Below are 1,153,433 nucleotides of genomic sequence, written 5' to 3'. Positions count from 1 at the left end.
GGTGGGTTCTGATTAGGGTCTAGGGTGCTGGATGTTGCTGGAGATGGATGAGAAAAATCCGTCTGGGGTGAGATCTCATTTGGGGAGCCATGGGTCCTAAAACACCTAGTAGCCCAAAGCTGGGTGTAAAAAAGTAAGATGCGCAAAATTAGAGATCATATTTGAAAATATTGGCTGTAGCCTCACTGTGTGCCTCAGTTTACACATAGATAAAGTGAGTATAATATCACCAACCTTTGAGAAATGCTTTGTGCTTTATGGATGAAAAGTATAATGAAAATGCTCAAGGTCAATCAATCATATCATAATTATAATTGTCTATTCAATGACAAGATAGAGTTTAAGCCCGTAAAGGACCATTAGCTCATCACCTCTCCAATATTTCAACATTTTTTAAATGTGCATATCAGAACTCAACACAGTATTCTAGCATCAGTCTCACCAATGCCATATACTGAGGTAAAATCACCTCCCTGCTCTGACTCACTACTCCCCTCTTCAGACACCTAAGGTTCACTGTAGGCTGGCGGGGCTGTCCCTCCGCATCCGAGGATGGCCGTGCTCCCTCGCAGTTTGGGTCTGCTAGAGCCTTCTCCAAGCAAAGGGAAAAAGGAGGGAATTAGCGGTTCTCAGTGGGGCCCGGCCTTCAGGCGGGGCAGGACCATAAACATTCTGGTCTCTGGTCTGCAACCCGGTAGAGTGATAGTAGTTTGCTCACCAAGCCGTTAAGCAGGGTGGGGCAGCACACAGTCAAGGCTCTGACCTGTAGTCAGGCAGAGCTGTAGCACAAGTCCAGTCTAGGGGCTCCGGTAGGGGTGAGCGCTAAGCACGGCGTATGCGGCTCTGGTAGGGATGAATAAAGAGTGCAGGCCTCGTGGCCTAAGGAGGGGGAGTACTGCCATTCCAGGGGTGGGGTGTCAGGGTGGAAGCAGGGCTGTCTAACTCCACTGCACCCTAGCTCAGGGCCCTAACAGTGGTGGATTGGTCCACCACTAGGTCAGCAGAGAACCGCCTGTAACATGCTGACCTTGTTTCAGGCCCACTCTCGACCACACTGCTGCCTGGTTTCCCTGGGCTGCTTTCTGCTCCCCTGCTCAGGTGTACTTGTGTCCAGGGGTCATCCTCAGTCTCCCTGGGATCCTCTGCCAAGGGTAGCAGTAGCAGCTCCTCAGCGTCAGGAGTAGCAGGGCCCTCTGGAAGCTCAGGCTGCTCCCTGGGGTAGCCATGGTTCTCCTTGGCATCCCACTCCAGCAGTAGGGAAGAAGCGTCCTGTCTCCTTTGGCAGCTCCCTCCTAACTGAGCTGCTGGGCCGGCCTTTTATACTTCCACATCCTGTCCTGCCCTTCTGCTTCTGGCGTGCAGGGCCTGGTCCTCCTGGCCCCACCTACCAGGCGGCTTGCGGCGTTTGCTCCGCGTCCAGGTCTGAGGGAGGCCATGCCTCTTTGCTACATTCACATTAGCCCTTTTTGCCACAGCATTGCACAGGATGCTCATGTTCAGTTGCTCATCTGCTGTGATCCCTAAATCCTCCTCAGAGTCACTGCTTTCCAGGATACAGTTCCGTTTCTAGATGTATAACTGCATTAAGTTGAATGCATTTGGAGAAGATGATTTTGCGTTTTATGATACAGTACAATACATAAATACAACACATACACACATCTTGATTTTCTTTTAGTGAAACATTAGTAAGTAAAAAGAAAAATCATGAAAATTTTACACCAGACACAAATAACATTTGACTTCTGAAGAGTATATATCCTTGATGGCATTCATATTATAAACTGTAAGATCATTGGGATGGGACTATTTTGCCTCCATGTTCAAAGTATAGTGCTGGTGCAAAAAGAAATAATTCTTTATAATTAATTGTTTGTTATTAGAGTGTGTATACCCAAAAGATATTTTAGTCACCTGGGTCATTATATATTCTTTTCCCCTTGTCCAGCTCTGGCTCGATTAATCTTTTATTGCATTGATTGTCAGTACATTGTTGTTATTGCTGCTCAAAGAACACAATGGGGGAAGCTTTAAAAAAAGGCATTAGAATTCCAGTTCGGATTTTTCCTTCAAAACCGTTCAAAAGAAATGGTTGAAACCAACTGTTATATTTTTATATACTCTATTACACTTCTTCCAACGGGCTGCTTTCTATTCACATACTATCTTATAGGTTATAAATTGCAATCTGCATTTCTTCTATCAAAATGCACAGCTAATGATATTTAACTATAAAGAAATATATCCGTAGGCAATGAATATAGTCAGAAATTACTTACTGAATTTAACCAAGAAGAGAATGAACCCATATAGATGCAGTGCATAAATTTTCAAGTATGGGACAATGGCTACCATTTATTAACATTTTATCTCCATATTGAAAATCTCTGATCTTGCTTCAGCAGTTTTATTGGCAGCAAGATATCTGGAAGTTTCAATTTTTCCCCATAGAAAAATAAAGCAGGACTGTTCATGCTAGTAAATACAACTCAGAAGTCATTTTTTTAGGTAGAACAGAGGGAGGAATACCTTTTTAATAGGAAAAAACTCAGAGGATAAAAAGATCAGCTTTCACTAAAGAAAAAATGGGGCTTTGATTAGCAGACATTATATACCTGAGTTACAATACTTTGCATTTTATACAGGTAGAATGCCAAGGAATAAGTTGCTTAGGGAGCATGGGCCAATTTTTAAAGGTATTTAGGCAATTAAAGATGCAGATAGGTGCCTAGTGGGATTTTCAAAACCGCTAGGTGCTTTTGAAAATCACACTAGGTACTTATTTCATCTTTAAGCATCTAAATACCTTTTAAAAATCTGGCCCAACAGTCCCCTTCAAAACAAAATAAAATGAGAAAACCAAGTACTGCATAAGCTCTAGTATTAAGCTGAAAATTTTCAAAAAAAAAAATCACAGCGGGCTTTTGGGGAGGGGGGTGGAAGATGCTCCTCAAATAAGTTAATTTAGCATTACCATCTGGCAGATGGACTACCCAGCAGGGACTATGCCTTCTTTTTTCTCCTCCCAGTTGACAAATCAATACAGCTTTAGAAGAAGTCTGTGATGCAGCCAGAGGTGTGTACTCTTTCTGGATGAAACACTTGGGTCAGTTTATCTGCAAGTTGACGTATATGCAACTTTCTGTGACAAGCCATGGCAGCTTAGTCAATGGTATTTCTTCTGAAATGGTCTGTGATAAAAGAAAATAGTGAGGGAGACTAATTCAGTTGTAATTTCATTGTGCAGAGGAGCAAAAGGTGTAATGTTGTTTACTGTAGTGGTTCTCAAAGCCGGTCCACCACTTGTTCAGGGAAAGCCCCTGGCGCATCAGACCAGTTTGTTTACCTGTCACGTCTGCAGGTTCGACCGATCGCGGCTCCCATTGGCTGCAGTTCGCCGCTCCAGGCCAATGGGGGCTGCCTGCAGCCCCCATTGGCCTGGAGTGGCAAACCGTGGCCAGTGGAAGCAGCGATCAGCCGAACCTGCGGATGCAGCGGGTAAACAAACTGGTCCGGCCCGCCAGGGGCTTTCCTTGAACAAGCGGTGGACTGGCTTTGAGAACCACTAGTTTACCGTACAGCACCAAGGTTTCTTGTTTCCTTTGGTTTTGTTCCTCTTTTTAATGATAGTTTCATAACTCAGGAAAAAAAGTATAAATGTGTCATGATTCATGTACATCTGTTGTGAAACCCACACAATATGTAAGTGGTTTACAATCTTTGTTAATGTTGAAGCTGCCCCTGAGAGTTATAATCTATCTCTATTTCAGGCAGACTATTAACCAAAAGAAACTAGGGGTCTGCATCAGACCAGCTGCCACTGAAGTTTAAGGCATGCAAAGGTGAAGGGGGGCAGCAGCAGTAAACTAGGGCCACAAACAGGGGAATGTCACTGAGTTAGGGAGAATGAGTAAGAAATAGAACTAGTGCTTGGGAAGTACTGCTCTAAGAGCTACCATGTGGGCATTAATAATCTACTGAATCAACAAGAACAATTCTACAGCAGGCTGAAGCATCTTGTAGAATTGGGCATGCAGTGAAACACATGGGACAAAATATTTTTTTTAAAAGTGTCTAGAACACATCTTGCCAGTGACTGCATCTCAAGATTTTATTACTCTGTCCAAGCTTCTTGTATTTATAGATTGAAATAATTGGGCATGTTTAGTCTACAGACATTTAGAAAGTCATTGGGGGTAAGGGGCAGGAAACAGGCTGACACCTGTCAAATTTGTAAAAACTTGTTTTCAAAAGGATGGTGACCAATTGTTCCCCATGTCCACCAAGGCTAGGACAAGAAGTAATTGACTTAGTTCTGGTCTACAGTACATGGTTAGGTCAATGTAAGGCAGCTTATTTCGACCTAGCTGTGGATGTGTTTTCACTTAAATTTGGCTTCTGCCAATGTAAGTGCCTCATTATGCTAACTTAATAACACTACCTATCCGAGCGGTGTAGAGTCACGGTTGACATAGTTAGATCATTGCAGTGAGATTGTAGTCACTGTTACTTACTTTGACTGTTACTGGCCCCCAGAAGCTGTCCCACAATGCCCCACACTGACCAGTCTGGTCACCATTGTGCACTCTGCTGCCCAGAGATCAGGTAGACAGGAAGCCACCTCTCCCCTTTTAAGGCACCACAAATTTTTGAAATTCCTTTGCCTAGGTTAGTGAGCAGACCTAGCAGCTCGCCATTCTGGAGTGTAACTGCCCATGTGACCAAGATGGATACATGCTGCGACATGCCGTGCCTAGAGTACACAGGAGGTATTGGATCTCCAGAGCCTGTGGGAAGAAGAGGTTGTGCAGGCATACCTCCAATCCAGCTGTAGAAACAATCATCTACGAGCAGATTGCTCAGAGGATACAGGAGAAGGGCTACAACAGGGACCAGAAGCAGTGCCACATGCAAGTCAAGGAGCTGCAGCAAGCATGCCAGAAGGCCAACAATCAAACCAGTGCTGAGCAGCAGACCTGCCACTTTTGCAAAGAGCTGCAAGCCATCCCTGGCAGACACCCCACCCCCAAGAGCACTTGGGATAATTTTGAGGAGCCTGAGTCACAAGCTTCTGCCATGAACAGAGAGGAGGGAAAGGTGGACAAGTATGGGGGACAGGCGACCAGGGGGATTAATGATCAATGATCCAGGACCTGCTTTTAACTCCACCACAGTCCAGCCAGTCCCGACAGTCGAACACAAACAAGCCTGATGCAAGGGAAAGAACCTCTGGTAAGTATGCAGTTTGCTTTGAAATTACACAGATGGAACCCCCAAAGAACAGGACACATCTGTTGATTTACTCTTTTTTACTTGTGCTAGAAGAAGTAGTGAAACAACTAAGAGAGGTAGAGTTGCTATCTGCTTTTCATTCCCCTCTAGAATTAGACAGAAGAGGCAACACAGAGCAGTTTGTTAATGTGTACCAGGATGTCCCATAAATCCTCCAATGAAACATTCATGGAGGTATTCTGCAATCCTCCGCCCGAGGTTTCTGGGGAGGACTGCCTTGTTTCTTCCACTGCAGTAGGACACTTTGCCATGCCACTCAGCAATTACTTCAGCAAGCACCATTGCAGCACACAAGCTAGCAGCATATGAGGCTGGGCAGCATTGGGACACCAGGAGCTGCTGTGCTCTCTCTGCCTCTGTTACCTTCAGGAGTGAGATATCCGCTAAAATCACCACTCCCCATAGAAAATGCTGCCAGTATTCAGAGCCATTGCCTTATACAACTGTAATCATGCCAGTGAGCTGTCTGCCACTCATTTCCCCAACCCCACCTCCCCTGAGGGCCATACGCACCTTGGCTGGAGCTGTGACTGATACCGTGCTCCATCAATCCCAAGCAGAAGTGAGACTGCAGTGCTTACAACTTTTGGGGAGCAAGGAAAGTGAATTCAGTATCTTAAGTCTTGATTTCCACTGTGAATACCCTGATAATGGTACCTGTGTGTTATATCTGCAGCTGTTGCCATTGTGGCCTTTAGGGTCTCCCCCTCCACCACCACGGAACGCCTGAAATGGAGGAGAAAGAAGAGGACTCAGGATGCCATGTTCCAGGAGATCCTGCAAGTCAGTGCTGTATCGGAGAACGAGCATAGGGCCTGAAGGATCACCCTTACAGACAGCATGGTGAAGGATAGAATGGAGAGGAGAAAGGCACAGGAAACGGAGAGGGACATGCAGCAGGAGATGCTTGCATTTCTCAGATAGAAAACAAAGATGCTGCAGACTATGGTAAACCTGCAGGTACAGGTCTGTACTCGCCTCCCTCTGCAGCCTATAGAGAACCCAATATCGGGACCTCCCTATAGCCCTCTCCTCAACATTCCATGTGGCATCAGGGGTCGGTGCACTACCCTTACCACTCCACTTGGGGACATTAAAAACAATCACTGTCCTGTGAAAGCCACAGTTGGTGTATTTCAGAGTAACAGCCGTGTTAGTCTGTATTCGCAAAAAGAAAAGGAGTACTTGTGGCACCTTAGAGACTAACCAATTTATTTGAGCATGAGCTTTCGTGAGCTACAGCTCACTTCATCGGATGTATGTGTACCTGAAATAGAAATGGGTGTTCTTTCCCCTTCATAAGTTCTGTTCCCTTAATTTATTAAGCTTTAAATTGTTTTTTTTAATTGCCGGGTTCATGTTACAGAATAAAATTCTATGATTTGAAACAAAATTCATCTTTATTCGTTCACAACCTATGCTGTCTGGTGCTGAGCAGGTCTGACACCCACCAATTTCCTGGAATTTCACTTTGTCATTGAACCCATAACATCATTCACAGACAGTATTAATAGGTGCATTGACAATGTAACATTCCTACTGTAATGAAGTGGCACTCACCTCTTGTGAGTGCCCCTTTGGCTGAGTGCATATGCCTTCACTTTCTCTCTGCTTTGCGGTGAGTCTTCAGTGACTCAGCCCTCTGGCCGAGTCACACACAGTCTATATGTGAAACAACAAATAGACAAACCCCTTCCAGGATACAAGTCCAACAAGAGGCCTATCTCAGTACCCTTCGATTGGTCAGTGTCTTCCTGCATAGTTCCTGGGCTCAATCTTAAAATTGTCCTGCAACTCCTTCTGGACTAGCCTTCAAATTGTTCCTCTATCTTCAAAAAGTCCCAGCCATTCTGGTGTGGAGCCATACCCTGAGGGCTCCCTCCACTGAGATTCTTTCCCCCGGGCCTTTCTGGCCCCAACTCTCCAGCTGGGCCACTAAACAGTTCAGTTCCCCTTCTGGGTATGTATCACAGTTCGATATTCAAGCCACTTCCCTAGAGGCTAATGGGAGAGACCCAGGCCTACCCACTACTCCAAATCCCAGTCCAGGGATTGTATAGATAGCAGCCGTCCACATCCCTTTAACTAAACTGCATCACTGTTATGGTTCCCTGGACCACTTCCCCACAGCCACAGAACATTCTTCACCCACACCTCAGGGTCTTGTCCTGGTTGAGTCCCGTCAGCCAGCCAGTAACTCCTTCTTGCTCCCCTGGTCCCTACCAGTAACTGCTCTATCTGAGGTCCTTCATCCAGCCAGGAACATCATCTTCACTCCTGCAGCTCCTTTTACATGGGCTTCCTGGGCCCAAATTGGCTGCTCCCTGCAGCCCCTCTCTGATTGGCTGCATCCCAAGCAGCTTCTCTGGGCAACTTGGAAGACACACTTCCACTGGTCCTTTGTGGGATGGGGTGTGGTAGGACCCTGAGGTCTCCAGAAGGGGGCCTCAAAGGGTCTGATACACCTACAAACATAGCAATCACTACAGGATTCATACTAGGCTGCAAAAGAACAAGGCCAGATAGAGCACACTACAGCAGCTCATACTACTGTGCATCACTATTAAAATGTTCTTTCAAAGCCTGTCTGAGCCATATACCTCTGCATTGAGCTCTTCTAATAGCTCTTATATATGACTGGTGAAATTCAGAGACAGACACTCCACTTCCACCCTCCACACCAGTGGAAACTTTTCCCCCTTTGCTTCACAGATATTATGGAGGACAGAGCAGGCAGCAATAAACATTGGGATATTTTTCTCACTGAGCTCCATTCTTATAAATAACCAACAACAAGCAACCCTTCAACCAGTCAAAGACACATTCAACAGACATTCTGCATCTGCTGAGCCTGTAATTGAAGCGCTCCTTAGTGTTGTCAAGGTGGCTTCATGAGCCACAGAAATAAGGGGAAGGTTGGGTCCCCCAGAATCACTATTGGCATTTCAACATTCCCAAAAGTAGTCCACCAGTCTGGAAAGAAAGTATTTGCTTGCAGTTTTCTGAACAGACCTGTGTTTTTAAAGATGACCACGTCATGCACCTTCCCTGACCAACTTGCCATGATGTCGGTAAAGTGTCCCAGGTGATCCACCAGCACTTGCATTACAGTAAAAAAAAAAAAAAAGTAGCCCTTTCTGCTGATGTACTTTGTGGCAAGGTGGTCTGGTGCCAAAATAAGGATATGCCTGCCATCTATCACCCCACCACAATTCAGGAACCCCACTGCTGCAGAACCATCCACTATATCCTGCACATTGCCCAGAGTCACAGGGCTTTGAAGGAGGAGACAGTTACTGACTGCATGCTTACATGACCGCTATCCCTGAGGTGGATTTCCTAGCTCCAGATTGCCAGTGGTCAGTCGGGAATCAGTCTGGCATTGCAAGTTTCCACAGTGCAATCGCCACTTGCTTCACAACTGTCAATGCAGCTCTCATTTTAGTGTTCCTGTGCTAGAGTCCTGGGGTGAGTTCGGCACACAGATCCAGAAATGTGGCCTTGTGCATCTGAAAGTTCTGCAGCCACTGCTTGTCATCCCAAACCTGCATGACAGTGTGGTCTCACCAGTCAGTGCTAGTTGCCTGGGCCCAGAATCAGGTGCCCCACAATCTCCAGCTGCTCTGTGAATAACACAAACAACCTTGAATTGGTTCTTTTTATGTCCCACAGCAATCTAGCCCCCAAGGAATCATCATGTTCCCTGTGGCCCCTCTTGCAGCTCTGTAAATGCTGCAGGGTCATGCGCCCTGTGCTTGCAAGGCTTACAATAGTGCAGAGTTGTGCAAGCTCCATGCTTCTGTCAGAGATGGCAGACAGTGAGGGGGGATGCATGGATTTGTGGGGGATTTTGAAAAGAAGGAGTGAAATAATATGGGATGCTGATGAAATTATGGGATGGAAAACATTGCATTATTGGAAGTTGACCCCATGCTCTGAGTCACCCCTGTGGGACTCTTTTAGGTCCCATGAGGCATTGCAAAACCTTCCCAAAACACACTGCACTGGATAGCAGTGAGTTGCACAGTGGAATAACTACCCAAGATGCACTGAACTCTATATAAATATAAGTGTTCCTGTTGAGGATGCACACCGCCGACACAAGGAGCAATGTGTGCACACGCACAAACAATGTAATAACTGCAGTGACTGTATGCCAAAGTAACTTAAGTTGACATAATTTTGTAGAGTTGACATGGCCTTCATTTGTAGCAAGGCATAGTCAAGAGAGATATTAGGAAAAAAACTTTCTAACTGTAATGATAGTGTGACAGGGTCAGGCCAGATGGCTACAGGAAAGTGATCCTATTGGGATCCAGAAAGTGGGTGAGCGGAAGCCCACCCACTGCTAAAGGACCCTCCCCCCCCTCAACCTAAGGGGAGGATCCACAGGACCTGGAAGTCAAATGATTCTGGGGGACAACTAATGAAATAACAGGGACAGGAGTGTGGTCAAAGGGTCAAATGAAGGAAACCTGATGGGGACACCAAGCAGAGAACCCCAGATGGCGCCCACTGCTCCTCAAAGGCATCAAGGGAGCCAGTGGATGCTGCCCAGAGGAACTCTGCCCAGATGTGTGAACAGACGGAGGATTGGAAATAGGCCCCACAGTCACAGGAGGCCCTGTCGGCCAACCTCCTCTCCTGGGTTTTATAGATGGCCATTTTAGCCAGGGCCAGGAGGAGGTTGACCAGGAAGTCCCGTGACTTTGTGGGGCCACGGATAGGGAATGCGTAGATAAGAAGGTGAGGGGAAAAGTGCAACCAAAAATGTAACAGGATATCTAAGAGGAGCCAGAATAGGGGCTGCAACCTGGCACACTCCAGATAAACTTGTGCCAGGGTCTCCCTCATGCTGCAGAAGGGGCAGGTGTCTGGGACGGGGTAAACCACAGCAAGTACACGCTCATGCTCATGGCCCCATGAAGGAGCCACCAACCGATATCCCCGGCGGGCCTTGGGACCAGGGTGGAATATAGGCTGGCCCACCAGGGCTCCTCACCCTCCAGAGGTGGCAGGAGGGTGAGGACCTGAGGGTGTGGAGCACGAGCGTGTATAGATGTTTCCTCGGCGCAGTCTGGAAACGAACCGTCTGCAGATTGTGCAGCCAGCCTACAGTGAAGGGGCGGGGGGAGCGGCAGGTGAGTTCACAGGGCAGGAGCCTGATGAAAAGGTCTGGAGGGCCTGGGGTGGAGGGTGGGCAGGGCGTGCCCTCTCACAGGACCTGGTCGAGGTAGGCTCGAGCAGCAGGTGGTAAAGCGACCCTCACCTCCTGAAGTATGCACCAGGAAATATGAGGCCTGGAGAGTCCCATACACCAAGCGAGCATTAGGGGATCCAGCCAGTCTCCCCAGTTGTAGTCCAGGATGTCTCTGACTCTGGTGACTGACAGAACCAACCTCTGGCGTACCAAGGGGGACTCCGGCACCTGCGCACAGAGCTGGGGGTTGTGTAGTAGGGGCTTTGCGAGGAGATCTGCCCTGTCGGTGGCTGCCACAGACCTGGTCGCCGAGAACAATTTCCAGGTCCGGAGGAGTTCTGGGCAGAAGACCGGCAGCCCGGAGAGGTCTCACAGAAGACCTCTTGGATGGAGATAATGGAGCTGCCAGTCGTATTGGAGCCCTCGGAAGCGGCGCAGGAAGGCATGCGCCAGTACTCTCCATGCCGGACTACCTGCACCATAAAGGAGCCTCTGCAGGGCCTGGAGGTGGAAGACATGGACCTGAGTGCGTAGGCAGGGGTAGATGGAGGGCCCCTACAGAGACCCAGTGCACTCCTGGCCAAAAGAATTCCAGAATCACTGTCTGGAGGTTGGCCAGGAAACCCGGGGCCGGGACCAGGGTGTTCAGCCGGTACCAGAGCATGGACAGGACTAGTTGATTGAGCACCAGTGCCCTCCCTCAAAGGAAGAGGCACTGGAGTAGTCCTGTCCATTTCTGGAGCCGCTCTGTCACCCTGCCCTCTAAACCATACCAGTTCTTTGGTGGAGGTGGATGCGTGGCAGAAAGATAAATGCCGAGATAGAGCAGCGGACCCACGCTCCACCGGATGGCCTGAAGCGCGGGTGGGAGGGAGCTCGCCTGCCGCCAATCCCCTACCACCAGGCCAGAGCTCTGGACCCAGTTGACTTGGGCGGAGAAGGCTGTCAAGTAGATGGCCTGGCAACCCTCCAACTGCGCCAGGTCAGCTGGGTCCTGGACCGTGAGGAGCACATGGTCGGCGTATGCCGACAGGACCAGCCGCAGCTCCAGCTCTCGCAGCACCAACCCCATCAACCTCTGACAGCTGGCCCGAGAGGGGGTACACCTCCTGTACTCCCTACCCAAAGCTGACCAGTTCAGTCAAGGTCCAGTTAAGCCTGGCCAGACACACTGCGGAGGCGTACAACACCTGGAGAAAACCCACAAACTGGGGTCCGAAGCCTAATGCTCACAGAATGCCCAGGAGATACCCGTGGTCCACTCTGTCGAATGCCTTCTCCTGATCCAGAGACAGGAGGGCGAATGACAGACCATCCCTACACCCAAGCTCCAAGAGATCCCGGACCAGATACAGGTTATCAAAGATGGTACAGCCTGGGACAGTGTAGGTCTGGTCTGAGTGGACCATGTCTGCTAGCACAGACCCCAGCCACAGCAAGATGGCCTTCACTATGACTTTGTAGTCTGTGCTGAGGACCGAGACGGAACGCCAATTCCGTAAGTCGCGGAGGTCCCCCTTCTTCGGCAATAAGACGAGCATGGCTCGCCTGCATGAGAGAAGGAGGACCCCACTCTCCAAAGACTCGGTCCAGACGGTGACTAGGTCCAGGCAGAGGACATCCCAGAACACATGGTAGAACTACACGGTCAGCCCATCCGTGCCCAGAGATTTATTGGTGGGCATGAGGCTGAGGGCTTCTGAGAACTTGGCCAGAGTGAGAGACAGCTCTAGCCAGTCTCGGTCGCCCACACTGACCATCAGGAGCCCATCCCAGAGCAATCTGCAAGCATTAGGATCAGTCGGATCCGGGGAGAAAAGGCCTGCGTAGAAGATCCTGGCCCTCCCTCACATCTCCGCCAGGTCCGTGAAGAGGGTGCCGTCCTCTGCCAGGAGGCAGGTGATGTGCTTCTTGGTCCCCCTCCTTTTCTCCAGGGCGTAGAAGAAGCGGGAGCCGCGATCCATCTTCTGAAGGAGACGGATGCGGGATCGAACAAAGTCATCCCGGGCCCGATGGTCTTCGAGGTCCTGGAGCTCCTCCTGCTTCTCCCAGCAGAGGGATGGATCCTCGGGGCTGGCGGCCAGATGCCTCTCCAGCTCTAAGACCTCCCGTTCCAACTGCTCTATCGCTGCATCCTTCCGTCGGCTGGCGCCCCAGGTGTAGTCATGGCAGAAGAGCTGGGCGCGCACCTTCCCCACGTCCCAACACCGCCACACCGAGGGAAAGGTGCGCCTCTGCCCTCGCCAGGCCAGCCAGAACTCCCGGAAGGACGCCAAGAAGCCCACATCCTCCAGCAAGCTGTTGTTGAAATGCCAATAGGCCGGCCCTGGCCTCTCCACGCAAAGAGAGGCCATCACCATGGCTAGATGGTGATCCAAAAACGGGACCAGCCGGATGCTGGAGGAGTGGGCCCATGAAAGGTGGAAGCGGGACAAGTAGATGCGGTCCAACCAGGAGTGGCGCGACCGATGGGCCTCCACCAGGACAAAGGTGAACATCGAACCGTCATCTGGGTGGTGGTCGCGTCAGACGTCCACCAGGGAGTGATGGTTGACAATCTCCTGGAGGACGTCCGTGGCGGCTGGGCACTGCTCGGTCCCCGAGCGGTCCCGCGCCTTGAGGATGGTGTTAAAATCCCCGCCCAGCACCAGTCACTTGCGAGGATCCAAGGAGCTGAGGAATGCGGACACCTTCTGATAGAAACACAGCTGCTCCGGGCCCAATGTTGGGGTATAAACATTAATGAGGTGGACCTGGAGGTGCAGCAGGTGGCCTGACACAGCCTTAGCCACCCCAGCACCTCGGGCCATACGTCAGGTGAGAACAGGGTAGCCACTCCAGCTGTATGAACTGTGAGATGGCTAAAGTAGACCCTGTCCCCTAACTCCAGCTGCCACCTATCTTCGGCAGCTGGATCCATCTGGGTCTTCTGCAGAAAAACCACAGAGTACTCCCCCTCCCGAAGGAAGGAGAGAACCTGGCACCTGCAGAGACCCATCCTACAGCCTCAGGTGTTCAATGTTGCAAAGATATGAGTGCCGTGAGGAGGGTTGGAGGGGATCCTCGCCAGCAGGGATGCTCATGATTCCCATTGGGCCGCACACCAAACGAAGTCACAGAGGAGTCACAGAAGCTGCGGACCCGCTGGTAGGCCGTGGTGACCTGCTTCCCTGTCCTTTTACTCTCCCCCATAAGGGCCCTTGCAGCTTGGAGGATTTGATGAAAATCCCCCCCACAGCTGGAGAGCGAGCTGCACCTTGTTGCGGGAGCCATGGACCTCTTCCAGAAACTCCCGCAGCGTCTCTCGCAGCTTATGGGTGGGTGGGGTCACTGGCCCCCGGCCGTCCTCTGGTGGGGCCCCTGGCACAGCCCTGTGGCCCATCGAGATGGGCAGGCAAGAGGTGGACCCCCGACATGGCACTCAATGTGCTGGCACCACATGGCCCGCCTCAGACCCCGGCTCAATGGAGGGTGGCGGAGGGAAGATGATAGTCCCTAGTGGGTCGGGACAGGGAAACACGAAGGCACTCTCTATGGGACATCCTTTGGGAAAGGAAAGGAGACCGCCCCGGGGTGGCAATAGCATCGCGGGAGGAAGAGGGGAGATGGCCGGGGTCGGCATCAGGGGCAGGGCAGGGGTCAGGTTAAGGGGCAGGGCAGGGGTCAGGAGCGAGGTTGGGGAGAGGGGCAGAGTTGAGTTCCTGGGCCCCAGTAGCTGGACCACTGGGAGATGGCCCCTCTCGGTCTGGCTCAGGGATCTGGGGGGTAGGAAGGAGACCCTCAGTGATGCTGGGCTCTATGGCGGGCGTGGCAGCCATGGTATCGGGAGATGGACAATCTTCGATGGGGCCCCCGCCCAGGAAGAAGGTTGGTTGCCCCGCCCCAATGAGGGATACCCCTGGTGACTCAGGTCCTGGCCGTGTGGTTCCTGCACCCAGGATGTGGTTCCTGGCACCCTGCTGATGGCCGCCGAGCCTCACCTGCGGCCTAGCAGATGAAAGAGTCCAGGGGACCCTCAGAGCTGGGTGCAGGAACAGCGGTTAAGGGGAGAGAGCATGGGGAAAGGGCGGCCGGGGTGAGGTCGATCAGAGGTCGGCTGGCAGTGGGTCATCCTCCCCCTGGTGACCGGGGTCAGACCCAGGGCCTCGATCTCCTCATAGATGGAGGGGAGATCAAAACCCACCACCCTAGGGTCTGCCCTGCCAGCGTCCGAAGTGATACTTGCCTCAGGGCTCACTGGGGTCTTAGGCGTCAAAGAGGCAGGCGGGGCTCCATTGGGGGCCTCCGCAAGGAGGGGCTCTAGTGGAGGGGCAGTGCTAGCCTCCGGTGCTGCTACGTCTTCCCCAGCTGGCACCGGTGGGTGAAGTACACCCGAGGGCAAGGCGGAAGGATCGGTGTCGATGCCCCCCTTCCTGGTCTTCTGCGGGGGCTCCGCATCTGACGGCAGGAGCGGAGCTCAAGCCTTCTGCTTGCCCCGCTTCCCCTGTACTAGGGCCCAGCCCTCCATGGCATCATCTGCGGGCTGGTTAACAGGGGTCGGGTGGGGGGACAGGGGCGATGACTCGGGGAGGTAACAGTGGGGCAGCACGAGGAAGGGAAGAATCTCCCTGCGGTGGGCCTTCTCCTATGCCCAGCAGTATCCCCGCCGCACCCTCCTCCACAGGCCCCGCCAGATTGCATACAGCGGACGTGGGGCTCTCCCGCTCATCTGGGCATAGTCGAGGAGGTGCTCCTTGGGCCCGAGTGGGAGCCGTTGTGGGCTGGGAAGGAGGAGGGGTGGCGCCGGGCAGCCAGGGGTGCCAGCGATGATGGGGCTGGTGCCCTGCTGGGGCTCGGGTGTCCCAGACGCTCCTCCTTGCTGGGCCAAGGGGCAATCCCTCTGGATGTTCCCCATTGCCCGGCAGAGGTAGCACCGGGCCTCCCACATTAAATAATGCACCCGGTAGCGAGCCCCCTGGTAGGGGACCAGGAAGGACCCCTCAAGTGCCCCTCCATTACGTGCCTCTGGTGGCAATTGAAGTTGCACCTGCCAGCGGAACGAGAGGACGTGATGGAGGGTGGGGTCTTTGCAGCCCAGTGGGAGAAGGCTAACAACGGAGATTGGTTTCCTCAGGGTAGAGAGGGTGGGTAACAGGGCGGCATTAGGAAGGAAGGGAGGGACAGAGGTCAGGACTATTCAGACGCCCAGGTCCTCCAGCGGCTCCAGGGGGACAAACACCCATCCCCCCCACCGCCAGGCCCTTCTCCACCACCTTCTGGGTGGCGGCCTCAGATGCTAGGAAGAAGACGACCTTTCCATTAGTTTTGGAGGCCGCCACGATGGCCGTGGGCCCTACCACCCTCGCCAATGCCCGCACGTAGGTTTCTGTGTGGGACGAGGCAGGCACCAGGAGGCAACGGACGCCATGCTTCCTGGTCAAGGTGGGGAAGGGCCCCCGGCCACTATAGACAGTAGCAGAGGCGGTGTTTGGAGGAGATGATGTAGCAGCGGTGGGGGGCTGCCACCACCTGGGCGTACGCCCTGGGGGCCAGGGGAGGGGCACCCGCAGAGCTGGTGGAGGAAGCAGCGGGGTGGGGCACCATGGCTGGAGGCGGGACAGCAGCAGTGGGGGCAGCCCCTGCCATGGAGGGCCTGGTCTTTTAGGCAGAGCCCTTACCCCTCTTCTTGCCCTGGCCCTTCCTGCTGGTTGGGGGGGCTCCCCCAGAATCAGAAGGGGCGAGGGATGTGGCCACAGCAGAGGTCACCCTGTTGCCCGCTGCTACCGGTGCCCCCCCAGGGGCGGTAGCAGGTGGTTCGGCAGTGGCGGTTGAGGTAGAGGCTTTGGGGAGTGACAGGGGGGCAGGCGGGGGAGGGGTGGCTGGGTCTGCTGGAGGGGCCCCACCCGCCATGTCTCCTGCCATAATGAACAGGGAGGGAAAGGAAGGGAGTAGAAAAAAACACCATAAAGAGAATGGGACAGGGGAAGCAGGTTGACCACTCCTCCCCGCTAGGCTACAGGTAGGTGAGGAGGGTGCCAAAAGGTGTGGGGGGGGCTATCAAGGACTTGGGGGAGAGGGTGGCAGTCACCGACTCGAGATGGCATTCCAGCTCCTCTAGCTGCACTAGGGGATGGGGGTGATATAACAGTGTGAGGGGGTGCAGTGAGATAGGGGTCAAACTCAAACAGGGGAGGGGCACAAGCGCATGGGTGGGGGCATGGGCGCACGAGGGGAGGGGCTAATCAAGGCAAGGAGGAGGCCGCAGGGGGAGGAAGATAACCAGGCTGGGAGTGGGGCAGAGAAACCAAGGGGCTAGCTTCAGGACTGGGGCGGGACAAACAAACAAAGGCTGCAGAGGGAAAAGGGTGGGGCAGGCAAACAGACTGGAGCTAGCAAGGCGCTGGGGCAAAAAAAAGGGGAGGGAAGCAAAGGGCTGCAAGGGGAGAGGGGGAGACTGTTGCAGTGGTGGAGGGGGGCAGTCCAAGGGGGGGGCACGTACGCCTGCAAAAAGAGTCCCTGTTTGGGCTGGCTGTTGCTTCAGGCCCAAATGTTGGAAACAGGGCGTGGCAAGCCAAGCAAGCTGCTGAGTCCAGAGGCAGGAGCTGAGGCAGATGGTAAACAGCCAGTGGGGGTGGTGGAGGGGGCAGTGGTTGGAGGGGACGACACACAGATTGACCAGGGGGCAAGCTCCATGCCACACCCCCTGTGTCCCCACAAACACAGTCAAGAGCACCACAAGAGCACAGTTCAAAAGTTACTCAGTCTTAAAGGCCCCCTCCACGATGGTCTGCAGAGTCTCTAGGCCAGGGATCGGCAACCTTTCAGAATTGGTGTGTCGAGTCTTCATTTATTCACTTTAATGTAAGGTTTTGCGTGCCAGTAAAACATTTTAACGTTTTTTAGAAGGTCTCTCTCTATAAGTCTATATATATATATATATATATATATATATATATATATATATAACTAAACTATTGTCGTATGTAAAGTAAACAAGGTTTTCAAAATGTTTAAGAAGCTTCATTTAAAATTAAATTAAAATGCTGATCTTACGCCGCCGGCCCGCTCAGCCCGCTGCCAGCCTGGGGTTCCATTCACCTAGGCTGGCAGCAGGCTGAGCGGGGCCTGCGGCCGGGAAGGGGCCGGCAGCCAGAACCCCAGACTGGCAGTGGGCTGAGCAGGGCCGGCAGCCGGGACCCCAGACCGGCAATGGGCTGAGTGGCTCAGCCCACTGCCACTCAGCTTGCTGCCGGTCTGGGGTTCCATCCTCCAGCTCCTGCCACCAGGGTCCCGGCTGCCGGCTCCACTCAGCCCGCTACCAGTCTGGGATCCCGACCCTGCCCACATAGAGGTAGGTATCTATCTTCTCCCTGGTTCTAGCCCATTCTCTTCCTCTCTCTCTCTGCACTGAGCTGAGGGTGGGAGTGCGCTGAGCACAGGGCCGGGGGTGAAGGAGCAGGCTGGGGGTTAGGGTGTAGGGTCTGGCCAGGAGCTAGAATGAGGGAGGGGGCTCAGGGCTGGGGCAGGAGGTTTGGGTGTGGAGTGCTTACCTGGGCAGCTCCCATGTGGTGCGAGGGGCAGAGGTAGGAATCTGGGGGAGGTGCAGGAGCTCCCGTTTGGTGCTCAGGGTGGGGGTGCGAATGTGGGGGTTACAAGAGTCAGGGCATGGGGTGTGGGGGGGTTGGAGTCAAGGCTGGGGGGGGTCCAGGGGTCAGGGCAGAGGGCTGGGGGTGTGGGCTAGGGTCATGGGGGTGGTCTCAGCCCCCTGCCCAGAGCGGCTTATGACAGGGGGCTGGAGGGGATATGCCCTGATTCCAGCCCTCTTCCCCAAGGCCCCATCCCCACCTCTTCTCCGCCTCCTCCCCGGAGCAGCAAGCGTGCTGCAGCTCCACTTCTTCCCCTCCCTCGCAAGGGCCATCAGCTGACTGGTGGCAGGGAGGGAGAGGAGGAGAGGCAGGAGCCCAGCATGGTGGGGGAGGGGGGACCTTGCCTGCTCTGCTGCAGCAGCCGGCAGGACCAAGCTTCTTCACCCTGCCCCTGCCGGGGGGATTGGGAGGAGCGGAGAAGAGCGGGCTGGGGTGGGCAGGATTTTTAATGGCACGCTGCTGCCTGCTGGGGTCCCAGCCTGGGTTTGGCAATGGGCTGAGCAGGGCCGGCAGCTGGGACCCAGCAGGCAGCAGCGTGCCATTAAAAATCAGCTCACATGCCGTCTTTGGCACGCATGCCATAGGTTGCCAACCCCTGCTCTAGGCGCTCCCCCAATGGCAGATGGTCCTCTTCTTCTCCTTCTTGGGGCTCCAGCAGCTCCTCAGCAGCAAACACAGCAGCAGCTCCAGGCGGCAGGAAGGGCCCCTCAAAGGTGGTGGTGGTGATGGTGGTGTCCAAAGCAAAGGTTGCAAAGGTTGGGGCTGGGGTCCCTCACTCCCCTCCTCTAGGGAGTGGACCAGCAGCAACCAAGGGGGGAAGGGGGTCCAGCAACCAGGAACCAGAGAGGGGGGTGGGGGGGGTCTGGCCCCAGCCAGGGGAGCAGCTGGAGTAGCAGCAGCAAGAGCTCAGGGCCTAGCAGCAGGAGCAGCCCTCTCCCTCCTTCCAGGCCAGAAGGCTACAGGAGAGCGATCAAAGGGAGAAATATTGGTCCCAGGTTAAGCAGGTCCCTTTTCCCTGTGTAAGGTGACGGGCAGTTCCAGAACAATCAAGAACTTTCTGGAAGCAATTAAGGTAGACAAGCTAATTAGGACACCTGGAGCCAATTAAGAAGTTGCTAGAATCAATGAAGACAGGCAGGCTAATCAGGGCACCTGGTTTAAAAAGGACCTCACTTCCCCCAGTGGGGGTGCACAAGGAGCTGAGAGTGAGAGGGTGTACTGCTGGAGGACTGAGGAGTACAAATGCTATCTGGCATCAGGAGGAAGGTCCTGTGGTGAGGATACAGAAGGTGTTAGGAGGAGGCTATGTGGAAGTAGCCCTGGGAGTTGTAGCTATCACACAGGTGTTACATGAAACACTGTGGACAGCTGTGATCCACAGGGCCCTGGGCTGGAACCCGGAGTAGAGGGTGGGCCCGGGTTCCCCCCCATCTTCCTATTGGATACAGGAGGAGTTGACCTGGACTGTGGGTCCCATGAGAGGGGAAGGTCCCTGGCCTGTTCCCCAACCCACTAGGTGGACCAGCAGAGACTGCAGGGATTGTTCTCCTTCCTTTTCCCCATGCTGGCCAGTGATGAGGTTAGCTGAGTGAACAGCAGGTTTGAGCCACTAGCAAAAGTGGCCAAACTGAGGGCTGCCATGAATCTCTGAGATGAGCAAATTTGCTAATAAGCTCTGGTCTCACCAAGGCAGAGGAGGAATTTATCACAATAGTTAAGTACTGGAAATGTTATACCTAGGGTGGTTGTGGAATCCCTGTCACTAGAGTTTTTAAGAAAAGTTTAGACAAACACCTTTAAGGGGTGGTCTGTGTATAGTTTGTCTTACATCAGCATGGGAGGATCAACTAGAACAGGGGTTCTCAAACTTCATTGCACCGCAACCCCCTTCTGACAACAAGCATGACTACACAATCCCAGGAGGGGTGACAAAGCCTGAGCCTGCCCAATTCCTGCCACCCTGGGGTGGGGGGCCAAAGCAAAGCCCTGCTGCCCCAGCAGGGGGGCAAAGCCAAAGCTCAAGGGCTTCAGCTGCAGGCAGAGGGCCTGTAATCTCAGCTTCACTGCCCAAGGCTGAAGCCCTCAGGCTTCAGCCCCAGACCGTGGGGCTTAGGCTTCGGCCCCTAGCCCCAGCAAGTCTAAGCCAGCCCTGGCGACCACATTAAAATGGGGTCATGATGCACTTTGGGGTCTCAACCCACAGTTTGAGAACCACTGAACTAGATGAATCCTTAAGATCCTTTCCAGCCCTACATTTCTATGATAACTATGCAAGGTGTGAGAGGATGAATAAGGAATTTCTAAATTCTAAAGATTAGAGTAATAGATTTTAAAACCAGAAGAGATTATCATGATCTTCTAGTCTGACTTCCTGCATAACACAGACCATAGAATTACACACCAATATTTGCATCTATCCCAATGATTTGTGGTTGAAATAGACACTCTTTGGGAAAGACATCTAATATTGATTTAAACACTTTAAGCACTGGAGAATTATTTGATGAAGTAATGCATGCAGTGTAGTTGTAGCTGTGTTGGACCCAGGATATTAGAGACAAGGTGAGTCAGGTAATACCTTTTATTGGACCAACTTCTGTTAGTGAAAGAGACAAGCTTTCAAGCCACACAGAGCTCTCCTTCAGGTCTGGGAAAGGCACTCCCAGGGTCACAGGAAAATGCACAGTGGAGTAGATTGTTTAGCATCAGGAGTTAGCACATATTCTTAGGGACCATTCAAGATAGAGTGGCCCGTTAATACCTCTGCAGTCATAGGACAAGAAAGGGGTAGTTAGAGGGTTGCAGCTTGTTGTAATAAACTATAAATCCAATGAAGTAATGACAGGCCAATCCACCATTTCCCCACAGGGTACTAATCTCTCATTTGTTGGTTGTCTTACTACAGAATGTAGCTGGATCTTGGTGGATTTGCTTGTGCTGAAACATTGCCATCGGAGGAATTTTTTAATGGAGCTAAATATCCATTTGCTCACAAAAAATCCTAGTCTGCAGATGCAATTTGCATAAGCGCTAATGCAGACAAACCTCAGGCATCAGCTTTCTGAATATCATTCTGAAAGTAATCCATAGAACTGCATTTGACCACAGAAAGGATAAGATAAAAGAGCATATCTTTTGGAGAAAAATACATTGGGAATTTGAATAGGAATTTTTAAAGGTAATGACAATACAGAAGATTTGTCATTTTGATCAAACTTCATTTTCTAATCAGAGATAATACAAGGTTGGACAAGTTTGGAGTTTTGTATTTTTGTTTTTTTAAGTTCTAATTGAGTGAAGGGAAAAAGGAATGAAATTGAGATTCTAGAATTTCCATATATGACAGACACTGCAATCACATGTTTCAGAGTAACAGCCGTGTTAGTCTGTATTCGCAAAAAGAAAAGGAGGACTTGTGGCACCTTAGAGACTAACCAATTTATTAGAGCATGAGCTTTCGTGAGCTACAGCTCACTTCCTTTGGGGACCATACTGTATTAAATCTATGAATGGTGGATGTAGGATTGTGTTCTACTCCATGGGTGAGGATTACCATAGCTCCTACAGTAACTAACAATAGTGGGAGTTGATAGAGGTCTATAAAATCATGATTGGTGTGGAGAAAGTAAATAAGGAAGTGTTATATACTCATTATCATAACACAAGAACTAGGGGGTCGCTAAATGAAATTAATAGGCAGCATGTTTAAAAACAAACAAAAGGAAGTATTTTTTCCCCACACAATGCACAGTCAAACTGTGGAACTCCTTGCCAGAGGATGCTGTGAAAGCCAAGCCTATAACAGGGTTCAAAAAAGAACTAGATAAGTTCATGGAGGATAGGCCCATCAATGGCTATTAGCCAGAATGGGTAGGGATGGTGTCTCTAGCTTCTGTTTGCCAGAAGCTGGGAATGGGCAACAGAGGATGGATCACTTGATTACCCATTCTGTTCATTCCCTCAGTGGCACCTGGCATTGGCCACTGTCAGAAGACAGGATACTGGGCTAGATGGCTCTTTGGTCTGAACCAGTATGGCCGTTCTTATTAAGATGGATCGCTGAGACTAACAGATCTAGAGAGCAGCTATTCTCTGGCATGGTTTGCATATACTGGTTCAAGCTGCATTTTCCAAATAGTAGGAGACAAAGAAAGGACTTTTGATATAAAGGATGAGCTTGAACTAACATAGGGCCTTCTTTCGAATTCAGCAAATGGACAGGACTATTGGACTTCAAATTACATAAAACAACATGTTTCTACTGATAGAAAAAGTAAGAGGGGCAGTGATCATACCACAGTTGTTGCAAACCTCACAGTCCTTTAAATACCTGTGAAATGTGTGTCACATTCACAGCTGTTACAGTGTCACAGGTGTCAACGTAACTGCAGCTGTGTTCCTCCTCCCCTTGTGGAAGACTTGGAAGGACTTTTTGACCTACTAGAGCAGTGGTGGTCAGCCTGCAGGCCACATGTGGCCCATCAGGGTAAGCTGATTGCAGGCCACAAGACATGTAGCTGATGTTGACCATCCACAGGCACGGCCTCCCCCAGCTCCCAATTGTCGTGGTTTGCCGTTCCCAGCCAATGGGAGCTGCGGTATCTTCTCCATGCAATTTATTTTATATACTCCTGTGCTGACTTCTCTAAACTCAACAGTCCTAAACCTGAGTCTCTCTTCATAAAGGAGTTTCTCTCCAGCTCTAATTATTTTTGTTCTCCATCTTTGGGTCCTTTCTATTTTTGCTAATTTTTATTTGAGATTCATGGATTCTGAGTCCAGAAGGGACCATTAGTCTGATCTCCTGCATAACACCAGGCTATAGAACTTCCCCAAGGTAATTCCCAGAGCATGTCTTTTAGAAAAACATCCAATCTTGATTCAAAACTTGTCAGTGGTTGAGAATGTACTGCAACCCTCGGTAAATAGTCCCAATACTTAATTACTCTTATGGTTAAAAATGTTTTATTTCCAGTTTCAGTTTGTCTAGCTTCAACTTTCAGCCACTGGATCCTGTTAGGTCTCTCTCTGCTAGTTTGAAGAGCCCATTATTAAATATTTGTTCCCCCATGTAAATACTTATACACTGTAATCAAGTCATCTCTTAGCCTTCTTTTTGTTAAGCTAAATAGACTGAGTTCCTTGAGTCTATTGCTATAAGGCATGTTTACAAAGCAATCCAGATCTCTCTGAATCAATGAACTGTCTTCTTCGTTGTTTACCACGCCCCAACTTTTGTATCCTCTGCAAACTTTATCTGTGATGATTGTGTATTCTTCCAGGTCATTGATAAAAATGTTAAATAGTGTAGGGCCAAGAACTGATCCCTGCGGGACCACATTGGAAACGCACCTGCTCAATGATGACTCCCCATTTACAGTTGCATTTTGAGACCTATCTTTTAGCCAATTTGTAATCTATTTCATGTATGCCATGTTAATTTTATATTCTAGTTTTTAAATCAAAATATCATATTAAACCAAATGATATAAACCATGTAATACTTTGCTTTATAGAAGGCAAAGTATATTACATCAACACTATTAACTTTATCAACCAAACTTGTAATCTCATCAAAAAAAGATAGCAAGTTAGTCTGATTTCCATAAACCTATGTGGATTTGTATTAATTAATTGCTTTTAATTCTTTATTAATCAAGTCCCCTATCAGCTGCTCCATTATCTTGCCTGGAATCTATGTCAGGCTGACAGGCCTATAATTACCTAGGTCATCCCATTTACTCTTTTAAAAATTGGTACAAGAGCAGCAACATGCAGCAACCAGAATTGAATAGAGTATTCCAGACAAGATAATGACATATTTTCATTATTGTTTTCTATTCCATTTTATAATGTTTGAATTTTTGCTCTCTAGTACAGATACCTGCATGTGCAAATCTAAAATAAAGTTCCCAAGAGTAGTCACATTTGTAATTTCAGTTTCATATTTTTGCCAGTAAAACCTAATGGTTACAAATGCTGGCAGAAAACAAATTTTAAGATCAGCATGTGCATTGATGAAGGTCTGGTTGTGAACTGCTTACTCACACTAATAAACTGTTACTTCCTTTGATTGCCATGCAACCTGCTTGTTCCAATGTGAATGAGGCTCACAATCTAGCCCTCACCAAACCACTCTTCACAGAAGAAAATTCTCATTGTTCTCTCAGTTCTAATAATTATTGAAATTTGAAAGGTGGCAGGATAAATTAAAATAGCAATGGTATACAGAGCCATGCCATCTGCTACTTCATTCTTTGACCTGTAAAACTATCCAATAAATTAAGGCGAAAAAAGCCTACTAATAGCTCCATAGCCAATGTGAAAATTTGCTGGGAGAGTGGATAACCTTGACTTGTGTCCATATAAATTAAAAGGGGGAAATCATATTCCGACTGTCAATGACCATGTCGCATGGAAGTTGCAGTTTATGAATCCATTGGATATAAAAAAAATTGGTTTCAGTTAGGACTGTCAATTAATCGCAGTTAACTTACTTGATTAACTCAAATTAATTGTGATTAAAAAATTGTGATTAATCATAGTTTTAATCTCACTGTTAAATACCATTTGAAATTTATGAAATATTTTGGATGCTTTTCTACATTTTCATATAGATAGTCTGTGTTCTAATTGAAATCAAAATATATATTTTACTTAAATATTTGCACTGTAAAAATATTTAAATAGTATTTTTCAATTCAGCTCATACAAAAAAAATCTACATATGGTATTTGTTACGTAACTGCACTCAAAACCCAAACAACGTAAAACTTCAGAGCCTAGAAGTCCACTCAGTCCTACTTTTTCAGCCAACCCCTAAGACAAATAAGTTTGTTTACATTTACAGGAGATAATGCTGCTCTCTTCTTATTTACAATGTCACCAGAAAGTGAGAACAGGCATTTACATGGCACTTTTATAGCTGGCATTGCAAAGTATTTACTTGCCAGCTATGCTAAGCATTTGTATGCCCCTTCATGCTTCGGCCACCATTCTAGAGGACATGCTTCCATGCTGATGACGCTTGTTAAAAAAATAGTGTTAATTAAATTTGTGACTGAACTCCTTGGGGGAGAATTGTATGTCCCCGGCTCTCCTTTACCCACATTCTGTCATATGTATCATGTTATAGCAGTCTTGGATGATGACCCAGCACATGCTGTTCATTTTAAGAACACTTTCACTGCCAATTTCATAAAACGCAAAGAAGGTACCAATGTGAGATTTCTAAAAATAAGCTAGAGCACACGACCTATTTAAGAATCTGAAGTGCTTTCCAAAATCTGAAAGGGATGAGGTGTGGAACATGCTTTCAGAAGTCTTAAAAGAGCAACACTTCAATGCAGAAACTACAGAACCCAAACCACCAAAAAAGAAAAATCAGCCTTCTGATGGTGGCATCCGACTAAGATAATGAACATGTTTCAATCCGCACTGCTTTGGATTGCTATCAAGCAGAACCCATCATCAGCATGGGCACATGTCCCCTGGAATGGTGGTTGAAGCATGAAGGGACAAATGAATCTTTAATGCATTTGGCACGTAAAAAAAATCTTGCGACTCCGGCAACAGTGCCATGAGAACGCCTGTTCTCACCTTGTTCAGAAGTTTGTTTACATTTGCAGGAGATACTGCTGCCTGCTTTGAAATCTAGACGTCTCTGTTCATTGGCTGAGACTTAGTCAGGGGGGTGGGGCTATCAAGAAGGCTAGGCCTTTATAAAGCAGTGAGCAAGTGACCAGGGAGCTTTGTGAACAGGGAGTTTCGAGAGGGAGTTTAGAAGGGGAGTGGAAAGGGGGCAAGGTACACTTGCCATTCTTTAAAACCTTTAAACTATAATCAAAAACTCCTTGATTTACACAAAAACCCTGTCATTAACCGAGGTAGCTATAGGAGAGAATACAGGTAGAAGCCCAGCAGCAGAGTGGGGGACTATCCTGTTTATTGCACTCAGTATAGCACGTATGATTACCTGCCCTCTGGGCGGGTGGCATATGTGTGCATTCGGTGGAAGGAGCTCCTGGCCCTCAGAGACCATGTACAGGCTTTGGAGGCCATGGTGGCAGAACTGGAGGAGCTAAGGGAGGCAAAGAGGTATATTGATGAGGCTTTCTGGTTAGATAGCCCTTGCACTGTTAAGGAGGTTGAAAGGCCCAGAGAAGGAGAGCAGTCAACGGGAACAGAGGGAAACCTTCCCATAGTTGGGACCCTCCTTCCAGATGATGTTGGGGTATCCTCTCGCACTGAGGCTTCCTCACTGGGGGAGAAGGAGGACTTGTGGCACCTTAGAGATGAACAAATTTATTTGAGCATAAGCTTTTGTGAGCTACAGCTCACTTCATCGGATGCATTCAGTGGAAAATACAGGGGGGAGATTTATATACACACAGAACATGAAACAATGGGTGTTACCATACACATTGTAACAAGAGTGATCAGGTAAAGTGAGCTATTACCAGCAGGAGAGTGGGCAGGGGAGGAAACCTTTTGTAGTGATAACCAAGGTGGGCCATTTCCAGCACTTGACAAGAACATCTGAGGAACAGTGGGCGGAGTGGGGTGGGGGGGTGGAATAAACATGGGGAAAGTGTTTTACTTTGTGTAATGACCCATCCACTCCCAGTCTTTATTCAAGCCTAAGTTAATTGTATCTAGTTTGCAAATTAATTCCAATTCTGCAGTCTCTCATTGGAGACTGTTTTCATTCATCTGTTTTTGAAATTTTTTTGTTGAAGAATTGCCACTTTTAGGTCTGTAATCGAGTGACCAAAGAGATTGAAGTGTTCTCCAACTGGTTTTTAAATGTAATAATTCTTGACATCTGATGTGTCAATTTATTCTTTTACATAGAGACTGTCCAGTTTAACCAGTGTACATGGCAGAGGGACATTGCTGGCACATGATGGCATATCACATTGGTAGATGTGCAGGTGAACGAGCCTCTGATAGGGCCTAATCACATCAGCCACACTATGATGGTGTCTCCTGAATAGAAATGTGGACACAGTTGGCAACAAGCTTTGTTGCAAGGATAGGTTCCTGGGTTAGTGGTTCTGTTGTGTGGTGTGTGGTTGCTGGTGAGTATTTGCTTCAGGTTGGGGGGCTGTCTGTAAGCATGGACTGGCCTGTCTCCCAAGATCTGTGAGAGTGATGGGTCGTCCTTCAGGATAGGTTGTAGATCCTTGATGGTGAGTTGGAGAGGTTTTAGTTGGGGACCGAAGGTGATGGCTAGTGGTGTTCTGTTATTTTCTTTGTTGGGCCTGTCCTGTAGTAAGTGACTTATGGATACTCTTCTGGCTCTGTCAATCTGTTTCTTCACTTCAGCAGGTGGATATTGTAGTTGTGAGAATGCTTGAGAGAGATCTTGTCGGTGTTTGTCTCTGTCTGAGGGGTTGGAGCAAATGCAGTTGTATCGTAGAGCTTGGCTATAGGCAATGGATCGTGTGGTGTGGTCTGGATGAAAGCTGGAGGCATGTAGGTAGGCAAAGTGATCAGTAGGTTTCCGGTATAGGATGGTGTTTGTGACCATTGCTTATTAGCACTGTAGTGTCCAGGAAGTGGATCTCTTGTGTGGACTGGTCCAGGTTGAGGTTGATGGTGGGATGGAAATTGTTGAAATCATGGTGGAATTCCTCAAGGGCTTATTTCCATGGGTCCAGATGATGAAGATGTCATTAATGTAGCGCAAGTAGAGTAGGGGCATTAGGGGACAAGAGCTGAGGAAACGTTGTTCTAAGTCAGACATAAAAATGTTGGCATACATTGTGGGGCCATGCAGCTACCTATGGTAGTGCCGCTGATTTGAAGGTATACATTGTCCCCAAATGTGAAATAATTATGGGTGAGGACAAAGTCAAAATTCAGCCACCAGGTTTTCTGTGACATTATTTGGGATACTGTTCCTGACGGCTTGTAGTCCATCTTTGTGTGGAATATTGGTGTAGAGGGCTTCTACATCCATAGTGGCTAGGATGGTGTTTTCAGGAAGATCACCGATTGATTGTAGTTTCCTCAGGAAGTCCGTGGTGTCTCGAAGATAGCTGGGAGTGCTGGTAGCGTAGGGCCTGAGGAGGGAGTCTACATAGCCAGACAATCCTGCTGACAGGGTGCCAATGCTTGAGATGATGGGGCGTCCAGGATTCCCAGGTTTATAGATCTTGGGTAGCAGAATACCCCTGCTTGGAGTTCCAGGGGTGCGTCTGTGCAGATTTGTTCTTGTGCTTTTTCAGGGAGTTTCTTGAGCAAATGCTATAGCTTCTTTTGATAACCCTCAGTGGGATCAGAGAGTAATGGCTTGTAGAAAGTGGTGCTGGAGAGCTGCCTAGCAGCCTCTTGTCGTCATCATGAATAGGTTGGAATATGAACAGCACCTCCTTTGTCAGCCTTTTTGATTATGTCAGTTGTTTCCGAGGCTGTGGATAGCATTGTGTTCTGCATGGCTGAGGTTATGGGGCAAATGGCCCACCTTGATTATCACTACAAAAGGTGCCCCCCCCCACTCTCCTGCTGGTAATAGCTCACCTTACCTGATCTCTCATTAGTGTGTATGGTAACACCCATTGTTTCATGTTCTCTGTGTATATAAATCTCCCCACTGTATTATCCATTGAATGCATCTGATGAAGTGAGCTGTAGCTCACGAAAGCTTATGCTCAAATAAATTTGAGAGTCTCTAAGGTGCCACTAGTACTCCTTTTCTTTTTGCGGATACAGACTAACACGGCTGCTACTCTGAAACCTGTCACCTGGGGAGGGAACTCCAGTCATTAGGAAAAGGCAGGTGTTAATAATGGGAGATTTGATCGTTAGAAACATAGATAGCTGGGTTTCTGATGACCAGGAGAACCTTATGGTGACTTGCCTCGAGAGATTGGTAACCTTCACACTAGGCAGGCATCTAGATAAATGTACGTGTAGTGCTGGGGAGGAGCGGGTGGTCGTGGTACATATAGGTACCAATGACATAGGATAGGGTAGGAAAGACATCCTGAAGGCCAGATTTAGGCTGCTAGGATGAGACGATGGTGTAGAGAGGAGGGGTTTAGCTTTATTAGGAATTTTGGGATAGGGGGAGCCTATACAGGAAGGATGGGCTCCACCTAAACCAAAGTGGATCCAGACTGCTGGCACTAAATATTAAAAAGGTTGCAGAGCAGTTTTTAAACTAAGAGATGGGGGAAAGCAGATTGCTGCAGAGGTGCACGTGGATCGGACAGAGACTTCTCTTTGAGGAAAGTCTATTGATAGAGATTCTCTAGGTTTTAGTCAGGAGGAGAGGATGGAAGAGGATAAAGTATGGGCCAGATCAGATGAGAAACATTCACATAAAGAATCTGACACATCAGAAAAGGGCAGACAAATATACAGTGACAAGTTTTTAAAGTGATTGTACACAAATGCTAGAATTCTAAATAATAATATGGGTGAACTAGAGTGCTTCATCTTAAAGGAGGATATTGATATAATAGGCATCACAGAAACCTGGTGGAGTGAGGACAATCAATGGGAAACAATCATTTCGGGGTACAAAATATATCGGAAGGACACAACAGGTCGTGGCACTATGTGAAACAAAATGTAGAATCGAATGAAATCTTAAATGAATCCACATGTTCCATAGAATCTCTATGGATAGTAATTCCATGCTCTAATAAGAATATAACAGTAGGGATCTATTACTGACCACCTGACCAGGACGGTGATAGTGATGATGAAATGCTAAGGGAGAGTAGAGAGGCTATCAAAATAAAGAACTCAATAATAGTGGGGGATTTCAATCATCGCCATATTGACTGACTGGGTACATGTCACCTCAGGACGAAATGCAGAGACAAAATTTCTAGATACTTTAAATGACTGCTTCTTAGAGCAGCTGGTACAGGAACCCACAAGGGGAGAGGCAACTCTCGATCTAGTCCTGAGTGGAGCGCTGGATCTGGTCCAAGAGGTAACTATAACAGGACCGCTTGGAAATAGTGACCATAATATATTAACATTTAACATTCCTGTGGTGGGAAGAACACCTCAACAGCCCAACACTGTGGCACTTAATTTCAGAAAGGGGAACTATGCAAAAATGAGGAGGTTAGTTAAACAGAAATTAAAAGGCACAGTGACTAGAGTGAAATCTCTGCAAGCTGCATGGACACTTTTCAAAGACCCCATAATAAAGGCTCAACTTAAACATATACCCCAAATTAAAAAACACAGTAAAAGAACTAAAACAGAACCACTGTGGCTTAACAACCATGTAAAAGAAGCAGTGAGAGATAAAAAGACATCTTTTTAAAAGTGGAAGTAAAATCCTAGTGAGGTAAATAGAAAGGCGCATAAACACTGCCAAATTAAATGTAAAAATGTAGTAAGAAAAGCCAAAAAGGAGTTTTTGAAGAACAGTTAGCCAAAAACTCAAAAGGTAATACCAAAATATTTTTAAAGTACATCAGAAGCAGGAAGCCTGCTAAACAACCAGTGGAGCCCCTGGACAATGGAAATACAAAAGGAGCACTTAAAGACGATAGTCATCGCAGAGAAACTAAATTAATTCTTTGCTTCACGGCTGAAATGTTAGGAAGATTCCCAAACCTGAGCCATCTTTTGTAGGTGACAAATCTGAGGAATTGTCACAGATCCAAGTGTCACTAAAGGAGGTTTTGGAATTAATTGAGAAACTTAACAGTAACAAGTCACTGGGACCAGATGGCAGTCACCCAAGAGTTCTAAAGAACTCAAATGTGAAATTGCGAACTATTAACTATAGTTTGTAACCTGTCCTTTAAATCAGCTACTGTACCCAATGACTGGAAGATAGCTAATGTAATGCCAATATTTAAGAAGGGCTCTAGAAGTGATCCTGGCAATTACAGACCAATAAGTCTAACGTCAGTACCGGGCAAATTAGTTGAGTCAATAGTAAAGAATAAAATTGTCAGACACACAGAAGAACATAAATTGTTGTGCAAAAGTCAACATGGTTTCTGTAAAGGGAGATCATGTCTTACTAATCTATTAGAGTACTTTGAGGGGGTCAACAAACATGTGGACAAGGGGGATACAGTGGATATAGTGTACTTAAATTTCCAGAAAGCCTTTGACAAAGTCCCTCACCAAAGGCTCTTACGTAAATTAAATTGTCATGGGGTAAGAGGGAAGATCCTTTCATGGACTGAGCACTGGTTAAAAGACAGGGAACAAAGGGTAGGAATAAATTGTACATTTTCAGAATGGAGAGGGGTAACTAGTGTTGTTCCCCAAGGGTCAGTCCTAGAACCAATCCTATTCAACTTATTCATAAATACTCTGGAGAAAGGGGTAAACAGTAAGGTAGCAAAGTTTGCAGATGATACTAAACTGCTCAAGATAGTTAAGACCAAAGCAGACACTGAAGAACTTCAAAAAGATCTCACAAAACTAAGTGACTGGGCAACAAAATGGCAAATGAAATTTAATGTGGATAAATGTAAAGTAGTGCACATTGGAAAAAATAACCCCAACTATACATACAATATGATGGGGGCTAATTTAGCTACAACTAATCAGGAGAAAGATCTTGGAGTCATCGTGGATAGTTCTCTGAAGACGTCCATGCAGTGTCCACCGGCAGTCAAAAAAGCAAACAGGATGTGAGGAATCATTAAAAAAGGGACAGAGAATAAGACTGAGAATATTTTATTGCCCTTATAGAAATCCATGGTACGCCCACATCTTGAATACTGCATACAGATGTGGTCCCCTCATCTCAAAAAAATCTACTGGCATTAGAAAAGGGCAACTAAAATGATTAGGGGTTTGGAACAGGTCCTATATGAGGAGAGATTAAAGAGGCTAGGACTTTTCAGCTTGGAAAAGAGGAGACTAAGGGGGAAATGACAGAGGTGTGATTAAGTTCCTCCTCTACCTTGGTGGGTCCTGCACTTTTTGGTGGGTTTGCTCACCTCAGAGGTTCATGGCAGCCCTCAGTTTGGCCACTTCTGCTAGAGGCTCAAAGCTGCCATACACTCAGCTAACCTCATCACTAGCCAGCATGGGGGGAAATGGAGAACAATTTCCACAGTCTCTGTTGTCCCACAGAGTGGGTCAAGGACAGGCCAGATCCCTTTCCAAATGAGACCTTCCCTTCTGGTGTTCATAGAATATCAGGGGTGGAAGGGACCTCAGGAGGTCATCTAGTCCAACCCCCTGCTCAAAGCAGGACCAATCCCCAATTTTTGCCCCATATCCCTAAATGGCCCCCTCAAGGATTGAACTCACAACTCAGGGTTTAGCAGGCCAAAGCTCAAACCACTGAGCTATCCCTCCCTCCTAAGAAAATTAGAGTTGGGGTAATTCTGCTCACAGACCAGGTCAATTCCTCATGTGTCCAATCAGCAGTTGGGGGGAACGTGGGGAACCCGGGCCCACCCTCTACCCCGGGGTCCAGCCCAGGGCCCTGTAGATAGCAGCTGTCTACATCTCCTGTAACAGCTGAGTGACAGCTGCAGCTACAGCTCCCTGGGCTACTTCCCCATGACCTCCCCCCAGCACCTTCTTTATCCTCCCCAGAGGATCTTCCCCCTGAAGCTTGATCACACTTGTACTTCTCAGTCCTCCAGCAGCATACCTTCTCACTCTGCTCCTTGCATGTCCTTCACTAACTGATGGGAGGTCCTTTTTAAACCAGGTGTCCTGATTAGTCTGCCTGCCATAATTGATTCTTGTATGTTCTTAATTGGCTCCAGGTGTCTTAATTAACTTGCCTGTCTTAATTGGTTCTAGCAGGTTCATGACTGCTCTAATGCAGCCCCTGCTCTGGTCACTCAGGGAACAGAAAACTATTCATCCAGTGGCCAGTATATTTGACTCCTGTACCCCACTAGTATGGAGAGAGGAGGGAGACTGCTGCTCCTGCTGCTGCTGCGGGGCCTTGGCCCTTGCTGCTGCCACTGCCCCTGCCCCTGCCCCAGCTGCTCCCCTGGCCGGGCCAGACGCCATCTCCCCTACCTGGTGGCTGGCCAGCTACTGGACCCCCCCACCCTTGGGTGCTACTGCTACTACTCCAACTACAGCCCCTTGGGGGGGGGGCTGCTGGCCTGCTCCCCAGAGGGGGGGGAGTGAGAGACCCCTACCCCAGCCGTTGGTGCTACCGCTGCTGCGAATAATACCACCAACACCACCACCTGTGCGGGGTCCTCTCTGCCTGCCTGGCCACTGGGTTGCTGCCTGGAGCTGCTGCTGCCTGCGAGCTGCTGGACCCCGAAGGAGGAGGGGACGAGGCCATCTGCTGCTGGGGGAGCGCACATGGACTTTGTAGACCACTGTGGAGGGGGCCAGGAAGCTGAGTAACTCTCGGACTGTGCTCTTGTGGTGGGGATTTTGACTGTGTTTGCGGGGACACGGGGTGTGGCGTGGAGCCTGCCCCTAGTCCATCAGTGTGCCCCCCCCAACCCCCACCACCACCGGTGCTGCCCCCTCCACCACCCCCAGGGGACACTCACCATCTGCCTCAAGCTCCTGCTTCTGGGATTCCACTGCTTGCTGGGCCTGCTGCCCCTTTCACCACCTTTGGGGCCTGCAGCACCTGCCAGCCTGCACTGACTCTTCCACAAGCGCACGTGGGCGCCCGTGCCCCCCACCCCATCCTGGACTGACCCCCCTTACCAGCCCCCAGCTTTGTCCCTGGCTCCCTGCCCCATTTTCCCCTTGCAGCCTTTCTGCCCTCCCCTTTACCCCAGCACCTTTCTGGCTTCAGTTTGTTTGCCTGCCGTGCCGTGCCCTTCCCCCTCTGCAGCCCTTGCTTGTTGGCCCCGCCCTTGCCTCTGAAGCCAGCCCCTAGGTTCCCTGTCCTGCCTTTAGCCTGGTTCTCCCCCCTCCCCACGGGATAGCCCTGCCCCGATTGGCCCTTATTCAGTGCGCCCATGCCCCCTCCCATGCGCTTGTGCCCTTCCCCCGTTTGAGTTTGCCCCGCTCTCACTGCACTCCCCGAATGCTGTTATGACCCCCCTCCCCTAGTGCAACTAGAGGAGCCGTTTTTTTACTCTGAGTCGGTGACTGTCCCCCACAAGCCCTCGAAAGCCCCCCTGTCCAGCCCATCCCCTTTGGCGCCCTCCTACCCTGCCTGCAGCCTAGCGGGGAGGAGTGGTTGACCTGCCTCCCCCTTCCCCTTCCTTTTCTGGTGTCCTTCCCTCCCTCCCTGCTCATAATGGCGGGGGATACGACGGGTGGGGCCCTTCCAACAGCCCTGGTTACCCCTCCCCCGCCTGCCCCTCCGTCACCCCCCCAAGCCTCTACCTCAGCCGCCGCTGCCAAACCACCTGTTACCGCCCCCGCCGGAGCGCCGGAAGCGGCGGGCACCGGGGTGACCTCTGTTGCTGCCACGTTCACCCCCCCTTTAGATTCTGGGGGAGTCCCCCCAGCCGGCGGGAAGGGCCAGGGTAGGAAGAAGGGGAAGGGCCCTGCTAAAACGCCCAGGCCCTCCATGGCAGGGGCTGCCCTCACTGCCGCGGCCCGGCCGCGGCCTCCCACCCCGCTGCTCCTTCCACCAGCTCTGCGGGTGTCCCTCCCCCGGCCCCCAGGGCGTACGCCCAGGTGGCGGCAGCCCCCGCGCCTGCTGCTACGTCATCTCTCCCGCCCGCCGCCTCCGCTACCAGCTATAGCGGCCGGGGCCCCTTTCCCACCATGACCAGGAAGCACGGCGTCCGTTGCCTCCTGGTGCCCACCTCGCCCCACGTGGAGACGTACGTGCGGGCGTTGGCGAGGGTGGTGGGGCCCACGGCCATTGTGGCGGCCTCCAAAATGTACGGGAAGGTGGTCTTCTTCCTGGCGTCGGAGGCCGCCGCCCAGGAGGCGGTGGAGAAGGGCCTGGCGGTGGGGGGCGTGTTCGTCCCCCTCGAGCCGCTGGACAACCTCGGCGTCCGCCTGGTCCTGACCTCCGTCCCTCCCTTCCTTCCTAATGCCGCCCTCTTACCTGCCCTCTCTACCCTGGGGAAGCCCATCTCCGTCCTGAGCCCTCTTCCCTTGGGCTGCAAGGACCCCGCCCTCCGTCACGTCCTCTCGTTCCGCCGGCAAGTGCAGCTGCAACTGCCGCCGGCGGCGCGCGTCAGAGAGGCGCTTGAGGGGTCCTTTTTGATCCCCTACCAGGGGGCCCACTACCGGGTGCATTATTCTACGGGGGAGGCCCGGTGCTACCTCTGCCGGGCGATGGGGCACGTCCGGAGGGTTTGCCCCTTGGCCCGGCAAGGAGAGGCATCCGGGACCCCCGAGCCCCGGCAGGGCACTGGCCCCATCATCGCCGGCGCCCCTGGCTGCCCGGTGCCCGAAACCGCCCCTCCTCCCACTCAGTCCATCATTGCTCCCGCTCGGGTCCGAGGGGTGCTCCCTCCAGCACGCCCGGACGAGCGGGAGAGCCCTGCCTCTGCAGCCTGCGATTCAGCGGGGCCCCCAGAGGAGGGTGCGGCAGGGATGCCACCAAGCATGGGAGAGGGCCCACCCCAGGGGGACTCTTCCCTCCCTCATTCCGCCCCACCGCTGCCTCCCACGGTCCCTGAGCCATCATCCTTGCCCCCTGACCCGACCCCTGTTAGCCAGCCCCCCAATGATGCCATGGAGGGCTGGGCCCTAGTCCAGGGGAAGCGGGGCAAGCGGAAGGCTCAAGCTCCGCCCTTTTCTACCAGTGCGGAAGCCCCCCGGAAGACCAGAAGGGGGGGCGCCGATGCCGAGCCCTCTGCCTTGCCCGCGGGTGCACACCATCCCCTGGTGCCGGCTGGGGACAACGTGGCAGCACGGGAGGGCAGTGCCGTCCCTCCCCTCGAGTCCCTTCTCTCAAAGGACCCCGATGGGGTCCCACCTGCCCCCTTACCACCCACAACCCCTGTGAGCCTCGGGGCGAGTGTCGCTCCGGGCACTATCAGGGAGACCTCCGGGGTGGCGGAAGTAGAGCTCCCCTCCATATACGAGGAGATTGAGGCCTTGGGTCTGACCCCAGTCACCCAGGGGGAGGACGACCCTTTGCTAGCGGGCCTCAATCTGAGCGACCTCACCCCGGCCCCGCCTGTCCCGTGCCCCCTTCCCCTGACCGCCACCTTTGCTCCCGCCTCTGAGGGTTCCCAGGGCTCCTCCATCTGCCCAGCCGTGGGTGGCACCCTGCGGTTAGCCGCTGAACCCATCGAGGCGACTGCTGGTGCATTGCGGCTGGGACCCGAGCCCCATGGGTTGCCCCTCGAGGGCGTGGGGCGACTGACCTTCCCGGGCGGGGACCCCACTGACGGTGCTGTGGCAACTCTGCCGGCCGTGGTGCTAGAGCCCGGCATCCTGGAGGGCCCCTGCCCCATCCCCACCACCCAGGGCCTGATCGAGAGGGGCCATTTTCCACTGGCTTGGCTCCTGGGGCTCAGGATCCTACCTTTGCCCCTCTCCCTGGCTCTGCACCCAACCCCTGCCTTGCCCTTCCTCAGGATCCCTGCCCTGCCCCTAATGCCAACCCCGCTCCTGTTCCCCCCACCTCCCATGTTGTCACTGCCGCCCCTGGGGCTGTCATCTCCTCGCTCCAAGAGGATAGCCCCCAGGGAGCGGCTCCTGTTTTCCTTAGTCCCGACTTGCTAGGGGCTGCTACCCTCCCTCCGCTGCCCCCACTCGAGCCAGGGGTTGAGGGGAGCCGTGTGGCGCCAGTCCATCCGGCGCCACGTTGGGGGTCTGCCCCTTGCCTGCCCGTTTCGGCGGGCCACGGGGCTGTGTCAGCAGTCCCTCCGGAGGACAGCCGGGGACTAGTGGCCCCGGCCCCCCATGCGCTGCGGGAGGAGCTGCGGGAGTTCCTTGAGGACGTCCAGGGCTCCCGTAACAAGGTGCAGCTCACCCTGCAGCGATGGGGGGATTTCCATCTCATATTCCGGGCCGCGAGGGCCCTCATGGGAGAGGGTAAAAGGACCGGGAAGCAGGCTGCCACGACTTACCAGCGGGTCCGCCTCTTCCGTGACTCCCTAATAACCTACGGGTTAGGTCATGGATTGTTGCACGGCCCGTTGGGAACCGCGAGCGTCCCTGCCGGCGAGGATCCCCCCCAGCCCTCCTCATGGAACCTCTTACCATCATCACGTTAAACACCTGGGGCTGTAGGATGGGTCTCCGCAGGTGCCAGGTGCTCTCCTTCCTTCGGGAGGGGGGGTACTCTGAGATTTTCCTGCAGGAGACCCATACGGATCCGGCCGCCGAAGCTAGCTGGCGGCTGGAATGGGGGAACAGCGTCTACTTTAGCCATCTTACAGTTCGTACGGCTGGAGTGGCGACCCTGTTCTCCCCCGACCTACAGCCCGAGGTGCTGGGGGTCGCCGAGGCCGTGCCGGGCCGCCTGCTGCACCTCCGGGTCTGTTTGGAGGGGCTTGTGGTCAATCTTGTCAACATCTATGCCCCGACATCGGGCCCGGAGTGGCTACGCTTCTTTCAGCAGGCGTTCGCCTTCCTCGGCACTTTGGATCCTCACGAATGCCTGGTCCTGGGCGGGGACTTCAATACGACCCTCGAGGAGCGGGACCGCTCGGGGACCGAGCAGTGCCCGGCTGCCGCGGACGTCCTCCGGGAGATAGTCGACCATCACTCCCTGGTGGACGTCTGGCGCGACCACCACCGGATGACACCTCGACGTTCACCTTTGTCCAGGTGGAGGCCCGTTGGTCGCGCCACTCCCGGTTGGACCGCATCTATTTATCACGCTTCCATCTCTCACAGGCCCACTCCTCCAGCATCCGGCCAGCCCCGTTTTCCGATCATCACCTGGCCACCGTGACGATCTCTCTCTGTGCGGAGAGGCCGGGGCCGGCCTATTGGTATTTTAATAACAGCTTGCTGGAGGACGTGGGCTTCGTGGCGTCCTTCCGGGAGTTCTGGTTGGCCTGGCGAGGGCAGCGGCGTGCCTTTCCCTCGGTGCGGCGGTGGTGGGACCTAGGGAAGGTGCGCGCCCGGCTCTTCTGCCGTGACTACACCCGGGGCGCCAGCCGACGGAGGGATGCGGCGATGGGGCAGTTGGAACGGGAGGTCTTAGAGCTGGAGAGACGTCTGGCCGCGAGCCCTGAGGATCCATCCCTCTGCGGAGCATGCCGGGAGAAGCGGGAGGAGCTCCGGGCCCTCGAGGACCATCGGGCCCGGGGTGCTTTTGTTCGATCCCGCATCCGCCTCCTTCGGGAGATGGATCGCGGCTCCCGCTTCTTCTACACCCTGGAGAAAAAGAGGGGGGCCAAGAAGCACATCACTTGCCTCCTCACGGATCCGGTGGAGATGTGCGGGAGGGCCAGGGCCTTCTACGCAGGCCTTTTCTCTCCAGGTCCAACCGATCCTAACGCTTGCAGAGTGCTCTGGGACGAACTCCCGACGGTCAGCGCGGGCGACCGAGACCGGCTAGAGCTGCCTCTCATTCCGGCCGAGTTCTCGGAAGCCCTCCGCCGCATGCCCACCAATAAATCCCCGGGCATGGACGGGCTGACCGTGCAGTTCTACCGCACGTTCTGGGACGTCCTCGGCCCAGACTCAGTTACCGTCTGGGCCGAGTCTTTGCAGGGCAGGGTCCTCCCTCTTTTGTGCAGGCGAGCCGTGCTCGCCTTATTGCCAAGGAAGGGGGACCTCCGCGATTTACGAAATTGGCATCCCGTCTCGCTCCTCAGCACGGACTACAAGGTCGTAGCGAAAGCCATCTCGCTTCGGCTAGGGTCCGTGCTGGCGGACGTGATCCACCCAGACCAGACCTACACCGTCCCGGGCCGCACCATCTTCGACAACTTCTATCTGGTCCGGGACCTTTTGGAACTCGGGTGTAGGGACGGTCTGTCGTTCGCCCTCCTGTCCCTGGATCAGGAGAAGGCGTTCGACAGGGTGGATCACGGGTATCTCCTGGGCACTCTACGAGCGTTTGGCTTGGGCCCCCAGTTTGTGGGCTTTCTCCAGGTGCTGTACGCCTCCGCAGAGTGTCTGGTCAGGCTCAACTGGACCCTGACCGAACCGGTCAGCTTCGGGCGGGGAGTACGGCAGGGGTGCCCCCTCTCGGGCCAGCTGTACGCTCTGGCGATCGAGCCCTTCCTCTGTCTCCTCCGCAGGAGGTTGACGGGGTTGGCGTTACGGGAGCCGGAGCTGCGGCTGGTCCTGTCGGCATACGCCGACGATGTACTCCTCGTGGTCCAGGACCCGGGCGACTTGGCGCGGGTGGAGGCTTGCCAGGCTGTGTACTCGGCGGCCTTCTCCACCCGGGTCAACTGGGTCAAGAGCTCTGGCTTGGTGGTAGGGGACTGGAGGCAGGCGAGCTCCCTCCCACCCGCGCTTCGAGCCATCCGGTGGAGCGCAGGTCCGCTGCTCTATCTCGGCGTTTACCTTTCTGCCACACATCCGTCTCCGCCGGAGAACTGGCACGGTCTAGAGGGCAGGGTGGTAGAGCGGCTCCGGAGATGGACGGGACTGCTCTGGTGTCTGTCCTTTCGAGGGCGGGCACTGGTGCTCAATCAACTAGTCCTGTCCATGCTCTGGTACCGGCTCAACACCCTGGTTCCGGCCCCGGATTTCCTGGCCTACCTCCAGAAATTGATTCTGGAGTTCTTCTGGTCAGGACTGCACTGGGTCTCTGCAGCGGTTCTCCATCTGCCCCTGAAGGAGGGAGGGCAAGGCCTGAAATGTCTCCGCACTCAGGTCCATGTCTTCCGCTTCCAGGCCCTGCAGAGGCTCCTTTATGGTGCAGGTAGTCCGGCGTGGAGCATATTGGCGCACGCCTTTCTGCGCCGCCTCCGAGGGCTCCGATGTGACCGGCAGCTCCTTTATCTCCATCCGAGGGGTCTTCCACGAGACCTCTCCGGGCTGCCGGTCTCCTAAAAGGACCTCCTCCGGACCTGAAAACTGTTCGCAGCGACCAGGTCCGTGGCGGCCTCCATGGGGGAAGATCTCCTCGCGGAGCCCCTGCTACACAACCCCCAGCTCCGTGTGCAGGTGACGGAGTCCCCCTCGGTGCGCCAGAGGTTGGTCCTGGTGGAAGTCACCAGAGTCGGAGACCTCCTGGACTACGACCAGGGAGACTGGCTGGATCCCCTGACGCTCGCTCAGCGCATGGGGCTCTCCAGACCTCGTACTGCCCTGCGCGTACTTCAGGAGGTGAGGGCCGCTTTGCCGCCCGCCACTCGGGTTTACCTCGACCGGGTCCTGCGAGAGGGCGTGCCCCGCCCGCCCTCCACCCCAGGCCCTCCGGACCTTTTCATCGGGCCCCTGCCCCGTGGACCCAACCGACCCCCCCCCGCCCCTTCACCGTGAGCCGGCTGCGCGAGCTGCAGCCGGTCCAGTTCCGGACCGCACCAAAACAACATCTCTACACGCTCGTGCTCCACACCCTTCATGTTCTCACTCTTGCGTCCCGCCCTGACACAAAGTGGCGGGACCTCCTGCCACCTCTAGAGGGTGAGGAGCCCCGGTGGGCCAGCCTCTATTCCACCTTAGTCCCGAGGCCCGCCGGGGATATCAGTTGGCAGCTCCTTCACAGGGCCGTGAGCACGGGCATGTACTTGGCGCGGTTCACCCCAATCCCGGACACCTGCCCCTTTTGCGTCGTGAGGGAAACCCTGGCGCACGTCTATCTGGAGTGCGCCAGGTTGCAGCCCCTATTCCGGCTCCTCACCAATATTTTGTTAAGGTTTTGGTTGCACTTTTCTCCTCACCTTCTTATCTACGCACTCCCTGTCCGTGGCCCCACTAAGTCGCGGGACCTCCTGGTCAACCTCCTCCTGGCCCTGGCTAAAGTGGCCATCTATAAAACCGGGGTGAGGAGGTTGGCCGATGGAGTCTCCTGCGACTGCGGGGCCTATTTCCGATCCTCTGTCCGTTCACGCCTCTGGGCAGAGTTCCTCTGGGTGGCGTCCACTGACTCCCTTGACGCCTTTGAGGCGCGGTGGGCGCTGTCCGGGGTTCTCTGCTCGGTGTCCCCGTCCGGTTCCCTTTGTTTGACCCTTTGACCGCACTCCCATCCCTGTTTTTCATTAGTTGTCCCCCGTAATTATTTGGCTTCCCAGGTTCTGTGGATCCCCCCCTTAGGCTGGGGTGGGATCCTTTAGTAGTGGACGAGCTCCGCCCGCCCACTTCCTGGATCCCAATAAGACCAGACTCCTGTACCCCACTGCTCTGGGTCTGTCACATCAGTATATAAAATCATGAGTTGTGTGGAAAAAGTGATTAAGAAAAAGTTATTTACTTGTTCCCATAATAAAAGAACTACGGGCCACCAAATGAAATTAATGGGTAGCAGGTTTAAAACAAATGAAAGGAAGTTCTTCACTCAGCACACATTTAACCTGTGGAACTCCTTGCCTGAAGAGGTTGTGAAAGCTAGGACTATAACAGGGTTTAAAAGAGAACTGGATAAATTTGTGGAGGTTAAGTCCATTAATGGCTATTAGCCAGGATGGGTAAGGAATGGTGTCCCTAGCCTCTGTTTGACAGAGGGTGGAGATGGATAGCAGGAGAGAGATCATTTGATCATTACCTGTTAGGTTCACTCCCTCTGGCGCACCTGGCATTGGCCACTGTCTGTAGACAGGATACTGGGCTGGATGGACCTTTGGTCTGACCCAGTATGGCCATTCTTATGTTCAAACTTGCTTGTCTGAGTGATTGGCTGAACAAGAAGTTGGACTGAGTGGCCTTGCAGGGTCTAAAATTTTACATTGTTTTATTTTTGAATGCAGGTGTTTTTGTACATAATTCTACATTTTTAAGTTCAACTTTCATGATAGAGATTTTACTACAGTAGGTGAATTGAAAAATACTATTTCTTTCATTTATTTACAGTGCAAATACTTTTAATCAAAAATAAATATAAAGTGAGCACTATACACTTTGTATTCTGTGTTGTAATTGAAATCAATATATTTGAAAATGTAGAAAAATCCAAAATATTTAAATAAATGGTATTCTGTTATTGTTTAACAGTATGATTAATCACGATTAATTTTTTTAAAATTAAAAACCCTGATATTCTATGATTCTATGACAGACAAAGTCAGGGACTCTCAAAGAACATATTCCATTTCTGATAGCAATTTGTGCAGGAAAGTATTTTTTCTCTCCTGTTATAAACATATAAGGCATTTCAGAAGATTATTACATTGTCTGGATATGTTTATTCCCTCCAAGTCATTCACATGTGTATTAGCCACTCCTTTTCATTGTTAACAAGTATCTCAAGGCAGGCATTGATCAGCATGTTAATTAGGCAGTTCAGGGTGACAACTTACTCCCAAACATCTACAGTGAAAACCATTGTTCAAATAAATGTAACAGGCAGAATTAAAAGCTGCACAGGCTGGACCTTTGTGGTACAGTGGGCTGCGGCATGTTGTAATCTGTCATGAATCTGGAAATCCTCTTCTTGTCAGGTTTGTCAGTGTTGCAGTTTCACCTCATGATTCTAGTTGCTCCTGGGAGGGAAAGAGGTACGATAGGGACTTTGAAAAATACAGAAATAAAACACTAGAAAATCCTGTGTACTGTAGGGAATAATTGTGTGCTGGCAGGAGAATAGACAAGATGATACCATAGGCATTTTCCATTTCTAGTTCTTATTAATGAATATTATCCCTCTTTGACACACAAAGATCAAGGGCTAACTTTGGAAAGTAGACTCCATTTTTTTTTAACTTCAGTGGGAGCCGTAAATGCTCAGCACCTATGAAAATCAGCTAAAGCTGGGCACTCAGAAACAGAGGTAGCTCAAATTAAGTAACCTAATTAAGTCATTTTTGATAACTGGGGCCTAAGTGCACAAGGCCACACACGCAGGCAGCAGCAGAGTTCCTGATTCACAGTCTTGAGGTCCACTGTTTCTGGACTTACCCGATCCAGCTTTGGACCCACCCACTGCCTCATTTTCCCTTCTCACCCCAATCAAAATGCCACACAACAGGGTCCTTCAAAATCAACTCTTCCTTTCCGAGTCTCCTTTATTAACATTTTAAAAAACCCTCAAAAGCATGTGTCCCAGACCTCTTCTCCAGGCTCCATTCATCTTTATAACTTTTCACATGCTTCAGTATCCCTAGGACCCTTCCCCTCCAGGGCTTCCCAGTCCTTCAGAGCCTTTCCCAGCTAAGGCTTCTCCTCTGGGCCCTTGCTCCCTTCAGGTCTCAGCTGAGGCTCCCCCCTTCCCCAAAAGCAACTGCTCCCTGAAGTATAAAGAATCATCTCCACTCTAGTCTTTCTTCCTAACTGAACACAGTCTGCTCTTGTTTTTCCCAAGTGACCATTTTAGCCACATGGCACCTGATACAGAGCAAGACTTAAACCTATTTCCTCACTATGAGAGCCCTAACTAGGATGTTTGAGACTTGGGTTAAAGTCCCTGCTCTTCAACAGGCAGAGAAGTGATTTGAATTTGGGTCTACCTCACCCTGGGTGAGTGCTCTTACCATGGAGTTACTGGGTATAAGGGGAACTTTCTTGAGAAATGTCAGGGTGGTTTAGGTGCTTAACTCAAGGAAAGGGTTCATGGCTGTGAATCCCAAGTGGAGGAAGTTACCTCCCTCTCCCCTGGATTTAGTCACCTAACTACCTTGGAGGGGCTTAGGCCACACCCCTCTCCTTGGCATGTCCTATGGGCTAGTTTAGGTGGCTCCCTCCTCACCTTTCTGGCTTTTGTGAATCCTTCTTTTTGTGAATCCTTCTTTCTGGCTCTTCCCATGCATTGCTTATGGAACCTCAAGGCTGTGAATTCCACAAGACACCTGAAAGTTAGGTGGTAGAACGCTTAGCCTAAATCCCCCTTGTAAATCTAGCCCATGCTCTCTCAAGTGAAACTACGGTTCCCTCCGACTCACCACATAGGAAGCAACTCCTTTAAAAGGCCTGGCTTAGAATTGGTATACTGGGTCGTGTATAAACCCTGGGACCCATGCCCTTTTAACACCACCAAAGCATGAATACCTCTGCACAAAACTTACAGGTAGATGGAGTTGCTAGCACAAATATATACATTTTAGGTTAGGACCACTTCTTTCCCAGAAGCACCACCTATTGGAATTTCATTACACAAACTCCATGCTACATTATTTTCTCCAGATTCATTCATCCATCCCTAGTAGTGACCCACAAAACGCCACAGAAACCTTCTTATTTGTCCCCTGTGCTACAGGCTCAACCCTGTAATATTTAATGACCTTGTGAAAGTTTATAAGAAATTTATTAGCATATTAGGAGGCACATAAAATCTCACTCTTTCTGCAGTGGTCCAATATAGTCTCCCCAAGTTTCTGTGAGATATGAACTCAACCTATGTTACTGTGTGTCTCACAAATGAAAGGTTAATGCCTCTCTTAGATAATACGTTCTAATGAACTGTTTTTTCCCTCCATCCAGAAGGCACATAATAAATTCTTTAAGAGGTGAAAAAAACCACCTTGAAATTGAAGAGCAAGGAGAGCACAGAACTTTGAGGCACTGGCGATCTCTATGGGATATGAAAACACTACAGTATGCAAATTTATCTGCCCTGATTTAAATAAGATATTAGCATAGTCGCCTCTCAATGGATCAAAATCAAAGGAAAATTACCCTTTGTTTTATCCTACCATTCTGGAAACAATGGAGAAACAAAATCGATGCCCTAGCAATTTTCACTTTCTTCCATCCTTACACACACATACCCTTTTGTAAAAAGATAGGTTTTCATACAGCAGTTAAATGTGAGAACAGTATTTCAGAGATCAGCTACCTGGGGCTAAGCTCTGCCACATCTGGGAATTAAGCTCATTAAACTGCTTAAAAAAAACTTTTTCCTCTTCTGCTAGCATGATGGTGATGAATGGCTGTGTCTATGGAGCTGCAGGTGTCTTTGATGGACAGCCTGCTTCAAATGAGCCGGAGTCCCCCACTTTCTCCTCCCTTTTGCTAGAGATATTATAGTACAAAGAAATTGTCCTCGCCTACTGTTTTGTCCCCTTGGTGAAAACTTTTGGAAAGTGCTTTAGGTGGGGTTTTTGTTTTGTTTTGTTTTGTTGGGGTTTTTTTAAGGCCTTATTCTAAGTGAGACTTTTTGATGCCATTGAGCTGGGCACAACTTTGTAAATAGAAACAAAAAAAAATGGAGAAAAAGCTTTTTCTCAGTGTTTTAATAGACATTTTAGAACATCCTATTTGATCCTCTATCTTCAGGGGGAAATTGTCTTGCTAATAAATGTGAATCAGTCAAATCCCTATTCAAAGTCAGTACAACATCCATTGATGTTTTTTAGCAATTTCACTAAATTAGTTTGGATTTGGACAATATTTAATCTGCTATGTTTATACAATATATTTATTTGGATTGACAAATACTCTGCTTTACTTTTACAGTCATACTGTTGTCTCATTGAAGTGAAACATCCAGGCTATATTCTTGCAACAACATTGCCCCTCTTTACTGAGCAAGGTCGTTTCATGAAACTTTCCGAAACAAAAATGTCTGACCACTGAATTCCCAGGCACCCTTCCAGAGTGCCCTACTGCAGTACATCGTAGGATGTTCTGCTGGTAATGTATCACAATAAGACATGAAGCAATGACTCTAACACAATGTGATGCTCATCATGAATTTTGAAAGAAAAAATAAACAGGCAGCTTTTTTGGAATCCAGTCTAAAATGATACCAGTGGATGAAGGCATATGGGACAATGAAATATCTGTAGAATCCAAGTACCATCTGGCCATAATTTATTATCCATCTGATTGCAGGTTATTATTGTTTTTCTGCTTTCATTAAACACTTGTTATTTATCTTGTTACACCACTTCTGCTTTTAACATGGAGACCTTCACAGATTTCAGTGCTGTTATTTCCAGTGACCTATAATTTATGTAAGTCCTTTGGTGTCCTTAGTTTTGTTCACCAAGCATCTAAAAGTAAGTATTGCTCTCAGCTTAGATTGCTGATTAATTAATTTCTACCTTCCATATCCCTGGGCTGCAGCCTTGGGTTATGAGTTCAAAGTAATAATTCACGATTGGACATCGTTTGTCAAACTGAACTCTGAAAACATCTGAAAGAGTCCAATTTCCATGCTACATTTAATAGTTGGTCCCTCAGAAATTAATCCCTTTCTATCTGAGATTTATTTTTTCTTCTTCTGCTTGGCAACAAAATGGATATTTTTTTCTTGCTAGGCTGAGATCTGGCTGCCTTTCTATGCACTGCTCAGTAAAAATGACATGACTCCATCTGCCATTCTTTTCTCCCTTGACTAGTTCTAACCCTGAAGATTATAACATGAGTTGGAAAGTCACTCCTGTGGGTGGCAGCACCATCTAAGGTTCTAAATAGACTCTGGCACAAGCCAGAGTGAGTCCAAATCTGAATGTTCTGACAGTTCACGGGTGTTCAGGTATAGGATTCTGATGAACGCTGTTGGGCACATGCTGTTCATGAACCACCTAATAGCTAACCAATGGCACCCTACCCTAGCAGCTGTTCTACATTGGCCAGTTCTATGCCCATCTAACTTTGCCCCTGTACTAGAACATCCACACTATGTCTCCTATGATGCACCAAAGCCATTCAGCCAGAGGGAAGAGCACAGAACATCAATGCTCTCTATTGCTCCCAAGTGTCTCTTCCTTTCCCTCTGCTCTGAAGACTCAGTGGTCCCACTTCATGCACCACACTTTCACTTATCTCTCTCTCCTCCCAAATCCAGTCCTTCTCCCTCAAGCTTTTCCCACCTTCCCTATAGCTTTCTTTAAGGCCCCAAACCTCTTTGCCCATACTGACCTTCCAGCTCTACCGTCCAACATGCATGATAATTATGCTTCTTCCCAATATCCATCTTTGAACACTATATGTTTCCACACCAAATCCATATTCAGAGGCAAAGAAAACTTCTTACTGAAATGTCCAGATCAATATTATGATATTTTTAATGAGATAAGTATATTTTGAACACATAGTGATACATTTTGAAAATTGTGCACTTACATTTCAGAAGCAAAATAAGTAGTTGTCTGCACACACTGGGGAATTGCACATGCATTTAGTAATTAATCAAATAAAAGTTGCAAGGAAGGGGCTTTCAGAAGTCTTAAAAGAGCAACACGCCAATGCGGAAACTACAGAACCCGAACAACCAAAAAAGAAAATCAACCTTCTGCTGGTGGCATCTGACTCAGATGATGAAAAAGGACATGCTTTGATCCACACTGCTTTGGATTGTTATCGAGCAGAACCCGTCAGCAGCATGGACACATGTCCCCTGGAATGGTGGTTGAAGCATAAAGGGACATATGAATCTTTAGTGCAACTGGCACGTAAATATCTTGCAATGCCAGCAACAACAGTGCCATGAGAGTGCCTGTTTTCACTTTCAGGTGACATTGTAAACAGAAGCGGACAGCATTATCACCTACAAATGTAAACAAACTTGTTTGTCTGAGCGATTGGCTAAACAAGAAGTAGGACTGAGTGGTCTTGCAGGCTCTAAAATTTTACATTGTTTTATTTTTGAATGCAGGTTTTTTTGTACATAACTCTACATTTGTAAGTTCAACTTTCATGATAGAGATTTTACTACATCCTCTGCATTCCATAGACCGAGGGCAACACAACCCAGTTGATTACCCAAGCAAAATGTATGACAAAAAATGAAATGTGAAATTCATATTTTGGTGATACACACCATAGAATCGTAGAATCACAGTAGGGTTAGAAGGGACCACAAGGGTCATCTAGTCTAGCCCCCTGCCAAGATGCAGGATTTGTTGTGTCTAAACCATCCAAGACACATGGCCATCCAGCCTCTTTTTGAAAACCTCCAGTGAAGAGATTCCATGACTTCCCTAGGCAGTTTGTGCATTGCTCTACTGTTTCTACGGTTATGAAGTTTTTCCTGAGATTTAATCAAATGCAGGTTGAACCTATTGCCGCTTGTCCTGCCCTCAGTGGCAAGAGAGAACAACTTTTCTCCATCTTTTTTATGGCAGCCTTTCAAGTATTTGAAGACCAATACCATGTCCCTTCTTAATCTGCTCTTTTTCAAACTAAACCTACCCAGTTCCTTCAGCCTTTGCTCATAATACTTGCATTTCATCCTTGTGGTCATCTTTGTCACTCACCTCTGGATCCTTTCCAGTTTCCCTACAACTTTTCTATATAATGGTGACCAAAACTGGACTCAGAACTCCAGCTGAGGCCTAACGAGCACCGAGTAGAGCGGTACTATCACTACTTCCATTACTTGCATACCATGGATGGCATTCACCCAAGAGTTCTGAAAGAACTCAAACGTGAAATTGCGGAACTATTAACTATGGTTTGTAACCTGTCCTTTAAATCAGCTACTGTACCCAGTGACTGGAAGATAGCTAATGTAATGCCAATATTTAAGAAGGACTCTAGAGGTGATCCTGGCAATTACAGACTGGTAAGTCTAACGTCAGTACCAGACAAATTAGTTGAGACAATAGTAAAGAATAAAATTGTCAGACACACAGAAGAACATAAATTGTTGCGCAAAAGCCAACATGGTTTCTGTAAAGGGAGATCAAGTCTTACTAATCTATTAGAGTTCTTTGAAGAGGTCAACAAACATGTGGACAAGGAGGATCCAGTGGATATAGTGTACTTAGATTTCCAGAAAGCCTTTGACAAAGTCCCTCACCAAAGGCTCTTACGTAAATTAAATTGTCATGGGGTAAGAGGGAAGATCCTTTCATGGATTGAGAACTGGTTAAAAGAAAGGGAACAAAGGGTAGGAATAAATGGTACATTCTCAGAATGGAGAGGGATAACTAGTGGTGTTCCCTAAGGGTCAGTCCTAGGACCAATCCTATTCAACTTATTCATAAATGATATGGAGAAAGGGATAAACAGTAAGGTGGCAAAGTTTGCAGATGATGCTAAACTGCTTAAGATAGTTAAGACCAAAGCAGACTGTGAAGAACTTCAAAAAGATCTCACAAAACTTTTTGACCTTTTCTGAGAGAGAGAGAGAGAGAGAGAGAGAGAGAAAATTCTAAATGAATCAGAAAAAATGTTTTCATTCTGAAAATGTCAAAACTATTTTGACAATTTAAAAAAATCAATGTTTTGAATCATAACCAACCCTTTCTCACAGTTTTTTTTTCAGTGAATCTGCATTTTCTGACCAAAAATACCCCACACCCCAAGTCAAAAAATTCCTGACCTTGTCTGATTGCTAGCCCCTTTGTAGACCAATTACTGCATAAAGACTAGCCATACTTTCCCAGTGGCCTACACAAATACTTAACTTGTCAGCAGCAGAATTTTGGTGAGCAGGAATTCTAGATTCTACCCCTGGCTGTGGGAGAGGATGGTGGTTTGCAGTGGGTAGAGATAGGATAACCCAAACTGTACATGATAAGTGCTTGGGCAGCATAGAGGCTTGGGTTTTAGGGAGGCATGTTATCTCTACCAACTTATTTTAAAAATGGGCTGAGTTTTCCACAGCTGTTCCCTAAACATCTTCTATGTTGGGGTTCATGGTCTTAGTGAACTACATGGCAATTTAAACAGTGATCAGAGGTGAAATTTTAAATCCTGGTCTCCTCTTTCCCCTCATAGGAAACTTTTCTCTAGGCTGCAGGCATATTTTGTGGGGGGAGTCTCTCTTTCTTGTCTTCCTTTGGCATGCCTGGAAGTGAATGACCGATTTGTTGTTCAAATTAAAATTTGGTGGGTTCAGCTTGGTTACTTACATGCCATTGTGGCTAAAATATTATATAATCCTCTATAGATAAAGGCTACCAACATATATCTGATCTTGTGGGAATCAACACATGAGGAGCAACAATGTGGCCAAAGGACTGGTCCCAATGTGTTTTAGAATTTTTGCAAAAGGAGAACAAAGAAAAGTGAGGCGATCAAACCTGTCAAAATGGGAACTGTTTTTATTATTATTATTATTATTATTCTTTCTGTATCAATTTATTTTTCATCAGACCAGCATGAAAAATTCAAATCACACTCAAAGTTTCCATTCTATGTTTTGCCATTTCAAGGAGATTTTTACAAAATGATAGTTTACAGATCCTGTTACATTGAACTCCAGCAACTCAAAAAGCGGAAAAGGATCTAGGGGTGACAGTGGACGAGAAGCTGGATATGAGTCAGCATTGTGCCCTTGTTGCCAAGAAGGCCAATGGCATTTTGGGATGTATAAGTAGGGGCATAGCGAGCAGATCGAGGGACGTGATCGTCCCCCTCTGTTCGACATTGGTGAGGCCTCATCTGGAGTACTGTGTCCAGTTTTGGGCCCCACACTACAAGAAGGATGTGGATAAATTGGAGAGAGTCCAGCGAAGGACAACAAAAATGATTAGGGGTCTGGAACACATGAGTTATGAGGAGAGGCTGAGGGAACTGGGATTGTTTAGTCTGCAGAAGAGAAGAATGAGGGGGGATTTGATAGCTGCTTTCAACAACCTGAGGGGTGGTTCCAGAGATGATGGTTCTAGACTATTCTCAGTGGTAGAAGAGGACAGGACAAAGAGTAATGGTCTCAAGTTGCAGTGGGGGAGGTTTAGGTTGGATATTAGGAGAAACTTTTTCACTAGGAGGGTGGTGAAACACTGGAATGCGTTACCTAGGGAGGTGGTAGAATCTCCTTCCTTAGAAGTTTTTAAGGTCAGGCTTGACAAAGCCCTGGCTGGGATGATTTAATTGGGGATTGGTCCTGCTTTGAGCAGGGGGTTGGACTAGATGACCTCCTGAGGTCCTTCCAACCCTGATATTCTATGATTCAACCTTTATTTCTGCTGCACCATAATGGGTAATATTTGACTTGTTTAAAATGTACAAAAATGTATTACCATCCTGAATTACTACAGATCATTCTCAACCAAATATTGTAGTGCATTGCATAGTTCTGAAAATTTAATGCTCCAATAAAAAAATTCAGTACTTGCAGAACCCAACTACTGTTCCAGCTGACAATTTAAACTTAAGTCCTTTTATCTTTGCTGTATGCCATTATTCAGTTTAGCTCCCTATGTTTCCTTCTTATTTTACAGCTCCACCGTGCAAACACTATTTAGGTTGGTCAGTACTTACTCACAAGAATAGCCCCATTTGACTGATCCAAGTAGAACCACTGATTTCAATGGGCCCACTCATGTAGTTAAGTGCTCACCAACATACATTCTAGTCCATATGTGAGGTTTCTTTGATTTTAAGATTTAAGCATTTTGTAAAATGGTCTATTTATATTGCTTTAATTGATGTTACTTATTGGTGCATTTCAGCTGTGTACCACTCAGCATCGTATGGGCTCTTTAGTATTAATAACAATTATGCTAATACAGAGTGCTCTGGTGTTTTGAAGGATACATATTCTGCATGCTCTGAACAACAAATGGTGGCCAGGCTGGAGTCTGCTCATGAACAAGATTTGAGCAAATGGTGAAAAATGCTGCATTCTGGAAATAAATTCTAAGCAGGTGGACAAGGCAGCAGGAGGCCATATTGTGGAGAAATGTGTAATTTAGAGCAAGCCAGACTCGGGGAAAGATCTCTCATTACATGTTGGTCACTTCCACCTGCTTAAGTAATGACAAACAGTCAGCATTTAAGTTCTAACAACATGCAAGGAAAAACTTTCCACTGAAACAAAGAGGCTATTTTTATAGGTCAAATTTTATAGGTCAGTTGTAGCAAATAATGAATTGCCATATACCTATAACATATTCATTTTCATATTAAAAATAATGCATGGATTGCCAGATCTTGTATTTTGCCTCAAATGTAAATATTTACATATTGATACAGTAGCCTGCCATAGCCAGTTGGCAATCCTGGTCCTTGTTGCTCCTGCCCACACCCTGAGTCCCAATTTCTTAGTGGCAGCTTGTCCACAGCCAGGCATATGCCTCAAAGCTGGGGGAGGGAGGTAATGATAAACCTGACTGCCACTGTTGGTGTGCAGATTGCAATTCAAGCCTTTCCTAATCCTCAAATTCACTGTAGGAGTTGCATGCTGACTGGCACACACCTCTGCAGAGAAGATAAAATGTTAGCCTCCTGAATGCCAGCATCTTAGATTAGATTTAACTATGAATTATTTATATTTTGAGTTATGCTTTATCATTAGTCAATTAAGCAGGCAGAGACAGATTAGTACCTTCTATTTGTGTCAATTTATCAGCACAAGCACAGCCATTTTGTTTGTCAGCTGCTAGATGGTTTATTCCATTGCTCACGTGAGACATCTGCTTTGCCAATTAGTCAGCTAGTCATTTTGCATTAATTCTTAAGCACCAGTATGTATTTTCAACTTTGGTTAATCTAGGTTGTTTGCTCAAAGATTTTTCTAGGCACAGACCCTAGAGTTCTCTTGGAGATTCATCCTACAGCTAATTAAGGAGCAGCTTTTATGATTCACTTTACCACAGCTGAGACATTATCAGCTCTGCAGCAATGCAAACCTTCTGGGGAGAAGTGATGGCAGTAGGGACCAAATTGCACTGTCTCAGCTAAAGGAATGCTTTAGTTACTAGTGTGGAAGATAAATAAAATGGACTTAATACTCCCAGGGATTGGAATAAAGTGTTTGTTTTTGCTTTAAGGCAGGATATTAATCACCCAAAGTTTTAAAAAGAAAAATATTTCTACTACATTTCTGTATAGTTTGGTTTTAAAATATTTTCTTGCATTTCTGCATCTGTCCTATAGCCTGGACTGAGAGACTTCTAGATGTAATTTGATATTTTACTTTCTTAGCAATACTGTAGCACATTCTAACCCCACATTGTTCCTATCTCATCTCTCCCAAGCGCCCACCACACAGCTCCATCTTTCTGGAAGGTCTTGGCCTTGAAAGAACTACATGACTGAGACAACAAAACTACCCTGTACCATGGATCCTGTCAAGGTTCCTCCCCCACTCTGAACTCTAGGGTACAGATGTGGGGACCTGCATGAAAACCCTCCTAAGCTTATCTTTACCAGCTTAGGTCAAAACTTCCCCAAGGTACAAAATATTACCCCCGTTATCCTTGGAATGGCCGCTACCACCACCAAACTAATACTGGTTACTGGGGAAGAGCTGTTTGGACGCGTCCTTCCCCCCAAAATACTTCCCAAAACCTTGCACCCCACTTCCTGGACAAGGTTTGGTAAAAAGCCTCACCAATTTGCATAGGTGACCACAGACCCAGACCCTTGGATCTTAAGAACAATGAACAATCCTCCCAACACTTGCACCCCCGCTTTCCTGGGAAATGTTGGATAAAAAGCCTCACCAATTTGCATAGGTGACCACAAACCCAAACCCTTGGATCTGAGAACAATGAAAAAGCATTCAGTGTTTTACAAGAAGCCTTTTAATAAAAAATAGAAGTAAATAGAGATAAAGAAATCCCCCCTGTAAAATCAGAATGGTATATATCTTACAGGGTAATTAGATTAAAAAACATAGAGAACCCCTCTAGGCAAAACCTTAAGTTACAAAAAGATACACAGACAGAAATAGTTATTCTATTCAGCACAACTCTTTTCTCAGCCATTTAAAGAAATCATAATCTAACACATACCTAGCTAGATTACTTACTAAAAGTTCTAAGACTCCATTCCTGTTCTGTCCCCGGCCAAGACGACTACAGACAGACACACAAACCCTTTGTTTCTCTCCCTCCTCCCAGCTTTTGAAAGTATCTTGTCTCCTCATTGGTCATTTTGGTCAGGTGCCAGCGAGGTTACCTTTAGCTTCTTAACCCTTTACAGGTGAGAGGAGCTTTCCCCTGGCCAGGAGGGATTTCAAAGGGGTTTACCCTTCCCTTTATATTTATGACACGCCCCCCAAATCTCAGCTAGGGTGAAACACTGGCTGGGATTTCTTCCTGGAGCTCTAGGAAAACAGAGTTAATAAGACACATGCATCTCTAAATATACTACCAAGTACATAAAGACTAACAATATTTTCCACATCTCAAGGACGATTTTAACCAGTTGATTCTGGGAAACTTTCACGGGAGAGTGCATCAGCCACTTTGTTAGAAGCTCCTGAGATGTGTTGGATGTCGAAATCAAAATCTTGGAGAGCTAAACTCCACCGAAGAAGTTTTCTGTTAGTTTCTTTGACGGTGTGAAGCCACTTTAGTGCAGCATGGTCGGTTTGCAGGTGGAAACGCCGTCCCCAAACATATGGGCGTAGCTTTTCCAGAGCGTAGACAATGGCATAACATTCTTTTTCAGTGACTGACCAGTTGCTTTCCCTCTCAGACAGTTTTTTGCTGAGAAACACTACAGGGTGGAATTCTTGATCAGGTCCTTTCTGCATTAAAACTGCTCCCACACCACGCTCGGATGCATCTGTGGTTACTAGGAACGGTTTGTCAAAGTCTGGGGCCCTTAGTACAGGGTCAGACATGAGTGTCGCTTTAAGCTTGTTAAAGGCCTTCTGACACTTTCCGGTCCACTGAACAGCATTTGGCTGTTTCTTTTTGGTTAGGTCTGTCAGTGGGGCAGCGATTTGGCTGTAGTGCGGTACAAATCGTCTGTAATAACCGGCCAAGCCTAAGAAGGATTGAACCCGTTTCTTTGACTTTGGGACAGGCCACTTTTGGATAGCATCCACTTTGGCCTGTAGGGGGCTGATAGTTCCTTGACCCACCTGGTGTCCAAGGTAAGTCACTCTGTTTAGGCCTATTTGACACTTCTTAGCCTTAACAGTTAGTCCTGCCTCCCTTATGCGCTCAAGGACTTTTTGTAGATGTTCCAGGTGGTCTGCCCAGGAATCCGAAAATATGGCCACATCGTCAAGGTAGGCGACTGCATATTCTCCTAATCCCGCTAGGAGACCATCTACAAGTCTTTGGAAAGTGGCGGGTGCATTTCGCAGCCCGAAAGGGAGTACATTAAATTCATACAGCCCGAGATGTGTGATGAAGGCTGACCTTTCCTTGGCAGATTCATCTAGCGGTACCTGCCAGTACCCCTTGGTTAAGTCCAAGGTAGAGATGAACTGGGCCCGTCCCAGTTTCTCTAATAGTTCATCAGTGCGTGACATTGGATAGTTGTCTGGGCGAGTTACAGCATTTAGCTTACGGTAGTCCACGCAAAAACGTATTTCCCCATCTGGTTTGGGAACTAGAACCACTGGAGATGCCCATGCACTTTCAGAGGGGCGGATTACACCCATCTGTAACATATCCTGGATCTCCCGTTCTATAGCAGTTTTAGCTTGAGGAGACACCCGGTAAGGTTGGACCCTAATTGGGTGAGCATTACCTGTGTCAATGGAGTGGTATGCCCGTTCAGTCAGTCCTGGGGTGGCTGAGAACGTTGGCGCGTAGCTAGTGCACAGCTCCTGGATCTGCTGTCGCTGCATACGCCCAAGGGTCATGGAGAGGTTCACCTCTTCCACACCACCAGCACATTTCCCTTCGTAGTAGACACCTTCAGGCCACTCAGCGTCGTCTCCTCCCTGGGCTGTAAACTGACAAACCTTTAATTCTCTGGATCGATTAGAAGAGCTGAGAGGCGGTGGGTTGCTCCGTGCCGCCGTCCAAGCTCTCTGGAGGCTTTCATCTGCTTCCTGTTCGGTCTGGAACTGTTCCCTTGATGCTGGAGACATCAGTTCCTCATTGGATTGTGGACCTAGGCTTGGTCCCTCTGGAAGCGATATAGGGGATGGAGCTGTTTCTGTTGACTGTGAACCGCTCTCCGCTGGTGCACTATGTTGGGATTCAGGCTCCGGCTGAGCCTCTTGTGTAGGGTTATCGGCTGCTGCCAGTTCAGGTTCGGTGGGGCCCTCTGGTGTTGAGGTTGCAAGTACTGGATTCAGTGCTGACACAGGGTCTGGTGTTGGTTGTTTGGCTGGTTCCGGTTCTGGGACTGGTTCCGTCTGGGTCTCTGGGACTGGATCCACTACTGCTGTTGCAGACATTGGCCTGGGGTCCAGGTCCATCACCTCTGACTGGGTCCTGATAGAAGTTTCCGGAACAGAGCTAGGCCTCACGGCTTGTTTAGCCTGGTTGCGGGTGACCATTCCCACCCTCTTGGCCTGCTTCACATGATTGGCCAAGTCTTCCCCCAACAGCATGGGGATGGGATAATCATCATAGACTGCAAAAGTCCACATTCCTGACCAGCCCTTGTACTGGACAGGCAACTTGGCTGTAGGCAAATTGAAAGAGTTGGACTTGAAGGGTTGAATCGTCACTTGGATCGCTGGGTTGATTAAATTGGGGTCCACTAAGGAAGCATGGATAGCTGACACTTGTGCTCCGGTGTCCCTCCACGCGGTGACCTTCCCACCCACACTCACAGTTTCCCTCCGCTCCAAGGGTATCTGGGAGGTATCTGGGCCTGTGGACCTCTGGTGTGATTCCGGTGCAATGAACTGTAATCTGTTGGGGTTCTTGGGGCAGTTGGCCTTTACATGCCCCAGCTCGTTACACTTAAAACATCGTCCAGCTGACGGGTCACTGGGGCGAGGAGGGTTGCTGGAGAACGGGGTGGTGGGACGATAAGGGGTCTGGAGGGTTCTTTGGGAGGTAGGTGGGGCTTTGGGCGGCCCCCGGTAATAGGGTGTGGTCTGGGGTGGTCCCTTCTGGTCTCCGCTCCAACTGCGACCAGTTTTCTTCTTCTCTGCCACCTCCACCCATCTGGCTCCAATCTCTCCTGCCTCAATTACAGTTTTGGGTTTCCCATCTAGGATGTATCTTTCTATTTCCTCAGGAACACCCTCTAAGAATTGTTCCATTTGCATTAGGAAGGGCAAATTTACTGGAGATTCAACACTTGCTCCTGATATCCAGGCATCCCAATGTTTTACAATGTGGTAGGCATGTCGGGTAAATGACATGTCTGGTTTCCACCTTAGGGCTCTGAACCTCCGACGAGACTGCTCGGGTGTTATCCCCATTCTGACTCTCGCCTTGGATTTAAACAGTTCATACTTGTTCATGTGTTCTTTAGGCATTTCAGCTGCCACCTCAGCTAAGGGTCCACTGAGCTGCGGCCTCAGCTCTACCATGTATTGGTCAGTAGAGATGTTGTACCCAAGGCAGGCCCTTTCGAAGTTTTCTAAGAAGGCCTCAGTATCATCACCTGCCTTGTAGGTGGGGAACTTTCTGGGATGGGAAGTGGTACCTGGAGAAGGATTGCTAGGGTTTGTTGGTATATTCTGCTGGGCCTTTATCCTCTCCATCTCCTCCACATGCTTCCTCTCTTTTTCCTTCTCCTCCTCCACATGCTTCCTTGCCTCCATTTCCCTCTTGTGGGCAGCCTCTTGGTGTTGTTCTGCCTCCCTTTCTTGTTCCTTCTTCAGCTGCATGAGTTCTATCTGTCTTTCATGTTCCCTTTGTTTTTCCTCAGCCTGAAATTTGGCTAATTCCAGCTGTAGTCGAGCTGAGGATTTGGCCATTCTAACCTCTCTGTTTTTAACTAACTTTACACCCGAGGTTTAGAAATAAACAAACAAAACTTGGCTGTAAAATTTTGCTGTGCTGGAATAGAATACCTATTCTCTGATAGTGATTGTCAGCCTACAGAAAAAGACAATTCCCTTGTCTCTGCTCTGGGCCCAAATTAAAGCAAAAAACCTCCAACTACTTGGAAACCTGCTTACCCAGCCCAAAGAAGAAAAAAAATTTCTTTTCAAACCTGTGCTCCTTGTAAAACAAAAAAAAAATCAAAATCCTAAAAAAAAACCCTGCCACTTTTGTCTCCAGGCAAATGGGTAGAGCACACACCCCCTATTTACTTTTAGGAAGAAAAGAAAAAAAAAAAAAACCTCTGGGTTGGAAGACTGTGAATTTCCCTGCAGGAGTTAAGTACCCTGCCTCCAGGCAAAGAAAACCTGCAATTCACAAGATAATCCCCTTTTGTCTCTGCTTGGCCACAAAGCAGAGAGAAACCAAGCTGCTTTCAGTTTCAAAGCTGCCTTCTGGACTTCCTAAAAATTCCTTTTTAAAATCTGTATTTCTAGTTCAAAAAATCTCAACTGGATCTCAAAATGATTTCAGGTTAATCCCACCCTGTGCCACCATGTCAAGGTTCCTCCCCCACTCTGAACTCTAGGGTACAGATGTGGGGACCTGCATGAAAACCCTCCTAAGCTTATCTTTACCAGCTTAGGTCAAAACTTCCCCAAGGTACAAAATATTACCCCCGTTATCCTTGGAATGGCCGCTACCACCACCAAACTAATACTGGTTACTGGGGAAGAGCTGTTTGGACGCGTCCTTCCCCCCAAAATACTTCCCAAAACCTTGCACCCCACTTCCTGGACAAGGTTTGGTAAAAAGCCTCACCAATTTGCATAGGTGACCACAAACCCAAACCCTTGGATCTGAGAACAATGAAAAAGCATTCAGTGTTTTACAAGAAGACTTTTAATAAAAAATAGAAGTAAATAGAGATAAAGAAATCCCCCCTGTAAAATCAGAATGGTATATATCTTACAGGGTAATTAGATTAAAAAACATAGAGAACCCCTCTAGGCAAAACCTTAAGTTACAAAAAGATACACAGACAGAAATAGTTATTCTATTCAGCACAACTCTTTTCTCAGCCATTTAAAGAAATCATAATCTAACACATACCTAGCTAGATTACTTACTAAAAGTTCTAAGACTCCATTCCTGTTCTGTCCCCGGCCAAGACGACTACAGACAGACACACAAACCCTTTGTTTCTCTCCCTCCTCCCAGCTTTTGAAAGTATCTTGTCTCCTCATTGGTCATTTTGGTCAGGTGCCAGCGAGGTTACCTTTAGCTTCTTAACCCTTTACAGGTGAGAGGAGCTTTCCCCTGGCCAGGAGGGATTTCAAAGGGGTTTACCCTTCCCTTTATATTTATGACAGATCCACATCCCCTGCATTCTACAGAACTAAGGGGAGGACTCTCAGTATGCATCCACAAAAGGAGGCCGAGCCAAAGCCAGGAAAGGGGGCAGGTCCATCAGTCATGGCCTGACAGGAAGGTGGACTCTAGAACAGGCTGGGTTCCTGATGCAACTGCTTACCCTGCAGTAGGTGAGAGGATCCATGCTGTCCCAGACCCCAGCAGAGCTCCTTTGTCAAGGTTATTTATTCAGTGTTTACACAAGGCAGAGAACTGTCACAGTGATAATAGATTTTGACTACTGTACCAGTTCCTACCTTTCAGCTAAATTGATCAAATATGCATTTCCTAACAGGCCCAGTTCCTCAATCCTTGCTGACACAAGACTCACTGCAAAGTCAATGGCATTATGCTGAGGAAAATGCGCCACTGGCTGAATCACAAACGCCACTTTTCCAGTATCCTGAATTTTTCTTCATAGTCTCCCATCCAAGTGCACAAGTAGTGCATCTACTTACATTAGGAAATGCGATATGACCAGAGCCCAGTCGTGGTTCACTGAGTATTGCTGAAGGAAGTTATGAGAAGATAGTGTTCAGCAGAAAAATACAAAGATATAGAAGTTGAAGTAAAACTCTTTGGCTACTCAATCCATTAATCAAATAGCATAGAACTCCCATTTCAAGGCAGGTGAAACGATTATAATTGCTGAACAAGATCAACTAATCTGTAGCAAAAGCATTTTATTAAATGTAAAGTTACAATAAATAAAATTAATGCAGATTCATTTCAGAGTAACAGCCGGGTTAGTCTGTATTTGCAAAAAGAAAAGGAGTACTTGTGGCACCTTAGAGACTAACCAATTTATTTGAGCATGAGCTTTCGTGAGCTACAGCTCACTGCATCGGATGCTTACAGATTCATTGGCTCTCATCAATAAACTTGCCAATCTTTTTATAATGAAACCCTTACTCTGTTGCCTTTCATAGATCACTGCCAGATCTTGACTATGTTGAGGGGGGTGGTGTCTGTAGTGCTTGGCATCAAGTCTCTTCCTCCTTTCCAAGTATTTTGAATCCTTTGCTAGTGCTAGGAATTACTTGGTATGTTTGAACTTCCTGTTCCCATACCTCTGGTGGATGGGTATATGACTACCAGTTTGATAGACATGAACCATACACACTTAGGGGTCAATCCTGAAAATAGGTAGTGCTTGCCATTATGCATAGTCCTACTGAATTCCTTAGACTTTGGGGAGTGACCTCAATATTGATGCAAAAATTGTATTGATAAACATTATTATAACTTAGTTTAATATTCAATCATTGCACATTTTAGGCCTTAACTGAATATTAAGACATAGTCACACATATGTTATATTTTCACACATTCTGGGTATAATAATACATATTATGTTTCGCTAGTTATGTTACAAAATGTTCAAGATAATCAAAGAAATTCCAGGAGGTTCCTGTTTCTGTCTCCCAAGGACAAGCAAATGTCAGGAAAATAACCTCCTTAGCCAATAAACCATGCTTGTTACCCTTAAGAGTGTTATACAAACTCAGAAAAACATTTTAAACTTTATCCTGCTTTAACTTTTGTATTATTTTCCTTTGTGCTATGTTTAAATGATATATTGGTTATTAAAATTTGTGCTTTGTGCAAAATATTTAAAAGAAGTGTAATTGCTATAATAAACAGGTTGTAGCTTTAAGGACCTTGACGCAAAATAAAACAAACCATGTAAAATATTAATGTTTTAGGTAAAGACTTGACTGTGAAAAGGAATGTAGAAATGTGTTATCAAAGTAATACATCTAGGTGATAAATGGGGCCTCCACTCACTCCACCATCCCTTTGCACCTCAGTTTGTGTCTTTACAATTCTAGGAAAAACATGTGTAGTTGGAAATGTTTTAAAAACCTTTTGTTTATTTCTTAAAGGCAGAAATGGCAAACACCTTTGTGAAATGTATACTTGCATATATGCTAGCCAAACACAAAGCTCTTAATGTCATTGCTATGTAAATGGTAACATGCTTTCTGAAGGCAGTGAAAAGATGAGAGCAACCAACTTTGAATCTAAACAAGTGTAAAAGAGGTGTGTTTTCATAATTTCCTGGTGTAGAACTTTGGAGTGGGCACTCCTCTCACACTCATTCCTTATCAAGAATTCCACACCTCATTCTGTCTTTCTCTACAAGGAAGCGATAAACAGCTAAGAAGAACAAAGAAGACTCAAGAAGAAACCAACATGAGGAAAACCTCCCCAAGACTTCAACATGGATTCATGAGAGAAAGTTATCTAAGACACTGCTAAGGGATTAGATTTAAAACTCTTGTAATTATTTCATTGGGATATGGAAATACTGTTGTAATTTAAGATTAACAGTTTCTCCTGTTAATCACTAAATGGTCAGACTATGTATTTCTGCAGAGGAGACAAGAGCTGCACCTTAATAAAAGAGAAATAGTGGGGCTTAACTGGATTTCAGATAGTTAACATTCCTAATTGGAGTGTCTCAAGACAGCTCCTTAAATGGCTTCTTCTGAGTAACTGATTTAAATATTTTCTTTGATTTAATAAGATTTAGTTATGATTGCTTACTTTGTCCTATTTCAACAGTTTAGGTTATGAATGACATACCAAATGGGATCTACCTGCCCTTAATCAAAATTCTTTTACCCATTTATAAACATTCTGAGGCTACGGCTACACTACAGAGCTTACAGCTGCACCAATGCAATAGTGCTGCTGTAATGCTGCTCGTGCAGATGCTCTAAGCCAACAGCACTCTAAGCCCACAGCGAGCAGCGATAGCCATGTCGGCAGGAGAATGTCTCCCGCCAACAGCACTGTCCATAGCAGCACTTAGGTGGTGTAATTTACGTCACTTGTGGGGGTGGCTTATTCAGACCCCAGTGACATAACTTACACCTATGTAAGCTGTAATGTGTACATAGCCTTAATTATCTAAGGATAGCCTAAGACTGGCTTCACAATAATTTTGGGAAATAAGACCTTGTTCTCAATTTACCAAGAGAAAAGTGCCCCACTGAAGGCAGGTTCACTATCTATTAAAAGCTCTCTACAGAGTGACATACAGAAGATAGCGTAACAGAAGTAACCAGTGTATTATTTGTGTTGTTGTTTTGTTTAATGCTTTCTTTTCCTTTAAGGATAAAATGGCCCTGGCTAATAACTCTGATTATTTTGCTTGGTCTCAAACGTGGTGTCCCCTAAGGTGCGTAAATGAACCCTTTAACTAAAAGTGGGACTCACACACCTTCGTTAGCAGTAAGAGAACCAATTAGTAAGAGCTGGCCTACCATTTCTGTTTTCTTTAAACTAAATATTTTAGCAGTTTCTAAAATAAAATGACTTGGTGTCCAGCAATTTAAAATTACCGCTTTCTAGCCCACAAGGCCCTTAAGCAAGCAGTTGTCACTTCTGGATTTGGCGTGAGAGAGTACATCTTGGATTTAATATTGATGTGTAGGACTGTTAAATATCAATTGTTTACAGCAATCCAAGATGTTGTTAAGTTCACTGCATTCCTGTGCCTTGCAATCTATTAAAATTGCTTGTAAGAAATCAGTCTTTCACATGCAAATATGACATACTTAGACTGATTTACTACTGCTCTGTTCAAAGAATAAACTATTTCATTTCCGGTTTCAGAGTAACAGCCGTGTTAGTCTGTATTCGGAAAAAGAAAAGGAGTACTTGTGGCACCTTAGAGACTAATCAATTTATTTGAGCATAAGCTTCCGTGAGCTACAGCTCACTTCATCGGATGCAACCATGGTTAGTCTCTAAGGTGCCACAAGTACTCCTTTTCTTATTTCATTTCCGTTTCAAGTGGCTTATCTCAGCCTACATTATATCATGTCTCATATTTAGATGGTACAAGAGCACTGATGCTTTGTCAAACTTACTTTTCCTCCTAAATCCTACATTAATTCAAGAATTTTTGTTTGGTTTTGTGTTTTACTTTTCATCACTTGAGCAACAGATTTTTTCATTTTATTCTTTATTTCAAAATCATCATCTCTGTGGACATGTTTATCAGTTTCTTGAGAGCATTCTCCGGCTGTGGTTATTCATGTTTTTCCTTAGGATTTTTAAAAGCATTTGATTCTCCTGATTTGTACCTGAAAGACATATTTTGAACAGAGAGATGCAAAATGTTGGTAGCTGTGGAAAGGCAAAAAGCATCTCTGGAAAGATGTAATTGTTCCACGGTGCCTATGCCATAATACACATTTAAGTTCTGAACCATTAAGTTCTTGAAGGGTGGCTGGAGGAATCCTGTTTTTCTTTTCTTTTCTTTTTTATTAAACTGTATATAGAAAATTGGGTTTGGGGTCCAAGTCCAGTTATTTTTTTAACTAAGACCAGCTGTCCAAATATTTTATTATTTTTATTTCTGGCTGCATAAAGGGAAAGCTGACTATAAAGGAGCATTTTGTGAAAGTCCAACAATAACAAGTGAATTCAAAGAGCTTTTGAAACTCTTATTTCTGTCCTAAGAGCATTTTTTAAGCTTGTCTTTTTAATATAAAACTTAGCTTGTGATTTTTTTTTAAAGATTTATTATTATAAACACAGGTGTGCCATTTCTGTTCGTCATGCCAGGTATGTTGTGAAGATTTGGGATTTGCACATCATTTTGGGTCAGAACCTCAGCTTCTTTAAGATGGCTTTTGCCACACTCATCACTTTCATGTTCCTCCTAACTCTAAATCTCTGCAATTTCTAATATTGGGATAAACTATGAGACATAGATTTGCTGCACATTTTTACACTGGTGTTAGCTCTACAAACACTTTCAATCTCAGCCTTTTCTCTCTTTAGTTCAGAGGAGGAATGGGAGAAGGAGTTTGGGTCCCTTACATTTCTTGATATCATTATGCTTCTCATATGGTGAGTAGCCAATTTGGAGATGAGTAGGAGAGAGAATGATAAAAGTATACAGCATATTGATTAGCATAGGATATGTAGATCAGCTGCTTCTGTTCTCCTGTTTCATAATGCAAGAACCAGGGGACATTCAATGAAACTGAAAGGCAGCAAATTAAAAACTGACCAAAGAAAATACTTTTCCACACAATGGATAATTAGACTGTGGAACTCATTACCACAGAATGTCATTGAGGACAAAGATATACAACCTCATGGTCCAGGATTTAAGCCAATCTCTCCATGTTAGGGGTTAGGATGTGATTTACCTTTGGGAAAGCCTATCCTAAATCTGCCAAATTAAGGGCCCCACATTTCTACTCATCATTCTCTTGCACTTTCCTCTAAGGCATCTACCGCTGGCCACTGCTGGAGACACAATAATAGATGAAGCATGGTCCTGAGAGTTGATGATTAGTTGCTTGTAGCCAGCTGAAGCTTAAGTCCAGATCTGACCAGGTGGGTCCCATTGCCCTTGCTCACCGTTTACTTGCAGAAATAGCAAATTAGGATAAATAGGTTTGTCTTGTAAAGGTGGAAACATTTCAGCACATCAGACTGCTGACTTTTAGGGACTTTTCCTAACAGTTGGAGTGTCCAGCCTCCACGTGGTTCAACAGAACAGTCTTTGTATTTGTTAGGGATTTTTTTGTTCAAATGTGTAACTTTGCAACTTTCTATCTCTCCCCTGCTTTGGAAACCTAAAAAGTATGTTCCTTGACTAGCCTATGGCTGGTTCTCCTCTTGTTGATGTATTTAATGGAGTAGAGGAGGAGGAGGAGAGGACATTCTGCCTCAGATGGTTGTTTGTATGACGAATACTCAGTCTCTCATCTCGCACTGACAACGTGCTGGTGTTTCTTTGATTGTCATCTCAGAGACACTGACCAGATATTATGCTCTTTTAATTCAGCTTTGCTAGGAGAGCTTTTATCTGTCCAGAGGTCTAATGTATCTATCACTGGGCACCACTCTGGTGCCTAGTTACTACAGATTATTGACAGTGGTCAATAACTCTATTTTATTTTATTTTTGGCAAGGAGGTGGAGCTTCCTTTTCTTTCCAGATCTACCCACTTTTTTATTGAGCTTCAATATGAGACTGGTCTTTGTTACATATAGTTCTAGTAGCCTCTGACACTGTATTAGAAAGATGAGGCTTCACTAGAAAATGTGTGAAAAATTGAAAACTCTAAGGTTGCTGAGGTAGCTTATGGTGCTATAACATATTCAAATTAAATATGGTATGTGTGTAAGAGGCCTGGATAGAGTTTTAATGAATATTTAGGTGCATTCACAGTAAACCATTAGACACCATGCTGGCAGTATATAGGGGTTGCAAAACAGCTGTGACAGATTTCTCCGGTGGAGGAATAGTGTAGGGCTGCTTGCACCAGGGCTGTCCCCATTGACAGGCCCCATAGAGGTAGGATGCAGAGCAGGACTGAGGTAAAATTGGATGAGGCTGGAGAAGGGAGGGAGTGTGCCCACAGTGCCTAGGGACACAGGGATCCAGGGATGCAGTGCAGCCCCATAGGTGAATGTGGAGTGGATGCAGTAAATACAAGGAACCCTGAAGGGCTGCTCTAACCTATGCCGGGGCCATTTTGGCCCCTATAGCAGCCCAGAATCTGGACAGCACAAAGATAACTTAAAACTACTTTTGCCCTTCCTCCCACTGGACTATGTCTTCTGTGCTGTGGTTCTCCAGAGAAACACAGCATGAAATCACCCCCTTAATATATATTACAGACAAAAACCATATTGAAAGGCCATAAGCATTAAAGAGCCATAAACCACTTGTTCCTGTTAGGAAAAAGTCCTCAAACGGCAGCACAATCTGATGTGCTTGACTTTCTTCATTTTCATAAGACAAATCATGCACACAAACCTTATGACATTGTGTCTCAGTTCCCCATCTTTAAAATGGGAATAATAATAATTCACCTTCCCTAACAGGGTGTTGTGAAGATAAACTTATTAATGTCTGTGAAAGCAGCCAGATGCTGCAGTGATGAATACCATAGAAAAAGCTATGAGGAAATTAATAATTCTGGATTCAGAGCAGTAGATAAGGCAGGGGAAGGGCACATATTGAATGATGAGGATAAATCAAAATATTGCATAGCTGCTCATTAAGCGCGTACAGTCCATCCTGCATACTGAATGAGGCAAGGGGTCCTGTAGAAATAGAAGTATGTGGTCTTGTAATTAAAGACTGTGTCACAATGCAGTCACACAAGAAGGATGAATTAATTTCCACAGACATATTTCTGGCATCTCCTAACTTCTGAGTGCTTGATTTTGAAGCCTTACAGTTCTTTTAATATAGTGGTTTTTTGTGTAAATTAAGGTTTTCAAAAGAGAAAACTGAAAAAATGGAAATTTCATGTTGTGGATACATACTGACCGCCATAGGGTTCATCAGCAGTGATAAAACCAGTTAGACGTTTACATCCACAGTGCAGACCTTTGTCACTTGAGCTAACAGAGTAATTTGATAACAGCAGGAGATTGTCGTGTTACATGTAGCCCAGCCCCTAGAGAGAAATGAACCACACATTTTGCCAGTTGTGTTTTACAGATATTTGCTAGTGCAGAGAAATGTTGAGTCTTAGGAATCCTGGGTTCTAGTTCAGTTACTTTAGGGGACTATATTTTTGTGGTTAGATACTCTTCTGCTAATGTGTCCCTCCCCCCGTCTTCCCCCACACCCCACACCCCCAACCTATTTTTCCCCATGGCACTCCAGCCTATCATAGTCCCTGTCTCTTTCCCCACCCGCCTCCCAGAGCACTGGTTCCTTATGCCAGTTGCTGCACCCCAACTACTTGTCCCTGTTTCATGAAAGGATCCCATACTTCTAAAACTAAACTGACTCTTTTAACTGACTTTGTTATTATTTATTTAATTAGTTCGTTATTTGATATTTATTTACAGAGATGCTGCAACTGCAGTTAGCTTTCCAGCCACAAACGTCAGATTGGGTTCCTGGTGCCTTCTCGAATCTCCCTCCTGCAACCTGTGCTCTTCCCTCCAACTTCCATTCTACAATCCCAGACTCAGATCCTCAGCCCTCTGCATTCCAGTCAGGCTGTTTCCTCTTTCTCCTCCTGACTGCTCGGACAATAATAAGGAAAGAACTGAGACAACAGGAGAAAGTCTCTGTGATCTCAGCTCCATCTAAGCACCACAGCAGTATCTGGCCACCAGGAGGAGCAATTTTAGGGAAAGTCATGCTCAACCCCTATCATAACCATACAGCTAAGGGTAGCCTAGAAGTCCTCCTTAGCTGTAAGGGGTTAAGAAGCTCAAATAACCTGGTTGGCACCTGACCAAAAGGACCAATGGGGAAAGAATATACTTTCAAATCTTGGGCGGGGAAAGGCTTTGTTGTGGTGTGTTCTCTTGGGAAGCAGAGAAGCATCAGGTCGGAAAATTCCTTCTCCTATAAACCATCCTAAAAATATTACAAATTGTAAGTAAAAGCCAGGCAAGGCGTGTTAGGTTATCTTTTGTTCTGCTTGTAATGTTTTCCTTTGCTGGAGGGAGGTGTATTCCTGTTTTTTGTAACTTTGAAACTAAGCCTAGAGGAAGTTCTGCTGTGTTTTTGAATCTTTTGTTACCCTGTAAAGTTATTTTCCATCCTGATATTTTTACAGAGGTGATTTTTACCTTTTTTTAAAATAAAATCCTTCTTTTAAGAACCTGACTGATTTCTCTATTGTCCTAAGACCCAGGGGGTTGGGTCTGTGATCACTTTGTAACAAATTGGTTAGGATATTATTCTCAAGCCTCCCCAGGAAAGGGGGTGTAAGGGCTTGGGGGGATATTTTGAGGGAATAGGAACTCCAAGTGGTCCTTTCCCTGATTCTTTGTTAAATCACTTGGCGGTGGCAGTGTACTGTCCAAGGGCAAAGAATTTGTGCCTTGGGGAAGTTTTAACCTAAGCTGGTAGAAATAAGCTTGGGGTTCCTTCATGCAGGTCCCCACATCTGTACCCTAGAGTTCAGAGTGGCGTGGGAACCCTGACAGCCCCTGAATCCCTGGGTTGGAGCATGCTCAGTACAGACAGTCTCTTCTGAGAATTTAGCTGCCAATTTCTTAAAAAGTCTCTACTGAATATGCACAAACTAAGATTTTTCAGAGGCTCATAGCTTCACCAAATTTTGGCAGATTTTCACAAGGATGACAAAAGGCACATCACTGAAACCAGGGTGACTATCCTGCTGAATTTGAAGTCCCTGTTCCAAAGCATGGCGGAACTAGTGCTTCTCAACAAAATAGTTTTTTAAGAATTTTTTAACATGGTCAAAACAACCAATTTTTCCTTAACTTTACTCTGAACAATGGTCAAACAGTTTTTGACACCATTTTCCAAAATAATTCAGCCTGAGGCAGACAACGAATAGAGAAAAATTCAGTTCAAATGGTTACAGTTTAGTAAAGTTAAAAGCGACTGAACATGGGGTCTTATAATGAAAAGTGTCAGTCAATGTTAATTATAGGCATTACTACCTGCATCGTCTGTAATATTTAAATCCTAGGCACATTTGATCATACTGCTGTATACTGACAAATATTAATTGAAATCAGTGGAATATGAGGACACAATCTACAGCACACGAGGCATGTATCCTATTTACACGTTCAATACATTTGGTAGCAGTGGAGTGGTTATGACTGAAAAGAAATATACCTCTGCAGCCAATGCAGTGGAACATAAACAAAATGAGTTGCAGAGTCCAATACTCAGAGTCTACACTCGGTATTATAACACTTATAAACAATAACAGTATTCATGGCAGTCTCTCTCTTTTAAATTCAGAATTAACTTTAAGATTGTTTTATGGCAGTTGAATCAATATAGCAAGTTGTGAATGATGAATGAACATTAGATGCAAAAGCTTTATCTAACTGACTAGAACCATACAGTCACTACTGTACTGTTATTTAATCCATAGTTTATAGAAATGTGTGCATAGCAAAGTGATAAGCAGCTTAGAAACAACCAGAACAGCATACAAGGCTCAAAATGAGTTTCAGACTGATGTTATTAACATATTTTTGGTGGTTTTCATGCATTTTTTAGAAAGGGTGAATAATTTTATGATCAATAACCAATTGCAATGTCATGAGCTCTTATGTCCTGCTTTGAGTTGATAGCTGCAGGGCTCAGAGTCCATCTCCATTACCAACATGTATTGTATCACACACAGAACAGATGCATTATGCTGAGTTTTAACTTTCCCGTAACACATCATGCATAGCACACTTTGAGAAGCAAAATGCTAGATGTAATAGACCATTGGTCTAATCAGATATGGCAAATCTTATGGTTCGCTCACGTTCTTTGGTCTCTAAGCAGCAAGCTAATTTGTGCTTCGGAACATGGGAATTGGGGTACCAGAATTCACCATGTAGTCTAGTATCCTGTCTCCAGCAGTGACTGGTACCAAATGCTGCAGAGGAAGCTGCAAGAAACCGCATAGTGGGCAGCTTTGGAATAACCTACCCAAGGAAGAATTTTATTTTTAACCCCATAAATTTGTGATTGAATTATGACCTGAAGAATGGTGGTTACAGGTTTAAACGAGTGTAAATGGTGGCTTGAAGTCTGTAAATTTAAACCATGATTTGAGGACTTCAGTAACTAAGCCAGATGTTATGGGTCTATTACAGGAGTGGGTGGGTGAGGTTCTGTGGCCTGCAATGTGCAGGAGGTCAGACCAGATGATCACCATGTTCCCTTCTGGCCTTAAAATCTATGAGTCTATGAATAATGCACTTTCTAAAATAATAATAAAATAAATGCCCTATGCAATATAATTGTTCATGTTCTCATTATCCACATAAATACATGTGTAATCCATTTTTAATCCTGCAAAGCTCTCTTTCCTTCAGTCAGGTGTAGTTGCATTGAGTTCCACAGATTTAAATTATGTGATGTGTAGCTAATCAATTTATATAATAATTTAATTGTGTTATCTGTTGTTGTAGTTAATATATATGCAATCAATGTGTGATGAACAGATTTAAACTGTATGTATAAGTATAGGAATAAGTAGGGTAGGGCTATAGGGGTAAAAGATTACAAGCATTTATGAGTGATGAGTGTGTATTACATACATAAAGAAAAATAAGGTTTCAGTGCAAGGCCTGAAGACTGAGGCCTGTAAGCTTTTAGCTTAGTCACATTAAGCCTTAGGACTAAAAAAAGGTTGACATGAGAAGGTGACCTAGGGGTAACCCCATACCAGTAGAATTACTAGATTAGTTTAACATATGTGCTAATAGGTGATGTTCAGGAAAATATACTACAATGTACCCATCAATACTGCAAGATTCCTGATTGTACCATCATGGGAAATTCTGCAGCAATCAGAGATTACCATGGGGACTTGTTGATGTAAATGGTAATGAAAATAAGGGGAACTAAGAGAATAGCCTACAAAAAGCAGTCTCCCTAAATGTTATGGGGAGGTGGAAGTTCAGATAAGGGAAAAGGGGTTGAAACCCTCAGGCATATGCATAAGAATTATGGGCATGAGTATAACACAGGATAAGAAGGATTCTCCAGCATGAATAGGGAGGAAGAATCCATCAGGAGACTCTTCACAGATGACCACTTGTTGAGAGATCCACTGATCTTTATGGTGTCCTTGGGGATGTGAATATGAAAACACTGGTGCTGGCCATTTTATGGTATTCCTCCCTCTTTGTTTATGTATCTATAACTGTGACATTGATTATCTGTGTAGTATGGTTTTTAATAAAGGCAAGATTGATAACTTGTGAATGTTGTTATGGTCACTGCTATCATTCCTCAGAGTCTCTAGATGTAATGATATTTCTAATAGATGTCCTCACCATCCTAATTCTGATATTGTAGCTCTTAGGAAGTGCAAACTTCCTTTGGCACAGGTTATTATGGTTTAAGATACCACTGATAATATCAACCCGCCAATATTATAAAGGGTACAGATGTGTAAATAAAAATGTTTCATTCTCTCTGATTTATGTGTTGCCTTTCCATTTCATTGAACATCTCACTGCTCTTTCATAAACACAAGTTGCCAGTTCACCTTTTCTATTCCACTCATTATTTTGTGTGGCTGTACCTTAGACCTTACTTCCTTCTGTGCCCCCAACACAGTGGACAGTCCAGTTCCTCCATTGATTAAGGTCACTTAAAGTTTTGGTACTTCTTCCCAGGTCTTGCCAGCACATTTAATATTCTGTCACTGTCTTCTGCCATTTCTTCCTCGGCCTTCCTTGCTTTCTATTTCCTGCCTCAGGTATCTAATTCAATGCTTTGCTCAGCACGTCTCCCATCTTCAATACAATGTCCATGGCCCAACTACTTAGGCCTTTCTTTGATGATATTTTCTAATGTCTGGCACTGTCAAGTTTCTTATTCTCACATTTGTTATTTTGTCTTTCCATGAAATGTGCAGTATCTTCCTCAGCCATCTGTGATGGGCCGCCTGAAATCTCTCTTTGTTAGGTATGGCCATCAGCCAAATTTCTGTTCCATATTGTAACAATTGCATGGTATAATCTGATCTTTAGTTTGATGTGGAGATGTCTGTTTGACTAAATGTTCTTCATCTTTCCAAAAATGGCATTTGCTTTTCTTAATCTCATCTGAATATCTTTCACCAAAAAACAGAACTCTTCTACCAGTTCAGTTTCTTCTGATCCACATACACCTTTGCACTTATTGTGTAGTTTTGTATCTTCATAATATTGGTTTCTCTTATTTACTTTCAATCCAGTTTTTGCTGCTTCCTGTTCTACCGCTGTAAGAGCAATCATTCTGTTCCACATCATACATAATAAGGCAATGTAAAGGTTTTGTAACTCATCTCTGCTAACCCATTTTACATTCTTCATGATGCTGTTCATTGCCCAATTTCATTGCTGAGTCTATGTTAATGCAAAAAAGAATTGGTGACAAACACACATCCTTTTCTAACTACAGTCACAGTATTGATCCAGCCACCCAGGCGTGTGTCCAATTGTACAGCACATCTACTTCCATCATATAAACTCATTATGTTAATCAGTTTGTCTGGTCTCCCTTAGTTTCTAACAATATTCCACAATATTCTGTGGATACTATCAAACACTTTCTTAACATCAGTAAAGTTGATAAAGATGTGGGTTGCCAAGCAATAACTTTTTTGATGATCTGTCAAAAAGTGAATATCTGTTCACAACATGGTCTACCTGGACAGAACTCAGCCTGTTCTTCTCATAATATTTCATCCACTACCTTCTTCATTCTATTCAGCATAACGGTGGCCAATACTTGACCCAGGGATTGAGAGCAGTACAATACCTCTCAAGTTTGTGCACCAAAAAGAGCACCATTTTGGGCAATGCCATGATGAGAACATCTTTCCAGTCTTGTGGACTTATTCTTTCACCCACATTTCATTACAGAGTTTTGTTAACTGCTCAAACTTCCACCTCCTGCCTTTAGTACCTTTGCTTGAATTCTCTCAATCCCAGAAGCTTTTCCTGTTTAAGAGACCAGTGATTAATTTCACTGAATGTTGCTAGTCCCTCTTTTATTTCTAATTTAGCATTGACATTTCACTTGAACTTGTGCATGATTGTTGGCTCTGGATAATTTAATATGGAATGGAAATGTTCTTTCCATCATCTGCATTCCTCTTCATGTTTTTCAACATCTGTTCATTGGAGTTCTTTATGGGCATCTGTCATAAATATAAAGGGAAGGGTAAACCCCTTTAAAATCTCTCCTGGCCAGAGGAAAAATCCTCTCACCTGTAAAGGGTTAAGAAGCTAAAGGTAACCTCGCTGGCACCTGACCAAAATGACCAATGAGGAGACAAGATACTTGCAAAAGCTGGGAGGAGGGAGAGAAACAAAGGGTCTGTGTCTGTCTGTATGCTGCTTTTGCCAGGGATAGAACAGGAATGGAGTCTTAGAACTTTAGTAAGTAATCTAGCTAGGTATGTGTTAGATTATGATTTCTTTAAATGGCTGAGAAAAGAACTGTGCTGAATAGAATGACTATTCCTGTCTGTGTGTCTTTTTTGTAACTTAAGGTTTTGCCTAGAGGGATTCTCTATGTTTTGAATCTAATTACCCTGTAAGGTATCTACCATCCTGATTTTACAGAGGTGATTCCTTTACTTCTATTAAAAGTCTTCTTGTAAGAAAACTGAATGTTTTTTCATTGTTCTAAGATCCAAGGGTTTGGGTCTGTGGTCACCTATGCAAATTGGTGAGGATTTTTACCAAACCTTCCCCGGGAAGTGGGGTGCAAGGGTTGGGAGGATTTTGGGGGGAAAGACATGTCCAAACTACGTTTCCCAGTAAACCCAGTTAAAGTTTGGTGGTGGCAGTGGATCCAGGAGCAAAGGATAAAATTAATTTGTACCTTGGGGAAGTTTTAACCTAAGCTGGTGAAAGTAAGCTTAGGAGGTTTCCATGCAGGTCCCCACATCTGTATCCTAGAGTTCAGAGTGGGGAAGGAACCTTGACAGCATCATCTGTGACAGTCTGGTGATTCCTGATAGGTCTTCCACTATTCTACTGAACTGCCTGAATTCCCCTTTCTGCAGCCTTCTTCTGAACCCAGGCATTTCTATCTTGCCTGCATCTCTTTTTATTGCTTTGTCCTTTTCTCTGTATCTTGCATCCACCACTAAGAGTTCTGCTGTGTCTCTCATTGTTCCTTTCTTGCCTTCAGAGCTTTCCATTCATCAGTTACTCCCCATGTTCCAGATATAATTCATGCATCCGTAATCCTTTCTGCAACAGAAACAGTTCAATTAAACCAAAAACTGATGATGATAGGTGCAGATGGCTCTCAAAACCCAAGTATGACAGATCTCAATGAAAGCCAAAAGGAAACTGAGATCTCAAGACACCAAATCCTGATGACCAAATCTGTAGCAAGAGTAGGCATGTGGAAAGTACATGCTTTGTGTAGTACAGGAAAGCTAGCATAGGTTAAATGAGACATGAAAAAATATACCATCTGCACATATTTGGCTTCAGTGAAATGAGATGGACAGGGAATGGTAAAATGATGACCACATGTCTGGTGGTGCTATAATCTTACAGAGAGAAGGAGGAACACACAAAAGAGATGTAGTAATTATGCTGGATAACATAACAGTGAAACCTTACTGACTTGGGAGCCAGTGAACAGCAGAATAACAACAGCAAGGCTGCAAACAAGACATGTCAAGAGAACAATTATCCAAGCAAATGCAGTTCCTAACACAGCAGGTGACAGTGAAAAGGATATAGTCTCTGAGCAGGTGCAAGAAATATTGGATGACATGCCTAACCATGACATCAAGCTGATGATAAGTGACTTCAATGCACAAATTGGCAACAACCATACTGGCTGGGAAGGAGTTATGGGCACAGCAGCAGTAGATATCTGAACTGATAATGGTGAACGGCTCTTGAATTTCTGTGGCAAAAACATCCTCAAGATAGGAGGCAGTCTCTTCCGGCACAAAACAATTCACAAGCTCTCATGTAAATCACCAGACAATGTGACTGTCACCCAGATAAACCACATCTGTATGTGGGCATCTGTCTTGAAGGATGTCAGAGTCTTAAAACCCTCCAGTGCCTTAGATTCCACAACCTTCCTAGGCAATTTGTTCCAGTGCTTAACCCTGACAGTGAGGAAGTTTTTCCGAATGTCCAACCTAAACCTCCCTTGCTGCAATTTAAGCTCATTGCTTCTTGTCCTATCCTCAGAGGTTAACGAGAAAATTTTTTCACTGATAGTAAGTAATAATTCATTCCTTTCCTCTCTCTCCACCGGGCCCCCAAGAGTGCACTACATGGGCTCTGAGGGACATAAGCTACTTGTGTGAGATGCATGTATATAGCACTTGGCCTCCAGGCAAATTGTTGTCCAATCTGCACCTTGTGCAGTAACCAGGGTAAACCCTCCCTAATTAATTTGCTCCCTGTCTTTTCCCACCATAGTTAAAATAGGGGGTTACTCTGTGCCAGGGTACTCTCTTGAATTAGGTTTTATCTTTACCTATTAGTTAGAAGTGAAGAGTTTCCTTTTTCTTTTGTTTATTTATGTCATTTGTTTAACAGATTGTTCTTTACTTTAGTGCACTAACTAATCTGCCTACTTTCCATCAGTGCCAAATTCCTACACAGTCCAAATTCCCCAGCAATTATACTGTCAGTGCTTCACTCTGTCTGGGGACTCTCTTGTGTTGAGAATCTATGAGTGCTTTCAAATGAAAGAAATTTTCCCCATAAATAATCATTTCCCTAACAATATGCATTATTATTCCATAGCATTATTCTTGGAGAGCCAAATCCTCAAGTCTAGCTTGGTGAAAGACAAGAAGTAGTGGCAGGCAAAGGTGGCTTTAAGTTTCTTTTGTGGCCCTGTGGGGCTGAACTGCACCAGCCCAGACCTCCAGTGCAAGTTAGAGCAGTCTGAGTGGTGCTCTAACCTATGCCAGCTGCCTATGGCTTCAAAGGTGCTAGGCATTGCTAAGATATAGGGACACCCTGGTTATGCCCTGTTTTCTCACACATACCTCTTACGCCATGGGCAATGAGGGTAGTTGTGTACGAATAGCTGCACTGACTATATGCCACCCCAGGATTCCGCATGGTGTAGGGAAACTTCAAGGTGATGGTACAGCTGGCTCTCAAGCTCATTTGCACCACTAGAACAGCGCAAAGCAGCCAGAGTGGGGCAGAAGATCAGGTCTGTCAGTTTATGCCTTACTGTATTTTTAGTGAGACTGTACCGGTTTTAGCCTGATGTTTAAATAAATAGTAAATGCTATGTCTCTCCACTGCTAATCAAGGTAGCTAATCTGAAGAAGAGATGGTTGGAACATTTTGAACTAAATGAAATTTCATCAAAACCAAAATATTTCCCAGAGACATTTGGGTTTCACAGATGTTTTCAGCAGGAAGGCTTTGGAGAGTCTCTCTGTCACTCTACAGCCTGGTGGTTAGGGCACTGGCCTGAGATGTCCCTGCTCTACTTGATGCAGAGTGATGATGCAGAGCAGGGACTTGAACCTGGGTCTCTCCGAGCCCAGTACCCTAATCAACAGGCTAACCACACACTTTTCCCAAATCAAAAACCCTCACATTTAGATCCAAAAACACATTTCAACACAATTCCACTTTCACAAAAAATGTGTGAAAGATCTTGGTTTTGTTCCAATGCGGAAGGAAAAGAAATTTCAAAGCCTCAAAATTTGCTGCAAAGCAGAATTATTGTTCATGGGAGAGCCTGAATCTGACGTACCTTACTCACTGTATTTGCTGAGGGTGGGTGGCTTTGCAGATATTAATCACAGGGCTTGTATTAACCACCATCTTCATCTGAAGACTTTTCCAAACTGGTTCACACAATAATAAACAATATAAATTCAACCTGTAACAATATACTTGGTCCCACAAGTGACTTTAACTTGAAATCTTCAATCATTTTATAAGCTGTACCACATTCACAATAAAATAGCATTATGACCCTAAGAACCCTTCCATGTCAAGGGAAAAGTTCACTGTTCTATAATAGCAACTCCTATCTGGCTGACCAGCTCATTACATCTCGCACACTACTTTCTTAAACAAGGTCATGTAAGGTGTCTAATAAAAGCTTATATCATAAAGATCTTCATAATCATTGCAAAATGTATAGAGTTGTGTATATGAACTGAAAATATGTTTCAAGACTGTGTCCCAGGCAATACTGACAACCCGGTTTCTTCCATATAGGAGCTGAAGTGTGTCTCTCTCTGTCAGATGTAAATTAAGCATTGTAAGTCAATACACTGGAAGCTCCAACTGCACGCAGAGTAAACAGGAGTCCCTAAAGACACCTTGGCGCCTGCACCTAAAGCAAGTAACCACGGGGGATCATCCTGGCTCTGGGACCAAAAAGAAAGGACTTTGGGAGTATAACAAGAAGGACTAAGGACACCTTTGAATGCATCACTGAGGGAGCAAAATGGGCAGTGCTTTTTGCATCCACGAACAGTGGATCCCAGCAAGGTGGGTTGGTGATGCTGGGAGGTTGCTTTAGGTGAGAAGTTAATTTATACAAGGATTTTAGCCTGTTAAAGTTAAGTTTACATTCTAAGAAGCCTGTTGTACTTTTTGTTTTACATGCGTGACCACTTCTGTTTCCACTTATTATTCTTACTTGCTATCTCTTGAAACTAAACTTTTGACAATAAACTTTTGATTATTTGACTATGCATATATTTCAGTGCTGTAGTTTTATAAAGGACGTGACCCTGAGTTGTACCTGTCAAGCTGTGTGTACAGTGTCTCTTTGGGGACAGCTTACCTGGTAATTTCTGCAAGTGTCCAATGACCAGTGCTGGGAGCACTTTGAGGATTCAGGGGTTGGTGTGTGTCTATCACTAGCCTGCACAGAGAGGCTGGAAGTCAGTGCTTGTGTGCGGACAGAGATTGTTGGTTTCAAGAAGCTGACCTAGAGCAGGCCCAACAAGACTGATTCACGCTAAAGGCAGGTAGTGGTTAGGTACCTTATAATCCTGGATACCTCTGGGAAGTATCACAGGTGTGAATACACCTAGGATGGAAAATTCAATTAACTACAAAATATTTTTTTTTTGCCCCCTCCATATAAGTAGGTTGCCAAAACTCAAGTTGCTATTCATTTTTAGATTTGGAAACATGCTGACCTAACTGAATTTGTTGATTGGTGGGTACCATTCATATAGCAGCAGGTTCTACTATGCTACCTGAATCCTATGCCATGTCACATTAAAAAGATTTTGGCTCAGACAGTTCGCAGAGTTTCCATAGATGTAATTTTACAAAATGCTCAGTCCTAGGGACTGAGAAGCAGGACTCCCTCTTCAAGGTTCTTTAGAACCTAGATCCCATATATAGGCCACCTCTTGGGTTACCCTTTTATTTGCTTCTGTTTCGGCAAGAGTGCTTCTCATACGCCCCCGCCCCTCTGGTTACTCCCTTTTGCTCCAACCCTTCATACCACTTCCCACATACTCCAGCTTCATAGTACTCTTCTTTCTGATTTTGTGGGTAAAACCTTGCCTTGCAACCTAAATATTAATATGACGAACAAGCAAAAGAAGAAAGCTATTAATACCTTTCTTGTATACCATTACCACAAGGCATACCACCTCCACACAAAGTCACTGAATCTCAACACTTAATGTGTCATAACTTAATATACTGAGTTACATTTTCCAAGGGGTTATTACATTTTCTTAACAACTATTAGGTGACTAACTCAAGCAGCCTACCAATGTGACAAATTACAGTTTTTAAAAGTGGTCTATTATGACCTCCCAGTGACAAACATTCTATAAAGTATAAAGTTAATACTTATTGCATGAGCTTTTTTAGTTTAACTTTTCCAAGAAATCTTCCAATTTGTCAACTATTTCCACAATATTTTCCAAAGGATTGTTAACATATTTGTCATTTCTCCTACCATGATCTTGAACATAGTCACAGGCCTCATGTAGTAATAACTCTGAAGCAGGTTGGGATAATGCATATTAGTGATGTGAATTGTAATGGACAAAATAAACAGACTGAAAAGGGACTCTCAGATCACACTATAGTCAGTATTTACCAACAGGCATACACAGATCTGACACATTCTTTAAAGACTGATGCATCGTGAGAAAATGCTATTGACTAACAATCCCCTAGGCCAGTAGTTAAAGAATTAATATCATTAGCAACAACTGGAAAAGTAATATTATTGTAACTATACCATCACTTGCATATTACAAGTAAATTATAATATGATAACTTATAATGCACTGGACTAGGGTATTTGCCTCTGTGGAGGTGAAGTAATGACTTGGGAACAAGTGTTGCCGTCACTTTAGCAGAAAGGAGGAGGGGCTAGCATATTCACTCTTGATTGGCTCTATTTCTTTCTTTCTTTCTGAAATATCCCTGACCACAGTATTGAGCTGATTTTCCCTCAGGACTGTCCCACATACGATTCCACAGGGTTCCATTGCAACACCCATGTATATGTGGAGTTATAGGAAGGTTAGTGAGGGGATATGGACTCTAATGTCTTCAATATGCAACTGACACACAGGTCTGTATCTTTATCCCATCTATATCAGCTGGTGTGACTGACATTTACCCTGTATCTAAAGGAAGCAGTGACGTTTCTCGCTAACCCCAGGCAGTTAGTGTTTGATCTGTACCCTCAGACATGATGCTCTGGATTATGCCCTTTCAACTCTGACTATGTGTGTTGAATGGTAGCCAGAGTGGAAACGGTAAGAGTATCAAGTACCACCTCTTATTGGTCTGTTTTGACCTAAAGAGGCATTTTGCCTTTCAGCAGAGACACAACTGAGACCCCAAAGTATGCACTTAGAGTTGGTAATTAAAATAGATTGTTTTAAAGAATAAGTAACAAATTTCCAGGTTCCCAATTCAGATTAAATGAGAGTCTCAGGACTAGAACCCCACACAATGCTTTGAAAATGTAACTTCACATTAAACTTTTCACAGACCAGAAACATGTTAAATATCTGCAGGAAGTAATATTTTTTTACACTATGTTGAAGAAGTTGGGTAATTTATCTCAGCCCAAACCATATTAAATAAACATTATTGCTGAGCTAGATCTTTGCATCTCAATTAGTGTGGTAACTGAGGGGAAGAGACAAACTCTGCATGTCCTGCGTGGAATGAAACACAGTGATTTGTTCCCCCTCCTAGAGACCGAACAGCATGCTATACATAAATGGAAGATACTATTTTCATAAATTCTTTATGCTATTTACTTGGGAAAAGCCTGATTTTATTAAATTGATATTCTTCCAAAAGGTCCTCACATATTTGTTTCTTTAAAATATTTTCTTTTTTCCAACTCAGTATAATTTAAAAATGGGCCTTTAATAACCTTACCAGATTTGCTTCTCTACTTTACATAGCGTTCGTCAAACAGTAACAGCTCCTGAATATGACAATGGCACAAACACATTCTGATTATTTGAGGAAAGGGAAAGTCATTTGTACCCTTTCTTGTTTTCCTCCCTCTTCAAATCCTCATCACTCTCCCACACAAACAAACAAACAAACTTTTTTAAATGTTTAGGTTGGAATTTTCAAAGGGATCTGAGAATTACTGCCCAGTTCCCTTTCAAAGACCATGCAAATTGGGCCCATAATTCTGCTTTTAAAAATCCAGGCCTAAAATAATTTTATGACCCTCTAAAGGTAACACCATTAGTCTGCTGGCACCACCCCTCGCTTTTTTCTTTTTTTAAATTGGCTTACTCTGTTTAGGATAGGTCTATACAACACTTACAAGGGTGCTTCCCCATGCATATAGACAGACACACACTAGGCTTGCTCTAAAAATAGCAGTGGCACAGGCTAGCTGCCCAGTTATATTCACGGAGGGGGTTGGATGTAATTCTACTCAGGCAGCACATCTCACTGCTACCAGCTGCAGAGTAGACATACCCTCTTAGGGCTTGTGTTTGCTGCATTGTTAGTTCCATCTATAACTCCAGTTTTGACCCTAATGCCATTGCCATCCAGGCACAAAAAACGCTATCTTAAATTAAGTAGTGCTTTAAACTACAGGCAGCTGGCCTGCCTGAAAGTGCGGGGGATGGGGGAGGTGGTACTTGGGTGTTGAAGCTTATATTGCAATGAGGAAACAGCATCTTGAGTTACAAAAACTGTATTGCTAATCCAATCACTCTGTGCTGTTAATCCCATCACTGGAGGTTGCTGCAGTGTTGCTTCACAGTGTGGTCACTCCCATTCAAACTAGGCTAATTCAAATGTAGTCACTTGAACGAATTAAGAGCTTGTCTACACTTGAAATGCTGCTGCAGCTGTGCCACTCTAGCTCTTCAGTATAGACACTTACCCACTCTGATGGGAGGGATTTTCCCATTGGTGTAGGTAATCCACCTCCCACAGGGGTGGTAGGTAGGTGGATGGAAGAATTCTTCCACCAACCTAGCACTGTCTGCTCTGTGGGTTAAATCCACTTAACAGCATCACTCAAGAGTGTGGATTTTTCACACCTCTGAGAGAGGTAATTGGGTTGACATGATTCTTTAGTGTAGACCAGACCTAACTCAAAGTAACTGTTGCAGAGAAGACACACCCTTAGTCCTGTTTCTGGTTGTGTTTATTTAGTGCAGCACAGTGACAGGAAAACTAGGCAGGCAAGAAGTAGAAGCAGGAGGGTCAGTGATGAGAGAATTTTATTTTTAAAAATCAGTGGTTGTTGATTCAGAACATAAGAAATTACTCACTTCTCTTCCATCTTCCTTTCTGCACAATACTAATATCAATTAGCTAGTTTATAAGTGCCAAGCAGCTAAATTTATGCAGTTAACTCTAAGTGGGTTTATAAATTGTTTCTTGAAGATTAGCAATGCTGCCCCTTCTACTGGAAACAGGAATGTTACATCAGAATACTTCAAAGTATATTAATGGTCACACATTTCTCTCAGTCCCTGCTCAATTCCCACTCATATCAATGGACTTTCTACTCTATATCAAAAGCAGTCTATGGCCCATATTATTTTGATGCATCTCAAGAAAATCCTCAGGGAGCCATGTAGATGTCCTGATTACCCAGCATTTCTTTCTGGCTGAGAAAAGAAAGAAGACATAGGTGCACATGCTCAGCTGGTATAAATTGTTATCATTCCATAAAAGTCAATGGAACCATGACAGTTTATACCAGCTAAGAATCTGATCCCTAATGCTTTCAGAGAGTCAGACCCTGCTTCCCTTACTCACATTGACTAGTACCATGTTCTGGACAAAATAGTTTATTAATCTACTGCAATTATACAGAAAAGCAGCAGGGAGTAAGGCCCCACATTCTTACGTGGTCATGTTAGCTCATAATGCTGTGGGCAGTGAGTGGGAACTTTACCAGAGATGTTCCACCCATGAATAAGTGTCCTTTGGAGGGGAATAGAAGAAGAGAGCCACAGCTCCACTCTCCTGTGCATCGTCAGCAGAGCTGGATGGGCAGAAGTATGCTGCAACCTTTTTAATAGTTATAGCATTTTATAGTATTCCACCTCAGCAGAACAGGGGTGTCTCAGGCACAATGTCTCTTTATACTGTCTTTGGTGGCAGTGCATCTATACATTGCTCCTTTTTCAGGGTTGTGCCTAAAGGCAGAATCTTGCCCTGTGGAAGTAGTGCCAATAGGTGAGATACTATAATTTGAGGTCAAGTCTACACTATAAAATTAAGTGAACCTAAGGGTTTGTCTTCACTACCGAGGTAAGTTGACCTAAGTTATGTTACTCCAGCTACGTGAATAACGTAGCTGGAGACAACATAGCTTAGGTTGACTTACCCCAGTGTCTTCACTGCACTGTGTCGACAAGAGATGCTCTCCAGTCAATTTCCCTTACTCTGCTCAGGAAGCTGGAGTACCGGGGTTGAGCAGAAAGTGTTCTGCCATAGATTTAGCAGGTCTTCACTAGATCACTAAATCGATCCCTGCTGTATCGATTGCAGCAGCTTTGATCTCCCCATAGTGAAGACCAGCCCTTAGTTATGTTAATATAAATCCTCCGCAGTAATTGGATCATTTTTGCACATCCTCACTACACTCCTGGTGTTGACAGGGCACATCCTCACCAGGAGCTCTTGCCAGTTCCAAATCTAACAAATCTATCTATCTATCATATACATATAGTATACCTATATATGTGTGTGTGTGTGTGTGTGTATATATATATATAAATAAGCTACTAAATAGGCAATTTTGGAAAACTGCCATTAAAGAAATAAAGGGCTTGACATATTTGTACTGTCCAGGAGAGGGCTGGGCATTACAGGACATACATTTCTGGGGGAACATCCAGGACTGGGGTTAACAAACTTAACCCTAACTGGGGTATGTTAGGGTCACCCTGTAGAATATCCAAACTAACAAACTAGGGGTTTAACCCCTGTTTAACCCCTAACAAACTAACAAACTAACCTTGTAGAATATCCAAAGCTGGTAAGAGCCAAGTGGCTGCAGTACACACAGAGACTTACATGCTGGAGGTTGCTTGTGAGCAGTCCAGGCTGAAGTCTACAGCAGCAAGGCATTGTAAAGGGCACCCCAGGTAACAGGGCAGGAGTGACACAGCTACTCATTGGTCCAGATTGTATCCTGGTATGTCACACCCCATAACATTTGCTCTCAGTCACATCAGATAAGAAGTAAACATTACAAAATATATTCTTTCCCTCCCATAAACCTAACTTTAAAAACACACTAAATGGGGTTTATTTTCTTTAAGATAGAAAGAAATAAAGCACAGAGTTGATTGTCAGAGCGGCGTAGCTGAGTTCGCAATAGACGTAGGGTTATGAACACCTATTTCCATGTGTATACAATCTGTCATTTCAAGCCAAATTTTCAAATATGGGTAGCTAAGTTTAACTTGTGAAGCATGTTTGTGTGCATGTATGTGTGCACATCCATTCATTCAAAACTCAGATGTGATGGTAACAGGCATATTACCACATGGAATGGAGGTATTACCTTTCGTTAGCAATTAACCCTCTAGTTATCAAAAACACATCTCTTTCTACATTCTGAATTTTCCCTTAAAGTTCTCCAGGACAGAGTAAATGCCTCCAGTGTCTATCAGGAGGTCTTTTTAAAAAAGCTGTTTAAATATTAATGTCCCATTCTGCGTATATCCTTAAAGAAAAGGGACCAGACTTTATCTCAGGTAAACCACAGTAAATCCAGACTCCTATAATTCCATTGATTTGATTAACTCCTTTGAATTCTTTGATGTGTGCCTGATTCATGACATTTGGGGGGGTTTATGTTCATTTCTTGGCAAAAATATGAATTGTGGGGGAGGTGGAGGGTTGTGGGTTTTTTTTTAATTATTCTCTTTTCTAAAGTGTTGATTAGAAGACTGGAAACAAGAATCATTTAATACAGACCCTACATTCCAAATGTAGAGATGGAATGAGTCACTTGGCTCAGCTGCTTGTAGAAGTGGCAGAGAAGTGTTGCATTATTTAAGATTTATTTAGATAGCTGGGGTAAAGAGAGAACCACCAGTAACAAAGATACAAACAGGTTAATGTTTTGTCCATATCCAGATCTGCTCTCTCACAAAGCAAACAGGCTGAGGTTGGCTTTTGAAGGAGGAATTATTTTCTAGCGTTATCTCACTCATGGATGAACTCTTTTTCTTGCCCTTAGTAAAAACTAAAATTGACATCAACCCACTTGCCCAAACCCCATGCAAGAGACAAAATGTTGTCTCTGAACGAATATATAGCACAATGTTCCGGTCATAATAATACATATAAAAATAGATGTCAGCCATCCACTGAGCTGGAACAGGAAATACAGTAAAGTCAAATCAAGTTGCAAGTAACAAAAAGTTATCTGGTTTCTTTCCTCCTCGACTCAGAACAAATCATTGTGATAAATTTGTGGTTATTTTTAAAGCAATACTTTCATTATATTATTTAAGGCAGAAAAAGAGATCCAACAGTACATATACAGCCAGCATTTATAGACTGAAAAGGCATTCTAATACAAACATTGAATCAACACTCTTTCGAAGTGCAGACTTTTGTTTTGAATACAGGATCATTCTTCTACATGTCATAATGTTTCAGACTTTGGTCCATCTAGCAAATAAGTCGACATGTATTTTGGAATACTTACACATCTTCTCCTGGTATATTCAAATGGAAGTTTATCTTTAGCTTGCTTGGTAGAATTTCTATCTGTGGACTACAAGAAGCATACTTTAAATTTGTGACAGAAGTGATGTGCCATCCATACACAAAAGTAAACCCACGGCATGAGACACTTTACTGAATGGGACTGACCTTCTATATTCTGAGCCGCCACAACTCACTTTGAACACAAAAGAAGCTGCTGATTCTGAAAAAAAAAATCAGTCTAAGTGGGGTCTGACTATCTAGACACCAATTGGTGGTTAAAACTATTCTAAAAACCCTATTGCGATTTAGATTATAAAAGGGTGTCTTAATCTGCCTGCCTATTACACAATAGGGAGTATTTCAGTATCCGCATATACTGTAGCCCTGTTCTGGCCCACCTCTGACAGAAATCCAAATGGCCTGTCTCTTTCCCACACTTTGGCAACACTTATATAGCTTGCCATGCCAATCAAGGCTCTTTGAGTTTCAAATATGAAATTTCTACCTTGAATGCACCCTCTCCTAAAGCACTAATTTATGGCTTCAAGTGCCATGCAGTATATTGAAAGAAAGGAGCACTTTTTAAAACTTTTTTTAATGTTTTCCTTTAGTTGCTTCTTGCTTAATAAAATGGGGAAGTTCTTCTGTATTAAATAATCCAAATCACCCTGTATGTGGTGTGTAAGGTGGGCTTGAGTGATATTTTTGAAGTCCATTTAGATGGGACAGTTATGCATTTGAGCCAGTTGTTCAGATAAAAATATAAAACCTAGAAACTCAACCTATTACACAGAACACAATAACATTTCCATCTCTAATTCTTATTTTTCAAGAAAGATTAATTCAGTTATTACTCATCAGCCTTAATTGCTTGTGTACTTGTTTTTTGTTTTGCTGTTTGATAATTGGGTTTCTGTGGGGTGCATTTAGCTAGTATAGGCAATGTCTCTCTGTAATCAATACATTGTCTGGTTTTGCTTAAGATTCTAGATAGGCCTCAAAATCATTGAGGTTTCTTTTCTTCATTTGCATTCAAGACACTTGTTGCTGAAGACCCTTATCTATGAATTACTCACATCTAAAAATCAATATTTATGGGCTTGGTGAAGTGTCCTCTGCAATGAAGTTGGATTGGTCTTGCTGGTTGGAGTAGTGTGCTTGTGGTGAGAGGAGCTAGTAGTTAGCTTCTGTGCTGCTGCTGAGGGACTTGACAGGCCATCATTTACCCATTTGTATTCCTCACACTTCAAATTGCTTTCTATGTTAACCTTTACACAAGTGTATAACCCATTAAAGAAGTGTTATCCAACAGGGTGAAGTTTCTCTATTACCAGTATTGCCTGGACTGGCATTCACAATCATCCAAAGTTTAAAAAAATAACATAGGGATGCTATTCTTAAATGTATGCAAGACAAAAACTACTATGCATGCTATGTGCTCTGAAAAGGGGGCGGGGGTGAATCAGACATTATCAAGTTCAGTTTCACTTGTTTTCTAGTCAAGATAATAAAATGTTCTGACAGCAAGCTATAGGGAAAAAAGAAAGAATTACTTTTACCAGATAGAGCTGGCTCAAAATATCTATTTTTTTATGGCCTATCATATTTGCCTGAACAAATTTATCAGAAAAGCAGACTGCAGATGACATGTTCTAAAGTACCTTCCATTTTTCCTGCCAGTGGCATTTCATGGCAAAGTGGGGAGGGGAAGGAAGGAAAGATGAAAAACAAGACTTTCATTACTTTATTACCCTGAGCCAAACTGCACTAAAATTATTTTTAAACCAGTCAGCTCCATTCCCCAGTGGTGTCATGCAAACTATATCAGCAACAATTTTTGCCTTCATAAGTTTTGTTTCCCACTCTTAAGAGAGCCATTTTCCCACAGCAACAAGAAGAAAGTGGATATGAATACAAAAACCCAAGATGTGGACCTTGGCACAATTCCTGTTGAGACTGAATAGTTGCTGGGTCTGCAGAGTGAGGACTGCAGAGTCAGGCCTAGTCTACACTTAAAATTTAGATCAGCATAGCTACAGTGCTCGGGGGTATGAAAAATCCACACCACTCAGTGCTGTAGCTATTGCCAACCTAACCCCTGATGTAGGTGCAGCTAGGTTGATGGAAGCATTCTTCCATCAATCAACTACCTTTGCTCAGAGAGGTGGTGTTCCTCTAATGATGGAAAACCTTTGCTGTAGACAACATCTATAGGATGTGGTTATGTCAGTTAGCTATGGCACAGGAGGTATGCTACTATGGTCCCCAAAGTGTAGACATGTCCTCAGGGTTGCCAAGAATAAATTTCATTAATGCACAATCATCAGTTTCATTATTAGGTATAATCAGTTGTGTGTGTGTGGCGCTCCGTAACTCAAAGGACCATGGCTAGAGTATTTCAGTACTTTGCATTCCTCTATCTTGCTGGCTCTTTAGCATTGTTTCTCTGGTGACATTCTTTTACTAAATACTGGCTATTTTATACAAGATCTACCTGTTGCCTCTGTCTCGCTGAGTCTTTAAGAGACTTGGTTGAATACTGCAAGCAGAAACTTCCCCAAATAATTGCTCAGATTTTTAAATGCAATCACTCAGCCATGTTTGAGCCTCTTTTGTGTTTGATTTCTGTGAATATTTGAGCAATTTAATTTTACTCTTGTGAATGTTCCCATAATGCCAAATTTAAGGCTGCAATCTCAAACACTTGTGTACAGCAGTTTTAAACTCATAGAAAACAAGTATTTGCCACAATAGTGATATATTTTATATCTAATGCTGCTTGATGTAGCAGTGGAACAGGATTCCCAAAACCCTTCACCAGACCTTGGTACAGAGGCAATTAAACAAGCCAGACCAGGATCTAACCACTCGTATGCCCCTCATTACCACAGTAGCTGAGTCCTACATACAACAAGACTGCACATGCACAATATAGTTACTTCAGGTGACAACATAAAATTCATAGAGGAGCCTAGGAATGTTACCTTGGGAAAGACCTTTGTGGCCCAGAAAGGAAATGTTTTAATTTTTTCTAAAATGCCATAATCTGCCTTATCCATTACTTCTCCTCAAATTACTACCTCTCTGTGATCGATTCAAAGCCCCAACAAAATTACAAGGTTGCCAGCAAGTTGCCCACCTAATCAATTAAGGCATTTCATGTAACCCAACAATAACAATGGATGATAGTGGCATACACTGTTAGGTGAAACTCTCGTGAAGAATCATGTCAACGATGTGAAAAAATAGACACACTCTGGGTTTTCTTTGCTTGTGAATAAAGAGAGTAAAAATTACAATAACAAATAAACTACTACTAAGCAGGAAACTTCAGCATGTTCTCTTCAATCTACTTGGACTGAGCTCTTTTTTAATGGTACATGAATTTACAGTATGTACAAGAAAGGGGCTTGCTTAATGCATAACCAAGGCTATGGCATTAAGGTACATTTAACCCAGAGCCTTGCTATGTAAACTCTGGATTTCATCATATGACACATTGCAGAATCATTAGTGGGTCAGATTTCCTGGGAAATCTTTTGATTTTTCTTGCACTATATGCATTATTTAAATTTCAAACTGATAGAATGGTGCTACAAGGTTCACTGAAAGAATGAATTATAAATAATATATTTCAGTTACTAGAAATGTAATATAAAAACCAAGGTTTCCAAGTTTACAGATGCTAAACTGGCAGGCAGAGAGAAAATAACAATGAATGTTTCAGACTGGCACAGTATAATTTAGATCATAAATATATGTGGGTAATACATGATGAAAGCAGTTTGAAGTAAATAAGTGTAGGTGAATTAGACTTCAAACAGTGAAGCAAAAGATAAAACAGATACAGATAGAAAGATCCTACAGCAGAATGACCAGAAAAAGAAGGCAAATTACTGCTAAAAGCAGGAAGCCAGAAAAGAGAGGACTGGGGTAAATCTAAACTGAAGAACAGAGACAAAAATAGCCTTAGTGGATAACATTTGTTTCTTTTTTCCATGTTCATTATTAAAAGAAAGTGATTGTGTGATTCTTTACCATTGGCACATGAGAGCCACTGAAATTAAAAAAGGTGAATGAGATTCCAGTTTGAAATGCTAGGATCTTTATTGTAAATCCAAAGGATGTGAAATTGGATGTACCTCTTCTTGAGGAATGGACATTAAGAAAAGAAAGCCCTTGCAGTGTCCAGCCAGAAGCAATCAGAATGACAAAAAACATTCTCCATGACTGAAGATCTCCAGCTGATCTTAGGAGAAGATTTTATATTAAACTTATTACATTTGTAATGAAATGCTAAAGGGAAGTGATAACTTGTACAAAGTCATCACACAGACAAAGGAGACTAAATGGAGGGTGTATCTAAAAACTATAATCCATTATGAATCATCCTGTGATACCTGGTGTGAACAAAGCCATACAAAGAATATTTGATTGAATGACAAAAAAAGGAAAGCAGGCTATAACGTATTGCGAAAGTTTTCACGTTAAGGCTACCAGACATGTGGCTGCTGAATATAGTCTTAAAAGGGTCCAGCAAGCAGGGAACTGTAATGCGCTCAGAGAAAATGAAATGTGTTATCTGTGAACAAAGAAACAAAATGAAAAGGAAGCTGGAAGAAAAAGGACAATAGAGAAAGGGAAAATAGGACCAGTGAGTTATCCAAGAAATGCATAATGTGGTAAATCCTGTCTCCAAACCCCAGCCTGAGTGGAAAGGGCAGCAGCAGAGTGGGGAGGAATCTGTGGTGGGAAGAAGTTGTTCAGCCAATCTGTGGAAGCTACTCCATCTTCCCAGGAAAGGATTTGAAGATCTTCTAGCCCCAGCCAACCTCCAGATTTGCACCTCCCACCTCCTTACAACTTCTACTCATTGTTGCACAGAGGACTTATGCAGAATGGAGTTCTATACTGTGCAATGGGAGCACACTGCTTTCATGCCTCCCTTCCATTCTCCCTGACATCTATCCCCTTCCCCTCCCCATCTTCATACTGGTTCTGCTACCAAAATGCCCTCTGCAGTCACAGAGGAAAGGCTTGTGTTTGCTAATCTCAGAACTGTCCAGATTCTATTTATAATCATAGTATTTTGCAAATAATGTCTTCAATAATTTATGGGGAAAATATTAAAAATACATTATTCAACAATCTATAGAGTTTGCATTTTTTAATACAATAGACCAATGATTGACAGAAACAAATCCATGCATAGTATATTTGGCCACAATTTTCCTACAGTTTACAAATGTTCTGGTGACTCTGGGCTTCGTTTGGAGTTACCTGAGCCAGGTTGCAAGTGTCAGGAAAAGATGGAATGGAAACTAGGCAAAACTCAGGGAGCCTGATTTTCTGCTCTACTACAATAAAGTCATCGACTACGCTGGCATAAATCCAAAGTAGCAAAATGGAGAATCTCTACTTGTGACTTTAGCTTGGATATTTGTTTGATCAAATCCCAGATGCAAAGTGAAATTCAGTGTGGTAGAGAGTGAGTCCATGCAAGTGAAAAAAAAATTCACATGAAACCCCTAGGAACTTAAACTACTGGGTTTTGTACAGCTCTCTTGCTGAGCTGGAGCTACTCACTTTATTATTGAAAAAAAATGAAATTTCTTGATTGAATATACTCACACACATGGAAATGTGTAGACTTTGCAAGAAACCATGTGTGCCTGTGACTTTTATCTATTTGGATCGATTGTGGGGCTTTTCATCCTTAATCGTGTCCCTTTCATATTTATTTTAAAACTAGTTCGTTAAACAAACATGGTTTAGATGAGAGCTATATTTAATCTTTCAGTATCAGAATTAGGGAGATTAGAAGGCAGGTACAAATTGCAATACAAGACTTATTTCAAACTGAGTAGATAATATGCCTGCAAAAATCAAAATGTTAAGTTCTGTTCAACTGTAAAATACATAAATGAAGCTCTGGTACAGATTTAAGTGTATACTAATATTCTTTAAAGTTGTATGATTCTTTTATCCATCTCAGAATGGAAAATATAGTAATAAAATAAATGCTCTTTGTTTTTAGGTTAAATGTAAACTAGCATTATCTAACAGACTGGCCTACAGCTATTCTTTTCTAGACCATTGATTTGCAAAATACAGCTCATGAATCCAGAAAACTTGCAGGTAATCATAGGTGCTGGCTCTCCCTTTTGTTTCCAGGAGCTTAATTACATTAAAAATGGTAGAAAAAAAACATCTGCAGTTTTGCTTTTCTATGTAAGCAATGGCTGTAGTCCTATAGGGATGTTATTTGATCACCAATCTAAAGTGAAGACATTCATGCGATTGAGAGAGGGAAGGGAGTTTTCCATGAGACAATCTCTACTGGATTGAGGTCTTCACTATAAAAAAGTCTGAGTCCCTGTTCTACAACTTTTTTCAACTGGCATATTGGAGGTACTTTTCTATCCACTGTATTGTATTGCCGCATCTTAACACAATATATATTTTAATGACAAGGCACACACAGACAAAGTTTTCAACATAATTTATAGTTTTCAAAAGGTTTCTGTCACTTATTATCCTGAATTTCATATTGAAAATACTTAAGATGCCCGTAGACAATTTCTGCTTTAAGAAAATAATTCACACCTTTGAATACTCTCATAATTTGCAACCAGAATGTTTTAAAACAGCATGGCACTGCAACATTTTTTTTTGAAAAAGAGAGAAAAGCCAGTAATTTAAAGTTAGCTCTGGGTGCAAAGTAGAAATGCTTTGAAACTGTTTGTTTTCTATTTTATGATGAACAGATATTTGCAGTTGCTACCCTCTGATTTCTGGTCATCGGATCTATTTGCTCCTGTTGTTGACACAAAAGTAAACCATCACACAAATCTCTCCTCTCTTAAATAGATGCATCTGTCAAAACTAGAGCTGTCAACTAATAGCAGTTGAACGCATGCAATTAACGGAAAACAAAATAATGTTTTTTAAAAAATGAGCCTTAATCGTACATCTCTGAAGATAGGACTCAGTGACAGCCAGGTGGGGAGGGAAGCACCGGCTGTGGCACTAATTGATCGTGAGCTTGTCCTGTAGTCTGCGGGCAATTTGGGAGAGCTGGTTAAAGACCTTCTAGGGGTGAGAGAGGAGCCCAGCCCCCCACCACCAGCACCATACCTACCCCGCTGGACAGGACCAGCCTTATGCCTGGGTGAGGGGGGCCACCGCCCACCGCGCTGTGCTCAAGGGGCAGCGCTGCATGCCTCTGGGGCAGGGTGCTCCAGACCAGGAGCTTGCCGCCTGTCTGCCCATGTACCCTGTTAGGATATAGATATTCAGGCCTGTCTGCAAAGGCCTGTACTGTAAGAATTTAGGTGTATTCTGATCACTTGGCTAGTTATAGAGGTATAAAAGAAAGAATCAAAATCACTGTCTGCCGGTGTAAGGGCCTTGTCTTACTGTGACAGTTTGTGGCCCTGTGCTTAGGCTAAGCAGCAGAGGCAGCCATAAGCTAGGAAGTGAACAGTCACATCCTCACATTCCAAACTAGTCACATTGAAATAAGGTGCTATTGGGCTATTAGGAATTCAATCCTGTCCTGATAGTGCCTATCGCCTCCAGAGAAAGGGAAGTGCCTAGAAAATGTAAAAGGAAACTTAGTTTGATAGCATCCTGTCTGGCAAGAACTAACTTATCAATAGCTGGGATGTGAAATCCTCACTTCTGTATTGTTTTGTCATGATAGTTCCCACTTTGCTGTTGTTTGTCTGTATAATCTCTGTCTGGTTCTGTGATTGTTCCTGTCTGCTGTATAATTAATTTTGCTGGGTGTAAACTAATTAAGGTGGTGGGATATAATTGGTTAAATAATCATGTTACAATATGTTAGGATTGGTTAGTTAAATTTCAGGAAAATGCTTGGTTAAGGTATAGCTAAGCAGAACTCAAGTTTTACTATATAGTCTGCAGTCAATCAGGAAATGGGAGGAGGAGTGGGGGTGGATGAGGGAAATGGGAACAGGGAATAGGGGTAAGGAAATTGCAATCATGTTTTGCTAAAGGGGGAAATGGGAACAGGGAATGGGGGTAAGGAAACTGGAATAATGTTTTGCTAAGGGCAGGAATGGGAACAGGGACACAGGTGTAAGGCTCTGTGGTGTCAGAGCTGGGAAGGAGGATACTAAGGAAGGAAACTGGAATCATGCTTGCTGGAAGTTCACCCCAATAAACATCGAATTGTTTGCACCTTTGGACTTCGGGTATTGTTGCTCTCTGTTCATGCAAGAAGGACCAGGGAAGTAAGTGGGTGAAGGAATAAGCCCCCTAACATACCCTATCGCCTAGGAGCTGGGGTCAGGGAACAGGGGGAGCTGCTGCTGCTGGCTCAGGAGTGAGTTCTGCCTACACTCCTCCTGAGTGCTCCCCTTAAAGAGCCCCAGCACCTCGTTCAATACAAATTAAGCACTGAGGGGAGACAGCAGGGCCCGGAGATGGTGGGGAGTTAGGTGACCCAGGGAGCCCATGGGAGCCAAGGGGGAGGAAGCCCGTGGGGGGAGCCCATGGTTGCTGGGGCAATGGTATTCTGTTATTGTTTAATAGTGTGATTAAAACTGTGATTAATAGTGAGTATTTTTTTTTAATCTCGCGATTAATCATGATTAATTTTTTAATCATTTGACAGCCCTAGTTGAAACACTAAGAAGTTATGTATTACTGAGGAACTTTCAACGTTTTAGAACACTTGCTCCTCTTAGGCTATTATACATTTCCGAACCTATTGGTTTGTGTTTCTTACCCGTCCTCCTCCCCCGCCTTTGAATCTTCCAGGTTGGATTGGCTTCATGACCTTCTGAAATATTAATGTTCAAAATGTTGCTTGTGACAGTCCTTGTGACAGTCAGTTTCAGTAAGTAACTTCTACATCCTCTGTTGGTGATGTCACTATAAACACTCAGTGGATGATGCAAAGATTACAGCCTTGAACATCACATTCTAACTTGCAAACAACTATGTGTTATTGCTCAAAAGAGTGGTCCCAAACTATCCCAACTGCTAGTTGTTGGCCCTGCGGTGGGAATCTGAAAAAGGGAAAACCAAAATATCTATCTATAATGATGCCCTGCACTACCAGTGTCTATAAATATAGAAGGAGGAAAGTCAAAAATAAAAGGAGAATAGGATATTAGTAAAAATAGTTGGAAATTTTCCTTTTTCTTCTTTCTTTTCCTCATCTGGATTGGTTTTTGTTGGCTCAGCTAAAAGGTAAATATTGGTTACAATTTTTTTGTGCAGCAAAAAAGAATTGGGGAAATAGTTATTTCATCCTCCACCTCAAACAGAAGTCACTAAATTTCCAAGATACAAAACAAATCTCTCTCAGATTAGGACCACAACTTTTAAAAATGCAAAGCACATCAATATTCTAACAATATTGTTAGTTTATTAAGATAAGAATCTCTCCCGTTTATATTTGAATATTCCTAAACTCATGACTTTGCATATTTCTAGGAACATAGTGCAATCATCATTTCAAAGCTTTTCTTATTATGCTGCCAATATGAACCATTTTGATTGACAGAAAAAGTGCTCCAGGGTTAGCAACCTAACAAAGAAGACAAATAGAAAAATATTTGGAAAATGAAACCTATCCCTATAATAATCAAAATAGCATCTTGAAGATCAAGTTCGTGGAACACACAGCTGCTAATTTTATTATGCATTGAACTTTAAAATGCTTCCTCTGAATCCTTGCTTGCTGACTGAAGATATTTTACTCTTTCTTACTTTCTTTCTCACCTAAGCTTAACGATTGGTGTGCGTCCCAGCCCAGTGCTTAGAGCAGTGGTGGGCAACCTGCGGCCCATCAGGGTAATCTAATTGCGGGCCGCGAGACATTTTCCTGACATTGACCGTCTTCAGGCCTGGCTTCCCGCAGCTCCCAGTGGCCACGGTTAACCGTTCCTGACCAAGAAGAGCTGCGGGAAGTGGCGGGCTTCAGGGACGTGCTGGCTGCCACTTCCCACAGCTCCCATTGTCTGGGAACGGTGAACCACGGCCACTGGGAGCTACAGGGGCTGTACCTGCAGACGGTTAAAGTCAGCAAAATGTCTCGCAGCCTGCAGTCAGATTACCCTGATGGGAAGCATGTGGCCCCTGGGCCACAGGTTGCCCACCACTGGCTTAGAGCTTTACTCATGTAGCACCTGGGAGACCTGGGTTCAAACCCCCGAGCTAAATCAGGCTGAGCAGGGATTTGAAAAGAGGACTCCTACATCCCAGGTAAATACCCTAACTACTGACTAACTGTGTCTATGTGGGTTCTGGCTGCTAGGACATGGGCTATAGAAGTGGCTGACCTGGCTTAGGTGCCTAACTCCAGAACCTCTCCTGGCTGAGCATCCCAAGCAGAGGGAAGTGTTTCCCGCTGGCCTGGAGTTAGACACCTAACTATCTTTGAGGGACAGGGCTTAGGTCCTGCCCTTCTCCTTGTCATTTCCTACTGGCCAGTTTAAGAGACTAGCCCCTCAGCTTGCTGGCTTCTGTGAATCTCTTTTTTAGGCTCCTAACTCTCCCCGTACAATGTATAGGAGCCTTAGCACCTAACTCCAATCTGCGAATTCCACTTGGTGTCAGGGTGGAATAGAGCTTGGTAGTGAACTATTGACATCTACTTTCTGGGTATGTTTTTCCAACCAGAGCTGGAATATTTCTCTAATTTGTTTATGAAAATTAATGTGAGACAGTATCAAAAGACTTACTGGAGCTAAAATATATCACAACTACTGCTTACCCTTATCCACCAGGCTTGTTATCCTGTCAGAGAAGGATATTAGATTGTTTGGACATGATTTGTTCTTGACAAATCCATGCTGACAGTTATTTATCACCTTATTTTCTTCTAGGTGCTTACAAATTTATTGTTTGATTATTCGCGCTTTTCCAGTGCTGAAGTTATGCTAGCGGGTCTATAATTCCCCTTGTTGTCCTTATTTCCCTTTTTATAGCTAAGTACTATATTTTCTCTTTTCCAGTCCTCTGGGATCTCCCTCATCCTCCATGAGTTCTCAAAAATGATCACAAATGTTTGAGAGATCTCTTCAGCTATTTCCTTAAGTATTCTAGGATATATTTTATCAGTCCCTGCTGACTTGAAGACAGGGCCCATTAGGAGTCTTTTGTTTTAAGTGATCACTAGAGCTGAAATCACTTATTGTGAAACAGCATTTCTGCCCAGCCTGCTTCTGCAACGAAGTTCCCCCACTAAAAACTGAAAATCACTGAGAACTGGATAGAACCTCAAAAGACCGACCAGCAGAGGTCACAGTAGAGAAGCAGGTGGCTGCAGAAGGTGATGGCGTGCAGCAGCAAGCCGTGGCAGGTCAACCAGCAAAACCGTGAGCATGTGGCAGGGTGGCCAGCGGAGCAGAGCAGTGGCTGGCTGGCAAGGCAACGATGCCAGAGCAAGCACTTGGATGGTGGAGCAAGCAAGGTGCCTTATCTCCCCCCCCCATCTCCAGTGTAGGAGATGAACTCACATACAGGCACCTCTGAACTCTGGCACTAACCAAGGATAACCACTGAGAGTGGGTATGTGGTGAGGGAGCAGAGAGGGCCACATTAAAGGAACATTTGGTTGTAGGACTCAAGAACCTGAGACAAAAGACACTGCCCAGACACTGGGGTCATTACACAAAGTAAAACTATTTCTCCATGTTCCCCTCCCCCCCGCCCACTGTTCCTCAGACATTCTTGTCAACTGCTGGAAATGGCCCACCTTGATTATCACTACAAAAGGTTCCCCCCCTCCCACCCCCCGCTGTCCTGCTGGTATTAGCTCATCTTAAGTGATCACTCTCCTTACAATGTGGATGGTAACACCCATTGTTTCATGTTCTCTGTGTATATAAACCTCCCCACTGTATTTTCTACTTAATGCATCCGATGAAGTGAGCTGTAGCTCACGAAAGCTTATGCTCAAATAAATTTCTTAGTCTCTAAGTCTCTAAGGTTTACTCCTTTTCTTTTTGCGGATACAGACTAACACGGCTGCTACTCTGAAACGTTCTAACACTGACCTCTACTCCAGCGCCCATGATGGATACGCCTCTCAAAATTTCAATACATGAAAGTTAAAAACACAGAAAGGATAAAAACATATGACTCAGTGTCCAGATCCTCAGCTAAGTGAAGGAGGTCACATTTTCTTGAACAATTAAAGGAGGAAGAAAGGGTTCCCACCAAAAGCCACATAATGAGTAATTGGAGAGATTGCTGAACCGTCTCTGGTAACACAATATGAAGTCCACTGATGTACATAGTGAGGAAAGAACCGTCATTTGCCACTTCTCATTGGCCATATCTGTCTTCTGTCTCCCTTTTCCCTATCCAACACAAGCCTGGCTAACTGTGATATCTGATGAACAGTACAGAATATGTCAATTGAATTCAACTGCTGTTCATGGCAGAGGCAGTGAAGTACAATAGACTAAATTACTGGAAATCTTAATATTCTTTTTATTTAATTTCAAGCAGATTCATAAAGAACTTTTCAGATTTGTAAAAGTACTCCATACATCACTTGGCAACATTGATATAAAAATTGATAATGGACTTTTCCTGGCATCTGCCAATTTTGTTTTTCCAGTCTATGTGTTTTGTATCATAAAGAAGTTTCTGCATGCTGGGTGTTTTAGAAAATAGACTAAGATGAAATAAAACTAAAATGATATTAAGGCCCTTATTTTCAATACAAGCCTACAACCAAGACTCAGAATTGTTTCCAAAAAGTATCCAGGAGCTTGCTTCATGTTAAAATATTACCACTGTAAGTTTTGTACTATTTTAATTTCTTGGTGACAAACGAATTTGAAAGAACAGATGTTGCCATGCATAAACAAATGGTGTAAAAATTATTTCATATAGCATAGTTTAAAGTTCCAAAAAGAGTTTGATGCACTCAAACATCATAATCTGCCAATCTGCTGATTGGAATATCTTTCCTATGTGCCAATGTGCCAATATTCTAATCATTGACATGGTTAGTTACAGATCTTCCTTTTTAATTCTTTCAATTCCAATCACAATCAACAACTTCACCTTTCTTCCAGACACCCTGACTTGCAAATGCTTTTTTGGTGTCATCATCTCCTCTCTCTCCTTTTCCCCCACATCAACTCTATTGATAAATGCTCTGGGTTTTCTCTCTATTCGAAAGATCCATTCCTACTTCCAAAAAGTTGGCCCTTGCCATGTCTTTACTTTTGATATTACAACCTCCTCTTTGCAGGCCTGGTACCTCTCATATTGTGCCTCTCAAGTCTATTCAACACAGTGCTGCTAAAACTGACTTCCCCATTGTGTCTCAGCCTCATCTTCTGTATCACTTCCAAGGCATTGCAAAGTGGCATTAGCAACATCTCTAGTTGCCCTTTACTGCATGAAATTTAAGCTCTAGTAATTTGGTTTCCCTTTCTCCATCCCACAAGTGTCGCTGCTCCCTTTCTTGTGCCACCCTCTAACAGTCATCACTAAACTCCCCTTCTCAAACGGCATTTATTTCAGTTAGTCTTCTACTGGTGTTCTCCATTCCAGCCCTCACACATGCCAGTGTCCTCAAATTTTAACAAATTTTAAAATTAAATGCAAAGAGGAATCGTAAGATGTGTACATAAGAATCACATGCCATTAACTCACACTGTTGTAACTTACATTCTTCTTACTCCCTACACCCAACCCGTTTGGGCCAGTATCCCTTCCTGTGTTAAGTTAATTATGTAGGTATAGTACTGACTCCAGAGTTAAGTTTGCACTGAGAGTTCTGTTATGAGACTTACTTAGGAAGTTAGAGTTCACTTCTTCTAGCTCCCTCACAGCAACTGCAGATATGATTCCAGTTGTAAGACATGCATTTGATATATTCCCTAGTCGACAGAAAATAAAATAAAGCATCCTTATTTGGGGAGCAATTTGTATTCTATGTTGGAAATGGCATTGGTCAAAGAAGGCAAAGTATACAAAGAATAGCAAATATTCTCACAACTCACATGACAAATAACCAGGTGAAAACAGCGACTACTATCAGCTAGTAACACTAATATATCAAAAGGACTAGGAAGGATGATTTTATGGTAAGACATTGACAAACAAGAGTTCTAGATTTTATTCCTGACTCTGCCCCAAACTTTCTATGTGACATTCATATATTCCAAAGTCAGAGGGATCCTTGTGATCATCAAGTTTGACCTTTTGTATAAAAAAGTTCATAGAACTTCCCCCAAATGACTCCTAGAGTATATCTTTAAGAAAAACATCCAATCTTGATTTTAAAAATTGTCAGTGATGAAGACTCCACCACAATCTTTGGTAAATTGTTCCAATGGTTACTAATTCTCACTGTTAAAAATTTACATCTTATTTCCAGTCTCAGTTTATCTAGCATCAACTTCTAATAGTTGGATCTCTCGTAGACTGAAGAGTCTATTATTAAATATTTGCTCCCCACACAGGTATTTATAGACTGTAATCAAGTCAACCTTTAATCTTCTCTTTGTTAAGCTGAAAAGACTGAGCTCCGTGAGCCTATCACTATAAGGCATGTTTTCTACTCCTTTAATCATTCTCGTTGCTCTTTTCTGAACCCTCTCTGATTTATCAGCAACCTCTGTGAATTGTTGTCACTGGTGTTGGGAACAGTATTCCAGCAGTGGCTGCATCAGTGCCAAATGCAGAGATTGCCAAATGTCAATGCCAAATAACCTATCTACTCCTACTCAAGATTCCCTTGTTTATACAACCAAGGATTTGCATTAGCCCTTTTGTCCTGCACTTCAAGGTCATGTTCAGCTGATTATCCACCATGATCCCCAAATCTTTTTCAGAATTACTGCTTCCCAGAATAGAGTCCCCTATCCAATAAATATGGCCTATGTTCATTGTTCCTAAATGAATACATTTACATTTAGCCATGTTAAAACACATGTTGTTTGCTTGTGTACAGCTTACAACTTGATCCAGATTGCTCTGTATCAGTGACTTGTCCTCTTCATTATTTACCTTTACTCCAATTTTTATATCATCTGCAAACTTTATCAGTGATTACTTTAGCATTTTCTTCCACACCATAGATAAAAAATGTTAAATAGTATAGAGCCAAGAACCAGTTCCTGCAGGACCCATCTCAAAATACATCTGTTCAGTGATGGTTCCCGGGTTGCAATTACATTTTCAGATCTGTCATTTAGCCGGTTTAGAATCCTTTTTATGTGTGTAATGTTAATTTTATATCATTCTAGTTTTTTAATCAAAATATCATGCAGTGCCAAGTCAAATGCCTTGCAGAAGTCTAAGTGTATTACAACAATACTATTACCTTTATCAAACTAACTTGTAATATCATAAACGTAGAGATCAAGTTAGTTTGACAGGATTCATTTTCCATAAACCCATATTGATTGGCATTAATTATATTACCCTCCTTTAAATCTTTATTAAATAAGTCCTATATCAGCCACTCCATTATCAGGTCTGGGATTGATGTCAGATTGACAGGCCTATAATTAACGAGGCCATCCCATTTAGGTGGGACTGTAATGTTGGCACATTAGCTTTCTTCAAGCCTCTGGAACATCACCGGTGTTCCAAGAGAGGTCACTTCCTTAGGGAAATCACTTGTGGTAGGCTGACATTTTCAAACTTGGTTGTATAAACTGAGCACTTACATCCATATTTAGGTCTCTAAATAAAACATGGCCTGATTTTCAGAGGTGCTAAGTACCCACAGCTGCTATTGACTTCAATGGTAGTTGAAGATGCAAAGCACCATTGAAAAAAAATCAGACCACTTTTATACAAGTATCTAAAGAATGGAGATGGATGCACCCAAGTTTGAGAATGTGGGCTTTCACCACTAGACCTGGGCAAATAATTGATTCTTCAGTTCCCAAAATATTTGGAATTTATCAGCAAATTGGAAGAGTCCATTTCAGGCCAGCAAAGTGAGAGAGAGTGAGTGTGTGCCCGTTAGCCCATTGGTTAGGGCACTTCCCCAAAATATACAATGTCCAGGTTTGAATCCCTGCACTGGAGTAGGGACTTGAACTCAGGTCTCTCCCTTCTAGGTGAGCATTTTAACCACCAGGGTAAAGGCAATTCTGGGAATGGGATGCTCTCAGTCTCTCCTGTTGAAGCTGTTACATTTTTTATAAGCACTTAAAGGTTATTAAGGGATTAATGGACACACAGTTTTCTGAAGCTGACCCTGAAAAGCTTTTCCCCAGCCAAAACTAGTGGGTCAAATTTGGGAATAGTTTTAGGTCAACCAAAACTGCATTTTTCAGCAAATAAACTATTCAGGCGATAAATTTCACCTAGCTCTATTCACCATTCTGCTTCAGTTCCTTGTATGTAAAGTGGGGATAGTAAAAACCGTACTAGTGGGGAAAGTTCAAACAAAGCCAGGCCCCTTTACAAATTATTTGATTGAGCTCCCAGTACAAGAGTAAGATTATTTTTATACCTTCTCTTCACCCTTTCTCCCAGTCTTCTCTTTCCTAAATACTGGATGTTGGAGGGGGACACAATAGGATATATATCCCCAGAAATGGTGCATTTCTGTAAAGAACTAGAACAGTGGATGAAAGTTGCATGCTGAACGTGAGGAGGGGAGAAATCTGCTATATGTTCCTCAGAGAGCCAAAGAGACAGGGGAAACATCCCGATTCCTTTGGCGGCAAAATTTATCACCACTTGCCTCTGTCAGTACAAATTCACTTCTGCTCAAAAAACCATACCCACAGCTATACTCACCACACTTGAATTTCAATTTATCATTGATTGTGTGGGATCCTCTAGGTCTTGTGTAATTCACCTGAGGAGACTCCAGGTTTGGCAACTCTGGATACACTCTGTACAAAAGAGTTGCTAGGCTAAATTCATTAATGTGTGTGAGTCACTTGGATACAATGGCAATGAACATCTATCAATACACAAGTAAGAGCAGAGAGGCTGTGGAGGAAGGAGGGGGAGACACTGAAAAACACAAGTCCAACTGGAAGGTTGCACAACATCAGCAGTCATCTAGCAACAATTTTTTAACTAGCAGTTATCCCTGCCAATACGATAATGTATATACAAACTGGCCAAGAAATGGTAGACACCACCACTAAAGAAAAATTACATAGATAACAAAATAATAGTTCCAGTCTCACTACTTCCATGTTAAAAGAATAAATCGCCAAATGCAGATGGTGGGTACCTTTGGCACTACTGCGTGCTTGAAGACTTCCTTTCGTGTTTGACTAAATTATGCTTTCAGCCACCTCTGTGCAGTGGGGAATGCATGAAATACAAATATGGTGGCTGAAAATAGCATGAAAGGACTATTTTAAACTCACACTGGAAATATATAATGTTAGGAATAAAATTCTGATCAAAAGACTTTCCTTGGTGTTATCTGAAACTACTTTTTCATAAGAACATAAGAATGGACATATTGAGTCAGATGAATGGTCCATCTAGCCTAACATTCCATCTTCCTATAGTGGTCAATGCCAGGGACTTCAAAGGGAATAAGCAGAACAGTTAATCATCAAGTGATCCATCCCCTGTCACCCATTTCCAGCATCTGGCAAACAGAGGCTAGGTACACTTCAGAGTACACTTGGTTTTGCATCCATGCCTATCCTGGCTAATAGCCATTGATGGACCTATCCTCCATGAATTTATCTAGTTCCTTTTTTTAACCCTACTATAGTCTTGACCTTCACAACATCCTCTGGCAAAGAGTTCCACAGGTTGACTGTGTGTTGTGTGAAGAAATACTTCCTGCTGCCTATTAATTTCATTTGGTGACCCCTTAATTCTTGTCTTATGAGAAGGAGTAAATTACACTTCCTTATTTACTTTTTCCACGCCAGTCATGATTTTATAGACCTCTACCTTATCCCCCCTTAGACGTCTCTTTTCCAAGCTGAAAAGTCCCAGTTTTATTAATCTCTCCTCATATGGAAGCTGTTCCATACCCCTAAATCATTTTTGTTGCACTTTTCTGGACCTTTTCCAATTCCAATATATATTTTTGAGATGGGGGAACTACATCTGCACATTGTATTCAAGATGTGAGCATACCATAGATTTATATAGAGGCAATATGATATTTTCTGTCTTATTATCCATCCCTTTCCTAATGATTCCCAACATTCTGGTTGCTTTTTTGACTGCCGCTGCACATAGAGTGGATGTTTTCAGAGAACTATGCACATTGACGCCAAGATCTCTTTCTTGAGTGGTAACAACTAATTTAGGCCCCATCATTTTGTATGTATAGTTGGGATTATGTTGTCATAATTGGGACTATGGGTCGTAGTTGAGGCATGCTGCTGAATTTATTTTCAGTATGATTTCAGCATAACTATCTGATTTGTCTCTGGTGTTTTCAAAGTAGATGTAGGGAGTTAGGCACCCTACTCCTGTGGAATTTGTTAGGTTCTACTGAAAAACCCAGACAAAATGGCTTGTATATTATGTTTTGTGGAAGACCATCCAGTTTCAAAGATGTTCAGACTCCAATTGCAATAGATCATTTTTCTAATTTACACAACATTTTCAGTTATGCTGTGAAATACTCTTTAAGGAAGACTCTTCATTTCAGTTACCTTTTTCTTTATTTTTTACTGCAGTTTTCCATTCTTTTCAATGACCAAAGAGTCTACGCAAATAAGCATAGCTAATGCATAGCTTATTCAAACAGGCACAATATGCCAATTATAAGTATTGATTGACAGATTGACTAGTCTTACATGTAGAATCTGAAATGGAGAAGGATATTTTCTTTTCTTTATGTCAAAGCAAGATCTTGCCAGTGGTGCTGGAACAATTTGTATAGTGGGGGGGGAGCTGAGAGCCTTTGAACCAAACAGTATATCCTGTATACGATGCCACTTCAAGCCATGGGGTGTGAGGGCAGAAGCAATGGCATGACCACCTGTTTAGGGAATCTAGCCTTTAAAAATAACCAGAAAGAAAACATTTATTTCAACCTGACATGAACTTTGTTGATTTGCCAAAACATATGGAACGTTTCCATTCAGCCTGCACAGTAACTTTTTCCCCCTGATTTTTCAGAACCATTAGCAAACAAAAAAATCAGTTAGCTGCCCATCTCTAATACTCACCCCCTTTTGAAACAAGAGGCTCATTTGGGGCCAAATCCTCCTCACCTTACTCATGTATGCAGCCCAGCCAACTTCCTCTGAGTGAAATGTACAAGATTTGACTCTAGTTGTGTATTCTCATTTTATCTGATTAGGTTCTAGGAGAGAGAAGGGTGCCAGCCTTAGAATCAGGACAAATTTGAATTGTCTGTCACTGGATAAATTATTCTCCTTGTGTTCTTAAGCATTCTAGGCTACACCTTGTTTTCCATTTGTTACCACTTGTCTCCAGTACAAGAGCTGAGAGAATTTGTTGACTAGCTTCTCAGTTCATGAAGCAGGAGGAAGGAAGCTAGCAGTTTTATTAATAATCAATGAATATTAGCCAACTATAGCAGACCATGCTATGGTGATGATGGTTGACACTGGCTAACTGGGGGACTTCTTTGGGTTTGGTAGACTTTCTGCTGTACATGGGGATTATTTACAAAAACACAGAAATAGCATGTTAGCTAGCCTGTCTCTCCTTGGAAGCAACAAAAATATTAATGATATAAGCAAAAGTAAAGAGAATGGTCTAGATTCTGAGCTCACTTACAATGGCATAAATCAGGAATAATTCAATTTAAATTAATTAAATTATATTGATGAAACAAGTCCAATGGGCCAAACTCTGCTCTCAGTAACTCCACCAGCATAATTCAGCATATATCCAATGAAGTCAGTGGAATTATTCTGGATTTACACCAGTGTAGCAAAGAGCAGAATTTGGCCTACAGGCTTATTATATAACCTTAGTTTATTATACTATGCTTTTCCTTTTGAATGATCCTGAATGATTCTGAAGCTAATGTCAGAATTCCTAATGACTTCACTAGAAGCAGCTAACAAATTAGTAGAAATAACACAATACACCTTTGCACAAAGGTGTATTCCACTTTTCATTTGGGGCATCTTTTTTTCCTTTTACAAAAATAGAAAATTAATTTTCCACCTTTATTTTCATTGTGTTAGTCCTTGTGTCAATTTACACAGCCCACTCTGCTAACTGATGCAGTTGCAAATATGTAGCAAAATCACCACTAAAGACAGAAAAGAAAATTCAAAAGATAAAAAATGATGGGGATTTAAGATATTTTTATGAACATCAAACAGAACATGAGAATAGATGAAGCTTTTTTTAACTCAGAAATAAAATGTCTTCTCTGAAAATCTTGGTTTAAAATTATTTCAATACGTACTGTAATTAGTATTCCTATCTAGCCGTGAAGTCAAAGTCAAAATCTACATTTAAATGAAGATATTCAAAAAGAGTAACACAGAGCGTTCTGTCAGCATTAATTTAACTCAGTGAGTAGGTACAGACTTGTATTTCTTGTGTGTACACATTTAAGTTCTCCATATGGATTCAGTTATGTTCATTTTTCATGTTGTTGAGGAAGCTCTTGCAGTGTGACTTAAAAAAAAGGTGTTTAATATTATATTCCTCCAGTATGAGTTTGCAGGTTTCACTAGTGTTTAAGTATGGAGGTACCTTAGTCTACATGATTCTCATACACAATTTACAAATTAATTTCAAATACAGATGGACCAGCACTGCATAGGATTAACAAATTGCCAGCTTCTAGTCTGCAAACATGTCATTACTATAAGATTCAGACATCATAATGTTTGCTTTCTCTTGTTTTGTTTTCCTGCGCATCATAAATGAATTACATCATAGCATTGCTTTTATATTCCCTAGAGTTTATTCCTCTTATGGAAAATATCCATTTTGTCCTACATTTGTCCCTTGGAGTGAACAGCCTACCTGTGAAGAATACAGTCACTGTTTGAAAATGTAAAAATTGATTTAATTCAAAGGTATTGAAAGTTTATATAGAGAAGGGAGCAAAGTTCACCTATAACTGCAAATTTGTATGCTTCTTTGCCATTCTGAAGAACTCTGATTAGAGCTGGAAGAAATAGCTGAATTTAGAACAGAGCAATTTCACTGAATCTGGATGACAAAGGAACTGATGTAGCATGTAACTCTGCTTTCAGAAATCTCTCTCCTAATTTTTGGAGTGAACTGTGTATGATAAAAACTGTTGGAAGAAAAGAAGGGTGCCTGGTGGGGGAAGGAAAGATATATTGATACCGATCCTCAACTGATGTAAATCAGCATAATTCCATTGAAGTTAATTCTGTCACATTTTTGCTTCATTGGAGAGAGCCCAGTTGACTTAAAATGGCTCTGCAAATTTACACTGGCTGAAGATTGGTCCCCCAATCTCCAGTATATGCTTATTTTGCATGAAGCTTTCTCAGAGGCAGATTTAATACCCTCACTCACACTTGAGTAGTACTTTCCTTCTTGAGCAGGTCTATTGATTTCACTGGCTTACTGTGTTTGCCAATTACAATACCTTTCAAAATTATGTCCTCTGAAAAAGAAAAAGAAAATAATTTATTGCACTTTTTCTCTTTTTCTCCCCCTCCAGCAATTTATTGTGTTGGGAGGGAAAGCTTTCTAGCATGTCTCAAATGCACCACATTTATACAGATAACTAGAACAAAAAGAAAATATTTTTTAGAAATAATACTGACAATAAAATAAAAAAGCTTCACAGTGCAACTACATAGGGTCCAAATATATTTAAACCCACTGATGTCTTGAAAACCCCTTAAATAAATAGCTCTCTCAAAACCTGGATGTAAAAGCATATTAAACCCAACTGTAAAAAAAAATCAGGACTTCACTCCTGTCATTCTGGGGGATAAAACCAGGCACTTTATTGTTTCTTAAACGAGAAAGAACATTTGGTTTTACAGTTTTGTAGATTTTTCTTTGTTGTTATTCAGCATTGCTGTCTACTATCTGTGTATAATGGCAACATTAGCAACAAACAAGTAGTTTTTCAATCCAAATAGTGCAAGATTGGCAGCACTCCCAAAAACTCAATTCCCCACTGCCCCCTAACCAGGGTGGCAATGGGCTGCTTATGTGTTTACATGAGATGAAAGAGTCAATAAGTGAGTTTTTCAGATCTGTGAGCAAGGCCATTTGTCATTTAAACAGGAAGTTCTGTGCCTGCAGCAGAACTCAGTTTGATCTGCTTAAGAAAAAATCCATTTGGTTAAATATGCTGCTGAGGATGTACATTGCCTCAGCAGAGGGAATAGATTAAGAGCAGATATACTCCTTAGCTCATCTAAAAATATCAGAAAACATTATGACATATTTTCTATCAAAATATAGTTTTTATGACATTTCTAGGGAAAACATTACAGAATTCAGCATTAACATGCACCAAACACATCCCTTAAAATGAAAACAGAATGGGCCTCTTTTTTTTTTTTTTTTGATGAGCATATTGTCTTGAGCATTATATTTAAGAAGATTCTGTGTTGCTTACAAAGAAGCCAGTACTGAATCCCCAGCTAAGAAAAGCCAGCTGCAGATTTGATTAGCACAATAAATATTGTCGTGATACATTATAAATAAAGTAATGTGTTGGTTTAAACAGTTTAAACAGTGCAATGGAGACTGAGTGGAGAAACTAAAGCAATGCAAATGTATTTTTTCTGCACAATGTAGCTTTAGTTTTTATATGGATTTTGCTCACACAATAAAGCCTAGTCCTGCAAGCTAGTCCGCGCAAGCTGGTCCACACAGAGAGCTCATTGCCTTCATGGGGTCCACACATATGGGGGCTCATTATAGGACAGAAACCTACATCTCTGTCTTTTATTTGTGCATTCAGAGTCAGTTGAAGAGAAAGTTGGCCTTTACCTGTGGTGGTGTGGCAGTAACTGATCTTGCAGTGAAGCTTTGCTTCTCTAAATCTTCAGGAGATATGGGAGTAAAGCCCAGCAAAAAAAATTAACAAATATTTTTTTTAAAGTGTAGGGAAAAAACAAAACAAATACAGCTGCGAAGAACATCATTTTCATCACTCAGTTTTCAGAGGGTACGGGCAGCACAAGTAGAATGGGAAGGGCCAAATTCTCCCTTCCGCTGAGAATTTAAACTGAAGCGTCTATGTTACACTAACCAGATTTGCAGATCTCTCACAGGGGTTGGCAAATTAAAGACAGCTCTCTTCAGACTGAAATTTGATTTCCACAGTTTAGTGTGAGAGCCTTGTGCAGCTTCCCTGACTTTGGTCATGTAGAGCTCAATACTCAAGAGTAGGAAATAGTTCAGAACTCATGTTGCAGAACCTACTCTGGGTACTGGTAATAACTAGGGAGATCTTAACACTTCACATCCCAACATGAACAAATAAATAAAAGGGCCCAGACTAGTTACAGACTGAGTTAATGATCACAGAATATTACGACTACACAAGGGATAGAGGTCCCAGAATATAGAATGCATTTCTCCATAGATGTTGAACATACTTTATAGGTGCAAGCATCCTAATAGTTTGACTCTGTGGGCCTGAATCTTAGGTCCTGGCAATTTTCTGCTTCCCCAATCCAGGACAGGTCAGGGACTGGTCCAGCCCACAGAATAACTTCTGCTTTTGCCAGGAGCACCAAACTGACCTACGGGACACAATCACTCATGCAATGGTACATTCTGCTCTGTGGTCTGCATATGGGATTGGGGGAGAATGGGAGGGAATGCTATGTTGACTTGATATGCACTGAGGATACTTCCCCCGCATGCCAGACACATAGGGAACAGAAAAATAGCTAGAGATGCCACTTGCAGAGAACTGTTCAGCCATCCCTTCCTTCTAGACATACAGCTCTCTACAACATGCGCAATGAGTCTACAGACAGCTTAACATTCCGGTTGTTTAAGTGGATGATGCCAGGTCCCAGTATGGCAGAATGTCGGTAGAGCGTGAGCTTCAGTGGGGCATGACAAGGAGGGCTCTCCCTGATGAACTGAAAGATCTTCATGTCACTCTGCAGTGTGGACTGGACTAATATGAAAAAAATAATTGCATCAACTTTCTGAGAAGTTAAACAGCACCTGTGACGCTACCTGTAATCAGGCACTGCCCTATACCCATGCCAGGCAGCAGCAGCAGACAGGCGTGACTGTGGTCACAGTGCATTCCAACTGTGTACACAGAAAAACCATCTTAACGTCAGTAAACGTCTTATTTGGAAAGTACTCTCTGCTACCCTGTTAGATGTTGCTATGTGTCATTTATATAACTAATGAGAAGGGGAAAGAGAGTGACTGGGAGAAGCAGGGATCCCTTTTTGGTTGCACACAAATCAAAGTGGGGGGTGGGGATACTTTGGGAAGCCTGAACTCTCTTCTTGGTAACACATGCCTCATTAATATGGGGATTGTTGATCTCTAGCCTTCTGACAAATATTAACTGGTCTCCTACCATGGCATGGATGCTCTGCCTTACCAATTGAACAGCCTGGCAGTGTTTCATTTTCCCCCAACCCATGATCAGCCATAATGTTTGAAGTCTCTTGAGTGGTTAATCACTCCCTGTTAGTGTAGGGGTAGAGCTAAGCAGGAAGACTTAGTATAGAAGCCAGTTGCCAGGTGAACAGGAAGTGGTAAACTGAAGAGTTTTGGAGCGAATATGTGAGGCTTTCTTTCTAGATATAGTTCTATGTTCAGCACCATGATGGCCAGCAACGGAACAGTGGTTGACCTGCAGCAGATGTGCCATGAAGCCAGAAGGGACTTTTTCTGCATGAAGTATAAGATGGTGGCTATGCTGAAATAAAATATTTGTGGTTTGGAAAGACAAGCATTGACAGTGTGGTACATCAGAGAGGTGAAGGAGTACTTGGACAAACAGATTTGGGAAGTATCACAACCCCAGATTCAAGAACAAATGAACTGGTGACCAAGGAATCAAGGAAAGTGGCAACCAGAAAGGAGGATTGGCAGTTCATAATCAGCAGAGGCAAGAGGACTAGGCAGCACTCTACACAGCAGGAGTCAGGGTAGGTGATGGGTATGCCATGACTACCAGAGAGAAGAGGACAAGGAGACATCCCACATCACTAGAAGTATCCAATTGTTATCACATCTTCAGTGTGGAAACTGTAGAAAATCTTTGAAGATCCAGTCGGTCTAATCCAGTCTATCCTAAACAGTGAGCTGTAAAGGATATACCTGAAGATGGCTGCTCTATCCAAGATGAAGGATTATCAAGCATGCCCATGAAGAGCAATCCAACCATCCAAAAAAGACAGATTACCCTTGCTGGGGGTCTAAGTTAAGAAGAATGGAAAGAATGTTTTGCAAGGAAGAGGAAGACAACTGGGCTGTGTGTTATCTTCCCAGAATCAAGATGTGAGATGTGAAACTTCAAGACTAAATAGGCTTCTGAAGTCAGTTGGCAAAAATCCATTGGTGATGGCTGCATATCGGCAATAATACTGCTTCAAGGGTTACCTCACAGGTTATAGACAACTTCAGAGAATTCGGAAGGGTGCTGAAGGAGAAGAATGTTCAACTGATCTCGGTGATCCTTCCTGTCCTGCAAATGAAGGAAGACAGAAGGCAGAAGATTCTAGAAGAGAACAACTAGCAAGGTAAGTGGTACAGGGTGGAACATTTGTCCACTTTCTATGCGGAATGGGGGCTGTATCATTTGGATGGCCTCCATCTCAGTAGAATGGGAAGCAATCTGCTAGGGGACAGGCTGGCTAGATATGTCAGCAGGATGTTCAACAAAAACGAAAGGGAGTGTCGGACAAATGATCGTTCATTTAACAAAAAAACTAGGTATCAAGAATAAAATTAGTCAAGGCATCAAGGGACATTGAAGAGAATGCATTCTTTAATTGCATATATAGACTCAGTGCCAGGAGTCTGTGTAATAAATAAGTGGAACTGGAATTGCTAATTTGTAAGCATAAATTTGATCTAGTTGATATTACTAAGTCTAGTGAGAAGATTCACATGGTTGGAATGTTATGAAGGATCAAGTGTCCAGAAGTGGAGGTGGAGTGGCACTCCATGTCAAAAATGACATTACCTGTTTCCGAGTCACTTATGACTCAGAAGCAAATGATCTTGAATATTTATGGATCAATGTTATAACAGATAAAGCCCAAGATAGGAGTCTAGTAGGGAACAAATATTTGTTCTACAAATAAAAGCACACAATTCATATTTTAATATCAGTAGTCTTATCTTTCTAATGTGATGGATGTGCCCTCTCTCCTCCACAGTGACGGGGTTACGAAGGTGGGGGGGGTCTCTCCCTCTCTTCCCCGCCACAGCAGCCCACGAGCTGGGCCTGGGAAGGAGGGGGATCTCTCCCCCGCCACAGCAGCCACTGAGCTGAAGCTGGGAAGGAGGGCTGTCTCTCCCCGGCAGCTGCAGTCCTGGAGCTGGGAAAAGTTGCCTCTTTCTCTGGCCGCCACAGCCCTGCACATCCCAAATACTCCCCACCCCCTCTTCTCACCCCACTTACCCCTCCCACCTATCCCCTCTTCCCTCCAAGGCCACCATCTCACCTTCCAAGTGCGTCTTCTCCAGGGTCCAGGAACCTAAGTAGTGGAGCCACACCTGCACGGCTCCATTAATTAGCTGGGTGGTGGCCCTTCATTCTCTCATGTGCGGCCACCCAGGTGTGCATCTTAGAGGGAACTATCCACGGACCACCTGAATGGAGCTCACAAACCACTGGTGGTCCACGGACCACAGTTTGGGAACCTCTGGACGAGAGTCCTTGGAGCTATCTGGGCTCAGGAAAGCTGGAAGGAATGTCTTGCTTCATAAGACTGCTACATGCTGAGTTGCTTCTCCTCTCGGAGGCTCCTTCCCCTGCTTCTGTGACCTCTCTCTCCTGCCCAAAATTTTCTCTTATTGTCTACCCCCTTATTTAAATCCCTACTGGCCACCTGGGTGCTTTTGTTCTGTTGTCTGGATCATTTTCCCATTGCTCTCCCCTTCCCTGTCCCTTCAAAGGATACAGCTATTTTTCAGCATAACTTTTGTGTGGACAAAGCAGCGTCATTAACCTTAGCTACCTTCCTTTGTCCTCACCCTGGAGTGTAGCTAGCACATGTTCTGTCAGCAGTGATGGATCCACATACAGAGAGGCATTCATGACACAACAGTTTTTCATAGTAACATTTCATAACTCCACAATATCAACCAGAATTTATAAGTTTGTCACAGTCCATTACTAGTTGGAAACAGTAGAATTGCCAATGTGGAAAAAGCAGACGGGTACAATAAATATATCTGTACTGTATTTGGGAAAAAAGGCAGATGATGAATTCATTCTGGATAATGAAACACTTTCCTTTCCAACAGTAATTAAGGAGGATGTTAAACCACTCTATTTAAGTTAAACATTTTTAAAAGCAGCAGGTCCAAATAACTTCCATCCAGGATTTTTAAGAAATGTAGCCAAAGAGCTCTCTGGACCATTAATGTTGAGTTTTCACAGCTATAGAAAATGGGGAGTTTGGCTGGCTTTAGCTTTCCCCCCAAAATAGGAATTGCATTCATAAATAAAAAACACTGAGTTTAGCTCGCTTTATTAAAAGTGGAAAAATTTAGTAATGGTACAAAACTACTCATTAAAGCATTGCTTATAAAATATGAGTAAAAACAATGACTTTCAAATTTGGAAGAGTTCCCAACAGTGATCTTCACCCATGGTTGCTTGAAATGAAATTTTCTGAAACATCTGTAAGCTGCAAGTTATCTGTTTTGTTATGGTGCATATATAAAGTCATACACCACGTGAGCTATGATGGTTCCGTTGTGGATTGAAGCCATATTTAATACAACTTAAAGTACTGAAACTACACTCCCAGCATTGGTTGCCTGTTCCACCAAAATTATTTTTGTCATCTTCACCACTTTGGAGAATAAGTTGGCATTCGAGTTGCCTGAGCAAAACTGAGACATTTCTGAAATGACTTCAACAACATTTCTGTAAGCTGACTGTTGGCTTGTGACAGATGATTACTCAATCATCAGGTTTAAGTTGGACATTAGGAAAAACTTCCTAACTGTCAGGGTAGGTAAGCACTGGAATAAATGTCCTAGGGCGGTTGTGGACTCTCCATCATTGGAGATTTTTAAGAGCAAGTTAGACAAACACCTTTCAGGAAAGGTCTAGATAATACTTAGTCCTGCCATGAGTGCAGGGGACTGGACTAGAGGATCTCTTGGGGTCCCTTCCAGTCCTATGATTCTATGATTCAGTCATGGCTGAAATAAGAACCACACTCCTGAAACACTTCTTGAACTGGCATTTGTTATATTTGCAGTTATGAGATTTTCAAGATTTTGAATAATTTTGTAGCCTCTGTTCAAATCTGGACATTATAAAATGAATTACTTCAAAGTAGCTCTACTTATAAAATTCCTTTGCTGAATTTGGGTACTGGTTTCCCCTGTCCACATTTGCATTTTCTTGGCAATTTTTCTCTTCCTCGGATGCTCAGGCATTCTATCTCTAACTTTAAACTTTCCTGGTGGGTTTACTCCCAGAATAAATTCTAGCTTTCATCTGATCAGATGGATTGAAATGAATTAAAAATCATTTTCATATGAGATTGGCTTTCTATTGCTCAAACATCCCACCCTTGCAGGGTTTTGGACAGATTATCTACAACTTTTAGGACTTTTCAAGCTAGTTGAATACCAAAAGAAGATGTTAAACTTTTCCATTTGAGGTCCTATGCCTTCATTTCAAACCCCTCACTCAAATCTATAAGCCCCGTGATGGAACTGGGGTACCACTGAGCCATCTGACCCACCAGCCTGGGCTCCCTCTCACGTTGTGCTGCTGTGACAATTCGCAAACCCCTTAAGCCTTCACTTTCACTAGCAATCACAGAGGTAGGGATGCACCCAGCTGCAGTTACATGCAGGCTCTCTAACCACCAGCTTCCCATCCTAGGACCCCAGAGCAGTACAGTCCTGCCCTGGTCAAATCTGGCCAGTATATGGGTTAAATACCTGGTCCACTTCTCCCTCAATATGAACAGAAAAATGCACACTTGTGGTAACCAAGCAGAGATTTTCCCCAACCACTCCAGTCAAAGCTCACTGGTTTAGATTAAAATGTAAAATAAGTTTATTAACACAAAAGATAGGTTTTAAGTGATTATAAGTGATAGCAAACAGATCAAAGCAGATTATCTTGCAAATAAACAAAACACAAACTAAGTCTAAGATACTAGAAAGATAGGATAAGAACTAGCAAATTCTCACCCTGGCTGATGACACAGGTGGGCTGCAGTTTCTTATGGGACAAGCTGCACTTGCTTTACAGCTTGGAATCCCCATGTCTTTCATACACAGAAATCCCTTTAGCCTGGGTCCAGCACTTCCCCCAGTTCAGTCTATGTTCCTCTGGTGTTTCCAAGAATCTTCTTGTGTGGGGAGTGAAGAACCACAGATGATGTCACTCCCTGCCTTATATAGCTTTAGCATATGGCAGGAACCCTTTATTTCAAAACTTGATTCCCAGACCAGTTTGTGGAAAAATACTGACATCCCAAGATGGAATCCAGAGTCATGTGGCCTTGTTGAGTCATAGCAGCCATTACTTACAGATTGTCTGGAGCATTCCCAGGAAGGCTCACCAGGGAGTTAAGCTTCTCCTAACGCCTATTGTTTTTCCTAATTGCACATTACCATGAATAGGCCCTTCCCAGCCAGTTATTTAGGCTGAAAGCATCTTGTCTAGTGGGCGCTACCCAGATGTAACTATATTTGAAATACAGATACATAGTTAATAGTCATAACTTCAGATACAAAAACGATACATGCATGCAATTAGGATAATCATATTTAGCAAATCATAACTTTTCCAATGACTCCTCACATGACTTATCTTGTACAAAATGCATCATAATTATGCCATAATCAGATCATAATAAAACTATGAAGAATATGGGGTACAGTGTCACACCCCTGCTCCCAGACACATAGCCATGTATTACTGAAAGCACAGTAGGAATATTTTTCACTTCTCCACTGTATACATCTGGACTGACCAAAAAAATGAAAGTTCATTACAGCCTGAGACAACTGCCTTTGGCATGTGCACAAGCCCTCAACAGCACATTGATCTTTCTGGTCTGCCAGATACAATGACCATATATTGGCAGTTGCCAGGCTGCTCACAGCCTGCTTGTCATTTCAGCTATACACTATAAAAGCTAATGTTGTCTAGGTACCATCACGGCATTGCGTAACTGGTATGGCAGCTATTATGACAGAAAAAAATTAAAGTCCACCTCAAGAAACCTATTGCTAGAAACTGACAGGAGAGGAGGAGCTTTGTCACTATCCTAAATTCCAGAGGTGTAGCAGGAACATGATGATGATGAAGAAACCTAAACCTAGGCCAAGATTTTCAAAAGTAGCAGCCTGAAGTTAATCTCATAAATCCCTATTTAAGATACCTAAGTAAATGGTCCGATTTTCAAAAATGCTCAGTATTTGGCAATTCCCACTGAAGTTAGTGGGATCCTCCCCCACTCTGAACTCTAGGGTACAGATGTGGGGACCTGCATGAAAAACCTCCTAAGCTTATCTTTACCAGCTTAGGTCAAAACTTCCCCAAGGTACAAAATATTACACCTTGGACTGGCCGCTACCACCACCAAACTAATACTGGTTACTGGGGAAGAGCTGTTTGGACGCGTCCTTCCCCCCAAAATACTTCCCAAAACCTTGCACCCCACTTCCTGGACAAGGTTTGGTAAAAAGCCTCACCAATTTGCCTAGGTGACTACAGACCCAGACCCTTGGATCTTAAGAACAATGAACAATCCTCCCAACACTTGCACCCCCCCTTTCCTGGGAAATGTTGGATAAAAAGCCTCACCAATTTGCATAGGTGACCACAGACCCAAACCCTTGGATCTGAGAACAATGAAAAAGCATTCAGTGTTTTACAAGAAGACTTTTAATAAAAAATAGAAGTAAATAGAAATAAAGAAATCCCCCCTGTAAAATCAGGATGGTAGATATCTTACAGGGTAATTAGATTCAAAAACATAGAGAACCCCTCTAGGCAAAACCTTAAGTTAAAAAAAGATACATAGACAGAAATAGTTATTCTATTCAGCACAATTCTTTTCTCAGCCATTTAAAGAAATCATAATCTAACACATACCTAGCTAGATTACTTACTAAAAGTTCTAAGACTCCATTCCTGTTCTGTCCCTGGCAGAAACCAGCATACAGACAGACACAAACCCTTTGTTTCTCTCCCTCCTCCCAGCTTTTGAAAGTATCTTGTCTCCTCATTGGTCATTTTGGTCAGGTGCCAGCGAGGTTACCTTTAGCTTCTTAACCCTTTACAGGTGAGAGGAGCTTTCCCCTGGCCAGGAGGGATTTCAAAGGGGTTTACCCTTCCCTTTATATTTATGACACGCCCCCCAAATCTCAGCTAGGGTGAAACACTGGCTGGGATTTCTTCCTGGAGCTCTAGGAAAACAGAGTTAATAAGACACATGCATCTCTAAATATACTACCAAGTACATAAAGACTAACAATATTTTCCACATCTCAAGGATGATTTTAACCAGTTGATTCTGGGAAACTTTCACGGGAGAGTGCATCAGCCACTTTGTTAGAAGCTCCTGAGATGTGTTGGATGTCGAAATCAAAATCTTGGAGAGCTAAACTCCACCGAAGAAGTTTTTTGTTAGTTTCTTTGACGGTGTGAAGCCACTTTAGTGCAGCATGGTCGGTTTGCAGGTGGAAACGCCGTCCCCAAACATATGGGCGTAGCTTTTCCAGAGCGTAGACAATGGCATAACATTCTTTTTCAGTGACTGACCAGTTGCTTTCCCTCTCAGACAGTTTTTTGCTGAGAAACACTACAGGGTGGAATTCTTGATCAGGTCCTTTCTGCATTAAAACTGCTCCCACACCACGCTCGGATGCATCTGTGGTTACTAGGAACGGTTTGTCAAAGTCTGGGGCCCTTAGTACAGGGTCAGACATGAGTGTCGCTTTAAGCTTGTTAAAGGCCTTCTGACACTTTCCGGTCCACTGAACAGCATTTGGCTGTTTCTTTTTGGTTAGGTCTGTCAGTGGGGCAGCGATTTGGCTGTAGTGCGGTACAAATCGTCTGTAATAACCGGCCAAGCCTAAGAAGGATTGAACCTGTTTCTTTGACTTTGGGACAGGCCACTTTTGGATAGCATCCACTTTGGCCTGTAGGGGGCTGATAGTTCCTTGACCCACCTGGTGTCCAAGGTAAGTCACTCTGTTTAGGCCTATTTGACACTTCTTAGCCTCAACAGTTAGTCCTGCCTCCCTTATGCGCTCAAGGACTTTTTGTAGATGTTCCAGGTGGTCTGCCCAGGAATCCGAAAATATGGCCACATCGTCAAGGTAGGCGACTGCATATTCTCCTAATCCCGCTAGGAGACCATCTACAAGTCTTTGGAAAGTGGCGGGTGCATTTCGCAGCCCGAAAGGGAGTACATTAAATTCATACAGCCCGAGATGTGTGATGAAGGCTGACCTTTCCTTGGCAGATTCATCTAGCGGTACCTGCCAGTACCCCTTGGTTAAGTCCAAGGTAGAGATGAACTGGGCCCGTCCCAGTTTCTCTAATAGTTCATCAGTGCGTGGCATTGGATAGTTGTCTGGGCGAGTTACAGCATTTAGCTTACGGTAGTCCACGCAAAAACGTATTTCCCCATCTGGTTTGGGAACTAGAACCACTGGAGATGCCCATGCACTTTCAGAGGGGCGGATTACACCCATCTGTAACATATCCTGGATCTCCCGTTCTATAGCAGTTTTAGCTTGAGGAGACACCCGGTAAGGGTGGACCCTAATTGGGTGAGCATTACCTGTGTCAATAGAGTGGTATGCCCGTTCAGTCAGTCCTGGGGTGGCTGAGAACGTTGGCGCGTAGCTAGTGCACAGCTCCTGGATCTGCTGTCGCTGCATACGCCCAAGGGTCATGGAGAGGTTCACCTCTTCCACACCACCAGCACATTTCCCTTCGTAATAGACACCTTCAGGCCACTCAGCGTCGTCTCCTCCCTGGGCTGTAAACTGACAAACCTTTAATTCTCTGGAATAAAAGGGCTTTAGAGAATTAATATGATACACCTTAGGCTTTCGGTTGGAGGTGGGGAATGCTATGAGATAATTACCAGCTCCCAGGCGCTCCTGGACCACGAATGGCCCTTCCCACGATGCTTCCATTTTATGGGCCTGGAGCGCCTTTAAGACCATGACCTGGTCTCCTACTTTGAAGGAACGCTCTCTGGCATGTTTATCATACCAGGCTTTTTGCTCTTTTTGAGCATCCTGTAAGTTTTCTCTAGCAAGGGCTAAAGAGGTTCGGAGGGTGTTTTGTAGGTTGGTTACAAAGTCCAGAATGTTAGTTCCTGGAGAAGGTGTAAATCCCTCCCATTGCTGCTTCACCAACTGCAATGGCCCCTTAACCTCACGGCCATATACAAGTTCAAATGGGGAAAACCCTAAACTGGGATGTGGTACAGCTCTGTAGGCAACGAGCAACTGCTGCAATACTAGGTCCCAATCATTGGAGTGCTCATTTACGAATTTACGTATCATGGCCCCCAAAGTTCCATTAAACTTCTCCACCATGCCATTTGTTTGATGATGGTAAGGAGTGGCAACCAAGTGATTTACCCCATGAGCTTCCCAAAGGTTTTTCATAGTTCCTGCCAGGAAATTAGTCCCTGCATCTGTGAGGATGTCGGAGGGCCAACCTACCCTGGCAAAAATGTCTGCTAGTGCCTGGCACACACTTTTAGCCCTGGTGTTGCTTAGAGCTACTGCTTCCGGCCATCGGGTGGCAAAATCCATGAAAGTCAGTATGTACTGCTTTCCTCTGGGTGTCTTTTTCGGAAAAGGACCCAGAATATCCACAGCTACTCGCTGAAATGGAACTTCAATGATGGGGAGTGGCTGGAGAGGAGCTTTGACCTGGTCTTGGGGTTTTCCCACTCTTTGGCACACCTCACAAGACTGGACATAGGTAGAAACATCCTTGCCCATTCCCTCCCAGTGGAATGACCCCCCCAAACGGTCTCTGGTCCTGTTCACCCCAGCATGGCCACTAGGGTGATCATGGGCTAAGCTCAAGAGCTTGGCCCGGTATTTAGTTGGAACTACCAACTGTCTCTGAGGATGCCAGTCTTCCTGGTGTCCCCCAGAAAGAGTTTCCTTGTATAAAAGTCCTCTTTCTACAACAAACCTGGATCGATTAGAAGAGCTGAGAGGCGGTGGGTTGCTCCGTGCCGCCGTCCACGCTCTCTGGAGGCTTTCATCTGCTTCCTGTTCGGTCTGGAACTGTTCCCTTGATGCTGGAGACATCAGTTCCTCATTGGATTGGGGACATAGGCTTGGTCCCTCTGGAAGCGATATAGGGGATGGAGCTGTTTCTGTTGACTGTGAACCGCTCTCCGCTGGTGCACTGTGTTGGGATTCAGGCTCCGGCTGAGCCTCTTGTGTAGGGTTATCGGCTGCTGCCAGTTCAGGTTCGGTGGGGCCCTCTGGTGTTGAGGTTGCAAGTACTGGATTCAGTGCTGGCACGGGGTCTGGTGTTGGCTGTTTGGCTGGTTCCGGTTCTGGGACTGGTTCCGTCTGGGTCTCTGGGACTGGATCCACTACTGCTGTTGCAGACATTGGCCTGGGGTCCGGGTCCATCACCTCTGACCGGGCCCTGATAGAAGTTTCCGGAACAGAGCTAGGCCCCACGGCTTGTTGAGACTGGCTGCGGGTGACCGTTCCCACCCTCTTGGCCTGCTTCACGTGATTGGCCAAGTCTTCCCCCAACAGCATGGGGATGGGATAATCATCATAGACTGCAAAAGTCCACATTCCTGACCAGCCCTTGTACTGGACAGGCAACTTGGCTGTAGGCAAATTGAAAGAGTTGGACTTGAAGGGTTGAATCGTCACTTGGATCTCTGGGTTGATTAAATTGGGGTCCACTAAGGAAGCATGGATAGCTGACACTTGTGCTCCGGTGTCCCTCCACGCGGTGACCTTCTTCCCACCCACACTCACAGTTTCCCTCCGCTCCAAGGGTATCTGGGAGGTATCTGGGCCTGTGGACCTCTGGTGTGATTCCGGTGCAATGAACTGTAATCTGTTGGGGTTCTTGGGGCAGTTGGCCTTTACATGCCCCAGCTCGTTACATTTAAAACATCGTCCAGCTGACAGGTCACCGGGGCGAGGTGGGATTCTGGAGAACGGGGTGGTGGGACGATAAGGGGTCTGGAGGGTTCTTTGGGAGGTAGGTGGGGCTTTGGGCGGCCCCCGGTAATAGGGTGTGGTCTGGGGTGGTCCCTTCTGGTCTCCGCTCCAACTGCGACCAGTTTTCTTCTTCTCTGCCACCTCCACCCATCTGGCTCCAATCTCTCCTGCCTCGATTACAGTTTTGGGTTTCCCATCTAGGATGTATCTTTCTATTTCCTCAGGAACACCCTCTAAGAATTGTTCCATTTGCATTAGGAAGGGCAAATTTACTGGAGATTCAACACTTGCTCCTGATATCCAGGCATCCCAATGTTTCACAATGTGGTAGGCATGTCGGGTAAATGACATGTCTGGTTTCCACCTTAGGGCTCGGAACCTCCGACGAGACTGCTCGGGTGTTATCCCCATTCTGACTCTCGCCTTGGATTTAAACAGTTCATACTTGTTCATATGTTCTTTAGGCATTTCAGCTGCCACCTCAGCTAAGGGTCCACTGAGCTGCGGCCTCAGCTCTACCATGTATTGGTCAGTAGAGATGTTGTACCCAAGGCAGGCCCTTTCGAAGTTTTCTAAGAAGGCCTCAGTATCATCACCTGCCTTGTAGGTGGGGAACTTTCTGGGATGGGAAGTGGTACCTGGAGAAGGATTGCTAGGGTTTGTTGGTATATTCTGCTGGGCCTTTATCCTCTCCATCTCCTCCACATGCTTCCTTGCCTCCATTTCCCTCTTGTGGGCAGCCTCCTGTACCTCCTTCTCCAGCCGCATGAGTTCTATCTGTCTTTCATGTTCCCTTTGTTTTTCCTCAGCCTGAAATTTGGCTAATTCCAGCTGTAGTCGAGCCGAGGATTTGGCCATTCTAACCTCTCTGTTTTTAACTAACTTTACACCCGAGGTTTAGAAATAAACAAACAAAACTTGGCTGTAAAATTTTGCTGTGCTGGAATAGAATACCTATTCTCTGATAGTGATTGTCAGCCTACAGAAAAAGACAATTCCCTTGTCTCTGCTCTGGGCCCACAGCAGAGAGAAACCAAGCTGCTTTCAGTTTCAAAGCTGCTTCTGGACTTCCTAAAAATTCCTTTTTAAAATCTGTATTTCTAGTTCAAAAAATCTCAACTGGATCTCAAAATGATTTCAGGTTAATCCCACCACTGTGCCACCATGTCACGGTTCCTCCCCCACTCTGAACTCTAGGGTACAGATGTGGGGACCTGCATGAAAAACCTCCTAAGCTTATCTTTACCAGCTTAGGTCAAAACTTCCCCAAGGTACAAAATATTACACCTTGGACTGGCCGCTACCACCACCAAACTAATACTGGTTACTGGGGAAGAGCTGTTTGGACGCGTCCTTCCCCCCAAAATACTTCCCAAAACCTTGCACCCCACTTCCTGGACAAGGTTTGGTAAAAAGCCTCACCAATTTGCCTAGGTGACTACAGACCCAGACCCTTGGATCTTAAGAACAATGAACAATCCTCCCAACACTTGCACCCCCCCTTTCCTGGGAAATGTTGGATAAAAAGCCTCACCAATTTGCATAGGTGACCACAGACCCAAACCCTTGGATCTGAGAACAATGAAAAAGCATTCAGTGTTTTACAAGAAGACTTTTAATAAAAAATAGAAGTAAATAGAAATAAAGAAATCCCCCCTGTAAAATCAGGATGGTAGATATCTTACAGGGTAATTAGATTCAAAAACATTGAGAACCCCTCTAGGCAAAACCTTAAGTTACAAAAAAGATACACAGACAGAAATAGTTATTCTATTCAGCACAATTCTTTTCTCAGCCATTTAAAGAAATCATAATCTAACACATACCTAGCTAGATTACTTACTAAAAGTTCTAAGACTCCATTCCTGTTCTGTCCCTGGCAGAAACCAGCATACAGACAGACACAGACCCTTTGTTTCTCTCCCTCCTCCCAGCTTTTGAAAGTATCTTGTCTCCTCATTGGTCATTTTGGTCAGGTGCCAGCGAGGTTACCTTTAGCTTCTTAACCCTTTACAGGTGAGAGGAGCTTTCCCCTGGCCAGGAGGGATTTCAAAGGGGTTTACCCTTCCCTTTATATTTATGACAGAGCTGCTAGATGCTTAGCATTTTGGAAATTTAAGCCACTTATTTAGGTGCCATTACCACCTAAATTAATACTGAAGGAAACAAAGAATTGGCAACCAAGTACAGATATAGTCATCCAGCCCTGCTCGAGCTATATTCATCAACCAGTAGATTTGTCTTACATGTCTGACTTTATCTCCTAATATTGCTTATCCTTTTCTCTTCACTCATCTCATCCATCACCAGCCCATCTACACCCTCCCACTCACAACTGGAAATGCCCTTCAAAGGCCATGTAAAGTGCTATGGCTCACTAAACATAAAGCAAACCAAAAATAACATCAGCATAGATTTAGCATGAGGCAGTCACCATTTTAGATCTGTCTAAGAAGTGGAAATGTATGGCATAATTGTATCACAAATGAATGAACAGAGTGCTCATCAGTCAAACATTCCCGTCTCCACCACAATCAGTCTTCTGAGAAACGTGCTGAATTCCTTAAACAAAGATTGTTTTCTGCTATGAGGATTTATGCGTGAGAGTTGATAATTTATGACATAATTCACTATATGAAAAAAACTGTAACATAATAATATCTTGCACTCACATGGCACTTTTCATGTTCAAAGGACTATTACAAAAATTAATTAGCCCTCATAACAGTCCTGTGAGGTAGGGAAGTATTGTTATCTATCACCACTTTAAAAATGGGGAAACCAATGCAGAAAGTTTAAGTGATTTTACTAGTGCCACACAGGGGCTTCCAGTTAGAGAATTTGAACCCCAGTGTTCCTGATTCTCAGTCCTACGCTTAAATCAACTGACCACACCTCTTTCTCCTGCATAGGAAGAAAGGAAGGAAGAGAGACGTGGTTGAAACTCAGGAATATGGATCTGCCAAAGTGGGCTCTGTTATGTGCTTATGGCCTTACCTCAAGCAAGTTACTGAAGGCCATTTTTAGAATGCTCCGCACTCACAACTGGGGCCAGATTTTCAAGGCACCTCAGCTCCCATTTAGACACCTAAATAAGGATGAAATTTTCAAAATTGTACAGCAACCAGCAGTTCCCATGATACTTATGGCTCAGATTCACTGTATGTGTGCTGAGCTCTTTTGAAGTTCTGGCCACTTAATTTGGTACCTAAGGCCTCATCCAAAGGCCACTGAACTCAGAGGGGGTGTTGGGGTAAAAATTGAGAAATTGAGTCACAAGTCCACCCATGCTGTTTGCCAGAATGGCTACCCTGTTGTTTTTCTATAACAACATTTTTATGATGATTGGTTGCTGGTCTATTGTCCAACCTCAAGGGCCAGTGAACTGTTTTTTTCCATCTGGTCCCTACTCCTTGATGAGTCTGGCTTGGGTGGACTTCCCAGCATTTCACGCTTGGCGGCAATTCGGGGGCGGGGACGCGACTCTTCTTCAGTCGCCTGGTGGCTATTCGGCAGCCGCACCATCACTACGCCTCTGTGTTCGGTGGCAAGGTTTTTTGTTTTGGTTTTTTTGCCACTTGGGGTGGCAAAAACGCTGGAGCCGGCCCTGCTTCCCAGTGTGGTGATCAGTGATTGCTCACTCACTTTTAAACTGCTTGCCTGAGATTTGCTTTATTCTGTGTCTGGTTCCAACTTTCTGTGCACAACAAGAGCTTCACAATGCCCTACCCAGACTCTCTGTCTGGAAAACTCAACCCTTACAGACACTCTCCCAACTACCACAACTAGAAGTTTAAACCACCACCGACATAGCTTTTAGGATCATTAGAATACAAGTCTTCATGTTGCAACTAGGTAACCAAGGAAGGCAAGTGGGAGCTGAGCTTTTCTGAAATTGAGCCCTGGTACTCTCTGATAATTCTGGTTTTACAGGCCAAATACTTTTTTGCATGCAAGTAAAGGATGTGAAGATGATCCGGACAGTATGGACAACAGCCTGGAGCAACTCTGAAGCTGCTCCATGGTCAGGACCTAGGGGAGCTGATGGGGGTCAAGGAAATTTTGCAAATGAAATACCAACTGCTAGCCTCTTGTGGCTCTCACCCATCTCTCTTCTATGTGGAATCCTCTAGAGCTGCAGTAGAGGCCAGACATGAGGAGGGACATTTGCTGGAAATGAAGCATCTTCCGTCTTCTCCTCTCGCTTCCTACGTGATTTCTCTCAGCTACTCCTATGGCTGTGGCTCTGAGCCAAGTGCAGAGCTACTGTAGTCACCTGCAAAACCACAGAAAAGGTTCTTTTCAGTGCAGCTCTGAATAATCTATTTTCTATGGAGGAATCCTACTGAAATGACGAGAAAATATTATTACACTCTTGGAAGATTCCCCTCACATACCAGGTTGTGAAATGAATAATGTGCCCTGGGCTCTAATTACTGACAAATATTTATTATATCCTGCTAAGCATGCTTATTCAGAATGAATTGCTCACATGAAGGACTGGCATACACACTTTAATCCTGGGAATATAAGACCAGTGATACTTAGTTTTACCCATGTAGAAATCTCGTATACAACGTAATAAAAATAGATACACTTATTATGGAATTTTTAATCTAAACCACTTGGATAGCAAGAATAAAATTCTAAATTTAATGGTTGATAGGGTGATTTACATTTTCCATAGAAAAATTCTCACTTTTAATTAAATTCTACAGGTTTCCAGTGTCATTTCTGCAGAAGACTTTCTGATTTCTATGGGACCATATTGGATTCATCCCAGTTAAATTCTTTGGAGGGGTAAAGATGTAATATTTCCTTCCAGAAAGATGCTGCTGCTACTAATACTGATATAGCTTTTGACACTGACAGTGATGAGTGGTTTGTAATGTCAGTTCAAGATGAGAGGCTACAAAGTCAAAAGAAATCCTCTGAACATGAATCCCATGGCACTACAGAAGCACTTAAAAGCCCTGATTTTCCAGACAGGAAGATGACTAAAAGGTAAAGGTATGCCATTAACGAATTGCTGAGTTGCTAAAAGTAAAAAGAATAAATAATGAGGACCCACAGTTCTTGTCAGGGTTACAGGCAAAAATCTTGTGCTTCTTACATCAGCAAAGTTTCTCTGAAGTCACTGGGAGGTTTGCCTGAATAAAAACTATATTACTGGGCTCATACTCTGCTTACTTCATTAAAACTGACTGCAAAATTCAATCTGACTTCCATGGCAGCTGGTTGGGTGCAGTATTTATCGTTTCTCAAAATTTCCATAAAAGGTGATCAGTTTACAAGTCAAGCCCAGATCAGTTTACAAATTAAAAACACCATGTGTCAGTGTTTCTGAAACAATAAAAAATGTTTTTAGAATATCTAGTTCATGGAAAATTTCAAAAAATTTGGTATTGTTCTGAAATTTGTTCAAAAGTTTCTTGCAAAACAAATCTCAAGTTTCAGCCACCTCTAACTTATAAGCTATTACAAAATGTAGTTCATTCACCTATAGCATTACTGGCTTTGTAATGTTAGCAACACGGAAAACATGTTTTGGAAAGTAAGAAGATGTCACTCAAAACTAAACAGAGAGCAAATATGTTGAGTAAGATTGTATCATTTCTACACTGTCACTTTTCAGATCATAATCATGCTTTAAAAAAATCTGCCACTGACAAGCTATCTCTGATTAGTTTCTTTCGCTTTATGACAGAAGTTATTCTGCAGAGAATAAAGCCCATGTCACAGACCTAGTCAAGCTGCCTCCCTCTCTTGGGCAATCAGACTGCTGTGATGGGCTCCAGCTGCTGGGTCCTGAGTGTTTTAAACCTCTGGAGCTGGAATGGTGTCCAGGCACTTCCCCTGTCTTGGTAGCTCTAAGAACACTCTCAGCACACAGACCCTCTGTTTAGCAACCCTTCCTGAGAGCTGCAACCAGCTCCTGGAACCAGTGCTGACCCCCTCAAACTCTCCCAGTAGCTTAAACACATTCTCTCCCAGAAGTCCAGTGGTTAGGTTGCCACCTGGCCAGGTTTTCTCAGGATCATCTCTTTTTTGAGGTAAGTATTTTGAGAAATCTGTAAAAGTGTTCAGTACACTCTCTCAGCTGTCCAGTTTTATGGGCTCAGGATCATCCAAGATATCCCATTTTTTTGCACCTCAGGAGGTGGTAAACTTAGCAGTTGTGTGGGTGTTCTGGGTCCACAGGTCCACTCTTCAGGGGCTTATCATAAATGTAACACATAACACACACACACACACACTTTGCACCGAATTATAAATTTACCTTTTCTCTTTATCACACAAGAAATACATAGATGTATACAAAAATTATAAACCCTGTATGGTCTGCCTCCATTTCCTCATCACTTCAGAGCATTCTTTGAGCTGGGGTCGGAATCCTCTAATAGCATCCAGGGTCTTTCTGTGGCAGCACATGGCTTGTCTGCTGAAACATGGAGCTTTCTTTCCCAGATAGCCTTCTCTGAACTTGGCTGGTCCATGCCCTTCCTCTCTCCCACCCAAAGCTTCCTGTGTGACTCAGAGTCTTATTAATTTCATAGATTCCAAGGCCAGAAGGAACCATTGTGAATGTCCAGTGTGACCTTCCATATAACACAGACCATAGAACTTCCCCAAAACGAGTCTTAGAGCATATATTTTAGAAAAACATCCAATCTTGATATAAAAATAATATATCAAAAATAATATGTCAATAATAGAGAATCCAACACAGCCCTTGGGAAATTGTTCCAATGCTTAATTACTCTCACTATTAAAATGTATGCCTTATATCCAGTCTCAATTTGTCTAGCTTCAATTTCCAGCCCTTGGATTGTGTTATACCTTTCTCTACCAGACAAATTATGGGCACAGGAACTGGACACATTATCAAAGCACCAGTGCCAAATATAAAGCTAAAATAATCTCTCTAACTCCTGCCTGAGATTTTGCATTAGCTCTTTTGGTCACAGTACGACACTGGGAGCTTGTGTTCAGCAGATTGTCCACCACAACCCCCAAATCTTTTCCAGTAACTGTTTCCCAGGACAGAGACCCCCATCCTTTAGGGTTGGTTGACATTCTTTATTTCCATTTACTCTTATAATCACCCTTTACAATTACATTTTGAGACCTATCAGTTAGCCAGTTTTTAATCCATTTAATGTGTGCCATGTTAATTTTGTATTGTTCTCACTTTTAAGAACCACCTGGTTCTTTTTCTTACCTTCTGATAATTTTCCACTCTCTCCACTTAGCCAGACTCCTGAAGGAAATTAAAGAAACTAGCTTCAGTCAATCTCCTTAGCACACTCATTGTTTGGTCAAAGAACAGTCCATGAGGTTAACATCTCTCTATTGTCCTTGAACTGGCAGAGATACAATACAGCCCTTATCAGCATGGGTGGAATCCTCATACACAGAGGTAGTCAATGACACAGTAATTTTCATAGAACCAACATCATATCAACCAGAATTCATAAGTTGCACTGACAGATTCCCTAAATCATCACATTTCTTTCTATGTCTGTGACAAAAGGTTTTCCTGAACAGTATCACTCCATCCTGCAAACAGAGACATACTTGATCATTTTACTACTCACAGCATAAAAGTTTGTGTATATCAGTGATGTTGACTCTTACCAGTTTATCATGATTTTGGCCCCTGCTTCAGGCAATCTCACCATGATACAAAAAAAGCTCCACCCCTCACATGGTTTACTCTCACCTAGCTTCCGCACCTCCATGCAATGGCCTGTACCCTAGTGGAAGGTGTGCTAAACTTAAACCCCAGAGACCGCTAGTTCCACTCCTGCTCCTCTACTGACTGATGTTAATATTTCTGTGTCCTTCTTATAAGTCTAGGTCTTATACCTTGCCAAGTAACTAATATTTACTAATTTCACACATAAGGTAAGAGCTTTCACAAATTCACTTCATGCAGAGATGGGAAGAGACTGCAGTTCTCTCATATAACAGAGCTCCGACTCTGCCACACGGCCTTGCAGAAGAAGCATGCCAGATTAAGTTTCTCGTAACACAAACTGTCACAGTATGGCGGTGTCACCCTAGATGCTACACAACATATATATAGACTTCAGCCTGGTCTACACAATGGGGGGCGGGGAGCGATCTAAATTACACAACTTCAGCTGTGAATACCGTAGCTGAAGTCGACGTACTTAGATTGACTTATGTGGTATCTTCACAGAGTCAAATGTGTAGTATGATGTAATAGCATGTGAGTTACATTAAGACCATGGAATAATTGCTGGAGGCACTTTATATTGTAAAACAGCATATATAGAAGTGAAATTGGACATTGTGCAATTATTCAAGTGTTCCATTTTTTATTATTTGTCTGTGGTTAATTGGAGCTGTCCCTTTAAGAGTGGGGTGCAGCAGTCAGAGTTCTTCAATCTGAGAGCCACATGTGGGAGACTTTGCCTAGAGAGTGGAAGACCTTGCCTACCTCTGAAAAGGTCAGAACTTGATCTAATAAACTTATCTTTCCAGGCAGCAGGACTTATTCTGGAAAGGAATAATATTAGCATTTCTGGGGGGATTGGATACTTCAGGGTACTATTAGTAAGCTAGTCACGTGTAGCTCACCAGTTTGGATCCTGTGGAGCACAGCAGGGATTAAAAATTGTTGTAATCTAAAGGATGTTTGGTAGGATGAGTCTGGCACATCCGAGTTCCAGCTGCTATTCCCATAGCACAAACTCATCATCCTGCTTTGCACTGGACGAGGCAGACTGTTTCTTAAGATGTGATTGTATGGTGCCTAACACAATGGGGCCCAGATTTCAGTTAGATCATCTAGTGAGAGCTCCTGAAGAAGGATCAAAAACTGGCCTACTCATCATAACTTTATGAGTTGGCAACACTGCAAACATGCACTGGGAGTGGTTAAGGGGGAGTTCAAGTCAGAAGGACAGACTAAGAACCATAATTTAATTTTTTCAAATCTCATTTCCGGGCCAATGTGATGGGTTTTTTAGGCCTAACTCATGATTTTTTAATTTGGGGGCAAGACTGAATGTTTGTAGGATAAGGGTCTACGAGCAGAGGATAATTATGGAATTCTCCTTCCCCCAAAGGACTCATCTTTACTCTTAGCTAAAATTAGCTTTCTGTGGACACAGGATTGAACCTCTAATACCTCTCAGACCAAGCAAAAAGCAGCTTTTGCTTGAAGAGTGCCTCACACTAGATGAATCAGCTAAGATATGTTATTCAGACAGGGAATCGTTACAGGTCTGCGTAGAATCTAACCCTCCAAAGAACTGTAGTGGCATTCACTGGCCAATTCACAGTATTTGAACTGCAATATTATTATTACCTGTGGGGTAAAACCTACTCTCCTGATACAGATGAGTAGTTCATTGATCAGTGAGACACCTTACCTGCATAAAGCAAACAGGATTTGGGCCCTGATCTTTAGAAAGTCATAACTCCCTGCTGAAGAGTCATTTTCTGTAAATGAGGAGATGCCCTTTCCTTGTTTAGTTAAGAGGTGTTACCCTTTTCTTGGCTACCCTCTTTTTATACAAAGAAACCTTTCAATTGTACATATCAAAGATATTTTTCCAAAAGCAGCTACAGTCAAAAAAGGGTCTGAGCCAGCTCTGACTCATATACTGCACACGGAGTGCCCGATCCTCATCTGAATTCAACTGTAGACAGGATGAAAGAAACAGAAAATCAGGTGAAAATGACAAAGTATCTATCAGGGCATAGAAATAGTAGGGTTGGTGGGCAGCCACTATGTGTGGCACCATGTGTTGGGCAATCCAAAATTAAACACCTGTTGTTGCTGACCCTGCCATCCCCCACTAAAGTGACTTTTGGAAGGGATCAAGGTGGGTGAGGCGTTATGTTTTATCGGACCTACTTCTGTTGGTGAGAGGGACAAACTTTTGAGCTTGCAGAAAGCTCTTCTTCAGGAGGGATCAGCTATAGGGGATGAAAGAGATCCTGAATGTCTTTTCCTCTCTGATGTGTGTACTAACAATGGTATCAATTAAGGTAAGTTAGCATAGCGTTCATGATGAGACCTTCTGTTCATTTCACATAAGCTAAACAATTTTCAACTTTTTACTGCTACCAAATGACATTATCTTTGTTTCAAGACAACAAGGCTTTTCCTACTATGAATTCCTGAAAATATTTTTAAACCCAGACCAGAAGACAAGCCTTGCGTCCTTCAAACTCCATCACACTGAGCTGCACAAGAGCATTGTCACGGTCCAGAGCTTTTGCTGCTAGTCAGGTAAAAGGTTCTGAGAATCAGGAAGAGTGCACTTTCAGAAGAGAGGATCTTATCTGTATGTGCTGTCCTCTTTTCAGTTGGTTTCTCAGCTTGACATTGCAGAGTTACTATTGATTTTGGTTTGGAAACTCTGCAGCCTTTCTACTGAATATATTAGTCAGGTTAAGAAACTTTTATGGAGTAAAAGCAACTATTGATATTGTTATGTGAATTGACTCCTCTGATGTATAGTGTCTGTAGGCAGTGCTTGCTTTATATGCTGGGGAGCAGACATGAAGTTGGGAGACAAATAAGACAGGGAATTATGTGAGGCATGAATATAAGAACAACAAAAGCTATTTAAAAGTTTTGCTTAACATAATCACAGGCTTGTGTTGTTCTTTTCTATGACCCAGAATTGAATGTATTAAATTTAGGAGGCATCAAAGTAAAGTTAAAGAGAGTGGATAATTATTTGCTCTGAGAGACAGTTTAAGTAGCAGAAACAGGGGGGAGGTTTTCAAAGAAACTCTATGTTAAGACTACCTACCTTCTTGAAATCAATGCAACAGCTAGTCTCTAATTATTTTGATTATGAACGCAGCAAGCACCATTTAAAAAACTCTCAATCTTCTTATAAAAGGTTAAAATATTAAAAGGAAAGAGAACTGTATGGATGTGCCAATTTTCTTTTGCTAAGGGAACGATATCTCCTCGTATTAAAGGAATCCTATTTCTCTTTGACTAACATGCTTTCCTGTTTTGTAGCAAGTAAAGTCACTCATATGCTATTGCTTTGTGTTCTTCCAAAAGCTTGATTTCTAGATAGCATTGCTACCTGGTTTCAGAGGAGTTGGTTTTGTAGGAATGTTGGTGCTGACAGAATTAGTTCTAGCAGGCTGCAATAACAATATAAGAACAAACCTAAACATTGGAGCTGTTTAAGAGAGGCATTAACTTAGTTTGATAATTCAGTGAGAAATGTCCTGGTTCAAATGTTAGGAAATAACATGAATTAAAATGAGGAAAATAAACTTGATAGTCTGTTTGCTGTCATATGCAAAGAAATACAATTACATCAATCTGCTAATTATTAATCAGACCCCATGCTGCTTTAATAAACTAATCTACCAAGGTTGTTCTGTCAATATTTAATTCATGGGTCTTGATAGAACTGTTCCTATTAACATCTGCTCATAACAAATGACATCTTGCAACTTAACATTGCTTTCCTTCCCAAGAATGCACCATCCAAGAGTAATGTTAATAAATGTTTGCATTTCCATGGCAAATAGCATCTAAGACAGCCAACTGTTTAGAAATAACATCAGTTTTGATGCTACAGCATGTATATAACAGTTTACAAATCATAGCATTTGTTCCTTTAATTTGAATCATTGACTTACACCTTAAGTTTTTGCAAAGGCTGTGTAAGACAGACTAAACAAGATATGTCAGGGAAGAAATGCTGCTAGCTAATAACTTATGGACATTATTCAATTAAAATGAGAATGCAAGTGATTTGGAATTTAGCCTGTGTGGTACTCATCACAGTTTAAATACTCCTAATACAAATAGTAAGGAAAAATAAACTTTGTATTGCAAAGTTAATTGATGTTGGATTTGCTGGAATTCAGGGTGATAAAATGTTACTTTTAATTAAGTTTTACAGTTTTCTTCATTGTCTGCCTTTTAAAAGTGAAAGTATACAATATCTAATACTCCAAAAGTGCATACGTATATTTGCATATTGACCACATTAGTTCTCCATATTTTAGATCTTTAGGATTTTATTCATTATAATGCAAATTGACTGGAAAGTCATCAGCTAAAAGCATCAAATGTACTTCATTTAAAGCATATAAATGCAATTAATAGCACTTTATTCACTCAAAAGATAAGTGACTGTCGTAAATCTTAAGGAATAATCATGGGTTGGTTCCATTAAAAGTTTAACAATTGAAGAACTTATCATAGCTTCTGTTCTTCTGTTTGCCAGAAACTGGGAATGGATGACAGGGCATGGATCATTTGATGATTACTGTTCTGTCTATTCCCTCTGGGGCACCTGGCATTGGCCACTGTCAGAAGACAGGATACTAAGCTGGATGGACGTTTGGTCTGACCCAGTGTGGCCATTCTTATGTTCTTAACTAGCAGATTCAGCAGTTATTTCTGTTCAGAGTGGAAAAAGAATGTTTCACAAGGAGTAAAAAAAGTAAATAATTTGTGATGGCTCATTAGACTTCAATGACCAGTTTTTCCATCGAGCAATTTAATTTTAAAAGTTATCAGTTGTACACCACTGTGAAATTAATGAGAAAGTATGGACCCTGAAGCAGAGACTTACCCACTCTGGCTTCGGGCCCATCTATTATCTCAGTTTCCCCTTCTTCCTCACTTCCTGCTGTGAGTGTTTTCTCAATAATTCTCCCTTTTGGGAGTCTCATTTGTTAGGATAAGTTTCAAACCAACACAAATCTTTCACCCAGCCTTCCTAGTTGGCTCACCATAATCAGTGCAGGGTTCTTAACAGTGTTGCCAACGCTCATAGAATCATAGAATATCAGGGTTGGAAGGGACCCCAGAAGGTCATCTAGTCCAACCCCCTGCTCGAAGCAGGACCAATTCCCAGTTAAATCATCCCAGCCAGGGCTTTGTCAAGCCTGACCTTAAAAACCTCTAAGGAAGGAGATTCTACCACCTCCCTAGGTAACGCATTCCAGTGTTTCACCACCCTCTTAGTGAAAAAGTTTTTCCTAATATCCAATCTAAACCTCCCCCACTGCAACTTGAGACCATTACTTCTCGTTCTGTCATCTGCTACCATTGAGAACAGTCTAGAGCCATCCTCTTTGGAACCCCCTTTCAGGTAGTTGAAAGCAGCTATCAAATCCCCCCTCATTCTTCTCTTCTGCAGGCTAAACAATCCCAGCTCCCTCAGCCTCTCCTCATAAGTCATGTGTTCTAGACCCCTAATCATTTTTGTTGCCCTTTCACAATTTAATCGTACATTTTTTTAGCCCCTCATAGACTCAGTCTCTTGATAGCACGAAAACCTCCAGTCCTCATGGGATTTTCAGTGCCTAGTGGAAATCTGACTGGTCGCCTTCTTCACTCTCAGGCTCCAGGGGAAGAGCAGCCAATCAAAGCTGCCTGCAGGGATAGGCAGAGCTCTCCCTGCATTCCTCAGGAGCCCAGAGGAGTTTTTAGGTAAGGAAGTGGGGAGTAGGGAGTAGAAAGTGTCCAGCAGGATAGTTGGTCAGAAAATGGAGGCAGGGGTCCAGGGAAAATGTCAATGGAAAAAAATCTTGGTGAAAATTTTGCACAGCAATTTTCAAGATTTTGGTGAAATGTTTCTTTTTTTAAAATGCTGCCAGGATACCTCATGCTCCCATTGTTTTCCATAGGCCGAGTTCCCTGGTTGGTTTGCATCTCCCATGATACACCATGGTCTCACTGCTTGGTTGCAGGGGGTGAGTCTTATAGCCACAAAGGAACCTTGGTGTAAATGATAATCAGGCCCACAATTTTGAAAAAAATGTAATACTATATATTTTAAAAACTTGTTATTTATGTATGAACCTGGTAAAAGGAAGGAATCAGTCATTCTTCCATGTTGTAAAATAAATAACTAATTATGAATTAATATGTGCTGTAGTGACTAAATACAGTTAGATTTGTTATAAAAACCTAGATGAGTTTACATTATTGTGCCACAGTGTACAGTATGTGCTTTTATCTAGAAATTTGTTTGTGACAGATATTTGTTACAAAAATTTCAGTGCCCACTGAAGTAAATAGGATTACACTAATAAGGCCGCAAACCATTTTCTAGAATTGTATGGGCTGTTTCACATATCTCAAACATTTTACTATGATTCTTATTTTGAGATTTCTCAAATGGTTGTCCATGTTTAAAGGCCAATAGATAGGTAGATAACTGAATGTAAATATTAGAGATGGTCCAAAATCAAAATTTCTGTCCTGTAGGAAATTCTGATATTTTGACATTTACTTTCATCCTAAATTGAGACAAAAAGTTGAAATATCAAAATAATTCTCAGAACAAAGGTTCTGGAAATTTTTTAAACAAAATGTTAACATTCCTGCATTGAAATGTTTCACTTTAATTTGGCAAATCACATTGAAAAAACTTTTTATTTTGGAATATTTCAGTATTGAACGGTGTCAGCCTGAGATGCTGTAGTGCCTTATGGGAGTTGTAGTTTGGGTGTACGATGTCCCCATTCTTCTTTATGAATTGGATGCCCTAACCAAACTAAAAGTGTCCCATGTATGTTCCTAGATTCATATTCAGTTCAGCACATTCATTCGTCTCCAGAATGTTTTGTATAGACACTCAAGCCTGTCTTAAGAGCTGACAAGTCTATTTTGAGTCATCAGCAGAAACTGGACAATTTCTTGCTTGTCTACAGGAATATACCACATGTTACTATCCAGGAGTCACCTGCAAGTCTTCTATTGATGCAATCTTTGCATACCTGTTTGGATCTTCTGCATACTGGTGTTGCCTCATGGGTAGCCAAATCTCAGTCTTTGCAAATTGTTCCACAATACACTTGTCAGCATTCTATTCAAGTAGCAGAACTTAGTGTGGACTCGCAACTGTGGTTGAGGAGTGAAATGGGTACTTGGAGACCTTGTAAAAGGCACAGGACTTGTTTTGTTCACAGTGAAACTATCCAATGGTACTTTATGTAACCAACATATGGACGAGTTGCAGCCTCAACAAGTACCAGGGTCTGGGGATGTTGGTTGGATTTTCTGTTCCTCTTCCTGTTACAACTTCTAATGTCAATGACTTGTTGGAAGAAACTTTCTTATCAGAACCAGCTGATTCCTTACCACCAGCTGCTCCTCTTGTCCACAACAATGCCACACCACCATCACCATGTCATCCTAAGAGAGTGTGGAGACCAGTGGTGCACCTAAACTTATAAGATGTTTAGGTAGTGAGTTGCCATTAGCAGGGCAGAATGATCCCAGAATGAAAGTCTGTGGTAGTCCATCTGCAAGTTTTAGTTAGATTATATAGTGTAAGCCAGGTAAATGATAATGTGTGTATATATTTGGAAAATGCTTTAAAGTAGGATGGAAGAATGTGCTGTCCTGCTCCTTAAAAGATTAGGCACTCTGTACACAGAGCAGAGCCTCATTTCCATTTGTTCCTGTTTGTTGCCAGAACAATAAAGCCACCACAGCAGAAGGCTGTTTGAATCCAGCTCCTCCTGTGTCTGTCTCCTTCACTGGTGGGTCCAAATGTACTCCTTCCCCTTTGTATTTCATTACTTTTGAGTGCATCAGTCTGCAGCCTTAACATTCCATTTGCAGTAAGCTTTTTTCCTTTAGTTTCTTTTTTTACTTTATTATCAATATCTAAGGGTAGAATTTTTTAAAAAAACTAATGGGAGTTAGGAAATTCAATGGGAGTTGAATGCTGCCATTGACTTCTGTGAAGGATCAGAGCTCCAACTCCCTCAGGCACTTTTGATATTTTCACCCTAAATGCTTTGGACCATAATTTTGGAGTACAAGTTGCACCAGAAAAAATTGTGTCCCCACAAATTTAATTACTTGATACTCTAATTGCACAAATCAGGAAGCTAGAGGTCTAAGTATTGAGATTTACACCAACAATTTATTTGGCAGTCCCAAATTTTTGTTCACAGAAAAGGAGATTGGACCTCAACCCTTTTGAAAATGTACCCATTTATATTATTGTCACTTTTCCCGCAATCCAATCGTAAAATATGCCAATCATATTTTTTAAATTATGACTCTTTGCTTATAGCTTTTTATCATGTAGAACAAATTTCAGATCAAAGTTAAATTTCTTCAGCCAAATCAGAGGGACAAATAATGGAAATAATATGATACTGTTAACTTAATCAGTGTTATTGCAGTTTTAAATAACTTTTAATGGGTCAGATCTTCAGCTGGTGTAAATCATCAGAGCTCTATATCCTTCAATAGACAGAGGGCTATATATTAGCATTTAACTAAATGTACCCAAATTTTTAGAATTCAAAAGGATATGAAGCTCCTTTAAATGCTGTCTCTATTGATATTTTATTATCAATACCAATATGAATACCAATATGATTTTCAAAGTTAGGGCCTGAGCTGGCCCCCACTGCAGTCAATGACAATATTCTGACTGAATCCTAAAGATACAGGATGAGGTCCCCAATCTGAAATATAAACTCTGCACAAGGATCACTTCATCCATGTCTGAAAAGTAGGCAGCTTTGTGGCGAACAGGAACAACCTTACACAGTATTTTAGAATCATAAAATCATATAAGATTAGGTTTTGAAGAGACCTCAGGAGGTCATCTAGTCCAACCCCCTTTTCAAAGTAGGACCAACGCCAACTAAATCACCCCAGCCAGGGCTTTGTCAAGCCTCTAAGGATGGAGATTCCACCACCTCCCTAGGTAACCCATTCCAGTGCTTCATCACCCTCCTAGTGAAATAGTTTTTTCTAATATCCAACCTAGACGTCCCTACTGCAACTTGAGACCATTGCTCCTGGTTCTGTCATCTGCCACCACTGAGAACACCCTAGTTCCATCCTCTTTAGAACCCCCCCTTCAAGTAGTTGAAGGCTGCTTTCAAATCCCCTCTCACTCTTCTCTTCTGCAGACTAAATAAGCCCAGTTCCTTCAGCCTCTCCTCATAAGTCATGTGCCCCAGCCCCCTGATCATTTCCGTTGCCCTCCGCTGGACTCTTTCCAATTTGTCCACATTCTTACTGTAGTGGGGGGCCCAAAACTGGATGCAGTATTCCAGATGTGGCCTCACCAGTGCCAAAGAGAGGGGAATAATCACTTCCTTCGATCTGCTGTCAATGCTCCTACTAATGCAGCCCAATATGCCGTTAGCCTTCTTGGCAACAAGGGCACAATCTTGAATATCAGCATACTATTGACTTAAACAGAGCATTTACAGAATAGGGCAGGAAAAGGAAATATGATCCAAGTAAAGAAAGCCATTTCATTTTTTTCCTCTTCTCTTAAGCTCCAGAAATCTTACCTGCTTCTTTGGACATGCAGGAGACATAGAAAAGTTTCATCCTGCACAGCCACATCATAAGATATATGAAGAAGAAGCAGTTATGTTGATGAGGCTTAGAATGAAAACTTTCCCTTTTGGAACTCTAGCTATTTTCCTTCCCACTTTATCTGTTGCAGGCCATCTGAACAGTATGGTAACCTATGAGGACAAAAAAAGGGAAGAGGTCATTTAGGAAACACTTTTCTATTAGTGAATTTAAAAAAAGATGTGTACAGTGTCCTCCCAGGTCGTCAACTGAATCAGCGAAGGTGCTGACAAAATTGTAACAAGAGATTCCTTCAGAAGTGTTCCACCTCCGTCAGAAATATGTGTAAGATACCCTGCCTAAAATACTCTTCCCTCAAAGAAATTGATCAGTCCTATCCTTTTCTTCCCTCACCCTTGCACGCCCCAAAAATCCACCAGTTCCATACTCTTCTCTGTCCCAACTCCACCAGTCCTGGCACCCTAACCCCAACTGTGGTGATCGGTATGTCTAGGTGTAGCATGGAGAACAGAGAGGCTTCATATCACAATGATGAATCTATAGTTTGTGCCCTCAGCCCGCACTGGTGAGGTAAGAGTGTTGGCAATTTCCTCACAATGTGTTCATTTGCCTTCTCTGATTTTTCTTTTATTCAGGATATCAGGGAAGCTCCACAAGACTGTGATAATCAAACCTATCACTTTTCCTGTTGGTGAAGCATATCACAAGGGAAGCCTTGTAGATACACTGATGGTCATGGGCAACCTGAAAAGTTATATTTTCTCACTGTAATTATAACTCCTCAAGGACTGTGTACAGATGAAAAGGACAACTTGTTCCTGTCTGCTCTTCCTGACACCCAATGGGTGTACAAAGACATTTGGCTTTGTGTGAGGTGAAATGACTGCATAACCTCAATACTTTTCTCATTTACATACTGTTACCAGGGAAAAAGCTGTCAGGCACTTTAAAGTGAGTCTTCTGAGATAGTGGCAGTCAATAATGCAAATTGAGGTTCCCATATACTTTTCTTCTGTGACCTGTTCGCCTTTTTTATCTACAAGACTTATCAGGACTGATTTTTCAAAATGTGTTTTCCTATGGCTTTTGACAATAATGAAAGCTCATAACTTAAAGGAGAGAGGGAAAGAAATGCACAGAGGGCAAGATTCTTAGGCAACCTAGTATGTTAATGACAGATTTAAGCAGTCTTTATAACTGGAGATCTTTGAGCTGATATATGACCTTGCAAAAGAGCAATGTATTACAGTTCTTGCCATGGCAGCTTCAAAAAATGTCATCAATAACTACTTGGCAGTTAATACAAAAGAGTTAGCAGAGAAGGCAAAAATCATACTCCTACAGCCAGTGAAACAATGAACAACATTTTCAAGTTTCTGCAGGGAATGGTTTTTCAGTTGTGAACCAATTATCCTAAAAAAGATAATTGAACAATAGATTAAAATCATTGAATTAAACTTTGTATTCAACTAAAAGACTAACTGGTTTCTTTGATGTTATTTCTGTATTACATTTGTTATACTGCATACTTTATTTGTAGAATAAAATACAATGATCTCCATTTAAATGGAATGCACTTAATTGGAGAAGCTGCTTAATTGGGACATCTCCCAGGGAAACAATTTAGCCAAATGACAGTGTGTTCTTGTTAATCAGGGATATCATTATTTCCCAGAACCTCCTTTTTCTCCCATAGAAATTAAAGGCAAAACTCACATTGATTTCAGTTATATCAGGAACATACCCATTTGGGCAGCACAACATCAAATGAGTGTTAAAATGTTTCTAAAATTGGTAAAGAGGAGTTGGTAAAGAAAGACTGAAAGAAGAAATACAGATATAACAAATATGAAAAATGAGGAATATCATTTTTCTTCTTGAACTTTATTAACTACAATCTTTTAGCTCATTTTCAGTCTTTTCTATATTTTCTTTATTTTAATGGCCTCTTTCCTTAGGGACAGATTCTTATCACAGTTACACCAAAGTAAATTTGCCTCAATAGAATTACTCAGATATACATTTTCTTCAATAGAATTACAGAGATATACATGGGAGCAAATTAAAATAAGAATCTAGACATTAGCACACTTATTTATTTGGAACGATTGGCTGTCGACAGAGGGACCATGAAATACTCAGATATTGAAAACTTCTTCTTCTAGCCTTTGTCCCATCTTTGAGTCCTCCTTCTCCATTGCAGTCTGTTTTGGAAACTGCAACTAATCAAATCCTTTTGGATGACATCTCTCAATCTAGTTTTGTGACTTCCAAACCATCTCTTAACTTCCTCCACTTCTAAGTTTAACACCTTCATACTTCCTCTACTTCATTTGCTCCTAACATGGTCCATCGTTGTAATGCCAAGCATTCATCTTAATACTTTCATTTTCACTGTATTCAAGATCTGCTCCTGTGTCTTCTTCAGGGCCATACAAAAGTGCAGGCCTAATTACTGTCTTGTAAATCTTACTTTTCAATTTGTATTATCCTATCACTTGTCTCTATTTAGTCCATACCTTTTCTGATCTGCTTATAAGTTCATCATTGAGTTCATTGTTATCCTGTACTATTTGAACCTTGGTATGTGAACTTTGTAGCTTTGATAATGGCTGCCTCCACAGACTTACAGTCTCAGGTACTACAGTGAGGAGTCAATATAGAGAAAGAGTCCCAATTAACAGGATTCTACTGTGTACCAATAAACCAGTAATTGTACTGTTTCTCTGTACATGTCTCAACTGTTAGGCTTTCAAAGTAGCTGAATATTTCTACTTCATGACTGGTTTATTTCCTTATTGGGAGATAAAATACTTGATAATCACAGGATAGTCTATCTGAGTCTATATTTAGATATATTTAGATATTCAGATATGTTCACTTTTGAACAGAGATGTTAGACAGAGCCAAAGCACTGCCTATAACTGACACAGACAGAACTCAAGAAAACATCTCTGAATCTCCAGCCAGGCTCCAACCAGCCAGTTTCTTGGGTATGATTTTCCTTCACTTTATACCAATCTGACTCCAATGAACTAATGACGATCGTTGCAACTGTAGGAGCCAATGATGTAAAACTGGTGTATTTAAGTGGAAGGTCAGACCCAAATATCAAACTGCAGTAGCACTCTTTGGACCAAATTCATTTCTGGTATGTTTTTATTGACTTCCATAGAACAAGAATTTGGCTCTGTGAGTCAGTGTACACTGTAATAAAACATCTGCAGTAGCCATGTCAGCTCACTTGGGCTCAGGCTGTGGGGCTATAAAATTGCAGTGTAGACATTCAGACTCAGGCTGCAGTCCAAGCTTTGGAAAAAAAAAACAACCGCTTGCAGGGTCCCAGAACCCAGGCTCCAGCCCAAGTCCAGACATTTACAGTGCAATTTCTGGGACATGCTAAGTTGTTTTATACTGACTCCTTTTACTAAGAGAGTTGTGGTAGATGAAAAGATAGGCTTTTGCAGCTAGATCCACAAAGGGAACTTTAGATTCAGCATTGCAACACATAACTTTAGGCAGCTTGCCACCCAGTGAAATCCACAGCCATGAGAAAGGCACCCAGGTTCCCTATTCAACAACTGGAGAGAGTTAGGTGACTAAGAATGGGACTCACAAAAAAACAGCCTGCTGAGTGTTGCGGTTCAAATACAAGACAGCACAAAGCTTTAAGCAAGCAAACAGGCTGGTCTGCCAACGGACTGGTCCTGTCAGCTTTCCACCCTCTCCTTTATTCTTTCTCTTCCCCCGCGCATTACATTCTCCAACAGATAAAAGAAATACATTGGCTTTATTTAACATTCTTATTTACCAATTTCTATCTACCGCATTCCTTGCTCTCGGGCCTTGAGCCCACTCCTGGGAGGCTTCCCATGGTTCATGTCATCTGGGTGAGATTCCAAGGTTCATGCCCTTGAGAGGAGCTGTGTGTGCACTGCTCCTACACAACACTTCTGGTGTGCCCTGAATGTTGCCACGTGCATGAACCTTATATGAATCCTAGAGCTGAGTAAGGAACTGCCTAAGCTAGCCAATAGCAAAATGCCAGGGAGAGGGGTGTGGCCCCACCCCTCAAAGGGAGTTAAGTGCTCTAGGCCAGAGGAAAGGACTTCTTTCCATTTGATGTTCTCAGCCATCAACCCTCTTCTGGAGTTGGGTGCTTATCCCATGTCAGGTTTCAGAGTAGCAGCCATGTTAGTCTGTATCCACAAAAAGAACAGGAGTACTTGTGGCACCCTAGAGACTAACAAATTTATTTGAGCATAAGCTTTCATAGGCTACAGCCCACTTCATCAGATGCATAGAATAGAACATATAGTAAGAAGATATATATATATATATATATATATATATATATATATATATATATACACACACACAGAGAGAACATGAAACGGTGAAAGTTGCCATACCAACTCTAAGAGGCTAATTAATTAAGATGAGCCATTATCAGCAGGAGAAAAAAAAACTTTTGTAGTGATAATCAAGATGGCCCATTTCAGACAGTTGACAAGAAGGTGTGAGGATACTTAACATGATCTGGAGGATGGCGTGTACTGCACCCTCAGCAAGTTTGCAGATGACACTAAACTGGGAGGAGAATAAATGGACACAAATCTGACATCAGGAATCATAACATTAAAAAACCGATAGGAGAACAGTTCAACCTCTCTGGCCACTCAGTAAAAGACTTAAGGGTAGCAATGTTGCAACAGAAAAGCTTCAAAAACAGATGCCAACGAGAAACTGCTGAGCTTGAATTAATATGCAAACTAGATACCATTAACTTGGGTTTGAATAGAGACACATTGAATCTATTTCCCTAAGTTAAGTATCCTCACACCTTCTTGTCAACTGTCTAAATAGACCATCTTGATTATCACTACAAAAGTTTTCTTCTCATGCATATAGCTCTTCTTACTATATGTTCCATTATATGCATCCGATGAAGTGGGCTGTAGCCCACGAAAGCATATGCTCTAATAAATTTGTTAGTCTTTAAGGTACCACAAATACTCCTGTTCTTTTTGCGGATACAGATTAACGCGGCTGCTACTCTGAAATCTCTCTGTATAAGTATATTTAATATGCCCATTGTCATGATAGATATATCTGAGTGCTAATAAAATTACATAAGCATATTAGCAATAAAAGAACTACATTCTCCATATCCTCCTCATAAGTGCTGTTGTGATGTATGCTTGTCGTTTCTTCTTCCTATTTGCACACTGTTGGCACCAGGCACCAGCAGAAAATACACAGTCAATCACAACTAAGTTAGGTTTCTGTCCTTTTCTTCAGGGCTCTATTTATTGTCTTCACAAACAAAGACAGTGAAGTGTGCTAAAGGTAACACAAACAACAGTCTGGTAGGGTTCAGACTGGGGTCCTCTGGCCTCCAGTAGGCACCAGGTAGAGCCCTTTTTGACCTTGTGGGGAGGAGGATCCACAGGGTCTGCCTGCTTGCAGCCTCCTGCTCTGATTACCAGAGTATCCTCTCTCCTGGCTCACCCCCAAAGGAGCTGAGTTCTCCTTTATATTGTCCAGGCTGAGAGTGTGGGATAATCCATGAAGTGCTGATCAGGTGTGTCAGCTGACTCCCAGCACCTGTCTGCTGGGCCTCTCTCTGGGGCAGGGTTGGTAGCTCCCCTGTCTCCCACTACCCTCCCCCAGTCTATTAAAGAGGCAGGTCACCCGTTACACTACTTTTCGTTCATCTTCTGTCAGTCTATCTACACCCAATTATTCTTGAGATTATTCATGAGGGAAAGCTATGCAAAAGGATATGCCTGTCCTCTTACTCTGAATGTGGTGAGGTCAGTCTGATGTCTGAAACTCACACAGTGAGGAACAAGAAGATGGTTAACTCCATCCTACTTTAACTTATACTTTCTTCTGGCTCTTTCGCATCTAGTGCCAATCTTGACTGGGAGCTACTTGTAAAACAAATACTAACAACTTTTAAACTCCCTGACAAACAGGTTGAGGGGATGTAAGCAGGCCTAAGAGAGTCTAACAGAGTATAAGGGAATCTAAGTTAGCTTAGGGGGTCCAGCTTATACACCTATATGAATCACCTCTGAGTTTAGCCCCAAGAGATTCCTGATTGTATGAAAAAATGTATTCTGTATATGGATAGTAGGCAGAGTGGCTGTGATCCAATTTGAATTACTCTCCTACAGACATTTCAGCATCCAGTCTCACTATTTCCCCCCAAGAAAATGAACTCTTGTTATTGTTATAGGATTTAACTTTATGTATTACAAAATATATAATGCTCTACATTTTCTGAGCTATTTCTATGAATTTTATAGCTGTACAGTGTATAATGAAGATACCATGCTAGTTTTTACAATACTTATGTCGCTTTACAGATTTTTTGATTGCCTCTTGATTATGCAAACTCCTGATTATCTGAACAATCCAAAGTGGTTTGTATAAACAGTATCTTATTCTAAATCAAATCACAGTACTAAGCCAGGCTTTTTTTAAAAAATCATGAAAAGGCAAGTTCCAACCGTTCTGATGTATTTGTTAATTTTTGTGCCAACTTTTTTAATAAGCACTAATAAAGAATTTATTACTATAATTGGTATGAAAACCTGGGTAATTGGTATTAGATTTTTTTTGTCCACTAATTCTAGACACCACAATATAATAATAAACACTAGTAAACATATGATGTATAATTAGATTATAAATAAAATAATCGTTATCTACAATGCGTACTATAACCACCCTTTCAGTTTAATTAGAAAATGCCTATTGAGTCTTCTGTTAGCGAGCTGGTATTTAGATTAGTTTTATACATATTTGCCTATCATTGACTGCTTGTATTTGTTGATGTGGTAAAATAATAGATGATGGATTTTCATTTTTAAACTATAATATTCTAGGGCTGTCAAATGATTAAAAAATAATCATGATTAATCACAGTTTTAATCCCACTGTGAAACAATAATAGAATACCATTTAAACTAATATTTTTGGATGTTTTCTACATTTTCAAATAGATTGATTTCAATTACAACACACAATACAAAGTGTACAGTACTCACTTTATATTATTATTTTTGATTATGAATATTTGCATTTGTGTGTGTTGGGGGAAGTGTGTGCATGTGTGTGTGTGTTGCGGGAGCACTGTCTCTTTAGGCAGAGCACTCAGGAGCCTGAACGCTTTTTCAGCCAGCAACAACTGCTGTCGGCAGCACTCACTCCTGAGCCAGCAGCAGACAGGCTCCCCCTATTCACCGCTGAGCTGGGGTTGGGGGATACACAGACATCAACCCCCACCATGCTCCTGCTCTCCACAGCAGACAGGAGGCAGGCTCCAGGTTCAGAACAGTTTGGCCAGGGGCAGCTCCATGGTGGAGGAGGAGGCAGGAGAAGCAGTGAACCAGGGCAGTGGGAGAAGGAACACCTTGCCCTGGAGGCACGCAGAGGTGCCCACTGAGCACAGTGCCCAGGCAGTGGCCCTCCTCACCCACCCCTAAAGCCATCCCTGTCCAGCAGAAAGGGGATGGTGCAGGCCATAGGGAATTGGGCTCCTCTCTCCCCTCGGAAGGTGTTTAACCGGCTTTCCCAAATTGCCCACAGTCACTTGTCCCTGGCCACCTCCTACTCACTGCCACAGCTAGTACCTACCTCCCCACCCAGTCGCCGCCGAGTTCTGTCTCCAGAGGTGTGCGATTAAGACTTGTTTAAAAAAAATGCATTACTTTGTTTTGAGTTAATTACATGCGTTAACTGCAATTAATTGACAGTCCTATAATAGTCACATTAATTGTCATAATCAGGAAATCTCTTTCACTTGTCACCTCAAGATCTTGCTCTGCTACCCCAGAAATGGCTATTCAAATAAGATGATTTTCTCCACAAAATATTTGGAAATTTCTCACACCAGAAGGAACTCAAAGCAGTTGTTGTATGGGGACAGCTTGGATCATGCTAATATCACTATAAACTAATCTGCTGATCTCTATTCTATAGAACCTGTAGTACAGGCAAAGAAATGTCTCTTTATGATTCAATTGGTCACATTCAAACCTAAACTTCTGCCACCAGTGCTTAGTTGTCTTGCTTCTTGCTTCATATATCACAGGGCAGATGAAAACAAAAGTGTCCTGTGAGAATGAAGCTTTGGAAGAGGATGGCTGAGGAAAAAGTGATTGATAATACAAGGCAAAATATTGTGGTGTAAAGTTTCAGAGTAACAGCCGTGTTAGTCTGTATTCACAAAAAGAAAAGGAGGACTTGTGACACCTTAGAGACTAACCAATTTATTTGAGCATGAGCTTTCGTGAGCTGTAACTGTAACTGTAGCTGTAGCTCACGAAAGCTCATGCTCAAATAAATTGGTCAGTCTTAGTAAAACGTCAGTTAACTGGGTTTTCAGAGAGCTATGATGGACCTACAGCTATATTAGACTCCATGAGAGGACCATCAAAACAGGTTCTTCTCCTCAACAGGAGTACTGGTTCTGTTTAAGGGAGACAGAGACTGATAGCTGACATATTATTATGGGTTATTCCGTAATCAATAGTGACAATTTGATAGGTGGTGAGGCAAGGGCTTTTACACTAGTTGGTCAGTAATTCTCAGAAAGTATCTTGAATGGTGGTCATTATTATTGTATTACTGTATTATTTTAATAAGTGATTTATTGTACATTTTGGTATATATGTGGCATTTAAAGAGAACTCATAACCAGTAAATTAGTCCATCAGCTTGCTTGCAACATCTCTCTATATTCCATGCCTTCTCTTGTTGCCAGACAGAATTTGTGCAATTTACAGCAATTTACTATTTTCTTCTTCTCTTTACCTGATATTTTCAGTTTCATTTCCGATAATCTTTAGTGAGAAAATGTCAGGGAAGTTAAAGATGAAACTTGGCAGATGCTGGAGATTCACTCTGATGGTTAATAGTAGAACCTTACGAAGGTGAGGACAGCTGTTCAATCTCTCAGCCTGTGGCCAAAAGAAAATAATCATATTCCCCAGAAAAAGAAAAACTGGAAGAGGGACATAGAGGTGTGTAGCATTCATACGAGGTTCATGCACTTGGCAACATTCAGGGCACACCCGGAGTGTTGTGTAGGAGCAGTGCACACACGGCTCCTCTCAAGGGCATAAACCTTGGAATCTCGCCCAGATGACATGAACCGTGGGAAGCCTCCCAGGAGTGGGCTCAAGGCCCGAGAGCAAGGAATGCGGTAGATAGAAATTGGTAAATAAGAATGTTAAACAAAGCCAGTGTATTCCTTTTATCTGTTGGAGAATGTAATGCGCGGGGGGAGAGAAAGAATAAAGGAGAGGGTGGAAAGCTGACAGGAGCAGCCCGTTGGCAGACCAGCCTACCTGCTTGCTTAAAGCTTTGTGCTGTCTTGTATTTGGACCACAACAGAGGTGAGGACAAATAATTCTCATAATCCCCTTTAGTATTAGGATATGTTATATCAGACCTACATTTCAAAAAGAAAAAAATAGACCTGAAAGGAAGAATCCTATTCTGACCTATAAAATGACCATACTAAGACTGCTCAGCCAATTCAGCTGCCTTGATAATAATTATGGTAGGGGCCCGGTCCTCTGAGGTGCTGCATTCAGGATATTCAACATCTCTCAGGAGATATTTCATATCTCACAGGACTGCATTCCTAATGGCGGCTGATTGTGATATGGTCCAATGAATACTTGTTGCATTCATTATCTCATCATGAAGGTAGATTAGGTACCTATGCTCTTCCACATCAAAATAAATAAATGGGAGTACCATTTTAACACAAACTTTAAAATATGTTACTGAATATTTGTATTATAGCAACCACCTCAGGGCCCTATAACAATAATGAATAGCCAGTTCTTATAAATCTCAAAGCATTTTAGAAAAGGAGGTCAGTATAATTATTGACATTTTACAGACCGTGAAACTAAGGTACTGAGAGAGAAAGTGACTTGTCCAAGGTCACCCAACAAAGTAGTGGCAGAGCTGGGAATAGAACCAGGTGTCCTGAGCCCCAAGCTACTGCCCTATCCACTGGAACACGCCACCTCTAGTGCTTGCTACCATACTATCACAGAAGTAGCTGCAGCCTCTGTCCCAAAGAGATTTTGGTCTCTGAAGACATACTGCATATGAAAGGTGGGGTGAGGAAGACAATTCATAAATCATAAGGCCAGAAAGGTCCACTAGTCTAACCTCATGCATGGCACAGGCCAGAGAACTTGAAAATGCCTACAATCCCATCTTTCCCCACGCCACACACAAACACACTTTAAAAACACTTATGCTATTAAGATTGCAGTGTCGAGCAATAAAAAGTTAGGAGACACCCCTTTCTGTGTATGAACTATGATACAATCTAATTATATAATCACATACTATTTTTCCAAAGTATCCCTGCCTCTTTCGGAGCACAGAATGGAGGTGCCCCCTTAATAAGCATCTATTCAATACTTCATTTTTCTTCATTGTTCAATGCCTTGCCCTGCAGGAACACTGTTCAAACCCTGCTCTGAAGAGAGAATTATGAATTTCCTCTGGGGCTTTTCTATGGGGCTCATCACTATAGCATCCGAGTGCTTCACAAATATTATTCACTTATTTTCACATCATCTTTCTTGAGATGAGTGAGAATTATCCCCATTTTACAGATGGGGAACTGAGGTCCAAAGAGATTAAACGTCAAAAGTATCCACTAATTTTGGCTACACAATTTGACATACCCTGGACCTGATTTTTCAGAGTACTTAGCATTACATAGCACTTTTTATATTTAAAGCACAGATCCTATTGACTTCAGTTACAGCTGGTAGTGCTGAGGGTTTATTTTGGTAATTGGGCCTACAAAATTAACCTAATTGTGAGTTTAAGTTAATGTTACAATAATCTATAACAATAATTGTTGATGAGAGAAGGTTTAAAAGAGAGACAGACTGAAATAGCCCAAATAAAAAGGACTACTGATATAATTAAAGGACTGTGTTAAGATTATGCTTGGTAAATAAAAAAAATGTGACTCCAGAAATCAGATGGTAAATTAAAAATTAGGCCTAATTAGGGGACAAAATAATGAGGCTATTTTAATCCACCACTTCCTTTTTGAGTCCTTGAAAAAAGACATTGGGAGAAAAATTGGCTACTGGAGCAAACTTCACCATAATGGCTATCACCTCCATGGTCTCCTGGAACCCAATACCTTCATCCTAATTCTGAGAGATGAGACAGTGACACCACCACCTCCACCGGTTTCAGCTAAATCCCAAACACTACCTGGGATGTGAGATTTTGTTTGAGGTCCTCCAGGGTGTCCTTTTCCTCCCCTATCTTATTTCTTTTCTTTCCTATCTCTCTTCATTTTATTTCTGTTTAATAACAGTCTGACTTAGTTTGCCAAGACTGTATATTATTGCAACACTGCCATAAAAGACGAGAAAGAGGCAGCTAAGTGCAATGTCTTACATAGCCTAATGCTGGTACAAGTCTGCCAGGTCTCAGAGTGGCTGAGAAGACTGTGTGCTGTGCCTGTGTTTTTTTCTGCAGAGAGGTTCCAAGTGAAAGTCAACACCAGAGTCAGAAACTGCATTTTCTATCTCTGATGTTCTTTTCTCTTCCCTCTTGTGTGTGTCTGTCTTGCTTTTTCTTCTAGGAAATGGGACCATACTTTAGCAACAACAACAGCAACAGTTTTAGCCCATTTCAGCTATTTTTCCCTTTTCCCCCAAAAGTTATTTTTAATACCATGTAAGAAACTGTTGAACCAGGGTTTTTTCCTTTAAAGACTATCCCCAGCTACAGTGAAAGGGGTGTTGTTAAAATGAAAGCCTTACTTAATACTGTTCACATTTAAAATGCTTTGGCTATTTTCCTTCTTTTCTGTATCTTCAATAAAAGGTTACAGGGATTTTTTAATGGTGTGTTTGCCATGGTATTAAACAGGCTGAGGTCTCTGTGTACCAAATCCTGAACCTTGTTTAAAATTGTTTAATGTTGGACAGTAACTGTGTTATCTTAACACCTTTGACTCTTCAGGCACATCTAAATTAATACAACTGGTCTCAAGTCAGGCACCCAGAAAATAAGAACACAGTTAGAGACCACCTGTGAAAAGTTTGGTTTAAATGACTTGCCTAGCGTCACAAAGAAACCCCGTGATACAGGCCAAATTTTAAGTCCCTGCTCCAAAGCATGCAGGAGCGCTAGAGCTTTTCAAAGTAAAGGTTGACAGGATTTTTTCACCTGGGCAAAACAATGTATTTTTCCCTACCCTCATTCTTGGAAATTTTGGCTTAAAATTTCCAGAAAAATTCAACCTGAAGCAGACACCCAACTATGAAATTGTCAGCTTGAATTGTTGCAGTTTGGTGAAGTTATAAGCAACTGAAAACAAAGTCATATAATGGGAAGTTCTACCAGCCCTGCCTGTAATTGACTTATAGAGAGAGAGAGAGAATAATTAAGGTACTTACTGCACATACATTCTCTTTTATTTTGTTTTATATTACATAAATATGTAAATACGTATCCATTTTTCCAGTTGACAATCAGCCCTGCTAGCTAAAAGGTGGGAAAAACTTGGTTTAGCTGAAGTAAGTAAATTTTACTACTGATAATGGAGTTTTTATGCAGGGCCGCTAATAGAAAACAATTGTGGTATTGGTTTCCTGTGTAAGGAATGTTTATTCATTAGAATTTTATCCAATCCTCATTCACCCTTTCCCTCTGTGACAGGACCCCTGGCGTACAACCCAGAACTGTGGGACTGCTGTTCCCCCTAAGCCTCCAACCTGGGCTGACTCTCACAGTGCTTTGCCAGTGACAAGCAGTGAAGCCCTGTAGGTGCTGTTATCCCTCAGCCAGCAGCATGCAGAGGCACACCCAGCTAAGTTTCATGAAGGCTCCCTAAACCACTCATGACCATACAGAGGGAAGAACCTACACTTCTCCCAAGCCCCCTGACTTACACCCCAGAAATATACTGTCTAACACAGCTCAAGACCTTGTCTTGAACAGTGCACTTATTAATTATTTCACCACTTTGTCAAAGGAAACTGGACAAGTACCAGCCTTTGTAACCTGAGCAGATTTCCGAAGCACTTTAGATAAACTCACTGGTAAGGATAAAACATTAAATAAATGTATTAACTACAGAAAGATAGATTGTAAGTGATTATAAATGGTAGGCATAAAGGTCAGAAATAGTTACCAAAGAAAATAAAAAGTCAGCATGCCGTCTAAATCCTAAACCTTATTAAACCAAGCAGTATTTGTATCAAGCAGTTTTTCTCACCCCTCTGGATGTTGCAGTCATGTTACAAGTCTAAATACACAGGCTGACTTTCCTTCTCAGCCCAGGACCAGTCTCCTCAGTTCAAGTCTTTGTCTTCCCAGCATTGTTCAGTGTAGGAGGGAGAGGAGAGAAGTAATTGCATGATACCACTGTCCCTTATTTTATACCCTCAGTCAGAGTGCCAGGAAAATACTAGCCCAGACATGTCATGGTGGGCCTTGCTGAGTCAGAGTTGAGCAATCTGCCTGTTGTGGGCTTGTGTAGCTGAGTCATAGAGTTGAGCAACCTGCATTGTGTGGTGCTTGCGCAACTCTCTTACAGAATTGTAAATCCCTTGTTTACAACTCTGCTGCTGATTAGTGGTCATTTAATTTCCAACTCCTTTGCTGTTACTGGAGAACTAGCAGTGGGCAACTCACAACATATTTCAATAACAACCATACAGCAAAATCTCATAACTTCATTCACAATAACAACATACATATTTTGACAGAACAATGGGTTTTAGCAGATCATGACCTTTCCTATGATATTTTACATGGCCTGCTTTGTATGAAATATCACAACCACATATGAATGATGAATATGGGGGTTACAGGGCACTACTTTGAGGTACAATGCTCCTGGCCCTTGGAACCTTCATGGGCTTCTGAGACTATGATCCATTGGGTAATTTTGCCTCTGTAGTTTCATCACAATCCTGTTACCCAAGTCTGTTACCTTCCCAAGTATGGCATTATAGTTCACATTGCAACCCAGGTGATGTTAGGACATGCAGTTAGTGCATTCAATATCATAACACTAATTGAAGATGAAGTTCTTCCTTGGATGATTGCTGCAAGGGATATCCATCACCTTCTCTACCAGTAATCAAAGGAACAGATCCTTTTACCTTCATCAGTGTTCCCTCTCCAGTAATTGGGTTTGGAAATTCTACACACCTCAAACAAGTTTGGTCAGGCCCTGGATCCATCTGTCCCTTCCCTTTGTAGGATTAAGGGACAAATGGATTACATGATGATTACATAAGCACTAGGGCTGAAATAGCTTCAGTGGGCTCTGTGTCTTCATGAGAAAGATATACATTGGCCCAAAACAGGAAGAAGCAGTACATGAGAAGGTAATTTCCCTGGCTTCCCACTGGCTCCCCACATCTTGACCAACTACAGAAGAACATCCAGCTTCAGCTGGAGACTTGGATGGTTTTAGGGGGCAGGCATGGCTGTCCTTTTGGCATTGTATTTCTCCTGAATATGTTGGCCCCCTGCATACCCATTATCTTTGTGAATTTGGACTTTACTCTGATATCTGGTGCTGCTAGTTAGGTCCCCAAAATATATGATCAGTGAATTAGTCCTCAAGTACCACTGACATTAATAGTCTATGTTCAAAGAGATTCACTGTGCAATGTGAACTATAACTGTGCACTTAACAATTGGCACCACAAACCTCCAGCAGCAAGAAGCCTTCTGAATTAAAACAAAAAAAATCTGGCATGCCATATACCTAAAGAAAACAAACAAAAATATAATCTTCAATCACTTTTCATAAAGGCATTCACATGGATTTGGAGATTGATATTTGCATATCATTAAGGCACCACTCAGTGGCATAGCTTATCATCAGTCTACTATTATTAGGCTTCTGTATTGGGAGGATTGTGCATGCTGCTTGAACTGTCAGTGCACAACAAAAATACTTGCTGAGATGGAATTCAATAAGGCATCTCACTGTTCTCTCCATGTCAGGCTTCAGTGACTGTCTTCCTTGGAATTTGGAGTTAATGATAATGTTAAGATCAGTTTTAAACCGTAATGAAAAACTGTACATTTTCTACAGCTCTAGTGGTAGGACACCTGTGGGAGACATTAATAATACCATTTGTTAGCTCACTTTTGCAAGTGGTGTCAAATATGCAGCTGAAATTAGCCTCATAAAAATGTGTTTGAAGGAGCAGAGATGAAAAAAAAGCTGAAAAATTGCAACTAGTTTCCATTTAGAGAGCGCTATGCTATTGGGAAAGTAAAATAGAAAACCAAGTACTTTTCTATTAGAAATAAAATGGATGAGGACATGTAATGAAAGCTAAGGCTTGTATTTATTTACACTAGTGCCAGTTGGTTACATGCAGAATGTCTCTTTAATGGATTACACAGTGCCCTTAGCTAATTTGAATTATATTAAGGCAATCAAGTCTAAAATGGGACATATAAGGAATAAAGTCAATAAGGTCTCCAGAGCTGTATTTATTCCCACTGACCTGAGAAGTCTGCTTCTGAGATATGCAGTTCTTCTAAAGGTTTGGAGATTTTGTGTGTCTGTGACTTGGCTGCTATCTTGTCGAATTATTGTATATCTAAAAGCATCACCCCAGTTTAGAATATTAGCTCAAAATTTGCATATTCAACTGAGTCTTGACTGTGTAAATTCTATGATTTGTGTGCACTACTATTAATACAAAATAAAAATGTTCCTATCAAATAAATCATTTGACACATAGAGGCCTTCTTTTTAAAATTCTCTCTTACTGCCATAGGTATTCAGAACCCTGGTTTTACACTCCTTCTGAAAGACGATAACTCCAGCAGTATAATGTCACTCAACACCATGCTGGTGTACTGATTCAGCACTGAGTCAGAAAGAAGATGGGCACCTCATGCCTCACCAATGCCACTTTTTCCAGCAAACTGAGATTTCACAGGAGCACTTGCATCCATCCCTGGGCAATCGGACTAGATCACAGTACAAGAGATGATAGAAGATAAAGGAAACCAACAAAAAGAGTTCCAGAATTAAGCAAGATCACTAAGCAAGCTCTGTAGTAGATAAACAAATGGTGGATAATTTCAAAATAATAGCATGGCTTTCAGTGAAAAGATAGGAGGCAAAATTCTTTGCACAAATGTTTCACTGTTTGAACCCCTGTCATGAGAGATCAAGCCTTCACTACCCCCTTTAGTCATTGAAAACTTTAATGTGTACATTTTAGTAAATCTGAAGATTAGTTTGGCAATGACAACAATAAACAGGCTGCTCAAGGCCCTTTCAGTGTTGTTAAATCTGTTCTATTTGCCAAAATGAAGATATATTATATTTTGGAATGAGAAGTTAGAAGAGCATGTTGCATATCTTTTAACAAATGATGAGGTCAGGAACTGTGTGAGCACAAGAGCTATCAATGGAACAAGAAACATGATTCATAGCAGTGGTAAGAAAATGAAAGTTGTTTAGTTATGTGGGAAGAATGGAGATGGAACACTGCCAAAGGCAGTGCTTCAGTGAACATGAAAGGAAGAAACACAAGCAGCTGACAGCAAAGGAAATGGTGGAATGGTCAGACCCATTAGCAGGTACACTGGCGTGGGATTCTCAGAAGTTAGAGCAGAAGCAAAAATAAAATGAAATCATGTTATTTATTTTTGAAAGAGTGTTCCATAAAATGTATTCCTAACTGCACTACAGCTTTAATAGCAATGCAATGTTATAGTGCCCTAACTACAAAACTGGGAGTCCAGGGCAAAATCCTGAGTTATTGAAGTCAATGGGAGTTTCACTGTTGTTTTCAATAGAGGCAGCATTTAACCCCAGGAATTTAGGGGTCTCTTTCCAGCTCTACTACTGGCTACAGTGCTACTTATGGCAAGAGGCAAGCCAACATTGTCATAAGTCATTCCTAATTTTTATTGCCCTAGTCTCTGTGGATACCCAATGAGAGACATATTTGGCCTGATTTTCAGAGGCGCTGAGTATTCACAGGTTTCAGCGTAACAGCCGTGTTAGTCTGTATTCACAAAAAGAAAAGGAGTACTTGTGGCACCTTGGAGACTAACCAATTTATTTGAGCCTAAGCTTTTGTGAGCTACAGCTCACTTCATCGGATGCATACTGTGGAAACTGCAGAAGACATTATATACACAGAGACCATGAAACAATACCTCCTCCCACCCCACTCTCCTGCTGGTAATAGCTTATCTAAAGTGATCACTCTCCTTACAATGTGTATGATAATCAAGTTAGGCCATTTCCAGCACAAATCCAGGTTTTCTCACCCCCCAACCCCAAACACACACACACAAACTCACTCTCCTGCTGGTAATAGCCCATCCAAAGTGATCACTCTCCCTACAATGAGCAGGAGAGTGAGTTTGTGTGTGTAGTTTTTGGAAAAGCGTCGAGGGGGGTGAGAAAACCTGGATTTGTGCTGGAAATGGCCCACCTTGATTATCATACACATTGTAAAGAGAGTGGTCACTTTGGATGGGCTATTACCAGCAGGATGAAGTGAGCTGTAGCTCACGAAAGCTTATGCTCAAATTAATTGGTTAGTCTCTAAGGTGCCACAAGTACTCCTTTTCTTTCTACCAGCAGGAGAGTGAGTTTGTGTGTGGGGTGGGAGGAGGTATTGTTTCATGGTCTCTGAGTATTCACAGTTCCTATTGACTTCTGCAGAAACTTTGACTGCTTAGCCCCTCTAAGGTTGGGGCCACTAAGATTCTGAGCACCTGCAACTTCCACTGACTTCAGTTGAAGATGTAGAGGCTCAGCACTTCTGAAAATTAGGCCTCAAGTTGAGCACCCAAAATTACTGAAATTGGCCTTTTGTATTTCCAGAACTGTATTATTAGTACACATCCAAGTCATCTTCCATAAAAAACGAAAAGAAAAATGCTGGAACTGAGGAGAGAGTTAAGGAATTCCTGCTTCAAGATAAATGCTACTTCACAGAGTAACAAATATAATTCATTAGAATTCTAGGTAATTTATACACACTACACCATATTTTGTGTTTGTATTGTTTTATGATTTTGACTGAGGGCAAGAATATGAAAGAGATGCTATTTGGTTGGGCTAAATACAGTTCTGATGTTTGGTGTCAATTATATCACTTGGAAAGTAGAAATTAATGACTCTCTCTCTCTCTCTCTCTATATATATATATCATATATGTATATTTTATTTCCATATTTTACATTTAGTAAGTTTAAGACTACCCATTATTTAAAAACTACTATTTATATCACTTTTTGTATCCATCAGTCTTATTCTTTAAGCAGTTTAGATATGTTTTGACTTTGGAACCCACTCCTTGAAATATCTTGATTTGACCATCAGTGCCTCAGTAACATCAAAATAATGATCATCATATATTTTACATTTCATTGAACACCGTATCAAAATAATATTCATATGGGTCTCACCATTGAAAATTATTGAGAGTAAAAGTTGTAATTTTGAATATATTGAACCAGAACAGCTATATACTTCCGCACAAAAGACCATGCAAAGGGAGAACTTCATTTTTATTACATTGCTTTTCTGTCTAGAGGGAGTTCTATTTCTATTTTATATATTTTCAGAATCTCTGCTGTTTACTAAATTTATGTGCTAAAGAGAATAGTACAACCTGTATATCCAGATTTATTGCCATCAGAGTTTTACACTACACCAGACAAAGAAAGTATGTCGCTTCTGTGCATTAGAAATGCAATGTATGTGAGGAAAAAATACTTCACTATAAATTACCAAATGAGGCTTTCTGATTTATAGGCTTTCTTCCAAGCCATTGTGATTAATGTCACCTTCACCCCATGCTTTGGTCACACATCATGCACAAACTATAATGATATAAGTTAAATAATTTATATTGTTAATTATGTAACTGTAGTAAGAAAGGGAGGTGATATAGATCCTTGGGAAACAGTGTACTTAGAAATCAAAAAGCAAAATAATTTTTAATGTGACAGGAGTAGGCAAGAAAAAATGTCTGGTTCAAATACATTATTTATTTAAATGTAACAAGACACATATCCCCAGCTCTAGCCTGAGTGCCACCAGTGACCATAGCTGTGGCGGTATCACCTGGGGTAGACATTTCTCAAGCCGTTGAGGGATTAAAACTGTAGGCCAAAACCAATACTCTAAACTTTGCCCAGAAACCAATAAGCAAAGCAACTAGTTCTGATCACAGGGCACTGATGACATGTCCACTTCATAACACACAGGCCTTTGGCACTAGCTTCAGTTTCCAGATAGATTTAAAGTAATGCCATGTTGAGTGTATCGTATTAATGAATCTTGAAATAACAAAGGGTAGGGATAATTGTAATGAGGTCTGCATCTAGTAGAGAAGGTTGCAACCTCATGGGTAGGAACAAATGGAAAATGGTTATCCTAGTCATTGCAACAACAAGCCTTCTAAGTTGTGAACTTGAATAACAGACAAACAACTCTAACAAAAAGGGAATAATTGGGCCCACTGTATATATAAAAACGCAGAGGACAATAGTGGATATGCATGCAGGAAATATGCATGAAGGCACAATGTGGCCTCTTGCCTTTTAATTAGTTTGTAAACCACTATACTTTTCCTGACAGAAAATGTTCAAGGGACAAGAAAGGTTTTATATTTCTAAAGATGATGCTAGAATAATAAATTTGGGCTAAATTTGAGCTTTCCCACAAATCCCTCATAAGCTCCAGTGCATGGTTGTCCTGCCCTAGGAGCAGCTCAAAGTCTAAAGGAAAATAACATGTGCCAGCCGTATACCACATGTGTCTTACTTCCCCCTCTGCACTGGCTCAGCTGCATTGACCAGGGAACTGTGGGGTGGACAACTCTATTCACTTCCTACTCCTGTCTGCCCACTCCCTACCCACCTAAGTGGGAGGGAGTGTAGTGGCCCTATGGAGGCTTCTCCATCTCCTTCTCTACAAGCCATGGTGTGGGTAGCTCATGCAGAGGAATACATACATCGCCTTACTCCACTGCATGGATGTGTAAGGTCCATGACAGTCTTTCCCTTTATTTATAAACCATTCTGTTCCCAAACCTTTACTACTAAATAAACAAGTGAAAAACAAAATCCAATTAAAACCATAAAGCAAATATGAAAAACAGATAAGGGGCTGTAGTCTGGTCTCAAGAATACCAGTGGGAATCTGGATTAGCTGCACTGGCTTCACTGGAAATTGAGGATACTCAGCACTATACGAATCAGTCTCTGTGTGCAGAAATGAGTTCAAAATATTCAAGAAACCAAGTTATGATACATCATTAAAATAAAGAGTAGTATAAGATTTTTTCTTCAGCAAAAAAATATTAAAGGCTATTATCCCAGGAAATGAATATGCTATGTTATGAGATGTTAGCAAACATTCTAGAAATCACTAATCATAAACTGTAAGACTATTCAAACGATGTAAGACAACAATTGCAATGGACTTTAAAAAAAAGAGGAGGTAAACTAACTGAACTGCAAAATGCACAGGTGAAAATTAAAGATACTTAGGGAACATGTAATGATGATGGATTCTACTGTATGTGCATTTCAGTAAACACTGTACTGTCAGAAAAAAATAACAATGGACACTAATTACATTAAGCATAGATGAAGATGTGATTCAAAATTTTAGTGAGCGTATTTCCATGTTTAATTGGGAACTATAAGAAAAAAATTATGACAAAAATACTTATGGGAGTCAAAATGAAAATGAGGATAAAATAGTATATTTAGGATATAAAAATATATATCATCAAGAGCAATAGGATAAAGATAACAAATCAGCAGGAAAAATATCAGCCCTCTGAAGAGCAATAGAGGGGAATTATATTTTTGGAAACCATCTGACAAAGTTCCACATGGAGATTAATGTCTAAAGTGAAGTGTCATTGGAGGCGGGAAAAGTTGGGTCACTGATTAAAAACAAAATAATAAAACTGGCTGTAGGGCAGATAAGAAAAAACATTAATAAACACAGACTTTTCAGGCTAGAAACAACAAACTATATCCTTTTATGAGTGGGGGGACAAGTCTGGTTTTACATTGTTTAATCTGTAATCTGGAACTGGTTCAAACACAGAGAAGTTTGGAGTCTGTTGTTGATCACAAAGCTTGTGGAACTTGAAGAATCTGAATGTGGCCTCCTCCTCCTCCATGATCCGGGGGTTGGGTCCAAAAGCAAATGATTCTTCTAAGGCTTACTTGTGGGATCAGGAGGCCTTCCTACTCTATGTGGATGTGCTCCCAGAGTGCAATTTCTTCCTATTTGGCTATGTGCACGGTCCCCTCTTGCTGCACTCACTGGGATGATGGGGTCTCATAGTGACAAATTCTTCTTGATTTTGATAATAAGAGTGGCTGGGTTAAGAGGACTTTGATTTCCACTTGAGCCATTCACCCAGCTCTACTATAAATGTTCTGAGTGATGGGATAGGAAGCAAGATTTCCAAGTTTGCTGGGGACAATATATAATTAATATTTCCATCAAGTGCATAGCACAGCTAATTAGACACCCCCTGCCCTGTGTACTCTGTGCCAAAATGGAACCAAATTACAGAGCTACAACCCCTAAATTCCTGTGTAACAACGTATCATACCACCACAAAGTACCCTTCATTCCTATGCTACCATCACCCCCATAGGCAGGCACAACTATGGCTCATACTTGAAAATACTCTATTGTAGAACTCATTGTTGACTATTTTAGAAGATGGTCTCTTTTTGTGTTGTTTAGGTGGCCTGACTGTACCCCTCTGGGCCTTCACTCTTGTGATATTCTACGTCAAAATCTTCTTCCCTGCATATGTTCCAGGAACGAGGAGATCTTGAGTATACTTGAGTGGCTCGTCTCCCCACCTCATGAAGCCTCAGTTGTTGCACTGCTTTCCACAGTCCAGTTTTCCAGCCTATGCTTCTGGCTCCCCTTGGCTGCATGTTGGAATCCAGCTCTGGCTCCATGAAACACTGCAGACACCAAGCAGTGTATTTCAACTGACTCCTCATTGTGGGGAAAGCTGGAGAGCAGAAGTCTGGGGCAGGCAAGTCTCAGGGTATGTCTACACTACGGAATAAGGTTGAATTTATAGAAGTCGGTTTTTTAGAAATCGGTTTTATATATTCGAGTGTGTGTGTCCCCACAGAAAATGCTCTAAGTGCATTAAGTGCATTAACTCGGCGGAGCGCTTCCACAGTACCGAGGCTAGAGTCGACTTCCGGAGCGTTGCACTGTGGGTAGCTATCCCACAGTTCCCGCAGTCTCCGCTGCCCATTGGAATTCTGGGTTGAGATCCCAATGCCTGATGGGGCTAAAACATTGTCGCGGGTGGTTCTGGGTACATATCATCAGGCCCCCGTTCCCTCCCTCCCTCCGTGAAAGCAAGGGCAGACAATCATTTCGCGCCTTTTTTCCTGAGTTACCTGTGCAGACGCCATACCACGGCAAGCATGGAGCCCGCTCAGGTAACTGTCACCCTATGTCTCCTGGGTGCTGGCAGACGCGGTACGGCATTGCTACACAGTAGCAGCAACCCCTTGCCTTGTGGCAGCAGACGGTACAGTACGACTGGTAGCCGTCATCGTCATGTCCGAGGTGCTCCTGGCCACGTCGGCTGGGAGCGCCTGGGCAGACATGGGCGCAGGGACTAAATTTGGAGTGACTTGACCAGGTCATTCTCTTTAGTCCTGCAGTCAGTCCTATTGAACCGTCTTATGGTGAGCGGGCAGGCGATACGGACTGCTAGCAGTCGTACTGTACCATCTTCTGCCGAGCAGCCATGAGATGTGGATGGCATGCAGTCCTTCTGCACCGTCTGCTGCCAGCCAAAGATGTAAAAGATAGATGGAGAGGATCAAAACAAGAAATAGACCAGATTTGTTTTGTACTCATTTGCTTCCCCCCCTCCCCTGTCTAGGGGACTCATTCTTCTAGATCATACTGCAGTCACTCACAGAGAAGGTGCAGCGAGGTAAATCTAGCCATGTATCAATCAGAGGCCAGGCTAACCTTCTTGTTCCAATAAGGACAATAACTTAGGTGCACCATTTCTTATTGGAACCCTCCGTGAAGTCCTGCCTGAAATACTCCTTAATGTAAAGCCACCCCCTTTGTTGATTTTAGCTCCCTGAAGCCAACCCTGTAAGCCGTGTCCTCAGTCGCCCCTCCTGGCGTCAGAGCAATGGCAAACAATCGGGCATCTGAGAGTGCTGTCCAGAGCAGTCACAATGGAGCACTCTGATGGGGCTAAAACATTATCGCGGGTGGTTCTGGGTACGTATCTCAGGCCCCCGTTCCCTCCCTCCCTCCGTGAAAGCAAGGGCAGACAATCATTTCGCGCCTTTTTTCCTGAGTTACCTGTGCAGACGCCATACCATGGCAAGCATGGAGCCCGCTCAGGTAACCGTCACCCTATGTCTCCTGGGTGCTGGCAGACGCGGTACGGCTTTGCTGCACAGTAGCAGCAACCCATTGCCTTCTGGCAGCAGACGGTGCAATACGACTGGTAGTCGTCCTCGTCGTGTCCGAGGTGCTCCTGGCCACGTCGGCTGGGAGCGCCTGGGCAGACATGGGCGCAGGGACTAAATTTGGAGTGACTTGACCAGGTCATTCTCTTTAGTCCTGCAGTCAGTCCTATTGAACCGTCTTATGGTGAGCGGGCAGGCGATACGGACTGCTAGCAGTCGTACTGTACCATCTTCTGCCAGGCAGGCAAGAGATGAGGATTGCTAGTAGTCGTATTGTACCATCTTCTGCCAGGCAGGCAAGAGATGAGGATGGCTAGCAGTCATACTGTACCATCTTCTGCCGAGCTGCCATGAGATGTGGATGGCATGCAGTCCTTCTGCACCGTCTGCTGCCAGCCAAAGATGTAAAAGATAGATGGAGTGGGTCAAAACAAGAAATAGACCAGATTTGTTTTGTACTCATTTGCCTCCTCCCCTGTCTAGGGGACTCATTCCTCTAGGTCACACTGCAGTCACTCACAGAGAAGGTGCAGCGAGGTAAATCTAGCCATGTATCAATCAGAGGCCAGGCTAACCTTCTTGTTCCAATAAGAACGATAACTTAGGTGCACCATTTCTTATTGGAACCCTCCGTGAAGTCCTGCCTGAAATACTCCTTGATGTACAGGCACCCCCTTTGTTGATTTTAGCTCCCTGAAGCCAACCCTGTAAGCCGTGTCGTCAGTCGCCCCTCCCTCCGTCAGAGCAACGGCAGACAATCGTTCCGCGCCTTTTTTCTGTGCGGACGCCATACCAAGGCAAGCATGGAGGCCGCTCAGCTCACTTTGGCAATTAGGAGCACATTAAACACCACACGCATTATCCAGCAGTATATGCAGCACCAGAACCTGGCAAAGCGATACCGGGCGAGGAGGCGACGTCAGCGCAGTCACGTGAGTGATCAGGACATGGACACAGATTTCTCTGAAAGCATGGGCCCTGCCAATGCATGCATCATGGTGCTAATGGGGCAGGTTCATGTTGTGGAACGCCAATTCTGGGCTCGGGAAACAAGCACAGACTGGTGGGACCGCATAGTGTTGCAGGTCTGGGACGATTCCCAGTGGCTGCGAAACTTTCGCATGCGTAAGGGCACTTTCATGGAACTTTGTGACTTGCTTTCCCCTGCCCTGAGGCGCATGAATACCAAGATGAGAGCAGCCCTCACAGTTGAGAAGCGAGTGGCGATAGCCCTGTGGAAGCTTGCAATGCCAGACAGCTACTGGTCAGTTGGGAATCAATTTGGAGTGGGCAAATCTACTGTGGGGGCTGCTGTGATGCAAGTAGCCCACGCAATCAAAGATCTGCTGATGTCAAGGGTAGTGACCCTGGGAAATGTGCAGGTCATAGTGGATGGCTTTGCTGCAATGGGATTCCCTAACTGTGGTGGGGCTATAGACGGAACCCATATCCCTATCTTGGCACCGGAGCACCAAGCCGGCGAGTACATAAACCGCAAGGGGTACTTTTCAATAGTGCTGCAAGCTCTGGTGGATCACAAGGGACGTTTCACCAACATCAACGTGGGATGGCCGGGAAAGGTGCATGATGCTCGCATCTTCAGGAACTCTGGTCTGTTTCAAAAGCTGCAGGAAGGGACTTTATTCCCAGACCAGAAAATAACTGTTGGGGATGTTGAAATGCCTATATGTATCCTTGGGGACCCAGCCTACCCCTTAATGCCATGGCTCATGAAGCCGTACACAGGCAGCCTGGACAGTAGTCAGGAGCTGTTCAACTACAGGCTGAGCAAGTGCAGAATGGTGGTAGAATGTGCATTTGGACGTTTAAAGGCGCGCTGGCGCAGTTTACTGACTCGCTTAGACCTCAGCAAAACCAATATTCCCACTGTTATTACTGCTTGCTGTGTGCTCCACAATATCTGTGAGAGTAAGGGGGAGACGTTTATGGCGGGGTGGGAGGTTGAGGCAAATCGCCTGGCTGCTGGTTACGCACAGCCAGACACCAGGGCGGTTAGAAGAGCACAGGAGGGCGCGGTACGCATCAGAGAAGCTTTCAAAACCAGTTTCATGACTGGCCAGGCTACGGTGTGAAAGTTCTGTTTGTTTCTCCTTGATGAAACCCCCCGCCCCTTGGTTCGCTCTACTTCCCTGTAAGCTAACCACCCGCCCCTCCTCCCTTCAATCACCGCTTGCAGAGGCAATAAAGTCATTGTTGCTTCACATTCATGCATTCTTTATTCATTCATCACACAAATAGGGGGATGACTACCAAGGTAGCCCAGGAGGGGTGGTGGAGGAGGGAAGGAAAATGCCACACAGCACTTTAAGCACAGCACTTTAAAAGTTTACAACTTTAAAATTTATTGAATGACAGCCTTCTTTTTTTTGGGCAATCCTCTGTGGTGGAGTGGCTGGTTGGCCGGAGGCCCCCCCACCGCGTTCTTGGGCGTCTGGGTGTGGAGGCTATGGAACTTGGGGAGGAGGGCGGTTGGTTACAGAGGGGCTGCAGTGGCAGCCTGTGCTCCAGCTGCCTTTGCTGCAGCTCAACCATACACTGGAGCATACTGGTTTGGTCCTGCAGCAGCCTCAGCATTGAATCCTGCCTCCTCTCATCACGCTGCCACCACATTTGAGCTTCAGCCCTGTCTTCAGCCCGCCACTTACTCTCTTCAGCCCGCCACTTACTCTCTTCAGCCCTCCACCTCTCCTCCCGGTCATTTTGTGCTTTCCTGCACTCTGACATTATTTGCCTCCACGCATTCGTCTGTGCTCTGTCAGTGTGGGAGGACAGCATGAGTTCGGAGAACATTTCATCGCAAGTGCGTTTTTTTTTCTTTCTAAGCTTCACTAGCCTCTGGGAAGGAGAAGATCCTGTGATCATTGAAACACATGCAGCTGGTGGAGAAAAAAAAAGGGACAGCGGTATTTAAAAAGACACATTTTATAAAACAGTGGCTACACTCTTTCAGGGTAAACCTTGCTGTTAACATTACATACATAGCACATGTGCTTTCGTTACAAGGTCGCATTTTGCCTCCTCCCACCACGTGACTACCCCCTCAACCTTCCCCCCTCCCTGTGGCTTTTAACAGCGGGGAACATTTCTGTTTAGCCACAGGCAAACAGCCCAGCAGGAATGGGCTCCTCTGAGTGTCCCCTGAAGAAAAGCACTCTATTTCAACCAGGTGACCATGAATTATATCTCACTCTCCTGAGGATAACACAGAGAGATAAGAACGGATGTTGTTTGAATGCCAGCAAACATACACTGCAATGCTGTGTTCTACATTGATTCCCGAGTACGTGTTACTGGCCTGGAGTGGTAAAGTGTCCTACCATGAAGGACGCAATAAGGCTGCCCTCCCCAGAAACCTTTTGCAAAGGCTTTAGGACTACATCTAGGAGAACCACAAATGCCAGGGCAAAGTAATCCTTTCACATGCTTGCTTTTAAACCATGTATAGTATTTTAAAAGGTACACTCACCAGAGGTCCCTTCTCCGCCTGCTGGGTCCAGGAGGCAGCCTTGGGTGGGTTCGGGGGGTACTGGCTCCAGGTCTAGGGTGAGAAATAGTTCCTAGCTGTCGGGAAAACCGGTTTCTCCGCTTGCTTGCTGTGAGCTATCTACAACCTCCTCCTCATCATCATCTTCTTCGTCCCCAAAACCTGCTTCCGTATTGCCTCCATCTCCATTGAAGGAGTCAAACAACATGGCTGGGGTAGTGGTGGCTGAACCCCCTAAAATGGCATGCAGCTCATCATAGAAGCGGCATGTTTGGGGCTCTGACCCAGAGCGGCTGTTCGCCTCTCTGGTTTTCTGGTAGGCTTGCCTCAGCTCCTTCAGTTTCACGTGGCACTGCTTCGGATCCCTGTTATGGCCTCTGTCCTTCATGCCCTGGGAGATTTTGACAAATGTTTTGGCATTTCGAAAACTGGAACGGAGTTCTGATAGCATGGATTCCTCTCCCCAAACAGCGATCAGATCCCGTACCTCCCGTTCGGTCTATGCTGGAGCTCTTTTGCGATTCTGGGACTCCATCATGGTCACCTGTGCTGATGAGCTCTGCATGGTCACCTGCAGCTTGCCACGCTGGCCAAACAGGAAATGAGATTCAAAAGTTCGCGGTTCTTTTCCTGTCTACCTGGCCAGTGCATCTGAGTTGAGAGTGCTGTCCAGAGCGGTCATAATGGAGCACTCTGGGATAGCTCCCGGAGGCCAATACCATCGAATTGTGTCCACAGTACCCCAAATTCGAGCCGGCAACGTCTATTTAAGCGCTAATCCACTTGTCAGGGGTGGAGTAAGGAAATTGATTTTAAGAGCCCTTTAAGTCGAAATAAAGGGCTTCATTGTGTGGATGGGTGCAGGTTTACATCGATTTAATGCTGCTAAATTCGACCTAACGTCCTAGTGTAGACCAGGGCTTAGTAGGACAAGGAGACAGAAAACAAAATGTTGGGCACCTGGCTGTAGCCATATTGCAGATTCCATACCAAAACTACTGCATTTTACAGCATGTTGTAAACATGCCAAATTCTGTGGCAATGGAACTGAGAAGTACATGGGCTCTGGCTCAGTTGAATGGGGCAGAAGGGTTAGAAACATAATTTTTAGTAAGTGAAAGAGATTCTGGAGCCCAATTCTGAGGAATGGGATGAATTCTGCAGTAAATTCTGTGGCTGCGGAATCACCCCTTTTCTGATTCCTCAGAAAGAACATGCTAATGCCAGTTCAGAATGGATGAATTGTGACAAAAAGGGAACATATGACACATACCTTTCTTGGGTCTGGTCTTTTTAAAAAAATTATCAGGCACTTGTTATAGAAATGATACATGTAAATTCTTCAAACGGCATTTTCAAGAAGCACAAAAGCAACAGAATATTATGGAAAACTGGAAAACCTAACATATGGAATAATATACCAAGAGAGGCCATTAAAGCAGTGGAGCAAGAAACATCAATATGTTCAGAAGACAGGTAGATGAGTACCAAACAAGAGAAGATGGAACTGCCTGGGGAGTACATAGACAATTGAGGAAAGTCAATAGAGATCAAGTGGCTTTTCCTTGTTCCTGTGATTTTATGTTCATTCTTTATATCTCACAAGTCCTCAGCTATGCAGTGCATAATATGCTTTGATGGGTAGCAATTTTGCATTAATTCTACTGGCTTTATACATTATGTTCAATTTAAAGTCATTGACTATCATGCTGACCAATATTGACTCATTGTTTTCTTGTACTCCCCGGTCACTCTGTCTCTATCCGTCTGTTGTCTCTTATCATATACTTAAATTGTAAGCTCTTTGGGGCAGAGGCCACCTTTTTATTTGGTGTTTGTACAGTACCTGGCATAATGGGGTCCCAGTCCATAACTGGGGCTCCTAAGTACCTTGATAATACAATCAAAAATCAAAACAAAATGCAAATTACCAAATGGTATGTCTACCTACTCATGAATTAGGGTTTTTTTTAAAGGAAACATTTCAATTTCATGTAATGTTTGTGAACAGATACAGAATGTTTGTTCTGGGAGATTACACTAACAAATAGGAAAGGTGTGTGTTCTCCTGATATGTAGATACATGTACAAAGGTGTATGTGTTATGTTCAATGATAATGGGAATAATTATTCCCAAGTAATGAGAATTTTAAAAAAGAGTCTATGGTAAAATTCTGTATAAGTGTTTCACATTTCAAAGAACAGAAAACAAACACCAGCTCTTAGGTAAACTGATTTATGCAGGAACCGGGGTGGAAAACTATCCCTATTATTCTCTGAGAGATTACACCAAATTATATTAATTTAATTAAGACCTGAAATCAGGTTTATGTAATTAATTTATGCTGTCTGTAATCAGGATGATTGAGTAACTTCTTTAGCTCATAGACTAAACCTAGTTTGAGGTTAGGCACTGAATTCAACTAGTGAGCAGGAGGGAACAGGATGGATGTTAATATTTTATTATATAACCTCGTTTCTGGATACAGTTAGAGCTGACAGTGAACTAGATTTCTTTATCTCTAGGGAAATTTCTTTTTCAAAAGGAAGACAAAAGAGAAAATACATGTTTCTCAATATTTAATACAGTCTTTACACTATTATTCCATAGGGTGTCTTCATTAAATAAAGAGCATGATCTTCACTGAGAATTCTCATTGACAACAATACGATTTCCAAAGCCAGAACAATGGAAGAATTGGTCCCATAGTTTATAGGGTTAAGAATGCTTGTTGGTACTGAAGATGATGTCAGTCATCTTTAAGAGGATCAAAACAGGCTAGAAGAATGGGCACAAGACTGGAATATGGAATCCAATGATAGCAACAGAGAAACACAGAGAAAAGCAGTCTATAATTTAGATGGTATTTTGCCCACTAATGACAGCAGAAAAAAAAGTCTTTTGGGGTAGCAGTAATAATGAGAAAGTTGGAGCTCTGGTGGCACCCAAAAAGGGAAAATGGAAACATAAATAATATAAACAAAGGAATGTAACTACATGTCAGAGGTAATTATTTTCTTGTATAAGGACTTTGTTAAAGTGTGTTTATAGTATCATGTGCAGAACTGGGCACTGAGTCCAAAAGAAAATAATCTGACCCTCGAAAGGGTAAAGAAGATGACAAAAAGGTTTAATTCTGCCGGGAATGAATTTCTTAGGAAACATTTCCCTGAACTGAACAGGTTCAGCCTTGAAAAAATGTGTCTGAGAAGGGGGATTATCACACTATCTCTAACTAGAAGTTATAATAACTATCATACACTTTGAAGAATGTGTTTTAGCTTCTCAGCAGGGAGAATGACCAGTGGCTATTATGAAGTTAAGGAGGTGTGATACTCTGTACACACACGTGTCATTTCTCCATGGTCTCAGCTAGGCTGCACCAGTCTATGGTGGGATCAACCCAGCTGACACCATAAAAACTAATGTGTTTGTGGGTAAAACATCTCACAATCACTTCCTGTTTAATAATCCTTGTTTCCATGCGAAATTCAGATGCTCAATCATGAGCTCATGAAAGAGCATCTGAAATTAGGAGTATATAAACCAGGTGCCTCATGTTGGCAACAAACAGGGAGTACACAGTTATGATGAGTCTTTATCCAGGGATTTGCTTTGACTTACCCATACAGGCCTATTTCTTCTGTGACCGCCCTCTTTACAATATTTCACTGAAGAAGGCCATGTGTGGTCTTTGCCTAAAACTAAGAACTCAGTGGTTGTTACAGTTATAGCAGGATGCATGTATGGAAAATATTTTTCAAATTATGTAACACAGAATATTGTGTTCCAAAGTTGCTGGAGGTGAAACTGGTCACCTGGTGCGGGGTGGATTTCCCACCCATTCCGACTTCAGCCCACCTATTGTCTGCCCCTCCTCACTTGTGCATTCATACAGTCTACATGAAATCTGAGGAAGGGTGGGGGGACACCAGGAAGCCACATATGCCGCTGCATCCCCTTTCCACAGAAGAGGAAGAGATACAGGTGTGAAAGTTTCCCTTTAAGCACAGTTCTGGGGAACACAATCTGACCTTGCACTTTTTTTTAAATACAAAACTCTTAATTTCATTTCAATTTTTTTATATTGCATTTTAGAGCCTTTACAGAGAGAAAGTCTCATTTCAATACAATTCAGAATTCCACTCTTTCCCCCTTTTGCTTATCTTTATCTCACGAAGAATAATGGTATTATCTTAATTCAATTGCAATCATTTGAAGCGAAAAACTTCTCATCATTAATCTTATAGTGACGGGCCTTTTTGCAATTAAACTCCAAAGATATGTAATTCCTTATTAAAAGAGATTCATTTAATGCTTAAATCTCAAGTCAAATTTATCTGTTCTCATATTCTTTGCCACTTGAGGGTAATAAGTTTGTATCTCACTTTAAATGTGTTGATTGCATTTGTCTATGTCACATGTATGTAAGCTGAAGTGGAGAAATTATTTCATTTATCTAGAAGTCAATTTTAATTTATCAAAAAGTTACATATTTGTTATATTTGTAAAAATTCCAACAAGTAATGCCATGTACTCTGAAGTATATGTTTAGAAGATGGATTTTTATTAGTTGGATTTTAAAGATGTGTTCTAATAACTGTCACACCAATTAGATATAGTCGGTCTTTTTTGCCACTGTATAATATTATTTCAGAAAAGAACAGTATTTCTGGAGCAATGAACTTCTGAAAAAAAAGGTAAGGAACAGATAATTCACAGGGCAACACATCCCATTATTTTAAGCAATTTGCAATACAATTCATGAACAGCAGAACTCCATATTGAAAGGAAAAGGTGATTATTGGAATCTAGAATACAGAGATAAGAAATAACTATAATATTCACACTTTTGAAGTTACCAGCAGCTATAAAAAGTGCATCATTCTAAAACAACTATGCTTGTTTGCTAAAGGAAAGTATCATGTATGTTCTCTACCCCTTTTTCTCTGATCTAATGTAGGAGAGGTTGAAAAAAGGCCTCTCAAAATCACATTTCTTTCATAGATTCCATGGCCAGAAAGGACCATTGTGATTATCTAGACTGACCTCCAGTATGATACAGATTAAAGAACTTCCCCACAGTAATTCTGATAGCACCTCTTTCAGAAAGAAAGACATCCAATCTTGATGGACAATCCACTACAACCCTTGGTAAACTGGTCCAATGACTAATTACTCACACTCTTAAAAATGTACACCTTCTGTCCAGTCTGTATTTGTCTTTCTTCAAGTTCCCTAGAGATTTGTTATGCCTTTCCCTGCTAGATTGAAGAGCCCATTATCAAACATTTGTTTCCCAGATAGGTACTTATACACTGTAATCAGGTAACCCCTTAATCTTCTTTTAGTTAAGCTAAATAGAGCTCCTTGAGTCTATCACTATGAGACATGGTTTCTAATCCTTTAATCATTCTTGTGGCTCTTCTCTGAACCTTCTCCAATTTATCACTTGAATAGTGCACATCAGACCTGGGCAAAGTATTTGACCAGTGGTCACACCGGTGCCAAACAGAGAGCTAAAATAACCTCTGTACTTCCATTTGAGGTTCCTCCTTTATAAATCCAAGGCTCACATTAGCCCTTTTGACTATAGTGGCAGACTGGAAGCTCATGTTCAGCTGATTATCCCCTCCCCCCAAAAAAAATCTTTTTCAGAGTCACTTGTTCCCAGGATAGGGTCCTTCATCCTGTTGGTATAGAACACATTGTGTTCCTAGATGTATAATTTCACATTTACCCATACTAAAAATGCATATTGTTTGTTTTTGTCCATCTTCCCAGAAAATCCAGATCCCTTGGTTTCAGTGAATGGGCCTCTTCATTATTTAACATTCCCCCATTTTTTGGGTCATCTCTCAACTTTATCAGTGCTGATTTTATGTTTTCTTCCAGGTGATTGATAAAAATGTAAAATAGCGTACAGCCAAGAACCGATCCCTGGTGGACCCCACTAGGGTCCACACCTGCTTGGTGATTCCCCATTTAGTTAGATTTTGAGACCTATCAGTTAGCACACATTAAATAGATTAAAAGCTAGTTATTTTAATTTCACAACATTCTAATTTTTTAATCAAAATGTTGTGTGGTACCAATTCAAATGCCTTGCAGAACTCTAAGTATGTTACATCAACTCTATTACCTTTATCAACCCAACTTGTAATCTCATCAAAAAATCAGGTTAGTGTGACAGGATCTATTTTCAATAAACCCATGTTAACTGGCATTAATAACATTCTCCTCCTTTAATTATTTTTTAATCAAGTCCCATATCAGTCACTCCATTATACTGCCTGGGATCAACATGAGACGGACAGGCCTATAATTACACATAAGTTTACCTGTTTTAAATATTGGCACAATATTAGCTTTATCTCAGTCTTCTGGAACTTCACTGGTGTTCCAAGAATTCTTGAAAATCAACATTAATGGTCCATTGAGCTCCTCGGACAGCTCTTTTAAAACCCTTGAAGCAAGTTATCCATACCTGCTGATTTTTAAAATATCTAACATTATTATCTGCTGGTAAACATCCTCCTGAGATACAGGTGAAATGGAAAGAATGTTATCATATGATATGACTACTTCTGTTTTTTCCCCAAATAGAAAACAAATATAAATTGAACATTTCTGGATGTTCTGCATTATTGATAATTCTACCATTTCCATCTAGTAATAGACCAATAAAATTGTTAGGATTCTTTTCGTTCTTAATATAATTAAGCTCCTTCTTGTGGTCCTTAACTCTGCCAACCATAGAGTTCTCCTTGTGTCCCTTTGCTTCCCTTATCAGTTTTCTACAGTTCCTAGCTTTTGATTTATATTCATTACTATTAACTTCCCATTTGTTCTACTTCATAATTTTATATATATATATATATATATATATATATATATATACAGAGAGAGAGAGAGAGAGAGAGAGACAGAGCTACATTCATTTCTTTGGTTTTACTTGATTAGTTCCATCTTTGTGAAAATAATGTAAAAGCAAGGGTCATCAGCCCAAAGGATCAGGAACCGTGGTAGCTATACAGTCTCTTTGATAAAGGGGAAATGATGCATTACACTGTAATTATGAGTCATCCATCTATGCATGCATTTGCCCATCTCTTGAAGGTTCATGTTCCCACCTTTTCCACAAAACTAAAGTCCTCAAAGCAAAGATTTCAATCAACTCACCTACATAAACTGCTGTTCTCAACCTCATTTATTTCCATGCAATGTAATAAGAGGCTCACACCAATGTAGGAGTAGGAAGAACTATTTATATCCATTAGTTACTGTCAAGGTTCCTCCCCCACTCTGAACGCTAGGGTACAGATGTGGGGACCTGCATGAAAACCTCCTAAGCTTATCTTTACCAGCTTAGGTCAAAAAGTTCCCCAAGGTACAAAATATTCCACCCTTTGTCCTTGGATTGGCCGCTACCACCACCAAACAAATACTGGTTACTGGGGAAGAGCTGTTTGGAAACGCCTTTCCCCCCAAATACTTCCACAAAACTAAAGTCCTCAAAGCAAAGATTTCAATCAACTCACCTACATAAACTGCTGTTCTCAACCTCAGTTATTTCCATGCAATGTAATAAGAGGCTCACACCAATGGAGGAATAGGAAGAACTATTTATATCCATTAGTTACTTAGCAAAAGACACAGATAAAGCAACACAGCTGCCTAACACCTAGTTCACATACTGTTTTCATTCACACCTTCTCTGGCTCCTTGGCTTGTAAATTATACCTACTTAGACTCCCTTACATATCAGTAGAGTGGGTTTAGGAGTCAAAGGGAGCAAAAGAGGGTCTAACACCACCTTACACAAAATTTGGCCTTCAGTCTGTAAAGGAAATGGATTAAAGTCTTGTGACGCTAACCCTGGAACAACATGGGCTGTGTCATGTCTTGGTTTGGCTTCCAGCAAGTCTAAGTTGTTCCTCTCCTAGGCTTATTCTGGAAATATTCAAACTGTATGTGTGTCAGTCAGGGAGTTAGGTGACATCTGGATAAATTCCCTTGTATTCCCAGGTGAAGTATCTTGATCTGGAACTCTGTGTCCATCATTTTTACTTTTGGCTCTTCACCAGTTATGATAGTTCAGGCTTAAGGTACAAACTTACTCATTAAAAACTGTTTTTATTAACAAAGGGTAAATGTGAACCTTCAGCAAATCCTAAACCAGAAATAGGTGTGTAGTCATGATCCCAGGCAAAATAATAGAATGACTGATATGGGACTCAATAAATAATTAAAGGAGGGTAATATAATTAATGCCCATTGTCATGGGTTTATGGAAAACAGATTTTGTAAAACTAACTTTTTTAAAGGAGCTTACAAGTTGGTTGATGAAGGTAACAAGTTGATGTAATAGACTTCTCTAAGGCATTTGAGTTGGTACCACATGACATTTTGATTTAAAAAAATAAGAATACCACAAAATTAAAATGACACACATTAAATGGATTAAAAACCGACCGACTGATCTCAAAATGAAATTGTAGATGGGGAATCATCATTGGGTAGGTGTGTTCATAGTAGGGTCCAACAGGGATGAGATCTTGTCCCTGTGCTATTGTTATCAGTGACCTGGAAGAAAATCATCACTGATAAAGTTTGCTGTCAACACAAAAATGGAGGACTGATAAATAAAGAAGAAGTCTGGTTACTGATACAGAGCAATCTGAATTGCTTAGTAAACTGGACATTAGCAAATTATATGCATTTAGTACAGCCAAATGTGAAGTTATACATCTAGAATAAAGTATGCAGTCTATACTTACATGATGACAAACTCTATCCTGAGAAGAAGTGACTATGAATGAGATTTGGGAGTCATGGGGGATAGTCAGCTGAACATGAGTTCCCAAATTCAACACTGTGGCCACAAAGGCTTATGTGATCCTTAGATGCATAAACAAGGGAATCAAGTAGGAGTAGAAAGGTTATTTCACCTCTCTATTGAGCACTAGTGTGACCACTGCTGGAATACTGTGTCCAGTTCTGATCTCTACAATTCAAGATAATTGATAAATTAGAGAGGGTTTAAAGGAGATCTATGAGAATGATTAAAATGTTAAAAAACATGCCTTCTAGTGATAGATTCGAGGAGCTCAATCTATTTAGCTTAAAAAGAAAAGGTTAAGGGGTGACTTGAGTTGTCTATTCATCTACATGGGAACAAACACTTGACAATAGGCTCTTCAATCTAGCAGAGAAAGGGTTGTGGTGGATTCTTTATCACAGGAAATTTTTAAATCAAGATTGGATTTTTTTAAAAAAGATATGCTCTAGTTCAAAAGGAAATAGTTTGGACAAATTCAATATATTATACAGGAGATCAGACTAGATGTTCACAATGGTCCATTGGGCCTTGGAATCTAAGAATTTGCTGGAGTAAGCACTTGTGCAATTTTTCAGGCCAACCTCACCCCTACTATAGGAAACTCCTATCCTCTGTGATCACCATTGGCCATGCCTTATAATTTAAAGGAGAGATTCAACATAACATTATAGTTAGATAGATGGAACCATACAGTGTAGAGTCCCATTATTCCAGTGCAGAGGAAGAAGGCAGACCCAGTCAATTGATGAAACAATTACATACAAGTTCAGCTAATAATTAGCCCTTCACAGTTTGGATTAGGACCTGAAGCCAAAGGAAAGGGTGGTCAAAAGCCTCAAGGCTTATCTACCACTTGAAGACCAGTTTTATAGGCTTTTGACCACTCTTTCCTTTCACTTCAGTTAATTACCCTTCTCCATCTTTACATGCTTTGTATTTCATATCTTTTAAAAGTAACCTCAACCTCATTGTTTGATAATCATTCAGACAACTTTCTCTGTTAGCCTCCTCTGGCCAGCAGGAACCAAAATTATACCAGCATCACCCATGAAGAGGAGATATGCAAGAAACCAGAAGAACTATATTGGAATAGCACAACTTTAAACTTTGTGCCTGCCCATTCATTGGTGGGGTGGGATGAAATACTACATTTTGGCCACTGTGTGGTGGTGCTCTATGCAGATCAATCAGCAACACTGGATTTTTCCCAAAATAAGTAGACATTGCAGGCTGATCCTTTGTGCCTGACTCCAGAATATTCCCAGAAGATGAGAGGATTAATTTTTAAGAGAATTCTTCCCTAGAACAAGACTATAACCTCATCGTTATTTTAGTTGTGTAGTGAGCAGGAGAATGGAGGAGACTAGCTATGCAGGGTGCATCCTGAAGCAATTTCTCCTTATATACACCTTTTTCTCAAGGCTTCATATTAGGCTTCAGAAAAGGGCTTAGTACATTTCTGGATTAAACATTCAGTCGCTGTTCCCTGCTAGATTTTCTCTTTCTTAGTTTAGGATTGCTCTCAAATGCCAATCTTTCGAGGTTTTGATATATTGAATTTTTTAAAAATAATTTTTGCACAAAGCATTTACACTTCCAGATTTCAGCTGAAACAAGAACCTGAAATTCTCCAAGAAACCCTATTTGCATAAGATTGCTACCCATAGTTTGCGGACTCAAGAAACCGGAATAATTCAGGTAATCATTTGATTTAAGTCCAAAAGGTAAACCTTTTGATGTTCAGTCATCACTAGGGGTCAAATTCTCAGCTTGTAGACAAAGCCTGATTAAAATGTCTTTTGCTTGCAGGAAGGTCGGCAGCAGTTGAGAGCAAAGGCAGCCTGAGAATTTTGGGATATGCCTGAAAAACAGAGGTGTGGGTCCCTCACCCATACCTTTAAACAATATCTCACAAAAATTATTCTCCCTTCCCTTCCCTACTCCCAATTTATCTGACTTATTTTATATTGTTATTCTGAAAGATGCAAGAGGCTGCCAGCAGGGGGAGGGTCACTGATCCTCAGACAATCACAGACCAATGAGTAGGCCAAGCACTTTCTTTTAGGCTCAATGGAAGGAGAAATTAAGCCCCTTTTAAGGAGTTAAAAATCTGTAGATATGTGGAAGCTACCACTCCAGGCACTCTGCTGCATGGCCAGGCCTAAGCAGAGCTAGCCCAGGTAGATAAAGGGGTGTTTCCATGGTTGCAAATGCACTGGCTAGGATATCGGATGCCTCCTGTATATGTTGGAAAGAGAGAGCCTGGAGGAGGAGAGGGACGTGTGACCCTGAGAAGAAGGAGAGAGAGATCACTTCCTGGGGACAAAGCTCACTGGAACAGCAGGCACAGGCATTTCAGAGGAAGGAAACTGCCTGCTGTGTGTCTGTACTGGGCTCAGAAAAACAGGATTTTGCGTATATTTTTATAAGTACACAAGTTTACACCCAAGAATATACCCAACTCATATCACTGATTTTTCCTCCTAATGGAAACAATGCTGCAAGGCTCCAAATATTGGCTACTTGCTTATCCAAAGGAGAAACAATATAAATGAGAGGAAGTCACTAGGCTACTTCCAGCCTCTTTACTACAGGAGATGCTGAGCCTAGCAGCTTATGCTTAGGTCCATGTACAAAGAGACAACATTTAACAAATCAGACAAAGGGATCAGTATTAAGATGGGATCCTGAACACTGTTAGGGCTGCATCCTCAGGAGGGGTGTGTCGTTGTTTTCTCGCTCGTTTTCCCACAATTATTTAACTCTAGTATCAAGAGTGGCTACTAGTATTAATGTAATGTAAGTGATCCAAATAGTGATCCAATGTCTTCCCTCCCCCCTCAAAAAAAAAAAAACTTTTTAATGATGTAGGGTGAGCTCCTGGCCCTATGGAAGTCCATGGGATACTTGCCATTGACTGTGATAGAGCCAAGATTTCACACATAGGCTGTCTGTCATGGGAAGTATGAAATAAAGGAGCTTAAATTACACTGATTAACCTAAAAATTCTCTTTTTGCTTTCACCAGTTGTCATCATTTCTTTATCCCCTCTTCTCTCTTTCCAGAGCTAATGGAGTCTACTCCATTACATAACACTCTCTCTTTTTTGTCTGTTTTGTTTCTTATGCTTCTTTCTCATCGCTTGATTCTGACATCTTTGTTTTAAATAAGACTTCAAGAGTTCTCACACTGTTTCATAGTGGGAAGCTCTGCTTGACAAAGGCAGTCCCACAGTGGCCACCACCTCCATTTGTTATTGTACAACAATAACAGCAATAGCACAGCTGGAAAAAAATATCTGGAAAGTTACATATGTAATTGTTGTGTAGGTGGCTCCTGTTTCATCACTCCATCCTCTCACATAGCAACAGCTACTGTTAGAGTCAGATAGATTCCATCCTCCTTCCAGCTGCTTTTGGGATCATCCAGGCTCTTCTTCACAGTGAAAAGCATGGACACATGCAGAAGGAGCTGGAAGCAAAGAGTGGGGTGCCAGAACCATGTGCTCCACCAGTTCTCTATCACTTATGGTCTACAGACTATTGTGGACAGCTGGTGCATTAGATGATTCGCCTTTTGGGAGCTTTGGCATATAGTCAGCCTTCTGGTATGAATAACTGGTTATTTGCATGTGTAGATGTGGGTTCAAAATGTGAATAAGTAACATGAAGAACCCTCTTTTGAACTATTGTCTCATGATGTTAGCATTTAAAACTGAGTATTGCAGAACTAGAATATCAAAGCAGGTTTTAATGGTGTGTTTGCTATTTTGTTACACAAGAAAATGAGCATCTTACAATACAACCTCTATTATAAAATCCTATTTAGAAATTAAATGCTATGTGTCTCTGGGTCATTTCTTTCTCTCTCATTTGTTCATTTTCCAAGACAGCTACTGCGCCTGTCGCTTCTTTGTCAGCATTGACACAAGCTGTGGTATGCCAGTACCCTGCAGCTTCCTATTCAATTCATTGTATAATAGCAGTGGGCCATTTGCTGCCACCCTTGGTGTCACAAACAAAGTCAAAGGCAAACACTATGTTTCTAACATATGAGACAGTAGCGAATGTCATATTGGAACAGTGAAGACTACTGAAAAGTGAAATCCCTTCAGAGATGGATTTTTGTGACTGCAGAAAATCGAGGCAAACTTTTTGGTATAATCACCAGTTTTCTTCGGCGATGGTGTCACAATCTGGCCCAGATGCATTCTGATTGGACAGCTATTTGTTTTGTCGGGTTCCCATCATGACTCCCATGTGCTTCGAAGGTTATGTCTACTCTGCAATTAAAAACCTGTAGCTGGCCCATGTCATCTGACTTGTGCTCATGGGCCTTGGGCTGCAGGGTGGTTTAATTACAGTGTAGACATCTGGTTTAGGCTAGAGCCCGGGTTCTAGAACCTTACATGGTGGGAGGGTTCCTACAGCTTGGGCTGCAGCCTGAGCCAGAATGTCTGCATCACAATTAAAAAGCCCCCAGCCTGAATCTGATTCATCTGGCATGGGCAAGCTGTGAGTGATTTATTGTATTGTAGACATACCCTAAGACCCCTAGGTCTGGGCCATTACTGGTCAGTGTTCCTAGCTCTGGGAATCTCAGGGTACATTTACCCTGCAATAAAAGAGCCAAAGCATGGCCACAGCTGGCCCAGGCTCACACTGGAGGACTATATTGCAAAATTGCAATATAGATGTTAGGGTTTGGGCTGGAGCCTGGGCTCTGAGACCTGTTGAGGTGGAGTGTCTCACAGCCCCGGCTCCAGATCGAGCCTCAACATCTACATTTCCCCCACCAGTCAGGGGTGCTTAAACTAGCCTTTTAGGGCTGGGTCACACACTCACTAAAATCAGTGGAAGTCTTTCTATTGTGTTAAGTGGCAACTAGATCAGCCTGTCACAGGGAATTTCTTCAGCTTCCCAGCAAGCAGCACTGCCTAGCCCATTTTTGTGGTCTCTTGGTCAAACACCCTCAGGCTGTTTCCCTTTTACCCTTTGTCATGGACTCACCGGGCAATGCTCTGGAACTACTCCATATGAAGCCAGTCAGGACTCTGAGGGAGCATGCCTCCTCTCTGTGAGCGTACTGTCTCCAGGGCAAGAAGCTTACACAGCTTCAACCTTCCTGGGTCTGACCTCGAAGCATTCAGCATCCCCTTCTCATACTGTGCACTTCCCACAGCGAGTCCACATAGGCGGGGCTCCTGGGGAAGCCTGTGGGCCCTGCACCCCAGTTCCACAGTCAGACGTGACTCTCAGCCAGCCAGTAAAACAGAAGGTTTTATTAGACAACAGGAACACAGTTTAAAATAGAGCTTGTAGGTACAGAAACAGGACCATAAGTCAGGTCCATCTTGGGGGCAGGGAGGCCAGACCCTGGGTCTCGACCTCCCTCTCTTTCCCCTGCCAGCTCCAAACTGAAACTCTCCAGCCCCTTCTCTGGCCTTTGTATCTCTCCTGGGCCAGGAGGCCACCTGATCTCTTTGTTCTCCAATACCTTCAATTGGCACTTGCAAGGGAGGGCACCAGGCCATCAGTTGCCAGGAGACTGGGTGTCAGCCATTCTCTGTGTAGACAGCATCACACTGGCCCTCTAGGGCTCTGCAACAATCACACACCCTTATCCCACCACCTACATACTTAAGAAATGCATAGGGGAAACTGAGGCACCCGCACAGTATTCAGAGAAAACATTAAGAACCTTCCCACTTCATCACAACCCCATATGTATTTAGTTTTCAGTTTCAACACATTACAGAGGATATACATATTATACACACATATACAACAGGAGGAGATTTCCACACAGCTTCTCTGCCCTCCCCAGCTCACCATCTGATCTCCTTATACTGCCTGTTCCTCCCAAGTATATCTCCTCCCAATTATTGAGCCAATTAGCTCATTAACCCAACAATTACCACCAAATGTCAGTACTGCCCACTAGAAACAGGCTAACTGGTTCCAGTTAAGTCTGCAGCCTTCTCTGTGCTGCAGCAACTTTACTTCAGTAACCACAGTGCTCCAGCTAGCACTCTGTCACAGAGCCCATCGCTAATTTTTAAGCCCCAAAGTAGATTTCTTTTTCTTGAGATGGGATAAAAGTCAACTATCACAGAAAAAAAAATAAACACAAAAATTGAATCAGGACACAGAAGGGACCCTGCCAAAATTGACAACTATCCACATTGCTCATGCAATTGTTGTAACTATGTATGAAAATAATAGTGTTCCATGGCACATGCATACAGATTTGCAACACAAGTGCTATTAGCATTTTAGATATCAAGGTGAAAGGTGCCTTATATTAAACAAAGGTAGACACAAGTGAGGTTTGCTATTAAACTTAGCCCTTACATTCAAAATGGGTGTTTGTTTTGTTTTATAACTAGGTACACCAAGAAACCATACAAATCAGTACAAATAGAAGGCAGAGATGGTTTAAACTAAAGTGTTTTAACATCATAATCTGGGAGAGATTTCAGTAGCATGTAGTAGATTTTGAGACCTTGTGTTGATTTTTATTTATGACATGAATAGATTCTTTTAAAATGAGATCTACAGCTAGGGAAAACAAATGATTGTGAATGAATTTACAACCTAATAAGCCTAGTAATGGGCTAGATGATGGGCATAGTCATTTTCCTTACCATTAATGCATACCTAGGTCAGTAGAATTACTGACCTAAAATTATTCTACAGTGCCTGTTTGAATAACATATACGAAATAACATGCATGAGACCTGACCAGCCCCAAATAACCTTTTTGCTAAATCAGAGCAAAAAGTTTGCATTAAATGTCAAACTTAGCCTTGGGCTCAAGGTTTGATGCCTACATGACACTTGGTTCATGCTCACTGTGATGAGATGTACAGGACTTTGCTTCCCCCTGCTAAGGAGCTCTTGCAATCAAAAAGCATGGGAGCTGCGCCCATTCCTTAGGAGAAAGTTCTACTCCCATAGCAGCTACAGAATTTCAGTCTATGCATTCTGTGGATTTCAGAGACCTTGGCTCATCCATTTATTTACCATCTATGCAAACTGGGCTATGCAAGTGATGTCAGGGGATTAACCACAAGTTGCCTCTGTCACAGGCATAGTGAGTGCTTTAAGGGTTGGACTCTCAGCGGGCTGCTGTGTTTGGACCCACAAGTTGGGTCCATGTACTTCTAAACATGGTGCTCCTGGGATGCTAAAGATGGCTCATGCATTCAATGAGATTCAAAACTCAACTGTAGAGTATTCAGCAGAGAAGTCCCTACCGGTGATGACTAGCACCTTATTGAGGAACCCTTCAAGGTTATAAGACACGGCCAGCTCAGTTATTTTCAGAGGTCTCATATCAAGCCTGTAACATCTATGCAGTGAGAAGGGAATTCTGGGAAACTGAAGATCTAATTATATATGGCAACCATTTGAAATCCCACCATCCTTACTAGACAACATGGGGAAGATATATGAGGAACACCAGGACCTCATAAAATGCTAGGAGTGAGCCCAAATGTCAGTGTCGTGGTCCAGCATATGGCAGGATTTAATCTGTAAAATGGAATCACACAAGTCATGAAGAATGACCAGATAAAGACAATTCAAAGAACCTCTCATATCCACAGTATTGCCTATTGTGGTTTGAAAAGAATTACGCTAGACCTGGCAACCATTTTATTTTTCTAGACTTGTAAAATTCTGTGTCTATTACTTGTTGATATGTGCATTTGGTGAGAATATTTTTAAAGGCACTTTTAATCTTCTCTGCAATCTGGAAGAAATTGCCTCTGACAATGGGTTACCGTTTGTCAGCTCTGAATTCTAGGCAGTTTAGATACAGTATGATTTAAAGCATATTATGATTTCTAGTTCTTTTTAGCCATAAATTGACTGGTAAAAAAGCAATGTTGATTACCATGACAAAAAGACACCCCATCAGCTCTGCTGAATTACAGAGTAACTCCCATATTCATTATCCCAGTAAGCTCAGTTCAGCTGCTTATAGGTTGAGATCAGAACAACACTGGAAACCTTAGAAGTCAATCTGCATCCAAAGTGGCTCTGTTTTAAAGAGGTGAGGCTGAGAGGTAACCAGTCTAACGAGTCTGGCATTTTCCTTTGACTTTTGGAATACAGCCTGAAAGTTACACAAACAGATCCAGTCCTGATAAAACTGGACAACACCAACTGCTGTCCTTCTTTGCTCCCCTACAGCTGTAGAGAGAACGAGTGTTGTCGGAGTAGCAGGCAAGGTACTAACAAACTTCAACAGGACTTTATTTTTTAAAGTGGAAACCTCTTTTCCAAGCTGCTGCTGCATCCTCAGTAGCTCTCCCTCAGCCTCTTCAACTCCTCCCCCTCCTTCCTGTTTCCTGTCCTTTCAGACTCCCAACAGCCAGTGCTCCCAATTCTAATAATTACAAACAACATCTAAAAACCACATTCCCTCCTCTCTTAAGAAACTCTCCCAATTACAATAAACATTGTGCTTCTAACCACAGGAACAAATAGGAAACAAGGTACTATATTGTTGACAGAAATATTACACTAAAAACACTATATACTACATAACATAGTATCTAGACCAGACAGGTGGTCGTCTAGGTCTGACAGGCCGTCTCTCCAGCCCCGGTTCCAGTACAATGTCTTGTTGTGTTGATACTAGGGTGAAGTCATCCAATGCAGACTGGGTGTTGGCATAATCTCCTCTTGGTGCCTAGGCAGGTGCAAGATAAGAAGTATTCCATACCTGCGCATCAGCAGGTCGATAGGTGTTAGGTCCCTTCTCTATGATTTTAAGAGGAGCTGTGATTTTTGTCCCCTTTGCATAAAATTCCAGGTTTTCGTATTCTAACGAAGGAACCACACTGAAACTTTGGTTCCTTAGCTCCCCACCACTTGTCTGTGATGGCTTTATACTTTATACTTTGCTTGGTTCTGTTCAACTGTTTTTCTCACATCATCCTCGGTTGGGGCCTCAGGTCGTGCCTTTAACAATCCAGCAATGTTCAGTTTAGTATTCATCTGTTTCCCATGCAGTAACTCTGTGGGTGATCTTTGCATTGTGGCATGTCGTGTAGCCCGGTATGCTTGCAAGAAATCAGTAGTGAAGGTTATCCACAACTGCCCTTCCAGTTTAGCCATTTGCAAACTCTTTCAAACTTCTGTTAAAGCATTCCCCATTGGCTTGAGGGTAGTATAGGGATGACCTGCTGTGTAAAATGTTCCTCTGTGCTAGAAAAGTTTTAAAATCCAGGGAAGTAATTGTCAAGGTTCCTTCCCCACTCTCAACTCTAGGGTACAGATGTGGGGACCTGCATGAAAGACCCCCTAAGCTTATTCTTACCAGCTTAGGTTAAACGCTGCCACCACCAAAGTGTTATACAAAGAACAGAGGAAGTGCCCACTTGGAAACGTTCCCCCAAAAGCCCCCCAAGCACTACACCCCCTTTCCTGGGGAAGGCTTGATAAAAATCCTCACCAATTTCCATAGGTGAACACAGACGCAAACCCTTGGATTTTAAGAACAATGAAAAGCAATCAGGTTCTTAAAAGAAGAATTTTAATTAAAGAAAAAGTAAAAGAATCATCTCTGTAAAATCAGGATGGTAAATACCTTACAGGGTAATCAGATTCAAAACATAGAGAATCCCTTTAGGCAAAACCTTAAGTTACAAAAAGATACAAAAACAGGAATATACATTCCATTCAGCACAACTTATTTTATCAGCCATTTAAACAAAACAGAATGTAACGCATATCTAACTAGATTGCTTACTGACTTTTTACAGGAGTTCTGATCTGCATTCCTGCTCTGGTCCTGGCAAAAGCATCACACAGACAGAGAGAACCTTTGTTTCTCCCCTGCACCCTGCTGCTCCAGCTTTGAAAGTATCTTCAAAGTATCTTTGAATGTCACCTCATTGGTCATTTTGGTCAGGTGCCAGCAAGGTTATCTTAGCTTCTTAACCCTTTACAGGTGAAAGGGTTTTTCCTCTGGCCAGGAGGGATTTAAAGGTGTTTACCCTTCCCTTTATGTTTATGACAACTACCATTATCTGAAACCAGTTCTTTGGGGTTACCTTCCCTGCTAAAAACTGAAGAAAGGAACTTAATTACTGTAGCAGAAGAGATTTGCGATGTAAACGCTACCTCAGGCCATTTACTGAAATAGTCTATTAAGGTGATGGCGTAATGACAGTCAATTGGAGCAGTATCAAAGGGTCCTACAGTGTCAATTGCCACTTTTTCCCATGCAGATTAATGAAGAGGAACAGGCTGTAATGGAGGGGTACATGTCACTGCTGTTTTATCATGCATTTGGCAAGTGACACAGGATTTTATGAGTGCTTCGGTTTGAGAGTCCATCCCTGGCCACCAATACAGATCCCATAGTCGTTTGGTTCTGACAATTCCTTGATGAGTATTGTGTGCCAGGTGTATGAGTTTTGACTGTAATTCTTCTGGCACAAGTAGCCGGTGTGTACCTAGTAGCACACAGCCATCAAGCAAAGAAAGTTCATCCTGAACTCTAAAATAAGGCAGCAAAACTGGGTCAAGGTTTTTAGGGTTACTGGGTCATCTCTTTGTCAGAAATTCCCATAGTTTTTGTTGAATTGAACACGCTGAACAAGCAGCTTGAAATTGTTCTCTTGTAACTGCAGGAAGAGTGCTTGTAACAAGCGCAACTACTACGTCCTCATCCTCCAGTGGACCATCTGGTGAAGGCAAAGGCAGGCGAGAAAGGCAATCAGCTACCACATTTTGGTTTCCAGGCTTATATTACAGTTCATAATTGAAAGAGAGTAGTCTTGCAGACCATCTAGCAATGTGATATCCTGCTCTTCCCAGTCCTTCTGTGGTGAGCAACGTTGTCAAAGGGCTGTTGTCTGTGCGCAGCTTGAACATGCGGCCCCACAGGTAAGTTCTCCATTTTTCAGTAGCCCAGACACAAGCAAGTGCTTCTTTTTCGACTGTAGAATATTTTCTCTCAGCATTACTTAGTGTCCTTGAAGCAAATGCAAAAGTCCTCTCTGTGTTGTCCTCATGAAGTTGTGTGAGGACAGCCCCAAGTCCATAATCAGAAGCATCAGTAGTTACAATTGTGAGCAATGCAGGACTGAATAGTGCAAATACTGGACTATGTACAATCAAGTCTTTCACCATTTCGAAACTAGTTTGTGCATCCGTTGTCCACACTAAGGTTGAACTTCCACATAGTAATTCTTGTAACGGCTTAATGACAGAAGCATAACTGGGAATGAATTTTGCATACCAGGAGGTAAGACCCAAGAAGGAATGTAAGGTTTGCAAATCTGTTGGAGGAGGAACATTTGAAATTACCAGGATATGAGCCAAATCAGGTTTTAGTCCAGCCTGTGAAATTGTATGCCCCAGGAAGGAGAGTTCAGTTTGTCTAAATTTGCATTTGGACCTATTGAGCTTGAGGCCTGCTTTGCTGATGCAGTTTAGTACAGACTACAGTTTATTGTCATGTTCCTCTGAAGTATTTCCAAACACGATAATATCATCCAAATAGCACTGAACTCCATGTTGATTCTTCAAAATCAATGACATCATTTTTTGGAAGGCACTTGGGGCTGATGCGAGACAATATGGAACATGTTTAAAACGGAATAGTCCCTCATGTGTAATAAATGCTGTGAGGTCTCTGCTATCTTCATGCAACATAACCTGGTGGTATGCGCTCTGCAAATCAAGAGTAGAAAACATCTTTGCTCCATGCAGTTCTGCAAATACTTCTTCTATGTGAGGAAGAGGATGGCTGTCAATCACAATAGCCTCCACCCATCTTCTGCATCACTACTATAGGTGAAACCCATTCCAAGGAGTTAATCTGTTCAATAATGTCCTCTTGAACAAGTTTTCTAAGTTCCTCTGAAACAGCTTCCCTGACTGAAAATGGTAAGCGCCATAATTTCTGTCGTACAGGCATCACATTATTCCACATTTTAACTTTATGCAGAAACCCATAAGCACAGCCTAGTTTCTCCTCAACCTGGTGTTGGGTCCTAGCTGAAACTGGTGTGTGTACTGCAAGAGTGCTTTGCTGAGGAAGATCAATTCATCCATTAATTACCCTGAGATTTAAAGCAGCCAATAAATCTCTTCCAAGGATAGGAGTGCCTTTGTGGACCATGTAGAACTCTGCAGTTAGGCAGCAATCACCAAAGTAACTATTGCTGGCAGGCAGCCACATACTGGAATATGTTTTTTTTCAAATAGCACACCAAGTGAAGCTTGGGTTCAGTAAGAGGCACATCTTTAAAGTAATGCAAATAGATGAAATCAGGTAGTATAGATACTGCTGAACCAGTGTCCAACATTAGCTGAATAGAGTGTGATTGGCCTGAGGGTATGACGGAAATGTTTACTATGCACTTTATTTGTTCTGGAATATGTGTAGTAGTGATTTTGTCCACGCTCAGCACAGTAACATCTGGTATTGTAACTGCATGCTTGTTGATTGAACTGGCTGCTGCGCTATACCTTAGCAAAATATCCAATCTTTTTGCAATGATTGCACTGAGCTACTTTTGCCAGACATCCGGTGTAGCTTGCAAGGTGTTGTGAGTATCCACAGCGAAAGCATGCTTTTACTGTATTTTGAATTTGCTGATTTGGTGGTTTTTCATTAGTTTTCCTCTTGTAATTGTTTGTCTGCAGCAATAGTGAACTTTTCTGCAAAGAAGTCACAGCCTGGACTGTGCCTCCTGTATCCATGCTCATTATTTTGGCTTCAGCTGTAGCTGACTCAATCTGGTTATTGGTTATTGCTTTTTCTAGTGTAAGTTGTGGTTCTAGAAGTAAACGTTCTCTTACACGAAACATGGTTGTTTTCTCAATGAGCTGGTCTCTAATCATCTCATCTGCCATATTCCCAAAGTCACAAGTTACAATCAGACTCCTCAGGGAAGCAATATACTGCATTATACTCTCCCCTGGTTTCTGCTCACGCTGGCAAAATCTGTAGCGATTAGCTATTACATTCACTTTTGGTACAAAAAAGTTCTTTAATGTAGTGAGTGCAGTCTCATATTTATCATCTGCAAGGGGAAAAGTGTAAAATATGCACTGCCCTGCTGCTCCAAGGCAGTGGATTAGTGGAACAGGCTTTCTTACTTCAGAAATCTCTGTATCACTGATTGCAAGCAGATAAGTCTCAAACATATGGATCCAGGAAGTAAAAGCAACTGGAGGCTCACCTGGGCTTTGTAGAAAGGGTGCAGGTGGGTTCAGAGGCAGAAGATCCATCCTCGTCACCAAAATGTTGTAGTAGCCAGGCAAGTTACTCACAAACTTCAACAGGACTTTATTTTTTTAAAGTGGAAACCTCTTTTCCAAGCTGCTGCTGCACCCTCAGTAGCTCTCCCTCAGCGTCTTCAACTCCTCCCCGCTCCTTCCTGTTTCCTCTCCTTTCAGACTCCTAACAGCCAGTGTTCCCAATTCTAATAATTACAAGCAACATCTGAACACCACAAGAGTTAAACTGAGGGCATGGCTACACTTGCAGATGTAGAGTGCTGTCAGTTAAACCCGCCTGCATACAGCGCAGTAGGGAAAGCGCTGCAGTCTGTCCACACTGACAGCTGCAAGCACACTGGCGTGGCCACATTTCCGGCACTTGCAGTGGCATTGGGAGCAGTGCATTGTTGGCAGCTATCCCACAGAGCACCTCTTCCCATTCTGGCACTGTGGCTTGTGGGAAGGGGGCGGGGAGTGCGGGGCATTCTGGGTCCTGTCCCAATGCACCGTGATGCCTCGGTTTGCATCCCAGCATTCCCTTTTCTTCCGTCCACATTTGGTGCCATCTTTCAATGTTTTTTGTACTGCACGCTCTGTCTTCCCTTTCAGTCTGCAGGAATGGAGCCTGAACTGCTGAGGAATATGCTGGCGAGTCTCACCAGCGTGTCACGTTTGACAGTTGAGTTATTCCTTAAGATCCAAAGTGAAAGTGAGGACTCCGACGATGATATCGACTCAAGGAACTCAAATGACACGAGTTTGCTTGTGGCATTCATGGACATGCTCACCATCATGGAATGCCACTTTGGGGCTCAGGAAACAAGCACTGAGTGGTGGGATCACATCATCATGCAAGTCTGGGATGACGAGTAATGGCTGCATAACTTTCGGATGAGAAAAGCCACTTTCATGGGACTGTGTGAGGAGCTCACCCCCACCCTGCGGCGCAAGGACACGAGATTGAGAGCTGCCCTGACAGTGGAGAAGCGGGTGGCTATTGCAATCTGGACGCTGTCAACTCCAGACAGCTACCGATCGGTCGCTAATCAGTTTGGAGTGGGGAAATCGACTGTTGGAATCGTGTTGATGCAAGTTTGCAGGGCCATTAATCACATACTACTCAGAAGAACCGTGACTCCGGGTAACGTGCATGACATTGTGGCTGGCTTTGCACAAATGGGTTTCCCTAACTGTGGAGGGGTGATAGATGGGAGGCATATTCCAATTCTGGCACCAGCCCACCTAGCCTCCAAGTATGTTAATTGGAAGGGTTATTTCTCTATGGTTCTCCAGGTGCTTGTGGATCACCGTGGGCATTTCATTGACATTAACGCAGGCTGGCCTGGAAAGGTGCATGATACACACATGTTTCATAACACTGGACTGTTCAGGAATCTTCAAGCCGGGACTTTTTCCCCAGATCAGAAGATCACCGTAGGGGAAGTGGAAATGCCCATTGTGATCCTTGAAGACCCTGCTTAACCTTTGACACTGTGGCTCATGAAACTCTATACAGGGAGCCTTGACAGCAGCAAGGAGCGGTTCAACAACAGACTGAGCCAGTGCAGAATGACTGTGGAGTGTGCTTTTAGCCATTTAAAGGGTCGCTGGTGCTCTCTGTATGGGAAGCTGGACCTGGCCGATAACAGCATCCCTGTGGTTATATCTGCATGCTGTACCCTCCATAACATTTGTGAATGGAAGGGTGAAAGATTCACTCGGGCATGGGACTTGGAGGTTCAACACCTGGAAGCTGAATTTGAACAGCCAGAGAGCAGGGCTATTAGAGGGACCCAGCGTGGGGCTGCAAGGATTAGGGATGCCTTGAGGGAGCAATCTGAGGCTGAAAGCCAACAGTAATGTCTGGTGTGGTGCCCTGCATGGGAGTGAAGTGCAGTAGGAATCTGTGTTTGCTACATATGATACACTGACTTGCTGTGCCTGTTGCTTTTCTGGGCTAAGGTTTCTTTTACGTTATGCAATAATAAAGAATGTTTTCAAAGCCAAAAAATCAATTTATTGAAAAGAAACACAACACAATTGCTTGGGAAACACAAAGGGCTAAGGGGTGGGGTAGGGTGGTGAATGGTACAATCACAGATTTGTGTATGTCCTGTCTGGAGTGCTGTGCAATGCATGCTGCACTTCAGGATGGCTATACTGCATGGTGATGGGGGTTGAGTGCAGTGGGTAAGGGTCGTAGTTTGCAGGGTGGGTGGTGAAGCTACAGATGTTGGAGGCAGTGGGTGGCGGTAAGAACCCAGAGGTTGGGGAAAGTGGTTTGGATGTGACATGGTGTCACAAGGGAAAGAGTTTTGGGACAAGGGCTGAGGGGGGCGGAGGGGAGCGGGCACAGTAGTGCTCCGCCTGCATGGCTACATGCACCTGGATCGAATCCACTTGGCACTCCATGATGCTTATCAGCCACTCTGTGCTTTGGTGCCGGTGATCCACATTCTGCCTGTGCACCCTCCTTTCACTCTCCCGCCACTCCTGCACTTTTTTATTTTCATTAGTAGAATGCTGCATGACTTCTGCAGCATGTCCTCTTTGCTTCTACATGGCCTCTTCCTGATTCTTTGCAGTTTCTCGGCCGTTGATAACACGGACAGCTGAGATCTCAAGGTTGCATCTGTAAAAGCAAAATACAACACTTAACAGAGGCAGCATTGTTCACACCAGACAGAGCAATGATTCTTCCTTACTCAAGGGCAAGCACAGTCTACACAATAGCATAATTTGCCCCTCCCAAAGCGAGCACACATAACCCACGGGAGCCCCAAATTGGTGAGTAAGCACAGGGTCAAGCGTGACTGATTGTTTCATGGCTGTAATGTCCTCTGGGTTTCTGTGCCTTGGAGAGAGCCAACAGCAGCAGGGGGCCCCTGAACACTGAAAACTGTCCCCACATTTTCCATAGGAGTTCATCCTGGAGGATATCTTGCTGCTGAGGGTGACCAGGGAAACAAGGGACAGTCTTCTACTGTGATGCGACTTCTGCCCTGGCCCATATGCAGCTTGCTTATGTGCAGCAATGGTCCCCCCACCCCTCATGACACAGTGGCGTGGACAAGTTAGCTTTACTGGGATGAGAACAACAGTGGCTCTCCCAAAAAACCTGCGCAAGTGCATTGCCCAAGTTCTGGCTGAGCCCTTTGAAGAGATCACTGAGGCCGATTACCATGATGTGAGAGAGCACATCAACGCCCTATTCCACATCTAGGCATGCATGTGGCCCTAACCCTCCTCACCCCAAGAGCCAACACTGAATAACTTCCTTCCCAAAATAAAAGCCGGTTACCGGGAACCTCCTCTGGTGTTTGTCCTTCCCCAGGCACCGGCCGCCGCGTCTGGCTACCTTCCTCCTGGCTTGAGAACAGCTCCTCACTGCATGCATCTAGGGATTCCGGGGTGTCTTCCTCTGCCGGAGAACCCTGGCTCCCATTTTGCTGCTCCTCTTCCTCCTGCCTTGTTACACTGGCTTTGAGGTGTCCATGGTGGTACTTGGTATGGAGGTGGGGTTGCCCTCAAGTATTGCATCCAGCTCTTTGTAAAAACGGCAGTCATGGGGGCAGCACCAGAGTGGCCATTTGCCTCTTGGGCCTTGTGGTAGGTATTCCACAGCTCCTTCACTTTAATCCTGCACTGCAGTGCGTCCCGGTAATGGCCCCTTTCCAGCATGGCCCTTGATATCTGCCCGAAGATATCATAATTTCTGCTGCTGGAGCGCAGCTGGGTCTGGACAGCTTCCTCCCCCCAGACACTGATGAGGTCCAGCACCTCACCATTGTTCCATAATGGGGATCGCTGGGCACGTGGAGGCATGGTCATCTGGAAAGATTCACTGAGAGCACTCCATGCCTGGCTGAGCAAACAGGAAGGGGATTTTCAAAATTCCCACAGAATTTAAAGGGAGGGCCTGATGGTTGGTCACCTGAGGGCAGGGCAGTAGAGTTCAAAGTGACGACCAGAGTGGCTAGAACAGGCGTTGTGGGATACTTCTGGAGGCCAATCACAGCGCAATAACAGACCAGAGCATCCACACTGGCACCACAGCGCTGCAGTGGGGGTGCAGCAAACATTATTCCACTCACCGAGGTGGAGTACCAGCAGTGCTGTAGCCACAGAGTCCGGGCACTCTACATGCCTTGCCAGTGTGGACGGGTAGTGAGCTAGGGCACCCGCAGCTCCTTTATTGTGCTGTAACTCACAAGTATAGCCAAGCCCTGAGCCTCACTGTTTAAGCTTGCACGTATTTTTAACATTGCATTTTTCCCCTCAGAACCTAACATTTGACAAACTGACTGTGTAACTCACTCTGTTCTAACTGAAGAAGAGTTCTGTTCAATTGAAGATAATATTGTCAATTGCAGGATACAGGCATGATTGAGGCAATCAGGTTCTCTAGGGTAGCAGTGAAGGGAAGTCTCCAAGAGCTGGGCAAGATCAATACAGCCTGCAGGCAGGAATCAGCCAACATGTTTGCTAGTGTGGCCAGCAGGAGACAAAGCCAAGCCTGCTCCCAGCAAAGGAGCAGTTCCAGTGTACTGAGCAGCCAGCTGCAGTTAGACGGCTGCTACTCTGAAACCTAGGGAATTAACTCCTTAGAGTCAAGTGAATCAGCTGTGGCTGTTCTGGTAGTTTGTGTGTAGCGGTAAACTTGTATAACCGAGCTATATTATCCTTCTACTGACACTGGGGCAACAGCATTGACATTATTGTACATAAGATACAATACTGAATTACTGACTTCTGCAGGCATGTAACAGTGGGAAAGTTTCTACAAGTAGGTACAGAATACGTGCATCCACACATACCACAAACACGACACCAAATCCGCACACTGAGTTACACAATTCCATCCAAATAGTATCAATTCATTAGGATTCTAATGGGGTTATGCAGGTGTAACTCAGGAGAATTTGACTCACTGTACAAATTAAACTTCCAAAGCCTGAAAGGACAAAAACAGGGGGAGTGTGGCAGGGTAACACAAGGAAGCTTTGCACAAAGTAGAATTGATTTCTGTAAGGTAATTCCCATTTTCCGTAACCTCACTTTCCTATTTAAACCTCATTGATAAAGGGAGATAAATTTGGTTTGAGTGGGACACAGAAAAATGTTAGTAAAGTGAGGGAAGGTTGAGAGGAGAGAATAATACTGTGGTATTAGTTGTTACATGCCTTTGATCTTGTCAGAATTATACTGTTGTGAATATTAATGTATCAAATTATTTTGTTTAATGAAATCTGTCCTAGATATGACTACACTGGAAAATTAGCACTGCTTGGTAGGAAAGTGATTCATTAGACACACAAATCATGGGTTTATGCAAGATCATACCAAACTGCTCATGAAAATTACACATTCAAGCTAGGCAATATCTAATTCACAGGCAAAAGGTAGACTCAAAGACCAACTGAAAGATAGTTTCTAGAAACCTGTGTTCCTTATTGGCCTCTCTTTTTCAAATATGAGCACATGAACAACTTATCTGACTGAGTGTACTACCATTTTTTGCCAAACCAGGCCCAATATACAAGCGTAGAGAACATGGTGTTCAATCTCATCCTCCTGTATATGAATGCAACTTCTAGTGGCATGAATAGGAGATGCACCTGAAGGGCAAAATTGGTCCCATGGCATATGAATAAATGCCCCTTCCAAAGTATGGTGTAAGGTACTAAGCAGTCTTGTCTAGCAGTCACAGCTGGCTGTGCTCTGCATGTCAGGGACAGTAGTTGCAGAGCAGAAGTCAGAGGAATTGCAAGGGCCAGCTTCAGTAAGTAAGAATCTGGGTCAGAGTCAAGCAAGGGTCAAAGGTACAGTAGTACCAGACTGGAATCAGGGTCAGAGTCAGACCAGAGACAAGGCTGGAATCACAGCAGACCAAAGTCTGTGTTGTTGCCCAGACAATTTCCTGGAGCAACCCCTCGGCTTAAATAGGATGGTTGGCCAGTGGGCCGCAGCGTATTGTCATGCTGCTCCTTTGGATGGTATTTCCTGCAGCACCTACTTTCCACAGTGCTCCCAGATTATTACTTGGCAGGGCTTTTTGGAAAAATCAAGGCAAACTAATAATGTAGCTGCAAAGTTCTATAATGATTCAATAGCTCCATATTTTGGAGCTCCACAGAGTATATCTAGGGGATTCCATCTTCTGTCCTCATTATTGTGCTTTTCACTAACTCTACTTCTCAAGATTCAGTCTTTTTTTCTACTATTTACAGCTAGCCCTTTTTTTAGAAGAAGTGAGAAAGAGCATTTTATGATGATGGGTTTATCTGTATTCTAGAGGATCGGAGAAGACTTTGGAAACTCCCAAGTCTTCGTCTGAACTACAATTTCCAGAAAATGTCACTTAAAGACAAATGGTTCACCGTTACAGCAGAAGACTTTTAGGCCCATAGGCCACCACTAGTTCACTGTGATTTACAGTAATGGTTTTCAAAGTAGTTTACAGTTAGAAAAAAGATGGATTCATAGTTTGTGGACTTACTGGTTGGTTACCACATACTAGCTTTTTAATGTTGGATAGCAATACTGATCCAAAGAACCAGTTTCTGCCTAAGTGAAGGGAAACCACCCACCACAAAGGCTGAAAGAGAACTGGGTGAAGTAAAAATGCCTCTTCATGACTGTAAACATGCTTGTATTTAACTGCTCTGAAAAGCAGGGAAGACTTAAAAAAAGGGGACATCAGGTCAAAGACTGACAATAGAATGGAAATTACCAATGTTCTTTATTTTGCTTGGTATAAATATGCTGGCTTTAAGATTTTAAATGGCTAACGTCTATATATCAAATGCAGCTGATTACTGAGTAATGTGCTAAAATTCAGAGGTAGATACTTAATTGGTTACTTCTTTCAGTTCAATATCTTAAGGAGGCTACTGGAAATTAGACCTAACGTACCAGGAATTTGATGTAGATAATCTTCAAGATAAAATTTTGCCCTCATTTTGCTAAGTCTTTTATATCCTCATCAGTCCTTATTCATTCAATGATATGAAGACATTTTACTGTATTATAATTTTATTTCAGTCTTGTTTGCTGTTTCTTAGTCTGTGAAGACTTAATTGTTTCCTAATCTTAGGAAAAAGCTCACCTTTCTAAATCATCAGTGTATCCGAGCTAGTTATTTTTGTTCTTGCTGTCAAATCTAGTATATTTTATCATACTACCTGAGGTGATGACTCACTTCTGAATGAGTTGGTAATTTGCTAAACTTGAGGCACTTTCATCATAGCATTCCACATACAAAAAAACTTCATTTCCCAAATAGTTAAGGTTGCTAAGTGACAAAAACATACATTCCTACCACATCACTTACAAATTCCATGCACATTAGTACAAAGAAATGCAAAGTTATTGCTATTCTAAATTTTGCACTACCACATCATAAAAATGAATATGTTGCCACAAAGAGAAGCAGAGTGCATTACAACACCACCTTAACTCTGACCCGTAGATCAGTTTATTTTTATGCATTACGATTTGTCTTGATTTTTGGCATCTGAATATTTTCTTTTTAAGGATTGCTCTTAAGTGAGGAGTGTCATTTAACACTTATAAACTGACAGTTTCAGAGTAACAGCCTTGTTAGTCTGTATTCACAAAAAGAAAAGGAGTACTTGTGGCACCTTAGAGACTAACCAATTTATTTGAGCATAAGCTTTTGTGAGCTACAGCTCACTTCATCGGATGCATACTGTGGAAACTGCAGAAGATATTACATACACAGAGACCATGAAACAATACCTCCTCCCACCCCACTCTCCTGCTGGTAATAGCTTATCTAAAGTGATCACTCTCCTTACAATGTATATGATAATCAAGTTGGTCCATTTCCAGCACAAATCCAGGTTTTCTCACCCTCTCCTCCTCCCCCCCCCGCCCTCCAAACTCACTCTCCTGCTGGTAATAGCCCATCCAAAGTGACCACTCTCTTTACAATGTGTATGATAATCAAGGTGGGCCATTTCCAACACAAATCCAGGTTTTCTCACCCTCCCCCCCCCCTTTTTCCAAAAACCACACACACAAACTCACTCTCCTGCTGGTAATAGCTTATCCAAAGTGACCACTCTCCTTACAATGTGTATGAAAATCAAGGTGGGCCATTTCCAGCAAAAATCCAGGTTTTCTCACCCCCCACCCCCCCAAACACACAAACTCACTCTCCTGCTGGTAATAGCTCATCCAAACTGACCACTCTCCTCACAATGTGTATGATAATCAAGGTGGGCCATTTCCAGCATAAATCCAAGTTTAACCAGAACCTTAGAGTAGGGGCGTTAGGGGACGAGAGCTGAGGAAGCGTTGTTCTAAATCAGCCATAAAAATGTTGGCATACTGTGGGGCCATTCGGGGACCCATAGCAGTGCCGCTGATCTGAAGAACAACGCTTCCTCAGCTCTCGCCCCCTAACGCCCCTACTCTACTTGCGCTATATTGATGACATCTTCATCATCTGGACCCATGGAAAAGAAGCCTTTGAGGAATTCCACCATGATTTCAACAATTTCCATCCCACCACCAACCTCAGCCTGGTCCAATCCACACAAGAGATCCACTTCCTGGACACTACAGTGCTAATAAACGACGGTCACATAAACACCACCCTATACCGGAAACCTACTGACTGCTATTCCTACCTACATGCATCCAGCTTTCACCCTGACCACACCACACGATCCATCGTCTACAGCCAAGCTCTGCGATACAACCGCATTTGCTCCAACCCCTCAGACAGAGACAAACACCTACAAGATCTCTATCAATCATTCTTACAACTACAATACCCACCTGCGGAAGTGAAGAAACAGATTGACAGAGCCAGAAGAGTTCCCAGAAGTCATCTACTACAGGACAGGCCTAACAAAGAAAATAACAGAACGCCACTAGCCGTCACCTTCAGCCCCCAACTAAAACCCCTCCAACACATTATTAAGGATCTACAACCTATCCTGAAGGATGACCCAACACTCTCACAAATCTTGGGAGACAGGCCAGTCCTTGCCTATAGACAGCCCCCCAACCTGAAGCAAATACTCACCAACAACCACATACCACAGAACAGAACCACTAACCCAGGAACCGATCCTTGCAACAAAGCCCGTTGTCAACTGTGCCCACATATCTATTCAGGGGACACCATCACAGGGCCTAATAACATCAGCCACACTATCAGAGGCTCGTTCACCTGCACATCCACCAATGTGATATATGCCATCATGTGCCAGCAATGCCCCTCTGGCATGTACATTGGTCAAACTGGACAGTCTCTACGTAAAAGAATAAATGGACACAAATCAGATGTCAAGAATTATAACATTCATAAACCAGTTGGAGAACACTTCAATCTTTCTGGTCACGCAATTACAGACATGAAGGTCGCTATCTTAAAATAAAAAAACTTCAAATCCAGACTCCAGCGAGAAACTGCTGAATTGGAATTCATTTTCAAATTGGATACTATTAATTTAGGCTTAAATAGAGACTGGGAGTGGCTAAGTCATTATGCAAGGTAGCCTATTTCCCCTTGTTTTTTCCTACCTCTCCCCTCACCCCCAGACGTTCTGGTTAAACTTGGATTTATGCTGGAAATGGTCCATCTTGATTATCATACACATTGTAAGGAGAGTGGTCAGTTTGGATGAACTATTACCAGCAGGAGAGTGAGTTTGTGTGTATATGGGGGTGGGGGGTGAGAAAACCTGGATTTGTGCTGGAAATGGCCCACCTTGATTTTCATACACATTGTAAAGAGAGTGGTCACTTTGGATAAGCTATTACCAGCAGGAGAGTGAGTTTGTGTGTGTGGTTTTTGGAAAAAGGACGGGGGGGTGAGAAAACCTGGATTTGTGCTGGAAATGGCCCACCTTGATTATCATACACATTGTATAGAGAGTGGTCACTTTGGATTGGCTATTACCAGCAGGAGAGTGAGTTGGGGAGGTGGGGGGGGGGGGGGCGGAGGGTGAGAAAACCTGGATTTGTGCTGGAAATGGCCCAACTTGATTATCATACACATTGTAAGGAGAGTGATCACTTTAGATTAGCTATTACCAGCAGGAGAGTGGGGTGGGAGGAGGTATTGTTTCATGGTCTCTGTGTATATAATGTCTTCTGCAGTTTCCACAGTATGCATCCGATGAAGTGAGCTGTAGCTCACGAAAGCTTATGCTCAAGTAAATTGGTTAGTCTCTAAGGTGCCACAAGTACTCCTTTTCTTTTTGCAAAACTGACAGTTGAAATTCTTGGTAATGTATTTATAATGACTTTCTTGAGAACAATATTGCATATGCATTTTAACAGGAACAATGTATATCACTGTCAATTTCTAGTAAAAGTATGCTTGTATGCGGACTTGTATTTGACACTAATAAGCAGCATTAGTATGTATGCATATAAAACTTTTATTTCTCTTTCAGATGGATTTTTTTATTGTTTTATAAATAGCATTGGGTAAGAGTTATGTTAAGCAGTGTTGTGATGACACATTGATTATGCATACCAATGCGTGTGGGCAGTGTAAGATTTTTTTTCCTTCTCATATCATTTCCTTTCCTTTAAGTGTCTAAATTTTGCAAACAACTGGATAGGTTAGTACATTGCTGTTGGTTAGCAACATCAAGTGTGTAGGTCACTTTTGATTGTTTTGGAGGAGCTTTTTCCTTTCAAATAGTCAATTCATTGAAAATCAAGTTTTTGAAACAGGAAAGAGACTATTACTAGATAAGTAAAATAAAGGAATGAGCAACACTCACCAAGTTAATAATGGCTAGAAAAAAAACCCACATTACCCTAGTAGTTTTGAAATTGTAATGGAAAGAATGTCTGTCATAAATATAAAGGGAAGGGTAAACCCCTTTGAAATCCCTCCTGGCCAGGGGAAAGCTCCTCTCACCTGTAAAGGGTTAAGAAGCTAAAGGTAACCTCGCTGGCACCTGACCAAAATGACCAATGAGGAGACAAGATACTTTCAAAAGCTGGGAGGAGGGAGAGAAACAAAGGGTCTGTGGGTCTGTCTATATTCTGTCTTTGCCGGGGATAGACCAGGAATGGAGTCTTAGAACTTTTAGTAAGTAATCTAGCTAGGTACGTGTTAGATTATGATTTCTTTAAATGGCTGAGAAAAGAACTGTGCTGAATAGAATAACTATTTCTGTCTGTGTATCTTTTTTGTAACTTAAGGTTTTGCCTAGAGGGGTTCTCTATGTTTTGAATCTAATTACCCTGTAAGGTATCTACCATCCTGATTTTACAAGGGGGATTTCTTTATTTCTATTTACTTCTATTTTTATTAAAAGTCTTCTTGTAAGAAAACTGAATGCTTTTTCATTGTTCTCAGATCCAAGGGTTTGGGTCTGTGGTCACCTATGCAAATTGGTGAGGCTTTTTATCCAACATTTCCCAGGAAAGGGGGGGTGCAAGTGTTGGGAGGATTGTTCATTGTCCTTAAGATCCAAGGGTCTGGGTCTGTGGTCACCTAGGCAAATTGGTGAGGCTTTTTACCAAACCTTGTCCAGGAAGTGGGGTGCAAGGTTTTGGGAAGTATTTTGGCGGGGAAAGATGTGTCCAAACAGCTCTTCCCCAGTAACCAGTATTAGTTTGGTGGTGATAGCGGCCAATCCAAGGACAAAGGGTGGAATATTTTGTACCTTGGGGAAGTTTTGACCTAAGCTGGTAAAGATAAGCTTAGGAGGTTTTCATGCAGGTCCCCACATCTGTACCCTAGAGTTCAGAGTGGGGGAGGAACCTTGAAAATGTCAATGAAAATGCACTGCCTGAAAGTAATCCATCATAACTATATATCTGCAATGGCCATGAAAAGCACTCATAAGTGAGAGCACTTACATACAAGAAGTATAAAGCCATGCCATGCCATGCTTTGTGTTGGTCATTGAAATAATCAACTGTCAACAGCCTCTCTCAGAATTTGTCAGTTTTTGTCTTTTCTCCATCTTAAGTGTTAGAGAATCCTGACTAGTTCTTGAACAACTTTACTGTTCCTTGAAAAAATACCTTTCCCATGAACCAGTGTCAAAATCTGTTTCCAGGCATGTATAATTTTATAAATAAATGCATCTATAAAATACAGGGTAAGAAGTAAAGGCTCAGCATTGGGGTGCTTAATTTTTAGGCACCCTTCCATCCTGCTGGAATCCACGCCTCTGAGTTAGGGACCCAGTTTTTCTAAACAATGTATGGTGAGGGCTGGGCACTTCAAGAAGTCAACAAGCTGAATGGGGAGTTGCCTAAATTAGCCAATAGGAAATGCTGAGGAGAGGGGTGAGTCCTAAGCCCTGCCCCTCAAAGGGATTTAATCTAATGGAGGCACCTCTCTCTGTTGGGGATTCATATCAGTGAATCCTCTCATGGAGTTAGGACTGAGGTGACATAGGGGGCCTTTGTGATGAAAAACTGGGGAGGAGCTGCCACTTTTACCAGCTAGGAGTCCAATGGCAAGAGCACTCACCCATGCTGTATGAGCCCCACATTCAAATTCCGCCTTTGCCAGAAGTGAGGCAGCTATATGAGCCCAGGTCTGGCATTTCTCAGGTTAGTGTTCTAACCTGGGGGGTACTGGGTTTCATTAGATGTCTCTCTCTTAATTAGAAGAGGGATGAAATTTTTCAGTCCAATAGTACATTGGCCAAAAATGCAGTTTTGGGGCACCCAAACCTATTCACAAATTTGGGCTGAATTCAGTGAATGATTTCAACCAAATAGCAAAAGAAGAAGACATTACTGGAAAGTCCACATTTCATTTCAAAACTAACCATTTTGTTTTGAAAAGTAATTTCAAAATGACACTTGAAATGTTTCATTTGCCTCAAATGATTTTATTTATTTATTGGTTTTTCATTTTGGTGAAACCTCTCTTCTGGGAGAACCAAGGCAACTGCAGCCCACCTGCATTTTTCCTGATGTTTATCTGGCACAAAGAAAATAAACCCTGCAGATCATTGAAGAGCCTTGTTAATGCAAAATATTATAGATGTAAATATTTATATAATATTAACTTTACTTAACATTTTAGTATTAAGTTTCACAACTCTTCCCCTTTTGGAATCTGGCTGGTATGACATCAGGAGATGAAGTTATACAGCCTTCATTGCAATTACTTCAGTGGGTATTTTTTAAAGTTGTCTTTTAAGAAAACCAATTTTTATCGGTAGTAAAACTGTAACAGTGTCACACCAGCTCAGCTCAGAGCCATAGACCAATTCACTTCTGTCTGAATATCAAAGACACGTTAAGTGTATTAGTGTGTATTCAAGCTAATTCACTTGTATGCTAATAGAGATAAAAAAAGATACTGATGTTATTGTATTCACTTATATGTAATTGGCTGTTTGATATTCTGTATGTATGTATACCCAGTAATTAGATAACTAGATCAAAGTGTGTGTTAGGGTTAAGATGAGAAGATGTTTGTTGTATAAACTTCATGAAAACTAATGAAACATTGTTTGCTGTTACATTATTTACATTGCATATACCCCCATACTTACATTTACATTGTGTATATCCCTCTAACTAAATTACCCATCAAAGGCGATTGGAGCCTTGGAAATGTAAAGAAAAGAGTGCTAACTGCAAAAGTGAGGGCCATTGTATTCAACAATGGGAATTCACAGACTCAGTCTGCATTTCCTACTCATTATAATCAAAGGAAAAGTCCAAGTGGGTAAAGACTTTGTTCAGATTGTTTTCTGGAGAAGAAGCTATAAATATTGATTCAAGGAAAGATCTTGTATCTCTGGACTGTTTGAATTCTAACAGGGTGGAATAACTGAACCAGAAGACGGAGAGCCTCCAAGTTATTCTGGGTAACCCTGAGGGAGTATGGGGAAACTGGCAGATTACTACATCTCTGCTGATATTTTGTATTTACAATCTTTGACTTGCCTGTAAATGTGTTTTACTGCTTTAACCTCTCAATAAGTCCAATTTCTTTTTCTTAGCTAACAAATCTTTAGTTTATTTTCTAGAGGATTGTCTGCCAGCATTGTCTTTAGTGTGAGATTAGGGTGACCATATGTCCCATTTTGGGAGAGTCCCCTTTTTAAGCCCTGTCCTGGCCGTCCTGACTTTTTGGCAAAAGTGGGCATTTGTCCTGTTTGCTCTTACCCACTTGATCAGTAGGTAAGAGCAAACAGGACAAATGCCCACTTTTGTCAAAAAGTAGGGTGTGGTGTGGAAGAATGTGCGGAAGGGCAAGTGGCGATGCCAGGCCAGTTCAGGGTGGGGGTGTGGAGAGAGGCAGAGCTCGAGTGGCGGCAGGCAAGGCTTGAGCATCAACAGCCTCACGTGGGGGCAGGCAGGGCTCGGGTGAACAGTGACCCCAGCCTTGTGCAGGGGGCAGCCAGAGCTTGAGCAAGTGGCTTGGGCTAGCCCCACAGGAGTGAGTGGGGGAGGAGGGGTCCCATTTTTCCTTTGTAAGATCCAGAGTACCAATTGATCTGGAGTAAGTGACTTATCCATTGGATTGGAAGTAATCAGATGTGGTGTGATTTTTGGTTTATGTGACCATTATCACTAAGTCCAGTTTGTGTGGATAGCAGGATAGGCTTGAGAGCCCAAGGGGACTGTCTGTGACTCCATGGTAAGATTGGTATAGTGATCCAGGAGTGCACATTTGTTACTGGCATGGTGAACTCTAATTATAGAATATATCACCAGTTTGGAGTATCTGCCTTGTTTTCTGACAATCTGACCTGAGACTGGCATTCTCAGTTGAGAACCACTCCAGAAAGTGTGACAAAAACGTTATTTAATTTGCCTTTGATTGTACCTTAAACAGAACTATGTTAACACATGACATATTCCTGCTTACCCCAATATGCTCCTGTCTCTTTAAAGCCACAATTTAACATTGTAGTACCTAAGAAACCACAGTATTTCAGTTTGCCTAGAATGGAAAAATAACTCTAGTGCCTCCGATATTTCTGGTTGGCAACCAGTGCAACTGCGCTTGTATTTGTGCAGTCTAATTTATGTCTGAGACTTCTCTTGGCAGTCAATGGCAAAAGTTCCAATAAATTCAATAGTAGTGGGAGCTCACACTGTAAATTTAAAAATAGGATATACATCTTGCACTGCATACATTTATGGCACTATATAAGAATTAAGGTTTAACCTTTGTAGGCTACACCTATAGTAGAGGGCAATGTTGTCATACATACTTTACAGGTCTGATAGTCTAGTGAAGAGCAGTGGTGCATGTATGTATTGTAGAAGATCTGACACATAGATACAGCATACAATGGGACTGATCCAATGTCTGTGCCTAGCCAGTGGCAATTTTCTCAGTGACTTCAATGGGAGCAGTAGCAGACCTTATATTAATAAACAGTTTAGCTCTTAGTTTAATTTCCTTGTTGACATCTTCACTGCCAGCAGCGATGTGGAAAAAGAGATATGTGTCCTGAATTACTTGTGGCACCTTAGAGACTAACCAATTAATTTGAGCATAAGCTTTTGTGAGCTCTAAGGTTAGTCTCTAAGGTGCCACAAGTACTCCTTTTCTTTTTGCAAATACAGACTAACACGGCTGCTACTCTGAAACATGTCCTGGATTGTATGAGAATAAATCTGGTTACTGACAAGCTTATTTTGTCCCGATATACAGACTTTTGCTTGGTTCCTATTCACAACATATTCTCTTGCAGACACCGAGCAGAGGATTTCATTGTTGTCTCCCCATTTGGGGAGCTCATGCTACTCAAAGATAGCAAAAGAAACTTTATAATTGGAATGGGGGGGGACTAGAAAAAACATTTAGGGCCAGATTTTGCCACCCTTACTCACTTTGTGAGTAGTCTCACTGAAATCAGTAAGACTTTTGTGGAGTAAGGTCCAGATCCACAAAGGGACTGGCATTGAAATTCCTAATTTTTAGACACCTTGAAAATCCACAAACCCAGATCGAGGCACTTTGGCTTTGTATGCATTGTGAGACAAAGAGGACTGGCAATGGGGTCCATAGGAGGTGTGTGTGTGGGGGGGTACGTAAGTTAGCCAATAGATGATGACAATCAGAGGGGTATGTCCTAGGCCCCACCCCTCTCAGGAATTTAGGTTATTAAGTCTGGGCTGTAAGGAGGCACCTATCTCTGCTTGTGATCCACAGCTGGGAATCCCTGTCCTGGAGTCAGGTGCCTAAACCATTCTTTCAAGAAAGGTGGATGCCTAAACCAAAATCCACCTAAAACAGTTGAGGTGGTAGCATCCCCCTCCCTTCTAACTTTTAGCCTAGATTCAAGGCTGGATTCTTTAAGAGAGATGCTCTGGTTGAACAAAAAATACTAGAAAAAAGAAAAGGAGGACTTGTGGCACCTTAGAGACTAACCAATTTATTAGAGCATAAGCTTTCGTGAGCTACAGCTCACTTCCTCAGATGCATATCGTGGAAACTGCAGCAGGCTTTATATATACACAGAGAATATGAAACAATACCTATTCCCACCCCACTGTCCTGCTGGTAATAGCTTATCTAAAGTGATTTCCAGCACAAATCCAGGTTTTCTCACCCTCCACCCCCCCACACAAATTCACTCTCCTGCTGGTGATAGCCCATCCAAAGTGACAACTCTTTACACAATGTGCATGACAATCAAGCTGGGCTATTTCCTGCATAAATCCAGGTTCTCACATCCCCCCACCCCCATACACACACAAACTCACTCTCCTGCTGGTAATAGCTCATCCAAACTGACCACTCTTCAAGTTAAAATCCAAGTTAAACCAGAACATTTGGGGGGGGGGGTAGGAAAAAACAAGAGGAAACAGGCTACCTTGCATAATGACTTAGCCACTCCAAGTCTCTATTTAAGCCTAAATTAATAGTATCCAATTTGCAAATGAATTCCAATTCAGCAGTTTCTCGCTGGAGTCTGGATTTGAAGTTTTTTTGTTTTAAGATAGCGACCTTCATGTCTGTGATCGCGTGACCAGAGAGATTGAAGTGTTCTCCGACTGGTTTATGAATGTTACAATTCTTGACATCTGATTTGTGTCCATTTATTCTTTTACGTAGAGACTGTCCACAGTCTCTACGTAAAAGAATAAATGGACACAAATCAGATGTCAAGAATTGTAACATTCATAAACCAGTCGGAGAACACTTCAATCTCTCTGGTCACGCGATCACAGACATGAAGGTCGCTATCTTAAAACAAAAAAACTTCAAATCCAGACTCCAGCGAGAAACTGCTGAATTGGAATTCATTTGCAAATTGGATACTATTAATTTAGGCTTAAATAGAGACTTGGAGTGGCTAAGTCATTATGCAAGGTAGCCTGTTTCCTCTTGTTTTTTCCTACCCCCCCCCCCCAGATGTTCTGGTTTAACTTGGATTTTAACTTGAAGAGTGGTCAGTTTGGATGAGCTATTACCAGCAGGAGAGTGAGTTTGTGTGTGTATGGGGGTGGGGGGATGTGAGAACCTGGATTTATGCAGGAAATAGCCCAGCTTGATTGTCATGCACATTGTGTAAAGAGTTGTCACTTTGGATGGGCTATCACCAGCAGGAGAGTGAATTTGTGTGGGGGGGTGGAGGGTGAGAAAACCTGGATTTGTGCTGGAAATCACTTTAGATAAGCTATTACCAGCAGGACAGTGGGGTGGGAATAGGTATTGTTTCATATTCTCTGTGTATATATAAAGCCTGCTGCAGTTTCCACGATATGCATCTGAGGAAGTGAGCTGTAGCTCACGAAAGCTTATGCTCTAATAAATTGGTTAGTCTCTAAGGTGCCACAAGTCCTCCTTTTCTTTTTGCGAATACAGACTAACACGGCTGCTACTCTGAAAAAAATACTAGACAATTTGCAGCAATTACCAGGTGAAATTCTGTGTCCTGTTATATACTAGGACAGACTGGATGGTATAATGGTTCCTTCTAGCCTTAAATCATATCTCTACATACACCAAACTCTCTGTATCTGTTACAGAGTTGCTAACTTGGGGGTGTTTGTGTCTGCAAATGTGTTCTAATAAATTTCTCAGTGCTGTATTCAATGGGTCCAGGTGTAATGGAGATCAGAATTCATTGCATATTCCCAGGGACCTGTTTAATTTACATGTTGGCACTGGAATTACAGTAAACAGCGTACCATGTGGAGACATTTGTTTCCTAATAGTTATGTAGAGTTGTTCTGTGAATGGAAAACTTGAAAGGCCCAGTCTTTTTTTTTAAGAAACGATTATGCAGTAATGCTTTCAAATAGTATATTTCAATGAATGCCAAAGGAACTGTGGAATTTATACTGATTTATAAAGAAGATGTGGAATCTCAGTGATTAGGAGGGTTCACAAAGATTTAGTCACTAAACATTAAATAATGAGAATTAAATGCTCCTTTTCACAATGAGGGGAAGAAACGGTTAGCCCATTGCTTTAATGGTAGATTTGCTTTATAGTCTATTCTCAGACATAACAGGACGTTAGCACTGAAAAATGAGGCAAAGGGAAATGGCATCTTAGAAGGGAAAGTTGTAAATATACCATTATAATACCAAAACCCTTTACTGAAAATAATATATGTCCCATTTATAATCAGTTTTTAGGTATGTTAAGTGACTGAGAAGGAAGGAAAGCAACCTTGAAGTATACTGTGCTGTGTGTTTTCACAATATTTGCATAGCGTGAGCAGAGATCCTCCTGTAATCCTTTCTAGCCTGCCAATCCTGATTCAGCACTTTCCTCAGAGTTGCACAGAGCTTGGTTACTTAATGTAGAATCTAAAAATTTAATCTGAGCATATTGCTAAGGAGACACCAAATGGAAAGCTCTGCTGCAAGGAGCCTTTTAAAGTGTTTAGTTTGATCAAAAATTCTCCTGGAGCCTGCGTGAATCCTAAACTGGCCTCTGTTAGCATGTTGGAATGTCACCACTTGAAGGCGGACATGTTTCACTACAGTGACAGAACTAGTCTGCCGTACCTTCGAGTAGTCTGGCTATGGACCACACTTTGATACAGAAGGGATGTTTCCATTAACCTGCTTGTAAACTGGCCTACAATGAAGGTCACACCTTGCAGGATATTTACAGTGGGTGGCCAGGCCAAGAGATGTCTAGAGGAGAGAAATCCCCAAACTACTTTTCTTTAGCTCCTTTAAATTGAGCATAACCTTTATTTACCAAAAAATAATGAAAGCCTCTCATAAGAGAGTGAGAACAATTGGGAAAGAGTCCCCCTCACTGACGTTGCTGGTGTGGCTACCTGTCCTACTCACCCGGCTCAGCAGGGCAGCGCATTTTGTTAATCGGGAGAATCTGTGTTAGAAAAAGAAGCTCTCAGTTCTAGACAAGCCTCTCAAGGAGAGGGACCAGTTTGCCCCGGAGTTCCCTGGAGTAGGTGCGCTGCTCTGCATCCATCAGCGGGTGGGAAGGTGGCGGGGGGCGGATCCCTCCCGCCTGTAAGCCCAGTGGAGACAACCTGACTTTGCTCGGAGATGGGCAGGCAGGAGCCCGCGCTGCTTCCATAGACCCAGGCGGCCGCAGGGAGGGCTCGCCCCCTCTGCTCCTGTCCGCTCACCCCACGCACCTGCTGCCCGAGATGCAGCCCAGCTCAGGCGTCCTCTAGCGGGAAGCGGCCGCCCTGGAGCCTGGATTCCGTGAGACGCTCCCACCCGCAGGGGGTTAAACGCTTCCGACGTGGTTTCGGTGTCAAAACGAGCGCGGAGCGGAGGAGGGAAAGCCGGGAAGCCGGGACCTGCAAGAAGCTGCGGTGCCAGGCAGCCAGAGGCGCACTCGGAGCCGCCGTGCGCCCCGGAGCCGGCATGGGCCAGCCGGGGGAAAGCGCCCTGCGCGCCCAACCGCTGTAACGGCCGCCGGGCGTGGCGCGCCCCGGGCTTGGCCGGGGCAGCTCCCCAGCGCCCTTCACCTGTGGGCGTGACCCGCTTCTTCCCCCCCACCCCCACCCCTGCTTTTATTGTCAGGGCCGCCGCCGCAGCTGCAGCAGCAGAGGCGCCAAGGGGCCGAGAGCGGAGCCGGCGCTTGGAGCGGAGCGGCTGAGGGAGCGGCGGCGGCGGCGGCCGCCTCAGAGCCGCCTCTGTGTAAAGTGTCCCGTGAGCCGGGGATTCTTGCTGCCCCGCCCCCCCCCCCCAGCGCCCGCCAGCGCGCCCCTTCGCCAGCCAAGCCCCGAGGATCCGACGGGAGGGGAGACCTGGCTCGGCTAGCACCTCCTGCTCTGGGGCTCCCCGGCCGCCGTGTCTGCCTGACTCCGTCGCCATCCCCAGCTGTTGGCAGGCGTAGCTCCCGCCGGGCTCCCTCCCAGCCCGCCCCCCCGCCGGCATTTGGAGCGGATCTGCCTGGGTTCCCTGCCTCTGTGGAGTTACCGGCTGTCACCTGGCCAGCCGGGGGCGGCGCGTGAGTCGGGTCCCGCCACCCCCCGGGCGCTGCGCATTGACGGCTGGATTGGACTGTGCAGTGGTTGCAGTTGGCCAGGGGGTTACCCTAAAGCTGCCTTTGGGTTGTGGGGGTGGGGAAGTTCCATCTGAGTCTCCGCGCGACTGTAACTGATTTGATTTAAGAAAATTTAGGGGGTGTTTCCCCCCCCCCCGCGCGCGGGGAGGGGGCGGAAACAAACAAACCAAAAAAAAAAAAAAAACTTTCTCAAATAAAAAGCCTCATTTGTGGCTCAGTAGCATCTTAAGCTCAGCAACATCCAAAACGCTAGTGAATTGGTGCCACGGTACAGGAGGAAACCCATCGAAGGCCCCCCCTGCACAGAGGTTTTTCTATGTTTTAGAATTATTTTGCTTTCTTGCTGAAAGATGCTTCCTGCAGCATGACAGGGTTGCCGATGCTCAACCCTTAGGTCTTGTGAAGATGGTTTTTTTTGGGATTACACGTGGAGAAAGGCGATCCGTCAAGGGGAGAACTGGCTGGTGAAACTAACTGACATTTTTGCTCCGGGAAAGTGGCTTCAATGGCTCCATCTCCCAGGACAAACAATAGAAAAGATGCCAACGCCTTGCCAAGCATGTCCTCAACTTTCTGGGCAATTATGATCCTGGCTAGTCTTCTAATCGCCTACTGCAGTAAGTACATTTGTTCTGATGCTTCCACTGGACACAAATCCAGGCCCTTTCCAGCCGAGGTAATGCATATCTTAAAGGCCAAGGTTTCAAACCAACACATTAGTCTATGCTCTAGATTCTCTTTCTTCCTCTCCCTCCAAATTAAAAAACAGATAAGACCTGAAGCTTTAATATTACTATTACAGAAGAACCCTTGAGATACTCCTAGATTGTAGTTGTGGTGTTTCAAACATCGATAGAGTATTTCTCTTTGATTTTAAGAACAAACTTTAGTTTTACTAAGCATAATCCAATTGAATATTCCATAGTGATTAGTTCCAATGTTTATTAAATGTAATCAACTTTGAGTAGGAATGCTTTCCCCCCACAGTCTTTCACTCACATACTTCATGAGCAAGAGTTATTTTCTCAGGTTGATTTTTCTTAGGGAGAGCACATGCTTAGTCTATGACTGATGTCTTAATGTTGCCAGGATCATATGTGATTCTGACTGTGAAATTGCATTGGAACAAACCCCATAATTTCCTTAGCACTACCTCAGCAGTATACTAAAGCCACATCAGGAGTTTACAGCTGTTTGATAGATAATCACTTGATGATTGTATGTTAGTTTCTTGCAGGGTTGACATTCTCGGATTAAAGTACTGAAGGGCAAAAATGTAATTGCACAGATTTGAGGGGTATACATTGTTGTTAGGAATGGATACTCTAAGTATTACAATTTTTTAAAAAAAATGTGCTTATTTTTGGCTGAAAAATCAAATATTAACACTGATAATGCAATCAGTGTTATTGCTCCCAGTAAGTTTAGTTCTCAAACAGTTATGTAATGTAGGTATAGTTTGACCATCTTCTTGCAAAAAGACAAAATTGTCCACAGTACTAGACTGAGCATTCAACAGCAAAAGTAAAAAAAAATAAAAATAGTTTCTGTGTTTATAATAAACCATATCAATATAGGGACAAGTACATGTACAACTTTAACTGTCAACAATCCATTTTAACCCATGCTGTATTCTCCATATATTGGTCACTTGACTTGGCTGGGATCTGTAATTTATGTGACATGGATATTCCTTTAATAAATGTAAAGTAGACATTCTGGGGAAAGCTTGTCATGATGAGCTGTAGTGGTATGATGTGTATGATGGAAAAGAAATGGATTCTCGTTTTAAAGAGTGTGCCTAAGGCATTTCGTTACCCTCCATTCTATTCTCTCAAACCCTTATCAAATTTACCATCCCCCAGCATTCTCTGAAATGAGATTGCAACTAGCCATGAGCACCTTTCCTTCACTGCTTTACACGTTATAGTAGCTCATGACACTGACAATCTTCACTGCTTTGTGTGACAGAAGCTCATGATGCTTTCTAAAAGATAATTCCAGTGTAATGTAGAATTATTTTGTAAGCACTTATTTTAATTTAATACATTCTGAATTAAATAGCTCATTAAAATAATGTAAAATATGCTTCCCTTTTAATCAGTTCTATTTTGTACATGATGTAGTATTCAGTTTGCTCATAAACACTGAGGATATCCTAAACAACTTATTAAGATTTAACAGAATTTAGTGCATTGGGAGATGTGTTCTGCTAATCAATAAATGCATATTAGAGGGTGATTAGCTAAAGTGTAATGAGGATTAAACTGTATTTTATTTTATTAAATCTATATTAACTTCTATAAAGATTTTCTCTAGAAAGTGCATATCTCCAGAGTCACAGGTTTCCCAGATGAAAATGGCAAGGGTTCTCCTCTGAATATACCTTCAGTAGTTACAGTCCAGTAATGGGTTAACTGTAAAAACCAACAACTATCAGAAGGAGTCTTTTTAGAATTTTTTTTATAATATATATATACTGGTGTTTAAGGATGAGAGAGTTGGTATTGTTCTGTGAAAGGAGAGGATTTTTTGCCTTCAATTCTATTGTTAATTATTGTTCAGTATATTTTTAGCATTGCTTATGGGTGCTGAATAATTAAATGTTAACTGGCATATGCAGACAATGCCTTGTGTTTAAATGAGCAACCACTAATTTATTTTGCCAGTAAATTTTATACTAGATGGTGTTGATCAAACATACCATATTCTTTGTACCATATAGTGCTGAATAAACACCAGGCAGCCTAAAACAAGTAGTGTCCTGTCACTTCACCATTTATGAGGAGTTTCACTGAGTTAATGACTGAAGGTGCAATTCCAAATGTTAATGAAGTATTATTTACATACTATCTGCTATAGTACTTGAAGAATTGTTAATAACATTCCTTCCCTGAAGGAAAGAGTAAAGATGCCTAAAAATCTTAGGAAGAAGAGTATAGATACTAGCTCATAGTTTATAGTATTACACCAATTCTCTTCAGATTCATATAGGTCTAGTCTTCCATTCATCATATGATGTATTGTTCATTAAGGGCAGAGTCTTTTTCCTTTCTTTAACGAGAAATAAGAGTCTTGAATTACTTTTATCAAAATATTTTAAAAATACTCACCAAAACATAACCTATTAGCCAACATTTTCACACACTTATGGCTTCAAGTAATGGAAATTACACTAAGACTTTAGATCTTTCTCTCTCTCTCACACGCACACACACACAGCTTTGCTAATTATAAAGTAGTAAATGTTTATATGTTATACTCCTTAAAACAATAAAAAAAAATCCAGTAAGGATTTATATCCCTAACTGTATCCTTTTTATATAACTGTGTGTGAAACCCTGGAGCTGTGGTTCCAGTGAAGACAGAACTTTTATAGTATTGTAAAAGCAAATGAAAAATGCAAATTAAACTGTTCTGTCTGTATTGCTCATTTGCTTTATCAGTCTGTTCATGCTGACAGCGTATTCACAATGCAGTTGTATGACGGCTGCTTGTTTCCCTTCCCTATTACTTTAGATTTTTATTATTAGGAATAAGTTTCTGTTGTGTAGGACAGCTCTGTTAGTAAGAGCAACTGATGTTATACTTTGAATTGAATTTAGCACATTTGTGGAAATTTAGAGAGAGCTTTCAGGAGATGCATGTACAGTCAACAAGATTTTTATTTATTCTTTATTTTATAAAGCACTAGTATTTTCTTTTTGTAGTGGTAAAGATGGTAACCTGGCCATTTTTCTTCCCTAAATGTTTAGATTATATTTAAGGATAGTGGCTCCATCCTATGGTTGAAGACAGACCTGCACTGTACCAATTAGTTAGTTGCTATAGTGATAAAGTCTTGTCATTCTTTCATCCTGAGGAAAATATTCTGAATTATGATTGTAGACCCTTAATAGGGGGGGAAAAGTGAGACAAATATGGGATGGTTAAAAAGTAGACTGTTTAAGACTGTATGATTATGATTACCAAGGAGCTTACTTATTTACAAGAAATAAAGTAAATTAAAGAAATCTTGAATATCGCTATCCTCCCTGCTGCTGAGCACCCGCAATTGTCATTGAAGGGATCAGAGTTGGGTAGTGCTCTCAAACCCTAATTTTACAAACTTGGTTAATGAATAGTAAGAGACTGGAGAGAACTATTTGCCCCAAGCTTTAACATTGTGTTCTGTGAAGGTGTATTGAAATCAGTCAGTAAAAAAGTACAGATAGGTGTTAGAAGTCTGGATCTTCTTTTTCCTGTGTTTTAGGAAGTTCAGATGGATGATTTTACCTATGACTTTAAAACAGAATGCCACATTAGAAATGCAGGAGGCATATTCTTGACCACTATAGCATGAATTCTGTATGGATTTACTTCAGTTCACTTCATTGTAAATATTAAGGTATTTGTTTGGTGTGATTCTTATACTTAAATAATAGCTGTTGAAACAAAGTGCACTTCAGCATTAGCTATGATGTTGCAGTTAAGACTCTTTGACTTCCCCTGTTCAGTACTATTATGTAAGCAAAAGGAAAATAGCGGCATGTCCCCTTTTAGGTTTTTTCTTTTTCTTTTTTGAAGTAATACTCTGAAGTGCATTAGATATGGATCTTTTAAAAAGCACTACCAAAATTGAATTCTATTTTGAAAGTTCACCTTTCTAGCATGGTTTGAAGAGGTATCATAAGCCAGACTTCATATCACTGACTCGGAACACAAAATCCTGTAGTCATGTATGTTTACTGTAAGTGCACAATCCTTTTGTGTTGTAAATATAAGTACAATTTATTTCAGACTAAGGACAAGTGAAAAGTGGAAACATTTCTTCTGGCTCATTATTTTTCCTTTGCTGAATGCAATATATATATATATGATAGTGATAGAATAGTTAGAAGTTAGGCATACATTAAGGGCCTGATCCTGAAGCCCCTCCATTTAAGTCAATGGAAGGTGTGTGCAGCGGCAGTGAAGGATCAGACCTTTAATTTTTCCTTGTTTATTTTTAGTTATGTTTTGAATAACATTACATATGTACATGACATAAACAATTTCAATAACTGCACAAAACAACTTTCAGAGCTAAAGTTAAAGCAGGAGAGTTTCAGATATATTTCCAAATGCCAACTATTTTAAAAGGGAAAAAAATTACATTAATGCTCATGAAAGGTGCCAGATTGACCTCACTTGAAACTCAAGTCCTCTGTTTATGCACAGAATAGATGCTGCCACCATCCATCAAATATGAGTTTCTTGCTATCCTGTCAATCCTGCTCTGGAGGTATCATCTTTCTAGGAGGGAGAAGGAAGTATGGCTTTTAGGCCTAGCCATTCCTTGGCATGTCTTCTGAAACTGCCAGCAAAGATACCAATTAGTTCTAACTGAACAACTCCACTAAGCAGTGGACTGAGACTACCAACTCATTTCACACAGGCCACTGAACAATTGTCAGATGAGAAAGGTCATCTCTGACCTACATCAAACGTAAACAAGTGACCTATGAATGTAGGGCTTCCATCTCATATTATCAAACCCTCGTCATCCAGTTCTCTCTCCATCTAATAAAATCAGACTTTTTTCTTTTGTTAATCTGTGGAATCAATCTGTAAAATCATTGTTTACTATAAGCATTACTGTGCTTGTGTTTCTTTCCCAAACTCTGAATTTTGAATAAATGCAAAATGTAGATCAACTTGCATTACTCAACCTGCTCTCTGTCGTGTTTATGTATAGAAATGAGAAATTATTATGATGATTTTGTGACATTAAAACATGAAAAGCAAAACATTAAAATTTCCATCTCTTTATATGGCATCCCAGCTGCTCCTCATTTTTGAATTAAAAAATGGTACTTTAAAGTTAATGACCTCTACAAAATACCACCTGTCAGCCAGAGCACCAGAATTGACACTGAGAATGTCATATGACCAATTATCTGGAGAAAGTGCAAGGTGATCTGTTACATGGATTTTATTGGTGGGTACTAGCATCAGAATCTTCTGCAACCAGGATCTGCAAATGTATATTTTTCTTTTTCCTGATTTTTGTGTGTGTCTTGTGACCATTTAAATGTCTCCAAATGACTTTAAACAAACATAACTTGAATTCTGTTATTTAGAACTTCTGTGGGATGGCTGACATTGGCTTCATAGGAAAACAATCCATTAAAAGGGGTATAAAGGTCTTCTACTGACCTGCTCCTATTATCCGTTGCATACCTATTGTAAATAGAGGGGAGGGGAAGGATAGTCGTGATAATTCTTAGGGATTATTGAACTCATAATATTTTTAATCATTCATTCTTGTCCATATGGGCCAAAGAAACAGGATAAAATGTTACCAATATGGCTGCTGGAAATCCAGCTCATGGTACAGTTTGGCAAGCATTTATGGACCAAAGTTAAATGTTCAATGCTAGTATTCAATCTAGTATTCAGCTCTGTTAAATGTGTTTTATGCACTTTGTGGCACAAGGTTGGCTTAAGCAGCCGGTTGAACATTTCTGCTAGCCCAGGGGAAATATTTCAGTGGCATGACCTAGGTGTAGCCAACTCTGCACCGTTCTTCCCAGCATCAGGGCCCGAGGCAAAGTGGTTGTGGCTGGACTATTACTGAGCTCAGCAACCTCCAACTGCCACAATGTCCCATTGTAGCCAGTCACAATTTAGAGCAGTGGTTTTCAAGCTGTGGGTTGCGACCTGGTGCGGGGTCACGGAATGTAAGGCACTTGGTCGCGGTGGCTCTGGTCAGCGCTGCTGACCGGGCTGTTAAAAGTCCTGTTGGCGGTGCTGCCTGGCTAAGGCAGGCTAGTCCCTACCTGTTCTGATACTGCACTGCGCCCAGGAAGCGGTCAACAGGAGGTCTAGCTCCTAGGTGGGGGGGCCACGTGTGCAGCATCCACTGCCCCGGCCAATGGGAGCTGGGGAGGTGGTGCCTGCGGGCGAGAGCCGTACAGAGATGCTTGTGCGCCTCTGCCTAGGAGCGGACCAGCGCGATCCGTGGTGCCAGGACAGATGGGAAGCCTGCCTCTGCACCCTGGCTGCGCCTCTGACCTGGAGCTCACCCCTCAAACCCAGAGCCCCTTCCTGCACCCCCAAACCCCTCATCCTTGGCCCCACCCCAGAGCCTGCAACCCCAGCCCAGAGCCTTGACCCCTTCCCACACCCCAACCCCCTACCCTAGCCCATAGCCCCCTCCCACACCCTGAACCCCTCATTCCTGGCTCCACCCCACAGCCCTCACCCCCCCACCCCAACCGTCTGCCCTAGCCCTGAGCCCCTCCCACACCCCAAACCCCTCATCCCCAACTCCGTTGGGTCATGGGCATCAACGATTTTTTTAACTGGGTTACCAGAAAAAAAGTTTTAAAAGCACTGATTTAGAGGCACCAAAATTAAGCAGGAAATAGAGTTTGCCGCAGGATTGAAGAGGTGGCAACACATAAGGTATTTCAAAGCCAGACAAAAGGACTCCCCCCTCTCCCGCCCCCTTGTATTATGCATTCAGGATCAGACCTTTCCCAACTATTTGTCAAATTCAACAGGAATTTTTCTCTTGGATCACTAACTCATTTTGTAAAGGATTACTGTGAAGGTTGGGGGAGACTTAAAAGTCACCAGCCTTGACAGTTGTTTAATAATGAAGGATTTTCTGCTCAGTATGAGACTAAAAGTCAGTCATGCCTGCCTGTAGAATTACATATAAGTTAGATAGGTATCGTGTGCATTTGTTTCTCTATCTCATGGTCTCATATAGCCACATTATCATAGAATCTGACACATTGCAGCCTTTATCTTCACAAACATCCCTGTGAGGTAGAGAAGTAGTATCTCCATTTTACATATGGGGAATTAAGGCACAGTGAGGGTAAGTGACTTGTCCAAGGTCTCAAAGGAAGTCTGTGGCACAGCATGAACTTGAACCCAGTCTCCCAAGTCTCAGGCTAGTGCCCTAATCACTGGACCCTCCTTCCTCTCAGTGCTGAAGTAAGTTCTTCAACAATTTGTGCTGTCAGTTTGGTTGATCCACTGTGGTGAAACAGCTTTCAGTTCCTGGACATGGAGTTCCTAAGAGTATCCTGTCTGTAGAAATGCTCCACTAACTGACAGCTACTGCCTGAGTTTCATGAGCTGAAGACATGGAGTGAGGCTTTTCTTTCCAGTCAGGCATATTACTGATGTCTGTGCTAAGGAGTAGTTTCTCTAAATGACTGAAGGACTGTGATGCTCTGTTTGATCATCTACATGTGTGTGTGAAATTTGTTGTGGGATGACACAGTAACTAGTGCTGTGTGTGTATTAAAATTGATTAATCAGATTGTTTTTAGTTTGGTTTTTTATCAGGTGGTTCAGGTTCACACTTAAAGCAACTCATTCTGTTTTCAGCATCACTGGGAGCTATATATTTTTCTCTGTGCTGTGACTGCTTTCATATATGCATTTATTTGAATAGATAAAAATACAATAATGAAGGCAAGAGGACATTTTTATATCTCTTACAAACTTCTTCCTAATTTTCAAACTTAGTGAATAAAGAAGAGCTTGCAGTAGCTTCTTCACTGTTTCTTAAATTCTCCATCTTTCAGAGCTCAAGTTGTATTGCCAACAGTAATAAAATCAGCTGATGGGGAAGTGGGACTAGTTCATGCAAATCTGGTGACTCCTGCAGCGTTGTTCCATTAGATGACCTTTCTGCAAGACCCAAAAATCATTGTGAGAGCTTCTCTATTCCACCAGCTAGTCCATGCACTGATTATAGAAGCTGAAGAGGTTCTGGAGAATGTAATGGGGGACAGAGGGAATATAGCCATCATTTATTCATGTACTTGCATAAGTAGTTAAGGGTGTTGGGGGGGATGGAGGGAATGAATGGATGCTATATAGGAGGTGGGGGGGAATCTGTGAAGCACTCCAGCCAGTGTGTGAGAAAGGGGAGGCTCTTGAGCTGCCATCTCTTCTTCTCAACCTGTGGGCTCAATCTAGTATCACCAAAGAGCTGCAAGACTTGTATTACACACCATACAGCACGAGAGCATGATCAGGAAATACAATGGTAGCACTTAAACCTGTCCAATGTGAGGTGAGTCCCTAGTGTCCAGGGACCCCATGCACTGCAAATTTGATGGCATAATCTCAATTGGCCTGGGGAAATCAAACTTTAAAAACAAAAATTTCCCTTAAGTGGACCTCTTCATACCGTGGAACCTCTGGCTTGTTTCCTTTTCCAGAAGCCTACTAGAGTCTTTTCTGTTGCCAATCTAATTAACACAAGCAGTTGGATACTATGGGTGATGTACAGAAGTAGAAAACCTGTGAACAAATATGGATAATCCAAGAGACTAGGATTCTTGGTCAATCTCTCTCTTTTTTTTATATCTATATCTATATCTAGTTATATATTGCTGAATTCAAAAGAGATGGTTAGATCAAATTTTCAGGCTTAGGTGCATATCACCAAATTCTACAATTATTTGTCAAGCTTTTCTGGTTGGCAGGGTTGTTCCAAAGGTTTCATGATATTTCTTTTAATAAATGGACTTGGAGGAAGTAGTGACTGTCTATTGTCCAATGCACAGCTTTTTATGCACTATTTTGCTTTTTTAAAATGGGAAATTTTATAGTCTATCTAGTGAAAAGTGGATTTAACACTATTGTGCATAGAATATAAATAAAATGTTTAGCTAATATAGTGTGGTAGTGCAATGTATTACTCTTGGCTGTTTTTTCTAATTTGCATTGCCTATCTTGACAGGTAGTCCCAATGGGCCTAGTACTGCAATTGGGTATGTGAAAGTGAAGTCTTCTGTCCATGTGGAAATTCATTCACTTTAACAGAGCTCTGCTTGGGCACAAAGCTTCCACCCTGGCTTAAATTACAGAATTGGATCTGTTAGAAAAGACTTGATTTTATTATCCGTGGTTGGAATGAAAACTATACGTAGATAAGGGCACAATATTGGCTTGCGCAGATCCCTAAATTCACCTTAATTAAGAGAAGGTGACTCCTTCACAGCATCATTATCAAATCTTTCTACATGCATTATGTACTTTCCAGATAGGATTAAACCAAATGCCCAGATCAAAACACCCAAGAAATTTGTGAATTTTTAAAAATGTACTTTGTGGTTTGGGTCTACCTGTTATTTTCATGTGTTTGGAATATGGTTACGTTGACTAGATGAACTATGTGAAGGGGGAGGATGGACATCTAGTTTCATAAACTACTAAAGTAATATCCATTTAGAGAAACCAACATTATTTTTTCAAACTTGCAAAAATGCAGAATTGACAGATCTAAAATTAACAATATTTCACTTGATTTGTAAATTCTGTAGCTACTTCATGAAACTAGTGAAGTCATGCTGAGCTGAACTCTGAGTTCAATCTGCAACCACTAACTGGAATATTACCATATTATACAGTATATAATTTTTGTCAATCACATTTGGTTTTTAAAATGACTTTAACTTTAGCCTCTTTTCTTCAATGCTATCTCTCAATAATTTTAAATGGCAGAGTGTAGGAATTACTGGGCAAGGTAAATGGTCAAACTGCATGATGTTCAGGATTGGTGCTAAGTGACAATCGTCCCTTACTACTATTCAGCATCACCAGGCTAGTAAACATCAGTTACTATTTTTTATAAATACAGATGTGACTGTCTGTTCTTCCTGGCCCTTTTGTTAATCTTCCAGCAGAAATCAGTAAATATATGTTTAACAGATATGAGAGATCACTTGGTGCTGATAGCATTCTCTAGTGCCACTAAAGGTGCTGACAGGTTGCTCTTCTCAAAACAAAATATTCTTTGTATTGTGTTAGAGCTTGAACAGCCAGTTTTCCTTTGCTGCTGTTGATAGAAGTGTGACTTTGCTGAATTTCTTTAAGGCATTATATTGTCTTTTCATTCATTACTATCTTTTCTGTCTATAATACTAAGTGGCTTTACCCACTCTAGTGGCATACTGCATTGGTTTAATTTCAGTTATAGATTTTTACAGAGTTAATCTTGACAAAGATTATTTTGTTGTAAGGACAGTTTGTAGTGTTCCAGTGCTTTTCCAGCCTACACAGATTAATTTAAGGCTGTACTAAAGTAAAAAATGCTGCATTGAAAATTTATTTTGGGAAAGAAATGGCTTTTTTATGTGTGCATTCAGGAAAAGAATTAAAGGTTCCAGAAACCTCAGTTCTCCCCCTGATTTTTGTTTAGAATGATTTGACCACATCTTCTTGCTTGTCTTGTAAGCTAGTTACAAAGATAATGCCTCTAACATTGTCATAGAATAACAAGAATAAATCTTGTGTAATCGCTTAATTCTGTGCTGATCTGATAGAATTTTACACCCACTTCTAAATCTAAAACTACTACACAAAGTGCAAGGCCGTGGAGAACTGGACCCAAACTGTTTACAACTACTGCGGTTTCATTTCCTTCTTCTTCTTGTGTTCTTTAGCTAATGCCCATCCAGTAAAGCTGAGAATAGTTTTTGTCTAATGTTGGTCTGTTTAATAGAACTGTAGATGACTGTTCAGAAGATTTTCTGATTGTGAATTTGGAGTAGTTTCAGTACAATGTTTTGGTAAATACATTTGTTTTGCACTTTCAGTCCTCCACCCATAATGAAAATTATATTCTCAGAATATAATTTCTGACCGAACAAAACCAAACACCATTGTCCTACCCCTTCTCCAAGGCCTCGCCCCATTCACTCCATCCCTCCTTCCTTAGCTCGCTCTCCCCAACCCTCACTCACTCACTCATTTTCACAGGGCTGGGGAGGGTCCCTTTTTGACTGGGTGTTCAGTTGAAAACTCGACACCTGGCAACCCTATGTACCTTTTACATCAATACTTCCCTTTTTCTTACCACTCCTTGTCCACCCCTAGCTCCTCATTCTAAAGGGGAGTGACAGTTACAACACACTGAGAATTATCTTAACAAATTTAAAACAAAATTTCTCACCTTGTGCATAAGACTAGATGTTTTGACCATAATTTATTTTTCTTATGAGCTGATTTTCAGCTCAGGCATCCAAAGATGATCAGTAATCCTTATAGTTATTTAGCTGTTTGTCATCAACTCCAGCAGGAGGAACCACCCCCACCCCCACATCCACTCCCTACCTTGAACCCACACCTGGCAGGTAAGAAGAAAAACACACTCTCTCTCTCTTTTCCCTCCCATACCTGGCAGGTAAGAAAAAATGATTTTCATTTAATTTTACGAAAACAATCCAGTTTTTCCATGACAGGATCTTAAATAGCTTTGTATTTTATTTTCAAGCCTTTCATCTAGCCTTTAAGTGATCTCATATAAAATAAAATGATTAACACTCACCTTCTGAACCATTCATCTGATGGTGCTCAGCTATATAAGAATGCTTAAGGTTAAGACTAACACTGTAAGTCAAGATGCAAAACAGGCACTTTAGTGGCAAGTGTTATTGTTGATCAACAATGCAAGATTCTTGACAAACTTATCAAGACATATCAAACCATTACAGCAAATATATATAGACAGGAGGCTGTTTTTGGCATAAATGTTGATCAACTGACAGCAACATTTTGCAACTGACTTTCAGTCTGAAGCTTCTTGTACTACTTTTTGTTTTTTAATGGCAAGTCTCCACTTGCCTCACCACTGTTTTCACCAGGCTTTATCACTACATAGATGTTAACTTTTCCCCAAAAAAGGGGTGGGGGGGCCAAGGTGAGTTTTAGAACAGTGGTCCTCATGGTTATCTCTTTCCTTACCTCCATGAGGTCTTTTCTGGAGAAAACAAGAAAATTACATAGTGTCACAGAATCTCACATTTCTGCCACACACTCTGTCATTGCATTCCATCTTCACTGAAGTTAAGTTACTTTGTGTAATCAGTGGGTAACTTGAGGAGAGGCAGGGTGAAAGGGCTCTACTAAATATAGTATTACATGAAGCACTTGTGGAGAAAAAGGGGTAGGAAACATCTACCTTACTTGTTCAGATATTCAGGAGTTGAATTTCTCCCAGGAAATTCGAAGTATTATATAAATGCTGCTGCTCTCACAATCCTTTTTCTTAGAGATACTTCGCTGTCTTCCTACCCCGCATTCCTTCATTGGTATATTCTCCAAATTTTTGGCTCTACAAAGATGATAGTGATAGACTACATCCAACATATTCTTAGGTCTTTTTTCATCTTTCTCTGTGATGGCTCTCCTTATTACTGATTGCTTATTCGTGGATGTTTCACTCCCAACAGCTGCCTAGTCAAATTTGGTTGTGCTGCCAATACAGTGAGGCCCCCCCATGTGTTAATCTTGTCTGAATGTTGTTCTGTAATTTTATTAGTTTTTAAAAGGTTCTTTTTAAAACATATTACTCAATATGCTTTTTTAAATGTATAATATTATATGGGCTTCTCTTCCTGTGCTTTTAGGCAAGTATAAAGTGCTCTTGTGAGCTGTAAAATTGCTATCAAGTATTGTGAACTGCAACAGAGCAATTCAGGCATTGCTACTTTTATAATTACAGTAACTACTTTTCAAGTATTGTGGAAAAAAATGATAGGGATTAGCTTGAAAATTCTGAGTCAGTGGCATTTCAAAAGCAACTCTTACGATATGGCTAAATACTTGGCTTTTTTTCATTTTCAATAGATCATAATTATGTACAAAATTTGATAGGAATACATGTAACCAAATGTAAAGTATAGAGTTTGATGAAACTAAACAAAAGGGGCTAAAACTATACTAAATGTATGTAAAATTAAGAATTATCATTTAATGTGTCTTTTTTCATAAAAGGCTGTCTTTACAAAAAAAAATACAGGCTTTAGAATCTTTAATTGAACAGAGCCAAAATAATATGTTTTAGTCTTGGTGTTTAATGATAGACTTATCACTGTCATTCTCAGACTTTATCAGTGAGACTTTCCATTCTGACAGAAACCATAAGGAACGTTAAAGAAAAATGTTTCATACATCCAGCTTTTTAAAACAGCATTCTGAATAAAAACAGTGAAAGTTAGTCAACTACTTATAATAATTTGATGTCCATTTTGTTACTAAGGGCTGCTTCTAAAAAAAATATGCAACTGGAACAGACTCCCAATAATAATAAAGTGGGTCAAATGTTTACACTTTTTGTTGGTGTGTGTTTTCTTGCTAAGGTCAAGTGACTTGGACTTGCTCTGTTTCTGCCACTCTTTAGAAGTACTTTGTCTGCTATTCTCTCTGGCAAGCAGAGCTGCATAGAACATGTTTGTTTGCCAGTGATTTCCAGGACAAATGTGGTTGGCATTTATGTGGAGAGAGGGGACTTCTCCCCTATCCCTCACGTCCCAGTCTCAAATTGAGAACTGAGAGTCAGACTGAGTTGTCTTGTCTTCCTTCTTGTGCATCAGTACTAAAGATTTTGCAGACCAAATTCTGCCCTGCTGTGTCTGTGCAAATGTCGCACGAAGGCTTTGCATGGCTGCAACTGACTGGAATGTTGTAAACCATTCAGTTGATAATGCACATAGAAGAGAATTCAGCTTCTTCTCCCACAGCTAGCAGGAGTTAAAATCAGTAAAAACATATTAAAGCAGCAGATAGGACTCTGAGCAGACACTTGAAGTAGAGCTATTTGGAGTACACTGGTTCTTTAAATTGCCAGGTTTATCATTGCTCTACTAATTGGGGAATATCTCTGAAATATGCTTTCTGTCCCTTTTTATATTCCTGTCCCATTTCCTGACTTTTCCTCTGACTTTCTCTTCCTTCTCTGGAGGTTTCTTTTTTAGCTCTACTCTTCTCTCCTGTTCACATTCTCAACCCAGGGTTCCCTTGACTGCCATTCTCTCTTCCCCCTTCCTAACTTCAGGTGCAAGGCAGTGGTAATGCCCATAGTGCTTCCTTCAGGGACAATGCACATTGTTGTTGCATATTTACAGCTTTATTGTCAGAATATAGGATTTTACCCGGCAATAAAATGATTACCAGAATATTGTTTCCTTTTTTAAACTCAGATTTGTTTTGTTCAAGGGCTGAGATGCTGCTCTAGTTTTTGGCTTTGTAGGTGGAAGGGGGAATCATGAAAATACTTACATTTCAGAAAAGCATCCACATATAACTGGTGTGATCTTTTTGCATGTCAGTTGAAATGGTGTTGGGAATCGGAAAATGGGTTAAATTTTGGATTTACCAAACTTCACTGTAGCTCTTAACTTTAAGAAGTTGGCAAACACCTCTTTAAATAATGTGTAGCTATCTGTGTGATGAATTACCAGAGGAGAAAATGCCACATATTGACACTAAATCTTCATTCTTAGGGATGTCAGGGAAATCTAAGTCAAACCAACTGGCATTTGGACTTGAGTGTGTCAGTGAATGACCATGTACTGGTCATTAATTTCCTCTGTATGGAAATGCTGTGTTTTCCTTTGTATGTAAGCAAATCCACAATACCCCACTTTGTCATCAGCTCTGCCTGTTCAGATTCACTTTTGCTTCCATGGAAACTGATATACTGGATTTTTAAAATGCTAGTGTGTATGTGTGTGCGCGTGCACGCATGCGGGGGTTTATGAGGTTGATTGACTTTTTTTTTTTTAAAGGTAGCATTTTCTGTTCTGTGATCTTCCTCATTGTTGTATCTGACCACCTGCTTAATCTTTAGAAGTGGGATAATATTAATTTTGTCTCCCCCTTTCCAAGCTGTGGGAGAAACAGCTTAATGAGTTTTTATAAGGTTTTGGAATGTGTCTGGAGAGAATCATAGAATATCAGATTTGGAAGGGACTTCAAGAAGTCATCTAGTCCAACCCCCTGCTCAAAGCATGTCCAATCCCCAACTAAATCAAGAATTATTGTGAGAAAGCTGAGAAAGTAGTTCAGCACTTGTTTTGAAAGCTGTGTGTTCTGTGGCCATTCTTATCTCCTCTGGGGTGTGTGTGTGTGTGTGTCTTTTTTTTTCTCTCTCTCTCTCCCCTGTGCCTCTCCCCTCCCCCCCGAAGTGGATAGTCTAGAGGCAATTTGTGGGTGAAACTGAGAACTCCCACTTGTTGCTCTCTGGAGACAGCCTACAGCTGAAAAACCAGTTAGATTTTAAAAACTTTTGGTTCCTAGCATCTGTAGTATTTCACATTTGAGGAAGACGGTAGGAAAAACATCATTATGTCTGTCCAAGGATTTCTTGGAAGGCCTAGACTAACTAGTTTAGTTATAGCATAGACTTGCATAGCTGGAACCTCTGATAAAATAGTTTGCTCTATAAAAATACAACCATGGCAATAACAAAAATCCTGCATTTTCTTCCACAGCAAAAGGAGATTTGCTGCTGCTAGGTATATGAAACAACTTACAAAGCAAATAATAATATTGCTAGATATGTTTAAAATATTTATATAATTTTATTTGCCTTTGATTGCACAAAAATGGGCATAATGCTGATTTTCTAAGAAAGAACAATACCTTTGAAAGGCTTTAAATCCCCAAGATGAAGCATGATGAATTGTCTCTAAACAATTGAATAGGCTCCCTTTAACTCAATTACAGATAATGAAAGACACTTAACAGTGAAGAGAGAATACATTCAGTTTTGTTTCTGAACACTGATTTATGATGACTAATGGTGAAGCCACACATTTGAGATTTGTGTGAGTATATTCATTTGCAAAGATAACAAAGGTAAAACAACATCAGAACGTGAATTGTTTGCACACTCTGCCAAAATATCACATGAAGATATTGGAAAGTGTGTGGTGGGGTTTTTTTTTTTTGGACTACTACAAGCTTTAACCAATTTGGGGCAAAATACCTCCCTTAGGCAAGGATTTATATTCTGGTGTTCCTAAGAGTTGGTCAGAGGTTCTGATTATTCTGGGATTAATCTTGTCTTCTCTTTCTTTTTTCAGTGAATTTGTATTATTCAATCTTTCCCATCCATTCTGCACCCTGCCTACTTTGCAAAAGTCTCTGTTCAATCCATTTTTATATAATGCTTGACAACCAGATCTGCTGTGCAGCTTAGAATTTTGTTTGCAAGTGATAATATTTATGCTGGTAATTCCAGGGTATCACTTTTAAAATGTGCTTGTGTTTGTCTGGCAATTTCAGTGCCATTCATGTAATTTTTTTAACCAGTATTTTATATGGTGACAGTTTGGGCAATCGGCCTGTATAATTTATGAATTCTGGTTGATATTGTGAAGTAGTTCTTATGAAAACTGTGGTATCCTGGAAAGCCTCTGTGTCTATGTGTATCCACCATGGGCTGACAGGGTTTTAAGCATGCTCCTCCCAGAACAGGTATGAGGTAGATCATTCAGAACTCAACAACCATCAATTCAGGGTGAAGTGCCTTGGACAGTGGGTTAGCTGGAACTGAGGGGAAACCCGATCTTCCCAAGTTCCCTCTCAGGGGCTGGGGAAGTGTGAGAGCAGAAAATCACCAGAAGAAGAACAAAGGAACCAGATGTTAAGAACACAAGAATGGCCATACTGGTCCAGGCCAAAGGTCCATTTAGCCCAGTGTCCTGTCTTCCGACAGTGGCCAATGCCAGGTGTCCCAGAGGGAATGAACAGAACAGGCAATCATCAAGTGATCCATCCCCTGTCACCCATTCCGAGCTTCTGGCAAACAGAGGCTTGGGACACCATCCCTGTCCATCCCGGCTAATAGCCATTGAGGGACCTATCCTCCATGAACTTACCTAGTTCTTTTTTGAACCCTGGTATAAGCTTGGCCTTCACAACATCCTCTGGCAAAGAGTTCCACAGGTTGACTCTGCATTGAGTGAATAAATACTTCCTTTTGTTTGTTTTAAACCTGCTGCGTATTAATTTCATTTGGTGACCCCAAATGAAACCTTGTGTTATGAGAAGGAGTAAATAACACTTCCTTACTTGCTTTCTTCACACCAGTCATGATTTTATAGATCTCTATCATATCCCTCTCCCCCCCCTTAGTCGTCTTGTCGTGTTGTTGTTGGGACATATAAACAAGAGGGTACATCTACACTGCATACTCCTTAGGGTGGCGTGTAGAGTACAAACACTGCGCACCCCCTAGCATGGGTATAAATAGCAGTGTTGACAGTGAGACACAGCTTGGGGAGTAGTGTACAGATGCATCTTCACTCATAGGATATGTATCTTACACGTCTCTCTACATGCCCAAGTAGTGCCTCCCTCATCTACACTGCTATTTTTAGGAGTTCAGTGTCAAGATGACTCCCCGCTGCCAGAATCTTCCCTCGCCACAAGAAGCTGCCACAGTCTTTTCCTGTTGCCTCCACCTGCCAGAGCCTTTCACTAACCTGTGTAGTGCAATTATGGTCTGTAGTGTAGACCAAGCCATAGAGTTACATGGGATGCTTTGGACAGGACAGAGGAAGGGCACGGATGAGCCAAGATCAGAGAAGGCTAGTGGCCTAGAGAGACTCCATGGTTGAGAAGACAAACCATGGCTTATAGCAGAAGGACCCTGGATCGCCCCCGTGGATTCTGATCCCAGCTTAAAAAATGCTCTGGAGTGTTGAGGAAGTGCAGGCAGGGAAATGCATGTACATTTTATTAGCTTTGTATTGATCTGTGTATTTCTCATGCTAGCAAGTAAAGAGCAGGGATGGTTTAGAATCCTCTGCTATGTCTGTCTGTCTGTTTTATGTTACAATGACCTCTCCCCCACAGCTGAAGTACTATGGGGGCAGGTAGCAGGGGCTTTGTAGGTGAAGAAGTAATTGCTCATAATTTTTCCCTTTGAGTCGGGCCTGAGAGGAATGACCTGAGCCATTTGAAGTCATTACTATTCATATCTTGCAACTATCTTTGAGGTGGAAACAGGAGTATTTGGTAATCAAAGCTTCTAAAGGGAGCATTAGAATGAGTATGAACCTTTGCTTATAAACAGGAGATCATCCACGAGAGCAATATATGCTGTCTCAAAATTCTGTGCTCACCTGACGGATTGATGCTGGACTTCATTTAGGGCTGGACCTTTTTTTTTTAACTTCTCAAATAGCTTGCTTAGAAAAAGGAGTTTAGATACCAGGCAGCAGAATATGAGAAGTCTCCAGCACTGGTCACACTAGTGCATATTATAAGGTGGCTGATAGATTCCCGCCAACAAAGGAGGTGTTGACAGCCTCATTAGTAGAGGGGTCTGAGCCATTCTCTACTGTTGCCCTTTATTAAGGAAGGACAAGAATTGGAGTTCCAAGTGTTGGTGCAAACTGTCACCAATATATCTAAGCTACATTGAAGGAAATGTTCAGAAGAAATGAGGTTATCTGTCTTTGTGGGTCTGTGTGTTTTATTTATTTTATTGCTAGGGAGTTATAGTTCTGATACATTGGTCCAGACCAGAATTTTTCATCTCTCCCTAATGTGTGACCAAAGCTTGATATTTAGTCTCTGTGTTTTCATGAAAATATGAGAATTATAGTACTGGCTTAAGCTAAATGGCATTGGTGTGTGCCCTTCCTCACTTTGCAGGTCCTTTTTTCGTGCTGAGTTAAAGGTTCAAAGGGGAAAAAAATGAATTGCTTGTATTGGTCAATTCAGGTTTACCAATGTAATGGATTTGATTTTGGCAGATTATAATGTTCTGAAGTCTTAAAATACTGATAGTGTGAAGTACTCTTGTTTTAAAAATATTGTGTGAAGACACTTGTGTTGCAATATTTTGATAGCAAGAAGACCCAACCCACTGATCACTGGGTGACAGGAGGCAAGGAAAGCAGCTGGCAAGAAGAGTGCTGTTACCTGTATTCTATCACCCATAAGAACATAAGTATGGCCATACTGGGTCAGACCAAAGGTCCATCCAGCCCAGCATCCTGTCTACTGACAGTGGACAATGCCAGGTGCTCCAGAGGGAGTGAACCTAACAGGTAATGATTAAGTGATCTCTCTCCTGCCATCCATTTCCACCCTCTGATAACAGAGGCTAGGGGCACCATTCCTTACCCAGTGTGAGTTGTGTCATTTCCTTGACATTTTCAGTGGATGATCTCAGTGCCATTACACTGATGTTTGCAGTGAAACCCCAAGCCAGAAAACACATCCTTACACATACTACTGACCTGCAACACTTTTGCTGTTTTAGTACAGAGTCTCTTCGTCCATCAGTTCTAATGGCCTGATGACTTCCATTGAAGTCAAAGATACTGGATGAGGCTTTTAGTGTGCCAAATTGGATGGAAGCTTTTGGTTGTGGACACTAAGTGATAGTTTTCAAACTGCTCTGTAATGAGCTAAACCAAATATGAATGTGTGTCTCTGTAGATGAATACTCAGTACATTAAAACTCTGCATTAGGTTTTTTTTTAAATGCAATGTTAACAAAGGATTGTCTGAAAATGTTAGGGTCAGATTCTCTAGAGTAATGCCATTTAGAGGTGCCATTTTTAAGTACCATGCTTTTTTAAAAATGGGGGGAACTGTTAATATTTTGTTTTACCTGACTGAGTGGGGAGAAATGCCTCAACTATATTTAGTAAATCTGTTGTTCTTTGGGCATGTTCTGTAGATCTACCTACAAAAGGACAGAAAAAGCTTAGCAGCTATTGAATTCTGAAAGTGTTTCCATGGTTCTGTCAGTAGATCTTGCAAGGAGAGAACTGCCTGGTTTCCACTGTCACTTTGAGGTTCTATTTCTCTAAGCTCTATTTATAAATTTAGCTAGCTGCCCAAGTTTGGGGGGCCAGAGAGCTAGTTCTTGACATTATATTATGCATTTCTTGGTGGCAAATATCTGTGAGCAGCCTGATTATTTTTATATTAGAATATTTTCTTCACTTTCAAATTGATAAATTATATTAAACTTTAGAGGATTTTAAATATCTTATTTCAACAGTTGATTAGAAATTTTCCAACAACTTATTAGCAACAGCAATTATTCCCATAGTAGAAACAATAATTCACTAAAAATGGTATGCTTTTTAAAACTGCTACTCTTCCTCTTGCTTTCCAAATAGTAAATCTAGGAGTGCAGCTGTTTCCTACAAATGAAAAGCACTAATAATTTACTTTTAAATATGAAATAAAAATAGGTGCTGCAATTGGTTTGTGTAGGTTGTTTTTGTCTGTTTTTTATCATAGAATCATAGAATATCAGGGTTGGAAGGGACCCCAGAAGGTCATCTAGTCCAACCCCCTGCTCGAAGCAGGACCAATTCCCAGTTAAATCATCCCAGCCAGGGCTTTGTCAAGCCTGACCTTAAAAACCTCTAAGGAAGGAGATTCTACCACCTCCCTAGGTAATCAAAACACATAATTACTGCATTAACTGATACAACCTGAATCTTGTATAGCATGTCTCAGAATCAGATATACAAGCTGGTGATGAATGTCAAACAGTGGATATTCCATCAAAAGGGATTTGCTTGGGATGTGTTGTAAATATGCCACTTCACTTGTGCCACCACTGTGTTACACTGACTCATATAGTAAAGCAATGGGATGAAGTGTAACGTGGCAAGGTTGCTGTTACAGAACTGGACAAAATGTGCACTGACGTTATCACTAGATACCCATGATTTGGTGGTGTCCAATTATATACAGTAACTTTTCAACAAACCACTTCATTTGTGTGGCTCAATTACAATGCTTGTCTGAGGATGTACTTTACTATTGGAGCTACAGTCATTTCGGCAGAGACTTGAAATTGAGGACTAAGCAAACTCAGTTCATGCATGTGTGTATGCTTGATGACAATCTGAATATTGAATACCACATAGCTGTAATATAACTTTTACAGTGTTCTCTAGCTATATTCAGAAATGTATGCTATTCTGAAATGGACCATACAAAGTTCAACAAGATCCTAATGTACTCCTACACACACAAAAATATCTGGTATTTTGGCATCCATACTATTTCTGATATTTGACAGCACTGCTATTCTTCTTCTTGCACTCCATAAGTATCAATAGTAAAAACCAGTACTTTTTAATTAACAGGGCAGGCCTCTGTTTTATTATTTTATGTGGAGTATATGGAAGTTGGATATTCTTGGAAGAGATACAGAAAGTGAGTCTGAATAATTTCTAAACCTTCTGCATTAAAAGGTCCATCTTGGAATGGAAATCTGAAAGTTTTGTTTTTTCTTTCAATTCCATTTCCACAACAAACTTTACAGATATTCATTTCCTGCTCAGATCTCAATTAATTTGGTATTTTTCTATCGAGTGATTAAAAAGTCCAGTTCCTCAAGGCCATGTGGTAGAATTCTGTTTTATTAATATAGTGGCCGTGTTAGGAGTGCTAATGATGACAATGTAGGATTCAGGCCTGTATTTTCTTCTGAGATAGAATTTTGGGTCTTGCTTGCCCATTTAATTCTTGATACACTTATATTCTTAACTAATATGTGTGAACAAAAGGATGCTTACAGTGTCTTTGTCCTTTGTTTACACATATTAGTATGCTGCTTCTGCCTCGCCAGATGGGTTTGTTGGTATAATAGGAACAGATAAGAACAGTTACTGTTCCTGGACATGGGAGGAGTATAATTATGAGTGCAAACTTTAAGACTGCCTCAACTCCTATCTCAAGGCAGGGTCAAGCAACCAGTCGGGAGGGGCAAGTGGGGATTGGGGGAAAGGTATAAAACACTAAAAGGCCAAAGACATGCCTATCTCTGACCATAGCACAACCTCCTCCTTACCCTTCCCATGGGGTACAAAAGAAGTAGGATGAAGACCCCAGACCGATGACCCCCCCAAAATGGAACATGACCATAAGTTGTAAGGGGGCGTGCATTTCATAGAATCATAGAATATCAGGATTGGAAGGGACCTCAGGAGGTCATCTAGTTCAACCCCCTGCTCAAAGCAGGACTGATCGCCAATTAAATCATCCCAGCTGGGGCTTTGTCAAGCCTGACCTTAAAAACTTCTAAGAAAGGAGATTCCACCACCTCCCTAGGTAACGCATTACAGTGTTTCACCACCCTCCTAGTGAAAAAGTTTTTCCTGATATCCAACCTAAATCTCCCCCACTGCAACTTGAGACCATTACTCCTTGTCCTGTCATCCGCTACCACTGAGAATAATCTAGATCCATTCTCTTTGGAACCACCTTTCAGGTAGTTGAAAGCAGCTATCAAATCCCCCCTCATTCTTCTCTTCTGCAGACTAAACAATCCCAGTTCCCTCAGCCTCTCCTCATAAGTCATGTGTCCCAGTCCTCTAATAATTTTTGTTGCCCTCCGCTGGACTCTCTCCAATTTTTCCACATCCTTCTTGTAGTGTGGGGCCCAAAACTGGACACAGTACTCCAGATGAGGCCTCACCAATGTCGAATACAGGGGAACGATCACATCCCTCCATCTGCTGGCAGTGCCCTTACTTATACATCCCAAAATGCCATTGGCCTTCTTGGCAACAAGGGCACACTGTTGACTCATATCTAGCTTCTCATCCACTCTAACCCGTAGGTCCTTTTCTGCAGAACTGCTGCCTAGTTATTCGGTCCCTAGTCTGTGGTGGTGCATGGGATTCTTCCTTCCTAAGTGCAGGACTCTGCACTTGTCCTTGTTGAACCTCATCAGATTTCTTTTGGCCCAATCCTCTACTTTGTTTAGGGCCCTCTGTATCCTATCCCTGCCCTCCAGCATATCTACCACTCCTCCCAGTTTAGTGTCATCTGCAAACTTGCTGAGGGTGCAATCCACAGCATTCTACAGATCATTTATGAAGATATTGAACAAAACCGGCCCCAGGACCGACCCTTGGGGCACTCCGCTTGATACTGGCTGCCAACTAGACATGGAGCCATTGATCACTACCCGTTGAGCCCGACAATCTAGCCAACTTTCTACCCACCTTATAGTGCATTCATCCAGCCCATACTTCAACTTGCTGGCAAGAATACTGTGGGATACCATTTCAAAAGCTTTGCTAAAGTCAAGGAACAACACGTCCACTGCTTTCCCTTCATCCACAGAACCAGTAATCTCATCATAGAAGGCGATTAGATTAGTCAGGCATGACTTGCCCTTAGTGAATCCATGCTGACTGTTCCTGATCACTTTCCTCTCATCTAAGTGTTTCAGAATTGATTCCTTGAGGACCTGCTCCATGATTTTTCTGGGAATTGAGGTGAGGCTGACTGGCCTGTAGTTCTCAGGATCCTCCTTCTTCCCTTTTTTAAAGATGGGCACCGTGTTAGCATTTTTCCAGTCGTCCAGGATTTCCCCGGGTCGCCATGAGTTTTCAAAGATAATGGCTCCGCAATCACATCCGCCAACTCCTTTAGCACTCTCGGGTGCAATGCATCTGGCCCCATGGACTTGTGCACATCCAGGTAATATTATGCCTGCTGAGGGTGTAGGGAGGGGACACTGGGAAACAAGGCTCTGTGGCATCAGAAATATGGTATACATGCTTGCTGGAAACTAACCCCAATAAACATTGCATTGCCTGCACTTCGGACTTCTAGTCTTCTGCTTTTTGTTGGTGTGAGAATCAGGGGAGAGGGTGAAGGGAAAGCCCTCTAACAGGCATCAAAGCTAAAGAACAGTTACAGTAGTTTTAAGCTAGGCTTTTCAAAAGTCAGAGTTATGGAGTTAAGGCCAGAAGAGTCCATCAGATCATCCAGTGTAACTTCCTGTATAGCACAGGCTACCACCACCACCCAGAATCCGCTCACTAAACCCAACACTTGAAATTAGACCAAAGTATTACATCCCACAGGAGTTGAGACTATTATGTGCCAAAAACAAAAGATAGGAAAGTCCGAGGTGTACCAGTGCCCAAGGCCCCTGCAATAGCAGGGAAATGATTAGGTGAAATATATCCAGATAATTCTCGCAAGTGACCACATGCTGCAGTGCAAGGTGAAAACCATCTATGCTCACTGCAAATCTGACCTGCGGGAAAAAAATCTTTCCTAACTCCACACATGATGGCCAGTTAGGTCTTGAGTATGTGAGCAAGAACTAGCCAGCCATGTGCCTGCAAGAGAGAATGCTTGGTGCCAGCTCAGACCACTGATCCTTCCAGTCTAATATTCCGTCTCTAGCTGTGAACATCCCTGAGGCTTCAAAGGGTGGGTGTCCCTTCCTGATGCATGCAGGTGTCCATCTGAAACTCTGAAGCATGTGCTTTTAGTAACATACAATATAAACTGGAAGTGAGCTCTGGGGTTGCTGAGCCCTGCCCCCTACCATCACAAGGAAACCCATGTGACAGAGGCCCTTTGGTGGCTCACTATTCTGTGTCAACAATTCTTGTGAGGCCTGACCTACTACACCTAATATGTTGTCATGACATTTGTCCAAAAGGTAGCACATAATATATCACTGGAAAACTAATAGCTGGCTGATCATTAATATTCTTGCATGATGAATGTATGGTAAACCCACAAAGGGGTTTATAAATATATGCTGGAAATATGTGACTAACATGTTTAAACTAGATATGTCAGGAGAGTTAATAAACAGAGTCTCTCCAGACAAGGGAAGTGGCCAACACCTCAAACCAGGCATGGCAACATCCAATGGGCTGGTATTGGAGGTTACAGGAAGAGACCACTTTCATTGTAAAAATCACCAGAAGGAGCGAAAGCAGCAAGGAGCCTGCACCAGATGCCATGGCATCCACAGCCAGCATGGAAGAGGAGCTTTGTCTGGGCTTACTTTTCAAATAATTAATTGTCAAGGTTTGCTGGACAATAAAAAAGAAAGGGGAGAGAACCTCATAGCTGTCCATTACTGGGTAGATAAAAGAGGCCAGGGCTCTTGTGCATCTGGGAAAAGTTGATCCTTCAACTAAAGGGGTTGAAGTCTCGGGGAACTGGATATAGGTGAGAAACCTGTTTAGGCTAAGATTGTAACTTGCTGAAGTTAAGATTGTTTGAGAAGCATATATTTTTTTATTCTTGTTTGTAACCATTTTTATCCTTACTACTTGTACTTGGTACCACTTAAGCCTATGCATTTTTGTTTAATAAACTTGTTTTACTTTTACTATAAACTAATTCAGTGCTGTGATTGAAATGAGTGTTTGTCAAACACCAATTAAATTAGTGAGCTGCAGTCTATTGACTCTTTAAAGGAGCAAATGAACTTAACTTCTGAGTGTTCAGGAGAGGGCTGAATGCTACACAAGCAGATGGTTTGGGGGGAATTTGAGACTGAGAGGATATTGTAGGAGGGGGGGGTCACTGTAAAAAGTAACTGGAAACCAGGGTCTGACTTGTATGCTGGCTGTTGGTGTTCAGGCTGAGAGTCACAACAACGTAGCACTGAAGACACCCAGAGTTGCATGGTAGGTGGTGACACACCCCATCACTGGTCAGGGTTGAACCCAAAAAAGTCACATCCTGTAATACAGGTTTCAGAGTAACAGCCGTGTTAGTCTGTATTCGCAAAAAGAAAAGGAGTACTTGTGGCACCTTAGAGACTAACCAATTTATTAGAGCATAAGCTTTCGTGAGCTACAGCTCACTTCCTCAAAACTTCCTCACTTCCTGTAATACAGTCACACTTATAAATTTGTTTAGTTCTGCTGCACAACTCTAATTGAAAGTAAATGGTAATTGAGTGTATGGCTCTCTTACACTTTAGGACTGGGATTTTAGTGACTTCATAGAATATCAGGGTTGGAAGGGATCTCAGGAGGTCATCTAGCCCAACCCCCTGCTCAAAAGCAGGACCAATCCCCAATGAAATCATCCCAGCCAGGGCTTTGTCAAGCCTGACCTTAAAAACTTCTAAGGAAGGAGATTCTACCACCTCCCTAGGTAACGCATTCCAGTGTTTCACCACTCTCCTAGTGAAAAAGTTTTTCCTGATATCCAACCTAAATCTCCCCCACTGCAACTTGAGACCATTACTCCTTGTCCTGTCATCCGCTACCACTGAGAATAATCTAGATCCGTTCTCTTTGGAACCACCTTTCGGGTAGTTGAAAGCAGCTATCAAATCCCCCCTCATTCTTCTCTTCTGCAGACTAAACAATCCCAGTTCCCTCAGCCTCTCCTCATAACTCATGTGTTCCAGACCCCTAATAATTTTTGTTGCCCTTCGCTGGACTCTTTCCAATTTATCCACATCCTTCTTGCAGTGTGGGGCCCAAAACTGGACACAGTACTCCAGATGAGGCCTCACCAATGTCGAATAGAGGGGAACGATCACGTCCCTCCATCTGCTCGCTATGCCCCTACTTATACATCCCAAAATGCCATTGGCCTTCTTGGCAACAAGGGCACACTGCTGACTCATATCCAGCTTCTCGTCCACTGTCACCCCTAGGTCCTTTTCCGCAGAACTGCTGCCTAGCCATTCGGTCCCTAGTCTGTAGCTGTGCATTGGGTTCTTCCGTCCTAAGTGCAGGACCCTGCACTTATCCTTATTGAACCTCATCAGATTTCTTTTGGCCCAATCCTCCAATTTGTCTAGGTCCCTCTGTATCCTATCCCTGCCCTCCAGCGTATCTACCACTCCTCCCAGTTTAGTATCATCTGCAAATTTGCTGAGAGTGCAATCCACAGCATCCTCCAGATCATTTATGAAGATATTGAACAAAACCGGCCCCAGGACCGACCCCTGGGGCACTCCACTTGACACTGGCTGCCAACTAGACATGGAGCCATTGATCACTACCCGTTGAGCCCGACAATCTAGCCAACTTTCTACCCACCTTATAGTGCATTCATCCAGCCCATACTTCTTTAACTTGCTGACAAAAATATTGTGGGAGACCGTGTCAAAAGCTTTGCTAAAGTCAAGAAACAATACATCTACTGCTTTCCCTTCATCCACAGAACCAGTAATCTCATCATAGAAGGCGATTAGATTAGTCAGGCATGACCTTCCCTTGGTGAATCCATGCTGTCTGTTCCTGATCACTTTCCTCTCATGTAAGTGCTTCAGGATTGATTCTTTGAGGACCTGCTCCATGATTTCTCCAGGGACTCAGGTGAGGCTGACTGGCCTGTAGTTCCCAGGATCCTCCTTCTTCCCTTTTCTAAAGATTGGCACTAAATTAGCCTTTTTCCAGTCATCCGGGACTTCCCCCGTTCGCCACGAGTTTTCAAAGATAATGGCCAATGGCTCTGCAATCACAGCCGTCAATTCCTTTAGCACTCTCGGATGCAACTCGTCTGGCCCCATGGACTTGTGCATGTCCAGCTTTTCTAAATAGTCCCTAACCACCTCTTTCTCCACAGAGGGCTGGCCATCTATTTCCCGTGTTGTGATGCCTAGCGCAGCAGTCTGGGAGCTGACCTTGTTAGTGAAGACAGAGGCAAAAAAAGCATTGAGTACATTAGCTTTTTCCACATCCTCTGTCACTAGGTTGCCTCCCTCATTCATTAAGGGGCCCACACTTTCCTTGGTTTTCTTCTTGTTGCCAACATACTTGAAGAAACCCTTCTTGTTACTCTTGACATCTCTTGCTAGCTGCAGCTCCAGGTGCGATTTGGCCCTCCTGATTTCATTCTTACATGCTCGTGCAATATTTTTATACTCTTCCCTGGTCATATGTCCAACTTCCACTTCTTGTAAGCTTCTTTTTTTATGTTTAAGATCCGTTAGGATTTCACCGTTAAGCCAAGCTGGTCGCCTGCCATATTTACTATTCTTTCGACACATCGGGATGGTTTGTCCCTGTAACCTCAACAAGGATTCCTTGAAATACAGCCAGCTCTCCTGGACTCCTTTCCCCTTCATGTTAGACCCCCAGGGGATCCTACCCATCCGTTCCCTGAGGGAGTCGAAGTCTGCTTTCCTGAAGTCCAGGCTCCGTATCCTGCTGCTTACCTTTCTTCCCTGTGTCAGGATCCTGAACTCAACCAACTCATGGTCACTGCCTCCCAGATTCCCATCCACTTTTGCTTCCCCTACTAATTCTTCCTGGTTTGTGAGCAGCAGGTCAAGAAAAGCTCCCCCCCTAGTTGGCTCCTCTAGCACTTTGTCATAAATATAAAGGGAAGGGTAAACCCCTTTGAAATCCCTCCTGGCCAGGGGAAAGCTCCTCTCACCTGTAAAGGGTTAAGAAGCTAAAGGTAACCTCGCTGGCAGCTGACCAAAATGACCAATGAGGAGACAAGATACTTTCAAAAGCTGGGAGGAGGGAGAGAAACAAAGTGTCTGTGGGTCTGTCTATATTCTGTCTTTGCCGGGGATAGACCAGGAATGGAGTCTTAGAACTTTTAGTAAGTAATCTAGCTAGGTACGTGTTAGATTATGATTTCTGTAAATGGCTGAGAAAAGAACTGTGCTGAATAGAATAACTATTTCTGTCTGTGTATCTTTTTTGTAACTTAAGGTTTTGCCTAGAGGGGTTCTCTGTGTTTTGAATCTAATTACCGTGTAAGGTATCCACCATCCTGATTTTACAGGGGGGATTTCTTTATTTCTATTTACTTCTATTTTTATTAAAAGTCTTCTTGTAAGAAAACTGACTGCTTTTTCATTGTTCTCAGATCCAAGGGTTTGGGTCTGTGGTCACCTATGCAAATTGGTGAGGCTTTTTATCCAACATTTCCCAGAAAAGGGGGGGTGCAAGTGTTGGGAGGATTGTTCATTGTTCTTAAGATCCAAGGGTCTGGGTCTGTAGTCACCTAGGCAAATTGGTGAGGCTTTTTACCAAACCTTGTCCAGGAAGTGGGGTGCAAGGTTTTGGGAAGTATTTTGGGGGGAAAGACGTGTCCAAACAGCTCTTCCCCAGTAACCAGTATTAGTTTGGTGGTGGTAGCGGCCAATCCAAGAACAAAGGATGGAATATTTTGTACCTTGGGGAAGTTTTGACCTAAGCTGGTAAAGATAAGCTTAGGAGGTTTTTGATGCAGGTCCCCACATCTGTACCCTAGAGTTCAGAGTGGGGAAGGAACCTTGACACACTTGCACCAGGAAATTGTCCCCTACGCTTTCCAAAAACTTCCTGGATTGTCTATGCACCGCTGTATTGCTCTCCCAGCAGATATCAGGAAAATTAAAGTCACCCATGAGAACCAGGGCGTGCTATCTAGTAGCTTCTGCGAGCTGCCGGAAGAAAGCCTTATCCACCTCATCCCCCTGGTCCGGTGGTCTATAGCAGACTCCCACCACTACATCACTCTTGTTGCTCATACTTCTAAACTTAATCCAGAGACACTCAGGTTTTTCTGCAGTTTTGTACCGGAGCTCTGAGCAGTCATACTGCTCCCTTACATACAGTGCTACTCCCCCACCTTTTCTGCCCTGCCTGTCCTTCCTGAACAGTTTATTACCATCCGTGACAGTACTCCAGTCATGTGAGTTATCCCACCAAGTCTCTGTTATTCCAATCACGTCATAATTCCTTGACATCACCAGGACCTCCAGTTCTCCCTGCTTGTTTCCAAGGCTTTGTGCATTCATATATAAGCACTTGAGATAACCTGCTGATCATCCCTCATTCTCAGTATGAGGCAGGAGCCCTCCCCCCACAGACATTCCTACCTGTGCTTCCTCCCGGTATCCTGCTTTCCCACTTACCTCAGGGCTTTGGTCTCCTTCCCCCGGTGAACCTAGTTTAAAGCCCTCCTCACTAGGTTAGCCAGCCTGCTTGCAAAGATGCTCTTCCCTCTCTTCGTTAGGTGGAGCCCGTCTCTGCCCAGCACTCCACCTTCATGGAACACCATCCCATGGTCAAAGAATCCAAAGCCTTCTCTCCGACACCACCAGTGTAGCCATTCGTTGACTTCCACGATTCGACGGTCCCTACCCACGGGGAGGATGGACGAGAACACCACTTGCGCCTCAGACTCCTTTATCCTTCTTCCCAGAGCCACGTAGTCCGCAGTGATCCGCTCAAGGTCATTCTTGGCAGTATCATTGGTGCCCACATGGAGAAGCAGGAAGGGGTAGCGATCCGAGGGCTTGATGAGTCTCGGCAGTCTCTCCGTCACATCATGAATCTTAGTCCCGGCAAGCAGCAGACTTCTTGGTTTTCCCGGTCAGGGCGGCAGATAGATGACTCAGTCCCCCGGAGTAGAAAGTCCCCGACCACCACCACTTGCCGCCTCCTCTTGGGAGTGGTGGTCGTGGAACCCCCCATCTTAGGACAGTGCATCTCATGCCTTCCAACCAGCGGAGTCTCCTTCTGCTTTCTCCCCCGAGACATATCATCTGGTCCACTCTCCGCAATGGTACCTGTGGAGAGAACATGAAAGCGGTTAGTTACCTGTGTCTGCGTTGCTGGAACCCGGACATTCCCCCTTCTTCTTCTGGAGGTCACATGTTGCCAAGCTTCTTCACTGGCCTCTTGGCTCCGCTGTGCAACCTGCTCTAAATCTTTAGAGCTTTGTGCCCGTAGAAGCATATCCTGACTTCTGTCCAGAAAATCCTCCGTTTCTCGTATGCAACGCAGGGTCGTTATCTGTTGCTCCAGACCTTCAATCTTCTCTTCCAATATGGAGACCAGCTTGCACTTTGTACAGGCAAAGTCGCTTCTGTCCTGTGGAAGAAAGACAAACATGGCACATCCAGTGCAGGTCACAACAGCTGAACCCCCCCCCCTTCCATATCACCTTCCTACTTTGAGCTTCCTCAGAGAAGTTGGCAAGATGTAAGCATCACTGGGCTCGCTCCAGGTGAACTCCCAGGCAAACTCCTGCTGTGTGCTGCTCTGCTGTTCCCCGCTGCTCAGCTGGTTCGCCGCCACTCAGCTGGTTCCCAAAGCTCTGGCTATTTTTAACAGCCAGGCTTCTCTGAAACAAACAAACAGACAGCCCCAGTGCCCGCCCCATGCAGGCTACCAGCCTATCAGGCACTTGCTCAGGCTCTCACACTGCCCTCCCAGTAAACACACACTGGGATACTTACTCAGCAAACATGCACTCGGATACTCACCAATCCCAGGCAAACTTCTTGAGAAATACGATGTTTTGAAGAGTCCAGACTAAACCCCTGTATATACTTCAACTGTACAATGAGTACCTACTCATTGCCACTGGTAATATTTCCACTAGTTGTGTTGATCAAAATTAGTGAAATTCAGGAGTCTCATTGGGCTAAATTCTCCCTTGGTGAATTAAAAGGGCCAAGATATGCTTTGGTTTTCTAACTACATAAAAATGGCCGTGCTGGGTCAGACCATAGGTCCAGGTAGCCCAGTGTCCTGTCTTCTGTCAGTGGCCAGTGCTCGATGCCCTTTTCTGTTAATTTCCTCTGAAACAGTTATCAAGTAATCCATCCCCTGCTGTCCAGTCCAGCTTCTGACAGTTGAAGGTTTATGGACACCTGGAAAAGGAGTTGCTTCCTTGACCATCCTGGCTAATAGACCATTGACCTATCCTCCATGAACTTATCTATTCCTTTTTTGAACTCGGTTATACTTTTGGCTTTCCCAGCATCTTCTTGCAATGAGTTCTACAGGTTGACTATGCACTGTGTGAAGAAGTGGTTCCTTATGTTTATTTAAAATCTGCTGCCTTTTAATTTCATGGGTGAACCCTGATTCTTGTTTTATGTGCAGGGGTAGATAACCCTTTTTCTCTACACCATTCATAATTTTATAGATCTGTCATATCCCCCCTGAACTGCATCTTTTCTAAGATGAACTGCCTCATATGGAAGCTGTTACATAGACCTAATATTTTTTGTTTCCCTTCTCTGTACTTTCTCCAATTCTAATATCTATTTTGAGATGGAGTGACCAGAACTGCATGCAGTATTCAAGGTGTGGGTGTATGATGGCTTTATTTAGTGACATTGTGCTATTTTCTGTTGTCTTACCGATCCCTTTCCAAATGGTTTTAAGCACTCTGTTAGCTTTTTTTTTTTGACTGCCACTGCACACTGAGGATATGTTTTAAGAGAACTATCTATGATGACTCCAAGATCTTTCTTGAATGATAGCAACTAATTTAGACCCCATCATTTTGTTTGTATAGTTCGGATTATGTTTTCCATTACTTTGCGCTTATGACCATTGAATTTCATCTGCCATTTCATTGCACAGTCACCCAGTTTTGTGAGATCCTTGTGTAATTGTTCATAGTCAGCTTAGAATTTAACAATCTAGAGTAATTTAATATCCCCTGCAATTTTTTCCACATCACTGTTTAATCGATTTTTCCAGATCACTTATGAATATGTTTTGGGGGGTGGGAGGAAGGATAGCTCAGTGGTTTGAACATTGGCCTGCTAAACCCAGGGTTGTGAGTTCAATCCTTAAGGGGGCCATTTAGGGATCTGGGGCAAAAATAGGGAAGGTACTTCATCTTGCTGTGAAGGCAGGGAACTGGACTCAATGACCTTTCAAGGTCCCTTCCAATTCTATGAGCTAGATAGGTATGTTGAATAGCACACATCTGAGTACAGAACCTTAGGGGACCCAGCTATTTACCTCTCTCTATTCTGAAAACTGACTGTTTATTCCTACCCTTTGTTTCCTGGTTTTTAACCAGTTACTAATCCAGGAGAGGACCTTTCCTCTTATCCCATGATTGCTTACTTTGCTTAAGAGCCTTTGGTGAGAGACTTCGTGAAAGGCTTTCTGAAAGACCAAGTATACTATATCCAATGAATCACCTTTGTCCTCATGTTTGTTGACACCCTCAAAGAATTCTAATAGATTGGTGAGGCATGATTTCCCTTTACACAGCTATGTTGACTCTACCCCAAAATATCATGTTAATTTTTGTGTCTGATAATTCTTTTCTTTACTATAGTTTCAACCAATTTGCCTGTTACTGAAGTTAGGCTTACTGGTGTATAATTGCCAGAATCACCTCTGGAGCCTTTAACTATCCGATGAAGTGAGCTGTAGCTCGCGAAAGCTTATGCTCAAATTGGTTAGTCTCTAAGGTGCCACAAGTACTCCTTTTCTTTTTGCGAATACAGACTAACACGGCTGCTACTCTGAAACCTAGCATTACATTAGTTATCATACAGTCCTACATTACAGAGCCTGATTTAAGTGATAGGTTACATGCCACCATTAGCAGTTCTTCAATTTCATATTTGAGTTCCATCAGAACTCTTGGGTGAATACCATCTGGTCCCGGTGACATATTACTGTTTAATTTATCAGTTTATTCCAAAACCTTCTCTAGTGACACCTCAATCTGAGACAGTTCCTCAGACTTCTCACCCAAAAAACAATGTCTCCAGTGTTGGAACCTTCCTCACATCTTCAATGAAGAGTGATGCAAAGAATTCATTTAACTTCTCTGCAATGGCCTGTCTTTCTTGAGTGCTCCTTTAGCACCTTGATCATCCAATGGTCCCACTGATTGTTTGGCAGGCTTCCTGCTTCTGATGTAATTAAAAAATGCTGTTAGTTTTTGTGTCTTCTGTTTGTTGCTCTTCAGATTCTTTAATTCTTTATGCAACATGCAAGTTTTTGAATACAATCGATTTTTCTCTTTAAAATACTTTCCTATAAAATTTGGATTTTTTTTGTCACCAGTTTGTCATCACCTCCATAGATCCAAAATTATTCATAAGGCATTTTAAGATTAAAGTGCTTATATAGTATTTCTGTAGGTTCACTGCAATGCTGTAATGTAGCATGCTGCTGTATATGAAGGTGCTAAATTCATTTCATGGATTGGCAGAACATTTTATTCAATACCTAGGTGGCAATTCCAAGCTAACATCTGCTAAGTACTACTAGTAATATAACACTTATGCACAAGCTTATTACATTGACCCGACTGTTAGCGGGTTTAAGAGAAACATCCTCAGTGAAAAATCACAATGGAAATGTTCTTACTGATTGACTTAGCGATACTGTTACTATTAACTTTATAGCACACTACCTAGGGAATAATTAAACCAGATGGTGTGTTAAACCCAACTGAAAGAATATAGACATTTTTGCTTTTATTTTTGTCAAAATTAGGTAAAACAGCATATGTTCATGCAAATTAAGATTCCTTTAACTACTCATTAACTGCTTTCCTTAATATTCTTCCTGGTGATCTGAGAACTATGCTTTCTTTAATTTACCAAAAAAAAACCCTCCGCAACCCCAACCTCTTTAAATTCTTCCTTTCCTATTCTTTAGCCACTTGTGCCACTCTGTTGCTCTGCTGTTTGTGTAATTTAACAAGCAGGATGCTCACTGCAGCTTTCTCAAATTATGTGAAATTAAAATGTGGGCCATTTTGGGCCACATTCAAATTAAACAAATTGGGGCAGGTGCATCCAAAAAGGGATTTAGAGATTGCCTCTAAAGGAGTGCAGCTTGCACAAAGGAGAAAATTACATTTTATGTAACAGATGTTGAAAAGGGAATTACAAATATGCTATTTCCTGTTACATTAGTACCTAACTTGTTAACATTTCTCTTTTGCAGTGCCATGCAGGGTTAATAGTACAGAATAACAAAGCATACCACATACATTATAACTAGTCTTTCTGCTTAGACTTAGCAGAAGTCTTAGGCAGGGCAGAAAAGGTGGGGGAGTAGCACTGTATGTAAGGGAGCAGTATGACTGCTCAGAGCTCCGGTACGAAACTGTAGAAAAATCTGAGTGTCTCTGGATTAAGTTTAGAAGTGTGTGCAACAAGAGTGATGTAGTGGTGGGAGTCTGCTATAGACCACCAGACCAGGGGGATGAGGTAGATGAGGCTTTCTTCCGGCAGCTCACGGAAGCTACTAGATCACATGCCCTGATTCTCATGGGTGACTTTAATTTTCCTGATATCTGCTGGGAGAGCAATACAGCGGTGCATAGACAATCCAGGAAGTTTTTGGAAAGCGTAGGGGGCAATTTCCTGGCGCAAGTGCTAGAGGAGCCAACTAGGGGAGGCGCTTTTCTTGACCTGCTGCTCACAAACCGAGTAGAATTAGTGGGGGAAGCAAAAGTGGATGGGAATCTGGGAGGCAGTGACCATGAGTTGGTTGAGTTCAGGATCCTGACGCAGGGAAGAAAGGTAAGCAGCAGGATACGGACCCTGGACTTCAGGAAAGCAGACTTCGATTCCCTCAGGGAACGGATGGCCAGGATCCCCTGGGGGACTAACTTGAAGGGGAAAGGAGTCCAGGAGAGCTGGCTGTATTTCAAGGAATCCCTGTTGAGGTTACAGGGACAAACCATCCCGATGAGTCAAAAGAATAGTAAATATGGCAGGCGACCAGCTTGGCTTAATAGTGAAATCCTAGCGGATCTTAAACATAAAAAAGAAGCTTACAAGAAGTGTAAGGTTGGCATATGACCAGGGAAGAGTATAAAAATATTGCTTGGGCATGTAGGAATGATATCAGGAGGGCCAAATCGCACCTGGAGCTGCAGCTAGCAAGAGATGTCAAGAGTAACAAGAAGGGTTTCTTCAAGTATGTTAGCAACAAGAAGAAAGCCAAGGAAAGTGTGGGCCCCTTACTGAATGAGGGAGGCAACCTAGTGACAGAGGATGTGGAAAAAGCTAATGTACTCAATGCTTTTTTTGCCTCTTTCTTCACTAACAAGGACAGCTCCCAGACTGCTGCGCTGGGCATCACAAAATGGGGAAGAGATGGCCAGCCCTCTGTGGAGATAGAGGTGGTTAGGGACTATTTAGAAAAGCTGGACGTGCACAAGTCCATGGAGCCGGACGAGTTGCATCCGAGAGTGCTGAAGGAATTGGCGGCTGTGATTGCAGAGCCATTGGCCATTATCTTTGAAAACTCGTGGCGAACCGGGGAAGTCCCAGATGACTGGAAAAAGGCTAATGTAGTGCCAATCTTTAAAAAAGGGAAGAAGGAGGATCCTGGGAACTACAGGCCAGTCAGCCTCACCTCAGTCCCTGGAAAAATCATGGAGCAGGTCCTCAAAGAATCAATCCTGATGCACTTGCATGAGAGGAAAGTGATCAGGAACAGCCAGCATGGATTCACCAAGGGAAGGTCATGCCTGACTAATCTAATCGCCTTTTATGATGAGATTACTGGTTCTGTGGATGAAGGGAAAGCAGTGGATGTATTGTTTCTTGACTTTAGCAAAGCTTTTGACATGGTCTCCCACAGTATTCTTGTCAGCAAGTTAAAGAAGTATGGGCTGGATGAATGCACTATAAGGTGGGTAGAAAGCTGGCTAGATTGTCGGGCTCAATGGGTAGTGATCAATGGCTCCATGTCTAGTTGGCAGCCGGTATCAAGTGGAGTGCCCCAAGGGTCGGTCCTGGGGCTGGTTTTGTTCAATATCTTCATAAATGATCTGGAGGATGCTGTGGATTGCACTCTCAGCAAATTTGCGGATGATACTAAACTGGGAGGAGTGGTAGATACGCTGGAGGGGAGGGATAGGATACAGAAGGACCTAGACAAATTGGAGGATTGGGCCAAAAGAAATCTGATGAGGTTCAATAAGGATAAGTGCAGGGTCCTGCACTTAGGACGGAAGAACCCAATGCACAGCTACAGACTAGGGACCGAATGGCTAGGCAGCAGTTCTGCGGAAAAGGACCTAGGGGTGACAGTGGACGAGAAGCTGGATATGAGTCAGCAGTGTGCCCTTGTTGCCAAGAAGGCCACTGGCATTTTGGGATGTATAAGTAGGGGCATAGCGAGCAGATGGAGGGACGTGATCGTTCCCCTCTATTCGACATTGGTGAGGCCTCATCTGGAGTACATTGTCCAGTTTTGGGCCCCACACTTCAAGAACGATGTGGATAAATTGGAGAGAGTCCAGCGAAGGGCAACAAAAATGATTAGGGGTCTGGAACACATGACTTCTGAGGAGAGGCTGAGGGAACTGGGATTGTTTAGCCTGCAGAAGAGAAGAATGAGGGGGGATTTGATAGCTGCTTTCAAGTACCTGAAAGAGGGTTCCAAAGAGGATGGCTCAAGACTGTTCTCAGTGGTAGCAGATGACAGAACGAGGAGTAATGGACTCAAGTTGCAGTGGGGGAGGTTTAGATTGGATATTAGGAAAAACTTTTTCACTAAGAGGGTGGTGAAACACTGGAATGCGTTACCTAGGGAGGTGGTAGAATCTCCTTCCTTAGAAGTTTTTAAGGTCAGGCTTGACAAAGCCCTGGCTGGGATGATTTAACTGGGAATTGGTCCTGCTTCGAGCAGGGGGTTGGACTAGATGACCTTCAGGGGTCCCTTCCAACCCTGATATTCTATGATTCTATGCTGTCCATGATCCAGAGCGATGTAGCATTGTAGAAGTATAGAGCTGTAAAGAACCTGAAGAGGTTATCTAGTCTATCTCCTCCAGGGAGAGGCAAGATTAAGTATATCTAGAACATCCCTGATGGGTATTTTCAAAACTGTTCTTAAAAATTTCCAATTTTAGGAATTCCACAACCTCACTTGGTAAACTATTCCAATGCTAACTGTCATTTATAGGTTTTTTCCCCTAATAGCTAACGTAAATCTTGCTTGCTACAATGTAAACTGATAACTACTTCTCCTAAATGCAGTGGACATCAAATGGAGAACAATTGATCACCATCCTCATTATGACAACCTCTGATATATTTGGAGATTTTTTTATCAGGTTCCCCGTCAGTCATTTTAAGATTAAACATGCCAATTCATAGAATCATAGAATATCAGGGTTGGAAGGGACCTCAGGAGGTCATCTAGTCCAACCCCCTGCTCAAAAGCAGGACCAATCCCCAATTAAATCATCCCAGCCAGGGCTTTGTCAAGCCTGACCTTAAAAACCTCTAAGGAAGGAGATTCTACCACCTCCCTAGGTAACGCATTCCAGTATTTCCCTCTTAGTGAAAAAGTTTTTCCTAATATCCAATCTAAACCTCCCCCACTGCAACTTGAGACCATTACTCCTTGTTCTGTCATCTGCTACCATTGAGAACAGTCTAGAGCCATCCTCTTTGGAACCCCCTTTCAGGTAGTTGAAAGCAGCTATCAAATCCCCCCTCATTCTTCTCTTCTGCAGACTAAACAATCCCAGTTCCCTCAGCCTCTCCTCATAAGTCATGTGTTCCAGACCCCTAATCATTTTTGTTGCCCTTCGCTGGACTCTTTCCAATTTATCCACATCCTTCTTGTAGTGTGGGGCCCCAAACTGGACACAGTACTCCAGATGAGGCCTCACCAATGTTGAATAGAGGGGGACGATCACGTCCCTCGATCTGCTCGCTATGCCCTTACTTATACATCCCAAAATGCCATTGGCCTTCTTAAAACTAAAAAGTAGTTTTAAACTTGGCCGTCCTTGGCGATGAATTCTTTCAACCTTTCCTCATAGCTCAGGAAAATGGCTTCCTGTGTCCTACAAACAACATTCCTATTAAAAGGCTAATATCATTTGGAGGGTATACTATCAAATGCACATTCTTGGTTCATATTCAATTTGTGATCCACTATAATCCCCAGATCGTTTTCTGCAGTTCTGCTGTATAGCTGGTTATTTCCCATTTTGTAACTGCATTTGATTTTTTTTTCCTTCTTAAGTGTGGTCTTGGCACTTGTCTTTACTGAATTTAATCTTACTGTTTTCAGACCAGTCCTCCAATTTGTCAAGATCATTTGGAGGTCTAATCCTGGCCTCCAAAGTGCTTACAATCCATTCCAGCTTGGTGTTGTCTGCAAATTTTATAAGCATACTCTCTACGCCATCATATTCCTTACTAAATATTATCCTGCAGTAGAGGTGATACCCATTTACATAGTGCCAACATGAGGCCATGCACCACATAAGTCCCGCTTAAACTTTCATGGAGAGATGCAAGTGGTGGATGAGCCTTCTGCACAGGGTTGGGTTTCATCTTCCTAGGTGAATTAAATGGTGTATACGTTCTGTTTGTTTTGCTTAAATCTGCCACAAGACCTAGAGCATGATAGACTAAAACGAGATGCACAAGGTATTGAGTACAAATTCAAATTTTGGAAGTGCCTATCTCTAGGTTGTGCAATAAGCAGTATGTTAGCACAGTGCCCTAAATAAATGACTACAGGTTACTTGAAATTTGGAAATTAACGTTAAATCAAAAGAGACAGAGTAATTTTTCATTCAACTTGGAAGGCTATTTACTTTCTGTCTTGATGCTTAGTATACTGGTGTATAATGCCAAAAGGTAAATGATTTTGAGCTAGATTGAATTTAAATTTCATTACGTATTTGCTGGGAATAGAAGGTTTGATGTTCCCTTTTTTCCTTCACTTTGAGGATCTTTTAATAATTCTGTTGCCTAATGCCCTAATCTATTTATTGTGCTATAACTTTACATGAATAATGCTGCTTCTGTTAAAAATAAACAGATTTGGTATGTCTGTGAAATAGACTTAAGCATAGTATGATGCTTTAGCATCTACAAAAGCTCTCTCTGAGGTTTCTGAATGCTTAAGAAATGATAATGCCAATGGATTTAGCGTTTGTATATCTTCAGGCTTGTGCTTATTCAGTTGTACTAAGGCAGCTTAAGCTAATATCTAATCTTCTTACAGAATAGTTCTCCTTTTAACAGCAGGATTGCACATAACAGGCTTGAAAAACCAGTTGGCTCCAACTGTAGTGTGGAAGGAAGGATGGGGGGTTGCATAACTTTCCTCCCCACTTAAAATGTCTAATTACGGTCATCCTCGCATGCACAGGATAATCCGTGAATCGTGGTGTGAGGCAATGTGCTCAACACTCCTAGGACCTAGGAAGACATGAATGAGTTATGAAGTTAAATATTCATAATTGTCTACCCTGATGCATTCCATTTATAATATTTCTTCTTCAAATGGGAGGAGGGGAAAATAGAGTGCTTTGAATACTGCATAGTTTCATAATGGAATAATGATTGTGAAACCTGTTTCACCCTTGGTAACAAGGCAAGCTAGTCAAACACCTAGTCAAATTACTACGTTAAACTATTAGCATATTCAAAATCCTAATTATCCTAGGGATGTTTTAATGAGAAATATTACATTAATCATCGCAAGTTTATTGGAGAAAATTATTTTAAATACAATGAAAATGCATATATATGAAGTATGAAACAGATATTTAAATTCTGTTAAACATCTTAGTTTAAATTTTCACAAAACTATGTGGTGGCTTGGTCATGTATCACAATGACCTAAAGCTGAAAACTCATCTCACTCAGCGCCTAACCCTGCTCCGAGTGAAGTCATTGGCAAAATCCCTTTTGGCTTCAGTGGGCGTTCAGGCCCTCTGTGTTATAGTGGAAAATGCGGGACATCAATGAGAAGAGTTGCCAGTTTCTCAAAAATGTAAGAGGTAAGTGGATTTTGTGTGTGTTTTAATGATGAACCGCAAAGTAGATATAAAACAAGCTTCTTATGATAATATAGTAAAAATCAGTGTCTAATTCCCTGTGCATTTCAGTGATGCCAGTTGCCAAACATAACAGCAACAAAATAGTCCATGCTAAATCTACCTTGCAGCTGCCAAACACTTCTCCCACTTAATGAACAATCCAGCCCAGTCCATACCTTTTTAGTTACCAATCCTAACCAGACCAGCTCTTCCCACTGAATTATTGAAAATGTCACAATCACCTCTAAAATGGCCTAACCTGAATTCCCTTCTCCCACTTGTTCCTCTTCCTTCCTTACCTACAACTTCCAAACCCACAACATTTTGCCATAAAACATGGAGAGGTAGCAAATAGATGTTTATAACAATGTGATGTTAATCAGACTCTAAAGATGATACAAAAATGATTGTCTGGGGAAAGAACCTAGGAGTTAGAATCCAGCATGAAGTTTCAAGCGATCTTCCTCAGAACCATGTTGACAGGAAATCCTAGGGTTAAGATTAAGATGTAAATGCTTTATGTTTTTGAAATGATTGGTTATTGCAGAGCAATGTATAGTGTAATAAATAGAATACATTTTCTGGTGTCATGCCCAGATTTTTAAAAAAATAAAAGTTCAGAGTTTTTATTAAAGACTTAAATAGTTGTATTTGGCATATTCTTGGATGAAAAATGTGAGAAATTAGCTTTTCTGTTTGCCCTAGAAATGCAAGCTAATGTTTAAATTAAAAACACTTCTTATAGTTGGAGAAAATATTTTTATTTGGCTTGTTGAAAAACATGATGAGAAAAACTTGAGTTTTTGATTTAATATCTATCTAGGTGAAAGACTGGTTATACAAAAGATCTCTCTTTCTCTCTGTTACTGGTTACAAAATATGCACCTTTGTGCTGGCATCCTTATGAATCCACTCATACTTGCTCTTTAAATTCAGGCTTCTTCTAGTCTCCGTTAGGTCTCTGACCACCTAGAACAATAATAAAGTGAGAAAATCCTAGTCACTGTACAGGAGGAGCTTCTAACAGGTAGTTGTACAATACACATCTGTTATTGCAAACTAATTGAGCTTAATTTTGCTAATGCAGTCACCTGAAAAAAGATACAGTTTAACCTTAGTACACCAAAGGATGGACATACTTTCTTCATAAGTGGCTGCCTTTCCTGTTGATCCAGATCTCCATATTCGAGATTCCCTAAAACAGTTTGGATAGATGGACTTGTACTTTAATAGGAATAATACAAAAGAGCCAGATCTTTCTTAAATGGCCTTTATATAAACCTCCAATAAATATATCTATACTGATGGTATATTAAGATATATTGTGAAAAACCCTGACTTAAAAAAAAGACTTAGATGTACAAAAATTAAGTCGTCTTTGGTTCTAATAACAAAATAAGTATTAGAGGTTTGGATAACAGGTTTAGGATATTGCAAGTTTATTAATAAACACTATGCCCATAATAAACATTAGTGCTCATCAAATCAGTATGTTTTGGGCTACTGTCTGTTGACAAGCCAACTGCAATTTGGCAATTCTTTTACCTCGCTCTTTTTTTACTTTAGTTTTTATTAATTTATTTCCTGTACCCTTTGATATTTTTTGTTCCCAGTGCAACATTAAAAAGCAGAGGATTATCTGGATCCATTAGACCTCATTAAACTGCTGATTAAAAGCAAAATTTGTAAAAACTACTTAGGGGATGAACACACTGTCCAGCATGAATAGGTTCTATTTAAAATGTGGTTTTTTGGATCTGTCATATGCTAATATATCTTCGGAGCTGCAACCAAATAATAGCCACAAATGGTATCTAATCTATTAAATACGAGGCAAGGATTAAATTGTCTATTAAAATTGTAGTCAGATTTATTGTACAGGTCATTAAAACAACACATTACTTTGGGTTATGCATCCTTAGTAGTAAATGCTAGTTTCCATTGGATTGTTCTTATTTCTGTGAATTTACATTTTGTATTCAGATATTTGTTGGAATTGCATAGCTATAAGACCAAGCCCAAATTTGATTGCTCACTTCAGAACTTTGTTTTTCTAAGTGACTCTTAAAAATACTTGGTGCTGGTCATGTTGTCCTTTTCAAATAAAGATGGAAAAGAAATAGAAGGGGAACAGAGAAGGACAATACACTGATCAGTCATGGAAAGACCTCCATATGGAGAGGGACTGAGAAGATTGTGACTCAGGTTAGAAACAAGACAAGAGAAAGCACGATAGGGATATAAAGACAATGAATAGTATAGAAAAGGTAAATTGGACCCTTCTACTTACCCATTTCTCATAATGCAAGAACAAGGGAATATTTAATTAAAGTGAAAGAAAACCAACTTAAAATTGATAAAAATGCTTTTTTTCTTCTTCAGCGCATAATTAATTCAGGCAATTTATTGCCCCAACATACCATTTGAGGGCAAAAGTTTAGTAGGATTAAAGAAGGGCTGGCCATTTTTATGAACAATGAGAACACAGTCAATTTAGATGGATTAAAAATAAAACTAGGAATATAAAACCTCATATTTCAGGACAGAAGACAATTAGATGAAGAAACTTCCCCTTCTGTAATTGTCCACTATGGGGTTTCGTACAGGGGATTTCCTCTGACACAGATGGAACTGATCTTTGTCAAAGGTAGGAAACTACTAGATGGACCACTGGTCTCATCTGATGTGCTAATGTTCTTTCTTGTGCTACAAACATCCATGATGTCTGCATTTTTCCTAGGACACTTCAAACATCTTGTGATGGTAGGGTGGGAGGGATTAGGAGGACTTAATTAGGAATCTTTGTGGTCTGTGGGAGTGTCAGGGCTGGGTGCTTCCAAGTCCGGCTGTGTCATCCAGTGACAAGAGCCTGTGGGGTTGGCAGTAGTGGATCTTGGGCCCTCTCTGCTCCACCAGGTCCTGACTCAGGGCCCTGTGACTGGCAGGTCTGGTATGCAGCCAGGGGGCACATGCCACCAAGCCTTCTCCCTGAGTCTTTTCCTACCACAGCCTCCGCTCTTCCAAAGTCACAATAGGTTCTTCTTATGGACTAATGGGTAGTGGAGGGATGAAAATTCTCCTTGGCAGTGATCCAGATGCTCCTCTTCTTCAATAACAGCCTGCCATTCACGATCTCCACGGGGGCCTTCAGTGGCTCAGCAGAGAGGTCTGGTCCAGGCGTGAGGAGTTCCTACAGGAGCTAACAGCAAAGGATGGCTCCCTTACTCTGTCCACCTTGACCAAGATGGGCATTCCCTTTTGAACTGTGCCTCCATTATGAGCATGCCCAGAAGGCTGAGTGAGGCCTTCTGGGCCCAGAGCTCCTCATTAACTCTTGGTTCCTCAGTGTGTTCCCTATCACAGGGAGTCACTTGGCTTAAATCCCTTCTCATCATCTTGGTTTTACCCCAAAATATGGGACATGCACATGAGGGTATAACAGTGAGTCCCAGAAGAAACAGGCAGGTATCAAATTATTGCTGAATTTCTACAATAAAGTTCTGTAAAATGTAGGTCTTCTTCAAGTGCTTGTTCATGTCCATTCCAATCAGGTGTGTGCACGTGCATGGTGGCCGGAAGATTTTTGCCCTAGCAGCATCCATCGGGCCGGCCTGGGTGCCCCCTGGAGATGCGCCTTCCTGCCGACCTGCCACCTCTTCAGTTCCTTCTTACCGCCCGTGACAGTTGGTTGGAACTTCCCTTAGCCCTTGCTTAGCAAGCGCGTTCTATAATTGCTGTATATAGTTGATATATCCGTTCTTAGTACTAAAGTTCTTAGTATAGAGCTGTTGGGGGTTCACCCCAATTCTGCCTCCCCAGCGCTGTGGTATGCTGCAGTCACTGCAGTTTAAAAACTGTGTGGCCTGTGCGAAGCACATGCTGAAGAGCAATCCACAGTCTTCGTGTTTACGATGCCTAGGGGAGGGCCACCAAAAGGATCGCTGTAAGATCTGCCCCAATTTTTGCCCTAGAACTCTTAAAGGAACAGTGGCTTAAGATGATCCTCGTGGAGGCAGCCCTATGCCCCCATTCCGACTCGGGCTCAGGGGACCCTCTCCTAACACTTCATCCTCGACGTGGAGCACTCTGGCACCATCGACAAATTCGGTGCTGAGAAAGGACTGGGCCAAAAGAAATGTGATGAGGTTCAACAAGGACAAGTGCAGAGTCCTGCACTTAGGACAGAAGAATCCCATGCACCGCTACAGACTAGGGACTGAATGGCTCGGCAGCAGTTCTGCAGAAAAGGACCTAGGGTTTACAGTAGACGAGAAGCTGGATATGAGTCAACAGTGTGCCCTTGTTGCCAAGAAGGCCAATGGCATTTTGGGATGTATAAGTAGGGGCATTGCCAGCAGATGGAGGGACGTGATCGTTCCCCTGTATTCGACATTGGTGAGGCCTCATCTGGAGTACTGTGTCCAGTTTTGGGCCCCACACTACAAGAAGGATGTGGAAAAATTGGAGAGAGTCCAGCGCAGGGCGACAAGAATGGTTAGGGGACTGGAACACATGAGTTATGAGGAGAGGCTGAGGGAACTGGGGATGTTTAGTCTATGGAAGAGAAGAATGAGGGGGGATTTGATAGCTGCTTTCAACTACCTGAAAGGGGGTTCCAAAGAGGATGGATCTAGACTGTTCTCAGTGGTAGCAGATGACAGGACAAGGAGTAATGGTCTCAGGTTGTAGTGGGGGAGATTTAGGTTGGATATTAGGAAAATCTTTTTCACTAGGAGGGTGGTGAAACACTGGAATGCGTTACCTAGGGAGGTGGTGGAATCTCCTTCCTTAGAAGTTTTTAAGGTCAGGCTTGACAAAGCCCGGGTGGGATGATTTAATTGGGGATCGGTCCTGCTTTGAGCAGGGGGTTGGATTAGATGACCTCCTGAGGTCCCTTCCAACCCTGATATTCTATGATTCTATGATTCATCCCAGGACACTTGGCACTGACACTGCACCTCATGAGGCCCAGCTGAGAGTAGGCACCAATCCCACTAGCCAGTGCATCAGAAGAAAAAGAAGCCAGACAGCCGTTCACCTTTGGCTAAATCCAGAGAAGTGAGACCCCAGGCAGGCCACAGCTCCAGATCCCCTACTGGGGCCGTGTCGACTCCTGCCCAGGTGAGGCAGTTGAGTCCGGGCCCCCCTCTTGGTTGCCAGTGCCTACACAGCAGCTACAACTCCCTTCGACACCGGAAGATTACCAAGCCGCTTGGGACCTCCTGTACCTTACAGCGCCGTTCTCACCCGCAAGGATGGAAGAACCTCCAACGTGACAGACCCACCCCACTCCCCCGGTGCAGTCAAGAGGGAAGCCAGCTATGAAGTTCAGGTGCTCCCCCTCTCCATGTCCCTTGGCACGGGCCCTCTCAGACAGAGAGACCATCCACTCCCCGAGTTCTTGATGCTTGAGGAACCAGGGCTCGGCTCCTTGGTGGTCTTCAGTCTCAGAGACCTTGGAGTTAAAATCTGACTCCTGTCACTCCAGGAGAAGCAGGAGCTGAAGATCAAGGTCCAGGAGAGACAGGAGGGTGTCCCAGGCATGACCTCCACAGTGGCAGAACCCGCCACAGTGGCCCTTCTGGACCTCCCTGGGCCTTTCACCAAGGACAGGGAGGGACCCAAGGTCACCACTCTGTGGTGTCTTCTGTGGCCTCAGCCACCTTTATCTCACCATCGGCCATGCAACTTCCCTCAGCGCCTGCCCACACACCAATGTCCCTGACAGCGGCACCGTCATCGACTCCAGTATCTGATTCGGCATCAACCCCAGCACCGCTCTCGGCAATGTCCTCAGCACCACTGATGTGCCTGACTTACATGCCGGCACCGTTGCCAGCATTGACTGTGGCACAGGCGCCAACAGCCTGGCGCTGATGCTGGCGATGGGCCCTCTGTCTTTGTTGGCGCAGACAAGCGGATCGGCACCAATTCCATCAACGGTTCCTCCCGTTGCACTAATGATGGTGCCAACACTTGGTCTGGCGTCTGCAGTCCTGGCACCGTCGAGCACACCACTGGCACTGATGTTGCCCCGAGAGTCTAGGGACCCCCTAGGTTTGGATGGCAGGAAGCATCTGCTCCTTATAAGCGCTTCCTCCTCTTTGTTACCTGATGAAGCATTGGCGGGTAAAGCTGTAGCCCCAGCACTCGAGGACAACAGGGTCCTGCAGCAGTTGCTGCACAGGGCTGCTCAGGGTCTGGGCATTAAGGCAGAGGAGGTAGTCGAGGAGTTGATCCCATTGTGGACATCCTAGCCCCCTTAGGACCTTCCCGTATTGCCCTTCCACTCATTAAAACCATTGTGGACACCACAAAGACCTTGTGGCAGACCCCAGCTTTCTTGCCGCCCACTGCCAAGCGCAATGAGAGGTGTTATTTTGTGCCCTCCAGAGGGTTCGAACATTTATACTCACAGCAAACCAACTACCTAACTATTGTTTTGCAAGCATCACAACAAAGAAGAAAGTTAAGGAGGGTTGTGAATGATAATGAAGTGGCTTTGCAGATGTTAACAGTGAGATTGGCAATGATTTCCAGTATCTTTCCTGGTGCAATCCAAGCTACTGGTTTTCATTTGAATTCCTAAAATGGTTTGGAGCAAGTCTACCTAGAAAGTGCTTCTCTGTTTGTGATAATGTATACCAGGTATCTGTACCCAGGTCATTCCCGGGATATTTGACAAGGTGGGTGAGGTATTACCATTTATTGAACCAACTTCTGCCATTGAGAGAGACAAAAAAAAAAGAGCTCTGTGTGGCTTGAAAGCTTGTCTCTCACCAACAGAAGTTGGTTCAATAAAAGATATTACCTCACCTGCTATATGATAATGTGACAGTTGCGAACAGCTGAGGCAATCAAACTAGCATCTATTTTCGTTGTGCGGTGGGGCTAGTGGCAGGATGTTTTCAGTGTTTTCCATATTGTACACTGGAATCTGCATTCCCTAGCCTTGGTCCGACAAAGAGGAGTCTGTTAGCCTTCAGAAAGAAAAGGAGTACTTGTGGCACCTTAGAGACTAACCAATTTATTTGAGCATAAGCTTTCGTGAGCTACAGCTCACTTCATCGGATGCATACTGTGGAAAGTACAGAAGACGTTTTTATACACACAAACCATGAAAAAATGGGTGATTATCACTACAAAAGGTTTTCTCTCCCCCCACCCCACTCTCCTGCTGGTAATGGCTTATGTAAAGTGATCAGTCTCCTTACAATGTGTATGATAATCAAGGTGGGCCAGCCTTCAGAGCTTCAATGCAATGTGTACTTATGTTTCTTAGTGTTCAGAGCAGAGTTAGTTGAAATGAGTTAAGAAGGGAAGTTATCAGTTGTGATGGGAGCACTGGTTTAGATAAGGTTCTGTATGGCATTGATGCAATTCATTTCTGATTCTGGTACATGCATTTATTTATTTATTTTGTATAAAGCTGCTGTGTTTGCACCCAGAGTACAGAACACACATCTTTATAAATCTAAAGAAATAAAATACAGTTTCCAACTGGAGGTACATATGTTGACAGAGGCCTCGAGAAATGCACTTACCATGAATAAAAGAGGTAGAAGTGAACCTCCTGCAGAAGGCAGATAAATGCGTTTGGATGCATCGCCAAAGTTTAGAATACATCTTATGCACCAGTCCTGCATGGTGATGACTACTCTCAGCTTCTAGTGAAGTCAGTGGAGGATGCGGGGGCTCAGCATCTTATAGGATTAGTCCCTAGATGTTATCTCTCTTCTTCTCTCTGTTCATTAATTTCATTGGAAGCTTTGAGAGTATCAGTTTTACAAAACTGATCCATACCAGGTGGTGAATAGGCTTCTCATTGTTACAGCTTTCCTGGTCTTTACAAGATTAGACAATGTCTTGTGAATTCATTTCAATGTTGATTACACTGTCATTGTGTTTGCTCTGGGTTTTATGCAGGAGAAGAATGAGATGATCAAGTTGGTATACTCTGAATAGACTTAAAAGATTGCAAGGTGGCACTTTTATTGGAGGAGTGGAATTAGTATAAAAATATACTGTCAAAACATGTTGTTCTAAATGCTGAGCTGATGATTCTTTTATTTTGCTTTGTTTCGTGAATGTGTCATTTAGAAAAATTAAGAGAGCCGCCTTTTGCTGGCATTAGTTTCTGACACTGTGAAGTGTTTGAGGAGTTGTAGTGATTTTTTTTTTATCTTTCATCATGATTTTGTTTCAATGTTTACGTTGGTACTTTGTATCTTGAATATTTAACTTTCATAAAACATCTATTTTATGAAATCAAAGTTGGCGTTAAGTGGGTATGAGTTCTGTGAAAAGCAATTTGTGCCTGATTATGAATAGATATTCATTAAAAAACCTCAGGATCAAATATCCAATCCAGTTGGATTAAATAGTGGTCAATTTTCTGTAGTTGTCACACAGTGCCAAATCTAAGGACCAGATTGTGACACTTCAGACTGCAGCCACTCTGTTCTAGAGTTGAAAAAAAAAAGCTCTCTGTACAACACCTTTAGTAGTACTTAGTTACAATGCAGATGGAGGAAGAACCATTTTATAGACCATATGTTTCCCTCAAAATAGGGAAGCTCATCTTTGAGAAGCATAGATAAAAGAACACTATTCAGTGTACCTATTTATACAGCAGATTAACAAAATAGATTGGCTGGATAATGTCTGTCATAGCTCCAGAAAAAGTAGAGGGTTTTTTTTCATCTCTCCCAAATTATTGCATATATTTTGGAATATATCTAGATCTATAGATTAGATCAGTGGTGGGCCACATGCAGCCCTTCAGGGTAAGTCGCTGGTGGGCCACCAGTTTGTTTACATTTGCATGTCTGCCAGCAGCTACCAGTGGCCATGGTTTGCCATTCCCGTCCAAGGGGAGCTGTGGGAAGCAGTGGCCAGCACATCTCTGCGGCCCGCGCCACTTCCCCTAGCTCCTTTTGGCTGGGAACGGTGAACCACGGTGGCTGGGAACGGTGAACCGCGGTCACTGGGAGCTGCAGGTGGCCGTGCAAATGTAAACAAACTGTCTGGTGGCCCACCAGCAGATTACCCTGACGGGGCGCAGGTTACCCACCACGAATTAGATGGTTTGGCTTAATTTAGAAGCTATTTCCACCTCTTTTTGACGAGGCTAAAATGATGAAGACAATAACAAAGTCAGCAAGCAAATTTAATCATTATTGGTGAAATTTTTAGAAGATCTTGGAATATCAAGTGCTAATCTCGCTTTAAAATCTGGCCATAAATGCCACAAGGAGAACTATTGTGAAAAGCACTTCTGAAAATCTGTCCATATATGCCATCATTAGACAATACCGGGTAGAGTTTGCATTTACTTTGGAAAATGGTTGAAAATTTGGATATATAACTACAGGAACAAAATCTTTGAGCCTGCTCTCTCTAACCTTATGATAGGTTATGTCTAAAGCAGGGGTTCTCAAACTTCATTGCACTGTGACCCCCTTCTGACTATAGGACCCCAGCGGAGAGACCAAAGGCTGAGCTCGCCCAAGCCCTGCCACCCAAGGCTTGGGCTTTGTCCCTGGGCCCCAGAAAGTTTAAGACAGCCCTGATGAGCCCATTAAAATGGGGTCATGACCCACTTTTGGTTCCCGACCCATAGTTTGAGAACTGCTGGTCTAAAGTATGGTTAGCAATATGTTGACTGTTGTTTTATATAAAGCGCCTTATTGTGTTAATTAGCTCTGTAGCAGGCTAGTAGAAATGACCCACCTCAGTTTATTTCTAACTAGATTAAGACATGATACCCCAAGTGCAGCCTATGAACTCTACAGATAGACCAGTTACAGTGTTAGCATTCTAGAAGGTCTACTCAGTGCAGTCCTTTCACTTATGGCAGGACGATAAAGTGAAGAGATATTATGTTCTGGAAGTTGCTGATATTGTTGGTTTCACTCTGTTTGAGATGCTGTATATCTCCTAAGCCTCTCCTATGACATGAAAGGTCTGTTCTCTGTTTATCACCTGTTGTCTGTTTATCACCTGTTGTCTAAAATCAGCGCTTACCCTGTGGAAGAGACTTGATCACCTCTATCTAGCTGGTACTTAATGACAGTTATAATATGTAATTGTCTCTAACCACATACACTCAATGCGAGTGTGTATGAGAGAGGAGCCATTGCAACAGTTCTGCTTCAGAATGCATGTTTCCTCAAAACATCAAGACCCAAATTGAACCTGTGTACTGAGAAGACAGCCTTCATAGTGGAAACAATGGGGTGTTCACTTGGATGACTGAGAGCAAAGTTTGACACTATGGTTTTGTTTGCAAGGCTATTTATCTTTTTTGGTTTTTTTTGTTTTGTTTTGTATTTGTTTGTATTTTGGAGCCTCTAGCTGCTACCATTCGAGATTCAGCATGCTGTGGCGCCAGGTACTATATAAAATAGAGAATCCCTGCCTGAAACAGCTTAAAATGAATATGCAAGTAATATTATCCATGTTTCAGAGAAACGGAGGCAAAGAAGGATTAAATTATTGGCCCAAGGCCACAAAGGAAGTCTGTGGCAGAGGTGGGAATTGACACCAGATATCCTGATTAACTGTCTATTATCTCAACCATCTTTCTCCTAGGTTAGAAAACTTATAAATTTTATATGGGAGTGTTTCCCCAGACCTCATCTTCTTTTTCCGTCATTTGGATTTCTCTTTACAATTTGGGATATTTCATTTGCATGTTCACTTCTCATTCTATTAGTTTCTTTTATACAATGAACTTTTCAGCCATAACCTTTCATCAGAAAAAGCCTAGTCACTTAGAATATTTTTAGAATTCTAGAAAATGTAACATACCATGGGTATGAATACCAAAGAATAATTAAATAAACTAGGGAAGAGGAACTGAACTACAGAGCAGTGCATATGACAGGGATTTGTGAGTAATCATTGGGTTTATTCTGCAAATGTTTAGGAAATGAAACTCTTTGTACAATGCTGGAAAACACATGCAGTAGAATATCAATGTCGCAGAAATTGAGATGAGATTATATCTTTCACGGAGCAAGTGAAACCATCTGTGTTTAGATCTAAACAAAGCCATTTCAACTTTCCTTTTAAAATGGGGGAAAAACAGAAAGTATTGATGTTAGTATTACTTCATTTATTAATTCATAAATATTTGGGAAGGTTCATTTGTGGTCAGAGCAACACTTTAATGTCATGAGTTGGTCAGTCAGCTGCTGATCAGCATTCCAGCAGGAGATATGGGCTTTGAGTTTCATTGCTGTATCCAGGTTGCCGGAGTGGCAATTGCAAATGGAATATTACAGATTGAGATTTCTTTGGTTAAAGTGCATTTTTGAATAAGATTATTCTCTTGCTGTTGTTCATTGTCCAATCTCCTGTGCTTGTTTAAGCACTGAACAAGGGTCAACAGGCTCAGCTTTTGGAAGATGGAGGAGAAATGATCAGTCTTACAAAATACATTGAACAAAATCTAAACTGTAGTATATTTTGTACATTTAGTTTCGGTGAAAACCAGCCTTACTGAATGTTCTTTACCCATCAGTGTTTACCATGTGAATCAATAATAGAAGAATATTCAGAGATGCTTCTGACATTTGTAGGGGGTATTTTTTTTCCTTTTACTGATAGTTGGGGAGTGAGTTTTACCTACAGATATAGGAAGCAAAAGGCTTGGTATATTTGTTCGATTGGAAAATTTCCCATGAACTAAATCTTTTCCAATTCAAATATCAACTATGAACTAATCTGTATTTGTCTATATTAAGAGAGTTCTACGTATCTGAAGGAAAACAATTTTTCTACATAGAGATATATTGCTGCTTATTTCCCCCCTCCAGTTGGTATTTCTTGACCCTCAGAGTTTTTTCCTTAAATATTTTTTCTTACTCTGTTGCTGAACAGAATCTAACCACTGTTTTGAGTTGTTTAAATAGTTCTTCTAGATCACAGCAGTCATTGCAGATCTGGATAACTTGCATCCAATAATTTTAACAGAACTGTCTGAGGACCTTGTACAACTGTTAAAGGTGATTTCCAATAAGTCTAGAACCACATGCAGAAGTTCCAGAAAACTTGAACAAAGCTAATGTTGTGCCAATATTTTAAAAGGGTAAACAGGATGACCTGGGTAACTGTACGTTCTCAGACACTGAATCTGGGCAAGATAATCTAGTAGCTTATACAGGACAAGATTAATCAAGATTTAAAGGAGAGTAAAATAATTAATGACAATCAACATGGGTTTATGGAAAATAGAGCCTGTCAGACTAATTAGATCTCTCTCTGTCTTTGTCTCTGTCTCTCTCTCTCTCTCTTTCTTTTTAATGAGATTAGCAGTTTGGTTGATATAATACGCTTAGACTTCTGTAAGGCGTTTGACTTGGTACTACGTGACATTTTGATTAAAAAAAAATAATATAAAATTAACATGGCACACTTAAATGGAATAAAAGCTGGCTACCTGAGAGATCTTAAAATGTGATTGTAAATGTGGAATCATCATTGAGTGTGTTTCCAGGGGGTTCCTGCAGGGATTGGTTTTTTGGCCTATTTTACTTAACATTTTTATGAGTGACCTGGAAGAAAACATAAAATCATCAATGATAAAGTTTGAAGATGACACAAAAAATTGTGGGAATGGTAAATAATGAAAAGTCCTGGTCACTGATACAGAGCAATCTGGATTGCTTGGTAAGATGGGCTCAAGCAAACAACATGTGTTTTAATACAGCTAAATGTAAATGTATACATCTAGGAACAAAAACTGTAAGCCATACTTACAGGATGGGGGACTCTATCCACCCCCACCTGATGCATCTTTTTCAGCACCACTGTTTTCCGGGTTAATCAGCTAAACATGAGATCCCAGTGTGACACTGTGGCCAAAGGCATTAAAGGGATCCTTGGAACATCAAGTTGGAGTAGTGAGTTTATTTTACCTCTATATTTGGCCCTGGTGTGTCAGTGATTGCTGGAACACTGTGTCCAGTTCTGGTGTCCACAATTCAAGAAAGGTAAATTGGAGAGGGTTCAGAGAAGAGCCATGAGAATGCTTAAAGGATTAGAAAACATGCCTTATATAGTGATTGAGCTCCTTATAGTGATTGAGCTCCTGATCTCTGTCTATTTAGTTTAAGGGGTGACTTGATCACAGCCTATAAATATCTACATATGGATCAAATATTTTTATAATGGGTTCTTCACTCTATCACACTCATAGACTCATAGATATTAAGGTCAGAAGGGACCATTATGATCATCTAGTCTGACCTCCTGCACAATGCAGGCCACAGAATCTCACCCACCCACTCCTGCAATAAACCTCTCACCTATGTGTGAGCTATTGAAGTCCTCAAATCATGGTTTAAAGATTTCAGGGTGCAGAGAATCCTTCAGAGAATGGTATAACATGATCCAATGTCTGGAATTTGAAGCTAGACCAATTCAGACTGGAAATAATGCATACATTTTTTAACTGTGAGAGTAATTAACAATTGATCAAGGTTTATGCGGGATTTTCCATCACTGGTAATTTTTAAATCAAAATTGGATGTTTTTTCCTAAGAGAGATGCTCTAGGAATTATTTTGGGGAAGTTCTAAGTTGTATGTAGTAGAGAGAGAGAGAGAGACTGGAGCAGTTGACCTGGTACAAGGTCTGAAGCCTTAACCAGGGGCAGTGAACTGAAGTCGGGCCATGTATTAAATCAGATTCTTACAAATTCATTGCCCAGTACATGAACTTGGCAATGTTGTTGCTAGTGTACTAGGCACTAAATATTTATGTAAATATATTTCAGCTAGCATAGATAAGATGGTTTCAGAGTAACAGCCGTGTTAGTCTGTCTTTACAAAAAGAAAAGGAGTACTTGTGCCACCTTAGAGACTAACCAATGTATTTGAGCATGAGCTTTCGTGAGCTACAGCTCACTTCTGAGCTGTAGCTCACGAAAGCTCATGCTCAAATACATTGGTTAGTCTCTAAGGTGCCACAAGTACTCCTTTTCTTTTTGCATAGATAAGATGGTTTGACAAAATAATTAATAGGGATGTTGTGTCCGAGATATCAGGAACGAGGCAAGGTACCAAACAGATGTCACAAAACATGTAAGGTGGTACATAAGTCGTTTATCCCCGTTGTTTGTCGTAGTCTATAAACATCGGGGTGCTTTGACTTAACCCTTTGTGTGGCCTAGGGGACAGCAGAGACTCCTGCTGCTGACTGAGCCACTCTTTGCCATTGGGCACACACATGTTAATGTATCTGTACCCATGGAGCCAGGGCACCAGGACTGTGCCTTGAGGGCAATAAACCTGGTTGTGTGCCTTTGTCACCAAACCATGCCTCTGGTCTTTCTTTATGAGTAACATCAAGGTCTGCCAATTTAGGAAGCTGTATTATTTGCTATTAGTACTGATAACTCTGGAGCTCCAAGGACAGAAGCACTGAGCAGCCTGAACAGCATTACTGAGGCAACAACATTACAGCTTTCAACACTTAACATTGTGCACATGGTCCCTTTTAGCCTTGAAATTTATAATGGATTCTGTTCCCCCAAACTGATCTTTGTCTTTCTACACCACAGAAGCCCTTGGCAGCTGTGGATGGTAAAGAAAAATATTGAGTCAGCGTTTCTGGACAGAGCTAGTGTGAAAGTCAGTTTTTTAAAAAAACTCCCTAAAACACTCCAAAGTTTTCAACTTTTAATATGTGCCTTTCATCTTGTGGAGTCATTTACACCTGTGCACAGTTGCTATAAAATACTCTATTCAAATTTGATAGCATTTTATAGCCACCTTGCACAGATGTAAATTGCTCTAAGTGCAAAGTTGTGGGCAATCAGGCCTAAAGTGTTCAGTTTATCTTTTAAAATCCTCTAGAGACCCAGTGTTCAATAGCTGTTTAGAAGGGAAATATATAGCTCTTATATAAAAATCTTGGGTACAAAGAAGAAATGCTTGTGCTCCAGCTGGTTCCATCTTCAGAAACCACAAAGTAATCCACTGCAGAAAAATTAAAAGATCTAGATGGAGCAGAAGTGGTAATGTGAAATGAAAGGGAATATCAAAGCCCTCTGTAGGTCAGTAATCAGATATAAGAGATTGTAAATGCCCTGTGATTTGAGGCTCGTATTGTGTAGCTGGACTAATCAGTTTTTGTGTCCAAGCCATGAACAGCTTTTTGTCAACATAGTTGGCAGCACTTAATATCTCAATAAGTAAGGCTGATCACAAAAGTGTTATTTTATGGAAAAAATATTTGAATTAATTTCCTTTTTGTTCAATTAAAAATATCAAAAGTCAATATAGTTTTAAACAAAATCTGAAAATTTTTGATTGAAAACAAAAATAATAATTTTTATTTCGTTGCAAAACATTTTTTTGCAAAAATGTAGTTCTATGAATTTTTTTTTCACCAGCTCTGCTCAATAGTTTTTCCAAAGCATAAGAAGCAGAGGCCATTTACAAGAGCTTCGGAGTGAAGGCTGTGGTAATAAAGCACAAGGAGCAATCTAGTCATTAATATTGTCTCTACTCCTGCAAGTTTAGGTCCATGCAAGTCTTAATATTAAATATCTATCTAGCAACTTATTAATGTCTATAGAACGGTTAAAATGATATTAACAAAATCTGATATAATTTTTTTTATATTTTTAACAGAACACTTTGCTCATTAAATAATGCAGTCTAGTTTCTATTTGTCTCTTAAAATTTTGTAACTTTGTCTACTATATTACTTTATTGGGAGCAGAAAGAAAATACTTAACAGAATTTTACATTTGGACAAGAATAACTGCTGTTCTTCATATGCATTGTTTTGCCTTGTACTTGATTAAATTTCAGTTGATGCTGCACGAATATCAGTGCTTCATTTGGTATTTTAAAGAAGTAATGTTACATACATCAGTACCATGTACTACCTCTGGCTGCATCTTAAAAAAAAAAAAAAAAAGCACAGTAGAATTCCAGATCTCACAATGTCAACTTAACAGTCCATAGCTTGTCTTCTCTTCAGAATGTAAAATGTATCACCTGGATTTATTCCAATTTGGGAATTGTGACATTTTCTTCAGGGTACCTAAGACTGTGGGTCAATGTGTTACCCCCTGCCTCCAGCAAGGAATCTGCTCTGTGACACTGCCAGCCTTTCAGACACTCAAGCGCTCTCCTCTGGTCTTATGCTAGCCCTGAGTTCACCTTGAAGGTTAACACTAGGTACATCCCAGTTTCCAAGTTCTCTTGAAGTGTCCCCCTGTAGTGTCCAGCCCCTATTTACTGAACACACTCAGAAATTACCTGGTAAGATGTCCGCAAAAGGACCATACACACACAAGCAACAGGTTACAAATAAGATATAACTTGCTTTTTATAACCTAAACTTAACTTTAACCAGCTAAGCCCTTGTCTAAAGAAGTCTGTTGTAATGTCTATCCAAATGTCCTTTTTAGTGTTCTCAACAAAACCCTGGTTGAGATCCCTTTTTCATGAATGTTTGATTACTCCCTAGGTGCAGGGTAAAACGGGTTCTTTGGCATTCCTCCTATACCCCAAAGTTCGTTGTTGTTGCACTTCAGGGCCAGGACAACCTGCTGTGGTTGAATCTCCAGCATCTTTCCATGTTGACTTCACATCCTCCAGCGTCTTGCCATGCTGACTTGGAATGCACACATAGCTCCCATTATGTTTGACTTACAAAGTGTAATTTACGTCAAAGATGGGAATGGACAAATACACAGCTTTGTCTGGCAGAAAACCTGTTTGTCAACTCTTGCTGGTTATGTAGTTTAAAATATTATTAGTAGGTACACCTAATGCTGAACACACCATCGGTACATGCATCTCTCAATTAAATGAATGACCAGTGTGACACCAGCTTTCATTTTTATTCCATACAAGACCTTATTCATGGTTAATTACCATGAAAGCAGTATGTTAACTGTAGGGAGTTTCTCAGGCCTGTTAGGAGTTGCTGACGTAGAGTATTGAATCCTTTGCCACTTGGCACCAATGGGCCTTTGTGTCACAGGAATATCGGCTCTTCAGATTTGTGCCACACTACCAAAACAGCATATGTAACTAAGAAATAGGCAATTGTTTTGCAGGGACCACCTGAGTATATGTCACCTTCACCATGGTACAGCCTGAAAGAACAGATCAGATATCAGCCTCTGAAGAAACCTTCAGAGCCCAAACCCTCAATTTGCACATGAATACTTATTGTTTGAAGGCTTCAGATTCGTGCATGGTTCTCCAGTTTCTACATCTTATTCTGTAGGGCTTTATCTTTTATCATAATTGAAACTATAGCCTCCTGACCTGGAGAAGAGGATTTCAGCACAGAAACTCTTAAGTTCTCTTCCTGCCTTCCTAATATTTGTACTTTCATATTTTCTCCCATTGTGAGCAGAGAGTCCTGTTTACTGTCTAAACACTTCTATTATGTTTATTTATTTATTTTTACAATAAATCCATGCTGGCAGACACTGCAGTTTTCAGTTCAGCAGTGCTTGTCTCTATCTGCTTTCCCTGTGAAATAATTGCTGAAAGAGTGTCAGAGGACATGGTGCCATCTTGATCAGTTGAAAGGAGTCTTCATTCAACACAAGATTCACTCCCTTGAGTACTTTATCTTGCCCCAAGCACTGCAAGTTAATTACCTCATCTAGATTTTGAGCAACAAGCTAGATTGGTGTATCAAGACTTAATTTAAGCTAAACAATGCAGTGCAGTGATGCCGCCCTGAATAGAGTTTTGTAGAAATTATTTTAAAAAATAGAAGGATCAGTTATGAAAATGAGAACTGGAAAAAACATGTATAATGAGTCCAGTAGCCTTAACACTTTCCAAAAATCCTTATATTATAGAAGGCAGTATATCTTAGTGAGTAGCGCACTGGACTGAGAGACAGGAGACTTGGGTTCTATTACTGGCACTGGCCTGCTGGGTGATCTTGTGTAAGTCAGTTTGCTGCTCTGTGTCTCAGTTTCCCCATCTGTAACATGTCTGCTGACCACCTTTGTAAAGTGCTTTGAGATCTATTGGTGAAAAGTGCTAAGTATTACTAATTCATTCTCTTTTGTGTGAACTTTTAACCATGGTGATCAGCTGAGGCTGATATTTCCAGTCTGGCAGAGGTGGCAAGATGGGGTAACATAAATGCAAATTAGTGGACAAAAGTTCTCTATGGTTGTCAGGAAACATTTTGATGCTCAGAAGTATCTGTAAATAGATATATAATGTATGAAAAATCACCATCCAGGTAAGAATTCTGAGGATAAGCTCTCTTTCCATTTTAGCATTTAACTCTGGAGCATAAGATTGGAATTTGCTTTAAATATTCACTTCATAAGAAACCAACCATCATAGTCTGTATAACTGATACTCTTTGTCTTGCATCTGTTGTTACTTATTGATCTTTTGAGCAGAGATGGGCCGAAATAGTGGGATTTAGACCCAGATTGGGATCCCTTCTACATTATAATTTGGAGTTAGGATTTTTGTCCACCCCTGAAAGAACTTTGGACCAGACCATGCAAACAAATGGTGCAAATCTTACAAGAATAATTGTCTTTATGATGCTTCTATGCCTCCCTCTCACTTGAACTACAGAGCTCCACCATTCCCCTGTCCCAGTCTCTCATTAGAAATCTTCTGTATGTGTGAAGTTTCAAGCTTCTAGGCCTTCCTCTCTTCTTGGCATCTTCATAGGACACTGGCTGCCTTTCCTCCACCCCACTGGCTCAAAGATACTGTCAGGTTAGTCGCTCGTTCTAAGTGTTGTGTGAGGGATCTTCAGAGACTACTGTAGTACAGTTGACAATAGAGACTGCAGTAAGGAACAGATTGTGACTCTCCTCTGTGCTGTATGTGATGGAAAGTGCCAGGCATATTACCAACCCCAGCAAGATACCCTGCTATTGGCAAGGGATGGGGTAGCAGAAATATAAGGCTTGGGCGCAGATTTTTAAAGGCATTTAGCTGTTGCTCCACACAGTGTTGCAATGTTTAAGTGATTTAGGAGCCTAAGTCTCACTGACTGACTTATCTCATTGACTTTCAGTGAGACTTAAGCTCTTAAGTGAAGTCAGTTAGGCGTTGCATTGTTGACTGGAGCAATGCCTAACTGTCTTTAAAAATCTTGGGCCTTAGCTTGCTTTTAGGCAAAACTGAGGAGAGTAATAATAGTTATTACACACTTCCTTCATTCATGGCCCCCAAAGTGCTTTACAAAGGTATTATCCCCATTTTGCAAATGTGGAAACTCAGATGCTAAGAAATTTAAGTAACTTTCTCCAAGGTCAAAGTTAATGGCAGACCTAAGAACTGAACATAAAATCAGGTGTTCAGGTTCTGATTCTGGTGCACTGTCCTATGTATGCCAAAGAGTTCAGTGGGAGTTTTCTCTGAATGAGGCTTGAGTAACTACTTTAGAACTTCTCCCATTTTTTTTCTCTTACCATATGATATGTACTTCAGTGCAACATGCCCTCTATACTGTCAAGTGTTGGTGATTGTACATGGTCCTTCTTTCTACCTTTTAATACTTTCTTGTTAGTTTAATTATTGCTAACAAAATGGTAATATTTCTAGATTAACTTTAAAAGTAAAGATATAATACATCCTTTTAGCATTTTTTTTAACAACGCTATCAAATGAAACAAGATTGTTTGCATGGGCTTTGGGTTTTTTTGTTTTTGTCAGGAATATTCTGCATTTAGTGCTGAAGATTTCTCTGTGGAGATTTGCTAAAGTGCTGTCCCAGAAGTGATCACTTGCTGGTTAAAGTTTTATGTGAGATCAGATAAAAGTAGACTTTTTAATTGGTTGAGCTAATCTAAATCATTTAGCCTATTTTGCTTACAAAAAGCTTTTAGAGAATACAGTAAAGATGCTGGAAAATTGTTTGTGAAGTCTCTTCTGGATTATGCTGGAGATTGGGACCTGTCATAATTTAAAGATACTAGCACTGACTTTTCTGTGCAGAGTCCTCTCCTTTTTACCCTGTCTCCTTATCATTTTGCCTAGCAAAGAACTAGCTGTGTCCATTCAGTTATCTTTAATCATGTTTCACCATTTTAAATTCTCTCTCATTCTTAACGGAGAAAATAAATAAACTTAGATCTATAGATTTATTGAAAATTAAGCTAAGGTGATATGATAGTTCTCCTGCTCACAAACAAGAGAATTAAATGACACAGAAAAGTTTTTGTGTGAGCTTATCTCCATTCTCATGGGCTAAGCATCTTGCAATTCACTGATGTGGCATCTCCTTTTCTAATGATTCCCATTGCATACATGATCATTCCTCCCTGTCTCACTTTTCTGTAGTTGCCCCCTCCAGCTTGTTTTGCCAATATGCAAGAAGCAGAATCTTACACTCACATGTCCCGCTTTCATAGTAGCATGCAACCAGCTTTCTAAATAGTTATCGTTGTTTTAGTACAGTAAGCAGAGTTTAAAGAGCCAATATATTTAGTTTATCATCATACCAGCATCAAGGTGTCAGAAACTGTATAATCTTCAACAAAGAGATATGTTAGAGTAACATTTCTTTTGGACAGCATTATAATTCAGGATACTTTTAAAAAAATATTATCAACTGATTTCGCTTTAGTGGTGTAGTATCACATCTTTATATGTATGTTGATAAACATACATCTCTGCTCTCCCAATATATGATCCCTTCCCTAATTTTATTATGAGAATATTTCATGTTTCTCATACAATGAGTGCTGGATTTCTTAAAATTGACTCTTCCCTCCTGAAAACTTTCATTTTGCAAGCTTCAATAATGTCTGAGGAGACTACTGCTGTGGGCCAAATTTATCACTGATATAAGTGGAAGCAACTTCACTGACATCAGTGAAGTTTTACTTGCTTTTTCTAGCATTATAAACCTAGCTATGTGTTTGGATAATTATCATATTTTTAAATGGGCAACACTAAATTACTGTATAATTTTAGTGTTGTGAGGTCTTTTGGGGTGTTTGCCTTACCACAGTGAAGGGCTCAGTGTGAGATCTGAGCTCCTAAACAGGACATTGCCAAGTTTGATTGCTGTATATTTTATCTACTATGATTTTTTTTCTGGGCTGCACAATCATCATGAGACGTGCATGTGACGGGTTGGATCACAGAAGTGCCAAGTCTATTTCTGCCCCTGCTTTCCCTGCCAGCTTGGGACTCCAGCACCCTGTCTTGTGGAGCCAGACACGCCAGTCTGCTACAACACAGTCCGAGGGTCTGAACCACGTGCCCCAAAGCTGCAGACTTAACTGAAAGCAACTTAAGAAGTGTTCCTGTCTTTAACACTCAGATGCCCAACACCCAATGGGGTCCAAACCCCAAATAAATCCGTTTTACCCTGTATAAAACTTATACAGGGTAAACTCATAAATTGTTTGCACTCTATAACACTGATAGAGAGAGATGCACAGCTGTTTGCCCCCCCCCCGCCCCAGGTATTAATACATACTCTGGGTTAATTAATACATAAAACGTGATTTTATTAAATACAGAAAGTAGGATTTAAGTGGTTCCAAGTAATAACAGACAGAGCAAAGTGAATTACTCAGCAAAATAAATAGAACATGCAAGTCTATGTCTAAGAAAACTGAATACAGACAAAATCTCACCCTCAGTGGTGTTCCAGTAAGCTTCCTTTTACAGACTAGTCTCCTTCTAGTCTGAGTCCAGCAATCATTCTCACCCCCTGTAGTTACTGTCCTTTGTTCCAGTTTCTTTCAGGTATCCTTGGGGGTGGAGAGGCTATCTCTTGAGCCAGCTGAAGACCAAATGGAGGGGTGTCCCAGGGGTTTAAATAGACTTTCTCTTGTGAGTGGACACCCCTCTCTCCCCCTGTGTAGAATCCAGCTACAAAATGGAGTTTTGGAGTCACATGTCCATGCATGACTCAGTTTTTACAGACAGCAGCCATTGCCCACATGTTATCTTGAATGTCTCCAGGAAGACTTCTTATGTGGATTGAAGCCTTCCAAGATCCATTGTGCGTTAAGTGCTTCTTGATTGGGCACTTAATTTGCACATTCCTTTCTCAAGAAACTGACCAAGCTTTACAAAGGCTACTTAAAACTCATGCAAGTACACAGCCAGTATTCATAAATTCGAATACAAAAATGATACATGCATACAAATAGGATGAATAGATTCAGTAGATCATAACCTTTACAGAGACCTGTTACATGGCATATGTAGCATAAAACATATTCCAGTTATGTCATATATACATTCATAAGCATATTTACATAAAGCCTTATGGGGGGCACCATCCCAGTGTACTTGTCACTGGCACCACAGTGGTGATTCATACACACTTTTATGTAAGAAGTGGTGGTAGAAGTAGTGTCACATTGATCTTCCAATCTTTCAACATAAGCTCTGTTGGAGGGGGAGGATTAGATAGTTCATGTATTACATATGGACCAAAACTTCAGCTGTTGTAAACCAGAATAGCCCTCTTGACATCAGTGGAGCCCTGCTGATTTAACACCAACTGAGGATCTGGATCAATTATTTTTTCTTTTTGGGGAAAACGTATTGCAGTGCTCTTCTTTTAAATAAAGATGAGAAATTCCAGCAGCCTAGTACTTATTAGCAAGCTTTCAATAACAAACATGCACTGCAAAATAGGAAAACTTCACTATTATATGGCTTTCAGTTTTCAGAGTTAATATTCATAGCAGAAAAAAATAGACTTTAAAAATAAAATATGTTGACAGTCATTTTAATTGTATACTAATGTTTAATGTAATTTCGTATAGTTGTGGTGACATTTTATTCTTCTGTAAAGACAAGATCTATTTTGGGAACACTACATTTAAATGTGAAGTGTCCAGGCTAACACAAAATGATCCTTCCTTCCTAGAGTAAAAGATCTGTTGTAACAACTGAGGAGTTTATTTTCTCCTAATAATAGAACACATGCATTTCTTCTATTGATTGAATTACATGTTCATTTGAAGAAAAAAATAAAATCCTACGGGAGCATGAAGAAATTTGTTCTAAAATAGCTTCCTGATGAGATTTCAGATTAGAACAGGAATTACTCACCAGCCTTTGTCAATAGATTTCAATTGTCCTTAGTTATAAGTATGAGAATGCATGGACCTTGAGCTGGAAAGATAAGGATTGTTCTGATGTTGTTTACATTAAGTGCTGAATTCAGAGTAGCAGCCATGTTAGTCTGTATTCGCAAAAAGAAAAGGAGTACTTGTGGCACCTTAGAGACTAACAAATTTATTTGAGCATAAGCTTTCATGAGCTACAGCTCACTTCATCGGATGCATTCAGTGGAAAATACAGTGGGGGTTGTTTTCTCTTTGTCTGGTCCCAACAAAGAAAATGATTGGTAGTACCGCCTTTGCTAGAGATTGAGACTGAAAAAGAAATGATATCACACTTCAATTACAGTATCACAGTACTGTTCATGAACTTAGCCTGGGGGAAGAGATCGCTATGAGGAATGTTGACTTCTACAGCTAGTGCCTACACACCAAGTTTTATTGTACAGTTGGCAGTCTCCAGACTTCCCAGTTCTAGAATATTCTTGGACTCTGCTTCCCCAATCTAAAGTTAGTTTCCTTACTCATGCCACTCTTACTCATGTTGATCTCCATGGAACTACTTGCAGAATAAAGTACTACTCTGTGTGAATAAGGGTGGTATGCTCTCGGTCTTACTGAAGAAAACTGTCCCTACCCTCCCTGAGGCTGACATCCTGGACTCTTAAGCCATAAGCCATCATAAGGACCATTATTCAACCAGTGGGTTTAGGGGAGCTTCCTGTGTTTTGTGTCATAACAAACAAAGCTATTCTTCCAGTAATCAGTGTCTCCCACTGTACAAACAACTTTGAGGACTCAGGGACTGAAATAAAACCGGGGGTAACCAGCCAGAAATGAAATAATCTGTTAATGTAAATTCTGGAGCCTTATTCCAGTTTCTGAAAAGCAACAATATTTTAAGTTTGCCTTTTCATATTAGACAAAGCTGCCAAATTTGCAGCTGCAGAAGGCCCCCATCCCTCCTTCTGCTAGATCACTGGGGTTCCATTCCACCAGGGACAGTGATAGTGGGATGACTACCACATATGATCTAGTGCCAGCTGGTATACAGTTCAATCTACTTCATGCTGACTTCTCTGTGGATATAACGGAGGAAGATACAAGCACTAGTTTTGAACATGTTTCTTCCTGGCCCCTATCTTTGGAATCTAAATAATTCTCTATTTTTGGCATGACAGAGCTGTTCATGGTAGGTGGGTAGGAAGTATTAGATTGAATCTTGTAGATGGGCTGTGTTGAATAGTTTCACAGGAAACCCTAGATTTGTTTGAACTGGCCCTGGAGAACTACGAAAGCAGGTGAAGTAGCTGAACGCAATAGAAGACTATTTGATACAGTGCTGGCTGGCTATTTAGAACTCCCCCTTCATTGTTTTTTCTCTTGAAATCTCAAAATACTGGCACATCTTGATGTAGAGGTGCTTGAATGCTGTTTTTTCCCAGTTAGTCAAGGCCTCAAAACATACAATCACTGCTTGTTAGAAAATATTGCAAATAGTGCAAAGTTTCACCGCTAAGGATGTTACATTGAAATATGTTAATAATGCTTGTTATTGTACATGCAAACCAAGAGATGAATGTAATTTATATGTCAGCACTCTGTGGCAAAATGAGCTTCTGCAAGAGGCAAATGAAAAAAACACCCTTTTCTAAAATAACAGGATATCCAGAAATGTGAGTCTTGTAAATAATGTTGATTTTTTTTCTGTATGCAGTCCAAAGAACTTGTGTAACTTGTGCATTTCTACTGTAATGCAGTGTAGACGTACGATTTTGTTCAAGTATTGAAGATGATGTGTTGTCAAAATTTCATGCCAGCACTTGTTTTGCCAAACATTTTAGTAGGAGGAACAAGGAATCCAACCTGGTTATCAAAATTTGACAGTTTGGTCCGCATGAGGAATTTGTAAGTTTCCATGTCAACAGTTTCGTCTCCCTCCATTTACAGTTATGTCTCCATGATTTCTCTTCTCCCTCACCCATGCCAAATTATATATCAGATTGGCTCGTGTTTAGCAATTAATAGATATATTTATAATCAAGTGAATTTTCTGAAGTGAAGATGAGACCTTTATTGGTTTGCATAAATTGCATAGCACATAAATTGTCTTGAACTAGTGTCCACTGTATGTAATCTGATGTAATCAGCATGAGTAAATGATAATTGAGCTTCAGTTAACAAATTAAAAAAGATTGAATCCTGTGCTGGATTCAAACACAAGCATTGGGAGCAGGAGATCAAGGTTCTGTTCTCTATTGTGCATGTCTTCCTGTGCAGTCCTAACTAAGTAGCTTTTTCTCAGGTTTTCAGAAGTGATCTATATTTCTGGGTGCCTCAGTTTTTTGACAGGTTTCAGAGTAGCAGCTGTGTTAGTCTGTATCCATAAAAAGAAAAAGAGTTCTTGTGGCACCTTAGAGACAAATTTATTAGAGCATAAGTTGTATGTATCTGATGAAGTGAGCTGTAGCTCACGGAAGCTTATGCTCTAATAAATTTGTCTCTAAGGTGCCACAAGTACTCTTTTTCTTTTTTCTTTTTCACTGAAGCTGTCCGAAAGATCTTTTGGGTGCTGAACACTTTCAAGTGCCTTTCACTTCAGGTGATATGTGCATGCGCACACATATGTATGTGTATACACACACACACTCTCTCGCTAAACAAATCAATCTGTTTCGTCTCCAGCCTGGGAAGGAAGGAAAATAGAGAAAGAATGTGTCATTATTTCTCACTTCAGTCGCAATTGTAGCCTCAGGGCTGCGGTAGATTCTAGGTGTATTGCACTCTTCTCTGAGAGAGGGAATTTGATGGATTTGTATAGCTAGGTATTCAATACCCAGCCCTCAACCACTTATCTCTTGCAGAGTAGTATGTAGAGGATTAATCTGTAGCACAGCCACCCCATATCAGCTTTGCAGAAACACACCAGAGCACTTCTACTGAGTTCAAAACCTTCCACACCAGGAAACTTGAGGGTGAACGTAAGAATGGCCATATTGAGTCAGACCAAAGGTCCATCTAGCCCAATATCCTGTCTTCCAAAAGGGGGCAATGCCTGGTGTTTCAGAGGGAATGAACAGAACCGGCAATCATCAAGTGATCCATCCCCAGTCACCCATTCCCAGCTTCTGACAAACAGATTCTAGGGACACCATCCCTGCCCATACTGGCTAATAGACATTGAGGGACCTATTCTCCATGAGCTTGTCTGATTCTTTTTTGAACCCTGTTATAGTCTAGGCCTTCACAACATCCTCAGGCAAAGAGTTCCATTGGTTGACTGTGCATTGTGTGAAGAAATACTTCCTTTTGTTTTAAACCTGTTGCCTATTAATTTCATTTGGTGACCCCTAGTTTTTGTGTTATGAGGAGGAGTAAATAACACTTCCTTACTTACTTTCTCCACACTAATCATGATTTTATAGACCTCTATCATATATCCCCCCTTAGCTGTCTCTAATCAAGCTGAAAAGTCCCAGTCTTATTAATCTTTCCTCATATGGAAGCTGTTCCATTCCCCTAATATTTTTGTTGCCCTTTTCTGTACCTTTTCCAATTCCAGTGTATCTTATTTGAGGTGGGGATATCAGATCTGCACACAGTATTCAAGATGTGGACATACTATGATGGATTTATATGGAGGCAATATGATATTTTCTGTCTGTCTCTTTCCTAATGATTTCCAACATTCTGTTAGCTTTTTTTGACTGCTGCTGCACATTGACTGGATGTTTTCAGAGAACTATCCACAATGACTCCAAGATCTTTCTTGAAAGATGATGGAAAGAAGTATTTGTCCTTTGCAGTATGTATGAACTTCATATTTAGATATCTTTACATTTTAAAATACTGGAAAATCTTTTTCCTCATTACTATTTGTCAAGACTGGAGATTAGAAGATTTTTTTTCTACTACAACTAATAAAATTACAAAGAGTATGCATTACTATATAATTGTAAGAATGCAATTCCCTGTGTCTATTTTTTTGTAGTGAAGTTGCCCCTGCAGAATTAACTCAAAATAATGAATTCAGGTCCTGGTAGGTAAAAAGCCATTAGTAACAATTTCCTTTAGAGAATCTCTCTGCAATTGGTTTGTGGAAGATTGAGAAAGATTAATAGCCATTGATCAGGCCTCATTCTGCTCTTGCTTACATCAGTCTAAATTAAAAATCGCTCCATTGAAGTCAGTGGAGTTGCAGTATAACTCCAGTATACTGGCAGTATAGCTCCAGTGTATAGTATAAGTCAGCGGAGTCTCTATAAAACTGGTGTGAGAATTGGGCTCTCTATTCTGAATGGAGCATTGACCTATGAATGTCTGATTTTACTCACAATTTAAACAGAGAATTGTCAGAAGATGTGGCAGGTCTTGTGCTGAAACCCTCCACACACATCCAGTTATATAAAACATATGGGGTGTTAGCAAGAAAGATTTGAACATGTACACTGAGTTGGAAAGACAGAAATGAGCCTGTCTTTTTGTAACCTCAATGTTATACAAATGTGGGTTTTGATTTAAAAAAAAATCAGTTATATGGTGTGCCAACGAGTCTTGTATTGAAAATCTCTTAATTAAATACCCAGTTTAGTTATTTTTGCAAAAAACAAACAACCTCCTTCTTTTTCTGAACCTTAATTTATCACTTGCTGTTGCATTTTTTAAATTTAAAGTACAAATGATTAAAAACCCACTAAAATGCCACAACCATAATCTCTGGGTAAAGGCACTTGTTAGCATTCTTTTAACTGTTTCGACCAACCATAGCATTTATGAATCTGCTATAACTTGCACTGTGACATCCACATTACAGCTGTTAATTTAACTGGATTCTTTCCTGAGAGGGAAATATGTTTCATATGAGACTGATCTTCTGAGCTATCCTTTATGTAATTGGATTGTTTTGTTTTATTTTTAACTCTGAGAGGTATAATATCAGACTTCTCTTACACTGATTAAAGGCCAAGGATCTCTTCAACAAAACAGTTCTTACACAGATCAAATACTTTCTTTTCTTGACTTTGTTCTTCTCTGTAAGGGGAAAACATTCCACATGAGTGACTTGAAAGTGGGTAGGGTGGGAGGTATTTGCGCTAAGAAATAGTCCTTGAATTTACACACAATTCAGATGTGGTCACAAGTCTTTGAATATGTGTAGAAAGCTATGCTGCCTCATTCAAGAACAAATAATCACACCAAATTTATTTGCTAGGCTACTTTATTCTAAAAGATCTAAAGCAACAGATTTGCCCAAGGCACTTCAGAGGGAAGATGGATGTATGCAAGTTTTGACAAGACGTGTCTACCTAAATTATACACATAAAATAGCTCCTCAGAGCAAATTAGTTTTTTTTTTCCTTCTTGCGAAAATGTATATTCTTCCTGAGATGGCATCCATCTATTTATTGCTGTTTTTCTTAGATAAAAGGTATGATGATATTTAGAGTCCCATCTGACATTGAAGAATGTAGTGCACACACTGCTGTGCATGATGCATCAGATTTTTTAATATTGAATAAAACTGGAGACAGATGAGGGATAAAGCCATGTACTGGTCTTAGTCCTTGTGTTTGAAAATTTCAGCACTTTGGAGGATTTAGTGAGATAGATGGAATCTGTAAAGTGTACAGACAACAAAAAAATAACAAAATACTAGTGTATAGTTTGGAGAGGATGAAGGTAATCAGAACATTAGGAGCTTGAGTCAACTCACACTAGGGAAACTGGGAGTAGCTCTTCTGAAATATTGAAGTTACCCTAGTGCTTGTCTACACAGGGAAATTAACAAGGATAAGCTATTCCACTCTTGCTATTCCAGAATAGTTCCCTATTTGGACACTGTATTCTGCAATAAAAGTGACTTCATCAGGAAAAATTACTCAGCTTTATGAGCTTATTCTGCTATGGTCAGTTTCCCCATATAGACAAGACCTTAGTGAGGTCAGACTTGGTTTCTAAGTGTTAGGAGATTGCATGTCTCAAGAGATTAGTAATGAGATATACAGCTTTTGACCTCTACATCAATGATTTGATTCTAGTTTACATGCAGTAAGCAGGTGTTTGATGCCCATTCTGAAACAAATTTGTTGGCTCAGTCAAGTTCCTGTGTCCAAATCACAAATACCACCAACACATTTAGGGGTTGCAGATGAACTGTTCATGTAGGCAGCAAACTGGGGTATGAATCTTGGCCACAATTAGCCTGCTGTGCACTAAGTGTTGGTGTGGACACTACTAAAATGCATTAGTGGTTCCTTAGTGCGCTTGGATTTACCCCAATTTGAAAAGATTAAAGCTCAGTAAGGAACTGTTAATGCATATCAGCAGGGTCGATACTTAGTGCACAGCAGACTGGTTGTGAGGTAGATTCATATCTCAGCTCCACTTGGGCTAACTGTTTGAGTAGACACTTCCTTAGCATACTTGTTGGCAGTTTGTTTGAAGAGGGCAATAAAAGACTCAAGTTTTGTCTTCACTGCCAAAGAAGGGATTTTTTTTACTGCAGGATAACTAACACATATTAGCTAACCTGCTGTAAAATCCTAGTGGAGACAAAACACTGTAGTTTTTACCAAAAAGTAAACGGGCAAATTCAACCGTATGGTAAAAATAATACCTTTTATTTGGCAGAGAAGACTTATTCGAAGTGACACAGCATTTACAGCCCAAAGGGAGGAGGAGGCGTAAAGCCACCTTTTGTGCCCTCCCAATCCTGGGCTGCTTTTGAGGCTGAAGGGGACACTGGTGCAACTTAACTTTGGGGCCATCTGAGATACAGCAGCCCTATAGGCTGAAGCACTGTCTGGAATCTCCACATCACTGCAGGATATTCTGTCTGCAACATGAGCCGCCTACCCCAGCTCTGTCCCTGGTACATCTGCTATGCCCAGTTTGTGAGGAGGTCCTAAGGCGATAGTGTTAGCTCTGTCTTCTGCTGCACCTGCTGTGGGGGAAGTGACTCTGGATGGATGGGCATCCTTTGCTTTGCTCCAGCACTTTTATGTGGCATAATGGGGCCAGAAGAGGTGTGAGGATCTTGCCCTAAAAGAATGTGAGGAATAATGTGTAATTACTGCCTGAAAATATTCTTTTTATAAACAGAAATGTCTTCTCTGTGTTGTCAGGCCCCTTTTACATGAATTCAAAGCTAAATTCTGCCCTCATGTACATCTGTGCATCTTCCGCTGATCCACTGAATTGTGTGCACATATCTGGGTAGGATTTGTTTAGTAGTTTTAATGGAAAAAGGCTTTTTGAGAAGAACCTCTTCTATTTTTGAATTTTATAACGATTTGAGATTGTCAATTAACTGGCTCAAGTAGAATGATTTAATCAAAGAGTAATACAGCACTGTATAGAATACAGAAAGAAAAAACATACTTTACCATCCCTTGCAGATGGTGACGGGAAGGTAGGTTGGTCCCTTTCTCTCAACTTGATGGAATGATGACGGTGTTCCCAATCTAACTTCCAAACCCTCTGTCTTTTTATAGGGGATGAGACAGAGACATTCCTTTTTTGGAGGGAATATTGCTTTCCCACAATTAATTTCACTGTATTCTGTTTTAGGCATTCTTCTTCAAGTGCTTGTTCATGTCGATTCCAATCAGGTGTGTGCGCACGCACGTGCACAGTAGCTGGAAGATTATTCCTCTAGCTGCAGCCGTAGGGTCGGCCTGGCCGCCCCCTGGAGTCGTGCCTTCATGGTGCCCAATATAAAGCCCTGCTGACCCGCCACCCCCTCAGTTCCTTCTTACCACCAGTGACAGTAGCTGGAACTTCCCTGGCTCTTGCTTCAGCAAGTGGAATAGCAGCTCTTTGTATTCTTCTTGTTTAGTCAGTTAGTATAGTTTGCTACCTAGTTAATTAGTCGTGGGTTCCATTATGGGGTTTTCCACCCTCCCCTTTCCCCTTCCCTTCCTTGCTGCCTCTGGGGCATGCTATGATCCCCGGATTTCAAGGACTGCGCGAAGTGCATGCCTAAAAGTGACCCCCACTCCTCTTGTTTACGGTGTCTGGGCAAAGGTCACCAAAAAGACTGCTGTAAAAACTGTTGAGAATTCTGACCAAGAACCCTGAAAGAGAGAGAGCAGTGGCTTAAAATCCTCCTCATGGAGGTAGCTCTTCGACCACAGTTGGACCCGTACCGCCAGCAGTGCAGAGCGGGCCGGCGCCCTCTTCGAGGGATCAGGCGCTGAAGAAGGATGCGCCCAAGGAGCCTCAGCACTGGCATGGAGCATCTCGAGGACACTCCAACCTTCGGCACCTGTCTCAGTCACTGGTGCAGAAGAAGAAGAGGGTCGAAAGGGGTTGAGCCCCAATACCTCGACCCAGAGACCAGCCATCAGTGGCACCACAGCCGGGCCACAGCTTTGAGATGCAAGGGTTAGCCTTGTTGACTCCTGCCCAGGAGAGGCAGTCGAATTCAGGCCAGTTGCATTCGCTGAACCCCTCTGAGAGCCTGCTTTTTCTGTCTACTCCTGAAGCATTTGGGGCAGCATAGGACCTGCTCAGACTCCTGGCGCTGTTCTCCCCACCCCCTCAGGCAAGAGATGACATCGGCACTGCAGGCTACATCCCATCCTGTGCTGTCTAAAGGAAAGCCGGCTATGATATTGCGCTGCTCCCAGTTGCCTCGGAAACTACAGATGCCAGCACTTCCATCTAGGAAACAAAGTCGGTCCCAGGACTCACGGCGCTCCGCATCAAGAGGTGCAACACCGCTTTGGTCCTCGTATTCCAAAGCTTCTGAGTCAGACTCAGACCACTCCAACTATAGCAGGAGCAGAAGGTCATCCTCCAGGCACCGTAGGAGGTTCTGACTGAGGCAGTGGGCCCCTCAGTGGCAGAACCCAGCTCAGTGGCCCTTCTAGACTCCATGGGCTTTCCACCAAGCTGAGGCTCTTGTTCAGGTGCCGCTTCAGTCGTGTCTGCTACCTTTGTCCCACCACATTGAGCGGCCGAGCATTTACCTCTTGTGTCGATGCCGACATCTGCATCAACATTGCTGACGTCGGCACCAACAGTAGCGCCCCCTTCAGCAGTGTCCTTGGTACCAGAGGTGCCAGTGGCTCAGGCCACAACTCCAATAGTGCCCTTGGCACCAGTTGCGGCACTGGCTCCTGCGATGGCATCAGCACTGGCACTGATGCCGTCATCAACACTGCCAGCCCTGACATTGATGATCACCATGGTGCAGACACACCACCTGACAGTGTCTCCATCACCGATGTGGGGGGTGATGTCGATGCCAGGGCCAGCACTCTTCTCAGCACCAAGACCAACCTAGCCCATCACTGTCCCCACCAGCTCGCGTGATCCCTCTGGCAGGGATGGAAGGAAACAACCACCTCCCTTAGTGGCCTCCTCATCTTTCCCGGATGAGACACTAGCAGGAGCTAACATTGCCTCAGCCCTGGAAGACTCCAGGGTGTTGCATCAGTTGCTATGCCGGGCCGAATAGAGTCTGGGCATTAAGGCAGAAGAAGTTATGGATGATGCAGACCCTATGGTAGACATCCTGGCTCCTTCGGGCCCTTCCCATATCACCTTACCACTAAATAAAACCATCACGGACATGACCAAGACCCTGTGGTAAACCCCTGCCTCTCCGCTGCCTACTGCCAAGCACAATGAGCAGCAGTAGTTTGTGCCCTCCAAGTGCTATGAACATTTATACACCCACCCACAACCTGACTCTCTGGTGGTGGATGCTGCAAACCAGAGAGAGAGAGAGACAGGGTTTCCAAGGCCCTTCCCCCAAGAATAGGGACTTGAAAAAGCTTGACCTATTCGGGCAGAAGATATACTCCACGGGAGGACTACAACTCCACATTTCCAACCAACAGGCCGTTGTCAGCAGGTACGCCTACAATACCTGCTCGGCAATGGCTAAGTTTACAGAGTTGCTTCCCTCGGACTCCCTGGCTGAGTTCTTGGCTTTGGTCAATGATGGGAGGTTCTTCTCCAGGGTATCCCTGCAAGCAGCACTGGTCTCGGCAGATGCTGCTACTAGAGTCATGGCCACGGGTGTAGCCATGAGAAGAGGCTTATGGCTTCAGGTATCGGGTGTCCCCTTTGAGGTCCAACAAAAGATACAGGACCTGCCTTTCAAGGGTGAGAGTATTTTCTGAGAAAACAGACAAAAGGCTAAATAACCTGAAGCACTCCACAGCCACCCTCAGGGCCCTGGGCCTCTATACACCCTCCAATCAGTGGAGACACTTCCACCCTCAGCCTACCCAGAGGTTCGGTCAGCAGAACCACCAAGATGGCTTCAGAAGGCATAACAGAAGTGGCAGGAGACGTCCGCATCAATTTTATGGCCAGATTTTGGGACAACCAAAGCTGTCTTCGGGCACCAAGACTGCCTTTTGAAGATACAGTCAAGGACGGTGTACCACACCTGGCAATGGATCCACCCCACCTTACCTTCTCATCCCGACTATCCTCTTTCTACCGTGCATGGTCCTTGTCACCTTGGACCGATGGGTGCTCTGCATGGTAGAGAGGGGATACTCCATCCAATTCTGTGCCCTCCTGCCCTTCCACCCCTCCTTCCCTGTCCCTCTTCAGGGACCCTTCTCACGAGCAGCTCCTTATCCAGGAGGTGCAGTCGCTCCTATCTTTAGGGGCTGTGGAGGAGGTTCCTCAGGAGCACAGGGGTGAGGGCTTTTATTCCTGGTATTTTCTCATACTGAAAGCCAAAGGTGGCCTGTCATAAATATAAAGGGAAGGGTAAACCCCTGTGAAATCCCTCCTGGCCAGGGGAAAGCTCCTCTCACCTGTAAAGGGTTAAGAAGCTAAAGGTAACCTCGCTGGCACCTGACCAAAATGACCAATGAGGAGACAAGATACTTTCAAAAGCTGGGAGGAGGGAGAAAAAAAAAAGGGTTTGTGTGTCTGTCTGTAGTCGTCTTGGCCGGGGACAGAACAGGAATGGAGTCTTAGAACTTTTAGTAAGTAATCTAGCTAGGTATGTGTTAGATTACGATTTCTTTAAATGGCTGAGAAAAGAATTGTGCTGAATAGAATAACTATTTCTGTCTGTGTATCTTTTTTATAACTTAAGGTTTTGCCTAGAGGGGTTCTCTATGTTTTTGAATCTAATTACCCTGTAAGATATATACCATCCTGATTTTACAGGGGGGATTTCTTTATTTCTATTTACTTCTATTTTTTATTAAAAGTCTTCTTGTAAAACACTGAATGCTTTTTCATTGTTCTCAGATCCAAGGGTTTGGGTTTGTGGTCACCTATGCAAATTGGTGAGGCTTTTTATCCAACATTTCCCAGGAAAGGGGGGGTGCAAGTGTTGGGAGGATTGTTCATTGTTCTTAAGATCCAAGGGTCTGGGTCTGTAGTCACCTAGACAAATTGGTGAGGCTTTTTACCAAACCTTGTCCAGGAAGTGGGGTGCAAGGTTTTGGGAAGTATTTTGGGGGGAAGGACGCGTCCAAACAGCTCTTCCCCAGTAACCAGTATTAGTTTGGTGGTGGTAGCGGCCTGTCCAAGGTGTAATATTTTGTACCTTGGGGAAGTTTTGACCTAAGCTGGTAAAGATAAGCTTAGGAGGTTTTTCATGCAGGTCCCCACATCTGTACCCTAGAGTTCAGAGTGGGGGAGGAACCTTGACATGGTGGCACAGTGGTGGGATTAACCTGAAATCATTTTGAGATCCAGTTGAGATTTTTTGAACTAGAAATACAGATTTTAAAAAGGAACTTTTAGGAAGTCCAGAAGGCAGCTTTGAAACTGAAAGCAGCTTGGTTTCTCTCTGCTTTGTGGCCAAGCAGAGACAAAAGGGGATTATCTTGTGAATTGCAGGTTTTCTTTGCCTGGAGGCAGGGTACTTAACTCCTGCAGGGAAATTCACAGTCTTCCAACCCAGAGGTTTTTTTTTCTTTTCTTCCTAAAAGTAAATAGGGGGTGTGTGCTCTACCCATTTGCCTGGAGACAAAAGTGGCAGGGTTTTTTTTAGGATTTTGATTTTTTTTTGTTTTACAAGGAGCACAGGTTTGAAAAGAAATTTTTTTTTCTTTGGGCTGGGTAAGCAGGTTTCCAATAGTTGGAGGTTTTTTGCTTTAATTTGGGCCCAGAGCAGAGACAAGGGAATTGTCTTTTTCTGTAGGCTGACAATCACTATCAGAGAATAGGTATTCTATTCCAGCACAGCAAAATTTTACAGCCAAGTTTTGTTTGTTTATTTCTAAACCTCGGGTGTAAAGTTAGTTAAAAACAGAGAGGTTAGAATGGGCAAATCCTCAGCTCGACTACAGCTGGAATTAGCCAAATTTCAGGCTGAGGAAAAACAAAGGGAACATGAAAGACAGATAGAACTCATGCGGCTGAAGGAGGAGGAGAAGGAAAAAGAGAGGAAGCATGTGGAGGAGATGGAGAGGATAAAGGCCCAGCAGACTATACCAACAAACCCTAGCAATCCTTCTCCAGGTACCACTTCCCATCCCAGAAAGTTCCCCACCTACAAGGCAGGTGATGATACTGAGGCCTTCTTAGAAAACTTCGAAAGGGCCTGCCTTGGGTACAACATCTCTACTGACCAATACATGGTAGAGCTGAGGCCGCAGCTCGGTGGACCCTTAGCTGAGGTGGCAGCTGAAATGCCTAAAGAACACATGAACAAGTATGAACTGTTTAAATCCAAGGCGAGAGTCAGAATGGGGATAACACCCGAGCAGTCTCGTCGGAGGTTCAGAGCCCTAAGGTGGAAACCAGACATGTCATTTACCCGACATGCCTACCACATTGTAAAACATTGGGATGCCTGGATATCAGGAGCAAGTGTTGAATCTCCAGTAAATTTGCCCTTCCTAATGCAAATGGAACAATTCTTAGAGGGTGTTCCTGAGGAAATAGAAAGATACATCCTAGATGGGAAACCCAAAACTGTAATTGAGGCAGGAGAGATTGGAGCCAGATGGGTGGAGGTGGCAGAGAAGAAGAAAACTGGTCGCAGTTGGAGCGGAGACCAGAAGGGACCACCCCAGACCACACCCTATTACCGGGGGCCGCCCAAAGCCCCACCTACCTCCCAAAGAACCCTCCAGACCCCTTATCGTCCCACCACCCCGTTCTCCAGCAACCCTCCTCGCCCCAGTGACCCGTCAGCTGGACGATGTTTTAAGTGTAACGAGCTGGGGCATGTAAAGGCCAACTGCCCCAAGAACCCCAACAGATTACAGTTCATTGCACCGGAATCACACCGGAGGTCCACAGGCCCAGATACCTCCCAGATACCCTTGGAGCGGAGGGAAACTGTGAGGGTGGGTGGGAAGAAGGTCACCGCGTGGAGGGACACCGGAGCACAAGTGTCAGCTATCCATGCTTCCTTAGTGGACCCCAATTTAATCAACCCAGAGATCCAAGTGACGATTCAACCCTTCAAGTCCAACTCTTTCAATTTGCCTACAGCCAAGTTGCCTGTCCAGTACAAGGGCTGGTCAGGAATGTGGACTTTTGCAGTCTATGATGATTATCCCATCCCCATGCTGTTGGGGGAAGACTTGGCCAATCATGTGAAGCAGGCCAAGAGGGTGGGAATGGTCACCCGCAACCAGGCTAAACAAGCCGTGAGGCCTAGCTCTGTTCCGGAAACTTCTATCAGGACCCAGTCAGAGGTGATGGACCTGGACCCCAGGCCAATGTCTGCAACAGCAGTAGTGGATCCAGTCCCAGAGACCCAGACGGAACCAGTCCCAGAACCGGAACCAGCCGAACAACCAACACCAGACCCCGTGTCAGCACTGAATCCAGTACTTGCAACCTCAACACCAGAGTGCCCCACCGAACCTGAACTGGCAGCAGCCGATAACCCTACACAAGAGGCTCAGCCGGAGCCTGAATCCCAACATAGTGCACCAGCGGAGAGCGGTTCACAGTCAACAGAAACAGCTCCATCCCCTATATCGCTTCCAGAGGGACCAAGCCTAGGTCCACAATCCCATGAGGAACTGATGTCTCCAGCATCAAGGGAACAGTTCCAGACCGAACAGGAAGCAGATGAAAGCCTCCAGAGAGCTTGGACGGCGGCACGGAGCAACCCACCGCCTCTCAGCTCTTCTAATCGATCCAGGTTTGTTGTAGAAAGAGGACTTTTATACAAGGAAACTCTTTCTGGGGGACACCAGGAAGACTGGCATCCTCAGAGACAGTTGGTAGTTCCAACTAAATACCGGGCCAAGCTCTTGAGCTTAGCCCATGATCACCCTAGTGGCCATGCTGGGGTGAACAGGACCAAAGACCGTTTGGGGGGGTCATTCCACTGGGAGGGAATGGGCAAGGATGTTTCTACCTATGTCCAGTCTTGTGAGGTGTGCCAAAGAGTGGGAAAACCCCAAGACCAGGTCAAAGCTCCTCTCCAGCCACTCCCCATCATTGAAGTTCCATTTCAGCGAGTAGCTGTGGATATTCTGGGTCCTTTTCCGAAAAAGACACCCAGAGGAAAGCAGTACATACTGACTTTCATGGATTTTGCCACCCGATGGCCGGAAGCAGTAGCTCTAAGCAACACCAGGGCTAAAAGTGTGTGCCAGGCACTAGCAGACATTTTTGCCAGGGTAGGTTGGCCCTCCGACATCCTCACAGATGCAGGGACTCATTTCCTGGCAGGAACTATGAAAAACCTTTGGGAAGCTCATGGGGTAAATCACTTGGTTGCCACTCCTTACCATCATCAAACAAATGGCATGGTGGAGAAGTTTAATGGAACTTTGGGGGCCATGATACGTAAATTCGTAAATGAGCACTCCAATGATTGGGACCTAGTATTGCAGCAGTTGCTCTTTGCCTACAGAGCTGTACCACATCCCAGTTTAGGGTTTTCCCCATTTGAACTTGTATATGGCCGTGAGGTTAAGGGGCCATTGCAGTTGGTGAAGCAGCAATGGGAGGGATTTACACCTTCTCCAGGAACTAACATTCTGGACTTTGTAACCAACCTACAAAACACCCTCCGAACCTCTTTAGCCCTTGCTAGAGAAAACTTACAGGATGCTCAAAAAGAGCAAAAAGCCTGGTATGATAAACATGCCAGAGAGCGTTCCTTCAAAGTAGGAGACCAGGTCATGGTCTTAAAGGCGCTCCAGGCCCATAAAATGGAAGCATCGTGGGAAGGGCCATTCGTGGTCCAGGAGCGCCTGGGAGCTGTTAATTATCTCATAGCATTCCCCACCTACAACCAAAAGCCTAAGGTGTATCATATTAATTCTCTAAAGCCCTTTTATTCCAGAGAATTAAAGGTTTGTCAGTTTACAGCCCAGGGAGGAGACGACGCTGAGTGGCCTGAAGGTGTCTACTACGAAGGGAAATGTGCTGGTGGTGTGGAAGAGGTGAACCTCTCCATGACCCTTGGGCGTATGCAGCGACAGCAGATCCAGGAGCTGTGCACTAGCTACGCGCCAACGTTCTCAGCCACCCCAGGACTGACTGAACGGGCATACCACTCCATTGACACAGGTAATGCTCACCCAATTAGGGTCCAACCTTACCGGGTGTCTCCTCAAGCTAAAACTGCTATAGAACGGGAGATCCAGGATATGTTACAGATGGGTGTAATCCGCCCCTCTGAAAGTGCATGGGCATCTCCAGTGGTTCTAGTTCCCAAACCAGATGGGGAAATACGTTTTTGCGTGGACTACCGTAAGCTAAATGCTGTAACTCGCCCAGACAACTATCCAATGCCACGCACTGATGAACTATTAGAGAAACTGGGAAGGGCCCAGTTCATCTCTACCTTGGACTTAACCAAGGGGTACTGGCAGGTACCGCTAGATGAATCTGCCAAGGAAAGGTCAGCCTTCATCACACATCTCGGGCTGTATGAATTTAATGTACTCCCTTTCGGGCTGCGAAATGCACCCGCCACTTTCCAAAGACTTGTAGATGGTCTCCTAGCAGGATTAGGAGAATATGCAGTCGCCTACCTTGACGATGTGGCCATATTTTCGGATTCCTGGGCAGACCACCTGGAACATCTACAAAAAGTCCTTGAGCGCATAAGGGAGGCAGGACTAACTGTTAAGGCTAAGAAGTGTCAAATAGGCCTAAACAGAGTGACTTACCTTGGACACCAGGTGGGTCAAGGAACTATCAGCCCCCTACAGGCCAAAGTGGATGCTATCCAAAAGTGGCCTGTCCCAAAGTCAAAGAAACAGGTTCAATCCTTCTTAGGCTTGGCTGGTTATTACAGACGATTTGTACCGCACTACAGCCAAATCGCCGCCCCACTGACAGACCTAACCAAAAAGAAACAGCCAAATGCTGTTCAGTGGACCGGAAAGTGTCAGAAGGCCTTTAACAAGCTTAAAGCGACACTCATGTCTGATCCTGTACTAAGGGCCCCAGACTTTGACAAACCGTTCCTAGTAACCACAGATGCATCCGAGCGTGGTGTGGGAGCAGTTTTAATGCAGAAAGGACCTGATCAAGAATTCCACCCTGTAGTGTTTCTCAGCAAAAAACTGTCTGAGAGGGAAAGCAACTGGTCAGTCACTGAAAAAGAATGTTATGCCATTGTCTACGCTCTGGAAAAGCTACGCCCATATGTTTGGGGACGGCGTTTCCACCTGCAAACCGACCATGCTGCACTAAAGTGGCTTCACACCGTCAAAGAACCTAACAGAAAACTTCTTCGGTGGAGTTTAGCTCTCCAAGATTTTGATTTCGACATCCAACACATCTCAGGAGCTTCTAACAAAGTGGCTGATGCACTCTCCCGTGAAAGTTTCCCAGAATCAACTAGTTAAAATCGTCCTTGAGATGTGGAAAATATTGTTAGTCTTTATGTACTTGGTAGTATATTTAGAGATGCATGTGTCTTATTAACTCTGTTTTCCTAGAGCTCCAGGAAGAAATCCCAGCCAGTGTTTCACCCTAGCTGAGATTTGGGGGGCGTGTCATAAATATAAAGGGAAGGGTAAACCCCTGTGAAATCCCTCCTGGCCAGGGGAAAGCTCCTCTCACCTGTAAAGGGTTAAGAAGCTAAAGGTAACCTCGCTGGCACCTGACCAAAATGACCAATGAGGAGACAAGATACTTTCAAAAGCTGGGAGGAGGGAGAAAAAAAAAAGGGTTTGTGTGTCTGTCTGTAGTCGTCTTGGCCGGGGACAGAACAGGAATGGAGTCTTAGAACTTTTAGTAAGTAATCTAGCTAGGTATGTGTTAGATTATGATTTCTTTAAATGGCTGAGAAAAGAATTGTGCTGAATAGAATAACTATTTCTGTCTGTGTATCTTTTTTGTAACTTAAGGTTTTGCCTAGAGGGGTTCTCTATGTTTTTGAATCTAATTACCCTGTAAGATATATACCATCCTGATTTTACAGGGGGGATTTCTTTATTTCTATTTACTTCTATTTTTTATTAAAAGTCTTCTTGTAAAACACTGAATGCTTTTTCATTGTTCTCAGATCCAAGGGTTTGGGTTTGTGGTCACCTATGCAAATTGGTGAGGCTTTTTATCCAACATTTCCCAGGAAAGGGGGGGTGCAAGTGTTGGGAGGATTGTTCATTGTTCTTAAGATCCAAGGGTCTGGGTCTGTAGTCACCTAGACAAATTGGTGAGGCTTTTTACCAAACCTTGTCCAGGAAGTGGGGTGCAAGGTTTTGGGAAGTATTTTGGGGGGAAGGACGCGTCCAAACAGCTCTTCCCCAGTAACCAGTATTAGTTTGGTGGTGGTAGCGGCCTGTCCAAGGTGTAATATTTTGTACCTTGGGGAAGTTTTGACCTAAGCTGGTAAAGATAAGCTTAGGAGGTTTTTCATGCAGGTCCCCACATCTGTACCCTAGAGTTCAGAGTGGGGGAGGAACCTTGACATGGCCTCAGGCCCATCCTGGACCTGTGGGAACTCAAGAAGTTTATAAAGAAAATCAGGTTCTGCATGGTTTTTCTGGCCTCCATCATTCCCTCATTGGATCCAGCAGACTGGTGTGCTGCCCTCCACTTGAAGGATGTGTACTTTCCTATCACGATTACTCAGCCCCAAAGGAAGTACCTCAGTTTCGCAGAGAATAACACCCACTACAAATTTACAGTCCTCCCATTTGATCTTCTGTGCAGGCACCAAGTTCAGGTGTTTCCTTACCTCGATGACTGGCTGATCAAGAGCCGCTCCAAGACCCAAGTGGAGGCTCAGGTCAAGTTGATCAGAGCCACCTTTGTCAACTTGGGTCTCCTTTTAAATGAAGCAAAGTCCACTCTGTCCTGTCCAGAGGATAGAATTTATAGGGGCAGTATTGGATTTGACCCAGGCCATGGCATACCTGCCACAAGTGAGGTTTCGAGTCCTCACTGATACCATTCAAGGCCTGAGACAGTTTTCCAACACAACAGCAAGAAACTGCCTGAAGCTTCTGGGACACATGGCAGCTTGTACCTGTGTGGTGCAGCATGCCAGGCTCAGACTACGACCTCTTCAATTGTGGCTGGCCTCAGTGTACTGCCCGGCCAGAGACAGCCTGGACAGAATAGTGACCCTACTTTGCCCAGTCCTCGACTCCCTCCTGTGGTGGCTCGACCCTCAGGAGGTATGCTCAGGGGTCACCTTCACCAGTCCGCAGCCGTCCATGTCTCTAGTGATGGATGCATCAGAAGTGGACTGGAGAGCACATCTAGGAGACCACAGGACTCAAGGTCTTTGGTCTTAGGCGGATCTGGCTCTCCACATCAACATCAGAGAGCTGAGAGCGGTGCGCCTGGTGTGCCAGGCCTTCCAGGCATACTTAGTGGGACAATGTGTATCAGTCATGATGGACAACACCACCACAATGTTCTATATCAACAAATGGGGCGGTGCACGCTTCTTTCCCCTGTGCCAGGAAGTCCTCATGCTGCAGGACCTCGGTGTAGAGCATTCAATATACTTGCAAGCATCGTACCTCCCTGGGGAACAGAACCAGCCTGCTTGAAGTCTACTTGTGTCATCACACTGCATTTCGTCATAGATCACATCCTGCATCCAGGAATGCTACAACCTGGTGGGAGTTCCCGCACCCCCGCTCACTGCGCATTCCACCAGGGAACAGGCTTAGTCAACAGCATTCCTGGTGTAGGTCCCCACTCAGGAAATCTGCAGAGCAGTGACATGGTCCTCTATCCACACTTTCACCATGCACTATGTGATTACTCAGCAGGCCAGAGATGATGTGGCCTTTGAGCGAGCAGTGCTCCAATCAGTGGACAACTCCAACCCCCGCCTCCTGAACTTGAGCTTGTGAGTCACCTCATTGGAATCGACGTGAACAAGCACTCGAAGAAGAAAGAAAGGTTGCTCATATTCTCGTAACTGTTGTTCTTTGAGATGTGTTGTTCATGTCCATTCCAATACCCACCCTCCTTTCCCTCTGTCGGAGTAGCTGACAAGAAGGAACTGAGGGGGTGGCGGGTCTGCAGGGCCCTATATTGGGCACCAGGAAGGCGTGACTCTAGAGGACGCCTAGGCCAACTCTCCGGCTGCTGCTGGGGAAAAATCTTCCTGCTACTGTGCGCGTGCACACACCTGACTGGAATGGACATGAACAACACTTCTCGAAGAACAAGTTATGAGAAGATGAGTAACCGTTCTTTTTCATTTTACCTAATTACTTACAGAATTTTTTTTGTGATGTCTTTAGGTTACATGATTGATAAGCTAAATGGAATTCTAATCTGGTCATTATTACTCAACCGGCAGTTCTTAATGCGTTAAAAATCATCTCTGAATGGATCCTTATTTCTGACATTACAGAAGATCTCTACAATAAAAAGTGTCTCTTATCAATCACAGAACATAATTTGATCATAGGCATCCCTTATCAATCATCCAGTCTTGATTACAACACACTTTCTATTAGTTTGAAGAGTCTTTCCCATAGACATCTAGATTCCCACAGACATGGAGGCACCAGCAATAGTGAGGTACAACCCAATACTCAATCACATGAGATTCCTGAATACAGGTCAGTCACAGGTTAAGAACCAACACTCTGGCCTTAGAATTCAAACACACTCTTTGCTAACATCCTAAAGATTCTAGGAGAAGAGTTAATATGCAAATGAATTTAATATACAAGAAAAAGAGGACTATAAGGGTTAACATTTAGTAACAAACCCACACTAGGAGGGTTTGATTCCATGAAACTGATTTTCATTTAAATGGGCATGCATCCCACTTTGATCTCTTCATAGCTTTTATTAAGAGAGAGAATCTCATTCCAAAAATAGGAATATTTTACCTATGATAATCCTAAATCTTGTGTACACCACGAGGAGAATTACAACACTATGACAAATTATCTTATTGTATTTTGATGTGTTACAGGAGCTGAATACCTCTGGCCCTATATTTCCTAATTTGTGGAGGGAACTGGAGAGGTGGGGTGAATCTGCTTTATTAAAAAAAAAATCTATCAGAGACGTAGAGAGGAAACCACACCTTTTTTGGCTATACTAAATGTGCCACCAAGGACAATGAAGACAACTATTAAAGCACAATAGCAGAGCCATCACACAAAGCAATCTGATAGTTCTAGCTTTTCCCTGGGTTTGAGCAAACAAGTTTGGAGTAGGGAGGAAGTAAACCTCCAGGAGATGCTAATAAATTTCATAATATGGGATTGATAAGCCTAAAAGACATGGTTGGGGAAATTCAGATAGGGGCTTGTTCCTCCAGAATTTGGACGTAAGGCAGTCCAATACTGGCTTGCCTGTAACCCTAAATTGATCCTCAATTTACTCTGCCCAAAATGAGGAGAGAGGTGGTGGCCTGCCCTAGAGGAATTGCCAGGGTATTACCAGAGGTTTATCTCCAGCCCACAGAGGACTGCCCAGAGCAGGCTAATCCTGCTAACCCTTGGTAGACAGATACAGCCCTCTGCTCAAAGGATTGACATTCAAGCGATTATTATTTATTTAAAAGGAAAGAAGCAGTGACAATACATTCAATAAATTGATGGGTTACAGGACACAATAGTGTAAATACATTCAATCATTACGGTATATAATATATAGTAAGGCACAATAATAATGCACTTGGAGAGGATACATTAAAGCAGCTTAGTAACATAAACACAGATCTTATGGCTGTCACAATGTTAACTTGATATTATAAAGCAGTACTATGCTTATTACAATATAATAAAGCCTTTGTATATACATAGAAAAGAGCCTTACAATGCACTACTATCACAGAATGGGTGTGGTGGGTCTCACACAAACACAGGCATCCAGCTTTATTGACAGGCACACCCAGTCTCTTCTTAAAATTTGACAGAAATTCAAACTTACACTTCTTCCTCCCTTTGTTTTGTTTCGTTTTTTGCTCCTATTCTGTTTAAAAAGAGGTTGGTCCTGGTTTTTTTAGGTTCACTGCTATTGCTGCTGCTGGGGCTGCTGCGATGGCTACCTGGGTCCGTTGCCTCAGAGGCTTCCATTGTTAGTGTATTCTAAAGCTGCTGCCTCTGGAAGTTTAGGTACCATGCACACCCACACTTAAGCCTGCTGGCTGTTGGCCTTATATACTGGTTGATCTCTCAAGTCCAACTCATTAACATAGGTCTTCCCCGCCCAATTAGACTGGCTTAGCCAATCAGCTTCCAGTTATTAACATAGACCGGGGTGGGCAAACTAAGGAACGCGGACTGGATCCGGTCCTTCAGGGCTTTGGATCTGGCCCGTGGAATTGCCCCCTGTGGTGCCGCAGGCCCTGCACCACTCTCAGAAGCGGCCAGCACCACGACCCTGGGGCCCCAGGGTAGGGGGGGCAGAGAGCTCCGTGCATTGCCCTTGCCTCCAGGCACCACCCCCTGCAGCTCCCATTGGCCAGGAATGGGGAACTTCGGCCAATGGGAGCTTTGGGAGAGGTACCTGTAGGTGTGGCAAGGGCAGTGCATGGAGCCCTGTGCCTCCACCCTCCCACAGGGGCTGCGCAGGGACATGGTTCCGGCTGCTTCCCGGAGCAGCGTACACGGGGCCAGGGCGGGCAGGCAGGCAGGCAGGGAGCATGCTGCTGCCACCCTGGAGCTGCTTTAGGTAAGCAGCACTGGGCCAGAGTCCTAACCCCACCTGCACCTTGCCCCCCAACTCCCTGCCTGCACCTTGAATCTCTCTTGCACCCCAACTCCCTGCCCTGAGCCCCTGCTGCACCCTGCCCCCCTGTGCACCCAACTCCCTGCCCTGAGCTCCCGTCGCACCCTGCACCCCTCCTGCACCCCAACCCCCTGCCCTGAGCTTCCTCCCGCAGTCTGCACCCCTCCTGCCTCCCTGCCCTGAGCCCCCTCCTGCACTCCACACCCCTCCTGCAGCCCAACCCCTTCCCTGAGCCCCCTCATACATCCTTCACCCTTCCTCTGCCCCAATCCCTTGTCCTGAGCCTGTTCCTTCACACCGCACCCCCTCCCACACCCCACACTCCCTCCCGTACCCAACACCCTGTCTCGGCCCTGCATACAATTTCCCCACCCAGATGTGGCCCTCGGCCCCAAAAGTTTGCCCACCCCTGACAGAATCTCATCCTGTCTAGATCCTGACCTTCCTGCATAGATCTTCCCCTTGAGGTCATTATTAGTGTAGATCCTCCCTTTGAGATCTTGGGAGACATGCTCAGTCATTCCCCATTGAACTCTATCTAAACCTGTGTCCTCTCCAGAGAATCATTCCAGCTGCCATTTTGGATTTCCGACTCTAAGCTATCATTAATTCCTACTTATCTAAAGCCTTAATCTTAAAACTAACTATTGTTTTATGCAAGCCAAAGCATTATGGTATTGTCACCACCCTTGTTATGCCAATCTGGAGAGGTGCAATCTTACAATGTTTAAACCCCTTTTTCAGTTTTTCTCTGCAAGTCTCTATCCAAGGTGCTGCAAGGTTTTTCAGAGCAGCTAAGAGCAAAATCTTTTGTTACAGGCTGACTTACTGTCCAACATCGGGCTGACTACTAACAGGAAGGTCAGACTCTAAAATCTGCTCTCTTAATAATAAATAACAAATAATAAAAATTTTAAAAGTTATTTTTTTATCTTAGACTAAGAGAGCTTTATCTAGCTTAGTGTTGGGGAAAAATTTCAATATAGGTATATTAAGACAATTGTGATGGATCTACTAAGCAAGGGATTACAATTCCCCTCCCCACTGCACATCCCCTTCCTCCTGGACGAATAAAGGGAACGGTCCTGAACAAGGAAGTGACTGGGCTTGGTTGGGAGGCAGCAGCCACAGGGCAAGCCAGGAGCTGAAAAGAAGCTAGTGGAATTCCCAGGAACTATATGCAGAGTCATGTGATTGCCATGTGTTACAGCTGGGTATAAAGTTTTATTGGGGAGCAGCTATTGCTCACTTTGAACTGTAACAGTTTAAGCCTTTATATCTAGGGTATTTGCCAACTTTCCCTTTTCTGACTGACCTAGTAAAATATCCCTTCACTTAGCCATGAGTCTTAGGACTAGCTCCTACAAGGCCTAGTTGCTGAAGTACCTACAGTGCTTGCCTCCAAGTCACAGGAAACCTGGCATGCTACTGGCACCTAGGGGTTTGGTATGTTTTGGCACTGAGCAGCTTCAATAACTACATCATAATTTTATTTTATTTCAAATCCTTTCATTCTAAATCCTTTTCTCTCTCGTTTAATAAACTTATTTTATAAAATAATATGGTTGTTTGGGTGGGATGTTCATGCAGTTCCATCTTTGAAGGCAAAAACATCCAGGTTACTTTTAAAAGGGGGTTGTAAGTAAAAGAATTCTGAAGCTTGGGGCACCCCATTCTTGTCTTTGTCCAAGGACGCAGACAGAAGAGTTGTCTTCCAGTGAATTGTGTGGTAAAAGGTCAAAGGGAGGCAAATCATAAGGACAGACCCAATAGGAGAATGAGGTGGAAGCAAGCTGTAGGTAATGAAAATATTTTGAACTTGATAATTTTACTTTTTGAGGGTGGACATTTTTTTAGGTGCATGCTATATTCCTCTGGGGGTATGGAAAAATGGTTTTAATAGTTTATAAAAGTATAGTTTAGGCAAAAAAAATACCCTCTAGTTGTAAACATTCCAAGCAATTACAATATAGGTAGATTGAAAAATATTGTAGAGAATACAAAGAAAAACCATGTATCATCTAGCTAAAGTTGTTCTATACTTCTACATGTGTTAGTGTAATTGGTGAAAGAAAAGGCTAACTCTTGAAGCCAGAAGGAGGAAATGACAGATAAGAGAATGGATTTCTTTTTCCTTTAGTCATTGAACAATTAATATGCGTAATTCAGAAATTTCCATTGACTGATGCCTCATAATTGGCAACTGATTTTCACCAAAACCAAGGAATTGGTGCCTGCTTGTCAAGCTCTGTTCTCCACTACAGCCGAACCTGACAACACATGTTCTTGGTGGTGCTTTGATGGCTATGTGATGGTAATATTGTCTGTCCTAAGGTTGCAAACTATGGTATAACTGATGTATTGTTAACATAGATGAGTCATGGAGCACAACCATGCTTTTCCTTTTCAAATTAGATTTTCCAGAATGAAGAAGCTTGTATGATTGTTGAAAGTTGTTGGCAGACAATTGTATTTAAAGCACACAGATGGGCAGCTTGGTTCCATTTAGCTCTGGTGTGCATTCTGTCATTGGCAGCTGATATGAGGAAGCCATAGGGACACATCTGCATACAAATGTGATTTTAAAAAGGCAATTTTCATTTTTTACAGTGGGCTTTACAGCGTTTTCATGAAATTTAATGTGCAGATGACTTGCTATAGCGTATTGAAAGTCAAAGGGCCTTGTTCAACTTTTGTGCACTAAAGACGTTGCAAGATCTTGCAAAATTAAGATAGTTAAAATTGTTATTTTCTATGGTTATGGTGTATAGTTTGACAGAATGATGTCAGTTTTGCATGCAACATGCTTATCAGTAAATCCTTGAAAAGTGGTTGGGCCATTAAAAATGATTTTCAACATTTGCAGTATAATTACTGATTAAATACTTGCTAAAGTTTTACATTTTACATTGTTGTCCAATATTATCATCACAATAGATGAAGTCCATATGTTGTGACAAAATTATGTTTTTTTATTTATAATTATGTTTCACATTTTCTTTTTCGTTAGTGCTAAATAATATGCAGAAATGAAGACAGCCTCTACCTAAAATAAATTACAGTCCAATAGATGGAAATGTCAAGACTGGTTGTGTGGGGAAAAATCAGTGACTGGAAGGAGACTTTTATTGCTATTTTTAAAAAATATTAATAAATTCACTTTAAGAAATTTAAAAAGTGTTCATAAATATGAATTGCAAAAAGATGTTAAATGTCCAAGAAGTCATAAAATTAATTGACATGGGAGCTACTATATTATCTATTAACTTTTAAATATATAAGTGCTGACAGAGTGCTCAGCTCTGGATAAGACCCAAAATAGAGAGTCCCTGGCTCAAAGAGCTTACAGGGGAAGTGCCCTGTCTTGCAAAAGCTTTCTACAGGTCTAATGTTTAATATTGTGGGTAATGGTATTGACGTCAATGATGAAGCTCACAGTAGGAAGCACTATGCTTGGTAGTAAGTATCTGAAGAATTGGTTCTGAAGATGGGATGTACTGGGCAACCCAAAGAAGAGAATAATTTTTAAAAAGTGTTCTCAATTCATGTAGGCATGATGGAATATGAGAATCTTTGGGGGGGTTTGAGTGATGACAAGGTGCTGGCTCAACGAACCAGATGCTAAATATTTTCCCATGTAAAAAATTCCCAATAAAATAAAATAATCTTCTGATATTACTGTAAATATATAACTTCTGAATTGCCTCTTTCACATCAACTGTTCCTCAAAATATCAGGCATTGCCTTATTTTTAATATTTCCAGCTTGTGAGATGTGGTTTACATGCAGTTTTTGTACTGATTTACCTTTTGGTTAGACCTGTGATTTTCTACCAAAATAGTAAAATTGGTACAACCTCTAATGTGGATCCAGTTATACCTGTGTAAAAGAGCCTTCTTCCTTATTACTGTTCCCTTACAGGAAGAAGCTATACTTTTTATAAACCCCTTTTATATTGTTATAACCATGTCCACACTACTGGGATTTTATAGTTAAAGCAGACAAGACCTTAAAGATACATATTGTGAATGATGATTAAATATATCCGACGCAGGAAAGAAATGGTTTCTGTATCTCGGAAATATTCAGCTAGATTTGGTTTTCTTGATGTTCTCTTGAGATGGCAAGTATTTCAGACTCCTCCCTCATACAACCTTCATTTTATTTTGCACTTTCAATTTTCTGTATTGCATTAGGGAAGGCATGTTTGAAAGGGTGTCTTTCCGTATCTTTTATTGACGATCCATCACATTAAGATAAGCACAAGGTTCATTCACTCCCCCAAGGTTTTGTCACTAACTTTGGGATCTTCCAAATAGTGCTTAATTTCATCCCAAATATGCTATTACCCCATTATGTTTGCCTTTGAAAATTGGCTCAACAAGCTTTTGATGATACTTCAAACCTTTCTTGGCTCAGTTGGATGCAGAGGTAAATACACTGGTTCAGATTTATTAGGCAAATGGAACAGTCCAAAAAATTTCTCTGAGCTTCTATATCACACTGGTCAAATACTGATATAAATCACTATGTAATGGGTTCTCCAAATCTGCTACAGGAGGATGAGGCTGATTATGTGTATTCCTTCTAAACAAATACAGTTTCAGTCCTGGGTTTATAATCCTTATAGCTCAATCTCTGTTTAACTCTCTCTTTTGTAACCTAGTTTTAATGCAGTGCTCAAGGATACTTTAGTTGAACTGATCTCTTTTAACTGGTTCTTCAATTTGTCCAACAATCTTGATGTTCCAAAGGAACACTGGATATCTTATGTTGCTATATTTCTGGTTTTAAGGCTATAGCTTCTGCTATGTTTATGCCTGCCACTCCGTTTTCATTCACAGTTGCCCAAGAAGGCAATGCAAGCCAATTTTGCATCACTTTTGAATGGTGGCTGTGTTTTCTCTGATGGAGAGGATGCATCCTGACCAGGCAACTGTGACCAATGTTAGTTAAACAGAGTTATGGTTGGTCACTTTAAAGGAACAGCAACTGTGACAGATATGGCAATAGTATTATTGTATTAAATTTATGTATCCTTGTGGGCCAGGATATCACCTCTCTAGGAGGAGATGTGGCAGATGTAAGACCTGAGAGTTTGAAAGACTATATTGAAAATGTGCCAGTTAAGAATAGACTCTTTGGGACAATAGGTGTTAAGTTGACTTCCTTGGGGAATCCCTAGGGAGAGGTTAATGCGAATTACCCAATTGCTGTTGTGCAAAAACACAGCCTTTTGAAGCTTTGCCCTGAGCAGGTAGTCACTAGCTGCTGATTACCTGTTATAGAAGGCTACAATCCAAGGCTCAAGTTATATAAGGAAATAGCTGATCTGCCGAGTATCCTTTCTGGTTGTGGATCTAAGATGGATGAACTTGTAACTGTGGGAACAACCCAGTTGTGGGTTTTGAAGGACTGTAACCTACTACTACTAATCTCTGGTAAGCTTTTTAACATGTGTGTAGATTCTTTTATTGTTTTAATATTTTTTCTCTTTCATGCTTTTACCTTAAGAATAAATGAGCTTGCTTAGAAGGATGTGGTAACATATAATGGCGGGCAATACATGGGTCATAGCCCTCAGAGAGAAAGCCAAGCACAAGTGCTGGCCTTTTAGGCAGTCTGACTTGCTGGGAATATCACAGTGGAAGCCAGGATGCTGTGCAGCCTTAAAACCCCTGGTCAGGAGGGAGTGAGACATAAATCTCTGCCCAAGAGGAGTGATGACTGGGATCCAGAAATCTAAAGTCAGTGCCCTTGCTGGACCATGGAGGGGAATACAGGTGCAGTTGCCCTGAAGCTGTGACAGTGACCGTCCATTCTTTCACACTTCAGTGGTGCTCTTTTCCTAAAGGTCTGATCCAGAGTTCCTTGAAGTCAATAGGAGTCTTTGAATCTGAACCCTTGTACTTCCCAGTGGTCTGGTTTGAAACTATATGTGGAAAGTTAAAATGGGAGATTAAAAAACCATTAATTTTAATATAGTCTTAATATTATTTATTAAAAATATTTAATATAGTCTTATACATGCTGATAGGATTAGGGTCTTGTCATACTCTATGAAAATTCATACCAATACTAAAAATATGGCTTCATTATCCCATTGTTCTGGATGCATATTGCTTGACAACTTTTGTGTTGACCTCTACTTTGTTTATTTATTGTAAATCCAGCTTTGGCAAATCAGAAGTGACTTGTGGCTTTGGTTCCGTTTGACCTTGTATTCTGTCACTCTAGCTATTTGGGTTTCAGTTGCTACTGTGCAAGCTCAAATGACCGTCCATATCCTGTATTATACAAAAAAAACAAAACAAAACTGGAGCAAGGTTTGAGTTGTGTGGTCATCCAAGCACTTCAAGGTATGGCCTATTTGAACTAGCCTTTGACATTAACAACACCTTCTTGAAAGGATATTATTTTAATAAAGAAGATGCGGGGAAGGGGGAGCTTTTCAAGCTTGGCCATCCTTAGCCATAGTTTTAAATACTTAAATTAATGCAATCAATTTCCCAGCACCTGCCTAGCTATTTGATCAGGCCTGATTCTCTACTGCTTTGCCTTTTGTGTTGTCATTTACACTCAAGCAAAGCAACTGAAAAATGCTAAATCTGGATGGTAGCATGACACCACTTTGCATAGGTGAATGTAACAAGACAAGGTGCAAGGTGGTTGAAAATCAGGCAAATTGACATCGGGGGAATTACTCCACAAGGCTGCCAAGTGTTTCACATCTTGCATGATATTCATGCATTTAGCACAGGGGTGGGCAAACTTTTTGGGCCGAGGGCCACATCCGGGTGGGGAAATTGTATGCATGGCCGGGGCAGGGGGTTGGGTTGCAGGAGGGAGTGTGGGGTGTGGGAGGGGGTGCGGTGTGCAGGAATGGGTTCAGGGCAAGGGACTGGGGCAGAGGAAGGGTGCTGGGTGTATGAGGGGGCTCAGGGAAGAGGGTTGGGCTGCAGGAGGGGTGCGGAGTGCAGGAGGGGGCTCAGGGCAGCGATGCAGGAGGGGTTCAGACTGTGGGAGGGAGCTCAGGGCAGGGGTTGGGTGCAGGAAGAGTGCAGGGTGTGACAGGGGGCTTAGGGCAGGGAGTTGGGGTGCAGGACGGGTGCGAGGTGCAGGCAGGGAGTTAGGGGTGGGGTGGGGCGCAGGAGGGGTTCGTGCTCTGGCCTGGCGCTGCTTACCTAAAGTGGCTCCGGGGTGGCGGCAGCATGCACCGGGGCCAGGGCAGGCTCCCTACCTGCCTGCCTGCCCTGGCCCCATGCCGCGCTGCTCCGGGAAACAGCCGGAACCACGATCCTGCACGACCCCTGGGGAATGTGGGGGGCACAGGGCTCCGTGCGTTGCCCTTGCCTCCAGGCATCGCCCCCCCACAGCTCCCATTGGCTGGGAATGGCATGGCCAATGGGAGCTTCGGGGGAGGTACCTGGAGGCATGGCAAGGGCACTGCGCGGAGCCCTGTGCCCCCCACATTCCCCAGGGGTTGTGCAGGAACGTGGCCCCAGGGACATGGTGCTGGCCGCTTCTGAGAGTGACACGGGGCCTGCGGCACCATGGGGAGCAATCTTGCGGGCCGGATCTAAAGCCCTGAGGGGCTGGATCTGGCCCATGGGCCTTAGTTTGCCCAGCCCTGATTTAGCAGCACTGTCAAGCTTGCCTGCTGCTGAATGTCACTCCTCCAGAGATGGGCAGAAGCTGCAGTTCCTCCAGCTGATCACTAGATGTCCGCCTTGAACCTGGATTCAGATAACCTGTACGCCTCTCTTCTGCTGACTCCCCCTGTTGGCTCTGGATGGGGAAAGAAGTGGCAGGAATGAAAGCAGCAGCAGGTGGGATGGCAGGCAGAGACAAAAGCTGAGGCAGATTGTTACTAGTTTAGCCTCCTTCAGCCCCATCCCCAGAGAAACCCCCCACTCCTAGATACCACAGACCCTCAAAGATATTACAGCCCCCCAGAGAGACTGCAGGCAGATCCCAGCTACCAGTTCCCCAAAGCCCAGTGCTCCCAGACGTCCCAGTCCCCAGCCAACCCAGACAGCATCCAGCATTCACATCCCAGCAACCCCTAGACACCACCCACATGCGTCCGCAACTCATATACCCGACAGCACCTACTCTACTACTCTGAGACATCCCATTACACTACCTGCCCCAGTCATAGATGCCAGGTTTTGATCAATTCCCTGTCCCGTCCTGTCCCTCCTGTTGCCTGCAGAAGGGTGTGTTGACTAGAAACTGAAGTTTAGGACTATTTGCCAGTATATAAATCATATAATTTAAAAGGCATAAAATAGTTTATATGGAACTGGGAAAACCTTGGCAGCTATGGCTAGATTTACACCATTTAAGTCAAAGCAAAATCTGTCCGTAAGTAAGGTGTTTTCAACCAAACTGCAATCACAACAGTTCAGCTATCGCATGTCAGATGGATTAAACAGGCCTAAAACAGGCCAGTTTTTCACTTGAAATCCAATTAATGATGACAAGTATATAAAAATGTGAGTATATAAAAATTAGGATTGTCAAGTGATTAAAAAAATTAATCGTGCCATTAAAACAAATTAATTGTGCAATTAATCGCACTGTTAAACAGTAATAAAATAAAATTTATTTAAATACTTTTGGATGTTTTCTATGTTTTCTACAATGTCAAACGTTAGAGCCTACAAGTCCAATCAGTCCTACTTATTGTTTAGCCAATCGCTCAGACAAGCAAGTTTGTTTACATTTGCAGGAGATAATGCTGCCCACTTCTTATTTACAATGTCACCTGAAAGTGAGAACAGGCATTCGCATGACACTGTTGTAGCTGGCATCGCAAGATATTTACATGCCAGATGCACTAAAGATTCATATGTCCCTTGATACTTCAACCACCATTCCAGAGGACATGCGTCCATGCTGATTCCAGGTTCTGCTTGATAATGATCCAAAGCAGTGTGGATTAACGCATGTTCATTTTCGTAATCTGAATCAGATGCCATCAGCAGGAGGTTGATTTTCTTTTTTGGTGGTTAGGGTTCTGTGGTTTCTGCGTCGGAGTGTTGGTCTTTTAAGACTTCTGAAATCATGTTCCACACCTCATCCCTCTCAGATTTTGGAAGGCACTTCAAGATTCTAAAACCTTGGGTCGAGTGCTGTAGCTATCTGTAGAAATTTCACATTGGTATCTTCTTTGCATTTTGTCAGATTTGCAGTGAAAGTGTTCTTAAAATGAACAACATGTGCTGGGTCATCATCTGAGACTGCTATAACATGAAATATATGGCAGAATGAGGGTAAAACAGAGCAGGAGACATACTGTTCTCCCCCAAGGAGTTCAGTCACAAATTTAATTAACGTGGTATTTTTTTAATGAGCATCATCAGCATGGAAGCATGTCTTCTGGAATGATGGCTGAAGCGTGCAGAGACATATGAATATTTAGCGCATCTGGCATGTAAATATCTTGCAATGCCAGCTACAACAGAGTCATGTGAATGCCTGTTCTCACTTTCAGGTGACGTAAATAAGAAGTGGGCAGCATTATCTCCTGCAAATGTAAACAAACTTGTTTCTCTTAGCGATTAGCTGAACAAGAAGTAGAACTGAGTGGACTTGTAGGCGCTGAAGTTTTACATTGTTTTGTTTTTGAGTGCAGTTATGTAACAAAAAAAATTCTACATTTTTAAGTTGCACTATCATGATAAAGAGATTGCATGACATTACTTGTATGAGGGGAATTGAAAAATACTATTTCTTTTTTTCATTTTTGCAGTGCAAATATTTGTAATCAAAATAATATCGAGTGAGCACTGTACATTTTGTATTCTGTGATGTAACTGAAATTGATATATTTGAAAATGTAGAAAAACATCCAAAAATATTTAGTACATTTCAATTGGTATTCTATTGTTTAACAGTGCAATTAATCGCGATTGATTTTTTTGAGTTGATCGCGTGAGTTAACTATGATTAATTGACAGCCCAAATAAAAATCTGTCTTTGTGGCTTAGCTAGTCAAACCTATTGATTACTCTCCTCCCCAAAATCTGTCTTCACATATGTCTCATAGAAACCTGGTAATTCAGTAATTATTGCTGATTTAGCAACTAATGTGTTTTCAAATGTCACCTAGAGTTTGATTTTTAGACCTACGTCTTTAGCAAAGTGCTGTGATGTTGGAATGATGTAGACACTTTAATTTGGGCTTTTATTAGTTTTACATATTTTATTCTTCAAGGATGGATGAGGACAGGCAGTTTGTGATGCTGCTACTCTTGTTTGTTAGAACACTGATTTTTGATATGTGCCAGCAAATTCTGTATGATTACAGTTGTCTCTGAGGAAACTTTCCCACAAATACCTTATAACAATGGAAGCTGGAGTTAAGTTTACATAAATTTTGAGATTCATGTTGTTCTTCACTCTACATGGATTATTAAGGCTGTCACTTCTAGAGGTGCTTTCCAGAACAATATTTTATTTCTTAGATTTCTGCTGTTTAATTCCATTTCTAAAATATTATTTTAAGGGAGAAATTGCATTCATGGTATTTTGTGACTTTGGTGCATATGCTTTATTGTATTTTAAATTTAGTATGTATCTGTGTGCATTTGCTTTAAGCAATTATATTTAAATTTAAATACAATTATATAGAACATAGAAATATTATTTTTCTACATTTTCCATAGTTCACATATTGCAATATAAATCAAATTAATAGATAAATTGAGATAATAGTGAGTGCTATGGGCTTTGCCTCTAAAGTTAACGTGTTTCTATAAAAAGAAAAGGAGTACTTGTGGCACCTTAGAGACTAACAAATTTATTTGAGCATAAGCTTTCGTGAGCTACAGCTTCATCGGATGCATTCAGTGGAAAATATAGTGAGGAGATTTATATACACAGAGAACATGAAACAATGGGTGTTACCATACACATTGTAAGGAGAGTGATCAGGTAAGGTGAGCTATTACCAGCAGGAGAGCTGGGGTGGGGGGGGAAACCTTTTGTAGTGATAATCAAGGTGGGCCATTTCCAGCAGTTGACAAGAAAGTGTGAGGAACAGGGAGGGGAGGGGAATAAACATGGGGAAATAATTTTACTTTGTGTAATGACCCATCCACTCCCAGTTTTTATTCAAGCCTAAGTTAATTGTATCCAGTTTGCAAATTAATTCCAATTCAGCAGTCTCTCCTTGGAGTCTGTTTTTTGTTGAAGAATTGCCACTTTTAGGTCTGTAATCGAGTGACCAAAGGGATTGAAGTGTTCTCCAACTGGTTTTTGAATGCTATAATTCTTGACGTCTGAATGCATCCGATGAAGTGAGCTGTAGCTCACGAAAGCTTATGCTCAAATAAATTGGTTAGTCTCTAAGGTGCCACAAGTACTCTTTTTCTTTTTGCGGATACAGACTAACATGGCTGCTACTCTGAAACATGTTTTTATAGAGTTTCATCTTCAAATGCTTTTGTTTTGTGTGTAATATCACTTGAAAATTCTGACCTTTTTCATTTCCCCAAAGTGAATTGTTTTGCGAGGCAGCCTCAAGTACTGTGTTTAGGTAAATCTGTTTTATCTAAGAGGTCAGTGCAATTGACTCTCTCTTGTTCTTGTATGGTTATAGGCACTTACTGGCATTTGCAGAACTTCAACACTGTCCAGTCTCCCTACCATAGAACGTTTATTTCCACAGGCATGTGTGGGATCAGTAATGCAGTCAGCCCAATCCTTTTCATTTGGTTTAACGTTTTCTGGCAATGCCAGCGGGATTGCAGAGAGAGAACCTGTTAATTGCTGTTTTAGAATGCTTTACAGGGCTAGCAGAGTGAAGAAATTTAAATTTCATTTTTATTATACTTTTGTCTGCATTAGTTTACTTATTATTTGAGCCAGACTGACCCAAATAAAAGAAACGGAATGCATTATTCAATCAGAAAATTGTCTATGCCAGTAGCTTTTCATTAACTTTTACCTTTTGCTATCGAATATATTTTAAATCACTCTTAGGCTAGGTCAGTATTTTTCACACACACACTTAAGCATTATGTCTGCTAGTTTCAGCAGGATATTAAGGTTAAAAACTGTTTCAAAAGCAGCTATGGCTGCAGATCATAATAGAAAGCTTCCTTGGTGTTCAGACCAATAAATAAATTAGAAGAAGGGCTTTAAGCTCTGCATGATAAAAGGAACTGAAAGTAGGGCAGAGAAAGAACAACCTTTGTAATGAGCCTTGCCTGGGGCTAAGGAGAATCAGAAGTTCATTGTGTATTTCTGTGCATGGTGCAACAGCAGTACAAAGAGTTGGTGACTGAGGTTTTCCATTGCCTCAGGATACCAGTGATTCTGCTGTATATAATGATAGTGAATGCCAGGAATGCACTAAATAAATCTTGTCTCTTCAACTCATATTTTCAAGTTGCAACTGTTGGTAGGATGGAGACTTGACATGATGAGTTTGTAGCCAGCAGGATGTGATATGGCCCTGTTCCCTGTACTTATCAGATCACTAGGAACATGGAGTGTATTTTATTACTGTGACTACATAAAAAAGCTGAAATAAAAATGATTGAAATGAGTCACACACTAATGGCGTATAAAATATTTACTTGTGGACTAAGAAAAGCACCATATTTGAAACTGGTAGCATATGTCCTTTTGGAGATAAGGAAAGGAAAAGCTAAACAAATCATTGGCTGCCTAGGTCATAACCACCATTACTCTGGTCATAAATTCTCCAACATTTCAGATGTCATTATCTCTGAAGTGCATACACCAGGAGAGATTGTGTTTTTTATCCCCATCTTCCCACCACATATGTTTGTGTTTTCCTCATGAAAACAACCACGCTTATTTGCATAAGATGATTTGAAAATTATGGAGCCTTGTACTTGAAGCTTGTTTAAATGTTTGTAATCTTCATGGAGTGTGACACTTCTTAACTATCTGATTATAATCCTTCATAATTTTGTAACCTTTTACATCCTTCTGTGTACATCTTCCAGCTGTTTATATTCTGCTTGGTATAGCTATAATGCTTTCTTGAACGTCTCTAACTTGGCAGGCCCTAAAATGAACATACTTTAATGATTTCCTTTGAATGTGGCGATTGTGCTGGGTGTTGATATCTGAATTTTGAACTGTGAGGACGTGGAAAATTCCATTTGCTTAATATGCCCTTTCTGGGGGGAAAAAACCCAAGAAAGCTGCTGAACTCAAAAGTCTTAGGTGTATAATTCACATTAGTGACTTTTACTTTAAAATACTTGTATATTAATGCTTCTCAGAGATCCTTTTGCTTCAAGGCTGCATGAAAGCAGCCTCAAAGAGTGAGTAGGTATATCTTAGTGACATATCTAAAAAACATAAACTGCCTCCCTGCCCTAGCAGACAAATCCCGCAATGATTAACACATTCATTTAAAATGAAAATGGCCCCATCTGGTCCCATCATAATGAAGAACTGACTTATTTAAAATGAAATCAATGTTTATTTATCCTCCCACTTCAGTAATCCCAACCCCAATTTCTTTTTTTGCTGCAGTCCATAGCAATATTTCACCCAGCAATATCAAATCTTAATCTTATGAAGCACTTCTTCCAACCTGGCTGCCACACCTTAGCACCAATTTCATCAACTGCTTTAATTCAAGAGACCAGACTGCTCAGGGAGGTTGCTTTAGGCAGGTGTTGTGGTGAATTTAGCCAAAATAAATGAGTTTAGGTATCATGAGGGAGCAAGGTAAGTAGCCATAAATCTAACAGGAGCTCTGCAATGGATTTGTAAATCTTGGAGCTTATCAGCTCAAAGGAAAGTTTTCCAGAGTGTCTAAGTGACATAGCCCCCTATGTCCCATTTTGGCTCACTTAGCCATTTAGGAGACCATGTCTCATTGACTTACAATGAGACTTGGGGCTTATCTATATGGAGAGTTAGTGTGTGACCAGCTGTGGTGTCAATCTACAGCACTCTTTTGTGTTGCTCACTAACTGACCCTGCTGCTTTACACTGAAAGTTCCATAGTGCACTTTGCATACTGCTGTCTCAAACAGCAGTGGAAGAGGTATACTTAAAGAAGGGGATGACATAGTCTACCAGGCATGCTGATCTAACTACTTTTAGCAGCAGCATTTTGAATGGACTCATGCAGTGGGGAAGGCATCTGAAGATGCAGGCATCAGTGTCAGTAATGAGCAAGTTTCAGAGTGGTAGCCGTGTTACTCTTGTATCAGCAAAAACAACGAGGAGTCCTTGTGGCACCTTAGAGACTAACAAATGTACTTGGGCATAATGAAAGCTTATGCCCAAATAAATTTGTTAGTCTCTAAGGTGCCATAAGGACTCCTCGTTGTTTTTGGTAATGAGCGAATGATCACGGATTGGACATTAATTCATTGTGGGTAGAAAGGAAAGGTCAAAAGACATGGCAAGACAGAGATACTATCTAGATATATGGCTCAACAGAGAGCCAAGTCACAGGAGAAGCCAAGATTATAGGCTTGAGCAACAGTAAGGTTGGTGGTACTGTCCACCATGATAGAGAAATGGGGAGGAAAGATCAAGACCTGGTTTAGGCATGTTATGTTTTAGTTAATGGTTGGACATTCATGAGGATATCCAAGAAAGATCAACTGAGGTTTTTTTAGTTTGTGAATCCTTAGTATAGAGATGGGAGTCAAAGCCAAAACTGATAAGATCCCTTAGAGATAGGGTTTAGAGGAAGAAGAAAAAATGAGTCAAAGACTGAACTATAGAGAGGCTTTCCAGAAGATGGAGAGGGGAAGAGGAGGAGGATGCACTGACAGGGTTGATTTGAGAAGTAGGTGGAGAACCAAGAGAAGATGGTTCATAAGAGCCAAGGAATTAAAGTTTTTGAGAATGGTAGATGGTTGAAGGGTAGCTGATTGGATATGGAAGATGAAGATGAAATATAGGCATTATCATGGTCTCTTGGTGTGATCCTTCGAGAGGCCTCAGCGTCTATTGGCTGACCTTCCTTAACTTGTCTTCAATAAGGTCAATACCTAGACTTTCACCTCTAATTAAGTTTAGTAGTTCTTTAATGTTAGGGCTTGCACTCTGCTTCAGTCTCTTGGTTACCTTCTTGGAGGCAGCCTGGTGCAGGGCTGTCTACCCTTTACTGTCCCAGGTCCGTCTTCATCCTCTTCCTTCTCTGTACTCCCTCCTTTATAGCTGACCTTATTTCCTCGATTGGTTGCAGCTGTGTGTTCCTGTCTCCATGATTGGCAGCTCTGGCAGTTGAATGGGGGTGTAATCAAGCTGCTTGCTTATAAACAGGAGAGGTTCTCTTTCCCCCTCTGTCTAAGGTCAGTATGGAGTTTGTAGACCCCATTACAGGCCCTGAGGTCTGTAGTCATCATTTTCTAAAAAAATATGCTGTCGTTAAAATAGCAATTAATTCAGGGAAGTTCTATGGCCTATGTTATACAGAAAGTCAGATTAGTCAGACCGTGGTCCCTTCTGGCCTGATGATCTATGAATCATTAGTGATCTTGGAAAGAACATTCTTAGAAGAGTTTAAGGGCTATAAATCAGGTTCTAGAACAAAATTAGAGGAGGGGTCCTTAAAATAGCAGTTGTACACAAGTTCAGTGCATTTGAGATGATGGAACAATGGTTAGAGATGGAAGAAGAGTCAAACAATGTGGCTAGTTCAAACAACAAAAAAATAAACTTCCCAGGTGCCCTAACAACTATGCAAAATGTTAGAGAGCTACTTGCTATTACAGAGCCAACTACAGAGGGGGGGTGAAGGATTTCTATTTTCCATTGCCTTCTGTGTATCAGGGGTCAAGCCAATTCCTGATGTCACCCAAATGTTCATGAGAACCTGGAGGAGGCGGTGTCCCTGCCTATTACACTCCCTCCTAATATGGAATTTCACAAGCCTAGAAGAGGCCACCCAGGAAGCAACAGGAAGATGGCAGAGTCCACTGATAGCACTGTAAGGACTCATAATATTATACCTGAAGAATTCCATTACATCCAGTAGAGAGCAGTGATTAACTTAGTGGTACTGTTTGTGCCAGCCAGTTAATTACAATAGTCCATATAAAATTATCATGGCTAATTATGCGGTCATTAATATCCGCCAAAGCAGGACTCTGTGTTTCAGTACACAAATTGCTGCAGAGAATAATTCCCTTTTCATTACAATTAACACTAAAGCAAGAAAGAAAGTGTTAGTTATATTTAACACCATGTCACTTTCTTTGTATTTATATTGAAAGGGCATTGAACGCCAAATATTCTGTAAAAACAACAAGGAGTCCGGTGGCTCCTTAAAGACTAACAGATTTATTTGGGCATAAGCTTTCGTGGGTAAAAAACTACTTCCTCAGATGCATGGAGTGAAAATTACAGATGCAGGCATTATATAATGACACATGAAGAGAAGGGAGTTACCTCACAAGTGAAGAACCAGTGTTGACAGGGCCAATTCGATCAGGGTGGATGTAGTCCACTCCCAATAATAGATGAGGAGGTGTCAATTCCAGGAGAGGCAAAGCTGATTTTGTAATCAGCCAGGCACTCCCAGTCCTTATTCAAACCCAAATTAATGGTGTTAAATTTGCAAATGAATTTTAGTTCTGCTGTTTCTCTTTGAAGTCTGTTTCTGAAGTTTTTTTTTCAAGTATAGCTACTTTTAAATCTGTTATAGAATATCCAGGAAGATTAAAGTGTTCTCCTACTGGCTTTTGTATGTTACCATTCCTGATGTCCGATTTGTGTCCATTTATTCTTTTACATAGGGACTTTCTGGTTTGGCCAATGCACATGGCAGAGGGCATTGCTGGCACATATAACATTAGTAGATGTGCAGGTGAATGAGCCTCTGATGGTGTGGCTAATGTGGTTGGGTCCTCTGATGGTGTCGCTAGAGTAGATATGGGGACAGAGTAGGCAACGAGATTTGCTAAAGGGATTGGTTCCTGAGTCAGTGTTTCCCTGGTGTGGTATGTAGTTGCTGGTGAGTATCTGATTCAGGTTGGGGGGCTGTTTGTAAGTGAGGACTGGCCTGCCTCCCAAGGTCTGCGAGAGTGAGGGATTGTTTTCCAGGATAGGTTGTAGATTGTTGATAATGTGCTGCAGAGGTTTTAGCTGGGGGCTGTACGTGATGGCCAGTGGTGTTCTGTTGTTTTCCTTGTTGGGCCTGTCCTGTAGTAGGTGATTTCTGGATACCCGTCTCGCTCTATCAATCTGTTTCCTCACTTCCCCAGGTGAGTATTTTAGTTCTAAGAATGCTTGATAGAGATCTTGTAGGTGTTTGTCTCTGTCTGAGGTATTGGAGCAAATTCGGTTGTATCTTAGGTCTTGGCTGTAGACAATGGATCATGTGATGTGTCCTGGATGGAAGCTGGAGGCATGTAGGTAAGTATAGCAGTTGGTAGGTTTCCAATATAGGGTGGTGTTTATGTGACCATTGCTTATTTGCACTGTAGTGTCCAGGAAGTGGATCTCTTGTGTGGACTGGTCCAGGCTGAGGTTGATGGTGGGATGGAAATTGTTGAAATCCAGGTGGAATTCTTCAAGGGCCTCCTTCCCATGGGTCCATATCATGAAGATGTCATCAATGTAGCACAAGTAGAGGATGGACGCTACGGGACGAGAGCTGAGGAAGCGTTGTTCTAAGTCAGCCATAAAAATGATGGCATACTGTGGGGCCATGCGGGTACACAGAGCAGTGCCACTGACTTGAAGGTATAAGTTGTCCCCAAATCTGAAATGATTGTGGGTGAGGACAAAGTCACAAAGCTCAGCCACCAGGTGTGCCATGGCCTCATCAGGGATACTGTTTTTGACAGCTTGTAGTTCATCCTCATGTGGAATGAAGAAGAATTGAACCCTAAACCTAACCCTAACCTTGAAGAATTCCACCTGGATTCCTTTCTCTTCATGTGTCATTATATAATGCCTACATCTGTAATTTTCACTCCATGCATCTGAAGAAGTGGGTTTTTACCCACAAAAGAGTATGCGTTTCTGTTATTCTTTAAGGTGCCACCAGACCCCTTGTTGTTTTTGTGAATACAGACTAACACGGCTTCCCCCCAATACTTGACACAAATATACTGTATGTTTTATTCATAGAATCATAGATTCATAGGACTGGAAGCGACCCCAAGAGGTCTTCTATTCCAGTTCCCTGCACTCATGGCAGGACTAAGTATTATTTAGACCATCCCTGACAGGGGTTTGTCTAACCTGCTCTTAAAAATCTCCAATGATAGAGATTCCACAACCTCATTAGGCAATTTATTCCAGTGCTTAATCACCCTGACGATTAGGAAGTTTTTCCTAATGTCCAACTTGCTGCACTTTAAGCCCATTGCTTCTTGTCCTATCCTCAGAGGTTAACTAGAACAATTTTTCTCCCTCCTCCTTGTAACAACCTTTTATGTACATGAGAACTTATGTTCCCCCTCAGTCTTCTCTTCTCCAGACTAACAAACAAACAAATTTTTTCAATCTTCCCTCATAGGTCATGTTTTTTAGACTTTTAATAATTTCTGTTGCTCTTCTCTGGACTTTCTCCAGTTTGTCCACATCTTTCCTGAAATATGGCATCCAGAAATAGACAAAGTACTTCAGTTTGGTATCGTTCACAAACTTTATAAGTATATTCTGTATGCCATTATCTAAATTGCTGATGGAGATGTTGAACAGAACTGGACCCAGAACTGATCCATGTGGGAGCCTAGTTGATATGCCCTTCCAGCTTGACTGTGAACCGCTGATAACTACTCTCTGGGCATGGGTTTCCAACCAGTCATGCACCCACCTTATAGTAGTCCATCTAGGTTGTATTTCCCTAGGTTGTTTATGAGAAGGTCTTGCAAGACAGTATTAAAAGCCTTATTGAAGTCACCATCACTTCCTCCTCAGATCTTCCCCCCCCAATCCATAAGGCTTGTTGCCCTGTCAAAAAAAGCTATTAGGTTGGTTGGACATGATTTGTTCTTGACAAATCCATGCTCACTATTACTTATCACCTTATCTTCTAGGTGTCTGCAAAGTGATTTCTTCATTATTTGCTCCATTATCTTTCCAGGTACTGAAGTTAAGCTGACTGGCCAGTAATTCCCTGGGTTGTCCTTATTCTTCTTTTTATAGATGGGCACTATATTTGCCCTTTTCAAATCCTCTGGAATCTCTCCCCCTTCCATGACTTTTCAAAGATAGTCGTTAATGGCTCAGATATCTCCTTAATCAACTCCTTGAGCATTCTAGGATGTATTTCATCAGGCGCCAGTGACCTGAAGACATCTAACTTTGGGGATGGGATAGCTCAGTGCAGGGGACAGGATATGTCATAAATATAAAGGGAAGGGTAAACCCCTTTGAAATCCCTCCTGGCCAGGGGAAAGCTCCTCTCACCTGTAAAGGGTTAAGAAGCTAAAGGTAACCTCACTGGCACCTGACCAAAATGACCAATGAGGAGACAAGATACTTTCAAAAGCTGGGAGGAGGGAGAGAAACAAAGGGTCTGTGTCTGTCTGTAGTCGTCTTGGCCGGGGATAGACCAGGAATGGAGTCTTAGAACTTTTAGTAAGTAATCTAGCTAGGTATGTGTTAGATTATGATTTCTTTAAATGACTGAGAAAAGAATTGTGCTGAATAGAATAACTACTTCTGTCTGTGTATCTTTTTTGTAACTTAAGGTTTTGCCTAGAGGGGTTCTCTATGTTTTTGAATCTAATTACCCTGTAAGATATCTACCATCCTGATTTTACAGGGGGGATTTCTTTATTTCTATTTACTTCTATTTTTTATTAAAAGTCTTCTTGTAAAACACTGAATGCTTTTTCATTGTTCTCAGATCCAAGGGTTTGGGTCTGTGGTCACCTATGCAAATTGGTGAGGCTTTTTATCCAACATTTCCCAGGAAAGGGGGGGTGCAAGTGTTGGGAGGATTGTTCATTATTCTTAAGATCCAAGGGTCTGGGTCTGTAGTCACCTAGGCAAATTGGTGAGGCTTTTTACCAAACCTTGTCCAGGAAGTGGGGTGCAAGGTTTTGGGAAGTATTTTGGGGGGAAGGACGCGTCCAAACAGCTCTTCCCCAGTAACCAGTATTAGTTTGGTGGTGGTAGCGGCCAGTCCAAGGTGTAATATTTTGTACCTTGGGGAAGTTTTGACCTAAGCTGGTAAAGATAAGCTTAGGAGGTTTTTCATGCAGGTCCCCACATCTGTACCCTAGAGTTCAGAGTGGGGGAGGAACCGTGACATGGTGGCACAGTGGTGGGATTAACCTGAAATCATTTTGAGATCCAGTTGAGATTTTTTGAACTAGAAATACAGATTTTAAAAAGGAATTTTTAGGAAGTCCAGAAGGCAGCTTTGAAACTGAAAGCAGCTTGGTTTCTCTCTGCTTTGTGGCCAAGCAGAGACAAAAGGGGATTATCTTGTGAATTGCAGGTTTTCTTTGCCTGGAGGCAGGGTACTTAACTCCTGCAGGGAAATTCACAGTCTTCCAACCCAGAGGTTTTTTTTTCTTTTCTTCCTAAAAGTAAATAGGGGGTGTGTGCTCTACCCATTTGCCTGGAGACAAAAGTGGCAGGGTTTTTTTTAGGATTTTGATTTTTTTTTTGTTTTACAAGGAGCACAGGTTTGAAAAGAATTTTTTTTTTCTTTGGGCTGGGTAAGCAGGTTTCCAAGTAGTTGGAGGTTTTTTGCTTTAATTTGGGCCCAGAGCAGAGACAAGGGAATTGTCTTTTTCTGTAGGCTGACAATCACTATCAGAGAATAGGTATTCTATTCCAGCACAGCAAAATTTTACAGCCAAGTTTTGTTTGTTTATTTCTAAACCTCGGGTGTAAAGTTAGTTAAAAACAGAGAGGTTAGAATGGCCAAATCCTCGGCTCGACTACAGCTGGAATTAGCCAAATTTCAGGCTGAGGAAAAACAAAGGGAACATGAAAGACAGATAGAACTCATGCGGCTGGAGAAGGAGGTACAGGAGGCTGCCCACAAGAGGGAAATGGAGGCAAGGAAGCATGTGGAGGAGATGGAGAGGATAAAGGCCCAGCAGAATATACCAACAAACCCTAGCAATCCTTCTCCAGGTACCACTTCCCATCCCAGAAAGTTCCCCACCTACAAGGCAGGTGATGATACTGAGGCCTTCTTAGAAAACTTCGAAAGGGCCTGCCTTGGGTACAACATCTCTACTGACCAATACATGGTAGAGCTGAGGCCGCAGCTCAGTGGACCCTTAGCTGAGGTGGCAGCTGAAATGCCTAAAGAACATATGAACAAGTATGAACTGTTTAAATCCAAGGCGAGAGTCAGAATGGGGATAACACCCGAGCAGTCTCGTCGGAGGTTCCGAGCCCTAAGGTGGAAACCAAACATGTCATTTACCCGACATGCCTACCACATTGTGAAACATTGGGATGCCTGGATATCAGGAGCAAGTGTTGAATCTCCAGTAAATTTGCCCTTCCTAATGCAAATGGAACAATTCTTAGAGGGTGTTCCTGAGGAAATAGAAAGATACATCCTAGATGGGAAACCCAAAACTGTAATCGAGGCAGGAGAGATTGGAGCCAGATGGGTGGAGGTGGCAGAGAAGAAGAAAACTGGTCGCAGTTGGAGCGGAGACCAGAAGGGACAACCCCAGACCACACCCTATTACCGGGGGCTGCCCAAAGCCCCACCTACCTCCCAAAGAACCCTCCAGACCCCTTATCGTCCCACCACCCCGTTCTCCAGCAACCCACCTCGCCCTGGTGACCCGTCAGCTGGACGATGTTTTAAATGTAACGAGCTGGGGCATGTAAAGTCCAACTGCCCCAAGAACCCCAACAGATTACAGTTCATTGCACCGGAATCACACCAGAGGTCCACAGGCCCAGATACCTCCCAGATACCCTTGGAGCGGAGGGAAACTGTGAGTGTGGGCGGGAAGAAGGTCACCGCGTGGAGGGACACCGGAGCACAAGTGTCAGCTATCCATGCTTCCTTAGTGGACCCCAATTTAATCAACCCAGAGATCCAAGTGACGATTCAACCCTTCAAGTCCAACTCTTTCAATTTGCCTACAGCCAAGTTGCCTGTCCAGTACAAGGGCTGGTCAGGAATGTGGACTTTTGCAGTCTATGATGATTATCCCATCCCCATGCTGTTGGGGGAAGACTTGGCCAATCACGTGAAGCAGGCCAAGAGGGTGGGAACGGTCACCCGCAGCCAGGCTAAACAAGCCGTGGGGCCTAGCTCTGTTCCGGAAACTTCTATCAGGGCCCGGTCAGAGGTGATGGACCCGGACCCCAGGCCAATGTCTGCAACAGCAGTAGTGGATCCAGTCCCAGAGACCCAGACGGAACCAGTCCCAGAACCGGAACCAGCCGAACAACCAACACCAGACCCCGTGTCAGCACTGAATCCAGTACTTGCAACCTCAACACCAGAGGGCCCCACTGAACCTGAACTGGCAGCAGCCGATAACCCTACCCAAGAGGCTCAGCCGGAGCCTGAATCCCAACATAGTGCACCAGCGGAGAGCGGTTCACAGTCAACAGAAGCAGCTCCATCCTCTATATCGCTTCCAGAGGGACCAAGCCTAGGTCCACAATCCAATGAGGAACTGATGTCTCCAGCATCAAGGGAACAGTTCCAGACTGAACAGGAAGCAGATGAAAGCCTCCAGAGAGCTTGGACGGCGGCACGGAGCAACCCACCGCCTCTCAGCTCTTCTAATCGATCCAGGTTTGTTGTAGAAAGAGGACTTTTATACAAGGAAACTCTTTCTGGGGGACACCAGGAAGACTGGCATCCTCAGAGACAGTTGGTAGTTCCAACTAAATACCGGGCCAAGCTCTTGAGCTTAGCCCATGATCACCCTAGTGGCCATGCTGGGGTGAACAGGACCAAAGACCGTTTGGGGGGGTCATTCCACTGGGAGGGAATGGGCAAGGATGTTTCTACCTATGTCCAGTCTTGTGAGGTGTGCCAAAGAGTGGGAAAACCCCAAGACCAGGTCAAAGCTCCTCTCCAGCCACTCCCCATCATTGAAGTTCCATTTCAGCGAGTAGCTGTGGATATTCTGGGTCCTTTTCCGAAAAAGACACCCAGAGGAAAGCAGTACATACTGACTTTCATGGATTTTGCCACCCGATGGCCGGAAGCAGTAGCTCTAAGCAACACCAGGTCTAAAAGTGTGTGCCAGGCACTAGCAGACATTTTTGCCAGGGTAGGTTGGCCCTCCGACATCCTCACAGATGCAGGGACTAATTTCCTGGCAGGAACTATGAAAAACCTTTGGGAAGCTCATGGGGTAAATCACTTGGTTGCCACTCCTTACCATCATCAAACAAATGGCATGGTGGAGAAGTTTAATGGAACTTTGGGGGCCATGATACGTAAATTCGTAAATGAGCACTCCAATGATTGGGACCTAGTATTGCAGCAGTTGCTCTTTGCCTACAGAGCTGTACCACATCCCAGTTTAGGGTTTTCCCCATTTGAACTTGTATATGGCCGTGAGGTTAAGGGGCCATTGCAGTTGGTGAAGCAGCAATGGGAGGGATTTACACCTTCTCCAGGAACTAACATTCTGGACTTTGTAACCAACCTACAAAACACCCTCCGAACCTCTTTAGCCCTTGCTAGAGAAAACTTACAGGATGCTCAAAAAGAGCAAAAAGCCTGGTATGATAAACATGCCAGAGAGCGTTCCTTCAAAGTAGGAGACCAGGTCATGGTCTTAAAGGCGCTCCAGGCCCATAAAATGGAAGCATCGTGGGAAGGGCCATTCGTGGTCCAGGAGCGCCTGGGAGCTGTTAATTATCTCATAGCATTCCCCACCTCCAACCGAAAGCCTAAGGTGTATCATATTAATTCTCTAAAGCCCTTTTATTCCAGAGAATTAAAGGTTTGTCAGTTTACAGCCCAGGGAGGAGACGACGCTGAGTGGCCTGAAGGTGTCTATTACGAAGGGAAATGTGCTGGTGGTGTGGAAGAAGTGAACCTCTCCATGACCCTTGGGCGTATGCAGCGACAGCAGATCCAGGAGCTGTGCACTAGCTACGCGCCAACGTTCTCAGCCACCCCAGGACTGACTGAACGGGCATACCACTCCATTGACACAGGTAATGCTCACCCAATTAGGGTCCAACCTTACCGGGTGTCTCCTCAAGCTAAAACTGCTATAGAACGGGAGATCCAGGATACGTTACAGATGGGTGTAATCCGCCCCTCTGAAAGTGCATGGGCATCTCCAGTGGTTCTAGTTCCCAAACCAGATGGGGAAATACGTTTTTGCGTGGACTACCGTAAGCTAAATGCTGTAACTCGCCCAGACAACTATCCAATGCCACGCACTGATGAACTATTAGAGAAACTGGGACGGGCCCAGTTCATCTCTACCTTGGACTTAACCAAGGGGTACTGGCAGGTACCGCTAGATGAATCTGCCAAGGAAAGGTCAGCCTTCATCACACATCTCAGGCTGTATGAATTTAATGTACTCCCTTTCGGGCTGCGAAATGCACCCGCCACTTTCCAAAGACTTGTAGATGGTCTCCTAGCGGGATTAGGAGAATATGCAGTCGCCTACCTTGACGATGTGGCCATATTTTCGGATTCCTGGGCAGACCACCTGGAACATCTACAAAAAGTCCTTGAGCGCATAAGGGAGGCAGGACTAACTGTTAAGGCTAAGAAGTGTCAAATAGGCCTAAACAGAGTGACTTACCTTGGACACCAGGTGGGTCAAGGAACTATCAGCCCCCTACAGGCCAAAGTGGATGCTATCCAAAAGTGGCCTGTCCCAAAGTCAAAGAAACAGGTTCAATCCTTCTTAGGCTTGGCCGGTTATTACAGACGATTTGTACCGCACTACAGCCAAATCGCTGCCCCACTGACAGACCTAACCAAAAAGAAACAGCCAAATGCTGTTCAGTGGACCGGAAAGTGTCAGAAGGCCTTTAACAAGCTTAAAGCGACACTCATGTCTGACCCTGTACTAAGGGCCCCAGACTTTGACAAACCGTTCCTAGTAACCACAGATGCATCCGAGCGTGGTGTGGGAGCAGTTTTAATGCAGAAAGGACCTGATCAAGAATTCCACCCTGTAGTGTTTCTCAGCAAAAAACTGTCTGAGAGGGAAAGCAATTGGTCAGTCACTGAAAAAGAATGTTATGCCATTGTCTACGCTCTGGAAAAGCTATGCCCATATGTTTGGGGACGGCGTTTCCACCTGCAAACCGACCATGCTGCACTAAAGTGGCTTCACACCGTCAAAGAAACTAACAAAAAACTTCTTCGGTGGAGTTTAGCTCTCCAAGATTTTGATTTCGACATCCAACACATCTCAGGAGCTTCTAACAAAGTGGCTGATGCACTCTCCCGTGAAAGTTTCCCAGAATCAACTGGTTAAAATCGTCCTTGAGATGTGGAAAATATTGTTAGTCTTTATGTACTTGGTAGTATATTTAGAGATGCATGTGTCTTATTAACTCTGTTTTCCTAGAGCTCCAGGAAGAAATCCCAGCCAGTGTTTCACCCTAGCTGAGATTTGGGGGGCGTGTCATAAATATAAAGGGAAGGGTAAACCCCTTTGAAATCCCTCCTGGCCAGGGGAAAGCTCCTCTCACCTGTAAAGGGTTAAGAAGCTAAAGGTAACCTCGCTGGCACGTGACCAAAATGACCAATGAGGAGACAAGATACTTTCAAAAGCTGGGAGGAGGGAGAGAAACAAAGGGTCTGTGTCTGTCTGTAGTCGTCTTGGCCGGGGATAGACCAGGAATGGAGTCTTAGAACTTTTAGTAAGTAATCTAGCTAGGTATGTGTTAGATTATGATTTCTTTAAATGGCTGAGAAAAGAATTGTGCTGAATAGAATAACTACTTCTGTCTGTGTATCTTTTTTGTAACTTAAGGTTTTGCCTAGAGGGGTTCTCTATGTTTTTGAATCTAATTACCCTGTAAGATATCTACCATCCTGATTTTACAGGGGGGATTTCTTTATTTCTATTTACTTCTATTTTTTATTAAAAGTCTTCTTGTAAAACACTGAATGCTTTTTCATTGTTCTCAGATCCAAGGGTTTGGGTCTGTGGTCACCTATGCAAATTGGTGAGGCTTTTTATCCAACATTTCCCAGGAAAGGGGGGGTGCAAGTGTTGGGAGGATTGTTCATTATTCTTAAGATCCAAGGGTCTGGGTCTGTAGTCACCTAGGCAAATTGGTGAGGCTTTTTACCAAACCTTGTCCAGGAAGTGGGGTGCAAGGTTTTGGGAAGTATTTTGGGGGGAAGGACGCGTCCAAACAGCTCTTCCCCAGTAACCAGTATTAGTTTGGTGGTGGTAGCGGCCAGTCCAAGGTGTAATATTTTGTACCTTGGGGAAGTTTTGACCTAAGCTGGTAAAGATAAGCTTAGGAGGTTTTTCATGCAGGTCCCCACATCTGTACCCTAGAGTTCAGAGTGGGGGAGGAACCGTGACAGGATAGCTCAGTGGTTTGAGCATTTGCCTAAACCCAGGGTTGTGAGCTCAATCCTTGAGGGGGTATTTAGGGATCTGGGGCAAAAAAAATTGGGGATTGGTCCTGCTTTGAGGAGGGGGTTGGACTAGATGACCTCCTGAGGTCCCTTCCAACCCTGATATTCTAGGATTCTAAGTAATTTTTAACTTGTTCTTTCCCAATTTTAGCCTCTGATCCTACCTCATTTTCACTGGCACTCATTAAGTTAGATGTCCAATTGCTGCCAAACTTTTTGGTGAAAACTGAAACAAAAAAGTCATTTGGCACTTCAGCCATTTCCACATTTTCTGTTAATGTTTCCCTTCCCACTCCCATTGAGTAATGGGCCTACCCTGTCCATGGTCTTCCTCTTGCTTCTAATGTATTTGTAGAATGTTTCTTGTTACCCTTTAAATCTCTTGCTAGTTTAATCTCATTTTGTGCCTTGGCCTTTCTAATTTTGTCCCTACATACTTGTGTTATTTGATTATATTCATCCTTGGTAATTTGACCTAGATTTCACATTTCTGTGGGACTTTTCTTTTCTTTTTTTTTTTTTTTTGCTTCAGATCATTGATGATCTCCTGGTTAAGCCAGGGCAGTCTCTTGCCGTGCTTCCTATCTTTCCTACACAGTGGAAAGTTTGCTCTTGTGCCCTTAATGTCTCTTTGAAAAACTGCCAACTCCCTTGAACTGTTTTTCCCCTTAGACTGCTTCCCATGGGATCTTACCTACCAATTCCCTGAGTTTGCTAAAGTCTGCCTTCCTGAAATCCATTATCTTCATTTTACCCTCCCTCCCTCCACAATTGCTAAGGTTTGTACTGATTTTTAGTGCTACAGACAGAAATATCCTTTCCATATTTGCCAGCAAGTTAAAGAAGTATGGGCTGGATGAATGAACTATAAGGTGGATAGAAAGTTGGCTAGATTGTCAGGTTCAACAGGTAGTGATCAATGGCTCCATGTCTAGTTGGCAGCCGGTATCAAGTCCTGGGGCCGGTTTTGTTCAATATCTTCATAAATGATCTGGAGGATGGTGTGGATTGCACCACAGATGTCACTAAACTAGGAGGAGAGGTAGATACGCTGGAGGGTAGGGATAGGATACAGAGGGCCCTAGACAAATTAGAGGATTGGGCCAAAAGAAATCTGATGAGGTTCAACAAGGACAAGTGCAGAATCCTGCACTTAGGACGGAAGAATCCCATGCACTGCTACAGACTAGGGACCGAATGGCTTGGCAGCAGTTCTGCAGAAAAGGACCTAGGCGTTACAGTGGATGAGAAGCTGGATATGAGTCAACAGTGTGCCCTTGTTGCCAAGATGGCCAATGGCGTTTTGGCATGTATTTGTAGGGGCATTGCCAGCAGATCGAGGGATGTGATCGTTCCCCTTTATTCGATATTGGTGATGCCTCATCTGGAGTACTGTGTCCAGTTTTGGGCCCCACACTACAAGAAGGATGTGGAAAAATTGGAATGAGTCCAGCAGAGGGCAACAAAAATGATTAGGAGACTGGAACACATGACTTATGAGGAGAGGCTGAGGGAACTGGGATTGTTTAATCTGCGGAAGAGAAGAATGAGGGGGGATTTGATAGTTGCTTTCAACTACCTGAAAGGGGGTTCCAAAGAGGATGGATCTAGACTGTTCTCAGTGGTAGCTGATGACAGAACAAGGAGTAATGGTCTCAAGTTGCAGTGGGGGAAGTTTAGGTTGGATATTAGGAAAAACTTTTTCACTAGGAGTGTGGTGAAACACTGGAATGCGTTACCTAGGGAGGTGGTGGAATCTCCTTCCTTAGAAGTTTTTAAGGTCAGGCTTGACAAAGCCCTGGCTGGGATGATTTAGTTGGGGATTGGTCCTGCTTTGAGCAGGGGGTTGGACTAGATGACCTCCTGAGGTCCCTTCCACCCCTGATATTCTATGATTCTATGATACTATGAATTGCTGGAAATGAGCTTAGTTTCAACTTTCTTTTTAAACGTTATTTTAAAGAAGACCTTATTAATTGCTATATTTCTCTTTCTACATTTATTAAAATAAGGAAAATTCAAATTACTATAATGCATCTAAATAAAATTAATATTCAACAGAAGTATATAAGCAAAGTGGCCTTTGAAAATATTCAGTGGTAGTCAAATCTTTCATAACAATTAGGTTTGGGTCGAGAAGATGATAGTGTAGCTGTTGTGACAAAGTTCCTCCTCTACCTTGGTGGGTCTTGCGCTTATTGGCGGATTTGCTCACCTTGGAGCTTCACAGTAGCTCTCAGTTTGGCTGTTTTCATGAACGCACAGTCCAGGTCAACTCCTCCTGTGTCTGATAATGCTTGTACCCAGTTTGGGGGGAACCCGGGCCTGCCCTCTACTCTGGGTTCCAGCCCAGGACCCTGTGGAATGCAGCTATCTAGAGTGCCTCCTGGAACAGCTGTGAGACAGCTACAACTCCCTGGTCTACTTCCCCATGGCCTCCTCCCAACACCTTCTGTATCCTCACCATAGGACCTTCCTCCTGGTGTCTGATAATGCTTGTACTCCTCAGTTCTCCAACAGTATGTGCTCTCACTCTCAGCTCCTAGCGCCTCTTGCTCCCAGCTCCTTACACGCGCACCACAAACTGAAGTGAGCTCCTTTTTAAAACCCAGGTGTCCTGATTAGTCTGCCTTAATTGATTCTAGCAGCTTCTTGATTGGCTGCAGGTGTTCTAATTAGCCTGTCTGTCTTAATTTTCTCCAGAAGGTTCCTGACTGTTCTGGAACCTTCCCGGTTACCTTACCGAGGGAGAAGGGACATACTTAACCTGGGGCTAATATATCTGCCTTCTAATACTCTCCTATAGCCATCTGGCCCGACCCTGTCACACTGCCTTTAGACCCAAGTAACTAGTAAAATTTCATGGACCTGCTGATGTTCTATTTGGAAGTAGAAATTGATGGAATCTGGTATATTCACTGATGCAATCTTGTTTGTTTACAGGGAATGTACAGCGTCCTGCTTATTCTGAAGGCAGGAGGAACTAAAAAACAATAGGAGCAGTTTTGTAACGTAGAACCCCCAAGCCTCTTTAGCCAACAGACCCAAATGCACTTTCTCTAGCGCTCTCTCTCTCTCATCTGTTTTCAGTTTCTATATGTGTTCTCTCTCTCTCTCTCTCACACACACACACACACACCCTACCAATCCCTAGGCACAATACCTAGTGGACCCTCCCACCCAAATGGTGCTAATTTCTGTGCAAACTATTAGGCCTGGTTCTAGGTGTGGCCCCTAAAGTGTTTCTTACAACTATCTTGGGTTACAAGTGCTTTCAACCCACAACAATGTTTTACCCACCTCAGAACAATATTTACACTGACATTAGATTTAGGGTTTGACATTCAATCAAATCCAGTGATTGTCTTCAGGTTAGACAATACTGAAATCTTGGTAGATGTTCTCATGAGATTTCTACTGACTGAATGAACAGACATTAGGAAGTTATACTCTTAGGATTTGGGAGTAACATAGAACCAAAATTAAAGGGACAGGTTTGGTTCAAGAGATCTTATTTCTAATATGTCTCTCCCTCACTGTTTAGATTTAAAATTCCCATTCTGAACCTTCTCTAATAAGAATTTTTGTACAGAAATTATTACTTTAAATAAGCTTCTTAGAGTATGATAACTGTTAGTAGGCAATTAAACGAATTAAATAAATATTAATGACATTTTCCAACTGCTGGATTAGGTACACTAATGCATAGTGTATTTGAGGAAGTTCAGGATTAAACTAGATCACTGCACTTTCTATTATGATTATGTATTTATTTATTTCCTCATAAAGTGAAATGTCCTTAAGTGTCAAGGTCTGTCTTTGAGGATGACACAGACAGGGGATACCTAAGTGTTGCACGACCAACATGCTTGTGCTATGTGAAGTGTGCCCAAACAGTTCTTAAGCAGAAAATGAGCCTGTGGTACTTTGGGTCATTGGCTACTATGCTGTTTTCCACAGGCCATTAAAACTCAGCCCTGAGTCAAAAAATATTAGAAGAATATATTGAAGCAGTTTTGGGGATCATTAAATCCAGCCAGATAAATCTATTCAGTGGCAGTATAGATATATTATGTAAAAACAATAATTACTTTATAAGCTTTAGTTTCACTTTTGCCAACATGATGGTTGATTTATTAACTAAAGTCATTACTTTTTCCTCAGTATAACAAAGACTTAGTATGATTACTAAGGGTCTGCTGACTCCTAATCCTTTCCTCTAAAAACTTTCCCCTCATGTGAAAGTTGTTTGGCTTCCTTAGTAAATTCTCATTCCTGTAATACTCTCTGCCATGCTGGTTTTGACTTCAGTGGAATTACTCCTGACTTCCACTGACTATGAGAGCAGGGAGAATTGGGCTCACCCCCAGAATGTCTGGTGGGCCTTCAACCATTGATCCTGCAATGTGCTGAGTGCTCCTGTGAGGTGCAGAGTACCCTTAACTCTCCTGAAAGTGTGTGGAAGTTGAGGATGCCCCATATCTCTTAAGTGCTCAGAAGCAGGCAGCCTCAAACTATTTTATATTATATAGCTTTGTCTACTGTGCCCATCACTGTAGTATCTGTGTGGCCTTCCTGTAGTAGTTCATTAAGCAACATGACGATGCCTCTGACATGTATTCTCGTATCCTCTCTGCTGAGGGAGAAGCATGTGCAGTGGAATCTCTTGTTTTTGGTAGGGATTTTATTTTATTTTTTTTAAGTTAAAATACTTGTTGCTATGTGTGTGTTAGAGAAGACAGGGTCAAAGAAATGTGTCTTGCACTTGGGACAGAAAGTGGCGAGGTTTGTGATGGTCCTTAGCTCCTAAGGGAGTACATTCTACAGTCCCTGACTGGCCCTGGAGCAAATTCTGTCCCTCACAGATGAGCTTTACTCTTATTGTTGAGGGTTCCATTGTGCCAGAGGGTTGTAGCTGTCGACCACTGTCTTTGTCTTTGAGCATTAGACAGTCTTTTAAATATTCTGGGCCCAGACCGTGGAAGTCTTTGAAGATGAGAACCAAGACCTTGAATTTCATTCAATGGGAACCCAGTGTAGAGAGTGGAGGACAGGTGTGATGTGCTTGCATTAGCCTGTATAGCTGAGGAGCGACTATGTAGCCATTCAGCTGACTAAGGTTACCTGGGTATAAGTGAGCATACTATTTATCTCAATATTTTAATTTTAAAATGTGACATTGTGTAGCATGCACAGGGGGAAACTAATTGTTGTAGACTAGTAAACTCAATAATTTTAGGCTTGAAATTAGACTACAGTTTCTAATCATCAGAGGAGTGAAGTTCTGGAGTGGAGCAGAAAAAATCTAACTGGCTTCAAGACTGATCTTGATAAGGTTATGGAGGGGATGGTATGATGAGACTGCCTACAATGGTATGTAGCTGATCTGTCACTGCTAGCAGCAAATATCTCCAGTGGCAGGTGATAGGACACTAGATGGGGAAGGCTCTGAGTTACTACAGAGAAATCTTTCCCAGGTGTCTGACTGCTGGGTCTTGTTGATGTGCTCAGGGGCTAATTGATCACCATATTTGGGGTTGGGAAGGAATTTTCCCCCAATTCAGATTGGCAGAGACCCTGTTTTTTTTGTTTGTTTGTTTTGTTGCCTTCCTCTTGAGCTTGGGGCATGCGTCACTTGCAGGTTTAAACTATTGTAAATGGTGGATTCTCTGTAACTTGAAGTTTTTATACTATGATTTCAGGACATCAATAAAAGAGGTTATGGGTCTATTACAGGAGTGGGTGGGTGAGGTTTTGTGGCCTTCAATGTGCAGGAGGTCAGACCAAATTATCATGATGGTCCCTTCTGACTTTGAAGTCTGAGTCTGCGTTTTTCTTTGAATGAAAATGTTATTCTACAGTTATTACGCTCAATTCACTTTTCGAGGGGGTGTATATATACTTTGTAGGTATTGTGGACAGATTCCCACCAATTATTTGTGCAAGTTTATTTTTGTCTTTTTTCCGAAGACTACTTGCCTGGAAGTCTCTAATCCGGAAGTATTCCCACCTTTGAGCTCGCACTCAGTGTTGGTGATCTCAGAAAATACCTGCTCATATAACAGTTTTGTCCTTAGCAGTTTTAATGATGTAAATTATTGCCCAAAGCAATAAATACTATTAAAAAATGTAGACTGCAAAGCTGTCAACAAAATGCAATTTAGAGCTGCATATTTATGCATAACAAAACATTTGTTACAGATCCATGATACATTTCCCCCAACTATTCTATAGCATGATAAGTTTTGTGAAGGGGTGGAGTGATTGCTAGAGTGCCTCCTCTTGGCCAGGTATAGCATAGAAGTTCTGTCCTCATCTGGCACCCTTTGTCAACAGCCACTCTAATCCTTTAGTGGGCCATCTCTTCCTGTAATTTGGCCTTCCAGCCAGGTCACAATTTAAGTCCACCCCTTCAGAGTAACAGAAAGTCCAACAAACCGAAGTCCAAGACCTCGCCTCAAGTCTTTGGGCCCACCTTTGAGCCCGATATGTGCTCTCTCTCTTTTCTCAGGACTCTGTCGTCTTTGTCCCATTCCCCAACCTCATGCTGCCAAATCAGTGGCTGGTAGGGGAACCCAGAACCTCCTATTACACTAGGTCCCAGCCGAGGGATCTATAAACAGCAGCGAAGGACTACTTAATCCAGCTCCTTGCTGCTGCCTCTCTGGGTTTTCTTCCTATTCAGCCTTTCTGAGGCCTTTTTCCCTGCAGCCTCTCTAGGTTCACCCTTCCCTGGAATCCCCTAACAGACCCAAACTGAAGATACAAACTTAAACCAACTTCTGCCCTCTTCAGGCTGGCTTTTCATGACTCTTAAACAACCCTTGCTGTTCCTCCGCTGAACACCTCTTAGGGCTCTCTGTCTGGAAGTCCTGATCGTGCCCTTTTATCAGGGCTTACCACTGGAGCCAGCTCCACTCCCAGTGGCTGCTTTGCGTCTCTCTGGTCAGTCTCTGTCCAGGGCTTACGCTCCCCCCTGGGATTCCTCTGCTGTCTTTCCCTAGTCCCAAAAAGTGACTGCAAATTTTCTCTCTTTTTTCTCTAAACTTCCTTGATTTATAGTCCTTTCCCAGTGCCCTCAAACTGGGCTTACTCTTCAATTAAACCAGGCTGTTCCCCCCCCGCCTCCTCCCAGATGCAGATGGGTGTTTTATTTGGCTTCTCAGGCCCACACTAACTCTTTTGGAGCATGTGTGGGGTACACACCCCATCACAGTATATATTTGAACAGAGAAATCTTATTTTAAAATTTTATTCTGTATTCAACACATTGCTACTACTGCAATCTTTTGTATAACAAATTAATTTTTAAAAAATGAAGCTCTCCTACCAAATATTAAACATGAGCTTGTGAAACATTGAAAATTAAATGCTCATTTTAATTTATAAACCTCGCTAAATGCATCTGTCAACATAATACATGTTCTAACAATTTAAAAATAATCCAAAATAGAAGTGTATCCCTACTGAGTACAAACAAATGTTATTTGGGAAGGCTGAAACTTCAACTGAAACTTAAACAGGATAGCTCCAAGAGCAGTAGGAGACAGAGATGAAATGGTAGCTCTTTAATGTTAGTTCTCTCTCTCCCCATTTAGTACTAATTCAACAGCAGGGTTATAACTGGATTATGGCCTGAACAGGAATGCAATTCCACTCAGTCTGCTAGCTGGAATACTATAGCATATGCACTCCCACAGACTACCGTTCCCACCTTATCGGCATAGGGTATTGGGTGGGTTGATGTCTAATCTACAGGATGTTACATAACCTCAATCTCCCAACAACCCTGTGGGTAGAATGCAAACTTTACCCTTCCTTCCACACTGATTTTACCCTTAATCAACAGTGGAGTGGGGCTGATTTGCTCTTGTTGCCAGAGTAACCTTGTTTGGTCCACCACCAAAACTCACAATTATGTTATTCAAAGGAATCAAAAGCGTGACCCAAACAACTGTGTGGTAAAACTTCACCCATGCAGTTAGCCAATGCTGTGTCCTTTGCAGGACTGGCACCAGCTCTTAAAAATGGCACCTCTGAGCGACTTCATAAGAATGAACATAATATACAAATTATGTCAGAACTGAGAAACAGCTGATAGTTTCTGGATTTTGTATTTTTATGAATTAGTAGCTGAGTAAAACCCACTTGTTGAGAATTTGAAAGCAGCTAGATTTAAAATGAGAGAATAGCCCTGCCTACAGAATTCTACCTTTTGGGAGGGAAAATGTGGAAATTGACACTGCATGATTAAAGGTTGTCAACAGTTTTTGAGTGAAGGAAATAATTCAGCAATTTTCAGCAGAAGCTATACTAGGAAGCATCTGAAATACATAAATACCAAATTGTACAGCCAATTTTTTTACAAAACCATGAGGTGATTGCCAAGTAGGAAAAAAATAACTGAATTTCAGCAATAACATGTGTGTACTCGAGCCCAGCAAGTCCACTTACTGTTCATTCAGTTGACTGTGCAAATCAGAAAAGGCAGAATTGCGGTAACAGCTTTATGTAGACATATATCAAAATTTTAACTGTAACTGATACATTTTGAATAATGTTTTAGTGTATAGGCATGTTTTAAACATTCTGCATATGGTATGGCATAAACTTTCAGGGGAAAAAATGTTTTCTATGGATTTGCATCCAAAACTCAGAATTAGGTAGTCATGTGTTTGTGAATTTTAAATCTTTTTTAAAATCTGGGTCTAGGTTTCCTTGGACATCTTGGTCATGTGTCTGCAGAGTCTTTTGCTCAGAACCGTGGACTTATGTGGAGTGCATCGTGTCCCTGTGTATTGCTGAAGGTGGATGCACATAGCTGGTCTTTATTCTGCTGAGAGGAAGCATATTCTCCAGATTGTGGCTCTGCTTCACCCATACAGTTGCACTGGTTTGTGTTCCATACCTTCCTCATCAAAGAGGCCTTAGAAACTTGGTCCCTGAATCAGATATCTGATCAACCATCTGGCAGTGAAGGGCCTGAGCCAACAGCCTTTGGTTTCAAAGACAGGAACTCTTTCAGGAAGACGGAGGTTGATGCTTGTGGTGCCTAGATCTTCTATGGGCCTCGAGGCCTCACTGTCATAAAGAACATCTGCTTTGAGGAGAGAGCCTTCTGGTCCCACAGTTTCAGTAATGTCTAGGGTAATTGCCTCTAAGGAACCATCAGTTCTGGGAACTCCACAGACTTCTAAGAAATCTGCTTCTACATGTGATGGTGTGTCTGCCCCACATTGGCCCATAAGGGGTTAACAGAGCCCTAGGGAGGCTGCTCAGGAGGCAGTCAATTAGAGAGGGGCTGCAAAGAGCAGCCAATCAGGGCCAAGCTTGCCCATGTAAGAAGGGCTGGGGAACAAAGCAGCTTCAGTCAGTCCCTGGAGCTTGAGGAAGGAGGAGGACTGGCTGCCTTGCAGGTGGAGGGCAGCAAGCACCTTGGACATAACAGTGCTGCAGGCAGAGACCCAGGGAGCTGAAGGCAGCTCCTGGTGAGCTACAGGGATGCAGGCTGAGGCCCTGAGGCAAGGGCAAAGAGGCTGCTTGGGCCGTGGGGAAGGGGCCCAGGAAGATCTACAGAAGAGTTGAAGGGGACGCAGCAAGTGGTGGCCATCTACAGGGTCCCTGGGCTGAGATCCAGAGTAGTGGGTGGGACCAGGTCCCCCCTGCCCCACTCACCATTGAGGAAGTGGCTGGACTGAGGGACAGATTGTAGCATATCTGTCAACAGACAGTGTTCTGATTTCAGTCATCCCGCCATTCCATTACTTGGAGGCCCAGTTAACATCTCACCAGTCAGAAAACCAATTCCATCACGAGACCTTAATCTAGTGCTGATCAAGTTAATGGACTCTTTGCTTGAGTCCTTGGGAGGGTGCTTCATATTCCCCCTGTTGCTAACGGTAGCACTTTAAATTACAATTATATCTGCAAGAAGAGTGAAGGAATTGCAGACTTTAATGGCTGATCCTCCTTTTACTGTATTCCATAGGGACAGAGTTATCCTGTATCTTCATCCCAAATTTATACCCAAACTAGTGTCTTAGTTCCACCTGAGTCAGACCATTAATCTCCCTGTGTTCTTTCCAAATCTAAATTCTCCTCTGGCAGAAAACTAGATTTTGTACTCTAGATATCAAGAGGGCTTTGAGATTTTTATTTTCGTAATATTAACGTATTTAGGAGGTTAATAAGACTTTTTGTAGCCTTTGGGGATCAGTGTAAAGGAAATATCCTTGCCTTTCAGTGTTTCTCTAATTGGATTAGGCTGTGCATTGAGCCATGTTTTATGATATATTAGCTTGGGTGTCAGGGTCTTGGAGCTCACACTAATAGGCCTAGGGCATGTCTTCATGAAGTTTCCATCATAGAAATTGGCAGAACTACTGCCTGGTGTTTATGTACAATCATTTATCCAATGCTACTCTCTATTTGGAATCGAGATCTGATGCTTACCTTGAGAAAGTAGTCTTTGTTTAATGAGCTTATCAGCCCACCTTCTCACAGGTTCTACTGCTTGCTAGACTGCTCCAAGTGCAAATGTGTAAAGGCTACCTAGAAGAAGAAATTGTTACCATAGTAACTGGTTCTCCGAGAGTTGTGCACCTGCATATTTGTCTCATAGGACTCTTGGGTTTAGCAGAAGGAACAGAGGCATTTTGGGTCATAAGTGCCTTTAATAACATCTGCTCCAAACTTTCAGTTCCACAAGGAAACAACAGACGCTGCTTTCCAGAATGCTACTGAAATGCTGGAGCTGGGAAGTGCATCCCACAAGGATGAATATGCAGAGACAATACTCTCACTGCTACCGTGAAAAGTATTTATTTATCTTTTTCTCAAGGTCAAAATAACTGCATTAATTACCATACTATTTATACCAGTTAAACTAGTATTCATACCAGGTTAAAAATGATGAATATTTTCATCCTGAAGACAATCCAAAATACAAGCAAAAAGCTATTACCTACTAGATTTCATGAAATGTTGCCTACCCTTATACACTATGGTATACTTGGTATGCATAAAGGAATACTTGTAACACTAATAAAATCAATCTCCTTATATATTAAAATCTGATGACAGATTGTGCTACAATTTCCCTAGTAGTGAAGGATAGAAAAAAAGCACATTATAGGGTTGAGTGGTCCTATTCACTCACTATATTAAAAAATTGTACAAGCCTTTTTCAAATAAATGACTGTTATATTATTTACTATTAGCATCTGTAATAATAAAATGGACTAACGTCTAACTTACTTCATCTAGGCAGAGACATGAGACAAAGATGCTCCCGGTCCCCCTATTTAAGTGGTCATCAGAACCATTTAGTATTCTTAATAAGCAACGTCCTGTCATAGCAGTCCTAAATATTTACTACATGTAAATTAAGACCTATTCTAACTTATGGCAGCATATAGAGTACAGGCACTACATGTGTAGCTACACATTGCAGTGAAAGCAGGCTGTGTCCACACTTATCACTGCCATGTACAGCTACACACCACAGTGAAAGGCTTCAGCAGCAGGAAATGATTCTTGAAGTGGGGAGCTGCCAGAGCCTTTCCCTGCTGCCAGAGCCTTTCCCCGCAGCTGGACCATTTCACTGCAGTGGGCAGGCTGCGAGACCTTACACTGTTAAAATTAGCAGTGTAGACATTAGAGGCACTGCTTGGGCATGTAAAGAACTGTGTAGGGTACATATCTTAGCTCTTGGGCTTGTAAAGCTCTCTACTCACCTCACTGTCTACCCTGCTACCATGCTAGCTGTGCATGCACTGTCTGTACTATATGCGCCACCATGAGAGGAGACATACCTTAAATGCATAGGCACTTGATGATCAAAATCTCTGCCACATTTATACTTATGCTTCCAAACCTAATCATTAAATATAAAGGGGTTTGTGGCAGGGCAGGGGTAAATCCCTTTAAGGCTCTGCCAAAAATGCTGGCTGCAGCCTGCTCTCTGGCCAGGAGGCCAGGGGTAGAGACACAAGTATTCAGCAGAGAGTCCAGCTGCGAGCCCTAATGAGGGCTGGCTCAGAGGAACATGCTGAATTAAGTGCTGACAGCTGGGATGAGGCATGAGGGGGCTATAAAAGCCCTGGGCAAACCTCAGTGAGGAGGTTGGCCTGGGAGGAGACAGGAGGGTTGTATCGCTGTCTCCTTACCAAAGAAGGAAGCCTCAAAAGCCAGGAGACCCTGGGGAGGGTCTGTGAGGCACTAGCTGTTGGGGGTCTGGGAACTGTACGAACACTGTAAATAAAAGAAAAGGAGTACTTGTGGCACCTTAGAGACTAACCAATTTATTTGAGCATAAGATTTCGTGAGCTACAGCTCACTTCATTGGATGCATGCAGTGGAAAATACAATGAGGAGATTTTATATACACAGAGAACATGAAACAATGGGTGTTATCATACACACTGTAAGGAGAATGATCAAGTAAGGTGAGCTATTACCAGCAGGAGAGAGAAAAAAACCTTTTGTAGTGATAATCAAGGTGGGCCATTTCCAGCAGTTGAGTGTGAGGAACAATAGGGGGGGAAATAAACATGGGGAAATAGTTTTACTTTGTATAATGACACATCCACTCAGACTAACACAGCTGCTAATCTGAAAACTCTAAATAAAGACACTTGGGTGATCCAGCAAAAGAAGGCATGGAAGATTCTTTATTATACCAGCCTAAACACAGGGCGCAGGCTCAAGAGGGAGAAAGCCTGCCGGCACCATGTGACAGGGTTCAAAATAAAACATTCACTGGACTGAATCTAATCTCATGGATGTATTCAAAGGACTTTGTCCTGAGACTGTGATTCAGGACAGCACTTAAACACATGCTTAACTTCAGTCCCATGTGACTTATACATGTGATTAATGTTCTGTCCTTTTCTGAATTAAGGATCATCCCCTATACATATATCATAATTCTAACATGCACCGCAGTTCCATATTTAGGAGTAAAGTTATATGCCAACCTAATATGGCTTGTCTAGATACAGCAAATACTGATATTCACCATGGTAATTTCAATTCTGTGACCCACATTTATACATTTAATGGGAATATTATCAATGAAGGTCCCTTCCACTACCTGTGAACGCTTAAATAAAAGCACTATGAATGTTGTTCAGGATATCTCTTGCACAGACTCATTTTTCCAAGTTGCCTTTAGTATTATCAGCCCTCTGCTTATACTAACTTAAATGGAACAGGAGTACTTGTGGCAACTTAGAGACTAACAAATTTATTTGAGCATAAGCTGCCATGGGCTAAAACCCACTTCATTGGATGCATGCAGTGGAAAATACAGTAGGAAGATTTTATATACACAGAGAACATGAAACAATGGGTGTTACCATACACACTGTAACGAGAGTGATCAGTTAAGGTGAGCTATTACCAGCAAGAGAGAAAAAAAACCTTTTGTAGTGATAATCAAGATGGGCCATTTCCAGCAGTTGACAAGAACGTGTGAGGAACAGTAGGTGGGAAAAATAAACATGGGGAAATAGTTTTACTTTGTGTAATGACACATCCACTCCCAGTCTTTATTCAAGCCTAATTTAATGGTGTCCAGTTTGCAAATTAATTCCAGTTCATCAGTCTCTTGTTGGAGTCTATTTTTGAAGTTGTTTTGTTGTAATATTGCCACTTTTAGGTCTGTAATTGAGTTACCAGAGAGATTGAAGTGTTCTCCGACTGGTTTTGGAATGTTATAATTCTTGACGTCTGATTTGTGTCCATTTCTTCTTTTACATAGAGACTGTCCAGTTTGGCCAATGTATATGGCAGAGGGGCATTGCTGGCACATGATGGCATATATCACATTAGTAGATGTGCAGGTATATGAACAAGAGGCTGCTAGGCAGCTCTCCAACACCACATTCTACAAGCCATTACCTTCTGATCACACTGAGGGTTACCAAAAGAAACTACGCCATCTGCTCAAAAAACTCCCTGAAAAAGGACAAGAGCAAATCTGCACAGACACACCCCTAGAACTCCAAGCAGGGGTATTCTATCTGCTACCCAAGATCCATAAACCTGGGAATCCTGGACGCCACATCATCTCAGGCATTGGCACCCTGACAGCAGGATTGTCTGGCTATGTAGACTCCCTCCTCAGGCCCTACGCTACCAGCACCCCTAGCTATCTCCGAGACACCACTGACTTCCTGAGGAAACTACAATCCATCAGTGATCTTCCTGAAAACACCATCCTAGCCACTATGGATGCAGAAGCCCTCTACACCAACATTCCACACAAAGATGGACTACAAGCCATCAGGAACAGTATCCCCGATAATGTCACGGCAAACCTGATGGCTGAACTTTGTGACTTTGTCCTCACCCATAACTGTTTAATGTTGGGGACAATGTATACCTTCAAATCAGCTGCAGTGCTATGGGTACCCGCATGGCCCCACAGTATGCCAACATTTTTATGGCTGACTTAGAACAACGCTTCCTCAGCTCTCGTCCCCTAATACCCTTACCCTACTTGCGCTACACTGATCACATCTTCAGTGTCTGGCCCCATGGAAAAGAAGCCCTTGAGGAATTTCACCATGATTTCAACAATTCCCACCCCACCATCAACCTCAGCCTGGACCAGTCCACACAAGAGATCCACTTCCTGGACACTACAATGCTAATAAGCGATGGTTACATAAACACCACCCTATACCGGAACCCCACTGATCGCTATACTTACCTACATGCCTCCAGCTTTCGTCCAGACCACACCACACGATCCATTGTCTACAGCCAAGCTCTAAGATACAACTGCATTTGCTCCAACCCCTCAGACAGAGACAAACACCAACAAGATCTCTATCAAGCATTCTTACACCTGCTGAAGTGAAGAAACAGATTGACATAGCCAGAAGAGTACCCAGAAGTCACCTACTACAGGACAGGCCCAACAAAGAAAGTAACAGAACGCCACTAGCCATCACCTTCAGCACCCAACTAAAACCTCTCCAACACATCATCAAGGATCTATTACCTATCCTGAAGGACGACCCATCACTCTCACAGATCTTGGGAGACAGGCCAGTCCTTGCGTACAGACAGCCCCCCAACCTGAAGGAAATACTCACCAGCAACCACACGCCACACAACAAAAACATTAACCCAGGAACCTATCCTTGCAACAAAGCCCGTTGCCAGCTGTGTCCACATATCTATTCGGGGACACCATCATAGGGCCTAATCACATCAGCCACACTATCAGAGGCTCATTCACTTGCACATCTACCAATGTGATATATGCCATCATGTGCCAGCAATGCCCCTCTGCCATGTACATTGGCCAAACTGGACAGTCTCTATGTAAAAGAAGAAATGGACACAAATCAGACATCAAGAATTATAACATTCCAAAACCAGTTGGAGAACACTTCAATCTCTCTGGTAACTCAATTACAGACCTAAAAGTGGCAATATTACAACAAAACAACTTCAAAAACAGACTCCAACAAGAGACTGATGAATTGGAATTAATTTGCAAACTGGACACCATTAAATTAGGCTTGAATAAAGACTGGGAGTGGATGTGTCATTACACAAAGTAAAACTATTTCCCCATGTTTATTTTTCCCACCTACTGTTCCTCACACGTTCTTGTCAACTGCTGGAAATGGCCCATCTTGATTATCACTACAAAAGGTTTTTTTTCTCTCTTGCTGGTAATAGCTCACCTTAACTGATCACTCTCGTTACAGTGTGTATGGTAACACCCATTGTTTTATGTTCTCTGTGTATATAAAATCTTCCTACTGTATTTTCCACTGCATGCATCCAATGTAGTGGGTTTTAGCCCACGGAAGCTTATGCTCAAATCAATTTGTTAGTTTCTAAGGTGCCACAAGTACTTCTGTTCTTTTTGCGGATACAGACGAACACGGCTGCTACTCTGTAACTTAAATGGCTTACTTTCATTAAAGGTAATCGATTATGTAGCATCCTGGCTCAATACAGAAAATGATTTAACCATTGCTATACGGATATATATCAAAAGCATGTGATTGTAGAACATTCAGTTTCTGCCACCAAAGTAGATTTCTTAATCTCTTCCGGAAAAGGTATAATTTTGCCTTTCTCAATTGGCACTTTCTTATTGACACCTACAACCTGAAGCCCAGTGGTATTATAAATATCACAGTCATGTTCGTACAGAAACTAGGAGCCTAACTTTGAGTATCCAGTCTGAGAAATATAAAATCTGATTCCACAGCTGGTCAGAATTCAACTCCCATTGAATTCACTTGGACTGGTGGGTCCTCAGCACTTCTGAAAAAACAAGTTAGGCAACCTAATATGAAGCACGCAAAGCAAGTAGGAAACTTAGGAAACATTATCAACATCTATCTCTCATTTAGCATTTTTGTTTTCTAAGATAACGTACAAAATATTTGTTATTTCACTTTATTATCATGATGTAATTTTTATGAAGTGTGAAGTGAATGCACACAAATGGAATAAAAATAGTAAGATATATACCTTTCCAGTGCCCATGCTAATTGACAAACAGATACATTGAATTAAAACTCATCTAATCTGGCAAACACATTTCCCACAGGTCAGACTAAAAACAAGGTTATTTAGCCAAGGTGAATGTGTTACTTAAAATATAACATGGGTAATGACCTAAATATTGAGATGTCTTATTTCCATATTGGAGAACAATCATTCATTCATAACCAAAATGACTACACTCAAATTTGTGTTAAAATTATCCTTGTAACAGAGCTTTATGTTTAAAAGATTTTGGCTGTGACATTAGGAACACACTTTAATATTAATACCATTTGGAAATTTTCCACCTCAGAAAAATATGCCTGAATAAGACTGTGGAAGTTTCTTGGCACGGGAAATGTATTATATTTGTAGAGCATCAAACACCCTGGTGGTGATCAATAAATAATATTTAAGGCAAAGATGCTTAGTATTCTGAGAAATTGATGTTTCTTCTGGAAGTTTTGAAAGGGGAAGCTGAAGTATAGAAGTGCATTCCTTGAGGTCAGGCTGGAAAAATATGTCTATTAGAATCATTTGCTTCTAAATCTGCTCATGTTGATGGCTCCTCTACATCTCAGAGATGTTCCTGTCAACTAGAGTAGAAGGTTTTCATTTAACTAACTTAGGGCCAGGCAGTCCCTAGCTGCCTCACAGGTGCACATGACACATGTGGGACGGACACATTTACAGTGCATTGGCAAGTGAGAAGTAGATTCCATTTGTAGTTTGCAGAATATATTGGCTTCATGCACAGCTATATTAAAAAAGAACAAAACACTTCAAACAAACAAAAGGATATAAAATTCAACACATGCAGTTGATGGAAATGTACCCAGTTTCATGTATGTTCTTATTGGGAGGGAGGAGTGACAAAACTTTTTTTATGCTTAGGTGCTTAAGAAGCACTTTGATCACTAATTCGTATCGTTTCATTAACTTTTATGGAATTTCTGGAAAGATCTGTTCACTATGCAGGGTGACTTGCAGCAGTTAGAAGAAAGTGGCCTGAAGTGGTGTTCAGATTACCCAAAGCTTCAATACTTTTAGTTGTTGTTGTTTTATACTAAGCTCTGAAGAAAATGGCATGTTTTGTTACAGCCCCAGATCCTGTAGCATATTTTAATACTTCGGATGCAAGTTTTTCAAAATTTTATTTTAATTTTCAACCCAAAGCCTGCTCTGTCATATGGCTAGGAAGATTAAGCTTACACAAGTCTAATAGGTGCCACCCCTGCAGCTCACATTGGCTGTGATTTCTGGCTAATGGGAGATGTGGAGCTGACACTTGGGGCGGGGGCAGCGCGCAGAGCCACCTGGCTGCCCCATGCGTAGGAGCCGGAGGGGGGACATGCCGCTATATCTGGGAGCTGCGTGGAGTCATAGCAGGCAGGGAGCCTGCCAGCCCCACTGAGCCGCCGACTGGACTTTTGACAGCCTGGTCAGCGGTGGTGGCTGGAGTCACCAGGGTCCCTTTCTGACCGGATGGTCTGATCGAAAACTGGACACTCAGGAACCCTAAGTTTGGGGTTTACAAACCTCTTATACCCTATTAGCCATTCATTCTCATTTCCCTTCTTCCCTGTACATACATCCCATAGACCGTAGGTGTGAAAGAGTGCTCATCTAAACAAGGGAAAAAATAGGAATATGGAGAGTACTTGGATACCTCAGTGTTGGGTCTGATATTAATGGCTAGATAGTTCTGTATGTGGAAATGTAAATCTGTTCTTAACAAAACCTTGTAGGCATCTAAAATGTGTCACCTTGATGGTGTTCTGTGCCTTACCATAAGGATAGCAAACATAAGCACTTAAAAAAATCATCCTTTCTATAGTAGGTATTTGATTGAAATATAGCAAATGTTTGACTTCTAGTGCATGTGTTCAACCTGTGCTAAGAAAGTGGGACTGCTCAGAAAGACACAGTAGGTTAACTTTGGTAGGAGAAGCTAGTGAAAAATCCCTAGGTGTCTGGGGAGATATTCCAATACAGACTGTGCGTTGGTGCAATTGAAGTCAACTGGAGAAAAGTTGTGGGTGTCAGCTGGAGAGAGTGAGGAGCTGACCTGTTGTTTGCTGTTTCACTAGACTCTGAGATGGTACATCTCCACAGATAACCATTTGTATTGTTAACAAAACAAGATTGTTTGCCTGCAGCAAAGGAATAAACAGAAGGAATAAACAGAAGTCTGTACCTAATTGGAAACAGTGAGTTTGTATTTGCCATCCATCAGCTATTTTGGTTCTTAAGAAAACTAAAACTGAGAATTGTACTCAATGCTGATGTATAGTGCGTGTGCATGCATGGAGCTCTGTTTAAAGTGAATCACGCAAAAGAGTTGGGAATTTATTGGTTTCATTTCCTTCTGCAACAAATACTGGTTGGTTGGGGAGAATTAGGCCAATGCTTTGTTTTGGCATTATACAAAACCACTCAGAAAGAAGCTTCTCCCCAAAATTTTCTCAGCTACTCCCCTTGGCCTGACACTTCTCCAAACTTCCTCTTCTTCCACCAGCTGCCATGCAGCTTCTTCCAACTGGCTTGTATATGTGCTCTCAAGCTCCTACTCTCCACGACTCGCACCACAGTTAGAGCTGCTCCCAGCTGGCCTGTGTTCCTCCAATGCAGGTTCAGCTATTGTATCTTTCCCGCAAGATCCTCATCTGTTCTTCCTCTAGCTTCTTCTCTTTGCTCTCCACTGCCTGGCTATACAGATCTAGCTAATTCCTGTCTACCCACTTCTGCCCCATTAGTCCTGCTCTCTCCCTTTCCTCCATTCTCTAACTCTCCAGCTCCCAACTGTTACTCCTTCCATTGCTGCTTGGTAACTCCGATGCGAAGAATCATTGTCCAGCTGTCTCACATTGTACCTCTTCTTATCTGGCAATTGAGTAAGAGTGTCAAAGAAGGTCAGTGTTTAAGCCTAATGACCGTCCTCACAGTGATCTTTTATTAGCTGTAAGAAAATATTTTTCAGTGCACTCCAATTCTGTTACCACTTACATACACTTTTCCATTGCATGGATCATATAGCTCTCCACTTTCCCTTTCCTCAGCCTTGGATCATGTACTAGGATTTATTGAGTATGTGTAATATGTGCTTAATTGGGTCAATCATTTTAAACACTCTATCAGCACTTTTACATTACGGAGTCTGCTTAAAATCGTTGCAGGATGTTCTGGTATATATTAACTGATCTTGGTTTATTGATTTTTGTCAGTGTTCAGTTTATCACAGGAATTGACAGCTAGAATAAAAAAATCTTAAGTAGATTTTTATTGTCAGCTGACTCTTCTTGTGGTAATATAAGAATCAGTTTAAACGTGTGGGGTTTAGGTATATTTAAGTACTTCCAAATTTATAGAAAGAAACCTCTGGATTACTCACTGCATAAAAAAATGAATATGAAAAAAAAATCTGGCAAACAGCTTCTACTTGAGAGTACCTCCAAAATAATGGCACTGGATTTACCATATGGCTGATTTTCTGTCATTCCCTTTGGAAATAATATCACAGTATCAGAAATCAGAATATCAGCATTTATGACTTCACCAGAGATAATCTATGTGCCTTCTACCAAAGAAATAGCGTCACACTGGTAATGAAGTATGTATATTGGGGGAACACCCTACACCCCCATGCTCATCTTTATTAAACTCCAATGCAAAGTTTGTCATGTTGAGTGTCTTTGGAAGGCTCACGATACACTGAGGTTGGTTGTTATAGTGATGTTATAGTAATTGTTACAGTAATGTTATAGGTTATAATTTCATGTATATAGTTATGAGGCTGAAAATGTATCCTCATGGCTTAAAGCAAACCCAGGAAAAAGCTCTCCAAGAACAGAGAGACAGTTCAACCACATCAGGGCATGTATGGGACAAACCCAGCCCAGCCTCACAGGAACAAAGGACAGTGGGGTAGGCAACAACAAAAGGATCTGTTAGACTCTCCACTGAGTCACCCCCCCTTCCTTTGGTCAGTTTGGGACTGCGATGAGGTAATGGTCACCTGACTCTGAAGGGCGGGGGGCAAAGCCAAGAGGGGAGAAAGGACATGATAAAAGGGAGAGATGTTTGCCATGCTCTTTCTCTCTCTTCCACCTACATCTACAGATACTACACCAAGCAACTGATCAAAGGGGAGAGCCTGGCTGAAGGGCAACCAACGAGCCTGTGGTGAGAAGCATCTAAGTTTGTGAGGGCATTGAAAGTATTAAGATGAGCTTGGAATGTGTTTTGCTTTTATTTCATTTGACCAAATCTGACTTGTTGTGCTTTGACTTATAATCACTTAAAATCTATCTTTTGTAGTTAACAAATCTGTTGTTTCTTCTACTTGAAGCAGTGCATTTTGTTTGAAGTGTGTCAGAGACTCCCCTTGGGATAACAAGCTTGGTACATATCAATTTCTTTGTTAAAGTGATGAACTTATATAAGCTTGCAGTGTCCAGTGGGCATAACTGGGCACTGCAAGACAGAGGTTCGTAGGGTTGTGTCTGGGACCGGAGATATTGGCTAATGTCTTTCGGTTGCACAATCCAAGGAGCAGCTTACATGCCAGAGGCTGTGTGTGAAAAGCTTGGGAGTGGGGGTTCTCACAGCAGAGCAGGGTAAGGCTGGCACCCAGAGTCAAGGAGTGGAGTGACCTAGCAGATCACTGGTCTGGATAACACCAGAGGGGAAAGTCACAAGCAGGCATCAGGGCAGCAGTATTTTTTTAAAAGATTTGGCATAGGTCAGATAGGCTTGGGAATGATTAATGTACATTGAGAGGCCTGGGACAGGAAATGACTGAGAATGTAAGGATGGAGATGCGAGATGTGTGCTCCTTTTTGAAAATATTTTCTTTCCTCTAAAAATGGTTGCAGCATGTTGCAATAGATTTATTTAGAAAATGTGTCTTTATGCATACTCGTTCTGGATTTTGATACTAGATTTCTAAATGACACAAAGATCTTGTTCAGACTCCAAAAGTGATCACATGGACACGTGACAATGTACTTTTTATTTAAGCTTTTGGAGTTACGTTACACTCGCAGACCAGGGAATGTTTTTAAAACTGGAGCTGTATTAAACTCAGTATCTTAAAACCAAACCAGTGCAGCTTGCACAATTCCTACCACTGCTGAGTATCTCAGCAGCACTCCACGTTCTTCTAGGACTGCCCCTGCTCACCAGAGCTGTCTTCCCTTTGATCTCTTGAGGAGAGCTCCAAGCCTTTCACCTTAACAGGACAGGGCATAATAAAGAACCCTGATGTGCCATCCAGTTTTTAAATAAATTCGAGTTCATGATAAAATACTCTAACATTCATACATATAACCTAAGAGTGCTGCAGTTTGAGAAAGTTTGCTGAAAAGCTTCCAGGCATCCCTAACAGTAATGAAATCATCACCATCCTATGTTTTATGAGATTTTCCCATTAATTCCTTGTGGCTTACAACAAAATTCTTTATCAAAATATTATATTATTAATACCACATATATTATACATTTTAATCTGGTACCTCCATGATGTAAAATGTTTTCTTTAATAAGAATAAATATAAAACACACCTTTTTAATGACATGAATTAATTGCTCTTGAAAGAGGCTTTTTAAAGACAAGCTAAAATGGTATTATAGATTTGAAAATATGAGACCAAAACCACAGTTTTAATGAGAATGCAAATGAGAATTGCTAAGGTTCAGTGAAGGTCATAGCAGCTTCATCATCAATTTATGTCAGCAACTTCTCACAAGTAAAAAAATGAGTATTAATGAAAACGGTTATCCTAACAGATTAGACCACACCATTGTGACTGCTCTAGAGTTTTCCCACATGTCTAAAACATATCACTTAAGTTTATAAAGGCTAACAAGCATTGCCTTTCACCCCCAATGTACCCCTTGAACACTTTTTAATTGAATTGCTATGCCATGGTACATTTTCTGTCTTTGCCCAGATACTGAGGTATGTTGTGCCATATTCATAGAGTATTTCTATGACCCATGCAAGGGTGTTACTATATATATTTCTGCTATACAAGGTTATTGTATGGTAATGCAGCTTTATGCATTGTGATTCAGTTTAAGCTGACTTTTTTCTTATCTACAGATCCAGTGGTTATCTATATGGATATTGTTTATATTGTTATCTTCTTTCATTTGAAATTTATGTAAATTCCATTTTAGATTATTTTTGAGTGGGTTATCCATGGTGATTCCAATAATCTGTTTTAGCCCTAAGGTAATTGTAATTTTTTTGGTAGTTCTTACAAATAAGGTGCAAGTTTATTTAACCTTTCCATTTTCTTTCACCACCTCCTTCCCTCCTTTAAATATTTTGAGCTGCACTTGTCAGTTTTCTTAGTATCTGTCCCCAACCCTCACAACACACACCTACACACACCCCAGTTGGACAGCCTGGATTGCAATCAACAATTCCCAAAGATGCTGTGACAGATCTGATCAGAATGTCAGCAGTTCTTGCAGCTTCCTCCTACTCACATGTTTGAGCTGGAGAAAGCGAGCCTGTGATCCTCACTGCATTGTGCAGAAATGAACACAGTAACACCAAGTAAAATATTAGATTTATTTAAACAAGCTTTATCACTTATATTCATCATTATCTATATGGTAGGCATTCTCGTGGTCTGTTTTAAAAATAAATTTTTAATAAGTACATATCTGTACGCAATACTTGCAGAAAACTCTTTATACATAATTTTCTAATAATAGAGAAATAATATAGTTCTCTGTACTGTAACATGGACATTTTAATATAGCTCTTTAATTAAACTTTACCAGAGGAAAAAAATAAGATTTTCAAATGCCTTGAACAAACATTCAGTCACAGCAAGTTTTAGAAGCATTTTACATTTACACCTGACATTGTTACACGTAAGTGACATGGTAATGTGAAAAAATTACATTTTTTTCATATGCACACATTTATACAGGCCAGGTCATTGGGGGTAAACTACAAAATGTAGATCTGTCTGTAGCAACAGTAGTAAGCACAGTTTTCCATTTCTCATTTCCCGTTAGAAAAACCTCTGTAATGAATCTAGAGAAACATCCAAAATACCACATAATACAATTATTGACATTGTTTGCTCAACTAGAAATAATTTTCTGTGAAAGAAAATTCTTCACATATATATCTTTACAATACACATTTACTGTAAGTGCAGTATATTGCATCAAATATATCTTTGTTCTGATTTCAGTAAACAACATTTACATCATGTTGAATTCCACCAATACTGAAAGCATACTGTCTGAAGTACTGGAACTGTTATTTTAATGCAGTACATTTGCTTCAGTCACAAACTTAATTTTGTCCTTATAAAAACTTCAAAGGTATTTTAATATATTGGAAATGGTATATACATTCTAATTTCAGAAGTTGTGTTTTTAAAGGACTACAAACAGTCCTTTTAAAGTCAAGTGTGGTACAAACAGCATGCTGAATTTGAAACACCTTAGATACAGTATCAACGGTCAGCTAACTTTTGACTATTCCAGACTCACATTGCATTGAACAGGAGTACTAAAAACAATGACAGGTTTCAGAGTAGCAGCCGTGTTAGTCTGTATCCGCAAAAAGAAAAGGAGTACTTGTGGCACCTTGGAGACTAACAAATTTATTTGAGCATAAGCTTTTGTGGGCTATAGCCCACTTCATCGGATGCATAGAATGGAACACATAGTAAGACGATATATATATATATATATATATATATATATATATATATATATATATATATATACACACATATACATACAGAGTGGACAGAGTTGGCATGGGACTTTGTTGCAAGGAAAGGTTCCTGGGTTAGTGTTTTTGGAAAAGAAGCCCTTGAGGAATTCCACCATGATTTCAACAATTTCCATCCCACCATCAACCTCAGCCTAGAACAATCCAGACAAGCGGTCCATCTCCTGGACACTACTGTGCTAATAAGTGATGGTCACATAAACGCCACCCTATACCGGAAACCTACTGACCGCTATACTTACCTACATGCCTCCTGCTTCCATCCAGGACACACCACACGATCCATTGTCTACAGCCAAGCTCTAAGATACAACCGCATTTGCTCCAACCCCTCAGACAGAGACAAACACCTACAAGATCTCTATCAAGCATTCTTAAAACTACAGTACTCACCTGCTGAAGTGAAGATTGACAGAGCCAGAAGAATACCGAGAAGTCACCTGCACATTCTTCTAGGACTGCCCCTGCTCACCAGAACTTTCTTCCCTTTGATCTCTTGAGGAGAGCACCAAGCCTTTCACCTTCGCCCAAAAAAGAAAATAACAGAACGCCACTAGCTGTCACCTTCAGCCCCCAACTAAAACCCCTCCAGTGCATCATCAAAGATCTACAACCTATCCTGAAAAAGATCCCTCACTCTCATAGATCTTGGGAGACAGACCAGTCCTCGCTTACAGATAGCCCCCAAGCTGAAGCAAATACTCTCCAGCAACCACACACCACACACAAAAACACTAACCCAATAACTTATCCTTGCAACAAAGCCCGCTGTCAACTCTGTCCACATATGTATTCAAGTGACACCATCATAGGACCTAATCACATTAGCCATCACATGCCATCAGGGGCTCGTTCACCTGCACATCTACCAATGTGATATATGCCATCATGTGCCAGCAATGCCCCTCTGCTATGTACATTGGCCAAACTGGACAGTCTCTATGCAGAAGAATAAATGGACACAAATTTGACATCAGGAATCATAACATTCAAAAACCAGTAGGAGAACACTTCAACCTCTCTGGCCACTCAGTAACAGATTTAAAGGTGGCAATTTTGCAACAGAAAAGCTTCAAAAACAGACTCCAGTGAGAAACTGCTGAGCTTGAATTAATATGCAAACTAGATGCCATTAACTTGGGTTTGAATAGAGACTGGGAGTGGCTGCATCTATACACATATTGAATCTATTTCCCCATATTAAGTATCCTCACACCTTCTTGTCAACTGTCTAAATGGGCCATCTTAATTATCACTACAAGTTTTTTTTCTCCTGCTGATAATAGCTCATCTTAATTAATTAGCCTCTTACTATATCTTTTCGTGTTCTCTGTATGTATGTATGTATGCATATATCTATATCTCTATATATATCTTCTTACTATATGTTCCATTCTATGCATCCGATGAAGTGGGCTGTAGCCCATGAAAGCTTATGCTCAAATAAATTCGTTAGTCTCTCAGGTGCCACAAGTACTCCTGTTCTTTTTACTACAAATAAGTTTCTCTTGGTGAGTATATGGTGAGTGAAAACATTTTTCTTTCCTCGGAAAGGTGCAATTAAATTCAAGGAAAGCTGAGAAAAAGGAATGTAGGTAATCCGCCTGTCTAGTTGCAAAAGTAACATTGTTTAAAGAGCTGATTTTCCACAGAAGAACCTTCTTTCTTTAGAGATGAAAATAGAGAAGAGACAACAAATCAGAGAAAGGACACCTGCAATATTAAACATTGTAATTTTGCAATGTTTTGTACCTCTAATTATTTGACAACTATTTATCTAGCTGCTGCAGAACTGTTTTGCAAGCTTTTTTATTCTGAAATACACAACACTCATTTAGAAATGCACATACAGTTACATTCACAGTCACAAGTCCTTTGTATAAATAGAAGTAAATATAATTTACAGTGGTGTCTACATTCCAGTGGTCTGGCACCAGGTTATCATAAGGTCTCTCTTAATCTTTTCCATCTTATTGTCAAAAAAGTGGAAGTGGTAGTGGGGGAAATTGGCTTGGGTGTTGTTCGGTGTATTGAAAATTGTGTGAAAATTACAAGCTATCACTTCAAATTTCAGGGGGTCTCCTACTCTTGCTTGAAGGTTAGAGGCTCTGTAGGGAAGCATGAGATCTGGGTACAGCAGCAGTGAGTTGTGGCCTCTCTGTTTTAGGGAGCAGCCTGCTTTGTATTTCTCTGTTTTGGGGTTCTTGTAAGTTTATCATTCTGCATTCTAAGAAATAAAGTAGTATTCTATTGCAGCCTTCCAACAAGAGTTCTTCATGTTTGTATGCTGTGAACATAACAAATGGCGGATACCCTGATTCCTTTCTAATGAGGCGTTTACTGCAAAAGACCACAAAACAGATAAACCATTTGATTTAGAAACCACCCAAAGTGAAGAGCCAACTCCTCCCAAACCATTTCACATTGAGGACAATGTGGTTTAGTACAGGTTAACACCAGGGCCTTATCTGAGCACCTACAGTAAAAAGGGTTGGGGGGAATACTCATGTAAATCAGTGACTTTCCTCCTGGACATATGTGACTCTGGTTCTCTGGTCTTCATCTGGGACCTCATCAGGTGATAAAGCACACTATTACTATTCATCTTCAGTCATTGCTGATGCCTTCACAACAGATTTTGAAATGGCCTGCACACTATCCTACTAGATGTTCTGAACATTGTGTAGACTGAACCACTGGTGATATAGTGAATACAGTGCCAATTGTACTATACACTGTGTTACGGTGGAATATTTTTGGCCTATCCTAACTTGCATTGAAATTGTATGCCCCTAAAGATGGAGGCCATACAAGAACATAGATGGTTAGGTAGATACTCTATTCAAATTGAGTATACTGCATAGGAACTGCTGAAATGATGCTTTTCATGTGTGTTGTGCCATGCATGTGCATAAGGCAATAGATATTTTTCCAACAAGAAATTTTGTTTTGCATGACTTAATTATACTTCCTGTTTAGTGTCTTAAACTGACAGTAAATTCAGTAGGGTGGAAAGAAATTGTTTGTCTTTATTCATTTGCCATGATTTCTCATTAATGGTCTAAAACATTTGGCAACATCATCCATGATAATAACCCATGGGTGGATGTTGTTGTTTGTATTTTCATAGCACCTAGGAGCCCTAATCATGGACCAGGATCCCAGTAGGGTATTCTTTTTTATTTTATTCCTTGTGATCCATCATTCCACCAAGGTCCTCCACAAACTAAGGGAATGGGAGATGGTGGTGGTCAGAAGTGCCTTCAATATGCTAGCAAAATATTTTCCTGGTTGCTCTTTGCATAACAGCTGGAGGTGTTATCCCAAAAATTGATTTATGGGCATTCCTAAAATGACCTGCCTATTGCTCCCTTAAGTTGTCCTTTTTGAGGTATAAGTTTCTGAGGTTGTTAAGGAAGCACTAAATGAAACAGATATGACCTGATAAAATGTTTGACACAGACAGTATTTTTTTTCCAAAACAAAATAATTTTTATTAATGTAACTAATTATCCATAGTACAGTAAAAATGAAAAGTAAAAATCAGACACAAATCCCTTACTGCAAGTTAAAGAGATCCAAACCACAATAGTGTTCAGTTTAAATGACTCTAAGCAATGCGCTTTGCTCCAGGTGGCCAACCTGTAAAGCACTGACAGCAATTCTTAACTTGCTTAACGTACTTTACATTCTGCGTAGGTAAAATATGATTAAAACATACACATTTCAGGCATACACATCTCTACTGTACTATACAATACTACATGGTAAACTTATAGTTTAAAAACTGACATGCTCATGCTATCCATTGATTCAGGGAGTTTTTACAAATGTTGGGGCTTGCTGCTGCTACTGTAGCTTTTCATTCCCAGTCTGCTCTCTTTCTCTGTTTGTTGTTACAGTTGCAGCTCACTTCTGGCAGTTTCTCTTGCTCTTTCCTTTTGTTTCAATGTTTCAAATGTTGTGGCTGCTGTGGATATTACTTTGTCTGAAGCTGCTATAGCTGCTTTCTTCAGCAGCACTCTCTTCGGAATCTTTCCAGTAGCTTTTCTGTCCTCTTAGCCAGCCTTCCGATCTTTGCCCAGCAGTTCTTCCAGCAGCTCTTCTTTCTGGCTCCTGACTGACTTCTGCCTGCTGGCAGCTGACCTTTATACTGTCCTATTGGGACTTCCTTATATTCCTGTAAGCAATTACCTCATTCACACATGCTTTAGAACAAGTTGTAACCAGTATGGATGAGCTGTGGCCAACCAGCTAGTCAGCTAGCTGACCTTTCTCTCATCCTGTACTGCACATGCTCAGTAGCTGTGTACTGGTATCCATGTACATGCTCACTGCTGTTGTTTACCTCAGAGCCATGATTCCCTTCACTCTCCCTACAGCTCATGCTCCAGATTTGGACCCTTTCATGGCCATACCTTATTTTTATGTTATTTTCACTGTTGGGTTTGCTCAGCCCAGCGATTTCTCAGCTCTGGTCATGTGACCTATATCATCCATTGGCAAATGACCTGCAGCTTTCAGTTGGTGAAATGACTCCTGCTTATTCAAGAGAGAATCCAGAGACACAAAATGGCAGTTAAGAATTTCTTTGGTATCAGAGGTGCTTCTTGCAAACTACACTGAGGGGATTCAGTGAAATATTTGTCAGGTTGTAGTCTCCAGTGTTTGCACCGCTGGGACTAGTAGTCACTAATCCATACCGTGCAGATTAATCAGCATCCACTGGATTGTGCTCTTGTCTATAGGCAATGGCGATACAGGTACATCAGCAACATCCTCAGTGATAATGCACTTCAATTGTTAGGGCAAATATCTGTGAGCTCATTGGAAGTTGACATAACATTTCTTTACACCTCTAGTATCACCTTGAATTATTGGTATAATTGCTTTGGAAAGGCCTCGGATGGAGAACTCTAAATTTTGACTAGGTGCCGCCATGGTAGATATGCTGCTCAGCAAACCTTCTGCTATACTTCAGCAAGCTGTGTTCATTGACAGCTGCGATTACATGACATGGAGCCTATATCAGTCTGCAAGTGCAAAGAGTGAACAGTTGCACCTGGCACGTATACCTAACTAACGGTTCTTTCTTGAGTCAAAAGGGTCTTTGATCAGCATTGCCACTGAGATGAACTCAACAGCTGCCACATGCACCAAGGGTTCCTGAGATGAATCAAGCTCCATAAATGGCACTGGCAGATTAACTTCTAGTGATATTTCCAGCTTCAGTTTAGGGGTCATGACTTGATCTTGTTCACTGTGGAAGAAATATATCCCAGATGGTTTCACCTGCAGAGGTGAAAATAATATATTAATACAGGAAACTGTACTCTAGGCATATTAGTAGACAGAGCATGCATTTCTCACATTTGTGACAAACTGCTTACTGTCCTGATTACTGAAGGTGAAAGTAATACATACTATCAGAGGTTTGTCTACTTTTTTCAGAATGGTTCCTTTGTGAGATGCAGCGCACAGAATAGTTTCCTTCATTTTTAGCCATGGCTTAGTTGGATGCTGTTCCTGTGCTCTTTCTTAGGAACCTATCTGTGTTGTTCAAACACCATTTTGTCGCCTATCAATTAATTAGAAATTTCATGGTGCTAGGTTACTTTTAAAGATCTTTGGGAATGCTCTTAATTATGTGTTACTATTACAAATTTGATGTATGAATTTGATGTGCCTCCTTAGATCTCTATCTTTACCGTTATGGATCATTAGGGGATATGCCTTGTTTGGAATAGTTTCTCCACAGTCAAATAAATCTCTAGTCAATAATTCTCTCCTGACATTGTTCACAAACTCTCTGAAAGATATGAAAGAAACAAGGGCTCTATGGAGGTTATGAGTGAGTCTATGTGGGAACATAATCAAATTACGAATGAGCAGTTCAACTTGAAGGCTAGTTTCGAGAGTCATTTCTGGTAAACTTCACTATGCAGAGACTTTTTATTTGTGTTGACGCTAATGAAAATTTTCATTTGATTGGACATTGATGGTTAGTTTATATCAACTATGACCTTCGCAAGATGTCTCTTGCATTAGCCATCTAACTCCTACAATGATCAAGATTTCAACCAAGCAGTGCTACTCAGAATAGCAGCCTCAACACCACCAAATCCTCAATGTTCTGGAAGGAATTGGTATTTATTTGACTGTCAAGACTGAGATCTCTGCTTGCTTGGGCTCTATTTGACAGACCTGGATATAGAAATTCCCTTAGTTACTTGATACTGTGTTACCACATGAAGGGAAATAACTTCAAGTGCCAATACCTCTGTATATGAGCAGAGTTCCTTCATCATGGGGAATGGCTTCAGATGCCAATGACTCATTAACTTACTTGTTGACTCCCTCTGCTTGTCAGCTGATGTCAAACTTCAGCAAAGTGGAAATGTAAATCCCGTTAAGGTATATGGCATACACCAAATCAAGCAGCTCATTTTAATAATTAAAGTACAATTAATTGCCATTGGTACAATTGTTGTTGATTCCTCTCTGCCATATCAATAGATGGTCAGGAAAATAAAGATTGTCTGTAAAGTTTATCTCATTAATATACTGTTCTAAACAATAGGCTGGGGACAGGGATGTAGGGCAGGGAAGCAATTTCACAGGCACTGACATATAATACTCCACTTTCTCCTGGAGTGTTAGCATGGTATAACACTGTAGAAGGAATTTTGGAGGAAGATTGACATGTTTTGTCCACAGCAGTGGTTACTGGATGTGCCATGGGATGTCAGTACTATTAAAGCTCCTGAGTGATACAGGCTGCTGCTTTTTTACTTATAATTGAGATATGATTTGAAATGTTGGCTATGAACTTATTACCAGGCATGCACCCTACAATCAGAGGATACTTATTGGGTACATATATTTTGTGAAGCACAGTATTTTGCTAGTAGCATAGTTTCTCTTGCTGTCTGTTTTTGCAGATAACTTCAACACGGAAGAATTCTGCACCCACACACCACTAGCAACTAGGGAAGTTAGACTGGGTCTATTTTTCTATTCCTGCTGCTGAACATATATGGAGTGTTGCTATCTGTTTTGAACCATGAGCCAAGTTAGGAATAGTTGTCTTGCTTGCTTCATGTCTTTAGAAACCCTGGATGTAACCACCTTTGGGGGATACATTGTTATGCCTCATTATTTTTACTGCAGAGAAAATCATATGCAGCAAATCTTAGCTAGTTTTAGAAGTAGGATGATAGAATGTTGGGGGGAAAACAATTTTGGAAAATTATAGAAATTTGTCCCACTTATTTTTTAAAAAATGCAGAGAAGTCAGTAGATAGCTTTTCAGATACAGATTTTCTATTAATTAAATTGAGCATAGTTGATTTTTTTTTTGCACTTCCCTTAATTATAATAACTATACATACCACAACTGGCACTATGCTTTCCCAGAAAAATTTCCAATGATTCTCCCCACCCCCACTGCCTCTTCTTTCTTTGAAGTAATTTCATTTTTCATGCATTAGATGTCTTAAAGCATTTTCATCTTTAAAATTTTGAGATACAGGAGGGCATGAGGGTGTACTGTCAATGGTTTTCAGGTTTCCAACTAAGCTCAGTATTTTTCTGTCACTCAATGCATTTTAATTCATACTGACACTTTCTCATGCCTGTTATTTTTCAATGATATATATTAAACCAAACCAGTAGGTATACACAAAAACCAATGTATTTTATTGAAACAAGTGAAATTATGTTGAAACCTATATAATGTTCTTCAAAACAATTTGTTTAAATTTATATTAACAAATACAGCGTAAGTCCAATTAGTGCTTTTAATTTGTAATGACCAAAGGATATCAGTCACAAGCAAAATATTGTCTCTAAAACAAATAAGCATTTTCTAAAATTATTTTTGACCTATACTTGTTATCAAAAGCTTTATCAAAGGAGTAATCTGATTCTCAGATTAGGATTCAGATTGCATTCAATCTGACATTGATTCAAGAGCCTGTCCCTCAACTGTATTTGTGTATAATTTAGATCACTAATTTTAGACCAAAACTGACTGCTGTTCTGATTACACAAACCTGGTGTCGTCACATGGTTTATGACTATTAGTTATTGACATCACAAATGCAGATTCATGGAATTTATGTTAAAGAAAGCTTTATGTTAAATTAGATGTCCATATACGTAATGATCAAAAGAGGCATACAGGTGGTTTTGAAATACTACAAAGATTAGAATTTTTATTAACTGGTCTTTTGGTTTCTCTAGTCTGTGTAATGATATACAAATAAGATTCTGGTAGTGAAACAATGATTTAAAAGCTGTCATGCATACACAGGAGTACTTTTTGCCATGATGGATTGATTTAAATCACCTTTTAATCATGATTTAAAAGAGCAAGCAAGGAAACCTTGATTTAAATAATTAATTTTTATTATATTTTGTATTTGTACTTTTTGGTGATTTTCCTTAAGAGAAGGTGATTCTCATTAGCTGGTAACCATGAAAAATGTATCTATTTGTAATTAAATATAGGCTTTACACTACATTTGGTAATTCTTTTTGCTAACCAGGATAATACACTGTATCTATACACATTTATTTAAGCAACTGTATATATTAATTTAAATTTATTCAGATTCTTAATTTTTACATTTTTGTTACATAGAAAATAACAAATGATGCATTTCTTATTTACTAGATGATGACTGATTTTTTTTTTGTGATTTGTGTCAAGTTTTATTTGGATGAAAGTTAAAATTCAGTTAAAATGGGCAAAACAGCACTTAATTCTTTTGTTATTAAATAAACCACCTTTAAGTGCTGGATACGTAAACGTTTTGATAAACTTTTTTTTCTATCAAAATATTCTTTCCATTTAAAACTGAATGATTTATTACACAAATGAAGTATTATCTGTGATTAATGAATTGAACTGATAGTTTTTGGTCACCATGTCCTTCGAGATTGTAGAACTAATATATCTTATTCTCTCACACCTAGTTTTTATTCATAGACTAGAAGAGGAAAACAAGCTTTCCTGCTTCTTCAGCTCTCAGTTGGTTTTTTACATGGTGGTGTATCTTCAGTGGAAACACATGGGGCTCATGGCAATATGATGCAAGCCCAGTTGCATAGTAGATGGACAGTTGAGACAGTAGTTGGATCCACCACATCCTGCAATCATTGTGCTGCTCATAAATGAGAAGAATTCATGGTGACTGTGCCACTGGAGAAATTTTGTCAAAGAACCTGCTTAACAGAGCCTGTCACCATCCTCAAAGCCTCCTGTAACATGGTTTTAAATTAAGGTATCCAATATATGTACACATATATATATTTTACATATGCACATATGTCCTTCTGGACTGAAAGCTGAAGAGCCAAGGACTCAGTATTACTTTCATTGCTACCTATGCACATGAGCATTTTCACTCTTTGTGCATCAGTTTCCTTCCACAATCAACTTATTTTAAATCACAGTAATCTTTGGCAAAACCAGCTTATTGTGGATTCACAATGGCTTTCTTTTCCTGACTGCTAAAAGATCAGATACTCAGTCTTATTGTCCTCTTCGTGCTGCTCTAGTGGTACCCCGGGACAAAAACCTAGCAAAAGGAGGTAGCTTGCACAAAGGAAACCTAGGTGACAAAGCTGGGGTGGCTGGCAATTTGCCACTAGCTCCTGGTCCACCAGATAGGTGTGTGGGGGTGGGAGCCTGGCCAGACCACACTGTACTCCAACAATCCGAGCCTAGCAGAATGGCCCCTAGCAGCGTTTACTGCTGTTGGAAACTGGATAGCCCTGAAGCTGCTCTGATTTGTGCTTGGGCTGAAGTGACTTTCAGCCACCAGAATTGGAGGGGAGGTGATGGAAAGCTACCCAACTTCACACCACTGTCCCCCCACAGGTGCACATTATGCTGCTCTGATACCTTGAAGATTTGTTCCAAAATAAACAAATATCCTTCAGGCTAGATTGCCATCAAAATTCTACAGTGGATTTGCAACCTTTTCCAAGGTAGCGTTGATGGGCTTTTTTCATCACATATCAGATTTCAGATGTCTGCAGTTTTCCTGAGCACAACCGGGTAAAATCAACCCTTTCTCTCCTATTGTTCCCTATAGAAGGCTAAAATTATCACCACAAGAGGGAGTTCTGATATTTCCAGTATATATATTTCCTTTGTAATATCAAAAGGGGGCAAATATAAGTTCTTTTTAGCTATTATTTTTCAGTTACATGAAATCTTTACATTTCACAAGGGTGCTGGTCAACATAAACATTCAATAAGACAAGTGGACAGTAACTTCTGGACCATTTTTAAAGGTCAGCCTAGAGTCTTACACATATTTAGCCTTGGCATTAAGCCTGGACTTTTCATCTTTCTCTTGTCAAGTGTGGGCCTGGCCAAGCTAAAAAAGCAGAGTAGATTTTGATTTAGTTTTGCTCCCTAGATATCATTCCTGCATTTGCTTCTATTCCCTAGCACATTTAAGCCGAGGCACTGCAGTGCATCAGGCATTCTGCTGCAGACCTTCCTTTACAGTGCACATAGAGAGGAAATGTTCAAACACAGAGAAATTTAAAATTTTGAGTGAAAATGCTGAGCAACACGTACTGCCTATTTAAACAGTACCCTCTCTCTATAACATTAGTTTAATTAGCTGACTTGTGCAAAATAAGCTTGTTTTGCATGCAAAAACAAATTGTAAGAACTCTTTTAGTTTTTAGTTTAGCAATAGAACTGACAGCCTTTATGACTTACAGTTTCATGTACCAGCAACTTGAAGCACCTGAATACCCTCTAACAATTGTACTTTTGTAAAAGAAAATCTGTTTTCACTTCCATATAAACAGAAAATGTAATAATCATCATCAGTTGATCATCAGTATTTTCATTCCATTGTAAAGTACTACTTTATTACATGTCCATACATGCATAACCTGAATTTGAATAATTTTGCTTTTGCATCCTTAAATCTATTATGAATTTTAGATACTGAAAATGAACTCTCTGAGTTGTTTAATCAACTACTTAACTATTGGTCAAGGATTTAGAAATAGCTCTTTTCCATGGTTATAGCTAGACTTGCATCATTGTGGTGCTGAAAGGACAGCTTACAGCAGAACTAATATCAAACTAGTGTCTCCTAAGAATTTATTATTTTACTATAAAGTGTAATCGCTTAAGTGCTTGAGATATTGAATTTATCATATTTTACCTATTTATCCTTGTATTCAAGTATTAAAAATAAATTAAAAAGAAATCTTAAGTGATTACTTGCAATTTTTCTGATTAAATCTTGTGAAACATATTACAACATCTGAGATCTTACAACAGTAGACTTCGTGGAGACAGTGAGTTTTTCTCTAAGGGATTCCTGCTTTGGTGTTTTAGTCCAGTGAGCAAATTAAAACACTAGAAAATCTCCTTCTTTCAGCTGCAGCATCAATTAATGGCTTGGCAGGTCACTGTCACTCAGTTTCCCTTCAAATCACTTATCTAGGGTCATCATATAAAATGATCTTATCCTGTCATGTCACTCAATGATGAGAAGTCCAAACTAACTAATCTTGAATAGGACAAAATAAGGTTAGCTGAATTACAGTGAGGCAATTAATACTTTGACATACTTTTCTCAAAATATTTAACTAGTGAGTAAGAATTTCAGCTTGTAGCCCTGGTATTTTAAAAAACCTTGAAAAAAGACTGTTCATATATTCATTTTTCATATCTTATACCCTTTATGTTCCCAAACATTAGTCCCCCAGTGCAGCAAAGCATTTAAACATGAGTTTTCAACTATAAGCACGTAAGCAGTATTGAGAGCAAGCATTTTCTTCAATGGGACTACTTTGCTTAAAGTTTAACAGATGATTTAAGTGCTTTGCTAGATTGGGGTCCTAATGCTTCAGAACAAAAAGGGTGTGGAAAAGTTTTTCTTTTACTATAACCTTATATGTTAACCTAACTAATGACAAGGTATGATATCTAGTACCTGGAGCAAGGGAGCTGAGAATTAGGACTCCTGAGTTCTATTACTAGTGCTCCCACTCACTTACTGTATAACTTTAGGTAACTCACTGAACCTTTTGGTGCCTCAGTTTAACATATATATTGAAAATGTTTAAAATATTATGTATGTACTGTTCTTTTTGTGATGAAATTCAGACCTTAGATACATGGACACAACTCCAATACGAGCTGGCATAAGTGCATATCTGTGAGCAGAGTTCGACCTTGTAGGTTTATAAAGTGCTTTGAAGTCCCTGAATGAAAGTTGCAATACTATTAACTTTGCTTCTTATTAAGGTTTAATTATTGAAATGTCTATAATAGCTTGTTGTCTCTCATGTACCATAGTTATAACCTTCTAAGTTGAAGAGCTTAATTGCTTTCTCTTTCCAAATTTAAATTATACCACAAGTTCATGTCTTAACCCTCCCCCCTTTGGCCCCCCCACACTATTGGGTTACTTATAGAAATGCACTAATTTGTGACCATTTTGTAGATTTATATATTTGTACTCTAATTTAAACTCTCAGTGGTGTGACATTAAAAGAATACATCTTGCTGAGCTAAACTTGCACTTATTTACTAATTACACTTTTTACTGTTTCTTTGAAATCTAAATGATTTAATGTAACTACAAAGTTCTCGTAACTAGATCAGGTTTCTAAAACTCCTGACACTTGAGCAATGTCTGAGGTTTTTTCCCCTGGAAGAAGGATTATTTGTTAAAGATCTCTGTGCTCTGAGGAATTGTTATCATTTCATCACATCTCTAGGTTCATTAAAATGTTGGCTCTGTTAAGGACTGAAAATGTGTCCATTACATATAAGCAATATTCAGGATCGTCTAATGCTTTCCAATTAATATATGTCAGCATGATGATAAATTTCAGTTTGAGCCAAATTCTGCTCTCTGAAATACAAAGATAAACCTATTGATTACAATTGAGTTCTCTCAGTTTAACTGAGAGCTTAGTTTGTCCTTCATTAAATTACACTATTATTCTTAATAAGTCATGAAGGACAAATAGCCAGCCTCTTGCTGTAAAGACGAAAGTCAGGAGGTACATCACAGTACATGCTAATAGGGCATTTTTCTGTAGAATTTAAAAATGTGTCAGCGGGAGAAAAATATCCTGATATCGGAAATCATTCAGAGCCCCAGTGAGACAAAAGCACATGTATGCATCCTCATCTTCTGTGTATGATGAACAACAAGCTCCTCGATTAGTGCCCCCATATTCAGTACGAGGTGTCCCCCATTTCAGGTGCCATTGTTTCAGTGACCTGTGGCCCTACAATTAGTGTTGCCACATTGTGCTATCACAAAGAGGCTCAGAACTGAATAGGTTAACAAAGATTTTTTCTCAGTCATTAAGTCAGCAGTCTGATCTTCAGCACAGCGGGCATTCACATTACACAAGGAGATGAGAGTGGGGATTCTTCATCTGGAGCCTATTTTTTTTTTTTTTTTTTGTTAAGAGAAGAAGAATAGAGGCGCGGTTAAGGCAGTGGACTGACACTCAGGGGTTTGGGTCTTGGCTGTTCCACAGACTTGCAGCGTGACTTTGGACAAGTCACTTAATATCTTTGTGTATTAGCTAGTAATACATCTCTACCACCCGGGTGTTGTGAGACTATATTCATTAATGTTTGTGACGTGCTCTTTTTTGTGATGGAGTCCATATAAGCACTTAGAAAGTAATGCAATCCATTTTTGTATTCATGTGCATCTCTCTAAGTAAACCTTTATTTCTGGAAGTTTTTCATAGCTGCTTGTGAATAAATCTCTTTTATAATGATAGAGTGAGGTTAAACTTCTTTTTGGAGTGCAGTTTGGCTTTAGTATTCAGAATAGGTGTAAACAGATATGAGTTCAAGTGCAATTTCAAAAGCAAAGGAAAATTAGTTCCACATTTCCAGCTTTGAATGGAGAAGACCTCCTGGGCCATCTAATTCAAAACATGGAAGAGAATTTACATCTGTATTTGTCTCCCCAATGTTAGATCTACCCTACTTTTAAACACTTCTCATTACATTGCCTCTGCTACCTCCTTAGGCAAATCATTCCATTGCCTAATTGCCTGCACAACTAAACAGTTTGTTCAAATGTCTCGCCTACATTTTTTTCCATTTTTAGTTTTATGCTGTGAGTTCTTGCGCTGCGGTTACAAACCCCTCTATTTTTCTGTCTCTTAACTTTGAATTATTTGTAAACCTTTATCATTGTCATAAGGACACAGCAGCTAGATATGGAAAAGATCTTTAAATTTGTCTCCCAGCAAGGGCAGGATACAGTCCCTTGACCAATGATGGGTCATGACACCAGAAAAGTGATAAGCAAACTTCTTACAAAATGATATACTCAAATACTTCTCTACTATATGTTTACATATAATCTATTTCATATTAGTTCTCATTTTGGAGTAAACATTCTATAAAATAAACATAAATATGGTATGTGTCATAGAATATCTTGAGATAAAAAGGGGTAGAGTAGGTGTGTTGGGGTAGGGATTGTGATGAAGAGGCAAACTGGTGGTTCGCTAATCTGTGTCAGCAACTCCTTTCAGGCCTCACAAACTCACTACACCTAACACATGGTTTTCATGGTGCTTATCCAAAAACTGTCTTGTAAGGTATCGAATGAAAGCCAGTGACACACTGGTCACTAATATTGTGAAATGAATATGTTAATGGAATTATTAATACTTACTGATATTATGCTTTAAAGGCTCTAACCAAATGTAGGGAGAAACAGGTTTTCTTCCAGACAGGAGGGAAGCTAGTTATCTCTGTTCCTTTAATGTAAATTAAGTATTCGGAAACCAACACAAAGGAAGCTGCATTTTCATGTGAGTCAACAGGAAAGGCCAGGACAATCTAAAATCAGCATGGGAAGACACCAGAGACGAAAGCCACAGGAGGTTCTCGTATCTCTGGGGTCAAAACACTGAGTTTTGGGAAAATAGAAGGAGAATGAAAAAGACATTTTGAAATCCATCACTGAGGAACACTCTTGGTGGAGGGGAGTGATTCATGAAAAATCTGGATCCTGATTTGACTGAAAATCAGCAAACTCTGCAAAAGGACTCTGAGGGTGAGAAACTGTGTTAGTCAAAGGATTGTAGCTTGCTAAAGTTATGTTTAGTCTCTTAGAAGTGTTATATTTTTGTTTCATTTGTAACCATATTATTACCTGCACTTTCTAGGGCATCTCACATTTACCTTTCCATGGGTTTAAGGCATAGCCCAGTTAATTTAGGCACCCCCACCTGTTCCCAATTCCTAGGGCTCCGGGCATAATCTTCTGTGGATTTGTGGGGCCTTTTACAAGTGAAAGAGCTTTATGCAGTAATATCCTTAACCATTGTTTATTAATGGTTACCAAAACAGAGTACACACACAATGCTTGCCACTGCCAATAAGGCAGACAAACTTTTCCTGGTGACCAATCAGGATCAGGTCATCTGTGGCTCAAGCTTCTGCACGATATAGTTGGCAGGGTGTTGAGGTCTGGCAGCTCTGATCTTGGGCTGTGTCCTGGAGTCATGTTCCAAAGAACTTCCTTTTTGACCCCAGTTTATATAGTTAAACTTGAATCCTGTTTAGCTGTACCTTAACCAATTATTTTAAACGAAAGTATTACAAAACAGTATTTTTCACCAATCCAATTCCATTACAAACCAGTTCTTTAACCAATCATACCCCACCATCATAGTTGATTTAAATCTTGCAAAATTAGTTATGCGACAGACAGAAACAATCAAAGAATCAGAGAAAAACCATACAGATAAACAATAAAAAAGTAGGGATCATAAAGGCAAACCAATAGATTTCACAATCACAACTGCTGATAAGTGATTCTTTGCTATACAGAATGCTATCAAACAAAGTTTCCTTAAAACATCTTAAGATCTGTTTCTTTATCTGGTGATGGTGGGTACTATTAGGACAGGAGCGTCTCCTTAACAGCCCGATATTACGTTGTTTTGATTCAATTTAGATGGAATGTGAGGGTGTGATTCTCTGCTTCTTAGCTTATGGCTGCTGCTGCTTACTGCAGAAAAAGGCCTCAGACCGTACAATATCTACTTCTACTATCCTTACGCAGTATCACTTGAATCTTTCTTTGTTAATACCCGTCTCTTTGTTTTATCATAAGTAGACCTTTGCTGTGGTGTGATATCCAGCAAAATGTGAATTTTTAGTTTAATCAAACAAGCTGGTGTGTACACTGCCTCTGTGGAGATAGTAAACTCGGTAATTTCTCCAAGTGCCCAGTGAGAGGCTCTGAACGCTACAGGGGAATGCTCTTCCACGGGGCTCAGGATCTGGGATGCACAAAGCCTTACCTGCAAGGTAAAGTGAGGACTGGCAGTGTCCTGAGAAGTTTGTCTGGGTTGACTAAAAGAATGGGGTAACTGGGAGCTGCCACTCGGTGTAACACCTCTCTCTCGCGTCAGGGAGGCTGCACAGTGACCTACAGTTTTGGGTTCCCTCAGAAAGCATCAAGGAGTCACAGATATTGGGAGCGGTGTGGTGCTTCTGCTGGGGCAGGGTTGCAAGGAGGTGGTGCTGCTTGGGGAGTTGGGAGGGGAATACTTAGCTGGAAGGAAAGAACTGGAAAAGAAAGAACAGTAAACTTATCCATCCTCTCTGCATTTATACATGGCTGAATGCACCAGCAAGCTCTGGTGCAGTTCAGTATTGAGCTGTGCATATGGGATCAGCACCTGCCAGCCCATCAGCTCCAATCACAAACAAAAGAGGAAGGTGTATTGTCTCCAAGGCCATTTTAGGGACAATGGGGACTCTGGAGGTTGCTGGTCACAGTCCCTCAGGACTAGCTGCTACAGAGCACCTTAGAAAGGTCCTTTCCTATGTACCAACCAATGGCAGCAGCTAAACTTTTGGAAGTAAGGGATTTGGAAGGGTGTGAAGGATGCCAGAAATTCCAGACAAAAACATTGCTGTGTGAGAAGGGCTTTGAATCGTTGGAAAGCTGGGGAAATAAGGGAGGCTGAGGTGGCACGCAGAATGAAAGCTGGTAAATTCTGTCGTCCCAGCCAAATAAACAGAAGGCAGTTACTGACCTTACTGTACCCAAACAGCCCATAGTCTTTTCGCTGCTGTCAGCCACCTGCAGAAGGGAGAAGATGGAAGAGGTGATTTGAACAGGGTAGGTATGCTGGCTCAGGCAGTTCCAATGGATGGTTGTGCTAGCTCAGAGGCTACGTCGTTGAATTCACAGGAGTAACACTAGGATAAATTTGGCCCTTTACCATCTGCAACCCAAAATGGTATTTGTGTTTTGTTTGTTTGCGGATGTACATATTAGAATCATATAATTGTAGGCCAGTAAGGGACCTCGAGAAGTCATCTAGTCCAGTCCCCTGCACTCATGGCAGGACTAAGTATTATCTAGACCAACCATGACAGGTGTTTGTCTAACCTGCTCTTAAAAATCTCCAATGATGGAGATTTCACAACCTCCCTAGGGAATTTATTCCAGTGCTTAACCACCCTAACAGTTAAGAAGTTTTTCCTAATGTCCAACCTAAACCATCCTTGCTGCAATTTAAGCCTGTTTCTTCTTGTCCTATCCTCAAAGGTTAAGGAGAACAATTTTTCTTTCCCCTCTTTGTAACCACCTTTTATGTACTTGAAAATTGTAATCATGTCCCTTCTGTCTTCTCTTTTCTAGACTAAACTAACCCAGTTTTTCAATATTCCCTCATAGCACATGTTTTCTAGACCTTTAATCATTTTTGTTGCTCTTCTCTGGATTTTCTCTGATTTGTGCACATCTTTCCTGAAATGTGGTGCCCAGAACTGGACAATATAGTCCAGCTGAGACCTAATCAGCATGGAATAGAGCAGAATTATTTCTCGTGTCTTGCTTACAACAATCCTGTGAATACATCCCATAATGACGTTTGATTTTTTTGCAACAGTGTTGTTCTGTTGAGTCATATTTAGCTTGTGATGCACTATGACCCCCAAATCCCTTTCTGCAGTACTCCTTCCTAGGCAGTCATTGCCCATTTCGTATGTGTACAAGTGATTGTGCCTTCCTAAGCGGAATACTTTGCATTTGTCCTTATTGAATTTCATCCTCTTAACTTCAAACCATTTCTCCAGTTTGTCCAAGTCATTTTGAATTTTAATCCTATCCTCCAAAGCACTTGCAACCCCTCCCATCTTGGTATCATCCACAAACTTTATAAGTTACTCTTTATGCCATTATCTAACTCATTGATGAAGATATCTTGAATTAGATGGCCCAGGAAGTCTTCTCCATTCAAATCTGTAAATGTGGAACTAATTTTCCTTTGCTTTTGAAATTGCACTTGAACTCATATCTGTTTACACCTATTCTGAATACTAAAGCCAAACTGCACTCCAAAAGGAAGTTTAACCTCACTCTATCATTATAAAAGAGATTTATTCACAAGCAGCTATGAAAAACTTCCAGAAATAAAGGTTTACTTAGAGAGATGCACATGAATACAAAAATGGATTGCATTACTTTCTTAGTGCTTATATGGACTCCATCACAAAAAAGAGCACGTCACAAACATTAATGAATATAGTCTCACAACACCCGGGTGGTAGAGATGTATTACTAGCTAATACATAAAAGATCATTTGAATCTTAAATTAATTGTGTAGGAAACACAATTAACAATAATTATCTATTCACTAATAAACGTTTACTCTAAAACAGTAATTTTAAAAAAATAAAACTCACAAAATCTGTGCTTCTGCCAACTTTCTAGGTAATCATTTTCTCTTTTTACTATGTAATAATTTAATCCTGTAAAAAAAAAAAAGATTTTTTTTTCCCAAGGAATGTATTTCATGGCAAAATAACAGCAGACTACACAAAAACATTCAAACCAACAATAGTGTATCTTCCCTGGTTATTTTTATCTTCTTCAAAGGTGGTAGATATTTCACATTTTGTGGCAGGGTAATCCTCTTTGATAACATTGTATTCGTTCACAGAAATAGATAATGATATAAACCAAAGATTAATGTAGTTTGAACAAGCAGTTTACCAGAGAGCACCTGTCTATAAAATTCAGCTCAGATAATCAGCCAGTCAGGAGAGAGAACCACCACAAAGAAATGCAAATGTAAACTTCTGTTTCTAAAGTTTTGAGCATAAATTTCATCTGCAAAGGGAAAAAGTTAATCCCACTCAGAATTTTACATATATATTATTATTTTGGTGGCTGCTGTATCAAATTCAGATGACTTCTTGGTGCCATCTTTATGTGAGAAGCAGCAGAGAAAATACATCCGATATTTACCAAAAGAAGAGAACAATTTCCTTATGGCAAAGTACATTGCAATAACTTTCCATAGTAGGAGGGTCAAGGGCTCAAATACTAATCTCATCCTCTTACTCTGATAGGAAAACATTATCAATAAGCACCTAGTTCCTATGGTTTCAGTTTGATGCCAGTCGTACATTCTTACATCAACAAAACAAAACAACAAAACTTTAGCTTCTCCCTTGCTAATCTCCTGACTAACCTTAACTCTCAGGCAATAGTCTTCGATGTCCAATTAATCATAGCCATGCCAATACTATCTAATATTTCAATTTACTACCTGACATACGCACCCACTCCAGTAACTTTTCTGTATTCTTGAAAGATAAAATCAGAGCAAAAGAAAAGTGAAATCCCAGATAAATGTCAGATTGAAAGATCTAATAGTAAGGGAAGTGTGTGTGTGTGTGTTTGGAGGGTGAGAGTGAGAAAGAAAGAGAGAGAAACAACTTTTTTGCATGATGTCTAAGGGAAAAAATAGAACAATCTAAAAGGTGGTTGATATTTAAAATCTTGGTAATTAAATTTTAATATTTAAAATATTTCCTTTCTTCAGCTGGAACAGAAAATTGATCTTGGTTAGATGATTTTTGGCATACCCTCTTCTCTAAATGCTAGGAGTAACTTGCCATTACTGATAGCAGTTTAATTGCTGTTTTCTCTTTTTTAAAGAATTCCTTGGTGTTCTATTAATATTTAGTGAAATGATATTTTCCTCTCATTGTTTCCTCATGGTAACAAACCAAAGTTGTTGATGGAGCTCACTTTTCCTGGCACTACAGATTTAGTTTTTACTTAATACAGGTTAAATATTAATAGAAAGGCAATAACTAGACCAGGGGTCGGCAACCTTTCAGAAGTGATGTGCTGAGTCTTCATTTATTCACTTTAATTTAAGGTTTTGCGTGCCAGTAAAACATTTTAACGTTTTTTAGAAGGTCTCTCTCTATAAGTCTATATATTATATAACTTAACTATTGTTGTATGTAAAGTAAACAAGGTTTTCAAAATGTTTAAGAAGCTTCATTTAAAATTAAATTAAAATGCTGATCTTACGCCACCGGCCCGCTCAGCCCGCTGCCAGCCTGGGGTTCCATTCACCTAGGCCGGCAGCAGGCTGAGCAGGGCCTGTGGCCAGGACCCTGGATGGCAAGAGGCCGGCAGCCAGAACACCAGACTGGCAGTGGCTGAGCGGGGCCAGCGGCTGGGACACCAAACCGGCAGTGGGCTGAACAGCTCAGCCCACTGCCACTCAGCCTGCTGCTGGTCTGGGGTTCCATCCGCGGGCTCCTGCCACCAGGGTCCCGGCTGCCGGCCCCTCTCAGACCGCTGCCGGTCTGGGATTCCAGCCCTGCCCACATAGAGTGGGTACCTACCTTCTCCCTGGTTCTAGCCCATTCTCTTCCTCTCTCTCTGCACTGAGCTGAGGGTGGGAGTGCACTGAGCACAGGGCTGGGGATGAAGGAGCAGGCTGGGGGTTGGGGTGTAGGGTCTGGCCAGGAGCTAGAATGAAGGATTGGGGCAGGAGGTTGGGTGTAGAGTGCTTACCTGGGCAGCTCCCATTTGGTGCGAGGGTGCAGGTGGGAATGTTGGGGTATGTGTGCAGGAGCTCCTGTTTGGTGCTCATGGTTGGGGTGGGAATGTGAGGAGTGCAAGAGTCAGAGCATGGGGTGTGAGGGGGCTGGGTATGTGTGGGGGGTGCAGGAGCCACGGCAGGGGGCGTGGGGGTGTGAGGAGGGTGCAGGAGTCAGGGCAGAGGGCTGGGTGTGTGTGAGGGGGGTGCAGGGGTCAGGCAGGGAGCTGGGGTGTGTGTGGGGGGGTGAAGGGGAGAGGGTTGGGGGCATGTGAGGGGGTGTAAGGATCAGGGCAGAGGGCTGGGGGACCCAGCCCCCTCCCCAGAGCGGCTCACAGCAGGGGGCTAGAGGGGATATGCCCTGATTCCACCCCCCTTCCCCAAGACCTCATCCCCACCTCTTCTCCGCCTCCTCCCCAGAGCAGCCAGCGTGCTGTGGCTCCGCTTCTCCCCCTCCCTCCCTCCCAAGGGCCATCAGCTGATCGGTGGCAGGGAGGGAGAGGAGGAGGGGCAGGAACCCAGCACGCTGGGGGAAGAAGCAGGGGAGGGAGGACGTTGCCTGCCCTGCAGCAGCAGCCACCAGGACCAAGCTTCTTCACCCTGCCCCCACGTGGGGGGCGGAGAAGAGCGGGCCGGGGCGGGCAGGATTTTTAATGGCACGCTGCTGCCTGCCGGGGTCCCCGCTGCCAGCCCCGGTCAGCCTGCTGCTGGCCTGGGTTGGGCAGTGGGCTGAGCGGGGTGGGCCGCTGGGATCTGACAGGCAGCAGCGTGCCATTAAAAATTGGCTCGCGTGCCGTCTTTGGCACGCGTGCCATAGGTTGCCGACCCCTGAACTAGACAGTTAATTTGTACTGTCTGTTGACCTTTTGAGACAGATGTGAATAGTTAGTCCCTTTCTGAAAAGAAAGCGAGAGCCTTCTCCTAGTTTCAGTTGTACTAGGTATAAATGTGAGTGTGTATTTTATTAAATTAAAGTGATCACAAAAACACCCTTAAAAATCAGAAAGAGTTTATACACACTGTTCCCAGCCTCTTGCAACACACACACACGGATTATATAAGAAAAGACTGTTCAAATCTTATTTCTAAATGTTCAGATATGTAGGTTGTTAGATTCCTAATATTATTTGAACATAATTTATTTTGTTTCATTTCCTTTTGCACTTTCAGAAGTGATTTCAATTGAATCATTTATAGATCTTCCATTCAGATTGTAACAGCTATTTTTGAATGGATAAATCTCAATGGTTTGTATATGAGATATTGCCTGAGGTGTTTCCAAGATGCTTTTGAGGTGGGTAAGGAATACATTGAGCCTTGACACATCCTCAAAGCACTATGGCTTGGATTTAAAATATACAGTTTAAAAATCTCTCGATAACCCCATTATCTATGGATCATTCAGACAATCATTCAGGCTATAACTTGGCGCTCTAAAGGAATCTTAATCAACACATTATTTAGGCTGAAACCCACATGAAATATTTACATAAAAATATGGTATACTTGCAAAAATAAAATTAATAACTAATCCACATGCTGCAATGGATGCATGAAAACTATGATGTATTATTTGAATACTTTAATATTTATTTCTTTTGTATAAAGCCATTAAAATATAATATTACTGTTACTGGGAAATATGAAAATCATTTTGCAATGGCTCATAAAACTGCAATGCTAACAGTCTCTGTGGGGCATTCTGTGTCTGTCCCTGCATGGGTATACAAGTGATGTGAAGAAGACCCAAGAAGCTTCCTCTCCTTTGCTCAGAGGCCAGCCAAAATCTCTGCTGTTGAGTACAAAAGTCCAGAGAGTCTAGGTTAGATAACATGATACTAGACTTCCAAAAAGGGTGGAATAAAAGTGGGGCCATGATTCTGCCTCCTGACTTCTGCCCTGTTTAGAGTTGAGCAATCCCAGCATGTTGCACCTTGTTAAGGGTTTTCTTAGCCTTTATTTTGGGATATGCTTTCTCACCAATAATCTGACTCAGTGAACCAGAGTGCCTTGTGGAACTTTCACTGGTGTTGATTCCTTCCTGCTCATCAATGCAGGCTGTGGCTTAATAAACACAATATTGCTTTAACTGTGGTGGGTATTACCATTTCAGTAACTGGTATTTCTTGTTGCTATTGTTGTTTCTTAAATGTTGGTAACTTGGATGCTTCATTTCTTGTTGTAATTAAAGTTTGCTATTTAAAATAGTGTACGCATGCATAAAAAATGCTCCTGTTAGAACTGTAAAATCCAAAACTAAATGTAAGAGGACGATGGATCTTCATTAACTCTAGTGATTTATCTTTCACTATGCTAGTACTGTGATACATACAAAAACTGACTGTATGGGGAAAAGGGGTGGTTGGGAAAGGGAAAAGTGCGTGTGTGTAGTGATGCTAACCTCCAAATTCTGACATTACCCCCACTACAAATATACATGTATGGGCCTTCATTTAATTAATTCCTCATAGCACCAAGTCCCAAATTGAACCCCAGATTATTTTATGACAGGTTTCAGACAGGTTTCAGCCATGTTAGTCTATATCCGCAAAAAGAACAGGAGTACTTGTGGCACCTTAGAGACTAATAAATTTATTAGAGCATAAGCTTTCGTGGGCTACAGCCCACTTCATCGGATGCATAGAATGGAACATATAGTAAGAAGATATATACATACAGAGAAGGTGGAAGTTGCCATACAAACTGTAAGAGGCTAATTAATTAAGATGATTAATTAGCCTCTTCCAGTTTGTATGGCAACTTCCACCTTCCCTGTATGTATATAGATATCTTCTTACTATATGTTCCATTCTATGCATCCGATGAAGTGGGCTGTAGCGCACAAAAGCTTATGCTCTAATAAATTTGTTAGTCTCTAAGGTGCCACAAGTACTCCTGTTCTTTTTGCAGATTATTTTATAGTAATCTATTTTATCCTGCTTGACAAAAGAAGTCTCATACTACTTGGTAATATTTAGCCAGTGAGACTGGATTAATGCTTTACTTTTTTAATATCCCAAAGATAGATTACATTTTACAAGCCATTCATGTATAATATAATGTTTTATATTATGGAATTACAAATAAATTTGCATTTTAAAATGAGATACTTGAAAACCACTCCCTCCTTTTCTTATTTAAGATTGTGGAATAGAATGAACCCAGGCTCAACAGTAATTTAATATTTTAAAACTTCTGGGCCTCATTTACTGCTGTATTTCTCCATTTTTATGCAGGTGTAGCACTTCTGAGACCAGTAAAATTGCACAGGCATGAACCTGGAGTGACACAGTGGTAAATCAGGTCTTTTTTCTTTGTTAAATGTTAATTATTGTAAATTTTTGGGTCTATAGCTATTTTAAACTGTTTATTTGGGATTTTAACCAACTCTTTTTTAAAGCTTTGCACTTAACATTTTAATCAAAGTGTTTCTGAAAACATTTGTATTTTTCCTCTTAGTTTTTAAGAATCCAAAGAAATTTTAAACTGCTTTTCGGTGGCGGAAGAGTGCAGGGGAGCATTGTTTGGGATCTATTTTTTGTTTGTTCCTAAGTGATTTATATAAGAGATTTCCTCATTCAGCATTAATACCATCTAGCATGCTTCACATTTTACCAGGACAGCCACTCCCACATCTGCAGCTGTGCACAGCACACCCTTGTCGCAGTAGGACAGTAGCAGTCCATCTGGGGTTTGTCCTAGGTATGCCATATTTGTGCAACAGCTCCCTTTCCCACACAGCAGAGTATGAAGAGCTGGGGGAAGGAGTCAAATGAATCGATAGGGGTTGGACAGCTGTCCCTCATCATCAACCCTTGTGGTGTGCAGGGGAGTCAGTGGTTTGAACATAGTCACGAGGTTTAAGTCACAGACCCTGCAGTTTCTTCATCACAGTTTTACCATCCTGTGGCATGCCGGGGCATATAAGGAGCATTCTCATGTGGCACCATGCTTTTCCTGCTCTCTCCACTTTACTTTCCCTAGCTATCCTTGGACCTTTCCTATGCTGTGCTGCTTTATTGTGTGTCTATCAGTAGGCACTGTTGGCACCTTAAAACTTTGCCATCTCTTACTTTTTCTCATTGCTTATTCTGCATGGCATTCCTCACGGACCTCTGTCTTCAGACACAAAGGACTCATTTTGTCTGGGATAAATGGCCAATATTTCTGTCCACTTGCTGTCATTACCACACTGTACTATAAGTAGATGCCAGCATTCAGGCCAGGTGCTTGATGTGATGTGCAAGAAGTGATGTTGAAAAATGTGTCTGCCCCAAATGTAGGTTCCTTAATTTCTTCTGTTATTAACACAAGTTATAACTTAGTTTCAAATACCATTTTAATCAGTAATACTTTTGGTGTGATGGAATTCTCAGCACATGTTGGACTAATATAAATTAAACCATTATATTTTAATTCTGGAGAAGCCTTAAAACGATTTATCTTAACTTAAGCAGACAAGTCAGTTGAAATAGTGGAAACCACTCTTTTTTTTTTTTTTTGGACTGTTGAGACCTAGCATTGGATTTATTTTCTACACCTCTGATTGCTCAGTTGTTGACTATTATTATTATTGAGCACCTAAAGGATTGCTGTGTACCAGTAAAGATATGGGTTGAAATTTTTCAAAGCTAGTTAGATTTACCCACTCAACTTCCTTTAATTTCAAATGGGATTTGTGTGGCTAACTCCCCTTAGTCAGCCTTGAAAATCTCAACCATGGCCTCTTCTCTGAAGAGCTGATTGGTAATTATTGTCTACCCTGAATACAATCATAGAATCATAGAATATCAGGGTTGGAAAGGACCTCAGGAGGTCATCTAGTCCAACCCCCTGCTCAAAGCAGGACCGATCCCCAATTAAATCATCCCAGCCAGGGCTTTGTCAAGCCTGACCTTAAAAATATCTAAGGAAGGAGATTACACCACCTCCCTAGGTAACGCATTCCAGTTACGCATCATTTTTGTTGCCCTCCACTGGATGTTTTCCAATTTTTCCACATCCTTCTTGTAGTGTGGGGCCCAAAACTGGACACAGTACTCCAGATGAGGCCTCACCAATGTCGAATAGAGGGGAACGATCACGTCTCTCGATCTGCTGGCAATGCCCCTACGTATACATCCCAAAATGCCATTGGCCTTCTTGGCAACAAGGCCACACTGTTGACTCATATCCAGCTTCTCATCCACTCTAACCCGTAGGTCCTTTTCTGCAGAACTGCTGCCGAGCCATTCGGTTCCTAGTCTGTAGCGGTGCATGGGATTCTTCCGTCCTAAGTGCAGGACTCTGTACTTGTCCTTGTTGAACCTCATCAGATTTCTTTTGGCCCAATCCTCCAATTTGTCTAGGTCCCTCTGTATTCTATCCCTACCCTCCAGCATATCTACCTCTCCTCCCAGTTTAGTGTCATCTGCGAACTTGCTGAGGGTGCAATCCACACCATCCTCCAGATCATTAATGAAGATATTAAACAAAACCGGCCTGAGAACCGACCCTTGGGGCACTCCACTTGATATCGGCTGCCAACTAGACATGGAGCCATTGATCACTACCCGTTGAGCCCGACGATCCAGCCAACTTTCTATCCACCTTATAGTCCATTCATCCAGCCCATACTTCTTTAACTTGCTGGCAAGAATACCGTGGGAGACCATGTCAAAAGCTTTGCTAAAGTCAAGGAACAACACATCCACCACTTTCCCCTCATCCACAGAGCCAGTTATCTCGTCATAGAAGGCAATTAGATTAGTCAGGCATGACTTGCCCTTGGTGAATCCATGCTGACTGTTCCTGATCACTTTCCTCTCCTCTAAGTGCTTCAGAATTGATTCCTTGATTCTCAAACTAGGTCCAGATCTTGCAACTGGAGCCACCTAGGCAGCCTCTTGCACTCTCCCAGCCCTGCTTTGGCTTCAGTAGGCTCCTCCTGGATGTGAGAGATCACCCATCACATGACACAAGTGACGGTCATAAACAAACCAAGAAAAAAGGGGAGGGAGAGGAAGGACAAAAGGTCACTGTAATATCACAAATCACTCAATAAGGGACGCATTTGGATGGTTCTATCAAATTAATATTTTTTATTTCTTCAAATGTACACAGGTATCTACAGGGAGCCATTTGATGGTTTTCGACCTAGCCCATAAATTAAAACATGTCATACAAAGAACTGCCCATAAATATCCATCAACCACTTTCTCCTCAGTCCTCAGACCACCCCTTCCTCAAAAGCCTGAGTGGAAAATGGGTTTTGTGGCATGCCCCAAAAGTTAACAAATCTGCCATCTGGTGTACAAGGCACAGGGCAATGAGTTCCAAAGTCAAGGAGCAGTTCGCTACCTATAGACTCCCTGGTTACATGGTTCATCTTTCAGGGATTATGACACCATGCTTTTGCATCTGAACCGGCTGCCTTTTAAGTATTGGCTAAAATGTAAGGTGTTTGTGTTGCTGATGTATAAAGCCCTAAAGGGGCTAGGTGGCTTACCTTAAATATTGCATCTCTTGCTATGTCGTAGTGCCACCTTAAAATCAGAGGGTAGCCTAAGCTGGAGCCCCACTTGTATAAGAGATGGGACAGTTGGTGGGTATGGTTTGTGAGAGCCCCTTAGCTGTGCAATTCATTCCCCATCCCTTCACAGTCTGAAATATTCCTAGTTCATCAACCTTCACTGCCTTCTGTGAGGCCCATTTGTTTCCCCTAGTTGGGAGGGATGTGGAGGACTCCTGTGGGAAACTGTAAATATCTAAGTATGTCTTCAGCTGCTAGGTTATTATATATGTCTATTAGGCATGAGGCCTAGTAATACGTTTTTATAACTGTGTTTTTAAGTGGGTTGCAGAGTACTTAGTGGAAAGGGTAGAATAAGCATAAAAATATTACAAAATAATAATAAAAATAAATAGGCAACATGACAGAAATGAGGAATTAAGGATGTAGATGATTGTAAGAGAGATGGCAGGGTGGAAGGTGTTCTATGCTTACAGCATAGAAGAGGAAGGCGTATGGTAGTGTAGTTCTACTGCAACATCATAGTAAGTTTGCCTGGCATCTTGGTCATGTCCCAGTTTTCATTGCTTTGTAATTTAATGCATGGCTCAAGGGCTCATTATGGGCTATAGACCCTTTCACCTATTCTTAGCCAGCTCAAATACAGCCTGCATCAATAGTGGACAAAAATTATTACCAACTGATGGCTGTTATGTGTGAAAAAGTCAAATGAGATCCTAGTGCGCAACTGTCCACCTGACAAAAAACTACTGGCACAGTTATTTCCCTATAAACAAAGAAAAAATGAGATTTAACCCAGAATGGAAAGTCAGTTAAATACTGTAGGGACAAGAGAAGAGCAGCAAAACAGCACAAGGAGTTCATGCTATCCAAAAGATGTAAGAAGAATAAGAGATTTTACAAATGTATCAGAAAGAATTAACATTAGATACAAAATTGGCTCATTAAAAAAGGAGTAGGGGATTATATTGACTATTCTAGAATATGAACTACAGAATCCCTTTTAAGAATCTGTACTTTGCAAGAACAAATAAATACAAGTGGTCTGGAGTGTCAGGAAATAACAGAGTTTATTAATGTAGCACCCACTTAAGTAAGGGAAGTGAAGGGAGAATGGAGGAATATTTAGGAAGCCACAGAGAAAGAAAATTGTCAGAAAGACATAGAATGGTGAAACAGATGTGAACTTTTACTCTGACATGGTAGCTGCATGTATATCATGTCACAGAACAGGGATATCTGACAGAGCTTCTTTAAGGTATTTTTTAGTTCACTGAAACTACCTTGATATTCTTCTTCATCTTCTTAGAATAGGCGCAGTGTGCCTCAGGTGGCATGTGACTAGGATTCATCACCGAATTTGGTCTGCTGGTTGGATCATTAGCTTCCCTCCTTGGGCCAGGTACTGATGGGGAATGCAATGTGAATGCTGATCCATGCCCCCACACCTTGATATTCACTAGCTGGAGATCTGGCCCAATATTTAGATCACCCTATACAGTTCTGAGTATTTCAGTAGCAGAGGGATGTTTAAAAATTGTACGGGATTCTGAGAACAGAAACAAAAATTACTAAAGGGGTGGAGGAATTAATTTGTGCAGGGTAATTAGAAGAATTTTCACACACACTCTCTCTCTCCATTTTTTATACTATGATATCCAAATTGGCCAGATTACAATAAAAGGTGGGAAAGGATAATCTAATGCTCATACAGATGTATGTGAAGGGTTTACCCATGATGAAAGGATAAATAGGAGTAACAAGATGAAGCTGGGCAAAGTAATCTGTTAAACTAAATATCAGAGACATCCCAACTCAGAGATGACATGTAACTGTTGATGGGGGTGGGGGGCAAAGGGACAGTTTAACAGTTCTGATGGTATGCAGCATGGTTAAGGACAGGGCATATAAACCGTGGCAGAAATCTGAGGAGGAGTGGCCCCTCCACATGCCACCTCCATCCCAACTGGTAGGCCTGCCATCAATTACTTGGGAGACTATTCCATCCTAACCCATCCATCAACTGAGTAACGGAAAAGTAAACTAAATAAAGTTCACTCAGGAACAATCAGAGACTGGCAAAAGTTTTGTCCTAGATAACCTAAGAAAAGATCTTTTACTAGCTCTAACTGGTACGGTTCCAAGAAAGCAGCGGATTCAAAATGCGTACATGCATATGGGGTAAAGTCATCCCTGCCATAACTGCACTAAAATTTGCAGTTACACCAGGCATGAATTTGGACTATATTGAACAACCAGGAATTAAACCCCCAAATCTATTGTCCCCCAAAAGACAATCAATGCAACTGAAATTAAGGGTTTGATTACAGGTATGAGTAGGGGGATCTTAAAATGGCCCTGCAGTAATTTCAAAGAACTTAAACACCTTTTAAAATACAAAATATCACAGTTCTTCTTTGAGTGGTGATTCTGATGGGTGTTCCCTGTGTGTGCGCATGCACTCCATGTACCTGAGACCAGAAGATTCTTCAACGTGCACCACAATGTGCTGCGGACCAACTACACTTCCAGTTCCTTTCAACCACTCTGGTTGAAGATGTATCTCCTCAGTGTTCACAGCTTTGCTAGCATTGATTTTCCTGCTATAAAAATAGTTGATTTTTCCCCTTTTAAACTTAGACACTAAAACTAATTAGTTAGTTGATAGTGTTTTAGTGTTGATAGTGATAGTGTTAGTTAGAGTCCCCCCCTCACACTTTCCGCTCTTCCCTGTCCAGGCATTTAGTATGCCTAAGATCCTAGACTTCAATTCCTGAGTGGCCTGCCCCATGGTCTTTCTGATTAGCCATCTACACTACTTCTGCTTGTATTGTCTCAGGGAGTATCACTTTCCTTCTAAGTGAGAGATCTGTTGTGCCTACCCTTCTCAAATGCAGCAATCCCATGAGTTCTAACTCTAAAGACACCTCATGGAACTCTCCACAAGGCCCCAACCCGTTCCTGAGCCCTCTGACCCCCTGTACACCAATGTTGAAGTCACCAATCAGGTGATTGGTATGCAGCTCTTGATTTGAAAGATTCCTGCTTGCATATAGACATTCACACAGTGCACAGGAAATTCCTGAGCTTCATGGTGGACCTAAAACATTACCAGCATGGAGTTCTCCCTTTCGATCTCTCAATGGCCACAAGTGTTTTCACAAAGGTGCTCTCCATAGTAGCGAGGTAGTTCTGTTGCCATGGCAGCCCAATGTTTCCTTACCTTGACGACTGCCTGCTGACATGGAGGTCATCTTGGGAAGTTCAGGAGAGAATTCTCACCCTCCTCAGCCTCCTGTAGTCTTTAGGATTCCAGGTAAACCCAGAAAAATCCACTTTAATCCTCCCCTCTCCCCAAATTATAGATTTTATTAGAGCAACTCTGGATTCTCCTTCAGCCAGAGCTTTCTTACCTCAGGGCAGACTCCTCACAGACCTCAACATCCAACTTTTCCTGAGCACTCAGACAACAGCTTGGTCATGCCTGGACATCTTTAGAGTCTTCAGGAATTGGTTAAAGACAGTCTACACCCAAAATTGAAATTCTTTAGGCAAAAGCGTCTCAATTCCCTAGACCATCCTAACAGCTCTCACCTGGTGGGAAAACCTGTGTGTATAGGAGTTCCCTTTGTTTCTCCTCATCTACAGTAATTACAGATACCTCTATTGGGATATGGGAAAGGGACACCTGGACAACCACGTGGTTCAGGGCTCTTGGACCCATCAAGAATCCAGACTACGTATCAACCTCCTTCAAATTTGAGGAGAATACAAAGCTTGCAAAAAGCTTTTTCCTTTTGTACACAATCTACATGTTCTGGTCATGCTGGACAACATGACAACGTAAGTAAGTAAAGGGGTCCACCCTTCATAGCATAGAAGTGGTCAAACTCTTGAATTGATGCATCTGATTAGGCTTTAAGCAGTGCACCTTCCAGGGATAACAAACATCTCATCGGACAATCTCAGCAGACACTTCCACAGAGACCACGACTGGGAACTCCACAACTCAGTGGTACTGAGTATCTTTTGACAGTGGGACTTCTTAGTATCACAAATAAACAAGTATCTAGCCTTCTGCTCACGTGCAGCTTAAGAGGACACATTCTTGGTGCAGTGGCTGGAACCACTAATGTTTGCATTCCCACTCATCCCCTTCTTACTTGGGTCCTCAATAAGATGAAGAAAGACAAAATGACATTAATTCTAGGGGTGACTTGGTGGCCAAGTTCGCTTTTGTTCACCTCCATCCTCCAGTTGACTGCTCCCTGCCCCCTACAGCATACATTTACAACTGCTGTGAAATCTTCTGACCCAGGATAAGAGAATGACCATCCATCCAACCCAGTGCTCTTTCATCTCAGGTTGGTGTTTGGATGGATGACTAATGTAGAGAAGTCATGCTCAGGAGACCCAGTCCATCCACAATAACAACAGGAAATTGTTTGTAAATAAATATTAAATGGCCAAATGGAAATGGTTCTCTATCTGGTGCAAGCACCATCATGTACCTCCAGGGGAGGAAGACTTCCCTGTCATCCTGGAGCATCTGTTAACATTAACGACATCTGGTTTATCTATCGGCTCACTGCATGTATATTTGGCAGTGATTAATGCCTTTCTTCCTCCAATAGAAAATTGCTCATTCACCCATCCTATGACTATGAGGTTTTTGAAATATCTTCTCAGAAACTTTCTTCCAGTATCAACTGCATCACTGAATTGTGACCTTAGTCTGGTACTGTCAAAGCTTATGAATCCACCATTTGAGCTGTTAGCTTCATGCTCTCTTCTACATCTTTCCATAAAGGTAGATTTCCTGACAGCAATTATCTCTACTAGACAGCCTTGGTCACTTATGGCATCCCCTCCATACTGTATGTTCCACAAATATAAGATGACTTTGAATTTACACCCCACATTCATCTTAGGATATTTCTGATTTTGATTTGAATCAACCCCTTCATCTTCCCATTTTCCATCTTAAACTTCACACTACTAGAGAAGACAAGAAGCTCTATTCTCTGGATACCTGTAGAACACTGATGTTTTACCTGCAGAAGACAAAGTCCTCCTTTAGGAAAACCCCAAGCATTTCCATCTCTGAGCAGAAGAAAGGGGAGGCAATCGCCTCACAAAAAATTGTTGTCAGGGATTTTGAGTTGCATTCTGCTTTGATGTGAACAAAGAGGAAGTTCCCCTCTTCTTGGAGTTAGGGCCCATTCTACCAGAGCTCAAGCTACCTCTTTCACTTCTCTTAAGGGTGTACCACCTAGACATCTGTAAAGAATCTATATGGAAGTCCTTTCATACATGTATTAACGAGACATTACACCGGGGTATAGCTGGTAAATGGGAGAGGTTCAAAGAAGAGCCATGTGAATGATTAAAGGATTAGAAAACATGCCTTAGTGTTTGAGCTCATTAAGTGTATCTAATTAACAAAGAGACGGTTACGGGCTGACATGATCACAGTCTATAAGTACCTACAGGGGGAATAAATATTTACTCTTCAGTCTAGCAGACAAAACTATGACAAGATCTAATGGCTGGAAGTCGAAGACAAATAGAGACTGGAAATAAAGTACACATTTTAAACAGTAATTAACCACTGGAACAAGTTACCAAGGGTTGTGGTAGATTCTCCATCACTGGCGATTTCAAAATTAAGACTGGATATTTTTCTAAAAGACATTAGACATTTTTCTAAAAGACATACTGTAGTTCAAATAGAAATAGTTCAGGGAAATCCTATGACCTGTGTTTTTGGAGGAGGTCAGACTAGAAAATCACAATGGTCCCTTCTAGCCTTATAGTTAAGGCAGCGTGTCTGTCATGGAGGTCACAGAATCCGTGATTTTCCGTGACTTCTGCAGTGGCAGTATGGCTGGCTCCGGGGCTGCCCAAGCAGCTCAGGCAGCCCCTGGGCCAGTTGTACTGGCCGCTGCCGGGGCAATCTCGGGCCACCACCGCCCCCCACACCAGCAGTAGGAGGAGTTTGGGTGGGGGGTTCAGGGCGTGGGGTTGGGGCGTGGGAGGGGTGAGGCCTCTGGGAAGCGCTTATCTTAGGTGAGTTCCCCGGAAGTGGCAACATGTTTCTCCCTCCCTCAGCTCCTAGCTCCACGTGCTGCCTCTGCAAACAAGCACTTCCCCCACAGCTCCCATTGTCAGCTGTTCCCAGGCAATGGGAGCTGCAGAGCTGGCAGCGCACAGAGCTAGGAGCTTAGGCAGGGACATGTCACCACTTCCGAGAAGCTGGGTAGGGAGCCTGCCAGCCCTGCCAATCCCCCCTCCCCCACAGCATTCACTGTGCCCCCAGGTCACCCCTCTCCCCAGCACTTGCGGCATTCCCATGAGCACCCGCAGCACTCCCAAGATTTATTCAGGGGTATAGTACAAGCCATGGACAGGTCATGGGCTGTGAATTTTTGGTTACTGCCCATGACCTGTCCATGACTTTTACTTAAAATACCTGTCATAAATATAAAGGGAAGGGTAAACCCCTTTAAAATCCCTCCTGGCCAGAGGAAAAATCCTCTCACCTGTAAAGGGTTAAGAAGCTAAAGGTAACCTCCCTGGCACCTGACCAAAATGACCAATGAGGAGACAAGATACTTTCAAAAGCTGGGAGGAGGGAGAGAAACAAAGGGTCTGTCTATAGTCTGTCTTTGTCGGGGATAGACCAGGAATGGAGTCTTAGAACTTTTAGTAAGTAAGCTAGCTAGGTATGTGTTAGATTATGATTTCTTTAAATGGCTGAGAAAAGAACTGTGCTGAATAGAATGACTATTCCTGTTTGTGTGTCTTTTTTGTAACTTAAGGTTTTGCCTAGAGGGGTTCTCTGTGTTTTGAATCTAATTACCATGTAAGGTATCTACCATCCTGATTATACAGAGGGGATTTCTTTACTTCTATTAAAAGTCTTCTTGTAAGAAAACTGAATGCTTTTTCATTGTTCTCAGATCCAAGGGTTTGGGTCTCTGGTCACCTATGCAAATTGATGAGGATTTTTACCAAACCTTTCCCAGAAAGTGGGGTGCAAGGGTTAGGAGGATTTTGGGGGGAAAGATGTGTCCAAACTACGTTTCCCAGTAAACCCAGTTAGAGTTTGGTGGTGGCAGTGGAGATCCAGGGACAAAGGATAAAATTAATTTGTACCTTGGGGAAGTTTTAACCTAAGCTGGTGAAAGTAAGCTTAGGAGGTTTTCATGCAGGTCCCCACATCTGTACCCTAGAGTTCAGAGTGGGGGAGTAACCTTGACAATACCTGTCTCTAAAACATAGCCTTACTCATAGTCAATGAACCTAGAGAATTAAACAGAAAAATATATATTTGCTTCTGAGTGTCTTACAGTGGTTTTATAATACTATAGTGAGACGATCACTACTAAATTGTATGGGATGTTTTAGTAAGAGAAAAACAATGAGTTGATCTAGATACAATTTTTACAAGGCCTTTCTTTGTGTTCCTTCAAAAAGGGAAAAGAAAAATTGGAAATTTTATATGGTTCTCCTATTATCTTCCACGCAGCTGGATAAGCACACACATCAAATACTCAGTGGGATTGCTCCTGGGGGAAACATTTCTACCCCCACCAGCTGTGTGGTTAGAGAGTACTTTCTGCATGGGGATCTCTCACTTCTATAAAAGTGCAGTTGAGATGTTTCTACAACACTATCTCCTTCGCTCATTTTTGTAGGGGAGGGGATTGGGATTCATCATCTCCCCATCAACTCTGTAGAGTTTAATTGGAAAAGAAAATACAGGCTGAGGTTAGGGTCCCTGGTAGTAGCCGCAGCTTGGGCATATCCCCAGAACACATTGCTCCCTTGCATCTGTGCTACTGGGGAATACCTGGGGCAGCGCTACAAGAGAGGCTTCGGACATCTGCACAGATAGCTCTGCATGTCCCTCACGATCTGTGAGGCTTGGAAGTAGGTCTCATGGCCTATTCCATTGGGGTGACATACCAAATCTTGCCCCCCACTTTCTCCCTGCCCTTGATAGACCGCAATAGGGAAATTTCTAAAAGGGGGATTTATTCATATTCCGCTACACTGGGCATTTGCAATATTGTTATTTGAGTTATCTATACTATTATCTTTAAAATTGTATAAATCTCTATGCAGCTGACAAGTTGAAAGGTCAGGGCTATTTTTGAGTAGGACTCACTCTGCTTGAAAGGTCTAAGATATTCAGAAAATATATAAACTTGCTGAACCATATTTAGTACAGCATGCCAGATACCACTTTCCTCCAAATGGGATTTCCTACGGAAACCCTTGTTGCTATGAAACTGAATAGCTTTCTACAATGTGAGCCCTGTACCAAATTTTGCTCACAGTGTTGTACACTGAGTTTGAATTCTAATCTCTTAATAATGTAAGGATATACTCCAAAGTTCACTGAAGTACATAGAAGTCTCTTTACAATCTTCAGTGGACTTCGGATTAACCCCTGAATGAGGATTAGCCCCTAAATAGTCACACCCGTTTAAACCAGTGTAAATGCAAGATTAATTAGGCCCATTGATTTCAGTGGGTTTACACAAGTGCAACTAGGAGGATATTTTGACCCTCTTGGAGTATGTCCTTGAATAAACTTGCCAATAAGGAAATAAATGTATTGCACAAGATTTTTCAAAACTTTTCTCTCCAAGCCCATTATTTTCAAATATGTGGACCATATTGCTCATTTTTGACCTCATACATTCCAAGCTTGATGCATTTTAAAAAACCATTTCTGACCTATTTTTAATCTGATAACTAAAAATCACAAGTTATTTCAATTTTTTTCAACTGTTACAACTCAAATTCATGGATTTTCTTCATACATTAAAAAAAAAAAAACCCACAAACTGTGGACTGAAAGCAGATTTGATATATTTCAGATCTGTAGGTACAGTTCTGAATGAAAGGTTTTACAAATGGAACATCTCAAACTTAACTATAATGTTGCTACTGTGAAACTACAAGATTTAAATATCTTAAATGAAGGCAGCAAATGGGTTTATAGGGATATAGCAGTTGTATTTAGTGAAAACAATGAAAAGATAGACATTTTTAATGTTTCTCTACTCTTTGTCACTGAAGAACCAAAAAGCGTAGAGAACAGACTATATCCCAAGCAGGGTCAACAAGAGACAGCTGCCCACCAACATTTAATTTAACTCTAATTTAAGATGGAGTAAATCTTTCTTTCCACTGGTGTGTAAATATATGGAAGCACCTACTACAAGCTACATTTTAAGCATTTAACAAAAAGATATCAAAACACCACTGATTAATTTTGAGGATTATTTTCTTAGTTTAATTCTACTTTAAGAATCATTGGATGAGCTTTATTCTCAATCCTCACTAAATCCCTGTGAAAATATTAATCAGTGACATATTAGTATAAAACAGTACAAAAGTAGAGACAAATAGTCTAACTAAAATAACTGTTGCTTATTGAATTGACATGACATTCTAGTGGTAATTAAAGAGTCAGTTTCATCCATGGAGTTATACCAGAGATGAGGACTCACGTTGCTTATATGTTTGCAGGGTTTAGGTTGTTTTATACAATGCGGATTCCTATTAGTGCTGCCTTTAGCTGGTGCTTTCACAGTACATTATAGGTGTCAAATAATGAGATTGAATCACAGGCTCTCTAACGGGCAAAGGGTGACTAGTGAAAGGGCAATGCGGCCTCTTTTCCCCGGCTGCCCAGCACAAACAGGGTCGGTCTAGAATCAGTACTTGAAATAATCGGTCCATCCTTCCTCCCGCCCCCAGAAAAAAGAGTTGAGGACGGGCTTGCCCTCTGCTTCAAAAAAGTAGTGGGTTGGAGGGTTATCTCCACCGGCAAGGAAGCGATGTGGGGAGGAGGAAAAGGGAAAGGACAAGTGTGATCATAATAGATCCAACCCTTCTCCTCCATGTTTACTCCTCTGCTCCCCTCCCTCGTTTCTGCTCCCTCCTCCCATTCTTGCTTAGCCGTTCCGCTTCTGCACCCACTATCCCCCCTGGTACCCCGGTGTTTGCTCCTCTCGTCTTTTCCTCTCCCACATTTTCGCTTCTCTCCCCCTGCTTTGGCCCCTTTGCTCCCAGGTTTGCTCCTTGCCCGCCCGGTCCTCTCGACACCTCCCTACCCCTTCCTGCTTGACCTTGCCCCTCTTCTGCCCAGCAGGGAGCAGATCCGGACGGCAAGCGGTGGCTGAGCGCTGCGCAGGCTCAGCTCTCGGGCATGCTCACTACCACCCGGGGAGCAAAATCGGGGAAAGTTGCGAGGGGAAGCCGGCAGTGTTTAAATGCGACGGAGCGGGGCTGGGACTGAGCGTGTTGAGGCGTTACCCGCCGCCGATCTCCCCTGGCCGAAGTACCACTGGGGAGCTTGCATGCAGGCAGGCGGCCGGTTCACAGCCCCAGCACAGGCTGGCAGCTTGCAGGTCTACCGGCACCCAGCCTGCAGCCACCCAAATACACCCAGAAAGGGGGATCTTCAGCGAGCGGCCGTCCGGCCACCCAGATACAGCCTGGGAGGTTGCACCATCCAGGCACCCAGCTCTCCGCTCCCCGCGCACCCGGAGAGACCCCGAGATCCGCTGCGTGAGCCCAGCCAGACTGAGCCGACAAGCCCCGATAGTCCCTGGGAGCTTGTCTCCACGAAGACGCCTAGCCTAGAGGTCTAACGCGACCCCGAAAGGAAGCTCTCTTGCGAGCGAGCGAGCCCCAGGTTGTGCCTACAGCCCAACTCCAGCCGAGACTGAGTGGAAGATCTACAGTGTTCAGCCAATCCAGACACCCAGCCCACAGCTCCAACCTTTCTGAGCGCCGATCGGGCAGAGCCTCACAAATCAGCTCCTCTCTGCCGCCAGCCAGCCATCAGCTACCCAACCCTCCTCCTCCCTTTTTTCCTCCAGAAAGCCTCCCAAAACCGACGGCCCGGGAGCTGCTCCTCGCCAGCGACTCGCAGCGATCATTCAGCACCCGCTCGTTTCCTCTCGGCGGCGGCAGCACCCCAAGCTTGGGAATTGTGTTGCTGGAGTGCGTGTGTGTGTGTGTGTGTGCGCGAGAGAGAGAGAGAGATTGCTACGGAGGCATCAACCTGTAGGCTGAGATTTCTTTTGCGGCAGCTACCTGTTTGGAAAGCGCTTTGCGGGTGCAGCAGGAAAAGCGCACAAAGACTTATGCAACCCCTCCTCAATCTGGAGACGGGCAAGTGAACTAGCTCTCCGGCCCCGGCTCAGTGCAGCCTTTCCGGGAGAGGGCACCCCATCCCGGCTGCTGTCTGGATCCGGACGAAGAGGGAATAAGGCAGCGGGAGCTGAGAGCCCAAGTGAAGGCAAGCGGCTTTGCAAGGCAACGCACGCCAGGAGCTGCACTGTGGCCCGCTGGTACCTACACTTCCCCAAGATATCAGGATACATTAAGTTGCTCTGAATGGGAGAAGCTCTCCAAGCTTGGTGGGTGGCTCAGATTGTGATAATCGGTTTAGAGGAGTTGCAATAAAGAGAGATTTCCCCTCCCATTCCCACGCTCCCCCTTCTCCACAGATTGTGGCGGCGGACACCGTACAGGTAACCCAGCAAGCCGGGCGATGGTGCACTGGCTTCCCCGGAGCCCCAGAAAGATAAGCCTGGCTCCCGCATTCCTAGCACTGCTGAGCCCGAGCAGTCACTGAACCACCACCAGCAGCAGCAGCAGCAGCAAAAACAACCCCCACCGGAGCAGTGTAGGAGCTATTGCGCAATTCTGCCCAGATTTGCTTCCTTCCCTCCCTCCTCCCCAACCGTCAATGCTGCTCAACTCACGAGGAAACAGAAAGCTGATTCATGGATCCCAGACCCAGCTTCCTCTGTGCTGCTGTCCATAAGAAGATCATGGTGCTGCTGCTGCTTGAGACTTTGTTGTAAATCCCCTCACCCCTCCTCCCCAAACCCTGAGCTCTCGCTCTCTCTCGGAAGTGTGGTTACTGCTCGGGGAGCAGCCGAGCCTGGCGCAAAAGGGGAAACGTTGATGCATCGCTGTGGAAATTAATTGTGTGACTTTCTGGGTATTTACTGAGTTTCAAACCGAGATGCAGCTCTTGAAAGCTTTATGGGCATTAGCAGGAGCAGCTATCTGCTGTTTTCTTATATTTGTCATCCACTCACAGTTCCTTAAAGAAGGTAATTATATCTGCATGTCTACATACCCTGTTCTTTCAACGCGAAGGTCTCTTACTAGGTGCCTTAATTTTTTGTATTGTTTCCAGTATGTTCTGTCTACTGTATTCTCTCTCTCTCCCCCCACACACGCTTTAAAACCGTTCACCTTTATTTAGAAGGTAGCTAGATGTAGGTTGGGTTCCTGATTTTTATGTATATACACATAATGTGTGCAGTCTCTGAGCGTTAACGTCTCATTACTTTAATGAGATATTTTAGTGCATGGACAAGATTTTCTGCTATTAGGAAGACCGAGGATCACTAGTCATCGTTTGAGTATTAATAAACCAAAAAAACCCCACAAGTAAATGTCTCATTTGTATATCAAATCAATAGGTGGCTTATTTTTTTTTCTTTTTAAATTCAATAAATTTTCAATAGATGGCACTAAAGTTCTATGGAAAGGGCAGGGCAGAGCAAATTCTGGGCATTCGGCTCCTTCCTTTTCCTCCTCGCTGCCCTAAAACTGGCAGAGGCCTTTTGCATGGTTTCAGGGTTCCTATTTTTTACATCGCTGTGTTCAGAAAATCACCATCACAAATCAGCGGAGAAAATGTTTTCTTTCCTTAAGGAAACAAAAAAAAATGTAAGATGCATTCTGGTTAAGTGGATACAGGATGTTTCTAGGCGAAGGAAACCTTAGGTTCAGTTTCTCCCCCCCCCCCCGCGTTCTCCTCCTCGAGGAAACTAACCCATTTTCTCTGCGGAAATAATGATTGAGTTGGTTATTCGTGATACAAACGCAGTGTGAAGATGGGAGCTTAACGAGTTAGGGGTGCATACGATAGTTTTTTTGGGAGGGGGGGCAAGGAGAATGAGATCTGCTGCTGCTTTGTAAACCACGCAGCGTTGTCAAAACGCTTGCAATTTACTCGGTTGTGTTTTGGGATCCGAGCTGGGTATTTTTTAGTGCATGTTACTAAATATCTCAGCACTTGACTGAACAATGAACACCAGCGTAGGTTAGGGTGTTTGCTGCACCAAATGTGAAGCAAGTTTTGTGTGATTGGGACAAAGTTTCACTCAAGATTGGTCAGAGTGACAATGTTCCAGCTGCTAGAAGATCTCTACTGGTGTGTAATTTACATGAGTCGGTCCAGGCAGTACTGTACATTTGGTAAAGAATTTGTAAACCAAGAAAGCATCAGGGTTGATTTGGTTAGTTAGCTAGCTACACTAAGAAGTTAGCCAAAGATTTCTCTTTTAAGAGGTCTGCAGATGCTTTACTTGTGTTGTGTGTATAATGTCTCCCAGATATTCATTAATTTAATAATCATACAAATTAGCATAATAGCAAGGTTCATATATTTTCTGCCTAATTAGGTGACTCTTTTAAAGACGTATTGTGGAAAAAAGAATATATTACCATTCATTTCAAGCTAATTTTGTTAGTATTTGCCTTCATGTTTTGCAATTTTATGCTATCTTTCACTACATTTTGACACCTTCGTTACTGTAAATAATCCAGTAAGAAGGAGGACTTTATAACAGTTTAAAAGAAAGTATTCTTTAGCATTGTTGGCCAAAAAGATTAACAACCAACTGCATTTTCTTTTTCTTTTTTTAATTAAAGGATCAGTGACCACCCAGTCAAGCGTTTTAGCACATTTTGCATTATTTTTTCCAACAATATTTATGATTATTCTGTTGTGAAATGACTATATGAAACCGATGTGCTTCCGAGCCTGTAGGATAATTTATTAACTGTGCCTGTCTGTGTATTTCTGTGGACAAAAGTATTTTCATCCCATTTTTTAAATAGACACACACAAAGAGCTGTATAAAGAGTGTAATTCTTGATTGTTTGTATCATATTAGCTCTCGGCCTGAATGCATTTTTTTTGGTTAATCTTATTAGCATTTTGACTTTTTTTATAACATTCACATTCAGCACTCCATGTGTTCTGCACTGCAGTTTGAGTGATAACATTGTACAGTTTAATAGGGTTGGGTAAAACTCCATATAGTTTCTCCGTGCCTTGCACAGCTTCCCCACCCCCCACCCCCCCAATCACTAATCGACTGATCTGTTTTTATGTGTAGCTGTATTGAGATGAATTTATTTATTTTGGGAAGAAGAAACGTTAGGTAGCGTTCTGGGTTTCTATTAAAAAAAAACACCTACATGTTTTGTTCATTGTGCCTAAAGGAATTAAAATTCCCTTTTCTTTTTTTAATTGGAAAATTAACTTCTTTTCTCCCACCCATTTAAAAAAAAAGACATGTATTAGCATGGAAAAAGTGAGGAAAACAAACAACTCCCCCTTCAGAACATTCATCTTCTTCCTACCATAACAGTATATTTGTTTACTGAACATACATAAATAGCATACATGTGACAGATTACTTCTGCCTGTCTTCAGAATATCTGAGACTTGGTTTTGATAGGGCAGTGGTTTTTTTTTGTTTTGTTTTTTAAGTCTGTGAGATGTTACAGAATAGAATATCTGAATTCAAATAATAATATTGAAACACTGATTTATTGGCAACAGGTGAATTTAAGTTTATTGCACGTTGGAGCTCTGTGGACAGCTCAGGTCCATTGTTTGTGGTTCAGGTGTGTAGCCAAAATCCTCAATTAAATGCTAAGGTACCTTCATTTGATGATTTCTTATGGGCTGTCAAATTGAGCTCTCCTCAGAACAGCAATCAAGTGGGTTGCCAGTTTGTCTAGCCTGATCAAGCTACTTGATAGCATATCTCTGAAACAGTCTGACAGTACAAATGACACATACTCCACTTCTCTATATTGTGTGTAAGAAGATACTTGAATTACAAAAAAGTTATGTAAAATTAAGTAAAGGTCTAATTTTTATTTTCTTATATGGTACATGTATGTTGTGTACAAGTTATATTTAGTTTTTATTGTCATTTCTAGAGACCATTGGTGACGGAACTGATCATAAAATTTATGTACAACAGTCCCTTGAAAATGCTGCATAGGATCATAGAAATAGAGGGCTGGAAAGGACATCAAGAGGTCCTCAGGTCTCACCTCCAGTGCTGAGGCGGGACCAAGTAAACCTAGATTGTCCCTGATGGGTGTTCGTCCAAAATGTTCTTAAAAACCTTCAATAATGGGAATTCCACAACATCCCTTGGAAGCCTATTCCAGAACTTAAGTACCATTATAGTTAGACATTTTTTCCTAATATCTAACCTAAATCTGCTTTGCTGCAGATGAAGACCGCTTCTTATTGTCTTACTGTCAGTTGACATAGAGAACAATTGATCACCATTCCTTTTATAATAGCCCATCACATATTTGAAAACTGTTATCAGGTTGTCCCTCAGTCTTTTCTTCTCAAGATGAAACATGCCCAGTTTTTACAATCATCACATCTTTTTCTGTATTTATCTTCCTGCTACTCACTTTGGATTAGTGATTTTACTGATTCATGGTAACCATATATTACATATTAGTATCAAATATTTTTATAATTTCAATTTGAAAACATAACATATAGACTTGAGAACTTCGATTAAAATAAACGGATAGTATCCAGCTAAGACTATTTTTAAAAGCAAATAAACATTCAGTCATATTGATAGATAGTTGAAATGTAGCACCCTCCTATGTATTTTAGAGTTTGTAAACTAAATTTTCTGTTGTAGTGCTTTGCTGAACTCATGCCACTTAAAATATCTCATTTCAGTTTAAAATAAATTTTTTAATCCTTAAATTATTTTTACACAATTAAGGCAACTTAATACATTGTTGTACACTCAACCTGATGTAAAAAAAACAATGAACATTTTGTTCTGAGATGAGTGGGAAAGAGCTCTTTAAATGGCCATTTTCATGAATATGTTTTTTTCAGGAAGTGAAGAATGGGTAACACAGGGTGCCATTTTTCCACACTTAGGCTTTTGTGTGGAAATACAGGTCATCCTGTGGCTAATCCGTTCCCCTGTGTCCAATATGTCTTTCAGTGTTTCAAAAAGATGAATAGAGCTGTGAACCAAGAAAAGGGTATTGTGATATGTAATTGCAGTCCCATGCCTGTCTGAGCTTCGTACAAATCAGTTTAACATATTCCAGTCAGTTTGAAGAGGAGTTAAAATTTAAAACATTGTACAGTCAGTATAGGGGACTAAAAGTAGGAAATGGTATTGACTACCTGTGTCTAAATTTTAAATGGTTAATCTTCTGTTTATAATCACTTAAGATTTTTTTTTAATGAGAAGCAAAGCTGCATAATGTCATAAGTTGAGGAATATTGTATGAATGAATTGGGGAGAATCTGCCCCCTCCAAAAACAAATAACCCTTTTATTTAGTAATGAATTTTAACTATTCACAATTATGATGGTAATTGAGAAAATGTATTCTCTACCTTTTCTCAATGTGCCTTGGTATAATTTATAAAAAGTAGCCTAATTAGTGGGTAACTACAGTGATATGCACAAAGCAGCATGTGTTTGCACAGTAATTTCTTTATTTTGATGTTTTTGCTTAACCTAAGAATATCAGATCTAATTAAGTCCTAGATTTATAAAATATTGTTTCCTTTTGGAAAATGTTTCCTATATTAAGGATTGAGAATGGTTTGACAGATTATAATGGCATGACACTGTTTTGGGCGCTTAAACTGCGCAGAAGCAACATTCATATAGTGTCACTTACTTAAACCACAAAAAGCAAAGGAATTCAGAGTCTGAAACTCCAATTCTTAACCTGTTGTGCTCAGATACTATAGGAATCTGTATAGAATGAAGTGATTTTGCATATATGCTGCAGCACCTAAACAGAACAAGGAAAGTTAAGGAAGACATTTTAGTGACCAGTTATTGTTTTTGTGGATATAATACAGAATTGTAGTGTCAGTTGGACATAATTGTTTCATTATGTTTCATAATTGTTTCATTATATACTGTAAATGTACCCCATTTGTACATATAGAAAATCTTCTTTTCAGCATTTCTTCTGTGATTATTACCACTTTCTTTTTCCTTATGGAGTGGTAACCATTATTGGTTAAATTGGTGTAGACATTTTTCTGTCAAATACAAACTGAATTTTAATAATAAATGCCGTTGTGTTTAAGGGACTGTTAGCATTTACATTATGTTGCAATTGTCTGTGTTTATAACTGCCATAATAACTTGCTTTGGGCAGAAGTTTGACATATATGTCCTAATTTGATTCCTTTTTACAAACGGTGTTTAACATTTGAAGTTATAGAGCTATGCAAAAATGCTTTATTTATTTTATTTTGTGTTCTTATAACTTAATTTTTTTTGCAAACTTCTCAAAAATTAATACAATGCCTTGTTTTGAGAGATTTAAAAATATACATTTTAACAGTTAAAAATATCTACACACTTTAGATTTTTCATAGCCTTTTTTCTTTTAATTGCAGCTCATATAAACCCATAGTCTTATACAGTAGGTGAGACTGGTAAATATTATAAAAAATATTGTAATAGTTTTAGGGAATCGTTTTAGGGAAAAGATCTATGTATCAGTTTCCAAAGAGCTTTGGCTATATTAACCCCAAAAGTTTGTTGGAACGAGTTGAAATGTGTATTATATGACAGATTGTAATTTCAGGTGCTATTATAATGGGATAAGTAACACACATTTAAGATTGTATGTATACATCATATAGCTGGTACAATGACAAGCAATTATATAAATTAAAAATTACCCAATAGACTATATATACTGTGAACAAGCCATTGTGGTCCATTGTGTCAACTTATCTTGCCCTTTTCTTTAGTCTTCGAAAATTAACATATACATGTTTGTAAACAACTGAAGAAAGGGGATATGAAAGAAATTTGGATTTGCTGTGGAAACTTTCTTCAGCTTCCCGTTTTTGTGCTTGAGAGGTCCCTGGGTCTCCAAACAGTAAGGTATCTTCTATACCAGATGTGTTGCCTATGTTACATATGTATAATGAACCCGAGTTAAGGACATGTCTTAACTATACATTTTCTTGCTTTTCTGGGTTTTGTCACATTTAACGTACTGAATTATAATTGCTTGTGGTATAATTGCTCTTGTCATGCTTGTGTGTATACAAATACTGCATTGCATGCGGAGAAGCACAGATGAACCTGAATGTCACCAGATTACAGTAGGACATGTAAAGTAAGAGAGAAGTATTAAGCTTCTTAGGCAGGCAACAGACTTCATCCTTCAAACAAATTGAGCTTGAATGAGTGTTAGAGTAGGAAAGAAATTTTGAAAAGTAATCAAAATAGCTTTTTCCCTTAAGATTTACTATGGTTACATGTATGACAAATTAGCTAAATAAAACTAACAGAAACCCAATCACTTGAATGTTTGATAGTTAGCCCAGAATGACTGAAAATAGAAGAGCCTGCTTAGAAACATGATAAAATTTTCAGTATAGTGTCCAAGTTTCTAAATAACAAAAACAAGGAAGAGAAGGAAAATGTACAGCTGTTAAAAGATGCTACCCAGATAAGGCACTATATAATGTCCTTTGATTTCCTTTCACCATGGATTTTACACTTGATGTAGGTGTGCCAAAATATACCAATAGGGGGAGTCTGTCTTTTCTTTACCCCCAAAATAATTATCTGTTGAAACAGTAATGAAACACAGTCTTGTAATATTGTTAATAGAATATTTAAAATGAAAAGGTATTTGTGTCTAGACACAGAAGAAGCACTATAGATCACGGATCGCCAACCCTTTAGATCAGGGAAATCTGCTGGTGGGCCAGGAAAGTTTGTTTACCTGCAGCATCCGCAGGTTCGGCTGATTGCAGCTCCCACTGGCTGCGGTTCACCATTCCAGGCCAATGGGGGCTGCTGGAAGCGACGGCCAGCACATCCCTTGGCCCACGCTGCTTCCCACAGCCCCCATTGGCCCTGCTATAGATGGAGCAAAGGGCTACTTCTTTCCTGATGGAGCTAGATCACAAGGGGTTGGTAACAGATTTCTACTATCCCCTACACCTACTGTCTGATTTCCTCCTAATAATATTATGTTGCACAAATCTAGGAAGAAGAATATTATTTGATTCTTGGGGTACACATTTGATCATGACTTTGATTATTAAAAGGATGAAGTTGGAAGACAATTACGGTTTATGCTTATTGATACCTTTAATGTAATATAAAAGGGGACATCAAGAAAATGCCATCCATACACTTTAGACCTACAGCAGCTAAGAAAATATTTGCAGAAATGCTTGGTGGTTTCAGAGCTAAACACTAAAACCTTTGGGATTCAGTCTGCTTTTTTGATGGCTCATATGCTTAATATTAAAATTTCATACCTCCGTGAACAAAAGGGCGGCACAATGTGGGGGTGGTTGTTATTATTAATAATGTAGTACCTATACACCCAGTTAGAGTTAGGACCCCATTGTGCTAGGCACTGTACAAATGCAGAATAAAAAGTCTTCACTTCCTTGAAGAGCTTAATTTAATGAGATAGTTAAAATACATGAAAATGCTGCAAAATGCAAGTCTTGTTAGCTATATTTACAAAAGAAGAGTGCATCTTAATGTCCCTTCTCTCCTTCCCACCCTATTGTCCAGTAAGCCCAGCCCATGTGTTCCACTATGGTTGACTAAATGTGCTACTATCCTTATGCCACCCTGCTCTTTCCAATCTAAAGGGTGGAGAAAATTACAGACAAACAAGTCCGAGTACACTGGTGTAACTGAAACTTGTTAGGACAGTGCCCTTTATTTACTGTAGAACTGAGGTGGTGGGTCTTGTTGTGGGGCGTTGCTTGCAACTCCATGTTTTTGGTTAATGAAGTGCAATGTGGTGCGTGTTTTAACTCAGGCTGTCAATTAATCGCTGTTAACTCGTGATTAAAAAAAATAATCGTGATAAAAAATCACGATTAATCACAGTATAAATCACACTGTTAAACAATAGAATACCAATTGAAAATTATTAAATATATTGGAAGTTTTTCTACATTTTAATATATATTTTATTCTGTGTTGTAATTGTAATCAAAGTGTATATTATTTTGATTACAAATATTTGCACTGTAAAAATGATAAAAGAAATAGTATTTTTCAATTCACCTAATACAAGTACTGTAGTGGAATTTCTTTGTTGTGCAAGTACAACTTACAAATATAGATTGTTTATTTCTTTTTGTTTTGTTACATAACTGCACTCAAACAAACCAATATAAAACTTCAGAGCCTACAAGTCCACCCAGTCCTACTTCTTTTTCAGCCAATCGCTAAGACAAACAAGTTTGTTTACATTTGCAGGAGATAATGCTGCCCTCTTCTTATTTACAGTGTCACCAGAAAGTGAGAACAGGCATTTACATGGCACCTTTGTAGCCAGCGTTGCAAGGTATTTATATACCAGATATGCTAAACATTCATATGTACCTTCATGCTTCGGCCACCATTCCAGAGAACATGCTTCCATGCTGAGGAAGCTCATTAACACGTTATTTCTTTAATTATATTTGGGACTGAACTCCTTGGGGGAGAATTGCATGTCCCCTGCTCTGTTTTACCTGCATTCTGCTATATATTTCATGTTACAGATGCTCCCTGGGTTACGCAAGAGCCAATTTACACAAATCCGCACTTAAGGAAAATGTTCCGTAAGCTGCAAAAAGTTCCGTTAGCTAGAAATAGGAGGTGTGGAGGTTTTTAATGTTGTGGTTTTTTTTGTTTTTTTTTGCATAATTGTCGGGTATATGTGTCTGACTTACGCAAAATTTGAGTTATGCAAGGCGTTCCGGAATGGAATGATTGTGTAAGTCGGGGAGCATCTGTATAGCAATCTTTGATGATGGCCCAACGCATTCATTTTTAAGAACACTTTTTCACTGCAGATTTAACAAAACGTAAAGAAGGTACCAATGTGAGATTTCTAAAGGTAGCTACAGCACTTGACCCACGGTTTAAAAATCTGAAGTGCCTTTCAAAATTTGAGAGGGACAAGGTGTGCAGCCTTAAAAGAGCAACACTCCCATGCGGAAACTACAGAACCACTAAAAAAGGAAATCAATCTTTTGCTGGTGGCATCTGACTCAGAAATGACAATAAACATGCATCGGTTTGCACTGCTTTGGATTGTTATTGAGCAGAACCCGTCATCAGCATGGACACATGTCCCCTGGAATGGTGGTTGAAGCATGAAGGGACATATTAGTCTTTAGTGCATCTGTCACTTAAATATCTTGCAATGCCAGCAACAACAGTGCCACGAGAACACCTGTTCTCACTTTCTGGTGACATTGTAAATAAGAAAAGGGCAGCATTATCTCCTGCAAATGAAAACAAACTTGTTTGTCTGAGTGATTGTCTGGATAAGAAGTAGGACTGAGTGGACTTTTAGGCTCTAAAATTTTACATTTCCTTAACCCCCCCCCCTTTTTTTTTTTTACATTCTACATTTGTAAGTTCAACTTTCATGATAAAGAGATTGCACTACAGTGCTACTATTGGGTAAATTGAAAAATACTATTTCTTTTACAGTGAAAATACTTGTAATCAAAAATATAAATTGAGCACTGTACACTTTGTATTTTGTGTTGTAATTGAAATCAGTATATTTAAAAAAGTAGAAAACATTCAGAAATATTTAAATGGTATTCAATTATTTTTTAACAGTGCAATTAATTTTTTTAATCGCTTGACAGCCCTAATCTTAACTGTACATCTACATAGGATTTTCTATACAGGATCAGACCAGTGATCCCTCTAGTCTGGTATATTGCCTGCCTCTGGCAGGAAGACAAAAATCCATCTTGCTTAAAAAGCAACCTTGTGCTCTGAAGGTCTGGTGATTCTAAGATACCATTTACAATGCAAAATCATATTATTTGTCTAAATATGGATTTCTGTATAAGCATGTTTGTGTCTATCCTGTGTCTTTTCCTGGAAAGCCAACACAGAATGGTCTGCCTATTCATTTCATATTATCTTTGGCATTGTATAAATATATAACTAATTTCATTACTGGACACAACATAGATCTTCATAGTAATTCTTGTTAACATTCTGAAGAGGGATGAACAATGCTTGTTTGAAGTGGCAACATCGAACAGCTAATCCTACATATGTATAATGGAAAAAGTAATATGGATGTATTGAAATGTTGTCCTGCTGATATGTGCTCTTGTGTGCGTTTTGAATTTATCATAAAGTGAAAGGTGTATGATCAAGATAGTATTTGTCAGATGAAAACATTGTACTGAGAATGGATCAGTTCTTTCTGTGATTCATTACATCTGAAGTCCGTTCTTAATTAATTTTTATTTTGCCAAAACGGAGTCCAGAGCTGTTTAGGAGAGAGCATATCATATGAGAACATGCAAAACATCTTTAATATTTTGTTATAAATAACTTCTTGGCCTAATCATACTACTTTTGGGGTCTCTGGGATAACAGGCAGAGGAAGTGCATATCTGGTGATTTGTGCTTTTTTTTTAAGTATGTCAGAATACAAGATAATGCACCTTGTCTTAAGAACCGTTTATTTTGTTCACTCTTTGGGATAGAGACTTTAGCACATATCCTCAACCTTGCTCCATCCCCTTTTCTTTTCATGTATTGGAATCAGAAAAAGTGTAATTGACTGGGATTTTTTACTGCCAGGGAGGAAGGCTGCATTTTGGCAATCCCTATCTGGCATACCAGCTCTTTGAGGCCATAGCCAGCCTTCTTTAGATTAGCCCTAGCAGCACCAAAGTCCACTGCAAATCCTTGCAACAAGAGAAAAGCTGAAATAATCTAGAACCCTTTCCTCAGTGAAGGCCACACACCCATTTCTGTTTTTGGTATATTTAAATGTGCTAAAGTCACGGATTGATATAATTGTACTTCAAGAGGTGGAGGTGGCTGGGTGTGAGTTACTTGCTTCCTTGAGGCAGCAGCAACTTTTTTTTTTCTTTTTTAATACAGGAAAGTTGTAATGCTTTTAAAAGTGAATGAGTAATATTTTGTTCCTGTTGCCTTCCACTTTATCAAAGACTGTACCCACATTTCAGAGTCCTGTTGTTCTCCTGAAGGTAGTGATAAATCAGGACAGCGATGTTGTATGATATAGTCCCTGTGTAGTCCCTTTTTGTTTTGTGCTAGAGTTTTTACAGTTGTAAATTATCACAGTCTAATACTCTCTGCACCATGCTTGCAGTGGAAACTTACAGCCCTAAAGGAAGAATGTGTTAACCCTTCAGTTTAACTTAATATACATTTTAAAGATGTCTGTAGTGGATCTGAGAATACAGTATGACCACAAGAATACGGAACAGTTGTTTTGAAATGGCTGCTGCTTGAATATCCTTTTGTTTACACCTATTATCTAGATGATGTTGGACTCAAATAATTGTGGGGGTATTTTCTCTTGCTGTGCATCTTCATCTCCCATTAATTATCCATTCATGCTTAACATTTTATGCCATCTCTAGGAGGAAAAATGGACTGAGCCTTTTGGTTTTTTGTTTTTTTTAAAGTAGATGTTGGTAGATAAAGTGAAGGCTTTTTGGCATCATGTATTATGTAAAGATCCTGTAATTGTTGTGGTAAACATTTTTTGCATGCTTGCTATATATATATATATATAGTACCAGAGGCCACTTTAACTTATTTTATGAAATGAAGATGGATTCTTATGAATATTAAGGCAAGCCAGTTTTTGAAAGATAGCAATTACTTTACTGTGTATTGATTTTCATTTGTTTTCTGTTGTTGTATAGAATAGTATGCCTGCTTTTTCTGCATCTTATTTGCCTTTTTGTGATTTACTGACAGAGTATAAATTTATCAATTATGATAAAACCAAATAATGAAAAAATATGCTGTTATTGTTAATAACTGTTAAGCATCTTCATTGGAAGGAGAAAAAGGCACTGTGCAAATCTAGACGAGGTTATTGCTCCAAAGAGTTTACAGTTTAAAAGACAAGACAGACAAACAGAAATAGATAAACAAGTAAACAAATAGAACAACAGAAGTTGTGAATTACAATTTCTGCCCAGTTTCACTTCCACATAAGCTGCACCCCTACCCTCTTCCTTCTGTCCAGCTACCACAATCCAATTCTTTCACAGCCCTTGCCCACTTGAAGTGCTCTCCTTCTTCTGCCCTACATCACCTGCATAGGAGAACATGCAACCTCATAATGCTGGGAAGCGGGGAGACTCAGAGCAAATAAAGTCCCTGACGTTATGCTTACTACTTTTTCTTCCTTGCCCCCCAATCTCTTGCAGAGATGGAGAGAAGTCCCTGCTGAGCCTTGGAGATAGGGAGCAGGCAGCCCACATACCAGTGTCTATTCTTCCTCTCTTATGCCTCTCTATTCCTTTGGAACATTGGGCCTTCACCACTAGCTTCCATCTTTGCTGGTCTTCTGCTGCATTCTTGGCTTCTCCTGGTGTCATTTTGAAAGCTTTCAATTCTGCTTCTGTGGTGTGTTTCCATGTTATCCTTCCTTCTTGCCTCTTTCTCTGGGGGTTCCAGCCTGCTATGTTGTTCGGGTCTTTTCTCCATATATTTCTTAGCCATCTCTATTTTTGTTCTGTAATTTCCTGTCCTATTGGTTTCTCTTTTGTCCTTCAGAGTTTTTCACTGGTGTGTTTGTGTTGTTGTTTTTTTTTCTCCTCTAGCCATCTGATATTGAGGATTTTTTTAAGACACATGAAAGCTTGGAGTTCAGATAGTAAAGTCTTAAATGTCCAAGTTTTAGCATCATGTAGTAAGATTGATTTTTACAATGGTGTTAAATATTCAAAGTTTGGTTTGGAGGGCAAGATTTCTGTTTCACCACTGGGCTTTAGAGTTGCAAAGGTTTGTCTGGCTTTTTCAGTTCCGGTCTTACAGTCTTGTTCTGTTCCACCTGTTGGCAGGCAGCACTGTAAGTACGAGATACATGAAAGATCAGACCTCTTCAATGACAGCCCCAGAGAGTTTTAGGGAGGTTTTTTTTTGTTGTTGTCTGCTGATATTCATGGTTTTATTTTTCTTGGTGTTGATTTTCAACTCTAATTGTGCATAGGCCTGTAGATTATTTGTTTTGGTTTGCAAGTCTCTGTGGGTGTCGTTGATGTCACCTGCACAGTCAAGCTTCTCTTACTTCTGTGTGAAGGTTCATCATTGTATTCTCCTTGGTTGTTCTGTGGCCTTTCTCCTTATCCAATCTACTACCGGTAAAATATCATGGCATTTCTATGATGATACGTAGGGTTACTATGTGATCCAAACATGTTTCCTCCTGACTGAACCTTGCCTGTTCTTGTTGTAACTTTGAAACTACCTGTTTCTTGTTCGGTCTAGAAAAATATCTGTAAATATCTTACTTGGTATAGACAGCAACTGAATGCCCCTATAGTTTTTACACTGACTGAGGTCTCCTTTCTTTGGCAGTTTCACTATATAACCCTTTTCTCACTCATGTAGCATTTTTGCTTGTTAAGATTGTTTGTTTGGTTCCTGGAGCTTTTCCGCCTTTTAACTGATTGACTGCCCTCTCTACTTGTGTGCTGGTTTTAGATCCTAGTTCAACGTTCAGATTTTTCTGCTTCCTCTATATCTGGGGAATTTTTTGTTAAGTTGCCCTTGTTGTCTTGAACTGGCTGGTTGATGTTAGTTTTTTTTTCCTGACAATTCTCTAATGATGCTGTACAGTGTCTTCATATCATTTTGTACTGCAGGGGTCTGTGTATCTGTTGCCATTCTATCTATAAAGTCTTGTTTGTCTTTCCTAGCACTCTTTTTGGCCTCTTCTTTCTTTTATGACATGTTCTTCCTGGAGACTCTGTTCTTGTTCTTGCTTACTTGAGTTTCAGTTTAATTGTGTGTCTCTTCTGTTTTCTGCCATGTAGCCACAGATAACCATTTGTTGTGATGTTTCTTTCTGAATGCTAGCCCTTCTTCACCTATCCCTCCAGCTTAGTATAAACCAACTACCATTCTGATTTGGTGGTAGAACATTGGAGGCAGCAGGGTCCAGTGGATAGGGTGCTGAGCTTGGCTTGGTTCTATCCAACCCTTCTGATTATTTGGTGTGTGACTTGGGCAAGTCACTTCCCCTTTCTGTGCCTCAGTTTGCCCATCTGCAAAACAAGGATAATGATAATTACCAGCAGGCTAGGGAGGGTTTAATATTGAAGTTGACTTATGGTCATTAATGCTCTTTTATCTCTACTTTATAAAATCGTTTTGTCCATCATATTAGTACATGACCCACCAGTTCTCTATTTTGACTCAGACTTTTAGTAGTAGCAGGGTACAATCTCAAGTCTACAAGTTTCCAGTGTGAACTCAGCATATGAACAGACAGAATCAAAATATCTGAGAGAAGCTTAGCTTTGAATTTGCTCCCTTTTGTGCAATTAAATTATCATTTCTAACAGGGAATTAAACCTTTAGAATGCTCCTTGCAGTGTTTTTTGTAGCCATGTTGGTAGTGTTTCTCGGATGTAGCCACTAGGGGGTTTCCCTGTGGCCACAACAGCTTCCTGAGTGGTGATGGGGGCGGGGGTAGGGGCGCGGAAGCATTGGCTCCTCCCCCTCCCTGGAGACAGGTGGGGCGCGATGCTGCAGGAGTACAGTGAGTTCTCTACCTGGTGTGTGGGGGGTGGGGTGGGGTAGGGGGAATGAGGTTTGGGCTTCAGCCCTGGGGTGTTTGGGAGGCGGGCTTCAGCGGTGGGACTTAGGGAGCCTGGCTGCACAGACCAGAGCTCCAGCCATGGGGCTTCAGGAGCCAACACCCAGCTCCGGCTGCAGGGTTTTGGGTGCTGACTCCCAGTTCTGACCACAGCCCTGGCCTTTGGCCATGGGGCTTCAGTTCAGGCTCCAACCCTGGCCATGCAGCTGCAGGCTCCAATCCCCATCTCCAGCCACGTGGCCCTGGGCACCAACCCCTGATCCTGGCGGCAGCCGCTGGCCTTAGGCACCAATGCCCTTCCTGGGTGACAGCCGCTGGCCCCGGGCACCACTCCTGGCGGCTGACCCCAGGTGCTGACCTGTAGTCCCAGCCAGGTGGCAGTGGGTGCTGGCTCCGGGTGCGGATCCCTGGCCCCGGCACGCAGTAGCAGGCGCCGATCCCCAACTCCAGGTGTGTGCCGATCCCCGGGCATGCAGCAGCAGTTGCTGGTTTTGGCCTTGTGGTGCAGACGCTGACCCCTGGATCCGGGCACATGGCCCCAGGCTCCAGCACCCAGTTCCGGGCTCTGGCCATGTGGTGGTGGGCACTGGCCTGGGCTCCAACTCCCTGCCCCAGTTGTGTAGCCCCTGTTCCAGGCACAGGCACTGATCCCTCCCTGGCCATGCAGCTCCTGCCCCCACCTCCAATCTCTGGCGGTGGGCACTGACCCCTGGCCATATGGCAGTGGGCGCCAATCCCTGCCTCCAGCCACGCAGCTGTAGGGCTCACCACCCACTCTCCTCTCTTTTGGCCCCGAATCCATGCCCCCCTCCCCATTGCCCCTGGATTTCACTGCCTTTCTGGTCCTGCATCCACCCCTCCATTGCCTCCCGTGGCCTACATACATACTACCATGTCCCCTACTGCCTCCGTTTCCCACCTTCCCCCCAATCCAGGGCTTAATTTGTCCTGGGACTTGCTGAGAAAAGTGATATTAACAAACCTACAAATATCACTTTTCACAGTAATATTTTTATTACTGAGTCTGAAAAAAAACCCTACGTAAATAAATTACAATGATGTGGATAGTATATGTGGTATTTATTTGTTTTTCCTAAAGTTAATCAGGTATTTTAGGGAAAACACCAGCAAGAGTTGGTGGCTGCATTCTGAGGCCACCAAAAAATTTGTTGCGAGAACCTCTGTGCTAGGATATTAGAGATACCTGAAGAAGAGCTCTGTGTTAGCTCAAAACCTTGTCTCTTTCACCGACAGAAGTTGGTCCAATCAAAGATATTACCTTACCCACCTTGTCTCTTTAGAATGCTGACATTTGGCAGGTTACCAGACAACTGGCTGCTTAGGAGAACAATATATATGTGCTGTCTCCCAAGGGCTTGGGCGAAATTAGTACCAGCCACATGAGAATAGTCACTGTGGAGAGCTCCCAGAAGCATTGTGAGGCAGCCACAGTCACCACTGGGAGAACATGGCTGCTGCCATCTTCTTTAAAAAGGTGCTGTGCAGCATGTGTGTTGGGTCATCTTTCTTGGCTGGTGTATGCAGGGTGGTGGGGGTGACATGTCCATGGTCTGCTTTCCTCCACATTTTCTTCCCTCCCTTTTTCGGCTTTCTAGCACTACCATTGGAACCCTTGCACTCAGGGCTTGCTCCGGCCCTATTGAAATTGGTGGGAATTTTTGCTATTGATTTAAATAGGAGCAGTGTCTGTCCCAGAAAGTGTAAAGCCTGGGATTGTGCCTGTTCCTTGCACGGGCAAGCAAAAAGGGAAAAGCTCCTTGTGCCTTTTTTCCCTTTCCTTATGAATCCAGACAGGGCCAAACACAATCCTGCATTTTATTTTTCATGTAGTCTTACTATGTTGTGTTTGTTTTGTTGGCTTCTTTATTGGCTTTGCTGAACTCTCACCGGCAATCTCTTCAAGATGAAGATTGATAATTGTTCACAAAATTAATTGCATCCCCTAAAATTGTGTATATTTTAACAATTATGGTGTAGAAATTAGTGGAAAAAATCAGTATTTGGTATGGTTATTTTAACAAGTAGTTTGAAAAATGGTTTTAGTTTCACGAGAGTATGGGGTTTGTAAGTCCTCTCCTCTTCAACGCTCATTAAGATGATGAAAGTCAAATTAGAAAATATATCATATCTATAAGATTAGTTCTAATGCTATCACTTACTAATATGTGGCCTAAGGTGTCTGTTCTGCTGTCTGCAGGCACATAATGCCTATTAACTGTAATGGGAGCTGCTGGCGCACATGTATCTGTGGGAAAGTAGACCCCTTAACTAAATGAAAGCGATCCCATAGTAGATTGAGACCTGATAGCATGTATCAAAATACAGAAAATATATTTTTGTTCTCTGAAATTATTTTAGAATAACAGAAAAGAACACTGTAAAATTTTAATATAATTAACTTTGTATTAAAAATTAACAATTTTGTACTATACAACGTATTTTTATATTTATTTTGTTAAATAGCTTAGCAATTATCGAGCCAAACTATGAACTCCTACCCAATAGAAGTATTTGCATGATAAATTGCTCATTACTGGGCCTCTTTGTACTAGCACAGAGATGGAGGTTAGGTGGGGGTAAGCTAACTAACTATAATATGGCTGTGACCTTTTCCTTAGTGTGAATGTGGTTAACACTTTAATCCTATTGCAGACCTTGACTAGCTGAACAGAAAAAAAAAAAAAAGGCATCTAATGGTAGGGAAAAGATTGTGGTGAGCAACACAACCCAACCTCTTTTCTAGTGTGGACAAACCCACCGTGAGTAAGAAGTTTACAGCATGGTCCCACAATTCATTTAAACTGGGGTAAACAAAGAATTGCTATATTAACATTTATTTACGCTACAGAGTTAGGTTGATGTAACTCTGTAAGCATCTGTCAAGGTTCCTCCCCCACTCTGAACTCTAGGGTACAGATGTGGGGACCTGCATGAAAAACCTCCTAAGCTTATCTTTACCAGCTTAGGTCAAAACTTCCCCAAGGTACAAAATATTACACCCGTTGTCCTTGGACTGGCCGCTACCACCACCAAACTAATACTGGTTACTGGGGAAGAGCTGTTTGGACGCGTCCTTCCCCCCAAAATACTTCCCAAAACCTTGCACCCCACTTCCTGGACAAGGTTTGGTAAAAAGCCTCACCAATTTGCCTAGGTGACTACAGACCCAAACCCTTGGATCTTAAGAACAATGAACAATCCTCCCAACACTTGCACCCCTCCTTTCCTGGGAAATGTTGGATAAAAAGCCTCACCAATTTGCATAGGTGACCACAGACCCAAACCCTTGAATCTAAGAACAATGAAAAAGCATTCAGTTTCTTACAAGAAGACTTTTAATAAAAATAGAAGTAAACAGAAATGAAGAAATCCCCCCTGTAAAATCAGGATGGTAGATATCTTACAGGGTAATTAGCTTCAAAAACATAGAGAACCCCTCTAGGCAAAACCTTAAGTTACAAAAAAGATACACAGACAGGAATAGTCATTCTATTCAGCACAGTTCTTTTCTCAGCCATTTAAAGAAATCATAATCTAACACATACCTAGCTAGATTACTTACTAAAAGTTCTAAGACTCCATTCCTGGTCTATCCCCGACAAAGACCAGCATATAGACAGACACACAGACCCTTTGTTTCTCTCCCTCCTCCCAGCTTTTGAAAGTATCTTGTCTCCTCATTGGTCATTTTGGTCAGGTGCCAGCGAGGTTACCTTTAGCTTCTTAACCCTTTACAGGTGAGAGGAGCTTTCCCCTGGCCAGGAAGGATTTCAAAGGGGTTTACCCTTCCCTTTATATTTATGACAGCATCTACACTAAAATGTCGCTTCTGCCAATGTAAGTCGCCCACTACACTAACTTAATAATTCCACTTCTGTGAGAGCTGTAGCACTAAAGTCAATCTAGTTAGGTTGAAGCAGTGTCCATGTAGATACTGCATTGGTTACCTCGCCTGTCGCCACCCATGGCTGACAGCTGAAGCCCCATCATCCGGGGCTGACCTCTGGAGCCCCGCTGCTGCCTCCCGGTGAAGGTTTGGGGGAGGAGGAGAGCCCAGGCGATGGGACTCAGTCTGTCACCCCAGGGGGGCAGGGCTCCAGCTGTCAGTGCCCCACACTGTCAGTTAAATCGGTGCAAGCACTCCTGATGAGGACGAACAGTGCTGACAGAAGGAGTGTAATGTGGATGTTAAAAATTGAATTAAATTACTGCGGTGGCTGCATGTCAACTTAAGTCAACTTAATTATTAGTGTAGACATGCCCTTAGTTACCATATTGAAAGACCAGTATTAACACATACAAGTTACTGTGAAGACTACAATTTCTGGTCCCAATCCTGCATATGGCTTCGTGTAGACAACACTCTGTACTCATGTGAAGCATGACTGAAGTCAATAAGCCTCCATGTATTGAGCAGTTTGCAGGATCAAGGCCTCATTTGATAATGAAACAGTCAACATACTGCATTTAACATGTGCCCCAACTACCAATAAACAGCCTGGCCATCAACACATGGTATTCTTGTTTAAGTGACTGGGAGCAGCATGCATAATTTATTTGTTTCTTTTACATATTTCTTTACTATAAAAGTCTACTATCCAGTATTTTATAAATATCATTATATTACAGTCTCTAATTTTGCTGACATCCATGGCCTTCCGAGCCATGATGTGTCTGAGCTATTAAAGGTCAGCTTGGGCTGCCATAGATGTCTCAAGAGAAAACATTTCCCAACCCTTTAGTAGGTTAGAGTATTTTAGGCTTGAGTGTACACTAGCACTTTTGCCAGTGCATAATTAAAACAAAATTAATTAATAGCGCAGCTGCAGTGGTACAGCTGTGCCACTGTAAGGCCTGTAGTGTAGACACAGCCTAACTCTCTTCCGTATGTGTGTTTAAGAGTGATGGGACTGTTCTTGTTACTAGGTATTTTAACAGTAATAAAATAAATTATACACAGGAGCTTGTCACCTAATTGCCAGAGAACAATTATTAGGCTGTTAGATCCCTCCCTCCTCTAGTTGTAGGTATACTGCAGGGTTTCCTCTCCCAACCCAGTTTTAGTTATTAAATAGTTTTGATGGTAACTCTTCTGTTCTACAGAGTTTCTTATACTCTGCTAACCACCGCAGTATCTGAATACCTAGTAATGTATTAAGTGACATGACTAACATTTGTCCCGTGTTTGTACTCTCATCTTGTCCCGAGAAGGAGAAGTGTGTGCAGTGGAGTGGTTTCATTTGGTATGATTTTTTTTTTTAAAAGTCGCTCTCTGTTTGTGCTAGAGAAGATATGGTGAAAGAAACACACTTTGCATTTGGAGTGGAAAGTGGTAGGGTTTGTGATGCTTCTTAGTTTCTGAGGGTGGAGTGGGGTGGATGGAGTTCATTGTACAGATTCTATTCTTGCTTTTTCTGGCCAGCCTTTGCAATGGTTCCAACATTCAGAGAAGAACTCAGTGGCCAAAATTTTCAAAAGCAGGAGCCAAAAGTTAGGTTCCAAGTCCATTTCCAGGCACCTGGCCTATTTTTAAAGCACAGAGCATGCAACAGATTTCATTGTGGTCCATGCTCAGTACTTTTGAAATTCAGCCAGGTGTCTAAATACAGACTTTAGAGCCTAACTTTATGCATTCATTTTTTAAAGGCTTGGCCAGTGTCTTTTGTGGCTCCCTTAAAATTCTTCCCTAGATTACATCACAAGAAGATCTCTGAGTAGGAAGCCTGAATCAAGGAGACATTTTACTGCACTTTGCTGTATGACAGACATGAGTGGTTAAACTGTTAATTAAAATATAACTTTTTGTTACGCATTTCGACGTAATGGAAATCCAGCTTCTGTGTACATGTGGCTGCCCCTATGCTAGGAAAAACATTTAAAATACAGTACATCAAATAAGTGAGCCATTTTCAAGAAATAACCTCCCTTAGTATATGCACAATTTTGTATACACAAGGTTTTGCATATGTAAAGTTTTTCAACTGCAGGTATGGAAAAGTGCACATGAACATTTGCGTACCAGGTTATGGATTATTTGAAAACGTGACTCAAGATTATTCACCTTGCTAGGCATATTGTACAAGCTAAGTGCAGTTGGGCTGCCTCAGTATTTGTATGCAAGACTTTTAAGGAGCACATGGATACTTCAGAAAGTAGTGTTGGTGGTACTTCATACCATGGCTTAGTTGATGGCAATATGAACCGCTGGAGATGCCATCTTTCAGCCAAGCTGAAAAACAGATACTAGCTAGTAGGAGTATGGGTGCTAGCTAAATTGCAACATAGACAGTTACATTCATTCTATTTAAATCACCTCTGCTGTTTCAATTAGTAATCCTGGGGGAATTCTGCACCAAAAAATAAAAATTCTGCTCACAATATTTTAAAATTCTGCAGATTTTATTTCTCAAAATAACGCTACATAATCATGCCAGTTTCAATTATTTTGGTAATTTTATTTCAAAATAACTATCAGCAACTATTCCTGTAACAATACAGACAGACACACACATTTTTCCTCAGGAGTAGAGAGTTAAAGAAACACCTATGACAACCCAGTTTCTGTTTCTCTGCCGCCTCCTGCAAAGAGCCCAGCTGCACACCCTCCCCCAGCCAATACACCCAAACATCCTACCGCTGAGAGCCCAGCCGCAGGGCCCCCGTGCCCCTCTTTGCTCGCCAGAGCACAGCCCTGCCCCCCCCCCCAGCCCAGATATCCCCACCCCCTATCCCTCAGAGCCCAGGGATCCAGAGGGATAAACATCCTGATGCTTGGTCCCAGCCTTGTGTGGAGTTTCCTGTGCACTGCCATCTCCTTCCCCCAGGGCATGCTGAGAACTGCAGCTGCTGGGAACCCTCTGCTACATCTCCGTCCCCCGGGCAGTTTCTTGGTCTCTGTCGGGTCCAGTGGCCCCAAGTGGCAGCCTGCAGTCGATTTCTGTGGGGAAAAGGAAATTCTGCAAAATTCTGCATTACGCAGTGGCACAGAATTTCTCCAGGAGTAAATTAGATATGTTAGCCCTCATCATTTCCTGTCCTAAACTGTTATGGAAAAAAGTTGTTCATTTTTGGAATTCCAGTGATGGCAGGACATTTTCAAAGTGGGTGAAGTGCTCCCTCAGTCCAGTTTGTATATCATTTTCATGAATTTGCAAAGCACTTTAGGATCCTTCTGGGTGAAAGAGCTATTATATGAATGTAAAATACTTTTAAACGTGTGTTTTTTGTCTCCTTTCCAATCTTGTTTCTCCTACTTGACCCTGCAGTGAAGCCATAATTCTGAATTTGATGGCAGTAAACTGTGACACCAAAGACATGGAATTCTAATTTCACTGTCACATGCAATAGAAGAAGAATCTGAATAGTGAGTGAGCTCTCTTATTCAAACAAAGTTTAATATAAGCAGTAAAGCTTATATATAATTTTGTGCCCTGACAGACTTAAATACGTATCCAGGTAGCCTGCCTGAATTTTGTTCTAGCTTGAAAAATTACTACTACTAGAAATGAAGTGGTATTGCATGTGCGTGTGTTTGCATCTCAATATCCAGAATGCCATTTTGGTTTGTGTAGATGTATGATGGGGGTATGTATTTGATTTCTGGGTGAAAATAGAAAAGCTTGTAACCATAGAAATGGTATGTTTGTTGTAACTTCAGTTTGCTGCTGAAATGATGGAAGGCACTTGCATTTTAGCTAAACATTTTACCATGTTTTTTTTTTCCTGTCAATAGTCTAACATATTCTTAACTTTATTGTCCTCTAGCTTCATGAATTTGATATGAATTTACACATTTGAAATGTGAATTTACAAAATCCAAAACACATGTTTGGGCAACATTAAGATTGAATTCTTAACCCTACATCTTCTCTCATGTGTATAGGTATTTCAGTACAAGCCCAAATTCAACACTGGTGCAAGTCATAACTATAGTTCAGTTATTTAAATCAATGAAATGTAAAATAACATAATAGAAATGTGTACTCGGATCTTAAATACATGTGCATCTACTGTGACTATGAATGTAGAACGTGTCTCATAATGCCTAAGTGCAAGGCAGAAAAGCTAAAGTTGCATATTCAACTTTTACTTTGACTCCTTATCTGAGCAGCCCATGTCATGCATTTAATTTCTTTATTTTCTAAAGAATGCTTCAAACAGGTGGTGGGAGGATGAAAAGTAATCTTTTAACTGTCAAGTATCAGTCAGCCAAAGACAACGGTTGCCTGTCAGTCTCAACAGTAAGCTGTGCACTTGTAGACTTAGACCCCTCTTGGCAATTGAACACTGAATGTGTATGTACAAATGTGAGACATTAGACATTCTTAGGGCAGCATATGTACTATCTAACTCTTGGTCAGCCCTTCAACCATTTTGTTGTCTCCTGCCAACCTCTCCTCCTCTTCTGTTTGTTTTTCAAGTTTAAACTAATAGAAAGTCACACATTTATCTTTTAAAAGGGCTCTTCTTCACAGTATATTGTAAAACCTATACAGGCCCTTATTGCACAATGTGTGTTCATTTTCTCTCACTGTAACTGTTTATGTATGTGCACAATAAGAGGAAGGCAGCTAGTACAAATTTTAACATGGCTTTTATAAGAACACCGTTATTAACAAAATTAGCAGCAACATCATATTTTCCATATAAAAAGTAAACTTTGGGCTACAGAGGCAGTGTTCAGTCCTGGTTTAGCCTTAGGCTAGGATTTGGATTCAAGGACCAGTCAGGCCTTGGGGTTAGAAATTGTGCCAGTGTCTATGAAGCATTTGGTCTGAAATGATGTGAAATTCACTGTACTTGAAAGTTGTCTTCTACCTTGTGAGTACACCCATTCAAGAAAATGTAACTTACTAACAGTAATTTAGGGGAACAGAACCTTGCCCTTCCTCTTACCCAGTATTCTGACTCAGAAAATCTGGTCTGACTTTTTGTTTTTTTAGCTAGTTTACGAAGTAAATAGATTAAATTTGATTCCCAAATAAATGGTACTTCCAGGTGTGTGTGGCTCCAAAAGACTCTGCTCTTTTGTCAATGAAAGAGCCTTCCCAGCTTGGCTATCTCTAGGGCTCTATCAAATTAATGGCCATGAAAAATGTGTCACAGACTGTGAAATCTGGTCTCCCCCGTGAAATCTGGGCTATTGTAGGGGGGGTTGTGGTATTGCCACCCTTATTTCTGCGCAGGTGTCAGAGCTGGGTGGCCAGAGAGCAGTGGCTGCTGGCTGGGCATGCAGCTCTGAAAGCAGCACCAGCAGCAGTGTGGCATAGTACCGGGGGGGTCATAACTTTTGGGGGCGGTAGGGCTGGTTTATATGTGGCCCTGTGGTTGGGGGTGGGCACTGTGATCACCCCAACCACAGCCAGCCCAAGGCCCCTTTAACGCACAAGTGCTCAGGGCTGGGGGCGCCGTGGCTGGGGGCTCCTTCTGTGCCCTGAACTTTAGCAGCTAGTTCCTGTGGAGGGACAGAGCTTCATCTTTTCCTGGCTACTCCTGGGACTGGGTCAGACCCATCTTACTGTCAGTACAGAAGAAAGGGTGGTAATACCATACCATGAGATCCTCACTTCTGCACTTCTGCTGGCAGAGGCCCTGCCTTCAGAGGTGGGTCCTCAGCCAGCAGCTGCCCTTCTCCAGCCACCCATCTCTGAAGGCAATGCCACCACCAGCAGCAGCACAGAAGTAAGAAGTAAGGGAAGCAATGACATGACGCTCCCCCCGCCCCACACACACACAATAGCCTTGCGGACACCCCCCCACATAACCCCTTTTTGGGTCGGGACCCCCACAATTACAACACTGTGAATTTCAGATTTAAATATCTGAAATCATGAAATTTAAGATTTGGGTTTTTTTTAAATCCTATGAAAGTGAAATTTACTAAAATGGACTGTGAATTTGGTATGGCCTAGCTATCTCACAATGGCTTGAGTGGCTGGGAAAATAACTTACAAGTTTAAAAATGGAAGGCTTGTACAGTTATGTCATGTGAAACTTATGAACCACAAACCTGACCCAGATTCACTGAAAGGTTAACAGAAGTTCGTGAACTTTTAAAGCAAACCACATCTCAGCTTTGAAGCATGCCGTGCATTGGGAAGTATTTTTGATTTCATCCAAAACCAAGATAAATGTGGTAGTTTGAGATCTTGGAATACCTAATCCTAAAACTCACTGCAGAATTTAGGGCTGTGAACTGAAACAAAGAAAGAAAGAAAAATTGTGTTCCTATGTTGTAAGCTATTTTTCAGCTTTATTTTTAATCTCTTGTGTGGCATGTCCTTCATGCCATGGGCTGCTCTCAAAATTCTGTCCTGGTCTCTTGTGTCAGAGAGAGTGATTAAATATGGTATCTCCTGCTTGCCCTTTATTGGTAGTATTTGCCCTCAGGGGGATCTCATAGGTGTGCTCTATCTAAATGACATCTATCTTCTTTCAAAAATTGTTAATATGCTGTCTAAAGGAACAGTCTTAACACATTTACAGTGCAGTGCAAAGCATAAACTAGATAAATATGGAAGTACATATTTTCCTGCAGCAGGCTGTGCACCCCAGCTGCTCATAATCTGACTATAAATTCACAGGAGTTTTTAATAGTACAAACAAACCTAGAATTTGGAGATTCTGAAAATGAAGGCTTTTGTCTGAGCCATATGACCTCTTTTCAGCTGAAATACATCAGTGTTTACATCGCTTCACAATAATTGTTGGTTAAGTATTCTATTTTAGATTATGATTTTGACCATGTGTGTTTTGCAAACAGTGAAGCAAGACAGATGTTACCAGTTTGCTTTGATATTTCTCAATAGCAAGTCTTTTCTACTCTTTCTAGCCCTTTCCAGAAAAAAAGTAAAATTATGGAACTAAAAACCTGAATGTATGAATGTCATGTAACATGGTTTGTACTTTTTTTTGCTAACTTGAGTTGCTATAATTCTTATCCTTTAAACTAAAATTATTTTGTTCCATCAGTGCAGCAGCAGCGCTTAGACAGCTAGTAGTAAATTCAGCTAACATTTTGGCTTGTGTTTCTGTGGTACAAAACCAGCTCCTGGAAAATGGATAAATTTCATAGATAGGTTAACACTGGATGCAGTATTGAGATCTTTACAGCTTAAAGGTACAGTCAGTCTGATCTGGCTAGCAAAGACAGAACTTTACAAGGGTTGGAGAGTTGTACAGCCGATCTGAATGCTGCACATTTGATTTGCAATGCAGGGTGGGTTAAATATCCTTGAATGTAAATATGATTTATCAGTTTCAGCAACGAAACCTGGACAATTTGATAAATCTATGTACAAAAGACATTTAGAAGGATAGCTAGAAAGCTTTCTTAACCTGAAATTCAACCAGCTTTGAACTTATCTCTATACTGTTTAATTAATGTCTTTGTGGTGCAACATTAAAATAATACTTCTTAAAGGATTAGAGGATAGTAAGAGTGTCTCAAACTACAGTTGAATTACATGCCACATAAATTAAAACTTGTGGTACATGGTATCTTTCTCAGAGCCTTAAGTATGAAAATAGGAATGTCTGTATAATTTGTTACTGTGCGGTTCTCTTCCATTTTTCTTTATTTAAGTCCCAGTTCCACTTAGAATTAGTGGTATTACTGTTAAAATCTCTTGCCTATTCTTTGTTAAGAAAAGCATGTTCCACAGCTTGTGTAATACATCTTGAAAGCATTTTTTGAATTTAGCAAGCTTAACAAGGGGAAAAACCTGAAATTTCAATGTGTAATTAATCTTCGTAATTCACTGTAGTCATAGGTTAGTAGAATTATTCTTTACCCATCAAAGGTATTGGCTGAAAATAATTCCAGTGTAGGATAGGACAATATTAGCTCATGTGGTATATGATGAAATAATTACATTATTGTTGTTTAAAATTTAAATACCTCTTTATACACTCATCGTTTATACATCTATCTTTTATATACAGAAACTGTATATGCATAGTTATTACAACTTCTCCACGCTGTTCTTTTGTTAATTATTAGCTACCACTGTCTACGTGGTGCAAGACCATAAGAAAACATTGTCGTGCTGCCCCTGGAGCAGACCAGCAGGGATATTGTGACACAGTGTCACATAGCAGTTCTGGGGAAGAAGTAAACCATACCTGATGCAGTGTATGCTGCTTGACACACCTCAGTGCTTCTCACCATCTGGCTCATTGAAAGGCTGGAGCTAAAACACGACCCATTTCCCCACCCTGCTCTGCCCCCCTCCAGCTCATCTATGGTGGGGCAGAAGATTTTCAGAGGTTGCTTCCATTCCTGCACTGCCACACCTCTCTTCCTCCTCCTCCAGAGTCTCTACAAATTACAGGTTGTATAGTAGGAGCTCTGTAGCCTCCACACTGGCACCAGTTAAATGCCTGGTGTAGGAGAGTATGGGTGATGGGTGGTTAGTGCCCCCTCCTCTGTGTTTAATTTTAATAACAGTTGTGGCCTCCCACTTAAAGTCCATCCATGCATCTGTCCTCATTTCACAGCTGTGTCTGCGTCAATAGTCCATGACCATTCGATTCCAGTTGGCAGGTCTCCTGCTTTGTGCCTGGCTGGCTGGCTGTGGTAGCTTTCAGGGACCTGGGCGAGGCTGTGGAAGTGAAAAGTGGATCCATGAAAAAGTCGGAGGGTGGGGGACAGTATTACAGAGTCACTCGAGCGCCCCTTCACTCCATGGAGGAGGGAGATATGTGGAGGGTCTCCCCACATGTGGGGCTCAAGGGGAATGATCTAGGTCTGCCGTCTACATTTTCTTCAAGGAAAGGAGTTCAGAGAGGTCCAGACCAGAAGAACTTTTTGGTGAGGACTATGTATTGTTGTTTTGATAACCAGTCTGCTTGGATATCTGTGATCACAACAGTAGAATGTCACCAGCACTAACAGCTGTTTTCAGACTACAGCTATGCATGCCCAGACCTTTAATCCATGATGATTGCACTGAACTTTAATTAGTATTATAGTGCCACACGTGCACAAAGTATGGTGATCAGTGCAAGTGTGTTGCAGGACTGTCAGGAAGATAGACATTAACTTTATTTTAGTTCCCCTTCCCTTGTCAGTTATTGTAAACAAGGATATTCAATGTCAGAAAGTATATAGAAGATATTAATATTATCTGTCGGCAAGATGTAATTGGTTAGTATTGTTTCTGAATACTAATAGGTATAATTCTGTCCTAATTTAAACCCTGTGTGATTCAATGGAGAAAGCAGGGGCAGAATTCATCCTCATTTCTTCCAAATGAGGTGTAAGAGTCACCTTCTCTTCGTGTACCCATGATATGATGGTATTTAAACTTGTGGTGGAATTGAAGCAAGAACAAGTGTGTGTTTATAGTGGTCTCTTATTTGTTAGGATTTAATTTAAAAACAAACCAACCAATCCTTACTTTTAAAGGGTTAAAAATCTTGAAGATTCTGAAGCTTTAAAGATATGCTTCACATGTGCACAACTTTGAGCATATGAGTAAATGTAAGTATGCTTTCAAGTCTTTGTAGGATTGGCGCCTAAAGGATAAGTTATATTTACAAGGCCCTTTGGGGAAAACAGATTATTTTATGGAAAATTTGTTGGGCTGGAAGAAGTAAGATGGGCTTTACTGAGTATTAAAAACATATCTGAAATATTATTATTACTACTGAGAAGCATTCTTGAGGCTAGAATAATAGAGAAGATAACAGCCCGCAATGTGAGCTACATCTCCTGAGTGGCACATCTCAGGAGACAGCCCAGTAGTGCTGTGGGTGTAATTTGAGTAATTAAGGGCTGCAATCACTTAAGCATGTGACCAACTATATGAATTTCAGTCATTGTTTTGAAATCAATAGGACTACTCATAGTGGTAAAGTTGTATGCATAAATATTTGCAGGGTTGCTCCCTGACTTACAAGACAAGGGAAGACAGTAAAACTAACCATACACAAAATGCTGTCAAATGCAAAAAGTAAAGAAACTGGGGGGAAAAAGAGGGAAGATATGCTTTTCTCTGTTTTAGTAATCAAATGTGTTTCATAGATAACTAAGGTCAGAAGGGACCATTATGATCATCCAGTCCGACCTCCTGCACAATGCAGGCCACAGAATCTCACCCACCGACTCCTGCAATAAACCTCTCACCTATGTCTGAGCTATTGAAGTCCTCAAATTGTGGTTCAAAGACTTCAAGGAGCAGAGAATCCTCCAGCAAGTGACCTGTGCCCCATGCTACAGAGGAAGGCGAAAAACCTCCAGGGCCTCTTCCAATCTGCCCTGGAGAAAAAATTCCTTCCCAACCCCAAATATGGTGATCAGATAAACCCTGAGCATATGGGCAAGATTCACACAGAAGTGTGATTTTAATTGATGATGCCTTTAAGGGTTGAGTAAATTCCCCAGACTTTGGTCATAAATAATATGATGTCCATAAGAAATAAGAAAGAGAAACTATTAGGTGGCAGGTTCTTTGGGATAAGGAGAATCTTTTTGCTATATGTTTATATAGTACCTAGTGCAGTGGGGTTGGGGCAGGGACACTAGGTGCTACTGAAATAAGAAATAATAATTTTCATATTATATACACTTCCACATGTTTTTCAGCATCTCAGTGGTCCAATGTGCTGTTTCAGGGCATTTAAGAGAATAAATCAAATGGACTGGCAATGTCATAACAATATTGCTATTACCAGACCAGCAGGACATTTATATTAATAATTTGCTCTGATGGGTGCATGTATAATCATAGTAACTTGCAATCACTGCTATTTATTTCAAATGTCTTAAGAAATATTTGAGTCTGAGCAATGGGCTGGCTATCTACAATTGAGATGTGCATATTTGTTTTACAATTCCTGTTATTTATAGCCCAACAAGTACATAAGGAACCCCACAGGTCCCTCCCTTGAGGAGCTTACAAACTAATTTTACTCATGACCCCATGAAAGGACAACAGAACAGAGAGGGGAGTGGAAAGATAGTGGTTTCAGCAATGCGGTACACTTTTAATTACTAATAATTTTGCCTCATATGTCCAGGGAAAATAATACTCTTAGTTAGGAAGAACACTTAATTTTAAACTGTTGGGTAAAATTCTGCCCTTAATTACATCAGTGAAGTTTCTGTGCCTCTTACCTGAATGGGAATTCTCTCCTCTTGAGATAATACTTTTGCCATTCTTCACAAGGATGAAAAACTGATTCTGATAATTCAGTCTAAAACGTACTGTGCTAAATCTTCAACTGTGCAGAAACTCTGACCGACCTTTTTGCCACACCTTCCAACCTTGGGTCCATGCTGCCCTCCTGCATGTTAGTAGCTGGGTGGCTGCCCTGACTTGCACCAGCTTGTAAAGGCCCCCAAGGATGCATTAGGTTTGTGAAAGTCACCAGGGCACAGGACATGCAGGTCCTACCTCCTTCTGCCTGAATGTATTTGCATGCCACTATGCTGGAGGAAAGATGGGATTTGGGTGGCCTAGAGCAGGCTAGAGCTAGGGAGTCCCCTGTGTAAGTAGGAAGAAGAATAAAACAGGTTTAGATAGCTCAGTTCATTAATGGCTGTGAGGTATTCAGACACCGTACCCACAAGATTCATAGAAATATCTATAGATGAAAAAAATTCTTTAGTAGGAGGTTACAATCCTGTGTTTGCATTGTCAATATTTGTCCCTGTCAAGGTTCCTTCCCCACTCTGAACTCTAGGGTACAGATGTGGGGACCTGCATGAAAACCTCCTAAGCTTACTTTTACCAGCTTAGGTTAAAACTTCCCCAAGGTACAAAATTATTTTACTGTTGGATTTCCACTGCCACCACCAAACTTTATCTGGGTTTACTGGGAAACGTGGTTTGGATACATCTTTCCCCCCAAAATCCTCCCAATCCTTGCACCCCACTTCCTGGGGAAGGTTTGCATAGGTGACCACAGACCCAAACCCTTGGATCTTAGAACAATGAAAAAGCATTCAGTTTTCTTACAAGAAGACTTTTAATAGAAGTAAAGAAATCCCCTCTGTAAAATCAGGATGGTAGATACCTTACAGGGTAATTAGATTCAAAACATAGAGAATCCCTCTAGGCAAAACCTTAAGTTACAAAAAAGACACACAGACAGGAATAGTCATTCTATTCAGCACAGCTCGTTTCTCAGCCATTTAAAGAAATCATAATCTAACACATACCTAGCTAGATTACTTACTAAAAGTTCTAAGACTCCATTCCTGTTCTGTCCCTGGCAAAAGCAGCATACAGACAGACACAGACCCTTTGCTTTCTCCCTCCTCCCAGCTTTTGAAAGTATCTTGTCTCCTCATTGGTCATTTTGGTCAGGTGCCAGGGAGGTTACCTTTAGCTTCTTAACTCTTTACAGGTAAGAGGATTTTTCCTCTGGCCAGGAGGGATTTTAAAGGGGTTTACCCTTCCCTTTTTATTTATGACAGTCCTATTATGATTTCAGATCAATGTAGCACATTTCCATAGTGCCTCACATTTGAAGAACTCAAAACTCTTTCCATACATTGATTAACCAATCCTCCAAACACTCCTGTGAGGTCGGTGCATATTATTATCCTCATTTTACAAGCCGAGAGACCAAAGCTCTGCATATGTAAATTAGTTTCCTCTGGGAGGTTTGTGGGCAGAGTTATGAATAGAACTAAGGCCTCCTAACTCCCAGCCCTGTGCTTTAACTACAAGACAGTCATTCCTTGCTCAAACAGACTTCTGTTAAGATGCAGTAGCAGATAGACTACTAATGTACAAAGAGTCTGTTAAGAGCGGACCATCACATAGAGAAGAAGGATTAGAGAAGGAACCATGAACAAGAGGGGTCTGAACCAGGGATGTTCAGTGAGGAAAGAACTGAAGTAGGGGTTAATATGTTAGGGAAAAAGTTAAGGGATAGAATTAGGGAGATAATGTTTGTGCTTGGTATTCAAGGCTTTGTCAATCACATGTTTATTTCCGTGGCACTTGAGAGTAAAAAGCACCATCATTAATGTAAAGAGTGTTTTATAACAGACTGTCCTTCACATTTTTCATGTGGCATCATGTGCTTTTAAATAGTGGCATATTGGTAACATTTTAGTGTGATTATAGAGGAGGGCATAAACTGCTTTATTAAATATGTAAATACACATCTGCAGGTATCTGATGCCTTGCACTTGTTGATTTGTGCATATGTAACCTTTGGGTGGGCTAGGGTTCACTCCGTTGCCCTTTTCCAATGCCTAAAAATAACCCAACTCCCATAGAAAAGCACTTGGAGACCCAGGATTTAGTCTCTAAGGATTTTCATCAAGGATTGCACAGGGTCAACCTCCCCACATTCAAGTCCCAAAGAGAAAAAAGGAATGAATTTAATTAACAACTTCATAAAATCTTATAATAAAGAAACATAATAACTAATAACTTATTTTTCATAACCTAACATGGCAAATTTATAACCCACAGACATTATCTTCACAATTATATATAAACATAAATAAAGAAAATAAATTAAACAGTTCAGTCCCCAGAGAAACCAGTCAGAAGGAACTCAGAGTTCCCAAAAGCTTAGTTTGAGTTCACCTGAGTCTCAGTGAGAGTCTTTTGATCACCAAATCTATACAGTTTGCTGAGTCAAAAGCAACATCTTCTGCCACTTGTTTGTAGGAATCTTCAGTTGGAATCCATGCGGACTCTTCCTCTTCCTCTGCTGAACTCACTGCCAGTCAGTCAGCTAACTGATTAACCAACCATTCAGTTAAGTATATTGATTAAAAAAAAGTTGTTAGACAAATCCAAAAACTGTAAATAGCATAATGACTCTTTCCCCATCATCACATTTAAATAAAAGAAAAGTTGGTAAATCATATTAGTTGAGACAATTTAATTGGCTAAAATCAACCAACATTCAAAGTATACAATTTAAAATAAAAGAAATTATTTTCCCCTTTCTATAATTAACATTGCCAGGGCTTCCCTGTTGGAGGGTTAACAATACCACTAACCTGCTGCAAAATGCTTCAGAGTTAGGGAAAACAGCTTGCTTTCTCCTCCTGGGCTCAGCGTCTCCCAGCCCACACAATGCACATGGCCTTTTGTAGAGCAGCTGCCCTGATTGCTTTGCCCTCATGGAGGCTGACCCCAGCAACGGGGAACATCCTGGAGCATACCCAAAACTACCATGCTCAATTTCAAAAACTTCTGGAAGTGGAGTGCTAAATATGCCTAGCAGCAATGACCCAGACACAACTTATTCCTACCGACCACTCATTAGATCTCGTAAAGAGAGAACTCCCTATTAGATAGATGGGTTAGCCCCTAGCACAGAGCCTATGTGTAACTTGGTCTGTAGTGTTGGTGTAATGATGTAAACCTGATCAGTGCACTGTGTAGTGTGTATCTGCATCCATTCAGGATCTATGATTTTTTTTCTCTGTATTCAGTGAAGTCTGAACGGGAAAAGACATGAAAGCTCTCTAAAGAACATGAAAATGATATACTCTATATTGGCTCTTCAGTTTTCAAATACAGAATTTGAAAGTAACATCTAACTTTTTAGGAACTGGATTAAAATTAACTCAAGTAAATGGCTTGTTCTACTCTTGTGGTTGCTTGGGCTACTATTTTCATGTAAGTATAGTCTCTTTATCTCCCATTTAAATTAACAGTCATTTTGTGGAGGATGTTTGCTGTTGTTTGGATTTGGGGAATAACAAGTAATGCAGGTATCATTTTGGCTTCAGGAAAATAACCTTTTTTTTCCACAGTCACGTTTTACTTGAAACACAATGTACTAATGAGTCATAATAAATAGTTGTGAGTCACCAGGCTAGCTTCTAAATGTAGGACTTAGTACCTTTCTTCAGAAGGATATATCTAACTCTCTGTGTGAACAGGCAATGATATAATTTTTAAAGCAAAATATGAGATTATGTGGGGAAGCAAATTATGTTTGTTTGCATTTAATTAGAAAATTTAATTTTGAAGTATAATTAATACATTGCCAATATCTTTCAGACCTTTCATTAATCTGTAAAGAGTTTTTGATCTATCTGGATGCTGTTTCCTAGATACAGTGTTGGCAGACTTCCACTGCATGCTAGTTTATGATACTATTCATTAGTTGGCTTATCAAAACAGTATAATCAATGCCTGTCACAACATAAATAGATGACCCTAGTGAGCAGCCGAAGTGGCTACGTTTGCATATCTGTGAAGGAAGTACAATATCCATAAAGGAAACAGAAGGTCAAATTAACATTGGCAACCTTTGCTTCCATCATTTTGTCTATATATTTTAAAAACATTGAACTTTTTTGTAGAAACTCATTTTTCATAATTTTTCTTGTAAGGCATCCAGGGACGTATGTATTCTTCTGCTGATAATGCATTACTGAAAAGTTATTAGGTTCTACTGAGATAAAAATACAGTATGGTTTATGAATACATAACAATCAATAGATATTATTGAGTGAGGTCCACAACTTAACGTTATAGAAATTTGAAATTATCAACTTAAACTCCATATGTGCCTGAACAGTAAATGGAAGGAAGCTGAAGTTCCAGGAAGAAACATTAAACAGTTGGTAGAAGGTTATGTAGTTAAGGAGATTACACAGTTACTTTTAAAACAAAAGATCTAATTGCTGTTTTGTTTAATTGCAATCCACAAGTGATGGGGAGATGGACTAGATGCCTCATATCTGCAATTGCTGTAATTCTTTGATTAGACAGGCTTCTTTGCCATCTGACAATGCCATCTATTTGTTTCTCACCCCCACCCCCATTTTTCAAAGTGCTTTCTATAACTTGCCTGCATTGCTTCAGTATGTGGGAATCAAGTTTCAAGATCTCATAAGCTGTCCAGTAAAACGTTACAGACTTGGTATCCTGTTTTTACAACTGTATTTGATTTTCACTATAACTCTGTTTCAATGTCAGTATATTTTAGGACAGATTCAGCAGGAGATATAATGGATTGTATACACGTGCATGTTTTTAAATAACAAGCATATCAACTATTGTAACAGTAGAAATATAGTGACAGTTATTGAATTTTGGAGTCCATGTATGAAAAATGTTCTCCTCATTACATGTGATATATTATAGAGTTGATTTTTCTTCTTCGTTGCCAAAACACAGTGTTGAATTCTTCAGTTTCAAAGCCTTTTTCATGAGATACTTAACAGTACTTGCCTGATGGAAATCTTGGAAACATGTGTACTGGTAAAGTCTTAAAGATTTTGGGTTTTGAATATTGGGGTTAAACCATTTGAAGTGGAATTCCAGAATGTTGTTCTTCCCAAATTAACTAAATCGAATTATTCTTTATTATATATTAACTTTTCTTAGTTGACAGTAATAACCAGAAGGTTAGTATAGTGTGTGTGGGGGGGAGGGGGAGAGGGGAAGCATCTCTACTGAGAAATTTCATTGATAATTTTATTTATCACTGCTAGTAAATGCTCAAACTTGAACCACTATTGTGGAGTTAAATAATGCTGTTTCTAACAGTAATAATGTTTTTTTACTAATCTCAGAACTTCCACGTGATTTTTTTAAAATATTTGTTAAAAAAAAAAGCCCCCGACTCATAACTTTATGAAACTGGTTTTTTTCATATTTTTAAAAGCTACTATTAAGATTTTGGAATGATAGATAATTAAAGTAGCTGAGATATAATGAACTATATGCAGTGGTATTGAAAAAGCAAAGCATGAGTCACTGGCGTGTAAGCCCTTTCAGAATCACAGCAGTGAGAAAAAAGTGGGTTCTAAAGAAAGATACACATTCTCTCCAGGGAGCTAAGTAAAAAAAGTGAGAGATCTCTGTGGAGAAAACTAACATTTATCCTGTGACTCTCTTTACATAACTAATATTTCAGAGCTGTATTTTGTTTAAACTACTGGAGAAAATGCTGTCCTGTTTGACACCCTTGTCTTTCTCATTGGCATAATCATAACAAAAAGACTTTCCTTGAATAGTTCCGGATAGTCCTCATTCTGAATTACTGCCTTTCATTCTCAGAACAAGATCTGTGTGTACACTGGGCAAGGCAGCTAGCAGAAATCAGTTCTTGCTGTTTTTACTTGCCTTCTATCTTTCTTTTTTGTTAGGCACAATGGCATAGAGCAGCAGATTAAAGTTTTAGTGTAGTATGATGTGAGCACTTGATTCTCATTTGTTGCAGTTGCTTAAACATTACATTGCTAAAATGAAATATGTATTTATAAAGTCAGAATCCATTTGGGAGGGCTTGTCAGATATTCAGCAACTTATCATATCTGTGCTTTGCTAACAAGTGTATGTGTATGGAATAAGTGAACCTCTTTTTCTCTTACTGCTATGAGCGCTGTTTGTGTTGTAAGAGGAAATCACACTAATGTGTAGGACTGTCACAGTATGACTGGTCCCTTTAAGGGAAGATGGGGTCAGCCACACCCATATCATAATTAATTAGTTGCTTCCTACTCTTAGGGGGCAAGGTTAAGGATTCAAAGTTACAGCTCAATGGACCTTAATTGGCCTTGTAAAAGGTCTGAGAGAGATAGGTGTTGACCAGTAGGGAGTGGGTAGACTCCTGTGGAAGGCTGTGATCCAAGGTCTGCAGGAGGCCCGGTATTTTTGGGGAACCAGCCTGGGGGATGAGTGCTCTATCCCAGAGCCAGAAAGATTCTCAAAGGTAGCCCAGAAAGGGGCCGCAAATAGGGCTCGCAGAGGAAAGCCCCTGCAGAGCAGAAGAACCTATGTTTTTGTTTGGGCTTTTTAGATGAACTTTTGCTACCCCAGAAGGGGTGCAGTTCTGCTTCTGACTTGACTGAGTGGGGAAGCTAAGCCATCTCTTCAACACAGATCAGTGTGTGGAGAGCTGAGAAGACGCACCTTGGGGAAGGAAACAATGCCAGTTAATGCTGGCAGTGCCACACTTGGCCAGCTGGGGATGTTACAGAGCAGGGCTGTCCTATGACATAGAATCATAGAATCATAGAATATCAGGGTTGGAAGGGACCCCAGAAGGTCATCTAGTCCAACCCCCTGCTCAAAGCAGGACCAATTCCCAGTTAAATCATCCCAGCCAGGGCTTTGTCAAGCCTGACCTTAAAAACCTCTAAGGAAGGAGATTCTACCACCTCCCTAGGTAACGCATTCCAGTGTTTCACCACCCTCTTAGTGAAAAAGTTTTTCCTAATATCCAATCTAAACCTCCCCCATGGATAACTGTACTGAAACTTACGAATACTTTTGCAAAAGATCCCCCTGGATATCATTCATTTGAACTGTAATTGATTTAGGTGGATCTTTATAATCCACACACATCTAATATTGACAATATGTACTATAGAGGGAAGGGAATATCATTAGGAGACTGAGACTTAGGAGACTGAGCTCTGAGTTTGAGACTTACCATGTTGTTATTATATCATAATACTTTGTCAAAAGAAAAAAAATCAGGAAATCAAAGAAGACACATTATGTTATGGAGAATCATAGGCCAGTTAAACTAATACCTTTACTAAAATCAGCAAAGAAATTAATTAACTAGGCCATCATGAAGAGTTTCCTTCTCAACCTGTTTGTTCTTTAAAAACAAAAACATCATAATAGTGGATCATAATAGTATCTTTGTGTAAGGCAAAGCTCTGTCTTGTTTCTAAATAACTTTTTTTTAAAAATGGATAGTTCAGTGTACAAAAGAAAAAAAATATATAATGGCTGTTTTGTTGTTCCACTCTGTGAAATGTGTGAGCTTTCCATCTTGCTCAGCAGAAACAAATAGATAACAGACTCTTGTCTGGGTCCTGGGAATGACTGAACACATGAAATTGCTTTTCAGGATTAGGCCCTCTGCTCCCAAAACTTTGCTCTCTGGTTATGGTGATGATGGATAGATAGGGAAATATACAGACGGGTTATGAGATGTATTTGCTCATGTAACTTTAAAGACTGTAAAATATGACGAATAAAGGACAAAAGAGATAGGGGATTTATTCTTAGAAATTTGACAGCTTCTTATACAGAATAAAAGGTAAAATTATCTGTAAAATAAAATTTTGTTTACTGGTGTGCACAAAGACTTGAAAAATCCATTCACTTCATCTGGTTTGACGTTTGTCCTGCTGAGTGTCTGGGACCAAACGTTTCTGAAGATTAACTCATAGACTTTAAGGTCAGAATGGACCATCGTGATCATCTAGTCCAGGGATCTCAAACTCAAAACACCATGAGGGCCACATTAGGACTAGTACGTTAGCCCGAGGGCTGCCTCAATGAAACTTTCCATGAGGCCCCACCCCTGCCCTGCCTCTTCCCACCCCTTTCCCGCCCCCATTCCAGCTCTTTCCCCAAAGTCCCTGCCTCAACTCCACCCACTCCCTGCCCCTATTCAAACCTCTTCCCCAAATCTCCGCCCAGACCCTGCCTCTTTCCCTCCTCCTCTGAGCACACCACGTTCCTGCTCCTCCCCTTCCCCCACCCCAGAGTGTGCAAACAGCTGTTTGGCGGCGGGTGGGTGGGAAGCGCTGGGAGGTAGGTGGAGGAGAGGGGATGTGGCTCGCTCGGGGGGCAGGAGGAGGAGGTGGGGCAGGTGGAGGAGGGGAGCTTGGCTGCTGGTGGGTGCAGAGCACCCACTAATTTTTCCCCATGGGTGCTCCAGCCCTGGAGTCTGCTAGTGTAAGGCAGAATGCAGGCAATATTTTTGAAGAGTATGCTTGCAACTTTTTTTTTTTTTTTTGCAGGTGGGAAGGGCTCTATCACTTAGCTAGCACTAATGAAAAAAGTCACTTGAGATCAATTTACTTTTCCAAAAACAACAAGCTTTAAAGTCAGCTGATTGCAACTGGGTCAAGATTCATAAAAATAATATAGTGAGATTTTTTTTAATTGACAGATGTGCATCATTTTCTTATGTTGTCTTTCCAACACACAGATCTGGTGACAATTACCACAACGTTATATGTGTAAGACTATGACATATGTACAGTTGATATAATTACACAATTTCATATTAATAAGTGATGGTTTTCCTGGTAGTACAGAAATTTGGTAACTTATAATTAGAACTATTAGTTTACTTTCAAAAAGTATAGAAACATTGAATCAGGTTACCATCTATTTGTTGAACAAAATTAATAGCCTATAATTATGATCAGTGAAGACTGATAGTACCGTGCCTGGGTTACTTCACAGAAAAATGTGTTAATCCATTGAGTTACCAACTGATATTTAAAATTATTATTCCCCTAATACTATCAGTTTACTTTGAGCTATAGATCCTCCCTATCTAAAATAAGTATAAACTTGATGAAGTTATCCATCTTCTGACTCTTGGTAAATTATGCATTATGCTGAACATTATTCATATCCTGCATGTGCAGTTTTCACTGCCTCAATTACAGAGATTTAAAAAAAATAATAAGCTTCAGATATCAGGTGTCTGTCAACAAAACCAGTTGAGTGACCCCATCATTTGTTCCTAGTTAAATCCTTAACACACACACAAGTCAGTAAATCATAGACGCAGATTTATCCATCACTTTCATTTATACTCTCTAATTGGGAATTGGTTGTACAAGCCAAATCTGTACCGATGCAAGAGCTGTCTCAATGCGGCTCTGCAAATCCCACTATAATAAGGCGCTGAAGTGCAGATGTGACAGCATAAACTATATCCTTATGCCTGCAAGAACAGAGGAACTTTGGGGGAAAAAGTTTTTGTTTAGAACCAACTCATACCATTAAAATCCAAAACTGCCCCTCTCCCTTTCTGTCAGATACATAGCATTATTGCCAGTTAGCTAGCTAATTGAAAAGTTAGCATGCCTTGTTGGCATGTTAGTTAGTTAGTTATGCTTTGTTGGCTTAAAGTACTTAGTTTTGATTGTCTAAGCTCTCAACAATCTTTACATCATACAATTTGTACCTTTTTGAATTATACTGTCACTGTGTGTGCTAGTAAATTTGGTGTAATTCCATGTTCAGATTTTTTAAAATTGATTCCCAGAAACCTTGTTAATCTGGACAGGCTTTTTGAATTCTCACTTCTTGTGAAGAATGGTTTGACCTAGTGAAGTTAGGTTTAAAGTTAATTTCTTGATTTATTTTATTTCATTATGAATTTTTACTGTGTGTACAAAGTGATGACCAAAGTTCTCACAAGTGAATACTTAAAGAGACAGGGGTCTTGGTCAAAGAGGTGGAATAACAGACACTCACTCCCTGCATCTTGATTGAAGTTTAAAAAAAAAAGTCTAGGAGAGGGGCAGAGAATTGGAGACTCCTTTTTAGTAGCCAAGAGGCTCTGGAGTAGGGGAAGAAGATTCAGAAAGCTCCCTTTCCCTTCCACAGAGAGAGACTGGGTATTCAAATAGTCTTAAAGAGACACAAATCTCACAAATGATGGCCAAAGTTCTCATAAGTGGGTTCTTAAAAAGACCACTGAATCCATAAATAGATGCCTAATCAAAGGGCCTTATTTTTATAGGTACTGAAGACATGCAACTCTCATTGATTTCAAAGACTTCATTGGAAGATGTGGGTACTTAGACCCTCTGAAAATCGTGCCACTACATTTAGGCATCTAAACTTAAAAATGTTGGCCAAATTTCACAAGAAACAAGTATTGTGCCTTTTTATGAGTAGTTAATTTGGCATCTTGTCTCTTGGTTGTGCGTCTTATCGTGAAGTTGCACTCTGACTTTTCTCCCCTTCCCAATTTCCCGCCTCTAGCTTGTTGTGCTGTCTCCCCTAGGTAGTTAGCTCTTACGATCTGAGTCTGGTAGACAGGAGAGTGGTGTGAAGAGTGAGGACAGGAGGTGAGGTTCAGGGGAAGCTGTTTCAAGCACAAAAAAAAGTCTAATGATGGGGTTAATGGGATCTATATCTGAAACTTTTGTGTGTGGGAGTTTCTTAGAGGTAACTTCTACTGAAAGTTGTCAGATTGGTAACCTATGGGTTTTCCTCTCTACCTTTGGAGAGAAGCAACCCACCTAGGTCATGACCTGCACCCTCATAATCATCACATGTATGAAAGGCATATTACACAATGGTGTGTGGCCAGGTATCGGGGCACATACCAGGGTGGATTTGATTTAAATCAAAATGATTTAAATCACTAGTCAGGAAGACTCTATTTAATCATGGATTTCTACATAAAAGTGCATTCTTGTTGGTTGTTATAACCTTAATACATATTCTTCACAACTCAGAGATAGATGTAGGGTTCATTTTAGAAGGTACACACTATACATTTTAAAAGTGATTTATTTTAAAAACTTTTCAGATTAGTTTTACAGCTATATCAGAAAATGAATGATTGTTTGCTTCAATTACCTTTGGTAAATGAAATAACCAGATATTTATGAAGCCACTGGGAGGTGAAGTATCTCCAGTTCAACAGGTTGATCATTAATATTTGGAGGATTTTCTTGCCATGCTATATTAGGAGCAGGACATCACCAGACAGACACTTCAATTGTTTTATTTAACTAAAACAGTGTTATGTATTCTGGATTTTTTTCTTCAACAGCAAACATAAAATATTTTAACAAAACACACATATAAATTTTTGAATTTAGTTAAATATTTAAGTTTTTTAAAATCAGGTTTGTTTTTGTTAACATTGTTTTAACTAAAATAGTTACATGAAATATATTAAAAAAAAAACAAAAAACAAAAATTAAATTGAATATGTCAGCCAGGTCAACATGAGAAACTCAAAATATTGGCTTCTGCAGCTAACTCAGTCATCTTCACCTTCATTTTCATAAATGGTTGGTTCATAATCTGGAAAAGAAAAAACAAGCTTTCCTCCTTCTTCAGGTCCCAAACGATTTCTCAGTTTGGAATGAATTAGTCCAAAGGAAGAAAATTCTTTCTACAACGGCAGAAGAAGCTATTGCTGTTAAAAGTGAGATGATCACTTCAACAGTCTCTGAATCCAAGTGCTTAAGTGACTTCCACCAGTTCACTGGTATGACTTTCTTTAAAACATCATCAGCAAACATATATTTCTTGAATGGTTCTTATTCCCAAATTGGGTCTCTTTTACGGCCTGCTGCCATTGTAGGTTTTCCCTTCTAGTGAGAGAATGGTATGGTAGATCTCAAATCAATAAAGGCTACACTCAGACCTCAAGACTTCTGGAATATGTAGCTCAAACGAGTTTCACTTTTGTTTCTAGTGCCTGTCCCTCCCTTCTCACATTTATCTCCAGGCTTCTTCTCCTTGTCCAGATCTATTCCGCCCCCCAACAATCTTCTATTCATTGAACTTTTTGAAACTTTGCACTTTTAGAGTGAGGTAAGGGATTGATTCTGTACACAAATTTTGCAGAGGGACAATAGGGTTGACATCTGTTATTTCTCACCTGTATATATTATTTATTTATTTATTTAAAACATTTTTGCTGTTAACAAGCATGTTATCTCTGGAGACACAAATCCACAGTTTAAGAACGGCAAAACTAAGCGTCTTTGACAGTATCCTCTAGACTGAGCACTGAGTCCCATTGGTTAGATAGAAAGATTAACCTAAAGAATCTATCGAGAAGCCCCTGGAACCCCATAAGATTGGGTCCCTAATCCATGAACTATTGGAACTCATTTAGAAAACTTTTGTTAGAAACATTACATGAATATATTGTCTCCTACTATAGAATTAGAATTTATAATCCCTATTCCATGATGAGATATCTTTGAGCGATGATGTATCTTAATTAAAATTATGTTTAGATAGGTTTTTTTTCCTCAAAAAGCATTTTATCAAAAAAATCCAATTTAAATTTTAAAAAATCCAATTTTTATTTAGTTATTTATTTTTTAAAATCATTGATTTTTATCCACCCTGGCACATACACGTAACTGTTCTGTTCTCTCTACTCTACTTCTGTTCTGTAGAACAAGGTGCATTGTCCGTTTTGTGGCTCTAATTAATGCTTCTGCTGAGGCAGAGAACCACAGGCTGGTAGTATTTTCACAGAGAGATTACTAAGGCTAAGATTTTGTCACAGTTATTTTTAGTAAAAGTCAGGAACAGGTCATGGGCAATATACAAAAATTAATGGAAGCCCCTGACCTGTCCCTGACTTTTACTAAAAATAACTGACAGAACGTGGGGTCCAGCATGCACCACTCTGGGTCTCCAGGGTCCCCATCACCACACGCTGGTGGTGGCTGGAAGCTGCGGGGTGGCTCATCTGCGGCAGCTGGGAGGTCCAGCCCACCTCCTGCAGCTGAAGAGGAAAATGTCATGGAGGTCTCTGGAAGTCACGGATTCCATTACTTCCATGACCTCTGTGACATAATCTTAGCCTTAGATATTACCCATTGGATGATAAATTATTATTTGTTCAGCATCCAAAAGTGTGGTGAGTGTCTCCCAGGTTATAGTGAAGACATGGGTGAAATCTCTGCCCTGTTGAAGTCAGTGGGAGCTTTTCCATTGATTACAAAGGGGTCAGAATCCCACCCATGATTGCTGCCTTAGAGAATTTACAATCTAGAAGGAGCTGCCAGACAATAGGGGATGGGAAGACAAAGGTGACACAAATTAGAGTGTGTGCTTACTCTGGTAGTGTGTGCAAGCTTATTTGCAGTTGGTTTCCATTTATTCATTGTATTTATCTTCGGGGTGGGGAGTTTGATGAATGGGGTATGAGATGTAGAAAGCAAACTGTGGAAAGGCAGAGGGGTTGAAGTCCCAGGAACAAGGCTGGGGAGTGAGAGGAAGCAAAAGAAAGACGGTTAAGGATAGATGCAAGGAGGAAGAGGGTAACGTTGGCAACAGGGAGAAAGGAAGGGCCTGTTTTTTACATCATATTGCAGCAAATTATTACAGGTCTGTGTGTGTTCAGAATATTTGCACAGTTTGTTTGCATGAGCACAGTAGTAAACTTTTCAAACTGTGTTTATAAAGTGTGCTCCAGCAGAACAACTTAAACCAGGTGTGCTTCTACGTGTGATTTATTTTAAGGATTCTCTTGGTAATAATTGTTTAGTGCACATGTGTCAGATAATAAGACAGTTTATTGGAAATCATGATTTTTAAGTTTCTGGTGTTTTCAATATGACAGTTTCCTAACCTAAATTTATGCTGCACCAAGTGAACTGAAAAGTACGGCAGCTGTATATAATATTCTGTAACTGTTTCATTCTATCCTCTTCTTTTATTGAATAAACTAATTTGTTTAACTTTCTCCCTCCCTTTCCTCCTTTCCATCTGTGTTCTACAGACACATAATCTGGGTTATTAATCAGGAGAAGATTTATAAACAAGAGATAGGCAAGAGTAAGTAATTGATTGTGACCAATTAATTTAAATAGATGTAAGTCTTCCTTTGCTAACTAATACAAAGTATCAGAAGATTTAATCGGGGATCGGTCCTGCTTTGAGCAGGGGGTTGGACTAGATGACCTCCTGAGGTCCCTTCCAACCCTGATATTCTATGATTCTAAGCAATGATGAATTATGGTATGGGATGTTTGCATTTATTGTTCCTGTGCTATCTTTGTATGTTGTTTGAATGATAGTGTCACTTAGAGGCCCAGCCAATAATGGGACCCCATTGTGCTAGGTTCTGTATTAGGGATCAGCAGCCTTTGGCATGCGACCCGTCACGGAAATCCGCTGGTGGGCCGGGCCAGTTTGTTTACCTGCAGCGTCCACAGGTTCAGCTGATCGCAGCTCCCACTGGCTGCGGTTCGCCGTTCCAGCCAATGGGGGCTGCAGGAAGTGGCGCGGGGCCGAGGGATGTGCTGGCCGCTGCTTCCCACAGCCCCCATTGGCCTGGAACAGCGAACTCTGGCCAGTGGGAGCTGCGATCGGCCGAACCTGCAGACGCTGCAGGTAAACAAACCATCCCGTCCCACCAGCAGATTTCCCTGACGGGCCGTGTGCCAAAGGTTGCTGATCCCTGTTCCATACAAATACAGAATAAGAGGAAGTCTTTGCACTAAAAACTCAAAATACAAGTAGATGAGAGAGTCAAAGGATGGTAGATTGAAAGTATTCCCATTTTACAGATGGAAAATTAAAATGCAACAATTTTTTTCGTAAGAACATTGTCCAGGTTAGATTTTTTTTTTTAATTCTTTGTCAATTTCAGGGTATTATTTTAAATAACAAAGAAACCTGTCCTTACTAGCTTTTTTTAAAAAAAATCAGTTTCAGTGTTACACTCCAGCACATTCACTTGTGATTATATGATTGCTCATGAGTGCAAGGTTGCTGTTTTTTTTTTTTCCCCTGAAGAAAAATATTGACTCATTTGTTTTGAACTCCTACTCCACCCACACACACACGTATAGAATTATGTAAACTTTGTAAATGGGGAAAATAAGACCAGTTCTGCTAACCTTAACAATACTCATTTAAATTGAGGTTACTCTTTAAATTAAACTTATGAAAAAGGTGATTAAATTACATGCTTGCAAATTATAGGTGTTGATCCGTAATAATACTGCCCATTTAAGATACTATACTGTAGGCTTATTTTACCTAGTTGGGAACCTGTAATTCAAGAGAGTGTAACCAGTAAGTCTTCTGCCAGTTGTGATTATGCATGTCTAGTCTTATTTCCACTTACTAGTGTTCAGACTGCTAGTGATTGTGTATGTTTCTGTGGCTGTTGCACTTTTCCACCTTCTCAGTTCCAATTTAAGAATAGTTATTCCTGAGTTGTAAAAAGAAATCACATTCTCTTTGTTCCCACCAGAGAAAGAAAATGGAGTGAGTGAATAGACCAAAGACAGTATTAGCCATCATTTGTTCCTTTGCTAAAGAAATTCCTGCTCGAGAAAGCTGTTGGAGCTAAGTGCCTTCACAGTAATAAATCTACAGGACAAATTATGCCAGGTGATCACCAGATGAGTATTTTTTTTGAAAAACTAAAGTCACTTCTGACTCCTTCAGTTCATGCGCTTTCAGTGGTATGTCTAATAGGAAAATACAACTTGATATCAAGATGCACACATCTGTTGAAAAGTTTGTTTCTATTCGTGTTGCAGGAGGTGTTGAAACCTTTTCCAAGTAAATTGTAAACTTTCTCCAAAGCTTTTGTTTTGTTGTTTTTGTTTTCAAACTAAGTGTGTAATTGTGAAGCTTTTCCCAAGCTTGTAGAGATAAAGAGGTGTTGTGAAAGTTCTCCTTTAGCTCTTACATAGTTAAAAAGTTTTTTCTTTTATCCCAGGAAATGTCAACCTGATATATGGTTATAAAGCCTGAAGGGAATCAGCAGGTATGAATCACCACAGGTGACAGTGGTGTGATGGAGAAGATTGAAACAGTGATTAGAGTTCTTAATTAGCAAGAATCTACAGGCTATAAATTAGTGCCAACAGAACTGATTAAAGTTTCTTCTTTTTGAATGTTTTTGAAGTTTCTTCTCTTCTGCAGACTAAACAATCCGAGTTCCCTCAGCCTTTCCTCATAAGTCATGTGTTCCAGACCCCTAATCATTTTTGTTGCCCTTCGCTGGACTCTCTCCAATTTTTCCACATCCTTCTTGTAGTGTGGGGCCCCAAACTGGACACAGTACTCCAGATGAGGCCTCACCAATGTCGAATAGAGGAGAACGATCACGTCCCTCGATCTGCTGGCTATGCCCCTACTTATACATCCCAAAATGCCATTGGCCTTCTTGGCAACAAGGGCACGCTGTTGACTCATATCCAGCTTCTCATCCACTGTCACCGCTAGGTCCTTTTCCACAGAACTGCTGCCTAGCCATTCGGTCCCTAGTCTGTAGCTGTGCATTGGATTCTTCCATCCTAAATGCAGGACCCTGCACTTATCCTTGTTGAACCTCATCAGATTTCTTTTAGCCCAATCCTCCAATTTGTCTAGGTCCCTCTGTATCCTATCCCTACCTGCCACCGTATTTACCATTCCTCCTAGTTTAGTATCATCCGCAAATTTGCTGAGAGTGCAATCCACACCATCCTCCAGATCATTTATGAAGATATTGAACAAAACCGGCCCCAGGACCGACCCTTGGAGCACTCCACTTGATACCAGCTGCCATCTAGACATGGAGCCATTGATCACTACCCGTTGAGCCTGACAATCTAGCCAACTTTCTACCCATATTATAGTGCATTCATCCAGCCCATACTTCTTTAACTTGCTGACAAGAATACTGTGGGAGACCGTGTCAAAAACTTTGCTAATGTCAAGAAACAATACATCCACTGCTTTCCCTTCATCCACAGAACCAGTAATCTCATCATAGAAGGCGATTAGATTAGTCAGGCATGACCTTCCCTTGGTGAATCCATGCTGACTGTTCCTGATCACTTTCCTCTCGTGTAAGTGCTTCAGGATTGATTCCTTGAGGACCTGCTCCATGATTTTTCTGGGGACTGAGGTGAGGCTGACTGGCTTGTAGTTCCCAGGATCCTCCTTCTTCCCTTTTTTTAAAGATTGGCACTACATTAGCCTTTTTCCAGTCGTCCGGGACTTCCCCGGATCACCATGAATTTTCAAAGATAATGGCCAATGGCTCTGCAATCACAGCCGCCAACTCCTTTAGCACTCTCGGATGCAACGCGTCCGGCCCCATGGACTTGTACACATCCAGCTTTTCTAAATAGTCCCTAACCACTTCTTTCTCCACAGAGGGCTGACCACCTACTCCCCATGCTGTGTTGCCCAGCACAGCAGTCTGGGAGCTGACCTTGTTCGTGAAGACAGAGGCAAAAAAAGCATTGAGTACATTAGCTTTTTCCACATCCTCTGTCACTAGGTTGCCTCCCTCATTCAGTAAGGGGCCCACACTTTCCTTGACTTTCTTCTTGTTGCCAACATACTTGAAGAAACCCTTCTTGTTACTCTTAACATCTCTTGCTAGCTGCAGCTCCAGGTGCGATTTGGCCCTCCTGATTTCATTTCATGGTTGTCCTAGCCCAGTCCCTTTCCTAACCCGATTCATTAGTTTGCTTTGGCTGACTGTGGGGCTTCTGAGCAGAGCGCAGGTTGCCCCACTGTGTCCCAGCTTCTGCCAGGCTACTGGCAGTTAGGGGCCTCAAACCACTTTCAGGTCTTTTTGACTAATATTGAGATCTGATCTCCTTCCCTTCATAGCACAATGTTAGCCAGCAGAGTCCCGCTGCTGTAGAATGTGGCTGCCAGCTCACACTAGAATCATTCCTGGATATTGCCAGGTACTGACATTCCTTCAGAATACTAAGTTGGTGGTAGGGAGAATGGAAGACTTCTTTTTTCCTGTCTGTTAAACTTTCCTTCCCTGATGGGCCACAAACCACAATTTTCAACAACATCCCCTCGTTTCTTTGCAGTTGTTCACAGAATGTACCTGCTGACTGAGCTGCCATATTTACCCTGCATTTCCAGACGCATCAAAGTGACAGATGTAGGTGTGGCTTTTCTTAGCAGCCCAGTGCTTTTAAGAGTCCTGGGTCCAACCCCCTCATTCAGATTTGTGCTTTTTTCCTTTAAAGACTCCTCGGGCAGAATCTTCTATTCACATCCCTTGAGTACAGGCTGCTTTCAGGAGAATATCAGGAGTTTGTCGATTCTAACCCAGGATGAGTCAGTTTCACTGTCCCCTCCTCCTCTTGACATTTCTGCCTTAGAAGCAGTAATGTTCTCTGACTCATTTTTTTTAGACATCAAAGGGAAATCAGTCTGAAGAACACGTATCAAACAGGAAGCTTTGAGACTATTACTACAACCTGTGAAAACTTTTGTGGGCCCTTATGTCTTGGCTTCCGAAGTCTTCCTAGGAACCTTTTTATTTTTTCTCTCTTTTGATTCAGTAATTGGTATATCTGATAAATAGATGCTAAGGAGACAGGACTTTGATAAATAAGTAAGTATATCTGCTGTAGTTTCAAAGATGGAACAACTTGTAACTTTTGGCAGGCTTACCTAAAGCGGAGCTACCCACCTGGAAGGGGGCAAGCATAATGGGAGTGGTGGATAAGAAGAAACAAGACACTCTTAACAAATACTGAAGGGCTTTTGATGTTACTGTAAACAGCCAGCTATGCTAATTACTTTCCTTTTGGACATGGTCCAGCGACTGCAGCAACTGAACAAGTCATTTGCAGTTTCAGATGATTTTGAAGCTGGACAATTTTTTTCTTTTTTGGCTGCTTCAATTTCTCCTTTCTGGTACACTCTGCGTAGGACTTCATATGTCCAATGCCAGGAGTATGGCATCATTGTTCTCAGTACTCTCTGGCAGAGGCAATTGTTTCTGGAATGTGCCATAAAGAGTGACTCCCTTAAGTTACCATCTTGAGGTCAACTCTTATGTTGCCAAAGGAGACTTGAGCATATTCCCCAATACACTCAGGAAAACTACCTGATCAGACTTCCCGCAAGATCAAAGTTGTAGAGGGAGGTTCTCCACCCGTTTGTATTCCATTTGCACTGCTCTTGTGCAGTGAGAATGGAAAACCACCCACAAATTCCTGACATGATATTCTCATAGTCTGGGGATGTCTCCAGTAGTTGTAGAGCTGGCAGAATCAGTACCTGTATTTCTTTCTCCAGCGGTCATGTTGGAGCAGAAGAGTAGCTGGTGCGCAATGGACTCTGGCTATCCCAGCTGGCGTATGAGAGAGGAGTGGGGCTCATAGTCAGATAATGCGAGTTAGAGCACTTCCGATGCTGCTCTAATCTGCACCAAAGGTGGATCAGAGAAAACTCCATGACTTCACCTTCACCCCAGCTGTGCTGCATCCAGCAGACATTGGGCTCAGCAGAGAACCTGGCCTTCTGTATACAGTTTCACATATTTCATATTCACTCCTAAGGTCTAAAATCTAGAATGTGTGAAAGAAGCTATACACTGAAGCAAACCATTTGCCCACCAGTTACTTGCTCTAGTGCTTGCTATCATTAGAGACAAAGAGAAATTGAAAGTTCCCAAAGCACCTTGAAAGCACGCTGTTTACCCATTGAAATCCGGGAAGGGTGCATCTTAGCGATTTTTCTAGGAAAGCTAAACAGCTTTCGTTCAGCAAATAGTTTCTCAAAGATACTCAACTAAATTCTGGGAGGCACTTCACAGAAAAGAGTCAACACTAGTACAGAAGAACCTCAGAGTTACAAACACCAGAGTTATGAACTGACCAATCAACCACATGCCTCATTTGGAACTAGAAGTACACAATTAGGTAGGAGCAGAGATTGGGGGGGGGGGGAAATACAGCACAGTACTATCTTCAATGCAAACTATGAAAAAAAAAAGGGAAAACAGCATTTTTCTTCTGCATAGTAAAGTTTCAAAGTGGTATTAAGTCAATGTTCAGTTGTAGACTTTTGAAAGAACAACCATAACTAAGGCTGTGAGTCTGTCACAGGGATCACGGATTCTGTTACTTTCCAGGACCTCTGGGACTTCTGCAGTGGCAGGTGCAGCTGGCCCAGGGGCTGCCTGAGCAACTTAGGCCGCCCCTGAGCCAGCTGCACTGACCACTGCTGGGCAGTCTGGGGCAACTGTGCCTCCTCCCACAGCAGCAGCAGGAGTTTGGATGTAGGAGGGGGCTCAGGCTGAGGCAGAGTGTGGAGGTGCAGTAGGTGGTGAGGACTCTGGGCAGCGCTTACCTTGGGGGAGGCTCCTTGGAAGTGGTGACATGACTCTCCCTCAGCTTCCAGGCAGAGGCACAGCCAGGTGGCTCTGCACGCTGCCTCCACCTGCAGACACCGCCCCCGCAGCTCCCATTGGCCATGGTTCTTGGCTAATGGGAGCTGCAGAGTGGGCATTCAGGGTGGGGGCAGTGCGTGGAGGCCCCTGGCTGCGCCTCCGCCTGGGGGCTGCAGGGACATGGTGTCTGCTTCTAGGAGCTGTGCAAAGCTGGGTAGCGAGCGTGCCATCCACCCTTCCCCCTCCCCCCGGCACCAGCGGGGGTTCCAGGCAGACCCCCCAGCACCTGCAGCACCCGTGGGCCATCCCCTGCCCCAGAGCACCAAGTTTTAGTCAGGGATATATAGTACAAGTCATGTACAGGTCACAAGTTGAGATTTTTTGTTTACTGCCCATAACCTGTCCATGATTTTTTACTAAAAATAGGTGTGACTAAAACATAGCCTTAACCATAACGTTTTGTTCAGAGTTACGACCGTTTCAGAGTTATGAACGACCTCCATTCCTGAGGTGTTCGTAACTCTGAGGTTCTACTGTAGATCTTGATACAGGATTGTGGTCTACATTTATAAAATTCATCTTATGCTGGATGTAGCAGGGATCTCATATACTTATTTAAGTGTACATTAAAATACAAATAAAGTACATTCCATAGCTTTTTCCTTTCTTGTTTATTGGCTTTTTATAAGTTAGATCAACTTTTTTGTTTTTAGTATCTTTATGCTGTACTAGTTTGTTGCCTGGCACAAGGAGAAACAGGACTATAATAGAGTTCTTGGTGGGCCAGTTGACCTAGTGGTTAGCACACCTGATTTTCAGTCTTTCACCTCCCAGCAGGAATGGCCTTCAGTCCAGTTCCTAACGCTTGTATATGGCTTGTCCTTGCCTCATGACTTCCAGTGTTCTTACCCTCTCCATACTGGAGGAGAACATGGTGATGGAAATGAGGGTTATGGCCCTTCTGCAACAAGGGCAGTTGGTAGGGGAACCTGAACCATTCCACTCCACAGGGCTTTGACCCATGGCCCAATGAGAGACAATAATGTCAGGCACTCTGGAGTGCCCCAGAGCTGCCTTCTGGATCACTTCCTACCATCTGTCTCCCCAAAGTTTCCAAATGCAATATGATAGCAAAAGAAAAGACAACTAAACCTTAACCCCCAACTGGGCTCAGCTGGTAGTCCTCCTGTTCCTCACAGAGGGGCTTCTCTGGCACCCTTGTTAAGGTGTCCTCAGAGTAGGTCGTCTTCCTTCCTCCTTTTGAGTTGAATGGCTCCCTTTGAAGCTTCCTCTCCAGTGGGAGCATACTCTGCAGACACGGAGTCAGGTTCCCTGGGCCCAGTACTTTATTTCCTTTAACCCCTTCAGACCCAGTGTGGGGTTTGTACACTCCATCACACTGACCTAAATAAAATGGCTCACTTCCTGCTAGTAGAAGATTCCACTGAGGAATTCTGCTTGCAAGTTGCTAGCAGGATTTGGCCCAATATAGATAACTTAGGAAAATAAGGGGACCAGTCTAGCTTTTTTGAATTTGACTCTTCATGACATTAAAAGTTAAAAGAATGAGGAGTTCTAAGAAAGGCAGGCCTGGTCTTGGAATAGACCTACATTTCTTATGGCCTTGAAAAAAACTTTTTGATAATATAAAGGACAATCTCATAAGTGTTATCTTAGTCACCACAAGAGTTTTGTGGGTTTTTTTTTCTTTTTTTGAGTTTTACATATTGTACAAACCTTCCTGCAAAATTACCCCTTGAGACACCATTGTTTTTGCGTGATGTGTACAGGGCTGTATCTTGTTGGAAAATGGGAATTCTTTTGGCTCTTACTATTCTTGCATGCGTAAACTGTTACGTGTATATGTGGAAGATCACTAACAAAATAATGTGTTGCATTGTCCAACTTACAAACTGCATTAGAGGAGAAGTGATGTGCTCTAGTTCAGGACTTTAAGCTTAAGACCCATTGGGATAATTTTCTGAATCTGGGTTTTTCATACCAAAAAATCCTTTTCATAGAATATCAGAGTTGGAAGGGGACTCAGGAGGTCATCTAGTCCAACCCCCTGCTCAAAGCAGGACCAATCCCCAATTAAATCATCCCAACCAGGGCTTTGTCAAGCCTGACCTTAAAAGATTCCACTACCTCCCTAGGTAACGCATTCCAGTGCTTCACCACCCTCCTAGTGAAAAAGTTTTTCCTAATATCCAACCTAAACCTCCCCCACTGCAACTTGAGACCATTACTCCGCATTCTGTCCTCTGCTACCACTGAGAACAGTCTAGATCCATCCTCTTTGGAACCCCTTTCATGTAGTTGAAAGCAGCTATCAAATCCCCCCTCATTCTTCTCTTCCGCAGACTAAACAATCCCAGTTCCCTCAGCCTCTCCTCATAAGTCATGTGTTCCAGTCCCCTAATCATTTTTGTTGCCCTCCGCTGGACGCTTTCCAATTTTTTCACATCCTTCTTGTAGTGTGGGGCCCCAAACTGGACACAGTACTCCAGATGAGGCCTCACCAATGTCGAATAGAGGGGGACGATCACGTCCCTCGATCTGCTGGCAATGCCCCTACTTATACATCCCAAAATGCCATTGGACTTCTTGGCAACAAGGCCACACTGTTGACTCATATCCAGCTTCTCATCCACTCTAACCCCTAGGTCCTTTTCTGCAGAACTGCTGCCGAGCCATTCAGTCCCTAGTCTGTAGCGGTGCATGGGATTCTTCTGTCCTAAATGCAGGACTCTGCACCTGTCCTTGTTGAACCCCATCAGATTTCTTTTGGCCCAATCCTCTAATTTGTCTAGGTCCCTCTGTATTCTATCCCTACCCTCCAGCGTATCTACCTGTCCTCCCAGTTTAATGTCATCTGCAAACTTGCTGAGGGTGCAATCTACGTCATCCTCCAGATCATTATTGAAGATATTAAACAAAACAGGCCCGAGGACCGACCCTTGGAGCACTCCACTTGATACCAGCTGCCAACTAGACATGGAGCCATTGATCACTACCCATTGAGCCCGACAATCTAGCCAGCTTTCTATCCGCTTTATAGTCCATTCATCCAGCCCATACCTCTTTAATTTGCTGGCAAATTAATTTTGATCTGATCCTTTTGTCACTGGAATTAGTCCACTTAAGGTATGTCTGCACTACATGCTACTTTTGGCAGCAGGAAGGGTATGTGTAGCTGCATGCTGCAGTGAAAAGCAAGCTGTGTCCATGTGTCAGTGTGTAATTATGTGTCAGTGAAAGATCCTGGCGGGGAGAGATTCTGCCAGTGGGGAAAGGCTCCGCCAGCTCCCCACTGCTGAAGGCCTTCCCCGCTGCAGTGAAAGACTCCAGTAGCTCCCCAGCTGGAGCCCCAGGGAAAAAGACTAATGCAGCCAGGGAAGGCTCTAGCAGTGAAGCCTTTCCCCAGTCGCGGAGCCTTTCCTTGCTACCGGAGCCTTTCCCTGCTGCTTGCCCCCTGCCAGAGACTTTTCTTGCAGTGGGGAAAGACTACTGCAGCAGCAGGGAGGCAGTGGTATGCTATCTGGCTAAAAATTGCCGTGTAGATGGGAAGGCATGGCTTGGGCAAATTGAGAGCCGTATAGGGTGTGTGCCTGTGTACACACTCCCACCCTTCTGACATGTCTGTTCTCTACTTGTGTATGTCATGCGTCACTATCTACACTGTTGCTTAAACCTGTGCTGGGTGTGTGTGTGTGGGAAGGTGGGGGCTATCCAAGTACATACTGTACATACCCTCAAAAGAAGTGTGCAGCATAGGCATAGCCTTGACCTCAAACACAGCTAGAGACTTCTTTTGTGATGCCTGAGTTCTTCAGTAGTACTAGAATTCTTGATTGCAGACTGACAATTACATCTTTGCGTCTGTCCGGAATGTGTCATAGATACTTTGTTTCACTGGCAGCAAAGATTGCTCTGCTGATGACAGAGCAGTGCTTTGTCCTCTAGGTGATAGTGAAGGTGTGGGTTCTCAGAGGACACAGTCTCTGGCAGCAAGCTCAGAATGAAGATCCAATTTCCAAACTTTCAGAAAAGTACTGTGTCCTTGTGGAGATTTGGTTTCTTAGCTGGTGTAGCATTACTGTGCCCTCTAGCTGATAGCAAAGAGTAAAGATCTGGTTTCCTAACTGGCAGAACATTACTGTGTCTTACAGCTGATAGTCAAGATCTGGTTTTGTAACTAGCCATATAGCATTGTGTCATTTTAACTAAAAGAACATTTGGTTTAGGAACTGGCAAGGAATACTGTGTCCTCTAACTGATAGCGACAATGTGGTTTTAACTGCGTTGGGGGCACAATTTAGTGTTTAGGCTTGCACTGAAGCACTTAATTTGTAGGTAGGCAGGTGATAGTTTCTGTTGTGGAAAAAGTGATGTAGAACACAGATAAAATAAATTATTAATTTCAGTTGAATGAGTTATGGCTGAGCTTTTCTGTAATACTGAAAGGAAAATTAAAGCCTGTCTAATATACCTTTCCCCAAAAGACACATTTTGTTCCTTATCTGCTGTAAACGGCTGTTTTGATGTGATTTCTTTTTAACATAATTTAGTTTCCCAATATATCTTGTGTCATGTTATTCATGGGATGTCTGAAGCCTCATTGACTAGTAAACTTAAAGTCGCTGAAAAGAACAAAAAACCCTGTCTGGAAAATTATCAATCATTTAGAACAGTTATATACTTTCCTTCATGACCAATGATAGCTATGACTTGCATTGACATAGTATCTCGTATGGAGTTAAAATGTCACTTCAGTTTACTTTGCACAAGGTGCTGAAACATTTTCATAACTGTGAGTTACCTTGGCATAATTCTAATAATTAGAAAGTAATACTATACTCCATTTTTTGTTCTGCCTCAAAATAAATGGACAGAAAATGACTGTCAATAAACAGAACCTGCTATTGTTAGAGAATTGTTTAAAAACTGACATATTGTGCCTTCAATGTTAGGAGCATTTGAAATAGAAAAAAGTTAATTGGGTTTGCATTTCATAAGTAACTATAAAGATAATGAGTACTTGTGGCACCTTAGAGACTAACCAATTTATTTGAGCATAAGCTTTCGTGAGCTACAGCTCACTTCATCAGATGAAGAGCCACAAGTACTCCTTTTCTTTTTGTGAATACAGACTAACACGGCTGTTACTCTGAAACCTATAAAGATAATGTAATATTTCTGAATTTAGTACTCAAATGTTTCCTTTCTGTAGATCTTTTTGGGTGGATTTGCTAGTCACCTTGAATTATGATTGTCATGTTCTCAGTAACACTTTATTTTGATGTACATGTTTGTGGCTTAGATAGAGTATACACTTCTTGATGTTTAAAATATTCTGTTAAAAAAACCACCAAGTTTAATATGGGTTTCCTATTAAATGGATGTGGTACATGGATGTCATACTTGTCATGAGGTATTGAGACTGGCTTTCTCTGCCAGAAGACACATCATTTTTGGATAAAATGGTCTCTGGTAGGGTAAAATATCAATAGTCTTAATTATCAAAGAAGACAGAAAGAGAGGCTAATCTTCGTTCCACTGTAAATTAATTGTTTCTGTTAATATAAGACCCAGCAGTCTAGATATGAGAGGTCATCTGTCATGTATCTTTTTGATAGGTCAGTAAACACCAGTGAAAATATATAACCTTTTAATTTTCAGACTGTTGGATCTGTTTACTGTCAGACCACATCAATATCTGTTTAGAATCTTGACAAGGTAGATGAAGAAATATATTTTATTGGACCAAATTCTGTTGGTGAAAGAGATTTCAAGCTTGTACAGAGCTCTTCAGGTCTGGAAAAGGTACACAGAGTGTCACAGCTAAATACAAGGTGGAACATGTTATTTGGCATAAGTAGTTAACACATTGTAAGAAACTACTGAAGTTGAAGTGAGCTAGTTAACAACACCTTTGCAGTCATAGGACAAAAAATGGAGGGAGGGAGGGTTAATAAATTACAGATTGTTATAATAAGCCATAAATCCAGTGATTTTTATGAAGTCCATGATATCTGTGTCTAGAAAAATTATGAATTTAAGCATCCAACCTCGTCTTTTGAAGGTATTGGGCTGGTTTTCTTTCAGGATGAGAACTTGAAATATGGAGCGGCCAGAGGGGGGGAAAACAAATCTCTCTGACTGCATACTCCTATTGTCACTTACTTCCCCACACTGGAACTGATATGGAGTATAATTAAACAATTATAGCCCATGCTCAATGGGGACTACATCCTGGAAGAAATCTTTTCTGAACCCCCTCTCCTCGCCTTCAAACAACCACCCAACCTCTCCAAGCTCATCAGCAGAACCAAGCTCCCCACAGATCAGAACACACCAACTCAAATTGGCACCAGGCCTTGCCAGAACGACAGATGCAAAACCTGTAGATGTATCTTCACTGCTGTAGTGATCAATAACCACCCCCCAACACACCTTTCAAGATCTGTGGGTCCTACATGTGCCTATCACAGTCTGTAGTTTACCTCAACCAGTGCACAAAATGTCTGAATAACAACTTTGTGGGTGAAATGAGACAGTCACTATGCTCTCAAATGAACTCACACAGAAATATGATAAATGACGAGAGAAACTTCTTGTATTTAGCTGTGACACTCTGAGTACCTTTCCCAGACTTGAAGAAGAGCTCTGTGAAGGCTTGTCTCTTTCACCTACAGAAGTTGGTCCAATAAAAGATATTGCCTCACTCACCTTGTCTCTCTAATATTCTGGGACCAACATAACAACAACACTGCGAACAATGGAATCTTGACAGTCAGTCACACATCAAAGGGACACGATCACCTTGATTCAGACCCCAAATGTAATTCTTTTTATACAACCGAGGTTTTAGAAATGTTGCCATAATTCTTTAATTCAAACATGTACAGTTTTTTACTTGGATTTAAAAATTTACCTGCCAATATTCAGTATATTGGGGTAGTGTCTGACAGTAATGATGTAAAACTGACTAGAAACAAAAGTAAAATTTACTAGCCTAATTTCATTATTTAAACTGAGTGAAATGAAAAAAAGGTAATCACAATTTAATTTTCACCATTAATTCCTATATCTTTTAAACACTTTTTTAATAATCTGACATTTTAATGACAAAAAAGTTTGAAAATGAATGATCTTTAACTTATTGTTCAAAATATCTATTTCCACAACCCCAATTCTTGGCAAAAGCCCTAAGGCCCCAAACATTGGTGTCTACCTCATTCTTCTTACAAGACTATGTATAGAACAAAACTGAACTACTCTTATTTTTACCTTACGTGAAATAGGTGGTGTGATTTCCCACCTCAAAGTAAGGTAACCAGATAGCAAGTGTGAAACATTGGAACACTTTTTTTTCGGGGGTGGGATACAGTTACCGTATAAGACAAAGCCCCTAATATTGGGACATCTGGTCACCCTACCTCACCCTACCATACACCATTTGAAATGTGCACTAACCCCTGACTCTAGAATCTGGAGTTGAGGCTGATCTTAATCCATCTTCTATTTAATTGTTTTTTAATTTATTTCCCCTTCTCTGTTCAAGTATAAGTTGTGCCAGTAAAATTCTTTTCCCCATCCCAGGAAGTTGAACTTTGCCACTAACTTTTAATTTCCTTTTTTCCTACCCATGAGAAACCCTCCACAGCTTTGCACAAAAGCTGCTAACTCCTTACTGCTTGCCTCTTGGATTTAAACTGGAGATGAAATGCAGTTATTTCCAAATACCACTCAGTAGCATCCTATGCTTTCCTCTCATGTGGTGCTCTCTCTTTGCCCAGCAAATTCCTTAGTGAAACTTGTTGTGAATAGTCACCAGGAATAAACATACTTATTTTTAACCACCCTCTTTTCCAATATGAGGATGAGGAACTGTTCTACCAGCTTTAAGTCTGGTTTGAATGCATTTATTATTTCCTATCAGGAGATCAATTTTCTGTGACTCATATACACCATAGGAGAATCTCTTTGGTTATATGGAAGAAAGAAATCAAGTTTAATAGGAAGGACCAAAAGTTCTGCAATGCTATTGATACTTTTTATGACCCTGCTCTAGGAAAGCACTTAAGCACATGCTTAAGTCAGTCCCTATTCAGAACAGACCATGCTTAAAGTTAAGAATGTACTTAAATGTTGTCCTGAAGGAGGATTATTTTTGAACTGGGGCCTATGTGAGGCATAGAAGATCTGTCACATCTCAGTTGCTGGATTTGTGTGTCACTCCATGCTTTGTTTCACCGGGGGGCGGGGGATGTTTTGTGAAAAGAGAGTACTTTCTCTGCCCTCCAGAAAAGATGATGAGAGAGAGCATGAATTTCACTTGACAGATGGTAGTCCTGTCACTTACTGCACTGCTTGAAGGTGCTCAGATACTACAGTGATGAGGGTGGGATGAGAACCTATATAGAACAAGGTATTCTCTGGGATCCCCAGTTTTTTCTCCTTTGCAGTCACCATCTTCAAAGGCCCTCTGATATGACAACCTGCTTTGCTGCTCTGAAATGACTGAACACAACTGACCTCAGGCTTTTTACAAGGTCAGGAACAACTCTCTTGAGAGCTCGTCAATTCTACTGAGAGCTGGCCAGTCTTTCTTGGTTGTGGCACAAGGTAACCTTTTCTCACTCCGACTTCTGGGAATGAGCATGCTATTTCCATAAAGCTCTCTGTCCCTTGAAGATATGATCTCTGAAAAATCTGTAACAAATATAATACATTTTACAATGATTAGGTTATTTAAATTCAAAACAAACTGTGGTAGATAGATATTTTAAAGAATGATCAACAGCTTGATGTCTAGTTGGCAGCGGGTATCAAGCGGAGTGCCACAGGGGTTGGTCCTGGGACCGGTTTTGTTCATCATCTTTATTAATGATCTGGACGATGGGATAGATTGCACCCTCAGCAAGTTTGTGGATGACACTAAGATGGGGGGAAAGGTAGATGTGCTGGAGGGCAAGGACAGGGTCCAGAGTGACTTAGAGAAATTGGAGGATTGGAGAGAGTCCAGCCAAGGGCAACAAAAATGATTAGGGGACTGGGGCATGACTTATGAGGAGAGGCTGAGGGAACTGGGGTTATTTAGTCGACAGAAGAGAAGAGTGAGGGGACGATTTGATAGCAGCCTTCAACAACCTGAAGGGGGTTCAAAGAGGATGGAGCTCGGCTGTTCTCACTGGTGGCAGATGACAGAACAAGGAGTAATGGTCTCAAGTGGCAGTGGGAGAGGTCTAGGTTGGGTATTAGGAAAAACTATTTCACTAGGAGGGTGGTGAAGCACTGGAATGGGTTACCTAAGGAGGTGGTGGAATCTCCATCCTTAGAGGTTTTTAAGGCCTGGCTTGACAAATCACTATCTGGGATGATTTAGTTGGTGTTGGTCCTGCTTTGAGCAGGGGATTGAACTAGATGACTTCCTGAGGTCTCTTCCAACCCTAATCTTCTATGATTCTATGAATGTATTAATATGTTTGTTCCTGGTCCTGTACTGATATCAAAAGGAATTAATTGATGCTTTATCTATGAGGCACATCAGCTTGACTCTTAAGGAATGAGAGATTCCAATTGGTAAGGTAAAAAATAGTGTCAAGTTAAAAAATGACCACTCTGTGACATTTTGACCTTTTCAATATTTTTGGATAGATTTTAGAGGGCCAGGTTAAGACTTAGTGAGCACGGTAAGGCTACGTCTACACTAGGAGCTAGGGGTGGCAAGTCCCAGCTTGCATAGCCATCCTCACATTAGCTCTCCTCTGAGCTAGGACACTGAAAATAGTTTTGTAGCTGTAGTAGTATGGGCAGCAGTGGCACAGGCTTGCTACCTTGCCTACAAACCCATCTGACCCCTGGGGTATGTTTTCGGGGAGGCTAGCCCATTCCACCACTACATGTCTACACTACTATTTTTAGCATGCTGGCTCAGATAATTGCTAGGATGGGTATATCTATATCACAAGCTGGGACTCACACCCTTAGTGTAGACATAGCCTGTATTGTGTGATGGATTGTATTGTATTGTATTGGAGAACAGGCTGGATCCTTTCCCAGACACTTTACTGTTTGGGGTAGAGACTTGCAGTACAGCTTAATAGAGTAGGGGCCCCATTCTCATTAATTTTATTGAGAATTATATATCCATAGTCCTTAGATGGCTGTGGAAGATTTCAGCCTGGGTGTGTGGTGGTTTTTTGTTTTTTGTTTAAACAGGGAGTGCAGTGCTCTTGCAAAGAAAATCGTAATATTGTTTACAGGTGGTAGTGCTTGTCAATGAATTCCAGCTTTCAACCTCAACTTTTTTTGTTGCTGAATTTTTATTCAAGATAAACAACTGTTGACAGTATAAGTAATTTTCTTACACAAGTATAAGCATGGCAGATATAAAACATAAGGCAACAGAGTACAGTTGAGGCAGTGCAAGTTATATTTATGATATAAGATGAAATTATCTATATAACTTCAAAGTTCCTCCCATTTGACACATTCTTCTCAAATTACTCAAATAATATAGACAGTAAGTCATTCAGTTTCTCTATATTATTTTATCCTGGTCATGTACATTTCTATAGATAGTATATTTTTTGTAACCATAGAGATGAAATACGTCTATCGGCTGTATTCACTGGAATTTTAAAAAGGCCTCTGACTTTAATAGAAAAAAATATATGGCCTACATTTGAAAGCATATACAGTAACTCAGAATATTATATATATCATTGAATGAGAACATAACCAAAAATGGATCCTCACAAGAGTAGTGGAAGAGTGTGGGGCAGAAAGACAGGAGCTAGTTAGCCTGGGACCTTGGGTCACAATAGGAAATGCTGCCACATCTTTGCTTTCTTCAATGGTTCTTTCTTCCCTGTCACCGCTCTCTCGAAGGAAGGCATCTGCCAAGGGACTAGTGGCCTGAAAATGATGGCTCACAGAAATATAAGATGACCCTCTATGCAAGTATGCTGGAGCAGCGTAGACGTACAGAACAATCCACAACTTTCAACTCTCAGATAGAGAGATGAGCAAGACTCCACCCAGTTAGCTCAGACGTCTAGCATGAAGATTGGTCACCCCAACATCTCCAACAACCTGTTAAGACAGGGTGGTTGCATAATCACTTATCTGTAAGCAATTATATGGATTTACTTTTGTCAAAGGTAACCAATTTTTTAAAAGCAAAAATCCTACTTATGAGCAAGGGGACCAACTTATGGTTCTCATTTGAATTTACAGACTTTTCATTCTCTCTCCTAACACTTCATTCAGCATGTTGCATTCTTTTTTTTGTACCAAATCATTATTTGAATTAATTACAATGTTATTTTTAAAACCTCTGCATACTCCTAGTTATAGCAGAAGCCTTTTGCAGTTACGTAGTACTGAGGTTAAACCAGATCCCTCTCTAAGAAAATCCCATTTAAAAAAAATGATACGGGAAAGAAAGGTTATTGCTTCAGTAAGAGGTACCGAGCACTGCTCAGTCATAAGGACCAAGGTCCAGGCAGCATTTGCTCTCCACTCCCTTGTGCCTAGAATAATGTTGAACTTACGGCATCCCATTTTGCTCCTTGCTGAAGCAGCAAGGAAGGTAATGTACAGTGCATTGGTAGTACATACTTTTTAAATGTCTGTGGCTTTTATGTCCAAAACCCTCGATTCAGAACGCATTGCATGCTAAGCTTCAAGTTTTTAAAATAAAACCTTCTTTATAGTCTGATTTTTAGTAAATTCAAATAAATAATCTCTAAAGACCTGTTCTATCCTCTGGAAGCCTATGCTATGAATTGAAATTGCATAAAATAATCAAATGACACTGTCTATAGAATCCTGGAAGATTAGGGTTGGGAGGGACCTCCAACCCTCTGCTCAAAGCAGGACTAACCACAACTAAATCATCCCAGCTAGAACTTTGTCAAGCCAGGCCTTAAAAATCTCTAAGGATGGAGATTCCACCACCTCCTTAGGTAACCCATTCCAGTGCTTCACCACCCTCCTAGTGAAATAGTTTTTCCTAATACCCAACCTAGACCTCTCCCACTGCCACTTGAGACCATTACTCCTTGTTCTGTCATCTGCCACCATTAAGAACAGCTGAACTCCATCCTCTTTGGAACCCCCTTTCAGGTAGTTGAAGGCTGCTATCAAATCCCCCCTCACTCTTCTCTTCTGTTGACTAAATAACCCCAGTTCCCTCAGCCTCTCCTCATAAGTCATGCCCCAGTCCCCTAATCATTTTTGTTGTCCTTGGCTGGACTCTCTCCAATTTGTCCACATCCTTTCTGTAGTGGGGGGCCCAAAACTGGACACAATATTCCAGATGAGGCCTCACCAGTGCTGAAGAGAAGGGAATAATCATTTCTCTCGATCTGCTGGCAATGCTCCTGCTAATGCAGCCCAATATACCAGTAGTCTTCTTGGCTCCAAGGGCACACTTGGCTCATATCCAGCTTCTCGTTCCCTGTAATCCCCGGGTCCTTTTTTGCAGAACTGCCGCTTAACCTGTTGATCTCCAGCCTGTAGCAGTGCATGGGATTCTTCCATCCTAAGTGCAGGAATCTGCACTTGTCCTTGTTGAACCTCATCAGATTTCTTTTCGCCCAATCCTCCAGTTTGTCTAAGTCACTCTGGACCTTGTCCCTACCCTCCAGCATATCTATCTTTCCCCCCATCATAGTGTCATCCACAAACTTGCTGAAGGTGCAATCCATCCCATCATCCAGATCGTTAATGAAGATGTTGAAGAAAACCTCTGGGGCACTGTGCTTGATACTGGCTGCCAGCTAGGTATCAAGCCGTTGATCACTACCCGTTGAGCTTGACAATCTAGCCAGCTTTCTATGCAGCTTATAGTCCATTCATCCAATCCATACTTCTTTAACTTGCTGGCAAGAATACTGTGGGAGTCTGTATCAAAAGCTTTCCTAAAGTCAAGGTAAATCACGTCCACCGCTTTCCCCATATGCACAGAGCCAGTTACGCGCCATAGAAGGTAATTCCGTTGGTCAGGCACGACTTCCCTTGGTGAATACGTGTTGACAGTTCCGATCACCTTCCTCTTCTCCAGGTGCTTCAAAATGGATCCTTGAGGACCTGCTCCATGCTTTTCCCAGGACTGAGGTGAGGCTGATGGTCTGTAGTTCCCCAGATTCTCCTTCCCTTTTTTAAGCCTTTTTTAAGCCTCCCCTCTTCTCATTAACCTGAGCAAAGAGATGGGTAAGGCAACTAGTGGGAGGGACAGAAAGGGGGAACCAGCTAAAGGGGAGCATGTGACCCCCCCCCAACGTGACTCATCCCAGCCCGGCAGCCCTGTGGTCTCCCTGTCCCCTCCCCATGCCACGTTACCTGGGGGGGGGAACTCTGCTCCAGTCCCCTGGCATGTGTGGCACCACTAATGCACTCTCCCAAGCAGCCTTTGACCATGCTGCCTGCCTGGGACACTACTTGGTACGGTACACAGCGGCTGCCTGAGAGAGTGCAGCCGCTGCGAGCTGTACCAGGCAACGTGGCCATAAGAGGAGGCCGGAAGAGGAGAAGCTCTGGTCCTGCCTCTTCCCTTCCTTCTCTGGCCCTGCCCATTCATCGTCCTGGCTGCCAGCCTTGCCCCCTGCTGCCCCTTTGGCGTTTTGGGGAGGGTCATGTGACCCTTGGTCATCCCCCCCCCCCCCGGGTCGCCATTGGCATTTTGGATCTTTTTGCTTCACCTGACCTTCATTCAGAAGGTTAACACATTTTGAGCTACCCACAAGCAAAAGATTCTGAAGCTTTCCTCCATTTGCCATGCAGAGGAAACTCAAAAATGCCCAAATGGATTATTTTTTTGGAAAATATTTTTTTAAAAAAGAATCTGGATTGGGTCCAACCATGAGATTTCAGTCCAAAGGAGAGAACTTAAAAGTTATTATTCAAATTTGGGTTTAGAATGGAAGTGCAACCGCAGTCTTAATTTACCACACTGTTTCTTTGACATTCCATTTCTAGTTGTGTCCCATGGTCACAAATGTTTTACAATGTATTTAAATTCTAAAAAAACCCTGTGATAATAGAATGGAAAACTACTTTGTACTGCTCAGAAATCTGACCCTGTGTTGATCTTATTACTGAAAAAAAAATTCCACTGTTGAATAATGAGCATACTTTTTTTCAAATACTAGGAAGGCAGAACAATTTCTAAAATTAAGTAACCATGGAAACATTACTAGGGAAGACCATTCAGGAGTACATTTACAGTTAATGATTTAATCAAAAATATGTCTTGTAATCAGTTTCTTTTAAAAAAAATCTCAGATCAATTATACTGTGCAAGCTGATCTCCTTTTTATAAAAGAAATACATAAGACCTTTCAAAGAAAGCATAAAGCTGAAATAAATAAATCTCTTCTTTTTGCTACAACTTTTTCTTAGAGGGGTGGGAATTGTTTTGGTTTTACTAAATTCTATCCTTCCTAGAATATTGTTCTTGAACCTTGGTCTAGTGTAACTTTTGGCTTGGGAGAGGAAAGGAGTTAGGGTGGGAGAATTTTTTTCTCTATTTATTCTTTTAAAGGCATGTTTTGCTAGCTGCTTGCCATTCTGAAATAGTAGAAGTAGAAGAGATGGATTAGTGGTTAGAGTTCTGGAGAAATGGTCAAAACCACAAGGTGAAGGTAATTTTTATCATTAATATACACACACCATATATAAATTGTGATAAATTGCAAACCATGTGCTCTCCACATTTTGTGTGTACCATGCCTTCATTTTTGCTTGTATGACACCTGGCACATACCAGAAATACATATTTTTTTCCCTCTTTACATTTCACCCCAATTTGGATTGGAAAAAATAAATACATTTCCAGCAAAACACAGACAGTGGGCCTATAAGCTATAGCATTCATGAAATGACCTGCAGACTCTCATTTTTACTTTCTTTGGGTCATGGTCTGCCTCATTTTTTTTGTTGTCTCTTAATATCCTCACATAGATTAAAAATGTTGAACATGGTAAGTGTTTCATGTGCATTGTTGGGGTTGACATTCTTAGGAGTTAGCCATACTGATTTTTAACATAGTCTTGCTCTATGCTCTTCACTAGAAGCCATAATAATATCAAGTAAATTAAGTAGTGAGAGCAGAAAAGCGGAAGATTTCTGCCTTTTCCCCCTTTATGCTTTTCACGGGTTGAGTCTATGGATTTCTGTTCCTTTTCTGGTTCAGCACGGGGGACAAAAAGAGCCTGTTTGAATCTTTTTTTTTCCCCCCAGTGTTTCTGCTACTTAGCTCCTGTCTCACAGAAGAAATGAAAGAGAAAACCCAGGACCAAACATGTTTTCTGGATTCCAGGGTGCAACCACTAAAATGCATCAACTGTCAGGCTATGCCCACTGTGAGAAATTCATGAAGAAATTGCCTCAACATTTTGATCACAGTCAGTTTATTATAAAAGTAGCTGGCATAGAAAGGCATACTGACAAGTGGGAAAACAAGCAAAACAATAAAATAAGTGATAAAATTGAGCATAGAATTTGCAGTTTAACATCTGGCCCTGACAGTAGCTGCTGTCTTCAGTCATACTAGGATTGACTGGAAAATCCTATCCCCTTTATTTCTCATTGTCTAGCTTTCATTTTAATATCATAGAATATCAGGGTTGGAAGGGACGTCAGGAGGTCATCTAGTCCAACCCCCTGCTCAAAAGCAGGACCAATCCTCAATTAAATCATCCCAGCCAGGACTTTGTCAAGCCTGACCTTAAAAACTTCTAAGGAAGGAGATTCCACCACCTCCCTAGGTAACGCATTCCAGTGTTTCACCACCCTCCTAGTGAAAAAGTTTTTCCTAATATCCAACCTAAACCTCCCCCACTGCAACTTGAGACCATTACTCCTTGTCCTGTCCTCTTCTACCACTGAGAATAGTCTAGAACCATCCTCTCTGGAACCACCTCTCAGGTAGTTGAAAGCAGCTATCAAATCCCCCCTCATTCTTCTCTTCTGCAGACTAAACAATCCCAGTTCCCTCAGCCTCTCCTCATAAGTCATGTGTTCCAGACCTCTAATCATTTTTGTTGCCCTGATGATCAGATATCATCTCTCACCAAAATTCCAGATGTAAGCCCTCCTGAACTTCAGAATTTTTTAATTCCTATTGAAGACTCCTCCTTACTAAGGCCATCTATATTTAAGACTTAATTTCTCAGGATACTCCTTCCCTTACCTAGCTCACATTTCTCTAAGGGTGAAGGAATCTCTGCAAACAGGCACCTTCCAAAACAGATAAATATTCTCAGATCTACAAATAAGAGAGGAATAAAATGGAATCACTAGTAATACACACTGGAGGAATTAGCATCACTCCTTTATTTGTTTGGATAGGGAGACCTTTCTCTCTAATTTTATAGAGTACACCTCTACGCCGATATAACACGGTCCGCGGGAGCCAAAGACCCCACTCCCTACCCGACCTCCCTGCTCCCTGTCCCCTGACTGCCCTGATCCCTATCCACAACCCCGCCCCCTCACAGGCACTCACTGGCTGCAGCGGGAAGTGGAGCGCCGCAGCCCCAGCCCCCTCCACTCCGCCAGCTCCCAGCTGCGGTGCTCCACTTCCCGCTGCCAATGAGTGTGGGGAGGTTGGGGAAAGGACGTCCCCTGCACTCACCGGTGGCAGGAAGCGGAGGGCCGCGGCTGGGAGTTGGTGGAGTGGAGCAGGCTGGGGCCAGACTGCTCCGCTCCCGCCGCTGCCAGTGAGTGCAGGGGGGTGGGGATCCCTTCCCTTCCAAGCCCCCTCACCTGAGCGACCCGGCTGGGGCCAGGGCAAGGGAAGCAGAGCGGGCTGTTCCCGGCCCCCAGCTAATCACTCGGGCCACTCTGGGCCTGCGGGGTCCCCAGCTCCTGCCTCCCAGACCCTGGGGGGGGAGGCCTACTTTACCTCATTGTATGTGAACCCATGTTATATCGGGTCATGTTATATCGGGGTAGAGGTGTATTTGCAATTTGGCTATACAGAAGCAGAAAAACTGACTCAGTACCTGTAAAATTGTCTCAGGAAGGGGTTTATATCCTCACACCTACACAGAACCTTCCTCCAGCTAAAGAATGGGCTTAAGTCAAACAGAAGTCTTATTTTTTTCTGTAGTTTTCCAAAGCTCTCTCACGTACCTACAGAGGCAGTAACTCTTTAAGTATCAACTTTGAAACCAGGCCTATGTGTTTGTAGAGTATGAAGAAAATGGTAGCCAGACTGACATATTATGGATATAAAAGTAGATACCTCCTTTAAACCTGACTGTTGTTCAAAACTGGAAGTTACGGTGGGCCAGATTCTCCACTGCTTGGCACCTTGTGTAGTCATTTATACCTGTGCACAAAAGGTGTAAAACACCACTGTGGTTTGACAATATTTTACACCCAGCATGCACAAGTGTCAAAATTGCTATGTACACCAGATACAAGACAGGGGAGACTCAGGCAATAGATGTTTGCGATAACAAATCTTCCTTGCTCTAGAGAACCCTGGAGGTAGCTGAAAATGGGAATCTATTGAAAGAACCAATTAGAACTTCTCTTCCAATTATCTTAGGGCTTGTCTATATTACCTGCTGGATCGACGGGTAGCAAACAATCCAGCGGGGGTTGATTTATCTGGTCTAGTGTAGCGCTCTCCCATCGACTACGGTACTCCACCAGGGCACAGTCGACGGGAGAGCGTCAGCTGTTGACTTACTGCAGTGAAGACACCGCGGTAAATAGATCTAAGTACGTCGACTTCAGCTATGTTATTCACATAGCTGAAGTTGCATAATGTAGATCGACCCCTTCTCTCCCCCGCAGTGTAGACCATGCCTGAGATTTTTCTTTTAATGAGTTGGCAGACTCTGAGTGTGAGGTGCTTTTGGGGTCTATCTTTTAATTAAAAGTTTAATCCAAAATATCAGGACACTTCATAGTGGTGTCATTAGAGCGTCCAAGAGTTAGGACACCTTCATTACAAGGAGTTTGAACTTAGACCTATGTTAATGAAGACACTAACTTTAGCTATAATATTCAGCATTGTTTTTTTATTTGACCTTGGTATTATGTTTCTCATGGCTCTTCGTTCTACAGAAAGGTCCAGCAAGTCTAGTGATTTTGAATGTGTCTCTCCTTTTACGGAAGATTTTTTTTAAATCCAGACTGCACCCAGTTTTTCCTCAAAAGTAATATGAAATTTCCTGTAAGAACAGAAATTCTTTATTCTGTGTACTTTAACCTTTCCAATTATCTAGAAGTCTATTTCTTAAGTTTTATAGATATTTATGATATGCTTTATAGCCCAGATTTCAAGAATTCTGAAATAGTTTGAATTAGAAAAGGAATCCCATTAGAAATGCTCTTAATATGGGTCAGATCTTTTTTTATTGTTAATGAATTACACAGTATAGGAGATGTTATCTTCACTAATTTTGATTGGAGCACATTCTGCAAAGTAGTAATCAGGATTTGCAAGTTACCTGTTTGCCAAGCTGAAACATAGCTATGTCTTGAGCCAAGCCACCTTCTGCCCAGTCTTCTCCTGGTTAGGTAGCCCCCACTTCTTGTATTTAAAGACCCTAGAAATCTGGCTGAAATCTGAAGACTCACCACACACATCACAGATTAATTAATATTGAGCCCAAGTAATTCCTCCCCATTATCCTCCCCCCCAAAAACAAAAAAAAAGTTTACGATGGCCCCACAAACAGGACCCTGTGTTGTGGTAGCAGCGGCCTGAGAGACTAAACTAGTTGCTGGCTCAGCCAAGAAAAGTGCACAGGACTGGGGAGCAGGAAGGCCTCACCAGCCTGAAGACCAGAGGTTTCAAGAGCCTGGTATGTCACCCAGGCTGTGGTTGTATAGGGGGCCACACTTGACATCACCTCACAAAGCAGTGAGCTCTGTGGAGTGGCTCCTCCTGCCATCTCAGCAGAGAGGAATGCAGGGAGGGTGCTGCAGAGCCATCTGCTGGGGTGGAAAGGTAGTGATGATTGTCGCCTCTGAACACTTGCTGAGCCCTCTGCTGGGTGGTTCTCCCCTGCCACCCCAGCAGAGCCAGATAAAGGCACTCCAGGGATTTAATTGCACCCCAGCTGGAGTTAGTCAGTGTTCCCTCTAAGCTGTGCACCATGCACGGCCACACAACAGTCCATCAAGTGCCACATACTTGATTATTATAGCCGCGCACATCCTCAGTGACAACGACTTGTGTTCAGGTGCTCCTCCCCCCCTGCTCTGCTGCCACACTGCTCCTGGTCTCCGCCTTGGAGCCCCAGGCCAGCTGCTCCCATGACCCTCCTGTTTTCTGTGCAGAATGAGGGGGAGGGGGGCACTGATGTCAGGATGTTCCACTTCCCCCACCCATGTACCCCATCTCAGCAGAGCAGTGGGAGGAGCAGGGACAGGGCTCTAAAGTGCTGCTGTGTCTGAACACAGTGTTTGGTCTCTCACACATACACATAATCTCTCTCTTTCTGTTTGTCTCTTTCACACTTACCTCCCAACACATACTTGTATTGTTTTTGTTACTTCTTGGTACTTCATGAATGCACATATATTCTCTGTAATTTTATTATTTCAAAGTGTTGTTATTTTAGTTTTTTTGAATGCATTTCATTATTTTATTTCTCTCTTATGCTTAAATTTAATTCTTCGAGTAGTGAGTTCTAAAATGCCTAACCTGTCCTGACAGGAGTAATTATGTCTATGGTAACCCTTTAAAAATATATATTATATCTTGGTTTTTTGTTTCTACTGGTGGCACACATCTGCACATTACCTCACTATTGGTGCACATAACAAATATATAGATGGAAATAGAGGGAACATTGGTTAGGGTTATCACCTTTGAAATGCAAAAAACTGGCACCCCCTTCTCAAGGCAAGTCCGCCGCAACCCCAACCTCTAAGCACAAGGCAACTCTGCAACCCCCTCCTTACTCTGGGAACTCTGTAGCGTCTTTAGCTGGACACAGAAACTTTTAACAGTAGATATCCCAGTGTATTATAGTAATAATGCAAATCTTTAGATCCATGTAAAAAAATGGCATATTAAATTATTTTTCTGCCAACTGGCAAATCCATAAAAAAAACAAACCGCCAGGTCAGTCAAATACCAGGCAAGAGGCAATCCTCACTGGGGTTCAACATGGTCCTAGCTGTTAATTGGGTGACAGGGGCCACCCAACCAAGCCAGAGCTGTCTGGACCACCTCTCCCTGTCCTCAGACCAGGGTTGGTGTTGCCTGAGGGAAAGAAGATCTGTCAGAAGTGGGGAAGTTCTGTTGATACCAACCTAGGAGTACTATATTAGAAAGCAGCAGTAAGCCTCTCCCTCCTGCTTCCTCCACAAGTGTTCTGTGCAGGGATGATCCTGCTGTTCCCCCTCCCTGAAAAATGGTTTTAGGATTAAGAGGAATAAGTCTCATTTCTTGGAACAGCTGCTTCAGGCTGTGTGCAGTCTTAGGCTGACAGTGCTTCATCCAGTACATTAAGTTAACATTTTCCTTTGCAACCGTGAAGACTAGAATACACTTTTTAAAATGAAAACTGAGACTGTTCCCATCATGTGACTCTGGGCGCTGGAGCCTAGCTGTGGGAGTGTCTTGTCTTAATCCTGTCCTGCCTTCAGGATATGGAAGTGGCAGGCTCCCTCTAGGGAACACTAATGCTTTATCTACACAGACAAAAGAAGACAAAACTTTTGTCCTTCAGAGGTGTTAAAAAAACACACATACCCCCGAAAGACTAAAGTTTTGTAGATGACAGGCACTGGTGTGAACAGCACTTTGTCACCAGGAGTGCTCTCCTTCTGACAATGCTAAGCCGCCTGTTGGGGGTGGAAGGTTTTTGTCGGCAGGAGAGCTCTCTTCTGCGACAAACAGTGGCTACACTGCATGCCTTTTAGCGGCACGGCTGTAGCGGCACAGCTGTGTCCTGTAGACATAGCCTAACAGTAGTGGCAACTGGACTCCCGACTGCTGCTGACCCATGGCCTTTGTATAGTGGCAGTGGTGGCACTGGGACAGCATTACGCTACACAGGAATAAATGACTACTGGCACTGGATTCCTTTACCAGGACGCCCCCGAGGCCATTGGTTTCTTCTCTGCAATGTCTGGATGTTCCAAAGCACCAGTCTGGTCATAAGAGGCTCAGAACTCTGGCTGAGCCCCAGACAGTCCACACCTTACAGGGTTGTCAAGTGCAAAAAGAGACACAAACAAATTGTCCCACAGGTGTGGTAAAGCTCTCTTCCCAATAGGCTCACTAGCTAATGTGGCAAAATAGTCCCCTCAGAAGGTGAATATGGATCTGGAACTGGACCAGGTCCATCTGTCCTCCATCCTCCCTTCATTGTGGTTCACTCAGTATCAGCCATCCAAGAAGCAGTTGCCTTCAGTCATCCCTCTGTCCAGAAGCTGAGTGCAGATTAATGGTCTGCTCTGCTACAAGTGTACTGGTTTCCCCATTGTGAGTGCCTCCCTGCAGGTCTGTCATGTCTCCCAGGTGTGGCAAGGTAGGACCAGCTGAGCCCACATTAGCTATTAACCTTGTGTTGCTCTGTGTGAGGTTTGAATCACAACTACACATGGTGCAAGGCAATGGAGAATCAAACCCCTTCTCAGTAGCAAAAGTCAGGAGCAAAACCAGTGTGTCTAATTCCTAGACCTAAGGCTAATCCCCTAGGCTTTATGAGTGAGTGCTATGTGCTATGAACAGGCATTCAGAATAGGCAGTCCATCAAACAAAGGATCTCCATTTCACAGAAAATTCTCTTTGGCTCTGCAACTGATATGTTTCTCTGTATTGAAGCTTTACAATATTCAGCTGTTTTACAGTCACCTAATGTACAATGAAGTTCATGGCTTTCTTTATTTTGAAAATCAAATACAAAAACATGAACCAGCTTCTATTCTGTAGTTGTTAATACACAGATGAATTGCATTTAAATACTTCTTTTACAAGTGTTCATTCGATGATTACGGAAAGCATGATTTACCATCAACTTTGAAGTGCTGAGTTTATGAACCCAGGACTTTCTGTACTTCAGGTTAGCAAGGAAATCAACTTGGAGTTAGCTGGAGAAAGTGTTTGAAGATGACTGCCACAGATCAGGGTAGATCAAGTGTTTCTCAATCTGGGGGTAGGAGTTTCGGAATGGATTTAAGGGGGTCGCAAGCAGGGCCGGCGTTAGGAGACAAGAAGCAGGACAGTTGCCTGGGGCCCCACGCCACAAGAGGCCCTGCAAAACTAATGTACATGTTTCAGCGCTGGGCGGCTGGGCTTAGGTTTTGGCTTGAGCCCCACCACTTGGGGCTGAAGCCTGAGTCCCGTGGCCTGGAGCTCAAGTCCAAGTCCAAGCCCAAGCCCTGCCGCCTGGGACTGAAGCCAAAGGTAGGGGGAGGGTCACATTTTTTTCAAGTCAGGGGGTCATGGGTTTTTTTTTTAAGTCCAAAGGGAATCACCAGCATTAAAAGGTTGAGAAACGGTGGCATAGATGATCTGCTTTTAAACAATTCATTCTGCTGCTGAATGAGTGAAATGGTGCAGTGCTGTGAATGTAAGCTCTAGTTTGGTAATCTCTGAATGCATTTTCTCAGCATGGCTTTTATCTGAAAAGAGATTGTTTGCATCATTCTGTTTGCATTTCTAATTACACAGTTAAAATTTTCATTGTGATATATGTTGTGAGAAATTGTAGGAAATATTTTTCCTGCAATATGTGCAGGGCTGTTAGTAGTGCTGCACATTAGGGAACATTTGATGAAGAAGTAGGGAGGAAGGGTGATATTGCAGATGCGATACAGGACTGGGAATCTCACTAGTTTCTTCATTCCTAGCTCCTCCACACACATCCTGTGGGAGTGTGAACAAGCCACACTCCTACTGTGCCTCTGTTAACCCATCTGTAAAATGGTGAAAATAATACCTACCTTACAGAGGTTTAGTGAAGCCAAATGAATTCATATTTGTAAAGTGTTTGGAGAGATTTGGATAGAAGGTGGCTATGCTTTATTTTAAACTAGGATTTTCTGGAGGATTTAGTTATAGTACACTGTAAATATCACACCTCCCCCAGGAACAAAGCATTTGTGATTGTATCTGTGTCTTCTTTTATTGCCCCATCTATACATCTGCTCTCCCTCCTGCTTCCTCACCTCTTCCAAAGCCTCTTACACTACATCTCCTTTCCCACTCTATTTTGTTTGTATCCTGCCCACATGCATGGAACAGTATCCTTTTTCTCATCTGTGCTGTACTCTCTCTCCCTCCTGTTTCAGATCCCTTTCTCATACCGATCTTGCCTCAGGGTTAGGAAAATTACTGTTTTTTGTTTGTTTGACTTTCCAGGAGAGGAAAAAAATCCTACCTGGCTCAGTGGCTGTTTTTTAAGGGTTTTTTTCTGGCTTAGCCAGTTGTCTTCAAGAATGGGTGTTTGTGATTCTTTTATTTATTTATTTATTTATTTATTTTTAACATCTGTCACTTTTGTGTACTCACATGAACTAGTTTGAAAGGGTTTTGTGTCTAGAAACTTCAAACTTTAATTTCTTTTAAATCCTGCATTTTGGCAGGGATTAGACTAGATAATCCTTGTGGTCCCCTCCTAACCCTATGGTTCTATGAATCTGTCTCTAAGAGTATGTCTACACTACAAAATTAGGCTGAGTTTACAGAAGTCGATTTTTTAGGAAGTGATTTTATAGAGTCAATTGTGTGTGCCCCACTAAGCGTATTAAGTCAGCAGAGTGCGTCCACAGTACCAAGGCTAGCGTCGATTTTTGGAGCGTTCCACTGTGGGTAGCTATCCCACAGTTCCCACGGTCTCCGCCACCCATTGGAATTCTGGGTTCAGCTCCAAATGTCTGATGGGGCAAAAATATTGTCGCGGGTGGTTTTGGGTACATGTCATCAGTCGCCCCTCCCTCTGTGAGAGCAACGGCAGACAATAGTTTCTCACCTTTTTTCCGCGCAGATGCCATACCACGGCAAGTGTGCAGCCCGCTCAGCTCAGCCACCGCTGTTGTGTCCTGGGTGCTGCTGGCAGCAGATGGTGCAGTAGGGCTGCAAACCATAGTCACCGAACGACCGCTTTTGCTGCCACTCTCCTCTCCTGCAAACGCCATACTATGGCAAGCATGGAGCCCACTTAGATCACCGTGGCAGCTATGAGCACTGTAAACACCTTGCACATTATCCTGCAGTATATGCAGCATTAGAACCTGCAAAAGCAGATGAGGAAGTGACGGCAGCGCGGTGACGAGAGTGATGAGGACATGGACACAGACTTCTCTCAAAGCACGGGCCCTGGCAATTTGGACATCATGGTAGTAATGGAGCAGGTTCATGCCGTTGAATGCCAATTCTGGGCCTGGGAAACAAGCACAGACTGGTGGGACCACGTAGTGTTGCAGGTCTGGGACGATTCCCAGTGGCTGCGAAACTTTTGCATGCGTAAGGGCACTTTCATGGAACTTTGTGACTTGATTTCCCCTGCCTTGAAGCACAAGAATACCAAGATCAGAACAGCCCTCACAGTTGAGAAGTGAGTGGCGATAGCCCTCTGGATGCTTGCAACGCCAGACAGCTATCGGTCAGTTGGGCAAATCTACTGTGTGGGCTGCTGTGATGCAAGTAGCCAACACTATCACTGAGCTGCTGATATCAAGGGTAGTGACTCTGGGAAATGTGCAGGTCCTAGTGGATGGCTTTGCTGCAATGGGATTCCCTAACTGTGGTGGGGCCATAGACGGAATCCATATCCCTATCTTGGCACCGGAGCACCAAGCCGGCGAGTAGATAAACCGCAAGGGGTACTTTTCAATGGTGCTGCAAGCACTGGTGGATCACAAGGGACGTTTCACCACCATCAACGTGGGATGGCTGGGAAAGGTACATGACACTCGCATCTTCAGGAACTCCGGTCTGTTTGAACAGCTGCAGCAAGGGACTTACTTTCCAGACCAGAAAATAACCTTTGGGGATGTTGAAATGCCTACAGTTATCCTTGGGGACCCAGCCTACCCCTTAATGCCATGGCTCATGAAGCCATACGGAGGCACCCTGGACAGCTGTTCAATGATAGGCTGAGCAAGTGCAGAATGGTGGTAGAATGTGTATTTGGACATTGAAAAGCGCGCCGGCGCAGTTTACTGACTCGGTTAGACTTCAGTGAAACCAATATTCCCAAACAGACTCCAAGGAGAGACTGCTGAATTGAAATTAATTTGCAAACTGGATGCAATTAACTTAGGCTTGAATAGAGACTGGGAGTGGATGGGTCATTACACAAAGTAAAACTATTTCCCCATGTTTATTCCCCCCCTCCACCCTCACTGTTCCTCAGATGTTCTTGTCAACTGCTGGAAATGGCCCACCTTGATTATCACTACAAAAGGTGTCGCCCCGCCCCCCAGCTCTCGTGGTGGTAATAGCTCACCTTAAGTGATCTGTCTCGTTACAGTGTGTATGGTAACAACCATTGTTTCACGTTCTCTATGTAAATAAATCTCTCCACTATATTTTCCACTGAATGCATCCGATGAAGTGAGTTGTAGCTCACAAAAGCTTATGCTCAAATAAATTGGTTAGTCTCTAAGGTGCCATAAGTCCTCCTTTTCTTTTTGTGAATACAGACTAACACGGCTGCTACTCTGAAAAATATTCCCATTGCTATTACTGCTTGCTGTGTGCGCCACAATATCTGTGAGAGTAAGAGAGAGACGTTTATGGCGGGGTGGGAGGTTGAGGCAAATCACCTGGCCACTGATTATGCGCAGCCTGACACCAGAGCGGTTAGAAGAGCATAGCAGGGTGCGCTGCACATCAGAGAAGCTTTGAAAACTAGTTTCATGACTGGCCAGGCTATGGTGTGAGAGTTCTGTTTGTTTCTCCTTGATGAAAAACTGACCCCTTGGTTCACTCTACTTCCCTGTTAGCCAGTCGCCCTCCCCTCCCCTCCCCCCCCCCTTCGATCGCCACTTGCAGAGGCAATAAAGTCATTGTTGTTTGAAATTCATGCATTCTTTATTAATTTGTCTCACAAATAGGGGGATAACTGCCAAGGTAGCCCCGGAGGGGTGGGGTGGAGGGGAGGAGGGAAGGACAAGGCCACGCTGCACTTCAAAATTTACTAATGCCAGCCTTCTGTTGCTTGGGCAGTCCTCTGGGGTGGAGTGGTTCAGTGTCCGGAGGGCTCCCTCCCGCCCCCCACGTTTTTGGTCGTCTGGGTGAGGAGGCTATGGAACTTGGGGAGGAGGGTGGTTGGTTACACAGGGGCTTCAGCAGCAGTCTGTGCTCCTGCTGCCTTTCCTGCACCTCAACCATATGCCGGAGCATATCAGTTTGATTCTCCAGTAGCCTCAGCATTGCTTCCTGCCTCCTCTCATCACGCTGTCACCACCGCTCCTCTTGCGTGCCCCTCTATCTATCCTCTCGCACATCCCTCCTGTCCTCGCATTCATTTTGTGCTTTCCTGGACTCTGACATTGTCTGCCTCCACGCATTCTGCTGGGCTCTTTCAGTGCGGGAGGACTGCATGAGTTCAGAGAACATTTCATTGCGAGTGTGGTTTTTTTTTTTTTCACCTTCTTGTCTGCGCTAGCTTCTGGGATGGAGATGATAGGGAGAGTGTTGAAATATTTGCAGGTGCGGGCGGAAAAAAGGGATAGTAGTATTTAAAAAGACACATTTTAGAAAAAAATGGATAGACTGTTTCACGGTGAACCAAGCTGTTAACATTACATAGCATGTGCTTTCTTTACAAGGTCGCATTTTGCCTCTTATATTGAGGGCCTGCCGGTTTGGCATGAGAGATCACATATGCAGGGCCGGGCAACAGACTTTGACTTGCAGGCAGCCATGGTAAGCCACAGTCTTTTTGGCTTCTTTAACCTTCATAACATGTGGGAATGGTTTCAAACAGCAGCACACTCACTTCCCATACCAAGCACCCCTTGGGTGGGCCATTTAAAATGGGATGGCCACTTAAAAGGAGGGCCTGCAGTTTTCGGGTTAACATGCTGCACAAACCCAACTAACCCCCCCCACACACACACCCAATTCTCTGGGATGATCGCTTCACCCCTCCCCCCACCGCATGGCTAACAGTGGGGATGATTTCTTTTCAGCCACAGGCACACAGCCCAGCAGGAGCGGCCACCTCTGAATGTCCCCTTAGTAAAATTCCCCTATTTCAACCTGGTGACCATGAATGATATCACTCTCCTGAGGATAACACAGAGAGATAAAGAACAGATGTTGCTTGAAGGCCAGCAAACACCGGGACCACACGGCGCCATGCTTTCTTATGCAATGATTCCAGACTACGTGCTACTGGCCTGGCATGGTAAAGTGTCCTACCATGGAGGAGGCACGTACAGGGGTGGGGTAGTTGTAAGGGCACCCCCTAGAATTGCATGCAGCTCATCATAGAAGCGGCATGTCTGGGTGTCTGACCCGGAGTGGCTGTTTGCCTCTTTGTTTTTTTGGTAGGCTTGCCTGAGCTCCTTAAATTTCACGCGGCACTGCTGCGGGTCCCTGTTATAGCCTCTGTCCTTTGTGCCCTTGGAGATTTTTTCAAATATTTGGCATTTTGTCTTTTGGAACAGAGTTCTGATAGCACGGATTCGTCTCCCCATACAGCGACCAGATCCAGTACCTCCCGTTTGGTACATGCTGAAGCTCTTTTGCGATTCTGGGACTCCATGGTCACCTGTGCTGATGAGCTGTGCATGGTCACCTCTGCTGATCAGCTTGCCATGCTGGCCAAACAGGAAATGAAATTCAAAAGTCTGCAGGGCTTTTCCTGTCTACCTGGCCAGTGCATCTGAGTTGAGAGTGCTGTCCAGAGTGGTCACAATGGAGCACTCTGGGATAGCTCCTGGAGACCAATACCGTCAAATTACATCCACACTACCCCAAATTTGACCCAGCAATGTCGATTTTAACACTAATCCCCTCGTCCGGGAGGAGTACAGAAATAGATTTTAAGAGTCCTTTAAGTCGACAAAAATGGCTTCGTCATGTGGACGGGTGCAGGGTTAAATCGATTTAACGCTGCTAAATTCAACCTAAACTCGTAGTGTAGACCACAGCTAAATGAAAATTTTACTGTTTTAAAAAGTCATTTTGGGCATTAGGATCCTTGTTATATCCACTGGGAAGTTGTTTTTCATTCAGTAGATGATTGTTTCTCATTCCAATGGTAGTAAATGTGAAATCTGCTGATCAATACTGTGCATGTTGACTAGTGTTTGATGATCATCAATGATTTTTTCCGAGTCAATATACTTCTCCCTCCTGTCCTCTCACAGTGAAAGTGAATATTATTGTTTCGGGGATGGAGAGAGAAAGAGGAGAGAATGGAAGCTACAAGGTAGAGGAGACTGAGTGATGGAGAGGCAATGATAATGAATAAGGGATATAGAATGAATGAGGAATTGTAGAGGATGGAGGGAGAGGAAATGAATGAATGAAGGGGTTGACTGAATGAGTGGGGTGGATGAGACGACACTTATAGTTCTTAAACTTGAGCACTGGCAGTCACCTTTTTTGCTCACACTAATACAAAATGGAACATTGAATTTAATCCTAAAACTGAGTTCAATTTTTTTTCTCTAACAACTATTAGCTTAGTAGTTGATAACTTGAAATTATCAACTCCTCCAGGACACTCAGTGGAATTAAATCAGAGATGGACCCTTTACACTTGCATCTGACTACCATAAGCATGTTGAAATTCACACTGAGTACAAGGAGACTTTGATTGGAACATATTCCAAATGAGACTCTTGTGAGAGGCACCAACCTTGGAAAAAACAATTGAAGGAGGTTTCAGAGAATTTGACAGATTAGAGGCTGATTTTACTACTGTCACGATCTGATGGGACAGTCAGTCTTGCTCTAATAAAGAACTGGATTTGCACAAGGAAAACATTGAAAGAAAAATAATTCAGAGATGATGTGGAACCTTTTCACTACTTAACCAACATGGCTGATCTCCTATGGAAAAGTTGTATTATTGAGCCCAGAACTGTAAGAAGAGGATGAAATGTGGGTGATGGAATGTAATCCTGGAAATTACTTTGTTCTAGCATTTAAAAGATCCAGCTCCCTACTAAAGATCTACTCCCTACCTATGTTTGTGCAGGGCGCTATGTCACAGTTTGTTGCCTGTGAATGGTGGAAAAGAGGAAATAAAATCATGGATGACAGGAAGCAGAATTAAGGTTTTTTTTTTTTTCTGTTTTGAAAAGACCTGTTGTAGCAGGGTGCTGCTGCAAAAGCACCTAATTAGTTCCTGCTCAGCCAGCTGCAATCAAGAGAAATAGATTGGGGCTGGTGTAACAGGCATGATGTGTGGCCTGGGAATTGGCTCCACCTGTGCGCCTGACAAGTCAGCAGTTATAAGGGCTGGGACCCAGTATGAAGGGGGGCTGCCAGGAGAATAGGTAGTCTCCTGGCTGTGGGCTGACTGCTTGGGAAGGCGGAAACTAACCCTGTAAGCCTTGTATATAGCTCAACATTGGTGGTGGGAGAACTGTGTGTGTAAATAAAGCCATGGGTGCTGCATAACAGGAAGCCTCTCTGAGCTTTATTGGGGCAGTCAGCGGGCCCCAGGAACAGGGGCGGGCAGAGGACCCTGTTACACCCGTACTTATGTCAACCAGCTCGGCATTTAACACATTGAGGTTGGTCTGGCTAAAATTTTGCAATCGATTAGGTGCTGTAAATGCAAATGAGTTGATAATAGTGTAATTGTACCTAAAGGCAGCCATAGAAGAGTGGTAGGGGACGCTAGTTTTAGAACTTGATTATTATGGCTTGCTTATAAAGTTGGATGCTGTTTCTTTTGGACAATGTGTGCCTTTTAATGTTTGAAGATTTAAATATATTCACAAAGTAAACAGAATATGTGTTTTGTCTTATTTCACAAAATCTTTAATGGTTATTTTTGTAGGAGCGGGGCTCAGGTTGAGAAAATGGCACCCATCCCGCACTTATTGTCATTGATATACCTCATTGCCATGCATCTCCTGGAGTATTGCTCTCTGTTTTGCTTTCTAGTTGTTTGTCTTGTCTGTGATGCAGTGACATGCCTTTATTTGTAAAGCATTTTACTTTTGTGTACTTTTACAGTGCTGTGTAAACATTTTCAGTTATGTGCTACATGTCCAGTGTGTCAGTCTGTGTAGCTGTACTCAAAGCTAAATATATCCTATGGACTTTGTATTGTGATGCATAAATTCAATAATTTTTGATAACTACATATTCTAGACTTGACCTACTAGTTTAAGCACATGCCACTAATGAACATTTAGCTGGGTGCATCTTCTGTCACTCCTTACTCCCTTAATTAAATGTCCAGTGTTTAGGGGATGAAACATCTGCAGTAAAGATGAGTTGTGGTTTGTTTGTTTGTTTTTAGTGACTTAAGAACATAAGATCCATTGACTTTCAACTTCCCCTTCGAAATTCTCATCCTTAAGCCACAGACAGGAAATCTTTAAATCAATATTAGTGGTTATTAGAAGACATCTGTAGTAATTATCACCGTGATTTAAGTAAATAAATCTGTTTAATCCTTTTCATCTTCTAAAATAATATGCCAGTTTTAACAGTTGTATGAATGAACAAATGATTATTTTTCCAAAATGGCAAATATAAAACTGATCCTAGATTTACAGGTTTGAACAAACTGCAACAGCCTGTTGTGTTCCTCTTCTATTCATAGTGTAGGAGTTTAATCTGGGGAATGGCCAACGAGTGTCATGGGGCTGTCACTTTCCTGGTCCTCTCATTACTAACTGGGAGGGAGGTGTTGGCTAGATGGGAGGAACATGATGGTTTTAAACCACTTCACCTTTTTTATGAGAAGTTCTGCTAAGTGAGTTGTATCACACAGAAGTGCTCTGTTTTTGTGATGAATGTGTGGATGCTCGGAAATTCATCTGTTTCCAAAAATGAGGGTTTTTTTGTTGTAGGACTCCTGAGGTGGTGGGTTGGAACATTAGGGGGAGAAAACAGTTTCACCCTCTCCAGCCACATATATGCATCTGTGCTGCTTGTTTTAATATCGCTTTTACTGTTGCTTTGTTCCATTTGCTAAATAATCATGCTTGTTTTAAGAATGTCACTGTAGATCACTTGTTCTGAGCTCTCAAAGAGAAGAAACCAGAAGCCCCGTCAGATCTAGACGGTAATAAGAGGTTGACATAGACTTGGTGGTGCTGTACTCCAATCTCAGTCTAAGGGTATGTCTTCACTGGAGAGTTAACCTAGTGATTGGCATGGGCTTTGAGCATCCAGGTTAGCCTATCTAATGTGTGAGCGGCTGCCCTGCAGAGTCTTAAGTGGGGCCACTCAACTGCATCCATGTGGTGCTGCACGTAGTTCTGTGAAGTTTTAGGACTTCTAAAGTCATATCCCATGATCCTTAGCACTGGAATAAGATGAGCTGTCCCATGATTCTTTCCCAGTGAATTATAAGATGAGCTGTCCTGGGTACATAGCAGGGACTTGTGGGAAGGCATTGGAGGACTCTTGAATGGTTTAGCCTGTGTCCTCACTAGAAAGTGGATGAGTTAACAACCTGAGTGTAAGTTGCATTCAGGCTTTCACCCATACCCCAGGATGGGCTGGCTAGCTTTGGTGTAAAGCACCACCATATTCGGGCCAGAGGGTTTGGTGTGTAGAGGGGAGCCAGGTGAGGTGCAACATCTGAGTAAGAGCCCGAGTTAAGACAAGCCCTAAGAATAGGAGAATTGGAAATTCCATACTAGAGAGCTCAGTGCATGAGGCCTAACACCTGTGAGGATGTACTCCGAGGGACCAGAAAGTGTGTATAGGTGCAAACACCCTCATAATTGAGACCCTTGTGAAGGAAGGGGTACCATTACAATGCAGTGTATTGTAATTAACAATTCGTAGAGCAAATTTCTGCTGCAGTTATGTGATCCATGTTTCTGTGGGTTAAAAGGGACATTTCATGTCTTATTTTTGCAGATGTTTGTTCCCTCGGCTGTATACCAACAACATGCTTTAACATGAATTTCATAGATGGGCATTTAATTTGTGGCCGTGCCTGCACTGGTGGGCTCAAGTATGGTAGATGGGGCCTTTCATTCCTTCTCTCTGCTCTTCATGTCCACTGGTCAGATGGCAGCAAAAGTTCTGACTACAAAGTTCTGGGGAGTACTATGAACAGAAGGATGACCAGCTCAGCCTGAAGTGCTCCATGAGTCATGGTACCCTCCCATACACTCCAGTGAGTGTTGGTTATACCTTTCTGAAGGCCTACCAAGTGCTCTAAACCAGGATATTCTCCTTATGCCCAAGTGCCATTATTCCAGTCCTCCTTGCATACTGCTCAGAACCTCACTCCTTGTGTTCTCCTAGATATTGAGAAATATTTTAGCTGTTATTAATAGGAGCATAAAATGCACATAGAAGTTGGACAGGAGATTGCCTAGTGCCTACTTAGCACATTTGGTAATTAAATAGAGATATCCGTTTCAGATCTTCAGAGGATCATATTTCATGTCTTCATAATTAAAAAAAAGAAAGTCATAAAAGAAAGAAATCATGGAACATTATCACTGCTGTACTGCAAAGGCTTTGCATGCAGTCTATTAGTATTTGCCTTGCCAAACCAACCGGTTTGTGATAATTAGCAAAATAGCTGTTCCTATATAATTTATTAGATAAGCAATGCATTCCAAAAAACGTATTGTCATAAATAAGACACGGGGTTCTCTAGATAAGTGGATACACAAACTCTGGGGGTACTCAGAGGTCTTCCAGGGGGCACAGCAACTCATGTAGCTATTTGCCTAGTTTTACAACAGGCAAAGCACTAGCAAAGTCAGTATAAACTAAAATTTCATACATACAATGAATGATTTGTTTATACTGCTCTATATACTATACACTGAAATGTAAGTACAATATTTATATTCCATTTGATTTATTTTATAATAAAAATAAGAAAGTTACCAATTTTTCAATGGTGGTGTGTTGTGACACCTTTGTGTTTTTATGTCTGATTTTGTAAGCAAGTAGTTTTTAAGTAAGGCAAATTTTGGTGGTGCACAAGACAAATCAAACTCCTAAAGGGGTACAGTATTCTGGAAAGGTTGAGAGCCACTGGTCTAGTTATTAAGAGGAAAGAGAACACAAGGAAAGAGTTTGTGTATTTTGTGGGTAGTGAGGGGGACAGCCGTCACTGAACATAAACATGTGTAATATGTACGTGACTAAATAGAATAGATGTTTCTAATGAAAACATGGATTTTGAGGGATTGGTGACTTGGTGACTCTCTTGAAAGTACACTCCACTGTTCCTCATCGGCTGGCTGCTGTGGCAGTTGATTCCCAAAATAGGTGGTGGGGCAGCAGTTATTAATCTGTTCGTAGAATCTCAGGTGGGTCATATTTTTAAACTGAAACAATGTGGTCAGGGGTGTCCCAGGGAAGTATTTTCATGAGGCAAAGAGATATTGGTGGAAAATTCATGTTTATAGTAACCGGGGCAGCATCATAATTCCTCTCCATATTTTGGAATATACACCTCAATATACACCTTCAATTACATCCACCGCTGGTGGTGATAATATGCAAATTAGCTAATCCTTTAACCAACATCTGTCTAACAAGTAGTAATATTAGGTAGGTATTTACATTACAGTATCATCAAGAGACCTCATAGTGCTAGTCACTGTACACATGTCTAAATAGACAATACAGGCAAATAGTGGGAGAGGAAACAGGCACATAGAGGTGAAATCACTCTTAGGGTATGTCTGGACTATGAAATTAGGTCGAATTTATAGAAGTCGGTTTTGTAGAAAGTGGTTTTATACAGTCGATTGTGTGTGTCCCCACACAAATGCTCTAAGTGCATGTAGTCCACAGTACTGAGGCCACCATCAACTTCTGGAGCGTTGCACTATGGGTAGCTATCCCACAGTTCCCGCAGTCTCTGCTGCCTATTTGAATTCTGGGTAGAAATCCCAGTGCCTGATGGGGCTAAAACATTGTCACGGGTGGTTCTGGGTACATATTGTCAGGCCCCCCTTCCCTCCCTGCCTCCGTGAAAGCAAGGGCAGACAATTGTTTTGTGCCTTTTTTCTTGAGTTACCTGTGCAGATGCCATACCATAGCAAGCATGGAGCCTGCTCAGCGAACCGTCACCGTATGTCTCCTGTGTGCTGGCAGACTTGGTACTGCATTGCTACACAGCAACAGTTTATTGCCTTTTGGCAGCAGACAGTGCAGTATGACTGGTAGCCATCGTCGATGTAGTCCAGAGTGCTCTTTTAACCAACCTTGATGAGGTCAGGGGCGCCTGGACAAACATGGGAGTGATTCAGCCAGGTCACTTCCCTTTTAAGTTTCGTTTCATGGCAATTGAGTCTTTTAATCTGCAGCCAGTAGAAGACGATGGACAGCAGTCATACTGCACCGTCTTCGGCCGAGCACCCAGGAGATGATGATGGCTAGTGGTCGTAGTGCACAGTCTGCTGCCAGCAAGATGTATAAAGATAGATGAAGTGGATCAAAACAAGAAATAGACCAGATTTGTTTTGTATTTATTTTTTCCTTCCTCCCTCTGTGAAATCAAGGGCCTGCTAAACCCAGTTCTGAGTTCTATCCTTGAGGGGGCCATTCTGTTTCTCACAAAGCCACCCCCTTTGTTGATTTTAATGACATGGCTTACAGGGTTAGCTTACAGGTAATCAGTCACCCTTCCCTCCGTCAGAGCAATGGCAGACAATCGTTCCGCGCCTTTTTTCTGTGCAGATGCCATACCATGGCAAGCATGTAGCCTGCTCAGATCACTTTTGCAATTAGGAGAACATTAAACACCACGCACATTATCCAGCAGTATATGCAGCACCAAAACCTGGCAAAGCGAAACTGAGCAAGTAGGTGACATCAGTGCGGTGATGAGGACATGGACACAGACTTTTCTCAAAGCAGGGGCCCTGGCAATGTGGGCCTCATGGTGCTAATGGGCAGGTTCATGCAGTGGAACACCGATTCTGGGCTTGGGAAACAAGCACAGACTGGTGGGACCGCATAGTGTTGCAGGTCTGGGATGATTCCCAGTGGCTGCGAAACTTTCGCATGCGTAAGGGCACTTTCATGGAACTTTGTGACTTGCTTTCCCCTGCCCTGAGGAGCAATAATACCAAGGTGAGAGCAGCCCTCACAGTTGAGAAGCGAGTGGCAATAGCCCTGTGGAAGCTTGCAACGCCAGACAGCTACCGGTCAGTCGGAAATCAATTTGGAGTGGGCAAATCTACTGTGAGGGCTGCTGTGATGCAAGTAGCCAACGCTATCACTGAGCTGCTGATATCAAGGATAGTGACTCTGGGAAATGTGCAGGTCCCAGTGGATGGCTTTGCTGCAATGGGATTCCCTAACCGTGGTGGGGCCATAGACGGAACCCATATCCCTATCTTGGCACCAGAGCACCAAGCCAGTGAGTACATAAATCGCAAGGGGTACTTTTCAATGGTGCTGCAAGCACTGGTGGATCACAAGGGACATTTCACCACCATCCAACGTGGGATGGCCGGGAAAGGTACATGACACTCACATCTTCAGGAACTCTGGTCTGTTTGAACAGCTGCAGCAAGGGACTTACTTTCCAGACCAGAAAATAACCTTTGGGGATGTTGAAATGCCTACAGTTATCCTTGGGGACCCAGCCTACCCCTTAATGCCATGGCTCATGAAGCCATATAGAGGCACCCTGGACAGTAGTCAGGAGCTGTTCAACGATAGGCTGAGCAAGTGCAGAATGGTGGTAGAATGTGCATTTGGACGTTTAAAAGCACGCTGGCGCAGTTTACTGACTCGGTTAGACCTCAGTGAAACCAATATTCCCACTGTTATTACTGCTTGCTGTGTGCTCCACAATATCTGTGAGAGTAAGGGGGAGACATTTATGGCGGGGTGGGAGGTTGAGGCAAATTGCCTGGCCACTGGTTACACACAGCCAGACACCAGGGCAGTTAGAAGAGCACAGGAGGACACACTGCACATCGGAGAAGCTTTGAAAATCAGTTTCATGACTGGCCAGGCTATGGTGTAAAACTTATGTTTGTTTCTCCTTGATGAAACCCCCCACCCCTTGGTTCACTCTACTTCCCTGTAAGCTAACTACCCTCCCCTCCTCCCTTTGATCACCGCTTGCAGAGGCAATAAAGTCATTTTTGCTTCACATTCATGCATTCTTTATTCATTCATCTCACAAATAGGGGAATAACTACCAAGGTAGCCCAGGAGGGGTGGTGGAGGAGAGAAGCACCAGGAGGGGTGGTGGAGGAGGGAAGGACAAGGCCACACAGCACTTTAAAAGTTTAAAACTTATTAAATGCCAGCCTTCTGTTGCTTGGGCAATCCTCTGGGGTGAAGTGGCTGGGTGGCTTGAGCACCCCCCCACCGCGTTTTTGGGCATCTGGGGGAGGAGGCTATGGAACTTGGGGAGGAGGGTGGTTGGTTACACAGGGGCTGTAGCGGCGGTCTGTGCTCCAGTTGCCTTTCCTGCAGCTCAACCATATGCTGGAGAATATTAGTTTGATCCTTCAGCAGCCTCAGCATTGAATCCTGCCTCCTCTCATCAAGCTGCCGCCACACTTGAGCTTCAGCCCTGTCTTCAGCCCGTCACTTACTCTCTTCAGCCCGCCACCTCTCCTCCCGGTCATTTTGTGCTTTTCTGCACTCTGATATTGTCTGCCTCCACGCATTTGTCTGTGCTCTGTCAGTATGGGAGGACAGCATGAGCTCAGAGAACATTTTATCGCAAGTGTGTTTTTTTCGCCTTCTAATCTTCGCTAGCCTCTGGGAAGGAGAAGATCCTGTGATCCTTGAAATACATGCAGCTGGTGGAGAAAAAAAAAAAGGGACAGTGGTATTTAAAAAGACACATTTTATAGAACAATGGGTACACTCTTTCACAGTAAACCTTGCTGTTAACATTACATACATAGCACATGTGCTTTTGTTCCAAGGTCGCATTTTGCCACCCCCCACCGCGTGGGTAGCCCCTCATCCCTCCCCCCTCCCCATGGCTAATAGCGGGGAACATTTCCGTTCAGCAACAGTCAAACAACCCAGCAGGAACAGGCACCTCTGAATGTCCCCTTAAGAAAAGCACCCTAATTTAACCAGGTGACCATGAATGATATCACTCTCCTGAGGATAACACAGTGAGATAAAGAACGGATGTTGTTTGAACGCCAGCAAACATACACTGCAATTCTTTGTTCTACAATGATTCCCGAGTACGTGCTACTGGCCTGGAGTGGTAAAGTGTCCTACCATGGTGGATGGAATAAGGCTGCCCTCCTGAGAAACCTTTTGCAAAGGCTTTGGGAGTGCATCCAGGAGCGCTGCGAATGCCAGGGCAAATTAATCATTAAACATGCTTGCTTTTAAACCATGTATAGTATTTTAAAAGGTTCACTCACCAGAGATCCCTTCTCCGCCTGGCGGGTCCAGGAGGCAGCCTTGGGTGTGTTCGGGGGGTACTGGCTCCAGGTCCAGGGTAAGAAACAGTTTCTGGCTGTTGGGAAAACTGGTTTCTCCACTTGCTTGCTGTGAGCTATCTTCCTCGACCCCAAAACCTGCTTCCATGTTGCCTCCATCTCCATTGAAGGAGTCAAACAACACTGCTGGGGTAGTGGTGGCTGAACCCCCTAAAATGGCATGCAGCTCATCATAGATGCGGCATGTTTTGGGCTCTGACCTGGAGCTGCCGTTTGCCTCTCTGGTTTTCTCGTAGGCTTGCCTCAGGCCCTTAAGTTTCACGTGGCACTGCTTTGGGTCCCTGTTATGGCCTCTGTCCTTAATGCCCTGGGAGATTGACAAATGTTTTGGCATTTCGAAAACTGGAATGTAGTTCTGATAGCACGGATTCCTCTCCCCATACAGTGAGCAGATCCCGTACCTCCCGTTCAGTCCATGCTGGAGCTCTTTTGCCATTCTGGGACTCCATCATGGTCACCTCTGCTGATGAGCTCTGCATGGTCACCTGCAGCTTGGCACACTGGCTAAACAGGAAATTGAAATTCAAAAGTTTGTGGGCCTTTTCCTGTCTACCTGGCCAGTGCATCTGAGTTGAGTGTGTTGTTGTCCAGAGCGGTCACAATGGAGTACTCTGGGATAGCTCCCAGATGCCAATACCGTCTAATTGTGGCCACAGCACCCCAAATTTGACCCGGCAAGGCCGATTTCAGCGCTAATCCCCTTATCGGGGTGGAGTAAGGAAATTGATTTTAAGAGCCCTTTAAGTCGTAAAAAAGGGCTTCGTCGTGTGGACGGGTGCTGGATTAAATCGATTTAATGCTGCTAAATTCGACCTCAACTCCTAGTCCAAGGTTGTAGGTTACAAATACGTCAATGGCAGAGTCAAGAACCGAACCCAGGTCTGCTGAGTCCTAGTCCAGTGTCTTCTCTACTCAGGCACATCACATCTTCTAGCTATTTAATGCTTCTGAGCTTTTTACAAAAATCAGTCCCTTTAACTTCTTCATTATTTTAGTTGCTATTCTCCAAATTGCTCCCAATTTCTCACCATCTTTTTTTTTTTTTGAGGTGTTCTGATTTGAGTGCAGTGTTCTTGATAGGATTACACCTATACTTAGACCACAGATGGACTACCATTTAGGTGTCTGATTTGCTGCCTTTAGTAGTGGTACTAATAATCATCTTGGCTTTGTCATCATGTTACACAGAATATTCATATTGAATGCACGTTCTGCTGTTACCCCATGTCTTTTTTCCCCAATATTGCTGTTGAGTGTAAAGGAGTCACTTGTAAATCTGTGTTCCAGATTATTTTATCTTTAGATGTATGAACTTGAATTTTTCCAGTTGTGTATCTCATTACATCACTTGCTGCACAAGAATGATCTAAATTGTCCAGATCAGGGGTTCTCAAACTTCATTGCATCGCGACCCCCTTCTGACAACAAAAATTACTACAGGACCCCAGGAGTGGGGACCAAAGCCTGAGCCCCACCATGCTGTTGGGCCAAAGCCGAAGCCCAAGGGCTTCAGCCCCAGGCAGGGAGTCCTGGGTGGTGGGGCTCAGGCTTTGGCTTCAGCCCCAGGCCCCAGCAAGTCTAATACCAGCCCTGGCAACCCCATTAAAATGGGGTCACGACCCACATTGGGGTCCTGACCCACAGTTTGAGGACTGCTTGTCTAGATCATTCTTGTATTAATTTTGCTTTTAGAGATGTTTACAATACTTGTCATGTATGAATGTATCAGCCTTTTTCTTTCATTTTTATTCATATTGAGTAGTATCGCAGTCCCTGTAAAGAACACAATTAGAGACAACAGGGTGCTGGCCTTAGGACATCCAGATGTAAGTTATATTGCTGCTTAAGTTTACCAAAATATTATCTGTTTAATAATCTGCATTGAAAAACTGCTTTAGACAGTCACCAGTTTTATATTCAATGCAAAGTATTCTATTTCTGCGGAAGAGGAAGCATAAACGTATACGACAAATGATATGATAAAGATGATTATTTTACTTTAGAAATTTTGCCTTCCCCATGATGAGATTCTTGCTACTAATAAAGGACTAATGTAAACAATTATAGTAAGTGGCCTGATACATTTAAAAGTGGATGGAATTAATACTTAATACAGCTTTGAAACTTTACTATGCTGAAGAAAAATGCTGCTTTTAACCATCTTAGTTTAAATGAAAAAAGCACAGAAACAGTTTCCTTACCTTGTCAAATCTTCTTTTTTTTTTAAACTTTGCCTTTTATTTGTTTGGTTTTTTAGTAGTACTGTACTGTTTTTTAATTATTATTATTATTAATAATAATAATTTTGGTCTCTGCTTCTGCCTGATTGCCTACTTCCAGTTCCAAATGAGGAGTGTGGTTCGTAACTCTGGTGTTCCTAACTCAAGACGTTCTACCGTATGTACAAATGTTAATAGGGTTCACTTACATATTAGGGAAGAATAATTCACTCCACTGCAGGAATTGCTGGGTGAAATTTTCTATTCTGTATTATGCAGGAAGTTAGAGCTGGCAGGAAAATGTAAATCCCTTCTGGTGAAAATCTTTGCCTTTTTTTGTTTGATTGATTGTCCTGAATTGTGAGGGAAAAATAATAATTTTCTTGGGAAGGGATTTCCTGAAAAAATTCAGTTTTGGAAGAACTGAAATGGAATCTTTTCTGGCTTCCTGGGTTACCTTGGAGCCTGGGGAGACACTGAGCCTGGGAAGCTGAGTAGCTGCCTGTCCGGGAAGCTGGCTAGGTAGGCTACTGGGGAGTTGACCATCTAAGGAGCTGGGTGCCCAGCTCCCTGGTGGCCCAGCTTTCCATGTAGCAATCAGAGCTGGGAAGCTGTCTGCCCGCCTACGCAGTTGGCCACCCAAGGAGTCTGGAAGCCCTAGTTGCCTGGGTCTGTGGCAACCCACCTGGCGAGCTGCTGGAGGAGCTTGGAGACCTGGGGAACTGCAGAGCCTGGCTGCTTTGGAAGCCACACAAGCTGGCAGGAAACCACCCTCTTTTCTATCAAAAGTTTGACAGAATCCACACATTCCCATAGAACACTTCAATTCTGTTGATTCAGCATTTTCCAATGGAAAACTGTTCTGTCAGAAAATTTCCAATCACCTGACTTTTGTGCACCATGGGAATTCAAGCAAATATGCCAGAGAGGAAGAAATGCTTTTCTTTTTTCCAAACTGTATTGTGATTTATATGAGGATTGGAGAAATCTTAGGAGAACCTATAACATTCATTTGTAATGAAAGATCTGCAGTCAGTGATGTGAAAGCAAATACATATAAATACAGGAGGAATCTGTTAGGTGGAAATGTATATAAATGGAATTAGTAAAACAATCTTTCAACAGAAATGGGAATGATTGAATTAGATTGAAATACATTTCATGATCAGCTGATTAAATTGAATTTAATGACAGTGTCCAAAGTATACCACCTTTGAATCGTGTGTGTGTATTAGGGCTGTCAAACAATTTTTTAAAAAATCACAATTGTGAGATTAAAAAAATAGTTGCGATTAATCACAGTTTTAATCGCACTGTTAAACAATAATTGAATACTAATGTAAATGTATTATAAATAATTTTGGATGTTTTTCTACATTTTGAAATATTGATTTCAGTTACAACACAGAATACAAAGTGCTCAATTTATATTTTTGATTACAAATACTGCAGTGTAATATCTGTATTGTGAAAGTGCAACTTACAAATGTAGGATTATTTTTTAACATAACTGTATTCAAAAACAAAACAAAATAAAACTTTAGAGCCTATAAGTGAAAGCATGAAGGGGCATACAAATGTTTAACATATCTGGCACGTAAATACCCTTGCAATGCCGGCTACACCAGTGCCTTGGGAATGCCTGTTCTCGCTTTCAGGTGACATTATAAATGGGAAGAGGGCAGCATTATCTCCCGAAAATGTAAACAAACTTCTTTCTCTTACTGAGTAACTGAAGAAGAAGTAGGACTGAGTGGAGTTGTATGAGGTGAATTGAAAAATACTATTAGTTTTGTTTATCTTTTTATAGTGCAAATATTTGTAATGAAAAATAATATAAAATGAACACTGTACACTTTGTGGTTGAAATATATTTGAAAATGTAGAAAAAACATCCAAAATATTTATAATAAATTGGTATTCTGTTATTAGCAGCATGATTAAAACTGTGATTAATCATGACTATTTTTAATCTAGTTAATTTGTTTTATGTTAATCACATGTATTAACACTGATTAATTGACAGCCTGTGTGTGTGTGTATTTTTAAAGAGCTTTCCACAGTTCTCTGAATCCATTCACATATTTGAATTCTGGGTGTGAGTATTCACATAGTATAGCTCGATACATAGTGCTATATGTTCCATTAATAGAATTAATTTTGAAAGTAGTATGGGCATAGATTTGAAAAACAGGAGACCTAGCTGTCAGTGAGGGGAAAATATATGCTGGCAAAAGTGATAAAGTCACACGTTTTGTTTTGTTGTTTCTTGACTTTTTGTGAGCAAGAGAAACGCTGAAGCATATTGCACTGATTAAATGTAGTACATGGGAGCACAAAATGTCACAAAACATATGGAATACCAGGAACATTCATAACTGTTGCAAGAGGCTGTCTAAATCCTTGATAGGCTGGTCTAACAATTGTGCCAATAAAATAGCAAGTGAGTGAAATGAAGATCTAGAAGCTTGAAAAAGATGGGAAACAAAAATGGAAAAACAAAACAACAACCAAAAAAAACCCCTTGGGGTTGCTATGGAGATAGTTGTTTTTTCCCTCTGAAGGAAGAAAGAAGATTGCCCTGAGGAAAAGCCATGCAGAGACCATTAGTTGTGTTCTGCTTATATGCAAGCCTTGACCAAAGTGAACTGGTTTGCATGTATGGTTGGGATTTTAAAAAGTAACTTTTTTAAAACAATGGGTGCTGCTACAAATTTTATTTCAACAAGTGCAAGCCTATAGTTGTGGATTTCATTATTAAGTCAAATTCCTTTTGTTCAAATGAAGCTAAGGACCTAAGTGATCCATACTGTTGTTTCTTTGGGAAATAAGTTGCTTTAAATTTTATTTTAAAAACCTCTAAGACTGTGCTCAGAGGGGAAAATAGTCTGCATAATAATGGATGGTTCACTTACTTACCAAATAGCATTTTGAATACATCATAGGCACAAAGGAAACAGGGTTTAACGTTCTTATCAAATACTTGAAGGCTTTGCAAAAATATTTTTAGGTGGTTTGTGAAAAATCTCCCGACTCCCTTACTTGCCATTATCACACATCTCAGCTTTTTCATAAAGGTTGCATTTTGTTCTATACTAGCGGAGGTAGAGCTTTTGTTATGCTATCTTGTTCTATAAAAATAGACTTTTTAAGCATGGCATTATGTAGACTGACTTTTTAAATCAATATCTATTTGGGTAACTAAAAGGCTCTTATCACAGACTCTGTATTGATATATAATATAGTATTTATAGAGCATGAATTATTTGATACTTTACAATGTTTTATTTTTCACCAATATAGTGATTGTATTTCATTAGGGCTGTTGATTAATTGCAGTTAACACACGTGATTAACTAAAAAAATCATAATTAAAAAAATTAATTGTGATTAATTGCGGTTTTAGTCACACTGTTAAACAGTAGAATACCAATTGAAACGTATTAAATATTTTTGATGTTTTTCTACATTTTCAGATATATTGATTTCTATTACAACACAGAATACAAAGTGTACACTGATCGCTTTATTTTGATTACAAATATTTGTACTGTAAAAATGATAAAAATTGGCATTTGTCAATTCACCTCATACAAGTATTGCAGTGCAATCTCTTTATTGTGAAAGTGCAAATGTCGATTTTTTTTGTTACATAACTGCTCTCAAAAACAAAACAATGTTAAACTTACAAGTCCACTCAGTCCAAATTCTTGTTCAGCCAATTTCTCGGACAAACACATTTGTTTACATTTAGGGGAGATAATGCCAGAAAGCGAGAACAGGCGTTCGCTTGGGACTTTTGTAGCCGTCATTGCAAGGTATTTACATGCCAGATATGCTAAACATTCATACGGCCCTTCATGCTTCAGCCAGCATTCCAGAGGACATGCTTCCATGCTGATGACACTTGTTAAAAAATAATGTGTTAATTACATTTGTGACTGAACTCCTTGGGGAGAATTGTATGTCTCCAGCTCTGTGTTACCCTCTTTCTGCCATATATTTCATGTTATAAGCAGTCTCTGATGATGACTCAGCACATGTTGTTCGTTTTGTCAAGTTTCCACTGCAGATTTGACAAAATGCAAAGAAGGTACCAATGTGAGATTTCTAAAGATAGCTGCAGCACTCAACCCAAGATTTGAAAATCTGAAGTGCCCTCCAAAATTTGAGAGGGATGAGGTGTGGAGCATGCTTTCAGAAGTCTTAAAAGAGCAACACTGCAATGTGGAAACTACAGAACCTGAACCACCAAAAAAGAAAATCAACCTTCTGATGGTGGCATCTGACTTAGAGGATGAAAATGAACATGCATCAGTCCACACTGTTTTGGATCATTATCGAGAAGACCCTGTCATCAGCATGGACGCATTTCATCTGGAATACTGGTTGAAGTATCAAGGGATGTATGAATCTTTAGTGCGTCTGGCATGTAAATATCTTGTGATACTGGCTACAGCAGTGCCATGTGAATGCCTGTTTTCACTTTCAGATGACATTGTGAACAAGAAGCGAGCAGCATTATCTCCTGCAAATGCAAACAAACTTTCTTGTCTGAGCGATTGGCTGAACAAAAAATAGGACTGAGTGGACTTGTAGGCTCTAAAGTTTTACAATGTTTTATTTTTGAATGCAGTTATTTTTGTACATAATTCTACATTTGTAAGTTCAAGTTTCATTATAAAGAAATTGCACTACAGTACTTGAAAAATACTATTTTGCTTTTACAGTGCAAATATTTGTAATCAGAAATAAATATAAAGTGAGCACTGTACACTTTGTATTCTGTGTTGTAAATAAAATCAATATATTTGAAAATGTAGAAAACATCCAAAAATATTTAAATACAATGGTATTCTATTATTGTTTAACAGTGCAATTACTCATGATTAATTTTTTTAATCACTTGAGAGCCCTAATTTTCATATCTTTTCTAGTATTGTAAAGAAGAAAAAGTACAAAGATTTGTTTCTTACGTTCACATCAAATGCATCTTTTTCTTAAACATAATGCATCATTTCAAAAGGGGATAACAAATCTTTGTTCCACATTAGGAGAGAGCAAGTAGTACTTTCCAGTTACTTACATATGATTTTCTACTCCTACCCCTCCATAGAATTGTAACGTTCAGATGGCTGTTTTTTCACTACAAAAATCCATTAAATCAACCCCCTCCATATCCTACCATAAACAATAAAAGCCCCAAAACTGAGCTTCAGACTTAAACTTTTGGAGAGCCCAAATTGTAAAGTGAACACATGAGTATAAACACAACAACATACGTTTGGCTAGCTATGTAGAGAACAAAATTCTCTACTGTCCTGGCATTGCTTGTGCTTTAGAAGAGAGAACAGAGAAGATTGAGATCACACACACTTTTTATATTATCTAAACTCTGATCACTTTGTGCCTTGAGAAGGTGATTTTGTAACTGCAATGGGCATTGCTTTTTCAGAAGGTTCCCAAAGTTCAGCAGCACTGCGGGTACACATCCCATATACAAAGGCAATTTTCAGAGGCAAAGCAATTTTATGTCATTAACTGATTTCTCAATATCTAAACATTTTTATGTACTACATCTAGATTGCAAAGCAGTTGACACTGTTGTTTTCATAAGTTTATAACTTTCTAAGCCATTCACATTTAGCACTGAAATTGCCAATGCTTAATTTCTGTGCCTAGGAGATTTGAAGTTGGAACAAACCCTTTAGTTAAAGAACTACAGCAAAATGGCTGGAAGTTTGAAACTCAGCAGGACACTCTCCATTGAAGAGCGTGTGATTCGCTGGACTTCAAAAATTGTTTTAACCAATTCAAAAATCACTCCTGAGGGTTCTCAGTGGACCTCTGCCAAGATTTTTACCAGGGTTTGAGGCTATGTCTTAACTCCTCAAAAGGTGAGTCAAGTTAGCTCTCTTGATGTGAAATCCTAGTGGAGACAAGGCACAAATAGTGTTTACCTCAGTGCAACTAGTTGAAGTCAACCTAATATCACCCCGAGGTTTACCTTTACTGTTCCTGCCAGGGTGCCACCTGGAACTGGGTTACCACTGAGCTCTCTGAGTCACCAGCTTGGACTCCCTCTCACGCTATTCTGCTGTGACAAGCTGTAGACTGCTCCTGGTCCTACATTCTCACCAACATTCACACACTCAGGAACACACCCAGTTGCATGCAAGCTTTGGCATGCACAATAGAGATGCTGCAGCCAAAATAAGCCCCAGCTCAAGACTCCAGTGCTATATGGTCCTGCCCTGGTCAAAACCCCGACCAGCATGATTTTATTACTCAGTTCACCTCTCCCTCAGTGTGGAGAGGAATATGCAACAAACTTGTGTTAACCAAGCTGAGATTTTTCCCCCAGACACTTCACTCAAAGATACACTGATTTAGATAAAGCAAAAACAAGTTTATTAACTACAAAAAGATTATGTGATTATAAGTAATAGCAAACAGATTAAAGCAGATTACCAAGTCAATAAACAAAACCGCAAACTAAACCTGATGATACAAGCAGGCTTTCAGAGTGTCAAGACACAAGCTGTATTTCTTTGCAGCTTGGGCTCCCCACCCCCGTTCCAAGTCCTCTTCTTTTGGAGCTTCTCTCAGGTGTTGAGTTGTGGGGGAGAGAACAACAACAGATGATGCCACTCCCTCCCTTATATAGCTTTTCCATAGGGCAAGAACCCTTTGTTTCTAAGTTGGTTCCCAGACCAGTTTGTGGAAAAATATAGCTACCCAAAAAGGAGGTCAGTCATGTGGTCTGGTCACATGCCCTTGCAGAGTCATAGCAGCCATTACTTACAGGCTGGCCCAAAGGTTAAGAGGAAGGCTAAGCTCTTTCACAACCCATTGCCTTTGTTGATGAGCCATTAGCACTGTCTGGCTTCTTCATTGTTGTATTTGAAAGGCTGGCTCTGGGTGTTTTCCAGAGTAAGCTCATTTGAAATACATATCCAAAATAAAGTTTATAACTTTAGATACAAAAATGATACATGCATACAAATAGGATAATCATGTTCAACAAATCATAACTTTTCCAGTGACACCTTACTGACCTATCTTGTAGAAGATGCATCATAATTATGCCATAATCATATATATCATCATAATATCACTGTGATGAAAATGGGGTGTAGTGTCACAATGAAATCCTAGTGGAGCAAGGCACAAATAGTTTTTACCTCAGTGCAACTAATTGAGGTCAACCTTCTATCACCCCAAGGTTTATCTTTACTACCTCCCTTGAGAGAAGAATTAAAGGGTCTTGTTACTATTAGAATTTCACAATGCGATAGTTAATTCAAGATAGCTATTTCAATGTAAAAAGACACCCATTCTTTGCAGTGAAGACAGCCTAAGAAGCCAAACCTGCCTTATAACCTCCTTTCTGTCCATTCTACCAACCTGGTCTAGAAGAGAGCCATTGTTCTGTGGCTGACGCTGGGACAATTTAATATTAAGAATATTGTCTAGTTGACGAACACTGCAAAATTCTCCACTAAGCTACCTTAATAGCAAAACCATAGTAAACAAACAAAAAGCCATGAAGCCTGTAGTTTTAGTGTTTGCAGTTTTTGTTGTATTCTACAGTACTGGCCAAATTCTGAGCTTTCATGTATTTAAAAAAAAAAATTATCTATTTCTCGGTTGTGAGGACACAGTGATAAAGTGAAGTGTTATTGTGCTTGTCCTGTTAAGCCATAACCAGGTAGTGGTGTTACCCCAAGAACAGACCTGGGGTCCCATAGTAGCCTGTTGCTTACTTCCAGGTTCCCCAAATGTTAACCTATTAATCTGTTCCTGTAAGGCAGAGGTGGGCAAACTTTTTGGTCCAAGGGCCACATCTGGGAATAGAAACTGTATGGCGGGCCATGAATGCTCACAAAATTGGGGTTGGGGTGCGGGAGGGGGTGAGGGTGCTGGTTGGGGGTGTGGGTTCCAGGGTGGGGCCAGAAATGAGGAGTTCAGGGTACAGGACGGGGGCTGGGCCAGGGGAGTGGGGTGTGGGTTGTGAGGGCTCTGGGGTGAGGCTGGGGATGAGGAGTTTGGGATGCAAGAGGGTGCTCCAGGCTGGGATTGAGGGGTTCGGAGGGTAGGAGGGGGATCAGGGTTGGGGTGAGAGGAGAGGCTCAGGGGTGCAGGCTCTAGGCAGCACTTACCGCAAGTGGCTCTTGGAAGCAGCAGCATATCCCTTCTCTTGCTCCTACTCAGAGGCGCGAACAGGTGGCTCTGCACCCTGCCCTGTCCACAGGCACTGCCCATGCAGCTCCCATTTGGCTGCAATTCTGGGCCAATGGGAACTGCAGGGACGGCACTTGGGGTGGGGGAAGTGTGCAGAGTAGGGCCCCCTAGCTGCCCCTAAATGTAGGAGCCAGAGCGGGGCCATGCCGCTGCTTCCGTGAGCCACGTGGAGCGCCCCCATGCCCCTGCCACTGCTTCCAGGAGCTTCATGGCACGGCCCCCGACCCTGCTCCCCGGCTGGAGCACCGGAGGGGGGCAAGCCCCCGACTCTGCTCCCCGGCGGGAGCTCAATGGCTGGATTAAAACAGCTGGCGAGCTGGATCCTGCCCACAGGCTGTAGTTTGCCCACCCCTGCTGTAAGGTGAAAGAAGGGTGCCTATCCTAGTAGAATTGCCAGGGTTTACCCAGGATTTCCCTTTGCCCTTCAGGAGATTTCCCCAGAACAGACTAAATCTGTTCACCCTCGGAGGATACGGATATAGCTTTAGCCCAAAGGATTGACACCCAGACAGCACTTTTTCCAAAACAAAGTATTTTTCTTTATTGTAACCAACCTTTCCTAATACAGTTAATCTAAACCTGAATTAAAAACATAAACCCCTTAGAACAGGCATACACCCTAAAGTACCCAATACTGTAATGCCATACAGTTAGAATGGATTAAGTGATCGTTATGCACATGGTGATCAATCATATGGAGGACACTGACAACAATCAAACTCTAAACTTTATATATAGTAATATAGACACACACACACACACACACCACAGATATCCAACTATATTATCCCAAGCATACACATTTATTAACCCTACTTCTATTCTATATCCTATACTATAGCTAGCATGCTTACTCTCTCTAGTCTTCCTTCCCTCTGCTCTGTTCCAGCAGGCCACTGCTATTGCTGCTATTCAGCAGTTGCTTCTGCTGCTTCCTTCTCCTGCTCCTAACTTGACTGACTTTTGCCTGCTTGCTGTCTTTCATACAATTTTTGGCCTGTTCTGATTGGCTTGTTTCCCAATCCTAGCATTAGCATACCAAACCTCCAATCACCTTTACCCCTCCTCTGATTGGTTCATACTTATAGACCAATCACAACTGCTAAATCTGACTGTCAATCAAAGCTGTTACCCAACAAGTTTTACCATGATGGGGTGTTTACTATTATGGTCTAGGGACCCTCACCTGGTTTTGGACTGAGTATAACTGACTGATGCCTCCCTTCAGTTTTGGAGTGACCTTTACCTGACCTCACTCCACATCTACCTACCAACACACTAGCCATAGACCAAACTGCTTGAAACTGCCATGTCACTGTCCTTGTGCCAACATTGTACACAGACTTAAATTACCAAACTTTTAAACTATAAACCAAGGGTTCTCAAACTGGGGGTCCTGACCCCTCAGGGGGTCAGAAGGTTATTATGTGGGGGTCATGAGCTGTCAGCCTTCACCCCAAACCCACTTCACCTCAGTAGCATTTATAACGGTGTTAAATATCAAAAAAATGTGTCTTTAATTTTTAAGGGGGGTGTCGCACTGAGAGACTTGCTGCGTGAAAGGGGTCATGAATACAAAAGTTTGAAACCCCTGCAAAACAATTACTTGATTTCTTTCATATATACTTATTTGTTAATTTATGCATCTTAATGTTAAGGTCTACTGTTGCCACCCCATTTCTTATCAATTTATTAATTGTAATTTGGTTCAGTTCAGTTGGTGGCAAAGCAATGTTTTCAGTGCTGTGCTTAAGAAACAAAACGGAGCAGCTAAATTTTTTTTCATATCAGTGGCTCACTTGACCTAGTGTTGTTTCCTAGGCCATTACAAAGAGGCTCCTCCTTCCACTGTCATTTTATAGATTGATACAAACAAATTACGTATTACATTCCATATGTCTGTTTCCACCCTTATAACTTTTACTTCAGAAGAAAACATCCCAATCCATTATCCTGTCATCCCATCCTTATCTTGACAATGGATCTGTGTGTTACTGTATCGCCCTCTTAGGAATATACTTATGTCGTTACTTGAGAACTTTGTTTGTTCCTGTACCAACCTGTCAGGGCAGGAATGTGTGACTTGGTTAGCTGATACCTAGTGTTACTATTCTGCCAAGGACAACTTTGGTTTACAGCCTTACTTTGGTAGATACTTTCAGCTATGCCTAGGGCTCCAGCACTGTAAAATATAGAAAAATAAGCAACACGATCAAATTGTTGGAGAGTTTTAAATTTTCTGCTTTTTGTGAATTTAACAGTGCAATTCTAATGATGTATTTATATTATTTTTCCCTTTGAATTAATATATGTTTTAGTTGTCTCATTAATTAAACAATGTTTTGTTTTGTTTTTTTGCAACCTGAGTGACCTTAAAACTGGGAATAGAAATGCAGGGATGTGTGCAAGTTTTGCTGCCGCTCTGTTCTGTTCTTCAGAGAAGGCAATGCAGAATATATAAGCATCTGGTTTTCTGTGTGCTCCAGAGCTCAGGATTCTTATGTATGTTTTTATCCTGTCTACTTAGAGCAATTTAACAGACAAACAGAGTAGAGCAATTTGTATATGTGCATCCAGGATTGTAAAGAACCCACACCAAGCTTTTGTTCTTTTCCGGTCATTCAGCAGAGAAGTTTAAATTTCATCTGTGTTGCAAGCTTCATTTTGGAAGAATATATATAAAAAACATTTTTTTCTGGTTTGAGCAGATAGTTAAAAAAATGGGTAACCTGGCAACCTTGACAGTATCTCTTTAATACACTAAAATTAGAATAATTTTTCTGAAGGTGAAGATCATTTCCTGTATAAAATGAAGTCTGTTATAGTTATGATAGAAATATGGTTATGAAGAAACTGGGGGGAAAATAGTACATAATTTTCATGATAATATGCTCAATTGTATAATTGCATAATCTGTACTAAACAAAAATAGTAGGTTTCTGTTGCTAAATCAAAATGTTGTACTACCATCTGCTCAGAACTTATAGCTTCTGCCCAGACCTCAGCAAGTTTTGAACTCCATGGGACTGATTTACACCAGTTCAAGTCAAAAGAATCAGAAGCAACTCCAATGGTATTTGACTGGTCTAAAACCAGTTCAAGTGAAAGGCAACTCAAGCATTTTGAGCATAGCAGCATGTTTCCTCAGGGTGGAACAGGCAGCTATGCTCAACAGCCTGGTCTCCACCTTATCCCTGGCATAATGGCTGCTCAAGTCCCTGTGCTGCTGTTGATTAATTTTCTCTGACCTGTGACCTGGAGGTAGGACATATCAATGGGGCCTTACTGCTGAACAGAGTAGAGTGGAGCATGTGGTGCTAAACATCTGTTCCCTGGTTCTGTCCCCTCTTATAGCTCCATATACGGTCCAAAGTCACGGAGCTTTGACTGCATGTCTTCCATGCATAGTGGTCCTTGGAGCCATGGAGGGGACTGCTGCAGGGACATCATTTTCCAGGCCCTTTGTGTTTGGGGGCTGTCTTTCCACATCATTTCCTCTCCAGAACATAGTATTTTGTATGTGTATATGCAGCAGCGTGCAGTAGTGTTTCTGTTGAAGGCAGCATGTTTGTGACAACTGCTTGAATATCACTATTAACAAACTGGATACTTTTCTTACTATTGGTCATTAACATTTTTAACGTTTTTAGTTTACACATTTTTTTACCTCAAAAAAATATCACCCTTGTGAATGCTCATCTCCAGAATAGAATTGTTGTTGAGCTTGGGTAACATAAGATGTTGCAAGTTGTTTTTATTGAACTCTGTTTGAATAGTAATCAACTGCAACAAATTACAAAGTGTTTATTATATTATGCTAACAAAGTACCAATCATAAGCTAAAGACTGACACTGGAGCGGGTAGTTTGTGATTACTACTGTATGTCAGGATCTTCATTAATATGCACATTAACTGAACTTAATTGACTGTAAGCCAGCTGGACAGTGGTAAAATACTTAATAATGAACCTCTTCAGTGCAGCTTTTGCTGCCTCGAGGAGAACAATAAAAGTGTCCATATTTCCTTTAATATCCTTCAATAAAATACTGGCATATTAGCAAGCAAAATTATACTATCATGTGAGGCCTTTACAGATTCTGCTTCTCCAAATCATTGAGGTAATAAATTCTAAGACTGTGAGAGCTAATGAGGTAAGAGAGCAAACTGTCAAGGCTGTTGTCTCTTGACTCTACACACCTTTTTTCCTGTAACCCAAACTGAAAAAAAAAACATAGCAAAACTATGTTCAGAACTCCTTCAGAAATTTGGGCTCAAACAACAGTTTCCAGTTAACTGAGTAATGATGTATATTTTTAAGATATAAGTGCTTGTAAATAAATAAATTAGTCATGTCAGAATAATTGGAAAACCATGATACAGAGTCACGGGGACTATATCTTATAATATTTTTATTTCGTTTTATTTAAATATTACAAACACAGTTGGATGGCATACTAACATTTTAGCCATTTTCTGATGGTGTTCTGTCTTAGTTTTCCCTCTTTAATACAACTAGGATACTGTTTTCCTTAACTGTGACTTTATGTAAACTGCTCACCACATCATATTTCATAGATCATAGCTGTGGAATATATTAAATTAGGCAGAGGTAACAAATCTATACTTAGTGGCATTTGGATTATATAAGAATTAAACCTCTTTGCAACAAAGCGTTGAAGAGCTCAATTTTTTCTGAAAATCATAATTACATAATTGCACATAAAAAGTCTGTTGTAACAAATGGGAAACAGCATAATAGTGTTGTGTTTATTATGGCCAATTTCCACCATAATCTCCCTTATGTACTTTTATTATACAGTATTATCTACATAATATAGTAAAGTATCAGAGCAGTCATATTATCTTAAAGTATTTGATGTTATTGCCTTTGAAGTTCTCATTATACAGAACTATTGAGGCCTTTGTTTCACACAGGTCTGTAACATTCCTGTGTTACATACAGAACAAATTAATTTCGCTGTAGTGTTTTAGAAGCAAATACTTCAATACTGTGCACTCGATGGAATCTGTGCTTTAAAACTTGGTCAGCAAATTTATTCTTGGAGATACAGCAAACTGTCAACATTAATGTGTTTTTTATTCTTTGAGCTATGTTGTAAAGCTTCAGAAAAGAGTTGTTGCTTCTTTTAAGTTTAGATTTCTCAGAGTTTGTACTGGGAATAATCTCCTAAAAATGATCTGCCCTGAGGGTGCATGCAATCTGATGTAAATAGTCCACATCAGGAAAAAAATAATAGGAACAACAAATATACAAAAAAAAGTTCCATGTAGAACTGCCTGGTTCATTCACCCAGCTAGCTTTGGCTCAGATGCAGCATCTGGTTTTCTGTGGGATTCTCTGTTTTACTCAATTTTACAGCTGGGTTTAGGTGTAAAAGGTCAGGTGATTTGCCCCAGGTCACACAGTGAGTCAGTGGCATTAAACCCACAATCCTCTTGGTTCCTTTGTGTTGATACTTAGACTGCACAGACTCCTGTCTCTTTGACATTAACATATTTAAAGAACATCTTCCTACTTTACTGTATGTATTTTTCCCATGATTGTTTTGTATTGTAGGACTGCTCCATTATTATTTGTATTATGCCATGAACATAAACAATGCTTTTTACAGAGGGTAACAAGATCTTTGTCCCAACACGTATACTCTCTAAATGGATAATATAATGGATATTGACAAAAGACCATGATGGGTAGAGAGGGAAGGAAGAGAAGGAAAAATAATAAACATAAAATGTACAATATTATATATTACTTATTATTATATAAATACAACACATGGACTATTTAAAATCAATGGTTTCTTAGCAAGCCTTTTACTAAGGAATGGGTATTTTTGTCACTATTCTGGCAACATGATTGGCTATTGTGTGTGGTTGGCTTTTTCTCCTTGGTCCTCCATTTTTAAGTGCTCTGCAGAGGGGCTTCCCTTTTGACATCAAGTCATGCAAGGGTTTAGCTGAGAGAACTTCTATGTGTAACCACCATAGTGTTACATAAACCCCATGAACCCAAGGCCTTACTAATTGAAAGACAGATGTATAATTAAAAGAAAAGGAGTACTTGTGGCACCTTAGAGACTAACAAATTTACTTGAGCATGAGCTTTCGTGAGCTTCATGCATCCAATGAAGTGAGCTGTAGTCACGAAAGCTCATGCTCAAATAAATTGGTTAGTCTCTAAGGTGCCACAAGTACTCCTTTTCTTTTTGCGAATACAGACTAACCCGGCTGCTACTCTGAAAGATGTATAATTGAGCACTGGCAAAACAACACCACTGGTAGTAACTGTGGAAGCTTGATGGTTTAGTGTAGACATGGTGGAGGCATTTTATCATCAGCTGCCTAACCCAGTAGGGTTGACCACTATTGCTATCTTCAATGTATGTTTATCAGTGGAGAATTACAATCCCATAGAAAATTCCCAAGCTTGCTAGTGTAGATTCAGCCCTAGAGCTCCCATGCTGTTAGGGATTTCCTTTGTTTCAGTGCTTGTACTAGTGCAACTTGTGCAACTATGGCTTATCTGTCATGAATCAACTCTTTGCTCAAGAATCAAACTTTTCTTTTGAGCAGGTTACACTGTGGTGTGCTTAATTTTATCCCTATTCTGGGTATCAACAGTCAATCTATGGCAGAAATACCAAGGGAAAAGAGAAACAAATCTTTAGTTTTTTTTTTTTCTTTTACGGTTCCCCACTTACCTCCTCCCACCCCCAACTCAACTATCTAAAATCTAATGTTGAAAAAGATTGCTCTTTCTCTCCTCAGCAAAAAAATCACCCACAAAGAAAACCAAATAAATGACCGCCATCCTCCAAAACTCCCCAAAGAAAACTGGTGTGATGTGACTATGCAGTAATGTTTAGGAGCTGTTCATAGGGTGTCAAGGTTCCTTCCCCACTCTGAACTCTAGGGTACAGATGTGGGGACCTGCATGAAAGACCCCCTACGCTTATTCTTACCAACTTAGGTTAAAAACTTCCTCAAGGTACAAACTTTGCCTTGTCCTTGAACCCTATGCTGCCACCACCAAGCATGTTAAACAAAGAACAGAGAAAGAGCCCACTTGGAGATGTCTTCCCCTCAAAATATCCCCTCAAGCCCTACACCCCCTTTCCTGGGGAAGGCTTGATAAAAATCCTCACCAATTTGCATAGGTGAACACAGACCCAAACCCTTGGATCTTAAGAACAATGCAAAAGCAATCAGGATCTTAAAAGAAGAATTTTAATTAAAGAAAAAGTAAAAGAATCACCTCTGTAAAATCAGTATGGTAAATACCTTACAGGATAATCAGATTCAAAGCATAGAGAATCCCTCTAGGCAAAACCTTAAGTTACAAAAAGACACAAAAACAGGAATATACATTCCATTCAGCACAGCTTATTTACCAGCCATTTAAACAAAAGAAAATCTAACGCATTTCTAGCTAGGTTGTTTACTAACTTTTTACATGAGTTCTGAAGAGCATTCCTGATCTGTTCCTGGCAAAAGCATCACACAGACAGACAGACCCTTTGTTTCCCCCCCACTCCAGCTTTGAAAGTATCTTTCTCCTCATTGATCATTTTGGTCAGGTGCCAGTGAGGTTATCTTAGCTTCTTAACCGTTTATAGGTGAAAGGGTTTTGCCTCTGGCCAGGAGGGATTTTATAGTTCTGTATACAGAAAGGTGGTTACCTTTCCCTTTATATTTATGACACAGGGTTAGTACACTATTAAGGCATTGTACATAATTTCAAATGTTTGCATAGCACCTGTGTTGTAATAACAGTCCTCTAAGGCTACATCTACACTTGTAGCTAGGGGTGTAATTCCCAGTTCACACAGACATACTCATGGTAGCTCTCACTGAGCTACAACACTGAAATTAGTAGCATGGGTACACACTCTGGGGGGCTAGCCCATGCCACCACTCACCACCCTACTCTACTGGGTTCACTACTATTTTTAGCATGTCGGCTCAGATGGGTGCGAGCTGGGAATCACACTCCTAGCTACAAGTGTAGATATTCCCTAAATGCTTGAATCTGAATGACTTGATTTTCAAAAGTACTGAGCATTTAGTCACTCACAGTGAAGAAAATCAGACCAGAAATCTCTTTGCCATGTTATTTTGTTAGGTTTGTCTGTCTGTCTACCACACACTCCTGCCTGCCCCCTCAGCCCCGCACCCTCCCTCATACACACTTATTTGTTGTTACTGGGTTTCAGGGCTACTCCTGAGCCTTGCATTGATGGTTTTTGTTCCTTTTTATAATTATTTATTATTACTGTTTGTTTGTTTGTTTGTTTATTTATTTATTTATTCATTCATTCATTATTTTATGTATTAATAAAGAACACTGAAAGATTTGTTTTGAAAAAAATAAAACAGCCTATGGACAAATATTCAGTCTATCAACCTAGAAAATCTGTTTAAAGACTGCTGTTGCTCGTACAAAATTCTTGTTGATTTAAAGGTGTCCAGGATCACTCCCAACATGGTATAAAATGCACACACAAAAATAAGAGCTTGGGACATTCCAGGCTAATAAAAGGAACCTAAAAATGAATCTTGTTTCATATCACTAAAATCTTCTTTGTAGAAGAACCCTCCTAAACAGAACTTATGAAAGAAGAAATATATGTATGCGTTATACTTGTGTGTAGGTATATATTATATAGACATATTTTAATAATGTGATTTTTATTTTGTATTTTAATAGTGTAGTTTCAAGTTAAATAGCAATTTTCTGAAATGTAGGCTATTCAACAATCTCTGTGTCTGTTAAAAGTAAATTTGATAAGACCTCCTTTATAAGAAGAGAGGGCTTCATATTGCTGGGATTCACAGGAGAAGTCTATTACAAATGGTCTTACAAGTTCTGTTTAAATGAGTATATAGACAGATATTGGGAAAATGCTATTTGTTAGTTGTGGTGTAGTTTTCTGAGAAGCTGTGAAACTCCTCAATCAAGTTGATTCATTGCTTGAGAATTCTTCTGATGTGAATTATTTATCAAGTACAGAGCTGCTGCCTCTAGGATATAACCACACAAGCAAGCAAATAAATAACATATCATGACAAAACATTACACAGTTATACATAGAATCCCTTTATGAAGCATGTGGTTTCTTTGTGCATGTTTTTCTGCTATTGCCATCATTACTCATTAATTTATATGATAGAACACACATCACTGAGTGTACCCATGCAGTGGCACTCTTTTAACCACCTTCTAGCTACACCGACAGTCCACACGACCAGTTAAACCAACGAATAAAAAAACATTCCTACTTGCCTAAAATTGTAGACACTTTTGCCCAAGGAAGAAAACCTTTTTGTCATTGGAAAATTAATTTCACCTGAGTTCCTTATACCTGTTCTTTGTACTCTCTGTGGTCCTGCAAGCCAGAGTTTATAGAGGAAGCAGCCTTTTTTCTTGTCATAGGTAGTATGTGTCAAAGACCTCCGTGAATAATCAAAGTAATTATGACTGGATCCAACTTTAACTGGCAGAGTGGTAAATAGTGAAGAGGACAGGTCACTTATTCAGGGTGATCTGGGCCAAGCAAATAATGTGCATTTTAATACAGCAAATTGTAAATGCCTACTTCCTTTTTTTCTAAATGTATGCCATACTTAAGAGGATGGGGGATGCTCTTCTGGGAAGCAGTGACTCTGAAAAAAAAAATGGGGGTCATGGTGGATAATCAGCTGAATATGAGCTTTCAGTACAATTATGTGGCTAAAAAAGCTAATGTGATCCTTGGATGCATAAACAGGAATCTCAAGTTCTCAAGTAGGAACAGAGAGGTTAATTTATTGCTATATTTGGCACTGGTGTGACAACTGCTGGAATACTTTGTCCAGTTCTGGTGTCCACAATTCAAGAAGCATGCTGGAGAGGATTTAGAGAAGAGCCATGAGAATGATTAAAGAATTAGAAAACATGCCTTATAATAGCCTCAGAGAGCTCAATCTATTTAGCTTAACAAAAAGAAGGCTGAGTGACTCAATTACAGTCTTATAAGTACCTAGATGGAGGGGGGAATATTTAATCATGGGCCCTTCAGTTTAAGAGAGAAAGGTATAACACGATCCAACAGCTGACGGCTGAAGCTAGACAAACTCAGACTGGAAAGGAGGCGTATATTTTTAACAGTGAGAGTAATTAGCCATAGCACCCAGCTTTAATTTATTGGATCGTGATGAGAATTTTTAAATAAAAATTAGATATTTTTCTAAATGCTACGCTCTAGGAATTATTTTGGGGAAGTTGTATGGCTTGTGTTGTATAGGAGATCAGATAAGATTATCTTAGTGGTTCTTTCTGTGCTTGAAATCTATGATCTGTGAATTAATTATTGTATAATTTCTTTTCTACTCTCTTTCCCTATAAAATGAGCACAACTGCTCTGTACAATGTAACAAATCTAGATGAAGCAATCAGATTAATGTGTGGCTGGCATTATAATCATGAACACTAAAATAAGTTTAACATTCTCTTTCTTTTTCTTTTCTTTGTTTAAAATTATATATTTTACTGTACGACAACAAATGTATTTTATAGAATAATTAAGTCTTCCAAAAATACTATCCTCCTGAAAATTTTTGTGATCATAAAAATTACCAGGGACTATGTGGAACTCCTCCTTCAGTTTGCAAACAGAGGTGTTTAGTTTATCCAGATACTGTCTTTGTGTGAAAATATTTGTTCATATTTTTAATTGAGTTCTTCCAAACCATTAGGTTACAAAGAAAATAAACTAATCGTTGATTGCAGACAATCCTAGAAAATATAACATCAGAAATAATAAACAAATCACCACATTTGTTTTCCCCCTTTGGCTGTTTACCCTTATTCTTTTTAACATCAAATTTTAATTCAATAGAAACACTCATAGGTAATACGTATTTTTACAGTATAGGTGCAAAAATTCCACTTTTTCAATATAAACAAGGTTTCAATATGGAATACGGCAAGGTGCATGCACAGATTTAAATAGACAACAATTTCACTGGCATGAAGCCTTAAAATTAAATAAAAAGGATCATATATCGATCTGGCATAAGCAGCTACAATTCTATTGAAGTCATTGGTATTGCACCTGCTTATACCAAACATTTGACTGAATGTCTAGCTAAATGGAAGAGAAAAAGCCTAATACCTGTTGTTCAAGTGTATTCTTTCCCTTGGTCTTCAATCTTATTACTCTGTGTTTGTATGGATGAATATCTTAAACCCTTTGCCCCCATATGGGGTCTCAGAGCTCTGATGTTGCATACTCATAGATTCCAAAGCCAAAAGGCACCATTGTTATCGTCTAGTCCAGCAGTTCTCAACCAGGGCTTCATGGCCCACTGGTGGAGGCACAAGCCAGTTTCAGAGGGAGTGGGGTGCGAATCCCAGCGCCCTGTGGGACAGAAGCCTTGAGCCCATGAATGGAGTTGGAGGGAGGCACGGGGGATGTTGTCCCCCCCTAAAAAACCCTGCAGTGCCTTAACTAGAGTGGGGCAGTCCTATGGGCAGCTCCACTTCCCACCCCCTCGCCAGGTTGTAGTCCAGAAGCTAGAGCCGGGCAGGGTGGGGTGTTGCCACTCTGGTTGGTGTCATGGAGCGGTTGGCCATTGTACTCTCCTGTGTGCTGCTGGTGCTCGGGGGCCCCAGGGCAGTGGGTGCTTCTGAGCTCCCTTTGACTGCTTGCACAGCCAGTAAGAGCCCTTGGGGAGCAGTGACCACGGCGGGGGGGGGTCCTCCCTCAGCACATAGCCGCTAGCTACCCCTCTCCCTGCAGCTTGAGCTATTCCCCTCTGCCTGCACACAGTTCCTAGCTATCTTTGTCCCTGCACCCTGAGTGGTTTTCAAACTTTTTGAGCTGAGCCTTCCACCCCTCCCCACCCTTTGAGTTATAATTTTTGGTTGCACACACCCCTCCTTCCCCCAAACTTAGATAGGCTGGGTGGCCTGCTGAAGTGGGTCGGGGGTGGAGGTTTTGCTCCCTCCCTGGGCCCCCAAAATAGAAGTCAAACTATGCCTATGGAGGGTCCCCCCTGCTCGGTGCCCTGCAGGGATAAAGCCCTGATCACCTCCTTCCCCGACCTGGCAGCTGAAGTCCTGAGGCTTGAGGCGCCCCCAACCCCTGACTGGGCCCTGGAATTTTTCTAGTGTGTTGTGGGGCGGGGGGTCAGAAAGAAAAAAGCTGAGAACCCCTGATCCAATCCAATCTCTTGTATAACACAGGCCATAGAACTTCCCCAGCATAATTCCGAGATCATAGATTTTAGAATAACATCCATTCGTGATTTAAAAGTTGTCAGTGATGGAGACTCCACCATGACCCTTAGTAAATTGTTCCAATAGTTAATTACTCTCACTGTTAAAAATGTACAGCTTATTTCCAGTCTGAATTTGTCTAGCTTCACCTTCAAGCCGTTGCATCATGTTACACCTTCTTCTGCTAGACCTGAGAGCACATTTTTCATTTAAAAAAAATTACCTGTTTGTTTTATTTCATATTCTGCCCTAGGTTGGTTTGAACTTACAGGTCCTCCTCAGATCTTTGTGTCTCAGCTAGCTGAGAGAGAGTTTAAATTACAAAATTTGGTTTGAAATATAGTGGGGTAGAGTATATATGATGAAATGCATACACATACCACTCCTAGCCTAAGGAAGCATAGCTGTTTAATAACTTTGCAAACAGCTTATTCAGGCAGAGCTAACATGTATGACTTTACCTTCGTACAGAACCGGCACTAGGCATAAGCAGACTAAGCAATTGCTTAGCACCCCAAGCAGCTCCAGTCCCCGCTATTATTAGTATGTATTGTGTGGGGGAAACCCCCAGAATATTACCACTTAGGGCCCCCAATGGGCTAACACTGGCATTGCTTCAGACAGGCAACTATTGTGATCACATAGCTTTTCAGAGACCCCGATGAATCAGAGAATATGCAAAATGCCATACCAGATCAGACCAGTGGTCCATCCCGTCCAGTATCCTTTCTGACAGTGTTGTTTAATCCTCTCCTTGTATCTGGCTAAGTTTTGAGCCTCAATATCTTGAGGCAATGAATTCCATGTGTCAGATATGCAATGTGTATTTTTAAAAAAAGAGATTTATTTTTATCAGTTTTAAATTGATTGCCTTTCAATTTAATTATAGTCCTAGAATAATTTCATCCCTACTTAAGGCTAATGGATCTGGAGTCCTATGTGAAGTGGGAAATTTTGCTTCACTTCTGCTCAGCCTTTCTACCAATTGCTGGCTTGATGCAGCATTGGGAGAAGAAATATCTTCAATACTCATATGTACTGAGACCCAAGACCTGTGTGGGCTGTGTAATGGAATGGTCCTTATTCAGTTGTACTCCTTCGGGTGGGTGGGTGATTCAAGTATGAGTAGCCTAGAGTGAATCTGCAATGTTTCTCACCCTCTATAAATTTGTTGTTTTAAACTCTGTGTGGTAAAGAAGCATGGTTAAGGACTGGTTGCCTTAAAGGCATATGCACCCACATGTTGTTTTTCATTGCTTATTTATAAAATACGTTTTTTTTAAAAAACACATACTGATTTCAAATCCTAAAGTCCAACAGAATGGAAGTTTCAACAATACTGGGTCTGATCCAGATGCTCAGCACTGCTTTTTGGTCAGACACACAGTGAGAAACACTTGTTCAACTTCATCAGTAATGATAACATAAGCAGGGTCTGAATGAGCTCTTCTCTGACGTCTAGTGACACACTGGGGAAAAATTTCAGAAGCAGACTGTGTTTGCATAGACGTGCCTACTCTGCCTTGATGTGCAGCATGAGGAGCTGCTTTGTCAAAATGATTAATTTTGGCTGGTTTTAGGTTACAAATCACTCAGTATTTCAATGGAGGGGTAATGAAATATTGTTATCTTTATTGTACAAGTAAAGGGAAACACAGCTGTGCCTAACATACCCTGATTGAGAGGGTCACCCTAAACTGAACCTCACTTGCTAAGCAGGGGGTGAGGATGCCAAATCTCAATGAAAATGAGAGTGGGTGGGGACAGGCATTTCTACCTGTTAGTGCAGACTGCCTGAAGAGTCCTAGACAACATCTGACCTGCCCTTTTCCAGGGTTTAAAGAGAGAGTTGATTAGACTCAAGTGAGCGTCTTTGATTCCTGGAGCTGACATCACTGCTGAGCAGGTCTCGGGGCTCAGCCTTAGACTTTGTGTGGGGACAGTGTACAGTGAAAGGCAACACAGAAGTGCACTATCAGTGAGGTTCCCCACTACTTGTTGACATCAATAAGAGCTAGATTAGGTGGTGGAACCTCAGAACATAACATGCAGAGAAACAGTGGCAACAGTGAGCTAGTTGTGGAGGCGGTAGCAGCAGAGGCTTTGCTCAGTGCGCCTCTCTCAAGGGTGGGAGGTGAACCCCATGACACACCTCTGAACTCTCGGTCTTTGCTAACCAAGGACTGGCAAGTATGAGTGGGGTGCAGGAGAGTGAATGGGGAGTGATGTGCTAAAGGCACAGTCAGTCATCGGACTTTCCCACCGCCAGATGGGAAACTGAGGCAACAGGCACTGCTCAAAGCAATGTGAGGATGGCTTTACTTATGGTCACATGCTTTTGAATGTGGTTGTGGTGTTTTCCCAGATTAATGCTGGGCTCCCTTTCCTGTTTACTGAAAGTTCTCTTTTGTTATACACAGACTCAGTGCTTGCGAGTGGGGAAGTATTGTCTCTTACAGATGCCCAGGTGTGGTGTTAAGTTTTCCCAGGTTACTGGGTGTGGGATCTGCTTTGTATTTTTAAGAGGAACCCCTGGGTATTGAACCCAGCCCTTGTTGCTGCCAGTTCCATCTGGCTTAGAAGGTTTACAATAAGAAAATATAGTTTGGAAGGATAGCTATAATGTTATTAGTATGGGAGTGACTGTACTAATGAGATGTACTAATTAGCATGGCAGCCCCAGATTTAGGATCCTAACTATTTTTGAAAATCTGGCCTGAAGTGACTATGCTGTTGACTGGTTTTAAGCCGTTGTGCATGCCCACTGAACGAGGGGCCTGAATCTGAAATCACATATCCAGGTTTTACACCAACGTAATTCCATTGGCTGAACTGGGGCTGTTCTTGATTATCATCCATGTAAGTGACTTCAGAATCAGGCCTTGGAAAAGCCCATCTTGGTTCAATGGTGAAGTAATAATAATAAGTTTTTAAAGTATATTAGAAACGAAGGAAATTTCTAATAATAGTGTAGGCCCATTACTAGATGGTGCTGGTTTATAATCATTGAATGCTGTCTGGTTGAACCGATGCTACTGACAGCCTTTGGAACATTAATTACTGGTGATGATGGGTGAGATGCCTTTCATTTTGTTGCCCAAGCTGAATTGGCAGGGCTGGTAAATAGGAAAACATCTTTTACTGGCAAGCTAAGAACACTCTGGGCACTACTTCTAGTACAAAAACACTTGATACAGAAGTCATTGTGAGACAGTGAGCATGAAAACCTTATAATACCATTTGTATAGTCCTTTTTCAGAGTATAACTGCACTTAAGGGATGATCATTATATAAAATATTTGGAAAAAATCAAATGACTATGTATCTTAGGTATCTAAAACTAATGATGAACTCACTGAGGCAGAATGCCTAAAATTCATGAGAAAATCTGAGTTAATGGGAGGTGATATTGCATTGATACTGACATGGGGAGATTCAAAATTGAGTAGGTTTGTTTCTGGTCATAAGGGCGAGATTGAGGGCTTGTCTACACTTACTAAGCCACAGTAGCACTAGAGAAAACACTATCTATGTTGACAGGAGCTTCTCCTGTTGCTATAGGTACTCCACCTCCCCAAGATGTGGTAGCTATGTTGACAGGAGAAGCCCTCCCATCGACCTAGCCTGGTCTACACTGCAAGTTAGGTCGGTATAACTATGTTGCTCAGGGGTGTGGATTTTCCACGCCCCTGAGTGATGTCATTATACTGATAGAAGTTGGTAGTGTCAACCAAGCCTTAGTAAATGCCTTATTGACTTTAACAGGAGTGCCATGCATAGATCAGCTACAGCATCAGGTTCTTAGAGATGCCCGGTTGACAATGTAAAACTGGAAAACCCTGAATTGGTTTGAAGTTTCATAGCAAGGGCTTTTTATAGCAATGGCTTCAATTCACATTAGGGGTTATTTCAGGAGTTCAGCCACCTAAAACTCATGCAGCATTTCAAATACAATTTTTACATGTTTTGGGGATAATGTATTACCACATCGTGTTGAAGAGAAACATAAAAGTCATGCAAAGTGAATAGCATTCTAGTCTGCTGTCTTTTAGGCGTTAGCAGTTACACATCTGTGCTTTCCAAGCTGTTCAAAAATATTAATAAACTCACTCCTTGAATTAATGGATGGGTTTGCAGGACACCATCAGACATAAATTTTGACGCTGAATGATATTTATATTGCTATTTGTACTGTAAAATTAACAAAGGTTATTAATTCTATCTGGTCTTGGTCTTAAAGCTTTACACCATAATTACATGCACAGACACACACAACCTCTTGAAAGAAGTGATGAAATGAAGGCACTTAGTGGTACGCCAAGGGCTGAAGCAAGTGTGCAGAAGCTATCCTATCTGTCAGTTTTAGTGATTTTACCCTTGCCTTTTGCTGATACTGCTCATCTCAGTGATGAGAGATAGAATCTCAACATTTGCCATGATTATACACTCGAAGAGTAAGAACTATCCTTTAGGTTGTTTTAAGGATATAATACCTCATTGATGGGGCCTGTTGAGGTCACTCTCACTATCTGTAGTATCACAGAGAGACAGATCACCACTACAGAGAGTTTCTAGACTTTTTGCTCCTTTATTCAAAGATGTTTTAAATATTGCTGTGATCTTAGCTTTATAAAGTGGTACTTCCCAATGATGGTAATAATTCTGGACAGAAATGCCTGCTGTAGTCATGAGTACCAACTCCTCCAATTTATTTGTTAGAAATTATCAGTTATACAGAAATGGGGAAAAAAGGGAACAGAATTTCAAATTAAAAACTTCTGTTAGCTTTTTGTAAGTACAGTAAGTCCTCACTTAATGTTGTAGTTATGTTCCTGAAAAATGCGACTTTAAGTGAAACAATGTTAAGCGAATCCAATTTCCCTGTAAGAATTAATGTAAATGGGGGGGTTAGGTTCCAGAGAATTTTTTTTCACCAGACAAGATTTTATATATATATATATATATATATACACACACAGACACACACAGACAGTATAAGTTGTAAACAAACACTTTAATACTGTACACAGCAATTATGATTGTGAAGCTTGGTTGAGGTAGTGAAGTTAGAGGGTGGGATATTTCCCAGGGAATGCGTTAATGCTAAATGATTAATTAGCACTCGGCTGAGCCCTCAAGGGTTAACATGTTGTTAATGTAGCCTCACACTCTACAAGGCAGCAGGAATGGAGGGAGGGGAGACAGCATGGCAGAGAGAGAAAAGACACACACTGTGTGTGTGAGAGAGAGAGAGACGTGCATTGCCCCTTTAAGTACGCTGACCCTACTAAGTGCACTGCCCTTTTAAGTAAATCAGCATGTTGAGACAGCAGCTGCTGCCAGCAAGCTCCCTCTGTTCTGAGCCCTGTTGTGTCCCTCCCCCCACTCTGTGGAGATAAGGTACAGTACAGGAGCAGGGGGATGGGGACACCCTGACATTAGTCCCCCTCTTCTATCTCCGCACAGCAAGCAGGAGGCTCCCTGGAGCAGCTCCAAGGCAGAGGGCAGGAGCAGCACACGGCAGTGGGGAGAGGGCATCTGAACTGCCACCAATTGAGAGCCTGCTGGGCAGCTGCCGCACAGGGAACTTAGGGGAGCAGGGAGGTGATAGGGGTGCTGCTGGTCCACCCTGGTTCCAAGCCCCCACCAGCTTGCTCCAATGGGCTGCTCTTTCTGCAAGAAGTGGACAAAGCAGGCAGCTGCCAAACAATGTTATAAGGGAGCATTGCACAACTTTAAATGAACATGTTCTCTATTTGATCAGGAACGTAACAACAAAACAATGTTAACCGGGAAGACTTTAAGTGAGGAGTTATTGTACACTGGTTAATGTAATACAGTTCAGTTATGGAAGTGACTTTTCTGAACTATTCACCACCTGATGCATGTTGTTGGTGTGTTTGGTAGTTTTTTCCTCTATATGTAGGGCAGATGTCCTATAATGTGCAGGTTTAGTTATCAGAACCCCTTCCTGACCCTTCTATGGAATGAGAGCAAAATCTGCTGCCTCCTACTCCCCTCCAGAAGATTTCCAGGAAAGCTCTGGCAGTTTAAATTTGTGGAGTTTCAACCCCTTGTTAGAAAATGACCTGCCAAAAGATATTAGTTGTTCAAGAGAGAACCTATTCATAGCTAACTGACCAATGAGAGAAGAGAACTATATGTAGATTTTTTTAAACTTCATAGCTAAAATAATGACTTAATTGCATCAGTGTTGCCATAAGTTTATGAAAGATTATTAATTTTAGTATTATCATGGACCCATATTCTGCTCTGTTACACTGGTGTAAATATGAAAGAACTCCTCACATTTTGGGGGTATCTGCTTTCTGCAAAGAGGCAAGAGACAGTAAAAATGCCTACAATGCTATTTACAAAAGATGGTAATAATATGTTTTATTAGTTGGGATGGCTGCTATTTATTTAGCATCATAAGTGGTCTGTATTACATTAACCAGTGTACGTAAGATCTAACTGAAGATTTGAATTTGCAATTCTGAGTCCTCCTTTTGGGATTTACACTGGTGTAACTGAGCCCAGATTTTCCCTTATAGAAATTAGAGATGGAAAAGTGCGCTTCTTACAACATATTTTCTAGTTTTAAATCTCCTCAGACTTGGTTTCATTAATTCTCTCATCAAACTAAAACACAGTCTTTATTAGAGGTTCACTGATGTTTGAAAATGGGTTGTATATTCATTGCATTTTCCCCAAACCTTTATCCTGTTATTATTTATTTGTTTTCCAGTAGGACCCGTTGTCTGTTGTGTTAGGCAGTGTACATACAAATATATGTAAAAATTAAAAGATGATCCCTGCCCTCCAAAACTTTGACAAGAGACCAATAGATATGACAAATAGATATGTTTTTTCAAGTCACGTTATTGACAAAAAGAATATCACTCTTCATGTGAACCTCAGCAGTCAAAGGAAAACCAGTAGTTACCTTATGTTTCCCTTAGAGCATTTATTTTTCATCATTATTAACAGCAAAAAATGACTTACAGGTTAATGACAGGTTTTGGTATAAAGGGTCTCTCAACTCTTTAAAGTGGTCATTAACTACCAGAAAATGCCCTGCATTCTCAACCAGTCATGATTGCTTAAAAATAGTACAAAATAAATGCTAAAATGACCTTCATGACAGATTTTAAACAGAACATATTATTCAAAATGTATATTAGAAAACCAGTTTCAATGCCATTTTTAGGATTATTCCAGTGACATGCAGTCACAATCAATGATGATGAGAGTGGGGCAGAAACTCAGAATCCTAAAGGTGTTTAATATGGGAACTATTACACCGACATCTATAGATGAAAAGCATAGAGCAGTTTACAAAGTGGGGCAATTTATTCACATATTTTGAATGGAGATGAAGCACAATGATTCTGAAAAGATGATTATTTATCGTGCCAATGAATTCTGAGTGTCCTTATCTAGTGGCTCACCAATACTTTTTATTAGTTAGTTATTATTGTTATTTTATTAGTTAAATAAATGGCTACTATTTATTTAGCATCATAAGTGTGACTGTTGCATTATAGACAATTTTAAATGAGTCATTTTCTCAAATGTACAGTTAAAGGATCTGTCTAGAGTAGATTTTGGTAGTGTTGTAATTTGAGTCAATTGATTACCCATTAGCGTGAATAAACTAAATGACTGTAAATACTAAGGTAGACATTACACTTATGTTTATATCAGTACACTGTTTGTTCCTGCATGAGGTTCATCCTAGGCTGAAGGGGGATACAGAGGAAGGAAGGGGAGAAGCAGAAGGAGAGGGAGAAGAAGAGCAAGATGCTTGGTAAAAGTGAGGCTGAGAAACAGTGAGATTAGGGTGGCTGAAGCCTGGTGGCAGGATGTTAGAACCAGTATTCAGTGAACTAGCAAACTAGCAGAATTGAAAGTTCATTCTAATTATGCCACGCTGAGTCAGTGAAGAATCTTGCCACCTAGTCTTGTTGCTCTTGCCTGGCTGCTGCTGTGATGTGGCTGGCTCAAGGTCCCAGGATCGTTCAAGCAGAGATTACCTCTTTGTGCATCTCTGAGAAGAGATGTCCTTGATTGGCTGCTGGATGCACCTAGATAGGTGCAGGGGTGATGTCAGGTCTGATTCTCACCCTTTCACCCCAATTCTGCTTTCCTCTGATCCAGTAATAGAGACAGAAAAGAGACATGGATAGCCATCCAATAGCCCATTGTAGAAGGAGTCCTGTGGCTATTGTAGACTGTATGTTGTCATCAGCATAAAGGGTATGCTGGAGCTCACGTGAGAGTGGAGGACACAGGAAGGGGCTGGGCCACCATGCACAGTGTTCCAACTATTAGTTGCTCTCATAATGACCCACAGAGGACTGTTATGAGGCAGTACAGTTTAAAGCATCCCTGGTGTTGCTGTAAATTTCTCTGTAGGCTCGGTAGGCCCCTGACAGCCCAGAATTGGGGTTTAAACCACTTTTTGCTGCTCTGCTCCTGCTCCTGGTCCAGGCATGGTGCAATGCAGAATTGAGGCTTCTGTCTTTGCTGGAGGGTGCTGCTGTATTTTGTTAAAGACCCTGAATCAGCTTGTCATTGAGACAATTTCTGGGCCATTATATTTGCTTGAATCAATGCAAATACAGGGTCCTGCATACACAGATTAATGACACTAATAATCCATGATGATATGGTGTGTCTAAAGCAATAGATTCCTTTCAGAATAGATTATTCAAATGCAAGAGAAGGGACAAGATTATTTCCCTTCTCATTACTCTCCTCCGTCCCTGCCACACAAATTTAGAAAAGCCTCAGTTGGGAAGGTAAAGTGCATGGAGCTCTATGTAGGAAATATAAAATAGAATGGGTTTGATCTCTAGTTTACTGTAACTTCTTATGTTGCAGGAATGTTCATACAGCATTCAAAACCTCCAAATTTTTGTTTTATCAATATAAATGAAACCATTTAAAATCCATTTTGGGAGGGAAAAAAGGGAATTTTGCTTTCTAAGTGAAAACCTTCCACATAGACTTTCAGTCTGTAAATATTTTCTCATGGATACATTGCATGCTGTTGATCATTAAACATTTATAATGGGAATGCTGACAAATTCTCAACTCTGACTCTAGATAAATAATAATAATTGTGGAACAGTCATATTCTTACAGTTTTATGCTCGGCTGATGGGATTATTGTATGAGGAGTATGGAGTTGACAACATTTCATATGGAGAAGACTGATTTACTTTTTAGTGTTGCCTTTTTAGCTTGAGTGACTTAGTGACAGAGTTCCCAGGTGAGTTCAGAGAGCTCTTACAGGCTTAAATAGGCTCATATTTCCTGCTGATTTGGATTTGGTGTTCAGCAACAAACCAATGCTGAAAACTCTTTGAATGCAGAAATGTATTGCTTGTTATGGAGAATTAAGAAGTTATGCATTTTATTTTTTGTTATAAATATCGTACGTACCTAAGTTTACCTGTATGATGTTATCCTGCCTGACTGCATAGAGTTTAAATCAAAGGAGGCTGTTCTGGGGGAAGCTGAAATGAAATGAACTAATGGCAAAGATGAGGAGTATATCAAGAGTCCTTAAGGAACTAAAGGGAAAACAGTTAGTTGACGGAATGCACCCTATGTGGTTTGACCTAGTCTGGTGAGGGGCAGTCTTCCCAGACCAAAACCTAGGATTAAAGCCTTAAAGATGCTAGCATAGGCAGGAAGAGGGAGAGTGGATTGTCAGCAAGCTGACAGAGAGAACAGGAACTGCAGCAAACCGTTCTCCCTACCCAGAAATGGGAATAAGCTGGACCTACCTGTGCTATGGATAAAGAAGGTATGCTTAGGTAAGGAAATGGGATGCTGTGGTTTTCACCCATTTCCCTAGATGCTTTCCAGTTTGGCAAATAAATACAGCTTTGTTTTGAAGAAACCGTTTTTGAGTCACTTTATTCAGCTACTGTTTCAGTTCCCCTAAGATAAAGGGTTCAGAGGTGACAAACCCAACGGAGACTGTTGGGTTAACATACTTGGTAAATGGGGGAGCTGTACCTCAGAGGTCCAGTCTCAGAGCGGTAGGACTGTGTGGGAAGGTAGTGAACCCTGTTCCCAAAGGGGTGCGCACTTGAGAGAGACAAAAGGGATGTAAGGCACAGCTAACCTGGTAATCATGACACTTGCATTAATCAGTATTTGATTATGTCCATGAATTCTTTAACTTAACATTGACTCACTAGTTGGCACTAAAATCCTACCTTGGGAATTATTCAGTCAGGCAGAAAAAAATGTAAATCGTCTTAATTCTCAAAGCAAGACTGAATGTAGAACAGCGCAGCTACTAGGAGACATTTATTCATCATGGTTACCATATCAGTAGTAAATTGGTAGTCAAAATGTTTCCTTTCCACTTTCTTTTTTTGGCCTGGTCAACACAGAAGAACAGTGAAAGCCCAGAGGAATTTTTAAAATTTAATGAAGTGATACAAATCACACTCTTTAAGGAGATATGAGCCTCTGTTCCTTCATTTGCAAATGTTCACATAAGTGAATGAGAGGGACTAAAAAGTAAAAAAGTAAGCAGCATCCCAGCATCCTAGGGGATGCATTAAAGTGATGTAAAATAACTAAAAGCAAACATGGTCAAGGCAAATTAGAGAACCAAATCTCATAATAAATGCTCTAGAGTCTTCAAAGAAAACATCAGCAGAAACAAGAATACTGGGCACAACAGAGAAAAGTAAGCAAAGGAATAGAAGAAAAAAAGAAAATAAGATGCTAGTTTGAATTATTTCTTTCAAAGAATTAAATTTATTATTAGAACTTTATGACAGTATAACACAATAGCCATTATCCAGGGGGAGTTGGGGAGAGATTCTTATTTTCAGTGGAATTAATTGATGTGTTGAAGTTTGGTTATTGCTAGTCAAAAAGTAATTGACACTGTAAATGTGTTGAATGTTTCTTTTAATGTATTGGGGAAGAAGGTGCCCCAGCATATATAGAGAAAACCTGTGAGATTGATGCTTTAGAACATACAGTTTTTTGTCAGAGGATTGCAAGTTACTACAATCAAAGTGCCTGTGATGTTCCCTTGGTGTTATCTGGACTAGTGATGTGATAGGTCACCCCAGTCCTTGACTCTGGGAGCCAGCCCTACCCTGCTCTGCTGTGAGAACCCCCACTCCCGGGCTGTTCACACACAGCCTCTGGCATGTAAGCTGCTCCTTGGATTGTGCAACCAAATGACACTACCCAATATCTCCAGTCCCAGACACAATCCTAGGAACCTTCATTTGTAGTGTCCAGTTATTCCCGCTGGATGCTGTAAGCTTATATGAGTTCATCAATTTAACAAAGAAATTGATATGTACTAGGCTTGCTATCCCAAGTGGTGTCTCTGACACGCTTCAAACCAAACACACTGCTTCAGATAGAATAAACAAACAAATTTATTAACTACAAAAGATAGATTTTAAGTGATTATAAATCAAAGCACAAGAAGTCAGATTTAGTCAAATGAAATAAAAGCAAAACACATTCTAAGCTGATCTTTACACTTTCAGTGCCCTTACAAATTTAGATGCTTCTCACCACAGGCTGGCTGGTTGCCCTTCAGCCAGGCTCTCCCCTTTGATCAGCGCTTCAGTTGCTTGGTCATGGTGTCTGTAAATGTAGGTAGAAGAGAGACCGAGCATGGCAAACGTCTCTCCCTTTTATCATGTCCTTTCTTCCCTCTTGGCTTTGCCCCCCACCCCCTTCAGAGTCAGGTGAGTATTATCTCATCATAGTCCCAAACTGACCAAGGGAAGGGGGTGACTCGAGAGTCCAACAGATCCTTTGTTGTTGCCTAGCCAGTGTCCTTTGTTCCTGTGAGGCTGGGCTGGGTTTGTCCCATACGTACCCTGATGAGGTATGAACTGCCCTTCTGCTCCTGAAGAGTTTTTGCCTGGGCTTGTTTTAAGCCGTGAGGACACATTTTCAGCCTCATAACTATATACATGAAATTACAACCTATAACATTACTATAACAATGCTCAGAGAATCATGAGCCTTCTGAAGATACCCAACATGACAAACGTTGCATTGGATACCACACAGTCATATTATAAGGATGAACATGGGGGTGCAGAGTGTTCCCCTGAGGTACAGAGTGTCACAGGGCCATCTTCTCAGGTGTTGTAAATGACTGTAGCTCCTTTGACTTCAGTGAAACTATGCTGATTTACACTATATACGTGTCTGCCCCAGAGTGTTGGAAGTATCTTCAGATCCCATTGCAAAACCCACGTATTCACATAAACCTTCTCAAATAACAAAGCTGTGGAAAAGCAAGGAGAAGTATATTGTTTTTAAAAAATCCTTGTGTAAGTTGCAGCTCCAGGGAAGAAAGATCAGTTAGTAAAGTACATGATACAATACGTTTCTGTATCCACACATTACAGATTTTGATACTTTGGGGACAAGTATCTTTATAAATGCCTTATACAGAGGGATTAGATTAACATAGCACATCTTCATTTGAATTGTTTTATTAAAAAAGTGCTTTAGATTTTGTTTAATAAAGTAATAAGGGAGAGATCTAGGTTCCTTCTGAGACCTGTGAATTAATGCTTAATGCTGGGGTGCGATAAAAAGAGACCAGAGTTGGGATTAGATTAATTTAGTTTAGATTATGTCTCAAATATAACTTGAATAGAGCCCTCAGAGGACTAGGTAGTCTAGTGGGCAGTTCACCCAGTATCACCTCTCAGCAGGAATGCCTTTCTGTCCAATTCCTCACCGAAGGACAGGCTTAGCTTCCCTTGGGTTGCAATGTCCTGGCTCTCTTCTTATCAGAGGAGGAGTGAGAGGGGAATGTGGTTTATGCCTTACCTGCAGAAGAGGCAGCTGGTGGAGGAGTCCAGGCCCTCCCAATCCACTGTGCTCTGACTCAGGACCCTATGAGATTCAACAATCTCTGGCACCCTGAGGTGCCCTCTGAGTTACTCTCCCTGTACCACTTCCTACCATCTGTCTCCCTCCATGTCTCCAAGTCCAAAGTAAGGTAACAAAAGAAAAAGAAAAGATAACTAAACCTTAAGCCCCTACGGGGCTCAGCATGAAGTCCTACTCCCCACAGGGAAGCTTCTTCAGTATCCATGTCCAAGAACCCTCAAGGTAGGTTTATCTTCCTCCCCCTTACTGAGCTGTGTGGCTCCATTTTAAGCTTCCTCTCCAGTTGAAGTATGCTCTCCATGTGTGGAGGGACAGGGCTACTGGGGCCCGGTATTGTCATTTAACCCCTTCAGGCCTAGTGTGGGATTTTTACACCCCATCACAGTGACCTGAATGCCAACATCTGTTTTTCTGTGAGCTTGGCTAAGACTCAAAAGAATAAAAGCTACTTACATTTTACATATTTCTGTTTTCTGTATTTGAACTATACAGCAGCAACAGACAGAGACTTGTACCCTAAGGGCCATTGAAAAATGTTTCTAAGATGCTGTTGGGAAGAAAAAGTGGCTAAGCCAAAAAGGTCACAGTTCTCAGCGTGTTATAAGAACAGCAAATTTTCTACTAGACTGTTCACTTTCTTATCCTTCTTTGTATCTGGCTTTGCAAGAGCTTTACTGAGCTGCACTTCAGGAACACATGGTCAGTATTAAGCAAATAGCTAGCTTTTACCTGTGGCTTTGTTTATGCATTTCTCTAAAATTGAAGGTTTTTTTCCTGGTCTCAAAGCATACTGGGGCTCTGACATGGGGTGTGCCTGTCCCATAGCACCCCCTGATGGCTGAGTATGGTGCATCAGGCACTCCCCACTTCAGTAAGCCCCACCCCTAGGTTTTCTGTCTCTCAGGGGTTCACAGGGTCTCTGGCTGAGTCACTCCAATTTCAATCCTCTTTCAGGATAATGAGTCCAACCAAAAGTCCAAAACCAATAAAAAGTACTTTCTCCCCTCTTATAGTTCTCTTCAGTCTGCCTTGACCCAGTTCTCAGTTCCTTCTGGGTTATCTATCAGTCTCTGGCTTTGGGATATCCTTAACCCCAGGCTCCTTCCCTTCTCATAGGGTATGTCTACACTGCAAAGAAAAACCTATTGTACTGAGTCTCAGAGCCCAGATCAGTCAGTTCAGGCTGCAGGGCTAAAAACAGCAATGTAACTTTTCCCGCTCGGGCTGAAGCCCAAGCTCCGAGACCCTCCCTGGTCACCAGGTTTCAGAGCTCGGGCTCCAACCCAAGTGGGAACATCTATTTTTAGCCCCAAAGCCTGAGCCAGTTGACCCAGGCCTAAGACTCAGTGCCACCATTTTTTCTTTTCAGTATAGATATACCCTCAGTCTCCAGCAGGAACTTCCACAGAAACCAGTCTGCTCTCTCTGTTTCCTCTCAAACTGATTTTTCTCAGCCATTTTATAAGAAATCACCCAGCTGATCAGTGCCAGTTTGGGAGGGAGGTGGGTATCTAATCTGGCACTACCTTGAAAGGGCCAGCCGACCTATGGTGCTTAGTAATTTTCTTGGGTAGCGGTACTGCATATTGATGATATTTAGTGTAAGAAAGATGATCATTCTGTAGCACATTTGTGTTTGTGCTAGAAAGCGAGTCTCCATTGTATTATTTGAACAATAGTTCAATGATCCTTGACAGTATTTAGTAGGAACAAAACCTATCACAAATATGGGCCAACGATGTATAATAGCAAGGCTGCCTATGGCAGCATGTTATTAGAGGCATTACATGTTTTATGTATGTCATGATTACCAGGGGAATTGTGCCTTAGACCCTTTTTAGTCCTTCTCTAATGTGCTCCTTAGGTGACAGGTCTGATTCCTTTTACCTCACTTTGTGTGGAACCAGGTAGTCCAACTAATATCAGACTGGATCGCTGGGCTGCAGGCCCTGGTTCCCAGCTGTGTTAACAGGACAGGGCCAAGTGGATTTGGCACCTGTAAGCCCTCTAAATCCCAGAACATGTGACAGCTTCTTCCGCACAGAACAGTATTTATTCATTCCTCAAATATACAAAGAACATAGAACAAAGGGGGCAAAGAACATAGAGCAAAAGAGCATGCATGGATATTACCTAAACCTTTGTAAATTTCTCTCAGTCCAGCTAACTCTATCTCTGAGTTGGGTGAGGCCGACTGCACCTGCTCTCACAGCATCAGTGTCTTTCTCTCCCTCTGAGTAACCTCTTCCCAGCCCATCAGCTTATCACTGACACACACTGGGCAACCTTTCCTACTTCACCTAACCTGCTCCCCACCCCCATTCCTTTTCTAGGGTCTCTGAGGAATTGGTCCCAGGCTTAGTCCAAACTCTGAGACTAATTGTGTTTGTTTTGCTTTTTGTTTTATTGCTGTGGAGACATACCCACAGAGACCTACACCATATTTCCTAAAATTAATACAGATTTTTCCCTGTTCATCACATCATACTTATGGCTTTAAGAAGCTTGTACTAATGCTGTCGTGTTATCAGTCCATTGTCTCATCAATTTTTTCAACATCAGATAATTTGTATTCCTATGAACACCAAAAATGACAACTTAGCAATACAATATACATGATCGTTAATGCGTTGAAGCAGTATGCAGTAGGCGTGGCATAACATTGTGTGGCCTGTGGTGTGAATGACATTAAAATAAGAGGCATGTTTCATATATCCTTATGGTTGTGATAAATCACATAAGCTATGCCACAGAACTGGTATGACACGCAGGTGTGCTGTGTTCTAAGAAATCAGCTGTAAAAACCAGGTATATGTGTTGTTTTCCATTTCATTGTCACACATGCCGTGTACCACAGAATACTGGAACATTGTCTCATATTTTGGGTAAAACGTTTCCATAGTTTGGTGTTCATGCATACATGATACCATAAAATAATGAAGGCCACAGTACCTATTTTCAGTTACGAAGTTATGAAAAGTAGTCCCACTTTGCCACATGGCTCAGTTTATTGATGCCTACCAGCCATTCTTTCCTTTGGACATTTCAGAGTGCTGATTTGAGGCCAGTGGATAGAGTTTGGCTTTACATGACTTAAACAAGAGTAGAGCAAGTTAGACAGATACCTGAGACATAAATATAGTAAAATTCCAGTCATCTGAAGGGTTTTAAAAGAAGAGATTTTTCAGATAAACAGGATATTCGTGGTATGCTTTGATGTTAGGTGACCTGACTTATCTTCAGTTAATGAGAGTCAGTTAAACAAGTTTATACTATACTATATTTATGATTCCATGAAACATAGCCATTGATTTTCAGACCTGAAGTCTTCCAAGGGGTGTCACAAATCCACTCCGTACTCTTGGATCTCTGATTTAGCTGACAGATGTTGAAAAGTGTATGCTGCCAGAGAACTCTCAAGAGACCAGCTGTGAATGCTAAAGAACACAAATTACTCTAGCTAAGTTTGGTATTAACTTATGTTCAAGAGTTCCTCTCCTGGAATAGCTTTTTAATGTGTACTTGCAGAATAGATTAGTGTAGTAATTTTACTTTTTTGTTCCATACACTTTTTGATCAGACTATGAATAATTTTGGGTACTATTCAAACAATTGTAGAACTGGATTCTGCATTTTTTTTTTTGGCAATTGTATCATACCAGTTGGGCACAAATCTGTTGCTGTCATATCCTTAAATGCATACATTAATGCAATGTGAAGATATGGTACAGGATGAAGTTAACATCTGATGTAAGCAGGCATATCTTAACTGACTTTAGTAGAAGTCACAGAATTTGAACTCATATACAATAATGATGAAATTGGGCCATTCAGGGTCCCATCCAGATTCACTGAAGTCAGTGGAAAAACTCCCATTGGCTTTAACAGATGCTGGATCAAGCCCACAATGCATATCTCAATGGCATTGCGTATGCTAAAAATTCTGTTATTCCTCCAATGCTCAGGAGAATTGCTCACAAACTCTGATTAATACATATGACACTTCCATCAGTAATTTTGGCATACATTCTCTTAAAAGTCCAGTTCAGTCCTCTGAAATACAGGCAGGCATGTTGCTGAATATCTTGTAAAATTACTTAGCTGCACAGGTAAACGTAGCAAGTGAATTTGCAACATACATGGCAACATATATCTTCTTCCCTGACATCTAGATTGAGCTCTAAGGAATAGACATTTTTGTGGATGTGTATGCATATAGATAGATAGATATAGATATAAAGAATTAAATTCCAAGAAGCTGATTCCCCACAGTATCTTGTATCTTCTGTAGTCATTTACACCTGAGCAAAGTGCAGATTTGTAGCACTCCTCACCCACGTTGCACGGGTGTAAATGGCACAAGGTGCAAGGCAGTGGAGAATAGGGCCCTATGTCTGATTTTAGAAAAGTTACCAGAACACACTGCAGACATTTTTAGTTTTATTTGTAAAGGCCTTTGAAGTCACATTGGAATACAGTGAGAAGCCACTAGTAAATAAAATACAGCAGAGCCCACCGAATACATTTTTTAAAAAAAATCATATTTAGTTGGATTTGTTAGTGGAGCGTTAGGAAACCTTTCCAACCAAAACCTGAATAAATGCCTCAGACAAGTGTGAACACAGAGTGCCACTGAAGGTTGATAACTTAGAACTTAAGTTTAAACACATTTATTTTGGCTTATTATTTTGTTATCTTGACATATTACTTTTAGAGACAAGGAAACCACTGGGATGAAATACAGCAGATGAAAGGAATAACAAGCCATTCAAGCAATTATTGTCATTAACTCTTCTGATGTATCAGACTGGAAGTGGCTGGCACAAAATGCTGCACGTAATTTGTTCCATGCTGCCTTTGAAAGCACAACACAAAATTTCGAGGCAATTACATTTTTATTCAATATACACCTCCAGGGCCATTTCTTCAAATCCCAATTAAACTTATTCCAAAGTGGATTTCTTTTTAAGCAAGGTCAGTATAGTTGTCTTGCATATTTGAGGACACCATGAGTGGAAATTCATAAATCCTGGCATTAGCACCAAGGTTACTCTTGATGAGTTCCAGAGTATCCCAGTACATTTAATGAGGACTTCAAAAACAAACCAAAAAAAGAGTGCTGCTGGAGATGTTGGGATCAAAGAAAGAAGACTATTTTTTTAAAGCAGGTCACGAAGCACTGGTGCTATCCCCATAATATTTGTTATATATGCAGTCAGTTGGTTCTGTTACGTACAGTCACTTCTCAGCCTCCCTTTCCTATAGTTTGTTAGTTTTAGATGCCCACCAGTTGAAATACATTTTAAATTATTTCCCACAATAAATAAATAAATTAAATGATATAACTGTGTAATTGAACAGAGTATTGTAGGACATGGATGCTTTATAGACAGAGCATCACAACTCTCACAGTTAAGTATATCTGGTCATCGGGTGTATTGTACTGCTGCAGCTGTGTTGCCAGTGCATTTAAATGAGAAACTCCCATCTTAAAGGCTTACCTTGAATTAAGCCACATAGAAATTTCTGGACTCTAGGAGTATGAGTGTGCTGGAGTGGGCTGTGGAATCTACAGTGTTTTTGTGGTGTTGTCATGGGTATGTGCAATGAACAAAAAAAAAAATGGTTGAGATGTTGTGGCCACAAAATTCAATGCTGGTGACCAGCTACCACTAGTAAACTGTCTTAAGGTGGTTCCAAAGAACACAGAACTGATTATAGGCTGGGGAAGTCATGTAAAAGAATAACAGTGCATACATCTTTAGCTGATAGTCTAGTGCATTTGCATTATGGTACAGAAGATGCAGAGAGTAATCATGGCCTGTCACTATTTTTCCCTCTGCCACTGACCAGGAGATTTTGATCTCCTTTCTCAGATGCAGACCTCATAGAACTTTTTTTGGTTCAGATCACCTTGCGAGTAATATGGCTCCTTAATAGCCCATATTATGTGATGGTGATTGGAAGTGGGAGGTGCTAGAGGATTTGCTGCTATCCCAGGCCACAAAACCTCAAAAGAAATCATTTTCTCGTCTTCCCACTTTTCAGTTTTTGACTTTTGTAACAGACAGATCAGGGAATGTTTCAGGTGCTCACGTAGTTCCATGGAGGTTACTATAATCTACATGTGTGTCAAATGAGGAGAATAGATCATGTAGGGTTCATTTTGTTCTCTGAAGACAATTTATTTAATTCCCTTTTGTTGAGGTGGTACTATAGTTGGTTCAGTTGAGTAGTTTTTCCTAACCATTTTCTTCCTTCCATCCATCCTCTCTGATCTTTTAGAGAGACGGTCTGACCATTATTTCCACTTCTTTACGTCTCCCACCCTCTGTGCTCCATATTACGACCATCAGAGCTCTGTTCAGTCTACCATGATGCTCCTTACTTGTCTGAAGGAGACAATGTTGAATGCTATTTGAGTAGGGCAATGTTTTTCTTGCTGTGGCTTTCAGTAAAATCAGAGATGAGTCATGACCACTTAGTAAAAAATCATGGAAGAGTGGTGGCATCTTAATGCCACTAGGAAGTCTGGCTCCTTTAAAAACCAACCAGTTGCCTAGGTGGCTGTTACTTATCGCTGAACTTCAGGGGGAGCCGGTGTGGGCTCCTGTGCTAAGTCAGCCAGTTTTCCTATAAACATGGGCAACTATCAGGGCTGGGAATATTATGCGCAGTTCTGTGCATTGCACCAGTAAGTTTTAGATTGGCTGCTGTCATTGATTCATAGATGATAAACCCAGAATGGCTATTGTGATCATCTTGTCTGAATTTCCCATCTTGCACCGTGCATAGACTTCCCTGAATTAATATCTGTTTGAACTAGAGCATATCTTTTAGGAAAACATCCAATCTTGATTTAAACATTTCGAGAGATGGAGAATTCACCACTGCCCTTTGTAAGGTGTTCCAAAATAATCTTTACTGCATTTCAGGGATGCATTGGGCAAGCAGCATTTTCTTCACTGCACTCTGTGGGTGGGAAGCTGAGACACAGTTCATTGCAGTGGGCTGATGGCCTCTGAGATTGGATGGCTGGCACTGTGTCCATGCACTCTGGGGTTGGGAACCTGGAGAGTTATCCCCTGGGAGCAGCCGCCGGGACTGACAAAAAGTATTCTTGTTAAGACAAGGGAGTGAGGGGATGGAGTAGAACTTTATGTTTTTTGGCACAAAAGTCACCGCTGTGACAGAAGCAGTACTCTCATCATTACACTAACACTTGCGAAGGCTGCTTCTTATCGATTTTGTAACTCTGTTGACTTGTATGGAATTACTCTCGTTTTGCGTTAGAGTGTTTAAGCAGTCAATCAGGCCCAGTACTTTGCTGTATCCTTAGCCCCTGCCAGCCTGAAAAGTGACAACACACAGGGGAGTGAATCTGGGTCTGCCAAACAGAAGTGCACAGTGGTTCTGCTAGGCCAACAGGCTAATGTGGTTTTCATTTAAAATAAATAAAATTGAATACCCAGTGTTGAAACACTGAATAAATGACTTATAAGTGATAGGGTCTGCTTTTTTTTAAAGAACACATCCTTGCTATACAATTGCAGAATAGTTAGGGTTTATGTATAATAAACATATACATTTGCTGACTATGACTGCACCATATATTTGGAGTATTGCACAGATGGGAATATAAAACAAAGCATAGCGTTAGCTTTAAATTTATCTTCTCTGTTTTAAGGCATGTGCAAAGGCAAAATGAAAGTCGCTTGGTTTTTACTTTATTCATATAAAGATGCCTTTGAATTATTATTAATAAAATTGTGATGTTATCTTTGCCTAAATCATTTTGCACTGTTTTTATAGATTTCTTCCCCTCCCCTCCCCCATGTGCCCCCTGTCACCACTGCCACCCTTAAATACGTAACAAACATGAACACAATCATGGGATTCCAAGGGAGGGTGGGCAAGAAAGAATGTCAGTGTTTATCATACAGCTGTGCCAAAAGTAAAGGCTGAATGAATGAGATGGAGATTAAAGCCAGTTGTCTGAGCCTGTATTCAATCACTGCAGTCACTCTGTTTGCCTCCTGCATGCTGATGAAGTGTCATGAATGGTCCCATGTACTTTCATTCCAATATATTTCAGGCAGTAGTGATTCTTGCTTGTACTCGGCTAAAGCTTGAAATAAATAGCAAAGTCTTGCTTAGCAACAGAAGGCCTAGTCTTATCTCTCTTGGGACTGCTAACTCAAAATGGGTTACTTCTTATAGAAGTTAACCGTAGGAAGGAGATATAGTTTATACTCATTGCTTTCCTTGATAATTTAAAATAATGAACAATAAACTAAAACCTACAAACAATGCTGTTTCATAAATAATTATCTTGTTTGTAAAGTCCAAACCTCATGGTTTTTATCATACAGTAAACTGTCCTTCAGCTGACTAGGGACCAGAGGTTACCTTTCTCTGTATTGAGAGAGTACAAGTAGCATTCCACCTCCTAGAAAAGTTCTTATAGCATATTTTGGTTTATATAAAATGTTAGAAATATATTTATGGAATATTAAGTCATTTTACATTCATGTATATTTTAAATGCTTAGATATAAGTTTGTGCTTTTCATTGGGCCCAATCTTAAAAATAAATAAATATTATGTTTTAAAAATAAATGACAAAACACAAGTACGATTCAGGTTGTAGATCTTCAGTATATGCACAGAGGAATTCATTAAAAAATGCAGCAGCATAATTCTACTGTGAATTATAAGCTGCTATGTAGGTTTCTATTTTTGGTCACCACAAGATGGCAAAAGCAATGAGCACACAAACACAAGGCAGAATGGGTCCCATAATAATGCACTCTGCATTCACACTTTATGCACATCAAGATAGAATCCGAGCACAGCAGGGGTGACAATCACTCCAACAGTCTTTTGAAATCAAAGTACTTCCTTGAGAATGTTTTTCCAGTGCTAATTACACTCTTTTATTGTGGTTCTTGTATTGTGCAAAGTAAAATGTTTACACTGTCACTGAATACAACTCCATCTTTGGGGAAAAAATATAACTAAATCTATTCAATAACCTGATTTTTCGGGTGGGGGGGGGTTGTTTACTTATTTGTTTTGGAGTCTAAACCAAAGTGTGGGTTCTTCTTCAGCAAACTGACTTTGAGAAGGGTGCTAATGTCCACAAATGACCAGGGCTACTCTCAGCTCAAGACAGTGAATATACTGCAGAAGTGACTGGTTGCTTGGAGATCCCAGTTCTTTTCTTAATCTGAGCCATGGTGTCCTCTGTTTAATAATCTCATAGTAGCTACTGTCACTAATTCCCCCACTGAGTGGGAAGGCAAAGAAGCTGTAGTTCTACTGATTAGTGTGTCTGTGTATGTAAAATCACAATAAACAGTCACCCTCTGGGGCAAGGTGCAAAGTGTTATTTCCATAGTCCCATGTAAAACAAGAGAAGAAAGGATGCTAATTCTAAATATCTAGCTCTCACCTAACAGTGCAAAGGTTTACCCAGCTGGCTGATGAGGTAGCCCATTCTTGACCTTTTCTTCTGATTCAAAGGATAATTGATAGAGTGGCTAGTCAGATTTAAACGCAACTAGGAAACTATTTAACATACACTACTGAAGATAGGGGACCAAATGTCTTGCAACATATGGGTCTGAGTCTCCATTGCATTGTGTTTGTGTAGTCATTTGCATCTGTGCCAAGTGGATATAAAATATTACCACTGACATGAGTAGAAAATTTCTGATTTGGTAGCATTTTATACCTATTTTATATCATTTAGAGGACTATGTAAGGTGTGAGATTATAGAGGATCAGACCAATGGTATTCATTTTATACACATCAAAGCAGATCTCTCTTGTGAATATTTTATATTTAATATAATGTATAAGTTGCTTTGTTTCTGGATTTGACCTTTTATTTATTTTTTTCTTATTTTGTCATCTGTTTGCCATGCGTGTTCTAATTAGGTACCACTGGAGACCTCACTTACGATATCAGACAATTTTAGGCTATCTCTGCAATTTTTGAGAGTGTGAAAAACCCTTAACACAATTGTTTGTGTGTAAAATACACACACCTATTTTACATTCAGTTAAAGGATTTTACAGACTCAAAAATAACACACACATACACTTTACTGTTAATGAATTCTTGGGAACTTATATGTCTGCTTTTGCTGTCCTAGTGTAGTTCTGACAGCGATCAGTCCTGTTTGATTAAAGATGTCAGAATTCAAGTATTAAATGGAATGGAGATGGAATAAGCTTATCTCACATCAGCAGAATAGTTCTGTTATGTCAAACTTATATTAATATAAGAACTCCGGAGTAGTAATAAACAGGAGCTGCCTACCTGAAATTGCAAAGGAAGAGAGGGAGAACGAAGCTCCAATGCTTAAAAAATCCAACATCAGCAATAATGAAGAGGTATGTCTATATATGAAGGCTAAATTCCAGTTTGAAAAGTGAATGTTTATGAAATTTGGAGCCTGATCCTGTAACCTTTACATATGATACTAGTATTTACACTTGCAAATCTTACTGTAGTAATGGTTGTGGAATTGGAGCCTTAATATGGTGTTTGTAAAGGGAAAAAATACACAAGCCCCAATCCTTGGATGCAGTCAGAGAGCAGATAGCACAGTGCAGCTCAGAGGGATGTCCCCAAAGGTGTCTTTGTGCTCCCCAATCCTTGGCCACCTTTGCTCTGGACTAATCCTGTGGCATACAGCAGTCTGATTGGTGTTCTAACTTACTCTAGCTGTCAGTGGTCCCAAAGGGCTAATACCACACCTGGGGATTGCTTAGAGTTGAGGTTCCACCACTTTTTCTAGCCATACCCCATACACCAGCAGAAATTAAGTGAGTTTTTGATTTAAGAGCTTCAGTGGTGGCATTTTGTGTTAGGATGAATCTGTCATGGCTGGTTAAGCTGGCGCCATTTTGCTCCAGTGGCACAGCATAAAGTGACTGCACCACAGCTGAAGATCTGGGTGAGTCTTACTGTTTGATAAGTGATACTGTACAGTTGTACATAGTGCCCTCCACCGGAAGATCTTAGAGTTCTTTGCTAATGATGATGAGTAAAGCTTCACAGCACCTTGAGGAGGCAGATGACTATTATTGTCCCCCATTTAACAGAGAAATCAGGAAGTTAAGTGACTTGTCAAAGGTCACTCAGGAAACCTGTAGCAGTACTGGGAATAGAACTAGAGTTGCCTGACTCCCAATCCCGGGCCTTAACAACAGTGCCATTCTTTCTTAATTCTCTATATTATGTAACAAATAAAGATATTATTAAATATGCATATTATGTCTACATGCCTACATTAGTGTCTACATGCCTCAATCAACCCGATGTATTGGGTGCTGTACAAATCTAAAAGAGAGACAGTACCTGCACTGAATAGCTTAAAATCTAAGTAAACAATGTAAACATATAGAAAGTATCAAACATTTCCACAATTCCCACAGAATACTGTACATTCTGTAGGCTCTCTTCAGCCTTTTATTCACTTTTATGAGCTTTCAGTTCATTGTAACACTGTATGAGCACAGTCTTGGAAACTGATACAGTGGAATATAAACATTTAAACAAATCTCTAAATTTTAGAAGTGATGGCCCAGTCGCTTCAGATAAAATGAATGGCTCTTGGACTAGAGCTCCCACTTTGATAAGACTTTATTTGACAAATGTCCTTGGTTAGAACCACAGCTATTGAAGATACAACACAAATTTGCGAAAGGGATAATTCTGGAGATTTTCTCATTATAGTGTCAAATATTCTCCCTGGGAAATCCGTGCCAAAACTTCTTTTAATGGGAGCAGCATTGGACACTATATATTATACAACAGATAGTACAACTGATCTTCAAAAGAGCTGGAGCCATCTTCACTAAAGACGAGTGAAGGGCTAGATTTGTTTAATCCATTTGTTTCAGCAGAATGGAAGACCAGACTACATTTGATAAGTATTTTTAAAGTCTCAGAATCTTATTTGCTGCTGAGTCATTCCAGTTTTACGCTGGTATAATTCTGTTAAAATCAGTGACAAATCAAACTCTGAAAGTTAACTACTGGGCCACCAGTTATTTTCTGTTGTTATTGATATTATATATTAGATTAGGGCTGACCTGCAACCTTTACTCGTCAGCAGTCCATTAATTTCAGTAGGACAATTCACATGAATAATAGCTTCTCAGGTTAGCAAGGTTGCCAGCAATATTTAAAACTGGATATCAAAAAAGTTAAACATTCATGCAAGATTTTGAGAAAGTAGAAAGAACCTAAAAAATTGAAACTGAAACTATTTTTTCTTTTAGAGTAGCTGCCGTGTTAGTCTGTATCCGCAAAAAGAAAAGGAGTACTTGTGGCACTTTAGAGACTAACAAATTTATTTGAGCATATGCTTTTGTGAGCTACAGCTCACTTCATTGGATGTATGCAGTGGAAAATACAGTGGGGAGATTTTATATACACAGAGAACATGAAACAATGGAGTTTCGAGAGTGATCAGGTAAGGTGAGCTGATCTCTTCCAGCAGGAGAGAAAAAAAAAAACTTTTGTAATGATAATCAAGGTGGGCCATTTCCAGCAGTTGACAAGAATGTGTGAGGAACTGGGGCGGGGGGGGGGGAGAATAAACATGGGGAAATATTTTTACTTAGTCTGGCTATGTTGACTCCCTCCTCAAGCCCTACGCTACCAGCACTCCCAGCTATCTTCGAGACACCACTGACTTCCTGAGGAAACTACAATCCATCGGTGATATTCCTGAAAACACTATCCTAGCCACTATGGATGTAGAAGCCCTTTACGCCAACATTCCACACAAAGATGGACTACAAGCCATCAGGAACAGTATCCCCGATAATGTCATGGCTAACCTGGTGGCTGAACTTTGTGACTTTGTCCTCACCCACAACTGTTTCACATTTGGGGACAATGTATACCTTCAAATCAGCGGCACTGCTATGAGTACCCGCATGGCCACACAGTATGCCAACATTTTTATGGCTGACTTAGAACAACGCTTCCTCAGCTCTCGTCTCCTAATGCCCCTACTCTACTTGAGCTACATTGATGACATCTTCATCATCTGGACCCATGGAAAAGAAGCCCTTGAGGAATTCCACCATGATTTCAACAGTTTCCATCCCACCATCAACCTCAGCTTGGACCAGTCCACACAAAAGATCCACTTCCTGGACACTACAGTGCTAATAAGTGATGGTCACATAAACACCACCCTACACCGGAAACTTAGTGACCGCTATACTTACCTACATGCCTCCAGCTTTCATCCAAACCACACCACATAATCCATTGTTTACAGCCAAGCTCTACGATACAACCACATTTGCTCCAACCCCTCAGACAGAGACAAACACCTACAAGATCTCTATCAAGCGTTCTTACAACTACAATACCCACCTGCTGAAGTGAAGAAACAGATTGACAGAGCCAGAAGAGTATCCAGAAGTTACGTACTACAGGACAGGCTCAACAAAGAAAATAACAGAACGCCACTAGCCGTCACCTTCAGCCCCCAACTAAAACCTCTCCAGCGCATCATCAAGGATCTACAACCTATCCTGAAGGACGACCCATACTCTTACAGATCTTGGGAGACAAGCCAGTCCTTGCTTACAGACAGCCCCCAACCTGAAGCAAATACTCACCAGCAACCACACAAGAGAACCACTAACCAGGAACCTATCCTTTCAACAAAGCCCATTGCCAACTCTGTCCACATATCTGTTCAGGGGACACCATCATAGGGCCTAATCACATCAGCCACACTATCAGAGGCTCGTTCATCTGTACATCGATCAATCTAATATATGCCATCATGTGCCAGTAATGCCCCTCTGCCATGTACATTGGTCAAACTGGACAGTCTCTACGTAAAAGAATAAATGGACACAAATCAGACATCAAGAATTATTACATTAAAAAACTAGTTGGAGAACATTTCAATCTCTCTGGTCACTCGATTACAGACCTAAAAGTGGCAACTCTTCAACAAAAAAACTTCAAAACAGACTCCAACGAGAGACTTCTGAATGGGAATTAATTTGCAAACTGGACACCATTAACTTAGCCTTGAATAAAGACTGGGAGTGGATGTGTCATTATACAAAGTAAAACTATTTCCCCATGTTTATTTTCCCCCCACACTGTTCCTCACACGTTCTTGTCAACTGCTGGAAATGACCTACCTTGGTTATCACTACAAAAGGTTATTTTTTCCCTCTCCTGCTGGTAATAGCTCACCTTACCTGATCACTCTCGTTACAGTGTGTATGGTAACACCCATTGTTTCATGTTCTCTGTATATATAAAATCTCTCCACTGTATTTTCCACTGCATGCATCTGATGAAGTGAGCTGTAGCTCACAAAAGTTTATGCTCAAATATATTTGTTAGTCTCTAAGGTGCCACAAGTCCTCCTTTTATTTTTTTCTTAGAAATATTATTTATAATAGTCATATAGAACAGCATCAGAATGTGTAGGGTCAGAAACGTATCTTTCTGACTCATTTTTACCAGATCACTAGACTGGATCCTGACAGAGTGTTACAATGTTTATTTAATATCTGCAAACACTTAAACTGAGAAGTAGTCCAATTTAGGCCTATCCTTAAAGTTACTAATGTCCTTAAGTGTTTCCTGTATCTGGACTATATTGTGCCAAATCCTGCTCCCTTCACTCATGAAAGTAGTCCTGCTAATTACTGCAGCAACTGCGTAGCAGAGTCGGGAATAAAATGCAAACCTTTTCCCTTTCAGTCCTGTATATTTACAATAGATTATGATTCTCATGTAATAAATTTCTGCCTGTTTAATAATTATCTTCCTTTCTTATTTCTATAAAATAAACTTGCTTCCTTGAATAGTATTTTTCCAACTTTAAGATTAAATGAGATTCAGTTTTTTATTTCAAAATCTGTTTCCTTCCCTTCTTCCCAACCCTCCCAAATTAAAGACAAAGCTATACACATACACATAGCATGGAGAAATGGCATGATGCATGAGAACCATTTGCAGTGGTGATTAATCATTTAGTTCACATCTCTTCGCTGTCTTTTAGATAATATATATTTGCTTCTGCCCATTTTGTCCAGAGATACTTAACCCAAGCTCTTGAATGATTGGATTTATCTCAGTGTCATAATAAATACAGATTAAATTTAAAATCTCATTAAAATCTTTTTGTTTAAAACTTATACGTTCTGGATTCAGAGCAGTTAGATTAAAGATTGTATGGCCTTTTGCAGAAAAGCCTTTTTACTGCAACATTTATTTCCAGCTTTTCATCTCTGATATCAGCTTATCCTCAATTTTCATTCAACCTATTTTATGGCTACATGTAGAATTAAGTTATTTTAATAAGAAAGGCAGGTACCAAGACTTTTGGTAAATGTGGCGATGTACATCTGAAACACATATGTAGAGTCTGTGATATCCATGTGTACCTGACCTTAAGTTTGATGGGTTATGCATCTACCAACTCAGACATCTTTCTTGCTGTCTTTGTTGCCTTCCCATCTGCCTCTGTGCACTCCAACTCTCGGTCTGTGTCTTTTGTACTCTCTTGCGCACATGTCTCGTATTCATACTTTTGAAAGCTAGGTTGAGCACCACTGAAACCAGATTGATCTGTTCTTCTGCACTCCAGCAGAGATTTATCCCAAAGAATAGCAGGTAGTAATAGAGCCATCATCCTCCTAGGATTTCCAGTGGGGTAATAGCTTTCAGTTAAAAACTTTATAACCAGGCTGCTGGTAGAAAATGATGAATTGGCACATCATAGCTTCCCTGGCCTTCCACCATTTACTTTTGGGGCTGTACTTGCTCCTAATGAGCCATTGTCCAAAGTGTCCATTGCCACAACCTCCAGCCTGGGCAGACATTCCTCCTTGGTGACTATCCACCAGGGTCTATGCTGACAGAGCTGTCCTATATACATGTGTTTAGCTTGGGTCAGAGTGTGACTGGGGAGGCTTTGTAGCAAAGTACCACTAATCAGAAACACTTACCCCGCATACTGAAATTTTGATCACAGCCAATATTCTGTCATTAAATCTGAAAGATCTATAAATTAGGTGAAAATAGGAGACACAAAATGTTGCCAACTCAGGACACAATCCTGTGGATCTTCTGGTTGTAGGGGTCCCATTGAAGTCAATGGGAGTTCTTCATACAGGGTAGAATAGGGCCTTATATAGTGCTATTTTTCATAGGGTTTGATTAAGGGATTCATAGTATCAGGCTTAAATTGACTTCATCCAGTTTATATGGGGTTTGCAAAGAATATGGTGACTGATTCATTCTTTGTTACTAGTATAACGGTAACTAGAAGGGGACTTCACAAGTTGCTTATTTCTAAACATTCTATAGGAGAAGTTTGCTTTGAAGTATCTTCGGTTTTAGGGTCATACAGTACAACCGATAATTTTTTATTTTTTAAAATATATAGTCTCTTTACAAGAAGTGATACTACTTCATGTCCTGGGTAGCATCTTTCTTACTGGTAATTCATGAGTACTGGTAAGCATATTTCTTCAAATGGCTGAGCAAAAGAATAAGTCTTCATTTTAGTTTCTTTGTTACTAAGGAGCTTGGTCTGAACAGTATTATGTATTAGGTGAGGAAATTGATAGCACAGTTTAAGTTTTAATTGGGTACCAAAATTGATTACTACATTTAAAGATGGCCCTCATTAGAGAGGGAATAATTAAAAATAAAAATGTTAATTTAAACTTTTAAACACAATGTCATTAATTTAATGACTTAACATTATTTTCACTAACGTAAATGGATAACTTGAAGTCTTGCTTCTTTCATACCTATGGGTGAGACTTTTTTTTGTTTGCTTCTATCTTACAGATGTAAGGTTGAGTGGATTTGTGCCATGTATCTCTCCTACTGTAGACTGAAAAGGCTTTTAGTTTTTCAGTAACTTGAGACTAATTTTAATTCTGGGTGACTGTATGTAGTCTTTCTCTTGATGTAGAAACATATTCTTATTTAGTGAATGTTACACAGAGTCAATGGGAGTTGTGAGTATGCAAAGATTGGGCTCTTTGAACAGAAAAGAGATGCTTTGGTGTGCAGACTGAAAAATGAGACAGACTGACACCGAGCACAGATTTTTACCGCAAATCCTTGTGCACCAAACTGTATTACCCTACCTCCTGAGTGCTCAGAAAGGGGGTTGGATTTCTGGGACTAGATACTGGCCCTCCACTGGAGCCCCTTTTTTTTGCTAAGAGGCTAGACCACTGCGCTAATGACTGCCCTCCATGGCTGGCATAGAGTCAGATATGTATGCCATTGCTTCTAACACCTCAGGTATAGGGGCTGTGCCAGTGCGGAAGGAGGCATGACTGGAGTGCAGTACATTCCATCAAACTCTGTGTAGGATCTTACAAGCCAGTGCAACTTAGAGCAATCTAGAGGCCTCTAAGTTTCTTTAATGAGTAAACTGTGCCCTGGTGGCCTTGAGCATAGGAGGAGAACAAAGGTAGATTTTGGATATGCGTCACTGGGATGCATCTGACTCATGGCAACATACCACCAACCAGAAACGCTTATCCTGTGTATTCTGGTGGCTTTATCACATGGACATTATGCCTCTGTCCTCTGCCATGGTGGTGCACAAGTTTCTTCCTCAATACAGTACTCCAAACTGTTACTTTTCCCTTCACGGAGAATATAATGTACTGCCAAATGTGTTAATTTGGACATGTGACTGTGCAGGCATCTGAGAATGAACACTGCTATGTCCTGTATTTGTTCACCATTGTGAATCACTTTTGGAAATAATGTACTGAACAGGAAGCAAATTGAAAATGGTAAATATCATAAGGTATGCAATGTTTCTACATTCCTTTTTTATGCATTAATGTCTTGATTTTTGAGCCTCTCCTGGCTGTGAGCTCATTTTCGGCATCAGCAAAAGTTCAGGCTTTGGAATGACTACAGAATCAGGTCTTTTGACCTGAAGTTTTTGGTGGAGACACTATCTGCATTTATTTTCCTTTTAATTGTGTTTTTGAAGGCAGTGAACAGAGGACAATACAATATATATTTATACAAAAATAAATAGAGTTGAGTTTCAAAGCTGTGGCACTAAGCAAATAATGTAAACTGGCAACACCATGTTCAGTGTTAGCATAATATTACATTTACTTTAAAAATAATTCCGCAAGAGGATAAACTAATGTATTGAATGAACCTTGAAGGCCTATTACACTATAGACTTTTTTTTTTGCCTATACCTTTTTTACCTAGCTGTGAAGGCTTATTCCTTTCATTAAAATTGATTGCTTATTTCAGAATGAAAAGGATGACTGTTTTTTTCCTATCCACCTAGCATCCATACTGCTTTTATGTGTGAAGTGGTTAAGAAGTAGTAGTCTGAAAATGACAACAAGATTAGTGGTTACTTTAGGGACATACCGTACTGTTTCATGGCTGCATTACTCTGAAAATATTTCAACCAGACTCTTAAAAAGAGCAGACCTTCATCAGATTTTTCACTTGTTAATTCATAATATTTACTTGTGAATCATAGAAGGCTTTTAGCTGAAAAATTTCTTAATGTAGGTTTCAGAGTAACAGCCGTGTTAGTCTGAATTCGCAAAAAGAAAAGGAGTACTTGTGGCACCTTAGAGACTAACCAATTTATTTGAGCATAAGCTTTCGTGTAAGGAGAGTGATCACTTTAGATAAGCTATTACCAGCAGGGGAGTGGGGTGGGGGGAGAGAAAACCTTTTGTAGTGATAAACACCCATTTTTTCATGGTTTGTGTGTATAAAAACATCTTCTGTATTTTCCACAATGCATCCGATGAAGTGAGCACGAAACGAAAGATTATGCTCAAATAATTTGGTTAGTCTCTAAGGTGCCACAAGTACTCCTTTTCTTCTTAATGTAGGCACTGCAAAATACGGGCCAAATTATGCTCTTTTACACTAGTGTAAATCCAGAATAATTTTGTTGAAGTTGGAGTTACTCCAGTTTTACATTGATGTAAATGAGAGCACAATTTGACCCTGTAAATGTAACTCAACAAAGATCCTACAGAAGACCCTGCAAGAGTCCACAGATTTCCCAAAACTGAGTCACAGGCATCCAGTGCTTTTTAGCTTTTGGTACCTCTGCAGGATAAATTTGTAATGAAGGAATTATCCAAAGTAATTCCTTTTTCTTTCAGTAACAGTGACAGATTAATTCTTAGGTTCTTTGATCATCAGCACAGTCATCCCCAGTTGGAACCAGTTAAGAACATTTAAAGAGAGTTGCTGTCCTAGAGTAGTACGTTTGAAGAATCCCAGTTTGCACTGCTTTACCTAAACAACCACAGCATTTATATGTTTTAATAAAAGATTTGGATTCTAGATGATCCTCAATAACAGATTGAATGTCTTTGAGACAAATGCTTTCAGAATTAGATATTTTAGTGATGGAAAAGGGATTTAGTTCATTTTAGTGTATATGTTTCTTGAGAAATTGGAATGCATTTGTAGCATAAATTAGGTTTGAAATAGTACTCTCAGTTGAGAGCTATCTTGAAATCGTGATGTTTCAGTGAATGTCCTTTTCCTATATTCAGTTATAGAGCATGAACCAAATTCTGCTCTGTGACAGTAATTATAAAGTTGTTTCACTGACTTCTCAAATTGCACCAATGTAAATTTGGAGTTACACTGAATTTACATTGTTGTAATGCTGAGAATATAATATGTTACTCTAGGTTAAATTAATTTCCTCCAGTTGCCTAGTGCTATTGTTTTCAACTATATTTTAAAATAAAAGCTTAAAGGGCTATGTCCAAAAGTAGACATTTTAAATGTAATCATAATATTCAGGTCATTGTCAAGGAAAGACCTATTGTTCTGGAATATTTCATCGGAAGAAAGAAATATGGAATTAATATTTTCAAGCTTTGCCTAAAACAGTCATTTTTCTTCTAAGCAAAATATGTGTAAACTTATTGGACACTTATGGGTTAATAGCTGTTGCAAATCCTGAGAAATGCTAAGCCTCTTAGAACTCCCACTTATTTCAGTGGGTGCTCAGCATCACTCAGGATTTGGCCTGTCAAGAATACTTCAGTATTTGAGTAATAAAATGCAGAATTTATTATGATGATCTGATTTGAAACAACTGCTGGCATTGTGTTCAATCACAAACAGAGCCTGAATCTAGCCAAGATTTTTAATGACATCTACCTTTATGCATTTTGAACTAAAAAGAGCTTGTGTTGCTAGGCATCAAATTGGTGGTGCATGGAAAATTATTCAGTGAAACTACAATATAAGCCTGCATGTGCAATTCAGAATTAAAGTTCCTGGATGAATATGGAAGCTAAAACCCTTAGCAAAACCATCCCTTTAGATCAGATTCTGTTTGTATTGTATTAGAAGATGGAGAACATGTTGTCTCCATCTGAATTTCTGTGTTAAGGAAAAATGAAGTCTTCTGCTTTTCAGTGTGTGTAAGAGAGAAATTCATAACTGTATCACATTTGTTATAATCACAGCAGACTTTCTTTTAAATAGATTATTTTATTCTGTGGCAGAGAACAGAAATGTTATTTCCTACAGAGAACTAACATTAAATAGATCATCATGCAGACCCTCCTTCAGGAGTAATTACTATACTGCATGTTGGGGATGTGGTATGAAGGGCATCAAACATCTTACAAAAAGTGGTCTCTTTCTGATATGACATGCAGTTTAAATTTCAAGGTTCTTTGGAATACATTTCTGTCTTGATGAGATTGCAAACCAGTATGCCTAAAAATAACCTGGGAAGAAATCTTTGTTTCATTAGCAAACTGGCCTTTAATTTTATTTTTTCAAGAATATAGACTCTATTGTAAGATGCATTTTAGGATTTGATCGTTTCACCTGGAGCCTCATTTTCCCTCCCTGCTATACAGCATGTATTCACGAAACTGTCATTGACCTTGATAGGATTCTCACACACGGAACAGTTACAGAACTGAACGATAAATATTATTTTTCTCCTTTTAAAAAAAAGGTGTTGAGTACCCACAATTCCCATTGCCTAAAGAAAGTTGTGGGTATTTATGTGGCCCCAAATTTAAAATAATAATTACAGAAGTACTGCCATTTTTTAGAGTTTTATCAGTTTTGGATTTTGATATCTGTGCATTTCTAGCTCAGAAATGGGTCCAAAGGGAGAATTGATTCAATTAATGAGCTGGCTTTTTGAAGGCAAGTACCCCTATTTATCATACTCTGTGCTTAGTCTAGAAAAACAGGTAGCCATCTGCACCTTGGTAGCAAACTTGTCCCTTTCCTTCCGTATGAGGTTTTGGCCACAGTGATTCATACTGTCATCCCCCAGGCTGGATTACTGTTACTGCATTTTGGACTGATGGTGGCAAGCATGGAAAAACTCCAGCTTGTCTAGAATACAGCAGCCCACCTCCTGAGTGGGAAAGGCCGCTGTGAGCTCATCATCTCTGTGCTTCTATCCCTCCACTGGTTTCCATTCTATTTCTGTTACCATTCTAAGGTCTCCGTCATGATATTTAAATTCATCAAGGGTCAAGAACTAGTCACATCAATGACTGCATCTCCACACATGACTCATTAATGTATTTACATTTTTTGGGGAAAATGCAGCTCCCAAAGCGCAGGACAAGATGTATGACAGATGTGGAGAAACCTTCTTTCTTTCTTTCTTTCTTTCTTTCTTTCTTTCTTTCTTTCTTTCTTTCTTTCTTTCTTTCTTTCTTTCTTTCTTTCTTTCTCCTTCAGTTTAAGGGGTGTCAACTTTGGAATAATTTTCTAAGGGAGATCAGGCAAATACAGAGGCTGGGCAAGCTGCAAAGCCCTCCTCTTTGAAAAGCTTCCCCACCGTAACCAGATTAATGGGAGAGAGAAAGGAGAAATGAAGCAAACAAATAAAATAATTAAAAATAAATAGTCCCTGCTTAAGATAAACACATCTTAAACAGGGAATGCAGAAGAGAAGAAGGTTCATGAAGTTCTATAAAAATCTCACTGTGCAAATCTAATTTAACTATGAGGCACTAGATAACATGGTGATGGGTGTTTTGGAAAACCTTTAAACAGATTAATATAGATATGTAAATATGTGTAGTAGTCTGTAGAATGCTATGCTCCTGATTCATCATTGTGTTATTCCAGTTTTACCCTGGTATAATTCACTGATATCATGGAATTTCACCAACATATAATTAGAGCAACTCATTGGTGAATCAATCCCAGTGGCTGGATGAGACCCATCAATATTTTGCTCCTCTGACAATTCCAGAAATCTTATTCACATTTCCCAGGGCAACATGAAACATAAGCCGAGAAAAGGGCAATAATCTACAAGGTAAAAATTGTATTACATCTAATTGCTAATGGCAATATTATTTTAATCATTTAGACTTCACTTCATTTGAATTTATCGTTGTTTTTAGGTAGCTTTTTGTGAAATAAGAGGGTTTATTTTTATGGAACTGTGGTAGTAAAAGATCAGATATCACAGTCTTTAACTGCTTGTTCAAATGTGCACCTTACATTATAAGACCCACCTGACAAGAAACATTAAGGTTTTCAATAGGCCTGAAACCATTTACTAGAAATATTGTTGAAATTGCACAGCCCGGTTTGTCATCTCCGGATTGGCATTTATTCCATCTCAAGTATTCTGAGAACTAGATGTAGTTAGCTTATGAATTTCAGGCACATTTTTGCACATGTTCACATAAATGGTTGTAATTGATTGCATGCAAGTACAAGACCAAATAAAAGTGCTATCTTGCACTGTAACATAAAATCTAGAAGAGATAAATAACAGATCTACCCAGTGAAAAGTGATAGTCTGTTTTTCAAACTTATTAACCACTGTATTATCTGTAATGTATCTGTCTTGCTTGCAAAAGTTAACATTTGCCTTTACTAGTGTCATGTTAAAAACATCTTCAAAAGGAATGTGACATTTCAAACTTTCAGGATGCACAACTTCCACCAAAAAACATTTTTTCTATTACTTTCTGTATCTATCATAGAGCAGGTATGAAATCCAGAATCAAACTGGATGGGTTTTCTTAATATTTCTGGAGAAAACAACATAGGTCAGGGGAACTTATACATATATAAGCTTGGCCATTAAATAATGTCATCTTGATATGGTTTGCAATTTGATGGCATGATTAGTACATAAAATGATCACAGGCTAATATCTAATCGGAAATATGTATGTAAGTGCTTTTGTATTTTATTGTGATGGGATGGAAGCTAAATTAAGGGATTGAAAAATCTGCTCAAACTTTTAAATGCTTTGTTATAAAACTAGATTTTCAAAGAAAAATCCTGTAATTAAGATTTACATTCATGGAAAGGGCACTGTTTGCAGATATTTTCTGAAATTTGCCTTTGATATTTTCAAACATTTTCAAACATTTGTTTTCAACACATGTATAGACAGTGCCACATTTAATTTCATTGCTGCAAAAATGGATTGTTCCTTTACGCCAACTAACATAAAAGTAATCTGTTTGACCCTAGCTTTCCTGCTTCTATAGAAAAATCACCATTTTCTGACCAAACCAGTTTGCGAGGTTTTCACATGTTCACCACAAAGAAAAATTGTATGGCATCTCCGTTTTATTATATTCATCCGCAGGCTTCCCATTTGTTGTGGAATGTCTGTCATGACATTGGGCCATGACTCTATTCAGCTGTAATAGATTGCCTGTAGTGCATTCAGTGACTCTGGTACCTGTTGCTGGTTCTTTTTCCAGGTCAACTGGCTGCAGGTACATGTGAGATTGTTACTTTGGACAGAGATAGCAGTCAGCCCCGAAGGACTATAGCCCGACAAACAGCTCGCTGTGCATGTAAAAAAGGACAGATTGCCGGTACAACAAGAGCAAGGCCAGCCTGCGTGGATGGTAAGAGGCAAAGATCCATTCAATCAGTATCTACCAGCACAAAAGTCATCACGTTTAATTGTATATTCAAACAAAAAAGGTTATGTGTATCTGACATTATTGTATCTGTGAGCTAACCTACTAATCGGTTAGTTTTGTGGTGATACGATATGAAATCCTCAAAACCAAGAATTACTCATTAATAGTATATTTTCCCCAAAGGACAATGAATCAGTGGTATTTTTCTTCTTTAGCATCTTCATTTCTGATTTAGTTTGGTAATGCAGGTGAGATGTTAATAGCATTGGACTAATATAATCTGTATTTTAATTTGAATGATGCTGAAACCCATGAGCTCTCTAGAGTGGGATTTTTGTTCGTTTGTTTGTTTAAGTTCTGTGTGAAACCAAAAATGCATTTACTATAATCTAGAGTCAAAGGTTTAATACCACTGAGGCTAAAGTGACCACTCCTGCATGAAAGTTAGTGTTCTTGAAAAAAGCGTTAGTGATGTTATTGGAAAAGAAAATATGTATGTACTTTACATGCATAGTATTTCTTCTTTCATTAAAATGATCATTATATATGATTCACTGTGGATGCAGTGGCTGAGTAGAGCCTGCAGCCTGCAAAAATGCTGATGTAGAGGGAGGTATGAAAATAAAGTTTCACTTTGAAATCATTTTGTGAAGGAAATGAACTGCTATGTTACAGCTAAGTAAAACATTAGCAGTGGTGCAGTCTTCATTGTAAGCTTGCTGAGGTAACCTTATTAGAAAGCATTCATATTGCAATTAGAAGAAATAAAATATGATGTTAAGTATATGTTAAAAATAGTTGACATAAAATGGCATATTTTGATCTAGACTCTAACAAGAACAAAAGAAGATGCTTCTATATGGATACAATAAAGATTGCCTTTGAAAAATGACTCACATACCAGCTTGAGTCCTTAAATAAAAATATTGCATGCCATTACATAAGAATTTGATCTCACCCATTGACTGTCAAAGAAGACAGCTCAAATGGGGATTTCAGTACCTACCCACAGAGCTAAGCATAGAACATCATATACATTCTATTTCCATGTTTCAGAGTAGCAGCCGTGTTATTCTGTATTCGCAAAAAGAACAGGAGTACTTGTGGCACCTTAGAGACTAACAAATTTATTTGAGCATAAGCTTTGATGAGCTACAGCTCACTTCATCCATAGTTTGCTTTCACTACTGTTGGTACTCGGTAGATCAGTTCATTTTCTCTGCTATCTCCATCATGGATTGTGGGACTCCATCTCCAATAATTTTCTTCCTCCCTGTTTGCAGTAACATAATATTGTTTCATTGGGTACCTAAGGGATGAATTTTTAGTGGGCCACCTTATCTATTCGGGCAAATTTTGCAAGCCCGTTTGTTAGCAAATTGGGTAATTCAACATTATGTGCAAATACCCAGTGTGATAGTAAGAAGGTAGGTTTTGTGAGGGCAAATATGGATTTTGCATGTACAAACCAAATGCACTCACAAATTTCGCTAAGCAATTAAGGAGGTCATATGTTAACTGGGCTCCACATTCAGTCTGGGGGAGGTCCCATCTCATTTTTATATGATGAAAAGAAAAATGTCTCCAGTTATCTGTGGAATGGGTGGGAGGGGTTAGTATGACTCCTGGTTTTGCTGCCAACATCCTTGGTAATCATCTTTATGCAACTAAAGAGAGTAGATTATTGTAAATAAATCTATTTCAGGGGAGGGATAGCTCAGTGGTTTGAGCATTGGCCTGCTAAACCCAGGGTTGTGAGTTCAATCCTTGAGGGGGCCATTTAGGGATCTGGGGCACAAATTGGGGATTGGTCCTGCTTTGAGCAGGGGTTTGGACTAGATGACCTCCTGAAGTCCCTTCCAACCCTGATATTCTATGATTCTATGTCTGCATAGCAATTATATCAGCAGAATGTTCAGAAGCCTTCATGATCCATTGCTGTCTTCAAGCACTCAGCATCTGACCTTCCAGTGATTTGCTGCACCATCCATTTCTCTCCTCACTGATCAGTCCTTACTACGATGACCCTCCACCATTCTTTCCATAATAACATTCTGAAGGTTATTTCCTGTGCTTAAAGTGACCAAAGTACATGAGTTTGCTTCTATTGATTTTTGACATCAGGGTCTGCTTCTCTCCAATATTTTTTTTCTAACATAGGCATTCATCTTTTTTTTCTGTCCATGAGATATGCAAGAATCTTTGCCAGAAGCACATTGCAAAAGCTTCAACTTTCTTCTTGTTAGCAGCATTAACTTTATTCACATCCATAAATCTGTATGGAAGAAAAATTAGGCTTTTCACTAGTTGCCCCTTGTCATAAATATAAAGGGAAGGGTAAACCCCTTTGAAATCCCTCCTGGCCAGGGGAAAGCTCCTCTCACCTGTAAAGGGTTAAGAAGCTAAAGGTAACCTCGCTGGCACCTGACCAAAATGACCAATGAGGAGACAAGATACTTTCAAAAGCTGGGAGGAGGGAGAGAAACAAAGGGTCTGGGTCTGTCTGTAGTCGTCTTGGCCGGGGACAGAACAGGAATGGAGTCTTAGAACTTTTAGTAAGTAATCTAGCTAGGTATGTGTTAGATTATGATTTCTTTAAATGGCTGAGAAAAGAATTGTGCTGAATAGAATAACTATTTCTGTCTGTGTATCTTTTTTGTAACTTAAGGTTTTGCCTAGAGGGGTTCTCTATGTTTTTGAATCTAATTACCCTGTAAGATATATACCATCCTGATTTTACAGGGGGGATTTCTTTATTTCTATTTACTTCTATTTTTTATTAAAAGTCTTCTTGTAAAACACTGAATGCTTTTTCATTGTTCTCAGATCCAAGGGTTTGGGTTTGTGGTCACCTATGCAAATTGGTGAGGCTTTTTATCCAACATTTCCCAGGAAAGGGGGGGTGCAAGTGTTGGGAGGATTGTTCATTGTTCTTAAGATCCAAGGGTCTGGGTCTGTAGTCACCTAGACAAATTGGTGAGGCTTTTTACCAAACCTTGTCCAGGAAGTGGGGTGCAAGGTTTTGGGAAGTATTTTGGGGGGAAGGACGCGTCCAAACAGCTCTTCCCCAGTAACCAGTATTAGTTTGGTGGTGGTAGCGGCCATTCCAAGGATAACGGGGGTAATATTTTGTACCTTGGGGAAGTTTTGACCTAAGCTGGTAAAGATAAGCTTAGGAGGTTTTTCATGCAGGTCCCCACATCTGTACCCTAGAGTTCAGAGTGGGGGAGGAACCTTGACACCCCTTTTGAGACAGAATGGTTTTTCCACACTTTCTTAAGGGAGGCAATACCTGAGCAAGCTATCCCTTGTCTTTTCTAATTTTTTGACACAACTTCATTGATTAGCTATATGTGATCCCAGATAATTAAATTAATCTGCTGCCTCTCTAGCTTGTCTGTTAATTATGATTTCTGCTTGCATGCTGTTTTTGTTATCTGAGTCAACGTATGTGCATTTTGTTCTCATCACATTCAGGAATAGTCCATATTCCTCACTAACTGTTTTTTACAGACTCCAAAATTTGCATTATAGTTGTTACAAAACATGTCATATTATCAGCATTTGTGACGTTGGTTAGGTGTCCACCAATGGAAATCCAAGCTTGTTCTACTTTGTCAAAACCTTCCAAGCCTTTTTTCATCATAAATTCTGTGTATGTGTTAGAGGCTTGCAACAAAATACACTCTTGTCTCATAGACTGCCCGGTGGAAAACCACTGACTGTCAGCTGCTACTGTTTGCACCATGGCTGATGTTGGTGGAAGAGACTTGCAATGAGTTCATGCTTTGGACACCCCATATCTGCCAATTCGGAATGCTTTGGACTACCCATATCTGCCAATATCTTCCAAAGATGGCCATGGATGACATGTGATCAGTGGATGATTGTACTCTCTGCATTTTTCCAGTGATGTGACTAATATTTGCCATTTGGTCACATGTGCATTGAAAACAGATTGTTGCGGTGGTAGCTCTGCTTCTTTCGTTTGTTTCATGCTATTCTGAATTATGCAGAGAAGAACTTTCCTCGCATGCAATACCAGGGTGATGGTATGATAGTTACTACAACTGTCATGTCTGCCTTCTTTGAGAAAGGCAGAAAAATTTTCTTCGTCCAGTCCTCCAGCCATTTTTTAGTCATATATATATATATATCACTACAGTTTTTCCACATAATTTCAGTTTTGCGATTGCCAATCCCTTTTAACAATTCTGCAGGCATGTTATCTACTCCCGGTGATTTCCCAGTCTTCATTTTCATAATAGCACACACCACTTCCTTTCACAGGATTGATGGCTCTGGCTCCGTACTCTCTCTTCTGTCATCCTATATTATGAGTGGCTTTGGTGAGACATACAGAGTAGCACAATAATCTCTCCACCTGATTACTGTATGAAGTTGCAGGTTTCAGAGTAATAGCCGTGTTAGTCTGTATTCACAAAAAGAAAAGGAGGACTTGTGGCACCTTAGAGACTAACCAATTTATTTGAGCATAAGCTTTCGTGAGCTACAGCTCACTTCATCAGATGCATACTGTGGAAAGTGTAGAAGATCTTGTTATATACACACAAAAAGCATGAAAAAATACCTCCTCCCACCCCACTCTCCTGCTGTTAATAGCTTATCTAAAGTGACCACTCTCCTTACAATGTGTATGATAATCAAGGTGGGCCATTTCCAGCAAAAATCCAGGGTTTAACAAGAACATCGGGGGGGGTGGGGGTGGGGGGGGGAAAAACAAGGGGAAATAGGTTACCTTGCATAATGACTTAGCCACTCCCAGTCTCTATTCAAGCCTAAGTTAATTGTATCCAATTTGCAAATGAATTCCAATTCAACAGTTTCTCCCTGGAGGTCTGGATTTGAAGTTTTTTTGTTGTAATATAGCAACTTTCATGTCTGTAATCACGTGACCAGAGAGATTGAAGTGTTCTCCGACTGGTTTATGAATGTTATAATTCTTGACATCTGATTTGTGTCCATTTATTCTTTTACGTAGAGACTGTCCAGTTTGACCAATGTACATGGCAGAGGGGCATTGCTGGCACATGATGGCATATATCGCATTAGTGTATGTGCAGGTGAACGAGCCTCTGATAGTGTGGCTGATGTTATTAGGCCCAGTGATGGTGTCCCCTGAATAGATATGTGGGTACAGTTGGCAACGGGCTTTGTTGCAAGGATGGGTTCCTGGGTTAGTGGTTCTGTTGTGTGGTATGTGGTTGCTGGTGAGTATTTGCTTCAGGTTGGGGGGCTGTACATTGGTCAAACTGGACAGTCTCTACGTAAAAGAATAAATGGACACAAATCAGATGTCAAGAATTATAACATTCATAAACCAGTCGGAGAACACTTCAATCTCTCTGGTCACGTGATTACAGACATGAAAGTTGAGACTGGGAGTGGCTAAGTCATTATGCAAAGTTAACCTATTTCCCCTTGTTTTTTCCTACCCCCCCCCCCCGACGTTCTTGTTAAACCCTGGATTTGTGCTGGAAATGGCCCACCTTGATTATCATACACATTGTAAGGAGAGTGGTCACTTTAGATAAGTTTCAGAGTAACAGCCGTGTTAGTCTGTATTCGCCAAAAGAAAAGGAGTACTTGTGGCACCTTAGAGACTAACCAATTTATTTGAGCATAAGCTTTCGTGAGCTACAGCTCACTTCATCAGATGCATATCGTGGAAACTGCAGCAGACTTTATATATACACAGAGAATATGAAACAATACCTCCTCCCACCCCACTGTCCTGCTGGTAATAGCTTATCTAAAGTGATCATCAGGTGGGTCATTTCCAGCACAAATCCAGGTTTTCTCACCCTCCACCCCCCCCCCACAAATTCACTCTCCTGCTGGTGATAGCCCATCCAAAGTGACAACTCTTTACACAATGTGCATGACAATCAAGTTGGGCTATTTCCTGCACAAATCCAGGTTTTCTCACATCCCCCCCACCCCCATACACACACAAACTCACTCTCCTGCTGGTAATAGCTCATCCAAACTGACCACTCTTCAAGTTAAACCAGAACATCTGGGGGGGAGGGTAGGAAAAAACAAGAGGAAACAGGCTACCTTGCATAATGACTTAGCCACTCCCAGTCTCTATTTAAGCCTAAATTAATAGTATCCAATTTGAAAATGAATTCCAATTCAGCAGTTTCTCGCTGGAGTCTGGATTTGAAGTTTTTTTGTTTTAAGATAGCGACCTTCATGTCTGTGATTGCGTGACCAGAGAGATTGAAGTGTTCTCCGACTGGTTTATGAATGTTATAATTCTTGACATCTGATTTGTGTCCATTTATTCTTTTACGTAGAGACTGTCCAGTTTGACCAATGTACATGGCAGAGGGGCATTGCTGGCACATGATGGCATATATCACATTGGTGGATGTGCAGGTGAACGAGCCTCTGATAGTGTGGCTGATGTTATTAGGCCCTGTGATGGTGTCCCCTGAATAGGTATGTGGGCACAATTGGCAACGGGCTTTGTTGCAAGGATAAGTTCCTGGGTTAGTGGTTCTGTTGTGTGGTATGTGGTTGTTGGTGAGTATTTGCTTCAGGTTGCGGGGCTGTCTGTAGGCAAGGACTGGCCTGTCTCCCAAGATTTGTGAGAGTGTTGGGTCATCCTTTAGGATAGGTTGTAGATCCTTAATAATGCGTTGGAGGGGTTTTAGTTGGGGGCTGAAGGTGACGGCTAGTGGCGTTCTGTTATTTTCTTTGTTAGGCCTGTCCTGTAGTAGGTAACTTCTGGGAACTCTTCTGGCTCTATCAATCTGTTTCTTTACTTCTGCAGGTGGGTATTGTAGTTGTAAGAAAGCTTGACAGAGATCTTGTAGGTGTTTGTCTCTGTCTGAGGGGTTGGAGCAAATGCGGTTGTATCGCAGAGCTTGGCTGTAGACGATGGATCGTGTGGTGTGGTCAGGGTGAAAGCTGGAGGCACTTTAGATAAGCTATTACCAGCAGGAGAGTGGGTTTGTGTGTGTGTGTGTGGGGGGGGGAGACCTGGATTTGTGCTGGAAATGGCCCAACTTGATTATCATACACATTGTAAGGAGAGTGATCACTTTAGATAAGCTATTACCAGCAGGAGAGTGGGGTGGGAGGAGGTATTTTTTCATGCTTTGTGTGTATAAAAAGATCTTCTACACTTTCCACAGTATGCATCCGATGAAGTGAGCTGTAGCTCACGAAAGCTTATGCTCAAATAAATTGGTTAGTCTCTAAGGTGCCACAAGTACTCCTTTTCTTTGTATGAAGTTGGAAATTTTCAGATAACCAAAGATGGTGCGTACATTCTGTAATCCCTCACGTTTGAAATAAGTAGTGAAATCATCAGCTAAAAGCAAAAGCTACAAGCAGACTACTGTGGCTATGGATTACTCTGCAGTTTGTGCTTTGTCTTACAATTCCTGTTATTTCATAGACTTTAAGGCAAGAAGAGACCATCTTGATCACCTACTCTGATCTCCTGCATGTTACATGCCACAAAGCCTCACCCACCTACTCCTGTAATAAACCCATAACCTCTGGTTGAGTTACTGAAGTCCTCAAATAATGATTTTAAGACTTCATGTTACAGAAAATCTACCATTTACACTAGTGTTAACTCGTATCCCATACAGCAGCGGCAGGTGAAAACCCCCAGGGTCTCTGCCAGTCTGACCAGTGGGAAAATTCCTTCCCGACCCCAAATATGGCAATCAATCAGACCCAGACATCGTGGGAAAGGTGCACCAGCCAGACATCTGGGAAAGAGTTCTCTGTAGTAACTTGGAGCCCTCCCCATCTGGTGTCCCATCACTGGCCATTGGTGATATTTGCTGCTAGTAATCACGTATCGGCTACATGCCATTGTAGGCAGTCTCATCATACGATCCCCTCCATAAACTTATCAAGCTCAGCCTTGAAGCCAGTTAGGTTTTTTGCCTCCACAGCTCCTCTTGGAATGCTGTTCCTATGTAGTGCTAATGGATTCAATTAGCACAGATTATCCTAAAAGGTATAAAGTGGAAACTTTATGCCCTTTATTAAGTGCTGCACTTGCAAACACTTTTAAGATACATTTATTTTGTTTCCAGCATGTAGTTAGGGACATTGAACTTCCACAGGTGCTTTGGAATCAGGGTTCAAGTAGATCCATAACCTGCTAGAACCAGGTAACAAATTCTAAATAATTTATCATAAAAGAAAGAGAATACGGTTTCTACAATGCTCATTCAGACATGGTCTCATGAAAACAGAGAGAAGACTTCCCCAGCACTATGACAGACAGTGTCCATCTGGTTTCAACATAAGTATAATTTCCCCTTAAAGTAGAAAAATATGAAGGTAATCCAAGCATTGTCTCATGTCCATAATCTCCTGCATATGAATATATTTAATGCTGACAACTAATACCAAAAATAAATGGTTCTGTGAGTTGGTGAGATGGCTAAATCTCAAGAACACAAACAATTCTTGCTGCCTGGGCAGGCAGAGGTAGAATTTTCTAAAGGTGCTAGCATATTTAGTTTCTAGGAAAAGTGTTGGGGAAGTTGCTATTGAATGCTTTCTGCTGGCCAGTTCAGAGAAGTAACCTTCACAGAGAGCTGTACATCCTTCTGGTTTTTAGCAAAGTACCATTGTTTTAGGAATGTGACAACCAAACATAGGGTAGGATATTTTTTTCTTACACTCAGAGGGAACATCTGCAGTTATTGATTTTTGTGTGTGTGTTTTTTGTCTATTAGAGACTTCTGTTCTCTCTTAGTCACGTAGTTCTCAATGCCAAAATTAAAAACAAACTCAGCTTTCTCACTAAGGACACACAAAACATCTTTTTGACACTTGTGTTATTGGAATATTTGGCCTTCACAGCTGATCTTGAGTCATCTGCTTGACTTTTTGCCTGTGAAGTGTAATGTATTCACCACCCATTGCACCTCTTTATGTCAGGGTGCGATGCTACAAGATGTCCTTGTCTTCGGTACCTCCTGCAGGCCATCTGCCTCTCACCGGGTCTTCCATGGCTTGGGTTTGCTGCCAAGTCATATCTGGTTCGGTCCCCTTCTGGGGTAACAAGGAGGTTGAAGAGAAAGTTCATAAACATCCCATCACCAAAAAACCTCCCCTCCCAACCCCCACCCTTTGGGCTATTCCTCAGCTTGTCCTTTCAGATCAGTCTTCATCCCCACCTTAGGCTCAAGATTCCTTCCTTTGGGCTTGGATGCCTCTTCCTCAGAGGCTGGTGTGGGAACCCATACTTTCCCTCAACTCTGTATTCTGACCCAGGGACCCTCCATTAAGCAGCTCGGTCTGCTTCTTCAGACATGCTGCTGTTTCTCTGGGTCCCTTCCTATCTCTAAGTCCCTTTGTGGTGCTGCACTGCAGCTATGGTTTACATAGCCTCCCTTTGGTTCTCAGGCCTCTGGGTTCTCCCTAGGTCCTCCCAACTTTTGCTTCCTCTGCTGAACCATAGACGCTGACTTTTATTTTTCCCCGGGAGTACTCCACCACCCCTCCACCACTTCCCCTGAGGCCCCGCCCTTGCTCTGCCTCTTTCCTCCCCCAGACCCCACCCACCTACCAAATAGCTGATTGGTGGCCCCACCAATCAACTGTTTGGGCGGGGCCCTTCTGAACAGCTGAGACTGGTGGGTGCTGAGCACCCACTATTTTTTTTCCATGGGCGCTCCAGCCCAGAGTACCCACGGAGTTGGTGCCTATGTGCTGAACTAAACACTCTCCTCCCCTCTTGGGCTCCACTGAAGTGCTTTCAGTAATCCTATTTCAGGGCTCCCTCCTTGAAGGAGCCTGGCTTGTTCTCTGTGAGTTTCTGTCTGCACCTTCTCTTCAGTCTTTCTCCTACTGAGTTCACTCAGATTCCTATAAGGCCCGGGTGCCTAATGATCCTTATCTAGCTCCACTCCCTCTGATCAGGATTCAATCAATCACAGCTGCACTAATTTGGCTCTTAACCCCTTGTTTAACAGGTTATGGGAGTAAGCCCCATCACAGTCTCCTACTCCAGAATGAAGATACCCTAATGGTAAGATTTTTTGAATAAGAATATCATTTAGTAGATAATCTGCTGTGAACTAATGTCCTGATTCTCCCATTTTATACTCTGTGCATAGTCCCATTGGTTTTCACTGGGACTGCTTGTGGAGTAAAGGTTCCTTCTATGCTTTGTGAGTCTGAATGGCAGAATTGTATCCCAGATCTTTAATAATTAGAACAAAAGCACTGAAGATGAAGACTAAGCAAAAGCAGTAGTTAAGAAAACACTAGTTACTATGATGTGAACCTCTGATAGAGGAGCACTCTTTGGCTTTGTGATGGTGTCTACAAACACAGCAGGAAAGAGTTAAGAACCCTTTGTGCCTGCAAACAGCAAAACCAGCCTCCCCAACTGTGAGAAGTGTCAGTTATGGACAGACATGCCCCTCCCCAGCTGCTGCAGGGAATGAAGGTAGGCACAAGTGTAAAGAGAGACAGGAAGAGATGGGTTGAAAGAACTTGGAACGTCAGTGCCAGCAACTCCCTGCCAGTCTGCCTCTAAAAGACTTAGAACCTTCTGGAATACAAGGGAGGGAGCTGTAGATGGAAACCCTGTGGGCCAAGGTTTTTGACTTGTGTAAGTTTCTGAACACTGATTTTTCTTGATTTGATTTAAGCAACCGCTGCCTGAGCCAAGGACCAACCCAGAATGCTCAAATTAGGACTTTGCACGAGGCAGTGTCCAGAAGTCCGCTGACAGACTTCTGTATCAAATTTAGAAGAATACATTCAGAACACATTCTGGTAGTGGTATTAGACTACCATTTACTCATTGTTTTATGTTGAATGTTATTCTAGCGTGTATTCTGTTATGCTGTATATTTTCTGAAGGACTGAATTCTGATGTCAGTTATATGGCAAAGAGAATAGGAAATTTAAGGGCTCTTATACTTCAAAAGCACTTGTACCAAGAGCAATCTCTACAAGTTCTGAGTTGATTACCAAAGTCAGTTCTGATTTCTACTGGTATATTAACTAGTGTCGTTTCCTAAGAAATGAAAGTGTGTGCTTCAGATCCTAGAAAACTGGAAGCAGTCTTAAATATAAACAGGCACAACTCTGCACTATGTCTCAGTAAAGTATAAAAAACAAAGCTTTACTTTTAGATATTTGGCTAGCATGAAGAGCTCTGATGTACTCATTTCCAATCATTCTTCTCTAAATATGGTAGAGTACTAATGTAGCTTGAAAGGAGCCTCAGTGTTCTCTCTGATTTCTAGCTTGAGTTGATGTGTATTACTTCTCTGCTGAAAGAGACAATGGTGTAACTGTATGTAATGGCTATGGCGTAATTTCATACCTATAATGTAGAAGTAGTGGTGATATAACTTAGTATCTGCCTCATAATTTTCTGTTTTTACCATTCTGGAGATCTATAGACCCTCCTTTTAGATCAAATTCTGTAATGAAATGTTTATTAGCATTGTTTTAATATATGGCAATTCAGTATAACCATTTGGATTGTCCACAGAGTAACTTGTCCGTGTATGACCCATTCTTCAGCACCATTTTAAGTTGGAGGATATAGGAGATTGATTAGAGGAAAGAGGTTGACTGGATATATATGTACAATATTGTAATGAATTTAGTTCTTGTTCTAAAAGCAATCTTGACTAGTACAGTCTTACTCAAATAATGCTGTGTGTGTTTGCGGGTGCTCACTTGAGAGAGAGAAACCTACTCACATACACGCACATGATTGTATTAGAATTCTTCCACAAGTGCAGTACCAATCTGGATAAATTTGCAGAGCCATGATGCTTAACAGATTAGTACTAAGTCATGTGAGATGCTACGATGGCTCTCTCATTGATTTACATTAATGTTTTCCTCTCTTCTCTTGGTGCTCCACTCAGTGATGTGTGGTAAGGACAGGTATATTAATCAGATGCAGGGCTATTCATCATTTAAATGCAGATGTTCTGCCCAGTTGACATTCATACTGTGCAGCAATGAACTCTGCTCTAAGTGGGCAAAATAGTAGAAATACTTGGGGTATATTTTTGCTGCTCACAATCGTGTCCTAAAATACCAGTTGCAAAAAGAGACATAGGGATTCTGTGATATGAACCTGGGAGTTACCATAAAGGGTCAGACCTGTGGCCCACCTAGTCCACTATTCTGTCTCCAGCATTGGCCAGTACCACATGTCTCAGAAGAAGGTGCAAGAATTTCCACTGTGAGCAGATGTGGGACGTCACCTTCTAGCCTCAATAGCAGGAGGCTATTGGCTATTGGTTCAATAGCCTCAATAGCAGGAGGCTATTGGTTCCCCATTGGCCAGGAATGGCGAACCGCGGCCACTGGAAGCTGTGAGTGGCTGTACCTGCAGACGCTCAGGTAAACAAAGCATCTCGCGGACCACCAGGGGCTCACCCTGAACAAGCTGTGAACCAAGTTTGGGAACCCCTGTACTACTGTGTATTATTATTTTGACTACTTTAAAAACACTGAAAATACAACACTAATATCTGGTATTTCGATACTTGGTTTTCTCTCTTTTTTCCTCCATTCCTATTAGATTTTTTCCTCCTACTTTTTAAAGAGCTCCTTGACATAATCTCCAGGTATAGACATACTTTAGGATAATTAAATTCTAGTACCTTTTTGCAATAATTATTCCTAATTGTATTATTCTCTACTGCATCTTTATGTGACACAAAGTTCATATATGGTATTTAACATGCTTTTCAGTTGGCAGTGATTGATTTTGTTTAACACAGAAACTCAGGATCTCTGAGGAGGCTGTATTAGACTCATTTAATAATTTCCTTCTCTTCTCTCCTCATTAGCTTTGAGAGCCGATAGGGAGATGTTGGGGTCAAAATTGATTATTAATTGTCTCCGAACTTACCCACCTGAAACAGAACTCTATTCAATACTTAAGGGGCTTCAGGCTTCTTAAGATATCCCAGTTTACACAACCAAAGATATTGCAAATATTACAATCTCCAGAAATGTAATATGAGTCTTTCATGTTTAAGTTGCATATACTCTTATTGTTGTAGTGCCATTTAAGGCATAAGGTTTCTTATCATTGTAAATGCAGCACATGGAGTAAGTTTAGTTGCATTTATGATAAGTAAATCTGAGGCAAGCGAAACAAAACTGCAGCACTGGATAGATTTGACGCTAATAGGAGTTTGAATAAAATTGGGTAGACAGGCGTTGGGTTGCTGGAACACAAACAGTGCTCTGTTTAGTCATGCAGGAGATCTAGGTTTAGGAGGTGACCAGGGCTATTTGGTTCTAGACAGGTGGAACTAATTATATAGCAGTGGTAACAGTGGTAGAAGGGCAGCTGCCTTTCCTGGAGGCTAGTTAGAGAATTGAATAGGTGGGAGCATGTTCTTAAAGCTGCTTGCCTTTTTTATCCTTTTGGGTAGGTTGGCAAGGAGTTCTGAAAACGGTGATATGAAACTGAAGAAAATGATGGCTGAGCTGGAAAAACTAGCTCTGCTCTAATGCTCTGCATGCTCTCTGAGGGAAGAAGTACAATAGGAGTATCTTTTTCTTCCTTTCATCAAAATACAGGTGGATCACATCGGCCAGATTGGCGCCTCCCAGAATTCAGTAGACATTAAGATCATTCACTCCCCATACTGGAAAAGTATATTCAAATAACAGGTCTGCTATGTGGATGCTAATGCAGTTTGGCAACCTGTGATTAGTGGGGATTTATCCTAGCTGAGCAGAAAATTTTACTTGGATGCCATGATACTTTTTTATTTTCAGTATGACAAGAGCCCAGATATCATGAATTATGTTCAAGACCAACATTTCAGTTGTGGAGCTGAGAGAGATTCATTAGTTTGATCAAGGCTTCAATATTTCTACTGCTTTCAAAGATGCAGTTTCACAAAATGTTTAAAGCCTGATTCTAGGGGGTGATGAGCACCCCCAGCTCCAGTGAAGTAAATGAGAGTTGAAGGTTTTCAGCACCTCTTAGACTGTGCTCAGCACCTTGCAGGATCAGACCGTTAACTTTTAAATTACCTGATACTAAGACTGTGTTATAAGCCATGTGGGAAAATAAAAGGAATGTATATATATAAGATGGGTTGAATAATGAGTGGTTTGAATATTTTCAGGTGTGTAGACTGTCATAGATCATACCAGTTTAATTTCCCAAGAGTAGTTTTCCACTTCATCATCAGGCCTTTTAAACACTACAAGAACTCGCCAACTGCACGCACAATGTGAATGATCACTTCTTGTGCCCTGATGCCTATGCTAGGAGAGGGAAAGCATACTGTGTGCAGGGGAGGGGATGTCTTTTGAGGAATGAAAGGAAGTATTAATGTTTTGGCCATTGCGTATGCAAACTTTTTAAATTGCTAGCTTGGCTGTTAGCTTGTCTAGCTTTTGGTGAGGCGAATGTATCTGACATTTACTACTACGTCAGATGTTCATGATGTTAATGCCCTTCCCTACCCAACACTGCAACTTAGAACATTAGCTACTTCTATTCAGTTTTACGTGCAAACAAGTTATGATTTTTTTTGTTTTCTTACAATAAACCTGCTTTCATGCCTGTGTGAAAAAATTTATCCAAGGCCCAGCACCTCTTACCCCAAACCTCTCTCTCAACTCTACCCCACCTAAAACACAATTACTTTGGAAGATCTTTTACCTTCAGAGTCAACTTTACATCGGAGTCACATGCATAGCACTTAATTTTCTTGCACATGCCAGTATAATCTGAATTGTAGATATCCCTGATAACTGAAATCTGAGGTGGGTAGGTTACTGTGACCCACCAAGACCCCATTACTATGTACAAATGTCTGATCCTGGCACATTATGACAGTTTCCAACTTGTGAATCACAGTTCATTTAGAAGTACATGAAAAGCAGATTTTTTACTACGCTTCTGTTTTGCTGCCTGAAATGGACTATTAGGGAAATTATTTGGAATTTTAACTGTATGTTAGCAATAATATCTTAGCCAAACAGTTTGACCAAACTAAAGGTTGGTAAATTCTTGTAAAATGTAGCCTCAAGTAGAATCACGGGAAACAATAATGTATTTATTCTTTTTGGTTTTGAAATAAAAAGGTGGGTTAAAGCTGGAATGTAAGCATGCAAGAAGTCGGCATAATTGGCCAAAATCTAGAGAAGAAAGTAAACAGCGCAAAGTCAGTAGCTGTAGCACCCATCGCAACATCAATTTATATGCAGTCTAGTGAAGCAAGAATACCACTCTTGATTTTAAATACACACAGGAATAAATGCAGAAATGAAAGAAAGTGAAAATGTGTAAAGAGGAGAGAACTGTAACTGCCCCTGGGAAATTCTTTCTCAGGGGCAAGAAGTAAGGGCTATAGTTTTTCTGGAAGTGTGTGAATGTGTAAACACAAAGAACAAAGAGGAATTGTTTATGATGGAGTTACCTAAATTCACATAATGGAACCATGCATAAAGAGGCAGGCCAAAATTTTCCAAAGCAACTAGTGATTTAAGTGCCTGGAATTTGGGATAGTCAACTTGACACCTTAAATGGAGCCAGAGTTTCAGACTGTGAGTACTCAGCACTTTCTGAAAACCAGAACTTGTTAAAGTGTATCAGGTTGAGCACCCAAAAAAACAGACACTGAAAATCACTAATCACTTTGGCAAACTATCCGGAAAAAATAAGGACAGTGATATTTATTGAATGCTAGAAAGCTTTCTTTTACAGAATACTTTCATCCTGAAGGATCCTAATAGGCTGTACAGATGTATCCCATCTGGGAATTACTTAATCTCTCACTGTTTGCGCTGTTGCTGGAGCTGAGTCAGTCTTTTATTGGACCAACTTCTGTTGGTGAAAGAGATATGCTTTCTAGCTTACAGGAGAGCTCTTCTTCAGGTCTGGGAAAGGTACTCAGAGTGTCACAGCTATGTACAAGATGGAACAGATTGTTTAGCATAAGTAGTTAACACAAATTCTAAGGTAAAAAAGAATTAGGAGTACTTGTGGCACCTTAGAGACTAACAAATTTATTTGGGCATAAGCTTTCGTGGGCTAAAACCCACTTCATCGGATGCATGCAGAGGAAAATACAGTAGGAAGATATATATAGAACATGAAAAAATGGGTGTTGCCATACACACTATAATGAGAGTGATCAATTAAGGTGAGCTATTATCAGCAGGAGGAAAAAAACCTTTTGTAGTGGGACTATTCAAGATGAAGTGGCCTGTTAATACCCCTGTGGTCATAGTCATTTCTCACTGGCATGCAGCCTCCTTTGGCCTCAAACCTGGAAAAAGCTCATCCTTGTATGATAGGAAAGTTTTCAAATTGACAGTACAGGGAAATATTTAGGAAAGCAGAATTTGGTTATCTGATTTGGTGGTTGGCCAGGAACCAGGGGTTAACACTGTTACTGATGTGGAAGAGTATAGGAACTTTAATTACCTCAAATGTTAGTACCTTGCTTTTACATCTCATTTGAAAGATGACACCTTGAGAAGCTCAGTGCCTCAATGTTCACTATTAGTGAACTCATTAGTTCACTATTTACATAGTGCCACCAGCTTTGCTTCCTTTATTTTCCTTTTATTTCCTTTATTTGCTGGATAGTCCTTAGCAGTCACCTATGGAATCTAATCCTATCTTGGCTAGGAGTTCTGATAGGAATTTCAGCACAAGGTGCTATGAGCAGAGGCTATGTGGTATTGGACTGTGGACTAGTTTTCCAAGGAAATGGCTAGAAACCTCATCACTGAGGACAGTTAAAAGTGAAATGGACAAAGGCTAGACAATCTATTCTGGGAAACAAAATCCTGCATTAGCAGAGGGATGTACTACATGACCTTGCAGTTTTTCTACCTTTGATTTCTATGACTTTCTAATGCTAGTTGGGTTACAGTATTAGCAATCACCACAAAGTTGTCTGGTGACTCTTTGGGGGTGATGAAACTAGTTAGAAAGATCCAGTTACATTCAATATTTTTCATCCTTACCAAGTAGACTGACTAAGTATGAAAAGAAAATTGCTTCAGTATGTGGAAGTGAATGGGGGGGGGAAGAACTATGGTTAGAAATAACATCACTAGAGATACAGTATTAGAGCTTTATTTTTAACTTCTTTTATGTCTAGTGTGTGATGATGGATGATGTGTCAGAATAAACCTAAATAAACTCTAAAATTGAGTGCTAAACAAATTACTGACAGCATTAGTAATGTCACTACATTCAGCATCCACAGTGGCAGCACAGTTATTGCTGTACATCTTCGCTTTCCCCGTCATGGTTCTCTGCACAGGGCTGACTCAGAAAAGATGTCCTCTTTGAAGGAGAACCCTCAAAAAGCTGCATTCTTAGGGCTGACTGAGAGGAGATAAGAAGTCCTCTGTCCCTAGAGATTGGGATGGCATCACAGTGGGACAAAGATGCTGTTGCATTAACATAGTTGTTTTCATCCATAAATAAACATCATGGTAAGGGCTCTCATTAATTCTCTGGCTCATTCAGTTTGAGTTGCATGTTTAGCAGAGGACTTAGTTGTCTGTGCTGTTGTCACATTTTGGGGTGCAATCCAGACCAGTGAGGGGTTGTGTCACCACTTGCCCTGCTACCTTGGGTGCTTTATAATACTTTGTTGCTGTAGCTCCTGACCTGGTCTGCTCACAAACAGCCAGACAGCGTACAGATCACACCCTGAGCCCTCTCCTGGGCAGTTCAGATATTAGCGGTCCATTGCCCCTGTAAGAGATCAATATGCAACAGTTTGCTAATTTAAGTTACCCAAACACTTTAAACGCAGCACTGGATTTGTTTATGTTAAAAATAAAACGTTTATTTAACTACCGAGAGAGACTTTGAATACAAATATAAGGTATTAAAATTAGAAATGATTACAAGAGAAATAAGATAACTAAAACTTAACAAACTAGACTTGGTTTGACATTAAATACTTACCACATGTTTGCAGCAACATTGCTGACCAAATTTTCCAGTCAGGATCCCTCCCAAATTCAAAAGGCTGGTTCCTTTGTCTTCTTAGGTGAAAGAGAGAGAACCTTGGGTGTTGTTGCCCTTCACTTGTATAGTCTAGTTACCCTTTGAAATGCATGTTCCTGAGAGTTACCCCTAGATAAAGTTCCTTCCCGCTGTGCTGGTGGAGACATGGAGTTTCGTGGTGAAAGAGGTTCCATGTTATTGTTTGCTAAAATGCCGCTCGATCTGTTCCTCCCGCCTTGGTTGTCAAAGAATAGCAACTTGACCAGCATTAACTTTGATGATACCTGGGTAATCTTTTGTCCTTGAGAAACTGGTTTACCCCACCTTGCTGTCCCAAGGACCCTGTTTACTACTTATATGTAAATTGAGGTGAAGATACATTTCTTGGTTTAGGATAGACCAGTTTAACAACTTCTGCCTAGTCAGGCTGTGTGGAATTGAACATGTACTAACAACATCACACCGGGGGAATTCATAACTTTACATGTTGCTATATACATTTCACCATGATATTACTGATCAGTGAGTTATTTGTTTTTAAATGATACTTCACAAGGCACACCAGTAAGACACAATCCCCATCCCAAAGGCAAGCCCCAGTCTAAGGGCAAGATTATAGGATGGTTTGTGCAGTGGTGCAAGGGAGTAAGGGTGTCTAAGATGCTTCTTTGCATAGGTCATTATGACTGCACAGGAAAGAGAGCAGTTTCGATGGAGCAAGTCCATACCCTCCTTGGTGAAAGTGGGCAGAGTGATGCAGGGAGTGGATGGACTCTGAACCCTCCCCTAGCCCCTGATGCACTGTTTAACATTGCAACGCAGGAGGAAGTATTCTGTGCCAGGTATAGACCAGATGCAGTCACATTCTACCTTCCGGTCTGCTCTAAAGAAGGACAGCGGTCTTCTGCCCTTTGTTCGAGTCTGGTGGTAAGGTCAAGACTGAGCCCTAAATGAGATGTGACAGGAGATGTGATAGTGGACAGGGTAGGTGGGACTCTAAGGAGAGTGATGGGAAACTAGAGCTAATGTGTAGACAGATCAGATTGGTGCAGGGCCTTGAAGGGGAACTGAGTAGTTTGTATTTAATACAGAAGGAGATGTGGTGTCATAGAATGGACTTGGAATTGTGGGGATGGTGATGTGGGGGAGAGAGATTTAACAACAACATTTTGGATAGAGATTAGACGTGCAAGACAGGAGTTAGGTAGTCTAGAAAGTAGCAGTGCTTTTAATTATTATTGTTTCCATTTATTATTCCATTTACACAAAAGTGTGTAATTATATTTGGTTCTTGTTCTGTGCCCATCACTCTAAACTCCTTTAATACAAAACTCCCCACCGCCACACAAACCTCAGATGGGAGTCTTGACTGCTTACCAGGATGTGAAGAAAGGTTTTCTCAGTAGGCATAGAGAAGAAGGGATGGATTTTGGAGATGTTGTAGTGGAAGAAAGTACCAATGTTCTGTTAAATTTTCAACAGATGGCAAAGAAGAGAAACAATAGACCTGGAAATGTATTGTTTTGGAAGAGTTGGGATTAGAGCCAGGCAAAGTTTTTTCAGATTAATTATTTATTTGACAAAAAATTCAGTTTCAGTTGATCCAAAACTCTTTGCAAATTTGATACAAATCGCTTTGGCCATTCACAAAACAGCCAGAGGACACGGAGCTGGAGGTGAGAGTGGTGGTGCTGCAACCTTTAGTCCAGTGATTAGAATACTCCCCTGGGATGTTCAAATGCCTGTTCTGGGTTAGACCCACAATTGACTTTTTTTATTCACTGAAAATTCAAAAACAATTCAGATTTGATTCAACCTGAGCTGAACTGTGTTTTGATTTTCCCCAACTCTTATTTTCCTTGCTTATCCTTTTCCTTCCTCTTGAGTTTTGCTGTTGTTTACACTTTCCTTCATAAACAGTCCCACGTAATTCCCTATACACGCCTACTAAGCATGACAAAATAATCTTTTTTCCCCCTTTTTAAAAAACATTAGTTTTTAATTTCACTACTCAGGGATACGCAATGCAAAGTGCAAGATTTTAAAAACAGATGGTCTGTACTGAAAACCACATAGTGTCTTTCAAGTGAAAACCACATTCTGCAGCAAGCACAATTGAAACTTTGTCCTTCACAGAATTTTTAGTTTTGCAAAGTATAAAGCAGTGATTGCTGGCTGGATATCATGATCGACCCTTATATCCCACCAATCTTGTTTTATATAAACAGATTCAGTTACCTCAGTATTTGTACTATTTATTAAACATCCCTATAGGTGTTGTAGGGAATGCTTACAATATTGCAACTACTGAGCTACAATCACTGAGTTACCTGAGTTAAATGGCTTTTTTTTTTTTTAAGACTGACCAGTGTCTTATTATGGTGCTGTCCAGGAGGAGACATTTAACAATTCTACCACCACAGTGAAGGGAAGATTGTGGTATTTTCCTGTAGCTGGAGCACACTTTCCTCTTGTGTACTCGTAAATCACCCCTATCAGAGAGGACATACACCCATGGTTCTTACAAATGGTTTTCATGAGCACGTATTTTGCCTTTGGATTGCACCAGGATTGAAACCGAGTAACAGGTTCTAACAAGGTGAGTATTTTCTGTAATATTTTTATGAATGCTATGCATGGGAATTTCTTTCTTGACTAGGGATTGATGCCCAGTTAGTGGAAAAGGGTTAAAAAGTTGCTCTTGGGGCAGAGCAGGAGACTTAAGGTGTTTGGGTCTGGGGTGATATGAATAAGTCATCAAAGGTCTTGCTGAATCTGACCCATATCAATGGAGGATCTGGAAAAACCAATGGGATCCCCAATGACTGAACAGCTGACACCTGTCCAGGGAAAACCCCAGCAGGTAGAACGTGTGAACTCTGCATGGTCAGTAGGAGGAGGACAATGAATCAAGAGATAACAGGAGGCTAGGTTAAGAGTTGGCCTTTGGAAAGACAAAGGGGCTCACCTGGGACTGGGAGACACAGGCACAGAGAGGAAACCAAGATGGTTCCACAGCACTGTTGCTCCAGGTAGCCATGGGCTGGTCAGTTTGAAAGATGTCTTAACCTTTGCTTCTCTGTGCTAATATAAGTGCTTCCTAAAGCAACATTCCAGTTGACTAATAAACCCTAGTCTGTTCTGGAAAGGCTGCCTGGTGTCACCGCAAATAGTTGCGGAGGTGCATGGATGACTGAAGAGGTCAAAAAGGGGTCTCTTCAACTAGAAATGGTGGGTGTATCTCACAGTGTGAAACAGGAGTTCTGGAGCTCAGAGGCTCAGTCTCAGAGGCATTGTGACCACATGGCCTATCCTTAAGGAAGGGTGGGACCCTATGAGGGTCTGGCACACTGAAGGGGTTGCTCCAAGACACTGTTTACGAGCTAGCAGAGATTCTGTGGGTCCATAAATAAATATGTCCTGGGGAAAGTGGGGCAGTGCCTAGACTTGCATACAATATCTTTATCCCTGCTCCCTATTTTAAAATATGTCAGTTGAACACCATGTTATCCTAATCTCTTTGTCAGGAGCAAGCTATAACATCAATTCCACTTTAAATTAAGTTTGTAGCTCCTCCCTCACCTTATGAGTAAATGTTTCGATGGGAATGCAAATAAATACTCCTCTCCAATCAGCACATTCATTCTTCATATTTTATGCAGTGTTTATCCCACCCATGGGAGATGGATTTTTGTTTTGTTTTTATGGGAGTCCTTCATTGCAGTGTCAGTGCACTTTAATCTATTTACAATAAGGGCAAAAAAAAAAGATTTCACTGGAATCATTTGTGTGTGAAATATTTTGTAGAGCTCTACATAGATCCTTATATCCATTATGATTTTCCACTGCACTGTAGTGACACAATGCAAAATCTAATAAGAAATGTCAGTAACTAGAGGCCAATAAGTCTCAGCCTCAGGCTTTCACAGTTCTAAATGGAGTCAAGATGAAACAGAAATCATAACATTTCCTTAGTTTATTTTGCTCAAAGATAATGCAAAAGTAATATCTTGTTTCACCCCATCTAAATCGGTGGAAATCTGAATTTGGTGATGATTTTGCTTGCTATAACAGTAATAGTAATAATAATGTTTTGTATGCGCTTTTCGTAGAATCCTAGAAATAGAGAGATGAAAGGGACCTTAAAGGTCATCTAATTTAGCCCTCTGTGGTGAGGCAGGACCACGTAAACCATGATTTAGTTGCGGATTGGTCCTGCTTTGAGCAGGGGGTTGGACTAGATGACCTCCTGAGGTCCCTTCCAACCCTGATATTCTATGATTCTATGACCATCCCTAACAGGTGTTTTGTCTAACATGTTCATAAAAGCTTCCAATGATGGGGGTTCCACAACCTCCACAAATGGAAGTTTATTCTAGAGTTTTACTTATAGTTAGAAAGTTTTTCCTAGTTTCTAACCTTAATCTCCCTTAGAATCATAGAATATCAGGGTTGGAAGGGACCTCAGGAGGTCATCTAGTCCAACCCCCTGCTCAAAGCAGGACCAATCCCCAATTAAATCATCCCAGCCAGGGCTCTGTCAAGCCTGACCTTAAAAACTTCTAAGGAAGGAGATTCCACCACTTCCCTAGGTATCGCATTCCAGTGTTTCACCACCCTCCTAGTGAAAAAGTTTTTCCTAATATCCAACCTAAACCTCCCCCACTGCAACTTGAGACCATTACTCCTTGTCCTGTCCTCTTCTACCACTGAGAATAGTCTAGAACCATCCTCTCTGGAACCACCTCTCAGGTAGTTGAAAGCAGCTATCAAATCCCCCCTCATTCTTCTCTTCTGCAGACTAAACAATCCCAGTTCCCTCAGCCTCTCCTCATAAGTCATGTGTTCCAGACCCTTAATCATTTTTGTTGCCCTCCACTGGATGCTTTCCAATTTATCCACATCCTTCTTGTAGTGTGGGACTCAAAACTGGACACAGGACTCCAGATGAGGCCTCACTAATGTCGAATAGAAGGGAACAATCACGTCCCTCGATCTGCTGGCAATGCCCCTACTTATACAGCCCAAAATGCCATTGGCCTTCTTGGCAACAAGAGCACACTGTTGACTCATATCCAGCTTCTCGTCCACTGTCACCCCAGGTCCTTTTCCGCAGAACTGCTGCCTAGCCATTCGGTCCCTAGTCTGTAGTGGTGCATTGGATTCTTCCGTCCCTGCACTTATCCTTGTTCAACCTCATCAGATTTCTTTTGGCCCAATTCTCCAATTTGTCTAGGTCCCTCTGTATCCAGTCCCTACCTGCCACCATATCTACCACTCCTCCTAGTTTAGTATCATCCGTAAATTTTCTGAGAGTGCAATCCACACCATCCTCCAGATCATTTATGAAGATATTGAACAAAACCGGCCCCAGGACCGAACCTTGGGGCACTCCACTTGATACCGGCTGCCAACTAGACATGGAGCCATTGATCACTACCCGTTGAACCCGACAATCTAGCTAACTTTCTACCCACCTTATAGTGCATTCATCCAGCCCATACTTCCTTAACTTGCTGACAAGAATACTGTGGGAGACCGTGTCAAAAGCTTTGCTAAAGTCAAGAAACAATACATCCACTGCTTTCCCTTCATCCACAGAACCAGTAATCTCATCATAGAAGACGATTGGGTCCCTTCTAACCCTGATATTCTATATTCTATTATTAGATTAGTCAGGCATGACCTTCCCTTGGTGAATCCATGCTGACTGTTCCTGATCACTTTCCTCTCGTGTAAGTGCTTCAGGATTCATTCCTTGAGGACCTGCTCCATGATTTTTCCAGGGACTGAGGTGAGGCTGACTGGCCTGTAGTTCCCAGGATCCTCCTTCTTCCCTTTTTTAAAGATTGGCACTACATTAGCCTTTTTCCAGTCATCCGGGACTTCCCCCGTTCGCCATGAGTTTTCAAAGATAATGGCCAATGGCTCTGCAATCACAGCCGCCAATTCCTTTAGCACTCTCGGATGTAACTCATCTGGCCCCATGGACTTGTGCACGTCCAGCTTTTCTAAATAGTCCCTAACCACCTCTTTCTCCACAGCGGGCTGGCAACCTACTCCCCATGCTGTGTTGCCCAGCGCAGCAGTCTGGGAGCTGACCTTGTTCGTGAAGACAAAGACAAAGAAAGCATTGAGTACATTAGCTTTTTCCACATCCTCTGTCACTAGGTTGCCTCCCTCATTCAGTAAGGGGCCCACACTTTCCTTGGCTTTCTTCTTGTTGCCAACATACCTGAAGAAACCCTTCTTGTTACTCTTAACATCTCTTGCTAGCTGCAGCTCCAGGTGTGATTTGGCCCTCCTGATTTCATTCCTATATGCCCGAGCAATATTTTTATACTCTTCCCTGGTCATTTGTCCAATCTTCCACTTCTTGTAAGCTTCTTTTTTATGTTTAAGATCCGCAAGGATTTCACCGTTAAGCCAAGCTGGTCGCCTGCCATATTTACTATTCTTTCGACACATCGGGATGGTTTGTCCCTGTAACCTCAATAGGGATTCCTTGAAATACAGCCAGCTCTCCTGGACTCCTTTCCCCCTCATGTTATTCCCCCAGGGGATCTTACCCATCAGTTTCCTGAGGGAGTCGAAGTCTGCTTTCCTGAAGTCCAGGGTCCGTATTCTGCTTCTTACCTTTCTTCCCTGTGTCAGGATCCTGAACTCGACCAATTCATGGTCACTGCCTTCCAGATTCCCGTCCACTTTTGCTTCCCCTACTAATTCTTCCCGGTTTGTGAGCAGCAGGTCAAGAAAAGCTCCCCCCCTAGTTGGCTCCTCCAGCACTTGCACCAGGAAATTGTCCCCTACATTTTCCAAAATCTTCCTGTATTGTCTATGCACAGCTGTAGTGCTCTCCCAGCAGATATCAGGATAATTAAAGTCGCCCATGAGAACCAGGGCATGTGATCTAGTAGCTTCTGCGAGTTGCCGGAAGAAAGCCTCATGCACCTCATCCCCCTGGTCCGGTGGTCTATAGCAGACTCCCACCACTACATTACTCTTGTTGCTCACACTTCTAAACTGAATCCAGAGACACTCAGGTTTTTCTGCAGTTTCATACCGGAGCTCTGAGCAGTCATACTGCTCCATTACATACAGTGCTACTCCCCCACCTTTTCTGCCCTGCCTGTCCTTCCGGAACAGTTTATAATCATCCATGACAGTACTCCAGTCATGTGAGTTATCCCACCAAGTCTCTGTTATTCCAACCCCTTGCTGCAGTTTAAGAAGATTACTTCTTTTCCTACCTTCCGTGGACATAGGGAGAATTGATCACTGTCCCCTTTATAACAGCATTAACCTATTTGAAGATGTTATGACGTCCCCCGCTCTCAGTCTTTATTTCTCAAAACTAAACACACCCTGTTTATTTTTTAACATTTCCTCATAAATCAGGTTTTCTAATCCTTTCAAGTGTGTAGATGGAAGATTTTGGGGGTGGAATAATGGGACTGACATTATTATTAGGAAAAGTGTTATTGTGCTTTTAATGCCAGTTTTTTCTAAAATTTCCCCTAGATTCTGTATGCAAAACTGCATATGCAATTGTGCACTTGTATGGGTTGGTGGACACCTCAGCCCATATGAATGTTGTGGATAAGTATCTGAACTTTTGTCTTTTTACTCAAAACAAACTCCAAGCCTCTTAAAGTTTCAGCATCACGTAGCATAATATTTTTACTATGTTGGTGCTCATTTCCTGTGCAGATGCCAAAGACTGATACTCTGTGTTTGCAGGATCAGGCCCTTTGCTGGACAGAAAGAGCACTGTAGACAGTGTAAATATTTTTGTTCCCCAGTGCACAAAGTGATGCAATCAATGAAGTATCGTTGACTGGCTTCATGGAAGAAGTGCATTTTGAGGAGGGATCTGAACATATTCCTAATATACATAGTTTTAAATAGAGCACAGTGCAGTTATTTTTCTAGTGTTCAAGTTTTGCAGTCAATAACTTTTCATGATAGTTGATGTTTTCCACTTAATAGAAATAATCAATTGTAGCTATTTATTTGAAACTGGAATTGGGAAGCTTATTTAAATGTTAAATATTTTCATACCCGTTAAACATTGGCATTAGTTTTATATCTGTTATTTGTTCAAAATAGCCAGTTCATTTACCCCATTCTCCAATGAGTTTTAGGATTTAATAGCTAATTTAAAAACTACACAGTTGAAAGTGCAAGAGCCCAAGAGTTAGCTTCAGACTCTTTCTTGCACGGCCAGGTTCACATAGAAGATTTTCTAGTAGTTATAAATATTAAATGCAACCCTCCGCAAAAACATACATTAACATGATGTTAAAGGGATGTTGTTAATATGAAATCTAATCAACTAAAAAAATCAGTTCAAAATAGTTTAAGGAACTATTCCTGTCCAACTTCCCAGGCCAATTCTATTGTTTTTTACTATCATATTTTCATTTCAAATGAAGTCAGAGCACTTCCTTCTTGCTCTGTAAAACCAGACAAATAACAGGCTTAACTAACTACGGTTCCAGTTGTGCAAGCTGCACATGGGTGGACCCTAACTGGAATCAGTAGGTATGTCTTCAAAGAAACCTAGACACCCATGGCTGGCCTGTGCCAACCAACTTGGGCTTGTGGGCTTGGGCTGCAGGGCTGTTTCATTGTTGTGTAGACTTCCAGGTTCAGACTGAAGCCTGGGCTCTAGGACCCTGCGGTCTGAGAGCTTGCATTTTTCTTTGCTGTGTAGACATACCTAGTGAGGCCCCATATGACACTGGGATTGATCTATATTTTGTAGTTAGGTATAAAAAAGAAACCTAGATAAGTGTTAACTATTTCTCTTTAAAACTATGCAGTTAAAATCACTGCTAAAAGTCAAGAAATGCTAAAGCTAATGTTTCAAGAGCAATAATTACTCTGCTTTGTTCCACATCTTGTATGTTTACGTTCATATTAAACTCAGCATTGTACTAAGTATTTAACCACAAAAATGCTACAAGATCCAGTTCTGCAAAGTCTTATACACATGCTTAACTACAAATTCCTGAGTAGTTTCACTGAGGTCAATGAAGACTGTTCACAGTGCATGAAGTAAGCATGTAGTTTTGTAGGATCAGGGCCATAGCATGTGCGATACACTTGAGGTTTAGTTGCTGTTGTAATCTTAACTTTTGCATATGTGATTTTTACAGTGAAACCTTAATATTATATTAATGTTCTTTTTATATTTTTAAACAATAAAATTAAAATGCAAGAGTGAAAAATACATTGCCTGATATTTTTATGACCTAACTGGCCTTTGATGTTCACATTGTATCATGATAAATAATATGTGAATGAAATGTTGGTTTATCTTTGCTGCTGCTTTTTCATTTTCAACCACTACAACCTTTATTTATTTTCCCATATCTAAGAAATCATAGAATATCAGGGTTGGAAGGGACCTCAGGAGGTCATCTAGTCCAACCCCCTGCTCAAAGCAGGACCAATCCCCAATTAAATCATCCCAGCCAGGGCTTTGTCAAGCCTGACCTTAAAAACTTCTAAGGAAGGAGATTCTACCACCTCCCTAGGTAACGCATTCCAGTGTTTCACCACCCTCCTAGTGAAAAAGTTTTTCCTAATATCCAACCTAAACCTCCCCCACTGCAACTTGAGACCATTACTCCTTGTCCTGTCCTCTTCTACCACTGAGAATAGTCTAGAACCATCCTCTCTGGAACCATCTCTCAGGTAGTTGAAAGCAGCTATCAAATCCCCCCTCATTCTTCTCTTCTGCAGACTAAACAATCCCAGTTCCCTCAGCCTCTCCTCATAAGTCATGTGTTCCAGACCCCTAATCATTTTTGTTGCCCTTCGCTGGACTCTCTCCAATTTATCCACATTCTTCTTGTAGTGTGGGACTCAAAACTGGACACAGGACTCCAGATGAGGCCTCACCAATGTCGAATAGAGGGGAACGATCACGTCCCTCGATCTGCTCGCTATGCCCCTACTTATACATCCCAAAATGCCATTGGCCTTCTTGACAGCAAGGGCACACTGCTGACTCATATCCAGCTTCTCGTCCACTGTCACCCCTAGGTCCTTTTCCGCAGAACTGCTGCCTAGCCATTCGGTCCCTAGTCTGTAGCGGTGCATTGGGTTCTTCCGTCCTAAGTGCAGGACCCTGCACTTATCCTTATTGAACCTCATCAGGTTTCTTTTGGCCCAATCCTCCAATTTGTCTAGGTCCCTCTGTATCCTATCCCTACCCTCCAGCGTATCTACCACTCCTCCTAGTTTAGTATCATCCGCAAATTTGCTGAGAGTGCAATCCACACCATCCTCCAGATCATTTATGAAGATATTGAACAAAACTGGCCCCAGGACCGACCCCTGGGGCACTCCACTTGACACCGGCTGCCAACTAGACATGGAGCCATTGATCACTACCCGTTGAACCGGACAATCTAGCCAACTTTCTACCTACCTTATAGTGCATTCATCCAGACCATACTTCTTTAACTTGCTGACAAGAATACTGTGGGAGACGGTGTCAAAAGCTTTGCTAAAGTCAAGAAACAATACATCCACTAGATCAACAATACATGTGGGAGACCATGTCAAAAGCTTTGCTACAGTCAAGAACAATACATCCACAATACAATGCCCTAGCCTTTGTTGAGGACTGAGTCTATGTACTGTTTCGAGTTTTCAAATTTCCATGATTCAGAAAAGTGTGTTTAGAATTTAGTTTTACCATGGAAAAAGTTATTTTTTTAATTTGTCCATATTGTAAAGAAACCTAAAGGGATTTTACTCACTTTAAAAAGAAATCACCTTTTGAAAACACAGAAGACGTAATATTTCAGCCCAAAAGATAAATGTGCTAAAAAGTTTTATAATCAAACTTAATTATAATAATGTTGGTAAATACCTACTATAAACGATTATATAAGTGTATCTATATTGATACACAATAGTGTAGTGTAATGATTTTAATAGGCATGAATATGGGGTGGCCATATTGTTTATGAATATACAACGGTTGTATGAGAAAGTTAATATTCATGTGTGTGTATATATATAATATAGGTTTATATAATATAAATAAAACCTGTGTTGCTATGGCACACATTTTCAGCAGTAAAGTCATTTCTTTGTTCATACTCTCCTCATAGGAAATCACCATAAATTGTTTTAAAAAAGAATCTTAAATTACTTTCTGAAATTAGTTATTTCACAAATCATTTTCTTAACTGGCTGTGAAGCAAAAGTAGTATCTAATTTGCAACAGAAACTGAGAACCTTTTTTTCCCTGTAGACTCTTTGTTCTGTACAAAGACTTCTGTGGAATGCTAGATCAGACGTTCCAAATCTTCTTTTTTGTATGTCCCAGATTTGTTGAGTCTAAATAATGTATAACAGTTGGAAAAAGGGGCCCTAATATACAGCAACCTATAGTTTGATAACCGTCTGTGGCCACAATACCTCCATTAGTAGGACTTTCAACAGTCGTGCCAGAATTTCATTATACTGCATAGACAGACTGACTGACTAAGTACAGATAACTAGTAGCTTATAAGAGTTCCATTAACAGTAGCTTTACACATGTCAAGGAAAATAAGCTATAGCTATCTTCAAAGACCTTTCCTATTTCCTATGAGATATTCAGTAGCTATTGAATCCAATTCTTTATGTTTTATGTTTGATAAGGGTGGTTATTTTTTTAATCTACCAGAGCCTTTTATCATTGGCTTCAGTCTTGCAGTGCAATATCGATTTCTATTTCAGGTGTAGAATACATAGTTGCCGTTATGTGGTAGCCTTGATTGGTGCAAGTGCAAGTCTAATTGCCAATACAAGACTGATTGGAAATTGGAGCTTTTGCATCCTGTTAATGCAACAAACTAATTATACTTTCAGACCTTAAAATATACTCCTGTGTCTTTAATCAGAAAAGCATGGAGCTTTGGACTAGAACACTGATTGCTTTTAACACTGCAATAAAAGTATTGGTCAGCTGCAGGCTTCCAGTTCCACTAAAACAAATTGTTTACCTGTATTCTAATAGCATGTTGCACTTGTAGTTTGGTTTATTTTATTTTTTTTAATTTCACAACATCCAGTGTGTGCTAGGTGCTTTACAAACAAATGAGACCTAGACTCTGTCGTGAAGGGTTTAGAGTCTTAGTTTAGATGGGTAAAATGAGTGAGACGAGTAAGAAAACAGAGGGTATGGGTAAGGAAATGGAAGACAAGGGAGACAAGGGTAAGACTGTGTTAATTTTGAATTATGATTATATGCTGCTAGATGCTCCCACTGTGCTTTCTTTCCTCCTTCCTTTTCTTCTGGTCTTCTGTTCTTTTTGCTAACTTTTTTGAGAGGTGTCTGGGTATTGAGGAGGTGGGAGAAAAGGAGAGAAAGGGGGATTGTGGAGACTGGGGAAAGGGTGGAGACTAGGAACAAAAAAGATGAGCACAGGTGTCCTGGTTAAATAGAATCAGTGGGTGGTTAATAAGGTGAATCTAAACAGAATACAGAGGAACTGAATAATTGCAATATTGATAGTATAAAGTTCCAGGAGAGTAAAAGCAGTCCAGCAATTAGCCTTGTATCTTACCAGTTAAAGTAAAACAAACCAACATTGGTTCACCTGTAGGTAGAAATTACCATTCATTTTGCACCCAGTTCATTCAGATTCTGAGTTTGTGGTTGGTATGAGGCTGTTAACCAACAAGGTGAAACAGTGGAAATCTAGCACTGCCTATTGTATTGTACCTTTCTCTGAGTATATCCTTTATTTTTCCTTATGACAATATATTTTTTTTTCATATTGAATTAACCATGTCTGGTACCTATCATGTAGCTCTCCGGTCATTAGTTGGACTAACTACTTCTCCTAAGCTAATTTATAAGCTTCCTGGTCTTACGCTAGCTTAGTTTGACTCCAGACCTTCAGTGATTGACTGGTACTACTGCTACAGGGCTAGAATTTTTATGACCATTTTCTACACCAATTACGAAGTGCTTTCATGACTTTCTTTTTACATATGTTTACATGGTATCATATTTTACGAAGATGGCCAAGGGTAATTCTGAATTTCCTATAGCTATTTGACTAGTGATTCAGAGCTTACATTTGAAAAACATACTTAATGTACAACAAATACATGTTTATATATATAGAGAGAGATGATTTCCACTGTGTGACTACATACAGTATTTGATGAGACACTAATCTCTTTTTTACCCGCTTCTCCTATTTAATCTTTTCATTAGGATGGAATGACTGTAGATGGGTTCCTTTCACATTCTCCCTTTATTTTATATGACTGGAATTTATTTAACTGGTACACTTCTCAGGGCAAAGGACTTTCCCCCCCTTCTTTTATAGTAAAGCACTCAGCATGCTATATAAATAATAATAGCGCTGATGAGGGAGGTTCTGTGAATGAATCTCCTCCTTCCCATTCCATGGTTATTCATTTCAGTAGGGCGGGGATGTTGCAAATGATCCAAAATGGCTTCCTGCAGTCCCTTCACCCTTTCCTATCCGCAAAAGATTTTACTTGGGCAGTGGGGGTGAGAAGGGAAGGTTGTAGGTAGAGCTGGTAAAAAAATCAAGGGGATTCCTGCCCTCCTCCCAAAGAAATAGTGTGGCTTTATCCCTGTTTGTTTGTGGGGGGGGTTTCAAATAATAAGTATTTTAAAAAATACACTTTCAACTAGTATTACTTGTGGACACTCTGAAAAAATGCCCCCCTTTTTTTTAGCACAGGCATGTTTGCATATGAACAGACTACTCTCTTAATCTGAGCTTTTTTTTGGATTGATGGTAGTGGGTGCTACTAGTTGTGCATGTCCCAGGTAAGTCGAACTGAGGCTTGGCATGCTGTAGTTACTCGTTCTCTCTTTGTTCCCCTTTGTTTCCCAGTCCCTTTGAAGTATTTTTAGCAAGACTGGAAGCCTGCAATTGGCTAATAACCAAGAACAGCTTTTTTCCACTCTTAGACCCTTCAACATTAAACTGTATTTTCCTATGGTGGTGCATTGTTTTGTGGGAGTTTGAAGTTCAGATTCCTGATGGCCCCATTCTCTCCTAGGGGTTTGTCTCTCTGACCAGACTATCTTGTCCATGAACAGTGTGGATCAACTTGGGAGTCATATGGCTGCATGTGCATCATGGGAGTTGTAGGGAGCTCAAACCATAGACGAAAATGGGTCAAGAGATCCTCAAACTACAGCTGCCATAAGGCACTGCAGTACCATAGGTCAATGTAATTTAATGTTGAACGGACTTGAAATAAAGCATTTTGGGTCAGTTCAGCAATCCATAATGAAGTATTTTGATTTGGGAACATGAAATGTCTCATTTCAATAGAAAATGCCAAAACAAAAAGTTTCACCATTTCCAGATGTGTTTATTATTATTTGGAACTTTCCATGTTATGGAAAAAAACCCATATATTTCCATTTTTTTGGCTTGATTTAGGATGAAACTAAAGGGCAGAAATTCCAGTTTCTGTTTCATTGTACTTCTTAACCTTCTCTTTGGTAAGAAAAATCAAACTCTATAAACCTCTCATTGTAGGGCAGTCTTGCCAGACCTCAATTCATTTTTGTAATTCTTTTCTCAAACCTTTATAATTTTTCAGCTTTGTTTTTGATGTTTGAACCCCCAAGCTGGACAAAGTATTCTAGTTATAGTCTTGCCAGTGCTATATCCAGAGGTAACATCAGCTCCCTTTGATTGAATGGGGATAGATTTGCTTGCATTTTTGTCAGGATCTCATCCTTAACTCTAGCATCGGGCCTCATGCTCTCTCTCTCTTTTTCCCAGTTCTGGCATCCGGTTTCTATTTGGGGGAATAGAAGAGTAGCCAGTAATTATAAGACAATACCAAGATATAGAATTAACAGTTGCACATTCTGATTTCTGTTTTACCTTTTTGCTTTTCGCAGTAGGATCTCTTCAGGAAGGCTTTAAATGGTTGTAAGCCTTAAGAGGTTTGCAGGTGGTCTGGAAAAATATATCAGACTGTCTGTGAGGCATCACAATAGTACACGTGATAGCAAGTTAACATGAGATTGTGACCAGTTTGGCTATCAGGATCCAGACCCGTTATCCAATAATTTGGTATCTGATATTTCCTCAAAAAGTGGAATCATTGTAGCTCTGGTATTTTCAAGCAGGGAGTATTTCTCATGTTTTAAATCATACTAGAATAGGCTAATAATATAGGATTTTCAGCCAGCGGCAGAGGTGTACAGCACCTCTCAGTCTTGGAAGCCTGTGTAAATTATAGACTCTGTACATTTGTGCTCCTAGCCTGAATGATTTCAGATATAAGCTCTCTAATGTGGCACGCTGTCATATCTGAGGCAAGCTGATGGGAATAAAAAGGAATTAATGTGGGTTTTTTTTATGGAGGGGTTTAAAATAACACTCCAGAGACTGTGTGGGACTAAAGAAATGAGGCTTTTGGATAAATGGAACACTGAAACATATTCTGCAACAAAAGATGGCTAGTTGTTGGAGTTCTTTACAAAACCTTCATTTCCTTAGATCCTGTGACATTTTCATTTTTTTTTACCATTAATTATCTTGCTTCACTAACTTTATTTTAAAGACACAGTATTGTGACTCTAAGAGCAAGAGAAAGAAATGCCTTTGTGTAGGCATTATATTGTTCCATGACTTTAGCAAAGCTTTTGACACTGTCTCCCACAGTATTCTTGCCAGCAATTTAAAGAAGTATGGGCGGGATGAATGGACTATAAGGTGGATAGAAAGCTGGCAAGATTGTCGGGCTCAACGGGTAGTGATCAATGGCTCCATGTCTAGTTGGCAGCCGGTATCAAGTGGAGTGCCCCAAGGTTCGGTCCTGGGGCCGGTTTTGTTCAATATCTTCATAAATGATCTGGAGGATGGTGTGGATTGCACCCTCAGCAAGTTTGCAGATGACACTAAACTGGGAGGAGAGGTAGATACGTTGGAGGGTAGGGATAGGATACAGAGGGACCTAGACAAATTGGAGGATTGGGCCAAAAGAAATCTGATGAGGTTCAACAAGGACAAGTGCAGAGTCCTGCACTTAGGATGGAAGAATCCAATGCACCACTACAGTCTAGGGACCGAATGGCTCGGCAGCAGTTCTGCAGAAAAGGACCTAGGTATTAGAGTGGATGAGAAGCTGGATATGAGTCAACAGTGTGCCCTTGTTGCCAAGAAGGCCAATGGCATTTTGGGCTGTATAAATAGGGGCATTGCCAGCAGATCGAGGGACGTGATCGCCCCCCTCTATTTGACACTGGTGAGGCCTCATCTGGAGTCCTGTGTCCAGTTTTGGGCCCCACACTACAAGAAGGATGTGGAAAAATTGGAGAGTCCAGCGGAGGGCAACAAAAATGATTAGGGAACTGGAACACATGACTTATGAGGAGAGGCTGAGGGAACTGGGATTGTTTAGTCTTCAGAAGAGAAGAATGAGGGGGGATTTGATAGCTGCTTTCAACTACCTGAAAGGGGGTTCCAAAGAGGATGGCTCTAGACTGTTCTCAGTGGTAGCAGATGACAGAACAAGGAATAATGGTCTCAAGTTGCAGTGGGGGAGATTTAGGTTGGATATTAGGAAAAACATTTTCACTAGAAGGGTGGTGAAACACTGGAATGCGATACCTAGGGAGGTGGTGGAATCTCCTTCCTTAGAAGTTTTTAAGGTCAGGCTTGACAAAGCCCTGGCTGGGATGATTGAATTGGGGATAGGTTCTGCTTTGAGCAGGGGGTTGGACTAGATGACCTCCTGAGGTCCCTTCCAACCCTGATATTCTCTGATTCTATGATTATAGATGTCGCCATATCCCATTACTGCTGGAACTGTTATGGCACTCATATTTTTCATTTTATTTTTATGCCTAAGGGCTTGTTTTACTGAATTAGTGTTACAATAAGGTGGTTTGGTGCAAATTCTTTGAAACTTTGAAAGGTGATATCAGAACTGTTAATTTGCTATGAACATCAGTTGTGGCTGCTGATTAGCAGAGAACAAGATGAGAGACTCTAATGAAATGATATGTGGAAAATATGGGGTTAAATATTATGTAGAGTATACATTTAATCAAATTAAATTCCAAATTGTTCTCATTATGTTGTAGTCTTGCCACCTTTACAGTAACTATCAGCAACAATTCTTGAAATAGTTGGATTTGCAACAATATAATGTCTCTGTCTTTAGGCATAGTCTAGGGGTGTGGGCATTTTTAGCAAATGGAGCTCCGATAGAATTCATTTTCATAAATAAAAACAGAATTAAAATTACCCTTGCTGGGAATTAGCTCTCTGGGACTATTCAGCAGTCTATTTATATTAGTATTAATTTCCTTAGCATGCTAATTTGATTTATTTCACATTTGTATGCCCAAGTACAAACTCCTTCAGGAGAAGAATCATTGGTATGTCAATCATCATATGTCCTTACTTTGCTTCAATGATGTTCAAGTTGCTCTTAGGAAGAGTTCAGAGAGATAGGTATGTAAAATATATCTAAGGGAGTTCATTTGCCAGTAGATAACTTGAGATTGTCTACACATATTAACAAAGCAAAGTAATTGTGAATTTGGATAAGTTGTTCTTAATTTTACATGTGATAGAGCATATGGGTGTCAAATCATTACCAAATTTACTTTGTGAAGCTGAAGATGGGCCCCCTGAGGCAGCTTCAAGTACAGTGTGCTGTTTGTGAGATGGTGATTAGTTGGCTGAATGTGTGTGAGTGTGGAAGAAAGAAAGGTTGAGACTGGAGAGAACTTTTGAGAGATGCCTGGTTTTGAGAGATGCAGATTTTGGAGGATAACTGGGAGAAGAAAGGAGAGAGGAAGCGTAGGGGAGGTGGCAGAGAACACAATGTAGGGAAAGATGTAGAGAGAACATAGGTTGGAGGGAGCGACAAGGATCAGAGGAAACATACACTGTAAACAATGCAGGACAATAGGTGCCGTGATCTATTTTAGGAAAGAAAAGAATGAGTCACTGAAGGCAGGAAAGGAAGTGTTATCATAAAAGCAAGAGAAATGTAGTAAACATTTTGGAAAAAAATTTATAGAAAGCTGAAACCTAATTTTCAGAGGCTCTGAGCACCTGCTGCACCCAATAACTTCAATTGGGCATGTGGGTACTCAGCATATCTAAAAATAAGACATTGACAATGTCAATCAATACTCATGATATGTTGCATATGTTCTGTTGCTGTAATTGTACAGTGTGTGTTTTGGAGGTGTGGCCACAGGGGATTGATATATCCATTATTTGCACCTTTGACTGGTTTTTTAGTCCTCTGATGATTAGATAGTGGGTAAATATTTCAAGCCCTGTCTCTATTACACAACAATCTCTTGTTTCCTAAGAAAACCTCCCTGTAAGAATCTGTGCCATCACGGTGTCTCCTGTTTGTGCTTCAGGCCTGCGTTCCTAAATTGACGCTATTGCATCATTCAGTCCCCTTCTGACTGTATAGCTGGATAACTAATTGGATTTCAGTTTATTTGACCGAGGCCTGTACTCCCAGATTTATGTCACTACCTTAGTGCTTCTGTCTTTTAAGAAAACATGCTGAAAGACAATCAGGAGTACTTTGCAGTTTTCAGGATTGGTGACAACAGTTCTGTGATCTCTCCTGGATCCCCAAGTCTTTGCCTTCCACACTTCAGACCTGGGACAAATATATGCATCAGATGTCTGGTCTATGTCAAAATGTAACCATCAGGACAACATTCTGGTGCAACAGCTGCTCCTTCCATTTCTTTATTGCTCATCCCACCTAGCACCTGGAAGGTTGTCTCTATCAATATTATTGTTGCATATTTTTTTATTTAGGAAGGGAAAAAGAGATAAAGAACCAAACTCCATTTCATCTATTAAAATCCAAAAAAAAGAAGAAGAGATTTTTAAAGACATTTCCAATTTAAAAATAAAAATCCAGTAAGCTTCCCCAAGACCAGAAAATTATCTCACAAGGGGATGGACTTGTGTCTGCCACTGAATAGAGAGAGCTTGCATTAACCAGGTTGTTCACTACTGAAACAAAAATCCATGTTTGAGATTTGTTTGGGTGCTTGTGTCAGACAAAAAAAACCCAAAACATTTTTTTGCCTCCCACACACAACCATGTCTTGAGATTTGAAAAAACAGAGTCAGCTGTAGACTTCTGCTACCATTGCTCCATCTCTTTCTTTCCACTTCTGTTCTCGCAGTTAATCTGTAAACCATGATGAACTCTGAGGACAAAGCTGGGAAAGAGGATTTTTAATGGCCACTTCATTTGTACTCTACCTAGCACCAGGGCTATAACCAGGGCTAATATGCACTGCAATAATATAAATAAATAAATATGATAATGAATAGCTGAGGAGAAACAATCATGTTGAAGTACTACCAACCAATTGATGGAGTGGTCTGTCAGAACATTATTGTTTCTCAGTTCCGTATGGAAGTGATAGTCTTCCATTAACATTTGAGGGGAAAAAAAAACATGTCCCTTGCCCCAACAGGATAAGCGGAACTTCACTTCAGTCTTGTATCTCTAGAGGTAATGACTAGTTTGGGAATGATACAAAATTTTCACTTATGCTACTTCCAGTTCTAACCCAAACATTAGATAAAGCATGTGACCAACCTTATGGCTAGTCCCATGGTTGATCATGGTGACCTTGGAATCTTAGGATGCCTCCATAAAACAGTCATCGATGTTAATGTTGATGAAGTTACTGAACAGTATCTCTAAATATGTGATAGGCTGTGATTACAGGCCAGATATTACTCCCACTGAACTCAATGGGAGTTTGCCATTGACTTTGAAAACAGGAGTAGGCCCTTTATATGATTAGATCTATACTGTGGGGACCTTTTGTGCACACATCTTTCCTTTCCAGGCAGAGCGGTGTGGGAGGAGAAGGCATGGATGTTGTCCTTTCAGGTCCCCAGATCCTCTGTGGGATACTAAATCCATGTGTGGGAAGAAGAAGGGTCTCGCTACCTAATTCCTTTTCATGCTCTTTGCTGCAGGATGGAGTGATTTGGCCCATGACTGTGTTGATAGACTTCGCTGGTTGTTGATTGTGCTGGCAGGGCTACCTCTCTTCCTCTTATGAGTGTTAAAAAAAAACAAGCAAAACACCACAGCAAAGGGAAATTATTCAAAAATATGCAAAAATGTCACCCATAAAATAAATATTTGAAGTCTCTCAGCGTTTTTTTTCAGTTTGTAGAGCTTTCCTGATGGAAGCGGTCATTATAATGTTGTTAATGATGGATAAATGGTGTGTCCTTTGAAAAAAATGGAATGATCTGCATAGCTATCAGTTGCTAGAATATTATCATACTGCCATAAATCTAGGCATAGAATGATTATTTGAAGTTGTGATTTGCTGATAATATTGATTATTACTGCAATCATATTACTGCAGTTCACTACTTGGGAGATTATAGCCATTTATCAATGAGTTATCAGTGTTCGGCAATCAAAATGAGCAGGAGTTTTTGATGGATGAGGTTATACTAGTACCTGTGTTATTTTATTTGAAAGGGAAAAAAAACGACCACTTAGTATTATTTTCTTATTTCTTTTGTTTTCCACTGTTTTTAAAGCCTTTTTACTTTCTTGATTATTTGTGTGAAGAATTAATTATACGTTTAATATAGAGCACAACTATTACTCATACATTTTATTTCCCCCCTGGATATGTGTGCTCAGCGCCTATTCATGCTAATTAGAATAGAACATATGCATCAGTTGCATCATATTCTTAAAATGTTTTATTATAGTTTTAGTGTTTGGCAATGTAGTGTAGGACATGAGAAAGTAAGAAAATTAATATTATTTAATTGTGATATAGATGTGCAAAGCAGGAGGTTGCACTTCTACCAAAATATGGGAATAAAAACTGTGAAACCACATGCTGATGTATTAACAGAAGTATTGTATGTAAGACACAGGAGGTAATTGTTCCGCTCTATGTGGCACTGGTGAGGCCCCAGCTGGAGCACTGTGTCCAGTTCTGGGCACCACAATTTAGGAAGGATGTGGACAAATTGGAAAAAGTCTGGAGGAGAGCAACAAAAGTGATAAAAGATTTAGAAAACGTGACCTATGAGGAAAGGTTAAAAAAACTGGGCATGTTTGGTCTTGAGAAAAGGAGACAAAAGGGTGACCTGATAGCACTCTTCCAATATTTGAAGGGCTGTTATCAAGAGGCTGGTGATCAATTGTTCTCCATGTTCACTGAAGGTAGGACAAAAAGCAATGGGCTCAATCTGCAACAGGGGAGATTTAGGTTAGATATTAGGGAAAACTTTCTAACTATAAGGGAGTTAAGTTCTGAAATAGACTTCCAAAGGAAGTAATGGAGTCCCCATCATTGAAAAGAAGTCAGACAAACACCTGTCAGGGATGGTCTAGGTTTACTTTGTCCTTCCACAGCACAAGGGGCTGGACTTAATGACTTTTGGGGGTCTTGTCTAGCCCTACATTTCTATGATTTAATAATATATTGTATTTAAGGACAGAAATCCATAAAGCATCATATAACCATTAGAACTGATCACCATTTACTGCAATATGCTACTGTAGATGATTGTCATTATAGTTCCTGTCTATCTTTAGTTGATTACAACTCTATCTTTATCAGGATTCTATTGGGATGCAGCTGGGTTTCCTGTCCCATTCACATTCTTTTAGCATTACTGGTATTGATAACATGATACTGGTGCACAGTCAAGAACTCAACAAAACCAGACATTTTGCTTCTGAAGCATGAGAAGGAAGGAACAGTAAAATAAAACACTTGATAAATGTCATACATTTCATTTTAAATCCTCTAAGGTGTTATAACAAACCGAGAAGGGTGAGGAAATAAAGATTGTGAATAGAATTATGAATAGAATTGTCAGTGCCATTGTAAAACAAAGACATGTAGACCTGACAAATTTTGAAAATGCAGTGGCAGTATATACAGCACCTGTTCTCAATAGCGCTCTAGTACACTTTCTGCCTGCACTACTCATTTTTAAACCCCATGGAAAACATCTCTATTTCATGTCCAGCCATGCTGTATTTAGTTTTCTAAAGTCCATTTAAAGCATCTACACTTACTGTGCTTGTGAAAGCAGGTGGCTGCAAGCACAGTGAACTTTAAATTGTCACAGCGAGTCAGTCAGGAATGAATAAAAATGGCTTCTTAAGGTTTAATACATTTGATAACAGGGCTGGATTTTATTAATGATTTGGGAAGAATTTACTTAGTCAAATGAATCATTGGTCAGAGTGAAATGTCACTCTGAAACTGCAATGATTTTCAGAAATGTCACTCGGGTTATTTAAGAAAGGACTCTGGGGAGTTCAGAGAGGGAGGAAGGAATTTGCTATAAATCCAGCATAAGGAAGTCCCTCTCTACAACATAGTATTGCCCCCTTAGCATTGTCCAGATTAACACACATGTAACCTCTTATAGCGCTTGAATGTGATATAGAATGCACCCTGCTTCTTTTATTGTCAAGGGCTGTAACACAAACAAAGTCAGCAAAGCAGCTGGAGCCATTTAATCAAATCTACGTCTCATCTAACCTTTGCCAGAGGTGCCACATAAATGGAGTTGAATTGTGAAGAAAAAAGAGAGAGTACAAAATCCTATTTAACCAATTTCTTTTTGAAGTCTGCAGAAATGCTATTATTTTTACCACAACACTGATGACACTTGCTACAAGGTTTGAATGTTAACATTTCTGAGCTTCTCATTGAGGACGAGATTATTATGCATTGTGTCAGAAAGCAGCAATTTCACTGGACTTGATACAGTACCATCTTTACTCATTCTGATACTGAGTCTATTTAATTTAATGCAGATGCCTAAAATCTGAACCATCTGATTGAAAACAAAACCATCTGAACTGTTTTCTTGTGTAATACAAATTCCATAATATGGCTATTCAAACTCTTTTAATCAGATACACCATACACCTAAAGTTAGAATTTCTGTTATTAGAATCTGAACTATGTGCTATAATGTCCCACAAAGTGGAAGTGGCACAGATAATTTTCATTCAGTATATTTGTGTGGAAAACAGATCAGATTATTACAAGTTTCATTCCCTCCACATTTGTGGAGCTGGCTACAGTAAAATCAAAGTGAGCTGTGGCGTGGTGTATGGTGTGGCGCCACTGCATTCACTTTGAGGAGAACAGACACGCTCATGAGCCAGAGAAGTGACAAAAGAGGAAAGAAATGGCACAACAGTCGAGCCAACAGCTATGTCTCCTCCAAGATTATACCTGTCACTTCTGTGGGAAAATCTGCAGGGCATGAATTGGGCTCCTCAGCCACTTGAAAACCCACCAATGAACCCCCTTGGCAGATACCATACTTGCATCAAGGGATAACTGAAGAAGAGACAATGAAATATTTATATTAATTCTCTCTTTACATATTCTCCATTGAATCGGCTGCCCTTATCATAATGCCAATGTTTTTTTTTTAACCAGATAATTACAGAAAAGTTGCACAGAGCTCAGCTTTTATTTTAAGTGATTCATCTTGAATCTCTTACCTCCCTAACAATTTGAAAATCGCCTCTTAGCAAAGTTGCATTAATAGGTTTCTCAACTGAGTAGAATTTCATGGTTTGAGTAGGTATTCAATAGTGGATTAAATCCAGTTACATTACCCACTTCTGTGGGCGGGAAGCCTGACTAAGGTTCATTGTGAAAATGTGTATTTGAATCATTGCTAGGTCGGCCTGTCTTGCTGGAGCTGAAGTATGACACTGAGTATTTGGAAGCAGGAGTCCCTGAAAAGCTCAGAAATTTATGATAAGGCTGAGTATTCTTTGAAAGATGTAAGGCTAGAAATGAGAGGAAGAGGTAGTGAATTAAGCTTCTGTTGACGCTATTAAAGTTGTCCAATCAAGATCATTCCTACGACACCACAGGTGAAACATTTTATCATGGAGATTGACTGGACACTGTCTCACCTATTAGCATTTATTAAAATGATGCAGAGTTCAACTGATGTGTCCAGTATTTGTAGGATATTCTATGAGTATCCTTTGGCTGTTTCTATACTGTCCCTCTGGCAGTGTTTTGAAAGTGGAGAGGGCAGGATGAGGAGAGGAGAAAAGGGAGTAGTGAAGAAGTGAGGGATGACGAATGTAGGTAAGGGAAGGGGAAATTGGAAAGAAAAGTAGAAAAAGGAAGCAGCAGAGACAGGAGGGAAAGGGTGAGAAAACCTGTGGAACAAGAACAGCGAATGGGAGTAACTGTAAAGGTGGATGTGAACAGAAGAAAAAATGAGATAACTGTGAAGAGTGTAAAGAGATAATCAGCGAGAAAAGAAAGAGGAAAATATAGTAGCACTGGCAATAAGGAAATTCATCAGGGTTTTTTGTGTCTTAAAATCAAAATTTCTGGCACAGTTGTTCACCGTGAAAGGGAGGGAAAAAAGATACTCTTTCCTTTAGGCTGGTGAGAGGCTTATTCACTTGGATCTTGTAACTCAGCAAAAGGCTCAGCCAGTCTCATGTTAGGGGCAGGATAGTCGCAAAATCCCTTAAACTGCAATCACAGGATAACAATAAATGTTTATGTATTCAACAAGGTTTGCCCAAGAAAATCTGATATTAATGGAATGTATTGTGCTCCTACCAAAAAAAGGAGCTCTTTGATAATTGCCACTTGTGAACCACTAATGTTGACAGTTTTCCTGACAGAGCTATCAGAATGGTTGTGGAAAAGCTCACTCTTCCCCAGAAGGCACGTGGTTGATCCCAGACAGTGTAGTATATCACCCATGATTAAAGTGTTTGTCGTTATTTTTTCTTTAATATTGCACCACATTATGGTAGATGACATTAACTCTGACAGGTGTAAAGTCAAACAGTGATAAAAAGTGTGCTGTCAAACACCAGTTTATTATAGAGCCAAAGAAAACAAAAATAGATTGAACACTCAGTACAGTGATCTAAAGTATGCTCTTCTTAATATCTTTTTATGTCGCATAAAATATTCTTGAGGAGGAAATGTGGAGACAGATGTTTAATCCTTGATTGCTGTATATCTAATTAACTAATCATATCTTGCTTTTTAATCAGTTAAAACTTTGGATCTGAGAACACGAAAGAAATATATAGAATGGATTTTTGAACATGGAAGCCTTTTAAATAATACATGGTATTTCTATTATTTATTATAATTTTCTTTTGCATTTTAAAAAGGAAAAAGTTGTAAGGACAGAGTTTCAAAACTGGGCACAGTGATTGTCCTGCAAGAACTCTGCATGCTTCTGTTTCACCAGGAAAATCCTGTATTTGGGTCTGATCCAATGACCACTGAAGTCAATGGAAGAAGTTAGGAGCCTAAATACTTTTGTGGATCTGGGCCAAACGTGGCTTGTCCAAAGTCATACAAGAAGTCTGTGGCAGAGTATGGAATGTGTCTCCAAAGTCACAGCCTACCACCTTAAACACTGAGTTATTCAGTCCTGTCTACACTGATATTCCTGGTGACATTACACTACTCCACCTTACCACATACACTCATTGCCAAATGTAACCATGTGCAAAAGACTCCAGTTGTCTGGGGCACCAAACGTTGTAATACAACAAAAAAGAAGATTGCATAAGCATATAGAGCAATAATTCACTAAGAATCAGATCTAATTGTCAGCCAAGATAGGTCATTGCCACAGTCTTTTGGCCTGTAACTAATCTTCATATTCATTTCAGTCCTATGAAAGGGTTTGACAAGTTTAGTAAAGTTTAATGCAACCACACTAGACAAATACCATAATGTGAATTAAAGTAGGATTTGTTCATTCCAAGTGGGTTACAAAATTCCTTGATCCTCCTCCTCTCACCTTTAACTTTACTTCCTCTTCCTGAAAAGATTGAAATAAAAAAACCCTCCTCAATTTCACTTTCATTGACTCTCACCAGTTCCATCTGAGCTGTCTTACCTTCAGACTCAGCTCCACATGAATACCAACATCTTTTGTTACCAGCTGGGTTTGACACTCATTTGGATTGTGGAGTAAAATCATTTATTTTTCTTCTGTTGGCTCACATTTTGAGTCTAATTTCTGGATGTAAGAAAAATGAGTCTGCTTGTCTCTTGTGGACAATAGCTGACATCATGAAGCATCATGAATTATTCAGCTAAACTGGCAGACTTTTGGCAGGAGAGGCTAGGTCCCAGCCAGCAGACAGGCTGATTTATTTTATAGGTGCATTCAGGACACCTATAGGGTAATGATATTAAGTGTACTGAGAGAGCTCACCCTTTCCCATATACAGAGGTAGAATACAGATAAACAGGGAGTTGCAGTTTCCAGTATTCTGAGTTCTTTAACCTTCATAAAATGTAAAGCTAAATAGTTCATTGGGTGTCTTCTCCTCTGCATGGTAAATGAACACTTCTCATTTATAGCACTAATACTACAAAGATGTGCAACTCCTGTAGGGGTGAAGTGTATTTTAAAACACTCAGGTGGAGTCAGAGATATAGTTCATCCAGTAGCTGTGACAAAATATATCATTAAAAACAGGTATGGTTTAAAAAAAAACAGTTGTATTCCTAGATCTCTTTTAAAAAATGATCTTTTATTAATACCTTCTGCTATTCTTAGCCTTTTTTTCTTTCTTTATCCTTTGCTCTTAAACTGTGAACTATTGAGAATAGATTATAGCCTATAATAGGTCTTGATCAACTCATTGCCATAAAGTCCACAGTTTAGAAGAGATGCAAAGGAGTAAAGAAAATACCATAAGACTTATCATAAGACTTCCAGATAAATAACTGTATGTATAATAACATTTGGCAAGAAATCCATAGGCTCAGGGAAATTTTAATCTTTTTAAGCAATCACTTATTTTTCATAGTCTAAAAATAATATTTATTATAAACCAGGTTTCCCAAGGCCTAACCCCAATCCCATAAGCATTGTGAAATGAGAATCTGAAGAGTAATAAACATGTAATAGAGGGTCCAAACCTGCAAACCTTTACTCATAAGGACAGGCTTTGGGACTCCTTGCTACTCCTGAGAGTAAGGATTTGCAGGATCAGGTTTCCATTAAGCATGCTGGAGTGGTGTTTCTTAAGTGTCTGGTAGAATCATTTCCATTGTTTCCATCAGATTGTGTTAGATAAAAGTATTGGGGATATTTAACAAACTTCTGGAACTAGACAAATACAACAGAGATCAAATAAATTAGATTAAAAATGGTGACATTCCTTGATTTATGTATTTGTTGAATACTATTCAGCCAGCACTACTAACTCAATTAAACTAGTCTAGCACATTTTCCATTCTCACTTAATGTCCCCCTATGATGGCCAACCCCATGCATGTATTATTTTCACCTGCTTAGCAGAACTGTGTTTGGGAAGCACTATCTCTTTTCTGTAGCTCAGCAATGTCAGCAGAGGAACCAGGCATCCCTATTTTAGAATTCTGTATGAGGGTTAAAAACCTATAGAAATGATATTCCCTGCTAAATGCCATAGGGTTTTTTAATGATTTCTATAGAACCGTATTAAATTCCTATTGAGCCCTGTTGGTTTCATCTTTATTTCTATGAATAGAATTTTTCTGGAATAGCTTACGCTCGAGCTAATGGAGAATTTCCAATTGTTGTAGCACTCTGCGGGTCGCGAGCCTCTTTGTGTCTCAAACACTAGAAAGCAACACTGGAGTAGGTTTGATATTCCATCTAGTAGCATGCAGTCATACACATGTAATACTAATGTAGTCCAGCCTGGGGGATCTCAGTTTTACTTCTAATACTAACTGATACTGAAGATTTGATTTTTCCAACAAGAGACACATGGTCTAGTGGACAGAATATGTTGGGAGCTGATTATAAAACATCTTTGTCTCTGATTTCGGGTTTTTCTCATCGTTAAGAGGTTTTCTTTTCTTTCTCCCATTCTCCCTCCCCAACCTTGCAATCCCATCTGCATAGGGAGACACCTGGACCAAAACCATTAAGACTTAAACAGGATGCTGTACTGGGATCCAGTCACACGGATCTGAATTCGGGATCAGGACTTTTTGTTTTTCTGTTTTGCAATTACACGGTGTGAGCCAAACATAATAGGAGCTACATGTGCATTCCAGATTAACCTGGGAAGACACTTGGAAACTAAACCTGTCCTGTCTGTGGGGTGCAAAGACAATAAACTTTGGAGTATAAAAGGGAGGCAAAAGGACCTCTGTTTTATCCTGCACTTGAGGAAGTCAACAATTATATTAATGAAAGTAGGATCCTAAACTGCCCTGATTAGAAATACTGCAATGAAGTGAGAAACTGCTTTAGACAAGAATTTTAGCCTATTACAGCGTGAACTCTAAGGGGCATGTTATACCTTTTGTTTCACATGTAACCATTTCTGTTTCCATTATTCTTTCTCAGTATCTCTTAAATCTTTATCTTTGATAATAAATGCATGATTGTTTCACTATCAATACATCTCTGTGCTGTGGTGTTATAAAGAACCTGAGTTGTACCATCAAGCTGTGTATATGCTGTTTCCTTGGGAATAGCGAACGTGGTAATTACTGTGAGTGTCCAGTGACAGGGGCTGGACACTACAGGTGATGCTGTGGAGAAGCTTGGGAACTGGGGTGCTAAGGTTCACTGCAAGGAAAAGTAGGGGTTGGCTACAATGAGGATATTGTTTGGATGGCTAATGGGCTTGGGGTGACAGGGAGCAGACAGCCAGTGTAGCACCAGCAAGTCTGTCTCTTGCTGAGGCAAAGTGGGTCACATAGTGAATCATAGTACATGCCTGTGTCAGTAAAATGTGGATATTAGGTTGTTTCTTACTGTAGGTAAAGTGCCTAGGGGTAGATTGTGCAGGGGCACAGCTGAAAGTAAGGACTTGTCCCTTCATACCTCCACCTCTTCTATGACCTACTTTAGGGCACCACGAATGATGTCTCCAGGGCTGAAACCAAGATGCTTCCTCCCCCCCCCACACACAGGATGAAGTAGGCAGAGAGGTGTAATGGCTCAGGCCCCACATGCATTGGACTCGGGTGGGGGGGAAATGGATGGCAATATAAAGGTGTATAACAAAATGACCCCTTCAGTATACTCCAGGAACTTTTTGAGACACATAGTACTTTTTGGGACTCCCCCAGAGGCAGGGGAGAAATGTCAGCCCACCAGCCCTAACTCCAAGCTATACTGTAAAGGCCTAATGTAGCCCCAAAATATTCAGAGATCTTAGTTAATTTAATTAAAGTAATTATTCACTGGACTCTATCTGCTGAGAAGAGACTTCATCCTGCCATTCGTGGAAGCATAAATTCTCTTAAATTGTACATCATAACAATGCACTGTATCCAGTGATCAGTAATAAAATCTTTTCAGTATTTTGCTGGAATAGCTGTTGATATCAATATATCTAAATGTTTTCTAGTGTTCTTATCTATTGACTCTTCTATAGTGACTCATGTGCATATTAATAACAACACATTTAATGCTTGTTTAGCATGTGTGATCTTTTTTTTTTTTTAGCTGTTTGTTTGCTCCCAGAACACGCAGATGAATAATCATCGTTTTAATCCTGGTTTTGCTACTAGTTTAGGGGCTGTCAACATCAATGAAAAGACACAACTGACTTCAGTGGAAGTTGGATCATGCTCTCAGTATGTGGCCTTGGGCAGCCTCTCTATGATTGAGCTTTCTTGTCTTTAAAGCAATAGTAATTAACAAAAATTACATATGCAGATGTTTTATATAGGGACAGTATTTACTCACCTACCACACAGAGGTTTAATTATGTAGATATAGCCAAATTCTTACACCCTTGTTCACAATGAGCTGATTCTTACTTTTTGAATAGATGTGTCAACGAGTGAGGTATTACTCACTATGAGTAAGGATAGCAGAAGCTAGCCCTCAGGGTGTATTGTGGTTACCCTTTACACTAGTGTACCATCTGAGAAGGAAATAGGGAACCTTTTCTCCTCCTGAACAGCCAGCATAAGGGCTGCCCATAGGTGTTGCCCCTGCAGAGAGTTCTACCAAGATGCTCACCATGGGTAGCATTTCACTCCAGATGGGTCAGGATGAAGTGACCCCCGCCCACCTCACCCACACATACATGATGCAGCAGTTCAGGGGGAGTGTGTGTAAAGGGGAACAGCAGTTTATGCAAATTATTTGCACACGGCCCCAACACAGTACTATGCCTAAATCTATACACAGTGGTTTGAATATGTTAAGTACAATCCCATATGAGAGTCTGTTATTATTTAAATTGTGTGTGTTTTTTGTTTTTTATTATCACTACAGACCATAATTTATTTTCTCTTTCAGTCATTTATCTACTAAATCCAGTGACTTGCCTTTAGTTAATTGCCACCAATGTTGAGTTATTTTGTGGGAAACTATACTTTCCTCTTCCTCTGCAATCATAGAACACAGTATTGAGGATGGTTTTTGGCAGCTTTTTTTCCCTTCCTGCAAGCTAAAATCTGATTCTGGGGGAAAAAAGCCAGAGTCTTTTTCAATTTTTTTTTCTTCTTTTATGGCATTGCTGTAAAGTAATCAGATATTATGATGAGGGTGGCCATACAAGAAGATTAAAGTATTTTGATTCTTGATATGTCTTCTGGGCTACCAATCACTAACTTAAAAAACAAAAAAGAATTAAATTGGGGAGAGGAAGTACTTTTCTTTGCAGATTGAAAGAGATCAGTATTAAAGCTAAGACCTCTAAACTTCATTGTTGCCTATCCTTCAGCTTGAGTAAAGACCCACTTAAGTTACCTGTTCACTCTTAACTTCTTAGGTAAACAAAAAGAAAATGCCAAGTAAGGATGTGGTGAGTGGAAAGCTTAGTCTTCATTCAAGGTCGTTATATGGATATGAAGAACCAAAATTAAAGGGAATTCTGAGATAAATGCTGGCACTGTGTGAAGGATCATGGTGAGCTTACCTTCATCACAGATCAATGCTTTAAAGGGAAATGTTGCATTTAGGGAAAGTGTGTACATCACTAGAGCTCAGGGATATTAGTAATCAGTTGTATGGTATGTGCTAGTGGTATAGGACAAGTGAGCTTTAAATGCTTCCTTGTCATAAAAGAATGTGGTACTCTCTATAGGGACTTTATTAAAACCAACAAACCTTCACATACATCAACATTGTTCATATATATTTCTGTGCCTTCCAGGCTTTTCAGGAAAAATGTTTATAAATAAATATTCAACTTTCTAAGTTTGGTAAGTATCTTATTAAAATTTTATTTTAGATATTTTCCCATAACTTGGTTTATTCTTTCTTTCATTAACTCTTTTTGCTGTGAAAGAGTGTAAACTCGTGGGGGCAAGGACTGCCTGAGATGCCTGTCACACTTTTGGATACTTGATAAATAGTTAGGTTATAACTGCTATTACAGATCAGGTCTCACTCTGCTGAGCTTTGTGAGATCTGAGAGGAGACTAGAAACTATTACTAGAGACTATTACTGTTCTATTACTTAGGGAGAGCTGGACATGTAATTTTTTATTTGCCAAATGAATATCTGTAATTGCAAATCTGATATATTTACATAATCCCAAAATATCAGACCACTTTAAGAGCTCTTCTAGATTAAGCCGATCTTAAAAGAGACAAGGTGATTTACAATTAAAAGAATCTACTTTTGTCAACAGAAAAGGAAACAAAAGGAGGTGGTATGATACGTGTTCACTAGATGACAAACCACTACTGCCACCATTCCCTTTAGAGGTAGCCTTAAAAGAATGGGGAGATGGGAGAGTCCAAAAAGCAGATGGCTGGTGGTTATGAACAAAGACTCTAGAGAGGTTGACCATACTGTGGATGACTTGCAACACCTGCTAAACAACCCGAGATCTATCTGACAGGTACATGCTGTGTGTGTTCCCAGAGAAAGGACAGAGTGTGAAGTGCAGTTATTCATAAAATATTGAGCTAGAGATACACTGTATTAACTCAGTTATATACATTTTCCTGATATATAAGATATGGCAGATTGAGCATGGTCAGATTATTCCTGTGCAGGACAGCGGGGAGGAGGAAGAATGGGAGTAGCTCTCTCCTCCTTTTGTGCTCCTTCAAGATGTGGGCACTATCCTTGACTTTGCCCCTTTGAACCACACACTGCAAAGAGGGTGGGAAGGGGCAAGGACATAGTTTCTGATCTACATATAGCCAGCTGAGCAGTGTGTCACACTCACCGAATAAGTGTTACAATGTGGCCATGCTCACTCAGCTCTTTATTACCTCCAGCACAATAATTTGGCCCATAAAAGATTACCCAGCATTTTCCAAAGTTACCTGCAACTTCAGATATCCAACCAGAAGTGTTGGTCACCCAAGCCTGATTTTCAGAAATTGCTGAATGCCCGCACTCTGAAAATTGGGACCCTTTATGGTGACTCATATTGGGTACCCAGAATCACTAGCTGAAAAGTTTGGCCATTATTTTGTAGCAAGATTCAAGTCCTAAATATTATTTTGTTTTATTTATTATCTGTTTTGTGGTAGCTTCTAGGAGCCCAAGTCATAGATGAGGCCCCATTGTGCAAGACACTGTACAATCAGAGAACAAAACAATGGTCCCTTCAATAGCTTTAATTCATTGTGAACTTTTTTTTTCTATAAGATGGGCACAAACCAGAAAACATTCCTTTGGTGAGTCCTGTTATATAAATCTCTCTGCGAAGAGAACAACAAAGGCTCAGTTCTACTGGCATACAATAGATCTAATAAGAGGAAACAGAAAATGTATTGCTTGAAGTACACTATTTCACTTCTAAATGAGCTGTGCTGCATTGCAGGCTATTGTTTTTTCTTCACAATTTTTCACATCAGTTACTTATTGCTTATATATGCCACAATAGGTATGCATGACTGTTACAAAACAGGTAATGGCAAAGGACCTGATTTTCAGTGATACTGTGCACAGTAGCTCTAGAATGTCCCTTGTGTTGCAAGATGTCGCTCATTTTGGTCCCATTGCCACCTAGAAATTTGCCCCTTCACTTTTATTCCTGAAAATTGTGTTAATCACAAAGAGAGAATCATTAAACCGAGAAAGAGCTGTTTACACTAAAGGAATGGGCCCCTCTCATTTTAAGTTTCCTCCATGATTAACTTTTTGGTGTCCTTATTTTGGGTGTTTGTCAGATATGACCCCTAACTGGCGCCTTGTATGTTGAGCCTCTTCAGCCCTCATTGACTTCAATTGTAGTCAGGGTGCTCAGCACCTCTGAAAATCAGAACCAAAATCCTTGCCTGTATGGCAGCTTATACATGTTTTGGGGTCATAAATTAAAGGCAATTAATAAATAAACCATTTCATGTGGCTGCAGGACTGTGTTCCTAGCCTAGCAGGATGAGGGCCTTAGACCCCAGATCTGCAAAGTCATGTGCAACTTTACTCATGCTAACAGGATTGGGTCCTAAAATAAGACAAGAAAGGCAAGAGGAGATAACAGAAAAAGGATGGGACGAGAAAGATGACAGACAGATATTTTGTGGGTCACAAAAGCTGATGTTTGATCCATTAAGCAATATGTACTACTGGCTACAAATGTATACTACAATCCATATGTATTGGCACAGCCCAGCATAGAAATCGGTATAGCAGATAACAAAATTTTAACCTGAAATGTTTATAAAAATGACTCTTAATTCCAGAGCACCAATTGAATATTTACTAGCGAAAACATTATTTGTTCCAGCTTACACAGGTAAAATGCTTTTGCCATTCGGCGTCCCTCGTTTAAGTCCTTTATTTTCTTTCTGATCTTCGAGACAAATAAGCTTTCAAAACAGAGATATCCACAGCCGTGTAAAAAAAAAAAAAAGTTTCAATTTAAGGAGACACTGACATGCACCTGATTTGATCCATCTTGTTTTCTTTCCTTAATTCCTTTTGTATTACTATTTCAAAACAAATGTGTCCTTGTTCTCTCATGTTAAATAGATAAAGGATAACTTTAACATAATAAATCTGTGCGTATGATGGAAAGGGCAGGAGGGGAGAAATGATTTAGGTTTTAAGCTTTGAGGAGCACATTTGAAAGAAAGAAAATGTATTTCAGATTAAACTCGATAAGTTTATGGAAGAGATGGTATGATGGGATAACATGATTTTGGCAATTAATTAATCTTTAAATATTCATGGTAAATAGGCCCAATGGCCTGTGATGGGATGTTAGATGGGGTGGGATCTGAGTTACTATAGAGAATTCTTTCCTGGATATCTGGCTGGTGAATCTTGCCCATATGCTCAGGGTTCAGCTGATCACCATATTTGGGGTCGGGAAGGAATTTTCCTCCAGGGCAGATTGGAAGAGGCCCTGGAGGTTTTTCGCCTTCCTCTGTAGCCTGGGGCACAGGTCACTTGCTGGAGGATTCTCTGCTCCTTGAAGTCTTTAAACCATGATTTGAGGACTTCAGTACATAGGTGAGAGGTTTATCGCAGGAGTGGGAGGGTGAGATTCTGTGGCCTGCATTGTGCAGGAGGTCAGACTAGATGATCATAATGGTCCCTTCTGACCTTAATATCTATGAATCTATTTCCAGTATCATTGAGAATACCCTGGCTTTAGCTATTTCCCTTTAAAAGATAAGCTATTTGAAAGTTAGAATTTGTATTTTTTTAAATGTTCTCCATAAAAGAAAAATATAAACTGTCTTTGTTGATCATGCAACTGCAGTAAATAAACATAAAATACCAATGAGGCACACAGAGATGAGTTTACTACTACTCTTTTGTATCAAACCACTTCAGATATGTGAACAAGTACTTGCGAAGTTTTTCAGTCATTTGTTATTCTCAGTCAGTCCTGTAGCCACGTGAAAAGGTTTATTTATTAATTGCCTTCAGGTTATGATCCAAAAGCATGCATAGGTTCCTAGAAATGTTATTTATAAAACTTTGGTATATTTCTGACTGAAAATTCAGAAGAGCCAGTGCTTTGCAAGGGAAGTAATAGAATGTTTTCCAAATAACTTGGGCTGTGTGACAGTTTCTTTTTGCATTGGGTTTCTTCAATATAGCCTATATCTTGTTTCTCTCCTCTCCTCAAAATCCTTTTCTTTACCTCTTTGATTTCTCAACTATATTCCTAAGATTTTGCTGGAGCTCGGCCGGTGATTTTTCATTTAATGGTCTTTAAGTTGGTTCTTTAGCTGACCTTTCCAGTACATGTTTTGTAGTCATGTGTTCGTTTGGCTTGCCAACTACAGAATGATAACAGCAATTTAGTATGAAATTCACTACATGTCCCTACGTGCAATGAAACTTCTGTGGCACCCTATATCTTTATACATTATAGGTATTTTGCTAGTGGCTATGAACCCCAGTCTTGAACCTTGTGCTAGGCACTATGCAAGCACATAGGAAAAAGACGGTCCATGCCCCAAAGAGCTTTGAAATGCAAACACTTTTTGGTGATAGAAGGCAACAGCCATTACATGCCAGCTAGAGTGCACAATAGTTATATTAACTTTGTTTACATGGCTTGAGTGGGGTGGGATGGGTGGGCTGGGGCAGGAGTTAACAACACTTTTTCCTCACTCCACCCATTTGAGATGCAAGGAGATGCCAACGCTGTGTACTGATGTTCAAAATAAATGATAATGTGGGTTCCTTGGGCATAGGTCCTCCTCAGTAGGATTTTATTACACTGATAGTTTCTGTGCTTTATTCTTCCTTGATGGGGGAAAAAATAAGTGGTGGTACCACTTGTGGTGGTACTTGGTGGTAGGGATAAAAATTTCCATTTTTATAAACTTTTTCAGACTTTATAAAATTTCATCTGTGATATTTTACTCCAAGCTCCTATGGTATTCAATTTTACAATTTGCCTTCACACTATGTGATGAAGAATGCCTTTTCACTTGTTCTGAATGTATACTTGTGACAGGTTCCCCCCCGCCCCCGGATGCAACCTGGCACTGGGGTACCACTGAGCCCTCCGACTCACCAGCCTTGGCTCCCTCTCAGTCTGTTGCTGTGACAAGCTGCAGACCGCTCCCGATCCTGCACTCCAACCAGCATTCACACAGGCAGGGACACACCCAACTGCAGCTACATGAAAGCTTCTTCTCTGCCACTCATGAACTAACAATAGAGAGGCTCCAGCCAAAATACCCCCAGCTCCCCAGCCTAGGACCCTGGAGCTGTACCATCCTGCCCTTGTCAAAAGCCTGACCAGTAAAGGAGCTATTACTCAGCCCACCATTTCTACAAAGGAAAGTGGATGTGCACCAACTCTTGCTCCTGAGCTGGGATTTTTCCCCAAGCACTTCACTCAAACGACACAGTTTCAGGTAAAATATATAACAGATTGATTAACTACAGAAAGATGATTTTAAGTGACTATAAGTGATAGCAAACAGATCAAAGTAGATTACCTAGCAAATAAACAAAAACACAATCTAAGCGTAATATATTAGATAGGATTTGAATTAAGCAGTGTTTCACCCTGTTAGATAGTATAAACAGTCCTCCAAGGTTTCATACACAGGCAGGCTTCCTTCTTTCCTGCCTGGGACCAGCACTTCCCCCTTTCAGTCTTTTTTCCTCAGATGTTTCCAGGTGTTCTCTTGTGTGGGAAGTTAGGCCAATTGGTGATGTCACATTCCTCTTTTATAGCTTCTTCCATATGACCCGAACCCCTTTGTTTCAAGCCAAGTTCTGTGCCCAGTTTGTGGAAAAATACAGGTACCAGAATGGAGTTCCATATAATGTGGTCTAGTCACATGCCTTTCCCTGCTTCGATGAGTCATGGCAGCAATTATCCATAGGCTGATGATGTGTTCCCAGGACAGTTCATCATGCGAAGATAAGCTTTCCCCATGGCCCATTGTCATTATTGATAGACCATTCAACTTGAATAGGCCATTCACAGTGTGCCAGCAGACTCTATGTAAGTGTGGGTGTTACCTTGGCTATATCTACACTACGCACCTTTTAGTGACACAGCTGTGCTGCTAAAAGGTACGCAGTGTAGCCACTGTTTGTTGGCAAGAGTGCCTGAGTCAATGCCTAAGGGCTTGTCTACACTTGAAATGCTACAGCTGTGCCACTGGAGCATTTCAATGTAGACACTCAGTATAACAATAAGAGGGATTCTCCCATCAGTGTAGTTAATTCACTTCTCTGAGAGTTGGTAGCTAGGTCGACAGAATAATTTTTCAGTTGACCTAGCATGGTCTACACCAGGGGCTATGAACTGTGTTGCTCAGGGGTGTGGATTTTTCACATGCCAGAACGACATAGCTGGATTGACTTTAACTTTTGAGTGTAGACCTGGCCTAAATGAGATGAATGGGGGAGTTCACAAGTGTCAGAGCTATTGTTTCATGTTCTCTGCAGACTCAGGGCTTGTCTTTGTGGGGACATGCAGAAAAATTAATCTGAATTAACTAAAGATGTGAATTTGAAGTGAATTAGTTAAACAACGTTAAATTCCTTTGTGGACATTGTTATTCAGAATTATAGTGGCCTTACTGCAGTTTAGTTTTTTTCACTCTTGAAATGAATTAAACTAAACTGAACCAAGGGCAGGTCTACACTTAAAATGCTGTATCAGCACAGCTGCCACCACTGCGGCAATTAAGTGAAGATGCTTCTACACTGACGGGAGAGCTTCTTTTCCACATGCAGACATAGAGGCTGTGGCTATGTCTCCAAGAGGCGGTGGCTATGTTGACAGGAGAAGCTCTCTCGTCATCATAGCGCTGTCTACATGGGGGCTAGGTTGGTATAACAGTGTCACTCAGGGGTGCCCTGAGCCACGGAGTTATACCAGTACAGGTCTGTAGTATAGACTTGGCCTAAGACCATCCAGTTTAACTCTGGATGAAGGTGTTCATACAGGGGTTTAATGAGGTTTAACTACTCTACTTTAAATTCATTTAGTTAATTTGGATTAATTTTCCTGGCTGTCTCAGTGTAGTCAAGCCCTCAGACAGACGTTTCATCAATTACACTTGGTTCACACCATAAGGATTAGAGACTTGATTTTTTTTAATGAAAGCAGAAATTCTGGAGCACAAGAAGACACCTTGGAATAGATGAGGAAAGCTATATCCCAGAACAAATGCCCATCCTGCCACATCTCACCTCCCAATTTGAGCCTTGTGTAGTTTTTGATTGAACTGCCAGATCTTCAAGAGGGGTGTATTTTGACATAAAATAGTTGGAATTGCCCAAATATTGACATTTGTCCGATATTAATGCATTTCTCAAACATATTTAGTGCAATTTCCTGCCTCTAAGTCTACTAGTATTTTTACCTTAAATTTTGTTTATCAAAACTATGTGATTATGTAATGCTGTCCTTTTTATGGGGCAATCGTGGTTTATTCGTGGGACTGCAGATTGTAACGCAGACAATGAAAGCTGAACACATAGTCCATATTGCAAGATATGTTTCACAGCCATACAGTGAAAAATAAGATACATTTTTTTGAAATATGTAATGGAGTTATAATATAATTTCAGCAATATTTATAGAATCCATTTTCTTTATGGAGCTAGTGGATAACAGACTCAGCATTTTCTCTCACTTGTTTAATGCAGTTGTGTTCACCTGTGCTACAATGAAATTCTTTTAGCTGGTTTAGGGATCCAGATGTTGAATATAGCATTTGGAATGATCAGTGCAGATTTATCACATTTAACTTCATGGTCCTCTAAGTGAATTGCACTGTTCATTAATTTGGCGGTTTTATCTGTGAAATATTAAATCTTGACATTCAATTCTCCATTTTCTGTAAAAAATTTTGAGTACAGGAACATAGTATTTGTCCTATCTGATCAAACCATTGCTCCTCTAGTCCACTTTCCTGCCTCTGGTAGTGCCAGAATACCTGGTGCTTAAAAGGGTGGCAAATAATGCACTAAGTCAATTATTCATTATTATATATGTGAGCAGTGGTATGAATTCTTTCCTTACCTCTACAGTGATCATCCTATGGTCTCTAGCTTGAAATTCAGTTAAAATTTATCTTAACATATGTAGGTATAAAAGTTTCCATTTTTCATAAACTTTTGCAGACTTTATAAAATTTCATCTGTGATATTTTACTCCAAGCTCCTATGGTATTCAATTTTACAGTTTGCGTTCACACTGTGTGATGAAGAATGCCTTTTCACTTGTTCTGAATGTATATGCTATTAATTGTACTTGTCCTTGTGCCATATTAGTAGATACTGTAAAAATAAATAAGCTAAAAGGTAACGATTGATCAGTTTTAACTAGTTTTCATGATCTTAAACACTTCAATCACGTCTCCTCTCTCTCTCTTCTCCTTTCTATGATAATATGTCTTAGTTCATATGTAGTTCAAATCCTGCCACACCACTAACCATTTTTGCTTTTGCTTTTAGTAATACGGTTGCTAAAACAGTATGTTGGATAGGGTACAAAGGCACCTCAATACATAAGGGATTATCTCTGTGCAAAGTGTCTGGAACAAATAACTGGGGTTGGTGGGGATACTGAGATTGGATGAGGAGCCTGAGAGATTGGGACTGGGGGCCAGTGGAAATGGGGAATGTGGGTGGATGGGGGAACTGGAGGCCAGGATGGTGGAGAGATATCAAATAAGGAGACAGAAGGCGAACGTCTGGGTCTGGTTGGGTAAGGAGACTAGGAGGGGGAGTCCAGAGGACTGAGTTCAGGATTTATGGGAAAGGAGACTAGGACTAGGAAGAGAAGACAGAGGTGTAGACACTGGTACTGGCTCGGTGAGGATCTAGGGACTGGGACAAGGAGCCAGGGATGAGGAAAAGACGGGATGAGGATAAATACAATCTGGAGGGAATGGAAGAGAAAGAAGTCATACATGTGGGACGGGGAATGCACAGAAGAGTTGGTGCCTAATAGAACATATTCACATCCACAGCCTGGAATGAAACCCAAGATTCCTGACTCTCACCCTTGCTCTGCTGTCAGCAATCAGCAAATAGCTGTGAAATCTACTGTTAGTGCTGTCACTTATTCCATTAGCTCAAGTGGCAGAGGTCTGAGTGGTGGAAATAAAGATTCTAACCCTGTTGATGAACCAGGTGGGTATCAGTCGATATGATGCCATATGATGGAATTTCTGGGGTTTTTTTTCAGTTTGCTTTTTTAAAAACTTAGGAAGTTACACATACAAAAACTGAACTGAAAGAACATAATTAAGGTTACAAAGTCAAGCACCAAGAATTAGAAAATTTTGATATTAATGCTAATTTGTCAGAGCCTTTAATTTCATGATCACTGTTTTTTTCCACAGGACCCCTACCTCATTCAGTGCACAGGGTTGACCATGCTCTGTGGCTGAGTCAAGGTTGTGTAATAAAGGAGGCTGTTTGAACTAGATTGTCTTCCTAGCTCCTTCTGCTTCATTTGTTTCAAAGGTTGGAAGGCAGGTAGTGAAGGAAGCAGGGGATTACAGAAAGAGAAAGGATGTCTCATGGCTAAGGCAATTGAATGCTGCTCTGGGTAATTGGATTATCTCCCTGCCTCTGCCACAAAGTTCCTATGTGATTCTAGGCAAGTCACTTAATAAACCAGTCTTCTGTGGAGGTGGTTACTTATTGTATTCATTCTTTTGAGTGAGCCTAAGGTGTGTGTGCAAGTGGTTGTTCACAGTAAGTCTATCAAGGTACATAGAGGATGCTGTAGCCCCAAAAGTACCAAGCCTTAGGAATAGCCCCAGATAAGCCTCATAAAGCATAAGGAAGATAAGCTAAACAGTTGTGGGGAGGTGGATTCAACTGAGCCTCCTAAGGCTTTCTAGTTGAGAAATTCCGAAGAGTCTTTGGGGGGTTCTTCCCTCCTACAGACCTCAGTAGGTCTAGAGGAAGGGGACTTTCTCCCTTAGTCTTCTCATTTGCCTCTCCCCATCTGCTTTAAGGGGCTGTTTTCATTGCAGATTTAACTCGGGCTCTTATTTCAGTGTTGTCCTTAACCCAGGTCCTGTCCCCATACACAAGCCTCTTGCCTGGGTGTGATGGTACTTTACACCCAAGCTAGTTGATCTGTGCAGGGGTATGGGCTAAAGTCTGAGTGCGGCTTACACTTGGGCTGATAACCTGCTACTTTGCAGTGGCTAACCCATTCCATTTTTGATAGTCCTCCAGTGCCTTCCCATGATTCCCCCACCCAGAAGAACAGACAGGTTCTCCCACAATTCACTGAGAAAGAATTATAAGGTGGATCAGTTTACTGCAGCACAAAGAACTGTAGGGTATGACCCCAGAAAAACTAGCTCCTCACATGACTGAGTGCAGCACCAGTGTGGATACAGTTCACTGTAGACATTCAAATAGGGCTTTGCAGTTTGGCCACTCACAACTGAGGTAGGCTAACCTGGGAGCTCAGACCCTACTGTTAATCACCTGAATTAACTCTTTAATGAAGACATACCCTGGGTGACAGCAGAGAGCATTCTTATAAGACTAATACCTAACACTAACACATAAGTGAACTGGTCTGGTCTCCAACTATGAGTTTCGGTTCTTAGCTAATGCCTATAACCTTGGCAAAAGCTGGCCCTTGGTTTACCAGCATCACAGTATCCACCAGTGCTGCACTAAGGTCACAGGAGTTTGATACAAAAGAAGGTTGAGGGGAGATATGATTGCTCTCTATAAATATATCAGAGGGATAAATACCAGAGAGGGAGAGGAATTATTTAAACTCAATACCAATGTGGACACAAGAACAAATGGATATAAACTGGCCACTAGGAAATTTAGATTAGAAATTAGACGAAGGTTTCTAACCATCAGAGGAGTGAAGTTTTGGAATAGCCTTCCGAGGGAAGTAGTGGGGGCAAAAGATCTATCTTGCTTTAAGATTAAACTCGATAAGTTTATGGAGGAGATGGTATGATGGGATAACATGGTTTTGGTAATTAAATATTCATGGTAAATAGGCCCAATGGCCTGTGATGGGTTTTTAGATGGGGTAAGATCCAAGTTACCCGGGAAAGAATTTTCTGTAGTATCTGGCTGATGAATCTTGCCCATATGCTCAGGGTTTAGCTGATCGCCATATTTGGGGTCGGGAAGGAATTTTCCTCCAGGGCAGATTGGAAGGCCCTGGAGGTTTTTCGCCTTCCTCTGTAGCATGGGGCACGGGTCACTTGCTGGAGGATTCTCTGCTCCTTGAGGTCTTCAAACTACAATTTGAGGACTTCAATAGCACAGATATAGGTGTGAGGTCTTTTTTAGGAGTGGTGGGTGAAATTCTGTGGCCTGCATTGTGCAGGAGGTCAGACTAGATGATCATAATGGTCCCTTCTGACCTAAATATCTATGAATCTATGAGTCTACATTGCCTGGAGACATGCCTAAATTAGATGCCATTAGCACTGCAATCAGTCTCTAATCAACTTAATTTTGGTCCTGGCCTCAGCCAGGAGATGCTGATGAGCTGGCTTTATTTCTCTCCCGCTTTCTTTTATTTTTGCTACAAAGTGGCAAAAAAAAAGTTTTAAAAGTTTTTGAAACTGTTTCCCAGCTGTATTTGTTTTTATGGTGTCATACTCAAAAATTCCATATTTAATTCACTTCAAATTTTATACCAAAATTAACCACAGCCCCAGAACTAACCTATCAATTTTGAGTCCAATATGACTTTTGGTTTTGGTTGAATGGTTTCATTTCTTTCTCTCTTTTTTTGGGGGGGAGGGGCGGGGGAGGAGGGACCTAAAAAAAAGACTAATATGTCCTTAACTCTGGAACTAGTACCGAATTAAGAAGTCTCACCTACTATCCCATACCATCACAGGAAGCAATCCTGCTCCAGTGAAGTAAATGGGAGTTTCAGAGTAGCAGCTGTGTTAGTCTGTACCACAAAAAGAAAAGGAGTGTTTTTGGCACCTTAGAGACTAACTTTCGTGAACTACACATCCGATGAAGTGAGCTGTAGCTCACAAAAGCTTATGCTCAAATAAATTTGTTAATCTCTAAGTGGCCACAAGTACTCCTTTTTTTTTTTTGTAAATGGGAGTGTTTCCCTCAGCTTAAATGGGAGCAGGATCAATCCCTAACTTTTCAGAGGTTAGCTGTGAAATCCTAGATACGTTGAAGTCAATGGGAGTCTTGCTGTTGACTTCAGTGGGAACAGGATTTACCCTAAATGTTTTTAATGTTAAAAATTGTTAAATTCCTTCACCCTCTGAATGTTGCCTAGATGCAATAACTTGTTCCCTTTGTTAGTACTTCAGTCTGTCAGTTCATATTTGCATACGGATACAATGTAAATTCATATTTTCTCCTTTATTCAGAGATAAAGATACAGCGTTCTAATAAAAAACACAGATACATTATGTACATTTGGGTGTCTCTGTAATGAGAGCTTCTTGAGATTTCTTCAAGAGTTCCATGTCAACAATGGATAAAGAAAACATTGTATGCACTTTCTAAAGTAATCCGTTTGTGAGAATTTGAAAAATCTGCCTTTTCCGTGTTGTACCTTTGAGATTAGCATTTGTTAGCAAGTTACATGTTTGTACATATTTATTCAAACCACTGTTTTCTCCTGGAAAGGCTGCATGAGGAAATAAAAATTGCCTGTCAGGGAATAGAAAGACCTAAAAGGAGGTCTGCATAAGCTTGAAAGTTTGTCTCTCTCACCAACAAAAGTTGGTCCAATAAAAGATATTATCTCACCCACCTTGTCTCTCGGGGAGTAGTAAACACAACTGTGTGCATCCTTGGTTTTGTAAGGGTGGGAATGGGCAGTGTTTCCCAGGAACTTGAAACATTTGCTTGAAATAGCTACTTATAAAAGTGTGGGGCCTGTTTTCAGTTGAGGGCTCTCTAGAGGCTAAATGCAATGTGCTTCTTGGTTCACTAAATTAAAAAAGCTATTTGTTCAAGAAAGAGGATGCACCAGCCTTTGTCAGATATGTACAGATGGTTTCTGTGTTGTGACAGCCCCTCAGATAACAACCAAATTGACTACATTTTAACTAATGATTACACCTTCTATATTTAATTACAATTGCCTAATTACTTAATTATCTGCCATTTTATCTTTCATTCAATAGAAGAAACCATAGTGCAGTACTAAATAGCTGTTTACATGAGTAGCAGAGGCGTGTGCAGAAAGAGAGGGAAAGAAACATTTCCAGGAGTAACCAAAACTGTGGTCCTGATGTATTTGCAGTCTTATTTGTTTTGATGTGGGTATTGCATATTAGTAAAAGTCTTCAACATTAATACTCCTCTCTGTCTGTGTACTTGCCATATCCCATTGATATTTATTTATCTTACAGTGTTTACGTGAATATTGATGGTCTTCAGCAGTCTTTGCACTGCATTAAAATTTGCCACTCATTTAATTCAATTTCTTTTATATTCTGACTTTGCTGACAAAAGTAATCTATTTCTGGCAGTTGGTAATGCAAAGTTTAAATTGTAAATTCAGATCTTTAGTTTTAAAAATAATTCCCTAACATATTAGATCCACTCATCAAGTTATCAGAATGGAGATTTCATACACTGTGATGTGGCATCACCTTGTTTTCATGATTAACTTACCTTTCCAGGTTTTCAAGGAGATTCTGCTGCAAATGAGGTCTGAAGCATTAACTTTAATGGATTAATCAAGATGAAAGAGAGAGACTGATCTGTCCAAATGTGCATTGATTCATCTCCAAAACACTTAAAAATGAGAATGCTACCAAAAGCCCAGCAGATGTAGACTTTTCAGTATATAAAACCTGAGACCAATTCATTCTAAAAATACATTTATAGATTAGTGGATCAGAAGCCATTTTCAAACCCAATTAGATGTGTTCCTCAAACAAGTGGAAAGTCATTTCTCTAAGGACAGATTTTATCAAGTTCATCTCAGTAGTTTCTAGGATTAGTGCTAAGCATTAAGTAAATTTATCACATTATTAACATACCAATACTGTATCAAACGAGTGTCACTTTCCCCTGCCCAAAGTCTGATGCTGTCAAGGTTCCTCCCCCACTCTGAACTCTAGGGTACAGATGTGGGGACCTGCATGAAAAACCTCCTAAGCTTATCTTTACCAGCTTAGGTCAAAACTTCCCCAAGGTACAAAATATTACACCCGTTCTCCTTGGACTGGCCGCTACCACCACCAAACTAATACTGGTTACTGGGGAAGAGCTGTTTGGACGCGTCCTTCCCCCCAAAATACTTCCCAAAACCTTGCACCCCACTTCCTGGACAAGGTTTGGTAAAAAGCCTCACCAATTTGCCTAGGTGACTACAGACCCAGACCCTTGGATCTTAAGAACAATGAACAATCCTCCCAACACTTGCACCCCCCCTTTCCTGGGAAATGTTGGCTAAAAAGCCTCACCAATTTGCATAGGTGACCACAGACCCAAACCCTTGGATCTGAGAACAATGAAAAAGCATTTAGTTTTTTACAAGAAGACTTTTAATAAAAAATAGAAGTAAATAGAAATAAAGAAATCCCCCCTGTAAAATCAGGATGGTAGATATCTTACAGGGTAATTAGATTCAAAAACATAGAGAACCCCTCTAGGCAAAACCTTAAGTTACAAAAAAGATACACAGACAGAAATAGTTATTCTATTCAGCACAGTTCTTTTCTCAGCCATTTAAAGAAATCATAATCTAACACATACCTAGCTAGATTACTTACTAAAAGTTTTAAGGCTCCATTCCTGGTCTATCCCTGGCAGAAACTAGCATACAGACAGACACAGACCCTTTGTTTCTCTCCCTCCTCCCAGCTTTTGAAAGTATCTTGTCTCCTCATTGGTCATTTTGGTCAGGTGCCAGCGAGGTTACCTTTAGCTTCTTAACCCTTTACAGGTGAGAGGAGCTTTCCCCTGGCCAGGAGGGATTTCAAAGAGGTTTACCCTTCCCTTTATATTTATGACAGATGCCATGGTTGGTTTTGTTAAATAAATTAATTAAAGCACCACATGTAACAGAAGAGAGATTGTTGTGGGTTTTAAACATTTCTTAACCCTAGGATAAATTTCTTGTTTTTTTTAATCTATATTTTCCTTAATATTCTAGAAGGATGTTCTCATCTCTGATTGCCATGATTTTTAAACATACATCGTTTGTGTGGACAGGTGGTTATCCTTCACTGGTTATCAATCCCATGCTTCAGAGCATAAACGGATGATCCTTCAGGGTCAGGAAGAAAGGTCTTTCCTTGATAAAATGTACATTTGCCCAAGTGCATTATAAGTGGTATAGGGAAATAGGATTTTGTTTCCTTTGTGGCACAGGTGGATGGGCGAGGGGGGAGGGCAATGTCAGAGCCAGGCTGTGGACGCTGCATGTCTTAATCAGCAGCCCCTGCTTGGGAAGTATATAGGCTATGGATCTTTTAAACTGTTTGTAACTCAGCCTAACAGCTTTCACAGAGTGTCTCAGGTTTGTATTTATATGAATTGCTTTTTATAGGAAGATGAAGAGCCAAACTGTGTAACAATAGATGCCAAATAGGATATTTAAGTATAGCATTAAATTCATTAATAAATCATTGGTAGCACAGTGGAGACTTTGTAAATGAATATTGTGAGTGTAGTGTAAATGTGTATCCCTTTTCCTGACTTAGTCCTGATTTCTGTATCCATGTAAGAGTTTTTCCTGTTTTGTTGTTATAGCATCCATAGCCATTAGCTTGACCAATATTAGGTCCTGATCTGTTAGACATTTAGTATTTAAAATAAACCAGTCTTTTAATTTACTAACATCCATTGCTTGTTGAGAAAATTAGGGTATCTAAACATGCTTATAGAATGAACCAAGGATTTAGGAGTGGTCATATCAATTACTAGAGCATGAAGCTGAACCGAAGATTATTCCATTATTAAAGGAGAGGGAAACAGAACATTTGAAGTGTCAAACTCAAGTTTGGCACTCTTCTGCAACAGTGAGAAAGGGTTAGAATCTTATATTTAATGACTGAGCAGTTTTGCCAGCTCATCAGGAAATAGAAAAATGCTGGGTCTACATTTTAAGTATAGGAGGCCTACTAAAGACCTCCTCTGCTGGATAAGGGTAATTTTACATGGTGGAAAGGAACATTAACAATAACCTGTTTTGTATGCTATACATACTGTAGTAAGATAGACCTGATAAACTGGAGAAAATAGCTATTTAGTTGCCAACCTTTTTAAGTCAGTGTCCTTTCTGCAATTATCTGTTCAGTTGTCTAATTAGACATTTAAAGGCCAGATTTTAACACCCTTCCTCGTGCTGAGTAGTGTAACAATCTTGGGGTTCATTAAATAACAAACCAGTGAATGAGAAAGGAATACAACTTTAATAAAACAAACTGGGGAGCATTTCTGGTGACCTGCTGTACACAGCCATGTGGCCCCATATCCAGGGCACATCTCCAAATTCCTATGCTCATAATATTGTCCCTTATGAGGGAGCGTCTCTAAATTATAATCTTCTACAAACATATCCCTACTTCTTCCCTCTTGAAGAAAAACAAATGAACTCTTATGTACCGTAACAGCTATCTAATAAGACATGCATTAAATTCTCAAGCCTTGTAGTACATTTCCATAAACCCATTGTGTCACCTACCTAGAGAGGCGGGGTTATCAGAACATCACTCTTGAGTGCTTCTTTATCACTCACTTTCCTAAAATACCCCTTCGCCAAGCAGGTTAGCAACGTCTTTCAGGACGTTTAATCCCCTGCTCTGATCTTCTCAGTATCAGCCTTTCATTAGAGTATGAGTTGTTCTCTTGTTCCTTGACAGTTTCTCCTTTGTGCGTTGATGATAAGGGATCAGTCAGATGGGAAATGCCAGAATCCACATCTACTGTCAATGTGTTGAAACTTTCTGAAATTACTCATAGATCCTTTCAGTTACATCTAAATGTGCTTCCCTGGTCTGTCTGGACTACATAAGATGGATGCAGCTGTTCTTTAATGGCACCCCATTTCCCCCAAGTATTAGGGTTCCACAGGCACACTCTATCACCTGGGTTAAGAGATGGGAGATCCTGGGCCCTTTTTTCAAAATAATATTTCTGCTTCCACTTCTGATTTTCTTTCATCTTCCGTATGGTTGCATTGTGAAGAGATTTCAGCAAGTTATCAGTAATTGGTAAATTAGATCTGATCCTTCTTCCCATTAACAGCTGAGCTGGAGAAAAGCCATTCTCTAAGGATGTACCAGTAACGCCTTCTACAAATCACCCCCACTGTCAAAAGTCTTTTTCATAAGGTTATTTATGGTCTGTATAGACCTTTCACAAATTCATTTGATTGGGGGTAATTTGGGCTTGATGTTTTGTGAGGAAAATCGCAATCAATGTCAAATTGCCAAAATCTGCACTGGAAAATTGTGGCCCATTGTCGCTGAAGAATTCATGTGGAATTCCATGTCTAGAGAAGATTCCCTTCATACTGGCTATCACTAACTTACTATTAGTACTGTGCAGTGTACACATTTCTGGATACAGAGAATCATAATCTGTGACTATTAAATAATTCTTTGATTGCCAGGTAAATAAGTCAGTGCCAACCTTCTCCTAAGGCCTTCGTGGAACTGGATGAAATCTCAATGGCTCTGCCTGTTGGCATGACTTGTATTTCAAGCATGAAAAGAAGTTTCTTACCATGTAGTAATGTTGTGATTGATCCACAGCCAATGCAGCACCTCTCATGTTTGCACTTCTCAATTCCCAAATTACCCTCATGGACTTCTGTAGCATTTCTTTTCAGAGGCTCATTGGAATTACCACCTTACTGCCCTTGAAAATCACCCCCTCTATCACTGTAAGTTTGTATCTGCAGTTCCAATAGGCTCTTAAACTTGGAGGACAACAACAACTGCTTATTTTTTCAGTCCATCCTTTAAATTATCACTTCTTTAAGGATTCCCAATTATTCATCTGTCTCTGTTTCCTCTTTTATTTGTTGCAGTTTCCTGTTAGCTCTGGGAATTGACATTACAATCAAATCTACATAGGCTTGCATCTCTGTCTCTAAAGTCTTTTCTGGTTTGTGGAGCCACTGCTCTGGAAAGTGCATCTTCAGTGCACATGAATTAACTGGGCATGTAGGTCACAACCAAGTCATACTTTTGTAACTTTATCATCATTCTTTGAATCCTTAAAGTACAGTAATCTAGCAGTTTGCTAAATAATGCTATCAAGGGACTTGTGGTCTGCTTCAACTTCCACTGTCTGTCCATAAACATACTGATTGAATCTCTCACAGACAAACACTAGTTCTAAAAGCTCCTTTTCAATCTGTGTGTACCTGGTTTCGGCTTCAGTCAGTGATTTGGATGTATATGCCACTAGTTGCCAACAACAATGCTTCTGTAAAATCACTGCACCTAACCCAGACTGTGAAGCATCTGCTGAAATTTTAATAATCCTTCCTGGTGCATAGAGCTTCAACACGTATTAGTTGTTCTTTTAAACCTTCCCATGATTCCTCCTGTTCTGCACCCCAATACCATTCATTTTTATTCTATAGGAGTTTTCTTAAACCCACTGCTTTGGTAAATAGGTTAAGTATGAATTTTCCAAGATAAGTAACCATTCCTAGGAACCGTTGGTCATCTTCCTTTGACAGGGTACATGGCATCATTTCAATTGCTGAACATAAGAACGGCCATACTGGGTCAGACCAAAGGTCCATCCAGCCCAGTATCCTGTCTACCGACAGTGGCCAATGGCAGGTGCCCCAAAGGGAGTGAACCTAACAGGTAATGATCAAGTGATCTCTCTACTGTCATCCATCTCCACCCTCTGACAAACAGAGGCTAGGGACACCATTCCTTACCCATCCTGGCTAATAGCCATTAATTGATTTAACCACCATGAATTTATCCAGTTCTCTTTTAAACCCTGTTATAGTCCTAGCCTTCACAACCTCCTCAGGCAAGGAGTTCCACAGGTTGACTGTACACTGTGTGAAGAAGAACTTCCTTGTATTTGTTTTAAACCTTCTGCCCATTAGGTTTAAATCTTCCTCTTATTGAGTTTTACATCTTCATTGGAAATAATGTCCCCAACAAAAGTCAGTTCTGTAATCCCTAAAACATATTTCTCCCTATTTAGTTTGAGCTTTGCAGCTCTAGTTGCATCCAGGACTCCCCAGAGTCTACAATCATGCTCCTCTTTCATTGAGCCCCAGATGATGATGTCATCCATTGAGGTGTCAGCACCATCAATATGTTCATAGATCATATGTATGGTTTTGTGGTACACTTCTGGTGCTGAAGCTATGTCCAAGGATTAGTGTAAGAATCTGTATCTTCCAAATGGGGTATTAAATGTGCATAGCTTTGAGCTTTCTTCGGTTAATTTTAGCTGCCAAAAACCTGAGGATGCATCCAATTTACTGAAATATTGAGTATGCAAATTGAGCCATGTCAAGGTTCCTCCCCCACTCTGAACTCTAGGGTACAGATGTGGGGACCTGCATGAAAAACCTCCTAAGCTTATCTTTACCAGCTTAGGTCAAAACTTCCCCAAGGTACAAAATATTACACCTTGGACAGGCCGCTACCACCACCAAACTAATACTGGTTACTGGGGAAGAGCTGTTTGGACGCGTCCTTCCCCCCAAAATACTTCCCAAAACCTTGCACCCCACTTCCTGGACAAGGTTTGGTAAAAAGCCTCACCAATTTGCCTAGGTGACTACAGACCCAGACCCTTGGATCTTAAGAACAATGAACAATCCTCCCAACACTTGCACCCCCCCTGTCCTGGGAAATGTTGGATAAAAAGCCTCACCAATTTGCATAGGTGACCACAAACCCAAACCCTTGGATCTGAGAACAATGAAAAAGCATTCGGTGTTTTACAAGAAGACTTTTAATAAAAAATAGAAGTAAATAGAAATAAAGAAATCCCCCCTGTAAAATCAGGATGGTATATATCTTACAGGGTAATTAGATTAAAAAACATAGAGAACCCCTCTAGGCAAAACCTTAAGTTACAAAAAAGATACACAGACAGAAATAGTTATTCTATTCAGCACAATTCTTTTCTCAGCCATTTAAAGAAATCATAATCTAACACATACCTAGCTAGATTACTTACTAAAAGTTCTAAGGCTCCATTCCTGTTCTGTCCCCGGCCAAGACGACTACAGACAGACACAGAGCCTTTGTTTCTCTCCCTCCTCCCAGCTTTTGAAAGTATCTTGTCTCCTCATTGGTCATTTTGGTCAGGTGCCAGCGAGGTTACCTTTAGCTTCTTAACCCTTTACAGGTGAGAGGAGCTTTCCCCTGGCCAGGAGGGATTTCAAAGGGGTTTACCCTTCCCTTTATTTTTATGACACGCCCCCCAAATCTCAGCTAGGGTGAAACACTGGCTGGGATTTCTTCCTGGAGCTCTAGGAAAACAGAGTTAATAAGACACATGCATCTCTAAATATACTACCAAGTACATAAAGACTAACAATATTTTCCACATCTCAAGGACGATTTTAACCAGTTGATTCTGGGAAACTTTCACGGGAGAGTGCATCAGCCACTTTGTTAGAAGCTCCTGAGATGTGTTGGATGTCGAAATCAAAATCTTGGAGAGCTAAACTCCACCGAAGAAGGTTTTTGTTAGTTTCTTTGACGGTGTGAAGCCACTTTAGTGCAGCATGGTCGGTTTGCAGGTGGAAACGCCGTCCCCAAACATATGGGCGTAGCTTTTCCAGAGCGTAGACAATGGCATAACATTCTTTTTCAGTGACTGACCAGTTGCTTTCCCTCTCAGACAGTTTTTTGCTGAGAAACACTACAGGGTGGAATTCTTGATCAGGTCCTTTCTGCATTAAAACTGCTCCCACACCACGCTCGGATGCATCTGTGGTTACTAGGAACGGTTTGTCAAAGTCTGGGGCCCTTAGTACAGGGTCAGACATGAGTGTCGCTTTAAGCTTGTTAAAGGCCTTCTGACACTTTCCAGTCCACTGAACAGCATTTGGCTGTTTCTTTTTGGTTAGGTCTGTCAGTGGGGCAGCGATTTGGCTGTAGTGCGGTACAAATCGTCTGTAATAACCGGCCAAGCCTAAGAAGGATTGAACCTGTTTCTTTGACTTTGGGACAGGTCACTTTTGGATAGCATCCACTTTGGCCTGTAGGGGGCTGATAGTTCCTTGACCCACCTGGTGTCCAAGGTAAGTCACTCTGTTTAGGCCTATTTGACACTTCTTAGCCTTAACAGTTAGTCCTGCCTCCCTTATGCGCTCAAGGACTTTTTGTAGATGTTCCAGGTGGTCTGCCCAGGAATCCGAAAATATGGCCACATCGTCAAGGTAGGCGACTGCATATTCTCCTAATCCCGCTAGGAGACCATCTACAAGTCTTTGGAAAGTGGCGGGTGCATTTCGCAGCCCGAAAGGGAGTACATTAAATTCATACAGCCCGAGATGTGTGATGAAGGCTGACCTTTCCTTGGCAGATTCATCTAGCGGTACCTGCCAGTACCCCTTGGTTAAGTCCAAGGTAGAGATGAACTGGGCCCATCCCAGTTTCTCTAATAGTTCATCTGTGCGTGGCATGGGATAGTTGTCTGGGCGAGTTACAGCATTTAGCTTACGGTAGTCCACGCAAAAACGTATTTCCCCATCTGGTTTGGGAACTAGAACCACTGGAGATGCCCATGCACTTTCAGAGGGGCGGATTACACCCATCTGTAACATATCCTGGATCTCCCGTTCTATAGCAGTTTTAGCTTGAGGAGACACCCGGTAAGGTTGGACCCTAATTGGGTGAGCATTACCTGTGTCAATGGAGTGGTATGCCCGTTCAGTCAGTCCTGGGGTGGCTGAGAACGTTGGCGCGTAGCTAGTGCACAGCTCCTGGATCTGCTGTCGCTGCATACGCCCAAGGGTCATGGAGAGGTTCACCTCGTCCACACCACCAGCACATTTCCCTTCATAGTAAACACCTTCAGGCCACTCAGCGTCGTCTCCTCCCTGGGCTGTAAACTGACAACCCTTTAATTCTCTGGAATAAAAGGGCTTTAGAGAATTAATATGATACACCTTAGGCTTTCGGTTGGAGGTGGGGAATGCTATGAGATAATTAACAGCTCCCAGGCGCTCCTGGACCACGAATGGCCCTTCCCACGATGCTTCCATTTTATGGGCCTGGAGCGCCTTTAAGACCATGACCTGGTCTCCTACTTTGAAGGAACGCTCTCTGGCATGTTTATCATACCAGGCTTTTTGCTCTTTTTGAGCATCCTGTAAGTTTTCTCTAGCAAGGGCTAAAGAGGTTCGGAGGGTGTTTTGTAGGTTGGTTACAAAGTCCAGAATGTTAGTTCCTGGAGAAGGTGTAAATCCCTCCCATTGCTGCTTCACCAACTGCAATGGCCCCTTAACCTCACGGCCATATACAAGTTCAAATGGGGAAAACCCTAAACTGGGATGTGGTACAGCTCTGTAGGCAAAGAGCAACTGCTGCAATACTAGGTCCCAATCATTGGAGTGCTCATTTACGAATTTACGTATCATGGCCCCCAAAGTTCCATTAAACTTCTCCACCATGCCATTTGTTTGATGATGGTAAGGAGTGGCAACCAAGTGATTTACCCCATGAGCTTCCCAAAGGTTTTTCATAGTTCCTGCCAGGAAATTAGTCCCTGCATCTGTGAGGATGTCGGAGGGCCAACCTACCCTGGCAAAAATGTCTGCTAGTGCCTGGCACACACTTTTAGCCCTGGTGTTGCTTAGAGCTACTGCTTCCGGCCATCGGGTGGCAAAATCCATGAAAGTCAGTATGTACTGCTTTCCTCTGGGTGTCTTTTTCGGAAAAGGACCCAGAATATCCACAGCTACTCGCTGAAATGGAACTTCAATGATGGGGAGTGGCTGGAGAGGAGCTTTGACCTGGTCTTGGGGTTTTCCCACTCTTTGGCACACCTCACAAGACTGGACATAGGTAGAAACATCCTTGCCCATTCCCTCCCAGTGGAATGACCCCCCCAAACGGTCTTTGGTCCTGTTCACCCCAGCATGGCCACTAGGGTGATCATGGGCTAAGCTCAAGAGCTTGGCCCGGTATTTAGTTGGAACTACCAACTGTCTCTGAGGATGCCAGTCTTCCTGGTGTCCCCCAGAAAGAGTTTCCTTGTATAAAAGTCCTCTTTCTACAACAAACCTGGATCGATTAGAAGAGCTGAGAGGCGGTGGGTTGCTCCGTGCCGCCGTCCAAGCTCTCTGGAGGCTTTCATCTGCTTCCTGTTCGGTCTGGAACTGTTCCCTTGATGCTGGAGACATCAGTTCCTCATGGGATTGTGGACCTAGGCTTGGTCCCTCTGGAAGCGATATAGGGGATGGATCTGTTTCTGTTGACTGTGAACCGCTCTCCGCTGGTGCACTATGTTGGGATTCAGGCTCCGGCTGAGCCTCTTGTGTAGGGTTATCGGCTGCTGCCAGTTCAGGTTCGGTGGGGCCCTCTGGTGTTGAGGTTGCAAGTACTGGATTCAGTGCTGACACGGGGTCTGGTGTTGGTTGTTCGGCTGGTTCCGGTTCTGGGACTGGTTCCGTCTGGGACTGGATCCACTACTGCTGTTGCAGACATTGGCCTGGGGTCCAGGTCCATCACCTCTGACTGGGTCCTGATAGAAGTTTCCGGAACAGAGCTAGGCCTCACGGCTTGTTTAGCCTGGTTGCGGGTGACCATTCCCACCCTCTTGGCCTGCTTCACATGATTGGCCAAGTCTTCCCCCAACAGCATGGGGATGGGATAATCATCATAGACTGCAAAAGTCCACATTCCTGACCAGCCCTTGTACTGGACAGGCAACTTGGCTGTAGGCAAATTGAAAGAGTTGGACTTGAAGGGTTGAATCGTCACTTGGATCTCTGGGTTGATTAAATTGGGGTCCACTAAGGAAGCATGGATAGCTGACACTTGTGCTCCGGTGTCCCTCCACGCGGTGACCTTCTTCCCACCCACACTCACAGTTTCCCTCCGCTCCAAGGGTATCTGGGAGGTATCTGGGCCTGTGGACCTCTGGTGTGATTCCGGTGCAATGAACTGTAATCTGTTGGGGTTCTTGGGGCAGTTGGCCTTTACATGCCCCAGCTCGTTACACTTAAAACATCGTCCAGCTGACGGGTCACTGGGGCGAGGAGGGTTGCTGGAGAACGGGGTGGTGGGACGATAAGGGGTCTGGAGGGTTCTTTGGGAGGTAGGTGGGGCTTTGGGCGGCCCCCGGTAATAGGGTGTGGTCTGGGGTGGTCCCTTCTGGTCTCCGCTCCAACTGCGACCAGTTTTCTTCTTCTCTGCCACCTCCACCCATCTGGCTCCAATCTCTCCTGCCTCAATTACAGTTTTGGGTTTCCCATCTAGGATGTATCTTTCTATTTCCTCAGGAACACCCTCTAAGAATTGTTCCATTTGCATTAGGAAGGGCAAATTTACTGGAGATTCAACACTTGCTCCTGATATCCAGGCATCCCAATGTTTTACAATGTGGTAGGCATGTCGGGTAAATGACATGTCTGGTTTCCACCTTAGGGCTCTGAACCTCCGACGAGACTGCTCGGGTGTTATCCCCATTCTGACTCTCGCCTTGGATTTAAACAGTTCATACTTGTTCATGTGTTCTTTAGGCATTTCAGCTGCCACCTCAGCTAAGGGTCCACTGAGCTGCGGCCTCAGCTCTACCATGTATTGGTCAGTAGAGATGTTGTACCCAAGGCAGGCCCTTTCGAAGTTTTCTAAGAAGGCCTCAGTATCATCACCTGCCTTGTAGGTGGGGAACTTTCTGGGATGGGAAGTGGTACCTGGAGAAGGATTGCTAGGGTTTGTTGGTATATTCTGCTGGGCCTTTATCCTCTCCATCTCCTCCACATGCTTCCTCTCTTTTTCCTTCTCCTCCTCCACATGCTTCCTCTCTTCTTCCTTCTCCTCCTTCTTCAGCCGCATGAGTTCTATCTGTCTTTCATGTTCCCTTTGTTTTTCCTCAGCCTGAAATTTGGCTAATTCCAGCTGTAGTCGAGCTGAGGATTTGGCCATTCTAACCTCTCTGTTTTTAACTAACTTTACACCCGAGGTTTAGAAATAAACAAACAAAACTTGGCTGTAAAATTTTGCTGTGCTGGAATAGAATACCTATTCTCTGATAGTGATTGTCAGCCTATAGAAAAAGACAATTCCCTTGTCTCTGCTCTGGGCCCAAATTAAAGCAAAAAACCTCCAACTACTTGGAAACCTGCTTACCCAGCCCAAAGAAAAAAAAAATTCTTTTCAAACCTGTGCTCCTTGTAAAACAAAAAAAAATCAAAATCCTAAAAAAAACCCTGCCACTTTTGTCTCCAGGCAAATGGGTAGAGCACACACCCCCTATTTACTTTTAGGAAGAAAAGAAAAAAAAAAAAAAAAACCTCTGGGTTGGAAGACTGTGAATTTCCCTGCAGGAGTTAAGTACCCTGCCTCCAGGCAAAGAAAACCTGCAATTCACAAGATAATCCCCTTTTGTCTCTGCTTGGCCACAAAGCAGAGAGAAACCAAGCTGCTTTCAGTTTCAAAGCTGCCTTCTGGACTTCCTAAAAATTCCTTTTTAAAATCTGTATTTCTAGTTCAAAAAATCTCAACTGGATCTCAAAATGATTTCAGGTTAATCCCAAAACTTCCCCAAGGTACAAAATATTACACCTTGGACAGGCCGCTACCACCACCAAACTAATACTGGTTACTGGGGAAGAGCTGTTTGGACGCGTCCTTCCCCCCAAAATACTTCCCAAAACCTTGCACCCCACTTCCTGGACAAGGTTTGGTAAAAAGCCTCACCAATTTGCCTAGGTGACTACAGACCCAGACCCTTGGATCTTAAGAACAATGAACAATCCTCCCAACACTTGCACCCCCCCTGTCCTGGGAAATGTTGAATAAAAAGCCTCACCAATTTGCATAGGTGACCACAAACCCAAACCCTTGGATCTGAGAACAATGAAAAAGCATTCGGTGTTTTACAAGAAGACTTTTAATAAAAAATAGAAGTAAATAGAAATAAAGAAATCCCCCCTGTAAAATCAGGATGGTATATATCTTACAGGGTAATTAGATTCAAAAACATAGAGAACCCCTCTAGGCAAAACCTTAAGTTACAAAAAAGATACACAGACAGAAATAGTTATTCTATTCAGCACAATTCTTTTCTCAGCCATTTAAAGAAATCATAATCTAACACATACCTAGCTAGATTACTTACTAAAAGTTCTAAGACTCCATTCCTGTTCTGTCCCCGGCCAAGACGACTACAGACAGACACAGAGCCTTTGTTTCTCTCCCTCCTCCCAGCTTTTGAAAGTATCTTGTCTCCTCATTGGTCATTTTGGTCAGGTGCCAGCGAGGTTACCTTTAGCTTCTTAACCCTTTACAGGTGAGAGGAGCTTTCCCCTGGCCAGGAGGGATTTCAAAGGGGTTTACCCTTCCCTTTATTTTTATGACAAGCCATAATCTCTTCTCTGGTTGGTAGTTTGAAATGTTCTCTATTTATAGTCTTATTGAGATCTCTGTGATCTAAGCATATGTGTAGATGTCCATTACTTTTCTCCACAATGACAAGCGAGCTCACCCATTCTGCTGGCTCCTGAAATTTTTGTATTACTTGCATTGCTTCCATCCTTGCAAGCTCAGCCTTGAGTTTATCACACAGAGCAAATGGCACCTTCTACATGGATGGATAACTGTAGGGACCTGCTTTTTTATCCAGATTGTATGTTCATCCTGCAAGCAACTCAACCCTTGAAACGGGTCATGATATTCCCAGAAGAGTGCCTCATAGCCAGGTTCAGTATGATCTTATATTGAGAGCACCCATTTTACCAGATTGAGTTTCTCACATGCAACCAGGCCTAAAATTAGTCACAACAATGTCCTTTGTCCTTTGTCACAACAATGAATGGGAGCCTGTATGTGGTATTTTCAGGGTTGATGCTAGCAATGCACCTCTCCTTCACTGGTATATTTGTTCCAGAATAACCAGTTACTTTGGTTGGTCCCAGTTTGGTCTTATCAGTCTCTCATTATCTTGTTCAGACAGAATATTAATCTGAGCTCCTGCATCCAGTTTCAGAGAAATAATTGTTCCAATCACTGTCATAGGCAGTATCCGGTCACTCTCATCAGGCTTGCTAGATCCAGTATGTCTATTAAAAACTCCTCAACCAGGTTGTCTTTAACTGAATGCACTTGACTATTCTGCATTTGGGATCTGTAGCATTTTGCAAAATGATTATTTCCCCCACATTTATGACAGTTTCTTAAAGGTAACACACTGTTAGGGGCCATGTTGTGATCCATACCTTCCACATGACTGTCTGTACCCAGTCTTCCCTCTTGTTTTCATAGTGAATGGTTCCACTCTTTGATTTGACCTATTCTGGCTATATTGTTTTGTACTTAGTGCATGGATAACCCCTTTTAGTGAACTTAGCTCTTTGGTTTATGCTTTCACAGTTCTGCTGCCCTGCATATTTGGCGAGCTTTTTCTAAAGTTAAGTCTTCTTCACAGAGCAATCTCTCTCTTAACATATTTCTTTAATGACACAAATGATTCTGTCTCTGACCACAGATTCTGTCAGCTCACCAAAGTCACAGGTTTTCCTGGGTTTTCTTAATTCTCAGACATATTGCTCTATATGGTGTCATCACTTTTTTGCATGTATGTAAAAAATTGTCTCTCTCAAAGGTTTCATACCTTTTAGGCATGCAGAGTTCCTCAAATTTAGTCAGTATTTTACTTAACTTCATGCTTTCACCTTCTTCAAACTTAAAATTGTTATAAATATCCAATGCTTCCACCCCAACATGTAATAATAATGATGATTTCACTTTATCATTTTTCTTTGCCCCTATGGCTGCTACATAAAATTCAAATGTCTGTCTGATTTTTTTCTAGTTCTTTGCAACATTGCTGACAATTGCAGACTGGATGGAAGTTGCAACACATCCATTTTTGACTCCCCCGTCCCTTCTTAAGCTAGTCAAGCTAGTATTGTGCTCATCAAATACATTCAAAAGCCTCTGTGCCTTGTGCTCTATGTGCTTCTCTGGTACCTTCCTTTGTCTCTGCTTTCTGTTGCAAACACAGGAGTTAACTTCAAAATGACCGCAGTTTCCTTCTCATTCAGCACTTCTGACACCATGTAAGGATCCTGGGGTTCATTAAATAACAAACCAGTGAATGAGAAAGGAATAAAAGAAAAAAGGGGAAAAAAACTGGAGCGCATCTCTGGTGAACTGCTGCACACAGCCATGCAGTATTCCCCACCCCCGCCTCCAGGGCACATCTCCAAATTTCTGTGTTCATAATACTGTCCCTTATGAGGGAGCATCTCTAAATTATAATCTTGTGCAAATATATCTCTAGAAATAGCACCTTATTTCACAAGTGGCCCTTTTCCAGTGAGAAAGGTACTGCACTGCATCATTAAGGGCATTGAAATTTGACCATACATTAGTTAGGATAAATTCAGTAAAAATGGTCTTTTATCAGAACATACCTCACTTAGTTTACAAGTCTTTCTATTTTAGTGTAACGCCGACAGACCCTGGTGGTCGGTGGGCAGGATTGAACCTGGGACCTCTGGAGCTTAGTGCATGAGCCTCTACAAGATGAGCTAAAAGCCAACTGGCTGTTATCCAAGGGCTTGTCTACACTGGCACTTTTACAGTGCTGCAACTTTCTCGCTCAGGGGTGTGAAAAAACATGACCCCCCCGGGAGCGCTGCAAGTTTCAGCGCTGTAAAGTATCAAGTACCAAGCACTGGGAGCTACGCCCCTCGTGGAGGTGGGGTTTTTCAGAGCGTTTTTCAGAGCCGCAGCAGCGCTTTAACATTGCCAATGAAGGCAGGTCCTGAGGCTGTAGAGCAGACTCATTTTATCTCTCTCTCTCTACCTGGTCTTGGTGCCACTAGATGGGACAGAACACCACACCCAGAAGGGGTGTGTGTTACATTAGGACCACAATAATTATAAAAAGATGAGAACTTGGGGTAAAATTTTCAAAAGCATCTAAGTCACTTAGAAGCCTAGCTCCTGTTGCCTTCACATATTAATGTAAACAAGGCTTAGGCACTTTTTTAAATTTTACTATGTATGTTGCCTTTTTTTCAAATTTACTACTTTATCTGACAGGTTTCAGAGTAACAGCCGTGTTAGTCTGTATTCACAAAAAGAAAAGGAGTACTTGTGGCACCTTAGAGACTAACCAATTTATTTGAGCATAAGCTTTCGTGAGCTACAGCTCACTTCATCGGATGCATACTGTGATAAAATACAGAAGATGTTTTTATACACACAGACCATGAAAAAATGGGTGTTTATCACTACAAAAGGTTTTCTCTCCCCACACCCCACTCTCTTGCTGGTAATAGCTTATCTAAAGTGATCACTCTCCTTACAATGTGTATGATAATCAAGGTGGGCCATTTCCAGCACAAATCCAGGGTTTAACAAGAACGTCTGAGGTACAGTGGGGGGGGGGAGGGGAGGAATAAACAAGGGGAAATAGGTTACTTTTTATAATGAATCAACCATTCCCAGACTCTATTCAAGCCTAAGTTAATTGTATCCAATTTGCAAATTAATTCCAGTTCAGCAGTCTCTCGTTGGAGTCTGTTTTCAAAATTTTTTTGTTGAAGGATAGTCACTTTGAGATCAGAAATCGAGTGACCAGAGAGATTGAAGTGTTCTCCGACTGGTTTATGAATGTTATAATTCTTGACATCTGATTTGTGTCCATTTATTCTTTTACGTAGAGACTGTCCAGTTTGACCAATGTACATGGCAGAGGGGCATTGCTGGCACATGATGGCATATATCACATTGGTGGATGTGCAGGTGAACGAGCCTCTGATAGTGTGGCTGATGTTATTAGGCCCTGTGATAGTGTCCCCTGAATCGATATGTGGGCTCAGTTGGCAACGGGCTTTGTTGCAAGGATAGGTTCCTGGGTTAGTGGTTCTGTTGTGTGGTATGTGGTTGCTGGTGAGTATTCGCTTCAGGTTGGGGGGCTGTCTGTAGGCAAGGACTGGCCTGTCTCCCAAGATTTGTGAGAGTGTTGGGTCGTCCTTCAGGATAGGTTGTAAATCCTTGATAATGCGTTGGAGGGGTTTTAGTTGGGGGCTGAAGGTGACGGCTAGTGGCGTTCTGTTATTTTCTTTGTTAAGCCTGTCCTGTAGTAGGTGACTTCTGGGAACTCTTCTGGCTCTATCAATCCGTTTCTTCACTTCCGCAGGTGGGTATTGTAGTTGTAAGAATGCTCGATAGAGATCTTGTAGGTGTTTGTCTCTGTCTGAGAGGTTGGAGCAAATGCAGTTGTATTGCAGAGCTTGGCTGTAGACAATGGATCGCGTGGTGTGGCCAGGGTGAAAGCTGGATGCATGTAGGTAGGAATAGCAGTCAGTAGGTTTCCGGTATAGGGTGGTGTTTATGTGACCGTCGTTTATTAGCATGGTAGTGTCCAGGAAGTGGATCTCTTGTGTGGACTGGACCAGGCTGAGGTTGATGGTGGGATGGAAATTGTTGAAATCATGGTGGAATTCCTCAAGGGCTTCTTTTCCATGGGTCCAGATGATGAAGATGTCATCAATATAGCGCAAGTAGAGTAGGGGCGTTAGGGGACGAGAGCTGAGGAAACATTGTTCTAAGTCAGCCATAACAATGTTGGCATACTGTGTGGCCATGCGGGTACCCATAGCAGTGCCGCTGATTTGAAGGTATACATTGTCCCCAAATGTAAAATAGTTATGGGTAAGGACAAAGTCAAAAAGTTCAGCAAGAGAGTGGGGTGTGGGGAGAGAAAACCTTTTGTAGTGATAAACACCCATTTTTTCATGGTCTGTGTGTATAAAAACATCTTCTGTATTTTCTACAGAATGCATCCGATGAAGTGAGCTGTAGCTCATGAAAGCTTATGCTCAAATAAATTGGTTAGTCTCTAATGTGCCACAAGTACTCCTTTTCTTTAGACTTTTTAATATGTGAAGGCTATATATTATTGGCCTGATTTTCAAAATTTCTGAGCAGCTAACAGCTCTTTGGAAAATCAGGTCCTATGGATCCTCATAATTAAGAACATAATTCTTATATGAAGAATGTGTTACTCTCCAACTCTTTTTTGAAGTATATCGGTTTGCTGTGTTTTGTTTACTTGTTTGTTAAACATCTCTGTACAGCATTGTAAGCCATTTTGTTCTGTTATGGAGTGATGCTGTAAATTTTTATGCCTTTGTAGTTTTGAGCCATTTTTATTTGAATTAATTTTGGTTTTAATCTACAAAATCTTAATGTTTGATGCTGGAAATGCATGATTTTGTTTAGTCTTCCGCAGTCTGAGAGTTTATTCTGTTTATTAATAGAAACTGTTCCTTCAATTTTTCTGTGTGAGGTGAAAAAGCTTCATTCTTTGACTCCAATATAGGGTTACAGACATTGTGGTATTATCGGGACTGTCCCAATATTAGGGGCTTTGTCTTATATAGGGAACTATTCCTCCTCCCTCCCCCCCGCCCCCCCAAAAAAAATGTGTCCTGATTTTTCACACTTGCTATCTGGTCACCCTACTCCAACAGCACTAATCTGCAAACATGATTGAGCCAAAGAAAGATAATTGTCATTCCTTTGTACAAACTCAGGCTGAGAAAATACAGATATTAATATTTGAAGATAAAAATACTTAAGATGAGTCTATATCTCATTTTCTGAGGGAAGTAAAAGTATCTTATATTATGCAGCATTTATGGTTTTGCATTTTTATTTATTGCCATGCCATTAACTGTAATAATAAACTAAAGGTCAATAAATCAAAAGCTCTTACCTTTTCTTGCTTAGTTTATGGCAATGCTGCCATCTCAAATGCTGTGAGAATCTGGAGAGAATGAAGAATATTTGTATGCAGTTTTTATTTCCAGCACCATATTCTGTTAGCCTTACTATGAAAGAACACACAGAGAACTGTGCATACATGGGGAACTTTTCATTTATTTTCCAAAAGGGAAAATTATGGAGTCATTGATTTCTATTTTAAAGAAAGAAATTGCTCCATATCATAGACTATGAGCCAAATGCAGAAGTCCTTATGTAACCCACTAGTAAGTGTGTGTTACTCAGTGGTAACTCAGGCAAACCCCCATGAGTAAGACATTGGGTGTCGGAGGGGGCACAAAGAATAAAGGTCACAGTATTGGGGGCTAAATTAATATTTTGGTATTGAAAGGTACATGACCAAGTCCTTTATGAAAACCACACTAATTTTAGACACATAATTTCTCACCAAGTAGAGAATCAGGTTTCTTTTATCTTTCTCTCAAATCTCATTTTCTTCCTATCGATGTGACAGCTTCTTTGCTGACTCTGTGGTGTATTGCTATGGACTGCTAGTCCATTTGTGAATTACCTTATTTTAGCTAATTCATATTGTATAAGTGCTCCTTTTCACCTTTGCCTTTATGTAACATGTCATCTCCGGAAATCAGTGCCCATATACGGAAGAATGCAATTTCAGAAAAGTAACAAAATGTAGCTCACCATATGTTAGTATAGTGAGGAATTATCACAAAGGGGCAGTCCCATCTATAGATGTGCCTTCTTACAAAAATAACCTCTGTTACCCCACTATGCATGGCAATTAAATGGCAATATTGAAGAGGCCCCTTCTGGTAGTTGATCTGTCCTGTTACTAGGACACTGTATTTATGTTATTGACTTACTTACACATTTTGCAAGTCTGCATTTGCTTGAGCATTGATATTTGTGCTAATCCATTTTAATGAAATTGTATACTGCAACGTGTAACTTAATTACATGATAGGCAGGAATGATGCATTACAAAGTCATCTTAATGTACTTGCAGGTGCTCAGAGAGTATTGGCATCATCTATTAATGTACCTTCCATTATATTAGTAGTGATTGGCACTTACTGTAGAGCCGTAACTTGGAAGCAGTTGTAATTCAGTACTGTGGTTTACTTTACACCTGGAAAAAAGGTATTAGATGGAAGTCCACAGTATGTATTAGTTCAGTGCTGAACTTTGAGGCAAAGTTGTAACCAAATTTTTGTGTATTGTAAGGACATAATTCTCTTTTTTTTTTTTGACATGACTATTGGAAAGTCAATAATTCAGAGTAAAAGAAATCAGGTTTAATTAATGCACTTCATAGTACTTCGAAAATAGCAGAATAATTGGGAACTTCTTGTTCTTGTTACAGCTTTTACAATGTTTTTTTTTTATATCCAGAAATGAAAATGTGGGGTTCATAAACCATAAGCATTTGCAATAATGCCAGGCATTTACCATTTTGGATGCTGTTATTAACTGAATCTCTACTCTGGCTTTGCCTCTCTTCTGTGTATTTAGTGTTAACTACATGAGTCAGATCATGGACCAGCTGGGCCATGTCTAAGGACCAGATTTAATCACCAAACTGGGTTCAGAGATTTATTAAATCAGATTTGAACCTAAAGTAAGCCTACAGTGAAAGACCAGTGCAGTGATGTTACTATATATGCAGTTGCAACACTTGGCTACATTAAAAAAAAGGAGCAAAAACAATTTTAAATAAAACATATGATTGAGCTGAATATTCTTGATACTGTACTGTCTAAGAAAACAATATGGGAACAGGGTATTCTGTACAGGGTAATACTCCTGTCCTCCATGTTTGGCACATTTCTACTCAGTTACTTTATTTGGACATATGGGGTGGGATGTTTAAAACTCCCACAGTATTCTTGTCAGCAAGTTAAAGAAGTATGGGCTGGATGAATGCGCTATAAGGTGGGTAGAAAGCTGGCTAGATTGTCGGGCTCAACGGGTAGTGATCAATGGCTCCATGTCTAGTTGGCAGCCGGTATCAAGTGGAGTGCCCCAAGGGTCGGTCCTGGGGCCAGTTTTGTTCAATATCTTCATAAATGATCTGGAGGATGGTGTGGATTGCACTCTCAGCAAATTTGCGGATGATACTAAACTAGGAGGAGTGGTAGATACGGTGGCAGGTAGGGATAGGATACAGAGGGACCTAGACAAATTGGAGGATTGGGCCAAAAAAAATCTGATGAGGTTCAACAAGGATAAGTGCAGGGTCCTGCACTTAGGACGAAATAATCCAATGCACTGCTACAGACTAGGGACCGAATGGCTAGGCAGCAGTTCTGCGTAAAAGGACCTGGGGTGACAGTGGACGAGAAGCTGGATAGGAGTCAACAGTGTGCCCTTGTTGCCAAGAAGGCCAATGACATTTTGGGATGTATAAGTAGGGGCATAGCCAGCAGATGGAGGGACGTGATCATTCCCCTCTATTCGACATTGGTGAGGCCTCATCTGGAGTCCTGTGTCCAGTTTTGGGCCCCACACTTCAAGAAGGATCTGGATAAATTGGAGAGAGTCCAGCGAAGGGCAACAAAAATGATTAGGGGTCTGGAACACATGACTTATGAGGAGAGGCTGAGGGAACTGGGATTGTTTAGTCTGCAGAAGAGAAGAATGAGGGGGGATTTGAAAGCTGCTTTCAACTACCTCAGAGGTGGTTCCAAAGAGGATGGTTCTAGACTATTCTCAGTGGTAGAAGATGACAGGACAAGGAGTAATGGTCTCAAGTTGCAGTGGGGGAGGTTTAGGTTGGATATTAGGAAAAACTTTTTCACTAGGAGGGTGGTGAAACACTGGAATGCGTTACCTAGGGCGGTGGTAGAATCTCCTTCCTTAGACATTTTTAAGGTCAGGCTTGACAAAGCCCTGGCTGGGATGATTTAATTGGGGTTGGGTCCTGCTTTGAGCAGGGGATTGGACTAGATGACCTCCTGAGGTCCCTTCCACCCCTGATATTCTATGATTCTATGATTTAGGAGCATAAGTCCCATTGAAAATTAATGGTACTTGTTCTCTCAAATCATTTATGTGCTTTTGAAAAGCCTGTCCATCGTGACCAACCCTGAAGTGAGCTGTAGCTCACGAAAGCTTATGCTCAAATAAATTGGTTAGTCTCTAAGGTGCCACAAGTACTCCTTTTCTTTTTGCGAATACAGACTAACATGGCTGTTACTCTGAAACCCTTTACAATAGTTCTTCCCAGTGTGACTACTCCCATATGACTTGTCTAGATTAGATTCCCCTCTCCCTCCCCAGATTTCCCGCCATAGTTACCACTGGTTCTGCGCCGCTAGTGACAGCAGCAGTAGCTGTGCTGATGTAGGCAAGATGCCTTTCAGCTGGTGGCATTTTAGACACCCTGCTGTGCAGGCTTTCTCTGAGCAAGATTTGATTATCTGATGCTTTAAAATCCTGGTGGCTGCCTGGAGCTTTGTGTACACAAGTTCTCCCAGCATTGCTACCACCAGTGGAAGTGAAGTGGCGATAGCAACAATGGGAAAGTTTAAGCAAAAAATCCTAATATAAACATTCCCAGAGACATGGCAGGATCAGACACCTAGTTTCCAGTCCTCTTCCTCGGAGGCTCATAAGCTAGTGTTTTATTTGTCTGCATTCTCAAGAGAAAGAGAGAAGGTAAGAATGTTTTTAATCTCACTGGGTATGCATGACCCACTTTTAGATAGCATGTCATAGAGTGAGGCAAACATACACCCTTTCACCCAAGAATGCTTAACATACTCACTTAACTAACTCTGTCAACTTCTATACATGTCAGCAACATGGAGTTCTGTAGCACTACATCCATTCAGTCTATTACTGAGTGTTCTGGTAACAAACAGCTCCTTTCACTCAGTTTAATGTATTCAGCTTCTATTTAATGACTAGCAAACATAATTAAATTAAGGGGAAAATTCATGAATAATAGAGTAATATAATAAGTTTGAATCTGTATGGGTGGCCATGGGTGAAGCCGCTGGGTGCCTTGATTTAAAAACCAGTACAATAAAAATCTACAAATATAATGAGCCCTAAACAGTCAACAATACTAGCTTTGTGCATATGGATAAGTGCAGGATGTTGATAACTAGTTATTTGTTTAAAAAAAAACAACCAAAAGTGAGGACCCTGCTACTAGCTAAATGATCTCTCTGTCAGCTCAAGCGGCAAAAGCCTTTACTCTTAGAGCTGGTGGGCCATTTTAGTCTATGATTCATTTGAAGTCCTCACACCAGAGCAAGAGTTAAAGCTTATAAACCTTAATGTGCTATCCAAATGTGAAGAGTCTTCTAATCTCAGATTTCATCACATAGGATGCTGTGATCCAGTATGGTAGTTCATCATCATACCAATGAACATACCAACTCAGTCTCATGTATGGAAAAGTCAGGGCAGGTAAAACTTTGTTCATGAAAACCCTGGGTTCAAACCTGTCTTGATTGGACAAGGGAGAGGAAAAACAGAAGGAAAATCTGCATGTTCCTGCCAGAGCTACAGCCATTTTAGCTGAATATTCATTCTCAGAATTTTTTTTTTTTGGGGGGGGGGAGGTACTGGGGGGGAAAGAAGGGGTAAAAGGGTGGCAGTATAAAGGAGGGGAAAGGTTTAAATTTCTATTTTAGGTAAGGAATTATAGAAATAGTTTTAAAGTCCTAGTTTATTATCCATCTTCCTGAAATATTAAAAATAATACATGCACACATTTTTATTTTGTCAAAGCAACCAGAAAATTAAAGTTTAGCTTTTCCATTTCAGGCAGAGGTTTTTGTTTATGGAACTTTGTAGTAGTTCTCAACCTATTTATCATTGTGGGCCACATCTGCAGCTCTGTAGGTGTTATGTGGGCTGCATCCACACAATGTGTATACTACCTGTATGACCCTAAGGATGTCACATGGGCTTCAACTAGGTGCTGACTGGGCCACAAGCGGCCTGCAGGTTTGAGAATCACTGTGTTCAGTGTACACAGTGTCTAATGTTTGTAAATGTATTTCTTGACCTGCTCCTTTTGTGCTTTTAATCCTTGTAAAGGACTGCTATAAATTGTAGTCTTCAGAGTGAGTCTGAGAGTGAATCAAAATGAGTGAGATGAAGAGGATGCTTCTGATGGATGTTCAACTTGTGTTGAAGTGAGTGTGCATACAAGTTTAAGGGCTTGTCTACATTGGCAATGTTAAAGCGCTGTCTAGAATGGCTGCTAGAACTTCCCCTGCTCAGGGTGGCTGCATATCAGCTTCTACTCAGGGTTGGAATAATCTGGCCCTTAATATTAAATGAAGCACATTGTTCAAATAACAGAATTATTGAACTTGGAACAAAATCCCCTTTGATCTTCCCATGGGGACCAATTTCTACCCCGATTTATATCCCCTAGGCAATCCCATTCAAGTAGATTATGTTTCAGGAGATGTAAAACTTTTCCCCAGATGTCCATATTCTGCTTTCATTGCATGTGTCTAAATCCCAGTCATAACAATGGAAGTTCTATGCTTGGAAGAGGGTTGAAAAGAGATCAACAGTGCTGACAACAAGAGATCCTCTGTGTGGGTCAGAGAGGAAGAGTAACCGTCCCTACCTCTCCCTTCTAGGACCTTGCCAGAGCAGGCTGAGAAAGTGGCTAAACTGTGAGAGGTGGTGGGTTGTTTGCTTGTTTGTTTTTTATGATGTTGTTGTTGTTATTTATTTGTTTTTGCCTAATAGGAACCAGGCTGACATCACAAATTTAACTGCTAAGTGAAGGGGGATTATTTTAATCCAGATGTGAAGATGAAGTAGGCGTCCAGTGAGTCAAATTGGCAAAATAGTTGAATAGATAGATTCTTCAATGTTAAAATTAAACAGTAATAATAAGGAGGCCTCCTAATGAGAGAGGCAAGTGCTGTAGTTCGATGTGGCGTTTTGTATTTAGTCACAAACTTAAATCTACACATTTAAAATAAAATATATTTTACTGTAAAACTTTACCCAACTCTTCAATCTTCAGTATTTGCTTTTTAATGTTTATTACTCTCCCAGAAAAAATTATATGTTACAGTTTGGCATCTTTCTATTATTTTTTCTTACGTGGATACTTAATACAGAAAAGATAATTTTGTTTTTGGAGCTGAAACACCAGTTCTACCCCATGATGAATTTGGCACTCATAAGAATTCAGTTCCTAACTGATAATATGATAATATGTGCTGTGATATCTGGTATGGATTCAACACCTCAACATAATAGGGTAGATTAAACGAGGAATATCGACCATGCTTTTTGTTCACTTGTAGCTTTCTCTCTTTTCATCTATTCTTTGGTGCTTTCATGTGTACAATTTGACTTATTTTCAAAGGATCAGAGCACAGATTTAAATGGAGACCCCCTAAAAACTTTAATAATAATAAGTCCTTAACTCCATTACAGTGTATCATACTAGCACTTAGTATGGAACTATTAACATGCAGGGTATTTTTTGCAGGGGGAGGGGGTGTTACATAATACATAATTACATGAGTCATTAAACTATGTAGTATTCGAAAAGTAGTGAAAAGTCTGAAGTAGCTATGCATATAGAGCTTGATCCAAAGCCTTTGATGGTCCATTGACTCCAATGACCTTTAGATTCAGCTTTTAAAATTCAGTGGATAATAGGAACATTCAGATAGTCATAACTTGACTGTTTCATATTGTATATATTTAAGCTAACAAAGGACTGTAAAATATAAGAGAGATCTAAGGATCTACAGAACTTAGTTTCTGTTTTGTTAGCAGAGGATTTAATTTTTTAAGAAGTCTGAAGCAATAGCAAACTATATTTCTTTAAAAATCCCAAACTAATTTATATCAAATGTGATTCCAAAGACAGGGTCTTTTTTGCCCCTCTGAATTATAACATCCATGAGCTTGAAACTTATAAGTCATATGAATATTGATACACCCAATGAATCTTTTTCATTTGTTAGATGAAACACAGCTCTTTTATCTTGTCTGTCTCTTGGATCTTCCAGTGCTTAAGTCACTAATTTAGCACCTGAGAGCCATGGGTTCAAGTCTCTGCTCCACCCAGACTTCCTTTATGACATTGAGCATGCTGTACATCAGTTCCCCATTTTACAGATGGGACAATAACACTTCCCTGCCTCAGTGGTGTTGGGAACATAAATACATTAAAGATTGTGAGGCATGCAGATATTACAATATTGGGTTCCATAGGAGTACCTTAGATAGATAAAATAAATAGCAATAGTGACTAAACCTAGATAATCTATCATCCTCAAGGATTGATGTATGCCTCCTTGTGAACTTGGTCTATATTTGATTAGCTTACTATAGATTAATACAGTTCATATATATTTTAATGTGATAAGGGCCTATTTCTCTCTTATATTTTTACCTCAAAATACTAAATAAAGGAAAGGCCAGAACTGCTAAGACCCTCAGTGGGTTTAGAACATCAACGAAGGATGAAGATGCCTAGAAAGAGCATCAACACTGGATCAGGACAGAAGGGAAGGAGTGGAAAATGAGAAAAAGAATTGCTAAATCTACATCATGGGATCTGTCAAGGTTCCTTCCTCACTCTGAACTTTAGGGTACAGATGTGGGGACCTGCATGAAAACCCCCTGAGCTTATTTTTACCAGCTTAGCTTAAAACTTCCCCAAGGTACAAACTATTTTATCTTTTGCCCTTGGACTTTATTGCTGCCACCACCAAGCATCTAACAAATATATAACAGGGAAAGAGCCCGCTTGGAAGCATCTTTCCACCCAAAATCCTCCCCAAAGCCTACACCCCCTTTCCTGGGGAAGGCTTGATAAAAATCCTCACCAATTTGCATAAGTGAACACAGACCCAAAACCCTTGGATCTTAAGAACAATGAAAAAGCGATCAGGTTCTTAAAAGAAGAATTTTAATTGAAGAAAAAGTAAAAAAAATCACCTCTGTAAAATCAGGATGGTAAATACCTTACAGGGTAATCAGATTCAAAACATAGAGAATCCCTCTAGGCAAAACCTTAAGTTACAAAAAGACACAAAAACAGGAATATACATTCCATTCAGCACAGCTTATTTTATCAGCCATTTAAAGAAAACAAAATCTAACGCATATCTAGCTAGATTACTTACTAAGTTCTAAGACTCCATTCCTTTTCTGTTCCTGGCAAAAACAACACACAGACAGAGAGAACCTTTGTTCCCCCCCCCACCACTCCTCCAACCTTGAAAGTATCTTGTCTCCTCATTGGTCAGATGCCAGCGAGGTTATCCTAGCTTCTTAACCCTTTACAGGTGAAAGGGTTTTTCCTCTGGCCAGGAAGGATTTTAAAGGTGTTTACCTTTCCCTTTATATTTATGACAGGATCAATCTAAAGATCTGATGCATTTGGCAATAGGATAGCAGGATGGGGGAGCTGGAAAAATGAGGAGGTCCCATACTAATGGAGAAAGATTATGTTGGATTAAAAGGAGGGATGGCATGTATGTGAAGAAGTGTCATCAAAAGAGTAAAATAAGCATTCATGATTTGGAGGGTTTATCCAAACAGATTTTATCATCTGAATCTAATAAGCCTTGTCTGATACTAAAACAGAGGGAATTAGATAGGTTGGGCTCATTTTTACTTCCCCCTCCCCAATTTCATGTCAAAGAAAGAATTAATTTCTCAGATAATGGTACTGTAATTCTCAATACATATACGAATCACAGCATTCAACAGGCACTGTAATATCCAGTGTCCATCAATGATGATTGTTCCTGACTGCTTGACATTGATTATATTCTCAATTTGAAGGCATTCTCTTATATAACTGCTTTACCTGCTACATTCATTCTCATTACACGCACCCTCTGTATAGCATTCAACCAAATATGTCATTTAAAAGATTAGCTTCTGAAGATAATTCTTTGTGTGATGAGTTAGAAGGTATTATTCTTGTGAACAGCAGATGGTTGCAAGGTATTGTTTTCTTACATGTTTTTAAATGATGAAATAGAGCAACCAGAATATAAAGTGATAGGGTTAAATTGTCAGAGGGCCTGATGAAAGGCAGCCCAAAGTCTGCATTTTAACACCATTGTTTCTATATCTATAATTATATATCTAGATCAATTTTATCTATAACAAATTGATCAATATAAACACTGAACATAGTTTAAAGAACTGAACTGTGTTATTGCATTTGAATATGTTACCAAGAGCTGGCATATTATCCAGACTTTCTCATCATATATCTGTATTGGCACAAAACTGGAATACATTATGTCACTTAGTGTCCTCAGTTTTAAATTCCATTGTCACTCATGAGAGTTCTCCTATGCATGAAAGCAGGGGGACTACTGAGAGGCCTTGTGAGAAGGGAAGAAGAGCAGAGTCACAACGTGACGTGTGTGTGTATGTTTTTGGTGCTAGCCATACACCAGCTCAGCTGGTAAGCAGTTGACCGATTTTCAGGGGTTTCTAAAACCACAGAGAGAACAGTAGTTTTTGTCAAAACCTAGAGGGATTCAGGCTCTGAAAAAAGGACATTCTGGGCTTTCAGGGACACATGGTAAACCTAGTCTCTAGAATACGGTTTCTCAACTGGTGGGTTGTGACCACCAGGGAGGTCACAAAAGGCAATGGGGAGGGGCCCATGAGGCACTGAAAATTATAGTACAATCTAAAGCACAGAAAATCTCACTTCCTGAATCTCTTTACCCTTCAAGGTCAAATATTCTCTGTCAACTTCTTGAAACACACACACAAATAAACTATATAGGGTTATGATTGGTATCATTGAATCATTTACTCTTTTATGAGAAATGGAAGGGGAGTGTGTGAAAATTTTTGACATTCAGTAATGGGTTGTCAACCTGAAATGTTTGTGAGAAATTGCTATTGAAGCGCAAGACAAAAGCTAACGTCCAAGAATGTACCGAGAAGAATGTAGGGACTATTTTTGTTTTCCTCTTCAAAAACTCATGTAACTCCTCTAATCAATGGCTGATTATGCTTTCTCTGACATTGATTGACTGACTCTGTCCTAGTTCGTTGGTTGTGTTTCAGGACTAATACTGAAACTAGAATAGTGATCATATGAATTAGATCTATACTCAATGAGCTGAGGTTTAAAATATAATAGGTGTGAAGATGCTTCTATGGATTAATCTCTATATGCATTTGTGCATTTAAACAAAATGATTTATTTTGCTTCACAAATTAATAAATAGATTATCAGATTAACAGTTTTTCTCCTTCAAGACTATACAAGGGGAAAATTAATAAGGGACAGTCAAGTGAAAGGGCTATTGAGATAATGAATAAAATCCAACGGTTAGTTTTTAAAGTGCTGGTAAAAGGTGCTAGATTAACAGAGTTGGAAATTTAATAACTACTTTTATCCAAAATGCCCAAAGTGAAATCTTGGCCCCACTGAAGCCAATCAGAGTTTTCCCAATGATTTCAACGGGGCCAACATTTCACTCTTGAGAAAGCATGGATGTTGGTAGTTCAGTACTCCAGAGGTTTGCTTTCCCTACCAGTGAGTTTCTACCTTGACTTGATGCTCATACAATCTTGGATTTATTTTCTCTGTCTGCCAACAAGCTGACAACTGTCATGGTGGGTTTGTCGCATGTCCATAGACAGAGCAGGATTCATATTGGTGGGATTGTTGCTAGTTCTGGTTTCATCTAGAGTTAAATTTATTTATTTATTTATTTATTTCAGTGGTTTAAAACTGTTTATTCCAAGCTGTAAGCACTTTTTCTAAAACTTGGAACACAGCATACTAATGCAAATCAGCATTGTTCTTTCTTGGTAGCATGTAGCCAGTGTATTGGTAGCAAAATATCACCTCTGCTTGCAAACACATTTGGCAATTTAATGTTGTCAGACACCTGATTTCTTCCATATTGTTGCAGCTTATTTTTGATGAAAAGAGAGTAAATTCTGTGTATTTATGCAAAGCTAAAGGCATTTTAGGATAATTTTATACATATATACAATACCTGCAGTAAATGTGATTATCCACCCCTCATAGTGCTCACCACTCACTTAAGTAAATAGCCTCTAGCCATCATTCTGAAACTAGATGTGGAGAAGATTACACTTCCATAATTAAAAAAAAGTAAATCCCTTATCTGTATTCATTTTAAATGGCCACTGTCATATTGTACAAATGTTCCAAAGAAAATGATCAAAGGTTTGGGGTCCCCCACCCCATTTATAACAGGTAGCAAATTACAAAGTGTTGTTTCTTCATTCTAATGTGATTACACAAATCTTTAGTGTTTTACATGGTTATGTTATGCTGTAGCAATTCTAAATTCTGTACATTCCTACACTTAAGCACATGCAGGCTTAGTGGTAAGCAACACGTGAATCAATCTAATGACACAACTGAATCTTGAAAATTAATACATTTTCACTGTAGTTGCTTAACAGAAAAGTAATTATTTGAATTGTTCTCATTAAATGAAGCTGTCTTGTCTTGTTAAGATGGAATCTGACTGTGTACAGCAATATTTCTCTTTCCTGTATCCTTGTTGGATTGAAGAGATTTTTTGTGTATGTTTAATTTTTACTTACAGTATTTCCATTGACTTCCAATTAACATTTTTTGAATGCACCAGAGCTTTCTGATGTTTGCTTAATAACAATTGTAAATTTAATAGGACATGGGGTTGCTGTTTGTTTACAAATGAAAACAATTTTATACACAGAGCAGTGATTTCAAACAACGTAGCATCAATATTGTCCTTAAGTGATTAGAAAAAAGGGTGTATCCTTTATTTTGGGCACTTTGTGATATGATGATAAGATATTACGGATTTCCTTTTTCACTGCATACTGCATTTCAGGGTATGCAGAAAGAAATCTTGGATAATATCCGTTCTTAAAGAAATAAAGGGCAGATTCTCAGCAGGTGTAAATCGTCATATCTCCATTGGAGTCAGTGGAGCTATGCTGATTTGTACCAGCTGAGACTCTGGCTCAATGTGCCTTGCATGAAACTGCAGTCTCTTTCTTTATAGCTTGCTGGGCTTAATTGTTTAGTGCTACATGAAACATAAAGCATTTGGATTTAATGTTGAATACTGTAACAGTCCAGCAGTGATATAATGATTGACGGATATGGTTACTGCCACCCCCACAAATGCTGTTCCAAGCTCAGATAAGCATTCATCTGTAAGCATGTGCAAAATGGAAAAAAAACCTAAGTTTGAAATAAACATACATGTAGCATTAAAAAAAACCCTTCCCATTAGAAGTTTGAAGGTGATTTACTTAATTCTATTCTATTTACAGTAAAATCCTTTGAATTTGGGGTTTTAAGTAAGAGATTTACTGTGAAAACAAAAAAATCTTCAAGAATTGCATCATACCATCCATGTTTGTGCCATTTGTTTAACTTTATTTCCATTAAATTCTTTGTTCAGTGTACTATAAATATCCATGGAAAGACTGTGATATATAGGCAGAGATGGAAGCAAGGTACAGAGATCTCACAGGCATCTAAAATAGAGATAAAAAATATAGTTTTGGGAAGCGTGCCCTGGAAGTGTCCACTAGGGCATCCAGCTGTGACAGTTTCACCTCTTGAATGGCCACTGTGACCTGCAGATATGAAAACCCTGGGAAAATTTGTTGCTGCAGGTTGAGTCGTTTGATTCCTTTTATAGTGGGCAGAATAACAGTAAGGGCTTGTCTACATGGGGAAATTTACTGGCATTATTTGGAATAACAGTGGCCTTTTTTGGTTTTAGTGACATATGCTAAACTGAAAAAATTGGACTGTCATTCCAAATAAGGATGTCTATGCAAGGAGTTATGGCAGTATTACCATAGGGGTATAATTATACTGGTATAGTAATGCCAATAAATCTCACCATGTAGCAAGTCTTAAGTACAAAGGGACCATTTTTGACGTGTAAACCATATGTTCAGAACTTATTATCTGGAAACAGAATCTCACTGTGAAGATGTCCTGATTTTAAATGACATATCCTTCCATCAAGCATGTTCCAGTGCAAGAAACAGGAATGGTTGTGGGTCCATTCAGATTCCTCCTGTCCATTCTGCCTACGTTAGCAAGTAACCCATGACATTAAGAAACATCAAAGATGTCTAAATAAATCTCCCGTCCATCAGGCAAAATATATTTTAGGGTCTCCTGCTTCAGTTTCCTCTAGAATGCTACAGCATGAAGATCATACATAGCCTCTCCCTGAGGAATATATTCCCCCTGTATAAGAAGAACATTTATAGAATGGGAGAGAGAGTCACCCCCCCTTCTCTGCCCCACTGTTCTATATATTACATATATACATTGTGTGGGTGGCTTGGGGCCTAGTTGGGGACAGGAATTCCTTTCATATATATTTCGTCTCTTGTTCCCATTTTCTTCTCTGAGGTATATCCTCACACGACAAGATAATGCAATATTGTTTATGACTAAGACCTTTCACAAGCCCTTCTCCCTTTCTTATCTTGATTGGTTTCAATGCTTGACCCCAGAACTCCCCCTTCTTTACCTTTACCTTTCCCTTAACTCCCACTGCTCCTTCACCTAGCCTTATCTCCAACCTCCTCAGAACTTAGGACGGTCCCTGCAGGGAACTGTCAGTAATTATGGAGTAAGTGACAAAATTCTTAAAGATATGGAGTTATGTTAAGGATATTAGTCATTCCTGGAGTGCAGACCAGCCCTAAAGACATCTCCAGCGGACAATGGAGAAAATTCTGCATTTACACTGAGGCAGAAGTTTTCTAATATCTTTGTATAACTCAGTGCATAATGGACCCTGAACCTGTTGGGACTGTGGATGCTACTGTAATATTGCTATTAAATAATGAAAGTAAACCTCTGGTGGTGGAGAGCCAATATAGTGGCTCCACCACCACTCCCTATCCCTTCTTGGGCTGCAGGAGCATGACTAGGAAAAGGAGGCATTTTGAATGCATACCTATTCCTAGGCAATCCCTAGTAGTTGGAATAGCCCCTGTGGCAAAGTACCTTGTTCTTCTCAGCAGACTCAGTCCTTTTTAGCCTTGGAGACAACGGCCTCAGCAAGGCAAATCCTTACAGGTAGCACAGGGTCTGGTTATTCCTTTCCCTGATCAGACCCTTGTGTTTGTTTTCATTCCTTTCTGGGGTGGAGAAGTGTAGCCTCCCTCTCTTGCTTCGGTGTCTTACTACCCTTAGCCTACTAGCAGCTTCCCTCCTTCTCTCACTCTCTCCTTCCAAGCTGGGGAGGGTTTAAAAAGGTCTCCACCAGTAGTAGCCAGCTGAACCTAATTAGCTCCCCAGCAACCCCTTTTTTCCAGCTGAACCTTATTTCCCCTGGTTATTCTCAGTGGACAGGGAGAGATCTTTTAATCCCCTGGGACTAATTACTACCCCTCCCTTTTTTGTAGCTGTTTGTACTGGGTTTACCACACTGTTTGTCCTGGGTTTACCACACCCCCTAAGGCGACTGGCAACCAGCTTAGATGAGAATCACCTTGAGTCTGTTCTGATATATATTAGGGATCAACCTGGAGATGGACACTCCGAGAATGGGTAGGATGTGCAAAGGTGACTTCTTTTTTTGCATCTGCAAACACACCAAACTGCTCTGAGCACAACTTGGCCACTTTCCAGGTTCTGGGCCAGTACATCAGTTCCAGGCAATGTTTGCTGAACAGTATCCAGTTGTGTTTTAGGAATGTCATCATCGCACCACATGTGTCAGGTCTTTAACGTCCTCTGAGATAGTTCCCCTTTAATTTGGAGATAGAAAAGCTGTGATAAACCCAGAGCTTTGGCCAGTAAAAATTCTTTAGCACCTGCCACCTCCCCTTTTTTCTCTAGGCATGTTGTTGCAGTCTCTGTGTTAGGCAAAATAGCAGCAAAACAGAATTAAACAGCTAGTGTTATCATCATTTAACAGTAATATTACACTAGCATTCAGAGGTGCCGATAGTGTTCAAGTCCCACCATATAGCATTTTATGTGCTAGATTCTGTACAAAAATGTTTTATGGAGTTTGCAATCTGAGAAAATAAGTAACATGAAAAGGGGAGAGGAAGAGAGACAATCAGAGATACACAGTTTTTCTACAGAAAGATATATTTGTATGTTTTTTCCTGATTGTCTACGTTTGTAACGATCCCTAACTGCCCATCAAACCATTATTAATTAATTTCTTATAGGCACTAGGGCAGATGTGGGTCCTGAAGAGAGGGTAGTGGCCTTACAGTAGAGTGCTGCATGGGACTATTCTTTAATCCTGCTCCCATTATTATGTCAGCCTGCGGGATCCCAGTCCTGCTGCTGGGCGCTACGTTCGTCCTGCACAGGGCTCTACCTTACTTACTAATACAGTGTGGGTATTCCATACATACAACAGGACGGAGTCAGGCACAAATAAGTTTGTGGGAACACTCAGAGATGTGCAGTCAAGGATGGCATCTTTGGCAGGGAAGGGAAGGCTGGAGACTGACCCAATAAATATATATTTATTTGATTGTAGAGTCCTAGATGTGGGGGAGAGGGACTATAGAAATAGCTAAGATAGAGATCAGTCCTAACCTTTACTGTGTTAACCCAAACCTATTACATTGCCCCTAACCATTGCTGTTGTGAGTTCTGCCATGGAGAGGGGAGAGCAGTGGCTCTTTGCCTGATACCCTCCTTTCTTACACCCCTTTGAACAATGAGACAATAAATGTGATATTTAGATATGCCTCCCTATTCACCAGCCAGGTAAAGTGTTCAGGCATAGGAAAGGAAGCAAGTAATTTGCTCCCATCCCTAACTCAGAGGCACAGTTCCTTCCAGTAGCTCCCTCTGAATAGTACCGTGTCTTACTTTGGGCTGATACTAATGGTTAAACCCCATCACTCTCTTTCTATGAGAGGAGGTGGGGAAGCAGAACAGCATTGTTAGGATATAGATATTCAGGCCTGTCTGTAAAAGCCTATACTCTAATTTAGGTGTATTCTTATCACTTAGCTAGTTATAGAGGTATAAAAGAAAGAATCAAATCACTGTCTGCTGGTGTAAGAGCCTTCTCTTACTGTGACAGTCTGCGGCCCTGTTCTTATGCTAAGGCCTTTGGCTAAGCAGAAAAGGCAGCCCTAAGATGGGAAGCAAATGGTCACATCCTCACATTCCAAACTAGTCACATTGAAATAAGGTGCTATTGGGCTGTTAGGAATACAATCCTGTCCTGATAGCGCCCATCACTTCCAGAGAAAGGGAAGTGCCTAGAAAATGTAAAAGGAAACTTAGTTTGATAGCATCCTGTCTGGCAAGAACTCACTTATCAATAGCTGGGATGTGAAATCCTCACTTCTGTATTGTTTTGTCATGATAGTTCCCACTTTGCTATTGTTTATTTGCATGGTCTCTGTCTGCTTCTGTGATTGTTTCTGTCTGCTGTATAATTAATTTGCTGGGTGTAAACTAATTAAGGTGGTGGGATATAATTGATTAAATAATCATGTTACAATATGTTAGGATTGGTTAGTTAAATTTCAGGAAAATTATTGGTTAAGGTATAGCTAAGCAGAACTGAAGTTTTACTATATAGTCTGCAGTCAATCAGGAAGTGAGAGAGGGTGAATGGGAACAGGGAATGGGAGTGGGGAATTGGAATAATGTTTTGTTCGGGGGGGGAATGGGAACAGGGCCACAGGTAAGGCTCTGTGGTGTCAGAGCTGGGAAGGGGGACACCAAGGAAGGAAACTGGAATCATGCTTGCTGGAAGTTCACCCCAATAAACATTGAATTGTTTGCACCTTTGGACTTCGGGTATTGTTGCTCTCTGTTCATGTGACAAGGACCAGGGAATAAGTGGATGAAGGAAAAAGCCCCCTAACAAGCACCAATGTGCTTTTAAGTGCTGGCTTTGTATACTAATGATTCTGTGTATTTGAGTTAATTCATTTAAGCGGTTAATAATTTTGTGCCATGTACAGCACTGAATGCACTGCCACTGCTTAACAGATAGTGGCAACAGATGACAAGTGTACTTTTGTCATCTATGTATTTCGAAAGAGGACTTTGGAAAAGCTGTAAAATAGAAAACTCACAGCTGGGGCCAAACACCTGGTAAGGTGATTTGGTGATATAAAAGGTGTTTGTCATTGTCCAGTAAACATGCAATTAGTGACCTGAGCAATTCAGGAAGGGTGCTTGGAATAGATCACAGCTTGAGATCCCCCACCCACAATACTTGTGAAAAATATCCATACACCTGCTGAAGTGAAGAAACAGATTGACAGAGCCAGAAGAGTACCCAGAAGTCACCTATTACAGGACAGGCCCAACAAAGAAAATAACAGAACGCCACTAGCCATCACCTTCAGCCCCCAACTAAAACCTCTCCAACACATCATCAAGGATCTAAAACCTATCCTGAAGGACGACCCATCACTCTCACAGATCTTGGGAGACAGGCCAGTCCTTGCTTACAGACAGCCCCCCAACCTGAAGCAAATACTCACCAGCAACCACACACCACACAACAGAACAACTAACCCAGGAACCTATCCTTGCAACAAAGCCCATTGCCAACTCTGTCCACATATCTATTCAGGGGACACCATCATAGGGCCTAATCACATTAGCCACACTATCAGATGCTCGTTCACCTGCACATCTACCAATGTGATATATGCCATCATGTGCCAACAATGCCCCTGCCATGTACATTGGCCAAACCGGACAGTCTCTACGTAAAAGAATAAATGGACACAAATCAGACGTCAAGAATTATAACATTCAAAAACCAGTCGGAGAACACTTCAATCTCTTTGGTCACTCGGTTACAGACCTAAAAGTTGCAATTCTTCAACAAAAAAACTTCAAAAACAGACTCCAAGGAGAGACTGCTGAATTGGAATTAATTTGCAAACTGGATACAATTAACTTAGGCTTGAATAAAGACTAGGAGTGGATGGGTCATTACACAAAGTAAAACTATTTCCCCGTGTTTATTACCCCCCTCCCCCACTTTTCCTCAGACGTTCTTGTCAACTGCTGGAAATGGCCCACCTTAATTATCACTACAAAAGGTTTCCCCCCACACACTCTCCTGCTGGTAATAGCTCACCTTAAGTGATCACTCTCTTGTTACAGTGTGTATGGTAACACCCATTGTTTCATGTTTTCTATGTATATAAATCTCCCCACTGTATTTTCCACTGAATGCATCCGATGAAGTGAGCTGTAGCTCACGAAAGCTTAGGCTCAAATAAATTTGTTCATCTCTAAGGTGCCACTAGTACTCCTTTTCTTCATACTTAGACTGGGTTTTCTGCTGAATAGTGGAATATGTTGCCTAATATTAAAGTTCAATCTGAACAGTTTTAATCAACCTCCTTTTCTGGTGTCATTTACATTCTTTTTCCAGTCCCTCTAAAATACACAGTCAACTCTCCATCTTTATTACAGCTTCATTAACCTTTTAAATCTCCTATTTTTGTATAGCAGCCTTTCCTTGGTTTAATTATCAATTTAAACTTCACAGTCAGTAACTGCTGCCATTGTAGCTTTTTACATTTTTCACCTGCAGATTGTAAAATACAGAATTAAGAATCCTGTTCTGCTGTTGTATGTTGCATTCTGATTCTAGCTGGAGTAGTGAAGCTGGAATTCGGTTATTCATTGTCATTCAGGAATTGTTTGAATTGTGCTTTTGTGCTTTATGAGATCATCAGACCTAAGCTGAATTACAGACTGGAATTTAGTTTTGCAACCATATATTATCCTCCATGTGCTGTCACTGTGTCTGCTCTTTAGTATGGTCATAAAATATAACTTGAGCATTTTATTCAGGAATTCCATTTCTTCTTCTTTAAATTTTTTTTGTTTGTAGATAGTATCACCTGGCTTCAAAGTCATTCAGTTCTCTTTTCTATCAGTTGATCTATAGTTTTTATGGCATACTCATCACCTTGGTATCTAAACCTGATACCTGAGAACAAATACTATATTTGATGGTATTTATTCCATCATGCATTGTTCTGTGTACTTCAAGGTGTTTCCCGCACCCCTCCATTACAACCTAAAAACTCAATAGTGAACACTGTGGAACATCCATATATAAAGATGCATAACCATATCAGGGTTAGCGTAAAATTTGTCCCACCACTTCTATGTTCAGTCTTTCAAGTAATTGTTTCTTTTCCTCCAGTCAGATAATCAGAACTTGATGTCAGTTGTGCTGATCTGAGAGTTGGAAGACTAAACAATGCTGTGACACAGTAGCAGCACATCTGTGTTAAAAGGCAATGCCCAGTCTTTCCTGTCCAGAATCACTGAAAGCATGACTAATGATGTGGAGGAACTTAAACTATAGCTCCCTGCACTAGCTAATCCCTCTGTGCTCAAGGATATTCACACCAAGTGGTGTGTCTACCGTGTTTTGGGGTTTTAGGCAGGAAGCAGATTGAATTTCTACAAATACTCCATTTCTTGGCTGACGTGGCTAAAACGATGGGTGAAACTAGCACATCCTCTGCTTATCCTTGCCATTTTCCAGTGTTGCCACTCTTCTTAGCACTGTATCTGTCTCCCTCAAACATACTTTCTGCTCCCCAGGACCTGTGACATCGTAGACCTGATATGAACTATAAAGTACTTTGTCAAGATCTGTCTGTCTTCATCTTGGTTTTCTTTTACTTATACCAGCATGCTGCATTTCCGATATTTCTTTTCTTATTGTAGCAGAATTCCCATGAGGTAATCCTGAGCCTCTTTTTCAGTTCTTTAAATATTTTTCATAACCTTCTACAATTCAGATCAGTTCATCTCTCTGGGTGCAGTTATTTAAAACCTAAACTTTAAAAGTTTTGGATGTCTGCTGAAAAATTTCAAATAAAGTGCTGTAACCCACATCAAAATCCCAGCACTAAAGCTGTATACTTCTAACTGACAAGCTGGTAATGATTTCTCAGAGGTACATCTGGGCCCTTCCCTGTCTCCTTTCACATATTTTTTTTTCTGATAGTCACACTGGAATAGGTATTAAAATGAGCCAAACTAGCCAAAACAATACTTTATTGCAATGCCAGAATGCTGCTGAGCCACGGTATCTTCAGTACACAGTGTCAGATGATAGCCTCAGCATAATAGGTAGTCTTTATGTTGTACTTGCAGGTTTTCAATGATCTTGTCATACCAATTAATTTTACTTAGACAAAAGGGTCTAATTTCAGAGGGAAATAATGGACAGTTTAATAATACTTTGCATTCTATAGCTCCATTCCACCCAATAATCTCTCCGTACTTTACACACATTAATGAATTAAACTTGCTAGTAACCCTGTGAGAAAGTATTATACCTTTATTTCTCAGACAGGGAAACAGAGGCACAGAGAAATTAAATGATTTGTCAAGGTCAAACAAGATATTAGGGCAGGAAAGGGAATAGACCCCATCATACCTTTAACCATTAGACTAGTGCTCCTTGGCCATTGGTGTGCAATCTGAAGATAAGTCATAGGGAGCAACTACTGGATTAGACTCTGGAATTAAAGTGAGGGGGAGTCAATGGTGCTAGAACAATTTTTATAGTGCGGGTGTTGAGACCCATTGAACCAAACAATAAAAGCTGCATATGATGGAAACCACTTCAAGAAGGGGGTACAGCAGCACCCCCAACACCCCTGGTTCCAGCACCTTTGTGGGGAGAGGAGGAGCACAGCACCCCATCTTCTGCAAAAGTATTTGGAGAGCCACCCACAGATCCTGTGTTTCAGTGGCTGGACTTCCCCTTGTATATCAATTTGCTGTAATCACTGGGTCAGATAAGAAAAACCCTAAACATGTCCAGCAGACTATAAGACAGTTAATGTTGTGCCAATATTTAAAAAGCCTAAATGGGATGATCGGGGTAGTTATAGGCCTGATATCAATTTTGGGCAAGATAATTGAGTGGCTAATACGGGACTTGATTATTAAAGAATTATAGGGGGAGTAATGTAATTAATGCAAATCAACATGGGTTTATGGAAAATAGATCCTGTCAAACTAACTAGATTTTTTTTTTAGGAGATTGCAAGTTTGGTTGATAAAGATAACAGTGTTGACATAATGTACTTAGATGTCTGTAAGGTGTTTGACTTGGTACCGCACAGCATTTTGGTTAAAAAATTAGAATGATATAAAATTAACGGGGCACACATTAAATGGATTAAAGGTTATTTTATGAGAGGTTATTTTATCTTTATATTTGGTACCGGAGTCACTGCTTCTGGAACACTTTATCTAGTTCTGCTTCCCATAATTCAACAAAGATGTTGATAAATTGGAGAGGGTTCAGAGAAGAGCCACAAGAATGACATGCCTCAAGTGATAGATTCAAAGAGCTCAGGTTATTTTGCTTAACAAAGAGAAGGCTAAGAGGTGGCTTGATTACAGTTTATAAGGTCTGTTAGAAGTTTATATGATCTGATGATTTTTCTTCCGTGAAGGGATGTTCAGATTCCACATTATCTTCATAAACACATACAGGACACTCGTCTTTTGAGGCTGAAGATTAGAATGGTAGAAAATCCATTTCCATCGTCATCTTCTATGTTATACGTAATGATCATAATTTCCATTAAAAGAAACAAAGCAATTTTTAAAAGTAGACTCTATCTCAGATATACTTCTAATTCCAATTCTACTTGGGTCTCAAAATCATAAATCAAATAATTAAAAAGATGTAATTATATGTATTTATAGAGCAATTGTGTCTATGCAATTAAAAAAAAGTTAAATTTGTTATCGCAGAAAAGTAATAGAATTCAAAAAGTGAAAGATTTTAGTTTCATAGAATTTCTAACCCACTTTAACTGGGAACTCTAGGCAAAGACTCTTTTTTAAAATTTATTTTAAAGTGCTCTGGCTATGTAAAAATAGCACCTCCTTACCCTGTATGTGTTCATTCTTATACATCTACTCTGGTAACTAAAATCAGTTTGCAGTGACCTTTACTCCTTCCAGCACTGGAAAGCTCCTGCTGCTATGACTGAGTGAGCTACATTCTTTTCCATCTGGTGTACCACTGACAGGAATATTTACTAAGTACCAATCATTGACACCTGTGAAAATCCATTAAAGGCAGCAGGAGTTGTACAGGTGACACTGGCATAATAAATTGAAGGCAATGGAATTGCACAGGTGTCACTGAAGGCTACAGAACATTTATTGCTAGTGATGATGAGTGAGATGTAAAGAACCCAGCTTGACTCTCAGAGCCCAGGCTGAGTTTGCAAGGCTGGCAGCTTGAAAAAAATATCTGTTTTACTTGTAAAGTGAGTACATTTGATTACAAAAATATTAAGAGATAAGCAATTGCAATTGAGTTTAAAGGTTATATTGAAGTGGTATATAGAAAAACACTGATATTATAAAGTATTTGTACTCTGAAAAGTGACTGCAAAACTGATAATGTGGGGTTAGGGTCACTTTTCTGAGCAAACACATTTCAGTATTACAGTATTTTCACTGTATCACTAATGTAATCTATATATCTAATTACTGTGTCTCAGCATATTTAGAGCAACTTGATGATGTCCCTTACTTGCTGGCTTACTCACATGCTCTTTCCCAGTTCACTTGTCTTCTCCACCCTGTGGACAAGTTGTGAAGTGAAAAGTAGCAGTCCTAGCTAATTCAAATAGTAGTCTGATCACAAGAAGGTAAGAAGCAGGTACAGAGGGAGAGATGGTGGCATTAGTGCATTAGTGATAATATCTGTCTTCCTTGGAGAGTTGGAGAACTCTTTATGGGCAAGCATGGGCTGAGCTGCCATCTACATGTGTGTCCCACCCTATCTCTCCTTTCCCTTGTAGCAGCTGGATTGTTAGAGGTATCATCCATAGTTTTCACGTTATGGGCTGGGTATTGGCTTGAAACTTCTAGCTGTGGAATTCCTTATGGTCATCTTCTTTCTGGTGTCCACAGCCTGCCTATCCCCATGTGTCTCCAGCCACATAGAATGCCTCTGTGACCTCCTGTCTCTTATCACTGTGAGCCATCAAGCCTTGTTTTAGACTTCTCTCTCTGATTCCTTGGTGGCAAGCTCCATTCTTCTTTGAGCCTGGATTATTGGTGTTTCCTAAACTGCGTGTCTCTGAACTCTTCAACATTTCTGATTCTGAATAGCATCTCTGCTTGCCCCTCCAATCCAAGAATTATCTCCTGAAGCAAAGCCACCAACTTGCACTTCATGCACATGAAATCCCTTTGTCTTCAGTCAGGAAAGAAAACATGTCACATTCATTGCCGATCACCATCACATGTGCTGGCCGCCGCTTCCCGCAGCCCCCATTGGCCTGGAGCGGGAAACCATGGCCAGTAGGAGCTGTGATCGGCCAAACCTGCAGACACAGCAGGTAAACAAACCGAACCCTGCCATACACAGAGGTCAAACACTCAGTCAACCAAACAATCCACACATGGACCAAATGCAGCACTCGCCAAGTCCCACTTCCTCCAAGCACGAAGTATGCAGCTGCTCCCTCCAAAACTCCCATGTTAGTAGCCTCTGTTCGCAACTTTATGTGAACTGGATGCTAGAATAGCTTCTGGACTATACAATTCTAATAAATGAGTAGCTTTCATAGTTTCAACTGATGCACTGGCTAGTTTATTTGTAATCACACTCTTTTTTTCTTTTCCTTTTGTAGTTGCTCTGTGCATTGTATTTTTGGTGAGTTCTCTAAAAAAAAGTCTGTGAAATGCCTCACTTTTACTTCTTTATTTTTAAAAACAAAGAGATTACTGCATTTCCCCACCTTTAATTTGAATGAGAGGTGTGGCAGGTGCAGTTCTCAGTTCTCTGTCTGCTAAATCTTCCCCCCAGACCTCCCCCCGCTCCCTCCAGAGAAGCAGTTACACCCCCGGAATCCCCCAGAACACCCAGGATTTAGTCAGGTGTATATAGTACACATCATGGACGGGTCATGGGACTGTGAATTTTTATTTATTGCCTGTGACTTGTCCATGACTTTTACTAAAATTACCCATGACTAAATCTTAGTCTTAGCTATAGATTCTTCTGACCCAATCCCCCCTGCCAAGCCTATTTCTGTTCCTATATTCCCTTCCCCATGTCCTCGAGCCTGTTCCTATTCTCTGGGCATCAGCTAGGGTTGCCAACTTTCTAATCGCACAAAACCGAAGACCTCTGTCCCGCCCCTTCCCTAAGGCCTCATCCATGCCCCACCCCTTCTCTGAGGCCCCGCCCTTGCTTGCTCCATACCCTATCCCTCCGTTGCTTGCTCTCCCCCACCCTCACTCACTTTCACCAGGCAGGGGCAGGGGGTTGGGGTGTGAGAGGAGGGTGAAGGCTCTCGCTGGAGGTGCGGGCTCCGGGTTGGGGCAAGGAATTAGGGGTTTGGTGTGCAGGAAGGGGTTCCAGGGTGGGACTGAGGGGTTTGGAGTCCAAGAGGAGGTGTGGGCTTGGTCTTGGGGTGTGGGCTCTGGGGTGGGGCCGGGGATGAGGGGTTTGGAGTGAAGGAGGGTGTTTCAGGCTGGGGCAAGGGGTTGGGTTGCATGGAGGGGGTAAGGTCTCTGGCTGGGGGTGTGGGTTCTGTGGTGGAACCAGGGACAAAGGGTTTGGGGTGCAGGAGGGGGCTGGGGCTGGGGGGTTGGGGTGCAGGATCCCAGCAGTGCTTTCTGCTGCTCCCAGAAAGCTGACACCAGGTCCTTTCAGCCCAATGGTGCATAGGCAGCCAGGGAGGCTCCGCGTGTTGCCTTCGGGCCCACAGGCAATGCCCCCACAGCTCCCACTGGTTGTGATTCCCACTGGTTGTGTGCACCATAGGGCTGCAGGGACCTGGTGGCTGCTTCTAGGAGCTGTGTGCAGCTAGGGCAGGCAGGGAGCTTGCCTTAGCCTCGGGCCCCCGCTGCGCTTCCGACCGGACTTTTGACAGCCCGGTTGGCTGTGCTGACCAGAACTGCCAAGGTCCCTTTTTGACTGGGCATTCGGGTCGAAAACCGGACACCTGGCAATCCTAGCATCAGCAGAGGGAGCATTGAGCGCGCACACAGAGTGTCTTCCTGATCTCAGTTACTAAAGTTACTAAATCGGTGTTCACAGTGGCTCGCAGAGGCTTGGAGGAGCAGTTGCAGAATTCCCACTCAGTCCCAGCAGGGCTGGGTTGGGGCATACTCAATGCAGATGTAATCTTTGGAGAATTTTGTAGCCCAACTCTAAGAAAACTTTACTGCACATGTGAAAATTGTTATTTTTGGTCATTTATAACTTGGCCAAAACTGGACAGTTTTTCACAGAGATAGAAAAAGGCACACACCTTCCTCCAGGGACATTCCACTCCAAATTTTAAGACCCTGTGTCAAAGCATGGGGATGCTAGAGCTTCTCAGCTAAACACTTGTAGGAATCTTTTAACATGGGGGAACCCCAGGCCTACCCCACTCAAAAAAATATTTTCCCCTAATCTCATACTCTGAAACAGCTGAACTGTTCTAGCTGAAACTTTCCAAAAGAAATGAGTGTGAGGCTGATATCTGGCATGGAAAATTTCTGCTCAAACAGTTTGGCAAAGTTATAAGAAACTGAAAAGAGTGTCTTATAATGAAAAGGATTGGGCAACCTTAACTAGAGGTTGTGCAATATGGAACATACACTGTAATCTATTAATCTTGTGCATTAATTATATCAATTTCTTATAGCCAGTAAAATGCTAAAATAACCCTATGATCCCAGAACAAAATAGTAGCCCTTGTGCAGAACACGTATGCCAGTGATGTCAGCTGATTTTCTTTTCTTTTTTTCAATTTTTTTTTCAAAATAGGCTCTGGACTTTTTTTTACTCTCTCACCTGATTGGTTGTTTGCTCCTGCCTGCCTGCTTCCTGTGGCTCCATCTATCCCTCTTCATCCTATCAGTGTCCCTTTTCCCCTTCCTTTTAGTTTTGTAATCCCTGGATCAGATTAAAATTCCACTCTTCTCCTCTTCCCCCCACTCTTCAAGGAAACAACTTTGAGGTACTTGAAGTAATGAGAGAGAGATCTCCAGCACAGAGACTAGGCTGAATGAGGAGAGGATGGAGGCAGGAAGCAGGGAGAGTAGGAAATGAAGAACAATTTTGATGGATGACCTCAACTGTCTGTCTTAAAAATTCAGTGAGATACTAGGCAGAGATGGAAAGGGAGTTTAAAAGCAGAGAACAGTTGTTCAGAGTTCCACTCTCCTACAAATCTATAAGTAACATTTATTATCTTGAATTTTAGTGGTGCATGCGCACACATGCTCAATCAGTTATACTGTTTTTAATATCTCGGCACCACATTTCTTCCCCCAGTCATGTCAAGTAGACAAAACATTCAATGCAGAGTGTGGAAAGTGAATGCTCATTACTTAGCTTTTTTCCCCCCTGCTCCCAGTTTCTTTCCAAGTGAGTTACTTTTGATCAAAGAGATATAATTAAAGAATTAAGTGAGTTTACCTCTAATAGACTGCCTGCAGTTTTCCATTGCATTTTTTACCAAGCAACAGTCTACTTTACATGATTGTCTATTACACTCATTAGGAAACTAAGCAAGCTAATTGTGTTTCTCTGGGAGAAAAATAAATGAAAGGTAGAAAAGGTGTGTAATGCTTTGATGAGATGAATGTGGGTGCATGCTCATAAGCTGCTTGTTTTCATTTAGTACATGCATCCGCTTGTAAAGTATCTTTAGCTTTCATGTGGTATGTATGATGAACTTTTGTCATTTTGATTGTGCCTTACCCAGTGGCTGGTAGATCAGGGAGGTGGCTGGCGTTCTGGAAGAGGCTTCATTCTCTTTGACAAGAAAAAATAATAGTGATTAGTTCAGCTTTTTAGATGTGGCTCTACACTGCAACCTAGATTGATTTCATAAAGGCAACAGTTTGGGGGTTATTCCCTTTTCTCTGTTCCTCCCTACCCCCCTTTCCAGAATGCTTTCTGAGTAAATTCTTTGCTTGCAGAGCAATGACACATTCCCTTGCTCTGGATGATAAATATTTATGCCCAGGAAGAGCAGAAAGCTCACTTTTGGATGCTTTCCCATTTTACAGTGTGCTGGCTTTTGGCCTGGTCTCTGTATTTAGAAAACATTGTGTATACCTGCATGCTTTCTTGACTCAATTTTCTATTGCTAATGGGTCCACAGCCACTGCTGCATGAGAGCCGTAGTACACACTGCAATATTTTCAATGAGCAGTCACAATACTTAACGAAAGCAAGCTGAAAATGTGTAGCTATTTTTCTGTGTGTAATCTTATTTTATGGAGAAATTCATAGCTGACCTCAGGAAAGCGTGCGACACTCAAACTGTAAACATGACTTGCAAAGCACTTTGCAAATATAGTGTTAAGACTGTACAGTTAAAAAAAATGCAAAAGTTACAATTACTACAGCAATATTCAATTGCTTGATTTCACAAATATAGCCTTTTATAGTCCTGTTTTTTTCTTATTAACTGAGTAATTATCACATTTCTGGGTTTAGATTTCCACCCACTTTTATATATTATTATTTTTAAAAATCCAGAATACATCCAATGGTAATTTTTTAATTAAGGAAGTTGTTTAGGTTAGGAAGGAATATGTTTTCCACCTTAGCTGCTAGTGCTGTTATTTTGCTAGAATTTAACTAGGCTGACCCAATTGCCTAAGCTCAGTGGCTTTTGGAAGGTTAGGTTAACAGGGCAGCAGCTTATTATTCTACATTGTCATAGCTGTATCTTTGCAACAGAAAGAAAGAGGAACTAAATTCAAAAAGGCCAGGGGAAGCTTAGAATTTGAAAAAAAAAAATTCTGAATTCAACAAAAATTGGGAAATACCTTAATATCATTAGGTCTAATTTACTTTTTTTCACCATTGCAATTTCTGTTTCTCTGATGCTGAGGCAGAGTTGGTTGGTTTGTTTTTTGGAGGCTATTGCTTTGTGTTTCAATGAGCCAATTAAAATTTCCCTCATGCAGATTGTTCCAGGAACAGATGTGCCTGCCAAGCTGGGCCAAGAAAATGTGCAGTGAGGTTACAAAGAAGGTGGGCCTTCATTATGCCCTGCTAAAATCTTAGCAGATGCTGACTGAGCATACCGAGAAGTGATATTTCAGTCACTTGTTACTTTACTTATTTATTTTTATTATTAATTTTCTCCATTCCCAACATCATGAAAAGGTAAAACCGCACTCCTCCTTAAGGATAACAGTACAGAGAGTCAAGTTTCCAACTACTATTGTTTTTGCTGAAGTCTTGTCTGAAAAGGTGTGTGTGTGTGTGTGTGTTTTTTAAATGGGAAAAGGGTGTTTTATCAACAATGTCAAATTAAAAAGGGTCAGAAAACCATTTCTGATTTTTTTTTCAAGTGCTGTTTGGCTGAAAATGAACAGGGACAGTTTCAACACAAAATTATTTTTTCAGTCATGAACAGCTGAAAACAAATGGAAACTGTCATAAATATAAAGGGAAGGGTAAACCCCTTTGAAATCCCTCCTGGCCAGGGGAAAGCTCCTCTCACCTGTAAAGGGTTAAGAAGCTAAAGGTAACCTTGCTGGCACCTGACCAAAATGACCAATGAGGAGACAAGATACTTTCAAAAGCTGGGAGGAGGGAGAGAAACAAAGGGTCTGTCTATAGTCTGTCTTTGTCGGGGATAGACCAGGAATGGAGTCTTAGAACTTTTAGTAAGTAAGCTAGCTAGGTATGTGTTAGATTATGATTTCTTTAAATGGCTGAGAAAAGAATTGTGCTGAATAGAATAACTATTTCTGTCTGTGTATCTTTTTTGTAACTTAAGGTTTTGCCTAGAGGGGTTCTCTATGTTTTTGAATCTAATTACCCTGTAAGATATCTACCATCCTGATTTTACAGGGGGGGATTTCTTCATTTCTATTTACTTCTATTTTTATTAAAAGTCTTCTTGTAAAAAACTGAATGCTTTTTCATTGTTCTCAGATCCAAGGGTTTGGGTCTGTGGTCACCTATGCAAATTGGTGAGGCTTTTTGTCCAACATTTCCCAGGAAGGGGGGGGTGCAAGTGTTGGGAGGATTGTTCATTGTTCTTAAGATCCAAGGGTCTGGGTCTGTAGTCACCTAGGCAAATTGGTGAGGCTTTTTACCAAACCTTGTCCAGGAAGTGGGGTGCAGGGTTTTGGGAGGTATTTTGGGGGGAAAGACGCGTCCAAACAGCTCTTCCCCAGTAACCAGTATTAGTTTGGTGGTGGTAGCGGCCAGTCCAAGGACAACGGGTGGAATATTCTGTACCTTGGGGAAGTTTTGACCTAAGCTGGTAAAGATAAGCTTAGGAGGTTTTTCATGCAGGTCCCCACATCTGTACCCTAGAGTTCAGAGTGGGGGAGGAACCTTGACAGAAACCCTTTAGCAATTTTCAAAAGTCATCTGTGACTTAAAATCATTCTCTCTGAAAAATATTTTAGCTGCTGTTCTTATAAGTAATGCATAAGACTACTCTAACTGCAAGAGATCAGAGCAAAAGGTCTGTTTCTTCGGTGTGTTTACTTTGGATATCTGACAACATTTTGTGGAATACCACTTTCTTTCCCCTTTTGTTTTTGTGGGACCAAACTTTCCACAGCAACAAGGGAGAGAAAAACATATACACATATAGGAGTGTGTGCTTGTAAAACCACAGGGCATGGGAACTCAGGAGCTGATACTTTATGTGCAATTCCTGTTAATACAGTTTTTAAAATTCACGAGTTTTCAAGTTTTAACTATAGCTTTCACTATCACCAACAGCTACTGTAAGTAAAAAAAACTATACGGGGGAAATATTACTCATGTCATTTCCCTTCATCTCATCAAATGGTTCTGTGTTGTACCAATAAAATAAAAAGCAGCAGGATCTTATTAAAGGGAAAAAGGCAAAATACCACATTTATTGTGAATACAGAAAGAATCATAGTAAGCAGTTAGTTATAGTTATAACATTCCATTCAATCTCAAATTTATTCTCACATTCATTCATACAAACATACACACACACACACAGGTTCTGCAAGGTTGTTATCATAGTTACCAGCCTTAGAGTTGCTCATGCCAAGCCACTGGCCAGGTGGCCTGGACATGAGGAGGGAGCAGGGCCTTGTCAGATGCTCATCTGATGCTCCTGGAAGTTGGTTTGCAGAATCAGACCCCAAAGTTCTCACTTTTTAGAGTCTATTTTTATAGGAATTTCTTCCTATGCCAGTCTATGGGAATTGCTTCATCATGCTGTTGCTGAATCAATCAGCAGATAGCACATTCCTGACGGCTCCAAGATGTTATCTTGTTCTTTGGTTCTCCCATTCTTGAGGCTGTTGGGTGGATTCCAGTCTGCCCTCCGGGTGGGGTCCTCTGGTTATTTCCACTTGACGCCTTCTTCAGCCGATGGACACTGGATTCTTAGGCTGGCACCTCCCTGATCATTCAGTTATTATCCACACCAAGCATCCATCCACATACATCCTCTATCTCTATTTTAATGACAATTGTTAATACAACAAAAGGGTGGGGAGTCTCTGGGTGCTGTTTCTGTTGTTAGAGTATTGTTTTGAGTCTCTCTCTCTCTGTGAACTGCTTTGAGAACAGACTCTGTCTTAGAATGTACTAACACAGTTAGCAGCTTGCAAGTTTCACACATAGAGGGAGAGAAACAGTACCAAAAACCAAGAGACCTCTTAATTAGTAATACCCTGGAATTTGAACTATGGGGAATCAAACTCATTTGTGATTTTAATACAGAACTTCTTTAATATGATCCAACATAATCCCCCTTTTGACACTAAGATTTATAATCGTCAGTGTCACTTTCTATGTAGCCTATTCAAGAGAAAGTACTGTGAGGCAATTTGAGTTTGTGATTCCAATTCTTGCCACATACATGATCCTAGTGATGTATCTTTACTACAAGGTTCTGGGGCAACAGGCAAGGTGAGGCACACCCACTTTTGAGGAGTCCATTCGGTACACCCTCTAGTGTCCAATAGCTTCCCTCCCTCCCCAGCCCACTGGCTCAAGGTCCAGGGTAGCCAAAAGGATCCCATGTGTAATATGGGGAGTGGGTTAACCTTCAATACCTTTGCCTCCAGGGACTGTTGGTGTGCAATTTTGACAACAATTTCTCCCATTAACAAGTCTGGTTTACAATAGTGGAAACATATTGCATCCATTCATATTGATAAGTGTCAAACAATGATCTTTCTTTTTTAACAAATGCATCAAACCTTTAATATTTCCCAATATGACCCAGAACATTTTGTGTTCCAAAGTAGCTAGTGCAAGTATCTGCATTTCAGTGCATCCCATAGCTATGGCTGTGTAGTTTCCTATTTCTAATATTTTTTTTTTCTTATGGATAAGCCATGTGGTAGTATTAAGCCATTACTAAAGATTCCATTGGCCTTTTAGGTTACCCAGACCAATTTGGACCAAGTCTACATTGGCATGTACTTGTTTTTGTATCAGGCTGTCCTGTAGCTGGGACAGAAAGCTTAATTTATTTTTAAGTTCCTGCAGGTCTTCAGTATTTTTTTTTTAAACACACAACAGTGCGAGCAATAACACAAAACACAAGACAAAACATAGAACACAGAACACAATTTCTATTGTGACAGTAGATTCATGGTATTGGGTTGCTTTTCAGCTGGCAGCTTTTCCTGATTTTCTGAAAGACAAAAAGAACATGTTTCTACCCCTTTTGGGGTGGCAGATTATTGCTTAAAATATTTCTTTTACAAATACCCTTGCTGATTGCAGGCAAAACAGAGAAATTGCCCCCATATTTTCCTGTTTTTGTTCTATAGGCAGGCCAGGTTTCAAAGGCTTTTATCTTTTAAGGGTTATGGGGAAATTATCCCACTGTTTAGTCATTAAATCCCTGAGTTTTCCTTCTTATACAGCAGACCAAGTTTATAATGTTTTTCCTGCTGTGTTAAGCTTTAAGTTTTATTTACAGGTAATAACTGAGAAGCATCATTACCATACGACCTTAAAGGATTTTTCCAAAAATCATAAACACTATACGTTGTTACAGGGATACTTATTATCATTAAATTTATTAAAATTATCTTGTTATCCCATGCCTTTTATTTAGACAATTTGTTTGCTGACCAGGTATGTCCTTTATCTGCAGCTCCTTTGTGCTGCTAGTTCTTTCCTTCCTTTATCATTTAGGTAATTTGCATTTTCACAGAAACTTCCTGCTTTTGGATTTAAAGCCATCAGCAGCTCAGAGACTCTATCTTAAAAGGGACACAATCAACTTTCACCAGAGTTTTGATTACTTTTAACTTCTGCTTCCAAAACACACAGCAATCTGAAAAAGAAAACCCAACCTATTGTGGCTCCCTTTGGAGCCCTAATAGCATTTTAATTAAGTAGCATGGTATGTTTGCATTTCTTTTGCCCCTTCTACAATATACCCTGCACATGTTCTGGGGCAAATGCACATTCCTTCCATAGTTTAACTTCTATAACATTATCCAGATCCATTTTTACATAAGGTGTCACTATTTCTTTTTTTGCTTACAGAGTTTTCATGTACCTTTATCAAAGTGACAGTCTGATTACTCAGAGCCATTTTAAGACTCAGTGTTTCTAACATTGCTCCTTTTTGTTTTGTGCACCTCACCCCTGCTGTTGCTTCAGAGAGGCACTGTCTTTTTTTAATTTTTTTTTTTACTACAACTCTCATCTGCTATTTTGTTACAAAAACAAACAAACAAAAAACAAACAAAAAGAATCCAAAACAATTTTTTTTTTATATTCTCCTGATTTTGACTGCCCTGCTGCAGCCACAACTTAAAAACATTTTAAATTTTGTAAAGCATTGAGTTACCTTTTAAGGGTTAAATGCCAAATCCCAAAGCCAAACAACACTAATTACCTGTGTCTAGCAAAAAGGTCTGTCAGTTTTGCAACTTTGAATTAAAGAGTCAAATGGATTTTTAGTGGCATTATTTAAAACAAAAACAAAACTAACTGGTCCTTAGAACTTTACATATTTACACACACACAGACAGATACATACACATTTTCTTTTCCTTAACATCCCTTCCACACTGCTCTGTTTTTTACATCTTACATTCCCTTTATACATTTGAGGCAGTTAAGTTCCAATAGAACCCTCTTATGTTCTTTTAGCAAATTTGACTAAATTGTCCAGTCAAATGATTTTAATCAGATAGTTTATTTTTGCCTGGCTAATTTACAGACATTCCTTTGGAAAAGGGCCCATTTTTCTTTCAGAATGGCTGCAAAGAAACCAAGAATGCTCTAACACTTTTCCTTTTTAACATTTTCGATTAAAAGTTGTTTGGGTGAAATACAAAGTTTAACTGCTTAATTCCCTCCAGCCTCTGCAGAGTTAACTTTTTTTTTTTTTTACTCTCTTTTCTCTTTGTAATTATGCCTGGGGGTGCCGTACATAGGACCTTCTCCCCCTTTACCTGCCTCCCTCCAGCCTCTGCAGAGTTAACTTTTTCACTCTTTTTGTATTCCTGGAGTGCTTGTCAAGGTTCCTCCCCCACTCTGAACTCTAGGGTACAGATGTGGGGACCTGCATGAAAAACCTCCTAAGCTTATCCTTACCAGCTTAGGTTAAAACTTCCCCAAGGTACAAAATATTACCCCCGTTATCCTTGGAATGGCCGCTACCACCACCAAACTAATACTGGTTACTGGGGAAGAGCTGTTTGGACGCGTCCTTCCCCCCAAAATACTTCCCAAAACCTTGCACCCCACTTCCTGGACAAGGTTTGGTAAAAAGCCTCACCAATTGGCCTAGGTGACTACAGACCCAGACCCTTGGATCTTAAGAACAATGAACAATCCTCCCAACACTTGCACCCCCCCTTTCCTGGGAAATGTTGGATAAAAAGCCTCACCAATTTGCATAGGTGACCACAAACCCAAACCCTTGGATCTGAGAACAATGAAAAAGCATTCAGTGTTTTACAAGAAGACTTTTAATAAAAAATAGAAGTAAATAGAAATAAAGAAATCCCCCCTGTAAAATCAGGATGGTATATATCTTACAGGGTAATTAGATTCAAAAACATAGAGAACCCCTCTAGGCAAAACCTTAAGTTACAAAAAAGATACACAGACAGAAATAGTTATTCTATTCAGCACAATTCTTTTCTCAGCCATTTAAAGAAATCATAATCTAACACATACCTAGCTAGATTACTTACTAAAAGTTCTAAGACTCCATTCCTGTTCTGTCCCTGGCAAGCGCAGCATACAGACAGACACACAAAACCTTTGTTTCTCTCCCTCCTCCCAGCTTTTGAAAGTATCTTGTCTCCTCATTGGTCATTTTGGTCAGGTGCCAGCGAGGTTACCTTTAGCTTCTTAACCCTTTACAGGTGAGAGGAGCTTTCCCCTGGCCAGGAGGGATTTCAAAGGGGTTTACCCTTCCCTTTATATTTATGACACGCCCCCCAAATCTCAGCTAGGGTGAAACACTGGCTGGGATTTCTTCCTGGAGCTCTAGGAAAACAGAGTTAATAAGACACATGCATCTCTAAATATACTACCAAGTACATAAAGACTAACAATATTTTCCACATCTCAAGGACGATTTTAACCAGTTGATTCTGGGAAACTTTCACGGGAGAGTGCATCAGCCACTTTGTTAGAAGCTCCTGAGATGTGTTGGATGTCGAAATCAAAATCTTGGAGAGCTAAACTCCACCGAAGAAGTTTTTTGTTAGTTTCTTTGACGGTGTGAAGCCACTTTAGGGCAGCATGGTCGGTTTGCAGGTGGAAACGCCGTCCCCAAACATATGGGCGTAGCTTTTCCAGAGCGTAGACAATGGCATAACATTCTTTTTCAGTGACTGACCAGTTGCTTTCCCTCTCAGACAGTTTTTTGCTGAGAAACACTACAGGGTGGAATTCTTGATCAGGTCCTTTCTGCATTAAAACTGCTCCCACACCACGCTCGGATGTATCTGTGGTTACTAGGAACGGTTTGTCAAAGTCTGGGGCCCTTAGTACAGGGTCAGACATGAGTGTCGCTTTAAGCTTGTTAAAGGCCTTCTGACACTTTCCGGTCCACTGAACAGCATTTGGCTGTTTCTTTTTGGTTAGGTCTGTCAGTGGGGCAGCGATTTGGCTGTAGTGCGGTACAAATCGTCTGTAATAACCGGCCAAGCCTAAGAAGGATTGAACCTGTTTCTTTGACTTTGGGACAGGCCACTTTTGGATAGCATCCACTTTGGCCTGTAGGGGGCTGATAGTTCCTTGACCCACCTGGTGTCCAAGGTAAGTCACTCTGTTTAGGCCTATTTGACACTTCTTAGCCTTAACAGTTAGTCCTGCCTCCCTTATGCGCTCAAGGACTTTTTGTAGATGTTCCAGGTGGTCTGCCCAGGAATCCGAAAATATGGCCACATCGTCAAGGTAGGCGACTGCATATTCTCCTAATCCCGCTAGGAGACCATCTACAAGTCTTTGGAAAGTGGCGGGTGCATTTCGCAGCCCGAAAGGGAGTACATTAAATTCATACAGCCCGAGATGTGTGATGAAGGCTGACCTTTCCTTGGCAGATTCATCTAGCGGTACCTGCCAGTACCCCTTGGTTAAGTCCAAGGTAGAGATGAACTGGGCCCTTCCCAGTTTCTCTAATAGTTCATCTGTGCGTGGCATGGGATAGTTGTCTGGGCGAGTTACAGCATTTAGCTTACGGTAGTCCACGCAAAAACGTATTTCCCCATCTGGTTTGGGAACTAGAACCACTGGAGATGCCCATGCACTTTCAGAGGGGCGGATTACACCCATCTGTAACATATCCTGGATCTCCCGTTCTATAGCAGTTTTAGCTTGAGGAGACACCCGGTAAGGTTGGACCCTAATTGGGTGAGCATTACCTGTGTCAATGGAGTGGTATGCCCGTTCAGTCAGTCCTGGGGTGGCTGAGAACGTTGGCGCGTAGCTAGTGCACAGCTCCTGGATCTGCTGTCGCTGCATACGCCCAAGGGTCATGGAGAGGTTCACCTCTTCCACACCACCAGCACATTTCCCTTCGTAGTAGACACCTTCAGGCCACTCAGCGTCGTCTCCTCCCTGGGCTGTAAACTGACAACCCTTTAATTCTCTGGAATAAAAGGGCTTTAGAGAATTAATATGATACACCTTAGGCTTTCGGTTGGAGGTGGGGAATGCTATGAGATAATTAACAGCTCCCAGGCGCTCCTGGACCACGAATGGCCCTTCCCACGATGCTTCCATTTTATGGGCCTGGAGCGCCTTTAAGACCATGACCTGGTCTCCTACTTTGAAGGAACGCTCTCTGGCATGTTTATCATACCAGGCTTTTTGCTCTTTTTGAGCATCCTGTAAGTTTTCTCTAGCAAGGGCTAAAGAGGTTCGGAGGGTGTTTTGTAGGTTGGTTACGAAGTCCAGAATGTTAGTTCCTGGAGAAGGTGTAAATCCCTCCCATTGCTGCTTCACCAACTGCAATGGCCCCTTAACCTCACGGCCATATACAAGTTCAAATGGGGAAAACCCTAAACTGGGATGTGGTACAGCTCTGTAGGCAAAGAGCAACTGCTGCAATACTAGGTCCCAATCATTGGAGTGCTCATTTACGAATTTACGTATCATGGCCCCCAAAGTTCCATTAAACTTCTCCACCATGCCATTTGTTTGATGATGGTAAGGAGTGGCAACCAAGTGATTTACCCCATGAGCTTCCCAAAGGTTTTTCATAGTTCCTGCCAGGAAATTAGTCCCTGCATCTGTGAGGATGTCGGAGGGCCAACCTACCCTGGCAAAAATGTCTGCTAGTGCCTGGCACACACTTTTAGCCCTGGTGTTGCTCAGAGCTACTGCTTCCGGCCATCGGGTGGCAAAATCCATGAAAGTCAGTATGTACTGCTTTCCTCTGGGTGTCTCTTTCGGAAAAGGACCCAGAATATCCACAGCTACTCGCTGAAATGGAACTTCAATGATGGGGAGTGGCTGGAGAGGAGCTTTGACCTGGTCTTGGGGTTTTCCCACTCTTTGGCACACCTCACAAGACTGGACATAGGTAGAAACATCCTTGCCCATTCCCTCCCAGTGGAATGACCCCCCCAAACGGTCTTTGGTCCTGTTCACCCCAGCATGGCCACTAGGGTGATCATGGGCTAAGCTCAAGAGCTTGGCCCGGTATTTAGTTGGAACTACCAACTGTCTCTGAGGATGCCAGTCTTCCTGGTGTCCCCCAGAAAGAGTTTCCTTGTATAAAAGTCCTCTTTCTACAACAAACCTGGATCGATTAGAAGAGCTGAGAGGCGGTGGGTTGCTCCGTGCCGCCGTCCAAGCTCTCTGGAGGCTTTCATCTGCTTCCTGTTCGGTCTGGAACTGTTCCCTTGATGCTGGAGACATCAGTTCCTCATGGGATTGTGGACCTAGGCTTGGTCCCTCTGGAAGCGATATAGGGGATGGAGCTGTTTCTGTTGACTGTGAACCGCTCTCCGCTGGTGTACTATGTTGGGATTCAGGCTCCGGCTGAGCCTCTTGTGTAGGGTTATCGGCTGCTGCCAGTTCAGGTTCGGTGGGGCCCTCTGGTGTTGAGGTTGCAAGTACTGGATTCAGTGCTGACACGGGGTCTGGTGTTGGTTGTTCGGCTGGTTCCGGTTCTGGGACTGGTTCCGTCTGGGTCTCTGGGACTGGATCCACTACTGCTGTTGCAGACATTGGCCTGGGGTCCAGGTCCATCACCTCTGACTGGGTCCTGATAGAAGTTTCCAGAACAGAGCTAGGCCTCACGGCTTGTTTAGCCTGGTTGCGGGTGACCATTCCCACCCTCTTGGCCTGCTTCACATGATTGGCCAAGTCTTCCCCCAACAGCATGGGGATGGGATAATCATCATAGACTGCAAAAGTCCACATTCCTGACCAGCCCTTGTACTGGACAGGCAACTTGGCTGTAGGCAAATTGAAAGAGTTGGACTTGAAGGGTTGAATCGTCACTTGGATCTCTGGGTTGATTAAATTGGGGTCCACTAAGGAAGCATGGATAGCTGACACTTGTGCTCCGGTGTCCCTCCACGCGGTGACCTTCTTCCCACCCACACTCACAGTTTCCCTCCGCTCCAAGGGTATCTGGGAGGTATCTGGGCCTGTGGACCTCTGGTGTGATTCCGGTGCAATGAACTGTAATCTGTTGGGGTTCTTGGGGCAGTTGGCCTTTACATGCCCCAGCTCATTACACTTAAAACATCGTCCAGCTGACGGGTCACTGGGGCGAGAAGGGTTGCTGGAGAACGGGGTGGTGGGACGATAAGGGGTCTGGAGGGTTCTTTGGGAGGTAGGTGGGGCTTTGGGCGGCCCCCGGTAATAGGGTGTGGTCTGGGGTGGTCCCTTCTGGTCTCCGCTCCAACTGCGACCAGTTTTCTTCTTCTCTGCCACCTCCACCCATCTGGCTCCAATCTCTCCTGCCTCAATTACAGTTTTGGGTTTCCCATCTAGGATGTATCTTTCTATTTCCTCAGGAACACCCTCTAAGAATTGTTCCATTTGCATTAGGAAGGGCAAATTTACTGGAGATTCAACACTTGCTCCTGATATCCAGGCATCCCAATGTTTTACAATGTGGTAGGCATGTCGGGTAAATGACATGTCTGGTTTCCACCTTAGGGCTCTGAACCTCCGACGAGACTGCTCGGGTGTTATCCCCATTCTGACTCTCGCCTTGGATTTAAACAGTTCATACTTGTTCATGTGTTCTTTAGGCATTTCAGCTGCCACCTCAGCTAAGGGTCCACTGAGCTGCGGCCTCAGCTCTACCATGTATTGGTCAGTAGAGATGTTGTACCCAAGGCAGGCCCTTTCGAAGTTTTCTAAGAAGGCCTCAGTATCATCACCTGCCTTGTAGGTGGGGAACTTTCTGGGATGGGAAGTGGTACCTGGAGAAGGATTGCTAGGGTTTGTTGGTATATTCTGCTGGGCCTTTATCCTCTCCATCTCCTCCACATGCTTCCTCTCTTTTTCCTTCTCCTCCTCCTTCAGCCGCATGAGTTCTATCTGTCTTTCATGTTCCCTTTGTTTTTCCTCAGCCTGCAATTTGGCTAATTCCAGCTGTAGTCGAGCTGAGGATTTGGCCATTCTAACCTCTCTGTTTTTAACTAACTTTACACCCGAGGTTTAGAAATAAACAAACAAAACTTGGCTGTAAAATTTTGCTGTGCTGGAATAGAATACCTATTCTCTGATAGTGATTGTCAGCCTACAGAAAAAGACAATTCCCTTGTCTCTGCTCTGGGCCCAAATTAAAGCAAAAAACCTCCAACTACTTGGAAAACTGCTTACCCAGCCCAAAGAAAAAAAAAATTTCTTTTCAAACCTGTGCTCCTTGTAAAACAAAAAAAAATCAAAATCCTAAAAAAAAACCCTGCCACTTTTGTCTCCAGGCAAATGGGTAGAGCACACACCCCCTATTTACTTTTAGGAAGAAAAGAAAAAAAAAAACCTCTGGGTTGGAAGACTGTGAATTTCCCTGCAGGAGTTAAGTACCCTGCCTCCAGGCAAGAAAACCTGCAATTCACAAGATAATCCCCTTTTGTCTCTGCTTGGCCACAAAGCAGAGAGAAACCAAGCTGCTTTCAGTTTCAAAGCTGCCTTCTGGACTTGCTAAAAATTCCTTTTTAAAATCTGTATTTCTAGTTCAAAAAATCTCAACTGGATCTCAAAATGATTTCAGGTTAATCCCACCACTGTGCCACCATGTCAAGGTTCCTCCCCCACTCTGAACTCTAGGGTACAGATGTGGGGACCTGCATGAAAAACCTCCTAAGCTTATCCTTACCAGCTTAGGTTAAAACTTCCCCAAGGTACAAAATATTACCCCCGTTATCCTTGGAATGGCCGCTACCACCACCAAACTAATACTGGTTACTGGGGAAGAGCTGTTTGGACGCGTCCTTCCCCCCAAAATACTTCCCAAAACCTTGCACCCCACTTCCTGGACAAGGTTTGGTAAAAAGCCTCACCAATTTGCCTAGGTGACTACAGACCCAGACCCTTGGATCTTAAGAACAATGAACAATCCTCCCAACACTTTAAGTTACAAAAAAGATACACAGACAGAAATAGTTATTCTATTCAGCACAATTCTTTTCTCAGCCATTTAAAGAAATCATAATCTAACACATACCTAGCTAGATTACTTACTAAAAGTTCTAAGACTCCATTCCTGTTCTGTCCCTGGCAAGCGCAGCATACAGACAGACACACAAAACCTTTGTTTCTCTCCCTCCTCCCAGCTTTTGAAAGTATCTTGTCTCCTCATTGGTCATTTTGGTCAGGTGCCAGCGAGGTTACCTTTAGCTTCTTAACCCTTTACAGGTGAGAGGAGCTTTCCCCTGGCCAGGAGGGATTTCAAAGGGGTTTACCCTTCCCTTTATATTTATGACAGCCTCTTTCACTATTTTCAGCTGGCTTTGGATATGTGTAGCCAGCACCTTCCAATTGTCTGCTCCCTTTTCCATTTGTGCCTTTTCCTCTTTACATGAAGACAAGCGGAGGGAAGAATCCTTACATGCCTCCCACAACAACCAAATTGCTGCTGCATCTCTTTTGGCAGCACTAGAAGGTTTGTATATGAGGATATACTGAGCCAATCTATCCTCTAGGTCCGAAATAGTGCAGACATCAGCTAGGGCTTGTTTAGTCCAAGGACTGTGCCCACATTTTTGAAGGATTTGTTTAAAAGGTGTAATTTCTTTAACAAAAGGTAAGGTTGGAGTTCCTTCTGACTCCATTCCTCCCTCTGGTACTGGCTTACCCTGTTTTCTTTTAAACATCTTAACATGGATATTTCAATCTCTTTGTCACTGCTGGTATTACTTAGCAAGTGACACAGCCTAGATTCTGAAATCATAGCTTAATCTATGCGTTTTTCCCCTGCTACCTTCCCGGAGGCCAGCAGGTCCCCTGCTACCTTCCCGGAGGCCAGCAGGTCCCCTGCTACCTTCCCGGAGGCCAGCAGGTCCCCTGCTACCTTCCCGGAGGCCAGCAGGTCCCCTGCTACCTTCCCGGAGGCCAGCAGGTCCCCTGCTACCTTCCCGGAGGCCAGCAGGTCCCCTGCTACCTTCCCGGAGGCCAGCAGGTCCCCTGCTACCTTCCCGGAGGCCAGCAGGTCCCCTGCTACCTTCCCGGAGGCCAGCAGGTCCCCTGCTACCTTCCCGGAGGCCAGCAGGTCCCCTGCTACCTTCCCGGAGGCCAGCAGGTCCCCTGCTACCTTCCCGGAGGCCAGCAGGTCCCCTGCTACCTTCCCGGAGGCCAGCAGGTCCCCTGCTACCTTCCCGGAGGCCAGCAGGTCCCCTGCTACCTTCCCGGAGGCCAGCAGGTCCCCTGCTACCTTCCCGGAGGCCAGCAGGTCCCCTGCTACCTTCCCGGAGGCCAGCAGGTCCCCTGCTACCTTCCCGGAGGCCAGCAGGTCCCCTGCTACCTTCCCGGAGGCCAGCAGGTCCCCTGCTACCTTCCCGGAGGCCAGCAGGTCCCCTGCTACCTTCCCGGAGGCCAGCAGGTCCCCTGCTACCTTCCCGGAGGCCAGCAGGTCCCCTGCTACCTTCCCGGAGGCCAGCAGGTCCCCTGCTACCTTCCCGGAGGCCAGCAGGTCCCCTGCTACCTTCCCGGAGGCCAGCAGGTCCCCTGCTACCTTCCCGGAGGCCAGCAGGTCCCCTGCTACCTTCCCGGAGGCCAGCAGGTCCCCTGCTACCTTCCCGGAGGCCAGCAGGTCCCCTGCTACCTTCCCGGAGGCCAGCAGGTCCCCTGCTACCTTCCCGGAGGCCAGCAGGTCCCCTGCTACCTTCCCGGAGGCCAGCAGGTCCCCTGCTACCTTCCCGGAGGCCAGCAGGTCCCCTGCTACCTTCCCGGAGGCCAGCAGGTCCCCTGCTACCTTCCCGGAGGCCAGCAGGTCCCCTGCTACCTTCCCGGAGGCCAGCAGGTCCCCTGCTACCTTCCCGGAGGCCAGCAGGTCCCCTGCTACCTTCCCGGAGGCCAGCAGGTCCCCTGCTACCTTCCCGGAGGCCAGCAGGTCCCCTGCTACCTTCCCGGAGGCCAGCAGGTCCCCTGCTACCTTCCCGGAGGCCAGCAGGTCCCCTGCTACCTTCCCGGAGGCCAGCAGGTCCCCTGCTACCTTCCCGGAGGCCAGCAGGTCCCCTGCTACCTTCCCGGAGGCCAGCAGGTCCCCTGCTACCTTCCCGGAGGCCAGCAGGTCCCCTGCTACCTTCCCGGAGGCCAGCAGGTCCCCTGCTACCTTCCCGGAGGCCAGCAGGTCCCCTGCTACCTTCCCGGAGGCCAGCAGGTCCCCTGCTACCTTCCCGGAGGCCAGCAGGTCCCCTGCTACCTTCCCGGAGGCCAGCAGGTCCCCTGCTACCTTCCCGGAGGCCAGCAGGTCCCCTGCTACCTTCCCGGAGGCCAGCAGGTCCCCTGCTACCTTCCCGGAGGCCAGCAGGTCCCCTGCTACCTTCCCGGAGGCCAGCAGGTCCCCTGCTACCTTCCCGGAGGCCAGCAGGTCCCCTGCTACCTTCCCGGAGGCCAGCAGGTCCCCTGCTACCTTCCCGGAGGCCAGCAGGTCCCCTGCTACCTTCCCGGAGGCCAGCAGGTCCCCTGCTACCTTCCCGGAGGCCAGCAGGTCCCCTGCTACCTTCCCGGAGGCCAGCAGGTCCCCTGCTACCTTCCCGGAGGCCAGCAGGTCCCCTGCTACCTTCCCGGAGGCCAGCAGGTCCCCTGCTACCTTCCCGGAGGCCAGCAGGTCCCCTGCTACCTTCCCGGAGGCCAGCAGGTCCCCTGCTACCTTCCCGGAGGCCAGCAGGTCCCCTGCTACCTTCCCGGAGGCCAGCAGGTCCCCTGCTACCTTCCCGGAGGCCAGCAGGTCCCCTGCTACCTTCCCGGAGGCCAGCAGGTCCCCTGCTACCTTCCCGGAGGCCAGCAGGTCCCCTGCTACCTTCCCGGAGGCCAGCAGGTCCCCTGCTACCTTCCCGGAGGCCAGCAGGTCCCCTGCTACCTTCCCGGAGGCCAGCAGGTCCCCTGCTACCTTCCCGGAGGCCAGCAGGTCCCCTGCTACCTTCCCGGAGGCCAGCAGGTCCCCTGCTACCTTCCCGGAGGCCAGCAGGTCTGGTTAACCTAATAGAAATGCCTAGCTCACTAGAGCTGGCGGTGTGCACACCAATATTTACAATAACTGAGGTTTTTTACCAATATTCCCCCTTTCGCAATTCTCCACCAAAATGTTGTACCAATAAAATAAAAACCAGCAGGATCTTATTAAAGGGAAAAAGGCAAAATACCACATTTATTGTGAATACAGAAAGAATCATAGTAAGCAGTTAGTTATAGTTATAACATTCCATTCAATCTCAAATTTATTCTCACATTCATTCATACAAACATACACACACACACACAGGTTCTGCAAGGTTGTTATCATAGTTACCAGCCTTAGAGTTGCTCATGCCAAGCCACTGGCCAGGTGGCCTGGACATGAAGAGGGAGCAGGGCCTTGTCAGATGCTCATCTGATGCTCCTGGAAGTTGGTTTGCAGAATCAGACCCCAAAGTTCTCACTTTTTAGAGTCTATTTTTATAGGAATTTCTTCCTATGCCAGTCTATGGGAATTGCTTCATCATGCTGTTGCTGAATCAATCAGCAGATAGCACATTCCTGACGGCTCCAAGATGTTATCTTGTTCTTTGGTTCTCCCATTCTTGAGGCTGTTGGGTGGATTCCAGTCTGCCCTCCGGGTGGGGTCCTCTGGTTATTTCCACTTGACGCCTTCTTCAGCCGATGGACACTGGATTCTTAGGCTGGCACCTCCCTGATCATTCAGTTATTATCCACACCAAGCATCCATCCACATACATCCTCTATCTCTATTTTAATGACAATTGTTAATACAACAAAAGGGTGGGGAGTCTCTGGGTGCTGTTTCTGTTGTTAGAGTATTGTTTTGAGTCTCTCTCTCTCTGTGAACTGCTTTGAGAACAGACTCTGTCTTAGAATGTACTAACACAGTTAGCAGCTTGCAAGTTTCACACATAGAGGGAGAGAAACAGTACCAAAAACCAAGAGACCTCTTAATTAGTAATACCCTGGAATTTGAACTATGGGGAATCAAACTCATTTGTGATTTTAATACAGAACTTCTTTAATATGATCCAACATCTGGAGGTTTACAACCTAAAGCCAAAGAAATAACACACACACAGCCATAGAGGCTCCCACCAAAGAACTGGTGTGTTTTAATATGGCTGGAAAGAGAAAACAAATGTAAGTTGTTACATTGGAGAGTCTACCCACTTGTGTTAAGAAGGATGAAAATAACATTAAGCATTTGTCATCTTCAAATGTTAGACAGATACAATGAGCTGATTAAGAATTTAACATCTCTCCTTTTAAACTCAAATTAGTGTAGATGTGAGAGAGCAATAGTTGGAATGATTTCATATAGACTTTTAGAGAAATGAAGGAGACTGGGCCAAAACCTATACTTATTTACACTGGTATACACCAGGAGTAACTAATTTGAAGTTGATACGGTAAAACAGATTTAAATGAGTAGAGAATCAGGTCTGTAGTTTCCCAAATCTTGTTCTGTTGTTTGTTCAGATTGTTTAAGATTTGATACCTTTTTTAGCTTCAGAATTGGCTGGGATGCTTTTTATCTTGATCAAATGAATTCCCAGTGAAAACAGCAGTGCTGCTGGCAGGATCTCTTTTGGTAGCTACAGTTTCAGCAGATTAAGAAAAATGGTCCTTGTGTCTGTTAGATAAGGAAGCAGACTTAGTGCTCCTTTGTGTTTCTAATATAGCTGTATCCTGGCCGATTACTTCTTCATTAACTTGTTCAAACAGAAAAGCGTCTATGAGGTGATTTTTCCCTCCTTAAATATCTATGGGTGACCAGATCCCAAGAGTGAAATATCCGGACACATTGGGCGATCGGGTGGGGGGTGTGTGTGTGTGAGAGAGACGAATGCGGAGAGCCACAGGTGCACAGCCCTGACTGGAGCCATGAGAGGTGGCGCATAGCCCTAGGAAGCTGCAAGAGGGGTGTACAGCCCCTGCTTCAACCCGCACCACAAGCCATGGAGCAAGGACTCAAGGACTTATGGCCCCAGCTCCAGCCCCCAGCAGAAGCCACGGGGCCAGGGGCGCAGGGCTCCAGCTCCAGCCCCCAGCAGAAGCCACGGGGCCAGGGGCACAGGGCTCCAGCTCCAGCCCCCAGCAGAAGCCACGGGGCCAGGGGCACAGGGCTCCAGCTCCAGCCCCCAGCAGAAGCCACGGGGCCAGGGGCACAGGGCTCCAGCTCCAGCCCCCGGCTGAAGCCGCAGGACAGGGGCGCAGGATCTTAATTGCAAAGTCAGACCCAGTTACAGAGCAGGGGAGTGAAGGGTCCCAGTTCTAGCCCTGGCTCCAGCCCCAGCTGCAGTCACAGAGGGGAGGCCCACAGTCCTGCCTTCAGCCCCAGCTTCAGCGTTACACCTGAAAACAACCTGAAAAACCAAAATTGACAGTAGAAAACAGATCACAATCAGGTTTAATGGGACATTCCCAATCGACTAATTTTCTATTTCACTACCAAATTTTAAAATTTTACTGGAATGTCGGGACAAATGGCGTCCCGATTGTACATCAAGCAGATGTACGCTGCCAGGTGCAATCCCTGCTTGCCATTGTGGGTAAGTGAACTGGGCAGCAGCTTAGCAGTGCGCAGCCCTGGCCTGCCCTGGGTGGAAACAGCATGTGCAGAGGCAGATGCCTCCTTTCCTCGGCTCTGCCATGAGCTAGGTGGGCCAGTCTGCACGCACTTTGCTGTGGGGAGCCCGGGCCACACTGCTGGCTCAGCCCAGCTGACACTCACCTCGGGGACCTGCTAGCCACTTCCCAGGAGCCGCCCCAGGTAAGCACTGCCAGGACCCACCCCTGCACCCCCTACCCCCGCCTTCAGTTGAGGAGGTGAGCAGCGGGAAGGGCGGAGCCGGCCAGGGGCAATGTGGACTCTGGTCCGTCTGGCCCTGTGCTACCAGCGTGCCCCTTCCTGTTGGGGGTGGGCCCATGCTGCGCCACACAGCTCCCCTGCCCAGCACCCCCTGGATCCACTATGCCCTGCACCCCCTGAACCCACTATGCCCAGAGCCCCCCCAAAACCCTACCACATTTCCACCACAAATGCACACTGCTGTGCACATCACCACCCCTGCCCAGCATCCCCCCGCCCACAGCCCCACCACAGCTGCCCAACACCCCACACAGAACCCACCACTCGCTAGTTTCCCAATACACACAGATTTCTCCCTTCCTCCTCCCAGTGCCCTTCCCCACAGCCCCACCACCACAACTAAACAATGCCACACACAGACCCCCGGTGCCCTGACACCCAGAGATCTCCCCCACTGCCCAGCACCCCAAAAGACACAAACCTCCCCCACTCCCACAGCGCCCTCCACACCCTCACAGCCCAGCACCCCACACACACCTCTCAGACACTCACTCCATCACGCCCTGCCCCCTTCCCTGGCCGAACTCACCAGCCCTGCTGGGAGGTTTCTGGCTCCTAGGGTCAGTGTGGCAAGGGGGGGTCTCCAGACTCTCTACGTACTGCGCCCGCCACAAGCGTGAGTTCCATGGCTCCCATTGGCCAGAAAAAGCGCCAGTGGGAGCTGCCAGAGGTACGGAGCGGGGCTTGCAGGCGGGAGCAGCCAGCAGAGCCCCCTACCCTAAGAGCCAGAGGGACCTTCCAGGGGGCGAGGTGGGGAGTCCCGGTGGTGCTTACCTCGGGTGGCTCCCAGGAAGCATCCAGCAGGTCTCTCTGGCTCCTAAGGTCAGGTCGGTGGGGGCACGGAGGGCTCTCTGCCAGCTGGAGGGCAGGAGGGAGCCAGTGCAGCGTGCGGAGACCCCCTCCACCTCCGTGCATAGGGGCCGCCTGCACTGCAGATTCCTGCCAGCAGGCGGGCGCCAGGAGCTGCCCCAGGAAGCGCTGCCAGCTCTGGGACTTCAGTGCTTGCGGTAACTCATGGTGAGTGGTCCCTGATATTGGGACAAAGGGCATCCCGACCGATGTGTGGTCGGGACGCAGGACAAATGTTTTAAAATTGGGACTGTCCCAATAATATTGGGATGTCTGGTGACCCTAGCACAAAGTGAATGTGAGCCAAAACCAGGTGAAAGTACCAATTTGCGGGGGAGGGGAACAACACACTAAACACTTTGGATAAATTGTGAAATCTGGCTATAGAATATCAATATTTTTGTATTTCCTCTTTGCCATCAGAATCCAGATTGACTTTGTCAGATCTGAGATGAACTGGCATCTAAGCAAGGTTCATTTAAGGAAAAAAAGGCAGTTAACAAAACGCACTAGAAGTTACTGTGGAATCGCTCCTCAGGGTTTCCTGATGAAATGAAGCAAGATAATCTTCTATTATATAAAGAATATTAGATCAAGGCTTTTGGGTCAGATATGTTAAGAGACTTATTACATTTTTTTCCCTATATGATTGTGGGTTGTATGACAGATCACCTTTTGTAACATATAGTGGGCTGGAAGCTCAGATGCTTTTAAGAAAGGCTCTAAGAGCTATTGAGCTGTTTCTGTTTGACAGTCATGGGCTAGATTCCCTCATTTATATTTAACTGTAATCATCAGCTTTGAGAACAGTTTCTAATTTTAAACACATGCTGCTTTTTTTTTTCGCTTCAGAAAAACTTTAATTTGCTTGGGTGCATCTCTAATTTAACTGCCAACACACTTCAGCCCTGAAGTGGGCTTTGTACATTAAAACTGTGTGGCCAAAAACTGCTGCCTTTTTCTTCGGAGAGTAAAGATGGACTTCTGGTTGAAACCCAGGCCTCGGGTGTCAGATGAACTGTGTGTTATTCCCAGCTCTATAGCTATCTTGCTGTGCAATCCTGAATAAATATCATGTCTCTGTGCTTCATATAATAACTATCTCACAGGGATGTCATAAAGCTAAGTTAATCAGTACCTGGAAAGAGCAAATAGAAGTTTAAAGTAGTAGTATTGTTTCTTGTCACACTACCCAAATTCAGTGTCTTTTCTGAAATATGTGGAGATGTTTATAAATCCTGCCTTTCCTGCCATCACTTCCAGTAGTGTTTCTTTGCAAGCTGATGTCAGAGGCTTACATTTCAGTTAATACACCATTTCAGTAAAAGATTGTGTTTAGACAGTGCACTTTACAACAAAATTGTGACATTTGCCTAGATTTCCATATTTAATCATCACAACGCTTCATGAACTGCTTGCCTTTACTGTAGGGCAATGCTAAACCCAGGCGAAGAAATTGTGTTGGCCACCAGAGTATGTTCATGTTTTTACAAAATGTTGTCCATTTAACAAAGATGAATATGAAACATAAAAATCTATATGTTTGAATTTGTTGATGTGTTATTAATTATGCAAAGGATCATAGCATAACACAATGAAAAATAATTTAAGATGATACAGAAAAATATAAATCTCAGGATTTAGAGTGTAATTCTTTGGTGAGAAACACCAGAATCCTAATCTCTACTCCTGCGAGAAACAGTCAGTGTGAAATGCCACTCATGAGTCTGTGGCTTAGTGTTAGATTCATCACAGAGTTTAAAAAATATATGGCAGAATAACAGGGATGGGATCCAGAAGACTTTGACTCTCTTTCTGGCTTTGCAAACAGAGTTAATGTGTGTGATCTTGGGCAAACACTTAGGCCAAGCATATAAATTCATGATTAGACATCTGAATAAGATACACAGTTTCTGTTGATATCAAATCCTTTGAAAGTTAGGTAACTTATTGAACTGTCTAAATGTTGATATATGTGTCTAGCTTTAATGAACTCAATGACAGCTATAGATACTCAGTACCTCTGCAAAATCAGGCTACTTACTTAAGTGCCCAAATGTGAAATGAGCTGACTAACTTCAAGTACCTACAATCTTCTTTAGTTTCATCTTTATGTGAATGGAGTTTGTTTCCCAGTCCTTCAAGGATGTGAGATTTACTTAACTGAGCATTTGGAGGGGCCAAATAGTAGTAGTATATTACAGTGAAAGATGTCTATAATTACCCATTTGAAATAATAATATATCTGTATACAAAGATAACAGAAACTTCAGTTGGCTGTAGCAAGTGTCCTTGAGGTTTTTTTCAGTAATCAGAGTGTTGCTTGCATATGTTAGTGGAGAGAACTCACAACATACATCATTAACCCTCATCATCTATCTAACCACAGAGATCACTTGAGCATACAGAAAGTGTTCAGCTTCCTAGCTGTTACCATGGGCGATTTTTATTGGAACTATAATAGGGTGCCCACATGGATGAGAAATTCATTTTGCTGTCAAACAGCATGTGTAAGTGAAGTAGCATTCTCTTGAAAAGATTATTGCAAATTGTTATAAATTAAGGTCTGCTTTCTCTGAAGGAGGAAGTTAATTGAAGTAGGATTCAAGCTATAGGTTGCTTTCATTCTGTAGAGGTGCTTCACTAATTTGTTAAATAATGGATTATTTGATGTACTGTACTGGGACTGATGTAGGTCATTTTCATCTTGGACTGCTCCAGATTTAAGGAGAAAGAGGAAAATATTGATGCATTGTAATTTGCCAAATTCCAGGTTAGAATCAATATAATAAGCAAACAAATCCTTCTAACACTTGGTTCTTTTACCGTATGTTAGGATGTAAACTTTTTTTGGATCCTTATTTTATTTCCCAGCCCCTCAAACCAATTAAATAAATATTTCAGTGACATGTCTTTTAATTACTATCCTACTGAAATAAATACTAATGCCTCTGTCAAGGTTTCTCCCCTACTCTGAACTCTAGGGTACAGATGTGGGGACCTGCATGAAAAACCTCCTAAGCTTATCTTTACCAGCTTAGGTCAAAACTTCCCCAAGGTACAAAATATTCCACCCGTCGTCCTTGGATTGGCTGCTACCACCACCAAACTAATACTGGTTACTGGGGAAGAGCTGTTTGGAGGCATCTTTCCCCCCCCAAAATACTTCCCAAAACCTTGCACCCCACTTCCTGGACAAGGTTTGGTAAAAAGCCTCACCAATTTGCCTAGGTGACTACAGACCCAGACCCTTGGATCTTAAGAACAATGAACAATCCTCCCAACACTTGCACCCCCCCCCGTCCTGGGAAATGTTGGATAAAAAGCCTCACCAATTTGCATAGGTGACCACAGACCCAAACCCTTGGATCTGAGAACAATGAAAAAGCATTCAGTTTTCTTACAAGAAGACTTTTAATAAAAATAGAAGTAAATAGAAATAAAGAAATCCCCCCTGTAAAATCAGGATGGTGGATACCTTACAGGGTAATTAGATTCCAAACATAGAGAACCCCTCTAGGCAAAACCTTAAGTTACAAAAAGATACACAGACAGAAATAGTTATTCTATTCAGCACAGTTCTTTTCTCAGCCATTTAAAGAAATCATAATCTAACACATACCTAGCTAGATTACTTACTAAAAGTTCTAAGACTCCATTCCTGGTCTATCCCTGGCAAAGAGGACTACAGACAGACACAGACCCTTTGTTTCTCTCCCTCCTCCCAGCTTTTGAAAGTATCTTGTCTCCTCATTGGTCATTTTGGTCAGGTGCCAGCGAGGTTACCTTTAGCTTCTTAACCCTTTACAGGTGAGAGGAGCTTTCCCCTGGCCAGGAGGGATTTCAAAGGGGTTTACCCTTCCCTTTATATTTATGACAGCCTCTTTCTAAAAAAAGATTTGTCTTCAGCAAATGCCAGGATCAAATAGTTCTCAAGAAATTGAATCGGATTTCTTTTGACATTGTAAGGAGCAGTTAAAGGGATGCTTGACCTTACTTGTTTTTTACCCTTCTCTGTTTTAAAATTACATGTAATTCTGTATAATTTTCCAGTCTCCAAACAGGTGCTTTTGGTACTTGTAAAAGAAAAAAATGCCATCATGGACTGGATGACTTAGATATTCTGTTCCTAAAAGATAATTAACATTAATAGAGCCTTGTAGAAGTCACTAGGTTCAATTCAAATATAGTTCATTATGGATATAACTCAAAAGCCATTACATTATAAAAGCTGTTCAGTATCTTACATATTATGATTGGAGGCTCAGTCCAGCTCTTAATAAAAGCCAACATCACAAAAATCCACCACTGTTGACACACACTGGCACACTTGCTGCAAAGTCCTGAATGGGCAATTGGAGACCAAACTTCGCTTTCATCTGTATAAGTGGTCACTCTGAGATCAAGGTAGAGATACATTGGTCTGACATATGGGGAATCACAGAAGATTAGAGTTGGAAGAGACCTCAGGAGGTCATCTAGTTCAACCCCCTGCTCAAAGCAGGACCAACCCCAACTAAATCATCCCAGACAGGGATTTGTCAAGCCAGGCCTTAAAAACCTCTAAGGATGGAGATTCCACCACCGCCCTAGGTAACCCATTCCAGTGCTTCACCACCCTTCTAGTGAAATAGTGTTTCCTAATATCCAACTTTGATCTCCCCCACTGCAACTTGAGACCATGACTCCTTGTTCTGTCATTTGCCACCACTGAGAAAAGCCGAGTTCCATCCTCTTTGGAACCCCCCTTCAGGTAGTTGAAGGCCGCTATCAAATCCCCCCTCACTCGTCTCTTCTGAAGACTAAATAAGCCCAGTTCCCTCAGCCTCTCCTCGTAAATCACATGCCTCAGCCCCCTGATTATTTTCGTTGCCCTCCGCTGGACTCTCTCCAATTTGTCCACATCCTTTCTGTAGTGGAGGGCCCAAAACTGGATGCAATACTCCAGATATGACCTCATCAGTGCCGAATAGAGGGGAATAATCACTTCCCTCAATCTGCGCGCAATGCTCCTACTAATGCAGCCCAATATGCCATCCCAGGCCAATGGGGGCTGCGGGAAGCGGCGCGGGCCGAGGGATGTGCTGGCTGCCCTTTCCACAGCCCCTATTGGCCTGGGACGGCAAACTGCGGCCAGTGGTAGCTGTGATCAGCCGAACCTGCGGACGCTACAGGTAAAGAAAGCTTCCCGGCCTGCCAGCGGCTTTTCCTGGTGGACCGCAAGCCAAAGTGATCGGACTGCCGATCACTGAGGTAGGGGATGGCAAGAAGAGAAAATACAGTGTAGTAGGTAAGGCATGTCACTGCAGTTCTTATGTAATGCTGGGCAAGTCACTTAAACAACTTCTTTCACAGGTGCTTGAGCTAATGGAGTAGGGTGTCATCCTGTGTGTGGACTAGCCAGTAGTGGCAGTTGAGACACACATTTTCATAACCTCTGATGAACCTGTGGTGCATAGTGTTTTGCAACTGCAGAGGAATAGGAAGGTTCTGGGGTTCCATTCCAGGTTCTGGAGGGGAGTGTACTTTAGTGGTCACAGACCTTCCAACCCCTTTGGACCCTGTCCCCCTATCCTGTTCTGTGCCACTTCTGTCTCTTGTGGCCTGCAGTCGCCAGTAGCTGCAATGGCAGGGAAAATTCTGCTCAACCCCTGCAGCCTCATGATGGAACATGTTCAGTCTGTTTGTGAGCGGTACATGTGCAGTCCACTTGGCAAGTAGGAATTGTGAGGGGACGGAGTATGGTCAGTCCATATGGACTTTTAGGAGAATTTAGCTGCCAAACTTCTGCTGAGCATGAAGTAATATATTTTACTGGACCAACTTCTGTTGGTAAAAGAGACAAGCTTTAGAGTCACACAGAGCTCATCTTCAGGTCTGGCAAAGGTACTCCCAGCATCACTGCTAAATGCAAGGTGGCACGGATTGTTTAGCATACGTAGTGAGGATATATTCTAAAGTAGAATACCTTAGGCCTAGGTAGAGTGGCCCTTTAACACCTGTGCATCATATGACAAAAACAGGGTGTTAGTGAGTAACAAATTGTTGTAATAAGCCATAAATCCAGGATCTCTGTTCAGTCCATGATTTTTAGTGTCTAGCAGAGTTATGAATTTAAGCTCCCATGCTCGTCTTTTGAAAGTATTATTCAGGTTTCCTTTAAGGATCAGGACTGATAAGTCAGATATGGTGTTACCGCATTGTGAAAGTGTTCACTCACAGGTGATAGGTGTTTTTGATTTTAATCATTTTCCTGTGTGAGTTCATTTGAGAGTGTAGTGATTGTCTCATTTCACCCACATAGTTGTTATTGCAGCACTTAGTGGACTGGAGGAGGTACACCACATGTTGAGATAGGCATGCGTAGGACTCATGAATCTTGAAAGGTGCTTTGTGAGGGGCGTTGATCATTTTAGCAGTGGAGATACATCTGCAGGTTTTGGATTTGTTGTTCTGGCAGGGTCTGGTGTCTCTTTGAGTTAGTGTGTCCTGGTCTGTGGGGAGTTTGCTTCTGATGATAAATTTGGAGAGGTCGGGACATTGTTCAAAGGCCTGAAGAGAGGATTCAGGAAAGATGTATTTCAGGACGGGATCCCCATCGAATATGAATTGTAGTTTGATGTAGGGCTACAACTACACTGAATACATCTCCTGAACATGGGCAGTCCCAGATTTTTCAAAGCCTGTAACTTGGCCACGTTTGGGCATTTTCCCTCTCCAAATTTCAAGTTTCTGCCCCAAAGCACAAAGATATAAAAGGTGGTGGGAGCTTCCTCTGAAGCACGTGTCAGGTCTGGGACAGTATGGGTCCTCCAGGAAAAACCGCAAGAAGAGACATACTTGTGGGGAAAGCTTAGGCTGATGTTTGTTTTATATATTTTTTTCAATTTAACTATAAAGGTAAATCTCAGGAATGGCATAAATTTTAAGAATATCCAATGTTTCTATCGTCTGTCCAGAGTAAGGCAGAAATCAGGGCTGTGAGAACAGGCATTTGCATGGCACTGTTGTAGCCCGTGACACAAGATCATTACATGCCAGGTGCGCTACAGATTCATACGTTCCTTCATCTTCAACCACCATTCCAGAGAACATGTGTCCATGCTGATGACAGGTTCCACTTGATAACTATCCAAAGCAGTGAAGACTGAGACATGTTCATTTTCATCATCTGAGTCAGATGCCACCAGCAGAAGATTTTCTTTTTTGGTGGTTCAGGTTCTGTAGTTTCCACATCAGAGTGTTGCTCTTTTAAGATTTCTGAAAGCATGCTCCAAACCTCGTCCCTCTCAGATTTTGGAAGGCACTTCAGGTTCTTAACCCTGGGGTTGAGTGCTGTAGCTATCTTTAGAAATCTCACATTGATACCTTCTTTGCGTTTTGCCAAATCTGCAGTGAAAGTGTTCTTAAAAAGAACAACATGTGCTGAGTCATCATCCAAAAGTGCTATAATATGATATACAAGGCAGAATGCGAGTAAAATAGAGCAGGAGACATACTGTTCTCCCCCAGGAGTTCAGTCAAAATGTAATTAACGCATTATTTTTTAACGAGTGTCATCATCATGAAAGCATGTCCTCTGGAATGGTGGCCCAAGCATGAAGGGGCATACGAATGTTTAGCATATCTGGCACATAAATACATTGCAATGCTCGCTACAAAAGTCCCCATGCGAACACCTGTTCTCAATTTCAGGTGACATTGTAAATAGGAAGCCGGCAGCATATGAATGTAAACAGTAAACAGTTTCATAAATGTAAACAAACTTGTTTGTCTAAGTGAGTGGCTGAACAAGAAGTAGGACTGAGTTGACTTGTAGACTCTAAAGTTTTAAATTGTTTTGGTTTTGAGTGCAGTTATTTTTTATACATAATTCTACATTCGTAAGTTCAACTTTCAAGATAAAGAGATTGCATTACAGTACTTGTATGAGCTGAGTTGAAAAATACAAATGCAAATAGTTGTAATAAAATAATGATAATATAAAGTTAGTACTGTACACTTTGTATTCTGTGTTGTAATTGAAATCAATATATTTGAAAATATAGAAAAACATCAACAACTATTTAATGCATTTCAGTTGTTGTTCTATTGTTTAACAGTGCGATTAAAACTGTGAATAATCATGATTAATTTTTTAATCACCATTAATTTTTTGAATTAATTGCTTGAATTAACTGTGATTAATCGACAGCCCTAGTAGAAATACCATCTTCTTACACAGGAATTTTATTTCACTATTTGTAGAACTCCTCTTCTGCCTTATATTTTCCTCAGTTCTTTGATCATATATAGGGTCTGATACATACAGTGGGGATGGAAAGTCTAAATTATTGATGGGACTAATGTTGTTCCTACCACAGGCAACTCTTGCTGCCACTTCTTTACCTTCTATCTTATCTTTTCTTGGTCTATTAATAGTTTCTTCTATATTTATAGGTAGGTGTAGGTTGATACTAGAGTTGTTGAGTAGTATCACTGGATTTTGTACAGTTAACATTGATTTTCCCCCTCCTTCTTTACCAAATTCAGGAGTATGTAGTCTTAATGTTTGCACAAAGCTTTGAAGTTCTTAGGAGTCTTATTATTATTATTAGGTGTTTGTTTTTTACCAACATACGTATGCCTGTAAAAACCCTAGTGTAGACACTTTTTACATCATAAGCATTTTTATTGCTATAATTGCACGCACGCTGGAGGATTTTGTTTGTATAACTATATGAGCAAAACTCACTTAGTGTGTACAAGGTTTATGTCAATGGGACAACTTGTATAAAGCCAAGCAAATGCTTACAGGATGGGAGCTTAAGTGGTGATTATTGTTATTGCTTTTCTGGATATTTAAAAACACTTAATTACTGCTGTCTATCTGATATTACAGACAGATACCATATATCCCCTACCAGTAATATTAAAGAGATGTGGAACGTATACAAAAGAAAATCAATAGGGTTTTCTCTGGGTCTTTTTAATCATATATATATTTTTAATACTATACACACTGAAGACCTAATGCACAAGGAAATGGGCCAAAGTAATTCCTAATGTAATGCCATTATACTAGGAGTGAATCTGAACTCATTCTGTTTCAGCATGGTTGAATTCCTTCTCCTTTAATGTGCCCTGTTTGGGAAACCTGAATTATTATTTTTTTAAAGGATACGTGGGTCTAAATGCACTGGGTGCTAACTTGAATCAATTTTAATTTTCTTTTGTCCAATAACTTAGTGCTGTATTTTCATATCACAGTTATGGTAAGGAGATAATAGTTCAGCTGGTGTGTCAGATATTATATTCTTTACTTTCTGGGTAAAATCCTACCCCTACTGAAAATCCTACTGAAGTCAATAGGAATTTTGTCCTTGTCTTCAGTGAGGCTAGGCTTATCATCTGTATTTCTTCAAAAGCAATTACAGGCGGGGTGGTTAAAGTGAACAAGGTCTCATATAATGCCTCTGTTCTCTAACTTGGGAAGCATTCTTAAATTTCAGACAATATCATAGATTAAAATATATTTGTGACTTGAATGTAACAGAATTGAATAATAAAATGTAACATCTCATTGGGATTTTATTATAATTTCATTATCAGTTATTTTGGTAATAAACTAGAATTTTTTTTGTTATAAATAACCATGAACAAATAATAAAGGGGGATGGTAAATGTCTTTGTAGACTTGTGTGTTGACTACAAAGGATTTAGAATGAATTGCTTCATAGATGAAAGTATGCATGGTTTTCCAAGCAGATTATAAATTATCCAATTACCTTAGCCATGTGTAAGAGCATCCTTCATACTTTAAAGGGAAGTTATCTTTTGAAAAATACTGAGGATTTGTCATCTTCCATTTAGCTTTCATAAAATGTAATCATAGTTATTTCCTTTAGTTCTTATCTATAGAACCCAAATACAAATGAACATGTGATGAGGAACATTTATATGTGCGTTTGGAAACTTTGGACACTTTGGATCAAATATTAAAATATAAACAACAAAATCTGTCAAAGTAAACCTTTCTTTCATAATCAAACAGTTCAAATAACTCATTGCCTTCATCTAAATAACCTCTTTTCACCAAAGAGAGTACCTTCCCTTTCCTTATGTCATTTGTTCCTGTGTAGGTGTTGGACTGAAAATGTTATCTAATTAGTTTCAGGTATGTTTTGGAGGTTTGCTATCTTGTTGCAGTTCTAGCAATTGGATGGTCAAGAGTAATGGTAACAACACCTTGCTCCTACATAGCACCTTTTAACAGTAGTTTTCAAAGTGCTTTACAAAAGTGCTTTACATTATCCCTATTTTACAGATGGGGAAATTGAGGCAAAAGGAGGGAAGTGACTTGTCCGAGGTTACCCAGCAGGCCAGTGGTGGAGCCTGGAATAGAACCCAGGTCTCCTGATTCCTAGTCTAGTGTTTCTGACTGAACATTTTTTTTCTCAAAAAGCACTCATTTGCCAAAAATATACATGTTTTGTGGGAATGTATCAGTTGCATTATAATCTTGACAGGAAATTGAAATGTTTTGTTATAGTAAGGTCAAACTGTTTCATTTTGATTTATAAATAATATAATGTAAAATATAAATATCCAAATAGTTGACTCTCATATTATAAATAATAATTAATGAAAGTTAAAAGAAAATGTGTCTTCTGGAGTTACTCCAACGATAGGCAGACAAACACCAGGCAATAGATGGAGGGGATAGCTTTTACTCCATCGCCACTTAGATTAGGATGATTTGGTTACATAAGAAGTGCAAACCAGGACCAATTTATTCTCAGCCATTTGCTAGGACAAGCAGATGTTTCAAATGAGCTGAGCTTTTCTCATTCCTTTACATCTCGTATATGAAAGCCTACATTCCCAAAATTCTAGGGAACGGTGATAAAGGTTGTGTCTTTTCAACAAAAAGTGGGGAAAACCTTGACCCTAAATTCTTGAGATATGTAGACCATCTCTTAGCTGAAAAAGGTAATAAATATTTGTAAGAAATAAAGTCCTTAACTTTGGCAACAAATCTAGCAAAATGTTGGCCACTTCACATAAAGCCCAGCACTAGCTCTTATGTATAATTCAAGGATGACATATTAAGCTAAACTACTTATCATCATGTTATTATTAAAAGATTCCTGAATTTCTATAACAGCTGTGTGATCTTGAGGAGCGACAGACTCCAGCTGACATCAAAATGCTCCTGCAGAAGTTAAAATTTTCCTAATTAACAGGAAATACATTGCACAATAGAGGATGACATTACTTTAACTAAACCCAATAAATTATTAAATTTCAGAAAGTAAAGTTACAGGCCCTGACAGATACTCCATTAATTGTTATAAAAAATTCTCTAATACCATCCCTCTTTTTTTTGCACAAAATGTGTAGTCATTTCAACTAATGAAAACCCTACCGTTGGCTCTTACTGAAGCTACATATAATCATAGGGTTAGAAGGAAGGCGGTGTCCACTTTTGAGGAGTGGCATGTGAGGCTTCTGCAAGAGAATCATAGAATCATAGGATTGGAAGAGGTCATCTAGTCCAGTCCCCTGCACTTATGGCAGGACTAAGTATTATCTAGACCAGTGGTTCCCAAACTGGTTCCGCCACTTGTGCAGGGAAAGCCCCTGGGGGGCTGGGCTGGTTTGTTTAGCTGCCGCGTCCGCAGGTTCGGCAGCCGCAATGGGCTGAACCTGCGGATGCAGCCGGTAAGCAAACTGGTCTGGCCCTCCAGGGGCTTTCCCCGCACAAGCAGCGGAGCAAGTTTGGGAACTACTGATCTATACCATCCCTGACAGGTGTTTGTCTAACTTGCTCTTAAAAATTTCCAATGATGGAGATTCCACAACCTCCCTGGCAATTTATTCCAGTGCTTAATCACCCTGAAAGTTAGGAAGTTTTTCCTAATGTCCAACCTAAACCCCCCTGCTGCAATTTAAGCCCATTGCTTCTTGTCCTATCCTTAAAGGTTAAGCAGAATATTTTTTCTCCCTCCTCCTTGAAAACTGTTAGTGTGTCCACAAAGTCTTCTCTTCTTCACTCTAACAAACACTTTTTTGTCAATCTTCCCTCACAGGTCATGTTCTCTAGACCTTTAATCATTTTTATTGATCTTTTCTGGATTTTCTCCAATGTGTGCACCTCTTTCCTGAAATGTGGTGCCCAGAACTGGACACAATACTCCAGTTGAGGCTTAATCAGCATGGAATAGAGCAGAAGAATTACTTGTCAGGTCTTGCTTACAACACTCCTGCTAATTCATTCTAGAATGATGTTTGCTTTTTTTTTTTCAACAGTTTTACTGTTGACTTATATTTAGCTTGTGACCCACTATGACCCCCAAATCTTTCTGCAGTATTCCTTCCTAGGCAGTCATTTTCCACTTTGTATGTATGCAACTGATTGTTCCTTCCTAAGTGGATTGCTTTGCATTGTTCCTGTTGAATTTCATCTTGTTTACTTAAAACCATTTGTCCAGTTTGTCCAAATCATTTTGAATTGTAATGCTATAATCCAAAGCACTTGCAACCTCTCCCAGATTGGTATCATTCGCAAACTTTATAAGTTTACTCTATGCCATTATCTAAACTATTGATGAAGATATTGAATAGAACTGGACCCAGAAGTGATCCAGGTGGGATCTCACTTGATATGCCCTTCCAGCTTGACTGTGAACCATTGGCAATTACTCTCTAGAAACAGTTTTCCAACCAGTTATGCACGCACCTTAGAGTAGCTCCATATAGGTGGATTGCCCTTATTTGTTTATGAGAAGATCTTGTGAGATCATATCAAAAGCCTCACTAAAGTCAAAATATACCACATCTACCACTTCCTCCCCCACCCACAAGGCTTGTTAACCTGTCAAAGAAAGCTATTCGGTTGGTTTGATACGATTTGTTCTTGACAAATCTGTGCTGACTGTTACTTAGCACCTTATTATCTTCTAAGTGTTTGCAAATTGATTGCTTTTTTTGAGTTTCAGAGCATTGAAGATCTCCTGGTTAAGTTAAGGGTGGTCTCTTGTCCTACTTCCGCTGTTTCCTACGTAGTGCGATAGTTTGCTCTTGTGCCTTTAATAATGCGTTTTTGAAAAATTGCCAACTCTCTAACTGTTTTTCCCCTTAGACTTGCTTCCAGTGGGATCTTACCTACAAACTCCCTGTGTTTGCTAAAGTTTGCTTTCTTGAAATCCATTATTTTTATTGTACTGTTTTCTCTCCTACTATGCCTTAGAATCATGAACTCTACCATTTCATGATCACTTACACTTAAGCTGCCTTCCACTTTCAAATTCTCAACAAGTTCCACTCTATTTATCAAAATCAAACCTAGAACAACCTCTCCCCTAGTAAAAAGAAAAGGAGTACTTGTGGCACCTTAGAGACTAACAAATTTATTTGAGCATAAGCTTTCACGAGCTACAGCTCACTTCATCAGATGCATTCAGTGGAAAATGCAGTGGGGAGATTTATATACACAGAGAACATGAAACAGTGGGTGTTACCGGACACACTGTAACGAGAGTGATCAGGTAAGGTGAGCTATTACCAACAGGAGAGCAGGGGGGAAAAAACCTTTTGTAGTGATAATCAAGCTGGGCCATTTCCAGCAGTTGACAAGAACGTCTGAGAAACAGTGAGGTGGGGGAGGGGGGATAAACAAGGGGAAATAGTTTTACTTTGTGTAATGACCCATCCACTCTCAGTCTTTATTCAAGCCTAAGTTAATTCTATCCAGTTTGCAAATTAATTCCAATTCAGAGGTCTCTTGTTGGAGTCTGTTTTTGAAGTTTTTTTGTTGAAGAATTGCCACTTTTAGGTCTGTAATCGAGTGACCAAAGAGATTGAAGTGTTCTCCAACTGGGTTTTTGAATGTTATAATTCTTGACAGCTAATTTGTGTCCATTTATTCTTTTACGTAGAGACTGTCCGGTTTGGCAAATGTACATGGCAGAGGGGCATTGCTGGCACATGATGGCATATATCACATTGGTAGATGTGCAGGTGAACGAGCCTCTGATAGTGTGGCTGATGTGATTAGGCCCTATGATGGTGTCCCCTGAATAGACATGTGGACACAGTTGGCAACAGGCTTTGTTGCAAGGATAGGTTCCTGGGTTAGTGGTTCTGTTGTGTGGTGTGTGGTTGCTGGTGAGTATTTGCTTCAGGTTGGGGGGCTGTCTGTAAGCAAGGACTGGCCTGTCTCCCAAGATCTGTGAGAGTGATGGGTCGTCCTTCAGGATAGGTTGAAGATCCTTGATGATGCGTTGGAGAGGTTTTAGTTGGGGGCTGAAGGTAATGCCTAGTGGCGTTCTGTTATTTTCTTTGTTGGGCCTGTCCTGTAGTAGGTGGCTTCTGGGTACTCTTCTGACTCTGTCAATCTGTTTCTTCACTTCAGCAGGTGGGTATTGTAGATGTAAGAACGCTTGATAGATATCTTGTAGGTGTTTGTCTCTGTCTGAGGGGTTGGAGCAAATGTGGTTGTATCGTAGAGCTTGGCCGTAGACAATAGATCGTGTGGTATGGTCTGGATGAAAGCTGGAGGCATGTAGGTAGGCATAGCGGTCAGTTGGTTTCTGGTATAGGGTGGTGTTTGTGACCATTGCTTATTAGCACCGTAGTGTCCAAGAAGTGGATCTCTTGTGTGGACTGGTCCAGATGTAAATATGTAATGGGGAATCTTGTAGGAAATGTGTTACCCACTTAATAACTATTAACCTTTTATTCCTGGTTCTTACACATTTCACATATATTCATGTATTTTACATACCCTTCATATTCATAAGAAGTAGTAGTGGTAATTATATACATATGCACCTATGCATACTCTGAGAAAGAGATGTTTTGACTGTATGTCAGATCTGCATAAATGCAAATTAGGTCTGTGTACATATCTGCCTTTATTCTATTATGGAATTTTTTAGTGGAAATGAGCCAGATGTGGAAAAGGAGCTATGATATTCTCTGTCTGCAATGTTATTAGATAAAATGATTGCAGGTTACGCTGTTAGTGGTATCTCAGCCCATTGAGACTCAAGAAATTTGGCAAAACGAGCAGTGATTTATGCTGTAGACTGCATGAAGGTTATTCTAATATGCCTGGTGGTTCTGCCCTGTGAGTCAAGAATTTTGTCCCCATTTAAAAATTCCCTTGTCTAATAAAAATGATTAGATAAGAGCACTGCTGTTGGGACTCACTGGGAACAGCTGCCAGTTTTCAACCTACAGAATCCTTATTTAATATTTACTGATATCTGGGAATTGACTGTTGGCTTTCTATTGGAAGGAGAGAGGGTTCCTCACCACAGCTGTGGTCTTCTGGTGTAGTAAAGTCAGGGAAGTGGCGTAAATGGTGAACCAATAAAAAAAACAGACAAATATCTTGAGGTCTAACTTCCATTTGTTAAATAAAAAGCCGTCCCATGCAGTCAAACCAAAATGTTTGTGGTCTTTTATATAGTAATTTAAGAGGCTGGAGTTCAGCTTTGATGTGGTATAATATACTGATGGATTACAGGGGACAAAAAGTCAGTTAACGGGAGTCTGAGAGACAAGTTAGGAAGTGCTATTGTTTAGCAAGGTGCTTAAAAGCCAAGACACATTCTTTTGCTCTCATCCTTGTGTTTTTGCTTGAAATGACTACTGCCAGATGAGATCCATAGGCTGTCCCAGGATATAACCACCCCTTCCTTGGAAAGGAACCATGTTATACTACATACATCATGCTGTATTATATAATTCAGCTTGCTCATATTATCTGTTGAATGTATTTGCTCAAAATATCTAGGTTTTTTGTGTGTTGCTTTATTCTATAGAACCTATAAAAAGCAGTTACAACAAAAAGTGTCTTTGTTGTTAGGCTTCAGAATTGACTATCTTATTGCAGCTCTTAAGTCCCGTATTTGCCCTGATATGCTTCTTTAAAACTGATGCTTGCAGTGGTGAGACACAAGAAGGCCTTAACTCTCATTTACACTAAGGCTCCTTTATACTACTTGGCAGTGTAAAGTTATTTTAAAGTGGGCATAAATTGCACCCACTCTGAGGAATCTATGTACTGCTTGAGTGGTATAGAGAGGCCTTAGTGTAAATGAGAAGCAGGCCAAAAGCGTGAGAATAAAATAAATGCTAAGTGGTCTGTGGATGACATCTCACGGAGCCTGATCAGGTCTTGAACAGTGGAGAGCTAGCTGCTTGAGTGGTAAACAGCAGTAGAGTGAACGCTAACCTGAATGATCAGGAACACACTGAATAGAGCTGGTTTGAAAAATTCAGTGAAATTGGAATGTTTGATGGATATGGACTGATTTGGCCTAAGTAATCATAAAGCTCACCAGTTCACCTGCCCTGCTCCTCAGCCGTCCTCCTGGTGAACTTCTGGGGAGCCTGTGTTTCCAGGATCTATAATCCTGGACCAGCAAGCTATGTGGATTATTTTCCAGGGTTTGTGGCTCCAGGGCAGCCCCGCAGGCCAGCATCCCTGGGCTCCTTCCGTTTTGGAGAGTTGTTACTAATCAGAAAAAAAAAAGAATTTCAAAATAGCAAAATCCCTCAGCAAATCAGAATTACCTTTCTCTGCACAGAGCTAACACAGAATGCTCCTGTGAAACTAGGGAGCACTCTTACTTGCAGGAGTTGTTACACTTTTAAAAGGAGTAGCTTGCATACCCTTCTTGCACTAGCTGATGTGTGCAGTTGGCAATGGGGCATACCTGGACATTGGCTACTTAGTGGTAATGCTGGCTACTACCCACTCTGTCCCTAGTTCATTACATTCTGGGAATGTAAACAGCCTAACTATGGCTTCTGCTTGTGGGGTAATGTAAGAAGCCTTCCTCAATAGAGCTGATTGGAAATGTTACAACAAAACTATGTTTAGCTGGAAAGTGCTGATTTCACTCAAGCGAACTGTTAGGCAGAATCTGTTACAGATTCAATTAAACTTATGTCAAAACACAGGCAGGTTTTCATTGGAAACCTGCTGGTGTTCCCGGGTTGTCAGCTCCACCAGGGAGCCCTGGCACCCCAGCTCGAAAGAATAAGAAGGAAAACAAATAGCAAAATACTGAAATTTCTTGTGAACCATAACTCTGAAGTTTGGGGAAGCTCTATTGCTGAACCCTCTCTCCTGTCAAACAAACATTTGTTTATAGACCCAGGTACAATGTGATGCCCTGAATCAAATGAATTTTCAGAGTTTCAGCAGTCTGCTTCTTGATCGAACATCTCGTTGACTGGACTACCTGTGTGTAAGCCTGGATTTGTTTCAAGACACTACAGAGATCACTTTAGAGACAGAAAAAGCTTGGAAGACTGAAATTTAAGTTAAATAGAAGCCATTGGTCACTACTAGCTGTAACCAGGCTATGTAAAGAAAGAAAGAGCTGAAATGTCTGGCAACTTTGGAGCTACAATCCCAGAAATCACAGATCATATTGCACTTATTACACCATCTCAGTTTTATTTTTTGTTTGTCTAACATCCTGGGGAGAGTAATCAGGTTATGCTGTGTACTCTTATCCTGTGGATTGTGGATGGTTTGAAGTACGGATAACGAATGCTCCACACTTACACATTATCCTTTTCTAAGAAAAAAAAAATCAAATGTTAAAAAAGAAAAATATTTGCATATATCTGAACTACACACAGAACAAAATAGTGTAGGACAGGGAGAACCTATTTTCTGTGCATTATGCTTCCTGTTTTTTAGACAATAAATAATTGTAATGTTGTGTGATCTCCTGCAGCTCATGGATTTGATGAAATTATGATTGTGTGATAATACGGGCAGGGCTTTAACATGGAAACCCATGGATCTTGTTCTAGATGATTAATCTTTTCCAGCTGTTTAAAGTAAGACAATCCATGTGTTCATGGAGATTAAGAGACAGCAAACTCTAAGGGAGACTATTGCATTTGTAAACATCAGTGAAGTATGGCATTAGGTTGAAAGGTATAAGTCTTCAAAATTCAGGAGGATTTTATCTTTCCATCTCTCCAGATTCTAATAATTTTATTGTAAACAACTGTTTTCTTTTGGTTCAAAATGTCTGCCATGTTCTGATGCTTTTAAGGCATGCATTTGGTTAGCTGTGTTGGATATACAGTGCGTAAAAAGATTTTTAAAAGAGTATAAACCCTTCAGCACTGAAGTTTTAAAAATTGGAATGGTGGTAGAGTTAGTGGCAATTGGATGGGAAGGGTTGATAAAAGGATGTTGTGTTGTAACTGTGGTGGGAGAAGTGGAGTCTAAGCCAGAGGGGTGGAGCAGGAATAGGAAAGGCAGGCAGGCGCCACAAAGTTGCAGGTGATCTGGTAATCTGTGGGAGAGGAGCTTCCTCTGTACAGTGGAGCAGTGTCATGCTACCTAGCGGAATAGGGTGAGGGTGAAGAAGGCGGCTGTGATGAGAAGCTGCAGCATCGCATACTTTGGCTGAGCTGCTTCTCCCTGGAATAAATATGTGACATACAGGAGTGCTCGTAAGAGACTGACTGGTCTTTAGTTCTTGGTCCCACCCACATGACCTTCTGCTTCCTTTCCTGGTTGTCGATTTCACACCTGAGTAGTGCCTCTTCAATGGTAGCAGTTGTGCCTGGACAGTATAGGTAATTTTGAGGTCTGACCTTTCACTTCTCAAGACCCAAATAGGCACCGTTAATTATTTCTACTCTATGTCACTGTGATAAAAACTCACTGTATGATAATAAAAGATCATAGTGCAAATTATGAGACAAAGAGTGTAAGATTTAGTGGATTTTTCTTGAAGACAAGATCTTTAAGAACAGTCTGAAAAAAAAATGGTTTTGAGTCCCTGATAATTATGCTAGTCCCTTAAAATTAATCTAAAACTTGGCAGCTCCCAGACTGCCTGAATAGTTCAATTATTGCCCCTTGTGAGAAACATAAACTGTTGCTAGCGATATCATGAAAGACAGTTACCCCCAACCTATAAAAAGACAGGTGGATCTGTCTAAATATACTGATGGGATAAATAAAGGAAGTTGGAAAGGGGCACTGCATCATCAAAGGAGAGAGGACTACTAAAATCTGATCCTGGTTCACTCATGGGTGTTCAGTATGTCACTTAACATCGCTGCCTTTCAGTAAAATGGTGTAAAATATTTTTGTTCTCACAGGAGTGCTATGCATATTAACTAAAGAGATGCTGTTAAAACAATGTTTTAATGGATTGTCATAATACTGCAGTGTTTGAACTGCAAACACTTAAAGGGAATGTTTATATTAAGAAAGAGAACTTTTCACTGAAATTAAAACAACAACAGACTACTTCTGATTATGTTATAAATTTTGGCCGTAAACCAACCTAATGTGGGGTTACTTTAATGTTTGCAAGATGTGTGGAAATAGAAAAGCACGCCATGTTGGTACTTACAGGATATTATTATAATAAAAAATGAGAGAACAAATATTCAAGAGACCTGGACACTACTGAAATTGTATTGCTTATTTTAGTAGTGAATTAAGTGTAGCATTCCCTAATGAGGTTTCTGCTAAATTGAATTAATCAGAAAAGCTGGCTTTTCACAAAGGAGAGTAGACATCTACTTCCCCCATTTAAGGAAGCAGAAACTACTTCAACTGATAAAAGCATTGAAATGCTATACATGTTTTTCTCAATGGCAATATAACATTTAATCTATTAGGCTTATAACAAAGATTTTGAAAGAAACATTCTAAATTCCACCAAACTCTGAAGCCCAGTACAAATATGGGTTTCCATTGAAAGGAATGGCTGTGCCAATGTACATTTAGGATGAATTCGAATTTGGATGAAAAGCTGTAAATCGATTCAGCAACAGACCTTTTTTTAATATTTGGTGGGAGTAGGAAATGGGCACCCCATTTTAAAGCTTTATCATCAGTTTTATTACTTGGATAGCTGTCCTCATTGGGTTGCAGAAGTAATTAATTGAAATCATATTATGGTTTCAGCAATTTTTTGGTGTGTGAGCATGCAGAGAGAAAGATCAGATGTTTTCACTCACAGGTCAGGTGTACACTGCAAAATGTATCCACTAGAGACCCAGTAGTTTCAGAAGGGCTGGGAAACTGACAATTTGTGTTTGCAAACCATTAAGTAAATTAACAGTGCTTCATAGATTGATTTTAAGCATAACAATGGCAACGTTCTAAGTAAACAAAAGAGCAATGTCCTACTACAATGTACAGACAATTGTGCCTACTCCATTCCCCATGGGATCTATGTTGCAATTTAGATCAGGGAAGCTACAAAAGAAAAACATGAATAGCCTCAATTTCATAAAGCGAGGCACCACAATCTCTATTTATTATTTGGATTTCTGCAGTAGTAATAAAAAGAAGCACCTGTCAAAGACTCCAGGCAAGAACAATAAAACTAAAATTGCAGCTTAACCCCTGACAGACAGCAGAACTCAACACCCTACAAAAAGCAATGCTCCCCTCCTTCATGAAGATCAAACCCTGCCTTCTAGAGCAGTCTGCACAAATAAATACATCTTGCATCATAGCATAAAGGTCAACAGACCTCAGTTATTTCAAACCAGGAACGGGGAGCCTGTTCTAGAGATGAGGGCTTTCACAGAAAACCCTGTACTGCCAGACCCTTATCTCTTTTATATGGAGAGGGCTCCCCTCAAGCACCTCTCTTGATCAGAACTGTGACAGTGAAGTATGAGGAGAGAGGTGGAAGGTCCCAGGCCATTCAGAGATTTATAGATTAAAAATGGCCCTTAAATTAAAACCAGAAGCCATTGCAGATCCAGGGACACAATGATCATAAATTGTCACCACACAGCATCAGCGTACTGCATCCTGCACTGGTTTCATTTTCAGATTGTCCAAAGGTTGAGTGCACTGAAGTAATTCAATCTTGAGGTGACAAAGGCTATATTTTCACTGCAAATTAGTGTGGTTTTACATCTAGGTAGCTAACTCAAGATATGTCTTGATGTAAAATCCAACTGGAGCCAAGACACACGTACCTTTTAACCGGAAGGTAGCTAGCCAATGCCAACACTATACTCTGCACCAGAGATTTGTCTCCACTAGTTAGTGTCTCCACTAGGATTTTATATTGAGATAGCCATCTCTTTTTTCCGTGAAGATGTAGCCTAAGTCATAGATCACAGAAGCAACGTCCACATCTGGAAGAAATAGATTCACTCGCCCAGTGAGGTGTACGTATTAAGATGTGTTCCTGAGCACTGCCTTTGTTTCTGATCATCTAATAACAACTGGGCATCCAACACACGTCCAGGTTGCAAATGGTGGGCAAACATATTCAATCAAAGGGGGAGGGATCCTGGCTATATCTTTCATTCTCTTCCTCACATTTACTAGCATCTCCTGAGCCTTACCCAGATTGAGCACCCGTCAGCTCACTCTTGTCCACATCCTTGTCTCATTCAGACATTGAGGCAACAAACAAATCAGTGGTACCATTGGATAATCCTGACCATCCAGTAATGCTATTTGTAAATGTTTTAAAAAAACAAAACAAAAACCTTTCAACTGTGATAAAACAGTTTTAATGGTAATGAGAAAGTGCATTCATTTCTCTACATTCACTGGTTTTTATATACGATGCCATCCCTCCCCCTTTTTTGTATCAGTAGGGACTTCACTCTTTATTGCATTCTTTTCAACACTTGATCTTTTGTTCCCTTGTTAATATAATCCTCTGTTCCCCAATCTGCTATGAGCCTGCTATACTAAAGATTATAAGTCTTTTTAAGCAACTCCCCCCCTAGAGCTTTGATCTGTTGCTGTCAAGGAATGAGATAAATTATTACTTCACTAGTTTGAAAAAGTACTTTGTTGATTAATTTGAAAGTAAAATTATATTGAACAATAATCAAGTAAAATCCTTCTGGTAATCTCAGAGTTTTACAAAGGTTTATCTCGGAGACTGAGATAGAAGATTTGCATGCACTGAACTGCTTGATTCCATATAAAAGAAAAAAAATTGTTTACAGAACCTTCTTCAAAGGCACATATTAGCTGGGATATGAGACTTTTTTTATCTTTCATTTTTGCTCCATGTGTTGATTAGTACTATAAAATTTGCACATACAGCAGCAAAGAAAGACAGATAAATAAGTTGATTTGTGGTCATATAAAAATGGTATTTGGGCACTTATCACTGTTCTTGGTCAAGTTGTCTTCACTTTGAGTTTATCTTAAGTCTTCACAAATTAGACTTGTAAATTATAACAGCTATGTCAATAGCAATATGCATTTTCAGAGTATTTGTTGTGATTTTTAGCAGATATTTCTGCTTCATAAAATTTATTTTCTTTCAACAAATATTTCAGTTCTGTGTTTGGGAAAAATACAGATGATATATTCATATCAGAAAATGAAATACTTTCTATTCCAGCAGTAACTAAGAAGGATGTTAAACAATAAGTACAAAAGTTGGATATTTTTAAATCTGCAGGTCTGGATCCCAGGTTGCAGCCGTGTATTTAAAAAGAGTTGGCTGAGGAGCATTCTGGGCTATTAATGTTGATTTTTAATAAATCTTAGGACACGGTGAGAGCTCCAGAGGAGTGGAAGAAAGCTAATAATGTGCCAATATTTAAAAAGGGTAAATGGGATGGCCCAGGTAATGATACGGCTGTCAGCCTGATATCTATCCTGGGCAAAATAATAGAACGGCTAATACAAGACTCAAATAATAAACAATTAAAGGAGAGTAATATAATTAATGCCGGTTGACATAGGTTTATAGAAAATAGATCATATTAAAATAACTTGATATATTTTTGTGTGAAATTAAAGTTTGGTTGATAAAGGAAATAGAGTTTATACAATATACTTGGACTTCTGGAAGGCATTTGACTTGGTATCGTCTGATATTTTGACTGACAAATTATAACAATAGAATATCAATGTGTCACATATTAAAAGGATTAAAAACTGGCTAACTGATAGGTCTCAAAGTATAACTGTAAACTGGGAATAATCATTGAGTGTGTGTGTTTCTAGTGGGGTCCCTGTGGTAATATAGTGTCTGGTTTGGGTATCCACCATTCAAGAAGGAGGTTGATAAATGAAAAGGTTCATGAGAATGATTAAAGAATTGGAAAACCATATATTTAGGTGATCAATTCAAAGAACTCCATGGATTTAGCTTATCACAGAGAGGATTACAGGTGAGGACTTGATCACATTCTGTAAGTACCAGCATGGAGAACAGAAATTCGATAACATGGAGCCCTTCAATTTAAGAGACAAAAATATAATAAGATCCAATGTCTTGAATTTGAAGCTGGACATATTCTGATTAGAAATAAGGTGCAATTTTTTTAACAGTGAAGGTAATTCATCACTGGAACATCTTACAAAGGATTGTCGTGGATTCTCCATAACTGAACGAAAGCACATAAGAATGGCCAATGGTCCAATCTAGCCCAATATCCTGTCTTCTGACAGTGGCCAATGCTAGGTGCACTAGAGGGAATGAACAGAACAAGTAATTATCAAGTGATCCATCCGTTATCGCCCATTCCCAGCTTCTGACAAAAAACTGGAAATGTTTATGTCCAGATTGGTTGTTTTTTTCTAAAAGATGTGTTCTAAGTCAGCCAGAGCTATTGGACTTGGAGCAGGGAAGTCTTATTGCCTGTGTTATGCAGGACATCAGACTAGGTGATCAATTTATCATGTCCCTTTTGGCCTGAAAATCTGAGTGTCTTCTCTGCTCTTTGTGCTGTAGTATATTGTACACATGCTCTCCTTTGATTTTCCATTAGCTTCATCTCTTTTGTTTTTGGATAGTTAGAGACCTATTGAGTGCACAAATTTAATAACCGAGTTTTATTTACATAGATTTGGGGGCAATTTACTTCTCTTTGTATTTGCTGGATTTGTATTGACTGTAGCAGTTAAAAATGTGATCTTCAGGTATTGCATTTCCCTTCAAGTCACGCACACATATTTTGACTATGTTGTCATTTCTGAGAATTATTTGCAATTTTGTTAATTTTAAGGGTGTATGTTTTGTGTGTTTAAAACATATAAAATCTTACTGAATGAAAAAAATCACATCATAATTAAACATAAAAAGCTCTAGGCCAGCACCAGATTCATAGGTGATGTAAGCTGGTGTCATTGCATTGGTTTTAGTGGAGATATGCCTGTTTACACCAGCTCAGGACATGATTCTTAATCCTTATATGTGTAATGTTATATGTTAAAGTTGCATCATGTTTTTCTGATGACTTGTTAGAAGAAATCATAGGGAGAGTACAAAATCTGAGACCTTAAAAATGTTTTGGAAAGTCTAGAATTACACTTTTATGATCACTACCATGGGATAGTCCTAAAATTATGTTTGGGTTACACATTTGATATTAAATAAGACGAAGTAAGAACACGAACAGATTGTTACTAATCTGGTTAATTTTTATATAGTGTGATATTCAGGTGCTTCACCTTAAATTGTACTATAGTTCCTCTTTCAAGGTCTTCCCTCCACTTTACCTCTGAATCACTACTTTTAACAGCAATTTTTGTAATTTAGACCTCCTAATTCTATTTGATCTAGGCCCACATCTTAGTCGTGTGGCTACAGTGCTATCTCTTTCGACTGAAGCTCCCCACCCACAACTGGTCAATTTATTCTGTAATTTAAGAGTGCTCCTGGATTATGCACTGAATCTCAGTTCTCACATAGGAGCATCCACGAATAATTCATTCTACAATCTCCAGTTGGCTAGGACACTCCATCCTATCCTGAAAAACAATGACTTGGCGTCAGTTATCCACACCTTTTCTCAGGTGGACTATAGCATGAACACATCAGCAATTAGGAAGCTCCAACTGGTACAGAGTGCTGCAGCATGTCTCCTCACCTCAGCAACATGGGCTGTCATGATGTCATCACACCTGTCCTCTGCTCTCTACACTGACATCCTGTAGAATATCAAATCAGGTTCAGGATCTCAGTCCTTATCTTCATGGCACTCAATGACCTGGGCTCAGTGTAGCTAAAGGATTACCTAAAGCTCCATGATGAAGACTGTCAACAACTTCACTCCTCTGTCTCAGTGGAACTTTCTACCACAGCTTGTCTCTGTAGGAGACGGAACTTTCTTGGGGGCTGGCCCAAGACTGTGGAATGAACTCCCCAAAGAACTAAAGGTGATTACAATCCTCATCACCTTCTGCCCTAAGTACAAGGTGCATTTCATTGACCTTGCCTTCTCTAGCAAACATTTAGCTCTGTGTGTGTGTGTGTATCTAATATGTTTATATCCCAAACCAAATACTCCACTGCACACACACGTCTTTCCCTGGAGAGATGATGAGAGAACAGACACGTGAATGATGTTAGTCATGTTGCTTAATGACCCACAGAAAGGTGCTCAGATACTATGGTGATGGCCATGATAGAAGAATCTGAACAGAATAAGAAAGTATGTTAGGAATTTGCGATTAAAGATTATTATTGATTTTGTATTTCATGGAAAAAGATGTGATTCATGTGTTTCTTAAGCATGCAAACTTATCAAGTGTGGTACACTTGCAACTAATTCTCTTTCAAATGACAGATATTTTTACTTTTTAAAAAAATAGTACAGTACCCTTCTTTCAGAGTTTGCATGCATAAAAGGAAATCTAAGGCCTGGTCTATACTGCATGGGGCGGGGTGGTGATGGTGGTGGTGGTGGTTGAGAGCACTCAGAAATCAGTAGATACTAACAAGAGAAGGAAACAGGATCAGAGGGCTGAGCTGCAGCCAGAAAGAGCAGGGGATGGTGGCTTCAGGTGGAGCAGACTGACAAAGACAGACTTCTGGATGTGACTGAAGAACCAGAGCTAAATATGAACTGATGAATTATGAATTTGGTCTTTATGGTGAGGATTCATTGAGAATTGCTTGCATTTATTTTGTGGTTAAGAACTCTAGGGTCTGGGTTAACTTTATTTGGTATTGAACCGGAAAAGATTTCTGTTCACCACAACAAAAACTGACTGGGGTGTTTAACAGGCCCACAGATGGGTGCCTACAAAGTGACCTCTGACCAAAAGGGAGTGCACCATAAGTGGCAACATCCCTACAGGTACCTTTAAATAAGGAACAGTCGATAGTATGCATGTTTTTCACATAATATACTGAGGGGACTAGGAAAAACTAAATGCTATATTTTTTTTCTTATAACCTTCTTTAGGTAAGGGATGTCTTTACATATTTAAATGAAGTGCTAGTCACATACAGATATATTTTACTTTTAATGATGAGAACAGTATTGGTGTTGAATTATAACTGGGACAAAGAAAAATATAATTTATAATTTTCATTTATATATGAATTCCACCTCCCCCATGTTCCATGTATAATTCAGTGCCAATACTTTCCACATTACTTAAAGAAAAAATATATCCATTGTCCTCAAATCAGCATGACAAAGTACCAGAATAAAAGAAGCACCTCTAATTTCAAATACACACATGTTCATTTTTTAAATTATTCATTTATATTCATTCTGACATTCACACTGGGCTAATCTGTGGCTTTGCCACAAACCCTGTGTATTGGGACACTGGGTAGCTGTACTGTCCCAAGAGCAATGCAAGGAAGGAATAACTCAGAGAGGCACAATTTCCTCTCTGCTTGTCCCCCATCAGCATAATAATTGGCCACATGGCACAATGGGACAAAATTTAGAGAAACAAATTCTTGACACTTTTTAAGTGATTGCTTCTTAGAACAGCTAGTTCTAGAGCACACAAGAAGAGAGGCTATTCTTGATTTATTCTGAAATAACACGCGGGCGCTAATTCAAGAAGTGACAGTAGCTGAGCCACTAAGTAATAGTGACCACAACAGAATTTTGTTCAACAACATCTAAGTCTCAAGCAGGGTACCTAAAAGTGACACTTAACTTTAGAAAGCAAGATTTCAGTAAAATGAGAAGACTGGCCAGAAAACCCTAAAGCTAAAAGTAAAGGAAGTAAAATCTTAAGAGGTGGCACGGACGTTACTTAAAAAATAAACACACAACCAATAATAGAGTCTCAGAAGACATTCATGCTGCTGAACCAAGACAAGGAGTAAATCAATATAACTAAATGGAAAAGTTCTGGAGGCTATTTGAGTCAAACAGAAATCCTTCAAAGTTTGGAAATCTTTCCCTAGAGAAGCCAACAATAAGAACATAAATTAAAGCAGGTGTTAACTAAGAGAACTTAGAAAGGCCAAAATAGACTTTGACCAACAAATAGATAAGGATATAAAAACAAACAAAAAGATTACTTAAGTATATCAGAAGCAGATAGCATGTGAAAGAATCAGTTGGCCTGAAAGTTGGCATGTGAAAGAATCAGTTGGCCATCAAGGGTTGAGAAGCTAAATGATTTCTTTGCATCACCACCAAGGCTACTGGGGGGATATCTACCCCCGAAGTGTTCTTCTCTGGAAACAAAGGCAAGGTACTATCAGAGATGGAGAACTCAGAATAAGAATTGCTAGAGGAAACTGATAATTTAAGATGCAGTAAGTCACTGGGTCCAGATGGCACAGCCAAGAGATGTGGAGGAGTTTAAGTATGAACTGGCTGAGCTGCTACTAAAAATTTGTAGTTTCCCGTTAAAAGCAGACCCTGTTCCAGAGGATTGGAAGGTGGCAAATATTGTACTAATATTTTAAAAAGTCTCAAGGGATGATCTGGGGAATTATTAATCTGGAATTACCATAATTAATGAAAACTAAAATTTTTGTGGAAGGGGTATTAACTCCTCATGCATAAGAGTTTACGCAAATTCTAACCATGAGAGATTGGTATGAGACCTGTATGGCAGACAGATTATCCTACATCTGCCTCTTGTGAGGTTCTTATACCTTCCTCTGAAGCCAGTGATGTTGGCCACTGTCAGAGATGGGATCCTGGATTAGACTGGCCTCAGTCTGATGCAGTATAGCAATTCCTATCACCCGTACACCAGTTGCAAATTACAATGGATCTCCAGGACAGCTGGCCAGCATTTTGGAGCCAAGGCTCCCTCCACTCCTGACCCACCTGCTGGGAAGGATTTAGCAGTGGGTTGCCCTGGGCCCAAAGTCCAAGGAGGCCACAGAGGAACATAAGGAAGAAGGAGGTCTTACTTCCATTTCATGTTACTAACATACATAACACATTCTAGACAATGCTGTAGCTTGTAGTGAATAATCTTACAATGCATAGAAGACATGTACAGTAAAAGTTGTGTTATCTGGCACTTTACCAGCCGGAAAGCTCTACAACCTGGCATTTCTGATCTTCAGTTGGGTCCAGTTGGCATGGGGCTGGCAGGCTCCTTACCTGCGGACTTGTCCCTGCTGCTCCCAGGCGAAGGAATGGCCACAGGGGCAGTGTATGGTGCCCCACCCCACCCACCCCTGAGTGCTGGCTCTGCAGCTCCCATTGGCTGGGAACCATGGCCAATAAGAGCTGCGGGGGCGGCTCCTGGGGGCAGAGGCAGCGTGCAGAGCCGCCTGGCTGTGCCTCTGCCGAGGAGCAGCAGAGACATGTCACCGCTTCCAGGGAGCCGCCCGAGGTCAGCGCTGCCTGGATCCGGCACCCCAAAACCCCTCCCATGCCACAACCCCCTGCCCCGAACCCCCTTCCTGCACCCAAACTCCCTCCTGGAGCCCGTGTCCTGCACCCCCTCCCATACCCCAGCCCTGAGCCCCCTCCCTCATCCCAAATCCCTCCCTCTTAGTTAACCAGAATTTTTGACTTACCAGTACCCCCTGTTCTCCCAATGTGTTGGATACAAAGCTTTTACTGTATATTATCATACTAAAAGGCTGTATCATTCATGCATTTGGAAACATTTTAATTATCTGACACTGAAGATATTGATGAGGCACTAGGATGCTTTTGGGACAGGATCTGGCCAACTCTTTTATGGCAGCCCAGATGCACAGTGTTTTGATGCTGCTAATATTATACTGCTGTAAGCAACCTTCCTAAATTTTGCCCATATTTGTGCTAAGTTATATTTTGGCTAAATATTGTCCAGCAGAGTGCATTGCAAAACCACCTTTCAAATTATCCACTGGTAGAAGTGTACACCTGGATGCGCTTAAAAACATACCTAATTTTGCTGTAGATAACTGGATAATATTACCTTAGTAACTGCAGTATTCCTCATAGTTCTCTATACTTAACAGATGCTGAGGCGATGTTATTTAGTTATTGACCGTTGTAACCACTGTGCTTTTATTTTAAGAACATTACTGGAAGACTTATTTTATGAACTAAGACTGTGACAAGACCAAATAATTTCTACCCTTTAGAGTAAACAGAAAAATTCACCAAAATTTTCAGTTCAGGCACTCATTGCAATGTAAAGGCCAGTATCTGGCCCCTAATATGAAGTTCCTCATATTGTAAACTCCCATAGGTGTCAGAACTGTAAAAGACTGCTCGGGTCACCTAGTCTAACCCTCAGTTGTACATACAATTGATTCTCTTTTCAGAGTAGCAGCCATGTTAGTCTGTATCCGCAAAAAGAAAAGGAGTACTTGTGGCACCTTAGAGACTCTGTCATTCATGCACAGCACAATCATGTGACATCTGCACAGAAAGAGGGAATTCTTTTCACTTAGCATGAGTGCTTCACTGGTATTGGGAATGAGAGAAAAGATCTTTTCCTGGAAAGAGACTGTGTGAAATGAAGTTGTAATACGTTTGCTTAAAAGGCTCTTTTGTTAATTGCCATTGTGCTAATGGTGCTTTGAATATGAATTGTTTGCAAGCAGGAAGCAGACAATAGTTCAGCCAAGCAGAACATTAAGAAAACTTAAACCTGGATGGGAGCAAAACAAAAAAAAAAACAAAAAAAACCATTGGTTTCCTGTTCAATAATCCATGCTAGGATGGTCTGTGCAGATTCAGTAGTCAAAATATTACGTATAATAAACACAATGCTTAAGCTATAGTATCCATTAGAAAGTTGGCATCATTTCATCTGCACCACAGAAGAATTGTTGAAGAATTTGCTGGCAGAAAGTTTGTTCTGTCTGTTTATTCATGGCCCTCCTTCCCAGTGTGTGTGCCTTTTATGTGAAAAAAGGAGACATGTTTTCTCAGCAGGCTGACACACTTTGAATCATGTTTTCCATGACATGGGGTAAAGGCTCCCTGCTAGTCTGCCTGGTAGAGAATAAGTATTCATGAAATCTCCAAGAGGGTTGTCAAGGTTCCTCCCCGACTCTGAACTCTAGGGTACAGATGTGGGGACCTGCATGAAAAACCTCCTAAGCTTATCTTTACCAGCTTAGGTCAAAACTTCCCCAAGGTACAAAATATTCCACCCTTTGTCCTTGGACTGGCCGCTACCACCACCAAACTAATACTGGTTACTGGGGAAGAGCTGTTTGGACGCGTCCTTCCCCCAAAATACTTCCCAAAACCTTGCACCCCACTTCCTGGACAAGGTTTGGTAAAAAGCCTCACCAATTTGCCTAGGTGACTACAGACCCAGACCCTTGGATCTTAAGAACAATGAACAATCCTCCCAACACTTGCACCCCCCCCTTTCCTGGGAAATGTTGGATAAAAAGCCTCACCAATTTGCATAGGTGACCACAGACCCAAACCCTTGGATCTGAGAACAATGAAAAAGCATTCAGTTTTCTTACAAGAAGACTTTTAATAAAAAATAGAAGTAAATAGAAATAAAGAAATCCTCCCCTGTAAAATCAGGATGGTAGATATCTTACAGGGTAATTAGATTCAAAAACATAGAGAACCCCTCTAGGCAAAACCTTAAGTTACAAAAAAGATACACAGACAGAAATAGTTATTCTATTCAGCACAATTCTTTTCTCAGCCATTTAAAGAAATCATAATCTAACACATACCTAGCTAGATGACTTACTAAAAGTTCTAAGACTCCATTCCTGGTCTATCCCCGGCAAAGACCCAGCATACAGACAGACACAGACCCTTTGTTTCTCTCCCTCCTCCCAGCTTTTGAAAGTATCTTGTCTCCTCATTGGTCATTTTGGTCAGGTGCCAGCGAGGTTACCTTTAGCTTCTTAACCCTTTACAGGTGAGAGGAGCTTTCCCCTGGCCAGGAGGGATTTCAAAGGGGTTTACCCTTCCCTTTATATTTATGACACGCCCCCCAAATCTCAGCTAGGGTGAAACACTGGCTGGGATTTCTTCCTGGAGCTCTAGGAAAAACAGAGTTAATAAGACACATGCATCTCTAAATATACTACCAAGTACATAAAGACTAACAATATTTTCCACATCTCAAGGACGATTTTAACCAGTTGATTCTGGGAAACTTTCACGGGAGAGTGCATCAGCCACTTTGTTAGAAGCTCCTGAGATGTGTTGGATGTCGAAATCAAAATCTTGGAGAGCTAAACTCCACCGAAGAAGTTTTTTGTTAGTTTCTTTGACGGTGTGAAGCCACTTTAGTGCAGCATGGTCGGTTTGCAGGTGGAAACACCGTCCCCAAACATATGGGCGTAGCTTTTCCAGAGCGTAGACAATGGCATAACATTCTTTTTCAGTGACTGACCAGTTGCTTTCCCTCTCAGACAGTTTTTTGCTGAGAAACACTACAGGGTGGAATTCTTGATCAGGTCCTTTCTGCATTAAAACTGCTCCCACACCACGCTCGGACACATCTGTGGTTACTAGGAACGGTTTGTCAAAGTCTGGGGCCCTTAGTACAGGGTCAGACATGAGTGTCGCTTTAAGCTTGTTAAAGGCCTTCTGACACTTTCCGGTCCACTGAACAGCATTTGGCTGTTTTCTTTTTGGTTAGGTCTGTCAGTGGGGCAGCGATTTGGCTGTAGTGCGGTACAAATCGTCTGTAATAACCGGCCAAGCCTAAGAAGGATTGAACCTGTTTCTTTGACTTTGGGACAGACCACTTTTGGATAGCATCCACTTTGACCTGTAGGGGGCTGATAGTTCCTTGACCCACCTGGTGTCCAAGGTAAGTCACTCTGTTTAGGCCTATTTGACACTTCTTAGCCTTAACAGTTAGTCCTGCCTCCCTTATGCGCTCAAGGACTTTGTGTAGATGTTCCAGGTGGTCTGCCCAGGAATCCGAAAATATGGCCACATCGTCAAGGTAGGCGACTGCATATTCTCCTAATCCCGCTAGGAGACCATCTACAAGTCTTTGGAAAGTGGCGGGTGCATTTCACAGCCCGAAAGGGAGTACATTAAATTCATACAGCCCGAGATGTGTGGTGAAGGCTGACCTTTCCTTGGCAGATTCATCTAGCGGTACCTGCCAGTACCCCTTGGTTAAGTCCAAGGTAGAGATGAACTGGGCCCATCCCAGTTTCTCTAATAGTTCATCTGTGCGTGGCATTGGATAGTTGTCTGGGCGAGTTACAGCATTTAGCTTACGGTAGTCCACGCAAAAACGTATTTCCCCATCTGGTTTGGGAACTAGAACCACTGGAGATGCCCATGCACTTTCAGAGGGGCGGATTACACCCATCTGTAACATATCTTGGATCTCCCGTTATATAGCAGTTTTAGCTTGAGGAGACACCCAGTAAGGTTGGACCCTAATTGGGTGAGCATTACCTGTGTCAATGGAGTGGTATGCCCGTTCAGTCAGTCTTGGGGTGGCTGAGAACGTTGGCACGTAGCTAGTGCACAGCTCCTGGATCTGCTGTCGCTGCATACGCCCAAGGGTCATGGAGAGGTTCACCTCTTCCACACCACCAGCACATTTCCCTTCGTAGTAGACACCTTCAGGCCACTCAGCGTCGTCTCCTCCCTGGGCTGTAAACTGACAAACCTTTAATTCTCTGGAATAAAAGGGCTTTAGAGAATTAATATGGTACACCTTAGGCTTTCGGTTGGAGGTGGGGAATGCTATGAGATAATTAACAGCTCCCAGGCGCTCCTGGACCATGAATGGCCCTTCCCACGATGCTTCCATTTTATGGGCCTGGAGCGCCTTTAAGACCATGACCTGGTCTCCTACTTTGAAGGAACGCTCTCTGGCATGTTTATCATACCAGGCTTTTTGCTCTTTTTGAGCATCCTGTAAGTTTTCTCTAGCAAGGGCTAAAGAGGTTCGGAGGGTGTTTTGTAGGTTGGTTACAAAGTCCAGAATGTTAGTTCCTGGAGAAGGTGTAAATCCCTCCCATTGCTGCTTCACCAACTGCAATGGCCCCTTAACCTCACGGCCATATACAAGTTCAAATGGGGAAAACCCTAAACTGGGATGTGGTACAGCTCTGTAGGCAAAGAGCAACTGCTGCAATACTAGGTCCCAATCATTGGAGTGCTCATTTACGAATTTACGTATCATGGCCCCCAAAGTTCCATTAAACTTCTCCACCATGCCATTTGTTTGATGATGGTAAGGAGTGGCAACCAAGTGATTTACCCCATGAGCTTCCCAAAGGTTTTTCATAGTTCCTGCCAGGAAATTAGTCCCTGCATCTGTGAGGATGTCGGAGGGCCAACCTACCCTGGCAAAAATGTCTGCTAGTGCCTGGCAAACACTTTTAGCCCTGGTGTTGCTTAGAGCTACTGCTTCCGGCCATCGGGTGGCAAAATCCATGAAAGTCAGTATGTACTGCTTTTCTCTGGGTGTCTTTTTCGGAAAAGGACCCAGAATATCCACAGCTACTCGCTGAAATGGAACTTTAATGATGGGGAGTGGTTGTAGAGGGGCTTTGACCTGGTCTTGGGGTTTTCCCACTCTTTGGCACACCTCACAAGACTGGACATAGGTAGAAACATCCTTGCCCATTCCCTCCCAGTGGAATGACCCCCCCAAACGGTCTTTGGTCCTGTTCACCCCAGCATGGCCACTAGGGTGATCGTGGGCTAAGCTCAAGAGCTTGGCCCGGTATTTAGTTGGAACTACCAACTGTCTCTGAGGATGCCAGTCTTCCTGGTGTCCCCCCGAAAGAGTGTCCTTGTATAAAAGTCCTCTTTCTACAACAAACCTGGATCGATTAGAAGAGCTGAGAGGCGGTGGGTTGCTCCGTGCCGCCGTCCAAGCTCTCTGGAGGCTTTCATCTGCTTCCTGTTCGGTCTGGAACTGTTCCCTTGATGCTGGAGACATCAGTTCCTCATTGGATTGGGGACCTAGGCTTAGTCCCTCGGGAAGCGATATAGGGGATGGAGCTGTTTCTGTTGACTGTGAACCGCTCTCCGCTGGTGCACTATGTTGGGATTCAGGCTCCGGCTGAGCCTCTTGTGTAGGGTTATCGGCTGCTGCCAGTTCAGGTTCGGTGGGGCCCTCTGGTGTTGAGGTTGCAAGTACTGGATTCAGTGCTGACACGGGGTCTGGTGTTGGTTGTTCGGCTGGTTCCGGTTCTGGGACTGGTTCTGTTTGGGTCTCTGGGACTGGATCCACTACTGCTGTTGCAGACATTGGCCTGGGGTCCAGGTCCATCACCTCTGACCGGGTCCTGATAGAAGTTTCCGGAACAGAGCTAGGCCTCACGGCTTGTTTAGCCTGGCTGCAGGTGACCGTTCCCACCCGCTTGGCCTGCTTCACATGCTTGGCCAAGTCTTCCCCCAACAGCATGGGGATGGGATAATCATCATAGACTGCAAAAGTCCACATTCCTGACCAGCCCTTGTACTGGACAGGCAACTTGGCTGTAGGCAAATTGAAAGAGTTGGACTTGAAGGGTTGAATCGTCACTTGGATCTCTGGGTTGATTAAATTGGGGTCCACTAAGGAAGCATGGATAGCTGACACTTGTGCTCCGGTGTCCCTCCACGCGGTGACCTTCTTCCCGCCCACACTCACAATTTCCCTCCGCTCCAAGGGTATCTGGGAGGTATCTGGGCCTGTGGACCTCTGGTGTGATTCCGGTCCAATGAACTGTAATCTGTTGGGGTTCTTGGGGCAGTTGGCCTTTACATGCCCCAGCTCGTTACACTTAAAACATCGTCCAGCTGATGGGTCACTGGGGCGAGGAGGGTTGCTGGAGAACGGGGTGGTGGGACGATAAGGGGTCTGGAGGGTTCTTTGGGAGGTAGGTGGGGCTTTGGGTGGCCCCCGGTAATAGGGTGTGGTCTGGGGTGGTCCCTTCTGGTCTCCGCTCCAACTGCGACCAGTTTTCTTCTTCTCTGCCACCTCCACCCATCTGGCTCCAATCTCTCCTGCCTCGATTACAGTTTTGGGTTTCCCATCTAGGATGTATCTTTCTATTTCCTCAGGAACACCCTCTAAGAATTGTTCCATTTGCATTAGGAAGGGCAAATTTACTGGAGAGTCAACACTTGCTCCTGATATCCAGGCATCCCAATGTTTCACAATGTGGTAGGCATGTCGGGTAAATGACATGTCTGGTTTCCACCTTAGGGCTCTGAACCTCCGACGAGACTGCTCGGGTGTTATCCCCATTCTGACTCTCGCCTTGGATTTAAACAGTTCATACTCGTTCATGTGTTCTTTAGGCATTTCAGCTGCCACCTCAGCTAAGGGTCCACTGAGCTGCAGCCTCAGCTCTACCATGTATTGGTCAGTAGAGATGTTGTACCCAAGGCAGGCCCTTTCGAAGTTTTCTAAGAAGGCCTCAGTATCATCACCTGCCTTGTAGGTGGAGAACTTTCTGGGATGGGAAGTGGTACTTGGAGAAGGATTGCTAGGGTGGATATTCCGCTGAGCCTTTATCTTCTCCACCTCCTCCACATGCTTCCTCTCTTTTTCCTTCTCCTCCAGTTCTTTGGCCCTTGCTTCCATTTCTTTGTCCCTTGCTTCCATTTTCAGCCGCATGAGTTCTATCTGTCTTTCATGTTCCCTTTGTTTTTCCTCAGCCTGAAATCTGGCTAATTCCAGCTTTTGTCGAGCCGTGGATTTTGTCATTCTAACCTCTCTGTTTTTAACTAACTTTACACCCAAGGTTTAGAAATAAACAAACAAAACTTGGCTGTAAAATTTTGCTGTGCTGGAGTAGAATACCTATTCTCTGATAGTGATTGTCAGCCTACAGAAAAAGACAATTCCCTTGTCTCTGCTCTGGGCCCGAATCAAAGCAAAAAACCTCCAACTACTTGGAAACCTGCTTACCAGCAGCCCAAAGGAAAAAAAAAATCCTTTTCAAACCTGTGCTCCTTGTAAAACAAAAAAATCAAAATCCTAAAAAAAAAACCCTGCCACTTTTGTCTCCAGGCAAATGGGTAGAACACACACCCCCTATTTACTTTTAGGAAGAAAAGAAAAAAAAAACAACTCTGGGTTGGAAGACTGTGAATTTCCCTGCAGGAGTTAAGTACCCTGCCTCCAGGGAAAGAAAACCTGCAATTCACAAAGATAATCCCCTTTTGTCTCTGCTTGGCCACAAAGCAGAGAAAAACCAAGCTGCTTTCAGTTTCAGCTGCTTTCTGGACTTCCTTTCCAAAGGAAAAAAAAAATTCCTTTTTAAAATCTGTATTTCTAGTTCAAAAAATCTCAACTGGATCTCAAAATGATTTCAGGTTAATCCCACCACTATGCCACAATGTCAAGGTTCCTCCCCCACTCTGAACTCTAGGGTACAGATGTGGGGACGTGCATGAAAAACCTCCTAAGCTTATCTTTACCAGCTTAGGTCAAAACTTCCCCAAGGTACAAAATATTCCACCCGTTGTCCTTGGACTGGCCGCTACCACCACCAAACTAATACTGGTTACTGGGGAAGAGATGTTTGGACGCGTCCTTCCCCCAAAATACTTCCCAAAACCTTGCACCCCACTTCCTGGACAAGGTTTGGTAAAAAGCCTCACCAATTTGCCTAGGTGACTACAGACCCAGACCCTTGGATCTTAAGAACAATGAACAATCCTCCCAACACTTGCACCCCCCCTTTCCTGGGAAATGTTGGATAAAAAGCCTCACCAATTTGCATAGGTGACCACAGACCCAAACCCTTGGATCTGAGAACAATGAAAAAGCATTCAGTTTTTTACAAGAAGACTTTTAATAAAAAATAGAAGTAAATAGAAATAAAGAAATCCCCCCTGTAAAATCAGCATGGTAGATATCTTACAGGGTAATTAGATTCAAAAACATAGAGAACCCCTCTAGGCAAAACCTTAAGTTACAAAAAAGATACACAGACAGAAATAGTTATTCTATTCAGCACAATTCTTTTCTCAGCCATTTAAAGAAATCATAATCTAACAGGTTTCAGAGTAACAGCCGTGTTAGTCTGTATTCGCAAAAAGAAAAGGAGTACTTGTGGCACCTTAGAGACTAACCAATTTATTTGAGCATGAGCTTTCGTGAGCTACAGCTCACTTCATCGGATGCATGCCGTGGAAACTGCAGCAGGCTTTATTTATACACAGAGAATATGAAAAAATACCTCCTCCCACCCCACTGTCCTGCTGGTAATAGCTTATCTAAAGTGATCATCAGGTGGGCCATTTCCAGCACAAATCCAGGTTTTCTCACCCTCCACCCCCCCACACAAATTTGTGCTGGAAATGGCCCACCTGATGATCACTTTAGATAAGCTATTACCAGCAGGACAGTGGGGTGGGAGGAGGTATTTTTTCATATTCTCTGTGTATAAATAAAGCCTGCTGCAGTTTCCACGGCATGCATCCGATGAAGTGAGCTGTAGCTCACGAAAGCTCATGCTCAAATAAATTGGTTAGTCTCTAAGGTGCCACAAGTACTCCTTTTCTTTTTGCATAATCTAACACATACCTAGCTAGATGACTTACTAAAAGTTCTAAGACTCATTCCTGGTCTATCCCCGGCAAAGACCCAGCATACAGACAGACACAGACCCTTTGTTTCTCTCCCTCCTCCCAGCTTTTGAAAGTATCTTGTCTCCTCATTGGTCATTTTGGTCAGGTGCCAGCGAGGTTACCTTTAGCTTCTTAACCCTTTACAGGTGAGAGGAGCTTTTCCCTGGCCAGGAGGGATTTCAAAGGGGTTTACCCTTCCCTTTATATTTATGACAAGGGTACAGAGATATCAAACTATTATCTATGTTTCCTTAATTAGGATTCTTCAGTGAATCCTGTTTATATTATGGTCAGTGACCTTAAATATCTCAAAAATGTTACATATTTCTAAAACGTATCTAATACTAACTTTCTGCATGAGACTCTCCAGTTGAAAAAAATCTTTCACTAGTCATAGATAATACAGTGGTCAAGCCAATTGCTATTTCTTTAATTAAGTATAGCTAGTGTACTGTTTTTACATGCTTATAACTTCCAGCACACTCATAACTTGGACTGAAATTTCCCATTTGTCCTTGCCCAGAGGAGGTTGTCTTTTTAAATTTTCAAGTGAAATAGCTTCATCCACTTTATGGAGTGATGAGAGTCTTTTTTGTTTGTTTGTTTTTTTCTTTTTGTTTGAGAATGTGAGAGGGTAAACAAAGTTTTTTTTCCTCCTCACTGCAAAAAAGAAAGAAAGAAAGAAAAATTGCTACCACCTTCCTTCACTCTCTTCACCTGCCCTCCTCTCTGGTTGGCTGAGGAATGCTCTTGCCTCCTTTCCCCCTCTAAAATGTGTCACTATCACTGCTTCCATCTTCCACTTTCTTACTTGCCTGCTTTCTATGAATTCAGGGTTCTCTTTGGTGGTTAGCTGCAACAGCGAGTGCTTGTTTTCAGGGATAGAACATGGTTCAGGTCCTTTTGTGCAGCTCCCAGGTCTCCCTTTAAAGCTGTGCTGTGGCTTTCTCCTGCTTCTCACCTGGAAGGCACCTGCAGCTTTGGAGGCTAAGCAGAGAAGAGAGAACATGGACATTATCCCTTCCCTGTGGATGCAAGGAAGCATTCACCTTTGAGATTTAGTAGCAGTACAAATCCTCTCTGACACTTCTTGTGTCTTCTTTGAAATGCTCTGCCAGCCAGCAGGCAGGACACTGGGGAGTGTGTTGTGTGTGTCCCAGCTTTACAGGTAGATGTTATTTGCTGTAGCTCATAGTCACAGCTGAGTATATTAGGCCTGGTCTATAGACACAATTGTACTAGTTTAACCAGTGCTGTGATTTTATATGAATTGAGTTAAACCGGTGCAACTTTGCACATGGATTCTCTCTCCGTTTAAGCTTGGCTTATATGAGTTAGGCTTGCACCCGTAAATCTACTGACACAAGCTGAACTGATTTAAGCCACGTTTAAACTGATAGTCCACACACAAATTGGCATTGTTATACAAGTGCAACTTTAAGTTAAACTAGTGCAATTTCTGTGTGTAGACAAGCCCTTATTGACTAGCAATTGACCATTTTCACATGAGGCAATATACAAGCTGACATACAAGAATTCCTTCAAATTGTAGAAAATGTTTTTATTATTGGCTGAGAAGAATTGTTCAGGCTAACTTTGATTTACTGTGTCAGGTTTCAATACAGTTTGCATACACAGAAATTTCAGCATTATTGCAAAGAGAAATAGAGTACTAGCACTTTTAGGCTTCTTCATCAGCACAAGGGCCACTTCCGGTCTGTGAGCTCAATCCTTAGTCAAGTAGAAGTCCCATTGAAGTCACTGGAAATTTTATCTGAGTCAGCACAGCAAGCTTAAGTACTGTCTGCTTTGCTGGACAACATAAATCCTTAGTGTGGCTTCCCCTGTTCTTAGGAGCAGGAGTTTGTTGAAAATGCTCTTTTTGGGTATTCCCTCATTATATATATTAAAAGGAAATGATGCATTTTGGGCAGCTGGAGTATTCCAATTTTTTTAAATCTCTACTTGCACCAATCAGCATTTTTGAGAAGCAAAGTAGGGGATTGATTCAAAGTTACAGTTAATTTAAAATAGATTAAACTGGGGGGAGGGGTTTAAGGACTGTTGTAACCTAAGAGGTTGCAGGGTATTTTAATACTGCATTGTTTGAAATTTGTCTGAAAGAGGGAGCTAAAGAAAGAGATTTAAATGTTACAGGTGAGCAATTCTGAGGAGGAACCAGTGCTTTTTTGGCTACTAATAGAAAGTCACATAACCTTATCTCATCCAATAGCAGACCTGTCTCCTGCAGCTCTTTGCAGCACAAGATATTAAAACACTGTGTGATTTTAATTATTAAACAATCTAAGTTATTAACCAATCAGGATGCTTTTACTATGTTATTAACCAGTTGCAGTTGATAAAATAATAACACTTGGTCAGTCCTTTTGCTGTGAGAATCGTGTATATATGTGTAGTAAATGAAACAATGAACTCACACAACTGCGGCTCTCTTGTTCGCTAATTTGGCTCCTGAACCACTGAGGTCTGAGTATCACTGAGCTAGAGGAAAAGCCACTGTGCTATGTGTGCTCCCTTGAAAATGCACAAGGTGTGAATAAGCTAAGACTTCAAGATGTAGCTTTAAACAGTTAAAGGATGTCTGATATCTGTACATCAGGTGCTCAAAGCCCCAGGGTTCCAATTGCCACTCTTGCTTCACTTAGTGGATGTGGTGTTGTCATGTCAAAATGTGCCCTTTTTGCTAGCGAGCCTACGCATTCTTCTCTTCACATACCTAATGAGCACGTGCAGGATGTGGGCATGTGCACTGCAAGACTGATAAGGAGTACTTGTGGCACGTTAGACTAACCAATTTATTTGAGCATAAGCTTTCGTGAGCTACAGCTCACTTCATATTTCAGTGAGGATCCTGCCTTTTCCCTCAGTTTCATTATGTGTTTTGCTCTCCCAAGTACACTGAATCAGTGCAGGGATTCTGCAATAATTTGTGACATTTGAGTTCTTCTGGATGGAATAGTGAAACCTCCAGAAAGCTCCTCTCAGGCAGATCCCATTGTGTCCATACCATGAAACACAGACTGTATCTGGGCACTTGCTATGAAAGGGTGATTATACAAAATGGGAGGTACATAGGAAGACACATTTTGACTGGTATGAGGAGCTCATCAAAATGTAACCCACCCACCTCCAACTTTTCACCCATATCCCTGAGGATGGTGCATTTTGATGGTCTCCTCCCCACCCATTATATATTACACTGCAGAAGTTAACATGGAAGACGGGTACATTTTGATGCATATTTCAACATGACACAGTGCTTTGTTGCATTGATAATTCTTATGATTTTCCTCTTATCCAAAAATATCTCATATCCTCCTTCCCTGACCTTTCCCTATGACACTGATCATGCCATAGGTACTGACTTTTATTTTTCCCTGGGGGTGCTCCACTCCCACTCTGCCCCTTCCTCAAAGGTCGCACCCTTGCTCCACCTCTTCCCGCTGCCGCTCTTCCCGCAAGGCCCTGCCCTCACCCTGCCCCCTCCCTCAAGGGCCACCCTTGCACCACCTCTTCCCGCCAGACTCTCCCCCCTCCCCTGAGCCCCCACCACTGTTCCACCCCATCCCCCAAGGCCCCGCCCGCCCACCGCTCGCTGCTCTCTGCCCTCCCCCAACCTGTTCCCCTAGACAACAAATAGCTGTGGCTTGTGGGTGCTGAGCACCCACTATTTTTTTCCCCTGGGTGCTCCAGCCCCGGAGCACCCACGGAGTCAGCACCTATGGATCATGCCCCAGAATGGTAACTAGAATATGCTGTTTTCTTCACTGTGATTTTCTCCTTCAACCATATGGCTTGCTACCTTTGCAACGGTTAGCTCAATACACCTATATACTTATGGGCATGACGGGCCTGGTGGTTGGCCTTCCCCCAGGTTTGCCTAAACACTAGTCTACTGGCATGCTTTCCAAGAGGGATTGGCATGAGTATTTGCACCTCCCCTTCCCTGCACATTGTAACTAAGCTAGATATTCTGCTCACAACAGGAGTAGAACTGGTTGGGAATTTTCTGGGGAACTTTTATATGGGGAAAATACTTGTATGTTGAAACAGAGACATACCTGTTTGGACCAAACTTTCAGAAACGTTGGGGAGAGGCAAGAGGTCCCAGAATAGCCAATAGCTGTAGCCTGGTGGTCGCCAGCTTCTCCTTCCAACAGCCCCACAATTAACAACCCCATTTGACCTCTCCTCAGTCCTTTGTTCTCCAGCTGGTCACACCTGAATGGCTTCCTGCAGAGAGGTGGGCTGTCTGTGGTCATTAGTTGCTAGGGACGAAATGCCCAGACAATTGGAATGACCCTTGTCTTCTCAGGCTCTCCATGGGCATGGGCCCCCAGACTCCCGGCAGCTGGGCATCCATCACTCCTGTATCTCTGGGTCTCTGCAAAAAGTAAACAACCCTTTTCATGCCACCTACTTAACCACACACCACAAAGGGGTAACTCAGGCACAATAGTCATCTGAAATATTATGAAAAATTCCAACTTTGTTACATCTCTTCCACATTCTAGACTGAATCAAGCAGGATTACTTAAGCCAATTACCAGGGGAAGTTCAAACCCACCAATATTATCCATAGATGCCACTGCATCTTTTCCATTTTCTTGGCAGTTGTTCTAACAGGCACTTTCGCGATTCTTTTAGCACCATTGCTAATCCATCACAATTACAATTTTTACAATACACCATTCAAAGCAGTTTCACATCCTCCCTTAAATTTGATCTGTTTGATGACAGTCACAGGACGCAGATAAGAAGCTTTCATGTGACCCCCAGCCTTTTTAGCCACCCCAAAACCTTTGGCTTTGAAACTGGGGTAGGGTCCTGCCACTACCTCCTTCCCCTCATCTGCCAGGGAGTGAGGAGGGCCACTAGATTGGAACAGGGAGTGATCCCTTCTGCATTGTTTTTTAACCCAACCACATCTCTGGGGCTCTGGTGTCCCTGCCTAGGGGCTGGTGAGGCGGGCATGCAATGTGCTTCTGCACATTGGCAGGCCCTTTCTGGAGTTGTGTCCCATCGCCAAAGCTGTGCATATGCAAGGAGCCCATCTCCCCTCTTGGGGCCCACCTATTGCCCTCAACCCCAGGACTGAGTCCTCTCCCAGCCCCCTTTCTGGAGGGCTGTTATTTGGTCTCTCTTGGTTAAGAGACTCTACAATGGCCATGGCCACCCTCGGACCAGGTGTCTCTGTTACCATCAGCATTCTTCCATCTGCTTTCCCCTTCCGTGGGATCTCTTTCACCCCTGGACAAGGCAAACATGTTTGGCAGTTGTCCTTCCTTGTCTGTCTCTCCCCACGCTCAGCTGGGGTCTCAGCTACCACCATGCTCAGCATTTCCTTTGCCTTCCCAGTTAAGGTAGACAGTGAGCTCGCTGCCTTGGTCCCAGCATTAGAGCTAGTGAGAGTCACATATCCTGTGTGGAGATGGGCAGGAACCATCCCGCTGTCCCACTCCGATCCACAGGTCCAATTACAGACTGGAAGGTATCAAGCTTATCAGCTCTTCCTTTGTGCTACCAGCCAGGGGGAAAATCCCCTCGTCCTTCCAGGCTATTTGCATGTTCACTGACACCTGCATTCTCAGCCTTTTGGCTTTCTGGATTCAAATCCTTGGCTGTTACAGAAGCAGGGCCTGCATCCTGCCTTAAAGAGAGAATCACTTCCCAAAAGGACCTCAGAGCTGATATCTTGGAGAACCCCAACTACCAGCCACCTGTATCCTTCCTGTGTCTGCACAGGGATCTGAGCCATGGGCAGGTCGAATGTCTACATGTTTGGGACCAAGTTACACAGCCCTTTAGCATTTGATGGGGTTGCATCACCCAGGATTTGACAAGAATTCTCTCTGTCAAAGAATTTCTCCACCTCATGAACGTCTTCCCATTAACCACCACCTTCTGTTTCCACTGGGGATCATATGTGCCTGAGCCCAGGAGAGTATGAGAGGACACGTACACTGGGACCTGGAGTGGGAACCCACCTGCCATCACTACCTGTGCTCCCCAAAGAGCTGGCAGTGTGATTGCTTTCCTCCAAAAGTTCAGTCACATAGTGCACTCTGTGAGTCTGAATTACAGGCTGCCTTTCTGTGCAGACAGAGGCTGAATTTGCCCTTCTGTCCTGGACATTTGCAAGTTAACCCTTTGAGGATTCTGTTTGGCCACCATTTCATTGATTTTTGAGCATTGTGCACTTATGCCCTTTTTGCCCTCAGTAATTAAATCAGGTATTTGAGGTCCCTTGGAGAAGGTTTGCCCCCACCCTCTGGTCATGCCCCCAACTCTGGGTTTGCCTGAGTCCCACTTCTGGGATGCCTCCATGGGTTCCCTTTCCTCAGACCTATACTTAGGCCAGTACCTTTAGGGTCTCTTTTCATACCTGGACCTACTGTCCACAAACTCATCAGCCAACCTGCCTGTACTCCGCAGGTCCTGTCCACTAACCACATTTTAAAGTCTTGAGGACAGACCTTGTACAGCTGCTCCAACCCAGCTAGGTTTTACAATCCTCCAGGGTAGTAACCCCTGCACCCTTACCCCATTTGCAGAGATATTCTCCCGTGAGGGTGGTGACTTCCATTTGGCCACACCAAAGGTCTTTTTTACACCCCAAAACCTTTTGCTGTATGCCTTAGGGGTCAATTCAAATTTAAGCAGCAAAACTTTTTCGAACAGTTCATAGTCCCCAGTATCCACTCCGTCCATCTGGCTCTATGCATTGGGACTGAGTAAGCAGGTGAGACAGCTGAGCCAATCCACAGAGTCTTGCTGTAAGTGATTTTTGGAGCAGAGTCTTGAAGTTTGGTCTCCCAGATTCCAGGGGAGTGTCCCAACCACTGACCAACTGGTCATTCTGGGGTAGGTCTCTCTCTTTGTGTTTTTTCACGACCAATTTTGAAAGGTCGGCTTTCTTACACACTGGAATGAAAACAAATTCCAAAACCTCAGGTTTTTTTTCCACAAAATGAAAGTGTTGTTTTCCAGCTAGCCATTACTCGTTCACATTGTCCTTTTGACTCAGGTGAGAAAGTACTGCAGAACTGGGTTCCGTCTAATTACCTCAGTCACTGTCCTACACCTATAGCCATGGTGCTTGAGCAACTTTCCTTCCTTCCTCTTTCCCTCCCACTCTTATATTACTCTTCACTACTCTGTTTTCTTGTTATTTCCTTCTTCTCTTCACTCTTCCCACGTTTCTGCATCTCTGCTCTCGGTATTGTCTTCATATCCTCTCTCCTGTGGTCTAGTGTTGCTCTCCATCTCCACTTAAATCTGCTGTGTTCGGCTTATTGGCAGCAAAGTGAAATGTGCTCAAAACCTGATCTCTGAAGTGTTTTGTGCTGGCACGTCAGAGATCAGGGGTTTTTTTTAAATACATTTTACTTTGCTTCCAGCACACTAATTGAATACAGCAGAGCAGAAAGCAGCAGGAGACAGAAACAGAAGACAGTGAGTCCTGACAAAGACTTTCTCTAGGGGCAAGTGTTCAATTAACATCTCTTGTTATACAGCAAAAAGTAACTATCCCCAGACAATAGGACTCTGGATCATTCACACACTGAAAACTGTTGGATATCCAGAACTTTGGGTATTCGGTTTAGGGTCAAACTCCTCTCCTGGATGAGCTATTATGAGTTAGGTTGTTCATATTAAGCAATTAGCTGTTTTGGCATATAGATAGGAACTCCAGGCTCCTCAGCTGTCGCTTCTTTTGGGTTGAGGTCTGTGATTCTCTCCCTCCTGACTGGGTTTTTCCCAGGCTGCACAGCTCCTTGCCTACATTGCGAATTTCCCAGCAAGTCAGACTGCCTAAGCAGTTTGTTTCTTTATGTTTGGGATGTAATAAGGAAGCTGTAATATAGTTTGGAGACAAAATGGAAAAGAAGAACAAAACAAGTTAATAGATTTATAGATTCCAAGGCCAGAAGAGACCATTGTGGTCCTCTAGACTGATCATAGTGCAGGACAGAGAAATTCCCAGAATTAATTCCTAGAGCATATCTTTTTAGAAACACATCTAGTTTTGAGATAAAAAGTGCCAGTGATGGAGAATCCACCATGACCCTTGGTAAATTGTTCCAATGGTTAATTGCCCTTGCTGTTATACCTTTCTCTGCTAGACTGAAGAATCCATTATGAAACATTTGTTTCCCATGTAGGTACTTATAAACTGTGATTAATCAAGTCACCCTTTAACCTTCTCTTTTTACAATAAAAGGATTAAGTTCCTTGACTTCTTTACTGTAAGATATGTTGCCCAATCCTTTAATCATTCTCATGATTCTTCCCTGAACCCTCTCCAATATATCAACATCCTTTATGAATTTTGGACACCATAGCTGGACACAATATTCCTGCAGAGGTTGCACCAGCACAAAATAGAGAGATAATAGAACCTCCCTACACTTGCTGGATACTCCCCTGGTTATGCGTCCAAAGATCGCATTAACTCTTTTGGCCACAGTGTCACACTGGGAGCTCATATTCAGCTAATTATGCACCATGACTCCCAAATCTTTTTTAGTGTCAATGCTTCTGAAGATGGAGACACCTGTTCTGTATGTATGGCCTGCATTCATAGATGTACCCAATTACATTCAGTCATATTAAACACATATTGTTTGTTTGCACCTAGCTTACCACGTGATCTAGAAGATTGTTCCTTCTCAGTGACCTTTCCTCTTCTTTCTTCATGATTGCCCCAATTTTAGTGTCATCTGTAAACTTTATAAAGATATAGAGTTTAAGGCATGAAAGAACTACCAGATCATCTAGTGTGTATCCACCAATGCCACCCTGCACCCTCACACTAAAGGCAACAGCCAAAATTAGACTATAGTATTACAGCCCATAGGAGACTAGACTATTCACAGGCAGAGAATAGAAGGGACTAAGATCACTAGTGATTATTTTGTTTTCTTTCAGGACATTGATAAAAATAAGAAATAGTGCAGGGCCAAGGTCTGATACCTATGGGTCACCAATAAAAACACACCTGCTAGATGACCATTCCCCAATGACAATTACATTTAAAGGCCTATCTGTCAGCCAGTTTTTAATCAACTGAATGTGTGCCTTGTTAATTTTATATCTTTCTAGTTTTTTTTTAAATCAGAATGTCATATGGTACCAAATCCTATATCAGCTGCTCCATTATCTTTCCTAAGATCAATGTCAGACTTACAAGCCTATAATTATCCAGACATTTCAATTTACCCTTTTAAAATATTGGCCAAAAATTAGCTTTGTTCCAGTCTTCTGGAAATTCTCTAGTGTTCCAAGACTTATTTAAAATCAACATTAATGGTCCAGAGAGCTCCTCAGCCAGCTATTTTAAAACTCTTGGATACAAGGTATCTAGACCTGCTCATTTATAAATGTCTAACTTTAGTAGCTGCTGCTTAGCATCATTGCTAGTTCTATTGGAGTATAAGGTATTTCATTGTCATCATTATCATCATCTTTTGCTATCACTATATCTGTTTTTTCCCCAAAACAGAACAAAAATATTTATTGGACTCACCTGCCTTTTTTACATCAATAGTAATAATTCTCCTATTTCCATCTAGTGATGCAATACCATTGTGATTATTTTTGTTCCTGTTATACTTTAAAACTCTGTATTCTCCTTAGAAATATATTGCTGATCATAGATTTCGCCTTATGTGTTTTTGTTTCCCTTATCAATTTTCTACAATTCCTAGCTTCTGATTTATTTTCAGTAATATCAGCTTCTCCTTTTTTCCTTGTTAGTTTGTATATCTGCCTTCATTTCCCCTCTAAACTAGGCCATTTTTTCAACCAGTAAGGCCTTTTTCTTGATTGTGAGATTATGGCTTACGGGGTGTCTAGGAAAGTGTTCTTACATAATTACCAATTATCATTTACATTTTTTAGCTAAATTCTTCCTCCCAGGTGCTTTGGCTCATGTTTGGTTTCAGCTTTGTGAAATTGACTCTAATTTTAAAGCACCAAGTATTTATTTATTTATTTATTTTTGCTGGTTTTGACTTTATTCTGTTTGCATAGTACAAATACTTCTCCAAGCTTCAACAGAGATTTCTGGACTGCGTGTTGTCAGAAACTTTCTGGAAGGGTATTGAAAGTTTTCATCATCCCAACTTGCTCTGTGACTCTTCATCAAACCTTGAGTTCCAGTCATGCTGCATAGCTATTTCATTCAGTCAGGCTTTCACATGAATATTATTTTTCCTTAGTTTTCTGTTGCTAGGTTTTTCTGTATTATTATCATCTGTCATTGTGGTTTGTAGAGTCTCTGGTTTTGCTCCTTTCTAAACTGTCAGTACATCTTTATTTAAAGAGCTCTATGAAGATGGATGTAAAGTTAAGTGTGTGCTTATGGGTTTTGCTGAATAGTGTCTCATCTCCATAGCGAGGACCTTGCAAACACTTAAGTACGTGAGTTGACTTCTAAGAAACTACTCATGAATCAAGTTACTCACGTGCTCAAGTGTTTGCAGGAGCAAGTCTTTAGCTGCTAAGAGGTAAATCCTGTCCATTCCTCTGTGGCTGAGGAGATTCCCCTGGCACGGGGACTGGTATGGTTCTGCTATCTGGATGGGGAGGTTAGGGTTTGGGTTCCCACACAAGGTGTATGTGTGTGTGTGGGACAGAGGAGGGGGAGTTGGATTAAGGGCAGTGCCTCTGCATAGATCATGCAGCCCTCCACCCTGCATCAGGGCTGCCCAAGGAGCATCTCAGCCAATATGCAGCCACTCCACAGCCTACTGGAGAGGATTCTTTCCCCCAACTCTTCTGTATATCTGCCTCAACTCCAGGATCAGGTCCAACCTCGCGATGACAGCAAGAGCAAAATGCTAAAACAGGGATGCTAAACATTGCTATATTTACTACAGCAATGTTCTTTGGATTAATTTAAATAGTCTCTGGCTAACTCTTCATGAATTAGCCGTTTCTAATTTTCTGCCTGGAACAGAATGACCGTCCGCTGGAAAAGTAGCCAAGGCTTCTGCTGTTTCCTTGTTTCATAGTAAAGTGGATTAATGCTTGGGGCTTATGAGCTAGCACAACCAAATTACTGCGCTGAAGACACTCATGACTGCAGTGGCTTATTAAACTACTGTGATCCATTTTGTGTTCTTTTATCAGCCTCTTTACTGCCACTGCAGTTTAACCAATATATATTTTAAAAGTCTATTACTTTGCATACATTTTTTGTTTAATTTCTCGTTTTTTTAGAAGCACATAAGAGCTTATTATGTATATACCATATTTCCATAAGGGAAAAATGGGAAGAGGAGATATCTTATGGGTAAGGTACAAGTCTGGGAATCAGGCGACCTGGAGGTTTTATTCCCAGCTCTGCTACAAACTTCCTGTGTGACCTTGGGTATTTCAATTAACCTCTATACAAAATGGGGACCATAAAAGTTACCTACCACTCATGGGTGTTGTAAGGCTAGCTAAATGCTTTGAAGTTTGAAGAGTGTTCTGAGATTTTTGGTAAGCAGATATTATATAAATGCAAAGTGGTCTGGGTATCTTGTCAGTGAATTGTAACCTTTTCGTTAGTTCAAGGGTTTATAATTTTTTTGCATTTTTTATTTATACTATAAAACATTTGGTTATTTATATTATCCAAAAGGACTGAGGAGGAATTGGTGGGAACAGGCTGTGAAAATAGAAAAAGGGAAGTGGTTAAAAGGAGAATGAAATGGAGGGAGATAGAAGAAGAAAGAGGAAAGAAGTGAGACAAACACAAAGGATGAGGAAAGAGAGACTGGGTAAGAGGGGTTGAAAAGATGATGGAATTTATCATTAGGAATTTATCAAGTCACAAAATTATCAAGTCACAAAATTTATCAAGCATGTCTGATGAGCTGAGCCGGACTCTCCAGTACCAATGGGGAAGACAGGGTCCTCAGAGGCACTGATGTAATCCTCCTACCTGCACTTTTAGCTACTTTGAGAAAGGAAACACTAGGATAGTCTTAGCGTTCCCTTTGCAAGCTTTTTGTGGCTGTTGAACCTGCTTCTACCATGTAGGTAGGGGGAGGGGAAGAATCCTAGCCTCAATAAAAAATGCAGATACTTAGCAATACTTGGCTCATGATTGTTAATCATTATTTATCACTCTTACTATTAACCTATTTACACTTTTTCCAAAGGTCAAGGACAATGACACCAAGAAGTAGCAATTGGAAAACTGATCAAAGGAAATACTTTTTACACAATTTATAATTAACCTAATTAATTGCCACAAATTATCATTGAAACCATGAGGATCAGACATGTATGGGGATAATGGCAACATCCACAGTAACTTTACATTGGATAAGAAGTATGAGTGATATAAACACTGATACTTCAGGGCATAAGCCAACCACTTACTACCTGGAGTTATCAAGAAGCTTTTCCTGTGGGTGGGTTTTTCCGTTATTGTCCATTGTAGGGATTTTTGCACCCTCCTCTAAAGCATGTAGTATTGGTGACTCTGAGATAGGATACTGGACAGCCTTATCTTCTACTAACTATGTTGGGTTCTGACACCATGCCTCTCATTGTGGAGTCTGAATACTCATAGCACTTACTTCTTGTCTAGGGCCACTGCTGTGATCTGGAATGGCAATCTCTATATCCCAGTGTTATTTTCATTATTTATTATTGATATTCTTATTTGAGGAAAAAGTAAAAGTGTTTTTTCTTCTCTTTATTTCTAAGTTCCTTCTTCACACATTATAAATAAAATTTCAGCAGACGTGTGTATTTCAATCCTACATCTTCTAAGATGGATATAACTTTTTGTATTTATTGCTGTTGGACAAGGTTTATCTCACTTTTTTTTGCTGTCACAAAAAGATGATGCTTTCTGTTTGGGAGATTTACCAGAGATGCAGCAGAGGGTAACTGTCTGAATGAATCACAAACCCATGTGAAAAAGAAATACAGAAAACAACACTGCTGTTCTACTGAGAAATACAGATATCCTGTTAAGGTAGTTTATAAGGTTAATTATGAGTAAAAAGTCATTACATGCACTTAGTTTCAATATTTAGAAGGAAATCACCCATAAAAAATTAAAAACACTTTTGTTCAAGCTACCTTATCCAAGCTACAGTTGAACAATATTAACCTTTCTCATTAATAACTGGAAGAGCCACTGAAAACTACTGAATGTTGCAGATCAGTTAAGAATATTTTACTAGAGAGCTTGGCATCCTGTTGGTTGTAACCACTGCCTGCCTGGAACAGTTCTGAATTATCTTCTTGAACGCTGTTGGTTGGACACACTCATGTTCTCTAATTGAAATGCTCATTATCTAAAAACACAATTCTACTAGGTGCTGTGTGTGCATAATCCCCACTGACTTCAATGCAGTTGAAGGGGCTCGTCACTTGTTAGAACGTGCAAAGCAGTTCACAGGATCAGGCCCTTAGGATGAAATTTGCAGAGAGCTATCCAAAAGTCTATGCATCATATAAGTCCTCAAAACTGGGCCTGAGAGATTTAAGAGGGTCATAGGCTTTCTGCTGGCTCTCTGCATGGGGCTGAATTTCACCCTCAGTGAATAAACACAATAAAATGCAAAGATATTGTATCAGGAAATGCACTTTATTTGTTCTGACAACTGTAATTCAATTTTAATTATTGATAGTACTTGATATTATGTGGGTAAACATACTGTGAAAGTAATGAAGTCTTAGTAATATGAGACCTCCCCGTAGCACTCTGCTGTAACGGGGAATGGCAAAGTAAAAGATGATACTAAGTTCATACCATAGATATGTGCTAAGGCCCTGATCCTGCAAACTCTAACACATGTGCTCCATGGGACAATTTGTATGCCTAAAGTTAAATATGTTTGTAATGATTTTCAGCATCAGGGCCTAAATGATCCTGCTAACTATGTGTGTTTAGCACAATAATCTGTTTTAATGAACCATTTGTTTTTCTTTCCATTCTGTGAAATATTTCTGATATGTTTCAATTTGCTGCCACTGTCATAGAATATGACATCACTAATACCTAGGCTGCCAATCCATAGTATTGGTAATATTACAGATCGATGCATTCTGAGATCCCACCAACAAACACAAAGAGAAATTAGCAGATGGGGTAAACAAATTTTTAAAAATAAACTACAAACATATTCCTGACACCCCTTGACAGCCCCATGAATGGAGACAATTTAGCATATTTTTCTAGTTGTAACTCAGTGTTACATGGAACTCTTCTTCAGAGATTGGCATACATTCAAAAGCTTGTCTCTTTCGCCCATGGAAGTTGGACCAATAAAAGATATTATCTCACCCACGTTGATTCTCTAATATCCTAATGTCCTGGGATGCCACTAGCCATCATCTTCAGCCCCCAACTAAAACCTCTCCAGCTCATCATCAAGGATCTACAACCTATCCTGAAGGACGATCCCTCACTCTCACAGATCTTGGGAGACAGGCCAGTCCATGCTTACAGACAGCCCCCCAACCTGAAGAAAATACTCACCAGCAACCACACAACAAAAACACTAACCCAGGAACCTACCCTTGCAACAACCGATGCCAACTCTGTCCACATATCTATTCAGGGGACACCATCATAGGACCTAATCACATCAGCCACACTGTCAGTGGCTCGTTCACCTGCACATCTACCAATGTGATATATGCCATCATGTGCCAGCAATGCCCCTCTGCCATGTACATTGGTCAAACCAAACAGTCTCTAGATAAAAGAATAAATGGACACAAATCAGACGTAAAGAATTATAACATTCAAAAACCAGTCGGAGAACACTTTAATCTCCCTGGTCACTCAATTACAGACCTAAAAGTGGCAATTCTTCAACAAAAAAACTTCAAAAACAGACTCCAACAAGAAACTGCTGAATTGGAATTAAATTGCAAACCGGACACCATTAAATTAGGCTTCAATAAAGACTGGGAGTGGATGGGTCATTACCCAAAGTAAAACTATTTCCCCATGCTTATTTTTCCCCCTACTGTTACTCACACCTTCTTGTCAACTGTTGGAAATGGGCCATCCTGATTATCACTACAAAAGATTTTTTTCTCCTGCTGATAATAGCTCACCTTACCGGATTATAGCGGATATGGCAACACCCATTTTTTCATGTTCTCTGTGTCTGTATATATATATATATATCTTCCTACTGTATTTTCCACTGCATGCATCCGATGAAGTGGGTTTTAGCCCACAAAAGCTTCTGCTCAAATAAATTTGTTAGTCTATAAGGTGCCACAAGTACTGCTCATTCTTTTTGCTGATACAGACTAACACGGCTACCACTCTGGAAACTGCAAACAACGTTATTATGAATTTTAACCATTGCTCCTCCCATTATATTTCATATACTCCTGGAATTCATGCCATTGAAAACTTACCTCTGCCTATTCTTTTTTTTTCTTTTGTTAAACCAGTACTCTGTCTTGTTTTATTGTTATTTAAATTTTGTTTTTATTATATAATTGGTGGCACAGCAGGTGATGTAAATAATTTTGTAAATTGCTCGGGCTATCTATGGCGTAGCCTGTGGTTGCGTTATCAGATCATGAAAATTGGTACCTCTAATAGTGAGAGTTCAGAGGGAAGTGAAACACAAACCCACCTGCCAACTGTTTTTGTTTTTTTGTCTTCCACAGCACGAATTATCAAAACAAAACAGTGGTGTGAAATGCTTCCATGTTTAGAAGGAGAAGGCTGTGATTTGCTAATCAATAAGTCAGGCTGGACCTGTACACAACCGGGTGGGCGAATAAAGACAACCACGGTAAGCTAATTCCCTTTTGTTCCTCCTCATCTGTAACTTCCAAAGAGCAAAGGGTAAGACTTCAAATTTAAATGCAGCATAGGTTTTTAAAATTAGATGCCAGTTAGTAGCCCATGCTCACAAAGACCCATACTGAGACACACATATGTACTTTCACACCTGTGATCACAGACAAGGAAAGTGTGGCAGATTAGTAAAAGGATGTAAAATGTCAGACTTTGACTTAAAAGGTCCATAAATTCAGCCAGTAAAGTAAAGCCAGTCTTCACCTTTATTTCACCCTGGTGTGTATTCTGAACTGTGGGTAGAGCAAGGATATAAAACTTCATACTACTGATCTAATGGGGGGAAATTAGTTTGTATTTTTTTTAATAAAAGTAGTTTTGGCTTTTTCACTATAATAAAAAGGCAGTTTTCAAAGACAAATCTCCATCTTCCCAGAGGAAAATTTATGAGGCCTAAAGAAAACAAAACAATAAAACCCTTTTTGTGGGTAATCAGAACTTTGGCTCTAACTTGTCCATACTGTATTTTTCAACTCCTTGGTGCCGTCTCCTGTAGTGTTTTGGATTTGTTTGAAGATTCTATATTGAGGTTGAATATGCCTACAACAGTGATGGCTCCTGGGACTTGTAGCATCAAGTATCAGTCTGTGGGACATTCTTCAAACCAACTGAAGATTTTTGTGCTTCAAAAATTTAAAACGTCCCAAGAGATGTGGTAGAATAATACCCTGATAGGTTGCTATGCCAGCAGGGATATTTTTTTCTATAGGTTTACAGGACTCTCAAGCTACATTTAAATAACTGACATTTCAAGAATGTTTCATCATAAAGATTTACTTCAAAACCTGCCTTATACGTTAACCCCAGTGAGCTTCAAATTAGTGATGTTTAGCAGGGTTTGGGCACAGGCCTATCAAGCAGGATCCCCTGCATAGATACTCTCTCTGGAGAGAGGTGAGGAGACACTATTGCATATTTTTTAGTACATATTTTTTACAGTGTTAGTATTTTGACACCAAATCAGCATGACCTTCACTTTTTAATTTTTTTTTTACCAATCTTTGAGAATAACATTTATTGTCAACTGACATTTACAAGCACAACCTATGAATTTGGTATTGTTCTAATGTAAGATCCCATGCTGTCCTGACATCGCCGTAGTTGCTAGACATAGCAAGGTACATTATGGACAGTGTTGCAAATTTACCTCTCAGTCTCCAAATCAGAGCTTTAATCTTCATTTCTTCAGGTCATATTAGTGTAATTTATGTAATGGTGATATAAAAATATAATAGAGGGAAACAATATCATCAGCTCCCAAGGGCAGGCAGACCTGGCAGGGTATGTTTGGAACGCTCACAATATTATTCAAAATCTCATTAGTTCAGTGATATTTTCTGTACCTCAGGTAAAGCAAATTACCTGTTTACCCTGAGATATTTGCATCTATCATTATTATTGTTTGTTTTATCAGGATGCACCAGTAATAAGCTTGGTGCTATGAAAGATAAAAAGTAAGCACAGTGCCTACCCTGAGGAATTCATGTTAGATATCTATCAGATTGGTTCAGTGGATCTTTTAGATTTGACACCGTGGCCTGATTCTGATCTCACAACCGCTTTACAACTGTTTAACTCTACTGACCTAAACAGAACTACTCTTGTTTTCAACCACCATAAATGAGATCAGAATCAGGCCACATCCCGGGGAAATTATGGCAATGCTGAGCAAAGTCTTAGTAAGGAGATTCTCTTCTGCAACAAGATACACTCAACAGAGGAGAGAAAAGGATTTCTGTCCAACCCTGTTACAGCCCAGGCCTTTACCTAATTTAGAACAGTCTACAAGAGCTGGCTCAGATCCCTAAGAGACCATACAACAATGGAGAATTGTCGGAGGGGAGTGTAATTTCACTCTAGCCCTTCTGCACACCTCTCACTACATCTCCTCCCAGCACCTTTGTGACCTCTAAGCTGAAGTGTAATGGGCAGGTGGGTGGGTGTGCACACATACATTAACAGTTCAGGATGTTCCAAGGAACACTGGGTCCAGCTATAAATGACCAACAGAAAAAAATAGTACTAAAAAAAAATGTCTAATTGCTCGTAGGGCACTTGATTTGGTGTGCAGGGGAGGGGTCAGAAAATAGCAAAAGAGCTGGGAACTTGGTTCATATGGGGTTCATAATGACTAATATAAACCCCTAAGAAAAGAGGATTTATAATGGAAGCATGAACACTCTTCTTTGTAGCAATATTGCTTGAAGGTGTAAAGTAAGTAATATTTCTGTTTTACTTGCTAGACCCATACTGCTCCTTGTTGAAAAATATAAGTACAGCAAAGTGCAGCCCGAGATGGGGTGATCAGGAACATTGTGGAATTAGCCTCGAAATACACAGTGAATGTACAGCCCATTGTGGAAATAAGTGAATATTCTGCCATATATTCTAATGGGAACAGGATTGGGGCCTAAACTAGTTAACTTATAATAATTTATGCAGGCGTTTGCAAGTAATATTAAGTTGTATCTGAAAGTGAAAGAGGTACTAGTACTGTACCTTTCACTACTAGAGCAGGGATACGTTTCTGTAACGCGGCATATCATATTCCTGATATCATATCAGTAATTATGTGCTGCACCATATGTACTAAAACTGGAAAGTAGGAATAGTATTGAACACTGGAGAACTTAGATTAGCACTTACGTTTGTAGTGACTCTTGCACTGATGCCTGTTGTTAGTGTTTGTGTATATGGCATTATAGGCACTTGTGTAAATAATATGATGTCAGGGCTTGGGCATAGAAGAAGTGTGTGAAACATGAAGCTAAGTGGAGGTAGGTGATAAGTTTCCTCCCACTTTTTTCCCATGAAAATGAGGCAGAAATAGAACTCTTGCCTGGATGAGTTTTACTGATGTGAACAGCATCACATTATGTAACAATACTTAATATTTTATGTGCCAAATATCCAGGAAACTGCAAGCTTATCTAGTAAATACACTTTGCACCCACATGTTTCAGTGAATTGTGTTTCCAGGAAGAGCTTTGGCTGGTGTCAAAATAGTTGTTTGTGTCAAAATGGTTTAAGCTAGATAGTCAAGGCCTGATTTTTTCATTGCCTGCACGCACTTTGTGTAAGCATTTATGCCTGTGCAAAGTAATGCAACCAAATCGTAATTTTCTACTCACACTGGTGGCAGCCTTTTATTCCCCTTTTTGCACTCACTTTGCACAGCTGTAAATGACTACACAAGGTGCCAGGGAAGGGAGAATCAGACCCAACATATATTCTAAATGGATCTGGATGTCACTTATGCCCTGTCATCATTTCTACAAGGTGTGAATGAACCAAGGATTTTTCATCTGGTAAGAGGCTTTTAGCGTTGAAGATTGACTGGGCCAACTGCCAATCTATGTACTAAGCATTGTCAATACAAGGAAACAATATGGCAGCTTGCTAGAGGAGATGCTGTAGGAACAGAATACTTTGTAGTTAGTTGTTAACACTTTTAACAAAGTGATTCATGCTAAGTAGTTTTATTTTAAAAATGCCTCTGTGGTTATCTTCAAATCACCTACCATGCAAAATGTTGTGCTTTTAATATTTTTATTAATCTCCCAAATCTGATTTTTACAAGGAATTTACGTGACTCTCTCATGTGAGAAAGACTGTATAATCTCATCAATGCCAGAAGATATGTCATGATTTCACAAGATACTGCTTAGAACCATGACCCTTTTATATTTCAAGCTTGAAACTTGCCAGTGTATAAATGAGGAGATACACAATTCTATTGGCTTTACAGGGGAGATTAATTTTAGCACCAAAGTGTATATATGTTGTCAATGATCCATCACTACTTAATTGTTACTTAATTAATTCCTTCTTTTACATGATGTGATTTCAATGCATGGAGCTTAACAGAACATTCATGCGCCAGTAGCTAACCTTTTAAAACCTCTGTGATTTTACTGCTAAATTAGCTGAAGTGGGAAATTAAGGAGTCTGAAGAAGCTAAAAGAGAGCTCGCAGTGGATAAAAGGTGTAATTACTTTGACATGGAGCTCACTGCTTAGCTAGTAAAATTTACTAAGGATCTAGCTTCGCCAAGGGACGTGACTTTCTTAATAGAGTTTTCTTACGCACAGAGCAACTTAGCATTACTCACCGTTAATATAAATGACATGCTGGCTGGCTTGGAAAGGTAATTTGTTCCTTACCCTGAGAAATACTAAAGTTGTTTGTATTGACTGGAATTTAAATGAAAATTTTTCTACAAATCTTTATCATACACAAATGTATGATTAAGGTAAATTGGACAAAATGTACTGGCTTGTTTTCATCAACGATTTACCAGCAATGTGGTGTTACTCATACCATTACATTCTATCTTCAAAGTAAAAATATAAATACATATTGCATATTGGATTTGAGAATTTACTTTTTTTTAGACTGAAGACCAGCTGGAAATGTCCTGAGGCCATGGTCTAGTGGTCTGAGCATGGGACTGGGAGCCAGAAACTCCTGAGCTCTAATCCCGGCTCTGACAGTCACTGCCTCTGTGGCCTTGGGTAAGTCACTGAACCTCTCTGCCTCAATTTCCCTAGCTATGCAGTAGGAGTAATAATACTTACCTACCTACATCACAAAGGTGGGTTGTGAGGTTTTATTAGATAATGACTGTAATTGATTAGGAAATTCAGGGTGCTATACAAGTATTATTAATATAGGCTCTGGAATTATACTAATTTCTCTGGCATTCATATAGCAAGGATAGATCAGGTTCCAGTTCTGAGTATTGCTAAACACACCTTTCACATTTCCACAAGGCAGCTGATATATATTTTTGTCACCCTCCCAGCTCCATCTCTGCATGTGTTTCACATGTGATTCTAGGATGTAATGCAAGGCCCCATGAAGGTAATTACTGGCTGTACTCCACAGTTTGGGAGTTCCCTGCAATGCTGTCTGAACACACTAGCCCTGACCACCTCTCCCTTTTCGTAGTGGTGATGTTTAGTGAACCTCCCACAGTGACGGCACAGTGGCATGAGGCTCTCATCTTCCCATAGGAGTTGCAGCAGGGTCCTCCTCCTTAGGAGCTTAAGGTGGCAGTAGGAAGCCCTGTCACAAACCCTGGAGAGGCAGAAGGGGTACCAGAGGGGCCTCCAATACTTATTCCAACAGCTAAGGATGTACCTGCTTGTATGTATAGGCTGGGATCACTGTAATCCCCTTCCCTGTGCTGCTACATACACAGTCATCTGTTATTGGCAGGGTCCCCCAGAGCTGTGGGTCTGGTTGGTAATGCCCTCTTGAGATGTGTGATACAGTTTAAGCCTGTCACAGATATTATTTCAGGCAGCCTACAGACTCATGCAGATATTTGCACAACCATTAGGGCTCGAAGCTTACTTAAGTTTTTAATGAAAGGTATCACTTGACACTGATTTTCTGAATTGGTGGGTGTTTGTTTATTAGGGGGAAAAGCTTTTCTCTTGATGGGTAGCATGTGTTTCAGTTTTGTATACTCTGTAGATTCATGCTGTTGGTGCTTGTGAATTCGAGCTATTATTCCTTTCCAAGGTCTCATAAGATTCACCTCTCCCAACAGAGTTCCCATTGTTCACACTGAGTGTTTCACGTAATGAATTTGTTGTATCTTGATTTCTCTGTGCTGGGGCTTGCTTCCTTTCTGTATGTGATTGGTGGCTGCCACTAATGCATAGTTGGGTCAGACATCATGGGTCAAATTACAGAGCTCAGAAGGTGATTGAAGAGATGGCCTTTGCTCTCTCCGTATACTGAATCAGGTGTACATTGGTCTGGTTCCCCAGGTGTAACTTAAAGCAGCTCTAAAGCTCACTCTAATTTATACTGGATGCTAATAGTCCTGAGGATCCAAACCAGTATGCAGATATCTGAGGGGCATACAGAATCTGCAGACTTGTCTATTTTCTCCTGAACACTCTTCTACACTGACACAGGCTAGGATCTACCATGCTAGCTCTGTGCCACTGAAGGATTCTCTACAGTGAGGTGATCCAGCTAGGGCTGGATGCATAGTTTTAGGGCTTCTTTATACCACCAGTGCAGTGCTAACCAGCCACACTGCATTTGAGAGGACCTGGGCCTCAACACAGGGCAATAAAAATAAACATCAGATCTCCCTATCTGTGTTACAGATAACACCTCTGATTATTAAACATGAAGTGATACACTTCACCATTTAGTATGATGTTTCCTTTTTGCATTACCTTCAGGCTAGGTTGAGTCCATTTTACTTTTAGGATTTAATGTACTAATAGCAACACTTGAGGGTTCAGACTCTGCAGAACATTTGCTTTTGATAACTTGGCCAAATCCTGGATTTCTAAATTGGACAAAACTCACTGGAATCTCAGTTATTGAAGCTAATAAGACTTTTGCTTAAGTAAAAGTTGAGTGATTTACTCCATGTTTCCATAAGAAATAATATAATATATATTTTTAAAGCTTATTTTCTAAAACCTAAATTTTCAACTAAATTTGACTCAATTATTTGACTCAATTATCCTGTAAAATATTATTGGAACTCAGTATTTGCAGAAAATGAAAATCTCTAATCCCCAAATCCAGAATGCTAGCAAAGATTGGGAGTTTTTCCCAGACCCCAAGGGCTCCAAGTTGAAGAGGGATGACAGTGAGGAGTTTTCTGTTGAGAAAATTTAAATTGCTTAGGGAGTATTTTAAGAGGATTAGCTCTTCTCTTTGAGTGCCAAATTCAGGTTCCATTTCACTTGATGACAAAACTCCCATTGTTTTAAATGAGCACACGTTTTGCCCCTATGAATGTGCATCACTTGGAGTGAAGTGTCTGATTTTAAAATGTGGAGTGTAAGCATTTCAAACACTTCCTTGCAAGAATATAGGGAAACTTAGCATCATTGTTCCCTTTCAGAGAAGGTATTCTCAGATACTAATGGAGAACCATGCTAGTCACATATTCATGTCTCATAGCCAACCTCAAAGAAAATGTAAAAGGGGTGCTCATTTCTGTATGTAATATTGTAAAGATCATTACAATTTCTATTCAAAATGAAATCAGTTTTCAGGATATAAGATTTTAAAAGATGTCTATTCTCTCTGAATTCTTACTTGTAACTGCCGTTTATGATAGAGGCTACATTCTTAAATAGTAGGTCCTGAATCTGATCTCACTACACTGCTGTAAGTGAGAAAAGAATTAGGCTTAGGCTACTAAAATCTACATAGCAATTGTTTTTTGTAATTTGCTCACCTACTGGTTCTAAGGAATTAGTGATTTACTACTGTTGTGTTGATTTACTCATGAAACCAGCTAGTTTAATGTAAAATAAGCTATACGTATCTGATTCATTTCAGGTTTGCACTGTCCTTTTAAATAAAGTAAATAAAAAAACAGATTTTACCCTAGGCACCAGTGGCTGGATTCCCAGCTAGTCATCTATTTCATGTTTGTGTAGAATAGACTGTGCTTCTGCTAAAAGGAAATAACCCAAATAGTTATTTTGTTTTTTTCTTTTTTTGTACTTTGAAAGCAGAATTCTGAAACGTACATAAAACACATCTGTAACTTTGGCTAGTCACTGACACTAATGTAATGTGGCATACTATCAACCCAACCAATAAGTTGTGAAGTCTGAAATTGTTCACTTGCATGAACAACCTTAATAGCTGGTCTTGTGGGAGTGCCTACATTGTTAAATTGGCCCTTATGAAAATTACTTCAGTTTGATGTTCTTTCCAGGGTTCATGTTCTGTAAGAATAAAACAACTTAAAAATATATATAATGATGTGGAGGCGAGGTTCACATCCATCCCCAAAACCAAAGGAAAACATTTTTTAAGAATCGAGTGCCGAGGATACAGATGCTTCAGATCAGTAATGGGTGATTCTGTCTCATGAATTTTTAGGAAAACATAGGCCCAGCAGGAAGATGAGATTAAGTTGTATCATTATTATTAATTATTTATGTATGCTATGTGTGTATGTAGTAGGATCACTACAAACACTCAGATACAGTTCCTACTCCAAAGAATTTATAATTAAAAGACAGATACATAAGTAGGTAGGGATTAGTGGAAGAAAAACAACAAGAGACAATTTAGGTTCTTAATAATCTATGTTACTCTAGCACCTACCGGCTTCACCTGTCAGGGACCACAGGTCTCAAACCTTGGGCCATGGGGCTATTAGGGGCTTGTAAATGCTAACCAACCACCCAGTAACCCGGTAACAGTTGCCAGGACTGGAAGCTGAATTCCAGAGTTGCCAGAACTCTGGGAGGCCTGATTGGTTCCCTGCTTGTATTTAAACTGAACACAGGAACAGGAAGTTGTCCATGCAACTGAGTTTCCCCTGCTGAGGGCTGCTTCCCCATGTTCTTCCCGCGCCTACTGTCGGACTGTGATCTCCCGGACACCTGACCTTGCCTGCCTCCTGCCACCTGACTCTCCAGCTGCTCTCTGGCATAGCTCAGACCCTGATCTCCTGCTATTTGAGCCAGCCCGGCTCCCATGTCAACCCCTGGGTGAGACCGTCCATATCCCAGTTGTGACACCAGCTGATATCGGGGCCATGTTGTGTTTGTACAGTGACAAACACCTAATGAGAGACAGTCCCAAAGTGTTTACAATCTACGTAGACAAGACAGATACAGGATAGGAGAATAAACAGTCACAGAGCAGTAAAGACACTTGCCCAAGGTCTTTATTCACTGTAAGTAGCGCTGTAACACTAGGTCTTTAAGAGGGGCTGGAATAGAGAAGGGCTACTAGGATGATCCAACGAATGGAAAACCAGTCTTACAAAAGGAGACTCAAGGAACTTGGCTTGTTTAGCCTAACCAAAAGAAAGCTGAGGGGAGATATGATTGCTCTCTGTAAACATAAAAGAGGGATAAATACCAGGGAGGGAGAGGAATTATTTAAGTTCAGTACCAATGTGGACACAAGAACAAATGGATATAAACTGGCCATCAGGAAGTTTAGACGTGAAATTAGACGAAGATTTCTAACCATCGGAGGAGTTTCAGAGTAGCAGCCGTGCTAGTCTGTATTCGCAAAAAGAAAAGGAGTACTTGTGGTACCTTAGAGACTAACCAATTTATTTGAGCATAAGCTTTTGTGAGCTACAGCTCACTTCATCGGACATCCGATGAAGTACCTAAGGTGCCACAGATACTCCTTTTCATCAGAGGAGTGTAGTTCTGGAACAGCCTTCCAAGGGAAGCAGTGGGGGCAAAAGACCTATCTAGCTTCAAGATTAAACTCAATAAGTTTATGGAGGGGATGGTATGATGGGATAACATGATTTTGGCAATTAATTGATCTTTAATTATTCATGGTAAATAGGTCCAATGGTCTGTGATGGGATGTTAGCTGGGGTGGGATCTGAGTTACTACAGAGAATTCTTTCCTGGGTATCTGGCTGGTGAATCTTGCCCACATGCTCAGGGTTCAGCTGATCGCCATATTTGGGGTCAGGAAGGAATTTTCATCCAGGGCAGATTGGTATAGGCCCTGGGTTTTTTCGCCTTCGTCTGCAGCATGGGGCACGGGTCACTTGCTGGAGGATTCTCTGCACCTTGAAGTCTTTAAACCATGATTTGAGGACTTCAATAGCTCAGACATATGTGAGAGGTTTATTGTAGGAGTGGGCGGGTGAGATTCGGTGGCCTGCATTGTGCAGGAGGTCAGATGAGATGATCATAATGGTCCCTTCTGACCTTAATGTCTATGAGTCTACATGGACAGGATACAGTTATTGTAGATGAGAACTGTATCCTGTCCATATGTTTACATCGTGTACTAGCTAGTGCATGTGCAATAAAGCATGGAGGTGATTGTGCAAGAAATTGACAAATGGATGAACAAAGATGGGGAAATGTAGTGGAACAGAGGAGACTGAGCCAACACAAAGCTTGACAAAAGAGGAAGATTTGCGTCTTGATTTTGTGTTCTAGAATTGTGGGCAACTGATGTGGCCAAGTTCTTGATCCACCATTGAATATCTTACAGACTCTTATGGGGAGCAGCTGACTACAGCTGAAGTTCAAGATCAAACACAAACACTTTGTGGGATTCGTATCTGTGACCCTAGGACAAATGGATTGCAGATTTTCTTTCTTTCCTTTATAGAATTAAAGTTTTCATGTCTGATCTTGACCTTTAGAGTAGGAAAAAAGCAAGTGAAACCCTAAGAAAGGAAATAACCCTGTGGTATGTTGTTTTTGACACTGTATAAATCAAAGTGGGGCACATATTTTTGTTTTTGTTTTATTTTGCGGGGGGGGTTAGAATACAAAAGTATAAAATGTGTGCTAAAATATTACACTCTCATTTCACAGAGAGGAGGTCTTCATGGTAAAAATGTTATGACATGAAGCCATTACACATGCATATCTGGTTTGAATAATTTTTTTTTCTATTTTCTGAATCCAAAACAAATCAAAAGTTTATTAAATCATGTGAGGTAACCTAGACCACTTCTTGAACTCAGTGACAAAATTACTACATATATAGAGGAAATGCAGTAGGTGTCACAGTACAGTGATTTTAGTAATGTATTAGACAAAGTGTCTGTCAAAACATTACTTGAAAAATTAATCCTAATTGGCTCATCATGTGGAGCACTGTCATTTCAACTGGAAGCCTGCGAAATCATAAACAATAATTAATGGAATACATTGAACTAGGGTAAGATAGACTAGGGAGTGACAGTTGTGTGAAAGGCCCAGTTATACTTTATTAGTGATATTTTCAAAGTCACAGGAGGCTGTAAGCTCCTAACTTCCATATTCATAGATTCCAAGGCCAGAAGGGACTACTGTAATCATCCAGTCTGACATGAAAATCACAGATCATAGAACTTTCCAAAATTAATTCCTAGAACATATCTTTTAGAAAAACATCCAATCTTGATTTAAAATTTGTCAATGATGCGACTCCACCATGACTCTTGGTAACTTGTTCCAAAAGTTAAATACTCTCACCGTTAAAAATGTACACCTTATTTCCAATCTGAATTTGTCTAGCTTCACCTTGCAATCATTAGATCATGTTATATCTGTCTCCACCAGATTGAGCCTGTAAGTATGCCCTGCATTCTTTGTTCCTAGATATATGCCTTGACATTTAGCTATTTTAAAATTCATAGTTTGCTTACACCCAGCTTACCAAGAGATCCAGATCACTGTGTGTCAGTGACGTCTCCTTTTCATTATTTATCACTCCCCCAATTTTTGTGTCATCAGCAAATCTGAGTGATGATTTTTTTTTTCCAGGTCATTAATAAAAATGTTTAGTAGTATAGGGCCAGGAACCAACCCCTGTGGAGCCCCACAAGAAAAACACCTGTGGTGATTCCCAGCTTACAATTACATTTTAAGACCTTTCAGTTAGCCAGCAGTTAGTCCATGTAATGTGTGCCATTTTAATTTTATATCTTTTTAGTTTTTAAATCAAAATATCGTGTGATACTAAGTCAAATGCCTATAGCAGTCTAAGCATGATACATCACTAATCTTTATCAACCAAACATTGAATTGCCTCAAAAAAAAAAAAAAGAGAGCAATTTAATTTTCCATATACTTATGTTGACTGGCATTAATTTGTATTACCTTCTTTTAGTTCTTTATTAATTGAGTACCATATCAGCCATTCCATTATTGATCCTAGGCAAGATATCAGGCTGAAAGGCCTATAACTACCCAGATCATTCTGTTTCCCTTTTTAACTGTTGGCACAACCTTAGCTTTCTTCCAGTTTTCTGGAAAATCCCCATTGCCCCAAGACTTATTGAAATTCAAAATTAAGTTCCAATGAGCTCCTCAGCAAGCTCTTTTATATTTCTCACAAGCTATCTGGACGTGCTGATTTAAAATCGTAGTTGCTGTTGAACATCCTCATAGGCTTTATGACCAGAAGGGACTGTCATTATTATCTAGTCTGACTTCCTACACGTCACAGGCCACAACCTCACCCACCCACTCCTGTAATAGATTCATAACCACTGAAGACTACTGAAGACCTAAAATCATGATTTAAAGACTTCAAGTTACAGAAAATCCACCATTTACTTCAGTGACCTGAATAAGTGACCTGTGCCCCATGCTGCAGAGCAGGTGAAAACCCCACCAGGGTCTCTGCCAACCTGATCAAGGGGGCAATTCCTTCCCAACCCAAAATATGGTAGTCAGTTAGACCCTGAGCATGTCATCAAGACCCACAAGCCAGACACCTGGGAAAGAATTCACTTTACCAACTCAGAGACCTCTCCATCTAGTATCCCATCTCTGGCTGTTGGGGATATTTGCTACTATCAGTCACAGATGAGCCACATGCCATTATAGGCAATCTCATTGTATTATCCCCTCCATAAATTTATCTCAGTCTTGAAGCCAGTTAGGTGTTTTGCCTCAACTACGCCCCTTGGGAGGCTGTTGCACAACTTCACTCCTGTGCTGGTTAGAATCTTTCATCTAATTTCAAGTCTAAACGTGTTGATGGCCTGCTTATATTCATTTGTTCTTATGTAAACACTGGTGCTTAACTTAAATAACTCCTCTCCCGCCCTGGTATTTATCCATCTCCCCTCAGCCTTCATTTTCTGAGGCTAAACAAGCCAAGCTCCTTAAATCTCTCCCATAAGGTAGATTCTCAGTTCTTCTGATTATCCTAGTAGCCATTCTCTGCACCTGTTGCAGTTTGAGTTTATCTTCCTTAAACATGGTAGATCAGAATTGCACACACTATTCCAAATGAGATCTCACCAGTGCTTTTTATAATGGTAACACTTCCCTCTCTCTACTGGTAATACCTTGCTGGATGCATCCTAGGATTGCATTAGACTTTTTCATGGCTGCATCACTTTGGCAGCTCAGTCATCTTGTGATCAATCAATACTCCCACTTCTTTCTCCACCTCTGTCACTTCCAATTGATACATTCCCAGCTTATTGCAAAAATTCTTGTTGTTAGTTCCAAAGTGCATAACCTTGAGCTTTGCATTTTAAATTGTCCCATTTCTATTGCTCCATTTTTGGGTATGATATTATAGTCCTTCTGTATTGACAATTCCTCCCAAATTTGTGTCATCCACAAATTTTATTAGTACACTCCCACTTTTTGGTGGGAGTGTCAAGATCATGAAAGAAAATGTTAAATAAGATTCGTCCCAAGACTGATCCCTGAGAAACTCCGGTAGAAACTTTCCTCCAGTTTGACAGTTCACCTTTCAGTATGACCTGTTGTAGTCTCCCCTTAAACCAATCCCTTATTCACCTTTCAATTCTTGTATTAATCCACATCTTGTCCTGTTCAACTAATAATTTTCCATGGGGAACTGTGTCAAATGCATTACTGAAATCCACATAAATTAGATGTATTGCATTTTCTTTGTCTAGAAAATCAGTTATATTCTTAAAGAACCCTTTACTATTGATTTTAATTTCCTGCACAGGACCCCACTCTGCTTGGCCTTTGGCAGTTATCAATTTTTTCCCTACACTTTCTAACCACCAAAAAGTAGCTTTCCTTGCTGATTCATCCCATCTTCCATTCTTTGTAGGCTTTTTTCTTTCTCTTAATAACCTATTTGGGATGCTTATCCAGTTTGCTCTGCAACCCTTTTACTATGATTTTTTTTCCCTCTTGCTTGGGATGCAGGCTTTAGATAACTTCTGCAACTTTGACTTAAATTATTTCCAAGTCTCCTCCGCGTTCAGATCTTTGAGTTCAGTTCCTAACTAATTCCCTTATTTTTTTTAAGTTTTCACTTTTGAATCAATGACCCTAGTTACAGACCTACTTTTGTTTATCCTTCCATTTAGTTTACACTAAATTAGATCATGATCACTGGAACTTCTATGAGGTCCTCGCTACTTACCAATACTAAATCTAAAATGGCATCACCTCTTTGTTCGTTTGGTGACTATTTGTTGAAGAAATCTGTTGGTTCTCTCATTCAGGAATATCTGGGTTTTACCATGATTATTATACAGTACAGACTCATTTACGCACGGATGTCGGGAGTCAAGCCTTCATGACCGCATGTTAATAGACCACAGGTTAAGAGGGCCATGCTGAAAAAAGCGTTTATGATTCACTTAGAAAAAAACTCCATTATTTTCTGCTCTTTCTGGCTCGCATTTTTTTCTTTCTTATGAAGTTTGTCATTTCCCACAGATGAATGATTTCAATATTTTCCGCATTTTGCTCCTCCATAAATCTTACAACAGTTTCTACAGCACTAAGGGCTGCTGTGGCCAAAATTTTGACCTTTTCAACAATATCCTGGCCATTGCTTTTGCGGTCCGATGTAGCCTCACAGCCCGTTAATATTTCTTCCTTGGACAGAAATTCTGAAGTCGGGCAATCTTCATCCATCTCCAGCCACACAATAATGATGCCGGCGACGTATCCAAACTAAAATCTTTTATCATTTGAAAGAGAAGTTTACCTTTATCCTCTTTTGTTTGCATGCATGTTTGTTGGACGTTTTCTTCCAACAATCCTTCAAAGTCTGGCTCTTAATCAGTGCCACTGCTGGAGTTTTCCAAGTCTGAGCTGTCTTTGACAGAAAAGGCATCACCGAGAGCCTTCATCCAGCAGTTTTCAATGGACTTTTGTTTTACTCCGTCCGAAGCTTTTTTAACTAAATAACTAATTTCCTTCATGTTTAACTGTTTCAGGAATTCGGAAATGCCTGAAGATGTGCATGACATGATTGCCGAAATCAGCTCCAATCTATAATTGGTTTTAAAATTCTGAATAATGCCCTGGTCTAAAGGTTGCATTTTTGATGTTGTGTTGAATGGTAGGTATAGCACTTGAATTTTTCCATTGCTTGATACCAGTGATTCAGCTGGATGATGGGCTGGACAATTGTCAAGTAGCAAAAGTGCTTTGGCTTCGAGTTTCTTCGACCACAGATGCTTACAAACAGCTGGAACAAAGCTGTTGTGGAACCAGTTGTTGAAAATGTCTTGTCATCCAAGCATTTTTGCTGTTACCATATATTACTGGCAGTTTGGCTCTATTGAGGTGATTAAAGCAGTGAGGGTTATGAAAGCAGCCAACGAGAAGAGAAGCAAGCTTATGGCTGCCCGTCTTATTACTACAAAAAAGAAGAGTTACACAATGTTTTATCTTTTTAAATCCAGCTGTTTTCTGTGTCTCATAATTAAAGGCTAAAGGCTTCTCAGGTAGCAGTTTTGCAAATAAAGCTGTTTCATCACAATTATAAAGTTGTTCTTCGTGGTAGTCTTCATTTTGTAAAATAGATTTTAACTCGGTGGGAAACGTGTTTGCGGCTGATTCATCGGCTGATCGGCTTTCTTCAGAAATTGACACCTGCGCTATGCCATGACGCTTTTTAAAATGACTTATAAACCCCTTGCTGGCTTGGAATTATTCATCCCCCATTAAATTTCCAATTTTTGTCGCTTGGGTTTGAAGAATTAGCCCACTTAGCAGCATTCCTTTCAGCCTTTCCTGAGCAAACCATGTGCGCATGGCTTTGTCTATTGTGTGTTTTGCTGAATACTGCACACGTTTTCACTTAAGCCCCACAGCAGAATCAATATTTTGTACAAAGCCATTCAGTTTACATTAGTTTTTTAGCCATCCTCAGAGAGTAGATTCGGCAATCCCAATATCTTTTGAAACTTTGGCCTGGGTTTCTCCACTATTTACTCGATCTATTGCAGCTAGCTTTTCTTCTACAGTGTAGGAACACTGACGCTTGCCCTCTGCCATTATACAGTATTAGGCCTATGGTTAAAATTTTCTAATGTAGTATATATATTACTATATAACTACTATATATTATCTATCTCTCTAGCGTGACAATGACTAAGCATGAGTGATACGTCTTTACCAATATCAGTAAAGACGTACAACACGTTTCCGCTCTGCACTTCCTGTTGATTTCTATGTCAGTGAGTTAGTGAGCAAATCTGTAGCGCTACATAGCAAGTTCCTGTTAACGAGTTTCACTTGTCAAATAGGTAGCACTGGAAGGCATGGCGCTACCATGCGTTAAGCGGATCCGTGCGTAAACGGGTCTGTACTGTACTTGTCCACGAATTTATATGTAGGAAATTAAAGTCTCCCATAATCACAGAATTCCCAGTAATATTTATTTCATTAAAAATATTAGAGGTCTCTGTCCGTATCCTGACTGAATCCTCGGGGTCTGTAGCATACCCGAAGCACTACCTCAGTGGTAGTGGTAACTATCTGTTACCTTCTTTCCCAAAGTGATTTTTGACCGAAAAAAATTGAAGTGATGGAATGGATAAAACCTCATCATTAATACACAATGCTACTCCACCACCTTTACCTTTATTTCTGGCTTTTCTTGAACAGCACATACCCTTCAATACCTGTACTCCAGTCATGACTACCATTCCACCATGTTTCTATTATTCCTATAACATCTGATTTCACTTCCTGCACCAGGTCTAGTTCCTCCATTTTGTTATCCAGGCTCCTTGCACTGGTGTACAGGCATCTTACATGTTTCTGCTTGGATTCAACCAGATTCCTTGCCCAATTAGGTTCACTCATTCTACTGCCAGTATCACCTACCTGACTGTTAATGTGATTGCATTGGCACTCTTTCTTCTTGTGGTCCATTCTCCTTCCCTCTATTATTCTTTTCTCCATTGCTGTTTCCTCTCTTACTTGATTTTCAATATTGAAATCAGGCATGGAGATTACATGAGCATCTCACAGCTGTCTCCACCAAATCATCCTCTTGAGATACTTGTGGAATAGAAAAATGTTATCATATCATATTAATTTTATCACATGATATGACTACATCATCTATTTTTCCAAATCCAGAACAGAAATATTTATTGAACACTTCTGCTTTTTCTGCATTATTATTGCTAGTTCTACCATTTCCATCTAGTAACGGACCAATAGCATTGTTGTTGTTGTTTTTCTTCCTGTTCTTAAAAAACTCTTAATTGTCCTCTGACTCTGCTGGCAGTAGATTTTGCCTTGTCTTTCTTTGCTTCCCTTATCAATTTTCTAAAATGTTTAACTTCTGATTTATATTCATTACTATCAACTTCCTCTTTCTTCCACTTGTTATATATTATTTTTATAGCTACCTTCATTCGCCCTCTAAACTAGGTCATTTTTTTAACCTGTATTGCCTCCTTCATCAGCTGTGGGATTGTGGCTTTTTAGGCATCTAGTAAAGTGTTCTTAAACAATTCCTAATTATCATTCACATTTTTCTGATTAATTTTTTTACTCCCAGCTGATCAGGTTCATAATTGTTTTCAACTTTGTGAAATTGGCTCTTTCATAGCACCAAGTGTGTGTGTGTGTGTGTTTATATATACATATCACTGATCTGGTCTTTATTCTGTTTGCACATTATAAATCTTATCAAATCACGATTACCTGTACCTAAGTTACCATTAATTTTTAGTTGTATGATCAGTTCCTCTTTATTTGACAAAATGAGGTCTACTTGTTGGTTGGAGCACTTTTTGAGTTAGGAAATTGTCATATATAACATTTACAAATCCCAAGGATGTTTTAGTACTGGCAGCTTGAGACTCTCAGCATGTTACTTAAATGAAATCCCCCATAATCACACACTTCTCCCCCTGCCCCTTCATATTATACATAGGTATGTAAGGAAACAGTCATCCTGTTCCCTACTGTGATTTGTTTATCTGTAGCAGACCCCAAGTAATGCCCCATCAGATGCTTTATCAGTTAAGACATTGATCCATAAACATTCAAGTTCATTTTCTTGCAAGTTGTCAGTGAGTCAGAAAGAGGCATTGCCATTTTTGACAACATACCACTCCCCCTCCCCTTTTGCCTACTCAATCTTTTCTGAATAGGTTATAACTATTGATTTTAATGTTCCAGTCACAGGAACCATCCCACCATTAATAACAGCTAGATCAAATTTATGCTAATAAATGAGCAATTACAATTCCTTTTGTTTGTTACACCAGTGCTAGGAGCCTGGGTATAGGCATTTAAATTATTTATTCTCTTCATGTCGTTGGTTCCTTGATTAATTCTGTTCTTGTGCTGAATGCTCATATCTTCCCTCTTTTAACCCATCCCTTTAGAATAGTCAGGAGGGCATTAAACTAATAACAAGTCAGTTTGTTCCCAAGAAGACTGGTCCCCCTTCTACTGAGATGAAGGCTATTCAAATCATACAACCCTCTCTCCCCATAGAAGGTGGATCAATGGTCTACAAAACCATGTTCCTAACCAGTAGTTAACCACCTACCTAACCAGTAGTTCACTTTCAGAATTTTCTGCCTTCTCTCTCTCTCGCTCTTTTTTTTTTTTGGCTCATGGGACAAGAAGGATCTCCATGAAGATTGCTTGGACGTTCTTCTTCAGCACATTTCTGAGTTCTCCAAAGTCATCGGCTATCTGAGATAGCCTGTGATACAGTGTTATTAGTGCCAGTACGAACTATCACCAGTGGATCCATTGCATCCACTTCAAATGTCTATCTAATTTTAGTCTGATGTCTTGTGTCTTGACTCCAGAAACACAGCACACCATCCTGTTGTCTGCCTGAATCTTTCAGAATGTTCTTTCAGTTCTTCTGTTTATTGAATCTCAGCAAAGATCATATATCTTTCTTGGATTACTGGAGAACTCTTTGTGGACAAGCTTGATTTTTTTGCTGGCTGGGCCAAGCTGCCATCCACAAGTATGTCCTGTATCCCTCTCTGTTCCTGTGGACCAGCTGTATCTATATTCCACACTTTTCACATTGAGGACCTAGGTATCGGTTGGAAACTTCTAGCTGTGTGCAATTCCTCTCCTGCCTCTTTTCTCTGGTGGCCATAGCCTGCCTGTCCTTGTCTATCTCCAGCTGAGTAGAATGCCACTGTGACCTCCTGCCTCTGGTGGTTACAAACTTCCAGGCCTCCTCTCTGACTGCCTTTCTCTCCGACTCCTTGATGACCAGCTTCTTCCTTCCTGGAATGTGGAGTACTGATGTTTCCTGAATCTGACTATTTAGGAACTCATCAGTTCCTCTAATTCTCAGTGTCAGCTTTACTTGCCCCTCCAATGAAAGAATCTTCTGCTCCAGCACAGCAACCAACTTGCATTTCATGCACATGAAATCCCTTCAGTCTTCAGGCAGGAAAGAGAACTTGGCACACCAATTGCAGGTCACCACCACTGTTCCATCCCTGGCCATCTTGAAATTCCATGTGAAGCTGAACCTGGAAGGAAAGCCTCTCATACTGCCTCTCTGAACTCCCTCTCAAACCTTACTGTTAGCTGCCTCTGTTGTGGCTCTCTTGTCGCCTTGCAAGTCAGTGGAAGTTAGGTACCTAACTGCCATTTGTACCTTTGAAAATCTCCCTCAATATATTAATTAATTATTTGGAATAGGGTTGGGATAGTTAGCAACTTTATTTCTGCCCTTATGTTTTCTCTTCTCCGAGAGGATCAAAAATGGTAATATCAGGTGATACTGATCTGCCCCAGGTGTTCTCTGTTGAGGGGAATTATACAGTTCTTTTCTTCTGCCCCACCTGTTCAATGTGCCTAGGAAGCCACTTGGGTGGATGGCAAGACAGTTTGGCTTGCAACATAACAATTTTGTTGGTTGAATCTCAGGTTTGTACCTCTTTCATGAAATTCAGCTGGCCAGTCCCATTATCTGGCTGAGAACGGAGCTTGGAAGAGAGGCAGCTGGTTTAAGGCTCATTCTAAATAACACTAAGGTGATGGTGGTGGGATAGGGTAATCAGCTTAAGAGAATAACAGAAATAGAATCTATCCCTTCAACTGTGGGGCCATTTCCCCCTTTGTTTATGGAGCACTCCTAGATTGTGGAATTGTTAGGCCTCGGACTTGGACTGCTGCTGGATGTCCATATAACTGTTGCAGCCAAGAGTTCTTTTTCCTTCATGTGCACTTATCACGTAGGTTGCAAATTTTCCTGTTGGATACAGACTTTACAATAATTATCCATGACTTTCCCACTCTCATATTGAAATACTTCAATGTACTCTACCTGGGGGCCTGAAAAGCCCATGTCTTAGGCTATGGCTGAGGAACATACAGTGCAGTTCTGGAGCAGGGGGCCTCTTGCTCCCTAATTTTGGTCCAGTTGTGTGCTGGGCCCATCCCTTAGCTAAGTTACATTAGCCTAAGTGTTGCTTATGAATACCTAGTTTATTAAGTATACAATTTATAATTTCATATTACACTTCTGAACCTTTCTGTAATTTCTGGGAAAGAACTTTTACTCTTGGGATTGTCAACAAACTGATCCCAAAGATGGCCTAGCTAAATTTGTACAGACTTGTATTCCCACTGCTGGATATTGACATCATTAGAGAGAATGGGGATACTTGGGTATCACATAAAGCATAAAGAAACTCCCTTGGAAAGAAGGACATGATACAAAACTTCTCAAAGAGCGAGAGGTTGGTATGTTGAAAGACAGACAGCATGCTGCTATGGTGAGAGACTTCCTTGGAAAAACATCCTTGAGACCTGGCTGGGATTGTAGCCCTGAGTTGAACAGCTGAGAGATAATTTGGCTAAGGACGCCTAGAATGAAGAGAGACAGCTTTTGAGCAATGAGTCACACACAAAAATGTAACCTTAAAGCGAAATGGAAGCAGGAATAATGAATCAGTCAGAAAACCCTGTCACCTATGGATTGTAGTTTCCTCAGGAAGTCAGTGGTGTCTCAAAGATAGCTAGGAGTGCTGGTAGCATAGGACCTGAGGAGGGAGTCTACATAGCCAGACAATCCTGCTGCCAGGATGCCAATGCCTGAGATGATGTTCTTTCAGCCGAAACAACAGACTGGACTTCTACATTGAGTGCTTCCGCTGATGTGCACGGGCTGAAATTGTGGAAAAACAGCATCACTTGCCCCATGACCTCAGCCGTGCAGAACACAATGCCATCCACTGCCTCAGAAACAACTCTGACATCATAATCAAAAAGGTTGACAAAGGAGGTGCTGTCATCATCATGAATAGGTCGGAATATGAACAAGAGGCTGCTAGGCAGCTCTCCAACACCACATCTACAAGCCATTACCCTATGATCCCACTGAGGGTTACCAAAAGAAACTACACCATCTGCTCAAGAAACTCCCTGAAAAAGCACAAGAGCAAATCCACACAGACACACCCCTAGAACCCCAAGCAGGGGTATTCTATCTGCTACCCAAGATCCATAAACCTGGGAATCCTGGATGCCCCATCATCTCAGGCATTAGCACCCTGACAGCAGGATTGTCTGGCTATGTAGACTCCCTCCTCAGGCCCTATGCTACCAGCACTCCTAGCTATCTTCAAGACACCACTGACTTCCTGAGGAAACTACAATCCATCAATGATCTTCCTGAAAACACCATCCTAGCCACTATGGATGTAGAAGCCCTTTACACCAACATTTCACACAAAGATGGACTACAAGCCGTCAGGAACAGTATCCCCGATAATGTCACGGCAAACCTGATGGCTGAACTTTGTGACTTTGTCCTCACCCATAACTATTTCACATTTGGGGACAATGTATACCTTCAAAACAGCGGCACTGCTATGGGTACCTGCATGGCCCCACAGTATGCCAACATTTTTATGGCTGACTTAGAACAACACATCCTCAATCGCCAAGCTCTACAATACAACCGCATTTGCTCCAACCCCTCAGACAGAGACAAACACCTACAAGATCTCTATCAAGCATTCTTACAACTACAATATCCACCTGCGGAAGTGAAGAAACAGATTGACAAAGACAGAAGAATACCAGAAGTTACCTACTACAGCACAGGCCTAACAAAGGAAATAACAGAACGCCACTAGCCATCACCTTCAGCCCCCAACCTATCCTCTCCAACACATCATCAAGGATCTACAACCTATCCTGAAGGACGACCCATCACTCTCACAGATCTTGGGAGACAGGCCAGTATGTCCATAAAAATAAAATGAAGTGCTGTAAGAGATATACTATGAGAAAGAGTCAACACAGCTCACAAATTCTTTCAAAGTATGTTATTTGGAAGTGGTTTAATACCGGCGCAACATGATAACTAGTAACTTATATTTCTGCATTCTCTATTACACCATCTCTGAGTGGCTGTGATCTGTATAGCAATCCCTTATAAAAAATAGTATACAGAGGGGGAGGGGGAAATGAGAAAGAATGAAAAAGATGAGTTGTAGATCATAAGAGCAGAAAATACTAACAAAACCAGTAGTACAGGACTAGTAAAGTCCAGGTTTGCAGAGCCATTTGAGTCTAGTTGTCTCAGATCCTCAGGGGGATCTGTACATGGATTTTATCACACATTGGCTTGGCAGATGGGTATCCATAGCATTGTATCACCAATCCTGATCCTTGAAGAGAGCCCTCCATGCAGTTTGACAACAGGTAGTTGGACAAGGGAGTAAATGGTAAGAGGAGGTCAAAATGTATTCCTGCTACACTGACCCTGAACTTCCATTGAGAATCTGTTGAAAAAAATCTCACATTACAATTACATTTCTGTGCCCTCTGCCATGTACATACTTCGTGTAGAGTTCCAGGCATAGTTTGTGGTGGAGTGAACTCCAGTGAAGCTTCAGTTCTGGCCCTGCACCAGTTCCTGGCAGTGGTGTGGAGGTTAGGGAGCATCTGTGGTGATGGCCATAGTTTCACATGGAACACCAGAGATCTGTGGATCCTGGGGGGGCAAGAACCCTTTTTTCATTTTGTGAGATACCAAACTCCACCTCACAAAGGAATTAATTGGAGAAAACTGCACACACAGCTTTTCAGAGATTTCCTCCTAGAACCACACTCCATTGTTTGTTTGTTTTTCCACATAAAGGCAACGAGGCCCATTATTTCATTTTTATTTCTTATTAATTGCTGTCTTTATAGCACCAACAGTGTGCTAGACATAGCGAAAGTCCCTGCCCGAAGAGCTTTGTCTACATAGAAACTTTAGTCTGTAGTCTTTTGAAAAAGCATGTAGGGAAAACCAAATAGCTGTCCTACATTCAAAGGCTTCTTCAGCCCAGGACGTCACCACAACCCTTCTGTGTGTTTTGATTCCTAGAGGTGATGGGAAGTTCAGTTGTCTAGTATGCCTTAAGAGCGTATGTTTAAATTCTCTTGGACAAGTAGTGTATTTTGCTGGGCCCTTCATATAGAAAGCACATTGGTTCTAACTGCCAAAATTCTGTGTAGGTAGAAGGTTAGAAGCCAATAGAAATCAAGCTGGTGTCATTTTCTATCCAAATCAGATTGGGGAAAGGGACAGAAAGTAGAAACCCAGAAACATTAATTCATCCCCTTTAGAAACTAGGCTGACAGCACTAGGGCTTTGGAGCCTGGGTAAAGGCAATGTCCCTGGAGAAAGAGGCTCTTGCTTTGTGGTAGAGGTGAACTGGTCTTTTCACTGACTTAACGCTCAATGTGTCCATGCAGAGACATGATTTAGATTTTATAAGAAGATGCTAAGAAAGGAGCAGTTATCTTGATGAGCTCCCCAGGCTGAGATCCTGGCATCATGTGTTAGTATTCTTGCTCTGGCTCTCCTAGATCTTCTCCCCTGTGCCTGTTGACACCCTGAACCAACTATTGTAGGGAGTTGCTCACCTTTCTGGGAGACTGATTTATCTTTGTAAGTTCTCTAGAAACTGAGCCCCTGTTACGGTAAAAGGGGCTTGAAGAATGCAGGAGATGCATGGAATAGATTCCAGACAAGAAACCAAAAGGCCAAAGAGACTCAAATCTTTCTTAAGGGAAGAAATCTCTTCTATTTATGTTTGCTGTCTGCGAACATGCATACTTTCCCCTGGCTGTATTGAAGTTTTATTGAAGCCATCATTACCTTGCCTTGTGATAAGAGAACTGTCTAAGTTGTTGATCACATCTCAATTGCTGAAATATGCTTTGGACAGCTTGTATGGCTACTAATGCCGCTGGACATGAAAAGCCCAAATTAATCAGACATATGAGGGTTCTGTTGCCTCCATCATCTTGATAAAAGTCCTTGGTGAAGTAGGAACCCAAGAGCATAGTTGGTGACATTCAGTGATTAGAATAATTAAACAGTCGTCCCTGGACATGCATCAATGTAGGGAACTCACATGGATTTATCTATGTGAAGAATGACAATCCATTTTGAAAAAAGAAAAGGAGTACTTGTGGCACCTTAGAGACTAACCAATTTATTAGAGCATAAGCTTTCGTGAGCTACAGCTCACTTCCTCAGATGCATATCGTGGAAACTGCAGCAGGCTTTATATATACACAGAGAATATGAAACAATACCTCCTCCCACCCCACTGTCCTGCTGGTAATAGCTTATCTAAAGTGATCATCAGGTGGGCCATTTCCAGCACAAATCCAGGTTTTCTCACCCTCCACCCCCCCACACACAAATTCACTCTCCTGCTGGTGATAGCCCATCCAAAGTGACAACTCTTTACACAATGTGCATGACTGACAAAGTTGTCACTTTGGATGGGCTATCACCAGCAGGAGAGTGAATTTGTGTGTGGGGGGGTGGAGGGTGAGAAAACCTGGATTTGTGCTGGAAATGGCCCACCTGATGATCACTTTAGATAAGCTATTACCAGCAGGACAGTGGGGTGGGAGGAGGTATTGTTTCATATTCTCTGTGTATATATAAAGCCTGCTGCAGTTTCCACGATATGCATCTGAGGAAGTGAGCTGTAGCTCACGAAAGCTTATGCTCTAATAAATTGGTTAGTCTCTCTAAGGTGCCACAAGTATTCCTTTTCTTTTTGCGAATACAGACTAACACGGCTGTTACTCTAAAATCCATTTTGAAATACCACATACACATTTCCTCTATGTCCCTAAAAAAAAATGGATGAGACACTTGAGACATTATTTGAAACTTTGTCTTCTAGAGAAGGAAGTTCTTGATTATCAAGGATTAGCAGTCTTTTTGGCTTTTTCTTGAAGATAATTGTTCAGACTGTCCCAGAATAAGAAGAGTTGAGTAATGAGCTATGCTTTCAGAGAGACCTGAGGACCAGACTGTTAGCCTGTGGGTCACTGTGATTTATAGCCCTCATCCATTTCCTTTTTTTTAGGGTCCTAAAACAGTAAGGGGATTGAAAATCCTCACACTTTCAGGACCAATGAAATCTTTGCTAGATGGCAACATGTTACTGAAATGTCCCAATAAAAGAAAGCTGAATACGTTTATAATGGTAAATGGAATGGAAATGTACAAATGCTGCACTTGGAGGTTCTGTCAGAGTGAGAACTGCTGACTCCATAGTGACCAGCTTTAGAGCAACTGCAATGACAGTGCTACAGTAATGGAGGGCACATTAGCTATGGCCTGAAGAAGAGCTATCACATAAAAGCCTTGTGCAAAGCTACAGGCAGTTAAGGCAGGACTACAGAGACAAAGGCCTAAACAGAACTCTGAGCCACTGAAAGACTGTCTGCCAGACTGGCTATTAGCACTTGCTTGGGTGGGTGTGATGTGGAATGTCCACCTGATTTTCTTGTTTTGTCAAAACTGGCTTACTAAGCAAGATGGTAACTGAAGTTCCTAGCTACTCTGTTGCTGACCCCTTCGAGTGGACAAATCGCTTTTGGCACAGTTGAAGCATATGGGCCCCACTATTATTGGAAGCCTTCAAATGGATAAGTATTTGCCCTTATTTCTTATTTAGTTTGGTATGGAATGGTGTGTGAGGGGTATCTTTTCTTGTCCTAAATGCCAACAGGAATGGCTGTAACTATCTTTACTGAAAAGCAGAAAAACATCTGGGGCAAAGGACATCATTAAGAGAGGAGACTATATGAAGAGGCAAAACAAGTCTTAATTGATGATAGGTTACTGCTGCAGCAAGTCTATGAAGAGAGAGTGAACAGCAACTTTGACTTGACTTAGAGAGGGTGTCAAGAATTATGTGCCTCTAAAACTTCTCAAAGTAAGAGGGCTTATATAGTTTGGCATTTTGTTGGCTTCAACTTCTGCAAACCTAAAATGGGTCTTAGTTGTCTCCTGTAAGGGCCTTCTAATAGATACCTCTTGTTCTCTAGTTCAAATGATATCTAAGAACTCAAATCTGCTATTGTTAACTTCTGTGTGCTCTACACTCTCAGTAGGCTAAATCCTTAGGTCCTCATTCAGCCTGAGGAAGGACCTCAGTTTCTGGCGTATTCACTTTAACGGGTGTTGAGACCACTCAACACATCGTACATGTAGAGTGAAATCCTGGCTCCATTAAAGTCAATGGCAAAAATCCCAGTGTCTTCAGTGGAGCCAGGATTTCAGTCTTAGCTCTAATGACCTAAAATGGATGATTCATACATTTTATTTGTTGCACCTTCGTGGTGCAGGCAAAGTTGTAAATATAATTATAATATAATTATATTTTACCTTCTTAGTTAGCATCTTTAAAATTCACAACTGCTGTAGATTGATTTTAGATCTTCTTAATACTTCTGGAAGTTTACAATTTTGTCATATAATTTCCAAAATCATTTCTTGCATCAATCAACCAATCAAATAAACAAAAACCCTAATGTGTCATAGTAGATTTGGATTTAACATGAAAAACTGATCCACAGCAGTGATAGCTAGTTTTCTTGCAACCTTCTGAATTCCATTTTTCATAGCTTTGTTTTCTTCCAGCTTTACTATATTGTTTCTTATTTGAATTTCCACAGTATGGGTTTGGGTGATGGAAATCAGGAGACATGAAAAACCACAAGGGAGATGATTCTATATCCCTAGTTATTTATCTTGGAGCCTCCCAGACCACAGAATTACTATCTGATAGAGGTAATATGTTCTTCTGGGCATTGTGTTAGAGAAGACTTTAACTTTTTAATTTCATATTCCCCAGCTTTTCTCCTTTGAATGTTTTGTATTAGGAAATTGTAATGACATTCGGTGAATTGTTATTGAATGGGAAATAAAAGAAAACCCACTGTTTTGTTTATTGTACCAAGGAAAAAACCAAGCAGGGTGTTTTTCATTTTAACAGTGTGAATAATGCTTTTTAATCACTGCAGATGTTAGCAGATTTATGCTATGTAAATTGTGTATGTTAATGATATTCCAAAATGTTGTAATAAGTGTTTATTCTGTTACATTTTATTTATGTTTGTGGTTCGAGATGTATGGAATATACAGCAGAAAACTACGAAATCATAGTAAACCAGCCAGATTTAAATATAGTTTTCAAACTATTGAGATGCATTTTAATTAAAACAGTTGATAAATATATATTATAACTACTCTAAGGGGTTCTGGATATTTGTTTATTGATATAATTGTTTAGTAAAATGTTTCCATGTAGACAAAGTCTAAGAGAAATATTTCAGAACAAATGAGTGCATTCTTAGGACTGTGGGATTTATGCCTAATTTTAGTGGTATAAGTAGAGTACTTTTTTATCCACTGTCTCACCTTTCCCTCAACACTGATAAGGCCCCTCTAAGTAAACAGAAATAGCATTAATTGAAGAACGATTTTCTGAAAAATTATGATTTTCTGCACATTATTTTATGATGGATCATCCCTTTGATTCTCTTCCACAAACCTCATCATGATATCACAGTTAGGATACCATGTGTGAAACCCTGGTCCCAGTGAAGTCAATGGGAATGTTGCCATTGTCTTCACTGGAGCCATGATTTCACCTCATTTTAGAAAGCATCACAATCCACGTGACGTGAAAGAGGGCTAGATTTGGCATTTGTCTCTGAGTTACCTGAAAGTGTGGTACTAATATGAAAAGTGCTTGTGAAGAAATGACTCTGTGTATACAGAGTCATCTGAGCAGGCTTGTGGTTCCTGTTTATTCCATTGTATGTATGGAATAACTTATGTTCAAGATATTTATCCCCTGTATGCCTGTCTGAGACAATAAGACAACTCAAACCAGGCTAAGTCCTCCCACTTTTACTCAAACCATGCACTATTTTAGAAGTGGTTCAATCCAGTTGTAGAAATCATATAGCGCTTGCTTAATGTAAAATTCTTACTGACAAAAATTAACACATGGTCTGGTGTGAGCCCCTATCACAGGGTGCTCTACTTGCCGCTGGAGTGCCTCCATCTGGCCACATCTGGGAGTTAGCTCTGCCAGGCCAACGCACCTTCCTGTGGTTACACTCCATCACTCATTCTGGTCTCACTCTCTCACAACTCAACTGCTCCCCTCTTCATGGCTTGGCCCTCTGGTCAGGTCACTGTAGTCCTCCCTTTCCAGGGTATCAAAGTCTCTCAGGAACCACTGTCCCAGGCAGTCTTCCCATTCACTGCTCCGGAACAGTGGCTGGTAGGGGAGCCCAGGCCCACCCCCTACACTAGGATCCAGCCCAGGAATCCTACAACAAGCAGTCAAAGTCTGCACAGTCCCGAACCTTACTGCTGTGTCCCTGTGCTACTTCCTACCTGAGAGCAACTGCAGTTGCACTCTCTGCAGCCTCTAGCTGCTGTCAGCTATTGGGCTTTATACAGGCCCTTCCTGTTCCTGTCTAGCTGAGCCTCATCTCTAATTAGTCCTTGCACCCTGGCTCCTCCTCCAGGTGAAGCCTAGGCAGTTAATTGACCCTCCTGGCCACTTTACTTGAGGCTTTGTGTGAGGTGAACACCTCACACAGCCCCTCAAATGTTCCCCGCCTTGGGTGATATGCATATGTTTATCTGTATATTGTGTGTGAATTTGCTTTCTTCCTTTTTCTTTTTTCGTAATTCATTTTTATCACATGAATAGATCCATTCTGAAACTACATTCCCCACTCCATGTAGGTTATATGGGAAAACAGGCTTGTCACAAAAATAAGTATATCTCACCTTGGTCATTTGGTGAATATGGTCATGGGCTGTGCACATCCTTTTTCTGAAAGGCTTTAGAGAAAATAAGGCAAGGGGAAGCCAGCAGAACAAACGAGTTAGTTACCGTACGTTGACTGGTGCAGGCAAAGCTTATATCCCTTCTTTTAAAAAGTTTGATGCCAAAGTTAAAGCTGCCTGTGGATACTTACTGTACGAACGCTACAGCCACTTGCTCAGCAGACAACCCAGGCAGATAGTGACCTTGACAGCATTTCAGGGATAATATTTGCACAAGGATGTACTGTTCTTGAACAATTTCTTCAATGAATTAGGCACAAATAAGCTTTCTGTCAGCATCAGGCATGTATGTCTTCTCGTTTCTACTCTTTTGTCTGGAACAAAGGTGTTCTTGTGCTCAACTAAAGAAAAATCCCACGCTCCACTTACATTAGTGCTCTCTGTCCTTCTCCACTCCTCATGTATATCAGTTCCCCAAGTCCTGCTTTCACTGTTGAAGGAAGAAGTATGGGTTTTTTACTTATTTCTTTGGCATTTTTCGCAATAGCATAAAATTATCAATCAATCAAAAACACGAAAACTACAGCCTTTCTTCTTACACTGGAGGATGGTGCATAACATTTTATAATATGTGGGAATTGCCTTAAAGCACGTCATTTTGAGGGGGGATGTAGATATGAAAACTATTAGGCTGGTGGTGTAAAGGCTACTTACCTTCCCTGTTCCGTCTCCTATATTCCAAGATATTGGAATATAATCACATCATTTTTGTAGGATTCCTCTGTCAATATTCCAGATCCTAAGAGAAAGACTAGTAGTATCATAGAAATGTAGGGCTTGAAGGGACCTTGAGAAGTCATCAAGGCCAGCCCCCGGCATTGTGGCAGGACAAATAAACCTAGACCATCCATGACAGGTGTTTGTCTAATTTCTTTTTAAATGCTTCCAATAATGAAGACTCCATGACAACCCTTGCAAGCCTATTCCAGAGCTTAACTACCCTTATAGTCAGAAAGTATCTAGAGATCTGCCTTATTATTTTTTACCTTTGTGGAATAAGATTGATTTTCCTCACCTTGGCTACTCCCTGCAGAGTGAGATGCCATTTGCCACTGTATCCAAACCTGGTTACTCACCCAATCTGGTTTTACAGAGATTCACAATTTTTAGAGCATGTACAATTATGTACCCATCTCTAATTATTATTTATTCTTTTGCATTTTTGAGTGCTACTGGAATACAGTCGGGATCAGGGCTTCATAGGCATTGTTACAACATCCATCTGAATAAAAAAAACAGGCACTGTCCAATGGAGTTTACAATGTAAAGAGTCAAAAAAGACAAAAGAGGGATGGAATGCAACAAAGAACCAGAAATCAAAGTTATTCTACATTGTGGTCCTGATGTTATGCCTGTGCTTAACTTTCATATGTAGTTGAACTGATTTCATGGTAGTAAAGTTAAGTATGTGTTTGCAGGATCAGAACCCAAGTTATGAAACCAGCCTTTGCATTCTGCTATGCTATGCTCTGTATAGGAATATATTGTCCTGTAAAGTGCAATATATAGATATTTTTAATAATTACATTTCTAGCCAGTAGCAGAAGAATCTTCTCCCCCATGTTTACTTGGCAACTTGGTCAGTTTACCTTCTTTCTGGACCTGTAGCCAGTACTGCAACTGGGTAAGATTTTGTAAATATTTGCAGCAGGAATAGTGAGCCGGCCAGTAGAGTAGGGTGTATGTATATTAATACTCAGATGGCCCGCTCATTTCTCCTGCTGCAAAGAGAAATCAAATAAGCAAGGAACTGAAGCCCCCATAAGTAAATTATGGCTCTATAGTTGAGAACAGTAACCTGAGCATTTGTATTTAGCAACCCTAACTTTCAGCAAATCATCACAAACTTATTTTTCACTGCAATGTTGCAGAATTTGTACATTAAGTATAAAGAAATTTCATTTTCTAAAATATTTAGCATTCCAGTTTATCTTTCTTTCTATGTATCAAGCTGGAGTTATACTACTGACTCAGAGTTGAGTTTCTGCTTCACTAGGGTAGCACAATGGGAAAGACAATATCAGTGTTTTAGTGTATTGTAATTGTATTACTGCAGAGCACAATATTGGGGCAATTGATCATTTTTCATCTCTTCCCTTTGTGAGTTAGCTGTTGACAGGTCACCTTGCTTCATACAGAGACTGATTGATCTCTCACCACATGGAAGTGGCAGGTGCTTGTTAAACCCCCAGTGGAGCTTACTTCAATCTGCAGTGCTTTTCCCGTTTAAGCATCTTGCCCTATAGTATTTTTAAAGACTGTCTCTTGGTCTTGATGTTTAACCAGCAACAGAAATTAAATCTATGAAATATACCCAGCGTTCAATGTTTTAATTTATGCTACTTTACTATACTGTTGTGTGACCTCACGGTCTCATTCTTCCCTTTCTTTTGGGTTAGCACAGCAGGCAAAGTCGCTGGCATGAAGACACTGACACTTGCTCAATAATAACAGAATGTGTATTTATTATTAGAAGAGGGTTCAGAGGCAGCTCCCCTCCTGCTCTGGTGGTACTTCTGACTCCACCTCCCCAGGCAGGCAGCAACTCCTTCGTTTGATCTTCCTCCCAGGGTTACTCCCTGGATCACAAGTGTCCTTCTCCTTGGGTGCTGCTTGACCCTGTAGGTGTGCCAGACACTGAGACCCAGCCAGTACAGTAACCCTGTTATAATAATACTACAAACATAGTGTTGAAAAGTGAACTAAGTGCTTGCCTGGCGATAATTTTTTTGTTGTTGTCTATATTAGACTGTCTGTAAACCTGCATTACATTACATAGTATTCAAAATAAAACCTAAAAAGACAGCAGTGCAACTTAAAATCTTACAAAACCTCTTAGATGAAAGCTCAAAAATATTGCTTTCCCAGAGGATGAAATTAAAGTTTGTGCCATTTTCTTTAACCAATTATGCATTTGTGGGTATAAAGAATATATTTTCTGCTGAAAAAAATCTTCAGTCTTGGTTGTTGGGTTGTTTTTTTTCTTTTTTTTCCAAAATATGGTTTTAAATCATAGATCTGTATATTAGCCAAAAGGTTTTCTGCTTCAGGCTGCTAGCACAGGATATTTTATGAACATTAGGTTACTGCAGGTCCTGTCTTTTTTACTTCATTTTCTCTAGATCTATACAAGAATTACTCATTCTTCTATAACAGCAAAAATGCTAATTAATTGACAGTTTATTTCTCAAGTAAGCACAGCTTGGAAGCTAATACTAGTCTGTGTCCAATTTAGAATATGCAGTGTTGTTATAGCCATGTCAGTCCCAAGATGTTAGAGAGACACCTTGTTACACCTTGTCTCTCTAGTTTTGCATGTCTTTGTTATACATCAGAGACATTGCCTTTTATTTTCATAGAGAAAATCCAAATATTATGTGTTAAAGCATATACTGTGGATTTTTCTGTTGTGATGCTCTGGTTTAAGATATGGCCTGATAGAGGCACAATGCAAAAAAGCCTAACTCTTTATGCTACATTGCAAATCTTTTGCCTTCTGCTTTTTCAGAGGCCATAGAAGGAAGGGTTTTTTTTTCCTCTATAAAAGTAAAAAACACTATAATTTCAGGTGTCTAAGAACTTTGAGAGAATGAGATTTAAATACCAGCTGCTCATAATTAGATTTTTCTCTTTTTCTCTCTCGCTTTATCATCTGAAATATATACAGTGCAGTCCCATTTATCTGAAGGGCCTGGAGAACATCTGAAAGTTTTGGAGAAATGGCCGTTGGGATAAATGGAAGTGCTATTAAATAACAAAGGGCTATGTGGGGGACACATTGTGGCTTCATTTAATTAGAATTTTTGGATAAAGGCAATTCAGATAACTGGAATTATACTCTGTGTGTCTATATACATATATTCAGATTGTTTCTGAAAATAGATTATTCTAAAAAAAAAACCCCTCATTTTTACTTTGCTAAATTATTGGGGCTATTTATTTCTTTCTTTTAAATTTACAAACTGATTTATAGACCTCCGTTGTAAACTCTGCTGAATCACTTAAGATTTACTTTTACTATTAAAGTATGTCATGGCTGAGGGATAATATTCCAATTTAGCAGACTATTTATGTGGATGAGAGTAGAACAGTACATAAAGAGACTATTCCCATGAAAGGTGTGCAGGAGGTCACACTAGATGATCATCATAGTCCCTTCTGACCTTAAAGTCAATGAGTCGAGTCATCTACTTGCTTAAGTCTTTGCAGGACTGGGTCCAAGGGCAGCATAGACCAGACTCTGGGATAAACCCCTGTGTGCCAAGTATCTCCATGAGGCAGATGGGAAGGAATCCTCCTCGCAGCAGTGAAACTGCCCCAGGAAGAGCTACTTCAGTACAATAGAGAAATGTTTGGAGAAAATTAATCAAATTTTATGTTTTTAACCATCTGTGAAAACACTTAATTTTTTTAAATAGTTTTTCATTTTATTATGAAAATGTTCACAACCTTTAGCCACCACCTGATGCGTTTGGGGAAGACAATAACAATGACAACATAATCCATCTAATCACACACCAGATCCTATGAGGTACTCAGTGCACAGTTAAATTAATGGGATTTGAGGGTGCTCAGCATCTCCAGCGTCCCTGGTGTAATGATCCAGAAACACAGAGGATTCTTTCCTGATCCTGTTGACTATTTACAGCTCAAAGTATGACATTTGCTTTATGTGTTTATCTATCTAGATTCTGATATTTTTCTGATCAGCAGAGCTTCGAAGCACCTCTCAAGTACCATTACAGTGGCTACCAGTCATATTCATCTGGTATATTCACCACTTCTAAATAAAGCTACAGTATTTGATTCTTGTCTCCTGCGATCATGAAAGTGGCAGGAATTCACCACTCTGTTCCTGAACTGTAACACAAAAACCCACCACCATCGCTAGCCACTGTTTATGTAGGACATACGTTGGGTTTGCTCTGGTTACTGCAAAAGGATTCCAACCCTGTTCTCACTGCTATGCTGACATTATTGATACTGATATGCAAGCCAGGAAGTAAGTGAAAGAGGGAGGCTGGACAGAACTTCAGTTTAACATGTGCAGGGACGGAGAAGGAATCTATCCTTTTTCAAGTAAAAAAGATTAAAGTCATTGGTGGATAACATTAATCTATACATTCTAAACATATATGAAAAAATAATAATTTAAAAAACTGTACAAAGTATGTGGCAGTTTTCTTTTTTAAAAAAAGTTGCCAAATGAAGCAAGCACCGTGAGCAACAGAATTAGAATTCTACTTAGTCATTGTAGAGTATCCCACTGCAAAGAGACTAAAATGTTCAGATAGACAGACAGAAAGAAATTCCTCCTACAAATGGACTTCTCTGACAAAAAGCTGATTTCTATTATAAATTATTCTAAGTCAAATCCAAATGTGTTTTACTTAATTTAACTCATGCTTTGAAATCCATGAGAACTGTCCTGTATAAGGTCTAAGTAAAAACAGTTAAACTCCTCAGGATTTGTTCCTCACTAAATGAATTAAATTAGATGAATGAACTTATACCATCTTCATTATAGTTTTGAAGTAATTTCGTCCAGATACTTATGCATGGTCCTTGCTCCTAATGTGATTTCCCTTCCCCTCTCCCCGCCGCCCTCCCACCTCCTGACTTCCCAGTGTTCCTGCCCCCAGTGAACAGACGTAAGGTAATGTAGAAACATAATGGTGGGGTTATAGCACCACTACATTTAAGGTTGAGTCAAACGTACTGTTTAACCACCAATTTTTCTAAGTGCTATAAAATCTTTTATCTTTGCTCAATGAGTCTTCCTTAACTGACCTTAACTGTATTTGGAATGTAAACATGATATCTACTGTTTACAGGCAATTTATTATATCGATGATAATATGATATTATAATGGAGCATTTAAAACAAAAACACAGTATTCTTGTCATGCCAAAAAGTGCTGCTAAAACGTTCAGAAATCCTGGTTTAAAAAAAGCTGCGATATCCATATCATCTACAAGTAATGGCCATATACGAGGATGTGACATAATATCATTGTTCTCACATTTGACAATTGGAAATACTATATAATTATTTTTGTCTTCTTCCTGAAGCTCATATTTCTATGTCTGTGTGTTCTTTTGATGTTATCATTCTTTACTGTATAAGCAGCATGAATGTGTTAATTTCTTCTGTATGTAAATAAATTATTATATATCTATATTACAGTATCAGAGCATTGAGGACTTTAAAAACATGCATTTACATTTTAGGCTGAAATAAAATATAAAAATTGTATTGACCAAATTCACATTTGTTCTGGCAGTAATCTGGAATCATGCAGTCGTAGAAAACATTGCCATTACATTCCCAAGGGTTATTTACAGTAATTGTACAATATTAGTCTCAATTTTCCTTAAGGCAGTATTTCATAGAATCATTTTAAATACATAAATGGCAAATAACTGAAATAAATGAAGACTTACGTAACTGTTCATTCACCAACTGACTTTTTAAATACAAGCCATTTTATTTTATGCTAGACAAAGCAATGCCCATGAAGTACTTAACTCAGTAAATAAAGAGGGATGATCTTCTACAAGAAAGTAAATCTTGCTTGAAGGTATAATCAGTACTATACTATTAGTGCAAATCCAGCTTATGTACAACAATATAGAAATCAATGCATCTCGTTGATGCCTTCAGATGCAAGACTGTTTTCAGTGGTGAAGAGGCACTGGATTTAATAATTTTAACTGTCTAACTCTTAACTCTGCCCCAGAAATGATAGATACATCCCTGTTTTAACAAAATATGCTGGCTGTCAGACAGTAAGCATACTTAACATACTGCACAATATGAAGTGTCATCAGGACACATCTGTTGCTGGAGAACACACATGTTATTTATTGTATATTATAATGAGAGAATATTCTGAGCTCACTTGAGGCTGCACCCTGGATGCAAAATTTCAGTCTAAAGCCACATATATTGTATCCCTTTGGTGCCATGTTCCATCAGGGCACATCAATGGTGTTATTCATTTTAAAAGTGAAAAACAGTACTAAGTGCTCCTATTGTCAAATATCTAATGCTGGGAGTGCTTCAGTAGTTAGATTCTCAGGACCTGATTCTAATCTCACGTGTGGCAGTGTAGAACCAGAGTTGCACCACTGAAATTAATAGAGCTACATGATTTTAAATATTATGTGAAGGAATGTTTTCAGGGTCAGGCCCTTTGATGCTGAATGTTTAACTCCTGATTAAATACTTCTCACCTATTTTAACACTATTAGCATTACTATATATATATATAAAGAGACTACGGATAGAGTCCTAAAATGTATGTTTCTTACTGTCCAGAGTAGTTACCATTAAAAGGTCAACATTTGCCAACATTTTGAAACATGATCATGCACCATAGTTCTTTCATATGGAGAGTACAAGATTGGGCTATAACTATTGGCAAATGAAGACTCTTTAATGGTGACCACTTTTAAGTACCAGCTTTTCAATTATTTGCAGTAGGCCAAAGCTGCTAATACCCTATTCCTACAATCCAGGTATAAAAGAGCATTTTGAAGTGTCACATGAAATGAGAGTGTGATGAATAATAAGCTAGAAAATATGCTTAAGGAATCACTTTACTATCTCTACAATGTACAAATTATACAGGAAGAGTTGAGGGATGACATCTGTATTTTAGCTCACTTCTGTGCACTACAAGCTTAGTATTGTTGTGCGCCTACAGCAATTTTTGCACTTATTAAGAATAAGTCAATCATGCAGCTCCTAAACAAAAGGAAATTATTTGGCTGCTGAACATACTTAGATAAGGCTTTAAAGGTCCAAATTATGGTTTTTATATACAAGATGGATAAAATGAAACTGTCCATATTTCTAGTAATTACGCGGATTGAAGTACCCAACCTGACTGCATACCAATAATACCCACATTTAACTTGATAAACTGACTCATGAAAAGAGCAGGTCAGCTGTTGGGAAACCAGAGACATTTCTTAGAAGGAACTACTTGATGATATACCAAGTGTTGTTTCAACAGTATTCCTGCATGGTTATTTTCTCTGGGCTAGTATTCACACAAGACGTTTCTTCATAGAGTTTCTTTTAGTTTTCTGAGAATTTTTGTTCTTGCATGATTTTTTCCCCCTTCCTAGAATAGACTCAAAAGCATTAAAAGGTGCTGTCATTGTTCAGCTGTTTTGGTTGGGATATCATTCATCTGGCAGTGCTGGTATGTGCTTATTGGGCAGAGAACTACAGGCTAGTTGCCCTGCTTGAGAAGACCAATGAGCCATAAGAACTTCACGGGGAGAAATTTCCACATGTGCAGTAAAGCTACATACTGCATGGGGAATTGAGTTACATCAGCGCGAGTTTCTTGTGAGAGTTGAGAGTAGAACACAGTGCATAGTGTGTGACGTTTCTTATTCCCCCAAATTGCACTAATTACTGTATTGATACAGACACTTCTAAAAAGCATTAAAGTTGGACCCAAATAATAAATCCAGGTCCAAAACATCTGAGCTTCATAATTTGCACTGTAATTAGTATGCCTATAATGTGTTTGCCACCATTTTGATCTTTCTGTTCAAGAAATCCTAAAAATAGTTCCCACAATACATCTTCAAAACAGGAGCTCTCTACATTTTTTATTGGGTCAAAGCACAGGGGTAAGAAAGTTTAACTACTTGTTCCGGAGATCATGGATATTAATGATTCTAAGCCTTTAAGGGTATGTCGACGCAGCATTTTGGAGAAAGCCTTCCACCCTGGGTTGACAGACTCAGGCTAGTGGGGCTCATGCTAGAGTTGTAAATACATCTGTATAGCCAGTGCTTTGAAATTGCAGCTCAAACTGAAGCTTGGGCCTAAAGCCAATTCCCCTTCCTCAAGCTTCAGAACCTGAGCTCCAGCTGGAGCCACAGGTTCAAAGTGCTGTTTATACAGCTATTTTTGGAGCTGTAGCATGAGCCCTGTTAGCCTGAGTCTGGGAGGCTTGCTCCAAAATGTGTAGACATACTGTGACGCTCTGGGGTTCAACCCTGACCAGTAAGAGGTTGGGTCACCCCCTGCCCTGAAACTCTGGGTGTCTTTAATGCTGCATTGCTGTGGCTCAAGGCCCTGACACCAACAAGCATGGAGGTCACAGCGGGGCTTCCCCCACCCAGTTACTTTTTGCAGAGTGACCCCAATTCCCCAATTCCCTCCCAGTCCTGAATTTTCCCCAGATCATCTGCCAATGTGACAATCTGCTGAGGTTCCCAGAATTCTCAGTTACTGTGTTTCCACTTTTAGCATCAGCCTGTGAGAGTTTTGCTACTGCTAAGCTGCATGAAAACTCCCTGACATACCTGCTTGTCTGCCTTGCCAGCAAACTCTTCAGGACTCTGCCAGTCCAAACCCTGCCTTGCAGGTAATAAATAGTGAACCCCAACTCCTGAGTTCTACAGAGACAGCTCTTTGCAGTGTCCAGCCTTTCCTGGAACACTCGCAGAAATTGTTAAATTTGTTGCTCCTTTAAAGAGGCATACTACCACTCATTAATTTAACTGGAATTTGTTCTTATTTCAACCACAGCACTGGACTGGTTTATAGTAAAGATAAAACAAGTTTATTAAACAAAAATCAGAGGTTTAAGTGATACCAAGTATAAGGAATAAAGATAGAAAGGGTAACAAACAAAGTACAAATACTCATCTAAGGCTAAAACTTAAACTTTAGCAAGTTACAACCTTTGCTGAAGCAGGTTTCTCACATACATTCAGTTCCCAGACACTTCAACCCCCTAGGTTGAAGGATCCAACAGCCTGATTTCAAGAGCTCTGGCCCCTTGAATCCCCCAAGTGATAGATAATTCAAATGTCTTTTTGCTCCCCTTATATCACCCCAAAGTTCATTGTCTCTGTTTCAGAATCCAAGAAGGGTTCTTTCTGTTCTTCCATTTCTGTGGAGTTCCCATCCCCCTGCTGATTTGCATGTAAATGGAGCTTCCATTGCTTTGATTCCATACTGCTTAATTTGCATTGGAAATAGGTAATAGCTGACTTCTCTCATGCCTGGGAGAAATGCCTGTCACAGACTTCTCTCCTGCTTCTCATGCCTGTCACAGACTTTAAAGCTGTTATAATATCAGTCAGTATCCATAATTCCTCATATGGTGTTAATAAATACATTTCCCAATATTAATTACCAGTGTGTCATAGGTTTTCATAAAAGACCTTATTCAATACACTTTTATAATACAATAATATTGTATACAATAAGTTGATTCAATTGCTGGTCCTTTGAGGTTCAGAGCCCCGTCTTTATAGCCCAATAAACCTTTGAAATCTATTCTTCTAAGTTTCAGATTAGCAGCCGTGTTAATCTGTATTCGCAAAAAGAAAAAGAGTACTAGTGGCACCTTAGAGACTAACCAATTTATTTGAGCATAAGCTTTCATGAGCTATAGCTCACTTAAAGTTTCTCTCTCCCACTAGGGTCTTCTCTCTCATGTGTTAGCTTTGTTTACCTTATATGTAAATGTACCTTCATTGTTTCTGCCTGGTGATAAGGCTCGTCAGACAAACAAATACACAGTCCTTTCTATAAGGTGTAATGTGCTTATGCATTGCTTGCTAAACACATTTTAAGAACATGATTCTAGCACATATTTATAACTCTTTTACACACCCCATACATGCATCACACAAGAATATTAATGATCAATGAGTTATTAGTTTTTCAGAGATACGTTATATGCCACCTTTTGGGTATATATCATATCAACAGTATGTTAGGCAGTGTGAGTGTCAGGCCTGACAATTTGCTGACACAGAGTAGTGAACCACCAGTGGGCCTCTGACCTACTGACCGCTATGCTTACCTACATGGCTCCAGCTTTCATCCAGACAACGCCACATGATCCATTGTCTACAGCCAAGCTCTACGATACAACCGCATTTGCTCCAGCCCCTCAGACAGAGACAAACACCTACAAGATCTCTATCAAGCGTTCTTACAACTACAATACCCACCTGCTGAAGTGAAGAAACAGATTGATAGAGCCAGACGAGTACCCAGAAGTTACCTACTACAGGACAGGTCCAACAAAGAAAATAACAGAAGGCCACTAGGCATCACCTTCAGCCCCCAACTAAAACCTCTCCAACGCATCATCAAGTATCTACAACTTATCCTGAAGGACGACCCATCACTCTCACAGATCTTGGAAGACAGGCCAGTCCTTGCTTACAGATAGCCCCCCAACCAGAAGCAAATACTCACCAGCAACCACACACCACACAACAAAAACACTAACCCAGGAACCTATCCTTGCAACAAAGCCTGTTGCCAACTCTGTCCACATATCTATGCAGGGGACACCATCATAGGGCCTAATCACATCAGCCACACTATCAGAGGCTCGTTCACCTGCACATCCACCAATGTGATATATGCCATCATGTGCCAGCAATACCCCTGTGCCATGTACATTTGCCAAACTGGACAGTCTCTACGTAAAAGAATAAATGGACACAAATCAAAAGTCAAGAATTATAGCATTCAAAAACCAATCGGAGAACACTTCAATCTCTTTGGTCACTCGATTACAGACCTAAAAGTGGCAATTTTTCAACAAAAAAACTTCAAAAACAGACTCTCACGAGAGACTGCTGAATTGGAATTAATTTGCAAACTGGACACAATTAACTTAGGCTTGAATAAAGACTGGGAGTGGATGTGTCATTACACAAAGTAAAACTATTTCTCTATGTTTATTTCCCCTCTACTGTTCCTCACACGTTCTTGTCAACTGCTGGAAATGGCCCACCTTGATTATCAATACAAAAGGTTTTTTTTGTTTGTTTGTTTGTTTTTTTCCCCACCCACTCCTGCTGGTAATAGCTCACCTCACCTGATCACTCTCGTTACAGTGTGTATGGTAATACCCATTGTTTCATGTTCTCTGTGTATATAAAATCTCCCCACTGTATTTTCCACTGCATGCATCCGATGAAGTGAGCTGTAGCTCATGAAAGCTTATGCTCAAATAAATCAAATAAATGTCTAAGGTGCCACAAGTACTTCTTTTCTTTTTGCGGATACAGACTAACACGGCTGCTACTCTGAAACATGTCAGTGGGCCTCTGTGTCACACGTACCTTAGGGGACTTTGATCTTAATAAACTCAAGGATCTACCAGATTCTACCATGTAGAGAATCAGTGTTAAATAGCCAGATAGTTTAAAAATGCCTACATTCCTCCGATGTCACAAAGAACTTGCAACATCTGCTACATTGTGTGTTTAAAAGAAACTGGACTCTCTTCTTTTTCTTCTTCAACGTTAAGTCAGCCATAGCGATTTGGTCCGTTCTTGAGTGGCTGCAAGGGCTCGATGGGCCGAGATTTTGATGTTGGAACATACTTGATGCACCCACATAATAAGGGTCTGTCTCTCGGCTTCTCCCACACCCCAGTTGGTGGATTTTTATCCCAGATGTTACAGTCCACCCAGAGAACGGCATTTGCTGGAACGTCTTCTGGCATTCTCGTGACATCTCCAAAAAGCATAAGATGCCGTCTGCGGACAATGGCCCCAGTAGTCTGTTGACCGGAATGACCATAAACATCTGCATTACAAATGAAATCTTTATGCCCAATGTACAACGTTGGCATTTTCTGTAGAAAGCCTCCATCTTTGCCCAATCTGAGCAGCATAGTATCCATGTTTCACAACTTTACAGCAACTCCTCACAAAGTCATCCCAGTTAATGTTGTTTCATTGTTACATTGCTGATCAGTTTGGGAACATGCTCATTTAAAGTTGTGCAATGCTCCCTTATAACATCGTTTGGCAGCCACCTGCTTTGTCCACTGACTGCAGGAAGAGCAGCCCATTGCAGCTAGCTGGTGGGGGCTTGGAACCAGGGTGGACTGGCAGCCCCCCATCAGATCCCCATTCCCCTAAGTTCCCTTTGCAGCAGCTGCCCAGCAGGCTATCAATTGCCAGCAGTTCAGCTGTCCCTCCCTCCACTGCCATGTGCTGCTCTTGCACTCTGCCTTGGAGCTGCTCCTCGGAGACTCCTGTTTGCTCTGCGGGGGAGGGAGAAGAGGAGGGCTAATGTCAGGGTGTCCCCCTCCTTCCTGCTCCTGCACCCCACTTACCCCATCTTCCACAGAGCAGGGTGGGGGACACATGACAGGGCTCAGGACAGAGGGAGCTTCCTGGCAGCAGCTGCCGTCTCAGCCTGCTGATTAACTTTAAAAGGCAGTGTACTTAGAGTGGGGTCAGTGTACTTAAAGGAGCAATACACATCTCTCTCTCTCACACAGACACGGTGCGTGTGTCTTTTCTCTCTCTGCCATGCTGTCTCCCCTTCCTCCATTCCTGCTGCCTTGTAGAGTGTGAGGCTACATTAACAACAGTCTGTTAACGCTTGAGGGCTCAGCTGAGTGCTAGTTCATCATTTAGCAGTAAGGCATTCCCTGGGAATATCCCACCCTCTGACATCACCACCTCAACCAAGCTTCACAATCATCATCACTGTGTACCAGTATTAAATTGTTTGTTTAAAACTTATACTGTGTGTGTGTGTATATATATATATATATATATATATATATATATATATATATACACAGTAACTCCACACTTAACGTTGTAGTTATGTTCCTGAAAAATACAACTTTAACTGAAATGATGTTAAGTGAATCCAATTTCCCCATAAGAATGAATGTAAATGGGCAGGGGTTAGGTTCCAGGGAATTTTTCTTTTGCCATACAGTACAATACGGTACTATAGTTGGGAGGTGCCCCCACCTTATCTCACACAGGCACAGCCCACTGGCAGCGGAGACAATGAGGCAGGCAAGGAGGCTGAAGGTGCTGTAGGCTAGGAGAAGCACGTTGTGCAGCAGCAGTAGCTTCCCCTACTCTGCAAGCACCAGGGGCGGGGGGCTCAACCCTTGGCCCACCCACTCTCCCCTTTTCTCCCAAGCCCCCACCCTTAACCCGCCTCTTCTTTCCCCCTCCTCCCCCTTTACATGCCGCATCCTCACTCCTCTCCCCTCCCTCCCCTGCCTCCTGCCCGCGGCAATCAGCTGGCTTGTGGCATTCAGGAGGGAGGGGAGAGGAGCAAGGACACAGCGCACAGGCTCCCCCTCCCTCCCCTGCCTCCTGAACACCGCAAGCGAGCTGATTGCTGCGGGCAGGAGGCAGGGGAGGGAGGGAGGAGGCTGTGTGCTGCATCCTCGCTCCTCCCCCCTCCCTCTTGCCCGTGGCAATCAGCTGTCTTGCAACATTCAGGGGGCAGGAGGGAGTGGGGAAGAGCGAGGACACAGTGCGCAGCCTCCCCATCCCTCCCCTGCCTCCTGCCCATGGCAATCAGCTGGCGGCGTTCAAGAGGCAGGGAAGGGAGGGGGAGCCTGCACTCCACGTCCTCGCTTCTCCCCCTCCCTCCTGAACGCCTCAAGACAGCTGATTGCCATGGGCAGGAGGCGGGGGAGGGATGGGAGGGCACTGATCCGCGAGGTCTGCCGGTGGGCAGGAGGCACTGGGGGAGGGGTGTAGGGGGGCTGCCAGCTGTGGACAAAGCAGGCAGCCAAACAACATTATAGCAAAGCATTGCACAACGTTAAATGGAGCATGTTCTGTAATTGAGCAGGGACGTAAGATCAAAACAACATTAAGCAAGAGGATGTTAAGTGGGGAGTTACTGTATATATATATATAGTCTTTTGTCTGGTGAAAAAAAATTCCCTGGAACCTAACCCACACTATTTAAATTAATTATTATGGGGAAATTGGATTCACTTAATATCGTTTCACTTAAAGTTGCATTTTTCAGTAACATAACTACAGTGTGAAGCGAGGAGTTATTGTACAGCAGTACGAAGAGGATACAGACTGAATAGGTCCTGAACTTGGTTGCCATGCCAAAACAATGATTCCATATTCATTGTAAATGACTTATGGCAGATGCTGTGATGCCAATCGGGTGGAGAACCTCCATGTGAGAGTTGGAGGAACTTGTGAGTATAGAACCCAAATAGCAAAAGCTGGGGTCTGCTTTGATAGTTTCATTATTCAAAGAGACTGGGGTCATCGGTGGACCTGATCCTAGATTTTGCAGCTTTGTCTTTGACTATGAAACATGGAGGTCAACCTAAGCTGACTCTTCCCCCATTTGCTGGAGTGCCTTGTAAAACCTGTCACTACTGTGTATTAGAAGAACAATGTCATCTGCGTAGCCAAGGTCTGAGAGTGAGAGATCACCAATCTTAATGCCTATGGATCTGACGGAATACTACATTATGAAATGCGCTGCCCGACAAAAGAATGCCGGGGCCAAGACACAGCCCTGCCTGACACCAGATACTGATGTAAAAGGTGCCAACATCTGTTTCCCAAGACGTACATGGGCAATGGTTCCATTGTGCAGTTCGCTAACCAAGTCCAGCAGAGTGGTTGGGACACCTGTGCCCTTTAAGGCCTTCCATACTATGACTCCGACAACTGAATCAAATGCAGCCTTAAGATTGACATACACCATGTGCAGGGGCTTCTTGAACTTGTGATGTACCTCCAGCCACAAGCAGGGGGCCAAAATGGCATCTAACATGGTGTAGCAAGGCATGCACTCACTGCTGTGGTGCCTCTTACTGGTCATCCAGGAATTAGCTTATCCCAGCCTCAAAGCACCTCCTGCTGGCCAATGTCTCCCTAACAGGTACCTGTTTCCTGGTCAGTCTCCACCACTTACCATACTTCTGACCCCGTGTCCCTCACCAGCCTGTGGTGGCCCTTCTCCTGGGGAGTGCCCGTGGCAGTACCCCCACACTCAGGGGTCCTCCCCTCCCTAGGGAACCCCTAATCCTCTAATCCCACCTCACCTGCTGCCAGTCTTCATCTAGCCCCTTCCCCCAGAGGTGAATTGCAGTCTGAAATAGCCACTCATCATTGGCCAGGGGGTTGGACCTGCTGCCTCTTTCTTCCCTGGCTGCCTCCCCACAGCCCTTGTACTTCCTCTGGCCCTGACAGCAAGGCCTCTGCCTGGGGGTTTGCCAGGCTAGAGCTCCCCCAGTTCCTCCTGCCCTTCCCCAGCACTGCACTGTCCAAGATACCCTTTTCACTTTCAGGTAGTCAGAAAGGTTGGAGAGAGACTGACTACCCCTTCTGATCTGCTCTCTTTTATACCAGCTTGGCAAGCCCTGATTAGCTGCCTCCTGCCTCTTCCTAATTGGCTGTCAGCCTCAGCCCCCTCCAAGGGCTGGCTTTGAACCCTTTCTGAACCAGAGTGGGGGGACCGCCCCGCCACACGTGGACCTGTTCCTCATAAGTCCTGACTGTTGGAGGCAACACTTCCGATGTAGCAGGGGCTCCAAACACACCAGCAGAACATGCGCAAACACCTATCCTGGCATGGACAACAAGGCGATCGGCCTGTAGTTCTTTCATTCCAATTCTCATTCAGCATACACTACCATTGAAACCCAGGGGAGATTTTCCTGAATGAGAATTTAACCCAAGATCATAGTATGTAAAAAGACATATTGTAAAGTCCAAAAAGCAATTAAAAGTAGTGTACAGTATGACACTTCTACTTGAAGTCTCCTGCCAGTTTTTCAGGTTTACGAACATAGTTTCCCCTATTTCATAATGTTTCCCATTCCATTCTTGCCATATAAAAGACCCACATGAACAAAACTAGGAAGTGACTGACTGATTATACAATGACACTGACTGTACAGAAAGCACTGTCAAATATCAAAAATAAACACTGAAAATCTAGAATAAAATATGTCTTCAAATCTTTTTCGGTTTCATAATCTTAAGTGTTCCTTGTAACAATAGGTAAAAAGCGTTCAGGCAGAAGTGTGATTTTTTTAAAAAAGAATTGTCCCTTTAAATGATTATTTGTTAACAGACCATCTGATAGAAAACTACAGTATAGTGATTTCTAGCAGGAGGCTAGAAATGGAAGCTAATATGACATCTTTCATGCAGAATCTTTTTACAGCTTTTGGTGCATTTTTCAGTGGCAGCTTTGATTTAGTGAGGGAAATCTCACTGCCAATAAATGGTTCTGACAGACAGCTGTAGAAATGCTATGTTAGGCAGAGAACGAACAACCTTAAAAAAAAACCTGTAGAATTGCAGCTACAAGGGGAGGCATCTGAAAAACGTTTTGTTGATGAGCCTGTAACATATATTGCAAGGAAAGAAAGTGTGATGTAGGGAGAGAGTTGCTATTTTCAAGCAGGGATTTACAGTGCTAGCATTTCTGACTATGTCATTTTATCTGTGTCTGCTGGTTTGTATGGGTGCTGGATGGCCTGCCTCAGCATGCAACATGGCAGTCATGCCCCAGGATATTGATCAGTAGTAAAAGTGTGAACATAAATCTGATGTTTTCTCTAAAGGGGGTCATAACACTCAATTTTGATCTCAGTAGAAATATGCTCTCTCATCAAAGGATTGTTGCAATAGTAAATGTCAGGAACCTTTCTCTTGTGTGGGAAATACAATTTTTATTATGTGCAAGAATACAGAAAATGAGTGGACTTCTTAATGCACATATTGTTGGTGCTAAATAGATGTAAATATGGTATACAATTGCACTAGTGTATTGCTTATTGTCAAGCTTATAAGAAGAGTGTTATTGGGATTCTGACCCGGAAAAGAATATGATGTGAGAAGCTGTGAGAATGTGAGAAGCTGCTTCTACGAAAAAGTTGTTTAGTATAAAGATTATGGGTGCTTCAGTGACTTGAAATCAATTGGAGCCTGGGTGCATCTTTAGGTGCCTAAATACCTGTACAAATCTGGCCCTAAATGCCTAAGTCGCTTTTGAAAATGGGACTTTAGTCCCATGTCACTTAGGATCTTCTGAGACTTTTACCCAAGGAGCTGTTGTGAATATGGGAGTATGGGCATGTGCTCATAGCAGAAATATTATTGTGTGTATGGTAATCTCTTCATATACAGTAAATCCAAATATTATATTTTGTCCAGTTAATTTAATCTAGTTAATTTTTCCATTATAGATGGAATCATTTTTAATTGTGAATTTATAACCATTTATTTTCTCAACTTGATTCCAAAAAAGCAGATTAAAGGCCTCATACAAGTTCAGTGATACAACGTGGCATTTGTCATCTGGTCTACTTTGTCCTTTTGTAGTACAGCTGGAGTTTGTTTCAGTAACTGGGTATAAAAGATATTTCTGTACTAGTTAAAGGCACACCTGGGAAAATTGGAAAAGAATTATATAGAAAAACTAGAGTTTGGAACTAGCCTGCTCTTGAATCCATTACTCATTCAAGTCCCATATTACTCATGTCAATACAGGGTTTTAGGATCGAGTCCTTTAAGTTTTGGTCTGATTACAGAGTCCTTACTCATGCGAGAGGTCATTACACGGTAGTTCCATTGGGCCGAATAGTGAGGTTCTCACTCATTTTTACATGGATACTCATCATATAAGCATCCATTGACTTTAATGGGAACTGTCTGAGACATGACAAAAAATCAGAGTGAGTCCCTCAGCAGTCACATGTAGAGAGATCATGTGCTCCTGAAAACCAGGAATGTCACTGGGCAAGTCTACATGACAATGCTACATCAGCGCAGCTGCATCCATGCACTGTAACGTGTCTGGTGAAGACATGCTATTCTGAGGGGAGAGCGCTCTCCCATCAGCATAATTACTCCACCTCGGCGAGAAGTGGAAGTGTGCACAGCGCAAAACCTGCGTCACTCAGTGGGGATGGGGGGCTTTTTCACACCCCTATATCGACTTAGGCTGTAGTGTAGACCTTCTCACTGTTTTCAGATCTGTGTCTGTGTCCTTCTCATGGTTCAAAGCCCTGCTTATCTCAGCTGGGGTGGAGACAGTGCAACAGGTCTAGTTAAGGAGTTTGTTCCAAAGTATCTCCAAGTATACAGAGTTCAGTTCTGCTCTGCCATTGTTAAAAGGCCCTGTTGGAAGGGGAGATTTTGGAATTGGGCCATAATTCCCCTTTGTGCCATTGCAAATCTTCCCTCTATCAAGGTTTGAGTTTGTCCACTCTGAGTAGTCATTTGTAACCTTTTTATTGTAGTTATTGTATAAGAAAAATAATATTTCCCCCTGCAAAGATATGTCAGGCTATAAATAATTCTTTTTTAAAAGTTCATTGCTTGACATTTAAAAGTAATAAAAACATTTTCATTAATATTAGATTTTGTGAAACCTTTTCTTTTACACAACCTAAATAACCACATTTGGGAAAAGATTAGTCATATTTCTGGTAGTACCAAAGAAAAATATTCTATTTCTCTCTGTCTAAACTTTTTAATTCTATTGTCTGAAACAACTTACCTCCATCACTGATCATTTCTAAATCAAGTTTGGGTGTTTTTCTAAAATATATGTACTAGGAATTATTTTGGGGAAGTTTTATGGTCTGTGTTTTATGGAGGTCTGACTAAATTACACAGTGGTCCTTTCTGGCCTTGGAATCTGTGAACCTCTGAGTCTGCTGCCCAACATATCAGGTACTGTATATTTAGTAGACTGTACGGCCCAGTGTATGTCCTGTACAGATGTGCCCCAAGTAATTTTTAATAAAAAAGTAAACTGCAATAGAACAACAGCTAGAGTGAGACACTAGCAATGAGGCAGTTACAAAACATTGTCAATCTGTTGATCCAGAATTACTCTTGTGAAGTTTGCATAAAGTCATGGTGAGGCATGTTCCCTTAGTTTAATCAGGCATAAAGGGACAAAATTTTCTGTTATAAGCAGACAACAGGTCATCAGAAATGAAGGTGCCTCTTTTGCACACATGCACGTTTCTGTGCACAAACATGATTTGCATGTACACCTATGGAATTGCAAGTACACAGTTACTCTGTTTTACCTATGTTGTAATGTTACCCGCACAATTTAGGACTCCACCCCTACACTACCTCATGGGTACTCAGGTCATAATGTTGGGCTGCCACCCCTACCTGTCCTCATGGGTACTCAGAGCATAAGGGACTCAACTTTAGCTCTCTGTGGGCTCATGGCTCTATCCCTTTGTGGGCTCAGGACTAACATCCATTCCCATTAGACTCAGGGCTCAATGGGTCTGTGAGGTCTTTTTCCAGTGAAAGAGCCTTCACACAGTGAATATCTTTAAACATGTACAAATATTTATTAACAATTAGCTGCCAATCAAGAGAATACACATGCCAAGCATCTTCTGCTCACCACTCCTAATTAAGACAGATGTCTCCCAAAGGCCAGTCAGGGTCATGTCGTCTGGGCTCTGGCTTCTGCACAGTCTAGTCATGCAGGGGTTAAAAATCCTAGTAGCTTTGTCTTGAGCTATATCCCGGGATAAAGTTCCAGAGCTTGTTTTCTGATCCTCATTATATAGTTAAAATAAGGCTCTCTCTTATCTATGCCTGAGCCAGTTATTTTTCTTAAAACATGGCTATGCAAAAAATACTAACCAATTATTTTCACTATACAGGGGTTCACATGCCTAAGACCCCCTCGTCATTAGCTTTTGTATTTTTCAAAGGTAGTAAAAAGTTCTCAAGTTTCTCTTATCTTTATGGTTCATTAGTGGGATACACTGGCAACAGCAAAACCTCATATTTTTTATTATGAGAACGAAGCTGCAGAAACTCAAGGTTAGCTTGTCCATTCTCTCTCATTCTCATGACTTTGTGAATATATATCTATCCCTATTAGTAATGCTGCAGCTGCTACTTTTCTATCTGTCTGCCTACATCAAGGCCAAATTTTTCTGACTCTGTAGTTTTTGTTTCCAACTTATGGTTGCTGAGCATACAAGATGGCTGCAGGTTATGCTAAGTCTGTGGTCATGTCAAGTCAAGGCCTCTCACTACAGGAAGGACACAAAGAAGGGCTATGCAGCTGTGGAATTCTCCAGAGAATTCTGTCTGATATATCCACCGTTTGCTGAACCCTTTTAAAGGGTGTCTGAACTTGTGGAGAGCACATTCTGGAGAAGGCGCTCGGCCACACCTTGAAAGGGCTTGGTGTGGATTCATCCCTGTACCAGGCCAGCTCTACTGACGTTGCTAACCAGGAGCTTCAACTGCCCTCTTCATTGTGATTGTGGCTGTCCCTGCATTAGGATTTTGGGAGGAGATGTGACTTATGCCTTTTCAGCCATTTTGCACACTCATGCATAGCCAGCTGTGATTTGGCCCTGTGTTTGAAATGTTGTTTACATTGGACATACTGGAACAAATTAATCCCTGGTGTAATACCATTGACTTCAGTAGAGGCATCAGTTTGGCCCACTCTCTCTTGTCAACATCAGTAAGGGAGTAACATTTAAAAACAATAAAATAGGTACTGTTTCCGGAGGGCTTAGACATAATCTCTGTTTTATGCTCTGCTGGTGCACACCAAGCAGAGGAAACCCATTTTAACCAAACCCAGTTCCAGTGCTGCATTGACTTAGAGAGCAGTATGCAAAGCAGTAAATAGAAAAGTGACATTAATGTCAAGCATCATTAGAAATGAAAGCCAACAAAAAAAATACATGTTTGCCAACTGGAAAATAAAATGTATTTTAAAACATCTAAGAGGTTATTGCAGGCAGTGGAGAGTAGAAAAAAATTAAAACTATTAAAATGCAATTCACAGTGTAATTTAAATGTAGTGTTGCAATCTACAAGTACCAAATTGAGCAATTTAACTAAAGAAGCACGTAAGTGTTACATTATTGTGATTTTTTTTGTTGTGATTTGCTAAAACTAATACAGCCTAATACTGCTGTCAATTATCCTGGTGTAAATCTGGAGTAACTGAATGTAGTAAAGTTAGAGTGGTGTAAAACTCAGATAAAAGACAGCAGAATCAGACCTATAATGGGGACATCATTCTCAGGTAATATATGTTTTGATTTGCATTTTATTTTTCTCTGAAGTCCAATTTCTTTGAATTCACCCTCACTGTAAAAGGTTGACAATGGCTTATGCTTGTGTCATCATCATACATGTCTTTCCAATGTTTCATATATGTTTATAGTGACAAAGGTAGATGAATAAAGAAAATAATACATTTTCTGTATGCATCGTAATCACATGCCTTAAATGCACCCTATGTCAGCTGGAATCCTGGGTTTCATTTCTGCAACACAGTAAACGGATATGTCTACAAGATTTCCCATTACCATTTAAAAAACATTTGTTCATTATGAGCCTGAGTAGGAAAAAAAGAAAGTATTACTTCCCCCTCCCCCTTAGGCAAGAACTATCTTTGAACTGTTCTTATTCAAAGAACAAGTTTGTACTTTTGGCGCCGTTCCCAGAGCATTGCATACTTGGTGATGTGTCAGGCACTGCCCCTTGGGGAAGAGGGGGACTGAATCACAGCATTTAATTCTTAATGATTGTTCTGCATGGTCAAGAGGACACAGAGGCAGCCAATGCTCTTTATTTATTGCTTACTGTTATAGCTATTGGCAACCAGCCTTTTTAATTTAGTCATCAATACTCAATGCCTTTAATCTATTACTTTAAATCCAGTACAAAATTAAGTACTAGCAAATGAGCATCTGCTAAACAGAAACAGTGAAAGGTAGATGTGGTTTGAAGCAGTATAGTTGAATGAATATAGTTACTTGCAGAATGGACTTCTGAGTAAGGACTGCAGGGTGAATGCTCTCTTTACCAAGTTTGCTACTTTATTGGGAGGGCATTTCTCAGAGCCTCTGACAAAATGTCTAGCCTAATGTTTGTATAGACCCACAGGAGTTTGAGATAGATGAGTCCTTTTAGATAATCCCATCCTTCTCTCTGTCAATGCAAGATAGTTCTCTAAAGTACATACTCTAGTGCTTTGTCCAGTATGGATGTAAGAGTCACATGCAATGGGGTTTCCACGACTCCTCGGGAGGCTGTTTCAGGCCTGGTGCATCTCACTGTTTCTCCTGATTATTTCCGTTTTACTTTTCGCTCAGTGGCTGCCAATTATACCCTAATGCACAAAATAATTCTTCTCCATTCTTGGTGGTGTTCAAATATTTGTAGCTGGTTATCACTTTGCCCCCTTAGTCATCACTTAGCCACACTATATCTGTTCAGCTCTTTCAATCATGTCTCACACGTCAGTCATTCCAGATCCTTGATCAGTTTTGCTCTTTGCTGAACTCCTTCCAGTTTGTCAATATATTTCTGGCAATGCGGTGCCCACAATGGAATGCAATATTCCAAGTGTAGTGTCACCAGAGCTGTAATGACTAGGACCATTAGCTCCCTGCTCCATAAGGCGGTATTTAGCAGACTCTAAGCTACTTTCTTTAGAAGGTCACTATGTTGGCAGGAAGATAATTTTTCATTTTAGAATTACAGTCACTAGGGACAAGACTGTGTCCAGCCACTTCATAGATGTGCAAAGGAGAAAGAGGGCACCTGTGGGGAAGAGTACAGTGGCAGTCCTTGCACTCACAGTACTGTTATCAACCCTATCTTCTCCAATGGAGGCAGGAAGGGGCAGGCCCATAGCCCCAATCCTCCTACCCTTCTGCAGCACTCAGAAGAGCTGCCTGTTCAGCATAGAGGGAGCATATTTTGTATGCTGTCCAAGGGAGGCGCAACAGCTGCACTCCACATTTGATATTCACAGATCCTGATGGGGCTGGGCCCCTCACCACTGTTCTTCACTTGAAGCTGGAGTTATAAGAACAGGTTGATCCTCTCTAGTCCAGCACCCTCGGGACCTGACCAGGGCCAAACCAGAGAATTTGCCAAACCACAGGAGGCACTATTGTAGGGAGTGGGTTTCTTTTTATTTTATCTCGCTGAGGCGAATAAACTGAACAATGCTTGCTGCTTAGCCAAGGCTTACCAGCTCTCTTCATAACAAAGTGTTAATGTTGTTACACAATTTTACGGTATTGGCACAAGGAAATAAGTAGATACAGCATAAAAAACATAAAATAAAGTCATTGCAGACCGTGGATGTTGCCGGACCAGAGAGAGCTAAACTAGAGAAGTTCACCCTGTGCCACTCCAGAGCTAGATTTTATACTATTACTACTAGTAGTAGTAGTAACTCCTAGCTCTTACATAGTGCTTTTCATCCATAGATCTCAAAGTTACAGATGAGTACCACTGTCCTCATTTTACAGATTGGGATATGTATTCCAAGTAATTGCATAAATATATTTTTGCTGGGATTTCATCTAACGGTATTGGCTTGTTAAAAATAGTGCCCATCTACACATTGTTTAAAGTAAGGTTGTTACAACTCAGTATGGTCATCTCCATGTGGATGGGATCAAAGTGTGTTACAAGTAGGTTAAAAACAACATGCTTGATGCTAATTATTTACTACAAAGGTCAGTCCCTGGCTTTTAAGTCAGTAGGTGGAGTGCATAAAAACAGGTAACATATTTCCCCACCTGTGTTAGAATATCTTGTAGACACAGACTGAAGCAAGCTTCTTCTAGTTCTGTATCTGTTTGACTAAATGAATATGCAATTAGTATTGTGTCACTATTCCTTTGCCACAACACACATTAAAATGTGACCACCTCTGCCTGACATTTAGTACATCTACTAGGGTTTTACAGATTATATTAAAAAAGTGAAGTGGGGTCAAATACAACAGCTGTGCATGTGTAAAAGTGTTATCTCTTGGAATCTGGATCACAATTGCTATCACCTTGTCTTCTCTTTGCTCTTGTCAAAATCTTGTCCTGACATTGAAAGAGCTTCTCTATTAGATGAGAGCTGCACTTTTTGCAGCACTTCAAATAACATTATTGCAAATCCTTTTTCTCTAGTTCTCATCAGTATATTTATTTTGAATGGGTCCTCTTTTGTATGCAAATATGGTATTATAAAGTCTTTCACATGATTGCAATGAAGCCATTGTTTTCCCAATATCCCTTCTTGCTGTAGTGAATTTAGATATCTCAGTTTGGAGCCCTTAAGAAAAGTATAGCAGCTTAATTCAAAATATATTATGATCAGTAAAAGCAGTATTGACTACAATACAGGAGATTTAGTGTTTCTCATCAAAATCAAAACTGAAAAGATTTAACAAAATATATGTGTTTTTTAAAAGTTCCAAAACATACCTTCAATTCCTCCTGGAGCTTTTTGCCTGCAGATTAAGAAGAGATCCCTGCATCAGTTTGCATATGGTTAACATCTGGAAAGTTATCTCCAAAACACAGAGATTAAAAATGAATTGGGTTTTTTAATGAAAGTTTATGTTCTGCAGAAGCTGATAGCTGTCACTTGGGAAGGTTTCCCAGTCTCCTTGGTTGAGCAGAATTTTCAGTTCATGTTGTTTACATTTCTCTTTTCTTAGATATCGTAGAAATATCCAGTCCATTGAAGGTTTGCAAGATACTGTCTGTATTTCTCTCTTTTAAAATAGTTTCCTTTGCCATGAATCAGAGGAAGTGCATCAGAATGTGGTGAGGCCAGCTGTCCAGTCCAGTTGCAGACCTTGAGTTCTATTTACTCACTCCATGTCAGTGTTCACACCTTCCAGTGGGTCTAGCATTTCTGGAAGCACTTCAGCCATGAATTTTACCTTATTGCCCAATTTCACATACTTGGGCATCTCCACAATGCAGATATTCTGTGTGCCCAGCTTACTAAATTGCTGATCAAGGCCCTGATTGAGGACAGTATTTGCTTAAGTTCATCCCTAGTTAACACAGCCCTTAAGCACATGCTTAAAGCTTAAAGTGTTTAAACTTCCTTAACACGTGTCCTGCAATGTCACTTGCTTAAGTGGACCTTAACTGCATTCCTACATGCTGTCCTGAATAGGGGTGCTTCCCTGAATCAGGTTCCAACACATGTAAGTCTTTCATTTTACATTCTAGGACTGTTACTTTATGTTGGTGAGAGATGGAGGGGTTTGAAGTAATTTACTCTTGCTGGAAGCATACCCACTTTTCCATTTCACTCACCCTCTTTGTCCTATCTTCTACACTTCTCTTCTTACAGACCTAAATTCTTTTTATAAATGTCACCAACATCAGATATGACCTCCAGGAAAACTTCTGTCAGGGAGTATCATGTGCTGTTACTTCCCATCAGCAGGAGACTAGCTAACTGGGTCCATGCATGTCACAGAATGACCCTTTGTCCATGTTCTTCAGGAAACCTGCAGTACTTCCTTTTGTTCTTAATGTGTTTCTCAGATAGTTTGCTCTTTCCACTACTTCTCTGACTTGGAATGTTCATGGATGGTTTATTTAACAGCTCTTCCTGGGCTGTTAAACATTCCAGAAGCTGCAACACTGTTAAGCTGAGGCGATACACAGGGCTTTATTTATTTAGCAGTTTTATACTCTTTTTGTTACCTTTATATCAAAGATGAAAATTAAAATTAGGCTACAACTATGTCACAATTTATTCATCTATCCTATTAGTAGTTTCTTTATTATTTATGTCTCTGTACATTTGCCTGGCATGCTATAAAGGGTAAAAAAAAGGATACAAAGCTAAAGGAAAGTTGAGTGAAACTGTTTGTTAATAGGTAAGTGAAACTGAAGGTATTCCTTAGGAAAGTTAATAATTTCAGACTTCTTAAAAAAATCAATTGAATGAATAGAACGCTGGCCACTATAAAATGTAGTAAGGTTGTGAGCTGTCAGTCTGAATCTCTGTGTCCTTGATTGCCCTGAATGAAATAACTTAATGTACACACTACTCCAACCAGCGATGCCTTGGGAATCTCAGGGCTACCACAGAGAGTGCTTGTAAATAACAGCTCCAAAGGCTGACATTTATAACAAACAAGAATTGGTAGGCACTCTGCAGCCAGGCAAATAGTTCAGTATGGTCTGATCACAACATTTAGGGTCAGCTTTCTTCCCAGATGAGGAAAGGGGCAGCTATTCACCTTGCCACATGAACTCTGCTAAATATAGCCTCACAAAAACATGATCAGGCTGCTAACAAACCATCATAACTTTTCCCCCAATCCACTGCCTTCCTCTCTTTGACAGGTTCCCCTCTCACAATTTCTGATCCAAAATTGCCTACATTTTAAATTCAGCAGTCTTTCAATGTAATTTTTAAATGCATCTTGACTTTGCAAATCAGACTGTAAAGATATTTAGTTTCAACAAAAATAATCCTCTTTAAAATTTGGGCTGTATTTGAATCCATTTTTGCCCTATATTTATCTTTGTAACAAAATCACTCCAGGGTTAAGGATATGGTATTTGGTATGCCACTTTTATTTTGTTCTTTCCTCCTATTCCCTTTTAAAAAATGAAGTAAACCTTCCTTGGCATTTCGCTGTCTAACACTACAACTGTAGCCAATTAAATTAAGTTTCCTGAGTACCTACAAGGTCCCAGGTAGATGCTGTTTCACAAAACACATTGGTTTAAATGAGACTGAGTCAGATAGATTTCAAGAACTTACCAAATTTGCAAGAAAAACAAGTGTCTTGATAAATGTTATATTGGCTCATATGCAAGGTTTAGTTTGCTTGCAATATTTTCCCTATTGCATTCATAAAGCTGGGATGAAATGCACAGAGTAAATACATCGTTCCATATGTCTGCCATAAAATCCCAGTAGAAGGAAAATGCTTACGTGAGTTCTGCTAAAGGTTTTAGAAGTCCTGAATTATTAAGAGCTTGACTGGTAATTAAAACATACAGTACATAGTCTGCTATAAACATGTGAAAAATATTACAGAAGCTACTTGAATCCATCTACGCATGCATAAGAAACAAATTACTCCAAATATCCTCAATATTATTAGATGTGAACACCTATGTTTTTGTAATTGGGTCTGAGCTTCTCATGCACATAATAGTTATGTAGCACAGGGATGGGCATATTGTAAGTATCAAGAAGTGCTAATCTAAACAGAAATTATAATGAAGTCAGAGATGTCAATGACAATTAGCTGTGTCATGAATATTCATTTCATATTCACTCTGTACAATGAATATTAGTATATGATTGAATAGTGCTGCAAGAAATGGAGAGATAACTAACAGTCAAGTGGTAATTAATGCGATCTTTCCTGAGTAGTACAGCACTTGTCAAGCGGCATGTGGGCAAGAGCAGTGACTGGAAAGTTAACATTCAAAGACAACTAGTCATACTGTGTTTGGCAGCAGGCCTCTATTACAAAAGTCTGCAGGAATGCTATTTTTAAAAAAGGAGAAACAAATCAAAGCTTCATACAAGTGTTTTTTACCATGTGCAGTAATAATTCTAGAAAAGCTCACTTCACAGGTTCAGGCTACATTACAGCCACCATGATGTACCACATGTAATTCAAGCAAGCAAAGGTCTGCTGTTACTCCAAGAACAGTCTCAGGGATTCCAGAGTAGCCCTTCTATTGCTTACTTCCCAAGGTGTTGACCTATTAATGTGTTCCTGCAAGGTGAAAGGAGGGGCTCGCCCGAATAGAATTGTCAGGGTTTACCAAGGATCTCCCTGTGCCCTTCAGGAAAGTCTCCAGAACAGAATAGGTCTGTTCCCCTGGGAGGAAACAGATACAGCCTTCTGCTCAAAGGACTGACACCCAGGCAGTACTTTCCCAAAACAAAATGTTTTCTTTATTTAGTGTAACCAATCTTTCCTAATACAATTAATCTAAACCTAAATTAAAACATAAATCCCTTATCACAGGTATACAAGTTAAAGTGATTATGTTCTACACATGGTGATCAGTCATATGCAGGACACTGACAGCAATCTTAATAAACTCTAAACTTTATGCATAGTAACATAAACCTACACATCACTGCTTCTGCTGTTACCCTATGGTTGTTTCTGGTACTTCTTCTGATTCCTTTGTTCTGTTAGGTTTCTTCTGATCTTCTTCTAGTTCTCCTTCTTCTTCTCCTGCTCCTGACTTTTGCTTGCTTGCTCTCTGTCTTTTATTCAATTTTTGGCCTGTTCTGATTGGCTTGGTTAGTATACCTATCCTCCAATGACCTTCACACCCTCTCTTTTTGGTCCATACTTATAGATTTATCATTTATGATTAGTCTAACTGTCAATCAAAACTGTTACACAACAAGTCTTAGTATTATGAAATGCTTACTATGACGATCTGGGGACCCTCAGCTACTATTGGACTCAGTATGCCTGACTGACCCTTCCTTTCAGTTTTGGAGTGACCTTTACCTAACCTCAGTCCATACTCTGCCTACCAACACACTAGCCATAGCCTAACCTGCTTAAACTACTAATTCACTGCCCTGGGCTGTGTGCCAACATTGTATGCATACTTAAATTATCAAACTTTTAAACTATAAACAATCACCTTATTTCTTTAGTATATTCTTATTTGTTAATGTATGCACCTTAATGTTATGGTCTATCGTGGACACCCCATTTCTTAACAATTTAGTTAATTTTATTTCAGTTCTTTCTCTATTTTCAGCAATGTTTTCAGTGCTGTGCTTAAAAATCAAAATAGAGCAGCTCAAAATCCTTTTGTATCACTACCATGAACCCAAACAGTGGGGGAGAGAGAAATATGTTCACATGAAATAACTCCCCCAACACACAGATGTTTCTATGTGTCTATGATTTCCAACAAACTTTGGACAAATGTACTGTTTCAGGAAAAGCATGCATATTCAGGATAGCACTTACGCACATGCTTATGTCCCATTGAAGTCAATGGAACTGAAGCAAATGGCAGCTGGTTTAAAACAAACAAAAGAAGTACTTCTTCACACAGTGCACAGTCAAACTGTGGAACTCATTGCTAGATGATGTTGTGAAGGCCAAAAGTATAACTGGGTTCAAAAAAGAATTAGATAAGTTCAGGGAGAATAGGTCCATCAATGACTATCAGCCAAGATGATCAGGGATGCAATCCCATGCTCTGGTTTTTTCTAAGCCTAATTGCCAAATGTTGGGACGGGACAATAGGAAACGGATTACTTGATAATTTTGATGAACTTGATGATTGCCCTGTACTATTCATTCCCTGTGAAGCATCTGGCATTGGCCATTCTCAGATGACACAATACTGGGCTAGATGGAGCATTGGTCTGACCCATTGTGGCCATTCTTATGTTCTTATGTTTCCTGATTCAGGCCCTACACTGGAGAGGCATTCATGACCATGAAGGTACACAGCACTCCTTGCAAGTTGTATGCTTTATTTAAGTGACTTTATTCTATTTTGGAGGCCCCCTATGATTGATAGTATTCCCCAGCAACTTTATAAGTGCCCTCCCAAAAGTTTAACCCTCAGTCATTGTTAACATCTTGTCAAACATGCATCAGTATACATTAATATTAATAAGCACGTGCTAAGTATATAATTCACTGCTGAAACCCACAGAACCCTACCACAGTACAATAACATGGTCTTTCCTGGGTGTGAGTGCGTACTTACCATGATTTTAAAAGAAGCACCACAGAGTTAACCTTGAAGTCTTCTACAGAAGGAGCTTCATATGGAAATCTTCTATTCAGATTACAAAACAAAACAGAAAAATATGGAGAAATCTGGAAGTTATTTCTAGAGGCAGTACATTTTTAATAAATAATATATGAAAACAGATGAGGCAAATGTATTCCGACTAGCTCTCCCATCCCTCACTAATACATGTCTAATACCCCTCTTCACGGGTACTGATTCAACCAGTATGTGAAGGAATTAAAATAACATTAACTTTAATATATGTGGTTGAATGGAAAGAGAATACTATAATGTAATTATGTTTTGATTGTAATAAAACAATTCTTTCTACAAAAGAAACTTCTGTAATTATGAGTCAAATCTTCATTAAGTCTATATTAATTAAAACCAAGTTTATTCTTTATAATTTGCTCATACTCTGTTCTGGAAATATATGTTTAAAATTATAATCAATCAATGAAAAAAAAGTCCTGGTGTATCGTGAGTCTGTGTGTTAGGTCGGGGCTCACCAGACAATGGTCTCATTGACAGTACAGTGTTAATATGTACCTGGTTTGGGGCCAATCAGAAAAGTTTTAGAATTTGGCCCTTTATTTTGTCACCTTCTCTTTGTACAACATTACAAGATTAATATTGTATGAGAACACAGGAGGAGTGCTAGGAGAGAATGGAAAGGGGTAGGGATAAGTAATATTAAAGCACATCTCTCATGGACTCTTGAAGGGAGCCCCTACACTTCTTCCTTTCCCCCTGTCTGTTGTTTCCTCTTATTGTACTTATCTCACAATCAGTATAGATAAAGGTGTGGGCTTTTAAAAACTTTTTTTTACCAGTAAGTGTACTATTAATTTCATTCTTGCTGAGGGAAAAGGTGAAAGGAAAGTAATTGCACCCACTCGGATTTAGACTGAACACTCTGGGACAGGGAGTCTATCTTCATTTGTTAGGAAACATGCCATGACTGTATCATGATATAAGAAGCTATAAGAGAGAAACCAGCTTGAGTTCATTTTAGAAGGCATTTCGAAAATTAATTATCACACAGGAAACCAGGGCTAAGGAAATTTGATCAAAATTTGTCATTGATCTGATGATTTATTGGGGGGGGGGGGCTCTATTCTGGTTTTCACAGCCAGAATCTGTATTTGGGGGGCTTGTGGACAACAGCACCAGCAGACATTATTACTGACCTAGAATGTATCTGGGAGCACTGAGATAACACAGGCCTGAGCAGCAGCTGCAACCCTCTTTGAAAGGGCGAAATTTCCAGTCCCCAGGGCCAGCCTTGCTCTGCTGACTAATATAGAAGGTCAGGGTATAGCTCCTTTTTGGTGCTGAGTGTTGCTGTAAATACTAAACATTCAAATCCATGCACACTCAGAGTTCAAGTGAACCAAGATTGCATCTTCTTCTTGATCAGGTGCTCAAGGAGAGGGGGAAAGAGCATTTTGAACCCTTTTCTTCAACCTCTTGCAAGCCCATGCAAGGATAGCCTCAATCTAGCTCTTGATTTATCATCTGTCCTTCAAGTATGAAGGACCAATACTAAGTACGTATATCAAATGTAGCCATGTGTACAGCAGCAATTGAGAAATAACTGGAAAACAGACATGTTTTAAGCTTAACCTTAAAATTCTGAGAGAATCACTTGAGTAGCTATCGGTTAGGAGGACATTCAACCCTTGGAGACAAGTGGAAAAAAATGTTCTGTACATGGAGATTGCATGTGATACAGATGGTAGAAGAAGCAAACAGTCTGACCTGGAGTGCAAAGCCTGAATAGGAACATAATCCTGCTTCAAAATGCTTACAATACAACCCTATGAAGCCATGTAATGTACAAAGAATGTGTGGAGATGAGTAATTTGCATTAGAGCCCAGAAGTGCTGCATGTAAAAAATGAGCACAAAGAAATGTTTGATTGCCAGATACCTGTCTTGCTCTGCCCACCCATAAATGATAGGCAAACCATTGCTTTTAGATAATATTGAAATAATAGTTATAGGTATGACTTGGAACCTTCAATGGGTTCACAGTTGTAGGAGAGGACTTAGAGTCTTTTCTGAACTTGTGTGGCCCCATCAACAGCAAATTGCAGTCCCTATACTCTTTGGAGCTTAGGGACATCTCCGTTCTTATTCCACTGTGGCACCTGACACCCCAAAGGGGATGGGTATGAGTTGTGGCCAGTAATCTGCTCCCCAGACACTGGTCAGAATCACTAGTATCACAGCAGCTCTCAGAAAGGCAGTCCACCCAGTCTGCATGATGAAAAACAACCAGTAAAACAGCAAGGGCTGATGTAGTGAAACAGCATCTCAGTTATTGCATGTCCAACCATGGCCACTGCTAAAGTTCACCATCTGACAATAGGTAACAAAGAACATGCCAATGGATAGACCTGTTAGGTGCCTCATCTGCAGGGGCACAGAGATAGTTGGCCAAACAAAGAAGCATTAGGGTACCGTGTGCAATAATGCATGGCCACAAACTCAGTAGGTTGCCATGGAACAGTGTAATAAGAAAAAGATAGTTGCATGATCAAAATCTCAGTGCAGTGTTGTCAGGGTTTCCTCCCCACTCTGAACCGTGGGGTACAGGTGTGGGGACCTGCATGAAAGACCCCTTAAGCTTATTTCTACCAGCTTAGGTTAAAACTTCCCCAAGGCACAAATCCTTTCCTTGTTCTTGGACGGTATTGCTGCCACCACCAAGTGATTTAGACAGAAAATCAGGAAAAAGGGTCACGTGGAGTCTCTGTTTCCCCAAAATATTACCCCAAGCCCCTTCACCACCTTTCCTGGGGAGGCTTGAGAATCATCTAATAACCAATTGGTTACAATGTGAGCACACACCAAACTCCTTGGTTTTTAGGACATTGGAAATCAATCAGGTTCTTAAAAGAAGAATGTTATTTTTAAAAAAAGTAAAAGAATCACACCTGCAAAATCAGGATGGAAGGTAACTTTAGAGAGTAAATAAAAAGATTTAAAACACAGAGGATTTCTCTCTGATTCTGCTTTCTAGTTACAAAACAGAAATTAAATTACCTCTTAGCATAGGGAAAATTCACAAGCTAAAACAAAAGATAATCTAGCACATTTCCTTGCCTTACTTACAATTTTTGTAATCTTAGATTCTCATTTCAGGTAAGTTTTCAGGAGATGTTTTTCCAGAGAAGGAACAAACAAAGAGAGCACAAACAAAACCTCTCCCCTCCCCCCACAGGTTTGAAAGTATCTTCTTCCCCCATTGGTCCTTCTGGTCAGTTGCCAACTAGGTTAATTGAATGGATTAACCCCTTACAGGTAAGGCAATTCAGTACAGCTGCCCTGTGTATATTTATGACAACTGTACATACACCTCTGTCCCCAACAGCCAGCATCAGCAAATTGGCAAGCCAAAAGTTGGCAAGAAAATCATAAATGGCCATTGTGGAAATCTAGTAATCACACGCCCTGAATCAGAGACAGCTCCAATATTGCCTATTGTTTTGTGCCACCATCATTGCCAAAGCATGACGTAAGATTTCAGAAATGTCTACACTCTTTTCTTAACTGCCACATTTACAGGCATTCCCTACCTTTCCTTTGAAGAACTGCAATTCCAGTCATCTTTGTCAGCCTGTCTTGGATTGACTGCCCTTGTCGTAAATCTTGCTAGCTAGTCACAGCCACTATTTTGAACGACAGCTACTACCCAGTGCTGTTTACATTTGCAACAATGCAAGTACTCTCTTCCACTTTACTTGCTTCGTGATGCCAGTTCGGCACTCTGCTTTTTTTGCACTTTTATATGGGATTATTCATTTTTCCTTGCTACTTTGGGAGTACAAGACTACTTCAGAATAATGATAGTCCAGTCAGCCATGCGTGTGTGGGAGAGGATTGCTCTGCAAAGTTCCAAAAGAAACTCAGAATCTGATGTAAAGAAAATGTATGGTTAGAAACTTCCAGTTCATTTAACTCCCTTTTCTGTGTATGATTTGCCAGGATTTTATGCAAACTTTGGGGGAACTATTAACAAATAAGGATGTGTTAAACAACTTGTATTCTTCTAGTTGGAAAGATATCTTGAAATCCACAAGGGAAAAGAGCAATGCAGAATGAGGGCTATCATCAGCAATGGAAGCGATTAGAAAGTAAAGGTTTGTTTCAGAGAATGGTGATGGTTAACATATACTGTGTCAGGCTATCTTACAAGCAGAAAAAAAATAACTCCAATGTAGTATGAGAGTCAGGCATATTTATGATTATAAGTTTTTACAGTTTTTCCCACACCTTACACAGTTCGCTGAAATAATGGTCAAAGAAAATAAAATATCAAAAATTAAGGCTTGCTAAGAAAAGATGTAGGGTTTGTGGCATTTTAACCATGGATAAGTCTGTTTCAGTTCTGAGCAGAACACTCTTAGCACAGCTGGAGATAATTCTGAAAGTGCAAGTGAGTCTTTGTCAGTTGTCCTTTTTCAATATAGTGTCACATCCCCAAAGGGCCTCAGCAAACTGCAACACCTCAGCTTTCTAACTAAAGGTCTTGAGCATGAAAGTAAAGGAGCCCATGCTCTCCTCTGCTTCCATAGTCAAGAAAGAGGGAGGTGCAGAAAGAGGAGAGCCAGCTCTGTTTTATGCTACTGAGTTGTAGCTGTAAGCTCTAGCTTTGTAGGTGGGTAGAGAGTGAAGCAAGAGATACTACCCCCCCCTCCACTGAGCACAGTGGCATAATTTATTCAAGAGATAGTAGTTTTCCTTTCATATTATGGAATACCCCTGTATGAGACTATGAGGTTCAAAAGAGAGGTAGCCCTTAGAATAATAGAATATCATAGAATCATAGAATATCAGGGTTGGGAGGGACCTCAGGAGGTCATCTAGTCCAACCCCCTGCTCAAAAGCAGGATCTCCAACTAAATCATCCCAGCCAGGGCTTTGTCAAGCCTGACCTTAAAAACCTCTAAGGAAGGAGATTCTACCACCTCCCTAGGTAACCCAATCCAGTGCTTCACCACCCTCCTAGTAAAAAAGTTTTTCCTAATATCCAACCTAAACCTCTCCCACTGCAACTTGAGACCATTACTCCTTGTTCTGCCATGTGGTACCACTGAGAACAGTGTAGATCCATCCTTTTTGGAACCCCCTTTCAGGTAGTTGAAAGCAGCTATCAAATTCCCCCTCAGTTTTCTCTTCTGCAGACTAAAATAATCCCAGTTCCCTCAGCTTCTCCTCATAAGTCATATTCTCCAGCCCCCAATCATTTTTGTTGCCCTCCACTGGACTCTTTCCAATTTTTCCACATCCTTCTTGTAGTGTGGGGCCCCAAACTGGACACAGGATTCCAGATGAGGCCTCACCAATGCCGAATAGAGGGAAATGATCACATCCCTTGATCTGCTGGCAAAGCTCCTACTTATATAGCCCAAAATGCCCTTAGCCTTCTTGGCAACAAGGGCACACTGCTGACTCATATCCAGCTTCTCATTCACTGTAACGCCTAGGTCCTTTTCTGCAGAACTGCTGCCTAGCCACTCAGTCCCTAGTCTGTAGCAGTGCATGGGATTCTGCCATCCTAAGTACAGGACTCTGCACTTGTCCTTGTTGAACCTCATCAGATTTCTTTTGGCCCAATCCTCTAATTTGTCTAGGTCCCTCTGTATGAGCATGTACTCAATGCTTTTTTTGCCTCTGTTTTCACTAACAAGGTCAGCTCCCAGACTGCTGCGCTGGGCATCACAAAATGCGGAAGAGATGGCCAGCCCTCTGTGGAGATAGAGGCGGTTAGGGACTATTTAGAAAAGCTGGACGTGCACAAGTCCATGGGGCCGGACGAGTTGCATCCGAGAGTGCTGAAGGAATTGGCGGCTGTGATTGCAGAGCCACTGGCCATTATCTTTGAAAACTCGTGGCGAACCGGGGAAGTCCCGGATGACTGGAAAAAGGCTAATGTAGTGCCAATCTTTAAAAAAGGGAAGAAGGATGATCCTGGGAACTACAGGCCAGTCAGCCTCACCTCAGTCCCTGGAAAAATCATGGAGCAGGTCCTCAAAGAATCAATCCTGAAGCACTTGCATGAGAGGAAAGTGATCAGGAACAGCCAGCATGGATTCACCAAGGGAAGGTCATGCCTAACTAATCTAATCGCCTTTTATGATGAGATTACTGGTTCTGTGGATGAAGGGAAAGCAGTGGATGTATTGTTTCTTGACTTTAGCAAAGCTTTTGACATGGTCTCCCATAGTATTCTTGTCAGCAAGTTAAGGAAGTATGGGCTGGATGAATGCACTATAAGGTGGGTAGAAAGCTGGCTAAAATGTCGGGCTCAACGGGTAGTGATCAATGGCTCCATGTCTAGTTGGCAGCCGGTATCCAGTGGAGTGCCCCAGGGGTCGGTCCTGGGGCCGGTTTTATTCAATATCTTCATAAATGATCTGGAGGATGGTGTGGATTGCACTCTCAGCAAATTTGCGGATGATACTAAACTGGGAGGAGTGGTAGATACGCTGGAGGGGAGGGATAGGATACAGAAGGACCTAGACAAATTGGAGGATTGGGCCAAAAGGAATCTGATGAGGTTCAATAAGGATAAGTGCAGGGTCCTGCACTTAGGACGGAAGAACCCAATGCACAGCTACAGACTAGGGACCGAATGGCTAGGCAGCAGTTCTGCAGAAAAGGACCTAGGGGTGACAGTGGACGAGAAGCTGGATATGAGTCAGCAGTGTGCCCTTGTTGCCAAGAAGGCCAATGGCATTTTGGGATGTATAAGTAGGGGCATAGCGAGCAGATCGAGGGACGTGATCGTTCCCCTCTATTCGACATTGGTGAGGCCTCATCTGGAGTACTGTGTCCAGTTTTGGGCCCCACACTTCAAGAAGGATGTGGATAAATTGGAGAGAGTCCAGCGAAGGGCAACAAAAATGATTAGGGGTCTGGAACACATGAGTTATGAGGAGAGGCTGAGGGAGCTGGGATTGTTCAGCCTGCAGAAGAGAAGAATGAGGGGGGATTTGATAGCTGCTTTCAACTACCTGAAAGGGGGTTCCAAAGAGGATGGCTCTAGACTGTTCTCAATGGTAGCAGATGACAGAACGAGGAGTAATGGTCTCAAGTTGCAGTGGGGGAGGTTTAGATTGGATATTAGGAAAAACTTTTTCACTAAGAGGGTGGTGAAACACTGGAATGCGTTACCTAGGGAGGTGGTAGAATCTCCTTCCTTAGAGGTTTTTAAGGTCAGGCTTGACAAAGCCCTGGCTGGGATGATTTAACTGGGAATTGGTCCTGCTTTGAGCAGGGGGTTGGACTAGATGACCTTCTGGGGTCCCTTCCAACCCTGATATTCTATGATTCTATGATTCTATGATTCTATCGTATCCCTACCCTCCGGCATATCTACCACTCCTCCCAGTTTAGTGTCATCCCTTGTTCATAGAAGGGATGACATCACATGCTGAAGGAATCACACTATAAAGGAAAAGAATGATTCCAGCTTGGGGAGTCCCATCTTCCTATTCCTCCCGTAGCATTTGTGATTACATCTAAAATAAAAAAAATAATTAAATTTATAAAAAATAACAAAAGATTAGTACAGAGATCCAGATAGGGCCATTCCGTAATAATGTTTTAAAAAGCTACAAGAAGCACTGGAAGAAGTTTCACAGATAACTGCAATGGACACTTTTCCCAGCACCTGCCCAGGAGGCAGCAGCTCCTGAGGCAGAATAAGCTCACAGAGGAAATGGAAATTGCTTCTCTTGACAGAAATGGGGATCTTTGAAACAAGACACTACCCAGCCTTGATGCTTGGAACAAATAGACCTAGTACCCTTGCTTGTTGAAAAGAAGCAAGCATTTTTTCTGTTTGAATGACTTTATTCTGTTAGGTTCTTGCATCTGAGACCCTCCAACAGCGTGGGGACGGTTGTTCTACATCAAATAGGGAAAATTGGGACTATAACAGGGTTCAAAAAAGAACTAGATAAGTTAATGGAAGATAGGTCCTTCAATGGCTATTAGCCAGGATGGGCAGGGATGGTATCCCTAGCCTCTGTTTGCCAGAAGCTGGGAGTGGGCAACAGGGAATGGATCACTTGATGATTACCTGTTCTGTTCATTCCCTCTGGGGCACCTGGCATTGGCCATTGTCGGAAGACAGGATACTGGGCTAGAGGGACTTTTGGTCGGACCCAGTATGGCCGTTCTTATGTTCTGATGGTATTCTTAACTGTCTTAAAAGTGATATATAATTATACAATTTATTAGATACAGATCTATGTGACCTAAGGGAGGGTATCCCTCAATCAACGAGTCTGCCAGTGGTGGCACAAAAAGTGTAAAATGTATGTACAGATATTAAGTAAATTTGAAATGATAAAAACTGGATACATAACATAAACTCTATAATTGTATGCTTTTGACATTGCCATATTGTAACCTGAGATCCCCAAATAGGGGTTAAATGTAGAATGTATGATGTGGAGGAGGAATGCAACAGTGTGATCCTTTAAGGCTACTATATTATTGTAAATTGAGAATGCCTGGTTTTTGATTTAGTGAAATTCAGCAAAATAATAGTTTAATGAATGAAATAATGCACGGAATTAGTGTGTAGAGAAGAATTAGCATGTAGTGTGTTTTAGACTCCCTGCTAATAAAACAATATTAAATCTTCTTCTGTGAATATGCTTGGGAATGCCTTAACAAAAAGTAATACAAAGCACATTAAAATATTTATTAGGTATAGCAAACTACAAGTACCCATGTACCATGTTAAACATATCATTGAATTAAAATGCCATAAGTGTCCACTGTAAACACCAGCACCCAAAGGTGCTTACTGCTGTATCTACGTTGCATGTGTCTTTCAGTCTTTTTGGCAGCTCGTTCTGTTCAAGAGGTGATTTGGAAAGAGATTGTTTTGGGAAGAGGACGATGACCAATTGTTCCAGTGATGATTTAGAAATGAAAACAACAATAACTCTGCAGAAATATGACAACAAATATGATGATTGGTTTTGTGTCAGTCAATTTAAAACCACATGAAGTGTGTTCTGAACTTCTGGCTGCTGAAAGCACAGAGACTTCAAAGTTGCCATGCTCTGAAGCTAGACATCTGGCATGGAAAGGAAAACTCCAGGATTTTGAAGCCTTGATAGATCAACAAGATTTGAATGATCAAACTGAAACTGTAGCATCCACATGACCGCCTTTAAGGTATTTTGTTGAAGTCTTTACAAATCACACAAGTGGAAGGTGTGTACCACTGCAGAAATTCATATCCTTCCCTGTGCTAGAGAGGCTTTCAAAAGTTATAATGTCTGAGGCAACTCTCCAACTGAAATCAATGTCATTGTCAGATAACACTGTTTTGTGTCATATTGGTAGAATATAGCTGAGAATGGCAGAGAGTAATTGCCTGCAAAATTTAGAAAACCTGACTAATTAGCAATTCAACTCAATGAATCAACTGGGTGTGTTGTGAAGGTGTGTTTCCGCTGCCTCTGTTGAAGAAGACTTGTTGTTCAGTAAGGCTGTGCCAGAATGCACAATAGGACGATGGTTACTTAAGATGCAGCAAGAAGCAGTCAAAGATTATCACACTGCATCGATGTGTTGTATTGTGATTCGCATAGACAATACCAATGTGATGAGAGATGAGAACAATGGCTTGGTTACATATATTCAAACCATCATACTTAGTGCCTTATGGCATTTATGTTTAACACTCCCAATCTCTTGCTGCTAAGAAAATCCAGGGAGACCTGAACCAAGTCCTTCATAATGCAAATAAACTAATAATAATGCTAATATTTGGCTCTTTAGTAGAAAACTTCACTGAAGGCTGTATTCACAACCATTTGCATTGCTTTGTGGTGACACAAGTTCTCTTCAACAGTAATTCCTCTTTCACGGTGACTGGTAAAGTGATAACTAGACTCTTTGAATTTTCTTCAATAATCAGCAGTCTCCCCTTGCTAATGCAATCAGTCTTGGGTGGCATGCTTAGCCTGACTTTCTGACAACTTTGGGTGCCTGACCAAGCTGAATTCTTTTGTCCCAAGTGGAATATATATGTTCTGTTCGTGCCTCTGAAAAAGATTTGGGGGTCGTGGTAGATAATAAGCTGAATATGACCTCCCAGTGTGATGCTGCAGCCAAAAGAGCTACAATGATCCTGGAATGCATAAACAGGAGAATCTCGTATTGAAGAAGAGAGGTTGTTTTACATCTGTATTTGGTACTGGTGTGACTACTGCTGGAATATTGTGTCCATTGCTGGCACTCACAATTCAAAAAAGTTGTTGATAAAATGGAGAGGGGTGAGAGAAGAGCCACAAGAATGATTAAAGGATTAGAAAACATGCTTTGTAGTGATAGACTCAAATAGCTCAATCATTTAGATTAACAAAGAGAAGGTTAAATGGTGACTTAATTACAGTCTATAAGTATATATGTGGAAGAAAGACTTAACAATCAGTTCTTCAATCTAGCAGAAAACGTATAATACAATACAATGGCTGGACATTGAAGAGGGACAAATTCAGACTGGAAATAAGGCATATATTTTTAATGGTGAGAATAATTAACCATGGAAAAATTTACCACCATCATTGACAAATGTTAAATCAAGATTGGCTGTTTTTCTAAAATATATGCTCTAGGAGCTATTTTGGGGAAGTTTTATGGCCTGTGTTATACATGAGGTCTGACTAGAAGATGACGGTTGGGTTTTTTTCCATATCTTGCACGCTGACCTGGCCAAGATGGCAGACTACTGTAGCAGTTGGCGCCTCAAACCAAGTGTGACCAAGATGTTTTTGAACATCTTGCACCTCCACAATGCAAGTGCTAAGTGGGAGTTAGACATCTTCCTCAATGGCAAACAACTGAAACGTGAAGCAAAACCATCGTGCCACACTGGACTGCTCTTTGATTTACTGTGACCATCTAAAACACACGGCTACCAAACTCAGGACCAGGAATAAGTAATCAGCATATTAGCTGGTTCGATATGGGGCGCAGGTGCACAGACACGTCACACATCGGCTCTGGCATTGCGCTATTCCTCAGCAGAATATCTGTGTGGTGTCGTTCGCCTCACACTAAATTGCTCAACATCAGATTGAACGACCATCTGCATCATCACAGACACCTAGCGCCACACACTTATTCCATGACCACCAGTTCTTAGCAACATAGCTCCTCCACACATTTGTTGCAGAGAATTTACAGACAGGTGAAAAAACGACATGCCAGTTCAGGTCTCCCACGGTACACAGACATCTTCAGTCACCCCAGAGTGTGACTTATGTTGAAGCGTCCAATCTGTCAGCAGCAACCCTATGGCATGAAGAGTTGTCGACTAGACATTTAGAATGCTTTCCTTGTCACTGATCCAACCATTTGACCTCCGGGATTTGACTTGCCACCTCACCTTTGGGCTCTGCTGAAAAGGTTAAGAACTGGTCAAGGAATATGTGCCCAGCCAACCTCTACACATGGGGTCTGCGCAATGACCCACTTTCTCAGTGTGATCTCCATCTGTCAGGGGAACATGTTGTCGATGAGTGTCAACTAACCAGAGTTCATAATGGCCCTAGGGCCCTTCATTCTGTTGATGAAGCTGCTGTCAGGTGGCTTGGCAAGCACTGCAAATGCTAGAAGAACTGGAAGATCTTGGCCTTGGAATTTATGAACAGCAGGGTAGAAACATCCATCAGAAAACCTGGAAATTCCTGAGTGTAGAGGAAATTTGGAGTCATTTCCTCTTGCTTCAGATTTCTTCAAGGGAACAGAGGAGTAACTCAAGAGCCATCAGGAACTCATAAATCAGAATTTGAGAGAACTTCAGACCCATCTGACGGTCTGTTTTGCTAATGATCCACATGTGACTTACTAATTGTTTCATCCAAGATGGTATTGACTCTGCAGCACTGGTTGAGCTACTGCAAGAAGAACTGAAAGGCCTGTCTTCTGATAAGACCATACATCCAACTTTGTCTAACCAGACTAACACGGCTGCTACTCTGAAACCTGTCAATAGACTTTGTTTCTGAAAGAGGGCTGCCAAACTAGAGCTTTAAAAGCCTTTAAATGTCTCTTCCTATTTTCATCCTCGTATCTCTGTGAATCAAGTTGCTTTCAGTGGCAGCAGTATATGGCTTTTGGAATGAAAAGGACTTGAGACTCTGTTCCCCCCAATTCAACCTTATCTGGGACATCATTCATCAGCAAATCAAGCCCCATCCCATCAACCAGAAATGTGGGAGTATGTTGTACCTCTTTTAAAATTAAATTTTCCTTTTTGAAACTTCATAATTAGATGTTACTTATTGGGTTGAATTGGGCTATATCTGTACAATTTACAAATTCTGATTGACATTGTGAAGTTATATTATGAAAATGCTGTATTGTTAATGCCTATATGTACATGAGTCCACTATTGCCGACTAGGCCAATAGCATGTACACCTTAGACAAATACAAAAGGAAGTACTGAAGGTTAATGATGGTACTTAAATCTCATAAAAATATTTTTAAAAGAAGTTACACCCTTAAGGGGGAAAAATAAGTTTTGCTGATTCCTCTGAAGCGAGGGGTAAGGTTGGAGCAGTAGAAAGTTACCAGAAGGAGAACGAAAAAAGGCCAGGTGACTAGGAGGGGCTTACAAAAAAAAAAAAGAAACACACAGGAACAGGGGCCAGACAGGAAAAGAAAGTGTGGGGCAAGAGAGAGAAAAGTCACAGAAAACTGGGTAAGAGACTCCATGAGGAAGAAGTCACCCAGCATGTAGTAGCTTCCGGGGACAGGAAGACCCTGCCTGCTTTTCTGAGTCCATATACTGCAAGGACTCTGGACTACCGTAGGGAATCGGAACCCATCCCAAAGAATACCTCACAGTGGTGAGGAAACAGAGACATGTATTTGGTGTTTATCATTTTGTATGATCTGAACTCTCCTGCGCCTTACGTTATTAAGTATAAAAGAGCGTAAATGCACTAGATTCTGAGCCAAGTATGTCGCTATATATTAATTGCTTCACAATTGCTGTGTGCCCCTGAGATTGTTAAGCTATAACCAGAAGCTTCACGTGTTTAGGATGGAGTTCTGGGAGCGGGATGTGTTTAAGTGCCAGTGAATCTGCCAGGTCAGTGCTGGACCAAGATGGACTAGGGAGCTGGTCAGTGGGTCCCAAAACTTGGAGGGGGGTGCTAGATAGATAGATCTGTGCCCTGAGAGTGTGTCTAGGAATGCTGAGATTGGGGCAGTGGCTGGGATTCTTGTCAGGCTCCAGAAGCTTGAAACACTGAGGGGATCCAGAACAGCAGAGGCTTGGATTCCCCTCACAGCACTCCCAGTGGGTGCTACTAGGATTTTTATTTATTTATTTGTGTTGTGGTGGCATCTAGGGACTGTAGCCCAAGAGCAACAACAACAACAATATGCTGAGACAGTAGCGCTGAATGCCCCGGCCACATTGTATGGCTTTATTCCAGGCGTCTGAGAGTTCCGCAGGGTTATTACTGATCTGGTGCAGCCAGGTTAATTGCGGATGATCACATGGTCACTGCTAGTCCATGGCCCGGCAATGTCCCCTCCTCACCTCAAGTCCGATATGCTGGGACTTTATCTCAGAGGTCAGTTTTCCATAATACGCCTCTATTACTGATAAAATCAAACCATCTTATGCATAATAGTCACTGCTGGCAATGCATATGAAATGCCTCCAGTCTTCTAATGTCTTGTTTAGGCAATGTCCATGTTTCAGATCTATATAAAAGGATTGGGATTACACAGGTTTGATAAATCCATACTTTTGTATTTAATTTCACCTTCTTTAGGCTCCAGATTCTGTGCATATTCTTCGTGGCTGAGGTTGCTAAATTGATTCTCCTTAGGGTGTCGGGCTGGCTACATCCATTTGATGACAGTTTTGCTGCCCAGATAGCTGAAATCGTCCACCACTTCCACACTTTGTCCAGCAGCACAGATGCCTTGTATCACAACATTTGCACCAACACTCTGGATTTTTGTCTTTGCCCAAGAGCAGCTGCCACATGCTGAAGATCTCTAGTGTGTCTTTTGTGTCTAGGTCATTTGGGTCCTGGCTTAAGAGGACATCATCATCCCCATAATCCAGGTTGGTAAAAGGAGTTAAACTGACAGTTATCCTGGTATTTGCAGAGATATGTTCATGTCCAATCCATTGCACATCAGAACAAGGCAGGGGCCAAGGCACATCCCTGCTTCACCCAGATTTAGTGTAAAACCTGTAAGATCTATGGGTCTCCCATCCTACCTGTGCTCTGGAGTCATTATGTAGGTATTGAATTAACCTCAAGAGGATGTTGGGAATGCCAATGCTTCATAGAGCCTTCCCCAGGACAGCTCTGTCAACAGAATTGAAGGCTGCCTTTAGGTCTACATATGCCACTGTCAAAAGATGGTTGAATTTGCATCAGATAAAAGATGAAGAGCAAGTTTAGTGTCCATTGTAGATTGCCCAGTAGTGAAACCCAGTTCCTCTGGATGATGGCGTTTCACAAGGAGAGGCCGGGGCCCAGTGAGTAGGATGTGCGTAGAAACTTTTTGGGGAACAGAAAACAGAGTTATTGGCCTGCAGCTTCTGCACTCAGTCTATGGGCCTTCCCCTTATAAAGCAGGATGTTGATCCCTTGCTTCTACTCCACTTTTATCTTCCCAGTAGTCCAAGCTCAGAGAAAAAATTGGTGTAATACTACACTTATGGGCTCTATGGTACGTCTGAGAAAGTTTGGGTGCTATGCCATTAGATCCAGCAGCATGCCTGCATCACAGTTTCTTTATATCAGAGTGAACCTCTTCCAAAGTAGGTACATCTACACAGGTTTTGGGGTCAGGAATTGCATCTACCTCTAACACATTCAAATCTGGGCATGGAGTTGCTTCAGGATGGTTAAATATTGTCTCATAATATTCTTTCTACCTTTACAGGACTTTTTGCATTAAGCATGTTTTACCATCGGCCATATTTATGGACATAAACTCCTCATGAAGTCCAGTTTTGAATCAAAGTGACTGAACAGCTTTGAATGAGAGTCATAATTTATTAGATCTTATTTCCTCTTCTGCCTCTTTTGCCAAGTTCTAAAAATAAACTTCACGATTCACTTTTGCTCTCGCCCAAAACATATTTATAAAAGTTTATGTTCAACAGTATCATGGCACTGTCTGGCCTTATGTGTCATAACAAGCACACTCTTGTGTTGAAATCAGGGGGTAATTGCCATTTTAGTAACAAAGAGAAACGATCAATATTTGCCGGGGATTCTGCACCTCTGTAGGCCCAATGTGACCTTACTAAACTACAATTCCAGACCAATATATGATCCAGCTCCTTGCTTGGCTGGCCATCACTGGATATCCAGGTTTCCTGATGGATATTTAAGTGCCTGAACCGACTGCCAGGATGATAATATTATGAGAAGTGCAAAAGGAGAGCAAAATGGCCTGAGAATAGTCTCAAAGCCATTTCTGGGACACCTTGGTGTGACATTCATATGTCCAAGTATAATAAAATTTGTCATGCGGCAGAACAGATTGTGTCACTGCTGCTAGAATTGATCTTTATTAGCATCTATAGCTCCTCAGTGGGAGCATAGGCTACAATGATGGACAGCTGCCCATGACAATTAATCAGCCTGGCATATAGCAGTTGATCAGAAACAGGGTGCCACATTGTGAGTGATTTATTAAAGGGTGAATGGAGGACAAGTTCCACCCTGTTTACATGGCTGGTTCCTCCAGAATGCAGTAAACTTGCATCTTCCACCGAAGGTTGAACATTTTTCACGAGGGTCACCTCAGTTATCCCAGCAAGTGCAAAGTTGTATCTTTGCAACTCTCAGTCTAATAAAACCTAGTGCCTGATCTCATTTAGGGTTAGTGCATTCCAGGTGGAAATCTGGATTTTCTCTAGTTAATCATGGACACCATAGGCCTTATGGAGTTCAGCCTAAAGTATGGACCATGTATCCCAACATTAGGGGCCTATTATTCTAGCCACTTCCCATAAACGTAACAAGATGACCCGTGTTCTGGAGAGCTTACAGTCAAAATGTATGACAAGTAGGACCAGGTGGATAAAAAAAAAAGAGCCAGAAAGAGCCCAAGGTAGCAATGAGACAATAATGAACTGCTTCTGGTATGATTATAGTTACAAAATTTCAGCTGTATATCATTAGGTTTAGAGCTCTCCAGGGATGGTGTGTTCTTTGTCTGGAAGTGGCTCATTAGCTCCAAAAACTTAGAAAACCTAAGGAAGACGGTATCTCTTATCATTCTTACCAGAGGGGTTGACCAGTGATAAAGACTTTGTATTTTTATCTTGATAAAGATTTTAAATCTTTTAAACTTCTGATTAAGTTTATGGTTTAAAGAAAAGCCAATTCTCAAATGTGATACCTTTGGTTATAGAGAAGTGCTCTAAGTCCCAATCTTGCAGCCTATTTGTTTAATTTCTGTTCAAAGCAGCGGAAAGTTTTCTTGTGTAAAGACTGTGGGACTAAGCCCACAATTATTAGGCCAATGTAAGCAGGTATTTTGAGCACTCATTTTTGCTAGCACCTTGTTAGCTGATCTTTCCCTTTTATTTCTCCATTTCATATCTGGTGTATTTTATGGAAGCGGTTCAGGCTTATGCTGGCTTTACTATTTAACCCAAACATCCTGATCTTTTTGACACACTCTTTCCTTTTCCTAAAGAAGAGATGGCAAACTGATATCTCTCGGACCTACAGAACCATGATCACAATATCACTCTATTTAGTATATATGCTTATGTGTGACATCAAGCTGGTTAAAAGAACAGGAGTACTTTTGTGGTACCTTACAGTCTGACAAATTTATTAGAGCATAAGCTTTCGTGGGCTACAGCCCACTTTGTCGGATGCATAGAATGGAACATATAGTAAGAAGATAATACTGGAGAGCCTGTTCAGTCCAGTATAATGGAGCATTCCATATTTGTATCTGTACATGAAATTCCAAGCACATCCGGATAGGGCACCTTACAGGGTACATATTATGTCGGAGGCTCGCACACAAATCATATTATTTGTGCACCACTGTTAACATTTGGCCTGTGTAACAAAGAGCAGTGTTTCCCCCATGCTGCTACCAGTTTGTCTCATAAATGTGCTGCAGATTTCATTCTGTCCATATCACTATACACAAGTGGCCCTGAGTGTGTTCTCGAAATCAGAAATAAAATTTGCTGGCTTTCTGCCAGGCAAGAAAAAGACACCTCATTTAAACTCACATAAACCACTTTATGGTGAATCAGGCTCATGATGAGTTTGATTATCTGAAAACCATGGGTTCCAACCTGGAAACGCCAGTCAGCTGTTCATGAGGAGACAAAAATATACCCCGTTTTCTTCCACATTCTTTAAAAGGCTTAGTGGTTAGGAATCACTAAAATTTGACAGTTGTCATTGCATTGGTAATAGTATTAAAACAAGCTGCTATCATGATATACTACTGAATCAGGGAACTGACTTCGTAATAATCTGGGCAGTCACTGGTATCAGAGTTTCCTATATATTTGTGCATGAAACTATTTAGGTTTGATAGATCACTAAATACTGGATGTTCAGTGGAAGTGTACTGAGCCTTTTACCTTTAGGTCAATAGTTTAAAACAGCTCAGAACTGTCTGTATTGCTGTTATTGTTCAACCGCATTTTGGTGGCTTCTGTGACAATGATTGTGATCTGACTTCCGTTTGCTGGAGAGTAATGTCCACATCACAAAATGATTGTTATCATTTACACAAATGACAGATGTTTTTAGCAGTCTCTGCAGAGGGGTCAGGGAGTGAGTAGATAGGGAGACTGAACTTGTTGCTCTGGTTCCTCCAGAAGAGTCACATTAGGAAAGCAATGTGGGGAAGTTTGTACTCACACTGCTCATTTGACCATGTTATGAGTCAGAGCTAAATCCTGTCCTAAATTATACCTGTGTCAGAAAAGTTGATGTCACCTGCGTATTTGAGAGGGAAATTTGCCTATAATTTCCAGTGCTGTTGTAACACCAACAGACCGTGGTTGTCATTGGGCTCAAACCTGGGACCTCTAGAGCTAAATGCCACATGGCTCTTAGCCAAGGCTGTAGAAGACTCATCAATCTCTTGCTGGGCTAGGTGACACTAGAGGGGGACAGAGCGCCACACCAAGTAGGCATGGGTTATACTATCAATCAGGCAACTTTCAAAAGTATTAAGTAGACTTTTAATGGATTTTAAATACCTTATTATACATAGTGTTCAATTAGAAGAAGAGGACCAGTTAGCTACCCCAATTTTATGTCTCTGCAGCCTTATCCAAGGGCCATATTACATTTTACACTAGGTAGTGGCTACCCAATTTTACTGATCCTGGTGCAATTATATCTCTTTTGTTTTATTCAAAGTTTAGGGGTTTGGTATGAATTGTGTCTGAAGAGTCAAGCCTTAATTTTGAATTGTTTAGCAATTTTGTCACAAGTTTAACATTCTTCCAAGAGACTTTTGCGTGTGTGTGTGTGTGTGTGTGTGTGTTTGTTTTTGCAACAGACAACACCGAGGCAGATTACTGATTTAATCATCTTTTGTTCTAAAAATGGTGGCAACATTTGGGAATATATTAAAGGAGGAAAAAGGTTAGGAACAGCAAATATTGAAAAATCTATTAAATGTATTCCCTTGAGGAGGTATAATATTAATTTGCATGATTAATTTCCAAGCATCTCAGGAATTCACCGAAACCCATCTTGAACTTCTTTATTTGATTTATTTCATTTTGTTGCAGTGTGATTTATGCAATAAAGCAAATAAATGAGTGGTTGATTTATCTCACTGTTCCACTTGTGCAACAAAGCATACAACTGAAGGGAGTGAGAGAGATGGAGTCAACTGATGTAAAGTGATTAATTGATTGTATGCTAATGACATTTAGATCTACAAAGATACTCATTTTCAATTTTTGATCATTTTCAAACATTTTATGAACATGAGATGCAAGGAGTCCAATTAAGGGCTTTCATTCCAAACTTAAACTTGTATAAGTAATATACAGTTCAATTGTATTACGGAATTTTTTTTAAAGTGACTTACTTATTTGTGAAAGGTGTCAGACTGCCTTGGAGCCTGAAATCCTCTGTTTAGCTACAGAATAAGTACATCATAGGCAGCTGCACTGCAGACTTCCCCAATATTGTCCCTCCAAAGTGCTTCAAAGTTCTGGTGACACTGTTACTAGGAGCAAGAGGGTCATTAAGTCTTTGTATCTATTCTGTCCTTACCCTCGCTGCTGAGCAAGAGTGAGAATTAGTGCCATTGGCAATGATGCTTGTCTGAGATAAGGGAAAACATGAGATTGAAGCTCAATCCAGGCAAAACGTGTTTCTGGGGTGGGAGGTAATATCTTTTGGACCAGCTTCTATTGGTGAGAGAGACAAGCTTTCAGGATACATACATCTCTTCCTCAGGTCTGGTAAAGGTACTCAGAGTGTCACAGCTAAATACAAGATCAAACAGATAGTTTAGCATAAGTAGTTAGCACATATTCTAAGGGACCATTCAAGGTGAAGTGGCCATTTAGAATATGTGCTTACTAATCTGTTTGATCTTGTATTTAGCTGTGACACTTGGAGTACCTTTCCCAGGCATGAAGAATTCTCTGTAACTTGAAAGCTTACCTTCTTACCAAGAAAAGGAGTACTTGTGGCACCTTAGAGACTAACCAATTTATTAGAGCATAAGCTTTCGTGAGCTACAGTGCTGTAGCTCACGAAAGCTTATGCTCTAATAAATTGGTTAGTCTCTAAGGTGCCACAAGTACTCCTTTTCTTTTTGCGAATACAGACTAACACGGCTGTTACTGTGAAACCTTCTTACCAAGGGAAGTTGGTTTAATAAAAGATATTACCTCACCCAACTTGTCTCTCTACTATCCTGGGACCGACACTGCTACAACAACACTGCATACCTAGAAGATGTGGCAATTTTAGTCTCTACTTGTCTTTTATCAATGAGTTTCACAATTTGAGGGGAGGGACACTTCTCAATCCCCTCCCCCACTCCTGAATTTTCAGTTAGTTTCCTGCCCAGAAGCACCTTTATCTGGTATGCTTGGTTGACAGCTATAGCTGTATTTTCCTGAAGCAGACATCAGCCCAGCCCACTGCAGAGTCCAGACTATTCTTTTGTGAACTCCAAATTGCATGTCAGTGGAAATTACTGAAGATCACTTAGGCCCCAATCCTACAATGTGTAGCATGTAGGTGGACTGTTCTGCGGCACAGAGCCCCTTTGAAGTCAGTGGCGGCCCTACATAGGCACAGCAATCTACCCACACACTACGCATTGCAGGATCAGGGCCTTAGAAGCTACAGCAAGTGTAAAATTGCAGTTGTCACTGTATTGTGAACCAGTGTTCTCCGGATATTTTCCTGGCTTCTCATTTGCTTCTGCTGGTATAGTATTGTTTTGTAAACTATGTGGTTTGGGTCCCAGCTATCAGAAATATTGCTCCTCTCCCTTTGTGCTGTCACAATCATTGCGATCATCTGGGATGGTTTTCCTATTAGCCCAAAGATATGAACAGTTGGGCACTGCAGTCATAGCAGAAATAGGGCTGGTTTAGGCAGAGTATAGATTCATATTAAGCTATTGTGGCTGTTGTGATTAGGAGAAGGGAGTTATGTCATTTTCCCTGCATTAGCCTGCATTATTACCTAATAATCAGCATTAAACAATGTTACTATTACTTGTAATAATCGTTAATGATGCAGTTTTAAAATACAACTAATATTCAACAGGCTACAGGATGTATCCTAAAGTTTCTAGTGGGGGTTTTATCCCCTCACTGAAAGACCTTTATATCTTTTATGAAACACTAAAAAATCTGCCATTGTTTCCCCCCTGATTTATTCCACTTCCCTTTGAGACAGCATGTGGCAATCACCATCCATCTGTCTGAGGAGGACCAGGGGTTCCCTTGAGAACCAATCAGCATGCTCCTTAATTGGCTTCAAGGGTTTGTACTGGCCAATGCCAAACATCTCCTTACCCCTGGGAAATCCTGTCAAATCCAGCCTTACTTGTGAATGAGAGGTTTAGAGCAGAAAATGAACCTGCCTCCCACATGGCAGCGCAGAGCATTTACCACTAAACCACTGGACTCTGTCTAGTTGGTTTTAAAAATAACAATAATTAATTAATAATTTCTGGGTCTTCCCTATCGTCTCTGCCATCAGCATAACCACAGCTCTCACCAAAAATTGAAACCTGCAGCTCGGATGCTTTTAACTTTCTTCTTTAATTAAATAAGATACATGAGGAAAATGAAATGCCACCAGATTTGGGATTTTTTTTAATACAGCAAGAAAGTTAAAAAACAGCGGTGCTGTGGATGAAGTGCTTTTGAAAGCCACAGTGAAATTGGTGGTCATGCTGCTACACTTGATAGCTCCTTGCCCATGTCTGAATTGTTTGAAATTCCACTTTTTCCAAAAGGAAACAAAACTGAAAGATCTGAGTCATCTGACATCTCCTGCATTAGGGAAGAGGGGAAGAGTGTTTTTAAGATCTGATCTTTCTCTTCTTGCCACTTTAAAGACCTCAGCCCAAGGAAGAATATACAAGCATTGGCTGGAGTCTTGCACTGCTCCTCCCTGAGTTGGCAACTCTTTGTGTCCTCAGAGGTGGACTGTAGAGTATCATCAGTTGCCCTTTTCTCCCTTCTCCCTAAGATATCACCTGATCTTCCCATTCACCATCCCCATTCAGGACAGTACTTTAGCATATGCATAACTTTAAGCAGGTACTTAGTTCCCATTGATTTCACCAGGATTAAAGAATGAGGCTGAGTTGGACATTTCTGCACAGCCCTCCCATCCACTGCCAGCCTAGTGTGTGAAAGCCTTACATTCTCTGTCACTAGATTGCCAGGCTGGTTGGACTCCCAAATTAGCTTTCAATAAAAAGTGGTAATCTGGGGCTGGAATGTGCCCTAGATGAGACGTAGCCCTCAATGTTAGCTGCACAACTCCAGCAGGAGCCCTAGGAGGCATTGTGCCACAAACAACACTCCAATGCCCCTCTGGTGCAATAGGCGGAGGGAGTAATGTGCTTTTTACAGCTTTTTACAGGGCAAAGCACACTTGCCTCCTTGTGCACAGTGAACTGACTTCTTGGTTAATGCAGGGAGAGAGGAGCAAGCAGAACTATGGCTCCATCTCTCCCCATTTATTTTTTGTGGGAGTGATACTGTATGCAGAGCTGCTCCCCATACCTGGAGCTGCGATATGAGAAACTCTTTCAGGGCCACATACATGTGAGAAGGCCTTATTCCGGGGCACATACAACCTGGACTCAATATAGCCATTTTGAAGCAGCACTACTGTGAAAACCATGTTGAAAGCCACATGTGCCAAGTAAATGGTCCAGTCCTACGCAGAAAAAGGAAAATAAATGTTAGTCGGTGGTGATTTCAAAATTAAATTAGTTTAAAAGTCAGAACAAAATTTCTGTAAAAAGGGTTACTAGCTCCTTTCTTACCAATTCTTTCTCATGTATTCATAACTTAATTATTTTTCATAAATGCAGGGAATATTCACTAAAGCCCACAAAAATATAGTGTTCTTAAATCAGAAAAAAATCTATTATTATACCAGCAATAAAACTGCTCAAAGATGTGCATTAGTGGGTCATGGGTGCATTCATAGAATATCAGGGTTGGAAGGGACCTCAGGAGGTCATCTAGTCCAACCCCCTGCTCAAAGCAGGACCAATCCCCAATTTTTGCCCCAGATCCCTAAATGGCCCCCTCAAGGATTGAACTCATAACCCTGGGTTTAGCAGGCCAATGCTCAAACCACTGATATCTCTCTCTTACCCGCTGCAGTCCTCAGGGTATGGAGGTAACCTACTGTGCCTTTTACCTTCTGCTGTCCTGTATGTTCCACTGAAACTTAAAACATGTGTCATATCGGATTATTCAGTTGGACTATATTGTGGAATTAATTATTATACTTGTGAAATATCACTCTTGGTATCAGTCATTTTTTGAGTTCAATATATGCAATAAACACTTCAAGCGGGTAAGTTAAAAAAATTAAAAACACAAAGTAAGAGGGCAGAACCCCTGAAAATATTATATAGTATATTTTTCAAAAAATAAAGCCCAGGTTATCAACCTACAAGATACTCTGTATTGGCAGAATTCATTAATTCTTTCATCAAGTTACTTACATACATGCTTCAAATATGGTTTTTGATTTTTTAATAATCTTTCTTTGTTTCTGTAAAACTGAACCTGAGCTCCTGGAATAAGGCAAGAATTTCTTGTAACCCCAGGAAATTTCTGGTAGCAGTTGGCTAACGTTGTTCCAGTCTTTTTTTTTAAACCTTACATTTCAGGAGCTTGTAAACACACTGTCAAGGTTCCTCCCCCACTCTGAACTCTAGGGTACAGATGTGGGGACCTGCATGAAAAACCTCCTAAGCTTATCTTTACCAGCTTAGGTCAAAACTTCCCCAAGGTACAAAATATTCCACCCATTGTCCTTGGACTGGCCGCTACCACCACCAAACTAATACTGGTTACTGGGGAAGAGCTGTTTGGACGCGTCCTTCCCCCCAAAATACTTCCCAAAACCTTGCACCCCACTTCCTGGACAAGGTTTGGTAAAAAGCCTCACCAAATTGCCTAGGTGACTACAGACCCAGACCCTTGGATCTTAAGAACAATGAACAATCCTCCCAACACTTGCACCCCCCCTTTCCTGGGAAATGTTGGATAAAAAGCCTCACCAATTTGCATAGGTGACCACAGACCCAAACCCTTGGATCTGAGAACAATGAAAAAGCATTCAGTTTCTTACAAGAAGACTTTTAATAAAAATAGAAGTAAATAGAAATGAAGAAATCCCCCCCTGTAAAATCAGGATGGTAGATATCTTACAGGGTAGTTAGATTCAAAAACATAGAGAACCCCTCTACGCAAAACCTTAAGTTACAAAAAAGATACACAGACAGAAATAGTTATTCTATTCAGCACAATTCTTTTCTCAGCCATTTAAAGAAATCATAATCTAACACATATCTAGCTAGACTACTTACTAAAAGTTCTAAGACTCCATTCCTGGTCTATCCCCGGTAAAGACCAGCATATAGACAGACACACAGACCCTTTGTTTTTCTCCCTCCTCCCAGCTTTTGAAAGTATCTTGTCTCCTCATTGTTCATTTTGGTCAGGTGCCAGCGAGGTTACCTTTAGCTTCTTAACCCTTTACAGGTGAGAGGAGCTTTCCCCTGGCCAGGAGGGATTTCAAAGGGGTTTACCCTTCCCTTTATATTTATGACACACACCTATTAAAATTTACGTGAGGCCACTACTTGGACGAAAAATTACAAAAACAAAATAAAAGTTTTTTTATCTTAAATCTGAAGAAGTTATGTGAAGTATTTTAACCTGCAATTAATAGAGATACTATATTTTCCTAGAGGATAATCTGCGCTATATTTTCTGGCAGATAGCACATGAAATTATAACAGTTTCAGCAGAACCGACTATCAGCATTGGCACCTGCAGTGAACTTGCTTGCCTTCAGAGAGCTCCAGTTTTTAAATGCGATGTCACTTAATTTCATTATTTTAAATGAAAAGAAGTGCTTGTGATCACTAAAATGCAGCTTTTAACATTGACCTTTTGTTCATAAACGTGCCCTTCTGTTGACACTGTTTGTTGTTATATGTATGGTAAAAATGGAATGAAGTAATTTCATAGAACCGTAAAATTCTGTAAAACTGGTAGAAAGGCTACCTTACTATCTTAGACACATAATGGGCCAGTTCCTCGGCTCCAGTTCCAGAGTCTCACGTTGAGCTACCCAAAATCAGCAGTCAATTTTGAAAATGTCTACCCCAATGACTTCAGATGATCTTCTTTTCTCCAAACCAAAGGCTTAATTCCCAATACAACCAGCTCAGAGGAAACAATTAATGTAACTTTTACACGTTGTTACCCCAAATAAGCATGCAAGGGCATTTTGGGTGCTGTAATCTGATGAGAATGACTGATGCCTTTTTGGTGACCTCTAATGGAAAACTCATATTTCTTTATTTAATTACTCATATTACATGAATGAACCAAATATCATGACTCTAGCTCAGCAATAACATGGAATTGTACTGGCTGTTAATCAGTGAATGAATGACCTCTTATGAGTATTTACAGTACTTATTGGAGATGTTTTTGATAGGTTCCATCCTCTTTCTCCCACATCACCTGTCTGCTTTGTTCCCCTGGTTTCTCAGTGGAGCTGTGATGTGATGGAGGCTTCCAGTGCCACACCAGAGAAGCAGGCCTTATTCTGGGCCATGTAAAACCAGGGCTCAATCTAGCCTAAGGAGTACACTCAGCCCTCAGTGCTTAGTGTGGTTTTGCTATGAAAAGCTTCTGTAAAAATGGCATTGTAGGGTTCTGTGTTTATTGTGTCTTGCTAATTCCATATCAGATTAGGTCAGGTCACAAATAAAAGGATGATTGTCCAACTTCCAGCTCTGGAAAAAGTAGCCTTTTATATGGAGCTCTTTGAGACAAAACACGGGTGATTTCATCCTTACCATCACTTTCAGAGCAGACCTGCCCTGTAATGCACCTGAGTAATATTTACACAGTAATTACTCCATTATGGGAACAATTTTCAAAAGGCCCTATGTGCCTCAAGTGCTTCAGTTCCATTTTCAAAAGTGACATAGACACCTAACTGCCATCTTAGGTGCCTGTGTCCACAATTTAGATGATCAGAACCCATGTCCAGCTGCTGCCTAACCTGGTAGGAGCCTAAAATCCTCAGGCACCTTCGTTTCTGCCAGTGAAGTCCCCTGAGTTTCTGCTGGTGGACATGTGCAAAGCTGTCTGAGTCCTGACACCACTGAGCTGCTTTGCACCTGACTCATGCCTAAGCCCCAGTGGGAGTTCACAAAGGAGGCGTTCCCCTGCCTGTCTTGCCTGTGAGGTCCAACCCAGTAAATGTGCTTTGAGAACACCCAAAACCACATCTACCAGATCAGGACCCACACAATATAATGATTGTGATGGTTCCCTTATTTCTTAGAGCCAGGTGGTTGGAGCATTCACCCAGACTATGGAGACCCAGGTTCAAATCCCTAAAGCAAGGACTTGAACCCAGGTCTACCATCTTAGTGCCCTAACTATTGGGCTGTGGGGTAGTCTGGGTTGGGGCTTTCTCAATTTTTCCTTTTGAAGCTTTCCTACTTTGTATGACATACTTAAATATTTTTTGGAGCTGAGATTTGAATCTGCCTCTCCCACAACCTAGCAGAGCACTTTAACCACTGGGCTATAGAGTTGTTCTCTCATTCACTCTCACTAGCTTAGGTGGGTCCCCACTCAGCTTGCTGGCTTCTGTGAATCCCATTCTCACATGTCTAACTTTCCCCAGGATTATATAGGGAGCCTGGGTACCTAACTCCCCCCATGGACTGTATAGGGACCCTAGACTCCAAATATGAAGCTGAGGGATTTCACTGGACCAAAAGGAAGGTGCTGCAGTACTGAGCCTAAGACCCCTTTGTGGATGTTGCCTTTAGTAGCTTAAATCTCACTGAAAGTCAGTGAGACTTAGGGCAAGTCTACACTATGGAGCTAGGTCGACCTAAGTTACGCAACTCCAGCTCCGTTAATTATGTAGCTGGAGTCAACGTATCTTAAATCTATTTATTGTGGTGTCTAAATCGCGCAGGGTCGATGGGAGAAACTGTCCCATCAAGTTATCTTATGCTTCTCGTTCCAGTGGAGTACTGGAGTCGACAGGAGAGTGATCAGCGGTCGATTGAGCTCGTCTTCACTAGACCCACTAAATCAACCCTGTGAACCGAGCGCCACACATCGATCCCCTGGCTAGTGGAGAAAAGCCCTTAGGCTACCTTTTTCTGGATGCCAGGAAACTTCAGACACTTTGGCAACTGTTCGTTCTGAGGTTGTTGAATTCTGAGTGGCAGTTCAAACACACATTCTTTCAAAAGACCATTTATTATGTTTGGTGTGGGGTTAGAACATAATAGAGCAAATGGGAACAGAATCTTGGAAGGAGCACACAGGGAAATAGGTAGGCCTGAGACCTTAAATGCAGAGCTATGTTTTGCTGAAGTCCTGTTGACGCCTCCTTTTGTGTACACATTGCTACTGTTTTATTCCACTTTGTTCAATGTAATAAAAGGAACTATGTGCATAATCTAGATAAAAATAATCTTGAATCTGTGTTCATTTATTGCTCACCCACCAAGGATTTATTCTACTCCAGAAATTCAAACCTTTTTGACCCCCAAGCACAGGACACCAGCAATAAATTTACTCTTGGTCAACTTTGAGAAACTATTTCTTTTAAGACTCAGTCTTTATTTTAAGACTCAGTGGGCCTGATTTGGCCTTCTGCCTATATTTGGACACCCTTCACTAGACCAGTTAGCCAATGTCCAGTACGTAGTTAATTGTGAGAGCGAGACCTGTACTTTACACAGATGAATAATCGTAGGTTATGACACAGAAAAATACATTAAGTAGTGGAAACTTCAATCAACAAATGGATAACTTCATTTCAAAATGACAAAAGACTCAAAGGACATTTAATTGCAGTTATCTCTGTAATATTGTTCTTAAGAGCTTAGTTGGGAATATAATTTGAGATAACAGTACATTTTCCCCAAACTCATAAACACGGGAGGCCCTGGCCCTTTTTCTACCTTTACATTTTATGATACTCTGTGTGTCTCTGTGTGTATATTGTGATAGACCCAGGCCAGTTGGGTACAGTAGAGTAGTCCTGTTGGTATCCAGGAGGTGAGCAGGCTTCTGTCCCAGCACTACTAAAGGACCTCCCCCCAGTCTAAGGGGAGGATCCACAAGTCCAGGATTCCAAATAAGTTTGGGGGACAACTAATGAGATAACAGGAACGGGAGCTCACAGGGCTAAATGAAGGGAACCTGATGGGGACACTGAGCAGAGAACCCCGGACGGCTCCCACTGCTCCTCAAAGGCATCCAGGGAGCCAGCGGATGCCGCCCAGAGGAACTCTGCCTGGATGCGTGAACGGACCGAGAAATGGAAATAGGCTCCACAGTTGCAGGAAACCCCGTCAGCCAACCTCCTCTCCCTGGTTTTGTAGATGGCCATTTTGGCCAGGGCTAGGAGGAGTTTGACAAGGAGGTCCCACAACTTTGTGGGGCCACGGATAGGGAGTGCATAGATGAACAGGTGAGGGGAAACGTGCAACCAAAACCATAATAAAATATCTAGGAGGAGCCGGAATAGGGTCTGCAACCTGGCGCACTCCAGGTACACGTGCGCCAAGGTCTCCCTCATGCCGCAAAAGGGGCAGATGTCCGGGAGCGGAGTGAACTGCGCCAAGTACATGCCCGTGCTCATGCTTCCCTGAAGAAGCCGCCAGCTGATGTCCCTGGTGGGCCTTGGGACCAGGATGGAATATAGGCTGGCCCATCGGGGCTCCTCACCCTCCAGAGGCTGCAAGAGGTCCTGCCACTTCATGTCGGGGCGGGACGTGTGGGTGATGAAGTGAAGGGTATGGAGCACGAGCGTGTATAGATGTTTCCTTGGCACAGTCTGGAAACTAACCGGCTGCAAGTCGTGCAGCCAGCTAACAGTGAAGGGGTGGGGGGAGCAGTTGGGTCCACGAGGCAGGGACCCCTGCAGAGACCCAGTGCACTCCTGGCCAAAAAAACTCCAGAATTGCCACCTGGAGGTTTGGCCAGGAAGCCCGGGGCCAGGACTGGGGTGTTGAGCCAGTACCAGAGCATGGACAGGGCTAATTGATTGAGCACCAGTGCCCTCCCTCAAAGGGAGAGACACCGGAGTAGTCCTGTCCATTTCCAGAGCCGCTCTGTCACCCTGCCCTCTAAACCATGCCAGTTTTCCGGCAGAGATGGATGCGTGGCAGAAAGGTGAACGCCCAGATAGAGCAGCGGAGCCGGGCTCTACCGGATGGTCTGAAGTGCGGGTGGGAGGGAGCTCACCTGCCACCCGTCCCAGACCACCAGGCCAGAGCTCTTGACCCACTTGACCCAGGTGGAGGAGGCTGCCGAGTAGACTGCCTGACAAGCCTTCACCCACGCCAAGTCGCCCGGATCCTGGACCACGAGGAGCACGTTAGTGGCATACACCGATAGGACCAGCCGCAGTTCCGGTTTTCGCAGCACCAACCCCGTCAACCTCCAGCGGAGGGGACAGAAGAAGGGCTCAATCGCCAGAGCGTACAGCTGGCCTAAGAGGGGGCACCCCTGCCGTACTCCCCACCCGAAGCTGACCGACTCAGTCAAGGTCCTGTTGAGCCTGACCAGACACTCTGCGGAGGCGTACAGCACCTTGAGAAAGCCCACAAACTGGGGTCGGAAGCCTAAGGCTCGCAGAGTGCCCAGGAATTAACAGTGGTCCACCTTGTCGAATGCCTTCTCCTGATCCAGGGACAGGAGGGTGAACGACAGACCATCCCTACACCCAAGCTCCAAGAGATCCTGGACCAGGATCCATGTAGTCCATGCGGAGGTACAGCAGAGTAGTAGAAGGCAGATATACTGGCCACTGGATAAGCAGTTTTCTGTTCCCTGACTGACCAGAGCAGGAGCTGCTCCAAGCTAGGGTGAACACATGACTCCAGTTAGCCTGCAAAGAGTCAGTTGAAGCCGTTAGGCTAATGAGAACACCTGACTCCAATCAACCTGCAAAGCGTCAGGTGAGGCTGTTAAGTTAACGTGAACACCTGACTCTAATTAAGGCCCCTCTGATACTATAAAAGGGCTCACTCCAGTCAGGCCAAAGAGAGCCAGGGAGCCAGAGGAGAGGAAGTGTGGCCGAAGGGCAGGGTAATGAAGACACCCTTAAGCCACTGGAAAGATAGCCCTAAGGTAAGGGTGAAGAAGGCATTAAGAGAGAGAAGCGGGAGAGCTGTGGGGAAGTAGCCCAGGGAAATGTAGCAACTCTGGCGGTGAAAGGTCGGCTGCCAACAGCTGCTGCCATTGGGGTCCCTGGGCCGGAACCCGGAGTAGAGGGTGGGCCCGGGTTCCTCCCAACCTGCCACTACAGAAACACCTCCTGGGAGGGGAAGACAGGCCCCTGTCAGGACAGGAGACTGAACTGTTCTAGAATAACCCCACAGGAAAAACAGAGACTGTGGGAGTTCTCTCACCAACCTTCTTGCTGGCTTATGATGAAAAGGGTTCAGTAGACTGTAACCCTGGCTCTAGAGAGAAAAGGGCTACGTGGAGGGTTGGAGTGAGCCTCTGAGGCTTGCATAAACTGCCTGGAAGCATGAGACAAGGTTGGAGCTCTGCCACTATATATATATATATAAATAAATTCCGGATGAGGATTTGCTAACAAGGAGATGTCTGGGAAATAAGCCAGCTTTAGTGGTTTCAGGAGAATTTTCAGAATTACAGAGTGGCATAGGAATATACCTATATTTAAATACACAAATGTCTCAAATTATCACAGCAAATGGCAATTGACAGCTTATGATGCATCTTGGCACCGATTTCAGATCAAACCACATACCAGGCTTTAAATCAAAATATATTTATCTTCTTGTTGACATGAATATCAATCTCAAGCTTCAGCTTCTGGATTATGTTTACTTATGATCCATAAAGGAGCCATCTTAATTTTTTCACATTTAAATGTTGTTTGTGCTGCTTTTGGCTTGCTAGACAACAGTATATCCCATATGTGAATATGACATTGCCATCACTACGAATGTTACGATCATTTTCAGGATACTGTCTTTCTGAATTTGGATAGCGAACTGCTCGGCTGCAGTCTGTGTTTTTGGCCATAGACACCTGGCCCATCCTAGAGAAAGATGACCTCTGGCAAAATATTGGGATTATTGTTTCCCATCTGGAGGAAGCCCAGGAAGTTCCAGATGTCAGAGTTCTGGCTCATCAAAGTGCCAGTTTTTGAACGAAGGTTCCCAGGATCAGAGTGGGTTTTATTGGTGGAATATCTACCTCACGTTGCCATTTAGGAGAGGGACAGTTTAATATTATTTTGGCAAAAGCTCACCTTAAAATGGAAATATCATTTTGGAAACATTTGACGTTAACCATTGATGTGACTGTTCTGCTTTTTGGCATTTGTGTATGAACGATGAAGAATGCAGTCACTTTGTAGGGTATTATATATTGTCTCCCTGTGGCTCAGTTTCACGAGCCATAAAATGGCACTAATGATGCTTAACTCCCTTTGTAAAGCTTCTTGAGCTATTCTGATGAAAAGCACTATATAAGAGCTATGTAATATTGTTATACTTGCATAGTAGTTAGATAAGTGGACATACTGTAATAATATGAAAAACACTTTGGGTCAGATCGTGTCTGGCCCTGGCAGTTGCACAAGGTAGGAGAGAAGGTACAAGGAGCCTTCCAAACTACCTATGTAGAAGCCAGAATAAGCAGTATGTGTAATGGCTGCTTGAGGGCTGCACCAACATCAGCCCTATCATCTCCACAAGGTGAGCAGAGCGGGCTCCGCATGAGGAGGGGAGAATTCATGCTGGATGCTGTAAGTAAGTAAGTTTAACATGGACCTCAAGCGCAAATGCCTTGAGGAGCTTCTACTCAGTCTGCAGCAGTCTTTCCCTCAGCTTCACAGTAGGGCTGTGCCTTAAGGTACAATCTAGCCTCTCGAATCATTTACTGTACACAGAGTGGTGCTTGTAAGAATCCTGAGATCGCACCCACGTTGTCTTCCACTCTCAAGACTCTTGCATCATTTCTCCCTTTTTTCACATCTCTCCTCTACTTGAATGAGGCTCCTTTCTGTACCTTTCACACTAATCAGCTAGACGTGTCAGTGGTAAGCAACACCAGACACTCCCTCCCCATCAGCCCTGATATCATCCACAGTAATCCCAGCCTGTGCCAGTTTTTTGGACTGAGAGCCTGGGAATGAGAATCAAATACAGATCTCAGGCCCCAGGCATCTGAGCATGTATTTTCTCACAAGGCAAAAATGTAGCACTGAAGGGTGATTGTAATGGTGAGATCTTGAGTTTTCACCAATCATGTCATCTGGGCTATTATAAAATCTTCAGGACCTATCTCTTTATTTGGCTGCATTCTCTTGTAATTGCTAAGACACAGTGCTAGCTATCTCTCCCTTCTACTTTAAGATCCTCCTACAATTTTTCTTATAGTCCCAAGAAGTCCAAGGAATCAATATATTTGAAATTGCCACTAAAGTCTTTCAAATCCCTTGTATTTTTCCTTTAATTTGATAAGAACAGTGGTGGAGGGGTGCAGTACTAAAGCTCCCATTAAAAAGAAAATTTTAAATTCTAAAGAAGAGAACAAGTTTCATGTTAAATGGGTTCTTGGGGTTGAGTGTTTGCATTTGATTAGGAACTCGGAAATAGCACTATGATAAATAGCAGAGAGTGTACCACACCAGATTTGACTAATGAGCTTGTCACTACAATATCCTGGTTCCTGTCTTCACCTGAAGCTCATTTGCTTCTGAGGTTCATTACATTTCATCTGTGTAGCTGTGTCATAAGCTGTGTCGTAAGGTCAGTTCCATACCTACCATTAGGACAAGTAAAGTGCAGCGTATAGTACTCTGATTTAACACCAATATATTTTTGAATACCTCAGTAATTTTTACTTTATTCTCCACTTTTTGCTGTTTTTTTCAGTTTCTTAATATGAAAACCAGTTGTTTCTAAAAATCAACCTGGCAGTACCTACTATAACACAAATGTAATGAAACTGTTTGTCGTGTGATGCCTACCTGTGATCAGGGCTTATTGACTCCTGGGATTTTATTGTCACAGAAATAACAGTGGAATTTCCTCCTTGATGAGGGACCCACGGAAACTGTTACCTGCTCTGTTAGGTAGTAACACCTGGCTGAACCGTGGTAGTGTGCTGTATTGGTCAGAAGAACAGGAGGGCACCAGTCACAAAAACTGTTTCTCATTCCTTTCTCCCTCTATCACCGTGGCTTATTCCTGAGATAATGTTCAGCCAGAGGATGATGCTTTTCACAATGATGCATATGGAGTGACAGTGGGAATTAGTATGCAACTGATGGTAGCATGGGACTTGCTGTGTCCCACTAAGGAGAGGTGCACCTACTTGGACTTCTCCTCCGAAAAAAAGCCTGAGAAAAAAAAGCCTGAGAAAGGTTATCAAAGAAACTGTTCTATGGGGAGCCGGAGGAGTCCCTTGGAAGATATGCTGGGGAAAGGGAGGGAGTGCGGATTCCCACACTTTGCATGAGAGGGAATTGCCTTGAGAGGGGGAAGGCAAGACTCTCATCCCATTTCAACTATGATACAGATGGAACTAGACAAAAGAGATGTGACTCTTCAAACACCAAATAGTTCTGTGTGTAGGGGGATGGAGGTCACTTCTCTTTCCCCCTGCCCTCCAAAGTTGTACTGTGTTTGCTTTCTTACAGTCTTCTCCCTCATATGTGTAGTGTTTGTGTAAAATTTGTTATAAATTATAGAGTTAACATTTCCTTGCAGTTTGCCAGTTTGTTTTATTTATTTATTTTTTACTGTTTTTCTATTTGTTTCCATTCTGCTGCAGAAATCTGATCACCACAGAACTCCTTGCCAAAATTCCACAGAAACCAGGGGGTATTGGGGATCTTGCCAAAGAATTTAGATCCAATATGCTGCACAATACACAGGGCTCTGTCTCTGATAGACAGCGACACACTGGTTGGTTTTTGAACTACTGTACTGTATGCGTCCCAAATTTGTGTTTAGGTTTAAATGTAATTAAAATGTTAAACAGAAGTTTCCATGGACTGTAATCCTTCCATGTGTCTGCTTTGCTGTTGGGAGACTAAAAATGTTTTCACTGGCTAATTTTGGGGATGAATGTGTAATTTCTCCTCCTATGCTCAGCCCTGCATGTCTTGTCCCCATCCCTTTCCATTCTTTTCATTCAGATCCAAGTCAGAACTCTATGACATGACTATATGTAGATATTGCAAAAGAGGAATCACCTATGTGATTATAGGAATATAACACAAATAATGCATAAGGGCCAAATACTCCCTGTAGATACACATGTGTATTCCATTGTATTGAACAGGAGCTGAACATACATTCTCAGGGCAGAATTTGGCCCTCTGTGTTTACGTATTCTTTAGTTTAGAGAAACCTAATATTTCTAGAGGTAGATATTGGTTTCTTTGCTATGTCCCTCACTATCCCATATAATATGATGATTCTTTGTAGATGACAGTTATTATTCCAATGCAAATTAGGGGAGGTGAACTTTTTTAAAAAAAATAGATGTCACTGTATTCAAATAATTCCATTATTGAGGGGATGGGGTCTTGATGTGCACACAACTGGTGTACTTGCCCAAAGTTCCAAAGCCTCTGGAACCAGGATCTAAACATTATTAAAATGTTAACTGGAAGATCCCTTTGTTAGACTGGAGAGTTTTGTGATTGGGCTGCTATCCAGAAAAAAGTTCTCCTAAATGGAACCAAGGGTTAGCTGCTGAACTAATTTGTGCTGACACTGAGCTGTTCTGGAAATCTGCGCTGGAGACTGGCCCATCAAACAAAGGACACTGCTGCTTTAGCAGACTTTCCTGCCAGTCTCTGCATTAAGTGTGAGGATTATGATCAGCAGCAAGCAATCTTCTAGGATGGTAAGAGAGTTTCCTCTCATGTGCACATTTGTATCTGTTCACATCTTCATGAACTTCATTCAAGGCCACTATCTGGCTTTTCTGTGTATGCTTTGGGTGGCTGTATATTCCCACTTCATGTGAGTGCAGAGCATGCTCTTTCTCTTGCCTTCAATCAGAGCTATAAAAATTAATTAATAGAAGAAATATTTTGCATTCCTCTTTATCTAATATATATGCATTCTTCTTCCCCTGTCCCCATAACCTCTCAGACTCCATCCTCAAAGCATAGGCAAAAATTCTGCACATTGAATTATGAATGCCAGTGATTCTTTCCTATATCTGGCATGCTAGTAGATTGCTGATTTCAAGTCACCTACTGTACCACACTGTATCTTTGGAATGAGGCCAAACAAGACTTTTTTTTCTTAAAGGAATTGCCACGTGGAATACATAAAGCAGACATAATATCTCACTGGCAAGCACTGATCATTCAATTTCTTCCCTGGCAGGAAAGCATCCTATCTAAAGCTCACGCATTATGAGGCTGAATTCTCTCTTTTAATGGGTGAAATAGCCTAAATATCCTGCCTAATAGAACACTACTGTTTTTCTGATGTATTATTCATTAAAGTTTAACTGTTTTCACAATCAATCTCAGGACATTGCTTTTCCCATTTTTTTTTTACTGCAAGTGTGAGCCCAACCTTGCTCCAGACCAGCTGCTTGTCAATCAGATGTCGGTCTGTGAATGCCCCTGCACAATTCTCTCCTCTAATTAGAGAAGGAAAAGTAGCTGTTTAAGACTGTCTGTTGAGTTCAGTTGATGCCAGATCTGTGTATGTGTTTTCTTGAGCAGCTCAGTTTACTTTATAATACCTGTGATTGTTTTTAAACCTTACAATTAAATCTCATCTCACCCGCCATGCAATATTTTCTTTGATAATGATGCAGTGCTGCAGCAATGGAAGCTTTACTTTATCTCCGTAAAAGACTGTTATCTTTAATAAATACTTCACTGTTAACACACTATTCCTCCAAGATGTTTTTTTTTGGGGAGAAGATGTGATATAATTACAGGTTAAATCTGAGGTAGATCTTGTCAGAGATAAGCAACAGTCCTTACAATATATAGATCTGGATATTTAGATGTCTGTGTATAGATAGATAGATAATAAACTATACTAAAAGTAACTCTTAGACACATTGTTAACTTGATCTTGCCTCCTCAAAAAAAAAGTAATCACAATAATTATAATCACTGATTATTTTTTTACTACCCAGAGGAAAGCCTCTGGCTACTCTTATGTTTTCAGTCACATTAATATCAGAATTGCTTGTATCTGAGCATTAACAAAAGCAGAGAAGTGGTCGTTTTTCCTACTTAAAATCACATACCAGTGACATATCTTCCTTATTTTCACTTTCCATAAAGCTTCATGCCTAATACAGTTCTGAAGACCAAGAGGAAATAGATACAATCCAGTTACTTACTCTAGGCCTTTAGGGAGAGGTTACTTTTAATGTATTTGATTCTTACCCAGATCGTTAGAGTTTCTCTAGGAGAAACGTAGCTACACCATTTCCCATTGCTGCTCCATTTTAGATTACAAGTGATTTTTATTTATCCCAGCTATTTGATGCTGATGTCTCAATGTCGCACATTGATAAGTGCCAATTTATCCGCTCTGGTACCTAAATTTCACCCTTCCATCTGTTGATGCTCCTAATCTTAGTGATCTTCTCTAGGCTTCAGATAAGATAAAAATAACTTGTATGCCACAGGTCATCAGAGCCTTTCTAAAACAGAGTTGTTTTGCCCCCAAGAGGCTGATTTGGACTCTAAACTTTTAGGTCCTTTCTGAGATGTCTGTGTCTTTTCAGCCTGATTTCCTAATGAAAGACACTCATTACCAAGGTGCTTTTTTTAGCAAACCAGTAAAATGTAGAACCTGTTTTATCAGGTACCTGCTAAAAAGCCCTTTGCTTTTTAGAATAGCTTGATAAATTCCTTACAAAGTAGAGCTGTGAGTGAGAATATAGTTTACAATAATACAAGAACTTGTGCCGATTTTCCTGGCAAGGAGCTCAACATGCTTTACAATGTAACATCCCTATTAGGTAGGTAAGTAGTAGTGTCTCTGTTTTACATATGAAGAATCAGAGGCACAGAGAGATTAAGTGACTTGATCAGTGACTTGCAGGAAATCGGTGGCAAAGCCAGGGGTCCAAAACAAAGGTCTCTCGGTTCCATTTCTGTGTCTTAATCACAAGACCATTTTCCCAGGCAAAACAACTTCCACTTGGTTAGCCACTCTATGGAGCAAATATTATAGGGAATTACATTGTGACTGTTTCAGGCAAAACCACCAAGGAAGCAATATTTGGATTGCAAAAACTACAATACTCACCTGCTGAAGTGAAAAAACAGATTCACAGAGCCAGAAGAGTACCCAAAAGTCACCTACTACAGGACAGGCCCAACAAAGAAAATAACAGAACGCCACTAGTGTCACCTTCAGCCTCCAACTAAAACCTCTCCAACGCATCATCAAGGATCTACAACTTATCCTGAAGGACGACCCATCACTCTCACAGATCTTGGGAGACAGACCAGTCCTCGCTTATGGACAGACCCCCAACCTGAAGCAAATACTCTCCAGCAACCCCACACCACACAACAAAAACACTAACCCAGGAACCTATCCTTGCAACAAAGCCCGATGCCAACTCTGTCCACATATCTATTCAAGTGACACTTTCATAGGACATAATCACATTAGCCACACCATCAGGGGCTCGTTCACCTGCACATCTACCAATGTGATATAGAATCATAGAATATCAGGGTTGGAAGGGACCTCAGGAGGTCATCTAGTCCAACCCCCTGCTCAAAGCAGGACCGATCCCCAATTAAATCATCCCAACCAGGGCTTTGTCAAGCCTGACCTTAAAAACTTCTAAGGAAGGAGATTCCACCACCTCCCTAGGTAATGCATTCCAGTGTTTCACCACCCTCCTAGTGAAAAAGTTTTTCCTAATATCCAACCTAAATCTCCCCCACTGCAACTTGAGACCATTACTCCTTGTTCTGTCATCAGCTACCACTGGGAACAGTCTAGAACCATCCTCTTTGGAACCCCCTTTCAGGTAGTTGAAAGCAGCTATCAAATCCCCCCTCATTTTTCTCTTCCGCAGACTAAATAATCCCAGTTCCCTCAGCCTCTCCTCATAAGTCATGTGTTCCAGTCCCCTAATCATTTTTGTTGCACTCCGCTGAACTCTTTCCAATTTTTCCACATCCTTCTTGTAGTGTGGGGCCCAAAACTGGACACAGTACTCCAGATGAGGCCTCACCAGTATCGAATAGAGGGGAATGATTACGTCCCTCTATCTGCTGGCAATGCCCCTACTTATACAGCCCAAAATGCCATTGGCCTTCTTGGCAACAAAGGCACACTGTTGACTCATATCCAGCTTCTCGTCCACTGTCACCCCTAGGTCCTTTTCTGCAGAACTGCTGCCGAGCCATTCGGTCCCTAGTCTGTAGCGGTTCATTGGATTCTTCCGTCCTAAGTGCAGGACTCTGCACTTGTCCTTGTTGAACCTCATCAGATTTCTTTTGGCCCAATCCTCCAATTTGTCTAGGTCCCTCTGTATCCTATCCCTACCCTCCAGCTTATCTACCTCTCCTCCCAGTCTAGTGTCATCTGCAAACTTGCTGAAGTTGCAATCCACACCATCCTCCAGATCATTTATGAAGTTATTGAACAAAACCGGCCCGAGGACCAACCCTTGGGGCACTCCACTTGATACTGGCTGCCAACTAGACATATATGCCATCATGTGCCAGCAGTGCCCCTATGCCACGTACATTGGCCAAACCAAACAGTCTCTACACAAAAGAATAAATGGACACAAATCTGACATCAGGAATCATAACATTCAAAAACCTGTAGGAGAACACTTCAACCTCTCTGGCCACTCAGTAAAAGACTTAAGGGTGGCAATTTTGCAACAGAAAAGCTTCCAACACAGACGCCAATGAGAAACTGCTGAGCTTGAATTAATATGCAAACTAGATACCATTAACTTGAGTTTAAATAGATACTGGGAGTGGCTGGGTCATTATACATATTGAATCTATTTTTTCATGTTAAGTATCCTCAGACCTTCTTGTCAATTGTCTAAATGGGCCATCTTGATTATCACTACAAAAGTTTTTTTCTCCTACTGATAATAGCTCATCTTAATTAATTAGCCTCTTACAGTTTGTATGGCAACTTCCACCTTCTCAGTATGTATATATAGATATATATAAAATCTTCTTATTATATGTTCCATTCTATACATCCGATGAAGTGTGCTGTAGCCCATGAAAGCTTATGCTCTAATAAATTTGTTAGTCTCTAAAGTGCCACAAGTCCTCCTGTTTTTTAATCCAGATTGTGTTCAGGCAAAGGTTTAGGGTTTGGATTTGATGTTTAATCGTGGCTATTATTCAAGTTCAACTACATCTTGTGAGAAATTCTCATGAGATTTCAGCCACATTTTAGGTAACATTAATATTATTAGCTATTCAGCACTCCAAAGTGAACTAGTGCTTTATAGGATAGAACAGATTGCTGACCTAAAGAACTTCCAATCTAAGCAGACCACACAGCGAGAGCTGGATGGTGGGTTTTAATTCAAACACTACCTCCTTTGAGTTGAAAAGGGTTCAGATTCAAGTTTCCAGTTTGGGTTTCTCTCCACTGCTGAGTATCATTATGTGATTAAACAAGAGGCTCGTTATGTACAAAATCAGTGAAATATTATTCTACTATTGTAGATAATTTTTCCATTTATAGGGACATGATCAACTTGCAAATCACATTGTGCCTGAAAATTCTATATTATTATTATTGTAACTGAAGGAAGAAAGTAGGAGAATATTCCTAATTTTCCCCCCAGTCTACTCTCTGCATTTGACAGCACTACTTAGAACTACTTAGAAAGTTCCACTGGAATTGAAGAATGTACCAGTTCTCTATCCTTAAAATAGGGAAATTTATTCTAATCTTTCAGATGAGTGGAATTCTTTGGGTGCCTGCTGAATGTTCCCTATAGCTTAGTAAAAGACACTTTTACACATCAGCAGAGAAGCAGGAAACCTCTTATTAAAATGCCCTTTAAGGATTTTAAAAATAAATTCAGGTTGCACTGCTTAAAGGGTGTTGTCTTAGAACAGTGGTTCTTAACCATTACTGCAGCCTGCACCCCTTTAGTTCTCAAAATATGTTCTCGCACCCCTTCTCAAAAATCATTGAAGTAGGTCAGTTCTTTAAACCTAGATATATTTTTGTTTGTATATTACAGTAATCGTTAAAAAAGGTATAATGTTAATAAATACATAAGTTTGATGAAACAAAGTAGTTGTACTTACGTGTCTGTGCTTAATTTGTGTTTTCGATGATTTACCTTCTAAAAAAATCTGGCATGTCTCACACCCCCAGAAAGGGCATCTCACACCCCCAGGGGGTGCATGCCCCCCAGGTTAAGAACCACTGTCTTAGAAGCTAGAGTCATTATTTTAAATTAGTCAGTTCAAAAGAACTTCTCATGTTGATAATGTCTGTTTAAGTTGTTTTTTCTGAGGCAGGGTTTTTTTGTCATTGACCAGGAGGGCCAAAGAGTATGTTAGAGGGAAGCTGTTTGGGAATCTTTTTATCAGAACCCTCATGACTCTGTACTGAGCCAGCCCTGTACTTCATGTACAGCCTCACCAATCCTTCCCCTGTTTTTTCCCCAATTAGACCTCACTTCTTCTCCTGAAATATTATTACAGCTTTTCACATCCACACCCATGAAGAACATTCAGTGAATAGTCTTAATAAGACCATCTATTAATGCTGCTTCATTATCTGGCTATCCTATGGAGTCATGTAGTGTGAAATATCACCTGCCTCTTTCCCCTTTTATCTATAGGAAATATGATATAGCATCACCATGACATGGCTAAGTCAGGAATATCAAAGTGTGTTCTAAATCTAGGGTTCCTGCACAAGCACTTGGTTGTGTCAGCTACACCACCAATCATCTATGGGGCAGGTTCTAATAACCTTACACATGCTGCGGAGTTGGCTCTAGTACCCTTGGTCACCTTATTCTGTGAGTAGTCCCACTGATTTCAAAGAGTAAGGTCCAATACAGCCTGAGTAAAGGTATCAGACTCTGACTCCCAATACATTTAAAGTTTTCATAAGAACAAAGAAGAGAAATATAACCATAACTTTTATACAAAAGGAAAAAAAAATATGACAGGGGAAGCGGGAGTGATGTTTAGGAAAAATATTGGGCACATCTATTATTTGAATTCTAGTAAAATTATTGATATGAGGTTGTGGGGGGAAATATATGTCCTAAGAGCGATAGGAGCCACAGCCAATTGTTATTAGCACATTAGTTTCCTATTCCCACAGGCAAATCATTTTTCCTTTCTGTCGCTGATTTGAACGGGGGATGTAGAATAAGCAAACAATCCATGATAAAGAAAAGTCTTCTTGGAAGAATACTAACAGATATAGATATCCCCAGATTTCTAACTTATGAAAAAGCAATATATATGTATGGAAAGCATGTCTGGGGATGGACGACATAATGTGTGAGGCTGATCTTTATAAACATTCATCCACAAACACATTCAATAGGTATGACCTACCCTATTACACTTTGAATACAGTGGGAGCGAAAAGCTGTTGGACTTTTTAAAATGGCCTGCCTGGTGGCTAGTTCAGTGACATATAATAAATATACATCTTTTCCAAATAAACCACGTCGGGCTGGGTTGTTTTTTGTTGTTGTTGTTCTAATAGCTATAGTCACTTTAAGCCTTTTGTCCTTTTGTGAACGTTGAAAAATCAATTTGCATAAATGAATAGCATGGGAGAAAGTGGAGGGAAGGAGCAATACTGAATAAATTGTCACCAGGGACTGTGGCAGTTCAGGTAAATGCAACAGGGTGGTATTGCTGCTAAGATCATCACAAGAAATTTCCATTTTTATTCCTGTGAAGAGTGAGGTGCCTTACAGGGCAGTGTCGGGTTTTTCTTGGGAGTTTTAATGTTTTCCATCTCTGTTGTGGTATTATTCATGCATGGTTATTCAGAGTCCTAGAACAGACAGCTGCAGCAGCAGAGGGCAAAGACATGCTATTTATCTGTCTTGCAGTCAATTGCTGCAAAGCACTGGGACTGTTTCCGTTATGAATACATTTTCTGAGGCAGAGACTGGCCAGATACCTGTATTCATCTTTGTAAATTATTTTTTATTGGGTTTTTTTTTCCAGACTGTAGTCCAAGCAAGAAACAAAAGGAGCCAGTGCTTAGATACTACGGTGAGGAGCGCTGTATAAAATCCTAAAATAGGTAGATGGAGCAAGACTGTTTTAAAAGGCAATTGAAAGTGTAAAACATATGGGCAGGACAAGCCTTTTAGCTGTTACCCAACACAAACCCCTCAATGGCCACTTATAACTGTTTGGACTCTGGAGAAGGTCCAAAAGGTAGTGTTGGACAAATAGTAGACAGTTTAGATGTGGCATTGTGGAATGCAAAGACAACAGGGGAGGTGGATCAGTCCTTACTTCTGCTAGCCATCTGTTGGTCTCATGTAAATTAGGCTCTTGGCTGTCACAGTAGAAAACTACAGCTTTGGTTCACGTTCCCTGACTTTCACTTTCTTTCTGAAAACTGAGAGTGCAACCCATGTGAAATTGCCAAACCTTTGCCAAGATTGGGGTGGAATTTTTGGCACATTTATGGATTCCAAGTGAAATAAAAGCTCAGTCCACACATGCTCGAAAACTCAGCCCTGGCTCGGAGATCTCTTGCGAACCTCGTTTGCTGGTTTGTAATCAGAGTCCCAGATATGTTGTCATTAGTTCAGAGCCTAGTTACTATGGTGGGAGATAGATACTTTGGTGGAAAGCTCATCTTGTTACTTTAGATAAGGAATGCACCACACATTTCCAACCCCTGTTGTTAACTCATTTTCCTTTAATATCTGTCTTTGCTATCAAGAATGAACCATTAACTTTTCTTAGTTTTATACTTTATTTAGTCATGCATTTCCCCCCACTCTTCCCTCCTCCCTATGGAAGTATGTAAGAAGAATCAAGTTCAGTATGTTAGAATTGCTTTAATAAACAAAAATGGTTAAACCATCTAAGAACTATAATAACACTTCTGTCGCTATGTGAAAGATTTGGTTTGGTTTTTCTTATATTGTAAATGATGTTTTAATAGACATTCAGGAAAAAGGCTGCTAAGTTATTCACTACTTTCTCTCTGACATGTCATGGGACATACTATAGATGAGGGTTGTCACAGTTCATGGCAACTACAAGATGTATTTCCTGAGTGGCACAAAAGGGCACCCACTCTCAGCTTACAGCTCCCCAAATGTTGCCTCTTTTGGGTGGAGACATGTCTCTTTCTCTCTTGACTGGGGTATTTCCAGGCTGGACAGTTGCCTTTCCTTCGCTGCGTCATTCCCAGCACAGACAGGTTGCCCTAGGACACCTGCTTGCTTTCTCTTCAGAGACGGATAACAGTGTAATTGCTCCAGATATAAATTACCACACAACTCTTTCTAAGCAAGCTTACAAGCATTACAGAGAAAACATATTGATAATAATAAAAGAACTTGCACACATGCTAATAAGCTTACCAGAGTTCATCCCAATACTTACATGGGCTCTGGTAAATGCACTCTTTTAATACCCACCCTAGGGGCATCATCATGGTTGCAAGTTCATCAGAGCTTCAGCTCAGAACAAGCACACAGTCTTATGAGGCCCCAGCTGGTCAACTTCTTCCAATCCTCCCCTAATAATTGGGGCCCTCCGTGGATCAGGGGTCCTGTCTGTTTGCTGGAACAGGAAGAAGCCCCTGGGGCAGGTTAACCCCAGTTTTTTATCCAAAAGTATTTTCTTTGTCTGATGGTCTCTGAAGAATCCAGTTTGAACTCTGCATTTCTCCCAGAGGGGGGTGACTTCAGAGGGTTGATAACGGAGGAAGTTTGTTAGCATCCCTCCTCCTCACTAGAGAAGGTACATACAGTGCCACAACAACACATACACACATGTGTTTCTAATGCTATGTACCTCAAAGATATTAATGCTAATTCAGTAAAGTTTAACTTAACTCACTAAACTTATCTTAATTGCATAAGGTTTGCTCATGGGATATTGTCAAGTCTGCTACCAGGGTGATTTGGACCTAGCTACATATAAACACACAGAGCTTAAATACACTACTATGGTGGTTAGATTTGATTAAAAAATGATAGACATTTGTCAGTTCAATTTATTTGACTGACAAGTGCAAGAGTTCCCCAAATTATGATCCTCTTACTATAAGTAGTATAGAGACAGATGTGCTGGGCCATTTTTTTTAAATAGCCTCTAATTTTATGCCCACTGTAGTATCAGTTACTTGCAAGTGCAGATGGTACCTGATCCAAAGCCCATTAAATCTATCTAAAAACTTACTTTAATTTCAGTGGAAAAACTCCATTAACGTCAGTGGATTTGGGATCAGGCTGTAGGTATCTAAATATTATTAGATAATTGCCCCCTCAGTTGACTGCAGAAACAAAATGTGGTCCCTTTATCTGTTCTGGAGTTTACGTACATGCACACACAGATAAATACATAGTTATGTAAGACAATAAAAAACCCATTGGGAAGAACACTGCTTCAATAATCTGTGGAGGGGTATCTGTTGGGGCAACCTGCTAGTATCAGTTAATTGGCTAAAACCCAAATGTAAGGCAGGGTGGAGTAAAGACTCATAGTAGAGGACACGTGAGAAGTAATATTGCAGGAACTGGACAGTTATGTGGAAGTAACTACTGTAGCTTACATTGCATTGAGAGTTTCATAATTTTGCACTGATTTTGTAAGTCACAGTGCTAACAGTGGGATAAGATCGTCTTTTGTGTAGCATAGGAAAAGGTGTAAAATTTAGGGATTCCCTGGTGGTGGGGAAGAGTTGAGACAACTCTTGACAAATCCATTCAACTACTTGCATTTTACAATTTAAATCAAGGATGGTGAGTGCTCTGGCGGAGAAGTATTTACAAAGCACAGGAACTCAGGCTCAGCCCTTGTAAGGAGTGTAAGTACTGCGGTAGCTCTGCCTCAACTGGGGAGGGAGCTTGGAAACTCTGCAGGAGGCTGAGATGTAAGGGAGGAGGAAGACAAGAGGAAGACTTGGCAGAGGAGGGGGAGACAACCTTCCCATATTCCCTTCACTTTATATTCTACATATTGGTGGGGAGTGGGATCCTTCTGTCTAGTGGGCTGCTGGGTGATGGTTTATCAAGAGTTGGTTGGGAAGTATGCTGCTAATGCAGATTATAATAATTTTATCAATACCCTAAGCATTGGGTGCAAATATTTCCAGTATGCCATTCAGAAAATGCGATCTCTGCAGCAACACAGAAAACCTATATTAGGGAAAGCAAACAACAGAAATGTAGGATTATTCTTGCCAGCATGCACTGGCTGAAGTGTATCAAGCAAAGCAGAACAGTTCTTTTTAGAAGGACTTAAAACCTACTTTGTGAAAACTTGGGGTGAATTCTTGTTCCATTGAAGTCACTGCAAAATTCCCACTGACTTCACCAGGGTCAGGATTTCATCCTGTATTCCTAACTTGGACCTGTGAACACATAAACAGATCCAGGGTTGAAGCTTGAGCCAGGGAATTGGAGCCCAGGATTTTATTACCTCAGCTGCAAGGTTTCAGATTAGAAAACCAAAAGCATTCTCTAATGCTAAAAGCTTTTACATTCTTAGTTACTTATTTTATAACTTGTATTGCAATCTGTGTCAAACTAATTAGTAGCTGTATGAGGAATTGAAGATTAGTCAGGGTGGGTATTCTGAATAGCTTTAAAGTGTCTCTTTTTTCCTTTAAATTCATTTTCCAACACCGGGGATCTGGTTGCAGGGTTGAGCTACCAGGGTATATGGTATAAGAATTCCGTTTATTCCAGTCATTCAGGGGCCTACTTTTTTCTCTTTATTAATTTGTATGGGGTGTGGTGATGATTTGTAGATCATGAAGAATGAAGAGAAGGGAGGACAGCATGGAGATGAGAAGCAAGTTTGCAATCTCTCTTCTCCTCCTCATGCTCTCTCCATCCTTTTAATTTACTGTCTCCACTGTTCCCTAGCATTTTACAATGTAGAATCCTTCCCACTCCTCTCATTTTATCTCTTAAAGCATTGATACCATATTCACAGAGAAAATCTGAATGTTCAAAGTGGAGGCAGGGATAGCAAGGCAGGAGACTTTTAAATCCATGAAATGACAAAGCAATAGATTTCTGCAAATGAGTGTGGTTGGATCTGAATGTATCTCCATACTGGGACGCACAATGCAGTTTATGCTGTTGCTTTTAGTTTTGGGTTATTCCAGCATGATTCAGAAATCATGAGCTAGGTCAGCCTAATCCTTCACAGAATAGTAGCTTACTTTCACCCTAATAAGTCAGAGAACTCCAGCTTCATGTGATATCCTGCATAAAAATTATTCCTAGACTTCAGAATTTTGTACTGATGCTAAACCTCGGCAATGGGAGAATATTGGAAGACCAGAAGGAAGGAATGTAAATGGGAAACAAAACATTTAACTGAAGCAGAACTTTAACATAATTTCTTCTTGCTGAATGTATATATAAAACAAGAGAATATACCTCAATAATCATCCAGGTTTTTTGCCTTCAGCCTGTCTGAGGCCATGTGGTTTGGAGATCTGATCACTAGTCCGAAAAGAAAAGGCTGTTTTCAAGATTTCTGGGGTGTTTTTTCCTGGAAAAGGTGAGAGGATAAAAGCAGAAATCTGTGAAATACACTTTATGCCTTATAGGGCAAATATATACAGAGAGAGAGAGAGAGAGAAATGTTTCAAGCTGTTGCTAAACTGATTTGGAAGCAGGTATTTCTTTCATTTACCTCTCCAAGGGGTAGGTTAAAAAATAAATCTAAATTTCATACACGACTTGAACCAAGGAAATTGGATTTTCTTATTTATTTTGTTCTTTCGCATACACTTTTAGTATTTTCTGGAGTTATGCTTGGTATTTCTATCAACAATGAGAATTTTAACTACTGAGAAATGTCCGAAAACAAAGAAGGAAGTGTTTGAACATTCAAACAGCATTTTGAAGTAATCATGTTTCCTCAATACACCTCAAAACATTTTTCTCTGAACAATGCCTGTGTATTTTAGAAACAATTTATAAACTGGTATTTTTGGTGAGTTTGTCCAACAGCCTTCTTGTCATATAAACACTCCATTTCTTTATCTTTATGTTTATGCTGTCTTTCATTGTTCTCATTTTATCTTTAGTGGGCACTTTTTTGTTCTGTTTTTTCTCTTTCAAACTACTATCTCTTTTCTTTCCTTTCATTTTATAAGGTTTTTCTATTCCATTTTTCTTTCCTGAGGTTCCTGAGGCAATGATTTTTGCAGTTTCATTTTTTTTGTTTTTAAATCTCTATAATTAAAACAAGTTTCTAACTACATTGATCATAAATATACTTTTGTATTAATTTGTACTTGTAATGGCATCACTAGAGGGCAGTATTGAATAAATAAGTGTGCTGAACAATGCTATGAGAAATTAGAAGCAGAAAAGCCCCTAGTAGAAACATACTTGCATTTTTTATTAAATATAAATACTTTTGGATTTCAGTTTTTATCAAATCCCATTTGTACAGGATAGAAAGAATCATAAACTTCATAATAAAGCATTTATTCGATCATTTTATATGTAACTTAATACAAAAGAAAGAGAATTCTGTAAAGTTATTAGAAAAATGGATGGGCAGGGGGCGTAGTAGACAGTAACAGTTAAGCTGTTGTAAACTATTAATTCATAACATTGTCATAGAACTTTAATTTTTAACTAGACGTCATGGTTAAAATTTCATACAACAAATAATGTATATAGATTATATCAGTGTTGTTTCCCAGAGAAAATGTTTGTGGTAACAAATAAATATTTTCCAAATCATTAACTTCTTCCTTGGAATCTCTGTATGGTATATTTTGAAATAACGGACAGCAAAGATAACCAAAAGTGGAGAGTAAGATGTTGACTCATTTGTTCTTGTTGATTTACAGGTCTCCTGACAAATGCAGCAGCAAAGAATCCTCGTATGAGTGGTCTAGGTTCTGTGTGAACTACTTACCTTAGTCAAGTTTCACTGCTGTGGATCATCATCCATTATATGTCATCAATTCAACTGTCTGTTTCTCTATATCTCATAAAAGACAGCATAATTCCTCTACATTATGAGCTAAAAGTCTGTTCTACCATACTAAGGAGCATTGGACTAAGGAATATAGATATAAGAGATACGCTTGGGCATTAGCAATACACAAAGTTCCTGGTTAATGTTTCATCTGCGTTATACACCACTGCTGGACTCGATGTTACCTACATGTTTTGATCTGAAGAGTCTACTGCACTGAAGAGTATTCATCCCAATCAGCCTTAGAGAAGACTGTTTTGTCTATGGGAGGACACTGAGGTGCAAAAGAGAATCTCTTCTTGTGCCCTGGACTGTCTGAATTGCTTTTATTTTCTTATACTTTCAGTATATACAATAGACCAAAGAGCAAAATCTATTTTAAAGTGGACACAATCTTACTGTTAACAGAGCTATCTGGGTTAAATAGTAGGGTGGTCTCCACAAAGACATGATTTCAACTCTCACAAAGCTGAGATGTTCCTGTACAGCAGAAGTCTTTATGGAACACTGCAGTAAAAACTAAAGTAGAAAATTACTCTTGAAAAACCACATTATAAACAACGAAACGGAGCATGGAGAGAAAATGGCGTATGTTTGAAAAACTTTGATGAAACAGCTACAAACTGTCTACATGGCACCTTTATTCCTCTGTACTTAGATTGACTTTCTCGTACTAAAATCATTTTCAGTTTTAACCGGTTAAACATGCCTCTTCTACAGTTCCATTTTTGATAGTTAAAATTGGATAATACAGTATTTGCAAAGAGCATGTTTGGTCATCCGTGGCCTATGTCTCATCTGATACACCATTTAGCACCAGAAAGCAAATTAAAGAAAAAAAAAAGTAACACTTGTTTGAAAGAGATCATTAAATGTATTTTGAAAAGCCTAAAGTTATATATTTAACAGTTTTTATATGTTGTATATTTGTAGAAAATCCTATTTAACAATTAACGTGATAACTCTGACGGTCATGACAAATGGTTCAGAGTTAAGTTGTGTTTTATTACTTCAGTTGTCTCTGAAGTGACAGGTGTCATTTGCTTTCTTCCATTAGGGCATTCTGGATGTAAAGCATGACCAGAGAGGATTCTGTAGAAAAAGCAAAGAATAATGTTGTTTATATTACATAAATGCATTCAACCATTGCACTGTTGGAAGGCATTTTTTTGGTCTTTATGTACTGGTAAAAATAGAGTGTAAAATATTTTAATCATGGCTTTCCATACCAAGTTATTTCTCTCTCTCTCTCTCTCTCTCTCCTTCTCCCCACCCTTCTCTAGATAATACAGTATAAAAGTCAATTTGCAGCCTGTTCCTTGACCCAGATTCAATGTTTTACCTCATCGTTAGAAAGCCCACTTTTTTGGCATTATCAGGTAGTGAAAAGTTAATGCAAAGACAGCATAGAAAAGAAGGGAAATGAAGATAAAAAGATCCCTCACTCCCTATTACCGTACCTTTCTATATATGTTTGGTACATACTGATATGATGAAATCAACAAATGAGCTTAACTTCTTCCTGGCAAATGTATTCCAGTTTTAATGATTCTCCAAGTTTCCACTGTAGTATACTACCTAATACTCCAATTAACTTTTAGTACTATGCTAGTTCTATGCTACTAAAGAAAAATATATAGAGACTGTTCAAGCAGCCATAGATAAAAAATACAAAAACAAAAAGTTATTTTTTTTGTAAGGCCTGTTCCACTATTCAGGCTTATTTAATACACAGGTTGCAGAAACCATGAATTATAGGTGACTGTGTCTTTTGAGTAAAATAAATATATAAGAATTTCTTATTTAATCTTAAGTTTTTTGACCAGTATCAAAGTAGCAATTCCAGGCCAGCCACTTGAAAAGTGTTATGGACTGACTGCACTATAAATGACCGATGTCTGGTTTGAAATGTCATGCAATAAACGATGGTAAATACATTTACTGTACTACTAGAACTCAAGAGCCAGATCCCTCACTCCACCAATTTTCTGTTTTGTTTCAGTTTATTTTTAAGGGAGTGTAGTAGCCTTATTTAGTAAACACAGAAAAACTAAAGATGTTACATTTTTGTTGCTTTACAGTATTCAGTTTTGTGTTGGTTCAGCTAAATTATGGAAATAAAGAAAATCCTTTTATAAGTGAGACTTTTGTTCCCTGATCGTGATGTCACACAGAGAATTTCAGTAGAGGGTGCTTGCGGGTAGGGGAACAGAGAAGCAGATTCTCACAATGAAATAGGTGAAAATGTTCAGTACTGGAAATTGAAATAATACCCTACATTTGCAAAATTCCTAACAGTTTTGAGCACTGACATTTTTGGGTGCCCAGTCTGAGACAAGCACCGAGTACCCATTCTCTGGAAATTAGGCCCCTTTGACATGTCCTCAGATTGGACACCCAAAATCACTGGTCACTTTTGAAAATTTATTCTAATATCTCTGTTTTCATTACTTTGAATGCGCAGGAAAAGAGAAAGATGTCCTGGTTTTTAAGGTCTGCTCAGGAGAAGTAACAAAGCAAGAAAAGTTTAGATTACTGGTCAGAGACATGTGTACATTCTAGCTAGAAATGGGCCTAGTTTGTGTGACAGCAGTCTCAAGCCACTCCAAAAGAGAACTTTTTCAGAATGTACATTTTCAAATGAACAAAATATACTGACTGGTTTTATAAATGTAAATTAGTGTCCTCAATGCTATGCTGAAACCTTTACCTTTAAGTGACATTACACTTTTACAGTATTGTGGGCTTCAAACCTTACGGAACTTGATTTCACAAAGAATTTTGATTTGTTTATGTGAGTATTTTATGTGCCTCTTCCACAAAGAAATTCAAAGCATAGGAGAGGCATGTCGGATTTGAATGCTGTTAAATATCCTCCTTTTCTCAGTTTTCAAATGGGTAACTTTTCAAAACACATGGAAAGGACGATAAAATATGAAAAGGGTAGAGTTAGAGAAAAAGGTCACCCCACAGTCTAACAAAAACAGAAATACAGAAAAATATAGAAAACCTTTCATATAATTTTCAAAAAAGCTTTTATTGTGAACAAAACTTTTTCTTTTTATTATTGTACAGGTTTTATGCACACAATGTTCTTTGGTCCGCTGCTTGTTTACTGAAAGTGTACCCACATGTTTTTGTGTAAATCTTTAACCCCCGCATTTTCTATGTAATATGGCCTAGTAATCATCGTCTTGAGTATTAATTAGAGTTCCTTAAGAAAATAAAGAATGCAGTACCATGGCTGAAGAATTGTACAAGCAGAATTAGCTATGTCTGAACCAAAAGGAAATACATGAGTTGGCTTAAAGCAATGGTTCCCAAACTTGTTCTGCCGCTTGTGCAGGGAAAGCCCCTAGCGGGCCGGGCCAGTTTGTTAACCTGCCGTGTCTGCAGGTTTGCCCGATCACGGCTCCCAGTGGCCACGGTTCACTGCTCCAGGCCAATGGGGGCCGCTGGAAGTGACGGCCAGTATGTCCCTTGGCCTGCGCCTCTTCCAGCAGCTCCCATTGGCCTGGAGCAGCGAACCGTGGCCACTGGGAGCCGCGATTGGGCGAACCTGTGGACACAGCAGGTAAACAAACCAGCCTGGCCCAGCAGGGACTTTCCCTGCACAAGCAGCGGAACAAGTTTGGGAACCACTGGCTTAAAGGATAAACACAGCTCTGATAACAGGTGCAGCCAGGGGAAGATTCCTGCATGCAGGGGAATCCTCAGGAAGTGCAGAGTTCCTGTACCATCATCCTCGCTCCAAAACACTGATATTGGGAGCATGGGAAGTAGCTTATACCTGCTAGCATTTAAAGGGCCTTTGGCAACCAATGAAAATTAGAGCAGTCTTCAGGCTGCTCTGATTTATGCAGTGGACCAGTTTGGCACCCAGGTGGCCTCAGGATTGAGTCAGTGCAAAGGTGATTTATAGCCACCTTTTCACCCTCCCCTGCAGACTGATGCTGAAATGTACTTGACTATACCAAGGAATAGTAGTAAATAATGGCAGTAAGCTGATAGTAGGAATTTAGAAAAGATTGCTTATAGGAAAGAATAATTACAGATGAAGATGACAGCAAAAATCATAGAGGTTAATGAAAAGTGATGAGTTAGTAGTATGTAGTATGTGCATATGATGATGGATATAACTCGGGCACTAACTTTGTTGGCATGTTACATGAATGTGTCTTTACACAAGGCCATTTTTAGAAGACTGACACCAGTGGAATGCAGGCATCGCCATATCAGATCAGATGAGTGGTCCATCTAGTCCACTATCCTGCAGATAATTCCTGCTAGAATCTCCTAATGACCATGTATGGAATAACCCATCCAAGTTGCTTCTGAACTTCAATCAGTTAGAGCTTGACTTATGCCCTGAAGCATGAGGGGGGTTATTCCTTATATATTTTTTGCTGCCTGATGTAACTGTTGGTGTTATGATTATCCATACAATTGTATTATCCATTTTTGTTTTGTTTTTGTTTTTAATTCTACTAAGGTCTCAGCCTCAATGATATATTGTGGCAATGAATTCCGCAGGTTAAATTTGCTTTGTGTAAAAAAGGAGGTATGCCTCCTAAAGATACATGACACAATCCAGGCCAAGTCATGGACACAAAAAGGGGGACAATTCTGACTGTTTAGGGAGAAACATAGAATCATAGAATCATAGAATATCAGGGTTGGAAGGGACCCCAGAAGGTCATCTAGTGCAACCCCCTGCTCAAAGCAGGACCAATTCCCAGTTAAATCATCCCAGCCAGGGCTTTGTCAAGCCTGACCTTAAAAACCTCTAAGGAAGGAGATTCCACCACCTCCCTAGGTAACGCATTCCAGTGTTTCACCACCCTCTTAGTGAAAAAGTTTTTCCTAATATCCAACCTAAACCTCCCCCACTGCAACTTGACAGGATTCACATTACACATTACAGGATTTGACATGGGAATGTGAGTGTAAATCTAAACTGAAGAGACTTTAGGGATTGTCTTCACTGCATTGTTAGCTTGAGCCATAATTCAAGTGTTAGCCCTAACTAGACTTCTGTGCACGCACACATATCTCTGAATTGAGTTAAGTGATCCTAGCTTTAAGCTTGAACGAGCTGGCCTGCCAAAGGGGGCAGGTTGAAGCAGTAATACTCCAAATGCTCAGGCTAGTAATGCAGTGAGGATGCAGCAGCCTGAGTTACAACTGCTAATCCAATCTCTCTGTGTTGCTCTACTGTTGTTTTGCAATGTTGTCACACTCACTAAAGCTAGGCCAGCTCGAAAACAGGAAGTCCGGTATACTAACTCGAGCACTGAGCAATAAAGACAAGCCTTTAGGCCAATTAGATTTCCCACTGGAATTATTAAAAGAAGAACAAAAGAGTCAGGAAAACTATAGCAGGGATTCTCCATTTCAGCTAGCTAATTGTTGATGTCTAAGTGCTAGGGGAGCCAAAAAGAGTAAAAACACAAAAGGGAAATAGAAAGTGAAAAGGATGTCATTTCATCTGCCTTCTGTACTGCTGCTAATAAGGTATATTTGTCGCTTGATTCATGTGTATAAGCCCCATGAAACTTGACAGCTATGAGGTGAGCGATAAAGTCCCATCATGGACTAAAACCTGGTTAACGATAGAAAATAAGTAGAAATAAATGGCCAATATTCACCATAGACAGAGATTAATGAGGGGCTGCTTCGGGGGTGGATCAACACAAGGGCCATTGCTGTTCAGTATATGTATTAACATCCTGGATGAGAGGGTGACCACTGTGATTATGTGGTTTGCTGGCACTACTAAATTATATAGGTTAGTAAAAACTAGGGATGAGTGTGAAGAACAGCAGAGGAGAAACTGTGTAACACAATGGCAAATGAAATTGATTATAAACAAGTGCAAGGTGGTGGAATGCAAGGAACAATTCAAACTACCTGTTTATTCAACTGGGTTCTCAGTTACTTGTGACCTCAAGGACTTATGGACTGCTCAGTGAATGTGTTTGCCCACTTTGTGGGTCAACCAGGTAAATAAGATGTTAAGCTGTTTTAAGAAGAGAACAGTGACCGCTCTTCGAAATGTGGTGCACACTGATATCTGTGTGGTCAAGCTGACTGTTGCACAGGTATGATCACTGCACCTGCAGTGAAGCATCTGTACTAGGGTTTGTATGCACTCATAAGGAGTCTCCAGCTGGCCTCAGGCAGGCCAGGGGGAGAAGCAATGAGCTCCATATTTATGTGAATCCAATGGCATCAACTTGTGCAACTGGCATGGAGGGATTGCAGCTATTAGTACATAGACTTGGAACAGCAGGTGAAGCATGGAGGGAAAATTACAGAGGACTATGCAGCAACCCTATGTCCTGGCCCTGGTTGAAGGCTGGATGTCATTTCCCCAGTCCCTCAGCATTTTGCCCACATAAAGCCTGATGACTTTGGCTCTATGCAGCTGGATCAGATTTCACCCATAGTGAAACACATCCACATGTCAGAAGGCAGCACTGTGCCAAAAGGAGCAATATGGATGAACAAGGAAATGTAAAGTGTAATCAGACAGAAGAAAATGCATATAAGAAATATTGAAAGGCCAGGTTCAAAGAAATACGAATGCAAACGATGTAAGAAAAACAAAAGTAGAAAGTAAAATGGAGTAAAAGAAATAAAGGCAAATGATAAGAAATGTATTAAATGTAAAAGCTGGAAGGCATCTTCTAAGCCTCTATGACAGAGGTGGGCAAACAACAGCCCACGGGCCACATCTGGCCTGCAGGACCCTCCTGCCCAGTCCCTGAGCGCCTGGCACAGGAGGCTAGCCCCTGGCCCCTGCCCCGCAGCCTCAGCTCACTGTGCCACCGGTGCAATGCTCTGGGCGACGGGGCTGCGAGCTCCTGGGGCAGCGCAGCTGCAGAGCCCGGCCTGACCCAGTGCTTTGTGCTGCATAGGGGTGTGGCTGTCTGTCCTGGTGTCGTGCGCGGCTGGATAGAGGGCAGGGGAGTTCAGGGTGGTGGTCAGGGGCTGGGGGTGTGGATAGGGGGTGAGGCGGTCAGAGGGTGGGGAACAGTGGGGTTGACTGGGGGCAGGAGTCCCAGGGGGGCAGTCAGGAAGGAGGGAGGGTTGGATGGGGCGGCAGGGGTTAGTCAGGGACAGGGGTTCCGGAGGTGGTCAGGGGACAGGGAGAAGGGGTATTTGGATGGGGCAGGGGTCCCGGGGGGGGCCGTCAGGAATGAGCGGAGGGGTTGGATGGGGCTGCGGGGGGCAGTCAGAGCGGAAGGTCCAGGGGCAGTCAGGGGACAGGAGCGGGGGGGGGAGAATGGGGCAGGGGTTCCGGGGGAGGGCGTCAGGGAGCAGGGGGGGTTGGATGGGGCAGGAGTCCTGGGGGGGGCATCGCGGGCAAGAAGCGGGGGGGGGCAGGCCACACATCCCTTCCCCTAACCAGCCCTCCATACAATTTCCGAAATCCAGTGCGGCCCCCAGGCCAAAAAGTTTTCCCGCCCCTGCACTATAAGATGAGACACTGTACTACTGGGAGCTTAATGACAGACAAATGCTTTATTTTTGGTTTTGGTTATTTGAGATTAACACTTGATCTGTGAGAGTGCTCAGAAATGACTGATAGTAGCATTTAAGGCCATGATTTGAGAATGGATTTAAGCTATGCCAAAAAGAAGGTATAGTGATAGTGTACACAAATTCATAGATTTCAAAGCTGGAAGGGAACATTATGATCGTCTAATCTGATCTTCTGTATAACACAGGCTATAGAACATCCCCAAAATAAGTCCTAGAGGATGTCTTTTAGAAAAAAAAACTTATTTAAAAATTGCCAGTGATTGAAAATTCATCATGACAATTGATATATTGGTCTAACAGTTAATTACCCTCATTGTTAAGAACTGATGTCTTATCTCCAGTGTGAATTTGACTATCTTCAACTTCTAGCCAGTGGATTCTGTTATGCCTTTGTCCGCTAGATTGAAGAGCCCATTATCAAATATTTGTTCCCCAAGTAGGTGCTTACAGACAGTATCAAGTCACACCTTAACCCTCTCTTTATTAAACTAAATAGATTGAGCTTCTTGAGTCTATTACTGTAAGGCACATTTGCTAATCCGTTAATCATTTTCATGGCTCTTCTCTGAATCCTCTCCAATTTATCAACATCCTTCTTGAATTGCAAGCACGAGAACTCGACCCAGTATAACTCATAACTTCTAACACATGCAAAACAAGGCACGTGAGGATGACCTGTGCCAGAGCAGTTGTCCCTGGAGGAATTTTAGCTGAGTTAACAATGACTGGTAAACTGAAGCACAAAGAACCAGCAATGGGACACATATTTTCTTACTCCCTTTTTCCTGCTCTAACCACTCAAATCTTTGGAACCTGTACTATAATATAATATCATAGGCTAACAACATCCATAACTCAGTGGTTCCAAAACATTTGATCATGTGTTTGTTTATAGTATTTTAAATACCCTATCAAATCCTAATGGTTTGGGCTCCCTTTATATTTGCCTCTCCCTCAAACTCCCAGAAAAATTCACCATTGGTTCACCACATATTATTTTTATATCACTGCATTGATGGATTTGTTTTTCCTCCTTTCTTATATAGACTATCACCAGCAACCCCACTTCTACCATGAGTTCAGTTTTAAAGTGTAAACCATCCCCCTAATTCCTTAGAAGATCAGGCACTTCCCTGTATAGAAGGCATAAATCCTCTGAAGTCTATGCCTCATCAAGGGCTTGTTCACTCTCACTGCTGCTGTTCAGAAGCAGGATTGGGTCCCTGCAGCTTTCAGGTGTAGGATAGTAGAAAATCCATTGATCTGTTATGAAGTGTACACTCATGGCCTGGAAGTCCAGAGCCAGGGATGTGTCACTAGGGCATGCCTCTTATGTAACCCACTACTCAGTAACTTACCCCCATCCTGGAGTCACTCTCCCAATGAATTCCTGGAGATTTCATCACATGACATAATCTTTAATTCCTGGAGACTCCAGGACAATCCTGGAGGGTTGGCAAGCCTACCAACCCCACAGAATAGCTCACAGAATCTGCTGACATCACCAGAGCGTCTGAGCCTGTAAAAATACCGTTCCCAGTGCTCCTGGGAGGACAACAGAGAGGGGAGACCACTGCAGCCATATTTCTCTGAAGTCAACATTCTGTAGAGGTCAGAGGGGACAGGGGATCTTCTTGCGCTGACCCCTGTAGTGGTTGCTGCTACCACTATGTCTTTCCTGCCTGGAGAATTGTTGGTCTTCTTTAAAGGGCCTCACCCCTTAAAAATGACATTCCTCAAATCTTTATTGTACTATAGTAGTTGCCCCTATGCCGAGGGTTAACAGGTGTCTGGGGCCTTGCAGATGGAGAAGAATCAGTGGTGTGGAGTCTGGGTATGGTCTATGTGAAACTTGTTTCATCTACACATGTATGTGTCAGTCCTGGAATACAGGTAGTCACCACAGGTTGCAGGGCTATCCCTTCTTTCATGAAGCTTCGCCCAACACCGCAGTCTGCTTCACAGAGAGCAAGTCTGCCTCAAGAACTGAGGCTAAGCAGAGCCCACAGCAGAGGACAAAATTCTCCTTCCCTCACCCCTGAACCTTGTACACTAACGAAAGCACACAGTTCTCCCAGGACTGACGGTTTGCTCAGATGCTCAGAATAGAACCTGGAATGCTGTGTGATACAACAGCACTTGATGACATCTGCAATACCAGTATATAGTTTAATATGTTAATTTTACAATCAGACTTTTAAAATGATATCACAATAAATTGCAATCACTGTTTCATTAGGTGTTTCTTTCCCTAGCAAGAAATTACTGGGGGCCCATTTAAGGAAACCAGTATTGATGTATTACAGTCTGATAAGATTCTGTGCATGTGTAGGTCTCCTACTGTTAATAGGAAAAATATTTGCACCTTAAAGGCCCACTCTGCATTACTCATACCCTCCAAACTGCCTTAGTTCCAAGGGGAGTTTTAGGTGTGTCAGGAATAGATCAGTTCCTTAGTAGGTGAATAGAGAATATATTGCACACTAAGCCATCTCTCATCTTTAGAATATATCAGATTTAGAGACAATAGCAAGTTAGTTGCACTGAATATTTTCCAGATTTTACAATCCAACATTTCAGCCCCCTGGATGATTTCAAACCGTGCTTTTGGCTGGAGTAATTAAAACAAAGTTTGTGAGTTGAGAGGCTAAAAACCAGAACACCAGTGTGCCTACATTTAATTACCAGCGACTCCAAAAGAATACACACTCACAGTGACAAATGACATTTACCCTCTCTGACTTTGTAACCTACATGATGATAAAATAGGGTTACATTTTTTGAATTAAATTGATAACACGACCAAATCGATTTCATTAGTGTATCTGTCATATTTGCTGTTAATGATGGCTAACAGTGGAATAGAACCTGACAACAATCCCTGAAAAACTGTGCAGAACAAAATTATATTATGCTGGCATTCATGAATTTTAATACCCTTTTTATCATGAGTTTTTTTAACTCCCTTTTTAAATTCTAAGCTCACAAGAAGAGAATTAAACTTTCTGCACCTGTCTCAGCCGCTATTATTTCTATTGTTACAAGTTAATAGGCTTGAGAATGGAAGACATTTCCACTAACTAAAACAAAAAAAGGCCTTGTTGAGAGTCTCTTGTGAGTGCTTTGGGGGGAACCGATGAATCTGTGCTGCTCAATTGTTGACATCAGAGTAATTTCTCCTGAATGACTTGAGAGCTTCAGGACACTCAAATTGCTGTTTAGAAGACTGTTTGTGGAAGATGCCATTTGTATTAATAGACTGTGGGGTATATTTTCCTCTTGGCACTTGGGCATAACTCCCTTTAATGCTAATGGGGTGCTGCAAGATGCAAAAGGAGAATATACCTATTTGCCTGTCATGAATCATCATAGAGCTATAATCCCATTAGAAGAGCTTAAATGTATGTGAATTAGAACTGTATAAGTAAGGAACTACTCAGCTTATAGCTACAACTGAGAACACCAAACTACCTCTAGGTAATGAGATAACTTGACCTGCCTGGTACTTAAAAATGTGGTAAGATTTTATTAACATATCATACTGAGCTGTAAGACCATTATCCTCTCCTACTTCAAATCCCTCATTAAGACCCACTTCTTTGGTAACACCTACAGGAAGCTGGGTGATTAATAATGGATAGGTGGAAGGGCAATTTGGCACTGTTAATGTATATTTATATATATTTCAGAAGACTAGAAGAAACTAACGTTGTATCAGTGTTTAAAAAGTGTAAATGTGATGACCTGGGTAATATAGGCCTGTCAACTTGCCATCAATCCCAGGAAAAATAATGGAATTAAAGAAGGGAAATACAATTAATGCCAATCAAGGTGAGTTTATGGAAAATAGATCCTGTGAAACTAATTTGGTGCCTTTTTTAATGAGATTACAAGTTCGGTTGATAAAGGTAACAATGTTGATGTCATAGACTTAAACTCCTGAAAGGCATTTGACTTTGTGCCACACAACTTTCTGATTAAGTAACTAGAATGATACTATATCAACATGGCACACATTAAATGGATTAAATTAGCTAACTGACGGGTCACAAAATGTCATTGTAAATAGATAATCATTAAGGATATGATTCTGTCATGGCGGTCACAGATTCCATTACTTTCTGGGACCTTCACAATGTTTTCTGGGGCAGGGCGGAGCAGCTGTCAGCCTTGGGGCTGCTGAATAGCTGACTGGCGGCCAGCCATGGGGCTGAAGAGCAGTAGCCACCAGAACAGTGACCCCAGTCAGTCCTGGGGCAGCCAGAGCAGTAGCCAGCTTTGGAGCAGAAGTCCCTGGAACAGCTGGCCTGCAGCTGCCCTGGGACCACTGGAACAGCAGCCAACTCTGGAGCAGCAGCAATCAGAACAGCTGACCAGCGGTCAGTCCCAGGGACATTGAACAGCTGACCAGCAGCCAGCCCTGGGTCAGCCAGAGCTGTGGTCCCTGGCCTACCAGAGAAGTGGCCGGGGCTGGGTCAGCCTCACCTGGGGCTGGTGTGCTGCAACCCCCGGCAGCTCTCCGTTTGTCTCCCTGCCCCCAGGATAGTTTTAGTAAAAGTCAGGGCTAGGTCACGGGCATCCATGAATTTTTGTTTATTGCCCATGATCTGTCCCTGACTTTAACTAAAAATACTAGTGACAGAATCATAACCTTAGTAATCACCATAGAGCAGACGTGTTTCTAGTGGGATCTTGCAGGGTACAGTTCTTGGTCATATGCTGTTTAACATTTTTATCAATGGCCTGTAAGAAAATATAAAATCAAAGTCTGCAGATGACATAAAGTTTGGGGCAATGGCAAAGAAAAAGGATAGGTCACTGATACAAAGTGATCTGGATCACTTAGTAAACTGGATGCAAGCAAACAATATGCTTTTCCATATGGCCAAATTTAAGGGCAGACATCTAGGAACAAAGAATACAGGCCATTCTTACACAATAAGGGGACTTTATCCTGGGAAGCAGTGACTCTGAAAAGGACTTGGGGGGTTATGGCAGATAATTTGATGAACATGGGCTCCAGTACAGTGCTGTGGCAAAAAGGAAAACTCAAGTAGGAGTAGGGAGGTTATATTACCTCTGAGTATGGTTCAGAGAAGAGCCATGAGAATGATTTAAAATTAGCTTACTCACATGAATGTTAGTGGCTCACTTCATCAGTTTATAAGTACCTACATGGGGGACAAAACTTTGAAAATGATATCTTCAATCTAATAGGCAAAGATATAACAAGATCCAACAGGTAGAAGTTCACACTGCAAATAGGGAGCAAATTTTTAACAGTGATGGTTATTAATCATTGGAAAAACTTACCAGGGTTGTGGTGGATTCTCCATCGCTAGCAATTTTAAATCTAGAGTGGATGTTTTTCTAAAAGTTGTGCTTTAGTTCAAACAGAAATTAATTCAGGAAAGTTCTGTGGCCTGTGATATTCCGGAGGTCAGGCTAGATGATTACAATGGCCCTTCCAGCCTTATAACCTATTAATCTATATTTTAAAATGGTATATATACAGATATAATGTATATTAAGTGGTTTCTGTTCTGCTTGTATCCTTTTTCCTTCTCTTCCCTACATTTCTTGTCTTAAACTTCAAATTGTTCAGCCAAGGACCATGTCTTCCTATATGTCTGGCTAATGCCTAGTACATTGTGGATGGCAATGATATACAAATAATAATACTCACATTTTAAAGGGCTTACCCTAAGTATTGTTTCATTGGGATTCAGCACCACAGTAACAGCATGAAGTAGGGAAAAGAAAAGAAACATAAGGGAAGGAGATAAAAGGACAACAGTAGGAAGAAAATAAGGTTTAAGAGAGCAGCAGTGATGCAAACATCCAGCTGTGCATGTTTAACAGGGAAGTTATTTGATTTTGTAATTTTCAGACAATGTAGATTTCTTCCCCGAGTGGGCATGGTGGACAATATCACCCATGAAGGCAGAAACTATTCCACCCACTGGGAGTAACAGAGAACAATTTTGCCTATTAACTCCTATAGAAATAATGAAATGGTATTAGGTTTCAAATATTTGTAATTCTTCCTTCTCCTGCTTTTGCACTGTTCCATTTTTTCATTGTAAAACTTAGTCTCAGATCCACTCCCAAAGTAGGCAATTGCATTGAATGAAATTGATGAAATGAAGCAGTCTAAAAACTATATAGAGAAAATGTTAGTGACATGCATAGTCATTTGTTTGGTACCAACCTGGTAGATGTTGTGGTAGAAAGATAAACTGGTGGCCATGGAATAACAAAAGAGTAACTCATGGAATATAACTGTGCATTATTAGTTCATGGACACAGACAACATTGATCTGCAGCATAGACATTAAATTTTATGATTATTCTCCAATGCATTCTCCTTGCCTTCCTTTCTTAGAAGATATGATAGTAGATTTCCATCCTCTTTAATTCTGTAGGGGTTTTAAGCAAAAGAAGTGATACACTGGGCCACTTTAAAAAACTTTACAGCATGATTACAGATATATATGTCACACAAACACCAACAATTCTGTTCAACTAGCATTTAGAAATATACACAGATATTGTGATAAGATACAGAAGCATTGTTTACTGTCTAAATCTAATTAAAGAGTATTCAGGAATGAAAAGGAAATCAATGTCTAATATTTATCCAGTTGTTTTCCTCATCGCTGTTAATACATCAGAGAAAATGCCAATACACTGAACTCATATATGTGCTTTTTTGCATTTACAATGATAGTGACAAGGTCAGTTGTGACAGAATATGCTGCAAATCACCAACAAGTTCTTCAATGAATAACTGGGTTACCAAACAGCTTAGTCAAAGTCTGCAGACAAATATCAGTGAATAACAAAAGCTAACTGCAGGATCTCTTTGATCATAAATATGGCTTTGATTTTAACCATAGAAACATCATCTGATTATCTTGACAGTTCACAGATTAAATAATTGTTGGATGTTTTTTGTGGTGAAAGAGCTATCTAAATACAATACTATTTTATAAATAATTTTGTTGATGTGATTTTGCAATAAATCAAGGGAGTTTCTAGTAGCAAGCATCTCTCCATCAACCAGGCAATTGACTGAAAATATAAGGATGCAATTTTCGTTGTAACAAAGCTGGGAGAGAAGAATCTCGAAAAAGCTGGTAAACCTTTTCCTGGCATGCCTTTCCATTGTGCTCACACTAGATCCAATTTTTTCCTCCATCCCACACCAATCTGATATTATTACAGTAGATTATTAACACTGAGAAACACTGACTCATGAAGTGAAGATTACAGAAAGTGATATTTTACATTACATTCTCACATTGGGTCTCTAGCTCAAATTGTGTTCTACCTTTGGACTTTGTCAAGTGGAAAGATATATTTTTTACTTTTAGGCTATTAATTTTGAATTATTATTAAGTCAATTTTTTTAGTATCCGTAGAATTAGAAAAAGGATTATCCAGAACTAGTGGTTTCAGTGAATCCTTGGCAAGCAGCACATTATTAAAAGAAATATTACCCTGTTTGCTTTTTTAGCCTGGACTATAATTATTTAAATGCGTATTAAGTGTTGTTAGATGTCTATAGGTGATTATAGCATAATGTTAAAGAGGAAAACTGATGGGTCTCATTTACTCATTTTGAAGGTATTTCTGCACCAAAAGCTGCAGATATGTGCCTAGTGAGATTTTTCAAAAGTGCTCTGATTTTTAAAGGTATTTAGGCACTTAAATTCCATGGTACTTAGGTACCTAAATACCTTTAAAAATCTGGCCTCAAGTGCCTAGATGCTTTTGAAAATACTTCTAGACATCTATCTGCATCTTTAGGTGCAGAAATACTTTTCAAAATCTGGCCCATACTTCTTACTTACACTCAGGTAAGTTAATGAACTGTATAGTAGAAGGAGGTGTATTAAACTGAATACCTCCACAATATTAGAAAAGGTGGAAAGGACTTTGGGTGAAATCTTGGTTTCTCTGAAGTCAGTGGGAGCTTTGCTATTGACTTCAATGAAGCCAAAATTTCAACCCTTATATCGAACCATCTTGCAAAGACATCAGACAGTGACTAAAGACCACAGGGACTGGTCTTTGCTATGTCTGTGCTGCCCAGCATTCACAATCTGACCCCACTGGTAACTTTCCTTGTGGGAAACAGTCCATGAAAGGCAAAAGTGCTAAAATAAGGTAACGATCAATCAAAAGGATATAAAATGTTGGGAGCGTGTGGAAAATTAATCAGTCTATTTCCATAGGAAGGATACCATTTTCTCATTGTAACTCAAGTGAAATAATAAAATGGCTCATTTGACTTTATTTTCTTGTAATTTTGGACTTCAGTAAAAATCTTTTAGCAACTTATTTGGAAACTTAGGTGATCATCAGAAAGTATTCTAATGAATTATTAGTTGACTTTTCGTTATTTTCTCTCTATCAAATATTGTCACTTACTGTGAATGTCCAAGTCAAGCATATTATCTGGGAGACGAAAAAGGGATAAACTGCTTCTGCTTTTTCAGTAACTTCTCTATTCCCATCTGCTCTAAAGTAGGTGAGTACTTCTGTCTCTGAAATAAGTGTATACACATATCCCAACCTGAGGAATCCTAAGCCTCTTAGCAGCATTTTATAATTCAAAATAAGTCATGTTATGTTTTAATTTATTGAGCCAGATCCTCAAGGGTGTGATTGGATTCAGCTCCGTGCACTATAATGAGTGGAAAAGTAATTTTTACCATTTTACTGAAGTCTGTGAAGTTGTATCTTTTTACACCAGCTCAGTGTCTTGCTTTTTAACCAACTTTGACACATAAAATATGTTGCAGGGTAAAAGCCTGCATGCTGTACCATAATGTCATACTTAGAGGACCACAGTTTGCCATACCATTTTTTTTCCACTGAATGCATCCGATGAAGTGAGCTGTAGCTCACGAAAGCTTATGCTCAGATAAATGTGTTAGTCTCTAAGGTGCCACAAGTACTCCTTTTCTTTATACCATATACTATATGTTTAATAACCTGACTTATTGTACAAGAAGATACTGTGGGGTTGATTCATCACTGGGGTTGATTCACCACCCGAACTTTAGTCCGGTTTTATGTCAGTATAATTTTACTGATTTCTGTGTAGTTATACTGGCATGAAACAAAAGAAACGCAATAGTTGCTATCACTCATAACTCACAAAAGGTGCAGTTATGTGGGAGAACGTATTCAAGATTATTGGTAGAGGAAGGGCTAACCAAAATGAGCAATAAACAGTATGTCTTGACAAACTATTATAATTACATAGACTATCAGTATGAATGTAACTGAGATAATTTGAACAACTGACATTTAAAAGTCATAAAAGCGAAACAGGCCAAGACTGAGCAGGTTCTTGGGATTCCCACCGAGACCGTTTCCACTCAGCTTCTCCATCACACCATGTCCAGTTCTGGGACAATACTTCATCCAGTTCACTGGGATCCAAAAACTCAGTTTGACTCCAGCTCATCATTTAGGTTACTTTATTCGGCATGTAACAGCTCTATGCCCACACTGGCCAGGCCCAGAGACAAGGGGTTTAGGCACTGGGTGATACCACAATTCCAAATCATGTTACACATACATGGTTTATATACATTTTTCCTTGCTATTAACATCTATACTTCTTGAATTTAATTAGTTTGGACATCATACAGCTCATGTAAGGACCAATCACTTATGTCCTTCATTTATCTACATTTCAAGTTTATCAGTTCATGGTGCTCCCACTTATCTCACTAACCTGAAAACACCATCTCCAGCACACAGCCTTTCACACCCTTGTTTCACACCCTGGTACTCAAATCAATCTATATGCAAGTTTATTCATGCCCAGTGAGATCTATGCCTACACCGATGAGATGAGATGAGATCAATTTCTGGACTACTGGGTATGGTATGACAGTAGGGTTAAGGGAAAAAAGAATAAATGAACTCAGCCATCCACAGCTGCAAAGCTATGTCTGGATGTAAAGGAAGGGTTTATTGTATTTCAGTATTTATTTGTGATTCTTGTTTTTTAGTAATTTCCAACTCTCATTTTTCTGTTCATTACAGACAGAAATTCTTTCTGCTTTCAGTTATTTTATCCATAATGATTATTTATATTTGAGTGTTTCAAGGTGGATGTGCACATAAAAGTAAGACAATTCTCTTTTGCTTTAATTTGTAGTATCTCAATTCCTGTAGGTTTATTCTTTGCTTCACAAGCTAAATCACTGTGATTTTATATTTGATTTTCTTGATGGCCCACCCCTGCATTGGCATATGGATGATATATTTCCTGTAAAATATGTAAAGCAACCTGGGATTGTTAATTTCTATATTTAAGAAAAGGCTGTGAGATAAAATATACTTTTCCATTCATCAAATTCATGAGGCATCTGAAGAGATGGGTTTCCTAACTACTCATTTTATCTATCAAGCAAATAAGCTGATGGAGAAAGAAAGTTAATTTTCTATCTGGAGTGGATGCTTCCAGTGAATATTCTCCTACTGTTCCTCCTAGTGTCTTTCTATTTCATTAGCATTTAAGTACATCAGAGAGACTCCGCTGTTTATTCAGTTATTGTGGGCCATCCATTTGGGCCAGATTCTCAGATGGTATAATTTGACATAGCTGCACTGAAATCATAGAATCATAGAATATCAGGGTTGGAAGGGACCTCAGGAGGTCATCTAGTCCAACCCCCTGCTCAAAGCAGGACCAATCCCCAATTTTTGCCCCAGATCCCTAAATGGCCCCCTCAAGGATTGAACTCACAACCCTGGGTTTAGCAGGCCAACGCTCAAACCACTGAGCTATCCCTCCCCCCCAAATCATTGTATGAGCAGAGAAAGTGACTAAACTCCAGAGCACTTCCATTATTTTTTTTATTAAATAGGATGTCACTATTCTCAGGATCCTTCATGCTTACCTACTCATTCACATTTCCCAGTACAAAACACCATTATCTAGGTGGCTGTTCATTGGTGCATCAAAATATGAATCAGTTATTACTACTGAGACCACAACCTGGGGTTAATTTGTCTGAAAACTTTCAGTTATACTTAGCCATTAGCAGGTGTGTTTATTTAATGTTCATGTACGTCTCCAAACTTGCTTGAGCAAATGTGACATAGCATAATATACCGTGATCCTCTTAAGAAGACCTTTCAGAATAGTATGCAAGCATTTTACCCTACCGCATGCTGTATTTGTCATCCTCTCTTTTTGATAACTTTTCTCAGTGTGTTTTATAAAATCTTCCTAGTGGTCTTGCTTTTGCTTCTGCAGCTACTCTTCTGTATTGATACATTTGCACTGTTGTGACCCAGGGACCTCTTTGGTGCCAACTGGCAGAGGGCAAGAGGTGCATAGGGTGAGAGGTAACTTCTGAGTCTGGTCTCTACATAATAGCTCATCAAAAGGGAGGTCTATATTGAAAGCCTGTGTCACACTGATTATCATAATTTTTATGAAATGTATGGATGGATAATATGAAAGGCATTATGTATATAAACTGAAAATTATGCTCTTAAGATCTGTGAAGTGGAGCTGGTCACCAAAAGGTGATGAACAAGTTTCTTTCAGTTATGCAATGTTTATCTGTATGTCTATATATGTAAATTGAGTATTGTATGGTTCACACTGGATGCCCATTTACAGTCTGAACCAAATGCTAATGAAGGGATAGTAGAATCTTCCAGAGAGGAAATGGACAGGAAGAAATAGACTAGCAGGTGGGAGTCCTGTTTACAATTGAAGACAATGGTTTTTTGGACTATAACTGTAAGTACAAGAACTCGCTCTGCATCCTTCACCTAGTAGGAAAGCTGATAGTGTGTTTGATTGAAAAATAGATCACAGCCAGGCTTGGCTGAAAAACATTGCAATGACTTTGGGGTCAGATAAACTTTGTTAGGCCAGTGGGTGTATAGTTAAGTAAGTCTAGGTTCTAGAATATGTGTTATGATGTTATTTTACATGTAACTGTGACAGGGCATACATGCCCCACACTGGGGACTGCAGGGGTTAGTTCCTCTCTTTGGGACAAGGAGGCCACACCCTCTTTACCCTGCTGGACATGATCTGGCTGAAGCCCAGCTCATTCAGGGCTCAATCTGTCAGAGGGAAAGAAGGTGTGCTGCAGGCTCCTGCTGAAGGTCAGCCAGATGGCAGTGACCCATGCTCCCCAGGCTCCGGATACCACAGAGGAAGGAGAGACTGGGGGAACCCCAAGACCACAAGCTGTGGACAAGCGGGTAGGAAGCAACCCAGGGAGTCTTTGCTGGACGGTGGTTGGAGAACCAGAGACTAGCGCAACGTGTTTTGGCTGGATCCCACCAAGCTGGTGGCCATGGGTTGGGACCCAGTGGAGAGGCAGGGCCCAGGTTCTCTTATCCTGGCTGCTGCCCATCCTGAGGTGGCGGCCCACCTCACTAACCCTGTTGACGCTGGCTGCTCGGCCGCCCAGCCCTGATTATGAGGGCATTCCTACTGACTGGCCACTAGGCCACACGGCCCTGATGGAGAGGGCAACTTTCAATGTTCCCTCTATTTTTTTCCATCCATGTGCAGAATGAATTTTGTTATGGGCACCAATATCAAGGTAATGTGTGGATGTGCACCCCCAGTAGAAATAAAAAACCTAAATATAATATATATTTTTAAAGGGTTACCATATGGATAATTACTCCAGCCAGGACAGGTTAGGCATTTTAGAACTCGCTACTCAAAGAATTAAATTTAAGCATTAGAGAGAAATAAAATTGTGAAATGCATAGACCAGTCAAAAAATAAAATAACAGCACTTTGAAAGAATAAAATGACAGAGAATATATGTGCACTGCAGGAAGTATCAAGGAGTAACAGTAACAACACAAGTATGTGTTGGGAGGTGAGTGTGAAAGAGACAGAGTGTGTGTGTGTGTGAGAGAGAGAGAGAGACAGTGTGTATGTATGTGTGTGTGAGCAGTCCCGCTGACAGGAATTCTGGGCCCCAGGGCCAGGGCCATCCTTAGGGGGGGCAGGGCCATGGCCCAGGGAAGAAGTGACAAATCCGTCACTTCCGGGACTGACCCCGTGCCAGCCCGCGGAGACGGCCAAAGTGTGATGCCCAGTCCCGGCGGGGCCACGCACGCCTAGGAGCCCAGCGTCCTGCCCTGGCAATATAAAAGGGCCAAGGGCTCCCAGTCACCATTACTGCAGCAGTAGTGGCTGCCAGGGGCCCCTGGGCCCTTTTAAATCACCCAGGCCCCTGGGCAATTGCCCCTTTTGCCCCCCATTGTTGGCGGGCCTGTGTGTGAGACAGAGACAGGGTGTGTCTGTGAGAGAGAGACAGCGTGTGTGTGACAGAGAGACAGAGACAGTGTGTGTGTGAGAAAGACAGAGTGTGTGCATGTGTGTGTGTGCATGAGAGAGACAGAGAAGTGTATGTGTGTGTGTGTGACAGAGACAAAGTGTGTGTGTGAGAGAGAGACAGAAACAGTGTGTGTGTGTGTGAGTGTGTACGTGTGTGAGACAGACAGTGTGTGTGTGTGTGAGAAAGAGAGAGTGAGACAGACACAGAGTGTATATGTGTATGTGTGTGTGAGGCTGAAACTGTGTGTGAGAGAGAGACAGGGACAGTGTGTGTGTGTGCTGGCTGCGGGGGAAGTGCATGAGAGATCGTACTCTTTCTCTTTAAGCAGAGAGGCACTCACCAGTCTGAAGGCTCCTTCAGACTGCAGCAACCACCAGCAGCTCCCTCTAACTCCCAAGCCCAGTCCCCACTCCCGCGCTCTGCGGAGGTGGGGGTACAAGGAGGGAGGGAGGAGGGGGACACCCTGACATCAGTGCCCTCCCTCCCCACCGTTCTGCACAGCAAGCAGGAGGGTCCTGGGAGCAGCTGTCCAGGAGCTCCAAGGCAGAAGGCAGGAGCAGCAGGGCAGCAGAGCGGGGGGAGGAGGGGGGAAGGGGGGTGACCTGAACACAAGTCACCGGATGTGTGCGGCTCTACTAAGCAAGGGCACGGCACTTGACTGACTCTTGTGCGGCCACACAGGTTTGCAGCTTAGAGGGAACACTGGCAACTATATGGACTCTGACTGATAGGCCACCCCGTCCTTATAGAGAGGGCGAATATATTGACTTGGCTGTTAGGCCACACTACTCCAGGACCCAGAGAAATCATACAGACTTGGCCTGGGGTCTATCAGAACCCTTGCCCCATCCCAAAGTGGGACGGAGCATTCATGACCTGCGACAGTAACCCTTTGTTTTCAATATTTCAACTTGCTATCATTTGAATCTTTATTCTTTGTTAAATAAACTTCTTGCATTTACTATAAACATATCTAAATGCTGTGTGTTGAGCATGTAGGTATAACTGCTAAGCTGGCATGTTCTGTTCCTTTGGGAGCACAGGATCTGGGAATTCTGCGATTGTCCAGTGGATTAAGGGTTGGGCACTCTAGGGCGATACTCGGAGGACTTGGGAGTTGGAGTGTGCTTATCATCAACCTGCAAAGAGAGCGTGGGATCTGTGGAAGGCAGTGGAAAGCAGTACTTCTGTTTTCACAGGGTGGTGGAGTTGGGGAACTGACACTTGGCAGGTGGTAGTGAGGTTTCTTGCAATTCTGGGTATACCCAGGAAGGGTCTGCTTTCTCAGAAAGCAATACTGAGGTGCTCAATAGATCTCATAGAACCAAAATTCTCTGTAAATGATTAAAGAAAGTGAGAAAATCCAGTCATGCAAACCTTTCTTCTAGAAAGTCACAAATAAATTAACAAGGAGTAGGGCTATTTGGAAAAATATGGTCCATGGTGTATATTGGACCTCCATCTGCTCATTCACCACAGGTTAAAGTTTGCATATGGCCACTGTGTACTAATTTACATATATTATTATGAGCTCTTTGAGGGACCTTGCCATGCTTTCATGAAAGCATTGCTGGGCAGCCACCAAGTTACTTTTACTCAAGAAGTCCTGAGAAGACAGCAAATTATCTCATTACTATAATGGGGATTGCATTTAAATCAATTGCATTTATGTCCCTTCTCTGCCTTGCCCTGTCTCTTTGTTACCCTCCACATTTCTGATAAGAGAATGGGAGCTCACAGATTAATGCCTCACAGAGGGGAGGATAACACCTGGGAGCCTTATTTACATGTGGAAGCCCTGGGCTCCCTATTCTGTGGCAGCCTGCCAGGTGAGCTGTGAAGGCTCAGAAGAGTCTGGGAGCTTAGGAGTTTGGGAGATGGGGTTTCCAGGCTTTTAGTTCCCCACCAGCCTGCAGGTGGAATGCTGACGTGTTGGACAGGTGAACTAGGAGATTTCCAAGGAAGGCTGCCTGGGTTCCATAGCAGCTGTGTCAAAATCGAGCCAGCTCCATGAAGCAACTCAATTTTAACAAATCAGCATTTGTTAAATAGAAGCATTCCCCAATAGAAAAAATATTCCACCAGAGACTGTCCAGCAATTCCAAATAGCAACAAGACTTTGGAGAGTTAAGGCAAATTGTTTGGATGCCAGGATCATTATGAACAATGATGTATATGCATTTCTTTTTGGGTAACATTATTTCTCTACATCTCATCAATCGGTGGGAAAAGGAAAGATCCGAAGTTGCTGCTAAATGAATCATTCTGATCCACTGGAAATGCAAGCCAACCATCCCTGTGTGGAAGCATGAATTAATGTTTTACCAGACATTGCTAAATGTGGAAGGTTTCTTTTATGCCAGGATAAGATGGATTGCTACAATCTCAACTCAACTGAAGTTGGTTTCTGTAAGTAATTAACTTCTTGATGGCCCACATAACTACACCTAATAGGCCTGATTCTGCTCTCAGTTACACTAGAATAATTCAATTGAAGAGAATTATTCAACAGAGTAATGTGATGGAGTAAGGTCAGGTTTTGGAGACAATTAAAATGGCCATTAATTGTATACTTATGATGGGAATGGAGCTTCTATCCTCCCTTTGCCTCTTTTCTTATTTGTTTTATCATTTGGTATTTGTGGGTTTATCTATTATAATTTTGAAGCACCAGTTTTATAATTCACTACTGGTGACTTCACATTTTGCTCTTTTTCACAGAGGTTTTGTTTAGGAGAACTGTTGGAAAATTTGAATCTTCCTTTCAATGGATATTTTCATTAGTAAAATATTTCTCAAATGTTTGACACATACCGACTCTAGTGGTTACAATGTATAAGCAATGTTATTATGGTTACAGTGTATAAGCATTTTCCATGCTAGTTCACCTGTCATAACAGGACAATTCCCAGATTGCTAATTCCATGTACTTTAATGAATCTATAAAAGCTGTTGAGTTGCTTGGCACTCAGTGCACATGGGGAAAGATTTTTGTAATTGTTTGGAAGTTAGGAGAGCACACCATGCTAGATCATGTGAGAGGACTACAAGCAAAATAACAGCCACCAGGCGAATGTGTTGGGGAGAGATGTGTCTCCAACTCACAACCAGGAGCAAGGCCCCTGTGACACTCACAGCCAGAACAAGGTGAAAGGGCCAATTAATTCTTTCAGTAACGGGAAAGAGATTAGACTTGAAATAGTTGGTGAAGTACTTCGCTGGATCAGAGCTTCAGTTCTACAGCTGGTTGTAAAATTTTAAGGGGAAAAAAAGAGAAAAAAAATTTAAAACAAAAATTTCACAAACTTCCCCCCTTTTCCAACAGCCTCTGTTTAGCCCATAACATATGCAGCTGATCGCCAACCAGCCAGGAACTTTTACTATTGAATTTTAACGGACATTTAGTCTAATCAAGACAACTTGTAGTCTTTGGACCTCATCCTGAAAGCCTTCCATGAATAAAATCCTGGCCCCATTGAACTCAATGACAAAGCTTCTATTAATTTCAGTAGGATCAGCATTTTACTCCATATGCTGAACTCTTATTGGCTTCATTCCAGATATCTGTGTGCAGAGGTATGGTAGGATTGGGTCCATAAACTGTGATCTAAACAAACTGTAGCTAATGCAGTCACCCCTCCCTCCATTGAATAACAATATAAATCACAGGCTTTTCAGTCAAATCATTCATACACCTTCTCTACACATTCAGATAGATGCAGATGAAGTCTAAAGATGCACTGAGGTCTTGCAGTTAAACATAATTTATTTCATAGGAGGATATCCAGTCAAACCATGTTAGTTATAACCCTCCCAATGCTTAAATCAAAATAATTTAAAAGTGATGTGAAAGATATTAAACACCTCTTAGAAGGAAAAATGCTGCAGGCAGTTTTCTTAATAAGTCTAGTTTGGTTAATTATTGCCCAAAGCATTTCTGAACTAATTATTTACCCCCAAAGGGGACTCCACATTTTTGGCAGAAAAGTGCCAGATATTGATTTTCTTTAATTGACAGGCTGTGGTACTACACAGACCACACAGAGCTGAAGGTTAAGCCATTTAGAGAAAGCAACAGCCAGGCCCTACAGAGTCTCACACAATGTGCCAATGTGAAAGGGAGATCCAGGGCCTGAAACTCTTCACTTTCAGGGAAGAGCATTATTTGTCTCTGTCATCTGGCCTTTATGGTTCATTTAACATCTTAAATAGCCAGTATAAATTAACTGTGTTTAATAGTTGCACATCTCTGCAGTCAAGGGCCGCTTTCCTATTCAGCAGAGGAATGTTGATATTCTTACAACCTGTTATAAATAGCCTCTTAAATTTTGTACTCAACTTGCTGTTGTGTTTTTTAAAGTAATTTTTAGTACATACAGTTCACAAAATTCATGTATGCTGTGTATGTGTGTGTGTGTCACCATTTCTGGTATGTGCATATCTATGTAAATAAATGAATTTGTACACACACCCACACATAAACACACAGGATGCCTGTCTAGGTGCATGATACATACACACACAAACCAAACAATCAAACCATGTACACATATATACAAAGGGTGAAATTCTGATCCCAGTGAAATCAATGGCAGGATTTCACCCTGATGAGCTTAAAGAAAATTTTTAATTGAATGGACTGATATGAAGGTTTTTAATGACATGAGTTTGTGATGGCTGTATTACTTATGAATGACAAGTCCCCAAAAGATATGAATCCTGAACTTTATATTAGGCCATAAGACATATAGCTGTATATACAGACGCTTGTCAGGTTAAGCCTTTGGTGCTAGTACAATAGAAATGATAAACAGTATCGACAATAATGCATGCCCCTTTATTGTATTAATCTGTACTGTTAAAGCTAGCTCTGCTCATTTAAATTTTTAAAATCTTCCTTGTTCTGAGTCCTACGTTATTTCCTGCTCTTTACTTCTGTCCTGTTCTCCCACCTGTTGGATTGCCTGTCCTATGGAGTGTACAGCAGAACAGGGGTGGGTCTTTTCTATAATCTTATTAATTGTAATCACTTTAAACTCTGCTTGTTCCCCTTTTATTTCTCTCCATACTCTATTCCTTTTTTTTCCATCCCCACTCTCCTTTTGTACCTCCTTCACATCTATCTTTTATTCACTCTGTCTCATACTAATTCATCCTATCTCTCTTGCACCCCCACACCATCCCACATTCCCACTCACTTGTTAAATGTTTGCACTCTCTCCCTTGCCTGGACACTGTCTCTTGTCGTCTTATTTATTCATTCATTGTCTCTTTCACCCACATTCTATCAACCCCACCAAACTAACCTCACACACACGGCCACAGGCAGCCTAACCACCAGCTACCCACACAATCACCAAGTCAAACAAATTGGCCAGCTTAGGATGTATTCAAATGAAAAACCCAGAGGAAAGAAAATGTATGTCATTCTCCATCATCTGAGTTATTTAGTGCCCCTGTTTCTTAAGAGAAAACAAATAACATATGTTAAATATAGCATTCAGATATAGAATGAGAAGCATGATCAAAATGTCTACAAATAGACAAAGCAAAGTAAATACATAATCAATACTGTATTTTAATTACTAAGTATACTGAATTTAAAGTGGCATATTATGACAAATTTCAGAGAATATATTTTTTAAAAGAATGATTAAGCCATTAATCATCATTGTCTTTTTTTCTGCTTTATGAAGTTGTTCAATTATTTGTTTTTCCCTTCATGTAAGAGTGAAGTCTATTGAAGAGAGCATATCTCAAGTTATTCACTACACCAATGGCATATTTTCCCCCAGAAATTTCTGACTTTCATTGTAGTGTCTACAGTAATTGAATCACAGGCATTCTTTGATCTGGAAAGGATTGTTGAAATGTATATAGAAGATGTACCTTAAACAGAAAGATGGTCCTGAATCAGAATATCAATTCTGAGGTTCTTCCTACCCTTCAAAACTAGGGACACTCAGACAGAGTTCCAAATTTTAAGTTTTGGACCTATCTCCCTTTCATGACTATTTTGGGCCTAGTCTCCCTTTCATAATTATTTTGCAACCCAGGTCCATCTTTACCTAACGTATGTACATTCCTGTACACAGAGACTACAGCATCTTCGAAAATGTTGCAACATCAAGAGTTGAGCCTCTTTAATGATACACACTTGTGTCTTTGAAATGTGCTTCACTGCTTTTTGAAGACTAAATTAAAAACAATAAAATGGCTATTAAGCATCTCTTACACGTTTACTGGCTTGTGGAGAATCTACAGTGTTTTAGAGGATCATTGGTGCCATAACAAAATAAACCTTCAAGTCTCTGATTTGCTCTCTAAATAGTATGAATTTCCTTTTAAGCTGCTTGAATTCAATGAAAGTTCATGTTTTTTTAAAGCTATTCAAGCCTGTTGATTGCCATTCTTTTTCAATGAGGTGCCCACTGTATTCACTTACAATACCAGGATTAAGGATTCGACACACTCTATTAGTAAGTGGCCATATAATTGCAAAGAGATTACACTCATACAAAGGATTATTCACATAGCACTGGAGTAAAGGTGTTTTATATGGTTCTCAATTAATAAAAACACTTCAAGTAGCCTTGTGATCCTTAGTAAGAAATTGACCCATCAAGATCCCATGTTGAGTTGTATCTGTTTTCTAAATACTTCTTTTTAAAGTTACCCATTACAGTATTTGCTGCATAACCCAGTTGTCAACAGCTTTGGTAAAGGATTCAAGTTCTCAAATGTTGGTATTTTCTACTACAGTAAATTCAAAGTTGAATATTTGTATGTTTAACAATGGTTCTAGAATCTTTTACTACAAATATATCTATAGTAAAAGTTAGTTTGTCCATTTTATGTGGTATAAAATGAGGGATTCAGGTGATGCTTCCTGAGTTTTGGCTGCTCATTTTGGGAAATCCATTGTAAGAAACAGACAATTCTTTATTAGACAGTCAGCAGTACAGGGAGAGAGGTTGGAAAAGAGCTAATCTGTGTGTGTAGCTAGGCAATTTACTAACAAAGTCTGCCATCATAGTTTGTCTCTGTTGAATTGCAATAAACAGTGATGTTTGGAATTGTAGAAGGAAGTTAAAAGAGAAAAAGTTGGCAGATGTGTGGTAGAAATTGCCATTGAAAGGATGTATGTTGGAGCACTGCGTAATATGCAAAGCCATCTGGGTTCTATTCTTTATTCTGACATTGACTTGCTGAGTGGTCAAGTAAAACAGCTTTTATTTAGACTCAACAGTGACAAAATTTTCATGAACAACCACAGGACCAAGCATTAGTAGCAGCCATTATTCAGCAAATAATTTTGGAATAATAAATTAAATTGAGGAAATTATGAGCTGCCCATGCACAATTTGCAAGCAGAAAAAGAGGAAAAGTTTGTTTAAAAAATTATCTGTCACAATTAATCTCACAGCTCTGCTTGAGTGTGTGAAGGCATAACTTTTTCCTAAAGATTCTGTTTTTCTGAAATATGAAGGACCATATTCACAGCTCATATTACTAAAATCAGCATTGGTCCACTGAAGTCAATGGAGCTATGCTGGTTTACATCAGCCAAAGATCTGTCTTGAAAAATCTCCTTTTCTGAGATATGTCTGTGCTGTCTTCCAAATTTTCTAAAGCTTGTCATTTTATATCAACCTTTCAAATGGACTCATCTCATGCTTTTTTCACAACAGTCTTTCTTTTCCTTTCTCGCTATCTCTAGAGGGCTTCCAAACAACCTTATCCTCTAATATGGGTGTTTTCTTCTTATTTACAATTTAAATAATATGAAAGGCGCCTAAGAGACTTTTTTCCCCCTAGTTGGTTAAAAAGTTTCTTCTCCTCCTGTCAATTCTCTTCTTGATGGAACTTTTTCATGTAAATGGTTAAATTCCTTAAAAAAGCATAAAATGTTTGGAAATTTCATGTGTTCTAGAAGTTGCATTTCTTTGGGATCATCAACATGCTGGAACATCACTATAAGACATTAAGTCAAAGCCAAATAAAAGCCATGTTTATTCAAATCAATAATCTATAGGACTCATGGCTGAGTTTCTTCACTATTTCTGGTTCAGACTTTATTTTATTGGGCCCTTCAGTTTTGCCACTGTCCTTAGAAAAATAATGTCCTTTTAAGGAGACATTTGGTTTATCCTTTGATTAGGTGATACTTTGAAGAATGACTTTAAAGTAAACTTCTGACTCTCATAAGACTTACTTATTTTTAAGTCTGGAATTTGTTTTCTTTAAGATCCAATAAAAACAAAACTAAGATACTAATGATTTTTTCTTTCAATAAAGGGTGCGGGATGCGGTGGTATATCAACTCTATGAAGTCTTAAGTCATGTATTTTCTAGTCTCTTTCTCAATCTTATCTTGGGGTTAGGAGTTTCCAAGGATGTACTAAGCCAAGAAGCAGAGTTTATCTCTCTTGGTATGCCTGCATGATGTAAGATGGAAGGTACTCACTATGGGCCAGATCTGTCACTCTTATTCACATTCATCAGTCCTCTACTCAGTCCCCTTTAAACAATTGGGGCTACTTGCAGAGGAAGATATTATTAAGTCAATGAGTATATAGTCATGTTTCCTCCCACAGCTTTGTCCTTTAAAACTGTTTCCTAAAAATCTGCATGATACAGCAGAATCCTTTCATGCAGCTCTAATTTTAGTATAATTCAGTTCCAAAACGATAATCTTTATAACTAAAATCAACCAGTACCTACCAGAAGGATAAGAGTAAAAGAGCTGAATCAAAAGCCCAGAGTGAGCATTGCTTTGTATTGATTTAGGACTTGGCATTCAAGTACTATGTCTCTGCTTATGTAAGGTTAGACCCTCTCCTAAGCCCATACAATGATATTTGAGGCAGGCTCTCTTTACTGGGAGGATCATAGCGAACTCTGTGTTTTTATTCAAGTTCTCATGTTTTAAGCCTTTATTTGATTATTATTTCTTTATTCAAATATCATCCTGAACCAGAAGCCTATATCTGACCACCCCCAACAATATGCCCTTATCCTTATATGGGGCTTAGTGAACAACCCAGTGTTAACTGTTGCCAAACTTTGGGGAAATTCAGATCCTATTGTATTCTGTGTAGGTTTTTATACTGCCCTCATCACTGTAGTATGTGAGTGCCTTACAGGAGTACTTTGGGTGATGTGACTAATATTTCTCATTTGTTTCTTGCTCTTTCACCCGCTCCCCACGGAGAGAATTATGTGCACGGGAGTGTTTTGTTTTGGTGGGATATATATATTTTTCAATATATATATATTTATACACATGTTGCTATGTGCTTGTCTTAGTGCTTATATTCCTCCTCAGGGACCGTCACCTTGTTGTGGTGAAGGGGCTTGTGTGTTCCAATGATCCTCAGAGCTAAGTTGTCAGGAGCTTTATGTTCCTGGTAGGGTATCCCAAGGTGAACAGGTCTCAGGGGAGGTCCCAGACAAAGCACGGTCCAATCCCCTAAGTCCTCAACAGTGGATCAGGAGGAAGAGGGTCCTTAGATCTCAGTGGCTGTGAAAGCAGATGAGGACTGCAGCAAGTGGGGATCTTCAGTCATCTCAGACTTTCCCTGCCACTGGGCCCCAGACAGCTTGTCATGATTGTGTGGTCACTGTAGGAGCACCAGCTTCCTCACGTTAAAAGAAATCATGCGGTGGCTTCTACTATGGGAAATAACATCTTTCCAACCTTCCAAGTCCTGCAGTGACAGACTAGTGGTGACAGGGACAAGATTAGTGAATCTGGCAGTCCCTAGCCAGGAATCTGCATGTAGGTGGTGGTAGTTAGGTGGTCATCTGGCACCTGGACTGAGACAGGGGTGCAATTTGGCAGCTACTATAGTGACTGAGCAGTCCTCTTTCGGATACCTCCTGCTCACCCTGTATGGGGAGAGGGATAGAAAAGGTGCCCTAAATCTAGGCTGTCTCATAGACTCCTGGCTGGATTAAAGAAAACTGATGTGGACATCACAAGCTAGGAGAAGCAAGCCACCAACCGATCCCAATGTTGCCATATCCTCCATCAGGCAGTGGCCCGCTTCAAGGAGAAGCACCTTGCCCTCAAAGCTGAAAAGAGAGAGAGAAGGAAGAAAAAGAGAAAGAACATTCTCCCAGCAAGAAATGCGCCTTGCATTGGAATGGAAGGCGGTGAAGTTTCTGATGATCCTTCGTTCCTGGGAGAGTCCATTCCCCAAACTGTTTGTGGAATGGACTCTCCCAGGAACGAAGGATCATCAGAAACTTCACCACCAGCTACCCCCCTCAAAAGCTAGACCCTGAACTTGATTCAATATTTTATGGGAAGCTGTTGTAGGGAGCGGAGGACAAATTTGTGTGCTCAACATAGTCCATGTTGCTGAGGAGACATGCTGCAGTGTTCTAGATGAGATGGAGTTCCTGAGATCTCTCTTATAACCTTTAGCCCAGTGGTTTGGGTAATCACATGCAATGTGGGAAACCCCCAGTTCAAGTTCCCCCTCTACCTGATGATAAGGGATTTGAACAGGGATCTGCCATCTCTCACATGATGGGCTATAGGATATCCTGATGTAGGGCTTCCTCACTCTTCCCTGTTAAAGCTATTGCACTTTGGATAATAATTAGAGTGTGTCTGGAACAGGGGCACTGGACCCTGGCTCTCCTACCTCCTATGTGAGTGCAGTAACCATTAGGCTATTGAGTCATTCTCATTCTTGAGTACTTTCTCACTCTCTTTCTGGGCCAAATGACTCTTTAATTATTTACTCTTTAATAATTATTTATTTAATTATTTACAATGGAACAGCTTCAACAGGAGAGATGAGTTCACCTTCCCCATCAGAATAGCTCATAGCCCAGTGGTTAGGGCACTCACCTGAGCAGAACTTTTTTCTGTAAAAACTTAGGCACTGAGTGATTTTAATGAGTTTTGTGTATCACAGTGGAGTCTAAAACTGGGATTCAGGTGGCTAAACCAAGATATAGGTTCCTAAATCTGGGGCTCTGGCACCTAAGTACTTTTGTGAATCTAGGCCTTATTTTCTCTGTACCTCAGTTCTGCATCTTTAAAATGTGTATTAGAGCTCTTCCCTAACTCACAAGACTGAGACTGTGAGATGCTGAGATACTCCCGTAACGGGGGCCAGATAAGTCCCATAGACAAACAGACTCCTTGAATACTTGCCAAAAGCAAATTTCAGAGAGTATATTTGATTACAATGTTCTAATTCATGCTGTGCTGGCATGAAGTTTTGCAAAAAGAATGGTGTGGGTGGATGACTTATGCAGAGCCCCACTGACTTCAATAGGATCCAAGTATAGGGCAGCAGGGGATGGGTGCAAATTCTCTTTGCAGGAGCAGGGCCTTAGTTAGTTATATAACTCACGTTGTGTTCCTTCTAATCCCTGCCTGGACATCTTAGTTAATTAACTAGCAAAACAAATGATCTATATTATAATACAATATGGAATTCAACATTTGTGATGTAATAATTGAAGGAATTAGTAAAACTAAAGCATAATTTATCATTTCTACATCAATTATAATATTTTAATTAGTAAATGGAATGATCTGCAGACCAAGAAATATTGACTGACGAAATTTGTAAATAATTTTGAACAACAAATAAATTGGAAGCTTTTTTCATTGCTTATGGATAATTGCAGGTCAGAAAGAGAGGGGGAAATACTTGAAAATATTCTTTATTGTAAATTATTTTATACAATACATGCTTAACTATATTGTATTCCAGCAATGTGCTCATTAATTCAGCACTATTATTTCTTCTTTCCAAACTTTCTTATCCACTATACTTTTATTACTTTTTAAATGTGTCACAGATACAGTTATCACGCCTGTTTCTCCTTTCACTTACACCTGTAGTACACTGGGCTACCCCCATTGACTTCACTGGAGAAACTCTTGAGTTAGTCTAAAGTAAGTGAGGCAAGAATCAAGCAGGGAAAAATAACTTTGTAATTCTTCTGTTGGAGTCAGTAAAGTACTGTTAAAAAAACTTTCTCTGGACTTTATACAATAAAATGTATGTTGCTAAATGTATATAGCTGATTCAGATTCCATCATGTGGGATTTTGGGTGAATCCTAAGACTGAATCAACACTTCCTAAGTATTATGCAGTTAAATTTATTCTGGATTTAGATGACTTTCCAAATGCAACACTGCTTTTTGAATCAGATAACTAATTTTTAAATAAAATAACTGTTCAGTTGTAACTGCATTACAATGTATTTACTTATTTTTAAGAAGATCAGTATCTTTGCTACTTATCTGATCATGTCAACCATGTTTGTCATTGTGGCATCTCTCACTGAAGTAAGTTACAAACCCCTTCCCCTCCAGAACAAGCAAACAAAAAAGAACAACCAAGAAGCCTTACCAAGATTTGTTTTTCTCTCCCAGCTTCCAGGAACATGACTGATCTTTATAATCTTGTTTATTTTTTCATCTTTCTCCTACCCTTTCCCTTATCCTTCTCTTCATCAGATGAGTACTGTGCTTATGAAGTACTAGAATGCAAGTACCGGAAGTGCTGTAAGACACTGTTCCAGCTCTCCTAAAAAGTGCCGGAATGGCATCCTGGAGGTTTACTGCAGGATTTAAGCACCACTTCTTTTCCTGCTTTCCCATCCTGCCCTTTCATGCTCACTGACTGAGACTTTTTCTGCTCTCTGGGGGATGGGTGCTATTGTAGGGAAATGAAAGGTATTGTGAAGTGATGAATGTTATGATATGTACTTAGACATGTGCCTTATTTTAAAGAAGATGGATAGTCCCATTGACCAACCAACTTGTTGAATTGAGACCTTAGTCCATTGTTGAGCTAGTCTCTTCTGGGAGACAGGTCCATAGCTTTTGGCCACCCAGTTCCTGAGGATGTTCTGACCCAACTCCAGTGAGTCACAGACCATTTTTAGATAATTCCAGGGATCCCAAGGAGCTCATCTGTTCTATGCCATGGTTGCAGCAGAGTTGGTCCTTGAGCATAGCCTGGGTGTCTCTCAGAGAAATTCTTGAAAATCAGTACCAGGATCTCAGATTTGATCCAATCTTGGATAGGAGTCCATACAGGGAGTGAATCACCAACATTTGTTTGTGTTGAGTTGCTTGGCAATTCTGCTGTAGCATACTGAATCAGCTGGTGCTTCTTTGAGGATGTGTTCATTCTTGGGTGCAATGTGTTGCAGCACACACCTGATATTAGCACAGATGCAATTATCTTTATTTGTGTGAATTACTAAAATAAATACTACAAGAGAACAATAGAAAGCTTAATGTGCATCCAGAAATAGAAGACAACTGTGGCTGAGATAACAACAGATATTCACTCAAATGACAATAAGTTAATGATATCAAACATTTAGACAACTTGCAGAGAATACACAAACTTCTCTGGTGACTTGGGGAGATAGTGTGGCCTAGTGGATGGGAGACAGGAGACAAGGGTTCACTTCCTGGCACTACTACTCACCTGCTGATGAGCTTTAGCAAGCTACTTCATCATTCTGTGACTCAGTTTTCCTTCCTGCCCTTTGTCTGTCCTGTCTCTAGAATGTAAGTTCTTCGAGACACAATCATTTGTAGAATGCCAGGCTGTGACAATTTGGGGAATCTGTCTGTATAACTTATGAATTCTGATTGATATTGTGAAGTTGTTCTTATGAAAATTACTGTATCATGGAATGTCTCTATGTCTATGTGTAGCTACCATTGCTGGCGAGGCTGTAGCATGTAAAAATCAGACTTGGGACAATGGAGAGTAATTAACCTTAACAACTGTCCTTTTACCAGTCAACAGGTATGCTAAGGAGGTTGCCTGAAGCTGGGTGAAGCCACTTCCTTCAGCTTATCTGTAGAGGGCTGGGGTTTGAAAAGTGGAAAATCATCAGCAGAGAACAAAGGAACCAAGTGTTGTTGGTGGGACATATAAACTAGAAAGACTCACTGAGACAGAAACATGAAATTGTGGGTAGGAGAAAGGAAGAGTATAGACCAGCCAAGATCTTTTGAGAAGGTTAGCTGGGGATGAGAAGCTCCATTTTTCCGAAGACAAATCATGAACCACGGCAGAAGGCTCCTGGATATCCCCTGTCATGTTGCACCCCATAATGCTTTATAGAAATATGCTTATGAGTGTAAATATGACATAACCTTTTCAAATATATGTTACATGGCATATCTAGCATAAAACATATTCCAGTTATGTTCTAGTGAATGTATTCATCCTATTTGTATGCATGCATCATTTTAATATCTGAAGTTATGAGCGTTGGCTCTATGCTTGTATTTAAAGTGTTTGTTGTAGAATGCACCTAAGGCAGATTTAGTCAACATTGTGGGAAGGGGTTATTCAAGTAAATGGAAGTACTTGGCTAACAATGGACCTTGATAGACGCTAATCCACATCTGAGCTGTCCTGGGAATGTTCGGGCCAATATGTTGGCAATGGCTTGACCTACAGGGAACTGAGTCATACATGGACATGTGACTTGTCCATGTGACTCCAAAACTCCATCTTGTAGCTGTGATTCTACAGCTACAGGGGGAAAGAGGGGTTTCCACCCACAAGAGAGAGACTATATAAGCCCCTCCATTTTCTCTTCAGCTGGCACAAAAGATAGCCTCTCCACCCCAAAGAGATGCCTGAAAGAAACTGGAACAAAGGACAGTAACTACAGGGGTGTAAGTGATTGCGGGACCCAGACTAGGAGGAAGTCTAGTCTGTAAAAGAGGGTTTTACATCTCTGAGGGTGAGATTTACCTGCATTCAGTATCATACTGTATTATGCTTAGACTTGTGTGTTTTATTTTATTTTGCTTGATAACTTACTTCATTCTGTCTGTTATTACCTGGAACCACTTAAATCCTACTTTTTATATTTAATAAAATCACTTTTTACTTATTGATTAACCCAGAGTAAGTAGTTAATTCCTGGGTGAGCAAACAGCTGTGCTATCTCTCTATCAGTGTTATAGAGGGCAAACAATTTATGAGTTTACCCTGTATAAGCTCTATACAGAGTAAAATGGATTTATTTGGGGTTTGGATTCCATTGGGAACTGGGTATCTGGGTGTTGGAGACAGGAGCACTTCTTAAGCTGTTTTCAGTTAAACCTGCAGCTTTTGGGGGACGTGGTTCAGTGGTTTCAGTGGGACATGGGTCTATGTTTGTAGCAGGCTAGCATAGCTGGCACAACCAGGCAGGATCCTGAAGTCCCAAGCTGCCAGGGTAAATGGGCTCATTGGTAGCCCCAGCACATCAGGTGGCAGTTCCCAAGGGGGTTTCTGTGACCCAACCCATTATCCCTTCCCCCTCCCTCCTACCCCAGCCAGGCAACTCTGGCCCTGGGGGAAACAAAGCTCTTGAATGGTGAGGAAATGGAGGCAGGGAAATGAATATAGGGTTTCTAATTTTCTATACATCTGGGTATTTGTCATGTGATTAAGTAAAGAGCAAGGTTGTTTAGAATCCTGTGAAAAGTGTCTGTGCTTTTATGTGTTTCACCTACCACATGCCCTTGAAGAGTTAACCTGTTGACCCAGAACTTCCACATGGCTGGAGTTCTGGAAAAGGGTGTATTTAAGCTATGAGGAAGTTTGAGGGTTCACCACTGGTTCCAGGGTCTAGGCAGTGAGCTGTGTGGGCACAGAACTCAGGAGGAGGTTCTACACAAAAGGTCTGCACCCCAAGAGTGTACCTAGAGGTCCCAAGACAGCTGCAATACCTGGGCATTGTTGAGGCCGCAGAGGCTTAAAACTCATGTTTTCTAGTGGTTGTATCCCCTCACAGCAGTCTGGTGAGTGGCCAATGGAAAGGCTTCCCTAGACAGACAAAGGCATAAGAAACGTCTGCATTTTCTATAATATCAGAAAAGTTACTTGTTAGTAGCACTCTTGTGCACACAACAGGAGGGACTGGAGATCTATGAGTCTCATGTCTTCATTCTATAAAGTTTTTGGCTTGTAACTGAAAAATCAACAGTAGAGCTGGACTCCAACCAACCACAGAAAAGGCAGACTTTTAATCAGGCATCCCCACAATGGAACACGTCCATTTGATAAATGAACTAATTAAGCAGATGAACAACTATAGCCTACCACTGTGAATGACATTTATCAACTATGAAAAACCTTATTAAGAGTTCTATGAAGCTAGAGAATATGGGGGAAAATACAAGTTCAGTTCATGAGACACATTTATGTAAATGAAATTTAACAACGGATGTGTGGTCCAGCATAATGTATGCTGAGCATGTGTAAAGATGATAAGGGAGGAGGGGTAAAGTGAAAAGACTTCTACTTAAGAATTACTCATAGCATCAGCCATTTCAGAGACTCTAGAAAATGGCAGTGGCTCCTGCACTCTGCCAATACAAGCTTCTGCTAAATGTGGTATAAAACCTGTATTCTCTGTCTTTCCTTTACTCACACAAATGCGGGTTTGCTCTCTCTGGATCCACAGGCTGTGTGCTGCAGAATGGATCTGAAATTAAAAGGACTCAACATCAAGAGAAAGGGACTATGCAACCATGGCTATGCATTTGTAGTTTCCTTTAGTCGGTGTCTAGGCACATGACCTGATTCCTTTGGAAGTCAATGGAAGTCTTCTCTTTGCTTTCAGGGGGAGTTGGACTAGACTTTAATGCTGTGATGCTGCAGTGGTCTCTGGGTGGGTGCGCGGGTGTGAAACTCACGGCAGGACTGGTGTCTTAATTACCAGATTCAATTATTTTCCCACAAAGTACAACCTCAATGCTACAGAAACCTTGACAATGTGGGTTTTTTTAAATTATGCCCCAAACTAATCAATGGTGCAACGTGTGGGTGATAGCCACAATAGAGAGAAAAAATGTTTTAAGAAAAATGAAGATTATGTTCATGAGTCACAGCAAACAAAAGAAAAATCATCATAGCGGGGGACATTCATGGATATACAGAAAAATGTGGTGTACCTGAGACATGATAGTCAAGAAGAAACAATCAATCAGGTAACTGCACTCATACAGGGAGATAAGGGTTTGTTACTGGAATTGAAAAATGGAATTAATTTGTACTGCTGTAAACCCGTTCTGTATATTAATCATGGTTGCATAATCCTCTAGGTGCTAAAAGAACCCCAGGCCTTTCTTTTCCTTTAACTGTAACACTGTTGCTCTTTCTAACTTAATCAGCATAGCTCAACAAATTTCTGTAAAAATGAGTCCTCTGGCTTTAGGAAAAACACGGAGGCTTGTGGCTTTGTGTTCCCAGCAGTACTTCTCTCTTTTGCTGACTGGGTTGTGACCTGCTAGCAAGTTATCAGTCAACCTCATTAGCATATGGAGTGAGAGCTTCCATGTGCAGACAGCTCTGTGCAGGGCTAGTTGGAAAATTTCCATCAAAATGGAATTTTGACCCAAAAAGAGAGTAAAAAAATCATGAATATGTTCACAGTATTTACCCCTGTTTTCCAGCCAGTTGTGAAGATTTCTGCAAAGAACAGATCCAGCCATTATTAAGTTCTATATGTCCTATGCTCATCTGAGGCAAGCAAATAGTCTTCGGTTTGGGGAAATATGCAGAAAAGAGGGTATAGGGAATACTGCAAATACCCTTATCTGTTTTTCTAAGGCAAGAATTCTAAAGTGTCATATCCCTAAGGGTGACCATTGAAGTGTGTGGATTTGGGTGGGAACTGTAATAAAGAAAAACTTAAAAAAGAACCCCAAAATGTCCCTTTCTTTGTATACCACATTCAAGCAACAGATTCTTTGTAACTCAGTCTGATTATTATAAATGGTATTTATTTTCAAATTGGCTTGAGGAAAAATGGATGCCTATAGTTATTAATAATCTGTGGCATTATGAATACACAAATTCAAAATGATCAGAGACGATTGTGTATTGAATTCTTCTTGACATTTGTGGTAGCACACAGTGCATCAGTTTATATAATAATTTTGTCAGTTCTATATCTATATAATCTAATCTATCTATATATGATGACAATTCTCAATTTGTCATGATAGTACCTGTAGGGATGTAAAACTTGGAGGAGTTTCCTTGCTCTTTTGCCATCCCCTGTCCATCTTGTACATTTCACCACAGGACAGGATGCTCAAACTTTGTTATATAGTAGTGGTTGTCAATAAAGTGTGAAGATTCCTTCACTCTCATCACATGTCAAATCTTTTTCCCCACTAACTAATATCTATCGAAAATGTTCAATACAGAGTTACCTGTTTACCTGCTGTAAACAACAGGTAAGAAACAATTGCTGACAGTGGAGCTTGTTGTAAGATTGGCAAATATAATTTTAAACAAGTTATAGGGACTGTTAAAATGCTTTATGGATTATAAACTACACTGAGTGCATCAGCGTGGGACATGAAAAACTGTCCTGGTTAAAGTCACTTGCTAAGAATGGAATTATAATGATTTTCTGTACTTATCTTGCAGAATACTGTATAAAGTAATAACAATAATTTATAAAGTCATGTACTAAACTAATTTTAATTATGATAATTTGTAACGATATAGACAGGATCCCTGGAACAGTTACAAGTTTTCAGAGAAACTAAGGATTAGAATATTGAAATATTTTACAATACATTTTAAAGAATGTTTACCAGTTTCATAATATGAGTATTGTGTTGAAACATAAATAATGCATAGAGGAAATGCAGGAAATGGTTTTATCATCTCATGAAACTTTTTAGGATCGTAACATTTTTCACATTTTACATTGGGATGAAACTGAGACTTTTCAAAGATTGCAATGAAAAATGAGAGAAAGCAACACCCTAGAATAGCAAGCTCTCTCTCTCTCTCTCTCTCTCTCTCTCTCTCTTTCTCTCGGTCTCTGGTTTTGATGAAAATTCTATCCTGGACCTGAGGAACATTTCCTGTTGAAAGTTGTGTTGAAACTAGCACTTTCCCACAGAAAGTTTTCATAATGACAAATCTCTTTTTTCCAAAAGACAAAGCAAAACAAACAACAACAAAATGTTTTGTCAAAAACGTCATGACCAGGTTTACCTAAGTGCTCTCATCTCTAGTAAATGAATGTGCTATAGTTAGAATTTGTCACCATTCACTCTGGTATAAACCTGAGGCTCAAACTGGAACCTGCTTCAGATTTACATTCCATTCTTAGTAAGCACCTTCTTTTTGCGGATTTCTGGGTGACTTAGTCCTCAAACTCTTTGGGACTATTTTTCCCCCAAAAAACTCTTGTCGTTATTGATAACAGACCTGGACAGGGTTTACAGAGCTATTTTGGGGCCAAATTCTTCCTTATTCAAGTAGTTCTATTAACTTCAATGGACTATTCACATAAGTAAAACAAGCAGGATTCAGCTCTTTAAGAATGAACTTTCCCCCTCCCCAGGGGAGCATTTTGACCTTTTTCTTTTGTACCATCTGTATTGTAGTCACTGAAGTCAGTGCAGTTCTGACCTCTTCATGTGGCAGTGGGTTAACCTTTTGCAATCCTGACCCATATCAGTTGACTGAGGTTGATGAAGTGTTAGTACCTGTTAATAACTATTAACCCTACTAGTCCTTCACTTTCTGTACACTTGATTTATATATCAACTTTTCTTTACAATCTTAACAAAATTCATGTTGAATTTTAAGGCACAGAATTCTGGTCCTTGACTGATAAGTAACTCTATTCAGGAATTCTATGTGTTACTGTATTTATTGATCTTGGGCACCTCTATGTCCATAGAATGCCAGATAGTCTGGGAAACCATTCCTTTTTTATATATAGCATACATAAGCATATGTAAACCTGGGAAATTGAGAAGGGATAATTGATACAGCAGATGGGAAAGAATAATTATGTGGGAAGAAAGAACCAGTGAAATATATTACCTTGTTTCTCCTCTCAGCCGTAAATAACTGTGCTTTTGCACATAAATCAGGTAAACTGTGAATGTATAGAAATGACAGCAAAACATGTTTCTTTTGGAAAAAGAGGTTTTCTTTGTTTGAAACCCCTATATAATGAAACTGGTGTGGGAACTTAGTTGAGAATGAAATCTGCCACGTCCCTCCAGATACAGTGAAGGAGAGAGCCAGAGCCAGCTCTTGTTCTGACAACAAAGGGCTGCAATGCATCTATTCTTCCTGTACTCTGTATCATGCTGCACTAATATCTGACTGATATTTTGATAAAATAATTCCAATTGAGTCATAATTAACTCAGACACACAACAGAAGTAAAGGTCAGTCCTTTACCTGGACTCTTGTGTGTTACATCTTTATTACAAGATGATAGAAGAACATGAAATCTGTGGCAGAAATGGAGCAAATGAAGCCACCTGAATCCCTCACATTCCCGGAAGGGAACTTCACAGGGGGTTAGAGTAAGTGGGAGTAAATGGTATTGAGGAGAAACCAGAGAGGCTGAAATCCTCCACAATGTTATATGTGACAGATCCAGAGTCATTGGAGGGCTACTATACTCTCCAGTGGGAACATAAAGGGGACTGAAAACTGCCATACAAAGTCACTTAAAAATTTTCAAGAAAACCATGAAGGAATGACAATGGGGAAGGCACAATTTCCTTAAAAGAAACAAGCTGCCAGGTGAGACTATTAGCCATTCTGTTACAGACCTAAGCTAAATAATATAAATCTGAACAGTTAACAGATGGATTAACAAGAGACACATTCTGTATGATATAACTGATACGAGATACAGCTGAAAGCAAGTTTGTTTGAGAAATTGACTTGACTTTAAAAGACCAGTAGATATGTGCAACGTTAGTTTAAAGTCCACTTCCCAAATGGAAGTTTTAGCTAGCAGACAAAGAACTGAAATACATCTCATTATGAACGCACACTGAGTCAAAAAGACAAAATGCAGGGGTAAATGAATGACAGAGAACAGATTTGTTTGTAATAAATTTGGAGGCAAACTCAAACAATGCAATTGTCCAGTGCAAGGAGCATAGTGTCATGATTACAATAAAAGTAACCACTTTTCAGAAACATGTCATTTTCAGTATCCTTAATGAATATACATACAGTTGGAGAATGAAGCGCTGATGATGGGTCTCTTAGTAAAAGTAATAAGCAAGTTGCTTCACTGAAAATAAATGAACTAGAAGTGAATAGTGGAGCAGAGTATTCACAGCAAGGGTATAAAGAAAATGACCGTCCAATGTTAAAATCGAAAACCATGTTTATTTATTTCATGTAGCGAGTACAATTAATAGTCTGTAGTTGTAGCTTCTATTTGATATATATCATATATGCATTTGTTTTGGGAAGATGTAACACTAGCTACTAGCATACTGACTTCTGTAATGTGACAGGGGTATTAGCTGTTTGTAACCTGATCTAGGCGAAGAAAGGAAGTTTAGTCTCATTATAGCTCTCTTGTGTGTCACACTTTTATTACAGCAATATTTTCTAAAGGATGAAATTCTTGGAAAGAGCCAAAAGGGAGACTTAAGGTTTTTTCACTGTAAGAGCAGATTGTTCTGAAGTCTGCCAATTTTCTTTCTTTCTTTCTTCTCCCCACCCCCTGTTTTTTATTGAGCCAACTCTTATTCTAGAGTGATTTTTTACTCAGAGTATCCCAAAAACCTCACTCAAACCAATAATCATGTGTTGATAGGTGAAATTAGTTTCAGAATTCTAATGAAGCTCAGCAGCTGGGAGATAGACAGCTCATCTGAAGATTAAATGAGAAAAATTGCCACTTTTGCTGGTTCCTTTAGAAACTCATTTACATTCTGTCAGCTTCCATTAGGAATAGGAACTGCGAATATTGAGGAAAATATGCATGAATTCTGCAGTGAGCTGGCCAATCAGAATCAGTTCCTTCTTGCTCACAAAGCTGCCAGAAGACTTTATGTAAGTTATACCTTCTGGAAATGGTAGCTGATAATCTGCTTGCTTTGAATTGTCACCTAACATTCTGAATTTAATACAATCCAAAGAACTTCTACACAATACAAGGCAAACAGAGGATAATATTTAATCTCCAGGTTACAGGGATGATGTTGTTGGGGCCCTGGACAGAATTCTCTGTCCCATGTCAGGAAAATAGGCGTATGTGTGTGCACACAGACACACAAACACACACACAATTAAAACCTCTGCCAAAAACTGTGTTCATGCAATATTAAGGTTTCAGTTTAAAATTTAAAATAACACAAAGTCATGAAAGGAAAAAATTCCAGTTCCAGCAGCAGCTTTAATTCAACTGTGTTGCACATCCTCCATGCATTATGGTATATTTTTAGCCCCTGATCCTGCAAATGGCTGTCTCTGAGGTCTGCCCGCCTGCTGTTATTTGTTTGATTGAGGTTTAAATAGTTCAGAGGTTAGTTCAATTCCCACTGACTTATTTGGAATCCTTTCTGTTGACTTCAGGCAGAGCTGAAACAAGCAGATGAGAGCAATTTGTTAAGTAGAACCAGGTGAATTTTTTTTAACAAATTTTTTTTTGCCCCCAAAAAGTGCATTTTGGGGGATCTGTAACTATTTGCTGGATTTCAATTTGGCAGATTGCTTCAGGTAGGAAAAAGGTTTAAAAAGAGTCAAGATATTTTATTTTTACTTTTCTATTCAAAACGGCATGTTGATTTTAAATTTGGCCCATTTAATGCCCTCCTCCCCAGCCAACTCGGTCAAAAGGGTGAAAACACCTGAAACAGCCTAACTGAAATTAAAAACTTGGAGAAAAAAATCATTTCTCATTGACCAAAACATTTTGGTGGATTCTAAACTACAAATTTTATGCTGTATTGCTGCAAATTATTTCCATTTAATTTAATTTAAATAAAGAAGTTAAAATTGTCAATAATGATGTAGAAAAGGCAGAAATGTTCAACAAATATTTATATGCTGTATTTGGAAAGTAGCTCGTTGACATAGTCACAGCTTCCAGTGATAATTAAATACGTTTCCCCCTCAGCAGTAACTAAGAAGGATGTTAAATAGCAGCAATAAATGTTAAACATTTTTAAATCTGTGGGACTGGATGACTTCTGTACAAGAGTTTCAAAAGAATTGGCCATAGAACCAGCAATGTTGATTTTTCTTAACAAATATTACTGATAGATCTCAAAAGGTAATTGTAAATAAGGAATTATTGGTCTGGAGATGACACAACAATTGTTCAAGTGTTAAATAATAAGAAAAGGTGAGTTCTACAAAGCAATCTGGTTTCCTTACTAAGGTGAGGGGGACTGTACACTGGGAAGAAGTGACTGAAAAGGACTTAGGGCTCATGACAGCTCACCAACTCAATCCTGGCTCCTAGTGTGATGCAATTCTGTGGATAAGCAAGGGAATATCAAGTAGTAGTAGGGAGATGGTATTACCTCCGTATACGGGACTGGTGAGACCAATATTGGAATACTGTGTTCAGTTCTGGGGGCAGATTATCAGATGGTGTAAAAGAATTTACATCAGCTGAATATCTAGTCCCTGGTGTCCATACGTCTAAAGAGTGTTGGAAAACTGGGAAGGATTCTGAAAAGAGCTACAAGAAAGACTGAGATTTGGAAAATCTGCCTTACAGTAGTAGACACAGAAAACTCAATCTATTCAGCTTATCAAAAAAGAATGTTAAGAGGTGTCTTGATCACAACTGATATACATGTGGGAAATGTTTTGATAGTAGAGGCCTTTTTATTCTAACATAGAAAGGCATAATAAGATCCAATGGCTGGAAGCTGAAGCTAGATGAATTCAGGTTAGAGAGAAGATGCATATTTTAAAAAGTGAAGTTAATTAAACATTGAAACAATATACCAAAGGTAGTAGTGGATTCTTCATCATCTGAAGTCTTTAAATCAAGACTGGATGAATCTTTGTAAAAAAATATACTCTATTTCAATCACCAGATATGGGCTTGACTCAAGAATTACTGGTTGAAATTTTATGGCCTGTGTTATACAGGATGTCAGTTCAGATGAACCTCAGGATCTTTTCTGGCCTTAAGGTTTATAAATTTGTTTAAAGAAAATAAATGCCAATAAATGTTTGAACACACACTAAAATATTTCTATTTTGTGTGTGGGGGGGTGTAAATATGTGGGATTAATACATAGGATGGCACTGTGTGATTTGAAAATTGTATTGGTTTGGGATTAACTGAATGAGTCATTCATGACTCGCAAGTCAAGAGCAGTGTGATGCTCCCAAATTCACGCTGATAAAACGTCACATATTCTATATCCATACATATGTGTTTATGCATAACATAACTTTAAATAATTTGATAAAACAATCAATCTATAGTTCAAAAAGTTAGATTGCTTATATCAAATTTGGTCTTTCCATTTGTTTTTAACTTGTTACTGTTTTTCTCTCTGTTTAGATGTAGCAAGGAAAGACATAATTAAGTTGGTCACCAGAGTTAAGAACTGACACTGGTGCTAATTATTCTTTAAAATTAGCATAGAAATGTTCTTTTAGAAGATTAAAGTCATTGGTAGGTCTTTAGTTTTTGAATGTCACCCCAAGCGATGGGTAATAAATAACACCAATAGGCTTTTTTTGTTTGTTTGCTTTCTTGTTTGACACATGTAATGGGGTGCTTGAGATGCAAAAGCTGTAAATTCATTGATTTTTGCTTGTCTTTGATTTATAAAGAAGGCATTTACATAGATAAACATGATCTATTTGCATTGTTGGCACGTCTCACTTTTCGCTGGCACTCCTATGCTATAAAGCTTTCTTCATAAATTTCCATATAGGTCAGTGACCTATATAACAGTTCTGTACTGTAAGCACTTTTACAGTCTATAAAATGCATTACATATTAGAAATATTATCTCTACACAGCAAACTATCTGTTAATGAATAGTTGAGTAAGTAAAATGCATGTTGAAAAATGAATAAAGATTTCATAAAGCAATTAAACTCAACATTATGTTTGTATTTCTCCATGATATTTGCATTACAAAAGAGTGTCGTGTGGTCAGAAAAGTGATATGAAGACAGATGTGTGATTACTTCAATGCATTGTTAAGAATAAACATTTATAAATGTATTATCCATCTACAAAAGAGGCCAATAAGAATGTGAGAGTTAAAAGATCATTTGCACAATATAACCATTATACAGGAGAAAAATTCAGTCTGTCATAGCACAGACAGATACATTATGCTCTCTCAAATGACAACTCAGACCTGAGCTGACATAACTGCATTTCATATGGAATTATTGTTATTTAACATTTATATCAAGGTAGTGCCTGGGCCTCATTTTGCCAGGTGCTGCATTGAGATATAGAAAATTCCAAGTATTCACTTCTGTGAAAAGAGTGAAAGAGAGGAACAGAGAGATGGAGGAAAGAAAGCCTGTAAGAAGACTGTGCAACAGAAAATTATTATAGCCCTAGGGCAACTGGCATGATTCATATGGGTCAGGTGTAGAACTATTTGGAAAAATCCCAGTGAATCATTGTTTTGTCAGAATTTGCCAATTTGGCAAAAATCAGAATGTTTTGTGGAGATGGCCTGATTCCACCGAAGTTCTGATGGAACACCTGCCTGGCCTGGCCCTGATCCTTGGCCTCCAGGGTCCTGATCCTTGGCCTTCTACATGGACTGCCCTGGGGCCAGAGACAAGAGGGATTCCAGGGTCCAGGGCATGAGCAAGGCAGACTGCCCCAGAGTTGGGCCTGCATTCCATTTCATGGACAATTTTGAAACTTTTACTTTACATTCCTAATAGGAATTAACCAAATTCTGAAATATAAAAATCCTCTGTGAAGCTGAATTACCTTTCTCTGCACAGCTATAGGTAGGTGTGAAGGATGAAGTGGCAGGAGAAGCAATGATGTATGCTCACTATCTCAAGGGCCTTCTACAATTGTTGTGATAGTTCTGGTCTCAGTTCAAACAATGAGGAATAGAATGAGAATCTTGGCAATTGGAAAAGAAGCTATAAAAGTAGTATAAATGGTAGTTTCCCTAGAACAGTGGTTCCCAACTTTTTCAGGATGCAGAGTAACAGCCGTGTTAGTCTGTATTCGCAAAAAGAAAAGGAGTACTTGTGGCACCTTAGAGACTAACCAATTTATTTAAGCATGAGCTTTCGTGAGCTACAGCTCACTTCATTGGATGCATACTGTGGAAACTGCAGAAGACATTATATACACAGAGACCATGAAACAATACCTCCTCCCACCCCACTGTCCTGCTGGTAATAGCTTATCTAAAGTGATCACTCTCCTTACAATGTGTATGATAATCAAGTTGGGCCATTTCCAGCACAAATCCAGGTTTTCTCACCCTCCGCGCCCCCCCCCCCCCCCCCCCGCCAAACTCACTCTCCTGCTGGTAATAGCTTATCCAAAGTGACCACTCTCCCTACAATGTGCATGATAATCAAGGTGGGCCATTTCCAGCACAAATCCAGGTTTTCTCACCCCCCCACCCCACAAACTCACTCTCCTGCTGGTAATAGCTCATCCAAACTGACCACTCTCCTTACAATGTGTATGATAATCAAGGTGGGCCATTTCCAGCATAAATCCAAGTTTAACCAGAACGTCGTGTGGGTAGGAAAAAACAAGGGGAAATAGGCTACCTTGCATAATGACTTAGCCACTCCCAGTCTCTATTTAAGCCTAAATTAATAGTATCCAATTTGGAAATGAATTCCAATTCAGCAGTTTCTCGCTGGAGTCTGGATTTGAAGTTTTTTTGTTTTAAGATAGCGACCTTCATGTCTGTAATTGCGTGACCAGAGAGATTGAAGTATTCTCCGACTGGTTTATGAATGTTATAATTCTTGACATCTGATTTGTGTCCATTTATTCTTTTACGTAGAGTCTGTCCAGTTTGACCAATGTACATGGCAGAGGGGCATTGCTGGCACATGATGGCATATATCACATTGGTGGATGTGCAGGTGAACGAGCCTCTGATAGTGTGGCTGATGTTATTAGGCCCTGTGATGGTGTCCCCTGAAAAGATATGTGGGCTCAGTTGGCAACGGGCTTTGTTGCAAGGATCGGTTCCTGGGTTAGTGGTTCTGTTGTGTAGTATGTGGTTGCTGGTGAGTATTTGCTTCACGTTGGGGGGCTGTCTGTCGGCAAGGACTGGCCTGTCCCAAGATTTGTGAGAGTGTTGGGTCATCCTTTAATAATGCATTGGAGGGGTTTTAGTTGGGGGCTGAAGGTGACAGCTAGTGGCGTTCTGTTATTTTCTTTGTTAGGCCTGTCCTGTAGTAGGTGACTTCTGGGAACTCTTCTGGCTCTATCAATCTGTTTCTTCACTTCCGCAGGTGGGTATTGTAGTTGTAAGAATGCTTGATAGAGATCTTGTAGGTGTTTGTCTCTGTCTGAGGGGTTGGAGCAAATGCAGTTGTATCATAGAGCTTGGCTGTAGACGATGGATTGTGTGGTGTGGTCAGGGTGAAAGCTGGAGGCATGTAGGTAGGAATAGCGGTCAGTAGGTTTCCGGTATAGGGTGGTGTTTATGTGACCACTGTTTATTAGCACTGTAGTGTCCAGGAAGTGGATCTCTTGTGTGGACTGGACCAGGCTGAGGTTGATGGTGGGATGGGAATTGTTGAAACCAGCAGGAGAGTGAGTTTGTGTGTGTGTGTTTTGGGGGGGGGGGAAACCTGGATTTGTGCTGGAAATGGCCCACCTTGATTTTCATACACATTGTAAGGAGAGTGGTCACTTTGGATAAGCTATTACCAGCAGGAGAGTTAGTTTGTATGTGTGGTTTTTGGAAAAAAAGGTGGGGAGGGTGAGAAAACCTGGATTTGTGCTGGAAATGGCCCACCTTGATTATCATACACATTGTAAAGAGAGTGGTCACTTTGGATGGGCTATTACCAGCAGGAGAGTGAGTTTGTGTGTGGGGGGGGGGGGGGAGGGGAGGGTGAGAAAACCTGGATTTGTTCTGTAAATGGCCCAACTTGATTATCATACACATTGTAAGGAGAGTGATCACTTTAGATAAGCTATTACCAGCAGGACAGTGGGGTGGGAGGAGGTATTGTTTCATGGTCTCTGTGTATATAATGTCTTCTGCAGTTTCCACAGTATGCATCCAATGAAGTGAGCTGTAGCTCACGAAAGCTTATGCTCAAATAAATTGGTTAGTCTCTAAGGTGCCACAAGTACTCCTTTTCTTTTTTCAGGATGGTGATTCCTTATTCACAGGACCCTGTATAAAGCTCAATTTTTTATTTTATATTTTTTAAAGAAAATTCAGAACAGTATAAACAGTACTGAATTTCTCAGAGTTTGCCTGGAATGAATTTTACAACTAAATTTAGTCAGTCTCAAGGACAGAATGAATTTCACAAGTAATGTTATTCGTTTTAAAGGATGGAATTAACTTTACTACTAAGCATAATCAATTTTGACTAATACTTGTAAAACTCATTCCACCCTTGAAATGGATTAAATTTCCTTGTAAAATTCATTCTGTCCTGGAAATTGACAAGCTACGGTAATATTTGTATTAAAGACTTTGTTGCAGACATTTTCCTTTAAAATAAAAATATTTTTAAAATGACAGTTTGGGAGCATTTTCATGATTTTTGCACTCTCCATGAAGTCATGATTTACACAGGGTCAAAACTTTTGTGAGTTCAATCCATTTGCTATAAAAGAAAGAGTTAAAAAATTGATAAAAATGATCATCTCACATAATTTATTTGTTTGTGTGTGTTTTGAAAAGTTGATAGAGAATATTTGAGCTTGAATGGTAAGCGTGTGCAGGAAGAGGGGGAACAAGATTTTCTTTAATTTAGATTATAGTAAAATTTGCAATGCCATGAAGCTCCTCTGCTAGCCTTTTGTGACCCCCCCCATAAAGGTTGTGACCCATCAGTTGAGAAACACCACCCTATAGAGAAGGGATGAGTACCTCTCTGCAATAGCATTTCTTAGAAGGTATAGAGAGAATCCTCATTTGGATGGCTGAGGTGATAAAAAGTATAAAATGGTATTAGCATGGGCAGTATAGGAACACCATTCCTCTTCCCACTGTTTTCTAAGACTTGTAATGGGATTGAGAGGTTTGTGTTTGCAGAAACCATACTGATTAAACCCTACTGAGCTATAGTTATACAAGGGTTGTACTGCTCAGTCCTTAATTAGATTCTCAACTAGTTTCCCTGGAGCAGCAGTGAAGCTCACTGGTCTGTAATTCCCAGGATCATCTATGGCTTTTTTTTTTTTTTAGACCAAAGATAGCAACTTTCCAATCTTTGGGAAAGGTGTCTGGTTGATTGCATATCTTCATCGTTATCTCTGCTATTTCACACTTCATTTCCTTCAGAACTCTCGCATCAGCACCATCTGGTCCTAGTGATTTACTGCCCTTGAGTTTCTCAAGTTGCTCAATAACATCATTCTTAGAGACTTCAGCCTTTCTTAAGGCCACATGTTAATTTGTCATGAAAGTTATCTTTGGATCAAGAATTTTCCCATTGTCCTTCATGGTAAAAATGGATGCACAAAGTTGTATTTATTTTTTGACTCCCTAAATTATCCTCTTTAATTGCTCTCTTCATTACTTGGTGTCAGGATTCCTTCCCCACTCTGAACTCTAGGGTACAGATGTGGGGACCCGCATGAAAGACCCCTTAAGCTTATTCTTACCAGATTAGGTTAAAAACTTCCCCAAGATACAAACTTTGCCTTGTCCTTGAACAGTATGCTGCCAAGCATTTTAAATAAAGAACAGGGAAAGAGTACACTTGGAGATGTCTTCCCCCAAAAATATCCCTGAAAGCCCTACACACCCCCTTCCTGGGGAGGCTTGAGAATTATATCCTAACCAATTGGTTACAGAATCATTAAAGACCCAAACCCCTGGATCTTGGAACAATGCAAAAATCAGTCAGGTTCTTAAAAGAAGGGTTTTATTAAAAAAAAAGAAAGGTTAAAAATAATCTCTGTAAAATCAGGATGGAAAATACTTTACAGGGTATTCAGATTCAAAACACAGAGGATCCCCCTCTGGGCAAAACCCTAAAGTTACAGAAAAGAGGAATAAACCTCCCTCTTAACACAGGGAAAATTCACATAAAATAAAAGATAAATTAATCCGCCTTGCCTGGCTTACCTATACTGGTTGCAATATTGGAGACTTGGATTAGGATGGGTTGGAGAAGATGGATTTCTGTCTGGCCTCTCTCAGTCCCAAGACAGAACAACCATGTAAACCAAGAGCAGGAACAAAAGCCTTCCCCTCCCTCCCCCACAAGATTTGAAAGTATCTTGTTCCCTTATTAGTCCTTTGGGTCAGGTGCCAGCCAGGTTAGCTGAGCTTCTTAACCCTTTACAGGTAACAAGATGTTGTCTCTGGCCAGGAGGGATTTTTATAGCACTGTATACAGAAAGGTGGTTACCCTTCCCTTTATATTTATGACGCTTGGTGATCTAAAGCGTCTATAACTTGAACTGTTGCATATTCTCTCTCCTAAAAAATGCCTTACGTGTTTCCCAGACCTCAAAGATGTTTTGATGATTTGACTCAGAGCTATCCCCCTATTTATTATCTTTCCCAGCATCACTTACTGCTCATCACAGAGTTTGTTTTATTCATTGTGAAATTTAAGGGGAAGTTTTTAAAGTTAAGTTTATAGTAATGTTTGGTTGTATTACATTGGTCAGCAGCCAAAGAGCCTCAGTGAGGGGAGTGACACTACAGAAATATTATTAAGAAAAATAATATTCATAGGCCCTGTTTTCCCCTTGAGATCCATGCTCTTAGCATGCCTCTATGTATGTATATTCCCTCTCAGGCTGGCCCCGGATCTTCCACACGGTGCCAGCATGGGGCATGAAGTGCGCATTGTTGTGCCCTCCCATACTACAAACTCCTGTGGTAAATCCTCCAAAAAAACCACAATCCCAAACTGTATTAACTTTGTGCTGAGCACCTCTCTTCTGCAGAACCCAATTAGGTTCTAGGGCAATGCCTCTATGACACTTCATGGCAATGTGGTTCCATTGGAAGGGATTGCAGGGGCATCAGAACGGATCTCTGGTAGACCCGCAAAATCTGTGAGAAACTCGGTGGAGCCCTAGGATTTTAGCAGGATAGAAACATAGATTCTTTCTTCATGTGTACGTGGGGAAAACCACATCCCCTCAATAAAAGAATCACGGACTTGTCTCTGTGAAGGGTAATCCACTCCCATGTATTTAACAGCACACTGTCTATTTGACAATGACTTGGAAACTAGCTACTTCAGAGCCTTGCCTCAAGCTTTCCAATATATTTATACTGACATCTGATCACACATGGAAAAAATACAGTTGGCTTGATTTAGTCTTGGTGAAGGTAAGGATAGTCATCATGTGCACAAAAACAATTTACTATAGAAAGCTAGCTTCCGTGTTAAACATGGACAGGCTAGCATTTCTCCATATGTTCCTATTATCTGATTGATTTTTTTACTCTTTTATTCACTGTTGTGTTACTGTCTTTAATAAGTAACTGTGGACTAGATAAGGGGTGGACAAACTTTTTGGCCCGAGGGCCACATTGGGGTTGCAAAACTGTATGGAGGGCTGGGTAGGGAAGGCTGTGACTCCCCAAACAACCTGGCCCCCTCCCACTATCCATCCCCTCTGACTGCCCCCCTCAGAACCACTGACCCATCCAAACCTCCTGCTCCTTGTCCCCTGACCGTCCCCTCCTGGGGCCCCCCGCCCCCCAGGACCCCACCTTCTATCCAACCCCCCCACTTCCTGTCCCCTGACTGCCCTCCCAAGACCTCCTGCTCCTTATCCAATCCCCCGCTCCCTTACCATGCCACCCAGAGTGGCAGGAGTTCACAGCCCCGCCCCCCGGCCGGAGCCAGACACGCTGCTATGCTGCCCGGCAAGAGCGGCAGGGCAGAGCACTGGTGGCACGGCATGGCGTGGCAAGCTGAGGCTGCGGGGGAAGGGCTGGGGGCAAGCCTCCCTGGCTGGGAGCTCAAGGGCCGGACAGGACGGTCCTGCGGGCCGGATGTGGCCCGCAGGCCGTAGTTTGCCCACCTCTGGACTAGATCCTGCAAATACTTACACGCACAAGTGACTTTATACACATGCAGAGTCCTATTCAAATTAAAAGGACTACTGAAATGTGTGTAAGGTTATTCATTTAGACATGTATTAGAATAAAGCCTAAGATGCCTACTCATGCACTAGGACCCCATTGTGCCAGGGACTATACAAATACAGAGCAAAACCATGGTCCCTCTGCCAAGAAATTACAATCTAAGTGCAGGACAAGAGAACAGATGAAGACAGACAGACAGATGTGTGAGTACAAGGAAACAATGAGACAATATTTGTGAGCATATAAGGCAGCTGCCTCATGTTTGGGGGACTGAGGGTCTATGTATGCATCGATCAGCTGAGTTTGAATTTTAATAGTGGAATGGCATGCAAAAGTGAATCAATTTCTTAAATGGAATTGGAGTCAGTATTGAGTATTTCCATATTTTTGAAAATGTATTTGATGTGGTAATACAAGGTAACCAATGAAGAATTGTAAATATATTCTTGCTTTTTATAACTTGAAGAATCATATTTTTACAATAAAATTATTTAAAAAGTCAATTAATATTACTGACTTATTGTTATTTATTAAAATGTACCTACATTGGTTTTTAAGTATACACTGAGATAATCTTCACTATACAGACAGGTGTGAACTAAAAGGTCCTAGTTCACCTTAATGTAGTTCTCTTTAAACAGGACCATACTAATGTGAATTAGGTACCTGTTACTTTGTGCTTGCAGTGTCCACACACAGGGGAGTTACAACGCAGGACTTTGGACCACACTGCTATTCGTACTCCCATAGTCTGCACTGTGAGGCAGTGTAAACATAGCCATAGATTCACAGGGCCTGATCCTAATTCTACTGATGTCAATAGGAGTGAAGCTGTAGACTTAAATGGGAGCAGGTACAAGCCTGTAGAAAGTGTAGATGGAAAATACCTTTTAGGTTAGTTCATCCTTCTGCCTGTATGGAATTGTTCCCTGCAGACTTGAATGACTTCAATAATTGGAACATGTAAAGTGCAGTTCCAGTTAGTGAATCATTGCTTATTCTATTCTGTATAGGTTCTTCCACTGCCCTCATTACTGTAGCATCTGAATGCCTTCCAGTAGTACATTAAGCAACTTGACTAATATCTGTCATATGTGATTCATTCTCTCTCTCTCTCCCCAGGGTGAAAATTTTGTGTGCAGTGGACTGTTTTATTTTTGTAAGGTGTTTTAAATGTATTTACTGCTGTATGTTTATATTGGAGAAGGTAGGTCAAAGAAGTATGCCTTGCACTTGGAATGGAAGGTGATGAGGTTTGGGATGGCCCTTACATCCTGAGGGAGTTAATTTCATACTCTCAAAGCAGCTCTCAAAAAGCTGTGTCTCCTGAACCGACATGCTTTATCTTTGTGGTAGACAGTCCTGCAGAATGAAGTTGTTGACCATAGTCTTCATGGTGGAGCTTTAGGTGATCTTTTAGATACGCTGGGTCCTGACCATTGAACACCTTGAACTTGACTCTCTAGTCTATGGGAAGACAGCACAGAGTGTGGAGGACAGCTTAAATGTGCTCACAGTATCCCATGTTTCCAAGTAGACACACTGTATTGTTTGGAGCTAGTTGGAGTTTCCTAAGGGCTGATGATATAGTGCCCCGATATATTGCACTGCTCTAGTTCAGACAGAAGGTGATGAAGGTGTATAAAACCAAGGCCAGGTCATGTGTACCTTCAGCCAAAGGCAAGAGCATTGTGGGTGATAACCCCTCAAAGTATTTTCCTCTGCCCATCAGCATCACCTCTGTCTTACCTTGAAATTGTTCTATAAAAAAAGGTATGTCTATAAAAGACATCCCCTATATTTATAATATCTGGTGGGGATTATATGTTTTTAAATCTTGCCCCTGCTTCCACGGCCAGATGGAATACCTAGGCAGTGGAGCCAGGGTGGTGCTGTCATGCAAGGAATTGTAGTATATCTAACTGCTCAGTGTAAGTTATGTGCTTCTCTCTTTGCCCGATCAACAAAGGATGTGAATATGTTACTGGAATCAACTACCAATCCTGGTTCTTCAGCTGAAGCTGTGGAGACTGATTCTTTTATTTCTAGAGGTCCCCAGTTGAATCCATGATGTATCAGTTAAGATAGCCACCATGACAGAAGCAAGGATTTTGCCAGGACTCATGGTGAGGGCGGACTCTGGACACCATACAAAGCGCTTCTCCTTGAGTGTTTCCTACGTGAAACTGCACAGGGAAGCAGAGAGGGCTGGGCAAGGACTGGAGTTGGATGGAGATGGAAGATTTTCTAGATCACCTGTTTCTCTCCCTGTGGGGAGACACATGCGGGGCTGAAAGGCTACTACTCTGTCGTGCCACTGTGACAGAAAACACATTGTCCACACCCTATACACTATTGTAATAATCTTTATATAAGATAAGGTTGTAAGGTATCATTTGAAAACTCATAATCTGCTCATCCTTACTGTCCTGATAAAATGTGTGTGGCAACATTGTATGTGAAATTATAAGATTCCACTGTATAGTGTTAGTAATATATGTTCCAAACTGAGGTTGGCAAACAGGTGACTATCTCAAACAAAGGAATGTATGCTCTGCTTAATTTGCATCAAAGAAATAAAGAGAGTAATCAAGTAGGAAGGGTAGACAAAGAAACCTCAAACAGGTTTGGAAAAGCAGCAGGGAACATCCTTTCCTACAGACTCTCTGTCTTCTGAATCTCAGCTGGAAATGTTTTCCAAGACACTACAAAAATGAGGGACAACACCCCAAGGCACTCCTCCTCCCTCTCTCCCTTTCTCTCTCTGCCCATCAGTACACTGCACCAGAAGGAACAAATGAAGCAGCCAGTGAACTGAGGAAGGAGTCCTCACATAAGATGTTTGGTCAGTAAGACTGCTGAGAGCATGAGTTGAGAAAACCTTCGCTTGAATCTGATAGTTTGTTAAGCTAGGCTCCAGTAGCATTTTAACTTTATTTTCTTGCGGCCATTTCTGACTTTTATGCCTCATTACTTGTACTCGCTTAAAATATCTCTTTGTAGTTAATACATTAATTTTATTGTTTTATCTAATCCAGTGTGTTTAAACTGACGAGTCTGTGAAACTCCATTTGGGGTAACCAGGTATGTGTATATTTTTTCTGTTAAGGAAATACAGAAATTATATGAATTTGTATTGTCTTGGAGAGAGCTGGGCAATACAAGACATACATTTCTGGGGGGAAATCTAAGGTTGGGAGTGTGTTGGAGTCACCCTGCAGTATAACCTAAGAGCCAAGGTGTGGCTGGGTGGCTGTAGCAAACACACAGACGTAGCTGGGAGTGTCTTGCCTATTGGAGGCTGTTTGTGACCAGTCCAGGCTGGTGGCTACATCAGCGAGACATTATAAAGGGGAGGGGTGACACAATTATTAACTAGTCTGGATTGTACCCTGGGTATACAGCCACCAAAGATCACCAGACAGACAGTGCTGCAGCCATGGGAGCTGCTGATCACAGAGCAGGTGAAAGCCAGTGCTGTCACATCGAAGCAGAGACGTGGATTGTAGACTAAGATTCATGATGGGAAGACAGCAGCTGCTGGTAACCAACAGGGGTGGTCCAGAGCTAGGCAAGGCTGAAGTAATTATAGGAATATAGAACGTAGAAAATTTAGTGACATCTGTTCCTTCTTCCTGCAGTTGTACTGAGCCAGCCTTGTCAGGAGCAGCTCCGTCTCACCGAACTTAGAAGAGAACTGCAGGAAGTGCAGAACTGCTTCCTTCCAGTACATCACTGGTTTGGCTAGGTGAATAACAGATTTTTGTTGGTTCAGTGGCTATTTTGAAAAGTAAAACAGGCTATTTTGAAAAGTAAAAAAGAATTACAGTGAATTGAAAACTAAAAAGAAATAAACTATAAAAAGAATTAATTTTTCTTTTGTCAATATGAAATAAAATATTTCATATTGACAAAATTGAAATGTTTTGTTTTCGACCATTTAAAAATATTTAAGATTTTTAAAAATAAAATTCAAAATATCAACGTTTCATTTCAAAATGTTGAAATGAAACTTTTAGATTTTTTTCTGATTTTTTACTTGAAATGAACAATTCAGTGAAGTTGACTCAAATTCACAAAGTGTTTAAAAGTCCCTAAACCTTCCTTACTTATGGAAAAAAGTTTCAGAAGAAAAATTTTGCCGAGCTCTAGCTAGCATTAAGGGCTAAATAAGAAAGTGCCACTTTCACCATAATTATAGCATTAATAGTATGAGATTATGTAATGTTCAATAAACTACCTACTTCTCTTGATTTCCTTCTTTAAGGAAAAAAAGCCACCCAAAAACTTTAAAGAAATAATTTTAGTAATTCTGATCAACAAGGAATATAGCAAAGTGTCAGTGCAAACTGTAAGAGTCTTTTGTTTTTTTTATTATATTACCTTAATGTTTATTTCCATGTTATTATAATACATACTTATTTTATTTACAATGTATTATTAGTTATTATATTCTTTCAGCCATTTGGATTTGGTGTCTAGTAAATTTTTTACTCTGTGTGTCACCAACATCGTTGTTAGTGTTAATCACAGAACCCTTCATCATTTTAGTAATCCCATTAGGTCATATTGTGCCATCAGTTTTATACAGGAGGCACCTTTGATTTCAGTGAGTTCAGTCAAAAAAATAATGGCACGATATGACCCAGTGATGGAGTGCAGATTTGCAAGATCACACCCTTCTTCTGCAAAGATTTTAATGGAGGCAAGATTGAGAGGCAGACTAAAACGCTGATACTTCATCATAACCCTGATTAAGACAAGGGCATCGCAAACATTGGCCAACATGTTTGCATTGTTTGTGTTTGTTCAAGTCTCAACATGAGTGTCAGGAACTCCACAGAACAACACTGAAAATATTGTTCAACCAAGCATTGTACACAGTCTGAATTAATTGACTCGCTGAACCTGGTAAAATCTACTGAGGGGTGCAAATTAATTCTTTAAAAGAAGTTGTTTCCAGTGTACAGTAACTCCTATGACAGGTTTCAGAGTAGCAGCCGTGTTAGTCTGTATTCGCAAAAAGAAAAGGAGGACTTGTGGCACCTTAGAGACTAACCAATTTATTAGAGCATAAGCTTTCGTGAGCATCTGAGGAAGTGAGCTGTAGCTCACGAAAGCTTATGCTCTAATAAATTGGTTAGTCTCTAAGGTGCCACAAGTCCTCCTTTTCTTTTAGTAACTCCTATGCCCCACAAAAGGAAAGGGGTTAGGGTTTGATGGTACTATGACTGGGCCACTAGAATGGAGAATCCTGATCTCTAGCTTCCACATTTTGAACTGAATTTGCATTTACAAATTTGTGAGTGATGTTCAAGGGAACTTGGATTATTTTCTAAACCTTTAATCCTGCTCTAATCATGACCCAGTAAAAATGTGTCTGCATCCCCTGTGCATATAAATGAAGTGTTTTGTGTTTTTTGTTAGTTGAGAAGATTTGCTAGTTCACCAGCATAACTGTAACTATTATTTTTGAACTGTTTAAATCTTTTCTATTCCCTTTAATCAGAAACACCCCTTTCATTTTCTAGCATTATTTGTAAGTGGAAAGTGAATCATAGCATTATAGAAATTAAAGATTAAATTATTTTATCGTCTCCATACTGCACCTTTGCCAGTGAATGATTTTCTCTCTTGTATATTCTCAAGTGAATCATTCAGTCCAGTTTTCTATGATTTAATTGGTGTCAGTCTATTATTTCAAATGGGAGACTGAACTCTAGTTCAGTCTCAAAATTCACGAATTTTCTTCTTATTCATCCTCTTATCTTTGTATGATTTCATGTCATAATTAGTGATAGCCTCTTAGAATAACCTAAACAGTTCCATTCTCTCCTCAGAATTTATATCTTTCAGCTATTTGTAGATAGTTGTCCTTTCTCTGTTTAGTTGTTATTTACTCAACTGCTATATGTTTGTTTTTTTGCCCTTTCCTCATACCCTTTAGCTCCTGAAGAATTTTTGATGCTTTGAGAATTTTTGATGCTTTGAGAATTTGAGAATTCTGGTTGGTGTTGCAAAGTCATTATGAAGAGTTAATACAAAAACTGCTGTAATATGGATGCTTTTATATGGGTATCTTTACCACACTGAAAAGCATTTTTTTCCCCTCAGACTGAAGACAATGAGAAAGTACTCAACATTCACCATGGTGTTCTGAATGGACAATAGTGGGTTTTCTCAATCTGGAAAGAGATTCTTCCTCCTCTGGTCTGAAGAGAGGATGGAAATTTGGAGCAATGGCAAGTTACCAAAAACAGGACAAAGACAGCCAGATGACCAGTCAGGTGTTTAAATAAGAAGCCACATAGGGAAACTGGGGGAGATCCACTCAGGAATAGGAAGCATTGGGCAGCAGACAGGAAAGTCTCAGGAGATGGGGAAGAAGCCTCCATGAGGGAAAAACTACCCAGCATATAGAGGGCTCCGAAGGCAGGCAATTCTGCTCACCTTCCTGGAAACAGATGGTCCCCCAAGGACACGTAGAAGGGCGAATTAATGAGGGGCATTGCATTCAGGATGTTTTTTATGTTTTGTATGATCTGTACTCTCTTGTGCTGTACTTGGTTAAATGGAAGAGCCATTGTATTAGACTCTGAGCAAAGAGGTTCTCTGTATGTGTTGTGTATGTCATAAATATGTCTATTGGGACTTAGTGCTGCTTGAGGTACCATTATCTCCCTTGGGCCATTTGCCATCGATCATCTGCAGGGGATTTAAAAAAAGGAAGTACTGCCTCTGTAGAGAGTCATGCTGCTAAGGAAGAGGGGGGATAGAAGAGGCAAGAGACATTTGTGTGGATGGTTCCTGCCTCTGTGGGTTACTGGATTCCCTTCCCTGTGGATCCCAAGGATCTGTAGGTGTGCAAATTTCTGTTGGGCCACAGACTCCTCCCTTTTGATGAGGCAATTTGTAGGTAGCTCTCCAAGGGAAATATAGCAGAAATTTTCCTGACCCTCTAGCCAGATCTCCACGTTTATTCATGAGACAGGCAACCTAGCCCTAGGTGTGTGTAACCACTATTATACCGTGCAGTGTACTATAATCTTAAACTAGTATTGTTAATTGTATTGAGTTAATGCCCAGAGACCACAATGAAAACCGGGACCTTCTTGTGCTAGACACTGTACAAACACCTTGGAAGACATAGTCCATGATCCACAAAGGTAACCAAAGAATTTAAGATATAGCCTGCCATTCAGTGGTATGCCATACAGAGTAATTAATACCATTCATACTGTAAATACCATGGTCATGCTATTTAGGCAAAAGGCCAGACTGTAACCATTTTCAATTGTGACTAACTAGTAAGGCTCCAATTATAAGTTTTTCATAAGAAACAAAACATTACACATTCCTAAAGGAATTAACGTATTTCATTAACTTTATCATCCACTCAGCTTTCCTCCGCAGTAGCTAATGCATCATTTCTTTAACACTACCATACTTTAATACAAAAGGCAGCCTGAATTTCAATCAGATCCAGGCTATCTCCCCAAATATTGCAAATCCTCCAGAATTTGCATCACTAATTCTTTAATAAAATAGATATTTTATGAAACCTGACAATGTTACTGGAGGTTTTTTACAATTGTAGATTAAGCCTTTCACAGGGAATCACTGATGACAGTCAGGTTCAATAGAACAAAGATTTCATCTAATATTAGTTTCTGGCAAGTCAATTTGCAAGGTTATTTTTGCAGATTAAATTAGCTATATTGGGAGGTCACCCTCTTGCTTCTAAATCAAGAAAGAAAGAGAGATACATAATAGCATAACACTATAGATGTATTATTAACCAATCTTTCACAATAAGGAAATTAGCCATTCATCCAAGAGGGTGAATGAAATAAAAAGATATTTTGTAACATAATAAGTACCTTTAAGAGGAAGTGGGTCAAAGGCCATCTGAATATCACCAACTGTACACGTTGCCTATATGTTACTATTCAGGCACTGGAAAAAAATATCTCAATTATTGTTAAAACTGGGATTGAGGGAAACAAAATACTATGTTTTAAAGAGGGGGGAGAGAGAAGCTTAGTGCCTATATATGCTGTGCCACTTGATGCAATCATTCTGTTTTCATAGGAATGTGCCATGAAGTTCTATGATGCTGCTGTAGTTAAATATTAGTTTATGCTGTGAACCCCTCAGTTCCATTCAGTATTTTTACACATGTTCTATTACTTACAGTTTCTAGTAAAAAAAAATACATATGCATTTGCGGGCTGCTAAATGTCACAAAATTCAGCCATGCTGTAGCATTCAGACAGAAATCTAACCTCTTCCTTCTGCCCATATTTTGGGTATGAGATTTCAAATGTTCCCAGACCCGCCATGGTCATGAACAAGCTACATCTCATAAGATTTACAGCAGAGTTGCAACAAAGTATCTTAGAAAAAATCTGAAACTTTAGTCCAAATATTGAACCAAGCAACCCTCCACCTCCCCTCAAAAAACTTTTTGCTGGATCAGAAAAAGTTCTCTGAACTACAAGGACTTACAGTCTGCTTAAAAACAATGAGGAATCTGGTGGCACCTTAAAGACTAACAGATTTATTTGGGAATAAGCTTTTTTGGGTAAAAAACCCACTTCTTCAGATGCATGGAGATTTAAGCTGCTTAGACACCCAAGACATTGAAATAGCACTGAGTCTGTACCTTGGGGAAATGAGAAACCAAAGACCAGATCCTCAGATGGCATAAATCCATGTAGCTTCACTGGCTTCAATGGAGCTACACTGAAGTACAACAGCTGAGGTTCTGACCCTGTTTTCTTCCATGTGAAATACCACTCTAATCTGTGGAATGAATAAGGCCCAGTGAAGGGTAACTTCCAATGTCAATGATCATTCAGTGCAGCAAAATTGACTCAAAGGCAAATGTAAGTGCTTTTGTGGGCTTGTCACAAAAGTGAGAGTGTTATTGTTACATGCAGCTTTTTGTGATGCTAATTATCTATGCCTTTTGTCCATAAAGGGGATGAAAAACACTTGAAGTGTAATAATCTGCTCCAGAAGGTTTTTAGTTCATTTTGAGATCAGGATTAACCATCTCAGTGGTGACGGTCTATTAGACATCTAATGAACCTTCCCACCATCTAGAACTATGTACTATATGTCTTCTGAAAATTAAGGATAATCAGATTACATTTGTGAGTCCTGTACACATTCAGCAAGTAGCTAAATATACCTAATCTAACATTTTATAGCCTCTCATATAAAGTATATTTAGCTTTCTGGCAAAAATGAATAGAATGCACACCTGCTATTACTATTTTATTTGTTTGTATTATAGTAGCAAGTTGAAGCCTAAACTGAGTTCAGGGCACAGACATTTTACAGACTAAGTAAACAAAGAGAAATTAAGCAAGCATTATCCCCACTTTACTGGTGCGTACCTGAAGCACAAAGAGATTGTGATTTGCCAAAGGTCAGAACGTACTTACATCTCCTGACTCCCAGGCCAGTGTTTTAACCACAAAACCCTCTTTCCTTCCAAGATGTAATTTGATTCTCCTATTGATGCTCCCTAATTTTGGTTGAGGCATACAGTATTTTATCCTATGTAACAGGCTGGGGAGCTGGGGGCAGATGATTATGAAATATTAGGCTTGGCCTGGAAGGACACACACTCCATTTATGTTTACCAATAAGTTAAATTAACATTTCAGATCTTTATCAACAATCTGTAGTATTTTTCTTGTAACTGTTTATTTAGATTTAACAATAAGAAACACTCATATTTCCTCACAGTATGCAATGCTTTTTTCCCCTCCCTAAAATGAGCATTGAAAGCATAATGCATACACATTATAGAAAGTTATTCCCTTTTATAATAATGAGTAGTTGGTGATATTTTATTCTTCTCCCTCTCTATGCAATGTCCTGCTGTGGGTACCTCTCTTCTCCTTTCACCTGGCTTATTTGGAAGACATTACCTCTGGGATATTTGCAAACTTTGCCAGCTGATTAATTGATCCATGGCATATCAAGTTGCTGTTACACCTAGCATCTAGATGGCTCATCTGAGACTATCTTAAGACTATAGAGTGATGATGGCTGCAGGAAAGCATCAATTTGTTGGAAAGCAGCAGAAAAATAAATATTAGGAAGAAGCTGTAGTAATGGTAATGAAGAAGCAGGAGGTCTTTAAAAAGCATTTAGCCTTTAGACTCTTCGTCCTTCCCAGTTTTCTTTCAGTTTTTGTATTTCTGTTTAAAAAGCAATTTTCTCTTTACTGCTTCCAGCTAATTTTCATATTGTTCCCTTTATTGGCTATGAGTCTCACATTCTTCAGCTCTTCTTTCCTTTCATTATCTCCTTGTTCATTAAGCTATCATCCTTATTAAATTAATTATCTGATTTCTCTTTCCTTCCATTCAGTTTTTATCTTTGTACTTTTCTTTATACTGGTTTGTCATGTCACGTTCATGCTGTTTAATTATTTCTCTTCTCTTGAAGGCAATGGAGCTGTTTTCACTCAGTTCAATGGGTTTTGAATCAGGCCCTTAGCCTTTATTAATGATCCTTTGATGGCTGAATGTTTCCATTTTATATTAGTAAACCTACAAATTAAAAGCTTTAAGAACTACTCCATTTCTATGAATGGTAGTGCTGAAGTGGGCAGAGCACCTTCCCCTCGAATCTATGGAAATGCCTTAGCAACTCTGTAGGATATAAATTTGTGGGTGGAGGGTGATGGGGAGGGTTGCCAGGCAGCCTCTGCCAAGACACCCCCACAAAAAACCCAGGGGGCAAACTGGAGCCAGCTACTACATACTCTACAAGACCTCCACCTGCATCACTGAACATTCCTGCAGGAACATACTATTCAGGGACTGACAAGTCCCTGGTGGCTATCAGTGGAAGCACGTGTATGGTGTCTGCTACAATCAAATCTTCTGAAACCTGTGGGAATTAGTTGAAGGAGCTGGACCTCTAACCTCTTCCTTGACCATGACAAACTCTGCCCTTCCAACAGAAGAATCAGGAGGAAATGCCATGAGTGCAAACTCACAGAGACCCACTCTCCTCTGGGTTATACACACATACAGCAGAATGAGCCCTATTTATTATTCTCCAGGCAGATTAACATATTTATGCCATTGTCATTTCTTCCTCTGTAATATTATTTAGTTTTCTTTGGCAAATAAATACAGATGAAGTTGCTGCTTCAGGAAGTCTCAATATTATTATTAATAATAAAAATACCAAGCTATCAGCACTTTCAGTCAGTAGGTCTCAAAAGCTCTTTACACAGGAGGTTAGTATCATTATCCCTATTTTAAAGATGAGGAAATAGAAGCACAGAGAGGGGATGTGATTTGCCCAAGGTCACTCAGAAGGCCAGTGGCAGAGCTGGGAATAGAAAGTTCATGGAGGAGAGGTCCATCAATGGCTACTGGCCAATATGATGAGGGATGCAAACCCATGCTCCAGGTGTCCCTATATCTCCAACTGTCAGAAGATGAGACTGGATGCCAGGGGAGATCACTCAGAATTGCCCTGTTTTGTTCATTCCCTCTGAAGTCAATAATATCATGATGAAAAGTATGTAGCAACATTGTATGCAAATTTATGAACATAAGGTGAAATCATGACTGAAGTTTGTTTACCAGACAAGTCTGGGAAGTGGGTAAACCTGTTTCTCAAAGGCAAAGGACAAGCTGACACTGCTAGCTAGGTGTCATCAAAGCTGATGGGCAATCACGTATCAAGTGGCCATTCCTTGGCAAGGAAGCAGGGCAGGAACAGACAGATCTGCATCTTAGTAAACAACAGCATGGACACCAAGCTCTTGGACTCCAACCTCACAGTAGGAATGAACTTTATCTAGGGGCAACCCTTGGGAAAATGCATTTCAAAAAGTGACTGATCTATAATAGTGAGGGGCAAAAACTCCCCAAATTATCTCTCCCTATCCATCTCTTTCCTTTTCACCAAAGAATACAAAAGAAACAGCTATTGGCCTTTGGGAGCAGATCTTGGCCTCAGTGTTTGGTCAGCAATATTACTGGAAACATGTGGTAAGGGGCTTCATCTTGAACCAAGTCTAGTTTATTAAGTTTAGTACTATGAAGCGTTTTATCTTTATTTCTCTTGTAACCATTTCTGACTTTAATGCTTTATATTTGTGCTCACTTAAAACCTCTCTCATTATAGTTAAGTTTTATTCTTTAATTAAAACTAATCCAGTGTTGTGAATTGTTTTAGTAACTTCATTTAAGGTAGCAGACGCTTGTATATTGATTGTCTTAGAGAGGCAACAGACCTAATATATCTGGACTGTCTAGGCTGAGAGGGCTGGACAGTGCAGAACACAAATTTTTGGGGAAAATTCTGGACAGGGAGTGTGTTGGGGTCACCCTGCAAGTGGTAATCAAGGCGGGTGGAAGCCCCAGTATGACTGATGTGTAGCTGGCGGCATGCAGCTATTCTCAAACACTTCTTGCATACTGGAAGGCTATTTGTGAGTGGCCCAGGTGGGAGCCACAGCAGCAAAGCATTGTGAGTCATCCAAGTTTGCAGGCAGGGGTGACACAGCCTCTCACTGATTTGGATTGCACCCGGGAATGTCATAATATCCATGGCATATAAATAGTCCCATTGGACCCACATGAGTACAGCTATACATGTATAAGAACACTAAGGATTGGGGCCTCATTTTTCTAATTAGTCTACTTGTATATCTGGATGCTTAAGTAAATATCAAGTAAAAGCCTAAACTACCATCAAAAAGTACCAGCAGTGAAAAGAAGTCAGCAAGCAAGCACTTGGATTCTAATTAAATCCCTTCTCCCCTGCCCCACTCATGAATCTTAACTTATGCTTGGACAAATATCAAAGGCTAATCATTATTTTACTACTGTAACAGATTCTTCAAAGCAGTACAAAAAGTGTCCCAAAGATTAATGGAATTTAAATTTTGATTAACTAATAACATGCTTTAGATTCACAGCAACCTTCACTGTTTACAGATAAAACAACAAATTGTGTAATACCTCTGGTTAAATAATGGAATCTTGAATAAATACTGCAATGATAGGCCCTGATCTTAAGGACACTTGTGCACATATTTAAATTTAAACATATGAGCACTCCCACTGAAGTCAACGGGACCGCTCGTGCGTAAAGCTAACTACGTACATAAGTATTTGCAGGATCAGCACCAAAAATCTGAACGTGTTGCAGTGTTTTTTTAGCTCTTTAAAATATTTAGCTAGTCAAATAATATTATCAAACAATTTGTTTTACAAATTCCATTATATTATTAGACTAAATTACTCTATGACTTTGTTTACATAATCCATCTATGATCAGGAGCTTGGAGGGCTGGGCAACCTCGTGGTTAGTCCACAAGAATTCCAATCAATTGACTCTCTATCAGGACAGTATGGGTACTTTTTCCTGACCTTAAGCGGGGATCATTTGGGTGTAGCCATTTAGGGGGTGTTATAGGGGAACTCAGACCCACCCTCTCCTCCATGTCTTAGCCCAGGGTACTGTGGGAAGCAACACCAGCAGGGTCCTCCCTGCAGTAAGTCTAAGTTGCTTCTCTGAACTACTTTTTACCTATAGATCCCTTCAGTTTGGGGCATATCCCTATAGTCCAAACAATCAATCACCTCACAACAAAAGAACCTAAAGGAGCAGGGTCCTGCCAGACCTGTGAGTTCTCAATGGGGATAGTGGCTAGCAATGCTTTGCCTGAGAGCCTTATCTGCTCTGTGGTCCCCTCACAGGCTCCCTTGTTGAACAAATCACTTGTGAATATATACAAAGTTAAATTTTTGAATCAAAGAGCCACACGCCATTGTTTAATTTATTCTCTCAGTGGTGGTGTTTAGCAACATGTGTTTAATTTTATTGGTTCAAGTGCCTGTGGGACGGGGAGATTGGTTCAAGTGCCTGAAACCACTATGGCTTATTGTTAAAAGCAGCCAAGTCAGCAGGCTGTGAATTGGCCATGCAGCAGCCTCAGCTTAACCAAGGCAGGAGGGGAGGGGGTTTTGGGTGCCACGGAAAGGGCAGCTTGATCCTGCCTCCTTCCTGATAAGAATTGTGTTGAAGTTGCTGATACACACATTTTAAAAGAGTAGGATGTGCCCTCAGGAATGTCTATTAGGACCTCAAGGCTGCAAACTCTGGGAAAAACCCACACCTGGTTAATCAGTAGGAAACCTCTTGCTTGACCATTGGAACTGCTTGCTTAACAAGGTTTCTTTAAGGGACATGTCATTCTATTACTTATGTATAAATAAGGGGGGAAAGTTTGAGGTAGTGGGCCTCTTCAGGACTGGACTCTCCCTCTGGATACATCTTGCGGTCCCCACCGGCAGACGGAAGATTTGGCCACTGGAAGGCTGCCGCTGTGCCACTCAAGAGCCACACTCAGCTTCAGTAATTATCGGGGGTTGGGGGTATTTTACTAACCTGTTGTAGACGTGTGTAAGTGCTTGAGATTAAGTAAAGTTTAGCTTTAAGTGAAAGCACTCTTGTGTGTCCTGTTTGTGCAGCCATCTATCGGTCGGACGGCCGTGTCTCCCCTGATTTCTTTTCTGACACCATCTCACACCGAGTAAAAGTTACCAAGAAATTTGGGTTAAAGAAACGCCAGGTAATACCTGTTTATTTTACTAGTGTGGATGAAATGCCTGTAGAATAGATTGGCTTTAATTTATCTACAGATGTGCTAAGAATGAGACAACGTTGAGAGAATTATAAGGGGAAATTATTATTATTATTATTATTATTATTAATAATGGTAGTAGTAGCATCATAGTACTAAGAAGCCCTGGTCATAGACCCTATTGTGCTAGTTGCTGCTGTACAAACCCAGAAAAAAATGACAGTCCCTGCTCCAAAGAGCTTACAATCCAAGTATAAGACAAGAAACAAAAGATGGGTGAGTAGAAGGAGACAATGAGACAATATTGATCAATATGATAGGAATGTCTATTTAGTTACTATTTTTTAAAGATAAACAGAATTGTTGACTATCATTTGCATATCTTCTGGGATTTCTTGAACTGAAGACCTTCTGTTCTCATAGAACATTATCTCTTTAAAGACAAAACAAACTGGATTCAGTATGATACCTCCAGCCAAAGTCATTAATGTGCAAAAGCATGGAGTCATCCTTGGGGTGAGGGACTTTGCCAGGAGTATACTATTTGGTAGTGGTCACATAGTAATATAATGGTAACATTACCATGAATTCCTGGTATAGTTCTAAACACCATGAATGCATTCTCACATCTATTTAAACATGCAGAAAGGACTTGGATACAATGAATCTCTGGTTTCAGAGTAGCAGCCGTGTTAGTCTGTATTCGCAAAAAGAAAAGGAGTACTTGTGGTACCTTAGAGACTAACCAATTTATTTGAGCATAAGCTTTCATGAGCTACAGCTCACTTCATCGGATGCATAAAGTGGAAAATGCAGTGAGGATGTTTTATACACACAGACCATGAAAAAATGGGTGTTTATCACTTCAAAAGGTTTTCTCCTCCCCCCCACCCCACTCTCCTGCTGGTAATAGCTTATCTGAAGTGATCACTCTCCTTACAATGTGTATGATAATCAAGGTGGGCCATTTCCAGCACAAATCCAGGGTTTAACCAGAATGTCTGAGGAACAGTGGTGGGGGGGGGGGTAGGAAAAAACAAGGGGAAATAGGTTACCTTGCATAATGACTTAGCCACTCCCAGTCTCTATTCAAGCCTAAGTTAATTGTATCCAATTTGCAAATGAATTCCAATTCAGCAGTCTCTCACTGGAGTCTGGTTTTGAAGTTTTTCTGTTGTAATATCTCAACTTTCATGTCTGTAATCGCATGACCAGAGAGATTGAAGTGTTCTCCGACAGGTTTATGAATGTTATAATTCTTGGCATCTGATTTGTGTCCATTTATTCTTTTACATAGACACTGTCCAGTTTGACCAATGTACATGGCAGAGGGGCATTGCTTGCACATGATGGCATATATCACGTTGGTAGATGTGCAGGTGAACGAACCTCTGATAGTGTGGCTGATGTTATTAGGCCCGGTGATGGTGTCCCCTGAATAGATATGTGGGCACAGTTGGCAACGGGCTTTGTTTTAAGGATAGGTTCCTGGGTTAGTGGTTCTGTTGTGTGGTATGTGGTTGCTGGTGAGTATTTGCTTCAGTTTGGGGGGCTGTCTGTAGGCAAGGACTGGCCTGTCTTCCAAGATTTGTGAGAGTGATGGGTCGTCCTTCAGGATAGGTTGTAGATCGTTGATAAAGCGTTGGAGAAGTTTTAGTTGGGGGCTGAAGGTGACAGCTAGTGGCGTTCTGTTGTTATCTTTGTTGGGCCTGTCCTGTAGTAGGTGACTTCTGGGTACTGTGCTGGCTCTGTCAATCTGTTTCTTCACTTCAGCAGGTGAGTATTGTAGTTGTAAGAATGCTTGATAGAGTTCTTATAGGTGTTTGTCTCTGTCTGAGGGGTTGGAGCAAATGCGGTTGTATCATAGAGCTTGGCTGTAGACAATGGACCGTGTGGTGTGGTCTGGGTGAAAGCTGGAGGCATGTAGGTAGGAATAGCGGTCAGTAGGTTTCCGGTATAGGGTGGTGTTTATGTGACCATCGCTTATTAGCACCGTAGTGTCCAGGAAATGGATCTCTTGTGTGGACTGGTCCAGGCTGAGGTTGATGGTGGGATAGAAATTGTTGAAATCATGGTGGAATTCCTCAAGGACTTCTTTTCCATGGGTCCAGATGATGAAGATGTCATCAATATAGCGCAAGTAGAGTAGGGGCATTAGGGGACGAGAGCTGAGGAAGCGTTGTTCTAACTCAGCCTTAAAAATGTTGGCATACTGTGGGGCCATGCGGGTACCCATAGCAGTGCCACTGATTTGAAGATATACATTGTCCCCGAATGTGAAATAGTTATGGGTGAGGACAAAGTCACAAAGTTCAGCCACTAGGTTTGCCGTGACATTATCGGGGATAGTGTTCCTGACGGCTTGTAGTCCATCTTTGTGTGGAATGTTAGTGTAGAGGGCTTCTACATCCATAGTGGCCAGGATGGTATTTTCAGGAAGATCACTGATGGATTGTAGTTTCCTTAGTAAGTCAGTTGTGTCTCGAAGATAGCTGGGAATGCTGGTGGCATACGGCCTGAGGAGGGAGTCTACATAGCCAGACAATCCTGCTGTCAGGGTGCCAATGCCTGAGATGATGGGGCGCCCAGGATTTCCATGTTTATGGATCTTGGGTAGTAAATAGAATATCCCAGGTCAGGGTTCCAGGGGTGTGTCTGTGCAGATTTGATCTTGTGCTTTTTCAGGGAGTTTCTTGAGCAAATTCTGTAGTTTCTTTTGGTAACCCTCAGTGGGATCAGAGGGTAATGGCTTGTAGAAAGTGGTGTTGGAGAGCTGGCGAGCAGCCTCTTGTTCGTATTCTGACCTATTCATGATGACAACAGCACCTCCTTTGTCAGCCTTTTTGATTATGATGTCAGAGCTGTTTCTGAAGCTGTGGATGGCATTGTGTTCTGCACGGCTGAGGTTGTGGGGCAAGTGATGCTGCTTTTCTACAATTTCAGCCCGTGCACATCGGCGGAAGCACTCTATGTAGACGTTCTGGTTAAACCCTGGATTTGTGCTGGAAATGGCCCACCTTGATTATCATACACATTGTAAGGAGAGTGATCACTTTAGATAAGCTATTACCAGCAGGACAGTGGGGTGGGGGGGAGAGAAGTGATAAATGCCCATTTTTTCATGGTCTGTGTGTATAAAACATCCTCACTGCATTTTCCACTTTATGCATCTGATGAAGTGAGCTGTAGCTCACGAAAGCTTATGCTCAAATAAATTGCTTAGTCGCTAAGGTGCCACAAGTACTCCTTTTCTTGTAATGAATCTCTGGGGACAAAGTTGAACTGGGGACAAAGTTGGCTTTGTGGCATCATCATCCCCCTGCAGAAGCTGATCTATGGAATGGGGAGTCTGTGGTAAGGCCAGAGACAGCAGAATCCCCATTCCACAGAAAAGAGTTAACCAGGGGACCCACAGTTTCATCATCTGCTGACAAAGTAGATTCCAAGGAAGAAATCTGAACTGGAGTTAATTCTGCATTTGTATCCGCATAAGGGCTGGTCTCACGCTTACTGAAAAGCTAAGACTGTTGCATTTTAATTGCATTGACACTTTTAATGGTAATACAGTGTGTGCTATATTTTAAAGTCATGTCAGTGAAAGAACTAGCATTTCCTCAAGCCACATTTCTATTCCGTAGTAAAATGTGCAGGAATCTAACTTTCTTGAAAGGTGGAACTGTGGCTGCATATAGCAAGGCGCATGTTAGGATGGACTACACAAGTTACAGGTGCAGAGATGAACTCCTGCATAAGCTGATATCTACAGTAAATGAAATTTTAAAAAATATGAGAATAGACCTTCATTTTATTCCAAAGTGCACTGATATTAGCCCACTCTAAGGCAGGGTGTGCATTCTATTATTCATGGACACATTAACTGCAACAGTAATATTTAGCCCTTTCATCACACTTTTCAGGCTCAAATCACTGTATACACATTATCTAATTAATCATTGTAGCATCTTATTGAGACAAGCAGAGAATAATTTTTAGCAAAGCGTTACTGAGGGGGAAACTGAGGCAGAACCGTAGCGCTGGGTAGAGAAAGGTAACTCCATTTCAATGAGGATTTTGATATTTCAAAATTTGGTTTCATTCCAATTCAAAATGAAAAGAAAGAATTTAGAAATTCTACTTGAAAGGGAATGGATCCCCAACTCTGAGGCAATCTGAGGCAGTCTATCCCAGACTTGCAGACTCTGGCAGCCCTGGAGTCCCCGATTCTGAAGCAGTCTGCCTGGAGGTCTGTCCCAGAAGCCCTCCAGGAAGGCTGCAGACGAGCTGGGTGAGCAAGTTGACAGGAAACCAGACAACATTCCTGCCTGGGTTCCATTGCAATTTCATTGAAACTAAACCACCTTCAAGGAACACTTCAATGAATCAGCAATTTTTGATAAAAATATGTTTAGTTGGCATTTTTCTGGCCAGCCCTACAGAACACTTAAGTGATTTCCCCAGAGCCAGAGTTAGATTTTGGGGTCCATTCAAAAGTGTCTGGAGGTCTGGATTTGTCCCACGATCTGCGTATTGACTACCCCTGTACTAGAACATACCCAATCACTACTGAACTATGGAAACCTCTGACAGCAGAAAGTGGAACCAACATAGTTCTGCAGTAAGGGGATAGATAGGAGTGGGACAGCCTCATAGAGGGTTTCTGCACTCATTGGGTGCTATAAAAATAGCTCAGAAAAGATCCATAGAGGAAATCTGAGGCGGGGGAATGGAGCCATGGCTAGGGGATAAACAACTATGCAGAACCACTGGCCAAACTCCTCATGTTGATTAAGGAACACCGCAGCTGCTGAGGCCACTTCAACTTATAGGCTGAAGTAGTGGCCACAGAAAAGTTGGAATTGGGCAGATAATTCTGTCTCTTCCCCCCATGCCACTAAGGAGCGCTCCTGTGCAAACCACAGGGATTTTCCATAGGGGATAAGATTGGGCCTAACACAATATTTCCATCAGGAAAGGACACAAACTGCAAAATTACCTGTACCTGCTCATGCAAATAAAGTAATATCATACCTCCCTCCTTGAAATGTATCAATCCTGATTTGGCCTTCTGTTTCTATTTCTCACTTTGAACTGTATCAACTTTTCAGTTAATTCTACCCCAGGTTGTCACTTTCAGTCTTCCCTTTAAATCACATCAGCTTTTCAGCCGCACCTATTTTAGCTCTCCTCTTCCAGTTCTTATTTTAAATCACTTCAAGTTTTACATCGATCTTATTTGAGCTCACCATTTCCATTGTTCACTTAGAACTGCATTGGTTTTTTGAATTGCTTTTATTTTTCCTTTCTGCTTCAATTTCTGGGCTTAAATCACATCAGTTTTACATCAACTTTTCAATCACTCTTATCTCAGACACCTATTTTTATTTCTCACTTGAAATCACATCAACTTTCATGCTGATGTAATTTATGTAAGCATCTTCCAGACCCCAGTCTTCGCATGTTGACTTAAAAAGGATTTCCAATTTGTGTGAGTCTATGTGTATTAGCTGTATTCGCGATACCCCTATAGGATATACTGAATTCAAAATAACTTGAACATTATTATTTTCTACATGGCAACAGTTTAACTGGGGCAATAGAATTCTGATGTAAAACAAATATTCCTTACCAAAGGGCCTGATCCAAAGCCAATTGAAGTAAATGGAAAGAGTAGTTCCCCTACCCTGGCTCTAATTAGCAACATTTAGGGAAAGACAGCTTTTTAAAGAACTTTCGCCTCCCACCCCTGCCTCAAATTAAATGAAGAGATACCTCTTCACAGAAAGATCAAATATAAGATAACTTAAGGGGGAAGGATAAACTTTATAATGGGCATAAATTATATGATGGGGCTATTTTAGTAACACACCTTTCTAAGTGACAAGACAAGTAAATGAAACAAATGCAGCTTACCTGTTACATGGAGTTGAACTGAACTAAGGCAGGATGGTGCTTGGCCTTGCATAAGTTTACATGGGAAGAAAGAGTGTGCAAGAGTGTGCAGCCTTTGTATTCCCCTGTATGCCAGGATTCCAGGTGCAAAATCCTAGCCCCACTGAGATTAGTGGCAAAACTTCCATTGATTTCAGTGGGAGGCCAGGATTTCACTCACTGCACCAATTTAAATTCACTCTTTTTGTTATTTCAGTGTACATCTCTCTGTGGGCACTCTTATTTCAGAATAAGAGCATCTAGGCCAAGGCATGCTCCAAATTAATAAAAGACGTGAATTAAACTTGACAAAGTTATTCATGTGCCAGTTGGCATGGAGCTAAAGTCTTGGTTTCTTAAAATTAAGCAGACATTGTTTTCATAGAATCATAGAAGCATAGAAGATTAGGGTTGGAAGAGACCTCAGGAGGTCATCTAGTCCAACCCCCTGCTGAAAGCAGGACCAACCCCAACCAAATCATCCAAGCCAGGGCTTTGTCAAGCAGGTCATAAAAACCTCTAAGGATGGAGATTTCACTACCTCCCTATGTAACCCATTCCAGTGTTTCACCACCCTTCTAGTGAAATAGTTTTTCCTAATATCCAACCTAGACTTCCCACACTGCAACTTGAGACCATTGCTCCTTGTTCTGTCATCTGCCACCACTGAGAAGAGCTGAGCTCCATCCTCCCTGGAACTGCCCTTCAGGTAGTTGAAGGCTGCTATCAAATCCCCCCCTAACGCTTTTCTTCTGCAGACTAAATAACCCCTGTTCCCTCAGCCTCTCCTTGAAAGTCATGTTCCCCATAATCATTTTTGTTGCCCTCTGCTGGACTCTCTCTAATTTGTCCACATCCTTTCTGTAAACTGTTGCCCAGAGTATATATATTTTCAGTGTACTGCAGTATTGCTAACTCCTGCAATTTCTTTGGGAATCACATGAGGTTAGCTAGAGCCGGGACCAGAACCTGAGCACAAGCCCAGCGTGTGACGAGATGAGAGAAACTCCAGCCCTCTCACAAATCTCAGTCCTGTCTGGGGGAAAACCCCTCTGATTGGCTATGTTCCTCACCGCCCTTTCTACTAGAGATGAGCAGCCAATCGGAGCTACTGCAGGGATCAGGCATAGCTCTCTCATGGTCCCCACCCCCACCAGGAGCTCACACCATTCTCACAGGAGGCTGCGGGGCGGGGGGGAAGACAGAGGGATCAATTCAGTTTAGGATCACTCCTCCCCACTCTGTAATTCCCTCTTCTCCTTTTCCTTCCTGCAACACCTGGCCTGGGAAGAGAGATGAGGGGGGTGGAGGGAGTATGAAGAACCCCTGGAGCTGCCCCTACAGCCCGGATGGGAGAGAGGGGGGGCTCCCACTGAGCCTTGGTGAGGGGGATGAAGATGCCCTAGGAACTGCAGGAGGAGCAGAGTTGAGGAAGAGTGTGCATGTACAGATCATATAGGCAGTGCTAGGGAGGCTGGGCAGATATGGGTGCAAAATTGATGGGGTGCAGGACTGATACAGAGGTTGGCAGGGGACAGAATTAATTGCTGGGCAGGAGGATGAGCAGATGTGTGGGTGTGAGCACCTGCAACAGAGAAAAAAACTCCTTAATACATTTGGAAGATCAGGCAACATTCATTGTCTCTCACTCACACTGGGGCAGGGCAGGGAGAGTTAAAAAATTAAAACACAGACCAAAGCACAATCTAATGTATTAGAATGACCTCCACAGGGATTTTACTGTTTCTCCCGTATGGGGGTGGGAGGCTCCAGTTGTGGGATTTATATGAGACTGCTGTTTTGATGGACTTCTTCCCCTCAGCCAATCAGATCACTTTGAGGCGGAGCTAGAGATGGGAGTCATCTTGTAAGGCTGGTGGGGGAAAGCAGCATCTTTGTGATTATGGGAGGATCAGGGAAACCACCAACAATCTGACACAGTCAAGAAAAGGAGTGAGGTAGGTGCTTCTGACATGGGAGACAGGGAGCTCTGACTGGATATAAGAATTCGTGGTTGAGAAGGATTTGTCTCAGGGTGTATTTGCTCCTGAGTCACATGGGACTCATGGACATTTGCACTAGCCCAGAACACAAGGTCTCATTGTTATTGACTGTTATTATGTTCTGTTCATTTTTATTATGTCTGATTTATTTAATTCTGTTTATTGTTACTTTGTTGAACCAACTTCCAGCCTTATTGGAAGTAAAGTTCCTTGTTTATTTTTTTGACCTCTGCATGTGATTGTCAGTCCTTGGTGAACCTGCGGAGGGTTACGTACCCATGAGGCTCTAATACTTGGATTTCCTACAAAACTCACCTTCAGGGTGTATGACATAGTTGTCATGGCTACAGTGTTACTGAGCCTAACCAATTTCTCCAAACAGCCGTTCAGACCTCGCTGTGATGTACAGATTTCAGGGACCAGATTCTGATATCCTTACTTTGAATAACACCTACCACCGCAAATAGTCCCATGGATTTCAGTGGGACTATTCACAGAATAAGGAACTACTTGATATAAGCAATGGTGGCAGAATCTGGCCCAAAGTAACTTTCCTGATTAAACTGAGCCAGGTTGAAGCATCAATTCTTGTTAAGTTTTTTTTATATTCCTTTAAAAAAAAAGTGCAATGACAACATTTTCAGCGGACCCTAGGAAATGAACAATTCAAACCTGATAGGTGAACAGCTTTTTGACATTAATGTTCTGCATGAAGCAACACCTGTTTGGAGACATTTGAAACTAAACTGCAGAAAATGCTAGAAATAAAAGCACTGTACTGAACAATATTATATTTGCAGAGAGGGAACAAATGACAAAATATATTGATCCCACCTTTAACTTTTGTGATTCATTTGTATAGAAATGTTTTAGTCATGACGTATGGGACAGCTAATTTTACATAGCTCCTTTTGCAATCTGGAGATAGCTTTTACCTCTTGTTATTTTTAATCACATATCAGCACCTCTTGTTAGGTTACACTTTAGAATCCATCATCCAGAAATCCCTGAAGCTTATTATGTTTCTTAGTCTTCTGGAAATACTTCTGACTTTGGCTGCTCTTAATGTCAAAGCTAGAGGAGCACAGATGAGTATGCCAGGGACTTGAACAGTGATAAAGACAGGTCTTCTGGGTTTATCTTTGGAACTCCCCCGCCCCCCAAAGGTAGGCTGAGGATCATTAGATTTTGTAGGAAATTCAGCCATTTTATGTTTAAGTGCCATGCTCTATCTCCGAGAATTATATACCTGATTGTTCTATTAATGATTAACAGGCTCATTTTTTTCTTCTTTTTCTTAAAAATGTAACTTGTGATAGCTCTATTGTTTAGGAAATCCTGGTAGTATTTTTATTTCTGTAGGAACATCCGTAGCATGGTAGGTTTCCTCAACAAGCCTTAAATACCATCCTGATTCTCTCCATCACTTTTTCTTCTTGATTCGGAACTCAGCAGCAAAACATCTCTTAATTACAGTCAAATCTTAAGAGTTCATAACGGAAATCCCATAAAATATTTTTCTCCAAATCAAGATGATGAGGAATAATTATATGTATTACATATATATGTAGTGAATCCATGTATTATTGGTTATTTATCTAGTTCTATAAGGTATGCTATTTGGTTTACAGAACAAATGTGTTGTCTTCCTGAAGAACTTTGGGCCAAATCCACAAAGGGCCTTAGATGCCTAAGCTGCAGTTTTAGGCATAACTGGGATCCACAAAATTCCCACTTGGTTGCTATCTAACCCTGGGGGTGTCTAAATTCACTTAGTACCTAAATTTCTGCTTTAAAATTTCCCTAGGTTATAAGAGAGCGCCTCTTCCTCCATGCCCCACCCCCCATTTTGTGTGGAGTTAGGCAGCTGCCTAACTCATGCTCGCGACAAACAACTTAGATGTCTAAGCCCGCTAACTCCATGAGAGAGTTTCCTGAATGTACACTGAACGAAGACATAGACACCAAACTCCGTGAAAGGGGTTGGGCTCAGAACAAACCCCTTTTGGTGGTATCTCCTATACTCGCTTATGTAGCTCCCTGCCTAAAGTGCTGGCTTTTTGTCTATCTCATTCGTAGGCCCCTATCCCGCCCCATGCATTTTATAGAGAGCCTAGGCATCTAACTCAGGCTTTGTGGATCCCACTGTTGTTCCAGTGATTTTCTAGGCAGCTAAAAAATAGGCATTGAAACACTTTTGTGGATCCAGGCCTTACTATCTAACGTTAGATGTGACACAATGCACAGGAGAATAGCAAACCCTAATGAGGGGATGATGAAGAACGAGGGAAACTCAATTCATGCCTGTTCACATCTTGGTACCAGTGATGGCTAAGTATAATGATTTAAATAGACAAATAATAATGGACAACATTCTGAAGTCCTTACTCTCGGAAAAACTCCCGTGAACATAAAAATTGAGCAATATTATGGGGGTATTCCTATCAGCTTTAAGGAGCTGTTAAGATGCTGTATATAGGCCAAAACTATCAAACTTGGTACTTCAAATTAGGCATCTAATTCTATATTTAGAATGTTAAAGAATAGAGGCTGGATTTTCAGAGTTGCTAGGCCTCCACAGCTCCCACTGAACAGAGTGTCTTTCTGCTTGCTGAGGAGTCTCAAAACTAAGATTTTTCTGAGGTGCTGAGTACCCACTCCTCCCACCAAGTTAAATGAGTCCATTGTTCTTTAGGGTCCTAAATATGGATTTCAGTGTCTAACATTAAGCACAGAGGTTTGTGAATGTTGGCCACATCCATTAAGGTTTGTGCTAAATGCTCCACCTGTGTAATGGCATGAAATTGGCAGCTATCAGCATGCTTAGTGCAAGTTCTGAGCACAAACTGGGAAGTGCTGAGTCCTCTCAACTCCCACTGAAGTTATTTGGCACAAATGCTACTGAGTAGGATATAGCCAAGTTATCCACAAATGGAAGAGGGAGAATGACAATAAACTCAGCAATAGCAAACTGCTCGTATGAACAAAGAATACTGAATAGAAAGGGCAGCCACTCATAACCACTATTTGTTCAGAGATCCCTGCAATACTAAAGATGAAATGGAGGGATGAAGAGGGATACTTTATTAGGCTGAGGACTTCAGTGTGATGTAAGTGAGGCAGAGATTGTATGCTGGCCCTCTACAGATAGATGAATGTCACCTGTAAAGGAAAAGAGATTGGTTAAATCAGCATTTCAGCACTAACAATGAATTTCCTGGTCTTAACTATTTCAAATTAGACCTTTGGGGATACATTTCTGTATTGGTATGTGTGATGCACTTTAAAAATTTGTTCGTGTGCCCCTGATATCGACCCACCTGTGTGTGCATGTACCAACATATTATTATAGGTACAATTAAGACAGCCGCCCATTAATATTGGCCCCTTACTGAGCATAGCTTGAGTTGTATGAATATACTGTTAAATAAGCATGCTATTTGCAATAGGACAGGGAACTCGACTTCTAAAATTAAAGTCTTAGGACAGAAGAGATGCTATATTTTTTTAAAGAATGAGAATTGAACGCCAGAAAAAAATCATTTGTACTTCATGTGAATTAGGTAATGACAGACTAATATTTATTTTAAATAATCTAGAATATGATCTATATATTTAAATCGCATGGTTTGTTGAGCTAGAAGTAATAAGCTCAATGAATCACTGTCTTTATTTCATTTGCAGCCTTGAGATGAATTAATCATCATCCAAAATAAACTTGAATAGATGGGTCAGAGTCAATTGCTGAACTCTGAGTACCCTGAACATACAAATGTTTAAAGATTTGGGGAAACGTTAGTAATCTTGATTACCTTTAATGATGTCATTCTTGAATGTGTCTTATCTCAAACTGTTCCTTTCTGGGTACCATGATCAGTCTTGGTAATGAATGAAACTTAAAGGCAAGTTGGTATGGAGCATATTGCTGAAAGTTGCATAAGCTGGCTGGGTTAACCTATAGAATATTGTAATTTTCCATATTTCATGCTTATAAGCATCTGTTTTACTACCTATCTATATTCAGACATCTATTTAAGCATCAATTTCCATCAGCCACTGACAATATGAATCAAGTGACTTATTTTGTATTTAGACAACACATTAATATTTATTTGTGTGTATTTTAAATGATTCTGGATGGGAACATTTGTAGTTTGCCAGTATTATCACTAGACCTTCCTTGATCACTCTAACAAAAACCATCAATACTTTTAACATTTTGGTTTCTGTGACTTTGGGGATTTAGAACCTTTGTGGACATTTTCAGTGAAGTAGAATACAAAAATCATAATGCTATAACAAAATAATTAAAATAAAGGACTAGCAGCACATAAAACAATAATGAATATCACACTGATTGATAAAATCCATATTGCAGGCTTGTTTTTCAATGTAAAAATGCACTGAACTGTCACATTTCCTTATACAATGTGTGGAACAATTTTCTCCTATTGTGAAGAGTCCTGATTGGCTTTCTTACTCATTTCAGTGGAGCTCTGCAATATCCTTAGGTGTATGACCAATGAAAATTCACAAATACATTTTTCCTTATTTACTCTTCTGATTATTCTCTTTACACAAACATAAAAGACAACCAAATCAGCTGTATTTAAATCTCCCTTCAGTTTACTGAATTGTTAAGTGTATTATGTGCTTGGACTAGAAATGCTGGTAATTAGAGTTACTGAATCTGACTGGAAACAATTATATTCACTTCCTCTGGTTTTACACAATGATGGATTCATCCTTGGTGTAACTCCTTTGAAGTCAGGGGAAATATACCATGAATGGGTTTGCCCCAGAGGGTTTCACAGTCATTTATTTTAAATGAAGTCCATACATATTTTAAAATGAGAGTTGCCCTTCAGAATGCAGAAGTACTGAGTATGAAAGGGAAGGCATCCTGAAAAATAAAGGAAGATGTGTCTTATAAGGAAGTATTTGAGGCTAGAAAGTCAAACAGTTTAACTGTTTTCCCCATCTCATTCATCTGGTTCGCTAGGCTGCTTGAGTAATAGTCGTGAATTAAACACCGAGGTTTTAAAATAGGATAGATGAAGACATGTAACCTTGATCATAACACACTTTATTAACTGGCTTGGATCCCTTCCTAGGAGACTGTAAGACTTGTGTCAGGTGGATTGCCATGATTGGTCAGGAGGAAGAAAACAGATTCACTAAAGAGGACTGGTGTGGTTCAGAGAGGAGGTTAAAATCCTCAGTGCAATTATGATCATATAGTCTTGTCTCAAGAGGTAAGAGCCCCTTTGGCCACATGAAGGGAACACAAAGATCCTGATGTAGTATTTTACTCCATTCCAGATGAGGCCCTAATCAGCGCTATCTCTAACATGTCTTGTTCCTACAGCTCTCCTGGTAGCCACCCCCAATCCGGCTGCTCCTCCCTCCCTGCCTCCCTGTTGCCTGTGTTCATGAGGTTCAGCACACTCTGTACTCTAACATGGACCAGGAGGTGGAACAGGAAGGAAGACAGGAAGCAAAGAAAGGCAGTGAGGGAGGCAACTGGCGAATCCAGGGTCTGACTAGCAATTCAGGGGGCAGGTGTCTGTGTGTGAGGAAAGGAGGGGACATGCTGGTCTTTTGCACAAGGGGGAAGGAAAAGTACATAGGGACTCACTTCCTTCCACCCAATGAGCAGGGAAAGTTCTTTCCATAGCACATCTGAGTGCTCTCTGAGCTTATCAGACCAATGCAGCAGCTCATATGCTACACTCAACAGGAAGTTTGCTCTGTTAGTTAGGCAGCATACACAGCCTTCCAACCAGTACATATGCTGTCAGCAGAGGGGTGGAAGAGCATGTTGCCATTGCTTAGAGAATGCAGCAAAATGAACTGGAATATCTTGAGTGGCATAATCTCAGTGACAGAAGACAAATCTCTGGTCCCCATTGCTGGGCTGAACAGGGTTGGTTTTTGCTTTGTATGTAAAGGACCATCATTTATAAATAATGCACCTTTCACAAATAAATACATTAAAATAATTTAAAAATAAAAAAAACAAAAAAAATATTATGAGAAGTGCAGTTCCCAGCTCTGATCGATCAGCTAGTAATCAACAGTGACAGGAGAAATACAGAACTTTAACTCTGGTGCTGGCAGACTCAAAGTCTTTCAGTTCACCTTCAAGGCAGACCATGAATCCTTACCTTGCCTCACTGTGCCTATTTGAGGCAGCATAAGTGGCACAAGGAGTTACACGCTGATCCAAGAAATGTATGAGATCTGATGAGATAGACCAACAGAACTTTTTTAGAGGCAATTGAGAGGAATTAATTAAACATAATGGCTAGATATTTTCATTTGTGGAATTATAATGAATATACATCATTCCTCATCCATCATGTCTTTAACTAATAGTTTGTTTATAGAGAATATATTTAATAAAATAGCAGAAAAAATAAAAGAATACAATAACCAAAAAGTAGAAATCATTAGTTTTATAAATCATTGAAGAGTGTCCAGAGCAGGTAATCATGTGACTAGTTTGAGATTTCTAATCCTCTAATTCTGAAGACATTCAGATCCTGTGGATAACAATGGACTGTTCCATTATGCGGTAGATACTGTGCAGGATCTTGATATCAGTGATAAAAGCTTTAGAAATATGTGTAGAGGTGCCTGAGGCTGCAGGCAGGCACACCCTAAGGAGCACCCCCTTCCTCGCTGCTGCAGAATCAGAGAGGGCCCTAGCTGGTAGCTACCAGAGGACCGTAGTCTGAACCCCTAAACAGACTGTTGTTTTTGTTACTTTTTGCACACTTTTCTTTTTTGTGAAGACAATGAATAGAGCCTTGAAAAAAGGGACAGAAAACTAACCTGGACATGTTTGATTGTCTATTTCCAGCTGGTGACTTGGGCCACTAACATTTTGACCCCAAATTTTTTTTTTCCAGATTTTTCCTTCATGGAGAATTTCAGAAACTTCAGTTTTTGGTTCAGTTTGGAATGAAGCTATATTTAGAAATTTCAAAATTCTTCATGACATGGAATTTGCACCCTATGCATAGCTCTAATAATTATAATACTTACCTCCTGTGTAAAGTGCTTTCAGGTCTGCAGATGAAAAGTGCTATGTAAGAGCTAAGTATTATTATTGCTAATATGAATAAGTTCTACTCCACATGAGTAAGGACTGCAGAATCTGGCCTTCTTAATTTAGTATTCAGAGGATATTAATAGCATCAGTGACTTTGCCCTCTTTCACCTGCAGTTGAAATCTTGAAATGCAGCTTCTGTTTATTTTCAGTTGCACTAAAACCAGAGCTGTTTATAAATATCGGCTAGATTGTGCCACCCTTACTTAGGCTGAATCCTAGATTATCCTATTGAAACCAATGGAACTACTCAGAGGGTAAGATAAATATGAGTCCAAACTTTCCCAGGTTATGTGGTGTTTTGATTCTGCATTTGGATTTGGTTCGTCATAGAAATAAGGTCAAACTGTGAACTCAGATCCAAACCCAGATCTGGTTACTGTCTCTATCCAAGGTTTTGCTTTGGGCTTGGCTGTAGTTTAGATCTTTTGGAAACTAAGAATCTCTTGGAATTGTCATCAAATTTTGAGTTTTCCTTTTCCCAAGTATATGGACTGTCACAATAAGTTCAGCTCTTATTTTCTTTTTAACCTAAAAATGTGTCTCTCTAAAGCTGATCGAAATCCTATAGCCATGCTTCATGAGTAGTAGACTTGATTATAACAATGCCCTGCATTCTGACCTTTCTGATGATGCCCCATATGTCCTTTTCACTGAACCTAGGATACGGTAATCAGACTCCTGACACAGGCTGCAATTTATTGATCACATTATCCCTGAAATGCTTTTGTTGCACTGGCTCAGCTCTTTGGTCATCATGCTGATTTTAAAATGTTATTCCACACCAAATACAGCATTTCATGAGTTGGCATCATTTTATGTGTTTATACCCAAATTGAAAAGTTCTCAAGGGCCCCAATTCTTATGACAGAGCCCCTTTGCACTTCTCTGATAGTGTAAAGTGGCTACAGAGGAGGCATAAATGGCAGAATACCCTTTACTGGGTGGTGTAAAGCTGTGGTAAAAGTGTTATACTGCCCCCTCCTTTCTCCTGCTGTAGAGGGTACGGTGTGGCCAAGCCAAGAGTTGGAGGGAAAATGAGAGAAGGTCAGAGAACACTACACTGTCTTGGCTCTGGGACTGGGGCTAGAATTCAGGAGGCTCAAATGAGACTTAGAACCACTTCTTTGCCCTTTCCTCCATTTCATTTCTGGGCTAGGAGCAGAGAAAAACTGGCTCGTTCTGTCTTAGAATTTTGTTGAATCACAAATACCAGACTTTTTGTTATATTGGTGATTTGGCATCTTATACATTATGTTCCTACCTCCTTTGCTATATCTTGGGAACTCCCTCGCACAGGCTTGAGCTACATACCTCTTGTTGACTTCGGCTACAGCCATGTGCATCTCTGTTAAAATTTGCAGACTGGTGTTTCTGAGTATTTTTTCTTCCTTTCTTTTCATGTATTATTTTCTCATCTCCTGTTATTGTTCAGTCTTATCTGTTAGGTTCTGAGTACCTGAAATGTATATTGAACTTTATGTGTGTTAGATACTGTATTTTGAAGAATTATGTTTTATCTATTTATTTTAAAATGTAATACAATTATGTATACTAGAAAATCAGAACAAAATTAAATAATAATTATTATTATTATTTATGCATATGACAGAATTGCAGTAGATTGTTCTTTGCATAAGACATAGAGTACAGGTTTGTGGTTCAGATGTCATTGAAATTCCCTCCCTTCCCCCCCGCCCATATCAACAATATGGAAAGGCCAGCCCTCTGTCCCCAGCCTGGTTGCCCAGTTGGGCTTTTTTTAGCTATAAGTTGCCGGGGTCTTTCAGCAGTAGCGGGTTGTGGTATTTTGGGCTATTTTGCTGCCCTGAGGTCCGCCTGGGGTGCCGGGCATGGAGGGTTCCAGGCTTGGGGTGTTTTTGGTGTTAGCGACAATAGTTTCAAGTAACATGTTACAGGTATTCCATATGTGGATTCATTTTTCATTAACCTATTAGAATGTTCTGGACCTTTCTAGAACCTTGTGGAACCTTCCAGACTTTTTGAGAACTACATTTTCTTTGTACCTCCTAGAATGTTGTCATGAATAAAAACAAATTTACAGATCCTAGAGTGAGAATTTATCATCTTATATGGCAGAGATAAATCATGCATGCAAATCATGCATCAAAGTTATGAAATGGGCTACAAATGTAAAATAAAAAATTAGGTATTCAAAAGTTTAACAAATGGGGGAAGAAGGGGAAGGGCGCTATTTGGTCTGGGTCCGGCCCTGGCTGTAGAAAGGTTCTTCACCTGTGGACAACAGTGAGAGTTTGGAACTACTACCACAGGGAGAAGCTCAGTCCATATATGTTACTTTGCTCTCAATCCTGCAAACACTTATATGTTTGACCTTTCACACATGAGGTTTTGCAGGATCGGGGCCTAGGTTAATAATTCTAGACAGTTTAGCTAAAATATACCCACTATTCTGAATTTTTAGGCAAGATAAATTCCTTGCAGTGCCATCATATATTGCAGCAGTCTGCATTATTGAGATCTTATGTAAAGTAGAGGTGGTCCAAAACCAGAACCCGGAGTTAGAATATCTTTGAAGTTTCAAGGACATGGGGAAGGTTCAGGTCCAAATCTCTGGATTTTAATCTATGATTATAGGTTAGATCCATAACCTGGAAGGAAGCTTTTTTTACATCTATGATGATCTGTTCATGGAAAGTTCCTGCTGACTTCAATAAGTGTAAGATTGGCCCCTTGATAAAGGCCAGATGCTCTTAATAACAATAATTTTGGAAGATTTTGTCATAAGATAGTGGAAGTCACACAAAGAGAATGTATCTTGTGGATTTCCATCATATGGGGCTGAAGTTTGACAAGAACAACTCACAAGATTGTGGTACCACTACTACCAAACTCAAACTCCGTTACTGATTTGATCTTGAAATCAGAATATGAACCTTACACTTGGGTTGTGTCTACTTTAAATTCATAGAAATTATTTTTCTATTTCTTTTAAACACACACAATGGAAGCATTCTTATTTTTAGAAGAAATTGTTACTTTGATTTACTGGTAATTTTGAAGAAAAGTCACAACACTGGTTTTGCTTCTCAGTCTGTGAATCCTACAGTTATTTTGTTTGTCTCCTCTCATGTTATTACAGCTATTAAAGTCATGACTAGAATTGTTAATGGTTTGCCACTTGCAAAGAGGGGTTTACCACTTTATATTTTAGTGAAGAATCAGTATGTTACCACTGGGGAAAGTCACATCATTGTGATGCACGTCATAACCCAATACAGTGAACTGGCACACACATCTATAATGTTCTGTGCATAATAACTATTGTTTGAGAACCAATAAAAGCAAGAGAGGAGGATATAATGCCAGTTTTAACTTAATACAGGAGCTTAATTCTCTCCCATCTTTTAGTAGGTTTCTATTTAATAGAAACTAAATGGTGAGTATTTCAGCATCCTTGACATTTATAGATTCTGTTAATAAAACTTCTATTGAATTGTAGACATTCAAGCATAAAGAAAAGCATATGAATGCAGTCTGGTAGACTGTGCAAGCACTTGTTATTCAAACATAGAAAGGAAATTCTGTATTACAAAGTGCACATTACATACAACTAGATGAGATTCTTCATTGGAAGGTAAGTACAACCTGACAAGAGAATGAAAGTAAAAAAATGTAAAAGATGCAAATCAGGAAGATAGGGCAGGGGGAAACAAAAAGAGGAAGTGTATTGATAGAGATATCTATTTATGAAACTCATTTGAGTTAGCCTGCCCATATCTAGGGCAGAATACTGTGTAACTGGAGGAGCATCATAATTGGAGAAGAAGAAGCTAGTAAGGTTTTCAGGCAGTTTGTTTGATAAATCCTCCAAATGCTGTGATAAATGAGAGGTTGGGTAGCTTCCTTTTATGGTCACCCAGCCAGCCAGTTAGCTATAAAATCCCTCTTGGTGCTGTTCTCTACTTGCTTTACCTATAAAGCGTTAACAAGCCCACAGGTAAAAGGAAAAGGAGTGGGCACCTGACCAAAAGAGCCAATGGGAAGGCTAGAACTTTTTAAAATTGGGAAAAAAGCTTTCCCTTTGTGTGATATTGTTGTTCTCTGGAGAGAGGGGACCAAGCAGGACAGGACTAAAGCTATGCTGTAAAAAGCTTTAAAACCAGGTATGAAAAAGCATCAAATCATACTTCAACCCTACTTATCTGAACCCCAAATATTTAAGTAATCAGGGAATGTCTAGGAAGATGCGATTAGGGTTATTTCTTTTATTTCTTATTGTCTTGTGTACTCCTCTGTGCTAACCCCAGATGCTTTTGTTTTGCTTGTAACCTTTAAGCTGTACCTCAAGAGAGCTATCCTGATGCTTAATTTTTGTAATTGTCTCTTTTAAGATCTAGCAGAAAGTCTAAGTTCCAAATGTATTTCCTTTCTTTTTGGGTTTAATAAAATTTACCTTTTTTTAAGAACAGGATTGGATTTTTGTGTCCCTAAGAGGTTTGTGCATATGTTGTTAAATTGGCTGGTGACAACAGCTGATTTCCTTTGTTTTTTCTCAGCTCTTCCCAGGAAGGGGGCATGAAAGGGCTTGAGGATAACCCACAGGAATAAATTCCCAAGTGTTCCTTTCTGGGTCCTTTTTCAAAGGGCGGGGGTTGTACTTGGGTGGTGGAAGCATCTACCCATCCAAGGTCAGAGAGAAGCTGTGACCTTGGGAATTTAATACCAGTCTGGAGTGGCCAGTATTAATTTTTAAAATCCTTGCAGGCCCCCACCTTCTGCACTCGAAGTGCCAGAGTGGGGTATCAGCCTTGACAAATGCCATTGTTCTTTCTCATGTGTGCAAACTGTTGAATAGTCCTCTTGAAGCCTAGCCAAACTTTACAGCCATTATTGGACAAAGACCCCCAGTAAACCCATATCATATGTAGGCTAAAACTGTGCTCTCAATTATATCTAAAATCACTGAAATTTGAAGACAGGGCAGTCTAGGCACTGTCTCAAGAGCAGATTTTGATTTTAGTTATACCAGTGTTAAACACATGTAAGCTCAGTTTTGGGCAAAGCCCCTAGAAATAATTAATTTAACTGAAAATCCTGAAATAGATCCTTGCACCTTTGCTTGCATGTTGGGTAATACCTCAGCTCTCTAAGCTTTCTAAGAGTTTATTTTCAAAGCTGCTTCTTTGAGTAAAAATACCCAACAACCTGTTTTTTCAGCTCAGAAAAAGGATTCAACTCCTTCCTGGAGTTATGAACACTTGAAAAACATTGTCGTTGCAAAAGTTATCAGAAAAATTTCATGACCAAATCAGTTGCATTTCTTAGGTCTGTATATCAACTAAAGCTTACCAAGGACGTGATGGGGTCACATAACTTAAAAAATCAGTCATCATTCAGATTAGTGCCTACTGTAAATGTACTGGCTCCCTGTACCCCAAATCAGCAAAGTGAAATTGCCATTTTTTTCTTCTTCTTTCCCCAAATTGTCCCCTCAACCCATCCCTTTCTCTCTGTCCCTTGTTTAACTTCTCTATCATTTTTTCCTAACATCATTTCCCTTCTTCTCACCCGTAAGTCTGGGACTGAGGCTTCATCTTCTCACTGCCTGTTTCAACAGCTTGAACTTTTGAACCAGAGTCTCTTTTGTCCACATTGCTTTTTTCTATGTGAAACTACTCCTGGAACCAGAATGCATGTCTTCAGGAAGTACCCCTGGTGGCTGACTATCCTCCCTATGAATAAAGTTGTTCCTGCTTCACTTTTCTATCATAGTGACAGCAACAGTGATGAGAGTTAGCATGCGTAGTTCACCCCTCCTTCATGGGTGTAAGGGAACATTTACAAAATGTCTGAACAGTTATCATTTTCTGAAGTTGGTTTCAGGCCAGACAGAAAAGGAGATTTGCAAAATGAGTCTAACTTTAAGTACTATGACATCCTAGGAACAGTTTTCAGGATTGAGTGTCAAACTATACTATAGGTACATAGATTGATAATTAGGCAGATATGTACTGACTAAATAGATAATTTGATGCCTTAAACCAGTACTTAGCAGGGAGATTATCAAAGGCACTAAGGGAAGTTAGAATCCCATCCCACATTGAAAGATGATGGAGTTGAGGGCCTACGTCCCATTTGTGCCTTTGGCTTAGATGCCAATAATGGATATTTACATGGCTAACTTTAGGCACTCAAGTTTGAAAATTGATGTTTGTCTTCAAAGAAAGATGGATTTGTAAAGATTACAAATGTGCAAAAATAAATGAGATTACATTTTAGATTGCAAACTTTAAAGCAAAGTGCAAAAGAAAAAATAGCCCAGAGAAATTAAACTATTCTGGTTTTATATTTTGTATTTCAATAGGAGCATAAGGATCTTATTTCCAACTTGGTATTGAGTATTTACATGCATAACTCACTGTACATCAAGATAAGAACACAATATTTATTTTTAAAGAACTTTAACACTCAGCAAAATATATTTTCATGTGGATAATTTTTAGAATGATTCAGATTTTCAAATACTGATATTTTTGTAAAGGAATTTAATATGCTAATTAGCCATTAACACAGAGAGATTCTGGATTAAGTATCAGAGAAATTAAATCTTGTAAAACACCACAATAATAGCCCTTTTAGCAAATTTCTATCCCGAAGCATCATGTTGCTTTAGGTCCTATGAGGTTATATTAGTCACATTGCATAACATCATGTCTGAAGTGCCAAGGAAATAAAGTAAGAAAGTCACCAAAAGTGACACATTACAATATGGCACCGTGTAAAGCAATACATCAGAATGTGGCATGGTTAGAAACAATGTAGCCTTTTCTTCTGTAATCCTTCAGAAGAACAATTTATTTAAGTGATTGTTTTTTCCTTCTGAAAAATGTTTTAAAGGATTTTTTGAAAGGATCACACCAGAGACATGGATTGTATACTAAATTTATACTACTCAAAAGTGTTTGGCCCAAATTCAGGTTCACTTTTGGGGAAGTGGTTCCAATCTTACTAATAAGGTGCAAACGTGTTGTGAAGAGAACATTAAGCTAGAAACAGATTGCGACTGACCACATCCTGAAGATTGCCAAGTGGGTAATGTCTAGAAAATCTGCTCTTCAGATCCACAGTGGACCTTATATTTCACTGTCTATTGAAACTGTGCCAAGAGTGAAGATTCCTGAAGGATATCTGCTGATCTACATCTATATACACCATAGGGCCAGTAAGTTACCATACAGCACCCATGAGACCTGCAGATGCAGGTACCCTGGGCCCAATTGTGTATCTTAATTCTCCTCTGAAGTGAAATAAGTTACATGGGGCTAGATTCACAAAGGGTCTTTGATGCTGATGTCCCAGATTTAGGTGCCAATGGCATTCACAACCCCTCCCCCCGCACTGCTGCCTAACATTGTAGGCACCTAAATTCCTTCAGTCCTGATATTTTTGCAGTAAAAGTTCCCTAGGCACCTAAGTTTCTGCCTTTGGGCTTGTGTGCTGCTGCCACGCTGTGGAAGGAGTCCAAAGACCTAAACTCTTGTGCAAGAGGGGCTCTCCTCCACCCAACTCATCTATGGGGTCCTATCTGGTAGGTGGTGCCCAGCAGCTCCACATGAAAGAATGGGGAGGGGAGGACCTCCCTTGTAACTTTTAGCCTAGTGGTTAGGATATTCACCTGGAGTGTAGGACAGCTCCCATTCAAATCTCCTATCTGCCTGTGTAGGACAAGGGATTTGAACAGGGATCTGCCAACTCTTAGATGAATGCCCTAACTAGTGGACTATGAGATAGTCTCTTAAGGGGGCGTTCTCTCAATCCTTCCTTTTCAAGAAGTTCTACTTTGGATAAATAATTAAAGAGTCATTGGGCCAGAAAGCAAGACAGAGGATGACTCTATAGCCTGCTGGTCAGGGCACACCCCGTAGACGGTGAGAGATCCACGATCCAATCCCTCTACTCCAACAAGCAGCAGTAGTACTAGCAAACATCTTAGCTGTGTGATTACAGGAGAGGGTTCCTGGCTGTAAATCCTAAGCAGAGATAAGGGCCTCCTTGGAGCCTGGATGAATGGGCCCACCTCCAGCTGAGAGGAATCATAGAATCATAGATAGGAAGAGTTTAGGACATACCCCAATCTTGGCATCTCCCTTTGATTAGCTTAAGTGGCCCCTTGCTCAGTGTGTTGGCTTTTGTGAATCTCATCGTTAGGTGTTTGTCTTTCCCCATTAATTGTGTAGCGATCCTGAGCAATTCATTCAGGGTTTATGAATCCCAATAATTTTCTATGCACCTAAGTTCCTTTGTGAACCTTGGTCTCAATGACTCTATGGCTATTCAAAAAGAATAATTAATAAGGTGGTGGAAAAGGTGTTCTAAAATGAGAACCCCAAGTGCATTTTATTGTTATGCCAACAATAGTAAATATATAAATATAATTTGAAATAGGTTATAGTTCAGTTGTCCCTCTACCTAGGAAAAGGGTTAAAAGGCTCTGCAAGCCTCCAAATACATTAATAAGTAATTTGCATAGGATAACTTAAGTAAGAGACTTTAGACAATATTTGCTAAGTGTCTTAGCCAATAAGGAGTTTACAACACTAGTGGAGAAGGGGTGCCTCAGCAAGATGACGGCACAAGAGCAAGTCTAATTTACACATGTGGAAGATTGGGCATAGCAGAGTTCTGCTTTCTAATATCCCTTTCCCACTAATCCTGCCCATACTCTGCCCTGACAGCTCCCAACACTCCTTTCTTTATGGTAGAGGGGAGATGCAGTTGGCAGAAGAGATAGTAGAGCTACTTCCATTGGTTTTGTGTCAGCAGACTGCTGCCCTGGAGGGGCAATTCTCCATCCCCTATCTTTGGACTATTTAAGGTCACTTTGCACTGGTTATATTGGGAAAATTGATCTTACTAGACTGGCGACTCTGGGCCTTTATGTCTTAAGAGCTGAATTTCGAAGCTGAAACTTGACACATAGTCCTCATGGAGGACTAGGTCCTTGGCTTGATTTGAAAACATTTGTTAGTTTTTACCAAAGTTATGACTCCATGTAGAAAATTCCTTTATCCAGGACCGCACTTTGCATACGATCTGGTCAAAATTTTTCTCTCTAATTTTTTTTCTAATGAAATATTGGGTTACTTGAAAATGATTGTTTTCTTGAAATTAATTTTTCAATTTTTTAAATTTTTTTTCTGAAAAATTGAAAACTGAAACCATGAAAAATTTTCATTTTTTGAAATTAGAATGTTTTCAGTTTTTTTCCCCCATTTGTCTCCTTTTTTCTCTTCCCCCCCAAAGAAAATGTTAATTTTTTGCAGCAAAACATATTTACCATCTTTCAGCAAGCTCTACTTATAACAAATATTTTGCTGACATTAAAGGATTGCGACTTTCATATTTATTGAACTAATTTTCTTCTAACTTGAATTGTTTTCTAGTTATTATTCTGATGTAAAAATGCAGCTAAATTTGAAGGAAATCAGTTTTAAACTGATGATCATATCAAACTGAGAAAGGCTAGAATCAGGCTAACTGATACACTAGTATAAAGTTGTATTGCACACAAAAAAACTATGTTAAAATAATATTAAGCTTGCAAAGTCAGGCACTCAAAAGTTAGGAAATGCCAGAATTAAGGTGGTCTTTGCAACTATAATTCAGCCCCTAGTCTCCTTACCTCAGCAATTCCATCCTCAATGCCCACCCAGCTTCTAGTTCCAGTTTCTCTCCCCTCCTCCAGTCCCAGGCTCATCAAAACCCTTTTCCCTCCCTCTGGTCTAGCTTTTGTCTCTTCTTTGTTCACATTCAATGACTTCTTCTTCCTTGCTGCCTGGATGGCTGCAGGGATCATTGAGAGTATAGAACAGGGACTGGCAACAATTGGCATGCAGCCCATCAGGGTAATCTTCTGGCAGGCCGTGAGACATTTTGCTGATGTTGACTGTCCTCAGGCACTGTCCTCTGCAGCTCCCAGTGGCCGCAGTTTGCCATTCCCAGCTAATGGGAGCTGCGGGAAGCGGTGGCCAGCTCGTCCCTGCGGCCTGCTGCTTCCACAGCTCCCATTGGCCGGGAACGGCGAACCACGGTCACTGGGAGCTGCAGGGGGCCGTGCCTGCGGATGGTCAATGTAAACAAAATGTCTTGTGGTCTGCCAGCAGGTTACCTATATAGATATACTGATATAGATATACCGATAGATATACCGATATAGAAGAACATAGGTTCCCTACTATAGAATAACACAGGCTCCCTACTCGTAGTTCTGATGCCTCGTCCAAAGCAGCTGAAAGCAGCTCTTACAAAGAAAGTCCTTCTGAACCTCAATAGCTGTGTCTGGAGCATGTTCAGTTTCTCTGCGGAGATGGCAGAGGTACAGAACAAAGACACATAGTAGCTATGAGGGATCATACTTAGTCATTCTGTGTGAATGGTGCATGTGCAGTCTGGTCAGCACTGGGAGCTATGAGAGATTTAATGTGCTCTGTGAGGACAGAATCTTCAGAGATTGTAGTGTTAAAAATCAAAGACGTGTCCACTGAACATGTGTGAACTGTGATTTTTTTAAGGCTTATAATTCAGCCAAATTTGGGTGAATTAGCAGGGGGGTGGTAAAAAAACTCATTCCTTACACAAAGGCCAAGTCACCCCTTTGTGAAGTTCAAACCCCTGATTCAAAGAGCCTACTACTTTTCCAAGAAAAAAATCTTTGCTCTTCTTTTAATCTGGGCAAAAGAGTGCCGTTTGCCCTAGCCCTGATCTTGGAAATGGCTGAATTATATTGGCTGACATTTTCCAAATAAATGGTAGACACCTGGGGTCGACACCTAGCATAGCAAATTTCAAAGTTTAAAGTTTCACAGAGTTACAAGCAATTGAAAACAGGGTATTATATTGAGATTTGTTGAACAACCTTAATAATAGGCAGTACTACCATCTTTATCTGTAATATTTTACCATTACATTGAAAGGCATGAAAATGCAAGTTAACATGTTACTAACAGACACTTTTGTCTGACTGGAAACTGGTAAGTGTAAAAATAACTAATTAATTATAATTAATATATGGTCCTTCTCTTTGCTGACTCATGTCTGTTAATTGTAGAACTGGGACCTTCTTTTTTCGTTATTTTTTAGAAAGAAACCACAACTAATAAAAGATAATCAAAGGCTTAACAGCTTTTTAAATTGGTATCTTTCTACAAGACAATGCCTATTTGTAATATATAAAATCCTGGCAAAAGAGATAGAAATAATCTCCATAGAAATAGCTTGGGGAAAGTTTGCAACTGTGATTTTGTTGGAGGGTTTGGAAATTGGGTCACAAAGGAAAACTTTTCTCCAGAGATCCAAAACAGAGACCTAAAACAAAATGTGAGGGTACAATGAGAAAAAGTAGGGTTTGACCTGAAAGGGCATTGTAAAATATACACAACACCAAAAGAAAAAGCACAACAGAGCAAGCATGAGAGAAGACTGAGGAAAATATCAAGCCAAGGAACCAAAGAGGTAGTTTTGCAGAAAATAAGAGATGAAATGCAAATCAAGATATCTGACAGGTTTTTTGACATTGTAAATTCCAAAGGTAGGGAAACATTTCCTATAGAGATTCAGTATGCAGGATTATTATTTAGATTCTGATTCATTAACAAACATTTAAATACAATCATATTTTTAATGGAACTATCCACATGTTTCTTCTTGAGCACCTTTCCTCAGACCAAAAATAAGAAAATGTCAATAAATATCCTAAGACAGAAAGGGCGTGAAAACTTTTCAAGCTTCTTAAATGATATTTTTACAAGAAAACAATTCCTATATTTTAAAATGCTTTGTATTAACTGAATCATATGGACAAATAATGGGATTTTCATATGCAGTGGGCTGTTTGTGAACTGTTCATTGTGACTATTTGCTCTTTATCATTCATGATTTATAGATTCATAGATTCATAGATATTTAGGTCAGAAGGGACCATTATGATCATCTAGTCTGACCTCCTGCACAATGCAGGCCACAGAATTTCACCCACCACTCCTAAAAAAGACCTCACACCTATATCTGTGCTATTGAAGTCCTCAAATTGTAGTTTGAAGACCTCAAGGGGCAGAGAATCCTCCAGCAAGTGACCCGTGCCCCATGCTACAGAGGAAGGCGAAAAACCTCCAGGGCCTTCCAATCTGCCCTGGAGGAAAATTCCTTCCCGACCCCAAATATGGCGATCAGCTAAACCCTGAGCATATGGGCAAGATTCATCAGCCAGATACTACAGAAAATTCTTTCCCGGGTAACTTGGATCTTACCCCATCTAAAAACCCATCACAGGCCATTGGGCCTATTTACCATGAATATTTAATTACCCAAACCATGTTATCCCATCATACCATCTCCTCCATAAACTTATCGAGTTTAATCTTAAAGCAAGATAGATCTTTTGCCCCCACTACTTCCCTCGAAAGGCTATTCCAAAACTTCACTCCTCTGATGGTTAGAAACCTTTGTCTAATTTCTAATCTAAATTTCCTAGTGGCCAGTTTATATCCATTTGTTCTTGTGTCCACATTGGTACTGAGTTTAAATAATTCCTCTCCCTCTCTGGTATTTATCCCTCTAATATATTTATAGAGAGCAATCATATCTCCCCTCAACCTTCTTTTAGTTAGGCTAAACAAGCCAAGCTCCCTGAGTCTCCTTTCATAAGACAAGTTTTCCATTCCTCGGATCATCCTAGTAGCCCTTCTCTGTACCTGTTCCCGTTTGAATTCATCCTTCTTAAACATGGGAGACCAGAACTGCACACAGTATTCCAGGTGAGGTCTCACCGGTGCCTTATATAACGGTACTAAAACCTCCTTATCCCTACTGGAAATACCTCTCCTGATGCATCCCAAGACGACATTAGCTTTTTTCACAGCCATATCACATTGGCAGCTCATAGTCATCCTATGATCAACCAATACCCCAAGGTCCTTTTCCTCCTCCGTTACTTCTAGTTGATGCGTCCCTAGCTTATAACTAAAATTCTTGTTATTAATCCCTAAATGCATGACCTTACACTTCTCACTATTAAATTTCATCCTATTCCTATTACTCCAGTTTACAAGGTCATCCAGATCCTCCTGTAAGGTATCCCTGTCCTTCTCTAAATTAGCAATACCTCCCAGCTTTGTATCATCTGCAAACTTTATTAGCACACTCCCACTTTTTGTGCCCAGGTCAGTAATAAAAAGATTAAATAAGATTGGTCCCAAAACTGATCCTTGAGGAACTCCACTGGTAACCTCCCTCCAACTTGACAGTTCACCTTTCAGTAGGACCCGTTGTAGTCTCCCCTTTAACCAATTCCCTATCCACCTTTCAATTTTCCTATTGATGCCCATCTTATCCAATTTAACTAATAATTCCCCATGTGGCACAGTATCAAACGCCTTACTAAAATCTAAGTAAATTAGATCCACTGCGTTTCCTTTATCTAAAAAATCTGTTACTCTCTCAAAGAAGGAGATCAGGTTGGTTTGGCACGATCTACCTTTTGTAAAACCATGTTGTATTTTGTCCCATTTACCATTGACTTCAATGTCCTTAACTACCTTCTCCTTCAAAATTTTTTCCAAGACCTTGCATACTACAGATGTCAAACTAACAGGCCTATAATTACTTGGATCACTTTTTTTCCCTTTCTTAAAAATAGGAACTATGTTAGCAATTCTCCAATCATACGGTACAACCCCTGAGTTTACAGATTTGTGACTGATCATCTAAATCATATAATATTTTTCTGCCCCCTGATAGCATAACAAACATTTTAATGAGGAGAATAACCACTGAAACAACTTACTAATGGATGTGGTAGATACTCCATCACCTGAAGAATTTAACCCAAGATTGGATATCTCCCTAAAAGATAGGGGTTGAAATCCAGTATCCATTTAAGTTAATGGGAGTTTTGCCATTGATTTGAATGGCACCAGGATTCCATAGGCTTGAAGCAGGAATTACTGGATGAAATTCTCTGGTCTCTGTTATGCAGGAGGTCAGACTACATGATTATGAAGGTTTTACAATCTAGTAATCTGTTGCCCCAATTCTACAGTGGGATATGCCTTTGTGGGCATTAACTATCCGCTGCTGAATTTCTTTTGAGTATAAGGACCTATGAGTTTTGTGCTGCATGAGATTAGCATAAAAATAACATTTAGCATGACACCCATAACAGGGAAACAGTTGAAGAAAAATACCATTTCTGAGGTTCTATATTTAGCACCTATAAACATATTTTCCAGTATTTCATGTGACCAGTAAGGAAATGTGAATCTAGTTTCTGCTACAGACTTTTCTTCTTTCTTTTCCCGATCCAAAGTGAAAATTAAAACACTCAGCAGGAAATGATCATTTTTTTCCAATAATTTTGTAGGATGACAAATGCCATGTATTGCAGTATATAAGAGATCACACCCACTATGACAGCTAAAACTGTTATTGAAATCACACCAGCAGATTTTGTAGTCATTTTGCATTCTTTCCCACTTAAACACCATATCAGAGTTTTGGGATCTGACCAACTAATCCACTTAATACTTATTTAATTATCTCAGCACTCTGTTTTATAATTCTCCATGAGCTACTTAGATGTGAACTGTATACCTTCTCATCACAGAGCTTATCATACCACTTGCACAAAATTTAATCAAGGGGAAAATTAAGTAAAACATTGTAAGTCAAATTATGTTGGCTATACATTAGCAATTTTCTTCATTTACAGTTATTCATGTAATGTACATGAACAACATTTTTATATCATGAGCTCATATTTGAATTATAATTATCAATGGAATAAAGGCTTTTAAATAATTAAAACCCTCAGGCATAACTGCTCTTGAATGATAAGTGCAATCATGCTCTCAGTCACTCACATATTGTTAATGTACTTGACAGCATGGATACATTTACTTACAAATATATTATATCATCAGGATTTTGTCCTAATACAATGGTGACCATTGAAAGATCAACATTGAGCAAGTGTAGCCAGACCACTTCATGTGAGGTACTAAAGTTACTAACTATTCCATGTATAGGGGTTCAATGGAGGTAACTTGGATACCACAATGTGGTAATCTTTGGTAAATGTTGACTGTTTAATGGCAATTTCTGTAACATATATAAAAATTGCATTAAAATAAACATAACATCTATAAAAAACCCAGCTGAGCATGTAACAAGAAACAGTGATTTCAAATATGAAGGACGTGAAAATCTACCACAACAATTACAATACTTAAATGTAAAAACACTATGGCCCTGGTCTTTACAGCATGTCCTGTCAGTGTGCTTCTAGTTATTACTTGATTGTAAGTACAAATAAGCTATTTCATATATACAGTGAAATACACAAAGATGAAGACCTCATGCAGAATCAACATTTATGGAATCTTTTTTTTCCCTTCTGTATCATCTCAGTGCATCAGTGGTTAGGCCAGCAGTGAGCATGAACTTCCAAATATTTAGCCATATTTTGAGGGGCTTTTGTTTTATGTTTTTTCCTCGACTCATTGCAATCCAGCTGAATCCTTATATAATATTGGATGCCAAACAGAGGGCTTCTAACTTGTACTTATAAATGATGCTAATATGACAATTGTTCTTAAAAAGTAAAAGGTACTATGTAACACTAGCCACAAGTACCACAAACTTCACGGGCATGATTCTGATCTCACATCAATTTACCCTTATTTACCAAGCAGATTTCTGCCAGGGTTTATATGCCGTGCCGTGCTACATACCACCAGAACTTGTACATTGCTCCCTCTCTCAACAGTTACACATAATCTCTGTTACCAAGAGTTATATGAGTGTTAAATTAGTGTAAATAATTTAAGAATCAGTCCCTACAGCTTCATCTCCACCACTCTTATGGTGACTATTAAAGCTACAAGAGCATGGGGGTTAATAGGCTATTGGTACACTCCTTAGGTACTTTGGTGCATGCCTCAAACCACTTAAGAAGTGCACTACTTAAATGTATTGAACTTTTACCCCTCCCTAACTATTTTCCCTAACCAATATTTGTTTATTTCGAAACCAACATCCCACCCATGATGGGTCAAATTCAGTGCATACACACATGAATGGAAATCATACTGACTTCAGTCCTTCTCATGCTACAACTAAATTTAGTTCAATGAGATTAGGAATGTTTGTTTCTTTTTTTCTGGTGTTGGGTCCCAACTGTGCACCACTGGGGGTTGACACCCAGCTCTGACATCATCAAAATGATCCAATCAGAATACGCCTTTGAATAATTAGCATACAAAGCCATACTCTAACTTGGAATACAAATGTGAACAGGTATGAGAGGCTTATGACACTAATGGGTCACTGCTGTCATGCAGTAGGGGCTTCTTTTGGAAGAGATGACACTTGCCACATTCTGCACGCTTCTCATCTACAACCATTCTTGACTGGCTCCTAACCCTAATGAAATTATCACCCCTTGAATGGGCACAGGTGTAGTGTAACAGATGAGGATTAATTTAGACGGCCAAAATACCAATTATGAGCATCTGAAGTATTTGTTATAGGAATAATTCCCAGCCAGAAATGCCAAAGTGAAAGTCCATTATATTTCCCTGCAGGCTTAGTTACGGAGTTGCCATTATTTTAACTCAGATCTAGCTCAACTTCAGAAGAAACATTTCCTAAATAAAATCTTTACAGAATAGTGTTCTGCTACTGATCATCTAAAGAGAAATTCACCCCACCATCTTACTTTGCCATCTGGCCTTATTTCCCTTTAGACTAGTCACCAGGTACCTGGTAACATCCATCACATCTTCTATCTTTCTTCACCATACAAAAGCTGTTGTCATTTATTGCTGTGCCAAATCTCTTTTCTCATCTTGCTACATGAACTGCTAATTCTCACTTGTGTCATTTATACATCAGTATAGATGAGACTAAACTTTACAGCACTTTAGGTGAGTGTTCATGACACTGTTTCATTGGTTCTACATTTTAGATAACAGCTTTGATTGATCATTACCAGAATGTCCCATATAGGCAAAGGAGTCCACTTTTCATAGACTAAAGCCTTCTTAGCATTTAACTCTTTTGCCTTTGTGGTGGTACTCAACATCTTGTCACTGTGAACTTCACCAAATATTACCAATCCCTCCCTTGGTCTCAGTGGTTTTTTAATGGGAATATGTCATAAATCCAAAATTCCAAGCCTGGTGTTAGCTTGTTTTCCATTTGAGCCCAATATTAATGTCCTCTTGAGAGCTTAGAAGACATGTCAGTGACAGAAAGAATGAATAAAAGAACGAAACTTAGTCTAACTATCTTAGTAATTTTAAATCTTTCTGTGCACTCCCGCTCTCTATTATTACACAGCATTTGGTATCTTTATAAAGAGTCTTTGATAATATTCATAGTGTTCAATAAAATGCAATTTATTTTATAAGACGTTCTAGTGAGAAGCTGTGTGAATGCTGTCCATAGGGAATTCCAGTGAGAGATCTTATGAATGCTCTTGAAAGCTTTTGAATGTCTACAAAATTCAGAATCAATATCTTTCAGAATTCAAGAGAGTGTACCTCTTAATTATCTACCGGGTGAAGAGCTCATTAAAGGAAAGTATTCAGGGGTCAAATCTGCATTGTTCTTCACACAGAGTGAGTCTCTGATGAAAGAAACACTTTCACACATCTATTAAATTCTTGATTCTTCTTAATAAAAAGCATGCAACACATCCCATGAAACTGATAGAAAGCTCATGTCATACATATAAAGGGAAGGGTAAACCCCTTTGAAATCCCTCCTGGCCAGGGGAAAGCTCCTCTCACCTGTAAAGGGTTAAGAAGCTAAAGGTAACCTCGCTGGCACCTGACCAAAATGACCAATGAGGAGACAAGATACTTTCAAAAGCTGGGAGGAGGGAGAGAAACAAAGGGTCTGTGTCTGTCTGTATGCTGCGCTTGCCAGGGACAGAACAGGAATGGAGTCTTAGAACTTTTAGTAAGTAATCTAGCTAGGTATGTGTTAGATTATGATTTCTTTAAATGGCTGAGAAAAGAATTGTGCTGAATAGAATAACTATTTCTGTCTGTGTATCTTTTTTGTAACTTAAGGTTTTGCCTAGAGGGGTTCTCTATGTTTTTGAATCTAATTACCCTGTAAGATATCTACCATCCTGATTTTACAGGGGGGATTTCTTTATTTCTATTTACTTCTATTTTTTATTAAAAGTCTTCTTGTAAAACACTGAATGCTTTTTCATTGTTCTCAGATCCAAGGGTTTGGGTCTGTGGTCACCTATGCAAATTGGTGAGGCTTTTTATCCAACATTTCCCAGGAAAGGGGGGGTGCAAGTGTTGGGAGGATTGTTCATTGTTCTTAAGATCCAAGGGTCTGGGTCTGTAGTCACCTAGGCAATTTGGTGAGGCTTTTTACCAAACCTTGTCCAGGAAGTGGGGTGCAAGGTTTTGGGAAGTATTTTGGGGGGAAGGACGCGTCCAAACAGCTCTTCCCCAGTAACCAGTATTAGTTTGGTGGTGGTAGCGGCCAGTCCAAGGACAATGGGTGGAATATTTTGTACCTTGGGGAAGTTTTGACCTAAGCTGGTAAAGATAAGCTTAGGAGGTTTTTCATGCAGGTCCCCACATCTGTACCCTAGAGTTCAGAGTGGGGGAGGAACCTTGACAGCTCATACCAGTCTACTTGAAACAACTGGCAACAACAACAATTGGCAACAACATGCTGCATATTATCCCCCTTCTGTGAGTAGTGGTACTGGAACAATTTATATAGTGGGAATGCTGAGAGACATTGAACTAAACTGTAAACCCTTTACATTATGGAAACCACTTCAAGCCAAGGGGTGTGGCAGCACCCCTAGTTCCAGCACCAATGTGTGTGGGTGTGAGTGAGTAAGTGAATGAGAGGTTATGTCAAAATTTCTGCAGTGTAAAGTCTGTTGCCCTGATATCTATTAATATAATTGATATAGAGCTTAATATGTCCCCATGGTTTGAATGGCTTCTTACTTGTGAGTAAGCCAGCTAAATGATTTTTTTTAGTATAATAAAATATCCTAATTATAACTTTTAATACCTGTTACATCCGTGTGAACCAAATAGTTTAGGATGAGTTTGCATTCAGTAGAGCAATCTGATTGGGAAAAAGTGTATATTGTATACATCTCCCAAGTGATGTACAACACCAATAAGCACAATCAATTATTTTCTCTCATTGTGAGAAGGAATAATGGCCAAAGTATGAGGGCAAATGCTATTCTTTAAAATCATCATGGTGAAAGCCTCACAACTTCACAGTCATTATTAGTTTAATCTGCCCCATTGTCATGACTATTTGGCATTGCCCTAAGTTTGATTTTCAGCTTTCAGAATATTCTAGGAACTCAGAAGCCTCTATATAAATACATAGCACACCCACATCTTGAATACTGCATAGAGATGTGGTCGCACCACCTCAAAAAAGATATATTGGACTTGGAAAAGGTTCAGAAAAGAGCAACAAAAATTATTAGGGGTATGGAACGGCCTCTGTATGAGGAGAGATTAATAAGACTGGGACTTTTCAGCTTGGAAAAGAGACATCTAAGGGTAGATGTGATAGAGGTCTATAAAATCATGACTGATGTGGAGAAAGTAAATAAAGAAGTGTTATTTACTCCTTCTCATAACACAAGAACTAGGGGCCACCAAATTGAATTAATAGGCAGTAGGTTTAAAACAAACAAAAGGAAGTATTTTTTCACACTATGCAAAGTCAACCTATGTGGAACTCCTTGCCAGAGGATATTGTGAAGGCCAAGATTATAACAGGGTTCAAAAAAGAAGTAGATAAAATCATGGAGGATAGGTCCCTCAATGGTGATTAGCCAGGCAGGGATGGTGTCCCTAGCCTCTGTTTGCCAGAATCTGGGAATGGGTGACAGGGGATGGATCACTTGATGATTACCTGTTCTGTTCATTCCCTCCGGGGCACCTGGCATTGGCCACTGTTGGAAGACAGGATACTGGGCTAAATGGACCTTTGGTCTGACCTAGTATGGCCATTCTTATGTTAAGCACATGCTGGTTTTATCATGCCTTTGAGATTTTTGGAGTGTTATGACCACAGATACACTGGGGAGGCTATAGTTCCTTTATATCTTTTGTTTTTCCAAAAGCTGGTTGGTTGGGTTTTGGTTTTGCAAAACCAAAAGCAGAGGTTATTTAGATTCATGTCCCACTATATCCAAATCACTAGAATGAAAGTGGGGTGAGCATAAAAGGTTTCAATTATGAACCATTGATCAGGACAATTTTAGGATATTCAGTAGTACGTTAGGTGCCATCTCTATGGATATATCGGGCATATTTTGCAATAAACAGGCAGTTAAAGTGTGTCATGAAAGAGAAAATAGCATATTCATAGATCAAATTACCCCAAAACTGTGATATCAAAAGCATTTTTTAAAAAAGAGTAAGTATGCATTTATTTTGTGTTGCAACAAATTGATGTAAGGGGAAAACATTTTTTTTGATATCCACCTAGATATTATTTAATATCTAGTCTAGCTTTAAACCTGCAACTATTGTATTTTGGTACCATCCTTAATTTTTTAAATGTCAGAATTGATAATTTATCATGAAATAGCATGTTCAGTTCAGACATGCGGATGCCTTAGATTAATCATCTGCTTTTGCACACAGGCCTTTCTGCTGGAAGCACTTGCACACGGCAGAGCAGAGTGTCCAGTGCTGTTGAACTGCAGTAAAAATGTGAATAGAAGCTATGCATGGGTCCTGATAAGTTAAATCACCAATCTTTGTCTTTTGACCGATAAGTAGTAAGTCTGAAACCCTCTGTATACACCCTGCCTTATCCAGATATGGAAACTGTAAAAGTGGAGTGTGCCAAGGTGGAGAATGACCACTGAATTAAATTCAGTCTTCATCATGATAATGAGAATGCTACACATTCCCTTATCTCCTTCTTCCACTACTAGACAGGAATAAGTTAGTGACCTCAGCAGCACTCTCCAGAATGCAATATTCAGTTTTCCTTCACCACCTTTCAGGTTCTCTATTGTTCTTATAAACGCAGTATTCCATACTATGATGGGCAGGATCAGGCCAAAGATGGTGTATGATGTGGACACACTGTAGGAACGAAATACTATCCATTGTGTTTATGGCATACTAGGATTTAACACCAAGGGGACAGCAAGTACACAGTTCAGAGGAATCACAGTTTTATAGGCCTCATGATTTTAATTAGCCTGGCTGGAATTCTTTATACTTTTGTACAAAACCTACATAACGTGCATTATTTGCCCCCACTCTCCCCCCCCCGCATACACTATTTTACAGTATGTGATTTTCTGTTGGTGTTAAAGATAATTTTTCCAAATTATGAGAGGGCAATGATATCTAAGTGAGCCATGAGGCTTGTTGTCAGGCCAAGAGAATAGGAGAATATGATCCATTAAGAAATCCTTTAGATAATTGGCTGAGATTCAAGGCAGTGCAGCAGAACAACAGGGCCACCCTAGATATTTTTCCATTATGTTTAATTAGAGAAAGGCCCAAATCAGAAATCTGGATTTTAAATGCCAGAGCACTGGGAGTGTCTAAACAAAGATGCTGAAGCAACATCCATCTTTGATCTCAGACTTGGTAAAAATCTTATTGAGAGCAGCTAGGTGCTGAGCACTTATGAACATATGGCATACTGCATATAACTAATCAAATATTATCCTTTGAACACCCTTGCTTTTCATGAAAACCTACGGTAACTGGTGTAGGCAGCTAACTGCACTAGCCTTTTATTTCTAGAGACCTGAATTCTAATCCTGATGATTAGGGTCACTAATATAAATGAATATAAGTGTGCTATCCTGCAAGGTTCAGCCCCAGAGTAGTGGAGGTGTTGCAGGATCTGACCTCATTAGCAGAATTGTGGGGTAAATCTGCACAGAATATGCAATTTTTTATGGTATTATTTCTTGACTTTCATGAGAACTGTGCTTGGAAGCCCTTCAGTATCAAATGGGAAAGGACTTACTGTTTCATAAATACAATTGTTACCAGTCCTGATAAATTCACTAACATACTGTTGTCATAGCATTTATCCAAAAAGTATCTTGTAAGGTATCAAATAAAAATTGGTGCCCATCTTGTCATTAATATTATTGCATGACATATTTTTGGTTAGTGTGTAAAAAATTATGTATGTGTGCTGGAAATAGGTTCCTAAAATATATTCAGACAAAGCAATCTGAGTAAAGAGGATACACAGACTGGTCCTTGACAAAGAAATGTGGATTTACCAGTCTGCCTGGGTCGAACTCTGTAAATCAGGGACAATGAAAGTACATTTGCATCTCGGGTGAACAAATTAATTAAACCAATAGGAGGAGCTAATTAAGAAGAGGGTGAAAAAGAGACATGGCACATGTGCCCTAAGGAACAAGTAACAGGGCAGAAGAACTTTAGGGTTACTTTAAAAAATACATGTAAAAGGTTTCTGAACTATGGGGGAAAAGAGACATTGTGGTTCTCCATCACTTAAAAGACAAAGAGACTAGCACTCTTGGAATCTCTGAACGGTGAAACCCTAGCCCTGCGCATTGAGGATGCTCAGAACTGACTGTAAGTAAGAAATTCATTCCTGGTTTCAGGCAATCTGTTAAACATTATACAATAAAAGCATTTTACTTTGTTTTATTTGTAACCATTTTCTGTGTACATTATCCTTGCTTACTATCTCTTAAATCTGTTTGTTATTAATACACTTATTTTTGGTTTTACAATTAAATCATCGCAGTGCTGTGTAGTAAAGTGTGGGTTTTCAGCTAAACTAACAGGCTGCTGTGTGCATTGACTCTTTGCAAGCAGTGAACTTGGTAATTTCTGTGACTGTTAAGTGATAGGGGCTGGATAGTGCAGAGGAACACTTTTCCAGATGGTTCGGGAACTGGACTTCACAGAATATTATTTTCAAGGCAAGGTTAAGAGTGGCAGAGTCTTGAGAAGTTTGTTGGTGAGGTAGACAGACTGGTCTGGCAGGGAGCTGACACACAATTTAAACTCCAACAACTCTCTCTCTTGCGCGCGCTGAGGTAGAGGGTAAAACAGTGGTTTATGGTTCCAACTACTCTGAGAAAGTGTCACAAGAACTAAAGTTAAAAAAAAAAAACACAGACAAAGCCCATGTTCCAGAGAGTTCAGGGACTAGTCCTGCAAACATCCATATGAGTAACTTTATGGTCAGGACTAGTCACATTGGCCCAAGTTAAGATGCAACACCATGACTGTAACTAACTGTAGGGACTGAATAGCGTAAAGAAGGAAATGGGCACAGCAAGGCAATCATGTGATGACTCTGTTAAGGTTAGAGCACTTGTTGGTTCATAGATTGTGCTATTGTTTCATATGTATATAAAGTTATGACTGCTGACTCACTTAGTGTGGATATTGTAAAGAAGTGAGTAAAGGAAGGTCTTGAATCGTGACAAACTGGTAGCTTGGTGGACTAGGAAGTCATTCCTTATGTAAAGGGCAGATGCCAGATATGTATGTTAATGAAATATGTGACTGGTATATTGAGGGTAATATCAGAACATAGAGGGTAAGGTTTGGGGCAGCATTAGAAACCAGAAGCCTCATTCATAAACTGCTTCTGTAGGCTATGGGTTGTCAGGGTTCCCTCCCTACTCTGAACTCTAGGGTACAGACGTGGGGACCTGCATGAGAGACCCCCTAAGCATATTTCTACCAGCTTAGGTTGAAAACTCCCCAAGGCACAAATTCTCCCTTGCACCTTGGATTAGGTAATGCTGCCACCAACAAGTGATTTAGACAAACTCAGGGAAAGGATCACTTGGAGTTCCTACTTCCCCCTAATATCCCCCCAAGCCCCAACTTCCCCTTTCCTGGGGAAGGTTGAGAATAAACAAGATGAGCACAGACCAACCTTGGGTTTTTTAGGACACTAAAAAAACCCCAATCAGATTCTAAAAGAAACAGAACTTTATTAGAAAGAAAAAAGGTAAAAGAAGCACCTCTGTAAAGTTAGAATGGAAGGTAATCTTACAGGGCAATCAGATTAAAAAACACAGAGGATTTCCCTCTGGGCGAAACTTTAAAGTTACAAATAGAAAACCAGGATTACACCTTCCTCTCAGCACAGAGAAAATCACAAACCAAAACAAAAATAAGCTAATGCATTCCCTTGCTAGTACTTACTGATTCTAATGGAGTTGGATTGCTTGCTTCCTTGATCTGTGTCTGGCAAGCACACAGAACAGACATACCAAAACCTTTTCCCACTCCCCACCCCCAGATTTGAAAGTATCTTGTCTGAAAGTATCTAGTCCTTTTGGTCAGGTGCCAGCCAGGTTACCTGAGCTTCTTAACCCTTTACAGGTAAAAGGATTTTGTGCCTCCGGCCAGGAGGGATTTTATAGTACTGTATAGAGGAAGGTTGTTACCCTTCCCTTTATATTTATGACACGGGTCAAGCACTATGGGGGAGATTTTTTAAAAGGTATTTAGGGCACAGATTCACAAAGGTATTTAGGTGTCTAACTCCCATTGATTTAAATGGGAAAAAGGTGCCTAAATACCTTTGTGAATCTGAACTTGCAGTGCCTAAAGATGCAGATGGTGCTAATTCAAATGGGAGTTAGGTGCCTATGTGCTTTTGAAAATCCCACTAGGTACTTATTTCCGTCTTTAGCAAGCTAAATGCTTTTAAAAGTCTGGCCCTAAGTTGGTAAGTAGGCGTACCTGTAGAGCGGGCTGAAAACTAGAATTCGTGGTCTGTGGGAAATTCCAAATTTCCAAAGAAGAAAAGTTGTTCTGAAATGGAATGAAAAATGGAATTTTGAAGTTTCCCATGGACCAGGAATTCAAAAAGTTCATTAGAAATGTTTACAAGGCTCCCTAAGATCCCAGAGCCCCATGGAATACAGGGGGCAACATGAAGCCTAGAACTCCTGGATCCGCTTTAGAGCCAGGGACATTGGAACCTCCAGGAGCCTGAATTCCATGGTAGCCTACCCTGGAACTGGGGACCCTGGTAGCTAGGGTCAGAGGCTAGGAAACTCCAGGAGCCCACACTTCTGAGAAACTGCAAGCTTGGGAGTTTGGGAGCTGGAATTGAAATCAACACATTCCCAGGGAACAGTTGGATTTTGATGAATTGGTATTTTCCAACAGAAAAATGTTATGTTGACAAATTTCCAAAGAGGTTGACTTAACTTATTTTTAATCACTGGGCCAGAGTCTTCTAATTCTCTGGGGTCTATAGAGAGGAGTGTCAGGGGCTGCTCTCTACATCCTACCTTGCAACTTTGTTTCATTTAGAGATTCCATTCATCCCTGGTGTAATGGTTTTGAAATCAATGGAGTTGTATCCTGGGCCAATTTGGCCCATTCTGTTTAAGTGGCTCCTAAAAGTAGTTACGAAAACACAGTGAAATACAGAAATGAGGCCACAAACTGCAGATGCAATCCTGCATCTCACTTCTTTGAAGAATAATTATTCTTGCAGCCATGATATGTTACCTATCTTATCATAGTATTATAGGAATTCCCAAGCAAATCTTCTGTCCCCTTTGACACTGAAATCAATAAATAAAATAATTCTTCCATAAAATAAGCAGAATGAATTTTAAAAATAAATGTTTCCAATATAATATAAACAAAATTAGCTTTAGGGGTGAGTTAATTATATTTTACAGATGCAATTATGTATTTTGTGAGAAATATTAAGATGCAAATCTTAGAAAAAACAAAGAAATAAATTGCCAAATAAGACAATAAAGTAAAATCAATACTGATAAATAGCAGTAAAAGGCCATAATTGAGGCAGCAAATTTTTTAAGATGTAAGCAAAAATACTCAGGTACAACTATAATAAATTACATTGGTTTAATCACTTGGTAAATAATTGGAAGATTTGTATGAAATTTATACAGTCACTTGAGCAGCATTTCTCTAAAAACACCACATCAGAGAACTAACTGTGGCAGTTTACTATAGAGATGGTACCTCCATCATGTTCCTTGGGCGGTATATTTTTAAAAGTAATAGCTCATTATTCTGTTTATAGTTCAGTTTTTAAAAAAAATACTTTCCTACTATTGGTCACAAAGATTCTTCTTCACTTAGAGTGTGCCATTGACATACACACAAGGAAGAGAACTCTAAAGGCATGGTTGTGGCTTTAGACATAGGTCTAAGCAAGGAGTGATGCAGAAGCTGCACCCAGCCAGGAAGCACAGCTATAGAAAGCACCAGGATTCAAACTCAGTGAGGTATGTACTTATATGTTCCTGATCACCATAGTACCTGAGCAACTCACAATCAATCAGTAATTAATTTTAGCCTCACAATACTATTGGGGTATGGGCGGAGTTATTTCACTGTGCAAATATGTAGCCTGAATCACAATTTGACCCAAAATTAATAATCAATAATTTATTCTATAAAGAAGTTAATCAAAAACATTGTGTTTCTTAGTCACACTCAGCATCTGTGGTTTATCTCTTGTGGAGAGCTTCTGATAAAGACTTTGTCCCCACTTCCTGTAGGGGACACACTTCTCTAGGCAAACAAGCAGAAATTAGTTACAGCCTAAAACTCATAAGTGGGTCCTGTCTAATTATCCTGAAGAAGTTTGGTTGAAGGTAGTTTAGTCCTGCATTATATGCTGTATAACGGTAATGCTCATGAAAGATGCCCTATTGTCTTAAAATTCCACTGAAGTTAACCATTTTACAGGTAAACACTTATAGCATGAGTACAAGCTTCCAACAAGACCTCCCCAACTGTGAGCTATTCCAGGCCATTTTTTACAATGAAGGAACCGGTCATCCTCAAAACCATTTAATTAAAGGCCTTTCTACTGAGAAAGTCCATCAACAGGCAGAATTGTTGGCTAAGACCATCAATTCATTTTACATGGACCAGTGAACAACCACCGTATGGTAATATGTTTCTCACTGCTGACCCTGGCCACATTCAGACCAGTGACCTTAAGTGAAGAGGAAAGGCACCACTAATACTTTGAGGTATCCAGTTCCCCAACATTTTGTAGTAATGCTGCCCATTCCTTGATATTTAGGTTCAACATGAAAACACTTTTCCCAATTTCATTTACAAATATATTAAGAAAAAAGTCAACTAATTTCAGTAACCTTGGCCAGTTTCCAAAGTAACAAAATAAAACAACATGGAGATTTTACCATTACATGACCAATATTAAGACAGTTTTCCAGCTAACCACCATAACTACCTTAGTGATTATCCTATCACAGGAGAAAGTTAAGATCCAAAACAAAATTTCAAACTAAATTAAAATGAGTTCACTCCAGGCTAACTTTAACAGTGTTTCCAGAATTATAATTCAGCATCTGATGATCCAAAACCCATATTAAGCATTCTTGCTTGGGGATATCAAGTTAAAGATGCCCATAAAGGCCACCTGTACTCATTTGCAACTGCGGTTGCCTGAAGAACCAGGTATTTTTTCCTTCAGCCTCCCAACCCTTGAGCAATTTGGCGTTAATTGGGTTTAGTGACAGAAGAACAGATGATTTCAACTGTGGCTGTATGGAAACAACTTGAAATACTGGGCTTGTGCTGTATCATAAGTTACAGTTTTCAAACGGATAGGATGCTTTTTATTGCTATCTAGGAGTTCCAGCAAGGAACGATGGTATGCTCAATTTCAAAGGAAACTGTCAGTTCACCTTGAACACGCAACTTTGTATAAACTGATTAGAGCTGAACTAGTGCTTGTAGTAAAGGTCCATGACTGTGCACAATTCAAGGAGTATTTTCACATGTGGACTGGTGCACTTCAGTTTGTGTCTTTTATTTAATGCTAGTCTCGTCTGTATCAGTTTTATCCAGCAACTTGCAAAGATTGTGCAAAGTGCTAGCAGGACAGCTGATTCACTGCCTCCTTCCTATTCTGAGTGTCAATAAGAAAACCCAGCTCTTTCACAAATGACAGGCATAGGGCACAATGTTCTGCTCATTTAAGACTCAGACAGGCTGTTTTGGCAAATTGCATCTAAAATGCCTCCAACATTTTTCTGGTAAGAGATTCTAGAGATCCTCTTTTAAATTGTCTTATGGTTTTACAGTTTCCATTGATATTCTTTGCTGATAATGTTGTCTCCATCTGTGATGTTACTAATCTCTGTTGACATTCCCATAAAGTGCTAAATGTGGACACAGTCTGTCTATATTTGACAGTGAGTAGCTCCCCAAAGACAGATATAAACAGTGCCCAAACTTGGATTTCTCTTCCACTGCATAATACTTACTGCTTTGACAATATTTGCATCATCAGTCATGCCTACCTTTAACAATTGTTCCCTCCCCTTCTTTAACAAGGCATGTTGGGTAACAGTGATCAGATACATAGAATAATGGGTTTTAGGCTTATAAAATGCGTGAAGGGAACAATACACCATTTAAAACAGTTGTGTGGCTTAGGGCTTGTCTTCACTATGGGGAGATCAACACTGCTGCGATTGATGCAGCGGGTGTTGATTTAGCGGGTCTAGTGAAGACCCACTAAATCATCGGCAGAGCACTCTCCGTTTGACTCTGGTACTCCAGCTCCCCAGGAAGCGTAAGGTCAGTCGACTGAAGAGCTTCTCCCATTGATGCAGCGCAGTGAAGACACTGGGGTAAGTCGACCTTAGCTACGTCGACTGAATAATGTAGCTGGATTAGTTTAACTTAGGTCGACTTACCCGGTAGTGAAGATAAGCCCTTAGTGTCCTGTCTATGGCCAGACTGAAAACTCCTTCAGATATTCACTTATCACATGAATGTAATAAGTTTTGTCTGGAAAATTTTAGAGTTTGACACTTTACCTTTACAAATGGCTTCATTTATTCAGACACCATGATTTTGGAGGGATCAAACTAGCGATCTTCAGCAACAATACAATGCACCACTGTCACATGAGGTAAAGAAGTAAGGTGTCAATGCACCAAAGGTGTTAAGTGCCAAGAATAACACTGCTATTCACAAAGCCTGAGTTAGTCATAAGCTTCCATACAATGAATGGTGAGAGACAAGCACCTTAAACTGCAATTCAAAAAAGCCAACATACTAGGCAGGGAGCCACCTAAGCTAGTCAATGTGAGATGGCAACAAGCGAGTACTAACCCCCATCCCTGTCTCAGAGATCAATGTCTATGTCTGGGTTGGAGGGAAGTGCTTATTTCTGTTTGCAATTAAATCCCCTCTTGCAGGTAGGTGCCTATGATGTTACTGCAACTAAAATTGGGGGGTGGGGAGGAAGGAGAAGGTAGACTTCCCTCATAACTTTTAGCCCCCTAGTTACAATACTTTCATAGGATGTAGGAGATTCCCCCTTTCAAGATCCCGCTGCACATGATGGGTGGCGGGGGAAGGATTTGAACAGGTTTGTATCATCTTTCAGATGTGTGCACTACCCAGCAGGCTGTTGTGTCATTCTCATGGTTGTGCACCCTCTCTCTGGCCAAAATAACATTTTAAGAGAGAAAGCACACATGTGTGAAAGAGAGCACAAGCATGAGGGACTCTAACGTGATAGTTTGAGCACTCACCTGGGAGGTGGGAGACCCGGTCTCCCTGCTCCAATGATGCTTTAATTATTTATCCATATGCAAAGCATCAACAGGAGAGAATGAGAGAGTACCACATCAGACTATCCTGTAGCCCAATGGTTAGAGCACTCAGTGAAGGGTGGCAGAACCCTGTTCAAATCCCTTCTCACCCTCTGGTGGAGGGGTCAGAACTTGAACTAGGGGGTCTCCCACATCCCACGTGAGTATCATAACTACTGGGGGAAAAGTTGAGGGAGCGTCTTCTTCTGGCTGTTTTGTGTCCTACCATCTGGTAGGTGCCCCCGAGCACACCTATCGGATTGGGCCCCACATGCAATTTAGGCAGCTGAATGCCTGTCTTCTCCCAGTTTGTGAGCTCTGGGGCTTAGGTGCTTGGGTGCCAACAGTGAGACACGTGCTCAGAGGAAGAAAAATAGGTACCTAGAGAACATTTATGGCAAAAACATAGGCGCTGAGTAAGTTTAGGCACCTACAGGTTCAACAGAAGTTTTGTGCATCACAGGGGTCCCAGAACTGGGACTTAGGCACCTAACTCCTTTTGTGCATTTAGCTCTGAGTAAGTAGCAGGCTATTATAATTACTGGGATCAGCCATTACACAGGCTCATGTACAAGAATCCAGCTATTACATGAGTGTGTCATTTATTTTATACTTTATTACCATGGTAGTGGATGTCCTAGAAATACCTCAGACATGCAATTTACCTACAGGGATTTTACTGCTTCTTGTCAGTTAATAGCAAAGATCAGGCATTTTCAGCTTGTTACAAAGTGTTCTTAGTGAACTCTTAACACTGGCATTGTATTTTTGGAAAGCTCTGTTGTATGCAGAGCTACACTTTTCAGGAGAGAAGTGCTCAGATGTATTTCAAAGATGGGTTTCTAATATGTTTCTAATACACATTTTCTCAAAATAAAATTCTGTGAGTCATTCTTTTTCAAGGATGTTTATTCCCAACTCAGAAGACCACAAGCTATTTGTACATGTGTCTGATTTTGTCTCATATTATTTGCAATGTGGTAGTATTGGTGATAAGATGCCAAGGTAGAGATGTTACCAACCTTAGTCTTCAAAATGCTTTTAAACTTTTTTTTTTTGCAAGATTGAGTCAATTGGAATGTCAAGTTTGCCATTCTTTTCAAAAGAGAAGAAGTAGCTGAACACTTCAGTGCTGAAATAAACAACTCTTCAAGTACTCTTTTGTCTGCTTCTCAGAAGAGTACTGACTTAATTAGCATGATATAATTATGTCTTTTCTTGATGACATCACTTTTAAGGCCCTGTCTAGCATGGTATTGAATTCAATAGGAACAGAGATGTTCAGCTCCAACCAAGAACAAACCCTAAGGGCCTAATCACTCACTCCTGACTCTCACAAACCTCCTTATAGGAAAGAGGGGAGCAATCAAACAGTTCTACATTATACTGCAGACTAACAGTTTAATAGTCTAAACAAAACCCCAGTGGACTAACAAAATAGACTACTGCATAATCAATAGGATCAAATGGAAGCATTTCAATGCATGAATTCTTGAAACATACATTCAAAAGAGAAGCTTATGTTTGATAATCCTGAGAAGAAATCTGATGAATTCTAGAAATTACAACAAAGATCTGGGGGCAGGTTCTAATCCTCCCAAAATTGCTAACTCACTGCAGGTTGGATTGTACCCAAGCAATCTAGACCATGAAAGGGGCAGACCATATCTACACTCCACAGGAGCAGAACAGGAACCAGATTGTGATTTTAGGAGTCATGATCTGTTCCTGCTTCACCCTTGCTCCAGGGAAGGAATCTGTACCATCCCTTTTGCTGTTGCAGATTTTCCGCTTTCTGCCATCCTTGATTCACAAGGAAAATGGGGGAGATTTGGGTGTCGTAGCTAAGATTCCACTCCGTCTCCACCCACCTGTGTGAGAAGAGGAATAGCAGCTGGAGGATGACAGCTGCCTCTCCATTGTGCAAGCTCTTGTGATGTGGGTGGCTCACACGGGGCAAAAGAGATTTTCTACAGTCCCTTATATCTCTAGCTGACACACAGGAAGGCTCACATCTGAACAATTTTGTGACTTAGGGTGAGTTGCCTAAGACGGAGAACTGAGTTACAAGCAAACCCCTGTGTCAGTGGTGAGGGTCCCCCCGGCTTCCCCACTGTGAGGGCCTGCAGGTTCCTGGTAGTGCTCAGAAACATGGCTGCCTTCATAGATCTTGTTATCTGTAGAGGTGTCACAACTGTGACTGGGCAATGCCCTCTGGCGCAGGCCTTTATTGACTCAGGTGCAGCAGACATTTTTTTGGATTCAGAGAATGCCTAGGCACGACCAATTCTCCTGCAGCCCAAACCCATTCCAAACCTTGTAGAGACAATCGATGGGTCATTCTTATCCTTTGGCCCAGTGGCTATGGAAACTTAATCTTGAAGATACTATCCAAGGGCATTGAGACACTCTACAGTTCAGTACCATCTGTTCCCCACACTTCCTTCTGATCCTATCTCATGGCTGGCCCTCCACAACCCCTTTATCAGCTGGCATGAATTAAAAGTTGAATTTCTTTGAGAATTCTGGCAGCAGCACTACTTCACCCAAAGAAATCCATACAGTAATTCCACAGCAGTCACATGCTGGGGTATCTGGCCCAGCAGTTCCTTCCAATTACAGCGACTACAAAGATATCTCTGAAAAAAAAATGCAGACACCTTTTCCCCATGCAGGAACTAAGATTGCCCAATTGAGCTACAACCAAAGGCAAACATTCCATTTTTATGGTCGGAGCCCAAACTAGGTGTGCTATGCATCTACCTGCAGAGGTACCTAGCCAAGGGCTTTATTAATAAATCCACTTTACTTACCAGGGCAACAGTAATCTTTGTTAAAAAAAATAAAAAGGATGGAAGCCTCTGACTATGTTTGGATTATCAGGCCCTAAATCAGGTCACCACTGGAAACTGATACCCTTTACCACTAATCCACAAACTAATGGATGATGTGAGCGCTGCTCGGGTATACACTTTCGGGTTCCATACAACCGAGTATGTGTTAGAGCTGGGCATGAATACAAGACCAAGACTGCCTTTTGAACATGTTAGAATCACTTTGAATATCTTGTGATGCCATTTGGTTTGACAAATGAGCCTGGGATATTCCAGCATTTTATTAATAATGTACTTTGGGACACTCTGGACCAGTATTTGGTAGTATACCTGGATGACACTTATTTTTTCAGACAACACTGAACAACACACCATGCACTTCAGTTCTGTCCTGAAGAGACTATGCCAACATGGCCTCTATGCTAAGATAGAAAAAAATGTGCCTTTGATCAGTCCTTCATAGAATTCCTAGGGTTCATTTTGTCTCCTGGTGGTATAGAAATGGACCCATGTAAGGTAAATGCAGTCCTTGAGTGAGCTGCAGCATGGAACGTTCATGAACAACACGGTTTCCTGAAGTTTGCAAACTTCTATTGGTGGTTTATCCTGAAGTTCTTGGAGCAGATCACCTCCTCACTGTCCTGCTCTGCAAAAACACCAGGTTCCTGTGATCTCCCAAGGCCCATCAGGCCTTGAAGCAATTAAACCTCACATTTACCACAACTCTGATATTGGTCCACGCTAACATCTCACATGCCTTTATCATCAAAGTGAATACTTCTAAGTTGGTGATCAGAGTGGTGCTATCCCAAAGGCATGGTCCTCAACAACTGCTACATCCATGTACATTCTACTCCAGGAAACTCACACCCACAAAGCAAAATTACAAAATTTTGGACAAGGAATTCCTGGCAATTAATACTGCCTTTGAAGACTGGTGCCACTATCTAGAAGGGTATCCCATTCAGCTGTATACTAACCATAAGAATCTTGAATATCTGCCCAGGGCTCAACCAATGAAAACTTCAGTGGGCCTTATTCTTTTCACACTTTGATTTCATAATCTCCTATCATCCAGGAACAAAAAGTAGCAAGGGTGATGCTTTGACCCAGAAGGACAAATATTATGCTAACCTAAATGACTTGAATCCAAAAACCTCCTGCATCCTCAAGCCTCATAACTTTCTGGGCACCACTCTGCATCAAGAGCTCCTCACCTTCATATGATCAGTGTTGGCCCATGGAATCCCTTCAGTCTGGCAGGAAACCATAAATAATGAATCCCATGATGTCTGAAATGGGGTAATCTACATAAAAGCGTATATGGACATTACTGGAGTGCCTAGAGACCCCCAGCTGAGATTAGGGCCCTTTTGTGCTAGGCAGTGAACAAATATACAGTAAGAGACAGTCCTTGCTTCCAAGTGTTTACTCTCCTGGTGGTATTGGACAGGTTTTCCATGATGGCTTTTGTAGAAGGCATTTACTAGGTTAGGACAATGGGCATTCTCTGATAGTTCCCAGGAGCACTCTTCAGGGCCATAACCTTCCTACTTCACTTGATACCAGAATATACCACCAGGAGACAAAAAGGAATTATGATGTAATTGGAATAACAGAGACTTGGTGGGATAACTCACATGGCTGGAGTACTGTCATGGATGGATATAAACTGTTCAGGAAGGACAGGCAGGGCAGAAAAGGTGGGGAGTTGCATTGCATGTAAGAGAGCAGTGTGATTGCTCAGAGCTCCGGTATGAAACTGCAGAAAAACCTGAGAGTCTCTGGATTAAGTTTAGAAGCGTGAGCAACATGGGTGATGTCATGGTGGGAGTCTGCTATAGACCACTGGACCAGGGGGATGAGGTGGACGAGGCTTTCTTCCGGCAACTAACGGAAGTTACTAGATCGCAGGCCCTGGTTTTCATGGGAGCTTCAATCACCCTGATAGCTGCTGGAAGAGCAATACAGAGGTGCACAGACAATCCAAGAAGTTCTAAGAAAGTGTAGGGGACAATTTCTTGGTGCAAGTGCTGGAGGAACTAACTAGGGGCAGAGCTCTTCTTCACTTGGTACTCACAAACTGGGAAGAATTAGTAGGGGAAGCAAAAGTGGATGGGAACCTGGGAACCAGTGACCATGAGATGGTCGCGTTCAGGATCTTGACACAAGGAAGAAAGCAGAGCAGCAGCGTATGGACCCTGGACTTCAGAAAAGTAGACTTTGACTCCCGCAGGGAACTGATGGGCAGGATCCCCTGGGAGAATAACATGAGACTGAAGAGTGCAGGAGAGCTGGCTGTATTTTAAAGAGTCCTTATTGAAGTTACAGGGACACACAATCCCAATTTGTAGAAAGAATAGTAAATATGGTAGGTGACCAGCTTGGCTTAACAGTGAAATCCTTGCTGATCTTAAACACAAAAAAGAAGCTTACAAGAAGTGGAAGATTGGACAAATGACCAGGGAGGAGTATAAAAATATTGCTCGGGCATGCAGGAGTGAAATCAGGAAGGCCAAATCACCCTTGGAGTTGCAGCTAGCAAGAGATGTAAAGAGTAACAAGAAGGGTTTCTTCAGGTATGTTAGCAACCAGAAGAAAGTCAAGGAAAGTGTGGGCCCCTTACTGAATGAGGGAGGCAACCTAGTGACAGAGGATGTGGAAAATCTAATGTACTCATTGCTTTTTTTGCCTCTGTCTTCATGAACAAGGTCAGCTCCCAGACTGCTGCACTGGGCAGCACAGCATGGGGAGGAGGTGACCAGCCCTCTGTGGAGAAAGAAGTGGTTCAGGACTATTTGGAAAAGCTGGACGAGTACAAGTCCATACGGTCGGATGCACTGCATCCAACAGTGCCAAAGGAGTTGGTGGATGTGATTGCAGAGCCATTGGCCATTATCTTTGAAAACTCATGGTGATCTGGGGAGGTCCCAGATGACTGGAAAAAAAGGCTAATGTAGTGCCAATCTTTAAAAAAGGGAAGGAGGAGGATCCGGGGAACTACAGGCCAGTCAGCCTCACCTCAATCCCTGGAAAAATCATGGAACAGGTCCTCAAGGAATCAATTCTAAAGCACTTAGAGGAGAGGAAAGTGATCAGGAACAGTCAGCATGGATTCACCAAGGGCAAGTCATGCCTGACTAATCTAATTGCCTTCTATGACGAGATAACTGGCTCTGTGGATGAGGGGAAAGCAATGGACATGTTATTCCTTGGCTTTAGCAAAGCTTTTGACATGGTCTCCCACAGTATTCTTGCTGGCAAGTTAAAGAAGTCTGGGCTGGATGAATGGACTATAAGGTGGATAGAAAGCTGGCTAGATTGTTGGGCTCAACAGGTAGTGATCAATAGCTCCATGTTTAGTTGGCAGCTGGTATCAAGTGGAGTGCCCCAAGGGTCAGTCCTGGGGCTGGTTTTGTTCAATATCTTCATTAATGATCTGGAGGATGGCGTGGATTGCACCCTCAGCAAGTTTGCAGATGACACTAAACTGGGAAGAGAGGTAGATACGCTGGAGGGTAGGGATAGGATACAGAGGGCCGTAGTCAAATTAGAGGATTGGGCCAAAAGAAATCTGATGAGGTTCAACAAGAACAAATGCAGAGTCCTGCACTTAGGATGGAAGAACCCATGCACCGCTACAGACTAGGGACCGAGTGGCTAGGCAGAAGTTCTGCGGAAAAGGACCTAGGGGTTAGAGTGGACGAGAAGCTGGATATGAGTCAACAGTTTGCCCTTGTTGTCAAGAAGGCCAGTGGCATTTTGGGCTGTATAAGTAGGGGCATTGCCAGGAGATGGAGGGACATGATCGTTCCCCTCTATTCAACATTGTTGAGTCCTCATTTGGAGTACTGTGTCCAGTTTGGGGCCCCACACTACAAGAAGGATGTGGAAAACTTGGAAAGCGTCGAGCGGAGGGCAACAAAAATGATTAGGGAACTGGATCACATGACTTATGAGGAGAGGGTGAGGGAACTGGGATTGTTTAATCTGTGGAAGAGAAGAATGAGGGGGGATTTGATAGCTGCTTTCAACTACCTGAAAGGGGGTTCCAAAGAGGATGGATCTAGATTGTTCTCAGTGGTAGCAGATGACAGAATGAGGAGTAATAGTCTCAAGTTGCAGTGTGGGAGGGAATTACGAAATATCGTAGTTTCCTTCTATGACAGGATTAGTGGCCTAGTGGATGGGAAGAGGCAATAGATGGGATATCTTGAATTTAGTCAGGCTTTTGACACAGTCCCACATGGCATTCTCATAAGCAAACTAGGGAAATGTGGTCTAGATTAAATTACTATGGGGTGTGTGTCTGCACAGCTGGTTGAAAGACCATACTCAAAGAGTAGTTATCAATGGTTTGCTGTCAAACTGGGAGCGGGTATCTAGTGAGGTTCCCCAGCTAACAGTACTGGATCCAGTACCATTCAATATTTTCATTCATGACTTGGCTAATGGAGTGGAAAGTATGTCTATAATATTTGCAAACAAACTGGGAGGGATTTCAAGCACTTTGTAGGACAGGATTAGAATTCAAAATGGCCTTGATAAATTGGAGAATTGGTCTGAAATCAACTAGATGGCATTCAATAAAGACAAGTGCAAAGTACTACATTTACGAAGGAAAAAATCAAGTGCACAAGTATAAAATGGGGAATAACTGAGTTGGTGGTAGTACTGCTGAAAAAGATCTGGGGGCTATAGTAGATCACAAATTGAATGACTCAACAATGTGATGAAGTTGCAAAAAAATCTTATTCTGGGGTGAGGCTTCAGTTGGAATACTGTGTACAATTCTGGGCGCCACACTTTAGGACAGATGTGGATAAACTGGAGAGAGTCCAGAGCACAGCAACAAAATGATAAGAGACTTAGAAAATGTGAGCTACGAGGAAGAGTAAAAACACTGGGGTATGATTAGTCTTGAGAAAAGACTAAGGGGAAACCTGATAAATCTTCAAATATGTTAAGGGCTATTATAAAGAGGACACTGATCAATTGTTCTCCCATGTCCACTGAAGGTAGGACCAAAAGTAATAGGATCAATCTGTAGCAAGGGCGATTTAAGTTAGATATAAGAAAAGCTCTCTCACTATAAAGATGGTTAAGCTCTGGAATAGGCTTCTAAGGGAGGTTGTGAAATCCCAAGCACTGGAGATTTGTTAAGAGTAAGCTGGACAAACAGCTGTCAGGGATGGTCTAGGTTTAGTTGGTCCTTCCTCTGTCAAGGAGACTGGACTTGACTTCAAGGTCCCTCCTAGTCCTACAGTTCTATGTTTACATGATTCCCTGGTCAGGAGAAGTAGACAGGACAGGAAAAGAAATGGCTCCAGGGAAAATACCCGGCCTCCAATCTCCATGAGAAGAGAGTGTTCAGAACCTCACAAGAATATTCAGTACCTTAATAATGCTGAGCACCTTGCAGAATTGAGCTGTCTTTATTGAATGTCATCTAGTTGATTTCAGACCAATTCTCCAATTTATCAAGGCCATTTTGAATTCTAATCTTGTCCTCCAAAGTGCTTGCAATCCCTCCCAGTTTGTATGCAAAAAATATAGACATACTTTCCACTCCATTAGTCAAGTCGTGAATGAAAATATTGAATGGTACTGGACCCAGAAGGGCAACATACCAGATGGAAGATTGCCCCTATGTCCTTATAGCCTGCGCTAGTAGCCATGCCTCTGACTGAGGAACTCAGCCACCTCCTCCTCTGCTTTCCTGCAGGCTGCAGATGAAGGGCATTGGACACAGCACAGATGTGGCCAACACCAAAGAGTTTGGTAAGGGGCCTTTAGGCCTAGCTACCTCCCCCTGCTGCCGCCTCTATAATAGTCTCCCCACCACAATCGAGGGGATCCGTACTCATGTCCCAATCTGAGATGTCCAGGGGAAACATCTATCTGACCCCAGTGGATCCTATGCAACAGAGAGAATTTCTGGGGACCTGATGCTTGAGCCCAGGGCAGTATCTGCTATGAGAGATACAGAAGGAGCCCATGTGGGGAAGGGAAGACCAATAAACTCAGACTCCGTGGGGACAGGGACGGAGTCAGTCACCTGAAATATTCTTGGAACAGTCTGAGCCCAGTCTTGCTTTCTCCTCTGAAGAAAGATCATGGGGACAAACTCCTGAAAGAGAAATAAATAAAAAATTAAACCCCACAATAATAAACATTCATACATTTTAATAAACATTCATCATTGTATTATAACCATCGCATACTTTCTTAGGACTAGATTCTGCCTGATACCTATTTGATTGTGCTGTGTCAGGGAGGGCGTAAAGAACCCTCACCCACCACCTATTAAAACAGAAATCTTGAAAAAGAGCAAATTTATGTTCTTCCTTAATTGCAGCAATAACAAGCACATAGAAACATAGATTTGTAAGTTTACAATCACTACAAACATTGGTTTTTAAGGCATGTGGCCCCAATCTTTCAAATAGGTGTTCATGTGAATACTTTTTTTTTTAATATGAGCAGCCCCATTCAGTTCAGTGTGGCTATTCATATAGATTCATAGATTCCAAGGACAGAAGGGACCTCTTGGTACATTTACACTGTGATCAAAGACTGCGGCACAGCCGCGGCTGGCCTGGGTCAGCTGACTTGGGCTCACGAGGGTCAGGCCACAGGGTTATAAAACTCCAGTGTAGGTGCTCAGCCTGGAGCCCAGGGTCTGAGAGCCCAGGCATCAGCCTGAGTGTGAACATCTACACTGCAATTTTATAGCCCCATGGCCCAACCCCAGTGAGCCTGAGTCAGCAGACCCGGGCCAGCCATGGGTCTTTCATTACAATATAGACATACCTATTGTGATAATCTAGTCTGACCTCCTGTATAACATAGTCCATAGAACTTCCCCCAAATCATTTATTTTTGAGCTAAAACATACCTTTAAAAAATCCAATCTTGATTTAAAAATACCAGTGACAGACAATCCACCAAGACCCTTGGCAAGATTCCCATGTTTATAAATTCAAGAATCGCAGTAGCCCTTTTGAACATAATATTAATACTGGGAGCCCATGTTCAGCTGATTGTCTATCATGACACCTAATTTTTTTTACAGTCATGGTTTCCCAGGGTAGAATTCCCATTCTGTAATTATGGCCTACATTCTGTGTTCATAGATGTATACATTTACATTTAGCTGTATTTAAACGCTTATTGTTTGCTTGCACACAGCATATCAAGTGATCCAGATTACTCTGTATCAGTGATTTTTCCTCATCATCTTTTACTACTCCCCCAATTGTTGTGTTATCTACAAATTTTATCAGTGATGATATTGTTTTTTTCCAGGTTTTGATAAAAATGTTAAATAGCATAGGGAGGAGAACCGATCCCTGCATCACTTCACTAGAAACATACCTGCTTGATTTTGATTCCCTGGGTACAACTGCATTTTGAGACCTGTCAGTTAACCAGTTTTAATCCTTTTAATGCGTGTCATATTAATTTTGTATCATTCTATTTTTTTATCAAAATGTCATGCGGTGCTAAGTCAAAAGCCTTGCAGAAGTCTAAGTATATTACATCAACATTATTACCTTTATTAATCAAACTTGCATTTGCTTCAGAAAAAGATATGAAGTTAGTTTGACAGGATATATTTTCCATAAACCCATGTTGATTGACATTAATCATATTACCCTCCTTTAATTCTTTATTAATCAAGTCCTGTACTAGTTGCTCCATTATCTTGTGCAGGTCTGATTTCATATGACAGGCCTATAATTACCTGGGTCATCCCATTTACCCTTTTTAAATATTGGCACAACATTAGTTTTCTTGCAGTCTTCTGGAATTTCCCCAGAGCTATTGAAAATCAAAATTCATGTGCCAGCATGCTTCTCAGCCCGCTCTTTTAAAACTCTTAAAAGCAATTTCTCTAGACCAGCAGCTGTTATCATCCTCCTTAGTTACCATTGGAATGGAAAGTGTTTTATTGTTATCATATGATATGACTATATCATCTGTTTTTCCCAAATACAAACCAGAAATATTTATTGAATATTTCTGCTTTTTCTGCATTATTATTGACAAATCTACCTAGTCCATCTAGTGACTGACCAATAACATTTTTAGGATTATTTTTGTCCCTAACATACTTAAAAACTCCTTTTTATTGTCCTCAACTCTGCTAGCCATAGATTTCTTGTTGTGTCCCTTTGCTTCCCTTATCAATTTTCACATATATTAGTGTTTGTAGGATCAAGACCTAAGTGAAGTGGCTATTTCCAGCTGAAAAATAGCCTCTGTACCTTCTGTTCCACAAAAGCTCTGTGAACTTCTCAGGCTAATGCCCCTTCCTAGTCACCATATACTAGAGCAAAATCTTTTCAGTTACACCAAGTTGTTCCATATGTACACTATTGTAACTCAGAGCAAAATTTAACCACATGGACCACCAAGTTTAATAGCCATATAAGGACAATAATGGGAAACCCACAGACAGTACTCAGATGTCTTCTAACATTTGAATGCAGGACAGGATGGTTTTATTTATTGTTTTCTATGCACTGATGTTGGTATGCTCAGATCTGTATAATACATTTTTGTCAATTTCATGACCAGAGGATTTTTAAATTAGTCAATTTCACATTTTCAGATGTTTACATCTGAAATTTCACTGTGTTGTAAATGTGGGGGTCCTGACCCAAAGGAAGGTCAAGGGGGGAGGGGTTGCAAGGCTGTTGTAGGTGGGTCATGGGATTGCCACCCTTACTTTTGCCTGCTGCTTGAAGGGGAACTGCCTTCAGAGCTGGGCAGCCAGAGAGGAAGGCTGCTGGCCAGATGCCCAGCTCTAAAGCCAGTGCCATGACCAGCAGCAGTGCAGAAGTGATGGTCGCAGGGAATGGGAGTGGGTTACCATGTCCGGTTTTCCCAGGAGTCTCCTACCTGAGTGAGGGGCTGATAGCTGGAGCTGCGGCCTCTCTGTGTGGGAGGGAGGTGATGTCTGGAGCCGCAGCCTCTCCCCACAGGGAGGAGACAGCTGGAGCTGCAGTCTCCCCACCACGGTTGATCTGGAGGCGGGTATGGCCCGCCCCAAGAGCAGCCACTGCAAGGGAAGAGGATGTCTCATCCTCCCCATCCCCATCCGGGACTAGCAGCTGCAGCCCTGCACAGGGTAGGAGCCTGTGGCTGGGTGCCAGATTTCAAAGGGGAGATCAGACTTTACAATCCGTGATGCCTTTTCATGGCCATGAATTTGGTAGAGCCCTATGTATAAAAAATAGATAAAGACACATGTCCTAATATTTAAAAGTGCACCTTCTAAATTGCATGCAATCTTTTGTACATACTTGACTGCCACAGACTATCATGATTTGGGTGTGAAAATAGGAATATGTGTATGCTAATTAGGTTTTCAAGTATACACAGGTGGTTGTGTCTGCTCAGGTTAGGAACATGGAAAAGTATGTACCGAATTTAGTGCATGCAAGTGTCCCCACCGTAAGGGTTTACAACCCAAAAGACAAAAGGAGACAAAGGGAATGAAAAATATCTCAGAAGGTGGGTTCTTCCAAAACATCTGATTATCAAGGAGAGAACACAAATGTTTTAAAAATACATGCACTGATTAGAAAGGAATGTAAATTGTGTTTAAATAAATGTCTTTGTTCTGGTCTAATTTTGAAAATACATTGTTTGATTACTCATGCATAACTGAGATCAGTAAAAGTACCTATGGGAGTAACTTTTTCCAGGCTTGGGCCTGAAACTACTGTACTGTTATCAGAGAGGGAAAGGGATTAAACACTAAGTGAATTAAAGTACCTAGCAAACTTTGGGTGCTTTATAAATAATAACTACAATGCAACTGCATCAGAAACTTATGATTAAAGAAGAATGTTTTTGGTAACTACAAAATTGAACAAGTAATAAGCAACAACATAAGAACGGCTATACTGGATCAGACCAATGATCCACCTAGCCCAGTATCCTGTCTTCTGACAGTGGCCAGTGCCAGACGTGTACAGGGAGATGTCAGCAAACCAGTAAAGTGCCTGAAACCACTATGGCTTATTGCTAAAAGCAGCCAAGTCAACAGGCTATAAATTGGCCATGTCGCAGTCTCAGCTGGACCAGGGAAGGAGGGGAGGGAGTATTGGGTGCCACAGAAAGGGCAGCTTGACCCCGCTTCCTTCCTGGTAAGAATTGTGTTGAAGTTGAGGAGTACTTGTGGCACCTTAGAGACTAACCAATTTATTTGAGCATAAGCTTTCGTGAGCTACAGCTCACTTCATTGGATGCATACTGTGGAAACTGCAGAAGACATTATATACACAGAGACCATGAAACAATACCTTCAAAAACTTCAAATCCAGACTCCAGCGAGAAACTGCTGAATTGGAATTCATTTCCAAATTGGATACTATTAATTTAGGTTTAAATAGAGACTGGGAGTGGCTAAGTCATTATGCAAGGTAGCCTATTTCCCCTTGTTTTTTCCTACCCCCCCCCCCCAGACGTTCTGGTTAAACTTGGATTTATGCTGGAAATGTCCCACCTTGATTTTCATACTCATTGTAAGGAGAGTGGTCAGTTTGGACGAGCTATTGGCAGCAGGAGAGTGAGTTTGTGGGGGGGGGGGTGAGAAAACCTGGATTTGTGCTGGAAATGGCCCACCTTGATTATCATGCACATTGTAGGGAGAGTGGTCACTTTGGATGAGCTATAACCAGCAGGAGAGTGAGTTTGTGTGTATGTGGGTGGGGGGGGGGGGTGAGAAAACCTGAATTTGTGCTGGAAATGGCCCACCTTGATTATCATACACATTGTAAAGAGAGTGGTCACTTTGGATGGGCTGTTACCAGCAGGAGAGTGAGTTTGTGGGCGGAGGGTGAGAAAACCTGGATTTGTGCTTGAAGTGGCCCACCTTGATTATCATACACATTGTAAGGAGAGTGATCACTTTAGATAAGCTATTACCAGCAGGAGAGTGGGGTGGGAGGAGGTATTGTTTCATGGTCTCTGTGTATATAATGTCTTCTGCAGTTTCCACAGTATGCATCTGTCAAGGTTCCTCCCCCACTCTGAACTCTAGGGTACAGATGTGGGGACCTGCATGAAAAACCTCCTAAGCTTATCTTTACCAGCTTAGGTCAAAACTTCCCCAAGGTACAAAATATTACACCCGTTGTCCTTGGACTGGCCGCTACCACCACCAAACTAATACTGGTTACTGGGGAAGAGCTGTTTGGACGCGTCCTTCCCCCCAAAATACTTCCCAAAACCTTGCACCCCACTTCCTGGACAGGGTTTGGTAAAAAGCCTCACCAATTTGCCTAGGTGACTACAGACCCAGACCCTTGGATCTTAAGAACAATGAACAACCCTCCCAACACTTGCACCCCCCCTTTCCTGGGAAATGTTGGATAAAAAGCCTCACCAATTTGCATAGGTGACCACAGACCCAAACCCTTGGATCTGAGAACAATGAAAAGGCATTCAGTTTTCTTACAAGAAGACTTTTAATAAAAATAGAAGTAAATAGAAATAAAGAAACCCCCCCTGTAAAATCAGGATGGTAGATATCTTACAGGGTAATTAGATTCAAAAACATAGAGAACCCCTCTAGGCAAAACCTTAAGTTACAAAAAAGATACACAGACAGAAATAGTTATTCTATTCAGCACAATTCTTTTCTCAGCCATTTAAAGAAATCATAATCTAACACATACCTAGCTAGATTACTTACTAAAAGTTCTAAGACTCCATTCCTGTTCTGTCCCTGGCAAGAGCAGCATACAGACAGACACAGAGCCTTTGTTTCTCTCCCTCCTCCCAGCTTTTGAAAGTATCTTGTCTCCTCATTGGTCATTTTGGTCAGGTGCCAGCGAGGTTACCTTTAGCTTCTTAACCCTTTACAGGTGAGAGGAGCTTTCCCCTGGCCAGGAGGGATTTCAAAGGGGTTTACCCTTCCCTTTATATTTATGACAGCATCCGATGAAGTGAGCTGTAGCTCACGAAAGCTTATGCTCAAATAAATTGGTTAGTCTCTAAGGTGCCACAAGTACTCCTTTTCTTTTTGCGAATACAGACTAACACGGCTGTTACTCTGAAACCTGTGTTGAAGTTGCTGATACATTTTAGAAGAGCAGGATGTGCCCCAGGAATGTCTACTGGGGGCCTCAAGGCTGCAAACTCTGCAAAAACCCACACCTGGTTAATCAGTAATCAGAAGGAACCTCTTGCTTGACCATTGAAACTGCTTGCTTAACAAGTTTGCTTTAAGGGACATGCCATTGTATTACTTTGTATAAATAAAGGGGGAAACGTTTGAGGTGGTGGGACTCTTCAGGACTGGACTCTCCCTCTGGATGCATCTTGTGTTCCCCACCAGCAGACGGGCTGCCACTGTGCCACTGCTGTTGCTGTGCCACTCGAGGGCCACACGCAGCTTCGGTAATTATCGAGGGTTGGGGGTGTTTTACTAACCGGTTGTAGACGTGTGTAAGGGTTTGAGACTACGTAAAGTTTAGCTTTAAGTGAAAGCACTTTTGCATTATCCTGTTTGTGCCAGCCATCTATCGGTCGGACAGCCGTGTCTCCCCTGATTTATTTCCTGACACCACCTAGCACAGAGTAAAAGTTACCAAGAGCTTTGGGTTGAAAGAACCCCAGGTAACAGATGCACATGACAGTGAACAGCAGAGAGGCTAACAGAGGGAGTTTGCCTGGGAGTTCGTCTGGGGAGAGCCCACTGAGGCTTACATGTTGCCGGCTTCTCTGAGTAGTTTCTCCAACTCCTGAGGAAGCTTGTATGAAGAAGGTAATATGGATGGGGAGTGTTCAGCTGTTGTGGCCTGCACTGGATGTGCCATGTTTGTCTTTCTTCCACAGGACAGAAGCGACTTTGTCTGTACAAAGTGCAAGCTGGTCTCCATATTGGAAGAGAAGGTTCAAGGTCTGGAGAAACAAGTATCGACCCTGCGTTGCATAAGAAAAAGTGAAGATTTCCTGGACAGACATCAGGATATGCTTCTACAGGCACAATATTCTGAAGATTCAGAGCAGACTGTGCAGTGGGGACAGGAGGACGGTGAAGAAATTTGGCAGCATGTGACCTCCAGAGGAAGAAAGGGGAGCGTCCATGTACCAGCAGCACAGATACAGGTAAGCAATTGTTTTCATGTTCTCTCCACAGGTACTAATGCAGAGAGTGGACTAGATGATACATCTGAGGGAAGGGAACAGAAGGAGACTCCGCCGATTGGAAGGCATGAGATGCACTGTCCTAGGGATGGGGGTTCAACGACCACCGGTCCCAAGAGGAGGAGGTGGGTGGTGGTGGTCGGGGACTCTCTCCTCAGGGGGACTGAGTCATCTATCTGCTGCCCCGACCGGAAAAACCGAGAAGTCTGCTGCTTGCCAGGAGCTAGGATACACGATGTGATGGAGAGACTGCCGAGACTCATCAAGCCCTTGGATCGCTACCCCTTCCTGCTTCTCCACGTGGGCACCAATAATACTGCCAAGAGTTACCTTGAGCGGATCACTGTGGACTACGTGGCTCTGGGAAGAAGGATAAAGGAGTTTGAGGTGCAAGAGGTGTTTTCATCCATCCTCCCCGTAGAAGGAAAAGGCCTGGGTAGAGACCATCGAATCGTGGAAGTCAACGAATGTCTATGCAGGTGGTCTTGGAAAGAAGGCTTTGGATTCTTTGACTATGGGATGGTGTTCCAAGAAGGAGGAGTGCTAGGCAGAGACGAGCTCCACCTAATGAAGAGAGGGAAGAGCATCTTCGGAAGCAGGCTGGCTAACCTAGTGAGGAGGACTTTGAACTAGGTTCACCGTGGGAAGAAGACCAAAGCCCTGAGATAAGTGGGAACATGGGATACCGGGAGGAAGCACAAGCAGGAGAATGTGAAAGGGGAGGGCTCCTGCCTCATACTAAGAAAGCAGGACAAACAGCGAGTTATCTCAAGTGCCTATACACAAATGAAAGAAGCCTGGGAAACAATGAGAGAGAACTGGAAGTCATGGCACAGTCAAGGAATTATGATATGATTGGAATAACAGAGACTTGGTGGGATAACTCACATGGAGTACTGTCGTGGATGGATATAAACTATTCAGAAGGACAGGCAGGGCAGAAAAGGTGGGGGAGTTGCACTGTATGTAAGAGAGCAGTGTGATTGCTCAGAGCTCTGGTATGAAACTGCAGAAAAACCTGAGTGTCAATGGAATAAGTTTAGAAGCGTGAGCAACAAGGGTTATGTCGTGGTGGGAGTCTGCTATAGACCACTGGATCAGGGGTATGAGGTGGACAAGGCTTTCTTCCGGCAACTAATGGAAGTTACTAGATCACAGGTTCTGGTTCTTATGGGAGACTTGAAGCTCCCTGATATCTGCTGGGAGCACAATACAGAGGTGCACAGACAATCCAAGAAGTTTTTGGAAAGTGTAGGGGACAATTTCCTGGTGCAAGTGGAGGAACCAAGTAGGGGCAGAGCTCTTCTTGACCTGCTGCTCACAAACTGGGAAGAATTAGTGGGAGAAGCAAAAGCGGATGGGAACCTGGGAGGCAGTGACCATGAGATGGTTGAGTTCAGGATCCTGAAACAGGGAAGAAAGGAGAGCAGCAGAATATGGACCCTGGACTTCAGAAAAGCAGACTTTGACTCCCGCAGGGAGCTGATGGGCAGGATCCCCTGGGACAATAACATGAGGAGGAAGGAATCCAGGAGAGCTGGCTGTATTTTAAAGAGTCCTTATTGAGGTTACAGGGACAACCCATCCCGATGTGTACAAAGAATAGTAAATATGGTAGGCGACCAGCTTGGCTTAACAGTGAAATCCTTGCTGATCTTAAACACAAAAAAGAAGCTTACAAGAAGTGGAAGATTGGACAAGTAAAAATATTGCTCGGGCATGCAGGAGTGAAATCAGGAAGGCCAAATCACACCTGGAGGTGCAGCTAGAAAGAGATGTTAAGAGTAACAAGAAGGGTTTCTTCAGGTATGTTAGCAAGAAGAAGAAAGTCAAGGAAAGTGTGGGCCCCTTACTGAGTGAGGGAGGCAACTTAGTGACAGAGGATGTGGAAAAAGCTAATGTACTCATTGCTTTTTTTGCCTCTGTCTTCATGAACAAGGTCAGCTCCCAGACTGCTGCACTGGGAAGTACAGCATGGGGAGGAGGTGACCAGCCGTCTGTGGAGAAAGAAGTGGTTAGGGACTATTTAGAAAATCTGGATAAGCACAAGTCCATGGGGCCAGATGCGCTACATCCGAGCATGCTAAAGGAGTTGGTGGATGTGATTGCAGAGCCATTGGCCATTATCTTTGAAAACTCGTGGAGATCAGGGGAGGTCCTGGATGACTGGAAAGGGCTAAAGTAGTGCCCATCTTTAAAAAAGGGAAGAAGGAAGATCCGGGAAACTACAGGCCAGTCAGCCTCACCTCAGTCCCTGGAAAAATCATGGAGCAGGACCTTAAGGAATCAATTCTGAAGCACTTAGAGGAGAGGAAAGTGATCAGGAACAGTCAGCATGGATTTACCAAGGGAAAGTCATGCCTGACTAATCTAATTGTCTTCTATGACAAAATAACTGGCTCTGTGGATGAGGGCAAAGCAGTGGACGTGTTGTTCCTTGACTTTAGCAAGGCTTTTGACACGGTCTCCCACTGTATTCTTGCCAGCAAGTTAAAGACGTCTGGGCTGGATGAATGCACTATAAGGTGGATAGAAAGTTGGCTAGATTGTCGGGCTCAATGGGTAGTGATCAATGGCTCCATGTCTAGTATCAAGTGGAGTGCCCCAAGGGTCAGTCCTGGGGCCGGTTTTGTTCAATATCTTCATTAATGATCTGGAGGATGGTGCGGATTGCACCGTCAGCAAGTTTGCAGATGACACTAAACTGGGAGGACAGGTAGATATGCTGGAGGGTAGGGATAAGATACAGAGGGCCGTAGACAAATTAGAGGATTGGGCCAAAAGAAATCTGATGAGGTTCAACAAGAACAAATGCAGAGTCCTGCACTTAGGATGGAAGAATCCCATGCACCGCTACAGACTAGAGACCAAATGGCTCAGCAGCAGTTCTGCAGAAAAGGATCTAGGGGTTATAGTGGATGAGAAGCTGGAAATGAGTCAACAGTATGCCCTTGTTGCCAAGAAGGCCAATGGCATTTTGGGATGTATATGTAGGGGCATTGCCAGGAGATGGAGGGATGTGATCGTTCCCCTCTATTCGACAATGATGAGGCCTCATCTGGAGTACTGTGTCCAGTTTGGGGCCCCACACTACAAGAAGGATGTGGAAAACTTGGAAAACGTCCAGCGGAGGGCAACAAAAATGATTAGGGGACTGGTATACATAACTTATGAGGAGAGGGTGAGGGAACTGGGATTGTTTAGTCTGTGGAAGAGAAGAATGAGGGGGGATTTGATAGCTGCTTTCAACTACCTGAAAGGGGGTTCCAAAGAGGATGGATCTAGACTGTTCTCAGTGGTAGCTGATGACAGAACAAGGAGTAATGGTCTCAAGTTGCAGTGGGGGAGGTTTAGATTGGATATTAGGAAAAAACTTTTTCACTAGGAGGTTGGTGACGTACTGGAATGCGTTACCTAGGGAGGTGGTGGAATCTCCTTCCTTAGAAGTTTTTAAGGTCAGACTTGACAAAGCCCTGGCTGGAATGATTTAATTGGGGATTGGTCCTGCTTTGAGCAGGGGGTTGGACTAAATGACCTCCTGAGGTCTCTTCCAACCCTGATATTCTATGATTCTATGAACAGGTCATGTACATTTTCTAAGCACTCTTTTCCCTCTCTGTCCTGCACTAACACACACAGCCACAGACATACATTAACCTGTAGCCAAACTGCAGTTTCTCTGGAGTGAAGTTGCAGAAGTTTTTAATCTGGGTAGTCCCAGACCTGCATTAAATTCATGGTGTAGGGAACATTTCTATTGTATTTTATACAAGTGCTCTCCTTGGTTGTGTGTGCAATAAAGAAATGTTAGTTTTCTTTTTATTGGTTTTCCAATAGAAATTCTATGGCCCACATTTTGGACTAAATTTTGCATTCAGGATTTGGGAATAGAGGACGTTAATGTTACTTGCACTTCAAAAAATGAAATTTACTACTAATGTGTGACAGTGTTTATTATTTATATATTATATTTGAAAGATCAATTTACTACTGAGGCTGTGCTTCATTACTAAAATAAAAGCTTCTTACTAGATGACAAGTATAAGTCAGTATAGAATAGAACTTGTTCCTTAGTCAGGGAGAATTTCTTTTTTTAACTGAAGCTTGAAAAGCCAAGAATTTCTTCTGGACTGAATTTTTCTATAACATTATTTGTGTTTGTGTGTGCGTGTGTGTGCGTGCGTGCGTGTATTTGGTAGTTATTAGGGCTGTAAGTTAATCACAGTTAACTCACACAATTAACTCAAAAAATTAATACATAACTGCAATCAAAAACAAAACAGTGTAAAACTTCAGAGATTACAAGTCCACTCAGTCCTACTTCTTGTTCAGCCAATCACTAAGACAAACAAGTTTGTTTACAACATTTACAGGAGATAATGCTGGCCCTCTTCTTATTTACAGTGTCAACAGAAAGTTAGAACAGGCATTTGCATGGCACTTTTGTAGCTGGCATTGCAAGGTATTTACGTGCCAGATATGCTAAACATTCATATGCTCCTTCATGCTTCAGCCACCATTCTAGAGGACATGCTTCCATGCTGATGACGCTCGTTAAAATAATAATGTGTTAATTAAATTTGTGACTGAACTCCTTGGGGGAGAATTTGATGTCCCTTGCTCAGTTTTATCCATATTCTGCCATATATTTCAAGTTACAGCAGTCTCGGATGACGACCCAGAACATGTTGTTCATTTGACAAAATGCAAAGAAGGTACCGATGTGAGATTTCAAAACATAGCTGAGGCACTCGACCCAAGGTTTAAGAATCTGAAGTGCCCTCCAAAATCCGAGAAGGACAAGGTATGGGGCATGCTTTCAAAAGTCTTAAAAGAGCAGCACTCTGATGTGGAAACTGCAGAACCTGAACCACCAAAAAAGAAAATCAACCTTCTGCTGGTGACATCTGACTCAGATAATGAAAGTGAACATGGTGGTGATGTGGGCATGAAGAGGGAAGCCCTTAGCCACATTTGGAATGAAATGCAAAACTCATGTCTTACTGTCCTCACAGTAAGTTTGCCATACCCACAAAAAGATACCCACCACATCCAAATGAAAAATACATCTATTTATTCAGGTTTGCCCCTCAGACAAGATAGGAAGTATGTGAGAGACTGTTCTGTTATTACCTTCTAGCTTTTGGGAGGTACATGGATAATATGGGGATAAGAATCCTGTATTAAAGTAAAAGGACCCATATATACAGACAGAGAAACAGACAAATGACTGTTTTACAGTGGTAAATGGATCCACAGCCGAAGTAAGTGAAGTTGTTATAGTGGCAGAGCAACATTAGGGAGCTGAGGGAGGGTCAGATTGAGTTGCTTATTACTGGGGTGCAAGAGGATTTGCCCACTGAAAGGGAAGTTATTGGTATGGACACGGAGACATAGGGTTTTGAAAAGTAGGAGACAATTTGGGTTTTAAATGACTGGCCAAGGTCACATAGTGAGTCAAATAATACAGCTGGAAATAAAGTCCAGATACCATGAGTTCCATTAACATGTTTTAAGCACCAGACCTTGATTCCACAAATAGCCTTTTTCTAATTTTCTGTAACTCCTATACTCAGGCCATCCAGCCACTCACTCTGAGCCATTCTCAGTAGGGAGAATGATTGATACATCTGCATAGTTGTGGATCCAACAGCCAACACGTGTCTCCAGCTTCCCTGCACTTCATCCTCAAACCCACCCTATGTACTGTTTCTTGAAATCCTGTCCTGCGGTGCTTTGTCTAGGGCCCTTCATGCCCCTCGAGTGTGAAGGGGAACAAGATTACTCCTTAATATTTAAAATGTTATTAGTTCAAGATAATTTGCTCAAATCTTCCCTATTAGCTGTCATTTCTCATGTTCCAAATATCATCTCCTCCTCATAGAAGAATAGTATTGTCTTTCCTCTGGTTCATTAACTGTTCTGTGGGCCTAGAACTAAAAATTCAACAATCTTCCCATGGTACATAGTTAATTACATTAATCTCTTACCAAAAGTCTGTGTACTAGTAAGGATACCTTCACTATATTTACCCTACATATATAAAAGGGTTTTGTTCATTTGAATTGGACGCCAGCTGGTATGTAAAACAGTTTCTTGTGACTGTCCTTTTGAACATATTTCTGTAATTTTCTTGTTATAGTCTACTTAAAGAGTGAGAAAGATGATCAAAAGTTTCCCGATTCTGTAGTCCTTTGTACAAAGGGATCTTATTATCTGAATATCAAAAGTTTCTTTCAAAAAGTTTTTATTGCAGGCTACTAAGCAATGTTGAAGGTAGAATATTATAGAATATGTAAGATAAATGAAACAATGCTTCTTAATGGTGTCACTGAAAAGGGAAGAAATACATTCACCTGTGTTCCATATCAATGTAATAAATCACTTAGTTTTAATAGTAGAGTCTTCCCCCATTTCATATGTAAGCATATAAGAAGTATATCCTATCCAGATTAAAAAAAAAATAGTTGCTCTCTCTCATATTCCCTAGCTCCCTGATCCAATAGTCCTACTCACTGAAATAGATGCTCCTGTTAGGAAGAATAATGGGGCATGCATAGGATACTTAATAATAATCTCTGCTTCACAAACAATACCTGACCTTGCCATCTTACTCATGGACTCTTTCCAGATGTTATAGGATGAGGAAGCTTATAAAATAAGGAACCCATTGACAAAGCCATCACATTTTAAATGTTATCAAGCTAGGAGAAAGGGCCTTCATATATCTATGTAAGGAGGGGACGAAACAACACCATTCACTAGTAATTCCATCAATGGGAATACTTTTAGAAAGACTTTTTCTTCCATTCTCTCTTTTCCATCTCTAATGTCAGGCAGTTTTCTCAAGTCTGCTGTTTATGAACTGACTTGAGCAACTGTTTCTGTTGTCTAAATCTAAAACCAGAAGGGAGTTATGGAGATGCATCCCCATGTGAGTCTAGTCACTGTGGTGATTACTCAGTGTGCATACAATTGCCATAATCTAGAAAGAACTGAAAAACGAAGCAGGAAGGGATCTTTAAAATCGTATTTATTTGGCATATGCAATCTGGTTAAGCCAAGCCACCACAACCAATAATGTTCCAGGCATGAAAACCTCCAGGAAGTTGAGTCATTTTGCAGTCCTTGACAATGTGTCATGGTTTGTGGCTGCCCATATTGACATAGTGGACTGTCTCTAAAACGCCACCGAAATTCTGCTGCAGCACAAATTCCATGTCCAGAACAAAACTTTCAAAGAGAGCACAACTATAACTTCAGCTAGAGATAGGGACACAGTTCCTCAACTTGTGTAAACTGTCAGAGCTCCATTGGCTTCCATGGAACTATAACAATGGACATCCGCAGAGGAGCTGCCCCAGCATGAATTTTTTTAAAGTTTTGCAGGCAACAGGAGGGTTGGATGACAAAGAGACAGAGATATGAGAGATGGGGAAGAAAAAACATTTTGTTTTCTAACTGTGATATTAGTACACAGAAAAGAGAGAAACAAAATTTGTGACTAGATGTAAAAAGCCATAGCTTGTATGCCACAGTTGTCTTCTCTTCTACTTTTAGCAGCCACCCGTTTCACACTGGAGATGGCTTTTAGACAAAAGCACTAGTTATTTCGACATATAGTACATGTCACCCAGAGATATTTTTCCACATACTTTCAGTTGTGAATATGTTTCACATTGACTTCCTGTATAATGGCTTTTATCCACCAGTCCTGCATACAGGGCATCCCATGCACCACCCCAGGAGAAGCGCAGAGATGGACTTGTATGTAAGGGTCTTTGGACTAGAAGGCGGGTCTGCAGAGCCGGACACTGCTGATGGCCCCACAGTACTACCAGGAGGCCGTGCAGACCTGCAGCCAGAGAACACTGTGGAGAGTAGGTGCCACAGAAATTGCCACCCAAGGGAGCCCGAGTGACAGTACTCTGAGGCCCCCTGACTGGCCAAACACTGGGGGTTGCCCCAAGAAATTATGTAGGCAACCACACAGAATTTGGTCCACTGCAACTCCAGACTTCGACTTGTCTCCTGATCTCCAGTCTCAGATCCCAGAATGATTCTGATCCTGACTCTTGCCTTCTGACTCCAGCCTTGTTCTATCTCTGACTCCAGCCTGACTCTCATCCTGATTTCTGCCTCCTGATTGTAGCCTGGTTATGCCTCTGAGACTCTGCCCTGACTTCGACCCCAACTCTTGCTTACTGAACCTGGCTCTTGTGATTCTTTCAACTCCCACTCTTGGAATAACATCCCTGGCATGCAGAATCCAGCTCAGCTGTGAGCCCCTGGGCCAGACCACCTACGCCCCGCTCCCTTACTTTGTATCTCAGAAAGGCACAATTCCTTCCTTCCTGCCCCCTTGTTCCAGGGACAAGTCATTTGATGCTATCTATGAAGGGGAGAATTCAGGGGTGGGTGGGGAGAGCAGGGTCTGAGTGATTGGTTAATGGAAGCTATGCACCCAGATGAAAGGTCTGGGAAAGCTTTGCTGGAGCATATCAGGGGAGGGTGCTCTAATTCCTCTTATGGCCCTGCAATCTAGCCTTATGTGTGGCTGCACATCCTACAGTGATACCAAAATCTCCAGTCAGCTGCATATTCATGGATGATTTGACCTTAAAATGTAGCTCTGCTCTGAAAAGTGATTCTGTAAAAATTAAATTGCAGAGGTTCTGTGTGTATTGTGTCTCCAGGGCAAATTTTCTCAGTGTGCATGTAAAAGGATTTCTTCTTCTTTTTTTATTTACTAACACTCCTGGAAACTGACCCTGGAATGTGGAGGTTAGGCTTTGTTCTCACTGTCTCACACATGAGCACCTTTACATTTCTGGAAGTTCTACTGCTGCAGAAGGTAGCTGCCATTTTGTGTTCAGATCCCAACTGTTATGGATGAGACACAGATCATGAGGTTACTCTGGCTTTCTTCTGTTTTGTAGTCCCTCTGTAATCCAAAATAAATAGTATTGATCAGGGCTGTTGATTAATCGCTGTTAACTCGTGCGATTAACTTAAAAATAATCATGATTAATTGCACTGTTAAAGAATAGAATACAAATTGAAACATATTACATATTTTGGATGTTTCTCTACATTTTTAAATATATTGATTTCAATTACAACACAGTATACAAAGTTGACAGTGCTCACTTTATATTATTATTTTTATTACAAATATTTGCACTGTAAAAATGGCAAACAAAAGAAATAGTATTTTTCAGTTCACCTCATATAAGTACTGTAGTGCAATCTCTTTATCATGTAAGTGCAATTTACAAATGTAGATTTTTGTTTGTTACTTAACTGCAGACAAAAACAAAACAATGTAAAACTTTAGAGCCTACAAGTCCACTCAGTCCTACTTCTTGTTCAGACAATTGCTCAGACAAACAAGTTTGTTTACATTTACGGGAGATAATGCTGCCTACTTCTTATTTACAATGTCACCTGAAAGTAAGAACAGGCATTCACATAGCATGTTTGTAGCTGGCATTACTAGTTATTTATGTGCCAGTTATGCTAAACTTTTGTATGCCCCTTCATGCTTTGGCCACCATTCCAAAGGACATGTTTGTGTGCTGAAGATGCTCATTAAAAAAATAATGCATTAATTAAATTTGTGACTGAACTCCTTGGGTGAGAATTGTATGTCTCTTACTCTGTTTTACCCACATTCTGCCATATATTTCATGTTATAGCAGTCTCGGATGATGACCCAGCACATGTTGTTCGTTTTAAGAACAGTTTCATTGCAGATTTGACAAAATGCAAAGAAGATACCTATGTGAGATTTCTGAAGATAGCTACAGCACTCGACCCAAGGTTTTAGAATCTGAAGTGCCTTCCAAAATCTGAGAGGGATGAGGTGTAGAGCATGCTTTCAAAAGTCTTAAAAGAGCAACACTCTGATGTGGAAACTACGGAACCGGAACCACCAAAAAAGAAAATTCTGCTTTCTGCTGGTGGCATCTGACTCAGATGATGAAAATGAACATGCATTGGTCCACACTGCTTTGGATGGTTATTGAGCAGAACTTGTTATCAGCATGGATGCATGTCCTCTGGAATGGTGGTTGAAGCATGAGGGGACATATGAATCTTTAGTGCATCTGGCACATAAATATCTTTTAATGCCGGCTACAACAGTGCCATGTGAATGCCTGGTCTCACTTTCAGGGGATATTGTAAACAAGAAATGGGCAGCATTATCTCCTGCAAATGTAAACAAACTTATTTGTCTGAGCGATTGGATGAACAAAAAGTAGGACTGAGTGGACTTGTAGACTCTAAAGTTTTACATTGTTTTATTTTTGAATGCAGTTATTTTTTGTACATAATTCTACACTTGTAAGTTCAGCTTTCATGTTAAAGAGATTGCACTACACTACTTTTATTAGGTGAATTGAAAAATACTATTTTCTTTGTTTTTTACAGTGCAAGTATTTGTAATAAAAATAAATATAAAGTGAGCATTCTACACTTTGTGTTTTGTGTTGTAATTGAAATAAATATATTTGAAAATGTAAAAATGTCCAAAACTATTTAAATAAATGGTATTCTATTATTGTTTAACAGTGCAATTGATCACACAATTAATCACGATTAATTTTTTTACTTGCTTGCCAGCTCTAGTATTGATACTAAAAGTACATGGTTGCTTCTTCCATTTGGAAAACAGAACAACTGCCTCTTGGTATTGAATCCCAGAAAATCATTCCTAATTCTGAAGATGTTTTAGTGCACAGTGATCTTAGAGCATTTGAATATTTCCTATGATAAAGTACGGTGCATTTACATACATATAGCTTTGATTGTATACACTCTGGAATTACTTGAGGTGAGTTATTGTTTGCCAGTGGCTCCTACTGCACCATCTGTGAATTACTGGAAGAATTCGGAAATGTAAGCAGCAGACCTGAACATTCCAACAGTAAGGGTAAATGATGTTAAGGGTATACCTAGGCGCCAGTGAAAACTGTATAGTAGCCCACACTTTTTGGACAATATCCTCTCTTAAAACCCAGTGATATCCCCAAACATACCAAGTGCAGTTCTGCTCCACTTTTATTAAAAGATCATCTTTATCAAGCTGCCAATTCTTTCCCATTCCTTGTGTGGTCCTTAAGACAGGTTTCCCTGTATTTGTATTTGTGTCCCAATTGGCTTGGTTTTCTTTGTACTTTTGTTAGTGGTTTATTTCAAAAATGCTTTTCCAGGGTCTTTTCATTGCTGGAGGAGAGGTAAAGCAGACCTGATGTGTGCTGTAACCAAATGCAATAAAAGCAATTTAACATATTTTTGTCATGCCTTGCCATGCACATTTTTCCTTCAGAAGAATATAAATTAAAGACATACTTTCAGAATGACAATTTTGATGTGATAATAGCAGATTAGACAGTCTTTGAAGAACAGAAATCAGTGGCTGCTGCTGCCAGACCTGCTAATAACTTGCATTTAGGGCCTGGTCTTGCAGGGTGGAAATGCACAAGACTGGTTCCACTGACTTCAGTCAGAAGCTTGATGTTGTCTGAAAATGGTAAGCCAGATATATTTATAATTTGTTCATGGTTGGCTGATCTTGATTACAACAACTTCCTCTTCTAATTTTAGCTTAGGGCCAAATGGGCATACATTTATGATATAATCTGTAATACAATCATAATTAGACTGAATGCTCATGGGTATGCGGGATAAATACTTCAAGGTATTTTTTGTGGGGGGAGGGATGGGCATGTACATCTCTTGCATTGCCAATAAATGACAAGGGATGAGTATTTACATTGGATCTAGTGGCTCATGGAACAAGCATTGAACTACGGTGATAATTTTTAGGCTGCACAAATTCAAATATTTGTCTTTACCTTCCCCCATTAAACTATTCAGTTCAACCAGTGTCCACAAATATTAACATATGGAAGTCCTGCTGCTTCCAGCACCATTCCTTGATAATGCTCATAACGGTTTAGGAGTGTGGCAATGGCTGGACAGAGAATGAATATTTCTCACACTGAGCACATTTTTGAGTGAAAATCTGATCTTCTAGATCACTGGTCTCTAAACTGGGGTGTGTGCACCCCAGGGGGTGCACGAGATGATCCCAGGGGTTGCGCGGCAGTAGGAGCACCGCTGGATGGCATTCCACCATTTTTTTTCTTCGGCGGCAGCTCTGCACATCCGCGGCTGGTGTTCCCCTCCGGCGGCCCGCCTGTGGTAAGTCTTCCGGTCTTCTGTTGGCAGTGCATCTGCGGCAGGTCTTCTGGTCTTCACCGTGGGGGTGCATGAGCCAAAAAGTTTGGAGACCACTGTTCTAGATTTAGTCATAGAACTTAAGGCCAAAAGGGACCTGCAGATCATCTAGTCTGACCTTCTGCAGACCACAGCCCATAAATAGATCCCAGCACCAGCACATTCAACCCAACAACTAAAATTAGACCAAGGTAGTACAGCCCTCATGAGACTAAACTACTGTGTGCTACAGGAGAGACCAGGAGATACTGAAGTGCACCAATGCTTGAGGCGCATGCAATGATGGGAAATTGATTGAGATATACCTAGATGATCCTGGCAAGCCACCCACACCCCAGGCTGCAGAGCAATGTGAAAACCTCCAAGGACACTGCCAATCTGACCTGGGAGAAAATTCTTTTCTGATCCCACACGTGGTGATCAGTTAGACCCTGAGTATGTGAGCAAGAACCAACTAGCGAAGCAACGGAGAGAGAGAATGCTCAGTGCCACCTCAGAGCACTGGCCCATCCTGTCAATCTCTGGCTATCTCTGATGCTCCAGGGGAAGGTGACATAAACAAACAAACCAAAATACATTGTGGGAGGGGAGAAAGCAATCTCTTTCTGACCCCTGTAGATCACTCACTGAAGCCCTGAAGCATGAGATTTTAGGAAGATCTGACATGAACTAAAGGGGACTCACAGGATTTCTGAGCCCTGTTCCACACCATCATAAGCAGTCCTGTTATACAATCCCACTCATAAATTGATCCAGCTCTCTCTTAACAGTAATTAAGTTGTTGCCCCCACAACTCCTTTGGGGAGACTGTTCTAGAACCTCACTCTTGTGGTTAGAAACCTTCTGATTTCCAACCTGAATTTATTCATGGCCAATTTACAACCATTTGTTCTTATGCCAACATTGTCCTTTAGCTTAAATAGCTCCTCACTCTTCTTAGTGTTTAACCTTCCCCCCTCATATATTTTTGAGAGAAATCATATCCCCTCTCAGCCTTTGTTTTGCTTGGCTAAACAAACAATGCTCTTTAAGTCTTCTCTCATAAAACAGGACCTCCAGTCTCAAATACTGTACTGAAGTCCAAGTATATTGGATCTACTGCTTTTTCCTTATCTACAAAAATCAGTTTTTTCCTTCAGATAAGGATACCAGGTTATTTTGGCATGATCTACCTCTGATAAGCCCATATTGTTTTTTATCCCTTTTTCCAATTAACCTTCATTCACGTAATTATTCTTTCCTTCAAAATGTATTCTAAAGCCTTGAATGCTGATGAGATCACACTAACAGGTCTATAATTCACCAGATCTCCCCCACCCCTTCTTAAATAAAGGTATGACACTAGCTATTCTCCAGTCATACAGCACCACTCCTGGATAGATAGATTTGTTAAAAATCCTTGGTACTGGACTGGCCATTTCACGGTCCAGTTCTTTCAGTATTCTGTGATGGAAATTCTCTGTTACCACTGATTTGAACACATTAGACTCTTTTACGTTTTTCTCCCACTTCAGATGTGGTAATTTCCAATTCTGTACACTCATTTCCGTCAGCCATTTTACCTTCATGCTCTTATTCTAGAATATCATCCTTATTGAATACAAAGGCAGAATATTCCTTTACTTTTTGAGTCATACCTAGATTATCTTTTATCTCCTCCCCAACCACACTGAATAGCACCCAAATATCATCTTTCCTTATTCTCTTTTTATTTATATAAAGAAATATTTAGATACATAAAACCACTCGTTATTTATTTTAATCTCCTGGGAAAATTGTAATTCAGCTTGACTTTTAGCAATTCTCACTTTATTCTTACATTTTCTGACCTCCAAGATGTAGTTTTTTTGGATCCTTTTTTTCCATTCCCTGGAGGCTCTCTGCTTACTCCTAATAACATTCGTGGGGTGGCTGTTCATCCACGTGGGTCTGCAGCCTTTCCCTACAAGTTTTGCTTGGAGTGCAAATTGCAGCTAATTTTTGTATTGTTGATTTAAAGAAATTCCAACTCTCCTCCACATTTAAGTACTTGAGCTCTTCAGCCTACCTTAGTTCTTTAGCTAATTCCTGTAATTTCCCAAAGTCTGCTCTTTAGAAATCAAAAAGTCATAGTTGACTACCTGGTTTTGATTATCCTTCCATTTAATTTAAACAGAATCAACTCATGATCACTTGATCCAAAGTTATTTTCTAGAACCACCTCTTGTATGATGTCCTCACTATTTACCAGAACCAAGTATAAAATTACATCACCTCTTTTTGGTTCAGTGACTGTTTGATAAAGAAAACTGTCATCTATCATATCCAGGAATAGCTGGACCTTACTAGTATTAGCAGTATTTAATCTCCAATATATATCTAAGCAGTTAAAGTCTCCCATTATGACACAATTCCACACAGTATTTCTCTCTCTAATAATAAAAAAGAGATTTCTATCCATATCCAAGTCTACACCGGTTGTCAATGGCAGACCCCCAAACTATCCCATTAGAATCTTTTTTACAATCCTTCCCCAGAGTCATTTTGATCCAAGCAGATTCTGTTTTATACAGACTACGGTGACCCAATAATCTCTTGATGCAAACTGTAAGAGGGCACAAGATACAAGGATCACCTGGGTTCACCAAAGAATGTCATGTAAGGTCTCAAATGAAAGCCTGTGTCATTCTGGTAATCATAACAACTGCAACATGTATATATATGAAAAATATGTGAGGAATTCTGTATATTTGCTGAAAATTATGTTCTCTAGGCATTGTAGTTAAAGGAGGTCACTCATGGTAGTGTGTGCCTTGGGACAAACTCTTCCAAACAGGAGGACAGAGACACTTATCTCCTTGGTGGACCATTGTGTGTCTTACAATAGAATATTGACATACTGGGTCAAATGCTAACGAAGCGCTTACAGAGACTTCAGAAGGAAATTAACAGGAATAAGTAACCAATGCAGTGGTGGAGGGAGAAATTGTTTGCAAAGGAAGATCAAAAGGTCTCTGGTGTATCTAGGGAGTCCAGATAGAAGTGCTTGTATCCTCCAGCCTGTGAAGACAAGCTGCCTGAAGCCTTGATTTTATGAAAGGGGAATCTCAGCCATCCTCTGCAAACGCTGGGAGAAGGACTTGAGGTAAACTATGTTATATGAGATAGGTGAGTGTCTTATGACTTAAATGTAGGCTCTAGAAAGCATGTTATAATTTTATATGTAATCATTTGTTTCCAGTCTTCTTACTATCATTTGAATCTGTGTTCTTTGACAATAAACTTGTTCTTGCTTTCATTTTAAATATATCTAAGTGCTGTGTGTTAAGCTGGTGTGTACTATTCCTTTGTGAGTATATAATCTGAGAGTTCTGTGAGTGTCCAATTGTTCTGGGGCTGGGCACTCCTGAGGGCCACTCAGAGGACTCAGGGGTTGGTGTGTGCCTATCGCTGACTTGTCCAGAAAAATCGATGTCTGTGGAAGCCTGAAAGGAAGTGTTTGTGTTGCCAGAAGCTGGTGGAGTCAGGGAGCTAATCCCTAGCAGGCACAGACAAGAATTCCTCATGCTAGGGGCAAGTGTTAACAAGGTGCCTCACAACCCTGGGAAGTGTCTCAATGATCACTTCTTATTTCTTTACATCTTAATGCATCATTGATATACAATGCTAACCCACCACCTTTTCTCTCCTTTATCTTTATATCTCCTAAACCACTATGTTTCTGTAATTTCTATAATATCTGGTTGACCTCCTGCACCAGTGATTCCAGTTCCTCCATTTTATTTCCCAGACTTCTTGTATTCATGTATAAACATCTCAGTTGCTTTCCTCAGACCTCACCCACTTTTCTAGCTTGATTAGTTATAGACCTTTCACCAACTGAATCACTGTATTGCCTACTTTACTTCTCCAATTAATATTTTTACTTTTTTTCTCCTTGCTGTCCATATCCCTTGCCTCTGGTGTTTCTTCATCCCTTACTATATCTTCATTTAGTAGATTTTCCTCTTGTTTATTGAAGACAGTTGTAGAGATTTTTTGAGTTTCTCCCAGCCTTTTCCCCTCATCTCCTCGTTTAAAGCCCTTCTTATCAATTGTGCCAGCCTTGATCTCAGAAAGTTAATACTCAGGTACTCAAGTGGAGTTCATCATTTGAGAATACTTTTTTCTGTGAATGCCTCCCAATTGGTCGATCATCCCCAAACCTTCCTTTTAGCACAAGTCCTTGTTGAGCCATCTGTTGATCTTCATTATCTTGTCACCTTCACCCTACTTCTCTAGGGAATAGAAGTATCCCACTGAAGATCCCCCGAATGTCTAATTCTTTGACCATCTTATCCAGCTGTGCATAGTCATGCTTGATCCATTCCAGTGGGAATCTAGCAGTTTCATTCATCTCAACATGCTGTACAATCAGTGGATTTTCCCCCACTCCCGTCAGAATCCTTTTTAGCCTCACTTCCACATTTCGTATCCTTGCTCCTGGCAGTCAGAACACTTTTCTAATATCTGGATCCGGTCTGGTGACAGACAAATCAATTCTTCTTAGTATTGAGTCCCTTATCACATAGATCTGCCTCTTCTTCGTGCTGTTATAAATCTGTCTTATGTTCTCTCTTGCAGTCTCTGTCCATCAGCTTCATTTTTAATCAGGTAATAGTCCCAGGCTATGACCATCATCTATTCCTTTCTTCTGCAAGGGCTGGTTTCCTGTCTTTTCTTCCTTCCTGCTCAGGTCAGGTCTAATCAACATGGTACTAAGAACACCTTGAGCAAGATGGCATGATGTCTGCATCAGGTATCACAATGCCGCCATTAGTGGTGGAGAGCTCCATGTGCTAGCCATCTTGGAAAATGTTTAGAAAGTGTTTCTAAATATTGGCAGGCTCAGAGTCACCCCCAGACAATGCACCACCCTCTCCCCCAGTGCCTTCTGCACAACCTCTCCCACACAGTCACTCCATCCACACAACTGCCCCACACAGAAACTCTTCACCTCACTCACACAGATCCATAAATTCTCTCTAATTACTACAAACCCCCTCAGATAACCCTCTCAGCACAATTACTTACCCTCACCCAGTCATTTCCTCACATCTCCACACGTGGCTAGTCCCCTCCACACACACTCACTGCTCTGCCCTGCACTCACAGCCACTGTCCTCCTCCATTCCGCCCACACCATGCACCTCAAACTCAGTGTGTGTTAAGCAATCTTATCTCCCTCTCTGCAAGCCAGATAGGGGGAGCAGAAATGGCTTGCAGAACAGCCTTCAGCCTTCTTGGTGGCACATGACCAGGATTCATCACTGATTTTGGTCTGCTGGTTGGGTCATTAGTTTTCCTGGCTCAGGCAAGGTAGAATCATAGAATCATAGAACCATAGAATATCAGGGTTGGAAGGGACCTCAGGAGGTCATCTAGTCCAACCCCCTGCTCAAAGCAGGACCAATCCCCAATTAAATCATCCCAGCCAGGGCTTTGTCAAGCCTGACCTTAAAAACTTCTAAGGAAGGAGATTCTACCACCTCCCTAGGTAATGGATTCCAGTGTTTCACCACCCTCCTAGTGAAGAAGTTTTTCCTAATATCCAACCTAAACCTCCCCCACTGCAACTTCAGACTCTTACTCCTTGTCCTGTCCTCTTCTACCACTGAGAATAGTCTAGAACCATCCTCTCTGGAATCACCTCTCAGGTAGTTGAAAGCAGCTTTCAAATCCCCTCTCATTCTTCTCTTCTGCAGACTAAACAATCCCAGTTCCCTCAGCCTCTCCTCATGAGTCATGTGTTCCAGACCCCTAATCATTTTTGTTGCCCTTCGCTGGACTCTCTCCAATTTATCCACATCCTTCTTGTAGTGTGGGGCCCAAAACTGGACACAATACTCCAGATGAGGCCTCACCAATGTCGAATAGAGGGGAACAATCACGTCCCTCGATCTGCTCGCTATGCCCCTACTTATACATCCCAAAATGCCATTGGCCTTCTTGGCAACAAGGGCACACTGCTGACTCATATCCAGCTTCTCGTCCACTGTCACCCCTAGGTCCTTTTCCGCAGAACTGCTGCCTAGCCATTCGGTCCCTAGTCTTTAGCGGTGCATTGGGTTCTTCCGTCCTGAGTGCAGGACCCTGCACTTATCCTTATTGAACCTCATCAGATTTCTTTTGGCCCAATCCTCCAATTTGTCTAGGTCCCTCTGTATCCTATCCCTGCCCTCCAGCATATCAACCACTCCTCCCAGTTTAGTATCATCCACAAATTTGCTGAGAGTGCAATCCACACCATCCTCCAGATCATTTATGAAGATATTGAACAAAACCGGCCCCAGGACCGACCCCTGGGGCACTCCACTTGACACCGGCTGCCAACTAGACATGGAGCCATTGATCACTACCCGTTGAACCCGACAATCTAGCCAACTTTCTACCCACCTTATAGTGCATTCATCCAGCCTGTACTTCTTTAACTTGCTGATAAGGTACTGCCAGGGAGTGCAACATGAACACATTCCTCCTTCTTTTCTCCTTGCAAGCAGGTTATTTTTCACCTTCTTCTCTCTCTCTGCCTATGGAGGGAGTGGGGTGCCTGGGAATTCAACCAGCATTTGAGACCTACTGGGCATACAGCAGTCTGTGCTGGTTCCCCCACCTGTCTCTCCTGTGGGTCAGTAAGGGAGAGACAAACACTTGGAGGAGCCTGACTTGAAGAATAGCCAGAAGCCCCATGTTATTTGCAGACACTGCAAGCAGCAATTTGAAAGAAGTGCTCAGTGTGAATAGCTGAATCTAGGCTGAGAAAATGTTCCCATCTGTCCCCAACACTCAGTGGTGCAGTTGTGTGGAGAACAACTCATTTTCTATCCTTCTCTCTGTGGTGCATCTTTCATTTCTTCTAGTTCTGCATCTTGTCAGAAATGACCATGAATATTCTACCCCTCTTTGTTTACTTTGTACATTATGATGAATCTGGTATTTTGGTATATTTGTTGTATTTGGAAAAAATATATTTATATATAAATGACCATGAAATTAACTGTACAGCATGAAGCTTTTGCTGTGCAGCATTTCAGTGTTGGTTTGATATTGCTTTCATCTTCATAACATACAGTTTTCTAAGTTCTCCTCAGGTGCCAATAGCAAGTCAGGGCTTAAAGCCTATTTATTTGGACATATTACATTGAGCGGTAGTATGAATGCTGGCAGATCGAAGGCTACATAAAGAATATGATTGCTGAAATCCCTGTCATTGTTGGCGTTCCAAAAGATGGGCTATACAGCCACTAGTGCAGATGTATTTTTATTGCGTTAAAATGATTTGAATTCTACCACTACATTCAATTTAGTGAGGTTTATGTTGTGCAGTTTTGTAGCGTGCTGCCTATTATTGACCATCGCTGCCAGGGCCAAACCTGTCATGGGTAACAATTAATGCATTTGTCAATACTCTTGTATTTTGCTGCAAATGATTCAAGTGTTTACTCCCTTTAAATGGGAAAGAAACCAGTGCTAATCACAGAGCATTGAGCTCTGGAACCTTGAAGACTAAGTGCACTAGCTCTGTTAGGAAGGTGAACTGGAATGGCTGAGAGGATTTCATGTAATTGAGAATTGAGGCAGGTGCAATTATCACTTGATAAATGCCAGGAAGAGGCACCATTTTATTTTTTATCACTGTACCTTCACATGCATTGCAGCAGCAGTGACATCATTTGATTTTTAATTTACAGTAAAATAAAAATCACAATAACCAGAATGCATTTTCTGTTTGGGATTTTACAGGTACTAAATGGATTGGATAAATTTCTGTTTGCAAGTGACCTCAACTTGCTGTGAATTATTTAAAGAATTCAGACAGCTTGCAATAGATCACAGTGTTCTTGTAAATGAAGATAAACCCTCCCAACCCAATGATTGGTCTTTCATAAGATATTAGGTGGTCTTCATGCCTGTGGATTTTGGGGAACTACAGGTGAACTGCTAAAATGTGGATCATTGACATCCGCTGCAGGGATCTCTTAATTTTTCTTTTCAACCTCAATGCAATTTTTTTCCAGAGGTCAGTTGTCACTACATATAAGTGATGTAAATGAATGATATCAGGGCTACCTGGCAAATGGAAAATTCATCTTATATATGAGAAATTATTCTGAAGCATGTGATACGCAACAAAACAGAACAGAACATTTCATTTATTTAGACTCCCATCACAGGCACTAACAGTAACAGGCACTATACAACAAATACATAGACCCGGGGTCGGCAGCCTTTCAGAAGCGGTGTGCCGACTCTTCATTTATTCACTCTAATTTAAGGTTTCGTGTGCCAGTAATACATTTAAACATTTTTAGAAGGTCTCTTTCTATAAGTCTATAATATACAACTAAACTATTGTTGTATGTAAAATAAGGTTTTTAAAATGTTTAAGACACTTCATTTAAAATTAAATTAAAATGCGGACCTTATCAGTTTAGTGTGATCCTTGTCCTTGCTTTTCCTTGCTGAGTTTCCAGTGTCTGGCACGTGTTTAGATACTTTAAGCTCCACACAGGCTTCTGAGTGATCAGTTGTTAACTGGCTCCGAGAGGGACAGAGGACAGATTTAATGTGTGAAAATACCTGTTCACACAGGTATGTGGATCCAAATGCTGAAAGCATTGCAAACACAATTTTCTTCGAACAGTTAAATTTCACTGGCAGGCACATCCAGCAGATCAGAATAGAGGCCCATGATCTCTCTCGGTAGCTTCAAGTGTATTCCGCAGATCTCCAAACTTCGATGCCCACAATTCTGAGTTTTTTAACTGAATGAGCTGCATTTCAAAATCTTCAACACCCATCCACTGAAATACAGACAAATCCAAGTCGCTTTCATTGAACTTTTCAGGTTTAATTAGGAAAGAAACCGTTGATCCAAATCACTGGAAATCTTGAAATCTGTCAGAAAACTCTGATTCCAGTTCTTGCATGTACATTCTAATCTCAATGTCAAATGCAGTGCACTGTTCCATGTGATGTGATAGTGAAGTAAGCAGCAAATCAGGTCTTAAAAATATCCCAGTACAGTGGTGTTGGAACAATTTTTAAGGTGGGGGTGCTGAGCTGTGCCCCCTCTTGCCCCTGTCTGCACCCTTCACTGCCGCAGGCTGGGGCCAGCTGCAGAGCCCTGGGCTGGTGGCTGGGACCTGGGGTGGGCAGCGGGCTGAGCAGGGCCGGTGGCTGGTACCCCAGGCCAGCAGCAGAGCCCCCGGGACTGGTGGCCAGGACCTGGGCAGTGTGAGTGCCAGTGAAAATCAGGTCACACGCCACCTTTGGCATGCATGCCATAGGTTGCCTACCCCTGGCATAGACAATATTTTGTGCAAAAGTCAGACAAAAAGTATTATACACTTAATAGACTTATGAATACCAGAGCTAATAAACAACCCCTTCATAACAATAGCCCATCCATGTACCAATCATATCCTAAACTATCAACCCTTCTTCTCCTCAAGGACCTCAAGCAATGTCTAGTGAAGTCAATGTAAAGACTCCCAGACTCTCCACAATAGGTGCTGAATGCCCAAGAAAATATGATGTTGCGTGCTCAGAACCTTAGCAAAAACCAGGCTATGGTGGCTAATAAGGTGAATAAGTTTCAATACTGTGTGGAAGATGTCACACTAACAGCCTCCTCTTTCCTCTATCAAGCTGATGCCAGCTCAAGTGCCTCTGTGGCAGCAATATTGCACAGAGAGAAGTACCATGCCCATCTTTTGTAGCTATATGCAGGTGTGCTGAAAAAGCTACGACACACAGTTTAGAGTGTATTTTAATGGAGCATAGCACATTGACTAAAAGTGTGGATGATCTAAGGTCATAAAACAGATATAAAAATTTCTGAAATTCTCTCATCGCTAAACATGGTCCCAGTTTGCTGGACTACATCATTATAAGCACAGCCACACTTCATTCAGTTGAACTCTATTTAGTGATGCTCCAGCTATGTGGTTTCGTTTTGTGCTGTCTGTTACTAACCAACTCTTCCAGGGCTTATCCTGTCACTAGCAAAATTAATGCAATTGTCAATACACTGTGCATTTCAGTTTATGAGATTCAGGTCCCTGGTACCTTTTATGGACAAGAAAACAATGCTTATCACAGGAGGATCGAGCGCTGCAAATTTGCCGACTGGGAAGACTGTCACTTTAAGAATGGTGAGCTGGAATATCTGACAGCTTTGTGTCATTAAGAAGCAGGAAGGGTTTAATTATCATCTGGCTAATCCCATAAGGAGACATAGTTTGATTTCATTCGTAGAGTGTAATTTTGTACACTTCACAGTAGCTGCACAGCTTGCCTTAGTTATCCAATGACTCTACAAAGTAGTTTGCACAAACCTCCTCTTCCCCCACAACAAAGAGGCAAAGCCAACAGAAAGAGAATGAAAAATAGGCTCAGGTGAAGAGGCCTAATCAGAAATGATCTGTCAATTTCCTTCAGTTACTCTCTTTCAAAGGAATTTAGGTGTTTCAAGTTATCTCTCTCTCTAGTAGTCATTGCTCTTTTCAGAGCAGGTGGAAGAATGGATTGGCAGCTATATCACGTTACATACTGTATATTTGGAGGACAATTTACAGATGATGCTGTGAACTGCAAAAGAAAGAACAAAAGATCAAAATTATATATATGTATATATACACTGTTCCCTTTGATATCAATCAGTTTTGCCAATGGTTTCAGTAGGAACTGGATTTTTTACATACTCTTCTGTCATACTGGTAACTTGAATCAAATTAAAAAATAATTCTACAAGTAATATCTACAGAAAATTAACTTCATGGAGAATCTGAGTGCTATAACACAGGTAAAGTGAAATATTTTTCCAAGGGCCTTTCTCTGTAAGGAAAATGCCTTCCAAGACCGCTATAGTTCTTCATGGGGCATTTCCCTAATAGGACATTCTGTTCTGGTCTGTTTCACTGGATGCTAAATGGCTCTTAGTTGCTCTGAGAAGCCAATATGAGCTACTCTCTGTGAGGGGCTGACTGATCTGTTCTTTCTGATTGACTAATATACTCACGAGCTTTGAATAGATTTCAGTACTAATATAAATATTCATCTGATAGGATGGCTGTGACAAATTATAAATGAAGCCAATGCTGATAGGCACCTGCTAAACCCAGTCACCTTCTTAAGAGCAAAGCAAAATCCTGTATCCCACAAAATACTCTCCATATTAATTACATTTTGATAAGTGACAACTTTTTATAATGTCCAAAAGTAAACAAGACCCTTTGGTGTCTATTAATAATAAGATTTGTATACTATAGCACTTGACTGTTTTAAAAGTGAGCTATTTATAATTTATTTGGGGTAACTGAGCTGGCTAATCCAGAAAGGATTAACACCTTCTATGACAAAAGAATCAAAAAGAATGCCCTGGGCAGTATTTTTATCCAGATGGTCTTCTCAAAACACTGTTCAGCTGCTGAAGGCTTATGCAAGTTTAGGCCCCTGCTTGCTTATTTAGTGTCAAAAGCCTTTTTAAAAAGTAAAGATAAAAGCAAACACCATGTGAATATATTTCAAAAGGTGTTTTGAAACAGCATCTCCCTTCCCCTTTCCCTTCTTTTCCACTTCTGCTTGTCCTTGTTTCTTTGTCTGCTGCCTGGTTTCTCTGTTTATTTGTTTGCTTGCTTAAGGAGAGCATTGAAACTCACTGTGAGAGATAAAGAAGATGGAATAGTTTAAAAACAATAACATGGTATAAAAAGAAATTGAAATGAAAAAAATAAATGTTTGCAATGTAGTGTTACTCTGGGGATAATTCAGTCAGAATTAAGCAGCCACAGTACAACAGGAGCTTACTTTATCGCAGACTTGGAAGGAGATTTTAAGGCTTCGAAAATACAGTCAATGGGGCCAATCTTCCTTCCATTGAAAATGTGTACATTCACTTCAGTGGGAACAGGACTGGACCTAATAACTATGTATTGTACAAGGTAATTCTTTGCAGTTCTTTTAATTTTGAATTTGTGTAAATGACCCTAATGGAAATCAATAGAACTATACACATTCAGAAATTTAAGCATGAACATAAATCTTTACAAGTTTGGGGACTCATTTGAAATCCACACCCAGATCCAGGTCTGTGACCTTTCACATCCAAAAGTTCTGCAGCCACTGGAAAGTTAATACAATGAATTATGTAGTATCTAAAGACTGGACAAAGCAATTCACGTCCTTCTGTCAAGCTCAATCATGTTGTCCTCTTAGGGCCAAACAGACATAGTGGGATATTTTTGCAGGAAAAAAATGTACTTTAAAGGCAAAGTCTTTGGAAAAATGTATTTTACATACCAAATATCAGTCAAATCTATCACATTCCTGGGGAAATGTATCCCTCCAAACAGTAAACTTCTCATTGTTGTATTTTTATTGAAGAAACAAAACACAATAGATAAAGTCTGCAAATCTGTGCCACAGTGCTGCAATGAACTCTGAGTGCACAGACTTTGTTCCTGGGCACAGACTTGAGTTGTTGATTTCAGTGCAGCTTCATGTTGGTGCAACATCTGTCTGTGAAGAGCCTTAGTGGGCTAAATTCTGTCCTCCATTACACCCATAAAAACATAGTAAAGTTAGTGGGATTGCACAGATGCCACAGAGGGCAGAAATGGCCTCATGGTAAGCATAGCTCACATCTAGTGAAAAAAATATAGTAATACCCAGTCATCGTTCTCCCCCTGTTCCAGAATGGCCCAATACTGCATTATTTACTTAGTGAAGTGTATGGGAATACTCACGTGAGCATGAGTTGCAGGACTGGCTGTAAATGCACACAGCTTATCAAGCTGATTTATGCTCATCATATTAGACAACTGTCGGCACTTTAACAAATATACTTCTCTGGTGTCCTTTCACACATTTATTCTGTGTTAAAGTAGTAGGTCCATTTCTACCTATTCTTACTCAGATGAGAGCTAAACACAAAGTTGCACTGGTTTAGCTAAACAGTTTCAGACTGACTTAAACTGGTGCAACTCTGAGTGTGGATGTTTATATTCATGTGAACCTGTCATCTGGTAAATTTACAAATACAAACTAAACTGATATAATCAATTATTTTAGTAAATAGGAATGTTGTCTACCCGGATGCTTGCTGTAGTTTAACTGAATCACTGTTTAAAACCAATTTAAATTAAACTCGTGCAGTTTCTCTGTGTAAGGATGCCATTATTTAACTATTTCTTTTCATGAGTAAAGCCTTGCAGGATTGGGTACTTAAACTATTCTGAAAGAATCATTAATATAAAATCAAGATAGAATATGTTAATAGACAAATCCATAACCATAACAAATTAATAAGAGCACAAAACAGCTTATAGAACAGCAGCTGAAACCAAAACTAGCTTTCAACATGCAGTTTTTCTAATTTGTATGTGGATGATTGGATTCATTCTCCTTGGATGTAACATTTGAAAATATGTGTCTGTAAAAATAAGAGCATGGGGGAAGATTTTTTAGAAAACCTTTCAGATACAATCTAAAAATTGTATTTATATTACATATGGTGATGGACTGGTATTTTATGTTTCATTCCATATAAGGCAGTAAGATCTAGATCTAGCTTTACTGTGTGTGTAACTTTAAGCCCATGAGTAGTGTCAGTTGACTACCAGGGAACTATTCGTGTGCTTAAAGTTACACCTGTGCTTAAATGCTAGATCAGGAAAGTGCTCACCTTATGTGCTCTCCTAAATTAGGAAAATTAGTAAGGATACTTTTCTCCACATGTAGTTGTGTTTTTAAAATTAAAAAAAATAACTCAGAACTGTAAAAAGAAAAGGGTCAATTTAAGCAAAACATAATGAAGTTTAATTTGGTCTGTGTTCTAGAGTACATAATACTGCACATATAACAAGAACTTTAAACTGGGAGGTGAGATAAAGCCTTAATGGGGTTTTGAAATTGATTGCTCAAATGGACAGACATTCTTTGATCATACCTGTTGGTACATCTAACATGGAAGCACAAAGTGCAGTCAGGCACCCAGCTCCCACTTTCAATGGGTATAGGGGACCGATTCCTTTCAGGGTGAAATTCTGGGCTGCAGCTCTTAGACGTGCAGCACAGAATTCATAGCATAGGGGGAGTAGGAATGAAGGTGGCTTTAAGTCATTTATGTCCTCTCAGTCTTGGGCTGCTTTCGGGACTGGAGAGGCCCCCAGCATAATTTAGACAGCCCTAGAGGCTCAAGTTATGGCAGACTCCTAAGGCTGCCCTATGGGCTGTAGCACTGTCCAGAATCTCCATATTGCTGCAGCCCTATCTCACACTCCCCTTTCTCCCTATCCATGCTCTTGACATTCCCCTTAAACCAGAGTTGTGATAGGATGCCTGTCTTCCATGGTGTCTGCAGCAGGGGAATCTTTCTCCATTTAGAAACAGGGTTCCTTTATGCCAGTCAGGCCCTTCTATGTGGAATAATGGGGTTGGGGCAGGGGTGAGGATCTCATCCCCACATATGGCTAACCTGTTGTTTTTCTAAGAGACCTTATTTTAAACAAATGATTTCAGTTGCCTTAAATATACCCACTGATGAATTAACTTATTAGAGAGACAAGGTGGGTGAGATAGTATTTTTTTATTGGAACAAACTTTTGTTGATGAAAGAGACAAGCTTTCAAGCTTTCACAGAGCTCTTCCAAGAATATCCTATTGCTATTCTTAATAGAATGCATTTTTTAAAAAAATTCTGGTTCACTCTGTAGGCATTGGGGTAACCTCTTGATGTGCACAGTTATGCTTCATTTTCATTAGTGTTCCAGGGTTATTTGTCTTAATGAGAAACTTATCAATGTCTCTGCTGTGAAGACCTGAAGGGTTATGTCTTACATTCTTTCCACAAAAGACTTGCAAAACTTCGAACTTCACAGTTACAGACATTCAAATGATCTATTGAGTTCAGCATTAAAACTATAAACCATGTTAGCAGAGACTTCTGGTCAATAAGCTCGTGTGAACTTGTTTCCATTACTAACTGTTCATAGCGATACACAAAAAGCATCCAAATTCAGGGGGAAAAAGTTTTATTTCTCCCAATTCAATGTCCTTCAACAGTAGCCTGTTATAGACACAAGAGCAAAGTTTTAGCCTAGCTGTCACATTTAATATAATTTGCACGACAGATGCCAGCAAAGATGTTCCAATAAGATGGTATTGTGAGTCAGTTCTACTATTATGAGGAGATGAGATAGCATTACTAAGAGTAATCATGGGGAATTCCATTAGTATTATTTTGCAGTTATTGTAACTTCAGTGGGAGCTGCTAGATGCTCAACACTTCTGAAAATCAGGGCACCTATTTAGACACCTTAATAAAGATAAAGGAGCCTAATTTTAGGTGCACATTTAAAAATTTTGATCTGTGGTATTATCTTTGAACATTACCAAAGATTACCAAAGGATTTTTCTTTCACAGTAATAATGTATTAGCTAACATCTATAAATATAGACCAAAATGACTCCAATCAATATTCTAACTTACAGAAAATGATCAAAATAATTCACCAGTAGCTCTTAAACAACAGATGTATTTGGTCCTATTGTATCAGAGTATATCACGGATGGAAGAGAAATCTGCTTTCTACTACTATCCTAATAGGGACAGAGACTTCTCTCACAGAGACTTTTTTCCACTCACAAATATATCTGACATTTCAGTCATATAGCTCTGAGTGCGTGGGATGTGCCATGCATTAAAATGGTGAGGATACATATAGATAGCTTTGACAAAAGTGCCTAGGATAATATTCTATTATCTGAACAGGTAGAAAAACACTATGGTATTACTTTGGGCTGCATTTATATTTTAAGAAATACATAAACACATGACAATTCCTTCTAACAATATGTGACAGTGTAACCCACACACCTCTAGGGTGTGGTGTTCTGTCCCATCTAGTGGCAACAAGTCCACTTAAAGAGAGAGAGTTAAATGAGTCTGCTCTACAGCCTTAGCTAAGAGCCAGTTGGCTTTTAGCTCAAGCAGTAGAGGCTCATGCACTAAGCTCCAGAAGTCCCCCATTTTATCCTGCCCACTGACTACTGGGATCTGCCTGTGTTACAAGTGGGGACTCGTCTGGATTTCAACTAGGAAGTCTCTGAAGCTCAGGATGCGCTTCCTCAGCTTGGGGATGTATGTAACCCACACATCTCTGGGGTGTGATGCTGTGTCCCATCTTGTGGCACCAAGACCACTTACAGAGAGAGATAAAATGAGTCTGTTCTACAAACCTAGCTAACAGTTAGTTGGCTTTTAGCTCATGCTGTAGAGGCTCAGGTACTGAGGTCCCAGGTTTGATCCCGCCCTCTGACGTCCGGGATCTGTTGGTATTACAACAGCACATCTGTCAGTGAATTCCTAACAGGAATAAATAGGTTCATATGAGTTTTCATCAATGACACAAAGACCAAAAAATCCTTTAACTTAATTTGGGAGTTTGTAAATCCAAAAGACTTTCCCTGTTGCTAAGATTACTGCTCAATTGCTTTTTGATAGCACAGTATGTATTAAATTGATGGCATATCTAAGCTTTCTCTTGCTACAACTCAAACAATAAATGGTAGTTAAGAAATAATTAATCCCAGGGGTCACACAAGATTCTCCTTCAAATGCCCATTACCTCACACTAAAGACTTTCATTTTCCTTTTGAGTTATTATATTCATAGATCTAAAGATTCACGTAGGTTAGAACAATTTTTTTAGTATCTTCCCTGCCATGAAAGGCAGGAGGTTAAAATCCATCATGTCTTTTTGCCATTTCTGTAAGCGTTTACATACCTAAACGCTATGGTACATGACTGCTTTTTCAACAGATTTAAATGCAGGCAATCACACTGGTTCATGACTGAGCAGGTAACTCTGTAAATATGTATGTCCTCTCTCCACAAGCTAACATACTAGGCACAACAGGGATCCTGGCTGCAAAACAGCAAGGACCAAATGATGTTTGAAAATGCTCTCACCTAATTCTACCACTTTCATCCACTTAAAAATGTAGCATCAGTGCTTGAACTCAGCAGTCCAGTGTCTTACAATCCTTCAGGGAAAAATTCTGATGAAGTTAACAGTGGCTGGCTGGTAAATTATTTGAAATCACCAAGGTCCTAGTCATCTAAAATGGTTTCAAAAGAAGAATGATGGAGTCCTAGATTTGGACATTCCTTTTTTCTCCCATGGAGGTAACTGTCTAATAAAGGTAAATGGCTCTTGTGAAGTATTAAAGTAAAAGAAGTTGTCAAGTACCCTTGTCCAATTTTGTTTATAAGACTGTTTTCAGATTTTAGTCATCACTCTGTAGCCAAAAAGGCTGGCTGTGACGATTATCATTTAAAATATCTGAGGGGATGCCTGTTGGTCTCCTCATGCCAGAAGTATTTTTTATTTGCCAAGGACATATTGAGGACTCAATTTACAAGGGGAAAAATGGAATAGGACGCGTTCTTGCTGTTACTAAATAGCAGGCCCATTAATATCTCTTTGCTGGTTTTCAGCTCAGAGGTTGTTTGCCCCATGATGTATTACAGAATATTTTTAAACTGAAATTACCCATGGAAAACTGAAAGAGCTCAAAACAGAAACACATCTGACTTTCTACACTATGCCCATGTCATTTCAGAATGTGCATTACAGGTGCATACACTTAACTCCCTAGAGAAATTGCTTTTTTCTCAGAAAAAAACCAAGGCACTTCCTGTCAGAGATGGGTTGAAGGAAATTGGTTCCATTAAATTAATTTATACAAACCTCAAGTCAAATTCAGAAGAAGTCTGGTGAGCAACACTACCATAGTGCAAAAAGACACATTACTATTGTTTTATAATTTTTGCAGCTGTACTAACCAAGGACCTGATTCTCCATTATCTTATATCTTGGGCTGTCATTTTACACCTATGAAAATTGAGTGCAAAACACTACCAAATAAGAATTCTCCACCGAAACCAATGGTAACATTTTATGTCCACTTTGGACAGGTGGAAATGCCTACACAAAGGGAAACCAGTTGACATCTGGGCCTGAGTCCTTAACTGTTTTTCCCCCCGGGAGTATCATCTGCACTGGTAATGAAAATCTTTCACTTTAAATCAGTGCAAAAGAAGAATCTTCTACTTGTTACTCTTAGCAAGCTAAAATAATCCCTCATCCTCAAATTAATGTATAAAAAGCTATTATCAGCCATTAAATTCTTTTTGCTACATTGAGGTGGAATTTTCACAATAGAATGAAATTCATATGGAATGAACTGCATTTTAGTTCCAGTTCATATTTTTCAGTTTCTTTTAACTATTTTTCCTTTTATCACAAATATCCATCTTTACATTTTATTTCTAGAAAGGTGAAAGAGATAGAGAAACAGGAGAGGCATATTCATTGGCTGTTCATAAAAGCTGTTCATAAAGCATGTGCTAAATCCCACTGAAGTCAGATGTTTAAGGGCATGTCTATACATACAGTGCTGAAGCGGTAGTCTGGTAAGGACTCTATGCTCATGGGAGAGAGTTCTCCTGTTGGCATAATAAAACCACCTCCAGGAGAGCGACGTAAGTTATGCCGACATAAGCTGTAGTGTAGGGATAAACTAAGAACATGATCCAAAGCCTGTTAAATTCAATGGAAAGTCTCCCACTGGGCTACAGCTTGAGCTCTGAAAGCCAATCCTGTTCCCACTGAAATCAGTGGTAAAGTGGCAGTGTATGAATGCCTAAATGCTTTGCTGAAAAACGATGTAAGCACGTTTGAAGGTAAACATCTACTTATGTGCTTTGCTGATTTGGAGCCTAAGTTGTAATTACCCTCTCCCTGCATTTCTATGTTGTTTTTTCTAGAGTTTGTAAGCAATGCTCTAAAGATTAAAAGATAGGGAGCAACCCTCCTGCCAATTGCACTATGGTATTGTACACATGCATGGAAATACAAATACCCATTTCAAGTTGAAATATATATAAAAATATTCTATCCACCTAGAAGATATGTTTTTATTGCTCCACCCAGGAATCTGCTCTAGGACAAAGTAAGAAGCAACCTGAACGTTCAGCTGAATTTTAGACCAAGCCAGAACTAGAATTTTGGATTTCAGAAGGATATAGGTTCTCCCCACTACCACACCCTTTTATACATCTCTCCAGGTTTCATCCTTGACAGGAGATAAAACTACAAAAAGATATTTTCATAGTCAGGATAGGAACTGCCAGAAATTTTACCTATTTCCATTAGAGTTCTGGGCCAATTTCTAGGATATCTTTGGATAAATGTTATTTTAATCAAGTTGCAGGCTTTTATGGTTTGCTTAACACAATGTAGATGTTAACATTTGATGCCCCAAAACAAATCTTCATATCATAACTACCCACTACCAGCTGAGGAGAGCTGGACTCAACTTCCTTACTTCATCCAGAACCTCTCAATGAACTCTCTAAATCTGTCAGCGGGATAGTTCCTGGGTGCTCTCTCTCCCTAGGGATTGCACAGATTGCCTTATTAGCATACCCCTGACTCCTGTGAGCCACAGTGAGTATTAGGATGGGACTAATTGGCGTATTTTGTGAGAGTAGTAGTACCTTTTAATATATGTTTACATCTACGGGGGAGCATCAATAAATCCTCAGATTGTATGTCAACATTTTGATGTGATAAGAGTGGCAGATTTGTTGTTTGGTTTTCTGAGGTGGGTGGCAGTGTTGTTTAAATGTGAGGTTTTCCAGTAAATTATCTGAGAGGGAAAGAAAAGAGATGCATTCTGAATAAGCACATTGTATGCTCCTCATTCCTTATTACAGACTCATTCCCATCAGAACACATGTGCTGTTTCACTTGTTTCATATCACCTCCATCACCTCACTCTCATAGCACACAGTTCTGTGTAACTCCTGGCTTTCCAGGGGAAAAAAAAAAGATCTACAATTGTGAGATCTAGTAGACTAAGAATGAGAGATAGATTGGAATAAAAGCATCTCCATTTTCAATCCTCATTGGAACCAGTAGCTAGATTGGACATCTGCCAGCCTATTGGTTCTGCAGGCTAGATTGTCCTGGCACTACTATTCTCTTGCTTGTATTCCTTATGCTTTGTTCATTACAGTTTTCTGGTATGTACACATCATAATATGAACTCTGTGGTGTTACACATATGCTATATATAGAGGCCTACACATTTCCAGTCTAAGTGCTGCCTACTAGAGTGCATTTCTGCTATTTCTGCTTGTTATTTCACAGTTGTTCTCTTACATAGCTGAAGGGTAATCGTGCCGTTCAATATATTTCAACTGTCAGTGTGGACTGAATCCATCACTGGAAGGATGTGCAGTCACACTGGCAGGGAATGAATGACTGATAGCCTTTGGAATACAGTCTATGGTAGCAATGATTTGGCATGTCAGTAATTGGAAATCTATACTAATGAAGGTCATTTACCTTATCAAATGTGCCACTGTTGAATATGCAAAAGAAAAGGCTTAATGTTCTGTATCCATTCCAATAATTGGTAGAAACATGGGAGTTTCTCAGTGACTAAATAGTTTCTGTTCAGAAAAAAAATCCTTTTGTTGGTTTTAACCCTGATGCCTTTGGCTGATTCCTTTTCACATTCCTTCTTTGAATTCCTAATGTTCATAGTATGTTTTACCTGGCATGTAGCTCATGTTCTTTTGTACTGGCCTCGCTAGAGCTGTATTTTCATTTTTTGTAGAGGTCCTTTTTTGGCTCAATAACTTCTTGTGATTTGCTATTTAATCATCCTGAGCCTTTTCTGCTTGCCTTTCTTTTTTCTGCAGCATCATGTTCTGTGACTTCGTTGTGGTGTGCTGCCTTTATATTGAGTCTATGTATTTTTAACTTCCACAATTTTGACATTAGGGTCTTTTATTCATATATTTATTTTTCAATGGCCTCCCAATTTTTTTTAAAATCCCATTTTCTAAGGTTAATATCCCATTGCTAGTTTTTGGTATGATCATTCTCCAAGGACATTACATTGTGGCCACTCTTACTTAGTGTCTCAACTATTGTCACCTCTTGAAATGACTCCTGTGTATTACTTAGGACTTTCCTGCTGCATGTTCTCTCAGACCAGGTATTCCATAAAGCTGGCGTATAAGGTGGCAAGAATTTGCTTCTTTAAGCAAATATCCTAATGTGATCTATGACCATTTTAAATGTGAGTAGTTTAAGTGACTCATTATTACTGCTTTATTAGAGTTCATTGCCTCTTTAAGCCCCTTGAAGATTGCACACACAATATCTTTTTACTAATCTGGAATCTAATAGTATAACCCAGGTATAGTTCAGCATCAGAATTATGCAAAATTCATGGTGTTTCCTGTTTTGATGGCAAACCTGGTGGTTTCAATGGAGTTTCCTTTCGAAAATTTGACTTTGTTCAAAGCCAACAATGAAAGTGCAACTCTGAGATTTGCAAGCCCACAAGGATTGAAACTGAAGAAAAAACTGACATGAGAATTAAAACTTTTCTTGCGTTGAGTTTTGCACAACCTTAGCAAAACATCTATACTGGTAAAAATGCAGAATGCCATAAAAAGCTATTGACTGTATCTTCCTAGCCCTGTTAATATGAATGGTATAATAGCAATGGTGCAACTTGAACGTGATCAAGTATGAGTTTATGCTCATGATGAAGATTGCAGTAAGAATGTAAACTGCTACTAAAAGAGCTTATTGGGGCTGCATACTAAAATGATTCTCCTTGGAAGAAATCCACACATTGTGCTATCCTTCACCCTGACAGTGATCTCTATCTTGATTAACTTCAGTTGCTCATTACTGCTAAATCTTCTTAAATGCAACCTCTTGAACACATAACTTTTGAGTGGGCTGGTACTGATGCACTGAGGGGTGACAAGAGTAAACTGGGGCCCAGCAAGGGCCACCCTCCCCCACCCCTTGACCCAGAACAGAGCAGAGGAGATGTTTCAACTGAAATCAACGGAAGCTGTGCTTTGAACACATAAAGTACTTGTCACAGTGTACTCACTCACTGCAGGTGGGTGCCTCCTCCTAGTTACTCTGGGGATTAGCTCTTTATAGGTCTGACACCTCTCTTTGTAGTCTCTCAACCTGTTGTCCTCTCCCTCACTCCAGGAGCTGCAGCTTTTTCTTCATGACTCAGCCCTCTGGCTAGGTTACTATGAGGTTTCCCCTTCAGGGGGTATCGAGTAACACTGGACCCACTGTCCAGGCAATGCGACTCTATCAGAGGCTGGAGGGGAACCTGGGTACACCCAGTATTCTGGGGTCCAGCCCAGGGACTCTGCAACACGCAGCCAAGATCGGCATAGTCCCCAAACTTGCAGCTCAATCCCTGGGTCACTTCTTACTCCACCTCCCACAGGGTTTCTTCTCCATCCTTCTCTCTTCAGGGGACACCCTTCCCTCAGGGCCAGGCTCTCAGGGTCCTACTCTTTCCCAGAATTCCTGTCTTCCCTCTCTAAAGCACAGAGGATGGCTGCAGGGTTCCTCTCTGTAGTTTCTGTTGCCAGCTTCCTGGCTTTATTATTAGCTCAGCCCACACCTGCTCAGCTGAGCTCCATCTTCCAATCATGGGTTGCTTCTCCAGCCTAAGCCTCTCATGTGTGGCCCATCACAGTCTGAGTTTGAGGCGCAAGTCATGTTCTCATCCATCCTCCCTGTTGAAGGAAAAGGCCCAGGTAGGGATCATCGAATTGTGGAAGTAAATGCATGGTTACACAGGTGGTGTCGGAGAGAGGGCTTTGGATTCTTCGACCATGGGATGTTGTTCCAGGAAGAAGGATTGCTGGGAAGATGAGATCCACCTAATGAAGAGAGGGAAGAGCATCTTCACAGGCAGGCTTGCTAACCTAGTGAGGAGGGCTTTAAATTAGGTTTGCCGTGGAATGGTGACCTCCCATGAGGTAAGTGGGGATATGGGATTCCGGGAGGAAACATAAGGAGGAGGGTGCAGCAGAGGAGGCCTCCTGATTCATAGTGAGAAAGCAGGGAAATCAGCTAGTTATTTTAGATGCCTGTACATGAATGCAAGAAGCCTGGAAAATAAACAGGAAGAATTGGAAGTCCTCGCACAGTCAAGGAACTATGATGTGATTGGAATAACAGAGACTTGGTGGGGTAACTCACATGGCTGGAGCACTATCATGGATGGATATAAACTGTTCAGGAAGGACAGGCAGGGAAGAAAAGATAAAGGAGTTACACTGTATGTAAGAGAGCAGCATGATTGCTCAAAGCTCCAGTATGAAACTGGAGAAAAGCCTGTTGAGAGTCTTTGGGTTAAGTTTAGAGGCGAGAGCAACAAGGGTGATGTTGTGGTGGTCGTCTGCTATAGATCACCGAACCAGAAGGATGAGGTAGATGAGGCTTCCTTCGGACAACTAACAGAAGTTTCCAGATCACAGGCCCCTGGTTCTCATGGGGGACTTCAATCACCCTAACATCTGTGGGAGAGCAATACAGAACTCCACAGACAACAACTTTTTGGAGAGCATTGGGGACAACTTCCTGGTGCAAGTGCTGGAGGAACCAACTATGGGCCATGTTCCTCTTGACTTGCTGCTCACAAAGAGGGAAGAATTGTTAGGGGAAGTGGAAGTGAGTGGTAGCCTGGGCAGCAGTGAGCACGAGATGGTCGAGTTCAGGATCTTGACAAAAGGAAGAAAGGAGAGCAGCAGAATATGGCCATGGACTTCAGAAAAGCAGATTTTGATTCCCTCAGGGAACTGATGGGCAGGATTCCCTGGGAGGCTAATATGAGGGGGAAAGGAGTCCAGGAGATCTTGCTGTATTTTAAAGAAGCCTTATTGAGGGCACAGGAACAAACCATCCCAATGTGCAGAAAGAATGGCAAATATGGCAGGTGACCAACTTGCCTTAACAGAGAAATCTTAGGTGAGCTTAAACACCAAAAGGAAGTTTACAAAAAGAACTTGGACAGATGACTAGGGAGGGGTATAAAAATATTACTCGAGCATGCAGGGGTGTAATCAGGAAGGCCAAAGAACAATTGGAGTTGCAGCTAGCAAGGGATGTGAAGGGTAACAAGAAGGGTTTCTACAGATATTTTAGCAATGAGAAGAAGGTCAGGGAAAGTGTGGGACCCTTCCTGAATGAGGGAGGCAACCTAGTGACAGATGATGCGGAAAAAGCTGAAGAACTCAATGCTTTTTTTGCCTTACCCTTCACAGACAAGGTCAGCTCCCAGACTGCTGCACTGGATAGCACAGTATGGGGAGGAGGTAAGTAGCCCTCAGTGGTGAAAAAACAGGTTAAGGACTATTTAGAAAAGCTGGACACACACAAGTCCATGGGGCCAAGTCTAATGTATCCAAGGATGCTGAGGGAACTGGCTGATGTGATTGCAGAGCCATTGGCTATTATCTTTGAAAACTTGTGGTGATTGGGGGAGGTCCCAGATGACTGGAAAAAGGAAAATATAGTGCCCATCTTTAAAAAGGGAAGACTGGTCAGCCTCACTTCAATCCCTGGAAAAATCATGCAGGTCCTCAAGGAATCCATTTTGAAGCACTTGAAGGAAAGGAAGGTGATCATGGATCATTCAACATAGATTCACCATTTGCAAGTCATGCCGGACCAACCTGATTGCCTTCTATGATGAGATAACTGGCTCTGTGGATATGGAGAAAGCGGTGGACGTGATATATCTTGACTTTAGCAAAGCTTTTGTTACCGTTTCCCACAGTATACTTGCCAGTAAGTTAAAAAAAGAATGGATTGAATTAGTGGACTGTAAAGTGGATAGGAAGCTGGCTAGATCACTGGGCTCAATGGGTTGTGATCAACAGCTCGATGTCTAGTTGATAGCCGGTATGAAGCAGAGTGCCGAAGGGGTCTGTCCTGGAGGTAGTTTTGTTCAACATCTTCATGAATGATCTGGATGATGGGATGGATTGAGCCCTCAGCAAGTTCGAGGATGACACTAAGCTGGGGGGAGAAGTAGATATGCTGGAGGGTAGGGATAGGGTCTAGAGGGATCTAGACAAATTGGAGGATTGGGCCAAAAGTAATCTGATGAAGTTCAACAAGGACAAGTGCAAAGTCCTGCGCTTAGGACGGAAGAATCCCATGAACTGCTACAGGCTGGGAATCGACTGGCCAAGCGATTAAGGTTGCCTACAGAAAAGGACCTGGGGATTACAGTGGACGAGAAGCTGGATATGAGTCAACAGTGTGCCCTTGTTGCCAAGAAGGCTAATGGCATAGTGGGCCACATTAGTAGGAACATTGCCAGCAGATCAAGTGAAGTGATTATTCCCCTCTATCAGCACTGGTGAGGCCACATCTGGAGTACTGAGTCCGGTTTTGGGCCCCCCACTACAGAAAGGATGTGGACAAATGGGTGAGAGTCCAGTGGAGGGCAATGAAAATAATTAGGGGTCTAGGGCATATGACTTATGAGGAGAGGCTGAGGGAACTGGGGTTATTTAGTCTGCAGAAGAGAAGAGTGAGGGGGATTTGATAGCAGCCTTCAACTACCTGAAGGGGGGTTCCAAACAGGATGGAGCTAGGCTGTTCTCAGTGGTGGCAGATGACAGAGCAAGAAGCAATAGCTTCAAGTTGCAGTTGGGAGGTCTAGGTTGGATATTAGGAAAAACTATTTCATTAGGAGGGTGGTGAAACATTGGAATGGGTTACCTAGGGAGGTGGCAGAATCCTTAGAGGGTTTTAAGGACCAGTTTGAGAAAACCCTGTCTGGGATGATTCAGTTGGGGTTGGTCCTGCTTTGAGCAGGGATTGAACTAGATGACCTCCTGAGGTCTCTTCCTACCCTAATCTTCTATGATTCTATGATAACACAAAGAGGTCCTTTCTCAGCTTCCTTAATCCTTTCATGGCTGGCAAGGGGTCAGCACCCCATGATAGTGCTACTTTGAAAAACCTGGTCCTAGTCATCTCAGTTTCAGCATCCAAAATTAGTGGGTACTTTTGACCTTAATCTGTTTGCCTTAGTTCCCCATCTGTAAAGTGGGGATAAAACCACTCCTCAGTGTTTTTTGTGAAAATAAATTCATTAATATTTGTGAAACATACAGATGCTATATTGATGAGCACCATAGAAAAGCTCATGTGGAAATTAACAATTCAGGTTGCAGAGCAGGGTTTGAATAGTGTGCCCTAAATAATGCATGGGGAGACACATCGTACAATGAGGGGAAAACATATTGCATAGCTGCTCAGTTAGTGAACACTACTCAGTCTCTGCACTGTATGAAGCAGGGTCCTGTGGAAAAAATACTGTGGGATCATGTAATTAAAGACTGTATCATAATTCATATGCACAAGAGGGGCCGAATTAAGTTTGTACAGGCAACCTTAATACTGGCATTTCCTAACTTCTGAGTTTGCAACCTTAATAATTTTTCATTTATTTTAATATACATTTTGTGTGTATATGTAGATAGATAGATAATTCCTGGATTTATTGACAGGCTATCAGACTCATAACAGAAAAGGATCAATAACAGAAGGAAACATTACTCCCAGGCTGTGGAACAATTAGGTTCCTGGTGGTTCATGACCTATACAGAACTGAAGCATAACCTTTCTCCGCACATTCCACTAATGAACTGACCTGAACATTAGTTTTTCTCCCCTTAAGATGAGTTAGTCATCACTTAATACCTGGCTTTTAATTAGATCAATAGTTTTATAATCATCTACCTGAATTTCACTACACTAATACCACAATTAAGCAGTTTACATTCATTTCAGTTAAATTAAGCAGTACTCACTGCCTTTCAGATTTCTGCTGTGTACAGGAATTTCCTCCAGGGAAACAGTTCCCAAAGAAGGGCTTTAGAGAGGATCCACCTACTCATAAGCATAAGAGGGTATCTGCCAGTAATGAGAGAGTGAGAATAGGTAAATTAACTATGTCTGTTGATATCTCATATACACACATCCCATTTAATCCAAAAGAATGTAACATTAAGGTCCCAAGGTTTTATTTGAAGTGGTGTTCTTTGGGGATATGTGAAGGCTCTTAAAGTTAGAGCTGGGTGAAATTTTCAACCAAAAAATGAAGATAGGTGTTAACTAAAATATTTCACAAATTTGTATATTGAATTTGCCCATTTTTGGGTCAAAAACAAAGCAAACCAAATTCCAAAATACCTAAATGTTTGTGGTGCTCAATTTGGAATGACTTTTTATTTCAAAATTTCCTTTAATTTCCTTTAAAAATTAAAAATATAAAAATGCATGAAATCACGGGACCCCAAAATATATTTTTTGCCTTTTTGGTTTTCTGATTTTTTTAAAAATTTGTTTCAGATCAGACAGAAAGAAAATCCCCCCTAGTTTCTCAGTACAGCGAGCAAACTGAAAAATCAGTTATTGGCACAGCTGTAATTACAATGCTTCTGCAAACCCAGTTTCTTTCACACACTATGGGCAGGATTCATGCTAGGGTATAGGCCCTTTTAAGTCCCCAATGGACCAGTTAAGCTCAACATCAGACCCCTAAGAACATAAGGATACAAGAATAGCCATACTGGCTCAGACCAATGACCCATTTAACCAAAGTATCCTGTCTTCTAACAGTGAACAGTGCCAGATGCGTCAGAGGGAATGAACAGAATGGGGCAATTTACCAAGTGATCCATCCTCTGTCTTCCAGTCCTAGCTTCTAGCAGTCAAAAGTTTAGGGACACCCAGAGTATAGGGTTGCATCTGTGACCATCTTGGCTAATAGCCATTGGCGGATCTATCCTCCATGAACTAACCTAAATCTTTTTTGAACTAAGTTATATTTTGGCTTTCACAACATCCCCTGGCAATGTGTTTCACAGGTTGACTGTGCATTGTGCGAAGAAATACTTCCTTGTGGTTGCTTTAAACCAGGGGAATATTAATTTCATTTGGTGACCTCTGATACTTGTGTTATGTGAAGGGGTAAATAACACTTCCTTATTAACTTTCTCTACATTATTCATGATTTTTTTTAGACCTCTAGCATATTCCCCCTTAGTTGTTTCTTTTCTAAGATGACCAGCCCCAGTCTTTTTAATCTCTCCATATTTGGAAGCTGTTCTATAACACTAACCATTTTTGTTGCCCTTCTCTACACTTTTTCCGGTTCTACTGTATCTTTTTTGAGATGTGGTAACCAGAATTGCACACAGTACTCAAGGCGTGGGTGTGCCATGGATTTATACAGTGGCATTATGATATATATATATATATATATATATTATCTATTATATAGATATAATGGTGGGTATTATCTATCCCCATCCAAATGGTTCCTAACATTCTAATAGTTTTTTTGACTGCCACTGCACACTGAGCAGATGTTTTCAGAGGACGATCCATGATAACTCCAAGATCTCTTTCTTGAGTGTTAACAGCTAATTTAGACTCCATCATTTTGTATGTATAATTAAGATGATGTTTTCCAATGTGCAAATGTTTTGCATTTATCAACACCGAATTTCATCTGCCATTTTGTTGGTCAGTCACCCAGTTTTGTGAGATCCCTTTGTAACTCATTTTGAATATAGCTATCTTGAGTAATTTTGTATAATCTGCAAACTTTTTAGCTCTTTTTCCAGACCATTTATGACCATATATTGAAAAACACTGCTCCTAATACTGATCCTTGGGAGAGCCTGCTATTTACCTCTATACACTGTGCAAACTGACCATTTATTCCTGCCCTTTTAACCAGTTACTGATCCATGAGAGGATCTTCCTTCTTGTCCCATGACTGCTTACTTTGCTTAAGAACCTTTGCTGAGGGCCCCTGTCAAAGGCTTTCTGAAAGTTCAAGTACACTGTATCCACTGGATCACCTTTGTCCACATGAATCATCTAGTTTAGCACGTTGTCCACAGTGTAATAAACAATCTACCTGTTCTGACATAACTGTAATGTTCTGAAACTTTGACACTTTGTGGCAGTTCAGAAATATAACCTACTTCTTATAGGCAGACCTGATCCAAGCTTTTACACACTGAAACTTTGAATCACAGTCCATTCACTGGAAAGAAGAAACTAAAATGGCTAAAGCAGAAGAAAACTGTGGAAAAAAAAACATCTGCTTGTCTGTTCTTTTGAAAACCCACACAAAATATGAATGTGATGTACATCTTTTATTTCTCTGGTTGAGCATATATCCTTTATTTTTTTAATCAACACTTTGTACCTCATACGCTAGCCCAAGCCTCTTAAAAACAGGTCCATTGGATTTAATATAGCAGCAATGGAACAGCAGGACATCCTCATAAAGCCATGTGATTGCCCTTGTAAAAATGTGGCATACATTCTAAGGCAGTGAAGAAGCCCATTATTATTGTTACTAATGCTGAGAAAATGGTATTTCAAAGTAAAAAGAAAGGAACTTTATTAATGCATAATGTCTGGTTTCCCAGTGACAGTTATTAGTGTTCTTTTCCTATTGCCTATAGTTTGTCTTTATTCATTTTCACCACTGACATGTTATCACCCTTTCATCCTACCCTTATTTTCCATCCTGCAAATCTTCTTAATGCTCAGCCTCAGAAGACAATAGGCAGCCTGCACTATGTTTTCAAACCAGTATGAGAAAAATTTAACCTACAAGCAGGGAGAGGAAGAGTATTCTGAAAAGAAAGCATTTTAGAAAATCAAAAAGGAATGTTTTGCCATCATTTTCTTTTCAGTTAAAAAGTATGTGGTAATATCTCATTTTAGGGCTTGATCCTTTAAAGTGCTGAGCATTCAGCAGCTGATCACACAAAACACTTAAGAACAGGCTTAACTTTAAGCTGGTGCATAATCCCATTGAAGTCAATGGGAGCACATAAATGTTTAAAATAAAGCACATGCTTAACTGCTTTACTGGATTGGGCCAGAGAGCTCAGGATCTTGCTGGCTCAAGCCTTTACTTCTGTTTTGTAATACTGACAAGACAGAACTGCTTTCTGCATGTCATAACATGCAGTTGCTCTTAGTGACATGGACTATTTTATTAACTTTGACACAACTTGGTAGAAGCAGAAATCAATGGCATATAATCTAAAAAATTGTAGATCATTTTTTTTAAATTCAGGTGAGAAAAGTCCTGAGAATTGTCATTATCCCTCTTTACAGTCTCTGGCATCGTTATCAGTCATTGGTTGTAAAGTCACCTATCGCATTACCCATCTCATCAAGAAGTGTTCTTGAGTCCCTGAGTCTCTGTATTATGCTGATTTTAGCTGATTGATATGTAGAGCCTGGCACATAATTGGTTTCAGTGTATTCCTAAGGAATAATAGGGAAAACAGTGTCTGTGACATTTTACATTTTACATAGCCCCAGATGTTTCTTTATTTTGGAAGACTTATAAGAAGTTGATTAAGCCCATTATGCATAGGATAAGTTTGCTTGGCAGTACACAGCAGGAGATATTTGCAAAGGATTTACAGAAATAACTGCGAAAGTAAATGGCTCAAATTTGAATTTTAATAATGAAAATGGAAATAAAATCATTGATTTTTTTTCCAGTGCTTACTCATTTACCCTTTTCCAGTGTATAGCCTTTCATATTTTTTAAATATTCTGCGAGACACACTTTTGTTAATCATGCATCTAGACATTCACCTGGAAACCCCAACAAAAACAGTGTGCTCTCTTTTGATATCCCTCATGTTTCTTTACTCTTACATTTTTCTTCAAACAACTAGCTTTACACAAACACATTAATCAATGATACATAACTCAAACAGCAGATAAGTAATTTTAACAGCAATTTTGTATTTATATGTGTAACCCACCCCCGGGTCAAAGAGGTAGATTTCCATTTTGTTAACAAGGCTCTTGAAGAAAGACACATTTGGATCTGCAGCAATTTCATCACACAATGACGCTGTTAGCAGAATCTCAGCTATCGTTGCACATTCTCAAAAGCAACCTGAGAGGTCATAGCCTTTTTCCTGGTAAGGTACACACAGCGTTGGCCCAACTCTGCTCCTACTGATGTCTCATCGATTTCAGTGGGAGGAGGGCAAGGCTAATGCTGAGTGCTTTTGAAAATCCCATCCAAACTTTCCAGCCCCATAGGGCAGATATGTGGGCTAGCTAGCCAGGTCACTCAGACTTACAGAGTATGATGCCACTTACCTAAACTCTGCTGACACTGTAGGTGGGACTATAGTCTGTGTTCCACCCCACAAGCCTATGCAACACAATGAAAACTGCACCCTTATTTACCAATCTATTAACGATTCATTCTAGGGTCTGGCATGTTGAGAAGTTTAACTAATTTATATTTATAAAAAACTCTTTGAGCTCCTATGAAAGGTGTGATAGAAGTATAAAATAACCATTCAGTCCACATGGGGCCCTTTTCTCAAAGACATCATAATACAAAAAATGGACAACTGGAGCCTATAAATAATAATAATAATAGTAATTAATAATTATTAATAACTATTGATCCTTTCCTCCAATTTTAACAACTGGATAACTCTCTCCTGGTCCTTCTGAAATCGTGTTGTGACACTGGGCACTTTTTAATCACATGTATGAGACTCAGATTCAACAATTCATAATATTCCAAGCTGAATTTAAAAGTTGACCTTCCTCTGTTTGACTGTGTGGCAGAGGACATTTTTGCTACTTTTATTTTATTTTTTAAAAAGCTCTTTTTTGTCAAGGATAAAAGATTTTAACACTGTGAAATTCACAAAGTAGCTTGGCAAAAGTGACACTTTCCTTTATCTCGCCTCAGGTATGGAAGTTTTCTTACAGTGCTAATCTTGGACATAGTCTCCTTAAACCATTTTTTGTTGTTATTAATGAGATACAAATCACATGTATTTCATCTAATTTATGCATGCACCATTTAAAAGATTTATAAGGCATTTTGTTCATGCTGTTGCCTATTAAGATAATAAAAGACAGAAAAAGTCCAAATACTGTAAATAGAAACTTTTTTCTTCTGACTTTACTCCATGTTCATGAAAGCTATGTTTAAACCAGAAGAAAGTTGTCATTGCATACTAGTGATATTTCTAGAGGAGATCTATTATCATTAAATATGAATGCTATGCATTCAGATAAAAGCAGAGATAAGTCTATGTAGTAAAGCAGACTTTTAGATTCAGGTTATAAAGACTACTATCAGTAAAGTGTAATACATAGAAAATGGTTTCAACCTAAAAAGAAGCCTTAGTTGCCTTTTTATATATTTAAAAATAAAAATCAATGCCCTTTAACAAAGTTATGAACTTCAAACAGAACTGAAACTTTGTGGAGGACGAGGTTAGTTAGCAGACCCCAATTGATTTACTCAGTAAAGTTCCTGGAAGGAACAGCTTACCATATCTGTACATCTGGACAGTAATTCTAGAAAATTTAGCACTAGAATAGATAAGGATGTGAGGTATTGTGTTCAGACTGTTTTTTACGGTGGCGCCCTTTGTTAAAGTATAAAACAAAGCTTCCACTGTGTTTGCTGTAACAATAAATATTTGGTGCCAAATGGTTCCTTCTGCATATGCAATTGAGAAGAGCATAAAGCAGCCAACATGCCTGGAAAAAGGGGACATGGAGGTCATTGAAAGAGTTCTTCTACCCTCTTTACCTCTACCCCCTGGAAGCACTTCCGTGGGCATTCCATGAGAATTGGGCTCTGAATCCAGGAAAGAATGGACATGGGCTCAGCTTAGGTAATAGCCATTCTCTGTTGCATCATTTCACCACCATGTGCACACAGCCTTAAAACCCCAGGACATGCTGATCCAAATTAACTATGACTCAAGCAACCAGTCCCTCCATTACACACACACAATTATTATTTCTTTATTATCTGTATTACTGTGTCATGTAAGAGACCTAGTCATGGATCAGGACCCCACTGGGCTAGGCTAGATTTGGCAGACAAGGAAGGCAGGCTACATAACTCCTGCATGTGGTGTCATGGGATCAACTAAGCACCAGGAAGTGAGTGGACCTGGCTTCTTTTGGTTCTCTTTTAGTCTGTTGGTCTCTCTCTGGGAGTGGGAAACACTTCTTCCCTGACAGCTGGATCAGATGGAAACTCCACAAGTGGGGAATACCAGATAGTGCCCTGATGTTGGGGAGTTGGCTGTGTGCTCCAGGCTGGCACTACTGCCAAGTGGTGGTACTCAGAAGCATGACACATAATGGAGAGAGTCCAAGGATTGATTTATCTGGCTGTTACAGCCCAAGGTAGTGTTACTCACTGATGAGAGTCCAAAGGCTGCTCTGCCTAGTGGCTACAGTTCTGGGGTAGTGTGGCCTCTGGCAACAATTGGTGGGGTAGGGGAACCTAGGTCTACTCAACTCTACTGGGTTCCAACCCAGGGCCTTACGAAACAGGGTCATTTGCTACTGTTTCTCCAAACCCATCATTGGTCAGATGTGGGATCTCTCCTATGCCCCTCCAACCCACCTCCACATTCTCTCCTGCTGGCTCCCGTGAGTAGTCACCCTTGGCTCTTACTGTTAGTGGGCTCCCAGCGGCTGCACTATGAGGCTCAGTCCTAGCAGTGTGGAGCTCTGGCAACTTCCCAGTAGGGTTGCCAACTCTCCTGGTTTTGCCGGGAATCTCCTGGCACCGGGCTCTATCTCTCGGAGGCTACTGAAGCCAAACCGGGAGATTTTAGGCCACTAAAAGTCTGGGGGCGCAGCAGGGCTAAGGCAGGCTCCCTGTCTGCCCTGTCTCTGCCCCACTCCTGGAAGCTGACAGCATGTCCCTGCTGCCCCTGGCGGCGGGGCAAGGGGTCTCCACGTGCTTCCAGTGCCCCGGGTACTGACTCCACGGCTCTCATTGGCCAGGAACTGCGGCCAATGGGAGCTGTGGGGGTGGTGCATACAGGCAGGGGCAGTGTTCAGAGTTGCCTGCCCCCCGCTTCAAGGGCTTCAGGGATGTGCTGGCTGTTTCTGGGAGCAGCGTGGGATCAGGGCAGGCAGGGAGCCTGCTTTAGCCGCACTGCTGCACAGAAGGCACCCAAGGTAAGTGCTGCCTGGCTGGAGCCTGTACCCCTTACCTTGTCCTGCACCCCAACCCCCTGCCCCAGCCCTGAGCCCTCTCCTCCCGCACTTAAACTTCTTCCCAGAGCCTGCACCTCCTCCTGCACCCCAACCCCCTGCCCCAGCCCTGAGCCCCCTCCCGCACCCAAACTCCCTCCCAGAGCCTGCACCCCGCACTCCCTTGTGCACTCCAACCCCCTTCCCCAGGTCTGAGGAAACTGCACGCAAACTCCCTCCCAGAGCCCACGCCCCCTCCTGCACCCCAACTTTCTGCCCCAGCCGGAGCACTCTCCTGCATCCAAACTCCCTCCCAGAGTTTGCACACCTTACCCCTCCTGCACCCCAATCCCCTGCCACAGCCCTGAGCCCCCTCCCAGAGCTCGCAGCCCTCTTCTCCTCCCCCAGCCCTGAGCCCCCTCCAGCAACCAGACTTCCTCCCAGAGCTTGCACTCCTCCTGCACCCAAACCCGCTGCCCCAAGCTCAGCCTGAAGCCCTTTCCCAGACTCTGAACCCCTCGGCTCCGGCCCAGTGAAAGTTAGTGAGGGTGGAGGAGAGTGAGCAATGGAGGGAGTGGGGATGGAGTGAGTGGGGTGGGATCTCAGAGAAGGGGTAGGGCCTCAGGGAAAGGGCGGAGTAGGGGGCTGGGAAAGGGTGTTTGGGTTTGTGTAATTAGACAGTTGGCAACCCTACTTCCCAGCAGGCGTCTGCTGTACCCAACTGCTCTCCTCCATGGTCCACCCAGACTGAGCTGAGTCGTTCCCTTTTAAATGCTCTTTGCACTGTAAGCATACTCAGCAGAGGTGAGGGGGTGTGGCCTTTTGGGTCCAGAGCAGCTCCTTAACCCTCATCTCACCAGTGTGGGATTGGTACACCCCATCACACCTGGGTTCTTAAAGGACAATTTAGCCTTTTTTATGTGTATTCTGTTTCCCTACATTATTTATACATTATCTCTATTATAACTAAAACCATTAATGCATTTGTTTTTGTGTTTGGATCATGTGTGGATTTCTTTAACAGTGTTGTGTGTACAGCTTTATGCACTGTAGCTATGCTATCTTTTGATGTAATCAGCTTAGATATTGCAAGCTAAGCAGAGTTTGGTGAGCAGTAATTTTGTTGGAAGGCCTCCAGGAAACAGATAAATGATTCAGGAAGTGGTTTTAGGGGTTTAGTACGTGGCACTTTTTCCTCTAGGGCATTTTTGCATCAATGTGCCAGCATGGTATTAAGGGCAGTGTGCTGCAGGAGGTGTTGTTTTAAGACATAAAATGAATATAATTATCACCTGTGATCATTACATATTTCATGAGATTTTTCATAATAATTGGTGAGTTAGCCTGAGTGTTCTGGCTAACTTACAGCTAAATTGTGTTGTGCTTTCTGAAATTTCCACTTTGCTTTCAAATGGATACAGTATTTTTCTTCATTTCCTGTCCTGAATTATTATGCAGTGTTGCTCTGCACTGTAAATACACTGAAACTTCAGTTCCCGTATATACTTGAACTACTTCATCTGAGATTTTTTGAGACTTAATTCATGTATTTCAAGCACTTTGATGGCCATTGATAAATGACACTATATACTTACCTGCAAAAATTAATTTCAGATTTAGCTACTTTCCTTTTCACACAGGTTTTTAAACATAATAAAACACATACCTTAATTTACAATATAAACAAACTAAACCAAGAAAATAAAGACAATGAAGATAAATAATTAGCACCTATGGCTTCTGTTATCCAAGCGATGATCTCTTATTTCTTTTGTCTTGATATCCTTTTATTTCAACAGCCAAGAGAAAGAAAGGAAATCCAAACTTTGGTTTTCTAAGGGCCAAAATATGATCTCAGTTTCGTTGGTGTAAGAAAAAATAATTGCACTGAAATCAGTGGAGTTATTTAAAAATTACACCGGTATAAATGAGATTAGAATCTAGACCTAAAAACAAAACTAGCAAAATATTCAAATAACTGGTTTAGTCCCAGGTGCTGTTCTCCTCATCCTTAAATACCTGCCTAATTCATCTGTGTTAGATACTGGTTATGTTTGATTTGACTCGTGGGAAGATCAGTTCTGAAATCATGCTACTTTCGGTTGTGACATCACAGTAGTCAGTGCATGGGAATGATGAAAGCACTAATTCTCAACATTCATGTCTTCCTACTTGGGCAGTGTGGAAGTTATTTAATATCCTAATAAATATACCTTGCTAGTACCTTGTATCTAAGACTCTCAAAGTACATTACAATTTTCATTCATTACTCTTCAAAATAACCTGTGACAAGTGAGATAACTGACCCAGTTAACAAAGCCAATAGCTGTGACTACTAAAAGCAGCAGCATACATTACAAGTCAACTAGTATCATAACAAATACAATTTGCATACAGAAGTTAGTCAGAGAAGAGACATAAAGAAATGAAGAAAGTAAAATTAATGTTAGATTTCCACAAAGACAAATTTGTATTTCTCTTCCAGTACCATACGCTATGCATTACTCACTCAAAAGTAGGTGAAACTAGATGAAGTGAGGATGAATACTTTGCACCAACTTTTAGAGGCTGTGATAAGAGACTCAAGAGATCTGAAAAAAAAAATGATGCAAGGGATAATGCTGGCAAATAATGAGTTGAAAAATGAGTTGAAAATAATTTTGCCTAAAGATAAAAAGAAAAGAAACTTCAGATAACGAACAATAGCACAACTGTGAGTCTATAACTTTAAAGAGAAATGTGATCTATTTCACCAATGGAGATTCAGCTGAGTTACAAAGCTGACAGAAATACATCAATTGCCAGGATATGGAATATAGAAAGAGGTGAACCTTTACACAAGAAGTGGGAGTACACTAATATCAGTGATGAAGGACACTGTGTCTGAAAAAAAGAAATCATATATGCATCATGGTTACTACAGCAAAGGCAGTTTGGCCTGAGGTGAAAGTTAAATTTATTAAAAAATGTCCATAGACAACTTAATATAGACCTTGAGGGAAGAATAAGAAGGCAGATCTGGAAATGTTGTTAGCTAAGTGAGGCCTGTAAAATGTTTATAACTCTGACAAGGAGGGATTTAAAGTTTTCTGACATTTATTGGAATACAAATTTTAAACAGTTAAGGGGACATTGTGGCAGGTATTTCCAAACACTTGACTTAGTGAGCCCCAATATCACAGGCTATTTTCAATTGTGTTTTAAGAAATAAATCATGTAAAACGTATGCTGAATGTAGGAAGACAGAAGTATTGACTTTTGATCCTTTAATAAAGAATGCCCTGCACTCGGTTCTGTTTCCCTTCTACACCTCCATTTATGTTTTTAGAGTTTGAATTGGGGTCAGTTATTCAATACACCCTCACTCCAACAGAAGAATGGAAACAGGAACCGGGAGAAAGCATGCAAAATGTGAAAAGAATATTGAAAATTCTGAACAAAGCTGTTTATTCTGCTTTGCAAAAAATGTAGGCAACATTAATGTGAAGATGACAGTTTCTTTCTAAGGTTAAGGTATGAATAAATGCATTTCTGGATCAACATCTCTTCATTCAGGGTAAAACCTGGTGTTCCTTCTATCTCTATGTTGTATCCACCTTTTGCCTTATACATAGACATTAAGCTCTTTGGGGCAGGGACCATTATTTCATTATGGGTTTGTACAGCACCTAGAACAATCGGGATGGGGCCTCTAGCTGCTACCACAATATCAATAATGAAATAAATAACAATGACTAAAATGTATCTCTCTCCAGTGAATCAGCTGAAGTGTCTAATGCAGCAATACTCAGACCTCAGTGGTTAGGAGCCAAATTAGCGATTAACATTACGTAAAAAAGCCAAAGTAGTGTGAATTCATTGTTTCATTTGCTATAGTACTATATATTCATATTTAAAGAGTATGATGGGAAATATTTTCTTTGTGCGTGTGTGTGTGTTTGTGTGTGTGTATGTATATATAATACTTGGTCACAGCAAAATTCTCACAGCAAAATGACTGACCAAGTATTATTATTTTATCAACTACAATTGGTTAATAACATAGTAAAAGCATCGTGATTGGTTAATAACTTAGATTAGTTAAAATCAAATCACAGACTGTTTTAATATTATGGCTGCAAAGAGCCACAGGAGACACATTAAAGGGCTACTTGTGTCTCACAAGCCTCACTCTGAATATCACTGATGTAATGCATCAATTAACACCTACATATTGTAGCACCTTGTCTTTCCTATAATTTTATAAGTGTTTGTACACACATTTTATAAGTGCTTATAAACAAATGCAAGAAGACTAAATACTAAAATGGAATAACATGAGTGCCTGATACTAAATGAGAATATTGAAATAATGAGCATCACAGAAACTTAGTGGAACAATGATAACTAATGGGACATGGCAGTACCAGAGTACAAAGTAGGGATGACGGAGTAGGTCACATTGAGGGGATGGTGTGGCACTATGCGTGGAAGAAAGAATAATTCAAATATACTAAAAATCTTAAATGAATCAGACAGTATCACAGAATCTCTATGGATAGAAATGTCTTGCTTGAATAATGAGTATAGCAGTAGGAATATACTAATGATCACCCAACCAGAATGGTGACAGTGATTGTGAAATGCTCATGGAGATTAGAGAGGTTACAAAAACAGAAAACCCAGAAATAATGGGACATTTCAATTATCCCCATATTGACAGGGATCATGTTACCTCAGGATGGGATGCAGAGATAAAATTTCTAGACTCCACTAATGACTGCTTCTTGGAGCATCTATTTGTGGAAGTCCCAAGGGAAGAGGCAATTCTTGATTTAGTCCTAAGTGGTGCACAGGATCTTGTCTAAGAGGGCAATATAGCTGAGCCACTCAGTAATAGCACCAAAGTTTAATTACATTAAACATTATTGTAGGGGGGAAATATCAAAGAAACTCACAACTTCAAAAAGAGGAACTACACAAACAATGATGAGGCGAGTTAAGCAAAAATTAAAAGGAACAGTCACAAGAGTGAAATGCCTGCAAACTGCATGGAAACTTAAAAAACACCATAATAGAGGTTCAAACAATATGTATACCCCAAATAAGAATAATAAAGAAAACAGCAAGAGGATCAAAAATGACAGCATGACAGCATGGCTAAACAACAGAGTAAAAGAGGTGGTTAGAGACAAAAAGACATATTTTAAAAAAGGGAAGTCAAATCCTACGGAGGAAAAATAGAAAGGAACATAAACTCTGACATGTCAAGGGTAAAAGTATAATTAGGCAGGCCAAAAAAAGAATTTTAAGAGCAATTAGGAAAAGACAAAATTAAAGGAATATTTTAAGTACATCAGAAACAGGATGTCTGCCAAACAGTCAGTGAGGGCCCTGAATGAACGAGATGCTCAAGGAAGATAAGGACAATGCAGAGAAACTAATGAGTTCTTTGTATTGCTCTTCACTTCAGAGGATGTGAATGAGAGTCCCACATCTGAACCATTCTTTTTAGGTGACAAATCTGAGAAACTGCCCCGGTTTCAATGTCAGTAGATCAGGTTTTGGAACAAATTGATAAATTAAACAAAAATAAGTCACCAGAACCAGAGTTCTGAAAGCAAATATGGAATTGCAGAACTACTAATAGTGGTGTGTAATCTGTTTCTTAAATCAGACTCTGCACCAGATGAATGGTGGATAGCTAATGTAAGATTGATTTTTAAAAAGGGCACCAAAGGCAATCCTGGCAATTACAGGCCAGTAAGCCTAACTTCAGTACCAGACAAATTAGTTGAAACTGTAATAAAGAACAGAATTATCAGACACATAGATGAACACAATATGTTGGGGAAGAGTCAAAAGACTTTTGTAAAGGGAAATCATGCCTCATTAATCTATTAGCATTCTTTGAGGGTGTCAACATGTGGACAAAAATGATCCAGTGGATATAGCGTACTTGGACTTTCAGAAAGCCTTTGACAAGGACCCTCACCAAAGGCTCTTACGCAAAGGAAGACATCATGAAATAAGAGGGAAGGTCGTCTCATGGATTGCTAACTGGTTAAAAGATAGGAAACAAAGCGTAGGAGTAAATGGACAGCTTTCACAGTGGAGAGAGGTAAATAGCAGGGTCCCCCAAGAATCTGTACTGGGACCAGTCCTGTTGAACATACTCATAAATTATCTGAAAAAGACTTCAATAGTGAGGTAGCAAAGTTTGCAGATGATACAAAATTACTCAAGATACGCAAGTCCAAAGCAGAGTTACAAAGTGAAGAGTGAAGAGTTACAAAGGGATCGCACAAAACTGGGTGACTGACCAACAAAATGGCAGATGAAATTCAATGTTGGTAAATGCAAAGTAATGCACATTGGAAAACATAATGCTAACTACACATACAAAATGATGGAGTCTAAATTACGTGTTATTACTCAAGAAAGAGTTCTTGGTGTCATCATAGTTCTCTGAAAACAGCTGCTCAGTGTGCAGCTGCAGTCAAAAAAGCTATCAGAAGTTAGAAATAATAGGAAAGGGATAGACAATAAGACAAAAAAATCACAATGCCACTATATAAATCCATGGTACATGCACATTTTGAAAAGTGTGTGCAGTTCTGGTCATCACATCTGAAAAAAGATATATTTGAATTGGAAAAAGTACAGAAAAGGGCAAGGAAAATGATTTGTGATATGGAACAGCTTCCAAATGAGGAGAGAGTAAGAAGACTGGTACTGATAATCTTAGAAAAGATACACCTAAGCGGAGATATGACAGAGGTCTAAAAATCATAAATGGTGTAGAGAAAGTGAATAAGGAAGTATTATTTACCTCTTCACATAATACAAGAACCAGGGGTCACCCAATGAAATTAATAGACAGCCAGTTCAAAAAAAATATAAGGAAATATTTCTTCACACAACACATAGTCAACCCGTGGAACTCATTGCAAGGGGATCTTGTGAAAGCCAAAAGTATAACTGGGTTCAAAAAAGAATTAGATAAGTTCATGGAAGATAGGTCTATCTATGGCTATTAGCCAAGATGCTTGTGGATGCAACTTCTAACTGCCAGAAGCTGGGACTGGATGACTGGATGGATCAGTCGATAATTGCCCTGTTCTGATAATGCCCTTTGAAGCATCTGTCACTGGCCACCGTTGCAAGAGAGGATACTGGGCTGGATGGACCATTGGTCTGACCCAGTATGACCAATCTTATACTTTTATACTTATACTTTTATGTTCTTAACTGACTTCAGCTAGATTTTATTTTTCGGGACAGCCATGCATCAGCAAAGATGCCATGGTCTTGTGCTTGAACCACAGATATAAAAATATGAAAGGTACTGGCTAACAAACTGCAGTATTGTTGTGCAATGTCAGAGTTTTAAAGAGAGCCCAGGTAGCTATTTAAATGCTTAGATACAAAGGGCCAGAGGATATGCCACATTTTGAGAATTTTTCAGATGTACCAACACAAATAGCTGTGGAGGCTTTACAGGTGCAGCAGTACCAATTTTCTACAGTTTCAATTAAATCAGCGGAACCAACTCTCTGATGACGTTCGGTACCTCAATATACCTCAGCTTGGATGATACTAGCTACCTTGTGCAAGTTCCAAACACTTGAGTCAAAACCCTGAGTATTAAATTGCTTTAGTCTCTGAGTAGAAGTGAATGAATAAGGATTCAAAATTTGATATATGATGATGAAATGATCATTGACTGCCTCATCTTTGAAATGGTGACTATTATGTTTTTTCTTATAACTAGCTATCTGGAAGTGGTATATCTATATCCCAGTCTTCTGAAGTTGACTTGTTGACTTGGTGGATTGGGTCATTCTGAAATCCATGTGTGTATTCCACTTTACTAATATCACTCTCATGACTATAGGAATAATGGGGTTTCTCTTAAATGCATTAGTGTGTTATTGATTATAGTCTAAGAGACTGATTCCTGTGCAGAAATCCAGTGTAAGGCCTTTGTACCACTTAAATCAAGGGCTTGTACCCTATCAAGGACTTAAATGGGACAAAGTGGTACATATCACTTCTACTAGCCTTCTGCATATGGGATGAATTTCACCAGCAATGAATTATGAATACATTCCCATCACAGCACTATGTTGATATAAGTGGACTCTAGGTTACTCCTTTCATGATTGTGAGTCTTGTTGGGCTAAAAGGACCTTGACCTCAAGTGCTGAACAGAGTCCCCTCTGAGCCTAATACTAACTCTCTGTAACAAGCAATAATCTCCCTGCTCTAGTGGAAAAGTTCCCAAGCATATCCCTGGCTTGCATCCCAAATATCTTTTTAAGATTACATAGCCATCTAAAGAGTGCTTCTCAAAATAACAAGCAATATCAATAAATAAATAAATAAAATCACAAGACTGCAGAACTTCAGAAAATGCTAATGTGTTTACAGAGACTTTCTTTTCTGGCTATGGTTCCTGAACACTGTGACAGATATTTTGCTGATGCTTCCTATTCTCAGGAGTCTGTCAAACCCAATTAAAAATTGCATTTTGGTACTCCCTGTACATTGCAGTGGTAGATTGCTGTGGAGATAGTATGCTACCTTCTATACGCTATCAGTAATCCTGCTGTATTTACCCTCTGCCTCCTCCACAAACAAACATACAAACAAAAAAGAAGGGAATAAAAATTCTTCCTGCTTGCATTCTGTATGTGCCAACATCTTGTTAAACAGCTTGGGTTTTGAAATGTAGAACAGTTAGACTGACCTCACAAAATAGCCACTAAATTTTGCCCTGACTCTTCCTCTCTCCAAATATTAGACTTGTTTTTAGTGCTCTCTACATAGGTTAGTACTCTACAGATGTGAAGTGTCCTAGACCTGTTGAAATCAACAGGAATTGGGGTGCTCAGCACTAGAGCTGTGTGAATAATGGATACTGTGGTTTACTGGCAATTCTGAAAAAATGAGGTAAAAATAATTTCAGGTGCAACTGAAAACATTTCAAGTGAAATTGAAAACAAATTTTTTAAAAAATTTCAGCAATTCAAAGACAAAAAAATCATTTTAGGTTAAATGAAATGTTTTAATTGACCCACAATTAAATGTTCCTTTTAATTTTTAAACATTTTTGATTCATATTAAAACAAAATTTAAGGAATTTTGAAAAAAAGAGTCATTTTGTATCAAAAATTTGAAACATTTTATTTAGAAAAAGTTGAAATGAAATGATTACTTTTTTTGAAATAAATTCACAAAATATTTTGGTGTTGCTGAATCTTCATTTCATTCTGGAAATAAAAGTTTTTTGTGAAGTTTTGCCCTGTTCTACTCAGCACTTCTCAGGAAGCCCTAGCCAATTTCTTGGCTACTAATTCTGCTTGTGTTGCAGTTGTAATTATATCGCTGTGTTGAGCGCCATAACTTAGCTGTAAAAATTCTCCTTGTGTTGAAATAAAGCACACTCAGGGTCAGATCGACCCAACCCTTCCCCCCATTGAAGTTAATAGAAAGACTGGTCCATGAATCAAGCCCTCTGTTGGAATTCTCTTGGAGGATAATGAAAGTTTCATGCCCCGGAGAGGATGTGGAGTCTGGATAAAGGTCTCCAGTCCCAGTGCTGATCATTCTAACCAATTTTAGGTTAGTTCTCCATTTTATTTATTTCAATTTTTAAAACATAAAAAGTGTCTTTCAAGAAGGTCTTTCCATTTAATAGTCTTTAATGGTTCAAAACCTATAAGGGTGGGAGACTGAAAGTAGCCTAGGGAATTTAGGAGCACAACCCCAACTCCCACTGACTTTTAACGGGAGTCAGGGACTCAACTCCTGTAAGCCCCTTTAAAAATCCCAACCCTAAACCACAAAAACAAGTGCAGTGATTTTTTAAAAAAAGATTCAAAATCCCTCAGTGTAACCACTAATCCCAGTCACACAATACAATGCCTAGCACTCAGCTACTTCCTCCCTCCACGAAAGCCTGGGAAAAGGAATCGGCTTTGAAACATGGCTTGAAGAACAACAGAATCAGACTATTTCAGACCAACAAAGGGAGTGGCTTCCAAGTCCTGAGCCCTCAAAGAGTGTTCCGTCACCATTCCATTCTTTCCCTATAAAACTGACGCTGTTCTGGCTTGACAGTGTCTGCTCTCTGTGACATCTGGACTTGGGGAGAGAGGCAGGGAGGTCCCAAGACATTTATATGCCAAAAACAACATATAGTTAGCCATTTTAATAAATAAAACAAAACCCAAAAACCATGGGCCATATCCTCACATGGTAAGTTAGCAAAGATCTGTGGACTTCAGTGCAGCTCTACTGATTGACAAAAATGATTTTTTTAAATCCATATTGGTGCTTCTAAAATTCCAAGTGGGCTTTGTTGTAACATAAATGTTATTCACTCTATTACAGGATACTGGAGGGTATGCTCCGTTGGAACTTATGAAACAGAATTGGCAATGGCTGTGGATTTGGATATGTACCCAAGTAGAATTATTACTGACCGATAATAATACATAATAATGTGGAAGTATTTTCCTATTTTATATTTAATTTCTTCACTGTGTTTATATTAGCACTTGGAGATTTTTTAAACTGAAATTTGTTCCCTTTCTGAATAGTCTTCTCCCCATTCTGTTACTGTAAACTTGTTCCTGAGTGCTGAAGTCCTTCTTTTTAAAGGAGAAACAGCAGTGATACATACAAGAACATGCAGAATGGGCCGGGCTGACCACTGTGTTACTCTGCTCTGACACTATTGAATTTCAGTGACTGATTCCAATATAAGCACAAAACTGGACAAATGTAATATTAGATTGGTGAAGCAAATTTGTGCCCTTAAGTATAACTATTCTAGAACCTCAAGTAGAACCATTCTAGAACCATCATTTGGGGTTAATATATAACAACCTCAATATTTCAGAATGCACCTCAAAGTCCAATATTACACTATGTTTCTGTGGAGTGAGTGGTCACAGTATGTCTCTGAAATGGAATTTTAAAAATCATTATTATTTGTATTATTTATATAGTGCCTATAATGTGTTAGGCACTTTACAGACCAGTTAAAAAAAACAAGATCTCTACTCTGAAAAAATGTCAATGTCCTTTAAGATGTTGTGCTTATATAATATCTCACTTGGGAATGTCTCAGCAAAGATATGCTTGATATATCCAAATTCTGTACCAGGAGAGAGAAAGAGAGATTGCAGAGTAGAATTTACAAACAATGTGGAAATAGAGTCAACTCTTTAATATGGTATTCCTCTAATTCTGTACGTATAATGAATAGTGATTAATCAGGATTTCTAATTACTTTGTAGAGTGTGCACCTTAAAAATATTAGACAATGCAATGGCAGAATCCAAAGGCAAAGTGCCTAAATGTAGTTGTGACATAGCCTTAGTTTGTTTTCCATCTGGCACTATATGATGCTTGATTCATTCTTTACCCACCTGTTGAAATTAATCACGGAAGTAAAAAATTGATAGATCCACATAAGAAAGAATGAGTCATTGTCCCCCCACACTTCAATTTCCTTTGTACCCATAAAATTGGCAGCTACAATCTGGACTTTTTATTCCAGGCAAACTTCCTGAACATTTGATTTTACTCTTTAATGACTAGCAGCTGGGACAGTACAGAAATTGTCTTGGAAAAGATACAAAGCCTTTGGCAAGAATTTATCTTGAAAAGGGTATTCTGCCAGGTGTAAGAAAACAAAAATGAGAAATTATTATTTAGTTGTGCCTGATTTAATACCACTAATTATTTTAGGAAAGTTAGGCCAGTACAAGACAGGAAAGTTTTGTGAAACATCAATTCCTAAATATCTCATTCTTAGAAAACCACTGACTCCATAATTCTGAAAAATCTTGGGTCCGACCCTGGGATTAGAAAAGTGTCTAATCTTGTCCATTTGAAGGGTGAAAGCCATACATGACTTGTTTTCCAAAAGTAATCCTTTATTAGCCCAACATTTTCTCATGTCCCTACCCATCACTGGTTGCTTACAACTGAATGGAAGGAGAATCTTGTTGACTAACTGAGAGAGATCTTCCATGTCCAGTCACCAATCAAAATCCTATATACATGTTTTAAAATTGTTTGCTAATAGTTCTCTTTTTGCTTCAAAAAATTGAAAGACAGGAGATGTGTCTATTTCTACTGAATATGCTGAATTTCTGGGAAAGATAGCTCTTAATGCTAACTGAGGGTAAACATGTGACCTAATTATAGTGATCATCTCTGAAAATTTCTTGAGAAACCAAGTCTCAGGAAACTCCCATGAGACTTCTGGGTATCAAAAGCTACCATAGCTATGTGTTTCAGAGTAACAGCCATGTTAGTCTGTATTTGCAAAAAGAAAAGGAGTACTTGTGGCACCTTAGAGACTAACCAATTTATTTGAGCATAAGCTTTCATGAGCTACAGCTCACTTCATCGGATGCATACTGTGGAAACTGCAGAAGACATTATATACAGAGAGACCATGAAACAATACCTCCTCCCACCCCACTCTCCTGCTGGTAATAGCTTATCTAAAGTGATCACTCTCCTTACAATGTGTATGATAATCAAGTTGGGCCACTTCAAGCACAAATCCAGGTTTTCTCACCCTCCGCCCCCCCCACACAAACTCACTCTCCTGCTGGTAACAGCCCATCCAAAGTGACCACTCTCTTTACAATGTGTATGATAATCAAGGTGCGCCATTTCCAGCACAAATCCAGGTTTTCTCACCCGCCCCCCCTCCCAAAAACACACACACACAAACTCACTCTCCTGCTGGTAATAGCTTATCCAAAGTGACCACTCTCCCTACAATGTGCATGATAATCAAGGTGGGCCATTTCCAGCACAAATCCAGGTTTTCTCACCCCCCCCCCCCACACAAACTCACTCTCTTGCTGGCAATAGCTCATCCAAACTGACCACTCTCCTTACAATGTGTATGATAATCAAGGTGCGCCATTTCCAGCACAAATCCAAGTTTAACCAGAACGTCGGGGGGGGGGGTAGGAAAAAAACAAGGGGAAACAGGCTACCTTGCATAATGACTTAGCCACTCCCAGTCTCTATTTAAGCCTAAATTAATAGTATCCAATTTGCTATGTGTGTATCAATTTTGCTTAGTTCTGAGTTGAACAGGTCAAATTCAGAAACCTTAACACTATTAGCTGAGTTTTATTCTGCAATAAAAGCTTGTTGCATGCAGATCCAAATATACATGCAGAGTCACCTGAAAGTATCACTGCCAAGTTGGGGAACAATATTGTACCCAGCATATGCATTAAGTTGAGTTCCTTAATGAGCACTACATGTGTAGGTGACTTTTACTGAAAAGGCCCCGGGCAGACAGCAATTTCATTGGCTTAGAATGCTGATGTCAGACAACTTGGCCAGTATGATGAAGAAAACAGGGTACTATGAATTCTTAAAAGGCTACCTTGTTTTCCAATATCTTTTTATTGCTAGCATTAATTATAGTATTTATATACAAGTATTTATAATTATATTTATATAAAGGTAAGGCGACTAAAAATTGATGTTCACCACACTATGGTATATACCTTTACTGTGGAATCTGCACTATTATCCCCTGTGAGTAGATTGGGAATTAGTGCAATACCATGAAAAATGTCTAATTTTTAGTACCATCTATTGTAGTGTCAGAAACATATATGTTGCTTTATAAAACATAGAACTAGACACTCTAACTGTTTTGAAGATCATATTGTTTAAACAACTACAAGCTCAGTCACGACAAAGAAAATTAATACCTGGGAAAGCATTGAAGGTAAGGGAGGACTGAGCAAAGATTACTGGTGGGGAGAACAAGATACAGTAGGAAGCATATTCGAAATAAATAGGTTTTAACAAGGAATTTGAAGGCAAAGAGAGGGTATTTGGCATAGGAAGTAGACTACTGCAAGCACTGAAGGGGGCGGGGGAACAGATAACCCTTCTGCCAGAAGGTTAACAGCAAAAAGGGCTGGGTTCAGTATATCTAGAGTCCGCCCTGAATAACTAAACCATTTATGCACCCACTCACAATCCTGGGAAAATTAAATGCACCCTCCCTAGGTGTCCTTAACAGGCAGAACTTCCCCACTTGCCAGCACTTGAGACTGTGCAAACAAGGGAATCTGTATTAGGGGAAAGGAAACACAACCAGAAACTTGGGAAGATACAATAATAGAATATATATGCAAATAAGCGTTAAATATCTCCCCGTTTCCAGTAACTTTGGCAGTAGTCCATCTAACTCGTTCCACTAGTGAGAATGTCCTGCAGAATTGTCCCTTTACCTCACCATCTCACCCATCCACCAAACACTACGCCACATTTTGCTCAATTACTAGAAGTGGTCCTGCGTGTCTCTTTGTGGGTCTGTCTCCAATCCCAGGAAGTTGCTTGTTGGGTCCCACCTGGTGGTGCCCCAACTTACCACCACTTAGTGATTCAGCTTTATTAAGGTGCTGTGCAGGTAGGAACTCTCTGGATTCCACTTAGCTCTGCTGCTGTCTTCTGCACGGTCTTTTGCTATGAACTCATTTGAGATGGCTCTCTCAGCAAAGCCCTCAGTTGGCATTGTCTCTTGCTGTGGCATTCTCTGGGCCATCTCTCACAGTGAATGCCTGACTCTGCATCATCTCTCATTGTGGAATGCTCAGTCTGCACTGTCAATTGCTGAGAAGTCCTTTGAGTTGTCTCTTACAGCAAAATCATTGGTCTGCATTATCTCTGGCATTGAAGTCCCCACAGGAGGGGATTCAAAAATACTTGGGACATATAAGCAGAGTCTTGGCTCCTTGGAAGTGAACTCTTGTCAAAAGATCAGAGTTCTTTCCCCTTACTGAGCCTCTCTGGGAACTCACTACCACCCAAAATCAAATTACATGTACAGTTATGGTGACCTCCGAAGTGTCCTCAAGTTGTGGAGAGCTACTCTATGCAAATTGAGCTCTCTATTGCAGTACTTTTCCCTTTTCACCAATAGAGGGAGTATAGATCTCTTTTCCTACTAGAGCTTCCGGCTATTGGGCTTACAAACATGAAAGAAAGTTTGAAGCGAGGAGTGGAAGCATATTAAGGGAGAAATAAAGAAAGAGGAAAGGGACAAGGGAAAATAGAACAAAATTAGAGCAAAGATGCAGGTTTGTGCAGGTCCTTGAAAGTAAAGGTGAGAAGGGTCATTCAGAAACAGTAAGACAAGATGGCAATGCAATTTGCAGAACTCAAAGGCATGTCCTCCTACCACCATTACCCTCTGTCCTGCTCATGTTCTTTGCTGAATAAATTGTCCATTATTCTGTTTTTCATCCTAAAGTCACTGAATCCTTTGAGTCCATTGTAAATAAGATTTAAGAATTACAGAGGAAACCACTGAAAATCATTTCCGCTTTTACTTCCTTCTCAGAACATGATTTCTGAATTCCATGCTTGTTTTGCTAGAGCTGACTACATTACAACACCCTCTGCTATGTTGTAGGTGGTTGGGGATTGTCATCAATTTTCACAGAGAAAACAGAAAACACTGAACTCGGGGCTTAGCAAGTAAGTAAAATAAGCTTCATTGATATCATTTTCTCCTTTAGAATATTATATTTTAATATTTAAAATATTATTTTACACATGCATTCAGTTAATTATTTTGAATATAAAACCATTTAAAATGATTTTCACTAACAATTTTCAATTCCTGAACTTCTTTTTAATTAATTAATTTCTCAGTGGTTGTGCTTTCATAAAAGTGAACTGGGAGCAAGACATTTTGGAGAACAGGGTTAAAATGTTTTTTCTTTTTTCCCTATTGATTTTTCTGCCCTGCAAGCCACAGATACTGCTATTTGGTTGCTTTTGACAGACAGATCATACAGATAGTATTCTGACATAGGTCAGAGTTAAAATAAATACCTGTCAGAGAAGACCAGTAATCTTTGTGTTCATATTGGTTGTTGTTCACTTTGTACTCATGAGCCTTTGATCCTTTGCATGTTGAGAGAGTGCTTGGGGCTGTTGCTGTTAGTTCAAGATTTTCAGCTAAACCTAATCAACACAATTTACACCCAGCTGACTTCTACTGATTAAATCTGGATGGGAAGAAGTGTGCTAGCTACAACAATGCATAGCTAGAAAATAAGTTGACTCCCATTTTTAACCAACATCTATTTCCCTAACCACACAATCATGCTTCTATTTTTATTTCTCTGGATTCTGCCAGCTTGTGTAGTGTACTTAACAGCTCTTTTGTTTGCTATCCTGTTGTTCAGACACTGTTTACCCTTATGCGGCCATGCTATATTTCTTTGTTATTTTCAATGTTATCAACCTCCAATTCAGATATTATTATTTATTTTATTATAGCATAATATGAGGTTTAGTATAGAGAGTGGGCCTGATTCTCCTTTCATTATCACGTGAATAAAGCAAATAGGATTTGACCTCTAGGTGGGATTGAGGTGAAGCACTCGACAGCGCTTGGGGTATGATCCTACATTCCTTCCAAAACTTCTGTTGACTTCAGTGGGTGCATAAGAAATACAATTCAAGGTTCAACAGGAGTGCAACTTAACTATTTATTTTTAAATGAATTCAAGAGCAGGCATCCTACCAGCCTCATAGCACTAATAGTGATGGTTTTATGAAGTGGAAAGCAATGCTCTTGCTGGCAAGAACTTCCTAAAAGGGAATTATTAGGCTTACTAGAGAAAGTTTAGTTTTTTGCCTGTTTCAGATATTGACTAAATAGTACAGGGCTGCTTTAGTCTTTATCCAGATAATGCTCCCATTGATTTAAATGCAGGATCAGGCTGGTAATTTTGTTTTGGCTTAGCTTTTCTATGACTAGATGCTTTAGGACCTAGTCCTAGAAGCTCTGTGTATGTGGAATTCCCAGTGAAGTCAATGGAAATTTTATACAAGAGAATCCTTCATATGATTAATTGTGCCTGATTTGCGAGAGCCAAATCCTGTATTTGTTTTACACCTGAATATTGATTTACCCAGAATCTGCCCTAGAAGACTCTCCTCACTAATTCATTGCTGTCGCTGTCCCTGTCCAATAAAATTGAGAGATCTTTTCTAAAAATATCAGCCTTTTTCTGGAGCTTTTCTAGCATCTTTGGTTGAGGTTAGCAGTCTGTTGACGGCCAATTTGCTTTTTTCTTTTAAAAGAGAGGCTCCTTTAATCTCCCATTACTGAAGCTTGCAGCACATCCCATTACACAGAGGAAACCCAACCTCCTGACATCAAGGGGTTAAAGAGCTCTGTGGATAATTAACTTGAAAAGATAGAGTAGTTGTCAATTAGTCGCAGAGAACTATCACCCTGTAATGGCATCAGTTGATTCTTCAATAGAGTCTGATTGAGATGCCCATATTCTGTAAGGGGTAGTAATAATATTGTATATGGGAAAGGGAATGATTTTTAGTCACATTTTTTATTCTTATACACATACGTTTCAGAATTTCCTAATAGCAACTAGTTTCTTGTGCTTTTAAATCATAGAGTTCCCTCATGGAATTAAGAGTTTTAGTGATCTTGGTTAAATAGATAGAAACCACATAGGTTCCAAAATAGAATCTCCCTCCCTTGGTTGGTTTGTATCCCTACTCATGGAAACACCCCAGTTACTAGGCCATTTAAACTTGTAATATCCATGTGACATCACATACTGTAGCACTGCCTCAGACAAGCAAATCAGTCAATCTAGAACATCAGCCAAGGAAAACTACTTTGCATTTTTGTTCTAATGATTTTGTTTCACATTCATAACAAACCAACTTGAATTAATCATTTAAATCCATTCTTAATACATTCTTTGTTATGAAATGTCTCACTTCCTTTTTGATTATCCCTGATTTTCATTTGATCTGCTTGAGCATTAGAAGATAAGAATCCATTTTAATAAAATAAAATCATATTTTAACTTCATTACACCATGCTGCTTGCTGCTTTGAAATAATTTATCTAACATTAATGATATATTTTCTTCCATGTATTATGCTTCCCTTGTGTATCAACTCTGGATAATCTTGTTGTCTCAAGCATCCTAAACATTTATTACAGGGAAGTTCAGTGTTGTTTCATATAAATGACACATATAAATTTTGCACAATTTGTGTCAGCTCCGTTTCATTATGCAGTCAGAAGAAATAAATAATCACACATATGGAGAGGGGATTTCATTTGTCCACATTGTTTTTCAGTTTAATTAAGTTTCCACCTCTTTAACACTAAATTATAAGCCAAACCGGATGTTACACTTTCAGAAAAAATGCATACATTGCACTTATGCAAGACTTATTACTTATTACTGCAATGGAGAAATGGTTCATTGTAGAGATGAAATGACATTGATACACAATTGTTAAGCACCTCTAAAGTCCAGGGTGTTGAGAAGTGGTGGAGAGCCAGTATGCTTCATTATGCCCAGATTTTTCTAACTGACTTGGGGCCTGAGTTTTCCTTCAGTGGAACTACTCATGCACCTAAAATTAAGCATGTGCTCAAGTAGTTTTCTGAACTATGGCCATGACATATATTAACATTTCAGAAGCACACTTCTAGGAAACAGTACATGTCACAATGAAAGAAAAATAAATATCATTACATAACTGTTTTGTGTTTCATATACTGTCCACTGTCTTGTAACTTTAATATTATGAAGAATTTTTGGGAAACCATCTGTGTGAAGGACAATATTTCCCATTAACTGGCATTGGATTGACTGCACAAAGCATTAGAAACCACTAGTAGGCTGCAATGCTACTTGTACCAGAACACTATAGAGTACCCACAACTGTAGAGTAGCTGCATTTTTGACTGATTACTTCCATCAGTGATTGCAAGCACCCAAGTTTAGGCAAACAACCAATTTTTTATTTTTTATTTCTCTCCTAAAGGCTCACTCCTCTCAGTTTGCCTTCTGTCTCTGATCTCTTCTTTTGCCTAGTCTGCTCCCAATTTCACACCTGAACTATTTTTCATTTGCCAAGCACCAAGTCTCCTCTTCACTCCCCTCTTTTAAACCTCTTCTATTCAGCCTTAATTCCAACATTTTCCTTCCCCTGAAACGTTGCCCTGTGTATTTGTTTCATATTTACATTTAGAGTTGAAGTTGTAGATTAGCGGTCCCCAAGGTGTTCCATATTGGCAATGGCTCCCATCTAGCTAGGATCCAGCTGAGATACTGCCCCTGTCACAGTTCTTGAAACAACTGCACCTCTTTGTGGATTCCTTGAGGCACCCCACTCAGGCCTCTGGCCTCTAGCATCACTTTATTTTCTTGGCAGGATCCTGCAATCCATCCCTCTGGAACAAGGGTTGAGGCTGCAGACTGCTGCAGATCACTGTGATGATCTCAGCAGGTCTGACTTTAGTTAAGTACCTGCAGTGTTGTTCTTTAAGGGGCAATGACTAGGTCAACCAATGATGAGCCAATCTTCATAAAGCAAAGTTCTATTTGATTAGAACAAAAGTTACAGAAAAAACTTACAGCAAAAAGAACAGTAAACAGCATGCCTAGCTTGCCAGGTGTCACCCATGTTCCACATGGAAACCCTAGTAGATTCCAAAGAACTTTGGTTCTTCTGCAGAACCCATCCCTTTTGGTCACAGTCTCATGTCTGTTCTTGGATCTGTGGTGAATGACCTCTCTCAGATCTGTGCAGTTTCTTTATCTGATTTACAATTCTTTGTTTGCCTCTTGAACCAGGTCAAGCCAGCATATGCTATTTTCTCCAGGGGGTGAAATGCCCCCAGACTTGTTACCTGCACTAAGGATGTGCATTAGTTATGCCTCCTCCCTGCAATGGTTTTAGTTCCTGCAGAAAATCTTTTATTTCCCAGTGGAGCCAAGAATTCAATCACTAACTAGCATATATAGATATGTTTAATATTTATAAAATTGATACAAAGGTCTTCGTATATTCCATGTGTCCAAAACATCTGTTACCTCTCAGTATAATAGTCTTTGAATATTCCATGCTTCAAAGCACTCCATCCCATCATACAGTAATGTGGGAATACAGCCATCACCCTCTGACACCTGTTTGAGACCCCAACTAGTGAGTTTTGATCCCCAGGTTGAGAATCCATGCTCTAGATGATTAGAACCAGGTTTTTCTGATGTGTATAAAGACTGTAACTTTAACCCATCACCTGCATTGAGAGGTGGTGTGTGTGAAGAAAGGCTCTATATGGGGAGCAACTCCTAGAGACATAAAGCCTGAGCCAGGCAGAATGGGATCACTGGGATCACTGAGATAGTATGTGAGGTGAAGGGTATGCTCCCCCTGTGCTTGCTAAGCTCCACTTCACTATGTATGGTTTCTAGTCCTGATGTCTACGTTAGCCTCTCCTGATCCTTGCACGGTGTGGGTGAAATTTACTGCTAGTGCAGAGGAATAGCACAAGGTGATCCGCTTAGATTGTCTGATTTTGGAGGCTTAAGTGATTCACAAGCCTTGTACTGCTTGGGTAAATTTCACACTGTGAGTGCAAGAACATAGATTGTGAAGAAGGAGATAAATTGGGAGAGAGGCAGAGGGAAGGCTTGTATCATACCACCCATGGCTACCTATTACTCTTAAGATCCTTAAAATCATGGTTAGAGTGCTAGCCTGAGATTTGGGTCACCTATTCTCTTTGTGCCTCAGTGCCTCCTCTGTAAAATGAGCTAATAACTTCCTTACCTCACAGGAGTGTTATGAGGATGAATAAAGATTGTGAGGTGATAAGATCTGACCATGGTGCATAAATAAATACCTAGCACAGACATGTTTGAGAAGTGCCATTTAATCTCTGGCTAGAGCTGGTTGGAACATTTTTGACAAAGCATTTTTTCATCTAAATATGCTGTTTCATGGAAGCTGAAATCTTTCACAGAAATGTATAATTTTAATAGAGTTTTCAACAGGGATGTTTCTGAGGTTCAGGGTAGACTCTCTGGTCATTTCTGGGGGGAGTGGTGGATGAGAGAGAGAGAGAGAGAGAGAGAAAGAGTGAAAACCTAACCATTCTATCAAAAAATGGATGTTTCAACAGAACATTCCCATTTGTGAAAACAAAATTCCACTCAAAAAATGTTGTTTTTGTTTCTTGCTGGAATGAAAACAAATATTAAATGGACACCTCAAAAGTTGCCATGAAAGGGAATTGTCATTCCCTGGCCATCTCTATCTATGTTACTATATAAGGGCTGATTTTGTCACCTTTATGTTGAGCAGTTCCATGTGTAGTCCATTGAACTCCATGAGTCTACTTGCACAGTCAGATGCTATTCAATCTGAGTAGGGGCAGCAGAACCACTATGCTGATGGAATGGACATAATTAGGTTAGCAGCTGTACCTTTGATTGCTGAAGTTGATGTTCCTTTTGCCAGTGGCTATAGTTTCTAAAAATGGGAGACTGGAGGAAAGTACATGTTTTCTTAAAAGTGTTCTCTTTCTGTGGGCTTGGTGACAATGACGGAAAGAGTAGAGTCTGGTTCCCAGCCTCATTATCTTCATCATCTCTTGGATCACAGAGAAATTGCTTTTTGTAAAGGAACATTCTCTTGTGTCTCCTTTAGAAATGTCAGCTTCACTGTTTTTTTTCTTTGCATTTTGTTAGAACATATGTGAAGATTATTTTTATTATAGTAAATTTTTAATAGTTTAAATCAAATGTTTGAGGGAAAAATTTGCATCATTATTAAATCCTCAAAGGTTTGCAAGTCGCTTTTTGTGTTTGCATAATAGGATAAATCTTTGTTTTAAAAATTTGTCACGAACATTAAGCAATTTAAGAGAATGCATTTTAATATGCTTAAATATTGTGTGATTTCCCTGAAGTGACTTCCATTTGGAATTTCCACAGTTTCAATTTTAATTTTACATTTGTGTCTGAACTATGCCAAAAAGTGTTTTGTGCATATTAGATGCCATGCAAAAACACATGGCTGGGGATTGGGCAGCTATCTTCAGATTAAACAATTCTCTTGATATTGCTCCTCTTACATTGCTTTAAAGTAGGGGTAACTCAACTGGAGTAAATTGACTTACATTGATGTAAAATGACTGTAAGTGAGAGGGGATATTTTAAGCATTGACCTTAATGGTGCTACACTGATTTATACCAGCTGAGATCTGTCCCTTAGCTTTGTCGATGTCAAAGTAATCTTAGGCAATACATTCTTTCTTTTTACTGTTCAAATGTCTGATTTCTCTCCCACTGAAACTGTTGACAAAATGTTCATTGGCCTTCTTGGGAGCTGGACTGGGCCTCTGGGGCTATGCTGCAGCTCCAGTACCTGCCTGTCATTGGGATGGTGAATTGATTCCATTAGCCCACAGCACCATCAGTGAACCCCTGTTACAATGCCTGATTACTTGGGTTTTCTGAGGGGAGAGTAAATTTCACTTTTTATGATCAACTGCACAGTCCTCATTCAGTCTCTCTACCATTGTGACAAATTTATGGAGATAATGAACTATTAGGGCATGCATGATGTCAGTTTTGGAAGAACTTCCACCAAAGGTAGCACTTTTAGGAATGCTTTAGCATTTGACAGTTTCTGATACTGCAATGCCATACCTGCATGTTTAACCTCTGGAAGTGGTGTAAGTGTTGGCAGAGCTCATGTTACTCAGGAGAGCCACTGATGGACAAAATACCTCCCCCAACCAAGCACCTCAGATAACCGTTTTAGGAGAAAGCTAGTTTTTCCAAAACTGCTTGGTTGATTGTTAATAATTTCCACTCTAGAAGACATGCAAGTCTGTTACCTGGCCATGAAACAAACAATCCTTCCATTCATCTGATTTCAGAATAAATGGCTGTCAACTTCATTTCCAACTTTCTGCAAATAATTCTTTTTCTCTCTTTTGACTGATGAAGTCAAATTTGATTTTCAGAAGGTGAGTGGAATCTGGGTAACTACTAGATAGGTGGAAAATATTTGTAACAAGGTGCAGAATTATTGAGAAATTTTTGGATTTTTGTAATTTCTTAGAAATTTGAAACCAGGCCATTCATATGGAAAATCTAGCTAATGTATGGGGATATTACAAGTAAAAACAAGAGCATTATCTATTTTGATATACAAGAAAAATGCCTACCTTGAGCAGGGATGGTTTTCAGATGAAAAAATGATGAAAATTGTGTTTACATTTTTTCAGTTATAATTGTGCTGACGGATGTGCCCTCAAGTTACAAAAATATCAGATTTTTTAGATGAACAATTGTCACAGTAAAGATGATCCAGAGTGTAACTGCCATCTTCAAGCTGAAGATGTCAAATAAACAACTAAAAATGTTTTCTTTCTTTAAAAAGGAAAAAAATGCTTATTTTAAAACAAATGCTGAAGCATATTGTTGTTGGCCTTCAGTCATTGTCAGGGATGAAATAATGATAAAGTTTGTTAAACTGTTCCTGGGCACAACTAATAAATGAACTTTTTGTGTGCACAACTCTTAACATTTTAAGAGGATACATAATTGGCTTTAATTTGGTGATTTCATCAATGAAAAAAGAACCATTTAATCAAAGTTGCAAATAAGTTTGTACAAAAACAAACCACATTTATTTGTGTGCAGCATTCACCAAATACACATCACAATCACCTACAGTCAATATACAAAACTTGACTGATTAATTTATGAAGAATTATACACACACACACACACACTGGTCACACCTAAAAAATTACCATTCATTTGTGAAATATACTCCCAACTCTACTGACATTCCCTATTTTAAGTATGTGGGTTATTTAAGTATGTGGATTATTTCTCAATCTATAGTACAGGACATCATTTTAAATTGGAAGAAACTTTAAGTGTGATCAGTGCATTTATTAGATAGATAAACAGATGCTTGTAACAGGTCAGTCAACGATTGACTTACATGCTTAGGGTCAGAGTTTGTAATCTGATCTATGCATATGAAGCCCTTGAAGTCTGGCTCTGCAAGGTACAGGGACTTTGCAGGTGTGGATTAGATCCTAGGATTGGAATATTAATATGTACGTTCTCTCTGAGCTAGATTCTTAAAATTGGATATATTCATTCCTTATTAGTTTCTGTGAACAGAAAAAAAAATCCCAAATTTAAAAGGTCATTAGACATTTTAATCAGATTTCAAGCATCCAAGTGCCCTTATGTGCATATTAGGAGAAACAATTTACAAAAAAGATTGTATTTATTTCTTCAGTTAAAAGGTCCAGTTGGGTTGGGGGCTTTAATATAAAGAAATGAGGGTCATGTAAGCTAATCTATTTTATTTATTAATTTGTAGCCAAAACAATTTCTTTACATAGCCTTATTGTGTAGGTAACCACAAAATTAATATCAATGTCAATTTTACATGCCACTTACTACAAAGTGATATGTTTACATATGGAAAATTGTATCCATGGTGAATTCTATCATCTCCTGATATGAGAGCCTAGTTAGAAAATGTGGCTATAAGAAAAGAGACCTGACCTACATTACCAATATAGAACTCCTATAAATTCTAGGGAAGTGCATATTCTTATGATATTAGTATAACTTCTCTAAGAACTCATGTTTTTAGTTCCTTTTTACTATACATGGAATTATTGTAAGCTGTGTTATTAGAAGGCTGAAAACTTGCATTCTAATTAATAAAGGTTCAATTATTAAAATGATCCCTTTATTCATCACAGGATGTTCTTTTAAATTGAAATAATAAAAGCAAATAATGTCACATTAAAATGTTTGATCTTGGCAAAGGTGACAGAGTATGCTGATGATTTCAGAGTTGACGGATATATCTAGTATATATATATATATATATATGGCTCTGATTCTGCGAAATGATTAACTGTAATATAACCCATCAGGATTTAAGAATATGTTTAAGTGCTTTGCTAAATCAGTGCCTAAGCGAGTACAAAACACTAAATAGGTTTGTTAAAGGATATGTTCCAATTGTGATGCTCTTTCATTTTTAAGCTCTAAGGAGCCTGCATTAGGGAAAAGTGCAGGATGGAGGGGGGCTGCTCCCATGTACAGGAACAATCATATTACCAGTCTTTCTCATTGTTACATTTCTGGAACCAGTGGAGAAGATAAACACACAGATGCAGAGGGAGCTAATGGAAACACAGCTTGTCTGCTGTGGTGGCTTTATTGTTTTGACTGCAAGACTGAAACCAACATGAAAGTGAGGCTTTGCACTGGGGAGTGGGGAGAGTACAGAACCCCCATAACATTTAAAAGAATAGAACATCACACTCATCAGCATCTGTTTCCCTTTCTGTCTTGTTGAACTAGCAAACTAGGGAAGTATCATGGGAACACTGGGAAAGTTTTTGTGATGCAGAACTAATGTCAAGATGATGTACTCCACACGTACTCACCTAGAGTTTGACTTTTGTGAATCTCTTTGTCCACATTATAAGTCAATGAAGGATCAGTCCCTTTTGTGGAATTTTCAACTTTTAGCAATGCATTGGTAATACACTGACTAAAAAGAAAATTTGAGTCAGCATTTGTCATAACAGGAGATATAGTCTGTCAGAAAGATAAATATCAAAACATCATACTACACACATCAATTAAACATTGGCTCTAGCCATCCTCTTAGAAAATTTAACGATGGTGGGGGAAAAAAAACCAATCCTAGCAAGCTAGGGATACATTTCGTTACTAAAGAACATGTCAAGTGTTACAGCCATGCTGAACCTTCAATCCTGAAATTTTAGACAAGATAAAGGTACAAAACCAGCAGCATTATTAGAATTCTCTTGTGGGTAGAACCATGTTCTGTTCATCAATCTGCTGTGCCCATTTTCTTAGCCCTCACTGGGAAATTAAATAATCCTGACTGACAACTGACACATTAATTGCCTTTGAGGGAGCACACCTTTAAAAAGCAGTAATTTAAAGTCTTCTGCTTTGGTGGAAGAACCAATTTGCAGCATCATCAGTCAGGGTTTTGACATGTAACTTTGCACTTGCCATTTTGTTAATAAAGAATCACACTCAAATCCTGAGAGAGTGTTTCCCTAAAGAGAAACTTAGATGTCTTTGTGAAATTAAGATGACTTTGATAGGGACATGTAATGAATGTTTAAATGAGTTATTAACCTTTCATGACTTCAGTGAGTGTTACTGCAATACAATTCATCATTATATTGTCATAAACTGAAAAAAGATGAATATCACGGTAAGATTCATTTCTTTAAGTTTATTTCCTGCTAGTCTTCAACACATGACAAAACCACATTTTATATACCTAATATTTAGTATATTGCATGAGTGGAGAATGGGTTATTATTTACCTTAAATACAGATAAGTAAAACAATGAAAAGTGGGGGAAAGCCCAATTAATTCAATTTTCACACCATCTCTATGAATTTAATTTTTAATAGTTATCAATTTTTCAAACAAATATTTCTCTGTCGAATAGCATGTCCACTACTAAGTCAAGGTGAACAATTATCAGTATGTTCCTCTTTTCTCAAAGATAGCCTATACATATGTAGAAATTAGAGGTGATTGGAAAAATAGTGGGTTGTTTAATGGAAAATTTCAATGTAAATTGAAAGAAATCCATATTTTCACTTTTCAGTACAAAAATAAAGAATGAACTATTTAGATTTTGATATGCCACTGGGTTGTGTCGTAGCAATTGTGTTCAGGGTACCTCATATTTCCATTCTCTTCTATGGGCTGTGTTGCCTGGTTTGGACTACATTTCCTATGATACATCCAATTCTCTTCACTTGGTGAGGGGAGTTAGTGCACAGGAGTAGATGTAAATCCACTGGGAGCCTGTAGAATCACTCTGGAGAGACAATGGAGACATAAGGTAGTGGAACTACAACTCCCATGAGGTACCATGGCAGTATATACAAATACAAATATTTTGGTTATTTGGCATTTATGTTTTTGATGAAAAATCAAAATTTTCCACATAGAGCAGACACCTTTTGCTAACAATCTTGCTTTGTCAGAAACCCAATTTTCTGTCAAAAAATAGGTTTTGATGGAAATGTTTTGAACATTCCTAACTGAAATTACATGAATCTTAATGCAAACTAATATATCATGCTGTAAATGCTTCTGAAGTAACACAGCGATCATCATTAAAAAGTCAACAGTTACCAGTGGATCAACCACAATGACATATGAGATCACTGCAGGTTTTCATTCTACATAGAACAGGAGATGTTTGAGGTAATATTAGGCAAATGACTGTTTAATGGCTTCTATTGTATTTCTTGTCTGAATACTTTCATCACATACCTGTAGTTCTAAAATGAATTAGGTTATGTGCAGTTAATCAGATGCATTCTCTTTTATTTATATAGGGAGGTTTATACCTTGCTACAGAAAGAATGATAGTTTCTAGGGCAATCTACATAGTTCCATAAATTCACGTGACTTACCAAGATGATGCACTGTGAGTCAATAAGATCTATATTTTAAAGATCAGCGATGGTCTCTTTCACATGTTTTGTCTACCTGATCTTTGTTCTGTTCCGCAAATTAAATGACATGAGTCCTTCTATTTTGAGGAAGTTGCAATTGTATTGTAATACAATCTGAAAATATTAGCTTCCATAAAATGCCTTATTAACTCATTTTCAAAAGACCATTTTAATATCCAAAAGAAATTTGAAAGTGATTTGAGGTTAGCAAAGGTTGCATCATTTCTAGATATGCTGCAACTCTATAAGGGAGGGCATAATAGAAAAAGTAACTGATGTGAAAAAAACAAATCCTTGGGAATGAAACCTTTAAGCAATAACATGAGGGAATAAATAGGATTGGAAATGCACCATTTTAAAGGGGTGAAACACATTTTCAAAGAGCTGTAAATTATTATACAGAGTGTGAAACGAGGATTGAACAAAGGTATAAGACAATTATCCACAACAGGAGTTACATGTCCATTTGACAAAATTCTGTGACAGTTACAAAAAAGAACGTTGCCCTTTGCTGAAATGTGCTTGCTCTTGTTATTTGTCTTTTTTGCCATCACATCAGCAATTTCAAATTTGAAAGTTAAATCATGGCAAATTGTCACAGTGATAGTTCAAGCCGTGTTAGAACTACATTTATGTGATTGTTTTAGTAAATGGCTCATTGGAAAAATATTTTCTGCTCAGTTGAAAGTTTTGCTGCAGGGACTACAGCATATGAATCTGAAATACAAATTCAAGTTATTCATGTATAAAGATTGACCTTTCCCTGATATATACTTAAAAATATTCTCTAAGTTGCTTCCACTAAGGAAGTTTTGAGTGTATTTTCTTTTTACTTTTATTGTTGACAATAAAATTAATGCACCTTTATTCCTTTTAAGATTTTTAAATGCACATAAAATTGTAAACAACCATTTATATAACTTTAGCTAACATGTCTAATTAACATAAGTAGAAAGTCTTCTTCCTTAGTTTTTATAAAAATTACTTGCTTAGAAACAGTTTGTTCAGACATTTCATTCTGACGTGCAATGGTCATATCTCACAGTTTCAATGTTTTTTTCTTGCTACAGAGCACCTTTCTTTTAGCTAGGAAAATGCATGCTGAAATATTTCTGTGGCTTGCATTTGTGTTGTATCCAGTTTATGCTATAGCGACACACAGTAATGATTAAAGCAATGACTGTATATGACTTTATAAAGTTGTTTAGTTGAAATATTATCACAAATAGTTGAAAAGTTGCCACAAAACAGGAAATATCCGAGGGACCAGAAGTTGAGACTATATTAGTCCTGCAGTTGTTGTGGGTGGGTGAGTGGGTGGAGGCACTAACAATGATAGTAAAACTCTCAGGAGACATGTTTTCCTTGCTCTTTCCACCTATGGCAGAAGATAACAAAGAAAAAGCATATGATAAGGCATGCTCATGTATATTAATTACAGATCTGTGATATACATGAAGCTGAGCCTATCCAGCACTCAAGTTGTGTGAGCATATCAGAACATCCACATAGCCTGCCTTATGCTATTCTAATTATAAAATGGAGATTTAAATGACTTTTTCTTTAAAAATTGCTCCAAATTTTAATTAAAAGATAATTGTGCATGACACAAACAAACAAAATAACAAACAATTCAATCCATCAACATACTTTGAACCAAACACACACACAAAGTCTACTAAGGATCATTGCACCAGCCAGAGTGACCACGGGAGACGGCATTACTTCAGGCATTGCATAGCAAAGTTCTCAGATCTGGCTCAATGCTATGAATCCATCAATCTCTGGGGTGGTCCCACAGGTGGTGCCAAGTAGGGTCAGGGTGTTCATCCCTGCATATGTTGGTGGAAAGTTTAGGAGCGTGGTGTGCTGGGATGTTTGTGGCCATTGTAGCAACATGGCAAAAAAGCAACGCAATTTTGGATATGTTAAATGACTGAAAAGTGGCCAGATCTTTGCAAGATTGTGACAAAACAATAGACAAAGGTCCCTGAATTAGTCAAAAGAGAAAGACACAGAGAAAATATAGAATAAGGCAAAAACCAGCCAATCAAACACTTTACTCACTGAAGTCAAGTATGGCAATGCACACCCAATAATGCCATGCTTACATTTCCATAATAAGCGAGGCAAAGATTTTGGAAAAACACGGTGCTTTATGTGAGGTTTCTGAAATCCACACTTAGTCTCTTCAGTAACCTGATTTTTCCAAAAAGGAAAGGAGGACTTGTGGCACCTTAGAGACCAATCAATTTATCTGAGCATAAGCTTTCGTGAGCTACAGCTCACTTCATCGGATGCATACTGTGGAAAGTGTAGAAGATCTTTTTATACACACAAAGCATGAAAAAATACCTCCCCCCACCCCACTCTCCTGCTGGTAATAGCTTATAATAGTAATGGTAATAGTGCCACAAGTACTCCTTTTCTTTTTGTGAATTCAGACTAACACGGCTGCTACTCTGAAACCTGATTTTTCCAAAGTGCTGAACATCCAGCATCTCCAGTTGATGTTATTCAGAGTTGCTGGGTAATCAGAATGTTTGAAGAGCAGTCCACCGGTTGTTTAGGTTCCTAAATATGGATAGAATTCAGGAACATGTACATTGCTTTGGTTTTCTGCATATGTGTCTATGATATATAAAGCTGGTCCCCAAATGGAAAAGAGTTGGCCCTGAAAATATTAGCCCTATCAGTAACTATAGAAAGAGATTAAAAAGACTTTATATTGTGACAAGTTACCAAGAGGTAAATCATGATGCTTTCTTACAGAGTCATGCAATGGGAAGTGAGATATTAGACCTGTGGGGATTGTGGCTCCAGGTGCAATGGGAAAAAAAAGCTGGGATTTTGTGCCTGATAATACTCACTGTGTGCAAGTGGGGGCAAGAGGCATGGGAGTGCTGAAGCCATAGTAATAGCTCTCATCCCCTAACGCCCCTACTCTACTTGCAGTACATTGATGACATCTTCATCATCTGAACCCATGGAAAGGAAGTCCTGGAGGAATTCCACCATGATTTCAACAATTTCCATCCCACCATCAACCTCAGCCAGGACCGGTCCACACAAGAGATCCACTTCCTGGACACTACAGTGCTAATAAGCGATGGTCACTGTCAAGGTTCCTCCCCCACTCTGAACTCTAGGGTACAGATGTGGGGACCTGCATGAAAAACCTCCTAAGCTTATCTTTACCAGCTTAGGTCAAAACTTCCCCAAGGTACAAAATATTACACCCGTTAGCCTTGGACTGGCCGCTACCACCACCAAACTAATACTGGTTACTGGGGAAGAGCTGTTTGGACGCGTCCTTCCCCCCAAAATACTTCCCAAAACCTTGCACCCCACTTCCTGGACAAGGTTTGGTAAAAAGCCTCACCAATTTGCCTAGGTGACTACAGATCCAGACCCTTGTATCTTAAGAACAATGAACAATCCTCCCAACACTTGCACCCCCCCTTTCCTGGGAAATGTTGGATAAAAAGCCTCACCAATTTGCATAGGTGACCACAGACCCAAACCCTTGGATCTGAGAACAATGAAAAAGCATTCAGTGTTTTACAAGAAGACTTTTAATAAAAAATAGAAGTAAATAGAAATAAAGAAATCCCCCCTGTAAAATCAGGATGGTAGATATCTTACAGGGTAATTAGATTCAAAAACATAGAAAACCTCTCTAGGCAAAACCTTAAGTTACAAAAAAGATACATAGACAGAAATAGTTATTCTATTCAGCACAATTCTTTTCTCAGCCATTTAAAGAAATCATAATCTAACACATACCTAGCTAGATTACTTACTAAAAGTTCTAAGGCTCCATTCCTGGTCTATCCCTGGCAGAAACCAGCATACAGACAGACACAGACCCTTTGTTTCTCTCCCTCCTCCCAGCTTTTGAAAGTATCTTGTCTCCTCATTGGTCATTTTGGTCAGGTGCCAGCGAGGTTACCTTTAGCTTCTTAACCCTTTACAGGTGAGAGGAGCTTTCCCCTGGCCAGGAGGGATTTCAAAGGGGTTTACCCTTCCCTTTATATTTATGACAGTCACATAAATACCACCCTATACCGGAAACCTACTGACTGCTATACTTACCTACATGCCTCCAGCTTTCATCCAGACCACACCACATGATCCATTGTCTACAGCCAAGCTCTCCGATACAACCAAATTTGCTCCAACACCTCAGACAGAGACAAACACCTACAAGATCAAGTGTTCTTACAACTACAATACCCACATTTAAGTAGATTATTTTAAGTAGTCCCCAATCCACATCTCAGCAGCCATGCCGTAAATGCCAGCTTTGCTCCTGAAGCCCTCACTGGGTTTCAGAACCTGGCTCCAGCATGAGTGGGAACGTCTACACTGCTATTTTTAGCCCATAGAGTGAGCCTCACAAGCCTGAGTAAGTTGAGTCAGTTGAGACTCACTGTTGTGAATGTTTTTTTGGCGTGGAGATGTACCATTTGTCTCCCTCCATGCCCTGACAGAAAGATATTAGGAAATCCAACCCCCTACCACCTGCTGCCTGCTCTCCTCTCACTGGATATGGGGAATGCACTAGAGAGGGGACTGCCAGGGCTGCAGGAGAGGTCACATAGGTCTGCAGGGAAAAGTCTGCCTAAAGTCTGACACGGGAGTCTGAGACAAGCTCGGGGCTCAGCCTGAGTTCATGGTGGCCACTATAAAACTGCACTGCAGGCAAGAAACATCCAAAGCCCAAATTGAAGAAGGTTACTCAATCTGTGACAAGGGAAGGATGTTGGAGGGACATTTTTACCGTTTGTTGATAAAGATGTTTGAGTGATTGCCAAGACCAGGGCTGGGAGTTTGGAACAAGTATTGCTAAGAGGAGTGTTGCCCCATAGCACAAATTCTTCTGTGGTGTCAGTCTGAAGTATCTCCGCAGTGTACATGACCACTGTAAAATTGACCTGGGGAGAAGGCTTTTTTTTTCATTTGAAATAAAGCAGTAAAATAATGGGCAAAAAACTTCTCTCATTTACATTTATGCAACTTCAGTGGAATTCCTTGGGCAGAATTTGGTCCAAATATTGTGAGCAAATTTCACTAGATCAAGTTTATACTGAAGCACAATTGCCAGCTGTTCAGAGATCCGCTGGGTAAAGTTAATCAATTTTACAGTAAGAACCTAGTTTTGAAGAGTACCTGAGGTCCCATCTTCCCGATGGGCTTTCATGAGGTAGCTTTTGGTATGTCCCTGAGTGGAAATGTAGTTAGTTAAACATTTATCCACAAGAACACTTCCAGGAATCATAGAAATTCTGAGTACACTAAGAAAAATGTTTTCATTTACACAGAATGGTAGGCATATATTTCTACACAGGAACACAGGAAAGTAGGACATAGGACTGGAAGGTACTTCCCAAGTCATCAGTTCCCAATTTCCTGCTGTTTCAGGTAACTCTGTCATATAATCCCTTTCATAAATTTATCAAGCTCCATCTTAATACCAGATCGGTATCTGGGAGGCTGCTCCAGAACCTCATTCCTCTGATGGTTAGAAAGCTTCTTCTAATTTCCGGCTTACATTTATAGATGCCAGTTTATACCCATTTGTTCTTGTGTCAACATTGTCCTTTATTTTAAATAGCTCTTACCCCTCTCTGGTGTTTATCCCCCTTATATATTTATAGAGAGCAATCATATCCCCTCTCAGCCTTCATTTTGCTAGGCTAAACAAGCCAGGCTCTTTTAATCTCTTGTAATAAGCTAAGTTTTTCATTCCCCTCATCGTCCTAGTAGCCCTCTTCTGAACCTTCTCTTTCCTATTGCTTTCTGTCTCCAAGGTCCCCCAAATAACTCTGCACCCATCCCATTATCTTTTAACATAGAAACATTTTGAAGGAAGCTTTGATTTGGCCCTTAAGAACTCCAGCTGAGTCCAGGAAGATGTACATGGCTTTGTTTTTCTGCGTATGTGTCTATGCAAAACTGGTCTCTGAATGAAAAAAATAAAACACACAAACCAAAAAAAAAAAAAAAAATCACACTAACACAAATTACCATGTCCATTTTAAAAGGAAATTTCAGAGTCAGAGAAATTTTCCATCCAGCTCTGTTGTTGGGTAGGAAAAGGAAAAATGCGATTTTTCATCAGAATTTTCTGACTAAATTCCTCCCACTTTGTACCCTTGGTGTGTAAGCTACCTGATTTCTGGTCCAGCCCTTAAGTGACTGTGAAGCAGTAGCCATCTCGCTATGCAAAATCCAATAGTAAGAAAACACTGATTTATTAGAATTTCTATATTAGGAATTAGGCATTGTCTTGAATGTGATGGCTTCAGGTAAAAAAATACAGAAGTCTATCTTTCTCTGGTGACTACATAAGGTCTTAAGGAAGGCAAGAATAGTTTGTTTCAGAGTAACGTGCTCTGGCTTGTATACTACAGTTATTTGGCTATTGGGTGAGATAGTCCAAATTCTGTAGATCACGTCTCACTTTTTCAAGTGATTGATGATCACATATGTTGTTTGAGTGAAAGGCTGTTCTTGTTTTTTTTCGTGTTCTATGACTAGAAATGTTATGACATCATAAAGGTTATCTGGGTGACTTTAACAGCTGCTTTTTGGAAGTGCTCTTGATCAGTAAGTTTTCTGGGGCCACAGGCTTCATGATTTTCTCTTTTGTTGATGGCTTCGTTACTACGGATTACTATTAAGACATAAGGAATTTATCCATGGACTCAAAGATAGAAGCTCAGTTGGTAAATCATGAACTGGATTTTGTAGGCCCAACATGGAGTAGAGCATCAGCCAGGATGTGGGGAGTGGCAGAGAGCTATGGGTGGGGAAGAGGCCAGGAGGAAAGTTTATTGGGATAGAAGAAACATGCAATACAGCTCAAGTGGTTCCTGGACTAAGCAGGAGCTGGAGAGACTGCTGGGAGGCTACAAAGCATTGCAACCCAAGCTAAAGAATAACAGCCCTTTGATCAAAATGCTAAGTTTATAAAATCAGCATGACCCTGTCATAAATATAAAGCGAAGGGTAAACCCCTTTGAAATCCTTCCTGGCCAGGGGAAAGCTCCTCTCACCTGTAAAGGGTTAAGAAGCTAAAGGCAACCTCGCTGGCACCTGACCAAAATGACCAATGAGGAGACAAGATACTTTCAAAAGCTGGGAGGAGGGAGAGAAACAAAGGGTCTGTGTGTCTGTCTATATGCTGGTCTTTACCGGGGATAGACCAGGAATGGAGTCTTAGAACTTTTAGTAAGTAAACTAGCTAGGTATGTGTTAGATTATGATTTCTTTAAATGGCTGAGAAAAGAACTGTGCTGAATAGAATAACTATTTCTGTCTTTGTATCTTTTTTGTAACTTAAGGTTTTGCCTAGAGGGGTTCTCTATGTTTTTGAATCTAATTACCCTGTAAGATATCTACCATCCTGATTTTACAGGGGGGATTTCTTTATTTCTATTTACTTCTATTTTTATTAAAAGTCTTCTTGTAAGAAACTGAATGCTTTTTCATTGTTCTCAGATCCAAGGGTTTGGGTCTGTGGTCACCTATGCAAATTGGTGAGGCTTTTTATCCAACATTCCCCAGGAAAGGGCGGGTGCAAGTGTTGGGAGGATTGTTCATTGTTCTTAAGATCCAAGGGTCTGGGTCTGTAGTCACCTAGGCAAATTGGTGAGGCTTTTTACCAAACCTTGTCCAGGAAGTGGGGTGCAAGGTTTTGGGAAGTATTTTGGGGGGAAGGACGCGTCCAAACAGCTCTTCCCCAGTAACCAGTATTAGTTTGGTGGTGGTAGCGGCCAGTCCAAGGACAACGGGTGGAATATTTTGTACCTTGGGGAAGTTTTGACCTAAGCTGGTAAAGATAAGCTTAGGAGGTTTTTCATGCAGGTCCCCACATCTGTACCCTAGAGTTCAGAGTGGGGGAGGAACCTTGACATGGTGGCATAGTGGTGGGATTAACCTGAAATAATTTTGAGATCCAGTTGAGATTTTTTGAACTAGAAATACAGATTTAAAAAAAAAAAGGAGTACTTGTGGCACCTTAGAGACTAACCAATTTATTTGAGCATGAGCTTTCGTGAGCTGCAGCTCACTTCATCAGATGAATGAAGTGATCACATCATCATCTGATGAAGTGAGCTGTAGCTCACGAAAGCTCATGCTCAAATAAATTGGTTAGTCTCTAAGGTGCCACAAGTACTCCTTTTCTTTTTGCGAATACAGACTAACACGGCTGTTACTCTGAAACCAGATTTTAAAAAGGAATTTTTTTTTTCCTTTGGAAAGGAAGTCCAGAAAGCAGCTGAAACTGAAAGCAGCTTGTTTTTTCTCTGCTTTGTGGCCAAGCAGAGACAAAAGGGGATTATCTTTGTGAATTGCAGGTTTTCTTTGCCTGGAGGCAGGGTACTTAACTCCTGCAGGGAAATTCACAGTCTTCCAACCCAGAGGTTTTTTTTTTCTTCCTAAAAGTAAATAGGGGGGGGGTGTTCTACCCATTTGCTTTTTCTTTGGGCTGGGTAAGCAGGTTTCCAAGTAGTTGGAGGTTTTTTGCTTTAATTTGGGCCCAGAGCAGAGACAAGGGAATTGTCTTTTTCTGTAGGCTGACAATCACTATCAGAGAATAGGTATTCTATTCCAGCACAGCAAAATTTTACAGCCAAGTTTTGTTTGTTTATTTCTAAACCTCGGGTGTAAAGTTGGTTAAAAACAGAGAGGTTAGAATGACGAAATCTGCAGCTCGACTACAGCTGGAATTAGCCAAATTTCAGGCTGAGGAAAGACAAAGGGAACATGAAACAGATAGAACTCATGAGGCTGAAGAAGGAACAAGAAAGGGAGGCAGCGAGAGAAGCAGAACAACACCAAGCGGCTGCTCACAGGAGAGCTATGGAAGCAAGGGACAAAGAACTGGAGGAGAAGGAAAAAGAGAGGAAGTATGTGGAGGAGATGGAGAAGATAAAGGCTCAGCAGAATATCCCAACAAACCCTAGTAATCCTTCTCCAAGTACCACTTCCCATCCCAGAAAGTTCCCCACCTACAAGGCAGGCGATGATACTGAGGCCTTCCTAGAAAACTTCAAAAGGGCCTGCCTTGGGTACAACATCTCTACTGACCAATACATGGTAGAGCTGAGGCCGCAGCTCAGTGGACCCTTAGCTGAGGTGGCAGCTGAAATGCCTAAAGAACACATGAACAAGTATGAACTGTTTAAATCCAAGGCGAGAGTCAGAATGGGGATAACACCCGAGCAGTCTCGTTGGAGGTTCAGAGCCCTAAGGTGGAAACCAGACATGTCATTTACCCGACATGCCTACCACATTGTGAAACATTGGGATGCCCGGATATCAGGAGCAAGTGTTGAATCTCCAGTAAATTTGCCCTTCCTAATGCAAATGGAACAATTCTTAGAGGGTGTTCCTGAGGAAATAGAAAGATACATCCTAGATGGGAAACCCAAAACTGTAATCGAGGCAGGAGAGATTGGAGCCAGATGGGTGGAGGTGGCAGAGAAGAAGAAAACTGGTCACAGTTGGAGCGGAGACCAGAAGGGACCACCCCAGACCACACCCTATTACTGGGGGCCGCCCAAAGCCCCACCTACCTCCCAAAGAACCCTCCAGACCCCTTATCGTCCCACCACCCCGTTCTCCAGCAACCCTCCTCGCCCCAGTGACCCGTCAGCTGGACGATGTTTTAAATGTAACGAGCTGGGGCATGTAAAGGCCAACTACCCCAAGAACCCCAACAGATTACAGTTCATTGCACCGGAATCACACCAGAGGTCCACAGGCCCAGATACCTCCCAGATACCCTTGGAGTGGAGGGAAACTGTGAGTGTGGGCGGGAAGAAGGTCACCGCGTGGAGGGACACCGGAGCACAAGTGTCAGCTATCCATGCTTCCTTAGTGGACCCCAATTTAATCAACCCAGAGATCCAAGTGACGATTCAACCCTTCAAGTCCAACTCTTTCAATTTGCCTACAGCCAAGTTGCCTGTCCAGTAGAAAGGCTGGTCAGGAATGTGGACTTTTGCAGTCTATGATGATTATCCCATCCCCATGCTGTTGGGGGAAGACTTGGCCAATCGTGTGAAGCAGGCCAAGAGGGTGGGAACAGTCACCCGCAGCCAGGCTAAACAAGCTGTGAGGCCTAGCTCTGTTCCGGAAACTTCTATCAGAACCCGGTCAGAGGTGATGGACCCTGACCCCAGGCCAATGTCTGCAACAGCAGTAGTGGATCCAGTCCCAGAGACCCAAACGGAACCAGTCCCAGAACCGGAACCAGCCCAACAACCAACACCAGACCCCGTGTCAGCACTGAATCCAGTACTTGCAACCTCAACACCAGAGGGCCCCACCGAACCTGAACTGGCAGCAGCCGATAACCCTACACAAGAGGCTCAGCCGGAGCCTGAATCCCAACATAGTGCACCAGCGGAGAGCGGTTCACAGTCAACAGAAACAGCTCCATCCCCTATATCACTTCCAGAGGGACCAAGCCTAGGTCCCCAATCCAATGAGGAACTGATGTCCCCAGCATCAAGAGAACAGTTCCAGACTGAACAGGAAGCAGATGAAAGCCTCAAGAGAGCTTGGACGGCGGCACGGAGCAACCCACCGCCTCTCAGCTCTTCTAATAGATCCAGGTTTGTTGTAGAAAGAGGACTTTTTTACAAGGAAACTCTTTCTGGTGCACACCAGGAAGACTGGCATCCTCAGAGACAGTTGGTAGTTCCAACTAAATACCGGGCCAAGCTCTTGAGCTTAGCCCATGATCACCCTAGTGGCCATGCTGGGGTGAACAGGACCGACCAAAGACCATTTGGGGGGGTCATTCCACTGGGAGGGAATGGGCAAGGATGTTTCTACCTATGTCCAGTCTTGTGAGGTGTGCCAAAGAGTGGGAAAACCCCAAGACCAGGTCAAAGCCCCTCTCCAGCCACTCCCCATCATTGAAGTTCCATTTCAGCGAGTAGCTGTGGATATTCTGGGTCCTTTTCCGAAAAAGACAGCCAGAGGAAAGCAGTACATACTGACTTTCATGGATTTTGCCACCCGATGGCCGGAAGCAGTAGCTCTAAGCAACACCAGGGCTAAAAGTGTGTGCCAGGCACTAGCAGACATTTTTGCCAGGGTAGGTTGGCTCTCCGACATCCTCACAGATGCAGGGACTAATTTCCTGGCAGGAACTATGAAAAACCTTTGGGAAGCTCATGGGGTAAATCATTTGGTTGCCACTCCTTACCACCATCAAACAAATGGCATGGTGGAGAAGTTTAATGGAACTTTGGGGGCCATGATACGTAAATTCGTAAATGAGCACTCCAATGATTGGGACCTAGTGTTGCAGCAGTTGCTCTTTGACTACAGAGCTCTACCACATCCCAGTTTAGGGTTTTCCCCATTTGAACTTGTATATGGCTGTGAGGTTAAGGGGCCATTGCAGCTGGTAAAGCAGCAATGGGAGGGATTTACACCGTCTCCAGGAACTAACATTCTGGACTTCGTAACCAACCTACAAAACACCCTCCGAACCTCTTTAGCCCTTGCTAGAGAAAACTTACAGGATGCTCAAAAAGAGCAAAAAGCCTGGTATGATAAACATGCCAGAGAGCGTTCCTTCAAAGTAGGAGACCAGGTCATGGTCTTAAAGGCGCTCCAGGCCCATAAAATGGAAGCATCGTGGGAAGGGCCATTCACGGTCCAGGAGCGCCTGGGAGCTGTTAATTATCTCATAGCATTCCCCACCTCCAACCGAAAGCCTAAGGTGTACCATATTAATTCTCTAAAGCCCTTTTATTCCAGAGAATTAAAGGTTTGTCAGTTTACAGCCCACGGAGGAGACGACGCTGAGTGGCCCGAAGATGTCTACTACGAAGGGAAATGTGGTGGTGGTGTGGAAGAGGTGAACCTCTCCATGACCCTTGGGCGTATGCAGCGACAGCAGATCCAGGAGCTGTGCACTAGCTACGCACCAACGTTCTCAGCCACCCCAGGACTGACTGAACGGGCATACCACTCCATTGACACAGGTAATGCTCACCCAATTAGGGTCCAACCTTACCGGGTGTCTCCTCAAGCTAAAACTGCTATAGAACGGGAGATCCAGGATATGTTACAGATGGGTGTAATCCGCCCCTCTGAAAGTGCATGGGCATCTCCAGTGGTTCTAGTTCCCAAACCAGATGGGGAAATACGTTTTTGCGTGGACTACCGTAAGCTAAATGCTGTAACTCGCCCAGACAACTATCCAATGCCACGCACAGATGAACTATTAGAGAAACTGGGACGGGCCCAGTTCATCTCTACCTTGGACTTAACCAAAGGGTACTGGCAGGTACTGCTAGATGAATCTGCCAAGGAAAGGTCAGCCTTCATCACACATCTCGGGCTGTATGAATTTAATGTACTCCCTTTCGGGCTGCGAAATGCACCCGCCACTTTCCAAAGACTTGTAAATGGTCTCCTAGCGGGATTAGGAGAATATGCAGTCGCCTACCTTGATGATGTGGCCATATTTTCGGATTCCTGGGCAGACCACCTGGAACATCTACAAAAAGTCCTTGAGCGCATAAGGGAAGCAGGACTAACTGTTAAGGCTAAGAAGTGTCAAATAGGCCTAAACAGAGTGACTTACCTTAGACACCAGGTGGGTCAAGGAACTATCAGCCCCCTACAGGCCAAAGTGGATGCTATCCAAAAGTGGCCTGTCCCAAAGTCAAAGAAACAGGTTCAATCCTTCTTAGGCTTGGCCGGTTATTACAGACTATTTGTACCGCACTACAGCCAAATCGCTGCCCCACTGACAGACCTAACCAAAAAGAAACAGCCAAATGCTGTTCAGTGGACCGGAAAGTGTCAGAAGGCCTTTAACAAGCTTAAAGCGACACTCATGTCTGACCCTGTACTAAGGGCCCAGACTTTGACAAACCGTTCCTAGTAACCACAGATGCGTCCGAGCGTGGTGTGGGAGCAGTTTTAATGCAGAAAGGACCTGATCAAGAATTCTACCCTGTAGTGTTTCTCAGCAAAATACTGTCTGAGAGGGAAAGCAACTGGTCAGTCACTGAAAAAGAATGTTACGCCATTGTCTACGCTCTGGAAAAGCTACGCCCATATGTTTGGGGACGGCGTTTCCACCTGCAAACCGACCATGCTGCACTGAAGTGGCTTCACACCGTCAAGGAAACTAACAAAAAACTTCTTCGGTGGAGTTTAGCTCTCCAAGATTTTGATTTCGACATCCAACACATCTCAGGAGCTTCTAAGAAAGTGGCTGATGCACTCTCCCGTGAAAGTTTCCCAGAATCAACTGGTTAAAATCGTCCTTGAGATGTGGAAAATATTGTTAGTCTTTATGTACTTGGTAGTATATTTAGAGATGCATGTGTCTTATTAACTCTGTTTTTCCTAGAGCTCCAGGAAGAAATCCCAGCCAGTGTTTCACCGTAGCTGAGATTTGGGGTGTGTGTCATAAATATAAAGCGAAGGGTAAACCCCTTTGAAATCCTTCCTGGCCAGGGGAAAGCTCCTCTCACCTGTAAAGGGTTAAGAAGCTAAAGGTAACCTCGCTGGCACCTGACCAAAATGACCAATGAGGAGACAAGATACTTTCAAAAGCTGGGAGGAGGGAGAGAAACAAAGGGTCTGTGTGTCTGTCTATATGCTGGTCTTTACCGGGGATAGACCAGGAATGGAGTCTTAGAACTTTTAGTAAGTAATCTAGCTAGGTATGTGTTAGATTATGATTTCTTTAAATGGCTGAGAAAAGAATTGTGCTGAATAGAATAACTATTTCTGTCTGTGCATCTTTTTTGTAACTTAAGGTTTTGCCTAGAGAGGTTTTCTATGTTTTTGAATCTAATTACCCTGTAAGATATCTACCATCCTGATTTTACAGGGGGGTTTCTTTATTTCTATTTACTTCTATTTTTATTAAAAGTCTTCTTGTAAGAAACTGAATGCTTTTTCATTGTTCTCAGATCCAAGGGTTTGGGTCTGTGGTCACCTATGCAAATTGGTGAGGCTTTTTATCCAACATTCCCCAGGAAAGGGGGGGTGCAAGTGTTGGGAGGACTGTTCATTGTTCTTAAGATCCAAGGGTCTGGGTCTGTAGTCACCTAGGCAAATTGGTGAGGCTTTTTACCAAACCTTGTCCAGGAAGTGGGGTGCAAGGTTTTGGGAAGTATTTTGGGGGGAAGGACGCGTCCAAACAGCTCTTCCCCAGTAACCAGTATTAGTTTGGTGGTGGTAGCGGCCAGTCCAAGGACAATGGGTGGAATATTTTGTACCTTGGGGAAGTTTTGACCTAAACTGGTAAAGATAAGCTTAGGAGGTTTTTCATGCAGGTCCCCACATCTGTACCCTAGAGTTCAGAGTGGGGAAGGAACCTTGACAGACCCTGATTCAGATATCCATGGTGAACTGCAGGCAGGGAATCATGGTGAAAGCCATGTGGTTTGGGGATAAAAAGGAGCAACTAAGAAACTATTTCTCCGTTAAATGCACTTTAGATAGCCCTCTTCATATATCTCTCCTTGAGAAGCAGGAGTGGAAAACAGGAAACCACATGGGAGAAAATATGTTATGGCCATTTTGACATTTGGGTGGGGAAAAGCCACTTGGCGAAGTTGGAGAAGGATCCATTCCAGGGCAGGGTGTGCATTCATCCATGTCCCTGCAGAGCTCGAAATCTACAAATGAACACACAGGCAAAAAAGCTGAAAATGGCATTTTCACAGAGCTGGCATCTGGGAGCAGCAATACATCTGTTGGTTTTTTAACAGCAACAAGACTAAAAAGGATTATGTGAAGACTAGAGACAGTAGACTGGATACTACTCTCAGTTACACTTGTGTCAATCCAGAGTAATTAGAGTCAAAGGAGGAAGCTGTCTCTTTGTGTGGTAAGTTGGTTAATGATAGTTTTTTCTGAATCCTGAAATTTCTTCCGTAACAGTGCCATGGCCAGATATGATGGGTCTCCTTGGGGTCCTTGTTTGTGTATTTCTTGGGAAGTATGTAGAAGATCCTTGGGGTCGATTCATGGGGGATAAGGTCATAGAAGTCTTGGAGTTGTTTGCGGAAGTATTTGATGATATCTTTAAATTCCTGTACAAATTTTGTTGTAGGGTCTTCTTTGAGTTCTTCATAGTAGATGATGTCAGAGAGTTATCTGTTGGCCTCATTGGCGAAGTCATCACAATGAAGAGCTACAATAGTGACCCCTTTGCTTAACACTCTAGTCCTTTTTAATTGCTACATTTAATAACTTGCAATCTTTTAAATAATTTAAATCTTTTTATATAAACAAAAAATCAACTTCAAGATCTTGGGCCCTAGGATACTAAACAACTCCGGTGAGATCTTGGTCCCCAATCATGTGAGCTATTTGGGGTGGATAGACACCCTGTGCTGCCATGGGTCTCCATTTAAGGATCTTGGTCTATGTGCTCGTGTAGGAATCCTCCCTGTGAAACATCTTGCAGGACTGGGGCTTTCAGTTCCAGTTGTGGGGTTTATGGTCTTTGTTGTATAGTCTGAAGCTGGAGCCACTTTCAGCAAAACAAACAGGGTATTTTTTAAAATAACCTTTTAAAGCTACTTTCAGCGAGGTGGCTATATTTAAAAAAGAAATTGCCAGTTTCTGTTTGCTGAAAGCTTTTGCAGTGGACACTTCAAAGACTTGAAAGGCAGGAGAATGTTGCAGACTTTCGCTAATGATTCATCCTTTTGAACTGTTGGTGGAAGCTTTTTTAAGAATTTAACAACTATAAAGTAGTTTATAAATGTACATGCAGCCAGGCTTTTATAAAGGGTGCATTTTGTCTAGGTTGAACATGACTCCAGGATTATTTATCAGTACAAAAGATACAGAGATCTGAGACCCAAGGCTGAAACTTATGGGGGCAGTCAGCTTGCACTGAGAGTTACAGGATTTTCAGTATCCCACAGCCTTTTAATGCTTTTTAAAATTAAGCTAATTAACAGTAAGCTATTGCGATTGCCAGTAAAAATCAGTATTTACCAAGAGTTCCCACAGTTACCTGAGATGGAGTGTAAAATGGAGGTTAATGCTCTTCCTTACTTTTCCTTTTATTGAATTAATTATTCTAGTTTCTAAGGCAGAATGTTGCTTAGAGAGGCTGCTCCCAGCTATCTCCCACCATCCCCAAACTGGACTTACCTCTCCAAGGATTCAGAAATTACATATGCATTTTTGCTGCAGTTAGGCTATCAACTTTCCTTATCTTTCATCCCCATGCTTTTTTGTTACATCCTCTTCTGAAGTGCAAATTGCACTCATTTTGTATGTCCACTTCTGGACCAGATTGTAGCTGGTCTCCACTGGCTGTGTAAGTCAGGGTGAGTGCAAGGAGTGGGGCTATGGGTCTTTTATCCTTCACATTGTCCAGCAGAGCTGCATGCCAGCTCCACACTTAACACAGCGTAGCAATTTTCTAATTAATTTAAATCTGGCATGTAACCTACAGCATCATTTACATCACTGCAGAATGTGGCTCAGAGATTTCCGTAGGAGTTGTGTAGCTGTGTATATGAGGTCTGTATTTGGCCAGTGTACTCCAAGAGCAGGAGGAGCTCTGAGAGCTCCACTGCCAATTTCAGCTCAGCCCAGCCCAGCAGCCAGTATTTCTTATTTTGAATAAAGAGAGAAGAATCTGAACAATCTCTCTCCATTTCTAATGGACTCATCATTCTAGCATCTATAATCCTGTAATTTCTAATATAACTATAGCATCTACTTTTAAATAATAATGTTACCCATTTTGACCTGAGCAGGTAGCCAGAATTCAGTGGTTTGTTTCCATTAGGAGGAGAAATGGATAATAGCCCTAGATGCAATCCTTATCATTTACAAAACATGTACAAAGACCAGTTTCCTTGAATCAAACAACAGGAGATTGTTTCTTTGCTCATGGCCATAAGCCTCTTTCAGCTAGGACTTAACTCAAAAGTGCTCTCTCTGAGGCCAGGTCTACACGGCCACTTACTTTGGTATAACTTAGTCACTGAATAAGCCACCCCCCTCAGTGATGTAAGTTACACTGACCTAAGCGGTGGTGTGCACAGTGCTATGTTGGTGGGAGATGGATTTATTATGTCGATGGGAGAGTTTCAATGAGATTTAACCCAACCCATAGCAATATAATTCTCAGCTGTTTCACAACAATGGCAGTTGCATCCGATGAAGTGAGCTGTAGCTCATGAAAGCTTATGCTCAAATAAATTGTTTAGTCTCTAATGTGCCACTAGTACTCCTTTTCTTTTTAATGTATGATAGTGTCTAAATAAGGTTTAATGTTCAAGATAACAAAATATCACTTTGTAGCATATAAAGTCACTCTGTATTACATCTGACTTTATCAGATTAGTGACACTGGATTGTCACTTAGCAATTTGCAAATATGATGTGTTTTAAAAACGTTGCTTTGATGTAGATGTTTGTTGATATCATCACAATATTTTGTTCCTCAGATTACTCTATGTATTAAAAATATTGAGCCAAATTCTGCAATGCTATTACAGTCATAAGGATGTACCAGGGCAGACGATGACCTAGTGCAGTCTTACTGTGTTAAACTCACCGATTTTTTCAGAGTCTGGGGTCTCTACCTTGTGCTCTGGATTACACTGTCATATTTGGAGTTGGGAAGGAACTTTTCCTCTTTGGAAGACTATCTCCAGATGGAGGATGTTTATGCTTTTGCTGGTGCAACATTGTTAGCATCTTTTTTGGAGGCTATATTTTGGTTACTTAGGAGTTGGGATCCACCAGTAAAGAACTGGCATTCTATGTGAGCTTACTTGCCACATGGCTGGCAAAGTCATTGGATTGGTTGGAGTAGTGGATGACCAATTATCCATGAACTGTACTCGCAACTGGAAGTTATATCAGGCAACAGCTGGTGGTAGGAGCATGGTGGTGTTGCCTGTTTGAATTTATTATTATTGTTATTATCATGATTATTAATTCAAGATTGTCAAAATAACAGGCAAAAATGGAATTATGTAATCAAAGATTATCAATAAAACCTTCATACAGCTCTATACAGAAGACTTACTATGCCACTCCTTGGAAATAGTGATGAGGTGGCACTGTGGTTTCCTTCTCTGTAACTGGTGGAATGCTGGCAGTATTCAGTCCCAATTTTACTCCTTAAAACGTCTTCATTTTATACAGTGTGAAGCAAAGAAATTCCTTCTAGAGGGAAAACTTACTTTACCACAATTGATCCCACCATGTGTACTGTCTTCAATGTCTTAATTTACCTTTATTATTTATAGCATGACTTTTATGATACCTTAGTTTACGTGACTGATAAGCTAAAAGGATTTCTAATTCAATTATTATTAAGAACATCTCTTGTAATAAACACTTCCTAATGAGTTAAAAACATAATTCAATGGGCCATTATTTCATAATTTCATAAATCACAGAATACATGTGCAATAACCAATATCCCTTTCCAATTACAGAACATAATTGAATTATAAACACCCCATTACCAATTACTGAGTCTTGTTTATTATACTATTCTTCTGTAAGGTCCCTTCTTTAATTTATGAGGCATCCCTTGGATATCTGGGCTATATTAATGAGGTCAGGACAAAAAGCAGGGTAAAAGATTACACACATTCCATTATTGAGTTCATTTCCCCTTCACCCACTAGGTTCAACTGAAGGACAAAGTTTCAATAGGTATAGTGCACTAAATATATACATACACAACTTAAAAAGGATATTGGTTTGCCTATAAAAGAATTATGAGTTTAACATACAAAAATCATAAAGAGTTAATATTTATTAACAGTAGAGAGGGGAAAAAGCCTTAGTACACACAGATGTAAGTCCCCCTTCAGAGGGCCTTATTCCTTTTACAGGGACAGGTTGTGTGGTTTTGGAGACCGTGCCCCTCCAGCTTAATAAGGACACAAGGTGAGTAACAGCCTTCAAAATTCATGATCAAGAATAGTAGACTGCAGGGATACCCAATTAACCTTTATTTTAGCTTACAGTTTGAACAGACAAGGAAAATTGTGAGGAGAAACCATTAACCGTATGCAATGCATCTGGAATTTTATTTTGGGAACACAGAGCTGGGAGTGGGGCTAAGTCCACACTGGAACTGCTACACAGGTGATGTGGATGCCTAGTACAGTGATGAAGCAGTTCTTACATCACTGTAGTAAATCCAAGTCTCTGAGAGTTCGTACCTAGATTGACAGAAAAATTCTTCTATTGGTTAGCAATGTCTACATTGGGGCTTAAGTCAGCTTAACTATGTCTCTCAGAAGTGAATTTTTCACACTCCTGAGTGATGTAGTTAAGCCAACCTAACTTTTTAGTGTAGACCAGCCCTGGAATTCAGCAATAAACCTCTCTGGTCTCTGAAAGAGATTACGGTGATTGTGTTACTTGCATATTATGTAGGATCTGTTGTATAGAGAGCTGTATGGACATTTCATTCTGTGTTTATAGTTATATGCATAGACATAAATCTTAGGTGCTGCAGAATATTTTCCATCGTGTTCTTTTTAGGGCAAGCCTCCCAGGTACACTAAATTCTTGAACTGAAGCACTGCTTTATATTCCAAAAAAACCTTTGTCCCTTCAGGAGATTTCCCCAGGCAGCAGGTGGATACCAAGGGACAAGTTCTGGCCTCCAAAATTGAGCAAGATGAATATTTTTTAACTTAACCTTTCAAAATGTAGAATATATTGTTTCTGTTTGCTGTAGTCCATTAATATGTAAGAGACTGCATTCATAAATGTATGCATATAGAGTAAAATTGTTTAAAATAGGTATAGTGTGGATATTAATATATCACACTGTATGAAAGCCACTGCAGTTTACTGCCCACATGGTTCTATAATCTGTTGATGTGAGAATATTTGTAACAATGCAAACATTGATATAGAACATTCAGTAGGATTTGACCTTTATGTTTGAAAACTGCTTAAAAAAACTGCGAAATTTCCATCACATAAGTCTACAATAATTTTATTTCATTTTTTTTTTAAATCCTGAATTCCAAGATAGTTTCCTGCAGGAATTAAAGAATTTAAATTTTCCCTCCCTTTTGAAGCTCAGGACTGCAATTAAATTGTATGATTAGACTTGACTTCCTGTTAAATTTTATGAGGATGAGTTTTGATTCCTGGTGAAATCCGGATGTTCTGTCATAGATTCCATTAGCAGCACGAGTATTTTGGTGGCCTAACAGAATTATGTTAAACTATCTAAAATATATCATTTATATTTGTTGTAAGTAAACTATTAAAACCATGCTCATGCTCCATTTCAACACCAGAGAACAAAAATGCCACATACATTGGGAGGTGTATGTGGAGGTAGGAAACCTGCTCTGTAGTCATTGCTTGAGGCGGCAGCATAAGAACATAAGAACGATCATACTGGGTCAGATCAAAGGTCCATCTAGCCCAGTGTCCTGTCTTCTGACAGTGGCCAATGCCAGGTGCCCCAGAGGAAATGAACAGAACAGGGAATCACCAAGTGATCCATCAATCTCCATTGAGTGCCATCACTACATGGGTTGAGAGAATAACTCAATTCAAAGCATGTACCGGTTGGTGATAAATCTTCTCCCAGATCTTCAATCACAAGTGCCTTGATTCCCTGCCAAACCTTCTCCCACCACAGTGGGTTACTGAAATCATCTTTGCGCCCTGCCCATTTGGTTTCATATAGGACTTCATAAAGCCTGGTGTGAGCTCTGTTTTCATGCTAGATTTGCTCACTTTACCAGGCACAACATTTCCTTGCTTCTCTCTGCAGGACATAGTCTGGGAAATAAAAATATTTATTTTTCATTTATTTTTTAAAAAGTCATGTTTTATTTAGCAACAAGAAGGATAACCCAGGATAAAGCTGCACATGCTTTAATTTTCTTAGCTATTTATTACTGTTATTCTAACAGAGATAAATATTGTGAATTTATTCTGGAGAGCTTTGCAACAAGACTACTATTTGAGCAAGTACAGTATTTGAAGACAGCCAAAATAAGGGTGTCACCAGAAGAGGAAGCAGTAAAACAAGGAGGAGGCTGAAGGTTTTAGAAAAGAAATAGGAATTCAGATAGTCTCTCTTTATCGAGAGAATTAAAGGCTCTTCTTGTACATTTCTTCTTGCAGGGGACTGAACTAGATGACCTCTCAAGGTCCCTGCCAGTCCTGCGATTCTATGATTTGATGAATTCTCTATAAAGCTGAGTCTCAAGAGAGGTGATTTCCAGTGGAGGCATCAACCCTACATGAGAGACTCCCAGAATCCTACAAGTAGCAAAACCAGCCTCACAGCCAGCACTTAAGTCATCCAAGTTATCCACCGTATGTTTGAGCAAGGGACATATTTTAGAGTTATGTATGTGAATTTTGGGGCTGCCAAGGATGCTTTGTGTATGGTGAAACTGTTAATGATTTGCTAGAAGAGATTGAAGAGGTGAAAAAGATAAAGAACAATGCTGAAACTGATATGACCCTGAACATGTGAGCAAGGCCCTATCCTCCGAGTAACTTTTAGGAAACAGAAGCAATCTCTGGTTATATAACCCAAGAGACCCCATAGAGCTTTTGTGAGCAATAAGTGCTGTTTGTCCACTGGATAGAGACTGAACAAATCGAAAATTAGAACAAGGTGTAGTCAGAGCAAGCTGTAAATGGGTTTTTTTCTTGGTGATAACCTCTCTCGAAAGGAAGTGTCAATTTTAATTATCATTGGGTTTCGATCTCCATGATATAACATTAGGCATGATAGAATCCAGGGATCCATGTGTAGCTGTAGGGTACTGGATGAGGTAACTATTTTTATTGTTCAATATTCTGTGGAAATGTTTAATAAATTATATACCTGACTTTATTTAAAGGGCCTTAAATCAGCCTTCAATTTTGTTGGCCAAATTTGCACCAATAAATAATCATATTCATTATTGCACCAACAAACAGTGCGTGTAAAGAAAACATTGACAAATATAACTGCCTGTTTGGGCCTGCAAATCAGGTAAATAGGTCTGTCAATGTGCTATAATTTTCACCAGAAACTTGAGTTGAGCAGTTTGTGGCACAAAACTGTTCTCACTAAATTGAAGGTGAGTTCTGAAAATCAGGCTATAAGGAAGAATAATTAATTAAAAAGTTAAACAAAAACCTTAAAATGGTCCAACTTTTTTTCTTTGCTTCCTTTTTTAATCTGATCAGTTAAACAACTGACTCGGCTATAGATCACTTCCCTTTACCTATGTTACAACAAGACTAAAACAATGCCTGCCACAGGACAAAAACTACATTCCTTCTTGACTCACTGCAGCTACTCTGGGGCTTTTAAAAGTTCCAGGATTGTTCTACTTTATGGGCCACTTTCTGATGTCAACTGCACCAGGACAGACCCACTACAGTTGATGGGGGTGTGCTGGTGTAAATGAAAGCTGAATGAAACCATAAGGGTCTGATCTTGAATTGTAGCTGAAGAGTGCTCACAACAGTTCAGGCTGGGGATGAAAAGGTGGCCTTAAACCATGTTTTGGCTCTCCCCAATACTGGGCTGACCTGCGTGTGCTTATACTCCCTTCCTCGTACAGCTTAGGCATCCCGGAGGCTGCTGTAAGTTCCACTGGTTGTCTATGATTCCAAGAGGTTGTTATGGCTTCCAGGGATAAAAGGGGGCTAAGGGATGCCAGACACATTCCCAGACATGTCCCATGTCTCCTGACCACCCAACCTGCATTGGCTGAAAGGAAGAAGATGGTACAGGAGGAACTGAGGTGGTTCTACACTACTGAGAGATCTCTTTATGTGAGTAAGTAAGTCAAATAAGTCAACTGATGATCAGGCCCTATATGAGCATTTTTCTCCATCCTTGATATTAATTATGTTTCTGTTGACAGTGCATATTCATTCATGGCAGATTTTTGATTGTTTAGAACACTATATTCTATTACTGTTTACTACAGCTGGTCTAGACTAGCATTTCGAGCAAGTAACTGGCTTTTTTCAGTTGGCCAAATAAAGATATTTTTTCTGGTTCCAGGGATCTTCTCTTGCTTCCCGCAAGACAATGGGAATTTTGTCACAGAATTTAAGGGAGTGGGAACAAGTCCTTAATATTAAAAAGGAAAGTTTATCTTCTTACAAGTGACAAATACTTTTTAACCTTGATAAACCTTACTATGTCACCTTCTTTGTCATTTGACTGGGCAATTGCAAGGTTGAATTTGAACGACCATATGGCCAGTCATGAAATAGAACCTGTGCAGGAGGTCCCCTGCATGGATTCAACATGGAGCCCTCAGGCGCCACTTGGATTTGATTGCAGGATCAGGACCTTTACGGTAAGAGTCTGCTCATTTCCCTCCTTAAACATAGACCTACATTTTGAGAATGTCTTGATCAAACTGATCAAGTACAGAAACAATAACAGTTAGTGAATTTCACACTTTAAATGTATTTAGTTCAGTTTGTTCTTGTTCTTTTGGGACATGAGAGAGAATTCTAAATGCTTGAGAAGGAGATTAAAAAAGAACTTTGTTAGGTAAGTTGAATAGGCTGGTAAACAGAGAAACAAAAGCATCCTAATGTCCCCATCCTTCTGGGCCTACAGAGAGAGCTAAAAGAGGTTATGGATTCTTCAACTATCCTCCAGAATCTTAATTTTATGTTGAAAAACAACATTGGATTTTTTTATATATATACTATTGCACTTAACTTGTTCTCAGGTGTACTCACAGTACTTGATTTGGCATTCTTGTTGAATGAAAAGGTTTTTGTGTCTAAGCTCCTCATCCAGAATCCTACATTATTAATCATACTCACAAATCACACAGTTATTTTTCCTACAGAAGATGGGGAAACCTTCCTTTATTTTTTATGCTGTATCTCCTCCATATCAAAGTGTTCCCCAGACAGTTTGATTCAAAGTCCCCATCCAAGAGAAAGAATATATGTTTCACTAGGACATAGGCAGAAAACAAAAAACTCAGCAACAGTGTTTTTGCTTCCTTCACCATTCACTTTTATATAATAGTCAAAGGAAAGGCCTTCTGCTTTTTTCATATTTCATATCACAGTAAAAGAAAAGACTTGAGTCATTTGGTTCCATATTCTCTTTGATGCAGAACATGATTCAGCAAGGTACATAAGCATGAACCTAACTTTAAGCACAAATGTAGTCCCAATGGTTATTCAAATAAACTACTCAAGTCATGGCCAAAATCATGAAGGCTTAAATATTTGTTAAAAATATGTTATTTTAACCTTACTTACAACCAAAAATTCTAATACAGCAGAGACAATTGAAAAGAGAAATCCCTATAGAGAGGGATTTGTGGGATTCTACCAGAAATTGAGATGATTCACAGTGCAAAAGACATTTTCAAAGGAGAAAGAATGAAAGGGGGACATCAGAGAGAAAATGAAAATTTCAGTAGACTTCATTTTTTATGTTTCAGAGTAACAGCCATGTTAGTCTGTATTCGCAAAAAGAAAAGGAGTACTTGTGGCACCTTAGAGACTAACCAATTTATTTGAGCATAAGCTTTCGTGAGCTATAGCTCACTTCATCGAATCCTGGCCCCATTAATGTCAATGGCAAAACTCCCATTGACTTCAATAGGGTCAGGATTTCATCCACTGAATTTATTTTTTTAATGCTGTTAATGAAAATTAGCTAAAAATTCCCATAACCTTTATAAAGGGCTGGATCTAGCAGCATTCATTTCAATCAGTGTTTTGACTCAGTAAGATTTGCAGCTTTAGGCCCAAAAATCTTGAATTTACTGGAAGCTGAGCTCTTGAAAAAAGATCATAGTTAATATTTACTGTGGCTTCAGTTTATTTTATGACAACATATTGTATGACCTTTTCAACCAGTTACAATGACATTTTACAGGCAATTTAGTACAAGCATTTTTATGCATCTTTGCAAAACCTAATAAAGACATGCACACGCACCCTTAGAGTAAACAAAATGGAAAATAGTATTTATGGTCAAAGTTAAGCCTCAAAGAGAAACACAATATAAAACTGCATATTTTAGCTAACAATAGCTTTTTGTAATTCACTGTAGGCGTGAGAAAAAATAATGAATTTTAATGTATTCAACTAATGAATAGGCTGTAATTCATGAACAGCAGAGGTTGTTAATTTTCATCATCAGTGGAAAGAGATAACTGCAAATAAGTGTTATTTATTTTATTTTTTGAGTCCGATCTCTCTTTTCTTATTTTTTGCATTTTAACCTTTACATTCTCCTTATGTGCTAAAAGGTCACATTTTGGCACCACAGATCTCGTTATGGAGATAGAAAAGAGTCAGTGGCCCTTGTACCTGCCATTCCCATGATTTTAGGAGGTATCCCAAACACTCAAGGAAGCATTTGCTAGGATTTAGCTTCAGATCTACATTTATAACAGTACAGTGTTTGTTACAGTAAGTAGTTTAGAAAACTATTTCGAAAGAAGATTAAAGAACATGTCTTCCAATGACTTGGCTGTAACAAGTAACACTTAGCAAGACAACACCACTCTTATTATACACCAAATTCAGTAGCTTCTTTGGAGGTTTTTCCTTGCCTGTAGAAATTAAACCTGCCATGACATGCAGCCAAAATGTCATGTGATTAAACCATTTATGAGCCTCACGTCCAATCCTATTGACTTGACTGCATGGACCACTTGCTACATGGACCACTAAAAGTAGGTTGTTTCATCTAGCTATGTACTGTATGTAAAATACGCTGTCATTTTTTTGGTTCCCTTAGTTTTCTCTCCCTGACCACAGATCACTGAAAAATTTAGTCCAATCATTCTTCAAGTTTGCCCAAATAAAAATCATGGGCCAAATTCTTAATATTGAGTAACTTGGGTACAAACTTATTGCGTGTTACATCCTTTGTTAAAGTGCTTTGAGATATACAGATGAAAAGTGCCATATAAGAACTAGATATTGTTACTACATGTGTGTACACCGCAAATTTATAGCCCAGCAGCCCAGGCCAGGCCGGCCACGGCCATGTCATGTGTCTTTTATTGCAGTGTAGATATACCCTAAGGAGGTAGTCTCATTGAAGTCAATTCCTGGGAGTAAGAGCTGGAGGCCAGACAATGAATGCAGAATTTGATCCGATCATTTTTTATTAACTCCATCACCTCCACAAACTTTCTTTATCTGAATTATAATAGATTATTATATTAAAGATAAACATAAAGCCTAAATTACTTTCCACAATTTATCTGGGTTTTAATTATTTTTCCCATTTTATTCAGCTGGCACAGTGACTGACTGGGTGAGCCCACTGAACTCAAAGGAGTTTACCCATTGACCTCAGTGGGATGAGCTATGTATTCATCATAAAATGTCTTACCTTCCAGAGGTTCCCTCGTCCCATCCCCCAAATTTAGAATTTTCTTCCAAAATTTGCAGCAGTCCTAGGTCCAGAATGAGCAATATTCCTTCCTGCAATAGAGACAGTTTTAAGGTTGCACCCATCCTTGCAATGGGATCGAGAACTTGCTTATTTCCCTGGGAGGTCACATCATCATTATTTATATTACCCTGTCTGCTCCTGACTTCTCTCCCTCATTCAACTGGCATGTTGGCCTCTTTTTGACATCATGTGTATGTCTTTCCATCAGCCTAAACTTAATATTGCCAAAGTTGAATTTCCCATCTCTGCCCAAGCACTTACTTTTCTCCTACTTCTCTGTCCTTGTGGACAAGCCCACCTAATCACTCAAACATGTAATGTGGGAATTGTCTTTCAGCTCTTTCTCTAGATGCACACATCGAGGCCGTGTCTACATTTAGTGCCATTAATGCCAGCCTTCACTGTCCATTTATCCCCTTCTCTCATAAGTCTCTTTGGGCTTTCTAATGTCTTGCCCTTATACATGGAACAACGCCACTGAACTCATCCACACAACCACTACCTGTTTTCCTTCAAATCCCTACTCAAGACACATGTCCTCTATGGTGCCTGTGGGATGCTGCTGATAGTGATTGGGCAAGTGGTAATTTGGAACTTATCCTGCTGATATGTTTATTTCAGAAGGAGAGAGTTTTGAAAATGTTTAAACATACTTATTTTTGAGTTACTTTTGAAATGGAAATTGAGTCAGCTTATCTGGTCTGAAATGTCTAATCTCAGCAGAATGTAGGGAAATTACTGACCATCTACTTTCAGTTGTGTCATTAAAATCAAGATGCCCTGTAGATATACATACTTTGGAGATACCTGTCATGGCATCAAACATTCTGCAAACTGTATGATCATGCTGCATAACTACTACAGTATATGAGTTTCCTAAAATGCCCTGGAGAGTAAGCACCAAAAATACACAGTTATAAGCAGACTATATATCCATGTTGTTGAATATTTAATATTTGTTGGAAATTTAAGGTAGGCACAGAATCAAATAAGAGAAAAGATGGATAGAAGGAAAGAAAAAACTGTCAATTCTTCAAATCAGATGAACAGAAGTATGGTCTAGCGGTTAGAGGAGGAGACTTGGAATATGCACTTCTAACTTCCGGTCTTGGCTCTGATCTTGATTCCCTCTGTAACCTATAAAATAACTTGCCTTCCTGTCACAGTTTCCTCTCTACTATGTGGAACAATAATTATTTTCCTCCCCTGCGAGGACTGACTAGTTAATATTTGTAAAGCACATTGACGATTAAAAGTACTACATAGTACAGTGGTAACTTAGTAATGAGACTCAAAGAACAGGCTCCTGACACGAGCTAAGTCATTTCTAGTCTAGTCTAGTGAAACACACACATTCCTTATGGGATATTATATTTGCAATAAGTATAGTAATGAAATTTTGAACAATTTAGTGGGTCTTACCAAAATTTTAGCAGAGGAATCTCATTAGCAAAATTCATATTGGTGATACAATAATACATTTTAGTTAATATACTTAAATTTGTCTTGGTTTGACATTAATGTGTGTCCCTCTGAGCTGCTGTGGTATGTCATAAGTGTTGTAATTAGGATGAATCATACCCTCATTCTTCCCTGATGGACTACATCTACTGTGATACATCATGGTCATGTGACTCCCAGTTCAACTAGAGGGGAGACTATTATGTATCATGGTAGATATAATCCAGCCAGGAAGACTAGCCCATAAAAGACAACGTGAGCAAGAGGTACCTGAAATACATCTCCTATAAGGTACCATGTCAGCTCAGGCAAACAAAGTAAAATGTTTTGATTTGGGTCAATTTTATTTGATCATAGAATCATAGAATATCAGGGTTGGAAGGGACCCCAGAAGGTCATCTAGTCCAACCCCCTGCTCAAAGCAGGACCAATTCCCAGTTAAATCATCCCAGCCAGGGCTTTGTCAAGCCTGACCTTAAAAACCTCTAAGGAAGGAGATTCTACCACCTCCCTAGGTAACGCATTCCAGTGTTTCACCACCCTCTTAGTGAAAAAGTTTTTCCTAATATCCAATGTAAACCTCCCACACTGCAACTTGAGACCATTACTCCTTGTTCTGTCATCTGCTACCATTGAGAACAGTCTAGAGCCATCCTCTTTGGAACCCCCTTTCAGGTAGTTGAAAGCAGCTATCAAATCCCCCCTCATTCTTCTCTTCTGCAGGCTAAACAATCCCAGCTCCCTCAGCCTCTCCTCATAACTCATGTGTTCCAGTCCCCTAATCATTTTTGTTGCCCTGTTGATTGATCCCCAATGCAAAAGCGAAAAATGTGGCAAAATTGAAATTTTCCTATGGAATTTCAATTTTGCACATACAGCATTTTCAGTCAAAAATATTTTGATGAAAAATTCCCAATGAGTCCTATTCTCTGTACCATTCATTAATTTATGTACCTTTATCATGTCCTATTTTATTAATCTCACATAAACAGTCATAATCTTTTCAATGTCTCCCTAATCAGAAGTATTCTCATGCCTCAAATCATTCTCATCATGCAGTTCTGAACCCCCTACATTCCTGCTAAATCATTTTTGTGATAGAACACAGAATTCCAGGTAAAAGTATACCACTGATTTATGTAATGGCATGCTAATACAGTATTATTCCCCATCTCATTCCTCATTCATCCTAACATTTTGTTTATTGTCTTGACTGCTGCTGCACATTATCTGGAGATCTTGACTGAGCTGTCCACATGGATGCTCAGGTCTTTTTCCAGAGTAATTTGCTGGGATCCTTTTTAGGGCGGTCACTACACAAGATCTGGCATGGAGGTAAGCCAGGACGGTAAATTCTGTGTACTAAAGGACCTAGTTATGGAAGTGGCAGCTAAACAAAGCAAGCTCTTGGAAATGTTCTGGAATAGGCCTTATCTGAGGGATAACTGGGTGTTCTACTCTCAGGCCTCTAATCATAACAAAATTATTGGTTTCTTTCTAAAAGTACTACAGCGTCAGCAAGCGGCATGAATTCTTCAGGGACAGGATGGCATTGGAATGCAAATCCATGTTGACATAATGCTGTCAAACATACCAAATAAAATAAATTCTGTCACTGTATAATCCCTAAATCATAAAGATTTATTCATATTTTGCACAGAGTGATCTCTAATTAGAACTATTTGTGTGTTAATTGATGCATAGAAGTAAAGAAAACAGCTTTCCTAAGACTCCATGATAATCATGCACTTCTCAAGTAAAGAAAAAGTCCCTAAAATTAAGACTTAATGTTGCAATGAGTAAAGTACTTTAGTGTTACACAAACTGAATGGAATAAACAAAGGGCACCTGGTTAATGTATAGAACATGAAACTATTTGTTTTGGATAGTGGGATCATTCTGCTTTGTTGCTTTTAGGGCCAAGTCCTAGTCCCACCGAAGTCAAGGGGAGCTTTGCAAATATTTGTAGAAAGGTGAATGAAAGGGAACAAAGGTGACTGGAACAACTTATAAATCAGATTTCACAAACATGTTTTTGCATAATTTTTCTGTCCATCAGCCTTGCTTAGTGGGCTCTTGGGCAGTTCTCATATGGCAGGTCTTACATTCCTAAGTACAATGAGGAAAGCAATTTTATGAGAGTGACATCCTAATGCAGGAAACTATATTATATCCCTGCTTTCCAGTGACATATGCTGATAATGAGGATTGCTACAGATTGTTATTTACTCCAGCACTGCTCTTTCCTGAAAGTCTCACAAAATACATATTTTATAATAAATACTCTTTTTGCTAGGGCAGATTGTGAATAGCAAATTATCCTGCTACTCACCAAACAGCTGGCAGCCATATTTTTCTCCTACTCGGAATGATATTGGCGAACTTTGCACATCTATGCATTTCAGGCCTGGTTCTAATTGGAGTGGCTTCACACCTATGAAAAATCCATAGACTTCAGTGAAATTACTCCTGTCTCACATCTGAGTCAAAGACAGTAGAATCAGGAGCTTCACATAATTGTTTACAGTTCTGACTCCGGTATATGGGGAACAAATATTTAATATTGGGGTCTTCAATCTAGCAGAGAAAGGTACAACATGATGCAACGGATGGAAGTTGAAGCTAGACAATTCAGGTGGGAAATAAAGTGTAAATATTTTTACAGTGAGGTTAATTAACCATTGAAACAATTTACTGGGGATTGTGGTTCATTGTCCATCAATGGCACTTTTTATATCATGATTGGTTGTTTTTTTCTAAAAGATATGTTCTAGGAATTGTTTTGGAGAAGTTCTATGGCCTTTGTTGTACATGAGGTCAGAGTAGATGATGACAATGATCCCTCCTGGCCTTTGAATCTATGAATCCATATTGGAAAGGAAGAGTGCTTCAGGGGTTATGGTTAGCTGTAGATTCAGGTTCAATTCCTTGCTCTACCACATGGTTCTTATGTGATCATGGGCAAATCACTTAGTTTTAATCCGTGTCTCAGATCCCCATCTGTACAATGAAGAAAATAGCACTTCCCTACCTCACAGGTGTGTTGTGAGGATAAAAAACATTAGTAGTTGGTACTACAGTAATGGGGGCCACCTAAGATTTACAGGGCTAGAGTGTGCCTTTAGGAACAGCCCTTGGAGGCACTGTGCCAGAGGTACAGTTCCCTACCCCTTTTCCTGTCATTAGTAATTCATAGTCATTTGGTAGTAACGTATAAAAGCAGCAAATTATGACACTCTCTGTGGCTCAGTTGTGATGGCTGCATGGTGGGTGGGATGGAACCAGGGCTTTGTTATGTGTGGAAAGAAGGTAACAAACTCAAAGTCTGTCTGGTTCACACAAAGGTATAAGGTGGTTCTTACTCCCTGCATAGTTGCATAGTCTAAATTACAGTCTAGCCCATAAGTATGACATAGCAGTGCAAATGTTTATGTCCCACTCAGTGACAAAATACACCATGTTTTCAAACTGTGATTTCATGAGTTCATCAATAACAAGAAGGGATATAACAGCAATAAAATTCTCACTTCCTTATGAGAAGATGGAGACTTTTAACTCACCAGAATGCTTCAGGAATGGTCTGCTTTTTACAACAATAAATCAAAGTGTGCTTCTAAAGGCATCATATTAAATAACAATTACCTGCATTGATTATTATCATTTGTACAGCACCATGCTGTAGGTATGCAGGGTCTTTTACAGACACAAAAAGGAATGATCCCTGCTCCAAGGTGCTTTTAATCCACATGATAATTCATTTTATATTTGTCTTATGCAGCCTGCAAAACTCTATGAATAAACTACTTCTGCATATTTAATAACCTTGGAAAAATAGGAGAATCCAACATGCTGAAAATATATTTAGAATCTACGGGAAGAGAAAATTGTTAGCTATGTGCTTTGCATCATGTGTGAATCCAGTAAACACATGGTGCAAAGCATTGGCTCTCCAGTGTGCTGCATATAAAATTCAAAAATCTTGTCCTAGTTTTCAGGCCCCTCTATCCTATATTTATAACTCTGATTAGGCAAGTCCCCCACCCCTCCCAACTCTTTCCTTGCAAATATGGCACCAGCTTTGATACCCATTTATAGTTCTCTCATAACCAAGACTGTGGCTTCTTCCACACTGATAAGGCCTCAGCTGGAGTATGGTGTCAAGTTCTGGACACCACACTGTAGGAAAGATGTGGACAAATTGGAGAAAGTCCAGAGAAGAGCAACATAAATGATTAAAGGTCTAGAAAACATGACCTATGAGGAAAGATTGAAAGAATTGGGTTTGTTTACTCTGGAAAGGAGAAGACTGAGGTGGGACATGATAACAGTTTTCAAATACAAGAAAGTTTGTTACAGGGAGAAGAGTGAAAAATTGTTTTCCTTAACCTCTGAAGATAGGATAAGAAGCAATGGGCTTAAATTGCAGCAAGGGCAGTTTAGGTTGGATATTAGGAAAAACTTCCTAACTGTCAGCATAGTTAAGCACTGGAATGAATTGCCTCAGAGGTTGTGGAATCTGTATCATTGGAGGTTTTTAAGAACAGGTTAGATGAACACCTGTCAGGAACTTTTAAGATTTTTAATTTTTTTCCAAACCCAAATCGAGGTGAAAAGTAAAATCTCAAACATTTTTGCAAACTGACAAACTGAAACACATTTCAGTTCAGGTCTATCAAAATGTTTAATTTTAACTTTTCCTCTTTTTTTCAGTGTAAATTAAGTCACATTTTGAAACAAAAAATCTTTTTGATGCAATGTAAAACTGAAACTTATTTAGAAAATGTTGAAATGAGATGTTTCAACAGTTTCAAAACATTTTCTCAGCATTTTTTCAAGTTAGGAAATTCATCAAAACTGGTCTCTTCCCAACACATGAACAATTTCAGTTTGATAAATTGGATTTTTTTGGAGAAAATATGTTTCACAAAAAATTCCTGACTAGCTCTACTTTGAACACCCTTCCAAAATCCACCTGCCAGGCCTTCACCTTCATATCTTTGTAATCACTATTACAAGTTTACTTCTGCTGCACTGTCTACAAACAAGGACTGTGTCAATACTTCCCAATTAACAACAAACAAAATTGGTGAACCACTTAGATATTCATGTGACTAAACTGTTAGACTGTGCAATCATATCTCCATCTCCCTTTGTGTCTTCTTTCCTGCCTCTATTTCCATTCCTGATTTCTTCACTTGTCTGCCAAGTTCCTCAATTAGACTGTCAACTCTTTGGATGAGGGGCTTGTCTTTGTATGTAGTTCCTCTATCCACCCAGTTACATCCTTTAGCACCAATGTCCTTGCAGGTTTTGATGGACAGGCCTTGGTTCTTCTGAATCCCACTTCCAGCTCAGCAGGGCACAACTTCCTTATTTTCTTCCCATATGAATTTATTTGGTGGTGCCTACACTACCTTGCTCATTCCTGGATGGGTCACCAGGGCAGCTTGGAAGGAAAATTCTAACTACAGGGCACCACCCAATTACTTGCCAGGTAGTTGGAGACTTCCAAGAAATAACATAATCACACACTATATATTCAACACCGTAATTATATGAAACAGAAAGTAAATATAACAGGGTAAAACACTACTTTCAGGCTCACTGGTGCCCACATTGATAATGCCCATGAATTTCCAAGTCATGTGACCTGCTAGAGCAAAAATAAAAAGCAGTGTCCCATTGATACACGTATTTCGTAGGGGCCCTTGATGACCTGTGACAACAATGTTTTCTGCAGCAGCAAAACAACTTGGCTGATTGGGTCCAGTACAGCCCAACAGCCTCACATGTAGGATAAGATGGTAAATCCCTTCACAGGTTTACTGCAGCAGGTATAAAATCCCCAAGACCTTACCCTCTGACATGAGGACACAGTTCAGGGAATGGCAGGGGGATCTCCCAAACAATTTACCTATTTAAGTAGAAGACGGTTGTGATGCTCTGTACCATGGGGAAACACCCAACACCCCCATATTCATCCTTTTAAAATGACTGTGTGGTATCCAATGCAAAGTTTGTCATGTAGGGTGTCTTCGGAAGGCTCATGATCCACTGAGCATTGTTGTTATAGCGATGTTATAGTAATTGTTGTTACAGTAATGTTATAGCTTATAATTTCATGTATATAGTTATGAGGCTGAAAATATGTCTTCATGGCTTAAAATAAGCCCAGGCAAAAACTCTCCAAGAGCAGAGAGGAAGTCCACACGTCATCAGGGCATGTATGGGACAAACCCAGCCCAGCCTCACAGGAACAAAGGATGCTGGCCTAGGCAGCCACAAAAGGATCTGCTGGACTCTCAAGTGAGTCACCCCCCTTCCTTTTGTCAGTTTGGGACTGCAATGAGGTAATGCTCACCTGACTCTGAAGGTGGGGGGGGGGCAAAGCCAAGAGGGAAGAAAGAACATGATAAAAGGGAGAGACGTTTGCCATGCTCTTTCTCTCTCTTCCACTTCAATCTACAGACATCACCACCAAGTGACTGAAGCTCTGATTAAAGGGGAGAGCCTGGCTGAAGGGCAATCAGCCAGCCTGTGGTGAGAAGCATCTAAATGTGTGAGGGCATTGAAAGTGTTAAGATCAGCTTAGAATGCGTTTTGCTTTTATTTCATTTGACCAAATCCAGCTTTTTATGCTTTGACTTCTAATAACTTAAAATCTATTTTTCATAGTTAATAAATTTGTTTGTTTATTCTACCTGAAGCAGTGTGTTTGGTTTGAAGCATGTCAGAGACTCCCCTTGGGATAACAAGCCTGGTACATATCAATTTCTTTGTTAAATTGACAAACTCATAACTGGAGGTCATAACTGGACACAGCAAGATGGAGGTTCCTAGGGTTGTGTCTGGGACTGGAGATATCGGCTAGTGTCATTAGGTGGCACAATCCAAGGAGCAGCTTACATGCCAGAGGCTGTGTGTGAACAGCCCAGGAGTGGGGGTTCTCACAGCAAAGCAGGGTGAGGCTGGCTCCCAGAGTCAGGGATTGGAGTGACCTAGCAGATCACTGGTCCAGATAACACCAGGGAAAGTCACAATTGTATACTCACAACTCCGTGAATGGTCCTCAGAGTTCAGAGATGGATGTGGACTCCTAAGCAGCGGCAGTTGGCAGGGACCCTTTTCATGAAGGAATCAGGCTGCTTCTGTTTCCCACATGGTAACTGATTTACCTAGAGAGCTGGAGGGCTAGGTCAGCCTGGTTAGGTCAGCCTGGTTGGGTAGGGAGTTTTCACAACAAAAGTCCATACACTGGGGAGTCCCCTTGAAGAAGGAAAGGACCAAGCTGGGGAGTCTTGCTTCCAGGTACCCAGAGGCCAATTCTCAGGGGGGAACCCTGCACACAGACCTGGTACTTACCAGCTCACCACACAGCCTGTCCTGCCCTTTTTGTGGCTGGCTCCAGACTACTCCAAAATGGCTTCTCTCCTCTCACAGTGCTCTTGAGGGTGGGCATCTCCTTCCTATTAGTCAGGCTAGCTCTCATTCCTGGGCTTTCACTTGTTAATCTTTTGAGTCTTCCTCGCTCGTTTCTCTCAGACACTGCACCTCCCCTAAGCAGATGTGCTAGTGGCCATCCAGGCCCACCTGCCTATCATCTCCTGAACCAACAGGGGTCCCTACTGCTCAAAAGTATCTCTCCTTCTTGGTTGCCTAGCAGGCTTTGAGTCTGCACATGGCCTCCCGTCCTTCCAGGGACAGTGTGCTTCCTCCCTAAGTTATAAGCACAGAGACCTAGGAACTAAGGTAAGCTCCTTGGGGTTTATATGTGTGTTTTCTCCCAAGCACCTATATACTTGTGGGTGTAGTAAAATAATCAAAAATGATGAATTCATTATTTTGCATTGAATGCACATCTGCTCAACTGGATTCCATATGTGTTGTAATTGCTTCCTTAGAAGTGTTTGGGAACAGTAAAATGTGATCTATTGTCACAACTAAAGTCCAAAGAAAATAAATTTTGGAAAATTTGGCAGAACCAGCCACAAGTGATAATTCCTCCAATTTGGATACACTTTAAGGTCTGTATTCAGATGAAAATATTTTTTGCCAACATTAGATAATAAAAAGTAAAGTGAGGCCAAATCTAAGTTGACAAGCATGTTTTAACATTATTTGCCAATCTTTGCAAATTAAGGCCCTGGTAGAGCATGATGGGGTTGCAACTGAGGACATAATTTGTCCTGCAGAATCTTTATTACTCTTAATGATGCATGAGAAGGAAAGAACTCCACTTAACTCACAGGACATAGATGGAATTTGTGAGGCTGGTAGTTAGGAAATAAATCACATTTTATTTGTAAGCCAAGCAAATTTGTTATGGGATCAGCAAGACACTATAAACACGGAACCCCACAGTGCCATTTTGTAGTCACTTCTCTGCATAACCACAATTTAATTTCTCTCTCCCTCTGCTACTGTACCTCAATAAAGTGTTCTGAGATACAGTTTTGATGAAATGCACTACACAAAATTAAATTCTATTGCATTACAGCTGTGGGAGTTGAACATGTGTATCAAGGAGAGAATATGCCTCTTGCAGGCACACTTTTAATATTTGCTATGTAGTGTAGTGATAATCTCATAGTACTTAGTCTTACAGATATTTTTGTATATTTCTTTGTGGCTCTTGATTGCCATATGAACTCCTGAGGTCTTAGTTTTATGGGCTGTACAGATTTTGAACTCATTAATCAACATCTAAAATTGTACATATGGCTAGAAATAAATAAGCGGCACAAGCACCCTGTAGACTTGTTTATCGTGAGAAGTTGTAGAAGTCAGATTAGATAATCTCAAGCAACAGGATATATAGAGATGTAACATATAAGGTATAACTCTATGGAGGTCTCCACTAGTCATATTTCTACAATGAAATGATCCAATTTGACTGTTTGTGAAATTACATTAGCCACTGTACAGAGAACTTTACTGAGTTCAGTGGGACAGCTCTATGTTTTAAACTTAGGGTTACCTTTCTCTTTCCTGTGAGGAAAAGCCCATGGGGGAGGAAATGGGCATCTGGAATGTCAAGTGCATAGTTGCAGAGTTTCTGTTGAATTCTCCTCTCATACGGTAGCTTGGAAGGAAATGTCCCCCCTCCCCCCCCAAATAAATAAATAAATAAATAAATAAATAAATCGAGATATCTTCCATTCTTCACTAGGATGAAACTGAGACCTTTCTAGTTTTAGTGCAATACGAGAAAGACAGAAATCTCCCATCTGGGGTGTGGGAGATTCATGTTCAAATCCATACGCTGACTACTTTGGAGCAGGAACCTGAACCTGAGTCTCTCACATCCCATGAGCGCCCTGACCACTGGCTGCCCACTCTCCCTGACCCATCAGTAATTATGCCTGGACTTGACAAATCTTCTTGACGAAAGTTTTGTCTAAATACATCCTTTCAAATTAAAAGTTTTGGTTTCTACAGCTTGGCATATTCTGACTTAGTAAAGGTAAATAAAAATCCTAACCATCTCTAGTCTTATAGACCCTGTCTAGACTAAGAGGCTAAGTCAACCATGAACAGATAGCATGTTTTAAAAGTCTTAAATCCTGTTTACACTAGTTCTTAAAACTGTTTGCTAACATGTTTTTAAACACAACCTATTTTTCTAGTTCAGATATAGCCTCAGATAAAGCAGAAGATGTAGCCATTGTGTGGAGACCAAGCATCCAGGATGAAATTACATCCATCCCCACAGATCTCAGGACCACTGAGTGGAAAGCTAAGATTTAGGTGATGCTTCTTGTGATCCGCACCCCACCCCCATTGCTATTAGCTTTCACTGCCATATCTCCTATGGCAAGAGGTGAAGATGGAGGATGGATGTTTAGGTGCAAGAAGTAGTTTAAGTTCTCACTTGTCTACCGGCCAGGTTGCTAAAGTAGCACTGAATGCATCCGATGAAGTGAGCTGTAGGTTATGAAAGCTTATGCTCAAATAAATTTGTTAGTCTCTAAGGTGCCACAAGGACTCCTTTTCTTTTTTTAAAGTAGCAGTGTTATTTGCTGATGGTAGAACCTAGATGCTTTCCAGATATTCAAGGAAGGATCGTCTATGACCTGAGAAACTCACAGTGCAAGAACAGAGAGACAAGTGCATTGAAGAAGTGCAACAGCAAATAGAAATTTTTATATACACTATGTTTAGGGTATTCCATGAAACTCCACACTGACAGAGGACCCAAAACTTTATGAAGCCTTTGCTTCTAAAGGTTGCAGAGAGGCAGCAGCAGTATGCCACTAAACCTCCGTTCTAGCCCTCATCTCTCCATGTTAGGTCTGCTTTGCAGCTCTTAAGCTATGTATGCACCATGCAGTAGAGAGGACTTTAGGGCCCCTAATATTTGTTGGGAACAATCCTGAGAATGCACATGAGCCTGGCTATAAAATGAACTCATTGTTTGCAACACATGCAGAACTACACTATAATAATAGATTGATGTTTGGAATTTCATCAGCACATGAGAAATATCAAGGTTTAATTAACAAGTCATGCAATGGTGTGTAGAACCTCTGAATATTTATGAGAATATTATAGTTTTTGTAAGAGACCAAGACAAGCATGACAAAAACCTGGGAAACGTTTCAAAATATTTTCAAGATAGACAATTAATGCTGAAAACAAAACAATATGAGAGACACTGATTTTAAAATCTTAGGTGAATAAAATGGCCAAAGAATGTTTAAGACATTTTATTGCTTTCTGAAAAGGAGTGCTTGTGGCACCTTAGAGACTAACCAATTTATTTGAGCATAAGCTTTCGTGAGCTACAGCTCACTTCATCGGATGCATACTGTGGAAAGTGTAGAAGATCTTTTTATACAGACAAAGCATGAAAAAATACCCCCCCCCCACTCTCCTGCTGGTAATAGCTTATGTAAAGTGATCACTCTCCTTACAATGTGTATGATCATCAAGTTGGGCCATTTCCAGCACAAATCCAGGTTTTTGGCCCACCTTGATTATCATACACATTGTAAGGAGAGTGGTCACTTTAGATAAGCTATTACCAACAGGAGAGTGGGTTTGTGTGTGTGTGTGGGCCATTTCCAGCACAAATCCAGGGTTTAACAAGAAAGTCTGGGGGGGGGGGTAGGAAAAAACAAGGGGAAATAGGTTACCTTGCATAATGACTTAGACACTTCCAGTCTCTATTCAAGCCTAAGTTAATTTTATCCAATCTTCAAATGAATTCCAATTCAGCAGTCTCTCACTGGAGTCTGGATTTGAAGTTTTTTTGTTGTAATATCGCAACTTTCATGACTGTAATTGCGTGACCAGAGAGATTAAAGTGTTCTCCGACTGGTTTATGAATGTTATAATTCTTGACATCTGATTTGTGTCCATTTATTCTTTTAAGTAGAGACTGTCCAGTTTGACCAATGTACATGGCAGAGGGGCATTGCTGGCACATGATGGCATATATCACATTGGTGGATGTGCAGGTGAACGAGCCTCTGATAGTGTGGCTGATGTTATTAGGCCCTGTGATGGTGTCCCCTGAATAGATATGTGGGCACAGTTGGCAACGGGCTTTGTTGCAAGGATAGGTTCCTGGGTTAGTGGTTCTGTTGTGTGGTATGTGGTTGCTGGTGAGTATTCAGGTTGAGGGGCTGTCTGTAGGCAAGGACTGGCCTGTCTCTCAAGATTTGTGAGAGTGTTGGGTCATCCTTCAGGATAGGTTGTAGATCCTTAATAATGCGTTGGAGGGGTTTTAGTTGGGGGCTGAAGGTGACGGCTAGTGGCGTTCTGTTATTTTCTTTGTTAGGCCTGTCCTGTAGTAGGTGACTTTTGGGAACTCTTCTGGCTCTATCAATCTCTTTCTTCACTTCCACAGGTGGGTATTGTAGTTGTAAGAATGCTTGATAGAGATCTTGTAGGTGTTTGTCTCTGTCTGAGGGGTTGGAGCAAATGCGGTTGTATTTTAGAGCTTGGCTGTAGACAATGGATCGTGTGGTGTGGTCAGGGTGAAAGCTGGAGGCATGTAGGTAGGAATAGCGGTCAGTAGGTTTCCGGTATAGGGTGGTGTTTATGTGACCACTGTTTATTAGCACTGTAGTGTCCAGGAAGTGGATCTCTTGTGTGGACTGGACCAGGCTGAGTGTTGATGGTGGGATGGAAATTGTTGAAATCATGGTGGAATTCCTCAAGGGCTTCTTTTCCATGGGTCCAGATGATGAAGATGTCATCAATATAGCGCAAGTAGAGTAGGGGCGTTAGGGGACGAGAGAAGTGTTGTTCTAAGTCAGCCATAAAAATGTTGGCATACTGTGGGGCCATGCGGGTACCCATAGCAGTGCCGCTGATTTGAAGGTATACATTGTCCCCAAATGTTAAATAGTTATGGGTAAGGACAAAGTCACGAAGTTCAGCCACCAGGTTAGCCGTGACATTATCGGGGATAGTGTTCTTGATGGCTTGTAGTCCATCTTTGTGTGGAATGTTGGTGTAGAGGGCTTCTACATCCATAGTGGCCAGGATCGTGTTATCAGGAAGGTCACCGATGGATTGTAGTTTCCTCAGGAAGTCAGTGGTGTCTCGAATGGCCCACCTTGATTATCATACATATTGTAAGGAAAGTGGTCACTTTAGATAAGCTATTACCAACAGGAGAGTGGGTTTGTGTGTGGGGGGGTGGGGGGGGAGAGAAAACCTGGATTTGTGCTGGAAATGGCCCAACTTGATGATCATACACATTGTAAGGAGAGTGATCACTTTACATAAGCTATTACCAGCAGGATAGTGGGGTGGGGGGAGGTATTTTTTCATGCTTTGTGTGTATAAAAAGATCTTCTACACTTTCCACAGTATGCATCTGATGAAGTGAGCTGTAGCTCACGAAAGCTTATGCTCAAATAAATTGGTTAGTCTCTAAGGTGCCACACGTAATCCTTTTCTTTTTGCGAATACAGATTAACACGGCTGTTACTCTGAAACCTATTGCATTCTGGTAGATTATTTTCTGGGATTTATCTGGTGAAATATTCTGATATATAGATCATATATAAAAAACTATATTGTTAATAAAAGATAACATTATAGTTACAAACACCGAAAGGTCAAGAAATGCCACCATTACGATTGAAGGCGCATCTTTAACGATGTATTGTATGGGCAGAGTGTCTCAGGATAATCTGTGGCTCTCCCTAATGCGCTTTTCAGGATCAAACATTAATTCTAACTAAAATTCTTTCCTTCTGGAGCACTAACTCAGTCTTACATAATCATGCTCCAGTCTTGCTCTGAGCTTTTGGATCGCCATTCACTTTTCTTATGATCAGAGCTCTGGCTTGCTTTCCTCTGGATCCTAGATTCCTCTTCCTGCTTCCTGCATGAAGCAGATAGGACTGGTTGTAAGACAATGTCCACCTGCCTTGACCTCACACTTTTAACCTTTTCCTGCCTGGAAAAGGAGGAAATAGCATCTGTGGGGAAAGGCAGGAAGGGAGAGGTGGATAAGAAGGGAAAAAGTTGGTTCCAGCTATTCTACCTTTCCAACTAAACCTTTATATTTGAATCATTTGGAAACCAAAGTAAATGGGAGACATTTAAGAAAACATTTTCCCCCTATTATTCTTTGCCCTCACCTACTAACCATACTGAATGCAGGGATCTATTTTATGGCTGAAAGGTGGGTTAGGATGCACCACTTTGAGTTGGAGTCATCATCACGGCACAGCTAGCCAAATGGAATGCAGCTTTGGAAGATCTGTGTCCCAGTCATATTCTAAAATACATGTTTGTGTGCTATTTCTCAACTTATAAAATACAATATTGTGCCCCTAGGACTCCATGGTGCCAACTGGCAGAGGGCATGAGAGAGCATAGGGTTTAACAGGGATCTTTTGCATTGATATTTGCATAATTATTCACCGAACGGTGGCATGTGAGATCTTTACTGAGAGGCAGTAGCCCACTGGTCATCATAGTTATTGTGAAATGTATGTAGGTATAATACTTAAGGAGTTATGGATCTGTACTGAAAATTATACTCTTACAGTCTTTGAGTTAAGGAAGGTCAACATACCTGAGAGATCATCCTTTCAGGCTGGAGGTAACTGACACCTATGTTCCTGTATGGCCATTTATGTATTGCATACCTCATGCTGTATGCTTATTTTCATGCTGAGCAAGGTGCGAATTGAGAGATTGTGAAATCTACAAGAGAGGAAATCTACAAGTTGAAACAAACAGCAGGGGATGTCATGTTTTTGAATAAAGATGAAGGATCGATCTGGGATATCTTGGAGTGCAAAAAGCACACTGGATCCTTCACCTAGGACGTAAGTTGAAGCATCCATGTCTCACGAAAGAAGGGTCATAACCTGTCCGGCTCTAAACCGTTGTAGGGAGGATGGATGAGTAATAGTTGGTTAGACATGTTGGTATCAGGTTAAATTAAGTCTATGCTCTAGAATGTATGTTATGTTTTTATTTTATATCTAACCACTTGTTTCCAATATTTCTATTTGCTACTACTTGAATCTCTATGATTTGTTAAATAAACTTATATTTGATTTCACTAAAACCAAATCTAACTGCTGTGTATTAAACAGAGCAGAGATCTGAGGTGGAACTAGTGAGCTGGGGTGTACTACTTCCTTGGAAGCTGCAAATTGATGAATACTGTGAGTGCCCAGTGGACGAGGGTTGGGCACTCCAAGGAGATGCACAGAGGGTTTCAGAGATGGAGTGTGCTAATTACTAACCTGTAGAGTGACAGTGGAGCATGCGAGACCTAGAGGAGAGTGCTTGTGTTGCCCATGGCCAGTGGAGTTGGGAAGCTGATCACCCCAGCAAGTACAGACAAGATTTCCTTATGCTAAGAGTATGGTAGCGAGGTGCCTCACAACCCTGGGAACCCCTGGAAACATGAGAAATATTATACGATTTCTTTAACAATGTTAGATTTGTAGTAGATTGCATTGCTGCATGCTACTCTTTGTGTGGTAGACACATGAGATTCAGAGAAGTGATTTATGTGAGAAGTACAGAGCAAACCATAATTACACAGCATACGATGTATGAAGTATAAGACAGACAGTGAAAATTTGCTTGCTTTTGTAACCTTTCTGCCAGGTGGAGTTGGAAGCAACAAGGGCCAGGTTCAATACCCAGCAGATCCCCTGGACAATACAGAACAGAACTGGCTTGAACCCCCACTGAATAATTTTGGGGAAAATTAAACACCATTCCTGGGCACCTCTAAGAGGAACTACTTCCCCTCTCAAAAGTACTGAGTCTGTGTATAGCAAAGACAACTTTTAATAAAAAGAGGAAAGGAACCTGGCTTTAATTTGGGAAAACACCACAACTATGATTTGAAAGCATATGACCAGGAGCAAAATACTCATCACAGAGTACCTTGGGCAGGGTCCTTTGCTTCAGCTTCTCACCTTGAGGTGTGAAAGTCCAACAAATAAATGTTCCTTTAACATGCCATTCCTCTCTCCCTCTTCTGCACCTCAATCACTGTTACTGTCCTTGGTCAGTGAAGACCCAGCGTTCAGAGTTGCATTCACATGGGTTCACCTCCTACCCCACAGCGGAACGGGCAGAGAGCAATGCCTCAGCTGCTGCTGCTGCTGCCACCACAACTCTCTCACAATTACTGCTGTTCACTCTGCATTGCTGCCTGCTGCGTCTTTCACTCCACCCGCATTAGCCACTGCACCATCACTTTCTCTGCTCCCACTTGCCTCTCTACTGCAATCTCTGCAATGCCATGTCTTGGGCCTGTCCTGTAGTAGGTGACTTCTGGGTACTCTTCTGGCTCTGTCAATCTGTTTCTTCACTTCCGCAGGTGGGTATTGTAGTTTTAAGAACGCTTGATAGACATCTTGTAGGTGTTTGTCTCTGTCTGAGGGGTTGGAGCAAATGTGGTTGTATCGTAGAGCTTGGCTGTAGACAATGGATTGTGTGGTGTGGTCAGGGTGAAAGCTGGAGGCATGTAGGTAAGGATAGCGGTCAGTAGGTTTCTGGGATGGGGTGATGTTTATGTGACCATCGCTTATTAGCACAGTAGTGTCCAGGAAACGGACCACTTATGTGTATTGGTCTAGGTTGAGGTTGATGGTGGGATGGTGGGCCTACTACAGGACAGGCCCAACAAAGAAAATAACAGAACGCCACTAGCCATCACCTTCAGCCCTCAACTAAAACCTCTCCAGTGCATCATCAAAGATTTACAAGCTCTCCTGAAAAATGATCCCTCACTCTCACAAATCTTGGGAAACAGACCTGTCCTCGCTTACAGACAGCCCCCCAAACTGAAGCAAATACTCACCAGCAACCAGACACCACACAACAGAAACACTAACCAGGAACCTATCCTTGCAACAGACCCCAATGCCACATATTTATTCAAGTGACACCATCATAGGACCTAATCACATTAGCAACGTCATCAGGGGCTCGTTCACCTGCACATCTACCAATGTGATATATGCCATCATGTGCCAGCAATGCCCCTCTGCCATGTACATTGGCCAAACAGAATAAATGGACACAAATCTGACATCAGGAATCATAACACTCAAAAACCGGTAGGAGAACACTTCAACCTCTCTGGCCACCCAGTAAAAGATTTAAGGGTGGCAATTTTGCAATGGAAAGGCTTCAAGGACAGACTCCAGCGAGAAACTGCTGAGCTTGAATTAATATGCAAACTAGGTACCATTAAGTTGGGTTTGAATAGAGACTGGGAGTGGCTGGGTCATTATACATATTGAATCTATTTCCCTAAGTTAAGAATCCTCATACCTTCTTGTCAACTGTCTAAATGGGCCATCTTGATTATCACTACAAAAGTTTTTTTCTCCTGCTGATAATAGCTCATCTTAACTAATTTGACTCTCACAGTTTGTATGGCAACTTCCAACTTATCTGTATGTGTATATCTATCTATCTATCTTCTTACTATATGTTCCATTCTATGCATCCAATAAAGTGGGCTGTAGCCCACGAAAGCTTATGCTCTAACAAAACAAAAGAATCTCAAATGAATCTGATCAGCTCTGTTTTTAAACAGTGGAGGGGGGAGAATAAAATGGTGTCTAGGACTCTTTAGGCAGAGTCCACACCCCCAGGTACAAACCCCTTTCCTCTACTCCTCTCTTTTCACTGGGATTTAGCATCCCTACCCCCTGCTTAGCAAGTGCAATTCACTTGAGGGTAGCACCTGCAATCAGGGCATGCTAACCATAGTTCTGCTGCCCTTTACTCATACAATAAGGATAGCAGTATTGCATTACCTCTGCATTCAGTACTAAAGTGATTTGTAACCCAACACCAGCCAAAATTGATCACTTTGGGAAGGCAGCTCTGTCTGCTGAAACCTAGGCAGACTAGATATGTTCATGCAAATATGGTCTGGTCTTGAAGTCTTTTCCCCCACAGCTCATCACTAGATGTCAGGGGAGAAGTCATTCAAACCCTCCTTACACTTTTACAGTTCATTAATGGCCCCAGCTCTTTCATTGCTCCTAATAAAGTCTGTGCTGTGCATACATGTGCAGCTAAATCAGCTTTGCAGATATAAGCAGTGTCAGGATGAGCTCCACCCTGACATCTGGTGGTGAGGTGTGGCAAGTTGTGGAAAAGAACTTCAGGGGCTGATCTCATTTGCATAGGCACACCCACCCCGCCTAGAATGAGGCCATAGCTGCCCGAGTGGTCACTTTGGCTGCTGTGGGATCCCCAGTGTCTTTGTTATTGGGGCAGGAAGAATAAATTGTTATTACCCTGATTATGGGAACTGTGCTTGGAATTGTACTTGGCCTTTTGTTATGATGGAGGGACTCACCATCAACTAAGTAGCACTCGCTAGGCAAGAGTCATGGGTTCCAAAACTCTGTGAATAGAGAGAGGCTGGGGACAAGTATTAATACTTGGTGATATGGGCCCCTTGGTGAGGGCCTTACATGCTAATTGCACTTCCTCCTTTCTCCACTGTGGAATATCAGAGCTAATTTTGATTTCATTAGAAGTCTAGTTACAGGCTGCTGAGCTCACTTTGGGCTAATGGTGTACCAGCACTGAGGCTCCCCTACTACAAACTGACTTCACCAAAGAGCTGAACTGATTAAGAGCTGAAATCACTGAGTGTTGTGTTAAGTAGTGGGGGAGCCTGAAGATATATTGTGGAGCAGTTTGTGGGATGGCTGGAGTGCCTTGTGGACAGGCTGGTGGAGCAGTTCATAGGATGGAGGGAGTTGCTGGTGGGAAGCGGAACAGTTCGTGGGACAGCGGGAGCTGCGTGTGGGCCTCAGAGTGGAGCTGAGCGAAGTAGTTTGTGGGGTGGCTGGCTGGCGAAGCAGAGCGGAGTGGAGTGGAGCGAAGGCCTATGGAGCTGTGGGGCGGTCAGCTTCAGATCATGTAAGGTACCTCTTACCTCCACCCCCATCTCCACCCAGGTTGGGAGGTAAAGCTCTGTAGATAAACTTTTGAACTCTGGGGCTGCCCTGACCAGGGACAGAGACTTTTGGGTCGTTGGACTTTTGGGACTTTGGGTGATTTGGGGTTGCTGGACTCAAGAACCAAAGGGAAAGGACATGCCCCAATTTGCTTGGGGTGGATTTTTTGCTCATGGGTTGTGTTATGAATCCTGTTGGTGGTGTTTCCCCAAAATAATGCCACATTGTTTCTCTCTGTTATTAAAAGGCTTTTTGCTACACTCAGACTAGGTGCTTGCGAGAGGGGAAATATTGCCTCTTGGAGGCGCCCAGCCTGGGTGGTATATATTTGTCCCAGGTCACTGGGTGGGGGCTCGAGCCAGTTTGCATTGTGTTATTGGAATGAATCCCCTAGATATTGAACCCGGCCCTTGTTGCTGCCAACTCTGACGGGCAGAAGGGTTACACAGGTAATTGCCTTTCCCCACAAACTGCCCCAAAGGCTAGAAATGCTCTGTATGCACACATAGCTGTTAGCTTATCCCCTAACTAGGACTGAAGGAAGGCTCTACCAGATATGTAAACAGAAGTAAATTAACTGTCTCATGGCCTTTATTGCATCGAGATAGACTGTGCTGCTGGTTGAAATGAATATATATAGTTCATGGAAAAATTATTAAAATACCTTACAGAAGAGTCTGACATGAAAATCCTGTCACTAACAGTTTACTTGACACTTATGCTAATAAAATTAGTGTACATATAAAAGAATGGCAACTACAGTAAAAGATGTTTAACTATGTAACCACAACTAAGGCTACGATTATATCACAGAGGTCATGGAAGTCACAGAATCCTTGACTTCCAGAGACAGGTGGAGCTGTCAGCTGACAGGTCGTGCAGTTCTCATTCACTGCTGGTGGCGGGCCTCAGCAGTTCCTAGCCCAAGGACAGCAAGAGTCCAAGGAGCTCCCAGGCCCTGAGGGCATTTGCTGAGGGTGGTGGGGGAACTTCCCCACAGCTCTAGCCACTGCAGACAGTGGGGGGACCCCAGAGCTCCCACTCCCTGCAGGCAGCTGGGACCCTCCCCCCCGCAGCTCCAAGCCACTGGAGGGGGCAGCAAGGGGACCCTAGAGCCCCCAGTTGCTGTGGGTGCTGGACCTTCCTCCCTCCCCTTTTTGTCAGGGATATTTTTAGTAAAAATCACAGACAGAGCATGGGTTTCGATAAATTTTTGTTTGTTGCCCATGATTTTTACTAAAAATATCCATAGCAAAATCTGAGCCTTAACCATAACATTCTCTTAACACAGGTTTTTTTATGGAATAAGGAAGTATTCAGAGGAAGCAGTTTTCAACCATAGAGATGTATTTGCAATGGAAACCAACTTGCTGTCATGGCCAGGTTGTAGGCTGCCAGTGCCAAAGTTTATGGTCACGAAATGGGAGTGGCTAGGTCAGGATACCAGGAAGTCAGGAGGAGGAGACAAACTGGAGATCAGAACCATGAGCTGGGAACCACAGTCAGTCTGGTTCAAGATACCAGGGGGTGAGAGGCAGGAGACAAACTGGAGGGGAGGAACCACAAGTCAGATGCCAGGAGTCACGCCGGATCAGAATGCCAGGAAACCAAGCTGAAGGAGCAGGTAGCGGGAGAAGGAGTGGGTAGCAGGGAGCACAAGACACTCAGTCTGGAGCACGATGGAGCCCAGTTGTTCAGACACCTTCCTCTTCTTGCTGCTGGCTTCAGTAGGCCAGTCAGCCACTCTGGGACTCCACCAAACTCAGGAGTGGAGCCTCATGATGGAGCTGGGCTTTATGGGTCTCAGGTAAGTTAGTGCCAGCAGGTTGCCAGGTGGAGCATGGCTATGCCTATGAATGTGGTGAGCCCAGGTTTGAGACTGGTAGGTCATGATATCACCCTCTCCTAGGTGCACCCTCTGGGCACCATGGGTCCAGATTTCTTGGGATGGCTCCCAAACCAGAGTGGGAATGTGAACATTTTCAACTGGCTCCCAAATGTGTTACTCTGGGTTGTAACCTTCCCAGTCAATCAGGTGCCATGCTTTGCCCTGCTTGATCTTAGAGTTGAGGACTTTGTCTACAATGCATTATGCATGATGGGGGGTGGGATAGCTCAGTGGTTTGAGCATTGGCCTGCTAAACCCAGGGTTGTGAGTTCAATCCTTGAGGGGGCCATTTAGGGATCTGGGGCAAAAATTGGGGATTGGTCCTGCTTTGAGCAGGGGGTTGGACTAGATGATCTCCTAAGGTCCCTTCCAACCCTGATATTCTATTCTATGATCCTGTACTTGCACTGGTGGGGAAAGTGACTGGAGAAAAGTGTTCTCAGTGTATGGTTTAGAAATGAGACATGGAATATGGGGTGAACACTGAGGGAGATGGACCTCAAAGGTGACTGGGTTGACTTATTGCTGAATCTGGTATGGGCCAAGAAAGAGAGGGTCTATCTGTGTGGACATGTTCTGCTGAAAGCCAAAACTTTTGTCCTATGGAGTAAGAGGGGCTATGTGTGTATGTTTGTCTACCTGCCTTTTGTAGTTCTCCTTTGCCTAATCAAGCTGTCTCTTCAATTCTTCTTGGGTGTGATGGATGTATTGTTCTAGGTCTGAGGCAGATGGGTTGGGAAAGGATGTGAGTACTTGCGGGACTGTGGATGAAGATGGGCCTTTGGACTGTGGATGTGTAATATGCATTATTGTACAACAACTCTGCATAGGATAATAGTAATAAAACAAAAGCTAGGTGTTCCAAAGAAAAATCATCCATAGGAGCAACATTTTCAGTTTTCTCTCCTGACCACACATCATGCCAAGATATTGCTTTCTTTCCTCCATTGTAGCAACCACAAGCAAAAACCTTTACAACCTTTTTTTAAACACACAGGAATAGAAGGAAACACAGTTAAAGTATTTAAAACCAAAAGAATTAAATAAGCATATTATTGTAACAATTTCTCTTTTCTCTTTTACTTTAGATGACATAAACTGTCCTTAAGGGAAGGAGAAATTTGGTTTAGATGGCTGTTGAAGTCTGAGGGTGCTTCCTTTAAGAAAAAACAAGACAAAACACACACAAAAAAGAATGAGAAATGTCTTATCTGATAATTTTCTGTTAGCAGCTTCTCTCTGAATTCATTACTAATGGCTTTCATGCTCCCCAGCTGTCAAATTTCAAGGTCATCTAGTGTTGTGGTTGGGGGTTCCAAGACCAAACTCTGTCCTTCAGCTCAGGACATCAGAAGAGTTCTTCCACAAATGTGGAAACTCTCTGGTAACCAATTATTAGCATTAAGCAAAAATTGATATAATGTATTAAATGCACCTTAAGACAATATATGTCTCCCTTTCGAGAAAAAAATCAATATATATTCTGGTCATTTACTGAACTACCAGAGTGGATTGAATTTGGGAGAAGCTGAAAACCTAAAGGAAATTATCAGGAAAGAAATTTCTCATTCTGTTACACAGCTTCTCTCCTCATTCATTACTAAGGGGAAGTAGTGAACAGTGAATCCCTGAAGTAGGGAGGTAAAGGCTAAGCAGAGTTTAATTGTTATAGCAGAATAATGGAAGGAATGGAAGTCCCCCCCTATATAAAGCAAGAGCTTTATAAACTAAGGAGTTATGTGGGAACCAACCCAATAGGACCTTCCTATCAAAGGATACCTCTACAGAGGAATGGAAATGTACTTTGCAAAACATCCTCAGGTAAAGCTCATACATTTTTGCCCCAGTGCAACTAAGGTCTCTCCAGTCCAATGATGTTTTCTTTGTCTTTCAAGTGTTGTCGATGCTTTGAGTAGAGATGAAGGGAGAGAGATGATTTGTGTCCTCTGTTCTTCTTTCTTCTTCCAGCTGAGGTTCAGACAGACGGTCCATTTTCATGAGAATTTCCTACTGTTCCATTGCCAAGATGTAAATTTCTCACTCAGACCCTTCTTCCTGCCAAAGAATGGCCGTTTAACCAGGTGAAAGTCCACTTGATTTTGTTGACACCTGGCTGAGGTGTCAGTTTGCCTTTTGTCTCTAAAGAACTGGTTTGTACCCACTTTTCTAAACTTGGAGCATGTCTCAGTAAGTCATACAGGAGAATCTTATAACTGTATACAGTGTTGCCACACATATTTTACCAGGGCAATAATGATCATCACACTATGAGTTTTCAAATGATACCTCACAAGGCATAATGTGCACAAAATGTATCATAGTCTTGTAAAAAGGATGAACATAAGGATACAAACTGTTCTCACAAGGAATTTCTTCAGGAGCATTTAAAAAAAAACCACTCAGGGAATGAGGCTGATAGATGGCACCAGCAATCCTAGCCATCGGAGATAATTGGCTACTGATGACCCCCTCGCTCCAAGAAATGATTGATATTAGAGAGCTTATTCCTTCACTCTCCCACTTCCCTGGTCCTTCTCGCATGAACAGAGAGCAACAATACTCCAAGTCTGAAGGTGCAAACAATTCAATGTTTATTGGGGTGAACTTCCAGCAAGCTTAAATCCAAGTTCCTTTTTCCTTATTTTTGAATCCCAACTTACTTCCTGTTTGCCCCTAATTTATATAGTAATATTCTTAGCTATACCTTAACCAATCATTCTACTGAAATTTACCTAACCAATCCTAACATATTGTAACATGATTAGCTAACCAATTATATCCCACCATCTTAATTAGTTAACACCCAGCAAAATTAATTATACAGCAGACAGAAACAATCACAGAACCAGACAGAGACCATGCAAATAAACAATAGCAAAGTGGGAACTATAATGACAAAACAAAACAGAAGTGAGGATTTCACAACTACATCTATAAAGACATAAGGGTTTCGCAGCTGTGTCTATTGATAAGTGAGTTCTTACTAGACAGAAAACTATCAACCTAAATTTCCTTTTACATCTTCTAGGCTCTTCCCTTTCTCTGGAGGTGCTAGATTGTATCACCTTCCTATTTGCTAGTTTGGAATGTGAGGATGTGACCGGTCGCTTCCCAGCTTATGGCTGCCTCTGCTGCTTAGCCAAAGGCATTGGCCTAAGAACAGGGCCTCAGACTGTCACAGTGAGAGAAGGTCCTAACACAGATTCTTTCTTGTATACCTCTATTACTAGCTAAATGATAAACATATACCTAAATTCTTAAAGTATAGGCCTTTACAGACAGGCCTGAATATCTATATCCTAACAATTGATGTCAGGAAGTTTTGGATCATTGCAAACTTTTAAAATTATGGTAAAATTTCAGCCAAAGCCAGGTCTCTTTTTACCTCTGGGTGAGCAACTTTATGCATTGGGATCAAAAGCTTTTTTTGATTTTGAAGAACTGGGGGCTGTGAATATTTTCCAAAGGCTGTCCAGTTATGAATGGATCTGTTTCTCTATACAGGATAGTGACTGGTATGATGTCTGTGCATGGCTAATGTGAGATCAGGCCTTTCGGTGACTCCTAGCATTCTAGGTGCAGAGTGTGAATCAGAAGGAAGAGTCTACAGGAATTATGAGCTCTCATACCCAAATGCTCTTTTTGTCTTTGTCATGCTCGAGATTCTTCCCTCTGCCAGGCTAATAGTCTGTTCTTGCATACCCTTGATGTTGGCAGCAACCAACGGAATGCTAAGCTGGCTTTGACAGTGAAGGTTGAGGCCTCTGCAATCTCAGCTACTAATTTATCAAATGTTTCCCCAACAGCTCATGAAGTGTAGGTTTGTATGCACAAGAAATCTGTTTAGGATGTGTGATGGCTATTTATGTGTGTAACATGGTTTCCTTACAGCCATCAAGTCAGACTCTATTGTTAGTCACAAATGACATCAAGGCCTTGACCAAAACATAATGAGAGATGTCTTGCTATAAGCAGGGACGATGAACCACTTCTCTGCCAGGAAATAGGTTCTCTTGCTAACTATATGAAAAACCTTTGATCTGAATGTCTATATTATGAGAAGCAAGAAATTGCTGTGCAATGCATCTCACTCTTATGATTTCTGGTGTCCTTTGGAAGAAAATCCCTGTCTAGAATCATAGAATATCAAGGTTGGAAGGGACCTCAGGAGGTCATCTAGTCCAACCCCCTGCTCAAAGCAGGACCAATCCCCAACTAAATCATCCTAGCCAGGGCTTTGTCAAGCCTGACCTTGAAAACCTTTAAGGAGGGAGATTCCACCACCTCCCTGGGTAACCCATTCCAGTGCTTCACCACCCTCCTAGTGAAAAAGTTTTTCCTAACATCCAACCTAAACCTCCCCCACTGCAACATTACTCCTTGTTCTGTCATCTGCTGCCACTGAGATCAATCTAGATCCATCCTCTTTGGAACCCCCCTTCAGGTAGTTGAAAGCAGCTATCAAATCCCCCCTCATTCTTTCCTTCTGCAGACTAAGCAATCCCACTCCCCTCAGCCTCTCCTCATAAGTCATGTGCTCCAGCCCCCTAATAATTTTTGTTGCCCTCCGCTGTACTCTTTCCAATTTTTCCACATCCTTCTTGTAGTGTGGGGCCCAAAACTGGACACAGTACTCCAGATGAGGCCTCACCAATGTCGAATAGAGGGGAATGAACCATATCTTTCACTGCTGGAGCTACTGCTGCACCAACCTTAGGCTTCCAAAATTTTAAATATAAATATTTAAAATTGTCAAATAGAGGAGAATGAACCATATCTTTCACTGGTGGAGCTACTGCTACACCAACCTTAGGCTTCCAAAATTTTAAATATAAATATTTCAGTTTAATATTTGATTTAATCAGATGTGCTTATTTGGATCTTACAATGCCCTCAAAGGAGGCATTATTGAGAAACCATGTATCTAACAACGCTTGAAAGGAAAGATATTGTATTAATGTTAATCAGTTTCTTGCAAGCCACTGACATCCTCTCTTGGAAAAATCTGCTAGGTATTTGCTGTCTGCTGAACTTCCCCAATTAAGGAATGTCCAGAGAAGGATTGAAGCCTCATTTGATTTGAAATTAACCAGTGAAAACACATTTTTGATTATTTGAACTCTAAACACTTCCTCCCACTTATAGAATTTCTTAACTTGTTGCTGAACTAATCTATTCTTACCAGGATCCGTGAAAGAACCCTTATAATCATTCAATTCAGTTATAAAAATTGATACAATATGCAACTTTTGCTTACTTTTTTGAACAGTTTTATACAGTAGGATGAATTGGCTTTTTGCTCCTTTTACTCAATTTGGACAATTTAGGCTACAGGATACTGGATAACATACCTATTGCAGGCAGTGGGAACAGAGCCGCTTTGCTCTGCTCAGGATTGGTCAGCCTTTTGCAGGACTAAGTCTATCAGAAGATGTTTAAATAATCCTGTGAACTGTCAAGAAGTACTGTTCACCTTGCAAGAATGGGCCCATCATCAATTTTAGTAATGAGAGTTTACATGCTCTAGGTCACAACCGTGTAATTATATTTGCATAAAATGCAGTTCAAACCCGTAAATATTAAAACATTTAAATGAACTAAGTCATTGCCCTAAATCATAAGATTCATAACCATCTCTTTACAGCTGTCTTGTGTGTAGAGTGAAGGAGAGTTTTTGCTGAAGCTGGTTCAGAAGTGGAAGTAGATGCTTTTAGAGTGGAGATCATAATCTCCTTTGGGCAGCAGTCTGATGGGTTGGGCAGTTTTGTGTGAGACTTGATCCTACAGACAAACTCTGAGCGTGCCTTGCAGCAGGCAAGATAGGTGGAGGAATGCCCAATTTGAGGATCCTGCTGGGGTTTAGGTGTGAGTTAGGTACTGAGCGCCAGGACTGAGGCAGCTGTGCACGTGCCCGCCAGCTGAAACGGTGCTATTGTGGATAGAATTAAACTTTTTTGTTATGGGTTGGGCACAACTACCACCTTTCCTTCAGGACTGAAATGAAAGCAGCCTCCAAACCCAAAACACAGGGTTCATGTCTCCACTCAAATCAAAGACAAATACAAGGCTGCACAGAAATTTGAACAACCTGGGTGGCTGGTTTTGCAGGGCATTGTCTGAACAAAGGGTGTGTGTGTGTGTGTGTGTGTGTGTACTGTGTAAGAGAGAAGCAGGAGACAGCATACAGAGAGAGACACGACGTGGACAATCCCGAGAGAAGCCTAAGGAGGGAGCTAGGGCTGGTTAAAGAGTTTTGGGGCTGTAAGCAAAGACACTATTTTCTGTTTGGTTCCCCCTGCGTTCAGGGAAACAAGACTTTGTGTGTTCTCTATAAATAATAAATAAACAGGATTGCAGCAAAGAAATATCTGATTCCAAATTTTTCCTTCTAACTGAAACAACCTATAACACTCTGAATTTGGATAAGTGTGCCCGTCAAAAGGGGTAACAGGTAGCTAGGGGACTTTATCAATGGAAACATAGGCACCTGGAGACTTCAGGTGTTTACAGGGTTAGGCGGCAGTTGAGCAGGGGTTTTAAGAATCTAAATTTTGGATGTTGGGACCTAAATCCCTTTGTGTACTTAGCCACAAGCTTTCTGCATACATCTGTGATTACTGTTTTGTTGGTACAGTTTTGCATAATGACATGAGTGAGATGTATGGTGGGTTTGTAGGATGTTGGACTGTCTCTTGGGGATGGAAATGATGTCCCTGTTGGGGAGCATAGAATGTGACTAACAGCATTCTATGTGATTCTCAAGTGGTGTGGAATGTTGGATATTTGTGCTATGATTTTGACACGTGTTTAACTTTAAAGATTTGGGTGAGTGGTCTAGGCCATAAAACAACCCGAATTGTCTATAAATAAAGATTTTGTCTGCTAGAACATGTACACAGATGAAGTCACAAAGTGATAGATTTACTTCTTTGTATCTAGTAAGAAAATGTTACTTTTCATTATTCAATTGAAAGCTTCTTATTAAATTAAATTAATTGGCTAATTAATTCATTTCATTTCATGGAATAGACTTGCAGGGAGTATAATATGCAAAATGCCTTCCTTGTATACAACTCTACACATGAAAACTGTGATGAAAGTTTTGTTTTTAAAGCTGAGGCAGACTAGGCTTATTTTTATGTAAGATAATTATCACCAGAGCAACAAAAATAAATTACAGTCAAAAGGGCATAACTCATCAACTTCCTCATGCTTACCTATAAAAGCAATAGTCACCACTACCCAAATCTAATTCTCATTGCTCTTTGTACAGTATATTGGATTTCCTAGGAATTTCTTTTAGCCTTTAAGTACAGATTTGCTACAAAGATTTGATGTGATTTGAAGTCAGAACAGTTGGCTTTATATTTTAGACATTACAATTCCTTACATGGAAAAGACAGGTGACTGGTGGAACATGTTTGATGTCTTAGAAATACTGTAACTGACAGACAGTAATAATGTTTCAGTTCATTTCACCTTTTATTTGATTTTGATGATGGTGGTATGAACAAAAGTAATCCAATATTCGATATCTCATAAGATTAGGAAAAACACATTCACTTCTGTTGGTATTTTTAGGGTACAGCTTAAGTACTAGTAGTACTAGGTACTGAGTAAAATATCTATAAGTCATCCTATAATGAATTGTTATGGAGCAAGCAGTCACTAAACAAAATTAGTTCTCTCAAATAAAGAAGTTAGCTTTCCCCCAACTTTGTCTGAAATCATTATCCTGGTTCCAGAGATTAGTAATGTTTTACAGAATCATTTTTAACAGCCAATTTCTCTTTGCACTTATACATAAAAATGCACAATAGGCTCATAAAAGACAATTCTCCCAGCTGTAGAGGTATCTAATTTAATGAGAGACTTATCAGTTGAAGGATTTCAAGCAGCAGCATCAGCTGACCTACCTCAGCAAAGGAATTTTGACTTTCCTTTAGTGTGAAATCTTCAAGGTACAGACCACCGACAGAACAAGGGCCTGCCTTACTTCTTAAATCCAGAGACACTGCTTATTCCCAAAGAATAATAAACTGGGAGGTGTGTCAAACACCAATTGGGGCAGAGAAATGAAGGAGCTAGAGAGATTAAAATATGTGCCAAACCCAATATAATGAGATGAGATTTTGGTAAGCGGCTGGCTAGCTGGCATTGGTGGAGTCAGGAACAGGAGAGACCACCTCTGGGGGTGGAGTTCAGGAGGTGGTGATGGGTCCAGATGATTGCTTACAGTCCAATGGTCATGGTAAGTGTCAGGGAGGTAATATAGTTTGCTTCTTAAGTGGGGCAGCTATTCTTCGCTCATGTTTCAGTCACACCCTTTCCCCCTTTAACCTTGTTGCTAGATATCTGCTGATGCTGAGGTCTAGGTTGATCGCCAGTTTTGGGGTCTGGAAGGGATTTTCTCCATGTGACAAAACTGGCAAACAGCTGTATGCTTTTTTTTTTAATCCTCCACTCAGCATCCAGGTTTGATTTGATGAGATTAAATTACCTTGGCAGGCAGGCCCCAGTGCAGATACTGGGACCAATAGATGGCTCTAAAACCTAGTGCACTGCTTAGGTATTGGTCCAGGCCCTCACATGGCATGGTGCAGGAGATATGCCTCTGTGTTTGGAGCAACTTGTGGCTCCTGTCTGTGGTAGGAGAAGAGGGGGCAGGTTGGGACTCTGGCTTCTCATCAAGGTTCCTCGGCAGGCTGGAGGATGTAGAAGGGATGTGCTTTCACACTCATCCTTCAGGTTTATAGTACATCAGGGGTCACTGGTACCAGATGAGATCTGCACTAAAACAATCCCGCCGTATGGTTCTGGGTTCCCCTGGTTGGCATTCGTTGTCAATAAAATGTGATCTCCAGATTTAACCACATTGTGATATCTATGTCTCATTCTTTCTGTGTCTATGTCAATACAAACTATTCAGAGGGGGAAATAATCCAACACAAAGATAATCACTTGGAAATAATGGGCCAGATTTTGCACTCACACCTGTGTAAATTAGGAGTAACTCCAATGGAGTCAGCAGAATTACACTGGTATAAAACTGATACAAATGAGGGGAGGCTCAGGCCTAACACAGCTGAAAGATATCTAGGGATGATAGTGAAAACCAAATTACATAGGAGTTTTGTAATGTGATACAGCAACAAGAAAAAGCCAACATGATTAAATGTCAATATGCAGAAATAGATGGCTGAACATGGTGGGTAATTGTCACTCTTTATATGGTTCAGATGCAACAGAACTGATCTATTGCATTCATTTCTGGGCACCTCATTGTTAGAAAGATAAAGATTGGTGCTGATCTGGAAATGATGTGTTTTCTTATGAAAAATAAAACAGTGAAAACTTTTTGTTTTTTCTCAAAATAGTTCAGGTTTTTTAATTATTTTTTTTGTAAAAACCTGAAATTTTCCAATATTTTTTTCATAAAAATTTAAATGTAGTTGAAAAGCCATTTTTATTAAAAATTTAGATGAAAAATTGTTGATTATTTCTAGTACTGACAAACGGGAGGAAGTTCAGACATCAGAAACAAGAAAATGATTATAAGGTGGGGGGAATTTATTTCTGAGGAAAGATTAAAAGCACTAAACACTATGCCTTGGCTAAGCAATGACCAGAAAAGGAGAGTCTCCAACTATTTGCATGGCGTGGCGTAAACACTAAGAAAGGAGAGAATTATTTATTGTGATTCAAGGGGGATAAACCAACAGTAAAGGGATGAAATCAAGAAAATGAAAATGTAGCTTGAATACATGGGGAAAAAATCTTGACAGCATTCTAATAAGATTTGGACACGTCTTCCAGTGGAATTGGTGGACACTCCATTGCTTGGGTCACTTATAGTTAGACTGGATAGTGCACTAGAAAATGTACCATAGGGGACAGTTGTTCATTGACAGATATTGTTAGGCCTGGATAAAATCCTTGAGCCATGTGAAAAAGCATGCATGTGCTTGTGTATCTAGTTTGACACTGCTTGCATGTTCAGTTGACCAGCTCTACCTCAAAATAGCTATTGAACATCTCTATGCCTTATATGCCCATGTAGTTAGGGTTATGCATTTTTGCATGAGGGCCGGTGCTTCAGAAACTGTGAAAATCAGACCCAATAGTTTTCTCCAATCTTTTATTTCTGATTCTATGATAACAGTGAAGAGTTTTAGCTCTATACATTTCACTGCTTTTCTCTTTATAACATTGCTGTAGTGTATCTGATTGCATTACCCAATGAGATGTCCAACATAAAATTGCCTGTTTTCTACATGTAACTACATCCCCCTAAATTAATAATAGGGGAATGTGTTTACATGAATAATCAGTAATAATTTCTGACTGATGCAAACTTTTTCCCTGACAAAATAAAATTATTGTCTTTCTACAATATGATTTCTGAAATAATTCACAAAGGGAGATAAAACTGTCAGTCTTATCTCCTTGGGGTATAAGAAACAAAGTTGTATACTGGGATATGCTGTTATCCCAAGATTTGCATTATGCTTTGTAAATTATAGTTGAACTAAATTGAATTTATTCTTTATCAAGTATTCAACAGATGCTTTTAATACCCATCAACTTCCCTATGTTCAGACTCATATTATTTTAATGTAAAACCGTATAAAATATTTATAAGGAGATGATGCAACAGTACTTTTAATTATGTTTATGTCTTTCTGCTCCATTTAAAAAATTTATTGCACATGAGGAGATATGTAAATTTGGTGAGACTGAGAAAAAATAGGGAAACTTTGTAATGCTTGTGTATACTATGCCAGCATCAATATCTTACATTATTTTATCTAAGTAAAGCATATTGTTGAGAGTTAATTGGAAAATTCTTATGATTTTGTCTTATGAGTAGTAAGTCCTTTACAAGATTTATTGAAGGAAGGGATCTGGCATTACTGGAACAGGAATCCAACTTTTTTTCTTGAAATGTCTGTGTACTAGAATGCAGTGTATTTAATCAATGATTTTTCTTATCTGTTTTAAAATAGAAAGCAAATCACATGCTCTTGAGTATGTATCGAAGCTCTCTGCCGTGCCCTCTAAATTCCAGCCATGGGGATCAGTTTGGCACCCACAATATCCATGTATCTTGGTACAGTGCAGGATGACCTGGCTATTCCTCAATAGCAAGAAGCAGCACAGCAGAATTTAGCTCTCAGAGATGATGTATTATGCAGTGGTGCCAGTTAAATATCAGTACATTGGTGTAAATTGACGTGAATGTAAATTGGTGTGATTTACAGACACGGGGGTGTAATTGTAGCAAGAAATACAGCCAAAGGGAGAGTCTAAGATTCACATAGGCTCCCTCCTCCTCTAAATAGACAGGAGCAGAGCTAAACACTTCTGGGGGTTCTCTGTTCCCCGTTAGCTCTCAAACACCAATAGACAAGGTATAGCTTGTGTTTCCAAACTCTTTGCTCTTGCCATGGTCAAGGTCCCCTTCTTCCCCCTGCTCAGTTAACCCCCATTGTGTGTCTTATGCTGCCTGTCATACTTATAGAAGCCTCCGCTTCACTCTCAGGGTGCAATGGCTGAAATGTTTGGATTGATGCATGGAAGTAATTGGCAGGGGAAGGAGATTCCTTTGCTCCCTCCTCCCTATTCTGTGTTCCTGAAGCCATAATATAGCCTAGCTCTAACAGACCTTCAGATACAACACATTCAATGAGTTCTGAACAGTCAAGGTTGTTTGGGAGTGGATACAGACACAGGATGTTTTATCTTAAACTTCGCTCATTCCCCACATTTACTCATACTAGTATTAGCATTTTTCTTCGTACAAAATGCACCTTTTGCAACCAGTGGTATTGACTGTGTAGATTCCACTTCCGGACCTGCCAGTGTTCCTCATCTGGGACAATCTTCTGTAAGCGTTTAAATCTACCTGTCCTTATAGTGGAATGCTTTCCATAGCCAATTATCATTTGTTTCAACACATTTCTTAGCTTCAGATTTATACCACTTTCCCCACAATACTAGAGGGCAAACATGTTCTTCCTGAAAAATCATCACTCAAGTTATCATGCTTGGGAGCTTAATGAAGGCTGATTGAAAGAATGGTGATTTTTCTAATTAGGGAAATAATTAGGCCAACAGGAAAAAATAAATTAGTTATATAGTCTGTCTAGAAGAAGCCAGAAGGGCTTGATGCTAGCCAACAATGATGTGAGAATGGGATATCTCAGGGAGTGAGAATACATGTGGGAACTGTTGGAAAGATAAAGTACTTATACCCTGTCCTCAGATCATTACTTGCACATTACTGACATTTTTAATAAGTTAAGTGTATGGGGATCTAACTGCAGTCTTTGAGTTAGAATCAGGAGTGGGGGTGACTCACATAAATATTTCCTTTGAATTCAGTGGGACTACTCATATGAGTTCACCAATGTGAGTATGGGCTGAACAATCTAGCCTGCTGAGTTTAAATGCTTTATACATCTTGGTGCTGTATTTCAAGCCTCACAGCAGGAAAGAATAGTTCCCAAGAAAGTCCTTGAGGTTCACCTTACCTCACAAATGCTCCCTTAAAATAAGAGGCTTGGAGAGCAGGGAAATGGAGGAAACAAGAAAAGAAGCCTCTAAACCTCATGGATCTACAGGAAAAGGAAGGGCCAATACGTGGCCTGCAAGCTGCTCTGAAGCATCTGCCAGCCTTCATCTCCTTTCTGGTAGTTTTGTTCCTTATGACAAGGAGTCATATTGCTATTGCTTACTTGCCTAGTACCTGTGTTCTGCCATGTTCCTCAAGGCTTTATAAGCTCAGAGTGGTACAAAATGAACCAGTCCTTCTATGAATGGTTAGTCAGATGGACATCAGCCTCTAAGAGCCCCACATTCTCACCAATCTTCCTGCTCCGTCTTCATCACTTTTGGACCTTTCCTCCAATGCAGGCAAAGGGGAGCTTTGGGACCAGAGATCTTTCATTAATGTAGCATAAGACCACACATTTTGAGGTAGCAGAACTCTGCCCAAAAAGCACTGCTTTTCAGACTTGCTTATCCTTGAAGTTGTGATGGCTGATCACAAAAGGGAGCAGGTTTTAGGGGGGAAAAGCAGTGTTTTAGCAAAATGTTTAAGTTAGTCATATGCCATCATCTCATACAGAGTGATCTTGAGCCAGTTTAATGAGTGCAAGTTATATTCGACTTTGAAAGGATTAATTTATGCTCTTGAGCCTCCTCAAAGGTGTAGCTAGTAGAAGCTGTCTGAGTACATGAGTTTTCACACATCTTTCCTCTAAATCAGAGACTCAAATGCTAAATCAAACACTCTGGGACATCATGTGAGAATTCCTGGAGGACTTGGGGTCCATAAGTCAGTGAATGGATTACTCTGATCTACAGTTGTTTATTCACTTCTCTACCAATATTGATAATACTCATTTTAATATGCGATAATATTCTTCATTTAATAATTAATCGAAATATAATGTGAAAAGTTATTGAGACATTTAAAAGAAGTGTAAAAGACTACCATTCTGAGGTATATTGACAGTAGTGTCATATGTAAGACACATGATAGCTGTCCTGCTCCACTTAGCAGTGGTGAGGCCTCAGCTGGAGTACTATGTCCAGTTCTGAGCACCTTACTTTAGGAAAGAAGTGGATACATTGGATAGAATCCAGAGGAGAGCAACAACAATGATAAAAGGTTTAGAAAACCTGACCTATGAGGAAAGGTTAAAAAGATGGACATGTTTAGTCTTGAGAAAAGAAAACTGATAGTCTTCAAATATATTAAAGGCTGGCATAAATAGGACGGTGATCATTAGTCTCTCTGTCTGCTGAAGGCAGGAAAAGAAGTAGGTTAGCTATTTGGAAAAAAATTCTAGCTATAAGGGTAATAAAGTTTCAAGAGAGGCTGTGCACATGATTGGAAGTTTTTAAGAACAGGTTGAACAAACACCTGTCAGAGATGGTCTAGGTTTACTTGGTCCTGTCTCAGTGCAGGAAACTGGACTTCCTGATCTCTCAAACTCCCTTTCAGACCTACATTTCTATGATTCTATGATTTTTAACTTTACTTGACTGTTTCAGAATGCAGCAGCATTCTCTTGCTGCTCCACCCTCTTAGCCAGTATTGGAACCCCACAGGAAGCTGCCAGCTATCAAAGGTACTGGTATAGTTCCCATTACTGTACTATCTGAGTTCCTCACAATCTTTAACATATTTACCCTCACAACAGCCCTGGGAGGTAGGAAAATGCTATTATCCCCATTTTAAAGATTGGGGAACTGAGGTACAGAGAGGTAAAGTGAGTTGTCCGAATTCACACAGGAAGTCCGTAGCAGAGGAAGGACCTGAACCCATGTCTCTGGCTATTATCCTAACCATTGGACCATCCTGCCTCTCTAATTACTGCAAATTGTTGCTGACTCATTGGGGAAGGTATGGCATGTTAGAATCTCTCATGAACATAACAAAAAAGCAGGTTGGACAAACACCTGTCAGGGATGGTCTAGATAATACTTAGTTCTGCTTGAGTGCAGGGGACTGGACTAGATGACCTCTCAAGGTCCCTTCCAGTTCTATGATTCTATGAAAAGAGTTAGGAGCCACTTGGGAGAGAGGAAGTAAGATACGGGCTAGATCAGTTTTCAGAGAAAGGAACCCTGGAGAGTGAAGCCTGGTTTGTATGCAGTAATATTCTTTAAGGATCCTTTTTGTATAAAACCACAGAAGGACATGTCAGTTTGAATCTTTACAAGTGTGTAGTTTGTTGGAGCTGGGTGGGAACTCCACCAGCGTACACAGAACATTGTAGGTGAGAGAACATAAAGAGAATTGCAATTACTTGTCTCCAAATATTGCAATCTATGGTGTATCTTGCTCAGTTACAATATATGACTTTTGTGATTGTAAGGTTCTAATTAAAATGAAAGAATCAAGAATGTGTTTATATAATACTACGTGTCTAGGTTTTATAAGTTCTGTATGATTTATTTGGATCCTGTGTTTTCGTGCTTCCATGTATTTTAATCATAGGTTCTAAGATGACACTAAAATGTCTAGGAACCCCTGGCATAGCTGTGGGTGGAGGTAAAGGTGGCTCTAAGCTACTTTTATACCTCTCTTGATCCTGGAATTGTCAGACAGGCCAAACTGCCCTCCAGCATCACTTACAGAAGCTACAGGGCTGTGCTAACATACACTGGCCAGAAAGGTCGTCTAGGGAACACTCTGCTGGTAGAGATTTAGCAAAGTGATTGAATAAACTCTGACCCCAATACACCTTATACTCTTAGCGGGGCTTGGGAAATGGGGGGAAGGGCTAAAGCCATTGCAAAAATCCAGCTTTGCTGAAAGTGCAACCAGAAAATCACTTTGTGATGCTCCAGCAGTGCAGAGTTACTTTACAGGAGGCCAGGGATCTACCCAACTAGTTTGCTCTAGTTAGAATTACTAGTTCACAACAAAAAATGCTGAAACAGCCAGATAGCAGGTATGTGGTCTAAATACTGAGTACTGCTGGCCTGGTTAGCCCAAAGTGCAGAAATTCAGGACAAAACCCTTTCCTAGCCAGACATGCTTTTTTGGAAGATATGCTTTTTGGATACCCCGTATTCTGCCCAACACTTGTGTAATTGGGGGAAATTCTGTGGCGTGTGTTATAAAGGTGGTTAGATTTGATGACCTAATAGTCTTTTCTGACCATAAAATCAGATCTCGATCTAGGGGAATAGCCCCATTCTGTCCTGATGACAAACAGAGATCTATTTTAAAAGTATTTATTTCACCGCTCTTATCTACTAAAAGAATTTGGCTCCTGTTGCAGTGTTTGAGAATGGTCTGTTTTATTGTTTCTGAAACACTTACCAACTCCCCACCCTCTTCAAAATTGTTTCAGTGTAACAGTCTTTACTCCTCAATCATTCCAGTCAAGCGTGATTATTATTCTTTACAAATGTAGTCAGATTTCCTAAATGAAATAAAAAGCATACCCATTGATTTTTGATGCTGACACTAGTAGCAGTTGGAATCTGAAGAGAAATTGCTAAGGAACTTTAGCGTCTGAACCTGCTGTATGTTCTTTGAACCGACATAAAGGGGAACAGAGGTATTAGGATCTGCCTCACTAATGAGCAAAGCCTCAATGATTCTGGCTTGATTAATGTTAAAGACTATTGATCAAAAGTATCTCTCATGTTTTCTCCCTGGCTGATCTCTGAGAAAAAATGGAAACAAATCTCCTAAGGAAAACATTAATAAAAGGGGGAAAATCACCCCTATCCAGAGGGCCGGCACAGAGCCTGTGAGTCATCTTAACCTTCAAAATGGGGTGAAGTGCTGTTACAGTGGGTCAGCGATATTGGACTGGCTCTCTGACCCAAAACGTGCATCATTTGTTCACTGTCTTGCCTCTCATCCTGTTCGCTCAGTTCATAATTCTCCTTTAGAATGATTATTAGTAACAGATAAACCTTGCAAAGATGGGGATGGATAAGTCTTTGGAAATTTGCTTGCTTATTGCTTATTCAAAGCTCATAAAATTATCTGGTATTTCGCAGTCACGCATCTCCCAATGGCACCCACAGACTCAGCTCTCCTTTTCTTATTAAAATGAATTTAGGGCTGTGGTGAAGGAGAAACAAGGCAGGCAAGAGGACGCCAGTCCTATTCCCACAAGTGCTGCTGTGTGCTGCATGCCTGGAGCGCATGGGATCAGAGAGGACACCTGTCAGCCTCCTTCCAAATTTTTTTTGGGGGGAAGGAGGGGAGAGAGGAATGTACTGCAGCTCCTCAGCTGGGGAGCCTAGACACAAAGAGCGAAGGAAAGAGAACATGGAGGGGAGGTGTGCAGTGTGCTGTGCGGTACAAAGGGAACACAATAAACTGGGTGGGGAGACAAAGCACAGGGCATGGGGAAACAGGCACTGGGGAGAGACATGGGGACTCAGAACAGTCAGGGATTGACAGAGCAATGTCAGGGATACAGTGCTACACACATTTCTAGCATTGTGTAGCATCAAAGCTTATCCATGGAGTCAACTCCTTGTCCTCTCCAACTTGTGGATAAAAATGATTCCACTTTTTCTTATTGTCTATTGTATCCAGTGCAGATCAGTCACTCTCACCTTCAGGCCCCTTCTCTGCCTGTATCTCATCTCTACTCCTCCCATTTCCAGTTTGATTATGTTCCCATGTCTGCTATATTCCTTTCTGAAGTTTCTGCTCTTTTATTCACTTTGCCTTTCTTCTAAAGAGCCTTTTGATTTCTGACTTTGCAAACCGTGCCTGTAATATGTAGCTATTGTAACTGTCATGACACCAACGAGACAGTATACTGGATCCTGGGAAAGTGGGTTATTTCAATTAGGAGAGAACATGAATAAACAGCAAATAAGGATTAATATGTTATAGTTTAATTCACTTTCACTTACAAGCATATGGTTTTTGCAGTTGGAATCTGAACAGAAATTTGTTCAGCTAATGCAAAAGAGCTACGAGCCAAAGCTTTTCTTACCAGTGTCTTCTGGGGCAATTCTGAGTTACTCTTTCCAATACAACCAGATGCTTTTTATGCTCAACTCTCCTAGTTGAAATCTCTAACTCACAGTTCAAAAACTCGAGCCAAATTCATCCTTAGTGCAACTTCATTGATCTATATCTGCCCACAATAGGGATAGGTTTGAAACCTTTTGTGTTTGAAACCCCTTTCTGCTCACATTCAAGCTCCCCTTCTTTCTAGTCTTGCTAGCATTCTTCAAGAGCCATTCCACATGGGGATGGTCCCTGTTACTAGGCTGCACTTTGCAACATTAAAGGACCACTTAAAATTATTAGGAGCCCACTTTTATCTATTTACTTTCAGAATTATTTTGCAAAGTGAACCATTATGTTCAAGAAAATGGGCCTAATTCTGCCCTTGGTTACAGCAATGGATCAATGTTGAAGATTTCTGCTGATAGTAAATATAATGTTAAGAACTAAGAACTGTATTATGAAAGGTGTAAGTTACCTTTTTCAGCCATGTGATCATTTTGTTTAATTTTATTCATGAAATACAATGATAGCTAATTTCTTCCCCCAGAGACATCTGCATAATTCTCATTGCATATGAACCTTCAAGAGCAGACTTTTGTTGTTTATGCTTAGAGAGCTAATCTGCTGTCGTTGCATGGAATGGTTATGTAAATATCCAGCAAAGTAAGAGGGAAATGAATTTGCCTCATTTTTAACTATTACTTCTGAGATCATTTATAATATGTATATGTATTTGGTATCTATTGTCAGCTCCAAAGAGAAACATTTGGGGGTTGCACTCAGAATGAATATTGTTATGTCTTTTGCAATAGATACATAAATAGGCATTAACTCTTGAAGTGCCATAATGAAGCAGTAGACATAGTTTTATTATCATATTTGGGCAGGGGGGAAATGCAAGTTCTATTTGTCTTCCTTAAGCTCTTCATTCTTCAACTCCACAAATAAGACATACAAAATTAATTAAAATACATTACCATGACCTTTCCAAAGGATGTGTATTATTTGGTTCACCAGGCTGCCAAGGGCATCAGAGCCTTCCCAAAAGTGTGTGTGTTTGGGGGGGGGAGGAGGGGGGCAGAGGCCAGATGCCCCTCCCCCAAAAGCCTGCCCCTGAGGCCCCTCCTCTTCTTAGACCCCACCCCTTCCACCCAAGACCACACCCTCATCCCTCCAATTCCCCTGTAGACCTTGCCCCCAGCCAAGATGGAAGCCAAAGCAGGGTGGGGGAGCTTGCTTCCCCTGCCCAGGATGGTGAAGGGCCGAAAGCAGCCCCCTGCCTGTGTCCTCGGCCCCCGGGCCCACCACCCAGGGCAGGTGCAGGGACCCAGACTCCCCTCAGCTGGCCACGTGGCTCTCCTCGAACTGGCTCTGGGGCCTTGGAGCTGCAGCCAAGCCATGATAAGAGCCATGTGGGCAGATGTGGGGAGCCACGGTGGACCTACCACCTGTGCACGGTATGGGGTGCCTGCTAAGAGCAGCTCCCAACCCATGTGTCGACCCACTGAGCGCCCTGCCCAGGAGAGGTGGAGGGACCCAGGCTCCCCACAGCTGCCTGCACGACTCTTATCATAGACGGGTCGTGGCTTCCAGGCATGCTCACCCCCCCCCCAGCTGTAGCCGGGTCAGGGAGAGCCACACAGGCAGCTGTGGGGAGCCGGTGTGGAGTCATGGACCCTCAACCTCCACCTTGCCTGGACTGGGTGGGGAATCTGGGGGCAGGGACACAGACTGGGGGCTGTTCTCAGCCCTCTCACACTGTGGGCAGATGGAGGGTCCATGTGGCTCCCACAACTACCCAGGCTCCCCAGCTGGGCTCCACTAGCTGCTGGCATGGCCGGGGGTGGGGCCTGAGGGAGATGAGGAGGTGAGGGAGGCAGGCTCCACCATGGGGCAAAGTGGATGGGTCAGGCCTATCCACTTTCAAAAAGTGGGAGCGTTATTCCCCCCTCCCTGTTCCAGTGCCACTGGGGTAAGCATGTTTGATCTTCCAAGTATTCCTATCAGCATAATGTCTTCAGAGGCCAGGAACTCTCATAATGCCTGTAACCCAGCTATGGCTGCCTGTATGGTGTAGATCTCCATCCTCCCCAGAGCATCTCATCATCTAATGACCATTGTGAGCAACTCATTCCTCACGCACATTGCAGCTGCTGAACACAAGGGTGGAGCTAGTCTGTACAGGAGATGGAGCTTCCTCGGGGGCTGGTCCAAGATTATGAAATGACCTCCCACAAGGATTAGAACCCATATAAACCTCCTGTTCCTAAAGCAAGTCACCCTTCTTCAACCTTGCCTTAGTTCATATGAAAGTTTAGCAGAATGTACATATGATATATATACCATGCCCCCTCTCCCCCAACTGCTCACACCATTGGAACAGGATATGAGAAAGTCACATCACTTCTGAAAGTCGCTCAGATACCTTGGTGATAAATCTGAATAGACTAGTCAAATCCTGAAGTTCCTACTGAGCCAGAACTCCTATTCAAACCAATGAAAGTTTTTCTTGTCAGGCTGAGTTTGAACTCTAAGACTTGTTCCATGGAAAACATTTTTTTTCTAAAATATTTAGTTCACTGCATTATGAATATAATAAGGCACAGTTCACTAGAATTCTAGAAAATGACATACCTTTGTAAGGATCCAGTCTTACAGTCCTAATGCCAGGAAAGCTGTTGACTTCAGGAGGAGTTTTGTTGACATTAAAATTGCAGAGCTGAGCTTTAAGTTAGCTTGCTTGCCAGGGAACAGATTCAGTGTAATGCAATTGAAATAGCAATACGTTATACCTGGTGTTTGCTGTAAACCTACCCAGATTAGTTAATCAGGTATGAAATGGTGTCTGCTTCCATAAGTTTCCTACTGTGCAACTCTGTTCACTTCATGCTGCTTTCCCATTGCTGCTGGCCAAGTCAAATCTGCATCGAAGAGCTTGATCCTGAAAAGAATTGAGCACCAGCAATCTGATGGGAGTCACTCATGGTTAGCACTTCGCAGCAACAAGCGCAAAATGTCCCATCTTGAAAAGATCTTATTTTAAAGTAATTTGTGAAATAAAAGCAACTATCACTGTCAGAATTTGGGGATGCAATCCAGACCAGTGAGTGGCTGTGTCACTGTCTTCCCCGAAACTTTGGGTGCCTCACACTGCTTTGCTGTTGTAGCTCCCAACCAGGGCTGCTCACAAACAGCCAGAGAGCATACAGGTCACACCCTGAGTGTCTGTGAATCGCTGCAGCCATGATTCAGCAACTCTGACCTAGCAGCCTGTCTCCGACACTCCAGTCATGTTCTGGCTTCCATCAGCCTTAGTTACAACCTGCAGGGGGATCCCAACATACTCCCCATTCCAAATTTTCCCCAAAACATGTGTTCTGCACTGTCCAGTCCTTTCCTGGATAGTTCAGATATTAAAGGTCTGTTGCCTCTCTAATGGGTCAATATTCAACAGTTTGCTACTTTAACTTGAGTTATGAAACAGTTCAGTTTAAACACAACATGGAATTAGTTTAGATTAAAAATAAAACAAGTTTATTTAATTACAAAGAGATTTTAAGTGAGTACAATAATAAGGTATTAAAGTCAGAAATGGTTAAAAGAAAAAGAAGATAAAATGCTTCCTAGTTGCTAAAAGTTAGCAAGCTAGACTTGGTTAAAGCTAAAATCCTAACCACAGGTTCCCAGCAATAGGGCTGACCAAATTCTCAGGTCAGGATCTCCACCCAATGTCAAAGGGCTGGTTCCTTTGTCTTCTTAGGTGAAGAGTAAGAGAGATAGCTTGGGGTGTTTTTGCCCCTCACTTTTATAGTCCAGTCACCTTTTGAAATGCATTTTCCTGAGGATTACCCTAGATAGAGTTCATTCCAACTGTGAGGACAGAGACATGGAGTCCCGTGGTGAAAGAGGTCCCATGTTGTTGTTTGCTAAAATGCAGATCGATCTGTTCCTGCCAGACTTCATTGCCAAAGAATGGCCACTTGGCAGGTGATTAGCCAAAGTTGATTGGCAGAGGCATCAGCTTGTCCTTTGTCTTTGAGAAACTGGCTTACCCACTCCTCAAACTTGTCTGCTAAGCAAACTATAGTCATAATTTCAGTATATGCTCATAACTCTTAATACACATTTCATATATACATTACACAGGAATATTGATGATCAGTGTGTTGTTAGTTTTTAAATGATAACTCACAAGGCATATTTTGTACAAAGATTATTACAGTACTGTGTAGGATGTCAATACTGGAGTGCTTTCAGCCACAATCACCCAGCACAATGTGTTTGCCTTGGATAAATGAGGTAGTTGTGTCACATAAGAAGATTGTTACATGTCTTCTTAGTAGCAGATGCATCAATCCCTGGTCAAAACTTGATTCAGTGTTAATGTAAATCATAGAATCATAGAATCATAGAATATCAGGGTTGGAAGGGACCCCAGAAGGTCATCTAGTCCAACCCCCTGCTCAAAGCAGGACCAATTCCCAGTTAAATCATCCCAGCCAGGGCTTTGTCAAGCCTGACCTTAAAAACCTCTAAGGAAGGAGATTCTACCACCTCCCTAGGTAACGCATTCCAGTGTTTCACCACCCTCTTAGTGAAAAAGTTTTTCCTAATATCCAATCTAAACCTCCCCCACTGCAACTTGAATAAATCTCCCCCTCCCCCTGCTTTTTAAAAACAATCTTACTTTTCTAGCGTAAGGTAGATGTAATTGATTCATTTCCACCCATTTGTTACCTCTTCTTGACTCCTTCCACAAGTAGAAATTTCCCCAAGCTAATCTGCAAATACAAATGAAATCAGTTGTAGTTTGCAGGAATTTAGGCATCTTCAGTAGACATACTCAAGTGCACAGTCAGGCTCATAACTAGCTTAGGCTCTGATTCTTCCCTTTAGCTGATGCCCACTGCTTGTAAAGTGTGTTGACCAGCACTCTGCTCACTGTGTTTGAGCCCAGATAGAGGAAACAGAGCCCTGACCAAAAACATGCCCCCTGCTCAGCCTGGCAGAAGAGGAAGTGTTGGTCAAGTGCACTGAGACCATGGTTCCAAATAGGACAGGTTATAGTCTGATTTAGAGTACACTGGGAACTAAAGAATTACAGAACATAAGGAACAGATGACTTTTATTATAAATAGTTCAGTGCTGAGCACTTAGATAATATTTTATATTTTCAGCATGCTTTGTATATTTAACAAATTAATCCCCCCGACATCTGTGTGAGGTATCTGATACTGGCCTTATTTTACAGACTGGGAAATTGATGCAAGGAGTTCATATGACTTGTCCAGGACCTGAGAAGGAATATTAGGGGCAGGATTAGAATGTAGGATTCCCTGGCCAAGACAAATAGACCAGTTCTCTCGCTTCCTCATCTCTCTTCTCCTGCTAAACTCCAAAGAAATTCTCAATGTTTTTAAAAATAAGAATATTTCATGCCGCAGTAAACAAGATTCAGTTATTCTTGAAGTAGTTGGAGATCATTGACTTGTGTTCTTTGAAAAGCTTTTGATGTTATTTACTTTGAGCTGCTTGTTCTCCTCTGTTCTGTGGTGAAGGAAAAAGTAATGGGAATTCTGCCCAAATTGGGAAATGTGAAAAATGGGAATGTATATATTATATTTCAGCCAGAATGGTACCCTCATTTCCCAGATGAGGCTAGAAAATATATGCTCTTTGCTATATTAAAATAATTCTGGTGACCTTTTATTTGAGAAGCTCTATATGTCTTCAGGCTTTGGAGCAGGGACTTGAAATATAGCAAGGGGTGGCCTTTATGGACCTGCTTTGGAGTTAATGTAGGTTAATCAGGTTAATGTAGTGAAGGCAGCTGTTGTTTGTAGGACCCCTGCCTCATTTGTTGGGGAAGTTGGAAGATGAGTAGTGAATGAGGCAGGGGATTTCAGAAGAGTAAGGATGGTAACATGGTTATGATGTTGGGTGCTACCCTTGGTTACTGGATTCTAACCTTGCCTCTGCCAGAGTTCTTACGTGGAGCTAGACAAGCCAATCAAACCAAACTTTTCACAGGTAGCCACTAATTGTGTGTTCCTCATTTTCTGGCTGCCGGACTTGATGCCTTGGGGTCTGATCTGCAGAAGTGCCAAGCTCTCAAAACTGCAACTGAAGTCAATGGGAGCTGTGCTTTGAGCATTTATATTGCTAAGTATTATGGGGAAAAAAATCAGGCTGGAGACATCTCAAATTGGGCATGCAACATTCGTGTCGGCACTGTGCCCCCACCCATAAAATGGGGATAATATTGTCACCTCGCTGGGGTGTGGTGAAGATAAATGTATTAATGTTCGTGAAGCACTCAAGTACTCTGGTGGTGAATGCCATTGAAAAGCTCTTCAGTGCAGGCTCTGAACAGTGTGCAGTACATAAGGCCTGGGGCCACACATTAAACAATGAGGAGAAAAACAAAATATTGAATAGCTGCACAGTAAGCCAGCACTACCTATCCCATGCAATGAATTAGGCAGGATCTGGTAGAAAAAATACTGTGTAATCATGTAAGTAAAGACTGCATCATATGACTTTACAACCTTAGTTTTTAATGTAGTTTTTGTGACACAGGTATAAATAAAATCAATGGATAGAACCGTGAACCAGGTGGTATATACTGGAAAGTTGCCAGTTAGTCTTCTGGGCCATAGTCATTGTAAATATCTATTGTGTATTTGATGTGTGATCTGAATTACAATGCCAGGGGCATGAGTGGCCTGGGTGGAACTTCAGTGGCAGCAAAATGTATTTAAGTATCAAAAGAATAAAAATGACAAAACATCTGAAAACTAAAGTTGTTGTTCACAGTAATTTTAAAATAGAAGCAACATAGAACATATCAATGGAGGAGTTAACATTAGAGCTGATGGAACATTTTCAACTAAATATACTTCAGTTGCAATATGGTGTTTCATCAAAGCTGAAAATTTTGCAGAGATGTATCGATTTTGACCAGGGTTTGTCTCAAAGATTTCTGAAATCCAGGGTTCTCTGGTCACTTCACATCAAAGAAAAAAAAAGAGGGGGGAGGGAGCAGAATCAAAAGCCTGGTCTTTTGAGCAGCAAACAAACATTTCAACACCATTTCACAAAAAAATGCTTAAAATGTTGCTCCGTGGAATGCAAACAAATTCAAGAACTCAAAGATTTTAGTAAAAGGATTGACATCCACCACTCAGGTCTACTACACATATCATATTCTGATTTCAGTTACATCAGTGCTACCCTACAGACTTCAGTATAACTTAGCAGGATTTGGCCTTATTGGTTATTTAGAAAAAAAAACCCCACATTTTGTGTGTTTTGTGATACAATCCATTATGTAGAAAGTTTGATTCTGAATGTTTCAATCAGGTCAGTGAAAACTTGTTTATATCTTTTAGATGCTGTTATTTTGTGGAAGGACATAACATTTTAATCAGTCATAATTTATATTCAAAAGCTTCCAAACTGCAAATATCAAAATAGATGAGATATGAAAATCTTGGATCAGACTCACCGCTACATCATTCCAGTTTTACACTGGAATAAATCCACTGATTTCAACAGTTACACCAGCATAAAATTGGAACAACACAATAGTGAGCCTGGGCCCTTGTGTTTACTTATCTCTTAGACAATCTCTTTTGAATCTTCCTTTTTAATAGGAATTGCTATCCCAACATATAATAGTAAGCAATAAAAGGATGATCAAAACTCCAAGAAGTGCTATAATGAGCAGCAGGAATAGAAATAAACTGATTTTTAAGAAAGTATCATGCTGAATTACAATGTGGAATTTGTTTTTCCAGTTCTGTGGAAACTACTGAGAAGTAAACCCACTAGTCTTTCCATGAAAGAAATTATCATTAATAAGATTTTAAAAAGTATCAGGGATAACTGACAGTTTGATATATATGCCAAAAGAATTGAGTGTGACACCGCTGATGGATAATATTTTAGCTTGCCTGAGGCTAAATTTAATTGTACATTTTTATTTTTAAGCATTAGTTAAGTGGAAAACGAAAACCTTTTATGACTTGAAAGATAGTTTTGCATAGGCAGATACAAACGATAAGTTGTATTTTCTAGCTGAGTGGAAACACAGAGGTATTGATTAAAAAGCTCTTAGGGTTGTAATTTGTGTATCTCTGTGAGGGGGGAAAAATACAGGACAGCACAGGCAACTGAGAACCATAGAGATAAACACTTCCTGGTAACATCCAGATAACCAACAGAGGAAGCTGCATTGCTTTGTGATGTTATGATCCAGAATGTTACTCAAAATTTTCCTTTATCATGTTTTGTATGTCAATAAGAGTTACCACAGGATATTACCAAGTAAAATTTGATAGAAATCATAAAAAATATGGTTCTATTCTCCTCCAAATACAAAGGCCAGTCTGGCAACTATCATTCTCAGTCTTATTGATTCCAATTAAATTGATTATTCCATATCTTTTGCAAGGCCACTGCCCTTGTTGTAGCAGGAGCCCTTTTTGGAGCACATGCCACCAGAATTAGGACTAAGGCTTCTTGTCTTGATAGAAAGCCCAGAAAGGGATGGGGTATTAATAAAACCTGTGTTCATTGTTACAACAGTGTGTGGTCTAGGGTTTTGTGTCAAGTTACCCCGGCTAATTCCTATTGTAACAACTGCCTTTAAAAATCTTTTAAACTTTGGTTAAAGAGACAGGGAACGAAGGGAAAAACATAGATAAAGCATTTGAAACATAAAAGTAGTAAGTATAGCTTTCATTTTTACAGTGTCCCCTATTCCTTTTCACTGTAAATTGTTATTTAATAGGGAAAACTCTCGTTTGACCGTCTTTTAAAAGGAATTAGAGATCGTATTAACTCTTCTTTTTTGGTGTGCGTGGGGGAGTTAGTTAAGATGGTTTGAAGCTGCTGAAGTCAATCCTGCTTCCTTTAGGACAAAGGACTATACTTTGTGTTTGTATTCGTTGTTGAATGTTGACCCTAAGATTATCTCACGTAAATTGGGGGTGGAAGGATTCCAACCAAAGATTAAAAAAGTTGGGAGGCAGGTGAAAAGCAATGCATATTTTTAAAAAAATATCATTTTAAGCAAATTTTATGATTGTTGGGGGTGGGGAAGTTGTCTGACTCCTGATTTGTAAGTGTTTGGGGGTAACAATATGTAATATTCTGTATACATTCTCTGGCACTCCTGCTCCCACTGATGGCAAAAAGTGAAGAATGTTGTTAAACAAAGTCATATTTTGTCTTGTGCAATATACGATCTCAGATGGCAATATAGCTATGGGAGTATTCTTCCCTTCAACGCATAGCAACACTATTTCTTCTCTACATACAGCACATAGCGATTTCTATTTCTGTGACTCTGTGTTTTTGATTTACCTTTTCTGAGGGGGTGAGAAATATATTGCATTGAAAACACTACAAAAATACTCCTTCATATATTATAGCATTTAGATAATTTTTCTTAGTAAGCACAAAATCATGTTGAATTGAAGACAGTTTAATGTTTGCATTTTTAAAACACTGATTTGTGCTTTATAGTTATATTTGGAGGCATGTGATATACAACGATGGATATACAAATGTTTGTGCTGTGTAGATCAATGCTGCACTAAGATCCTGGGAAATTTTACTTACTACCATTAGCATAATTTCACAGAATCTTAGTGCAATATTGATCTACATAAGTAGTTGGTGCATTTTTCCTGACAGTTCTAAGTAGTTGATAGAGAGTTTCTAATCACAGATTGAAATATGGGTATTTGGTGACAATTTGTTATACTCAGGAGCACTAAGCATGCAAATGATATTTATTCACATATCAGTAAGAGAAACTCCATCTAGAAAGATGGCAATTTTCTGTATTTGTTAACATATGGTCACTACAAGCCACGCTTCTGTCCATCTGTGATTACATATTAACAGTTACAGAAAATCTTCCTCTATTTTCAGTGACCTAGCCAACCTCCTAACTGTCTAGAAGGAATGACATGGCTTGGTTAGGACTGGTAGATATGAATAGAACACTGCTTTGTCCTTCAGTGGAAAACAGAGCTCCTTCTGATCTTCATGAACATTTTTTTTCTTCTAAAAAGTATGTCAAAATGGCTACTGAAACATTTAGGGATTAAAACTAAAGAGGAAACAAGACATGACAAGTAACATGGAAGAAATCAGAAGCTCTAAATAAAAGTTATTTATTAGAGAGACAAGGGGTGGGGGTCAGGTAATATCATTTATTGGACCATCTTCTGTTGGTGAGAGAGACAAGCTTCTGAGCTATAGTGAGCTCTTCTTCAGGTACATTGGTAAATTCTGGCTCCTTCTCAGGCTCATGATGGTCACCCCTGGCCTAGATGAACCTACAATAAATAACCTGAGTGCACAACAGATTGGAAAAGTGTACTCAGAAAGTAGTTATCAATGGTCAATATCAAGGTGGAAGGGCATATACAGTGGGGTCCTGCAGGGTTCTATCCTGGGTCCAGTTCGACATCTCACCAACAGATATTGGTCCAATAAATGATTATTTCACCCACCTAGTTTCCGTAATATCTTCGGCTCAATATGGCTACAAACATTTCATACAAAATGTTATTTATGTTCTTTATGATTAAACATTGCAGCTCTTCCACACATCTCAGATAACTTGAACTGGAACTATTAGCCATTAATAGACTCAGGCCTCTGAGATAATATGGTACAATTTTTAAAAGCTGATTGTTCTACTTGCCAAAATATGGTCCCTTGAAAAACAAACAAGCAACAACATCCAAAACAAACAAACCCCAAAACAGGCAAACAAAAATGTCAAGTGAACCTTGAGCAGCAGTTCTACAGGAACTAGAATCCTTCCCTCAGGGAATGGAGCTCTTCAGCTGCTAATGCTCTGTATATAGTGAATGAGCTGCTGCTCCTTGATCCGCTGCTTGTGGATTTCTGCCAGTGCATCTGTGTGGTTCAGGGATCCCCAAACCCTCTGCTGTCTTCCCCTGTACTGCTGAGATTGCAGATCACTGCTCTGTGGAACAGTGAGAGAGTGAAATTCACCCGACTCACATTAAGTCACATATTTGGACTGTATACAGGTGGAATATGGGGAGTTTAAATTCACTTCTCACAACCCCAAGGATGGAGTGTGTGCAACTGTTAATTCAGCCAATGGGCTGGAATAGCAGCCACAGCCTATGTATTTGAGAAACTGGTTTGGCAAATAAATGCTGGAATCAGGTGTGTGTCTGTGTGTAATATACCTACAGAGGTATGAACTTGTCCAAAAAACAAAGAAACAAAAAAACAACTTACTGGATTTGTGAAAAGTTTGTTGTTTTTATGCCAGAAGAAAAATCTTTAGAAGAACAAGTAATATATTCATGAGCTTCAAAATTAAAAGATGGTGCTGAAATTCCTGAGTGTGTTCAGAGATCACATTCTGAATTCAGATCTTCTGCAGAAGAAACAATGTGTTAAACCTTTTGTATATAAATTCTCTGCATGATGAGTAGTCAGGCAAGTGAGGCAAGTCAGTCCATTGCAACATGACGTGAAACTCAAAACAGTCATACAAAAAGTGGAAACTAGGTCAAATTATGAAGGATGAATATAAAACAACACCACAAAATTAGAAAGGCTAAGGCAGAAAATGAGATTAAACAAGATAGGGACATAGGGGGTAACAAGAAAACATTTTACAAATGCATGAGATGCAAGAGAAAGGCCAAGGACAGTGTGGGCCCATTACTCAATAAAGAGAGAAAGACAATAACAGAAAATGCACCAATGACTAAAGTGTTAAATGCCTTTTTTTGCTTTAGTTTTCAACAAAAAAGTTAGCAGTGATTGGACAAATAACAGTGAACATCAGTGTAAATGGGGAAGGATCTGAGGCTAAAATAGGAAAAGAACAGTTTAAGAATTACTTAGACAGGTTAGATGTCTTCAAGTCAGCAGGACCTGATAAAATGCATTCCAGAATACTTAAGGAACTGTCTGAAAAGATCTGAGTCATGAGCAATTATCTTTGAGAACTCATGGACTACGGGAGATACCAGAGGATGGGAAAAGTACCTATCTATAAAAAGTGGAATGAGAACAATGCACAGAATTATAGACTAGTCGACTTAACTTTGATACCCAGAAAGATAGGAACAAATAATGAATCAATTTGTAAGCACCTCGAAGAAAATAAGGTGATAAGTAACACCCAACATGGATTTGTCAAGAAGAAATCATGTCAAACCAACCTAATATCCTTCTTTGGCAGGGTAAGAAGCCTTGTGGATGGGGTAAGTAGATATATCTCGACTATAGTAAGGCTTTTGAAACTATCCCATATGACCTTCTCATAAACAAACTAGAGAAATATAGCCTAGATTGGAGTAGCCAACCTGCAGCTCCGGAGCCGCATGCGGCTCTTCAGAGGTTAACATGCGGCTCCTTTCATAGGTGCTGACTCAGGGCTGGAGCTACAGGTGCCAACTTTCCACTGCTCAACCCCAGGCCCTGCCCCCACTCCACCCCTTACCCCAAGGCCCCCGCCCCTTCCTGCCCCCTCCCTCGCTGCCCCCTTGCTCCTTCCCCCTCCATCCCAGAGCCTCCTGTACACTGTGAAACAGCTGATTGCAGTGGGCTGGAGGCCCGGGGAGGTGCTGATTGGCAGGGCTGCCGGTGGGCAGGAGGTGCTGTTGATGTATTACCATGGCTCTTTGGCAATGTACATTGGTAAATTCTGGCTCCTTCTCAGGCTCTTGTTGGTCACCCCTGGCCTAGATGAACCTACAACAAATAACCTGAGTGCACAACAGACTGGAAAAGTGTACTCAGAAAGTAGTTATCAATGGTCAATATCAAGCTGGAAGGGCACATAGAGTGGGGTCCTGCAGGGTTCTATCCTGGGTCCAGTTCTATTCAACATCTTCATAAATGATTTGGATAATGGCATAGATAGCACACTTATTAAGCTTGCAGATGATACTAAAATAGAAGGAATTGCAAGCACATGTAATCCCAACTAGATGTAAGCAGAGTCTGAATGAGCTCTCCCCTATCATCTAGTGATGAGCTCTGGAAGAGCACTTCAGGAGCTAGTCTTGTTTGAATGGACACACCTGCCCTTCCTAGGTGCTCAGAATGATGGGATTGCTTGCCCAAATGATCACTTTTGGCTGATGTTGGATCCCCAGTGTCCTTGTTATTGGGGCAGGAGTAATATAAGGTTGCTATCCTTGTGTGAATTGAGGGCAGCCGAACTGTACTTGGCATATCCCTATGGAGCGACTCACCCTCAAATAAACAGCACTCACTAGGCAGGAAACATGCGTTCCAAAGCCCAGTGAGTTAAGAAAGGGTGTGGGTAGGTACTTGTACCTGGTGGTATGGGCCCTGCTTGAAGAACATAGACAGCATTTGACCCTTCCTCTCTCCACTGTGAAATAAAAGAGCTAATTTAGACTCCTGAGAGTCTTGTTACATGCTGCAGAGCTCAAATCACTGGTACCTAGGTGTAAGTATTAGACCTTCTTTGGGATAGTGTCTTTGATGCAAGAGACTGCCAGGTGTACACCAGCACTGAGGCTCCCCCACTAACAGCTGAAATCACTGACAGCTGTCTTAAGTGGTCGGCGCTGCAGACATCTCCATGAGGGGTAGCTAGCGGATAGACTCAGTGGGTGGCCAGCAGGGCGGCTGGCAGAGAGGCACAGCAAGTGGCTGGAAGGGCAGCTGGCAGAGGGGCGTGGTGAATGGCTGGCAGGGTAGCATGTGGAGAGGCATGGAGAGCAGCTGGCAGGGCAGCTGGCAGAGAGGGCCAGAGCAGAGCCACCCAGAGAGGCATGTGATTGGCTGGCAGGGCGGCTGGCAGAGAGGGGCAGCGAGTGAGTACCCTAGCAGGGGAATGTGTAAGGTGCCTCCTTATCCCCCCTCCACCAAGGGTGGGAGGTGAACTCTTCAGATGCACCTCTAAACTCTGGGTCTGCACTGACCAAGGATAGCAACTGAGAGTGGGGTGCAGAAAAGGGATGGGCACAATAAATGGACTTTTGGGTTGCTGGACTTAAGAACCTGAAGGGAAAAGGACACTGACCAACTTACTTGTGGATGGGTCTTTTGCTTATGTTTTATGTTTATGAACTCTGTTGGCAGTGTTTTCCCAAATTAATGCTAAGTTGCTTCCCTCCTTTCATTAAAAGATTTTTTCTACACTCAGACTCTGTGCTTGTGAGAGGGAAAGTATTGCCTCTTATGGGTGCCCAGGGGGTGGTGTGTAATTGTCCCAGGTCACTGGGTGGGGGCTCGAGCCGGTTTTGTATTGTCTGGTTACATGCTGCAGAGTTCAAATCACTGATACCTTCTCATAACACAAGAACTAGCGGTCACCAAATTAAATTAATAGGCAGCAGGTTTGAAACAAACAAAATGAAGTATCTTTTCACATAACACAGAGTCAACCTGTGAAACTCCTTGCCAGAAGATGTTGTGAAGGCCAAGACTATAACAAGGTTCCAAAAAGAGCTAGATAAGTTCATGGAGGATAGGTCCATCAATGGCTATTAGCCAGGATGGGCAGAGATGGTGTCTCTAACCTCTATTTGCCAGAAGTTGGGAATGGGCGACAGGGGATGTATCAGTTGATGATTGCCTGTTCTGTTAATTCCCTCTAGGGCACCTTGCATTGGTCACTGTCAGAAGACAGGATACTGGGCTAGATGGACCTTTGGTCTGATCCAGTATGGCTGTTCTTATGTAAGCACTTTGGAGAACAATATTAGAATTAAAAATGATGTTGAAATACTGGAAAAAACTGTCTGAAATAAATAGGATGAAACTCAATAAGGACAAATGCAAAGCACTACACTTAGGAAGGAATAATCAATTGCAGAAATATAAAATGGGAAATGATTGCCTAGGAAGGAGTACTGCAGAAAAGGATCTGGGAATTATAGTGGATCACAAATTAAATATGAGTTAACAATGTAATACTCTTGCAAAAAAAGCAAACATCATTCTAGGATATATTTGTGGAAGTGCTGTAAGCAATAGACGAGAATTAATTCTTGTACTCAGCACTGATAAGGCCTCAGTTTGAGTGTTGTGTTCAGTTCTGGGCACCACACTTTGGGAAAGATGTGGACAAATTGGAGACAGCAGAGGAGAGCAATACAAATGATGAAAGGTCTAGAAAACATGACTTATAAGTTTGGATAAAAAATGGGTTTGTTTAGTCTGGAGAAAAGAAGACTGAGGGGAAATATAACACTCTTTTATATAAGTAAAAGGTTGTGATAAATTGGGTGATAATTTGTTCTTCTTAATGCCTGAGGACAGGACAATAAATAATGGACTTAAATTGCAGCAGTGGAGATTTAAGTTAGACATTAGGAAAAAAATTCTTAACTGTAGGGGTCGTTAAACACTAGAATAAATTGCCTAGGGAAGTTGTGGAATCTTCATGATTGGAGATTTTTAAGAGCAGATTAGACAAACACCTGTCAGGGATGGTCTAGATAATACTTAGTCCTGCCCTAGTGCAAGAGAGTGGACTAGGTGACCTACTGAAGTCCCTTTCAGTCCTACATTTCTATGGGAAACTTCATATCGCTGCTTTCTATGACCAAGCAAAGGGAACCAAAAGCTGTATGACATGCTGTGAGGGAACGATAGGTGTAGCAACCGAGAAACATGGAACTTCTAAATAGATATTGAAGTACTTTTTCACTTACTATGCAATCATGAAATTAAAGATTATATTGCATTGCATGAGTACAAGGGGGCAGAGTTAATGTTGCATGCCTCTGGCATTTCCTGCCTTCTGAGCACTTACCCATGCACATTCATTGTTCTCATAGCATAGTTTCATAGGATTCTATGTAACCTTTAGTGGCATTGACATAAAATAGCATAGAACAGATTTGCATGTTTAACAGGGTAATTCAGCTAAATAGCCCTGGTAATCATGAATTTATCATTAGATCCAAGGGGTTAGTCCTGTACCAGGTGTGGCAAATTGCCAGCACTACCTTGATGGGTCTCACACTTTCTCTTCTTGGGGAGGGTTCAGGGCACCATTTCTCACCCCTGAACTGGGGTATTAACTGCCCCACTAGTGTCCTAGAGGAGGGGAGTAGAGAGGGAGGGACCAGGGCCCGTCCTCTATTCCAGGTCCCAGCCCAGGGGCCCTAGGGATAGTGGTAAACTGCTTGAACTAGCAGTTCCTTCCCCTGGGCTACTTTCCTCTCCTGCCCTTCAGCTTGTGGGGCTTCCTGCCCTCACTCTGCACAAACCAGGTGTCCCTTTACCTAGGGTCTTGGTCTTCTTAGCCCACCACAGCACTTCTCCAAATTCTCCCCTGCTTCCCTCCAAACTGCTCTCTGCTCCAACACCAATCCACTCTGTTTCAACTCCCCCAAACTGCTCTCTGCTCCAACATCAATCCACTCTGCTTCAACTCCTTCCCTTGTCTGATTGAAGCATAGGGGTTTTATCAGGTGACTGGCTTCAGGTGTTCTTCTTGGCTTCAGTTGCTCTAATTAATCTATAGCAAACTTTCTTCCCTCTAAAGGGAATAAGGCTCCCTTCTGGCACTCTCCTGCTGCCCTCTGGCCTGGGCTTTCCTTGCTTTTGCCCCTGCTTTTGGCTTCCCGCCTGGCCAGGTCAGGCGCTCTCCCCCCTTCTCCCCCCCTTTTTTTTTGTTTTTCTGCTGTTGCTTGGGTGCTGGTCGGCTGCCAGCTGGCTGTCGCCGCCCCCCCGGAGGAACACCGCCCGGGGAATCTACAAATTGCCGTGGAGGGGGCCTTAAGACTGAGTAACTTTTGAACTGTGCTCTCGTGTGGGGGGAGGCCTTGACTGTGTCTTGACTGTGTTTGTAGGGACACAGGGGGTGTGGCATGGAGCTGCCCCCAATCCATCTGTGTCCTCCCAACACCCACACTACTATCATCACCACTGCCCCCCTCCACCGTCTTTGCTGGCTGTTTAACATCTGCCTCTGGACTCAGCTGCTTGCCCTGATTCCACCGTGTGGGCCAGAAGCACCAGCCAACCAAACAGGACTCTCTGTACAAATGTACAGTGGTTCATGTGCCCCGCCCCTGAATTGTCCACCCCACAGCTTGTCTCTTTTTACCTGACCCCAACTCCTGTTAACCACCTGCCACCACCCCCGCTGGGGCATTGGCAATGGAGGGCACCGGGGTGACCTCCACCGCTGCCATGCCCATCACCTCCCCAGACTCCAGGGGAGCACCCCCAGCTGGTGGGAAAGGCTAGAGCAAGAAGAAGGGGAAGGGCCCTGCTAAAACCACCAGGCTCTCCATGGCAGGGGCCACCCCCATTGCTGCGGCCCCGCCACCGACCACGGCGTCCTTCCCTGCTGCCTCCTCCACCAGCTCTGCAGGTGTCCCTCCCTCAGCCCCCAGGACATATGCCCGGGCGGCAGCAGCCTCCCTGCCTGCAGCCTCGTCATCTCTCCCGCCCACCGCCTCCGCCACCATCAATAGCAGCCGGGGCCCCTTTTCTACCATGACAAGGAAGCATGGTGTCCAATGCCTCCTGGTGCCCGCCTCGCCCCACGTGGAGACCTACGTGCGGGTGTTGGAGAGGGTGGTGGGGCCTTCGGCCATTGTGGCGGCCTCCAAAATGTATGGGAAGGTCATCTTCTTAGCATCGGAGGCTGCTGCCCAGGAAGCCTGGCGGTGGGGGGACGTTTGTCCCCCTAGAGCCGCTAGAGGACCTGGGCGTCCGCCTGGTCCTGACCTCTGTCCCTCCCTTTCTCCCCAGTGCTGCCCTGTTACCCGCCCTTTCCACCCTGGGGAAACCTGTTTCTGTTATCAACCCTCTCCTGTTGGGCTGCAAGGACCCCAACCACCGTCACATCTTTTCCGTCTGCCAGCAAGTGCAGCTTCTACTGCAATCAGCGGCGCGTGATGGAGAGGTGCTTGAGGGTCCTTCGTAGTCCCCCACCAGGGGGCCCATTACCGGGTGTACTTCTCCACGGGGGAAGCCCGGTACTACCTCTGCCGAGCGTCGGGGCATGTCCGGAGGGACTGCCTCTTAGCCTGGCAAGGAGGGGCACCTGGGATCCCCGAGACCCAGCAGGACATCGGCCCCGTCATTGCCGACGCCTCTGGATGCCCGGTACCCGAACCTGCCCCCCCTCCTCTTTGGACCACCACTACTCCCGCTCAGGCCCAAGGGGCACCTCCCCTACAACACCCAGACAAGCAGGAGAGCCCCGCCCTTGCTGCTGACAATCTGGTGGGGCCTATGGAGGAGGGTGTGGCAGAGATACCACTAGGCATGGGAGAGAGCCTGCCCCAGAGAGAATCCTTCTTCCCTTATGCTGCCCCACCGTCCCCCCCCCAAGTTCCTGAGCCATCGCCTCTACCCCCTGACACAACCCCTGCTAACCAGCCCCCAGATGATGACATGGAGGGCCTGGCCCTAGTCCAGGAGAAGCGAGGCAAGCGGAAGGCTCAAGCTCTGCCTCATCCACCCGAAGCGGAGGCCCCCTGGAAAACCAGGAAGGGGGACACCGATGCCGAGCCTTCCGCTTTGCCCACGAGTGTGTCCCATCCACCGGTGTCAGCCGGGAAAGATGTGGCAGCACCGGAAGGTAGTGTCTCCCCTCCATGGGAGACCCTCCCCTCCGAGACCCTTGAGGAAGCCCCTTCTCTCCTGACACGACCTGAAGCCCCCGTGAACCCCAAGGCAACCGTCGTGGTGGGTGCCAGCGGGGAGAACCCTGGGGTGGCAGAAAATATCCTTTCCTCCATGTTCGAGGAGATCGAGGCCCTAGATCTGACCCCGGTCGCCCAGGGGGAGGACGACCTTTTGCCAGCAAACCTCAATCTGGGCGACCTCACTCCACTCCTCTTTTCCCCATGCTCCCTCCCCCTAACTGCTGCTTCTTCTCCCACCTCCGAGGAGCCCCTGGACTCCTCCATTGACCCGGCCGCTGATGGCACCCCGCTGACAACCACCGAGCCTGCTCAGCTGACAGTCGGTGCCATGCGGCCGGGGCACAAGTCGCCAGGGGCACTCCCCATTGGTGCGGAGCAATCGACTTCCTTCCCAGACGGGGCCCTACAGAAAATCTACCTCCTGATGCTGTGGCCGCTAAATCCACCACAGAGTGCATCCCCAGTGTCACTGAGAGCTCCCTCCCCACCCCCTTAACACTTGAGCCTGATCGGGAGGCGCCACCATCCAGCTGCTTGCCTCCTGAAACCCAGAACCTCGCCCCTGCCCCTATCCAGTTTACCTCCTGCAATGTTAAAGGGGCTGTCTCCTTCCCTTTTCCAACTGATGACCCCCAGGGAGTGGCCTTTGTGTTCTCCTGCCCTGACCCGTTAGGGGCTGCTATTTTCCCTCCACTGCCCCCTATTGCCCCAGGGTTTGAGGCGGGCCTAGAAGCTCCCACCCATCGGGGATCCGCACCCTGCTTGCCCGTTTTAGTGGGCCACGGGGCTGCACCAAGGGCCCCGCCGGGGAACAATCGGGAAACCGTAACCCCCCCACCCCCCATGAGCTGCGAGGAGCACTGCGGAAGTTTTTAGAAGATTCCCGTGGCTCCCGCAACAAGGTACAGCTTGCTCTTCAGCGATGGGGGGAATTTTCTCAAATCCTCTGGGCCACAAGGGCCATCATGGGGGAAGGTAAAGGGATGGGAAAGCGGGGTGCTGCGGCCTACTGGTGGGTCCGCTTCTTCTGTGAACAATTACTCACCTACGGGATGGGTCAAGGACCGTTGTGCGGCCCGCTGGGGGATGCAAGCATCCCTGCCAGTGAGGATCCCCCCTGACCCTCCCCATGACATCTCTCACCATCGCAATGTTGAACACCCGGGGTTGTAGGATGGCTTTCCGCAGGTCCCAGGTGCTCTCCTTCCTTCGGGAGGAAGGGTACCCTGTGGTTTTCCTGCAGGAGACCCATATGGATCCGACCGCCAAAGGCAGTTGACGGCTGGAGTGGGGGGACAGGGTCTACTTACGCCTTTCCATGGTTCGACAAGCTAGAGTGGCGACCCTGTTCTCCACCGACCTATGGCCCAAGGTGCTAGGGGTCGCTGAGGCTGTGCCGGGTCGCCTGCTCCATCTCCGGGTCCGTACGGAGGAGCTCATGGTTAACCTCGTTAACGTCTATGCCCCGACATCGGGCCCGGAGCAGCTGCAATTCTATCAGCAGGCATCTGCCTTCCTCGGCACCTTAGATTCTCACGAGTGCCTGGTCCTGGGAGGGATTTTAATACCACCCTCTAGGAGCGGGACCACTCGAGGACCGAGCAGAGCCCAGGTGCTGTGAACACCCTCTGGGAGATAGTCGAACATCACTCCTTCGTGGACATCTGGCGTGATCACCACCCAGATGACACTTCCACGTTCACCTTTGTCCGGGTGGAGGCCCATCGGTCACGCCACTCCCGGTTGGACAGCATTTATTTATCACGCTTCCATCTCTCACTCCTCCAGCATTCGGCTGGCCCCATTTTCTGACCATTACCTAGCCACTGTGACAGCCTCCCTCTGTGCGGAGAGGCCGGCCTATTGGCATTTTAACAACAGCCTGTTGGAGGATGAGGGCTTTGTGATGTCCTTCCGGGAATTCTGGCTGGCCTGGCGAGGGCAGCGGCGTGCCTTTTCCTCGGCGTAGTGATGGTGGGACCTGGGGAAGGTGCACGCCCGGCTTTTCGGCCGTGACCACACCCGGGGCACCAGCCGATGCAGAAATGTGGCGATAGAGCAGTTGGAACGGGAGGTCTTAGAGCTGGAGAGGCATCTGGCTGCCAGCCCCGAGGACCCACTCCTCTGCGGAGTGTGCTGGGAGAAGCGGGAGGAGCTCCAGGCCCTCAAGGACCATCGGGCCCAGGGTGCCTTTGTTCAATCCTGCATCCGCCTCCTTCGGGAGATGGATTGCGGCTTCCGCTTTGTGGTCCAGGACCGGGGCGACTTGGCGCTGGTGGAGGCTTGCCAGGCCATCTATTCGGCAGCCTCCTCCACCCGGGTCAACTGGGTCAAGAGCTCTGGCTTGGCGGTAGAAGACTGGCGGCAGGCGAGCTCCCTCCCACCCGTGCTTCAGACCATCCGGTGGAGCGCAGGTCCGCTGCTCTACCTTGGCGTTTATCTTTCTGCCACGCGTCCCTCTCCGCCGGAGAACTTGGAAATTTAGAGGGCGGGGTGATAGAGCGGCTCCGGAAATGGACGGGACTACTCCGATGTCTCTCCCTCCGAGGGAGAGCGCTGGTGCTTAATCAACTAGTCCTGTCCATGCTCTGGTACCGGCTCAACACCCTGGTCCCGGCCCCGGGTTTCCTGACCAACCTCCGGACATTGATTCTGGGGTTCTTTTGGTCAGGAATGCACTGGGCCCCTCTCGGGGTTCTTCATCTACCCCTGAAGGAAGGAGGACAGGGCCTGAAGTGTCTGTACACTCAGGTCCACGTCTTCCGCCTCCGGGCCCTACAGAGGCTCCTCTATGGTGCAGGCAGTTCGGCATGGAGCATACTGGTGCACGCCATCCTGCGCCGCATCCGAGGGCTCCAATATGACCGGCAACTCTTTTATCTCCATCCAGGAGGTCTTCCGCGAGACCTCTCTGGGCTGCCGGTCTTCTACCAGGCCCTCCTCTGGACTTGGAAACTGTTTTTAACGACCAGATCTGTGGCGGCCACCGAGGGGGCAGATCTCCTCGCGGAGCCCCTGCTACACAACCCCCAGCTCTGTGTGCAGGTGGCGGAGTCCTGCTCGGTGCACCAGAGCTTGATCCTGGCAGAAGTCACGAGAGTCGGAGACCTCCTGGACTACGACCGGGGAGACTGGGTGGATCCCCTGACGCTCATTCAGTGCATGGGGCTCTTCAGACCTCGTACCCCCTGGCGCATACTTCAGGAGGTGAAGGCTGCTTTGCCGCCTGCTTCTCGAGCTTACCTCGACTGGGTCCTGATCGAGGCCACGCCCCGCCCACCCTCTACCCCAGGCCCGCCGGATCTTTTAATTGGACCCCTGCCCCGTAGACCCAATCGACCCCCTCACCCCTTTACTGCGAGCCGGCTGCATGAACTGCAGCCGGTATGCTTCCAAACTGCGCCGAGGAAACATCTATACATGCTCGTACTCCACACCCTTCACGCCCTCACACTAGTGTCCCGCCCCGACACAAAGTGGCGAGACCTTCTGCCACCTTTGGAGGGTGAACAGCCCCGGTGGGCCAGCCTATATTCCACCTTGGTTCCGAGGCCCATCGGGGACATCAGTTGGCGGCTCCTTCACGGAGCTGTGAGCATGGGCACGTACTTGGCACAGTTCACCCCCGTCCCAGATACTTGTCCCTTTTGCGGCATGAGGGAAACCCTGGCGCACGTATATTTGGAGTGCGCCAGGCTGCAGACTCTGTTCCAGCACCTCACAAATCTTCTATTATGTTTTTGGTTGCATTTTTCCCCTCACCTTTTTATTTATGCACTCCCCATCCGTGGCCTCACAAAGTCGCGGGATCTCCTAGTTAACCTCCTCCTGGCCCTGGCTAAAACGGCCATCTATAAAACCAGAGAGAGAAGGTTGGCCGATGGAGTGTCCTGTGACTGTGGGGCCGTTTTCCAATCCTCGGTCCGTTCACGTATCCAGGCGGAATTCCTCTGAGCGGTGTCCACCGACTCCCTTTATGCTTTTGAGGAGCGGTGGGCGCTGTCTGAGGTTCTCTGCTTGGTGTCCCCGTCCAGTTCCCTTTGTTTGACCCTTTGACTGGGGGAGAGAGTAAGGGCCCCAGCCCCAGCCATTGCTGCTGCGGACACCACCGCCTTAGAATCATAGAATCATAGAATATCAGGGTTGGAAGGGACCCCAGAAGGTCATCTAGTCCAACCCCCTGCTCAAAGCAGGACCAATTCCCAGTTAAATCATCCCAGCCAGGCCTTAGAGGGGTCCTTTCACACGTGGGTGCACGTGGCCCCTCCCCAGATTGTCCACCCCACAGCCTGCCCCTCTTGTTGGGTGCTTTCAAAGGAGACACTGGGCATGGCACCAGGTAAGTCGAGGGGGTGGCAGACCTTGAGAGTCGATGAAGCCCCCTCGCTCTGGGCCACCAGGTAGCTCGGAAGGGTGGAAGACCACATGAGTCGAGGAAGACCCCCTCCCTGGGCCCAGGCAAGTTTGAACACTTCCCTCCCTGAAGCTAATGAGAAAACAATTGTGATTGGTTGCTGTGTTACACATTGCATATGCTGTTGTTTTTGTTTTGTAAGTGTGTTATGAAACTAAAAACACCTTTTTTGCTTAAAAAAAAACAACACTCTCTGGCTGCTCTCTGGCCATGCTGTATCACACAGGATTTATTCCTTTTTCAGTTATTTTATTTCAGATGATTTCAAAATAAATAGATACTCTTCAAAGACAGCAGCCAAGTAATTATTTTCCTTTCACAAGCTTATTATTTTATTGATTTATGTTGAAGTAGGCTTCACTGTCATTATATTTCATCTGCACTATGTTCTTGTTTGAAGAATGAAAGATGATTATGAAGGACCACCACTTCTTATTAGAGTGTCACCATTTAGAATTCTATAGCTAACTGTCTGCCAGTTTTTTACATTTCAAATCCCTTTGCTTCAGTGTGTCTTATAATTTGGCTATTAAAAATTATTCTGCCTTTAGGGCCCATGAGTTTTTTTCACCAATCTAACAAAGTTACTTCGGTCAGTTTGAATTTGAGCATTTCATATATACATATATAAAGGGTAAGATACGAATTAAGATATGAATAGTAAGGGTAGGATATGAATTACAACCATTTAGTGGTCTGCAAGCTACTGTACATAATAAGGGCCATTCTCATTCTACCCATGACTCCTTTTTACAGGATGGACAACATAAGGTTTTTGGCATTTTAAAAAATTGCTGAAATCCTCATGATAAAGGGGATAAAATTCTTAGGGGGCCTCCCAGGAATGGAGCTTAGCCAGCAGATCTCAGGATATGGTATTGCCGAAGAATCTAGTTTACAAGTAGTTGAGTACCTCCTGCAAGCTACTAAGTAAACTTCACTCCAATGCAGTCAATGACAACAGCTTAGAAACTTCTGGGAATGTGCATTAATTAAGTAGGAGCTTGAAACAACAATTGCAGTAGATTCAGTCTTCCTATAGCCCAAGCCTACAGATTTTGCAGTTAAACTTTTAGGTTCCAGAAAAGACACAAGAGCTACCCAGAATGCCGGTGACTACAGTGAATTTATTCACCCATAGCTCAGGAGTAACAAATAGCTCCAGCTCCAGGTTTTATATTGTCAATGTAGTGGACTCACAGTTATTCCAGAAAATGCATTTTAGTACAAGACTGTGTGGATCAAACATTATTTTTACCATCTCAAGCAAATATTTCCATAACAGCCTACCCATTCTGAGCTTTTGCTTGCACCTCTAATTAACATTAACACTTTGACTAAGTTCTAGAGATGACCCCAAACCAGAGCTGTGGTTCTAAATATTCCTTACCTTTGAGGAAAATTTGATTCTGCATCTACATTACTTCCAGGTTTTTTTTTTTTAAACCTTAGTATTCAACATAATTGAAAAGCAATAAGTACACTGTAATAGTCTTTTGGAATTCAGACACTTTCGTGATCCATACAGCACAGGCATACATTCATTTTGTAAGCAAAACCCAATTCCACCATAAATGTTTGTCTATCAGTATACGCATAGTTTGGATGTTTTATGACAGAAGGCATAGCCCAGTGGCTCCACACACCTAAGTTGTGCAGATTACCCTAGTGTTGTTGGGTTTTTTTTTATGCTGCAGGCAACTGGGTATCATATTTCAGCAGAACTGGTTCAGTTCCCTTTGCAGTGTGGACAGTCCATCCACTGTTCATGGGTAGATGTTTGTATGCCCTGAGTTCTACTTGTTGGTGCTTCTCTTTGGCAGAATAGGAAGAGGAAGGTTGGACAAAGATGGGGAGCTGAAGGATGGGCAGGGCTCTATGGTTCTATGTCTATGCAGCTCCACTAGCCAAACCTCCCGCAGCAGAGGGCTGCGTCTACGATAGAGAACACTGCCACTGCCTATGAGCTATAGCGTAGCCACACAGCAGCTCCACTAATGCTCTAGAGTTTGAAAAAGAGGAGTCCATCCTCTCAGTCACTGCAACCCCCCTGCTCCCCTGTGTAAAGCTCATTTACTCTTCCCTGAGCAAGGGAAAGGATTTGGACCATGATGATTGATGCATAAACACTGTGATAGTTCAGGGCAAGTTGTACCCGTGGGCACTCACTCCAAGTAGCAGGACTCTACTTGCACTTCTACCAGAGTAGAACTCCTCAGTCCGCCCCATTTAAGACTAGATCACCAGGCTAAAACACCTCCTATTCCTGCCATACTCTCATGGATGGATACAAGGTGAGCTGTGGCTTAGCCCCCCTTCGCAGTCCTTCTTGAGTGCACTTCTCAGAGGACAGATTTTGCTACCTTCACCTCTCTCTGGGTAGGGTTCTGTAGTTCTTCCACTCTCAGACTCGATCCGCCATTTCCAATCGGTTCAACATGATAGCTCTCACTGCATTTGGCACCTGTAAGAAACTTCCCCAAGGAGCTTGTGACCAGTGGCTGATTAAAATGACTCAGAACAGCTCCTTCCAAACAAACACAGTATCTATTCACCCAGAGGTACTCAGCAAGCAGAGACAGGGGCAAAACCACAAAAGATCTGCATGCCTGAGTCTTACCTAAAGTATACCATGTCTCTCAAAGCTTAGGCAAGACCAGCTGTCTCAGACCCATCCCGCTGGACCTTAGCCCCAGTCTGACTGCTCTCCGGGAACACCTTCTGACAACTGAGACTTGCCCTTCCCTTTCTAAAGGAAAAGTTTGTAACTGTTTAGTGCCCTTTGATCTTAGGACCTCAGGCAAGGCAAACCAGTTGTATAATATTGCTGGGTGCCTTGGAGAAGCATCTTCTCAATAATGGCCCACCCACTGTTCCCTTAACTCCCTTGAAGTTGTTTACCCAGAGATGTCTCATCTCTCAACATCATTTCATTTCCTTTTACTTTTCTGAACAGCACCGTTGGTTTAGCTCTCTATAATCAGACCAACCAATAAACTGAGATACACAATATTCATAAAAATAATACAGATCTCCCATGTTCTCCCCACACACCATGAAGTATTATTGCTTACAGAAAGATTGGTTTTATCACACCTTCTATGGACTGTTAAATATGTGAAAGTCTGGAATCCAAAAAGAGATTGCAGTGCATCCATTAACTTCAAAATGTGCACTTTGAATGGCCAATACTGCAAGTACCAAACTGAAGCTGGATAAGCATAACTGTCATTACTAATACAAACATTGTTCTGGGCCTGCCCAAGTGCTGTAAATCCCTCCCTGGCATTAACAATGCAGATCTGAAAGAGATCATGTAGAGATGCCACAGAGCTTCTGTCATAAATATAAAGGGAAGGGTAACCACCTTTCTGTGTACAGAACTATAAAATCCCTCCTGGCCAGAAGCAAAACCCTTTCACCTGTATAGGGTAAAGAAGCTAAGGGTATGTCTACACTATGGAATTAGGTTGAATTTATAGAAGTCGTTTTTTTAGAAATCGGTTTTATATATTCGAGTGTGTGTGTCCCCACAGAAAATGCTCTAAGTGCATTAAGTGCATTAACTTGGCGGAGTGCTTCCACAGTACCGAGTCAAGCATCGACTTCTGGAGTGTTGCACTGTGGGTAGCTATCCCACAGTTCCCGCAGTCTCCGCTGCCCATTGGAATTCTGGGTTGAGATCCCAATGCCTGATGGGGCTAAAACATTGTCGCGGGTGGTTCTGGGTACATATCGTCAGGCCCCCGTTCCCTCCCTCCCTCCGTGAAAGCAAGGGCAGACAATCGTTTCGCACCTTTTTTCCTGAGTTACCTGTGCAGACGCCATACCACGGCAAGCATGGAGCCCGCTCGGATAACCATCACCGTATGTCTCCTGGGTGCTGGCAGATGCGGTACTGCATTGCTACACAGTAGCAGCAACCCATTGCCTTGTGGCAGCAGACGGTGCAATACGACTGGTAGCCGTCATCGTCATGTCCGAGGTGCTCCTGGCCACGTCGGCCAGGAGCGCCTGGGCAGACATGGGCGCAGGGACTAAATTTGGAGTGACTTGACCAGGTCATTCTCTTTAGTCCTGCAGTCAGTCCTATTGAACCGTCTTATGGTGAGCAGGCAGGCGATACGGATTGCTAGCAGTCGTACTGTACCATCTTGTTCCGGGCAGGCAAGAGATGAGGATGGCTAGCAGTCATATTGTACCATCTTCTGCCCGGCAGGCAAGAGATGAGGATGGCTAGCAATCGTATTGTACCATCTTCTGCTGAGCAGCCATGAGATGTGGATGGCATGCAGTCCTTCTGCACCGTCTGCTGCCAGCCAAAGATGTAAAAGATAGATGGAGTGGATCAAAACAAGAAATAGACCAGATTTGTTTTGTACTCATTTGCCTCCGCCCCTCCCCCGTGTAGGGGACTCATTCCTCTAGGTCACACTGCAGTCACTCACAGAGAAGGTGCAGCGAGGTAAATCTAGCCATGTATCAATCAGAGGCCAGACTAACCTCCTTGTTCCAATAAGAACAATAACTTAGGTGCACCATTTCTTATTGGAACCCTCCGTGAAGTCCTGCCTGAAATACTCCTTGATGTAAAGCCACCCCCTTTGTTGATTTTAGCTCCCTGAAGCCAACCCTGTAAGCCGTGTCGTCAGTCGCCCCTCCCCCCGTCAGAGCAACGGCAGACAATCGTTCTGCGGCTTTTTTCTGTGCGGACGCCATACCAAGGCAAGCATGGAGGCCGCTCAGCTCACTTTGGCAATTAGGAGCACATTAAACACCACACACATTATCCAGCAGTATATGCAGCACCAGAACCTGGCAGAGCAATACCGGGCGAGGAGGCGACGCGGTCACGTGAGTGATCAGGACATGGACACAGATTTCTCTGAAAGCATGGGCCCTGCCAATGCATGCATCATGGTGCTAATGGGGCAGGTTCATGCTGTGGAACACCGATTCTGGGCTCGGGAAACAAGCACAGACTGGTGGGACTGCACAGTGTTGCAGGTCTGGGATGATTCCCAGTGGCTGCGAAACTTTTGCATGCGTAAGGGCACTTTCATAGAACGTTGTGACTTGCTTTCCCCTGCCCTGAAGTGCATGAATACCAATATGAGAGCAGCCCTCACAGTTGAGAAGCGAGTGGCGATAGCCCTGTGGAAGCTTGCAATGCCAGACAGCTCCTGGTCAGTTGGGAATCAATTTGGAGTGGGCAAATCTACTGTGGGGGCTGCTGTGATGCAAGTAGCCCACGCAATCAAAGATCTGCTGATATCAAGGGTAGTGACCCTGGGAAATGTGCAGGTCATAGTGGATGGCTTTGCTGCAATGGGATTCCCTAACTGTGGTGGGGCCATAGACGGAACCCATATCCCTATCTTGGCACCGGAGCACCAAGCCGGTGAGTACATAAACTGCAAGGGGTACTTTTCAATAGTGCTGCAAGCTCTGGTGGATCACAAGGGACATTTCACCAACATCAACGTGGGATGGCCGGGAAAGGTACATGACGCTCGCATCTTCAGGAACTCTGGTCTGTTTCAAAAACTGCAGGAAGGGACTTTATTCCCAGACCAGAAAATACCTGTTGAGGATGTTGAAATGCCTATATGTATCCCTGGGGACCCAGCCTACCCCTTAATGCCATGGCTTATGAAGCCGTACACAGGCAGCCTGGACAGTAGTCAGGAGCTGTTCCACTACAGGCTGAGCAAGTGCAGAATGGTGGTAGAATGTGCATTTGGACGCTTAAAGGCGCGCTGGCGCAGTTTACTGACTCGCTTGGACCTCAGCGAAACCAATATTCCCACTGTTATTACTGCTTGCTGTGTGCTCCACAATATCTGTGAGAGTAAGGGGGAGACGTTTATGGAGGGGTGGGAGGTTGAGGCAACTCGCCTAGCTGCTGGTTATGCGCAGCCAGACACCAGGGCGGTTAGAAGAGCACAGGAGGGCACGGTACGCATCAGAGAAGCTTTGAAAACCAGTTTCATGACTGGCCAGGCTATGGTGTGAAAGTTCTCTTTGTTTCTCCTTGATGAAACCCCCGCCCCTTGGTTCACTCTACTTCCCTGTAAGCTAACCACCCTCCCCTCCTCCCTTTGATCATTGCTTGCAGAGGCAATAAAGTCATTGTTGCTTCACATTCATGCATTCTTTATTCATTCATCACACAAATAGGGGGATGACTACCAAGGTAGCCCAGGAGGGGTGGTGGAGGAGGGAAGGAAAATGCCACACAGCACTTTAAAAGTTTACAACGTTAAAATTTATTGAATGACAGCCTTCTTTTTTTTTGGGCAATCCTCTGTGGAGGAGTGGCTGTTTGGCCGGTGGCCCCCCGACCCCGTTCTTGGGCATCTGGGTGTGGAGGCTATGGAACTTGGGGAGGAGGGAGGTTGGTTACACGGGGCTGTAGTGGCAGTCTGTGCTCCAGCTGCCTTTGCTGCAGCTCAACCATACACTGGAGCATACTGGTTTGGTCCTCCAGCAGCCTCAGCATTGAATCCTGCCTCCTCTCATCATGCTGCCGCCACATTTGAGCTTCAGCCCTCTCTTCAGCCCGTCACTTAATCTCTTCAGCCTGCCACCTCTCCTCCCGGTCATTTTGTGCTTTCGTGCACTCTGAAATTATTTGCCTCCACGCATTTGTCTGTGCTCTGTCAGTGTGGGAGGACAGCATGAGCTCAGAGAACATTTCATCACGAGTGCGTTTTTTTTTCTTTCTAATCTTCACTAGCCTCTGGGAAGGAGAAGATCCTGTGATCACTGAAACACATGCAGCTGGTGGAGAAAAAAAAGGGACAGCGGTATTTAAAAAGACACCTTTTATAAAACAGTGGCTACACTCTTTCAGGGTAAACCTTGCTGTTAATATTACATACATAGCACATGTGCTTTCATTCCAAGGTCGAATTTTGCCTCCCCCCACCGCGTGGCTACCCCCTCAACCCTCCCCCCTTCCCGTGGCTAACAGTGGGGAACATTTCTGTTCAGCCACAGGCAAACAGCCCAGCAGGAACGGGCTCCTCTGAATGTCCCCTGAAGAAAAGCACCCTATTTCAACCAGGTGACCATGAATGATATCTCATTCTCCTGAGGATAACACAGAGAGATAAAGAACGGATGTTGTTTGAACGCCAGCAAACATACACTGCAATGCTTTGTTGTACAATGATTCCCGAGTACGTGTTACTGGCCTGGAGTGGTAAAGTGTCCTACCATGAAGGACGCAATAAGGCTGCCCTCCCCAGAAACCTTTTGCAAAGGCTTTGGGAGTACATCCAGGAGAGCCGCGAATGCCAGGGCAAAGTAATCCTTTCACATGCTTGCTTTTAAACCATGTATAGTATTTTAAAAGGTACACTCACCGGAGGTCCCTTCTCCACCTGCCAGGTCCAGGAGGTAGCCTTGGGTGGGTTCAGGGGGCACTGGCTCCAGGTCCAGGGTGAGAAACAGTTCCTGGCTGTCGGGAAAAGTGGTTTCTCCGCTTGCTTGCTGTGAGCTATCTACAACCTCATCATCATCATCATCATCTTCTTCATCCCCAAAACCTGCTTCCGTGTTGCCTCCATCTCCATTAAAGGAGTCAAACAACACGGCTGGGGTAGTGGTGGCTGAACCCCCTAAAATGGCATGCAGCTCATCATAGAAGCGGCATGTTTGGGGCTCTGACCCGGAGCGGCCATTCGCCTCTCTGGTTTTCTGGTAGGCTTGCCTCAGCTCCTTAAGTTTCATGTGGCACTGCTTCAGATCCCTGTTATGGCCTCTGTCCTTCATGCCCTGGGAGATTTTGACAAAGGTTTTGGCATTTCGAAAACTGGAACGGAGTTCTGATAGCACGGATTCCTCTCCCCATACAGAGATTAGATCCTGTACCTCCCATTCAGTCCATGCTGGAGCTCTTTTGCGATTCTGGGACTCCATCATGGTCACCTCTGCTGATGAGCTCTGCATGGTCACCTGCAGCTTGCCACGCTGGCCAAACAGGAAATGAGATTCAAAAGTTCGCAGTTCTTTTCCTGTCTACCTGGCCAGTGCATCTGAGTTGAGAGTGCTGTCCAGAGCGGTCACAATGGAGCACTCTGGGATAGCTCCCGGAGGCCAATACCGTCGAATTGTGTCCACAGTACCCCAAATTCAACCCGGCAAGGCCGATTTAAGCACTAATCCACTTGTCAGGGGCGGAGTAAGGAAATAGATTTTAAGAGCCCTTTAAGTTGAAATAAAGGGCTTCATCATGTGGACGGGTGCAGATATACATCGATTTAATGCTGCTAAATTCGATCTAAAGTCCTAGTGTAGACCAGGGCTAAGATAACCTCGCTGGCACCTGACCAAAATGACCAATGAGAGACAACATACTTTCAAAGCTGGAGCGGGGCGGGGGGGTTGGGGGGGAGGAGGGGAACAAAGGGTCTGTCTGTCTGTGTGATGCTTTTGCTGGGAACAGATCAGGAATGCTCTTCATAACTCCTCAGAACTTCTGTTAAGTTAGTAAGTAATCTATCTAGAAATGCGTTAGATTTTCTTTTGTTTAATGGATGGTAAAATAGCTGTGCTGAATGGAATGTATATTCCTGGTTTTTGTGTCTTTTTGTAACTTAAGGTTTTGCCTAGAGGGATGCTCTATGTTTTGAATCTGATTACCCTGTAAGATATTTACCATCCTAATTTTACAGAGGTGATTCTTTTACTTTTTCTTTAATTAAAATTCTTCTTTTAAGAACCTGATTGATTGTTCATTGTTCTTAAGACCCGAGGGTTTGGGTCTGTGTTCCTATGCAAATTGGTGAGGATTTTTATCAAGCCTTCCCCAGGAAAGGCAGTGTAGGGCTTGGGGGGATATTTTTGCGGGGAAGACGGGCTCCAAGTGGGCTCTTTCCCTGTTCTTTGTTTAACACGCTTGGTGGTGGCAGCATAGGGTTCAAGGACAAGGCAAAGTTTGTACCTTGAGGAAGTTTTTAACCTAAGCTGGTAAGAATAAGCTTAGGGGGTCTTTCATGCAGGTCTCCACCTCTGTACCCTAGAGTTCACAGTGGGGAAGGAACCTTGACAGCTTCTATTTGTCAGTCTTGTATATGCTAGTCAGGTTCACTAAGTATCTATTAAAGGTTAATTAATATTTGCACTATTGGTCATATTACAAGTGAAAATCAGGTGTCTGCTTTCAGGCTTTGGAGAAACACTTAACAGGTGCTGCTACAGATATTGCACAGGCATTGTGGAGACATTAGACAATGCCATTTTTTTGAGAGGGGTAGTTCTTTGGATAAAGTTATGATTGGCATACTATTCTACTAATTCATCCTTTTAAGATCTTGTTTATGCCCTATGCCCGCAACGGAATGCCAGAAAGTTGTAAAACGTGTTTCATAGTTGTGTGCTATTTCATGGTTTCAGTTCAGTATGTTAAGATTTATCACCTAGAAATGTATCTTCCCAGCAAGTCATTTCAGAACAATTACATTTGGAAGCTAACTTTGAAATCCAGCTTTTAACATTCTTGTTTCAGAATGGAAAAGAAATAGCAATGATCATATCAACTGTGGGCTTCCCAGAAGACTTTGGAACCCAGACAACTACAGATTAGTTTATTAATGTGATAATGCACTTGGAAAATAACACAACCCTAAAGAATTTTAATGAAAAATGTTATTTTGAATAAATATTTTGAATCTGGAAATAGGCAGGGGTCAATCCTGGCCTTGTTTTCTATGCTGTGTTGAGGCCAGCTGTTCTCAACTCCAGTTCCTGAAATGGTTTCCAGCCAGCAAACTTTGTCCCTTGTCCCGGGGCAGTGACAGGAGCTGCCCTCAGCCTACGTGCATGACGTCAGTATGGTTGTGTAAATGCACAATACCTTCCTAGTGCTACAAAGGGGTGACAGGTCTCCATGGCATGCTGACAGCCAACCACAGGGTAGTGGTGCACAGAGCAACACTGAGAAGGGCGGGACTGCAGAGAGCACACTTACATGGACTTTTTGCTCTCCCAAAATGACTCTGAATCTATGCAGCTGCTCTGCACCATGCCCCATCTACTTTGGTCAGCCATGCATTGAGTGGCCTACTCAGTAGTGAATGATGTATGAACACCGTTGTCCTGTGGAACCACGAACCATGATTTGCACCATCATGAGTTCTTGCCTCTGCCATCAGGAGTAGCAATGCCTCAGTTTTTCCTGTGATCTGCATTCGCCCCCTTGCACTAGGGTAATTTCTTATGTTTGTTAGTGCCTTAGCCTTCCAGCCAAAGCAAGTCCACTCTTTCCATAGTAAGGAAGAGTTCAAGCACAAACCAACATGTCCTTGGCCCTTCCTGTGCCAAAATCCCCCTCCCCACCCACCAGGCGCTGCAGGGACAGTGCTGGCTGCTTCTGGGAGTGGTGCAGAATGAGGGCAGCCAGAAGCCTGCCTTAGCCCTGCTGTGCTGCTGGACTGTTTGTGCCCCAAATCTTCCAGTTTGGCTGCAATAGCCTCCAGGAGATAGGGCCTGATTCTGGGAGATACCCTGCAAAACTGGGAGGGTTGGCAACAGGACCGGCTCCAGCGTTTTTGCCACCCCAAATGGCAAAAAAAACCCAAAAAACAAAAAACCTTGCCACTGAACATGGAGGCAGAGTGATGGTGCGGCCGCCGAATTGCTGCTGGCGACAGAAGAGTCCCCGCCGCCGAATTGCGCCAAGCACGAAACACACTATGACAGAGTGGCCATCGAATTCCTGCTGCTGCTGAGGGTGGATTGCTGCCCCAGAGCCCAACCTCCTGCCGCCCCTTTACATTTGCCATCCCAGGCAGCTGCTTGGTTCGCTGGTGCCCGGAGCCAGCCTTGGTTGGCAACCCTAAATTACACACACATGACCAGATCTGGCAGCCTTTTCTAAATCTATATTCTGAGTCTTAATGTGAGGTTATGATTCAGCAAGTCTTGTAAAAACTATGTACGGACCAGTATTGGGCATATCAATCACACCTACTTCACACCAGGCCTGAACATGCTACACTGATAGGTTCTTGTAATTTCACCATCATTCTTTTTCTCTTTCTATCACCCTCTTCCATTCTGCATTTGAGTCATTCAATTTCTTACCTAACAATTTCATACAATTTCTGTTATGGCCACTCACCAAAGAAATCGGTCAAAGTTATATCTTCCTAACAATGAAGTGTTCTGCATCTGTTCTGCTCCTGCTGTTGCTGTGTATTGACATGGAGTGTGGCTGCAGAGACCAAAGGTCATCCTTTATTTTGGAAAGTATGGTTCCGGTCTGCAGGTTGCTGCAGTCATCACCAGTATTTGGTTTCTGTTGTGTTAGAGTTATGTCATGTTTTAATAAAAATAATGTGTTTTAAATACAAGCTCTCTGTGCCTCAATAAGGAGAACATACAGATTATAGAAATTGCCACACATAATTAAACCAGTGGTCCATCTAGTCCGATATCTTGTCTCTGATGTTAATCCAGACCACATACTCTCTTATGTACAATTATGCTTTTACCTGTCCTTAAAGGAAATTTCTTTTTAACCTGGCAGTTAACAGTTCATTATGAACAAGGAAGATTTATATCCATAATAACTTTTTATATCATCTGTGTTATTGCAGATGTTCCTGTCCATAGAAATGTTTTATCTATTATTCATCCTGCTAAGCTCTTGGACTCATCATATGTTGCAGCGGTGAGTTCCAGAGGGTAATTATATATTGCTACAAAGGGTATTTTCTTTCATCAGTTTTAAAAGTCCTACCTTTCAGTTTCATTGAATGTCAACTTGTTCTTGTATTATGAGGAAGAATAGGAGCATCTGATTTACTTTCTCTTTCTCATTAATAACTTTATTTACCTTCATCATACCCCCTCTTGTATATCTTTGCTATGAACTAATACTGAGATGTGTACTTACATTTATACTTTATACTCCACTTATATTGGTGATTGTTAAGGTTGTGATTATTTAAAATGCAGTAATTTTTATTTTAAAGAATATTACATATGAAAAAAACAGACCAGTAAGGTGCTCATGTATCAAGGAAGTCATGACTACCTATGATATACCTTGTGCCAGCAGTGTCTGGTTGATAGACAAAGAAGAAAAAAAACCCACAATATTATAAGAGATTTACTTATCCGTAATGTAAACTATGAACTAACTAAAAGAGTATAAAACTGCTCTTATGTTCTTGTTCTGTGTCAAATTTTATGGAAGAATAGACTGACTACATAATTCTGCAATATTTGATGCCCAGTGTTCTAAGCACACTTTTAGTTTTAGATTATTAGCAAAAATGAGCTGTGTTTTGCTCCTGTTTTTAAAAATATCTTTTTTTCTCTTTTTGTTAGGTGGATATTTAAGAGTGTGCCCCATAGAGGATTGAAAATACTCCTTTTTGAAGAGAATAGGGATACTAAAATAATCCCCCCAGCACTACAGAATCATTATTGAATCCAGTTTGCAATTTTCATATAGCATATCATATAAAATAATATATGATCTCACGGGCCTTGGTTAGCAGGGATGACAAAACAACAGGCGGAAGCAAACAGACAATACCTCATGAATACTTTTGACTAAGTTACATGGAGAATTGAGCTCCTTTTGTATTATGAACTAATAACCATACCAAAACCTGTTTCGTTCAATTTTAAGGTCTTTTATATCGGATTATTGTATATTTTAAAGCTGGTTGAGGCTGTAGAGAGCCGTTAGGGTGGGCACTCTTCCATTTTTTTTTTTTTTTTTTAGTTTGGAATAAATTGACATAAATATTGGTCTCAGTTTTGTAATTTGACTCTGAATTTTGTTCATTCACTCTGGGGCACCTGGCCTTAGCCACTGTCAGAAGACAGGATACTGGGCTAGATGAACCAGTCTAGCCTGACCCAGTCTGGCCATTCTTATGTTCTTCCTTATTTGCATTCAGTGGGATTGCAGCATAAAACTGGGGGAAGACTATGGGCTACTATATTTATAACTTGATTGTACTTACTGGGCAAAGGCCCATGATGCGGGTGGTGCAGAACTTCACTAGCCCCAGAAGGAGCTCCTGGAATCATTATGCCCTGGAGATGCCCAATGCCTTTCGGAACTCTTTTTGGCAAGCAGAAAGATAGCCACCAAGAAAATAGAGCCGGTTAAGAACAATGTGAAACTAATCAACCCTGGCCTACACTAGAAAAAGCAAGGCTATTCAGCATCAAATACTTAGTTTAGGCTCAGAGTATAATTTCAGAAGACTGAGAAAATAGGTGATACTGTACCTAAGCACAACAGGGCCAGCTAATGATGGAGTGCCAGCCATAAGTTTCCATGCTATTTATGGTTGAAGGTGGACATTTTAATTGCTCAGAAATGCATGAGTTGATTAATAAGTATACTTAGGAGAAATTACAGTAAGAACTTGGTGCAAATTACTTGAAATGTCTTTTTTTAACAAAGCCCTCTGGAGATCGTGTTGTTGTCTGTAGACCCATGATTAATATTGGTCACATTTCTATGGTTCAAGGAAAAACAAAGCAAATTTCAAAAGCCTGTGATGGGGTGTCAGCTGAAAAATGTATTGTTACAGATTCTGTAGTTGATATAGGCAGAATCAAAAGGGAAATTTACTGACTACATATGGCTGAGATTTTCAAAAGCGATTTTCAGAAAATGCAACTGTCATAAATATAAAGGGAAGGGTAACCACCTTCCTTTATACAGTGCTATAAAATCCCTCCTGGCCAGAGGCAACATCCTGTTACCTGTGAAGGGTTAAGAAGCTCAGCTAACCTGGCTGGTACCCGACCCAAAGGACCAATTAGGGGACAAGATACTTTCAAATCTTGGTGTGGGGGGGAAAGGCTTTCGTTCATGCTCTTTGTTTACGTGGTTGTTCTCTCTTGGGACTGAGAGAGGCCAGACAGAAATCCATCTTCTCCAACCCATCCTAATCCAAGTCTCCAATATTGCAACCAGTATAGGTAAGCCAGGCAAGGTGGATTAGTTTGTTTTAAACCTGCTGCTGGTCACCTGTTTTATGTGAATTTTCCCTGTCTTAAGAGGGAGGTTTATTCCTGTAACTTTAAGGTTTTGCCCAGAGGAGGATCCTCTGTGTTTTGAATCTGAATAGGCTGTAAAGTATTTTCCATCCTGGTTTTACAGAGGTGATTCTTTTACCTTTACTTTAATTAGAAAGAACAGAAGTACTTGTGGCACCTTAGAGACTAACACATTTATTAGAGCATAAGCTTTCGTGAGCTACAGCCCACTTCATCGGATGTATAGAATGGAACATATAGTAAGATATATATATACAGATAAGTTAGAAGTTACCATACAAACTGTGAGGGGCTAATTAGTTAAGATGAACTATTATCAGCAAGAGAAAAAAACTGTTGTAGTGATAATCAAGATGGCCAATTTAGACAGTTGACAAGAAGGTGTGAGGATACTTAACTAAAGGAAATAGATTCAATATGTATAATGACCCAGCCACTCCCAGTCTCTAGTCAAACCCAAGTTAATGGTATCTAGTTTGCATATTAATTCCAGCTCAGCAGTTTCTCCTTGGAGTCTGTTTTTGAAGCTTTTCTGTTTCAAAATTGCCATCCTTAGATCTTTTATTGAGTGGCCAGAGAAGTTGAAGTGTTCTCCTACCGGTTTTTGAATGTTATGATTCCTGATGTCAGATTTGTGTTCATTTATTCTTTTGCGTAGAGACTGTCTGGTTTGGCCAGTGTACATGGCAGAGGGGCATTGCTGCACATGATGGCATGTATCACATTGATAGACGAGCTAATAAATTTGTTAGTCTCTAAGGTGCCATAAGTACTCCTGTTCTTTTTGAGGATACAGACTAACACAGCTGCTACTCTGAAACTTTTCTTTAATTAAAATTCTTCTTTTAAGAACCTGATTGATTTTTCATTTTTCTTAAGATCCAAGGGTTTGGGTCTGTGTTCACCTGTACAAATTGGTGAGGATTATTATCAAGCCTTCCCCAGGAAAGGGGGTTTAGGGCTTGGGGGGATATTTTGGGGAAAGACGTCTCCAAGTGGGCTCTTTCCCTGTTCTTTGGTTAAAACGCTTGGTGGTGGCAGCATACTGTTCAAACCCAAGGCAAAGTTTGTACCTTGAGGAAGTTTTTAACCTAAGCTGGTAAGAATAAGCTTAGGGGGTCTTCCATGTGGGTCCCCACATCTGTACCCTAGAGTTCAGAGTGGGGAAGGAACTCTGACAGCAACGCATGGACCCTCTGAAAACCAGGCTCCTTTAAGGTGTCTCTGGTTGGGCACATCAATGTCCAAAATTAAGATGCAAAATCAGTAGTTGCTTTTGAAAAACTTGGCTGTAATATATCTTTTAATAACATAAGAGCAGCCACACTGGGTCCGACCAATGGTCCGTCTAGCCCAGTAACGTATCTTCTGATAATGGTGCCAGATGCTTCCCAGGAAATGAACAGAATAGGGCAATTATCAAGTGATCCTTCTCCTGTCATCCAGTCCTAGCTTCTGGCAGTCAGAGGTTTAGGGACTCCCAGAGCATGGGGTTGTGTCCCTGACCATCTTCACTAACAGCCATTGATGTATCTATCCTCCATGAACTTAACTAACTCTTTTTCAAACCCAGTTATAAATTTGACCTTCAAAATAGCTCCCTGAAACAAGATCCTCAGGTTGACTATGTGTTGTGTGAAGAAGTAGTTACTTTTATTTATTTTAAACCTGATGCCTATTAATTCCATTGGATGGTCCCGGGTTCTTATGTAATGTGAAGTGGTAAAAACATTTCCTTATTCACTTTCTCCACACCTTTCATGATTTTTTAGACCTCTATCATATTCCCCCTTAGTCACCTCTTTTCTAAGATGACCAGTCCCAGTCTTTTTAATCTCTCCTCATGTAGATGCTGTTTCATACTACTAATAATTTTTTTGCCTTTTTCTGTACTTCTTCCAATTCTAATATATCTTTTTTTGAGATGTGGTGACCTGCTGCCTGTTAATTTCATGAGTCTCTCCTCATATGGAAACTATTAATCATTTCTGTTGCTGTTCTCTACTTTTTCCAATTCTAATATATATTTTTTTGAGATGCGGCAACCAGAAGTGCATGCAGTATTCAAGTTGTGGGCATATCATGGATTTATACAGTGGCAGAAATTTATTATGGTTTTTAAGCAGTCCTAAGAAAAAATGTAACTGTGACACATTCTCTGCCAGTGGCGCTTAAAGAACCATCTTCTCTTTTTCTGGTGATTTCCTTAAGCCTGTGGTATCAATTACATGTCAAGGTATTCATCTAAATATTCAAAAAACTCATGTTTGTCTCAACATACTCTCAGTTCATGGTCTTCCAAATGTTCCAAGACAGTGTCCAAATTTTGAAGACTATCCTCTTCATCCTTGCCTGTCATCCTAATATAATTGAACTCCATTCACTCCTTCAGAATTTCATCCATTGGAACAGGGTAGGTGCTAATATGATGTCGAAAGGCAACTTGTTGTAACAAAATAAGCTTTTTTTGTGTGCTGATTGTGAGATATTTGTTGTGAGAGGCCAAATCAGGAGCTAGCAAACAGAGCTGTAAACAGGGGAGTTTGAGTGGGAGTTTGAAAGGGGAGTTTGTCTTGTGGTGCTTGTTTGGTTTTTTGTTTTGCTGTGGGTGGTGGTGTTTTGGGTGTGGTTTGTTTTTCCCAGATTAACAGGATCTAGGTGGGAAGGCTATGACAGATACAGAGGCAGCAGTGGGAGTGACCCATGTAGAGGAAGACACAATGAGGATGACTGGATGTGGAAGCTGTGGTATGTACATGACCCTGGAGCGGGCACCTGGTAAGAGTTTTGTCTGTATGAAATGCCATCTGATAGAGCTGATGGAGGAAAAGATCCGAGGTTTGGAGATGCAGGTGGAAAGTCTGGTTGAGTTTAGGAAGGGGTTTGAGCAGATTATGGAGCAAAGACATGAGGTATCTGAAGGGAAAAGCTCAGACTTGCAGGTGGAATCAGGGCTGGGGAGTTCTGAGGGGAGACTGGGTGAGGAAAGTGGTCAATGGAAGCATGTGACTAAAAGAACCAGGCAGAGGAAAAGACGGGCTAGTGAAGGAGAAATAGAGCTCAAGAATAGGTTTGCAGAGTTGGAAAATGAAGAAGGGGCTCAGCAGGTAGTCACGGAAGGTGGAAGGGCAAGGAAGAAGAGAAGAGCGGCTAGTCCTATAGGAAAAGGGGAAGAGTTAATGGAGATTACACCAAATATGAGCCCCAGGAGGATACAGGATGAGTTAAAGAGGATTACAAGGGAGAATAGGAATGGAAAGAACTTGCAGCCAGAGGGAACAGGGGATAGACTGGAGAATAGCACCGTCACTAGGAAAAGGCAGGTCTATGTGGTTGGGGACTCTTTACTGAGAAGAATAGATAGACCTGTAACCAGAGCTGATACAGAGAATAGGAGGGTGTGCTGTCTTCCAGGTGCTAAGATACAGGATGTAGACCTGAGGTTGAAAAGGATTGTAAAGGGAGCAGGAAAGAATCCCCTAATTATCCTTCATGTGGGAACAAATGATACGGCTAGATTCTCGCTGGAAAGTATTAAGGGAGACTATGCTAGGCTGGGGAGGACGCTTAAGGAATTCGAGGCTCAGGTGATCTTTAGTGGCATTCTGCCTGTTCCTAGAGAAGGACAACAAAGATGTGACAAGATTATGACTATTAACAGATGGCTTAGGCAGTGGTGCTATAAGGAGGGCTTTGGGATGTATGGCCACTGGGAGGCATTCATGGACAGAGGAAAGTTCTCTCAGGATGGACTTCATCTGAGTAGGGAAGGAAATAGACTTCTAGGATGGAGGCTGGCACAACTGATTAAGAGAGCTTTAATCTAGGAATTTGAGGGAGTTGGTTGGGAGATGTCCAGGTAATCTCCACGCCGGATTTTAGCATTGAGAGGAAAGAAAACAAAGTAAGAAAGGATACAGCTGTGGGTAGGAGGAAGGGCAGTGTAGATACCAGTCTAATAGGTTATACTGGCTGTAGAATGACCGTGCCTAAGAGGGTACAGAATGTGAGTGAGGCCAAACAGCAAAAATTAAGATGTTTGTACACTAATGCGAGGAGCCTAGGTAACAAAATGGAGGAACTAGAGCTACTGGTGCCGGAAGTGAAACCAGATATTATAGGGATAACAGAAACATGGTGGAATAGTAGTCATGACTGGAGTATGGTATTGAAGGGTATGTGCTGTTTAGGAAAGACAGAAATATAGATAAAGGTGGTGGAGTAGCATTGTGTATATCAATGATGAGACAGAATGTAAAGAAATAAGAAGCAATGAAATGGATATGACTGAGTCTGTCTGGGCACAAATGACATTGGGGAAGAAAACTATTAGAGCCTCCCCTGGGATAGTGCTTGGGGTGTGCTATAGACCGCCGGGATCTAATTTGGGTATGGATAGAGCCCTTTTTAATGTTCTTAATAAAGTAAATACTAATGGAAACTGTCTGATCATGGGAGACTTTAACTTCCCAGATATAGACTGGAGGACGAGTGCTAGTAATAATAATAGGGCTCAGATTTTCCTAGATGCGATAGCTAATGGATTCCTTCAGCAAGTAGTTGCTGAACCGACTAGAGGGGATGCCATTTTAGATTTGGTTTTGGTGAGTAGTGAGGACCTCATAGAAGAAATGGTTGTAGGGGACAGTCTTGGCTCAAGTGATCATGAGCTAATTCAGTTCAAACTGAACAGAAGGATTAACAAAAATAAATCTGCAACTAGGGTTTTTGATTTCAAAAGGGCTGACTTTCAGAAATTAAGGAAATTAGTTAGGGAAGTGGATTGGACTGAAGAATTTATAGATCTAAAGGTAGAGGAGGCCTGGGATTATTTTAAATCAAAGCTGCAGAAGCTATCGGAAGCCTGCATCCCAAGAAAGGGGAAAACATTCATAGGCAGGAGTTGTAGACCAAGCTGGATGAACAAGCATCTCAGAGAGGTGATTAAGAAAAAGCAGAAAGAATACAGGGAGTGGAAGAAGGGAGGGATCAGCAAGGAAAGCTACCTTATTGAGGTCAGAACATATAGGGATAAAGTGAGACAGGCTAAAAGTCAAGTAGAGTTGGACCTTGCAAAGGGAATTAAAACCAATAGTAAAAGGTTCTATAGTCATATAAATAAGAAGAAAACAAAGAAAGAAGAAGTGGGACCGCTAAACACTGAGGATGGAGTGGAGGTCAAGGATAATCTAGGCATGGCTCAATATCTAAACAAATACTTTGCCTCAGTCTTTAATAAGACTAAAAAGGATCTTAGGGATAATGGTAGCATGACAAATGGGAATGAGGATATGGAGGTATGCATTACCATATTTGAGATAGAAGTGAAACTCAAACAGCTTAATGGGACTAAATCGGGGGGCCCAAATAACCTTCATCCAAGAATATTAAAGGAATTGGCACATGAAATTGCAAGCCCATTAGCAAGAATTTTTAATGAATCTGTAAACTCGGGTTGTACCATATGACTGGAGAATTGCTAACATAGTTCCTATTTTTAAGAAAGGAAAAAAACGTGATCTGGGTAATCATAGGCCTGTTAGTTTGACATCTGTAGTATGCAAGGTCTTGGAAAAAAATTTGAAGAAGAAGGTAGTTAAGGACATTGAAGTCAATGGTAAATGGGACAAAATACAACATGGTTTTACAAAAGGTAGATCGTGCCAAACCAACCTGATCTCCTTCTTTGAGAAAGTAACAGATTTTGTAGACGAAGGAAACACAGTGGATCTAATTTACCTAGATTTTAGTAAGGCATTTGATATCGTGCCACATGGGGAATTATTAGTTAAATTGGAAAAGATGGGGATCAATATGAAAATTGAAAGGTGGATAAAGAATTGGTTAAAGGGGAGACTACAACGGGTCCTACTGAAAGGTGAACTATCAGGCTGGAGGGAGGTTACCAGTGGGGTTCCTCAAAGATCGGTTTTGGGACCAATCTTATTTAATCTTTTTATTACTGACCTTGGCACAAAAAGTGCCAAGTGTGCTAATAAAGTTTGCGGATGATACAAAGCTGGGAGGTATTGCCAATTTAGAGAAGGACAGGGATATCCTACAGGAGGATCTGGATGACCTTGTAAACTGGAGTAATAGTAATAGGATGAAATGTAATAGTGAGAAGTGTAAGGTCATGCATTTAGGGATTAATAACAAGAATTTTAGTTATAAGCTAGGGACGCATCAATTAGAAGTAATGGAGGGGGAAAAGGACCTTGGAGTATTGGTTGATCATAGGATGACTATGAGCTGCCAATGTGATATGGCCGTGAAAAAAGCTAATACTGTCTTGGGATGCATCAGGAGAGGTATTTCCTGTAGGGATACGGAGGTTTTAGTACCGTTATACAAGGCACTAGTGAGACCTCACCTGGAATTCTGTGTGCAGTTCTGGTCTCCCATGTTTAAGAAGGATGAATTCAAATGGGAACAGGTACAGAGAAGGGCTACTAGGATGATCCGAGGAATGGAAAACTTGTCTTATGAAAAGAGATTCAAGGAGCTTGGCTTGTTTAGCCTAACTAAAAGAAGGTTGAGGGGAGATATGATTGCTCTCTATAAATATATCAGAGGGATAAATACCGGAGAGGGAGAGGAATTATTTAAGCTCAGTACCATTGTGGACACAAGAACAAATGGATATAAACTGGCCACCAGGAAATTTAGACTAGATATTAGATGAAGGTTTCTAACCATCAGAGGAGTGAAGTTTTGGAATAGCCTTCCAAGGGAAGCAGTGGGGGCAAAAGATCTATCTGGCTTTAAGATTAAACTCGATAAGTTTATGGAGGAGATGGTATGATGGGATAACATGGTTTTAGTAATTAAATATTCATGGTAAATAGGCCCAATGGCCTGTGATGGGCTATTAGATGGGGTGGGATCCGAGTTACCCAGGAAAGAATTTTCTGTAGTATCTGGCTGATGACTCTTGCCCATATGCTCAGGGTTTAGCTGATCGCCATATTTGGGGTCGGGAAGGAATTTTCCTCCAGGGCAGATTAGAAGAGGCCCTGGAGGTTTTTCGCCTTCCTCTGTAGCATGGGGCACGGATCATTTGCTGGAGGATTCTCTGCTCCTGGAAGTCTTTAAACTACGATTTGAGAACTTCAATAGCACAGATATAGGTGTGAGGTTTTTTGCAGGAGTGGTGGGTGAAATTCTGTGGCCTGCGTTGTGCAGGAGGTCAGACTAGATGATCATAATGGTCCCTTCTGACCTAAATATCTATGAATCTATGAATCAATTTCCATTTATCATATGCTTTGAGCAAATCCAATTTACTGAAACTCTGTCCACCAATAAGAATAGAAAAACAAATCTTCAGTATGAGGTAGTGGATATTAGCCTGCACATAAAACTGGATTCAGTGTCACTTTGAAATATCTGCAAATTTGGACTGAGTAATCCTTTTTGATTGGTGGTACAATGGGTGTAGCCCACTCACTGTCAGAAACCAGTGACAAGACTCTGATGTTCACTAAACAGGCCAAATCATCTTCCACCTGAGCTTTCATAGCATAAGGCACAACTCTGGGCACCTAAGTTTCCACCAGTCAGTATTCACAAAGTCATACCTAATAAGCAGCTCCAATCCTGAGCTCAGTCTGAAGTGGCCCTTAAGCAGATTCTCAAACTAGTGGGATTCTCATCAGCAGGGCCTGATCCTGTAGGTGTATTCTGAGTACACCTGACCTGATAATTATCAAATCCAGCAGCATGAGGGCTGGATCAGGCTACCAATAGGTGCGAGGACAGCACAGCATCCACACAAAAGACAGCGTGGGCAGAGAGAAATGAAGGGCAAGCATGAGAGAGGTATCAAAGTCGGAAAGTGAGATGGTTTTCACAGAATCATAGAATCATAGGACTGGAAGGGACCTTGAGAGGTCATCTAGTCCAGTCCCCTGCACTCATGGCAGGACTAAGTATTATCTAGACCATCCCTGACAGGTGTTTGTCTAACTTGCTCTTAAAAATCTCCAATGATGGAGATTCCACAACATCTGTAGGCAATTTATTCCAGTGCTTAACCACCCTGACAGTTAGGAAGTTTTTCCTAATGTCCTACCTAAACCTCCCTTGCTGCAATTTAAGCCCATTGCTTCCTGTCCTATTCTCAGAGGTTGAGAAGAACAATTTTTCTCTCTTCTCCTTGTAACAACCTTTTACGTACTTGAAAACTGTTATTATGTCCCTCCTCAGTCTTCTCTTTTCCAAACTAAACAAACCCATTTTTTTCAATCTTCCCCCATATGTCATGTTTTCTAGACCTTTAATCATTTTTGTTGCTCTTCTCTGGATTCTCTCCAATTTGTCCACATCCTTCCTGAAATGTGGCACCCAGAACTAGCCACAATACTCCAGTTGAGGCCCAATCAGCTCGGAGTAGAGCGGAAGAAGTACTTCTCATGTCTTGCTTAGAACACTCCTGCTAACACATCCCAGAATTATGTTCGCTTCTTTTGCAACAACATTACACTCTTGACTCATATTTAGCTTGTGGTCCACTATGACCCCCAGATCCCTTTCTGCAGTACTCCTTCCTAGGCAGTCATTGCCCATTTTGTATGTGTGCAATGGATTGTTCCTTCCTAAGTGGAGCACTTTGCATTTGTTCTTATTGAATTTCATCCTATTTACTTCAGACCATTTCTCCAGTTTGTCCAGATCATTTTGAATTTTAATCCTATCCTCCAAAACACTTGCAACCCCTCCCAGCTTGGTATCATCTGCAAACTTTATAAGCGTACTCTCTATGCCATTATCTAAATAAGTGGTGGGCCACCGGGGGCCACAAATGGCCCATCAGGGTAATCTGATTGTGGACTGCGAGACATTTTGCTGACGTTGACCGTCTGCAGGCACAGCCCCCCGACAGCTCCCAGTGGCTGCAGTTCCTGGCCAATGGATGCTGTGGGAAGCAATGGGCCACAAGACGTGCTGGCTACTGCTTCCCGCATTTTCCATTGGCCGGGAACGGTGAACCATGGCCACTTGGAGCTATGGGGGGCTATGCCTGAGGATGGTTAATGTCAGCAAAATGTCTTGTGGCCAACAATCAGATTATTCTGATGGACCACATGTGGCCCACGGTCCGCAGGTTGCCCATCACTGATCTAAACCATTGATGAAAATATTGAACAGAACTGGATCTAGAACTGATCCCTGCGGAGCCCCATTAGTTATGTCCTTCCAGCATGACTGTGAACCACTGATCACTACCCTCTGGGAACTGTTTTGCAAAGTGTTTTGCACTCACCTTATAGTAGCTCCATCTAGGTTGTATTTCCCTACTTTGTTTATGAGAAGGTCATGTGAGACTGTATCAAAAGCTTTACTAACATCAGGATATACCATGTCTACCGCTTCCCCCTATCCGCAAGGCTTGTTACCCTGTCAAAGAAAGCTATCAGGTTGGTTTGACACAATTTGTTTTTTTCAAATCCTTGCTGTCACTTATCACCTTATTATTATTTTGGCTGATAGGATAAGGATTAACTAGGTGGGTGACCTGATTTATGTACCTGCTTCAGGGGAGGGTTTGTGGCTGAAGATTCCAAGTAGAAAGAGATGCCTGTCATTGGCCCTTGAGTCAGGCACACCAAGTCAGCCATGTAAGCATCTAAACCCCCCTCCTCAGTATTTCAGTCTGGGCTAGTTTAGGCAGCTCTCCACTCAGCTTGCTGGCTTCTGATTATCCCTTTTTTAGTTGCCTGACTCTTCCCTTTCTTAGGCACCCAACTCCCTGTATGGGGAGCCTGAGTGTCTAATTTGGGAGCAAGGTTTCCACTACGTGGCAGGGCTTCTAGGGACTAGGCATTGCAACGTCTCAGTGAATCAATCTCTTAGTACATTTGAGAATCTGGGCCACAGTGCTTTCCTTTCCTTCTGACCCAATGCCCCTTCATATTGGCTTCTATGTACAAGAAACCGAATCAGCACCACACATGGGGAGGGAGATGGAAACCAAACTGATTCCCGCATCCTGCAGTGCCCCATGCACTTGGGGAAGACATTCTCTCCTAACTCCCCAAATGAGGGAGATTAATCATTAAAAAACAATACTAAAAAGGTGTAGAGAGTATTAAGAGGTGGGGTCAAACTCTGCACCTGCTAACATAACTACCTGGATAATTGCATGACCAACACCATTAAGGGGCTTGGTGGGAAAAGCTAATAGAGAGAAAATAGGAAAGGAAATCATCTTGCATGTCTTTCCACTGGTCTCATCAAGTTTCGGATCTAGACCCCTGTTAACAATTCTCACTGCTCAAGGAGCAGGTGCAGTAAGACAGCAATGCTAGAGATGAGAGTTACCATCACAATTCTAACATGATTCTTGTTGTGTAAAGGCAGGATGGGTTAATGAATCTCTTCTGAGAGCAGGATAATTGTAAAGGAAATCACCAAGTTTTTCCTATTCCCAAGGAACAGAACTCCTTTGAAAAAAAATAACTTGGTCTTTGAGACAGAAACTAATCTGGCAAACTCAGACAGAACAATCTTTTCTTTCTTCTCAGCTATCAGTAATTAGTTTTTCATCTCTTTTTGGCAGCAGTGTTGATTTCCAAGTATGAAGAATATTTTTAGGAAACATCAACAGGCTTCAGAGCTCAAACATTCCAGATTTCTATTCCTCAGTAGGCAAAACAAACAATTGCTTCATCATATCAAGAATTCTCACTGATCTTTGCTCTTGTGTTTTAACACAGCACTCCTAATTAAATTTTTCTCATCTTCATTTTAGTTTCTCATAGAAGAGTCTTTAAGAGCAACTAAAAATAACACTGGAAAAATCTCCTATCTTGAGCTGAGGGAGGTTGCAGCCAGAATGAATTAGCATAGGTAAATTTGGATTGAATGGTAGTTTGGCACCAGGATGGTATTGGAATCTTAATTGGCACAAGGACCAATCTGGCCCTGAATAGGGTTCTATAGCACTTGATTGTAAAAGCCTACGAAGTTTAATGATTGTTGAACTGCCTTATACAATAATATAGCAGGAACCTAATTTTCTATTACATTTTAATCCTCGTTGAGGGATGAATATCATCTTTAGATTAGTCTGAAATACAGTACCCAGTGGTCCTGATTCATCAGTCATTCATATTCGTATAAATCAGGAATAAATCCACTGCAGTCAATGGAATTTCACTTGTGTAAAACTAATAAGTGATACGAGAATCAAACCCAGTATTTCAGAACTCCTGTGGAACATCACCATCACCGGAGACAGTACACGCTAGAGAAAAAGGCAACTCAATCTGTGAGCAAACTTGGGGCGGGGGGGAGAGGAGAGGAAGCATTTCCAGCATTCTCTTTTGTCAAGGTCTGGACTTCAGTAAAAACAACAGCTATCATTGTTTCTTTATCTTCGCACAGGGGCTGTAGCTTAAATAAGACACTGCTCAGACATGACTAAACAGATACCAGGCATGAGGAAGGAATAGCAGCTGCATGCTACCTCTGCACCAGGAGTGGGATCCATGAAAGGATTTGGGCATTGCAACACTGAGTGTCACAGCATCTAACTTTTATATCCTTAGAAAATCACTGGAGCAACTACACATAGCCTTGTTAGACACCTAGGCTCCTTATTAAAATTAATGGGAAGATACATACTCTTAGAATGAGATCCAAAACACGCAACGTGGTAAGCGGGAGCCTAAACTAGCCAATGGGAGATACCAACAAGAAGCGTGTGTAGTAAACCCCACCCCTCTCTCAGAGATAGGGACCCAAGTCTGGGCTGCAAGGAGGCACCTCTCTCTACTTAATGATCCACAAATGGGACCCAACACTGGGAGTCAGGCAGCTTAGGTGGCAAGTTTCTTATGAGGTAAGTGCCTGCCTCACTCCACACAAAATAGCAGGGGGTGGAGAGTGGTGGTGCCCACCTTATGGCTTTTAGCTCAGAAGTTAGAACACTCAGCTGGGATGTGGGAGGTTCAATTTCCCCCTTTCTGCCAGAGGGGAAAAAAGGATTTGAACATGGGGTCTCCCATCTCACAGGTGAGTGCTCTAACCACTGTGCTAAAAGTTTGTCCTAATCACTGGACTACAGAGCGTCTCTCTCTCACCTTCTCACGCCACTCACTGTTAGGAAGTTCTCTTGGCTGAAGGCTACTCCCAACCAGGTCTCAAGGGATCTATTTTTCTTCTCTGTTCTGATTATAAGATTTTATCCAGGGCCTTAGATACCTGGCTGAAGGACTGTCTGGGCTTTTTGGTACACCCTGATCCAACATATTGTATTCCTAACCACTATATTTTCAATAATTTGTTTTTAATTTATGATGTTTTTACTGTTAGCGACCTCTGTAATCTGGATATGGGGCTTATTTCAATGGACAAGGAGAAGGCTTTTGACAGAGTAAACAATCATTATATTTTAAAAATAGTAAAAGGTTTTGGGATTGGCCAGTGTTCTCTTCATATATTTCTTTATTGTACCATAACGTTTTTAGTTAAGATTAATGGGGATCTTGCTTTTGTTTCCTAATTCACAGAGCCATTTGTTGGGGTGTTCTCTGTCTGGGATGCTGAATGCTCTTAGTTTGGAGCCATTTCTGCTCCTCCTCAGAAGCAGCCTGACTGGCTTTTCTGTGGGGTGCCAGATGCTCTCCCGGTTCGTCTGTTGGCCTACGCTGATGATATCTCAGTTTTTATCATGTCTGACAGTGACGCACAGGCACTGTGCATTTCTGCATAAATGGGTGAACCAGCATCCTCTGCCCATATTAACTGGGCTAAGAGCAATCCAATCTTACTGGGTTCTTGGCAGCGAAGTGATCCCCCTTTGTTGCCCGAAAATTATAATGGGTTTAAGATGTTGGGGGTCTTTTTTGGATATGAACAATATATGTTAAGGAACTGGGAGGGGGTGAGGAGAAGGTGCAAGGCTGCTGATAGAAATGGCACTGCCTCCTTCCTGGACAACAACCTAGTGGCCTCAAAGTTGTGGCACATGCTAATATGTCTGGACACTCCCTTAGGCCTCTTGGACCAAATTCAGAGGCATGTTAACCATTTTTTGTCATTAGATGAAGAGGGCCAGGGACTCATTGATTTAGTCAGCAATGTGTTGGCCTTTTGCCTCTGGTCTGTTGAGTAGTTGCTATATTCTGACTTCCCACTGTCCTGGAAGTCCCTTGCCTTACTTTCTCTCTCCTTCATAGTGCTGGAAGGATGGGCTTTGACTCTCACTTGTTTCCACTGGCCTCTGGTCTATTACAGACTCTAGATTTGCCTTTATTTTATAATGGCCTTTTTAATGCCTGGCAACTTCTGCAACGTACGTGGCTGAATGAGGCATTTTTCAGTTTATGGCTCTTGGAAGAGGTGCTGTTTCTTAATCCATTTTTTCCCACTGCAACTTTCTCTTCCAGGATCCTATTTTCCACCTTTACTCAGGTTGGGTTGAACAACCTGTTCCACCTGATTGTTCCTAGTTGGTCAAGATGGAAGTCAGGGACAACTCTTGCTGTTAAGAGCAGAATCCAGCCTGTGTGTTTTTTTTATAAGGTCGTCTCTTAATTCCAGGTAGCGCTCCCTCAGTGAGCTGCTCCAAATTTGCAGAAAGTTTTTGTAGGGAAAGTTCTTTTGGGGGATGAGGGGGAATCCTGTTTCCCCCTCACTAGTTGCCCCCCTTATGTAGATGAGATCCTTGTGAAATGAGGGAGATTGTTGTCCTGGAAGGGTTTGGTGAATGTTCCTTTTGCAAACTTGAATAAGAAGCATGTGTCAAGGTGTGACATTATGTCACTCACTCTGATTTCTCTGATATAGCCTAGAGGATGCCCCTGTCCCTGGATGGCTCTATGTCCCTGGGTTGGAGGAAGTTGTGCAAACCTCCTCTTCCTAAGCACTCCAATGACTTGCAGTGGAGGGTCCTGCAGAGAATCCTAGCAAACAATTGTTCAGGAGTTTGGGACTGCCTTTCTCCAAGCCCTTCTTTGTTCTTGGAGTGATACAGTGTTCACATTTGGCTGGTACCCTGCCTGGCTAACTTTTTGCTGCTAGGTCAGGCAAAACTAGCTGTTTTGAAATCTCACCAGAACAGAATGGCTGGGGCAGTGTGGCATGACGTGCTAGTGTTGTTCCATGCACTGATTGTGGCCTGGCTGCAGATTGATTAGAGCTTTTATAAATTGACTTGTAACCTGGACACTTTTCGGTTGACTTGGTGTGTTAACAATATTTTGAGTGAACTGGTGATGACGATGATGGCTTAGTGATCCCATGTTTAATATTCGCTTAAGATGTGTGCTGCTTTATTTCATTCAGATCTTTTTGCGTATATATTATAATTTTATTACTTGTTTTTAATGTGATTTTTATGTGAATAGTGGTGTTTTTTCACTTCTCTCTCCCCCTCCTTCCCATTAGGAGCAGAGCCCGTAACTGAATTAATTTGATTTTGTGCCCTTGTGTTATGGAGTTTTGACCCAGCTGCAAATTATATGACATATTTTTTTTTAAATTTTGTTGTGAACATATTTTGCTGATGATAAATTTGTAGGCCTGCAGATACAGTGATTGATTGTAATTATTGAAACAGTAAAAGCACTTTATCTTTGATTAATGGCTTTTGACACACTCAGCACTTTAAGCCATCACCTAGTTTCTTTCTTTCTTTCTTTCTTTCTTTCTTTCTTTCTTTCTTTCTTTCTTTCTTTCTTTCTTTCTTTCTTTCAATAGCTGTTTATAGCAATTACTATCATACTTTAACCTTTTGGAATTAATCATCAGGAGGATGACTCTATGGACAATTATAATTAAACCTTTCTTTTAGGAGGAGGTGGACAAATGTTATCTATCCAATGAATTATTTTGCTAGTTAAATTAAACAATGGATTTATATGCTTCCACAGATTTGAAACATGTAGACAGTGACTCCTTTTGTTTATAGTCAGCCTAAAAATAACAATCCCAGTTCATCTTCATATTGTCAGTTTTGGGGCTCTAAGCTGGCTGGCTTTTTGATACATGTTTTTATTATTTCTTTAAAATGAATTCTGGTAGTACCTGAAACTCGTTTGTTTATACTCTGTACCTTTGCTCTTTTCTGTTAATGAGCAATCCAAGCTCACCAGCGAGATATAGAAGAGAGCTCGTGAGGTACTTTGACTAAATTCTCTGTTGAAAATCAATTTGGAAATTAATGGATCTGCATCAAATTTCACCAGCCCAATAATCTGTAGGTAATAAAACAGGGAGACAGAAGAGGATATATGCAATACCTGGCTCCTGGCTATTATTCGCATTAAGTGGCAATTCCTGCCATAGACTTCCTATATGACCCAGGGCAACTCATTTCACTCCTCTATGCATTAGTTTCCTTATGCTAAAGGAGGAAATAGGAATACTTACCTATTTCAAAAGACATTGAGACTTTTAATTCAATAAAGTGCCTTAAGATCTTTAGATGGAGGCACTATATAAGGGCAAAGCAGTACTAGTTTAAAAATTGTTTTTAATCCAGGTCTCAAAATTGCTAACCTGAACCTAAGAGTAACATGATTTTTAAATCCCTGTTTTTACCTAATCTATATTTAGGGGGAAATAATTAAATATTTTTGTAGGTCCTAAGAGGTAACAGTTTTAAAACTACTCAGAAATTTGGAAGGATCAATTAGGCGCCATGAAGTGGAATTTCATTCTTCCTGTCTCACAAATATATGCATATTTTGTATGTATATTTGATATATTAAAATTTGGGAATACACATTTAAAGGGAGAATTTCAGCTTGAAATCTAATTATTTTTTTAAAGGAGTTAAAAGATGGTTTCAGGTATAACACCTGCTCCTGAGACCCCCTGCCTATTACTGTGATTATTATTACTATGATTTTTCCGTCATACTTTCCTATTTAAAACAAATGTTTTTATTTCCCCTGCTACAGTGTAAAAGGCACAAGGGAAAATGTCTAAGGACCCGGTTCTGCAATCCTCTCCAATAGCAGGGACCCGTACATGTGCAAAGTCCCACTGAAGTGATAGGTCATCTGCAGTAATCTGCACTAGAAGATCAGATTGTAGAATCACAGCCTAATTGACTGACTATATAGGGAATTTAAGAACATGTCTATTTGTTTGAAACAGCTCATGCACAAACTGCTATCAAATACACAAGATAAATAAAATGAAAAAAATTGAGAATTATCTAATGTTTTTCACTGATAGTACTCTTAAGTGTTTTTTATAATGACAGTACTGTGACAGTTATTTATTTAATACTATTTAAATTATAGGAACACACAGAGGTCCCAGCTGACCAGGCCCCCATTGTACTACTAACAGACAAACCCTGACCTGAAGAGAATACAATATAAATAGACAGCACAGAGGAGGTGCCTTCACTGGGGAGGTACTTTGGCTGGACAGCAGGGGATGAGAGAAGTCCAAAATGACCTCCCTACTTCCGTTCTCTGCTTAGCCATTGACTGGGCAAAGGAGGATGGGCCCAACTGATTGACTGTGGTGCCCCTCTGCTACCTATTTAAGTTAAACCTCTTGGAGTATGTCTACATTGCAGTTAGCACCAGTGGGTGGCCCATGCCAGCTGACTTGGGCTTGTGGGGCTTGGGCTAAAGTGCTGTTTGATTGTAGTGTAGACATTTGGGCTTGGGCAGGAGTCTGAACTCGAGGGTCCCAGAGCTCAGGTTCCAGCCTGAGCCTGAACATCTACACTGAAATTAAACCAGCCTGAGCCCCATGAGCCTGAATCAGATGGTATGGGCCAGCCACAGGCTTTTAATTATATTGTAGACATACCCTTACTGTCTGAAGCTGTGGGTCTGAATGATCACTTCTTTTAGGGGTCAGGAAGGATTTTTTTCACATTGGGCCAAATTTGCATTCAGTGGGTTTTTTCATCTTCCTTGCAGCCTCCCAGAGGCGCAACTGGGTTACAAACAATATGATTAAGGGTTCATAAAATACTGATTCACCGCAACTTGCAGCTGGTATCCAGTGCAGGTAAAGGCAGAAAGGGCCAGCTCCCAGAGGTAAAATGAGACCTGGCATTGTGCCGTTGGACCTTGAAATCTCTGTGGACAGAGGTTCCCACCCCACCAGTCTTGCAACCACTGTGATGCCACCCTCTCATGCTGAGGGCTGTGGGAGAGCAGGAGGAGAAGTTTCACAATTGAGCTGAGACCATGGAACAGACCCTATCCCAATTAATTGTTTGGTTCATGGTCAGAGTTCTGTAACCTGCTGTGACGGGACACCTGCCCTGCACTGGCCCTGAAAGGGTTAAAATCAGCTTAGGGAGGCTAAGCGGCAGGCAGCCAAAGGAGTGACTGTAGGGGAAACAGCTAATTAAGGCCGCAGCTGCAGACTATTAGGGTGGCAGCTGGACCAGTCAATCAGGGCCCAGATAGCCCATATAAAAGGAAGCTGCAGACCAGAGTGAGTTAGTCTGCTGCAGGGAGCCCTAGGGGGAAGACTGGCTTCCTGGAGGGCTACAGCGAGACCAGCACCTGGGGAAGGGCAGGTGCTTGGAGGAGCTAGCGTGAGCTCCTAACTGTCTGCCAGGACTTACAGGCTTGAGACCCTGGGAAGAGGGCAAGGGAGCTGGAGCTAGAGGCAGGAGCAGAAGGAACTGAGGAATAGAGACAGTGAGATGGAAGGAAGAGGAACCAGGAAGCTGCTGTTTGCAGGGTCCCTGGGCCGGGGCCTGGAGTAGTGGGTGGGCCTGGGCTGCCCCCCATCAGCCACTGAAGGAACGACCCAGATGTGGACTGCCAAGCCACTGTGAGGAATGGCTGGATTCTCGTTGGAGGAGTCCCCCGGAAGGGGGGAAAACTAGATGGTGACACGGCCAGAGGGCTGTGCCTTGAAGCACATGCAGAGAGAAAGGAGCCATAACAGTCTGCAGAGGGAGGCGAGGACAGGAGAGCCATCAGCACCTGAGGGTGCACCTGCTGGGACTGAGCTAATCCCTGAATCTCCCAGCAGGAGGCACCAGTGTGGTGAGTGACCCTGTGACACTTGCACTGGAACCAATTATACTCCTAGTATGTTAGAGCTGGGGGCAGCCAATGTAGTGCCCCTCCCCAAGGCATAATTAGTAAAGTTGCAGCCTGTCCTTTACACCCATCTCATGTCTCTGTCAATCATTTGCTTGCTTGTCCAAGTCAAAGGGGGTGAGGGGAAAGAGGTGCAGTGATTCAGCAAAGGTCACACAGCAGGTCTGTGACAGGTAAAACATTTCAGCCAGATGCATGATCTTTAAGTTGAAGGCATGGCTTTTTGGTTAAAGGGGCAGTCCCAGCAGAGACCGATTAGAAGTCGGAATGTGGCTAAATTGCCAAAGGTGCAAAAATGTTGAGTCTATTATATGCCTCTGTAACCCTTCTGCCAGGTGTTAATGTTCAATTTTCAGGAGCTTCCCTCTGATGAGATAAGTAACACTGGCTTGAGCCTCTGTTAGAGAAACCGGCAAACTGTTTATACCACCCTTGGGGCTCTTGATGAGCAACACTTTCCACTCGCAAGCATTGAGTCCAGGAGTTTAAAACAAAGACTATTTCATTAAGGGGATAAATGATGGATACCAGAATGAACTCAGGAAAGACAGCTGATAATAAATTAACAATATCTATTCTGTAAGACTCCCATCCTCTCCTTCCCCAGGTTAGAGACAAAAGTCCCAACCTCAGTCCCCATCCTGCAGTTGTGAGTGGTTGATGCATTCTAACCACTTCCCTCATCCCCAGTGACTCGCTCATAGTTTGTTGTCCGGGGCTGGTGGAGTACAAGGATTCTAGTAGGTAAGTTCTGCTTGGACTTCTCTGGAGGCTCTACCCCATGACCCAGTTAAAGTGATTTCAGGTTTGATTGCTGGGAAGGGAGCCCACACCAGAGTTCTTCTGGTTGACTGCTCCTCTCTGCTGCTTCAGCCCAAGTTATCTTGACACAATCACCTGCATAAATGCTACTTCTGTGCCATCCATTGCCTTGAAGCCACCTCAGGTATCAATGATTTACAGGACCATTTACAGAGTCTTTTCCACCAAAGAAGCATTCCTAGAAGGAGTGCACTGTCCCCTGGCTTCTCTTGGCATTGATAGAAACTGTTATAATGAAGGATCCTAATAACTTTATTATTTATAAACCACCCATATCTGAAAATTTGTCTTCAACTATGTGGACCTCACTTTACAACAAAGCCATCTATTAACTCAAAGGATCTGAAGGATTTATTATATGTTGGCAACTATTAGTTTAAAAAAGGAGCCATTTTTAACTCCCTGAATCTACAAAACTCTCTACAGGACAGGCCTAACAAAGAAAATAACAGAACGCCACTAGCCGTCACCTTCAGCCCCCAACTAAAACCCCTCCAACACATTATCAAGGATCTACAACCTATCCTGAAGGATGACCCAACACTCTCTCAAATCTTGGGAGACAGGCCAGTCCTTGCATACAGACAGCCCCCCAACCTGAAGCAACCAGCAACCACATACCACACAACAGAACCACTAACCCAGGAACCTATCCTTGCAACAAAGCCCGTTGCCAACTGTGCCCACATATCGATTCAGGGGACACCATCACAGGGCCTAATAACATCAGCCACACTATTAGAGGCTCGTTCACCTGCACATCTACCAATGTGATATGTGCCAGCAATGCCCCTCTGCCATTTACATTGGTCAAACTGGACAGTCTCTACGTAAAAGAATAAATGGACACAAATCAGATGTCAAGAATTATAACATTCAAAAACCAGTCGGAGAACACTTCAATCTCTCTGGTCACGCGATTACAGACATGAAAGTTGCGATATTACAACAGAAAAACTTCAAAACCAGACTCCAGCGAGAGTCTGCTGAATTGGAATTCATTTGCAAATTGGATACAATTAACTTAGGCTTGAATAGAGACTGGGAGTGGCTAAGTCATTATGCAAGGTAACCTATTTCCCCTTGTTTTTTCCTACCCTCCCCCCTTTCTCAAACGTTCTTGTTAAACCCTGGATTTGTGCTGGAAGTGGCCCACCTTGGTTATTGTGCACATTGTAAGGAGAGTGATCGCTTTGGATAAGCTATTACCAACAGGAGAGTGGGTTTGTGTTGGAGGGGGGGATGTGGGGAGAAAACCTGGATTTGAGCTGGAAATGGCGCACCTTGATTATCAGACACATTGTAAGGTGAGTGATCACTTTAGATCAGCTATTACCAGCAGGAGAGTGGGGTGGGGGGAGAGAAAACCTTTTGTAGTGATAAACACCCATTTTTTTCATGGTTTGTGTGTATAAAAACATCTTCTGTATTTTCCACAGTATGCATCTGATGAAGTGAGCTGTAGCTCACGAAAGCTTATGCTCAAATAAATTGGTTAGTCTCTAAGGTGCCACAAGTACTCCTTTTCTTTTAGCATTTACTTGTACCTTGAAATTAACCCTCCTAGCTAACAGAAAGTGTTGCAAGTGTGGTGATAATTCACAGGACCTTTGTAAAATCTGATACAGAGGCTACACCCTTCTGTCTGTGCTTTTTCATCCAGTGACCTTTCATTCTGCCCCAGTGTATTCAGCACAGAGCTTATCTTCTGGATGTACAGGCAGTGGCGAAGCCAACCTATGCAGGTCCTATGCAGAGCAGATCTCCCACAGCAGGCACCAATAGGTGAGTTTCACCCTCTGTGAATAAGGTTCAAAGCATATTACTCATTAGTTCGGATTAAATTAGCTGGCTGTCTGGATTGCCCAAGATTTTCCTCTAGACATATTCCTCCTTTTCAGATATACCCAAATAGAATGAACTACTGTAGCAGTTCTTATCTCTTGCAAAAGGACAATTTTGCAATGGTGCAGATTAGCAGTTCAACTTTGTATTCAGCCCCACAAGAAAGGGAACAAAGGATCTGAAAGTTCTTCTTACTTCAAACGCACAAAAACAAGCTTCTTTTTTCCCCCCAGAAACACAGCTGCTTCTCTTGGGGGTTCAGTTTCAAAATCAATAGGAGCAATATAACAACCTCTCCGCACACAGAGGTTGTTAGACATGCAATTAAAGTAGTGTTGCTGCCAAAAGAAGAAGAGAGTTTGGACACCAACAGGAAGGTCACTGGATGAAAGGGAAGCCCCCTTTGTGGCACTGTGATTTAATTAAACCATGGCCACCACAATTGACTAAATTGAATAAAAAGTAAAACAGCTACCAAACTTAACAGATATACTGATGTAGTATAAAATCTTTTTCATACTTGGCTCTATTTTCTGTGCATATCCTGGACAAGAACTAAAAAGTTATATAATGTAAAGATAAATCTTAAGTTTGTCAGAAGCATTTGGGTCTTCACGATGTAATAAAAAAAGGAAAACTTCTAAGATATAGTAGAAAGAAAAGGAGTACTTGTGGCACCTTAGAGACTAACCAATTTGTTTGAGCATAAGCTTTCGTAACCTACAGCTCACTTCATCGATGAAGTGAGCTGTAGCTCACGAAAGCTTATGCTCAAATAAATTGGTTAGTCTCTAAGGTGCCACAAGTACTCCTTTTCTTTTTGCAAATACAGACTAACACGGCTGTTACTTTGAAAGATATAGTAGAGAGACAGATAAGATAGCTACTAAAGAACCATGTCATTCATTGGCAAAATATTACAACATAATTTAAAAAAATGACAGGATCTTCTTCTGTCTGTCTCTCACAGTTAATAATTTAATTCACATTTCAAAGGGCTACCTAGGGGAAAATAACACAAGTTATTACCACATTATATGCCAACATATTTCAATCCACCCTCCACAATGGGCTGTATTCTTTTTCATTGTCCCCACTACTTTCTGTGACGAATTTAATTGTTAGGAAGAGAGTCTACGTAGTATTAGAATTTGGGATTCTGAGAATGAAGTTCAGATACAGAAGGGAAGTGACAGAAAGAATGTGTCTTGCTGACATGTTGATTGATAGTGTTGGCTTTAGTAAGAGCCAAGTTATTTGGCATTCTTTACTGGACTTTTCCATCATCATCATCTGAGTTAGTTCTATAACTGAAGCAGGGGCAAAGATAACACATAACTATTGCTAGTGGGGGAGCACAATTTAAAGGTTTTGGTGACATGCAACAGGGTTCAGGGCAGAGCAAATAAACCCTGGCAGAAATTGGGGGGGGGGGGATGAGCAGGGGATGGCTGCTAGTGCAGTGTACCCCTGTTACCTTTAACAGTTGGTGTTTCTGCTGCCCTTAGAACTTTTCTGTGGATGAATGAGATATAGGTCAGGCTGTCTTCAGCCTGCTCTGCCCACAGGAGCCATTAGAATTCTGATTTATTGATATGTAAATGCAGCTTCAAACCTGAACTTTTAGAACACCACTTAACCTATCTGACTTTTTGTTTCTAGTTTCTTCAAAACCTTTGTGTATTATTCAACACTTACTTAATGTGGCTTTGCTTTGCTAATTTATTAAACTGGGCTGTTGCAATGTCACCCTCATCAGCCTGTGTTGCAGGGTGTTAGATGTGCTTGCAGTGGTTTTATTTAATGATAGCTATGCTAGATTTGTTTTTGATTCTTCCAAAGGGTTCCTGGCTATATTTCAGCAATTGGGTCAATAGCCCCCAATTGTCATTTTCCACTGGCACAGTAAATATTGATTGTCATATGATGTTTTTAAATAGAGCTCTGCTGACACATACCCTAGATTTTCTGCTCTGGTTGCTGACTGGCATGTAGTCACATTTATTCACTTGTTCCAGTCTTGGGATCTATTTTGTTCTCTGCGTAAAATTCCTCAGTCATCTTTGACAGTCTCTTGCCTCTCTGACTGCTGTCTCCCTTCTCTCCTCTGCCTACAAACCCATGACACAGCAGTCTGTTCTTACTACCACAGCCTCTCTGCTTCAAACTCTGTCACAGATCTTCTGTAGCCTGGCTCCACACCCTACTTTCCACTGAAACTGCTCTTAATAAGGTTACTAACGAAAACCTTCTGGCCTTGTCTCCTTCCTCAGCCTCTGCCTTTGACACAATCAATCATTCCTTTCCTCTCTAGGGTTTTGGTACTTCTTACCAATCACTCCAAGGGTATTTCCTTCTCTTCCTTTCTCCCACTATCCATCCTCTCTACTTCTAAGTCTACATTTTACTACCTCTTTCCATGGCTATGCTTACCATCTTTATACTAACAGAACCCCAAACTACCTCTCTACTCATGTGTTCAGTCTTATATCTGTGACTTTCTTTTTGATATCTCTTCTTGAATATCTTAAAAGCAACTCAAACTCAATAGGGCCAAGACTGAATTCCTTATTTTCACCTTAAACTAACCCCTGCCCCACAATTTTTAATTCCAATAGTCTCTCCATCACCCAAGACTCTTACCTTGGTCCTGTTTGACTCCTCTCTTTATCTTATACATTCAGGGTGTCAGCAAATACTATCTGACAAATACTGACAATACTGTCAGGAAAATGTCTGTTTCTTATTATGTATGACTCTGTTATCTGTTCAGTTTGGTATTGTTACCTATCTAAATGCTTACAGTCAAATCAGAGGATGCTGTAAAAGGGAAGGTTAAGGGATCCAAGAAAGGTAAAACTGACACTAAGATAGGATCAAGGAAGTTCAGGCAACTTCCTCCTTGGTGCCATCCAGATTATGATGTTTTATCTTTTCCCAAGGCTATGGCTGAGATCAAAAGACCTTGAGGGGTTAAAAAGGTGATCCTGGGAGATAGGGAGGGGAGTGGTCAGCTGAGATGGAAGCTCACAGAGACACAGAGCCAACATGCTGGAGGCAGCCACAGAGATGACCTGCTTACACTTTGAGCTGAAGGTATAATTTCCAACTTGGGTTGACACACATGCATGAGCTTTGATTGAGCTAGTACACTAAAAATAGAGATATAGCCATGGGGGCACAGGTGGTGAGTCAGGCTAGCCACCCAAGTACAATCTCGACTTGGACCACTGCCACTTCTTCAGAGCAGCTGGCCTCTACTGCTGCCCATGCCACTATGGCTACACTGATATTTTAGCGTGCAAGCTAGCAAGCATACATCTATCCAAGCTGGTAGTTACATTTCCAGCTCAACATGTAGATGTAACCTCAGAGACCAAGGATAAGTCTTGTCTACCTAGGAACTTGAGGGGAATGACCAGCATAGGTAAGACAATATGTAGAGGTCTCTTTCTTATTTTAAAGACTACTTCTCTAAGTTCTGTCTACCATTTTGGCAAAATAAATAATACAATGTTCTGGAGAAATTGCTTATGTATCACTGCATACTATTACTGGCCAAGGGCTCCCAAAGGAAAATTTTGGCAGGGTCCAAGACCAGCTGGACCTGTAAAACCCAGAAACACAGTCAGAATGTGTTTTGGATTATAGCAGGCATGGCCAACCTGTGGCTCTGGAGCCACATGTGGCTCTTCAGAAGTTAATATGCGGCTCCTTGTATAGGCACCCACTCTGGGGCCGGAGCTACAGGTGCCAACTTTCCAGTGTGCCGGCGGGTGCTCATTGCTCAACCCCTGGCTCTGCCACAGGCCCTGCCCCCACTCCACCCCTTCCCAGACCATTCCCTGAGTCTGCCATGCCCTCGCTCCTTCCCCTTCCCCCCCACAGAGCCTCCTACATGCCATGAAACAGTTGACATATAGGACGTACAGAGAGGGAGGGGAAGGCACTGATTGGTGGGGCTGCGGGTGGGTGGGAGGCGCTAGGAGTGGGGTGGAGGGGAGAGCTGATGGGGGACTGACGATGTAATACTGTGGCTCTTTGGCAATGTACATTGGTAAATTCTGGCTTCTTCTCAGGCTGAGGTTGGCCATCCCTGGATTATAGAATCCCACTTTAAAGAGAAGAGGAGTCATGGGCCTGCAACTTGAAAGGGATGTGCTCCGGGGACTGGGTCTCAGAAGGGGCAGCCTGCCCAGGGACTATAACAGTGACAATTTCTCCTGTTCAATTCCTTAAAGAGAATCAGTCCCTTCCTTCTCCTCCCCTGTGATCTATCTACACAGTACTATTCCACATTTTGGCTGTTGCAAATCTCCTCTCTCTAGTTCACACACTGCTCCCTTCCAGCCTGTTCAAAACACTCTTAGGCTGCTAGGACTATGCCACTCCCCTCCTACATTACATTCAAACCTGTCCCTCACCTATCATTCTCTCTGTGCTTCTCCCTGTGCCCCCATCTCATGTTTCCTACTATCCTGCCCTTTGCCAGGTCTGTTTGTCTTCCTGTGCCCTTTTTCTTCTCCCATTCACAAGCCCATGTAATTTTTCAGGCTGACTCTTTGTCATAAATATAAAGTGAAGGCTAACCACCTTTAAATCCCTCCTGGCCAGAGGAAAAACCCTTTCACCTGTACAGGGTTAAGAAGCTAAGATAACCTCGCTGGCACCTGACCAAAATGACCAATGAGGAGACAAGAAACTTTCAAAGCTGGAGGGGGGAGGAAACAAAGGGTCCTGTCTCTGTGTGTGATGCTTTTGCAGGGACCAGAGCAGGAATACAGGTCAGAACTCTTGTAAAGGGTTAGTAAGCAATCTAGTTAGATTTGTGTTAGATTCTGTTTTGTTTAAATGGCTGATAAAATAAGTTGTGCTGAATGGAATGTATATTCCTGTTTTTGTGTCTTTTTTTTTAACTTAAGGTTTTGCCAAGAGGGATGCTCTGTTTTGAATCTGATTACCCTGTAAGGTATTTACCATCCTGATTTTACAGAGGTGATTCTTTTACTTTTTCTTTAATTAAAATTCTTCTTTTAAGAACCTGGTTGCTTTTTCATTGTTCTTAAGATCCAAGGGTTTGGGTCTGTGCTCACCTATGCAAATTGGTGAGGATTTTTATCAAGCCTTCCCCAGGAAAGGGGGTGTAGGGCTTGGAGGGATTTTTTTTCGGGGGGGGGGAGACATTTCCAAGTGGGCTCTTTCCCTGTTCTTTGTGTAACACTTTGGTGGTGGCAGCTTTTAACCTAAACTGGTAAGAATAAGCTTAGGGGAGTCTTTCATGCAGGTCCCCACATCTGTACCCTAGAGTTCAGAGTGGGGAAGGAACCTTGACACCCTTAGACTGGGATTGGTCACTATGCTCCTGAACATCTGTCAGCCTCACTCTCTGCTTAATTTTTCAGCAACTAATCCCCAATTGAGAATTGCCTACTGCCACTCTTCAGTCAGGCCACAGGGTGTGAATTATGCTGAGATAATCTCATGCTTCCAGTGGGCTGAAGTCTAATACCACTCATCACCATTGAGAAGTGTCAATACCCCAGTATAATTGTCAATAGCCCAGCATGAATTCAAGTCAGCAGGGCCTGATGCTATCCACCCCAGGGTGCTAAAGGAATTAGCTGATGCAATATTGGAGGCACCGGCAATGATATTTGAAAAGGGAAGTGGCTATACCTTCTTTTGGAAAGGAAAGTCCTCTGAAGAGATGTGTGCATGGGGTTGCTTTTGCCATCAAGAACAAGATTGTTAACCGGCTTTTAGAACTCCCTATTGGTATTATCAAATGTCTCATGACTCTTCTACTTAAGCTTAGTAACCTGTATGTCACAGTCATTAGTGCATATGCTCCCACTCTTGACGATGATGAAGACAACAGCATTTCTACTGTGCTCTTGATGTAGTTCTCACTCCCACAGTCAAGGTAAATAAGTTTATCTTCATGTGTGATTTCAATGCAAGAGTTTGGTGACATACCGAACTCTGGAGAGGCATAATACATGAACCATGAGAGGTATGGATGACTGATGGACAGACCATTATTTAGTGAGATCAATCATGAACATGTGGTTTGCACCACAACACTGTAATGAACCAAAAGGAATGTGGAAAAGATTTAACATCAAGGCACTTCAAAAACAGGCTAGTTGCAATACTCTTCAGCAATGCCTCATTGAGAGGCTCTGACCTTCCTGACAACATCAGTGACATCCAAACACATTGGCCGGCGTTCAAGACCATTATTCACAAGGCATGTGCTGAATCAATTCGCCATCAGAATTGGTTTCATGGAAAACAATGAGGAAATCCTAGCACTTATTCATCAGAAGAGAAACACATTTTGCACTTGGAAAAATGGACCCTCTAATCAGCAAAAACGAGTGACTTATGGACTTAAAGCTGTAGTTCCAAAGAGGCAGCCTGCCCCAGCACAAGTTGCCCCCATTCTCCCATAAGTTGCCATCAGTGGTGAACCCCTGGAAAACTTTGAGCATTTCCCTTACCTTGGTAGTCACCTCTCCCACACAGCCCATCTTGATGTGGAGATTGAACATAGGATCTGTTGTGCCAGAGCATCTTTGGAAAGTTGCTCCGTTGTGTGTTTGTTCAGAGATCTGCGGATGGAAACTAATATTGTCTACAATACGGTAGTCATTTCCACTCTTCTTTATGGGTGTGAGACATTAAGGACATACCGAAGCCTTCTTAAGCATCTAGAGTGCTACCAACAGTGCAGCCTAAGGAAGATTCTCTGTATCAGATGGGAAGACCATCACACCAATGCTAGCATTCTCTGAGGCGAAGATTATGAAACATCAACTTTCCTGGGCTGGTCATTGTGTGCAGATGGCTGATACTCATCTTCTGAAGCAAGTCCTCTTTTCTCAACTTAGTCATGGTAAGAGGTCCCCTGGTGGACAGAAGAGATACTACAAGGACATCCTGAAATTATCTTAAGAAGGGAGGCATTGACCCCATGAATTGAGAAGAGCTGGCTGGTAATAGACTGCAATGGCATCGCATCATACATCAAGTCTCAGCACATTTTGAAGACAATCATCTTGCTCATGAGGCTGAGAAATGACAGAGGAGGAAGGAAAGGGTACAGCATCCTGGCCAGCAGTTGTGCTTTTTTCAAGCAACTACCTGTCACATATGTTGAAAAATCTGTAAAGGACGAATTGGACTCCTCAGTCATCTTAAGTCTCATCAATAACTTTTTCCCCTGGCAGATATCATCTTCATATAGAAGGATAGCCACCGCTGGTGGCAATAATAGTTGCTAACACATGGATGATAGAAGTCCCAGAAGACAGGATAAGGGCTAATGTAATGCCCATCTTTAAAAAGGGAAAAAAGGAGGAGCCAGGGAACTTGAAACCAGTCAGCCTGACCTTGATACCTGGAAAGCTACTAGAGCAATGTATAATACAATCAATTTGCAAGTAGCTGGAGGATATAGGGGTGATCATTAGTAGCTAGCATGGATTTACTAAGAACATGCCAAAACAGCTTGATTTCCTTCTTTGACAAGGTTCCTGGCTTGGTGGATGGGGGAATGCAGTGGACATAATATACCTGGACTTAGGCAAAGCTTTTGTCACAATTCTACAAAACAGTCTCATTAATAAGCTGGAAAAATGTGGGCTTGGTAGAGCTACCATTAAGTGGATACATAACTAGTTAACCCAAACACAAACTATGAATGGAATGGTTTCAGTTTGGAGAGAGGTCTCAAGTTGCATTCCATAGGGATTTGGATGTGTCCTCTGTCTGGTGTTATTTACCATTTTATGACCTAGATGCAGAAATAGAGGACAAATTTTCAGATGACACAAAGCTGGTGTAGGGCGGGGTGTGAGGGGAGGTTGCAAACACTTTGGAGGATAGAACTAAAATTCTATAATTTTATAATTGGCTAATTGGCTTGGCAGCAGCACTGCTGAGAAGTATCTGGGTGTTGTGGTGGATTACAATCTCAACATGAGACTACAATGTAATGCTGTTACAAAAAGAGCAAATGCAATCTTAGGGTGCATCAACAGAGGCAAAGCATGCAAGTCAAGGGAGGTGCTAGTTGGTTAAGAGGTGCTGGTTGGACCTCAACTGGAATACTGTGTTCAGTTTTGGTCACTGCTGTATAGAAAGGATGTAAAGAAACTGGAAAGGATGCAGAGGCAAGTGACAAACATGATCAAAGGGATGAAATGCAAGCCATATGAGCAAAGTTTGAAGGAACTGGGGATGTTCAGTTTGGAAAAGAGGAGATTAAGGGGGAACATGACAGCAGTCTTCAAATACTTGAAATGCTGCCATAAAAAAGACAGAGAATTTGTTTTCTCATTGACACAGAGGGCAGGACTAGAGGCAATGGTTTCAAACTACAGCAGAGCAGATTTAGATTAAATCTCAGGAAAAACTTCGTAACTGTAAGAACGATAGGACAACTAAACAAATTGCCTAGGGGAGTCATGGAAGCTCCTTCACTGGAGAATTTCAAAAGGAGGCTGGATAGCCATCTGTTTTGGATGGTTTAGAGAACAGATCATGCATCTTGGAAGGGGGTTAGCCTAGATGACCCTTGCGCTCCCTTTTAACCTTATGGTTCTAGGATTCTACAACACATACCTTGTTGTACCTTAATATACCTTATCTAGTTAACATAATTAATTTTTTATAATCTCTCAATCACCTTCTTCCTAAACAAAATAATTCCAACCTTGTCTGTCTCTGCCAATAGCCTTTTCTTTCCATTCATCTTTCCTGCCATATGCCAAACATTCTCAACTTATCTACAGGA

General features: G+C 41.6%; 3 protein-coding genes and 2 long non-coding RNA genes across 19 annotated transcripts; 2 read left to right on the top strand and 3 right to left on the bottom strand.

The window, feature by feature from the left end:
* Window positions 1–206,910: 206,910 nt before the first annotated feature.
* Window positions 206,911–821,915, top strand: TAFA5 (TAFA chemokine like family member 5; the record flags this gene model as incomplete). 15 transcript variants are annotated; one of them, XR_014709320.1, is made up of 6 exons in its annotated part: window positions 206,913–207,343; window positions 530,535–530,684; window positions 711,684–711,811; window positions 716,271–716,390; window positions 817,584–817,676; window positions 818,986–821,915. XR_014709320.1 is itself a non-coding variant. In XM_084612554.1 (4 exons), the coding sequence occupies exons 1-4, from the start codon at window positions 207,232–207,234 to the stop codon at window positions 798,042–798,044; spliced, it is 501 nt and encodes a 166-aa protein (XP_084468680.1). In that variant the 5' UTR covers window positions 206,911–207,231. The 15 variants fall into 15 exon arrangements, 4 of the variants coding, with proteins under 4 accessions (XP_084468680.1, XP_084468682.1, XP_084468681.1 ...); XR_014709321.1 differs by lacking the exon at window positions 817,584–817,676 and adding an exon at window positions 784,992–785,233; XR_014709326.1 differs by lacking the exons at window positions 817,584–817,676; window positions 818,986–821,915 and adding exons at window positions 784,992–785,233; window positions 804,746–804,839.
* Window positions 359,136–383,051, bottom strand: LOC311511777. Its single transcript, XR_014709341.1, has 4 exons — window positions 382,965–383,051; window positions 360,839–360,885; window positions 360,098–360,365; window positions 359,136–359,360 (listed from the first exon to the last, which is right to left on the bottom strand). It is a non-coding gene; the product is annotated as an uncharacterized lncRNA (long non-coding RNA).
* On the bottom strand, window positions 601,602–604,217 carry LOC311514378 (uncharacterized protein; the record flags this gene model as incomplete). Its single annotated transcript, XM_084616934.1, has 2 exons — window positions 601,602–601,655; window positions 602,811–604,217. The coding sequence occupies one exon, from the start codon at window positions 604,215–604,217 to the stop codon at window positions 603,090–603,092; it is 1,128 nt and encodes a 375-aa protein (XP_084473060.1). The 3' UTR covers window positions 601,602–601,655; window positions 602,811–603,089.
* Window positions 645,634–650,152, bottom strand: LOC311514377 (uncharacterized protein; the record flags this gene model as incomplete). The annotated part of the gene is made up of 2 exons (XM_084616933.1): window positions 645,634–647,582; window positions 648,738–650,152. The coding sequence occupies 2 exons, from the start codon at window positions 650,150–650,152 to the stop codon at window positions 646,067–646,069; spliced, it is 2,931 nt and encodes a 976-aa protein (XP_084473059.1). The 3' UTR covers window positions 645,634–646,066.
* A 64,462-nt stretch (window positions 821,916–886,377) lies between the features above and the next one.
* Window positions 886,378–922,558, top strand: LOC311514780. The gene is made up of 3 exons (XR_014709935.1): window positions 886,378–886,473; window positions 886,590–886,690; window positions 922,454–922,558. It is a non-coding gene; the product is annotated as an uncharacterized lncRNA (long non-coding RNA).
* The last annotated feature ends 230,875 nt before the right edge of the window (window positions 922,559–1,153,433 follow it).

The sequence above is a fragment of the Lepidochelys olivacea genome (assembly GCF_965140295.1).
Source record: "Lepidochelys olivacea isolate rLepOli2 genome assembly, chromosome: 1".
In the NCBI taxonomy this organism is placed as follows: Eukaryota; Metazoa; Chordata; order Testudines; family Cheloniidae; genus Lepidochelys; species Lepidochelys olivacea.
The sequence above is the reverse complement of the archived record's forward strand: the minus strand, read 5'-3'. Positions and strand labels throughout refer to the sequence as shown.